The sequence below is a fragment of the Neofelis nebulosa genome, chromosome 9 (genome assembly GCF_028018385.1).
Source record: "Neofelis nebulosa isolate mNeoNeb1 chromosome 9, mNeoNeb1.pri, whole genome shotgun sequence".
Taxonomy (NCBI): domain Eukaryota; kingdom Metazoa; phylum Chordata; class Mammalia; order Carnivora; family Felidae; genus Neofelis; species Neofelis nebulosa.
The window spans coordinates 80,202,940-81,319,218 of record NC_080790.1 but is presented as its reverse complement, the minus strand read 5'-3'; the positions used below and the strand labels follow the sequence as shown (position 1 = coordinate 81,319,218).

Genomic DNA, 1,116,279 nt, shown 5'->3' with positions numbered 1-1,116,279 from the left:
ACCATTATAGTGATGTGTCTAGAGTCGAGATGAAATTTGATTTTCATGGTGGCTAACTGCACAGAAATCCGGCAGATTACCACATGCAAGGGACTCAGCCTGTAACTCAGAGGTTCCTCAGAGGAAGAGCCTCAGACCAGGGAGGGGTCCCCGCAGGTTCCCGGGGATGTTGGTCTCCCATCCCCCACATTTGACACCTCACCCTAACCACACCCTGCTTCCCGCCCTCTAAACCCCAGCATGGCCTGTTCAGCCGGAATCTTCAGAAGCAGGACACAGCAGAAACCTGGATTAGAACAGGGGAATAATAAAGATGGCAGCTGCGTGAGAGGAAGCAAGCCTTGCCACCTATTGGATGAAGTTTAAGTTGTTCAAGGTATATTTTCCAAGCCCTGCACCAGGATTATGGGGTTCCAGAACTGAACCTGGTATAGTAGGCTCTCAAAAGAGTAGAGGTTGGGAAGTTCTGGAACAGGGCTGCACAGGCCCCCCAGGTAAGTGGGGACAGTCTGGTGGAAGTGGCAGGTACATGGGGAGGATCAGGGAAGGTACAGAGAGCAGGAATTATATCTTTGCTTCCTTGCCCCCAAGACAATCTCCCTGTCAGTAGTTATCCTAAAGCCATCTTAAACAAGGCTTGGATGAGAATATCACATCCATAATCTTTATTTTCCTCAAGGCTGAGTCCCTTTGTTTACCTGACAAATCTTAATGGTCCTTTGCTTCAGGTCTTTGACAGTCTTATTTCTTATTGTCTCGAATCTGTAAACACTCAATTTTTGTGACAGAACAGTCTCTGTTTTCTCTATGTCATCCATATCACAGGTGCCAGTTTTACTCATTACTGCACCACAGCATGACCCTAGTCTCAATCCTTCCAGTCTTTTTTTTTTTTTTTTTTTTTGCCACACAGTCCCTAAACTATTCTCATGTATTTTAGGTTTATGTAACTGTAGCCCCAATATCAAGGTATCAATTTCTTTATTATATAGGATAACATTAGCTGTTATGACAAATACCAAGATTTCAGTGACCTAAGACAATAAAATGATTTTTCTTGCACACATAACAACCCAACAAGTCTGTTCCTTGTAGGCAGAGATTTTTCCATCTTATGGTTCCTTCATTTCCAGGGTCTTGTCCTCTGCTTCTAGGAGAAGGATAAAAAGCATGGAGGAGCACTGGGGACATTATTATGGACCAGTTGTGGAATTGGTACACGTCCCCCCTACTTCATTGTTTTGGCACAGGGCAATTTCAAGGGAGCTAGGAAATGTTATTCCTGGCTTAATAGATATTTCCTAGTGACAGCTCCACAAATTTGTGGTGGATGTTGGCAAATTGGTATTAATAACCCCTATGTAACTATAGTGCTTTACCATTTATAAAGCATTTTAATGTAAATAATGACACAAAGTAGGCCTAAAAGGTTTGTTGTCTCCATGTCATACAGGGAGAAATGGCCTCAGAGAAGTTAACTTGTGCAAGATCATAAAACTAGACTTCTGGGCAGATCCAATGTGTAAAGAGCTTGGAGGTTATCAATCCTGTCCTTAAAACAAACAAAACAAAAAAATTAGAAAAAAAAAAACCAAACCCTGAAAAGTAATGCCTTTTCTTGTACTCATCAGAGAATTGAGATTGCAAGACAAACTGTGTGCTGAAATCTGGAGACAAGGGTGATTACAGAGATTCCCAGCTAAGATCTGCTCACCTAGAGTGGAAGCTATTGAAGCCATAAACTGGTGGGATCACTCAGATGGTAATTTTTACAAATATTGGGTGCTGAGTGTAGGCTGGCTTGAGAATAAGAAACTCCTGGAGGCTGCATGCACAGGGGTTTTTAAAGGTTTTCAAGGGTTTTACCTCCAGGAACCCCACCAGTTTCTTATGGTAAAGAGTCAAGAAACATCTCCTGTTGGTTCTGGCAGGTGGAAGAGAAAGGTGATCATTTTGAGATATGCCCAGACATTCTCCATAAGAAAGGACTACTTTCTAGGGGAAAAGACTGTACCAGAGGCTTGTCCCACATGGGAGAGGAAAATTTACCCAGTTCCTGCCCTCCACCCCCATGCCTTCCTATCTTTACTCCAGGGGCAACAAAAATAATAAAAATGTTAAGAATCCCCTGCGAAGGTCACACCCGAGAGACACAAGTCCAGTAAAAGACTGGGATTTAATAATTAAAATTATAGAATGCTTCAGGGCACCTGGGTGGCTCAGTCGGTTAAGTGTCTGACTTTGGCTCAGGTCATGATCTCACAGTTCATGGGTTTGAGCCCCGTGTTGGGCTCTGTGCTGACAGCTAAGAGCGTGGAGCCTGCTGCAGATTCTGTGTCTCCCTCTCTCTCTGCCCATCCCCTGCTCGTACTCTGTCTCTCTCTCTCTCAAAAATAAATAAACATTAAAAAATTAAATGATAGAATACTTCCCCACACACACTTTGCCACCACATCAACAGGTATTAAATATAATTGAGTTACAGTTGAAAGAGCAGAAAGAGCAAGGCACACACTCTGAGGAGGACTTCTTAGGGAAGCCCCAAAACAGTAGAGGACGCCGAAGCAAGGACATTAGAGGGAGCTGAAGCCTCTGGCCCCTACAGTTACAAAAAAACATTAAATGCAGTCCAACACCTAACCAGATTAACATAAATCCTCACTCACACCAAAAGCCTTTTACCTCAGGTCCAATTACCTGATAATATTATGTCTGGAATTTTAACAAAAAATTGCAAGTCATGCTAAAAGACAAGAAAAAAACCCACAATCTGAAGAACATCAGAACCAGATTCAGCTATGACACAAATGTTGGAATTATCAAACAAGGTATTTAAAATGACTGATTAATATGTTGAGTGCTCTATTAAAAAAGTAGACACCGTGACAAGCAGATGGATAATGTAAGTGAAGAGATAGAGACTCTAAGAAAAATCCAAAGAAAATGCTGGAAATCCACAACAATGAAACCAACTAAGAATGCTTTTGGAGAGCTAATCAGTAGACTGGGCACTACATCTGAAGCAGTATGGTGCTATCTGAAGGTTAATTTAAAAAAAAAAAGTGGATTTAGATTAGTTGTACATGTATATGCAAATTCGAGGGCAACTGCTAAACAATATAAAATGTAATTGTGGGGCGCCTGGGTGGCTCAGTCGGTTAACCATCCGACTTCAGCTCAGGTCACGATCTCACCGTCCATGAGTTCGAGCCCCGCGTCAGGCTCTGGGCTGATGGCTCAGAGCCTGGAGCCTGCTTCCAATTCTGTGTCTCCCTCTCTCTCTGCCCCTCCCCTGCTCATGCTCTGTCTCTCTCTGTCTCAAAAATAAATAAACGTTAAAAAAATTTTTCAAAAAAAAAAAACTAAAATGTAATTGATAATCTAAGAGATAAAATGGAATCAGATAAAATGTTCAAAACAAGAGAAAGCAAACAAAAGAAAAAGAACAAGTACAGTGAAAGGAAAGTTATAAACATGACATTAACCCAATTACATCAATAATAACTTTAAATGTGAATGGTCAAAATCCACGAATTAAAAGAGATTGGCAGAGTGGATAAAACTGTGTTATACAACAACACACTTAGAATATAAAGATCGTACAAATAGTAGCAGAACCAAGAAAATCCTCCATTTCTCCTCTCTTCACAGTGCATACTATCAATTAATTACAGAGCCAAGTACAGTGTCTAGGAAAAACAGCTTTATCACACCTCTAACATGTCAAGTTGGATAAACTAGGCCATCATTCTCCTGCTAGTCTTTGAGGGCTTGCAGCGATTGCCAAAAAAATATTGGATTAAATAAAGCTAAATCCTGATCATCCTGTAAGGAAGCATTAGGTTATCTGTTATTGTAAAGAACTTTTTTCTTTTTTTTTTTTTTTAAGATTTTAGTATTCTCTACACCCAACATAGGGCTTGAATTTACAACCCCAAGATGGAGTCATCATATGTTCCCTTGACTGAGCCAGCCAGGCACTCCAGAAAGAATTTTTTAAATAGATACACCTCCTTACATTTTCTACTCTCCTTTACCCCACCTCCCCTGCCCCAACCAAGACCGTGTGATGTGACCTTCAAGGGCAGGCAGGGACTTTTTTTTTTTTTTAAGAGAGAGAAAGTACAAACAGGGGAGAGGGGCAGACAGAAAGAGAGAGAAAGAGAGAGAATTTTAAACAGGCTCCACACTCAGTGCAGAGGCTGATGTGGGGCTCCATCCCACGACTCTGGGATCATGACCTGAGCTGAAGCCAAGAGTCAGTAGAGACTGAAGCCGTCTCTACACCCCCATTGCAAAGACCCATGAGCATCTTTTCTACTTCCCACCTGCCCTGACCCATAGCTTGAAGGCAGGGATGCTAAATGAAAGCACATACACATACACACAAAGTTGCCAATTTCTAAATGTATGTCGAGTTCAAATCCTGCATTGGGTGAGCTCCAATGCCACTCTGGGTAAGCTTGAAACCCTCTTTGGGTAAACATGAGGCCCGCTTAGGGTGAGCCCTGCTTCTCTCCTTCTCTCTCTCTCCCTTTCTCTCTCTGCCCCTTGCTCACTTGCACCTTTTCTCTCTCTATCCCCCATGCCCCCCCCCCCCCCAAAATAACATGAGAGAATCTTGTCTGGAGCCAGGTAAGTTGGCTCTGCTCCACCTTAAGATCTAGAGGCCCATCTAAAGGCCCAGATAAGCTCCTTTATGGCCAGAAGCTTTAAGAAAGAGAGGTGGATAACACCTCCAAGATGAACCTGAGAGTGCTGAGTACAGGCAGAAAGGAATTAGAGCCTCCTGTCCCAACATTGTTCCTGGTAATAACATCTGGCTGTATCACAGAGGTTACAATGGTGTTTTTTGGCTGGATGAGAATACGTATTAAAAAATCACTGTTGCTTCGAGGTCTTCACAAAAAACTCTGAAAATCCAGGTGGTAAGGAAAGAGTATTTCTTTTGCTTTCTTTCTATAATCCCTTATATGAGAAATACATTTGAAGCTTCTGGTTCACAAATCCTTTGGTTTGTACCAGTACAAGAGCTACATTTTCTAAATGCATAACTATGAGCCATGTCCCTGCATGAATAAGTACATTTATTTATATCCCAATAACAGACTATAATGTTGACACTGGGATACAAAGTCAACATAAGCCTAGAATCCCCCTAATTTCTTGCTGTTCCAGCCAGGACTCCTGCAGCTCTGTGGCTGACCCCCTGACTTCATGTTGCTCAGACCCTGAGCTGGGCTCTGAACCCTGCATTTTTCAGAACGCCAAACCCAAAGATTTATTCTCAACCTCCATACCTGGGTTACAGATGGGAATAATGAAGTAGCATTAGCCACCTTTCCTGAGTCCCAGCCTTCTTCCACTCTAGACCTTGCTGCTTTCCATGGGGCTCTGTAGTACCTGCCATTCTCAACTTGCACCCCTCACCTCCATTTAGGCAGAATCCTAGCTGATGTACCCTAAACAATGGTGTTCTTTTGCCACCTAAATTTTGGCATGAATGACTTATGCTAGCATGCCAAAAATAAATTCCTAAGGTCAATAACTCAATAGCCATGAATTTTAATTATCAGAATATTTTTTTAAGGATACAGTCTTCATGAAGCTAGAGATGATGTTTTCTTTTTTAATTTGGGGTTTTTGTATTTCAGCATGAGTTATAATTTACAAGCCATCAACTTTGCCTATTTTTAAAAAAATTTTTTTTAATGTTTATTTATTTTTGAGACAGAGAGAGACACAGCATGAGCAGGGAAGGGGCAGAGAGAGAGGGAGACACAGAATGTGAAGCAGGCTCCAGGCTCCGAGCTGTCAGCACAGAGCCCGACGCGGGGCTCGAACTCACGAACTGTGAGATCATGACCTGAGCCGAAGTCGGACGCTTAACTGACTGAGTCACCCAGGCGCCCCAACTTTGCCTATTTTAAGTCCACAGTTTGATGATTTTTAATAAATGAAGGTAGTTATGCAACTATTACAATCTAGTTTTAGAACACATCCATCACCCAAAAAAATCCTGATGCCTATTTGAGATCAATCACTCTGCCCGCCTTCAGCCCCAAGCAACCACTGATCTTTGTCTCTATAGTTTTGCCCTTACCAGAAATTTTCCATAAATGGAATCATATGATACATAAACTCTTGAGTATGGCTTCTTTCCTTTAGCATAGCCTTTCAGGTTCATCCATATTGTCACATGTCTCAATATTTAGTCCCTTTTTACTGCTGAATGGTATTCCATCCTATGGAAATACCACATTTTGTTTATTTACCATTTCATTGATATTTGGATTGTTTAAAGCATTTAGCTCTTATAAATGAGGATTTAAAATGTTAATATGAGCATTTGCATACAAGACTTTGTGTAGACATGTTTTAATTTCTCTTGGGTATATTCCTAACCATGGAATTGCTGGCTGTAGATAGTTTTCATTGGTCAGTTGGTTGGGGTTTTTTTTTGTTTGTTTTTTGGTTTTTTGGGTTTTTTTACCAAACCCCCCCCCCAAAACAAAAGAAACCAATGTTATGACTTTAGGGAAGTATTTAAAGGGCAAAAAAATAATAATAATACCAACCCCTATGTTACATAGAGAATAAAACTAAAGAATTAGCCATAAGCATATTGCTCAGAGTAACTATGTGGAAACCAGAAGGATAATAATAAAAATAGCGGTGGTGTATCCTTTAGTCTCCAGTGAGTCGGTAGATATTAGACAATTGTGACCAAAACCTGTGGACTTCTAGGCCAGGGACCACCCCATAGAAAGGCATGGTCACCTCTGCCTAAGCCAGGGAGTCTGGGAAACCCCAGGACCTCTAATCTCTATAACAGAAAGAAGTGACAGCCCATTGCCTTCTTCCCCAATATATATGCATGAAACCCCATGATTAATCAATTTCCTCATGTTTCACAATTTTCCCATTGATGGTATCTCTTACTGATTTTGAAAATAGCCAGATATAGGAACACATAAAGTTTTGGATAAATTGAAAGTGGTTCCTTTAGGAGGAAAATGTCAAGGACCTCTGATCTTCATGGTATTATATACACTTTCAAGTATAAGAAGATGAACAGGAAAATTGATGTGAGAATACCCATTTCAAAGTTGGGAACATCAAAGAAGAGCTGCACAAATTAAGGGAACTTTAGGGCCACCCCTTATTCACTGGTTGTCTTGCACTGGCAGTTTTTCTTCCAGCTTTGTTTCACTGTCTTCCTCCAGGGGGCACTGTTTCCTATTCTAATACCTGCTAAACCTAGGTTCTCTTCATGTAAGCAGGGAAGTTCACTAAGATATTCTAAGTAGCTACAGTGGTGACAGTACAAAACACTGATGTACAGAAATTAGGCCCAGGATGTACATGGGTGGATTTTCTCTACTAAAGAGCATGTAGAGAATAGGAGATCAAACCAAGTCTACAGAGGGATCACTGAAAATCTCTGAGCCATGGAAATAGAAATCCTGTCTTTTTCATTAAATGGTAAGCTCTAAAAACAAACAGTGGAAAGCTTCCCTTCTGGGGAGGTAATTCCTAGTACAAGATGCTAAAGCATGCAGAGATTTTGTTGTTGTTGTTGTTGTTGTTGTTGGGGATGGTGGTACCGGTTAGTTTTAAATCTGGAACCCCTTGTTTTGGTCTTCATGTGATTTCACCATGGTTTTCCCCTACTTGTCCCACTTATAGTTGGGGCAAATCAAACTAACTCTATGTCTTATTCTGAAAGGAATGAGGACATACTGTGGGCCCAGAGCAGTCGTTCTGCTTGTGAAGGACTGTCTTCACCTGCAGCGAAGAAATTGACAGTCTGCAGTAGAGACCTCAGCCTGCCTCTGCCTGAACTCTCAAGGCTTTGGTGTGAGTTTCAGAAAAAGAAATCTTTCCCCATGCCTGTCAAGAATTGCACACTCATTAACATCTACAAAACCCAGGTAACTAAAACCAAACAACGGTTAGGCATGTGGCATTTGTGAGCAGTTTTTCTATTCAACAAGTGCTCAAACTTGCAGGTAAATTAATTATTCTACAGAAAGGCTTTCCTGCTTAGCAAGAGCCCAGCAAACAGTAAAATTAAGACATGCAGTAAAAGCTTTCTCTGTATGTGGTTTTGTATGTATGTGCACGTGTGCCTATCTATACCCATCTATACATATATATCCGTATCTATGTGTAATTTAGGTTCATTTCAGTAAGCCTACAGCTTCAATTCTTGGCAAACAGATATGAAATGTATACTTTACTTTCATGTGTTCACTGAGGTTTTCCTTCTTTAAAAGCTCTGTGCTCCATACATTGACTGGTGTTTTGCTTCCCCTGTGAGCATGTACACATTTTATTGACAACCTTCGACCTTTATCACCTAAGATCATTATCTTCTGTGCAGGGATGCCACAACATCCTGTTGATTTTACCTTCCCAGTTTTAATGGAAGGTGACTTTAAAAAATGTAGGTGGGAACCCTCATGTGCATACAGTCACCTGGGGAGTCCTTGGTGGGTACAGTCCTTTAATGCCCTGAGTAAAGAGCAGGGGGGTGTATAGTGAGGGAATCCAAGAAGTGGGTACAGGGCCCTTTCAGAAACAGCTGGGAATGAAGACAATGCAGAATAGGTATGATTGTTTTATGTCTTTAATTTCTTCTTAGCCTACTTGCTTGCTTTTTTACCACATGATTCTGGAGAATGGAAACCAATTGCTAGGTGTATATGAAACAGTTAGATATTTAAGGATGACTTTGTGAAGAAGATTTACCAGGACATTGTGGAAAGGATTTGTGGAGAAAAATGTCTATTGTAATGCTGTGCATGCTGAGGCTCAGGGAGTTTCCAAAGAAGAAAAGACCACAGAGCTTTTGTCTGATCAATAGCCTCATTAACTCTCAGCCAATAACTCTATTAACACTAAGAGCTGGTTTCCACTTTTGGCAACAAGTTCCAAGCTTGAAGAATGACTAATGGTCACTTTCTACAGAAATCCACACCATCTCCTGCTCACTGTGCATCTGTGTCACAGATGGTTGGGATGTTTCCCATAGTTTATTTTTATACTCTATGAATCCTATAAAGTCTGTGCCTGATTTTAAAAAAACCCATCCACCAAGGGCCAGTATATCAGTGATGGGTGATGTTAACTATGTTGACCGCATCACCATCCTATAGGAATTCCTCATCCATCATTCAGCTTTAATACATAGAGAGTCCTACTCATTTAGGCATCAGCATGTTTTCTCAGTATAATTGTAGTGTAAGTATAGTGTAAGTAAGTATAGTTGCTCACAGAGCACTAAAGAGCTCACAGTTCTTACTGAGATTCCAGCATTTATCTTGAACAGATGCATCCTGGATTGCTGAAAAACATTTCCAAAGTTCTAAAGAAAAGTTGATTTTTAACAATTTTTGCCAGTTTTCTCATTGCTTTTATGGAGGAGATAATTTTGTAGGTCCTTACTCTGATATTTCCCCTCATATCACCCTCTAATTAGCTGTTTAGTGGCTATAGGATCTGTAGTGATAATCCCTATTTAATTTCTGATGATAATATGTGTCTTCCTTCTTTTTATTGGTATCATTCTTCCTAAAGCTTTACTAATGTTAATGGCTTTTTTCAAAGAAACATCTTTTTGTTTCACTGATTTTTCTCCTGTTTTCCTATTTTCAATTTCATCATCATCTGCTCTGATCTTTATTTTTGTCTTCCTTATACTTTTTTTTTTGGAGTTATTTTTCTTTTCTTTTTTTGTCTTTCGTTTTGTTTTGAGATAAGAACTCAAATAATTTATGAGCCTTTACTCTTTTCTAATGTAACTGTTTAGTACTATCAGATTTCTTCTCAGAACTGCTTTCAATGCATCCCACATATTTTTATATATTTTTAATTTATATTCAGTTCTGTGTACTTATTTTAAATTTTCTTTGAGGCTTTCTCTGTGACCTATGGATATTTAGACGTGTATTATTATTTCCTCATGTTTATAATTTTTTTCTGTTGGTTTTCTATTACTAATTTGTAGTTTGATTCCATTATGGTCAGAAAATATACTGTTTATGATTCAACTTATTTTAAATTTGTTGAAAAAATTTTTATGACCCAGATTATGGTCTATCTTTGTGAATGTTCGTGGGTTTTTGGTGGTGGGTGGGGATGTGTATTCCGCCGTTATTGGGTGGAATACTCAATATATAACAATTAGATTCATTGGTTGATTGTGTTATTCAGATCTTCTATATCCCTGCTAATTTTTAGTCTGGTAGTTCTATCAGTTGCTGAAGGAGGGTGTTGAAGTTTCCAACTATAACTGTGGATTTGTCAGTTTCTTTTCTTTTTTCTTCTTCTTTTTTTTTTTTTTTTTGCACATTAAGTTTTTGTTTCATATATTTTAAGGCTCTTAGGATAATTATGTCTTTTGGTGACTTCTTTTATCATTATGTAATGCCTCTTTATGTTCTAGTAATTTTCTTTGCCCTAAGTCTACTTTATCACATATTAATAAAGTCTGCTGACTAAAAAATTAAAATTCTGAATTAAAAATAAACAAATGTTAATCATTTTAACTTAATATCAAGAATGAAATAGGTGATATCACTATAAATATTTTTAAAATAACTTTAACTATTACATTTTTAATTTTTAAATGAATTTTTACATGGTATATCTATTTGCATCCTTTTTCTGTTACCTGCCTAATGTCATTGAAATTGAAGTGAATTTCTTTTAGACACCATATAATTGGTCTTTTTTGCATACATTCTGCCAATTTTTGTCCTTTGCTGGTAGGTCTGCTAGTGACAACTTCCTTTAGTTTTCCTTCACCTGAGGTCTTTATTTCCCCTTTATTCCTCAGGAATAGTCTCACTGGATATCGAATTTGCAGTTGACTTTTTTTTTTCTTTCAGCACTTGAAAAATATGTGCCACTTTCTTCTGTTCTCCATGGTGGCAGATGAGACCCACTGTCGTTTTAATTGATGTTCCCCTGTAGGGACTGTATTTCAGTTAGACATATATTTTATTTTATTTATTATTATTATTATATTTTTATTGGAGTGGTTTTTGTTTATGCTTGATAATATTTTTTTCAATATATGAAATTTATTGTCAAAATGGTTTCCATACAATACCCAGTGCTCATCCCAAAAGGTGCCCTCCTCAATACCCATCACCCACCCTCCCCTCCCTCCCACCCCCCATCAACCCTCAGTTTGTTCTCAATTTTTAAGAGTCTCTTATGCTAGACTGTTGAAAACTGAGAACAAACTGAGGGTTGATGGGGGGTGGGAGGGAGGGTAGGGTGGGTGGTGGGTATTGAGGAGGGCACCTTTTGGGATGAGCACTGGGTGTTGTATGGAAACCAATTTGACAGTAAATTTCATATATTAAAAAATAAAAAAAAATAAAAAAAAAAGAGTCTCTTATGCTTTGGCTCTCTCCCACTCTAACCTCTTTTTTTTTTTCCTTCCCCTCCCCCATGGGTTTCTGTTAAGTTTCTCAGGATCCACATAAGAGTGAAAATATATGGAATCTGTCTTTCTCTGTATGGCTTATTTCACTTAGCATCACACTCTCCAGTTCCATCCACGTTGCTACAAAGGGCCATATTTCATTCTTTCTCATTGCCACGTAGTACTCCATTGTGTATATAAACCACAATTTCTTTATCCATTCATCAGTTGATGGACAGTTAGGCTCTTTCCACAATTTGGCTATTGTTGAGAGTGGTGCTATAAACATTGGGGTACAAGTGCCCCTAGGCATCAGTACTCCTGTATCCCCTGGGTAAATTCCTAGCAGTGCTATTGCTGGGTCATAGGGTAGGTCTATTTTTAATTCTTTGAGGAATCTCCACACTGTTTTCCAGAGTGGCTGCACCAATTTGCATTCCCACCAACAGTGCAAGAGGGTTCCCGTTTCTCCACATCCTCTCCAGCATCTATAGTCTCCTGATTTGTTCATTTTGGTGACTCTGGTGTGAGGTGATATCTGAGTGTGGTTTTGATTTGTATTTCCCTGATAAGGAGCGATGTTGAGCATCTTTTCATGTGCCTATTGGCCATCCGGATGTCTTCTTTAGAGAAGTGTCTATTCATGTTTTCTGCCCATTTCTTCACTGGGTTATTTGTTTTTCGGGTGTAGAGTTTGATGAGCTCTTTATAGATTTTGGATACTAGCCCTTTGTCCGATATGTCATTTGCAAATATCTTTTCCCATTCTGTTGGTTGCCTTTTAGTTTTGTTGGTTGTTTCCTTTGCTGTGCAGAAGCTTTTTATCTTCATAAGGTCCCAGTAATTCACTTTTGCTTTTAATTCCCTTGCCTTTGGGGATGTGCCGAGTAAGAGATTGCTACGGCTGAGGTCAGAGAGGTCTTTTCCTGCTTTCTCCTCTAGGGTTTTGATGGTTTCCTGTCTCACATTCAGGTCCTTTATCCATTTTGAGTTTATTTTTGTGAATGGTGTGAGAAAGTGGTCTAGTTTCATCCATCTGCATGTTGCTGTCCAGTTCTCCCAGCACCATTTGTTAAAGAGACTGTCTTTTTTCCATTGGATGTTCTTTCCTGCTTTGTCAAAGATTAGTTGGCCATACGTTTGTGGGTCTAGTTCTGGGGTTTCTATTCTATTCCATTGGTCTATGTGTCTGTTTTTGTGCCAATACCATGCTGTCTTGATGATGACAGCTTTGTAGTAGAGGCTAAAGTCTGGGATTGTGATGCCTCCTGCTTTGGTCTTCTTCTTCAAAATTACTTTGGCTATTCGGGGCCTTTTGTGGTTCCATATGAATTTTAGGATTGCTTGTTCTAGTTTCGAGAAGAATGCTGGTGCAATTTTGATTGGGATTGCATTGAATGTGTAGATAGCTTTGGGTAGTATTGACATTTTGACAATATTTATTCTTCCAATCCATGAGCAGGGAATGTCTTTCCATTTCTTTATATCTTCTTCAATTACCTGCATAAGCTTTCTATAGTTTTCAGCATACAGATCTTTTACATCTTTGGTTAGATTTATTCCTAGGTATTTTATGCTTCTTGGTGCAATTGTGAATGGGATCAGTTTCTTTATTTGTCTTTCTGTTGCTTCATTGTTAGTGTATAAGAATACAACTGATTTCTGTACATTGATTTTGTATCCTGCAACTTTGCTAAATTCATGTATCAGTTCTAGCAGACTTTTGGTGGAGTCTATCGGATTTTCCATGTATACTATCATGTCATCTGCAAAAAGCGAAAGCTTGACTTCATCTTTGCCAATTTTGATGCCTTTGATTTCTTTTGTTGTCTGATTGCTGATGCTAGCACTTCCAACACTATGTTAAACAACAGCGTTGAGAGTGGGCATCCCTGTCGTGTTCCTGATCTCAGGGAAAAAGCTCTCAGTTTTCCCCCGTTGAGGATGATGTTAGCTGTGCGCTTTTCATAAATGGCTTTTATGATCTTTAAGTATGTTCCTTCTATCCCGACTTTCTCAAGGGTTTTTATTAAGAAAGGGTGCTGGATTTTGTCAAAGGCCTTTTCTGCATCGATTGACAGGATCATATGGTTCTTCTCTTTTTTTTTGTTAATGTGATGTATCACGTTGATCGATTTGCAAATGTTGAACCAGCCCTGCATCCCAGGAATGAATCCCACTTGATCATGGTGAATAATTCTTTTTATATGCTGTTGAATTCGATTTGCTACTATCTTATTGAGAATTTTTGCATCCATATTCATCAGGGATATTGGCCTGTAGTTCTCTTTTTTTACTGGGTCTCTGTCTGGTTTAGGAATCAAAGTAATACTGGCTTCATAGAATGAGTCTGGAAGTTTTCCTTCCCTTTCTATTTCTTGGAATAGCTTGAGAAGGATAGGTATTATCTCTGCTTTAAACGTCTGGTAGAACTCCCCTGGGAAGCCATCTGGTCCTGGACTCTTATTTGTTGGGAGATTTTTGATAACCGATTCAATTTCTTCGCTGGTTATGGGTCTGTTCAAGCTTTCTATTTCCTCCTGATTGAGTTTTGGAAGCGTGTGGGTGTTTAGGAATTTGTCCATTTCTTCCAGGTTGTCCAATTTGTTGGCCTATAATTTTTCATAGTATTCCCTGATAATTGTTTGTATCTCTGAGGGATTGGCTGTAATAATTCCATTTTCATTCATGATTTTATCTATTTGGGTCATCTCCCTTTTCTTTTTGAGAAGCCTGGCTAGAGGTTTGTCAATTTTGTTTATTTTTTCAAAAAACCAACTCTTGGTTTCATTGATCTGCTCTACAGTTTTTTTTAGATTCTATATTGTTTATTTCTGCTCTGATCTTTTTTATTTCTCTTCTTCTACTGGGTTTAGGCTGCCTTTGCTGTTCTGCTTCTATTTCCTTTAGGTGTGCTGTTAGATTTTGTATTTGGGATTTTTCTTGTTTCTTGAGATAGGCCTGGATTGCAATGTATTTTCCTCTCAGGACTGCCTTCGCTGTGTCCCAAAGCGTTTGGATTGTTGTATTTTCATTTTCGTTTGTTTCCATATATTTTTAAATTTCTTCTCTAATTGCCTGGTTGACCCACTCATTCGTTAGTAGGGTGTTCTTTAACCTCCATGCTTTTGGAGGTTTTCCAGACTTTTTCCTGTGGTTGATTTCAAGCTTCATAGCATTGTGGTCTGAAAGTATGCATGGTATAATTTCAATTCTTGTAAACTTATGAAGGGCTGTTTTGTGACCCAGTATATGATCTATCTTGGAGAATGTTCCATGTGCACTCGAGAAGAAAGTATATTCTGTTGCTTTGGGATGCAGAGTTCTAAATATATCTGTCAAGTCCATCTGATCCAATGTATCATTCAGGGCCCTTGTTTCTTTATTGACTGTGTGTCTAGATGATCTATCCATTTCTGTAAGTGGGGTGTTAAAGTCCCCTGCAATGACCACATTCTTATCAGTAAGGTTGCTTATGTTTATGAGTAATTGTTTTATATATCTGGGGGCTCCGGTGTTCGGCGCATAGACATTTATAATTGTTAGCTCTTCCTGATGGATAGACCCTGTAATTATTATATAATGCCCTTCTTCATCTCTTGTTACAGCCTTTAATTTAAAGTCTAGTTTGTCTGATATAAGTATGGCTACTCCAGCTTTCTTCTGGCTTCCAGTAGCATGATAAATAGTTCTCCATCCCCCCACTCTCAATCTAAAGGTGTCCTTAGATCTAAAATGAGTTTCTTGTAGACAGCAAATAGATGGGTCTTGTTTTTTTATCCATTCTGATAGCCTATGTCTTTTGGTTGGCGCATTTAATCCATTTACATTCAGTGTTATTATAGAAAGATACGGGTTTAGAGTCATTGTGATGTCTGTATGTTTTATGCTTGTAGTGATGTCCCTGGTACTTTGTCTCACAGGATCCCCCTTAGGATCTCTTGTAGGGCTGGTTTAGTGGTGACAAATTCCTTCAGTTTTTGTTTGTTTGGGAAGACCTTTATCTCTCCTTCTATTCTAATTGACAGACTTGCTGGATAAAGGATTCTTGGCTGCATATTTTTTCTGTTTACCACACTGAAGATATCGTGCCAAGCCTTTCTGGCCTGCCAGGTTTCAAAGGAGAGATCAGTCATGAGTCTTATAGGTCTCCCTTTATATGTGAGGGCATGTTTATCCCTTGTTGCTTTCAGAATTTTCTCTTTATCCTTGTATTTTGCCAATTTCACTATGATATGTCGTGCAGAAGATCGATTCAAGTTACGTCTGAAGGGAGTTCTCTGTGCCTCTTGGATTTCAATGCCTTTTTCCTTCCCCAGTTTAGGGAAGTTCTCAGCTATAATTTCTTCAAGTACCCCTTCAGCACCTTTCCCTCTCTCTTCCTCCTCTGGGATACCAATTATGCGTATATTATTTCTTTTTAGTGTATCACTTAGTTCTCTAATTTTTCCCTCATACTCCTGGATTTTTTTATCTCTCTTTCTCTCAGCTTCCTCTTTTTCCATAACATTATCTTCTTGTTCACCTATTCTCTCCTCTGCCTCTTCAATCCGAGCTGTCGTGGTTTCCATTTTGTTTTGCATTTCGTTTAAAGCGCTTTTCAGCTCCTCGTGACTGTTCCTTAGTCCCTTGATCTCTGTGGCAAGAGATTCTCTGCTGTCCTGTATACTGTTTTCAAGCCCAGTGATTTATTTTATGACTATTATTCTAAATTCACTTTCTGTTATATTATTTAAATCCTTTTTGATCAGTGCATTAGCTGTTGTTATTTCCTGGAGATTCTTCTGAGGGGAATTCTTCCGTTTGGTCATTTTGGATAGTCCCTGGAGTGGTGTGGACCTGCAGGGCACTTCCCCTGTGCTGTGGTGTATAACTGGAGTTGGTGGGCGGGGCCGCAGTCCGACCTGATGTCTGCCCCCAGCCCACCGCTGGGGCCACAGTCAGACTGGTGTGTGCCTTCTCTTCCCCTCTCCTAGGGGCGGGATTCACTGTGGGGTGGCGTGGCCCGTCTGGGCTACTTGCACACTGCCAGGCTTGTGGTGCTGGGGATCTGGCGTATTAGCTGGGGTGGGTAGGCAAGGTGCACGGGGGCAGGAGGGGCAGGCTTAGCTCGCTTCTCCTTAGGTGATCCACTTCAGGAGGGGCCCTGTGGCAGCGAGGGAGTCAGATCCCCTGCCGGAGGTTTGGCTCCGCAGAAGCACAGAGTTGGGTGTTTGCACTGAGCGAGCAAGTTCCCTGGCAGGAACTGGTTTTCTTTGGGATTTTGGCTGGGGGATGGGCGAGGGAGATGGCGCTGGCGAGAGCCTTTGTTCCCCGCCAAGCTGAGCTCTGCCGTCCGGGGGCTCAGCAGCTCTCCCTCCCTTTGTCCTCCAGCCTTCCCGCTTTATGAGCAGAGCTGTTAACTTATGACCTCCCAGACGCTAAGTCGCGCTTGCTGTCGGAACACAGTCCGTCCGGCCCCTCCGCTTTTGCCAGCCAGACTCGGGGGCTCTGCTTGGCCGGCGAGCCGCCCCTCCGCCCCGGCTCCCTCCCGCCAGTCCGTGGAGCGCGCACCGCCTCGCCGCCCTTCCTACCCTCTTCCGTGGGCCTCTCGTCTGGGCTTGGCTCTGGAGACTCTGTTCTGCCAATCCTCTGGCGGTTTTCTGGGTTCTTTAGGCAGGTGTAGGCGGAATCTAAGTGATCAGCAGGATGCGCGGTGAGCCCAGCATCCTTCTATGCCGCCATCTTCCTAGTAACTCTCCTAGACATATATTTTAAACTACCCAAGATATTTTTTTAATGTTTATATTTGAGAGAGAGGGAGAGAGCCAGCACAAGCAGGGGAGGGGCAGAGAGGGAGACACAGAATCCAAAGCAGGCTCCAAGCTCCGAGTGTCAGCAAGAGCCCGACACGGAGCTTGAACCCATGATCTGTGAGATCATGACCTGAGCTGAAGTCAGACGCTTAACTGACTGAGCCACCCAGGTGCCCCAAACCTACACAAGATATTTATTATTTCAGTTCTGTCATATTATTTTAGGCTCTATTTTTATTCATAGGTCTTTATATAGAATCAAATCACAGTTCTTTTTTTGTTGCTGATAATGTTTAAATAAGGAGCATTTTCCTGTACTTTAGGGAGAGTCCAGTGTACAAGGTGGGATGGTTCAGGGTAGTTTTCCTAGCTTCGTTGCTCAAAGCCTTTTTCCTTTGTTGTTACCAGGAAGGAAGCAACAAAAAATGGCCTCTTGAGATCTGGCTTTTTTGCCTTTTTTCATATTTCAGTATCAGCGCCCTAGTTCTGACTCTGCCAATCTGACTTACTACTTGCAGTTGCTTCATTGTACTTCTGGAAGGGAGATTTTGTCAAAGGAATGGGGCACTCTCTGATCTTCCCACTGCCGCTCAGCAGATTCCCGTGGCCTTCTGCACTCACACCCACACAGGAACCTGCAGAGATTACTTCCAGTTTGCCAGTTGTTTTCAGAAGCACTTACAGAGGTTTCCATGCAAGTGGGGTCCCTCCTTGTGCTCTTCCCTGCCCTCTGCAAGCTGCACATCTCTTGCGGGACCTGCGAAGGTCTTTTTGTTGGCAGATGCTTTGTCCTACTTATACATGTTTTAGGTCTTGTGGGATATCTTGTCACTTAGTCTTATTAAAGATGTGATCCATGGGTTTTCTTTTGCTGGCCTGATTTTCCTGTCCATTTTAGGAGGGAATTTAAAGAAGAGAGAAAATTAGGATGACACCAGGATTTTGCTTCAATAAGAATTCCTCCCTCTTATTTATTTTTTTCAAACTCTATTACTCTGACTTTAAGTCTTGAGTTGGAATTTTTGACTCTGAGATCCAAACCTTAATTCTAGCTCAGACATGGCATTTATGTTGGCCTTTCCAGAGCCTGAATGTGGCCTTTTCAGGTAGATAGACTTGATTTGACCCTCGTTCTGGATACTTCACTTGATGATGGAATCCAGCAGTGACAGTGGCCATTCTGTCCCAACCCAGATGTGCTCCCAGGTTCCCTCAGAGCCTCATGGAAGAGATTATTTTTTTTGTCCTTGTTGTTTTATAGATGAGGAAATTTAGGCTTAAATAAATGAGAAAAAATATCCAGATTCCCAGAGCTTTTTCATAGCAATATGAATGAACTTACTGGTTTATCTAATATGCACCAGTAATCTCTGGCAGAAATCAGTCCTGTACTACTTCCCACTGAGGCTTAACAGAACCATAGAATCTTTGTTAACACAATGTGCATGGCAGTCATTTCTAGTAACTCCTAGTTCCAGTCCAATGCTCTTTCTAAAACACACTGTATTCTTGTTCTTAGCCACAACAGCAAATACACTAACATTTTATCTAAGTACACTGTAATGCTGCCTTAATTTTGTGTGTGTGTGTGTGTGTGTGTGTGTGTGTGGTTCACTATGATCCCTAGATCCTTTTCTTTTGTTATCTCAAATAGAAAGAAACTCCCAATTGTATTTTTTATAGATTCTCTCTCCTCCATTCCTCCCTCTTTTTTGTGTGTTTTTTTAATGTTTATTTATTTTTGAGAGAGAGAGAAAGAGCACAAGCAGGGGAGGGACACAGAGAGAGAGGGAGACACAGAATCTGAAGCAGGCTGCAGGCTCTGAGCTGTCAGCACAGAGCCCAATGCAGAGCTCGAACTCACGAATGGTGAAATCATGACCTGAGCCAAAGTCGGACACTTAACCAACTGAGCCACCCAGGCACCCCACTTTTGTGTGCTTTTTGTTTGTTTGGTCCCCCAACCCCCCTTTTATTAAACAACAAAGTGAAAGATTTAGAAGAGGAAAACTAATGTAGAACTATAAATGTGCACAAAATTGCCCACCAACATCCATGAATAGATTGCCATATTTTTTTCCCAAGGCATTTCATAAAATCTTTTACAATATCTTCACGAGTTACACGGGTTTGAGTGTTTTTTCCACCCACTTGTTTAGCCATACTATTTATGAAATTGCACATCTTTATGCTTCAGCACATCTTGTACTGACTATCCAGTGAGAAGAGGCTTTTAATGTTTCATTAATGCCTCATTCATTTGTGGCCTGTACCTTCCTTGCTCTCACTGCTGTTGCATGATGTGCTGCATGGCTGAATATTTATTTGGCTCAGCCTTTAGGTATATAAAATCTGCTACCTAAGTCTTATTTTATAATCAAAACTTCTCTCAATGATTTTGTTCACCTCTTTTCTTCTAGTTTATTTTTTCTCCTTTCTACTTCACTTAAGACTAAAAATAATTAATACATATAAATTTTCTATCTACCTGATATACTTGATATTTTTTCTTCTCTTTTCTGATTTTCTGCTGAGACTTGCTATATATCAGGATACCCTGAATTCCATTTATATGATCAGGTTGTCTTAAAATATAATTGAAAGGAGTATTTCTAGGTCTCTTTGGGCTAAGACAAAGCAAGTTCTCCATATTAAGCAAAACTGTAGAAAAAATATAAATAAATACCTGGAGAAGACTGAGGGAGTTTCATGTTTTTCAAAATTGGCTAGGAGAGATGAATCTCACTTTTGTGTTGCATCTTTCTGGCCAGTGCAAAGGCTGGAATGGGTTCCTAATCTTGGGCACATGAAACAGAACTCCACTCAAAGACCTGAAAAGGACTCCTTTATTAAAGAAAATGTTTGATGTTACAAGAGGGAGGAGTTTGCCCTGAAGCCTCCCATGCCCAGAAGTGCAGCCAACCTCAGGCCCTGCCAAGAGCAACATCATCTTGGGTTGAAGAATGGAGGGATGAATAAAACACTGCGTAATGACACAGGTGCCAGGCGAGGTAGGTGTTTTCCAGCCATTCTAGCTGATTCCCACAACACCCCCTTGACACTTGTATTATGAGCCTTTTATCAAAGATTGTCAACAAAGTTTAAGGTTTGACACTATTAAGTTTTAAGGTGGAAACAAAATTCAAATCAGGTCTTCTAATTCCATATCTCAACCTCTTTCCATGATTCCTCTGTGGTGCCATCTTCTTGTCTGTTCTCCCTGGTACCGAACAGGGCAAACACTTAACAGAATAGTGTGTAAGTGTCATTTATTTCAATGTATTCATGTCCGAAAATCTTGGTTGTTTGGGTTTGTTTTGTCTTGTTTTTGGCTTTTTGGTATAAATCCTTGCTTCATTCTATACTCTTGTTCATTTTGATTTTGTTTAAGTATGTTAGATGAATGTTGCTGTTTTGAAATTAGATTTATTCAGAGATAAGAGTTTATTACTATATTTCTTTTAATTTTTTTTAAGCTTTATTTATTTTTGAGACAGAGAGAGAGAGCATGAGTGGGGGAGGAACAGAGAGAGGGCAACACAGAATCCAAAGCAGACTCCAGGCTCTGAGCTGTCAGCACAGCCCAACGTGGGGCGCGAACCCATGAACTGCAAGATCCTGAGCTGAAGTCGGACACTTAACCAACCGAGCCACCCAGGCGCCCCAAGAATTTATTCATATATTAATGTATCTTTTGAGCTTACTTGGACTCTTACTTGGGTGGGCTGCCCCACTCAAATTGTCACTTCCTCTATGCTGATAAGGCAAAATTTCCCAGTAAAGACTCAGAATCCTCTGGTTCTCACCTTGAGAGCAATCCAATGCCTTCCCCTCCACACTGGTGGTAACAGACTTCCCCTTTATTCCTCCAATGTAGTCATTGTCCATTTCACACCATGGGAGATGCTGTCCCTGTATGCTTGCCAGTGCCTCTGGCAACTCCCCACTGCTCTCTGAGGCTTATGGCTTAGTCTAGAATAGTGCTTCTCAAACTCAAGTCACTTGCAGCTCTGGCTAAAATGAGCATTATGATTCAACGTATCTGAGGCAGGACCTGAGATCTTTCATTTCTAAGTAGTTCCAGGTGATGCCAGTCCTGCTGGTTGGAAGACCACCTTCTGAGAAGCAAAGTTTGAGAAGCTGCGCCCTTCCCTATGGCATAGGCTATTCCCAATTATCCAGATTACCAAGTGGAAGCCAATTTACAGATAGTCAAAAATCATGGTGAAAATAAGGCCACAGTCAGCTCTTGATTATCCAGGAACAAATTAACTGTGACAGCTACAGCAGGAACCTGGATCAGAGGGGCTGATCTCCCTAGCAGGTGCCTTAATTAGGTTGACAATTAAGCAACAGTTAATTAGAATTTCTGACTGTAACAGTCCAGAAGAATGCCAACTGGCTGGGTGGGCAGCCCAGGAATGGCACTTCTTAATGGGGGAGGGACAACAGGGAGAAGACCTGAAGTCCAGCCAGTGCAGAATATTCTGAGAGGGAGGGAGCTGGGACTGGCCATGAGCACTAAACAGGAAGGACAGAGTTTGCAGCAGTAGTGAATCCACAAAAGGAGACCCTAAAACAACACAGAGGTGATAACATTCAATAGAATGATATCTGAAGGTTGGCTTCTGGGGGTTCCCATCATGACAAAATAGGGGCTGCTGCAATCTGGCCATGTGGTACTCACACACCACTCTGCTCAGACTCTATATGCATCTGAGGACTCTTATCAAGCCTACTGACCCCGTCATATTCATGATGTATAATCTGACTGGATTCTCCTAATTAGGAGCATTACTATGGATGCCTTAAATCATTCCAAACATAATATAATCTTAATCATTCTGATAATGATCTGACCTTTCATACTTTAGAAGCACTTTCATGTATACTAGCTTGTTTGATCCTGAAAACAACTTGGGATTGGGCAGAGCACCAGTCATTGGCTCATTTATAGATAAGGGAATTGAAGCCCCAAATCACAGAGTAACAGTTATACCAAAACTTGAATCCATGTTTCTTTATTCCCAGGCTAGTCATCTTTCCATCATGTCGCCCGGGTTGTCAATTGCTCTTAACATCCATGGCAGTACACCAGAATAGTTTTAAATTAATCTTACTGAATGAGGATCCTGAGGAAAACTTAAAATATCAGTCCCACCCCCCCCCCCCATTTTCTTCTGGAATGCCTGGGGGAAGAAATACTGTTGGCTTTAGTAGTTTTCTTCCATGAATTTACTTCATCTGTTCATCAGATTAAGCTTAAATTTATATAAACTTAGATCCTAAGATAGCAGAGGGACTGTTTTTGTTTCAGTAGCAAAGATTGTATATGTGGGATAGTCTATTCTCTATTATTCCATGCATGCAAAAATTATATATATTTACCCCCATGATACTCTATCCACTCCAGCTTTTTGTCTGGATACACAGTTTGGATCATGGAGCAAGGTGGGGATCCCAGAGAACAGAATTCTCATCGAGTTTAGGAGACAGTGATAAGAATACAGGCAACTGGAAGCTATGGGGGCAGGGTACAAGAGAAAAGAAAAAACAGAATGAAAGAGACAATGAGCCACAGAAATTTGCATGGGTGTCTCCTTGAGTCTTTCCTAAATAATAAGATATGCGTGTACAGGATGAAACTCTGTGACGTAAGACAAACAAAGGTCAGACAGTAAATGAGCTGAATGGATCCCAGAATTTACAGTCCTAGAAATTAAGTAAGTTCACCATTAGCCAGAGTGAGGAGTCCTCCTGAATCATTCAAGGCATTCAATAGAAACTTCAAAAAGAGCCACATCTTAGAAGTGGGGTTATCCTATACCTAAAATAAAGGCAACTCCAAATGAATCATAACAAACGTTAAAAGAAACATCAAAAGAAGCTGATAATAACTTAACCTGCTTCCAGAAAAATGCTCTACACATTTAAGATCAAACAAAAATCCAGATACTTATCAGAATAAAATTTATAATTTATAGTATCCAATTAAGAATTACCAGACATGCCAGGAAACAGAAAAATGTGACCCATGACTAGGAGAAAAACTAGACAATAGAAATGATGGAGTTGACAGAAAAGTACATTAAAACAGTTATTATAATTCCTTTTAAGCTGATTAAAGGAAAATATCAATATAGGGAGGATAGAAGTGGAAAACATATAAAAGAAGCAAATGGAATTTCTAGAGATTAAAAACAATCTGTGAGGGGCGCCTGGGTGGCTCAGTCAGTTAAGCGTCCGACTTCGGCTCAGGTCATGATCTCATGGTCCGTGAGTTCGAGCCCCGCATCGGGCTCTGTGCTGACAGCTGAGAGCCTGGGGCCTGTTTCGGATTCTGTGTCTCCCTCTCTCTCTGACCCTCCCCTGTTCATGCTCTGTCTCTCTCTGTCTCAAAAATAAATAAACTTAAAAAAAAAAAAACAATCTGTGAGATTATTGAGGGTGAGAGACTGGGAAGGTTGCAGAGTAGGAGGACCCTAAACCCACCTCATCTCATAGATACAACTAGATAACATTCACATCAGCATAAATAACCCAGAAAATGATCTGAAAGGCTGACAGAACAAACTCCACAACTAAAGGTAGAGAAGAGGCCACATCAAAGAAGGTAGGAAGGGTGAAGACACAGTTGGGAATGAAATGGACCATGGCTGTCCATAGTTGTGAGCGAGCAGGTGGCACAGAAAAGGGCAAGAAAAACAGATTATCACACCAGGGAGCCTGCATGGGGAAAAGGAATCTGCATAACATTTGGCTTTGAAAATGAGAGGGTCCAAATCTCATGAGTTCTTACAACCAGCTGGACTTAAAGCCTGGAATTTTAAAAATTGGAGGGCTTGGCTCTGGGAGAACCTGGAAAGCATTAAGAAACTGAGACCCCACACTTAAAGAGACAGCATGAAAAACAGCCAGCAGAGATACAGTAGGGAAGCAGCATTTTGAAAAACACCATGGACAGATGGGAGGGAGAGTTATTTACTCATCTCAGAGCATGGCCCAGAGAGTCAGGGGTCACAGGGAGACCCCTCCAGGAGCAAAGGAGCTGGCAAGTGCCATTTCCCTCCCCTGTCCCCAATATAAACACACTACTACCTGCAGGAAACAGTGTGGCACCAATACTTGCTACCTAACTTGCTTACACCAAGTTCCACCCCCCACCACGTTTTAGCATATTCACCCTTCCCAGTCATGCTTGCCTCAGTCCTGGTGCTGCAGGACACCCACCCCTCCCCCACCCCCCCCACCTCCCAGAAGACTAGCATAAACCTCACCATACCCTGTATCCTCACCTGTACCTTTTGCATGGCCTTGGTTCCAGGAGTGGTGGTAGCAGGTCTTATTTTGCAAGCAGGCTAGTGCACACCTTGTTAAAATGTACCCCGTTTGGCCAGGAACCAAACACTGACCACAACAGGCAAAGAGAGCCTCTGAGGACAACTGGACTGAAGGGAAAAGAGGCTAGAACTGAAAAGAAGGGCATAGAAACACACATAGGAGTCACTCCCTGAAATGCCAGGTCCTAGGAAAGAGGAGACACTGCACTCCAGGGCACTACAGGACATCTTCTTCATAAAGCTGTTACTTTCAAGAGCAAGAGACATAGCTGACTTTCCTAACACACAGAAAAAGACACAGAGTTAGACAAAATGGGGAGACAGAGGAATATCTCCCAAATTAAAGAACAGGACCAAACCATAACAAGAGACCAAAGTGAAAAGGATATAATGTGCCTGATAGAGATTTTAAAGTAATGATCATAAAGATACTCACTGGACTTGAGAAAAGAGTGGAGGACATCAGTGGCCCCTTTACAAAGAGATAAAAAAGACCAATCACAGATAAATAACATAATAAATGAAATTAAAATACGCTTGATGGAATAAATAGCAGGCTAGATAAAGCAGAGAAAGGAATTAATGACCTGGAAGACAGAGTAATGGAAAGTAATCAAGCTGAGCAAATGAGAGGGGAAAAAATCATGCAAATTGAGAATAGTCTTAGGAACTCATGACTCCATCAAATGGAATAACATTCAAAAAGGGAGAAGAAAATTTATTTGGAGAAATAATAGCTGAAAACTTCCCTAATCTGGGGGAAGAAACAGATATCCAGATCCTAGAGGCACAGAGATCCCTGCCCCCAAATTCAACAAAAGTAGGTCCACAACAAGACACATATTAATTAAAAGTAGTGATAAAGACAAATTCTTAAAGGTAATAAAAGAAGGCAATTACATACATGGGAAACCCCAAAGGCTATCAACAGATTTTTCAGCAGAAACTTTGAAAGCCAAAAGGGACAGGCACGATATATTCAAAGTTCTGAGAGGGAAAACTCTACAGCCAAGAATACTCTATCCAGCAATGCTATCATTCAGAAGAGAAGGAGAGATAAAGAGTTTCCCAGACAAACAGAAACTAAAGGAGTTTATGACCACTAAACCAGCCCTATAAGAAATACTAAAGGGGACTTATGAGTGGAATAAAAAGACCACAAGTGAGAGTTTAAAAAGCAAAAAATACAAAAGCAGTAAAAATAAATATTCTTGTAAAAATCAGTCAAGGGACTCATAAAGGATGTTTGTTAACTATGGCATCATATACCTGAAACATGGGGTGAAGGGAGAGGAGTAAAGAATAGGTTAAAACTTAAGCGACCATCATCTTAATATAGACTGCTATATGCACAAGATGTTATATACAAACTTAATGGAAACCACAAATCAAAAACCAGTAATAGCTATGCAAAGAATAAAGAGAAAGGAATCCGAGTACATCACTAAAGAAAGCCAAGGTGCCTGGGTGTCTCAGTTGGCTGAGCATCTCTTGTTCATGAGATTGAGCCCCATGTGGGGCTATGCACTGACAGCAGGGAGCCTACTTCAGATTCTGTCTCTCTCTCTCTCTCTCTCTCTCTCTCTCTCTCTCTCTGTCCCTCCCCCACTTATGCATTCATGCACTCTTTCAAAATGAATAAACTTAAAAAAAAAGAAAGTCTATAAACCATGAAAGAAAGAGAAGATCAGAAAAAAAAAACGATAAAACAACCACAAAACAAGTAACAAAATGGCAACAAATACATATTAATAATTACTTTGAATGTAAATGGACTAAATGCTCCAATCAAAAGACATAGGGCAACAGAGTAGGTCAAAAAAATAAGACACATCTATATTCTGCCTACAAGAGACTCATTTCAGACCTGCAAGTTGAAAACAAGGAGATGGAGATACATTTAACATGCAAATGGATGTCAAAAGAAAGCTGGGGTATCAACACTTATATTGGACAAAAAGACTCTAAAACAAAGACTGTAACAAGAGATAAAGAAAGATGCTATGTAATAATAAAGAGGAAAATCCAACAGCAAAACCTAACAATTGTAAATATTTATATACTCAACATGAAGCACATAAATACGTAAAGCAGTTAATAACAAACATAAAGGAGCTAATAGATAGTAATACAACAATAGTAGGGGACTTTAATACCCCCCTCGCATTGATGGACAGATCATCCAAACAGAAAATCAATAAGGAAACAGTGGCTTTGAATGACACATTGGACCAGATGGACCTAACATATATTCAGAACATTCCATCCTTAAACAGCAGAATACACATTCTTTTCAAGTGCATGTGGAACATTATCTAGAATACATCACATGTTAGGCCACAAAACAAGTCTCAACAAATTTAAAAAGATCGAGGTCATACCATGCTTTGATACATACTTTTTTGACAAAAATACTATGGAACTAGAAATCAACCACAAGAAAAAAACCTGGAAAGAGCACAAATACATGGAGGTTAAATAGCATACCACTAAACAATGAATGGATCAACTAAGAAATCAAAGAAGAAATCAAAAGTTACATGGAAACAAATGAAAATGAAAACACAATGGTGCAAAATCTTTGGGAGGTAGTAAAATTTGTTCTAAAAAGGAAGTTTATAGCAATACAGGCCTACCTCAAGAAGCAAGAAAAATCACAAATAGCAACCTAGCCTTACATCTAAAAAACAAACAAAACCCAAAACCAGCATAAGGAAGGAAATAGTAAACATAGAGCAGAAATAAATGATACAGAAACTAAAAAAAGAAGAACAGATCAATGAAACCAGGAGCTGGTTCCTTGAAAAGATCAACAAAATTAATACACCTCTAGCCAGACTCACCCAAATAAACAAAATCAGAAGTCAAAGAGGAGAAATAGCAATAGACGCCACAGAAATGTATGAAAAGAGAATATTATGAAAAACTACATGCCCACAAATTGGACAACATAGAAGAAATGTGTAAATTCCTAGAAACATCACCTACCAAAACTGAAGCAGAAAGAGATAGAAAATTTGAATAGACTGATTACCAGCAATGAAATTGATTCAGTAATCAAAAAACTCCCAACAAACAAAAGTCCAGGACCAGATGGCTTCACAGGTGAATTCTACCAAACGTTTAAGTTAATTATTATTATTATTCTCAAACTATTCCAAAAACTAGAAGAAGAAAAACTTCCAAATTCATTCTTTGAGGCCAGCATCACCCTGATACCAAAACCAGAAGGACACCACACAAAAAAGAACTACAGGACAATATCTCTGCTGAACAAAGATGCAAAAATCCTCAACAAAATACTAGCAAGCCAAATCCAGCAATACATGAAAAAAAAAATCATTCACCATGATCAAGTGGGATTTATTCCCAGGATACAAAGGTGGTTTAATATTTGCAAATCAATCAATGTGCTACATCATATCAATAAAAGAATAAAAACCTATTATCATTCAATAGACACAGAAAAAGCATTTGACAAAGCACAACATCTATTCATGATAAAAACCCTCCACAAAGTAGGTTTAGAGGGAACATGCCTCAACATAGTAAAGGCCTTATATGAGAAATCCACAGCTAACATCATACTCAATGGGAAAAACTAAAAGCTGTTCCTCTAAGGTCAGCAACATGATGTTAACTCTGACCAGTTTTATTCAACATAAAGAACAACAAAAAGAAAAGGCACCCAAACTGGTAAAGAAGAAGTAAAATTTTTACTATTTGCCGATGGCATGATACTATATACAGAAAACCCTAAAGACTCTAACAGAAAACTACTAGAACTGATAAATGAATTCAGTAAAGTCACAGGATACAAAATCAATGTACAAAAATCTGTTGCATTCCTATACACTAATAATGAAGCACCAGAAAGTGAAATTAAGATAACATTCCCATTTACAATTGCACCAAAAAGGATAAAACATCTAGGAATAAACTTAACCAAAGAGGTGAAAGATCTGTACTCTGAAAATTATAAAATGCCAATGAAAGAAACTGGGAAACAACACAAAGAAATGGAAAGACATTCCATGCTTGTGGATTTGAAGAATAAATATTGTTAAAGCGTCCATACTACCCCAAACAATCTACAGATTTAATGCAATCCCTATCAAACATCAACATCATTTTTCACAGAACTAGAACAAATAATCCTAAAATTTGTATAGAACCACAAAAGACCTCAAATAGCCAAAGCAATTTTGAAAAGAAAAACAAAACTGAAGGTATCAAAATTCTAGACTTCAAGTGATATTATAAGTCTGTAGTAATCAAAACAACATGATACTGGCATGAAAATAGACATATAGATCAATAGAATAGAAAACCTAGAAATATACCCACAATCACATGGTTAATTAATCTTTGACAAAGCAGGAAAGAATATCCAATGGGAAAAAGACAGTCTCTTCAACAAATGGTGCTGGAAAAACTGGACCACTTTCTTATACCATACACAAAAATAAACTCAAAACAGATTAAAGACCTAAATGTGAGGGGCACCTGGGTGGCTCAGTCGGTTAAGCATCCGACTTCAGCTAAGGTCATGATCTCATGGTTTGTGGGTTTGTGCCCCGTATCGGGTTCTGTGTTGATGGCTCAGAGCCTGGAGCCTGCTTCGGATTCTGTGTCTCCCTCTCTGTCTTCCCCTCCCCCACTCATGCGCGCTCTCTCTCTCTCTCTCTCTCTCTCTCTCTCAAAAATAAATAAACACTAAAAAAATTTTTTTTAAAGACCTAAATGTGAGACTTGAAACCATAAAAATTTTAGAAAAGAGAACAGACAGTAATTTCTCTAACATCAGCTATAGCAACATTTTAGATATGCCTCCTGAGGCAGTGGAAATAAAAGTAAAAATAAACTACTGGGACTACATAAAAATTAAAAGTTTCTGCACAGTGAAGGAAATACCAAAAGGCAACCTACTGAATGAGAGAAGATATTTGCAAATGACATATCTGATACAGGGTTAGTATCCAAAATATATAAAGAGTTTATGAAACTTAACACCCAAGAAACAAATAATCCAATTAAAAAATGGGCAGAAGACATGAACAAACATTTCTCCAAAAGACATCCAGATGGTCAACAGACACATGAAAAGATGCTCACATCACTCATCATCAGGGAATGCAAACAAAACTACAATGAGAAGTGACCTCACACCTGTCAGAATAGCTAAAATTAACAACACAAGAAACAACCAGTATTGGCAAACAAGGATGTGGAGAAAAAGGAACCCTCATGCACTGTTGGTGACAATGCAAACTGGTGCAGCCACTGTAGACAACAGAATGGAGGTTCCTGAAACAGTTAAAAATAGAACTATCCTATGATCCAGTAATTGCATTACTGGGCATTTACCCCCAAAATACAAAAACATCAATTCAAAGAGATACATTCATCCCTATGTTTACTGCAGCATTATTTACGATAGCCAAACTATGGAAATAGCCCAAGTGTTCATCAATAGATGAATGGATAAAGAAAAGGTGGTATATATATACAATTGGATATTATTCAGCCATAAAAAGAAGGAAATCTTGGATGGAGCCATAGGGTATAATGCTAAGAAAAATAAGTCAGAGAAAGATAAATATTATAGGATTTCACTTATATGTGGAATTTAAGAAAGAAAGCAAATGAGCAAAGAAAAAGGAGAGAGAGAGAAAGAGAGAGAGAAACCTAGAAGCCAACAGTTAACTAAAGAGAACAAATGGATTGTTAACCAGAGGAGAGGTGTGTGAGGGGATGGGTGAAATAGGTGATGGGGATTAAAAAGTATACTTATCATAATGAGCATTCGTCTTTATCCATTAATCCATGGATGGACATTTGGGCTCTTTCCATACTTTGGCTATTGTTGATAGTGCTGCTATAAACATTGGGGTGCATGTGTCCCTTCAAAACAGCATATAGCTGTATCCCTTGGATAAATACCTAGTAGTGCAATTGCTGGGCCATAAGGTAGTTCTATTTTTAATTTTTTGAGGAACCTCCATACTGTTTTCCAGAGTGGCTGCACCGGCTTGCATTCCCACCAGCAGCGCAAAAGAGATCCTCTTTCTTCACATTCTCGCCAACATCTGTTGTTGCCTGAGTTGTTAATGTTAGCCATTCTGACAGGTGTGAGGTGGTATCTCATTGTGGTTTGATTTGTATTTCCCTAATGATGAGTGAGTGATGTTGAGCATTTTTTCATGTGTCAGTTGGCCATCTGGATGTCTTCTTTGGAGAAGTGTCTATTTATGTCTTTTGCTCATTTCTTCACTGGATTATTTGTTTTTTGGGGTATTGAGTTTGATAAGTTCTTTATAGATTTTGGATACTAACCCTTTATCTGATATGTCATTTGCAAATATCTTCTCCCATTCTGTCGGCTGCCTTTTAGTTCTGCTGATTGTTCCCTTCGCTGTGCAGAAGCTTTTTATTTTGATGCGGTCCTAGTAGTTAATTTTTGGTTTTGTTTCCCTTGCCTCTGGAATCGTGTTGAGTAAAAACTTGCTGTGGCCAAGATCAAAGAGGTTTTTGCCTGCTGTCTCCTCGAGAATTTTGATGACTTCCTCTTTTACATTGAGGTCTTTCATCCACTTTGAGTTTATTTTTATGTATGGTGTAGGAAAGAGGTCCAGGTTCATTCTTCTGCATATCGCTGTCCAGTTTTCCCAGCACCGCTTGCTGAAGAGACTGTCTTTATTCCATTGGATATTCTTTCCTGCTTTGTCAAAGATTAGTTGGCCATACGTTTGTGGGTCCATTTCTGGGTTCTCTATTCTGTTTCATTGAGTGTCTGTTTTTGTGCCATATAATAAAGCCTTCTTGATGTCCATTTATGTTGTCAGAATCAACTTTTCATCCATAAAGCACTGTACACAAAAAAGATCATCTTAAAAGGAGCACACAGTTCAAAGCTTCTTTTAAAGTTCTGCACTACTTTCTAAAAAAGGATTGTCATTCTTACTTTGAGCCCAATATAATGCTCTCTGAAGAAGTTTTGGAAGAGAGCATAAAGAGATTCAAGAAACAGTTTAAGTACTCATATGATCCTGTCTCCTGGAAGCAACACACAATTTTATCCTGGCCATTTTCCTACGTATTGTATTGCATTGTATTGTATTGTATTGTATTGTATTGTAATTTATTGTATTTATTATTTTTTTTAGAAAGAGAGCAAGAGCAGGGGAGGGGGCAGAGGAAGAGAGAATATTAAGCAGGTTCCACGCTCAGCATGAACTTGATGCAGGGGCTTGGTCCCACAACCCTAGGATCATGACCTGAGCCAAAATCAAAAGTGGATGCACAACCAACTGAGCCACCCAGGTGCCCTCTATGCTTTTCAAATTTTTAGATCATACTGTATAACTTGTTTTATTTTTTTTAATTTGTGCTTTTAATGAATATATTTTTTATTGTGCATCATCTCATACGCATCTGTCTATATCATAAAAAATCATTTGTAAGCCTCATTTCTAATAAATGCATAACATTCCTCTAAGGTGAAAAAAACGATCTCTAAAAAAAAATCCACTGGATAGGGAAAAAAATGTAAAGATTAGATTCTGCAAAAGAAAAGTTTAGTGAACTTGAAGACATAGCAATATATAGTAATAGAAAGTATCCAAAATGAACCATGGAGATACAAAGAACTGAAAATAAATGAATAGGTCCTCAGTGACCCATGGAACAATATCAAGTAGTCTAGGATACATGTAACTGAACAACCAAAAGGAGAAAAGGAGGGACAGAAACATGTATTTGATGGAATAATGGCTCCTAAATTTGATCTAAACTGTATTCATTGTATCTAAGAAGCTCAATGAAACCACAAAGTGAAAAGAAAACAAAACAAACTCATAAGATACATTAAATTCCTGAAAACAGAGTGTTAAACAGAAAACCTTAACAGCAATCAGAAGAAAAAAGACATATTAATTACCTAAAGAACAACAAAGAATAATCACAGACTTATCAGAAACTCTGCAAGCCAGAGCAATAGAATGACATCTTTAAAGTGCTGAAAGAAAGTAACTTTCAAGTTAGAATTCTGTGATCACTAAAAATAATTTTCAAAATTAAATCAAAATTAAGAATTTTTTCAGAAAAAAATCTAGAACAAAGTAGCACAAAAGGTAAGGCAGAGAGTGGACATATAATATTGTAAGTTTCTTGCATTATTATTGAGGTTTTATAATAACCTACTATAGGTTAATACAGCAACCAGTGTGAACATTTTCAAATGTAAGTCAAATCATGTCATCCCTCTGCTTAAAACCCTCCCATAGCATCTCACTTCATTCAAAGTAAAAGCCAAAGTCTACAACTTCCTGTGAGATTGGGTATAATCTGAATCCATCCCTAATTTCCACTACCACTGTGACCTCAATTAATAACACTTAGCAGAAATTCATGTTTGTGAGTCTTCTTTCTTTTATAAAATTTCATAATGAATTCTTTTCAATGGAAATTATAAAATGTACTTTTTAAGATATAAAGCTCATGCCAAATAATGTCAACCTCCTTTTTCCTTGTTTATAATTCACTCTAATGTAACGGAGAATTTCTTGCAAATTCACATCACTCCCACTTTGCCAAATAGTCCTTCCTCCTAGAATTGAGGTCACAGAAGAAATTCCTGCTTATTGCCTTAATTTTCAAAATGATTTTTAAATTTTTTTAACGTTTGTTTATTTTTGAGACAGAGAGAGACAGAGCATGAACAGGGGAGGGGCAGAGAGAGAGGGAGACACAGAATCGGAAGCAGGCTCCAGGCTCTGAGCCATCAGCCCAGAGCCCGACGCGGGGCTCGAACTCACGGACCGCGAGATCGTGACCTAAGCTGAAGTCAGACGCTTAACCGACTGAGCCACCCAGGCACCCCTCAAAATGATTTTTAAAAAATAGAAACAAAATACCTTCAAATCAATCATATTCTACTTGAGCAGACTTCCACCAGCTGCCAAGATATTGAACCTGTGACAATTTTGAGTTGCCCTAACTTTATAATCTGTATTGGGGAACTATAATATATGTAAAGAAACCAGAAAACAATAATGTAGAAATATAAGTATGCCTAGGCTTGGTATGTGGTAAGAAGTTTTTGATCAAAACAGGGCTTATTCTCTACCCAACCTCTTTTTTAAACTGTGTTTATTCAGAAACTCTCGAAACAAATCAAGTGTTTATGAATGATCAAGAAATGTCTGTAACATTCATGGAGCTGTTACTGATTCCTTAATCCCCATCCAGCTATTATTAAATAGTATCAATTAATGTATGGGTTGGTAAAAGTGTTTTAGCATATAGACTTTCTATCTTGTTTGGAACATATTCAAGTTGTGGTTTAAGAAATCTGGTAACTGGGAAGGAAATAGGGTTGCTTGATTTTGAGTATGGTATAACAACACAAGGGTTAGCACTAGCTATTCATGGAGGCAGATTATGGGGAAGACTGAAAACCCCCTTAATCTGAAGGAGTATAAAATGGAGCAGGCAAGAGGGAAGAGAGCACAGCAGGAGCCTTATAGAAGAGGCTCATATTTAGACAAACCACCTGGCCCTGCCCTTTGGGGAAGGCAGTTTAGAGATAAGATAAATCCTTTGCAAGTCACGTAAACCTGTCTTGTCCTTTAGGCCAGATTGCCAAATAAGGCCATGGAAGCTTACAGTTGGAGTTATTCCTTCCCTTTGTTCAATAACTAATATAACCACTGATTATGTATAGAGTTGGAATATATGAAAACATAAAAGAAATCCAATTAAATTCAGTTAAATCCAATTAAGTTTTAAACTATTGCTCCATATTAATATTTCATTACTATGGTTAATATTCAGGTAGAATTTAAAAAATTTATCCTCATCATTTGCCAGATTTACGACGAACACTATCTTGCCTCTTGAGGTTTATTATGACGTCTGTAAACTTTCCTGAAAACCAGAAAGTAATAATACAGAATTCTGCTTTAGAGATTCTTATATTTCCAGGGGAAAAAATATATCTTAATTATTCCAGAAAACAATTGAAAATAAATCTATTTGAATAAAACCCACATTGGCCTATCTAAGGTGAAGGAGCTAAGGACAGAGACCACTTGACACATTTATGACTTAAACTCTCATCCCCATGTAACTGAAACTATTCCCTTTGACACTCCCTAGTCAATTTGCTCAAGTGAAGAGTGACTATAAAAACAACACCCACTATTTCCAGATAGTTTGGGGTTTTTCCTCTCCTCCTGAGCCTTGTGTTTTCTTTCTCTCTTATTCCTATTTTTGTTCAATGAAACAGTTGAGTGATTCTCTCCCTTATGCATGTCTCTGATCTGTCTATATATCCATTACATGTTCCATTTTTTAAAATGTTTGTTTGTTTGTTTGTTTGTTTGTTTGTTTGTTTGTTTGTTTAGAGCTTGTGAGCAGGACAGGAGCAGAGAGAGAGAATCCCAGACAGGCTGTGCACTATCAGCGCAGAGCCCAACATAAGGCTTGATCTCATGAACTGTGAGATTATGAGTTGAGCCAAAATCAAGAATTGGGTCCTCAACCGACTGAGCCACACAGGCTCCCCACGTGTTCAATTTTTATTGAGTGAACGCACCCATAAACCAAGCACCCATATTAAGAAACAGAGCATTTCTGACATCTGAGAAGCTACCCTCATTTCTACTTCCAGATGCTATACTCTGACTTCTAAGAGATCAGTTTTACTTGGTTTTGAACTGTTTACAAACAGCATTATACTGCATGTATTTATTTGAGTATGGCCTTATTTTTTTTTCAATAGTATGTTTTCCAAGATTTGTCTATGTTGCCCTGTATGGTTGCAGATGCTTCTTTAGAGCTCTATGGTATTCCACTGATTGAATATAACAAATGTATTCCATTTGGATCATTTCCAAGGTTTTGGTTTTTTTCCTATTAGAAATAGCGCCATTTATGAACACTTTTGAACGTGTCACATAATGAACATGCACGTGCATGCTTGGTGGGTGTATGGCTAGGAATAGAATTGCTTGACCACAGAGTTCACCTCAAGTCAATACTGACAAGCAGTTTTCCAAAGTGGCTGTACCAAGTTTTACTCCCAATTAACATGTAGGCCTCTTGTAATATTACTAAATTCTGTGGGTTTTTTTACTTTTTATGGAAGTATGACGTAGGTGCACAGCACTAATTTAATTAAAGCTATCTTCTTCAAGGTATGTTCGTTCTGCTAAATAGTAAACTAAATCTCCCCTTTCTGCGGTCATTTCCAGAGGGATGCTGGTTTTAAAGAAGGTGAAATTCTAAGTATGCTATGTCAGCAGAATCCTGGGGTAGTCAGGCAGCATGATATATAGAAGGAACATAGGGCCTAGCACTAAAAACCCCATGTTCCTCTCTTAACTCTGGACTGCTCACATCATTCAGCCTATTTTCTCAGTTTCCTCATCCATATAAAGGGAATTAAAGAAAACCTTTATAGAACTAAGTTTTCGTGAGGCTTCTCTGAATCACTTTTGACAACTTATGAATGCATGGAGTTCATTAAAACCTTGAATCTCTAAGTAGGAACAATTTAAAATTTGTTTGTAATTGTAATGTAGCAAACTAAACATATTTCTTGCAGGGGAGCCTGCGTGGCTCAGACAGTTGAGCTCCTGACCTGGCTCAGGTCATGATCTTGCAGTTCACGGGTTCAAGCCCCGTGTTGGGCTCTATGCTGACAGCTCAGAGCCTGGAGCCTGTTTTGGATTCTGTGTCTACTTCTCTATCTGCCCCTCCCCTGCTCATGCTCTGTCTCTCTCTGTCTCAAAAATAAACAAACATTAAAATAAAATTTATAAACGTATTTCTTGAAGGCTTCAGAGGGTACCACAATTCTAACATTCCAGGGTGTAGTAATTAATTCATAGATACCCTTTATTTCTACATAAATTTATACACGTTGAACCAACTGACTTTTATGACTCATTTTATATTTCAGCAGAAAACTCTCATACCTAGTCAGAACACTTAAAAAAGCTGCTAAATTTTATAATAACTAATGTAATTCCCAGTATTATTTGAAAATATTCCAATGTAATATTTCTTTTTTTTAATATGAAATTTATTGTCAAATTGGTTTCCATACAACACCCAGTGCTCATCCCAAAAGGTGCCCTCCTCAATACCCATCACCCACCCCCCCTCCCTACCATCCCCCATCAACCCTCAGTTTTTTCTCAGAGTTTTAAGAGTCTCTTATGCTTTGGCTCTCTCCCTCTCTTACCTCTTTTTTTTTTTTTTTCCCTTCCTCTCCCCCATGGTCTTCTGTTAAGTTTCTCAGGATCCACATAAGAGTGAAAATACATGGTATCTGTCTTTCTCTGTATGACTTATTTCACTTAGCATAACACTCTCCAGTTCCATCCATGTTGCTACAAAAGGCCATATTTCATTCTTTCTCATTGTCACGTAGTATTCCATTGTGTATATAAACCACAATTTCTTTATCCATCCATCAGTTGATGGACATTTAGGCTCTTTCCATAATTTGGCTATTGTTGAGAGTGCTGCTATAAACATTGGGGTACAAGTGCCCCTATGCATCACCACTCCTGTATCCCTTGGGTATTCCTAGCAGTGCTACTGCTGGGTAATAGGGTAGGTCTATTTTTAATTTTGTGAGGAACCTCCACACTGTTTTCCAGAGCAGCTGCACCAGTTTGCATTTCCACCAACATTGCAAGAGGGATCCTGTTTCTCCACATCCTCTCCAGCATCTATAGTCTCCTGATTTGTTCATTTTAGCCAGTCTGACTGGCGTGAGGTGATATCTGAGTGTGGTTTTGATTTATATTTCCCTGATGAGGAGCGACGTTGAGCATCTTTTCATGTGCCTGTTGGCCATCCGGATGTCTTTTTTAGAGAAGACATGTCTATTCATGTTTTATGCCCATTTCTTCACTGGGTTATTTGTTTTTCGGGTGTGGAGTTTGGTGAGCTCTTTATAGATTTTGGATACTAGCCCTTTGTCCGATATGTCATTTGCAAATATCTTTCCCCATTCCGTTGGTTGTCTTTTAGATTTGTTGACTGTTTCCTTTGCTGTGCAGAAGCTTTTTATCTTCATAAGGTCCCAATAGTTCATTTTTGCTTTTAATTCCCTTGCCTTTGGGGATGTGTCAAGTAAGAAATTGCTATGACTGAGGTCAGAGAGGTCTTTTCCTGCTTTCTTCTCTAGGGTTTTGATGGTTTCCTGTCTCACATTCAGGTCCTTTATCCATTTTGAGTTTATTTTTGTGAATGATGTAAGAAAGTGGTCTAGTTTCATCCATCTGCATGTTGCTGTCCAGTTCTCCCAGCACCATTTGTTAAAGAGACTGTCTTTTTTCCATTGGATGTTCTTTCCTGCTTTGTCAAAGATTAGTTGGCCATACGTTTGTGGGTCTAGTTCTGGGGTTTCTATTCTATTCCATTGGTTTATGTGTCTGTTTTTGTGCCAATACCATGCTGTCTTGATGATGACAGCTTTGTAGTAGAGGCTAAAGTCTGGGATTGTGATGCTTCCCGCTTTGGTCTTCTTCTTCAAAATTACTTTGGCTATTCGGGGCCTTTGGTGGTTCCATATGAATTTTAGGATTGCTTGTTCTAACTTCGAGAAGAATGCTGGTGCAATTTTGATTGGGATTGCATTGAATGTGTAGATAGCTTTGGGTAGTATTGACATTTTGACAATATTTATTCTTCCAATCCATGAGCATGGACTGTTTTTCCATTTCTTTATATCTTCTTCAATTTCCTTCATAAGCTTTCTATAGTTTTCAGCATACAGATCTTTTACATCTTTGGTTAGATTTATTCCTAGGTATTTTATGCTTCTTGGTGCAATTGTGAATGGGATCAGTTTCTTTATTTGTCTTTCTGTTGCTTCATTATTAGTGTATAAGTATGCAACTGATTTCTGTACATTGATATTGTATCCTGTGACTTTGCTAAATTCATGTATCAGTTCTAACAGACTTTTGGTGGAGTCTATCGGATTTTCCATGTATAATATCATGTCATCTGCAAAAAGTGAAAGCTTGACTTCATCTTTGCCAATTTTGATGCCTTTGGTTTCTTTTGTTGTCCGATTGCTTATGCTAGCACTTCCAACACTATGTTAAACAACAGCGGTGAGAGTGGGCATCCCTGTCGTGTTCCTGATCTCAGGGAAAAAGCTCTCAGTCTTTCCCCATTGAGGATGATGTTAGCTGTGGGCTTTTCATAAATGGCTTTTATGATGTTTAAGTATGTTCCTTCTATCCCGACTTTCTCGAGGGTTTTTATTAAGAAAGGATGCTGAATTTTGTCAAATGCTTTTTCTGCATTGATTGACAGGATCCTAAGGTTCTTATATTTTCTTTTATTAATGTGATGTATCACATTGATTGATTTGCAAATGTTGAACCAGCCCTGCAGCCCAGGAATGAATCCCAATTGATCATGGTGAATAATTCTTTTTATATGCTGTTGAATTCGATTTGCTAGTATCTTATTGAGAATTTTTGCATCCATATTCATCAGGGATATTGGCCTGTAGTTCTCTTTTTTTACTGGGTCTCTGTCTGGTTTAGGAATCAAAGTAGTGCTGGCTTCATAGAATGAGCCTGGAAGTTTTTCTTCCCTTTCTATTTTTTGGAATAGCTTGAGAAGGATAGGTATTATCTCTGCTTTAAATGTCTGGTAGAATTCCCCAGGGAAGCCATCTGGTCCTGGACTCTTATTTGTTGGGAGATTTTTTATAGCTGATTCAATTTCTCCGCTGGTTATAGGTCTGTTCAAGCTTTCTATTTCTTCCTGTTTGAGTTTTGGAAACGTGTGGGTGTTTAGTAATCTGTCCATTTCTTCCAGGTTGTCCAATTTGTTGGCCTATAATTTTTCATAGTATTCCCTGATAGTTGCTTGTATTTGTGAGGGATTGGTTGTAATAATTCCATTTTTATTCATGATTTTATCTATTTGGGTCATCTCCCTTTTATTTTTGAGAAGCTAGCTAGAGGATTATCAATTTTGTTTATTTTTTCAAAAAACCAACTCTTGGTTTCATTGATCTGCTCTACAGTGTTTTTAGATTCTATATTGTTTATTTCTGCTCTGATCTTTGTTATTTCTCTTCTTCTGCTGGGTTTGGGGTGTCTTTGCTGTTCTGTTTCTATTTCCTTTAGGTGTGCTGTTATATTTGGTATTTGGAATTTTTCTTATTTCTTGAGATAGGCCTGGATTGCAATGTATTTTCCTCTCAGGACTGCCTTCGCTGCATCCGAAAGCATTTGGATTGTTGTATTTTCATTTTCATTTGTTTCCATATATTTTTAAATTTCTTCTCTAATTGCCTGGTTGACCCATTCATTCTTTAGTAGGGTGTTCTTTAACCTCCATGCTTTTGGAGGTTTCCAGACTTTTTCCTGTGGTTGATTTCAAGCTTCATAGCATTGTGGTCTGAAAGTATGCATGGTATGATCTCAATTCTTGTATACTTGTGAAGGGCTGTTTTTTCCCCCAGTATGTGATCTATCTTGGAGAAAGTTCCATGTGCACTCAAGAAGAAAGTATATTCTGTTGCTTGGGATGCAGAGTTCTAAATATATTTGTCAAGTCCATCTGATCTAATGTATCATTCAGGGCCCTTGTTTCTTTATTGATCTTGTGTCTAGATGATCTATCCATTGTTGTAAGTGGAGTATTAAAGTCTCCTGCAATTATCACATTCTTATCAATAAGGTTGCTTATGTTTGTGAGTAATTGTTTTATATATTTGGGGGCTCCCATATTTGGCACACAGACATTTTTAATTGTTAGGTCTTCCTGATGGATAGACCCTGTAATTATTATGTAATGCCCTTCTTCATCTCTTGTTACAGCCTTTAATTTAAAGTCTAGTTTGTCTGATATAAGTATGGCTAATCCAGCTTTCTTTTGACTTTCAGTAGTATGATAGTTCTCCATCCCCTCACTTACAATCTGAAGGTGTCCTGAGATCTAAAATGAGTCTCTTGTAGACAGCAAATAGATGGGTCTTGTTTTTTTATCCATTCTGATACCCTATAAATTTTGGTTGGAGCATTTAGTCCATTTACATTCAGTGTTATTATAGAAAGATATGGGTTTAGAGTCATTGTGATGTCTGTACGTTTCATGCTTGTAGTGATGTCTCTGGTACTTTGTCTCACAGGATCTCCCTTAGGATCTCTTGTAGGTCTGGTTTACTGGTGATGAATTCCTTCAGTTTTTGTTTGTTTGGGAAGACCTTTATCTCTCCTATTCTAAATGACAGACTCGGTGGATAAAGGATTCTTGGCTGCATATTTTTTTTTCTGTTCATCACATTGAAGATCTCCTGCCATGCCTTTGTGGCCTGCCAAGTTTCAGTAGATAGATCCGTCACTAGTCTTATCAGTCTCCCTTTATATATTAGAGCATGTTTATCCCTAGCTGCTTTCAGAATTTTCTCTTTATCCTTGTATTTTGCCAGTTTCACTATGACATGTCGTGCAGAAGATCGATTCAAGTTACGTCTGAAGGGAGTTCTCTGTGCCTCTTGGATTTCAATGCCTTTTTCCTTCCCCAGATCAGGGAAGTTCTCAGCTATTATTTCTTTAAGGACACCTTCAGCACCTTTCTCTCTCTCTTCCTCCTCTGGAATCCCAATCATGCGTATGTTATTACGTTTTATGTCATCACTCATTTCTCTAATTCTCACCTCATACTCCTGGATTTTTTTATCTTTTTCTCAGCTTCCTCTTTTTCCATAATTTTATCTCCTAATTCACCTATTCTCTCCTCTGCCTCTTCAATCCGAGCTGTGGTAGCCTCCATTTTATTTTACAGCTCATTTATAGCATTTTTTTAGCTCCTCCTGACTGTTTCTTAGTCCCTTGATCTCTCTAGCAATAGATTCTCTGCTGTCCTCTATACTCTTTTCGAACCCAGCAATTAATTTTATGACTATTATTTTAAATTCATTTTCGGTTATATTGTTTAAATAATTTTTGATCAGTTCGTTAGCTGTTGCTACTTCCTGGAGTTTCTTTTGAGGAGAAGTCTTCCATTTCGTCATTTTCGATAGTTCCTGGAGTGGCACAGAACTGCGGGGCTCTTCCTCTGTGCTGTCTGGAGTAACATGCGTTGGTGGGGGGTGCTGCAGTCAGACCTGATGTCTGCCCTCAGCCCACCACTGGGGCCACAGTCAGACTGCGGTGTACCTTATCTCCCCCTCTCCCAGAGGCAGGACTCACTGTGGAGTGGTGTGGCCCCTGTCTGGGCTACTTGCAAACTGCCAGGCTTGTGGTGCTGCTTCCATGGGATCTGGCCTATTAGCCAGGTGGATCCGCAAGGTGCACAGTGGCAGGAGGGGCAGACTCAGCTCACTTTGCCTTCAGTGGTCTGCTTCAGGAGGGGCCCTGTGGCACCAGGAGGGTGGCAGACCCTCGGAGGGATGGATCCACAGAAGCACAGCGTTGGGTGTTTGCACTGTGCAAGCAAGTTCCATGACGGGAATGGTTCCTTTTAGGATTTTGGCTGGGGGTTGGGCGAGGGAGATGGCGCTTCCCAGCACCTTTGTTCCCCACCAAGCTGAACTCTGTCCTCCGGGGCTCAACAACTCTCCCTCCCATTGTCCTCTAGCCCTCCCACTTTCTGAGCAGAGCTGTTGATTTATAACATTCCAGATGTTAAGTCCCACTGGCTGTCAGAACACACTCCCTCCGGCCCCTCCGCTTTTGCAAGCCAGACTCAGGGGCTCTGCCTTTGCTGGGCAGGCTGCCTCTCCACCGCCCGCTCCCTCCTGCCAGTCCGTGTAGCACGCACCGCCTCTCCGCCCTTCCTACCCTGTTCCGTGGGCCTCTCATCTACGTTTGGTTCCGGAGAGTCTGTTCTGCTAGTCTTCTGGCGGTTTTCTGGGTTATTTAGGCAGATGTGGGTGGAATCTAAGTGATCAGCAGGATGTGGTGAGCCCAGCGTCCCCCTATGCCGCCATCTTCCCTCAAGAATGGTTTCTTCTCACCCCGTCCAGAATACAGAATTGAGTGCGTCATAAGTAGGAGCAGGAAGAGACTGGGAGTCTTGAGGACACTAAGAAGATACAGATCCAACTAACTACATCACAGATTCCACTGAGAAGCCTGCCCAGGAAATTAAGAAGTGCACCTGTTGTGATGAGCACCGGGTGATGTATGGAATTGTTGAATCCCTGTATTATACACCTCTCATTTCCAGTCCGGCATTCACCAGCTCTATGCCGGTCATCACCGCTATCATTCTCTTCCTGCACTCCCCTTCCTATGCGGCCAGATCGCGGGGTGAGTGAGAAAGAATGTGACTTGGGAATGGCCAGGCAGGTGCATTACAAAGGAGGAGGGGTGCAGGATGGGCGGGCAGCTTCTCTGCCATCACCAGGCTGCCACTCTCCCCACAGCTCCATGTCTCCAATGCAATATTTCTTACCAATCCCCAATTTTATTTCTAGGTGAACATGAGATAAAACGCTTTATTAAAAGCACTGGATTGATATGTCAGTCTTATTGGCCCACTTGAAATCATTAACTAGGTCATCATTTTTCCACATACAGTAACCACGTTGTTACCCCTTGTAAAAATAACTGTCATATGTGAAGATATGATCTAAATATTGCCAAAGGCAAATGAATTATTTTTGTAGATGATCATGAGATTAGACCCAAATAATGTGTAAAACAAAGCACTTATAAAAGTATTTTCACAAGAGTTACATTTCAGGCCCAAAGTTGAATGGTGGAAAGTTAGGGCCAGGGAGCATTCTGAGAACTGGCGTGCCACAGTCCCAACTACAAGTAGAGCTGCACACATTTAGGTCCTGGGAATGAGAAGAGATGGCAGCAGAGCAAGAAGTGGTGGTGAAGAGCTGAGAACACCAGCATTCAAATCTCGGCACTGGCCTTTCTGGGGCCCAAACTCTCTCTGCCTGTTTCCTCATATTTATTTTTACCATAAACTAAGAGAAGAGAGAAGTTGGGAGTTACTGACTTTTATCAATGGGGAACAGCAAGGATGTGCTCTTGACTTTTTCTTTCATTAGGAGATGAAGCATCAAAGCACCTAAGTACAGGTGTGTATATAAATATTCTCCCTTTGGGGTGAGAGTCTGGAATTGGTCAGGAAGACCATGCAGATGCTGCAGTGTCCCACCTGCTAATTGCAGCATTTCAACTTCCTTTCTGGAGTCCCAGCTGTGGGGACAGCTCAGGTTGGCCCTTAGTGCACAGTTGCTTGTAGAGCTGGTGTGTGGATGTGCTGGCATGCTGGGCTCGCTCACAAACCTGACCTAGCATCTATGCTCTTAGGTCTGACTCCCCAGGCATCTAGTATTCCTCTTGACAACTGTCAAGGGGGATAGAGTCATGTTTCTTGGCTGGTGTGATCCAAGAGGCTCACCCTAGATCCCTTGGTGAGTGAGCAAGGTGGAGCTATTGGCTCCAGATGGTTTATGATGTTAAACATATCAGATGAAAAGCTAATGTTTTTGTCCAGATTACTGAACATAATGCACTTGGATAACAAATCCATTTTCTCACTGCCCTATAGATTTTCAAAGTCAAATGCACAGCACTTTCTGGTTTGTGTATGTGTGTGTGCATATGTGTGTATGGAGTTGGGTGTCAGAGGGTAGGCTGATAAAGAAAATTCCTAGTAATGGATACTCTTCAGGAGCAGGCATCTGAGCCACTCATCCGCTGGCTCCAATGTTCCACCAAGTGAAATCAACCATAGGGCTCCAGGGTCACTCAGGCTTTCCAGGTTTAAGAAAAGTGAGACACTCATTCTGCAGAGGTTTACTGGGCACAAACCACAGTCCAGTCCCCATGCTAGGAGTTGTTGGGGAGAAATATCACTACCATACACAAACTCACCGTTTCATGAAGGCAGACAGGCACACACGGCAGATGGTGAGGGGCCACGATGTCATCCGAATTGTCCTCCCACTGCCCATTAAGTTGGCACCTGTGCAGATGGCTCATGGTTCATCTCATTTATATTTCTGAACTCTTTAACCAGTTTTAGAGTATTGACTTCTTCTAATTCATCCCCCCAAGTGAGATGGTTCAGGCTTCCATGCATTACGTGTTCAACCTCTACCAGCATATATGATTCTAGGATTAAACTGCAGAATTTACAGTGTTCCAGCTGAGCTTTGTTTGTAAAGCTGAGAGTGGGACAGGGTTGGCTATGGGAAGTGGGTCCAAAGTGTTGTGTTTTTTTTTTTATCTCTGACAAAATGCAGAAAAAGGGTGAGCTGCAGAAGCCCAGTGACAAATGGGCTTCTAAATACTGGAGGAGCATGCATCCATTTGGGTTAATTAGTTGCACTTTAAAATATGAATAACCTCCTAGAGGATTAAGCCCTACTAAGCTTAGGTCATTGCAAGTAAATAATCATCCAGCACCAATTAGAAATGCAGTGAATTAACTATCAAATATCCCAGGGAAGGTTAGATAGGAAAGGAAAGGAAAGGAAAGGAAAGGAAAGGAAAGGAAAGGAAAGGAAAGGAAAGGAAAGGAAAGGAAAGGAAAGGAGAGGAGAGGAAAGGAGTGAGCATCAGTTGATTCCATCTGAATAGTCTACATCAAGAGAATGGCCATTTTGATTGGATGAAAAAAAGTAGGGATTTGTACAATTATCAGTTGTAGTGTTTCTCAAACTATTTTTAAATTTACATTGCAGATAAATTAACTTTTGTAAAATACAATAAAACAAGTATCAGGAAAATGAAAGGAAATACTAAAGATACAAGTCTAGATTTTTATTAAGATTCAACAGATCCTACTTATTGTTAAGTATAACATAAAATTACATTTTGATAAATATAATCAGCACACACATAACCCTGGAAAAAGAAAATAATTACAAAACTGTACACATTCACTGAAGGTATGTATTTGTGTAGGTAATTAATCTATACTCTTGTAACCTTCTATGGTTCCACAAGTGCAACTAAATAAAAGTTGCAACTAAATAAAATAATTCATGAGTGAAGTGATGATTCCCTATTTCAAATGCCCCTGTGCATCCTTTGAATGAATACCGCCATGTATGTTAATATGTGAAGTTTTTAGGGTGACAAACGAGCTTGTTTCCCAGTTGTTAAGTCATCTAAATTCCCAACAGTACTATTTGCAGGAGATAGTGTTTCTATCTTGTTCTATATTTTGTTTTCATAACACTAATAGTAGAGACACCATCTCGCAGAGAAATGTTGACAGTAATTTTAATTCAAACATTTTAAATTTTGAAGGAATTTCAGTGAATTGAGGATATTCACTTTGAAGCTTTTTCCAAAATGAATCAAGTGGTACTGTAGCTTCAAAATTAATCTTCAAATTTTCATCAATAGCCTGTTCCAACTATTTGCCCTATGAACTCCTAATTGAATTTAAATTATCTTTTGATGAGGGGCACCTGAGTGGCTCAGTCGGTTAAGCATTCCACTCTAGATTTTGGCTCAGGTCATGATCTTGTGGCTCATGAGTTTGACCTCCACATTGGTCTCTGCACTGACAGTGTGGAGCCTGCTTGGGTTTCTCCCTTTCTCTCTCTCTCTCTCTCTCTCTCTCTCTCCCTCCCTCCCTCTCTCTGCCCTTCCCCAGTTTGCTTTCTCTCTCTCAAAGTAAATAAACTTAAAAAAATAAATTATCTTTTGATGAAAGAAATTATTCCTAATCTGTGAATTTCTTATGAGAAATTCTTTTGATAAAACAAATTCCATATCTTTTCCAACACATGGTTGATCTTTTTAATTGTTGACATTCTAGCAGGTATGCAGTGGTAGCTCATTTGGGTTTGATTTGGATATTCCTAATTAGTCTGAACATCTTTTCACGTACCTATTTTTCATCAATGTATCTTCAGTAGTTAAGTGGCCAAATATTTGGCCCACTTTTTAACTCAGTTATGTGTTTTTTTATTACTGACTTTCCGGTGTTCTTTATATACACTTGATAAAAAGTCCTTGACCAGATACATGATTTACAAATATTTTCTCCAAGTGTGAGGCATATCTTAACTGTCACTTTAGAAGAATAGAAGTTCTTAATTTTCATACATCCAATGTAACAATTCATGGATGCCCCAAACCATCAGGCACACTGTATTTTATATCTTTATAATTTATATTTTGGTTTATTACTTATTGCAATGAAGGAGAACACTCACCATGGGGAGCCATGGGGAGTTGGAGGGAGGGTGTTAGAAAGAACCTATGATAAGGTTTGGGCTTTAGTTGGGTAATTTTGACTTCAGTAGAATTCTGTGATAGAATCTCTCACTCAATCTTATTGAAAAGCAGAGCAAACCAGAGCAAGGATGAAGCTGTATTTGGTAAAGGAGTTAGTAATCACTCATTTTAGCTGGAAGAGATGAAGATGGTGAATATTTTGTGGGTTACACAGTGAACTTGTTTTTGTATCACTTTATCATTGTCTCAGGGCGACTTTGTTTGATGTTGGTGTCTCATGAGATTGTTTAATGTCCAACATTAACTAGTTGTGAGCATCAGGCTAGCTTTGTAGTAATACTGAAGCCCCGCTGTGTCAGAGCTGTTCCCAGATGTGAGAATCTCCTTTTTTTTTTTTCTTGTTTCTCTTATGGATCATAATTTTGCTATTAAATATAAGACCCAAGATCACAAAGATTCTCTTCTATGATTTTTTCCTGTAGAAGTTCTATGGTTTTACTTTTAGGTCAATAAAGTTTGAGTTAATTTTCATATATGATGATAGGTGTAGATCAAAATGTTTTTCCTCTTCTTTTCCTCCTCCCCCTTCTCATATTTTCCCCTTATCTCCTCATCCTTTTCCTCCTCCTTTTTGCCTATAGATATCCAGTTAGTCCAGTATTGCTTATTGAAATGACTATCCTTTCTCCACTGAATGGACTTTGTCAAGAATCAATTGCCAGTATACACATGTGAGTCTGTTTTTGAAATCTCTATCTTATTTCATTTATCTACTTGTTTATTTTGATACCAAAACCACACTCTCTTGATTTCCATAGCTTTATAATGAGTCTTGAAGACTCAACTTTGTTGTTTTCTTTTTTTTAAGTAGTTTTGGACATTTTAGGTACTATGCATTTTCATGTGAATTTCAGAGTCAGCCTGCCAGTTTCTACAAAAAGGCATGCTGGGATTTTGATTGAGATAGATTTGGATTTATAGATCAATTCATAGATCAAAGATCTGAATCTTCTGATCCTTCAACAGAGTATGTCTCTCCATTTGTTTAGGTCTTCTCTGATTTCTCTCAGTGATGTTTGTAGTTTTAGTGTATAGGTCTTATACTTTTTTTCACATTGTCTTTAAGTTTTTCATACTTTTTGTAATATTGTAAATACTATTGTTTTTAAATTTCAATTTCCACTTGTTGCTAGTATATAGAAATGCAATTATTCATCCCTGGGTTACTTAAAGGTGTGTTAGTGTCCAAGCACTTGAGGATTTTCTAGATGCTTTTCTTTTTTTTTTTTTTTTTTTTTTTTAATTTTTTTTCAACGTTTTTTTAATTTATTTTTGGGACAGAGAGAGACAGAGAATGAACGGGGGAGGGGCAGAGAGAGAGGGAGACACAGAATTGGAAACAGGCTCCAGGCTCCGAGCCATCAGCCCAGAGCCTGACGCAGGGCTCGAACTCACGGACCGCGAGATCGTGACCTGGCTGAAGTCGGACGCTTAACCGACTGCGCCACCCAGGCGCCCCTAGATGCTTTTCTATTATTTTTATTTTCAATCTACTGTGGTCAGAGAACATATGTTGTATGACTTCACTCCTTGAATCTCTTAAAATTTATTGAGATTTGTTTTATGGCTCAAATATGTAGTATATCAGTAAATGCTCCATGTGCATTTGAAAAGAACGCATATTATGCTGTTGGGTGGAATGTTCTATAAATGTCAGTCAGGTCAAGCTGATTGGTAATACTGGTCAAGTCATACTGATTTTCAGTATACATATTCTGTTGATTGTTGGGAGAAGGGTATTGAAATCTTCATCTACAATTATGAATTTATTTAATCTTATGGTTCTATCAGTTTTTGCTTCATATATTTTGAAATTCTGTTATTAGGTACATATGTGTTTAGCACTGTTACATCTTCTTGACCAGTGTACTTCTTTATCATTATGAAATGGCCACCTTTTCTCCTAGTCATGTTGTTGGATATGATATCTACTTTGTTAGATATCAATATAGTCACTCTAGCTTTATTTTGATAAGATTGAAGATGGTCTATCTCTTCTTATTTATATCTTTTTCTTTAAAGTGAATTTTTCTATAGTCAGTATATATCTGGGTCTTCCTTTGAATATAAGTGGACGATGTTTGCCTTTTAAAAAATGTTTACTTATTATTTTGAGAGAGAGAGATAGAAGGAGAGAGCAGGGGAGGGGCAGAGAGAGAGAGGGAGACACAGAATCTGAAGCAGGATCCAGGCTCTGAGCTGTCAGCACAGAGCATGACACAGGGCTCGAACTCACAAATTACGAGATCATGCCCTGAGCAGAAGTTGGATGCTTAACCGACTAACCCACCAGGCGCTCCCACAATCTCTGTCTTTTAACCATGGTATTTAGATTATTAATATTTAATTAACATTAATTGATATGGTTGAGTTTAAACCTACCATCTTACTCTGTTTTGTATTTGTCTCATCTGTTTTCTGTTCCCTATTTTTTTTCTTCTTTTGGATTAATAGAGTTTTAAAAAAGTTTTATCTCCTTTGTTGGCCACTTAGCTATATATAAGTATTTGTGTTATTTAGGTGGCCACTTTGGGATTACATCTTTAGCTTATTGAAATTTTCCTTCAAGTGGCATTATACCATTTCACATGTAGTATTAGAACCTTACAAAACTACCCTTTTGTTTCTCCTCTACTAGCCTTTGTGGATTTTCTTTCTACATACACTGTAAACCTCACAATAAAGTAATATTTTTGCTTTAAACATTTCTTGTTCTTATCACACATGCCTCCAACAAGTTTCTCTTTTCTGTTCTCTTAGTGGAAATCTGTGTAAAATAAGAACAAACAGGGTCTGAGATCCTTTGGTTTCATAATCTTTAGTGTATCGTCTTTTTAAAATTTTTTTTAAAAGTTTTTAAATGTTTTTTTTTTTAATTTATTTTTGACAGAGAGACAGAGCATGAGGGTGGGAGGGGCAGAGAGAGCGAGACACAGAACATGAATCAGGCTCCAAGCTGTTAGCACAGAGCTTGTCGCAGGGCTCACAAACTGTGAGATCATGACCTGGGCTCAAACTCACCAACTGTGAAATCATGACGTGAGCCAGAGGAAGTCAGACACTCAAACAACAGTGTATCGTCTTTGTAGCACCAATGTAACTATTCAGAAGCTTTTTTCCTCCTAGTTTTCTTGTTGTTGGTTGTAAATTTGTGGAATAAGCAACTTTCAAGTGAATTGTTACTGTATAAAGAAAGTAGATTAAAAAAATTAAAAAATTAAAAAATAAAGAAAGTAGATAAAAAAGAGAGTTGGGAATAGTTGAGTATTGAGAAACAGATCAAAACCTATTTTGACTACAACTGTTACAGTAAAAAATAGCTGGGGGTGGAAATCATTCATGGAATGATTCATGGGTTGGGAGGTGGTGGGATGTTGCATTTGTATTATAGGACTTGAAGATTGGCTAATGTTGTCTCCTTTTCCCTTTGGTGAATTGATCTAGTTTTCTCTCCTTGCTTGATGAGGAAGCATTTCCCCTTCCCCAAAACCAGTTTTGATTAATGTATTTTATATTTTCTTTAGTCATCCGTTTTAATGTTAAACCTCACAAACTTAAAAGAAATTTAGACTTGACATAATGAACATATGGATTCTGGAATGTTGCATTTTATTGCATTCAAATACAGAGCATAAAATAAATGGTGGAACAATAAGGAGACAATAGGCTATGTGCAGTGAGTACTCTAAAAACTGGCTAGTGATCACAGAAGGAACATTTAGTCCTTGCTTATATACCAATACAGCTTTTAACTCCCTCCTTCCAGCAACTTGTCTGCGATACTCTACGTTAGGAGACATTTAAAAAAATTATATTTCTGCTTCCTAAATCAAGGGCACAGTACAACGTCCACTTGGAAAATCCCTCCTCTCCCAACACCTAGCACGGTATTCCTTTACGTTCTCTTTTAAAACTATTGTTTTAAATTAGAGTTCTAAAATGTTTCAGTCTAAAATTCAGAGTTCCGTTAGGAAGCTTGCTGGAGATCTGTTCAGTACCCACTTCAGGCTTCCCTGTCACTTAAGACAATTTCCTAAATCAAATTCGTGATGTGCTTGGTAACTGCCTCGGTTCTCTTTTGAACCGCGGCCACAGGTTGTCTCGGCGGCCAGGCCTCTGGGGAAAGCTGGAGAGAGCTGGGCGCCCAGCCGGCCGCGGACACCTGTTCCAGGCACGGCCGCGGCTGCGGGAAGAGAGCGCGCGGCGAAGGGCACGTGTAGGTGAACGCGCACGCACACACGCGCCCGGCCGCCTACAGACGCGGAGGCGAGAGCGTTTGCAGGAGACGCGGACGTGGGGAGGGGGTCGCCGCGTTCTCACAGGCGGCCTGGGTTACATAAGCGAGCGGGGCAAGGAAGGGGCTTTGCGTGCGCGGGGGCACGGGTCGTGCCTGCCTCGCCCCCGCCCGGGTCCGGTTGTGGCCCTGCGGGACCGGCCGCCCACGCCGCGTGGGGGACACCGCCGCAGCCTTGCGCCTGCCCGTGCCAGTGGTCGCGGTGGCCCGTAGCGGCCGCCTCCAGACGCGCGTGGCTCTCGGAGAAGGCGGCGGCCGCGCTCCCGCCGCCGCGCCCAGGCGGCAGAGCATCCGCTTGCCTAGGCTTCTCCCGTCCGGGCCTACGGCGCCGCAGGCTCGAGGCTATGAGCCCCGAGCCGGTCCCGCCGCCGCCGCCCCAGTGCCCCGGCTGCGACTGCGGGGAGTCTTTCGCCAAGCGCCTGGAGAAGGGCGATGAGGCCTTCCGCGCCGGCGAGTATGAGATGGCCGCGGAGCTCTTCCGCTCGATGCTGGCCGGGCTGGCGCAGCCGGACCGCGACCTGTGCCTGCGGCTGGGGGACGCGCTGGCCCGTGCCGGCCGGCTCCCCGAGGCCTTGGGTGCGTTCCGCGGGGCGGCGCGGCTCGGGGCGCTGCGGCCGGAGGAGCTGGGGGAGTTGGCGGTCGGCCTCACGCGCGCCCTGGGCCAGAGAGAGTGGCGGCTGCCGGCTGCGGGGCCGGGCGGCGCCCCCGAGGAGCCGCGTGGGGAGCAGCCGGCTTCGGCGCCCGCCGCGCCCCATGATCTGCTGGGCTGCCCGCGCTGCCAGCGGCTGCTCCACAAGCCGGTGACCCTGCCGTGCGGGCTGACGGTGTGCAAGCGGTGCGTGGAGTCCGGGCCTGTCCGGCCGCAGGCGCGGCGAGTCAACGTGGTGCTGAGCGGCCTGCTGGAGAAGTGCTTTCCGACCGAGTGCCGTGTGCGCAGGCTGGCGGGCCAGGCGCGGAGTTTGCAGCGCCAGCAGCAGCCCGAGGCCGCGCTGCTCAGGTGCGACCAGGCTCTGGATCTAGGTAAGTCGGCCTTGGGAGTTGGCCCGCCGGCCTGCCCACCTGTCGACTGCAGGGGTGGGCGTGGAGAGCTTTGTTCAGGTGTAGGGGTTATTCTCTTGATAAAGGTGGTATGATGAACCTGCACCCAGAGTGGCTGGTGTCAGAGGGCAGGTGCGCCCCGCTGGTTGCGTCTTTTACCTCCGCAGCCGGTACCTCCGCAGCCTTCCTGAGTAACCCTGTAAGGCCAGGACTGTCTTTTACTCCCATCTCAGCTGTCCAGGAGTGGGAGGATGACCTAGTGTTTTTACTTGTCCAGCAGGAATGTGCAAATAACTAACACCCTAGAGGCGCACTAGGACCGTTGCCTTGTGATGTGGAAGGATTTGCTCTGGGGGTTTCAGCTAACGAATCCAGGAAGGATCGCCTTCCATTCTGCTTTTGTTACTTGTACGTTCTCTCTCAAAGGGCATTAGATGTCGTGTAGTTAGCTTATTAGTTACATTAACTAGTGTGTGTGTGTTTAAGTTTTAAAAAAATAACTGAAATCTGTGACCAGCACAAAGGATCTCTGATTTCCTACCCACCCCCCCACTCCAGCCCACCTGTTAAGAATATGTAATTTAAAAGACCAAACTTCCTGTCATCGTATTTGATTCCCACTGCCATATGCTCTATTGACAGTTATTGGGGTGAAGTGTGTGTGGAGGGTGATTTGGCTTCACTGTTTTTTTACAGGTTGTATGTGATTTAAATCACTGGCCAAGAAGACTTGGTTTAATCTCTGTTACTAAGAGTCTTGTATGCTGTACTCATCCATTTTATTTTAAATTCAGAGTTAAGGTTTTCCCTTTTTGAGAGCACACCTATATCTAAGTTGGGAGATGCTTTGTTGGAGTAGAACAGTTGAATTGCTTTATGTAAAAAAAATATTGTGTACCATTTCTGCAGCCAGTATATTCCATACCTTAATATGGCTGCATGTTTCTGAACTTTTGTCCATCTTGTTCATGCACGTGCAAGGTGGAACAGCACTATCCAGTGGAAATACTGTGTAAACCACATATATGCAATTTTAAGTTTCTAGTAGTCACATGTAAAAGGTAAAAAGAAGCAGATGAAATTTATCTTAACACTATTTTTTAAACCTAAACATTCAAAATACTATTTCAGCATACCTTCAATATAAAAAATGATGGAGATTTTACTTTTTTTTTTTTTTAACCAACCTTTCAAATGCATTATGTGTTTTACATGCACTGCCCACCCCAATTTGGGCACAAATTTTTCATCAGAAATACTTGCTTTATACTTAGATTTTTTAATATTTAGAGTTGAAAAACTAGGTTGGCATATTGAAGTTCCAAATTAAAAGTTTTCCACTAGTCAGTAGGGTATCAGGTTTCAAATTTAAATTTCAATTAATTAAAAAGTTAATAACTTTGTTCCTCTAGTCCCATTTTAGTTGCCCAGTAGCCACATGTAGCTAGTGGCAACTGTATTAGTGGAAATCTAGAACTTTTAAAAACAGCTGCTGGAAATGTAGAAGATCACAATACCAACTGTTGGAGAAGATGGATAAAATGAGGATTATCTTATCTACTGCAGATCTGCGAATTGTACACCTGGAAAATTGCTTGTAGTATCTGAAAATATTAAATGTGACTTTTGGCCAAGCAGTTTCAACAAGGTGCATGTATATGTGCACTGAGAGAATTACAAGAATGTGCAAGAGTGTATATCCTTATTTAGAGATAGCCCTGAAGTAGAAGCAACCCACATGTCCAATAAGAACAGAATGAATGGCTAAGTAAGAAGAGAATAAACGCCTTTTCTAATACTATATAGAAAGAAAGTAAACTGGCTACAGACACACACACTACAATGTGGACAAATCACAGACATAATGTTGGGTGAAAGAAGCCATACTCAAAGGCATTTTTATGATCTGATTCTATTTTTTTGTAAGTCCAAATACGCAAAACTATTATAGCATGTTGGAAGTAAGGAAGTAAGGGCAGTGGTTACCTCTGGGGGGGGGGGTAGGGGGGACAAAATATTGGCAGATTGAATCCAGTGATACACTTAAAACACATCATGGTCAAGTAAAATGTCATTATTTAATCATTGTCAAATGTTTAATCATTATTAACCAGTGTAATTCACTGCATCTACAGAATAGAGAATGGATCTCTCAGGAAAGTTGGAATAAAAGGGAATTTCTTAATATGTTAAGGAGTATATACAAAAATCTGTAGCAACCATTGTAATGATGAAATATTGAATGTTTTACTACTGAAGGAAAAGGTTGACAAGGGTGTTCACCTGCCATCACTGCCATTCATTCAGCATTGTATTAAGATTTTAGCTAGTACAATGAGAAAATAAAAGGTATTAAGATTGGAAAAATAAAACTTACTATTTGTAGATGACATGCTGGAGTACGTAGAAACTCCAGAGGAATATTTGAACTGTTAGAAATTATAAGCAAATTATCAAGATTGTTGACTATAAGGTTAATATAGAAAGATCACTGATATATATACCTAGTAAAAAAACAAACAGAAAGAAAGCCCATTTATATAACAAATTCTTTGGAGTAAATGTTGAAATATCTGAAAGTTGTTCAAGACCTCTACACTGAAAATACAAAATATTTCTGGGAGAAATTACAATTGACTTAAGTAAATGGAAACATATGTTATTTTCACAGACTGCAAAACTCAGTATTGATGTCAGTTCTGTGCGTATGGAACTACAGATTGAGTGCATTCTCAGTCAGAATTTTAGCTAGGGGTTTTGGTGGAAGTTGATGAATGACCAAGGCAATAATGAAGAAAAGTAACAAAGCTGGAGAACTGATACTGTAAGATACCTGAGACTTACTATAATGTAGCTGCAGTAACTAGCACAGAGTTGTATTGGCCCAAGTTTAGACACATAGAAACTGACTCTCACATACATGGTCACTTGGTTTGCTACAAAGATGCCAAAAGAATTCAATGAGGGGAAAAAGTCTTTTAAATAGTCTAAGTCTGTTGCATATCCATTTGGTAAAAAAATGAACCTAGATGCCCACTACACACCATACATGGAAATTATAATCCCATATCTAAAATCATACAATATTTTCATGATTATTAGGCAGTTGTTTTTTGTCTTAAGACACAAAAAACATATCCATACAGGAAAAGATAAATTCAATTTAAAATTAATAACTTCTCTTCCTTAGAGACCCCCCAAAGAGTGAAAAGGTGATGTGTATTTGTAATATATCCAAATGAAAATGCAAATCCAGAATGTTGAAAGAATGCCTACAGTTCAACAGGAAAATAGGAAGTCTATCTAAATAATAGGCAGATTGAACAGATGCTTTGTAAACTGGATCTCAAATGGCAATAAATATATGAAAGGGTGCCCAAAGTAATTACTGATCAATTGAAAATTTAAACTAAAATATTACTACGTGTCTTTCAGAATGATGAAAATGAAAGGGTCATGGTACCTCGTTCTGGCAAGTATTTGAAGTAATCGGGACTCTTAACATTGCTGTGGGAAGTGCAAATTGGTACAAGTTAGATATGTTTGGGAGTACCAAGTAAGTTTAAACATAGATATAACCTCTGGCACATTTCCACTCTTGAGTATATATCAAGTAGAAATTAATGCTTATGTCCACTGAAAGTAATATACAAGAATGTTCATTTCTAGATATATGTGCCAAAAAAACATTTAGATAACAACCCAGTGGTAGAATAAGTATGTAAGTTATTATGCAACAGTTTATTAAAAAGAAAAAAACTGAGACATACAGCAATGTGGAGGAATCTCACAGAATGATACTGAGTGGCCTATACAAAAGAGTACATTCTATTCATATAACCCCATGATAAGTTCATAAACAGGCTCAAGTAATCTAATGATGATAGACGTCAGATGGTGGTTCCCCTCAGGAAAGGTGTACTACCAGAGAAAGTGCACAAAGTAGCCTTCTTAGGTCCTGATCTGGGTGGTGACCATTCAGGTGTGTAGGTATATAAAAGTTTAAGAAGATCACACTTAGAATTTGTGGCCTTGACTTTTGAGTCCTACATCACTTTGAACAAATAACCTCTGAGGAGAATTGCCGTTTATTCTATTTATTGGGACCACTACATAGCTGTCCTTGCTTTATGTCTCCACTCATTCAGCTCTTTCTAAATAATACTTGGGATGCCTAGGTGGCTCAGTTGATTACGCATCCCACTCTTGATTTTGGCTCAGATCATGATCTCACTGTGAGATCGAGCCCTGAGTAGGAGTCTGTGCTGACAGTGCAGAGGCTGCTTGGGATATTCTCTCTCCCTCTCCCTCTCCCTCTCCCTCTCCCTCTCCCTCTCCCTCTCCCTCTCCCTCTCCCTCTCCCTCTCCCTCTCCCTCTCCCTCTCCCTCTCTCCCTCCCTCCCTCCCTCCCTCTCCACCCACCCCCCCCACTTCCATGCACATGCTCTCTCTCTCAAAATAAACTTAAAAAAATAAATAACACTTGTACAGTTCTCTACTTCTCACCACTGTCCGCTCATTGGACACATTTTACACCGGTAACTAGCTCCCAACACTACGACAACTCTGGGTTGGAGTTGGAGGAGAACAGCCTTAGATTAACCCTAAACACAAATGTAGAGAGTAGATTATCTCTTCTCTTCCTCACAATGCCAAGTTCTCAGACTGTACTCTTTTTGACTCATTTCCCCATACAGGGGTTAATTGATAAAAACCCTTTGGATATTTGTGTCAGTTTCTTGGAAGGTGCACATGTGCATTTTTCTTCCATAAGCTGTCTTCATAACAAAGAATTTTAAGTTGCTTTTCCTCTTCCATTTATTTTTTTTAGTGATTCCTCTATAAATTTTTCTCAGTTTTACTAAGCTTAAGGCTTAATGGTTGCGAAATGTGTAGAGATTTATTAGAAATATTTTAAAAGATTAAATTATGAAGCTCTGGCTTCATAAATAGTAGAAGTCAACAGAGAAAACAGTCTGATTCATTCAGTGTCTGGATGGGAAGTGACTTTTTTGGACTTCGTTAAAAATAGCCTTTAGAATGTGTGGAGTAGAGGCTTAAATGCATTTATTAGAAAAGAATGATTAAAAACAAATGCAAATGAAGAGTGTTTTTCACTGCAAAAACTTTGTCAAAATCAATTAAGGTAACACAAGTGTAAGCAAAGAGATAATGAAGAAAACATTAGTGAAACAAAAAGATTGAGTTGGTTAAGAAGTCAGAAGCTGGTTCATTACAAAGACCAACAAAAGAAACAAATGTTTGGCAAATGTAATGAAGAAAAAGCAAACCACAAACAGGAGGATCAGGAATGAAGAAGTAGCAGAATTGCAGATGTAAAGGAATATAACAGATTTTAAAGCCTATAAAAAAAGGACAGTTTTAAGGAAACTATAAATTATCAAAATTTACCCAGGAAGAAATAAAAGCCTAACACTGACCAAAAATAAATGAAATAGAAGTGCTACTTGGGGCTTTTCTTTTGACAAAACAAAACACTAAGATCAAACAAGTTTTAACAAACTTTCAAGGAAGATAAACTTTCATTTCAGATCATGGAGAGATATGGAAGATTTTTCATTGTTTTATTTTAGAATGCATGAATGGGGTAGAGAGGTAGAGGGAGAGAGAGAGTTTTACGCAGGCCCATGCTGACATGGGGCTCAGTCCCACGACCCTGGGTTCATGACCTGAGCTGAAATCAAGAGTCAGACACTCAACTGACTGAGCCACCCAGGTGCCCCACATTTAATTTTATAAGATTAATATAATCTTGATATTATAATCAGGTAAAGCCTAGGAAAAAATTTTGTAGACTAGTCTTACATATATACATGGTTGCCAAAATCTTAAACTTGTCAGTATTTGAATCCAGCAATATAATAAGAGTTAAGGTCAAGATGTGCTTATTCTAAGAATATAAGGATAATTCAGTATTAGACAAATTGTTCAATGTAATTCACTGTAAGGACAGATTAAAGGAGATATATTTCTTTTTTTTTTCAACTTTTTTTTTTTTTTTTTTTTTTAATTTATTTTTGGGACAGAGAGAGACATAGCATGAACGGGGAAGGGTCAGAGAGAGAGGGAGACACAGAATCGGAAACGAGCTCCAGGCTCTGGGCCATCAGCCCAGCCCAGAGCCTGACGCGGGGCTCGAACTCACGGACCGCGAGATCGTGACCTGGCTGAAGTCGGACGCTTAACCGACTGCGCCACCCAGGCGCCCCTAAAGGAGATATATTTCATGTAATCTCCCACATGTTGAAAGAAAGAGCATTCTATAAAATTCAACAGCCACTTGTTATAATGCCTATATATAAAACTAGGAATAGGAGGGAACTTACCTAATTTGATAAATATTCTCTGTCAAGAGTTTACAATAAGCATATTTCATGTTAAAACATTATACATATTCTTTTTCAAATTCAAGAATAAGAGCAAAATGTCCGCTGTTGCTGTCTCCCCTGTTACTGCAACGTGGGAGTGAAAAGAAACACAAGAAATAAAATCTAGAATGCCACAGTCAAAGCTGATTGTTAGCATATGATATGGTTGTTTAGAAGATTCAAGCGGGAGCAAGGTGGGAGAACTTCATTCTCACACTTGCAGCAAGTGTATGTCTCAAGCTTGAACTATAGTTCTAGAGGCATTTTTTTGTTTGAGATTTCCAAAATCTCCAAAGGTTATTTCTGTATTTGATAATGCATTTAACTATGCAGTTTGAGGAGATTTCACTTAATCTTTAGTTGGAAATGATTAATCTGTAACTACATTTACTATATAATGACATACTAAAGATATAAGAAGAATCTAATAGAATTCTGCAAATAACTCCCAAGCAATCAAATGCTCAATTAAAAATTTTATGCTTGTGGATGGACATCCGTATTTTATAGTACCTATGTGTGTTTTCAAAGATGAAATACGAAAAATCTCATTACAGATCATAACCAACACATGGACATTTTCAATTTATTTTGATGATAGGGAACATTAACTTTGAATTTTAAGGAAAATGTTATCCCCTACCCAAATAATTCTGTTCGTGTACAATATCCTCAAGCTTCTAACTGGCCTGCAAAACCTAAAATATTTACTGTTTGATTTTAACAGAAAAAAGTTGATCCTTACTCTCACCAGTCAATGTCATTTTAAAGGATTCAACTTTTATTGTTAGATTCTCCTTTCTTGCCATTTCTTTCCTCTTTTTCCCATTTTTTTCCTTGGCATACATTGCTCTATGAAACATATATGCAGCAATAACACAGTTACAAGTGATGGCTGTAATATCTTTTTGTATGATTTGTTACGCACACTTGCTCAGTTACCTACATAAACTAAGGAGATGTAGTAGCATTTGCAAAGTTCCAAGTGGCTAGTTTGAGAAAGAGCCAAGGTCAAGGATTTGGAGCAAACTGAAATGGGTATTAGGTAGAGAAATGAGAACATATTCTAGGTACTGTACTTAGAATATTTCTTATCAATTAAAATGAAATGCTATAGCTGTATTACAAAGATCCTGCAATGAGTATATAGAGTGAACCAGGTCCAGCAGTATGAAAAATGGCTTTCATGAGCTCTGTCACTTTTCCATGGTACCTTGCCAAGTCAATGACTTCATATACTACATATCATAGTTCATAGAATCACTCTTGGCCTTTGCATAGCTAGGCTTTATCCATAGTCTCATATGAGCAGTTCTCAAGCTCGCTTCTGTTTGAGTACTCTAGGGAAAAGGCAGTTATTTTTTTCCCTCATTTTCCCACTTAACATACTATAGGTACAATTATGATGACAAGTCCACATCCATGCAGTTGTATAGGAAAGAAAATTATGTGCTTTTTTTTTTTTAGTTTCTTAAACTATTTTATAAAATGTTTATTTTGAGAGGGAGAGAGAGAATCCCAAGCAGTCTCCATGTTAGAGTGGAGCCCAATGCATGGAGCTTGATCTCGTGACTGTGAGATCATGACCTGAGCCGAAATCAAGAGTCAGACACTTAACTGACTGAGCCACCCAGCTGCCCGTTAGTTTCTTGAGCGGGACTTTCCTTGTGTAATTTCAAAAAATTATTTTCAATCATTTAATTTTTAATACGTAATTATAGCATTAGGATGCTTCAGCATTTACTCAGTATTATTGCAACTTATGTTGTACCTGGTGTCTTTTTCTGGGTGCATTTCAACATTTATTTATTTTTGAGAGTCAGAAACAGCAAGCTGGGGACGGACAGAGAGAGAGAGGGAGACACAATCTGAAGCAGGCTTCAGGCTCTAAGCTGTCAGCACAAAGATCATGAATGGTGAGATCATGCCACGAGCCAAAGTCAGACGCTTGACCGGCTGAGCCACTCAGGTGCCCCTCTGGCTGCATTTTGAAGTCTTGCCAATCATCTGTTTTCCTGAGAGAAGCTGTGTAAAATATATTTATCAAGTTACTAAACCACATTATAATTTGAGGGAGGAAGTATTTATTTTGCCTTTATATTTACTTTCCAGTTTATTATTTTTAGTGACTTAAAGATTTGTTTTTAAATGTAGTCATTTTAATTTTTTTCTATTCCCTGTGTCTTTCAGTTCCTAGAGATAATTCGTTATTGCTGCTGCGAGCAGAGTTGTATTTAACCATGAAGAACTATGAGCAGGCTCTACAGGATGCCAATGCAGTTTGTCAGAATGAACCTCTCTTGACTAAGGTATTTGTATTGGCTGGTTTTAGAGATAAGAAATGTAAGTTTATGGGATTTTCTTAAGAATAAACTAAGATGACTGTGATGAGGTACCTACACACAGTGTATATATCCATTAATAATAGCAACGTAGCAATTCACTTCATGATAAACCAACTCAGTTTAAAAGATCAAAATGTTCCCAGCTGGATTTAATTAAGAAACACTAATTTAGATTATTCTTAGGAGATATTTAGCCGAATGATATACCTTATATACTAAATAAATACATAAACACAATGATAAAATTGGATAAATTTGTGAGTTCAGGGGAACTGTTGAAAATTATACTTTAAATAGGAAGATTGTAAAATAATCATGAATAACAGGCTCTGCTATGCAGGGAACATATAAATGTTGTTAGTGAAAGGATGAATGTTTTGTATGTATTTTGGAATAATTTTAGTGTCTGTGTTGGAAAGGTCTAATATGTCTGTGATGACACAGAATAAGTTTTGTTAATGTAATAACAATAGCTTAAGTTGCCCTTGAAGATTAAGAAGCCACATAATCAAAGTTGTAGCTTTTTTCATGAATCTCTGGAATTTTAAACCCAAAAGGGGTTTTGAAGTTTTAAAGAATTTGTGATGAAATTAATACCAATTGCATACTCTATTAGCTAGTAATTAAAAATATTTTTGTCCTGCTGTATTACTTTTTGTCATTTTAATTTTAGAAACATTGAAGAGGCATTAACCCAGGTTAATAGAAAAGATGCCCTTTCCTTCCTTCCATCCAACCTTCTGTTCTTTAAAACAAAGTGTTTTCAGATTAGATTGAATGTTAAATTGGAATTAGGGATGAGCCTTAGGATGGGAAACAAATGTTTATTGGACCAAGTCCAGAAATCTGTATTGTTGCTTGCTTGCTTTACTAAAGACATTTTCTCCTCCTTTTTCTGATGACTTTTCTTCTATCCCTTGATCTGTTAATCTTCTGAGCTAATTTCATCATCAGTGTCTGAGCCTTAATTGTTATGAATTATAAGCTTAGTATTTCTGACTGACAGTAGACCTGTAGTACCCTGTGAAGCTAGTTTCTTCTCCACAATATTGGCCTTTCAGCTAAAAACTTGGCAGTGTGTCTGTGACAAAAGACAGACTTCATTACTACAAAGTTACATAGATAATTTTAACTGTAAGAGACCCAGCAAATGTATCATTAGCTTTTGGGATTTTGGTCCTGTCTTTAGAATTTGTTGCAAATATGTGGGCCTCAATTCTTGATAAATGCTTAGTAAAGAACAGCTTTAGCAGAAATGTACCCTGATAAATAACTTTAAGATGTGAAGGATAGAAATTTGTTTCCAGGCTAACATCATAACTAAAAGATTAGGGCAGAAGCAACATTGTTAAGTATGTTGAAAGCACTGAGGGAAGGATGAAGTTGTCCAACTATGGCTGAGCTGAGATGGAAGCACTTGTAGAATCAACTGAGTTTTCTGTTGGGGGCTACCAGAGCAATGTGTTTTATCCAGGCAAAACTATCCTTTCAAGCTACCAGCCATGGCTGATACTGATTCACAACTTTTGGTACAAATGGAGGTAAGTTAGTGCTAACAAAATATTTGACCACATTCAGAAATATAAATAGGCATGTGATGAGTTTGACCTTATCTAAATGGGTAAGCATACCTGTGCTTTTTAATGTTCATAGAATCCTATGCTGGTAAAACATGTCTCAGTAGATTTCAAATCATTGAAATCTTGAAGAATATACTGACAATAGAATGAAAAGAGTAATCAATGATAATAATATATCCAGGAAATCCTTAAATATCTATTTTTTAATTAGGTCACCTTTAAACAATCCATAGAACAAAGAAGAAATCACAAGGAAACCAGGAAATATTTTGAAATCATTGATAATAAAAGCACATTATATCTAATTTGTCATATGCAGCTAAAGCCACTTTTTGAGGGAAATTTGTAACATGAATAAATTATTAAAGAAGTAAGCTCTCAAATGAGTGATCTAAGTTTCCACCTTAAAAAAACTAAGAAAAGAGCAAATTAAAACAAAGATAAGCAGAAAGAACAAAAAAAAATACATAGAAGAGGTTGGAGTCGATAAATGGAAGACAAAAAACAATAAAGAAAAGTCAATGAAACAAAAACCTGTCGTTTTTGAAAAGATCAATGAAATTGATATATCTCACCAGACTAATCAGGAAGAAAGAGGGAATGCACAGATTACTAATATCATGAATGAAAGTGGAGATATCACTATAGATCCCACAGACATTAAAAGGATAAAAAAGGAACAGTTTCATGAACAACTTTGTGTTAATACATTCAACAACATAGGAGAAGTTAACAAACTCCTTGAAAGACACAAACTGCCATTATCCATTCAAGAAGAAGTAGATAACCTCAATAGCCCTATCTCTATTTAGAGAAATTAAAGTTGTAGTTAATCACCTCCCCCTGCCCCATACCAAATATCAGGACTAGATGGAATTACTGTTGAATTCTGTCATACATTTAAGAAAGAAATAATACCAGCCCTTCAAAAATTCTTCTGTAAAACAGAAAACGAGGGAACACTTATTTTATGAGAACAGCATTTTTGTAATAAAACCAAGCAAACATGTTAAAAAACAAACTTTAAACCACTATCTCTCATTATCTCATTTGAAAATCAATTTGTATTGGCAGACTGAAAAAAAGCAATAAATGAAGCTAAAGCACTTGATAAAATTGAACATCCTTCATGTTAAAACTTTGAATGAAATAGGAAGAGCAAGGGATTTCCTCAATCTGGTAACGAGCATCTATGAAAAACCTTACAGCAAACGTCATACTTAATGGTAGGAAATGGAATGCCTTTCTACTGAGACCAAGAACAAATACATTTGCTTTTACCACTTACCAATATGGTACTTGAGTTCCTAGCCAGGAAGGTAAAGCAAAAAAAAAAAAAAAAAAAAGGAAGAAATAAAAGACATACATAATGGAGAGAAAAATGTTATGCTGTCTATTCACAGTTGACATAATTGTGAGGAAATCTCAAGAAATTTATAAAAAGCTTGCATTGTACAAGGTGAATATGCAAAAATGAAACCAATCATATTTCTACACACCAACAAGAAATAATTGTAAAATGAAATTTTAAAAATAATATTGTTAAAATAGCTTAAAGAAACATGACATGTTTAGTGATAAAGTTAACGAAGTACCTAAAAGATCTATACACTGAAAACTATAAACCATTGCTGAGAGAAATTAAGTAGCACTTAAATAAGTATAAATACATACTAGGTTCATGGATCAGAAGACTCAATTTTAGTAAGATGACAAATTCCCTAAATAAATAGAGCTAATTTGCCAAATTCTGCAAAGAAGCCTATCAGAATTTTAATCGGGACCATGTTGTTTTTATTTGGGGAATTTGTCCTCAATGTATATATGTATATATGTATATATCTAATTATTCATTAGTACAAATTATATACATATGTATGTATATGTCTGTGTGTATTTATGGAAATAAAAGGGAAAGAATAGCCAAACAATTTTAAAATATAAGAATGGAGTTCCAGGAAATATACTACTTGATTCCAAGACTTCCTATAAAGCTAAAGTAATGAGAATTGTGTGATATTTGCTTAAGGAAAGACATAAGATCACTAAAACAGAAGGCAGTCCAGAAATAGACCTACACATAAATGGCGAATTAGTTTTTTTACAATAGTGCAAAGATTTAGGGAAAAGATCATCTTTTCATAATTTGTAGTAAGGGGCAATTGCATATCTATTTGCAAAAGAAAAAATGAACCTCACCCCTCTCTTTACATCATATATAAAAATTAATTCAAAATGGAGCATAGCCTTAAATATATAGGCTATAACTATAGAATATCTGAAACAAAATGTAAAAATCTTTGTCACTTTTTGTTAAGCAAAGACTTCTTAGTCAAGACAAATTGTAAAAGAAAAAGTTAGTAAATTGGTCTTCATCAAAATTGAAAACTTCTGTTCTTCAAAAGATACTGCTATAAAAATGAAAAGGCAGAATGGGAGAACATATTTGCGAGGTATATATCTGTATATAGCATATATAAAGAATACTTACCAACTCAATAATAATTTAAATAACTCAATTAAGTAACGGGCAAGGATTTTAGCAGATACTTCACCAAAGAAGACCTAGGAATATCAAGTAAACACATGAAAAGATGTTCCACATCATTAGTCATTAGGGAAATAACAAATTAAAACCTCAAGGAGATACCACTCAGTACTCACTAAAATGGCTTAAATTTAAAATACTGACCATACGAAGTGTGGAGAAGGATGTCCAGCAACTAAAACTCTCACACAGTGTGTGAATGCAAAATGGTACAGTCACAACAGAAGACAGTTTGGAAGTTTCTTTAAAGTTAAGCATACACTTCCTATGTGATCCAACAGTCACTCTTAGATATTTCCCAAGAAAAGTAAAAGATATTGTTCATAACAGCTTAATTCATAATAGTCAAAAACTGAGTATAACCCATATGTTTGTCCATCAGCATGTAAATAGAGGCTATCACAAGATGGCAGACCAGGTGGTCCCAACACTTATCTCCCCCATGAAAACAACCAAAGCAATAAACAACTACAAAACAGTGAAAACTGTGGGAAAGCTCTGGACTACAGCAAAGCAGCAGCAGAAAACCTATAGAGCTCCAAAACTAAGGATGGTCACATAGAAAAGTGTAGGAAGTATTTTACTTGTATCACTACATCCCCCAGTTCAGACCAGCTCAGCACCAAGAAGGATCCCCTCAGAGGGATTTCACCGCATAGGGTAAAGAGAACAAGAGAATTCCAGCAGTCTTTGTTTTCACCAGGAACTTCTGCAGCCTTTACTACTGAGGACCCCAGAACTCTTAACCAATGCCGAACCCAGCTGATGGAGCTGTCCAGAATCCTGTCTCAGGGTCTCCTTCCCAGGGCTGGAGCCATTGCTATGGTGACACTTGCCCACTGGAGCCCGAGTTATTGCTGTGCCCAGTTCTGCAGGACTGGGATGCCACAGGGCCTCACCATCTACAGGGACCAGAGCTACCTCTGTGTTGTGCCCCACCTCCCTCAGTCCTAAGCCCTGTCATTGGCCCACCATTACCAAAGCTGAGCTTCTGCTGCTCTATGCCCTGCATCCTGGGTCCTAAGTGACAGCTTTTACCTGCTATCACTGGGTCAAGTTGCCCTTGCTCTGTATCCCACCCCTTTGGTCCTGAGTTGGGGGCTGTGTAGCTGCTGCTGTGCCATCACTAGGGCCACACAGCTGCTTCTGTGTGCCCTACCCCTCAGTCCTGAATAGGGATACCTCTGTGCCCTGTCATCCCTGAGCTGTGCTGCTGATGCATCTTGCTTTCCCTTTATCCCCTTAAACTAATGTCATTATATGAGTTTCCCAGATCCCGTTTCCGTGGGTGATCTGCACACACTCTTCTTTTTTTTAATGTTTATTTAAATTTGAGAGAGACAACGAGAGAAAGCGAGGGAGGGGCAGAGAGAGAGGGAGACACACAGAATCTGAAGCAGTCTCCAGGCTCCGAGCTGTCAGCAAAGAGCCCAATACAGGGCTGAAACTCATGAGCGGTGAGATCATGACCTGAGCTGAAGTCAGACACTTAACTAACTGAGCCACCCAGGAACCCATGCACACACTCTTACATCTCAGATACTATCATCACAGGAAATAAGTCTGTGTCCCAGGCCATGGGCTCGGGTAGTTCTGCATGTCACTAAGCCCATGACTCCAGCTCCTTTGCTGTTCTGAATGCCAGCACATCAGAACTGTCACCAAGAGGGATCCTCTTGGCAGGGCACCTGGATGACTCAGTTGGCTAAGCGTCTGACTCTTGATCTCAGCTCAGGTCATGATTTCAGGGACACGAGTTCAAGCCCCATGTTGGGCTCTGTGATGGGCATGAAGCCTACTTAAAAAATAAATAAAGGGATCCTCTTGGCTAGAACTTAACACCCACAAAGTAGAACAGGAGGATCCCAGCAGCCTTTACCATTGAGGACACCAACAGCCCCAGCCATCACTGCCATCACAGACCCCCCCAGAATGCCCACAGTCTTGGCCGCTGAGGATTCCCACTGCCTTTGCCAGCATTGGACTCAGTAGACAGATCTGCATGGAGACTATGCCACTGCACCCGAGCCAGCCAGTGCCCTTGCAGCCAGCTTTAGATGAAAATCTTTCCCCATCAAATACACATCATCCAGACAGAAAATCAGCAAGGAAGTAATGGACTTGGACTATACTTTAGGCCAATGAATCTGACAAACATATACAGAATATTCCACCCAAGAGCAAAAAAAATATGTATTGCTTTGAAGACCACAGAGAACATTCTCCAGGATGGATCATATGTTAGGTCACAAAACAAGTCTTAACAAATTTAAGAAGATTAAAATCTTATCAAATATCCTTTCCAAACACAATGGTTACTAGAAAAAGTAACAGGAGGAAAGCTAAAAAAATTCACAAATACGTGGAAATGAAATGACTTCCAAACAACCAATGAGTCAAAGAAGAAATCAAAAGAGAAATTTAAAAAAAATCTCGAGACAAATGGAAATGGAAACACATATACCAAAATTTATGGGGGTGCAACAGAAGCAATTCTAGTAGGGAGGTTTATAGGACATCTACATTAATTAAAAAAAAATAAAGATCTCAAACAACTTAATCTTATTTCTCAAGTAACTATAAAAAGAACAAACTAAGCCCAAATTTAGCAGAAGGAATAAAGATTAGAGCAGAAATGAAATAGAGACTAGAAAGACAAAAGATCAATGAAACTAAGAATTGGTTTCTTGAAAAGAAAAAATTGATAAACCTTTAGCTAGACTAAGAAAAAAAAGATCACTGAAAGAAATGAAATTATAAATGGAGGAAGCATTATAACTGATGCCACAGAAATACAAAGGATCATAAAAGACTATGAATAATTATGTGCCAACAAGTTATATAACTTGGAAGAAATGGATAAATTTCTGGAAACCTACAACTTATCAAGACTTAATCATGAATATCATGGTTTGTGAGATGAGCCCCGCATGAGGCTCTGCATTGACAGTGTGGAACCTGCTTGAGATTCTCGTTCTTTGCCCCACCCCTGCTCTCTCTCTTTCAGAATAAATAAACATTTTTTTAAAAAAAAAGAAATAAATGACCAAAGGAAAAAAAGAGATAAAGTAAAAAATGGGCTCTTGGGGGTGGCTCAGTCGGTTGAGTGCCTGACTCCTGATTTTGGCCCAGGTTGTGATACCAGTGTTGTGAGATCGAGCCCCACAACAGGCTCCAAGCTGAGCATGGAGCCTGCTTAAGATATTCTCTCTCTCTCTCTCTCTCTCTCTCTCTCTCACCCTCTCCCCTGCTAGCACTCTCTCTCTAAATAAATAAAACAAATTTTAAAAATTGAAAAAAAAATCACTTAACTATAGAGAACAAACTGATGGTTAGTGGAAGGGAGATGGGGGGGATGGATGGAAATGATGGAGATTAAGGAATACATTTGTTGTGATGAGTACCTGCTGATGAACTGCAGAATCACTGTATTGTATACCTGAAACTAAGCTTACACTGTATGTTAACTAACTGAAGTTTAAATAAAACTTTTTTCAAAAAAAGAAAAAAAAAGACTTCATCATGAAGTAATAAAAAATCTGAACATACCAGTAATCAGCAAGGAGAACGAATCAGTAATCAAAATCTCCCAAAAAAAGCAAAGCCCAGGATAAATGATTTCATAGATAAATTCTACCAAACATTTAAATAAGAATTAATATCAATCCTCAAAATTTTTAGAAAGAATTGAAAAAGAAGGAATACTTCCAAACTCATTTTATGGGGCCAACATTACCTTTATAGTGAATCCAGATAAGGACACTACAAGAAAATTATAGGCCAATATCCCTGATGAACATAGATGCAATAAATCCTCAACAAAATACTAGCAAAATCAAAATCAGGAACATGTTAAAAGAATATACCATGATCAAGTGGGATATATTGCTGGGATGCAAGTATGATTCACATCAATCAGTGCACATCAATTGATGCACATCAATCAGTGTGATATACCACATTAACAGAATGAAAGAAAAATCATATCTCAATGGATGCAGAAAAAATATTTGACAGAATTCAATATCCTGTCATGATAAAAACTCAACAAATTAGGTGTAGAAGGGATGTTCGTCAACATAGTATAGGTTATATGGGCAATCCCACAGCTAACATCATACTCAAGATTGAAAAGTTAAGTCTCTCCTCTAAGATCAGGAACAAGACAAGGATGCCCATTTTTACCACTTCTATTCAACATAATATTGGAAGTCCTCACCACAGCAATTTGGCAAGAAAAAGGAGGGAAAAAAAGGCATCCAATCAGAAAGGAAGAATTACCTGCTTGCAGATGACATGATTTTTTATATAGATAACCCTGAATATTCCACCAAAAAACTGTTGAAACTAACCAGGGAATTCTCTAAAGTTGCAGAACACAAATTAGCATTCCTATACAATAACAAGAAACTATTTGAAGAGAAATTAAGAAAGAAATCCCATTGACAGTAGCATCTGGAATAAAAAAATAGTTAGGAATGAATTTAACCATGAAAGTGAAAGACCGGTACACTGAAAGCCATAAGATCTTAATGAAAGAAATTGAAGATTCAAATAAATGGAAAGATATTCTTTGTTCTTAGATTGGGAGAGTTGATATTGTCAAAATGTCCATACTACCCAAAGCAATCTACAGATTCAGTGCAATTCCTATCAAAATTCCAATGGGATTTTTCACAGAAATGGAAAAAACTATCCTAAAATTCATAGCGAAGCACAAAAGATCCCTAGTAGCCAAAACAATCTTGAGAAAGAACAAAGTGGGAAGCATCACACTTCCTGATTTCAACTGTATTACAAAGTTATAGCAAGCAAAACAGTGCAGTAGTGGCATAAAAATAGCCACATAAACCAATGAAACAAAATTTAAAGCCCAGAAATATACCCATGCATATGTAGTCAACTAATCTTCTACCAGGGTGCCAAGAACACACAATGAGGAAAGGGTTTCTTCAATAAATGGTGTTAGGAAAAGCAGATCTCCATATGCAAACAAATGAAACGGGACTTCTATCTTATACCACTCACAAAAATGTACTTGAAATGGTTTAAAGACTTAAATGTAAAACCTGAAACTACGAAACTCCTAGCAAAACTTAAGGAGAAAGTTCTTTGAGAGTGGTCTTGGCAATAATTTTTTTGGATATGATACCAAAAGTAGAGGTACCAAAAGCTAAAATAAACACGTTGGGAGTGTATCAAACTAGAAGTTTCTACACAGCAAAGGAAACAATCAATAAATTGAAAAGGCAAGCAGTGGAGTGGGAGACAATATTTGCAGACCATATATCTGATAATGGGCTAATATCCAAAATAGATGAAGAACTACAACTCAATAGCAAAAATTGAATAGGGAGACTAAAAAATGGACAAAGGACCTGAATAGACATTTTTCCAAAGAAGATATACAAATAGTCAATAGGTACATGAAAAGGTGCTCATCACTCATCAAGGACATGCAAATCAAACCACAATGAAATATCACCTTACACCTTGTTAGGATGGCTAGTATCAAAAAGACTAGAGATAACTAGCAAAGATGTGGAGAAAAGGAAACGCTTGTACACTGTTAGTGGTAATGTAAATTGGTACAGCCATTATAGAAAACTGTATGCAGTTCCTCATGGAACTGCTGTGTGATTCAGCTGTCATACTTCTGGGTATATAAAGGAAATGAAGTCAGTATCTTGAACAGATACCTACACTCTCATGTTCACTGCAGCATTATTCACAGTAGCCAAGATATGGAAACAACCTAAGTGTGGGTGAATAATGAAGGTGTGAGGCACACCTGCGTGTGCACGCACACACACAGGAATATTATTCAGCCTTAAAACAGAAGGAAATTGTGTTATTTGTAACAATGTGGGTGAACTGGAGGGCACTACGCTAAGTGAAGTAAACTGGATAGAGAAGACAGATACTGTGTGCTACCAGTATATGTGGAACCTAAAAAAAATAAAATCTGATTTCATAGAATAGAGTGGTGATTTGCTGTTGTTTAACATAGTGTTGGAAGTTCTAGCATAAGCAATCAGACAACAAAAGGAAATCAAAGGCATCAAAATTGGCAAAGATGAAGTCAAGCTTTCACTTTTTGCAGATGACATGATATTATACATGGAAAATCCGATAGACTCCACCAAAAGCCTGCTAGAACTGATACATGAATTCAGCAAAGTTGCAGGATACAAAATCAATGTACAGAAATCAGTTGCATTCTTATACACTAACAATGAAGCAACAGAAAGACAAATAAAGAAACTGATCCCATTCACAATTGCACCAAGAAGCATAAAATACCTAGGAATAAATCTAACCAAAGATGTAAAAGATCTGTATGCTGAAAACTATAGAAAGCTTATGAAGGAAATTGAAGAAGATATAAAGAAATGGAAAAACATTCCATGCTCATGGATTAGAAGAATAAATATTGTTAAAATGTCAGGACTACCCAAAGCTATCTACACATTCAATGCAATCCCAATCAAAATTGCACCAGCATTCTTCTCGAAACTAGAACAAGCAATCCTAAAATTCATATGGAACCACAAAAGGCCCTGAATAGCCAAAGTAATTTTGAAGAAGAAGACCAAAGCAGGAGGCATCACAATCCCAGACCTTAGCCTCTACTACAAAGCTGTAATCATCAAGACAGCATGATATTGGCACAAAAACAGACACATAGACCAATGGAATAGAATAGACACCCCAGAACTAGACCCACAAACGTATGGCCAACTAATCTTTGACAAAGCAGGAAAGAATATCCAATGGAAAAAAGACAGTCTCTTTAACAAATGGTGCTGGGAGAACTGGACAGCAACATGCAGAAGGTTGAAACTAGACCACTTTCTCACACCATTCACAAAAATAAACTCAAAATGGATAAAGGACCTGAATGTGAGACAGGAAACCATCAAAACCCTAGAGGAGAAAGCAGGAAAAGACCTCTCTGACCTCAGCCGTAGCAATTTCTTACTTGACACATCCCCAAAGGCAAGGGAATTAAAAGCAAAAATGAACTACTGGGACCTTATGAAGATAAAAAGCTTCTGCACAGCAAAGGAAACAACCAACAAAACTAAAAGGCAACCAACGGAATGGGAAAAGATATTTGCAAATGCCATATCAGACAAAGGGCTAGTATCTAGAATCTATAAAGAGCTCACCAAACTCCACACCCGAAAAACAAATAACCCAGTGAAGACATGGGCAGAAAACATGAATAGACACTTCTCTAAAGAAGACATCCGGATGGCCAACAGGCACATGAAAAGATGTTCAACGTCGCTCCTTATCAGGGAAATACAAATCAAAACCACACTCAGATATCACCTCATGCCAGTCAGAGTGGCCAAAATGAACAAATCAGGAGACTATAGATGCTGGAGAGGATGTGGAGAAACGGGAACCCTCTTGCACTGTTGGTGGAAATGCAGACTGGTGCAGCCACTCTGGAAAACAGTGTGTAGGTTCCTCAGAAAATTAAAAATAGACCTACCCTATGACCCAGCAGTAGCACTGCTAGGAATTTACCCAAGGGATACAGGAGTACTGATGCATAGGGGCACTTGTACCCCAATGTTTATAGCAGCACTCTCAACAATAGCCAAATTGTGGAAAGAGCCTAACTGTCCATCAACTGATGAATGGATAAAGAAATTGTGGTTTATATACACAATGGAGTACTACGTGGCAATGAGAAAGAATGAAATATGGCCCTTTGTAGCAACGTGGATGGAACTGGAGAGTGTGATGCTAAGTGAAATAAGCCATACAGAGAAAGACAGATACGTTTTCACTCTTATGTGGATCCTGAGAAATTTACAGAAACCCATGGGGGAGGGGAAGGAAAAAAAAAAAAGAGGTTAGAGTGGGAGAGAGCCAAAGCATAAGAGACTGTTAAAAACTGAGAACAAACTGAGGGTTGATGGGGGGTTGGGAGGGAGGGGAGGGTGGGTGATGGGTATTGAGGAGGGCACCTTTTGGGATGAGCACTGGGTGTTGTATGGAAACCAATTTGACAATAAATTTCATATATTGAAAAAGAAAAAAAAAAGAATAGAGTGGTGATTGCCAGTGCCTGGAGGGAGGGGGAAATGGGGAGATGTAAGTCAAAGGGTACAACTATAAGAAGAGCAGGTTCTGAGGATCTAATATACAGCATGGTGACTATAGTTAGTAATACAGGATTACATACTTGAAATTTGTTAAAAGTAGATTTTAAGTGTCCTTGCTGCAAAAAAAAAAAAAAAGAAAAGAAAGAAGAAAAGGAAGAAAGAAAGAAAAGAGTTAACTATGTGAGGTGGTAGATGTGTTAATTACCTTGATTGTGGGAATCATTTCACAGTGTATGTGTGTATCAAATCGTCATGTTGGGTGCTACATTTTATATGTTATATTTGTTAATTCTTCAATAAATCTGGATTGAAAAAAACTGGATTCAGCTATCATCTGGAGGAGTTCAAATTCTTAGTTTTGGGCTATGTGACAGTATTTTTTTGTGTTTGTTTGCTTTAACTCCCACAACCTGTCATTCCTGAGACTTTTCAAGGAGATAAACAAGATGAGTTGTACTGTGCATATGACCTGTCATAACTGTCCATTTGAGTAAGGTTACTGGTCAGCAAATGTCTGGTAACTTAAAAATTTCTGGTTTATTGTGTGTGATTCACTTGTCTGAATGAAGTACTATGAAATAATAAAATTTCTTTTTAAAAATTAAAAAATTCAAATAAGCGGATTATAGTATAATCATTCAGTGGAACCCTACATGGTGATAGGGAATAATGAAGTATCTGTCTATTCAACAATGCGGGTGAACCTCAGAAGCATCACGTTAAGTGAAGGAAGGAACACAAAAACATGTGTGATTACATTTATATGAAATTGTCAAAAAGGCAAAACTGTAGTGACAGATCAGTTGTTCCTGAACTTGGAGAGAGGACAGAATTGACTTCACAGGGCATGAGGGAACTTTCTGGGGTGATGGAAATGTGCTACATCATGATTGTGGTTGTAGTTACACAGTGTATACATTTGTCAAATGTCATACATTGTACATTTAAAATTGGTAAATCCCTAGCCAGACTTCTCAAAAAGAAAAAAGATAGGAACAAAATAGATAGATAAAATCACCAGTTAAAGAGGACAGATCACAACCAACACCATAGAAATAAAACAATTATAAGAGAATACTATGAAAAATTATATACCAACAAACTGGGCAATCTGGAAGAAGGCAATCTGGAAGAAATGAACAAATTCCTAGAATATCACAAACTACCAAAACTGGAACAGGAAGAAATAGAAAATTTGAATAGACCCATAACAAACAAAGAAATTGAATCAGTAATCAAAAATCTCCCTACAAATGCAAACTGGTGCAGCCACTCTGGAAAACAGTGGGGAGGTTCCTCAAAAAATTGAAAATAGAACTACCCTATGACCCAGAAATAGCACTACTAGGAATTTATCCAAAGGATACAGGAGTGCTGATTTATAGGGGTACATGTACCCCAATGTTTATAGCAGCACTTTCAACAATAGCCAAATTATGGAAGGAGCCCAAACGTCCATCAACTGATGAATGGATGAAGAAGATGTGGTTTATATATATAATGGAATACTACTTGGCAATGAGAAAGAATGAAATCCTGCCATTTGCAACAACATGGATGGAACCGGAGGATATTATGCTAAGTGAAATAAGTCAGTCAGAGAAAGACAGATATCATATGTTTTCACTCATATGTGGAACTTGAGAAACTTAACAGAAGACCATGGGAGAAAGGAAGGGAAAAAATAGTTTCAAACAGAGAGGGAGGCAAACCATAAGAGACTCTTAAATACAGAGGAAAAACTGAGGGTTGATAGGGTGGGGGGGGGGTGGGGGAAAGGGGAAAATTGGTGATGGGCATTGAGGAGGGCACTTGTTGGGATGAGCACTGGGTGTTGCATATAAGTGATAAATCACAGGAATCTACCCCCAAAACCAAGAGCACACTGTATATGCTGTATATTAGCCAACTTGACAATAAATTACATTTTTAAAAAATCTCCCAACAAACAAGAGTCCTGGGCCAGATGGCTTCCCAGGGGAGTTCTACCAGACATTTAAAGAAGAGTTAATACTTATTCTTCTCAAACTGTTCCAAAAAAAAAAAAAAAAAAAAGAAATGGAAGGAAAGCTTCCAAACTCATTCTACGAAGCCAGCATTACCTTGATTCCAATACCTGGCAAAGGAGAATTACAGGCCAATATCTGTCCCTGATGGACCTGGATGCAAAAATTCTCAATAAGATACTAGCAAATTGAATTCAGCAGTACATTAAAAGAGTTACTCACTATGATCAAGTGGGATTTATTCCTGGGCTGCAGGGATGATTTAATATTCACAAATCAATCAACGTGATACACCACATTAATAAAAGAAAGGATATGGGGCACCTAGGTGGCTCAGTAGGTTGAGCATTGGACTTTGGCTCAGGTCATGATCTCATGGTTTGTGAGTTTGAGTCCCACATCCGGCTGTCTGCTGAACCTGCTTTAGATCTTCTGTCCTCCTCTCTCTCTTCCCCTCCCCTTCTCATGCTCTCTCTCTGAAAAATAAATGAAAACATTAAAAAAATAAAAGAATAAGAGCCATATGATCCGGTCAATAGATGCAGAAAGACCATTTGACAAAATACAGCACCCGTTATTGGTAAAAAGTCTTAACAAAATAGGAATAGATGGAACATACCTCAACATCATAAAGGCCATATAGGAAAGGCCCGTAGCTAATATCATGCTCAGTGGGGAAAAACTCCTTTCCCTTATGGTCAGGAACAAGACAAAGATGCCCACTTTCAACATTACTATTTAACATAGTCCTGGAAGTCCTAGCCTCAGCAATCAGACAACAAAAAGAAAGGGTATACAAATCAAGGAAGAAGGCAAACTTTCACTGTTTGCAGATGACACTGTACCTATGTAGAAAATCTGAAAGACTCCACCAAAAAATTGTTAGAACTGATACATGAATTCAGCAAAATTTTAGAATATAAAATCAATGTGCAGAAATCTGTTGCATTTCTATACACAAATAACAAAACAGAAAAATCAAGGAATTATTCCTATTTACAATTGCACCCAAACCAATAAGATACCTAAGAATAAACCTAATTAAGAGACAAAAGATCTGTACTCCAAAAACTACAGAAGACTTATGAAAAAAATTGAAGAGGACACAAAGAAATGGAAAAGCATTCCATGCTCACGTATTGGAAGCACAAACATTGTTCTTGTTGCTTGTTACCCAAAGCACCCTATGCATTTAATGCAATCAAAATACCACCAGCATTCTTTGCAGAACTAGAACAAACAATACGTTTCTATGTAAAATTTGTATGGAACCAGAAAAGACCCTGAATAGCTAAAGCAATCCTGGAAAAGAAAAAACTGGAGGCATCACAATTCTAGATTTTAAGCTATATGATAAACCTGTAGTCATCAAGACCATATGGTATTGGCACAAAAACAGACAGCTCAATAGAACAGAATAGAAAACCCAAAAATGGACCCACAGCTATATGGTCAAGTAATCGTTGACAAAGCAGGAAAGAATATCTAATGGAAAAAAGACAGTCTCTTCAACAAATGGTGCTGGAAAACTGGACAGCAACATGCAGAAGGATGAAACTGGACCACTTTCTTACACCATACACAAAAATGAGCTCAAAATGGATGAAAGACCTAAATGTGAGATAGGAAACCATCAAAATCCTAGAGAACATAGGCAGCAACCTCTTTGACCTTGGCTGGAGCAACTTACTGGACACATCGCCAAAGGCAAAGGAAACAAAAACAAACATGAACTATTGGGACCTCATTAAGATAAAAAAAACTTCTGCACAATGAAGGAAACAATAAACAAAACTAAAAGGAAGCCTACAGATTGGGAAAAGATATTTGCAAATGACACATCTGGTAATGGGTTAGTATCCAAAATCAAACTCAACACTCAAAAAACAAATAACCCAGTTAAGAAATGGGCAGAAGACATGAATAGGAACTTTCCCAAAGAAGGCATCCAGATGGCTAACAGACACATGAAAAGATGCTCAACATCATTCATCATGAGGCAAATACAAATCAAAACCACAATGAGGTATCACCTCACACTAGTCAGAATGGCTAAAATTAACAACACAAGAAACAACAGGTGTTGGTGAGGATGCAGAGAAAGGGGAACCCTCTTGTACTGCTGGTAGGAATGCACATTGGTGCAGCCACTCTGGAGAACAGTAGGGGGGTTCCTCAAAAAACTAAAAATAGACCTACCCTGCGATCCAGCAATTGCACTATTAGGTATTTACCCAAAGGATACAAAAATACAGATTCAGAGGAATATATGCACCCCAGTGTTTATAGCAGCATTATCAACAATAGCCAAACTATGAAGAGAGCCCAAAGGTCCATCAACTGATGAATGGATAAAGAAGATGTGGTATACATGATAAACACACACATACACACACAATGGAATTATATCCATACATACAGTTGTATACATACAATGGAATATTACTCAGCCATCAAAAAGATTGAAATCTTGCCATTTGCAACAACATGCATGGAGCTAGAATGTATTTTGCTAAGTGAAATAAATCAATCAGAGAATGACAAATACCATATGATTGCACTCACATGTGGAATTTAAGAAACCAAACAGAACACGTGGTAAGGTAGAGGAAGAGAAGAGAGGGGAACAAACCACAAGAGACTCTGAGAGAACAAACCGAGGGTTTATGGAGGTAGGTGGGTGGGAGATAAGCTAGATGGGTGATGGGTATTAATGAGGGCACTTATGAGCACTGAGCGTTGTATATAAGTGATGAACGACTAAATTTACTCCTGAAACCAATATTGCACTGTATATTAACTAAAATTTAAATTTTAAAAGTATTCATAAAAATTTGTGGATTTTATTATACATAAATTATGTCCCTAAAACTGTGGTGGCAAGAATGTATAAGCAAGTATAAGTCTATAGCTGAAGAGAATGAGGAACATTTATGAGATTAGAAAGCTCAGAAAATGTTTGGAATGCAGGTTAATGGATGAAAGAGCAGAGGATGTTATAGTTCAATGGGAGCCGAGTTCACATCATAAAATAAACTCCAGGAAGGATTCGATTTAAGCTCTTAGGAAAGGAGTAAGAGAGAAGGTTTGCTTGATGGTGCCAGTTCACTCTGCCATGCAGATCAGTTGTGGAGAAAGAAAAGTCCTGGTGCCTCACCCCGACTTCCTGCAAAGAATTGCACAAAATGCCTGGGGAAAATTGTGGCTGCCAATGCATGTGACAGGTCCTTCCCCCACCCCACCCCCCGAGTAAGCCCCTCTAAATCCTGGAACATGGGGCTCCCAGCATAAGGCCTGGCTTCCCGGTCACACACCCGAAAATAAAATCTCTCAAATAGATCTCTTTTATGTAGACAAAGGACCCAAAAAAGCTTCCATTCAGCAGTGAAGACTATGGAGGACGAGGGTCTGACTCAACATAAGAGAAAAACTGTTGGAAACAGTACATCTTTCTTAAATATGAACAAAGAACCAGAGAGTAACAAGAAAAAATAAATAAGAAAAAGACTAAAGATAATATGTGAACTGATAAATTACAGTATTTACAATGATTTGAGAAAATTCTGCAATTACCAAAAAAAATGCTGGTGGAAAATTCTGATCCATATTACACTTTGTTTATTTCTGTTGTAGTATTTTGTAGGCTATGCTTTGTGTTATAGATATTTCTGCTCATGTCTGTCTTACCTTACAAGTCTATATGCTCCATAAAGACAGGAACATGGTTGTGATCTGTGATTACTGAGTGTATTTAAAGTTGGTAGATAGCCAGTTCTCTCTTAGCATGTACCTTGGAACTGCCTTGGGCTCAAATTCCTAGTCTGGTGACCCCTGTTGGCTGATTGTGGATTGTGTTTATGAGACATTTGGGTTTGCTTGGTTTCCAAGGTAGAAGAGCTAGAGGCCAACTTTGATGGGTTTTTGTTTATTCTAGCTAATTTGAAAATTAAATAGTTCTAATGGTTTTTTTCAGGTCTCCTTGTATACAAGAATATAATCACACCATTTTTTAAAATGTATATCTTGTTTTTTGATGAATCCAGGGGCATCATGTGAAAGCTCAGGCTCTTTCTGGATTGGGAAGAAGTAAGGAAGTGTTGAAGGAGTTTCTCTACTGCCTTGCTTTAAATCCTGAGTGTAACTCTGTGAAGAAAGAAGCACAGAAGGTATGATTTTCTTTAAATGACTTTCTTCTTTAAGTCTCATTTATATAGCCCTTGTGTCCATGCTAGTGACTCCTGTCACATAAACAAGAAATATAATTCTGAATATTCATAACAATATGATTAAAAACACACAGGAATAATGGTGAGTTTCATGCACTTGATAACTTTCATCCAGGGATAAAGCACAGTGAGATGGCTTTCGTATAGCTCTGTTCTGCTGAAATAATGGCACGTGCTAGTGAGGGAGGATCCATGTGTGAGACTGGAGAAGCAAAGTGAGTTTCCTTAGAGTGGTAATTTCAAGCATTATAGTTTGTATAGGAGCCCTATAAAAGACATTGTGATAATACGCAAAATATACCAGTCTAGCTGCATAGGTTGACTTGAAAGTTTTAGCAAAGCTTCACCAGAACAATGCAGAAATATCTTCTCTCTTATTCAGGTCTTTAGCGCAGTCTTCTTAGAAGTCACTGAGTCACATTTACTGTAAAAGAACCTGTACAATAGTTACAGTCTTAGCAGGTGCAGTGACCAGCAGTTCTTGTTTTTATGTCAGTGTTTCCCTATTTTAACGCTATTGCTGACTTCTACCACACATTTACCTTGTAATTTCCACTTTCCAGTCTAGTTTTATTTTTGGCAGCAAGGAATAATGAATCTATTCTTCCTTCTCCATTTTAAAGCACCTTAGATATTTGAGATGGACTGTTATCTTTGTCTCAAGTCTTTCTTTGGCCTGAACATCCTTACAGGGTAGTAAGGTTTCCTCCTTTGGATACATTCAGTGTACCCCAGCATCCAAATCTGACAACTATAGGGGTCACCTTTCACCTTCCCTTGTGTTCATTTCATGAGGCATGTTTATTTTTAGCCTAATACCATCACACCATTGGCTCATAGTTAGACAAAACACCTACATCTTTTTTGTTTGTTTTCAGTGAGAACCTTGTAGCAATATTTTTTTTTATCCTTTTATCATGCAGTCTGTTGGTCTTCGCTAATGCTGTCAAATCATCACTTACTGGTTTTGGCCGTTGTTTCAACTTGTCAAAATAACATTGAATCTTAACATTGGCTTTTCTAACTATCCCTGCCTGCTTTGTTCCACCTGCACATTTCACAAGAATGTTAAAATGCATCTCAACTGCTTTTTACAACAGCATCGTAGGAAATTCAGCTTGAGCTCAAAATTAAGCAGATGTATAAAGGTCCCAGGACCAGAATCTAGATCTTGTGGTGCTTCTTGTCAGTCTGGTGCTATTTCAGATATGATGTTGTTCCCTGTAGCATTCTGTGAGTGGTAGATGTCTTCTGTCTCACACAGTCCCAAAACAGTGCCTGGTGGTGCCCATGAAACATGGCATCCTCCCAGGCAGCCTTCTGCTGCTCTAGTGAAGCCCCTCAGAGCCAGTGCTGAGGACATTGATGTCCATGCTGAGTGCTGTTTCTTCTTGATACAGCAGTTATGGGTGTGGTGCACTGACCTGTGACATGAAGAACCATGGAGGACTCTTTATTAGGTTTCAGTCACTGCTTTGTACTTCTCTTAAGCCCTTGGATTTCAGCTGAGTCCATGAGGATTGGCAGGACCATCGAGTGATTGGCAGTTACTTCCCACTACCACCAAAGGCTGGTCTGTGGCTCTTGAACTAGAATTATGGCCCTTCACCTTGTCTTCCTTTTATAGTTCTTTACTAGGTGGCTCTTCCAGTTCTCTTGTAAGTTGAGCAGTCCTCTAGAAATGTCTCAGTCCTGTGGGTGATCACGACTTGGATTTAATTTAGGATCCCTGCAACCTCTAGACCCCACTTTTCTCTCTTAACCATGAGACTTTAGGGGTGATTTTCTGTAGCAGATGTGTAAGGGCCAGACAGAAATAGTGATGCTCATATTTTGTAGTTGGTTAGACTAAAGTGGAAAGGTACTGGTAGCCAAAATGCTTAAAGCATCGATTATGGTTTCAGAAACTTGAGTTTTAAAACATTGGCAATTGGAATATGGTAACTATTCTTTTCAATGTCTTGGATCATTTTGCCCCGTAGTTTCCTTTGGATCTTTAAGGCATACTATGTATTTTTCAAAAGTGTTTTAAAACATATTTTTTTCTCCTTGGAAATTTTACAGGTAATGTGTGAGGTGTTGTTCCCAGCTTCAGAAAATGTGCATCAAAATTTAACACCTTCCATCCAAAGCAGAATATTGAACAGCAGGTTGAAGGCTCAGTGTGCCAGTGATATAAACACCCAGCCTCTGGAAGAAGGTGACAATGCAGGGAGTTCTAAGGTACAAAGTGCATGTGTTTGTCAATATTATCTTGATTAAACTTTATGTAATTCCTTAATTTTCAACATTTACAAGTTATTCAGACTGTGGTGTTATATTAGTTGGAAGTACTTCTCAAGACAGGTTCTAGCTCCTCAACCTGAGAGTTGAACCTTTTAAAGGAAATTGATGGAAGTAACGAAAACGATGCAAAGAAACATGTAGAAAGAAAGATTTAGGACAGCACACATTGGGAACCCCAAGCATCAGGAGACCTGAACTTATTTTGGCTTGGAAAAAAGAAAGCAGAGGGATGATTTGAATATATGAAGACTGATATTCAGTTGATCTGTCTCAAGGAGAATTATTCTGTATTTTACTACAGGAAGTGCAAAGCTCATCTTAGAAGTTAATAGATGAAACCAGTCATGAATGAAGAGTACAATCCTGTTTTTTCCAAAGATGTCTAAGAAAGGCTACTGCATGAATACAATTTTCTCTTATTTTGTGATTAATATTTTGGATTCTTTTTTCCTACTTAACCAGAATCCACCTGAGAAATCCGATGTGTTCAGAAATACAAATTCTTCGGTTTTGTATTTTATACTGGGTCTGCACTTTGAGGAGGATAAAGAAGTGTTAGAAAGTATCCTTCCAGGAGCACCCAGCACCAGTTTAAAGAGACAATTTCCAAATGATATGGAGGATGTGCATGACCTGAATGGTCCTGGGAAAATTCCCAAGAAAGGTCAGTAAACTGTTTTATCATGGAGTTGTGTGACTCCAGAGTGATAGAATGTTAGCTAATATTCAATGTATTTTTTTATTTTTTTAAATTTTTCTTAATCTTTATTTATTTTTGAGAGAGAGAGAGACAGAGACAGAGACAGAGTGCAAGTGGGGGAGGAACAGAGAGAGAGGGAGACACAGAATCCAAAGCAGCCTCCAGGCTCTGAGCTGTTAGCATAGAGCCTGACGTGGGGCTCGAACTCACGAACCGTGAGATCATGACACGAGCCAATATCGGACACTTACCTGACTGAGCCACCCAGGCACCCCCAATGTTTTCTTTTTTTAAATTTTTACACAGATAGTTTAAAATTAATAATGAAAGGAATATGTCAGCTTTAAGATTATAGAACAATTTAAACGGTTAATCCCACAAGGATTTCATAGTCAAAATGAGGGAAAATTTAGTTATAACTTTACCTTTTATTCAAGTCCACTGTCCAGATAAATTATTGCTGTATATTGTTAATCAGGTTAGGAACTATTCCTTCCTAGTATGATTTGTTACATTAATGTAACACTTTTAGCCAGAGGAAATACAATTATTGCATGCTGGTATCCATATAAGCAGTGTTAATTTTAGCATTTTAAACTTTTTCAGAGGCAGGTTCCTCACCTCAAAGGAATATGACCTCTAATGTAGGAGAAGGTCCAGAGCTCTCCATAGATGTAACGGACTTTGAGTGTGCCCTTTGCATGAGGTAGGATGACATAGAATCTGTGCAACTCTTTGAAATATCCATCCTTCCTGAATTTGATATCATAAACATAATAGGCTTTTCATTATCAGAGAAATTATATATACCTTAGCAATAAATGATTTATTTTCTAAAAATTTGATAAGGAAGCTATAAATGGAAATAGATATAATTGATTTCTACAACAGTAGGGAAATTGTCTTAAGGAGTTCTTAGAAAATAAATAGATTATTTGAAAATCTCTTCTGGACAATTTTTGGCTAAAAACTCAGATATATTTTCCAGGTTGCTCTTTGAGCCTGTGACTACGCCATGTGGACATACATTTTGCCTAAAATGCCTTGAGCGCTGCCTTGACCATGCCCCGCATTGTCCGTTGTGCAAAGAAAAACTTTCAGAAGTAAGTATTTCTTCTGAAACAAGAATACTGTTCGGCCCCTCTTCTTACCCCTCAGCAGGTGCTCATTTCTTGGGTTGGCTTTGTTTTGACTACCCATTTATTAAAGAAAGTTGGATTTCTCCAATCAAAGATAGGTCTTTTTCCTATTGGATTTCTCAAAAGAGACACAGAGGAAGTTTAGATACAGAACCCATTAAACTTCAGGGAAATTTTCAGGCATGAGTATCGAAAACAGGTAACATAATTGGAGCTCTTACTATGCATTAATTATAAATAATTGAGATAACATTGCTGAATCCTTACCCTATGTTAATCATAAAGGGTTGAGGTAATATAATGGCATACTTAATATGTGCCAAGGATTCGGTCCTTTACTTCATCTCAAGGTGAAGTCATATTATAGTACTTAGTTTTTCTTAGGATCGAAGACTTGATCATTTTTGATACTGGGAAATCCCTTTGGTGCCCTGTCAGTTGCATCTTTTGTCTGAAATCAAAGCCAGTAATACATAAGTTTCCATGAAGGGAAGCTGCTTAGTTATGTCTAACTCAAAAATAAACTGTTTAAATCCATACCATAGGTGTGGTTAATACAATAAACAACACTTAAAAGCTTTTAAAAGCTTTCTGATCAACTTTTTACATCATGACTCTGTCAACTATGTGGGCTCTGGTACTCTTGGTGCCACTAACCTTCCACGAAGCAAGTTATTTAACTTCTGGGAGGGCAGTTACCTGTAAAATGATACTACAAATATTTGCCTTAATTACTTCTAGAGATCAAACTCACTAAATGCATTTAAAATACAATCAAGTGTCTTTTTAAAAAAAATATACAGTAAAATTTATTTTTGAATTTGATATGGTACAGGAGATATCATACTTACATGAGTTTTTAAATAATTGTGACTTACTTTACTGCCAAAACTATAATTGAGACCTTTCTAGAGCATTATCTGTACATAGTTTCTTTTAATTGCATACATCCTGAATCTTTCTAAGTTACTCAAGGAGAGCCTGAATAATCGTGAATATCATTCATTGTACCATGCACCATGTGTCCTGCTGGTGGATGCTTTTTGAGTCTTTGTAGCAGTTTCCTTCAGCTGTTCCTGTGCAGGTCTACTCCACAGTATTTGCTCTCTCTTCTTGCTAACAGTGGGTAGCATCTGGCCCACTGCCTTGTTGTACCCATGCTTGTCTGGACCGGTGGACCTGGAGGCAGCTTTCTTATTCTCAGAGAGTAAGATGCATGTCTCTATGACCACTGTTTGTAACACAGACCCTTCATTCATGTCTGCGTTCAGTGCTATTTGGTTAGGGGGCTGTGTGATGAACCAGTGCATTGAGGTTGGCACTATAATATAAGCTCCTTAGGGACAGAGATGACTTCTGTCTTGTTTTCACTCTACCTCCAGAGACGAGAACATGTACTAAAGGTTCAGCAAGTCCATGTTGAATCAATGATTAAATGAGTGAATGAGTGAATGGCTAAGTGCAAGTTCTGTGTAGATTGCCGGTGTTCCAGAAATTAGAATATAATAAAACAAACTAAAATAATAATAATTTGATCTTTCTTCAATGCAGAAATACTTTCATGAGGTTAGACTTTTTTCACATGCGTTATTATAAACACGAATTGTCAATTATCTGTGTATGTGCCGAAGTCTTGGTTGACATAAAGCCAAGTGAAGCAAATTTTATTGTATTACTCTTCAATAAAATGATACCCTAAAAGAACAGTATGAAATACTGATGTCATTAATAATACTAGTTGTGAATTAAGTGAAACTTGTTTCTGCTAGTTACTCCGTTACTGAGGGTCTCAAACACAGTTGTTGTTTCCCAAAGTTGAACTTCTAGTTCTTAGTGGGTTATAGCAACACATGTAGCTTGCTTCATATACTTTGTTTCATGTAGCTTGCAGCCCAGAAATGCAGCAAGTTAACAAAGAAACAATAGGACATTGAAACCTACCGGCCCTGGGATCCTAGCTGTGCCACTGTCACTCTACACTAGCCCCTTAACCTTTCTGAGACCCATCTTCTGTATTAGTGCATTGTAGATGGTGCCTGTGGGACAGTGCTGTTTTAAGGCCTAACTTAATTTATATGAAGCATCTTCAGCTGGTACCTGATATGTATTCAAATGTTATTGAAAAATAACTGTTATTTGCAAATTCATATGTCTAAGATAAAAGCAGTGCACGCACAGACACAGAATGATAGATCTTCAGCTACGTATAACTCTTTCACCCACTGATCCTAGCACATTTTAATTCAGTTTCCACCTATTTTCCTTCCTATCCAGCTGTAATCCCTTGGTCTGCCAGTTCCTTGCCCAATCCAAATAAAGTCAACTCCGCTTCTTGCACATGTCCATATAAATAACAAAGCAGAGCTAGAGAAAAGCCACAAAATTGGTAAGATTGGTTTCAGTTTAAATTCACAATCTTAAATCTTAGACTGAAAACATTAGTACTCATCCTTACTATGCTTCTCTAGTAGCTTCAATTTTCTACTTTCCCGGATGAGTATTTCCTGTTTCTCTTCTTTGACAACATATCTACTCACTTCCTCTCCCCTCCCTGACATTATGATATGTGATTGAGAATACAGAAGCCAACTCACTAATCCTTCCTCTGGGTGAACACCTTCTCCTGCCCTTTTCTCAGAGGGGAGGAACTGCCCTGCCCCTCTCCATATCCCAGACTGGCTGACCTCCAAGCTGTCTATCCCCATCCTTTTGTCTTCCCAAAGACTGCACCCCTCTACCTTGTTGTCGACCTTTCCTACTGGGAAAAGAGTGCTTTGTCCTTTGGAATTAATTGCCATCTGATATTAATATTGCCTTTTGTTACAGTTGTTGGCAAGCAGAAATTTTAATATAACTAGTCTGGCCGAAGAATTAATATTTCGATATTTGTCAGATGAACTCTCTGATAGAAAGAGAATTTATGATGAAGAAATGACAGAATTGTCAAAGTAAGTCCTCATGTTGTATATACTTGGTCTTGAGTTCAGATTAAAGAAGGAAATCCTTGTTAACTTAATAGCTTTATCTCAGGTGTTTTTTTTTTCCTCCTCGGCAGAGAAATTAGAAATCCCACAAATAGAAAAAAATTACAGAGACTTATAGAAATTTAATTGGGATTATAAGAACTACTTCAAAGGTGTGGCTTCATAAAAAGTATGTAGTTGCTTTTTGTATCTGAATAAGTGGTACTGAATTTTTCAGAATTGAAAGGTATAGTATATAGAAACAGAAGGGAGAGCAGGATTACCACTCAAAATAGGCTTGACAGTTGTTTTTATCTTTTAAAGTGAGCAGAGTTCTGTGTTGTAGCAACTTTTAACTATTGAGGTCTTAAAATTCTGCTATTTTTTATTTAGAACTCACTACTTTTGACTACTATGTAGTTTATGCTTTCATCAGAACTTTTTTCTCTTTTTCTTATTTGTTTTTATTGAGGTGTAATTGGCACATAACATTACATTAATTTCAGGTATGTAACATAATGCTTTGATATTTATGTATATTGCAAAATGATCACCACAGTAAGGGTTAATGTCTATCGCTATACATAATTTTTTTTTCTTGTGGTGAGCTCTTTTAAGATCAATTTTCTTAGCAACTTTCAAATATACAATGCAGTATTACTAACTGTAGTCACAATGCTTGGCATTACATCCCCAGGACTTATTATGCAAATGGAAACTTGTATCTTTGACCCTTTCACCCATTGCCCGCCTCCCCCACCCCCCCCCCACCCCGATTCCAGCCTCTGGCAACCACCAATCTTTTGTCTGTATCTATGAACTTGGTGTTGTTTGTTTGTTTGTTTGTTTTTAAGATTCCACATGTATGTGAGGTCTTGTGGTATTCATTTTTCTCTGATTTCTGTTTTTCTGTTTAAAATGTTTACTTATTTTTTTTGAAAGAGAGAAAGAGGAAGAGAGAGAACCCCAAGCAGGCTCTTTGCTGTCAGCGTAGAGCCTGACATGGGGCTTGATCTCACAAACGATGAGATCGTGACTGAGCTGAAATCAAGAGTTGGACACTTATTTCACTTATGATGGTGCCCTCAAGGTCATCAGAATTTTTTTATAGGAGTCATAAGCTATAACTTTTCTAAGAAAACTAATACAATTCAGTATGTTCTAGCTCATCAAATTAAGTAAGAAAGGCTTGGCAGGAAGCCTGGTGAGTTGAAAACTTTCTCATGTGGTGGGCTTTCTTTTCCCACTAAAGATTGAGGAAGGGAGTGCCTGGGTGGCTCAGTCAGTTAAGCATCCGGCTTCAGTTCAGGTCATGATCTCATGGTTCGTGTGTTTGAGCCCCACTTTGGATTCCGTGCTGACAGCTCAGAGGCTGGAGCTTGCTGCAGATTCTGTGTCTCCCTCTCTCTCTGCCCCTCTCCCACTCATGTTCTCGTTCTCTCTCTCTTTCTCCCCCTCCCTCCTTCTCTCTCTCTCCTTCCCTCTCTCTCAAAAATAAATAAACATTAAGAAAATTTTTACAAATAGAATAAAGACAGAAGCAGGCTTCAGGGTTTTATTTTATAAATGAGAGAATTGAGGTTAGCTAGCTTTTGCTATTTTACAGTGACTAATACTCCCTTCTGTTTCTGAGAGCTCCCACTTCTAAGTTAACATTTTTCCTCACCCCACAGTCTGACCAGAGATGTCCCCATCTTTGTGTGTGCCATGGCCTTCCCCACCGTCCCATGTCCACTGCATGTGTTTGAGCCCCGCTATCGGCTTATGATAAGAAGATGCATGGAAACGGGCACCAAACGGTTTGGCATGTGTTTATCTGCTGAACACGCAGGGTAAGAATTGCCAACGTTCAGAGGGTCCTGAATAAATGCATAACCTGTTATTTTTCTTGAAGAACAATTTAAGGTGATGTTGAAAAATTCTGGTGGCTTCCATTACATAACAAAGTATAAATCCAAGGCCATCCATGATGTGATCCCAGCTTTCCTTCTAGCCTCATCTCCTACTTCTTTCTTTCAGACATAATATTTGCTAGTCCATTACCATATTATTTGCTTTTCTGTAAATATACTTCATATCCATACTTCCATGCTTCTGCGTATAAGTCTTTTGTAGTTCATCATCATACAAACAAATCCAGTCTAACTTTTTAAGATCCAGAAATTTGCTATGTAGGAGCACCTGGGTTGTTTAGTCGGTTGAGTGTCCAACTCTTGATCTCAGCTTAGGTCTTGACCTCAGGGTTGTGAGTTCAAGCCCTGCATTGAGCTCTACATGGGCATGAAGGCTACTTATAGGCAGGTAGTTAGGAGATAGATAGATACATACATACGTACATATATGCATACATACATGCATATGTACATACATCTTCCGTGAAACCTCCACCTATACAGCCAGACAAATTTCAGTCTTATAAAAACCCACAGCTCTTAGTTTTGACCTCTCCTCATTTTACATCATTTGTGTAAGGAAGGTGTTCCAAATCAACAGGCAGCTCCTTTCCATGGGCTGCTCTGAGGACTCTGGGAAGGAGACTCCCAACAGATGGGAAGGAATCCCATCTTTTGGCTTCCTTATCCCCTAGGACTTTGTCATTACTGCATGGTCATGATGAGGTCTCTACATGGAAGTTCTAGCTGGTAGAAGAGGCACAGGTGCTCTGAAAGGATTTGAAGAAAAGGGGTACTCATCACTATTGTTCATACCTACTGCAAAGGAGGCTGGGAAATGTAGCCCATCCATGTGCCCAGGAAGAAAAGGAGAGTGGATACATAGGACCATCCACTAGCTTCCATAATATATACCTAGGAACAGATCTTTTTAAAGATATGTGTAGCACCTTTATGGAAAAAATTCTACATCTTTATTGAAAAATATTCAAGAAGGCCTAAATAAACAGAAGTACCATATCCATGGATGGATGCATAGATTCAATGTCATAGTAGAAATGTCAGTTTTACTCAAATTAGTCTCTAAATCTAAAGTAGTTTCAGTCAACATTCCAAGAGGACTTTTTCATGGACTTGTTCAAGCTGACTTTAGAATTATTATGGAAAATCAAAAGACCAAGACCATGATAGTTTTGAGGAAATCAGCTGCGCAAGATGGGAGAACCCTCCCATCTTGTAAATCCTAGTGAGTAGACCATTACAGTATATGGAGATAAGAAACAGATCATTCATATTTGGACCCATATTTAGATATAATTATGTGAGAAAAAGCAAGCCGCTCATTTTTAAAAGGTGCTCAGAAAATTAGTGGGCAGTCCAAATGTGGACAATAATCTCTTCTCTGTCTTGCACTGTACACACAAAGTAAACACATGTTATTTACATTCTCAATGTGAAAAATAACATATAAAATTTTTAAGAGAAAATGTTGGGAGACTATAATTAGGAAAAGACCTTCTTTTACACAAGATGCTAAGAGCACGTAACATAAAGGAAGAGATGAATAAATTTGAATATGTTAAAATTTGATTCATCAAAATCAGCAAAAGCAAAGTGATAAAACATCCAGAAGTTCTGCTTCCACTGAGGATATAGAACACTAAGAAGTGAATTACTCCATATAAAGTATAGGACATAAGTCTCTTGAACCTTGCTCTGGTGAGCACAAGTTGCTCAGGGGAAGTGAGGAAAGGTAAGTCTATCCAGGGAGAGAGTAAACAAAAGTGTGGCTCATCTGTGGCAGAGCCTAAGAGAAGGAGACCTGCAGGTGTGTAGGAGGAATTCAGCTAGATTTTTGGGACCAAGTTCTAATGGCCTCGTGTGGACAAGCAAAAGAGTCCAGAAAACCCTGGGAGTTTCAGGTGCAAGGGGAGTTTGCATCCATTCACAAATTCTTGTCCACATACAAGACAGGATGGCTCATTGGAGAGAGGTTCTGCAGCTGAGACAAGCTTTGGAAGAGCTGGTATTGGAAGACATTTGTCTGCTGCTGATAGTTGGGGCAGCAAGTCGTCTCTTGAAAGGGATCTTCAGGGCACCTCTGTCCATGCCACAGCTATGGATAAGATAGCCCTATTAGATAAGCAAGAAGAGATTGTTTTATTAGAGATTCAAGTAGAGGTGTCCAGCCTTACAGTCATGTGACTTGGGAACCATCACTCATTGTTAGTTTGAAGGCATGTAGTGAAGTTGTTCATTCACTTTAGAATTGGGTAGCCTTGGGTTCAGATCTCGGGTCTGAATCTTACTGTGGCCTTATAGAAGTTGTTTGATTTTTCTAAGCCTTTTCTAAGCCTTTCTGTTTTTGTGCTTGAATGAGCGCATATTATAAACTGCTCCTAATAGTGCATGACACATAGTAGGCACAATCAGTATCCTCAGGATACAGATGATAGTTCAAAAGGGTGAGAGTGGGTAAGGTCACACAGGAGAGCTTTGGAGCGAAGATGCCATTGTGGGTGGCCCTGGTGTTTAAGGGACATGTGGAGGAGCCAAGCTGTGAAGGGGTGCACTGGTCGGGGAGGGCAACTGAGAGCAGCAGTGGGTGTTAGGTCAGTGACAGATCAGTAGAGGATATAAGTAGCAGATGGTGTCATGCCAGAGTCATTTGTGACTTCCACTGGGGTTGTTTCAGTGGAACAGAAGCCTGATGGGGAAGTAGGAGATGGAAGGCAGTGACTGTAGATGACTTCCCATAGCCGTTTGTTGGGGACGATAGTGTTGGCCAGCATCAGTGGAAATGAGAGAGGAGGGAGCAGAATCTGTGAGTAGCATGGGGGCCCAGGCATACTTTGTGCTCTCTGTAACCCCTGCTGGTGCCCTGGCCAAGGGGACTGAGGATCCTGTCTCTCTCCACCTCTTAGGTCCTTCCAAAGCACTAGCTTGTTTGAATTACTGAGGCACAAGGGCCCTTTCCCCTCCAGCTCTCCCTCAGTGGCCTTGCACACCAGTGTGTTTTGCATTTAACAGAAGGAATCATCTGCAGGTATCTCTTAGAGAAAACAAGCTTGCTGGTCCCATGCAGAGACACCATTTGTTTTGTTTGGACCTCCTGCGTTTTTAAAATCACGTTTTTTTCTCCCGCCTGTCCTGTCAGAATTTCAGAGTACGGCTGCATGCTGGAGATTAAGGATGTCAGAACATTTCCTGATGGGAGTTCAGTTGTGGATGCCATTGGAATTAGTCGGTTCAGAGTTCTAAGCCATCGTCACAGAGATGGCTATAACACAGCCGACATTGAATATCTCGAAGATGAAAAGGTGAGGTTTATTTTCCTGGCGTGTGTTTAGAGGGCCATCGAGTCAATACTGTAGACTTGTCCAGGCCATGCAGTCTTGGTTGCAACTCCTCAGCTATGCTCTTATAGCCCAGAAGCAGCCATAGACAATATGTAAATGAGTTGGCATGACTGGTTTCCAATAAAATGCTGCTTACATATGTAGTGAACAGGATTTAATTTGTGCGTAGTAGTCCATCCCTGTTCTAGATACTGGTATTAGTTCAGAATGAGATATAAAAAGTAGCATTTAAAAATACCTTCTAAAGCTAAATATAAAAGGTTTGGCTCTCTTACCCCTTAAGAATTATTTATATGCCTAATAGAAATAAGAGAACCCATGTTTTGACAAATTAACAAAATGTTTTGAAGGGATTCTCAAAAGATGTGTACAAAGATGTCTCTAGAAGTCTTACTCATTAATGGCCACAAACAAGAAATAGTGCAGATACTCATCAACAGGGGAATGGATAAACAAATTGTAGTACATTTATACAATGGAATACTACTTGGCAATAAAAAGGAAGGAGCTAATGATACACAAAACTATGTGAAAGAATCTCCTAGATCTCTCAATGAACACATCTCTCAACATCCTGCTAAGCCAGGGAAGCCAGATGCACAACCACATGCGCTGTGTGGCTCCATTTATATGCTTCCAAGACCAGGCATCACCTGTCTCTGGTTTTGGAAGGCAGAGACAGGCTGGGGTGAGGGTTTGTAACTGGCCAGAGGAGGGTGTAAGGCCATTGTGGGCCATGGAAATGTTCTCTGTCCTGTTTAGGATGGTGATTCCACTGGTGTGTGTGGCTGGCAAAACTCTGAGCCAGCCAGTGAGATCTGTGCATTTTCTGTATGTAAATTATCCTGCAACAAAAACATTACAACTGTTTAGAAGGAGGAAATCCTTGGAATTACTGTATCCTCTTTTGAATTCTGTCCTTCACATTTAGAACCACACCATGGTTCTCACCGTGGCGAGTGAGAGTCTTTAGCTGTCTGACATCACACTGGAAGTCGCTTTGGGGACAGTGCTGTACATTTGTGACGCCCATCAGTAGATCCACACCCACACTGCCAGCACTGCCCCCTTTCCAGCTGCTGTTTCTGGTCATCCTAGGCACAGGGCTACACAGCTCAGAGGAGCCAAGGGCAGCAAGTCAACCCCAGCATCTCAGGAGCAGGGAGTGGGTTTAAAGGATGGGACTGAATGTGATTGTTCTCTGCTGCCTGGGTAACAAATCTGATGGAAGAGTTTACTGACGGTTGTGGATGGCAGTTTTTAGTGGTGTTTGTATTTATTTCAAAACAAGAGCTTACCTAACTACAAATAAAATAATTTTGGTGTTTTTTTTTAAAGAAAACCCTCTACTACATAGGAATATTTGATTTGTATAAATCAAATTGAGAATGGTTGCATACGTTATAATCTAATTCCTCAGTTTACCCTAGTTTTCAGAGACCCTTGAATTTTATAACCAGAAAGGACCTGAATGGTTTATTCCCATTTTGTAGATGAGAAAACTCTACCTTCTGGAGGCTGTGTGACTGGCTCATGAGAATCAGCAGTGAAGCCAGAACAAACCTGGGTCCCTCGGTCCCCAGCCCAAGCTTTTCCCACTCAGGTGTTCCTCAATAGGGGTGGGATATACTTAAAATAGTGACTTGGCTGTGAGATAGGCACCCAGCAGTAATGCATGATAAATCTAAGGTATCAGCGCTTACTGCTGCTTAAGGCTAATACAGTGATACAGGGTAGCTGTCATGTTTTCTGGAATATAGTTTGGTGATATGGAATATAATTTTTTAAATGTCTCACTCTTTGACTTGGCAATTCTGCTTCTAGGAAACTATCCTGAGGGAATGACAGCCCCTTCTATCACCACCACTGACAAAAAACAAACCACTTTTGCATAAATATTTATATTACTGTGTAATATTAAAGTCTATTTTATCTTAATGGTGGAGTAAGTTATAGTGTATCTCTACATGTAGCCATTGAAAATGATTCATAGTAATATGGCATATATGTTCATGTTGTTAAGAGAAAAATCAGGATGTTATGGATAGACAGGATAGGTAGATCTTCACTGTATAAAAAAATACAAATTTCTATCTTGAGCATATATCATGTTTATAAAACACTGATGAATTATCTGAATACTAAATGTCCCAGCTCCACTTACCAAATACGCCAGATGATCACTATATTTCGTGTGCTAATAATGAATTGCTAAAATGGTCATCCCTCTTTCCTTGATCAGGTGGAAGGAACAGAGTATGAAGAACTTACCAGTCTTCATGATTCAGTATATCAGCAGTCAGTTTCCTGGTTTACTTCACTTCAGGATCACATGAAAGAACAAATCTTAAGCCATTTTGGGTTGATGCCAGACAGGGAGTCTGAGCCTCAGGTATATTCTCCTTATTTCTTTTAGAATGCTATTATTTCCTGCTGTATGTTAAGACACATTATTCTGAAGGAAAATTTGCCCATGCTGTGCTGTGTACTCCATTGTGATCACTTATGAACGGGTTCATTTGTCAACAGCCCAAAGAATCACCTAATGTAGTAGCATGTGCCTTTTGGAGCATAACAACCAATGCTTTTTGATTAACAATGTGTGAAGGTCATTTATTTTCTATCAAAAATCAGTTTTTTCTGACTGGCTGTTGGCTTTGGTACTTTTACTTCTCTCACCCACTGTTTAAATCAGCTGTTTCAATCTTATGACTTAGAGAGTAATAATTTGTGTGTATTGGCATGAACAGTCCATATTTTGCACATACTGTTGCCTTGTGCCTAATCAACAGATGTTGAATAAATGCAGAGAAAATCTAACTCCTTAGGAGTCTTCCTTGCCCTCTATATCCAGTCAGGCTTTCTCTGTGTTCCGCCAGCGTGCTTTCAGTGAACTTGGCTCTGCAAGCAGGGCGTGGCTTTGGGCTGTGAAGCGCTTCTAAGTGTACACTGAATCCTTTCTTCCTCCTCCGGGTGACAGCCAGGCAGGGATGGCTTAGGCCTATGACAGAGTATAAAGTTCCTTCTGTACAAACTCACCTGTCTTGTGGAGAAAGCAGCATTTGGGACCAGCTCTCAGCATGTTTGGGGAAAGATGAAATGTACTCTGTATTTTTCCCATCCACTGTTACACTCTTTTTCTATCTCTGGCCGACTTCTGTCTTTTACCCCCACCTGAGTTATGTCTTTTCCAAACTCAAGACCATCCTTTAAGCCAAAAACTGCCTCAGTGTTACTCCTAATCTTCCAATAGAAGCTTCCACATCCTAAGCTAAAGTGACTTCAGAGTCCACCCTCTCTAGTTCCCAGTTGGATTCTGTATTCCTTTAGGGGTAGGATTGGAGGAGAATCCAAGATGGGAAGCCAGGCGGCCTAGATATCTTGGTTCTTAATGCAAGGAATACTGAGAACAACTTTATGACTAGCTTTTGCTTAGATCTCAGTCCAGAAGTGTGTGTTGGGTTATGTGAAATATAAGCTATCAGGTAGTAGAATAATTCTTATATATTTAATTCATGATGACTCCAATCTATATATAATTAACAATAATTCATATATAGATGTTTTGTATACATGTGCATATTTATCACACAGATATTGTTAAAAGATTTATAATACTCAGACTTGTACACCTACTTTTAGCCTTCCTAATATTGAGCTTTCTATAGTATATTTAAAACTTAAAAAATAATAACACAGAACATTGGAAAGTAGAGGTGAGATTTATGGTCCCCTCTTCTGACTGGTATATACGCATAACAAGAGCTTTGAGAGAACAGAAGCAATTAATTCATGGAATTTCCCTATAAAAGATGCTTCTCTTTGCAGGCTTTACGTTTTGTGAATTCTCCCACATTTAAATTTGTAACAGAAAAGTAAACTTTGTATCTCAAGGGTTGAATGGATGGAAAGTAGCTCTAAAATAGAAGGTGGCATTTAATCCTTGCCCCCGCCTTGTTGGTGAAACAAAGAGAAGAGACTTGCATTTTAGGTGCTGATTTTCTTTCCCTTTCATGTCCCTTGCAGAGTAACCCTAGTGGTCCTGCGTGGTCCTGGTGGATCCTGGCAGTGCTGCCTCTGGAGCGCAAGGCTCAGCTGGCTATTCTTGGCATGATCTCACTGAAAGAACGTCTGCTCGCCATTCGGCGGATATTAGTCATCATTACGCGTAAGATGAATAGTCGGCAGGAGCTGGTTAATAGCAGGGAGAGAAATAATTGATTTTTTCTCTCTCTGTCAAGGTTTCTGGAAGCCCTTGTACTTTTATGAGGAGCGCTAGACGTGGACAAGTAGCATCCCATTCATCGTGCTTTGTAAAATGCTTGTTGAGGGTTACAAAACGGAACACTTAGCAAACATTGACTCCTGCTCAAATGTTAAAAGTTGGTGCCTGGCGGAACCTGACGGTACGAGGTTAGCCTGAAGTTTGCATGGAGCCCACAGTTGGAAACCAACCTAAGAAAATCTCCTTGAAGCAGATGCTTTAATGTGCAGTTCACTGACAGCAGGGAACACCACAGATGGTTGGCAAGTGGTTTAGGTTTTGCGAGAAAGAAGGACTCCCTCCCTGGTAAAGTATCTCACTACACCAGATGGGAACAGCATGCTTTGGTGGCTAGAAAGTAAGAGGGAAACCACATTTTTATCTGGAAGCAGATTTCTCAGAGCACAGGCTAACTGAAAATGCGCTTCGGCTTTGTGTGTCGCTGTGAAGTTGTGTGTGAAATTGAGGGATTGAACTGTTGTCCAGTACAGGAGCCAAAATTAGTCCTCACCCAAGAAGTAGTAGCTACCAGATAGAACTATGTTGTGTGTCCCGTGGTAGTTCAGATATCGTACATTGCATGTTGTAATCAGATGAACATCAGAATACACGAAGGTGTACCTTGGATATAGAAAAATCTGACAACAGTATAGTTGATTTGAGGATATATATTTATATGCACTCAATAAAGAGTGAGCAAAAGTTCACTAAAACTGTATGTGTATTGGAATGTCAAACATGCAACCAAACTAGTACAAAAACCCCCTTGAAAGCATAAGCCTGTCTCATTAATTTGGTGAACACTAAACATTTAGGAAACAGTCCTCTTCCTACAAGTATTTGCATTGGAAATTACGCCCATCAGTAAATCTGAGTTCACCATCCATCCACTCATATATGAGGACATTAACGTCTGCTCTGGAATGGGACTCTATCTCTTCCAGGAAAATATATCAGGACAGTGTGCAAGAAGAGGGGGGGTGCATATGGGGTGTAAATATTCAGCAATCTAAAAATTGTTTTCCATCCTCAACCTAAAAATTGTCTCTGTGTCTTTTGAAAAGAAGTTTTAAAAGTGATCAGACCCAGTGTTACCTATTACAGAACAATACATTACAACTTCGACCTCTAATGCATATTGGTAGTATTAATTGGAATAACCGTGTGAACTAAGATACTGGATCATTAGCACTGGCCTAACCAGCTGGTGCACTGAGTTGGCTTCTTGGGCAGTGCCATGGATGCTCTTAACTAAAAGATGATGAGAACCAGACCGGAGAATAAATCACAGCTTTAAGTTTTGCTTTTTTCATTCAAGGTGTATCATATTTGAGGTTTTTTGTTTGTTTGTTTTTTGTTTTTTTTCCAGGTAATTTATTTTTTTTTCAATAAATGAAATTTATTGTCAAATTGGTTTCCATACAACACCCAGTGCTCATCCCAAAAGGTGCCTTCCTCAATACCCATCACCCACCCTCCTCTCCCTCCCACCCCCCATCAACCCTCAGTTTGTTCTCAGTTTTTAAGAGTCTCTTTGAGTTTTAACAGAATATTTCATAATGTCAGAAGTTGGTTGTTTGTCAATCCATCAAACATTTTATTAGAAACTTTATAATTGTATTTTTTTTAATTGTATGGGTTTTCAATAGCTACTGCTCGGTTTCATTATGCGAGTGAGAAAATCCTCTTCTTGTATAACTTAGTCATAAAGAGAAAATGTGAAAGTATTTCCAATCAGATGTTTCTGGTACCTCACTTATTGCAAATCTCATATCTCATCTTGAATATGGTTTAAAGGCAATTTGGCCATGTGATTTCTAAAATATTTTATTGATTCATGTGTTAATGATAGTATTCAGCATTCTTAGGTATTGTATCCTAATCTGATCATCTAAAAGAAAGCAAAACTGTATCTAGTATGCCAGAGGACCTTTCTTAGAAATGGCTCCTAAAAATGGGTATGCATTGACCATTTTCTTTTTTTTTGGAGAATCTTTCCTACGTTAAAATCATATCATTGCTGTTTCCATTTGGGAGTGTGTAAAATAGCCACAGTGTGATCCTAGTTTCTGCAGGAGCCTTCCTGAATTTAAGTCTCTGTGCTCGGAGTGCCAGGGCTTTTCCTGTCCCCATCACATGCTGTGGCTTTCTCACCCTTACGCCTGAAATGTCATAACTGGCACAGATCTCTGATCGGAATCATTAATTATCGCTTCCTGATTCTGTCTGCCTCTTTCTGAATTGTCACCTTGTTCCTAGTGCTCTTATGTAAAAGACTGTTCAAACAAGTAATGATGTAGATAGAACAGCCAAAGTTTTGGTTGTTTTTGTCTTTTGACACCCAAGGGAATGGACTGCGACTGCTTCATGCTGTGTCCAGTATCTCACCTCTCTGCCCAGAGCAGAGCAGGAGTAGATGGGTATTTCCTGAGCACTTAAATGACAGGAAGTCGGATCAAGGAAAGAATATTTCTTTTTTTTTTTTTTTTTTAATTTTTTTTTTGACATTTATTTATTTTTGAGACAGAGAGAGACAGAGCATGAACGGGGGAGGGGCAGAGAGAGAGGGAGACACAGAATCGGAAACAGGCTCCAGGCTCCGAGCCATCAGCCCAGAGCCCGACGCGGGGCTCGAACTCACGGACCGCGAGATCGTGACCTGGCTGAAGTCGGATGCTTAACCGACTGAGCCACCCAGGCGCCCCAAGGAAAGAATATTTCAAGTCATATTATGAAGGAAGCTTCCTTTCAAAAACTTAAAGAAGGACACCTAAATTCTGGTTTGTTACAAATTTAGCTAACGCAGAATAGCTTTGCCCCTGCCCTCTTTGCTGTCATGGAGATGTCATTTCTAATATTTCTCAGAAAATAAGCTCTTATTCAGAGTCAGAACATTCAAGTTTAATTTTACTGAAAATGTTCCAACACTAATGATCTAGTTAGTTCTGCATCAGAATAAAAGCAGAATCTACTTAGAGTAATAATAACAGTGTGGGGGAGTAATTTTTCTTCTTTAAATATAGTAATTGAAGTACATTCTATACACTTTGTTAGGTATTTTTCCATTTCACTCTCCTAAGTGGCTTGACTCATAATTCCATCCCTGCATCCCTATGTCTCTGAAATACAACTGATATCCTGACAGGCAGTATTCTGAAAGCTTAGATTTTTAGGGTACCACATTCCCTATGTGTCCTCATCTTCAGAATTGAAAGAATACTTTTTAAAGTTCCAAATTAAAAAAATTTTAAATTTTAAGGTCTATCCATGGAACCACAATAAGTATTAGCTGATTCATGTGCCAAATTTTGGAGTGTTATCCCATTTTTACAACCACAACAAAGTCTTTCTCTTAAGCATCACCCTCCTTGACCTCCCAAACCAAAAAGCACCAAGACTGTTTAGTAAGTTGTATTTCAACTATTAACATACATTAAGCCTTACCACAGGACTTTTAAATCATCAAGGAACAAAATAGATGGTAGAGTTACCATGAACTATGATATTATCATTTTGTCATAAAATTATTTGAAAATTGGCAGTTGGTACAATCAAAATACTCCATTGCCTGACCTAGCTGTATCAGCTAGTGACTGTATCACTACAGCTAGATGACTATCATAGAAGTCATTATGCTTTTTAAGTTGCTTTTTAAAAGTACTCATCTGTTTCTTCTTTTCTCCTTTTGTGTTTTCTCCCACTACTTAAATTACTTCAGTAGATACCACTCTGTAAAATTTAGATGCTTTTAACGTGGATGGAACTGGAGAGTGTGGTGCTAAGTGAAATAAGCCATACAGAGAAAGACAGATACCGTATGTTTTCACTCTTATGTGGATCCTGAGAAACTTAACAGAAACCCATGGGGGAGGGGAAGGAAAAAAAAAAGAGGTTAGAGTGGGAGGGAGCCAAAGCATAAGAGACTCTTAAAAACTGAGAACAAACTGAGGGTTCATGGGGGGTGGGAAGGAGGGGAGGGGAGGTGATGGGCATTGAAGAGGGCATCTTCAATGAAGATATGAAGAAGAAAGAGCCATTAGGAGGGAAAATAAATGTGGGTGATTTTTGTTTGTTCAACAGGCATGGGGTTTTATTTTTTTCTAAATACCCTTATGAAACAGGGTAGAGAGGCTCCCATCTCCCATTTTCAACCTGGATAGCAGCGGCAGCTTGAAGAAAGAAACTCTTCCTCTGTAGCTCTACCCCTGCTAAAAGACCCTGTTATGATTCTATGTTTCATCAAAACCCAAAACCCGGGAGGCTAGATCTGGATGAGTAGGGTGAGCTGTATCAACCACACATGGGAAAAATTGAGCCCTTAATGTTTCCCAGTATCACCTTGTCCCTACTGGCACCGCTTCATTCTGAGCCATTGACTTCTGACTTCTAGGAGAAGGTCTTTCCGCCTTTGCAACTCCTCACCTTAACTTCACCTTAATTTTGGCTTCTTGACTGATAAAAAAATTACCAATATCTGCTGAATCCTGTCAAGTAGCTTTTAGTAGTAGGTCTGCTTTTAGGTGAATATTAGCATATTGACTATTAGAATATTGAAGTAGCATAAACTATTGAGGAAATTAGAGTGCTGCTACCCCCAGGTGGACCATTTGGGGGACACTAGTTCTGACTTGTGGCCAAGTCTTAATTTCTAAAGGTGACTGGGTGACAATGCAGAGAGGTCCGTGCCATTGGAAGGCAAGGTTGTTGTTACTCATAGTTCCACTAGAAATGAGAGGCATGAACTTAAGGCCACACGGGGAAGCACCAGAGCTAGAAGGCAGAAGCAGGAGTGAAGACAAAGCGTGGGGAGGGCCTTTATTGTGTTTCTGTGGGAAACACCAGACAGGTCAGGGGAAACAGCTTAGGATTGTCTAGTTTGGATGATCATGATTGGCTCTGGGTTATCAGAGTGGGATCTACTTGTCTGGTATTGAGTCCTGGGTGATTAAGGCCAGGACTCTTTTCTCCTAGACTGTAAGAGCCAGACAAAGGAGGTGGCTCAGAATATGGGCTCTGGGTTGTTTAGTTCTCATATGAAAGGCATGCTTCCTTGTGGACCCTTTGCTGTCTCTGACTGGCCAGCCCAGGAGGGTCAATCTCCCCAGCCAGTGAGGCCCTGGAGATGTCAAACGCATGATTTTTAAACGCATGATTAGTACAATTGGTCCTCCAATATTCTGACATCATATTAAGGAAACTTCAGGGTGATGACAATGGAGACATTAAAGAGTAAGGTGTAAGTTACCTTAAACACATAGAAAGCATTTTATTGTGAGAGTAAAAAGGAGAAGCATAAGGAGTCCTTGAGGCCAGTCTATAAGGTTCCCACTTATAGGCCTTAGTCAAGATCATAGATATGGAACTCTGGGGGGTCTTCAACACTATCTTGGTGGAATTGTAAAGTGTATACGAAGTATGAGTGTGATAATGTCTCAATGTATTTCTCGAGTTAAGATGGCAGGCCCAGCAGTTACGCTATTGGAGGGTATGATAACTTAGTAAATACATTAACGATTAAGCAGTTATGTGTGTGTAACCAAGGAAAAGGAGTGTTACAATTAGAGACACAGGGCAGGAGAGGTGGTGGAAAGCTGGAGAGGGCAGTAGAAGGCGGCAGTGGAGAGTGAGTAGTCCTCTCCCAGACACTGGAGGGGTTGGCAGAGACAAGGCAGGCTCTTCCCGGGGAAAGTAATAATCACCATTAATTTTTGGAATAGTGTACAGATAGTAAACTCCATCAGATTTCACTTTAGGCAGGGGAGTGTAGGGGTGTGTGTTTTGGCAGAGAGCAAGGAATATACCAGAGTAATGCACTAAATAGGCAGCAAGCTCAGAAACATAATAGAATCCCTGATATTGAAGGAAGAGAAGTAAAAATGTCCTGGGTTTACTTTGTGACTTAGCAAAGGTAGTCTGTGGGCATAAGTTCTAGTGTCCAGTGTAGAGTTATCTCCAGTGGCAAGCTTGAGGTCTGGGCAGTGAGCTTCCAGGCCAGAGTGATGTTGTATGGGGTTTGGGACTTGGGGTATCCATTTTAAGTAGGTATCCACTCAGGTCGATGTGGGTCTCAATGTTTGCTATGTTTGCTTGAAACAGTGGTTTACTTCAGGTGTTTGCAAACCAATGAAAACGTCCAGATCAACAGTAATAAGACCAACAGTCAGCAGAATGGTGGGCAGCTACACCTGGCAAAGTTTTTGGTTTTGATTTTTGCTTCAGGTTCACTTGGGTCCCTTATCAGCTGCTCAGCTGCCTGACCTATGGGAATGTCCATGATTAATGCATCCCAAGAAAGCATGTGCCCTCGATCTGGCTGCTAGCCCTTGTTAGATGGGGGAAAGATAGAAACATTTATAAAGGGAGGGGGAAACATTGTTAAAGGGCCTAACATATATAATGAGTTTTTTTTTTTTTTTAATTTTTTTTTAACGTTTATTTATTTTTGAGACACAGAGAGACAGAGCATGAACGGGGGAGGGTCAGAGAGAGGGAGACACAGAATCTGAAGCAGGCTCCAGGCTCTGAGCTGTCAGCACAGAGCCTGACGCGGGGCTCGAACTCACGGACCGCGAGATCATGACCTGAGCCGAAGTCAGCCGCTTAACCGACTGAGCCACCCAGGCGCCCCATGAGTTTTTAATATACATGAAGGCAACACATATCCCCCTTTATTTTATTTTGTTTTCTTTTTTTTATTTTTGAGAATGTGTGTGTGTGTGCACACATATGCAGGCGCATGTGCGTGAGTAGGGGAGGGGGAAGAGGGAGAGAAAGAGAGAATCTTAACCTCCACACTCAGTGCGGAGCCTGATGCAGGGCTTGATCTCATGACCTTGAGATCATGACCTGAGGCAAAATCAAGAGTCAGCCGCTCAACTGACTCAGCCACCCAGGTGCTCCTGTTCCTCTTAAATAGAGGAAAGTGCAATCAGAAAAAATTTTCCCCAACTTTATTGAGGAAAATGGACAAATATAATTATATATATTCAAATTATATATATTATATATATATATTCAAATTATATATATTCATAACATGATGATTTGTTATACATACACACAGATAATTAACACCTCCATCACTTCACATAGTTAACCTTGTGTATGTGTGTATGTGTGTGTGATAAAAATGCTTAAGATCTACTGTCAGCAACTTTAAGAACACAATACTGTATAATTTAGTCCCTGTGCTGTACATTAGAGCCTCAGAACTTATTCTTCTTATAACTGAAAGTTTGTACCCTTTGACCTACATCCCCCCATTTCCCCCTCTCCTCAGCCCCTAGCAACTCTGCAATTCTATTCTTTATTTCTATGAAATCAGCTTTTTCAAGATCCCATATATAGTGATATCATAAGTATTTATCTTTTTGTGTCTGGTTTATTTTCACTTAGCATAATGTCCTCTGTGTTCATCCTATTTGTGACAAATACCAAGATTTCCTCCCTTTTAAGACAAAATCATACTCTACTCTATGTATATAAATATGTGTGTGTATGTATCAGATTATCTTTTTCCAGTCATCCCTTGAAAGACATTTAGGTTGTTTCCATATCTTGGCTATTGTGTGAATAAGCTGCAGTGAACCTGGGAAATGAAGATATTTCTTCAAAATACTGATTTCTTTCCTTATAGGATTTCATTTTATTTCCTAAATGATTTACAAATATTTGTTTCCCATTCTATAGGTGCATTTCCAAATTGTTAATTGCTTTCTTGCTATGCAGAAGTACTTTAGTTTTATGTGGTCCTACTTGTTTGTTTCATTGCCTGGGCTTTGGGCATCTTATCCAAAAAGAAAGCATTGCTAATACCAGTATCAAGGAGCTTTTTCCTAGGAGTTTTACAGTTTCAGCTCTTACATTTAAGTCTTTAATCCATTTTGAATTAATTTTTTTTTAATTTTTTTAAGAGAGAGAGAGTGTGCACAAGTAAGGGAAGGGCAGAGAGAGAGAGGAGAGAGAGAGAATCCCAAGCAGGCTCCACACTATCAGTGCAGAGCCCAATGTGGGGCTTGAACCCACAAAACATGAGATCATGACCTGAGCTGAAGTCAGGAGTTGGGTGCTTAAGTGACAGTCACCCAGGTGCCCCTTTTTTGAGGTGATTTTTATAGGTATAAGATAGCTGTCAATTTCATTATTTTGCATGTAGATATCCAGTTTTTCCAACACCCATTTTTTGAAGAGCCCATCATTTACTCATTGTGTTTTCTTGGCACCCTTGTCAGGATTAGTGGACCGTATCTGCACAGGTTTATTTGGGGGCTGTCTGTTCTGTTCTACTGGTCTGTGTGCCTTTTTAGGCCAGTATGAAACTCTCTTGATTATTATAACTTTGTAATGTAGGTTAAAATCAGGAAGTGTGATGCTCCCAACTTTATTCATCTTTCTCAAGATTGCTTTGGCTTTTGGGGTCTTTTGAGGTTCCATATGAATTTTAGGACTTTTTTTTTCTATTTCTGTAAAAAATACCATTGGAATTTTGATAGGGACCACATTGAACTTGTAGATCACTTTGGATAGTATGGACATTGTAACAGTATCAGTTCTTCCAATCTAGGAACATAGGCTATCTTTCCATTTATCTGTGTCTTCAATTTATTTCATCAGTGTCTCTTAGTTTTCAGTGTATGGGTCTTTCATCTCCTGGGGTAAATTTATTTCTGTGTATTTTTGATGCAATTATAAATGGTATTTTAAAAAATTTTTCTTTCTGATAGTTTGTTAGTGTATAAAAACGCAACCAATCTTTATATATTGATTCCATATCCTGCAACTTTACTGAATTCATTGATTAGTTCTTACAGTTTTTTGGTGGTATCTTTGGGGTTTTCTATTTATAAGAGATAATTTTACTTCTTCCTTTCCAGTTTGAATGCCTTTTATTTCTAGGATTTCCAGCACTGTCTTGAATAAAAATGGTGAGTACTTGGCTTGTTTACGACCTTACAGGAAAGGCTTTTAACTTTTTGCTGTTGAGTGTAATGTTAGCTATGGGCTTATGATTCATAGCCTTTATGACATTGAGAAACATTGATTCTATGCCTAATTTATTGAGAGTTTTTGTCATGAAGTGGTTTTGAATTTTGTCATATACTTTTTCTGCACTATTGAAAAGATCATATACATTTTATCCTTCATTCTGTTAATGTGGGGATCACACTGTTCGATTTGTATATGTTGATTTTTCTTTGCATCCCAGGGGTAAATCCATCATGATCATGTTGTATAATCTTTTTAATATGCTCTTGAATTTGGTTTATGAGTATTTAGTTGAGGATTTTGTGAATCTGTCTTCATTATAGATATTGACCTGTAATTTTTTTCTTATAGTGTCCTTGCCTGGTTTTGTGTCATAGTAATGATGGCCTTGTAAAGTAAGCTTGGAAGTGCTCCCTCTTCTTCGATTTTTGAGATGGTTTGAGAAAGATTAGTATTAATTGTTTAAATCATTGGTAGAATTCACGTGTGAGGCCATCTGTTTCTAGGCTTTTCCTTTTAAGAAATTTTTGATTACTGATTCAGTCTCCTTGCTTGTTATTGACACTCATATTTTCTATTACTTCATGATTCTGTCTTGGTAAGTTGTATATTTCTTTGAATATATCCATTTCTTCTAAGTCATCTCATTTGTCGACATAAATGTTCAGAGAATTCTCTTAAGAACCTTTGTGTTTCTGTGGTATCATTTGTAATGTCTCCTATTTTGTTTATCACATACTTGAATCACCTCACTTTTTTCTTAGTCTGGCTGAAGGATTGTCAGTTTTATTTTTAAAAAAACCAATTCTTCATTGATCTTTTCTGTTGTCTTTCTAGTGTCTATTGTATTTACTTTCTGCTCTAATTTTTATTATTTCATTCCTTTTGCAAACTTGGACTTAGTTCCTCTTTTCCTAGTTCGTTAAAGTTTAAGGTTAGGTTTATTTCTTTGTACACATTTACTAGGCATTAATGTAAACTTCCCTCTTTAGAACTGCTTTTGCTACATCCCATAAGTTTTGGTATGCTATGTTTCCATTTTCATTTGTCTCAAGACAAACCCTTTTGATTTCTTTTTTGATTCATTGATTGTTCAGAAGTATGTTATTTAACTCCTATGTAGTTGTGAATATTGTAGCTTTCCTTCTGTTATTGATTTCTAGCTTCATATCATTGTGCTTGGAAAAGATACTTGATAAAATTTCATCTTTTAAATTTATTAAGACTTGTTTTGTGACCTTTATATGATCTATCCTAGAGAATGTTCCATGTGCACGAGAGGAATGTATATTTTGCTGCTGTTGGGTAGAATATTCAGTATATATCTGTTAGACCCATTTGGTATAAAGTGTAGTTCAAGTCCATTATTTTCTAATTGATTTTCTCTCTGTATGATATCCTTGCTGAAAGTGGGGTTGAAGACGCCTGCTGTTAACTGCTTTGCTGTCTGCTTCTGACTTCAGATCTGTTAATAATTGTTCATTTTATTTAGGTGCCCTGATATGTGTTATCTGTATATGTGCAGTTATTATGTTCTCTTGATGAATCGATTCCTTTATCTTTTTATAATGATCTTCTTTGTCTCTTGTTACAGCTTTTGACTTAAAGTCTATTTTGTTTGACTTTAAGTTTAGCTACCTCTGTTCTCTTTTGGTTTCCATTTGCATGGAATATATTTTTCTGTGTCTTGACTTTTAGCCTATGAGTATGGTTAAAGCTTAACTGAGTCCCAGCATATATTTGGGTCTTATTTTTTTTTTAATCCTTAGCCACTTTATGTCATTTAACTGAAGAATTTAAACCATTTACCTTAGAATAATTATTGATAGGAAGTGACTTACTGTCACCATTTTGTGAATTGTTTTCTGACTGTTTGGTAGTTCATTTGTTCCTTTTTTCTTCTGTTGTCTGACTTTCTAAATTAATGATTTTTGTAGTGATATGCCTTGAGTTTTTTTCTCTTTATCATTGATGTATCTGTTAATAGGTTTTTGCTTTATGATTTCCACGAGGCTTTCATAATGCATTTGTAGTTTCAATAGTCTATTTTAAGCTAATAAAAAGTTAATTTTAATTGTGTAAAAAGTTCTACACATTTACTTGTCCTCTACATTTTATGTTGTTGATGTCACAGTTTCCATCTTTTTATATTGTGTGTCCATTAACAAAATATTGGAGCTATAGGTATTTTTAACACTTTTGTCTTTTAACGTAGATGCTAGAGTTGAAAGTACTTTGCACACTACCATTACAGTATTAGGGTATTTTGATCTTGCCTGTATGTTTATCTTTACCAGTGGTTTTATATTTTTACAGGTTTTCATGTTACTAATTAGCATCCTTTGATTTTATCCTGAAGAACTTCCTTTGGCATTTCTTGTAAGGCAGGTCCAGTGGTGATGAATTCCCTCAGCTTTTGTGTATCTGGGAAAGTCTTTATCTCTCCTTCCTCACGGAGGGACAACTTTGCTGGGCAAAGCATTCTTGTTTGGCAGGTTTTTTCTTAGAGAACTCTAAATATATCATCTCATTCTCTCCTGGTCTACAAGGTTTCTGCAGAGAAATCTGCTGATAGCCTTATGGGGTTTCCGTGTATGTGATGTGATGAGTCTTTTTTTTTTTTTTTTCTCTTTGGCTTTTTTCAAAATTCTCTCTGCCTTTGATTTTTGAGAGTCTCATTATAATGTGTCTCAGTGAAGATCTGTTCAAGTTGAATCTGTTTGAGCTTCATATGCCTGAATGATCCATATCTCTCCCCCAATTTGGGAAGTTTTCTTCCATTATTTCTTTAAATGGTTTTCTGTCTCTCTTCTTTTTCTGTGACATTCATAATACGGATTTTTTTTGCTTGATGGTTTAACATAGCAATAGGTTTAACATATCCATAAACCTATGGATAACATAGGTTTTCTTCACTCTTTTTCTTTTTTTGGCCTCTGATTGGATAATATCAATGCTCTGTCTTTAAGTTTGCAGATTCTTTCTTCAGCTTGTTGAGGCTGCTGTTGAAGCTCTCTGTTGCATTTTTTCATTTACTTTATTATATTCTTCACAGTATTATATTCTAGAACTTCTATGTGGTTCTTTTTAATGATTTCTAAATGTTGAACTTTTTGTTTTGTTCATGAATTATTTTTTCCTGAGTTCATTGAGTTGTTTATCTCTGTTTTCTTGAATTTCACTGAGCTTTTTAAAAATAATTATTCTGAATTATTTTTCAGGTAACTCATAGAGTTCCAATTCTTTGGGGTCAGTTGCCGGAAAGTTAATTGTGTTCCTTTTGTCATGTCATGTCTCCTTGCTTTTTTTGTGTTTCTAGTGGGTTTCACATTGATGTCTGAGCATTTGAGGGAGAATTAACCTCCTCTAGGTTTTTCAGACTGGCTATGGTGGGGAACAACTTTCACCTGACTTTCACCTGGTGGGCTGTGAGGGCCCTGGCTTAGTAGGATGCATTTCTTGTTCTGGGGAGGGTACAGTGGCATAGTTTCCATGCAGGTCTGTTAATTTTTTTCAGGTTTTTAAAAAAATTATAATGTCATTTTTGAGACTGAGAGAGCACAAGCAGGGAAGGGGCAGAGAGAAAGAGGGAGACAGAGAACCCAAAGCAGGCTATGTGCTGTCAGTGCAAAACCCGATGTGGGGCTCAAACCTAAGAACTGTGAGATCATGACCTGAGCTGAAGTCAGATGCTCACCTGACTGAGCTACCCAGGCACCCCATACAGGTCTGTTAGATGAGGTCAGTGTTAGTGAGGACTATGGGGATCTTTAGTGGCCAAGACTGTGCAGGGCTTGCTGGTGGCAGTGGCAGCTAGGTCTACTGGAGTCCTTGGTGGTGAAGGTTGCTAGAGTTCTCCTGTTCTCTTTTGTTGCCCATGGAAGGAAGTTCTAGCTGAGAGCATCCCTCCCAGCACCAAGTCAGTACACTGATACTCAGTGGAGTTGTGGTCCAGGTCAGTTGCACACGGAACTACCAAGGTGCCTGGGTCCTGAGGCACAGGTGCACCTGCTGCAGCTGTGGCACCCATGTCTGAGGTACTGGTAGATTTGCAGATCTACAATGAGACCAGGGTTGGGAGCTTGCTGCATGATTTGGGTCCCGGGAGCAGGGGATGCAGTAGTGGCACAGACCCTAGGATGACAGAGTGTAGCAGTGGCCTGGGCCTAGGGGGCAGTGGCCAGCATCCATCAGCACACCCTGGGGGTAGTGTGTCAAAGTTCCAACTCTGAGTCCAGGGGGCAGGAGACAGAGCAACAGCAGTTTGGCCAGTAGTTATGCTGGATCAAGGCTCCAACTGAGGAACCAGGGGGGAACACAGAACTACAGTGGCATGGCCTGATGATGGCAGGGCAGAACTGTGACTTAGGACCTGGGGAAGAGGTGTGGAGCAGCAGCACCTCTGCCCCAGTAATGGTGGGTTGAAGCCCTGACTAGAACCTTGGAGTCAGACACAGAGCTGCAACAGCACAAGCTTGTGATGGCGGGTCAAAACTGTGACTTAGGACCCTGGGGGCAGGTCTCACCGCAGGGACCACTCCAGCCTCAGGAAGAAGACCCTGTAGGACTCTGAGCAGCTCTGTTAACTGGGTTCAGGACTGATAAAGAATGTCAGGGTCCTCAGTAATAAAGGCTGCAAATGTCCACTGCTGGGGGGCCCTGCTCTCCTTTCCCTGTGGGGTGACATCCCTCTGAGGGGATCGCTCTTGGTACTGAGCTGCTCTGGACTGAGTTGGGGTCTTGCATGTAAAATGCTTCCTGCACTTTTGTAAGTGGCCATCCTCAGGTTTTGAGCTCTACAGGGTTGTGGCTGCTGCTTTTTTGTCATCCAGAGCTGTTTCCACTTGGTGTGGAGTTATTTATTTGTTGCTTTTGCTATTTTTGGCAGGGAGAGAAGAGCACTAGGACTACCTACCCCATCAACCGCAAGATATTTTGGGGGGAAGTTTTAAAAAATTTGTATGAGGACTGAGGCAGCCAAGAGGTCCTGAATTAAGAGACATTAAGGCCTGGGGCACAATTGGGGCCATCGAAGGGTCTGTTTGCTAGACTCGACTTTGAAAAGGAAATGTTTGAGGACGTCATTATTTTTCAAACTGGTTATCTGGGACCTAAGAGGGACATGAAAGGTCTGTTGAACATCTTTTCCAAATGCCCGGCATTGCATATTCTGAGAAGTGACATGTATGTCTTGATTACTATTGAAAATGCCTGAAACCCCAGAGGAGTAAGAAGTGTCCTGGCAAAGGCTTGTGTTGTGGGTCTAGTATGTATGTGAGTTTGATTTGTGTTTTAGATAGCTGTGAGGGATAAGATTCCCAGCCATTTTTATCCCAAAAGGGACAACACTTAGGCATTGGCAACAGTTGTGATATTTGCCAAGGAGAGCATCCAGTGCTAATATGACTGTTTGAAGTTTGGCCATTTGTGCTGACCCTTGGGGTCCAACCCTTTTAGAGACATCCTAGCTGAGAGACAGAACGTTTCAGTGTTCCATTGAGCTCCATCATTTTCATGATGGTGGACAAGGTCATTCATGTGGTCTGTGAATTTTACCTCCTGTTCACTCATTTAATCCCAAGGGCTTCTCAGGTAGCCAGGGAGTCTGGGGAGGGTGACCTCCTCCAGCACAGTGGCATCTGGAAAAGGACTAAGGACAGGAGAGACCACCCTCTCTTGTAGCTGAACTGTGTCAGGTTTGGCTCCATCCTATATCAGGGAAGCCTCAGTACCCATGCAGACCTGTGGGGTGCCACTTCCATGGCCCAGGGGCATCTGGATGCAGAGATATAGCCCAGGGTCTGTGAGAGCCTATGTTTTCAGGAGAGTCTGGTATGTGGTCAGTCATTTGTTGTTTTAATGGTACATAGCATGAGACCGAGAGGCTCAATTTTTTGCATCTACAGCCTTTTGGCCACTTACAGCCACATCGGTGGTCCAGAGATGCTGGGAGACCTGAGAAGAGGTTGCCAACATCTCTTGAATGAGGGAGTCTCTGAGGGGAGTGCCTGTTGGTGTTAATTTGATCAGATTTCAGATGTTTTTCCGAGGCAGCCCCATTTAAGGGGGATTATTTGTAAGTAGCAACATCCATGAGATTAAGGGCAATTTGTAAATGAGGACTATTACAGAATATTTCAGAGGACTACTTTCAGAACCCCCAAAATACTGAAAGATGTTGGGCTTGTATGTCACTTGGGGAATGTGTGAGGTGAGTCTCCTTGGAGCAAGGGTGGTATTACTGTGATGTCATGCCTGTGCTCCTGGAGAAGATGGGTGCAGCAAAGATCTTGTCTGAAAAGCTGCTGAGGTACCCCACAGGGAGCTGGAGAAGATGGGTACATCCCTTTGAGGTGAAGGCAAAGTGTGCCTGAGAGACTGTTGAAGTAGGTGCTGAGCAGAGTGTACTAGCCAAGTCTGTAAGAGCAAAATATTTACCAGTTACTGATTGAATAGAATTAGTAATTTTAAGAATATTGGATATTGGTTATGGGGGCCCTAACGCAATAGGACCATAGCAACAAGGCTGCAGTAATCCACCATGAGGGACCCTTTATGTTCCCCGGGTTTAAGAACAGGCACATTTGAGCTGTAAAAATGGAGAAGCATTTGGGATAATCACCCCTTTGTGAATTAGGTTTTATAGAATACATCTTAATTTTTTTTATGTTTGTTTATTTTTGAGAGAGTGAGCAGGGGAGGGGCAGAGAAAGAGGGAGACAGAGGATCCCAAGCTGACTCTGCGCTGACAGCAATGAGCCACATGTGGGGTTCGAACTCATGAACCATGAGACCATCACCTAAGCCAAAGTCAGACACTAAACTGACTGAGCCACCCAGCAGCCAGCCCCTAGAATAAATCTAATAAATTTATATCTTGAAAGGCCTTATTCACTTACTTTGGGCCAGATAAACTATCTTAATGAGGGGAGGGGGATCATGGAGTCCCATTTTTATCAATCTAATTTGTAAGTGACAAAGACTTACTGTAACTTAATTTATTATTCATTATGTTAGAGTGTCTATACTCAACATGGGGTATTTTAAGGGAATTGGTACCATCACTACAGGAGATTGAGACAAGGCTACACTTACAGTGTACCTATATTTTTTTCTATTTTCTACGTGGTTACTTTATTTCAGATTATAGGAGGTACAATGTCTAAACTTAGTAGAATCCTCAGCTATAACTATAATTTGAGCCCCAGTATTCAGTCTAAGAAGTTTTGTTAATTGGTGCATTTTAGCAAAATGTTTGAGGTAACGTAGAACCTAGGTTGTAGAGGCACAAAAACCAATGAAAACTTTTTAAAAAATCTTTTGGCTATGTAAATCTTTTAGTAAATAAATTTTATTATATATTTGCTTCATATATAATTATTCTACATAATTTGTTGTATAAAATGTTGTATCCAAGATAGCAGTGGTGGCAGCATCCTGAGTGTGTGAGCATGTAGTTTGTTTGTCTTTTTAAAGTTTATTTATTTACTTAGAGAGAGAGAGTGGGAGAGGAGCAGAGAGAGAGGGAAAGAGAGAATCCCAAGCAGGCTGCACGCTACCAGTGCAGAGCCTGATGTGGGGCTTGAACCCGAGAACCATGAGATCTTGACCTGAGCCAAAACCAAGAGTCAGAGGCTTAAGTGACTGAACCACCCAGGCACTTCCTGAGCACTCGAAGGAGGCTTGAAGCACAACCTTGAGCTACCAGTCTCCACGGAAGGGGTTTCCTATATCACTCTGGGTCTCGGGACAAATTGCAATAGCAGAAAGGCAAGTGACAACAGAGAGATCTGCCATTGAAGCAACTTCCTAAGCCTTTGGGGGCCATGGTTTCCATGAGGAGGGCGCTCAACACTGTGTTACCAGTGGATCCTGATAGCGTACTTGAGACTAACACCCAGACTTCTGCCAGAGACACTTTCTAAAAGGGAGACAATCTGGAGGAAGTTGGCATCAGTGTGATGGCATCAGTTCACCGAATGAGGAGGGAGGTGACTCAGTCATGCAGCCCCCCACTGATGTGGGCTTTGCTGGCTCAGTCAGTCAGGCTTACATCCCAACACAGTCTGTCAGAGAAAATTACTCCTCACTCCTTGTTGCAAAAATCCTCTGCCTTGTATGTTGGCCAGTTATCCTAGTCACTGAGGGGTCATCAGTCCAGAAACGAAGCATATCAGGGTAGGGAATCACATGTGACCCACGGATCCAATTATTTATCCCAGAAGGTGTCCACTAGGGAACGTGGATTACCATCAGCCTAGGCTACAGAACCTAAGGTAAATGAGGACCATGGATGTGCACGCCTTTGAGGTCCTCCTGCAAGTTAGGCTGGAGCACCGTGTCGGCCTATGGCAGCTGCAGCGTAAGTGGTAGCTGCCAGAGTCCAGGTGTGTCAGCATCGGGCTATCCTTTCATAGGCAGTGTGGGCCACTTAGCGGAATCTGTTCAGTAAGTCAAGAGCAATTAAGAGGCATGCCCCTCTGTCAAAACCAGTCACCCTTCTGCTGCACTGTTAAAATATACCCATGGGACTCTAATTTATGGAGGTGACTGAGGAGCCGACATGGAGAAGCTAATGCCATGCCACAAAAGCCTGCAAGGGGGCACACCAGAGCTTGTCAGGAGGCAGGAACAGGCTTGCCGGGAAAATATGGGGGAGAAGAGAAGTGTGAGTGTTTTTGCAAGAAAGGCCAGGCAGGGCAGAGGAACAGTTGAGGATTGGCTAGTTTGGATAAGGTCAGCTGGCTCGGGGCTATAGGGCGGATTGATCTCTAGTTGTGTGGTGCTGACCCTGGGTGATTAGGCCAGAGGAATATTGCCTCCTGGAGAGTAAGAGCTAGGTAGAGGAAGTGGCTCAGAATTTGGCTCTGGATTGGTTTTCCTATGAAAGGTGTGTTCCCTGGTGGGCCTTTTGCTGTCTCTAAGAATTGGCCAGTCCGTGAGGAGCAGGCTCTCCACAGTCAGGGAGTCCACCAAGTTGCCAAAATGTCACAAAATATTTTTAAAGCATGCTCATTCTAGCATTTCTGGCTTCAGCTTCAGTAAGAGACATGAAACTCTCCAGTGAATAGGTATTTCTCTACAGAGGGGCCTGGGCCTGCAGGCACAGACCTTTGTGCAGAGCTCAGCAGCAGAACCACTGTCATAGTCGTGCAGCAAAGGAACAGGTCTGCGGAGCGGAGAGGCTCCTCAGCATGAGCCAGTGTCCAGGTTAAGAGCTCGAACCTAGGTAACAGCAGACTACACAGAGCACGTCTGCCTAAGTCATGAAGCTGAGTTGGCATATGTGGCCCTTAAGGACACAAATGGCATTTGCAACATGGAATATCTCTAACCTTTTATTTTTAGGGATCATTTGAAGCATTGCATTGGGACTTTTGTTACTTACCGTAGTCTTTTAACTTGAATGGTTTGGTCAAGTTTTGGATGCTAACAGTTGGATCAGTGACTGGCTTATCTTACTTCTCAAACTACTCACTCCCCATTCCCCCTCCCCACTAACCTATACACACAATTTTCCACTGAACTCTGGAAAAAAAAACAAACAAACTGTGAATAGATAGGTTGGGCAGCTCTATTTGTATATTGTTCTGTGCTAGTAGAGAGTGGTGTGTCATTAGCATTTTTTATATCTGTGAAATGATTTTACCAGTTCAAATTTTGATGTGTATTTTTTTCCTTTTAATTAGAAACACAGGTTTGAACCAATAAGTCAATGCAGATAAACTTATAAGTTATGCTTTCACCTGTTCAGAAATAGACAATGTGTTCTCACATTCATGTAATGTATGTTATTCTTCTTGCCTTTTATTTTTTAAGTTCAAGTCAGGGTTAAAGCTGGAGCAACGATATTTGGCATTTCCTGTTGCTTGAGTGAGACCAGTCTTAAATGTTGCAATATTTACTTTATGTATTCTTGTACTGCTCATTTTCATTCCTTGGAATTTGATATCTGAGATGTGATACTTGGAGTAAATAAAACTTACGGTGTTGTAAATGATCTTTAATAAATAATTGCACCCAAGTGATAGGGTACAGTGACCAGAAGTTAGATCAGCTCAATGTGTAGCATATCATATTTGTTTCCTGTGGCTGTTCCAACCAATCACCACAAACTCGGTGGCCTAAAACAACAGAAATTTATTCTCTCACAGTTTTGGATGGAGGTTAGAAGTCCCAAATCAGGGCACCAGCAGGATCACACTTTCTCCAAAGGCCCCAGAAAGAATCCTTCCCTGGCTCTTCTAGTTCATGGTGGTCTAGCCAGCAGGCCTTGGCTTGTGGCACTTAACTGCATGTCTGTCTTGGCCATCACATGGCCTTCCTCCCTATGTGTGTCCATGTCTCACCTTTCTTCTATAAGAACACCAGTCATTGGATTTAGGGCCCACCCTAATCCAGCATGATCTTAACTTGATTACATTTGCAAACACCCTGTCCCAAAGAACACTATTCAACCCAGTGAAGATGTGAAACTATTCCAGCTTAATTCGGTAATAGAAAAATAAGAGAAGAGACTATAAATGGCTTTGTCTTAGAAACGAAAATTACCTTTTTATTAATTTGATTTTTTAATTTACATTTAAATTAGCATACAGTGCAACAATAATTTCAGGAGATTCCTTATTGCCCCTTACCCATTTAGCCCATCCCCCCTCCCACCCCTCCCAGTAACCCTCTGTTAGTTCTCCATATCAAAGAGGCTCTTATGAAAAATTACTTTTTAAGAACAGTTCTATCCAAGTCATAGAAGATTTTATAGGAACTGAGTGAGGGTAGGTCTTCATCAAAAAAAGAATATAAAATTTCAAATACAGAGCTAGGTTATGAAACTATATATTTATTTAGAATATTAAAAGGAGTAAGTTAAAAAATTTTAAAGCTGGCATACCACACTTATTGCAAAATACTAGAAACTATTTTCATTAAACTTCTGACACCTTTATGATACATTCCTTCCTTCCCTTTTTTTTTTTTTTTTTTTGGTTGCATTTACTGTGATCACCTCTTCCTATGACAATTTTATATTAGTTTCCCAAGAGAGGATGATATTTAAATTCTTCCTCTCATGTGGTTGTTGAAAAAGTTTTATGATTTAGAAGTTTCTTTTAATTTTCACAAGTTGTTGGTTATGTCATTTAAATTATTAGGATTGTTGACAAATTAGGGAAAACCTAAATTGATATTCCTTTGTATATCAGCTATAAGATACATTTTTAAAGGTATCTCATTTAGTGCCTAATCTTAAATCCTTTAGTACTATCCAACAAAATTTTCTGGGATCATGGAAATATTTATTTGTGTTGTCCATTATGGTAGCTACTAGCCGTAGGTGGCTTTTGAACACTTAGTGTGGTTAATGTGGCTGAGAAACTGAATTTTTTATTTAATTCAGTTTTAACCTTGGCTTTTTGTCCATATATCTGTCCACTCCCAGCCCTGTGGCCCAACTCAGTGCCCTCTTCTGGGCCTCCCTTCAGGCCTGGTGACTGTGCTATCAAACTGGGACCCAAGCCAGTAAATTTGGTGAAACTAATTAAGAACATGGAGGTATGAAAAAAATTGTCTACCTCACTTACCTATGTGCTCACAATGACTATTGAATCAACGTGTTTAAAAAAGAAAAGACATAACGTTCTGGGAAAATGTTCTTTTAATGTTCTTGAGACTTGAAAGATCTTTTTCCTTCTTTCAGCATGAAGGCAGATGTATCAGTCAGGACAGACTACATGGTGCCACAATAACAAACATTCCCCCAATCTCATTGTCTTCAAATGGCAAAGATTTATTTTTCATTTGTGTGACCTATTCAAAGAAGTAGCTTAGAGATGATGTAAATCTCCTTCATATAAGGGATAACACCTTGTACTCCTCAAGACCTATGCCCACCTACCCTCCTGGTCACTAAGTCTATAATAGGATTAAATCATAGTGAACCCACCCAGGGATATTCTGAGCCTGATAAAGGGGTTGGGGAGAGTACTGTATCCCAAAGAACAGCAAAACCTAGCTCATATGTACCAGCAGAAGGCAGGAGACTGTGTGGGATGGGATTGTGGGGTGTTCCATCAAAGGAAGTGGAATATAACTTGCTTAAAAGAAAGCTGACCAATTTGGGAGCAATCTCCTAAGATTCAGGATGTATTTAACACACTAGTAAGGACCCCAGGAGACGGGAGAGTGCCCTAGTGAAAGGAGTCCCAGCAGCCCTAAAATCCAACCCAGAGCTGATGATAGGAAAGGGCATTGCAGAACACAGCCCATTGATGGCAACTAGGATTATGGATTTCCAAAGGAATAGAAGCCACATGACAGCATGGAACTGCCAGATGAACAGTTACTATAATGTGCACCAATGCCTTAGGTGTGGAGGGAGGTGTGCTGTTGATCCAGAGATAGAATACTAAGGTGGATATTAAAATAAGGTATCCCTGGGGCAAAATAAGTGGACAGCCAACAAGAGAGCTACCCAGTCTGTACTAACAAAAGAAATCAAGAGGTGAAGAAGAATTACTCCAGTAACAATTCACCTTCCTTTGCCCGCCTTCCATATCTGAGTCAGTTTCAGGCCCAGAACCTGTTGAAGGAAGAGGATAACCAGCTTCCCAAGAGGGAAGTGAACTATAGCACCATGGTAAGTTTCCCTGATCCTTCTCCAAAGACACCATCAACCATTCATTCAGCTAACAACATACCAGGGAAGCAGATTACTTCACATTTCAAGGACCCCTGAACACAGGATCCAAGTCCATATCATTATCCAGGTACATGAAGCACCATCATGGCACTCTTACTAGAGTGGAGCATATGAGGACCAAGTAATAAATGCAGTCCCAGCCAGAATCCAAGTCACTATGTGTCAGTTGGTTCACAGACCCCCCTGGTGGGTCTGTGACTTTCCCTGGTGAACCCTTTCCCTGGTGACTGAATGTATAAACAGAATAGACCTATGTTAGTGTCCTTGGCCTGAGAGGTAAGCGCTATCCTAGTGGGGAGGGGCAAGTAGAAGCCTCTGAAACTATTCTCCCTCTTCCTCAGCCAAGATAGTAAATTAAAACAATATCCTGTCCAAGTGGGATGGCAGAAATTTTTGTCACAGTTAAATATCTAAAGGATGCAGAGATAGTGATCCCGTCATTTTTCCACTTACTAATCTAGCCCCTGAAAAACCCTGTTCCGGGCGCCTGGGTGGCTGAATTGGTTAAGCAACTGACTCCTGATTTCAGCTCAGGTAATGATCTCAAGGTTGTGGGATCAAGCCACGCCCAGTGTGGAGCCTACTTAGGATTCCCTTCCTCTCCCTCTGCCCCTCCCCTGCTCACACTCTCTCTCTCTGTCTCTCTATCTCAAAAAGAAAACAAACAAAAAAACTCCTGGTGGATTTTGGCAAGTGAGAGCAGACTTCTCTAAATTCAACTGAGTACTGGCCCTGATTATAGTCAGCCATGCCAGATGATCGATCTTTGCTAAGACATATAACTTAGGCTGCGGCAAACGGTGTGCGGATACTAATTTAGCAAATGCATTTCCTATCAGAAAAGAGGCACTTAGCGTTTACATGCAACAAATAATGTATACATTTACAGTCTTTCCTCTGGGCTAATGTTGATCCTTCTGCCCTCTGTCATGACATAGTCTAAAGAGATCTGGACCATCTTGGAGTTCTGCAGAACATGACATTAATCCACTGCATCACTGATCTGATTCTAATCAAACCAGACAAGCATGAAGTGGCTAGCACATGGAAGGCCCAGGTAAAACATAAACATTCCAGAAGATGGGAGATAAACCCCAAAAAAACACAGGGCTTGTGTTTCAAGAGGGTCCAGTTATGAGAGGCATACAGGACATCCCACCCAAAGTAAAGGACACATTATTGCACCTCCTATAGTGAAGAAAAAAGTGCAGCATCTTGAAAGCCTCTTTAGATTTTGGAGGCACCGTGTTACATGTTTGGGGGTGCTGATGCAGCTCTAACCCATATGCAAGCTGAAACAAGAGCTGCCGACTTCCGGTGGGGCCCAGAATGCAGAGAAAGGCCTGGCTGTGGTGGAAGGGTCCCTGACACTTAGACCATGTAACCTGGCACATGTATCATTGGCGGGCAAGGAGCCAGGCAGAATTTACGGCAAACCACAATAAGGCAGTCGCAGCACATGCACACCTTTGGCCTCAGGAGAGCAGGTGTACGCCATTTCCAGGAGAAAATGATACAGCTTTTAAAAACACTCCCGGTATGCTAGTGGGGCCCTGGCAGAGACAGAACCCTTGACCATGGGGCGTAAAGTGGCCCTGCAGCCACAAGTGCCCATACGATGAGCTGGGTTCTGACGCAAGTCATAAGGTAGGGTGGGCTGGCAAGAATCCATTTTAAGACAGAAGTGGTATATCTACAGTCACATGCAAACAAGAGCAGAGGGTGTAGCACATGACACAGCTTGTGGCTGAAACCCCCTCCCCCCCACCCCTTGATCCCCCAGTCTTGCCCCAGTGCAGCTGGGCAGCTCCTACTTATGTCTGTTTGGGAATTCTGTATGACCAGATGAAGGATGAAGAAAAAGTCCAACCTTCGTCCATGGTCAGGTGGGCTTGATATGGATATGGAAGCCGAGAAAGGGTGACAGCTGTCTACAGCTCCTTCAAGGGTGGTCTTACATGAGTAGGGAGGGGAAAACCTCCCAATGGGCAGAACTTTGAGGAGAGCATCTGGCTGTCCATTTGGAGGAGAAAGAAAAGGAGGAGGAAATTAGAATATATGTGGACTCATGGGCAGTGACAAGTGGTGGCTTGTCTGGCTGCGGGATCCCAAAAGGAAGACGATGGGCAGATGTGGGACAGGAGGGATGGCATATGGGAATGGTAGGCAGAGTGTGAGGAGACTCGTGTCACGTGTTGGTGATAACTGGAGACCCTTCACTAGAGAAGAGGCACTGAGCAATCAGGGGGACGAGATGATTCAGCCAGACTCTATCACTGATCATCCCTGTGCTGACACAGTGGTGACAGGATGAAGGCTGTGAATGGGCCCAGCAGCATGGGCTTCCACTTATCAAAGGCGATGTAGCCACTGCTACCACCAAATGTCTAATCTGCCGTTAACAGACACACACACCAAGTCTCTGACACAGCCTAGTCCTTCAGGAGACTTGGTAGCACACTGACTTGCATTGGACCCCCTCCAGCCTGAAAAGGGCCAGTAATTCATTCTGACAGCAATAGACCCTCCAGGTATCAATTTACCTTTCCTGACAACAGGGCCTCTGTCAGAAGCACTCTGACATGCTCATGGAGTGTCTTATTTGCATCAGAGGCAAATATTACTGTCACACATCACACAAGCTCGAGAGATCCTCTTCCTGGCAAAAGGGCAAGAATGGGCCTGTGGCCCTGGACTCCTGTCACAGACTGAACCCCTGATAGCAAGAAGGAGTGGCCTGTTACAGGAATAGTGCCACCTTGGGGGCACTGCCGTACAAGAATGGGATGCCAGCCTCCATGATGCGGACACATGTTGGAGCTGGCACATTTACGTGGTGCTATGTCCCCAGTAGGAAGAAGACACAGATCTGAGAGCCAAGGGCTGGTTCTTGTAACCCCCAGTGACCCACCTGGATGGAGCACCTGTACTTCCCAAAGCCTCATTTCCCAGCTCTGCAGGTTGAGAGGTCTTGGTTCCCAAAGGCAGATTTCTGCCTGCGAACACCATCAGACTCACTGGGTTACAAGCTGCAGTTTTCACCTGGACACGTCCAAGAGCCAGCAAGCAGGAAGAGTGTCCCCATCCTGATGGGGGGTAGTTGACTCTGATCAGGAGGAGGAGGCAGGGCTGTTGCACCCTGGGGAAGAGAGGAATGTGTGAAACCCAGGTGACCCACGTGGGTGCCTCCTAGAACTCCCTTGCTCAGTTTTGATGGAAAATGAACACGTGCAGCACCCCGGCCTAAGATGGGTGTGTAGACCAGGGTGCACACTTCTCAGAGAGGAGGGTCTGAGTCAGTTAAGGCACTGAGACCAGCAGAGGTGCAAGCTGAGGCAAGGGAGTCTGCAATGGATGGTGTGGGAAGGAGATAGCACTCATCAGTTACGGCCGTGAGACCAGCAACAGACGTGGGAGCTATAGAGCACCCTACCTGTCTTGTTTTGTTTCCTCCAGGAAGAGGCCAACCGGCATCTTGAAGGAGCTGCTTCCCGAGCGGAGTATGAAGAAATGTCCGAGAGGCACAAGGGGTGGGATGTAGTGAGCATATGGTGTACTGCCCAGACCCCTTCCAGCGGAGGGCTGGTTGCTCAAGTGGCTGGGTATGTTGACACAGCCTTCAGCCCCCTCCCTGCCCCTTCTGGAACAGTCTCCAGTGCAGAGCTTCCAGGTAGTTCACATCCCATGACTGACCAATGCAAGAGTACGAAGGCCTGGCCCTCTCTGCCAAACTTGGACGTCTCGGAAGGGTCATTACCGTTCCAGAGCTTTCCAGGGCTGGCGAAAGGAGGGTCAGCCCAGGCCACTGTTGGGCTTGTGCTGCCATTTGGCTTCTCTGTCCACTTCTGCCTCCTTCCTTTCCCTTCCATAGGTGCTGATTCCAGGTGCATTCCTTAATAAACACTCTGCATGCCAAACTCCGTCTCAGTCGGGTTTCTCAGAACGCAACCTGCAACATCACATCAGGGAAACCTACAGGCTGCAGAATGTGTTAACAACCATAACCTGTGTCTGGTGACCAAATCAGAAGTACGGGGTTGTTAGCAACCAGGGACAGACCAGGAGCACAAGGCAAGGATTGGATGGACTTCTTTTGGCCAACAATAATTCCAAATCCAGAATGCTGCCTGAGCCATGCAGGAAAACCTTACTTAGTTAGGTTCCCATGCTCCTCATTACTTGCAGCCTAAGAGCCCAGTGCCTGGCTAAGTGCCCACAGGCTGACTGTTGAGGCCCCGTGGAGTAGGCAAAATAATATCTCCCTGAAGATGCCCATTTCAAGACCTGTGAACATGATAACTTACATGGCAAAAGGGACTCTGTGGATTGGAATGAATTAAGGATTTTGAGATGAGATTATCCTGGATTATCTGGGTGGGTCCAATGTAATCACAAAGGTCCTTAAGAGTGAAAGAGGGAGACAGGAAAGTCAGGCAGAGATGGGATGGCAGAAGCAGAGGTCAGAGCAATGCAGGTGCTGGCTTTGAAAATGGAAGAGAGTCATGAGCCACAGAATGTAGAACCTGGCAAGGGCAAAGCCGGAGACTCTGAAAAAACAGATTTCCCCCCTAGGTGCTCCAGAAGGAAGGCAGGCCTGGACACCTTGATTTGGGCCCAGTGAGACCTGTGTTAGACTTCTGACCACCAGAACTGAAAGAGAACTAATTTGTGGTGATCTGTGCCAGCCCCCGGGGAAACGCATGCATTCCAGAATGGCTGTCTTTCCAGGACCTGACCCACCTCCTAGGCCCTCTCTTGGCAGGATGGGTGAGACAGCTCTGTTGAAGGAAAAAGAGACCTCTTACTCCTTGGCTCTTCAAACCTAAGACTGCCATGGAGATGCACAGCCCGGCACTTGTAGGAGGTCAGTATTCCGTATGAAACCTCGGAAGCTGACTTCGGAACAAAGTGATGAGCCCTGTTTCAGAAGGAAGGGGGAAAAACCCAGGGGCTTGGACAGGAAACAGGTAGCAGATTTCTTCCTCTTGAGGCAACAGTGTCACCGACTCCTCCCAGACAGACCATAAGCTGTAGGTCAGCTGCTAAGTGCATGGGCTTCCCCGGGACAGACGACCACCCCACGGGCAGCAGCACGGGAGAGCAAGTCAGTGCTGTGTTCCAGATCCCTTTTCTTTGCCACTTCAAGACTCTTTCAGAAATTCATTTTTGAGAAAAGTGCTTATTTCTGTTAGAAGCCTGAGAAGCAGAGCCTAGCAATTAGCATAAACACAGCCCTAAAATAAATAGCTGACCTTTAAAAGCTCAGCTCATGGGGCGCCTGGGTGGTTCAGTCGGTTAAGTGTCTGACTTCAGCTCAGGTCATGATCTCGAGGCCCATGAGTTCAAGCCCCGCGCTGCGCTCTGTGCTGACAGCTCAGAGCCTGGAGCCTGCTTTGAATTCCGTGTCTCCCTCTCTCTCTGCTCCTCTCCCACTCACACTCTTGTTTTTCTCTCAAAAATAAATAAACATTAAAAAAAAAAAAAACAGCTCACAACTGAGGTCACCAGATTGCTGCTGGGGAATGTAATTTTTCTGGTGTTTTGTTTACTAGAAGAGTACAACCAATGTGGCTGGAGCCAGGGCCTTGGAGCTGGAGAAAGGGAAGGGGTACTTAGGTTTGGGGATACTTAGTTTGTACCCAGAGCTGATTCTATGGTGCTTTCTTCCTGCCACCCACCTCCACACGGGGCAGGGCCCCTGCCCCGCCCCAGCTGCTGTTTACAGGCTCTGAGAGGCCCAGAGGCCCTAGGTTCCTGTTGCAGTTGAAATCAACACATGAATAAAGCCACATAAAAAAAGCACCCGAATGAGTTGTGATGTTACTGGACCATTCTTCAACATGTGGCGTTTTGAGCCGGTTTCTGTGCATGTTACTGCTGCGAGAGCCGCTGAGCCCATAGCAGGTGAGCAAGCAAAGCACAGCCGATGGATGTCTCAACCAGAGTCAGCACAAGGTGCATCAGCAAAGCCAAGAAGGACCTCAGGACAAGTCATCTCCTGGGCGTCTGCCCAGATGAGTGACCAACCCAGGGTCAGTGGTGTCTAGGCCCCCATATCCCACTGTGGGGAGGAGAGCCTTAGGCTGGGCAGAAAAAGAGCCCCTCAGCCTGAAGCTCTGCTGAAACCACTTGAGCATCCTGAGTGTTCCACCCTTGGGCATTGCCATGCCCAGTCAGTGGGAAGAGAAGGACCCTACGTCCCCATGTAACCAAATGTGCCCCTCCTTGAGCTCCCCTGGATGTGGGGGCACTTTAGCCCATGGAAACGTGGAGCAGTTGGCACTAGGCAGCCACCAGTTCACTGTAGAGCATCACTGACAACTAGCCTGGGGTCACTGGTGTGTTGTGATGTCTGTCTAGTGGATTGTGACCTTCACTTCCAAGCCATGAACCAGAATAGAATAAAAAACCGCAGAATGCATTGAACACAGTAAGAACATGTTGGGCTACAGTCTCGAGCATCTATGGTATGGTGTGGCTTGTAATGTAAAATGTATCTCTTAATGGCAGAGGGGGGCCACAACTCAAAATTTAAAATTCTGTGGAGCCCAACACCACTCTTGAACCCAAAGTAGTGGAGTGAAATGCTGTGGTCACAGGCTGATTCAGGCCTTTGGGATCCCTGCCTCTGGCCTGACCTCAGTTTCAGCAAGATCACTTCATCGGATTAACATTGGTCCCTGCTCTTAACAGACAGCCAGAGAGCATGTCTCCAAAGGGCAAAGCATAGGCTATGCTGTGCAGGCAGCATCTAGGAGATTGAGAATAGCATCCGTGCAATGAGCACCTGGCATACAGGTGGCACTGAATAAATGGACAGCAGGAGAGGGAGGTTGCTCAAGAGTCTTCACAGTGCCAGGCCTGGAGGAGGAGGAGAGGGGCAAGGGTGTGCATATGGGGGGCCCACACATTTCATCACACCATATGTCCTCCTGGATACTCAGCCCATATTTCCTTTCTCGGGACCCACTTTTCTTCTTCCTCCCAGTCTTGAAATGGGGACTCTGACCCCAGCACCATGCATGCTGTGCTCTTCTTCTAGAAGAGGAGACTGAGGGCCCCATAGCCCGTCCGACCAGGGAGGAGCTGCAACTCTCACCCCTCCATACTCAAGGAGAGTGAAGGCCCTGGTATCCTGCAGGCCGATGTACCCTAACCCAGCACTGTGGACACTCTCTGTGGCCCAGAAGGGCAGTTAGCACTGCCTGGCAAACAACTGAGTCACCAGTCACTGAGCCAAACCCAGCAGCCCCATGGACCTGCAAAGAGCCAGACCCATTTGTTGGTCCAGATCCCAGAAATGGAACACTGGGGTCCCTCAGACCCATGTTTAAGACTGCACAGGTGTCACCTGTCCCAGAGCCCACTCTCCCTGGTGGATCGCCCTAATGCCACTGGACCTGGAGGGAATTGTCACAGGCCTAGGGGATGGGGAGTGCAGGGACTGGCCCAAGGCATCTGTGCCGCCATCTTGAGAGAGCACAATTCCTAGCCCAAGGATGCTCCTGGAAGAAGTGAGTGAATCTCGTTTTTAGAGGCATACCCTGTAGTCTCACAAAATCCCATTTATTGCCTGGGAGGACACTTTAGATGAGCCGTGGCACACTGCTCAGTGAGAAGGAGGCCAGAAGACTCTCTTGGAAGATGCAGGCTGCCCCTGCAGGGTATGAGGAGGGCCTGGGGGAAGTGGGTCAGTGGTGTGCTGGCTGCTGTTTCTGGGGCAGAAGCAGGAGATGTGCATTAGGATTAGCTCAGAGTAGGGTGCCCTCCCAAGCAACATTGGTTCTGTGTTTGGATGTCCCTAGTAAAGGAGAAGAGGAGCAAAGCGAGTGTGGGGAGTCAGAGGTTAGAAGGCACTGGTCACTCAAAGAGGTGGTCATTGAGGCATTTTTCTGCTGCGTCTCACCTTGGGAGAAATTCTATTTTCTGGGAACAGTGCAGCTGGCTCTCTGAGTCTGCTCCTCCCTGCCTGGCTAACACCGGGGCTGCTCTTTTCTCGTTATAGTCTAAGCTGATTTTACAACTTCAGTTGTGATAGATTTTTACACTTTCACCAGAGAAGGTATTCAGAAATATACTGAACAAGCATTCATGCTGAGCATAGCTCCCTAGAGCACAGGAAGGTTCCTTATATTTATAAATGTGCCTCTCAAAACAAGGATGGTCTTTTTCATGTGCTTACATACAACAAATACCTATGGAATGAATGCTTGCATGAAAGAATGAATCAGTTACATGTTTTAAATAACACTTTGAGGATTTTTATGTGCTACATGCTTTATGTATATTAACTCATTTATTCCAACGTTATGAAAATCTCATGGGGTGATCTGTATCCCCATTCTGCAGATGAGAAAACTGAGGCTTTGAGAGATTAAAGCACTTGCACAAGGTCACAGTAAGTGTGCAGTTGGGACCTAAAGAAAGACAAGACGGGTCTAACTCCCAAACCCATAGGCTGAGCTAATGGGGCTCAAGAATGATACTATTCCCTTAGCAACCTGCCAGCCTCATTTGTCTATTGTATTTCTCTTTGTATGCTCTGGGCTCCTCTATGGCAAGGACCTCGTCCTAACTCATTTCTCCACTATCGTGCACAGAGCTCAGCCTTAGGCTTTCACAGATATTTGGTGAAACAATGAATAAAAGAAGAAAGGGAGGGACAGAGAGAAGAGAGAGAGAAAAGAGCAGGGAGGAAAAGGAGGAAGGGAATGAGGGAGGAAGCAGCCATTTTTGGTGAACATCTCTTCCAAAGGACAAGAGATGTTTTGCGCCATCTTCTGGACATGCTCCAGTACTGCAGGGGCTTGAGGCACAGTATGTGAGCAGGGATTGCCATCAGGACTTCAGCCTGTGCCTGATGGTTTTCCAAAGAACTCCACCAAAATAATAAGTCTTAAGTGAGATCCCATGATAAATGGCTTTAAGACAATAAAGCACAAACGCCATTGCCCAGGCAATTGATGATGGAGCCCAGTGCTTCCAGAGGCCCAACTGTTAATATTTCTGTTCTTTATCAGAACAGGTAAACCTTCCCTCAGGTTCTGGGTTAAGGGAGTAAGTTTTTAAAAGGGGAAATTCAGGGGTACCTGGGTGGCACGTTGAGTGTCCAACTCTTGGTTTCGGCTCAGGTCATGATCTCACGTTTTGTGGGATTGAGTCCCAAATTGAACTTTGCACTAACATTTGAGCCTGCATGGAATTATCTCTCTCTCTCTCTCTCTTTTTCTTCTTCTTCTTCTTCTTCTTCTTCTTCTTCTTCTTCTTCTTCTTCTTCTTCTTCTTCTTCTTCTTCTTCTTCTTCTCCTCCTCCTCCTCCTCCTCCTCCTCCTCCTCCTCCTCCTCCTCTTCCTCCTCCTTCTTCCTTTTCTTCTTCTTCTTCTTCTTCTTCTTCTTCTCCTTCTCCTTCTTCTTCTTCTTCTTCTTCTTCCTCTTCTCCTCCTCCTCCTCCTCCTCCTCCTCCTCCTCTTCCTCCTCCTTCTTCCTTTTCTTCTTCTCCTCCTCCTCCTCCTCCTCCTCCTCCTCCTCCTCCTCCTCTTTCTTCTTCTTCTTCTTTTTCTCCTTCTTCTTCTCCTTCTTCTTCTTCTTCTTCTTCTTCTTCTTCTTCTTCTTCTTCTTCTTCTTCCTCTTCTCCTCCTCCTCATCCTCCTCCTCTTCCTCCTCCTTCTTCCTTTTCTTCTTCTTCTCCTCCTCCTCATCCTCCTCCTCTTCCTCCTCCTTCTTCCTTTTCTTCTTCTTCTTCTTCTTCTTCTTCTTCTTCTTCTTCTTCTCCCCCTCCCCTGCTCATATATGCTATCTCTCCCTCAAAATAAATAAAATAAACTTAAAAAAATAAATAAAGGGAATAAATAAATGAGAAATTCAGGGTAGGAGATTACATACATATTAATGAAACGAGCAGGGAAACTTATGACTACTCATGAGTAAAGGTGGAGGACGCCATTGAGCAAACGTATATGTAACATACATCCCATGTTCACTTGGGGTGTAGACTTAACACCAGAAAGAGTCAGAATTCAGCCCCTGACATCAGGAGGTTCTCTTAGGACAAGGAGAGGGACTATGAGCATGCTCCAAGAACTAGTATAAACTGGATGTGGTCTTGGGCTCCTTATCTTTTTCTTTTAATTTTTTTATATTTATTTATTTTTGAGAAACAGAGTGAGACAAAGCCTGAGTGGGGGAGGGGCAGAGAGAGAAGGAGACACAGAATCTGAAGCAGTCTCCAGGCTCTGAGCAAGCTGTCAGCACAGAGCCTGCTGTGGGACTCGAACCCACAAACTGTGAGATCATGACCTGAGCCGAAGTCAGACGCTCAACCGACTGAGCCACCCAGGTGCCCCTTGGGCTCCTTATCTTTAGTAAGGAATGCAGGGCCTTGCTTGTTCCTAGGCTGGAACCATATCAATTGACTTTGAGTCCAGGCTTCTGCAGAGACAGCTAGTGGATTTGTTAGTGGTGTCTGGAAAGACACAGTAGCTGATTAGGGGGAAACCGTTCTCTGAAAGACAAGCTTTCAACTTTCTGCTACCTTCAATCTCATTAATCCAATGGGGCACAGTTTTCAGACCATGGAATTTGGAGTAAGATCTAGGTTCAGATTTTTCTCCATCACTCATGGGCTGTAGTGCAGGTTACAACCTTATGAGGCTTCATTTTTCTCACCTGTGAAGTAGAAAAACAGACTCTGGCAGGTTATTATGAGGATAAATGAGACAGTGCATATAAACATAGTAGGTGCTGAAGAACTAGTGGCCATTATAATCACCACTAGTTACAGAGGAGACTTCTAGTTGTCTATATTTTCATTCTCTCGCTTCCTTCTTAGTAATGTGCCCAGCTTACAAAACTGCAATTCCAAGCCTCTTTTTATAGGTAGGGATGGCCAATAAGAAATGAGGTAAGGTATTGGAAAATAGGAAAAGCTATTTAAAAGGAAGCTTACATCTCTGGCAAATTAGCTTTTCCTCTTGCTCTTTCTTTCTTTTTTCTGCCTGGAACTCAGAATTGTTGGGTGGGTCTCTAGCAACCATATTGTGCTCATGATATAACCTTGTAGCTAGGCTTTATTCTTCAGAGCTGATGAAGCAGAGGGCAGAGGAGTTGGGGTCTCAGATGACATTTTGGAGCCATGAAAGGAGCCCTGGGCCACCTACCTCTGAGGGACTTTAGTTAATATTGATGCAGACAGGCTGGGTCTGAAGACCCAAAGGCGGGTCCTGCAGGACCAGCCAAGAGGATCCTTGGCTTTGAGCAGGATAGAAATCAAATGTGAACTGGAGAAAGCAAAAGCAGAATTTACCGAATAGTGACCAATTATAGCAGATGGAATGTCTGGGAGACTCAGAAAGGAAAGGAGAATGAGTTTCCTGGTCACTTGGGGTTAGGGGATTCTATTGAAATGAGGTCCAGGATACCTGTTCCTTCAGGAATCCAGGGTGGGGTCCAATCAAAGGTGAGTGACAGGTGAATAATAGGTGTTATTTCGTAAATGACCAAAGGTAGGGGTACAGATGCCAGCGTCAGCCGAGGGTGGTCCCAAGCTAATGTCCTGGAATGTGTTTGGGATCTTCTTAGATGTTATCAGGTATTTGGGAGTCTAGGACAAAACTCAGAAAATGATTGACTTTCTTGCTTCCCCCTTGAAGTGTTGGTTTATTCACATGCAAAATATAGACCTTGAGTAAATGGGGCCTGGCAGAAAAACAGCACAGTCAGAGTCTTTCTAAAAATGGAGTCCTTTTCAGTTTCCGTATCTCAATATGAAAGAAAATGACCCCTACCTAGTTTAAGCCATCAGGACTTGACAGGTTAGTGGCAGTCATATGCAAATCCTTGCTGGGTGGCTTTAAGGAGAGATTTCTAACACTTCTGGCCTTTACTTTTATTTATAAAATAAAGAGTGGCTTAGATCAGTCCCATGGACCTTCCCAGCTCTTGCATGACAGGCCCCCATTTCTACTTTCTGAGTCTGGAGTTTACACCACAGGAGAATTTCCCTGGTGCAGTAGCTTAGTCTGGGATGGGCTGGTGGGGGGCAGGGGTGTCACAGAGGAAGAAGCCGGGGAGAGGGGTGCATAAAGGGCAGAAATGGACCTTAAGGTTAGCTGTCCCAATCACCATAGCACAACATTGCTGTCCCTCAAATGCTGCCTCAAGGGGACTCCCTCATCCCACTTCCTGAGCTGGAGGGTTCCTGTTGTCAGCATGCTGGAAGGATATTTGTCCCGGAAAGTTCAACATGCCTCTTCCCAGTCAAAGCTGCTTCTTTCACCTGCCTCCTCAGTGGAACGAAAGCAAAACTTCTAACAAAAGACATCAACCTGCTGATTTTTTTTTTTTTTTTTTTTTTAATGATGAACTAGCAGCAAGTGGCTGCTCTGGGAAATGGCCACGTGGGGTCACTGCACGCTCAGGAATGAAGGGACACTAGCTGGTTTCCTGTCAGACATTTGGGATTTGTGAAAGGAGATGCCTGTGGAAGGGATAAAGATGCACCTCTTCTGCAAAGCTGATCTGACCAGGACACCATCGAGTCCCTCCCTAAAGTCAGGAGGGAAGAGTCTTAGTTTAGAGACAGGCTTCTGGAATATTACTGTTATTATTGTTTTCACTGTTATAGGATTTTGGAATGCCTACCTAATCTTTTTTTGACTCACAGCTGATGAAAGTTATCAATCTTTTCTCTAAAAAGGTCAAATACCTACTATAATAAAATCAAGGCCAAAGCCTTTGACTCAAAGGGTCCTGCTGGTAAGTGAGAGTCCAACTTTGTGCTGGGTGGATGGTTTTGTGTAAAAGAACATGTGGTTGTAAAGCAATTGCTTTACATGGGTTTGAATCCCATGCTGGCTGGGTGACCTTGGTTGAAGTGCTTCAGTTCCCGGAGTCTTGATTTTTTTATTTGTAAAGTAGGAAACCTATTATCTACCTTGATTTAGAGTTAATGTGCAAAGAGCACCAGTCAGTGCCAGGTACATGGTGAGCAATAAACATGACCATGTTGCTCCCAGGGTAGGGAGAACAGGAATAAGACGGGCTTGGGGGAGAGGAGGGTGGGCACAGACATAAGTTCAGATGTGTTTGCATTATTCTGGGAGAGGGAGGTGGAGAAGCAGGAGGCAGGGAGCTCAGGAAAGGTGGGGTTCTTGTCTGAGATGGTGCAGAGGTGGGGCCATCCCCACATAACTGAAGTCACAGCAAGTGGGATGGACCAGCCGTTCTCAAACTTGAACAAGCTCAGAAGCATCTGGAGGGCTGTTAAAACACAGGTTGTTGAGACAGGTGGCCCCAAATGCTGTGCAATTTGTAATCGGGTCTTTCAGGGTCCATAACACAAGGCCTGGACTGGCCACTTTCTGGTGGTTGGTCAAAAGCCAAAGTGAACTGGACAATTTCTGGTCAGTTTGTAATTGTGCCTTAGGTACTGTCCAGCAAGGCACCCCTGACCCCACACCATCATCTTATTCCTTTATTTTTGCCTCCAAGACATTTCATTTGACCAAAGGGTTCCCTGGCTTTAAAACATTTGAAGAACAGTGGTCTAAAGCATTGTTCTCTAAGTCCATTGCCCAATCAGCAACACCAGCATTGCCTGCAACCTGCCAGACATGCAAAATCTTGGGCTCCACCCCGACCTACGTATCAGAAACTGAGGTGGGAACCAGCAAGATGGGGCTTAACAAGCCCTGCAGGTGATGCTGATGGAACTAAAACCTGAGAAGCAAGGATGTAAAGGAAGTGTGGGCCCTGTGCTTGGGCTCCAGCCACCCTGCTGGCAGTGTGCTTCCAGTGTCATTCTCCTTAGTAGCTCATCCCTCTTTGGCTCCCCCCCCACCGCCCCGGTCCCTAAGCAGACTCCAGGCCCTGCTCTTCCATCCCTCAGCTCCCCGCTCTGGCACCCGGCAGTGGACAGTGAGGGGCTCACCCGGCACACTCATTTCTGCCGGTCCCATAACGTGAGTATTGAAGTTCCCTCTCAGATTTCCACCTGCAACAATGCATGCTTCCTTAAGGGTCCAAAGTAAGATCCACAGGGTTAGATGTGGATGGTGGCATATTTTGTGGCCTTCGGACACCCTTCATTCAGATGGCTAATGATAATGGCCACTGTTGGTGGTGCAAGTAATAATAGCAGTGATGATAACAATGACAACAAAAACGGCTACGGCGGCTGACATTAGTGGGCACTTTCCAGATGCCAGCCACAGTTCTGTACTAACTCACTCTCCTCACAATGAACCACGAGACTCTCAGGACTGTTATTCTATTGTAAGGAGGAGGGAAGGTAGGCTCAGAGAAGTGTTCTGGACTGCATTCACACATCTGGTAAGTGGGGATCAGTGGCAGCTCAGCTAAGGTAAACCCTGCCCCACCCTGAGGCCCCCCACCCCCCCCAACCCAAGTTTCTGCCCACTAGGCTGCATGGAAGTCTCTGACGAGCCAGTATTAAGAGGACAACTCATTTGGACTGATCAGGTCTACACCTCTTAAATTATCCAGGTACTCTTGGACATCCTCCCCAAATTCTAAGATTGAGGAAGGAGACTGTGGGTTCTGAATTTCTCCGTCATTTTGGGAGGTGGTAGACATGGCAAATCCAAGCACGGGCTTGAGTGTTTCACTTATAGGAGGCACCCTCAGGACAGCTGCTTAGCCTCCCGTTGCCTCAGTTTTCCCCTGTAAAATGGGGATGAGAATAGTGCCTGGGGTGTGGCCATGTGAAGCCAGGGCCCCACCGCCCTCCATTAGCTAGATTGAGAGAGTCTTGCCAGACACGCCCCTGGGGACAGGTAGGTCTGACCAGGTATAGGTGCTGGTGAGTATCTCAAGAGTTCTGGATGAATACATATTGAGCACAATCTGATGGGACTTATAAGTGTTATGTTTTTCCTAAACATAGCAGAGAGTATGTCTACTTGAGATAAATGATACAGCAGTTCGTGCAAACCATGGCTCTGTAAATGCAGTAAAAATACGTCCCGTGTCTACTAAGTGTTCCTGTGACTTTTCCAAATGCTAGGAGGGTGTTTACTGCAGAATAAATAAATAAGAAAAAATAGAGACAATGACACATGCATGGAAAAGAGAAAAAAGAGGGATAAAAAAGAAAAATAGAAAATATATTATAAATAAAACATAATAAATATTGTACAATATAGTCATATATAATTATATATTATGTATAATACATGTAATTATATTATATTAGTTACATATAATTATATATTAATACACACACACACTTTCAAAGGAAAAATAGGCCTTTATTCTATTTTAGAAAATCCTTAGTACATTTTGGTATTGAAAATGTCCTTTCTTAGACAGATACCATATGGTTTCACTCTTATGTGGATCCTGAGAAACTTAACAGAAACCCATGGCGGGAGGGGAAGGAAAAAAAAAAAGAGGTTAGAGTGGGAGAGAGCCAAAGCATAAGAGACTGTTAAAAACTGAGAACAAACTGAGGGTTGATGGGGGGTGGGAGGGAGGGCAGGGTGGGTGATGGGTATTGAGGAGGGCAACTTTTGGGATGAGCACTGGGTGTTGTATGGAAACCAATTTGACAGTAAATTTCATATATTAAAAAATAAATTTAAAAAAAAAAAAAGAAAATGTCCTTTCTTGGGGTGCCTGGATGGCTCAGTTGGTTAAGCATACGACTTCAGCTCAAGTCATGATCTCACAGTTTTTGAGTCCAAACCCTGAATGGAGCCCCTCATCAGCCTCTTCATTATTAGTGCTTGGGATTCTCTCTCTCTGCCCCTCTGCCATGCCCTTTTTCTCTCTTCTTTGCTGTATCTCAAATAATAAGTACAAACTTTTAAAACAGTCATTACTCTTATGAAGTGTTGCTGACAATTGATGGTAGTTTTCTCTTTTAACATCTTTAGTTGGTGAAATTAAAAAGTTAGCAACCCGAGAACAACCTCCCGAGATATTTCTGAGCCTTGACCAGTCTGAAATCTCTGACTGCCTGCCCCAGCACCCCCTTCCTCCTTCCACATTGTCTCCCACAGTCCCTGTGCCCACTGACCAGGGTCTGAGCTGCTCCTGCACCAGCTACTGCAAGGGGTCTGCCAGACCCCAGCAAAGTAGCTGCCCTGATCTGAGGGCTAGGGACGCTGTGTGGGCCCCGCTGGAGCTCCACAGTCAGTGCGACCACCTGAACATCTCAGTTCCATCACACCTCCCATCCTCCTCCAGAAGGAGCTCAGGGTTGGGAACAGGGAGGTGTATCATTTTCAGTATCCTCTGCATAAAATTCAGCCCCAAGCACACATGTCACATCTGCCTCATGGCACTTGCCACCTCCTCACTAGATTGAGTGCAAGGTCCTAGGTGAGGTTCCTAAGCCAGGCCCACACATTGCTGAGATGGGCTTCTGTCTGGGTCACATTTTGCTCCCTGAGAGTGTTCAACACAGGGTCTGGGGTTACAATCAACTGTGCCTGACCCCCAGAGCTTCGACTGGAGGACATAAATACAGGCCTTAAGAGCCATTCTGGGAACAAAGCACTGATTTTGTTATAGTTACCACGCTGGAGTGCAGGATACTGCCCTCTCCTGTGCCCCTCTGAATCTGTCTCTTTCACCCCCAAACCCCAGAGAGGTGTTTCACCACAACAATGTGGGGTGCTAACAATCAGAAGCACCCCGGTGCCAGAGAAAGACCATGGCAGGCAGCAAGAGAGAAGGGCTTGGTTGCATACGTGCATTAGAGCCATCGCATTTGCCAGCTCTGTTTCCTGGACCACACTGCCACATGGATGGAAGGACCGCTGAGAGGGAAATGCCAGTTCTTCTCCTCTGCAGGGAAAACTGGCCCTGGGTCCCTGAGGGCATAATGAGCATGGATCCAAGAGTAGGAGTTGGGAAGGGAGCTGGGTTCTCATTGGTGGGTAGGACCCAGTGGATGTCAAATTCTCACCAGTCCGTGGTGTGAGGGAGGATGAGAGATTCCTTCATCTCTGAGCCATGAGAAAAGAGCGTAGCATCCCCCATACCCTGTGTGCAGTAGGTACTCAATAAAAAAATACGGGACCTATGATTGCTCATCTACCCAAGGTCACTCCTTTGGTTCCCCCTGCCACCAACCCCAGGGTTGTAACCCCATGGTTACTAAGGACTCTGCTTCCTCCTGCTCTGAAAAGGTGCCTATTTTTAGCTTCAGTCCTCCCATGCATCAGTGCTGTTGAATCACTTCAAACACTTAGCTAGGACGAGTTCAGGTTAGAGAGCCGGGAGATGAGCCAGGCTCAGCATCCCGGGCATAAATGCAGGGTTTGGAAGAACCTGGGACCCAGGAGGTGCAGGAGCGTAAGGAATGCCTGCGCCCTCCACAGGAAGCAATTCCAGGCCTCCTGGGTATTTGACCCACATGTGGGTATTCAATCCAGGCAAAAGCAGGTTTGGGACACATTTTCACAAGCTGATGGAATTCTACCTTCAAAAGTGCCTGGATCCAAAAGCTAAAATGCAATGAAAGAAATAAGCCACGAAGTCACAGGAAGTGATTTTGAGTTTAATCAGAATCTCCCCCTTCCCCTGAGGGACCTACCCGGGCATACCCTTCATTCTTTCTTTGCTCCCAATTTCTCACCTCCTCTGGTCACAGTCCCAGCTGCACTGTAAAACTAACAGTGGTGGCACTTAGGGTGCCCGGGATGGTCCTGAGCACTCTACATGTGTTACCTCCGGCCCTTGTAACCACTGTCCCCACTGCATGGAAGGGGACACTGGCACAGAGGGGCCAAATGGCCTGCTCAGGACTGTGCAGCTAAGAACGTGAGCCCCTTCAACAGCCTCTTCCTTTTCTTACCTCTTCCCTGGCAGAGGGAAGCCCGTGTGTGAGGAGTTGTGAGGATTAATTTTATGTGTCAACTTGGCCGGGCCATGGTGCCCAGATATTTAGTCAAATATTATTTTGGGTGAGTCTGTGAGGGTGTTTTGGTTAAGATTAGTGTTTGAATCGGTAGACTTTGAGTCTACCTCCATAATGTGAGTAGGCCTCATCCAATCAGTGACAGGTCTGAATAGAAGGAAAGACTGACCCTTCAGATAAAAGAGAATTCCTCCAAACTGCTGGCCTTTGAAACAGGCTCTTCATGGTTCTACACAGCTTCCGGCTTTTGGACTTGAACAGGGACATTGGGTCTGCAGATTTGGGAACTGCCAGCTTCTATAATTGCATGAGCCAATTCCTTATAATAAATCCTTTTCTCTTTCTATTTATACACATCCTATTGGTTCTGTTTCTCTGGAGAACCCTAATACAGGAGCCTTTCCTAAATTCTATGCTTTTTGCAGCCCGAGGGCACATAGCACAGCCCCAAGCCCATGGTGGGGGCAACAAAGGCATTTTGAACTAGAGGCCCCTGTCCAGCAGATTCTCATCCCTGAGAAAGGCATTCGCTTTCTCTGCCCCATGGAGGACTGTAGGAAGAGGTATACGGAGAGGTGGACAGTGTGGAAGGGTGAGCAGGGTCAGGACTGCAGAACTGTGAGGGCCCATGTGAAAGCAAAGGGGATGTCAGCACGCGGCCCCCAAGCAGGCCAAAGATTCAATGCCACCCCTTGTCACTGTCAGCCAAAGCAGGGTCATGTGGGGTGGGACGCAGGGGAGGCATCCTACCTCAGTGTCCCAAAGCTGAGTCTTAGGCATATCAGACTCGGTGCAACATCCTTTCCTTATCATTTATCCAGAAAACAACTTACTAACGCAGAAGACAATTAAGCACCTCCCTTGTTGAGGACGGTGCTGTGTAGTGGGAACAGCAAGATGAACAAAGCACAGGTCTGCCCTCAAGGAAGATGCACATATAACAGCTATGAATAGTAGTATTTCTATAGTATTAATATTACTCTTAATGCCCTCACATGGTGATTAGTATGCCAGGCACTGCTTTCAGTATTATAGTAGTTACATGTATCATATTGATTCTTTTAAGCTTCCCAACAACCCAGGGAAGAAGCTATAACTACCCCCCCCCTCTTTTACATATGAGGAAACTAAAGCACAGAGAGGTTAAGTGACAGGCTCAAGGTCACACAGCTATTAAGTGGTGGAGCTGGGGTTCATACTCAGGTAGTCTGGTTCTATTTGTTGATAGAAAATTATAATGTAGTACCAGCCTAATGTATGCACCAGGCACAGCACGCACCAGGCACTCTGCTTGAGTGGGCACTGAGGGTTTCACCCAAGGGGAGTAGCCTGGCAGGGAGGGCCCTGAGGCAAGGGCCAGAGTTTTCCACAGATGGTACAGAGGGACAGAGCCCTGATTCCAAGCAGAAGTGAGAAATGTTGCATCAAAGAGAGGCCCCCCTCCCTAGCAGAAAGAAAATTGGGAGACGTACAGATAGCTGAGTTGTAAGAGGGAAAAATATTCATGGCCTATTGGACCCAGAGGGGGCTACATGTTCAGAGCTGAGAAGACATCACCAGGAGCCATGCCATGAGACATGGCCTGTGTTTCCTGGGGCAGAAGGGAATGGAGAAGGGGACAAGCATGTGGCAATTCTGCCCCAGACTCCTCTTTGGGTCTGATGTCAGTGGGCATCTGAGTTGGGGGGGATTCAATGAGAAGCTAAAGTGGTGGGGGGTGTCAGTACGCATCTGAGGGGTGGGGTGCTGTAGGAGCCATTCACTCAGCCAGGAAGGAGCCATTTGGCCCTGATGATGATTAAAAAAAAAAAAACAAAAACCAAAAAACAAAAAACAGACTGACCTTTGTTTGAGTTTTATTATTGTTTTTAATTTCTCTACAGACAACACATCCCTTATTGCCCACACCAGGCAGCCACTCCCCCACCCTGGGTAGGAAACCTTTGGAAGATCTTGGTGGTGGAAGCCAAGTGTTTGATTTAGTTGTTGTGATTTTAGTTATTTTTTTTTTTAAGTCTGGATTCCCTTGGAATATATAGGTAAATATTCCCTTAAAACAACTGAAGTATAATCTTAGCCACATATGCAACTCATATGGGTAATCTAGTAGTCCTATTTTAAAAAATGAAAAGAAACAGCTGAGATATAAACGTTAACAATCTATTTAATCTAGTCTGTTAATTAAAAATGTAATCCATATAAAATTATTAATGAGCTATTTTACTTTTTTTTTCTTTCTTTGAAATCCAGTGTGGATTTTGAACTCAGCACCTGTCTCAGTCCAGATGCCACCCTTCACGTGCTCAACAGCCATAGGTGTGGAGTGGCTCCCCAACGGGACAGCACAGCCTGAGAGCCTTGACCGGTTGAGAAAATCAATCTACAGAGAGGTGGCCACTCAGAACGTGTTAGTTGCTTGGCGGTGCTTTGTTTGCTTTTTTATTTATTTATTTATTTATTTATTTATTTATTTATTTATTTAATGTTTATTTGTTTTTGAGAGAGAGACAGAGCGAAGTAGGGGAGGGGCAGAGAGAGAGAGAGAGAGAAGGAGACACAGAACTCAAAGCAGGCTCCAGGCGCTGAGCTGCCAGCACAGCTGACAACTGTGAGCACAGTTCACAGGCTGGAATTCGTGAACTTCAAGATCATGACCTGAGCTGAAGTCCGGCACTTAACGCACTGAGCCACCCAGGCGCCCCTGCTTTTAATTTTCTTAATAGGACTGTTCCCCAGGCAGCATGCAGGTGTCATTTAGCTCTAAATATTAACTACACACGGCCATCTGTCCCGGGCGGAGGGGAGGGCAAATTCTCCAGATTTCTACAGCACAAGGGGGAAGTGGGCCCTCGGAAGGCGGAGAGGAGATGCAGAGGGAAGAAGTGCTTCGCCCACTGGCTCCTCCGCACCTGTTAATCGCAAGGCCTGATTCTGCTGGCAACCAAGCCTTCGGAAGAGGCAGGCGGAGACAAGGGTCAGGAGTCAAGGTGGGGCGCCCGCTGCTGGGCTGCTCACCAGAGACTCTGCTTTTGTTTCTACCCTGGCACGGTTCATTTGAAAGCGTACACTGCTTGGTTTTGGTAAAGGAACCGGTCTGAAGGTCAGCCCGGAAGTTGGCCCGGGGATCTGAGGTCCCCAGGATCTGAGGTTACACAGGAAAGGGCTGCGTGTCCCTAGGATGGTGACGGGGCCACCGCCAGGCCATGACAGTATGTGCGTGACCTCAGCGCTTCTCCGTGGCCAGCACAAGAAGAAAGCTTTGTTTATGGCTACAACACAGACCTGACCACATGGGGCGCCCAGACCACGGCCTCCAAGCCTCACCTCGTGGGGAGTGAGGGCTCAGCCTGTGCCCGGCCAGACCACCCCTCTGACGATATGCTGTTTTCCGAAGAGACAGTGCAGGGTCATCCGTGATGCTTCCTCCCTGGAGTCCTCTGCCATGGAAAGGGAGGATCAGAGTGAGTTCCCGTGATCATTTCCCTGGCTGTGGTGGGCCCCCCCACAAACCCTGACTTGGGCTGGGAATCTCCTTGCAAAACATGAAAACGGGGTGTAAGAGCTGAGTGGGAGCCCGGGGAGCCTACATGCACACCTCACCTGGAGGGCCCAGCAAGCTTGCCCTCACCACATGGCCACTGTGGGCAGATGAGTGAAGCCTGAGCTTCGGCTCAGCCCACCTCAGCCCATTTCCCCTCCTCTTCCCTTCCTCATTCTGTCCCTACTCCCCCTTCCCCCTCCCCCTTCCCCTCCTCCTCTCCTAGCCACAGTGATGCCTGCCCTGGCTATGGGGACGAACCTGCAGGGCAGCCCCAGAGAGCCGCTCTAAGCTGTCTGCCACCCTGCACCAGGGAGAGGGCCTTGTATTCTTCAGTGAGAACCCTTAAGAGAGGCAGGTAAGGTTCAAATTATCATACAATCAAATAATCATGGAGAATCCACTCTTCTGTGTTTGGTTTCTGATGGGGTTTGGGGGCAATGGGTGTTCAGAGCTGACCGCCAAGAAAGAATTCTTGAAGACATCTTGGTGCAAAAAGGTGATTTTATTAAAGCATGGGGACAGGACCCCTGGGCAGAAAGAGCTGCACTGGGGTTGTGAAGAGTGACTCCTTATATACTATGGGGCTGGGCGAGGTAAAATCAAAAGGGAAGTTTCCAAGGTGATTTTCATATGCTAAAGAAGACTCACTTATGGGAGACCTAGCTATTGTCAAGTTAAGGCTGTTTTTCCCTCTAGCAAAGCATTAACTTAAGACAGTAAGGAGTTCCTGGAGAAATGTTTTACTCTGCCTGCCTCAAGTATTTGTCAATGGGCTGCAGGTTATAAAAAAATTTAATTTTATCTGTCATTTCCTTCTTGTCTTTGTTCCCCCACATCATTATGAAGGGGGTGCTGATGTTGGGGCTCCAGGAAACTGAGTCTATAGGTTTCTAGAAATTTCTAGGCTATTGTTAAGATTGCCTTTTTCTTGTAATTTACTAAGATATTTGTAATCCCATGGAGACTCTATCAGTTTAACCATTTGTTTTCTGTCCTTTCCTTTGTACTTGGGCAGCCAGGAGTGCCTGAGGAATGTCACACATATCCCACCTGGGGGGTGGGAGTGGTAATGCTAGTTTATGCTTGGCCCTCAGCTTGCCTGAGGTCCCTCATCCCTTTCTATCACTCATTACAGTATCTGCGAGATTCCTCCTTGAGGTCCTTATACCAGGGGTTCATTTCTATTCAATTGGTCCATAATATTCCATTGTATGAATAGACATACACATTGAGGAATACACTTACAAGCAGTGAACTTTATGTACTTTGCTGTATGTCCATTTTTCATCAATTTACAAAGTCTAAAAAGGCACATGAGGAACATGAACTATGAACAAAGCCTGGCAATTGCACATGGCTGAAATAATGTCTCACTCATTTGAATTCTAGCAGCAAACATCTCTACGTGTCTGTGTAACCTACCAGTTTCACTTCCTGTTAGAATTCTGTACTGTGAGATCCTAAAGGGCAGGAGACTTAGAAGGTTAGCACCAGTGGTGTGCCAGTAAATGATCAATTATGGACTCTTCAAAAAAAGTGTACACAAATATATACAAATAAGTTGACCACACATTTTACTGACATAAAGGATATATATATGATAAAACAAAATAATATTCTTTATTGTAAATTATATATAGCCAGTTGATTTTCATAGATTTAAAATTTTGTTTTCTTGAACCCTGTATCCTCAGCCATCCTGTGGTTACATTTCTACCATGAGTTGACAAATGAAGTTGCTCTGCTACCTCCCATGATGTTTGTTTTTATTTTCTGTATCTGTCTTCATCTTACATTTTGGAAACTTAACAGATTACTCCGCATTTTAGTATTTTAAGAGTCAGAATCCAGAAAAGAATTTTACATTTACAGTGAAATTTATACCCCTTGAGGATTAAAATAAATTTTTCTATTAGTGATGTTAGTCCTTTAAGTTTGGAAATGACATAAATATTAAGGTAGATACTTATTTTTCAGTTTATATGTATAACTTCTGTGTGATTTGCTATTTCTTGCAAAATCTACTAGTCTTTACAGTTCAATCGCCAGTAGTGTAACAAAATCAGACTACAAATAAATGCTTGACGCTGTTTGATTTGGCAGAGAAGTCACTCATGTCATTGTAAATGAGTGTACTGTCAGCATAAATGTTGGTTGTTATTTTTGTTTATATTAATAAGATGAAAGTGAAACAACAAAGATGTATATTGGGACTTGACGAATTTGTCAATGATGTGAGCAACTTCTTTGCTAAATTGGATACTAGTTTTCAAATACTAGAAGAACAGATTTGCAATTGTAGTAGCTATAGGCACAACACACTTTTAAATTTAATCTTCATTATTAACTTTTTCTCCACCACTTTGTCAAGTCTAGACAATCATCAGAATGATAAACTGAGCCCCTGTTTGCAGTATTTGCCAATATCCTCAGTGTAAATGCTCCCACCACGGTCAGTTTCAAGTTACTGACATGTCACAAAGAAGTGACACCTAAGTTCACTTTTGGAGAATAAGCATGGGTGGTCGACTAGATGGACAAAGGAGGGGGTGCATCCCAGGCATGAGAAAATGCATGGGGCACAGACGGAGCATGAAAGACTGTGTCCAGCACATAGAAGGTCTTGTCTACCCACCAGAATTGATAGTAACTGAGAGCTAATATGTACTGAATCAGTACCTTGTGCCAGGCACTATACTAAGCATGATCTCATTTAATCTTCATAAGAAGCCTATGAGATAGATGTTTTTGTTACCCCTTTTTTGTGCAGAAGGAAACTATTATGGCTAAGAGCAGGTGAATGACTCACCTGAAGGCACACAGCTAATAAATAGCAGAGTTGGGATTTGAATGTACGTTGGTCTGACTTTAGAACTCTAAATTTCCCTACAACGTCTGAAAAACCTCTCCTTTCTTATAGAAGCCCAGGCAGAAAGTGATGGGGCTTGAACTGAGGCAGGCTGTGATGGGGGACAGGGAGGAGGAAAGCAGTAATGAGGAAATAGCTCAGACAAAATTCATAACCAACTGGTTGTGGGAAGTAAGAGAGGCGGGTAGGGAGGGAGTATGACAGCAGAATTTTTAGCTTGGACAGTTAGATGAACACTATTGCTGCTAACCAAAGTAAGGAATAGGGAGGAGGAAGTAAGGAGAGGAAGTGGGGAGAGAGATGATCAAGTGGTTTTGGATATGTTGAGTGAAAGGCAGCCTGAGGCATCCAGGTGGAGAATATCTAGGAGGCATTATAAATATGGCCTGGACATTAGGGAAAACCTGTTCTGTTGGTTTGGATGTGGCTCTCATAAACTTGTGGGTTTGGTGGTCTCACCTGTGTGAAATCATTCAGGAGAAGTGACAACATTTACCTTCAGTAAACCAAACACTAAGAACCAACATGGAAGGATATTCTTCACATTTTGATATGTTACTACTTGGTTGAGCATTCCTAGAAGGCTGATTTTAATTACTGCAGATTCTATTAAACAATAAGAAAGCGGTCTTTCTGGGAGTTGCTGCAATACTTTATTTTTGAGATAAACCATCAGTTACCTTCCACTGGAGAGGCCCCACTTGAATGTAAGGCCTGCTCTACAGACCCAGACTGGGGGGTTCCCTGCCCAGACCAGCCCAGAAGCTGTTTTCCTGGAGGCTCCCATCCCACTCTCTTTGGGGGGTGGGGGAAGGAATATAAGGGAATGGGGGAACTTATGATCTTGCTGGCCAAAAAAGGGAAGATACTACCAATCCATGAAAGCTCTCTGCTGGCAACAAATCTCAGAGAAGAGCAGATGTTCTCATGCACATGAGAATAAGAACCCTCCCATGGTGCCTATAAGATGAGGATTCGTGGGCTCCTCCAGAAATTCTGATTCACTGGACCTGGGACAGGGCCGAAGAATCCACATTGTATTGATTACCTCTATTAGTCAGTGTTCTCCAGAGAAACATATGTGTAAAAATATTTATTTTAAGGAATTGGCTCATGCAATTTATGGAAGCTGAGAAGTACCCTAATCTGCTGTCTGTAAGCCAGAGGTCCAAGATAGATTGTGGTATAATTCAGTAAGTCCAAAGACCTGAGACCCAGGGTTGCTGATGGTGTAAGTCTCAGTCCAAGACCAGAAGACTGATGTCTCAGCTGAACCAGTCAGGTAGAGCAGGGACAAATTCTCCTTTCCTCTGTTTTCTGTTTTATACAGGCCTTCAAATGTTTGGATGATGCCCACCCACACTGGCATGGGCCATCTGCTTTACTCAGTCTACAGATTCAGATGGTAATCTCATCCAGAAACACCCTCACAGACACACCCAGAATAATGTTTGACCAAATGCCTGGACACTTTGTGTCCCAGTCATGTTGACACACACAACTCATCATCACATTATGTCAGGTGAGTCTGAGGCTTGGCAGTCCTGAGAGGATGGCACTGGGAGAGAAGAGAGGAGAGGAGAGAGGAGAGGGGAGGGGAGAGGAGAGGAGGAGAGAGGAGAGGAGAGGAGGAGAGAGAAAAGGAGAGAAGGAAACTAGGAAGGAGATTGAAGAAGGGCAAACTGAGAGCCTGAGGAATGGTTGCATCCTCAAAAACTCAGGAGGGTTTCAGGAAGGAGGAAGGGTCAACTGTTCAGAGGACTGAGGTCCAGCACTAGAGAGGGTCTCTGGACTCTTGCCACAGAAGGTCACTGAAGGCTTACATCAGAGCAGCCTTCATTGTGTGGTGGGAAGAGCCTGACTGCTGGACTGAAGCCTGACATGGGGTGAAGAGTTGGCCAGCAGGAACAGTTCGTTTCTGGAGGCTAGCTGAAAGGAAGAAGAGACTCAAGGCTCTGGCTTGTGCTGTCACCAAATGACGCAGCAACTGAGGAGTTTCTACTGTTTGGGCTCCAGCCTGCTCCCTGGCTGGGGTGGGTGTATGGGTCTCTGTTCCTCTCCCTTCTTCTGACCCCCAAAGCATATAGACAGGACTCTAATGTGTCCCAAACTGCTTTGGTAATCTAATCCCTGCAATGAGAGACAGGGTTAACTTGTACTCCGGTTAACCAATGGAGAGTCTTAGCAGCAGAATGGCCCCAGAAAAGGAAACATTGCATAAAGGTGTGAACTACCCCAACAGCCGGAGGGGTTTGTCCAGTGAGTTCCCCGGGCACCTCTTCCTTTTACTGGAAATAATTTTTGGGTGTTCTAACAGATTGGGGCTAATCTTGATTTCAGTCACAGTAATTCCACTGAATAGTTCCTTTTAGAAACATTTACAAATGAAGCCAACTTGTGTTTTAAAAGTGAACATGGGTATCACCACGTTGTGGTCATATAAAACTATTTATATTTGTTTCCTGAATGGATACTATAACAAATTACCACAAAATGGGTGGCTTAAAACAACAGGAATTTATTCTCTCATGGTTCTGGATGCCAGGAGTGCAAATTCAGGGGGTTGTAGGGGTGGGCTCCTTTCAGAGGCAGTAGGATCGAATCTGTTCTTGGCCTCTTCCAGCTTCTGGTGGTTGTTGCATTCCTGGACTTGTGGCCAAATTACTCCAGTCTCTCTGCCTCTGTCCTCACATGGACTTCTCTGATAATGTGTCTATGTCTCTCCTCTGTGTGTGTCCTAAAAGACACTTGTCATTAGAGTTAGGGCCCACTCGGATAATCCAGAACGATCTCAGCTCAAGATCCCTAAATTAATTTCATCTGCAAAGACCTTTAAAAAAATTTTTTTTAATGTTTATTTATTTTTTTAATTTTTTTTTTTAACGTTTATTTATTTTTGAGACAGAGAGAGACAGAGCATGAACGGGGCGGGGGGGGGGGTTCAGAGAGAAAGGGAGACACAGAATCTGAAGCAGGCTCCAGGCTATGAGCCGTCAGCACAGAGCCCGACGCAGGGCTGGAACTCACTGACCGCGAGATCATGACCTGAGCCGAAGTCGGCCGCTTAACCGACTGAACCACCCAGGCGCCCCTAATGTTTATTTATTTTTGAGACAGAGAGAGACAGAGCATGAAGGGGGGGGGGGGTTCAGAGAGAAAGGGAGACACAGAATCTGAAGCAGGCTCCAGGCTATGAGCCGTCAGCACAGAGCCCGACGCGGGGCTGGAACTCACCGACCGCGAGATCATGACCTGAGCCGAGGTAGTAAGCTTAACCGACTGAGCCACCCAGGCGTCCCTGAAAAGACCTTTTTTAAAAAAATAACGTCATATAAATAGGTTCTGGGGATTAGGATGTGGCCATCCTAATGGGGAACTTGCTCAGGCAAACTTTCTAGACAGCAGATATAACCCAAGCAGCATATGTGACTCAGGGACCCCTGCAAAATAAGAGTTGTTGGGGTCCTAGAGAAGACCTCATACAGTCCCACTGTACGGAGGAGAATGTTGAGGCCCCAGGAGGGGAAGTGGCAGAGCCCAGGAGGTGCTCGTGATAGTTCCTCTTTTCAGAAGTAAATCCTTGTACCTGGAAACAACATTCATTGCTCTGTCTGAAAATGGCAAACCTTGTTTGAACATCTTGCTTTCAATCCAAAAGTCAAGGCCATCAGCAGACACAATGGCACATATTTGGGGTGCGGTATAGGGAACACTAACATATTGATTTTGGCTAAAGCTCCTAATACTGCTTGGCCTGTGTACATGACTGTCCTTCTCTTAAATTGATGCCTGGAATCCGTTTGATTTTTCTTGAAGAGCACTACTGATTTTAAGTGTCATCTGTTGTAAACCTCCATAGCTAAACTGCAATGTATGTCAGCACAAAGGCTTATTTGTCATCATGAGGTTTGTGTGGAGGGAGATGGGGAGGTAGTGTGATAAGTTGGAGAAAGGACCTGTGTTCCAAATCATCTCTGATCTTTTAATTACTAAGCTGTGTGTTCTGGGCTAATTAATTAACCTCTCTGAACTTTTTCTTCTCCACCTGTGAAAGGGGGCCAGTGACCGCCCCCCCGCCCCCCAGCTCTCAGAGTTGGCTCTAGGATTGGTGAGACAGTGGTTGTTAAAGCACCTGGTACGTAGTCATTACTCAGCAAATCACTTTGAATTTTGCTTTTAAACAAATGTTCATTTACTTTGAGAGAGAGAGAGACTGTGAGTGTGCATGTGCCCGTGTGCCGGCAGGGGAGGGGGCGGAGAGAGAATCCCAAGCAAGCTGCATGCTCAGTACAAAGCCTGATGTGTGGCTTGATCTCACAGCTGTCAGATTGAAACCTGAGCTGATATCAAGAGTGAGACACTTAACTGACTGAGCCACCTAGACGCCCTGAATTTTGCTTTTTTTTTTTAAATTTAAATTCAAGTTAGTTAACATACAGTATAATATTGGTTTGAGCAGTAGAACCCAGTGATTCCTGAATTTTGCTTTTTAAGGAAGAACACTTACAATCTAGGAAGGAAGGTAACATGTAGTACTTAATAGCTAATACTTCCAGGTGTTAGACTCTGTTCCAAGTGCATCCCATGTATTCACCCATTTAACCCCCTCTGTGCGGCAGCCTCTGTCCCTCTCATTCTACAGATGGGGAAACTGAGGCTTGTGGCAGTAAAGGGACTCGCCCACGGTCATAGAGCTACTCTGTGATAGAGCTGAAACTTGAGCTGAGGCTCATGTAATCCTGAGCCTTGCTCTATGCTGCCTCTCCAACATTTCAGGAGGAATATGTTAAAGGAGGTGAAAGAAGCTTGGGGTGGACTTGAGGGTTCAAAGAGAGAGGATACCTGTGGTTGAAGACATGCAGAAAGGCAGAAAGGACACTAGGTATTTAAGGAGTTGGGCTGAGTTTTAACAGACATGGGTGTGCAGCACCAGCCACTTAGTTCTCTGCACGTGGGCAGGGAGCAGTACCCGTGTTCACCCTACCTCACTTTCCGCTGGCTTTCCCAGAGCTTTGGGAAGCAAGCTCACCCCTCTCCAACAGGGGAGCTTCAGAGTGGCTTCGGAGTGGCCAGATTTCAGAGGCCAAGGAGATGGTGCTGGCCCTCAGATCTTTCCCACACAGGGTGACCAGTTATTGTCCAAATCAAGACCGTCTGGGGAGTTATTAGGCCATTAGTCCAGGACAAGAGGTGTCACCTGAGACTGTCCCAGCAAGCCAGGCCATGTAGTCATGCTGTCCCTGAGCAGCCAGGTGCCTGGGCCTATAGAATCTATTGAACCACGGCCCAGCACAGCCCCTCACGACACAGTGTGCTTCGGCTCAGGGTGGCAGGGCTCACTGGTGAAAGCGTCCAAACCAAACAGGATGAGGCAGACAAGAGGCTGTCACAAGGCCCTGTGCTGGGGGCGGCCGGGGAGAGGTGAAGGCACCTGACCTGCCTGGACGTGCCATAACAACACCGTGCAGCCTGCTCTGTGTTCGGGGAATTGAGAAGAAGCCCCAGGTATGAGATCTCAAGCCTAAACTTTCCACCAAGAAGGGACTTTCTCATGTACGAAAGGAAGGCACCACTCGGGTTGTTATTTGAGTAAATACAGGCAAAGGAACCCAATGTCTGCCTCCGTCAATAGAATAACAGGCAAAAATAGCTTTGTGGGTTTCTTTACTTCTTTTCACTAAGCGAGCCTTTGAGAGGTTTGTGGTGTGTTCCACGTAATGATGTACCCCCAGGACTCCCAGTTCTCTTTTTCAGTGTCCCTGGAGAGAAGTGGCGGCTGCTCCCGTGTCCAAGGAGCCACAGCTGTGCCGACCCCCTTCTCTTTGTTGCCTCTCAGCATCTCACACCCCTCTGGGAAACCCTGCCTGCAGAAGGGCTCAGGCAACCTTGTTAAGTACTTATGTGTCCCCAAGAGGAAAAGCAGACACAAAGCAGGGCCCTAAGGGTGGGATGCAGACAGGTTAGTTTTGCTGGAACACAGAAAGGGTGCGTGACACTGGGGTGCATAGGCAGCTTGAGGAGGGTGGGGATGACAAACTGCCTTCTTCACACCAGGGCCCCAAGCTGGGCTGTGGTGGGCAGGTCATAATATCGGTGAAGGACAGGAGAAGAGCAGGTTCCCAAATTTTCTGGTGTTTGTGAGGTGGAGGGGGAGTGGGGCAGGTGGACACCACTGTGATGATGAGGCCTTGCTGCGGTCCTCACCTGTGGCCCTGCTCCAGGTCACTGAGCCCTTTCTGAGACCACACTGCAGTGTGACTAACACACAAATGCTTGAGCTGCTCTTCAGAGAAGAATTTATCCACTTACCCTCGGCATCCCATGAATTTGCTTTGTCTCCAAGGGAATAATTAACCAGTGTTAGTATGATATCAGAAAATTGCTAATTATGGCAATGAGCTAGCACAGCGATCTGAGAACTTGTGGAGCTATAGTTAGTAATGACAGGAGAGGAAAATATTTGACTGTTTTGTGCTGCACCCAGGTTCTCAGGAGGGGGCGAGAGATGAGGCTTGGCACTGTGCCACACATGGCACCCATGGCATGAATTTGGAGCAGAGACAGTCACCTAGGAGTTCAAGACGGTGTGAGGAATGAGGATGGCTATGGGGGCTAATGCCCACAAAGGGTCATGGTGACCTGTCCCCACCCCAAATGCTCACAGTGTTTCATGCACACTCACACACAATTTCAAGTTTATATCCCACATTCACACATTTGCACACTCACTGTCAACCATACACATTCACTTAGACTTACACACACTTACAGTTCACACACACACATACACACATACTTTCACATGCTCATAGGTGCTCATATATTCTCTTTCTCTCTCTCTCTCTCTCTCTCTCTCACACACACACACACACACACACACACACGCACTTCAAATCATTTGAGCTCTCTTCCTAGTCCTGGAAAGAAGATGGTCACCTCAGTGTTTTGGGCTTATATCCCTTGGGGTTAGATCCTTTGTGCCTTGAGAGTAATTTTTCCCCCTTTCATATTCTCTGGGTGTTGAGAGAAGGACTGAGCTCCAGCGGAGTGGCGGGGGGTGGGGGGGGGGGGAAGAATTCTAGCAGCACCAGATGTAAATTATGCTAAGATACTTAAGCTCCAGGAAATGTTGGTATAAACAGTACTTGCAAATTACTGCACAAACAACAACAAAAAAAAAAACAAACAAAAACACCCTTCATTTGGGTATCTTATCTGGTAAATAATTTGTGATATGTGATTAATTCTGTATGCTATGGAGCCTCATGAACCTATGAAGAACTACCTACCATACCATATTCAACATTCAAGGTGCTTCTCAGGTGCAGCCAAGATTGAGAATCACTATGTGTTTAGCCAGTGGGTCCCCAACTTTGCTGCACATTAAAATTACAATCCTGATGCCCAACCAAGCACCTGGATGTTGGCTTCTAATATCATCCTCCAATGAAAGGAACCATGGTTTGTTGAAGAAATGATTGATCCTGGGGCTTAGGCAGGAAGGATTCAAGATAAGCCTGGAGCATCTTGTAGTACCAGAGAATAAGGAAATGCTCACCACAATGATGGGGATATGTCAAAGGGACACAGGAACCAACTGAAAGAGCTCCCAGTAGCCAAAGCTGAATGATTTGAGCAATGAAATATTAGACCATAAGCAGTTTATAAAATAAATATCCACAAGTCCATACTGATATAAATTATTGAATAAATAAACAAATGGAGGAGATTAGACAAATCTCTCATACAGAAGAATTCCAAATGATTTATGTAGATACTCCTCCTTCAAGGAGGTGGAACCTAACTCCTACCCCTTAAGTGTGGGCTATGCATAATGACTTCCAAAGAGTATAAGGTGAAAACAGGAAAAGAGTAACTTTACCATGGAGAAACCTACCAAACCCAACCTCAGCCAGGTGATCAGGGTCAACATGAACAGTGATAAGTCACGTGCCCGTGATTGGTGCCCATCTCTGGGGTTGTCCTCCCCAAAGCCCATTACACTGTCTAACCATGAGAAAAACATCAAACAAATCTAGTTGAAGGACAGTCTACAAAACACCAGACCAGTACTCCTCAAAACTGTTAAGGTGATCAAAAACAAGGGAAGTCTGAGACTCTATCACAGTCTAAAGGAGCATAAGGAGACAAGATGACTAAATGTAATGTAGCAGGAGGTATCCTGGGACACCAAAAAGACATTAGGTAAAAACTAAGGGCTTCTGTATGATGAATGAACCTTTATAGTAATAATGTGTCAGTATTGGTTCATGAGTAGTGACAAAGGACCATAGTAATGTGTTTAATTTTTGTTTTAGAGAGTGAGTGCAGGCGGGGAGAGGGGCAGAGGGAGAGAGAGAGAAAAAGAGAGAGAGAATTGCAGGTAGGCTCCACACTCAGCACAGAACCTGACACAGGTCTCGATTCCGTGACCCCAGGGTCACCACCCAAGCTAAAACCAAGAGTCAGACATTCAGCTAATTGAACCACCCAGGTGCCCCACATAAGATGTTAACAATAGGGGGATAGGGGAAACTCGGTGAGAAGCATATGGGAACTCCCTGGACTACTTTCTCAACTTTCCTGTAAATCTAAAAGTATTCTAAAACAAAAAGTTCAGTTTAAAAATATCCTGATTCCCAGAACACTCATACCAATGAAACCAGGGTTTCTGGTGTGGGAGTGGGCATCAGGACTTTGTAAAGCCCCTGGATGATTTTGATGTATAGCCAAAGTGAGAGCCTTCAAGGCCAGTTTGTGCTACAGCAACAAACAACTATAAAGTCTCAGATACTTAAAAACAACACAGATTTTTATGCCCCTCCAGCTACACAGATATTATGGGAGGCAAGGCCCTGCTGTTCATCATAAGTGACTCAGAGACTCAGCCTGGCTGGGCCAGCCATCTCCAGTGTTGCTGGGCATGGGGCCAGGGAAAAGGAGATCTCCCAGGGTCTTGCACCAGTAATTACAGGCTCTGGCAGAAGGGACTCGTGTCCCTGGATCTCATAACTCATTAGCCAGACTAGTCACATGCCCCATCAGACCACAAGGGGGCCAGGAAATGCAGCCCTACCATGTCCTCAGAGGTGGAGAGCAAATATATTTGGCAAATGCTCCAATGGCTACCACAAATGTGCAGCCAGAGCTTAGCAAGAGGGATTTAAACAGAAAAGTTGTTCCTCCTGACTTGTCGTATTGACCACTGAGGGCCTGGATCTGCCTCATGCCCAAGCACTACCTCATACCTTGATGGTAGAAAATGGCTGCCTGTCTTATATCCTGTGCACCTGTCTCTATCTCAGTGCCCTGTCTAGAGTTTCAGTCTCTCTAAGAGTAGGGACTCCCAGAGACTGGAGTTCATGGAGCCACCCCCTGGCCCAGCAACTGGAGGATGAGGTCTCACCATCTGCTGACCTTAAGGCCCCTTGAGAGTTGATTTCTGGTAAGGGTCTGCTCTGAATTCCCTGTCTTTGGGCCTTTCCAGCTGTCAAGACACTTGTGACTGCACCGAGGCTCCTGACCTGACAGCTGGGCTGAATGACTGGCCACCTCTTGTCTGTGCCCACACATCAACTGCCACATTCAGCTTGTAAGACCAGATTCCTTCCAGCCATAGACCCATCCCCACAATCTGCCTCATCTCAAAGTTCTGAGTTCCCCCGTATTCCAGGGGTCAGACTACATGACTGACAGGCTTCTGAAACATGAAGACCTTTCTTGCAGAGAGCTCAAAGAGGGTCATAATCAGATGGATGACAAGTAAGGCTACAGTGAGAGGGAGCTGCATGAGAACACACCCTAAATTAGTTTCAGCTTTCCTGCAAATCCTTATATATTCCTTCTGTTGATCAACTGAAAACCCAAAATCAATCTAATTCAATTCTGAAACTGAACATGGAGCCAGATGTTGTATAGGTGCCTGGGACCGGTAGTGAATAAAAGACATTGCCTATGTCCTTGAGAGATTTAGTCTTTGGGGAAGATAAATATTAAACAAATGTGAAAATACAAAAAGCCTCTTTGTGTGTGTGTGTGCACGTGCGCATGAGAGAGAGAGATGGCAAGAGCATGAGCACGAGAGCACTATAGGAGCATGTACAAAAAAATATGTTTAACCTAGTCTGGGATGAGAAAAGACCTCCCTAAGAAAATGGCATTTAATATGAAACTGAAAGCATCCAATGGTGCTTGGCCAAACAGGTTGTATGGCTTAAAGATGGTTACAAATTCTTTGCTCCTCCTCCCACTGAAATATGGAGTCTAATTCTTCTTTCCTTGGATCTGGGCTGGCCTTTACTTGACCTATAGAATGTGGCAGAAGTGATGTTCTGGATCTTCTGAGGCTAGGTCATAAGAAGCCTTCAGCTTCTGCCTAGACCTTTTAGAACACTTGTTCAGGGGAAAGCAGATGCCATGTAAGAGGCACACTTACTCTGAGACCACCATGCTGTTAGGAAGCCCAGCTAGCCTCATAGAAGGGCAACATGGTGGGGAGAGACACCCAATCAGCCCTGGCTTTTCCAGCCCTAGACATGTGAGTAAAGAAGCCTTTTGATAATTTCAGCCCCAGCCGTTATCTGACTGTAACAGAATGAGAAGTGCCCATGTGAACGAAGTCAGCCCACAGAATTGTGAAAAATAGTAGCAAGCTATTGACTTAAACCACTGAGTTTTGGGGTAATTTGTTATGCAGCTATGGATAGCTGGATACTGGGAATGCTATAGAGTTCCATGCAAAGGGAATAGCATATACAAAGGCCAAGACTCTGCCCTTAGATTTTGTTTAGAGAATAAGGCATTAAAAAACATTTTAGAACCAGCTCTGTGGGACCGGTTGCAGTATGCAGTATGTCTTCAGGACTTCTGCAGAATGTTCTCAGATACAGAGGGATTTTTAATCCATCCATGGATTGACTGAGGAGAGGAATGATTCACAAACGCCTTGAGACCATGGCTAAATTAGTTTGGATATGGGTGCATTAAATCTCTTCAGGTCAAAAGGTCCGTGAGATCTAAAAGGAGTCTGGGAACTCTAAGAATCAGGGGCAGTGTTTTAGATTTTAAAAATGGGGCGCCTGGGTGGCTCAGTTGGTTAAGCATCCTACTTCAGCTCAGGTCATGATCTCGTGGTCCCTGAGTCTGAGCCCCGTGTCAGGCTCCGTGCTAACAGCTAAGAGCCTGGAGCCTGCTTCAGATTCTGTGTCTCCCCCTCTCTCTCTGCCCCTCCCCTGCTCACATTCTGTCTCTCACTTTCTCTCAAAAATAAATAACCATTAAAAAAAATTAAAAATAGTGTTTTTTAAGCCAGTCAAAATTACAGTGGGAACTAATAAGACACACTCTTAGCTGGGTACAAAGTAGATTCTTTTTGTTTTTAATGAATATTTATTTATTTATTTATTTATTTAGTGCACGTGCAAGCAGGAGGGGGGGTGGCGGGTAGGAGGTTGGGGGAAGAGAGAATCCCAAGCAGCCTCCGCACATGGTTAGCGCAGAGCCCGTTGCAGGGCTCAGTCCCACAAACTGTGAGCCACTCAGATGCCCCCAAAGTAGATTCTTTAAAGGAAGAATCAAGGGAAGCAACAGTGTTTGGGTCAGGAAGTATGGATTTTACATTTATTCTGTGTCGATTTAGTTTATAAAAATAAACATTCCTTCTTTGAGTTCTAAGAGTCTATAGGGCTAGAATACATTTGGTAAGAGTAAATGTGAAGAAAAGAACAAAAACCAAAAATCTGGAGGAAGCTGACAGAACTCTGGGGTCTGTCTGCTGACTTCTCTCCCTGTGTTCAGTGTGCACTCAGGCTGTGCCTGAGCCTGTCCAGGGCTGGGAGCTGGGGGCATGAGGCTGGGCTTCCTAGACCTCCCTAAAGTAAATGAAGGTGGGAAAAGCAGATAGGATCTACTACAGTGCTTGTATCTGCCTGAGTCCATCTGAATATTTAGCCACTTCTGCCTCTAGGTGGCACTCTGTAGCCACCATTCTGTTTCTACATTGGCAACAGCCTGGTGACCCCCATCAGGCCTCAGACAGTGTCTCCCAGAGAACCTGGGGGGCTGAGCCTGTCCTGTGGCAATTAGGAAACTCCATGCAGTGCTTTCCAGAAGTGACAGGGAGAGGAGGGTAGGAAAGCAACTTGCCTCCTCCAGACAAAGTTCGTGACTGAAGCTTTGCCTTGGGGTTTCTCTTCCTGAAGTAAAGTAATTCACATCTTAGTCTTTCTAGCCATCAGCACTAGAACATTTATAAAAGGGCCAAGCTAGCGTTTGCTTTCCTTTGCCCACCTTGCCACATTTTCTAACACCTGGGCAAAAGGCTGTCTCCAGAGCCAGGAGGGATTGCCAGCTTCCGTCTTTCCCCACTCCCCTTTCTATCAGTACCTCACGTCCTTTCCAACAGGTTGCACTGACCTGCTTCCAAGAGGTCTGAGCATCCAACTTCACACAGCCAGGATGTCTGTCTCCACCTGCTAGTAGCTCACGCTGCTTCAGACAGGAAGTAGTCAGTGAACCCACATCACTCCTGGAGGAAGGATGTTTTGAGTGCAGGATGAGAGAGGACTCTCTTTCTGCTCTGTGAACCCCTTTTCAGTGCAGACCCCAGTCACAAAGTGACTATTTTCTGCAGAGGAAAAGGATGGATCTCCCCTCTTGTCTCGGCAACAGGCCAGTGTGCAGAGCAGGGGCCAGAGATCATCAGACCCAGGCCAACCTCAGAGCTGTGCAGGCTGCAGTGAGTACTACCATGGGCACTCCAAATACAGGAAGGCACCTTCCAGAGCCTGCTGGAGGGAACCAGGCCTTTTCCACAGTTCTGCCGATAAAACCTCTGGGGCTCAGCTTTGAACCTGATCCTAGGAATGACATCTTCACACAAACTTTGTAGGACAAGTAAAATCCAAAGAAGAGAAAATGCAGGACTGGCCAATGAAAAAAAGCCAAGAAATCTGGACCAGCCCAGAGCAAATGCAGTATTTTCTCCACATGGGTTGAAAGAGGTTCTCATGTGTGAGGAATTGAAAATTTAAGTTAATTGTGTGATAAACTATCTTTTGTCTTCATTCTAGAGCAAGGAGCAGCTGTTCCTTTAGAGTCTTTATGGAACCCGTGTTCATTGAAGCTCTTCTGGGATTTGTCACAAATATATTTTTGGTTCGGATGCCCAGAGTAGCAAAACGAGCCAAGAGCGATGCTTCCAGATTGTTGCTGTAAGAAGACCACATCCCTGTCTGGTTCTCCAGGTAATCCACGTGCACAGTAGGGAACATTTAGAAACAGCCTGTCCCTTCCTGTTTTTTCCAAAAGTACATCCTGAGACAAGGGTTAATTTGCAGGGATGTGGTCCCAGGGAGCAAGAGTGAAGGACAGGGGAGCAAACAGGGGGGAGATGTGTTATCGAACTGGGCACTACCAGGGGTCACCACATGATTGCTCTTTGGTACTCTGAAGAATTTTCTGGAGCAAGACTCAGAACTGTCCACCTGAGCAATAAAGGAGGTGTCCTGACTCCACCTCCCATGCCTCACAGGTCAGAGGGCCCCTCACAGGGCATTAAGTCTCCACACTTCTAGGTGATGACTGAGTGAAACAGTTCTCCCAGGTGGCCCATATCTCAGCATCAGAGAGACGACCTGAAGCAGGCGTGGCGAGGGAAGTAGCTGGCGGTTCACACCTGTGGGAAACTGGTTGCAACCTGCAGGGACCTGGGTTTCTGCAGCAGTGGCTACAAGAGGTGAAGCTGACAGGAGGTGAGGTGATGCACAAAAGGTGTCTCCCTCACAGGCATGGGCCTAAGCAGAGTGTAGGGTGACCGAACGGTTGATGTGCAGACCACACTTCTCCATGGAAAGCATTACAAATAAGTAATGGCTAGCTTGCTCTGTGGGCCGGCTCACAAACAAACCGCAATCTGGATGGATTAACTGCATAGGGAAATACAACAGCATCAAGGCTTTCACTATGGAAGAGAACAGAAAAACATAGTGAATAAAATAGTATTTTTAAAGTTCATCTTGAATGCTAGTGCTTGAGGAAAGCAGGTGTCCTTGGAGAAATGGAATGAGGTAGTTAGCGTCTCGAGATTGAAAGGCACTTCTGGATACTTTTCAGAGCTTTAGCAACAGCACCGGAGCATAATTGCATTTACCTCCATGGCAGATGCAGGCACGTCCCTTTCCTGGATGCACTTGGATTACCAACACCACTTTTATGTCATTCAGCCCTAATTTTGGTTAATATTTTGTTCCCAGATGGAAGGGAGACAGGATTATAAAGTGGATAGAGATTTTTCCAGTGGAGAAACTCCAACAGGGTTGCAAGGGAATGAGGAGGAGGAGGTTAGAGAGAATATGGGTGGGCATATGAGAGGGAGAATGTCCATGGGGGATTACTAGTTCTAGATAGTTATTTACCGTGTACCAAACAACTCAAGGACCATAGCACAGGGGTGGGGGGTGGTGGCAGGGATGAGGGCTGGGGAGAGGCGTGTGGCATAGAAGCACCCTCCCTTCAGAAGTAAGCGGGGGAAGCAATGAGGAGCCAGCTGCAGTAACCTGTACTAGGAGGTGCTGTGGACCCAGGAAAGCTTGGCTGGTTCCTGCCAGATGGGGCTAGCAGGACTTGGGATGGGGGGCAGGGGCAAGTGCAGTAATTGCTCACATGAATGGGAACATGTTTCTTAGGGTGATGGTGGAGGGCATGTGAATCTCAAAGGTTAATTTGCATTTTTAAAAATGTTATGCTGATATCTCACTGCAATGGAGGAAAAGCTTTGGGTGTTCCATCAAGTCTAGATTCTCTCTCTGAAATGTTCTCACAGGTAAAGATTTATATAAAATGCCCAGAGGAGGCTGTAATAGATTTTGATGCATATTTCATATTTTCAAGCATACCACTTGATCTCACAAACAGATTGATGAAAATGCAGTCTTTATTGTACAATATTCATGTTTTATTAAATGTGATTACATAGCAAGTAAGGGAGAACTGCGGTAGCAGCCATGCTTCAGAGCTGGAGCCATGGCTGTTTCCCAGAGGCCCAGATGGGACCTCCCTCTTTGGGTTTATAACCTTGGGGTCATCCTGCCTTGGGGAAGTCACTGTCTCTTCTAACTCTCAATCTGCAGGAAAAGAACAGCACTTGCTCTTTTTGAACCAAGCAGAGTATTAATAACACGTTCAGAGACAGAGGCCTCAATCTTATCTGAGGTAGAAAGGAGTCTGGCTCCTTATCCAGTCTGCCGCCCTTGGCTTCTCTAAGGAACCACATAGCCCGGAATTCGTTGTTCAGTCCACACTCCCAGCTTCCCAGCAAACCTTCCCTCCTTGGAAACCTGAGAGGGTTCGCTTCAAACACGACTTTCTGGGCCTGGAATCAAATTGGCCTGGCTCCCCTCTGATCTCCCCAGTCTGTAAGCAGGGGTCCAGGCAGCTGTAGTAACTCTACCCTGCACAACCCAGCTTCTTTTCTTTTCTTGGACAAGATTTATATGGCGGGTGTAGTCTTACCGCAGACATTCCCAAGAGAGGCCCAGAACACCCGCGTCACCCCAGCCCCTCAACTCCCTGCAAGTTAACTTTAAGATGGGTTTTTAGATAAAGTTGGGTTGATACTTAAGGAAAATCGAATTTGTGTGTGATTGAGAAACCACTTTATACAACTTGATGGATTACCTGAAACCTTCCTATGAGAGAGGGCGGGGAGGAGAGCTGAAAGAGTCCAACCTGCAGTCTGCAGTTTAAGATGCTTTGTCCTCCCCGATGCTGGAGGAGTGACAGGCTTGGGCTTGGAGTCAGAAACAAACCAGACATGAGTCTTGGTGACCCCACTTACTGGCTGTGTGACGTGGAGTAGGTGAATTACCCTCCCTGTGCTCAGGTTCCTTTCCTGGAAAATGAAGATACTAATGCCATGGGGTTGTTGTAAAATAATGAATATTAAGCACAGCCACTGGCACAGAGAAAGATGTCAATACATGTTAGCTATTATTATGAAGTCATTAATTCATTTAAGCCACAGAGACAATGGCTTTGCTATTGTTGTTTGATACATGTCCTTTTTGACAAGTGGATAGTGTCACATGCTGGGATATGAGTAGGGGAACCAAGAATGAAACCCCAGGCTGTTGCCAATCCCCACCTAATGCTAGAGTCGAAATGGGCCACGTGTTTTACTACTATGTTGGTGGAGGAAGTGCTAAGTGGCACAAAATAGTAAATTACATTCTGTGCAAAGCATACCCCTGCATCTGGGGGCTGGAGACAGTTTTCACAAGATGGCCATGAATGCTGTGGGTACAGGCATACGCTTTCCCATGACGGGACATAAGAACATGCGCAGTCTCCAGTGAATGCCCTTTTATTTACCTGGCGATGTCAGTTCCAGACAGCCCGGGCCTCGCTGCTGATCTGAATAGTAATCAGATTCTCACATGTCTCCCTGTCTTTCCAAGAAGCCCAGACACTAATAGCATCCCTGGGGAGGGGCTGCCGTTTTCTGAGTGTCCGCCACAGATGTACAGCTTGCCTTGCTCTTCCTCATAGGCAGGAGCCAGGGATAGAAAGGATTTTTTCAACTTGGCTGGCAGTTTCATTTGGAAAAACAAAACAGTATAAGCACTTGTTTCTGTTGGACATAGTGCAGAGATGTTTGTATTTTTAAGCAATTACTCAAAATTACTTTCTATGGAATTTCCATTTTATTTTGTTTATTTCTAAAGTCACCCCAGATAATGCCTACCCTCTACTGATCTGTAACTCGGTGCCCCAAGAAACTGTGACAACAACCCTGTACTCCACTCTAGGTCTTCTACACAAAGGGCGTTGCGTTGGAGGAAACTCCAGTGTGTGCAAACACCCAGAGAAGGGACCTGAGCTGCTTTAAGAATGGCTGTATTTTAATGTCCATGAAATTTGATGTAGCCATTCTTTCCTTCAGTATATATTTGCTGTGTGCCCATGTGGATGGATTGAGGCCCTGCATCAGGGCTTTCATTCAAGGCAAGAGTCTGGAAGCTTCAGCCTGAAGATCGTTTGGGCCCTTCTTGCTGCCCAGGTCCTGGCATTCAGTAACCCCTGTTAAGCTCCACCCCCAGCAGGTTGTGCTGGGGGTGCAGTGCAGGAAAGGAGGTGAAATGCCCAGTGAGGAGTTTGGTGGACAAGGAGGCCCTCTACTTAGCAAAGCTTGGGCCTCCCTGTGGACTTCAGGCCCACACCATGCCTGTCTCCCAGCCCCTGGGAGAATACAGATAATTACTGCAGGGACTTCTGGAGAGGCTTCCATTCCCATAACTAAATTTATTCCATCAGAGTTTTTTCTTTGCCTAAGTCTAATTGGTACAGTCATTATGTCAGAGTGAATGTTATTATTTTAGTCAAAAGCAGTAAACTAGGAAAGACACTCTATATTACAGTTCGCCTCTCTGTCCTGGGGTTAGGAGCCTTACGAAAGAATCAACAAGACCTGATTGTGTACCATGGCCAGCATACCAGACCTTCCAGGGACCTCAAAGAACAAAGAGAAAACTGGTCTGTGGGGTTTGCCCCAAATCATCATAAACGAGGTTGTGAATCTACACACAGGTGGACTACTTCTGCATAGATAGAAAAATATCTCTGCACCACTTTCCTTCTTTGATTTGTTTATTCTGTTCTGCAGAATTCCTCACTGTACAGACTGCTGAGCACAGTAACAGAGAGCAGTGTGTGTTTGTTGAATGAATGAATGAATGAATGAATGAATGAATGAAATATGCAGTGTCTATGCATGTGGCTCTGTGCCATGGTCGTGCTTCATGAAGCAAATTAAACCCTAGCCTCAGCTCTTAGTGAGCTTGTGTCCTGACAGCCTGTCAGGTGTTGGATAACATGTACCAATGATGGAAAAAATACAAAAAGGAATTCATGTTTATCCTTTCAACCAGCAACATGCATATCAGATTACAGAAGAATTAAAATGTCTGTGGGTAAAATTACAGTGCAAAGTTTTATGAAGTCATCAAGGTAAATCCTATTTTGCAAAATTGCCACAAAATTGTGAATGTTCTCATGGCCTTAATTCAGGATACATTCCTTAGACAAAGAACATCTTGGTTTGATTCCGTTTGTTTTGAAGCCCATATTCTACAGAATTATTTTTTCAGTGTAGTATAAAAATGTAAGAATGGTAACTGGAAAAATTAGATCATTTTTCCAGATGTATAGATTTTCAATTGGCAGTTGTATGGAGGACTGAAACATGGTTAAATGTAACCAATATTCATTTAATGTAATTTTCATCTAATGTTTGGGCCTTTATGCTTCAGGTATCAGCTCCCTATTTTCTTGTTTTTATTCAAAATCTGTCACTTAAGACTCAAATCTCTTGTTTAAGCATCTGACTCTTGATTTTGGCTCAGGTTGTGGTCTCATGGTTTATGAGTTTCAGCCCCACATTGGGCTCTGTCAGTAAAGAGCCTGCTTGGGATTCTATCTCCCTCTCTCTCCACCCCCTCCCCTACTTGCTCTCTGTCTCTCAAAAATAAAAAACAAACTTAAAAAAAAGAGACTCAAATCTCTCTTAAAATGCTGCCCTCAATGTATAGTTGTTCAAAGCCTTCCTAAGAAGTGAGGGAAATGTCATGGAAAGCCCATGGTCCTGTTTGGGGTTGAAAGCACATAACTCTGCCTCTGCTGTATTTTAAGGTGTAGCTTTACACCTGAGAACTGTTGTTTACCATCTAGGTTTCTCTTAGCAGAACTTTGAGACTGAGCTGTTGTATCTGGTTTGCTAGGGCTGCTGTAACAAAGTACCACAAACTGGGCTGCTCAAACAAGAGAAATGTATTGTTTCACAGTTCTGGAAGCTGGAAGTCTGAAATCTAGGTGTTTGTAGGGTTGATTCTTTCTGAGGCTATGAGGGAAGGATCTGCTCCAGGCTTCTCCTTGGCTTATAGATGACTGTCTTCTTGTTCACATGATGTTCTCCTTGAATCTTCTGTGTGCAAACTGCCTTTTTTAAAAATAAGGACATCAGTCATATTGAATTAAGGCCAACTGTACTGCAATATGACCTCATCTTAAGTAATTATGTCATCAAGGACTCTATTTCCAAATAGAGTCCATATTCTTAGGTACTGGGGGCTTTAACATGAATGGGGAAGGCAGACTCAACCTGTAATAGTTATGAAGAGCTCTGCCTATGCTACAGGATTTAAGTGACTGAGAAGGCCCTATCCACCGACCCGCCCTTCTTCTCCATGTCCCTGCCCTGCTTGTTTCCAGGCCTTTTCCCATAGGTATCTGAGACTCCCTTAGAGACTTGCCCCTTTGCTTCCAGAAGATGAGTTCATCTTCGAGGATCTCACCCAGGTTGCAGTCATGCCCAGGAGAGGTAGCAAGAAGCCATTTTCAGTTAATTCTTTAGCACATCGGCTCTCAAACTGTGTGCCTCAAACCTGTACTGCCAAATGCTGATCAATGTGTGGATCATTCTGTCACCCTACCATCTCTCAAAAGGGCCATTGGGTTGGTGGGACCATGAGCAGTAGTGAGAGCCAGCATAATCTGCAGTAAGTAAGAGCTGAGAGGTGGGATGTAGAGTTAGTCACACTCCACTTTCTCAGTGTAGACAGCGGGAGCTTGGAGTGTGGATGGTCCCACTGACACAGGGGTGTAGGGCTGAGACTGAAATGACCAGAGATGCTCTTTTAGGCTCTAGAAAACAACATGACATTGTAAGAGTGATTGCTTTGTAATTACTGCTGAGGTTTCGAATTGCTTTTTGAATATCAATTAAGATTAGTCTTCTAATGTGTGCAAAAGGACATCATAAACAGATAGATGGAGAAAGTCTGCTTTGGGCAGGTTCAGCTTTCCCAGTGATTGGCTCCCAAATGTGAGAGAAAGTTGTGAGGCACAGGAAGGGATGGGAGATATGCCTGGAAAAAAACAAAAAACAAAGGCAGCATTATCAGAGCAAGAGGAGCCAGGCAGACCTGGGTTTGAACCCCGACCCACTTTCTTTCTGGCTGGATGACTTTGGACGTCTGACCTCTCTAACCAGCTGTGACCTCCTCATCCATTCAGTGCACATAGTAATGCCTGCCTCGTGGAGTTGTGATGAGAATCAGGCTGGCAGAGAATGCCTACAACATCCATTAAAATGGCTCCAATGTCATTGACTACATCATTCTTTCTGGGCCCAGCCCTGGCTGGCAGTGAAAGTGTAAGCTCTGCAAAACTGTCACAGGTTCACTCAATGGCTGTGAACTTGTCTTTTCTACAAAAGCTGCTCTTATAGTGAGAATGGGCCTGGAGCCCCCTACTTCCAGGCTCCTGACCTGCTGTGGAGTTCTGCATGCACAACCAGGACCGCACAGCTTCCTGAGCAGCAGGGGGGCCTTGGGCAGGAAGGGGAAATGAGAGTGGCCAAGGCTGTGCACACCTGGGCTGCATCAATGGCCACGTTGTGGAGCAGGCCCTCTGGGGTGGCCTGGAACGTGGGGCTCTGGAGCTGTGTGTCAGTCATCACCTCGTTGGGCCTTGGTTTGTTTTGCAAACTTTTGTTTGTGTAATTTATGTTTCTAGTAACTCATCTTTAACTGCCCTCCCTCCTGATGACTCTATTCCCTTCTCCATTTATATTTTCTTTTTCCTAACACACTCTTTTCTCTCCCACCCCCACCCCGTCTTTAATTTTCTTTAGTCAAAATAGATAGGGAAGCAGAAGGCCTGGGATGAATGTGGGAAAGGCCACTTAGGTTATTCTAGAAAACTCTATGTTTTGCTAATTCAGAGGAGGTCTGTCAGCTCTTGTGGCACTGGTCCTAGCTGATGTGAGTGGCACACAGCTGCCATTGCTAGGAGAAATCATTTGCCCACCCTCCACTTACTTGTCTGCCAAGCCCCTCTCAACGAGACCTTAAAAGGACCTTGCCCATCTGCAAGTTACAGAGAAAGAAACTAAGACTTCAAAAGACTGAAGGAATAATTTTTAAGACCAGCAACAGGTTGTAATTCTTGACGTGGGGAGCTAAATAAACCTTGCCATGTAGACCTGCCCCTATCTTTCCTTGTTTATTCACACTGGAAATTAATGTCCTTTTTTTAAAAGTTTTTTTTAACGTTTGTTTATTTTTGAGAAACAGAAATAGGGTGCAAGTTGGAGAGGGGCAGAGAGAGAGGGAGACACAGAAAGTGAAGTAGGCTCCAGGCTCCAATGCCGGGCTCAAACCCATGACCAGTGAAATCATGACCTGAACCAAAGTCAGACACTTAACCGACTGAGCCACTCAGGCACCCCTGGAAATTAATGTCCTAAAGACTCTATGAAGTATCACTTCATATTCCCACATGTTTACAAATGTCATGAATAATTCCTGCAAATATTCATTGAATGGAAATATGTTTGAGAACTACACTAAGATGGACTTTACCTCTTTTTTTCTGATTAAATGGTGCAAATTTATGTAAAATTCCAAACTGTACAGGAACGTACATAATCTCACTTCTAGAGACACACTGCCAAAAATTGCTGCAAAATTCTCCATATTCTTTTTTTACACTGATATTAACTCTTGCTTTTGATTGTTTTGGTTATGAACTCATGCCATGAATGCTACCCTGAGCTTGCATGTTTTACTCCACAGTAGTGCAAAGAAGTCTACCTCATTCTTAAGTCACGTACAGTATTCCATTGTGTGGATGTCTCAACATTTATTTAATCTTCTTCAGAGTTCATTTGGGTTAATTATATGTTTGTAATACTTTTAAGTTTTTAAACAAAGCCACAAGGAACATATTTGAGTCTTTGAGCACTTATAGAAGGGTTTTGGAGGCATAAATCTTAAAGTTAGAAATACTGGTTCAAAGGGTATCAACTTTAAACTTAGTAGATACTGCTAAGTTACAAGCCAAAAAGATAATATGGGTTTACCCTTGTACCACCAAAGTACTCAAGCACCCATTAATTTCCTTATACCCTCACCAGTGCTGAAATTCACTAGCCCATATTTAGCTGTGCCAATCTAATAAATGAAACAATATATCACTGTAGTTTAATTTGCATATCTTGATTATCTCCTCAGAAAATCTGTGGCAGGGGCTTCCCAGCCATGGGCTGGTTTCTTCTTCCTGGCCTGTACCTATTTCTTGACTCTTTTCTCATCCTTTAACATATATGTGAATGGGAAGTGCCTGTGAATTTTTAATAGAAGCCTAGCAAAACCAGAAAGGCAAATCTGATTCAAATTGACACTCTACAGTCCAGAGCAGAGGTTAAGTGACTTTCAGAATAGAGGTACCACCTCCTGCTTCTGTTAGCCCAGCTAAGAGACAGTAAACGATCTTTAAAACTCATTCCTGAGACACTTTCTGGTGCCTTGCCACAATGGGAATGACAGTACAGGAGATGGGAGCACCAACGGTGGTTCTATTTCATATGAAGGGGTCTTTTCTCCAGCCAGTCAAGCACCATTCCAGCAAGTATTCAGAGCATAATGTCCCCTATCAGGTCAAACTGGTGGGGACAGACGCACCATGGAAACTCAGCCCTGCTAGACTGCTGCCACCCCAGTCCTTTCCAGTCTGTTTCCACCTCTAACCTGTTGAATGACTTCTCATCTCAGCACAGGGCATATGCTGCCTGATTGTTTCCTTTGTCAGCTGTAGGTCTTACTTCCCCAAGAAGTTCTTGAGGGCAGAGACCAGATCTTATCCTCATTCAGCACCTAACTGACCTCAGCAAACCTCACCTATGGCAAGTGCCAGTGGTGATGGGGAGGAAGTTGAGGAATGGATGAGTTCTGACTCCACCTTGCATCTGAAGCCTCTGATGTGTATGGGGGCACACTCTGTCCAGATTCCCTAGACAGTTTGACCTGCCCTCCCTCTCACTGGCTCTAATTTAATCTCATCTAATGAGGCCTGGAAATGAGCCAGTTCCAGAACTGGCAAGAAATCTGACATATCCAGGTGGCCAGAAGACCACCCCCAAAACCAGCTTGCCCCCAACAGGAGCATGTCCTGTGTTTCTCTTCTCAGACACATATTCCTGAAATTAGCATGTCACCACCTTGTTGGGGTCACTGCCTGATGGAAGACAAAACTATATATATTCATGTACCTGCAACTATATCTGATTTTTTTTAAAGAAAAATGTTCACATTTGTAGCACTCCATATATTTCTTTAATTTCTGAAGATCAGTTTTTAAGTTCCATATTGCTTTCATAGTACTTGGCCTAAGCATAATTAAACCTACTTTAGCTAAGATTCACACTTGAAAAGTGTGAATAACATAACTCATTCAATCCCACTTATAAAAGGAGGAAACATATGCAAAGCTCATTAGAGTTTCTCAGGCATTCTTTCAGGAATTAATTGCCAGATTTTATAACCCATTAGAACCATTCCAGCTCTCCTTAGAAGCCATTGCTAAAATCAGGACTTTATTAACATTTTTGGACACACTTGCTCCATGACACCTCCTAGGAAAGGAAAAATTCCTTTCCTTAAAATTTCATACCTACAGAAAAAGATTGTGGATTATAATATAAATGAAAACTTGTCAAGGGGTGTGATTGGTGAGGAGAGATTGTATTGCAAAGGGCCCAAAAGATGATTGAGGGGTAGGAGGATAAAATGGTGAGACACTGAATAATTCAGCCTGAAGAAGAAAGACTCCAATGAGTGACTAGAAGAAATAAAGTTCATTTAAGTTCTCTCCATTATAAAATTATTCATGCTAATTTTAGAGAAGAAAATTTAGAAGGAAGGAAGAAGGAAAGCATCCATAAACCCACCACTTAAAGATGACATTTTAACATTTTCTTTATTTTCATCCACTCCTTCTGTACACACATGCTTTTTACATTGTCATGATCAGATAATATGTATGTATAATAGTCACATTAATGTACTCTGATCTAGATTCCAAAGACAATTTGTTTCATGGTCATGGTTGCTGTTACCCTCCTCACACTGTGTTCATTTACTTGTTTATTATTCAACAGATATTTATGGAGTCCCTTGGTAAGAACCAGGTCTTGAGAATACTACAATGCACCAGACAGAAAGATGTTTGTCTCTCAGAAAATACATATTCTACTTGGACATGACACAATAGACAAACAAATGTTGAGTGTGATGGGAAGTCACTAGAAATTTGTGAGCAGGGAGTAGCATAATCTGATTTATATTTTTAAAAATGGTTTTCTTCCATGTGGAAAATGCATCATAGGGAGAGAAGACTCGAAGCAAGGAGAGCAGGCAGGAAGTTGTTGCAGTCATCTAGATGAGCAAGATGGTGGCAGAAATAGGGAAGAAAGGAATGTTTAGGCAGTTGGGTCTGTTGAGCTTGCTGATGTGTGTCATGGATGTGTTACAGGTGTGAGTGAAAAAGAGGAACCAAGACTGGCTGCTAAGACTCTGGCTTGAATAATTGGGTGAATGATGGTACCAGTTCAGGAGAAGACTTCAGGAGAAGCAGATTTGAGGTATAATTAAGAATCCTATTACAGATGGGCAAGGTGCCAATCCAGGTGGACATGGCAGGTTTGCAGTTTGCTGCATGAGTCAGGAGTCCAGAGCCAGAGTTGCCTAATCGAGAATTATTGACATAGGGACAATATTTATAGCTGTGGAAGTGAATGAGGTCACGTGGGAGAGAGTATGAATGGAGAAGAGAAAGGCCCTGCACGAAGACACCTTAACTTCTAAAAACTGAGCAGAAGAGGAGGAGCATGCTTCTTTCTCCAACCACATGCTCCCTGGCCCCCATTGACAGTCTAGGGGATATGTGAAGTGGGAGACAGCCTCCTTTATCAAACTGTTATCCTATTTTTTATGAAGAAATATGTTGCAAAGCCATTCTAGAACCTTTTAAAATTGTGGGAGTCAAAGCAGCATTCTACAATTTTGATTTACGAAGATCATGGGGTATGTATTGATAATCCAGTATTTAAATCACATAATAAAATATATTGAAATTGTTTTATAATTATATATAATGAAAAAATTTTATTTTCAAGAGATACTTTTAAAGTTGGTGAGCAGGGCACCAGCGTGGCTCAGTTGATTAAGCATTTTACCCTTGATTTTGGCTCGGGTAATGATCTCATGGTTCATGTGTTTGAGCCCCATGTTGGGCTCTGCACTGACAGCATGAAGCCTGCTTGGGATTCTCTCTCTCTCTCCCTCTCTCTGCCCCTCTCCGGATCATGCTCTCTCTCTTTCAAAATAAATAGATAAATTTGAAAACAAGTTGGTGAGCATTTTCATACAGTTCTATGTATATTTTAAATTTTCCTTTGAGGTTTTCTTTATGACCAATAGATTGTTAAAAAAAATGTTGTTTAATTTTCAACTCTTTAGGTATTTTTCCTGTTGTCTTTATCTTATTGAGTTCTAATTTGATTCTGTTATGGTCAGAGAACATAGCTTGTATGGTTTTAATGCCTTTATATTTTTTGAGATTTGTTTTATGGCCCAGAATATGGTAGATCTTGGTGAATGTTCCATGAGCACTTGGGGGAAAAAAAAAAAAGGATATTATGCTGTCGTGGAATGGAGTATTCTGTATGTGTCAATTAGATCCCATTGGTTGACTACATTGTTTAGATCTTCTCTATTCTCACTGATTTGCATTCTAGAAATTCTATCAGTTGCTGAGAGGGAAGTGTCAAAGCACCTAACTATAGATGTGGATTTGTCTGTTTTTCCTTTCAGCTGTATTAATTGTGCTTCATGGATTTTTAGGCGCTGTCATTTGGTGTCATTTGATCTTTAGGATCATTATTTTTTTTCCCAGTAGGTTGATCTTTTTGTTGTAATGCAATCTCCTTCTTAGTGTCTAGTGGTTTTCTTTGCTCTGAAATATTTTTTATCAGATAGCAATATAGCTATCCCTATTTCCATAATACCATTTGTATGTTATATATATTTCCAAGGCTTGCTTTCAACCTACTTATGTCATTGAATTTGAAGTGAGTTTTTTTGTAAGCAGCATATAGTAAGAGATTTTCTATCCACTAACCCAAGCTCTTTCTTTTAATTACTGTATTTAAACTATGTACATTTAAAGTTACTGGTATATTAGAGCTAAGTCTGACATTTTATTATTTGTTTATTTCTTCTGTCTCTCATCTCTTTTCTTGCCTTCTTGAAGATGGTTTGCATAAATTTTAGAATTTCATCTTTATTTGCTTATAATGTTTTTGAGTACATATCTTTTAATCACCTTTTTAGTGCTCTTGTTAATTATAATATGTATAATACTGTGTGTGTGTGTGTGTGTGTGTGTGTGTGTGTGTGTGTGTGTGTATAAAACAAAATGTAGGGGTGCCTTTGGGGGCAGAGAGCACTGTATATGCATATGTGACTTGGCGACTTGGCACAGTGTACTATTATCAACATTTGCCACTTAAAGTACAGTGTGGAAACCTTACTTCCATTGAGGTCTCTTTATCCCCCCCACGTTGACTTAAGTATCAGATGGTGTTATTTTTATTTCCATATTCAAATATGATTTATGAAGCTTATAAGGAGGATAGTCTGTTTTATGTGCCCATATAAGTTCTCTTTCCATTGCTTTTTCTTCCTCCTGATATTCCAAGATTCTTTTATTATTACTTTTCTGTTTAAAGAAATTGCTTTAGTCATTCTTTAAGGGTAGGTATGCTAACTGCAAATTCTTTTTGTGTTCTAGTGTCTGACATCATGTTTATTTCCTCTTTATTCCTGAAGGATAGTTTTTCCAGATATAGAATTTGTGGTTGGAAATTCTTTTTTTCAGCACTTGAAAAATATGCCACTTCCTTCTGGCATCTGTGGTTTCAGATGATGACCAATCCACAATTTGTGTACAAATTGGTTCCCCTGCAGGTAACATGTCATTTCTCTGTGGCTGCTTTCAAGTTTTTTTTTATTTTGTCTTTATTTTTCAGAAGCTTAATTATAATATGTCTTAGCATGGATTTATTTGGATTTTTCCTATTCAGAAGTTCACTCAGCTTTTTGAACTTGTAGGTTGATGTCCTTTGCCAAATTTGGGGAGTTTTCATCCATTATTTCTTTGAATTATCTCTCAGTCACAGTCTTTCTCCTTGTCTCTAGGACTCTGATGTTAAAAATTTTGGATCTTTTGTTAATGTTATACAGGTTTTGAAGCTTTGTTCTTTCTCTTCTCTTTCTTTCTTTCTTTCTTTCTTTCTCAGATTATTTTCTCTCTGTTGTTCAGATTGGGTAAAATCTATTAATATTTCTTCAAGTTTACTGGTTATATCTCTTGCATCTCTGCTCTACTATTAAGCCCATCCAGTACTTTAAAATTTTTGGTTATTGGATTTTTCAGTTCTGTAATTTCCCATTGGTTCTCTTTTAGAACTTCTATTTCTTTGTTGAGATATTTTTATTTTTTAATTTGTGTCAATAGAATTTGTAATTGATTGCTGAAGTTCTGTAATTTCCCATTGGTTCTCTTTTAGAACTTCTATTTCTTTGTTGAGATATTTTTATTTTTTAATTTGTGTCAATAGAATTTGTAATTGATTATTGAAGCATTTTTATAATGATTGCTTTAAAATCCTTGTTAAATATGAGCGCCTGGGTGGCTCAGTCAGTTATGCGTCTGACTTCGGCTCAGATTGTGATCACACAGTTCTTGGGTTTGAGCCGCGTGTTGGGCTCAGTGCTGACAGCTCAGAGCCTGGAGCGAGCGTCCTTCAGATTCTGCGTCTCCCTCTTTCTCTGTCCCTCCCCCACTTGTGCTCTCTCTGTCTCTGTCTCTCTCTCTCTCTCTCAAAAATAAATAAATAAATAAATAAATACACATTAAAAAAAAAATCCTTGTTAAATAATTCCAGCATCTGATTCATCTTAGTATTGGCATTAGTTGATCTTCTCTTTTCATTCAGGCTGTGAGGTTTGCAGCATGCCTGGTAATGTTTTATTATATCTTGGACTTTTTAGGTGTTATGTTAGCAGACTATCACTTTAGGTTTAAACCCAGGCTACTTTTTGTGCTTTATGGTTACAAAGACAGTTTAATTTTTGCAGGCTTCATGGTGCTGGTTTGATCTGCTTGGTTCTCTGGAGCTGCTAAGGCTCCCAGTGGTCCCTCTTGGTGCTGCCACAGGGAAATTTTTGCTAGGCTGGTGCCTCTAGATACGGGAAGGAACCCTCCAAACTCTGGAAATAAAGAGTGCTTCCTGGGCAGGATCCTGCTTGCTAATGCCACCCTGCCACCTGGTGTTTCTGGGTAGGAGAAAAGAGTCTCAAGCCTTGGAGACAAAGAAACTTCTTGGACTCAGGCCTTCCTATAACCAAGATCTCCCTTGCCAGTACTGTTAAGCTTCCTGGTGTCTTTCAATAAGGAGGAGATTCTCAAGCCACTAGGGAAAAACAGCCCTTCTTCTGGTCACTTTTTGTCACCAGGTCTCCTGATCCATCTCTCTTGGCACAGTTGGGTGGATTTTTTCTTCATCCAGGGGAAGAGTGGACTATGTGAGCCATTTTCTATTATAGAGTTGGGACCGGAAACATGGGGCCTGAGTCACTTTCTCCTAGTTGGGTAGAGGGTTGTGGGGAAAAACACAACACACAGCCTATTGTTCTTCCAGCTCTTAGTCTCTAATCAGTTCATCTTTCTCTTTCCACCTTTCAGTTCACTTTTCCCCTTTCCATACTCTTCTTTGGTTGCCTCTGACATTAAAGATAAAATATTTGGAACCTAGGCCAGGCAGAGTTCTTGGACTTAACACCAAAAATACAGTCCAGTTGATAAGTTGGACTTCATAAAAATTAAACAATTTTGCTCTATGAAAGACCTTGTGAAGAGGATGAAAAGACAAGCTATAGACAGTGAGAAAGTATTTGCAAAAGTACCATCTGATAAAAGACCATTATCCAAAATATACAAAGACCTCTTAAAGCCTAACAATAAGAAAACAAGCAACCTGAATAGAAAATGGGCAAAGACCTGAACAGACACCTCACCAAAGAGAATGTACACATGGCAAGTAAGCATATGAAAAAATGCTCTATATCATATGTTACCAGGGAATTACAAATTAAAACAACCATGAGATATTACCACACACCTATAGAATGGCCAAAATCCAAATCATTGACAACATCAAATGCTGGTGAGGAGGTAGAATGACAGAATGATTATTTATTGTTGGTGGGAATGCAAAACAGTACAGCCACCTTGGAAGACAGTTTGGTAACTTCTTAGAAAACTAAACATACTCTTACCATATGTTCCAGCAATCCTACTCCTTGGTATTTACCCAAGTGAATTGGAAACTTATGTCCACACAAAAACTTGCACGCGAATGTTTACAGCAGCTTTATTCATAATTGCCAAAACTTGGAAGCAACCAAACTGTTCCTTAGTAGGTGAATAGATAAATAAACTGTGGCACATTCAGACAATGGAATATTATTCAGCATTAAAAAGAAATGAGCTATCAAATCATGAAAAACATACAGGAACCTCTAGAAAGTCAACCGTTCACTTAGTAAAAGGAGCCAATTTGGAAAGGCTACATACTGTATGATTTCAACTATATGATGTTCTGGAAAAGTTACAAATATGGAGACAGTAAAAAGATCAGTAGTTGGCAGAAGTTTAGGGGGATGAGGGTTGGAGAGGCAGAGCTCAGAAGAGTTTAGGGCAGTGAAATTTTTCTGTATGATACTACAGTGGTAGACATATATCAGTATACATTTATCCAAATGCATAGAAAGTACAACACCAAGAGTGAACCCTGATGTAAACCATGGACTTTGGATGATGATGTGTTGGTATAGGTTCATGGATTGTAACAAATGTGCCAATCCAGTGGAGGGTGCTGATAGAGGAGGAGACTGTGAGTATGTAGGGACAGAGGCATATAGGAACTTTGTACTTTCTGCTCAAATTTTCTATGAACCTAAAACTTCTCTGACAAAAATAAAGTCTACTAAAAACCCCATAATAGTAATAAATAAATAAATTCAATCAGAAAATGAGTAAAATACATGAATAGACATTTCACCAAAAGGTATATAGATGGCAAATAAACACGTGAAAAGATGTTCAACATCATTGACCTCTAGGAAGATTCAAACTAAAACCTCTACAAACCTATCAAAATGGCTAAAATAAAAAATAGTGACACCACCAAATGCTCGTGAGGATGTGAAGAAACTGGGTCACTCATATGTTGCTGGTGGGAATAGAAAATGATCCAGCCATTCTGAAAAATAATTTTGCAGTTTCTTATAAAACTAAACATACAGTTATCATATGACCCAGAAGTTGCACTCAGGCATTTATCCCACTGAAATGAAAATTTATGTTCATAGAGGAACCTTCTCATGGATGTTTGTAGCAACTTTCTTTGCAATAGCCAAGAACTGGAAATAACTCAGTGTCCTTAGTGGGTGAGTGGTTAAGCAAACTGTGGTGCATCCATGCCAGGAAATACTACTCAGCAATAAACAGGAACCGAATATTGATATATGCAACTACTCAGATGAATCCCTTGCATGGATTTAGAAGGAATTATGTTGAGTGAAAAAAACAAATCCCAAAAGGTTACACATTATATAATTCCATTTATATAATTTTGTTTAAATGAAAAAAAAATTAGAAATGGAAAACAGTGACTAGAGGCTAGGGACAGTTGGGGCAGGAGAAGGACATGAGTGTGTCTACAAAATGTCAATAATGGGATCCTTGTGGTGAGGGATCCTTGACTGTGGTGGTGGAAACATGAACCTACAGTGTAATAAAACTGCATAGGACTCAATACACACACACACACACACACACACACACACACACACGAGTCCAAGTAAAACTGGACAATCTGAATAAGGTCAGCATGTATAAACCTCAATATCCTGATCGTGGCATTGTACTATAGTATTGCGGAATGTAACCAGTGGAGGAAACTCCATGAAGGCATCTCTCTGTGTTACTCTGAATGTGAATCTACAACTATGTTAAAATTTGTAAATTGTTCTTGAAAAAGCCAGTGAGCCATTCACTTTTTTGGGTGAACTGAAATTGGGCTCTGTATGCAGGCCACACATGCGCGACAGAGAACAAAGCTTCATGTTTAGTATTTATGATTTGGGTTTTCCTTGTGGCTACCTGGCAACTCTGCTGTCCCTTCACTTCCTTCTAGATTCCAAGTGGTAGGAAACGAGAACACATGATGAAACATGTCTTTGTCACTTCTCTTCCAAATACCACAGATTCCAGCAATGTATGCACACAGCAATCAGTTATCAATCTTAAAAAGAGAGAACTTGTTCTAGGTGAGGCTTTTCCTGTAGATCATACTTTTCTGTTGTTGTTTGCCTTAATGAGAAAAATGAATGTATTAATGGTAGAAAAAAATCAAAGTTTATATACTTTATATTCATATATAGATGTGAAATATTACTACTTACTAAAATCATAGTAATTATTTACAGTTTAAAAATTAAACATAAAACCTCTGACATGATAAATAATTGTATGTAGTACTAATGGAAGAGGAGAGCAGTAGGGAAATGCATAGTGGAATCTTTATCTTCTATTTGTCACTGAAAAGAGCTCAGCCAAAACATTATATGAATATAGACTTAGTTAAGCTTTTGGAAACACAGATACAAAACATCAAGTCAATAATTTTGAGCAAAAGTCAAAATTTTCCAGGTTCCTATAGGAACTCTGTGGATGCTTTTGTTCCTTATGTAGATAACCTGGTATTTTCTCTAGGGCTGATGTTTTAAAATTTAGTAACATATTATAAACATTTCTCCAAGTCAACAAAATCCATAATAAACATATAAACATAATTTTAGCAACTTTATAATGTTCAATAGAGTACATACATCATTTTCTTAACTCTGAGACCTGCAGATTATCTGATACATATATATCTGATTATTTGACATTATCTGATATATATTATCTGATAAATACATATATTTCTATAGTATTTATTATGTTCTTATGTAATATTCCCAGCAGAATTACCAGATGAAAAAGAATAAACATCTTGATGTAATATTATGCATTTTTGTACAAGTTTTTTTTCCAAAGGTGTTCTTTAAATTTATATTCCCTAGAAGAGAGTTCACCACCGGAAAGCCTTTCCAGGATCTGGTGGTGTTAGTTTAAAGAGAAACATGTGTTAATTTAGTAACAGGAAAAATGGTATCCCGTAGTTCTTTTAAATTGCTTTTCCTTGCTTGCTAGGTGGGTAATACTTTTCCCCTGTGTGTCTGTTAACAATTTGGAGTCTTTCTGAAAATTGTTCATGTCCCTTGAGTAATACCTATGAGTGATTTCATCAATTTTATTGACTATGTAAAATTCCATTGAGAAGTGAAGCTTTAATTTACTTAATCATTTTTCTGCTGTTAGACAAAAGTTGTTTATGAATTCTATTATAAATTATTTTATTCATACAGAAGATGTTAAAGGGGTGGCTTTTATGTGTTAGTCACTGTTTCTATAGCAGTGCACCAGTCAGACAAAGGGATTGCTTTCAAGGAGCTTACATTCCCCTGCAGGTTGGTAAGAGAGACTCTAAACAAATAAGCATATGATATGTCAGCAGGACCGAAGTGCTGTGAAGAAAAGTAAACAGGGTAAGTAGAATAGAAGGGAGTTAGGTGGGTGGTATCTATGCTGTTTTACAGAATATTCAAAGGTCTGACTAATGAGACAGGAAGAAGTAGGGGAGCAGCCTGGTAGATATCTGGCAGAAAGTATTCCAGGCAGAGGGTATAGCAAATGCAAAGGTCTTGAGGCACAGGTATTAGAAAAAGGTCAAGGAGGCCAGGATGGCTGGTGTGCAGCATGTTAGGAGAAGATGAGGGGACATGAAGTCTTAAAGGGTGCCAGCAACTAGATTTTACTGGAAATGAGATGGAAAGGCATCGTAGGACTTGGGGCATAGAAGTGGAATGATATGGATGATATGCCTTATATATATTTTAAAGACCCACTCTGGCTACTGAATAGATAATAGATTATAGACAGGCAAAGAGGAAGCAGGGAGAGATGTCAGGCCATTGCAATATTCCTGGTAAGGTTATGGTTTAGGTGGTGAAAAAAAATGGTTGGATTTTAGACAGTTTAAAGCATTGGCTGATGGTTGATTATGGCATGTGAGAGAAAGAAGTCAAGGATGACTCAAAAGATTGTCAGAATTATATTTGGATGTAAGTTTGAGACAATACTTCATCTGGGTACAGCTGTCAAGTAGGCAGTTGACTATGAGTCTGCCACTCCTGGAAGAGTCCTGGGCTGGAAGTGTAAACTCAGTAGTCATGAGTGATTGGAGTAGTCATAGACAGTGGTTGTAGAGAGGGGACCAGAGATCTGAGAACCAAGCTCTGGGCATTCCAGATTGGATAGATAAAAAGGAACCAACAAAAGAGTCTGAAAATGTACACTGAAGTGAAAGGAGAGAGGAGAGAGGGTGGTGTTCTGGGAACCAGGTAAATAAAATGTTTCAAGGAAGAGGTGTTGAGTAAGATGAGGGCTGGGTACTGAGAGGTTCAGATGGGGTATCAGCAGGGGCCTTAACTAGAGCTGTCAGTGGAGTGGTATAGGCAAAGGAATGATGGATCCCATTGGAATCTAAGCCTGGTAAAGAAGGATACAAGAATATAAATAATCTATTGTGATCTTCTTCATGAACATAGCCTCTTTCATATTCCCATCTTTAGGTGAGTCACGGCAATGCCTTTAAAGAGGCTTAAACTTAAGCCTAGGAAAGTTTAAGAAGGGATATAATTTGGAAAATTAATGACCTTAACAGTTAACTCCTAGGTAACTTATTAACTTGATTGAGAAAAGTTTGAACTTTGCTAAGGCATCTCCCAGGAATACTGCTTTTTAAAAGGAAAGGTAGTAATACTCTGGGCATGGAACTTTGATTATTTCTCTACTTTTGAAAAGAAGGAGAAAAAATTTCCCTTGAAGTTGCCTAACCAATATGGCCCTGGCCTAACCCAGCAGGTTAAATGGATCCAGGAGAAACACTGTTATAGTGTTAACCAGGTCTTTAGGTGTGACTGGTAGCTGCTTGAGTGGTAGGATGTTACCATCTTGATAAAAGATGTTACTCAACGCCTGATCCCTTCAGTGAACAAATAGCAAAAATTTTGCTTTCCTGTAGTCACAGTCTAAAGGGAAGAAAAACAATAACAGAATGATAAGTAAAATGTGAAGAAATTAAGAGTACAGAAGTCTTAGAGGTAGGAGTGAAAATAAAATTTTAAATAGAGTGGTCAAGAACAGACTCACTTTGAATGCGGTATCTGTGTAAAAACTTGGAGACATGGTAAACCTGTGACTATCTGGCAGGGGGTGGGGTGGGGAGACTGTTCCAGGCAAAGGGAACAGCAAATGAATAATATGTTTAGGGAGAAATTGAAGCAGGTGGAGATGTTAGAGAGTGGAAAGATATGAGAACAGAAAGATGGGCAGGGAGCCACATCAGGGAGGGCCTTGTAGGACACAGTAAGGATTGGCTTTTACTTTGAAATAGGACGCCATTGGGCTAATCTTAGCAGAGGAATGACATGTTTTTTTTTTTAATTTTAATGTTTATTTCTGAGAGAGAGAGACGGACAGACAGACAGACAGACAGATAGAGCATGAGCAGGGGAAGGGCAGAGAGAGAGGGCGACACAGACTCTGAAGCAGGCTTCAGGCTCTGAGCTGTCAGCACAGAGCCCAATGAGGGGCTCGAACTCATGAGCTGTGAGATCATGACCTGAGCCAAAGTCTGATGCCCAACCCACTGAGACACCCAGCCACCTGGGAGGAATGACTTATGTTTTAATGAGCACTGCTTCCTGTGATTTAGATGGACTGTAGGGGTGAAGCCAGAAGCAGGTTAAGCAGCAAGAAGGCTCCTGGAGTCCCCCAGACAAGAGGTGATGGTGGCTTTTCCCAGGGTGGAAGCCATGATAGTTGTTCACTTATGTTGTTCAGTGTTCTCATTCTACCTTTGCAGATTCCATGGAGGAAGAGACCATTATGTCTGAAAGACAAGGAGAGTCTAATTATTTGGTTCAGTTTGACAAGTTCTCTCAGGAATAAAGGAGAACAAGTAAAAACTAAGAGCCTCTGGGTTCCATGAAAGAAGGAAGTCAATCCAACTTGGTTGGATTTCTTGAATCTTGCAACTTCTTCATATTTATTAGCTTTATGCTCTCATTCCATTTCCAGGTAATGATTAGTAATAAAAATGAAAATGAAAATGCCTCTCAGATATAGCAAAAATTAAGAAGTCAAGCAAACTGTAACTTTCTTGTATCCAGGCATGGAATGGAAAAAAAATCACAATGAACTGGGTCCATAGTGACTACTCTGAAGGGCTCTGGAGCTATAAGTTAGGAGGCATTGTTGGTGGTGATGATAACTCTCCAGAGGCTTCTAAGCTATCCAAGAGGAATAGAAAACAAGAACATTTCTATATGCTTTTCCTAAAGGCTGACCACCTTTAAGAAACCATGTTATGTCATCTAACCTTCTCCAGATATAAGAAGAGCTATTAGGGCATCTCAGTTAATACCCAACATGCATTTCATATTGGGCTGCAAAATGATGGGAATTAATTTCCTCATGCTTTAGCTCACCCACAAGCCCATATTTTGGACCAAATGGTTCCAGGAATTAAAGTTGCTGAAAAGGGACACCTGGGTGGCTCAGTCGGTTGGGCGTCTGACTTCGGCTCAGGTCATGATCTCACGGTCCGTGAGATAGACTCTCTTCTCCCCAAATAGACTCTCTTCTCCCCAAATAAGTAAGGAAAAATGGTCACTGGATACCAATACTATTGTCTTACTCTGTGTATTACTCCTTGGGGTTGTTAGAATTAGGAAACTTTCTCCTGAACTTTGCCTAAAAATTTGTCCTAAAACATTCCCATACCGTCTTAGGCTCTTTAAAGTGAAAGTGGGGGGTGGGGCGCCTGGGTGGCTGAGGCAAGTGTCCGACTTCGGCTCAGGTCATGATCTCATGGCTTGTGAGTTCGAGCCCCGTGTCGGGCTCTGTGCTGACAGCTTGGAGCCTGGAGCCTGCTTCAGATTCTGTGTCTCCCTCTCTCTCTGCCCCTCCCCCACTCATACTCTGTCTCTCTCTATCAAAAAATGAATAAATGTTAAAAAAAATTTTAAAGTTGCTGAAGAAAAGCTTCTAGATTTTGAGACTCCAGGCTAGTTACTTTGAAGAAGGAAATGGGCTCAGTTGCAAGTGTCAACTTTGTGGGGTCTCTGAGTGGTGACTTGATTTTTTTAAGAGCTCCGAAATTGAGATAAAAAAAAAAAAAAAGAAAAAGAAAATCTGACTATTCAGACCAATAACCGGCAGAAGGATTGTATCAGCAAAGAGAAAACTACCCACTGAGAACAGCCCATGCCCAAATGGCTTCACTGGTAAATGCTACCAGTGAAGAGGAAGAATTAATGCTGATTCTTAACAAACTCTTCCAAAAAGCAGAAAAGTAAGGAACAGTTCCCAACTCATTCTATAAGGCTTGTATAATCCTAATACCAAAACCAGACCAAGATATTACAAGAAAAGACAGTTACAGATCAATATGTCTTATGAATATAGATGCAAAAATCTTTAACGAATACTAGCTGACCAAATCAAGCAAAATATAAAGAGGATTATATACCATGACTTATCACAGGAATGCAAGGTTAACTTACACAAAATTTTATCAATGTCATACACTGTATTAATAAAGGACAAAAACCACATGATCATATCAATAGAGGTGAGGAATACCTTTGACAAAATTCAACACCCTTTTATTGTAAAAATATTTAACAAACTAGAGTAAGAGGGGAACTTCCTCAACCTGATGAAGGGCATCCATGAGAAACCCCCATTGACATTATACCTAATGATAAAAGACTGGATGATCCCCTCCTAATATCAGGAAGAAAGGCAAGGATGTCTGTTTACACTGCTTCTCTTCAATATTGTACTAGAGGTTCTAGTCAAGGCAATTAGGCAAGAAAAAGAAAAGGCATCAGATTGGAAAAGAAGAAGTAAAACATATCTATTTGTAGATTACATGACCTTGAATATAGAAAACCCGAAGAAGTCCACTAAAAGACCATGAGAGGGGAGCCTGGGTGGCTCAGTTTGTTAAGCATATGATTATTGATTTCAGCTCAGGTCATGATCTCATGGTTCATGGGATTGACCCCCTCACTGGGCTCTGTGCCAACAGCACGGAGCCTGCTTGGGATTTTCCCTCTCTCTCCTTCAAAATGAATAAATAAACTTTAAAAAAAAGACCACAAGAGCTAATAAATGAGTTCAGCAAGGTCACAGGATAAATATCAATCTGTAAAAAATCAGTTGTTATTTCAATTGCAATAAGCAATCTAAAACTAAAATTCAGAAAATAATTCCATTTACAGTAGTATCAAAAAGAAAAGGTTCCCACTGTTTTCTCAGAGTTCATGTGTTAACCTTAGGGTGAGAAGCCTCAGTCAAGGCCACAGCTGCAAGTGGCCCTAATAAGGTGATTATTCTCAGCAGGTGTGTGATAGGACAGGTTCAAAGATTGGTGAGTTACTTTGCATTCTTGTGAAAACCTTGCCACCCATAGGTGTGTCCTTAAATATCCACAAGCAGGCAATTACCTATTGGCAGAATTTGGGGAATCCAGTTTGCCTCCCTACCCCCAAATTAGTCCTTCAGTCTCTCACTCAAAGAATTTTAGAAGTTTAAATTTTTGGTTCCTGTGACTAAGAAAAATGTTTTTGCAAGAGACATATCTTGTTATGAGTGAATTTATGATCCATTTTATACAATACACAGAATAAAAATGGAAAGAGATTGGGTACCTCTGAGGACAAAAAGACAAACTGGAGAGCAAGGTATGATAAAAATAAACTTGATTCTTAGTGTTGACTCTGACCTTTCTACTAGTGAATAAAAAATAAAGGAAGATCCCTTATCTTTGGATAAAAATTTATACCTGGTAAAATATGTGCATGATCTTATTCGGTCTCTTTATAAATAAGTCAGTGAAGTAAGCACGGATGTGATTCCCATTTTCAGGGGAGGAAAGTAGAACATAAAAGATAATGGCCAGGGCGCCTGGGTGGCTCAGTCAGTTAAGTGACCGACTTCGGCTCAGGTCATGATCTCACAGTCTGTGGGTTCGAGCCCCACGTCGGGCTCTGTGCTGGCAGCTCGGAGCCTGGAGCCTGCTTCAGATTCTGTCTCTCTCTGCCCCTCCCCTGCTTGCACTCTGTCTCTCTCTCTCAAAAATAAATAAACATTAAAAAAATTTTTTTTAAAAAAAGAAAAAAAGATAATGGCCACCCAAGGGCACCCTTCCATTAAATGGCAGAGCCAGGACTTAAGCCCAGGTCTCTGAACTTCAAGTCATGTACTCTTTCAAACACACTAATGCAGAAAGAGTCTACTCTGTCTACTTTCCCCCAAAGATTTTAAATTATAGCTAGTACTGTTTAACATAATTCAATAATTCTTTTAGAAATAATTTTAAAGGAGTGTTTTAGATCAACTGAAAAATGAAGGGAAGAAAAACGGCAACACTCCTTTTACAAATTCATAAGTAGAATGCTTCAGCTCCTTTTTTGCCCCAAAAGGCCACATCCTGTAGAGGATGTATAAAATTCTTATGCCATGAGCCCGTGTCTGAGAATTTGCTGTTTTAATTCAGACCCTTGATGCAGCAGCCATGTTCCATCAAATTATTTAAGACGTGTTTCAGAACTGGCCCTTGCTGGGAGGGGCTTTGATTGAATTACTATAAGTCCTAGGAGAAATGCTAATGATCTTAGCATTTGTGCTGTTCAGAGTCAACAGGAATCTGCCTTACCCAGGAGTACCTGTGTTGGTGGCCTGAAAGTGGGTCAGGGATTTTTTTAAGATAAAGTTTCTTATATTTCCATATTAAACACTATGTAGGTCATTGCCTACCTAAGGGCTTGGTTGATATTGAAGCTGCAAGAATCAGAATTGTGTGTGCTTCTGTTACACAGGGGTCTGGTGGCTGAGCAAGTGGCTGTATTTGTTGCAGGGAATGAGGTGCAGTGGAGAGGATGGGAGAAATGAAAGAAGAAAGTGCATGCTTGTCCCAGGTCCTCCTCCTGATAAGCAACAGCCTTGAGAGACACACACTGTCCCCACTGTAGGGCACTTGATAAAAGAGAACCTCCCAAGGCTTCATGAGCAAATATGAACCACACCCCAATATCAGCAGTCCTTGATCAGCTCCATCCTTTTCCTTTGGCTTGTAAGAGGGCCTGTTGGGGGGCCTCCAGTGGGCCCACTGAACCTAGAGAGTAGTGCTAGTGAAGGGTGGTACTAAGGGATGAGCTGAGCACTGTGTTCATTTAGCAATGCAATTTGGAATCTTTATATCTCTGTACATTGGAGCCCTAGGTGAAACCTGGGATCCTCCACCTAGACTGTGGTGATGAGGACACCAGATGGAGGGGAAGGATGTCACCTCCATGCCTGCTAATTAGTAGTTCTGTGATCTTGGGGTTTCCTGTCTTCCTTTATTAAAATATTCAAGTTAGAGCAAAGCCTTTCTGGAAAACAAAGGGATGTGTGTGGCATTGTTTTTACTGAAGCATCTGGGTGTTTTTTTAAACATACACCTTAAAAGAGTCAGACTTCCAATGAGTGGAAAAGAACAAATCATATAAAGTAACCTTGGCCATGTGACTTCATTTTCTCAGTTTCTTCATCAGTAAAATGAGGAAGACTTAGGTCTGTTGAACCTAAATCTCAGAGATTCCCTGAAGGCCCTCTTCTGCTTAGGAAAGCCTGGAGTATAAGGATGTCAGGGGGAGAATGGCCAAGATCTTGCACTGAAGCTGTATGTAAGATTACAGAGAGGGTGGGATGACATCCTGGGTGGCCAAGACAGGGTTCCTCTAATTCCAGTTCCAAAAAAAGTGCTTGGTTCTCTGCACCTGGTTTCCTTTTCATAGATGGGACCCACCACCCAGCTTTCAAAGTGGATACCTCTAACGCTGGTGAGCAGCAGGTCAGAGGGACCTGTATTTGTATTCTGACTGCATTTATTGGTAGCTGACTACCAACTGTATGGGGACATCAGGCAACTTACTTCATTTCTCCGAGCATCTCAAAATCTCTATCTGTAAAAGGGGAATAATGATTTTATAGATTCTACTTCATGGCTTTGTTGTGAGGGTTAAATACATGGGAACTTTCTAAGCAGAGAGACTGGTATATAGAAATTTTTTCAGTGAATAATGGTCATAACCGCAACCTTAGAAGAACCCACAGGACTACATCTGGCACATTGTAGCTTTGGCCCTGTAGGAGGGTCACTGCCTTCAAACATTTACAAGACCATTATGGAAGAACCTTGAGGATGGGTGTTGTGCTGTTGGCCACAGCAATAGGTAAAAGAAAGTTTTGAGTCATCTGAGACCAGTGTGGGATTTGGAGCTTGCTTTTGTGGGCATAAAGGAAAATGACAGGGACCAGCCTGGACATCTGTATGCCTTCAGTGGCAGAATATGACCCTGGGGGGAGGACTATAGGTTTCCTCAGCTGAATGGTCCCTCACACATGGAAAAGGTTATAGTGTTTAGTTGTGAAGAGTTGTGGAAGAAGATGAGAGCTGGTAGTCATGATAACTTTGGGGAATGCTGCGAGGAGCCAACCAGATCCTCTTCAGGAATAAATGACTTAGTCCCTCAAATGGCAGAGTGCTGCTGGAAGATAGCCCTTGGCTGTCAGCCTTCTTCAGGAATAACTAATCAGGGCAGGGCTACCAAGTCCCAGGTCTATTCACTCACTGGGCCTGGACACCTCTGAGCAGGTCACCCCTGCTCCAGGGCTTCCTGTGTGGTTGGCTAAGGACATCATGGAGACTGCATTACAGCCTAGTTTCCCACCCTGCCCAGTCCTCCTCCTTGCCCTGTCATGTTCCACCCCACCCTGCCCTTCCACAGGTGTTGATCCTGGTAGCCCAGAGAAGAACATAGAGGATCCTTGATAGTGGGGCTGGGGTGGGGGATCAGACAAAAAGGAGGAGGCTGGGCTGAATGACTTTTGAGGTATCCTAAATCTGTGATGGTAAGTCAACATTTCACAAAATGTGGTTCAAAGCCCCAAGTAGTGTGGGATACTTACTAATATGGCAGGTTCCTGAGCCCTACCTTGGCCCCTGCCCAGACCCACTGAACCAGACCCATGGGGCCTTTTAAACAAGTCCCAGGATTATCCTTCCAACTACTGAGGGATAACAGAACATATCCCTTAGAAGGTAGACCTTGGGGTGCCTGGGTTGCTTAGTTGGTTGAGCATCAGACTTTGGCTCAGGCCATGATCTCACGGTTCATGGGTTCAGGCCTTGCGTCGGGCTCTGTGCTGACAGCTCAGAGCCTGGAGCCTGCTTTGGATTCTGTGTTTCCCTCTCCCTCCCTCCCTCTCTCTCTCTCTCTGCGCCTGTCCCCCACTCATGCTCTGTCCCTCTGTCTTTCAAAAATACATAAATATTGGGGGGCAAGGGGGACGTAGACCTTGTGCTCTTGGTTCCAGCAACAGGTACAAAAGGTCTGAGTTGTCTGAAGCCGGATGGGATTTGGAGATTGCTTTTCTGGGCATAAAGGAAAATGACAGGGACCAGCCTAGACATAAATCTTTCGCAAATTCAACCCTCATTTAAAAGAATATCAGCACCCAAAGCTTGCCTCTTTCGGGCTCAGCAGGCTATCCTCACACCATCAGAGTGAAATGACCTCCAGGTTTGAATGGTTTTGCTGTTCATATTTCCTGCCAGACCTTTTACTCCAAATAGATTTTTTTGAAGAGGTAATTTACACAGGTTATACTGAAAAGCATGGGGGTCAGAGATTATTTGCAACATTCAAATGCAATTATCAAAGGATGTTGATTCCGATCCAAAAAAGGAAAAACCACTAATCGACTATTAAATATTTATAGGTCACCTTATTATTAATTTATTTCAGCAGGAACTCAGGAAAGCACCCAAATTTTATAGCTGAGCTAGTCATTCAGTTCTAAGCCTGGCCACACAAAATCAGTATGAATCATATCAGGAACTTGAACAGTGAAAAATTCAAATGTCAGTTTTACAGTTCTCTTAGTCACCTCTTGAGCTGGCCTGCAGCCTTATACCCAAACATTTTCTCTCTGATCAGTCCTTGCCTCAATGAGACCATACTCAGGGCAGCATGCTCAGAGAAAAGCATATGCTTTGGACCGCACAGACCAGTGTAGGCATCTGGGTCCAGCACTGGGTAGCCCTGTGACCTCAAGCAAGATGCCATTCCTCTCTGAGCCTCACCCCCCTCCCCTGTAAAACGGGGCTAAAAAACTCTTTCCTTGGCAGATTTCTTAGGGGGCTCCTAGCATGAAAGCTCCTAGCACATAAAGGGAAAACAAGTGGTGGCTAGTCTCTTGTCCTCCGGTGGGATTAGTTGTACCTGAGTGCACAGTAGGTAGTTAGCTATCTGCTCCTGGTCACAAGTTGCTTAAATGCCCAGAGCCAGAGGAGTGCTGGTTGGGGTAGACAGAGACGTTGTGAAGGTACTCACCACCTACCCTGGGAAGGAGAAACAAAGTTACAAGTGACAGTACAAGAAAGCAAATGCTTAGCACCAAATGAATGGCAAAGATTAGTATTCCAGAATCAATATTCAAGAAGCACAAGGGGCGCCTGGGTGGCGCAGTCGGTTAAGCGTCCGACTTCAGCCAGGTCACGATCTCGCGGTCCGTGAGTTCGAGCCCCGCGTCAGGCTCTGGGCTGATGGCTCAGAGCCTGGAGCCTGTTTCCGATTCTGTGTCTCCCTCTCTCTCTGCCCCTCCCCCGTTCATGCTCTGTCTCTCTCTGTCCCAAAAAAAATAAATAAAAAAAAAAAAGTTGAAAAAAAAATTAAAAAAAAAGAAGCACAAGACCTCGGAGGCCCAGAATGGCTTTCTAAGGCAGTGTTTCCCACAATAGCATCATCTGAGGAATGTAAAAAGAGTGCCAATGCCTGAGTCTCACTCCCAGGGACTCTGATTGAATTGGTTTGGGGTAGATAGAGCCCAAACACTTGTATTTCTCCAAACCTATTCCTTGATTCCAGTGTGTGCCAGGTGGAGATCTGCTGTGCTAAGGAACAAGGTCTGAAAAGGGCAGGACTTATCTACCCCTGACATTTGAACAGTGCTTTGCCATCCCAAGCACTTTCACTACATGGTTTTAAGAGACCCAGACAGGTGTACAGAAAGGGAGGAGCTGGAGCATAGACCTGAGGGCCAGTATGTCAGTGATGTTTCCATTTCATAGAATCTGGCACTATGCCTTGGGCTCCATGCTCCTGAACGCTTTCAGTTGCAATACCAACACTTATTCCTCAGGGAGGAAGGATTTTCCCTTCAAAGATGTAACTAGCCCATAGAAAAGAGCAGAAATGAATCTACATCTTTGAACCTTCTGCAATCTGGGAGTGCTCTCTCAACATATGATGCAAAATTGCAACTACAAAAACCTTAAGCTTTACTAATTTAGGATAGACTAGTCCCTGGGAGGGGATCCAATAGGTTTTGTTTCTCATCAGGTTAAGTAACTGCCCAAGGTCCTAGGTCTAGTAACTGGTAGAAATGGCATTGGAATCCAGGTCCAACTCTACAACCTCTTAATCACTATTGGAAATACTGGTGTCTGCCTTATTTTGAATCAATGAAATGTTCTTATTTGAATGTTGGTCCCACAAGTGGAAATTATTGCTTATTCACAGTGTTTCAGCTGAACCTCCCTGAGTCGAGTCCTGAGTTGTAATTTCTATTTCCACCCTAGGTACAGTCCCAGAAGTGTTTCCCAGGAAAGATGCCAGAAAACATCTGCTACAGCACAAAGCTCATGTCTACACTCTAAAGTCCTCCCTTAGAAAGCAGCCCCAGGCAAAACTCCAAAGCAAAGCGTGCAGAGGGAAACCTCTGGTGTAGCTTACTGTTGCCTCCAGCCAAGCTAGGGACATTTATGGGCTAGCCCTGCCAGAAGATTTTCTGGGATTTAAAAGCTGAGAACTGGAACTAAGTCCTTTTAGGGAGGCAAGAAGCCAATGAAGATGCCTCTGCTGGCCAGCGGGGATCCCAAGGCTGCGCCTGAGGAGCCTGCCCAGGGCTGGCTGATGGGGGATGAGAGAAGCCTGTGAAGGGGCAAGGGGGGCAGGGCCTGGAAGATGCCCCTGCTCTAAGAACACAGGCTAACCCAGGTGATGACAGCAGGAGAATGAGTGCACAACCCCCTTTCCCTCAGCCTTTTGGTCTATAAATGTCCTTGGCATCCCTGCAGAGGACATTTATGATTCCTGCTTCATTCAGAGTCTGTGGGTCAAGGTGAAGCTCTCAGCTCTCTCTCTTCCACACTCTTAGTGAGATTTTAGGTGAGACTGTTTATCTCCTTTGCTCCACATTTTTCCACTGAAAATGGGAGATAATTATAGCTTCTTTGCAAGGTGGTTGTGATGATTACAGAGGAAGTATGCAAGAGACTGGGCATTGGGCAAGGTCTCAGTCACCCCCAGCAACTAGCTCTTTAGGAAATTGTATTTATTATTTTTTAACGAGCAAGGAGTAAGACTGCTTACATTACTGTGAAATAGACACTAAGGACTTCAGGGCAGAGATGGGAACCTTGCCCCTCCCTGAATCACTGCAGCCTCTAGAACTTAGTGCCCTGCAGATGGTTTTAATGCTCAAGAAACTTTTACAGATTGGCTTGGAGTCAGTAGTGTGCAGGCTCAGAACTTGCAGAGCCCGTAGCAGGGTATGACTCTGCTAACCTAGAGCCATCATCTGGTGATGTGCAGCTGATGGCTTGTAGTAAAACATGTGAGCTGTGGTACTGGGAAAGCGTGCCAGTGTGGGCTTGGGCAGAATGCATGGCCAAGCCATACTAGCAAAATCACAGGTAAGACTTTGGAAAACCTCTTCTGTTAAAAGGCAAGGATTCATTTTGGCATCTTAGTATGAACGGTCCTGGTGAAAGGTGTATGACGTTCAGGGCTCTGAGCTTCAAGGGGTGGGGTCCAGGCCTGGCTCTGCTGCTGGCCAAGTGCATGACCTTGGGATGGCATGCCCCTCACTGAGGTCCAAGAGGCTTCATTAACCAATTGGAGGGGTGGCCTGTATAATCTCCAAGCTGCTCATGCACTTTATTTTACCTATTACAGAAGTCCATGAAAAGCATCTAGTGAACTAATTTTGGCTTTATGTTGACCAACAAATACAGTCAATGAGTGAATGAATCAACCAACCCAGTATTTATAGTGGAACTATAAAGAGTCTAGTGTGGTGTTAAACACTTGGGACATTCAGGAGAAACATTGCCTCCAGCTGGCCTCTCAGCCCCTAAAGGATCTATAGTACAGCTGCTATCCATCGTCCTAGCCACTGCAGTGTCCTCTCCGAGTTATGTTGCCCATGTCTTTATTTGAAACCCTCTCATGCACACTGATCTTGGTTTCTAATGCCATTGTCTGATCCAAGGAACCAGGGCTCCTTGGGGAAATGACTGATTCCAGGGCTGAGGCAGGGAACTACACAATGGATCTGGATCATCTTGTTATGCCAGAAAGTAAGGAGACATGTTAAAAGGACTCAGGAGTCAGGTGTCACCTCGGAAGTGTCCCTACTGACTAAATCTGGGACAGTTTGAGCATCAGAATAAATAAAGACAGTAATTTTAAACCATTAAAATAATAGGAATCCACGAGCCCATACCTGTATAAATACATACCCACATACAAGCATGCATACATACAGAGAAGAGGGAAAGTTCTTTCTTACGGCAGAATACCAACTAATAAAAGTGAAAAGAATGATGGAATTTACAAAGCCACTATTTTGCAAAAATCATGGTAATTGCATACAGGCAAAGAATCATCAATTTCGTTAAAATTATTGGGTGAGAATTTGATGGATAATAGGCTGACTTAATAATTACAGAGGGAACATTGGTACATTTACTACAGATGGGAAATCTAGTAGTGCATTCTTCACCAAATGACCAGAGTTCCTATCACCACTAATTGGACAAACTGACAGCAGGTGTTGATACACTGAGAAGGATAGTATCAATATTAAATTTCCTGAATTTGGTAATTGTATGTTACGGCAGACAGACACATCAGGTGGCCCCCATGATCCTTACTTGTCGATGTTTTTGCCTTGTATGATCCTCTCCCCTTGAGACTGAGCAGGATCTATGACCTATTTCTAACCACAAGAGTATGATAGAAGTGACTGGAGGTACATGATTACATGCCCATCATTACATGGTTGCATTACATAGGATTGCAGCCCCATCTTGCTGGAGTCTGTCACTCCCTTGCTGGTTTTGAGGAAGCAAGCCACCATGGTTTTGAAAAGCTTGCCTTTGATTTTATCATTTCTTATCCTTTCCTGCAATTAATTTATCCTGCTTTCCTATTTTTTGACATTTTGAATTTGAGTTTGCCTTGACTGTCCATGCTACTATTCGTTTGTGTTTAAGAATCATGGGTTGAAAGTTTATCTGAGGCATTGTGGTGAAACTGGAACGCCCCATTGTTTTCAATGTTTCAAAGAGAAGAGAATACATTCATTGTTTTTAAATGCATGATTTTTGTAAACAGTCAGTTGGGTTTTACAGAATTGGGCTATGTAATGCAAGGGCCTGTGATTGTGGTGAAGGTTCAGGCCACCAACTGGCTTGGGTCTTCCAGGGTTAGTCATCCCCTGTCAGACTTGCTCTGGATGGTCCCCAAACACCAGAGTATTTTTGATACACTACTTATGCAAATTTTGCTCTTGAAGACTTCTTAGAGCCATTCTAATAGGAAAGCTATACTGGCAAGATTATGATATCATCAGAGGTCATTTGAAACAGCTGAGAAGTGAAAGGTTAGAGAAGAATCCCCTTTGTCATGGAAATTGAGGCAGAGAGAACTGAGCCCAGATGTGGAGTTTCCTGACCAGTAAACAGAATGCCACAGGCACTTACGAGCCTTTCAAAAAGAAGTCTAGTCAAAAAACTTAAGATGGCAGCTAGGGAAGGAGGGACTTCGGAGAGCTGGATACAGCAGGATTTGTGGTAAATTTGCTCCCCCAAGATTACCTGTGCATTGGTGGACCCATATGTGCATGGGCCTCTTTCGTAGGAAGGCAATGAAAATGAACTCAATCTGTGTCACTCCCAAGTGATGCAGAGCAGAGCTGGTTGACATTGTCCAGCCTTACCTCTGCCCTCTGATCTGCACCATGCTGATTCAGCTGCAGCTGTGGGTCCTGGACACCAGGGCTTGGAAGTCTCTGAGAAAGGGTCATTGGCCTTTTAGCCCATTATGAGCCAATGTCTGGTTGTGCTTTTCTCATAGAAATAATTCCTTTATTCCCAATGCTCCAGTTTTCTGATAACTTTTACACATGGATGGGTGTTCCTTTCTTTTCCTGGACAGATGATGGCATCATAACACTTCTGTGGGAAACAAAACCCGGCAGCATCTTCCCTGGTTTAATTGAATCCAACATTCTGGAAAAGCCTAAGATTCACTGTTTTGCCTTTCATGTCCTGGGTGAAACAGATGAATGCCATAATTTGTGTGTTTTCTGAAAGGGAGACTTGAAAATCTTGCATTTATACTAAAAAGTATTCCCACCTCATTGAAATTCCGGCTTGAACTATCCACCCTGAACACATCCAGAAGCCCTTTTCTCTAATTTTGGAAGCAGCGATCTCAGGAGAGAAGTTTTCCATCTGCCTCCTTATGATACTAAGCTGTTAGTGCAGTTCATTATTTATTACATCTCCCACTTTATGTTAAACTATGATTTTCTTTTTTGCTGGGCTTTAAGAATTCAGCCGGGTTGGTATAAAAATAGGGTTGGCATCTACTTCTGCAGACTGATTTTTTGAACACATATTTTGGAGGAGGTTTGTAATTATTTCCAAACTGCTTACTTTCTTAGCTAGTACTTGATATCTACTCTGCCTGGTCACACTCATGCCACCTCATATGAGATGCGTCCGTGTGATATGTGTGCTCAAAGCCAGCAGTGAAGAGATAATGTCTTCTGAGGCTTTGCACAGGTGCTGGGGGCTGGGTTGTCTGTCCCCGGAAGCAACAGAGTGACATGGGAGCATGTCCACATAGCAGGGTCTCACACTGACAGCAAATTCATAGCCTCTGAGTAGGCAGTTGGTGGCATGTGTTTTTGAAAACAAAGACATTAGGGGCATCTGGCTGGCTCACTCGGTTAAGCATCCAACTTTGGCTCAGGTCATGATCTCACAGTTCAAGCTCCGCATGGGGCTCTGTGCTGACAGCTCAGTTGAAACGGGAATTGGGCTTCTCGGGCCTGGGGCCTTCAGCAGGCTAGCACTCCCCAGGGCATCCTGCCCTTCCAGCCTGGCAAGGAGACAGATGAGAGGACCATGGGACAAGAGTAGAGTCCCGTACATTCCAGTCACTTGAGTGACAGTCCTCTAGGGGTCTGGGGAACGGAACTAGAACCATATGACGCCAGCATTCTTGCAGTTAATCATTACTATTCACTCCTGACAAGCTTGAGAGTTCTTTTTGTGGCTAACCCTGGCCACTCATCTCATGCTAACAGAGGCTCAGGATTGGTGAAATAGCCGAAAAGGTGAAAAAGCCAAAATATTTCTTTGCAACAATGTTGGATCATTTCCCACCCAGCATTTTGTTTACAGAAATATCCTATCAGACACAGAAAGGAAAAGATCAGTATCTTTTGCACCATAATTCAAGTATCACTTTTCTCAATGAAACATTGTCTATAGATTATTCCTCAAAAACAAACAAAAAAACCCACGATGTTTACAACAGCGACTATAAATGTAACATTGCCAGTTTGAATAGTATAGAAAATGTGACTTACTGCACCAGCTCCCCACAGTTGTTCTTTTGATGTGCTAGTTCAGAATAAACAGACTTATCTTTCCTGTCATACAACACTGTCTTTAATTTAATGGAGATGTTATTAAGATAACATCTCTATTCAATTCCATATTGTACCATATTAACACACACAATTAGTAATGCTTTATCAGTTATGAAGAAAGATGATGACTGCTTTTAAGCTAAATTACCTTTATCATGGTAGCACATGAAGGAAACTACAAATATTTACCCGAGTGTATGTTAATTCTTATTTAATTTTAACGCTGCTTTTATCAACCAAATTAACCAATGAATTTTATTAAAGGGAATGTTACTGTAGAAGAGAGCTTCCAATACTGCATTCCATCTGCTTTTATTTATATAATTTTGATGGTTCCTTTTTCTCTTTCATTTCATTTTTAATTAAGAGGAACACATGGAGAATTGAACACTTGGGCTTTATTTTAGCAGAATTTGGAATAATTAGACCCATGTTCTTGTTAAGATAAAGGTTGTGGGTATTGGGACTATAGGGTGTATGTCGGTTCAGCTGAACCCTTGCCAAAGACGCCCAATAAATATGATGGCGGGGACATTTGCCACAGTCTTTATACTTCCAGAGACAACATGTGGCAAGAAAGAAGAACTCCTCTTAGTGATTTTACCTGTAAGGAAACCAAGCAGTTCCTCTATATAGGTTAAGAAGTAAGGATTGCAGGCTAAAGGAGGAGAATATCATGGTAGAAAGCATCTTGGAATTCGGGTTAAGAACATTTTTCCCAGAAATATGTAAACAAATTTTGCTTCCTTTGGCTCCGGATCTGCCTGGGGACTTACAGTTCTACAATTCTAATTGTAAGGTATATAGATAGATGGGAGAGACTGCAATAAAAGAAAAACTCTTTTATTTCGTTTCTTGACCTTCTTGGACTAGAACCTTTTTGACCTAAATTTTCTTGACCTTCCCTCTCCCCCCCAATAAAATATCAAGTGTAGGAGCAGCATGTTGGTGGGAATCAATATGCCCTCGGGGTAGCAGTTTGTAATCAGAAGATAGGAGCTCAGATCTTAGTGTTCTTTAGATTTTGAATTATTCTACATTTTTTATTTGCTTTTGGGAAATCTTCTGGGGGCAGAACTTAGGTCCACTTCTGATTGCTTTTAGGAAAGAAAACCAGAGTGACTGAACTCCTTGAAAGGTGCCTCTCAGCTCCAGACTCAGAATGGGTAGATGGCCTTCCAGGTCCTCGGAGGGCAGGGGTACAGCTGGTGGCCCTGCAGCCACTTCAGGGCTGCCCCACTCCACAAGCTTTAGGGCAGTGCTGTTTGCCTGTCTCAGACATCTCTTCACATTCATCAGACAGTAACTATACAAAAAAATAGATACCAGGCCAGGCCCTCTGCACTGGCCCAACCTGACCAGATCTGGCACTAAAAGTTGTATGCTTATGTAAGACTGATTCTCAGAGAGATTGTGAAGAAAGTGTATATTTTTAAAAAAGTGAACAGAGTGATGTACATTTTCCATCATAGTCATTCATGCTTATGGTTGAAACACTGTTGTCCAGGACACCTGGATCCTTCTGATCTTATTGTAGACACTTCTGCGACTTTGAGCAAGCCACATGGTCTCTCTAAACCTCACTTTCTCACTGTAATATGGGGCAAATAGCTGCCTAATCTACAGCATGTAACAACACATGGTCTCCTAATCTCCTAAAAAGAAAGAAAATAAAATTGTTTTTAAATACTTGAAAACACTGCACAGAGCAAACTATCATTGTCATTTTTGTTCACTGAAATCAGAATTATTTCTTATTCCCTTTAAGCTAAAAAGAGCTGAGCACATTACTGAAAAATAGGTTAAAAAATGTCGATGAAGGGAAGAAAATAGTGTTCGGTTCCAGAAGAACCAAAACGGACAGCTCTAACAATCCAGCTCTCATTTGGATGCTCAGGGCGTTAATACTGTTACAAACTTGAAAATAACCCATGACTGCTTTATCAACTGGAAGCAAATAATTTGAATATACTTGATATATGTCAATATTCAAGTAGCAAGTTGCTAATAGTTGCAGTAGGAGTAAGGGTAGCAGTAGAATAGTAGCATCAGTATTTCTATTGAGTTATGACAGCCATCTGAAAGCCAGTGTTGTAATGGACAGCCTTACAAAACTTTATAGGAGCCTTAAATAATAATACAATATAGCCAAAGCTTCTCTACCCCTTACTTAAACTAGCATTCCACGGCTATGGAAGACTCATAAAATTCAGAGCCTGGCAATTTATACTTAATCTCTATAAAGCTCTGTGTTTGGGGGAGATCTCTACTCCATGAGATGGCGTTTGAGCATCATCATGTTCAGCTGTATAAAATAGCTTATCCATAGTAAACATGTTAATTTGACCCCAAGGGAGAGAAGGTGAGAGTAAATCAACTAGAGCGAGCCATTTGCATTCCTTATTTCTGAAGATGAACCCTTCATTTAGGTTCATTTTATCATCAGGCACTTGCCAAATACACAAAAATCTCATTTTCTATTTCTACAGCCTGTGTGTCTCCTTACTTTGATATGTCTTGTTTTTAGGAAATAGTGATGTTACAAAATTACATTTTAAACAGGAAAAAAAAAATCAGTCTCCCTATAATTAGTGAATGTAACCAGATTACTTGCAATCAACATCTACTTAATGCCTTATTACCCTAATGGAAGTTATTGTAAGTGATGATAAAATTGTCAGAAAGGAGTTATGCTAAGTGATGATAAAATTGGCATTATTAAGTGAAGAAAATCTTTTACGTTCTCCTTGGCTTTTTTTTTAAATTTAATCTCTAATCTGCCCAAATTCATCCCTAATGAGAGAACCTGGAAGGCCCATTTATGTCACTTTGGCCAACAAAGGTGCTATGGCTGAATGTCTGTGTCCTTCCAAAATTCATGTCAAAGCCCTCATCCCCAGTGTGATGGTATTTGGAGGTGGGTCTTTGGGAGGTGAGTAGGTCATGAGGGTGGAGTGCCCTTGATGGGACTCGTGCTTTGTAAGGGAGAGCCGATCTCCCTCTCTGTCACATGAGGACACACAATAAGAAGGCAGCCATCTGCAAGCCAGAAAATAGGTTCTCACCAGGAATCAAATTGGCCGGCACCTTGATCTTGGACTTGCCAGCTTCTCAAGCTGTGAGAAATAAATGTCTGTTGTTGAAGCTGCCATTTGTTAGAGCAGCCGAGGCTGACTAAGGCACATGGGAATACAGCAGTTTTTATCCACAGCTGGGAGAAGTCAGAAGGCAGAGGTGAGGCGGGCAGTTGGAAGAGCTTTCATGCTCCTGTCAGCATGCTTTGCGTGGTTTTGCCCATTGGTGCATTTCTCTTTGTTCCTAATCTGTGGTTTTGCTGTGGTTGATCTGTGACTACTAGGCTCTGGGTCAGAGAAGGAACTGGAAACAAAATGATTATTCCATACCCAGAAGGAAAAGAAAAACAACAGTGTGTACCATGTGAATGAGGGGGGGTCCTCGGGTCAGGTGAGGCGGCCCCTAGCCAGGAACAGACAACAACCAAAGGGCTTGCTCTCCCAGTGCCAGGCAACTCACTCACATGCATCCGGCAGTCGCGTACTTGTTTCCTTTGATTGACCAAAGGAAAAAATAAATAAATATGGATTTCTAAGCTAGTTGTATCTGACTCCAGCTTGTCCACTAACAGCCCTGATGCCATCTTCATGTCAGCGTGAATGAGGTGCGTGAGGAAGGTAAGCATGTTTTCAAGGGTGAACTGAACAGCAAGCACCCGGAGAAAGGCTTGTGGGTAAGTCTTTGGCCTGCAAGTCCTGAGTTCTAATGCTCTTGAAAGAAAAAGCAATGCGATTTGAAACCTCTTCCCTACTAGATTATAAGTGCTGTGCAGGTGGCCACTCTTGTTTATGTGTTTGCTACTTTCTTCTCAGCACTCAGGACAGGGCGTGGCAGGTCCTCAGCAAATAAAGGCTTGCTGAGTGAAGGCAGCCGTGATTACTAGCACCCTGTTTGAGAATCAGGAGCGAAGAAGCCAATTATCTCCTACTCGCAAACTTTAAATCTTTGCATCACTCTTCCTTCTGCTTTTGTCACCTTCTGTTTTCTGAGAAGCCAGCTTTTGGAAGCTCTGGGTCATTTCACTCTTCTGCTCACCACGTTTCATTAGCAGGGAAATCTTGCCCTTTCTGATAGACAGTGTCCTTTTATTCCCTACGCAATAGCCCTGGGCCCGGCCCTCTTGCCCAGGCCACTGCTCCAGCATCCTCACTGCCCTCCCTGCCTCCACGGTGCATCCTACAGTCTGAGGCCAGATTGATCTCCCTCAGCTATAGCTGTGATCATTCCCTTTTGCTCAGGAGTTGACAGAGATTCCCCGCTGATCATGGAACGAAGTCCAGTTACTCATGCAGGCGTGTGAGGCCCTGCATGATGAAGCTCAAACTCACTTTCTCAGCCTTACCTTTTGTGGGTATGTGACATTTCCGTGGGGTTACTTTGATGCCAGGGATATTTGATGGGACTGTTCTAAAATGTAAGTTTTATTATTATTCCCGTATGGTGAGGCCAACATGTTAGGAGACCCATTGAAAAGATAGTTCATGACTCACTGTTCTTAACAGGAGGGGGCATGCCATGCTCTGCAGGGCCACATGGGGAAGCACCACATGGGTCAGGAGGAAGAGGGAGCGAGGGAAGATATAGGTGGGAAAGAGCCTTTATTGTGGGTCTTGTAGGAAGGAAAGACAAGGCAGCATAAATTCAATAAGGAAGTTTAAGATTGGTTGTTTAAATGATTTCAGGGCACTCTGAGCCACAGGGGCTGTACCCTAGCTGTCTGCTACCTCACCCTGGGATTATTCTTAGGGCAAGGAGACAGCAGTCCTGAGTGTAAGAGCCTATAGGGGAGGTGGTTGGGGCTGAAGGCTCTGTACAGGTTAGGTTTCATATGAAAGGCATGCTCACAGGCCCAGGAATTGATTAGCCCTAAGGATGAGCATTCTTTCCAGGCTCGTCCAGGCCTCAAGATGTCAAAGCATCAGGAAATATAGGGAAAAAAAAACAAAAAAACAACAAAAACATGATTAATACAGTGGTCTGGAAAAAACCCTTACATCATCAAACTATTGAATAATGCCTAAAACAGTCAGCCTTCTCCTATTAATGGGATTCTCCCATTCCTCAGACCCACTCCAATGCAGAAACCCCCATTCCCACCCCCAATTCCATCCAGACTTATCCTTAATTTGCTAGAAAATGCTCAACAATTGATGGGAAATATGACTTGGCTTTCCCTGTTTGTTCCCTGGGGAACTGCTAATCCTTACACTTACATGGACCCCATGCCTCGGTCTCTGTACTGACTGCTACTTCTGTGTCTGAGAGCCTGTTGTGGTCCATTTCCTTTACAATTGGCTATTAAGAATCAAAACCAGTCATCTGTTCAGCTAGGTATTTGCCATTTGCCAAATCATAACGCTTAAAATAGTAATCGCAAACTATTTTGTTAATTTTTAATAGGCTCTGTCTGTGAACTGGTTGCTGATTCCTGAGAGCAGCTACTCTGCTCAGCCTCCTGATTATTTAAGGACTTGGCCAAGCCCCCAAAGGCTTTTTTTTTCCATGCCATCGACTTTTATTCCAGCTTTAGAATAACATAAATTCCACCTGATTACTCACTTCCCTATTTTGCTCACACTTAGTCATTAATCAGTTTTATTGAAAATGATGACTGACCTAACTTGCCATTGCACGTAAAAGTAGTTTACCTTCAGTGTTTGTTTGAGAGCACCCACTTATGGACATCTTTTTCCTTTAGTTTTTCCTTTAAGAAAATATGTATGGAGAATAAAATGATGAGAGTGAGAGATTGTCATTCCTTAGATATTCTTCTAAATCTTTCTTAAAAGGGGCATGTCATTCTACCTTCTTAATCTATTTTATTGTGTTTTAGTAGCTTTATAAAACTTCCTAGACATGCATATGAAACAGAGGTCAAGCATACTTATTAAAAACTATAATTAAAGTCTATTCACTAATCTGACATTTAAATAAAATATTAGATGTAAAAAAAAAAGGAATTATGATTGAATTTTTCTCGCCCGAATTTTTTCTGTGGCTGAGGTTGAGAAACATTCTCAGAGTATAATTTTGATATCTGCCATTCATCATGATGGTGTTTTTAGTGCTCTGTAGATTTCTAGTCTGCGTACAGATGTATATAAAAAAAATAAAGGACATCCAGCGCCGAGCAGTGAATTGCAGTTAATCCCATAGGACACAATAATTGCACAAAACATAGGATCACCTAATGTCGAATTTGCCTATTACTGCAGTGTGGGGCAGAGTTTGCTTGAGATGATAATAATGATAACTTTGGTCACTGCACTAAATATCTTTCATAGATCTTCTCATTTAATTTTTAAAATAATGCCATGAAATAGGTACTCTGATGATCCCCATTTGACAGATGAGGAAACTGAGCTGAAATTAGAGATACTGGTCCCCTGACTCTGCTAAGAACCCAGGGTCCTCTCCACTGGGCTCCTTCCCTTATCTCACTCAGAGTCAGCCATAGCCTCCTTCTCGCTGCAGACATATGGGTGCTCACGAGAGGGACAGCTTGTCATCACAATATGCCCTTGAAGAAGATAAAATAATTCATTACAAGATGCCCTGGAGATTTGAGGAATACATGTCAGTGACCATTTAAGACTGGGAACTGCAGCACTTTGTCCCCATGCAGACTGTAAGCTCCCTGGGGCAGGACATATGTGGCTTTTCCTTTTATTATTCCCACCAATCATCAGCCCCTTGCTGGCCGCGTGGCAGTGCTCCACTGAAGAAGACCTTGGTTTTGTGGATAGAGCTCCTGTGTGGGATATCACATGGGAATCAGAATGCCTGCTTTTGACTCCTGGCTCTACTCTTTGCCGTGTGACAATAGGCAAGTCACCTAACCTCTTTGAATCTCAGCTTTCTCGTCTCTAAAGATGGGGAGGAAATCTGCTTCCTGTGGTGGTTGTGAAAACAAGTGAGAAAATTATTGTGGAAGTGTTTTGTAAACTGTAATTAATACAAATATAAGCAAGGAAATTACAGTTGAGTTGTAAACCACTTTCGCCTAGGCACGGAGGCCTCAAGCCTCCTACCGTCCAGGCATCTTTGCAGTCCCAGGAACCCCGATTTCTGAGCTCACATTAGGCAGGTTCTCTGGGAATGCTGAGAATAAAGGTGGATATATTTGGAATACTGTAGGGACACCAAGCTCAAACTCCACACAACTAAGTCTGCTGGCCATACTCTGAGGTGGCATGAACCATAATCTCTCACATTAACTGTCACTGTCATTGCATGCTGGCCACTTCTCATGACATAGCACACTTGCGATGGCCAGATGAGGCAAGTACAGTTATGATCCCCATTTACAGGTGAAGGTTATAAAATGCAGAGACCAAGGGGTCACCCAAGGCCATGGAGCAAGGAAGAGGCAAAGGCAGTCTGCTGACCAGTATAGTCTAGTTCCACAGCCCCTGCACCTGACCACTGGGCTATGGGTGGCCTATCTCTACTCTCTCAAATCTTGAGGAGTTATATAGGGCAGGGAGGCCTGTGTATCCTACTCCTGGGGGCCCAGTTATATGGGGGATGGAATGCCACAGTTGCTACTAGCTCATTAAAATATAAACCTTCTAGGACACCTGGGTGGCTCAGTCAGTTAAGCATCTGGCTTTAGCTCAGGTCATGATCTCACGATTTGTGAGTTCAAGCCCATGTTGAGCTCTGTGCTGACAGCTCAGAGCCTGGAGCCTGCTTTGGATTCCGTATCTCCCTCTCTCTCTGCCCCTCCCCCACTCTCACACGCACATGCTCTCTCTCTCTCTCTCTCAAAAATAAACATTAGAAAAATATATACACATATAAACCTTCCTATGCTTGTCATCTATTCCTCACCTGAGCCCATGGAACAGAGAAAAATGTCACACTTTTCGTCTGTCCAACCTTCATAGAAGGTGTATCAGTTTATGGCCAGTCCCATAAAGCTAAAGCCCTTGAGGTATTTGTGAAGGCAAGTGTGGGCACCATAGACAGAGGGAAGGCTGGCCGGCCTGGGAGAGGGCAGAGGACCAAGGGAGGGGAGTCTGAGCTCTTCCTGAGGGGAAGCCTGGACGGGAGGTGTTGGGTTTTTGTTTTATATTGGGGTGAAATTCACATAACATACCATGAACCTCTTTAAAGTCACATTTAGTACACAGAGTTGTGCAACCATTGCCTGTGTCTAGTTCCAAAACATTTTTATCACCCCCGAAGGAGATCTTGTAAGGGGAGGTTTTAAAATTTTGAGCAATGAAATGCATGGTATAACCCCCCACTGTGCCCCAACCTCTATCTCCAGTCAGGCCCTCTTGGCCAGCTCATGCTGCTTCTGTGTAAGTGGATTCCAGTGGGACCCCTGCAGGGAGCTCCCATCTGACCCCACATAATGGCTGAGAACATGGAGATGAGGCATTTAGGATCCAGACTGCAGGTAAATCTGGGGGTTTTCAGGAGTCAGCAGGAGGATTTGGGAAGCTAAGTTTCCCTCAACTCCCAGGTTAGTGAGGCCCCAGCTGACATCTGGGTTATATAAGCAATTTGTGTGCTTTTCACACTAGGCACAGAACATCTCTAGTACATAAAATGCCTTCCTCAGAGCTGTACCCATTGTACTTGCATCACAGAAGCAACTGTGCTCCAGACAGCTGCTGTAAATTGTCCATGAAGCAAAGGCCGTTTTCCTATTGGCTCTAGGATCATCTGCAGGCATACTCTCATCTCGCACTGTTTTTGCCTTGGGCTGATAATGGTGCAAAGCAGACAGAGAGGGAGGAGGGGGAAGGAGCCGAGAGCTCCTGGCCTTGCTGGCAGTGGCCCCCTTGGGCAGGCATGGTCTCGGGCTTCCTGGAGTCACAGACGGTTCCAGCGACAGAGTAGCAGACTTCCCTGCACAGCCAGGCTGAGGCCAAGCTGTGCCCATCCCCCAGGCTGCTTCTCCTGCCTCCCGCCAGCCCCCGCTCCCACTCCCTCCTTGTCTGGAGTCTGAGCCACATTTTTTATTTCCCTTCTGGTGCATTTCTGGTATTTCTTAGTTGCTTTACCGAAAAGTCACTTTGAAGAACATCTCTATTCTTTAAAGCAAGGCATACCTATGTCCTCCTGAGCTAAAACTGTATTTTATTGAGGATTCCCTTACATTGTGATTATTTAATGGACAATCTGCCCTGCTGGGAACAGCAGCAAATATAACTATTGACATTAAAAAAAAAAAGAAAAGAAAAGAAAACATGCACTTTCTGAGACACATTTGGCAAAGTAAATCCAACTTCTTACAAGAAAAGAATGTAATGAATTTTTCTCTATTTTTAGTCACGCATAAATCCCTTTAATACATTTGAGCTCAAAACTCCATATTTTTATTGGTCTGAAGTGAAATCTACAGGATAAGTTTAAAGGACAGCATATTTGTTCAATGCTATGTATTGAGGTTCCCCAAGTGGAAAGGGAGGTTTATAGGGGCCTGGGTATCATGGCAACCCCAGAACTGGGATCCTCAAACACATATAGGGTAAGAAGGAAAGGGCTTCCCCTCAGAAGGAACAGACAGGATAGGATGGGGACAAAGTGTGCATTGAGGGCCTGAGAACTCCAATTTTGATATCCAGTCAGCACAGAGGGGAAGGGATGATTTTGAACGTGGCCCTAAAGAATTTAAAGGAAGGCCTAAGTGGCCAGGAAAGGGAGATAACTATATTGAAATGGAAGATAGAGAAGAGCAGTAGTAGTAGGATCACTGTAAGTCTCTAAGTCTTCCTATTTAAGAATTAAAGTTTTTTTAATTAGTCACAGTTACATGGAGAGCCCTTTCCTTACTAAATGGTATGGCCATGATCATGCAGAGTAAAGGCGGTGTGTGCAACATTGACAATCACAGACATGACTAAATGGGCTTCATTAACAGGGGAGGTCAAGTCATGACAAAACCTAAAGTTGGACAAGAGCTACACCACGTCGCTGGCCCCACAGTGGATAGAGGCTTGGGGCTGGGAAGAGGAAGGGAAGAGGAAGGTTCCTGACTTCAGAGGTGAAAGTCTCCAAATGACGCACATATGAGGAACCACAGAACCCTGCCAAGTATCTAGAAATACTTTGATTGTATGTTGGAGGAAAGAAGGGGAAATAGCAGACAAAAGATTCAGCAGACCCATATCCCCTTGGCAATACCTTCAGATTGTTATGGTTTGAGAGCTCCACCCATAAATTTTTTACATCAGGGAACCAAAATTGGAATGGTAGAAAAGCATTGCAGCTCATGTTGTCTGTAGCCCAGACGTCTCCCCAGTTTTCACATGTGCTGTCTTTAGTGGATAAGCAGAGTTCAGAGTGTCTCAGACCCAGAGGACCCTGACATCATTGGGTGGAGAGCATGCCTGCGGCTTACCTCCCCTAACATCCACTCTAACAGGCTGTGGTAAATGCAGCAAATGCTCCTTGCTGTGACAGCCCCACCCCACTCCTCTCCCTCCCCAGGAACCAAATCATGTTATATCCCTGTATGCCTGGGAAACAGAAAGACGAATGGTACTGTGCCCTTGTGTGATGCTCTGTGCTGCTTTAAGCACCCGAACCTGTTCTCATTCTGTTCCTGTTGGCTCTGGATGAGGTAGGTGAGGCAGAGATGTTCATCTTAGTTTATTTACTGAGCAGTCAAGCCACAAAGAGGCTCAACCACTTGCCCAGGGTCAAAAGTCTGCAGTAGAGCACAGGTTTCTCACTCCCTTTCTGATGGATTTTCCATGGCCCCACCCCAACCGCTGGGATATAGGTATTTTGGTATAGTGATTTTTAAGAATACCCTTTTGAAATGTACCTGGCAAGGATACAAAAACTAATTAAAAAAAAAAAAAACCTCCACAAAGGTAAAGAGTACAAAATACAGAGAATATCCTCCATGAGACTGCCTGGTATTGACAGCACAAACCAGTAGAGAATTGGAAATCAATCAATTTGCCAGGTCAGAACACTTTAGCATAAGTTCCCACTAAAGCCTTTTAAAAAGGACCTTCAAGATCTTTAAATGCCTTTTTGTCTTCTCACTGCACTTTAAGGATAAAAAGCACCACCCTGAACCCTTTTGATGTGATCGCCAGATGTGTCTGCCAGGGTCCAGCCATAGCTGGATTCTTACTGGGGAGGCAACACAGTGCACCACTGTTGTCTGGTCTCGTTATCAGCCAGATGTTTGGGTCCATGCAGAGTAGACATAGGCTCTGAGATTTTTCTAACTGAATCACAGTAAGGACTATGCTCCACATTTTACATCTAAACTTGCACAATTTAAATAATAACGAGCACCTGAATCCTTCCCAAGCTACCACCGTCTTCATTCCTTTAAGGGCATCAATTGATCATCCGTTCTTCCTATAAGGATGGAAAAACCACATCCTTCACAAATGTCCTTCTTTTATGAGCAAATAGAAGAACCAAACCAATCTAAATTTCACTGTTTATGGAATTAAATTTTGAGATGAGGACATTTAGGCAAGTTTTCTGTTTAATTCAGAGCTACAGAGAAATCTAGATTGATCATGAAAGTAGTTTCCAATCTTACCTATAGTATTAAAAACAACACATGCTACATATGCCGTTTCTGATGCCTGGACTCTAGCTAATGTACCTGGTACCTGAAGAAACAAGACAAAACCCCACAATTACTGAGTACTTTTGTTTAGATTTTTATTCCCAAGACGAATTGTTTAAATGGAGATCTTCTGTCTTAGTGAATGAACATGTGGCTGTGGTCTACAAAAGGTAGCTGACTCAGCAAACACATTTACATGTGGTAATAACTGCAGACAAGGCAGAAATGTGTGTGTGTGTGTGTGTGTGTGTATTAAAACCAACAAATAAACCAAACCAACAACAACAAAAACCCTAAACTAAGTGAAACCAAAAATCTTGAAAACTATTTTTTCACCTGACTTCAGCCTCACCTCCAGGGTGACCTCTTCTTGGAAAGACTCTTGCATTAGCTACCCTCTGTTTAACCCTCACCACCCAGATCTCTTCTCTCCCCTCCTCTGCCCTGTTCTGTGTCACAGGAGGCTAACCTCTGCAGAATAAATCATCCTGATACCCTACCTGGTGGGTTTCTGGTTGGATTCAGACAGTGAGAGAGACAGGAAGGAAATTGGAAGGCAGGAAGAAAGAAAGAGGTTGGGGTATTTCTTCCTTGCTTACTCCATACATTGGTGTCAGCTCTCTAATTTTGGCCAGGCTCCCCAATTCTGGCTCTCATTTGCTCTAACAGCACTGTTTCCTTTTCTAGCCTTTTAGCCCCAGGAGAGGTAATGGCTTCCCAGGTCACAAATAGCCCTTCTTGGTTCCTTAACTTGCCTCCAACTCTGTGTCTGGGCCCTTCACCAAACTCATTGCTTGAAGCTTCTGGCATGAATTCTGTTTCCTGCTGGGACCCAGACATAGATTCTCTTTACCACCAAGATAAATCAGTCATCTACCCTCCGGTGCCCCTTCACATTCTTCTCTGATCCCATTTATCACCTCCACTGTAATCATTGTGTTTTAGACTATGGCCTCACTGAGAGCTGAGGCTGACTTATTTGCCTTTTACCTTCAACATCTAGCACACTATCAGGCCTATAATGGGCAGTTAATTGATATTGCTTCAATGAACATGTAATTGTAGGTTAAACAAATAGGGCCTAAATACTCCTCTGAGACAAACAACATACATTTTACTTTTCACTTTTGTCTGTACATGCACTAAGCACCTGCTACATGCCAGGCCCTGGGCTGGGTGGTAGGGACAGAACCATGAACAAGACAGAAACACTTATGACCCTCAAGGACTTTGTAATCTAGGCGAGTGTTGAGGTAGCTGACCAGAAAATGAGTGGTTACAATAATGTGAGAAGCGTTTTCACTGAGGGAGGAAAGGGCTTTAGAAACAGCCAAGAAAAACCCAATACATGTTGGGAGCGGGCCATCGGGGGCAGTCTAAACCAGGGTTGGCAACCTCAAATGCCTGCAGGGCCAGGCAGGCTACATAAATGAGTTAATCCAGCCAGGTAAGAGCTGAATGAACTGGAGAGAGCACGCCCTGTTTATAGTGTGCCACTGCCCTCAGCTTGAGCGAATGGAGCCTGTGGCTATGTGGAGCTAGTGTCTCTTCCCATTTTTGAAGGGAAATCAGAAAGTTGGATTTTTATTTTTAAATGTCCAGACCTCATCCAAAAATATAAAAATACTAAGGGAAGCAAATAAAATATGTCAATAGACCAGGTGTTGCCAGCTTTCCACTCCTGGCCTACGCTGCTGGTCAAAAGAATGAATAAGAGTTAACCAGGTGAAAATCTGTGTGTATGTATGTATGTGTGTGTGTGCGTGCGTGCATGTTGCGGGAAGGTGCTTCAGTAGAAAGAGGGTTATAGGAAAAGAAGAACATCATGAGTGGATACCCAAAGCAGTCAGTCTGGTAGATTGAGAAATTTAATGTAGCTGAAGAATAGAATGTGAGAGAGGATATGGCAATAGATGAAGCCAGATACATAAGCAGCCTCAGGCCTGGTGGGTGGGCACTGCTTACTGCCTTACCACTAACCATCCTTCTTTGCTATGGAGATCTCCAAGTTGTTTAGCTACTAGGCAGCATGTGATTGAGAGGGGAGAAAGCCCCTCCCCAGATCACGGTAATTCCATTACCTTTCGAAGGATTGGTTTGGCACTGGCAAGACTACAATTCTTGCCAATGAGATAGTGGGGGAAGCAGAGAGTCACATAGAAGCAAATGTAGCACACACACCCCCCTTTCCTCCTGTGGATATATACCAGTTCAAAAGGAAAACCAACCCCAGAAGACAAACCAATATGCTGGAAAGACAGAATAGGCAGATGGAGTGATCCTGCATTCATGGTAAGATCATTGGGCTGATGAATAAAGCAGGTCTAAAGCTTTTCTGCCTGGGACTTTTGGTTATGTGAAGTAGTACATTTTCTTATCGTTAGCCCCTTCTGAGTTGTATTGTTTAACAATTACTGCAGAAAGTGTATGAAGTGAATCACCAAGCCAGTCAATTTGAACGTTATTCTGCGGGCAGTAGGAAACCGCTGAAGGATTTTAAGGAGACGTGTGTCATATTCAGATCTGAATTTTAGAAGGATCACCCCGGCTGCAGTGAAGATAAATGATTGGAGTCAGGCAATAGTAGAGTCAGGGAGGAACACGTGTGTTTCATCTTATCCAGGAAACTCTAGATTCCTTGAGGGTAGCCATCGGGTTTCATTAGTCTGTCACAGTGCTTTTCATATGGTTGGCTCTCAATGTTTAAGTGAACTAGGTCAGTTACTGAGTGGTGTATCCCTTTCTTTACTGTGAGAACAGCTGGAGGCTGACTTCCAGCTGTGTCACATATAAAATGCCTATAGGTTTCTGGCCAAAAATTGCCAGTTAACTTTTTAAATTTGTTTTCTTTCTTTCTTTCTTTCTTTCTTTCTTTCTTTCTTTCTTTCTTTCTTTCTTTCTATTTTTGGTATTTCCTTTTTTTAAATTTAATGTAATTTTATTATTTAAATTATTTTTGTTTGAGTATGGTTGTCTCTCTCTCTCATTTTCCTTTTAAGGTATGTGGTATTCTTATAGCCTAAAGCAGCTACGTAATTTATGAAGCCCAACGCAACTGAATATTGTAGCGCCCTTTGCGGAAAAAGAGGGGGAAAAGTATCATTAAAAGTACTAAAATATACAGGTTTTTCCTTTCTTACATATATTTGCTCTGCTCATGCATATGTACTATTGGACTCTACTTTTAAAACACAACTTCAAAAATTACTAAGAATTTAAAGATGATGAGGGCAGAGCATTAGATCGCAAGCCTGGGACCCGGGTGAGTGTGGGGGCTCTGTGAGATTTCTCAGGTCTTTCACCCATCAAGCCAGGGCTGCCTCAGCTGCGAGGTGCATAGTGAAATAAGGGGGGAGGCAATGGAGAAGGGCATACAGGGGTGGGTCTCTAAGGTGCTAGCTACCTTGTAGCTAGTGACTAAAGTGGCTTTATAATTACAGTGTACTGCAAATTTATTTTCCATGCACTTCTATTTATCTATGTGCATTATATTTCCAATTATAAAAATTTTAAGTGAATAACAAAGATAAATTCATTCTGAGTCTAATGAATTTCTTGAATTTCCCTCTCCTGGGATCTTTCTCTTTGTCTCCATGATTGTTTTTGGGTCTTTCTACCTTCTCATTCATTCCCTTCTAACTTCTCAGGAGTAATTTAGACTGATAAGTCCCAGGTTGCACACTTCTTTATGATCCTGTCCCACAATAAATAAATCCAGAAGAGAGTATAGGGAGGAATTAAGGGGTTAACCTTTTCCAGAAGCACTGCCAGAGCAAGGAAGAACTGTATCACACATCAGAGAGCACAACCAAATCTCTTCAATGCACAATGTCCATTCTGCCCTCTCATGGCCCAAAGAGAGTTTCCGTGTTTCTTCCATACAGGACTTGTTTTTCAGTGAAGGACTAGAATGATCTCCCTGTCTTAAGAGTGACAGGATGGGTGGTCATTCACCAGAAGGATTGTGCATCCTCACTCCCACCCTGCTGGTGTGAACCCAGGGCACCTCCTCCATTTGTGGGGATGACACTATTAGTTTTTTCCTTATGGGTCCAGGATGAAAAGGTCTCTAGTCTTATTTGGTGGGGAGCTGGAGCTGGTGTGCTCTTTGCCCACTTGTGTTATTAAATGACAATTTCAAAATGAGGGGGCTGGACTTACAGCAGAGTCTTCATATCAAATGATTCATGTACCAATACTTATCTGTCACACTTGATCACTATTTGTCATCATTTGGACAACACACATTAATTTTTTTTTAATTTTAATCTTTCTGGAATTAAGCCTTGCAGTCAGTGACATCTCACATTCTTTGGCAAATGACATAGTTGCCATTGCCTGGACAGGCATTGATTGAAATCACCAGCATCAGAACTTTCAGAATGGGGATCAGTGGCCTGGAGGAAAATACCCAGATCACAGTGGAGCACTGCACTCCTAGAAACCAAGTGGCTACCAGGACATGGTTGGGGAGGTGGTAAACCAGGCTATTTAGCAACATTCTCAAAGCAGGAGTCACAAATAGGCTGACTCTACAGAAAAGCAATATCAGTTGAGGAGTTCAGTACCAGTTGTTTTTAGGGCCTGTTAAAAAAAAATGCTGTATTACCAATGAACTTGATGGTCCTACAGTGGTCCTACAGCACAGAGTGTGACATTGGGTGGGAAAGCATCATCTTCTTTGAGTGACCCAGGAAACTCAGGCAATATGGAAAAGTTTTAAGAATGTCTGAAACTATTGATTTCACCTATATTTTCCTTTTTGTGGATGTACAAGAGTAATATATGATAAAAATCTATGTCCAATTAGGGTGGCTCCTCAAAAAAATCAACCATAGGCTCGCTTGTGTAGCTCAGTCAGTTGAGCGTCTCACTCTTGATTTCAGCTCAGGTCATGATTGCACCATTTCTGAGTTTAAGCCCCATCTTGGGCTCTGTGCTGATGGTGTGGAGCTTGCTTAGGATTCTCTTTCTCTCCCTCTCTCTCTGCCCCTCCCCCCACTCATGCTCTGTCTCTGTCTCTCAAAAATAAATAAAAATGTTAAAAAAAATTTTTTAATCGTTGAAATGGTAACTTTTATGTTATATATATTTACCACAATAAAACATCTATGTCTTAATAAATGTATACAAATTCTATTAATAAGTATAAAATAGTAGTTTTAAATGATAAGAAGGTATTTTGCCAGAGGTAATTAACCAGGATTTTTTCCCCTTTTTTGTAGTAAATAAAATAATGGTACATCTTTCATCATTGGCATCCTACATTTGTGAAATACGGCTGTGTGCTCTCCTTCCTCTCTTCCTTCCATGTCAAAAAGGCCCATCTGAGAGGGTCAGCTTTGAAGAGGAAAAATTGTGCCCAGCAACTTTACCTCTGATCAACTGTTAGGATTTTCTCCATGTTCAGCCCCATTCAAGGAGCTGGCACTAGAGACCTGTTCTTGACCCCGATGAGTATATGTATTTGTCAGGTAAAAATAATGCAAAATACTTAGCAGAATTGTAAGCTCTGGGGCAGGAATCAGAAGAGCAGAGTTCTAGTCTAAACTCTGCACCAGGCAAGTCACTTTGTGTCTCTGGGCCTCTTCTGTAAAAGGAGATGTTCAAGTTAAACCTCTGAGGTTCCTTATTACTTCTCTACATCTATAGGAATAATTAGAAAAAACATAATCAAAATGAGGCATCAAAGAATGTAGCAGAGACTGTGCTTATGTGGACCCGGAATGGGTCCTTTTTCCTCTTGGGCAGGTGGCACAACAACATTTCCCAGTGTCCCAGCAGATAAGTAGGGCCATGCGACTCATTTCTGGCCAAGGGAGCATGGTCAGAAATTACTTATGCCCCTCCCCGTCTTGGCCTCTGAGACATCCCAGTGAGACCCTCCATTCTCAGTGTCCTACTGTGGTGCCTTCAGAATCCATCTGTTGAAGATGGTTCTGCATTGATGGAAGGTGCTTCATTCTTTGTCATTATCTGAAGAGATGCTACCCAACCCACATGGACTGTCCTGCAAGCAGGAATTACATCATCATTTTAAGCTACTCAGATTTTATTTTGTTTTGCTTATTTGAATAATTAACCCACTTTGAATAAACAAAAAACAAAGGATGAGTTCAATAAAAATTCTTGAGATTTAGGAAAGATCAGAGGAGCATCATTGATACTGGCCCTGAAGCCCTAAAGGCACAGTCAAAAAGGAAAAGGGAGACATTCCAGTCCTGGCAGTAACAGGATTCAGAATTTGGAGATTTGGATGTGATTTGTTCTGAGAGCTAGAGAAGAATGGTTGATGTACTAATCTACCTCCATGTCCCTTCCCCCCCCCCCACCACCACACACACACACACACACACACACACAAACATCTCCATCATCCAGTAGTATCACGAGAAAATATGCAAACAACTCTGAATGGATCCAGTAATGCGGAAGCAAAATATGAATCACCATAAAGAAGCCAAGGCAATGTACAGCCTGGTGTATTAACTGTGCAGGTGGTAACAGTGCTCACCTGAGATCAATCTTCAGTAGCATAGGCCAGCAATCCCAGACTGAGAAGAAGAAGCCAAGCAGGGACTAGATGGGGTAGATGAAATGCCCAAGGTGTATCTTGCTAGAATGAGATGAGAAGGAACTCTAAGACCCCCCACTGTGCAATTAACAGGCAGCATTAGCATTGAAGAGGAGAAGCCACATCTACCAAGACTTGCCATGACGACCCACCACCCCAAAGTTGGATCACTGGGTTCATCCTGGGGCACCAGGTAAAGAGTGGGAGGAGAGATAAAGATGGAGAGAAGGAGCTAGGGACGAAGTGAGGGAGAGAAGGAATGCAGGGGGAGGAAGAAGGGAAGGAAGTGGAAGTTAGTCAACCAAAAAGTTGACTTGGTAGAAGAAAGCTTGTTAAGAGTGTTAAATAAGGGGGACAAGGTTGCTAAATGGTTCAAGAGAAAATATCCAAAAGGTTTTTTGGCCCCTTCTCCATGACCAGTCAATCTCCTTGCATTAGTAAGAAGGGTTAACATTTAGACCGAAAGCAACAAAACTGGTTTCTCTTAATCTGGATACAAGCTTTTGAATTCCTATGACTTCTGGGAGGGATTTCAGTCATCTAAACACTTTATTGTAACCTCAGACCCAGAGATGATGGTGAGAATTAACAACACTTGCATAGGTGAGCCATGATTATGCAGTGATTGGCTTTGCTCAAGAGTGGAAAAGTGATGGGGCAATAGATTGGGATCAGGCTGGGGGATGGGATGGCAGACAGATCCCTAGCATCCTTCTATCTCAGGGCCTTTGCACTTGCTATTCCCTTTGTCTGGATGAATCTTCTCCATTGGTATATGGATGGCTAGCTCCCTCATTTATTTCCTTTCTCTACTCTCTGACCACCATTAGGCCATCTCCTCACTCTGCTTTAATTTTCCTTCATGCCATTGTTTCCCCTATCTGACATTAAATCATATATCTATTTATCTGCCTTTCATTTAGGCCTGGACTTGGTTGTATTTTTTGCTGTGTCCCCAGAGCCTAGAAGAGGTTCTTGGCACATGACAGGGTTCAACGTATTCTTACTCGCAGATTAATCTTGCTTGCTAACTCACATTGGTAATTGGTGACCATTTGGAGGGCTGCGTTGACAAAGATTAGGAGAATCAGAGAATGGTACTCAACAATTGACATTTTGCCTGGCTATAGAGAAGTGGAGCCAGAGGGCAGTTTGGCAACTCTGAAGTCTGTATTAGGGTTGAAAATGGTGTTGAGTTTAGACTTCCCTAACATGCTAGCTAATAAGCCAACATTCTGGGGTTTTGAGTGGGAGAAGTATCAATGAAATGTGGCAAGGGAAGAGATTTCAGCTGACAAGGTACAAGGTCAGGACAGAATGGGGGGAATTAACATGGAGCTGGGAGACTGCAGTGGGAACTAAGCCAGGTCTGGGTGATGAATCCCTGTGCAGAGAGTGTGCTCAGAGGCTGCATTAGAGTAGGGCTTATTTGAGATCTTGCCCAGGTTTTGGGAGGGAGGATTGCAATAAGCAGGGAGCACTCCATTCTCTTCGACCCCTGGTCTCCACAGCATCCTCATGTCAGCCAGAGCTATCCCAGGACCTTGCCATTCAAAGCAGAGCTATGAAGAGTTAAAGAAAGAGGAGTAAACAGGGATTAAATAAACCCACAGGTTAATACATCATTAAGTAATATCCTTTAAATACTCCTTAAATTTGGACCCGTGGCCTGATTTCTCTTGGTCCATTAAGCAAAACTTGACAGAAAGGATATTTCCCTCTCCTTTTCAGACTGGGGAGTCTGCCAAGCCAGTCAGTGCCAGGATTCTTTTTCATCATATTTTTAATGATAAATTAATTGTGACCTCTTAAATTATTGTCCTCAGTGCTATGCCAGGACTCAGCACAATAGTGCTGGCTTCTCAGGGATGAGCGTCCTTCTCTCTCTGTCTCTTTCTGTCTCTGTCTCTGACTGTCTCTTTCTCTCCAAAGCAAATTAATGAACATCACTGAGCATTTTGGAACTGCATCACCCAATTTCTGGGACAGGACACAGAATCAATGGGCACATCTTTTTTTCTCCCTACAATATGCATTCTTGTGTAATAATCTCCTTCCCATTTCCTACAGTCTCTACCAGCCAAACGATGACAAACATAATACAAACACCACTTGCAGAAGAGATGGTCTTTTATTCGTTCTTAGAAAGGCCTTAATTTCCTTCCAGGCTCATCTTTATAACTGGGAACCAGCTGATGGTTGGGAGTGAAGCAAATAGATCAGAACAGTAAACACCGAGTTTTAGAAATATGGTTATGCTTCTAATGGTAAAATAATTATAAGCAGGGACCTTGAAGCAGGCTTTAGTTTACCCCCAGGAAGAATTATACTATTATGGTTTTATGCTAGATTAAGATTGGAGTTTTAAATGATTTGTGTCTCTCTTGAAATAGTGCCAATTTATCTTTAGGAATAGGGAGAAAATAATACTTAGTTTCACATTTATAATTTTTTTTTGCTGAGTTGTTTGGATTTCCGAACTGATTTCTTGTATAAAAGAGACATGAAAATGTCAGGAAATTATGCAGAATTGCATTTTAGTGATCACCACTTGGGATGATTTAGTCAGCTATAATGACCAGAGTCTGGTTCTGGTACATAGGTTCTTTTTATGCAAATAGAATTTTACACAAATGATCTCAAATCCCAGGTTGTTCATTTCTCAATTGTTTATTGTTAACTCTTAAGCAATTGAGTTCAAAACCATCCTAGTTATAGACTGTACATACAATTCGTGCCACCTGCATACCCTTTCTGCCTGAGTGACTTTGTTGATGCCACTTGAAATTAGCAGCCATTAGGGTTTATTTCTGCAAATCTACATGCCTCAGCCCAGATATTGCAGATCATTAGTGGGTGCAAATTGAGGCTCAGGAAATGAGCACCCTCGAGCACTTGTCACTTCACTTCGACTGTTGCCTGGTCTGATAAAATGGAACAAGCCAGCAAGTGGGGCTTTTCTTCCAGCCGAGACATTGAACATGAGACAGTACACTGGACTAAGGCAGTAAGATCTCACTAGAGAGACTGGCATAAATGTGCCTTCCCCCAGTCACTCAAGGAAAAGATTCTAGTGGATGGCAGGAGGCCAAGTAACAAAGAAAGCTAAAGGCATGCTGGGAAATACCCTCTGAAGCCACACTGTGAAGAGGTGAGAAAGACATTGACAATGGACCAATTACTAAAAAGAAATCAAAGGTGCTGGCTGTGTACCTGGCATTGAATTTTTTAGTGACTTGCAGAACAGAAATGTTAGCACAGTATGCATTGTCTGATGGATACAGGTGGTGCATGTGGGCATCTTCTGGGCTTGAGTGATCTGGTTTCTGCCAGACCTGTACTGAGAGAGCCACAGGGGAAGTTCCTGCGAGGTCAGAGAGGTAGGGCCTTCTGGACAATGCCTGCCATTCCTAAAGACCTTTCGCTTCCATGGGAGAACTCTGTATCCACCCAGCTTTGCCTACATGCCCCCACCTGCAGTGGGTTAGAGAGCTTGGTTATCTGCTTGCCTACACCCTCCACTCAATATCAAAACAAAACCAACCAGGATGCCTGGGAGGAAAGCCAATGCTTAATGAAAAATGAGTGAGGGCCATTTTACTTATATGATAGTTATTAATTAATGCCAGAGACAAAATGTAGAAATTACTCTGGTTATGTTTTCATTGCCAAAGCAAAGTAAACTGGTGGAAGTCCATAGAGGTAAATTTATTCATTTTAAATAGGGTTCCTTTTAGGATGACCAGCCATCCTTGTTTGCCTGGGATTGTTCCCGGTGTTATCTCCTGGGCAATCCAGAGTGGTTGGCCACCTCCTACTTTTATTTAATATCAGAGTAGCTGGTTTAGGACAGTGTAATATAAACAAAAATCTAACAGTTCACTCCCTTAGCGTTATAGACAGAAATAAGCGTAACTTAGCATGTAGACCCCAGTGACTCTGGAGTCAGACTACAGGGACTTGAATCTTGGCTCCAACACTTACCAGCTATATGAACACTGGCTAGTTACCATTCAATCCCTTTGTGCCTCAGTTGATTTATCTGTAAAGTGGGAATAATAGAGCATATTTCAGAGGGTTTTTATTTGAATTAAATGAGCTAATACATGTAGGAGGCTTAGAACAGCGCCTGGCACATAGTGCTTAATACATCTTGGTTATCATTATCATCATTACTATTATCTCTTTTTTCATAAGCCCTGAATTACCACCAAGTACAGCAAGCATTAAAATAAACAACTCCTAAGTACATATTAAGCCTTCATGTTATTACTTAACTGTTGTAGTCCCTGTCATTAAACATTGTCTTCTTTGAAACCTAAGAATGTGATTTTTTTTCCTTCTTGACTCTACATTGGCCTGGAACCTTTTCATATTCTTTGGCCATCTGCTTTATCCTGCTCAGAGAAATTCATCAATTAGCTTTCTAACAGCCCCTCTGACAAAGCTCACTCCATCACCTGCAGTTCAAACATCTTTAGCCCTGCTGTCTTCCATCTCTGCTCTAGAGTTCTAGCTGTCTCTTCTACACACACACACATACCACATACACATGTATACATATACCCACACATACCACATATATACATATTTACACACATATACACACCCCATACATTCCCATACATGCAAACCCATTCACATATACACACATTACATGCACATATACACAAGCATACATATATATACATACAACAGTGTACACTATATTCCTAGTGAGCTGTGGACTCCAGCTCATTCCCAGAGAGCATGGCAGAATGTTTTCACCATTTCCACATATTTAAAGGCAGGCCTTTACCTCATGAACCTTTAGGAAGAAACAATAATGATACTTACAAAAGGAAACTATACGTGGTTTTCTTCACTGTCACTTTACAAATATCAATTATGTAAAAGAATATTGAACATACCAAACTCTTGTGTACATGCTGGTCATTTAATTTAGTCAACAAATAATCACAATTGCATTGTTTGTCTCTAGCACTTTATAGTTTACAAATTGCTTCCTGATGTGTTATTTCTTTAGTGAGGAATTTCTATATGCAAGGCACTTCATGTACTGTTATGAAATTGTCTGGCCTTGGAGTTTGTGTGTGTGTGTTGGGGGTGCAACTCAAATGTGAAATATTTGGGGCTAGGTAGAGACCAAGCAATATCACCTGGAAGTAGAAAGAATGGAAACTGAGGTAGCTCAAAATTACAACTGGCAGTCAGGCACCATGTAGGCCTGGGTACAGTGGTTCTGATTTTAGAAATGATGTAACTTGAAGTGACCAATCAGGCAGCTGAGAGAATGCAGAGAAAGACTGATTCCTGGCTCCTTTAGATCTGCCATGACATCTAGGGAAGGAGATATGAGGACCTTGAGCCTTGAAGATGGAATGGTGAAGGGTAGGCAGAATCTAATAGCCAGGTGGTCTAGATCTCAGAGCAAGACACTAGTTATAGAAAGAAATCAAGGAAGGAGAGAACTGCAAAAAAGAAGCTCCAGGCCAGATGGCAGGTAGGGGATATGCAGGCTGGGTGGATATTTCTGGTTCTTTGGATCTTTGAAAGGAAAGAAAGGAGGGAAGCACAAAGGATGGAAATGGCATTGGTTGCTGCAGCCACCATATACTTTATCTCAGGCCCAAGTAACCCCAGATAGAGGCTGGAAACTGTTAATCTATAGATTTGTCAGGGTCCTGGCAGGACAGAGATAGCACATGCAATCTGGTAGTTAGACAGTTTATTAAAAAGCTACTTGCAGGGGCGCCTGGGTGGCGCAGTCGGTTAAGCGTCCGACTTCAGCCAGGTCACGATCTCGCGGTCCGTGAGTTCGAGCCCCGCGTCGGGCTCTGGGCTGATGGCTCAGAGCCTGGAGCCTGCTTCCGATTCTGTGTCTCCCTCTCTCTCTGCCCCTCCCCCGTTCATGCTCTGTCTCTCTCTGTCCCAAAAATAAATTGAAAAAAAAAATTTAAAAAAAAAAAAAAAAAAAAAAAGCTACTTGCAGTGAAAAATTGAGAGCTTTCCCTATAAGTTCTGGAACAAGGATGTCCACCTTTGCCACTTTTGTTCAACATAGTACTGGAAGCCCTAGCCATAGCAATCAGACAAGAAAAAGAAATGAGGCATCCATATTGGTAAAGAAGAAATTAAATTGTCACTATCTGCAGATGACATGATGTTATACATAGAAAATCCTAAAGATTCTACCAAAAAAACTACTAGCAGTTATAAGTGAACTCAATAAAGTGACAGGATATAAAATTAATACTCAGAAACCAGTAGTATTTCTATAAACTAACAACAAAGTTGTAGAAAGAGAAAGTTAAAAAATAATTCCATTTATAATTACACCAAAAAGAATAAAATATGTAGGAATAAACTTAACCAAGAAGGTGAAAGACCTGTACTCTGAAAACTACAAAACATTTATCAAAGAGATTGCAGATGACACAAACAAATGGAAAGATAATTCCATGCTCATGGATTAGAAGAATCAATATTGTTAGAATGTCCATATTACCTAAAACAATCTGCAGATTCAATTCAGTCCCTGGCAAACTACCAACAGAACTTTTCACAAAACTAGAACAATGATACTAAAATTTGTATGGAATCACAGAAGACCCCATATAGTCAAAGCAATTCTGAGAAAGAGGAAGAGAACTGGAGTATCACAATTCCAGATTTCAAGATATATTAAAGTTGTAGCACATTACAAAGTAATATGTCACTGGGCACAAAAATAGAGACATAGATCAATGGAACAGAACACAGACCCCAGAAATAAACCCATAAACATTTATATGGTCAATTAATCTATGACAAAGAATAAGAACATACAATGGGGAACGGACAGTCTTTTCAGTAAATGGTTCTGGGAAAACTGGACAGCTACATATAAAAGAATGCAACTATACTACTTTCTTATGTATGTACTACTTTCTTGTGTATGCACAAAAATAAACTTAAAATGGATTAAAGACCTAAACATGAGACCTGAAACCATAAAAATCCTAGAAAAGCAAACAGGCAGTAATTTCTCTGACATCAGCCATAGCAACATTTTTCCTTTTTTTTTAATCTTTATTTATTTTTGAGAGAGAGAGAGAGAGAGAGAGAGAGCACGAGTAGGAGAGGGGCAGAGAGAGAGGGAGACACAAAATCCAAAGCAGGATCCAGGCTCTAATCTGTCAGCACAAAAGCCCGATGTGGTCACTGACCGTGAGATCATGACCTGAGCCAAAGTCAGACGCTTAACTGACTGAACCACCCAGGTACCCTACAACATTTTTCTAGATATGCCTCTTAAGGCAAAGGAAACAAAAGCAAAAATAAACTATGGGGACTGTATCATAATAAAAAGCTTTTGCACAGTACAGCAAAGGATGCCATTAAGAAAATAAAAAGACAACCTACTGAATGGGAGAAGATATTTGCAAATGATAAATTCCATAAGGGGTTAAGATAAAAAATATAGAACGAACTTGTACAACTCAACACCAAAAAACCAAACAATCCAATTAAAAAATGAGCAGAGGACCTGAATAGACATTTTTCCAAATAAGACCTACAGGTGGCCAACAGACACATGAAAAGATGGTTAACATCACCAATCATTGGGGAAATGCAAGTCAAAACCACAATGAGATATCACTTTACACCTATTAGAATGGCTAAAATCAGAAGACAAGAAACAGCAAGTGTTGGCAAGGATGTGGAGAAAAAGAAATTCTCATGCACCATTGGTAGAAATGTAAATTGGTACAGCCACTGTAGAAAACAGTATGGCGTTCCTCAAAAAATTTTAAAAAGAAATACCATATGATCCAATAATTCCACTATTGGGTATTTGCCCAGGAAAAACAAAAATACTTGCTTGAAAAAATATATGCACCCCTATGTTTATTGCAGCATTATTTACAATAGCCAAGGCATGGAAGCAACCTAGTGTCCATCAATAGATGAATGGATAAGGAAACTGTGGTATATATAAATATAAATATATACCATGGAATATCACACAGCCCTAAAAAGGATGAGATCATGCCATTTGAGACAACATGGATGGACCAAGAGTGTATTATGCTAAGTGAAATAAGACTGAGAAAGATAAATACCATATGATTCAACTCATAAATGGCATCTTAAAAAATGAATAAACAAAAAGCAGAATCAGAACTATAAATACAGAGAACAAGCTGCTGGTTGCCAGAAGGGAGGGGGTTTGGGGATTGGGCAGGATGTGTGAAGAGAGTGGGGGGGAGACCTCCAGTTAAGGAATAAGTAGGTCATAGGAATGAAGAGCAAAACATTGGGAGTACAGTCAGTGATATTGTGATAGCAGTGTAATGGGACAGGTGGTGGCTATACTTGTGGTCAACATAGCATAATGTGTAAACTTGTCAAATCACTGAGTTTTCCACCTGAAGTTAGTGTAACATTATGTGCCAAATATACTTTTAAAAAAGTTAAAAAAAAAAGCATTACTTATAAAGATATGGGCAGAGTTTAGAGAACTCAACAAAGAAGAGAGCAGTACCTAGCACCAAACATAGCCATTATCAACCCTAAGCCTGAGTAGAGCCCGGAGAGAGCAGTGGTATATGGAGAGAGCTTCCTGATAAGAACTGTGGCCTTCCATGGAGGGATGCAACCAATCCAAGACAATCTAGTATGGCAGAAAAAACCTCCACCTCACTTTTCTACCATCCACTGATCCTTTGCAGATGCTTCCCATTGGCCAAATCAACTAAAAGGCAGAAGGCAAGTACAAACGTATAATCCATATAGGCCAGCCTCCCCAGGCACAGAGTAGGGGGGAGAAGGATGGAGAGTGGATCTGAAGGGACAATGAGAAATATCCAGAAGACTTCTCCCCGCTTGCCTCTTAGCTTCCTTACTGTCTTTTATTTGGAAAATAATTGGTATCCACAACACAGAAATCTGTCAGGGACTATAATTTGATTGGGAACTGGGGGACCTGGCATAGCACTTAGGACAGTGATGTGACTACTTTGTATATGCACACTGATTCTGATTATCTTGTTGATGTAAATGAGAAAAGGATTTGCTGGGACTGTACCTACATACCAGATACCAGGGACCCTGTTGATTTGTTTTAGTAATTATACCACAACTGGAACCACAGCTGTGATCATCATCACCATCTGGATAAGTTTGTGATCATCTCAATTGTTTTCCAGGAGCTATCAGGCTGTTTCAACAGGTGATTTAAATAGAGATATGCTGGAGTCTGCCATCTTGACTGTGTCAGATCTTTGATAGCAGCATTAATCTTTGCATTTCCCAAAAATGTGGCATTCTTTTAGTTTACTTTCTTAATGATGGGGTTGGGGGCAATTTCAGGGACATCTACTTGGCTCTTCCTGTCATAATAGTTTTCACAGCATAGGTCAGGGAACCAATGTCAAGATTGGCTAGTTACTGAGTATATCTAGTCTCACTCTAATTCTGATGGTGGGGAAATTAATCACAAGATGGGTGGACGCCTTGTGAGACAGATTAAAGACTTCATCTATTAGTTAATTCACAATGTCCCAGGCTTTTTGGTTCTCCAGGGATTAGCATCATACCAGAACTAGTATCTAAAAAACACCTAGAAAGTCTGGTTATTTGGGGGGAACATACTGGAAAATGGCTTCAGGTCTCTCTGGGAAAGGCTTGAGGAATATTCACAGTATGCTGGACCTCTGTGTACATATTGCTAGACCCTTCTTCAAAGGGATCCAGTCATCCCTCCTGAATTGAGAAGTTCTTGACCTGTGACTCGGCCTATGTCTGAGACCTGTGTAAGAGACCTTTAATTCCCACTCTGGCAACTCAGATTAGGTTTCTACTCATCAGAGCCTAGAATTTTCTCACCTCTATATGTCAAGCAGTACCCTAGAAAATGATTTACAGGGACCCAAGGGACCCACTTCTTATATATGCAGGTGAAAATATTCTGATAACAGCCCTGTCTCTGTTGTTTATTGTAATGTTTGCACCTACCTTGCTCAAAGCTAAACAACACTACCTGACTTCTAAATCTTCAAGTTCTCATTGAGATCAGAAAACCCAGTAAATTGCCACACCTACCAATACCTCCAACCTTTAGAAGTTCCAAGAGTGATCACCTTCAGTGTGTCCTATTGGTTACCATCTTAAGGTTTCACCAAGCCGCCTAAGAGAATGAAATAACTTGGCTCGGTTGGAGCCTGGAAATAAGCATTCATGAAATCTCTATTACTGGAATGTGGATTAAAAATGCTTGCTGGGGTAAGCTGCTAAATCTTTACAAATGTTTAGGATAAAGCACAAATGAGAAAACCATGTTCAGCTAGGCTCTTTTATTTTGGCCAACTGTGTTCTTCTTTTCTGCTGAAATATGAGTGTTATGAGCACGATGAATGACTGCAAGCCAGGTGGTGAAACTATTGTCCTGCTGTACTTGGGGTGACTTCTCCTCAAGGTTCTATGCTGTTTCTCTCTGACTCTGTCTCATTTTCTCTCTCTCTGTGTCTCTCCCCTTCCCCCTCACTCGTGACAAGGAAAGTCAATATTTTGAGTACTCTTATTTAGTAACTTTACAGTGACTATAAGTCACAACACAATCTTGTGGGCACGGGCTAAGGTTTTTACTAATTAGGATAGCTGAAAAGAAGCTGGTATGAAACAGCAGTGAGAAGAAAATAACTCAATTGTTATGGGGAAAACTGGACTTCACGATTTTTAAATAAAATTATTTTTGAAGTATAATATACATATAGAAAATTATGCAAATCATAAGTATCTAAATCAATGAGTTTTCACTGAATGAATCATGTGTAACCATCATCCAGATCAAGAAATAATATTGGTGGCCCTTAGGTGCTCTATTTCTGCCACATTCATCACTGCTATTACCCACAAAAACTCCACAATCAAGACAATTCTAATTTTTTTAGTTTTGCCTAGAATTATAAGTGTGCACTTTTTTTTTACAAATAGTTCCCCTCATGCAGAATTATGTTAGTGAAATTCATTCATGCTATTGCATGTAGCAGTAACCTATTTGTTACTATTGGTCTAGAGCAGGGAGTAACAGACTGCAGTCCACTACAGCCATTCTTGTACGGCCCGCCAGCTAAGAATGGCTCTTACGTTTCTAAAGAGTTGTGGAAAAATGACAAGAATATGCAACAAAAACAACATGTGACATGTAAAACCTAAAATACTTACTCTCCAACCCTTGACAGAAAAGTTTGCTGACCCCTGCTGTAGAGTATTGTGTTGTATGGATACGCTACAACTTATTGATTTATTCCACTGCCAAGGGATATTTGGCTTGTTTTCAGTTTTTAGCTATCATGAAGAGTGCTGCCATAAACATTCTTGCACGTGCATTTTGGTGTACATGTATACACATGTATGTTGGGCATAAAACTGGAGGTGGAATTATTGAAGCATAAGGTATGAAGCATAAGTATGAAGGTATAAAGTGTTTGCAAGTACTGCCAAACACTTGTACAAATCAACACATTCAGCAGCAGTGATTAAGAATTCCAATTGTTCTACATCCTTGCCAATACTTGGTATTGTTTGTCTCTTAACTTTCATCATTTCAGTGTATGTATAGTAATATTTCCTTGTGGTTTTGGTTTGTACTCACTTGATGCCTCATGACATAAGCCCTTTTTTCATGTGTTTATTGAACATTTGCTTATTCTTTTTGTGACATAACTGCTCACATGTTTTGTCCACGGTTTGTATTTTCCTTATTGATTGGTTAGAATATTAAATTCTTTGCTAGATATGGGTTGCAAATACCTTGTTCTACTCAGTGATTTGTATTTCAACTTCTTAAGGATCCCCTGACAAACAGAAATTCTTACTTTTAACATAGTTTAATTTACCAGTTTTCCATTGTGGTCAGTGCTTTTGGAATCCTGTTTAAGAAACCTTTGCCTACCCTGTGTCACTGAAATACTCTCCAGTGTTCTTTCTCTTCTACAAGTGTTATTGTTTACCTTTTATGTGTAGATCTAAAATTTATCTTGAGTTTTCTTTGCATGGTGTGAGGTAGATGTCAAGATTAGTTTTAGTCCTTGTGATATCCAATTGGTTCAGCACTACTTTTGGAAAAAATGATCATTTCTTCATTATACTACAGTGTCACCTTCATCATAAATCAGGTACAGAGGATATGCAGATCTAGTTCTGAATGTATTAGCATGTTCCATACGAATTCATCTATGGTGCAGTAAGAACTTAAGCTTTCTTCTTCAAGATTGTCTTGACTCTTCTTGGTCCTTTCCATTCCCATATGAATTCATTGAATTGAAGAGGAAAAATGAAATTTTATATTATAAAATGAATATGATATATCCTTCCATTTATTTAGGCCTTCTTTAATTTCTCTATATGCTACTTTGTAATTTGCAATGGAAAGGAAGTATATAACTTTTATTAAACTTATTTTTAGTTATATGATGTTTGTTGGTGTCATCTTAAATGTTATCTTCTTTTTTTTTTTTTTTTTTTAAATTTTTTTTTCAACATTTTTTATTTATTTTTGGGACAGAGAGAGACAGAGCATGAACGGGGGAGGGGCAGAGAGAGAGGGAGACACAGAATCGGAAACAGGCTCCAGGCTCCGAGCCATCAGCCCAGAGCCTGATGCGGGGCTCGAACTCACGGACCGCGAGATCGTGACCTGGCTGAAGTCGGACGCTTAACCGACTGCGCCACCCAGGCGCCCCTTAAATGTTATCTTCTTAAAGTTTTATTTTGTGATGTTTCCTGATGCTTAGAAATATACTTGATTGTTTTATGTTGACCCTCTATTCAGTGATCTGGCTAAATTCATTAATTCTAATACTTTGTAGAATCATTCGGCTTTTCTACAAACACAACCGTGTTGCTGTTAATAATAACAGTTTTATTGTTTTCTTTCCTATTCTTCAACCTTTTTCTTAGCTTGTTGTACCAGCCATTTTATACTGTACAATATTGAATAGAAATAGTGATACCAAGCATCCTTGGTTTATTCCTGATTACAGCAGGAAAGCTTTCACTATTTCACCATTAAGTATGTTTACTACAGAATTTTTATAAATTCACTATTGTATTAAGGAAGTTCCCTTTTACTTTTAGTTTGCTAAGTGTGGTTTTTAAAATAAATACCTATAGAATTTGGTCAAATACTTTTTGTAGATCTGTTCAAATAATAATAATATTCACATTTATTCTAATAATTGGTGAATTACACTGAATGATTTTTCAGAATCATTACTGGAATAAACCTAACTTCTTTGTGATAAGTTATACTTTTTATTCATTGCAGGATATAGTTTGCTAAAAAAATTTTAGGGTTTTGCATTATAAGAGAGATTTGGCTGGCAATTTATTTTTTTGTATTGCCTTATTTTGTCTGATTTTGATATTAGGGATATGCTGGCCTCATAGAACAAGTTGAGAAGCCTTTCCTTTTTTATGTGTTCTCTAAGAGTTTGCTTAAGATTGGTGCTATTTCTCCCTTAATGTTTAGAAGTATTCAACAGTGAATACAATTGGGTCTGAATATTTCTTTGCAGGAAAACTTTTTAATTAAATCTTAAAGCAGGTTTTTTGAGGTATAATTGACAGACAAGGAGCTGTATGTACTTGAAGTGAATAATTTGATACACTTGAATATAGGTTCATGTGCATGAAACTGTCATCAATCACAACAATAAGATAATGGAAATATCCATTATTTCCAAAAGATTCCTCAAACTCTTTTGCATTACCTCCTTTTTGCCACTCCCCATCCCTATCCTCCAGCAACTACTGATCAGCTTTCTGTCACTTTAGATTATTTGCCTTATCTCAAATTTTATGGAAGTAATTCATACAGTCTTCTCTCCTCTTTTTGTCTTTCTTCTTATGCTAAGCATAATAATTTTGAGAATTATCCATGTTGTGCCATGTATTAATTCATTTTTTTTAATTTTTTTTAATGTTTGTTTATTTTTGAGACAGAGAGAGACAGAGCATGAACGGGGGAGGGCAGAGAGAGAGGGAGACACAGAATCTGAAGCAGGCTCCAGGCTCTGAGCTGTCAGCACAGAGCCCGATGTGGGGCTCGAACTCACGGACTGTGAGATCATGACCTGAGCCGAAGTCAGAGGCCCAACTGACTGAGCCACCCAGATGCCCCATATTAATTCATTTTTTTAAAAAAACTGAGCAGTCGGGGCGCCTGGGTGGCGCAGTCGGTTAAGCGTCCGACTTCAGCCAGGTCACGATCTCGCGGTCCGTGAGTTCGAGCCCCGCGTCAGGCTCTGGGCTGATGGCTCGGAGCCTGGAGCCTGTTTCTGATTCTGTGTCTCCCTCTCTCTCTGCCCCTCCCCCGTTCATGCTCTGTCTCTCTCTGTCCCAAAAATAAATTAAAAAAAAAAAAATAAAAATAAAAAAATAAAAAAAAAAACTGAGCAGTATTCCACCATATGTATGTACCACAATTCATTTAACCAACCACCTATTGATGTACATTTAGGTTGTTTCCAGTCTGGGACTATTAGAAATAAAGCTGCTGTAAATATTTGTGTACAAGTCTTGGCATGGCCATATGCTTTCTTTTCTACCTAGGAGCAGAATGACAAGGCCATAGGGTGGGTATAGGTTTGCTTACCTTTTTAAGAGTCTGCCAAACTGTTTAACAGAGTAGTTGTGCCATTTTACATTCTCACCAGCAGTGTACAGAATTGCTGTCGCTACCCATCTTCTCCAACACTTGGTATAATCAGACATTTTAATTTTAGAAATCCTAATCCCTGGATGGTCGTATTTCATTGCAATTCTAATTCATTTCCCTGACGATTTAATCATGCGTATGCATATTTGCCATTTGTATATCATCATTGGTGAAGTGACCATGAAAATATTTGCCTACTTTATATTGGGTTGTTCATTGTCTTATTATTGAGTTTGAGGAGTTCTTTATTCTGGATCCAAGTCCTTAATCAAATATGGGGTTTGCAAATATTTTTCCTCAAACTGTCTTTTCTTAAACTGTATTTCGAAAAGTGAAGGTTTTCAATTTTGATGTACAATTTCTCAATATTTCCTTTCAATGCATCTTTTAATGTTGTATCTAAAAAATTACTGCCCAGCCCAAGGTCACAAGCACCTTCTCTATGTTTCCCTCCATAAATTTATAGTTTTAGGTTTTACATTTAGGTGTATGATCCATTTTGTGTTATGATTTTGGCAGTTTGGCAGTTTCTTATAGAAGTAAACATGCAACTACCACATGGCCCAGCCTTTGCACTCTTGGACCTTTATCCCAGAGAAATGAGAACTTATGTCCCCCAAAAAACTTATGTCCATACAAAATTCTGTACATGAATGTGTGTAGCAACTTTATCCACAATGACCAAAAACTGGAAGGAGTCCAGCCATGTATACGTCAGCAGGTGAATATTTTAACAAACTGTGGTACACTCATTTCATAAATACTACACAACAATAAATAGTAATGAACTATTAAATGTGCAACAACTTGGATAAGTATCAAGGGAATTGTGCTAAGTGAAAAAAAAATGAATCTCTGCCTGATTCACTTTATAAAATTTTGTTGAAATAACAAGATTATAGAGTAGTACAGAATAGTTGTTGTCAAGGGTTATATGGGAGCAGGGGGTAGTACTAAGAGAGACGTGGCTATGGTTATATAAGAGTAGCATGCAGGTTCTTTGCAAGTGAACTGTTTTGTATCTTGATTGTAGCAGTGGTCACAGAAATCCACCCATGTAAAATTGCACAGAACTAAATACACGCACACACACACACACACACACACAAATACAAATGAGTACATGTAAAATTTATAAAATCCGAAGAAGGTCTTAGGACTGTATCAGTGTCAATGTCTTAGCTATGATTTCAAAAAACACCAGTTAAGCTGTTTTAACGAAGTAATTAAGATCTTGGACAAGAATGAGGACAGAGGGGTGAGAAAGGAAGCTATGTATGTAACACACATACAATAAAGGATGATAATCTGGAAAAAATGTTTGGTAAAAATCATAGTGAAGTCATTTGACTAGAAGTTCATCAGTTTTATTGATCTTGTCAAAGATCTAGCTTTTTCTTTCATAAATATTTATTATTTTCTGTTTTTCATTTCATTGATTTCTGCTTTGATCTTTACTATTTTCTTTCTTCTGATTATTTTAGGTTTTATTAGCCCCTCTTATTTTGGGTTCTTAAGGTTTAGTCTTTGATTTGAAATATGTTTTCTTTTCTAATATAGGTGTTTAGTGCTATAAATTTCCTTTTAAGTATAGCTTTAGCTACATTCCACAAATTTTTATATGATGTGTTTTCATTTTCATTCAGTTCAAAACACTGTAACTTCCCTTTGCATTTTTTTTTCTGAGATCCACAAGTTATTTGAAAGTTTCATAATTTCCAAATATTTGGGGATCTCCTAGGGACTTTGTTATTTATTTCTAATTTAATGCCATTGTAGATAATATACTTTGGATGACTTCATACCTTTAAAAATTATTAAGGAATAATTTTATGGCCTAGAACATGATGTGTCTTGGTAAATGTACTTGAAAAAAATGTGCATTCTGCTGTTAATTGGCAGAGTGTTAATTGGTGGAGTTGGTGTACATTGATAGGGTTGTTCAAATCTTCTATATCCATTCGGATGCTCTGTACACTTTTCTCTCAATTATAGACAAATAGGTGGTGAAATCTGTAATTGTGAATTTGTCTATTTCACCTTGTAGTTTTTTCAGTTTTTGCTTCATATATCATGAAGGTCTGTTTTAGAAACATAAATGTTAAAATTGTATATACTCTTGATGAACTGATCTTTTTGTCATTAAAAAAAAATTTTTTTTAATGTTTATTTATTTTTGAGAGAGAGACAGGTGTGAGTGGGTGAGGAGCAGAGCGAGAGGAAGACACAGAATCCAAAGCAGGGTCCAGGCTCTGAGCTGTCAGCACAGAGCCAGATGTGGGGCTTGAACCCACAAACCATGAGACCATGACCTGAGCTGAAGTGGGACACTTAACTGAATGAGCCACCCAGGTGCCCCTGACCTTTTTGTCATTTTAAATGACCCTCTGTGTGCTTGGTAATTTTTTCTCTGAAATTGACTTCAACTGATATTAACATAACGATTCAAGCTTTCTTTTGACTAATGTTAATGTAGTGTATCTTTTTCCCTTCTTTTATTTTTTACCTGTTTATGTCTTTACATTTCAATTTTTTGTAGGCACATTACTTGGGTCTTGATTGATTTATCCTATTTGAACTGTGCCTTTAAATTGAGGTGTTTGGACCACTGAATATGATTATTGATATGATTGGATTTAATTCTGTCTTCTCGTTATTTGTTTTCTATTTGTCCGTCAGTATTTTGTCCATTTCCCTTTTTTTCTGCTTTTTTTTTGGATTAAGTGTATGTATTTTATGCTTTAATTTTATCTTTTTAATTGGTTATTAGCTAGACCACTTTGTTATGTCATTTTAATGGTTGCTTTAGGATTTATAGTATGCAACTTTTAATTATCATAATCTGTCTTCAAATGATATTATATAGCATTTTACATGACTATTTAAGAGCCTTTCAAGAGATTATTTTCATTCCTCCCTTCCTGGACTTTGTACTGTTGCTGTCATATATTTTTCTTCTACATGTGTTATAAAACCCATAATACGCTGTTATTACTTTTCTTTTATAGATATTCCAATAATAAGAAAATGTCTATGTTTACCCATATACTTCCTTTTACTGGTGCTTTTCATTCCTTTGATCTAGATTTCCAACTCCTGTAATTTTCCTTCTGCTTGAATAAGTTCCTCTATCATTTGTTGTGCAGATCTGATCGTGATGAATTCTTTCAGCTTTTGTATGTCTGAATATTTCTTTATTTTTGATGAGTAAAGAATTCTACATTGACAGATTTTTTTTTAATCTCAGCACTTTAAAGATTTTGCTCCACTGTCTTCTAATTTGCATTGCTTCCACAAAGAAATCTGCAATCAGCTTTATCTCATTTCCTCTGTACATAATTTGTCTTTTTTTCCCCCTAATCTGGAAGCTTTTAGGATTTTTTTCTTTTTCACTGGTTTCAAGCAATAATTAATAGTCATTTGTTTTTGTTGCTGTTGTTGTCCAGAGGTTACTAATATTTTGCCCAGAGTTTATAATTTTTATCTGTAGGAGGGTTAATCCAGTAGAAGCCTCTCCACCATTACTGGAAATAGAACCTCTAATCATGTACTTCAAAATATTTACTGATTTCCATTTCATTTCTTCTTTGACCCATAAATTATTTAGAAATTTTAAAATTTCCAAACATTTGAGAATTTTTGAGTTCTCTTTCATTATTGATTTATGGATTAACTTTACTGACAGATAACATACTTTGAGTGATTTCACTCCTTGTTTTATATAAGGTCTAAAATATGTTAAATTTTGGTAAATATTCCATGTGCATTTGAAAAGGAGAGCTATCCCATCATTTTTGGATACAGTGTTCTATATAGAACAATGAGGTCAAGTTTCTTAATCATGTTGTTCAAGTCTTTTATGCTCTTACTGATTTCTGGTTGGCTTGTTCCGTCATTTACAGAGAAATGCATGTTTAAATGTCCCAGTAGCGTTGTGGATATGTTTATGTCCACCTGTAGTTCTGTCGCATTTTATTTTATATATTTTGTAACTATGTAATTACGTGCATACAAATTTATAACTTTCGTATGTTTCTTGAAGACTGACCTTTTTATTATTATCAAAGTCTCTCCTCATTTCTAGTGCTGTTTCTTACCTTAAAGTTTACCTTGTCAGTTCACTAGTACTTGGTACAGCTGTACCAGCTTTCTTCTGCTTTGTGTTTGCATGGTACATTTTTCTTTATCTTCTAATTTCCACCCCTTTGGTTTTGTCCTTATAATAAAATGTGTGTCTGGCTGGCCACATATAGTTGGTGTTTGTTTTTCTCAAATTCAGCCTAATACTGATTTGCTTGGGTAGCTGCCATCCTGCCTATTTTGTAGACTATTTATTTATTTATTTATTTATTTATTTATTTTTAAATTTCTTTTAGATAATTAAAAATATTTTTATTATTCCACAGTTTTCATCTTGCTTTTAGTTATGTATTCCTATACTATTCTTTAAATGTCCACCCTACAGACTACAGTCTGTGCTTTTTACTTCCTTTTTTTTTAAGATTTTATTTTTTGTTAACTAACTAGAATTTAAAAAAAACTTTGAAAAGAAAGACAAAAAGATTTTATTTTTAAGTAATATCGATACTCAACATGGGGCTCGAATTCACCACCACAATATCGAGAGATGCATGCTCTACTGACCCAGCCAGCCAGGCATCCCTGTGCTTTTTACTTCTTAAGTTTCATTATAAATTAGTTCTTTGGCCACTTCTCATGCTAGAAGTTTTAACTCCATTTACTCATTCTCTGCTTTTTGTGATACGGTTGTCTTGAACTTTAACTGTACATACATCACATGAGTTGTTGTTAGCATGTTATTCATTTGTGTATCTCCTTTCTTTATTCCTTTCTGTATTTCAATGTGGGATCATTTTTTTTCTGCCTGGAAAGCCTGATTTAGTGTTTTTTGTTTGGGAATCCCTGGCAATAAATTCTCTGTTTGTTTAAAAGTATCTTTATTTTTCTTAATTTTAATTAATTAAAAAAAATTTTTTTAAACATTTTTATTTATTTTTGAGAGACAGAGACAGAGCGTGAGTGAAGGAGGGGCAGAGAGAGAGGGAGACACAGAATCCGAAGCAGGCTTCACGCTCTGAGCTGTCAGCACAGAGCCTGATGAGGGGCTCGAACCCACCAACTGTGAGATCGTGATCTGAGCAGAAGTTGGATACTCAAGTGACTGAGTCACCCAAGCACCCCAATTTTTCCTTAATTTTTAAAGAATATATTTATTGAGCATAAAATTCTAGTTTGGAAATTACTTCCTTTCAATACCTAAGGATACCTTTCCATTGTTTTCTGGCTTCTGAAGTTTTCATTGAGAAGTCAGATATTAGCCTTGTTGTTCATTGACCATTTGAAAGTGCTGTGTCTTTTTTCTTTGACTGCTTTTAATATTTCCCCATTATCTTTAAGTTTCTTCATTTTTACACTGATGTATGTAGATATATGGGTTGTTATTTCCTTTAGTTTATTTATAATTCTTGAGGGTCAGAGTGATCCCTGTATCTGTAGCATGATGTCTTTTATAAGTCTTGGAAAACTGTCAGACATTACCTCTTTTAAATATTGCTTTTGGGGCAACTGGGTGGCTCAGTCCGTTGGGCGTCTGACTTCAGCTCAGGTCATGATCTCATGGTTTGTGAGTTCAAGCCCTGCGTCAAGCTCTGTGCTGACAGCTCAGAGCCTGAAGCCTGCTTCGGATTCTGTGTCTCCCTCTCTCTCTGCCCCTCCCCCACTCACATTTTGTCTCTCAAAAATAAACATTAAAAAAAATTAAATATTGCTTTTGCCTAATCTATCTTCTTCTGAAATCGCAGATATACATATTTTGGACCTTTTCATTATAATTCTTATGTTCCTAACACTTTTTTCTCTCCATTTTTTCTCATTGGGTTAATGTGTATATTTTTCAATTGACCTATCTTTAAATATGGTAATCCTGTCAGTTGTTTTCAATCTGCTGATGTACCTATTTATTGAGCTCTTTCTTAGTTTCTATGTTCTCTGTTGAAATTCTTCATCTTACCATCTAGTTTCACAAATATATTAATTAGATACATGAATGTTTATGATAACTAAAATATCTTGATCACCTTTCTATTTTTATTGCCTATTTATCTCTTGACCCTGTTTTCTATATACTTGATATGTTTAATTGAATGTCAAACATTATGTATAAAAAATTGGAGAGGGTGAGAGGATTAATGCTACCCTCTGCCAGACAGCTCACATATGGGCAATTTACCTTAATCCTTGCTTCAAAGCTATGTTACAGCCTTTGTAAGACTGAATCTGTCTCTGATTTAAACCTACCCTTAATACATATTCCAGACTCCCACTGAGAGCTTGGGTGTTTTCTAGATTTTAGAGGGTACTAGGCTCTAATTTTCCTTTCCCCACATATACATGACCAGTAAAAACTTTTGCTATGTTTTCCTATTGTTTTTTTCAGTCGTTTCTGAGCCTTTTTTTTTTTTTCAATTTATTATTTAAATTCTAGATAGTTAACATATAGTGCAATTTGGTTTCAGGAGTACAATTCAGTGATTCATCACTTACATACAACACCCAGTGCTCATCATAACAAATGCCCTCTTTAATAACCATCACCCATCTAGCCCATCCTCCATCCACCTCCCTCCATCAACCCTTAGTTTGTTCTCTACCTTCAAGAGTCTCTCATGGTTTGTTTCCCTCTCTCTTCCCCCCTCCTCCCATATGTTCATCTGTTTTGTTTCTTAAATTCCACATGTGACTGAAATATGGTATTTGTCTTTCTCTTCTTTATTTTGTTTAAAATAATACACTCTAGTTCTTCCATATCATTGCAAATAGCAAGATTTCATTATTCTGAAGACTGAGTAATATTCCATTGTGTGTGTGTGTGTGTGTGTGTGTGTGTATATATATATATATATATATATATCTCCAATCTTTATCCATTCTTTATTCCATTCTTTATTCCATATATATATATACATGGAATTCTTTATTCCATTCTTTATTCCATATATATATATATATATATATATATATATATATATATCTCCAATCTTTATCCATTCTTTATTCATTCTTTATTCCATCCATGAAGTCGATGGACCTTCATGTTCTGTCCATAGTTTGGCTAATGTTGATAATTCTTCTGTAAACATCAGGATGTATGCACCCTTTCAATATGTATTTTATTATCCTTTGGGTAAATACCTAGTAGTGCAATTGCTGGATTATATTGCTGGTTCTATTTTTAGTTTTTTGAGGAACCTCCATACTCATCTCCAGAGTAACTGCTCTAGTTTGTATTCCCACCAACAGTGCAAGAAGATTCCCCTTTCTCCACATCATCACCAATACCTGTTGTTTCTTGCATTGTTAATTTCAGCCATTCTGACCAGTGTGAGGTGGTATCTCATCGTGGTTTTGATTTTGATTTTGATTTGTATTTCCTGATGATGAGCGATATTGAGCATCTTTTCATATGTTGGCAGCCATCTGGATGTATTCTTTGGAAAAGTGTCTATTCATATCTTCTGCCCATTTCTTAATTGGGTTATTTGTTTTTTGGGTGTTGAGTTTGATAGGTTCTTTACAGATTTTGGATACTAACCCTTTATCAGATCTGTCACTTGCAAATATCTTCTCCCGTTCCATAGGCTGCCTTTTAGTTTTGTTGATTGTTTCCTTCACTGTGCTGTAGTTTTTATTTTGATGAAATCCCAATAGTTCATTTTTGCTTTTGTTTCCCTTGCCTCTGGTGACGTGTCTAGTAAGAACATCAAAGAGGTTGATGTCAAAGAGGTTGCTGCCTGTGTTCTCCTCTAGGATTTTGATGGCTTCCTGTTTCATATTTAGGTCTTTCATCCATTTTGAATTCATTTTTGTGTACAGTATAAGAAAGTGATCCAGTTTTGTTCTTCTGCATGTTGCTGTCCAATTTTCCCAACACCATTTGTTGAAGAGACTGTCTTTTTTCCGTTGGATATTCCTTCCTGCTTTGTCAATGATTAGTTGACCATATAGTTGTGGGTCCATTTCTTTTTTTTTTTAATTCTGTTTTTATTCAGTTCCATTGATCTGATCTATGTGTCTGTTTTTGTACCATAATGTCTTGATGACTACAGCTTTACAATACAGCATGAAATCCAGAATTGTGAGGCCTCCAGTTTTGTTTTTCTTTTTCAGGATTGCTTTGGCTATTCGGGATCTTTTATGGTTCCAAACAAATTTTAGGATTGTTTGTTGTAGCGCTTTGAAAAATGTGGTGGTATTTTCATGGGGATTGCATTAAATGTGGAGATTGCTTTGAATAGTATAGACATATTAACAATGTTTGTTCTTCCAATCCATAAGCATGGAATGCTTTTCCATTTATTTGTGTCCTCTTCAATTTTTTTCATAAGTCTTCTATAGTTTTCAGAGTATAGATATCTTACCTCTTTGGTTAGGTTTATTTCTAGGTATCTAATTGTTTTTTGTGCGATTGCAAATGGGACTTATTCTTTGATTTCTTTTTCTATCGCTTCATTATTGGTGTATAGAAATGCAACAGATTTCTGTACATTGATATTATATCCTGCAACCTTACTGGATTTATGTATTAGTTCTAGCAATTTTTTGGTGGAGTCATTTGGCTTTTCTACAGAGTATCATGCCATCTGAAAATAGTGAAAGTTTGACTTCTTCCTTGCCAATGTGGATGCCTTTTATTTATTTTTGTTGTCTGATTACTGAGGCTAAGGCTTGCAGTACTATGTTAAATAGTAATGGTGAGAGTGGACATCCTTGTTTTGTTCCTGACCATAGGGAAAAGGCTCTGAGTTTTCCTCCATTGAGGATGATATTAGCTGTGGGTCTTTAATATATGGCCTTTATGATATTGAGGTATGCTCCTTCTATCCCTACTTTGTTAAGGTTTTTATCAATAATGGATGCTGTATTCTGTCAAATGCTTTTTCTGCATCTATTGACAGGATCATATGGTTCTTATCCTTTCTTTTATTAATGTGGTGTATCATGTTGATTGATTTGTGAATGTTATACCAGCCTGCAGGCCAGGAATAAATCCCACCTGATTGTGGTGAATAATTCTTTAAATGTACTGAATTCAACTTGCTAGTATATTGAGAATTTTTGCATCCATGTTCATCAGGGATATTGACCTGTAATTCTCCTTTATAATGGGGTCTTTGGTTTTGGAATCAAGGTAATGCTAGCCTTGTAGAATAAGTTTGGAAGACCAATGTCTTTAGGTCTAAAATGAGTCTCCCATAGGCAGCATATAGATGGGTCTTGTTTTTGTTTTTGTTTTATCCGTTCTGATACCCTATGTCTTTCGACTGGAGCATTTAGTCCATTTACACTCAGAGTGATTATTGAAAGATATGAGTTTAACGCTATTGTGTTACCTGTAAAGTTTGTGTTTCTGGTGATGTTCTCTGTTCCTTTCTAGTCTTTGTTGTTGTTGGTCTTTTTTTCCCTTACTCAGAGAGTCCCCCTTAATATTTCTTGCAGGGCTGGTTTAGTGGACTTGAAGTCCTTTAGTTTTTGTTTGTCTGGGAAACTCTATCTCTCCTTCTATTCTGAATGGCAGCCATGCTGGATAGAGTATTCTTGGCTGCATATTTTTCCCATTTAGCAAGTTGAATGTATCCTGCAACTCTTTTCTGGCCTTCCAAGTTTCTGTGGACAGATAGGCTGCAAACAGTTTAAGGACTCTTTTCCCTTGCTGCTTTCAGGATTCTTTCCTTGTATATGTGTATTTTGTGAATTTGACTATAATATACCTTGATGATGGCCAACTTTTGTTGAATTTAATGGGAGTTCTCTGTGCTTCTTGAATTTTGATGTCTACACCCTTCCCTAGTTTAGGGAAGTTTTCAGTTATAATTTGCTCACATAAACTTTCTGCTCCCTTTTCTCTCTTTTCATCTTCTAGGACACCTATGATACAAATGTCATTCCATTTTAATAAGTCACTGAGTTCCCTAACTCTACCTTTGTGATCCATTACCCTTGTTTCCTCTTCTTTTTAGCTTTGTTATTTTCCATAATTTTATCTTCTATATCACTAACTCTTTACTTTGTCCATCTTTGCTGTCATAGCAATAATTCAGGTTTGCATTTTAGTTATAGCATTTATTTCTAATTTTGGCTTGACTAGATTTTAGCTCTTTTATCTCTGCAGTAAGGGATTCTCTAGTGTCTTGTACGCTTTTTTCAAGCCCAGCTAGAATCCTTATAATTGTTGTTTTAAATTCTAGTTCAGACATCGTACTTGTATCTCTATTGATTAAATCCCTGGTCATCATTTCTTTCTGTTCTTTCTTTTGGGTTGAATTCCTCCATCTTGTCATTTTTGTGGGAAAAAATAATAATAAAATAAAATTTAAAAATTAAAAATAAATAAATAAAGGAAGCTAGGTCCTAGGTGTGTTTTGGTCTTCTTATTAAGAGAAGCTTGATAGAGGGGTGCTTGGGTGGCTTAAGTGGCTCAGTTGGGTAAGCATCTGACTTTCGCTCAGGTCATGATCTCACAGTTTGTGGGTTCAAGCTCCACTTTGGGTCCTGTGCTTACAGGGCAGAGCCTGCTTCAGATCCTCTGTGTCCCCCTCTCTCTGCCCCTCCCCTGCTCATGCTCACTCCCTCTCTCTCAAAAATAAAATAAACATTAAAAAACCTGTATATTAAAACAAAGAGAGAGAAGTTTGATAAAAAAAAGGAAAGAGAAAAAAGATAAAAAATTAAAAAATAAAATTAATAAAATTAATAAAATAAAATTAAAAATTACTCTTTCTGTATCATAGAATAAAAACAAAAACAAGCATAATAGAAACACGCGCGCGCGCACACACGCAAAAGGAAGCTAGATCCAGTTTCCCCTAGAGCTGAAGCTTTGCAGCGCTTTATGATCAGTAGACTTAGTGCATAGAAGGGGTTTGTGCTTGTGCTTGTCTTCTGGGGTAAGGGCCTGCTGCTCTGATTCTCAGGCAGACTTGCTCTATTGAAGTGCTTGGAGGCACAGCAGGGTGGGGGCTTGTTGTAATGGTTTCTTTCTCCATTCGGTGGTGCCCTTTAGCTCACTGAGGTCCATCAGTGCTGGTGGGCTGCAGGTGAAAACAAATTTGAAGCAACACGTGTAAACAATCGTGGGAAATACAAAATGCTACATAGTGAAAGGGTGCCTGGGTAGCTCAGTCGGTTAAGCATCCGACTTCAACTCAGATCTTGATCTCAAGGCTCATGAGTTCAAGCCCTGTGTTGGGTTCTGTGTTGACAGCTCAGAGCCTGGTGCCTGCTTTAGATTCTGTGTCTCCTCTCTGTTCCTCCCCTGCTCATGCTCTGCCTCTCTCTCCTTCAAAAATAAATAAACAGAAAAAAATTTAAATAATTTTCCAACAGTAGTGGGAATGGGCATGTGTGTATGTGTGCACACTTGCCATGTATATGTGTGGTTTGCATATTAAAATTATATCATGTATACTTTAATAAAAAAAGAAAAAGAAAATGGATTCACCCCACTCTCTAGTCTCCAGAGTGGGTGTTTGGCCCTCACAGATATGGGATCAGTCACACCTCCTGTGTTCCCAGCTTCTGTCAACTCCCTGCTTTGACCCTGTTTGTGGCTGATCTGTCTGCCTGGCGGGTGGTGTGACCCTTCTGGGCTTTATTTCGGTCACGGCTATGTTTCAAAAGCCCGCACTTTCAGAGACCCCCACTGCTTAGAACCACGTTGGTCTCTGGGAGAGGGTCTTACCACATTGTGGCTGGAGCCAATTTGTCCCAGAAAATGTTCATTCGACCACGCAGTTGCAGCAGCTTGGAGTTTATAGTAAATCACAACACATAGCAGGCACCAGGGTTTGCTGCCCTCAGCCAGCATCTTTGTTCCTATAGTGGTGAACAGGGCAGCTCTATGGTGTCTGCCAGGTCTTTTGCCCTAGGAGAAGCCATATGGCCTCTACCAAATGTACTCCAAACTGCTTCTCCCCAAGTGACCCAGGGGATTCTGCCTGCTCCTGGGACTCTGCCCTGCTTCCTTTGCTGGAGCACCACCAGGTGACCTCCAGAACTTGAGACCGAGTCTGTGCTCCACTGTTTATTGAAACCCTCTTCTTTCCCCCCATCAATGATTTTGGGGAAGTTTTCTCCTGCAGTCCTCTGCAAGTGCTTTCACTTTTTTTTTTCACTTGTTCTCTCTTTCTCTCTAGCTACTTTCAGAGGGAGTGCAGTGCAAATTCATGCGCTGCTCTCTCCCCCTCTCTTTCTAATTTCTCTGAAAACAGCTCCCTCCTCTCTGCAGTACTGTGGCTTTTCTGTCTCCCAGTTCCCCTCTCTGCATCATTTACCTGCCATGTTCTCACCCTCAAATTATGCCAATTGTTCTCTTAATCCTCAGATCAATTACCTAGGTGTTCAAAATGATTTGATGTTGGTCTAGCTGTGTTCAAGGGACAAGACAAGAGAAGGGTGCCCCTGCTACTTCACCATATTAACTCCTCCCCTGATTTCTGAGCCTTTTATATCACACAAATTAAGAAAGAGCAAATGCTGGGGCATCTAGGTGACTCAGTTGGTTAAGTGTCCAACTCTTGATTTCAACTCAGGTCATGATCTCATAGGTTGTGAGATCAAGCCTTGCATTGGGCTCTGTGCTAACAGCATGGAGCCTGGTTGGGATTCTCTCTCTCCCTCTCTCTTTCTGCCCCTCCCCCATTCTCACACACACATGTGCACACTATCTCTCGGTCTGTCTCTCTCTCTAAAAATAAATGAATAAAAATTTTAAAAAATCAGCAAATGCCTCAAGGGGAAAACTGCTATGGAGTATCAGACTCACTTTTCTGAACTCTTCTCTTTGAGTACTTGGCCCTTCATGTTTTAGCTGTCTTGGCAACCCCAAACCCCTATTTTGCATCTCCATTCCTATGAGATTATCAGAAGTTCTTCTGGTTTATCTGATTCTTAGTAGTTTTCTTTTGCCCAGTTAAAGTTTTCTCTCTCCATGTCAGGAATCAGCAAATGTCCTAAGAAGAAGAATGGAATAAAAATGGTAGAGTTCTCCTCGGTGAGTTTCCCTTTTCTCTAGGACCTTGGCCCTTCAAGACCTGGCAATCTCCCAGCATTTCTGCAATGCCCTCAGACAAATTTACTTTGTATTTGCTTTTCCATTTGTTTTCAGCTAAAGCATTGGTCTACTACAAGTAATTCCATCATAGCCTGAAAAGAAATATTTTATAGGATTTTAATAAAACTACATTTGAATTGTGAGCACACAGATGCCAAACATTATATGTTACTTTTAATTTGATTATAGTTTTTCACATTTTACTAGTACTAATGTTCATGAATGTTCTCACAATAATGTTTTCTGTTGTGCCCTCAGTAATAAAATAACTAATGCTGGTGTTGATCAAAAATAGTGGTAGATTCTTAGAAGAATAAAATTTTGAGATAATAGCCCTCCCAATATTTTCATCCTTTGCTTTGATCCATTTATAGAGATGGTTTGCTCTATGTTCATTGTCCCATGTGAAAATATGATAGCATAGAGAGCCAATTAATCCTGTAACAGACTTTAAGCCACGGGCCATTTTCTAGTTTCCTGGTAGGGTGGGTAGTGGTAAGCTACATTTTAAAATAAGTGAATGACTCACCAGTTAAAAAGAAGTGATTTTTGCAACTGTAGCCTGGACTCAGATTTTTGTCAGGATGATGTGTTCTGTTCCTTTTGCCCTTATTTGTCCTGCTTTAACCATTAGAATGTTCAAAACCAGGGAAATTATCCTGAACGTATCAAAGCAAATACATTTTAGTGATTATTCTGGATGACATTCATTTCAGGTCTTCTGAAAGGCTTCAGTATGGAGCCAGAAGTAACTTTGTCTTTAAAAAATTTTCCTAAGCCATTGTAAATATGATACAAAATGGAATGATTTCCAACTTAATTTCTTTCTGAAACTTTCATTTTTACTCATTAAACCTTGTAAGTCGGGTGAGATTATGAAACTAGTGGTTAAGTGAAGGCTTGAAAGCTTAGATTTGGCCTCTGGATTCAAAATGCCAGAAAGCATTTTCTAGCTATTGACATGTCCAGTATTGCTAGGTGACTCAATAAATCTACCCAAGCTATATGGCAACATTTTTGTGTATGTATATACAAATATGTCCTCAAAACACATGTGTTCAATATACCCTTTATTTGATTTCTTCTCTCTTCAAAGAAAGGAAACTGTCTTCTGCATTCCTTTAGAAAGGAACTTCAGATCACATTAACGCAATATTTGTCATGCAGATTGCTCCAGTTATGATGTAATATAGCCAAGACAGTTATAAAACTAGAAGATTCATAGTGAACTGAGCACCTGTAGGGTTTGTTCTCATTCAAATATAACTAACTCTCCACTTAACACGAGAATCTACTGAGTCAACAAATCAACATATTTTTGGTCAGTATGATAGGTATTAATTTATACCCCTAGATCCAATTTCTCCCTTTCCACCTCCCTTTCTCCTGAGAGTCTGAACTCTATAAATGTAACCAATAGGCTCCCTTCCTCTCTGGATTCCATTTGGGTTTAGCCAATGAGGTCACTGGTGAGAGACCAGAAGACAATAGAAATGTGATGTCATGATAATTGTTTTCCCACCTCCTTCTTAAATGGATTACTGTGAATGCCCTGTGTCCTTATACCTCTATCAAAGCTTCTTTGTGGCAGCCCTCCCCTCTGGCTATGGCTATGTGCTTTGGGTCACAGGTGGGGGTTTGGGGAATGTGGGTGACTGGCAATGACTTCCTGCTATTGCTAACCCACGTATCCTTCAGTATCCTTTACTGGTTTCTCCAACCCTGCCCAACAACATTTTTAAAGGTTTCTTTATTAAACTCCCCTCAATTACACAGTCTGATTGAGTATGCTATCTGCTCCCTATAGGGACGAAGACTGGTACAGTTTGCCCCTCCCCATTTGTCATATGTAAGCAGGACAATGCAGTACAATACAATGGGTATGCAATGTAAGTCCAATGCAAAATGAAATTATATATTTTGCAAAAGATGCTGACATTTCATGGAACAGATGAAAGTGGTGCTGGAGAACTATTTGAATCACATGTAAAACTATTATCTAATGCAGGTTAGCAAAGTTTCTCCAGTAAAAAATTGAAGAGAAAATTAACAGCCACTTAGAGTGATTTTAATGTCAAAGGATTAAAAGAGGCATTAGGCAAACATTTGAATTCTTTGCTGCTGCTGCTTCTTAAATAAAAGAGATACTTTTCTTTATGTTTGTGCCATAAAACTATGTGAGATGAAGGATGTCCTTAGGTACTACCCTAAGGTAGTTTTCTCAGGAATGTTGAACCCAAATAGAAAAGGCCACCCAAATAGTACCAAATAGTACTCAGTTTATTTCTTTTTTGTCTTAAGAATTAGCACATAATTACAATTATAACCTACATCTTAATAAATGTAAAAGAAACTTACTTTCACAATTTTTCACATCATTTTTTATTTGTTTTTATCCTTTTTCATTTTGTTTTTTAAAGATGAAGTCATAATGAAACTTCTTCTCTACTGAGTATCAAATATTGGTCCCACTTTAAATGGATTCACCCTACATGGCTTTTTTTCCAGACCAGTTTGGCTAAGAGGCCCTCTGAACATCCTTGGAGGAACCGCAGCAGGCCACTGGTGGAAAGAGGACATCCGTTCCTTAAAAGATTTCTGAGGCATCCCTGTGAATTTGGGGTTGGCCTCTGTAATCACTCTGCCAAGGGTTTAGATTCCAGCTCCAGCTCCTGCTAACCCTTTGGCCTTGGCTAGGCCCTCAACCTTGGGAACCACACCACTGAGTTTCATCTTTGAAACATTTAACATAGGCTTCTGGCACATGGTAAGCACTCAGTTAAATCCATTCCTACCAGAATTACTAAAATTATTGTGCCAGTAGTAGTTCTATTCAATATGCTGCTCTATTACACATTTTATCCATCTTATTAAAATTAAAACAGTAAATAATACTTATGTTTTTGTCAATTTTAAAATGACTAGAATTAAAGAATAAAAGACCAGTGAAATTAAAGCAGGATTTTCACCTTTCAAAGACAGTAATATATAATTTATTTAATATAATTATTAAATAATATAGTATATTCAAACTAATCAAAATAAGAGAAGTAGCAAGAAATATAAAAAAGGAGAAGCATGAAAAATCAAAGAAAAAAAGATACATAAATTGAGACAATAGAAGTAAATGTGGGAAAAACTCTTATTATTTATTTATTTATTTATTTTTAAATATTTATTATTTTCGGGAAAGAGACAGCAGGCAGGCAAGGAGGTGGGGGGTGGGCAGAGAGAGAGGAAGACACAGAATCTGAAGCAGGCTCCAGGCTCTGAGCTGTCAGCACAGAGCCCAACGTGGGGCTCAAACCCATGAACTGTGAGATCATGACCTAAGCTGAAGTTGGATGCTTAGCCAACTGAGCTACCCAGGCACCCTGGAAAGAACCTTTTCTAAAGGGCAAATACCAAATGAAACATAAACTATAATAAACTATGAGTCCTAATATATGAATCAAAATGACAAAGAAATATTAAAATTAAAAGAATAAAGACTCTTAGGAAAATGCTTAATAAAAGGAGGCAGGGAATATGGCATTTCTATTCATACAAAGTCAAATTTGGGATGATATGCATTATAATTATAATGAAGAATGGAATCATCATATTAATAAAATTAAAGCAACAGGAATATTTATGTGCCCCAAAACACAGCATCAACATATAGAAAGCAAAACCTAAGTATCCATCAGTAGATGAATGGATAAAGAAATAACACACACACACACACACACACACACACACAAATATGATGGAATATTACTCAGTCATAAAAAAAAATGAGATCTTGCCATGTGCAATGACATGGATGGAGCTAGAGAGTCTTATGCTAAGTGAAATAAGTCAGACAAAGACAAATACCATGTGATTTCACTTATATATGAAATTTGAAGAAGAAAACAAATGAACAAACAAAGAAAAAGAGGCAGGAAAACAGATTATTAAATACAGAGAATAAACTGGTGGTTTCCAGAGGGGAGAATTGTGGGAAGTAAGTAAAATGGGTGAAGGAGAGTGGGAGGTATTCTCACTCATTCCAATTATGGAACGAGTAAGTTTTGGGGGTAAGGTACAGCAGAGGGAATGTAGTCGATTGTTTTATAATGTTGTATGGTCAAAGATGGTAGCTATACTTTGGTGAGCATAGCATAGTGTATAAAGTTGTCAAATAACTATGTTATATACCTGAAACTCACATTGTATGTCAACTATATGTCAATAAAAATATATAGAAAGCAAATATTTTAAGATGATCAAAGAATGATTAACAAAATTCAAATGCAGAGATAACAGTAGCATGCAGTGTTATCATTAAAAATAAAAGTTATTTTGCCAGCAAAAAAGTGGATTAATTTAGGAGTAAGAGAATTGCAATTAAGGACATGTAAGCTGTGGCAAAACCATAGTCAAGTCCATCAAACAAAAGAGGAGAACATTACTTTATGGAGAAGAAGGAGGAAGTTTGGAGAGGGGGTATTTTGAGCAAAAATCCAATGGAAGAATCATAGGTTCAGGATGATGATGGTTTCTCATTGGCTGAGTGAAAGGGTAGTTGTTCTCTTATAGGAGATGCACTGTAAAATTGTCCCTGGTGGGGCTTGTAACCAATAATTTTTTCCTGTTGATGATTCTTCCATTGGGGTCTGTAGTTGATAATTCTTCCTGTAATTGATGTTGAATATTAAGACTCCCCCTTCTAGCCTCCCAACTTTACTTTAGTGAGATGTCCCTTTATTAATTTCCACAACATGTACCAGCCAGTGGCATATTGAATATGGAAGTAATAACCCACTCATAGCATCCAAATTTTAGAACAGAGTTTCCCGACCCATAACTACTCTTGTGCCATAGGACCTCCTGAGCCCTTAAGTCATCTACAGAGATTAGGGAAGCTGAAAACTTCAAGTTAGCTACCGCTAGCCTTCAATTTTTTCTGGTACTCTGAGGAGGATTGCTGGAGTAGGTGGGAGTCTGATGGCATGACCCACAGTACCTAAGACCAGAGAGGGAATACAGTGAGCCATATCTGGCTCCCTCCAGTGCACAGCAGTACACTGCACATGGGCAAGGAAGTGTCTGCCACCTGGGCATCTGATTCCACAGCCACCTCCAGAGAGCTCTGCAGCTGCCTGTCAGGGAGCAGTAAGTTCAGGTAGGGTACCCACGCAGCAAGGAGCAAGTTGCACAACAAGGACATGGCTGGTAATCAGGGAGGATGAACAGGGCCGCATCCAGGCCTCAGCCCTAACTTTACTCTGTCATAGGTTTTTAATCCTTCTGTCCCTTTTGGTAGATGTGCCTTCCGATGCTAGCAGGAGAGTGACTCTTCTAACAATGTATGCACAAACTGAAAATAAGGAATTCATCACTATTTTAAAATAATAATATGAAGTTTAATTTGATACAAAATTCATTCCCATGTCACAATTTATTTCAACAAAGCATTTTTCAAGAAAAGCAAAGGAAGATTGTTAGACTTCTTAAATATTGTTTTAACTGTTGTAGAAGTTTGAATGGTTATTTATAAAAGTTTAAATTTTTCTTACCTATTCATGTAAACAAAGTTTGCATCAATGGTAATGATGAAGTATTTGAAGAAATTATCCTTAAAAAGTCTTGTCTAGGAATTGTATGAAGCATATAACAAAAGAATAAAAAATAATGCTCATGAAAGTTAAAAAAAAGGATGAGTGTATTTAACCTGTAGGAGAACTAATAATTTAGTATTATTTTACAATATTTGTTTCTAAAATAATAAGGCCAAGCAACACAAATAATGAGATAGACACACACAAAATATCAGTTAACTTTCTGAATTGAAAGCCACATACCTGTTTTAAAGCTCAGGAGGCCATTTGAAATTTATTTCAGTAATGTAATGTAGTTAAACCTACATGGTATCAATTTAATGACTTTTTTCCCACTGACATGCTTTAATAGCATGTATGAGGTCTTATCACTGTCCTGTTCCTGTGCTTTCAGCATCTCATTTGTATGTAAATTCTCTTGCACACAACTCACTCTGTGGTAAATGCAACCAGCGGATTGAGTGTCTCCGTAATTATGTTCCATCCTTGTCTACCCTATTTGTTTCTTTTTTTCCAACGTTTTTTTTTTTTTTTTTTTTTTTAATTTATTTTTGGGACAGAGAGAGACAGAGCATGAACGGGGGAGGGGCAGAGAGAGAGGGAGACACAGAATCGGAAACAGGCTCCAGGCTCCGAGCCATCAGCCCGGAGCCTGACGCGGGGCTCGAACTCACGGACCGCGAGATCGTGACCTGGCTGAAGTCGGACGCTTAACCGACTGCGCCACCCAGGCGCCCCTACCCTATTTGTTTCTTATTATATCACTGCAGAAGTCCCTGCTTCGTGTTCCAGTCATGAATTACAGAGTGGCTCCGGCACTGATTTTTCTTATGGGTGATGGGCTTCTCTACCTCCTTTTCCTTAACACGTTACCCACTTACCTATAATTTTGAGACAGAATATGTGAGACTTGTTCCATCTTCCTTCTGATTGTTTGCTTCTGTTTCCTGTTTATTTTTTAACTAGAATTGTTTTGGTTCTAACAGAGATAAGTCGTTCAACTAACTTACTTAGCCCCCTCCCACCCCCTCCCTTGGTTTGATCTGGGTGATACTGAAATAGGATGTAAAATCACTTTATGTACATATGGATGTTCTGGGTTGCTCAGTAGGGCTGAGAAATCTAATGAAAATTTCACATGGGATAGTCATGCTAAGGATAAACATTATGTATATAGATTTACATACAAATACAAGCACAATGTATTTTCCTGTCTTTACACATGCATATAAATGTATGTGAACAAAGTGTGTGTGTGTGTGTGTGTGTGTGTGTGTGTGAAGAGAGAGGGAGAAAGAAACTATATGTGCCCTGAAACAGTAATACCTGTGTTTGAACTCTACATCAATCATTAATCATCTATGTGACCTTGGGCAATTTCTTAAACTTCTGGGCTTCATTTTCCTCATTGGTAAAATAAAAATAAGAATAGGGGCGCCTGGGTGGCTCAGTCAGTTGGGCGTCTGACTTTGGCTCAGGTCATGATCTCACAGTTTGTGAGTTCAAGCCCTGCGTCGGGCTCTATGCTGTCAGCTCAGAGCCTGGAGCCTGCTTCTGATTCTGTGTCTCCTTCTCTCTCTGCCCCTCCCCCACTTGTGCTCTGTCTCTCTCTGTCTCTCAAAAATAAGTAAATGTAAAAAAAAAAATAAGGATAGTATGTATCTCACAGGGTTTTGTCAGCTATTTTATTATCATGTAGGATAAATAATATAGGTATACACGTAACAGACATTAATTAGATTAGATCTTCCCTATTCACTCAGCCAAAATTCACAGCACTGAGTGCCAGACACTATGCTAGAGAACTTGGGATTATGAAGATGGAGAGTCTCTGCTCTCAGATGTGCATCCATGATCCTGCACAGTCCTCCCAGGTGAGGACCCCAATGGGCCTCCTCCCTCTGTACCTAGCACCTGGTCACCTAGTTAGAATAGGCTGCCAGCTCCCACTCTGGCTAGGAATTATGATGAAGACCCCAGCCAGCACTAACCAGTCCTTCCTCACCCACTACCACCTTAGCTGTTGGATTTGCCCAAAAAGGAATTGTAGGATTTCCAAACACACTTCTCCATCCCAGCTTCATGGAGAGACTCACTCATGAGGCCTCTCAGTGTCCAGTGACTGCAGCGAGTGTGGGGTTATTTCCAGTTTCTCACAGACAGGATAAGCTGTGTTTCCTGTGCTCTCATTCCCTATCACAGGGCACAAGACATTGTGCCATTTCCCTCCAGGGAGGCCTCCGGAATTTTGCATAGTAAATAGGGAGTGGGCTCAGGGGGATGGCAGCCCCACAAACACAGCCCTTCCAGGGGTCAGATGTGAAGCCCCAGCTTTCTCATCCTGGAGAAACAGGGTATGTTTGGAGTAGGGCATTCTGCCGCTAACCTGCTTAGGCTCAGTGCATTTGTCCCCGACTCTTCTGCCCCCTTCTCTCATTGGTTCTTGCTCCCAGCTCCAAACACACCCAGTGGCGTCTGTCTTGTAAAGGGCTTTGCAGTTTATGACCTACTTAGGTAACTGCCCTGTTCCTATGGGAGAGTGTGTATTATGGTTCCAATTTTATGAGGGAACAGAAGCTCTGACATATTACAACTTGCTCAAGGCCACACACCATGACAAGGTTAATACATGATAGAATTTGAGCTCAACATTAGTTTTGCCCAACTTCAGTATATTTTCATTCGTATGCTCACTCAACAAATTTACTGAGGTCCTACTATGGGTGACAGAGACAGGCATGGACAGAGCCAGTGCAATCCCCACCTGGCAAAGCCTCTGGTCTCCTGGAGAAGATGCACGACCAAGTAATTGATTGTAATTAAGTGTGGTGGGTGTTGTGGCAGAGGAAGTATATTTATTAAACATCGTACCAGAGATTTTGCCAGAGGCTGGAAATAAGTTTACATGAATGCATCTGTGACCAGCTGTTCAACCACTGTGGGGCCGTCTGTAGGGGGCACACAGAAATGCTCTGTAAGAGGAACATGGACAGGCTCCCAGAGTGCTCCCTGCCAGGGTTGGGGCAGCAAAGGCCTCCTGAAAAAGGACAGTGGCAGGAGCAGCCTGGAGTGTTCAGCAACCAGCAAGTGGTGGGTTATTGCTGAGTGGGCTGTGGGAGGGGCCTGGAGGGACAAGTGGAGGACGCGTGGCTGGGGAATCCTCATAAAACAGCTGGGAAAAAAATGCATTCTTTGAATTTCTGTTACAAATGAACACCAAAGATTTAATCTTTTTTTTTTTTCTCTTTTTAAAATAATGGCATTCTGCCTCATCAGGAGTAGCTCTCCTTGGTATGAAATTTACAAATTGTTCGAGCTTTCATAATAGTAAGGGAAACAAATAAAATAGCTATGCTCTTCCCGACTACTTATTTGATACTTGCCCTGTGCATGCTTGATGTTGTTTAATTTATGCAGTCACTCTGACGTGGGTATTGTGTAGACGAGGAGGTTGAACTTAAGTAATGTACCCAAGATTCCACAACTAGTAAATGGTAGAGGAAGGATTCAAACCCAAGTCTTTCTGATGTCAGAGCCCACCCTCTTAACCACCAAATTGCTGTGGTACCATCCAGCATGGAGACAAATGGCTATAATGGTAGCTGGCATGTGTCATGAATTATGACTCAGAGAGGAGTAATGAGGAAGGATTTTTAGTGTCTGTGGGGACTTGCCCGATAGCCAGTAGAAGCAAAGGCATCCCCTAAAGAGGAAATAGCATGAGAAAAGAGTGACCTAAAGTAGCCTGGATGTTCATAAAATCACCAGTGGTGTGGTATTGTTGGGTGGTGAGGAGGGAGGGAGGTAGTGAGCATGGCAAGAGATGATGTTGCAGAGGGCAGAGGCTACTGCATCAAACACGTTGTCTACCCAGTGGTGGAAATTTGGGATTTTCCTGTAGATGATGGGGAGCCATTAAAGAGTTTAAACACTGGGTTTGAGGTGAGGGGATTGTAATGTTATCCTTTTTGAAGTCACTTACAAAGAAAATTTGGAGGCAGTTTGGAAAATACTCTAGAGCCTGTTACCTGGGAGATGAGTTTGGAGACTATGTGTGTCCACATTTCTGATCATACATCCTCCTTGGTAAAGAATTCTTCATAACAGATTCTCAGTGGATATATGATTATTCACAAATGATCATAATACAAGTGTATTCATACACTACCTGCATTAAAATGTCCACAAAAAGTAAACACTAAAAGTATGACATAAAAATAAACGTCAGTCTTGGGACTAGATGGAGCTGGTAGGTTGCACAATATTGTGAATATATTCAGTGTCACTGAATTCTGCATTTTAAAATGGTAAATGTTTAATTTCATGTTATGTGAATCTACCCTCAATACAAATAAACAAAACAAGTAAGCACAGTATTCAAGACTTTCCTTCCCCCAACTCAGTGAATTTTCTTGCATGCCTTGGGTTCACATGCCCCTTTCAGGACTGGGGCATTGCTGATGAAGCCTGGAGTAAGGGCCTGGCTCTAGGAAAGGAGAAGAGAGAACAAATTTAGGTGTGGTTTAAGAGGTAGAATTGACAGGGCTTGAGGATTAAATGTTGAGGAGTATATGAGAAAGGAAAGAAGGTAGGAGGACTCCCCATTTCTGTTTTGAATATTTGAATGTAAGAGAAAGAAATGTTTTCCCCTTGCCAGGGACCTGATGTGGTCAATGCTTGGATAATTTCCCAGTGGTTGGCATAGGCTTGCATGGAGCATTTTCTAGGTATGTCCAGAAGTAAATATAGCCTGAGGATACAGATGAGTGGTCCTGTGTGGACAAGGATAATTGAGGATCAAACACAAAGAAGCTGTATTAACCAAGGACAAAGCAAGAGGTCAGAAGTAGGCAAACTCAGGAGTGGAAAACAGGAGCAAGTTGGTAACAAGGCAGGAAGGATTTTACAGGTTTCATGGAAAGGTAGATGAGTTACAGACTAGGGTTTCATTTTGGCCAGTTGAGCCAGAGTGTCTGGGGGACGTCATGGGAGAGCAGCAGAGACTTGTGAATATATGGATGTGGGCTTGGGAAGAGGCCACCCATGGAGAACATGAACCACTAGATTAATAGCCCTGGAGGGGGTGGGAACTTTGGCAGAGGAATGGAAGCCTGACAATAAGAGAGATTACCTGATCCCAACCAGGAGAATGCAGAGTATGGAGGACAAGAGAGAAGTTCCAGAAGGAAGGACATGGTCACTGGTATCAAACACTGCAGGAGGACAGATAAGACAGGAACTGAAAAAAGTATCCATCAGTAAGCTCCCTGGTGACATTAGTGAAAGTAATTCCAGAGATGAATGGGGTAGAAAGGAAGTAAGCGAGTGAGGCAAGAAGCCCTAATGTTGTGGGTTGACTAGTGAATGGAGATGAGGTGATAGAAATGCTACAAATAGAGCAGACTTGGGTCATCTGATTACTCACTTAGTGCACCTTCTCTCCCACTGAAAATGTATTCTAGAAAGTTCTAGAAGACTTATTATAGACCAGAGGCAAGATAAGGCTTTTCATTATGGTCTCTTGTGTGTGAGAAGTTTGGGGAGCCAGCAGAACTTCAGACAAGTTAAGTAGGCCGTTTAAATCCATGTACTTGATGATAAGAATGTATTTAAGGGATTCCAAAAATGTTCCTGGGATTCTTTTAAGGAGTCTATATAGAGTTAAGGAGAGGCAGAGCAGTAGAGTTCACCCTTGGCCAATATACCAACCATATTCTTCTGGTTTGTGTCAGGTGGTCTTCCAGAGTGGGGTCCAGGCTCTTGCTTTCAGCCTTCTGGTAGCCTTTGCCCTGCAGTGGGTAACAGGAGGGCAGTTGGGTGTCTGGTGGGGAAATGACACTGGTTGGTTTAGTCACTCGCCTCCACACTTTCACATCCTCTATCAGCACCTGCACACTTCAGTCGCGACCACACACACTCTTCCTGTTTATATAGAAAGTGCCATTCAGAAAGCTTTGCCAGTGAGACGGGAGCTCTACACACAGCCTCAGAAGAAAGAAATCGGACAACTTATTTGGGAGGGAAAGAAAAGGAGCCTGTAAGTTGAGAGGTAAGATCAAGCCAGAGAGCGTCTGGGTCCTCTGGGCTGCCTTGGGTGGAGAAGAAGTAACTACTGCTTTGTATGTTCCCTTTTGGGGGATGCATCAGGGTAGCCTGGCCCTCCTCCTCAGGACTGGGCAGCCAGGAGCACCTCCATTGCACCCTATAGAGATAATGCAACCTTGGGTGAATGGCTGGACAGACTGTGGAGGCAGACTTGGAACATGATCAGAAAAGGTCACAGAATTCATGTGAGTGAATCATGTGAAGAATATACAATCTTGATGTGGACATGCTGACACCATTTGTGATGATAGCTGGGCCTACGAGCCTTATGAACAGTATGTCTGAACTTCATTTAGGCCAAAAAAGAGCCTACGACATAGTCACAGCATAGACTCCCATGAATGGTCACAGAGAATGATTTCCCAGAGGCCTGGTTACAGGAAGGTTTACCCTAAGGCCGTCACTGTTTCTTCATAAGTAACTCAGAACACACGGCCTGCTCATCAACAGGGTCTGATAACACTATCTCGTATTCTTTAGACAGCACATTATATACTATGTACGCATGTATGCTTGGGTGTACACATATCATGCATATATATTTATATATGGTACATTATATGTATATATACACCCATATATATACACACATAGACACACCTAGAATACAGAATAGCAATAGTGACAATATTTTTGCAGGCAGAGAACTAATGGTGTGACAAAGGATTTTTTTCCTAATATGTGAATTCCTTGCTATTCAGGCTCTTACAAATGTAAAAATGAAATAATATTTAAATATGCAGTTCATAATCCCTTTTATTCAAAGGGTTGTAAATTCCATGAGGTAGAGACCGTTCGGGTATTCTGTGACCTGATATCGCAACAAAAATAGCTCAAGCCAACTGTTAACCAGTACCCACAGCAGCACCCACAGCAGCAAAGAAGTGGCAGTAAGCTCATTCTTTAGTCTTGAGTGTACACACTAATCAAGTAAAAAAATTATGGTGTCTGCTTTTCTCAAAAGCATTTGCCCCTTAGTGTGAAGTGGGAAGAGTTCCCTCCTCTACCTAGGTCTGTCAAGGTTTCTCATCTCACTGCTGATGTGAAATTACTACAGTGAAAGTAACACAAACAATGTGCTAAGGTTTTTGTTCAACTGTGGTTCTCTTCCTCTGGGCATCACCTGCATTTAGTGTTTAGTCATTTTTGTTCATTTTGCATTTAGAAAATGGAAAAATATACATTGCTCATTCACTGGATTTCTGAGTTCCAATCTTAACTCTAACACTTGCTGTGACTTTGGGCAAGTCATTCATTATACCACTCTGCATCAGAGTCCTGACGTCTGTAAAATGGGTACAATAGTCTCTACCTCTTAAGTAAGGTTTAGTGTAGCTAATAGATGTCAAGTGCTTAAGAGAGTACCTGGCCCATTGAAAGGGCTCAATAAGTGTTAGTGGCCATCATCATCATCATCATTATCCTCCTCTTTTTCACAATTATGCTGTCAGACTTGAAGGGAAATGGTAGAAGAGTGGGAAAGATTGAAGGTAGGATGTGGGGTAGGTAAATGAGCGTAGAAGGAGACACAGATGAAGCCAGAACAAGGACACCCGACACACAAAGTGTAAACCCTGCAAAGGTGCAGTGAGCGGGAGGCTGGGAAAGGAGCCTGGGGCAGACTTCCCTAGGAGTCCCACTGGCAGGAGGAGCAAGGCTCCGGAGCTTGGCAGGTTTGATTATACAAGCTCTTATACCTCTTGTGTACCCACGTGCACAGCAACCTGGGAAGTAGATGTGTGTAACTGGCATCCAAAGAACAGTACATAGCATGCATTCAGTGTCTCTCATGTGTGCTCCCCTGTTACATGTCTTCTCATGTTATCGCATCAGATCCCTTGATGGTGCCTTTTTAGACCATAGCTGATAACTGGCCTAAGGGTGCAAAGCTGGGTGGGATTGGGGAGAGTTGCGGTCTGACCATCTCCAGGCTGTGTTCCTAGTGCCAGTACTATACTCTACAGTACTAAGTGGTGTTGAAATGTGACTGATGAGGAAGCCAGGTCCTAGAGAATTAAGAAACAAGTTCAAAGTCATGCTGGGATTTAAAGGTATGGGGAGGAGCTGGATGCTGGTCTCTGATTTCTAGACCCTTTATTCTACATATCAGTTCAGAGGAGGGACTTATATCCTTGCATCCTGCCTCCTGAGGTTGAGAGCTATGGGTCTCCTTCAGTAAATCACTTTCTCTTCCACACTTCAGTTTCTTTACCTGTAGAGTGGGTATAATAACCTGTCCTACATATTCACAGGGTTTTAGAAGATTCCAGTGACGGAGCATTTATAAAGTACTCTTCTTTCTTAATCATGTAGGAGAAAAATGTTGAAAGCGACTTTCAGTACAGGCAGTTAAAAGAAAAGGGAAAGGAAAAGGATAAATGATGTTGGTTCTTAATGATGTGTTATTAGGTGGGATTTAGCTCATTCTTTGAAATAGCTATTTTGCACTTCCTGGCACCAGTGTTCCATAATCTGTTGAATCATTCCCCATATATGGGAAGTTAATTTATTGCCAACTTTTATAATATTACAAATCAAACTACAGCGACTGTTCTTCTATAAATCCTGTGCTACATTTTACCAGTTCTTTTATTTTTTGTGAATCTGATCAGCAAATGGTGTTCTCATTTTTGTTTTCATTGGCTTTTCTTTGATTATCAATGTGTTGATTCCCAATGTTTTAAAACATAACTGCAAGAAAATAAAAACATTATCCCTCGTCCAAAAAAACAGCCTAAATCCATGTTCCTTTTAAAGTGAAGTAGCACAATTTTTCTCGTGATTAAAATACAAGCAAGTATTTGTGTACATATGTGAGCCTACTGAGAAGCGCCTTGCCAAAGATTCCTTTTTATACCTTTTATCGGTGCTAAAAATGGGGGGCTATCATGAATACAAGACAACTAGACTCCCGTGATAACTAATAAACATGACAATTTGATTTATTAATGGTCTTCTGCTGTAGTCTGTTGACGGATTTTTCTTTATGGAAAAATTACCATGGTTTAAATCTCTATCATATGGCACTTAATTCAATCGACAATATGTTACCAATTAGATCCTGCTTAAACTACCATCAGCCAGCAGACCATGGAACGTGTTAAGTAGGACAGCAATCAGGTAACTAGTAAAATGCTTTGTGGCAGCTTTCTCATCACCAAGGAGCAATGCTGAAACAGTGGAAAATGAAGAGACAAAGGGCAAATACAGCATTTCCTTTTCCCCGTTCTGAAAAAAAGAAATTGTTTCACATTTTCCTAAAAGTGTACGAAGAGTTTGTGTTTGAGTTGAGAGTTGCAGGATATTCACTACCCCTCTTCTCTCCATCCTCTTGCCACCTTTGATGCTAAATTTGCAAGCTGAAAGACTATTCTACTCCAAAATCCTCTCTAATGTGATAATATAGAACTTCAACTGAGTCATGGTGTCCCATTTAGTCATGTTTTCTAAGAGTTCACCTTTCTCTCAAGCAACAGGGGTTGACTGTGGTAAGAAAATTCTTGTTAAGTGGGATGAGCTTCTTTTCTTATTTTTGTCTTGGAATCTGGCTGTTATGAGCCAGTGTGCTGTTACAAGAGAGAGGAACCAAATCAAGCTGTGTTAAACAAAAAGACAATCTTCTGAAACAATTTTGGGGGCTGACCAGACGTAAAGTAGAGCAGCAAGAGAGGGGCTCTGAAGGCCAGGCAGTAAGAACACCATCAGGAACCACAGTAATGAAAATGTGAACACAGCCTGGGCCATGTAATGTGGGGACCACTGTGACAGATGTGACCTCAAGTGTCCCCACTTTGGGGCCATTACTTATGTAAAATACAGAATCCTAGAAAGAAGGGAGAGTGTGATGAGCTGCACCTAGGTCACATACCTGCCCCTAGGGAAAGGTCAGGTCTGTCCATTTGACTTTAGGTCCTACCTCCCAAAGCTATGCACTAGGGAGCATCCTCAAAAGGAAGAATGGAGTGGTATAGGAAGGGGTGGACAGTTGGAAGGTGACAGCCAAAAATGCAAATGTCTGCCCCATGGTTACCACACTGCAGCCTCTGGGTGGAGGCTGATTAGTTATAAATGCGAGAGATCAGCCATTGGTGGTTTGTTTCTATAGATAAGTGTACAAAAGGAGGAATTAGGAGACTAAGGTCCCACTGCTTCCTATATTCTCATTCTGGTCACTTTGCATCTCCAGCTTTGCTTTCCTTCCACAGCATGAGACCAAGGGATTTTCGTAAGGACCTGGCAATAAATGGAACTTCCTTCTAAATCAAAGTAATAAGTACTGTTTCCTCAGCTCTTACCTACCCCGAGCATTTTTTAGTCATTTCTGGAGTCCCCATAACAGCCCTACTATGTAGATATTCACATATAGAGAATAGAGGCTCTAGGGTTAAGTGACCTGCCCAAGCACACACGGTTAGATGTGAGCTTCAAACCCAGACTTCCCAGCTCTGAAACCTTCCACCTGAGCCAGCCTTAAGGCGACCCCGAGTCCAGGCTACACAGCAGCAACACATGTGGTATTGTTTGAATAAAAAACCCCTTTTCCTCCAGGACACCACTGTGTGTGTGTGTGTGTGCGTGCGCACGCGTGCGTGCGCGCACGTGCGCACACACATGCATGTGTGTGCTCTAGGCACACATAACCAGGAAAAATGCTGAGGAGAGAGGGGCTCAGAGGAAAAACATCCCATATGTTACAACTTTGCCTCAGCTGTCCCTGTTTCTAAATACCGTGACAATATTTTCTGAAGCAAAGATCAAAGGACATATGGTCTGACTCATGGGTTAACAAAGGGAAAAATATTTGAAATTGGAAATATCTGGGACAATTTGAAATGGGTAGCTACAGTCATTCTCAGAGCACCTGGAAATCATGGAGATCTTTGTGAAACACTTTGAAATATTGGCATATTAAATCCCATTCTCCAAACAAGGAATAATTTTATCAGCAGAAATGAGGACAGCCTTGTACATTGGCTATCTGATTCCATAGCTGTGAAACCTCATGCCCATGAAAATAACAAAGGTGTTGAAATCTGTTTGCATCACCTGTAAAATCATTAGAAATAATAAGAGAGTTCTTTATACAAAAATAGATTTCTTATTAAAAAAATAGCGAGTAAGAAAATATGAGAAAAAGGGATATAATTCACAAAAGCACCTACAATTTAAATACCTAGAAAAGAACTTAAGAGAAAACACATGAGACTATATGAAAAAAATCTACTTAGGTTTGTGAAACATAAATGGAAACACATAACGTGTGGAGACTAGATAAGCAGACTCAGTATTAACTCTCACCAAACTAATTTGTATGCAAAAATACATATATAAAATAAAGTTTTCAGTGCATTTGGGGAAGAAGGGGACTTGATAAAATTCCAATATAAAATTCTGATGAATTTTAGTTTAGAACAATGAGGATATTCTTGGGGTGGGGGTGGAGAAGAAAAAGTGGTAGGGGGGCAGACTTGGTGCTTGCCTTGGGTATGAAAGTTACAGTGGGGGCACCTGGGTGGCTCAGTCATTAAGCATCTGACTTTGGCTTGGGTCATGATCTCACAGTTCGTGAGTTTGAGTCCCACATTGGGTGAGCTTATGCCCTGCTTTGGGTGAGCCCCGCTTCGGGTGAACCCTGCTTCCCTCTCCCTCTCTCTCCCTCCCTCCCTCTCATTCTCTCTCTGCACCTCGTGACATTCTCTCTCTTTCCCTCTCTTTCTGCCCCTCACTTAATTGTGCCCTCTCTCTGAAAAGAAAAGAAAAGAAAAGAGAAAGAAAAGAAAGAAAGAAAGAAAGAACGAAAGAAAGAAAGAAAGAAAGAAAGAAAGAAAGAAAGAAAGAAGAAAGAAAAATTTTCAGTGGTCATATGGTTCCAGATGGATCAGTGAGAGAGAGGAGAAAGTTCACACACACATACACTCACGCATATGCAAATTTAGTGTATGATAAATGTGTTGAATCAATAATATCAAGAATGAGGACAGTAATATAAAGAATGGTTAGTCTTCATTTGGTTTGATTCTTTGGCAGATCTGACACTCTTATTCATTCTTTTCTTACCAAAGCAACTTCCCCCTCTGCCTCTAGAACATTACTCTCTTACTTCCTATCCCAGTGGTGGCTCCTTCGCCACCTCCTTTTGAGGTTCCTTCTCCAATTCTTCCAAGTATCTAGATGGTGGAGTACCCAATGTCCAGTCCTCCAACTTCTCTGCTCTGTCTCCGTTCACTCCCTAGGGCATATGGTCTGATATGACCATAGAAACACTAATGATGCCCAGACTTACTGCCCAGCCCTGACCTCTCTTCTGACTAGACACCTGGCTGTCTGACAACACTCAGCATCTCTACTTGAATGTATATTCAGCTTCATAATCTTAACGTGTCCAAAACAGAATTCCTGATTTCCCTGCCTCCAGCCCTGCTCCTCCTGCAGCTTCCTTTCGTGTCAATAAAAGCCTTCTCTATTCTCCCAGTGTTAGGCCAGCACCTCAAAGCCATCCTTCACACCTTTCTTTCACAACACACATCTAATCCATCAGCAAATCCCATCTATGTGTCCTTTGAAATATATCCAGAATTGAATCACTTCTCACCACTCCAGCCTCTACTGTCTGGTTTCTTACCTGCTCTGCACACTGTTTCCTTTCTATACTCTCTCTTCTTCACTCTGTTCTCAGCATAGACCCAGAGGAATTCTTGTAAAACAAGTCAAATCATATGATTGCTCAAACCCCTTCAAGGGCCTCCTTCCTTGCTGTTCCAGTTTTCTATTGCTGGATGACCAACGATCCCAAAACATAGTGGCTTAAAACAACCTTTCAATTTTGCTCAGGATACTGTGGATCAGGAATTAAGGCATTTAGGTGGTGGCTGGACTGGAGGATCCCCTTCTGAGATGGCTTCTTCATCCACATGCCTTGTGCCTTGTGGCTCCTTGGCCTGTCTGTCTATTTATGTGGCATCTCATCTTCCAGGGCTCTCTATGTGGCTTGGGCTTCTGGTGGTCTTGGGGTAGTTGTAGTTTTTCCATCGTGATGGTCCATTAAGAGGCAGTGGGGGCTACTCCCAGGACAGTTACAGTACCTTTTCTTATTGGTCTAAGCAGTTACCAGGCCTGCCCAGATCCAAAGAGGTTGAGGTCAATGCCACATTGCAAACAAGCACATGGGATATATCTGTGGCCATCTTTGGGAAATGTAATCTGCTACGCTTATCCAGTCTCCAAATCCAAAGTACTTAGATAACCTATCAGGTTCTACATGATATGACTCCTGCTACCCTTCTGACTTCTTCTGACACCCTTGTGATGTCTCCCCTAATTTGTGGCACTGCTTCAGTCAGAGTGGTCTCTTTGCCAATCTTCAAACACACCAAGCATAATCTGACCTCATGTTTCCTCTGCCTGGAATGCCCTTCCCTGGGTACATAGGTTGCTTCTCACTTCCTCTAGGTCTCTGCCCTAACATCACCATTTCAGAGAGAACTTCCTTGACCACTCTGTGTAAAATAGCTATTCCAGCCCCTCTTTGTCCACCACATTTACCACCACCTAACATACTACATGTTTAGTTGCCCTTATCTGTCTCTCCCTATTGTAATGTAATGTATCCCCAGGACCTAGAAAAACACCTGCTCATCATAGGTTCTGGATAAAGCTTTGTTGAATAAATGAATTATAGGATAATGAGCTTTCCAGTAAATGATGTTAAGACACTGTCTAACTGTTAGGGGTCATGGGGAATAGAGTAAAATTAGATGCATTCTAAACTAAAATAGGTTCTAGAAAGATTTTAACATATTATAATAAAGCTTAAAAGTTACTAGAGAAAATTCAGATGAAGATTAAATAATCTTGGGGTGAGAAAAGTTTTTGTAAGGCTGATACTAAATAAATGAAATATAAATAAAAATAAGACTGTCAAAAACACCACACACACAAAAAAGATGAACAGCAAACTTGGAAAAATCCTTCAATATATAATGAGTGCATGCTATCCTTAATATATAAAAAAACTCTGTAAAATAAACTAATAAAAGAAATGTGTGTGTGTGTGTGTGTGTGTGTGTATGCCTAATTATGCATTTGGGAAGAAAAATTCCACTAGCTGTGTGGTAGTGGGCAAGCTACTCAGCTGTGTAAAAGTGGATGCCGTGTGGCCTCAGTGAGCAAATATATGTACCTTTCTTGGAATAGTACCTGTCATGTGGTAGGTGCTGAATAACCATTGTCTTTTAATGTTATTATTATCTCCTAGTGCCATGCGTGACACATAGGTGGAACTTTTAAGTGTTTATTAATTATTTCATTCCTTCATTCCCTGGGGCACACCTGTCATGTGACTTCAGAGGCAGCACCCTGCTTTTTCCCCCCTTGACTCATAAATACAATGAAGAGAAGGTGAGGTAGAAGCTCTTTCTTAAGAACTCTATTTTAAAAAGCAACCTCTCCCAAGAAAACTGCATTTATATCATATCAATAATACTGACCTGAAAATCATACTCATTCGAGTAGTTAAGGGCTAAGAAATTAGTCTGTTATGCACTCAACCAAAACTTCCTCTGTTTGGTAAAAAAAAAAAAAAAAAAAAAAAAATATATATATATATATATATATATATATATGTGTGTGTGTGTATACACATATATAATATATTATATATTAATATATATAATATATATTTATGTATATAATATATATTAATATATATAATATATATTTATATACATAAATATATATATAAAATAAAGTATGTCCATGGAGTCTGAGTGTCACAGGAATAGTGGGCTGTCCTGTTCTTAAAGATATTGGGTGTCTTGGGGAACTGAAATATTGAGTCCATCTTTGTTTTTCAAATGGCATATTTGCAGTTTGAAGTCAGAGAAACTCTGGGCTGAAAATGTTGCTGTGGAATTTCTGGCCATTAATTTTATGAGTCTGTTATTCAATCTTTATTGTTGCTTGGCCTGCAATTATATTTTTGTGCTTTAGGAGATGCTCGGCAATCTTTGTTTAGAAATAAAGAGTGAGTGTCTAACCTTCCTGACTGGCAAATGCCCTTCTGTTGACTCAATGGAGATCTTTGAGTATTGATGGTGCTTCAGTTGGGTTGTCCTGTGAGACAGCACATGCTCAAGGAAGCTGTGAGGCAGCCCAGAGGTCTCTTCATCCCAAACTGCATGAAATGGTTTTGCTCACAAACCTTCTAAAAGAACCCCAGAAAACTGTATTTCAAGGCTTCTTGGAAGTCAATATTTGAAACTTCCCCTTAAAAAAAAAAGCCATGGGGCTTTTATTTTTGAGACAGTGAACATTCGATGCACTGTAGTAAGACTGGTACAGGCAATGACCTGCACAGGGGCACATTGCTGAGTGTGTGAATGAATAGGGATTAATATCCACCCTACACTCCATGCACCTGGAGGAAGAGATGATTTTTCTCAAATTCTCACAAAGCTACCAGCATCCCATCAAGCCCTGTGCCTGTAGGGCTGCACCCTTCAGAATGTGTGTCTCATGTGCGTGTACACAAGACAGGCCTGGGAGAAGAGAGTGTCCTGTGTGGTAGAAATCTGTGGGGTAGGGGAGTCAGGAATGGAGAGCTGGCATGAAGCCTTGACCACAGAGCAGTCTTGGGCATATCAGTTTTAGAAAGGATGATATTTGCAAATAGAATCTAGTCATAGATTCCATTAGCCCTGAATGTATCATTCAGCTTCTAGAAACTTCTAGAAAGTTCTTTGTGTACCCTACCCAAGTTTGGAGACTTCTCTGTTAATCATTGTTTCACATGTCACATGCTCTTAACTAATAGGGAGCTACTGAAAGTGTGACATATGCAGTATGTCTCCCTTAGGACAAGGATTCCTGCCAGTGATATTTGGCCATGACCCACCTCCTTCACATGGACAATGCAATTTGTATGAGGCAGAACCACATAGAGGCCATTGTAAAGGCTTTGATGAGTGTTAGATCTCAACTCAAATTCTAGCTGTGCCTCCTAGTATAAACTAACATTAATGATCACTCATCCAGCACTTGCTATGTACCAGGCACGAGTAACTGTACAACTATGGGTAAATTACTTTTCTCTCTGAGTCTCAGTTAACTCTTCAGTTCAATTAGGGATAATAATACATCCGGGTTGTTGTGAGGATTTAATGAGATTGTATGTAATGCATTTAGAGTACCTGCAACATACTAAGCACTCAGTAAAAAGTAGCTATTTTTTATTATTTAGACACTGGACCCACATCAACTTTAACATGCCTATTATTTGAAGAAGAAGTAAATTAGACATGTTGGGAAGAGGGTTAATTTCTCAGATTGGTGGAGCATTCTGTGAATAACAATAGTAATTTTCTAAATGGCTCTGAGCAACTTGGAAAAGAACGTGCATGTAGCACAGACCCTGTTGGTTTCCTGGAGAGTAAATTGCCCTTTGGAATGGCCTGACCATTACTTGCTCATAATGTAGACTGTTTTATATATACACTTAGTTATAGCACATTTGCCAGGAAAACTACTAGTCTGATGTTTTTGCCTAAATAGCCAGTCTTTTTTTTGTCTCGAATAAAGTGTCAAATAACTGTATATGATTTAGATTTTATGTTCAGCTGATTATTTACATCAGGAAGCATCAATCCAGAGTAATTGGCAAGTGGGTACACATTCAAATGATATGATGATATCCCTGCTACATTTTCCTGTGATTCTGGGGAGAAAATCATTAGGGATTCTTGTTTCAGAATCTCATCAAAATAGATCCTTTGGTTTAGTTAAGTGGTTGCTGCTGTGAAGTTTGCCAATGGTAGGAATGTAGCTGAAATCAGGGAGATTCTGACCCATTAGCTACGGGCCTTTATCCTGCCCAGCTGCTCTCCTGGTGTCGCAGTCCATACATTCCTCACTGGACTTAGCAGATGAGCAGCTTGGACAAAGGCGACAGATGGACTGAAGGTGCCTGACCGTTGATCCTGACCTCTGACCAATCCCCTCTCTCTGTACTCTAGAAATGTGTCTATGGGAAGGATAAACAAATTAAATATCTCAATGTTGAACCTTAGAGGTCATCTATTCTAACCATACTCCCCTTTTCCAACACATTTTGATAAGTAGTCATCAATTTAGTTTAACTACCTCTGGCAGCAACAAAAGCCTCACGGCCCCTTGATAGGGCCATTTCTTTTCCAGAGAGTTCCAATTACTTGAAAGTCCTTCATTTCAAAGCGAAATCAGCCTCTTTGTAATTTTGACTCTTGTTTCCCATTTTGCCTTCCTGGTGTCACAGTGAATATAAGAATATGAGATTGACTTAGACACACAGATCATAAATTCTCTGTATTCCAGGCATCCTTTGAGCCAAATAACAATAACCAACATTTATTAATCTCCAGTGGCATGGGTTGGAAGAAGCAGGCTCTGGAAAACTCATTGCTTGAACTCTGAAATTAACCTTTCTTGAATGGGTCACTCTGGTCATCCTTAACTGACCACAAAAAAACATCAGAAGCCTCTTGAGAGTTTTTCCTACGAGAATAGGCATGGAAGGGAGTGGGAGAGAGAGAGAGAGAGTGCAACTAGGGGTGGTACTGTTCATACTTGTTACAAAGGAGCTGACAGCTGAGAATGGGGACTAGCAAGAGAGGGTCAAAGATCTACCTGCTCCATGACTGTTTTCCGACTAATGTTGACTCCTGCATCAGATGTACACCATCTCAAGAGTTCTCCATGCCTCTAGGTAACTCATCAGCATCTATTTTGGGAGCAGGAACTTCCTAGGGGTTGCTCTTCTCAGGTTGTGTTTACTCAGACATTCAGAATTCTTGTGTGGCAGGGGTGGGTGCAATAGTTGAAGCTCAGGGGTCAGGCAAAGTAGAGCCTGGGGCCACCTGGGGTCCAGGAATCAGCACAAGAAGTGCCTGAAAGGAATCAAAAGGCCTCCAGTCTGGTTCTGACTCTACCACCAGCTGTATGACCCTGGGCAGATATCCTCAACCTTTTTGAACCTGGTGTCCCTTACCAGCTGTTAAAAGGGAATAACCACCACCACCATTCCACCTACACCATAGTGATGATGTGAGAATTAGATGAGACAATGGAAGTAAGTGACAATGAGCTCCTAGCTGAGATGACTGAGGGATCAGGACTGAACATTCTGATTGAAATGTGAGAAATGCGGGTCAGTAATCCTGGATTTTCTAAATAATGAGTCATGGGCACTAAACACCTGGCTGCATAATTTTACTTTTTCTCTGTCTGGATGAACTGTGATTGCAGAATTACCTCCTAGAGAGGACGGGATAATGCACCACCGTGCCACCACCCAAGATTACAGACAGTATTCCTAGAACCTCACAAAGCAGCTGGCAGCTCATTGAAGCAAATTTATATGCATCAGCACTGTTTTCATCTTATACTTTAAACAACTTTAATTAATGACACCCTCCTTTCCCAGTGTGCCAACACAACTCCACCTTTTCATTTTGAAAGAACTTAAATAAATATAGAAATAAAATATTCAATTATTGGAACCAGAAATGAGAAAATATAATTGATTTGAGAGGTTTTTGCTACAGAAATTCCCCAGGGGCACTGACTACATTTTATTAAAAAAATATCACACACTTATATTTCTACATTTCTTATGTAATAATTTTTAGTTTCTCATGGGGAAAATAGTATTATTGAAGGAAAAATAATTATGACAAGTGTTAAAGATTAGTGAGCCAGATTCCCCTGGTGTGCAACCAACATCCTGGGAGTAAGTTAAGTGCCTTAGGAAGTGACATGAACTCTTGTCATTGAGTAAATTACTGCTTCGATGCACTAACAAGGACCCTAGTGGATTGGAAGAGTTCATTCAGCTTCCCAGAGCACCCAGCCTAATCCCTGCGCAGCATTTGTGCTCTGAGAGAATCTGGATCTGTGTTCATCCACATCTATTTCTGTCTTCTAAGAATAGGCACTTCTTCAGGGTAGAGCCTGTATCTTTACAATTATCATTGGCATCTGGCCCGGCCCCATGCTCTTGAGAGCCCAGTAAACACTCCTCTGGCTTCTTGAATAGGATGTGCTTTGCCACTGATCAATGCCTAAATTGCCCTGATAATGTTTCTCTGCCTTCCTGCTAAAACAGTATCACAACTTCCTGACAAGCACCAAAACCTTGATGATAAAATTCAGCTCTTCCCCGCTTCCACAAGCATTCTCTGCACATTTTGTTCAACTTATGCAACAGATACACAAAGTATGCAATAAGTTGACCATATTCTACTCAGTCATCTAATACATAGTATCTCCTTCTTCTTTGAGAGTTCAGAATTATTAGATACTGAAAATCAAATCCAGAGGCCTAGACCATTCCTGATAGGCCAAGAACAGAGTTATATGCAAGCTATGGTCCCAAGTGTAAGCACAGAGCTAGGAAAACCTAGCCTCACTGGTGATAATGAAATAAAAAGAAGTCATAGGTCTCACTTCATGTTTCTTGAGCAATTCATCAGCATCCCCACATGGCCTACAAAACCGTTAGAAGTGGCCTGTGCCTACTTCCACAGGCTCACACAGAGCACTCTGTGCAGCTCACCCCTATATCGCACTCTGCCCCGGCCACCTGGATCTTCTCTCCACCTGAAGTCTTCACATGTGTTCCTCAGTCTGGAACTCTCTTTCCTCACCTGGCTGATTCTTTTCCTCACCTGGCTGGTTCTCATCTTACTTGTCACTTCCTCAAGGAGACCATCCGCATTCATGGCATGCTGTATTCTCCTGTGTACTTTCACTATTGTGATTGTTTTCATCAAAATAATACCTTTATCTGGTAACCATTCAATGTTGGGAAGAGACAGCCCCTGGCCCTTCTCCTCTGCACTCCCAGTACTGTTTCCCAGAAGTCACCTTCTTTTCATTCACCATTTATCAGCAGGTGTGCCATTCTAGGCACAAGGGATACAATGTCAGACAGATGAGACAGACAAGGTTACTGTTCTAAGAGATTGTTTACATTTTCATTTCTTCTGTTCTTTCCTCCATACAGACAATATACCTATAACTCTATTTTTAAAAGTGTATCAATACAGGATATTATTTACAGACTCTTCAATATGAAAGTTGATAATTTAGCTCAGTCCTGCCACCCTTCCCCCACAACCCAATCCTAGACATTCCCAGTGTCTGACATTTATATTGTCATCTTTTGTTATATTTGTTATCTATTGTTCTTCCTGTGTTCATATTTATAATTTCTAGTATTATATTACATCTATATTTCTCATTTCATTAACTTTTTATAATATTGTATCTCTTTATAATATTGTATTCTCTTTTATAATATTGTATATCTCTTTTATAATATTTATCTCTTTATAATATTGTATTCTCACTTTAAAAGATAAAATTATTGATGCCCCCACCATTTTATCTACCTTCCAAGTCTCATTTTGTCAGATAAACATATACCTTACATTTTGTCCTAAAGTTGCAACCATGTCTCCATGATTCATCCATAGATTGGTCAAGTCATGTGTTATAAGTATATTCTTTTTAATAAGTCTAACATCATAACTCCTGGGCCAATTGGGAGAGCATCAAGGTTCAATGGAATTTCTCTCTTTGTTTTTATCCTCCAATATTGACGTGTTTTAGTTTGCTTCATATTTGAATTATGGTTTTACTAAACATTCAGATTTATTATACACTCCTTACCCTACCAATGATCCCTCAAGTTTCCAGTGGGTGCTGTTGGAGTTCTTTTTGCACTATGTGTCTGTGTGATTAGTTTTCCCCAACCCTGTCTTTTCTATCAAGTCCTGCTTTTCTCCTGGAAACCTCCATCCCCTATCTCCCCTCCATCCTTCTATTCCAATCTGTACTGGTTGCCCTCTGCATCTGTGATTCAATTGTCATGTTGCAAAATTTTCCCACTGTTATCAGGAGTTTGGATTGGCACTACAGATTCCTGGACCACACAAACGTCTTCTTGTTCTACTTTTGTTCCTCTGGATATATCTTCAAATGCCTTTAAAGGAAAGGATGTATGGCAGATAAACTTTCTGAGATCTTTTTGTCTGAAAACATTATTCTGCTCTCATATGTGATTGACATCTGGCTGGGTATAGAAGCCTTTAGAAGTTTCTTTTTATCCTTGGTACTCTGAACATCAAAGATGTTACTAGGTATGGCTCTCTTTTCTTTAATTGTTGTGGGCATTCAGAAGCTCTTTTAATTCTGAAGGATTTTGTCCTTCAGCTTTGGAAATTTTTTCTTCAAGTATTTTTTGATACTTTTTTTCATCTCCAACACCACATGTGAGACCTCCTAGATGGATTTTCTGGTTTCTAGACTGATCTTCCCTCTCATAGTTTTCAATTCTTTCTCTTTCTCCCTATATTCTAAGAGAATAGAAACTTTGAGTTTATTTTCTAGGCTTTCTGTAATTAATTTTTTTTCTCAACCAGTATTATTTTTTTTAATCTGCAAGCACTCTCTTTAATTCTCCAATTTTTTTCCTTAGCATTTTGTCCCAATTTTAAGGATGTTATATTTTCTCCAGAATGCCCCCACCAAATTAATTAGAGTACTTTTTGTGTTGTCTTCTGTTCCCTAATTGTCTTTTTTTCCTCCTTTCTGGGTCAGTTTTTTTTTTTTTATTGTTGTTGTTGTTGTGTGTGTGTGGTTTGTTTTTGTTCTTGTCTCTATCTTTCTTTTTCATGCTGCAGTTCTCCTTGTATGTCTGGTAATCCTTAATTTTGCATTTCCATTTGAGGGAATAGGATGAAATGACTTGTGTACTTCAAGTGTTTATTGTTTGTAGGTCTGTTTTCTGGCTGACTCTCTCTTCTTTAGAACTGTGAGTAGAGTGGAGTAGGGTGCTTTAGGGTAGGAGAATGGTGAGAAATAATCATCCTGAAGACTTCTAAATGCTAAAATGAGGAAGGCTTTAGTCTAATACTCTGAATATTAATGCCATTTTACACAGAGGAAACTGAAGCTCAGAGACCTGCCTGTGCTTAAATAGCTCATAAGTGATAAAGCCAAAATTTGAACCCCAGTTTGCCTGATGAACACATATAGTCTCATTTGACAAAACCAAACAAATTTCTGTGTAAATTGAAAATTAGTGTTAAATGAATAATTAGTTCTGTCTTTGGTGTGAATATCTGCTTTCATGTGCTATCTAGTTCAAGCTTCTGCCTTGATGGTCATATCTACAGTGGCACACCAGGGACTCTGCACCTTTCCACTCATATAACAAGCCATCTTTTTCTCTTAAACAATTAATCTACTCTCTGCTATTAAAGAAAATGAGATAATTAAATTTCACTCGCACTCAGAAGGCATCTAAGCAGAATTAACAGTTTCAGAGGAACTATGTGCTATAGAACTGGAGGGAATAATTTATTTCTGAATTGGGCAGGTCCTGAGATGGTAGAAATTTCCTTAATTATTTTTAGTAGATGTTAACAAAGCCACATTCTTTCTAATTCTAAGGTTCATGTCTACTTTACTCTTTTTAAATCCCTTTTATGAAAAAACTGTTGACAACAGATAATGATTGTGTTATTAGAAAATTACTTCTAGAAATTCAAAAATAATCATTTATCACCTAGTATATACCAGACACTATGAAATTAAACATTGTTTTCCTAACTCAACATTTCCCACACCTTCCTGGGAGGTGGTACTAGATGTTGCATGAAGAATGCATTCCAAGGTCAAATAAGTTTGATCAAGTTTGGGTTAAGTAAAGTTAGTTTTCCTTTCATTGCTAATATTTGGAATCTCTTGGAGAGTCACAATTTTGGAAATGCACATTTTTGAAAATGCTTAATTTAGAAAACACACATTTTGTTAGACATTGACTTAATTTATTAAAGAGCCATTTTGCTTTCCTCTCCTTTCCAGAGACAAGTTCTCAATTACTCATGCTTGGGCCATCTCTCCCAGCCACGTGGCTTTTCATTTCAGAGTAATATTCAATTTTTACTACTTTGGGTTGGGTAACCTCACTATTATATTCATCTTTATTCTCTGCTTTTGTATTATGACCATCTCTTAATTCGCAATCACCTCCACCCCTGCGTTCTTTTTTTTTTTTTATTTTTTTTTTAACGTTTATTTATTTTTGAGACAGAGAGAGATAGAGCATGAACAGGGGAGGGGCAGAGAGAGAGGGAGACACAGAATCGGAAGCAGGCTCCAGGCTCTGAGCCATCAGCCCAGAGCCCGACACCGGGCTCGAACTCACGGACTCACAGACCGTGAGATCGTGACCTGAGCTGAAGTCGGACGCTTAACCGACTGAGCCACCCAGGCGCCCCCACCCCTGCGTTCTTGAATAATGCTGTATTTTAATACAGTTTCCTCATCTATAAAATATCGACACACAAACACATGAGGGTTTAGTGAGAAATGAAAAAGAAAAATAACAGCCTATTCTAATATATGAGGTGACAATAAAACCATTAAAATAAAATTTCTGATTTTGCAGAGTTCTTTATGACCATCTCAACCTTTAGTAAATAATGCCCCATTGTGGTAAACAGCAAAATCAAAACTCTACAGACTCAGGGCGCATGGCTGCTCAGTAAGTGGAGTGCGCGATTCTTAATCTCAGGGTTGTGGGTTCAAGCCCCACATTGGGTGTAGAGATTACTTAAAAATAAAAATCTTAACAATGACAACTATACAGACTCAAGCTCTAATGACAGAGAATGACCAATTAAAAAAGGCTGTAAGAGGATTCCAGTCGTGTAAATATGGAGAAGGTAATTTGAGACCATAACACTCAGCAAAATGCACCAATCTCTTGAACGTGAATTTCCCCAATTTGTGACAAAATATCATGTGTTTGTTATTACTTTGATGCCTCCTCCTCTATCCATCACCTTGTTTAGTTTATGGCATCACTGCCCATCCATCTGCCTGAGTGAGAACATCAGAGTCATCCAAATTGCTTTGCTTGCCTTTCTGATTTGAACTAATCTCTTGTCACTGGCCAAACTCATTTAAGATCCAGCTCAAAGCCTTGACCAGCTCAGGCACTTTCTAACTAAATGTATTCACCCAATAAGCATTCTTTGAGCATTTAGTGTGCCAGGCATTGTCCATGATTGCTGACTGGTACTATACAGAGCAAATATATGGGAAATTCATTTATATACCTTCACTGTGGGCAGCCACTGCTGTAGCTGACATGACCCCTCCTCCTTCATCACCATCATCTTTGGAATAGATATTTTATACCATTTTACCTTCACACCTAAACCTTGATATTAGTAGTCCTTGAATCTATTTCTACACAGACTGGTCAGATTAGATTAAAAGGCTGGAATAAAGTGTAGGACTGTTCAGTCTCACAATATGTTCTGAAAACATTTTAATTGTTTCCAGAAGTTAAAGGGGGGATTTATTTCCACTACTCAGGTAAGTGTGGGTAACCAGAACTATATGCGTAAATGTGGGCCTAACCCTCAGACCTCAGGCTTCTAGTTGGTTAAGTATTCACAGGGAATAACCAGAACCAAAATCAAAACCAAAACCTTGTCTTAGTAGGCAAGGCAGCAGGAACTTTAAGTAACTTAATACATTTTATTCTTATTATAATTTCATTTCTCCTCCATAAAAGAGCTTCAAGTGAAATGACTACTGTGGAAGGCCTTGGGTTGGGCTGTTAGAATCCTTAATGAGGGGGTACTTGGGTGGCTCAGTCGATTAAGCATCCAACTTCAGCTCAGGTCATGATCTCACAGCTTGTGGGTTCAAGCCTCACATCGGACTCTGTGCTGACCGCTCAGAACCTGGAGCCTTCTTCGGATTCTGGGTCTCTGTCTCTTTCTCTACCCCTCCCCTGCTCACACTCTGTCTCTCTCTCTCAAAAATAAATAAACATTAAAAAAAATTTTTTTTTAAAGAATCCTTAATGAGGGTCAATTCTGTAACATGGTTCCCACCAAATGTGTCCAGTCAGAGTTCTTGTGGCAACACATATTCCATTTGGGCTGAGAAGGTTAACTTTTCACAGTCTTATACTTGAAAAATGTTACCTTTCATTTTGTCAATTAAAAGTTTCTCTAAGGAGCTTCTCAAGACCTGATAATGCCTCTTCTTATGGATTATTTATTAAACATCATCACTTACATGACCAGGTGATACCTCTTTGCTGCCAGACTCTTTTCTCCATGTTCTTATTGGTTGGTTTTGATGCTTGCTAACCTGATTGTTTTAATTAGATCCTCAGCCTTTATTCTTAGCAGGATAGTCTTTAAGACATAATCTGTCCCATTCTAACAGAGCAGTTCTGTAGAATAACTACATACCTATTAATATGGTAGGTGTTCCTTCAAATCGTCACAATAGCTTCTTCCATAATAAGCTGAATCTGAGTTTCTCTACCTAATACTCTACACAGGGGGCATACATATAGGAATGGCTGACATAAACCCCGTTGCTGGTTTGTGGCCTAAGGTTAAATACTTTGCCCCTGTAAACCACAGTTCCTCCCCTTTAAAACAGGGTAATGACAGTGCCTACCTCATTTGGCTGTTATGTGAATCAAATGAGAGCATGCATGCATATTGCCTGCTACATTGTAAACACTCAATACTTGTTAGCGACTATTAAACCATAATTAACTATTGTTAAACTCTCTTATTGTTGTGCAAAGTATGCCAAGAATAATATGGCATTGTTTGCTACTTTTATTGACTTTTCACAAGGTTTTGACTCTAAGGTCAAGACTAGGTTAGGACTTACCCGGCAAGACGTCAATGAAGACTCCTAGTTATTGATGTTTAAATGGACCTGCTTTCAAGTGCCCAACAGGCAAAATGGCAGGGATAGTCTCCTGAAGGGTAGATAATCTCTAGATATATAAAAACAGGGCCAAGTGGTTAAAAGTAGTACCATAACAATACGGCCCCTGAGGGTAATCATAGGGACTTTTTGCTAGTGCCCCTTTGGCCTTACCTGTGGGTAAAGAAGGAGCTAGTATAAACATTAAAAACAATTAGGGCAATTGTAGAAACTCAGACACATGAAGGCTTACACATCCATGCATGGAAGCATGCTCTAGGGCTACATGTGGGCAAAGCCAGAATTTTCCTTAATTGGAGTTTTTAATTGACCCCAGAATGCAAGGAAGTATTCCACTGGGTCCCTGAATTCTACAGCATAAACACTGCTAAGATTTGGGTATGGGAAAATTACAAAGCAAGTATTGCCAGGACCCCAAAGCCATGACCTAAGAGTTCTTTTCTGAAATACACCAGAAAAAAAATCATAATTATAATCATTTTAAAGCTAAAATAGTTGTCTTTGGCAGATATTATTAAATATTTAAATAGTTTATATTCAATAACAACAGTTGCCATTTGAGTGTGCTTACACTAGGTGCCAACTCTGTATTATATGTTTGCAATATTATTCTATTTATTTGTCAACAAAGAATCTATAATCATCATTCACATTTTACCAGTGAGAGAAGTGGGAATCAGAAAGTTTAAGTAAACTGCCAAAAACCATACTGCTAATAGAAGCAAAACAAGGATTTGAACCAGATTTGCTGGCCCCAAATCCTGTGCTCTTAACCAATACACAGGGTAGCTTACATCTATCCTATGAAGGTCATTGTCCAAGCAAATTACCCAAATCCAAATAAAACTTTGTTTTTCATAGCACATACACATCTATTCAATTTATCAAAAAAGTTTTAAAATAATTATGATATAAAGGCATTAGAGATATACAAATTGAGTGAACAATTGCAGAGCCAACCTCCAGAAGAAAAAAGAGATTAAAGAAAGTGAGTGTGGTGTTTAGGGTCACTTTTCCCTGGAGGCCAAATTCAATTTTGGAGGCAATCGTTGAGAGGCTAACACAAGATGTTGACAGCCTTCTGGGGCTCAAGTGATAATAATGAAGTCAGTATCCACAAGAAAAAACAGCATAGCGAATTCCCATCATTTGGATTGGAATCATGAAGAGTGTACCCTAAAAGAAATGGAGACTTGAAAGTAGACATGCCCCTAAAGGATCTTCAAAATTAATTCCCCTCAACTCATGAAACTATACAAAGATATTCCTTAATTGCTAATGCTTCTATGAACCTGGCAGAAATGGATATCTTTCTCTGGAGAAAGATAACATTATTGTAATCCTCAAATTATTTCTGAAAATCATTTTGAAAATGCAATGTCCACCATATAATTTAAGAGAATAACTGGATGTAAGAAGGTAAGACAATATGAATGAAGTGTTTTCAGTAGAAAAAATACACCATGTAAATACACTCATAAGGGCTCCAGATAAAGGAGTCATGAGACACAAATTTTAAGATAACTATGTTTACAGCATCTAAATTGAAAAAAAGATAAGACTGAGAATTTTAGCAGAAGGTGAGAAACTATAAAATGGAATCAAATGGGAATTCTATAATAAAAAAAGTGATATTCCAAATTAAGAACTCAGTGAATGGGTTTTATAGTGGTTTACATACAGCTCAAGAAAGAATTAGTTAACTGGAAGATCTATTAGAAGAAAATATTCAGAAAGAAGCCTTAGAAAGGCAAGAGAATTAAACTTTCAAAAGATGGAGTAAAAGACAGAAATTCTAACGTGTAAAAATTGGAGTCTCTGGAGAGGAAACAGAGAATGAGTCAAACTCAGTAACTAAGGAGATAATGGCTAAGAACTTACCAAAACTGGTGAAAGATATCAAACTCAGATAAGAAGCCCTATGGACCTCAAGTAGGATAAAGAAAAAACTACATCTATGCGCATGATAGTAAAACCTCTGAAAGCTGAAAACTGAAAAGAAAATCTTAAAAGCAGCCAGAGGAAAAAGACTTTACCTACACAGGAGCGACAATATAACTGACAACCGACTTTTTAATAGATATGACAGAAGCCAGAAGACAGTGATATAATATCTTTAAATTGCTGGGGAAAATTCCCTGTCAACCTGGAATTTTAAACTTAGCAAAAATATCCTTTAATTATAAAAGTAAAATCGAGAGGTAGATAATGATGGATACATTGAAGGCTGCTTTCCTCTTCCCATGGCACCACCAAATGTACAGTTATACACAGCAATTACCTCTCAAAGAAATACAGAAACTATCTGAGAACCTCCTATAAATCGGACAAATGAGAAAATACTCGCATTGGAATGGTAGGAAATGCCGAGACACACTCTTGCCATAAACCCCACCCCTGACACAGCATCATATAGTTGGGAGGGAACTCCAAATTCCCAAATTCTTCCTGAGGAGTCAAGGTTTGAACCCTACTTTTAGCACCCCAACTTTTTAAGACTCCCACTTGAAGGAGGACCCACAAAGCACCTAGATCTGAAAACCAATGGGCCTTGTGTTCAAGATACCCACAAGACAGTAGCAAACAAAGAAGCAGTTATTAATGGGCATGCAAGCACTTACTGTGCTATCCCCCTCAGACTCAGTACAGAAGGAGCAGGAAAAATCATCCATCTTCCAGTCTCTCTGAAGGGGTCTATATGCAAACTTTGAAAGCTGTTGACTCAGGACCATATTTCTAATTCAGCATACATCTTGAAGCTGGCTGTGATCTGTTCTTGAAACTAGAGGAACCAGCAGACATGTCCCTTTTGTTCTGTCTTTCTAGTATGCTCCAACTTGCCAGTATCTATCTCCCTGGAAGGAGTTTACACTCACATTTGCATCCAGCTTTTGCACTGCTACCTAAGGGATGACTCCCCAGATCACCCAGCTTTGATAGGCAACTAGGCTTCCATTCACAAGCCTCAAAGACACCCCACTGCAGTTATATACCTGGGCCCTGTGCAAAAGTGGCTGATAGAAGCACCATTCCAGATGCTGTTTGAGGGCCTGGCATCCAATTATACTGCATCTAGGTGCTGAATACAATTCTTCCTTTAATGCACTGACAGGTCTTGGTACACCCTCAAATACAGAGAATCACTTAGAATATAGAAAGCATCTTGGATGATTACAAAGGTTTGAAAATCAACCAGGAGCTCAGGCCAGTCTGATTGACAAGTTTGATCTTCTAAAAAGACTACTCTGTCAAGGCTGGGAGAGGTGGTTTTATCTAATGACCAAAACCAACATAAAAGATCAAGAAAAATTAATAGAGGAAAGTTCTTCAAACAAAAGATGAAGGTAAGGAGTGAAGGTTTGAACCCTACTTTTAGTACCCCAACTTTTTAAGACTCTAAGCAAATCCCCAGAAGTAGATTTACTGAAATGGAGATAAGTGATTTACCCAACAGAGAGTTGAAAATAATAGTAAAAGATACTGTCTGAGGTCAGGAAAACAATGTATGAACAAAGTGAGAATTTCAACAAAGAAACAGAAAATATAAACAATTACCAAGCAGAAATCACATTGCTAAAGAATACAATAACTGAGCTGAAAAAAATCAATAAAGGAGTTCAACAACAAACAAGATTATGTAGAAGAAAAGATAAGAGAGCATGAAAACAGACAGTAGAATTCAAAAGACCAAAATGAAAAAAGAATGAAAAGTATTGAAGATAGCTTAAAGGATGCATAGGAAACCATGAAAAATATATATACACATTATAGAGGTTTCAGAAGAAGGGCAGAAAGAGAATGGATCAGGAAGTTTAGTCAAAGAAATAATGGCTGAAAACTTTCCCAGCCTGAGGAAAGAAACAGATATCCGGATAAAGGAAACCTAAGCAGCACAAAACAAAATGAATTAAAAAAATCTTTTTTCACTAACACATTATAAAGTGACAAAAGTTAGAGATAAGGAGAACATCTTAAAAACAGTAAGAAAAAACAACTTGTTACATACAAGGGAACCCCCATAAAACTATAAGCAGATTTTTCAGCAGAAATCCTGGAGGCCAGATGGAAGTAGGAGGATATATTCAAGTGCTGAAAGGAAAACACTGTCAACCAAAAATACTCTACCCAGCAAAGTTGTTCCTCAGAATTAAAGGAGAGATAAAGAGTTTTTCAGGCAAACAGAAGCTGAAGGAGTTCACCATCACTAGATTGGTACTACAAGAAATGTTCAATGGAGTTCTTGAAGCTGAAATGGAAGGGCACTAAATAGTAACAGAAAAACTTAAGAAAGTATAAAACTCACTAGTAAAGAAACATACAGTTAAATTGAGAGTACTCTAATGTTGTAATGGTGGTGGGTAAATCACTTATAACTCTACTCTGAAGATTAAAATGCAAAAGTATTAAAGATACCTGTAACTACAGTAATTTATTAATGGATATACAATGTAAAAAGATATAAATTGTGTTATCAAATATGTAAAATGAGGGGGAGGAGAGGTTGAAAATGTAGAGCTTTTGTTTGCATTCAAAGTGAAGCTATTATCAGCTTAAAGTAGACTGCATAAATATGTTTTATGTGAGCATTATGGTAACCTCAAAGCAAAAGCCTATAGTACATTCACAAAACATAAAGAGAAAGGAGTCAAAGCATAGCACTACAGAAAATCATTGAGTCACAAAGATGGAGAGCAAGAAAGGAATAAAGGAACAGACATTTTGAAACCAGAAAATAATTAATAAAAGGCAAGAGTAAGTCCAAACTTACCAACAATTACTTCAAATGTAAATGAACTAAATTCTTCAGTCAAAAGATGTAGAGTGGGAAAAAAAGATATACAGTGGCCGAATGGATTTACAAAAAAAGACCCAACTATATCCTATCTATTAGAGGCTTACTTTAGCTTTAAGGACTAAATGAACTGAAATAAAGGTATGAGAAAAGGTATTCCATGCAAATAAAAATAAAAAGAAAATAGGGATAGCTATACTTATGTCAGACACAATAGACTTTAAGCCAAAAAGTGACAAGAGACAAGGAAGATCGTTATATAATGATAGAGGGGTTGACTCATCAGGATGATGTAACAGTGAATATTTATGTACCCAACATAGAAACATCTAAGTATATAAAACAAATATTGGTAGATTTTAAAGGAGGAAAAACAATATAATAATAGCACAAGACTTCAATACTACTCTTTCAACAATGGATAAATCATCGGGACAGAAAATCAATATGGAAAAATCTGATTGAAGTTACACATTGGATCGGGTGGACCTAACAGACATTTATAGAACATTTTATCAAACAGCAACAGAATATATATTTTTCTCAAGTACACTTGGAACATTCCCCAGGATAGATCAATTGTGAAGCCACAAAACAAGTCTTAAATAAATTTAAGGAGACTGGAAGTACCAAGGATCTTTTCCAACCCCAATGGTATGAAACTAGAAATCAATCAAAACAAGAAGAAAGCTGGAAAATTCACATATATGTGGAGAGTAACACATACTACAAAACAACCAGTGGGTCAAAGAAGAAATAAAAAGGGAAATTAAAAGATATCTGGAGGCAAATAAAATTGAAATACAACATACCAAAACTGATGAGATGCAGCAATTGAGAAAAATACACTGAGAAGATGAAAGATCTCAAATAAACAACCTAACTTTATACCACAAGGAACTAGTAAAAGGAAAACAAATAGAGCCCAAAGTCAGTAGAATGACAGAAATAACAAAGAATGGCAATAAATGATGGAGACCAAAAAGAGAATAGAAAAGAATGACGAAAGTAAGAACTGTGTTTTTTTAAAAGATAAGCAAAACAGACAAACCTTTAGCTAGACTTACCAAGAAAAAGAGAGAGGACTCAAATAAACTATAAAGGAAACCGGAAACATTATAATGAATACCATTTAATACAAATGATTGTAAGAGACATATGTACAATTATATGCCAACAAATTAGATAACGTTGAAGAAATGTACAAATTCCTAGAAATGTACAACCTAACAAGATTGAATCATGAATAAATAGAAGATCTGAATAGACGAATTGCTAGTAATCAAAAATCTCCCAATGAAGAAAAACTAGCTCAGTCTTCACTGGTGGATTATACCAAACACTTGAAGATTTAATACCAATCCTTCTCAAATTCTTCCAAAAAATAGAAGAGGAAGGAACACTTTTAAACTCATTTTATGAGGCCAGCATTATGCTGATACCAAAGCCAGACGAGGACACTACAAGAAAATTATAGACCAATATCCCTGATGAGCACAGATTCAAAAATTCTCAACAAAATGTTAGCAAACCAAATGCAGGCACACTAACGAGATCATACCATGGTCAAGTGAGAATTTATTCCCAGGATGCAAGTCACAAATCAGTGTGATAACCATATTAATAACATGAAGGATAAAAATCATATCATTATCCCAATAGATGTAAAAAAATCATTTGACAAAATCCAACACCTTTTCATGATAAAAACTCTCAACAAACTGGTTATAGTGGGAATGTACCTCAAAATAATAAAGGCCATATATGAGAAGCCCATAGCATCACAATGGTGAAATGCTGAAAGTTTTTCCTCTAACATCAAGAAGAAGACAAGGATGCCCACTCTCACCACTTTTCGAGAAGTGCTGGCCACAACAGTTAGGCAAGAAAAAGAAAGAAAGGCATACAAATTAAAAAAGATGTAAAATCATTTCTGTTTGCAGATGACATGATCTTATATGTAGAAAATCTTAAAGACTCCACCAAAAAACTGTTATAACTAATAATGAATTTAGTAAAGTTGCAGGATACAAAATTAACATACAAAATCAGTTATGTTTCTGTACACTTACAATAGTCTATCAGATAGAGAGATTAAGAAAACAATTCTGGACTGCCTGGGTGGCTCAGTTGGTTAAGTGTCCAACTTCGGCTCAGGTCATGATCTCATGGTTCATGGGTTTGAGCCCCACATCAGGCTCTGGGCTGACAACTCAGATCCTGGAGCCTGCTTCAGATTCTGTGTTTCCCTCTCTCTGCCCTTCCCTGCTTGCACTCTGTCTCTCTCTTTCTAAAAAATAAATAAAAACATTTAAAAAAAAAAGCAATCCTATTTACAGTAGCATCAAAAGAATAAAATATCACATTGTAGACACTTAATAAATATTTGTTTAGTGACTGAAGTATGAAAAATAAATGATGCTAATGTGGAAAGATTACAAGTTAGTCAATGATTGGTAATTAGTATCTGTGTATGCTTTAGAGAATTATTAGGAACACCAGTATATAGTTTATCATAGTTTTGTTGGGAGTTTCTTTAATAATTTTGTTGTGTTCCATAACCTTCATTAACTAATCTTCTTAGATTTTGTAAAAAAAAAAAAAACAAAACAAAACAAAAAAAAAACTGCAATACTTGTGAATAAATTTAACCAAAGAGATGAAAAATCTGTACACTGAAAAAGCACATAACACTGATGAGATAAATTGAAGTAGACACTAATAAGTGGAAAGATTTTGTGCTCATGGACTGGCAGAATTAATACTGTTAAAATGTTCATAGTATTTAAAGGGTTCTGTAGATTCAACACAATATCTATAAGAATTCCAATGATATTTTTCATAGACATAGAAAAAACAGTCCTAAAATTTGTATGTAACCACAAAAGACCCCAAATAGCCAGAGCAATCTTGAGAAAGAACAAAGTTAGAAGCATCACACTTGCTGATTTCAACTATATTACAAAGTTTTAGTTATCAAAACAATGGTATTGGTATAAACACAGACACATAGATCAATAGAGTAGAATAGAGAGCCCAGAAATAAACCCACGCATGTAGTCATTTAATTTTTGACAAAAGAGCCAAGAATATATAATGGGGAAAAGATAGTCTCTTTAATAAATGGTATTGGGAAAACTGGATAGCCATTTCAAAAGAATGAAACTGGACCCTTATCTTACACCATATGCAAAAATCAGCTCAAAATTTATTAAAAACATGAACATAAGATCTGAAACTGTAAAACTCCTAGAATAAAACATAGAGAGTGCACTTTTTGACAATGATTTTTTGGATTTGGCACCAAAAGCAAAAGCAACAAAAGCAAAAATGAACAAGTGGGACCACATCAAACTAAAAAGCTTTTGCTCAACAAAGAAACCTATCATCAAAACGGAAAGGCAATATTTCAAAGGTAAGAAAATATTTGCAAACCATATTTCCAATAAGAGCATATCCAAAAAAGAGAAAGAACTCATACAACTCCATAGGATGGCTGTTATCAAAAAGACAAGAGATAACAAATGCTCGTAAAGATAGGTAGAATAGGGATCCTATAAGCTGTTGGTGGGAATATAAACTGGTATTATCCATTATGGAAAACAGTATGGAGGTCTTCAGAAATTAAAAGTAGAACTACCATATGATCCAGCAATCCCATTTCTGGCTATATATCCAAAGGAAATGAAACCATTATCTCAAAGAGATATCTGTATTCCCATATTATTCACAACAGCCAAGGTATGAAAACAATCATGTCTACCAAAAGATGAATGGATCAAGAAAATGTGATATATGCATACAATGGAATATTATTCAGACTTAAAAAAGAAGGAAATTCAGGGTGCCTGACAGGGTGGCTCAGTCAGTTAAGTGTCCAATTCTTGATTTCAACTCAGATTATGATCTCAGTTCATGAGTTCATGCCCTGCACTGACAGCACAGAGTCTGCTTGGATTCTCTCTCCCTCACTCTGCCCCTCCCCTGCTCACTCTCTCTCTCTCAAAAATAAATACTAAAAAAAGAAGGAAATTCTGTCATTTGTAGTAAAATAGGTAAACATGACAGGCATATGCTAAGTGAAATAAGATAAAGACAAATAGTGCTTGATGTCACTTATATGTAGAAAATAAACAAAAAACTCCATAGAAATGGGTAATAGAAAAGTAGTTCCCTGGGTTTAGGAAGTAGGGGAAAGAGGAGGAGTTTGGTAAAAGCATACAAACTTTCAGTTATAAGAGGAATAAGGTCAGATGATTTGATGTATAACATGGTAAATATTGTTGATAACACTGTTATATAATTGATATTTGCTGAGAGTAGATTTTAGACATTCTCATAGGCACACACAAAAAGGTAAATATGTGAGATGATAGATATGTTAATTAACTCAATGGGGGAAATGCTTTAACAATGTATATGTATATCACGTCATCATGTTGTACACTTGAAATATCTTAAAATTTTTTGTCAATTAAACCTCAGCGAAGTTGAAAAACTCAAAATAATAATAATAATTATAATATAGGTAGAATAGATATTTTCAGACAAAATAAACTGAGAGCATTTATCACTGGTAGAAACACAATAAAGACCAAGGGATATTCTTTAAACAAGAAAATGATCCTAAGTGGATCATTAGGTGCAAGAAGGAATGAAGGACAAGCATAATGCTAATAAAAATTCAGTGTTAAGATAATAATGTTTTGGAGTATGTAAAACAGAACTAAATATATGATAACAATGTTACAAAAGTTAGGAGAGGGCTAAATAGACTTAAAGTGTTCTAAGATACTTGTATTTTCATGGATGAAGATAAAAACAAATATTAGACTTTAATAAATCAAAGATGCATATTTTGCTATCAAATGCAAGCATTAAAGAATACTAAAAAAAGAAAAACATAACTTCTAAACTAATAGAGAAGAAAAAAGAATAATAAAAATGTATTCAAATAATTCAAATGAAGATAATACAAAAAAGTAAAAGAAACAGAACAATCAAAACAATTAGAAAGCTTCTTGCCAGATAGTAGATTTAAACTTCAATACAAATGTAATTATATTAAATGTAAATGTATTAAAAATCCAAAAAATCAAATTTTGTCAAACTGTGCTGAAAACAAAAAAAAGAAAAAAACAGCTACATGCTATTTACAAGAGATTCATTTAAACATAAAGAAAGATTAAAAATGGTAGAGTGGAAAAATATTTTTTCTATAGAAACACTAACTCACGGAAACTAAATGCAGTTATATTTATATTAGGCAAAGTAGATTTTTTTTTTAATTTTTTTTCAACGTTTTTTATTTATTTTTGGGACAGAGAGAGACAGAGCATGAACGGGGGAGGGGCGGAGAGAGAGGGAGACACAGAATGGGAAACAGGCTCCAGGCTCCGAGCCATCAGCCCAGAGCCTGACGCGGGGCTCGAACTCACGGACCGCGAGATCGTGACCTGGCTGAAGTCGGACGCTTAACCGACTGCGCCACCCAGGCGCCCTAGGCAAAGTAGATTTAAAAGCAAAAATCATCATTAGAGATTAAGGGGAACATGCCATCTTTTTAACAAGGTTCATTTACCAGTATAATATAACTATTCTAAATTTTTACGTACCTAATAACATGACCTCAAAATATATAGTGCAAAATGGGATTAGAAGAATACATAAATTCCTAATTATAGTGGAAAACGTTAACATATCTCTTAGAAATGAAAACAGACAAAATATCAGTAAGGATAAATAGCTTTCAACAACGTAATTAGAAAACATGAACAATTAGGGGTGCCTGGGTGGTTCAATTAATTAAGCATCCAACTTTTGTTTTCTGCTCAGGTCATGATCTCACGGTTCATGAGTTCAAGCCCTGCTTCGGGGTGGGCACTGACAATACAGAACCTGCTTGGGATTCTCTCTCTACTCCTCTTTCTCTGCCCCTCCCATATTCTCTCTCTCTCTCTCTCAAAATAAATAAACTTACAAAAATAAAATGCAGCATCAATTCATGATTTCAATAAACAAATAAACAAACAAAAAGTATCTATGAAGTTAACTAATTAGGAGCAGAAAGCAAATTCCTTAATCTAATGAAAGGTCTACAAAGAATCCTGAGTTTTGAAACCAGAATAGGACAAGAGTGCCCATCATTACTTCTTCTACTCAACATTGTATGTAAAGTTCTAGCTGATAAGTTAAGGTGTCAGGATTGCAGAGAGGGGAAGAAAACAGCCATCATTCACATGATGATATTGTTGAATTATTGTGTACATTGGAAATAATAAAACTACATTGGAAATAATAAAACTACAGAAAAATTATTAGAATGAATAAATTAGCTTAACCAGACATTTAGAGAAAATAAAAGCCTAACAAGTGACATGCATGATCTCTACAGAAGGATGTGAAAAATTAATGTAAGTAAAGGGAAATCTAAATAAACAGAGGGACATAGCATGTTCAGATATAGAAGATGAAACATTGTTGGAATATTAGTTCTCCCCAAACTGATCTACATATTCAAAAGTATTTCTGTCAAAATGCTAATATGTTTTTTTTCTGTGGGTGAGTGTGAATGTGTGTGTGTGTGTGTGTGTGTTTGTGTGTAACCTGACAAGCTGATTCCAAAATATTACTGAAAAACAAAGGGCTAGGAATAGAAGATTATCTTTTTTAAGTTTTTATTTATTTAGGTAATCTCTACACCCAGTGTGGGGCTCAAACTCATGACCCCAAGATCAAGAGCCTCATGCTCTTCCAACTATGCCAACCACACACCCTGAAGATTATCCTAAAGAAGAACAAGGTGGGAGTAACTGGCTCTATCAGCCATCAGAGTCTTTTATAAAGCAATAGTAGTTAAAGTGCGGATCTGACCCAAGGAAAGACAAATGGACCAATGGAAATGAGAGGGTCGCTAGAGAAAAAGACCTGGACTAGAGCCAAAAGAGACACCTTATCCTGACCAGTTGTGTGATAGCTTCCCCTGAGTCAGGGACTCTCCCGACTACTTCACACCAGTTAATCTTCACACTGTCTTGGGATGGGACAGGCCATTGGAATTTTCCCCCAGGTAATTCTAATCTGCAGCTGTGTGAAAACCACCTCCCCCAACACATACACACACACACACACACACACACTCACTCACACCTCTCTCTCTCTCTCTCTCTCTCTCCTAAATTTCAATGAACAATGCAGTTTTTGCTTTTTTTTTTTTTTTTTTTTTTTTTTTTTACTTATTTAAGGCTCATTAGGATGCTGGAGAATGCAATTACATCATATTCCAAAACTTTCTGAAATCCCATTTAGATATTTCTCTTTCCCCAAATTTCTACTCCTTTCCCTTTCTCTTCTAGCTGAGTTATTCTTTTCTTCCTGTACTCCTGTTATTTTTTGTTTTATTTTGCATAAAAATTTTCCCCTTCCCTGTTTCCTTCTCCTACATCTCTATCATCACCTAGCTTAGCAAACAAAAGTTTTTTTGAGGACTTACTGTCATAAAGGGGAGAGAAAGAATGAAAGTACTTCTAGTTTAATGTTTTCCCCTGCCACATACAGCTGTGCATGGCTTGCATTATCTTCTTTTGTGTATATTTTCAATACTATCAGGACAAAAAGAAAAAGAACCTTTTCATTTTGGAATGAACTCAAGTGCTGAAGACTAGCACGGTGCAGACTGAATGAGTGCAAATGCTGGGCTCTAGATGTGCTGCTCAGCCAGTCTTGCAACAGGCCTCAAGGAGCCAGCATCTACCTACCCAATTAGTGAAAAGGTGCCTCATAGCATAAAAGTACTTTGGCAGCCCCAGCTTCATGAATGTGACCCAGACAGCCACACAGGACCCCACACTTAGAAGGGTCCTGTGCTTGTCATTATTTGAAATTCTTACTAATTTATGCACAAGGGGCTCAACATTTTCATTTTGCTCTGGGCTCTGCAAATGATGTGGTCAGCCCTGTGCTGAGGGAAAGGGTTTATAGTGTTGCTTGAGTTTACAACAACAAAAAAGAAAAACCTCTGGGCTGAGTGCTTTGTGAAATACTTTCTCTGGTTTCTCAGAAACCATTTCCTCTTTTCAGCTCTTAGTTGTCCCCCTGGGTTTGGCAGCTGCTGTTCACTTGCTGCTTTACTGAATCTCTGATGTTCGTTTCCTGCTCACTTAAGATGTTTTCACAACGGCAAAACAGGTTTTTTTTTTTTTTTTTTTTTTTTTACCACCTGGCTCCAGTCTCTTGCCCTGTCCTTGCCTCCTTTTCCCTTTTCCCTTCTCCCTTCATTCTGCTTCTGCTCCCAAATGAACATGACCCACTGATTGCCAAAACCCCCCATCCCAAGGCAAGGCTTTGACCACACAGAACGTTCTCTGTCATTGGAAAATGACATGCTTTTTGTCTTTGTGCTCAGTTGTGTGCTTTTCCTTCTGTCTGGAATGCTCTTCCATCACTACCACCTACCCTACTTCGGCTTTCATTCTTTTAGATCCAACCTACATGTTCTTTTCTGTATTAAGCCCGTTAAGAGTGCCTCAGGCAGAAGTTGTCACTCATCTGCTCTTGTTCTGTAGCTTTGAAGACACACCTCTGTCATAGCAGGTAACACAGAATGGCATACAGAGGTTGTTCTTCTCTTTCATCCTTTCCCACCCACCTTATTCTGGAGAAGCCCATTCAGGACTTGGAATACAACTCAGTCATTCTTTCTAGAAAGTTCTTCCTGAGTACCTGAACTTCTCTCATCATAGCACTAATCAATGTTATAAGATAATCAGTGAGACCATGTCTGTTTCACTTAGGGTGGCAACCTGAGTGCCTAGCATAGTTCTGAGCACGTAACTGGCTCAATAAATATTTGTTCAATTCAAGAATGAGTAAGTGAATGAAGGTGTATGTGCATTATTGTCTAGACTGTGGGCTTTGCAACTTTTTTTAACTTCTCCCCCTCTTTTCTTATTTCTTAACCCACTGATTGGCATGTACTAGGTATTCAATAATTTTGTTCAGTAAATAAATATCTGAAAGGACTTATGTGACCATGGAGCCTGAGCCCAAGGCCTGGGCTTGGGTAAGTATCCCCAGTGACTTCATCCTTGACTTGGGGTTGTATTCTTTAGAGGAGGATGATAGGGATGACAGCATGGGGATCTGGGCTGATGCTCACTCAGGACCAAGAGGATGAATCTCCCTTTATGTTGCAATAAACCTCATATTGTTGTCTAGAGAGTGACAGAAAGTAATGCTACATTCATAAAAATGTAACTGTCTGTGCTAAGTATATAGAATTATAATAAGCATCACAGGAAGAGTTGGAGCTTTGGAAAAGCAGTGGGAACCATCCCTTGAAGGAGCTGCTGTCTTTATTTAAGGGTGAGCCTGACCCTTAGACTCATAGCTTTAATCAGGGCTCCTTCCTGTCCTCACTGTCATCTTCCTCCTATGATCTTGGGCTCCCATTTTCTACCTCCCAAAGTGCAACTTCTTCTTTGAGACCCAGCAGGGAGGTATCTTTCTTTTGAGGAGTTTCCTGCCCCCCTGTCTTGTGACAGGCATTTTCCTTCTTGTGGCCAGTTCAAGTTCTTTTTGAAGCTCCCTTTTTCCAGGAAACTGATGATCGGTTGGAAGAAGGTGGGGTTTTTCTCATTCCCCTGTCCACGTGCTGCTTTTAAGAGACTGGCTCTCCTTCTCTGTACAGTATTCCCAACTGGATAGGGAACTCCCTGTTGCAAAGGTGCCAAAAAAATTATGTGAGCCCGCAAGTCTCAGCATATGGAGCACCAAGAGAAGGAATTCAGTGAATCTGAGCTCTAATTGAGTACTTACTGCAAGTTAGTAATGTGCTAGAAAGTTACGGGGAAATCAATTTGGGATTCATAAATATAAGGAAGAATGTTGCTCCCATCAGAGCTGAGCTCTTTTAAAATGGAATAGAAAGCCTTTCAAGAGAGTGAGTTACCTATCATTAGAAATGTTCATGTGTAGGCTGAACATACCAGGGCTGATCTGGAAGGAATTCCTGCATGGGGTAGAAGGTTGGCTAGAGAGAGCCTCTATGGTTTCTTCCAAATTTCAAGCTTCTGCAATTTTATTATGGGGTTGTAACCTTGTAATGCAGTTTATATTTCAAAATACTGTACTTAATTAGTTGTTTTGCTAAACTCCTTCTGAAGTAAATCAGCCTCATACAGTGGTAATTAGTTTATTGGTAGAAACAATGACTGAGTCTGAAGCATGCATATTTTTATGTATGTGACAAGGACACAAGAAAGGCTGAGTATTGTTATTCATACACTGTTTTCCAGAAATGAGATTTTCTAGTATCCCTGTGAGGATGTAACAGTAACTTAACTAAGTTAATAAATAACATGAAAATAAAGAAACAATCATTAGTATGGAATATTAAAAAAAATGCTGAAGCCAGATTAATCGATCTTCAGACAATTGAGCATAGTTTCTTACACTTGGAGTGAACCCAGAAGATTCTGGCAAGATTATACTTAAGAAGGCACATGTAGCCTTCTCCAAATCGCAGTTCATCCTCTTGAAGTGCTGTCCCTGCTGAGGCACATAGTATGAGACATCTGGAAGACCTGAATTTATGGGCAGAGTGTTGGGCACACTGGAGAGACCATAACTTCTCCATCAGTTAGCTATAATGATAAAATAAAATGACTACAGTGGCTCAGCCAGAGAGTCTTACTTTGTCCCCAAAAGTCCAGAGACAGGTAGGTGGTTCAAAGATGGTATAACTGTGTGAAGAAACCATCAAGGGTGTAACCTCCTTTTAACTTCAGATCTGCCAACTCTAGTTTGTGGTTGTTGCCCTTTATGTTCAGGATGGCTGCTCCGCCTCAGGCCTTCAAGTACATTCTAGACAAGAAGCAAGTGACCTAGAGGAAGAAATGGTGCCTATTTCAGGAAAGCAAAACTTTCTAAGAAATTCCAGTGAACTTGAACTTATGTCTCATTGGCCCAAACTGTTATATGCTTAGTTCTTGCTGTAGTAGAGCCAAGAAAATATAGTTCTTTCAGTTGGGCTTAGTACTTCCCCAAACCAAACTTAGGTTTTGTTAGTAAATAAGAGGAGGATACATACTGGAGAGGCAACCATTGTCTGTATCCTGATGAGGTAGACTCTGCTCTCTATTTCGTTTTTTCTGGATGGAGGACCTTTGCTAGACTTTTGAGCTACTGGAGATGCCGCTACCTGAAAGTCCTTGTGAGGATCTTATACTGCTGCCCTTTGCGCATGTCAATATTTAACCCATCAACACATAATTTTGAAATTTTTCTGTCTTCAGGCTGTGAGCCATAGTTGGTCCATTTGCAACCTCAGTGTCCTCCAGGGTCTTCATGGGGACAATCAGCCCCATGCTTGAATACTTTCTGGTGCTATAGAGAAAAGAGTCTGGCACCTAAAGTCATGTTATGAGTTCTTTCTCACATTTCCCCCCAGACCTAAACCAAGTCTCTTCCTCTTGGACATGCTGGTCTTGCTGTCTGTTAACAGAACAGCAAGCACTCCTGTTTGGAACAGACCAACACCTTGAGATTTGTTTAAGCCAAGGAGGAGGTCCTACCTTTAAACAAAAAAGATTTATGGCTTTCCTGATGTACTCCAGGGATTCCTGTCTGACAGTGCTCAGGAGGCACCACTGAAAACAGAATTCTAACATTTTAGAGCTGTCAGAGACAAAAAATGACAAAGACAAAAAATGTCCAACTCAGCCTCTCACATGGCAAAGGAGCGCACTGAGACATGAGAGGATGCGTGTCTTACTCCAGGTGTGGTACGGCAAAACTCAGAGGTCAAAAACTAGGGGAAGGAATATTGCATGGGGAGAGGTAGAGTGCTCTCACCTTCTGAGTAGATTTGTATTACATTTATTATTTAAGCACCTACAGGCATGGGAATACTTCAATGCTATAGACAATTAAGGCAGAAGTTAGTATAGTGTATACTATAGAAGTTAGTATAGAAGTATATATAAGTATATAAGTATAGAAGTTAGTGTATACTATAGAAGTTAGTATAGTATAGTGGTATAGTGTTGTGCCTGCTTAAATCTAATCCCCTCTCTTTTATGCTCTGGTTTGTGATGCTTATCTGCTTCTTAAGTTTACTCCCCTGTGAAATAAAAGCAATGGTAACACACCTCATGTGGTTTTAGGAGGAATAAATGGAGTTGCCACTTAGAACAGTACTCAGTTATAATATAGAAATATTATAATATACAAATGTTTGCTATCATTACGATTAGTCATCTTCTCTTCTCAACAGATTAAGAGTCTTTGAATCTTGCACGATGGCCATTGCACACCTTGCAGAAGCACAACAAAGAGCCAGTGGGGATATTAATTTTAGGTCAGGATGGTTGGTCCTTGTTACCAGCACCAAGGGATTCTCCTATCACAAATAATGGGATTATCCCCCAAGTAGGTCAGGATGGCACAAAATACATGATCTGTGATGAGAAATACTTTTCTGATCTACTTTTATGACTATCCTATGCCTTTTCTGCCAGTATTTTAATTTTCAGTAGATATGCCTGCTTTGTCTCTTTTCTTTTTTAAAACGTGGTCAGCTTCACACACTAACTAGTCTTTTGTATCAGCTATATAAGAAGCAACTAACACTAAAGACGTTTGCATGGAATTCTTACACCAAATCAGCTTTTTCTTAAAGATCTCTTTAATTGGACAATACTTTAATTCTCTAAACAATGTTATGGTAGTTGACCACATTTTGAAATTATCTTTGTCTTGTTTGGTACTTGAGTGGCATGAAAAATTTCCCTCTGCTTCCTTACCCCTCTCCCAAGGGGTCATTTTCCCCGCTCTTTTCTCTGCCCTGTCTGGCCTCTGACCCTGCCCAACTCTGCTGTTTCCATGGGCTTCTGAATCTAATTAATGTCTCAGTGGCTATATAAGTGAATTATGTAGGCAGGAGGATGTTGGAAAGTTTGAGGAAGGTACGTACATTCCTTAGGGAAAACCTGGTTTTGTAAAAAAAAAAAAAAAAGTATATATATATATATATATATGCACACACACATATATGGAATGCACTTGGAGGAGGTAGAATGTTAGTAACATACTTATACTCATTAAGTATCTCTTGCCTGATGAGCAGATGCAAACTTAGGAGCTTCTCTTTTGACATGTGGGCAATAATCAGTCATTATAGAATCCGGCTGAGGGGACAGATAATCCAAATATTGCCACCATTGCAACACAAGTGCCACGCAACTAGGGTATTGGCACCCCTTCCCCTCCCCCTCCATTTTGCAGCCAGTTCACAACCACTTGTGGGAAGCATGTCCTTAGATAATCTCTGAAATAACCCTGGCTACTAGGGCCACAAGTCCTTCTCAAACTCTCCAGGGTGTGAGCAGGCAAGGGGGAGGGGCCAGAGTGCTGAAGTTCTCTGCCAGAGGATACTGTCAGAGAGCCCAAGGCAGAGATGGTCCCTATGCCCCATGTTTCCATGGAAACATAGGAGGAGTGATGACAGCCAGCACAGCCACACCATCTGCTCAGGACCTGGTGAACGATGAGAAAAATAGAAAAAGAAAGGCACCTCAGATCCTAGGTTAGAACCACTCTGAGATACCAGTACAGAGGGAAAGGCACTAGAACTCCTAGTGGATTAAAACCCAAGCTGTCCTGGGGCTCAACATATTAGCATGTAATTTGCAAGCAGAAAGCCTAGGGGGCTTATCCTGCGATCCCTAGATACAGTTACAAACACTCAAGAAGCCTCTGGAAGGAGAAGCAGACTGTGATGCGTCTGCAGCCTAGCTGGAACTGGAGAGAAGGTACAGTGACAGTGACAAGCAATGCTGCAGGAGGTGGGTTGGGGGCTCCCCTGACCTTCCAACAGGAACACCTGCACGGCTGGCTTTTAGCCAGGCATAATTTTCTGGGGGAAGGGTGGGGATTATACAAGGAAAATTTCCACCTGGTCACTCGCAATCGTGACCTTCTGAGTCATAGCCACATCTTCAGAACCAGACATGAATTAACATAGCCATGCAAAGTTTCTCTTCTCTCAATTTGTACCCAAAGAGAGATCTTTGTTAGACGCCACAGATTTGCTTCTGGGTCCGTTTTGGAGGCTTTCAGTTCTAGGTTGGTGGAATGTGAGTGGGGTCCTTGCTGGGTGCACTCGTAGGCCTGCCTCAAGACTGATCAGGGTTCATTTCTCAGTCCTTTCTGTTCATAGATCTAGCTTACAAAAAAGCCAACCCTGACTCAGGGAGCCAATAGCTCCTCCTTTAGCTAACTCCCCCAGCGGCTCTTCAGAGCTGGGTGGTTTCATTCAGCTCTCTGTAGTGTTATCTGCATCTATCCAGGGAAGGGGGGAGGGAGTCCCTCAAGTCTGAAGGTCTTTAGTATGCATGGAAGCTACATCTGCTTTATAGGAAACACCAGTTCTTATTTTTAATTTAGGGAGTCTCTTACTCCTTTGCAAAACAAAACAAAAACAAAGCCCCCCAAACCTCCCTTTTAGTTCTGGCATTCTAATCCCAGGAAGTCCAAACTTTTTTTTGCTTCTTATTAAGGATTTAAAGTTTTGACAGCTAGATTGAGCACTTGTTTTGGTATGTGTATCTAGAGTCTAGAAGATAATGGGAACATCTTAATCCACCAGGTAAATAAAAATAATAAAAAGATCACCCTATAAAGGTTCTCATTAACTGCTCTACATCTTACTTGCAAGTGCTATTAATTTATTTCTATGACAACTTAGTAAAAATGCTACCTACAGGTATGATTTGGGTTTCTTCAAAAGACCATATTCTCGGGGTGCCTGGATGGCTCCGTCTGTTGGACGTCTGACTTAGTCTCAGGTCATGATCTCACAGCTTGTGAGTTGGAGCCCGCATCAGGCTCTGTGCTGACAGCTCAGAGCCTGGAGCCTGCTTCAGATTCTGTATCTCCCTCTCTCTCTGCCCCTCCCCTGCTTGTGCTCTCTCTCTCTCAAAAATAATAAACATTAAAAAAAAAAGACCATATTCTCCAACTGGACACTATACACAAAAACATACACTAGAAATAAATGTATTAACATAACTTCCTCTATGTTACAGGCCCCAAACAGAAAATAAGGGCTATTCCTGAAGAAAGATAAATACCCACACTGAAATTGCTTTGGGCTCAAAGTACATTCATGTATTAACATGAGGCACTGTGTTTAAATGCAAATATAAATCTACCCATTACTATGTGACTTTTGAGGAGAGGCCTTTTTTTGAGTAAACCACTCCACCAGCTCTATACCCCCCAGCGCTTTCTCTCTTTCCTTTTCTGGGACCATCTATTTATCATCAGTCTCTGTGGTGGTGAGGGCCAATCTGTATCTTAAGCTTCAAGCCCAGGATGGGACTCCCAGTAAACATGGTTCTGTTTGTTCTCCAGCAGCCCCTCTTTGTATAAACAGATGTGGTGGGAAGGGAAGGAAAGCCAGATCTCTGTGAGGGGTGGGAGGTCTCCTTTCTGGAGAAGCTTCCAGGCTGCAGCCCTGAGCACAGGGACAGGATGCATTTCTTGTTCAGGCAGGGGAACTTGCAGTTCTTCCAGAGAGGGGCTGTTCTCACTCTCCTCCACCCTCCACCCCCTTCCTTTGTTCCTGGGAATGCTGTCTGGATGTCTCAGGCATCTCACTTTTGCCAGAGCAAACATTTCCAACAAGGCTTATGCTAAGGAGATATTAGGAAGACAGATTTTTTTTTTTCTTCTCTTCAAATGCACTGTAGATTGGGATTTGGGAAGTTAGCCCTTCACACCTGTACTTTCTCCCCTATTCACATTCTCTTTGTTCTTTTGTAGCCATGTTACTACCTTCAACTAATGAGGGAGGATTTTAGGGGCTGAGAGTTGTCGGCTTGTAAAATAAAAATTCCATTTTCTCAAACTATGTTGATACTCACTCTATCTTAATTGTTTTGCATTTTGCACATTAGTTGTGGATGCTAATAAAGGAAGGACTATCTCAGAGCTGGGGGAAGACAAGGGGGCTGAACATTTTGTAATCCATCCCAGATAGGTAAGAATTCTTATTGGTCTTTTCTTCTTCCACATGTTGTCCAGACTTAGTTGGTTAATCCTCATTCAGAGGTCAGGGAGGTGAGGAGGACTGATGGAGGGATCCTGTGACTTCTCTCCAAGGGTCTAGATTTCTGGTGGCTCCAGTCAGTGGTCCTTGTTGAGAATGAACAAAGGGGAGAGTATGGGAAAGGCCTCCGGAACCACAGGGAATTGGGGGTTTGGTGCAAGTGATGGAGTATAACCACACTGCTCTGTACTGTTCTCTCCAGGAATTCTCTGGAATCCTCAGTGAGGCTCCCAGAGCTGTGGCCAAGAGGACAGGAAAGTCAGGCAACTGAGGGAGGGTTCTGGTTTCGGCCAGCTGTGGTGGAAAAACAGGGCCATGGTCCTGATCTAGGCACGGGCTTCTCAGCACATTTGTAAAAGTAAGGGAAGGGGGGAGGACTGTTCTTAACAATCAAGGAAGTCATAACAAAAAGGACCTGATTTTTAGCAGCCACAAGGATACTCTGTCATCCTTCCAGCTGACAATATGCCACTCTCCAGACAGGAGATGGGGCGAGAAGTTAACAGTCTACACCCAGAGGCCTGTCCCCTCTCCCAGTAAGAAATAAAAAGAAAGAAGGTTAGTTTCCAGGGACGGCCAGCTGGAGGATGCTGGGACCCCCGCTGTAGGCCAAACTGCAGGTCCTGTCAGAAGAGGTTTCCTCCCTTTCACTTAACTTACTGACTCCAGATATTTTAAACGATTTGTTTACAGCGCGGCTGCAGGCAGCTCAGTTAACTCTCCCGGTGCCTGGGGCGGCCAGGGAATTTCCCAGCACGCCCTCCAGTTCTGCAGCCTGCACTCCGCCCGCGGGAGCGCCTGGCAGGGTCCGGGGAATTCTGGGCCCCCAGAGAAGTGCGTGCTGCCCGGGCAGGGCCGGGTGGGGCCGGGCAAGGGCGAGAGGCAGAAGATGCGGCAGGCCGGGCCCGGCTCAGCATCCCGCTGCGCTCGGCACCGCCGCCTTTCCCTTCTCCCCGGCTCGCAGGACCGCCCCAGGAGGCCCCGGGCGGCGGCGGGTCAGACGGGCCTCGGGGTCGCAGGGCGAGTGGGCGGCGCGGCCTGCGAGCGCCGCGGGACCCCGGTGAGCGGCGCGGGGAGCGCAGGGGCGCGCGGGGCGGGCGCGGCGCGGGGCTCACGGCGCGCGCGCGCCTCGGCCTCGCCCGCGCACACGCGCCTCCCCGAGGAGAAAGAGGCGGGCGGGCGGGCGCAGAGCTTCGCGGCGGCGGCGGCGGCGGCTGCAGCGGGCCGGGCCGCCGCGAGGGAGGGGAGGAGGGGCGGGCGCGGGGAGGGAGGGGGGCGAGGCGGCGGCGGCGGCGGCGCGGCGAGCTCGCCGCTCTCTCCTGAGTGTGCCTGCGCGCGAGCCGGAGAGCGGGTGAGTGCGCCGGCCGCTGCCGCCCGCCCGGCGGACCGGGAGTCGGGGGCGGGGGGCGCCGGGAAGCCCGACCCGGGGGCGGGCAGCGGGCGGGCGGCGGCCGCTCCGGCTCGGCCGGGATGCACCTTGAGCGGCGCCTTTCGTTGCAGCGCGCGGGCGGCCCGAGCCTCGGCGGCGGCGGCGGCGACGGCGGCGGCGCTGACACCTCCCACCATGGACAGCTTCGACTTAGCCCTGCTCCAGGAATGGGACCTCGAGTCGCTGTGGTGAGTCCCGGTGCCCGCCGCCTGGGCAGGCGGGAGTGGCGAGGGGCGGCCGCGGCGGCCCGCGCGCCCTTACCTGGGCCGGGGGCTCCGGGCGGCCGGCCGCCGTGGGGGTGGGGTGGGTCAGGGGCGCCAGCCCCGCCGGCTCCTTCCTGCCTCCCCGGGATGGATGCACGGCCGCCTTCCCGTCTTCTTGCCCCCCTTTCCTGTCCTCTCCCTCGGTGCTGCCCGCCCCAGCCCAAGGGCTGGTGATCTGGGGAGCCAGGGGCAGAGCGCAGCCATGGAGAGAAAAAGACCCGATTTCTAGAACGTGTCACTAGTGCCTGGGGATCCACCCCTCGGCCCCTAGCCCCTCTCACCTCCCTTCTCTTAATCTGCGCCCTCCCTTATCTCCGAGAGCCTCTGGTTCACACCACCGACCCCCTGGAGTTGGTGCTGCTGCGAAGTGCCCTTAGAGGATGCTCCAGCCTCCTGCCTGGAGGCGCCGGGTCTGGGCGGCTACATCTTTTCTGTCTCCTACCCACTCCCACCCGAGATGGAAAGTGAAGACCGGGGGCAGGGGGCGAGTGCGGGAATTCCAGAGGCCTTGGCCCAGGGGGACTCGATTCCTCGAGGTTCACAATTCCTTTGGGCCCTTTCTTCACACCTCACTACAGTTGTACTCCTCCTCCTCCTCCTCCTCCTCCTCCTCCCCACCCCGGCGCCCCGCGTGTCCCTTTATTCCACGCTCACAGCTCGTAGCCTGGGGAGCGGGCGGCCGGGGGAGCACTCCGGGATCTGTTGCTCCGTGTTCTCACGTTGAAGAGCTGCTGTAGGTAAATCGCCGCTAGAAGCAGTTTAATTCTCGTTGCGGGTTTCTTAAAAATCCCATTGGCTGCTTCAGCATCCCTCTTATCCCCCCACCCCCGGCTCCTAAATGTTTTCACCCAGCCCTATTCAGGTGGTAAAATTACTGCCCGCATATTCCTGGAGGAACTTGTGTTATGTTTAATATTTACGGGAATGAACAGCTGCTGGAACAAGCATATTAACTGCACTCTGTTCTGCCTCTGGTAATTTTTTTTTTTTTTTGCTTTAATTCAGTAAAGAGTTCACATGTGTCTAAAACTGCAAGTGGTGTGCACATGAATATGCAATGTACAATTTTAAAACTAAACTGCTTTAAGATTTACAGATTGTACAGATGATATGTGGATTATTTCAGTGATTTGGGCTTCTGGTGACTTTGATCTTTCTGAAGCCAGGTGTAACAAACTAAACTGGACACAAAGCAAGTGCATTATCGAGCAGTTTCTTATACAAGATCCGGTGGAGGATGAGTAGCTCTGCATAATGCTGCTGCTTGTAAAATACACAAGGATGGGCCCTATTGTAATAAAACTTTTATATATTACACTGGAAACTTCAAAGAGCCAGTGCAGAAAGAATATGAAACATGTTATTACTCTATAAAAGTTGCTAATTACTGTCTTGTTGCTCCTGGGGTTATTTCAGCCTTTCATTTACAGATACCTATTATTTTACAGGTTTACATTTAGAAATGTTGGTTTCTGGCACAAATTCATTAGGTTTCTAGATAGAAACTGTGCTTTAAATGACTTTTGCTTTTAAAAGACAGTTTTTGAGTCAAAGGGAAGAACTTACTGTTTTGGCATGTTTTTATGGTGCTTGTCAGCTTGCTGACTCAAATTGAAGCCCCCTCATGACTTTCATAAGTACTGTTGTGAAATCACCAGCTATACTCTGTGGGCTTTTCCAGTACAGGGTCTAAGCTTTATTTCTCTTTGCATCCTTAGTTTCCAGCTGGGTTACAACTGGAGCACAGTTACATGTTGCATGTCTATTGCATTGACTTGAAATTTACATTAGCTAGGGTACATGTATTCTTTTTAAAAATGAAAAAACTAAGCATTTTTTAAAAGTTGCTGTACATACAATCAGAATTTAATCAGTGCATGGGTTTATCTTTGGTTTATGAAAACGTGCAGGCTTTCTTGCTTACAATATAGTAGGACAGTTTGGCTTAACTGAAAGAGTGTCTCAAGTTTGCAAATGTAAAGTTTACATTTGATAAAGGCTAACATATTTATGATATGTTAAAGATCAATCAAACTACTTGAGTATGCATTTCTAACACAGACCTTTTCAGTCATGGATGAATTTTTGCATGGTATTTTCTAACTCGGTGTTATGGTTTATTTTTAAGTTTATAAGTTTTTAAGCTAATGGTTTATTCTTAAGCTTATAAGTAATCCAAAATAACTAACATCGAGTACTTTCTGTGTGTTAAATGTTTTCGTATCCATTGTTTTCTTATTTGAATCTCATAACAATCCTGGAAGTGGTAAGTGGTAGGAGTCCCATTTAGTAGATAAGGAAGTGGAGGCTTTGAATGGTAAAATGACTCCACTGAGACCATAAAGCAAATGACAGTAGAAATTTTAAGTTAACATTGACTGAATGCTTACCATTTATCAGGCTCTAAGTATATTACATGTTTTAGCTCATTTAGCCCTCAGAGCCACCTTAGTAACAGCATATACTGTTACTATTCCCATTTTACAGGTCGGGAAATTGAGGATGAGAAAGGTCAGGGGTAACCTGCCCAAGGTCACACATCTAGAAGTGGAGCAGCCATATTCGAACCAGCCATTAACTTCTCAAAACTCAGTTTTCTGACCTTAAATCCAGTGTATTTTCTACAGAGCTGCAGATGTCTCCCAGTTCATGAGGGTGGCTCTGAAGTTAATTACAAAACAAAACCTTGATGGACTGGAAGTTAAGGTTCTGTCAAAATATCAAAGAAAGAGAAGGTCAGAGCCCTAAAAGATATTGATCTAAAATTAAAAATCTAAAAACAGAATACCATGATTTGGGAAATTATGCCTGCCCTATGTGAATTAACCTATAAATATCTATAAGTTTAAAATGAATACCACTGAAAACTTCTTTTTTTAATTCATCTTAGAAAGACACCTGTTTTCTTTGGAGAGGCTGGGGGAAAGTACAGGTTAATGGCAAAGGAGAATGGTATTTTAATCCCTAACAATTCTTTCTAACTGGTAGACATTGTTTACCAATAAAACAGATTGCAGTTTGTTAGTTGTGACTGTAGCTTTGAACCTGTCTAGTCGTGGCAGAAATTGTCCCCAAATGCCTGTATACACAGTATAAAGAAAAATGTTCAGTATTGTTGAAAAAAATCAATATAGACAATCTCTGTTCAATATTCAAGAACCATCTCCTCGGCCTCTTTGCACCCACTCCCCATACTGTCGAAACACCCATAATTATTTTTCAAAGAGGCCTTTAGGGTCTAAATTATCCAGATAGCTGTTTCAACTTTTCCTTTCAGCCTTACTTAAAGTTGAAAAGGGTAGCCCTGGGGCGCCTGGGTGGCGCAGTCGGTTAAGCGTCCGACTTCAGCCAGGTCACGATCTCGCGGTGCGTGAGTTCGAGCCCCGCGTCGGGCTCTGGGCCGATGGCTCACAGCCTGGAGCCTGTTTCCGATTCTGTGTCTCCCTCTCTCTCTGCCCCTCCCCCGTTCATGCTCTGTCTCTCTCTGTCCCAAAAATAAATAAAAAAGGTTGGAAAAGGGTAGCCCTAATTTCTACTTCTAATTTCACTTCCTGTGTCTGGTTTGAAGCAGAATCTAACCAAGAGAGAGCTTGGAACAAGGTGAAGGCACTCATTCTGCAGTGGCTCCATAACTTCACTGGGTAGAATTGGACCCCTGAAGAGTTGGGGATTCAGGAAGTTTGTAGGGGCAGAAATTCTGAGGAATAGCATCTCTTTCCAGCCTCCCACTCTCTTCCCCTCTTCCTGTCTGCTCCTTCCTGTTCTCCGCCAGCTTTTGATCAGTCACTAGACATGTAAGCCATTCCTCAGGGCCTTTAAAATAATGACCATCCTTTTTACTAGGTTAACCATTACTTTCACTGCTGTAAGGGATACAAATATGAGTAAACTGGGTTGTACATGTGATTATCTAATAGGGGAATGATATGAGTATATAAAGGAAAAGGAGGTTTTCAGCACTGGTGATTCAGAAGAGAGAAAGACCATATTTGGGACTGGGGTGGGTGGTAGAGGAGGGAAATAGGAAAGATTGAGTTTAAAAAAAAAAAAAGGCTTCCATGGAAAAGGTGGCCTTTGAACTAAGCCTTGGAAGATGAATGGGATTTTTACAGATGGTGGGGGTGGGGGTATTGAGAGGACATAGAGGCATCTTGAGCAAAGAAAGAACTTGAACAAAGGCTTTCATGGTGTCTCTGAAAGATCCTTTTATGAATCATGGTGGAATTACCTATACCAAGTATTTTAAAGATGCCAAACTTTTGTAATTATGAGGTAGTTTTAGTGAATGGGAAAGTGTTCCAAATGAACTTAGTAAAAAAATTGTATTTAATCTTCCTTTAAATATAAAACATTTTAGTTATTGGGGAGAAAGTCTGTCAAAATATAATAGAAATACTCAGATTTCTCTGTACTACTCCCCTCGCCGTATCCCTCCCCACCCCACCATAGGTTCACATAGGCCAGAATCCATTTACTTTTATTCAAATAGGCATTATACTTTATCTTCTTTCAGATTGGAACCTTTGAAGTTGTGATAAATGGATTGTTTCATACTCATCAATTTGTTTGTTCAGTAAGCATTCACAGAGTATTAGACATTACTATATGATAGGTACTATAGAACAGTGGCTTTCAAACGTTTTACACCATGATGACTCACAGTAATAAACACATTTAACATTGCAACCCTTTGTGCGTACACATACACATAACTGAAATAAATAATTGTCACAAAATAACACTTATCCTTACTATGTGTGATGCACTTTGATATTTTCTATTTTATTTCCATTCTATTAAAAATTTTTTTTTTCCATCTGTCCATGGGTTGAAAACCTCTTGCACCCCCGTGTTCCAGTGGGGGAGGGGAGTGAAGCAGAGCCCCTAACAACACAGGGATGCTTCCCAGTCGAACCTGCTGACATATTTGGTTCTCTTCAAATAAACTGCCAGCGGACATGCCCAAGCCATGGCTTCATCTATGCCTCCTTTAGTTAGGCTTCCCAGGCCCTGTATAGTGTCAGAAAACTGCTCCAGATTCCTGATCTTGACCCTCAGGTACCTTGACCCTTTCTTACCTTCCTGGAAAAGCAAACATTTTAAGGCCTACTGCTATCCCTGTTGTTGGCTCTTAGTGTCAAAGCAGTTCACCAGAACACAAAAGGCAGAAGGAGAGGTGCACACAGGGACCCTCCACATTCTGTCTGCAGGGTGATGGGTAGAGAGCAGGCCAGTTGGTTGTGCTCATTGTCCATGGCCCTAAGCGGCTGTATGGTTGGCAGCAGTGCTTGTCTTTAGTTGAGAGCCCAGAGCATACCCACAGCTTGGGAAAGGTCTCAGCACGTGAGGGGATGAAAATATTTCCCTAAGTGGTTTTCAGGGCTAGGGCCCGTGGGCTGCAGCCTCGAAGGGGGCTTGTTGCCTGGGTGCAGGAGGTAGAGAGGTGTTGATGGGAAGCAGTAGAGCACTGGGGGCAGGGAGTTGAGTGCTGCATCCATTTGTGAGAAGCATCAGCCTGGCTGTGGGTAGGTGTGTTTTGGAGAAAACCAGGTGGGAAGACTGGTTGATGCCTGGTGTTGGAGTTGAGGACTCAGGCTTGGCTGGGGGCCACACTGTTACCAGAGAGGATGTGAACTGGGTGTGCGGATGAATTTTAACCAAATGTCTTTTGATGACGATGAAGATGAGTATTGTGTGTGGGGAAATGATTCCTTCCTGTGTTCCAGATTCTCTTTTGTGAAAATGTAGGAGGGTTATAAAATGCTAGGAATCTATTTTGGGAAAATGTCCCTGTGAACCAGAATGGGTCTAATCAATGACACTTCAGATGTAGCAACTTGTACAAAGCCCTTTGGCATATTGTTGGTTAGCATCGGAGTCAAATTAAGAAAAAAAATAACCTCAAAAGGAATGCAAGATTTTTTGTGTATAAATGGAATTTTTAACCTGGAAGAAGTTTGCCTGTTTAAATTTTCTTTATTTTGAAAACGAAGCCTTGGTAGCAAAATCAAGGCCATAAAAGACAATTTTAATATCATTTAATGGTAACATAATGTTTCCTTGTTTTATTTCAAAGTGAAATCCATAAAACTTATTTTAAATGTTGCCTGTTCTCTTTTGTCTGGGAATTTAATTGAGGTTTCTGAATTCAGCTGGCTCCAACCTTGCTTTCTGTTTGGCCCTGGGCAGCTCACGATTTTTCTCATTTCCTATTCTCAGTCTTGGTTTAATCACTTATAAAATGACAGCACTTATACTGGCCTACCTCATAAGGTTGTGATGTTAAGTAATAAAAGTGTCAATTGCTTTGTGAATGCCAAATGTAGTTCTTTTAATACCCTTTGCTTCCTTAAAAAGTCTCTTTATCATAAACAAGGAAGGATACAGAAAGGCCACATTGGGTCAGGTCATCCATCTGGTACAGAGTTCTCTCTCCAGCAATGGGATCCAGGGACATTTTAGAGTGGAGGTTGGTTGGTAGTTTTTTCTTAGTTGTATATCATAGTCTAGCAGACAAATACACCCTTACTTGTGGTTGTACTAACATATGTAGATATATTAACCATTACATAATCTTTGATGTTTCACTGAGAATGTATTGAATTACCACCCATTACATCAAATGACTTCATTTGGCACTGTGGGTCTCATTAAATTATGTCAGGCTAATCATAATTTAGTTTCAATAGAAACAAAATACACAGTTATTACCAGGGTAAGAGGACACCGCACCATCCAAGAAACTAAATGGGTTTAGTCTGCATAAACTAAACCCTGGGGACATGACAGGGGCCCTGGAGGGGTTGAGGGAGTTTTACTGGGAAGCAGGCATAGAGTTGTTCTGGGTTATGTAAGGGCACCAGTAAGTTCAGGGGGTATGAGAGTATCTAAAGGGGATGTGACCCGGCTGTCTTAGGGTAACAATTACCTGTCTGTAGGAGGCTTATAGATGCTCTGCCCGCTACTCTATAGAAAAGATTCCTGGGTATGTGGACCAGCAGCAGTAAGTTGTCTGAGTTCTTCCAACTTCATAATCTGTGATCATTTCCATCATAGGAGAGCGGGAATCAAAGTATAGAAGTCATTAATTTTCCCTTGTGTATTTTCCCTTTGTAATTTCTCCACTCACATGTGGAGGATGGCATAGAGGGTACTTAAACTTCTTCACATAATTTCTTCCCAGGGGGCTCATTGTTAGCTGAGGTAAACAAAAAGGACTGTAATTTGAAGACCACTCTAACATAACAACTCAGCTTAGAGTTATGTGTTAACTTGATGCTGAAAATAAGTTTAATTTTACTTTTTTATGGACAGGAAATTAGTTTTCAGAAATCCTCTGGAGTGCTGTAATATGAATCTGTTAGTCTTGGTTAAATCTTTGTTGTCATACCTGTACTGTTTACCTGAGTTATGAAGTGACAGAACAAATTTTATGTCAATGTTCATTGAAATGTTAATTAGTTATCTGGCAGTTTAGATAGAAAAAGCCTTTACTCTAGTGGATCATCACCGGTTCTGGGAAATAATCTGGTTTTGTTTTCCAATTTCAAGATATATTTGTTTTTCTATAAAATATATCTTGAGGAAGAAAAGACCCAGCGCTTAGAAAACTATTTTGAGAACACAGGTCAGCGTACTTAACTGTCACCCAGGCCAGTGCTTCTCAGACATTAATGTGCCTTCAAATAACTTAGGGATCTTGATAAAATATGTATTATGACTTAATAGGTCCAGGGTGAAGCTATGATTCTGCATTTAAAAAGAATCTCTGTTAACATACTACATATTCTTTTTATTTGAGGGGAGGGGTTGTATAATAACAGTACAATTCCATAATGCCAGGAAGTTACATTCAGATGCAGCATTTATTTTATTTTTGTGGGTCTTTATAATACAATTTTGATGAGTGAGGGGGTGGTTAATTGTATCCTAGTGGGGATAAAGTGGTAAATAAACATAAAAGCCTAAGTAAACAAAGTTTGTAATAAATAGGCTAATCACTTTTTATAGCATTACAGTTGTTGTTAGTCCTTCGAAGGCTGGGTCCTTCTGCATCAAGAATGAATGCTCAGAGTAGCTGGATACAGAATCTTACACTTCTGGATTTGTTAGGGAATCTCAGTCCTTCCTGTGGGTGCCCAGGACTCAGACCACATGTCTGCCTTCTCTCCCAAGCCATTCTCTCTTTGGGAGGGAATGGGGGATGCAGGGTGCAGATTGGAGGCAGGTTGGTAGTGGTGGGGGAGAGGGGAATGACTGCACAACCCTGTGGCCAGCATTACAAATTGCAACTTTCCTAGTGTCCTGGGAGAAATCAAAACTCAAGCTCCAAGTGGAACCAAGGGTAAGTCTCAGACACCTCACATGGGAACCTTCTATCCGATTGCTGCCAACTACTGTCTCCCTCAGCCCTGACCAGAATGCCCTCCTGAGTCCATCCAGTGGGCAGGCATAGCTGCCGTTCCTAGGCTTAATTTTCCAATTCTATTTCATTAGAAAAATAAGTGCAGATAGGAATGATTATGTGAGCAAATATAACACAGTTGACTTTGAATGTGCTGTCAGGTTGGCAGGAAATTTATTTACTTTATCTTCTTAATGAGAGAGAGAGAGAGAGAGAGAGAGAGAGAGAGTGTGTGTGTGCGTGTGTGTGTGTGTGTGTGTGTGTGTGTGTGCGCGTGTGCATGCCATTCTCTGAAATGGTGCAGAAGACTGTTGCTGATTAAGAGCAAGCCACATTGGGTGTAAACAATTGTGACTATTTCAGATTTGGAAAAGAAAGCTGATTTTAAGGAATGGTAGTGACCAGTTCAAATCTTGCAGCCTTGGGACACATGTGAACCCACAGAGGAAGTGCTCACAATAGCTTTTAGCCCATTGTTTGTGGCAAGACTCCTCATTTCTACTTTTAGTGGCCATGATGCTGCCTTATACATCATAATCCAGTATGCTGACTAATTGTGTTTAATAATTTCTTTTAATTATGCAACATTATATTCCTCTAATTTAACTTTTCTCTCAGGTTGGGGGGAGGTGAGGGAAACTATTTCCCTCAAGCATGAAGATAGGTCAAGCCCATAATAAGGAAGGCAAGTGTTTGGTTATTGCTTTGGTTTGTAGTAGTATTACCAAATTAATGTATTTTCTTTTACACGAGAGAAAACACTATTTATTGCCTATCAGTATATGGTACAAATCACAGAATAGTCAGGTGATTTAGACAACTCTCAACAAAACAAAACAAAAACAAAAAGGACTCAGAGTCAGCCGTTTGCTCTGTTGGGTCCTAAGAAGAAATACCCAGGAGTTCCTTAAGAACAAAAAAGCAGCTGATGATGGTCAGCTAAATTCTGAACTTTGGTTACATTATTCAGGCTTTTGGCCTTGACTGAGAAGATAGCCATCGGCATGGCCCTCTCTACTTGCTCCCTTTCATACCAACCGTATTCCATGGCGGAGAGCATACTGGTGTCATTTTTCAGAACTGAGCAGGAAAATGCTGTTGGAATTTGAGGACTTTACCTGAGGCTGAGAGGTCTGTATCTTCAAGGGCCATGGACTCTGCAGCTCACTGAAATAGAGGCTCAGGATCCATAGTGTTTTGGTCCATCCACTTTCTGAAATGTCCTGCCAGGTCCTCTCCTGGTCTGCAGCAGTGGTGAAAATGAGGATTCACCTTGTGGGAGGGTGGGACCCTTTGAGCAAAATCTCTGAGCTGTCTGTTTTCCTGAGGAAATAGGTAGCAGCATCAGCAGTAATGGGAAAACCATATTATTCCAACCGACATCCATATGGAAGAGCCTTCTCTTTTTGATGTAAAATCAAATGGTGTAATATTTTCCTGTGGTATACCAGTTGTACCTCTGGCTGTGTAACTCTGTAGGATGAAGCCTTTGACCTACCCTGCGTTGTCCGGGCTCAGGTTAGGGTGATGCAGATAAAGTCCATGCTGTGTCTGAGCACCAGACACATCTGCTGCTGCAGGGTATTCGGAGTGTGGGACAGATGTTGCGTGCAGAGCCTGCTGCGTCCTCAGAAGTGTGTCCATGTGTAGTGCAGGGCTGCTTAGCTGGTACCACATGGACTCTCCTATTTCTGTTCCTTTCATTGAAGATAGGTCCTTCTCCAGAATATGGCATGACTTCTTCTGAGAACTAAATCTTTAAGGTGACTTTCCTTTAGAGTGTTTTGTTCTGTTTTTGATAAGTAGATTTTAATCTTTTAGTATGAGCAGAATACCTGAGAAAAGTCTCTTGTGGGAGAGCTGGCGTATTTTACCTGCTACCTAGCCACCTTCTCCCTCCCTCCCTTCAGCTTGAATGAATACTCCAAGGCTGAGTTAACAAGTTCTCAGTATGGAAATTAAATATTTATAGTCTAAAAAGGAAGTATGGTATTTTAGTTTCTAATATTTAGGTAGATAATTAGTTACATAAATTAGTTTCTATTCTTTTCCTTACTCTTATCCCTCAGCACGACAAAAGTAATATTTTAAAGTCCTAGAATATCATATACAATAATATAACACAGTATAGATACTTTAAGCTGCTCTTTGTAACTTTCTTCCTCTAGATTTATAGGTTTCTGGGTTGAGATGAGCAGCCATTTATTGAACCATACACAGAAGTTAATAGACCACTTTTCTAGCCCTTGATGTGTTTATACTTTAGCCTGGAACAGATTATTTCAAATAATCTCAGTAGAGTTTTTATATGCTCTAATCGGGAATCCTGTGGAGTACATAAAAGGGTACCCTACTCAGTGTGGAGTTTTAGGGAAGATTCCTGGAGAAAATGACATCTAATTTGAGTTTTATAGGATGAATAGGAATTAGGCTGGGAGTAGGGTGAATGTGGGTGGGTACAATGGTGCAAAGAGTGAGCAAAGGCACAAAGGTGGAAAGTAGCATGTTGTGAACAGCAGTGAATGCAGATACGTTACAGGTCTGAAGCATTCAAGATGAGGAGTAGCAGGAGAGGAACTGGGGGAGAGGAGCCCCGGGAGCCAGGCCTTTGAGGGCCTTGCTTGGCATTCAGAGAGTTTGAACATTTTCTATTAGATGATAGTCTGCTATTGAGGGTTTTGAGCAGGAGAACAAAATGGTCACATTTTCTTTTTGTTTTTATTTGTAGAAGGCATTGTCCATGGATGAGTCTGGTGCCTCTGAGGGGCCACATCTGAAGGATCAGGAGGTCAGTCAGGGAGTGCTGGCTGCCAAGGCTCAGCCAATGAGGATGGTGGGGAGGAGGCAGCGGAGAGGTGTTTAGGAGATTACATTGGCAGAATTTGCTGACTGACTAGACAGATGAATCAGGGAGGATGAAGGACCAAAGATGCTTTTAGAATACTTAGCTTGTGTGATGAGGTAGGGAATAGAAGAGGAGGAGCAAGCTGAATGGAGAAAGATGAAGTGGTTGGATTTAAATATGTTGCATTTGAAATGCCTTTGGGCCATCCAGGTAGAATTGCCTGTAGAAAGTTTGTGGTTCAGAAGGTTAGGACAGAAATAAAGATTCGGGAGTTATCAGCATACAGGTATAGATGACATCTGTGGTTTGGGCAAGATTATCCAGGGAGAGAGGAGAAAATGAGAATTAAGCTGAGGACCCAGAGGGGTAGTGGGAGGGAAAGCAGCCCTTGAAGGAGGTTGAAAAGAAATGGTTGGAAAGGTAGGAGACCATGAGAAAGTGGCATCCCAGGTCAACTGCTTTAGAGTAGTCATTTAACATGAGAAGGTTGAGGTGGTTTATGGAGTTGGCAGTGGGGGTGCAAAAAGGAATGAGAGATGTGTAAGGGGTGATTATGAATGGTCTCCTCTTGAAAGGAAAGATGGGGCAAATGAATGGAAGCATGTCTCAGAGAAGGAACAGGGCAGGCTGGGCAAGGCCCAGAATAAGAGGAAGAACGTGTGGGTGGTTATAGATGTAGATACAATAGGGGTGGTGGGTGGAGACTTTTTAAAAACGTATCTGTGAGAAAAGGAAGTTTCAGGGCATGGAACCATAGAGAAGAAGATAGTATTGAATATTAGACTCTTAAATGTAAATAATAAATGTTTCATAGATAGTTTTGAACACATGACTAATGAATGAAAAGTCTGCATAAGCCACTTTAGCATAAATCTATGTCATACCATCTGTAATTTAATTAGAATGTTTTTTAAAGTAATTTTGATTCAGAAGTAATTGGATGAAGCTACATAGCCAGGAAAAAAATTGTAGATTTTTTCTAATTGAAGACTGTTTAAAATGGATTTTTAAAAATTGTTTTCAAACACACAAGACTGACAGAGTCCGATGCCTTAGGATGTTGTTCTGACATAAAATGGCTGTATCTCCTTAGAAAGGTACCTTGACCTCCTATCTCAACTTTAACCCATACCCATATGATTGCTGCCCAGTTTTGGACTTAGAATGACCTCAGATTCTCCAGCTGGATGACAGCCCACTGTGGTCTGTACAGTGAACCTAAGTGATGTAGTAATTGTTTCTACAGACTTCAGATTTGGGTACTTTTTATTCTTTTGATTCCCTTCTATTATCACTGCATTAATTGCTGCTACAGAACATAGGATAGTTTTACATCAAATTGCCTGATTCTGGCAAACCAAGAGATGAGTCATTACATATTTCTTTCATACTGAATTGTGAAATCAACATTCCCTAAAGGTTGTTTATGACATCTCTCAGGTTTGTCTACTTACAGATAAATTAAAATGACAAAGTGGGTTAGATGCTAGGGTTGTAGTTTGTTTTAGTCAGCTTTTGTCAGGCAATGCTGTGGTAATAACCCCTGGATCTCAGTGGTTTACAATCTCAAAGTGTAATTCTTAGCCATATTACGTGGCAGTTGAAGGTCAGCTGTGCCCTAGTGTGTTTTCTTCATTCTGGGACTTAGGCTGACAGAGTGCACCTTTTTGGAACATGCCATCCGCTGGGTGGAGGGAATAAAGGAGCTTTTGCTGGATGTGGAATACTGTCATATGGCTCCCATTTCATCGGCCTAATCAGTCATAAGCCCAAGCATGACATTGGTAGGGAGGGCAAAGATTCTCTTTTCATAAAACAGCACTGTCAGTCACATGGCAGCCAGCAGGAAGGCATAGCCTTGTAAAGGGAGGCAATGAAAAATTGAAAACAATGATATAGTCTATTATGCAATTCATCAGTATTTTGTTGTTGTTGTTGAGACTGTTAATTAGTATTTTTAAATTAAAGGAAAATAGCAAGATTCAGAAAAGAGCTCCCAGAATTGTCTGGTAGCATATTATAAAAGTTTTCTGTCTTTTGGTCTATGGTTTTCTTTTTATTGGAATTTTTCACCTTTTTTGAATTCACATTGCAAAAAGAGTACCTGATGAAAAAAAGTTAGTGAAATGCTTTTATCCAAAGAGGCAAAGTTTCCATGTTACTGGCTTTACAATATTAGGGAAATTATTTTTGAAAGCATGTGTGTAATATTTTATTTTTAAGCAATTTGCCTTTATCATGTATGGTGTAAAATATTATTATTCGATTATTATGTCCAGGTTCTTAATAACTTGACTTTGCTTGCCACTTACTAATTAGAATCAAATTGTGAAAGAAGAGTAAAATCCATGTATAAATTGAAAGGGAATCAGGGAATAAACTATCTGATTTACAGAAAAGAAAAGTTGCATCCATGTTTTCTTTAACTAAAGCTTTGCTTATAGCTTGAGCCTGGTTTTGATTTTTTTTTTTTTAAACAAATTTAGACAACAAAAGAAGATGTCGTAACCTACAAATATAGACGGGATGAGAATTGTCCATTGATGTGAGTGAATGAATGTTTCTTTATTGAGGTTCTGAGGGTAAAGGGTATGAAAGAAATTTCTTGGAACCTAGCAGGACCTCTCAGGGCTTAGGCTTATTCTTGGTTCAATTTATGCCTTACAGATTTTAGAGTAGGCTAGGTCTGTATTCAAATCTTCAAAAAAGAAATAAAGGTAATGCTTTTCTGCAACAGAGACCAATTTTCCTTTCTGTATATGTTTGATTTATGTTACCTAAGAAGCATGTTCAATACTGTTGGAATAAAATACCACTTCTATGTTAATTTTAATGAAGTTGAAGAAGGAAACAGTCTACACCAATATTGTGAAGTGCTTGATGGTGTTTAAAATCTCTGGGAGACTGGACCAAAGTGAGAATATAAACTAAATGAGAGAAAATGTAGTCATTACTTTCTAGTTTGTATGAGCACCAAGATGCAATATTTTGAACTAATTGCAACTGCTATAAAGTGCTTTGAAGAAGACCCATTAGAAGAAAAGTAACTTGAATAGATTAGTATTCTTTAGTGAGCCTGGCAGAATTTCTTTCGTTGCTTCAAAATCTTTTCTGTTTCTTATCACTTAACTTTCTTGGCCTACAAACAAAAGTATCTTTCCCTTCATATTTTCCATAATTGTGTGTATACCGGGAAACACTTCTTTTAACCAAATATTACGTATAGTTTTAAAAGCGAAAAATAGGGGTGCCTGGACGGCTCAGTTGATTAAACATCCCACTCTTGATTTCCGCTCTCATGGTGGGAGGATGGAACCCCATGTGGGGCTCTGGACTGAGCATGGAGCCTGCTTGGGATTCTCTTTCTCCCTCTCTCTCTGCTCCTTTCCTGCTTTCAGGAGTGCGGGTGCACTTGTGTTTCTCTCTCTCTCTCTCTTTTTCTCAAATAAACTTTAAAAAGAAAAGCCAAAATAAATTCTGAATTTTATATTTATATATCTCAGGTTGAGATTAATGAAATTAAAAAGCAAGCTTCTTAGTTGCTAGTATTTGGTGAGGGGATCATAAGTTATTGATACTTTTACTTTCTTTTTCGTGTATGTGTGTGTGTATATGTGTGTGTGTGTGTGTATTCCTTTGCGTTTTGGACTTTATATGTGCAAGATCATGTCATCCTTGAGTAGAGATAGGTTTGATTCTTCCTTTCCAATCTGGATACCTTTTTTTTTTTTTCTTGCCTAGTTGGCATGTTAGAATGTTTATTTTTTTGAGAGAGAGAGAGAAAATGCACATGCACATGTAAGTGGGGGAGGGACAGAGCTAGAGGGAGAGAGAGAATCCCAAGCAGGCTCCGTGTCCAGCCCAGAGTCTGACACAGGGCTTGATCTCAAAACCTTGATCTCACAATGGTGAGATCATGACCTGAGCTGAAATCAAGAGTCAGACACGTAACCAACTGAGCCACCCAGGTGCCCTTAGAATGTTTAGTACAATGTTGAATAGCAGTGGCAATAGAAGACATTCATGGCTTGTTCTTGGTCTTAGGGGGAAAGCACTCAGTCAATCACTATTAAGTATGATTTGTTTGTGGGGTTTCATAGATGCCTTTTATTAGGTTGAAGAAGTTCCTCTGTTTTTAGTTTGTTAAGCATTTTTATCATGAAACAGTGATTTTGTCAAGGCTTTAGACATTCTATGGAGGCGACTGCGTGGGTTTTGTTCTTTATTCTATTTATGTGGTCTGTTATGTTGACTGATTCTGATATGTTGTAACAACCTTGCATGCCTGGAATATTTCACTTGGTCATGGTATATAATGCTTTAGTATGTTGCTGGATTCATTTTGCCAGTATTTTGATGAATAACTTACTTTTTTGAAAACAGACTTTCTGTCAGTTTATTCTTCAATATTGGAAGTTCATAAGCACTGGAGAGAAAAATAAAGGAATATGACTTTCTTAGGACTTGGCCCCATGGAAATATGGAAACTTCATTTCTACACATACTCTGAATGGCTGTCCTTTAAGTAATAATCAAATTTCAAAATATGCCAGCCTGAGTACTCAAGTTCAGAAGCTTACATAATTGTTATCTAAAGAACTTTACCTGGACATATGCTTAAAATCCCACATAGTGTTTTTTCTTATATGACACATTCAGATTTTAGGTCCTGACCCTGTGGAAGTCACTTAAATTTTTCTTTTTAGCTGAGTTTCCTGATCAGTAAAACAGGATTATGAAGAGCAAATAAAATATGGTATGTGAATGTGCTCATAAGATATTATATAATGGTAAGATTCAATTATTTATATTTATATAACCAGGTAAATATAACTATTCAGCACCGGGCACAAATTCAAACAACTTCAAGGGCCAAACAGACCAAGTTAATGTTTGAAGCAGTTACATAATTGGATGTGATGGGGCCTGTGGCCAGTTGGAAACTTTGCAACTTTGCTTTAGTACATTCAAATTCAATGGAAAACAAACAAAATAGAATGAAGAAAGCAAACTCAAATTCCTACTGTCCTGGCCAGACATCACACATCTGCCTGCTCTGTGAGACCCTATTTGGTGACACCCTATTCAGGGATGGAATGTAAAGACCTGGGGTCTAGTTTCATTTCCACCATTGAGGAAATTCTTTTTTATTTTATGTTTATTTTTGAGAGAGAGAGGGAGGGTGGGGAGGGGCAGACACAGCGTCTGAAGCAGGCTCCAGGCTCTGAGCTGTCAGCACAGAGCCTGATCCAGGGCTTGAACTCATGAATTGTGAGATCATGACCTGAGTCGAAGTTGGATACTTAACCGAATGAGCCACCCAGGCGCCCCTTACCATTGGGGGAATTCTTAACCTCTCCTAGGCTTCATTTTCTCATTTGTAAAATGCAGATGATGTATGCCTTGCTGACCTCCAAGGGCTGCTGTGAGAGGCTTAAGTAGAATCAATGTGAAAGTGACTCAAAAACTATTCAAGCCTGTATAAATGTAAGGAAAATTGTTGTTTCTCAGTTTCTAGAAATCTTAACTTTCAGATGATGATACTTGTTAAGAAGGTTTCATAGATAAATGTTGGAAAAACTGCAAAAGGCCAGCTAGAAAAGTCTCCTTTCTATAGAATGAGCTTGGTAATAGATGTAAACCCATTTAATGTATTTTCTAGACTTGAATTGTTACCTGGATCTTGCCATTATCATTATAGTGAAAAGAACCATTGTCTTGTTTTTCTCACCATTACCTTCTATTAGATATGTGAATTATTATGACAGCAAAATAGGCTTCATAATTCTCACAAACCAGATATGTTATTTATAAGGGCTTTCTGTGGTTTCCTTAACAAATAGAGTCAAAACTGGTACCTTTTTTGGTGCCCTAAGATTAGAAAAAGTGATTTCTGCGGTTTTCTGGCTGAAGTCAATCAAATGCTAATATCTTGAAGTCTCTGTAAGAGGTTCTTTTGGAGCAAGATGTAAACCAGCATCTGTATAAAATTGCCAAATAGACCTTCAGCAGTATTTGTGGCTCAGCCTACCAGTTCTCAGTCAGCAGGATATAGTCCTAGAAACTCATGGTCCTAAGTTTATTGAGGTCCTATTAAGTGTGAAGCACTGTGCCAGCTTGGGAACACAAAAGTAATGTGGTCCCTGTTCCAAAGAAGCATGAAGTCTGGTTGGAGAAGCAGTCTCCATGAAGTAGCTCTAGAATCTGGACTCATAGACTATTAGCTTGTCTCGAAGGAGCCCTGGAGGTCATCTCTTCAGCCATTTCCTTCAGTTTACAGCAGAAAAAACTGATGCCTATAATTAAATGCTAATATCTGAGGGATAGTCCAGGTGTTCTCAAATCTAGCTGCTTCCCAGAATCACCTGGGTCTACAGACTCTCTGGGGTGGGGAACCAGGAGTTCACACTGAAGTGCAAAAATCCACAGTCCTGGGGGATTCTGGCAGAGCTAGTTTGCTTAGTGGATTTGGGAATGGTACCAGCCAGGTTGTTAGTGGTTTCGGAATTGAGAGTTTAGGGAGTTCATTGAGAGGCCAAGAAAGGGCCTGATGGGGAGTTTGCATGTTCCAGTAATGGGTGGGTAAGATTGAGGTGACCAAGATGTTGGGTGAGGGCATGGCGTTGGGGATTGCAATGACCAAGGTGATGAGCAAGATGTTTTACATCATGAGTCTCTCTTGGATAGCAAGGTGCTGTAGGAGATTTCATACATTTGCTTTGAAAAAGAGCTATGACACGTGCAAGACATCTTAAGAGTCACTTTGTTTGTTTGTTTATTTGTTTGTTTTGGTCAAGGTTTTAAGAACGTATTTGATTACATTACAGGTAACTACAATCTTAAATTCATTGTATTTGACTAAGCATTTTTTTCTAGTTTGTTACTAATATATGGTTAGTATCTTCATTGGCTTTCCCAAATTGTTTTGAGACAGACATTGATAATTTTGTAAGCTCAATTCCTATATTTTTTGGTGATAAAGTATTTAATATGCAGTGTGCTAATAAATATGTCTGGATAAAGAAGTGTACTATAGACAACCAGTAAAAACGCTAACACTTACAAACTATTCTTTGTTGAAAATAATTCTATTTTCTCAAGAAAGTGATATTTGTGATATTTTAAATATTATTAAGATACATGAAGTTGGACACAGTCTTCATAATAAATAAATGTACTTACCCAGTATGTATAAGATACCACACAATTTCCTTTTTATAAAATGTCCACTTTATATTTACATATGTAGTAATTTCATAGTTATGCATTCTGTATGCATTTTATAGTTATGTTGATTCCACTGTCAAAATGAAACTGTTTTTGTACTGGAACAGTTCTCCCTAGTCTGTGAGTTGGTTGAAGGCAGTAACCACATAGTAATGATTAAGAGCACGGACTCTGAATCAGATGACCTGGGTTCTTATCACCCCGCTTTGTTGCTTGTGGGTAACTATTTTGTCAACTGTGAACTCTGGGAAAAAATAATACCTATCACAAAGGATTGGTGTCAGGACTAAGTGAGTTAATCTGTGTAAAGTGCTTTAAAGTTATTTAGTTAATACCTCTCGTTTTATACATTGAGGAATCAAGGGTTTATTCTAAGAACTTGCTCAAGATCATTAAAAAATGAAAACCAAGACCAGAACCCAGACCTACCTGATTCCCAGGCTAGGCAAGAAGGGAAGAAAGTTGCTTCTCTCTGAAGCACTTTCTTCAGTGTTTTGTCACCTGGTCTGGCTCTCTCTCAGTCCCTCTGGCCCTCCCCCCAACCCCATGCCAAACTCTCATCTCTCTTCTCAATCCCATTCTTCCTCTCTTAGCCCTGTAAAGCCGTATTCTTACCCTGGAGGTCAGGGAAACCCCAACATCATATGCACATTTTTCTTTTTGTCTTTTCTGAGAAGAGAGCCTACAGCTTTAATTAGGCTCCCCAAAGCATCTGTGACCCCACTTCCTTGAGAGTGGAAGTGGCTCTAGCAGCAGCAGGTTTACATTATGAGCAGAAGCTGAGGTGGCTGGAGAAGTATAAGAACTGCATTCCTTTGTTAGTGTTTCCAGCTGCAGAGGAAGGAGTGGGTACTAATAGGGATGCTGGGCAGAGCCATTCTGCCAGGCTACAGGGATTTTATCATGAATACACTGTCAAATCTCTTCTTGGCTATGTGAACAAGTAGGAAGCTTGGAGCTCTACAGCCAGAGCATAAAGACAATGCAGGCCATGGTTTGGAAAGCAAGCCTGTAAGAACTCAGAGCCTACAGGGCCCTCTCTTCCTCTGTCACTTCCTTATGGCATCGTGGGAGTCCAGTGGCTTACATTTGCCTTCATTACAAATGAGCTGATTGACCTGAACTTTCTCACAGTGGTGCATAACTGCTAAAAGAAAAATTCTGCTGTTCTGTGTTTAAAATAAAATTAAGGGACCAATGTTGTGTATAAGGACTTAGGAGTTCAAATGCATTTTGATATTGTAAGAACCATTTTACAAGAATGCATATCACCTTACATGCCAAAGGCTTTTCAAATTAATTGTAGTTTGAGTTACCCTACAGGTTACTACTCAGTGGTAAAATTGTGACCAAATAGCTTCAAATGTCCCTTTTGCTGTTACAAGGTAGCCCAACATTTTTTCCTTCATTATGCAATATTTAAATGTATCACACAGCAGCTTTACCATAACTGATGGCAACGCACTTTTTATAGCAGTGGCAGGATCAAGGACTTTTTAATATAGTCTGGCTAGACACCAAGAGTGCAGAAGTGATCCATTTCTTCCCTGGCAGTTAGGTGGAAAACAGGGCATGTTGGGGGCATTTAGTTAAGCATGGCCAGACAGGAGGGCTTTATCAGGATGAAAGTATTTTGCCAAGTATGTGTGATAATGCCAGGGTTAGCTTTGGGACTTTGGACCTGATCTATATTTAGCATCCAGAAACCACCATGGGGCTGTCATTGGTTAGGAGTTTCCAGTCACAGTTCTTTGTTAAAGTTAGGTAATTTAGTTCATGTAGGACAGTGGTGTACTGTTTGTTCTAAAGTTTGTTAGTTCACTCATTAATTTATTGATATTTCAACATATCTGTTTTTCCTGACAATAGGTTTACTTCTAGGACATTTGTAGAAGGATCTGAATCATTTTTGATGAGAGAAACTCATAATGAAAACATAAGAGCAAGAAAACATTAGAGAGCTTATAAAGTTTCACAAACCTTCTTAAAGAGCTTTCCAAGGAAGCAGTTATTAAACATTACTAAATCAAGGAAAGAAATGTCAATAGGAATTTCCTTATTTAAATGAATTTTCAAAAAACCCCTCACATACACAAGATCTTTCTGTTATGTTACATTTCGTTTCCCCCCCAGTAGACATATTTATGTCTCACACAGGTTGCCTGTTGACTGGTATGGGAGAGCTGCTGAGCACTGAAAGTCAAATGTGGGCTTAACTTCTGACCATGCCACTCACTACAATCTGGTTTTTTATTTCTGTATCCATAAAGTTTGGGTGATGATTCTGTCCTGTCTACCTCATGGGGTTGTGTAGATATTAAATGAATGAACAGTGACTTACTCTCAGCACCCAATAAATTATAACTATTTTTCCCCCAAAGATTCTGTGCTTCTGAAGGTGAATCAAAGTCAACTGTGTGGAGGTCCTATTCCTAATCAAAGTTTTCTCTCCTCTCCTTTTGTCTGTGAATTTAGAACATGGGTGGGAGATGGGCCAACAGTAAGAGAGGTGAGAGAGGCAGTGGAGGCCACTGGAAATTTAGGCAGGTGGAACGAAATGTGAGGACTCAACAGAACCTATCCGTTGGAGGAACTCACTAGGTAAGCAGGTGGTCACTGAAGTTGTGGGGATTTTTATTTTGTTTTTCTAGCTCTGTTTGATGTGGCCACCCAGGGACTTTCCTGTCTCTAGATCTGAATAAAGGGGAGAAAATTGCTTTTAGGCAGAATCTACTTGTTATAATATAGGGACCACCTCATGGCTAGAGAGAAAACAGGCCTCAGAATCAGGATCTTTTCTTGCATAGAAACCTAATCATACCCCTTCCTGAAGCAGTTTACCTGATTGTACTTGCGGATTGTGGGCTTGACTCACTCTTTTGTTGGCTCTGCCTCCTGCAGTAAACTTAGGCGTATAAGGTCCATTCTTTCTGTGCTTTTGGACTGCCATTCAGGCTGCATTGCTGGTTTCTGCAGGTGTCTGCTGTTACCTGACTTTTTAGCTGCCTGCTCAATCCTCATTATAGCTTCTGGATAACCACTCAATCTGCTCCTAGCCCAGAAAAGGCCCCACCTTTGGTTCCCAGCCTTGTGTTGATCATCACCCTGGGTTTCTGTAGAGCTCTTCCCTTTTGGAGAAGTACAGACTTCAACGTCCAGGCCCTTTGGCAGCACCCTGGGGCAGGGAGCAGCATTTATGTGTTTTGCTAGAGGAGGAGGTGAGTGACCCAGCTGATAGGATACAGGTTAACCTGAATGATTATCATAGAAAGTTAGCTCTGTACAGTAGGCATTCTATGTCCCACTTGACAAATGGGGTCAGTGTGACTCTGAGGAGTCAAATACATGTGTAAGTGTTGTGGCCAATGAATGGTGGAGTCAGGGTTGCATCCTTGTTCTGTCTGATAGGCAGAGGGCTTTTTTTTTGTTTGTTCCCAGAAGAGGACAATGCCCGCGTGCTCGAAAGTAGAAATTTGCCTGAGAAGCCTCCAAAATGAACTGATTCTTTTTTTAAAGTTTATTTATTTTTAGAGAGAGAGAGAGAGGGAGAGAGCAAGAATCCCAAGCAGGCTCTGTGCTTGCAGCGCACAGCCTGATGTGGGACTTAAACTCACAAACCGTGAGATCATGACCTGAGCCAAAATCAAGAGTCGAGCACTTAACCGACTGAGCCATCCACGTGCCGCCCACCCCCCCAATGAACTGGTTCTTCAACTTTTTATTTTTTTTATTTTTTTTTATTTTTGGGACAGAGAGAGACAGAGCATGAACGGGGGAGGGGCAGAGAGAGAGGGAGACACAGAATCGGAAACAGGCTCCAGGCTCCGAGCCATCAGCCCAGAGCCTGACTCGGGGCTCGAACTCACGGACCGCGAGATCATGACCTGGCTGAAGTCGGACGCTTAACTGACTGCGCCACCCAGGTGCCCCGTACTGGTTCTTAATCTTTATGTGTAAATTGGTCATTTAGCCCAAAGAACACAAATTATTTCCTTCAAGGAGAACATCTGAGGCAAACTGGTTAGAACTTGGTGCGTGACTGTGCTTTTTTTTTTTTTTTTTTTTGCATCATCTTTCCTCCCTCCCTGCTTTCCTCTCTTCCTTTCTTAATTTATGTAGCCAAGATGGTGGGCTTTACTTTTGCCTCTAGTCTCTAGATTTCAGGACAAAAATTTATTGACAAATCTGCATATGGCTTTTTTTCCCCAGCTTTAGCCAAGGCCTTGGATAAAAATGTAAAGGAAAGCCTTCCAGACGAACTATATTAATGTTTTAATTAAAAGTAATATATTCTTCGACACAGCTAAGCAAAATTGCAATAAACATCCATGTAATAGTGTACAAATAGCGATAATGGTTAAGAGCTACTAATAATAATAACATCCTGTCTACATTCTCTCTAGTCATCTAGTCATCTAGTCAATAACCTACCATAGCAGGGAGAACAGGTGAGGAAACCAAGGCACACTTGGGCTTATGTGCAATTGTGACATTGGACATAATGTCATTGTACTATGCCATGCTGATTATAAAGCAAAGCAGGTACTCTGTCTCATCTTTTAAAGGATATTGCAGCTCTTGTAACCCTTTTTTTTTTTTTTTTTGTGATCCTTATTCTTAGTTACTTTCCTGTGCCTGAGTGCTCGAGTATTAGCACAGAATGTTATATACTACTTAAGTGATAATGACAAGAGTAACAGTGAAGTGTGTGGTTAGAGCAGGGAAAACTGAAACCAAGATGTTCTGTCTTCATGGCCAGGAGCTCAGGAGCACCAGTCTCGAGGGAGGCTGACTTCTTACTCTTACAGTGAATCTGGTAGCACCCCATTCACCCAGCACTCAGACACAGCACATGCATCTGTCAGACTAGCCTGATAAGCTTCAGATCAAGGTATGGCGACCACCAAAAGTTTAGATAGTGTTTATGAAGCTGGGGAACTTCAGTTTCTGTTGAAGGGCCGGAGAAAGTACAATTCACATTGTGGAGTTCTCCCCATTTCTGAGAGTGAAGCAGGGACCAGTCAATTCCAGTTGAATTCAATGCACACAGATTGTGTGTCCATCATAAAGTAAGTGTGACAAGAAGAAGTGTGTCCAGATGGTGGCTGCCCAGGGGAGTTGACAAGTTAGTTGAGAAACTTGAATTCTGCTAGTTAGCTTATTTCTAGTGGGCTTTTTTTTTTTTTTTTACGTTAAGTATACTTTCCTATATACAGTACCTAATTCCATTTGACATAGTATTATTCTCAAGTTTTTATCCCTTCGTTGGGAGGTGTTTAGAAGTCCATGTGACTCAGTTCTTTGTGCAGCCGAGTGAGCCTGTTCTCTGTGTTGTCATTTACACCACTGCTTAATAGCAAGACTTAATGTTGCAGGTGGGAGCAGAACCTCCTGAGACATTGTTTGATTTGTGCTTCTGGGTCAAGACCAAGTCATATATGTGTACTCTTGTGGACTGGATTCTTTGACTAAATGAAAGATTGAACTAGCAGTCTCTAAGTCTCTTCCCTCTCTACCCTTTTGATTTTGATTCAAAATAATAAAAACAAGCAAGCCTTATAAAAAGCTGTGAGTTTGAAGTGGCAAAAAATCTCTTCAGTGTTTCAGATGGTGTTTGTAGAATCCACAACTTGACATTATATGGGTATTATAGTATCTTCTGCGTTTCAGCGGAAGCTGAGTTCACCTGGCTCCAAGATGTCCATCTCTGGCAATCTAGCACTCCGTCTCAGTGTATGAGCTAACATACTTTCAGTCGGTTTGGTTTGTCATGGATTTGCTGGCCAATCTGTACTGCTTCCTAGCTGGAATATGCAAAATATGTACATTTTACTAATTGACATTTATTTCAAGAAAAAAATTGCCAAAGGAATCGGGGTGGGGGAAAAGAATGTGTTTCTGTGGGATGGAATTGCTCACAATACAGGCATGAGACAGGAAATTTAGAGAACTGGGTTAGAAAGTCAGCAGAAGTCAGCAGTTGACTGGGTGTCCATGGGAGTTCCTTGAACCCTTCTGAATTCTAGAGGTTTAGCATATTAATTGACTTCTAGTCCAGCTAGCCTTAAGAATTCTGAAATTCTCCAAATAAAGGCAACTATACCTGGTTAGTGTCTATTAATGGAACAGATAATCCAGAGTTGAAGTAGTAGAGAAAGAGTTTGGAGATTAGCTGGCTGTCCCTGCCAAGCCACTTACCCCAAAATTCCTGGAGTGGATTAGTCAGGAGGGAAGAAGTAAATCCTATATTAGTTTCTATTGCTGCTGGAATGGATTACCACAAACTTACTGGTGTAAAACAACACACATTTATTATAGTGCTGAAGGTCTGAAGTCTAAAACAGATTTCAATGGCCTAAAATGAAGGTGTCCTTCTGGGGGATCTAGGGGAGAATCTGTTTCCTTGATTTTTCCAACTTTGAGAGGCTTTCCACATTCCTTGACTTGTGGTCTCTTCCTCCATCTTCAAAGCCAGCAATCATCTCACATTGACCTCTGCTTCTCTGACTCTCCTACCTCCCTCTTATAAGAATCTTTGTGATTAGATTGGGCTCTCTGGGATAATCCAGGATAATCTCCTCAACTCAAGATCCTTAACTTAATCACACCTACAAAGCCCCTTTTGCCATGTAAGGTAACATATTCACAGGTTCTGGGGATTAGGAGGTGGACATCTTTGGGGGGCCATTATTCTACCTACCGCACATACATAATGTTGATAGCATTGCACTGGCCCAGGAGACCATGCTTCTCTGCCTTGAAAGAGATATTGCTAGCAGATTAAATCATTTTTAGCATTCATGAGGGACCTTCAGCTGCACTGCTCCAGCCTCTTGTGCCTCAGCAGGAAGTTTATTAAAAGGAAAAAGGGGAGAAAATGGGAACAGAACTACACAGCTGGGAGGCAGTTTTATCAACTCAAATGGAGTCAACATCAAGGCCTTCATAAGGTGAGTGTGTGATATGCACTGATTCAGTTGTGCAGAGAAAAAGGCAAACAGGTTCCAAGGGTCAGAACCACAGGTATTTTGCGACTTGCCTCTTAGGAAATTTGGTGAGATAGTTCAGTTTTAGGTTTGCATTCCACATGGAGGTAATATGTATTTGCTTTTCAGTGGTGAGGCTTTTTCTGGGAAGGTTTTTTTTTTTTTCTGGGAAGATATCAAATCCTCAGTGGGAAAGAAGTTCCTGCATAGAGTCTGAATGTGACACCAACAGTGTTTATAGTTCTCTACAGCAGAAACCACGATGAATCTGTGTTTTTAGTGTCTCAGGGGTGACATTTTAATTGTCATTGCAATAGATAAGGAGTTATCTCAGTTTGTAGTTAGAGACATAATTGAGGACAAGTTAGAGTGTGGGAGAACAAATGAGTGACACTGAAGTCACATCTTTTTCCTCGTAAACTCCAGCTACGTTGCATTCATACTCTGATTTGATACAGACATTCATGTCATCAGAAGGAAATTGTTTGGTTCCCAAAGAATTATATATTTCTCCAGTCCATTTTGACTTCCTGATTTGCTTTGATAGAAGCATGCTAACCTGCCTCCAAACACTACTTGGTAAGTGGTGAAGAAGCGCTGACTGATGTATTGAAGAGGAATCTGGGCTGTGTTCAGGTATTGGTATGGGCTCTGTAACGGGAGTCCCAGGGCATTCTGGCAGCACAGTGCCTTCAAGGCATAAAGCATCGTACAGAGGAGGGAGCCACAGAGACACTAGCAGCAGGAACAACTGGAATATGATATTCTGTTTCTGCCATCATTTGAAACATCATCAGGTAAATGTATGCTGGGAATTTAGCCAGAACCTCTAGGGAAAAGTGAAAGCTGGAAACATTTATAAAATACCACAGTTTTAGATTTTCCCTAATTATAGTGAAATTTCCTTAGTTATTTCCCAACTTAACAGGGTTTTTTTTTTTCATTATAGAAGTAAATGTAATCATTGAAACCACAAACAAAAAGGTCTTTATTTTATTTCTTTTTGGTTTATTTATTTTCCTTTATTGAAGTATAACATACATTGTTATATTAGTTTCAGGTGTAGAATATAGTGATTCATCAGTTCTATACATTTCTCAATGCTCATCATGATAAGTGTATTTTTAATCCCCTTCATCTATTTCACCATTCCCCCCCCCCCCCATTAACAGCTTTTTGCTACTGTTGTGGTGGTGTCTAGAAATAGGATTCTTCTGATCTGACAATTTCTAGGAAACAGAGGTGCTTATTTTTCAAGCTCTCTCTTGGTTGTGCTCTGTGAAAGGGTATTTTCAGTGAAAAATCTTGAACTGGGGATTCTGAGAAAGAGAAGCAAACATCCTTGGCCAAGAATGTGTTGCTGTGACTGTGTATTGTTTTCCTTCAGTTCTCAGAACTCTAGTATAAAGACGGAGTACCTGTTTGCTAGAGGGGCAAAACTGTTGCTCTAAACTTTCTTGTGCTTCCTGTGGACTTGTTTACTGAATGAAGCATTGATCATGGTGTTTCTTTTTTTAATGTTTATTTTAGAGAGAGAGCACAAGCAGGGGAAGGGCAGAGAGAGAGGGAGACACAGAATCTGAAGCAGGCTTCAGGGTCTAAGCTGTTAGCACAGAGCCTGATGTGGGGCTCGAACCCATGAACTGTGAGATCATGACCTGAGCTGAAGTCAGAGGCTCACCGACTGAGCCACGAAGGCACCCCCCCCCCCCCCATCATGGTGTTTCTTAAGAGGGTTTTAGAAGAAGTGGATTTAGATGTTTACCATATTTTACCTGGGAGCCTTGACATTTAAATTAATGCATGGCCAACTTCTGTGTGTTTGCTGTTCCCCTAAATGGGTCTGCTGTAAACTTATCTGATCACCCACCAAGAAACATGAGCAGTTAGCTCAAGTTATTCTTTTGAAAGCAAAGGATACTCCCTGGAGCAGAGAACTCTATTCTGTGTTTCCTTTCTAGAGGGGTTGTATTTATAGCTCATTGTCATATAATTAAATGCTCTATTTACTGGCAGGAATTAAGATCCTATAATGGTCCTTTTGAACATTTAAATTAGAATATTTTTTTAACCTATCTAGGCTTCCTGCTGCCTCCCTTTACCTTCCTCTCTACCAGTGCTCCAAGGTGGACTTTAATTTGCCTCCAAGTGGCAGTGACTGTCTCCAAAATATTCCTTAATTTCCCAAGGTCAGAGTTTGTGTTCTCAGGATAAACAAGGCTAACGAGCCCTCTGCTGGGCCTCTGCCCTTTAGTTCTTCCCAGTCATTCCATCTCAGGGAGGATCTGCAGATCCTCATGTTGGACACTAGTAAAAAGCACGCTGCATTTTTCGTACTCTTCTGATTCAGAGTTCAGAGGTAAATTGGGCTTTAACTTTTCACCAGGTAAAGTGAGATAAAGCCATCTGCTACATAAAAGAATGCTGTGAACAAGGTGCTGGGATGTGTTAGCCATCTTTGAGAGACTAATCTATTCACAGGCCATTTTCCAAGTCACCTTATCACTTTAGGTTGTGTTGATCCTGTGGTGGATCAGCTGTAAAAACACAGTGTTTAGCAAAAGTGCACATCTAAGTATATGTGGGTACTTGGGAGCTGTGAGCGGTTGGGAATGGGAATACGGGCATGGAGACGGCATGGCTACGGGGTACAGGAAGGAGAGTGACAAGGATGCAAGAGAGTGAGAGGCAGATGAAGGAGGAACAGACACAGAGGCAGGAGGAGAGCCAGGAGGTGGCAAAGTCCAGAAGCCCAGGAAGTGGGAAATTTCAAGGGTGGGGGTCAACAGAGTCACCAGCTAAGTCAGATCTGGGAAGATTGCATTGGGTTCAGTGGCCATACCTGAAATATTTGAAACACAGGAAACCAGTGCTCAGAATGAGTAAGTGTCTGATCCCTGGCCTGGCCGTGACAGGACCTGGTAGGGGTCTTCCTTCTGGAACTTTCTACCCAGCCACTTTCATATTTACGGGACTGGCGCCTCTGATTTGACTCGTTTACAGTGCCCCATTATAGGGGCCACATGTTCTCATGTTTCATAATTTAAGAATTTCTCATTTCATTAGTCTTCTTATTAGGTATATATCATGGATGGAGTAAAGTGCTACTTATTGCACAATAAGCTGCTTATTTACAATTTTAAACTTAGATGTAATACTTTATTTTTTTTTTTTTCAACATTTTTTATTTTTATTTTTGGGACAGAGAGAGACAGAGCATGAACGGGGGAGGGGCAGAGAGAGAGGGAGACACAGAATCGGAAACAGGCTCCAGGCTCCGAGCCATCAGCCCAGAGCCCGACGCGGGGCTCGAACTCACGGACCGCGAGATCGTGACCTGGCTGAAGTCGGACGCTTAACCGACTGCGCCACCCAGGCGCCCCGGTGTAATACTTTAAATGAGAAAAAAAAAATCTGATTTCCATGAAATAGCCATCTGAAAGCTCTTGACATCAACCTTTGAATTGTAGATGGCAACAATTATTCTTTTAATTTTTAACTTCTGACCGTGATGTATGAACTTGCTTTCATTTGAGAAAGAGGTTGGTGTCTTATTTATCTGGCTCTGTGTTATATTTTATTTGGCCAAAGAACACATTTTGTTGAGATGCTTGGGTGAACAGAAAATGTGTGTCATGTGTATTAGTTTGTGAGAGCTGTTGTAACAAAGCACCACAGACTGGAAGGCTTTACCAACAGAAATCTATTGTCTCACAGTTCTTCAGGCTGGAACTCTAGACCAAGGTGTTGGCAGAGTAAGTTCCTTCTGAAGACTGTGGAGGAGAAGCTCTTCCTGCCTCTCTCCTAGATTCTTGTGGCTTGCTGGCAATATTTGGTGTTCCTGGGCATGTGGAAAAAATCACACTGATCTCCACTTTCGTGCCCACCTGGCAATTTTTCCTTTTCATGAGGCCATCACTCAAAATGGATCAGGGGCCCATTCTACTCCAGGATGACCTCATCTTAGCTAATTATATCTGCAGTGACCCTGTTTCCAAATAAGATTGCATTTTGCGGTACTAGGGTTAGGAACTTCAACCTACAAATTTGGGGGGACATAGTTCAATTCATAACAGACTATATACAGCAAGTAAGATTCTCTGAGTCTGAGGTTGGGGAATCTGTACTCAACATTGGCCTTCAGGTGTAGGACTTTGCCTTATACTTCATTGAAAAATGACATTTCAGAGAAGTCCGACAATAATTTTTTCATATTTAAATCTGCAAATTAATTAGTCAAATCAGTTAATATGCGAACAGAAATAGGGAACAGAAGGACTCGGGTAAAGTAAGAGGGATGGCAGGAAATAGGAAATGAAGACAAAAAGGCAAAGATAAAGAAAATACATACATTTATCTTGATGAGCAGTGAGAAATGTATAGAATTGTTGAATCATTATATTGTACACCTGAAACAGATATAACTAATTATACTTCAATAAGAAAATAAAGAAAATACAGAAAGGAGACAGCAATGGTGGTTATGTTGGGAGCATATTTCAGATAAGGTGGGTTCTTAACATTTGTGATGTTAATCCCACACTTAATAAACAAGAAAAACAAAGGTACAGCTATCAGTATTACTTTAGAGTTGTTTTAGTTCATTAATACCTAGTCTGAGGCTAGCACTTTCCTGGAGTTGGGGGTCCAGCCTTTACCAATAGAACAGGTCCAGACAGCAAGCCAGGCCTAGCCCAGCTCAGGACTCACCTCTCCACAGCTCCTGTGCTTCAGGGTCCACAGCATATTCCCTTAAAGGCTAAGGGGTCATTTAGAGGACAGCCTGAGCACATGGATACACGGAGGCCAAAATATCTCATTTTGTGGTTAAAAGAGAGGTGATTTTTCTAGCCATCCTATCCCATAGATTAGAAATCTCCAGTTGTCAGTGACTCTTCCCTTGTTTATATTTAGTAACAGACGTCAGAAGGCATAAAAATACATGATAAATGCTGTTTAGTTGAGCAAGCTGGATTTACAGACTGTACTACCTGCAGATAACCACATCTGCTGTGCAGTATGTGCCTGGAATATATACTCACTGAGACTCTGAAAGGGGGAGGGTGTCTTCACAGGAAAGAGGCAGCTGATTCACAGGCAGAAAAGGGGAAAACAAGACACGATTATGGTTTCTTAAGGAAAGTGCCAACCTATTTACTCCATCATTTGTTATTTATTGACAGTTCTGCTCAAAGCATTTTTAGGGGTGTTCTTTTCAGTTCCTTCTAATGTGCATGCCAACACCAACCCCTTTAAAAGAAGACCCTAATATCGAGCCACCTCATGTGTCCAGTTTTAGGCTGGAGTTGAAGGTTGGAGGTTTCTTTATTCAGACGAGGGACCTCACAGAACCACATTTCCTCTGTCCAGATGTGTTTCAGGGGTGGATAAAGGATACGTGTGTTTTATTGCACTGTGACTGTTTCTTCAAACCCAAATCCACATTTGTAGACTATGGCATCATGGAGTCACCTCATTCACACATGGTCTAGTGTATATTTCAAAATTCACATTTTGTATACTATTCACATAAAACTTGGGACTTTGAAACCCTCCTATATCTTTTATACTTTCATTACAGTTGACCCTTGAACTGCGTGGGTCTACTTATACATGGATTTCTTCCAATAAATACTGTACAGTACTGTAAATGTATTTTGTCTTCTTTATGATTTTTCAGTAACATTTTCTTTTCTCTAGCTTGATTTTTTTTGGTAAGAATACTGTATATAGTACATATAACATACAAGATATGTGTCAATTGACTGTTTATGTTATTGGTGAGGCTTCTGGTCAAGAGTAGGTTATTAATGAAGTTTTGGGGGAATCCAACATAATATGTGGATTTTCAACTGTGTAGGGGACTGGTGCCCCAAACTCCTGTGTTATTCAAGTGTCAACGGTAAAAGATGCCACAGGCCAGGCTTTTCTCCTGTCAGCCATTTTTTATTTTTAAAAGGGTTCTCTATTTTATATGACATTTCCAGAATTAAAAGCTTTTGCAAACGCATGCTTTTTTTTTTTTTTTCTTTTGGGAATAGGTCTTATACTATTAGACCATTGTCGATAAGAAGAAATTTATGTTATTAAATTGCAACATGTTTCAAGTCAAGTGTTTCAATGCTATAACTTATACAATGTCAATCCTTTTAAAAAATTTTTTTGAACATTTATTTAGTTTTGAGAAAGAGAGAGACAGAGACAGAGCACGAGAGAGAGAGGGAGACACAGAATCCCAAGCAGGGCCCAGGCTCTGAGCTGTCAGCACAGAGCCTGACGCAGAGCTCATACCCACGAACCGTGAAATCATGGCCTGAGCCAAAGTTAGACGCCCAACTGACTGAGCCACCCAGGCACCCCAAAATGTCAATTCTTTTCAAAATATTTGAGCACCTATGTTGTGCTAGACAAGAATATGTACTTTCATATGTTATAAAATGTTCATTCTTACTAGTAACTTTAAAACCGAAAACCGGAAACAATATATTCCATTTAAAAAAAAAAAAACCTCATTGGGGAGCCTGGGTGTCTCAGTCGGTTGGGCGTCCGACTTCGGCTCAGGTCATGATCTTGTGGTTCGTGAGTTCAAGCCCCGTGTTAGGCTCTGTGCTGACAGCTCGGAGCCTGGAGCCTGCTTCAGATTGTGTGTCTCCCTCTCTCTGCTTCTCTGTCTCTCTCTCTCAAAAATAAATAAAGCTTAAAAATTTTTTTAAAAAAAACCTCATTTATTAAAATTAAAAACCATCAAACCCAGGTCATTAGAGATGGCGACTTCCAATACAAAAAGAGTTTACCAAAAACTGTCTTTTGGGAGTAGATCTTAGAGGTGTTATAGATAATTGCTTCCTTCAACAAATCTTGATCAAGCATCTCCTATGAGCCTGACACTTGTAATTAAGTGGTGGAAGTGGGCACAGAGAAGTGGAAGGGAGCAGAGAATCCTAGTTGCTGAGGCCAATTAGGAGCAGTCCGAAATGAAGATAACGCATTTCCAAAATTATCATGTATGGAACAATGTGAAAATATAACTGATGATTGGAATTCAATTTATAACTTTTCAAGAATACATCTGTAGAATAACGATGAACACCGTGTAGTAATTCAGGGGAACCAGAGTATGAGCATTAATGAAAGGCAGTGATTCCGTCTCAGTCATGAACAGGAAAGTTGACCCGCGGCAGAAACTGACTGCTCCAAAAGTGATATATCTTCTAAAAATGCTCAGATTTCTACTTATAACAATTACAACAACAATGATTTCACATCTGTTAGTCAGAGGGTTTTAATCTGCAAAAGGTGAAGTGTTTGACAGTTCCTTGTTCTCACATACAGATGAGCTGCCTGAAGTTTAACCTTTGGATGTGCTTAAGCAACCACGCTTTACAATTTTTGTACAAAACCACCCAAACAGACTTGCAAACAGGAATACAGAAATCTGGAGACATTTTTTTATTTGATATAAATGGCTTCGATTACCTCCTTTCTTTCTGTCTGGGGGTGTTTTTAACACTCACCCTAGTGTCTAGAAGCAACTTTACAATTAAAGAATTGAAGCCATTTGTGCAGATATAAATGTCAGAACAGGATAATTCTTCCATTTCAGTGCCTTACAGGATTTTAAATGAGTGAGTGTGGCTTTTTGATATGGGAGGATAAGAAATGCGGTCTTCTGTCTTTACCTGAGTATGCTGGAATAAATATGAGTTTTAAACTCCTATATGTAGAGAATTTATATCTTGAGTTTCTAATTGTTGTAAATGAGCAAAAACTCATAGGCTTTATATAGTACTGCATTCAGTTTTTAAATGTAACTTTATGTTAAAATTGATTTTAAGGTGATTTTTGCATAGGTAAGATGTTTTATTCAACTAATTCAAATTATATTGCATTAGGTTTTGTTCATGTTGCCTGAAGAACACAGGATGAAAAAACAGACAAGAAAATAGGAGATGGTCAAACACTAACTGTACATAAACCACATTGTCCTTATTTAATCAGTGAATGCTCTTAAGTTAAGCTTGATCATGTACTGTAGAAAACATTTTTTAAAGAGACTCTGGGCATTTACTAGAGATAGGCACCATACTAAGTATTTTACATATGCTATCTTACTTAACTATTTCTATGACTCATTTAGACTCATTTAGTCTATTTTACAAATGAAGATGTAGCCTGAAAAGATTTAACAGTGGTCCACAAATTGGTCTGCTAGCAAGTCATGTGGGAACTTTTTAAAAATAGAGATTCCTGGGGGCACCTGGGTGGCTCAGTTGGTTAAGCATCCGACTTTAGCTCAGGTCGTGATCTCGCAGTGTGTGAATTCCAGCCCTGCATCAGGCTCTGTGCTGACAGCTCGGAGCTTGGAGCCTGCTTTGGATTCTGTGTCTCCCTCTCTCTCTACCCTTCCCCCACTTGTGCTCTGTCTCTCTCTCTCTCTTAAAAACAAATGTTAAAAAAAAAAAAAAAGATTCCTAGACCAACTTCTGGTGGGTAGGATTTAGAAATTCTAGAGTATAGATCTGAGTGTCTTTATGGTTAAACAGTTTCTCCAGTTGATTGTTATGAGCCCTGCCAGGTTTGGAGGCCATACTTGGTTGGAAGAGCCACCTTGTGTCACACAGTTGTGAAATGATAGTGCTGAGACTGGCACTCAGGTCTGTGTGATTCCAGAGTTGACATAATCTGGAAGTGACCATCATAGGGACCTGAGCAGAGACATTTAAAAACCACTGTTGAGTCCTAAGCATTTGAAAGAATCCTAACTTTCATTTTGTCTGACATCTTACCCAGTATGGAATTCCCCTCGCAACATCCTCTGATGGTGGGCTTCTGAGCCTCTGCGGCAGGCATTTCAGAGATGAGGCTCCAGTTTTTCCAGGCAGGCCCTGCTGTTGCTGGGCAGTTCTGATTATTCTCAAGTTCCGCTGAGTTCTGGGCACATATGTTCCTGCCTTTCACTTACTGGATTTGCCCTCTGGAGCTCTCTAGAATAAATCCAGTCCTTCTTTTGCATGAGAGCCTTTGTGCTATTCAAAGAAACACAGCTTCTCCATACTGTGGCTTTCCTACTCCAGGCTCCTGTGTCATGTGCCAAATTCAGATCCCCTCTGAAAAGAGACCATCGCAGCCTCCATCAACAACCATGATATCAACCATGGAATCTCCGCAGCTCCTGAGGAAGCATGTGCTATGCTGTTGCTCCTCAGTCTCACATAATTTTGTAGCTTCCCTAGATTCCAGTTCATTTTCTTTTCCTTTTTTAATACTTAGCTCTTGTCAGAATTAGGAGACTTGGTCATGGTTTATAACACAAATCTAAGTTTTGCTTGTTGAAAAAGATCACTTGCATTCCAAATCAAAGATGTAGAGGAATTAGAAGCGTGGGGATTTGGGACAGTAAGAGAGGAGTTAGTTGTGCTGTAGCAGCAGGTGTCTCCATTCCTTGTAGCCCGTGAGCCTGTGGCCCCTCTGCAGCACCAGCCAGCCTTTGCCGGAGGACAGGCTGTTCCTGAACGGCTCCTCCACTGTAGTAAAAGCAAACATATTTTTCTCCTATACTGAACCCTTCAGCCCTTTGTGTTTAAACTATTTCCCATCTTGTTTGAACTATTTTTTCTGGAACAAATATTTACTGTAGGCAGTGTAAATAACAGCTGACACTGTTTGTGTTGACTTTTCTATGACTCTTCTGGGCCTTTATTTAGTTAGCAGAGAGTTTGGAGACCTGAATTCATGTCTCTACCTTGTCACCAGTTTATGGCTTGCATGAGTCTTTTAATTTTCTGTGCCAAAGTTCTTTTGTGAAATAGGGTTAATAAGTACCTTTGACCTATCTTGTGGAGAGAGGTGTTAAATGTTGTAGCCATCTAGAGACCTGAGATGTCCAGAGAAATGAGTTCCATAAAACGATGCAATGCTATTGTGAATATTTATTTGCCATTAATATAAATGAAATTATCAGCTTATCACTGGAATTTAGATTCTTTTTCAAGCACGCTGTTTAGTTTTTGTTTTTTTTTTTTAATTTTGCTGTTGCTGTTAGTTTAGACAGGGTGGGGTTATCAAAAATATTTACCAGAAAATTCTGGCCTTTCAGGGAACAGGCTGATCACTCAGAAACAACTCCCTTAATTGATCTCAGATGCGCTTGGAGAGGGGTGTGCGAATGTGCATGCATGCACACTCAGATTTGTGTGCTTGCTCCATTTGTTCTCAGGAAGGAAACAGATGAGAGGTGCTTCCCCCTGCTCATCATCTAGCTCTTTCCTTTTTTTTCCCCCCAGCTCTTTCCTTAACTGTAGGTTGGACTGGAAGAAGTAAACTTTTTACATCTCCCTTGGGGGCAGGGGGTTTAAAGTTATCTGTCTGGCCTTTTGAGCAACACCTTTTTTTAGCATGTGTGAAAGTATGAGCAGATCTTCAAGTTTGCTAGTTAAGAAGAAATAATTATGAGTAGGATGGTTTAGATGAAGATACAAGTCAGTGAATTGCAGTTGCCCAAGGTCACGAGTAGTATTTCCTTCAGGACATAACACTGGAGTTGAAGATGTGAATAAAAGTGGTATCTTCTCCTTTTGTAGAAGCCCTCAGTCTCATCAACTTTTCTGAATATCTGTCCCCAGTTTTCCCCTCTGTAAAATGTCAGTTTCGAACAATATTTCCTCTGGCTTTCCTTGCAGACATACTTGTGGGGGTTAAATAGGACACTAGCAAATGCTTTGAAAATCAGATGGTACTTCAGAAATGATAAACATTGTTTGGTTCTCATTTGGAGTGGGCAGAAAAGATATCTCATTTCTTCAAAGTAATTTAAAGAAGATGGAAGAGAGAATGTTCCTTTTCTTGTAGTGATACGAACCAGTTTGTTTCGATGCACTAAGGTTGATTTATCATGTGCAAGCTCTATAAGAAATAAAGGGGACCTCACTGGGTCTGCCAGAACCCTTATACCACAGGCCATTACAAACACATTCAAGTGTGACTGACATCTAGTAGCTGTAGGTCTACCATGTGCCAATTAGAATATTTCACTATGCAATAAAAGAGAAGTTAATAAAAAACATCTAAGAAATGGAAAGTAAGATTAGAAGTGGTGTTTTGGCCCTTACTCAAGTGGCACAGAGCAGAAGAGAGTATGGAAATCATGTTCAGTTCACTTCTTGTGTTTTTATTCACCACCGGCTTATGCATTACTAAGTGTCTGTAGATATCTAGATATCACCCCCTCACCCCAAACACTCTGCTCTTGGTTTTAATTCAGTACTATTTTATTGTTTAGCAACATATGGAAATTTTAGAATTTAAATTCAAAATAATAAAATGAATTAAAATCATAATCAATTGGTGTCTTTGTTGGCTTTTCTGCTTATAAGACAGATTGCAGAGATTTTTCTATTTTGTTCCTCTCAAGAGATACTGTGGACCCCCCAAAATACCTGGAGGTGGTTTAAAAAAATTTTTTTTAACCACAAGTGAACTGCTGTTTAGCAACATTGACTACAACTGTGCTTCTTGGGAATTTCGCCACTATATAATTGGCTTCTTCATTTCTTTTCTTGCTTAACTAGTGTATATAATCACTGATTTATAAGTGTGAGCTATAATAATGTCAGCTGTCTGCTGGTATGATTGGAGAGCGTATTATGAAATGAAGTTAATTTTCTATCTTCTTGGAAACTCTTTTACACTTAATTTTGAGCAGATAAGTGACATAAAAGACCAAGCCACTTGAAGATAATGCATTTAGAAATTGCTGATTGATGAGCTTATGCTTATCTAATTTTGTTTTAAAAAGATCCTAATATATCTTTTGAGAATAGATTTTTGAATGGAAGAACAAAAGTACTCTAGCATAGGTGGATAACATACCAGTAAAAGGAACATTGAAGGGCTCCGACTGTGTTTTTCTCTGTCCAAAAATTATCTTAATATTAATCCTGGAAAATTCATGTTTTGGTTATGGTTGTCAGTGGTGGAAAATATTATTTAGCTTAATAATTTTAATTAAAATAAATGTTTGTGTTTTAAGCAAAACAGTCTACGTTGTAATAGGATAATAGCAACATTTTATGCATCTCTTTCTTTGTTGGATTTTCTTTTGGAGATAATGATCTTTTGGGCTGTTTTCCATAAATATGCATATCATACTTGTGTTTCCCTTTAAATGCATGCATGAGTAAGAAGCACTGAATTTGATTAACTTTATTAACCATAAATAATGAAGTGTACTCTTTTATGTTAACCCTTATTTTATTGTGTATCAGCCTTTAGACATTTGGCTATCTGGACAAGCAATCATTTATATCCTTTTAAAAAATATTTATTGCTTCTTTGACTAATTGCTTCTTATGCGACTTAAAGCCTTTTGCAGTGGTACCATTTGTTAAAACACAGCCAGAAGCAGGCAGAGCAGTGTCATTTTTCAAAAATTTAGTGTCATTTTTATAGACAAATAACACTTGTAAATGATGGATAATAGCTAGCAGGATGCTGCATGGTATAAAATGTGCATGAATTATATTTTCTGGGAGCTAGAAGGTTAACTTGCCTATGAACTAATTGAAGAGCTTTATGGTAAATGCAAAATGCTGTATGCACATTATCGGCAAGACTTAAACCAGCTGAAAAAGGGATTTCCTTCCCTTGGGTGTTATTCATTATCTCATCCCCTTTTCTGGCTAGCTGGTGTGTAAGGAGAACATCTAATCATAATGCATCTATAGAATTTATAAAAGAGCATAGCATAGATACTTTTCAGAGCGATTGGCAGATTAATACTTTGCACATTAGAAATGGGAGTGGAGGGGCGCCTGGGTGGCGCAGTCGGTTGAGCGTCCGACTTCAGCCAGGTCACGATCTCGCGGTCCGTGAGTTCGAGCCCCGCGTCAGGCTCTGGGCCGATGGCTCGGAGCCTGGAGCCTGTTTCCGATTCTGTGTCTCCCTCTCTCTCTGCCCCTCCCCCGTTCATGCTCTGTCTCTCTCTGTCCCAAAAATAAATAAAAAACATTGAAAAAAAAAAAAAAAGAAATGGGAGTGGAGGTGAGTGTGGGCACTGAAATTATCACTGCATAATGATATATCTTTGTGTTTACACAGACCATGTTTATCAGGCCAACTGTGGTTTCTGGCCCTCAGAAAACAAATGGTGGAAGATACTCCTGGTCTCTTTGGCAGCTTGCAGTATAGAAGTAACAGGAACTTATCACCTACTTTTTGTTGAGGAAGGCTAACTCCCCGTTCTGTTTTTTTATACTCTTTACACTGGACAGTTGAAAATACACTGTCTCACTTTGCTAGCAATCAGAATGCTCAATAAACTATAGTATTATGTTAATGAAAACCTCAGAAACTTCACTCATTCAGAGGTGACACTTTCCCTGCCTATCTTGGTTGTAGGCATCCATCCATCCTGACCATGGGAGAAGAGGTACGTTTGGTGTCTTTTTCATTTTCTTCTGCATTTTAACTGCTCTTTCTCGTTGGGTTCATGTTGGGGAAGAAAAGAAGTTGAGGGAAGGAAGGTAATTGTAAGAAATAGGATTTCTTACTTGACTGGTCTGGTCACAAGCTGGCTTTGTGTTTTCTGGGCTAAGTTGCCTTTTAGCATCTCTTTGTCTTTGGGGCTTTTCCATTTCACTACAATAGTGAAAACAGTCTAGGCTGTATTTCCTTTTATTTACCCTGATTAGTATATCCATGGATACATGTCTTACCACCTTCGGGAAAGTCTCAGTTATTATAGCCTTAAATATTCCCTGTCCTCCATTCTTTCTCTTCTTTTCTTCTAAGACTGTGATTAGACTTATTTTAGACCTTCTCATTGTATTCTCCATGTAGCTTCACATCTCTTCTATATTTTTCATTGCATTGTCTCCCTGGATTGCCTTTTAGGTGATTTCTTCAGCTCTTCCTTCCAGCTCATTAATTCCCTTTTCAGCTTTGATTAATATCCTGTGTAATCTTGCTAGTGAATTTTTTTTCCAAAAATTATCATTTTTATTTTTAAATGTCTAATTTTGTTCTTAAATATGGTTATTAAAAAAAACTATGGTCATATACATATAAGATTTACAATCTTAATCATTGTTAAGTGGTACAGTTCAGTTAAGTTCAGTTAGGGTTAAGTACATTCACATTGTTGTGCAACCAATCTCCAGGTCTCTTTTCATCTTTGCAGAACTGAAACTGCCTGGTCATTTTTGATAGTCACTTTCTCTGTTTATTTTTGTGATTCTATCATTTTGCTTCTTTAATATTGCATATGTAATTATTTTATAGGCTCTCTCTGGTAACTGAAACTTCTGAAGTCCATGGCAGTCTAAATCTGTTGTTTGTTAGCTCTTCTGACTCTCATGCATGGTGTTTTGTTTCCATGTGTGCTTAGTAAACCTTGACTGCTAGTTCCTATTTGATTTGATTGATCTTAATCTGCAGATGAAGCCTTGGGACCTAAATCAAGGAAGCTTTTCTGGGAGAGTGTTTGCTTTTCCTTCTGCAAGTAGTCATGGGATGCTGCTGTCCTGAGACAATTTCACCACCTTCCTGATGTCCCAGAGCTTTAGTTTATTGCCCCCACCCAACCACACATATAAAGCCCTCCCAAATGTCACTTTGAAAACAGCACTGTCCCTCATAGGACCCTCTCCTTTCTTGTGCTCATTGCCTAGGGTTTCGTTTGTTTGCTTTTTCCTTTGTGCCTGTGGTGAGTTTTCTTGCCTCCTCTGAACCTAAGAAAACAAGAATGATTGCTTTTTACTTAGGATCTGATTGCTTTACTGGTAGACCCCAGGGTATTTGGTCTGCCATACTTGTGGAAGCCTTAGCTGATTTTAAAGCACCTTTCCCATGGGCACTCTTAGCTCCTGTGCTGGGCCCCTCAAACTGTAATGCCCTTGTTAGGGAAGGCTTCTCCCGCAGTACAAAAGCTTCTGATTTTGTAGAGAGTTCTGCTCTATCTAGACCCTGTCAGGATCACCTTATCCCCTGGAAGAAGTCTGTTGCGCAGGATGACCTCTGGTCATCCCACCATAAATTCTACATTTGGCTCCCTAGGTCGAGTCACCTTTGTTCCACTTCAGGGTGGATAATGGGATGAAGGTATTTCCCTCTGCAATTTTTATTTTTATTTTTTTGCTAGCCTGGGTCCCTCTAGGTATGTGTCAGCTGCAAGTCTACTATGCCTTCCAGATTCTAGGGAAACCTTCTCAAGTGCTGGTTCTTTTCTATTCTGGAGCCTTTCTCAGTAAACTTGAAGTGAGAGTAGGCACCCAACCCCACCACGCTACCTCTGGTTTTTTGTTTTTTTTTTTTTTCTTCACTCTCAGTGGGCAAAGGGTATACAAAATAATGAAATCAGTTTGACCACATTAACCTTAAAAAGTTCCTTTAAAACCCTGATACCTCACTTTGTAAATTTATATCTGGCTTTGTAGCTCATTTGAAACTTCCAATTTACTATCTGCCCATACAAACATGTATAGCATGTTTCATCTCTTCTATCACAGGGTATTTTTCCCCTTCCTTTGCCCTATTGTTCATTAAACATCTTCTAGAATGGACTGTATTTCCTACTTCGTCTGTAAGTTAGTTGGTTCACTTTTTTATTACCTTGCAGAAAGTGTATTTTACCCCCTGTGATTTTGGGACATAAGAGTATAAGACACAGAAGAGCTGTGAGCCCCCAGAACCACAACAGGGTCACTAAAAATAGGGCAGGGCAGTACGTTTTCATTTGGAATCTTTTATTATTTTTTTAAATGTCATGACAGATTAACTCCATTAAAAATAAGATTATGTTTATATAACCCCCCACTGCCTCCCTAGGAAGTGGAGCTTAACTCCCCATCCCTGGAGTATGGGCTGCATTTTGTGTGGAGACACCTGACAAACACTTCCTCAGCCAGGTGATCAGGGTTGATATCAACAAGGGCAAGTCACGCTGATAGTATGTACCCTTGATAAGATGTGATGACAATGACACTTCACCTCTGTGGTCTTCTCCTAAAAACCCATAATCACAGTATAATGATGAGAGAAAACACCAGCAAAATCCAAAGTGAGGGACATTCTACACAGTGCCTAACTAGCACTCCTCAAACTGTCAAGATCATCAAAAACAAGGAAAGTGTGAGAAACTGTCACAGATGAGAGGAGGCAAAGGAACCATGACTATTAACTGTAATGTTATGGGATCTGGGAGCAGAGGAAGGATATCAGGAAAAAAAAAAGCTGTGAAATCCAAAGAAAGTATGGCATTTAGTTAATAGTGTACTAATGTTGGTTCCTTAGTTATAACAGATGCACAGAGTAATGTGAGATGTTAACAATAGGGTAGACTGGGTGATGGAGTATGTAGAGATTCTTTGCACTGTCTTTGCAACTTTTCTGTACATCTAAAATGATTGTAAAGTAAAAATGTTATTCAAAAATCTAAATATAATTAAATAAAAATAGGTATTAAACACTTTTCCTTATGCACTGGGAAATATTATGTATATGTGGTGTTATCTGTACTTCAGCAGAACCTTTGACTGTTTTCCAGAAGAGGTGAGAAATTGTGGTGGCAAGGCACACAGCACAGTTGAGCAGACAGCAGTTAGCATAGTGATGAAGAGCATCTCTGGAGCCAGACTGACTGGGTTTGAAGCCCAATTTCATTCCTCCTAGTTGGGTGACCTTAGGTAAGTTAACATTTCCATGCCTCAGTATACCCACACGTAATATCATTATCCCACGTTGGGTGGTTGAGGACTAATGATGTAACACACATAAAGCTCCCTGGCATAATCCACATCCCTGCTGAATGCCAGGACTTTCGCTCATTTTTCCAGCATCTTTACACCTACTCAAATGACTCAGACACGTTGGTGGATAACCTGATGCCAGGCAAGTTAATGTGAAAATGTCTGTTCTCAGAGGCCAGTGTTGAACTGAACGAGGATAGAGGGTGTGTTTCCCACATTGTTTAGTAATAACATCATCACTTGTGTATCCTGGATCATCCTTTGGGTACTCTCTAAATGTTAAGGAATGGATCAGATTAATACATGTAGTCCTATGCGTTTTGTGGTTGTGGTTTTGCAGAACTTAATTTATTTATGATTTTGAGGAAACACATCATATGGCTGGGATCATAAAGCTTGTTCTGTGGATAGTGCTGTGTTTCATGCCAGATAAGCTTTCATTGTCTGCTTTCAAAGGCACTTGCAAGGCATCAGTGCCAGATTCTGGGTTATCTTCTTCTAGTCCTGACATCTGGCTTCTTGGCTGACTCTTTAGCCAGATGGAAGCACTGATGTGGCCTTTGGATCAGAGTTAGCCCTTTTTCTCATTGTCCTTTTGCTGGTTTGTCATCGATTAGAAGAAATGAGGACATAGAATTTTCTTAAAAAAAAAAATAGCTTTATTGAGATATAATTCACATACCATAAAATTTATCCACATAGAATGTACAATTCATTGGTTTCAGTGTATTCACAGAGTTGTGCAACCCTCATTGCACTCAATTTTGGAACATCTTCATGACCCCCAAAGAAATCACATACCCATTAGTTACCATGACCGGACTCCCCACCACTCCTGGCCCTAGAAAATCAATCTACTTTCTATCTCTATAGATTTTCCTGTTCTGGACCCTTCATATAAATGGGATCATATAATATGTGGCCTCTGTATCTGGCTTATTTTGCGTAGCATAACATTTTTAGGGTTTATCGTATTCTGGTGTATATCAGTACTTCTTTCCTTTTTATTGCTGAATAGTATTCCATTGAATATATAGACAGCATCTTATGTATCTGCTCATGAATTGATGAACATTTGAGTTGTTTTTATACTTTTTGGCTACTACAGTAATGCTGCTTTGAACATTTGTATACAAGTTGTTGTGTGGATGAGTGTTTTCAGTTTTCTTGGGTACATACCTAGGAGTGGAATTGCTGGTTTATATGTTGTAACTGTATGTTTCATTGGTTGAGGAACCACTAGACTGTTTTCCATCATCTGATGTTTTCATCAGTAGCAAATGAGCGTTCTAATTTTTCTACATCCTTGTCACTACTTGTTACCTGTCTTTTTGATTATAGACATGCCAATACTTGTGCAGTAGTATCTCATTGTGGTTTTGATTGGCATTTCCCTACTGATTAAGGATGATAACCGCCTTTTCATATGCTTATTGGCTATTTGTTTATCTTGTTTGAATAAATGCCTATTCATATCTTTTCCCCATTTTTAAATAGGTTATTTTCTTCTTATTATTGAGTTGTAAGAGTTCTTCATATATTCTAGGTCAAACTCCCTTATCAGAAATATGATTTGCACATACTTTGTACCATTCTGTGTGTAGAATGATAGTCTTTGAAACACAAAAGGTTTTGATGTTGATGAAATCCACTTTATTTTTTGCTGTTGTTACTTACACTTTGGGTCATATCTAAGAAAGGTTTGCTAATCAAAGTCATGAATATTTACTCCTATATTTTCCAAGATTTTTATAGCTTTAGATCTTATGTTTAGGCCTATGATCTATTTAAAATTAATATTTGTGTATGGTATGAGGAAGGGATCTCTTGCCTTTTTTTTTTTCAGTGGATCTGTAATTTTGGTATGGGCTAGCAAAAGGTGCCTACAGGCCCAGCTTCCAATAAAAATTCTTGGGTGCCTAGTCTCTAATGGGCTTCCCTGGGTACAAACATTGTACACATGTTGTTGCATTTTTTAAAACGTGTATTTACTATTTTGAGAGAGAGTGTGTGTGTGTGAGCAAGCAGGGGAGGGCAGAGAGAGAGGGAGGAGAGAGAATCCCAAGCAGCCTCTGCACCGTCAGCGTAGAGCCCAATGTGAGGCTTGAACTCATGAACCGTGAGATCCTGAGCTGAGATCAAAAGTCGGATGTTTAACTGACTGAGCCACCCAGGCACCCCACGTGTTGTTGTATTTTTATTGCTGGGAGAAAAGTGTGCTCTGTGTGACCTCTCCTGGGAAGGAGAGAGCATAGGAAGTTTGCACATGGGTCCCTCCAGACTAGTGTCTTTTCCCCTTATGATCTAGCTTTGTATGTCTACTACATAGCTATAACAAATCTTAGTTATGAGTGTAAGTATGTACTGAATCTGTGTCCTTCTAGCAACCATCTGAACATGGTGGTGGTCTTAGGGCTGCATAAAACAGGGTCCAAATTCATTCTTTTGCATTTAGGTATCAGGTTGTCCTAGCATTATTTAGTGAAAGAGGATGTACATTTTCAAAGAGAGATTTAACTCCTGAAAGCTTAGGAGCACCACCTGTCTTACACAAGGTCATACAAGTAGCAAGTATATGGACTGGGATAGGAGCCTATCTTATTTTAGGCTGCTATAACAAAAGTATCCATAGACTGGGTAGCTTAAACAACAGACATCTGTTCCTCACAGTCCTAGGTCTAGGAAGTCTGAGATCAAGTGGCAGCTGATTCATTTCGTGAGGAGGCCCCTCTTCCTGTTTTGTGAACAGACACCTTCTTGCTGTATCCTCCTATGGTGTAGAGAGGGAGAGGTTCTGGACTCTTCTTTCCTCTTCTTGTAGGGGCATGAATCAAAATGATACCTTTCTTGAGTCTGCTGAAATTTTACTTCATTGTAGTTATCTGCTTCAAACTACTGGCCCTATGTGTATTATGTAAGCCTTATGTAAAAAGCACCCTTGGGATACCTGACTTTCATCATCCACAATTGTTGATTAAAGGTCAGCTACCCACTTCATCAACAAGGTTTATATATTTCTCTTAAATATATGTAAGTCTTATTAATTTTGCTTTTCTCATGGTGGCTTTTTGGTTTTTAACTGTGTCTAAAAACAAGTTTGGATTGTCTTCATAAAAGACAGCCTAGTGTATCAGAGAAAGCCTAAACTTTGGGTGCAGAGGACCTGGGGTGAATGCTGTTCCTGCCATTTACCAGTTATACACCTTGGGTGACTGAGTCCTATGAGCCTCATTTTCCTGCAGAGCTGTTGAGAGGAATACATAAGGTAACATTTATAAAATGCCTAGGATATTATGTCTTGGCATCTAGTAGTCACTCAATAAATGGTTGCTATTCTTGTAGTTGACACTGAAACCCCAGCTATCACCAACTTTTGTCTGTGTGGTCCTTTTGCTAATACCCTTATTTGAATATGGCTTAGGTCAGTCTTTTTCTCAGAAAGTTAATGTAGTCATTTTATTTTCTAGCTTTTGTGATTTACTCTAGCTATTTGAGAGTTGAAATCTCTCAAGTTTTCAGGGTGTGTTCCCAAGGGAACCATGAAGGATCGTAGTTTATCTTGTTCCAGGAAATATAGATGCTGAGGTATTCATGGAATATGTGTTTGCATTCCTGCTAGAGCAGCTCACGAATTATGTAGGTTAGAGGATGCAGGGTGCTTCTTTGCCAGAGGAGAAACTTTCTCTGAGTATTGTGATTTTCTAGTGGAGACAAAGATTTCTTCAACAAGATGGGAGAGATTTTACAACACTGAGGAGGTAGAGTTCATTTTTGAAAATATTTTTGTAAATGTTTTACTTATTTTTGAGAGAGAGAGAGAGAGAGAGAGAGAGAGCAAGGGAGGGGCAGAGAGACAGGGATAGAGCATCTGAAGCAGGTTCTCTGGCTCTGCACTGATGGCAGAGAGCCTGAAGCGGGGCTCGACTTACAAACTGTGAGATCGTGACCTGAGCCGAAGTCAGACTGAGCCACCCAGGTGCCCCAAGGAGGCAGAGTTTAAATGAGTAGCAAGAGGTTGGTGAGAAGAAAAAAATATGAATAATTGAAAAGGAAAGACAAACCACCAATAGAGAGCTACACATACTGTGACCCCGTTGAGAGAGTTAATAACATTGGTAGTGATACTAGTATTAATAATAGGTAACATGTATGGAGTATTTACTCCATGACATGTGTACAGTGCTAAGTGCCTTGATCATGTATTTCGTTGTATAATAGATGAAAGGTTCTACAGAGTCCAGTCGGGAGTTAAAGAGAGTAAAGAACTTATTCTGAGATCACACAGCTAGGAAATGGCAGATCCAGGAAATGAATCCAGTGTGGCTAGGGACAACAGAGATGTTTTTTTTTTTTTTCTTGAGTGTGTGAGTGACCTGAGACCTCATCAAGCCTGTGAAATGCTGTCTACCTCCATTTCCGCAGCTTTTCCTATGGAGCCAGCTGCTCAGACTGGATCCTTTTCAGAGTAAAGAGGGCTCTATTAACATTTACCTCAGGGCAAAAGATATGTACCAGACCGTCCCAAGCATATGGTCACCTGAGTGTACGGGTTTTAGAACAATTCTATTTGAAGCCAAAAAGAAAAAATAAAAAAGACATAGCCTTATTTAGAACAGATGATGGTATAGTATAAACAGATGATATGGAGAAAGCAGAACTGCTTGACTCCTATTTTGATTGTATCGTATTTATCAGGAAAAATGATCTTGAAATTGGTATGGGTAGAATAAAGATGGTTACGAGAAATTAAAGCCCAAGATAGAAGAGATAATGAGAGCTGCTAAAAATGCATTTAGGTCTCCTGGGCACTGAAAGAACTTGCAGATGTGATTGTGGAACCACTTTAGATAATATTTTGTGAATCAAGGCAAATAGGATGCCAGAAGATTGTAAATGATTTCAGTGAACATGTACCAGTTTTCAAGGGCGGGGGGAAAGCATAGTTTAGAAACTACAGATGGGTGAGCTTAAGTCAGTTTCTGATGAAATTCTAAAAGCAATATTAAACAGATGTTTGTGAAGATATAAAAAGGCAGCAGTGATTACTGGGAGACACAAAGGATTCTCTAAGAACAAGTTTGTTCCTGTTTGGATGGGATCATTACTGTGACACAGGAAGAGGATGCCAGATAGTGAATATTGATTTTAACAAGACATTTGAGAGTCTCTTGTGACATGGCAACATGGAGAAATGTGAGGTGGGTGATAATACAGTTCGATGAATTTCTGTTTGGTGCAAGAGGGAACAACAGCCATTTTAAAAGTAGGTGATAAATGGATGAATTGACAAACTCTGGTCAGTGGGCCAGAATGGCCCCCTGCTTGTTTTTGTAAATAAAGTTTTATTGGAACACAGTGAAGCCATTCATTTCTATGGCTGCTTTTCTGCTAACTGGAATGATTGAGCAGTTGTGATACAGATCATATGGCTTACATAGCCTAAAATATTTGCTCTCTGGCTCTTTATGGAAAAAATTTGCTGGCCCCTGTACATAATGCTGGTTTTCAGACAAGCTGCATATTAGAATTGCATAGTTTCTCATTAATGCCCTAGCTTGTGTTCCCCACACTCCCTAGCTGAATAAGAATCTCTGAGGCTAGATCTAGCTTTTTTTTTTTTTTTTTTTTTTTTTTTTTAAGATTCCTGGGTGATTGTAATGTGTAGTCAGTCGGGCCTGGAGACCTCTGACCCAGAGGTAGGGTGCTAATGAGAAGTGCTGCAGGGGGCCAGGAACCATCTCATGTTTTCTATTAGAGCTAATGATATATAATTAATCTCTGGATGACACAGAAGGGAGAGGAAGAGATAGTTCTCTAGATGACAGGATAAGAATTACAAACTTTCTGCCCCTAGGGTAACAAAATGATGGTGGTTATAGTAATAAATGCAAAGTCTTGCATTTATGTACTATATGTCCCTGTGTAAGTATTGGGTGATGATTTAACGTCATTGAAATTCATGTGAAAATAACTAAGGGTTAACTGCCAACATTATGATATAACCAGGAAAACCAAGATGAAACAAAAGTAACAACAACAACCAAGGCAGCCTCAGCCTGTGTTAACCTAATTATAATGGAAAGCAAAGATACTATACTCTGTTTAGGTCAGATCACATCTGTTAGATCTAAGGTCCTTATGGCTGAAACTATGGCTGATTCAGCTTTCGATTCTCACCCAGGAGTGGGACTTACAGGGCCCACCCTCCTTAAAGCAGGATGAGCTGCCACGGGAGGCAAGGAGGTCTCATCTCTGGGCAGTGTTCAAGGAGAGATTGTATGACCATTTGGCATGGGTTAGAATTGAACATATTCTTGGTGATTATGTTGGGGGGTCTCCAGAGAAACAGAACCAATAGAATTTATGTGTGTGTCTGTGTATTAATACATTTATAAAGAGATTTATTGCTCATGTGATTATGGAAGCCAGTAAGCCCCAAGATCTGCAGGGTCAGTCAGCAAACTGGAGACCTAGAAGAACCAAAGATGTTTATTCTAGTCTGAGTCCTTAAGGCCTGTGGGCAAGAAGAGCCAATAGTGTAAGTTCCAGTCAGAAGGCCTGCAGGTTTCAAAACCCAGGAAGAGGTGATGTTTCAGTTCAAATCTGAAGGCAGAAAGGAGTCCTTGTCCCAGTTTGAAGGTGGTTGGGCAGAAAGAATTCTCTCTTCCTCAGAGGAAGTCTGCTTTTGTTCTGCTTAGGCTTTCATTGGATTGTAGGAGGCTCACCCACACTGGGAAGAGCAATCTGCTTTACTCAGTCTACTGATTCAAATGCTTAATCCAATGTAGAAACACCCTCAGAGACACACTCAGAAGGATGTTTCACCTAATGTCTGTGCACCCGTAGCCTAGTCAGAGACACGTAAAATTAGCCACTATCACAGGGACCATCTAATGCAATGTCTTCATTTAGTGCAAGAGGAAACAGTCTCAGAGGATGTGGCTTGCTCAAGGTGCTCCAGTGGCCAAAGAAGCTGTAGGATTTGGGTCTCCTGCATCCACAGACCTGTGCTTTTCTGGCCAGACTGTTCAGTACATGTTGATGGTGTGCCAGTGACCTCTAGGGTCCTCTCCAATCCTCAGGATTAAACCGGCTCTGTTAAAAGAAATGAAGTGATGCCTCGGGGTGAGAAAGCTTAACCAGAGCAGAGCACTGCAGCCATCGGAAAGTAGTGTGCAATTTTGAGGCGCAGACCTATCCACTAGATACAGAGGTGGTCAGTGCATACCCAGGTGACAGCCACAGGCTTATTTACTTGGATTTTATACATAAACACCCTTCAGGCCTCTCCGGGAGCCCCAAGGCTAGTTAATCTTCTAATGCTCTGAAGAGCAGGAGGAAGAGGGATCTGCAGGTAGGATTTCAGACTGGCATGCATAATTAGGTGAGTGGCAGGCCACCTTGGGGAGCTCCCTGGTCCTCTCAGCATCTGACCTCCTTGTGTAGAACCAGCAGATAATTGGCCAGAAAGATGCAGGGCACCCAAAGGGAAGCTCTTCCTCTAGGATATTGCTCCTGACAGCCATCAAAATAGGCTAAGCACCTACCTGGTATCAAATATAGGTACTTCACATACATATTTTCCTAGTTCAGAAATGGCTCTTCAAGTTACACATTATTATCCCCATGCCACAGATAAGAAGACTGAGCTCCAGATGCATTTTCTTCATTTTGGAGGAAGATTATTTGAATTGACAGCATAGATTCAAGCTTCTAATGTTTTTTTAATTTTTTTTTTATTTTTGGGACAGAGAGAGACAGAGCATGAACGGGGGAGGGGCAGAGAGAGAGGGAGACACAGAATCGGAAACAGGCTCCAGGCTCCGAGCCATCAGCCCAGAGCCTGACGCGGGGCTCGAACTCACGGACCGCGAGATCGTGACCTGGCTGAAGTCGGACGCTTAACCGACTGCGCCACCCAGGCGCCCCAATAATCAAGCTTCTAATGGAATGTCCCTGCATGTTTCCATGCTGCTGGCACTGAGCCCATCTGATTTTAGGGAATGATAATAATGCACTTATTCAGAAGATTGCTCTCAGAATCAGCTCTCAGTTACTGTCAAACAGCAGAATTTGAAATTCCGCGGTGGCTAACATGCTGACACCCAACACAGTTCAGGTGTTGTATAAATAAAGTCAACAGGCTGACTTTTGAGTAAAACATAATTTTTCAACTGCTGCCAAGAGGAAGATAATTGAAGATAAAAGGCAAATAGAAATGACTTTTTGATTACCTGTTGTTTTAGATTACCTCAGCTTCTCTTCATCATTGCTACAGAGACTTAAAAGCTATGCAAAAAAGCCTCTTAGTATAAATTTCTCCTCTTCCACTTCCCCTCCTATTACATTTCCCCACACCTTTTAATAGAAGCCCTCCTCTTGGGGAAGTCAGGAATTAGTTGCTTAACTTTCTAATTATTACAAGTGTGTTAAACAAATCACTGTAAGAGGCTTGTGTGTTGCAGGTGTCCATGCCTAAGTAGATAGTCAAGAGGGCTGCTGGAGAAAGTGCTGGCGGGTGCTGCTGCCCCGTTCCCTCCAGGAAATCTAATTTAGGATGATAGTGGATGGACTTAGACTGCTTTGAGGAGTGTTCTGTCTAAATGCACAAATATATTATTTTTAGGCTCTAAACCATATGAATTGGTAAGTGGACCCACCAAGCTCAAGGAGTCTCTAAACCCAGCTCTTGTACATGAGTAGGCAGTTGGAAAGTTTGGTGGTAACATGAGGCTCTTCTGGACCTGTTCTCATCAAGAATAGTCCTAGAAGGCATTTCTAGGTAGTCCCCAAACAAATTGGGCACGACAGCCCCATTGCCCTTCCCATACTCCTTTGTTGGGGGGAGATGCGGGGAGGTAGGAGATCTGGAGTTGCTTCTGCCATTTTACTTCAAAACTTCACAATTCAAGTTTTTTCAGTTTCATAAACCATAAATAGAAATCTTACTCTTCTTGTTTCCCCCATCATGTTAGATTCAAGGCTGAAATTTTAAACAGAAACTGAATGGCATGGCTGCTCATCCCTGGATTAAGGCTTTATGGTGAAACAAACTTAATTGGTATAAACTACAAGACAAACAAACATGAACAAAGCACACAAAGGAGGGAAGGAAAGGAAGACTGCATATAGCAAGCTTAAAACTTGGTTTCCTTCCTTCTCCCCACCCGCTCCAGTCCCCTTCCTCAGTCTGTGATTGAACATCCTAAGGCCCTTTGAAAATCCATTTGTGTTTTTGTTGAATGCATCTCAGGTCTTGAGGACTCACAGCCTGGAGAAGTATTGATTGCATTTAAGGGTCCATTACTTAGGTAAACCAAATAATGTAACTGATCTTGGCTCTAATTGATCAAATCTCTCCCACAGTGTTGGAAAGATTGTAATCTAATCACTCCAGTTCCTGGTTTCTAAGGGGAAGGTTACATTTTGCTGAAATTCACCCTGCTTTGGCAACCTCTCCTTATCTGGGTTCCCCTTCTTGAAACACACAGTGTAGGTTGTAGATCTATAAACTGGGAGGTACGGACACACACAGATAATCTATGCCTGTAAAACTCCCTCAGTTTCAATTTCAACTCTCCATATAAATGGTAGACAAGAAATGTTAAGCCATGTTAGTTTTTCCCTTTTAACTTTTCACAGCTTGGTAAAGGGGAGTTGGAAGATGCTTGTACCTAATCTGGGTCACTATTGGCCTCTTATTTCTCCTAATGAGCTTTGCCTCATCCCCATACTTCCCATGCTGTGTTTTCAGTTTCAGAACATGTAAGTGCAGTGTGTTTGAAGACTGTTGTTAAAAGCTGCTGAGATGCCGATTTATTCATGGATTGGCTTCCCTGGCTTTAACTTGTTCTTCACTAGCAGCCCCCTGCACCTTCCTGAGAGGCATTACATTGGCTCAGCTTGGATTTTCCAGGTCTTTTTACTTCCTTAGTTAGGCCTGGTCTATCCCACAGGTGAAAACCCAGGGCTGAGCTGGGAGTAGACAGAAACTTAGCAAAGCAGCTTGTTATTTACCCTAACCAGCAGGATAACCATATTTAATGAAGAATTCCAGAATGACTGAGTTGGAAGAAAAAGGCCCTGCCATGGAGAGAAATCAGAAATTTAATTAAAAGGTAACTTCCCTAGCATTCCTAAAGATGCCATAGGTTATTGGTCTCCCTCTCTTTCTCTCTGCCCTGCTCATGCTCTCTCTCTGTCTCTTAAAAAAAAAAAAAAAAAAAGTGTTTCTACAAATGTAGAAACTGTGGTTAGGAACTATAGTAACTCTCTTAAAATTAAATAAAACATACTCTAAATATACCTCTTTTCTAACAAAACTAAGTACAATACTAGACTTCTCACTGGAGCTGGTGGGATGGACATCTTTAATGAGAAGTGCTTGGCTGCTCCATAGCATGGATTCTTTCTGGTATCTAAAAATGTAAGGTGATTAGAATGTGCTTCACAGCAATGTTTGAGTCAATATATATTGAGACATGGCTGTGAAGCCATTTCCAAGTGTAATTCTTGACATTTTAATGGGTTTAATATTCATGTTAAACAGCTTAAATTCAGAGTAGCACAATAACGTTTCTTGCAAGTTTGTATCTAAGAAGTTGTATAGAGAGTATTTCTAGTTTGACCTCTCATTCTGCCTGTTGGAGTACTCATATTTTCTGAGCTTTTGATTTCAAGTTTATAGAAAATTTGAAACAAGGGTAATGAACATGGGGAATTCATTACCCCTCCACCCCCACCCTCCCTGCCATCTACTTTGCTACACTTGTTCTTTGAACATTCGAAAGAATGTTGCAGACCATGACAATTCATCCCCACAGATTTCAGGTGTATCTCCTAAGAATTAGGTTTTCTTTTATACAATCTGTTACCATTATAACACCAGAAAAATTTAACTTCAATATAGATATAATAATATTATCTAGTATAAGTTCATATTTAAATTAACCTAGTTATTTTCCTTATAGCTATGTTTTTAGTGTTTATTTATTTTTGAGAGAGAGAGAGAGAGTGCGAGTGGGGGAGAGCCAGAGAGAAAGGGAGACACAGAATCCCAAGCAGGCTCCGGGCTCTGAGCTGTCAGCACAGAGCCCAATGAGAGGCTTGAACTCAGGAACAATAAGATCATGACCTGAGCCAAAGTTAGACGCTTAACCGACTGAGCCACACAGGTGTCTCTGCTTAAAGCTATTTTTTTTTTTTTAATCCAGGATCCAATCAAGGATCACATATTGTACTTAGTTGTCATATCTCCTTAGTCTCTTTTCAATAAGTCCCTCAGTTTTTTCAAACTCTGTTGTGACATTGACAGTTTTGAAAAGTCAATGCCAGTTCTTATGGACTGTCTCACAGTCTGTATCTGCTCCGTTGTTTCCTCTTATAAGATTAAAAAATGCCACCTTGGGAGGGTTGCCTTCCTGTGGCAGGGCCTCAGGAAGCACAGAAAGTCAATCTGTTCCCTTGGTGGTACTGTTGGCTTTGATCATGTGGTCAAAGTGGTGTCCACCAGATCTCTCCCCCGTAAAGGCACCTTCTTCTTCCTGTGATTAAGTAGCTTTTGGGGGTATTTTGAGACCAGGTGAATGAATATCCCATTCTCCAACAATCTTTACTGGGAGTTTTAACATCTACTGATGGTCTTTGCCTAAATCAGTTATTGAATTGGTGGTTACCATACCCCAGTTTGGGGAAAGAAGAAGTCAATTGTACTTTGGGTACCAGAGAAATGACTCTAGGGAGAAAAAAAAAATGCATGTCCCTTTTATTAAAAACAAAAGAATTTGTTTTGTCCGTATTTAAAATAAAGTTTTAAATGAAATTTTGAGTGTGAATATCAATAAATAAAAACCTGTGTTAATTTTGAGTGCAGATCATAAAATTGTGAGCTTATAAATTTCTAAAATTTTTACACCAAATCTTAAAATTTGCATCAAAAATTATAGGGTTGAATCTTGTTATTGCAGTTTTTGGAACAAAAGTGGGAAGTGTTCTGTGTGCATGAGTGAAAGATCTCCATATAGCTCTGTCACTGTAGAAATATCATCTAAGGAATTTATGAAACTCTGAACGAATCTGTTGTATTTTTTAAGCAGTACTCATTTGAGAAATTGCTTGTGATAAATAGGTTTCACTAATTAAATCATACACTTCCATAGTACATTACATATAAAACTAGACTAGAAAATAAATATAATTAAAGTAAACATGCCCTTCTAATTAGTAATTGTTTCTGCCATTTTAGGCAAATTTCAGAGTCACAGAGAGCTTCTCCACTATAAACCTAATAATGAAGCTTGTGATAACAGGTGTAAATTAACACAATGGAAAACATTTACACTGTAACATGCTAAATTAAAAATGACATTAACAAGTCTCATTTTCAAATTCTGTATAATTAACATTTGTTCAACCCAGAGATGAATAAGTGCACTACAATGGTAGATGTCTTTATTTATAGCTTATAATATTTGTCATAGCTTTATCTTTGTTAAATTGTAAACAACAGAGTTGCATTCCTTCTTAAAATATATCATGTTTATGTAATCTCAGACAGTTCTGACAAAGGGTAAAATGTGATATTTACTGGTGTCATTACTGTGGGTAATATGCAGGTGTGCCACCAGAACAGCTTTGGTCCAGGATACAGATAGACATGAAATACTGAGAGTGGCTTGAGTATGGAGATATGCAGGTACAGCGGTAATAATATACACGATATGATAAAATATTAGGATTCCCTCGAGTGTTTCCGTTCAATGCACATATGTGCTTCTAAGTGCTTTGAATCGATGTTTGTTTCTGCAAATAAATATTATCTTAAAGGCTTTCTTTTATGGCACTCGTTAATACAGGCTAGAAACCAGAGAATAGAGGAAACAGCTTTGTAGCTTAATTTGTCACAAAGGACATGATGTTTTACTCCTTACAGAGAGTTTCATCAGTACACTAATGATTGAACGAAGAATTAAGCATTATTGCATTACAGTGGCTTAGATGTTGTCATTGACTTCTTTGTTTTTTTATAGTTGACATTAAAAAAACTTAAGATTTTAATTACTGCAACTGAATTTAAAAAATTGTCAAGGACATGTACTCTGAATTATTTTTTTGAGATTTAAAAAAATTTTTCTGTTTATTTAGGTTGCTTTTGGGTTTATTCTAGAGAATAGGGGATGGAAAGGTTTATAAGGGCAGGGTCTGTGTTGTGTCATTAAGCCTGGCTCATAGGGGATACTCACTAATACTTGGAGAATTCTCAGATTCAGTATCTACAAGTTCTGGAACTTACTGTCTTGTCGAGGAGATGGAAAAGTGAAGCAGTGATTGCTTTACACCATCTGCTCTCCTGGTCCTCAGGTCTTCAGACTCAGACTGGAACGAAACCATTGGCTTCTCTGGATCTCCATCTTGCCAGCTCACCCTGCAGATCTGGAGATTTGTCAGCCTTCATAATTGCATGAGCCAAATCCTTAAAATAAATCTGTTTACACACACACACACACACACACACACACACACACACACATACATACACTCCTTGTTGGTTCTATTTCTCTGGAGAAACCTAATAACCAATATAACGTTATAGAGTAGGCTAGGTATTATATTATATATATGTGTGTGTGTGTGTGTGTGTGTGTGTGTGTGTGTGTGTGTATAAAAGTGTGTATGGCAGAATAGTAAATATTTGTTGGTACCCTTAAAGGGAAGATTTAAGGCAGTTCCTAGCAGAGTACCGATATACAGTGAGAACTCAGTAATGATAGCTGTTCTTCTTATTAAGAAGTAAATTTGTCTGCAATTGCTTGGCCATTTTCTGTGCTTCTTAGAGGCAGAACAAGAACACTGGTGAAAATGTGATTGCTGCTGGTCGGTAGTAGCTGCTCCAGAACTCATCAATTGCTTGCTTTTCTGAGGTGATTTCAGTCTTCTCTGGCTACCACTGGCCACTTGGTTAAAGAAAATAGTCAATTTCCCACCTTCTCCCATTCTTGCCCCACCCCCATTACCATGGCTTGTTCCTTCCCTTCCCTTTTCTCTCTATTCAGACCAGATTATTATAACCCTATTTTATGCGATGGCTGGTTAGGCTGCAGAGGTGCTTAGCCCCCGTGCGAGGCTCTTTCTCCCACAGCAGATTACCATCCTGTACTTGTTGCCTTCCACCCTTGCCCCTATCCATCTCTTCAGGTTTGCTTCACTGCTTAATGTTGTCTGACCTGCAGGACAGAGAGACAGCAATGGGATAGAAGGGTTCATCGGGCCCCTGAATGGACAGTCCTGTTTTCTTTATTCCTGTTTGGCACATCTACAGATTATCTTTTTAATGTTTATTTTTTATTTTTTAGAGAGAGGGAGAGAGAAAACAGGGGGAAAGGCAGAGAGAGAGAGAGAGAGAGGGGAAGAAAGAATCCCAAGCAGGGCAGAGCCGAATGTGGGACTTGAACTCATAATCCACGAGATCGTGACCTGAGCCGAAATCAAGAGTCAGACACTTAACCAACGGAGTCACCCAGGTGCTCCATTTATAGATTATTTTTGAAGGAATATAAACATATCAACTTTCCCCAAACTAAATCTCAGAGATCGACTCAAACTGTATACCATGTCAAACATGTATCAGCCAGGAAACTGGCAAACAGTAGGCCAACCCACAGAGAAAAAAAGATGAGATAGTATGCATTTCTGTTTGTTACTTAGGGGATTCTCTTTAGTTGTGGGCTACTGCATTGGGTCAGCAAAGTGAACTTATGTTGGGTGTTGTGAATGAAAAAATATCTTGAGCAAAGATGTTGAGGTTCATTGCAGTCTCTAATTCATATAGACAGATTTAAGGGAAGAGAGAGGGGGTAATTCTGATTGAATTCAATATTCACATCTAGAGATTTTCTCTTTGTACCATCCCCAATATTTAGAGGACAGGGGCAAGTAAATACAGAAAGAGCTGTTACGCTCAAAACATGTAACAGTCTAGAATACTTAGATATTACTGCTGGGAAGTGAATGTTTATAAACTGTCTTCCTTGAGAGAGGATTCTGCTAGGTGCCAAGAGAGAGCAGAAATGCATTCCTGCCCTCCAGGCACTGACCATGTAATTGAGAACCCAGCCATCTTGAGACAGAGGAGGGTTGGGAGAAAAGGCAAGACAGCAATGCTGCCCACAGTCACAGCTCTTAAATATGTTCAGTCCTGGCCCAGTGGCCGGATGGGAAGGAAAGTGCCGCCCTGAGATCTAATTACCAGAGACAGAGATGCTCAGGTGTGAGCTGCCTAATTATGAAAGCCCAGGGCACAGAAGCTCTCATGAGACCAACCAGTGTTAAAGATACTGAAAAAATAATTTTGACAGCAAATTTAAACTCAGATGAACTCCACTAGGAGCTGCAAATGTAGGAATGGAGCCTAGGTTCTCTTAAAAGCAAAAAATCCTCAGCTTGACAACTACAAAAACTTTGGATTCATTTTTTTCAAGCCAGATCATCATGCTAGTTTCACAGAAGTGTGTGAAAAATGAATGCACATGAATAGGGCCTTTTAAATGCTCATAATTAAGGCAAAAGATCACATAGTTGATAGTTTGGTTGATGACGGTAGTAAAAACAGTTGCTCTTTGTGGAATGTATTGGTTGAAAAGAAAAGTTGTATTTTCTAGTATCCTGCATCGTGAAACTTTTTTTGAATGCAGCTATTTTTTTCTTCAACTATGTTCAATTTCTCTGAAAATAAAAATCTACAGTGCAGTGAAGCTACTTTGCATCTTTTTCAATATGACATTCTCCCCATGTGATTGTACAGAATTCATTTTGCATGGCCCCATACCAAATCCCTCCAATTCCTGTCCTCATATACAGCAGAGCCATGTGGTTCACACATGACGCCAAGCCTGGTAGGCACATAGTGTTGCTGTCAGGAGAAGATGCTTGCTGAGGGGGCTGGGATGCACATTGCACACCATGTCATCCCACCTGCCCTTCCTGTTTGGGGCTAAGGCCACAGGTTCTTTCAGAGCCAAATTGATACTCTTTTGAGAGAAGCATCTGGCTTTTTGGCAGCTCTATAGAAGTTACCTTGGTCATGTGAGAGTTTCTTCAGCATTTATCACATGTTTTAGATATTAAAAGGATTCCTGGCATTTTAATGTCCCAATTTCCAGGCATGAGAAACGTGAAAAAGCTGAAGTCTGTTTGTACTTGCAAGGCCTCTTTGAAATTTGTAGGGAAACAACAACAACAACAACAACAACAAAAACTTCCAAGTTGTACCTTACCTACATTCATGGATGGTTTTCGACTGCCTAATTTTACACTTGATCTTAGCCAAAAGGCTGAGAAGCAATGTACTGCCTAATTTTAATATCCCCAAATCTGGTATTTATGCTGGAGAGAAACATCAGTAGGGATTAGAGAGAAGTGGTCTTTAAAAATATTTACTGAGAAAACTAAAATGACATTTTTTCTTAGTTTAAATGTTTCAGAATTCACTAATATTTATTGAACAGCTATGATGTTCCATGCAGTGGGTACCATACCGGACACAATGTGTATTAGTTAGCTTGAGCTGCTATAACAAATAGACCATGGACTGGGGTATTTCTTTTTTTTTTTTTTTTATTGTTTTTTTATTTTTGGGACAGAGAGAGACAGAGCATGAACGGGGGAGGGGCAGAGAGAGAGGAGACACAGAATCGGAAACAGGCTCCAGGCTCCGAGCCATCAGCCCAGAGCCTGACGTAGGGCTCGAACTCACGGACCGCGAGATCGTGACCTGGCTGAAGTCGGACGCTTAACCGACTGCGCCACCCAGGCGCCCCTGGACTGGGGTATTTCAACAAGAGACAATATTTCTCACAGTTCTAACGGCTGAAGTCCAAGATCAAGGTATCAGGAGATTTGATGTCTGGTGAGGTCCCTCTTCCTGGCTCACAGAAGGCTGTCTTCTGGTTGTCCTTACATGGACAGGTGGGAGACAGGGGAGGAGGAGCGGGAGATGTGTCTGGTCTCTCTTATTCTTAAAAGGACACTACAGGAGCTTCACTCTCATGACCTCTTCTAAGCCTAATTACTTCCCAAAGGCCCTACCTACAGCCACCATCACATTGGAGGTTAAGTCTTCAACATAGAATTTGGGGAAGACACAAATATTCAACCCATAAGATCATGTTAGAAAGTTCATCAAGTTTTTCATTATCAAATTTCAGAAGGCCTTCCCAGTCTATACTGCTCACATTTCCATGTGACCTTTCTTTATTTTGTTGAAAAATTTATTCATGTTGCTTATTTTATTAAATGTTGTATATTCATGTTGTATACCTTCAGCTAACTTTGATTACTTAATCATAATTTAGTATCCAACTGCTAAATATTTTTCTGTTTCCATTCATTTCTCAGTCATTAGATAGTTTTTCAGGGGTGTGGATTGTCACATCTGTAACTTGCTTTATCCAGCTCCCAGCCCAGCATTTCTTTATGTTACAAACACCTATTGTGGACCTATTTGTGCCAAGCACAGATTCCAGACACTGCACTGAAAGAGAATTGCTTGCCTACTGGAGCTCACATTTTAGTGGGCCAAATAGCAGCTTTCAGATTGAAATATATTTGTGCTATAGAGAAAATAAAATGGGTGATAAGGGACATGGCAGAGGGCGCTTGCAGGTGGAGGGCAGCAGTCATTAGGATGGCCAAGGAAGCCCCACTGATGAGGTGACATTTGACCTGAGATCCGAGAAGTTAACCACATAGAGGTCTTGGCGAAAAGATTTTCAAACAAAGGAAGCAGCAGGGATAGGGGCTTTTCTCTTAGCTCATTCATGGGATAAAAAAACAAAGAAAGGCCACGTGCCAGGGGTGGGATGAATGATGGTGAGACAGGGCCGAGGCGTTGGCAAGGTTGTGGGATGGTGTGGGGGTGGCATGAGGTGGGCTCAGAGAGTGGGCATGGGCTGGAGCTTTAGAGGCAATGGTGAGGAATTGGACATTTATTCCAAATGCAGAGGGAAGCTGTGGGAGAGTTGAAAGCAGGAGAAAAATAGGATTTTATTAATGCTGCAGGCTTATTCAGTAAATACCATGATGATAGTAGTATTCATAGTTAGTATGTAATTACATGTAATAGCATGTGTACTTCCTATGATGTGAACACTCCTTCTGTGTTTGGTTGAAAACTAAAATGAATGAATAAGTGAATTATATCCCTCTGTGTTTCTAACAGTTTAATATTCATTATTTGGAGAAGATACAGTTTTATCCATGTGTAAGCATAAATTGTTCATTCGAGTAGGACATGCCAATTTTAGCTAGGGTCTCCTCTTAATTTTGATTGTCTATCCCTTGTGGCTACATGTCAAGATATGACATATCAACATAAGCCAACCTGGATTTAATGAATAGGAAACCATGGAATTTATATGATTTGGGGGCACATGGGTGCTTTTTTAATGCCAATTCCAAGGATAAGTGGCATGGAGGTTATTTGATTAATTGGGCAAGCATAAACTCTAGGTTTGACTGCCTGCCTGTCATCTGAACACAAAACATTGAATATTAGTTGACTTAGCACTCCAGAATTAAAATCATGATACTTCTTTTACTGTGAACAGAATATTTTGCTTAGCTTTACACTGTCCTTTAAATTAGCACTGACAGTACCCTGAATATATAGTTTTTACTTACTAGTGAGATATTTTCCAAGGTGTATTTCAAGAATACTCTGCTCCCTGAAGTTCAAGGGTAGTCATAGTACATAGTACATAGTACATAGGTTGAATCTATGTACTGCTTTTGTGGAACTGGAGAATACCATATGTTCTGGAGGCGCTTCCTGAATTTCTTTGCTGACATCTTGCTTGGTAGAGCCATCAATCACATATGACTTTTATCCTCATTTGCATTTTGTGCACATTTGCACATAGTTTTAGCTCTGTGTTGGCCTTATTTTGGAAGACCCAGAAACCTGAATTGGTTTAACCATTAAGGTGATAAAGAGGGAGGCAGTAACCCTGATTAGAACCTGACCGGGCTGATGTGATCCTGAGTGCTACCCAGATCCCCTAGGATGATGTGGCCCTTGACCTGATGAGCTGGTGTTGGGTCTGTCCACTTCTCACCTCTAGGGACTAAAAGAAAGACTCTGAGACTTTCCCAATTGGTAATCCAGACCCTTTCACCACCATTAGGAAGATACACCATTAAGACACTCCTAACACATTCAGACTTAATTCCTATGTGTTTTTAAATACTGAAAGTTCGTGACTTTTTTTTTAAAGTAAACTCTACCCCCAGGGTGGAACTTGAACTCACAACCACAAGATCAAGATTTGCATGCTCTATCAACTGAGCCAGTCAGGCGACCCCATGAAAGTTGGTGACTTTTTGGGGCGCCTGGGTGGCTCAGTTGGTTAAGTGTCCGACTTCAGCTTAGGTCATGATCTTGCGGTCCCTGAGTTCAAGCCCCGCATCAGGCTCTGTGCTGACAGCTCAGAGCCTGGAGCCTATTTCAGATTCTGTGTCTCCCTCTCCCTCTGACCCTCCCCCGTTCATGCTTTGTCTCTCTCTGTCTCAAAAATAAAAATAAACGTTAAAAAAAATAAAAATAAATAAAAAAAAGAAAGTTGGTGACTTTTTAAGAAGCTCAAAAATAAAATTTAGTAGTTGTGACAAATACTCATAGCCCTTGATAGAACCTATCCTGCACATTTTAATGTTTTGTTATTAATACCAGTTTTTCTTTCCTTGCTTGACTGTATTCTCTTATTTGAATAATGTTTTATAGTGCAGGAGCAATTTCTTATTTTGTCTTTTCAAAAATACAAAAAGCATACAGAGTATAGCATCATTACGCCCACCTGTACATAAAGACACTGATAGTATTTCTGAGGTAGATATCCAGCAGGCTGTGGGACTAGGTGCCATCCCAGATGTGCAGCCATTGAGCATTGTGTTCCTACCACCATTCCATGCTGCCTTTGCTAAAGGCCAAAGTCAATGAAGTTTAACTCTTTCCAGTTTAGAAGAAGGCATAGGATAGTAAATATTAATCTGTAGTGTTTTAAGATTTCTTTTAGAGTGCTTTATTAGGAAGTTCACGAGATCGGAAGGATACAGTCCTCTTCAGGATTAGGAACTATTTTTGTTGAGTTTGAAGTTTGTCTTTTTTAGAATTCATAGACTAGAATTTGATCTGATTTGGTTCTTGCTGTATTCTGTTGAATTGAGGCCACATAGAAAGCTTGTTGAATCAGATGGAATAGTAGTAGGAGGAAAAGGTAAAGAGAGGTTGAACACTTTTTTTCTTATACATCTTTATTTTGTATTTCTCACTGAGAGCTCCCCACTTTTCTATTTACAAATCGTAATAACAGGGGGAAAAAGACAAGGTTAAGAAACTTGCCACAGTATGAGACAGACTGCAATCAGAACACAGTTCTGACTCCATCATAAAGCATATTTCCCAACTGATTGAGGTTTTCACCCGTTAGTACTCCTTGTTCTCCTTCGAGGGTTTATCCAAGTGGGGCTCTTTCATCTGAGGGGATCTGTCCCATCATCACTCAGTCCAGCTTCCCAGCTGGCCTGGCAAAACACTTTCCCAAGCCCCGAAACTGTGTTTTCTAACACTGCTTTCACTTGTGATTGTCCATGAGAAAATCCTTTGAAGACAAGGCAGGCCTGTAAGTACCCGGTGAATGAAGCAGGTGCTTCAGCACCCCAGCTCTGCGTGCTCTTGCCAGGCAGGTGTGTCAGACCTGGTGATGCTGACACCACTTTTAAGCAATGCCTCAACATCCTGCTCTCATCAGGGGTTCATGGTGGTCCTCTGGTGTAACTGATAAAGATGTAAAACTAGGACATTTTCTCCTGCTGTGACTAGAAAAGGGACTGTAATATATTGTTTTCCCTTACTGGTAAGAGGGAGGCCTCCAAGAGCATTTGGAGCATTTGCAACTCAGTGATGTATATTGGCCGAATTAGGAAAGTGATTGCATCTCAGCTAGATTGGAGTCTTTCTCGGAGCAAAGGAATGCTGTGATCATTGGGGTGGAGCTCTTTGTGTGGAGTACAGTATCAGGGACACAGGGAAAATGGCACTCCAAGTAATTTGTTGAGTTTTCTTTCTTTGAGGACGTTATAGTTAATGAAAGAGGTTGAAAGCAACAATTGTCATAGTGCTTAATGACACTGGCACACAGGGTCCAAATGGCTACAGATTTAGAAAAGTTCAGCAGAGAAAATGAGGACAGAGGCGCATGTAGGGGAGGTCAAGAGAGTGTGGTCAGGGAACGGAAGGTTTCTGTGAAAGAATGACAGGGTTGTGAGGAAAGGGGAAGGTTATGGGTCATGCAGGTAGACGAAATTCTGCTTAGGAAGCATGGCATATACAGTTCCTGGGGTTGAAATGGTCAGTAGCACTGAGGCAGATGTTTGCTAGGCTGAAGTATTATAAATCTCCATGTTTGAGATTTCTGTGAAATAGAACAGTTGAAATGAAAACTGAATTTAACAAACATTTATTCAGTGCCCCTTTGAGCTAGGTATCGAGGCAGATTCTGGGGAGAACAAAGAGGAGTACCTGCCCCAGAATTCACACTCTCCTGGGGGAGAGAGAAAATGAAAACTAATCTGTGCTGGATGTGAGCCCAAGGCACCTGGAACAAGGAGGAGGCAGCAGTCAGCCATGTTAGAGACCGCTTCCTAGAGTAGGGGAATCTTCCAGCAGAACTAACAGTGAATAGGATGTGGGGAGAGACAGAAGAGGAATTTCAAGTTAAGCAAGAAGGTTAGCAAAGGTATGTGTGTGAAAAGGAACACGATGCATTGGGGAGCAGTCCCAGGTATCTACAGTGTGGACACACACAGGTAACTTACGCAGAGCTAAGGAGGGAGGCAGGTAGGTCATCACCAATGGGGAGAGCCTTTTATGTCATGCTAAGGCTTCTGGACATCCTCAGGTCTCATAGAAAATATTTGAAGGAGTGTGAATTTGATAGGATAGCTACTGGTTGCTAGGAAGCCATTGTGGATTTTTGAGCAAGAAAGTGATGTAATGAAGGTGGTGTTTCATTTAGTTAATTTAAAATGTAAACACTGTTATAATAGTTTTCTCTCATAAAAGTAAGATAGATTAATTTCAGACAAATTCAAATGTAGAAAAGCTATAAAGTAGACATGTTGCATAATCCCATGACCCATTGATAAAAATTAAACTATTTGAATGCTTTGTTACATTGCAATCTTTTCTATGCATAGATGTGGCATTGGTAAAATCATGGGAAGAGTTTAGACCGGTATCTAGCCTCCTTTTTCCCCAACCACAAGCCGCATGATGTCTTTCACTTGCTCTTTCCAATGCTTATAAAATACATGAGAAATAACATCAAAGCTCCCTTTGTATTATTAATCCACAAAATGCTTGAGATTGTTTACTCTTTTGTGCCTTTCTGTAAGTCACTTTCTGCTTTTTGCAGCTCTTCTCTTTTTGATGTGTACACACTTGTAAATTGTTTTTGTGGGGGTGTTTTTGATATCTCCAGATTGTTTTCAATTCAAGGAAAATTTAAGTCAATTTGACTGATGCTGGAAGGCTGGAATCCTGGAAGGAATGAAATAAGGGGCTACATTGTCTCTTTGGCTGAAATCTGTGGGAATAAGACTATATGACACCCCTAGTGTGGTGGGAGAGCAGGTAGGGCGTAGGTAGCCTCACCCAGCAGAGGTGTCCATGGGTGGGTCTGCTGTGTCCTGTGTCCTCTGGAGGCTGGTGATCCTTCTCCACTTCAGTCTTGGACTTCACTGCAGAAGAATTATTCCTATCTTGTATTTGCCTTTCTCTCTCTCTCTCTTTCATTTTTCTCTTCCCTTAATGACTTGATGAAGAACTTTTTGGGGTGAGGAGAAATATAGCCTAGAGTTTTATAATTGAAATGCTGACTTTGAAAGTATTTCTTCTGCCCAAGCCATTTCAGAGTCTACAGAGGCCCAGATCAAACAATTACAAAACAAAACAAAAAACCGAAAACACTCAGAGTTGAAGTTGAGAATGCCGTTCTTGACTTTCTCACCAAGTTATATTTATAAAATGTGTACATTCAATATATTTGCCCCTTCCCCTCATCTTTGGATTATAGTGAGTAGAGTTTTGAATCTTCCATTTTCGCTAATATTGTAAGCATTTATCATGATATATCTTTATATTTTCCTTGAAAATAGATGCATAATATCCAGTTACATGAATGAACCATAGCTTGTGTAAACATCCTTCTATTGGACATTTAGGGTTTTTTTCCTCTTAATATTTTCTCTTAATTTAGAAGTGTTCACTATTGATATTAATATTTCTCTTAACATGAACATGTGCAATGGTGAACATTCTTGTATAGAAGTCACTGTACATATTGCCAATAATTCCTGACTGGAGGATGTGAGCTTTAATATAGTTCTTGATATCTTGCCAAATTTCCCGTTAGAGAGATTTGACCTGTTTTGCTAGCAGCAGGAACATACGAAACCTCCTGCTGTCCTGTACAGTTGTCTGCATTGAGGGTTATACTTTTTAGTTCTTTGCCTCTTTGGTAGGAAAAAATCGTATTTCTTTATTGTTTATTTTTTCTTTTCTTTTTTCCTTTTTAAAAATTACTGACAATTTTCAATTTTTTTTACATGTTTAGTTATTTTTATTTCTCACCATCTTTTATATTTTTTGGCCATTTATTGTTCATGCCCTAACTCACTTTTATCAGATTTTTAAGAAACCATTTCCTATATTTATAAAAAATCTTTGTCTATAGGCTAAAACTATTACCCCCTTTTCTTATATGTTTTATATCTTTTCCCAGTTTATCTTGAATCTTTTGCAGATAAATTTGTGGAGATTTTATGATGTGTAGAAGTGTATAATTCTACATGATCAAATATGTCCTTTTTTTTTTTTTTTTTTTTGCATTCTCTTTCATTGCTTTAATGATTAGGAATGCCAGCCCCTTCTAAGATCACATAAATGTTTATTTATATTTTCTTTTTGTTTTATTGTTGCTTCATTTTATTTTTATTTTATTTATTTATTTGTTTGTTTGTTTATTTATTTATTTATTTATTTATTTATTTATTTTAAGAGAGAGAGAGCTCGCATGTGCAAGAGTGTGTGAGCAGGGGAGAGGCAGAGAGAGAGGGAGAAAGAGAATCCCAAGCAGGCTCCACGCTGTCAGTGCAGAGTTGGACGTGGGGCTTGATCTCACAACCTGTGAGATCTGACCTGAGCTGAAATCAAGAGTCTGACACTTAACCGACTAAGCCACCCAGCTGCCACTATCGTTGATTCATTTTAAAACAATTATTCTTCAAACTGTTAAAAATTTATTTTTGAATATGTTATGAGTAAGATAAAACACTTTCTTTCCCAAATACTGTCCTTGTTATCCTCAAACCTCAAAGTGGATCTATAATGATACATTGTTAAGTTTTTACAAAGCTGGTAAGATCATAATGGCCTAGGGCAATATGTGGGAAAATCCTAGAATTATTAAATAGAAGGAATTGAATGTAGCTGGTGAACAGCAGGCACTTCAAGCCTAAGGCATTGTGAGAATGGAGGCACCATCCTTGTTAATGGGGAATTCATGGTGGGGGAGACCATCGTCAGGAAAGAGTTTGATAAATTTTCTTCAGCACTTTATTTTTCAGAGCCCTCATACACACGTTCATTTGTTTTTAATGTTTATTTATTTTGAGTGAGAGAGAGAGAGAGCGTGAGTAGAGGAGGAGCAGGGAGAGAAGGAGAGAGAGAATCCTAAGCAGACTTGGTTCTGTCAGCACAGAGCCCCGTGCAGGACTTGATCTCACGAACCATGAGATCGTGACCTGAGTAGAAACCAAGAGTAAGATGCTTAACCAACTGAGCCACCCAGGCATCTTATACATATGTTCAGTTTTGATTAGAACCATATCACTGGTCTCTCTCAGTGGACTGAACATCTTCTTGAACAAAGATGTAGTAGATTAAGTGGATCAAGGGACAGAGGAAAAATCTGAGTTTTTAAAACTGTGTGCCTTGAAGTTCCCTCCACATTCCAAGTATGCTTTACTCACGACTCACCTTTGTAACATACTTTATGAGTAACAGATAACTTTCATACCTATTAGTTCACTTGGTTCTCAGAACAACCCAGTGTCGAAGGCATGCATATTATGTCTTTGTTTCTAAAGATCTGAAAACTTATTAGACATTAGGTGCCTAAGGTCACACAAAGAATATATGTTTTCCTGCTCTTTCAGTGAGTAAATGCTCATCAAGCGCCCGTGGTATGCCAAGCATTGTCAGGTACTGAGGACACATAGAAAGAAGAGTTCTTATTCTTAATTGAAACAAGGAAGAATCAGACTCTTTTCCTTAGTCAGACTTCATTTTTTTAGAGCCAGGACTTGGTGCTTGGCAATACCCATCCATTAAAGTAAAAGAAAACTCACATAAGACAATTAATGTGACTGACACTGAATACTTCATACATGGTGAACTTGAGTGATCTGGATGGAATGGGGGAACTTGAGTGATAATTAGATCAACGTATTATGTTGTTTTCTGCTGTGGTATGCAATGTATACCTTTTTGAAGCTCTTTTTATTGGTACTAGATTAAAAGCCAGATAATTTGTTGGTTATTTATTATGTAAAGTGTAATTCAGAGTCACTCAGGCTCTTCCTTTAAAGAGAAATGTTTTTTTCTTCGTTGATATTCATGATGTAAGTGTCCAGCACTACCATCTCTAGAAAGTTTAGTGTTTGCAGTTTAAAAAATGAAAAGAAAATGGGGCGCCTGGGTGGCTCAGTCGGTTGAGTGTCCGACTTCGGCTCAGGTCATGATCTTGTGATCTGTGAGTTCGAGCCCCGTGTCAGGCTCTGTGCTGACAGCTCAGAGCCTGGAGCCTGTTTCAGATTCTGTGTCTCCCTCTCTCTCTCCGCCCCTCCCCTGCTCATGCTCTGTCTCTGTCTGTCAAAAATAAACATTAAAAAAATTTTTTAAAAGAAAAAGAAATAAGAAAAACTGGATTTCTGTGGCCTTTCATTGTAAGAGGAAAAACTAGTTACTCTAATGATTTTATTTTTTTGAATTCTAAATTGAAAAAAAATATTGCTGTATTGGAAAACTAAAGGTGGGAATGAGTTTGTTCAGCTGATGTTTCTCAGTTTAAATTTCTATATTTAATTCTTTTTTTTGCATTTAAGTCTATATATGTATATTAATTCTATTGTTACATATGTATATTTTGTATGTAATGCCACTTTATATTTCCATTTCATCTTACATTGTTATTCATTGTTCTTTTATGTGCTCCAATAAAGTCATTGTTTCTATATGTGTTTTCTGATTGACAAGTTGAATAAAGAAATTGATTTTCTTTGGCGTAAAACTAAGTATTGAGTCACGCAGGAAAGCCCTTGGAAAACAAATAGAGCAATCCTTTTGTCAATGCTAATATTTCAGTTTTTCAAGCTACTTGCATGACTAGAGTGATAACCGATCTTAGAACAAGCATTTGATATTGATTTGCCAGTCTAAAGTAACAAGTTACTGCTTCACTTCTTATCAAGAATTAAATCAAAAATAATTCTGTGCCTTATATAATATGTACCTTGAGAATTCTCTTGCACGATTTATGTGCTGCAGTGTAGCAAGGATAAATGTTGAAGAATCATATGACTTTAGATAAAGGTTGTATATTATTACTACATAACTTTATTATATAGTAAATCTTAATTTGATATACACAAAAAGCTATTGCAGAGGTTCTTAAAAAGTTGGGCACATTATATTATAAGAATTTGCATCTTTTTTTATTAATCCTGATGAATTCATAGCCCATAAGGCTTTTATTGTCCAATAAAAATCCCAAATGGGAAATACTGGTTTGCTTACAAAACATAGACCTTTTTGCAAATCAGAATTGATTACCATTCAAAGCTGATATTAGAAATAAAAATTCTATATTGTTTCCTCTCCTCAAAATTAAAAAATGAGGTTATAATTAGGTACTCTGTGTTTCATATGAAAGTCAGATAGTATTTTTTTTTGCATATTTTAAATTTATTTCCAGAATTTACCATCTGGTAAAATGGTTTGAGTTAATTTCAGATAGTTGCAAGTAACTCAGATGTTTCATACAGAATTAACAATTCATGTATCCCATATTTGCGTGTGTGAGTATATATGCAATATGCTTGTTGTAGCTCAGATATTTAAAATAAATCCAGAATTAATATTGGATCTTTTTATTCTAACTCCTCTTCCTACCCTACAAGGCCATAGAATTTTTGTTTTGATAATTTAGGTCTGTTTTTTGCTTATGTTTCATGTTCATAATGTGTAAATGGGAATGGGGGCTTTTTGTGACAATGACCCCACTCAAGCACCCAAGTGAAGGAAAACTACATCTTTATGCTTCCAGATTTGATAGGGGAGGAGATATGTATATGTTATATGTGAGGATATGCATACCTGTTCCTAAACGAACTCCTAGCAATTGTGTGTCGATTTGGCAAGTTGGTTCCAAAATATGTCTGACAAATACAGAAGGTCAAGAATATCAAGACAATCTTGAAAAAGAGTAAGGTTGTAGGACTTACAGAGCTGTAGGAATTAAGACATACAGTGTTGGCACAGAGATAGGCAAATAGACAAGTGAAATTGAAAAAGGAGTCCCAGGAACAGAACCACACCTGTGTGAAGACCTGATTTATGGCAAAAGTTGGCACTGCATAGCAATGGGAAAATAATGGTCTTTTCAACTAATAGAGCTGGGTCATTTGGCTTGCTGTATGGAACCAAAATGAAACTGATCACTACATTACATCAAAATCAATTTCAAGTATTTTTTCCCCCTGAATTGACATTGGTTTCATGCATAGTATGAGGTAGTGGTCAAGTTTTAATTAATTGAGTTGATTAAATCATTGACAGAACAAAGATCATTAAAAGCTTAATAGAATATTGCCAGAATCTCAGAAATCTCTCCTGGGCATCCTTCTGCACATTATTCTTTCCCTTTTTTCCAGAGAAAACTATTGTCCTGAATTCTAACACTGAAGTTTATGCTTACTTGTTTTTGTACATCATACAAATAAAATTATATAGTAAGATATTCTTCTCTGTATTGCTTCTTTCAGTCAGTATTGTGTTCATGAGGTTTATTTATGTTGTTGGATATAGCTGTAGTTCTTAAGAAGTGTGGAATTATGCTGTACCTTCCTAAAGGTAGAGTTGTCATATAAAATATTTGGATTTATTTATTATTTAGATTAGACTCATAAGTATATTTCTTTTATACTTTGGGTTATATTCTAATACTATTTTATTTATTTTCTCATTCAAATTGCTCAGCTTTGGCTAATGGAAACTCTTTCAGTTGGCTCCTATATCTCTTTGACATATGTCCATTATTGGTGGTAGTGTTCTTGCTTTCTAGTGATACAAGTTGGTTCTGCCCTATCTTGTGTATTTTCTGTGCTAGTCCAAAAATGAGCCATTTCTTCAAGTAGCCCTTGTTCCTTTCTTTGGACAATGGTGTTGGAAACCAAGATCTGAATGCTAGCCATGCTTGTTGCCACTGGGGTATTGATGTTTCTGGGCCCACTCAGCTGACAGAGCAAGGTATGCATGCGCGCACACACATACACACACACACACACACACACATACATATATACACACATATTTATAAATATCTCTATATGTTTCCATTTGCATATATATTAATTTGAAGCTAACTTCAGTCTGTTGCCTCCAGCTCTAACCCATCATCACATGGATTGCATAGGTCATTCTAGCTTCCTCCCCTTTCTTTTTTTTTTTTTTTTTTTTTAAACGTTTTTGATTTATTTTTTGGGGACAGAGAGAGACAGAGCATGAACGGGGGAGGCGCAGAGAGAGAGGGAGACACAGAATCGGAAACAGGCTCCAGGCTCCCGAGCCATCAGCCCAGAGCCCGACGCGGGGCTCGAACTCATGGACCGCGAGATCGTGACCTGGCTGAAGTCGGACGCTTAACCGACTGCGCCACCCAGGCGCCCCTTCCTCCCCTTTCTTATATGAGGGAGATTCCAAGGGTTTTTGGCCAATTGGAAGAATGCAGTTGCTATTTACTGCAGATGGGAAGGACTGCATGGGAGCAAGATTAGGGTGAACTTCTAAAATACTGTTCTTCTACTATCAATAACTGGTGATGTGAATTAAATAGATAATATTTTGTTATCTTAGATGTTAATAAAATATGTATAATATCTATAATTGTGAAATAATTTTTAAAAGTCAGATTGCTACTTTCTTTTGTCTTAGATTATATAGTAAAATACATGTAACATAAATCTACCATTTTTACCATTTTTAAGTGTACAGTTCGATAATGTTAAGTGCAGCAGATCTCCAGAACTGTTTCTATCTTGCAAAACTGAAACTATATCCATTAAACAGTTCACCATTTGTCCCTCCCCCAGCCTTTGGCAACCACCCTCTGCTTTCTGTCTCTGAATTTGACTACTCTAGGTACTTCATACAAGTGGAATCATACAGTATTTGCCTTTTTGTGATTGGCTCATTCACTTAGCATAACATCCTCAAGGGCTTCAATGTTGTATGTATTACTTTGCTAGGATCATGTAACAAACACCACAGACTGGGTGGCTTAGCAGAAATTTATTTTCTCACAGTCCTGAAGGCTGGAATTCCAAGATCAAAACGTCACCAGGTTGGTTTGTTCTGAGGCCTCTCTCCTTAGCTTGCAAATGGTTTCTGTCTTACGGCCTCTTCACGTGGTCTTTTCCCTATGCACAGTCATCCCTGGTGTCTCTCTTGTGAATCCAAATTTCCTTCTCTTATAAGAACACCAGTCAAATTGAATTAGGACCCATGCTAATGACTCATTTTAATTGAATCACCTCCTTAAAGGCCCTGCCTTCAAATATAGTCACATTTTGAGGTACTAGACATTAGGGCTTCAGTGTATGAATTTAGGAGGGACACAGTTTAGATGATAACATTGTTGTATATGTCGAGTGTCAGAATTGCTTCCTTATAAGGCTGGATAAACTCCATGATATGTATACACCACATCGTTTATCCAGTCATTTGTCATTTGGGTTGTTTCCACCTCTCGGGTGTTATGACTAATGCTGCTATGAACATGTATATACAGATATCTCTTTGAGACCTTGCTTTCAATTACAAAATATTGTAATTCTATTTTCAACTTTTTGAGGAACTGCCATACTATTTTTTTTTCAGTATCACAACTGTGTACCTTCATTTTTAAAAATTTTTTATTTTTTAATATAATTTATTGTCAGATTGGCTTCCATACAACATCCAGTGCTCATCCCAACAAGTGCCCTTCTCAATGCCCATCACCCACTTTCCCCTCTCCCCCACCCTCCCATCAGCCGTCCCCTTTTTCTCTGTATTTAAGAGGCCCTTATGGTTTGCCTCCCTCCCTCTCTGTTTGTAACTTTTTTTCCCCCATCCCTTCCCCCATCGTCTTCTGTTAAGTTTCTCAAGATCCACTGGGGGGTAAAATGCCATACTGTTTTCTAATGAAGCTGTACCCATTTTACATTCTCAACAACATGCACGGGGTTCCAGTTTCTCCACACCCTCACCAACATTTGTTATTTTCTTTTTTTTAGAGTAGCCATCCTGATGTGTATGAATAGTGTGAAGAGTCAAACATACCAACTAAAAACAAAGGAAAAAGAACATTTTATTTCTTCTGTTTCTCAGGAATAACCAACATTAACATCTTGGTATTCTTTTAGATTTTTTTCTATGTATATATGTATGTGTGTGCGTGTACACACACGCACTTTTGTATAATTTAACAAAACTTTGATCATTTGCTTATGTAATTTTTATCCTGTTTTTTTTTCCCATTTAACATTACATTATGAGTATTTCCTACATCACTAAGTATTATTGAATACAGGAGTTTTAATGGCTACAGTAAATTATGATTTATTTATTTTCTGACTTTTGCACATCAGGTTGTTTCTAGTTCCCCATCTTGTATACAATTCTCTGATGAAAATTCATCTACGTAAATCTCTGCATTTCTGACAGTTTCCTTTGGACATATTCCTAGGGAGATATTAGCAAGGTTCTGAATATGTGTTACAAAATGCAGAATTGTTTTCTGGAACTTGGTTCTGATCTAGGCTTCCTCCAGCCACATGTCACCCAACACTTACCAGAATTGAATATTAATTTTTAACTCACTTAAAATTATTTTTCTAATTGGATAGGTAAAAATTGTTTCACTTTGGCTTTCTTTGCATTTCTTTAATTATTAACGATGATGTGCAATTGTTATGTATTTATTATTTATCCTCTTGTGAGTTTAATGAGCCTGATAAAATAATTGACGTGGATAGAAAATGGCACATTGAATTTGCAGAATTACCAATATTTTCCTAGTATAAGAAGATGCTATTAGTCATAGCCTTTAATGTTTAAGAATACATAATATGCCTAATATTAATATTAAGAGATATTACATTTATTAATGATAATTTCCTTGTTTTATAATATGTAAATACTAGCCAGAGATGACTGCTTAAAATATAAATACTTGAAAGAAATGAGTATTATAATCTGAAGAACAATTCGTTTTATCTAAAATTCCAACGTTATTACTAGCTTAAAAAAAATAATAAATACTATTTCTCAAACAGCAAGCAAAGTTAGACTAGATGAGAGATGAGGAGACAGTCTGACACAAAAAGTCAAGAGAGTGCTAATGCAAGTATAAGAGAGGAGAGATTTGGAGGGGAATGGAGTGGACAAGGGAGCAGGATGGACAATTAATCAATTTGTAGCCAGGAGAGTGGAATTCAGAGTTCTTGGGAGGGCTTTGGCAATTCAGCAGATTGCCTCTACCTTTGAGGTAAATTGTTATTCTCCTATAAATTGAAAGTCTCAGACACCTCTGTACTCAGATTTGTCGTATTCAGGTTCTGTATCTCTCTGGAGCTGTGGGCAAGTTGAGTTCATAAAGAAATGTTTCCATACCTGGTATCAAATGACCTGGTGTTTCTGAGTTATCCCTGGGGATTATGCAGATTATTTGTCTGAAACTGTAAATGCAGTTAGATGCTAGTAGGATGACTATGGTGATTTGTTTGTCTGTTTGTTTGGTATGTGTAAGTCCAGGGTAATTGTTGACAGATTCAGGAAGTCCTTGATCAATGTGGAGTTTGGTTGAATTAAAGTCTACAGGTTAGGTTTGTGGAGAGATCTGTTTAGTTCATCCTTGGGGAGGAGGTGTGGGGGGTGTGTGTGGAGAAAATACGCTTGGACTGGTAAGGGGGCCCGGATCCTTGGAGAGAGTCGCATATAAACCTGTGCTATATTTACTAATCATTGCCTTAACTTTACATTTTGCATGTTTATAGATCAGAAAGGGAAAGCAAATTAAAACTGTCAATATTTTAAAAATATAATGCTTTGTATTAAAAAAGTAATGTGCTTGTAAAACATCCAAACTATACAGAAGACTTTCCACCCCCTGCCACTTCATTCACTTCAGAGATAACTATTTTAAGATTTTCAAATATCTTTAAAAGCACACATGTTATTTTATGTAAAAGAGATTATATCATCCATGTTCTTCTACAGCTTATTCTTTTCACTTAATATGTATGTCTTAGATACTTTTCCATGTCTTTACATTAGATCCCCTCCATCCAATGGTGGCATAGTCTTCCATTGTATGAAATACCATAAATTTTAACCAGTCTCTAAAGAATTATACTTAATTGACTTTAAATTTGTTTTTGTTTTGCAGTTTAAATAATGCTGCAGTGACATCCTAAATATGAATGGTATATTCCTAAATATGAAATCCTTGGGTCAAAGTCAATATTTAATGACAGCCTGTGATGGATAGGGAGTGGTGTTTCTTTCTGTATAGTGGGTATTTTAATCACCTTCTTTCCAGGCATTAATAATATTTCACCTTGGCAGAGCACTTTAACATTTTTAAGGAATTCTTCGTTCGTGATTTCATTTGCTTCTTACAACCAGTGAACAGTGTATGTATTGGTTTTATTAACCCTGCTAAGGCATAAAATAGGTCTTAACCTGTCTATGGCTGGACCTTACCTGGGTCTCCTCATTCTTGGCCCAATATTAATATCTTTGAAAGTAGTGGAGGATCCTTGGAAGTTGTAGCCCAGTGGTAGGAAGTATTCTTCTTGTTCAATGGGAGGTTTTGCTATGTCTTCCCTTTTCTTTCTTTCTTTCTTTCTTTCTTTCTTTCTTTCTTTCTTTCTTTCTTTCTTTCTTTCTTTCTTTCATGTTTATTTTTGAGAGACAAAGCATGAGCAGGGAGGGGTAGAGAGAGAAGAGGACAGAGGATCTGAAGCTGGCTCTGTGCTGACAGCAGCAAGCCCAACGTGGGGCTCAAACTCATGAATTGTGAGATCATGATCTGAGCTGAAGTTGGACACTCAACTGAGTGAGCCACCCAGGTGCCCCATGTCTTCCCTTTACTATCATTCCAAGTTGACTCTGAATCATTAGCTTTTTAGTCAAGAAAGCTTTAAGTTCAATAATTTTCAGGTAGATTTCCCATTGAGATATTACAGTATCTTATATTAATGCATGTAGACTTTTAATTCCAAAGGGACAATATGACACTTCCGTGTTTCTTTATGCCAGTCATTTAAAAAATTATTTGATAAAAAACCTGGCTTTATTAACTCTTTGAGGCTGCTGCTTTCAGAATGTACCTGAAAGGCCTTTATGTATCATAGCATATGTTTACTGTCCTGAGAAGACCAGGTAAGTCTACTTACAGTACTGTTTTTTCTTATTGGTTATTCAGTGAAAGAGGGGTTGAGTGAAAATGAACACTGGTGATTCAGCCATCCATCCCTTCAAGCAACAAATGGTAGCTGAGTGCCTACTGTCAGTCAGGTATTGTTCTCAGCTAATTCTGAGAGGTGTGGACCCTAAAATTTAGTGGAAAGAGACCCCTAGGGACTCAGAAAGCTGGACAATTAAGATGGAAACCCACAGAATAGAATCCTCCTGACACAGCAGAGGCTAATTGATTTTGAATTGCCAGAGAACCAAGATGAGGAGAGAAGTCAAATGCTTATTCTCCAAGTCCTTTCTTCTGTTATGTGCCACAAACTGCCCAACCTTTTTCTGGGCACAGCATTTTGAGGAAGAAGAACCTTCTTCCTAGGCTTTCTTCACAATAAGTTTATCTTAATACCACAGAGTTGCCTATATTTCCTGTGACGTTGGATTTACTCTCTTGTTTATGGTTGTATATTGGAAACATTAAAAGAGATAGAAACAGTAAGGAGTGAGGGAAGAGAGGAAAGGAGAAGGAGAGGAGGGATAAAGACATTTTAAGATAACATGAAGCAAATATGTTGTCAGAATATGTATGAGTGTCCCCTTTACAACATTTCTTAAAGAATGGTGATAATTATCATCATGTATAGGCAGCTCCATAATATATAATATGCCTAATCTTCTAGGATCTAATAAAATATTTGTATGATAGATTACATGTCTAATTAAAATTGGGAACTTGTGAATGATACATCAACCATAGGAAGACCCCCTGGTTTTCTGACACTGTGTTATATGGATATTTAGAATTAATCATCTTTACTGTCACTAGCACCTAATGAATTATAGAACTATAGAGTTCAAATAATTCAAAATTCTTAACATCTTCCTCTAACTCAAGCTTAATTGACTATAGAACTTTCACGGTGGTAAGTTAGAAAAATGTCCCTGAGAGTCTCTGTCGAGGCAGGGCCATGGATATATTTTCATGTCTAGCTGGTGTTGGGTTTATAGTAAGTGTTAATTAATTTTTTTGAATAAAAAAAATATGTTTTTAAAACACTTCAGTTTTATAATATCCAGGACTTCTGTGGAACTTAGAATTTGATTCTAACAGTTACTATTTAGGCAAATCATTTAAATTTTCCAAGTCTCATTTCTCCATTGAAGACAGGCATTTATCTGTAAAATGAAGAGAAGAATGTTTATGGCACATAGATTTTGTTTCATTTTTCTATTTGCATGTTTATTTATTACAGTTCTGTGTTTTTCATAAATAAGGGTTACATAGCAGGTTTGTTGAGAGGGATAATAAAATACCAAAACTTTCCAGCACCAAACAGTTGCCCACTATTACTATTAATATGATTCCCATTGTTATGCTCTACAACCAGAAGGAACATTTTAAGACCCAGAATCTGAATGGATTTGTATTCTGTTTTTTCAAATTATGGTATGTATACAGACTAAATTTTGATAAGGAATAAGGAAAAATTTTTAAATCATTTTATTGTGTATTTTTAAAGTATTTTGAGTATTATTTTCAGTGCCTACTGTGTGCTAGGCAGCGTTCTAGGTTCTGGGAATACAGTTTTACAGAAAGTAGACACAGTTCCTCCTCTGTGGAGCTAACCATGTAATGGAGGATTCAGATAATTCGTGTAAGAAATGTGATTGGGGGCAGAATGTAGGGTTCTATGTAGGACACATGAAGGTCAGGACTGGTCAGGACTTGGGTCTGTTGAAGGCATCAGGGAATGTTTCTGAGAAGGAAGCATCACTAAATTGAGAGCTTCAGGATCAGGAGGAGGTAGGCAGGTGGCAAACATATCCCTGGGCTCAAAGAGAGGCCATAGTGTAGAGATTAGGGGAGATTTGGGCCAACACTGGAGAGAGAAACAGGGACCAAGCCCTGCAGGGCATGGATGCCAGATTTGGATTCTGTCCAAGGGAGGGTGGAGCAGAACAGTGACTGATCAAACTGCTATTTTAGGGAACATCACTTTACTGTGGAGGAACAGATGACAGGAAGAACAACCAGGAGACCCTTTGGGATGCACTCTGTGGGCTAGGAGAGAGAGCCAGTGGTGGCCTAGACTGGGGAGGCAGGTTGGAGGAGACCTTTGGACAAATTTGAGTGATATTGATAGGACCTGGGGATTGACTAGATGCTCATATTTCTGACCCAAACAGCTATGTGGGTAGTGGTGCCATCCACCAACACAAGCAACAGAATGGAGGCAGAGGCTGGGGTCAGGGAGTGGCAATGAGCCATGTGTAGACTTTCTGGGCTCTGTGTAACTGTGGGAAACATGACTTGAGAAAGTCTGGTGGATGGTTGCATAATTGGTTCTGGAGCTGAGAAGAGAGATATAGATAAGTCTTAGAGCCTTGCATGTCACCAGTATAAAGATGGCACCTGAAGGGAAGGATATGAATGATATCACCAGGAAGACTGTCACATGAGAAGAGACCAGGCCTAGACACAAGGTCTTACCCACAACCCTGAGTGGCAACAAATTCTAAAGGAGTGGCATAGGAGTAGAAACATGCACAGCACACTCAGGAGTAGCCCAGGAGGTGAATCACGAGTATACATTTCCACAGATCCTAGGGAACAAAGTTTCTCTAAAGCAGTGGTGGCTGTGTGGGAGGTTGGGGAGTGGATGCCTAATGGGGGAGTTGTGACCTTGCTGTGAAGAGCAGAGCCAGATCACATGGGTTTAGAAAAACCAGGAATTGGAGAGAGACAAGTGTGGATGGCTCTGCAGAAAATGGTTGCTGATGGAGAGCAACAGCAAAAAGATGACAGAAGGTCAGGGAGAACTTGTCATTTTCTTTTTTAGAAGATAGGAGGACCTTGAATGGGTTTATTAGCTGATGAAAAAAAAAAACCCAGTGGAAACCAAGATTGTGACTAAGTAGGAGAAAATGGTATCTGTGGGAAGGTGGGGAGGGGGCAGTAGGCTTCAGAGTCCAAGTGGGAGAGTCAGCCTGGGGACGAGAAAGGACTCACCTTCGAGAGCAGTGAGGAGGAAAGGGTTGGTGAGGTGAGAAAGGTTGGAGGATGGGAAGTTGAGGGAGCATCTGCCTGTTGCCTTCTGTTTCTCTTTGACCGAGGACCTGAGCCCAGGTCTCATGCCCCGGATCTGATTTCCTCGTGACATAGAAGCTCCATCCTCTCAGTGGTTCTGTGTTCTCATTCAGATACTGAGGATTTCTGTCATACATTCCTCTTCCCTCCTCCCTTTACTCACCAAGACTTCTAGCTAAGCCCATAAACTGCCCTGTACTAGAGTAGGTCCTTCTTATCTTCAAAACAGGTCTCTTTCCCTCTCAGATAAATTAATAGATCTGTTATAGTGGTTGCCATTTGTGTTTCCTACATGGAAGACTCTAATGGTTGATCTGTCAGATTGCTTAGACATCAGAAGGTATTTGAGGACATGCATATCCCTTTAATTCTTCCTTTCCTTAAAGTTAGCTCTGTTTGTTTTCATTCTAGCCTAGGGCTAGTTCTGTACCTCACAGGTAAATTAATTCAGCTCAACAGATGGAAGTGGCTCAAGTTAACTCTTGCTCCTTTTCAGAAATCCCATTTCAACCAGATAGTGTATGTCATTGGTGGTTCTGGGAAGAAAAGAAGTTGAGCAGTTGGATTCAGGAAGAACAGGGGCCATTTTTTAATGGCTGATGTACAGGGTCTCAGGACTTTCTATGTCCAAAAGCCTGACCCAACTGATAGTAAGAAGTTATATAAGAGGACTTGGCCACCCTTCTGCCCTCTGATCACATCCATGACCCTGAGTGGCCACACAGAGATTGTATGGAAGGGCATCATGGTTAAAACATAGGCATGATATGAAATATGACTCTTCCTTATAGATGGCATTAAAATTCCTAGGAGTGGAAGTTTAGAAACTTATACTGTAAAGTGAAAATGAAGTAACGGTATTTTGTGCAGGAAAAGTAATTTATTGGCTCTGACATGAAAAGCCCTGGGAGTAAGCATCCTTCTAATAATGGACACCCATGATTGATGGCTGTTCTGTGCTGCTGCTGTCTAGAAGTGAGCTCTTTGAAATAGCATAGTAGGGACTTTGCAGGTGAGTCTCATTTGGTTAAGTTACTGCTGCTTTTGTGAAGCTCCGCTGCATCTTTATATTCTAACAAGGAGAAGATGGTAAATCAGAGTAATTGCTTCATCTCAAGGCACTTTTATATTGTAAAGGAAAAAGGTCCTGTTAAGAAACTCAGATTAACTTCTCTGTTTATCCTATATGGAGAGCCTCTTTGAAAGCTGCTTATCATACAACCTGCTGGTTTATTTATAATGGAACAATTCCATTAGAACCTGACACTTGTTCTCATGGCAGCAAGACTTAAGATCCCTCAGGAAAAGCATTTAACCCTTGGAAATGCAAAGCTGTCATTTATCTGTCATCTCTCTAAAAACTCACTGGAGGGTATTTACGAGAGAGATTTGGAACAGTTATCATTTCCACCGAGTTAGAAATGGAGTTAGGACTTACTAAATGGTCAGTAGAGAACAGATGAGCGTCCAGTACCGTAGTGCAGAAGCGGCTTGTCTTTGTTAGTGCCATTACAAAATGCACTAATTATGGTGTTCCACAATTTTTAAGTAATTCACTGTACAGAGTTCAGGGACTGGTGTATTAGTTAATTGCTAGTTGTAACTCATTTGAATTGCTTATCTCACTTATATTTTATAAGTTTTACAAGAGTTCTGAAAGTTGATGCTTATCAACCAAGGAAACTTAGCAGATCTTAGAAGAATGAACTCAAATTGTCATGATATGAAAATTAACACCCTTCTGCCTGGCAGTTACTAGCAAAAGATGGGGATACCATTTGTCAAAGTCTGTCAGTAAGTAGGTTCCCTGGGGAGCCAGTGGAGCATAGTCTAAGAATTCATTCTCTGGTGCCAGACTGCCTGGCTTCAGACCCCAACATTGTCGCTCACTGGCTATGGGACTTGTACAAGTTAGTTAAACTTAGAGCCTCATGTTTCTTCAGTGGTGGATGGGGATAATGTCTCTTGGGGTTTTGAAGACTACTCAGTGAAATAATGTATGTAAAGTGCTTCATGCAGTGGCTGCATGTAGTATTAGAGGGTAGTTGTTGTTATTAGCAAAATTTAATATGGGCCTGGTGGGTTTGGTAAAGTGTTATAGATTATCCCAAAAGGATATTTTTCTTTGGAATATTTGTCGGCTACATTTGTCTGTGGGTGTTCATTATTTTTGTGACTCCCTTCTCTTTCCTAGTTTCACCAAAGCTGTCGTATAGGACAAGTGATTACGGCACAAACCATCTTCAATTCTTCTCCCATTCTTGTAGAACAGATTGGCAGCCCTGAGGAAGAGATCTATAAATGCTCTCAAAGAGAGTCTCTGAATCACCTTTGTGATCAGAGACAAACAAGTAAGGTTGGACTGACCTTTTCAAGGTACCTATGGTAGAAATAATATTGCGGGTCATACTTACAAAGCTGATGGCAAGTTAGTGGTGTAATGCTGTTGGAGAAAATGGAGGGAACAGGTGTGAGAACTGAAATTACTTGACTCAAAAAGAAGCCTACTATAAGTGAGCAGGGCAGAGTGATGTTCTTCAGGATTTAAGGGTTTATTGTATTCACCGTTGACCAGTCCTCTCTTCTCAGCAGATCTTTAACTGCCGACCTCACCACAATTCTCACCACCACTACCCTCTGCCACCCCACCCCTTCCCACCACCCTCCAGCCCATCTTCCCAGCACACCACCTCTACCACTCTTACCACCACCATCACCACCCTGCTCCCCATTACTGCTCCCTCAACACCCCATCCCTTCCCATTTCCCCCCACCCCTTCTTACTACTATCACCCCGATCCGCACCCCCATCATTATTATTACCACCCCCATCACCTCACCCCCTTCCACTTCCCCCACAGCCCTTCTTATTACCACCGCCCCCACCACCCCTGTCATCACCACCCCCACCCCCATTATCACCATCACCATCATTCCCCCTACCACCTCATCGTCACCACCCCAACCCCATCATCACCACCACTACCACCATCATCCTCCCCACCCCCCACCTCCTGGTGCCAGCACCACAGCTACAACAGTTCAAGGCCTTGAAGAACTCTCATTGGAGGATCCTTGCCTCTTCACCAAGCTCTGATTCCAACCCACCTTTTCTCTGCCTGACTTGCTTCTCTCACCTGCGCACTCTCTGACTACCTTCCTGTCTTTGAGTCTCCCAGCTCTGTCTATAGATTAAGGAAGGAATTTGCAAATATACTTCTGTAATCTTGCTTTTCTCGGACTTAAGGGATTACTAATCTTCTATCATTTGCTTTATAAATAACAAGAGATGATAATTAGTTTGACTCATTAAGTGTAAAGCAGTTATTATTTTGCAGCATTTGATTAAGTTTCTTTAATTATGCACCGTTGTATATGCTACTGCTCCAAAGATCAGGAGAGTTTCTGTGACACATTCTTCTCTCCACTTAATGCCTTTTCTTCTTCCTATTTGGCCCTGTGGCTGCCAGTGCACACCCCAGGGACAGGTTAGCATGTTTTCCAAGGACTTTAAGCGTCCCACGATTGAAAAGGTTGTCTTCTCTGTGGTCAGGGTGTTCAAGGCCTGCCCTGATACAAACTGTATTCTTCCCTTTATCCACCCTTTATTTATTCACTCCAAACCAAACCTGCTTCAGGAAGGATCAGATAAACTTATTTGGGGTAAGGTAGAAATGACAGAGTAGCAGTGGAGCAAACCAAACAAATGAAACTTTAAATGTGGAATTCCAGCTGGATAAAGAAGTAGGATGGTGTTGGGAGGGCAAGAGTCACCTCTTTCAAACCCTCTCAAAGGCCACTTAATAGTAATTTATGTACCTTGTACTTTTAAGCCCTTCTTCCCTTCACTGTCCTCCACCTGCCCTTTTCTCAAGACCCAACTCAAAGGAGTCTCTTTCATGAAGCGCTCCAGATTCCCTGTGCTCCCTTCTGCAGTGCCCTAGCCACACGATGTCAGCATTCTCTGCTTAGAATAGACCCCTGCCCAGCACTGAGTGTGGAGCCTGCAGAAAATTCTCTCTCTCTCTCTCTCTCTCTCTCTCTCGCTCTCGCTCTCTCTCTCTCTTTCTCTCCCCCTCTGCCCCTCTCCCCCACTCATCCATGCTCCCTTTCTCTCTCTCTAAAAAAAAAAAAAACAACTTATAGAATGGGGCCCTTCCCTCTTCTCCCCCTTGTCTTCTGAACCATTAGCTTCTCAGCAGCAGGAAAGGCTAGTCACAGCCCTAATTGTCTCCCCTGCATCTAACGCCATGGCATTCAGGAAATGCTTTTGGACTGAAGTGAATTGTATTTCTGCTGTATGAAGAGGAGAATATTTTTTAACCATGGAGAACATGATAACTTTCTTCAGATAGGTGAGAGATTGTTCCCTCTCTTCCCCTTGAATGTACTTGTTTCCCAGACCGCAACTCTGGAGACATACCAGTAGGTAGGATAATGTTTTTTGGTTTTTTTGTTTTTTTTTTAAAGAAGAAAACACTATGATGATTCCAGCCAAGGGGTGTAATTAGCTACATATCCCCTTGGCTGAAAGCCTCGTCCATGGGAAATGCAGTTTGTTTGCAGCGATTGTTCGAATGTGAACAGGCTGCATATGGATCAGTGCTACAGGGAAGAGAGTCGGTCCCTCCTGGCCAGCTGCGCCTTCTGGGTCAAACTTGAGCTCAGCAGAGGGGGCAGCTCCCTCCAGCTCCAGCACCTTTCTCTCTAATAAGGCTGCAGAGACCAGAGCATGCTGAAGAATGGGTAGGATCTGAGGAAAATGATGAGCAGCCTTTGCTGGCTTACTTTTGAGTCTATAATTTTTAAATTCACTCACCTGTCCTTTATTCCACTCTTCTGTATTACATGGATATCCTTTTGGCATGTGTACTGTGGAAAGAAACTGATTTTTGTCTTTCGTTTTTTGGGACTATAAAAAATTATAACAACCCAGCCTTTATTCCAGAATTCTCCTTATAGTTCTTTCTGCATGGAAAGTAGCTTCCCTATGTTTCATTGTCCTGTTTTGCTTTTGTGAGGGAAACATTCACTGTTTTCTAATACTGGGCTTGTAGACATTAGGGTTTAGGAAGTATGTCCACCTCTTGGCTCCCGGGTAGCCCCTCCTCTATGGATTGACATTGCTGTCCCTTCTACATGATGTCTTCTTTATGACATTGTTTTGGTGATTGAACTCTTATACTGAGTCCCTTGATCTTTAAAAAAGGTAGCCTAGCAATAATATCTACCATCCTTGTCTTTCTCCAAGGGACATTGTAAGGATAATTAAGGGACATATGTGTGAAACGTTTTGAGCCCAGTGGAAGGGAGAAACTATCAGACACAAAGGTATTGCTATTATTCAGTTTCATACTGTTACCATATGATCAAGGATACATTAATTTTGGAAATGGTGATAATTTCATGTTTGGACTTCTGTTCCTCCCTAATCAGCATAATTGGCTTTGCCCTGAACCCTATACTTACCTCATTTTATAGATTAAAAACAAATAAGGGGCAATGATCAGAAATGTTTTTACTATGTTTTTCACTGGCTATTTTTTTTATTCTGAAAATAAGTTAGTCTTTTAAAGGTAGTTGATTAAAAAGCTTCATTTTCTGGGTATGTTATGCATTTGCAATATATAATAAATAATACTGTAGCAGTTGGCTGCCTCCACTTTCATACAAAATAAATAAATACATTTGGTGACATACATTTGAGGAATGTGATTCTTACAATTTTCACAGAAATAAGGAATAACTTTACAGATGATAGAGATTTTACCATCTGCTAGTAACAACAACAATAACAAAACAGCTCATGATACGAAGCTCTTACTGAGTCTAATGTATTTATTGGCATGCCAGGAATAAGAATTCTCTACAACTTTAGTCGATCATCCCCAGGGAAGATGACCTGACTTTCAGCATGTCAGGGGAAAGGTTCCTTTGCTTCTAAAGCAAATGACATGGGCTTTACATCGTTTGAATGGCAGAGGAGGGAAGAGGGCTAAGTTTTAATGGTGAGAAATCAAGAGAAAAGCACTCTCCAGAATTGTAAGTACCTACAGAGATTTCACTGGTAATTGGTGGAATGGTGGACTTACTGTCAAGAAGATACGGTCTTTATGAGTTAAACATTTAGTGTTGACCAAAGAGATAAAATTTCAGACACTTAGAGAAAGATGGGGCATGTAAGTCCAGACTTTCTCTACAATGACATTTGCATTAAGCAGGTGACATTTTCCTAGGCTTGACATGACAGGTAAGGGTTGTGGTTCTAGTTAAGGATGAGGAAACAGGAGGGTCACCGTTAGGAAGGGTTAAATGTTCAGTGGAGGCTGGGGAAGAGAAACCAAAGGGAAAGCATTGAAGACGTATTAGCTCTCTTTTTGGGTTTCCTTTGCTCTCTTCCGGAGGAGGTGGGGATGATTGTCATTTTTGATCATTCTGGTTTCATCTGGTGGCATGGAGGATATTGCATGGCACAAGCATCATGGCTATCCCGTGAAAGATGGCCAGTGCATTTTTAAAAAACTGTTTATTTGTTTATTTTGAGAGTGAGGGGAGGGGCAGAGAGAGAGAGAGAGAGAGAGAGAGAGAATGAATCCCAAGCAGGCTCCATGTTATCAGCACAGAGCCTGATGTGGGGCTCAACCTCATGAACTATGAGAACATGCCCTAAGCTGAAATCAAGAGTCAGACAGAGACTCAACCAACTGAGTCACCCACACACTCCAATGGCCAGTGCATTTTTATTAGTAGACTATGTGTAGGTGGTCCTGAGGGTGTTCAGTCTTTCTTAGTAGTAGAAGCTATAGGCTGGGTATGCAGGTAGAACCTCATTAGAGAACTTTAGCCAGCACTGGTGTGCATCTTGGAGTGCTTTTGGTTATCTTCAAATGGATTGGGGAATGAAGCAGGTTTAGTTAAAGAGGAGCAGCTTGCCTCTCACCTCCCAACTTCTCCATATTTTTAAGTGATTTTTTACTCCCTGACCCTGGAAAATACAGTAAGTCTGATATCTGCCTAATTGATTTTTGCTTTCAGCCTAATGCTAAACGTCTAAGCCATGTTGCAGAGTAGGCAGTGTTTATAAATTTGTTTTCATTGCTATATTCTCCATCATCCCTCCTTTTTTTGTCATGCCTCATATTTGGACCCTCATGTCCTGTGCCCTTTCCCATTGGCCTTTGGCAAAAATGCTGACAAACTCATACACATTCAGATACCAAGGGCTGATCAGGTTAAAGTGTTTCCCCTTCTTGTGGTGTCTACATTTTTTACAGGGGTGAAGACATCTTAAGCCAGAGGAATGACTCTCTAGTTGTGGAATTTCAGTCGTCAGCCAGCAGATGTAGGAGGTATTATTTTGGGTATGGGGGCCTCTCAGAAGTCCTGAAATCATCCTAAATGACCACCTGCCTGCTCCATGTTACATAAGGCCACTTCATGCATCATACCAGTCTTGTGTGTTTGGTTGGTTTGACCTTGCCTGAGGGCAGCAAGCATGTTTATGGAAGTCTCTGTGCATGGAGTCCTGCATAGTTGGTGCTTCGCAGATACCTGTGTGTGCTGGAGAGGGGAAGAAGTACGGTGCATGGTATGCAAGCTTATTTTTCTGATTGCCAAATGCTGGTTTGGGTTCTAAAGTTAGCAAGTTCATAGTAAAACTCGAATTGTCCCCTTGGTTAAAGCTACTTCATGCCCATCCACAGCATGAGTCATGTGTTGTCAGAGCAGTCTCCATTTGAAATCCATGGAATGTGTGTGAAAGCTGCAGTCTCATATTGCAAATGTCCACAAGCAGGGCAAGGCAATCATAGCCTCTTCTTTGAACTTGAAGCCTGGTTCTGTGAATAAGAGTGTCATTTTCATCTTATGCCTCCCTTATGCCAGTCACTATCACTATAGCCATCCAGAGAGTTCTTAGTGATCGCAGTGTCAGAGCTGTGAGCCTCTCATTTGGTAAGGCTGTGACTGCAGCCTCCGTTTATGTGAAGGTCACTGGTTGGACTCCCCAATCTAATAACTTTGGGTAACGTACGAAAGATGAATTAAAATGCTAATAGGTGATATGTTCTGGGTATTTTAACATTTCCTAATCTTAAATTTAAATGAAATTCCTTAGGTGTTCTCCCAGCCTTGCTGAAAGCATATTTAGCATTGCCCCTTAGCGAATTTAAAGTATATTCTATCCACCCGGGCAGAGCTAGAAGGATAAGCAATATTTATTTTATGATCATTTTATTTGTGTCCTCTATAGCTACATGACACAAATATTCTCTTATACTCAAGATGGCAATTCAGCTAAAACAAAACTAGACAAAACAGAATCTCACTCTTTCATATATTTCTATGAACCCACAGATCCTTTCATTATTAACAACATTTAAAAGCAGTACATTGGAGTTTGGGCACCAAAAGCTATTCCAAAGCCATTTTGTAGATTACCTTCACATTTAAACCTTACAACGCCATGAAACATCCCTGTTTTATAATGAAGACACTGGGGTGCAGAGAGGTTGTGTGGCTTTCCCATCATCATGTCGCTGGTTATGGGAGAACCACAGTCAGTAGGTGGTTGTCCCGGCTCCCAGCTCAGGCATCTGTGCATTAGATCAAGTGGGAGCTCTAAGCAGAACAAGGTCACTTAAAATGCTTCTGCTAGGAAATGAAGACAGTGCTCATTCTGAGGGACATGTCAGTTATGTTGTTTCCACTGAGCCAGATTTACTTTATGTACCAAGCTGAAAAAAACATGTGTATTTCCTTCCTTCAGTAAACGGGTCACTTCCTTATTATTAGTTGAATTAGCCCCTTTATTTCCTCCTTATGAGGGGGAAGGAACACTCCCTTAGTCCTCCCAGTTATCTGGTGTCTGGTCACTTCATAATTGTATTTTGGGAGAATAGATATTAATTTTCTTTAACAAAAAGGCTGAGATCCTTGATGACACACCATAATTCAATTTCCGTTCTCTCCCTTCGTTGCCTGCACCCCTTCCTCCTGGCACATTTTTCATAGTTAGGAGTGATAGTGTCAAATATATCAGAAGGAAGAATTGATTCAGTAGTAGTTTGACGACTTGACTGATTAGCAGAGATCAGAAGAAGGCTCATAACTGTGAAAACCACTGCAGCATGGAGTTTTAACAGCTCTTTAGGGAGCTAGTTAATGAAAGAATCACTACAGAAACACAGCCATGCAAAAAAAAAAAAAAAAAAAAAAAAGAAAAAAGAAAAAAAGAAAAAGAAAAAGAAAGAAAGACAAGAACAGAAGCATTCCCATATAACACTCAGAGTCTATGTCTTAAGAGGAAATATGCTCATAATTTCTATTTACACATCACTGTAATTACTGTCTGCCTTAAGATTACTTTCAGTCTTCTCCTGTCAAAATTGCTTAGATATTTCCTGTTTTACATATCAGGCAGAGAGGTCTAGTACTGGTTGGAACTTGTCCTAAGGATTTTCTTTTGCTCCTGAAGAATGTAATTATCAGACACCCAAGCTCATACTGCTTGATTAGACTGGCTTTAATCTGATCCATGTTCTTATCATCACCATTTGTCCATGACCCAGACTTCTGCACTCAGGGGAATGTTTGACTGGGCTTTAGCCTTTAACTTTTTCCTATGTGGTTGTTCTCTTTTCTTTCTCCTGATGCAGCGTCTATGAACCAGATAGAAATGTGTTACGGAGGAAAGAACGAGAAAGAAGAAATCAGGAAACTCAGCAGGATGATGGCGCATTTAATTCGAGTTACTCCCTTTTCAGTGAACCCTACAAGGTAGATGGTTTTCTGTTGCTCATCTTCACCTTCACTTGTACTTCTACTTTCAGTCTGTATTGGAAGAGTCGACCAACCAAACTTCAGCTGGCTCTCTGCCTGGTCAGCCCAGGAAGACAGCTCAGCCACTCAAAATGAGGTCTTCTCAGATCACAGATCTTGGTGTTTAGTTCACACGACTTGACTGCCTGCTCCCTCAGTAAAATATAACTTTTGCTTAATAGTGAGAGCTGCTTGCTGTGATTTTTATCAATAGTATAGACTTCATTTCTGCATTGATTTTCAAAGTCAATGCCACTTGTTATGTTTTTTTCTCAGCTATTAGGAAATATAAAGAGGTTTGATAACATTTGCCACACATGGGTCATGCTGCAATCAGGGTACCTGATAGGGTGATGAGAAAAAAGCTGCTGGATTGCTTCTCATTTATACCAAAGGTCAGAGATACAGCTTCTCTTCCAAAATGAAAGGTCTTCCAAGATTTCACTAATATCTGAGGCTGCACAGAACTATGGATAGTTTAGGCTGGTGGCTTCTTGCACATTTAGCCCCATGTTCATTTTAAGCTTTACTCTGACTTCTTTTGCCTGTCCCTCTGGGATTCTGACAAGAATAATTATATATTTAGAAATTGGCAGCAGAACAATTTGAGCCAAATTTGAATTTTCAAGAAAAGCTTCCAAAGGGACTATAAAAAAGAAAAGAAAACCTAATCCTGGAAAGTCTTAATTGAGACTGTTGTGTGCAGCTACAGTGGTAAATTTTCTGATTTCCTTAGCTGTAGAACACCACCAAGGAGAGATTCCTTTTTGATGTAGTCTAAGGCTCTTAACAGCTTCCTGGTTCTGGCATGATACAGAGTGTGGATGGACTTCTTCAGCAAAGGACAGGTTTTTTTTTTTTTTTTTTATGTTTATTCATTTTTGAAAGACCGAGACAGAGCACAAGCAGGGGTGGGGCGGAGAGAGAGGGGGACACAGAATCTGAAGCAGGCTCCAGGCTCTGAGCTGTCAGCACAGAGCCCAACACGGGGCTCGAACTCACGAACCGTGAGATCATGACCTGAGCCGAAGTCGGACGCTCAACTGACTGAGCCACCCAGGCGCCCCAGCAAAGGACAGTTTTTGTTTTTTTTTTTTTTTTTTTTAATTTTTTTTTCAACATTTTTTTTTTAAAATTTATTTTTGGGACAGAGAGAGACAGAGCATGAACGGGGGAGGGGCAGAGAGAGAGGGAGACACAGAATCAGAAACAGGCTCCAGGCTCCGAGCCATCAGCCCAGAGCCTGACGCAGGGCTCAAACTCACGGACCGCGAGATCGTGACCTGGCTGAAGTCGGACGCTTAACCGACTGCGCCACCCAGGCGCCCCCAAGCAAAGGACAGTTTTGATGTCATCCCCCAACTCTTATTCTGAATGTGACAAGCCTACTGTGATCAATAATGGCACCTCTCTGTTGTTTCCTGTGTTTCTGTTGTCTCTAACAAGAGGGTACGTGTGTTTCTCTTTCTCCAGACGAACAAGGGAGATGAGCTCTCCAACCGGATCCAGAATACTTTAGGCAATTACGATGAAATGAAAGACTTTTTAACTGATAGATCTAATCAGAGTCATCTCGTTGGCGTTCCCAAACCTGGGGTTCCTCAGGCTCCTGTGAACAAGATCGATGAACATTTTGTTGCAGATTCAAGAGCCCAGACCCAGCCCTCATCTGTCTGTAGCACTGCATCTTCCACACCAGCAGCTGTCCCCGTGCAGCAGAGTAAGAGGGGCACCATGGGCTGGCAGAAGGCTGGGCACCCACCATCAGATGGCCAACAGAGAGCAAGTAAGCACGGACCCAGGTTGCTTGATTTGAACAGATCTGCTAACCCAAAGAACCATAATAAAAAACCTAACCACTCTGTGTCGAGCCCCTCATCCTCATCTTCCTCTTCTTCTTCTTCTTCCAACTCAGCACAAGGCTCTCTCAGGACCTTGCTTGGAGATGGTGTTGGCAGACAGCAGCCACGAGCCAAGCAAGTGTGCAATGTAGAGGTGGGTCTTCAGACCCAGGAAAGGCCACCTGCTATGGCAGCCAAGCACAGCAGCAGCGGACACTGTGTTCAGAACTTTCCTCCATCCCTGGCTTCAAAACCCAGCCTGGTTCAGCAGAAACCAACTGCATATGTGCGGCCGATGGACGGCCAAGATCAGGCTCCTGATGAGTCTCCAAAACTTAAGTCATCCACAGAAACCAGTGTGCACTGTACGTCATACAGGGGAGTCCCGGCCACCAAGCCAGAGTCTACCAGAGCCAAGGCCAAGCTGTCCAAGTTCAGCATCCCCAAGCAAGGAGAGGTAAGTTTTCTCAATACCACCTACATACATCTGAGCAGTTCTAAGTGACCACTGGACGATTACAAATTAAACTCCCATGTTTCTTTATTTCAGTGTGTGAGCAACTCCATATGGTAGGATTTGTAGCAATCACTAAAGGAGGATGTACACATAAATAATGGTTTCCTATCAACTTTCTCAAATTGATTATCACCAAATTATTTTTAAGTTCCAACACATGCAGTTATGTGTCTACATTCATTCAGGAAAGGAATGTCTCCTTTAATATAGTTCAAGGGAATTTTTTTTGTATTGTTAATGAGTCAGTGTTGACACAGATACTATATATTAGAAATAAAAGTATCATAAAGGCTATATATAAAGAGGTTAATTTTTATGTAAAAGAGTTCAGAAGTTTGATGCTTTTGTCAGTTTTGGAATGTTCGAGCACAGATTTCACAAAGTAAACCTCATAATGATTTTTAAAGTAACTATTAAATGACTCAATATTGAGGGGCACCTGGGTGGCTCGGTTGGTGGAGTATCTGACTCTTGATATCAGGTCTTCATCTCAGGGTTGTGACTTCGAGCCCCGTGTTGGACATGGAGCCTACTTAAAAAAAAGACTTAATATTAAGTATGGTGCATATTCAAATGTATCAAAGTCTTGTCCATATTATAATATTTAAAATCCAGGTTAATTGATTTGCATCAAGTAAGAACTCTCCTTGTCCTATAAAAATGATCTTAGGTTATATGAAGAGAATGAAATCTTTTAGTTCAGATTCTTCTGGTTTGCATCTTGAATTTAATCTAAAGTATTTATTTATTGCATTATAAAATATGTATATTGGATGTATAGAGTATTAGAATTCAAAAAGGCAAATCACATAATCACAGGGGTAGCAAAGAAGCCATGATTACTCACTTGAACAGTAAATCTGGATGGAAAATGAAGTTTTGTTTTAAAGAACCACGTTTCAGACTATATTACAAATTGATGACAGTTGTCAAGAGCACATGAAAAAGTATGCCTGCACATTTTTTTTTGTTTTGTTTTGCTGTGATGTGGTATATTAACAAACATAAAATGTGAATTCTGGAGCATTGGATTTAAGAACTGTCCATTTTTTTTTTCTTTTTGACACAGTCATTTTTAAAGATGGAGTAACACTGCAGGATATTCTGTATATTTTAATTTGATTTAATAACCAAATGAAACACGAATGATTTGATGTTTCTTGTTGGGAGTCTGACAAGGCTGAAGTTAATCATTTCTGAGCTGAGCTATCACTTCAGAAAGCACCATGCACCAGTTGGGAGATCAACATATTACCCTTGAAGGAGAAGATATATATTTTTTTACTCTAAGGTGTTTATACAGGTTCTAAAGAAGAAATTAAGTGGCATGTATACTAGTAACTCCTTTTAATTATTCATTTATGATGGATCCCATAAAGTATTCTTAGGAATTAATAGAAGCAACACATAATTTCTGCAAGCATTTATGTTTTTAAAAGTTTGTAGGAAACACACATTAATATCACTTTACAAAATGAATTTATCAAGCCCTTTGATTTTTGTTGTCATCAAATGACCTGGCAAATTAAACATGGCTTATCCTTGAACAGAGGTGGCTGCAACCACCAGGAATCCTTTATAATTGTAATCCCAATTGATTCCCTGTTAAAATGATTTTTATGTGCCAAAGAAACTTCAAATTTATTAGGTAGTAATTTATTTATTTACTTTGTAACTCAATGAGTTGATAAAGCCCTGGTTAAAAGCCAGTTTTTGATAGCCAGTATAATCCTATGAAGATAACTATACAGTTTTCATTAGGGTTTGGGTATGTCATTAATAACATGGACACTTTCAGGACGCCTTTCCAAGACCCCAGATTGGGAATGACACATTGTACTACGGTTCAGTAATCACAGAAAGAGGGAAATGCCTAGGATAGAAAGTCATACCAGGAGAAATTAGAGCTTTTAAAAAGGAAGTGTTTCATTTCCCCCATGTAATGACATCGAGCCAGTCAGCTTGCTTCCTTCCTAACATTCTATGCTGAATACTCTAAAGAGGCCAATCAAGCCTGGTTAGGAAAAGGTAAGAAGTGTCATTCGTAAAACAAAGTTTTAATTGGTGGATTTGGTTTTTTTGTTTTGGGTATGAGAGATGTACAGTCCTTATTTTAGCAAAAAACTTTGCATATTATGGAAAATATGATAATTTGAATTTTGCAACACTTGTGTGTTTAATCAGTCTATTATAATAAGAAAATGAATCTTTCCCAGTTAGCAGCAGAATAGTATCTATAAGTTACATTTTCCATCTTTCAGACTCAAAGAGTTTTTTTGTTTGTTTGTTTGTTTTAACAGTACTCCGAGAGACCCTTTTATATATACCCTTTTGCAGGTATATCATTATTTATAGGACATCTCTATAAAATCCATAATCCTAGCACAGAAACTGAAGAATTTTATCAGCTAATCAGTTTGTACTTTTATGGGGATATTTGCCTTTATTTTCTGGAGAGAATAAAACAAATGTGGCAAATAAGAAATATTAATGCCTATTTTTTTTTTTACGCAGATAGTACCTATATAAAACTGTTCCCTTGATAGTACTGACATTAATTTTCAATGAGGTAAGGAATGCATTATCTTAGGGAAATTTACAGAGGCAATGACCTGAAAGGAACTTTCCTGATTTGACTATACTTTCCCAGGGCATTAGGTGTAGAATAAGACTTATGCCTGTGTGAAGGTTTTGGGGGCTGAAAGGAAGTGTTAGGTAAAAATGACGTAAAGACAAGGGAGATGCAAATATAGCTGTATGGCATTGTGTAGGTACAGTCCTCATAAGAAATCAAATCAATGACTAGGTGTAATGTGATGTGAGAAACTGAAAAAAAAAATCTAAGATGTGATCTCTATGTGCAAGAAATTTACATGAATTGAATAAATTAGACTCCAGCACTTAGCTTTTAATTTGCAATTTCTCTCACGTACAGTCCAAACTAAATTTAAAATTGGCCTTCTAGTCCTAGAAAATTTCCTCACCTTCATAATCCTTGTGGTAGAAAACTATTCAATGTTATTTTAAAAAATTGAGAATTTGTGAATCTCTTTTGCCTGATTTTACACTTCATGAAATTTTTCATTCTTTTTCTTACAACATCTGCACTCTATCTGCTGCCATGGAGAATTATTTGTTATAATTCTTTAGTCTTCAATAATAGGTAATTAGTGTGGAAAAATTCAGTGCAATTTGATGTGGAAGTTAAAGACCTCAAGGGAGTTCCTTAACTGATACACCTGTCTCCTGGCTGGTTTTCCCCAGCACAGTTTTGTGTTTAATGAAAAACATATTTTTGTTGTTATAGCTGAATTTTTGATTCTTGATACCATCCCTCATTAAGTGAGCCTTCCCTGGAGTGCCACTTGGAAGGGTGACTAGCGTTAGGTGTTAGCTACACCTGCAGCATGTGTTCTAGAACATTCTTGGGTAGGGCACACTAAATCTTATTTGCAGTTGAAGAAAATTTTTTGTTTCACATACACACACAAAATTGATGTTTTGCCCTTTACATGTAATTCAAGATCCAGACACTGGGGACTGTTAACCTAGGAGTAGATATAGGTTTTGTGGGACCTAAAATAAATACTGTCTTGGGAGTTTTCGTTAGGAAAAAAGGAGTAGAAAAATTATCTTATGCTTGAAATTTTTACAAAAACATGCTTTAACTCATTGCTAGAGCCCCTCCTGGGGCCTTGGAGGAATGTTCACTTAAGAGGCCCTGAAGCTCATGCGTCATTAGCTTCATGCTGTATCTATCCTTCACTCAGGGAATAATACAAAATTATTATTAAAATGATAATTTTAGATTTGAAAAGAGTACTTTATATTGGCCTCAAACTTGGTAGAATTTAAAAATACATATGTATATGCTAGGTGATACAGGAAGACAGAAATGGGACAATCCTATAAAAAAGCCTAATATGCAGTGCCACTGAGACAAAGCACAGGAATATGGGCCTCATGGGCTATGAAATCAGTTTGTTCGGCAAGTTACAGCTTCACTGGTATTCCAAAACATACACATTTTAGTTTCTGTTTGTTATTAATTTAATAAGTAGCAGTGACTTAAGACCACTCTCACAGAGGGCTCTGATGGCTGAGAATAGAACACATCTGAAAAGCCAGGGAAAGAAGGAGAGAACGCAGGACCTGCTGCTCTTAGTTTAACCAATGATGAGGAAAGAGATACCTCAATTTGAATATCAATTAATAGACTGTGTGTATATTAGGACTTTTCCTAGTGGTTGATAATTCATCCACAAGAACAGAGACACCATTTTTGGCTGGTCAGAATTTTGTTAAAATAAGTAAATAGTTGAAGATGTATTGATTGATCAGCATTTTCACAGTGGGCATTTTAAAATCACCATTTATACCATGAATAAGAACAGAAAGATAAAGCACCGTGATTCCACAAAATAGCTTCCTAGAAAAGCAATTAACTGATTTTTTTTCCTAAGTTCACAGAAGATAAATGATGTAGGCTTCCTATTTCCTGTCACTCTTGGTTACCTTTGTATGAAAATGGATTTCTTCCAAATTAAAGTCGGCACCAGCCTGTCGGACGGAAAAGGCATCTGCAGAGCAATGTGTACATTACATATTCATGCCAGTCTAAATTTCTTAATTACATTTGAGATGTATAATGTTTTCAAATGGAAGCATGCTATCTGATGGCTGGTTCATTGATGAAATGAGGGTGTATGTCCAGATTGGAGACTCGGTTTCCCTGACTGTTGTAGTTTCATCCTCCCCATCGCCATCACTTCCATCCTCCTTCAAGAGGCCACATCTTGTGGGGCAGTGGGACTGCGGCGGGGGGAGCGGGGGGGTGGGCTTAGTACCAGCACAGATGGTTCTCCTCTGTGCTTCCTCCTCCCCATGTAATCCGTGCTATCTGTTCCCGGAGTGAGGACGTACACAACTTGTACCCTGTAGACTTAAAAGAGGGAAGACCCACAACTTTGATCTCAGATATGAAAGGACTTGTTTTCCATCTTATAGATGGGTCATTCTGAAGGTCAAAATGAAGGCTGGCAAGTGGAAATGTTTCCATATTTTTTGGTACTTTTATGTTCAGCCAGCGAGGCCCTGAAAGGTAAAGCACTTAGCCACTTAAAAATAACTTCAGCTTCTATAACCCTTTATTGAAAACTTTGAAGAAAGCATATTAAAATGTGTCTTGTGTGAAGGTGCTGGTGTCCTTTTCCACCCCCTTTCCTCTCTGGGTTCATATTATAAAACCACATTTTCTAGCCATAAGGTAGTAAAACTACTCCCAATGAGGGAGGCATTGAGGGTGAGACCCGGAGGGAAGCTATTAGCAAGTCCCCTCTACTTTCCCTGTATATTTTCTCAGTTCTCATAAAGTTTCCTCTCCCGGAAAGCATCTGGACGGATTACGGGGCTGTTTTCTCTTAAACTGCAACCTTATGTGTGTTGACTCCAAACCTGGGGCTAATCAAGAGCCTGAGGCCTCTGTGTTTGGAGCCACTTGAAAAGATGGTATATAATCCAAGAACCTCTCCTACCCTGGAAAAAATATCACTTAACAGTCCAATGACAAAAGCCTCTTCTTTTGTAGTTCGTTCGTTCTTGGTTGGAAATCCTGGGCAAGCTTTCAGATACATAGGATACATGGTGGAATCCTGATGGCTCTGCAAGGTGTAGGTTCAAATCCTGGCTCTCCCACTTATTAGACATGTGGCCCAGGGCAAGTGGTTTAACTTCTCTGGGCCTCAGTTTTCTTATGTGTGGAGAAAATGATAATATCTATGTGTCAGAGTTGCTGGAAAGAGGAGTCAATCGATGAGTTGAAGAATGTCATGTACTTAGCACAGTGACAATATAGTAAGCATTCAGTAAATATTGGCTATATTACTCTTCCTAGAAATACCTCTGAAATGACAAAAGCAAACAAGATAGAGAAATGATAGTATTGGAAGTTGTTGTGTGTGTGTGTGTGAGCTAAAGCGAGAGAGGCAGAGAGATGGGGAGAAGGGAAAAGAAGAATGAAGTTCCGGAAGTTTTTTGGTGTTTATTTGTTAGAAATAATGGAAATCTTGAAGACTGAGATTATCCTGGATTAATAGCGCAAAGCCTGAGTGACATGATTCTCTCTTATTTAATGCTTAGCCCCCTCCTGAGATTTTATTACCAAGTCTGGGATCGAATTTTCTCTCTCTTCCTGTGTATTTGGCTTTCCTGAGCTATTATTACCTGTAGTGGAACATATCACACTTGAGCTTTATTTCCAGTTAAATGAAATATAAAATCAACAAGATATGGGTTGAGGAAAAGGGTTAAAATTTCCAGGTAGTATTTAGAATGACTCACTGAAATAGATCTCTTTGAAGCCACACAGTATTAAATAGCAAGTTTAATTGGGCCGAGGAGGAGAATCACTTACCCACATGATTAACCAGCATTACCAATACCTTTATGGTAGATGAGAGTGCAGTTTCCCTGCTGCCAGTCACACACTCTGTCCTGTGGCTGCAAGTGTGACAAGCAGCGTGCCAGCCGCCCCTGGACGTCGCAGTTTTCCATTTTGGCCAAAGGTCAGGCTTTAGGATCAACAGAGGTGTTGAGAAGTGATACTGACTGGGACCTGTGTCTGCAGTAATTGGCCTGATTTTAGAACAGAATGAGGAGTGTGGTTTCTGGAGCTAGATCTTCTGAGTTTGACTGTCAGTCCATTGGCTAGCCAGATGACCTTGTGTCTCAGTGGCTTTATCTGTGACACGGAATCATGACTAGTAAGCCAGGGATGCCTTAACAAAGTACCACAAATTGGTTGGTTTAGAACAACAAATTAATTGCCTCACAGGACTGGAGGCCAGAACCCTGAAATCAAGGTGTTGGCAGAGTTGATTTCTTCTGAGGGCTGTGAGGGAGAATCTGTTGTAGCCTAGCTTTACTGGCTTGAAGATGGCTGTCTTCTCCCTGTGTCTTTATGTTGTTTTCTCTCTATGTGTGTGTCCTTCTAAATTTCCCCTTTTTGTAAGGACATCAGTCACACTGGATTAGGGTCCACCATAATGACCTCATTGTTAACTTGATTACTTCTGTACAGACCCTATTTCTATCTAAAATTTATAATTGTGAAGGACACAATTCGATAAACAGTACCTGATAGCATTTTATAGCGTTTTTATGACTATTTAATAAGTTAATACTTGCTCAGTGTTTAGAATAGTGTGGCTGGCACATAGTAAGCTCTTAAAAATCCACAGTAACAATAACTCAATAATGATAATAATTATTATTATTTATAGTAGGTATGTTTACTTCACATTTACCTTCTAATATGCTCAGCCCTAGATGTTTTGAGAGCTCAGAATCTGGAAATTGAGGTGAGGTGAGGTGGTGAATTTTACTAGAATATCCATGTGATAAAAGCAAGGATTTTGTTTTGTTTTTACTGGAGTCTGTTTACTGAAGTTTCCCTAACTGTGCCTGGCACATTGTTTGTGCTCAATAGGTATTTATTGAATTAGTTAATTAATTTAAGGATATGGGTGAAGGAAGTCACTCCCCTCCAAACACTGACCTCCTCTCCTTGGGGCCTCAGTAATTCCTGCAAAACCTTTTATGGGAGGAGAAAAGCCAAACACTTCCAACATATAATTTATAGCTGCCGTTACAAAGAGAAATGAGAACCATATTTACTGATATATGTAAACACAGCCCATGTAAAATAAACCATAGAGCTATATGCTGGCCTCAGAAACAAAAGCCAAAGCAGGCGGTGTCTCTGCCAGGGATGTTATGTGCTCTGCCTCTTTTTCCTTGTTCTCCTTTGTTTGGTTTTCCTGAGCAGAAACTCTGGCCTCGGGGCAGTGTGTGCGGTGTTCTGTGTATGTGCTGCAGGCAGATGCTTGTTTCTCTGGCCACGTGATGCCAGCTGTAGCATGAGGACTTAGGAATGGGGAGGGTGGTGAGGGGGCCAAGGGACAGTGGGGAAGAGACCTCATTTTCAAACTTTCTGCTATGTGAATTAAGTTTTAATGGATTTGAAATAACTTGGAATACATGGGGTTCTTAGAGGTACTGATTTCCAGAATGTCCCTTTAGCCCTTTTTCTCTATATGTCATTTTGTGCTTCATGGATCTTGTTTCTGTCATGATTCATGTTTGACTTATTCATGGTAATGCGTTATTTCATAATTTATGTAAACATAGTCCACACATTTATCCAGAGCTCTGTTTATTTGTTGTCTTGGAGACATATCCTTCAGAAATATTGCTGGTTACATAGCATTTGGGTCCACATAGCTAGTGGCATGCCTATAATACACAGTAAATGGTTGACTCTTTATCTGTGTGACAGAAGGCTAAACAGTAGAAAATAGGAAAATGTGTGCATTCAGTTACTGATCTATATAAGCCCTGGAAACAAATATAGATCAGCCACTCCCTTCCCCCCCTTGTTCTTGGATGTCTTGAAAATCTCACAGAGAGAGCATGGGCGAGGGAAGGTCTACTCCAAACCTCCTGTGGGATGTTTGACTACTCTCTGTGACGTCCTTACTGAGGCTCATCCTGTTTGTGCTCAACCCCCACAGCTAAGAGGGAAATTAGCACCTCCTGGGATAGGCTTCCCATCTTTGGACAGCTCTCACCCTTCCTTGGGTTGATGTATAAGTCAACCTTCCAATAGCTTATACTTCTTAGCATTAGGTGTGCCCACTGGGACTTCAAATTGCTGGATATTTCACCTATGTTTGTGTTTTATTATTAATTCCTGTAGGTTAGGTCCTCTGGACAGTCCCTCCCTCAGGGTCACACCACCCTTTTCCAGATGGCATCAAAGTAATTTAAACACGAGTTTTCAGAGGAACCTTCCTTGCTTCAGCATAACCTATCTTGATTATTCCTTTACCATTTTGATAGTTTGTGGTTAGTATTACTGTTTCTTACCCTTTTATAATTTGTGGTTAGTATTTCAGAAAAGGGAGCAAGCACAGCATAGTAAACGGGGCTGGGTTTGCACCTGTAGAGGGGTACAGATAGATAGGTTTGGAGGATAGGGAGCAGGTTGCAGTATTAAAAAGAGTAGATAAAGTAATCCACATTAAGAAATTGAAACGTGAACCAGAAGAGGGTGAGGCAACGTTAGCAGGAGGTACCTGGAGAAAGAAGAAGTTAGCTGGAGTAGAGTGGGTAGCTAGGGCAAAGGTGCAAGTGGAAACAGAACACACCTCCTTGCCCTATAATACCAAGAGGACAGTGTGCTGGAGTGGAATATACAAGGAGGAAGGGAATGGGAGAGGAAACCACATTATATAAGGGCTTTAGGCCACAGGAAGGACCATGGTATTACTGTGAGTGAGAATTGGGAGCCCTTCAGGGGTTCTGAGCACAAAGTGTCATGATCTATCTTAAGTATTACAAGGATCAGTGTGGCTGTAATGTTGAGAATAAACTATAATGGGTAGAGGTGGAAGCAGGAGAACACTTGGCAGATGATTTCTTTAATCTGGGGCAGAGAAAGGGGGGAGATGATAGTAGTTATAGGACCTAGGTTGTAGCAAAGATGATGAGAAGGTTGGATTCTGGATATAATTTGGAGGAGAGTCAGGCACGAATTGACTCGCCGGATGACAGATGGAGAGGAATTGGGGACAGATTTTTGACTTGGGCAACTGGAAGAAAGAAGTTACTTTAACTGAGATGGGAAAAGCTATAGAAGCAGGTTTTTGAGAAGAGCAGGAATTCATGTGAGCTTATTGGAGTTTGACAAGTATCTGTTAGACATCCAGGTAGGTATGAGTAGACACATACATTGGAGCCACAGGTGTGGAATTTGGTAGAGAAGGAATATGTATCTGGACTGAAGATACAGATTTCGAAGTCATTGGCATACATGTGATAATGCCTTGAGGCTGGATGAGGTCACTCAGGTTAGTGTGGCTAAAGAAGAGGGCTGAGCCCTCATGTACTCCTACATCAAGGGGTTAGTGAGAAGAGAAGGTGCTAGCAAAGGAGACAGAAAGGAAGGGATCAGTAGACAGGAAGAAAACAGTGCAGTATCTAGAAGACAGGAGGAAAATGGTATCAACAAGGGAAGGAAATTAATCAGTTTCAATTCTTGGTGTTGGATTTAGTAACATGGAAGTCACCAGTTACCTCAATGAGCATTTTGGAGGCCAAAGTCTGAGTTTAAGAGAAAATTATGAGAAGGAATTAGACACATGACATATAGACAGCTCTTTCCAGAAATTTTGCTGTAAAGGGCAGCAAAGATTTTGAGAGTAATATGTCTTCATTATAAAAAATTTGGATAACATTAAGAACATAAAAGAGAAAAAAAATCACATGTAATCCTGCAATCTGGAAGTAGTTACAGTTAACATTTTGGTATAGATCCTTCTGGTCTTTTTCTATACTTAGACCTTCTTTATTGAACTGGGGTGAAGCTATCATATATGGTTATTTTCCCAACTATTTTCCTTACGTACCAAAACCACTTTGCCATGTCATTGAACAGTCTTTGGCAACGTTCAGTGTATGGTCTTTGCATCTCATTTAGTTGGGAACTTCAGTGGTTTTATCCTATAGAGATTCCATAATTTATTTACACAATCCTTTCGTTGGGCATTTAGGCTGTTTTTGGTTTTTTTTCATTATTCTAAATTATTCTGCAATAAATAGCCTTATAAGTAAATTTGTATAGATATCATATTGTCAAGGAAAAACTCTTGGACATCTAATTTACAATTCTAAAATGAAGAAAGGTTATCATATATAATCTTTTATAATTTTCTTTTCACATTCTTTACCCATTTTTCCATTGAAGTGTTTGTATTTTTTCTGAGTTAGGAGTTTCTTTAAAAATTAAGAAGATGAACTTTTTCTAAATATATTGGAAACAATTCTCCCCTTTCTTGATTAACCTTTGTTTATAATGTAGAAATTAAGTTTTGTATCTTGTTTCCTTTTGATCTCGTCCTTTGTAATTATGTTAAAAAGGCTATTTCCATAGATACATTAAAGAGTTAAGTCTAACATGTAAAACCATAAAGGAACTAGATGAAAAGTTATGCATCTGGAATTTATTTTGATACAAGGTAAGACTTTACTTACTTGTATATTTCCCCACAGCCATATTCTAGCATAAGTGATTGTTCAGTCCATCTTTTCTTTATAATTCAGTATGAAACAAGTGGTAAACACTCCATCTTTATGGAATTGTGATGTAGCTGTAGGTAGGGATAAAATAATGTAATTTCTTGTGAGATGGAAATCTTAAATCAAAATGTTCGATCCTTTCTTCCAGAACCTGGCCTAAGTTGTGCACTTCCATAGTCAATCACCAAAGAGCTTCCTTTCTTCTAAATTCCAATAAGGTCACTATGTGTTATATTACCATTTATTATTATTTATTGTTTTGTTTGTCTGTCTTGTCTCACAAATATATTGTAAGCACTTTGAGGACAGGCTCTGCTTCTCATCTGTCTTTGCACTATCACCTAGAATAGGATTCTGTTAGATCTAGTACTTAATTATTTTGTCCCTGAAGTCTGAACTTTGAGATTTTGTACCTGATAAATAGAGACAAACGTACTGTAACTGGTTTGAATGATGTTAGTTAGATGAAGGACAAAAATAAAGACTGGAAATGAATATATTCATATAAATGAATATTATAATCACATATAATCTTACCCAGGCTTCATCCCTGTCTACTTACCAGACCTCTTGCTGTTTCCTAAGCATGCCATTTTCTTTCATTATAGTCTGGTTTTGCTTGTATGCCTGTAGTATTGTTTTTCCCTAGTTTGCCTGCCAAATTCCTCCTTCAAGTCCAGTTCATCTTACAGAAAATGATAATATATTTGTAAATTAGAAAGCCACCACCCAGAATTGATCACTGTTAATATATTGGTATATTTGCTTTCCATCTTATTCTTGATATTTTTCTGCTTACTTACTCATTGTTTTTGTTAACACATTACATGCTCATTCAAATTATCTAAATAATGAAGAAAATGAAATCTAAAAATCAACTCAAATCCCACCATCCAGAAAAAAGGGTCCCACAAACATAAGATGAATTTCATTCCAGATAACATTCTCTTTCTTCACCTCTATCTCTGTTTATATTTCTTTGGTTTTGCCAGTTGGAGACTCTCTTGAGCATTGGTATATATATATTCTTCAAATATGGCTATCTTGTTACTTCTTGAAAATGGTTGGTTCTTTCTGCTTGAATACCTAAAGAATTATTTCTTTAAACTTCTGCAGCTTAATCAAAATATGTCTTAGCATTTCCCAAAACATGGATTGCTCTTTCAATCTTGCCAGGATAGTTCATTCTTCCAGTTCAGGGAATTTTCCTGTATTAAGTGTTTACACACATGTTTGCACACACTGTTTTTGATTTGCCTCTTAAAGGAATTAATTACTCTTGTGTTGAATCATCTTTATCTTTCTTATCTGTTAGTTCCTTTCTAATTGCTTTGATCTTTATTATTTCACCTGTAATCACTACTGTTTTCCTAAGCCTTTCCTACATGTCAGTGATCAGTTTTTGGTACCTATTCTGTTTCTTACTATGTCAGTTTTTTTTTTTCATTAACTCCATCACATGACTATACAATTTTGTTAACAAAAAATTATACCCCCCCAATTTCTTAAATCATTCTCCTCTAAGAATTTACACAATTTTAATTCTCACTTGTATTTTGTTCATGTACAATTTGTTTATTGTTATAATTCAGGGTTTTATTTTTCATGAAAAAGTTAGAAATCAAGCTGCCCTTTGCTTTTAATACCACATATTGGTTCTTCCTTTTAATGGACATTTTCTAGTACCAAACTCTCAGAAGAAGCATATCTATTAGATCTTAATTAGAACATGGTGCCGCTTCATGTGATAGATTCCAAAAACAGCAGCTTAAATACAAAATAAAAGCTTATTTTTCTTTCATTATAAATTTGAGGTGGAATGCTAGTTCTGTTCTGTGACATCCTTTTATGGATGCAGGCTCCTTTTATTCTGTAGCTTTATAACCTAGAAGAGGGCTACACTTGTCCACCTGATCCAAGATGGCTCAGGTTCCTTCTGAGGGAACAGGAAGGGGAATGGGGAGGGAATATCCAGTCATTTAAAGCTTTAACCTGGAAGGATCACAAAGCACAGACTACTCTCTCTCTGTCGTATCCCATTGGCCTCAATTAGTCACCTGTCTTTCTTAGCTTCAAAGAAGGATAAGAAATGTGTTCATCCTTTATGCTGGGTCACCACATGTCCAGATATTTTTTATTATGGACAAAGGGATGAATAGATATTGGGGGAAAACAAGCAACCTCAGCCCTATAGTAGTTACTTTATATCAGTGGTTATTTAAGGGTTTGTCTCATGATTTTTGGGGAGCCCTTCAAAAGAAAGAATCCTTTTCTCCATTCTCATTTCCCCAGTGCCTGAGTCCAACATATAATAGGTGTTCAGTAGTTTTTTGTTAGATAGTTGTTTTTTAATTACAATGACCCAAGTCATATAATTTTTTGAATTTCTGAATGAATGGGGTCTATAAACTCATAAAGTGTTTTTAGAACATTATAAAAATTTTTGACAAAGAGGAAAGGGCTCCTTATTATATTATTCTAGTTTGATAATTGTCCCTGAAATCAATGATAGCTACAACATATATGAATTTGACTGAAGTATAAATATAACCAGTAATATAGGCTCTTCTTACTCAATATGAAAATGTCTTTGGATAATAAGTGGATTCCTATCTAAATTCATGAGTTCTCTTATGACATTTGGGTTAAGCCTGAAATGGATTAATCTTTTTCTGATAAAGTTTCATAAGCTGTGATTTCTCTGGTGACCACATTTAATTAGATATTAAATAAACTGCTTATCTTTATACCAACAGGTTTTATGACAGCATTTTTTTCCCTGAGCTGTACTTCACAGATTAAGTAGCTAGCAGTAGTAAAAAAATAAAATAAAATAAAATAAATTGTTTTGGTAACCATAATATCCTTAGATTGGAAATTAAAACATGCCCATTTTTTAAATGAAAAATAAATATTCAAGCTTAGATTTAAAGAACAGAGACAGTAAGCTAGTCTAAATATATACATTCCAATGAAAATAAATTCATTTTGTTTTTCTAAGTACTATTTTATATATTTTACCCCTACAAATTGGCTATGACTTTTTTAAGTGGAAAAAATTCCATTTAATTAGTAAAGGCAGAAACATTTTGTGATAAGGTTCTGAAGGTTTTAATTAAAAACTTGGATTTTCTTTTTTTTTTTTTAATTTTATAAATTACAGTAAGAGTCTCCAACTCCAGTATACTCATGGCATTCTGACTCACCTGTTTTTGTTTTTTTTTTAACCCCAAGTGTTGGTGTGGAGGGTAGAGACTTGCAGTTCTTGTGGATGCTAATTTAATCTGCTGTTTTAGCAACTGGAACACCACAGAGATTGATCTGGAAACAACAAATGACCTTTTGTACAGATCAGAGCAGGAGAGTTTCTGAGTTGCCTGCAGTACTAAGATCCAAAAGGAAAGGAAGATCAGCAGTTGTCGGATTGCCTAAAGGCATAAAATCTGTAAAGGGTTTAATTTTTCTCAGTTCTATACCGTTTCCTAGAGCACAGCAAATTTTTAGAAGAGACTCACTCTCCAGAAGTTTCTTTAGTTCCATCAAATTGAAAGTGAAATGATTTTTACTTTTCTCTGTTAGTCCCTCCACCTTCCCAGGTAAACTTGAAGTGAAGAAGGCACAGGGAGAGGTGAGTAGCGTAGCCTCTCTGCAAAAGACCTGATGGCTGAACTGGTTATACAAAGGCTGGAGCTGGTTGGGCTTCATCTGAATTCCTGATTCAAGTTTCTGGCATGTATTTCAGATTGGTATCTTTGAGGCCTTGGTGGTTAAGCAGCATTCAGGCCGAGGTCTTTTTTTTTTTTTTTTTGTAACAAATGCTTTCTGGGTATGAACCTCATGTGCTGGAATGATCTTGGATTCTCCTTCTTTATCCATACCATATCTTATTGATTATTCTTTTCATAAGTCTCTCATATTCTTCCAGATCTTAGTGTTACTCTCCTCTTTAACTATTTCACTTTGATACTAGCTTTTCTAGCTTTTCAGTGTTTATCTTGTCAACATCTCTTTAATAAGCCCTGAACAGCATTGTCTGATTAATTAATCTTCAGGTTCCACTTCTTTCTCACCAGCTGCGAATACTGGCCAGCTCCCTAGTCCTTGTAAGATATGGAACATTTTATGGACAAGAGTATGTGAAGTTAATTTCATAATTCCTTTAAAAAGTTTTTAACTGTGATAAAAAACACATAGCATACAATTTACCATCTTAACCATTTTTTAAATTAAAAAAATGTTTATTTATTTTTGAGAGAGAGAGAGAGAGAGAGAGAGAGAGAGAGAGAGAACATATGCATACCTAGGCAGGGGAGGGGCAGAAAGAGGGAGACAGAGAATCCCAAGCAGTCTCTGCCACTGCTCAGCACAGACCCCGATGCAGGGCTTGAACTCACGAACCATGAGATCGTGACCTGAGCCAAAATCAAGAGTTGGATGCTTACCCAGCTGAGCCACCCAGGCGACCCTTAACCAGTATACAGTTCAGTAGTGTTAAGTATATTCATGTTGTTGTGCAGCAATCTTTCATAATTTTTGAAGGTTTTATTCTCCTCTCACTGAAGAGAATTGTAAATTCTGTTAAATCTAACATGGATTTTAAAGGATTCTATATTTAAGTGTTTAAGAACTTCATGCCAGTCAATTGAAATCATTATGTGCAATTATGTGGCGGCTGCTGGAATCTTCCTTGACTTCAGTTGTGATTTTGCTACTCTTCCTTTCTCTGGTGTCTCTTAACTGAGTAAGGATGTGCTTCAGTAATGTTAGGCACTTAGTAACTCTTTGTTGATTGGCCATGTGGGATGATAGGGCCATTGTTAATATAGGATATTGCTTTTCCTGACCATCCTTCCAGGAATACAGGCTAATCCCATGATGTTCCAATGAAACATAATTCAGCTACATCAAGAAAAAATAGCTTATATTGTTAACATTCTTTAGCAATTACAATTAAAAAGAGAACACGTGAAAGTTGCAAAATGCTTTTCTAATATCTGTTAATGATTTTATTTGAGTGAATTATTTGATTTCATTTGCATTCTCACATGCCTTAGAAACAATAAAATGGAGGGGAATGAACTAATTTTTAAATAGTGGGCTAGTTGCAAACAGGACTAACTACCTGCAAGACTTTGATCAATTCTCTGATTCACTCTGGACTTCAGGTGTATTTAATTAGATCCTGTTCTGTTCCAACCATATTTTGATTCCTTCACATGATGTAGCAGTGACCAAAGTAACAATATAAAACACTGTCAGGCTCAGCACTATATTCTGTTTCTGGATAATATAAAACAGAACAATAATTACATTACAATAATCCTTAAGATTACAATAAATTACAGTAAAAATACCTTCAGATGACAGTATAAAAATGTCACATAAGACATTAATTAATTTTGTATTTTATACATTGAAATGTTGGTATCCAGGATTTTATACTCTTTTTGTTCTACACATTTTCCCCAGAGTTGGGGGAGGGGCTTTATCCATTCCAATGACTTCATATACCATTTGTATGATTACAATATGTATCTCTAGTTCTGACCTTCCTTCTAGGCTGAAAAGCCGTATTTCTAATTGCTTGCTTTTTTTTTTTTCTTTTTTAAAATTCAAAAAAAATGAGTATAGTTAACATACAATGCTACCTTAGTTTCAGGTATACAGCATAATAGTGATTCAACTTCTCTATACATTTCGCTATGCTCACTGTCTAACTGTTTTCTCGATGTGCCCCTATGGATGTTTTTGTAGGCACTCCATACTTAAAATGACCAGCACCCATCATACTGTCTTTCCGCAGAGCAGAGTTCTTTGAAATTCTCTGTCTTGGCTACAGGAGTGCCTTCCACTGGGTCTCTAGGCTAACCTTTGAAGTCTTTCTCATTTGTTATGTTTCTGTCATTCCACATGTACCCCATCATGGATTACTTTTAATTTTATTCTGAGATAGTCTCTTGAGTGGGGTCCCACATCCCTGTATTTTGTCACCTCTTGGCTTTTTGCCACTCATCTCTTCCAAATTTAGTGCAACATTCACATCTTACCAGACATGAACTGCTAAAAAATACATTTTTCTGATGAAGAGAAAATGGAAGACAAATCTGATCATGTTACATTCTTACTCCAGCAGTTCCTGTTTCTCTTCTTTCCTAGAACAACATTTAGTATTCCCATGTGTAATCTGTAGAACATTAATTTTGAGGGATGTGAATAGTTTTGTGAAAATGGCATTTAAGTTAAGATGGTTTTTACTGAGGTATTTCTCAGCCCTGTTACACTAAGTGTATATTATGAATCTCTGAAAGGAGACTTAAGGTTGTAGCATTTTCTAAACTTACTTGATCAAAAAGTGTTTTGGGGGGCACCTGGGTGGTTCAGTAGGTTATATACCTGACTTTTGATTTTGGCTCGGGTCATAATTTTGTGGTTTGTGGGATCAAGCCCTGCGTTGGGCTCACAGCACAGAGTCTGCTTGGGATTCTCTCTCTCCCTCTCTCTGCCTCTCCCCAGGTTGCATTCTGTCTCTCTCTCTCTCTCTCTCTCTCTCAAAATAAATGAACTTAAAAAAAAGTTTTGGTTTTTTGTGTGTGTGTGTGTGTATGTGCAAAACAGCTCAGGGAATTTGTATTCTGAGAAACAAAATCTAGAAAATACTAACAGAGAGATAAAAAAAATCTAATACTTGGACCTAGCATACAGCCTTCACAATCTTACGTCAACTCACCCTTCTAGCTTTGACCTCACAACACTAATCCAGGTACACTACACTTTAGCCACTCTGAACTTGATGGCTGTATTCCCACCCACACCCACCCCCAATATACCATGGCTTCCATGCCTTCATGCTTTTGCTGTATGTTTTTCCATACCAGACATTTTCTGCATCCACTCACTCCCACCCCATCAAGGCAACTGTCACTAAAGCACTTTTGTCATCTCCTTTGTGAAACCTCTGCTCCTCATGGAATGGCTTGGTTTCTGTGTTTCTGCACAGAACTTCTTGTCTCTGCATGCCCCCGCCATCTATTATCCATCCATCCATCCATCCATCCATCCATCTGTCCGTCCATCCATCCGTCCATCCATCCTACTATGTTTTCATTAGGCTCACATAGCTCTCTTTCACAGTCTGTGAGCCCCTAGTAAAGCTAGTGCCCTGTCTTATTCATCTTTACATCTTTGGCATCCAGTACAGTGTTTATCTTGAAGGTGCTTCATACATTAATGTCAAATTAAATAAAAAGCTTTAAAAAATCACATAGCAGTTCTTATAACAGGATTCATGGTGTTTTATAAGCAAGCATTATCCCAGCCTAGAGATTGAGAAAATAATATACTTTACATCTTACATCCTGTCAGAATTCTGGCTGGACATTAAATTCTTAAATAACAGAATTTTTTAAGCGTATGGGTAGTGCAGGAGTAATCTTATGGATTAAAGCTTCATTTGGAGTAGCCAATGATCAGACAAGTGTCCACACAGAATAAATAGGAGTTTGAAATCACCATTTCATTAAGGACACAGATCTAGTTTCCTTAAATTATGATTACAAAGGAGTTATTTAAAACAAATAAATGCTCATAGTTTGGCATAAGTAAAAGTTCAAGTAACATTGAGTATCCCAGCCAAAGATGAGAATAAATCAAAATTAAATGAGCCCTGCATGGTCCTGTGTCGTAAGCTGGATCTCAGAATGACAGTCTGAGAGCACCTGTGGATGGATCTAAACTAACATTAGCTGAACACACCAGGTCCAAATATGCTATTTGTGGAAGCATTGCATGGGAAAGTGAGACCTAATGTTCTTTCCCCTATTCAACATAACACCAATTTATGGAAAGTTTCATTATGTTACGTACAAGTTTTCTAGGGCTTTCACTTATAAACGTGGACCCCAAATATATTAATGCCAAGCCCGTGGATAATGTTTCCCATATCCCTTTCTTTTAGGTATGGTTTAGCATTAATTGTTGCATAGGATCAAGCTATCAGAAAAGAATTCAGCCTTTGCAACAGTGTTGAGCTAGATGAACACACATGCGGAAAGAGGTCAGAGAGATCCTCCTCTTAGGCTAAAAAAGTGTCTTTCTGCCTTTGACCCCTGGTTCATGCACTGATGGTCACTGTTTGAGAAGTGCAGCTGTGAAGCCAGTTAAAGTAAAGGGCATGTGATTATGTTTGTAACGATCAGCTGTTTTGTTCACCAAAGACCTGGCTGGGATGAAAGTGTAGAAAACACCCCTCTCATCATCAGCCACCTCAACTTGTTTAGTAGGTTTACTTCTCCAGATACTCTGATGCCTTAATACTTGTTTGCAGATTAACTTGCATCTGTAAATTCTGAGATTTGCAATTCTGAATGAAAACTCTATTTAATCTACAAGTTACACATTCTTGAACTATGCACATTAAGTATTTTGGTGGGGGTAGGGTTTTAAATCTAATTTTAAATATTCAGGATCTTAGAAAATAGGAGGTAAACTTAAGTAGGCGTTATCTTGCACATTCTACCTTTGAATTAGTTTATTGACATCTGTGAATTTCTATTAGGATTATTGTTCCTTAGGTAAAACTGTAATAAAACGTCATTTAAAAGATGCTCTTAGAACCACTTTTTTCTGAAAATCACATGTTTAGAACTTCTTTGCTTTAAATTATAGCACTGGTAATGAAATACACAAAAATTTGTTTAACGTTCATACCTTTTGGGAGGATAATCAGTTTAACATATTAGACAAGAGACTATCCTAGAATGTCGTACCACTAATTTAAGCTTAAACATTTGGCCAATTTAGTCCTTCAAAAAGTAAAACTTATGACTTGATAAATATTAATAAAGATACTACTGTAACAGTGTCAGAAGTTTGTGAACACTGCATGGATTGGGTCATGTGAAGAGGTTGTGACTAACATTGGTGAGCAGGTACTTATTGTTGACACTGAAAATCATGAAATTCAGCATGCCTTACCTATCTTTATTTTATTTTATTTTATTTTATTTTATTTTATTTTATTTTATTTTATTTTATTTTACTCTATTGTATTGTACTCTATTCTATTTCTTGTGGAAGTATGATTTATATGTAGGACAAATGATCCTAAAATACAGCTTGAGGAATTTTTACAAATTGAACACATCTGTGTAACTCGCACCCACATTAAGAAATGAAGCATTACCAGACCACAGAAGCCCTCCTGTGCCCCTTCCCATTCGTACCCTACCTACCCATGGGGGACCACTATCTTGACTTCTAACAGCATAATTATTTTTGCCTGTTTTTGTACTTTATATTATTGACTTCTTTTGTTTAGCATTTTGTTTGTAAGATTCATCAATGTTGTGTGAATTGGAGACTGTGCTTTCTTATTGCAGTGGAGTGGGATTCCATTAATTTGTCCTTACGTATCTGTTTTTATTATAATTTTATCATTTCATTAATTTTATTTCTCTGATTTAATGGCACACCAATTTACCTTTAAAAAGGTCAAATGCTATTCCTTTTACTGCATGTGCCATACAATCTTTTAAAACATGGATAAATGAGGCAGCAATAAATTTAGCAAATTTTATGAGTAAAAGAAACTGGTAGCACATTTTCATTATCTGAAAGAGGTCATGTCCATGGCAGTGTATTGCAATTTTGAATATGTAAAAAGAAAGTGAATCTGGTAGAATGCCAAAATAAATTTAGTTGCAAGATGATGACAGAAATATAGTTGTACTTAAGATTTGGACATTGCCTTATCCTTTATCATTGACTAGATGATATTTTTAAGAGAATATCTTAAAGCAGAAAAGGTAAATTTGGTTTGGCTACCCAGTACAAAATATCCAGTATGTAAATGCCTTGCATCTGTGTATTTGTTTTGCTGCAGACATAACCAGCAAGAGTTTAGTGATGAAATCTGTTCTTAATTATGAGAGCAGCTGTTGGAGTGGTAGCCATTTTTTTTTCCTCCTGATGTGAAGTTGCCTGATTTACTCATTTTTGCCTGCATTTTTCAGGGTTGCTAGTGCAGAAAAGGGCCCCTTTGTGAGAGGTTGCAATTTGTTTTCTGTATGAGAGCCAGTGCAAATGGACTAAATCTGCACAGCAGGGTGGTTTTATCTGTCCTCCTCGTGCACTGCAAGCTGTCTTACCTCTGCTCGGCACCAGAGACCTATAAAACCACCCAACAAATGAGGGGGCTGTTAAGTGTTCTGGCAAGAATCTCAGGCAGCAAGCAGTTCATGTGAATTAACTAGGTCCTTCTGATGGGGTGGGGGGTGGCAGAGTTGGACGATACGGAACTGGAACAGATGGTATTAACATACTATTTTGTTTTTAGTTTTGTAGATTTATTAACCTACGTCTTTCCAGTTCTATTCAGTTATTTTTACATCCGTAGGGCTATAGCATATTTATGATCATTGAGGTTACCAAAACAAAGCAAAAACACATTTTGGTAATCTTTCAGATTATTTCATAAGCAATCTTCATGCAAAGCCCAGGCCTTCACAGAAGGGGCCTGTTTAATCTCTCTAGATATTCATGGCATACTAACATAAGGACTTTGGATGAAACTGAATATGGAAGCTGAGTGAAGAGAATCTTTCATTATTAAAATTTTCTACTCCGGTCTGAATTAAAAAGCTTCACAGATTCCTTTCATATACAGAAAGTAAGGAGTTGTTCAGTTGGAAGTGACTGATACCTATATATCAATCTTAGTTGCCCTGAACATTGTTTGCTGTCCATACTATTTCAACTCTTGTCACAATCACCTTAACACTTGAAGCCTGACATTTGAAATATTAGCAGCAACTTATACTGCATTGTACAATATAAAAATAAAAGACAAAAACAAAAATGCAAAAACAAAGCTTACTGTTAACAAACTGGGAGGGAAACACTTTTATATTTTATTTTATGTACAAGAGTAAAGAGCCATTTCTCTCTCATGCTTAAAAACCAGTGTTTTATAAGCTTTGTGAAGTGGATTTCTTCTGAAATTAGTGAAATTAAAACTAATGTTGTTTAGATGAATTTTTCTGCTCTGCTGGCACTTTCTGGAGTCATGTAGTCCTGTTGCAAAACCTTTGGAGTACTCAGTATTCTAAACCTTCTGAAAAAACTGCTTGCTTGGCAGGTTATTTCCTTTCTTATTTTAATTAAACACAGACCTTAACACTTGAATAATTATCTGAGTAACTCAGTCCTTTAGAGCTTCTTTTGCACAAAGACTTCAGGGAAAGGTGAGTTTTTCTCACCTGAATTGTCCAGATAATTTTGGTTTTGCTTTCTGGCACTTCTGAAGTCAATAGATAAAAAGACACAGGTCCTATTGCTTTTTCAGCCTCTCCCCTCAAATGGCAGACAACTCCAGAGCTTGAGGTCAAGTCTCTGCCTGGTTAGCAGAGATTTTGTTAAGTATTTGATGTTGTTTCCGGGTATATTAACAGGAACAATAGTGGTAATAACAAAGACATTTAAAAATAATTCGTATCATTTGTAAAAATGAATCGTATCATGTTGGATTAAGGAAAAAAACAGAAAGATAATCAAGTTATATGGAGATCATCCTTTATGTGAATTATTGAAAATTTGTGAACCATTCAAAGCCAAGTGGAGGAAATGGGTCAGATGAAGAGTAGGCCCCACTCAGTTCTGCTTCTACTGCCATTGGGATACAAGGTGACTGTTGGCTTGATGAGACTGCCCTGTTCACGGAAAACTGGATTAATCTCACTCTTGTACGAGGCTCTTCTGATTAAGCAGAACTTAGATTTCATCTAATATATCTTAAATCTCCTCTGGTTGGGTTCTAATCAGCCACAGACACATGAATAATTCTTTAAGGGCTGAAACTCTTGTCTTTATTAACAATTTGTGGATTCTCCCATATATGCCTGGTTATGTCGTTGTATGAATTATACCTTGTGACAAAGATTATGTCCTATCCCTCAGGGAGATTACCTATCTGTGGCAATAAACTGAGTAATTGTATGTGAGTGAACATAACTCATATAAACCCAGAATGTTCTCTGTTTCCTCCATTATTCAACCCTTCCCTTCTCTTTCATTAGAAAATATTTTTTCTGTCCTTCTTGATTTTCTGTATTATTTTTTATCTTAGCTCTCTACTTGATTGCTTGGTTTACAGTTTCATTTTGAGTTAAATGCCTCATGTTTTTTTTTTCTGTTTATTTAATTTTTGAGAGAGAGAGAGAGACAGAGACAGAGACAGAGACAGAGAGAGAGCATGAGCGGGGGAAGGGCAGAGAGAGGGAGACACAGAATCCGAAGCAGGCTCCAGGCTCCTTGCTCCAGCACAGAGTCTGATGTGGGACCTGAACCCATAAACTGTGGGCTCATCACCTGAGCTGAAGTCGGATGCTTAACTGACTGAGCCACCCAGGCGCCCCAAATGCTCCATGTTTAATGTTTTCTGCAAATTTTTAGTAAATTAAATATCCTGGGCCCCCAGTGTGAGGGAAATTGAAACACCAAACCTGGAGAGTGACAAGGAATACTGCCAGTAGTTAACGTGCCAAAATGAGACTCAGAAATTCACGTAACTCAGTGAGTGTGGTTGCTTGGGCTGGACTGCATTTCTCTGTTATGTTTATGTTCCTCTGGTTAGATCACCTCAGAACTCCAGAAGTGAATCCCAAAGGATGGCGGTTTGGTCCTAGACTGCCTTTTCTTGCTTGTGTGTGTGGCTCTAGTGCCTTGAGGAAGAGCATTGTAGGGCTAGTATCTTTGAGGCATTGCTAGGTCCTGATATTGTGAACAACAAAAAAAAGCAATGGAAATTACTGGCATTTTTTGTCTTCTGGTAGTTTTCAGTCAAAGATTCTCTTTTTCAAAAGATTTTAGTGGTTTTACATTTTAGGTGTTTAACAGTCAGTGGACAAGTTCAGTACATAAAATGCATCTGATTATTGTAAATATTGTAATTTTCAGTGACACTTTGAAGTTCACATGAGAAATGACAGCTCTAAGTTCCTATTCATTTGAGGTTTTAAAACATGATCTCAGATTTGAAGGTAAATGACAAACTGGGGAATATTTACAGCCTGTTAGTCTCCTGAAAACATAAAGGACTCTTAAATATTATTTTTAAAAAACCAAACACAATAAAAACCTTTGCTCTAAAAGAAAAATGGTCAAAGATCCTGAGCAGACTGCTCACAAAAAGAAGATATCCAGCTGTCAAAAGGAAAAATAAACATAAAGACAAGAAAAATGAAACTATCAGTGTCTTAACATGTTGCCCATCTAGTTAGCAAAAATTTGAAAACTGAAGAATTTGGAGTAGTCATTCTTGTAGTATCCTTATGGAAGTTTAAATTGTTAACTTTCTGAAGAACAACTGAGTAAGCATGAAGAAATTTAAAATATTATCTATAGGAATGTTTCTCACAGTTTCATTTAACATATTAAGGAATTGGAAAAAAATCCCTATGCCCTATGTCACATTAAAATATGATTTTGAAAAGAACTCAATGTCATAAGAAACTTTTCATGCTATGTTAACAGAAAAACGAATATATAAAACAGTATATAGAGAATGATTCCAATTTTATCAATACACAGTCCATTACCAGAAATTATTTTTATTGGTGGCACTATAGATTGTTAAAATGTTTTTCCTCTTCTTCAGTTTGTTCTTACAATGAACATGAATTACTTTTATAATTAGAAACAACTCATGTAATTAAAAAATAACTCTATGATTTAAAGTTCCCTTAGATTGACTGTAAAAATGTGTTATGCCAACAAATATTTTGTTTAAATAAAATACAGTGACAGAAAGACACATTTTTTTTTATAGTATTGATCTGGATAACAGAAAATTGATACATGTAATAGCTGCCCAGGGAGCACTAAATAAGAAGAAAATACCTAGCCCTGTGCTTAAGGTCAACAAACCTGGCATTAATGGAATCAGGAAAAGAAAAGCAATTGCCATAAATCAAATCCTTTCATAGAGTATGTCTGTTTTTCCTTTAAAATCTAAAAATTGCCACATACTGGGAAAGAGAAATCATTGCCTTTCTTCATGTCCTTGTGGTACAATTGTTCTGAGAGGTGCCCTGTCTCTAATTGCCACCCCATGCACATCGTGCCAGAGTGTCATTATATCTGCAGTTAGAGGAAAGAAAACATTGACACTGTGTCTGTTAGGGCTCATCTTGTGTCTTCTGTCCTGGCACAAGGGCCAAGTGTGCTAGACAGCCCTCAAGGCTGACATGAGACTGTGGAACAGCAGGGAAAGGCAAACAGCACAATATTTATTTCCATAAGTGACATTACAGCATTGAATATGAAACCCCAAATCCTCTATTAACTTAAGACAAGCAATAGCTGAAGTTGAATTGCATGCTATAACAGTAATGGGCTATAAACCCAAGGACGTTGTCATGAGTTTTTACATTACAAAAAAATTGGCCAGAAACTTATATTTAATTAAGGACACATGATTATGGCAAGAAATGTAGTTGAAAACCACAGATAGTGAGCAATATAGACAGTAAGATATTCAGAGCAGTGTTTGCTTATCTACATTGCTTGTACTTGATGGAATTCAAGTTCTTACTGCTACTCAGAGTTCAAATAGTGGATTTGCAGCAGGGAAGAAAATGTTTAATACAGAGATAGTAGAACTAGGGAGTGATTTTTTTTAAAGGTAAAGTATATAATAAAGGAAAAAAAGAAACCTAAGAAAAATGAGGTTTTTTCCTCTGGTCTTTTTTCAGGGCTTATAAGACTTCTTCCTGAATCTAAATATTCTCACTCAGCCTTAGATTCATGGCTGTTCTGAGCTTATCAGCCATCTCACTCTTTTTCTACAAAGACTCCTTTAACAGAATGCCTCTTACTAAAATGAGCTAGTTCTCAGGCACTTTCTTTTCCCTTGAGAAAATGCAGACTAATTCAGTTTAAATGTGTGTTGAACACCTAGTATGTACAAGGCCCTTCAGGGTCTCTGGGTATTATGGGGATAACTTAGTCCCAGTCCTTGTCTTTGAAGATACTGGTAGGGAAGAAAAATGTATTTATTAATAAAATATTCCTTTTTTATGCCCTTCCAGATTTTGAACAGACTTAAATCATGTTCATTCCCTCCCTATGTTCAACTCTTCCAGTTGAAGAGATCTATTTAGTTAAGTCCTCTTACCGCCTTAATCATGTGAACCTTTTCCTTCCCCTGTCATGCATACACATGGAACTTCAGGTTCATCCAGAAAGATGAGAATGCCCTCATTCTCTGATGATGTCCAGCGTTTCTATTTGTCACGTTGGCCGTTGGGCCTTGTGTTCTCAGAAAGAAGTCAATAATGACTTCCACTTTCATATTATTCGCATTGATGCTTTGAGGGGTTTTTATTTACCAATAAGTAATTTTGACATTGGCAATATTAATAAAACTACAGTGCAAGTGTTTTCTAAATATTGTTCTCCATATTGAGCTTATTAGCCTCTTCTGCTTTCTGCTGGGTTTTTAGCTATACAGTAGGCACCCCTACCGTAGATTTTCCTGTGGACCACAGTTCTGTGAGCAGTCTTCACTTACAAAGTATATTCAGACATACTTTTCAGATTATTTTGCTTCCAGGAATTCTGTTCCTGAACCTCGGAAGGAATGTGCACTGCAGTTGTCTTTGAACTTTTACCGCCCAGGTGATTGTTCTGCATTTGGATGTTTCGATGAAGTTTCCCAAACTACTTATCTTATGTGTAGATAAGGGGGAAGGTAGGTTCCAGCTGAGCTCTTTCTCTCATTTAGAGCAGGACAGCTTTGGGATGGGCTGATTGGAGATCATGAGCTCCTCCCTCTGGAGGAGCACTGGTAGGAATAGGGTGATCAGTTGGGGGCTGTGCCTGAAGAGCATGCACTGCAGATAAGGGTCGACCAGATGTTTTCCAGGATCCCTGAACAACTTAACATCTCAGAGTCTGTGAGGACAGGACCAGTGGGTGGTGGGAGAAGCTGAACGTTTAAGCTCCCTAAGTGTCCCTTGGGGTTCTGCTTTGGGACCCACACAAAACTTTTGAGGCCAATCTGAAGGTATGTAGCCATGGACATCTCCTCTACTCTAAGTTGGGGCAGGATTTTCCAGCAAAAAGGAAGGCAAAGACCAGCCCAATCTTGACAGTGTTTGTTTTGGAAGCAGAACTGAGCTATTACCTTTTCATCAAGAGAAGAAAAAAAGTGTGCTGCAAAGCTAATAGGGATTTTTTTTTTTAATCTGGCATTCATGTAATTTCTGCTACATCACCTGAGATCTACTTTTTTTCTACATTTTTTTTTCTTGAAAACTTAGGATTTCCATGGCATTGGTGGGGTCTGGGGCTAGAATTAGGGAAGAGTGCTCTCCTTGCTGTTGAAAACCCCTTTCCAGCCTTAGAGAAGAACAGGCCTCCATTTACACTTTGGCAGTGGTGGCTAGTGGAGAGATGGTGAATCTGTGAGATATACTGGCTGGCTGCTGCCTCCCTCCCTGGTTAGAGGGACGACTGTGGACATCCTGGGCTAATGCAAAGTTTTGATAGGCCAGTCATGGCCTTAGATTCATTCATAGGCCAGGAAGGGACCACTGGTTGTAAATTTCATCTTCCAGACTATAGGCAGGGCCACAGTGAAGCCATCTCAGACATTTAAGAACCTATCCAGCTCTTAAACTGTGCAAAAATGATCCCTCAGTCTCTCAGTTTATCTTAGGAACTCTTTATGTTAGGAAATTTAGCTTTAGAACAAATTCAGATTCTTTATACTTCAGTTCAAAGACCATGTCCTTTGGCTATCATCCTCTTTCTGAGTAGCCATAATGTATTTGAAAACCAATATGAAATTGGCTTTCAGCTTTCTCTTCTCCCCAGGTGAAATAACTTCAGTTTCAGTCACTTGAATTCAGAAGAAAAAGCTTCCTATGAAAATTTAAATCAAGTAAATATAAGTTTTTTTTTAAGGGAAGGAGGATAGGAGAGAGAGAGAAAGAAAGAAATAGAGGGAAAGAAGAGAAAGAAATGGTTTTTATGCTGATAATGTCCCACCTCAAGTTCAGGCAACCTGAAATGAAGTAAAAGTTTTATATTAAGTTTGTATTACTGCAAAATTACTCATTGTTGTCCATTCTCCTCTTAATGGGAATGGAGTTTACTGTTCTTTTTAAGTCTTATGGATTTCCTTTGTGAATTTAAAAGCAATTGTGTGAATTGAAGAGATTTAGGAGCTGTTGAGAGAAACAAGTTTGTGGCAGTTTGCTTCTGCCAAAACCTCAGCTCTCTTTGGAACAAGAGTTATTAATCTTTGGGGAGTGTCATAGACCCATTTGAAAATCTGGTAAAAGTTAAAAATCCTTTCGTAGAAAAAAACAACATATGTATATACAGAAACGATGCCATATAATTTCATTGAGTTCCTGAACCTCAGATTCTAATCCCTAAATCTAAAATAGGCTGCATTTTAGTCAGAGGTAAAACTGAATCATTTTGCATAAAACTCTTAATTTATAACTAGAAAGATAAAGTGATTTTTTCTTTTTATAAAAGGGTAAAGTAAAACAGATTCCTGTTGAAGTATAGTTCTCTGTGACATAATTGGATATTTAATTTAATTTAAATTGAAAATGCTTTTTCATTTCTGAAGTATTCCCACCAGAAATCCATAATATCTAATAGAATTTAATTTTGAATAAGAGTTGGTGTTCACCTCCTCCTTACAATGCAGTGAACTGTGTAAAGAAATCCTGGACAGGCACCAGGATAATGGATTCTTCTCTTGCTTCTGCCACTGGCTGGTTGTATGGACCTGGGTACATCTGTCACCATCCTAGGGTTTCTTATCAGTAAAATGTCATTTTCAGAATCTCTTCCTGAGCTTTGTTTTTATGTGTTTTTAGTTTTCTGTCTCCATGGCTGTGCTTTTTCAGAATTTAGTGAGATATTCCTTGATGTAGCACTTTTATAATTTAGTAGGCAGCTTGGCAAAAATGAGTGGAGGAAAGGGTGTAATGAGGTCTCAGCACCAACGGCTGCCGCCATAATTGCTCATCAGAGCTCATGTGTCACTTATCCCATCTCAGTCAGCTGCATTCCGAACATTGTGCAATAAGATGGAAACTTCAATGTCTCCTCACTCCTAGCCCACATACACACTTTAAGAATACAGGATGTATGAAAATTCAGATTTCCTGAACAATTTTCTTCCTTTTGACATACGCAGGCCTGGTCCAAGGACTTAGAGGGGGTCCTGCAGGACCAGCCAAGAGTATCCTTGGCTTTGCACAGGATGGAAATCAAACCTGAGCCAGGAGGAAGTAAGAGCAGAGTTTATTGAATAGCGTAAGCGATAGAGCATAGCAGACAACTGAGTGTCTGGGAGACTCAGGAAAAGAGAGTGAATCTCTCTGTCACTTGGGGTTAGGGGTTTATATTAGCAGGGGGTTAGGGGTTTATATTAGCAGGGGGTCAGGGTATGTGTTCCTTCAGGAATTCAGGGTAGGGTTTGCTCAAAGGCGAGTGACAGGGAACAATAGGTATTATTTCGTAAGTCATCGAAGGTAGGGAGTATTGATGCCAGCCAGCTTCAGCCATGGTTTTATTCGAAGCTAATGTCTTGGAACATGTTGGGGATCCGGCTCTTTTTAAATGTTATCAGGTGTTTGGAGGCTTAGGACAAAACTCAGAGAAAGATGAACTTTTATTGTTTTCCCCTTGGAGTGGGAACATAGCTTCTTTGTTTTATTCAGATGCAAAACATAGAACTAGAGTAAATGGGGCCTAGCAGAAAAACAGAAGAGATGGAGCCTTTCTAAACATGGAATCACTTCATTTTCCCTATCCCAATTTCAGTCCCACTAAAATAGCAACATGTCATAGTAGGTGACTTGATTTATAGATAATTACTTCATACATATATTTCCATGACCAATATTGGCACCTATAGATTTGAAATTGGAAGATTCTCCTGTCATTGTTAGTATTTCATAAGTAGGTATACCCTGTGCAGGTAAAATTGTTTAGTCTAGATAGCTGGTCAATTTAGATAGATTGTTTAATGTTTTCTGCTTTGTGTGATACTTAAGAATAGCCAGTTCTACCCCAATTCATTTGTGTTAAAATGACAGATCACTGATTTGGTGGGCCTCGGTAGCTTTCAGCTTCAAGTCAGATGTGTATTGCTCACTAGCCTAAATAGCTGTCAAGAGAAAAACCCAAAGTGCTTGGTGAAACAAAACCAAGTTTCCAGGGAATAAGAGTAGGCAAATATGATTCCCAGGTTAAGGATGCCTTCCAGTTCAGCAGGCTTCTTGGTTGGGCTTACATATTCTTGGTGAAATCAAGTGGAAAATTTTGATATTCCCTTAGTGATAGAAGTTATGTATTTCAGGAAGTACATTATAATTATCATTACCTTGAACTGCAACCTGATGATATGATTCCTTAGTGTCACCTCACCATGGCAGGGCTGCATCATGATACCTGCCATCATTGGCTCTGGTAGAGTTTGTTACATGTGTCACAACTTGGAAAGGCAATGTGTCTTTAGTCTCCGTTGGTACCACAGGGTGGACTGGGGAGAAGGTGTTCAAACAGATCTCATTAATTAGTCTTTCATTTCTGCAGTGCAATGACAAATGTCAGCTTTTGCATTTATTTTATACTTCATTGCTGAAAGAAATCTCCACACTTGGAAGAGATCCTTCACAGTTGTAGGAGCAGCAATGAAAAATCATTTCCATTTTTCACTGGTCAGAGAGACAAAAGGTGGTCAGATTGGGTAGAGACAGGTTTCAGATAAATGCTGAAGTACCCTGCTAGTAAAGGAGAGCAGGTTATCTTTGAATCATGGCAGCGATTACTCATGCTTTTAGCGGTGTGCTTTTCATCCCTGCAATTAGCTTCTTGTCTGCCAGTGTTTGGATACAGAATCTGTGGTTGTCATGCAGTCAGTGTCAAAATCACTCAACACTGTGCTCACTTTTGTGCTTGAGTACACTTATTGATGAGCACACAGGTGTTAAATTAGATTGGTTTCTATCTATTGTATGAAGTGGCCAGATACCAACTAATCCTCCTCTTGCTAAGGTTTCTGAAGTCCAGGTTACAGGAAAACGAAGAATAATCAGATAGTTTTAATCAAATAGGAATTATAAAGATTCACTTAATTAAAAAAAAAATCCCATCACATTTCACCTAAGGGAAAAAAATAAAAACAATTTGTGGTAGAAAATAGACATTTAGATAGAATGGATCATTTTACATGACAATGCATTTGACTTTCATTTACCTCCATGGTATTAACATAATTTGTACATATTCAACATCTAAACTCCCTTACTCCCCAGCTCAGAAAATCACAGGTGAAATTGTTCTTCAGGAGTTATGTTTAAATGCAAATTAGAAAGGCGGCTTCAGAAATTCATGAGCCTTTCTGCTCCTTGGGGCATCTCCGGTGCTCTGGCTCCTGGCTCAATACAGGGCTCTTATTATTGAAATGGCTCATTAATGCTTGCATTCCAGAAGAAGAACCCTCGCTGGCACCCCTGCCCCAGAGCAGACCACAACAAAGGGCCGACATACAAGCAGGCAAACTAATTAAAACAATAGCTACAGAGACAGGATAGAAATTGGAGACCTGTACCTGTAGCAATAATTTTCCATTAAAGGTCTCATTTTTTTTTTTTTAATGAAGACTACCTAGAAAAGGGAAAACACTGAGAATTAGAATTAGGCAATTAGGGCTTATACAGTACAATTTTGAATACCCAAGTCTCAATAGAATTATTTTAGTGGATCTGAATTTGTGATTGCAATTCTATGCAGTACAGATTTGGGGGTATCAAACTTAGGAGAAATTTGGGTCCATTTTATGTGATTCCTCCCCTACCCCCATCCCTGGTTTTCATAGAGTGAAGTATAGCCATCTGTCTAAGGTGTCAGTCTGAATCTATGGGTGAAAAATAGGAAGTATTCTGCATCGATGTAGGTGCTGGGAAAGTGGAGCCCATGGAACAATGTGCTTATCTGCTTCCATTGTCTACCTTCTACTTAACAGAATTTCAGCAGACTAGAAGTCCTCAGGATCTATGTTTTCCCTCCTCATATCTCATCCTAACAAAGAAGGGTTTTTCTAATGAGCAGGTGGACTGCTTTTTAGTTACATCTGTGCCTTGATAACAAAACACAGGGCCTAAGTGAGTGAGAGGTAAGTGCTACTAGTGAGTGCTTAGAAGAACAACTGTATCTATAGTGAACATTCAATACAGAGCTAGGGTCCTGTGAATTTAAGTGTTTGGAAGTTCTACGGGGCATATCAGGAAAATAAATTAAAGGTGTCTTGTGTTGTTTTAGGGTCCATTTCTGATCAGATCAAGTATGTCAAAAAGCATGCTAAATAAAATCACCAAAGGAAAAAAGCTTGCATGTCCATTTATACTTAACCATTTGTAAGTCTTGAGGCAAAGCTTTGTTATGATGGTGCTGGGCTTAACAAAGGAATAAAAGGGCAATGCAGTATTTATGTTGGGCAGAACTGGAGCCAGAGCTATAGCTAGAAGAGTAGCATCCACCTCTAGGAGCTGGGTGAGGAGTGGTGAGGAGTTTGGAACACAGCTTTGCCTCTTTCTGTTTTTTTTATTGACTGTGCCTAAAGTCCTTACTACCCTATAGTTATTCACAATCCTTTTTAACCTGTTATAAGTTCTTTATATCACTTATCACTGTCTGCAATTGTCTTACTCATTTCCTGGTTTATTGCCCTACTCAATATACTACGGACTGGATCTGTCTTGTTTACTGCTGTATCCTAGGACCTAGAGGAGTGCCAGGCATACAGTGAAGGGCCAATAGCTATTTGTTGAGTGAATGAAAATACCATCCATAATGAAAAGCAAATATAGATATTCCATGAAACTCTGTGCATGGTGTCATTGTTTGTTTTTATCTGATACCTCCTCCCCACCACCCACCACGATTCCTATAAAATTATAGGAGAGGACACTGCTTGAAGCTTACCTGAATCAAGAGTTAACCAACTATAGCATCTCTGGATGTAAGTATTTATTGTGGACTTACTCCTGTTCAAATCTCCTTGCTAAACAGGATAGACATGAGGGTGACCAAGAAGCCAGCCTACGTCTTCTGAGCCTGGCACACTTTTTGTGGCCTTTGCACTAGACCCTCATTGACCCCAGCTCGAGGGTTTAGGGTATATTGTGGGTGACACCAGTATTGTAGCCTCACAGTCTTAGTGCCCAGTGGGTTTATTAGTGCCACTAGCCTCTTGCAAATGGTCAGCTGGATTTAGGGTAGGACATTTCTGTGCCACTGGAAAGGACACTAGCTTAATGTGGATCTAATTTGATTTTTTTCACCTGTTAATGGATTTAGGCTTCTTTTGTCTTTACAGTGCACAGACATGTCAAATTCTTTTGGTTTCCTGCTCATGATTTAGACAGTGGAAATCAATCCAAATCATTTTTTTTCCACCATAAAGTTTTGTTAACAGAGCCTCAAGAGATGTTTCTAGATCAATCATACTGAGCTGAAACCTCCAACTAATATATTTTTGTTGCTCATTTTTTGGTTTGGCCCTGGGCCTGACTCTCCAGTGTAGGGCTAGATGATGAGTTATTATTTAAACCAAAATGGCCTTCAAATTATATTTTATGATCATATTACCCTGCTTAAAGTTTTCAGTACAAGATGGATCAAACACTACATGTTCAGTCAACAGTGGACTCCACAGTGTGGATTACACAAAATAAATTTAAGTCATGTTTTTTTAATATATATATTTCAAGGAGCTTTCAGCCTGAAGAGGAGACATGACATTTGCATTTAGTAGTGGGTTGTGGTTTTGGATTAGCTGGAGATAATTTTGATTGGAGAGAAAAAGTTAGGTTGTGGAGGGATTGAAAGTCAGCCAGAAGTTTGAGTCTGGATATTTTCCTGGACAGAGTGGGAACTGTAATCAGTTTAGGAAATGGGAAAAGATGTTGTAGAAGTTAAATCTGTGGAACATTATTTTGGGGGTAGCATAATGGAGTGAAGGGGGAAAAACAGGAGATGGACAAGAACAAAATGAAGGAATGGTGAGACATCTTGACGGAAGTGATAGGCCCTGGATATGCTCTGCCTGGGTGAGGGGAAGGGACAACAAATTAGAGAAGATCTTGATCCTGTGACTTAGTAAAGTCTGTTCAGAGGAGTGTGTATGGTAGAGTTGATATGACAGCATGTTAGGTATTTATAGCAACACTCTGCATGTGAAAACCATTTGATTGTTGTTGTAACAACCCTCCGGACCAGGCAGGAAAGATCTTTTGACTCTCATAGATGTAGATGTTCAGAGGGCTCAGAAAATGCAAGGCACATGTTAATAAAGTGGAGAAGCTGGCATGAAGTCTGAGTTCTCAGGGACCTGGTCAAGAATGTGACAAATTCTCATTTGAATATGTGGAATTTGAGTTGATAGTGGAAAATTCAAGTGGAATGCTGAGGAAACATTTGGAGATACAGTGTAGGTGCTTGAGACCAAAGTCCTCAATATGGTAATTAAATCAGTGAAACAATAATTGAATCTCTTTGGGAAGGAAATTTAGAGAAAGAAGAATAGGAGACCAAGAACTCCACCTTGAAGACCCTGCATCATTAGGAAGTAGCAGAAGACCCCAGTAGGGAGTGGCTCCAGGAGCAAGAAAAAAAGGATGTGTAGTATCTTGGAAGTGATGAAAGGGGAGCAGATCGAGAAAGAGAGGGGCAGTGTCACGATGCTTGAGGGGTTATGAAGAAGGCTCATTTCCTTGGCAAAAGAAGGTCATGGTTGATGTTCCTGAGAGTTAGTTTGGTAAGAACCTGAGCCAGGTGGTGAAATATTTCAAAGTGAGTGGGTGGGTGATGAGGAAACAGAGATTTTGATATTAAACCATCTTTAGTCATGAATAATGATAGAAGGAGGGAGATGGTTTCTAGAAAAACAACAGGACCAATCAGTGTGTTTTCAAGCTATGGAAGACCTATGGTTGTTTGAAAGGGAAAGGGAAGGAAATGTTGGTAGAAGAAAGTCAAGATGATGGGCAAGAAAGGGAAAGGGTAGTCTTTGGGTCACACGGGCAGGGTTACTCTTCAGAAAGTAGGAGCACTACTACCTTCAGGACTGTAAGGAGGTGACTCCAGTTTATTGTCAGCTGTACAGTAAATTCCCCAAAGAAAAAAGTGGAACACATCATTTCATGTCTGTGCCTTTTGCCACTTTCTTTCTTTTCATCCTTATCAGAAAATTTCTTCACCTCTTACACAGATGCACCATTTGTGCACTATTATTCACTGTTATATATCTTCTCAGTCCAAAGATAAATACAACGAAAACTGAGATTGAGATAGGTAATACCTATAAATGTTTTGTGTTTCATGGGAGGAAAACATTACATAAATGTTTGGTGCTTTTGTGATACGTCTGTGTATGACGTCAAGGGTCATAATTATTTAAAAAATGATAAATAGAGGGGCACCTGGGTGGCGCAGTCGGTTGAGCGTCCGACTTCAGCCAGGTCACGATCTCGCGGTCTGTGAGTTCGAGCCCCGCGTCGGGCTCTGGGCCGATGGCTCGGAGCCTGGAGCCTGTTTCCGATTCTGTGTCTCCCTCTCTCTCTGCCCCTCCCCCGTTCATGCTCTGTCTCTCTCTGTCCCAAAAATAAATAAAAAAATGTTGAAAAAAAAAATGATAAATAGAGATTCAGGCTTAGATATACTAATTTTTTTTATTTGGTAGGTGTTTATTACTTTTTAAATGTGGATCTAGATTTGGTAGAAATGATATGGATTTTCAGGTTAATAACACTCTGTTATAAAGCATAATCCATCTTCATAGAGAAGGGAGTTTAAGCTTCCCCTCTCCCCCTTCCATATACAGATGGAGTTGTCTAAACATGGGTCTTCACACCAGTTAGTACATTTGTTCAAGGTAAATTGAGGTCACTATTCAGCAAAAGAGAGTGTATGTCTGCATTGTCTCTGAAGGTGGTAAAGGGAGTAGAGTAGACTCCATGGGGGGAGTGGGGGTCCTTGAATAAGAGATGTGGCATGCATACCTGAAGAGTGTCTGGTGGCCATCCTCCGACCTTTGTACCCTAGTGTAGGAGAGAACATTAGTCAGAAAGCTGCTCCCATACTCCCATACTCTTGTTCTAGATCTTAGGAAGACAGTGAGACTGTAGGGCGGGGAGGAGTTCATTCTGTTTAACTCCAGCACCTGTGTTCTTCCTCCTGCCCCTCTCCCTTTGCTTCATTTTCATCTCATCTCACTTATGACCCTGAAGAGTCTGAATCTCTTCTTTTGCAATGACACATTGCTGAATTTTGATTCATAGTTAAGAGGATATTGCTTTAGGTGCCTTAGAAGTGGGGAACAAAGAGGTAGAGGGATGTAAAGGCTGAAAAGAAGGGTAATGCGAAAATTGTACAAACCTTTCACTGGTCAGAGCTTTCAGGACTTCCCATAGGTATTGTATGACAAACCAAACCTCTTCTAGGCCATTTACCTCCTTACTGCTCACTTCATGTTTTACTGTTACTCATGTATGTTGGGGACATTCCTGCTCCTTGTTTATTGATGTTACTGCATGCTAAATTATTCTAGAGTAGTCTCAAATCCAAGTTGTACCAAAGAAGAAATGTCAACTGAATTATCTTTAATGAAATCATTTTCTTTTTTAATCATAGAGTCAACCAAAGGGAAAAAAAGGATTTGCTTTAATTGCAGGCACTTGGAACACCAAGCCTGAGGTTAAATATCCTTTCATCTTGCATGATTGTGACAGACAGAGTAGGCATTCTTAACTCTGTAAATGCTTATGGTTTGGGAATAATTAAATTGGGTTAGGGAAGCAAAATGAAGGAAATACATGGTTGAAAGAAAAAGAATCTCCTTCAGTTAAAGGCAAAAGGAGGTTTTAAAAACTGATGGAAATGAAGTTGATTGCTTGCCAAGTTTGGTACACATGAGACCCTGAAACATAGAGCTAGAAGAATGAATAGTGATGCAAACAAAGGCTGTGTAGGCTAAAGGAAGGAAGAGTTCATTCTTACCAGGGTATCAGGAAAGGGTCTTCTCATCTGAGTGGGATTTGAGAGGAGGATGAGGGCAAGGACATTTAAGGTTAAAGGAATACAAGAGCAAACCGCAGATGGGAATGTGTAGGCATATATTGTGTTCAGTGAACACAGAATGATCTGCTGTGTTTTGTACTTCATTACCTAGGAAATGGTGAGATATTGAAGCAGAATTGAATGTACCAGGCTATATGTTAAAGGATAGAATCCTGTGGCCATGTGAGGATGGATTGTGTAATCAGAAACAAGTCAAGTTAGGAAGACAGGAAATGGCTGCAAGGGTTAAGGCATGCAATAGTGATGGCTGGAATAAAGCAATGTTGTTGAGTGGAATGCTGAGAAACAATATAGAGAGATCCTGTTTGCCAGTGTCCATGATGTGGATACTCCCATCTACTGAATGTGGAGTTGAGAAGAGATGCACACAATCAGTGCACAAGATATGCATAAGGGGTGAGATGTGGAAGAAAAACCACCCAGAAGTGAAGGACTGAGAAAGGGAAAGTCATGGGGGTGAGAATCGGGAGAAGGCAGAATAGCAGCAGCATCGCAAAGAGTTCAAGCAACAGCATGATGTCATCAGGAGGACGGGATGTTTAGACTCCCAGTTTATGAACATAACATTTTAATCAGAATTGGCCCAGCGTGAATTAATTTTCATAAAGTTCCTGAGGGAACATCATTAAGCCAATTTAATTCCTTCCCATAATCAATTTTCCATAGAGTACTGTTAATCTGTTTCCAGTTTTTTTCTGTTTTCATATTTATCTTAATAAAATTATTTAAATCAGGGTGAGTTATTTTCCTCATAAATATCATGGTAAAGATTTGATTTATCAATACTTTAAAAAATCTCAGTTGAATTTTACTGATTATATCCTTTGGTGTTCATTTTCTTTTGAGGCCATCATTTGTGGATCCAGTTTCCCTGCGTCCTTTTTTTTTGGGGGGGGGGGTAATCGTTATCAACAAACAGATGATCCTTTAAGCAATAGTATATCTATATAAATTTTAGGTTCTGATCATTATAGCCATGTAAGTTTTACTTTGTCTTTAAATATAAACCCATTAAGTTTTAGTTAGTTGCTTTTTCCTGACAGCTCACTTAAGCACAGAGCAATTAAAAACCTAGGTGGAAGCCCTAATAGAGAAAGATGGCATGGTTTGGAAAGCTCTTTCTCTAGTCTTCCATATCATACATTCAATGGACTTAATTAATAGAAGTCTTGAAATCTGGTATTGGGAGAAAGTAACTTCATTGCCTCTGTTCAAATAAGTTCAAAATCTTGAGTTTTTATACTGTTTTGAAATAAAAACATAAAATCATTTCATTTGCTAGTCAAAATATAATAAAAATCTCACATATATTTCCACTTACTATGTGGCAGTTGTGTTAATACAGTCAAAGAACAGAGCACTGTATCTAATTTGAGGCTGGTAGAAGAATGACTAATGGGTTCGAAAAGTTCACACTGGACCTTGAGACAAATAGAGGGAACTATCATCACCATGAGAATGAGCCCAATTCCAAAAAGGCCACTTGTGGTTGGTGCCATTTCAGTTATAAATTTGCCACAGCCCATAAGCTAGGTTTTGGGCTCAGAAGGCTGATTTTCCCAACAAACTCTTAAGACTGGACTCATCTATATTAACCTAACAAGACTGATGTGCAAAACTAGAATGCCAGTTTATTCATTCAAGTATGAAAAGGACTAAAAATTTAGGAAAGAATATAGGATTGAAGTCTGGCTGGTTTAGAGGGGGAAAAGAAATGGGGAAAAGTAGATGTGTGTGCAACAATAGCTTTCAGCTAGTTGTCATCAGATGCAGGTTTACTGTAGATTTCTGAGTATTTTTATTTATTTACCATGTACCCCAGGAGGGAGAGCAGGACTGGAATATTTGAAGTCCAGTAAGTACAGTTCCATGCTTCCATCTCAATGCCTTCTAACAGGGTATTAGTAATAGATTTGGTTAAGGCTGCTTCTTCCTGGAAAGGTTTGGTATGGATGCTACACTGTGCTTTTTTTCTTCTGTGCTAGGCATGGTTGCTTTAACCACCCTTCTGAATCACATGGCCTTACTTTAGATAGGTAGCTTCTGTCAAATTACATTATAGTTCTATAGGTCTAGCATTCATAGCAATTTTTTGAAAATTTATTTTTATATTTCATTCATTTTGTGTCATTCATAAAGTTGAAACCTCAGAGAACAATCTCAAATCCTAGTTTTGGGGGGGTCCAATCCCTAAGAACCAACAACCATAACACTTTCAGTCTTCCATAAGATAAGATCACTTAAAGATTAATGATTGAGTTGAACTGCATTCGGCATCCTCCACACATGTTTTAATTACACTTTTTATTTTGAGGTAATTGTAGATTCACATGCAATTATAAGAAATAATACAGAAAGATCCCGTGTACTTATCTGTTACCCATTTTTCCCCAATGGTAACATCTTGCAATACTATGGTATAATATCATAATCAGGATATTGACATTGGCACAGTCAAGATACAGAAGAATTCTGTCACCACAAAGATCCTTTGTGTTGCCCTTGCATACCCAAAACAAATTCTTTTTTAAAGTACTATCCTCTCTATTTTAAAGTTTTCCTTTTTATTAATTTTTAGACAGAGCACAAGCAGGATAGAGGGGCAGAGAGAGAGAGAGAGAGAGACAGAGAGAGAGAGAGAGAATCCCAAGCAGGTTCCACGCTCAGTGTGGAGCCTGACATGTGGCTCAATCCCATGACCCTAGGATCATGACCTGAGCCGAAATCAAAAGTCAGATGCTCAACTGACTGAGTCATCCAGGCACCCTCCCCAAAATAAATTCTGCTTGGTCATGGTGCATAATACTTTCTGTACATTGCTAGATTTGGTTTACTAATATTTTACTGAGGATTTTTGCATCTAATACTTGAGATCTTCCTTCTTTTCTAATGTAGGCTTTTAGTACTATAAATTTTCCTCCCAGCACTACTTTAGCTGAGGACCAAATATTTTGGTATGTTATATTTTCATATTCATTCAGTTCTGTACATTTTTTATTTCCTTTGAGATATCGTTTTTGATGCATGTAGTGTTTAGAAGTGTCTTGTACAAATAATCCAGTGAAGAAATGGGCAGAAGACATGAATAGACACTTTTCTAAAGAAGACATCCAGATGGCCAACAGACACATAAAAAGATGCTCAACATCACTCCTCATCAGGGAAATACAAATCAAAACCACACTGAGATACCACTTCACACCAGTCAGAGTGGCTAAAATGAACAAATCAGGAGACTATAGATGCTGGAGAGGATGTGGAGAAACGGGAACCCTCTTGCACTATTGGTGGGAATGCAAACTGGTGCAGCCACTCTGGAAAACAGTGTGGAAGTTCCTCAAAAAATTAAAAATAAATATACCCTATGACCCAGCGATAGCACTGCTAGGAATTTACCTAAAGGATACAGGAGTGCTGATGCATAGGGGCACTTGTACCCCCAATGTTTATAGCAGCACTTTCAACAATGGCCAAATTATGGAAAGAGCCTAAATGCTCATCAACTGATGAATGGATAAAGAAGATGTGGTTTATATATACAATGGAATACTACCTGGCAATGAGAAAGAATGAAATATGGCCATTTGTAGCAATGTGGATGGAACTGGAGGGTATTATGCTAAGTGAAATCAGGCAGAGAAAGACAGATACCATGTTTTCACTCATATGTGGATCCTGAGAAACTTAACAGAAGACCATGGGGGAAGGGAAAGGGGGAAAAAAAGTTACAGAGAGGGAAGGAGGCAAACCATAAAAGACTCTTAAATACCAAGAACACACTGAGGGTTGATGGGGGGTAGGTGATAGGCATTGAGGAGGGCACCTGTTGGGATGAGCACTGGGTGTTGTATGGAAACCAATTTGACAATAAATTATATTAATATAAAAAAACGAAAGAAAAAACTCTAAGTACCAAGTTATTTAAAGTAGGGTGGTTAATCATAGTTAAAAGAACTATAAACATCTGACATAATAGATAGAGCAATACAAAAGATATACCCATCAAATGATAAATAAAAGGACAAGTCAAAATATATGGAATTGGTTATGAAATAAGTTTTAAAATTGGAACAGGAAATTATATCTACACAATTAAACCAATTGTGAAAAAATTATAAATACGGGTAAATACTAGAAAGAATAAAAATTGCTTTTTTCAGAAAAAAAACATAGAAGTGTCTTGTATAATTTCCAGGGGCTTGGAGATTGTCCTCTTGTCTTTCTGTTATTGTTTTCTAGTATGATTCCATGATGGTCTATGTATGATTTTAATTCCTTTAAATTTGTTGAACTTTTGGTTTGTGACATAGGAAATTCTCTGTCTTGATGAATGATCCATGAGCACTTGAAAAAAATGTTTATTCTGCTGTCGTTGAGTGTAATTTTCTATATATGTCAGGTAGATCTTGTTGGTTGAATGTGTTGTTCAATTATTCTATATCCTTTTTGATTTTCTGTGTAGTAGTTCTAACTATTGCCAGAAGTGGGGTGTTTAAGTCCCCAGCTATTATTACATATTTATCTGTTTTGCCTTTCAGCTCTTTCAGTTTTTGTTTCATGCATTTTGAGGTTGTTTGGTGCATGCATATACTTTTAGGTTTGTTATGCCTTCCCAGTGGATTGATTGTTTTAAAATCATGTAATACTCCTTTTCATCTTTGGTGTTTTCCTTTAACTCTATTTTATCAGTCTACTGATATTAATGTAGTCACTTCTGACCTTTTTTTCTTTGGTTGATATTTGCATGGTATATCCTTTTCCCTCTTATTTTGACCTACCTATAGTGTAGTACATGAAGTAAGTGTCATGTAGACAGTATATTGTTGGCTCATGTTATTCTAAAACTCTGACAGTTTGTTTTAATTGGTTTACTGAGACCATTTACATTTAAGGTAATTTTTTACATGTTTTGGCTTAAGTCTTCCATTTTATTATTTGTTTTCTGATTTGTTTTCACTGTGTCTCATTTCTCTGTTTCTCTTAGTTTTCTGTAGGTTATGTGAAGAATTTTTAAATGATTCTATGTCGATTTATTTATAGTTTTTTTCTTTTGAGAGATAGAGCATGTGTTCAAGAAAGAGCAGGCAAGGAGTAGAGGGAGAGAGAGAGACAGACAGACAGACAAAGAATCTTAAGCAGGCCCCACACCCAGCATGGAGCCTGATGTGGGGCTTGATCTTACAACTGTGAGATCATGACTTGAGCCGAATTCAACAGTCAGATGCTTAACCAACTGAGCCACCCAGGAACCCCTATTTATAGTTTTTTTTTTTTTAAGTATGTCACTTTGTATAGTTTTCTTAATGGTAGCTCTAAGTATTAACTTGCATTTATGAAACATCATAGTCTACTGATACCAGTGTTGTACCATTTTGATAGAAATGTAGAAGATTTAGTCATTTGGGCATCTTTACCCTTCCTTTTCTTTAAATATGATTGTTTGAAGTGTTTCTTCTTTGTACATCATGCACCACATCAGATGGTGCAATAATTTTTGCTTTAACCATCAGTTTTACTCATTCTGATACTTTTTTTCTCTGAAGTTCCAGACTTTCTTTTGCTATTTCCTTTCCTAGCCATTCTTTAAGGGTAGATTTTCTAGTAAAAATTCTCTTAGTTTTTCTTTATCTGAGAATGTTTTTATTTCCTCTTTCATTTCTGAAGGATATTGTTGCCAGATATAGAATTCAAAGTTGACACGTCTTTTCTTTGAAACATATTTGAAGACTTGCGCCATTTCCACCTGGCCATCATGGTTTCAGATGAGAAATCTGTTTTCATATGAATTGTTATATCCTTATAAATAATGCAACTTTTCCCTCTAGCCACTTTCAAGACTTTTTTCTTTGTCTTCAGTTTCAGAATCATGATGTGTCTTGGTATGAATTTCTTTGATTTTTCTCTTATTTAGAATTCACTTAGATTTTTGAATCTGTGAGTTATGTGTCTTTCACCAAATTTAAGACATTTTCAGCCATTATTTTGTTAATAGCTTTTTATCCATACTGACTTCTCCCCCTCTGATGATAAAAAATATTAGATCTTTTGTTACTGTCCCACAGGCCTCTAAGGCTCTATTTTGTTTTGTTTTGTTTTCAGTCCATTTTCTTTCTATTGCTCAGACTGAGTAAATTCTATTGATACATCTTCTAAGTTTTATTGATTTCTATTCTCTGTCATTCCCACTTTACTCCTGAGCTTATTTAGTGATTTTATATTTATTTTAGTATTTTTATTATACAATTTCAATTTTGTTCATTTTTATAATTTCTCATTTTTCACTGAGATATTCTGTTTTTCATTTGTTTCAAGATATTTTATTGTTTATTAGATTGTTGAAGCATTTTCATGATAACTGCTTTAAAGTCCTGTCAGATAATGCTAACATATGATCATGCTAGTGTTAACATTAGTTGAGGGTCTTCTCTCCTTCAATTTTTTATTTTCCTGGCTCTTGGTATGATGGGTGATTTTTACAGTTTTGTCCTGGACATTGTGACTATTAAGAGTCTCTGTTTTTAGGTTTAGTACCCAGGCTACTTTTATGGATTGTGGTTACAATGACATTTAATGTTCAGAGCTTTTGCGGTACCATTTTGGTCTGTTTAGATTATCCTGTGCACCTGATGCTGCTTGAGGAAAAGGAAGGAGTTTTTGCAGGCTGGGTCCCCTGATGCCTTTGGATCAGAAAAAGGAGTGTTTGGCCCATAGGGAGGACATGGATGAAGAATGCTTCCCTGTCAGATGCTTCTTGTGGTGGAATGCCCTTTGCAGGGTGTGTCTGGGTGAGGGAGGACAATCTTAGGCCTGGAACGTTAGGAGAACACTTCTTCTGGCTGATTTTTGTCAGTGGGGCACCTGATCTGTCCCCCTTTCCAGTTCTGCCTCACTTGGCATTGTTGGTAGGAGTATTATTCAAATCACAGAAGGAATGAGCCTATCTGAGCTGCCTCTGTTCCCACAGGTTGTGGGTTAGGAAACCCCAACTCTGAGATACCTTCTCCTATTGAGTGGGGTGGTCCTAAGGTGCCCTGTTGCTCTGTGGACCTCTGGACCCTAGGGTCTTTAGCCAATTCACTTTACTCTTGACACCTTTTAGATTTTTCCTTTTGCTGCCCTTTGTGTTATTTCCAGGGTTCGTTGTTTGCTTAGCAGGGATAGGAAGAAATAAGTCTGTATCATCCTGTCCACCCTTGATGCCCAGAGGTCAGTCCACTAGTATTTCTGAGACCCAGTATGTACCGTCTGTGGAAAATGTAGAAACACATAATCTATATAATCTTTGTGCACCAAGTGGATTGGTCAGTTGGGAACAAAGAGCCTAAAGAAAATGGCAAAAGTGAAACCATAGGTGTCTCAAAGCAAAGTGTGATCGATTGGCCAAGTGAGTGATATGTGCAAGAAACACTGAAGGCTCAGAGGAAGGAGAGGTCAATATATCTCCTCATAGCCTGACGTGAGCAATTAATAACCGCAGTTTTTCAGTGGTTGTGACACCCATAGGATATGATCATCAGGTTAATGAGGTTTTCTAGCTGGTAATATAGAACTGCCAGCTAGAAAGCAACGTCTTAAAACAAGACACCTTCCCCTAAGTTATCCAGTCCCTGCTTTACCATATACAGGGGAGTGGGAAGCAGGGTGGTGAGCTATTAGTGGGAGACAGGCAATGGGGAAGACTTTGGGAGAGTGGCTCTCAAAATGCCTACACATGGTGACTAAGACCCTAAAGGCAGTGACTAAAATGCTAAAAAGGTGTGAGGCTGGCTCAGTGTGATCTCCAGTTTTAAGAGAACAGGTAGCAAGCCCACCACATGGAAGGGCATGTGACTATGGGGAAGCCAGAAGCACAGGGCTGTGTGAAAGTAGGTCACAGGTTTGGCAGCTTTATCAAGGCAGCTCTGAAGGAAACAGCACAGCATTCTGGTGACTGGCAAAAGGTGGAGGCCAGATCCTTAATTAGCATATCAGAGTGCTCAGAAGGGGACCTGGAAGGCCCACCTCTTGATGTGTGCTGCAGTTGCTACCCACTCCATTTTGGAACCTGCACATGCCCCTTCCCCAGCTGTTCCAAGCACCTGGTCCTATTTGGAGGGTCCCTGTACTAGGTAGTGTGCAGGCATAAAGGAGGGGAGAGGGAGGGAAGGCAGAGAATTAAAAAAAAAAAATAATATGACATAGATGGCAAGCTTGATTTTTTCATAAGAGGTCTGTGGTATGAAATGCAGCACTTGAGAGAAGGGAAAATGTTTGGGGGTTATTATAAGGATAATAGCATTTAGCTTATTGTTTATAAAATGCAACTTCTCAGCAGGATATCTTGGAGTTAGTCCATATGGTGCTAGTGGTTTTTTTCAGTGAACGTAAAAACTAATTGTAAGTAGTGATATTAAATGAAATATCAGAATGACTACTTTCCCTGTAATAGCTAAGAAAATGTGAAATGGTATATGACCAGCAATTTCTAGTTGAGCGTAAAAATCACAGTAGAGAAACCTGTATTGTTGTTATTATTTAAATACAGTTAAAAAGTTAAAGATGAGTGCTGGTGGAGCAGTGGCTCAGATGTTAACAACTCTAGTGCCTGTCAAAGAAGGAGGGGTTTACCCTTTTTTAAGCATAAGCTTCCACATTTCATTTAGTGTAAAATCTTGATTGTGCCACTCCTTTAGTATAATAGATAATCTTCAGAAGCAAGTAAAGACAAACAACAAAACACATACTTTTATTTTGGCTTATTCTGCATAAGTTAAAAATCTGTTTGCTTTATCCAACAACAAAATATTTATTGATCACAGACTGCATTCCACATCCTGTTCTAGGCACTGGGAATATAACAGTGAATAAAACCCACAAAAATCCCTGACCTTGTTTATTCTGTCTAGGACACTACTCAGATATCCATGGTCTTGCTTGGGTGTGGACATGATTGGGTGTGGTAGGGAGAAGCCATAAACTATGCTGTGTGACAAGAGAGAGCGAATATGGAGTTTAAAATGGGGCTTAAATCATGCATGGGAGTTGGAAGCATGCATTTAACAAGAGTGGACTGTTTACAAGCGGAAAGAAAAGGGAGAAATATATGAGTGATTTTAGGAGGAAAAATGCTAATAATTTCATATGTGTTAATACTATAAACTATCTTTAAAAATATAAATGTATTTTTTCATTTCGCTCAATGATCCATTATTGAGCATTTAAAAGGTGCTGGATTCAAAAGTATTACTTAGAACCGAGGGATCGTGAGGAAGAATTCTTTGCTTCATTTCCCTAACTATAAATAAGGATATTGTAGTATTACAATAAAAATTTTCTTTAAGTACAAATATGCTTTGCAAATATGTATTTCACATACCAACCTTATATAACTTTCCTTATCATATTTTCCAAGCAAAACTAGAGTTTTCCCTCCAACCTCATACATTTTATTTTTCTATTTCTCTCTGTTTATCTGCTTCCTGATAATGTCCTTATTCCTTTCCTGCTCCTCAAAAAGTCTCTGGCAATCAAAACTTTATCCATCCCTCAGAAATGTCCTCTAGTAAAAAATGATCTTTTCCTCCCATAAGGTCTGCATAGCATTTTGTGCTTCCTCAGGTTACCTGTTTATTTACAATTTTCCTCTGCCCGAGTTAGATTGCATACTCTCTAAGGACAGCAACTGTTTCTTACCAGTCTCTGCATATCCCTCCAGGGATCATCCACTTGGAAGTTGCTCAGTAAATATTTATTGAGTTGTGTTGTATAGCTAGCCCTCCTAGTTTTTGAATATAACTATTCTGTTCCACCCATTTTTCCAGGCGGTGTACGTATACAGTTCTTGAGATGCAGTGTTTCCAGAGCCTTTGTCTTTCTGCTTGCTCTGGTTTGGACATTGTCCCTCTGTGTCAGACAGAAAACAGTATTTTATTGGGGCCAAGTACAGCCGAACCACCTATTTCCTCAGTTGTGAGGGGGTGGGGGGGCCTGAGTGGCCCTGCCATTCTGAGAGTCATCTTATTTTAATTATTGTGGTAAAGTCAAGTGGACCAAAATTTCTTTGGCTCACATAACAGGTGTGAATCACACTGCCAGGCCTTGTGGCCAAGCCAGCCCCCATGCCTGCTTCTAAAGTGCTACTCCTTTCTACCCTCGAAAGGCTCACCTGCCTCCCTCACTGTAGACATTGAAAAAACATCAGACTGAGCTGGTACAACCCTTTATTTCCACGTACTGAGTGGATATTTCCCCTGAAAAAGATTTAACATGTAGACTTGATCTTCTACGAATCTTGAGAGTTTGCTTTTTCTTTGCCCATTACATACTGCTTTATCTGAAAGGTCTCTCTAACCTGGATGATCCAGTTGGTTCTGTTAACACTTCATACCATCTTTGGAGACAGTGCTGTCTTTTGCACACCCTGCTGAGGCCGGCAACCAGAAAACTGCTGTTTTGTGACTCTATGCTATATCTTTTTCTCTCTGTAAAGAAATACACCAGGTCACTTCTGTTTTCCCCTGTCTCCCTCCTTCCACATCTCACACACGTACATAAATGAATTTTCTTACTTGACAAGCTATGGAGATAAATTTAAGTGAGATATCACAGTGGATTATTGTCCTTTGATTTTAATCTATTTCTGCATGGAACCCTAAGGTGTTAAGTGTTACTGCCTTTCCTGTAAAGGAGTGATAAATTTTAAAAAATAACTCTGGAATGCCCTCCCAAATTTCTAGGGGTCAGCATTTAATTAAGTAAGGTGTCTGACAGGTCTGTAAGTAATGATCCAGGAACACACACACACACACACACACACACACACACACACACACACACAGCTTGTGAGTGTGATGAGGCCTTTGCAGTTCATGGGTAATGGAGCCCTGTTCAGATTTTGTGGGCAGTAGAATGCATATTGTCTCTTTAGCCCAAGGCTCTAATGTGGGAGCCTGGTATTTATTGGGCACCACTGTCAGCTGTTTCTGCGGAACTTTTCATATTATAATTTCTGTGGGTAGGTACTTATATTATTTTTATACCTAACCTGCCTTTATACTGTGGTTCTTAAGGCACGGAGCTCACATTTCCTCTTCAGTGAAAGGCAACAGGGTGAATTATCATATAATGTCAATGAGTTCCTAATTTCCTGTTCTTCTCAGAAACTCCTTGCCAAAATTGCCTACTACCACACTCCAGGTATAATCTATTGCCTATTGTTCAGCAATGCTGAAATGTACTGAATAGAGTACATCATGAATAGAGATGGATGATGAACTCATGTGCCTCTGAAATTTCTTTAGTGGCATAATCTTGGTCAAAATCAGATATATTGAAGGAATATTGCCAAATCATTCCAATTTCTTTTAATGTTAAGTCAAAGCAGGTGAGGGATAACTTTTATATTCATTTAAAATCAGGTCCTCAAACCATAACTTGCTTATAAAAGCTAAATGTGAGGTTTTGCATCAATCAGCTTAAGCTAACTGATGCTACAGTAACAAACAGCCCCTGATCTTGTGGCTTCCAATGTAGTGGTTCACATTACTTGTCTGTCACAGTTTCATTTCAGTTCTGCTTTAGGATATATTTCTCGGAGACTCAGGCTTTTTCTCACATCAGTAAGGGAGGGCCCCAGTGCTTGCTAGCAGTGTCTTCCTCCTTCCTTTAACCTAATATCCCTAGTGTTATGGGACTAAAACAATATAGTTTCAAAAGCATCATTTCGGGACAAACAAAAAAGTATATGACAAGGACAAATGTGGTCAGATTTTTCAAGGCTGTTCTACATAAATGTACACCTACACGCAGAATTCTCAAATTTACTGCTTTCATTTTGCCAATTGCTGTACCCGCACACACCTGTTTTGACTAGAACCATCTTCATTTTTCAGTGGTTACAAATTTTGTCAGTGTAAAAACTTGTGAAATCCTAGCCTCACCCCCCATGGATCCTCTGCAACAGTGTAGAGAAGTTTATGTGTACAGCTGCCTGTATGTAGAGAATTCTCTGGGCTCTTTGAATATGTTAAAAAAAAAAAAAGGTCAGAAGGAGAAATTTTTATGCCCTTTTAAAAACCTAATGCTGGGGCGCCTGGGTGGCGCAGTCGGTTAAGCGTCCGACTTCAGCCAGGTCACGATCTCGCGGTCCGTGAGTTCGAGCCCCGCGTCAGGCTCTGGGCTGATGGCTCGGAGCCTGGAGCCTGTTTCCGATTCTGTGTCTCCCTCTCTCTCTGCCCCTCCCCCCTTCATGCTCTGTCTCTCTCTGTCCCAAAAAATAAAAAAATAAAAAAAATTTTAAAAACCTAATGCTTCCCGTAAGGACATTGGAATGGTGTCGTACTTCCTTAAATGATAACAAAACAAACTGGTGTAAATATAAAAAATTTGGCTTGACCAAAGCATAAGAGACTGTTAAAAACTGAGAACTGAGGGCTGATGGGGGGTGGGAGGGAGGGCAGGGTGGGTGATGGGTATTGAGGAGGGCACCTTTTGGGATGAGCACTGGGTGTTGTATGGAAACCAATTTGACAGTAAATTTCATATATTAAAAAATTTTTAAAAAATTTGGCTTGATAATTTTTAGTAAAAATCTATCCTGCCAGCATTTCTTCAGTATATTATCCTTGCATTAAAATTAAAAATTTCCTTAATTGTAAAATATACTCTGCCTTGGCTATAAGAGCATTAGGCATTTCTAATGGGAGCAAAAGTCTGTTCTGTGCACACCAGAAACATGACAAGTGCAGCAGGGTCTTAACTGCATTCGAATTCATTTCTGTTTGTTTACAACACACATCTTTGAGTTTATGGCAGTGTTTCCTATTAAGATGTTAAACAATCATAAGAATTTTTTGGAGGCAATGGCAATTCTCAGTCAAAATGTCTTGAGTTCACAGTAGTAAAGCGTCACAGAAGAAACTTAACAGTTTTCTATAAATTTAATTGCTGCCTTGAAGTAATTATGTCTAGAGAACAGAATACTGTATATATTTTATTATCCATCAGTTTCTTTTTTAATAGGAGTGCTGTGCTTTGTACAAGTCAATTATTTTTGATAGTTTCTGTAATTAATGTTTAATTATATTTTATTATCCTCATTTTACTACATCACCTTGGTGATAATTGAAGCATTTCTAAATACTGTACTTCCTCAGAGTGTTTTGTATGTGTATACTATTACCTTGTTAACATTTCCACAAAGTTTCAGGATATGTGTGTGTGTGTATGTGTGTGTGTGTAGGCATACACGCATACACAAATATATATACATCACCATTTACTAGACAATATTTGAAATCTATTTTCTCTATACTTATAAGTCAGTGTAGTCCCAAAATATGAATAAAGATAAGGGGGGGAAAGCCAATGCATCACATTCTATTTGTATTTATCAGAATAACAGATTGTTAATTAAGTGGGGGGGTTTTGGTACCACAGCATTTTAATATCCCCATGTTTATATTATGCTAAATGTATACAAAAAGACACCACTGACCTTCTGTCAGTAGAAGTTATTCTTTGAGAATTTTGGTTAGTTTGTGCACAGTAGTGGTAAAAAATCTGTATCATTCCATCACTCCACTTACACACATGCACAAAAAGTCCCTGGACTTTGTATACAAAGCAAGTTTTAAGCCATGACTTTGGCCAAGTAGTCACACCCGCAAGACCCTCTGTGTTCCTACTAATCCTTCATTACATCTCCCCAGTGACTCACTCAGTTGTCTGGGGCAGAGCTAGGTCTCTCCCACTGTGGGCTGTTCTCAAAGGGAGTGGAGGGTCATGGGAGTAGGAGCTGCAGCTGGTGAGGGGAGCCCAGTTCCTCACTTGAGTCCTTCCTGCACCATCATCCCTCTGTCTCCGTGTTTGGGCTCATTGTGTTGGTTCTGATTGTTGTTATCCGTCACTTTGTGTTTTGTTTTCACATAATTTTCCTGCATATTTTTAACAACTGGCATTTTTCCTCCTCTTCTACATAAAACAGTCCAAGGAGGGATATTATAGAGCAACTTTCTCAGTTCATTGGTTAGCTACTCTGTACAGGATGAAATAATACATTTTGATGAATTTGAGAAGTTACAGCTATTACTGATCCTCAGTCTTCGAAGACTTATAGTTTGGACATAGGAGGATTTAAAATTACCCGGAGTGAACTTTTATTTTAATGGCTCATCTTCTTGTAGGTATTGGCAAATTGAATTTATGGTCATTTTTCTAAAGAAGGACAGAGAAATGAACATTTCTGGAGTATCTCTGTGAGTCTGTTTTAGATGCTTCCTCAAATATGTCTTATATATAATCATTCCAGAACCTTTGTGAGTATTCCAAAACGTTTTGGGAGTATTGTCTCCATTTTTTTTTTTTTTACAACGGAGGACAGAAGTCTAAAGGCATAAGATACTCCATCAAGAGGCACAGGTGGCCTTTAATGTCTGTACCTGCTTCCCTATCCTGAATCACACAGCCTGTAAATGTGAGGGTGCCTTTGAAGTTCTTGTAATACAGACTCCTTTTCAGATTTCAGGGCCCTAGGAATGCATACTGTCTCTGTATTCCAAGATTCTAGTATGGGGCCTGGTGTTAATTGAGCACTGGATGGGATGAAGATCCTAATAAGGACTAACACTTAGTGCTTACTAAATACCAGACCCTATTTTAAGGACTTTAATTAATTACTTAATTCTCCTACTGAGTCTATGGAGTACAGCACTCTTCTACCTTCATTTGACAGGGAAGGAAATTGTAGCACAGAGAAGTTGAACAACCCGCCTGAGGTCACATAGTAAGTTAGAGCCAGGATTTGCACCCAGCTGTCTGCTTTCAACACCCACACTCTTAACCACTGGAGTGCATCTGCCTTGCATTAGTCAGTCCTCGGAATAAGGAACAGAAGGGCCCTGGCAAAGAAAATGTGTGGAATGAGAGGGCCTCTGCACATGCACCCTTTTCAATCATAAATAGTATAGTTCATATACTTTTTTAAAAAAAGGTTATTTATTTATTTGAGAGAGAGAGAGAGAGAGAGAGAGAGAGAGAGAGAGAGAGAAAGCATAAGCAGGGGTAGGGGAGAGAATCCCAAGCAGGCTCTTGGCTGTTAACACCAAGCCTGATATGGGGCTCGATCTCATGAACGGTGCGATCATGACCTGAGCTGAAATCAAGGATCAGACGCTTGACTGAGCCACCCAGGCCCCCTAGTTATGTTTTTTATATTGGGTAGCTACCTTCCTAGTAAAGCTTAGAAACAATAATACACAGGATTGGAAAACCAAAGAAGGAGGAAAAGCAAGATGTTGGAGGGCAGGTTAGGTCAAGGTGAATGTTTTCAGGGTGAGATCAGTAGGACAGAGGGAACCAACCAAGTGAGAGTTTGGGTGTTTGAAAAACAAAGGACTTTTCTAAAGTGGAGGAGGAAAATGTGAACTCAACTGGTGCCTCTTGTTTTCTAAATGAGAGAGTGTAGCACCTCACTTTACATTCTCCAAGCAGTCATTCTCAGAGAATTAAGTCAGTCTCAGCTTTGCAGAGAAAATCAAGTCAGTGTAATATGAAGTATTTACTGATGAACTGACCAGTTGTAAAATGAGTTTTTACTCCTATCGCTTTCCTAACCTGGCATCTGTCTACTTGTTCCCCCCTAAGAAGTTGTAAACATCTGACGAAATACTGCAAATACAGTGCAATTTGGGACTGTGACGTCTATGTCTTACCAAAATATGGAATTTCAATGATGTCAATGAAACTGATGTTGGAGAACTGTTCAGATCGTAGGCAGAACCATTGGCAAATGAACATTTGGCATAGTTAGACAAGTTAGTAATTAAAGAGGAAATCAACCAGGATGATGGCATGGTAGGTATTTTTTTTTAAAGAGATATCTTGGTAAGAACTACAGACTCTCAATTGTTTTTTGCAAAAAAAAAAAAAAGTCAGTTTCAAAAATCAGAAAGATGTTCTCAAGGGAAGTTCACACATTTCACATTTTTTTTCAGAAAAATTATTTTGAATACTTATAATTTGATTTTTTCTTTAAGGCTGAGTGGCTAGTTACAATTAAAACATAAACATTATTAAGCTCTCAATAAATGAATTTTCTTTCTTAGTTTTTTAGGCTAAATAAAAGCTCTTTTTACTATTTAGCATATAACCTCAGCCCCCCATTTTCAGTGGCTTAATTTTACCTGCCCATTTGGGCATCATAGCAGATTATCAGGGACATTTGTACACACAGGCATATATGTTTGGATGGAGGCATATATATTCTCATTGTTATATAATTTCTTGAACACTAGTTCTCTATCAACAAATTTGATTGTATTTGCTGTCCCAACAGGAAGTATGTCTCAAACTTCTCAAGAATTTGTCACAGTACCAGTAGGGCACAGAGCATATGAATAACATATAGTTTTAAGTAACAGGTTGATGTAGGAGTCTGATTCTCCTGTTGTAATTATGCATAATAGGTGTTTTAGAAACATTTGCTGACTGGATGGATAAAGTCTCCACCTAAGAGTTTGGAATGGTTAAACCTATTTTTTAAATCTTTGTTTTATTTTTTATATATATATATTTTTTGTAAAATAAAGTGATTTCATGGATATGGCAGTTCATTGAGCACACACCAGAAAAACTCACCAATTTTTTATTTGGCCATATTATTTTCATAATTATTAGTAGTAATGAATTGCTATGATCCTTCCTTCAAAGGAAAAACATTGAATTTCCTCCCATGTCCCAGGCACTGAGGCACAAGAATACAGTGACTTTATATCTCTTTTACCTAAGAGAATATTCAGATTTAGCAAATATTTCCATTCTTCCTCTGCTGGAATCTGTCACATACTCACCCACACACTGGCTCTTCTTAACTTGTTTCCCTCTTTTTATTATTATTTTTTGACAGGTTAAAAAAACAAAACAAAACTTAGAAACCTAACTACAAATGCAGAAATACTTGGCTGAGGAAGGAGGATGGAGATAATCCATTTAATCTTACTGTTATGTTACATTTAATGTTACTGCACGATTAATCATGTAATTATTTGTCCAAACTGAATTGATGCAGCTGCACATGTAATTAAGGTTTAGCTATAAAATCACTTTGTTAGTAATGCTTTCTTGTCTGTCTCTTATGAATCAAATTGCTGGGTAGAGAGTTGATTTTTAAAATCTCTTCGTAATGGCTAGGGAATATATAAGAAATGAAGTGGTTTTTTTAAGTACTTGGGAAGAGTAAAAAATATCATTTCATGGTTATTGTGTGAAAAGACATTCTATTCCATTCCATTTTTTGATATTTGAAATATTATTTCAGTAGCTGCAGAAGACATTTATCGCTGCCTGTGAGTGTTTTAGAACATTCGTACACCAGATGGAATTCACATACTTGACCCAAAGTTCATCATTTCTCCTGCCTTTAGGGGAACTAAAAGGAAATAAATGTTTCACTTGAGATGGAAACAGTTAAATAAATAAAACAGTTTAGATACATGAATGTTAGCAGCAATAAGATACCCTAAATGGATGGGTTAAGTACTTTTATATGCATTACTTCATTTAATTCTTGAGCTCCCTAGGAAGTTGGTATTATTATTTTTCCCATTTTACAGATGAGAAATCTGAAATCTGAGTAATTTGCCAAGGCACCTTGAAAGTGACCTTTATTTTTCCAACTAAAATTTTATTTGGAGGAGTTAAATTGAGGCTACATCCAGAGGTTTTCCACCCATTTCTGTCCCAGGTTTCATATCACTCTAGTTGGGAGGATTGGATGTGGTCATGAGCTAATGGTAGGGAAGACACAGCTTTTTTGCGTGTGTGTATGAATTTACATATTCTTTAGTTCATACAATACTGCATGTAACATTTTTTTTTGATTAGACTAAAGAGCATATTAAGTATCAAATGCTCTGCCATAATGAATTTTTAAAATCCTAATTCCGGGGTAGTTAACATACAGTGCTATATTAGTTTCAGGTGTACAATATAGTGATCCAACACTTCCGTACAACACCCGGAGCTCATCACAAGTGCACTCCTTCATCCCCATCACCTATTTCACCGCCCCGCCCCCCACCGCCTGCCTCCTTTCTGGTAACCATCTGTTTGTTCTCTAGAGTTGAGTCTGTTTTTCTGGTTTATCTCCTCCCCCCCCCCTTTGTTCGTTTGTTTTGTTTCTTAAATTCCACATGTGAGTGAAATCATAGGTATTTGTCTTTCTCTGACTGGCTAATTTCACTTAGCCGTTTTTATTTTCATTATTATTTTTTTTCTCTGACAAAGTGGTTTCAATCTCAGATGTTTTCCTTGTGGACTGGAGGTTTAGGATAAGAAGATGCTGCACATGCTGCTAGCTCAGCCCTGGGCTTTCTGAGGGAGCTGTGTCCGTAGGACTTTCATTCTTTCTCAGAATGAGGCAGGGAGGTCCATCTGGGGACAGCAGGAGAAGGTGTCCTTTCAGCAGGGCCCTTGCTGTCTACTGTTCTCATTCATCATCCATCTTCCTTTGAGTTTTTCGATTCCAAATAAAATACGATAGACTAGGGCAGCAAAGAAAAATTCATGCTGTCTGCCTACAAAGCCAAGCAAGGCACTCAGACTGTGCTACAGAAGCTGAGATGTGAAAAGGAGCAGGTGGATGGAATATGGGGCAACATGGGGAGTTGTCTCAGGACTCACTTAGTGTAAGATTCTCCCAAACCTACAGTTCCATAAAGAGGTGAGTTTTGTAGGAACTGAGCACTGCAGGCAGAAAATGGCCAAGACTTCCCTCGCCTGCTCACACTCTGTCTCCCTCTCTTTCAAAAATAAATAAACATTAAAAAAAATTTTTTTTTAAAAGGGGGCTCCTGGGTGGCTCAGTCGGTTAAGTGTCCGACTTTGGCTCAGGTCATGATCTCACAGTTCGTGGGTTCGAGCCCCATGTCGGGCTCTGTGCTGACAGCTCAGAGCCTGGAGCCTGCTTCGATTCTGTGTCTCCCTCTCTCTCTGCCCCTTGCCTGCTCACATTCTGTCTCCCTCTCTTTCAAAAATAAATAAATATTAAAAAAAATTTTTTTTAAAGAAAAGAAAATGGCCAGGCCTTCCTCATGGGAGGAGGTGGACACTGGTAGTGACAGAGCTCTGAGTACCCCCAGACTGGTGACCTGTACAGTTGGATCTTATTAATGCAGACTAGTATTGGGGAGAAAGGCAACCAACCTGAATGAGAGTCTCCCAAGTTACAGAGGATTGTGAAAGTAATTTAGTTTTACTGCTCTTCAGTACAAGTATCATGATCTCCTTTGCTTAAAAGAGTGCAGCCACTCACTTCTTGTGGCCAAAATCTTGGCTGCGGGATAATCTGTGCTAAGTCCCCATTCTTTCTTCCCAGGGTTATCCCCCACCAGTACCTTCATTTATTCCATGCACTGAAAAAACTGGATATTTTAGTATTCCCTGTGTACCCCCATGCCATGCTTTCCATCTCTACTGGGCTGAATTCTAACCCTCCCATCTCCATATGCCCACTTGTACATGTGTCCTAAGTTCCTTCCTTTGCTCTTCTTGGTCAGATGCAACGCCCCCTTCCTATGAAAGCTCCATGCAGTTTGTCTACATATATCCACTTTTTGACTTTATATTCCATGAATGAGTTTAGATGTGTTGTTTATCCCTACATCCTGCTACAATACTTTATACAGGGCTTTGCAGGTAGGTATTGAGTAAAAATTTATGTAATGACTGACTAAAAGCAAAGAATACATTCACTTGCATGAGGAGAACAAAATGGTGCCAATTAGAAGCCCTGAGGTGACATATTTTAACAAGGATCATTTTATCTAGGATGTAGTGAGGGCAAGGACCTGGCTGTGATACACCAGTGAAAAGACCGTAAGTCACTGCCCTAAAGATTTGATATTAGTTTGTTAGTCATTTGTATGTAATTGGGGATTAAATGTGCCTGAGGTACTCTAGTCTCCTAAATAAGTTACCTATGACCCACCCACACACCAGCTCTTGGTATTATTAGTTTCTTAAACAAACCATTATACTCAGGTATCAAAACATGTGAACTTTGGCCTAATTCCTATTCATCTGTTACTGATTTCTAACTAGAGTGGCCCAAATGAATTTGCTTTCCTTTATTCTCAGTAACTGTCAGTCTGCAAGGGAAGGTCCATTTCTGAGTTTGGGTGTGCTTTGGATAAATTCTGAAGACAGTGGTGCATCTTGAAGCTCCAGCAGGATATCAGTCAGAGCCTCTCTCTGGACCATCACCATCTTTCAGAGACGGTTGCTGCATATGTTGTCTCCCAGCATGGGGTTGCCTCTTCATGGTTGGGGCTGTGTCTGTTAGGCAGAGCCTGGAGGAGGACGGCATGGGGTACACGTTTCTTGAAGTTAATTTTCTATGAAATAGAAAATCATTGAAATGGATAATGGGGGAATTTCTATTTGTCAAAAATACGGTTCGTCAAAAATTTGGTTAAAAAAATTGGCTTTGCACATAGATAGTCATTTGGACGAATTGTTCAGTAAGTATGTTTGCAATGCCACCTAGGCTGTTCTGGGGTGTGGCAGACCCCCTGTTACAGGCCTCACAGTTTTCCTGAGTGGCTGGTAAGGTTTTTGTCAACAGCTTCTGCTTTCTAACCCCCAACGTGTCTTCCACATGTGAGGCTTATTTTCAGTGATTATTTATCCCATAATGCAGAGCTGAGTCATCTCTAAAAATACCTGTGGACTAGGTTTTAGAGTCAGCAAGAAGCTGTTTGAAGGAATCATTGTTGCATAACTTGGACCCCAGATAGTTCCCCAGTGAGGGTGGGATGGATGGAGAGTTTCTCATTTTTCCTGGCTAGACAGTGGGGTACAGAAATTGAACAAATGGGAAACCGGAAACTCACCATTCCCAGTTGCCTCCATGAAGAGGAGAAAGGGCCAGAACCGACCACACTGTGGCAGGGGCCACTAGCATGCCTGGCTGGGAAGTCTGACTTCTTGGTGAGAAGCTGTGGTGGGAACTGAGAAGACTCAGTGAGCTTGTCAACAACAGCTCTTCACCCCATCTGTGGAAATGGAGAGGAGGTCCTGTTTGCCACGAGTCTTCAAGGAAAGTAGTGAAGTTTGCTTCAGAGTTCCATTAGACTAGAGGTGTTACCTAAAGAACTGTTTTCTTGCTCCACATTTTGCTAACTAGACCGTGGAGACTTATGCATTTGTATCTTCTGCATACATTTATTAAAGTGATCCTGATAGTGTCTGAACCAAGAGGGAAAGAGCCACTGTTGTTTTGGAAGAGTAGAAATTCCAAAGTAATTTTCAGTCAAAGTGTGCCAGGTCTTAGAAATCATGTTTATCTTTTGAGAACCAGCTAAAGGCCATTCTTTGATCACTGTTTCCTTCATGCTTAGTTTATATCTCTGCATCAGCCTGCAGACAGTAATAAGTCCTGCATTCTGAGTTATCTCTCTATATTCACTTATCTCTGAGGACAAGGTCATCTCAAGATCAGGGATCATGTCTTGCCTCTGTTACTCCGGCATTAACACAGTGCCTGTACATAGTGGGTATCCATTAACTGTGGAACACTTCAACGGGTGAATCAGGTTACTGCGTTTATGTCAGAGAATCACCTAAACTCCCTATTGACTCCATTTTCTCTAAGTCTGTTTTAAAAAAAAACAACAGATAACCTCTTAAGGTCCATTCCCTTTCTTAATTAAATGTAAATGTATATATTTAGATTTTGATTATTACATTTTAGCTTCAAAAAAGAAAGCTCTTTCTGGATGTGGGTCTTGTGGGCCACTGATTATTTGTCACCCTAGCTACAGGAGAGCTTCTTCACAGCTCTGTCACTCACTGCCTTGTCTTTTCCTTCTTTGTACCTCTAGGGTCAAGCATGGTTCATAGCATATAAGTGCTGAAAAATTTAAAAAGCAGAGTTACAGAGCACGTTGGCTCTTCCTTAGAGTATAAACTTCTTGACCTCCAGTGGAAGAAGGGCTGTCTCCTGCTATGTTCCTTTCCATGCCAGAGCCCCCGAGAGGTGGTGTAATTTGACGAAGATGGGAAGCTTTGACCAACCTCTGTACTTTGAAGAAGTGGGAGTTTAGGTTCCCCACCACCAACCTTTCACAGTCTGCTTTGCCTTAAGTTATGTTTTTGTCTAATTAATCCTACTCTGCTTATTAGGACATTCCTGCATATGGGTGTTATTACTGATAGGGGAACAGATAATACACTTAAACAGCTTTAATTTTATAGTGAGAAATATCCACACGGGGACAGCATGGAAAGAGTATAATCAACTCCAACCCAAGGTCATCAACTCCAATCTCGCTTTTGGCCATTAAAACAAAAAGTCAATATAAGTAGGCTTATTTTAGACACAAAGAACTCATAGAAGACAGATGTAGGTTAGGTTGAAATCCAACATTCAATCTAATCTAGATGATCATCCAGACAAAAATTTCAAGTTGAGGCATTAGTGGGGAAAAGATCTACTAGTCCCAGTTTTAAATAAAGTACTAATCTGAGAGAAACATATAACAGGGAAATTAGCCAAAGACTGCAAAACTGTCATCAGCTCCACTATTAAATGGTAGACTGAACAATCGGCAGAGGGGTAATAGGGAACCACTGAGAAATTATTCTTCCACATTCAGCTTCTTTTTTAACCAAGTAGAGTTCATTAGAAATAGATCACCAGGTAATAACTTGACAATTATTGAGTGCAGTAAATCTGTGAAAAGACAGAAAGGATCTTCATTAATATGAAGAAAAACCTTTCATTTGATAACTTTTTTTCCAGAGGAAATGAGGTCTTTTTGGTTTGAGAAGAGGACAGTGTCACATTTTCTTTTAATGATCAAAGAATTGTTCATTGTAGTAACATCATCATCTATTGAAAATTGGATGCATCACCTCTCTGAATCTGCTAAATTTCATGGACTGGTGTGTTTCTACACTTCCCAATGTTTAATATGGTGACTAAGACAGAAGATTAGGAATGTCATCGTCGCCTTCATAGTGTTATGAAGCCATTGAAAGGTAGTCAGGACACAGGCACTATCCAGAGGGCTCATGCATATTTCTGGGGCCTCGTGCAGAACTAGACCAGGGTTTTGGAGTAAGGGCCATGAGTTTGCATCAGTTTCTCTTGCCTTTATGCTGTCTGTGGCTTTGAGGTCCTGGGCTGCTTTGTTCTTCATTGGCTTGGCATATGATCAATAAAGATCCTGATCAGCCAACCCTTCTGAACTGAGGTACCTGGAAAACTCAGAATAGGAATGGTGTGTTAGTGGACTTTTATGTGGCTGTTGATCTGGGTACAAGCTGGGACTTAATCATAGCAACTGCTTTTGAAGTGGCAGTGTTGCCAAAAATTATTTTCCTCTAATGCAGAAGGAGAATGATGGGTTTCTTCTGTTTTTTGTTTCTCCCACCACCCCAAGAGCCTCATGTGATTATTTCTCAGGGAAGGAAAATATGTTGGGAATGAAGCACAGGTAGTGGTGTCACTGAGTAGGGCATGAAGTAGGGCACAATTTAGTCACTGTGCTCTTTCGCTGCTGGGAATTCCTATGCTCTAGAGAGGAGAAGGACTTGGCTTCAGCCAAGGCCAACTTGGGAAACCCCCCTCACTCTCCCCTTCCCCTCATTCAGGGCCAAGTGCTTCTCTCTAGGAGTTATTAGCAACATGCAAGGCCTATACATGCCCAGGACCTTTGCATTGGCTCTCCCTTCTGCCAGGAACTTTCTTCCCCCAGCTCTCCACAGGGTTCTTTTTCCCTCTTTGTTCAGGATCTTGGTTTAAATATTACCTTTACAGAGAGGATTTTGCTGGCTACCAGCAGTCACTCACTATCTCTCAGTACCCTTATTTTCTGACATTGTCTTATTCATCAGTCTTCTTTTTGTTCCTCCAACTTGCTCTTCTCCATGCCATTTAGAATATAAACTCATTATCATGTTCCCTGGGAGAGTGTCTAGAACTTAGTAGGGGCTTAATAGACACCTTTTGAATGGATGAATAATGCACATCTTACTGTAATAACACATACTCTGCTATTTACTGAATGTTTCCCCCAGTAGACTAGTAGCTCCTTGAGGGCATGAAGTGTGTCTCACACTTTCTTGTACCTTCAGCACTTGGTTCACATTAGGCACTAAGTAGATGCTGAATCATTGACTAGTAAAAAGGGTGAGGAGAGATACTTGGGAGATAAACTATATGGATCTTTAAACAATTGATTGTTGATTGATCTCAACAGGCTGCTTAACAATATCATCAGTGCCTCAGGCTCATTTTTAAAATTTCCATCCTTAGTATGTAGCTTCTGCCCTCAATGTTCCTTCATTGTCACTGGTAGTTACTGCAGCTCCAGCCATCATTACCTCTATTCCTGACAGGATGGAGGAAGAAGGGGGGATGGGCAGAATGGAGGCTGTTAGCTGAGTAAGTCCTCACTTAAGGAAGTTTCTCAGTGCCCCAACAGGTAACTTCTTACATCCCTTTCGGTAGGATTTAGCCACATGAGTAATCACAGCAGAAATTGGGAAATGTGGTTTGTAAAGTGGGTACACTGCCTTGTCCAACAAAATTCAGGTGCTATTAGTAAAAGAGGAAGGGAAGAATGGACAGTGATAGGCAGCTAGCAGTCTCTGCTACCATATATAATTGAGATTACGTAAAACTACTAGGCATACTGAACTTAGTGTGCTAGGCTGCTCTAATAAGCTTAACACATAACAATAGCATAGTAACTTGTTAGATTGCCTGTAAGACAGAAGTCCAAGGAAATCTTTCAAGCACAGCCTGTCATAGTAGGAATGGCTACTGAATCTTCTAAGAAATTCCTCATAGTCCTTGTGAATTTAGAGCAGTGCTGGACCAGTTTCCTTTTCTCTGACCACCAAAGAAATTCCCCTCATGATCACTGTCCATACCTGAATGATGAACCCTTAGCACGACCCTCCTTGGTAGAGCCTGCTCCTCGCTGGTTTGCTCTCAGGAGCAGAAACTCATTTGTCTGTTCAGGGCTTCAGAAGTATGTCCTGGGGATACTCTTTGTCTTTGCAGATTCCCTTTACAAATCCCTTGTTGATTTGATCCCTTTGGAGTCCTTTGTTGATTCTTAGAAATCTGGAGCTTGAAGAAAGGGAGTCAGGGGAGTGTGGTATGAAGCAGATAGGTGAGAACACGAGAGACAGACAGAAAATGTGACAATTTAGAATTGCCTCCTGGTTCTAGTTCTAGTTTTGATTTCTGGAAGCAAATTATCTGGGAAGATAATTTGGAAAACTGGAAAATTCTGTCCACTTCAGAAGGATATTTTTTTAATGAGTATGTATAAAATGTTTGGTAATTGCAAAGGAAAGCCCATATAGAAGATTAAATGTAATAGCACACACAACCCCCCCATACAAACATATGCAGAAGCTCTGGGGCATCAGGGTCTCCTGATTTAAGATTATAGTACAAGTTTCCTGCCACATCAGACATTTAAATTTGGGGGTAAACTGTAGTGAGAAATCTAAGATCTTGATGGTTGTGGAGGTCTATTCCACCCCTAAGTTAGCTTTTAGCTTAATGCAATATAACATATCTAACTATAAACTCAGTGACGTGGGCCCCATCAGAACAATATAGTCATCATTTGGAGCAAGACTTAAATATGAAGCTCTTATGTACTCTTAAATTTTTTTTTAACACTTACTTATATTTTGAGAGACAGAGACAGAGCATGAGCAGGGGAGGTGCAGAGAGAGGGAGACACAGAATCGGAAGCAGGCTCCAGGCTCTGAGCTGTTAGCACAGAGCCTGACGCGTGGCCCAAACTCATGAACCGAGAGATCATGTCCTGGGCCGGAGTCGGTCGCCCAACCGACTGAGCCACCCAGGTGCCCCAATTCTTACGTACTCTTAATACCTTAGATTTATCCCAACAGAAAACTGAGAATAGAGTAATTAGCAAAGTGGTTCTTATTAATGCCATAAACTGATAATGAAAGAAATACAGATTTCACATTTTATATTTCAAGTGTTTCATTAATCTAGCAGGAGTAGTTAGAATGTCAAATGTTTCAGGAAGCTTAGTTATAACAAATAGCTTGCATTTGTCCCTGGAGTTCAGAGATGTTAAAGAAAATTGTTAGTTTCTTCTTTAGTATATCATAGCCCTTCTAAAGCTGCATGTAGTTGGATTTTTCTTCTTAGGTAATTCATTTGCATTTTTTGGAGATATTAAATGTTCCTTAGATAAGTGTCAGTCTAAACTGATAGGAATTATTGTGTAGTAAGGGACTTAGGTGTTCTTTAACAAAGTGAAGACAGGAACTGAGGGAAGCCTTTTCCCTTCTAAATCAAAGAACTTAATCGCATTTCTGTGGTTAAGTGTGTGAGACCTTTGCTCCTGGTGCAATCAGGAAGGTTAAATGTTACTTGTTTGTTTTAATTAAACATTTGTATGTATTTTCTAATACAAGGGAAACAACTAGGTATGCATTAAGTAAATTGTCCTTTTGACATTCTGCCAGTGTTCTCCGGGAACCAAGACCAAATAGGATGGTCCTTACAGAAAAAGTTAATCAAGTTGAAATCTTGTTTGTGATATTGATCCCTGGCATTTCTCTTATCTTTCTTGGCCATAAAATAATGATAAAAATATAACATTTGGGGGCGCCTGGGTGGCTTGGTCAGTTAAGCGTCCGACTTCGGCTCAGGTCATGATCTCACGGTCCGTGAGTTCGAGCCCCGCATCGGGCTCTGTGCTGACAGCTCAGAGCCTGGAGCCTGTTTCAGATTCTGTGTCTCCCTCTCTCTCTGACCCTCCCCCATTCATGCTCTGTCTCTCTCTGTCTCAAAAATAAATAAACATTTAAAAAAATTTTTTTAAATAAAAATAAAATTATATATATATATATATATATATATATATATATATATATATATATAACATTTGTATTAGGGTTCTCCAGAGAAACAAAACCAATAGAGTATGTGTTTGTGTGTGTGTGTGTGTGTGTGTGTGTGTGTACATATTGAGTATAGTATATAGTAAGGATATATACACAAACAGTGTGCAAAGGTATACACAGTATATACTGAGAGAGAGATTGAGATTGAGAAGAAGAATTGGAACCATGAGTATGGAGGCTGACAAGTCTAAAATCTTCAGGGCAGTCCAGCAGCCAGCAGGCTGGAGAACCAAAGTAGACTTGATGTTGCAATCTGCCTAACTTTGAAGGCAGTCTGGAGGCAGAATCTCCTCTTCCTCAGGGACCCCTCATTTTTTCTTAAGGCCTTCAACTGATTGGATGAGGCCTACCCACATTATGGAGGGTAATCTGCTTTACTCAAAATCTCTTGACCTAAGTGTTAATCTCTTCTAAAAATACCTAAAAAACCTAAAAACAGCAAGTTACTGACTGGTTTTTCACTAAATACCTGGGTATCATGGCTTAGCCAAGTTGACCCATATAATTAACCATTACATAATGTAACATATATCAGCCATACTTCAATTAAAAAATTTAAAAAATTAACCATTACAACAGTAACATCATCATCATCATCATCATCATCATCATTTACTGTGTGCCAGGTACTATTCAAGTACTTTACATGTGTTAGCTCATTGGATCTCATCACAACTACATGAGATACATACTCTTGCTATATGTATTTTATAAATGGTAGAATTGCAGTGGGGTCAAGTAACATGCCCAAAGTTCTGTAGCTCATCTCACTTCATTGTATGCTTTTCTGCCTTGCCTATAAAGCTTCCTTGAAGAATCGGCTGATACTCTTCTTTTTTCTTCTCTCTCGCAGCCTTTCAAACCTGGACATCACTGATTCTTATGCCTGTCCATCATGGAATACATTGTACTTTTCTCCTCTTTTCTTTCTGAATATAAATAATCACTCTAGAATGTTACTTTTTGGATTTGGGAACTCATAAAATAGTCACAGCTGTCCTTGGATTAAGCCTGAGTGTCTGAGGACTACACATATTGAGGTGTCTATCGATGTGGCTCATGGATGATGATGACACAGATAAATCCAACTTGGGCTAGTGTCTGGACTGAGTCAGAGAATGCATGCAATAATTATTGAAAGAGGAAACCTCCTCCTGACAAAGGTCATTAGGAATTTAAAGAGTGTTTGCCTTTCCAACCAGTGTGTTTCCACTTCACCAGTCCAGTAATTTCTCACTGGGGCCAGCATCTTTAAGCCATATGAATGCACCCTAATTCCTTCTTCCTTCCTGGGGACTTCTGAGTTTGAAGTTGGACTTTGTTCCTTAATATTGTATAACTTCTCCTTAGTGTTCTAAAAAAAAAATTAGAAGATGAAGTTACAAGCTGTAAACTGCATAAGCACACAGCCCCAAATGGCATTTCCTTCTGCCTGTGTAGGAATGTATGTGGATTTGACAGATAACAACAATGCCTTTTTCTGTAATCCTCCTGTACCTTTTTGGACATGTCCCTGAAACTCGGCTGGCTTCCTTGTCCCTGCAGTTCCTGGGTGGTCTGATTAGGGTAAAACCCATCATCAAAGCAGGCCAGGTGCTGACACTCAGCATATGAAGCTGTCAGGAAATGATCCTCTCCATTTCCTAGGAACTCCTGCCCACGCAGCACCACCAGGCCGTAACAGCTCCTGGTGCCTCAGGTGAGGGATTAGCCGAGCATCGTGTGGCTAGCTCTCACTCATCCTTCCGTACCAGCAAACTTAGATCCTTTAATTAATAGCCAGCTAATACGCAATTCCGTTTCTCTGAAGGCTGTAGTCTCTGAGGGATAGAAGCAAGAAGCAGAAGGGGAGGGGAAACAAAAATGAAAAACACGAGAGTGCTGGGTTATATTTTTTCCTTCCAAGCATCTTGGAAAATTCTCTCTCTAGCTCTTGCCATGGATACCTACCTACCTACCTATCTAGGTTCCAAGATCAAACAATTAGTATGGGTGTTTTTCTTCTCCTGATTTTGGAATGTTAATAATAGAGGGACTTTGGTTTTGGTTTTGTTTGAATTCATATTCTTATTTCCCGTCTCCTTCCATTTCTTCCTTTTGCTTTTGTTGAATGATTCACCATGGAGCTCCCATGATTGAGGATGAATGACTGGGTTACTTACCAAGAAGCCTGTTTATTTGCAGTCGTACTGCTTCAAGTAGATGTTCTCAGTTCCTACTTGCATGTTGGTCAGTTCTCTCCTGACACCCTTAAGTGGAATGGAAAATAGTGAAGTGTATTCAAATTGTAGTGTATTCAAAATAGAGAAGTGGTGTTGGAGTTTTAGTACAGACCATTGGCTTTTTGTTATGGGGCTATTTGTAGAGTCCTAGAAATACCCATGATGGGACTAAGGCTCAGGAAGTTGCTGATATATGGAACATAAGATTGTCACACTGATTCATGGGGGATGGCCTGCCATCTCTGGAAACGTTTGAGTTTTTCAGTCTTTTCTAGATTGTACCCACTAGGGTAGTGAGAATACATCTTCTCAGTAAGGCTCATGGTACTTGATTTTCCTCAGTACTTTATTATTGTAAAGTTCCATAAAGACCAACACCTGTTTCCTTCTCCCCCATTTGAGTTATAAACTGCTCATTAAATATTTGTACAGTGAATGAATGCTGACCCATATGGCTAAGTATAGTAAGAAGTTCTTCAGAAAGCAACATAGCCAGTGTCCAACATGCAAATGTCTGAGATAGCAAGCTATATTTCATGTTGTGGTGGCAGTTTATTGGTGGTGACTGTCAGCATGGACACCATGTTGAGAGGGATACTTAAATGTCTCCATGGCTGAGGATAAAAGAATGCCACACATACTGGAGGTGACAGTGGACATTTGCCATACCCTTGCTAATGCTAAACATTAGGTAGCCTCCTTTTTTCAAACATAAAGGTGTTGGAGTGTTAAGAGGCACGTAAAGAGGTGTGTAAACACACTCATTTTGTCCCCTTCTAAATCTAGAACTAATTGAGAAATAAGACACAAGTGACAGTCAAATGTATGTCAGAATATCAGCTGATAAAGTAGATTACAGAAGGTGGCCTTTGATCTGTGTTTCTTCTCCACAGAATTAAACATTCAGTTCCAGTAATCTTGGGAAGTGCTAGACAACTGCATCTTCTCCTGAGAGGCAAGTCCTGCCTTGCTTAGTTTTCTGCATGGCAGGAGAACAGAAAAAAATGTAATAACATTGTATGGTAGCAGAATGGTAACTATACTAATGGTAGTGAACTTAGCCTAATGTATAGAATTGTGGAATCAATATGTTATACACCTGAAACTAATGTAACATTGTATGTCAACTGTACTTTAATAAATAAAAAGTGCAACATTTTCATAGAAAGATCCAAAGCACCGGACTGACCAACGTGCATTGATTCTTCTCCCTTAGGCAGTGATAGGAAGGGAGGAAGTGAGGCTGAGTGAGGTTGGAATTGCTCCTTCGCAACTGGCCCCTTCTCAGGAATGGAGTGCAAGCTTCTTCCCCTCTGGGGCAGGTGAGAAGAGGGAATAGTATTCCCATCGCAGTGACAAGTTATATGTAAACATCTATTCTAATACAAGTTGTCTAGATACAAGTAGTACCTAGTACAAGTAGTCCACCTGGATCTGTCTTTTTGTTCTGTCTAGGTCCAGTGCAGCCCTCACTATTGGATTAAGCCCCGTGGCATCCCTTTGTCCCATCCCAGGGGTGGAGGTCTGCAGGGCATCCTTCTCTGTCCTGCCCTGCACCTCTATTACCTGAGAAGTGATTCCCTTTGGCTGTATTTAGCTGCCTGTGAGGCACTGAAGGGTACATATGCAGCCCTTTGTGTCTCTGTAGGTCCCTGTATTGTTTTAAGGAATTGCCTTTGTATCTTTTTATATGCTGGGTCACAGAGGAGTCTTCTCAGAAACTTTTGACATTCAGAACTTTATGAAAACTCACACAATGTATTCCTCTTCTAGACCTGAAAATGCCCAGTTTATAGTTTAGTGTGAAAGGTCAAACCATAGAATTAAAGGAGACCACACACTTGATCTAGACAGCACTGTCTCTTATCATTATGGAGGGTATGTGGGGGCTGTGGTATAGAGAAGCTTCAGGAGTCCAGCTTCTAATATGGGGAGACTTTGGACAAGGGTTGCATTCTTTACTCAGTGCGTCATATTGTACACAGGGCCCCTTTCAATTCCTTGTGCTGTTTTTCTGAACCCATTTGTGGGGATTTCTGGCTTGCCTAGAGATGCTGGTGGCACCTCCCCAAGCTGCAAGTGCAAGGTGGGCATTTATGCAGAGGAAGTCAGAGGACCAAGGGAAGGTCATACTGCTTAGCTGGGGTTGACACTAGAGTTGAAGCTGCTTCCTTCCTGAGACTGTCCTATTCTGAAACACCTCCAGCCATCTTTAGCTATCTGTTCTGCCAGCTATCAGGTCTCGTGTTTTAAGAGTCTTTCAAATGCTTAACCTAAATACTGCCACCTCTGGTTTAAGCTTATTACTTTCTTGGTAGGTCCTCAAGGGAACTTCCAACTTACCTTAAACCTTTAATATTCAGAATGTTGTGTTTTTCTGATAAAGACCTCAGGTGAGATACATCACTAGTTGTATAGAGCTCAGAATTTCTTTACCACCTTCTTTATTCCATTACTCTCCTTTCTGGAAAGATAAATCTCTTTTAATGATGAACATACATATATTTATTTTCTGACAACCAAATCTAGTTTGCCTTTCTATGAAATGACTTCATTGCAATGCAACTTCTAGGAGCTTATTTAACATCAATTTAAAAACCTCACATTATTGCAGCTGTACATTATGATCAGGAGTAAAACAAGAAGATCTATGGAGCACTATGGAAAATTAATTGGAAAATATGATTAACTGATGAGTCCACAGGGCCCTATGGAAAATGTTGACCTTGCTGCTTCTCTATGTATGTAGCCTTTTAAACTTTGAAATACATTCTCTGATTCTGAGAGTATGGAACTAACATTGAAGTTCATTTTGTACCTGCCAGACACAGATTAATGCAAGATGCAGTCCCTGCCCACCTAGTTCCTACAGTTTAGCTGGGCAGATAGACAGCTTGTAAGGTGACACAGTGTTCGAGGTACAATACTGTCCCCCAAGTAAGGAAAGTCAGCACTGTCTGACTAGCCCCTTCCCAGCAGTGCTGTGGTGGATGCCATGTGTGAGAGGCCAATGACACAGGGGACACCTGTGGAGGAGAACAGTTCTCTTGTTGGTGGCTGTTACTTGCTTCATATAACTGGAGGGTGCTGTGCTTCCAAATCTTGTTTTCTTAAATCAGCATAAAATCTGGAATGAAGAAAGATATGTTCTGAAATGTTCTTTCTTAGTGAAGAAAAATAAGCAGAGTGAGCTGCCTCATCTATACCCTGATTGTAGTGCTAACTTAGGAAAGATAAATGAACCTTACCTCTACAGTCACCAAGACTGTGCTGTTTAACATTTTTCTTTGGGGTTCCCATTGACTGAGGAGAGTACATAGCAAAGCTTGCAATACAAATTATTTTTACTTATATATGTTTATATAATGAATATATGTTTATATAAATGAAACAGTAACAAAATTATCATAGTGATCTTTAAACAGTGTTCCATGACTAACTGTGATTTTAAGTACTCACTGAAATGAAAAAAGAAAAGAATCTATCAGTGTCTTTCCAACACCTTAACTCGTTCTCAAAGCTGGGATCCTTCTTGCTTTGTACCAGAAAGTTCCATTCTGTTTCTTGGCCATACAAGAAAAAGAACTATACACTTTCTTAACATCTCAGCAGGTACTATAAGCTTATGAACTAGTCAATGAATATCACTCTTAGATCCTGACATGTCATATTCAGGGCATAAGCCAACCAAAAATAATGAGACAGGGAGTATGCCATTATTTTTATTTGATCATTTGGTTGATTTTGTTAAAAAGCAAACTGATCCCAGGGTCATGATAATCTATGCTTATTCTGTGTCTTAAAACTATGAACCATCTATAATGTTATGAAGTTTAAAAAAGCAAAGACTCATTTTGTGACTCTAAACCTTCTTTCATATGAATTTCAGTTCTAAATCTTAAACTGCTGGTTATATGTATATATGTATTGTATGTATGTATATATATTTTAGTATTGTAAAGGCTTAGGCAAGTTACTAAATCATACCCAGGTGTGCTGTGAGAGCCATTATAAATGGATATCTCGTCTCATTAAAACCTCATAGAAATGGAACATGTCCTTGAGAACCATAGTTCGGAAAGTACATATATTTGAGCTTGTGTTTTGGGACTGGCTTCCTGGGTCCCATTGGCAAATTTAACCCATTAATGGCTAATGCATTAAAGAAATATAAAAGCCCTTAGGCTAGTCTCCCCATCTCATGGATTTACATCACTGGTAGAAGCATTAATCAACACGTTTGAACCTCAGTCACAGATTGCCTTTGATCAGAAGCCTGGTTTGTCCCAGAGTGCAGTAATGTTGGAGTTAAATGAAAGAGAGAGAGAGAGAGAGAGAGAGAGAGAGAGAGAGAGAGAGAGAGGCTTGGATGGAGGGGAGAGTAGCCTCTCTCACCTACCAGACAATTTTCTTCTCCCTTCTCAAAGCAAGCTCCTGGCACATTCAGATGACCACATAGTATCCATGGCTGGGGCCAGGGCTTAGTCTGCACTCTGTAACAGAGGGGACCAGCCTGCAGGGGCCACACTGAAGACATAGCTGACAGTGCAGGCTCAGGGTCACCTATAACTTTGTACCTACATCTCTGCAACACTGCTAGGCTCTTCCTCGGGACCAGCTATTTGCTTAGCTCTGCTGATCTGTCTTGTCAACAGATTGTAATCCTTGGGAAAAGAAGTATGAAGTTTTATTTCTTTTTTCATATATGAACCATTCTTTTATCATTTCCTGGTGGGAAAACATGGGATTTGGGTAAACTGAACTTATCCTCTTGACCTCACCTGGGCATCGAACACTCTCTTAGCCTAGAGTCAGCAGTTTCTTAAAGTTTAGAGAGATGCTCGTATGCAGGTCTGTGGCAGTCTTTATATAATCCAGGAAATACTTGGTTTTAATATCTTGGGATTTTCTGCTTTCCTGAATTTGAAACATAAAAAGAAGTCAGATGTTCATTTAAATAAAATAGAAATTCTAAATGCATGATAATGAATTTACCCCTGGTTCTCCTTCACCAGACATGTCAAACTATATTTTAAAATGATACTCATTCTCAGATATTTGTTGGCATTCCAGCTTTTCATTTGCTTAGAAATGCTATTTTCAAGGTATTTTGGTTGTAAAATGTTATACTCAATACATGTTTATTTTAACATTTTTTATTTCTTTTTACTTTATTATACTATGAACTTAAATCAAGTAAGGCCAATGCAGTGTGATGTCAGAAAATGCTTTGTTCCAAGAAGGCATTTTTCTGCAAAAAGATATGCTTTAGGTGTTGTTTTTTGTTTTTTGTTTTTTGTTTTTTTCAGATGATTCATGTGAGAAGTCCTGGGGAACAAGAAACCAGATTTTTTTTAAAAAAAATAACAGAGGTTAACATAAAATTAACATGAAGTTATACTGAGGGAAGTAGGCAGTTAGACTTATGATGAAATGGAGGAATATATCCTTTTTTCTTCTTGAATGGAGTCGACCCATGGACTTAATTAATTTTTATTATGTAACCTAATTGGTTGAGTTTTTACTGACATTTACCCATACCATTTCTTAAATCATAACCTGAAAAGCATTGAACTGGTCTAAAATATTTTTGTGCTTTTGTAAAAAGCGGCTTTAATATGCAGCATTTAATCCACATCCTGAAAGTTTGGTTTCTGCGGCATATATGTGATTTTTATGTAGACACTGCTGTGCAAGGTGTTTTGTGATCAGAGTTCTTATAGTTAAAGGCTGTGGCAACTGCAAGAGAGTTGATCTGAATGGGTCACACTAATTTGACAGGTCCTTTAAGAGCCGGGTTGATGCAATTCTTTGTTTAAATGAATTGAAGTTGGGGCCATCACAAGCCACAGGGGTGGCTTTACTCAGCACATCGCCAAGGCCTGCCTCCATGATATGGTAAAAGAGTGATATGATAAAAAGTTTATGCAGATACAGTTACTGAGCTTTTGAAGGAAGATTCTTTTATCAGTGGTAGCTTTCAAGTTCCACCTGATACTGGCAAACAAAGTCCAGCTTGTTCTCATTATATAAATATAATTAGGTGAGTATGTTCTGTGAAGATGACCTATAAATATCAGTCTCGACTTGCAAATATTTATAGGACACAGAACCTTCGGAAGCTTATATTCAAGGAAGGATCCTGTGCATATTAAAAAGACTTACATAATGCTATTTAGCTACCATTCTGAGGTTTTTGTGAGGTTATTTACCATTAAACTTTAATTTTCTTTCCCATATTAGTACATCTGTCCCACAATAGCTTTGCAGGCTCTGAAGCATGAAATAGCCTCCCACGTGCTCTGTAGTCTCTCAGTATACATTCATGGTGCTCTGATTAGAAAACTTTAGTATTTTTAAGGTTTAGAGCTCTGGAGAGGCTGTGGGGCTGGACTGCTTCTGGCTCATTTGTAAATCTTTGGAAAATGGTTTAATTACTCATCTTTCTGAGCTTTTGACTTTTCTAAGCAGGTATTGGCTTGTACATGTAGGGGCATGAGGAGAAGCAGGGAGATGAGTGATTCAGCTTTCAACTCTTTCCCCTCAAGGAGGCAGGGGTCCACTCTTAAGAGAATCCCAGTAGCCCCTTGCACATCAGCTTATGCACTGGAGCCTGTGTGAGACCAGGGGAGCTGCTAGGAGACTCAGTAGAAATTAACTGGGATTAGCATATAGGCTGTGATGCTTTTGTTTAGATTATTGGGAGATTTACATTTGTGGGCAATATTTCTGATTGGTTTGACTTCAGAAATTTCATTTTTATTGTTGATTTGTTAATACATGCAGAGGAAAGAAATCAGGTTCTGAGAAAGAGATCAACGGAAACGTTGTTAAGTGTGTATGGTGTTTTTAGAGCAAGTTGTTGAATAATAAACAAGCATAAATCATGTGTAATCCCTGGCAACCCTGCAGGTGCATCAAGCTTGCCCCTTCATCTGGGTCCTGTGTGTCTGAAGCACTTTGCAAAGCCAGTGGAGCCATTAGATTAGAAGTTGGGGTATGAGATAAAAATTGCACTTAATCAAAATTGTCCTTGAGATGCCCTAAATCTCCCACAAAAAAAAAAAACAGTTGATACCTGTTCTAATGTATCCAGTACTCTATCCTGTGTATATATAAATTAATAATGTGTAAAGTGGGTGCTTTGACTTTCAAGATTTTGTTATATGAAAAAAATATGCATCCTTAAACAATAGAACCAGCTCAGAGTAGGGAAATGAGAAGCATGTAGAACTTGCACCTGAATGTGGAGCGGCAGGTCCCCAGCTGTCCCTCCAAGTGTCCTCTAGACATATGTGCTTCCGGCAGAGTGGCAGGTGGGCTCAGTAGTGCTGTTTCAGTTCCTTTTATGCTCTTGTACTCATGTGTTTGCACTTCGCTCGCTCGATCTCACTAGCTGCGTTTCTTTTCCAGGCATATATATACGTGTGTGTGTGTGTGTGTGTGTGTGTGTATGCCTGGAAAAAAAAAAAATATATATATATATATATATATGCACACACACACACGTATATATATAGGTCTGATCTTGTACTTATTGGTTTATGTTATGACTGGAGTAACCTTATGGCAGGTTACTCCATGAAGACTGAGGCCCACAAATTATTGGTTTTTGTATCCTCAGCTCCTCACACAGCTGAATTGGGACTCAATAAATGTTTACTGAATGTACAAGTGGTGATTCCATTTTCCTATGAGCAGCCTTTGCAGATAATTTTTTTCAGGTTGCCTTTATTTTTATTTTAGTTTATTTTAATTCCAGTGTAGTTAACATGCAGTGTTGTATTAGCTTCAGGTATACAATATAGTGATTCAGCAATTTCATACATCACCCAGCCTCTGCAGATATTAATTAAAAGGCTGCATGGTTGCCTATAGCTTAAAAGGGACATCATCTTACCCAACATTATCAGTTTCTCATCCATAGTCGTGAGACCTTGGTTTATTCCCTGATAATAAAGCAGCTCTCTGGGAGTGGAAGCTCAGCTTGTGAGCCTTGGGATAATACGTGCTGTTTACTGTATGTCTTCTGTGTGCTAAGCTGACGTCAGGACCTGGGGTTTCCAGTCTTGTTCTGTGTGTACTCTCCACCTGTGCTTGACTTCTGAACTGCTCGGTCTACCAGGACAGCCTCAGGGGTGGCAGGGAGTGGGCCCCTGGAGAAGCACAGAAAGGAAAGTTGAAGGTAGTGGAAGGCTGAGATTTCAGCATACTTTCTTTCTTCATGTTTTAGTTGTCTTTTCATATGCCCAAGACTGAATGTAGGACATCCATTCTGTAAATGTTTATTGAGTTCCTACTAAGTACCAGTGCTATACTGTCTGCTGAGAACCCAAGACATCGATATGTGGTCCTTGGAGATCAAAAGCAACATACATAAGTTCCTAGAACATGCTCTGGGGGCAACAAGAATCATTCCTTGGAATAGCTTGTGTTTATCTATAATAAAAACATATTTTGTAGGAAAATATTATTGAGCTTAAAACAAATAGAGATTGATCAATCTGTGCCAAGCCTGAAGTAAATTTGACTGAATCAGTATGAGCAAAAGGAAAGAAAATCTGTAATAACAATAATATTAATAATAAAAACCTTAGTCATTTGCATTTGATGGCATACTTCTAAAATAGAAATTCCCTTTTGGAGTGTATGGACACGGGAAAATTAAGTTGATGAAATAGCACTTTGGGTTTTATGTGTCAGTTTAATAGTTTCTAAATCTGAAACATAGCATGTGATGGAGTGACCTCCTGATGTTGCTATTTTTGCCAGATTAATGTTAAATTTATAGCGATAAGCAAAGGTAAAGTGAAGTTTGAGTTTGTTATATAATATGGCAGACTGAGGAAAGGTGATAGTAATTAAAGGATATTCACTCCTTCACCTTCTTGTTAATGACAGTCTTTTTACATATTCTAAACTTCAATGAAAAGATCAGGAATTCAACTTTTAGTGAGCACTAACTGTATACAAATTGCTATAGTAAGCACTGTGGGAAGAATTCAAAGAAGAATAGAAATATACACTACACTGTGTGCATTAGACATAAACTATGCATCATACTGGGATCAAATAAGAGCTATAATAGAGATATAAGTTGTGATGTGACTAAGAAGGTTGATTTCTTTGGGGACTATAAGAAAACATCTCAAAGGAAGTGATATACAAGTAGAACCTTGAAGAATGTGTAAGATTTGTGCCAGCGGAAGGAGGAGGAATTGCATTATTCTGTGGTGTGTGTATGTGTGTGTGTTCTTTCCAAAAAACGTAAATCCCTGAGGCAGGGACCGTATCTTACAGGGAAAAAGAAATTTCCTCAATCCCCAATCTAATATAGCACACAAAAGTTTGTTCAGTGGTACTTATTAATAGTGGAAGGACAGGATAGGGAAGCTCAAGGGAAGACTGTTATAACAAACCTACAGAGCATAGCTTGAATTGGGTAAGGGCCTGATCTTCTTATGAGGGTCATATCTAGCAAGGTGATTCATAGATAAACTCATTCCCAGTAGACCTGCATTAAGCCATCTGCTGTAATTCTCTCTTGCCTATTCTGTAGCCTGAAAGCGGAGATGTTTCTTAAAGCAAGACATGCCTACCCTTTATATATAGCTGTTATTGCACTTATTCTTTACTTTGGTTTCATTGGAACTGTAAGAATTGCAACATTAAAAGCGAATTCTATGGTGTGACTTTATAGAGGCAACAGACACATTTAATATGTTAACTACCTGCATACTGGGGTAGATCACAGCAGGTTCTCTTCCCCCAGGCCCCCATTTTTAAGCTATGTAAATCTCAGAAACCAAGGATGCTGAAATTTTCTATTTTAGGAATATTTTTTCCAAAGCAAAATTGAGTTTTCATTGCAAAAGAACTATGGAATAAGTCCTTTAAAATATATGATTCAAATGATTTCCACAGTCAGCATTGTAGATATGTTTATATGCCATTGAACAACTACTGTCACTATGCTTTATCTCTTTTGAATGAATTCATTGGGCCTCACTTTCCACCCAGCTAGAATTCAGAAGATCCTAGTCATCTTTAATTGTCCCTCTTGCAAAAATACAAATTAACTTCTGAGTTTACAGAACTCATAATTACGGCTCTTAAGCATCCCTTGGTAGAATGTGAAATAAAGTAGTTGCTGATTCTTGAGGCCAAAGCATATTTCTTTGCAGATATTCCATATGCCTTTAGCACTGAAAGCTTATATCTAGAAATTGACAATCTGTACTCTGGTAAGCTTCACAAATGTTCAGACCAAAGTCCTTATCAACACTTGGTACACACAATCCCACAAATCCCTGAGAAGCCATTTAACTGAGCAACTTGGCATTTGGTTTGAAAAGATGGCAACTGTGAGAAGACCCTGGTAGACCAAGGTTAAAAAGAGACCCAGTTCTCTCTTATTTTCAGGTGTCCTCTATATTGTCATATCTAAAATGGAGCTAGGTTACTGTCATGCTTCCTGTGGGGAAAGAAAGATTTGCTTAAAACACATTATATTTGGCATGGTGGTTTAAAACTCTTCCAAGGGAGGGGTGGTGGTGGAACTGTCTGTTCTTTTCTAAAGTTTGTAAAATGTGAGACATTTATGAGGTTGATGCTGTGGATGGGTGTGTTGGGAATGAATAGCACGTGCACGAATATACTACATTACATTTGAGAAGCATTTCAGGGACAACTGGCAGAGCAGTAGCTTGCCCTCGCTGAAAGCTCCAGCAGTCTAGGCAAAAAAATATGACCACCATTCCAAAGAAGTGGCCAAAAGACTGAAACTATGAAAAAGGCTTCTTTCATCCCCAGAGACAGGAGAGACCCTAGGCATAAAGGGAAAAAAAAAACACAAAAAAACAACAAAAACATGTTAACTCAAGAACTGACCATTGTTCTCAATTCTTAGGAACTGTGTTACCCTTTTGTTAATTGAGGTATAGTTTGCATGCAGTGGCATGTTCAGTTACTAAATACACCTTCAGTCTGTTAGGATAAATGCAAAGGCTAAAGGCATCATCCCCCATGCCACCTTCCAGTCAGTTTCCCTGGCCCGCTTCGATCTGATTTTACGCACTCTAGAATTTTGTAGAAATGGGATCATACAGTATATTCTTTTTATTCCTGGCTTTTTTTTTAAACTTAACATAGCATTTTTGAGATTCATCCATATTGTTGCCTGTAGCAGTGGTTCCTTTTTCCCCCCCATTGTTGGGGAGTAATCCACTGTATGAATGTATCACAGTAGATTGATTCCTTGATGGAAATCTAGGCTATTTGGAGGTTTGTGTTATTATGAATAAAATAGCTATGGACATTGTAGCACTGAGCTTTTTGTAGACCTATGGTTTGATTTTTGTATAAATACCTAGGAGTGGAATTGGTAGGTTATAGAGTAGATCATATTTTACTTTAAGAAACTGCAAGAGATTTCCAAAATGCACCATCTTATACTTGACCAACAGTATTGAGGAGTTCAGTTATTGCACATCCTCCTCAACATTTAGTGGTGTTAGTCTTTTTCATCTAATCATTTTAGTAGGTGACTGTTGGTATCTCATTGTGGTTTTAATTTGCATTCCCCAGATGGAAATGATGTTGAATGCTTTCCAATGTGTTTATTGGCAATTTGCTTAAACGTCATTTGTGAAGTGGCTCTTCAAGTCTTTTGCCTTTTTTGTGATGTTATTGTTGTATATTAGGTACCAGAGTGCTTCTTATGTTCTAGATGGAAGTTACTTTTCAGATTGGATTGCAGATATTACCTCCCATTCTGTGGCTGTTTATTATCTGTTTATTCTCTTGGTGGTACTTAAAAAAATTTTTTTTAATGTTTATTTTGGAGAGAGAGAGAGAGAGAGAGAGAGAGCGAGCATGAGTGGGGGAGCGGCAGAGAGAGAGAGGGAGACACAGAATCTGAAGCAGGCTCCAGGCTCTAAGCTGTCAGCCCAGAGCCTCATGCAGGACTTGAATCAATGAATCATGACCTGAGCCGAAGTTGGATGCTTAACCTACTGAGCCACCCAGGCGCCCCTCTTGGTGGTACTTTTTTAGAAAATTTTTTTATTTGAGAGGGAGAGTGGGTGAAGGGGCAGAGAGAGAGAGAGAGAAAGAGAGAGAGAGAGAGAGAGAGACTGACAGACAGAGGCAGAGAGAATCCCAAGCAGGCTCCACACTGTCAGCACAGAGCCTGATGTGAGACTCAAACTCACAAACAATGGGATCATGACATGAGCCAAAATCAAGAGTAGGAAGCTTAACCAACTAAGCCACCCAGGTGCCCCTTGATGGTACTTTTTGATGAACATTTTAAATTGTGATGAGATCTAAGTTATCATTTTTGTTCTTTAAAAAAATTTTTTTAATGTTTATTTCTGAGAGAGAGACACAGGGCATGAGCCGGGGAGGGGCAGAGAGGGAGGGAGACATGAAATCTGAAGCAGGCTCCATCCAGGCTCTGAGCTGTCAGCATAGAGCTGACATGGGGCTTGAACCCACGAACTGTAACACGAACTGTGAGATCATGACCTGAGCCAATGTCAGACTCTTAACCAACTGAGCTACCCAGGCATCCCTCATTTTTGTTCTTTTATGTTTATTCCTTTCTAAGAAAAATTCCTACTCTCAGAAATCTTTCCCTACTTCACCTTCATGAAGGTGTTGTTCTGATAGTGTTTTAAAAACTTTTTTTTATTTTGAAATGATTTTAGATTTATAGAAAGTTGCACAGTAGTACATCAAGTGGCTGTATACCCTTCACCCAGCTGCTCCTGATGTTAACATCTTCCATGACCGTTGTACAATTATCATAATTAAGAAATCAACATCGGTACAATTCATGAAGTACAGACTCTGTTCAGATTTTACCAGTTTCTCCCTTAATGTTTTGTCATGTTCCAGGTTCCTATCCAGAACACCACATTGCCTTAGTTGTCATGACTCTTTAGTGTTCTCCAGTCTCTGATAGTTCCTCAGCCTTTCCTGGTCTTTTATAAACTTGACACTTATGAAGACTACACCATAGGTTTTGTAGAGTAACCCTCACTTTGGTTATGTCTGACATTTTCTTCATAATTAGACTAAGATTATGGATTACTAGAAAGAATGAGTAGGAACAAAGGTGATGTATTCTTTTCACCATTTCTAATACCTTGTTTGTTATAGCTTTTATGTTGGGTCCATGATTGTCTCACATTGTATTTTTGCACATTTTCTTTTGAGAAAAGCCTGATGGGATTTTGACTGGAATTGTATTGAATCTTTAGATCAGTTTGGGGAGAATTGACATCTTAATAATATTGAGTGTTTCAATGCGTGCATTCATAGTGTATCTTTCTACTTATTTAGGTCTTCTTTAGTTTCTCTCAGCAATGTTTTAGAATTTTTAGGGCAAAGATCTTACATGACTTTTGTTAAATGAATCCCCAAGTACTTGATATTTTTGATACTTGTGTAAATAGTATTTTTAGCCTTTTTGTTGCTAATATATTGACTGTGTATCCTATAATGTTGCTGCGTTCATTTATAAGATCTAGCAGTTCTCTTGTAGATTCATTCTGACTTTTTATATACATAACATGTCATCACTGAATAAGGAGAGTTTTGCTGCTTCATTCTCAGTCTGTATGCCTTCTATTTCTCTTGCTTGTCTGATTGGACTGGCTAGGACCTCCATTAAAATGTTGAATAGAAGTGGTACAAGTACACATTATACATTTCTGCCTTGTTCCCAACCTTAGGGGGAAACATTTAATATTTTACTGTTAAGTGTTGTTAGCTATAGACTTTTTACTTTTTGACATCCATTACAGGCTGAGGAAGTGCTCTTCTGTTCCTAGTTTGCTGAAAGATTTTTGCATAAATGGGTGTTTCATAAATGGGTTATGTATTTAACATAAACTGATGTGTCAAAGACTTTCTCTGCATCTGCTGAAATGATATGAGTTTTCCCCCTTAATGTGTTAATATAATGAACTACATTGGTTTATTTCCAACCATTTATTCCTGGAATAACCTCTCCTTGATTATGGTATATTATCCTTTTTATATATTTCTGGGTAATTTAGTGATATTTTATTAAAGTTTTTTTTTTTTATGTTGATGTTTGTGAGAGATTCTGGTCTGTAACTTTCTTTTCTTATAATGTGTTTGGTTTTGATACCAGGGTTATAATGAGTTCATATGATGAATTGGAAAGTATTTTCCCCCTTTGTCTTCTAAAAGATTGTGTCTGATTGATATTATCTCTTTCATTAATTCTGGGAAGAACTTAACAGTGGACACATTTAGTCCTGGAGTTTTCTTTTAGAAAAAATGTTTAATTACAAATTCAGTTTCTTTAACAGATACAGAATTCTTTAGATTTTCAATCTCTTCTTATGTCAGTTTTGGTAAGTTGTGTCTTTAAATGAATCTATTTCATCTACATTGTCAGATTTATTGGCTTAAATGGTTTATAATATCTCATTATGATTTTAATTTTTTGTACAATGTGTAGTATGTCCACTGTTTTATTCTTAAGATCGATCGTTCCGGTTTTCTTTCTTTCTTGCTTTCTTTTTTCAAAATCCTTATTGGTATTTCTAGGTGGTTATAATTTTGTCTATCTTTTTAAAGAACCAACTTGTGGCTTTCTTGATTTTTTTCTGTTTGTAGTTTTCTGTTTCATTAATTTTTATTATTTTCTGTGTTCCACTTACTTTGGTTTTAATTTGGGGAATTGTATTACTTTTAACCTTTGCCTTAAAGGAATTACTATGAGTACGGGGAAGAAAGAGATTAATTAGTTTGAAACTTTTTTAAATAAGGAGTAATCATTTTATAAAAGGTATTATAGGTAAGTTGAACTTGATAGTAGTTTTCTAATATGAACAAAGTTCACCTGTTAGACCAAAAATGCTCTGAATAGGCATAGCTGCTCTGATCTTGACAGCAAGCGCCCAGGGGATTGGCTTATTTCATAGAAGGAACCATCCCATATTCTACAGCCCATTCTAGAACTGGCAAAGGAATGCCTCTTGAAAGGTATATATAGTAGGAGGGCATACAACACATCTTCTCCACACAATTAAATTAATTTAAAACATGAAAATTATGCATCTAGTTTTAATTGATGTGTTCAACTGTGGGCATTGATGTGAGAAGTATGGTAATTATACTTGAGATAAACATTAATAGCTTTATGCTCTTGGATCTTCCATAAAAGAATTTGGTGCCCCAAATGTTCTTCATCTATGTCCTTTATGAGGGAAGACACTGCAGTGCAGGAAAATGATTCTGCACTGCTCTTGGGGATTAATGATTATTGTCTATATTCATAAAAACCAGACAGCAATCTCTAATATACATCATAAAGCAATAACAATAATGATTAGGATTGATAGCACCTCCTGCTTTTCAAACCACAAGAGCCAGGCATTTTCATGCCCCATGTGAAAATCACCTTTTCTGCGATGCCACTGGGGGACTTAGTGGTTTTGTGTAAAAGTGGTTTTAGATTACAAAGTAGGGGTGAAGGTATCCAAGTTCAGTTTTCATACTAAACTTTTTCTACCAGATTCAGTATTTTCATTGCCGCTCTATTTTTTTTTTTTTATAACGTTTGGAAACAAGACTAAAGTACGTGTAAAGTTTGTCATTGGAAGCCGCTTCTATTAGTCTTTGGTTTTAAGTAATCCTTGTACTTCTCCTTCATACTGCACTTAAATACCACTTTTATGAGGTAGGCTTTAGGTTAGCACTTCTTATGGCAGTCACCTAATGCTTATGTGTGTTATGTTTGTCCCTGTCACCTCATAAATATTTGTTGTTAGAATGAATGAATGAATGAATGTAACAACCAAAGTTGTAAGATTGATTTAAAGACCAGAGCAATTAATATTACAAACACTGATGCCAGAATAGATGCTTTTCTGATAGTGGCACCATTTTTGTGGAAAGCAGGGGTGGAACATTGTATATGGTGACTTTGTCCGTAATTCTGACCTCCAGAATGTCTAAAGAATGAGGAATGGGGCCAAGGGTATGTTCATTAGTAGATTTTTAAGGGTGTGACATGTGATGTAGAAGTAGTCCAATTTAAATTATTACAAATTATTTTAAATGCCCAAGATATTTCCAGGATGTTTCAAACTTTGATTGATTGCCTTTTCTTCATAGTCTCCAAAGCAAAATGATGGTGTTTCAAAAAACTTTTCTTTACGACTTCTGAGTTATCATGCTCATAATCAAAAGATATACAGAAATTTAATGGGCAAGTCAGAAAAAAATCGCTCTATATTTTGTTTTGTAACTGCAACCAGAATATATTTTTCAGATAATAGGAGACAATTGCGCGGTTGAAGGAACAGTAAATTATTTATTCCCTTTAGAAAAATACACTGAAAGAGAAAAGCTGGGTTTTTTTTTCTTTCCCCCTTTTTTATATCAGAATTGATTGTGCACTAGCGTATTACTATTCAGTCCTATAAGAATTTGTTAGGATATTTTCCTCCTCCTAAGGTTTTTATTTCTGTAATATTTTCATATAATGGCCAAGTAATAAATATCCAACAGAATTTTTTTCATGCTTTTTGTGGAGCAGATAATGCATTTTTCTTGTTAAATAGCAAACTACTTTCATCATTTACTTTCTTACTAGGTTATGTTGCATCTTATGTAGAAATGTGTATGGGTTGCTACAGAATCCTGGCCTCTATTAATGAGATACTCACTGCTATCACATATAATCAGAGTATTGTAAATTCTGATGCTTTTAGGTAATTTTTAATATCAGAAAATCTGACAGACCGTTTTGTAATCTATCATATGATCACCAAATTACGATTATATGTTATGATATATGATCATATGATAATCTCTTTAGGGGATGCAGGAAAAATAAAATATTATTTCTTCCCCCTGAAGACTCTTGAGTGCAGCTGAAAGAGACAAGGCTGGCAAACAGGAAACAAGTATTGAACTCTAACGAGAGGATATAATTGTGCATTCGCTGTTATAAGTGTTTAGAACACAGAGAGATAAATGTTAATATTTGGAGTTTCCTCTGTTTGCCTGTCCCTGATCCACTCTCACGTCTTCTTCCATCTGCTTCATGCCAGGGAAGTTCCTGTAAGAACCACATCAGGCTCTTCTACCCTCTGCTTCTGGTTGAGCTCAGCCAATGAGGAGATCAAAGGGAGGAAGGAGAGTCAGATCCCATCTCCTCCCTTCCCTGCTATGACCCCTGTTAGCACCCTCTGGGCTCTGACCTTTCAGGCCAAGAAGCAGTCATTACCCTTTCTGTGCTGTACTAGCTTATGGTTCCCAACCCCCTGCAATGGAGTATGTAAGCAGTCCTTCTCTTAAACTCTTCTCTTCCAGGTCCTTGCTTACCCGGTCTTCCACGACCCTGACTATACAGTGGGCTTCAGTAGTTAGGGTGGGTTTTCTGAAAGGAAGCTCAAGTCAGGCCTTGGAGGTCAGGGATGTAAGAAACAGGATGTAGCCTGAACAAGAGCAGAGACACAGAAGTGCAAATCTTCTAGAGATCTCTGGTAATTCTAGTCTTACAGAGGTGGCATTAAATGTCAGGCCCTCATCTTTGCAGCTGTCTTTGCCTTGTGGGCTTGCAAGGATGAAATTCCCTCACAGTCTACCCTGCAATGAAGATTTGGGGTGACCAGAGTCGATGACCCAGAGAGGTTGCTGCACCTGAAGAGGTAGCTCATAATTCTGTTTAGGATTGTTGCCAGGGTATGTTTCCTAAGGGCATGATTGGAGAGGGTGATTTTCAAGGACCAGGGTATCACTAGCTTCTTCCTAGTGTGGCTTTGCACTCTTAATGCATCCTGCAGGCTCTTGGAAAATCTTGCTCTGAGCTTGTTTCAAAAGGATGGACACTTTTAAGTCTCTGTCCATCTCTACAAATCTTTCTCTCTTTGTCTCTGTCTTTCATTCTAAGTTCATTTTTTTTCCTATGGACATTAGATACTTGCTATGTGCCAAATCCTGTTTCAGGTGCTGGGAATATGGAAATAATAAGGAATCATAGAGCTCCTTGCCTCTAGGGTTTATATTCTAATGAAGGAAAGTATAATATGTATACCTATATAGATAGATGATAGGATTTCAGAGAATAGTAAGTGCTGTGGTAGAAACAAAGTGAGGGGATGGAGTGATGGGCTAAGAAGGAAGGGAGGAATTGTAGATGGGATGGTTAAAGAAATTTTTGAAAAGGTAATGTTTCAGCAGAGAAGTAAATACAAAGGATTCAGACAAAGGAAGAGTGCCCTAATCAGAGACCGTCTCTTTTATTTATTTATTTAAACATTTATTTATTTTAAGAGAGAGTGTGCACACCTGTACATGCAGGCACACGTGGGGGTAGGGGGAGGCAGAGAGAGAGGGAGGGAGAGAATCCCAAATTGTCAGTGCAGAGCCCTGTGCAGGGCTTGATCTCACCAATCGCGAGATCATGACCTGAGCTGAAACCGAGAGTCAGACACTTAACCCACTGAACCACCCAGGTGCCCACGAACTTCTCTTTTAAACTAAACTCTAGTTTAGGGCAACCCAACTTTGCAGTGCTGAATACAAGATTGTATTGTTTCATTTTTCTAGTTTTAAGCACCACAAGCTATATTAGCATCTTAAGATGAACTTGTGAAAAGATCCTTTTTAACTTGAAAAAAATAATTGAAATACTGAAAAGTACATAGAATAACACAGTAAACACCTGGGTGTATGCTATCCAGAAATAGCTAATTTATTTCAGCTATTTTTTATAAAAGGAAGAAAGTGTGATAACAACTTGTGGGGCTACATAATTTATGGGGCTCAGTGCAAAATTAAAATGTGGGTACCCATGCTTAAAAATTAAGAATTTCACTAAATAACATAGTAATGTTTCACCTTTATGTTGTAAATTACATAAATGATACTGTACTGTCCGTGACATTGTAACTTGACTTTCACTTCACACGTTTTCAGCATCTGTCCCTACTGATACGTGTGGCTGTGTATTTTTTTCATGCTAACTGCTCTTAGAAGTTAATATATAATATTTTAATTAATCTGTTTCATTATTAAGCCAATATTTTTCATCTTTTCATATCTATATAATTTTAATACATTTATTTTATGCTGAAAAGTTGCAAGGAGAGTCAAAGTATTTCCCACACGTTTCACTTGGATTCCCCAAATATTAATACTTCATCCCACATTGCTTAATTTTTCTCTTTTCCTCTTCTCTTCATTCTCTGTATGTGTGTATAGTATAAAATATATGGCTTTAGCATATGTGCATATAATTTTTTTCTGAACCATTTGAGAAAACAGTGCAGACATGATACTCACTTATTCCTAAATACTTCATTGTGTATTTCTCAAAAAAGCAAGAGCATTCTCTTACCTAATCACAGTACATTGATCAAAATTAGAAAATTAACATTAATACAATGCTATAATCTAAAAACCTTATTTTAAAAACCTTATTTTAATTTCTCAAGTTGTCTTAGTGATGTCTCATTTCTTTTTTGGTCCAGGGTCCAATTCGAGATCATCCACTGCATTTAGTTGACATACTTTTTCAGACTCCTTCAATATGCATTAGTTCTTCAGTCTTTTGTTTTTTTCTTTTTTTTTTTTTTTTTCGGTTTTTCACAGCCTTGACATTTTTGAGGACCATAGGCCTATATTTTATAAACTGTTTCTCAACTTATGGTTGTTGTTTTTTTAATGTTTCCCAATGATTAGATTCAAGTTTTGCATTTTTTGGTAGGAATGCCACAGGAGAGATGCTGATTCATCTGAAAACATCATGTTCAGAGAGTCTCATGATACTGACTTGTCTCATTACTGGTGATGTGAACATTCTCACTTGGTTAAGGTGATACCTGTCAGTTTTCTCCACTGAAGTTATTAAAAAATATTGTTAATAAGTATCTTTGAGACTGTAGACATTTTATTTCTTTTCATTTTTTTTAATGTTTATTCATTTTTTGAGAGAGACAGAGTGTGAGTGGGAGAGAGGCAGAGAGAGACAGAGGGAGACACAGAATCCGAAGCAGGCTCCAGGCTCTGAGCTGTCAGCACAGAACCCGATGCGGGGCTTGAACTCATTAGCCACAAGATCATGACCCGGCTGAAGTCAGACGCTTAACCAACTGAGCCACCCAGGCACCCCGACATTTTATTTCTTATGAGGCTTTCAGTCAGTATTTTTAGCATCCATTGAAGATTCTTGTCTGAGTCATTTATTATAGTGGTGCTTGCCAAACAGTGGTTTTCTAATTGTATCATTACTTCTACATTTATTAGTTGGCATTCCTATATAAGGAAGAGCTTTCCCTTCTACTTCATTCATTAATTTAACCAGTATGAACTCATGGATTTTTATTTTATACAATAGGTTATGATTGATTATTCACATTATTTTTTCAATACATTTAAAAAAATATTTACTTATTTTTGAGAGAGAGAGAGAGAGAGAGAGAGAGGCAGAGAGAGAGGGAGACACAGAATTCAAAGCAGACTCCAGGCTCTGAGCTGTCAGCACAGAACTTGATCTGGGGCTCGAACCCACAAATCATGAGATCATGACTTGAGCTGAAGTCAGACACTTAACTGACTGAGCCACCCAGGTGCCCCATTGTTCACATTACCTTAATGATCAAAATATCCCAGTAAGCTAAGATTTTGTTTTCCTGTGTTATCATTTGGGAAAAGATGACCCTGTGCAATTTGTCCCTCATTAAATTTACGGTTTTCTGAGTAAATATGTAGCTTCATGTCTGTTTCAGACCTTAGTGATCTTGAGATCATTCAGTGAGAAATACAACTATATTTTTCTGACTTAAAAATATGAACTTTGGAAACCTTTGTATGATTGAAAGTTACCCTAATGAAGAAAAATCTTCATAATCAGTGGTGTGGAGAAGTGATTTATTGGGTCTTAATGGGGACATCCAGCATAGTTATAAATATGAAGACATGTTATAGCAAATTATGTGGCATTTGGAAGCATGTGTGCCCCAAGTGTGACTTTTGGCCAATAATTTTTACCAATGCAAATTACCAAATGACGTTTATGGACTGTGTTTGTCATCAAACATAAAACTTTAGGTAAATATAGTACTATTGATCAATGGTTTCCTGGGAAGGTTTTTTTCCCCGTGACTCACAGTGGATTTTTGCCCTTAAGCCTCTAATAATGCTAGGTTCTTACATTAATAAATAGAGCAGTCTTCCTTTTATAGGCTAATCACTTGGAGAAATCAAGACTCTCCATTCCTCAATAACATGAATGTGGCCTTGTTCTCCTCTGGGCTAAAAAGCAATATATTACTCCCATTGATCTCTGAATTACTTCCACATGCCAAGGAATACTGTGTCTGAGGCTTGGTATCCTGGCTATAGATGGATTCTGCCTCTCTCTTTCATTTGGGCACTTTCCCCTGCCAGCTATTATTTTGTGCTTGTAAATTCCGCCACTTTCAACAAGACAGTCCTGATGAATCATCAGGGAAGTTAACCTTTACCATCTAGAGCTTTTAAAATGTTAAATGGCTTTCAAATACTCTGGTTCTTGGAATTTCACATCACAGCTGTAAGTAACAACATGGGGTTCTTCACCACCCAGCACAGGTATTGGCTTTTGTCTTTGTGGTACATATCTTCATTTCCAGCCTCTTGGCTGCCATAACTCAGTCACCCCATTTATTACCACTAAGCATCCTTTCAGGCAGCTGTTGCTGGGTGCAGCAGCTTGTTTTTTTAAAGAAACGTTTTACATAATATTTACATTTACAATCTGTTTTCGTATGCAGTTCAAGTGTTGGTCAGTAAAATACAGTATGAATCGTGGGATACAGGAAACCTCCAATGACTATTCAACCTTTATGCTTGGAATTTTGCTCTGTTAGAGAGGTCAGTGCTTACCATAACAGCCAGACCTACATCCTTTGCCCTGCTTGTCTGAGTGAACATAAAAAGTGCAAATCTTTAAATGGGCACAAACGTTTGACAAAACCAGTTGGATCTATTGGGGCAGCTAGTTTGTAGTTTCCAGTTTCTACTGAGTTTTTGAGAGGAATCCTTTTTTTTAAAAAAAATCTTTTTGTACTAAATCTTGGTACATGCTTAGTCTCATAAAAAAAATAACAGAAATAATAGATCAAACGATGATTGAAAGAACTTGGGATGTGACAGTCACACACAAAACCACATAGACCCTTGATGCCATACTTCCTACAATACAGGCCAATCCACTGTGAAAGACAGAGCCTCAGACAGCTAGCAGAATAAATGGACTAATATGCTTCACCCCAGGAAGCCCACACCCCAGCAGCTCTGACTCAGACACTGTGCTGGGTTATTATACTGTACGCACAAATCAAAAGCATTTTTTATGCCTTCCTTAACATTTATGTAAAAGTGTTCTTTCAAGATTCTTCAGTAAACTTCACCAATCATCAAAGTAGTCTTGGATAGGGAGGAAGGAATTGTAGAGTCCCTAATTCAGTATTTGAAATAACATGTGATGTTAGTTCTAATTACGCGATTTGTGCAGCCAAACAACAAAGCCAGTGAGAGCTCTTTCAGGGATCATATTTAACTTAGTCCATTAAAAACCACAATACTACTCATAGGTCTCTTATTCAGAATAGGATCTAAAGTAACTTATCAAAATTCATACAATTATTATATAGTAAATAAAAGTAGCCTGTAAATTGCCTCTGAGTTTCCTAGTGGCCAAAGTGAAAAGAGAAACTTGAAGGGCTTCAAGAGTCACATTGTCCTTAAATATAAACTTAGTCACTTAGGGCAAGCAGACACTTTGCTCCTATTGTGGTCTAAGAGACATTTTTCCTTATATGGCTCATGGACAGTGATATAGAAGAAAAGATTGTTTATAATATTCTTGCATTAGCTAGAAATTTTTATCCAGTTGTTTTTGTTGCATTCCTTCCTGTACATAGTGGCCAAAATGCTAGAATACAGTTCAGTGGTGATAGAGGATGAATACATTGCTGTTTTTCCTATCCCCTATCTAGATGTTTCCTTAATGCTTTAATACAGTATCCAAATGCTACTGCATAGTGTAATATTTTAAATTATTAATCAAGTCTAGTTTTTAAAATGTGCTTGGGAATGAAAATAAATGAACAATAAAAATACTAACTGACAGTGCTTATTGAGTAAATAATGGGAGGTTAGTTTTCTATCATTGCCTAAATAAAGGTATGTTTATTCCCAAATCAAGTATTATGAGTGCTTTCCTCCTAAATGGCCATCGTAATGCAATTAATATTTAGTGAGCAGTCTCTGTGACAGAGCATAGCATTGTGGTTGTGTTTCTTTCAGTCCAAATCGGAACATTTTATATATCCGAGTTCATCTCAAACTGAACATAATGCTGTACATGAAATGGTGAATTTTAAACATCTTTTGATCAGTGACATGAGTAAAGGGTGGAAAATTATGTTCATAATAGATGACCTATTATTGGTTTTAGACCAATAAGCAGGCAGTAAAATAGCCAACAAAGATTCAAAATTATTATGAGAAATGGGAGAAAATGGGCAAGTATAAGCCACCTGAATTAGACATAAGTATGGAGTAGACACTTTTGTTAAAGACAAAGGTAAACTGTGAGAATCACATGGTCATAAGGCCAGGACTCATTCATTTGAATGAGAAGGGAGAGTAAAGCATCGAGATGCCTTGTACTTGGCAGGAAGAGAATGAGGGATGGACGGTAGCCGTGTGGAGACAGGCGTGGTAAACCCAAGACTGAATATGGGTGGTGAATGTTTGTTTCATATTAAAAGCAGCATCCCTCAACAACTCAGACTCTCTCATTAGAAAACTGCATCTAGTGTTAGCTTCTTAGGATGAGAAAAAATAAACAGTAAAAGCTCCACAGGCAAGCAAGTGAAGTAATTGCAAGGCTGGGTACATGATTCACGGTGAAGCATGAAGGGGGGTGGGTGGGTTATTTAACCTGAAGAGAAGAATAGGCTTTTCTAAACTAGTGTCTAAGGAATAATATTTTGGTAATACTTGAAATACTTCACTTTAATCTTGCACATAGAATGACTGAGTTTTGCATGAACTTGTTAATTATGTAAAGTGGTAAAAATTATACACATTGCAACAGAATTGGACTAGTGTTAGGCAGCTTACACAGATTTTTCATAATTTCAATATTCTTATTTATTTATTTATTTATTTTTAACCTTTTTTAAGTTTATTTATTTGTTTGGAGAGAGAATGAGTGATGCAGGCATGGAGAGAGTGAGAGAGAGAATTTCAAGCAGGCTCTGCACTGTCAGCACAGAGCCTGATGCAGGGCTCTGAGCCAAAATCAAGAGTCAGACACTTAACCAACTGAGCCACCAAGGAGTCCCCATAATTTTAACGTTCTTTTATCAATGACATGATAAATATCTGAGTGACTTCAAATAGATGGCAACAAAAGGTTGTTTTCCACCTCCATTTAGGACAAAAGGAGCCCTAAATTACAAAAGGAAAAATATCTGTGCATATTGTTAGAATTCAGTTGCTTTACCATTAAGGGATTTAGGGGGTTGATCTTCAAGAATGTGATGCATCCAGTATTTACCTGGCATACCTGCTGTGTAGTAACAGGTGAGAGTGGTTAGCACAGTATTGGCACATGACAGCTCTTTAACCATCAAGACAGTTTTAGATGGTGTATCAGTCATGGTTCCAGAAGAGAACCAGAAATAGTAGGAGATATATGGATGTGTGTGTATGTATGTATGTATGTATGTGTGTGTGTATATATATAGAAGATAGGTAAGTAAGTAGATAGATAGGTACATAGCAAGGAGTTGGCTTATGGGTTGTGGGGAATGGTTTGGCAAGTACAAAACCTGTAGGGAAGAACAGGCTGGGAACTCTTGGCCAGGAGCTGATGCTGTAGTGCACTGGTGGGAGTGGTAGAATTTGTTCTTCAGTGAAACCTCAGTTGGGCTGTTAAGGTCTTTCAGCTGATTGGATCAATCCCAGCTAGGCTATCTAGGATAATCTTATCTACATTACTGATTGTGGATGTTAACCACATCTACAAAATACTTTCACAGCAACACCTGTTTTGGTGTTTGATTGAGTAACTGGGGCTGTAGCCTAGCCAAGTCGACACATAAACATGACCATTGCAGGTGGATAAGGGGAGGCTTGTGTTTTGGGCTGACCAGCCAGTCCTAACACACCACTTAGTAGTTGGGAAGTCTAGGTCTGAAGCCCAGCTTTTGTCGCATCCTGGTTGCCTGCCAAGCATGTGTCCTGCCCTCTCCTTGTTTCAGTTTCCTTATATATAAAACGGGGTAGTAATGCCAACTTTTGGGGGGTTCTTAGGACAATCGAGTGAATATCTGATATGATAAAAGTACACAGTTGAATGTCATTGTTGTGGTTTGTAATGTAGTTTAAGTTGCAGTTTAGAGAGTTTTATCTTCACATTGTTTGGAATGGCATCCATAATTGTAAGAATGCCTAAAAATCTTCTGAATGGGTAGTAGGGAAGAATTTGGAGTATTTTGGTGTTGGGACTTACGAAAGTTTCTTTTTACATCTATAGTCACACATTAGCCAGGCCTGGTTTTAATATTCTTTTATTGTGTAGAGCAAAGATTATCAGCTTATTTATCAAACACAAGAAATAATAATAAAAAAAAAAACAGTGAACAGGAATGATTCTCTGATGGCAGTAGAGGGCATGATAAATGATAACATCTGTGTGAATACCAAATGGAGTCATTAGGATCTATGCCGCTGGTATGAGTACCAACTGAATTCGTAATGACGGGACTCTTAAAATAATGTATTACTTAGGATGTGAGGAAGTGGAGCGCTTAATTTTTCTGTTGGTTTATTGCAGCCCTTAACAAGCACGGCTGCTAGTAAGTAGACAGTTAAATTAAACTCATGAATATCTGTTATAGTTTTTAAAATATAAAATTGAAACAAAAGCCTTATATTGCTGTTTGTACCAATGCACCGAACTGCATGAAGCAGCTCTCTTTGTGGGTTTGACGCTAGGAATAAACACACGAGAGCAAAGGGGACAATTAATCCAAGTGATTTCTCCTTATCATTTACAATAATCAGTGTCTAAGAGGATAAGAGGAGAAACTGTAACTAATGACATGATCTTTATTTCTGAGAGGGGGGGAGGTTGATGGGGGGACAGGCAAGAAGCATTTGGACTGAGAACGTGAGTCAGATGACTGTCCTTGCCTTTATTTGTGAAAAGTCACTGAGACCCAGAGGGCTGTTACAGAAGTTTTCATCAGAAGCTTTCCTCCAAACTAGTGGAGGTAGGCTGGCAGGAACTTAACAAGCATCTTCAGGGCAACCCTGTGAAGACTTGGGTGCCAGCAGAGAGAAAGGGCAGCAGAGATTTCTGGATGGCATACCATCATTGGATGTCCCACAAAGTTAAGGCAACATAGTTCCATCCCTTGAAAACTGGCCTTGGGGCAGCAAGGTTTCTAGGCCACCCCAGTGCAGAGGCCAGTGTGGTCAGGGAGAGTGGGAGGGGGAAGTTCAGGAGGGTGACCACCCAGAGGAGGAAGCCAGGAGGTGTTGAGGGGATGGAAGAATCCAGCAGTGGCAGCAAAGGGGGAATGGAGGAAAGAGAAGGCAGGATAGCAGGGCCCTAGGCATCCATGCATCATCCTGAAGCATCTGGTTAGCATGGCCACAGGGAGGGTTGCAGGCACTAGAGATGTGGGAAGGGGTGTTATTCTAGACCCTAAAAGTCACCTGAGAAAGAGGACCAAACAGATTTTGTTAGTGTTCCAGGCAGTTTTAAGACAGATGAGCTTATAGAACTGGTCATGCTCATTTGAGACTTTTCTTGTCCAAAGGGGAAAGAGGGATGTCTGGGGAATCTGGATGCAAAGGCAAAGGCAGTCTATTTTCGAAGAAACACAAAAGAACAAAACAATGAACAAGATAGGGAAACATTGTTACCGATATTGCTTGCACCAAACATGTTTCAATGAAGAGAAAGTCCTCATTTAATTGAAAACCCTAAGGGGCAACTGAGAACACTAAAGTATTTCAGATTTCTGGGCCTGATATGGCTATATCAACTGGTGTTTGCCTCATAAGATAACTGAGAGGAAAGGGTGTAAGATAAATTCATTCAAAATAAAATGGAAAGGGCCCCAAGCCAGAGTGTATTTTCGGATGGGACTTTTTCTGCACTCTAAATTTAACCGAGTGGAATTCATTTATAAGTGCTATCCTATTCAACCTTTAGAAATGAAGGATTTGCCATTTAATGGGAGATGTGCATTTTATTGTACAGATAGAACATGATGTCCTTGCTTAGTTATTCTCCAGAGGTCCAGGCCCTGTTTTGCATTGTGTATTGAGCACAGAGGAGACACGGATTTATCTTAGACCTGACAGACCTGGCATTTCTACATGAAGATCAAGGCTTGGGGAGGCTGTAGTTTCCATTCCCAGTAGAGTGTCAGATGGCAGAACTATCAGAAGTGACCTGTTTCTGGCTTCATACTCAGAAGCCCATGAAGGCAGAACAAGTGAGGAAGAAAAGGCAAGTTTTCCGGTGAAGGATGGTATTTGTAAAGATATGTAAAGCAGTTGATTAAACCTTAGCAAATTTAAGCAGCAGATGAGAAGTTGTTGAATTCCTCTTTGTTTATAAATATGCTTTCTGCTGGGAACATCTTAAAATGATGTCAGTAGAAGAAGGTCAATATAAGAGAGCTATTCATGAAATATATTTGGGAAGAAAGTTTGTAATCAGCAACATCAGCAGGTTGTCAGCAATTGTAAAATAGGGCGTTTTCCCATTCATAGTGACATTATGGAAGACATAAGCCTAAGGTGTGTTTGCTGTGTCACATTAGGATATCCCAGACCTTTGATATAAGTAATGAGCCTAAAGTAAAACTCAGAGGAAACTCTATTACAGACTCTACCAGAAAGGCATAGCAGGACATTCATTTTAGAATCTAATTAAAAATAAGCTCATCAAACTTATATATGATTTTGGGTATCTTAAACCTGATAGTTATCTACTTAATGGAAGTTTGTAAGGAGGTTATTATTTGTATTCTAATTTCCTGAGCTGCAATTTAAAAGAAGAGACAATTTGGTAATAAAACAACTGCTACCTTCTAAAACTTTTGATCAGTGCCCAGCATTTTTATCATCTTCTATATGTAAGGCATTTATTTATTTCCCTATGTGTTAAGTAGTCACTTATGTTTTTTCATCCACTCAACAAATAACTATATATTTTTTTTCAGTATATGAAATTTATTGTCAAATTGGTTTCCATACAACACCCAGTGCTCATCCCAAAAGGTGCCCTCCTCAATACCCATCACCCACCCTCCCCTTCCTCCCACCCCCCATCAACCCTCAGTTTGTTCTCAGTTTTTAAGAGTCTCTTATGCTTTCAACAAATATCTATAGAGCGTTTACTATTGCCAGACACTGTTCCAAACTCTGGACATAATTATGGCAGAAAAGAATCTGTTACTTCATACATTGACTTCAAGATTCACATTAGAAAATGTGGATATTTTAACATCTCTGAAATTGAAATGTGTCTTACAATCTATGAGGTGTCATAATTTGGTCGACATAAGTTATTCTTCCTAAATGGCACACAACATTGTGGTGCACCTCACGATGGACAGCACCTTATAATGGTTGAAATAGAGTTTAATGATACAATTGCAATTATATATGTTGGTGAACCTAGACCAACGATTTCATATTTATTTATTATGAAAATTGGGATTATCCTTCCAAGATGATTTCGTTGTGCCTCTGGAAAAAAAAAAATCACTCTGTTGTCCTTGGTAGTTGTAAATCGCAAGGGAAAAATTTAATTATAGATAAAATGGTATTCAGAAGAATATAAATACTAAACTTTCCTATATTTCTTCCCTCGTTATGTAGGCGAGTTTTCTAAGACAGCTTAATCATCTCAGTGTTTGTATTATACAGGATGTTGTCAGTGTGTGTGTACATATCTTATATTGCTGTTTTTTCTTTCTGTTTTATTCTGTGACTAAAATCAATTTAATTACTTTATAATATTGCTGTAAGTAAATCCAGTTATGGAAGTCCGGATAATTCAAGAAAGTTAAATTAGGAGGTTATTCTTCCCTTTGAACATGGAATTACCATAGAATTTGCTCAAATGGGACATTTAAAATCAACTTTGATTCACGGAAATTCAGTTTGCATGTAGTTTTAAAAGCATGTCTGTCAGGTAAAATGAGGTACACCTGCACCAATGTGGTACACCTGCATTGTCGAGCTGAGTCAACAATTGAATTCAGCAGAATATATTCAAACACATAGCACGCTAAGTATATATTTAAACATTATTCAGAAGAATCACCCACTGGGAATTAGAATTTATCACTCATTGATTTTAGACAAATGTTCAATTTCTCTGACCATAAAAGAGAAATATTTCCTCCATTGTACATGTATAACAAGTCAGTATTAATTGTAGCATGTGACTTCCAGATTTTAAGAATTTATAGGGCTGTAAATTATTTATACTGTTTATTAAAGTTTATACTTTTTTTAGTGCATGAGCTTACAGTTTAAACAGTCGTGAGCAAATATACTTCCAAATACATCTAAAATCTATATTTCATGAGCAGTATTAATGACCATCACACATGGGGTTCTGTAGGAGCACCAAGGAGGGACCTGTCTTTCAGACTTGAGGAGAAAATTACATTGAAGCAGAGACTTACATGATGTACAGGGGCAGAGGGAAAACACTTCCAATATCTAGAAGTATAGGTGAGAACAGAAAGAGGTTGAATGGGGAGTTGTGAAAGGAAGTGAAAGAGGTTAAGTTGAGCCAGATCCAGAAATTCCTTCTTAGCTGTGGCAAGCAGTTGGCCTTTTCTTGTAAGGGCACAGACATCAAAGTGTCTCAAGCAGGAGAGCAGCATAATGCTGGAGATCCCTATGGCTGCGGTAAGAGAACCCACTGGAGCTGGACTGCATGCCAGGGGACTTGTCAGGAAGGTAACCCCAGTAATGTGAGAAGAAAGAATGGAGTGTGAGCTAGAGACGGTAGGGATGGAGAGGGGTGTCCAGAGAACAGAACTCTTCAGGAAGAGTTGATAATGCAATGGGTATGGGGTGAAACGTGGGCAGGAGTTGTGGCTGACTCTCAGATTCCCAGCTTGGGCAGCCAGAAGGATGGTGGTACCATTCTCTGAAAGAGTGAACGCGTGAAGAAAAGCAGATTGCGAACAGGGGGTCAAGATGAGGAGGCCAGTCCAAGTGGAGATGTCCCATTGGCCATGGAGAGAGAGGGGAGAGCAAAGGTTTGGTAGAGCCAGCAGAGTTTGGTAGAATCTATTGGAGACCAGGAGAAAGCTGAATGGAGAAACACAGATTGCTGCACAGCCCAAGAACCAGGGCAAAGGCCGTGTCTACCAGGTTATGATTAGATTTTTTCCAGCTATGCTACGTAATGCACGTATAGATGACATCCTAATAAAGGAACAGAAGGCTCAATCTGACGTAATGCATTGGGAAGACAAATTCAGGATCCTCAGAATGATTGGCAGGAGGAAAAGAGAGAAGAAAACTCCCATTAAAGAGAATTTTGCCTTATTTCCTTAGTGCCATAATATTAGGGAGATTTTCTGCAATCAGTTCAGAGCTGGTGGCGTGTATGCACACACATATGCATGCATGCATACATATATGCATCCATACACATTCTTTTCCTTCAAGTGACAAGGAGGGATGCTGCCATTAGAAGGGGCATGCATTTCTACCGATCTGTGGCTAATCCTGTCCTTTCAACTCTTTAGGAGGAGGAAAATGAGTAGCATTGTACACTGTGGACATTGTACATTATCAGTTTTTTTTAGTGACCTGCCATTACGGGAATGTGCCAGACCTACTTCATGGAGATTGTCCAAGCCTGCCTGACAGCCTTTCGTCATGGGCATTTCCCCCTTTGACTGTACCCATGGCTACCGTTCTATTCCTGCCCAGGGTTGCTTTAGCAGCTGTTAGAACCACACTGCCAACATCCTGTGACCCCCAGAGAATCCCAGGCCTGATCTGGCCACCCAGACACTTTCAGTCAGTAAATGCCATTGTATCCAGTGCCCACTGTGTCCTGCTGGGCATCGCACCAACCCCCAGGAGATACACTCCTTTTAGCTGCCTCACCAAATGCCGAGTAGGCTTCCCTCCAACAGGACCCTGAAAAGCGTCTCTCTGGGCAGGGGTCTTTGAAGGCAGCAGTGGTCTGTGTGAAGGAAAGAAGAAAAATAAGGAACCCCTGAAAGGGCTCCTGGTAGTTAAGGAAAAGAAAACCAGGGTGGGCTTGGATCTAAGAGCTACATATTTGGATTGGAAAAGTTTTAAAGTTTGAAAGCCCTTTGAGAAGTTGCCTGAACCAAATTTATAGTCTTTAGCAGTCTCTGCATCCCGACAGCCGTGTGTCTCCCTAGGGTATGGTAATTTCCGAAGTCATTATTGGGCTCAAATTACAGTATCAACTTGTGTACTTTCCTCATCATCATTTTGTTCCATCGCAAGAGGAAAATGATGGTGCTGCCTTCACACAAGTGCAGTAAAATCTTCTTGCCAGTGTAATTTCTCAGGGTAAGTTATAGCCTCTTCACAGGGTTCCCGCTTTTCTTACACTTCAATTAAAATTCTTTAGGAGCCTTAATATCCTATCAGAGCCTTGATGTTGTGGGTTCTTCATGGCCTTGCATTGAAATCTTTATGGGATCGTCGTAGTGCAGTTAAGTGGTTATTGGTGCAGCAGGGTTTAACAATAAAGCCCTAAAAAACCACTTCAGAGTATGCCCCATTCTGATAAATTTTGAATAGCTCTGCCATTTCCAAACATACCTTCAGAATACCCAAAGACGTGTGTCCCTTAGGGACTGTAACAACTACTTTCTGATAAACAGAAAAAAAAAAAATCTTTGTTTCCTTGCATTTCTATTTCGTGAGGACTTGACTTGTGGCCTCTGTTTTCCTTGGCCATGTGGCTCAGAATTTTCCTCAGACCCACAAGGATTATGTAGAGTGAGCGAAAAAGAATGTTTCTTTGTGGGTAGCTATTATTAAAAGTGGTAAAATCTTGAGCCAATTGTGCTTCTTTCAGGTAGCAAAATTGTCTGTTCTTTCTTCCTTCAGACCCTTATGTCAGCAATATTTCTTTCATGATAACATTTATTTATCAAAGTGTATGCTACTTTGACTTTTTATAAAATACCAGTGAAGATAAATGGATCGATTGACCCCAGGAGCAGTTTATTTATCCCCTTAGTCACACTTCAGTGGCAAAATCAATACCCTTCTGAAATATCTGATATTACAGCAGTTCCAGTAAATAGTGACATTCCTGAGCTATGTGCAAGGGGAACTAAAATTTATTATCAACTTAGATTTTTTAGTACCTGTATTGATTTTCCTGGAGATGCTTGTGAATTTTTATTTATCTGTAGCTGAGCAAGTGACCTTTGTTTCAGAAAACTGCAGTTTAAACTTGCCAAGATTAGGGGAGTTGGAAGGACTTGTGTATATTTGTGAATGTGGGGCAAAAGAAAAGAAACCATGGAGAGGGTTTTTTTTCTTCAAGAGTGGGCTTTTTTGTTTTCTTAAATAGCCAACATTTTGCACTCTTTTTTGTGTCTCCAAATCCAGACATTCCAAGCATCCTTGTGCCTAGCCCTGTGAGAAGGCTTCTGGGCGAAATGGCATTTGAGCCAGTCTTGGTTCTGAAGATAACGTTAGCATAAGCAGGGGGTTGAGAGAAGGGAAGGCACTGAGAACAGGAAGCAGGAAGAAGGCTGGGATGCTGGTGTGGAAGGAGGAGTAAGGGAGGACAAGAGAGAGATGCACTGCTGTTGGGTAGGGACAGTAATGGGAGATGAAGTTGGCCGACATGAGGGCACCAGGCAGAAGGGCCTTGGATTTTAGGCCTGGAGGCAGTGGGAGCTGTTTCAGAATTTCATTTGTTTTTTTATTATTAAAAAAATTTTTTTCTAACTATTTATTTTTGAGAGGCAGAGTGAGACAGAGCATGAGTGGGGGAGGGACAGAGAGAGACACAGAATCCAAAGCAGGGTCCAGGCTCTGAGCTGTCAGCACAGAGCCCAACAGGGAGTTCGAACTCATGGACTGCAAGATCATGACCTGAGCCAAAGCCGGAGGCTCAACCTACTGAGCCACCCAGGCACCCCTGTTTCAGAATTTTAGACTGAGATCAAAATGTATTATTAAAAAACTGGTCTGGTCATAGGAGGTCACAGAATGGAAAAGGCTGTCTTGGGAGGCTTTCTTGAGAGAACATAGCTGCGTCAGGAGCCACGTACAGCCACAAAAGCTGGAGACAACATGTTGGGGACCAAAGCTTTGGCATAAGCAAGTACAGGACTGAGTAGAAGACAAGTTATACGTGGCCCGGGAGAGGATGGATGTATAAATAAGTAAGTAAGTAAGTAAGTAAGTAAGTAAGTAAATAAATAAATAAAATAACAGAAGAGAAGACGTGCAAGATTTGCTTGCTTACGGAATTGCGCTTCCTGATTGTGAGCTTGTTCTTGAGGTTTGAGATGACAGTTTCTCCTGTGAGGGGGTCATGGCGTGCTGTGATCAGTGTCAAAAGCTAGGGTTTGGGAATCTGAAGGTGGTTTGAGCATGCTGGCCATGAGCCAACCTCCTTGTGCCTCAGCATCCTCATCTGAGTGCCTGTCCACTGGGGCTAGAGGGATGATCCAGTGAGAGAATACGGTGTAAGCATTAGGCACCATGCCCGGCACAGGGCAGGTAGGTGCTCCATACGTGTGAGTTATTATTATTCTGAAGATTATATAGGGGAAAGGTTAACTCTCAGGAAAGTCAAAACAAAAGCTAGGGGGAACGACAGGATAGGCTTCTCTCACTCTGCAAACACATTTCTTAATTAACAGGAAAGGAGAGAAGAATCCACTTTTGTCTGTATTCTGCATGTAACTTTGGAATATACTCAGTGGAAATTGTAGACACAATTGGAAATAGAAAAGTCTTAAGACTTATTGACCCAGATTATCAGATAAATTCTCTAGTATTTTTCAGAAGTTAATCATTTGAAGGGCTCTGCTTTTCTTATCAATTCACAACTAATGTGTTTTTATTAAACTGGTGCTTTGTGGTTTATGTGTAACATTCATTTGCTCTGCTTGTGTCATTTTTTTTCTTACTGAAATTTTCAATTCAGCATTTACTGAATTGCCCAACAAAATGTTCATCACTATACTGGGCAAATAAAAAGGAATAAGATTTATATTTTACTCCTAAAGGGTGTCTCTTCAGAAAGACAGGATTATAAAATGATGTAAGAAAGTAAGTGAGTAGGATTAAAAGGAATGATATAGACAGTAAGCAGTCCAGAAATGAAGAGAAGTTAGAATTGTGAGCAGAAAAGGGAAATGAATTGAGCTCTGAGGAGGCAATGCAGTGTGGGCGGTGGGAAGTAAGTGTGAGGAGAGATGAACATCATCGGAAGACAATGCCTGTGGCCGGAGTCTTCACAGAATGATGAGCAGACCCATCTGGCCCAAGAGATCCTTTGGATCAGTTCAAGGGGTCTTTATTTCCATGGTCTCCTGGTACACTCTTTCATTCCTAAATCTGTTGCATTTGGGGGAATGGGAGTGGAGGTGATTTTTAAGGTAATTAAATTAATTGCTCATAACTAAAAATTAAATTAAGTATATGTGATTATAATGCAACTTGTCCTGTATTCATTGCCAGATAAAAACTTTTGAAATGCAGTTTAAAATGCTAGTCTTTGTTGTCCCAAAATGGAAATCATACCAATGGTAAATGAGTTGAGTTTACTTTTCTAGTGATTTTATAATAAACGACTGTTTCATGTAACTTTGGCAGATAAAATAACCACCTGTTATTCAATTTTTTGAGTAAACCTTCACAATACAATTGAAAAAAAATAAATAATTTAAGAAATAAGTAAATCATTCCTTTAAAATTTATAGGATGTACTTGCAAAACAGTTTATTTACTCTTGGGGTAGAGAAGTATTGAATAAGAATGCATTTTTGACAGGGAGAAAAATGACCAAGTGAAATATCTTGACTAGCAATTTTAAGTACTTTGACTTAACTGTGCTTCACTTCAGATGGAAACTTCTGACAGGTTCTTGGGTAAAGCTCTGTGCAAAAGCCATTGGGTACTAACCCAGGCACCTGAGAAGCCTGCAGAGTAGCAGGAATGAGATTGCAGATAGGTGGTCAGGATGCGCTTTTCTATATTTCTGGAATTTGGATATGATAGATTAGTGCTTTGGATAGTGTTGATGGAAGTTCCTTGGCTGCAAGGGTTTGGATCATTCCATTGTACAGTTTCATATCAACTTATAATACCATGTATATTCTGTTTATCATATAACCAACTCCCTCCCGAGTTGTTTATTCAGAACCTGAAGGTGAAGAGTGTTTTCTGTGGTCAGGTGATTTCTCAATTGAGATTTTACGTTTTAAAAAGGTGGGGGAAGGGGGGGTGCAGGCAAGGAGGAAGAAGAAAAAGAAGATAGAGAGGTGGAGGTGGAGGAGTTAGTGGAAGAGAAGAAAGACAAGAGACAGCTCTTTTTATATGGTAGAAGCAGCTGCTAAGGGCATACAGATATAGTTTATTACTTTAATCAGTTCACCTTAAATCCTTTCATCGGCATATATACAGTGCACAACCCAGGCCTTTATTGCAGATGGTACCACGGCCATGGGTGAGGGTTTCTGCATGCCACTGTCAGAGGTCAGGCTTTACCAGGAGTAACGATCCTCTCTGCAGTGAGCATGGTGGCCCCTTTATAAAACCAGCTTCAAAAGGTTATGTGAATAGATGCAATTAAATAATATATAAGTGAAGGCTAGGATTCTTGTGCTGCAAGAATACCCCTGTGCGTTTAGCACATCTGAATTTCAATATGTCATCTTTTTAGAATCAAAGGCTGTTTCTATCCTGTGTTGTTGAATTGGAGTTCAACTTCAAAAACACATTTAAAATTTCAAATTGGTTTTTATATTAATTTTCTCCTGAAGTATGGGGAAATGTTCTGTTGGTGGGATTATAAACTAGCATTGTCTTTTCAAAATGTAATTTGGCAATATCTGCGAGCGTTTGAAAATATGAGCCCTTCAGGCTGGCAGTTCCATTTCTAAGAACATTTCCAGCAGAAATACCCACATATGTGCACAAGGAACTTGTAATAGAGAAGTATCAACAACCCAAATGCCTTCCTATAGGGAAGAGGTTAAATTGTGGTGTAAAAATTGTGTGGATTGTCTTATGTCAGTTACATAAAATGAAAACAAATCAATGTGTGCTGAGCATCAAGAAATGTTAAATGAAAAGCAGTTGTAAAACCAATACATAGGATGATCCCACTTTTATTTTTAAATAATGATACACAAAACTATTAATAATTGGTTATTTTTTGGAGAGAGATACAAACTGGTCTAGAAGTAAAGAGGGTGGGGGTTACATTTTAAAATCTATGCACTTTGCACCATGTGAAGTTTTAAAAAGCACAGCCTTCTGTATTATATAATTAAGCTTTTAAAAAATATTTTCCTGACATTCATCACACACACAAAAAAAATGTCAGACGATCAAAATGCTTACTAAGTACCTGACACTGTCCTTCCTTTTTTCTTTCACAATTTATATTCTCAAGTTTGGAGGCTACAAGCCCAATATCAGGGTGGCAGCATAGCTGGGTTTGGGTGAGAGCCCTCTCCCTCTTCTTGGCTTGCAGACAGATGCCTTCTTGCTGTGTCCTCACAAGATGGAGAGAGGGCAGGCAAGCTCTCCAGTGGCTCCTATAAAAGCACTAATCCTATGGTGAGGGCCCTACATTCAGGACCTCATCTAACCTAATACCTCCTCAAAGCCCCACCTCCAAACACCATCACACTGTAGGTTAAGGCTGCAACATATGAACTTGGGAGGACACGTTCAGTTCATAATACTGTCTAAAAAAAGATTGTCAAACTTCTGGTCAATGACATTTGTTAAATATTTGCTTTGTGTAACACACTATGAAGTACCTCAGACATATTCATAAGAGAAAATAATTTCTGGTGTCCGGTGGGGGGTGGTGGTGTTCAGAAGGTGTGACCATCATCGTCCTGAGCAGATATTTTGACCAGCACCAGGGGCCAGGCAGGCCTAGCCACGGGTAATAGAGATGGTTTATTTGAAATTTTTAAAAAAAAATTTGGAGGGGGTACAAAACTGGTTCATCCTGTGTTGTCTGTCCGGGTAGTGAGAGTGCCATTTCTCTTCTACACGGGTCATAGAGCCATCTGTGTAAGCATCAGGATGATGAGAATCAGGTGCCCACGATGGAGCAGCAGCTTGTCCTCAGTGACTCCTATCTGCTACCCCACAAGCCCACAACTTCCGTCTGTGCTGTTCTGGGACGGGAGAACCCAGTGCTGAGTGCTGAGCCCCGTGGCAGCGACTGGAGGCGATCCTCTACCTGTCCTCCATCTTACTGACCTCACAAGATTCTCTTTCATGCTCTGGGTGTTGACATGGACATAAGGAACATACAGCCTTTAGGAAGAATCAGGGGAGGGAAAGGGGTCACGACAAATGCTTGTTGACTAAGCTAACAAGGGCCAGATGGCAGCACCTATCATAGCCAGATAACATTTGGTTATTTCTCATGAGTACAGGGGTCTCTTCAAAGGAACTTACATAGATAATATGAAAATGATACAGAATTTCCTTCTTTTCTTCCAAAAAAATTTACTATGAGAATGCGTTTAATAATAGTATCCTATACCCTAGTTCTAAATTGTCTAGACTAATGTATTGTGCCCTAAATTTGTATTAAATTGCCCAGATAGCCAAGGAGTTATAGCAATAAAAGGAGGACTTGGGTCTTCTAACTCTCAGATGTTGATGCTCATGACAGATGTTCCAGAAACTCCCTTGGGAATCTACCCTGTATTTGAATATTCTTACTTCCTTTGTAATAGTTGGGTTTACATCCTACAGAGGTTAAGGTATCAAATGCTGCAGCAAGCCATGGGAAGAGCCCTTAAACCATTCTCTATAGTGAGCCCATACCCACAGGGACCTCTGAAGCCACATTCTATGTCTTCTGTGGTCAAGGTGGGAATGCAAGTTGAAGGAGCCTGGATTTTTAAGCAAGGCTGAATCAGACAGGGCTCTTTTAAGACTTTCAAGGCATTAGGCTTGCTTCCTTTTGGTGGCCCTACCCCTTTCCTATCAAGCATATTAAAATATACCCACAATGCTTTAACATTTTTGAGAGGCTTTTATAATTTTGCTTTTGAAGTTATTTGACTATAACTAATTCATTTAATTTACAATTGGCTCCTCTGTATTAATCAGACAAACTCAGGAATTCTTGGAAAATGAAAAAAAAATCTAAGCTATACATTATTTTCAAGTATAATGGATTTTTAAAAAAGAATACTAAATGTAACAATTTATAAAAATGACTTAATATGTTTTTGGACATTACTTAAACTTTTGTTAATTTTGACATTATAGTTTTCTCTTTATTTTCGAGCCCCTATAGTTAGTTCTTCAGGTCTCAAGTATTTGTTTGGGACCTTAAAATTCTGGTAGGCTTTTAAACCCAGTGTGTAACAGATAGAATGATCATGGTCCTGGATACAAATCCTGGTTCTACTGCTTACAAGCTGTGTGACATAGTGAAAGGCACTTTCAAACTTTCTGAACCTCAGTGTCTTCATTTGTAAAATGAGGGTAATATTGCCTCCCCTAGCGAGGTCATGTCTGCTCCCTTGGTGTTGGATGAAACTTCCATCAGTGAGTGTCATCTGTTTGTCACAGGGACCAGATGGAAGGTTCAGTAGCCCTCCTAGCCTGCACCTGAAGCAGGGTCAAGGGTAGTCTTTCTTCTTCAGCCTCAGAATCCCGAAACCTAAATGGGACTCTGGCTGCCTTTGCGATAGGCAGGGACATTCTTACCTTCCTGGTGTTCCTTCCCTCCTGTATTAATCATGTCTTTTTATTCTGTAATTTTGATGCTTTGACATCTTGGGGCCTGGCTGATCCTGGAGAGACCGCCTTTTCCAGGAGTAGCCGATTCTTAGAGATACAAGTGACTACTTGGTTGGATTTTTTAAAAATCCATTATACTTGAAAATAATGTATAGCTTAGATTTTTTTTTTCATTTTCCAAGAATTCCTGAGTTTGTCTGATTAATACAGAGGAAGCAATTGTACACCTTTTTGATAAAAACTAACCAATCCAGAGTCCACACCCCCAAACACCTCCTTTATCAGGCCACTGTCCTTCTGCCCTAATCACCCTAGGTACCAGACCACAAGGGACAGCCTCTGTACTGTAGAGCTCACTACAGTTATTCAAACTGGCCCCTCCTAATCCTGCTCTCCCTGCCTCAACCATTCCTTCCCTTGGAAACTCCGATAACGGCTCTTGCCCGCATTTTCCCCTTGCTCCCTCTGCCTCCCGACTAACCCTGGTACTTCCCCATGTGGCTCCCGTGGTGCTGTATGCGGCCTCCACTGGGAACCTGTGCATAACAAGTTATCTTTTCAATGGCAGTTGTCTTCTGACCATTTGTCTCCTGTCATCATTCCCAAATAGTAATAAAACCTACATCTATAGGATACCAGCCCTGGGGAGGGCAAGTCCCAGTGAGCAAGGAAACTGACTCTCAGGAGTGCTTGGGTCCCACGACAGAGGTGAGGGAGAGCCAGCTGACCTTCCTCCTGCATCTGGTAGGCCAGGGGCATGCAGAGGTCACTTCTACCCAGACAGAACTGAGCAGCAAAGCCTATCTCTGATGCCTTGCTGTTTGAAGGAGCCAGGGAGGGGCAGCTAGGGTGCTGTGTGTGGGAACAGTGTAAGAAAGTGCCAAATTCTTAGAAGTAATATGCCTCCTCCTGCTCCAGATCTTCTCCCCGCTCTGACCCAGGAACATTCTGTTTGCCGGGCCAGGCATCGTGGATATCATAGATAGGGCTTGCTTTGGTTTTTTTTTTTTTTTTTTTTGTCTCAATTAAAAATGAGGTGCCAAAGCATGTATCTTGATCAAGTGTTAAAAGTCTTGGTATTTCTTCTGGCTTCTGCTTCCTCTCTATTCTTTATTCTTTCTGACGAATTTTCCATTGAAAATGCTAGAAATACATGACTAGAGACAAAACATGGAAACATAAAGCTAGTTCTGAAAACTCAGGACATATACCTGTTGACAGTCTCATCGATCGCCCAAATTGTGTGGAAATCAGAAAACACCCCTTCACCTGCTGTGACATTTCCCTCACCACTGTCTCATTGGGTGCAAGTGGCTGCCTGCAGTTTTCTGGGATGTTCACAGAAGCCTGTGGGCTGGGCTGATATCCCACGCCTTCTCTCTCAAGGCATACTCTGCTACACTAACACAGAATATCTGGGGGAGGTCGGGGAGGCTGCTGTGGAGAAAAGACCAAATGAAAAACCCAGCTCATTCAGAACTTGCCAATGTACAAGCAAAATGATACTCGTGTATTCAGTGGATGAGGCAGGGGTAGATTTACCACTAAATTAACCAAGCTTAAATTTCAGGGCTCCTGGGTTGCATGATCCTCTTACAAGGCCCTGTACCTAATTTTATATTCACAATTTCACATTCTTTTTGTTCTTTTTTGAAGGAGAGCTCGATAGCATTTAGGGCTTGCAAAATCTGCGTCTGTCCCTGGGAAGGGGTTATATGGTTATGTGGGTGTTATGTGATGCTTTTACTCCTTGTCATATAAATCTGTCATGATGAAAGCACATGTTGAAACGACATGTGTCAACATCATTCAAAAACAATGGCATTAGTACCACAGATAATGAATGTATTTCAAATATATTGTTCATTACATCTTAACAGACTTGTATTGAAATCTTTTGCTTTTCTTTACAACATTCGGATCTGTAGAAAGCTGGGTTATGAGAAAAAGAAAGAATTGACAAATCAGTGCTTTTATTTCTCAGCAATATGTCTGTCCCTCTGGGTTTTAAACCTAAAAACGAATATTTAAAGACTTAAAGCACACAATTGCATGGTTATTTTTGTGACCGTCAAATTAATTCTTTCATCTACCACTTGAAACCAGTGGGGATTGACGGTCCTGTTTCCTTACTTTAATGATGTAAAACTTCATTGATAATGAAGATTCTGGAGGATAAAAAATGGTTCTGTGACTACTATTGATTAACTGTCTTGTTGGCTTCATTGTTCAGCCCTCATTGGCCTCTTGGGCAGAGGGAGGCCCAAGAATAACATTGCTGACATTTCCTTGAAAAGATGCAATGCTTTGACAAAGACAGCTGCATGCTTTAAAAAGATACAGTTTTGATGTACATGCTTTAGTCTTTTTAGAAGTACGAGTGATTGATTACAATGCATAATGCAGACCTCTGAAAGTTGCATCGGGTTAAATGTTTATCTTAAATACTTAAGAATGAAAGTCTTTGTAAGATGGCGATTTGCAAAAAAAAATTCATACAGTTTTTAGAAAGAAATTGATGAAGTGGGAAGAAATCAAGGAAATGATAATATACTTTTCTGCAAGCACTAGAGTAATTATAACATTTAATTTAATAAACATCTCTAGTCTAGTAGCTATGAAATCCTGAATGCAGTTTTTAATACAGAGAATGAAATGCTGTCTTAAAATGGCAGTACTCAAATATTATACACATGATGAAGCTTCTGCTTAATTGACAGTTTTTATTCACTTGAAATTACGTATAATGTCCTTGATGTCTATGCCTTATAGGTGAGATCTGTTTAATTTATCCCAATACTTCCATCACCTATTTTCTTCATTTGTTCTCAAATTACAGTGAAGTTTTACTATATTTTATTTTTAGAGTTACGTCTTCTGATCTGAGTATTTTATTGGGAATATACTTTTTTCATCCCTTGCTTTGGAATTATCTAAAATATTTATATTAGGTTCATTACTAAAACATTTGATGCAAAGTTTTGACTGTGTATGACAGTGTTTGTTATTAATATAACACTTGCTGAGTTTCGTTATGGGTAATAATTGCAGAGAGGTGGCTCTTAGAATCATGTATGCTCATGGATGTTTGGTGCAGCCTGTAGTAATGTGCCTGTTTGGAGTCGAACAGACACTGACTGAAGTGTCTCTTCACCTTATGGTAGGGTGGTCTGGAGGAAGTTATACCTATCTTACTAAGCCTTGTTAACTCATCTGTGAATGAGGGGAAGTAATACTATCTCACAGGGATGTGATGCAGGGTCAAATCAGATAAAGGATAGAAAGGGTTTAGCCCAATACTAAGTACTTGTCATCAAGTACAACAATAATAAAGATGTATATTTATTAAATGCTGATTATGTTCCAGATACTGAATTATGAAGTGGGATTTTTTTAAAAAGAAGAATAACAGAATAATTTCTAACATTCAAGAGCTTATATTTTTTGGTAAAATTACATATATTTAAGTAACAATTATAATGTGATAACTACACTACTGTGAATATATACTATGATATTTTGCAAGCAGGGATGATGTGTTGCTTAAGAAAATAGTCACCTTCAGGCAAATGCTGAATTAACAAGCACAATAACCACACTACCCTGACTAATCAGTTATAAGAAAGTCTCAGAGTCCAAGAAGAATTCATTGTCTTTCTTACCTAAAGATGATTGTAGTAACAACAGCGTTTTTCCTCTCTAATTTTATGCTTTCAAAAACCAAAAACATGAATTTTTACCTTTTCTGGACTCAGAGACAGCTTCTCTGGCCTAAGGGGCTACATTTGTAGTTGCTATTTGCCTTAGACCTCTTCCATTCTGAGGCTGAGGCTGAATTGAACATGACAGGGAGGGTCAGGTGAACAGATGAGCTCAGCTGCCTTCCACCAGCACACCTGCTGCTTTTAGGGTCCCTGCCCCATCAGACCAGGGAGGCAGCTGTGACCTGTGAAGGCCAACATTTCCACCATTTCTGTTTCAAACACTGACTGGTAGTATGGGTTTAGATACTTGAGCTGGTTCAGCCATCCCATTAAGGACGAGAGTTGGTAAGTGATGAAATTTTAAAAATTAGGTGTCACTGGAAATCAAATTAAGGAAATTAAATTTCGTGATTTCCTATAGCACTGGGGACAAGTTGAAGTTGATATTCTAAAGGTAGTTTTTCTAAATTTTAAGAAAAATTCAAATTAATATAGTAAAATGCTTTCATGAATATTGTTCTTTTGTCATTCAAGAAATCTGCAAATCAAATGTTATAATGGAATTTCTTACACAGCAGTCATTTTGGTATAATAAATGTCTGCCTTACTGTTGTTTTTTTTTTTACTTTGGGTAATAACATTTCTTCCATGGAGTGTGGCATACAGACCTTTTTTAAAGGACCTTAATCCAATGGACTTGAAGTTAAAATAGTCCAAAATCAATTAGAGATTTTTCTAATGGCAAACTTGCATCCTTTGCATTTCCTAGCAGGGAGAGGAGACAGCAAGAGGCTATAGATGCTTTTAGCTCTGCCCCCAGGCCTGACATTATGGGAATGCATCCATCCTGTGTTACAGAGGCTTTCTGACCTTGCATGTCCCTCCTTTGTCTGGAAAATAATTTTTTTGTGGCTCCAGTGTATTAGTTTTAATTTAGCAGTGGGCATCTTGGAGTATCCACGTGTTGGAGTAGGCCAAGGCCAACCTGAAGAAGGAGATCCCCAGCAAGAGCTGGCCAGGGATAAGATGAATGATCTCCCAGTTTGGGAATATGGGTGGCAGGTAATAAGACCTAGCTAGTGTGAAGCTGAACACCCATCTTTAGGGTTATGGAAACCTTTCTGAAGTGGGAGAGAGATATTAAATCTAAAAGGCACAATGTAAGTGAACAAGATTTAAACAGGTTTGCATATCAGGGAGAAGACGCATAAGAGGTATGTTTAAAGGATATTTTTTAATGTATTTGGAGGGTTTAGGAAAGAAGTCTACACATGGTTCAGCCTTGTTTTGCCTTCTCCAGATCAATCACTAAGAGTAAACTGGATCAATAAACTTCCACTGTCTACATGTTCCCTATTCCATCTGTAGACAGTAGGGGATGAAATAAAACTGGTTAAAAGCAGGTAATTCCGGGGCACCTGGGTGGCTCAGTCGGTTAAGTGCCTGACTTCGGCTCAGGTCATGATCTCACAGTTTGTGAGTTTGGGCCCCGCGTCGGGCTCTGTGCTGACAGGTCGGAGCCTGGAGCTTGCTTTGGATTCTCTCTCTCTCTCTCTCTCTCTCTCTCAGAAATAAAGAAACAAAAAAATTAAAAAAAAAAAAAAAGCAGGTAATTCCCCCTTGCCTATAATGTAGCCAGAGAGGGTAGATGGAGAAGCCTTATCACATAATAGATTCTAAAACCTGTCCTGTAGGTATGGTCTGCCCTCCAAATGAGCTTGTTCAAATGGCCCAAGTGAGGGGTTGAGTTTCTCTCCTAACCAGGAGTAAGACAGAGTGAATGAGCAGATCTGCTATAGACAAGTTAGTGGTCATAGAACAGGAAAAGAGTTCCGTATCTCTTACTACCTCTAAAACTTACAAGGTGCTAGGAGTGGTATTTTGAGGCCTTAAATAGTCCCTGTACCTTCATCCCTGGAGCCAGCAGCCACTGGGCATAAATACACAAATTTAGAGGCCTGGAATTTCTCTCTGAGACTCATATTTCCTCAAATTGAAGGCAGAAGCATGAAAATAATCTTCAGGTGATCATGATGATTATATTTTCATTTAATCTTTACTGTGGATAAGGCACTATGTTATATGTAGGTTATATGCATGGGAGTCCAGACACAATTCTTCCTATCAGAGAGATGTTGGTGACTTAAGTGGAACATTAAAACTGCTCACTAAGACAGAAGGGAATAAATATCAAGCAAAAGGGTTGTAGACATTGGGTTTTAAGCAAGAAGATGGGTTTTAAGCAAGAGAAAGCCTTTATATTGTGAGGTATGGTTTGAGCAGACCTTCAGAGGAAGAATTTGAGGAGGAGGAGAAAGGAGGGGCTCCCAGCAGGAATGCACAGACTGTTTGAAAGGAAATGCCCAAATGAGACAGACAGGAGGGCTTAGTTAGGGGCTGCACTTGGCTCTATGGATTGCAGATTTATCCTCTAGGTGATGGGAACCATTAAAGCTCGGAGCATGGAGCATGGAGCATGGAGAACTGAACGGTGAGAGCTATATTTTAAGATTAACCTAGTAGTGGAGGATGGTGTTGTTTGGAAGGGGTGGGCGGCAAGCAAGCTTTTAGGGATTTGTTTCTGGCCAAAGAACACCAAAAATGAAGAACATGGGTTATGGCGATGAATACCTCTGATAGAGAGGAGAACAGGCTCTGGGATGGTAGGAGAAGCAAATAGGATGAGTCCCACAATCCCTAAACGGACAGTGGGTCTGCTCTGGTACCTGCCTTGGGTAGTCTTCACAGTGAAAGTTGATAGACAGTATAGACTCATCCTGCTTTAACTAAATTTCTAACTTTAAACATCTAGATTAATAAATAAGCAAATAAAGGAATAACTATTTGCTTTTCAAAATGGTTCTTTGCTAAAGAAGGAATTATAGTGGAATTACTTTATAGACCAAGCTTGCAAGTATTTAAAACGTGATGTCTATATCTTTAGTGCCATACCCATTGGGTAAAACAAGGCAACATTTATCTTTACTGCACACAGACCTCATCTCTTCATTTGGCCTATTAAATAAATCAACATTACTAATGTTGCTCTGTCTACTGATAAATAAGGCCTCCTGCAATGAAGAACAAAATTCCAACCATTTTTAATTTAGCAAAATGATATTACTACAATGCTTCCTTCTTCCTGAAATTTATAGTAATTCCATCTCGCCTTGTTTTTATTTTCGCATATACTTAAAACTAAATTTTTGTCCCTTCCTGATTTAGTAGATGGCTCTCTGTTGATTTTAGATGTAGGATGTTTCAGTTGGGAAGGACAAAGAAGCCACCTTGAGGGTGAGACTGGAGAAATGATAAAAGAAAACGCATGTTATTTTCCTTCTCTCCATGAAATCATGATTTGCTGAAAGAAAAAGACCTTTGTGAAACACGGTGGTTCTCTTCCAAATGAAATTGGAGGGTCACTCCAAAGATTAATGATTCTGAGATGTTAATTCAGCAGAGAATTTATTTTTAAAGGCTGAGATTTATTCTGAGCCAGAGGATCCTGAGTTCAGCTGGGAGACTAATGAAGCATGTATTTTATGTTGTGGAGCTCCTAGTGGTGCTGTCAGTCATTTAACATGGGGCCTCTTCGCAGGGATTTCACATCCGGTTAAAAGTTTATGCATTCAAACGGCGAGATTCTTCTTCATTGGGAATTTTCTCAGAAAACATTTAGGGGGTAGCTTATTTCTTTTATACTTGAAAGGTTTTCCGTGTGAGAGTTCCGTGTTTCTATGGAGGTGCCACATGGGTGGGAATTTATATTATTAACATATTGAAAAGGTTAAAAGGCACATTCTTCACAGTAGGGCACCTTCCAGTCCCTGGGTTGTACATTGTTTTTCCTGCCTAGGGTCAAAACTAAAACAATTTATTGATATCCTAACCATTTATCTTCCCAGACTCCAGGTGAGGCTTAAATTTCATTAAAAAATATTCTCTGAACATACAATGCTTTTTCAGCGTTAAAAACTGCATAGAATAATACCTTGTTTTTCCTTGTCAGAAGTAATTTTTAGTTAATCTCTCAGACTGCACCCCTTCACTGTCTTCTCGCCCCTTTTCACCCGTACTTCTCAAGGCCTCACTGACACATGGCATTACCTTCTCCCTCACTGATTACTGTTGTTCTTAGATCATGAAGCAATCAATGTGCCCCATCAAAATGTACATTATTAGGAAATTGATGGGCAGAAATAAAGTGGCCATTTGGACTCAGACTACAGAGTTTCTTCATGAGGCCAGCCATCATTCTGACAGTCTTGAGCCTTGCACTGAATTAAGCTTAGTCATGTTATAAAGAAAATTCTTCATTAGCAATAACCAAATAAATGAACTAAAACAGAATGTTCAGTAGAGTCACCTGGCTTTACTGTGATCTCCCATTTGTCATGATGCATTCTTTCATTAGCCAGACCTTCAAAGAGAGATGCTACTCATCTAGAGATGGGCCATCATTGGACACTGTCACAAGGGGATGGGTGCTTCCCAAAGGCAACAAATCACAGTGAATCAGACAGGCTTTGGGGGTATACCTCAAGCCAGGTTAGCAGGTGGACACTAGCCATTAAAGAACCCAGGCTTCCACGTTATGCTGTTCACTAGCTTACATTTTCCTAGCTGGATGATTTCAGTCTCTCCTCTGAGATATTTCTCTAGCATTTTGACCTCATAAAATATAATGTCTCTGGAAAACCTAGATTGGTTAATTATAGTTTATCCTGCAGACTGGGGCTGTGGAAACCCCCTTGTGCAGATTAATGGCTATTCCCTGGACATTAGGTAAACCTCAACAGTTCATTTATCTGTATCTTCATTTTATATACAGTCACTCACACACATACATACACAGAACTGAAATGAGCTCTCACATAAGCAGGGATAGCCAAAGAATGCAAATAATGATTTACATGTTGCAACAAGAGAAGATGGGTTGGGGAGGGAAGATCTATATATCTATATCTGTATCTATACATCTATATCTATATCTATATCTATATCTATATCTATATCTATATCTATATCTATATCTGTATGTAGAGAGGGAGAGGGAGAGCAGGAGGGAGGGGGACAGGGAGAGACAGAGAGAGACAGAGAGAGGAAAATGAGGACCAATCATGCCAGCATGAGGCATGATTTGCTGCTATTTTCCTTTCTCAGTGTATTTTTCCTGAATGCCTCCCTAGCAGTGCTGTTCAGTTACTACTGTTGTGTGTGTGCTTGTGCATAAATTCAGGTCAAGCACAAAACCCTGATTTCTCTATTCATCATAAGAACAGGTAATGTCCTTATCAATACATAATAAGAAATCACAACTAATTTGGCTCATGACCTTATTCTTTTATCATTAATGGTTGAAATGGTGTTTGCCTAGCCATTAATGCATTCGGTTCAGTAAACTGAAGCTGTTTGAAATTTTCACTAATCCTTTCCCATTGAGGGCTTCCCTGGACCAAATTACTTCTGAATAAAACAACAAAGCAAATGCATGCACAGGTTTCTAAGATTTTCTGGATCAAACGTAATTTACAGGGCACAGCATTTTAAAATGGGATTTCTTCATTTTGAAATCACAGAATCCAAAGCACTGGAGAATGAATGAACTGTTTCCTGAAAATATGAATTGCATGAACTTATCCCATAAAGTGTTCAAGTATTGAGGGCTTATTTTTTTCCCATTGAAAACATGAACCAATATATAGCATAAAAGTAGAAAAATGGTTTAACACCCAGCACAAAGATGCTTTTCGAAGGAATCCGTCTTTGCTATTTAATTTACATTTTGAGGGCTCATTAGGATGATGAATGACACGGCTGGAGAATAAAACATACTTCCTGAACAAAAGACGATCTCTGTAGCCTAATAACATTTTATGCCAGCACTTACATTTGTCAGAAGTGGATGCTATTTATCCCTATGATTATTTAAAAATCATTTTTATTGTCCTTTGTGCTGTGTCCTCTTCTGGGAATTTTAATTCAGAGTTTGACACCTACTTATTAACTTCGGTGAAGTATGGAGTACAAAGGCCTATACTCTATAAAGAATTCTGAACAGCCATGTTTATATTGCCTGCAGCTGTACACAAATTAGCTCAGTTTGGATTTGTTTCGATCAGAAACAGAAAGCCTGTTGGAATCGCATGTAACCTCTGCTTCCTGGGCGAAGCAAGTGCTGTCTCCATCTGAACCAAGCAGGGCTTATGGAGTCAACAGAAGGGGCATTTTCCTAATTATGCTGCAGCCCTATGCATTACTTCCATTTCCCTGGCCTCCTCCAACTGCTCCTCCCAAACAACACACTGTCATCTGTCGCCACATACTGATGCCCGTTCTCTCCTCTCTGATCTCCTCACCCAGCCTGCACTTCGACTCCCACACCCTCACTATTATTCCAGATTGCTTCTTCCTAAGCCATCTGTTTCCCTGGCGGTGTATTTTCACATCTCCTCAGTGGGCTAGGTTTTTTTTCCAGGGTGGATAGCACCCTTTTGAAATTGAGTGGGAGTCCTATCTGCATGATGAGATCCACACCAGGAATCCTAGAGCGAGGGATTCTCCGTGTGGCACTGTCATTAAAGCCCAGCCCTCACTCCTGGGAGGCAGTCCGCAGGATCATCCAGCTCATCACATGGCCTTGTTGCAAACCCTGATCTCCACCCGCCACCTCAAAATGCCAACTCATTTTACCAGTGACTCATCATAGAGGTTTTTGTAAAGGGTGAGTGTCTGGTCTTTCCCAAGAGGAAAAACGGCCCCAGCTCTGTGACTCAGAACCTCAGGCTGAGCTGTGTCCCAGGAGATACCTTGGCAGGCCCGGGAGTGCCATGGTGGGGCTCTCCCAGGGCATGTGACATGCAACCAGACAGCGTGTGGTGTGCTTCTATCTGCCTTAATATGATGTACAAATGTTTCATCATGATTCCATTCCTCCAGCTAGACTCAGGCCTGTTGGCATCAGGCGATCTTATGTTTCTTAGCGGGCTAGAAATAAAACACCTAGCCACAAAATTTCAAAGATGAATTCTTGGAAGGTAGAATCCTGATACTAATTTTACATCTCTCTTATCAAATGATCTTGGCTGATGATACTTCAAATCGATATTCTGCAGGGAACCCAGCTTTGAGTTATTGGTCGGGCTTCATTAGCAATTTAATGAACATATAACCATCTTACCACTTTCATTGTTATTTTAAATGATATTAATAAAAGAAACTATTTCTATTTGGTTCTTAACTACTTTAATATTTTAATGAAAGTTACAATGATAATTGGTGATAGCTCATACCTAAAAGACTAATAACTTTATCTGTTCCCATGGACATTAATAATAATTGAAAAGGGCATAAAAAACTCAAGAAGACATGAAGGCATGAAGATCAGGTTTTCCATTTTTCCACAGGAACACAGATGTGGCCCTTGGGCACATTGGCAAGACCTGAGTGCTTGTGAACCTGGCCACGTGTGAAATGATGACCAATTACTTTTGCTTCCTTTTACAAATATAAGAAATTATAAAGACCAATTATTTATGCCTAGTTGACTCCAAGTAAACTATCCAGAAGCTCAGAATTACCTTCACAGGGAAACTCTGAATGTTCTCCTACCTCAAATTAAGAGAGAAATTTTACAAAAGTGGCTTACTGTACCTCAAGGAAATGGAAGAAATACTGATATACATTCTGTGTAGTTTTTATGAAATGCTTCATTACTATTATTAATATTGTTGTTATATAGACATTTATGGAGCTACTAGGAAGTTGATGAGCATGTCTCAGAAGATATAATCATGGTCCCTGTTCGCAATCTGAATTTAAATGAGCTTAGAGATGGATAGTATAAACATAAAAATTCAGGTAAAGGAAATGATTTCAAGAAAGGAATTCCATGAATCTGCAGAACTCATTATGGACTGCATGGGGAAGTCAGTGACTTTTTTCAAAGCATAACTAATAAGTATCTTTGTTAAAGAATACAATCTGGAAAACAGTTTTAGAACTGCATGCTTTGCGTTTCCATCCCCATGACCAGCTCTGGGACTTTTTTCAACCCCTGTGAGTTATTACTTCATTGCTTCTGTCCAGCAGATTCCTGGGCTGCCCTGTGCATGGACTTCACACACAAAAAGAAACCTGACATCTCTGAAGTGACCTAATTTTGTGGCCTTTGGTTGTCTAGTTTCCTCAACCTCTGTCCACATTTAATTCAGATATTTGAAAGATACTCCACAGGCTTACAGAATCAAGGTGTGTGAAAAGGATTGCTGCTTAAATCTATACGAAGTGTGCTGACCAAGATGCCGTTGAATAGCAGTGCAAAAACAAGACATGTTGGCAGGCAGCAGGAATCACCCATCCACCCACTCTTTTACTTGAGAGAACTCATGTTGCCAAATCAAGAGTTTAGTGACAGCTTTCTTAAGTAATTGATTGAATGTCTTACATGTTCTTAAATTCACACTTATCATTGATTATTTTTAGATTGTATCAGTTTTCATAGTAGTAGAGTCCCAGAGAACATGATGAGAATTGGAAGAAATACGTCAGTGCCTACTGACAGAACAGAATTCTATTTCCTTTTTTTACTGAAATCTACTTATTATAAAATAACATGTTAAAGGGAGAGATCGTAAGACTTGAGATTAATTTGGAAGCCTCTGAGTGTTTAAAAATCCACCATGGATGGGTAAAAAATACTCTTAGTGTGTTCCAATAAAGAAGTGATTATTGGGTGGAATTTTCCCTTCACTCTGAAGCACAAAAAGGCAAACAAATAAACACTGAGACTGAGTCTAATCACAGGAAAGGAGGAGGGAAGCTAGGAGACAGGTTGAGAGACAAGAAGTAAAGCTAGGAGACAGGTTGAGAGAGGTAAGAGAAGACCGTTCCATGGCAAGAACAATCTCTCCCCAAAGCTGTGTTTTAGCCACTTAAAATTCAACCAAAGAGTTTTATTCCAAGGTCAGATCACCCTGCCTTGATTTTTCTTCTCAACTTAAGCTAAGCTCTTGTTGACCTGGAGAATTACTATAGATGTTATGCGAACTTCCTCTTCCTTCTTTTGTTTTCTATGTATTACTTCAAAAATGCATTTTATTGGATGTCTATTTCAACATAGAACTTAACTGTTAGGTACTTTTGCAATGTTTAATGCTAAATAATCAAGGTAGGTTGACCTATAGCATCACGTCTGTGGCATTGGGAAGAAATGTGCAGGATGTACTATAAGAATGGTGTCATTTGATTTGGCACATTCATTTAGCACACATTTTGTAAATACATATCTTTCTTACCACTTTGTCTCCAGCACCTGGATAGTGTCTGGCACACAGTGGAACTCAGTGAATACTTGTTGAATGAATGAAGAGTGCACTCTTTTGTGAATTACAGTGTTTTTGAATGGAAGCAAATTAACACCTAGCATCTAGATAATAGTGCTTACTCTGTGTTTAGCAACATCTATACTAGCAGCAAACAAGTTTTAGTTGCTTCTAAATAAACTAGTATATCGTGCTTGCAAAATAGTTTTATGTTTCACTTAATATTTTCATTACATTCTAAAAATAGTCATGCTGGCTTCATGTGTTCTATGAATATGGAATGAATGTATGGCTACAGAATAATGGTCTTTGATAAAGTGCTGATGGCAATTTCCATTTAAAGGAGGTTCCCTGTCTATGATGCCAACAACTGTAATGGCTCCCAACACCCATGGACTCTCAATGTCTCCTTCTTCATGTTTTTAGTTGGCTCCCTTTCTCATTTCTCACTGTGGTGGTTGCAACCTGCTAGCACCCTCCAAAGCCCCCATCATAGAAGGTGATGGATATTTCTACCTGATGTCCCATTGACAGGCCAAATGTATGTCCCAGATATCCCAGTTAGACTGCGTTAAGGATTTGGTTCCTCTCCTGAAGGCCATAAAAAGCGATTGGATGGTTTCAAGCAAAGAAACCTCATGGCATGATCCCTCTTCTGCAAAGCATACTCTGGCTGCTGTGTAAAGAATGGAGAGGGGTGAGGAGCAAGGAGGGAAGCTAGGAGACAAGAGAGGTAAGAGGTGATAATCTTGGGCTAACATGGTGGCATTGGAGTTGGGTCACAATACACAGATGTAAAATATCTCTTGGAGGTAGTGGAATTGACATGACATTGATGAAGCAGGTGTGACAGTAAGATAGCAAGTGGGTTTGTAGGGTAGACATTCCCTGAGGTGACCAGGATGGAAAAAGTTCAGTAGAAAAGACCAGGGGTTCAGTTATAGATATTTTGAGATTTCTGTGAGATATTCAAGTGGATATACCAACCAGGAGTTGGATAAATGAGCTTGGGATTACAGCAATAGATCTGAGCTGGACGTGAATGTTTGGGAGTTAACATAGGAATGGTATTTGGAGCCATAGGAGTACGTGGAATGGCCTAGGGAATGGGTGTGGCATGAGAAATAAAAGAGGTTCAAGACCAAGTCCTTTGGAACCACCAGGAATAGTAAATGATTGGGGAGGAGCTGGCAAGGAAAACAAGAGTCAGGGAGAAACCAGAAGTCACCCGTGCCCTGGAAGCAGAAAGATTGGAGGCGGTGAAGGAGAACATCCTGAGCAACAGGGCTCAGGGCTCTGGGCCCGCTTCCCGTTTCAGGGTCAGAGAGGAGGGCCTAGGCTGCAGTGCTCTGAGCAGGACAGGAAGAGGCTGAAGAGATGCGCATGGAGAAAATTGCCTGTGAGCAACATCTTTGATAAGTGCTCACAACAAAAGCAAAAAATGCATCTTAAAAATTCATGCAAGTTTTATTTTACATTATACATCTGTGTCTGCTTTCATTTTAAAACACCACATTGGCACCATCAGGAATAAACAAACCCATATCAGTTACCTATCTTGTTGGCTGAAGGGACAGATGTTTTTGTCCTGAGTCTGTTCATTTTTAACAACCATGCTAAACTGCAGAGAGCTGACATGGCACAGCAGGTTTAGGGGCCAGGCAATTTCCCATCTCTCTCTTGTGTCACAATATTTTGAGAACCTAGACACATATAAAAACATAAATATAAATGTCAGCTTTTTTTCTCCAGTGCTTCCAGTGATTCCCTGGCAAGCCCTAAGAAGAGATGCTCAGAAAACTATACAGAGGTGGGGTAGGTAATGTTCTGAGGCCACATCAAGGGCAATTACACGATTAGAGCTTTTTAAAGAGTGGTCTAGTTCATGGAGCAATTGAAGGAGTCTCTGACCAGTTGATCTTTTTTAACAATCTCTGGGAAATACTCAACGAAGAACTTTTTCAGTAGAGGTGACTGATAGATGTTCTTTTTGCTTTAATCACTGAGATAGTTATTTTTATCACACCTGAATGAGCCAAGGGTCTCAAGTGATCCCCAGGCCCCTTTTACCCAATCTTACATGCCATTTACCATAGGCCAACTTTGTTCTTTGGTCTGTACCAGATTTGTTCCATTTAGTCCTCGTAACAACCCTATAGGATATATGTCATGAATTATCTCCATTTTAAAGATAGGAAAACTGAGGCATAAGAGGTATAGGAATCTACCAAAGGCAGCAGTGCTCAAATATGTAGTTTCTAATGGCCTGAGACCCTTACGATGGGTACACAAGATCAAAACTATCTTCACAGTAATATAAAAATGCTGTTTGTCTTTTTTCACAATGTCTTTTTTAATGTCTAGTTGACATTAAACTAGGTTGAAAAACAATTGAGGGTAAAACTCAGGTGCCTTAGCATGAATCAAAGCAACGCCACCAAATTTTGTTAGTAGTCATTGTATTCTTCACTGTCGGGTACTCACAGTTAAAATCAAAACAAAAACTGTCAGTTTCATTTAAGAATGTACTTGATAAAGAAGCAAAGAATTATTAAGTAGATCTTAACAGCTGAGTACATGTCTTTCTAACACTCTGTAAGTGGGAAATGTGTGTAAGATACTTCTACTGCCTGCCTACCTGAGTAGAGTGGTTGTCTTGAGAAAAGCCACTTAGTGGCACTAATGTAAAATGGAACACTGTTTTACTTTAAAGAATGGCTGAGAAATGAATTACAATTCTCAAACCTGGGTATTTGGCAGACATTTTCTTGAATGTGAATGGAGCGAAAGTCACTTCAAGGAAAACTGACAGTATTTGTTGCTAATGATTAAACTTGAGCTTTCAAGCAAAAATTAAAATTTTAGAAAACTTGTATCTGCCACCAGGAGCTTGACAACTACTTTAATGTAGACACTGGAGAACCTTTTTGATGAGACTGTTGGTGATATGATTTTTTGATGTTCTATAATGAAATGTGTTACTGTATGGAAGATCTGTATAACTTAATGAACCAGTATTTTCCAATGACAGTGCATAAGGTCACATAATTGTACATGTGCAAAAAATTCATCCAAAGTGCCAGATAGACCAATGAATTTTAACATAACAAAGTTTGGAAAGTTCATTACTGTGATTTCAGAGTTCACATTACACCTGACCTTTGCCATTTATTTCTCAAAACATTTTTGTCATGCAAAATGAAAATATTCAAAACACTGCCTTCATGTAATTACTGATTGAGAGTCAGCCCTGAAGAAACATCTGTAAAATAAGACAGATTTTATGAACATTTCCTCACATTAAGGAATTTTATTCAATTTATCCAGGTTTTTAATCTGTTTTCATGATGGGGCATAGAGAATTCCTTAAGGTGAGAAATAGAACAATGCATTGTGTTGTAGTGTAAATATATATTTAATAATAATATCAATAGCTAATATGTATTGAGAGTGAGTGCCCACTATGGGCCTCATGCTTTGCTGTGCCCCTGATACTTATAGAATCCCACTGAGGCAGGTAATCTTATATTCCTCATTTTATAGGTGAAGAAACTGAAATACAGAGTGGTTAGGTTAGTATTAAGTGATGGAGCCAGCTTCTGAACCCTGCAGTCTACTTCCAGAGTCCAGCTTCTTAATTATATTTTATGGAATTTAAACCACTTTGAGGGACAGAGTGGTTTCTTTATGTAATTGATGATTTTTCAAACACTCCTTCTTATGGTTGCTAATTTTTTTTTTTTTTTTTTTTGGAAAAGCTTTATTGTCTTCCTCATCCCACAGCTTGGCTAGAAGTCTCCCAGAGGTTAAAAAGCTCCCTCAAAGGCCCAGGAGGGCCCTAGTCATTGAGGGCTAGCCTTTCTCAGGGTTCCTTGCATAGCCCACTTGGGGACCTGCCAGCCTGTAGAAGAGGGTCAGGCAATTACCCGTCTCATCTAGGAAGTGTTTTCTAGGAAGCCACAAGGATGGGGTCTGTGTAGGCACATTCAGGAGGGCTGGTGAAGGTTCTCTGCACTGTCAGAATGCCCAGGGTGGAATCCCATTCATCCTGGACAGCTTTCTGAGGACAGAGCAGGAGTGTCCTCTACCAACCAGAGGGAAGGGACCCACACCACACTCTCCAAGGCCACATCCTCAGGGTGGAAATCTAGGTCCAGAGGGAAGGAGATGTTGGAGGCTGATGCAGGTTGACTGGACAGCTGGCTGTGATCTCATCCTGAAGGAAGAAGTCTGTTGGATCTGGATGCTCATGGCTGATCAGCAACAAGATGCCAACTCTGGACAAACAGTGTTCGCTGTTCCCAGAGGCAGAGGAGAGCTGAGAAGATGGTCTATAGGGTGAGGCGAGGGGGTAGCTTGGAGGGGTTTCAGAGGCTGGTCAGCTCTGTTTGGGCCCAAGCACTGGCCTTGAAGTAAGAGACAGACCCATAGGACCACCAGGCTCACATTTCTAAATTCTAAGTTCATTTTCTATAAAACTTCCTAATGGGATCCCTGCAGATATGCTGAGGAATCATGAGTTCACAGCCCTGGCTGATGTCATGTCCACTAGCTCCTTTGTGCCCAGCTCCCCTTGGCGTGGTGAACTCCATAATGCAGGTTCTCCATTATCCAACCAATCTCTAACAGAACATAAGATTATTATTCTTTATGAGCTTTCAGGAAAGGGGGAAAGTTAGCTTACAAAAAAGAGCAAGATTTTTAGTGCATGCCCTAGTAACAACTTTTAAAGAATATATAATTCCCCCCACACCCCATATTATATCTTCCCATAAAAGAAAATCTCTGGGACAGGGTTCTGTCATTCTGCTGTGGCTTTAATTGCAGTCTGGCACATCACTGGGTACACTGGGGTGCTACTTGGGGTAACCCAGGATAAGCTATATTCCCCTGATGTTTCTTAAAAGGGCACAGCGGTGGCGCTGCTGGCTGGAGATAAACTGACACACTTGAATACTCCTTGTTCAACATTTCTTATTAGTCAATAAAGTCCTGTGTCAGTCCCAACACTTCCTCAGGACAGATGTCATAATTTTCAAGGTTGTATTGCTGACATTTTAAAGTATGGAATTTTATGAGTAGGAGATCTATCCTCGTTATATTTAACAGCCTCCCTCCCCCTCCTTTTTTTTTTTTTTTTTAGCCCTGAGCCTGACACATGAGCATAGTAGGTGCTGAGTAAATATTTATTAAGTGCCCTCTTTTTATGGAAGGCCCTTTCTGAGATGTAAAAAGTACTATGCTATTAGCTAAGTCATTACAAATATATTGTTGGGTATTTTATGGGAAGGTTGCTAATATCATCTGTTCCAAATCCTGGGCATGTGTTAAATAGACTACAGCCCTCTCTGTACAGTCTACCAGGGGGCCCACTTTGCTTGGGGTCAGTTTAGTAAGACCCTGAGCTGGCTGGGGCCAGGTGGGTGTGGCAGGGGCCACCTAGAAGTCCAGAACTAAGAACTTCAATTAAAAATAGGACTGTTGGATCTTCGCATAGCTGCCTTTCTTCTTTATACAAAGAGATAGCCTCATACAAAGAGAACACAGTGTCCATCCAGAGAATAGTGACTTTATCCTCTTTGGCTCTTTGATTTTGTTCAGGGGATCATGGATGAAACTGATTAAAATGCTCAGGAAGCCACAGGGTCATCTAAGACAGACTCATGGTTCTCAGTACTCCTCCTTCATTCCTCATTATCTTGCTGTTTCCATACAAAAACTCCCAACCCCTTCTCTAGAACTTTCATAACAAGATAAAAGACCCCTCCCCCAAGTCCCTCCTGCTTCAGGATGCATCTCCCCTCAGGGCACCACCTGTCAGACGCTCCTCTTGCTTGCCCTGCTGTCTCCCCTTCTGGCCCGACATTGTATTTCAGTAGGTTGCGGCTAATGTTGAATATATTTCAAATGCTGTGCCCTCTCTGTGAACTATGAAGACAAGATTAGCAGATACAATTAGCTGCTTTCAGATTAAAAAACAAATCAGAAGAACTAGATTTTAATTATTGCCCTATTGGTTATTACTATTTGGAACATTGTCTTCTGTAATAGTCTATTTCTGAAGCAGGAAGAGAGTGGGAAATGGTGGAAATTAGAATACAGGATTTTTTTTTTCTTCTTAAGGAAAGAAACCCAGCACACTTTCAAAAGCTGTGAAAGCGTTCTCATGATCTGGTAGATCCCATCTGTGCATTTTTCAATGACATACTTCAAGTACACAAGCTACAGTCAAAGGACCTAAAAAAAAAAAAAAAAGAAAGAAAAAAAGAAAGAAAGAAAGAAAGACAGAGAAACGTGAGTGTTAATGAGAGGCCCCAGCCTGACAGCTGTGGGGAAAGCTAATCTCTCCGTCCACGTGCCCACCTGTCCCAGGGGCACGATTAGCATGCTCACACTTCCTGGAGGAAGTCTGGCGTTCTGAAGTGTCACCCAGAGTCCGGAATGCCCCAGTGGATGCATCACGGTGGTATGAGGTTACTCTGGCTCTGACCCCCAGCACTGTCCTTTGGAAACCACAATGAAATTGATGGAAGAGATGGTGAGCCCCTCCTCTCTGTTTTCATTATGGGGGTGGGGGTGGGGTATGGATGGAAAGAACATTATCAAAGAACATTCTGACCATGAGATATAAGACATCTGCAATTCTCGCTTATCTGGGGAGGTTATCAAATGACCTTCTCCAGAGGCTTTTAGAGAAAGGGGGCTGCCAGCCATCTTTTTGGAAATGCAGGCCCTCGGGACACTGGGTGATGGATTCTTGACTGCTAGAGGTTTCTTCCAGTCCTGTGATACTAGTGAGTTATTCTTGGTCACTGCTGTGGTGATTAGTTTTCCAACAGGCTGACTTAAAAACTCATCTGCCATAATATAACCTGAAACTCCCTAGTTTCTCTTGGGTTTTGCTCCTGTTATCAGTTCCATTCAAACCCACTATGACAAGTTTATGAGTGACCGTGACCATCAGAATTCTTCCTAAAAAGGGATTCAGAGAAACAAATACTCCCTGTAATATTAGGGAAGTTAATTTGCCAACTTCAATTTTCTCATCTTTTGGCCTCTGCTTCAGTTTTTGGCTTGGTTAAAGTATCATTGGGAGAAGAATTGCTATAACTCCCTTTGAGTGTTTTGACATCGTTATTAGATTTTGGGGACTTTTAGCATCTGAATACCCTCACAGAATCCCCTGTCTTATGGGGCAGAGCCCACCTATCAAAGCTGAAAATGCCAGATATTTGATTCTCCCGCCTCCCTTAAAGCTGGGACTTAGGCCCATGATCCAGGTCTGTCCAGCTCATCACATCACCAGAGGCAGATGAGGTGAGGATGTAGGAAATACAAGGAATCTGTTCCAGTGAGGATGGGGCGATGCTGGCAGTTCACTCTGGTTTTCAGGCTGCTGTTTTCTTATAGCACTGTCCCAGTGCCCATTGATGTGAGCTCATCTTTCACAGAAGAGGTGTGCCCCAGACCAGCTTTGCAGGTTTCCTGAAGAGTCTGTGAGAAACCCAGGATCCTCTTTAATAAATGCCATTTTTATTTAAATTCACCAGTGTTGTTTTTTTGTTACTTTTTGCTGAAAACAATGTCAAGTGAGTTAGCCTCTTTCTTACCATGTGGAAGCACTGAAAAAGATACACAGTGTAGCACATGGATGATCATAAGCCACTCTGAGGTAGGGAGCTTAAAATTCATCTCTTCCACTTCCAACCAGTCCAAGACTGAAATGTAGCTTCCAACTTTGCCTTAATATCTTCAGAAGGTACTCTCTGTCTTCAGAAGGTAGCCCAGTTTGTTTCTGGAAAGCTCTGAATATTGGGAGAATTTCTCTTATCTTGCAATTCGGCTGCCTAATACAATGCATGACGCATGATAGGAGCTCAACAAATAGTTATTGAATGAATGATTGAAGTGTAATATCCATCACTGGCTCTAATTTTGCCCATAATAGCCTCATAGAGTAACTCTAATCTCTTATCTGTATCATAACCCTTCAAGAATATAAGGGCTTTCTGATGTCGTTGAGTTCTCACATCCTCTGAGTGAGCATTTTCAGTGACTTCATGTGTTCCTCTCCTTTGGGCACCTTCCTCATGTGTGCATCCAGAACTCAACACAGTACACTACGTTTGGTCCATAAATTAGGTTATCCTTCTCTTTTTATGCCTAATTAATCAAATTAATTTGTAGGTTAACTTTACTTCACTATCAACTCCCGACTCCCAACTCTTCTACCTTATCCACATGAGGCTGCTAAGCTACAACTCATATATTCTTGGAGTTGTATCTTTGGGTCTAAATATACTTAATTCTCATGTATCTCTATTAAATTCCATTTTGTTGGAATGACCCATCCAGCTTAGTGAGATCATTCTGAATCTAAATCTGTCTTCAAACTTATGAAGTATGTGTGGCTAAAATAAGCAGTTTGACAGCCAGGACCATCCCTGCTCTTGTAAATAATACTTTGGTTTACTCTTTAACCACTCTCTGTTTCCAGAGTCTATTGCTCATAGGCCAAAGCTGCCCACATTTTTCCTTGAAGTGTTCCAAAGAGTCTACTCAAAAAAGCTGTCCCATTTCCACTGCTCAGGATGGTCCCCTGTTTCTTTCTCCCCCAGCACTTGATGGCTGGGCCACCGCAACTTAAGCTATGCCATTGTACCCTTAGAGAACATTTTATCTACCCGCACAGATTATATTCACTTCCATTCAGCATCTAACATAGTTGTTGCTTAACTGTCTGGTTTCCATCCAATGTGTTCTCAGCGGCGTGAGCTCAGCAAATATTGTAGTGTTATCAGATTGACTCTATTTAAGAATCTCTTTTCTTTCTGTTAATGCTAAAGAAAGTTCAGAGGGGATACTAAATTCCTAAGAAGCAACATGTGGCATTAATGTCACCTCTAAGTCTCCAGCTGCAAAGAAGTCATGATTCTTTTCCCTTTTGTTTGGTTTGGAGTTTTGTGGGGCCTTGATGGTGCTGGACTCTGTCTGCCACACTCCCAAAGAACATATCAGCCCTTACTTAATATGTCATGTTCAGTGAACACATTGGATTATGAAGCAGAATTCAAGCAAAGCTTTCAATTTTTTCATTGATGAAGTTCTTTGGTCACTTGGAGGATTCCCTGACATTGGCTAACATGTTAACCTCAGGCTTCTCAGTGCTCACTGGGGGTGCATTTACAATAGAGTGGTCATAGTGTCTGGGAAGTGGCTTCATTCAGAATGGTCATGAATAGACAGCCTTTGAATAACTGGTCATATGGCTGGTCAAGTGACTGGTCATAAGGACTTTTCATGGCGTTTGTAACCTATTAACTTCAGGGATTCCACCAGAGGAATAGATGCACAGTTATACCAGTCTACAGATCTGTGTTTATGCTTTTAAATATAGCTGTATAAAAGACATTGGACGAAAGGGAAGCCATCATGGAATCTGCTCTACTCCAGGCATAATGGGGACAATATTTGTGTACATTTTTGCCATACCTGGCCTTCTCATCATGGAAAAGACTAGATAGATTTTTAAAGACACATATAGACTTTTATCAGTAGACAAACTTATCAAGACCCCAGAATCCAAATCCGGCAGTGATAACAGACACCCTTGTCTGTTTTCAGTCTATTATGCAGCCATCATTTGGTTCTTTGTATCCTAAAGCAAGGAAAAACTATATGAATGAATTCTCCAAGACCAAAAGTAGGTCAGCTAGTCTGATATTGCCAGCAGTAGTGAACTGTCAGGACCATGGCAACAACTAACTTACTTGCTTCCCCTTGGTAAGGTGATTCTGTGGAATTGAAGTACCAAGCAGATAATTGATGTGTACCCTACTTCCTGATACTCTGATGGCTTACAAGGCCCTCATAATATCTTTCTTTTGTCTCTTTTTTGTCATTTCTAACGTGGAGTTTGATCCACAATTGTGAAAGAAGCAACATCTTTGTGGCATGTGGGTTTCAAATGAAAATTGATCATAAACCTATCACATCCTCCCATCTGATGCTTCCATCCTTATCTGCCTCCAAGCTGCTCAGTTAGGATGTTATCAGCTGACTTACATGCTCACACGACACTCGTCCAAATAACTTCTGCATAACCTTGTTAAAAAATGTCTCCTCTGTGGATAAACTAGTAACATTAAATAATATTTTTGTATCTTGGGACCAAAGCATAATATATACATTAATAGTTGATTTTTTAAAATGTTCTCTACAAGATTGCATGTAAAAAACATAAATCAATACAGGAATTCAAATATTTTCCAGTGTCTCTAAGTCATACTTATATTTATCTAAGATACTTTATTTGATGGCTAAAGGATTAGGGTTGGGGTTATGTGAACTCTTTTATGAAATTTTTCTTAAAAGAGGAGACAAAATAAATAGAGCAGTCTGACTCTAATGTTTGTATGGTTTAAATCAGTCATCATCTGACTTCATAGCCCATGAGAAAGTGGTGTATTTACACTGAAATAGTTATCTTCATAGCACAGAAGTGTTTTTTTAACTCTGAAATAGTTATGCTTTTTACAGAAGATAAATTTTGACTTTTTTGTCTGAAATAAGCAATGTGGAGGCTTCTTTGTGAATGACAAAAACATCCACCTTTAAAAGAGCTTACTTCTCAACCTCTGTTATTACCTGCAAAAATCAATGGCTATAGCAAATGAACAGTAGAGTCTTTATTGAGCAAGGTAGATGGATTAGTTTTGAATTTCTGTGGTTCCATTTCCTTTGCAGGAAAAACATCTGTTGAGATATTTTATTGAGTGTTCCCATTTAAAGCTATCTTTATTTTAATAAAAAAATCTTTGTAATATTAGTTTGCCAAAATAGCATCATTAGATGATAGGAGGTGGGTGGAATAGAGAATAGCGTAGAGTGACCAAAGTAGTCTTTTTAATTGCAGAAGAAGGACAGAGAGAGGAAACCTTTTGGTGTCTGGCACTAGATTTTAATTTAGAAGAGAAAACTGAGTAAGTTCAATGACAATCTCATTCATTTCCCTTTTGCAGTGCCTTAGCCTTTGGCATACTGACACATCAAATAGGCTTCAAAGATCCCTTTTATGTTTGTAAAATATTAATTGTTTTTTACTCAGCTCTTACACAGGGTAAAGATCATAAGGAATGAGATGAGACTGTGGAAATTTCCCACCTCAATCATTCAGTCCAGTGTTAGGACCACACCATGGAGCATTGGACCACACTGATGATGCTGGGCATTATCCATAAATATGACCATAGATACTGGACAATTGGGGGAAGGAGTTTGGTGAAGGGCAGAGGGAGCCTTCAAAAACTAACCAGTGAAGAAAAAATTGGTGATCACGGGGAATAAGACATTTTTCATAATCTATGACAATCTCCCAATTGAGAACAGGAAAGCCTTAAAAAATGTGGCAGATGGAGAGTGTTAACAAGAAAATAGACCATAAAAGAATTTATGAACTTGCAAACCTTTTTTAAAAATTGTAATAAACAGGTAGTAAATGTATAAAGGAAAGCAAGGAAATGACAAACACACCATTTGAGAAGGTGGTAAGTAAGGAACACAGTGGTCCAAAAACTTATTTTTATAATTCTGTGTCTTAAGCTGTTTGGGTACACAAATATGTATTTTGCTGTTCTTTAAAATGTGCATGCACATTATGGACACTCGTCTGTATGTATGATATATTTTGAAATAAAGCCTTTAAGAGGCACCTGGCTGGCTCAGTCAGTAGAGCATGTGACTCTTGTTCTCAGGGTTGTAGGTTTGAGCCCCACATTGGGTGTAGAGATTCCTTAAAAATAGAACCTTCAAAACAAACAAACAACTTTAGGAAAGGAGAAAGAAGTAGTTAATCAAAAAGGAGCTCAACTAAAGACTTATAATGGTGCCAAAGATATACTCAATGATTTCAAAGTAGTAATAACAACTTGCACATCTTGAGTTCTAATGAAGCAAGTACTATTCAAGAACTTTTAAGTGTTGGGGCGCCTGGGTGGCGCAGTCGGTTAAGCGTCCGACTTCAGCCAGGTCATGATCTCGCGGTCCGTGAGTTCGAGCCCCACGTCAGGCTCTGGGCTGATGGCTCGGAGCCTGGAGCCTGTTTCCGATTCTGTGTCTCCCTCTCTCTCTGCCCCTCCCCCGTTCATGCTCTGTCTCTCTCTGTCCCAAAAATAAATAAAAAACGTTGAAAAAAAAAAAATTTTAAGAACTTTTAAGTGTAATCATGTAATGCACAGTCTTGTGTAGTACATCACTGTTATCTCCATTTATGTAGTGGGGAAACTGAGACACAGAGTGTGACCAGGATACAAATCCAGGGACTTTGGCTCTAAAGTCCATGCTCTTAGCCACTTTTCTACACACCCATACAGCATTTAAAAGACCAAATAAAATTTTGCATCAGTTCTTACACAAAATAAAAATTTCCATCAGTTCTTACACAGAAAAGATTAAATTTTCTTTTGAATCTGAAAGGCTGGAAACCACAGATGGAATGAAACCGGCAACACCAATTTTGGAGCTAGTGGCCAAAACCATTGTGTAACTGGCAAATTGCTGAAAACTTGATTGGCTACTACTCTGACTTGTTTCCATAAGGAATTCAATGAATTAAGATTTGTGAGTCACTTCCTTATGAGGCCAGCCAGTGAACTCCATCAAAGAGGAGGGTCACTTAATGCAAAATGCAAGGGCTATGGTTTGAGGAGTAGGAAGTGTGGTTTCTATGGGGAAAATATCCAAGGAGCCCAAGTACCACATTTTTGAGAGAAAATATAAATTTGTTAACAGAAAGAAGCTATTGACATAACTTATTTAAATTATCAAAAGTCCTTTGAAAATATTCTGTATCAAGGTTACTAAAAAAAAAAAATGAGCTTCATATGGTTAAAAGTGGAGAGAAGAAAAGTAACATTTTCAAATAGAAAATGAACATATAGAAAACAAAAACAAAGGATAAACAGGTATATTTCTGGATAATGATAGATAATCATTTAAATCCTTTAGGATAAGGTATTGGCTTGAGATCTGGTTAGTTAACAAATTCACAGTATTCAAGTGTTTTGCAAACTTCATTGTAATATAAGAATTTCCTAGGGAGCTTGTTAAAAATATAAATTCCTGGATTCTACCCCAGAGATTCTGACTCAGTGGGTTTGGAGCTGGCCCAGAAATTGTTAATTTTAACAAGAGTTCTAGGTAATTGTGCTGTAGATGGTTCCTGACCCCTCTCAAAAAAACTAAAATCCTTACTAAAAATGATGTGATTCTGGAAGACAGGGTGCAGAGTGACATGTTTATAGACGACCCCCAACTCTTCTGAGGAACAGTGTACCAAAGTGGTAAGGATAAATCACAAAATGATCTTGAAAGACTGAGTGGGCAGAAAAGAAAAACCGCAGCTTTAATGTAAGCAAATGTAAGATAATGCCATTAGTGGAAAGCAGTCCAAACTCAATTTAGCACTGTCTTAGGAGATAGGAAAAGCAGAGCTATTTTATTTTGGATCTCATAGACATATTCATAAAGGATGAAAACCATGCATTAATAAGTGTTTGGTCAGTTATTACTAAGGAGCAAACCATCCCAAAACTCAGTGGGTTAAAACAAAAATCAGTTATTCTTGCTCCCGTGTTCAGTCTAGGCTAGAACTGGCTGAAACCAGCTCCATGTTGAAGGTTGGGTTCAGATCTGTTCTAGAAGTTAATTCTTCTAGAATGTACTTTTCACGGTGATAGCAGAAGTTCAGAAGGACAAGCCTTGCTGAGCGAGCACATTTGAAGCTTGTGTCATGTCGAGTCCAATGGACCAAAGCAAGTTGCTCAGCCAACCAAAATCAAGGGGTAGGGAAAAATATTTCTCCCACAATGGGAGAGAAAGGGGAGTGAATATTTTCTGAAAAATAACTTGAAAGAGCACAGTAGAGATGCTCTTCTTTAGTTTCTGTCAGAGAAAAAAAGCTATTAATGAGATGTCTATAGATGCAAGGCCAAGTTGTGGGTTGGGAGCCACTTGGGAAAACTTACCCAAGTTAAAGGTAGGCTGAGGAGAAATGTGACAATGCAGGCCCACGCAGAGTTCTTTGGGAGAACATAAAAGAATAATTAATTATAGGGCCATCCAGGAAGGTTGAACTGACTGGGGATTTTAGGATGGATGGGATCTTTCACCATCAGAAACAGAAAGTTCATCTGATCCAGGTGGGGATTTACAGGTATATGTGTTCCAGTGTTACATTTCTCTGTCTTACTGTGCATTGCATGTAAAAATCACAACATATATTCACCTTAGCTTACTTTCTAATGAGCTAATTAAAGAATGACTTGGAAAACCTCTAAATTTTTGGAAATAAAGTAAAAAAGGATGAAATCAAAAAGCCTTGTATTTCAACACCCAAAAATGCAATGATTATATTAAACATTTTATAAATGTTAAAAAAAAAACAACTAAATAATACAGAACCATTTGATAATCAGCATAATTATTTTAGGATTAAAAATTATTCAGTCTTATAAACAAATTGTGACAATTGATCACAATTAATGCTAATAAGCAGGGTGCAGTATTATGTTCTGATTCACTCAGTTGTGCCTCTAAATGAGTGGTACAATTATAGGAACAGTTTGCAAATGAGCTCCCAAACATAGATACCAATTATGATTATTCATTTATTTAGAATAAAAGAAGATCAGTTTTATAGATTTTTTTCCTTTTGAGAAAATAAATATTCTTTAGGGCAGTCTTCTTGAAACCTAAACCATGTCCCTTGCCTAATAGTTTAGTGATAAGTAAAGATGAAAATTAGAACACTATTTGTCTCCATGGTTCTTTCTAGGAAAAGACTGAAGGATTTAATGAAAGGTACTCTATAAAAGCAGAACTCTTTAATTTCTAACAATTTCAATGCCAGAAGAAGGGAGTGAGTTTAATAGTTCCCTCCTACATGTCCCATATCAGGACACCAGCTGAGTCATCATTTGAGAATTTTCTGAAAGACTACCCTTGCTCCAAATGTGCTACCTCCAAAATCCTTTGAGAGATGTTAATAGCATTAAGATACGCTTATGTATAATTTGATACCCAAGTAATCAAAAGTCTCACATTCTTGGGTTGAAGATGGCATCTGTACCACATTTTCTAAAATGTTTGGTTCTCAACCTAAGAAAGGACCAGGTGCCAAAGGTTTTTGTTTGTTTTTGTTTTTGTTTGTTTGTTTTTACAAGCTGATTATTTGAAACTTAGGACATAATTTTCTCAAAGAAATAATGTTATGAATAGTGATTTAGTTCCAGGATAGTCTATAGGAATCAATGTATCCCACAGTGTAACTAAATACTAACATAAGATTTCAACTATGTCAGTCCTCCTTTTAAAACTTAACTCTTGTTTTGTTCATTTTGTGTGGAATAATTTGTACATAATAAAATCCACCAATTTTAAATGAACAACTCAATGAATTTTGATAATTTTAACATGTGTCATCTCACCATTGGCATCTATGTCTTTTCCTATGTGAATTGAGGTTTTTTTGCTTCTTCAGACACTCAGTAACTTTGGCTTGTATCTTGGACATTTTGAATATTACACAGTTAAGACTCTGGTTTTTGTTTAAATCATGTGGAGAATATTGGTATTTTTTGTTTTAGCAAGCAATCAGCCTGGTTGGATTCAGGCTGTAGGTTCTGATGTACCTTCTGTGAGCTTTAATTTCAATGCCATTTCTGTTTTCAAATCTTTGGCATGCTATTATTCAGGCCATTCCTATGTATGTGCCATCCAATGTCTGCCTGGACCCAGCCTATCCAGTAGTTTGGATCCCAAAGTCTGTGGTATGCTGTTTAGAATTAGATCCAAACGTGTTCTGCTCAGGAGTGAGCCAAGAAGATTATTTAAAAAAACAAAAACAAAAACAAAACAAAAACCCTTATGGGGTTAATTTCCCAATCTTTTTCCTCTCTGTAACCTCTCCAGAGCTTTCTAGTTCACTGGGGCTCTCTTTTTAGACACTCTACCAGAAATCTGGGAGTTTATACCACGATGTCACATACTTCCTGCAACTCTACCCAGGAGTTTGCCCTGCCCTCTTAGCAAGGTTGATCTGATCAAAGCTGTGATTTGTGTGTGTGTGTGCGCTCCATTGTTACATTCACGTAGTTCATGTTTGATTGGGCATTCTTCTTTTTTTTTTTTAATTTTTTTTTCAACGTTTTTTATTTATTTTTGGGACAGAGAGAGACAGAGCATGAAGGGGGGAGGGGCAGAGAGAGAGGGAGACACAGAATCGGAAGCAGGCTCCAGGCTCCGAGCCGTCAGCCCAGAGCCTGACGCGGGGCTCGACCTCACGGACCGCGAGATCGTGACCTGGCTGAAGTCGGACGCTTAACCGACTGCGCCACCCAGGAGTGATTGGGCATTCTTCTAACCAGAGAAGAAGGTCCCTCTTCATCACAACCCTAGGCTCTTGTTGGCACCCATTTGCTGCCACTGCACCACCAAGAGATATTTTTGGAGACTGAGGTGTGACAAAGTGGAGAAATGGAGGATTCCCTGCATGTTCTCTGGACACCGGTAGCATCTTCAGCTTCCTTTTGAGCCATATTAGCAGGCTTCTCCTACTTCTCTCTGTCTCCCTGTGTCAACAATAATGCCCACTTGTAGGTTTCACACTTTGTGGAGTACAGCCTGGGAGATACAGGAGAAAAAAGAAAATTGTTCACTGGCACTTCAGATTCTGGTCTTCTTTGCCAGTCAGCCTGCTGCTGTTTAATTTTTACTCCACACATTTTGTCCAGGTTCTTGAGCTACATTCAGTGTGAGAGGATAAAGTAGGCTTACTCCCTCTCACCTTGAACTAGAAGTGAACATGTCAGTCTATTTAACTTTAGTCTTTCTAGTAGACATATAACATTACCTCATTGTGGCCTTCATTGGCTTTCCCATTTTTAGCCAATGATACTGAGCATCTTCTCATAGGCTTACTTACCACTCCTATATTTTCTTTGGCAAAAAAAGATTTTTCCCAAATCTTCCATTTTTTTAAGAAAATTAACTTTTTATTTCAGTATAGTTTAATATTTACAAAACATTGCAGAGAGTACTGACAGTTCCCTATACCCTACATCCAGTTTCAACTATTGTTAATATCTTATATTAGTGTAAAACATTCATCACAACTAATGAGTCAATACTGATACATTATTATTAACTAAATAATACCTTATTCAGATTTATTTAGTTTTTATCTAACATCCCTTTTCTGTTCTAGGGTCCCATGTAGGATACCGCACGTTTAGTGTCATGTCTCCTTAGGCTTCTCTAAACTGTGAGAGTTCCTCAGACTACCCTTATTTTTGATAACCTTGACAGTTCTGAGAAACACTAGTCCAGCATTTGTAGGAAACCCTCAGTTTTGGTTTGTCTGATCTCTTTCTCATCATTAAACTGAAGGTATGGATTTAGAGCATGAAGATTCCAGAGGTAAAATTCCAGTTTTATCACATGGTATAAAGGGTACATACTATCAACATTACTTATCAGTGTTGATGTCGACCTTGATCATTTCACTGGAGTGGTGTTTGCCAGGTTTCTTCCCTGTAACATTATTTTTTCTCCCCCTCCTCAATATTGTACTTTTGGGAGAGAAGTCCCTGTGTGCAGCCCACACTTAAGAAGTAGGAATTTAAGCTCCACCTCCTTGAGGGCATATTAACTACATAATTTAATTCTTATACACAGAAGATTTATCTGCTCTTCTCCATTTATCTTTTTCAGTCATTTTTTAATAATCAGTGTGGAATCATGGATATTTATCTCATACTTTGAGTTATAATCCAACACTACTTTGTTGTTCCAGCTCTGGCTATTAGGAACTCTTCCAGTTGGCCCCTGTGTCCCTTTGACATACCTCCATCATTGTGTTTTTGCCCATGTTTTAGTGAGTTTTCTTTTCATTACTGAGTTGTAAACGTTCTTTATTTTGGTCATATGTCTTCTATCTGATATATGTTTTACAAGTATTTTCTCCCAGATTGTGGTTTCTCTTTCTCTTCTTCTTTTGGTAACAGCTTTATTGATATATAACTCATACACCATACAATTTGCTCATTAAACATGTACAATTTTTAATATATTCAGAATTATGTAACTATTATCACAATTTTTGAACATTTTCATTATTCCCAAAAGAAACCTCGTACCCTTTATCTCTTCATTTTTTCCAATGTCTTTTGAAGAAGGAAAGCTTTAATTTTAACAAAGGAAGTTATATTTTTCTCTTGAAGCTTGTGCTTTTTGTGTCTTAGTTAAGAAATATTTGCCTCATCTAAGGTCATTATGATTTTCACTTATGTTCTTAGAAATTATGTATTTTAGCCCTTATATTTGGGTCTAAGATCCTTTTTGAGACAATTTATGAGGTGTGAGGCAAGGCTCAGGTTTATCTGTTTGTATATGGATATGCAGTTGTTCTAACACCATTTTTGAAAAGATTCTTTTCTTCCTTGAATTACCTTTTAATAAATTACCTTACCTTCCTGGGGCATCTGGGTGGCTCATCAGTTGAGCATCCGACTCTTGGTTTTGGCTCAGGTCATGATCTCACAGGTTGTGGGATCAGCCCCACATTGGGCTCTGTGCTGACAGCATGGATCCTGCTTGGGATTCTCTCTCTCTCTCTCTCTCTCTCTCTCTCTCTCTCTCTCTCTCTGCCCTTCCCCAACTCGTGCATTCACTGTCTCTCCCCCCCCCCAAAATAAATAAATAAACCTAAAACTTTATCTCACCTTCCTAAAACACAAATGGACAATTTATATGCCAGTCTAGTTATTAACCATCATTTAAAATTTTTTGTTAATATTGTAAAATGCCTAAAAACATACAACCTACCAAGACTGAATCATGAGGAAGTAGAATATCTGAACAGACCAATAACAAGTAAGGAGATTGAATCAATGATCAAAATCTCCCAACAAACAAAGATGGCTTCAATGGTAATTTTTACCAAACATTTAAATAAGAATTAATGCCAATCTTTCTCATTCTCCTTCAGAAAAATGGAGAGGAGGGTCCAGTACCAAACTCATTTTACAAAGCCAGCGTTACCCTGATACCAAAGCCAGATTACAAGGACACTACAAGAAAAGAAAATTACAGGTCAATATCCCTGATGAACATAGGTGCAAAAATCCTCAACAAAATATTAGCAAACCTAATTCAACAGTACATGAAGAGGATCACACACCATGATCAAGTGGGATTTTATCCCTGGGATACAGGGATAGTTCAACATACATATATCAATAAATGTGATATGCCACATTAATACAGTGAAGAGTAAAGATCATATGATCATCCCAATAGATGCAGAAAAAGCATTTGACAAAATTCAACATTTTTTCATGATAAAAAACTCTCAACAAATTAGGTATAGAAGAAATGTATCTCAACATAATGAGGGCCGTATATGACAACCCCATGGCTAACACTATACTCAATAGTGAAAAAAAGCTGAAAGCTTTACCTCTAAGATTAGGAACAGGACAAGGATATCTACCCTTGCCACTTCTATTCAACACTGTACTGAAAGTCCTAGCCAGAGTAATTAGGCAAGAAAAATAAATATATTTCCAATTCTGGAACCCCAAACCTTATTGTTTTTATTGTAAGGACTCCCTTTCCTGATGAGTGGAGAAGAAAGAGGTCAAACTCTATCTATAGGCAACTATATTCTGGTTATAGATCTTCAATTTTTGCAAAAATAAAATGCCACTCTAGGCCAAAGCTTTACCAGGTGTCCTGAATTAGGGAACAGAAGGCAAAAGTGATAGGAGGTTGTGAGCTGTACCTAATGTTTATGTGTTTATATGAATTTGGTTGTGTGGATTTTCTGTAGTAAGTTTGTAACTCCACAGCTATTTGTCATGCTGACTTGCCTAAGTTGTTTTTATTTATTATTTTTAATCTATTTGTTACTGTGGCTGCATGGGATTTAAAGAGTTGCTAAAGACAGTCAAGATTACTAACCAGTCAAGAGATAAAATCATTAGCCAAAGTAATAGACAGATGAATATGAAGTAAAAATTTTGGGAAAAAGTTTTATAAGACCACATAACTTTCAGGGCACCTGGATGGCTCAGTCGGTTAAGCATCTGACTCTTAGTTTTGGCTCAGGTTGTGATCTCACAGTCATGGGATCAAGTCCTGCATTGGGCTCCATGCTCAGCATGGAGCCTGCCTGGGATTCTCTCTCTCCCTCTTTCTCTGCCCCTTCCCCACTTGCAGGCACATGCATGCTCTCTCAAAATAAATACATAAACATTAACCAAAAAACCACATAACTTTCTCCACTGACACTAATTCCTGTGACCACATGCATCAGGAACTCCTTTGCTGGCTGATTTGTAGACATAACCAAATAGCAGTATAGATTTGCAGATTATTGGAAATCACTCAATATATGCCAATCTACTCCTACTACAGGTTTTACATTTTTTAGGGTTATATTTATAATTTATATAACTACATTTAGAGAACTTAAGTGTTTGGCAAATGTTTCTACTGCCTGACTTCCTTTGGATTCTCTCTAAACTATTCGTCAAATTGTTTAAATATGCTTTGTTACTTTAAAAAGACTTTTATGCGTCAGATACAAAAACAACTTTAGCATTTAAAATATATCCATCAGACCCTGACCATTTGAGGTAATACTGATTTTTATATATGAGTTAATACTGTTCATCCAATAATCATGTACTGGGGTCTCACTATATCCATACGACACTGTATAAAGCTGTTAAGTTGAATGAAGTTAGTTTTGAATTCATTTGAAACCCCAGGGATTGCCATTATAAATTTGTAATTCTCTATGTGTTTGAACATTTTGTAAATTTTACAAAACTTTGGAATTAGTTTATGAGACAAGTTGTGAGCTATAATACAACCAATGGGCTTCAGGTTGCTTTTCCATCTCATGGATTGAAATATTTATCACAAGTTCTTTCCTTGACTTCCAGTCACAGATCTGTAATGGTAGTCAGTCACTGTGTTAGGTGTAATTGGTCTGTCCTTGGACAAATATTGGAAAGCGTACTGTAACATAAACTCTGCTTCTGTGATTGAATAAACTCATTTTTCCGGTGGTGGGTGCTTTGGGTTATGCAGTGGGCATATCATCTGTTGTTGACAATGTAAATGATGGCTTTGTAAATGTCATTTTAAGAGTTAGACTGAAATTTTAGATCTCTGGCCTATTGTGGGGCAGGCTAAGTTTTGCTGCTCTTAATCTTCTTATAACTGCTTTCTCAATAACCACGCTTGTGGTAATAACCAACTGACTGTCCTCCATTTGTTCATAGTTTTCCGAACTCTGTGACTGTCACTGTGTCTTGTGCTTCTGGGAGAGTTTGCCTTTATGCAACTACTCTGTTCTTTGGAGTTTAAGGCACTTCTCCAAGAATCTCTTCGTGATGACACAAGGGAGCTACTTCTACCCTATACAAATATTGTTCATTTCTTAACCTTGAAAGGTCAACTCAGGTGTTCCCACACAAATATCAGAACAACAAAGGGTTGCCTGTAATAGCAATTGAGGCCAAAGCACTGGTCCACGAAGTTGGTTTTGGACTATGGCCCTACCACATGCTATTGTATGACTTGGAAGAAGTTCCTCTTCTACAAAATGGGGATAATAGTAGAATCCGCTTTGTAAAATTGTGATAATTGAATGATATGATGAGTAAAGCACTTAGCACCATGCCTGGAAAACTGTGATACTCAATGAAATTAGCTATCAGTACTGAGACTGTGAGTGAGATCAGGCGGGATAAATCAATAAACCTAAAGCAAGATGTGTTCAACAAGTTATATATAGTCAGTCACCTCCATGTCCCTTTTTCTGGAACAGTTAACTTTTGGTCTTCCTCACTGCATCATCTCCTGCTTCAGGAAGGGTGAAATGAATATTATGGTTTGAGGTATAATTCAAGAAGCTGTAAACACCAAGAAATTTAACAGAAAAAAAAAGTACTCAAGTAGGAAAAAGAAACATGTTTTGGAAACCATTGGGTTGAAGTAGAAAATGCAAGCAGGGTGATTTTTTTTTTTTTTAACCTGCTGTAGGGCCATATGGTTGCTGAATGTGTTGATGCTGGTTTTAAGATTCTCGAGTATTTTAAACTTGACATGTTATTTTTTTAATGATTTCAAACATCATTTCTTTCAGAGCCTTTTCCCAATGTTGCCGTAATATTGAACAGATGGCTCGGCAGCATTTACATTTGCATTTTGCAATACTGCCATGTTATTTGCACAATTTCTTATCAAAAACCTGTGATTCTTTCTCTACCTTTTCAGAATGGCTGCAATGCAACTGTAAATAGGTTCTTCCCAGAGTCTTGGGGATGTAGGAGACATTGGGATTGCATATTGCTTCTTCTTTTCAATTTTATGTTGTTATATTTTGGGGTTTTATACCTAGCGTTACTAGGATTCTCTCTCATCTTAAACAGCCCCTTTCTTCCAAATGACCAGAAGTCCTCATTATACCTTTGTGAGATGAGCAAAAATGAGGTAATGTTAGTGCTAAAAGGAATCTTGAAGGTTATACCAGCCCTTTCACATCTCCCTGTTTACTGTTCTAGCAATTGCTTGTCACTGTCCAAAGTCAGCCTGTTTATTTATTTGTCATCCAGCTCTACCATAAAATGTGAGCTCCTCCAGAGCTGGGTCCCTCTCTATTTTGTTTACCACCTTATCCCCAGCACTGGCACAGCATTGATGCCCAGTAATCATCCGTGAATGAATGAATGAGCTAATGAAGTAGTTAATAAGTAATTTTCTAGATGCTGAAATTCTTTCACAAGCAGAATATGAGTTCCCTGACATATAATTGCTTTCTCTCATGTTTTTACTTTTATTTTACTTAGGTATATTTTTAAGAGGGCTTTTCCAGGAGTATTCTCTTGATAGTCTTTACTTCCTTGTTTTATACAGTTGTTGTTTTTTAATAAAAAATAAATATGTGCATATAAATAGATAGTCCCATAGGAGACTTTTTTTCTTTGGGGGCACAATGGGATTAGTGCCAATAGAAAGGCATTTTCTTGCTTAACAGATTGAAAAGACACAGGAAGCAGGAGAAGTTGTATTGATCAGAGCTGACTGTAGACCTTTCGTTTTAAAGGCATGTGATGATGAAAAATAAGCACACCAGTATCTCTACTAAGATTCTTTGATTTTCTCTTTTTGCTTGAGGACTGCTAGGGTGCCTCCTTGGCTCAGAGGTGGTTAATGCAGCAGGCCATATTATGTCTGACTGCTGGCTTCCTGGTTCACATTTATCTGGGCTTGCCCTCGGTTATTGCTGTTCCCAGCCCATGACCTGCATTAAATATCTCTGTGACTTCAGGCTAGGAACTAGACTGAGATTTGTTCTGTGTTAGCTTTGCACATAGAACAAATAGAGGAAAATTTTAATATGGATGGTTACACTATGCTATATCTAGAAAAGGATCATTTGCTCTCTAATTGTTGCGAAGTGTTGGCAGGTTATTAGTCAGTAGAGTAACAAATTCTGTCTTTCAGCTCAGAGGTACAGTGAGAGGTGAAGAAACACTTTTATTGGTACAACCATGTGTCTAGAAAGCATTTTAGGTTCATCAAGTAAGTCTTTATAGATATTAGAGTTTCTGTGAAAAGGGACAGGAGCTTCATCTCTGCTGAATGAAACTTTGATTTTTCTAAAGCCAGAATTACAAAAGGATTTTAAAGGTGAGGGTTTTTGTACTGTGGGTTGATATTTCCCACTTCTGAAGCTAGATTTTGCCACAGGCAAGCCCATGAGAAGCCTCCAACAGTGCTCAGAGTAGGAGATAAAGTGCTATAGAGAACAAACTCCAGCCCAAATGCAGAAATGAAAAAAAAATTTTTTTATTATTTTTTTCTGGTCTTCACAATACACCAAATGTTTTTCATAAAACATTAATATAGGTAAGATTTGAGGAGACAGGGAGAGAACATAAAAGTCAGCAGCTGGAATGTAGTCCTTACCAATACGGTAGGATTAGTTAAGTCCAGTGGAGGTATGATATTTCATGGGCTCCCTATACTCACCACCAAACCTTGGAAAAATCTTACCTGTTTTAACATGAAGCTTTATTTATGATGTATATCCTAAGACAAGGCTCTGCATTATAGGGTTAACTGTATAATAAATACTGCCTAAGGATAGTATTTTCCTCAATAATGAGTTTAACCCTTTGTTTGCTGTACCCTGTAGCAATGTAACCTTCCTGTCTGTGAAAATGAATACTAATTATCATTATAAACAGTTCTTCTCATTATGTTCCAATGGATGGCATCTTTTATAGCTTGCTAATTATAAGCACACAGAACTGAAGTGCTTGAAGTTAAATAATGTAAACAGGGTTGTAATAGATTTTCATGTTGAATTCTTTAATTGATTAATTGTTAATTAAAATTTCTCAAATCTCTACCCAATTAATCCATTTAATTTATTAGATAGTGTAATAACTCTGATTCTATACTTACAGATTGTATTTATGGAATATTATTTTTATTCTCTTAAAAGGATTTCTTCATTAATCCTTCATACAGACTTACAGTGCTATGCTAAACCAGAATGTATAGAAATTTACCATTCAACATGGTAACCAAAAATTGGTTAGAAATGACCATAAGGATAGTCTTAAAGTTAGAGAGAATCTCACACTTAGAGGTGTGAGTTAACAACTAACTTCTGTTCAGAGAACCATTTAACTTCTGGTTGAACATGTAGTCACTCAAAAAAACATGCCCATTCTCTTTGGATGGTCCTAATTGTGAAAAAGAACTTTCAGGAAGCTAAAATGACCCCTGCACTTTACCCCCATTGTTCCATACTCCCATGTCTGGAATGACCTAACATATGTTTAAACTCTTTTTCATGACAATGCCCTTTAAATATATAAGACATCTAGTGTGACCCATTTAACTCTTCTCTTTTTGTGACAGATTCTTTTATTTAACTATTCCACAAAGGCTCAGACTCCTCATCAGTCTTGATGTCTTTTTCTAGACTCATGGAGCTTTCAACTCAGCAATGAAAGGAAACATTTAAACATAATACTAGAAGTAATGAGATTCTCATAGTGGAAGGAAAAAATACTACAGGTTTATAGGTAGGAAAGGAGGTAGGGGAAGGGGTTAACCTAGCCCAGTGTTAAAACCTCTCTAGGTTGGTAGCTATAACAGCATGTGCACCAGATGAGCAGATTATAAATATAATGCCCCATCCCACATCCCCATTCCCCTTACCGTGTTCTAGGTTTCCCCCATAACATTGCATTTTCTAGCATACTATATAATTTATTGATTTATTATTTTACTGTCTCCTTTCATTAGAATCTAAACTCCATGAGTGCAGGAATTTTTTTCTGCCATATACAGTTATGAATTCCTAGCATCTAGAACATGCTAGACGCATAAAAATATTTACTCAACAGTATTTATTCCTTAGGTATGGCTATTCAGTTATATACCAGTCCATCTAACTATACTGGCAACCAATTCTTATGTTTCCATCTCACCTACTGGGAGCTCTTGTAAGACCTTGACAGATGCCTTGCAGAATCCAGATACATTATATTTAAGACCAAGGAAAATTGTAGAAATAACATCATCTGGTCTTCGTGAACTCACATTGGCTTCTGGTAATCATAGTTTTCTAAGTATGGAAATGCTCTCTTTATAATTCTAAAATAAAATAATTATTCATAATTATTTAGTGTTCAGCTCTCATGTGGAAAGAACCCTGCTCAATGCCCTGTATAAATGTATTGGCTCATATTTAGTATGTGCTGTTATCATCCCTGTTTTACAAATGAAATCCATGAAGTCTAGAGAAGTTAGGCAACTTCTGCGGAACAAGTGTAAAGTGGTTTAAAGCATTCTCATAGTATTCCCACTAAACTCTGTCTTAGTTTGTTCTACTGCTTATCACTTTGAAGATTATTCTTGATGTGGAAGCAGAAAAAAGATAGAAGTTGAATTATGTTTTTTTCTGGCATCTGTTGATGTGCTATTTCACACAACCCCATCTACCTAAGCAGTCACCGCCCCTTTTTTTTAATTACTCAATGATAATTGATGAACAATGTTATATTAGTTTCAGGTGTGCAGCATACTGATTCAACAGTTCTATACATTCCTGAGTGCTCACCACAATAAGTGTGGTCACCATCTGTCACCACCTGTTCTTATTCTTTACACTGCCTTACAGGTTTTTCAAGTCCCTCTCCGGTTGCACGTTTCATTAAATAGTCTGTATCTTTTATTCCTTTATGATTGTTAAGTTTTGGGGTGTTCTTTTTTTGTAGTCTAAAGGAAAGTGGTTTCTAAATATCATCCACCTTCCCAGTGTTAGAGATCAAGTCCATAATCAAACATGGCACTTTATGTATTGGCATGATGTTAGAAAGGAGGGTTTAACTGAATGATTTGTTTCTTTTTGCTTTTCCTGTAGGCCTTTCAGCCATAGTGTTAGATAGAAAGTAACCTTGACAAATTTTCATTTATACTTGCTGACTTAATTTGACTGCTCTTGTTGGTATTTGTGACAAAATGATCATTTTTTGTTAAATTGCTAAGTTGTTCCAACATAATCTTGAATGTGTTTTAATTAGATTTCAAGCCTTTATGTTATATATTTTATATTTATATTTTATATAATCATTATATAAAATAAAATGTAATATATTATAAATTATAAATATAAATTATATTGTATATTATATATTATAATTTTTATTATTATATTATTTATTTATATTATGTAATATTATATAATATATAATTATATAATATATTACATTATATTACTTATATTGTATATTTTATATTTATATTTTTTATAAATATGTATATATTTTATACACACACACACACACACATACATACATACTGTTAACTTTTTCTCTGTTCAAAAGAGAGATTATTGGTACAGAAATTTGCCTTACAGATCAATTTCAGACTCTAACAATCTACTGAGAAAAGCCAAAGAAACCAAAGGTTTTTAAATCAAAAAGTGACCTAAGCAACATAGTCTTGTTCTCAATGTTTCCCAGTATCTGAAGGATCTCACACATGGTGTTAGCTAACATTGAAGAGGGAACATCTGCATTCTCTCCAAACAGAATCGTGTCATAATGATCTCAGCATATTTAAAATGTGGTATTTATTTCTTATTGAAATTTTTGTTTTTGAAAACTTTTGTTTTTCTCCCTCTGGATTACAACTCCAAGAGGCTGTGCTACCAGTGAGAGTGTGAAGATACAGAGAGATTGCCTTCTTACTGGGCTTTACACAGAAGCTTTGGAATAGGGATAGAAAACAGTTTGCCATCTTTTTGGTAGGGTCACAGGAACTGACGTGTCTCTTCTCGTCCTGAATTGCCCAGCAAGGACCTGGAGAGAATGCTTTATCTGGTGATGTTTTATTTGGAAATTCAGGAGTCAATGGGCATTTCTAGGGGCCTTCTGAGCCCTGCCCTGATAGCAGAAAGGCAGATGTGTGGATTAATATCCAGGTTCAGGCCCAGGTACACCAAGTTCCACAGGCGAATAAACTCACTCTGTCTTACCTTGGGGCACAAATACAGGTTTTGAAGGAACTGAGTATTTTCTAGGAGTGGAAGGGAAAAGATAAAACCCACTGCCGTTATGACAGATCTCCTTCCAATAGCCTGCAAATATTTTCCAAGACTAACAGTTAAAGCCACATTAGCAGAATACAGAATAAAAATGCTGTAAATTCACACAAGTGAAAAAAGAAGAAAATCTTTAAGTATGGCATTGTAGGTAGATTTTTTCTGAAAAATATAAAACTTTGAGTATTAAAAATTCCTCACCAGCCAATAGAAATATGTACCAGTTTCTCACTCATGCTTTTCAATGCTGCCTGCTCCCACCTCTCCGGTCAGCCTCATTTTCAGATGGATTTCTTCATTCAGCTTTTATTTACAGCATATCTCCTCAGACAGCATACACAGAAGCAGTTGATGTCAAGCACAGAAGTAATGAACTTTATTCTGGTGGTCAGCCAGACCTGAGACCTTGGGTAAAGGTGAGATGATCATGGAGAAAGATTCATGAAGAAACATGACATTTTAAGAGTTACTTGTGAGATGATCATGGAGAAAGATTCATGAAGAAACGTGACATTTTAAGAGTTACTTGTGAATCTGTTCTTTATTTCTTTTATCCAAGTACATAAGTAAACTTAATAGAATGTGCCAAACAGAATATTGTTAAATACATAAGGCCACTTCTGCCACTTACAATAGTCCATAAGTATCTTTCATTGGCTAATTTCTTCAGCCATATCATATTACTCTCCATCTTACAAGCTTTTGTGTTCAGAATTCCATGATTGGAAAAGAAAACCATGTTCCAACCATAAATGACAGTCAAATGTGTCTTTTCCTGTATGTTTTCCTCCATCATTTAAGAAAACAAAAGAGGGGCGCCTGGGTGGCGCAGTCGGTTGAGCGTCCGACTTCAGCCAGGTCACGATCTCGCGGTCCGTGAGTTCGAGCCCCGCGTCGGGCTCTGGGCTGACGGCTCGGAGCCTGGAGCCTGCTTCCGATTCTGTGTCTCCCTCTCTCTCTGCCCCTCCCCCGTTCATGCTCTGTCTCTCTCTGTCCCAAAAATAAATAAAAAACGTTGAAAAAAAAATTAAATAAAAAAAAGAAAACAAAAGAGAGGCGCCTGGGTGGCTCAGTTGGTTAAGCATCAATTTTGACTCAGGTCACGATCTCACGGTTCATGCGTTCAAGCCCCACCTCGGGCTCTGCTCTGACAGCTCGGAGCTGGGAGCGTGCTTCAGATTCTGTGTCTCCCTCTCTCTGCCTGTCCCTCTCTCATTTATGTGCTCTCTCTCTCTCTCTCTCTCAAAAATAAATTATTTTTTTTTTAAAGGAGAACAGATATGTTATAGGGATGCCCTATCACCAAGCCTTCTTCTACCTACAAAAAACACATGGTTTGTTATTAGATTATATAGATAGCGTACAGGACAAGATTCAGAAAAATGTTGAAAAGGAAATGGCACATTTCCGAAATCTCACTGAAGTCTGCCTATTGTGTGAGGGTTAATAACATCAGCACTGTCACTTGCCTGTGCCTGTGTGGTCTTCCTCTCGCTCACAGTAATGACTGCACAATTTTAGATGAAAGAACTCAGAGGTCTTGAAGTGTTCTTGTCAATGTCAGATTATAAGTGGAAAGCACGTGTTCACTACTACTGTTATGTGGTTTCTTTACCCAGCTTTGACAGGACAGTGGAAGACAGCTTTGCTATACACTATTCAGGCACTTTATTGAGACATGACCCTGTGGAAAAGCACTCAATATCAATCAGTGATCAAGATGTAAAACTACCGTCTCTGGTTCTGATCTCTTTATGCCATCAATAGATATTTGACAAGGTCAGTGCACTGACAGACCATTTAACTTTCTGAAAATGAAATGCACGTTTAACTACAAGCTTTGATTGAGGTTACTAATTTTCATTATAAAAATAATATCATAATTGAAAGACCTTGTCCTATGTCTAAGAATTTGATAGAAAATCAATTATTAACTCTTTAATCATACTGCCTGTTGATAGGAGCCTAATACAGATACCAGTATGGAGATTAGGGAAGTCACATAACTTGCTAATGGTTTTTGCAGTAATGTGTATAAGCTTAATTTTAATGAAGTAAATACATGTTGATGTTCTAAGAATTTGTCTTTAAGATAACTCTGGCAATTTATTTGGGAGGGGTGAGACAGGTAAAGCAAAGACATCCCTTTGTAATGTAGATGACCAGCCTTATTACTTATAAAGTATGACACTTTAATTTTTAAGAGTCTCTTTTAAAAAATATATTGGCCTTTTATTTATTACTTCATTCAACAAACATCATCAGGCACCTACTACATTGTACAAAGTACTCTGCTGGGAACTGGTCATAAACACATAAATGAGAGATACCATATCCACTGTAAAATCTACTTATTTATCAACACTTTCCTCATTCTGTTCTTTTCAGTTAAGTAAAGTATTTGTTAGTACAATATAATCATATTTAAAGAGCTAATGTGGGGGCACCTGGGTGGCTCAGTCACTTAAACATCCTACTCTTGATTTTGGCTCAGGTCATGATCTCACAGTTCGTGAGATCCAGTCCTGGGTAGGGCTCTGCACTGACAGTGCGGACCCTGCACAGGGTTCTCTCTTTCCCTCTCTCTCTGTCCCTCCCCTCCCTCTGTCTCTCAAAATAAATAAATAAACTTTAAAAAATAAATAAATAAATAAATAAATAGCTAAAGTGAAGGGGAATGGGGAGAAACTGCTTAGTTGGGTACAGCATTTTACTTTGTACTGATAGAAATGTTTTGGAATTAAAGGTGATTGTGATTTACAATATTGTGTACTAGATGTATATACTAAATGCCACCAAATTGTATACTGTAATGCAGTTGATTTTATGTTATGTGACTTTCATCTCAATTTTCTTAAGTTTAATGCAGTTTGTGGTTTGTTTCTCTTGATATATTTATTTGGCTTTGTATTGGATATTAGATTTGAGAAGTCTAGCTTGGTCCCTTTCAGGTATTTTTTGTAAATTTTAGAATTCTGAAGATTTTTCTTATGGGTCTTAAACATTTCTTTGAAGGTTCTTCCTCATTTATTTTTCTTGATATTGTGGATGGGATTTTTTTCATATTTTTGAATTGTTTGTTACTGCTACACAGAAGAGCTATTGAGCTCTTTAGTTTTTTTTAAAGTTTATTTATTTATTTATTTTGTGAGAGAGAGAGAGAGAGAGAGAGAGCAAGAGAGCGAGCGAGCACACTGGGGAGAGGCAGAGAGAAAGAGAGAGAGAGAATCCCAAGCAGACTCCATGCTGTCAGTGTAGAGCTCAACTTGGGGCTGGATCTCACCAGCCATGCAATCATGTCCTGAACAGAAATCAGGAGTTGGCTGTTTAATTGACTGAGCCACCCAGGCGCCCCTGTACCCAATACTTTTTAACTTCCCTTTTTAATAAGATTCCCAGTAAACTCTTTTGGATTTTTCTAAGTATATGATCAAACATCTGTAGGTGGAGATGATCCCAGTTTTACATATTTTCCTTACTGATACAGTACTTTAAAAGGGCCCTAATATTAAATATTAAACCATTTTGCATTCCCCAGAATCCCACTAATTATTGTGACATTTTATTGAATTATATTTACTAATAATCTGTTGAGAATTTTATATTTATCTTCATAAGGGATATTGATTATTCTCTTATGTTAGGATTTTATACTAATTTAATAAAATCACTCATAACTTTACATTACTGTCTACTCTGGAAAAGAAAATATATGGAATTAGTTTCCCTTGGAAGTTGGAAATACTTCACTTTAAAACTATCTGATTTGAAGCCATATTTGAAGATAATTTTAAATTTAATCTGCATTCTCAGGGTTATATTCCAGTCTCTTTTCTTTATTTAAATCCTTTTTTCCCCAGAAAGTTGCTAATTTCATCAAAAATTTTCAGTTTTAGTATTGTATTCTTTTTTAATATCAATATCTTCTTATAATCCCTTCCATATATTTTATCTTCTTCTTATATCAAATTATGTTTATTTGGGCTTTCTTTTTATTTATTTATTTTTTAAATGTTTTAAGCAAGGGAGGGGCAGAGAGAGAGGGAGACACAGAATCTGAAGCAGGCTCCAGGCTCTGAACTGTCAGCACAGAGCCTGACCCGGGGTTGAACTCACAGACCACGAGATCATGACCTGAGCCGAAGTTGGACGCTCAACCGACTGAGCCATCCAGGCGCCCCCTGGGCTTTTTTTTTTATTGAACAGATTTTTAAGTGACTTTCTATTATTGTTTTGGGTGGTATGTTTTATTTTTGTTTCAATAAATTATATTCTCGCTTTGTAAACTCTGATTTTTCATGTTATAAATATTTCATTGGTTTTCCCTATGTGTTATTTTCTCCCTTTTATATCTCTCCTGATTTTAAATTTTTAATTGATTGCCTAGCACCTAAATTTTCTCTCAAAACATAGTGTAATTTTGTTAGTGTGTGAATTTTTCTCTAAGAATATTTTGGGGTATCCCATAATTTTGTTTGGCAGTATTTTAATATTATTTTTCTGTAACTATAAAGAGTTATTTATAAGTGTGTGATATTTGTTTTATTCTAAGAATTCTAGAAGATTTTTATGTCTATACAGTGTTTAATTTATAGCTTTATTGTTTTTTTTTAATTTTTTTTTAACGTTTATTTATTTTTGAGACAGAGAGAGACAGAGCATGAACGGGGGAGGGTCAGAGAGAGGGAGACACAGAATCTGAAACAGGCTCCAGGCTCTGAGCTGTCAGCACAGAGCCCGATGCGGGGCTCGAACTCACGGACTGCTAGATCATGACCCGAGCTGAATTTGGACACCCAACCGACTGAGCCACCCAGGCGCCCCTATAGCTTCATTGTTTTGATAACTTGTGGTTAAAGAGTCTGGGCTATAAAACAACTACTTTTTTGGAATTTTTTTCATCCTATCGTAGCTCAATATATGACTACTACAGTAATTGCCGCTTTGGTAACTGTCTCATGTGTGCTTGAAACACTGGGATTCCTGTCTAAGTTCACAGTACCTAACAATTCAGCCTTATTCATTTTAGTTAATTTTTAAATTTTTCTATCCCTCTATATAGTTTCTTTTGGAGGAGGATGCAGCATCCTTTGTCTATTTAGGAATAAGGGTGGATTAAACACTTCCAACCATAATAATTCTATTTCTCTGCCTTTTTCCTAGCTTGCCTTATTTTGATGCTCTGTTACTGCCTGGGCTATTTTTTTCCTCATTCTGTATTGTGCTCTTCAGTTATTTTATTTTGTTTTATTTTATTTTATTTTATTTTATTTTATTTTATTTTATTTTCTATGAACCATCCTTTAGTTGGTATTAGTATTGCCACCATCAGCCCTCACTTTGTTTGCATTTTTATATATACCTTTGTACATCTTTCTTTTCTTATTTCTCTTTTTGCTTATATTTCCTCTCAGTATATAAATGTCTCAATGATGGTGTAACAGAATCAGAGAGGAAGGGATGGATGTGAGTGGCAGAGCAAAAGAGCAGATCCAGGAGATAAAAAGGGACTGAAGAGGGATGAAGTGGGTTTTTAGCGTGGGTGGGAGCAGAGTGTAGCCCTCAAAAGGGAAGGAGTTAGGTTGGGTGTAAGACAGGTTGAATTCGAAAGAGAACTGGCCAGCTGCCTCCCTGTCCGCATGTGACACTGGCCTCAGGTGAGGCTCGCCACTGCTTTGGTGGCATGGATGGCACACACCTAATTTCTTTGTAACTTAGTTTTTCTGTAAATCAAGAATAGTAAGGCTTATTTAAAAATACTTCTGTAGAAGTATTGAAGAGTGTGCATGTGATAAACAATTTCTAAATGCTTGAGGGCCTTTTGAGTGCTTGCAGACAAGCAAAGGCTTCGTGACTTTAAAGTAGCTTTATTTTAGAATGAAAGTTCCATCGTAAATATGTCTGATGAAGAGTTAAACTATTTTTGAAAATAGGACGTGTGCAGCTTCATCTATGCAGCGAAATGCCATTTCCCACTGATTTGATCGAGCCTTTTCTCCTTAAGCCTTGCTTGCTTCTTCCAGGGCTCTGTGCTTGGCATGGTAATTAGGGACTTCTGCTCTCACTGATAGGATGCTCCTGGCTATTTCTCCAGCTCTACTTTCCCACAGCTTAGCTCCTTACATTTCCCTGGCAGAGTGTGTGGTGTGTATTTTTAAGTGGTAGGATTTGAGGAAAGCAGTTCTGTGAAAAAGGAACGTGATAGACAAGGCTGTAGAGCAGGAGAATCAGCTGGGGTTGCTAGCTTTTAATTGAAGTTTAGTTGGAGGTTCAGTGAGGTGAGACTGTTATGACAGATTTCAAAATGTAATGATAGGAAATGGGGTGGGTTCATCAAAGTCGCAGTAAATACGGAGCAACAGCTCAGCAACTCAGCATGAAACAACAGCTACAAACCCTTAAAAAAAAATAGAGAGTAATTAAAATGTGCATTGTGCAGTCCTTCTTCTCAGTGGGTACCTTTCCAGGGAAAGCAATAACTTTATTGTGAAAAATATAAACACAAATTTAGAGATGTAAATTACATGCATGTTTTAATCTGGTTCATAAACACTGAAAGTTTTGAAAACGTAAATATAATCAAAGTACCCAACTGCAGCTGAAACCAGATTTGAGAAAGACGTCAAGAAGGTGAAAGGCCCTCCAGTCTCCCCCAAACCCTCACCCTGTACTCACCCCAAACCTACCTGCTTACCCCCTTTTGTGTATTTGGAAAAGAAGAGGTGGGATTCTGTCCTTCAGTTTCAGGGGACACAAAAGCTTGTCTCCAATCTGTCAATGTCACAGAAGGGTTTGTGGTTTTAACCCTTTCTGTCCACTTTCTCTTCTGTCTCTTCCCCCTTTGGTCTATGCATGTGATGTTGGAGGTTAGTAAGCCACGGGGTGACTAAGTGTTGGATAATGTGCAGCATGGGAATTTACCCAAATACTCTTCAGATTCTTTTATTTCTGTACTTTAAGCATGACAGTGACCTCAAATTGTACCAGTTTTAAGGATTGATCTTACAGAGACAGATGACATAGTAGAAAATGCACTGAACTGGTGTTGAAGAAATGGGTGTGGGTTCTATCTTGACTGCCCCTTCCTGCCAGAATGACTTTGGGCAAAGTCTTTCACTTCTCTGGGCCACAGTTTTTCCATCTGTTAAAATCACTGAGTTGGCCTAAAATGAGCTCTAAGGTTCCTCCCAATTCAAACTTTCTACAGTACTCTGCCTCACAGACCCACTCCAACCAAGATGGGATCCTAGAGATTCCAATTCAATGTGGTACTCTTCTTAGGTCCCTCGGTGTTTCCAGGAGTAATAAATGTTCCAGAGGAGGCCCAAGATTTCTGCCAAATACTCTCCATACTGTCATTTAAGCCCAGGGCTTCCTGACACTGTTATTTGAAGTTGTTTGTCCTGACTTCAGTCCTGGTAATTTCTCAGCTTTAATAAGAGTCTTTCCTAGTAGGGAAAGACCTGATGTCTGTCCAGACCATCAAAACTCATGGTTGGAGCAGTCATTGGGAGGACCCAGTGTAATAATCTTACATACTCCATCTACAGGGATGAAGGGCGTATTTGAACAGGCATCTGTACTGTATTTCTCTCTCAGTGAATTTCCTTTTTAGAATAGGATAGTAGAAATTTATAGGATTACAGGGAGAAATATCCATAAGAGCAACCTGTCATTTATATAAATCACTTGAAATGAAATTAAAGTGTGGTATTCAGGGGAATTGTAGTTTAAGGAATCAACCCAAAGTTTAATTTGAAGAATGTTTTTAGTATGTTGTGTATCTGGGTGAGTCTACCAAGTGAACATGAAGTCAAGTTTTTCTTGATTGATCATTTTAAGGTGCAAAATAGAAAGTTACGTGAGAACTTAGCATTTACTCTGCCAGTATGTTATGCAGTAGAAAAGAGTTGGGACTTAGAAGTAGAATAAGAGAAATGGTTGTAAGTTTGAAGACAGGTTTTCCAGTTGAGATCATTTATCCCCACTGCTGAATTCCAAAGGAGATTGTTCCAAACACCATTGAGCCCTGGCCGGACTGAGACTGTTCCCTACAGACTCTATGATGATTGCCTGAGGCTGCCCTGGAAAGGAAGTAGGTTTGGGGCAGGTTCAAACAAGAGCTCTTTGATACAGTTGGATTGGAGTGTTAGAATGGTGAAGTTTCCAGAGCAGTCCTAGGATAAGGCACTGGGGATGAGAGGAGGGAGTTATTAGATGTGTGTCACCAAACTGGAACTTTTGGGTAAACAGGAGGGATGCGTGTAGGAAAAGATAATGAAATATTATAAAAAGCATTTGGGTCTCCTAACCTGTCCTGCTTTTTAAGACTATTTTTTCTTGATTTATAGTAGTAGACATGTATGTTGTGTTCTTGCACTGTGAGCAACAGTGGCTGTGCCTTATGCTTTTTGTTAGTGATGAACCAGCATGAAGTAATTTATACAAAGAGAATGTTCCTATTTTAACTAAAACTTACCAAATAACCCATAAGGAAATTAATCTTACCTAAAAGTTCTCAAACTATTAGATTAAAGACCTAAATATAAAAACTAACTGTAAAACTCTTAAAAATAACAGGGGTACATCTTTCAGAACCTTGGATTCAGCAGTGGTTTCTTATATATGACACCAAAAGCAAAGGAACAAAGGCAAGAAAGATAAAATGGACTTCATCAAAACTAAAAATTATGTACATCCATGAACTACCAAGAGAGTGAACATACACCCCATAGAATGCAAGAAAAGATGTGCAAGTCATATATCTGATAAGGGTCAAGGATCCAGAATACATAAAGAGCTCTTACAACAAACAATAGGAAGACACACACACACACACACACACACACACACACACACACACACACTTAAAAAGTGGGCAAAGGACATTTTTCCAAAGAAGATATGCAGATGACCGACATGCACATGTAAAGATGCTCAACACCAATAGTCATTAGGAAAATGCATATCAAACCTGTAATGAGATACCATTTTATGCCCAGTAGGATGGGTCCTAACAAAAATAAAACAATGCAAAACCAGAAATAAACAAGTATTTGTGAGGAGTTGGAGAAATTAGAACCTTCATACATTGCTGGTGGGAATATAAAATAGTACAGCTAGTATGGAAAACAATTTGGCAGTTCCTCAACAAGCTAAGCATAGGATTGCCATATGACCTACTAATTCAATTCCTAATTATATACCCAAAAAAACTGAAAGCAGACATTGAAACAAAAATTTGTTCATGGATGTTTATAGAAGTGATATCACAATAGCCAAAGTGGAAATATCAAAATGTCCATCAATTTACAAATAGATAAACAAAATGTGGTATATCCATACAGTGGAATATTATTCAGCCATAAAAAAGAATGAAGTATGATACATGCTATAACACAGAGGAACCAGGGCGCCTGGGTGGCTCAGTCTCGGCTGTGCATCTGACTCTAGATTTTGGCTCAGGTCATGATCTCATGGTTTGTGGGATTGAGCCCCACATCAGGCTCCACACTGACAGCATGGAGCCTGCTTGTGATTTTCTCTCTCCTTCTCTCTCTGCCCCTCCCCAGCCAAATAAATAAATTTAAAAAAAAAAAATGAGGAACCTTGAAAACTTGAAAACATTATTCTAAGTGAAACCAGCCAGACATAAAAGACTACATATTTTATGATTCCATTTACATGAAATATCCAGACTAGAAGGATCCATCAAGACAGAAAGTAGTGGTTATCAGGGGCTGGGGAGAGAAGAATGGGGAGTTCCTGTTCAAGAGGCATGAGGACTCCATTCAAGGTTATGAAAAACTTATAGAACTAGATAGTGGTGGCATTGTGACTGTATTGAATGCCAGTAAATTATACACTTTAAAATGGTTTAAAATGGGGGCGCCTGGATGGCTCAGTCAGTTAAGCCTCTGACTTCAGCTCAGGTCATGATCTCATAGTTCGTGAGTTCAAGCACTGCGTCGGGCTCTGTGCTGACAGCTTAATGCCTGGAGCCTGCTCAGAGTTCTGTGTCTTCCTCTCTCTCTGCCCCTCCTCTGCTCATGCTCTGTCTGTCTCTCTCTCTCTCAAAAATAAATAAAAACTTTAAAAAATGGTTTAAAATGGCAAATTTCATATTTTGCATATTTTACCACATGCATGCGCGTGCACACACACACACACACAGACACACACACACAAGAAGTTCCTAAACTTATATAAACCTTGTAGAAACCCTGGTAATGAAATACCTTTGACAAATGAACTCAGATTTGCCAACAGATTATATTTGAAGCACAGCTTTGGGACTGGGGAAAGTTTCTGGAAGTGAAAATGTACATGATTGGGAGTCAGGAGTCCTATGTCTGGTCCAGGCACTGCTGTTATGTGGCAAGGGGCAAGTCATGTAAACTTTATGGGCCTCCATTAGGGGACCTGGACAAATTCTCTCAATCATGTGTGGGACCTTTTCAAGCTTCCCATATCTTCATTCACTCTGCCTCCTTACCCAGTAAGAAGGGTAAAATATTTCAAACAGAATGCTCTTCCACCAGGTGAAGGGGGTGAGGTGGCACACACAGGGGTGGTTAGGGTACAAAGGTGTGCTCTTTGGCAAGCCTTTGCAATATTCCCCAATCTTGGAGCCAATTATGGTACTCCTCATATTTCTAAGACTACAGGAAGTAGGTTCATTCATTTCTTCATACAGTGTCCACTAGCCAACATTTACTGCACATACTCAGGACAATGTGAAGCACAGCTGAAAGACCCAGAGCCCCTGAATTTGTGAAGTGTATGTTCTGTGGGGGGGAAGTATCATGAAATAGCTAGTTACTGAGTGTGATGAGTGCTCTGAAGAAGTAAATGTGGCTGAGGATGAGTACTCCAGGCTTAGCTACGGCTGCTCTGAGGAAGTCCTGGTTGACCTGTTATCTACAGGGAGACTTGGAATTAACCAGGAAACCCAGGAAGGGGCACATTTGCTTCCCTGATGGAGAGAGAACTGTGAAGAGGATGGGAGAGCGGGTTTGGAGAAGACTATGAAGACAGCCTCGTTCTAGAATGTCACGCTGAACTGTGGGCAGCCTTGTTGAATTAAAAGGCCAGGGGAAGTGGCTCCCTGAGACCACAGTGGGCACTTCTACCAGCCGATGCTGCTTTCATGTCCCCACCATACCACTTCCTGAGCTCTGAGCTATGGAACCAGCAGTAACCACACAGCATTTCTGGAACTTAAAATGCTCCCCAGTGTCGGCTCTGACCTGAAGCCACCATTCCTCAGAGTCCTTAACATCTCCACAGCACAGGGCAGTGTGGGTCACAGAACAAGTGGCTGTGGAGTATGACACCCAGCATGCTGTGCGAATGTTGAGAGGATATTTCTCCTTTTGGTCTTTCAGTTTTCTGCTCATCAAACCAGTAAATCTGGGCTTTGAGGATGGTGGAACTACCAGACTTTTACGTAAAAAGTGGGGACAGACTTTTACTTAAGCCTTAGCAAGCCACTGGACTCGGCAAAGCCATTGCATGTATTTGGTAGGTGAACTGGTTCCACTTTTGCAGTGGAGGCCACATTTCCACACATTGGTAGAGCCCAAGGTGAAGAGCTCACACCTGTCTGTCGGCTGCTATCCTCCCAGAAGCCTGCCCTGCCAAGCATGGCCATGACTGGAGGGCCCCAAGCTAAAACTCAGGTGTATGCAATGCTCCTGGCTGACCTGTCCATTGTGCCACAGAGGGGAGGGGAGCAGTCGTAGCCGTGACTCGTGCTGCCCCATAAAGGAAAGGAGCTCATCAGTAAGCCCCACTTCAGGCATCCCCGGTCCAAGCTCAAGTTTAGAAGCTTATGTGTCATCTCTTCTTTGTAACCATAAATCTGTGCTCTCAGGCCTAATTCTGGTTTTTGTTTTTTTTTTTCCCTTTGCTTTCAGGAGAGTAGATCTGGAGACACAAACAGCTGTGTTGAAGAAATAATTCGGGTAAGGAGATTTTTTTTCTTTTTACAGATCTAGTCCAATTGGTTGGACTAGATCCCAAATAGAAGGAGGCATGTGGCTGTGTTGTCCAAGGAGCCTATTGTTTGCTTCTTGTTTGAGGTTTACCTTTTCTGAAGGCAATCATATAAGTTGTCCAAATGCCGCTTTACAAAAGCAATTCTTCTTTTAGAAATCTAGGAGCTACACATCAACCCAGTGCCTTTGTACAGGCTGAGGTGACACTGTATTAAAGTGGTCAGCTGGGAGACAGAAGAACAGAGTTGAGATGAAAAATATGGTTGTGCTTACATTTGGATGCCCCCATTTGTCAGCCTACTATTTAAAAGCATCCTTTAATTGTCCTTACTCCCCAGTCAGGCAAGGGTTGCCTTCTTAGTTTTCTCCTAAACTTAATTAGAATCAGAAGCACTCTGACAAAGAGGTGATGCTCGCTGTCTGAAAATTTATTTCCATATTGTTTTGCATCTTACCATTTTTGCCTATTACTGTCTGACACTGTCCTTTTCATCATCATCATCATCATCTCTAGTAGATACCCTCCATGAACCAGTTTCACACCCAGATTCACTTAAGCTGGGCTCTCCTGCCATATTAGTGTTGAGTATTCAAACTTGTAATCAGGATGTCATCTTCAACCCATATTTTTTCTTCACTCATATTTATTCAGGGGAGTGACCTAATAATTTACATTCTCAAAAAGCTGATATTACACTGGGAAAAACATCAAGACAAATTAGACCAGATGGGATGGCAATTCCCTATAAAGAAAAAACCTTTATTTTAATATGTTTCTAACTTTTGGACATCCTACACACTTTTTCTTGAATTGCTAATGAATGACAGTAATATAATTATTTGGTTTAAAAATTTACATTAATCATCACATAGTTTTCAGAGGCAGATTTTTTTTTCTTCCTGGAAAGCATTATTTCATAAACCTTTTAACTCTCAAGTTAACCAAAATAATTAATTGAAGTTTGATCTGTTGAGTTCGTAATGATTTTTGTTTTTCTGGCAGAGATTAATATAGAAAACAGTTGTCAAAGTGGGTAGCTTCATTTCTGGCATTTCATATATGTTAAATAAAATACATATTGTATTTTATATCTGTATTATCTCTAACCTGGAGCTTTGTTTCAGATTAAACAACAAATTAGTGTGAAGTGCTGATATACTTGCCCTATTTCTCTTTTGACATACTTTCATGTTTGGAATCCAAATATTCAGTGATAAAGCCATCTTCCTTTGATTGGTTATGGTATTTATGTCAGCAAAATGCTAATAGCAGTACACATCTCTCCTTTGATTTCACTATTTTTAAAATCTGACCCCTTCTTATCCTTCCTTATCTTTTCTGAGGTTATGGTAGAAATCTGTCATTTGACCTTTCTTTGCCGCACTCCAAACAAGGCTTAAAGTGTGAATACAGGCTTGAGCAATTCACACACCAAAAGGGTATAGTTTAGGTAACATAAAATTCACTTAAACCGAATGCTGCCGTCAAGAGTCTTAAGGCATTTTTTTTTTCAGAAGAGAGCTGAAGAAAGTCTTATACCCCCTCATCCCACTCCTACTTCCTGATATTCCTACTTCCTCATATTCCACTGGCACTGGCACTGCCACAGCCTGCCTGGAATCAGTAATGGAACAAAAGGGAAAGTCTGGACCAACCAGATCATTGATTTGTAAGCATGTGCAAGGTAAAGGGCAGTGGAGATGATGAACTCATCAGGAGATAACTGAGCTCTCTTTAATGTTCTGATCTTCCTAGAGCCCATGATGAGTGGTCCAGGATGGGAGATAGTATAGGGTCAGAGGAAACAGAGGTGATAGTGGTGCTGGTGTTGTCCAGGTGGGCCTTTTCTCTGTCCTCACCTGTCAACCTGTGGTGTTAGTAGCCGTAGTTGTTGCTGAGGGAGCTCCTAGATGATCACGCCAGTATTCCCAGTTTTGCCTGGAATGTTTTCCTGGCTGTCCTCTGCCTCGCTCACACCAGTCATTCTTCAGGGCTGTCTTCCCCGCTTGTCCTAAGCATGTCCTCTCTTCCAAACACAAGCACAGGGCGCCTTCTCTGTTACAGCCTATTGTATTTATTGTGTATCTGCCAGATGTCAGTATTCCTCCCACACCATGGCCCCGATGTCTGGAATTGAGAATCAGGATCTTGTTGAATGAATAAATAAATGAGTAAGTGAAGGAAGGAAAGAATCCTCCAAGGGAGAAGGAAGAATATCATTGTGATAGCTCACAAACAGATTCCATTTACTCTAAATCTTGGGCATGACGTATTGGCTTAAAAGCAGTGGGTTCCCATGGATAGATAGTCTTTGTGGAGCCCAGTTTTCCTTGTCACTTTCTCTCCCCTTATGATCAGCGAGGTAAACCTAATGTGGTCCAGGTCACCAAGGTACTTGGTACTTATAGCCATCTCTCTCTCTTATTGTGGAGAATGAGCAGGTCATAAAGGCGCTTTAAAATAATGAAAATTGAGATATTCATTTAACAAGTGTTAGCATGTCCTTTCCATATGGGAGGTACAGGGAGAACAATAGCAGGCCAAACAGACATGACCCTTTTGAAACCAGTGATGTGCTGGAAGATATAGATACTAAGTTTTATTTGTAATCTTATAAATAAATGTCTAATATTAATTGTGACGAATACTCAGGGTGACTCTAATTTTAGGTCTTTCATGAGGAAGCAACATTTGGACCAATAGTTGGAGTTTGAACAGAAAATTGGTATAGGAGAAAAATGTTGAGGCTGCCAGCAGAGAAACAGGAAGAGTTTGGCTAGTTAGGGACCCACAAAGGGCAGTGAGCCCAGAGTGGCTAGAGTGTAGGTGGGAAAACTAGGCAGGAGAAGCCAGGTAGGGCTGTTCCTTCTCAGTCATGTTTAAGATATGTATAGGGGAGCCAGTGAAGGAGCTGAGCCAGAGTAACGTTATCAGATTAGCTGTTTAGACACTCTACTCTGACTGCTTTGTGGAATGGATTGAGAGGAGAAGGGGAAGAAGAAAGAGGAGGGGCTGTTGCAGCTGTCCAGATGAGAGATGCTTGGTGGGGCACTCACGGGCATGGAAACATTGAAGGAGATGCTGGTTTGAGGGGGAGGGATGAAATAATAAATTAATTTTTTGACATGTTGAGTTTGAACTACCTTTGAGGCAATCCAGTAAACATGGAGAATGTAGATGAGCATACATCCGTCTGGGGCTCAGAACAGAGGTCTAAAGCTGCAGGCTAATTTTGTTGGTAATAAAGCCACAGAAATAGGTTAATCTACCCGGAGAGAGGAGAAACCGAGCGGCAATGAAAGCTGAAATTCAAACGTATAAGGGTCAGGGAGAGTAGGATCCCCTTGCAAATGAAAGTGAGAGGGCATGACTCAGGAAGTTGAGGAGTAATAATGGCCATGGAAAGTCCCAGAATCCAGGGAAAGAGAGTTTCAAGCTCAACAGTGTACAGGATTTCTGAGGGGAGAAGAGAGACAAGAATTGAAAACCACTCTGGATTGGACAACAAAAAGCTCATCAGTGGTTTTATTGCATGCTGTTTCTGTGGAGTAGAGGGCGCAGCATCCAGACAAGAGAAAACTGAGAATATAGCATCAGTGAGTTGAAAGAAATTTTATGAGGAAAGGCCATAGTTCCCATTCAGGGCCTTTCCATCTGCAATCAATCCTATAGATAATAACAGGTACCAAATGATGAAGAGCTAACATTTGTGGAACATTTATTACAAACGAGGAACTGTTCTCAGTTTCTTGCTTGTGTTAACTCATTTAACCATCACAGATGCCCCATGAGTCAGGCACTGTTAACATCCCCATTTTACAGAAGAAGGAAGTTAAACACAGCTTGCCCAAAGTCATACAACTAGAAAGTAGTAGAGCTGGGATTTTAACGAGCACAGTCTGGCATCAGCACCCTCTCTATCTTATCTATCAAGCTTTCTTATTTAAATGAAGAAGTCCCCCTGGCTCAATAATGAAACCACTCAGGCATTTTGCCATGAAAGGGAGGTTTCCCATTTCCACGTGTTTATGATTCGGAAGTGCCAGATCATGCATTTGTGCACTTGAACTCACAGAGGTTTTATGGCCAACGTTATCAACCTCATCTTTAAACTTCTTCTTCCTTTCCTCTCTCTTATTTTTGCTGAGGTGACTGTTTTCAAGCCATTTGAATATTACATTATATTCTAAAGTGTAATTATTTTTTACTCTTACTCAGAGAATTTTAACCCTGGGACCTAATAAGTCTGTGTATTATTGCAAAATTCAGTTAACCGAGGGAGAAATTATAACTGAGTTCTATGAAGATGGGCGACACAAGCTAGGAGCCCTCATGGCTGACATATGTTTGTAAGAGACAGTTTTTTAAGTTACACTATATTTCATTCTTAAAGGTTCCAGTGCTGTAATACTTAGGTGCTTTCTGTAGCATTATCCATTAACGTAGAATGGCATTAACATTTGTTCAGCAAATAAAATCCGTTTACAACTTAATGGGGTTGTGCAGGGCTGGAATCTAGGATGCACAAATTTTATGCAAGACAGCTTTAGATGGAGTTGTTGAGGAGTACTACTCATAGCGTGGTGAGCCTTCCTAATAAAGAAGCCAGTGATTGAGATTCTGGTTTGGGCTCAAAGGACGAATTTAGAGACAATTTCCACATAGCATCAGAGCCGATTATCTTCTTAGTTTTCATCTTTAGTCACTAATTCAATTCCAACTTCATAGAAATCTTTATAGTGAATATTTACATAGAGTTGCATTTCTGTTGGTAGGAAAAGGGTAACTGGTACTTGTTTGGATTCTGGAGACCCACATCAATTTCTTGACACTACAGTTGAACAACTTCTAGCCCAAAAGGAAACTCCTTTCCTAGAAAGTTAAGGAGCCTGCTGGACAAGATTTTCGATTTTGATTCTGGGAGATCTGTGAGTGAGGAAAGCATTGAAAGCACCATCGTATGACGTGCACGTTATCGTGGCCCCCTGACATGTTCAGACCCTCATGTGGGCCAAGACAAACCTTGTGCTTAAAAGTCTACATTTAATGAAAATATACTAGCCACTCTATAGAAAAAATAGAGAACAAACAGACAACTTGTTTTAAGTGACCTATTTGGGTCATTTGAAAAAATGGACCTCAGTCCAATCTCCCCTGCTTTAGACCAGATGGGCTTTTTTTTTTTTTAATTTTTTTTAACGTTTATTTATTTTTGAGACAGAGAGAGACAGAGCATGAACGGGGGAGGGTCAGAGAGAGAGGGAGACACAGATTCTGAAACAGGCTCCAGGCTCTGAGCTGTCAGCACAGAGCCAGATGGGCTTTTTTTTAACTCATGCTCTTTCCTTTATTAATTATTTCATTTGTTTCAAACAGTAAAGATTTTGTTAGTGACAAAATGAAGCCCACAAATGGCAAAATCAGTCCATGTATAGCTTTTCAGGAGCCCCATTAATACATCCCATTACTTGTTGTAGTGAAATAAAATCAAAGCAAAAGTAAACTTGATGTAGGCCTAGAGAAATTGACCAGACAAAACCTACAAGTCTTGTCCAAGATGAATTATTGTTTGGTAGTGTTTTGTTTTGATTTTTCTTTTCATATTTGATCATCTGAATGGATAGAGACAGAAATACCACAATTTATATTTTATTTTATAACCATAGATGCATTTTTACGAGATGTTATTATGCTAGTCCTTTTGGCCAAAACCACAAACCCTACTTAAATGACTCCATTTCTGCTTGCCAAGGGCATTTTTGTACCTGTGAGGAGTATCCATTGGCCTGCTCCAATGTTTCAGGGCCATTTGGCTACACTCTGTAGACTTTGCGATGACTCTAGAGGTGTTCAGTTTCTAACAGACGTGAGGCAAGAGACCACTCCAAATCAGAATTTGCTCTGAGCCCAGAGATTTTGGGGTGATGGCCAGAGGAACCTCAGAGGTCCAGAAGCTCCTGTTGGGCACAAAGGGCTTTGCCTTTCTGTGTTTACCTGTCTTGTTCTGATGCATACCATTAGAAATTACAAAGGCATTTACAGAACCATGGGGATAGAAGCCCAAAGGAATGTTAGCAGCCCATGTAGCTAGAGGCATGTGGGAATATACTTTCTGCTCTGACAGTCAAGAGTGAATTCTGATACTTCAGCTGATATCTTTTCATGGGTGTTTGTCAATATTTTACTATGAAGGTGCTGACTGAAAAAAAGAGGAGATAACACAAATGGCATGTTAACAAAACCTAGATGCCACTGGGTGTCATGGAAACTAATGGTGCTGTGTGCCTCCTGCTGTACCCAGGCTGGTAAAGACTAAGAGATGTGCAAGGGAAATGTGTCAGCCAGCCAGAATGCAGGAAGGGCTGGGCTTCAGGCAAGGTCAAAGACCCAGTTTCAGTTTCTCAGGAAGATATTTGGAGAGTCTCAGCATTACATTAGAGGACCAGAAGATTAAAAATACTTGATTTTGTAAGTGTTCTGTTGCTCTTGCCTTATAAGGTACATCAAGAGATCAAAGAAATGAAGAGATTGAATGTCACTCAACAAGTGGTAGATTTACTCTGTGCCTTTAAACACTTGTAAGACATGCAAAAGGGACCAGATGCTTATAGAATGAGTAAGAGAGAGAATGTGGGGAAGAAAACAAACAGCTCCTCTGAAAGGTGCTTTGCAGAGTCCTACCCCAGCAACATGGGAGTGTAGGAGGGTGGGACAGAAGCAGAGACTGCGGTCGACTGTCAGAGTATATGTGGTCCACTGGATTATACGGTGTCACCCATCCATGCCGCTCAGCTTTTCACAGCACCTCACGGTATTTTGCTTCTTTGTATTTCAGCGAGTTATCATTTCCAGAAAAATAAGTGCTTAACCTTGGATCACATAGAGCAAAGCTTGCAAATTCTTATCTTTATCCAAGAATGAAGTTTACCATTGCAATGTGTTTTTTGTTTTACTTACAGAAAATACCAATACACAGATTATGATGTCTGATACTTTCAAATGTATAAGTTCCCAAAGAACATATTTATTTTTAATCTTTGGTTCCCTTAAGTGCTGTTGTTCAGCAGTACAGTGCTACTATTTAGTGCTAGCCATTTAATTTGCTTCATGTCCTTTGCTAAATTTACCTAACAGAACGAATGCAATTTTATTTTTTCTTTCCTATTTCTGTGCTTAAGTATAATATAAGCATATGTGTTCATTGGACTTTGAAAACCTTACCAAAAATCAAAACTGATAATTACTTATATAATTTTTATTTTAAGTCCTTTTATAAGGAATATTTCAGAGTGCTAATTAAAAAGCACAAAAACAGGGGCGCCTGGGTGGCCCAGTTGGTTGAGCATCCAACTTCAGCTGCAGTCATGATCTCACAGTTCGTGGGTTCGAGCCCCGTGTCGGGCTCAGTGCTGACAGCTCAGAGCCTGGAGCCTGCTTCAGATTCTGTGTCTCCCTCTCTCTCTTCCCCATCCCTGCTCATGCTCTGTCTCTCTCTCTCAAAAATAAATAAACATTAAGAAAAAAAATTTTTTTAAGCACAAAAACATTAAAATATTAGCCAAAGTGATATTAGTACTTAAAATGTGCAGACAAATAAGATTCTCCTTGTTTGTAAAAGTATTTTTGGAGTGTGATGTATGTATATATGCATGCGTGTAACCTTTGTGTCAGGAAATTTCTGGCATAAAGAGTCCTGTGACCTTCTTCACCTCTACCCTACATTTTATGCTTCTCTCTCTCTGACTTAGAAATTCTCTCAGGCAGCTGGTTGTTGCAAACACGTTCTTGGATACAAGTCACTGAAGACCTCTTCCTACTGTTTCCATCCCATCAAGATTCCATAAGGGCATGGCCATCTTTCCCCCAGAGAGCTTGCCAATTTTAGCCTGTGACTGGCACAGCCATGTGTGAGGCATTGCCCTCCTTTGAGGAGGGTCCCTCTGTGGACGCGCCCCTCCATTAGCAGGGCACCATCGTGCTTGGTCCCTTGTCCACTCTCAGAGCCTACATCAGCCCTGAGTCCCTCCAGGACTTCTGGGATGGAGCAGTGAAACCTTTTCTCTAGCAGCCAACTCTGGGGCTGGATCATGGACCCCTCTAGACACCCAACCAGTTGTGACCTCTCATTTATGCTGAATCCTACTTCCAGGGCAGGATCACATTAGCTGGCCTGTGCTATTTCCCTTAAACAGTGACTTGCTCCCACTAGAGCTCACTGTCAACGTGGTCTTCACCAGGCATTGCTGCTCTAGGTGTCCTGCGGTCTCTCCACCTTTGCCCAGTCAGTGTTCCTCAATTTTTTCTCATTATCCTCTTCTAAGGAATCTTACAAGACACTCTTCCTAATTGCTACTCAACAAAATTCTAATACCACAAATATATTGTACATCTATGGATGGTATATGTATCTGTGATTTATACATAGAGAGTAAGACTTTTTCATCCCCAAGAATGAGGTTGATCTGGCTTAGCCAAGCCATTCCCCTTGCTCCACACCTCTGACATCTGCATCTCCTTCCTGCCTCAGCAGGAGCTCCACCTTCTCTGGAACTCAGGAAATAGATGCTATTAGCATGAAGCCCTCGTCCTGCTTGCTTCACTGGCCAATTTGCCATCCTCTGTCCTAGGCACTGGGGGTACTGCAGTGAACAAAATAGGCCTAGACTCTGCCTTGCCAGACTTCCCATGTTCTGACCTTCTGACAGACCTGGAAACTTACCTGAATCTCACCTACCCCTCCTTCCCTCTTTCCTGACTTCTGGCCAATCCCTCTGCCTGTGCTTTGGAGTCCCATTCACTACTGCAGCCAACTCAAGAGCTGACAAGTGCCCTCCAGCCCCCATCTATTGTAGTGTCTTGTCCTCAGGGTAAATATGTACACATTCTTTCCATCTTTGGAAAAGAGTTTCTTCAAATCTGTACTCCTTGTGGCTCTTCCCTTTTTCGGTAGACTCCCCTGGCAAAAGTCCCTATGTGCCTTCAGCTCCACTTTCTCATCAACCCACCACTGTCCAGTTTCTCCCCATCCACTCCTCTGAAACCATTATACCAGTGTCAACGGTCCAGGATAGCTTCCCACTAAGCTCAGAGACCATTCCCAGTATGATCTTTTGGGCGGTATTCAATGTGCTGACTGCACATTCCACTTTAAAATGCACAGGCCTTAGCATCTCTCACCACACCCTCTTGGGTTTATTCCCAATTGGTGGTCCATTTCTTCTTGGTCTCCATGGACCTCTCTTCTTGCAACTACCTTTATCCCATATGTGTTAGTATTCCTAGGACTTCTGTCCTAGCTCTTTTTTCTTCTCACAGGCTACAGTTTCTCCAGCTTCTGGTAATATTTGTGCCATGATGGGTGTTAAGTGTGTATCCCGAGCCCAGCTCTGTTTCCTGAGTTTCATGCTCATCTGTCCAGCTCCACTTATATGTGTCATGGACCCCTCCACACTAATGCCACCCCATACCTCTGCTGATTCTTCCTCCAGCAGGGGCTATCCTCATCCACCTGGCTTCTCAAGCCATTGGATTCTCCTATCCACACTTGCCGCATTCGGTTCTATACCCAGTCTGTCAGTCTGTCTCATGAATCTCCCTCAAATAAGTCTGCTTCTTTCCATCCCTGTGCTGCCCTCCTTGTTCAGTCCATCATCCTTTCCCACCTAAATTGTTCCATAGACCTCCTCCCTGGCCACCTGCCTACCAGCTGCCTCCAGTCAGCTTCCCCAGTGTAGGAAGAATCCGCTTTCCAAAGCATGTTTGCTTTAAAAACATTTTAGTGGCTCCCCTCTGGGTTCAGGACAGAGTCAGATTCCTAGATGTGGTCTGTAGAGCCACACAAATCCTAGTCCTGTATCACATTCCAGCCTTATCTTTGGCTACTGCCCATCCCACACTCTCTACCCCACTTCTGCTAGAGTAATGTCTGCACCTCTCCTTCACCTCTGGGCTTATCTCATGTTCTTCTGTACCCACAGAGCATGCTCTGTCTACCCCTCCCCCCAAATTCCACTGTTTTCCTGCTTATCTTCCAAGCCTACCTTGAGATGTCACTCCCTCCAGGAAGCCTTCCTGATTCCCAGAGTCTGAGTTAGAGGCTCCTATTCTGTATTCCCCAGGAAAACTATCATTTATTCTTATCACTTCACTTATTACCTTGAGTCACAATGGTCGTTCTTATCCCGCATTAGGCTGTTACTGTCTATCCCCAGGGGCTGTCAAAATGACTGTCACATAATGCATGTTTAATAAATACTGAATATATGGGTGGAGAATAATGAATGTATGACTTTGACGTTTTACTCAATGTCTGTTCCTGCCCTCTACCTTGTCCTTCCAATCCTGCAACAAAAAATGTTGAGGTGCTATGCCCCTAAACATCAGTTCTCCAAGGACAACCAAGACTGTTGTGTGACCTGGAAACATTAGGATGCATTCTACAATTAGCAGAAATGCAAGAGAGATGAAAACTCACCTCTTAACTCCCGAGGGCTGGAAGTGAAAAGGAGTCCGGCAGCTTTTGCTGGCATACACATCGGGAGAGCTCAGACCTTCGTATCTGCTGCTTATGTTCTGATTATCTTTCATGAGACTGAGTTTTTCATTTTGATAGATAATGAGTATAATGTACAAGTTGAAGAAATCAAGATAATAAATTTGCAGGGATAATTTGGTTAATTACCATGTTGCTGCTCATAGAATCAAGGGCTGAAAGTCAAAGCTATTTCCACTGCTAATATGCTCTGTGGAAAGCAGTTCTTAGAACAATTAAAACACATCTACCCAAAGCGATCAACTCAAGATATACATTTTAAAATTGTATTTTTAATCATGAAAACTGCACAGAGTGTTTTCTGTTACTTTTTCAAATTAAGGGGTGTGAAATTAAAATTTTGCTACAAATTACTATTGTACCCTCAGAGAGAAGTTGAAAATAACTTCTAAAATAGAAGATGATAATTTGCAGATTAAAGAGATAAGGGCCTTGAAAAATTAGATCATCTATCTAGATATTAATCATATATTTTAAATAAGACATTTTCTATAGTTCTTTTATTCATAATTATTTAGATCAGCATAACCTGATAAAACTTAGAAACCTAATTTTTTTTCCATTTCATTTATATGTTGTTTTGTAAGTTTGGAGAAATTGGATCTGTAGTTGTGCAATTATTTTGTTTTTATGGTAGTTGGATGCAATGCAATGTAAGTGTTTTTTAAATGTAGGAATTGGGGGCACTCCCACAGGTGGCTCAGTTGGTTAACCATCCGACACTTGATTTTAGCTAAGGTCATGATCTCATGGTCATGAGATTGTGTCCCACGTCGGGCTCCACACTGAGTGAGAAGCCTGCTTGGATTCTCTCTCTCTCTCCCTCTCTCTCTCTGCCGCTCCCCGTTAAAATAAATAAGCATTTTAAATAAATAAATAAATAAATAAGCAAGCAAGCAAGCAAACAAATAAAAATAAATGTAGAGACCGGAACTCAGATATTTTGCATAACTTTTAGAATGTGCTCCCATATTTATGGGCATCTTGTTTTGTTCAGATTTTCAAAGCTGTCCACACAGCCCGTAATTTCGGAATAGGTGACCCAGCATCGACATTCTTTAGCCTCCTGCATTAACTAGGTTTTGCATGTGTAGGTTGTCCCATTTGCACATAGTACCATTCCTGGGCCTACTTATATCTCAGAAGTTCTGGAGAAGTGCTGTGTTCAGTACCACTGCTCATACCTTCACTCTCCAGAGATCAACCCTCTACCAAATACTGTTTTTCTAAACAATTTCAGTTTCTGATGATAAATCAGGAAACATACACCTCTTCCTGTGTCTCCAGTTATCAGGTTTGAGAACAATTGTCACATGCTAACAGTAGCGGCTTTATTTTCTTCCCTCTCTCTCTCCTCCCACTAAAAAGATGTGCCTGTTTGTGAGGATGTGTATCTTTTTCTCTCCCTGAATTTCTTAGGACATTATAGAAGTTATGACCAGTTATGGCAGTTCACTGTTTATTATTACAGGTTTTTCAGTACAAGGTTTTAATTTTAGTGGCTTATTTTTGTGTTGTAATTCTAAATAATTAGAGATCTGTGGTTGTGTGGAATTAAAAATATTAAAGATTTCATGTTATTTTTTAAACAAAATATTTACGAACATTGATTAGGCTTCTGAGATTTGATCAAAAATCTTAAGATCAGCAGGCTTATTATTGATGTATTATACAATAATTTAAAACTCTATCCTCAGCTACTTATAAATATCTTTTTAGTAGTCTCAAATAAAGATTTACTTCTGTATGTAGAGTACATATTTCTTTTTAAATTACACTGAGATGCTTTATTAATTAATTTACTATTATCAAAATACTTATATCCACACATTTTTATGAATCATTTTAGTCTTCCCTCCCCTGGCAATAACTTGTGACCTAACAGTATTTTGGTCCATTTTTAAACATGTTTTTGAATTCAGTTTAGTGGTGTATATTGGGAGGTGGGCTGGAGGAGTGAAGAATAGGCTTTTCAAAATAGAACCTTTAAAGTTAGCTAAAAATGTTAGTAACAGCTACTAAAAACTGACCAATCCCTGAAAACCTACCCAGGCTGCTTCTCTGGAAACCAAATTACGTATTAAGACCCTGGTAATTCTGAGACTCAACTCGAACTACAAAAGCCATTTGAAAATCCCATTGCATATAACTAGGGAGAAAGAGGCAAGGAAGGTAAGAAAACCGAGCCACGTGCAATGAAGAAGATGGTATTGCACAGGAAATGAAGTGCAACAGGTTCTTTCCAGACAGTGAGATAAAAACCTCTCCTCTAGTCTGCAAAATATGCATTTATCATTCTGACTTTTTAACTTCCTGTTTACTTGTTTATTCACCGTCGTCTCTCACCAGCCTCTTCACACCCATCCCAATCCCAGACTCTGGAAAAAGACAAAAAATGAACACTGAGTTCTTTTGGAGGCTAGTTCGTTATTGTTGTATGGAATGAGGAGCCCACTGTGATATGAATAAAGACTCTGAAGCAGATTCCTAACATGTTTAAAGTGGTGTAAATGGTGGGGGAGGAGGGGTCATTGTAGCTGGCATCATCTAGAAAGATCATCAGCAACCCTTGAATAGTTGAAATGATTAATCACTTCAGCACAAAAGAACACAAAAGGAGATTTGTTAAGAATAAGCAGGGGACAGAGTGCTAGCTCCAGGGGTGACATGCTTGTCTGCTTAATAATGTATTTTTAAAGTGTGTGCCACATCAAAAGCAAAGCACATGCAAATGGAGGAAGATGAAAAGAAAAGGCAGTGAGCGAAATATTTGGTGAATTAGAACAAATGTTTAGGAAATCAGATGAGCAGTAATTTTGATTTGAACATTTTAAAGATGCATTCCCTTCCCCTATCCTCTCCCCCACCCCCAGTGTGCTAGAAGCACTGGGAAAACTCATGGTTCCTCGAGGGACATGTGCTAGACCTTGGACACTGAAAATGATGAAGAGCTGATCAAATCAATATTGCATCATAGCCTCCCTGTATTTAAGGTGCAGGATTTGAATAGCTCCTTGGACTAGAGTGAATTCCATGGCTTAAAGCATCAGAAAGTATCATAACAGCAACGCTTAACATGTATGGATGGTTAACCGTGCCCTTAATATCTATTACCCCTTTTAATCGTCACAGTGATCCTATATGCTGTCATCCCCATTTTACAGAGGAGGCAGTGGAGACGTAGAGAGTAACTAGGAGACGTGGTTAGGATTTAAACTCAGGTCTCTGGAGCCCAAGCTTGTAAATGTAATGTAGTGCAATTTTTTTAAAACTATGAATATTTTCAAAACAGAAGACTGAGCAAATTCTTCTTGTGGGGATACATCAAGACTCTCGCATCTGTACCACTTTTTTCTTACAGTCTTGAGGAAACAAAGGGATACATGATGGCTGCATCTGTTGCCACGGTGGTAAGAAGCTGCAAAGAGTCTGTAAGGAGTTAGATTGAGGATTGGTACATGCCATTTGGCATGAGGGATGCACAGTGAGCATAGAAATACCGCTGATGGTTCTTTAGGAATTGATCTCAAGTGTATATTCATGTGTAAACTAGTTACTAGTAATATGCCTTCAAACTCTGGGTTCTTCTGCATCAGCCTTTGTTATATGCTGCCTTGTATGGAGCTGCACGTTACTGCCCATATTACCCCTAGTAAGAGCAACATCAGTCAGTGCTGTCCTCTTCCCCACAAGGCAGGAGGGTAAAAAAGGACAGTCCAGAATTCCAGGTGACAGAAGCCCAGGCACCGCTGACCACATGGGTGTGCGTCGCACCAGAGCTCCAGCTTGTGCATCAGATACTGCTGTGTTCAACAACAGCACTGCCCCCAGACCGGCTGGGTAACACTGAGCCAATATAGATTTCAAGACAGTGCACATTTTGCCCAGAAAAAAAGTCATTGTTCTCACTCACTATTTGATATGGTTGTAACACCCATTGCTGGATAAATTTGTGAATACACACATCTTAGTGAGTCAGCATCTAACAAAATATTTTCATTCATCAGAGGCAGTTCTGGAGGTAAACCAATTTTGTAAATCTGTGATTGAAATAAACATTTTATTTTGGAACTGATGACTGTTAGCTGCTGGTATACTTGTGGTTAGGGTAATCGAGTATTTTCAGATTCATTAGCGATGAATTTCAATCTATGATATCTAGCTGTAGAATATTTGTGAAATTATCTTTACTGCTGCGAAACGATTGCTTTGCTAAAGGCTTCCTGGCTATAGGAAAAGATTGGCCTGGGATTAACAGCAAACCCCACTAAAGAACCTGCTTACAGTTTCTTTAAAACTTAGTGTTAATAGGAAAACAAAAGTGTTGGAAATCATTGAGTTTGACTGACAAACAATAAAGCTTGGAATAAAACCAAAGCCAGTGGGACATTATAAATTACTTTACAAAAATGGAGTTTTTTATACAAATGTTCAGGTGCATGTACTAAGTAAAGTGGCTGCAGAGGGAATAAGTGCAGACTACACCCCCTGGTGGAACATTTGTTTGATAGGCAGTTGATAGCTTTTTATCTTGTTAATAAGTACAGTTAAAGTGCTTATTTAAATTTCTTTGCCTTTTTAGTTGATTGTAAAACTATGTCAACTTATGCCTATAAGTTGCTTTTCCATGTGTATGGTTATACTAAGTATGCCTAATTATAAATCCGATTACCCAGGCAAGGTAATTTTTATAATATGTGTTCTAGTCTGCTGTGTTTCTAAAGATTCCTTTTGAGAGCTCACAAAGGATTAAAAATCATGCGTAACTTCTAACTTATAGCAGTATTTTCACATTGAAATACACTTGGTACATTGCTTGGAACAGCTGGCAAATGACATAGAACCTTCCTACTTAAATATAAATCCTTTCCACATATACTTATTCAACCGAGGAGAGCGATGTAAAACTCGGAAATCTACTTGGACTTGAAAGGATAATGAATTAAAATAGTGGAAGTCTTCAAAGGGGTAGGTTCGGAAAATCCTCAGCTTTTATATAGACCCTTAAAAGAAGACACACAAAAAAGAAATGGGTTGGCATTTTTACACCATGTATGAAGGATTATTTCTTTTCAATATGGTATTTTCAGTGATGTACAGACTTAATTTCAATTAGAATGAGATTGCCTACATTTCTGTATGATCTTGTGGCACCCAGCAATCATCTCGATAAGTGCTTGAATGGTTTATTGAAAATCTGACTTCATGAAAAAATGGACTTATTAAGTATTTAAAGACATCTTATATACTTTCAAGTATGGGACATATTCCTTGTTAAATTATATTCAGTGCCTTAAGTTATTACTGTTAAGAAAGCCAGACTCCTAGAGTCTAGAAATGAATAAGAGCTAGAATTTTATATATAGATAATTTATGTCTTCATGGGGACTCAAGCATCTAAAATTATAAACTTAGTGTTGCCTCTGATAAGAATCTATTCTTGAGTAAATTAATTTATAATGTTATGTATCAGTACTTGAAAATGAAGAACTGGGCCTACATATTCAACATAGTAAATAATTTTTTTAATGCTTATTTATTTTTGAGAGCAAGTCAGAGTACAAGCAGGGGAGGGGCAGAGAGAGAGGGAGACACAGAATCCAAAGCAGGCTCCAGGCTCTGAGCTGTCAGCACAGAGCTGGATGCAGGGTTCAAACCCATAAACTGTGAGATCATGACCATTGGGGCGCTTAACTGACCGAGCCACCCAGGCACCCTAATAGTAAGTTTTCTAACTGATTGTCTTGTCTGCCTGTGGCCAGCAGTAACATGTGCTTGATCCAGGTTGGTTGTGTAGCTCAAAAGAGATTAAGGATTGCACACAGCTTGGTAAGGTACTATTAAAAACAGTAATGTCTCAGCTCAGAGCTGCAGAAAGAAGGTAGAGAGCTAGAAGATGCACTGCTTCCACTCTTACAACAAGAAAAAAGCTAGAGAAACAGCAAATTAACTATTTAACCCATAAAAGAACTGGTATCACAGGGCAAATGATTAACATAAAATGAGATGAGAGAAAGTCACCTTCAGGAAGAAATAAGGCCTAAGCATTTGCTTATGTGGGACACCACCCAAGGCCATGTAAGCCAGTAAGAAGATTCAGCTAGAAACTTGTAATGAATTGCTAGTTAAGTGCGGGCTCACAGGAGAGTGCCACGAACACAGGGAGGGTTTCACTCTCTTTTGGCTTTTCCTCCACCAGACACTCATGGGAAAGACCAGGGAGCATACTGAGAAGTCTCTCTTGTGGTGCTGGCTGGGGGACACAGGGGAGGGAACAGCATTCATTTCCCAACCTCCATCCAGACCCAATTCCTCTATTTCTCTGACTGACTGGAAGTCTTCATCTGCACAAAACTGCAACCTGCGAGCACTGGTGGGGCAGGGGAATGGCAACCACCTCCAAAACTGAACTCAGACCCCTCTCCCTGTCATTTCTAAGAAACAAAAGCCTTAATCTCCAGAAGGAAGGGCAACTAAAATGTATTCTGAGGTCCCTAGAGGAGGTCCACTGTACCTGGGGAAGAGAAAAGAAATAGCTCTACCCCTAGGGATGGTGCAGGAATATGTGCTACCTAACATTACATCTGGAGAGAGGCCTCACACAAAGACTCATGTTCACAGTGCCTACCTGAAACCAAGTCTTAATTAGAACATCAGAGACTGTCTTCCCTCCCCAATTCTCTAACCACCACACTAGCAAGCAGTGAGTAGAAATGACACTGGGATACCACTGGAAGAGTCATGCATAGGAAAGACCCAAAGTTGAGTGGGGAGATGCCTAGGCAAGCAGAGAGCAAACTTCACATCCAGACCAATTACTAACTAGATTAATACAAACCTTAACACTAAAGACCTAACAGAGGGACTCAGAGTGTACTGCCCTATACAGGATGTATGGCTTTTAATACATACTTAGGAGACCTATGAAAAGGCAAGAAAAACACAATCTGAAGCAACAAAGCAATCATCAGAAAGGGAGTTTTATGTGACACAGACATGAAAACAACAGAGAACTTAAATGGCTACAATTAATATGTTAATGGCTCTGAAGGAAAAGGCCTCTAAAATTATAAAGTTAGAGTTTACCTCTGCTAGGAATCTAAAATCATGCAAGCAGAATCATATAAGTAATTTAACTGGGGAGATAAGAACTGTAAACTATAAGAGAGAGAGCCACATGAAAAAAAAAATGAGGAATGGAGAGCACAGAGAGATGGAGAATGCCTTTGATGGGTTAATTAGCAGACTGGACACTGCTGAGGGAAGAATCTAAGAGCATGAAGATAAGTCAATAGAAAATACTCAAAATGAAAACAAAGATATAAAAATATGAGGAAAAAGAAGAGAGTATCTAAGATCTTTAGAATAATATTAAATTATAAATGGTGTGATATTCATATTATTGGAATCCCGGGGGGGGAGGGGGGGAAGAGAACAAGACAAAAGAAATAATGACCAAGAATTTTCAGAATTAGTGACAGACCCCCAAACCACATATCCCAGAAGCTCAGACTCAAAGAATACCCAGCAGTATGAATACCATCATATACACACACATACCCCTCAAGGTATATCATATTCAAACTTCTGAATACCAAAGACAAGGTCTTGAAGTTAGTCCAAGAAAAAAGACACATTACCAACAGAGGAATTAAGAATGACCAAAAACTTCTCACCAGTAGCCAGGCAAGCGGTAAGACAATGGAGTGACATCTTTAAAGTGGTAAAAGAAGAAAAAGCTGTCAACCCAGACTTGTCAGCAAAAACAAACAAACAAACAAAACCTTAAAAGTTAAAGAGGAGTAAAGAGTTTTGCAGATAAAAACTGCGGCAATTCATTTCCAGCAGACCTATAAGAAATGTTAAAGGAAATTCGGAAGCAGAAGGAATATGATGTAGTCTGAAACTCAGATCTACACACACACAAATAAGAGCATCGGAAATGGAATAAGTAAAAGTAAAACAGCCGCAGAAGCATGTAGTAAATTCCGAAGCCAAGAGCCAGGCCTTATGCAGAGTTCTTTTATTTACTGTTTAAAATGCAACTGTTACAGGGGCGCCCAGGTGGTTCAGTCGATTGAGCATCCAAGTATTGATTTCAGCCCAGGTCAGGATTCCAGGGTCGTGGGATTGAGCCCCACGCTCAGTGCAGAGCCTGCTTAAGATTCTCTCTGCCTCTCTCCCCTGCTTGCATGCTTGCTCGCACTCTCTCTCTCTCTCTCTCTCTCTCTCTCTCAAATTAAAAAGTAAGTAAGTAAAATACAACTATTACATACTATTTAATGGAAATAGAGTTTCAATTTGGAACGATGAAGAGGTTTTGTGGATGGATGGTGGTGATGGTTATACAACAATACAAATGTACTTAATGCCACTGAACAGTACACTTAAAAACGGGTTAAAATGGTGAGTTTTATGTTATATATATTTTACCACAATAAAGAATGTAACTGTTCCACCCAAGGAGTACCCAATAGGATGCAGACATACAGCACCTCTGTGTTTGGTCACATGGTTTCTCGCAACCCTTTTCATGGGCTATTTCTTCTCCTGCCCATAAATGAAATCTTAGTAGTTTCCATGACTTTACCATGCACTAGTAGATGATTCAAAAGTCCTTCAGTCATTCTCAGTGACAGAAAATCTCATTTCAATAATTAAAGTGCCCAGTAATAGGGCATCATCAAAGCTCTGAACTTCACTGAAAGTTAAAGATTTTCTTCCCCCAACTAGGGCTTCCTTCAGGCTGGAATCCCAGGAGGGAAAGAGGGACATGGGAGTACCTTCTCTATTTCACTGTCTTACATTGTTCTTTTTTCAGCTGGGGTTTCTGGCTTCCCCAGGGCTAGAACCAGAGTCACAAAAAATGCTAAGGAGCCAAACAAGTCATATTTGGCTGTCCCTGTGTGCTGACACTGGTACTCTGTGGTGTCGGTGGGTCTCTTCTTTGGGGAAAGAGCACTGGTTCTTTATGGGATGCTTTAGTAGTTCCAGAAAGATTTTTCCCCACTGTGAACATCCACTTGTAGCTCCTTTAATGAAGGTAATTCATCTGTAATCCATATGACTCCTTGTTCTCTCCATGTTCTTGTCCAACCCAGCTTCTGCATCCATGTATATCTTGTCTCTCTGTAGGTCCCAGTGCAGTCTGCATGCGACATAGCCTTCTGTGCTGCCTTATCAACCATTCAGTGGCTGCTCTCATTGATTTTTCCAGGCTTTAGTTAGGTATCCCCAAGCGCCCAGAACAAATATAAAGTCCCCTGAAGGTGGTTGATGTGTGCATATGTATGTGTATTAAAGCCCTTTCATTTAGGCTTGAGGTGAGGAAGAACTGTCTCCCTTCCCCTCACTTACTTCAGAGGAGAGAGGGAAGCATTATAATGTTACATAATATTACAGCATCTTTCTCCAAGGAAATTCTGGTTCTGGGCCTCAGATGATATCGAGCAAAAAGTCATAAAACTCTCTGAGCCCATCTCTTACAAGCTTCACCTTGCCTTGGTATACTTTCCTTGGATGGTATGGCATCTGCTGTTTGTTCTAAATAAAAAACCAAACACGAGTTCCATTTTCATATCGTGTTCAGGAGTACTCAATTTTACCATGATCTGGAGGCACGTGTTTAGCTAGAGGGTACACTTGGTAAGAGGTTTACCATTTTGTTCTATGTTACTGTAGTACCTACCATCTAGGTTACAAATAAAGCACAAGTTGTTCAGAAAACCTGACATCTCAGATAGACACAAGGCTTTTACCAGGTAGAAATAAGTATGTCTGCTCTCCTCTAATTTTCTCACATCCTCAGCCTTCTTAATCCTTTCATAGTTTCCCCCTTACCTTTTAAAAAATGTGTATAATGAGTTTGGTCTCAGACGAGGTACACAGATCTCGCTGAAATCATGAGCCAACATCTGCAAGAAGGTCATAGTGCCTAGGCCTTATTAAATAGTCCAAGCCAGAATCTGGTTCTATAACTTCAATAGGACCAGCCAAAGGACAAAATTAAGTCTTATTAAGAGCTAGTCAGTTTAGTAAATGTTTGTTATCCTGTGTTTCCCAACACTACTTAAAGGGCTATTTTTAAAAGGTGATTTTAGTTTTGGAATAAAACTAGGACAACAAACCACTTACACAAATGGTATCTTTATTTAAAATGATACCACATCACCGTGTGATTGAGCTACAGATGGGACTGGTACGTTCTAATCTTTAGAGATGTCTCCAGTAAGCAATTCCACAGCCTCCCTCCTCGACGCCCTTCCAACCCGGTCCAACAATGGCTGTCACGATACACAGATTAGCATTGGTACCTAAAGATACCCTTGAAATACTTGTTATTTAGACCATGTTATCACATGGCATGAAAATGTTGAAGAAAGGAAACACAGACTTTTAAAAATATGTCAGTATTTCCTGATTATCTTTTTTTTTAGGCCAAACCCTTCATTTTGACACTTAATGAATAAAATGCCCACATGGCAAGAAATGAGATAATGAATTGTAAAAAGACATAATCAGCAATGACTAAATAATTAAGGGAATTGAAATGCAGAGTCATTTGGGAATGCATTAATAATAACACGATTTGTTCCATATGCTGAAGAATTCTGTTTTTAGAAAATCAATCATCACACATGCTCCATAGCAAAAAGAAAAAAAAATTAATGTTGACTAATAGGAACTGTAATTAGATGTTCTGCTTTTAAACAGCTGAATAAAAGATGAAATCATATAGAAAGTATATTTAGACACAAGTCAGAAAGTAAACTGATTATTATTCATAGTGCTGTTAATAGGAACTATAATTTATGCATCTAGTGGGAATTGTGTTAGGCAATTAAGGTAGGGAATCACACTCGACTTCCCTTTATACATTTACATTTATGTATTTTCCTCTATTGTACCGGGGACTCTCTTTTTTCTCATCTTTGACCAGCTTAACCATTAGAGTCACATCTTGAGGTAGTGCACAGTGAACATTTGGGGGCTCTGGGACTTGGAAGGTCTTCCCTCCAGAGGGTGCTGCACCAGGATTCTGCTCGGCCAGTGTGTACCATGCACCTTTGTCAGGCATTGCCAGTGGGGGATTGTGACTTTTCAGCTTCTGTTAGTGTTTCACCTTCAGAGGTTTCTTCAAAGCTTCCTAGGAGGGAAAGAGTAATGTCTGACTTGGAAAGGCTGCTGTGGGCAGCCTCTAAAGTAGAGAGAGTGGGAGGTAGTGACCCAGCACAGTCACTGTGGACTGGCTCTGGCTGTCCAAGCCAGTCAGCAGGAGTGGCCACGTTTCGCTAATCGTTGGCACCTCTCTTCAGCACAATACAAAAATCACTCCTTTTGTTTTTTTACGGTGTGACATTAGAACAAATCTGTGAGATCATGGTTAAAATGAAGAAGTTCCTGATTTTCAGATTTTCCATTAAAATGATGTACCTTTTTGGAGAATAAAATAGCTTATAGTGGTTAATAGGAGTGCAAGATTTTAACAGAATTCCGCAAGCTCCCTGGCTGTCTGTGTGTATATACATAGTTGCCAAGGCACAAAGGCTAAAGCTGCCCTGCAGGTGCATTCTTTTATTAATACAAAAAAAACTGAACCGTAAACTGAGCAATTCCTTTTAACTATGGATGTGAGGTGTTCACATTGCTCTGCTGTTCCTCAGCCCTACAGTGACTCTGCCTGTATGAGCAGTTCCTCCTGTCCCTCTCAGTCAATTATTGTGTCCCTGTCCACAGCATGGGTCGGGGACAAGCACTCAATTCTGGGGAGACAGTCTCCTCAGCTCTGCAAGAGGCGTGCTTTGTGTTCTTCATTAAGTTTCTGAACAACCTCACATCTTCTTTTTCCTTTCATAGAATAGAAACATGATCTCTTACTGCTCTTTTGGGCAATATATGTTGATATGACACATACTATAAGGGTTTTGCAGTGTGGGTAATAGAAAGAACACTGGACTAGAACTCTGCATACCTGGGTTTGAATCTGATTTTGTGGCCTTAAGGAAATCCCTCTGTGCCTCAGTTTGCGCATCTATAAATCAGAGATAACAATGTTTTCCTTATCTGCCTTGCAAAGTAGTTATGAGGGTCTAATAAAAACTATACGTGTCAAAGTGCTTTGAAAACTGTAAGTCATGTTATAAATGTCAGGGTTGTTTTTGATTGTAGTTAATATTTTATGCATATATTACCTTCCTTAGAATATAAAGTTCTGAAGGCGGTAGGCAGCCTTATACAAGTCCTTGAGCTATAACCATAAAATTCATAATCCACCATGGCTCTCAATAGAGAAATAATTACTCAAAAACATACACTATAGTAGGCAGAATAATGCCCCCCCCAAAAGATGTCCATATCCTAATCCCCAGAACACATGATCATGTTAGGTTATATGGCAAAGGGGAATTAAGGTTACAAATGGAATTGAGGTTGCTAATCAGCTGACCTGGAGATGGAGAGATTCTAGGTGGGTCCAGTGTAATCACTAAGGTCCTTCCTGAGTAGAGGAGAGAGGCAGAAGAGACCAGAGGATGAAAGACACCCAACATTGCTAGCTCAGAAGATGGGAAGAAAGAGCCACAGCCAAAGAACAAGGACAGTCTCTAAAGAATGGAGGGGGCAAGGAACAGATTGTCCTCTAGAGCTTCAGAACACAGCCCTGCTCACACCTTTGTTTTAGCCCATTCCAGACTTCTAAGGTAATAAATTATGAGATCGTACATTTGTGTTGTTTTAGGCCTCTAAATTTGAGGTGATTTGTTTACAGCAGCAATAGAAAACCAACACACACAGATTCTGGCTAAAGCCAGTCGACAGGATTATTCGGGTACTAATTTTAAAATGCCCCAAAGCCTTGACTACATATGGCAACAACCACCTGGAGGATTTCAGAGCCTAATACTTCTACTTGTGTCTGGTTTGCCCAGGCATTTGAGCTAATCCTCTACTTTGCTTTAGCTTTATTTCCTGGCTTACATAAGTAATAAGTTTATTGCCTTGTGCCCTGTGGTTATTCCATAAATGCTTATTGACTCCCTGACAGTGTGTTGTGAGTACTGCCTAGGTGAGGCTAGAGAGGCCAGGTAAGACAAGGGACTTGTCTGGGGTTGCAGAGAGACCAGGAGGATGCTCAGCCTTCAAGTAGTCTTCACCTGTAATCATCTGCCCTTCCCACAGTACATTCCACTTCAGATTAGCATCCAGTGATAATGGATCCTTTTGCTCATCTCAGGCTGTTTACAGGTACCAGTATTGATTCAAGCCCCAGAGGATCCTGAGTAAAAATCACTGATCAATCTGCCTACTAGGGAAAACTTGAAATTCATAAGGCCATACAGTTGACTTTATACATAGTTATTAAGCTCTTGCTATATATTCCAACACAAGTAATGGATAAAATAGATCCATTTCCCCCAAATATTTCATAAAACTGAATGTCCTTTGTCCCACAAGTTGTCCAGCAATACTTACCAAAGATCTCCTAAATAAGTTCTATTCGACAGAAAATTGTTTGTTGATTTGTTTTTAATATAACACATGGCCCCAAAGCAAGGAGTTAGTGATCCCACATAACAGTGAATTAGAAACATGCAAAAAAGCATGGGAGCATGTAAGTTAACAGGTGTGCAAATAAATATAGTGCTGTGTGATATGCAGCTTACCAGGGACGTTTGTTTTTTGTTTGTTTGCTTCTTTTGAGAAAATAAGTTTCCTCCTTAGTACTTAGCACCTTGGTGCTAAGTAGCAGCAATCCCAGAACATCCCCCACAACTGGACTTCAGTAACAGCCAACTGAGGCAAAGATGGGCAGTGGCTTTGAAGACAGATCCTATTCTGAATCCCAGCTTTACCACTTACTAACTGAGTGATTCTAGGTAAATCACTTAATCTCATTGAGCCTATTTTCTGCTTCTGTTAAATGAAATCATAGGCGGATGAAAAGAGATAATATATGTAAAGCCCCAGCTCGGGCAGACCCACTCCCCTTCCTACCTGCCAGAGCAGCAGCTGCATGGAGGAGTGAGCATCTCCTGTATGGAAAGCTTGCCCATATGGCCACTAAGAGCTCAGCCCCTCTGCTAAAGCTCTTTGCTGTGACTTTCCCTTCCTGTCACACCTTCACTCCCATATCCAAGCACATACCTTGGAACCTCAAGGGTTTTCTGCCTTCCAGAAACTTCTTTCATATGCCAAAGAAAGAATTTAAAAATCTTCAAGAAGAGCACTAATACTGCACTTTAACTTTATTTTTCTCTTTTCCCTTTAAAACACACACAAGACCACTCCTTGCCCTGTTCTCTACCCTTTTAAATGTGAATTCCAATGTTTTGATTCATTACCTTTGCTATCTATTGACTTCCTCTGGCCAGAGAATGAACCTGTGAGCTTAAAATGGAAACAGAAAAACTCCTCCCTTTTCTGTAGCTGCTGCTTCACTGAGTAGTCATTAAGTAAATTCAGTGTTTTAATGCACTAAAACACATGATTGTTTAACAGAGTATATTATGGAAAATGGTAGCGTTAATAGTCTCTGTGGAGTTCTAGTTGGGGGAAAGTACATTATAGCATTGCCAAGGCAGGGGGCTGTTTTTGTAGGTGAAAATAAGTTACTGACATTGTACGTCATTTTTATATCTTGTTGCTAGGCAACATTAAGAATGTGGTTATTGCCAATGTGTCTGCTTTTTTGTTTAAAAAAAAAAAAAAAGCCACTTCTTAATTCTGTTAAATTAGCCCTGTTATTGATTCTGTGGTCTTTCCTGAGTGTATTGATTGAGGTTCATCCATTAGCTGGGGGTGGGATGGGGGAGGAGAGACAGATTTGCGTCTGTAACTAGAGCACATACATTAGTACTAATCACTAGTTCTCTTGTTCATCACTCTTTGTTTTCATACAGATACAGGTAGAATTTGGGTACCCTGAGATGTGATATCCAGTGAACTAGAGTAAGATATGGACAGAAACTGCTGGTGAATTAAATGAATAATTACACGTATTTTCTAGAATACACTGCCTGTCACCAATGGCCCTGAGACCCCAGGATATTTCTTTGTTTTCTTTTTCCTCAGTTGTGTCTCTTTTGTTTTCTGCATCACTTCACTTGTTTTGTTTCCCGACATTGTGCTACATCAGCAGCCATCCCCACAGTCACTTAAGAAAACTCACGAGTGGTATTTAGAGAAGACGGAAAGTGTGAGGACATGTGATGTTTAAATTCCCATGAAATAGAGTTCTTCCAGCCTCTGTTACAGCCCCTATTCCCAGGTACATAAGCCCTCCTACTCACATGCAGCTGCTCTGATTGTCCCTACTTCACACCATTGCTGAGGGAGGGATTCCCACCCCCAGAGTAATGGGGACAGCTGAATACATGACACCTGACACTGGACAGGTGAGCTTGACAGCAGTTTCTGGGTCACATACACTCACAGCCTGGCAGATGAGGATGCAGGACCATACAGGGCTACACCCTGGAACAGAGTGAACCAGCAGGAGTGGTAAGAAGGAGGATCCATAGTAACAAGAGGGTGAGGTACTCCCTGGTCTCCACAATGGGGAGATTGGCTTGTTTGAATAATTCTGCAGGCTGGCAGGGATGAGCAGGAACTGTGCCTGTTTCTCTTGGTAAGGAGGGTTGTTTGGCTGGAGGACCTTATCTACAGGGGCGGGGGGCGGGAGGCGGGGGGGGGTGGGAGAGGCTTGTGGTTAGGCCAGGTGAGGCCCTCCTGGTTTCAGACTTTAAGCTGTACTGCAAAGCTGTAATCATCAAGACAGTACGGTACTGGCACAAAAAAAGACACATAGATCAATGGAACAGAATAGAGAACCCAGAAATGGACCCACAAATAATATGGCCAACTAATCTTTAACAAAGCAAGAAAGAATCCCCAATAGGAAATATTCAAAACGATTTTTAAAAAAGAATAATGCTTGTGAATTTTTATCTGAAACAAGGGTAGGGTAGGTGGAAACAGGTGTATGTGGAAGGAAAGGGTCTCTTCTGAGACTAGCAGATCCACTCCAGGTTCTGGGACGTCAGGGTTGTTCTGAGTCACTTGCTTTATCATATGTGTTTAACTTGGATTACCCGCATTAAATCTGGAGTGACTAGCCAGAAGAAACAAACTAGGAACTAGATCCCTGGTGTGGTACATCGAATCTGTCAAGGAATGCCCATCCTCCTCCACACACCTTGGGTCTCCACACTGACATTACAGGGCTGAGCACATGCACTGTTATGTTTGCTCATGTGTCTGCCCCATCCCTGGAAGATGAACTCCATGAGGTCAGGGGCTGTTATTTCTTGCCTTTTATTGCATCTTCTGTACTCAGCACACCACTCCACACACAGTAGACAGAAGCACAATAATGCTGATAGGAGTAATTAATTAATTAATTGGATAGTCACCTGATGCAGATGAATTCACAACATGATCAGTGACAAAGCAGTTTGCGGAAACTGGGCTCCTCTTCAAACGAGCCTGTGGTTTACTATAACTATTCTGATTTTTTTCTGCCATTGCTGTGAGGCATATTCTTTATTTTGTGCATATGTGGGTTTTTTGGTCCAAAAATAAGTTATCATTTGACAATGATCTTTAAGAATATTTGCAAGTTAAGGGTGCCTGGGTGGCCCAGTCGGTTAAGTGGCCGACTTCAGCTCAGGTCATGATCTCGCGGTCCGTGAGTTCGAGCCCCACATCGGGCTCTGTGCTGACAGCTCAGAGCCTAGAGCCTGTTTCAGATTCTGTGTCTCCCTCTCTCTGACCCTCCCCCGTTCATGCTCTGTCTCTCTCTGTCTCAAAAATAAATGTTAAAAAAATATTTTTTTAAAAGAATATTTGCAAGTTAAACTGTTGGGTTTTGAAAGATATGCTGGTTATGTGTGTTGCAAGAGACATAATATTCTGCTTCCATGAAAAAGGCAGACAAATATTCCTTCATTACGTATTTGTGTGTGCATGCATATGTGTGTATGCGTGTGTGTGTGCGTGTGTGTGTGTGTGTATCTGCATGCATGTGTGTACATAGAGGATACTCCTGCAGGCATTAACACATGTAAGAAAATGTTTCTGGCACTGAGCAATTTCCCTCCTGGAATTTACATTCTAAAGAAGAGGCACACATATACATAATTATGAGATAATAGGATAAGTGCTTTATTATTAAGTATGTACAAAATGTTGTGGGCCTGAAGAGGAGTAGGGATTTTCCTGCACAGAAAATAATCAACTATTGTGTTGATATGAATCAAAAAATCAAAAATCAGTTGCTGGTTTAGAGGATGAGGATTGTTTCCTCAGGCACCAAATTATTACTAGGTTTAAAAAAAGTTTTCAAAAGCTATTACTGCCTGTATTCTCTATGTTTTATTTGTGGCTGTGTGTCTGTCTGCACAACATAAAGCCAGAGAACACATCTGATTCCTCTTTCCATCTCTGGAATCTAGTATAACTGAATTATTTTCATAATGCCACTGATATAAATATACTTCTTTTTTATTTTTATTTTTTATTTAGGGAGTGAGCATACAAGCGGAGGAGGGGGCAGAGGGAGAGAGAAAGAATCTTAAGTAGGTTCCACACTCAGCGTGGATCCTGACATTGGGCTCAATCCCACGATGCTGGGATCAAGACTTGAGCCAAAATCAAGAGTTGGACAGACGCTCAACCAACTAAGCCATCCAGGCATCCCAATATAATATACTTCCAACTTTTAAAAATGTTTTATTCTTCAAATTGAAGTTAAATAAATAGAGGTAGATTTTTCTTATTGTGAAGCAGATGTATAATCAACATTTATTTTATAAGTAATATTATACCTTTGAATATACAATGGAATACTACTTGGCAATGAGAAAAAATGAAATCATGCCATTTACAGCAACATGGATGGAACTGGAAGGTATTATGCTGAGTGAAATAAGTCAGAGAAAGACAGATATCATACGTTTTCACTCATATGTGGAACTTGAGAAACTTAACAGAAGACTATACGGGAAGGGACGGGGAACAAAATAGTTACAGAGAGGGAGGGAGGCAAATCATAAGAGACAAATACAGAGAACAAACTGAGGGTTGATGGCGGGTGGGGGAGAGGGAGAAATGGATGATGGGCATTGAGGAGGGCACTTGTTGGGATGAGCACTGGGTGTTGCATGTAAGCGATGAACCACAGAAATCTGCCTCCAAAACAAAGAGCCCACTGTACACACTGTATGTCAGCCAATTTGACAATAAATTATATTTGAAAAGTAAAATACAAATAACAAAAGTAATATTATACCTTTGAAACCAAGCATAGATTCGGGGAGAGGGGTGGTTTGCAGAATGGAATACACTGTGTCCAGAATTCACCAAGATACCAGCTAGGTAATGACTTTCATATTAGCCATCACTACTTATTATTTGTAGTCAATTACATTAAGGAAACTCTTAATGTATCTATGGGAATAGGTTAATAATCCAGTCAGATGGCAGGTACACTTAATGAGAACTGCCTTTTTTTTTTTTTGATGTTTATTTTTGAGAGAGAGAGAAAGAGAAAGAGTATGAGTGGGAGAGGGGCAGAGAAAGAGAGAGGGAGACAGAGTCTGAAACAGGGTCCAGGCTCTGGGCTTCAGCCCAGAGCCTGACGTGGGGCTCGAAGTCATGAACCGTGAGATCATGACCTCAGCTCAAGTCAAACACTCAACTGACTGAGCCACCCAGGCGCCCCATGAGAGATGCCTTTTTTGTCTCTTTATCCTGCACTCAGATACTGAGCTCTTAAAGGTTTTTAATATTTTCATAAGATAAAAAACCATTAAAAATTTTAAAGTATTCAACACATCAAGTGAAATAACTGGTTATTTTAAAATAACTGATTTTAAATTGTGTTTTCAATTAAAATGAGTCCTAAGTTGTGAACTTCAATAGTTTCCTACTCATACATGCATTATTCATTAGAAAAATAATTTCCATAACTTTTTAAACTTGGTAATTACATGTTTTAATTATGTAATTACACATTCTAATTATGCAGTTAAATCCGATTACAGTAATTACGTAATTATATGATAATTGATACATAATACACATGTAAAAACCTGTATAAGCATATATTTAACAAAGGAAATAGTTCCGAGGAAGATAGTTACGGGAAGAGTCACAAAAGGATTGACTTATAGAATTTGGCTAATAATGACTTGAAATAATATAGAGACCCCTCATACAATTATATACAAGTAGTCATGCTATATAGGATCCTTTTTCATAATTTCTACTTTTCTGGTCACAGGTAAACCCATGAACTGAAGAGCTGGAACTCAGGGGGGGAGGGGATGAGTGAAAATGAGAAATCCTATAACTAGATGTTAGGATAGGAACATAGTTGGTGAAACCTTTGTAACAGAGCAGGCTCCTCCATCCAGTTTTTCCAGAAGGAAAGCAATGCAGGCCCTGTGTTTTGATGACAGGAACTTGTTGCTCCCTGCACATGAATCCCCTGCTGGGTCAGTGGCTGCCTTACTTAGGGATCCATCTTTACCTTTCCAATTAGCTGTGCCACTGGCTTCACTTTCTTGACTGTTAGTATCCACAATAACTAAAATCTTTGACATTGAAGACCAATTTAATGAAAACATGAAAAAATACCTTGTAGCCTATTTGCATGAAGGTTAGAAAAGAAAGTTAATCCATATAATTACAAGAAGTAATTGAAATTGACATACTTTGAAATTTCTGAAAAGTTTCTCAAAATTATGTAGCTGGTTTTGATGAAAGAAATCCTGCTGGGAGCTTACAGAAAGGATTACATGTATGAAGTCTAAATTGCATAGAATTGAGAGGAAATAGGAAATACTAGCTGTTCATTTCTTTATTGAAGTAAAATTGACATACGATAAACTGCACATATTTAGAATGGCAGCTCAGTAAGTTTTCACATAGGTATATACCTGTGAAAACATCACCACAATCAAGATAATGAACATTTTCATCCCTCCTCAGATTTTTCTCAGACTCGTTGGTCATTCATCTCTCTTACCCTTGAATGTCCCACCTGTCCCGCCGGGCCACCACTCATCTGCTTTCTGTCATAAGAGTGTGCATTTTTTTACACTTTTATATAAATGGAATCATATATACTCTTTCTTATCTTCAGTCTGCGTAAGTATTTTGAGATTCATCTGTGTTTCATGCTCATTCCTTTTTATCACTGAGCAGTATTCCATTGTGTGGATATACCACAACTTGTTTATCCATTCACTTTCAAAGGACATTCTATTTGTTTCCATTTCTTGGCTGGTACAAATAAGTCTGTTATAAACATTTTTGCACATGTTTAAAGCATACAAAAACTCTTTGTGTGGAATTATGCTTTCTTTTCTCTGGAGTAAATACCTAGTGGTGCAGTGTTTGAATCAAATGATAGAAGTATGTTTAACTTAAAAAAAAAAAAAAAAACACTACCAAACTGTTCTCCAAAGTGCTTATGCAGTTTTTCATCTCCACCAACAATATAATGAGAATTTTGGTTCCTCTGCAATCTTGCAAATACCCGGTCTTTTTAATTCTAAACATCCTAATGCAATAGTATCTTATCATGGTTTTCATTTGTGTTGCCTTAATTACTAATTATCTTGAGCTTCTCTTCATGCACTTATTTTCCGTCTATACATCTTCTTTGGTGAAGTGTCCAAAACTTGTGTCCTTTTTTATTGTTTTTTTTAATTGAGTTTGAAAGTTCTTTATATGTATTTTATACACCAGTCTTTATATACTTTGCAAATGTTTTCTGTTAGTATAGAGCTTGTCTTTACATTATCTTTAACAGTGTCTTTCAAAGATGACACTGTTGGGTTTTCAAAAAATTAATTTTGATGAAGTCCAGTTTATTAATTGTTTTTCTTTATGGATCATGTTTTTAGTGGCATAGCTACAAAATCCTTCCATATTCCAAGATCACAAAGACTTTTTCCTACTTTTTGTTTTAAGGTTTGCAGCTTTAGGTTTTATATTTGGGGTTAAGATCCACTTTAAAGCCTGGATGGATAAGTTCAGTTTTTGCACATGGATAATCCAATTGTTCCGGCACCAGTGCTTGAAAACACTGTCCTTTCCCCATTGAATTGTCTTTGTACTTTTGCTTAAAATCAATTGTCCATATATGTGTGATCTGTCCCTGGATTCTCTGTTTTGTCCCTATATATCAATCTTTACACCAATATCACACTCTCTTGGTCACTGTGGATCTATAATAAGATTTTCTAGCAGGTAGTGTTAGTTCTCCCATTTCAAATGTTCTTGTTTTTTGCGTTGTTTTGGTTATTTTTACACCTTTGCATTTCTGTGTGGATTTTAGAATCAGCTCATCAGTTTCTACCCCCAAAAAAATGCCTGCTGGGATTTTTATTGGGATTGTATTGAATCTGCAGATCAATTTGGAGAGAACTGGCATCTGAACAGTATTGATTCTTCTAAGCCATGAACACAGTATATATCTCCATTCATTTAAATCTCATTTAATTTTGGCCTTCATTGTTTGGAATTTTTAGTGTATAGGACAAGAACATCTTTTGTCAGAATTATCCCTAAGTATTTCATATTTTTTACACTACTGTACATGGCATTAATTTTTTAATTTCAATATATATTTATTAGTTGCTACCAAATAGATATCCAGTTGATCTCAATTGATCTTACATCCTGAAGCATTATGAAACCAACTTACTAATTTTAGTAGCTTTTTTGTAGATTCCGCTGGATTTTCTACATAAACCCTCATGTCATAGTGTTGCTGTTCAAGGCTGCATTGTGACTGATTTTCTTCATTCTCATTCTGTCAATTACTAAGGGAGCGATATTGAAATCTGACTATAATTATGGGTTTGCCTATTTCCTCTTACTGTTGTATCAGTTTTTGCTTCATACATTTGAAACTCTGTAATGGGAGGTGTCAGAATTTAGATTGCAATGCCCTATTGACAGATTGACTCCTTGGACATAATATAACCTCTTTATCCCTGGTTGTACTGAGATATGCTTTGATATTAATATAGCCATTCTAGCTTTTTTAAAATTCATATTAGTATGTAATACCTATTTCTATCATTTTGTTTTAATCTATTTTTTTATATTTTAAATGTGTTTTTTATAAGCAGCATATAATTGGGTCTTGATTTTTTTATGCAATCTCACCATTTTTGTCTTTTAATTGGGATTTGAAAATGTTTACATTTATTTTTTTAATTTTTTTAATGTTTATTTATATTTGAGAGAGAGAGAGACAATGTGCGAGCAGGGGAGGGGAAGAGGGAGACAGAGACAGAATCTGAAGCAGGCTGCAGGAGCTGTCAACACAGAGCCTGACATGGGGCTCTAACTCACAAGCCTTAAGATCATGACCTGAGCCAAAGTCAGATGCTTAACTGACTGAGCCACCCAGGTGCCCCGTGAAAATGTTTACATTTAATGTGATTGTTGATATGGTTGAGATTAAGTCTATTGTCTTGCTATTTTCTATTCATCCTATCTTCTGTTTCTCTTCCCTCTTTTTCTGCTTTCTTTTGTATTAATTGAGTTGTTTCATTCATACACTTTATTTACTTGTTGACTTACTATCACTCTTTGTTATCTCAGTGGTTGCTTTTTTTACAGTAGACATCTTTAACTTACTGCAGTCTGCTTTCCAGTGATATTATACCACTTCACATGCAGTATGAGAACTTTGCAATAGGATACTTTCATTTTCCCCTCCTAGCCACCTGCATACTATTGTTGACATATATATTTACTTATATATGTTATGAACTCCATATAAATTATTACTTAAATAGCCAATTATATTTTAAATGCATTTAAATTATAAAATATACTTTTGGGGCGCCTGGGTGGCGCAGTCGGTTAAGCGTCCGACTTCAGCCAGGTCACGATCTCGCGGTCCGTGAGTTCGAGCCCCGCGTCAGGCTCTGGGCCGATGGCTCGGAGCCTGGAGCCTGTTTCCGATTCTGTGTCTCCCTCTCTCTCTGCCCCTCCCCCGTTCATGCTCTGTCTCTCTCTGTCCCAAAAATAAAAAAAATTAAAAAAAAAACGTTGAAAAAAAAAATTAAAAAAATATATATATATACTTTTATATATTTACCTCTATAGTTACCATTTCCAGTTCTCTTTACTTCTTTGAATATATCTACATATCCATCTGGTATCATTTTCCTTCTGCCTAGAGGACTTCCTTTAACATTTCTTAGAGTAAAGATCTGCTAATTATGAATTTTTCAGGATTTGCATATTTGAAAATGTCATTTATTTTACCCTTGTTTTTTACAGATGATTCTGCTGGTTATATATCACTGGGTTGGTATTTTCTTTCCATATTTTAAAGATGTTGCTCTGCTGTCTTCTCACTTGCATTTTTTTCCAACAAGAAATCCATTGTAATCTTTATCTTCATTTCATTTTACTCTGGCTGCTTTTAATATTTTCCCTTTATTATTGATTTTGAGAAATTTAATTACACTGTGTTCTCACATAGCATTCTTTGTGGTTCCCATGTTTAGAGTTTATTGAGTTTCCTGAGTCTATAGATTTATAATTTTCGTCCATTTCGAATTTTTTTTTTTATTGTTATTTTTTCAAATCTATTCCCCCTCCCTCTTTTCTCCCTTAGGGACTCAAATTTCATGTACATTAGAACATACATTAAGTTATCTCACAGCTCAATAATCTTTTTTTCTTTTTTTTTTTCTTTTTTTCTTTTTTTTCCTCTCAGTGTTTTATTTTGTGTGGTTTCTGTTTTTGTATCTTCAAGTTCATTAGTCTTTCCTTCTGTAATCTTGATTCTGCCATTAATTGTTTTCAGTGTATATTTTCATCTCATACATTGTAGTTTTCATGCCTAGAAGTTTGATGTGGGTCTTCTGTGTATCTTCTATGTCTCTCCTTACCTTTTTGGACATATAAGTTCCGATTATGATAACTTTAATTTATCCTTATATACTTACTCTGACATCTTTGTCAGTCCTGAGTTGGTTTTGATTGATTGTTCTCTTCACTATGGGTTACGTTTTCTTGCTTCTTTGCAGATTTAGTAATCTCTGGTTGGTTGTCAGGCAGTGAGACAAAGAGGCAGAATTCTCTTTGTATTTCTATAAATCTTGAGGTTTGTTCTGGGGTGCACTTAGGTTGCTTGGAAACAACTTGATCATTTGGAGTCTTATTTTAACAATCTGTTAGGTGAGAAAAGAGCAGCATTTAGTCTGTTGCCCGCTACTGAGGCAAGGTTCTTTTGACTGTTCTACCCAATGTCCCATCATTTATGAGGTTTTCTACTCTAGTAATGAAAACAATTACTGTTCAGGCCTTGGGTGAGCACCTGATGTTTTCTTTCTAATCCTTTTAGATAATTCTTTTCCTGGCCTCAATTTCTTTCCTCTTATACTTGTGCTACTCAGGAGTCTGTTGAATACTCAAGGAGGACCTTCTTCAGATTTCCAGTATTCTCTCTGTTCAGCAATCTCTCTGGCACTGTGTCCTGCGAACTCTAGTCAACTTGCTCTTCCAGACTCAGCTCAGAGTGTCTACTAGACTCTATCTGGATTTCCTTTTCTGTACCATAGTCTGGCAACTCTCTTGATGCAGTAAGCTGGGGTAATAGTACAGCTCACCTCATTAGTTGTCCCTCTCCTGAGAATCAGTGTTCTTGGTCTTGAAAATCTTTGTTTCATGTATTTGTCCCAAATAGGAAGCGTTTTGAATTAAAATATATCTCGGTTTTTTCCCTTTTTTAGTGTGAAGTATGTGAAGTATAGTTGACACACAGAGTTACCTTAGTTTCAGGTATACAATATAGTGATTCAACAAGTCTGTAAATTCTACTATGCTTACCACAAGTATACCTACCATCTGTCATCATATTACTATTACAGTACCATTGACTATATTCCTTATGCTGTGCCTTTTATTCCCATGACATTCATTCCATAACTAGAAGCCTATATCTCCTTAAAAGGAGAAAGAAATTGTGACACAGTATTAAACTGCAGAGTTTTGTGCACACTCATATAACGTGATTGTGAGCACAATGTGATCATACATGTCAGTTGCAGTGGGTACTACAATAGGATATTAAATATAGTTAAGTGGGAAAATTGCAGGTATTTCCCCCAACATTGAAATTTACCCCATTTTGGCCAGTTTGCTTAGATCATAAAACATAGAGAACCTCCATAATGAGATGGTCACATTTTAAAATTCTGATTTTCTGAATAGGTTTTGACTGTGATTAATAATCTAACAAGAAAAAGTGGGATGGTTTGGTGTTAAGAGGCCTTTGGACCTCTTTAGTTTTAAAGGTTGACATTAAATAAAACTATGGATACTGAACAACCTTCTAAATTATCACTTATCCTTTATCCAATTTTTAACAAATATTGCTTCTAGATTGATTTTTCTAAAACATGCTTCTTCATTTTGTACTTAAACACCTAGTTTATAAGAACAGGTAAAATATAAACAAATTAACACAATTCCATGATGTACATGCCAAATGAGATGCAAAGCACTCCATAGACATGAGGAAGATAACGTTTTAACTACCTGAAGGGAAGAAGAGGAATCTACTAGATGGACAAGACAGGAGAGGTGCCACAAGTGTGTCAGAATTGTCAGAATATGAAAGCTTAAGAAATAAAAGTTGGTGGATGGGGCACCTGGGTGGCTCAGTCAGTTAAGCATCCGACTTTGGCTCCGGCCATAATCTCATAGCTTGTGAGTTTGAGCCCCGTGTCAGGCTTTGTGCTGACAGCTCAGAGCCTGGAGCCTGCTTCGGATTCTGTGCCTCCCTCTCTCTCTGCCCCAACCCACTCGCATTCTGTCTCTTCCAAATATAAATAAACATAAAGAAAGAAAGAAAGAAAGAAAGAAAGAAAGAAAGAAAGAAAGAAAGAAAGAAAGAAAGAAAGAAGAAAGAAAGAAAAGTTGGTGGAAAATGGGGGCACAAGGGTGTGTACAGAGACCCTAGAAGCTTAAGCCAAGATGTATGACAATGTCAGAGGTCCTGGTTTCCTGTGACCATCCTGCTTTATGTTCATTATCATAGTATCCCCTTCTGATGAGCATTTTAGCTCTTTAAAAATATACCACTATAGACGATAAAATATATAGTCAGCTTTGAAAGATTTTAAGCTAGAGAGTGACATCATCAGGTTTGTATTTTTGAATGATTATCTGGTTTCTCTGTTCTGCCATGAACAAATAGAAGACTGCACAAAATATGTGAAGTAACTATTTTCAAACATTGGAAAATAGTCAATACAGAATTGTGATTTTATAAGAAGGAAAAATAAACTAGGTGACTACTGCATGTTCACTTCAGATTTATACTCACAGGTGCTTTCCAGACTGCAATGCAGAGAAGTAGCTTCAGGCAGAACCTAGAAGTCTCAGTGAGATGAGGGGAAAGAGAACAGTGTTTGTAGAGGCCTAGGGAGCTGGAATTTGCAAAGCAGAATACAAAATTGGAGACATTCTGAGAAAGAGTTCCAGAAATCTGCATAGGGAGCCCCTTGAGTCTTTGGCTGAATACTAATCCTTGCATACATAATGTGAAACTCCACAAGGCCACGCAAATAAAAATTTCCATGGAGCTATAAACTGAACAATTCCCAGAGCTCTCATAGGGCAGAGGTACATTTGAATTCTCACAAGCCATAATGGAGAAATCTCATTAAAAAACCAGAACACTAAGTAGAGTCACCAGAAAAGTCATGCCTTAGTAATAAGGCTAAAACATCCCCAGAGTAAAGGCTGCTTTAGACCCACCCTAACAAACTTTAAAATTAAGCCTTATAAGGATAAACCTGATCCAGGAGTAACAAATTTCATCAATCTTTTAAGAAAGAAAGAAATTTAAAACAGATATCATACACATCCGTTAGAATGGCTGTGATAAAAAAGACAAGAAATAGTGAGTGTTGACAAAGATGTGGAAAAAAAGAAACTCTTATGCACTATTGGTAGGAATGTAAATCGGTACAGCCACTATGGAAAACAGTATGGAGGTTCCTCAAAAAATTAAAACTAAAACTACCATATGATCCAGCAATTCCACTTCTGAGTATTTATTCAAAAGAAAACACTGAACTCAAAAAGATATATGTACCCCCATGTTCATTGCGGTATTGTTTATAATAGCCAAGATATGGAAACAACCTATATAATAGCCAAGATATGGAAACAACCATTCTTTGACAGATGAATGGATGAAGATATACATACACTATACATAAAGGAATATTACTCACCCATAAATAAAGAATTCAATCCTGCCATTTTCAACAACATGGATAGAACTTGAGGTCATTATGCTAACTGAAATAAGTCAGACAGAGAAAGACAAATACTGTATGATCTCAGTTATATGTGGAATTTTAAAAACAAACAAAAAACCAGCTCACAGATGCAGACAACAGGTTAATGGCTGCCAGAGGTAAGATGGGAGTGGGTGAAATGGGTGAAGGGAATCAAAAGATAACTTCCAGTTATAAAATGAATAAGTCATGTGGATATAACGTACAACCTTGTAACTATAGTTCATAGCACTGTATTGCATACTTAAAAGTTGTGAAGAGAGTAAATCTTAAAAGTTCTGTTCACAAAAAGAATTCTTTAAGTATGTATGGTGATGGATGGTGACTGGACTTATTGTGGTGATCATTTTGTAATATATACAGATATCAAATCATTATGTTGTAAGCCTGAAATTAATATAATGTTATATGTTAATTCTGCCTCAATAAAAAAATTTGAAAAACAATACCAATGTAACACTCAGAGAGTTAAGTATCCAATACAAATTATTAGAGATACAGGGGCACCTGGGTGGCTCAGTCAGTTAAGCATCCCACTCTTGGTTTCGGCTGAGGTCATGATCTCACAGTTTTACGGGTTCGAGCCCCATGTCGGGCTGTATGCTGGCATTGCGGAGCCTGCTTGGGATTCTCTTTCTCTCTCTTCTTCTCCCTCTGACCCTCCCCCACTAGTGCTGTTTCTGTCTCTCTCAAAATAAATAAATAAATAATAAACTTTAAATAAAAATTATTAGACATACAAAGAAACAGCAAAATATGACTCATAACAAGAGAAAAATCAGTTAATAAAAACATTCTCAGAAGTGAAAGACATTCTGGAATTATCAGACAAAAGCTTTATAACAGCTTATCTCTATGGTCTTGACGATTTAAAGGAAAAGATTAATATACTAAGGAAAGACATTGAAGACATAGAAATGGAACTTCCAGAGCTGAAAATACATTTTTTGAAATTTAAAATTCACTGGAAAGATTTAACAGAAAACATTACAATAGAAACTATCCTAAATGAGGCCTAGAGAGAAAAAAACAGAACCCTACTGGTCTGTGTCACAATATCTCAGTATTGATCATATGTGTACTTGCCATTCCAGAAGGGATGAGAAAAAAAGGAGCAGAAAAAATACTTTGAAGAAATAATGGATGAAAGTGTTTCACAGTTGATGAAAACTATAAACCTACAGATCTAGGAATTTCAACAAATCCCAAGTAGGATACACACAAAGAACATCGCATCAGAGCAGATTATGCTAAAAATGAATAAGAAAGAAAATTTTAAAGCAACTAGAGAAAAGAAAAGGAACACTATACACAGGGGACCAAACATCAAAACATGACTGCAACCTTACTGTCAGTAGCAATACAAACCACAACACAATGGAGTGGCATTTTAAAAGTATTGAAAGAAAGAAACCATCAACCTAGAAATTAATATCCAATGAAAATATCTCAAAACTGAAGACAAAGTAGAGCTTTTCAAATAAATAAAAGGTGAAATAATTCATTTCCAACAAATTAGACAAGTGTTAAAGAAAGTTTTCTAGGCTTAAGAAAAATAATGCCAGTTGGAAACTTGCTGCTACATAAAAGAATGAAAACCTCCAGGAATGGTAGATAAATTGTAAATATAGTTTTCTGATTTACTTTTATTTTAAAGATAACTGGTAATCTGAAGCAAAGGACGACAATTTATTGAAGTGTTCATAACATATGTAAAAGGATAAGTGACAACAACAGTACAACAGACTGAAGGGGAAATAAAGCTTACTGTTGCAAAGCTCTTACATTAGAAGTATAGTGATATATTACTTTATGACGGACCATGATGATAATGTATATGGTAAACTGAAGAGCAGCTACTTAAAAATTAAATGAAGGTATAGCAAATAAGCCAATAATGGAGAAAAAAATACAAGATAGATTGAATTAATACAAAAGAAGGCTGGAAAAGAGAAGAAAAGGAACAAAGAATGGACAGGCCAACGTAGAAATCAACTATCAAGATGATAGAGGACTTAAACCAAAGCTTAATGTAATATACACTTAATATTAAATTAATGTAATTTTATAATCACATGAAATGAAATGGTCTAAACACTCTAATTGAAATGCTGAGATCGTTAGAGTGGGTATAATAAAAGCAGAAAGGAACCATATGCTGTCTACATGCTTTATATTTAGAGAGATGGGCAAAGTAAAAGGATGAAAAATATATGGAAATATTAATCTAAAGAAAGATTGAAAAGCTGTATTCATATCAGCCAAAGTAGAATTCAGGATGAATAATATCACCAGGGATGTAGTGGTGTTTTTAAAATGATTTAAAAAAATGTGTAGAAAGTCATCAAAAGTACATAACAATCTTGTATATATATGCCATTCACGGTAGCACTAAAATCATAAAGTACTTATTGATTATTGATAAATTTAGCAAAATGTATATAAGAATTATACTCTGAAAGCTATAAAAAACTACTAAGGGAAATTAAAGAAAACCTAAATAAATGGAGAGCTAAACTATAGTGCTTAGGGAAGTAGACACTGACACTGAGACAAAAATGCAAGTGTAATAGAATCAAATGAAAGATCCACATATACAGTCAGTTCTCATTATTCATGGTAGTTATGTTCTTGAAAGTTGCCATGAATATGGAATTTGCAAATATTGAACCTAAGGGAAATAACAGTGTTAAGGTCCTGCAATCCTCTCTGGTCACATTTTCATCAACCTGTCAATACATATAACCTTGTTTTATGTGTGTTTTTGTTTAAAGCCACCTTATTTAATATGTATTGTTGGTTCATTAACGTTGAACTTATGGCCAACACGCTAACTCAGGACTGAATGAAGCTTATTTAACATGTGTATCTTCTCTGTAAGGCACATCAGAGCTTTCTTGCACCTAGAAACATTAGACAGCACTTGAGCTGTATGCTTGGAGCTATTTTAAACAGTGAAACCACCAACAAAAAGCATGCAAATGCAAAAAATATGATGCTAATATACCATAAAAAGTACCTTTGTTTATATTATAGTATGAGAGCTGAAAGAAGGCAAAGCATTGCCTTATTGGACCTCAGCTGGCAACATGCACATTGAGCAATTCATGGGCAAGTCCTATCATATTGTGATTTATAATAAGATACACACACACACACACACACACACACACACACACACACACAGTAAAACCTTGGATTGCGAGTAACTTGTTCTCCGAGAGTTCCACAAGACAAGCAAACATTGCTAATACATTTTAACTTGATAAATGAGTGATGTCTTGCAATATAAGTAGTACATGGTGCTGAACATCACATGCTCACAACTGAGCCAATGGTTCTTGATATTTGCTTTGATAAACAGATGCTTTGGATTATAAGCATGTTGTGAATTATGCTCGCAAACCAAGGTTTTATTGTATTTGGTCTTCATCCCGATTCCTGGCACAAAGCTTCAAAAATCCTTGGAATTTCCTAAATGATAAGAGAGATAAAGGTTTCTCTTGTTATTCATAACAAATCTCTTTCAACCACATCTGTGTATGTTAATGAGGTGATTTTTGGAAAGTCCCTAGATTACTAAGGATGAAGTCTAGTTGCCAGGAGAAACAGCTATATGATTAGAGGGTTGGAACTTTCAGCCTTACCTCCTGACTACCAGGGAGGGGGGAAGATTGAAGCAATCACCAGCAGCCAGTGAATTAATCAATCATTCCTATGCAATGATGCCTCCAAAAAAACCCAAAAGGATGGGGTTCAGAGAGCATCCAGGTCGATGAACAGGAACTCATCCATGTGCTGGGAGAGTAGCACACCCCAAACTCCATGGGGACAGGAGCTCCTATGCTCAGAATTTTATGGACCTCACCCTATGTGTCTCTTCATCTGGCTGTTCATTCATGGACATATGTTTTCATTTATCTTGAGTAAGTACCTATGAGTAGAGTTGCTGAATTGCATGTTGATCATGGTTTCTCAGACTTAGCACTATTGACATTTTGCACCGATACTTCTGTTTTGTGGGGGACTGTGCATCGGAGAGTGTTTAGCAGTCCTCTACCCACTAGATGCTAGTAACATCCTCTCACTTGTGACAACCAAAAATTGTCTCCCGACACTGACCGTGGTTGAAAACCACTATAGAATTTGTGGTGGCCACTTAGTGGAGATTGATAATAAAATTGTAAAAACAGATAGTGCTCAGTGAAGGAAATATTTTATCCTCAGATGCATGAATATATCTCACTTCTTACCAAGGAGAAGCAAATCTTAGATCTCTCATTCATTCACAGAAGATTCTATTTAGTGCATTTCATTCAAAAATTCCAAAACGTTAGTCCGATTGTGTTTAGATACTGAAAAGCACATGGTGGTTTTTATTAAGTTTTCAGTTGTTTCGTTATGTGTGCTACAGGTAGACACTTCTGGTTACCTCAGTTACCTGCTTCTTAGTCTTGTTTCAGGCAGTTCTTGTGGCACTTCACTTACTGTATAGGCTTTTCAGACAGTTCATGAATCTGATGTTGCTGTCCCATTTCTTCCCTTATCTGTGCTGTATGTACATTTTTGGACAAGAAACATTAGCTTGCAGTATTTTCTAAAGCAGGTTGCTGAATGCTTGAGTAGTCATTTTGTTGGAAGAATTTATCATGGGCAAGAGAGTTTCACATAGGAACGTATGTATTTTCTGATGAGCAATCACTTCACATTTATTTTTTGCAGGAACTGCCACCAAGAATCTAATTTTAGGTATCGTCACCAGCGTCCATGCATGTGTAATTTTGACTGGATCTACATTCCTTTCATTGTTGAAATTAGTTGAATGATTCTGTAATTTGCTTTAAAATGCAAAGAAGATAATTTTGTAGCTATATTTTAATTTGCAGAGCTTGCGCTTCTGCCACTGATGTTTATTTTCCTGACAAGACTTTAAAAAGTGTGGGAAGGACTCAGCACTGTAACTTACCCTTGGAAGCAGCCTGAATCCTTGGGCAGTACCTCCATCAGCTTCTCCGACACAACCCATTCTCAGTGCTGATTTTCAACATTTCCAAAATGAAAAAGTCTCTCTTAATGTTGGAGGCAAGAAGAAGCATGGCCGCCATTCATTGCATGTTAATCCCACTGGTATCCAGAGGGAAAGATGGAAATTCTGAGAGCCCTATTGTCATTCTGGTCACATGTACCTGATTACTTGGGTCCCTAGAAAAGAAGTACCAGTGGCCCGAGTCCTTAGCAATGATGAGAAGTATCATATCAGCTCTGGGAGGCATTTTACAGATGAGAGAACAGACTCAGAGAATGGCTAGCCCTAAATCACAGAGTTGCTACATAACCCAGCAAACTCAAAGACAAGCCTCTGAGTAAAATCCAGGGTGTTTTTTTTTCTACTCTGCCAAAACTATCTCCATCAAAAGTTGAAACCCAGCCTAATGCTCTTTAGTCAGAAATGTTTAGACTTTCAGACCAGCAGACCCTGATCAAAGCTCTCCAGGATATACATCATAGGGAACTAATAATTTATTGGCTAGATGATGTGTTCCCAAGACAGAAATTTATGACCTGTCTGTGGCAAGGAGTGAGGAGTGGACAGGAGCTGACTGGGGATAGCATGTTGCTTTGAATCCCTATAAACCAAAGAGCCAAACCCTGAGGCTTTCTTAGAAAGCAAAGTACACCACTTTACAGTGCCTGAGTGCAGGTGTGGTACCCAACGAGGTGGGAGTTGCAGCTAGACAGAGAAGACAGCCTCCAGAGGATACCTACATCATCATTTTTGTGTGTTTTCTACTCTCTGTGCTTTAGCCTGGCACTCTCTGACCTCTGATTTAAAGAGTTGAGTTTGCAGCAGTTTGCTAATTATGACCCAATGAGGCACTTCTAGCTGTGGTCAGAGTGAGTGGGTGTTAGCCAGCATTCAGCCATGGCCTCCCATTGCCATCTGTGATTTAGAGCAAAATCTTTGAGAGAAGTATAACTGCCTGAATTACTGCTCTTTTATATGTTTTTAAATGAGAATGTAAAGGCCAAGGGCATTTTTTCCCATTTAATACTATTAAATCCATCATTAAATCTCTCGCTGAACACTGGCTGATTTTAATGATGCCCTCCAGTCCCGATCCTGATGCTTGACTGTGTTAATATTGTTGTATATATAGATACAATAAATAATGCTTAGCTAAGATGGTATGAGAAGCATTGCTATGTGTATCAATAAAAATAGTCGTGCTAATGAGACCAAGTGTCAGGAACAGATGGTGTGGTGGGAATCCAGCCATTGGCACTAAAAGCACGGTAAAGGACAAAGCTCCACGGCACATTGAATCTATCGCTAAAACCAGCCTGAATCCTCTAAATATTTTACAGCAACTTGGCATAAAAGGATTAATTTGAAGTTATCGTTTATATTTTTACTATCTTACTTTATAGCACTATGACATAAAAACCACAAATGCTTTCCACGGTCAGTTCTATTTACTGACTCCCACACCCCTGACTCCTGGGCAGAGTCAAAGCAAGGGTACTTACCTGCCTGATTCCTTACCACATTGCTGACTGACATGTTTCTATCATATAAGACCAAGCAACAGAATATGAGAACTCTCAGGGCACCTGGGTGGCTCAGTCAGTTAAGTGCACAACTCTTGATTTCAGCTTGGGTCATGATTCATGGTTCATGAGATCCAGCTTCGCATCTGGCTCCGTGCTGAGTTTGCAGCCTGCTTGGGATTCTCTCTCTCACTCTCTCTTTGCCCCTTCTCCACTCTCTCTCTCTCTCAAAATAAATAAGCATTTTTTAAAAAGAATGTGGGGGGGGGGGCGCCTGGGTGGCTCAGTCGGTTAAGCTTCTGACTTCAGCTCAGGTCATGATCACGTGGTCTGTGAGTTCGAGCCCCATGTCGGGCTCTGTGCTGACAGCTCAAAGCCTGGAGCCTGCTTTGGATTCTGTGTCTCCTTCTCTGTCTGTACCTCCCCCACTCACATTCTGTCTCTCTCTCTCTTAATAAATAAACATTAAAAAAAATTTTTTTAGAGAATGTGGGAAATCATGATTTTGATTTTTAAACATTTGTCATTTTGAAGATGAAACATTATATACCTGAATATTATCCAATATTATATCCTTCACTTTATGACTACTTTGATAATAATTTCAGTGGCTACAACTAATATTTAAAGTCATACAAGGAGCTAGTGTGCTGGTGGCAGCTTTGGTGCTAACATCTCATTTGAGCCTCCCACTGACCCCATGAGTCAAGTACTATTATCATTTCCCATTTATAGATGAGGAAACAGGACCTGGAGGTTAAATAACCTTCCAAAAATTGGCAGAGCTTACTTATATTCAAACTCCAACAGTCAGATTACAGGATCCACACTCTTTGCCTCCAATGCTGTTTGTCTGCTTCACATACCAGACATTGTTAGGTGAATATAAAGTTTCAGAGCAGGCTCAGAGTAGGTCCTTAACAAATATGTGTGGATGGAGTGCAGAGAATATGTACACCAGGCGTGTTGCAGTAGGTGAACTCAAGTTCTTAAATAACTCCTTAAAAGTTTATACTGACTCCAACTCCCAGAATTTCTGGAGTGTATGGAAATAGTTAGAAGTTTTCTAAAGAGTTCCACATATTCAATGGAAGAAGCTACAGCAGAGAAAGCTTTCATCTATGATATTTTTTAGAACTTTTATTTTAAGTATCTACCAGAAACCTGAAGTTAAATAAAATGTCCCTTTTTTATTGCCCTTATAGAACTTCTGGTAAGATTCAGTTGTAAAGAGAGAAAAAGAATAAGGAGAGAGTAAAGTTTTATTCTTTTTAAGCTAGTCTTCCTATCTTTAGCAGTTGTAACCTTTACAGGTAATTGTTAGAGATTTGGATATAATTTTTGAACTAGCTCTGTCCTTTTAAAGGCAGGTAGAATCCACCTCTGCGCTATTATTTTAGATTTAGAAATGGCCGCTTAATGTGAGTGTGGCACTAAGGTAGTGATATATAATTTCATTACTCGAAGACTCCATTACTGTAATTCTCTGTTCTCTGTTTTACTCTCTTCCTGTTATACAGGTCCACATAGATTAGAACTTGGAATGACTTAGCCGGGGTTTGATTAGGAACAGACAAACCAGTTCAAGCTGACCTGCAGTAACACTAACTCATTCTTCTTCCTCTCCCTACCCTGTGTCCTCTTGGCTGCCAGGACACAAGCAGGGATGAAGTGAATAAAACCTCAGAGGGTCCCAACATCACCTCTGTGCACAAACAGTAAATAAGATACAAACAGTTTAAGAAACTACAGTTAGAATTTCCTCAGTAGATAATTTCAGAAGAGTAAGGAAACATGCAAAAGAGTATCAGGAACATATTTGCAAAGAGGAAAACTAATACATCCGTCTTATAGGGTCATTATGAATTTTTAAACTCTAATAACTTAGAATGACCTCATGACAGAAACAGCCTCTGAAGGTAATTGAAAGGATATGGACTAAATTTTAGGGCAGTACAATTACATTTGGCATATTCTTCAGATCCTGAAATGAAAAGTGGCTCAGAAAATTGAAGTCCACATATTCACTAAAAGAAAACTGCTCTTGTATTTAATGCCATGTAGATAAAGCTCGTTCCCCACGTGCCAACAGCCTGTGATTTTGAAGTTGAGAAGCAGAGTATCTTAATATTATATAAAGCATTATATTACTCTAATATCATACTAATATACAGTATGTACTAGCATAAAATCTTAATACACAGTTTTGTTTGCCAGCCCATTTGCCTTTGGTCCTTCCTCTGCTCAGAGTCTGTTCCTGGCCCCTGTAGAGATGTAAGTCCCAGGCCTTGTGCCTGTCGTCTCTATTCTGTGGGCCCTTGGTGTGACCTCCTGAATTCTGAATTCTGTCAGATTTGCAACTTGCAGAGGTTTGACAGAATATTACTACACACACACACACACACACACACACACACACACACACACCTCAGACCCTCTGAAAGGTGCTACAGACTGGAGCTCATCCACATCTTCTAGGCAGGGAAGTGTCCAAGAGGACAAAGTTCTGGAAAGTTTGGGCTGTGTGGGCCTGGTTGTGATCAACAAGTACTGCCTCCAGATTTCTCAGGGCTACCTCAGTTTCCCTGAGGGGCCTGACGCTTAAATAAACCCCTTGCTAATCATTGAGGCCAGAGTAGCTGCTGCGACAAATCCATGCTTCTCAAAAAGCCATCTGTGGAGGCTACCTTGAGTGTTTTCTTTGAGAACCATTGAGGAGTGCCTGGATATGCCTAAAAAGTAGACTTTCAATGTTAATGTAGCTTCCAAAAGTATTTGCAAAGGATGGCATATGATCGATGAAGTACACTGTCTGTGCTTAGCACATTGTAAGTGCTCAAAAGAGAGTGTTGATTTGTTGCTTTGAAGAGCCTCTTGAATAACTTTCCCTTTCCATGAGGGCCCTGTCTTGACCTATCAGAGCAAGAATAGATTATCTTAGAAAAGAAGCTGGCTTTATATTTGCAGGGTGGTCTTTTGATCATTCTGTCCTTTTTCTCGAAATTTCTAAAAATGGCAGCATCTACATCACAAAGTGTGCCTGGATTCTAGAAGGACAGTCAGGCTAAGTGATTTATTACAAAGATGTTTGGTTGAGAAAAGAATACATGTTTTGTCAGTGACCAAACTTGCCTTAGTCCTTAGGACATCGTAATCCTGTTAGGCTCCTTAATCCTTTGCTGTCACGTGGTGTCATTCACCAGTAGATGCCAAGTGCCCTTGAAAGAGGCCTGAGTTGTACATCCTGAGATAGGGTGAGTTCTGTCACAAAGGGCAGCAGCATAGCTACTGGCACAAAAACTACAGAGTTTTAATCAATACCCTCCCCTTTTGCATTGTCTACCCAGAGTCCCTAGACTCTGACAACATACAGGCCCTCTCAGAACACACAGAACACCCTCCTTCTTCCATTGCTTTTTAGAATCTCCATGGTTAGGTCCAAGGGTGGAAGGAATTTCTATCCCTCAAGTTTGGAGGGGAATATTAAAAAATATTTGGGAGGTGAGAGTTGGTAATACATGGCAATTATCAAACTCTGAGAGCAAAAGCTTTATTGCCATTTTGAAATTGGGTCATTATGTGCATTTTCTCATTTAAATCTCTGCTCATTGTCTACTTTCCTTCTGTGAATGACAGATTTATCTTCCACTGTCATCTGCAAAAAGAGATACCAAGAGACAAGCTAGCCAACCTGGGTTCAAGGTTCCAAGCAGCCATTCACTGTCTTTTTACCCTATTAAGCTCCCTAAAAAAACACCCTAGAAATTTGTCTAAAACAATACGGCAAAACAAACTTTTGGATGTTGGAATGATTTGTCTGGAAAACATCCAAACTTAAGAAAACAGATCCTCCACGCACCCACAGGCCAAAATAAGCATTTGTGTCTTTTTTTGCTGCTGGATATATAAATGTCATTAGTTTAAAGTATTTGAGTCTTGTTATGGGGCTATGTAGCACTAATTTTATCTTCAGAAGTCTTGTCTCTGAATTTGCCATGAGTACTGTGTGTGTGTGTGTGTGTGTGTGTGTGTGTGTGTAGGGGCAGGAGTATTGTAGTCCATAAATCTAACTACCGGTTTAAATGGTCAAATGCTGGTAGAGGCCTGAGCCCTTGATGTTACAAAAAAAAAGCAAAACACAGAAGGAAATAAGCAAATGCTTTTCAAGCTGGATCTTTTGAGAACCAGTGTTGCAGGTCAAGGTTTTAAAAAGTTTCAGGAGTACTTTCAAATGGATTACCATGAAAACATTTGCAGGGTCACTATAGGTCCCTTGTCCTACAGCGACAACAAAGGTCACAGCTCGGGCAGTGTGTCCCCTAAGTGTTCAGTGGGGGCTTTGTACTGTCTTTTAAAATTCTAACACTGACCTTTCCTTTTTGGGTTCTGTGTCTTCCTCTTTCTCATGCTGGCAGAATTGGGCCTTAAAAAAAATACCATCATAAGTCTGGAATCCTGTTTCTTTATTTTATAATGTTCACTACTAAGGGGCGCCTGGGTGGCTCAGTAAGTTAAGCGTCCGACTTCAGCTCAGGTCATGATCTCACGGTCCGTGAGTTCAAGCCCCACATTGGGCTGTGTGCTGACAGCTCAGAGCCTGGAGCCTGTTTCAGATTCTGTGTCTCCCTCTTTCTCTCTCCTCCCCCGCTCATGCTCTGTCTCTCTCTTCTCAAAAATAAACGTTAAAAAAATATATAATGTTCACTATTAGCATTTATAGATGTTTGAGCTACAGGGCTTTTGGTAACATCTACTTTAAGCCTTTCAAGTGCACTCTGTGTACAGGTATTAGGGTGTGAGGACCCTAAATCCAAAAGACGACTGTCTTGAGGCCCAAGGGAAAATGGAAAATCAAAACATTGGCCAAAATAAAGAAGGAAATGAAGAAAAAAACCTTTCCTTCCAGGTTTCTGAAGCCATAGTTTTTGGTGTGTACCTATTTGTTTGGACTGAAGTCATGCAGATAATAAAGCCCTACCTGGGCTTAAATGTCACCCAGGCCCGCAGTATCCACCTTAGCACTTCTCTCACATTACATCAGAGAAAATGGTTTATATTCCCAATTTACAGGAAACAGAGTTAGAAAATATCTTTTGTATATATTTGGATTTTATTAAGTTCAAATCACTATCTATATTTTGCTGTACTTGGTTAATGCAAATGGCACTACTTAACCCCACTTCTTTCCTTCTTTTTTCCATTCATTCATTCATTCATTCATTGAACAAGTGTGTTCAGTGCCTCTACCATATCAGCACAGACTTCTCAAAATAGGAGTCAACAAACTTTTTCCATAAAGGGCCATAAAGGTGGTAAATATTTTAGGTTTTGTGGGTCGTATAGCCTCTGGCAGCTACTCGGTTGTGCCTTTATAGCACAAAAGCAGCTGTACAGACATAATGAATGCATGGGTACAGGCATGTCCCAGTAAAACTTCATTTATAAAAAACAGGTAATAGATCAGTCACTTTGGTCTGGAGGTCATTGTTTACTGACAGCTACTCCACAATAGAGCAGTGAACTAAAAAGAGACAATTCTTTGTTCTTAAGAAATTTACATATCACTAGATGGAGGCAAGAACATCCGAAAATATATAAATGTCAGGTAGGCCATAAGAGCTAACTAAGAAGGAGAAGGCAGGGTGAGAGGACAGGGAGCAGTGGGGCAAGTGTTATTTAAGATAGGGCAGGCAAGGAGCCCTCTCTGTGGAAGTGACAATGGAGCAGAGACCTAACAAATGAGGGAATAAATAGTATTGCTATCATGGAGTAGGGTGGGAAGGCTAAGATTACAGCAAGTGCAAAGGCCCTGAGGCAGGAGCTGATTTGAAGAAACAGCAAGAAGCCCATTGTAGCTAGAGTAGAATAAGTAGGGAGACAATAATGGAAATTAGAGATAACCAGAGGCCAGATCATATAGGATGTTATAGGTTATTATAAGGACCTTGGGTTTATTCTCTATGAGATAGGCAGTAATTGGAAGGTTTTCATCAGAGGAGTTACAGGATTGGTTTTGTGTGTGTTTTTTTTTTAAAGATCACTGATTTGTTCCTGAAGTATAACTGAAGAATGTGTTTAGGCACATTCGCCTAAAACATCCCTCTGGCTGATGTATGGAGAAGAGACTTGTCAGGGGACAAGGATGGGAGCAAGAAACCGTAGTAAAATTGAAATAAGAAATGAGAGTGGCATATACCAGGATGGTGGCAGTGGATGGTACAAGTGATTAGATTCCAGATACAAATTGAAGGTTGAGCTGACAGGATTTGCTAATAGACTAAATGTTCAGTGTGGGAGAAGAAGGGTCAAAATGACTGTAAGGTTTTGATCTGAGCAAGTGGAAGAATGAAGTTGCCACTAACCAAGATGGGGAAGGGTGTGGGGAAAGAAGGCCTGCAGTCAGTTTTAAATGTATTAAATTGAGGTGCTATTCTGATATCCAAGTGGAGGTAAATGGGAAGCAGTTCGATCTACAAGTTTAGAATTCAGGAGAAAGAGATAGGTTAGCAGGATAAATTGGGCCAGGATGAGATCACCTAGAAATAAGTATACTTGGGAAAGAGAAGTGATTGAAGACCTGAGCCCTGGCTTGCACAATCCTCTTGCAAGGGAAACTGGGAGGGAGTGCCTATTGGGGAAGAAGGAGAACTAAGAAAAGGTGATTCAGTGACCAGGTGGAGAGTGATTCACAAAGGAGAGAATTATCAACTGAAAGAGTGCTGAGAGGTCCAGTTAGATGGAGACTGAGAATCCGCACTGAGAATGCCAGCACGGTGCCAGCTCAGTGTGGCTGGAATTGGGAGGTTAAGGGAAGAAAGTGGAGACAGAGTATAGATAGCTCCTCCAAGGAGTTTGGCTGTAAAAGGAAGGAGAAAATGGAACCGTTGCTCAGGTGTGTGAGATTAAGGAAGAGTGTTTGGAGATGGGAGATACGTTTTGCTGTTATTACAGTGATAGGAATGACCCATAGAAATGGAGTATGAACGGATGACCATAACATGCTCATCTTACCTTTTCTTATAATGATGCTGTGGCAGTTTTTCAGTATAATTAAAAGAAACTTTCTATGTATGTGTGGCTGAATATATAGACTGGAAATGAAAAGGCCTGAAGCCTGGACCTGGCTTAACCATTTGCCAGTGTTATCCTTGGGAAAATTTCTGAGCTTCAGTTTCTTCACTTGTAGAATGAAGATTAATAATAATAATAATAATAATAATAATAATAACTGTGTGGTCAGTTTCCAGGTGTGTGTGTGTGTGTGTGTGTGTGTGTGTGTAAATACGACGAAAACTGTGAATCACCACACTAGCATATGATTTTAAATGCATATTGATGATCTTCCTGTTGTTCTAAGAATTATTTTTTAGGGATTTATTCTAAGCAATTTCAAAGTTCATTCAATATATAAAATAATATACAATAACTGTAGAATAAGTGATAAAACCACATAATTATCTCAATAGGTAAAGAAAAAGCATTTGATAAAATCCAGCACCTTTTCATGATTAAAAATGCTCCCAACAAACTAGGAATAGAGACAAACTTCTTCAATCTAAAAAGGGATATCTATGGGAAACCCACAGCTAACATCACATTAAGATTAAGAACTAGACAAGATGTATGCACTCATGGCTCCTATTGAACATTGTATTGGAAGTACTATGTGGGCAGTTAGGCAAGAAAAAAATGCATCTAAATTGGAAAGGAAGAAGAAGAACTATCTCTATTCACTGATAACATCATTTTCTATATATCAATCTCTAAAGAACCCCCCTCGGCAACTCATACACAAAACTATTATAATTAACAAATAGGTCCACAAAGTTGCAGGATACAAGATTAATATACTAAAGTAAGTATTGCTATATACTAACAACGAACAATCTGAAAATGAAATTTTTAAAAATCTGTTTACAATAGCATCAAAAGAATAAAATACTTAGAAATAAAATTAATTAGGGTAGATCTATTTTTAATTTTTTGAGGAACCTCCACACTGTTTTCTAGAGCGGCTGCACCAGTTTGCATTCCCACCAACAGTGCAAGAGGGTTCCCATTTCTCCACATCCTCTCTAGCATCTATAGTCTCCTAATTTGTTCATTTTAGCCACTCTGACCAGCGTGAGGTGGTATCTAAGTGTGGTTTTGATTTGTATTTCCCTGATGAGGAGTGATGTTGAGCATCTTTTCATGTGTCTGTTGGCCATCTGGATGCTAGGAATTTACCCAAGGGATACAGGTGTGCTGATGCATAGGGGCACTTGTATCCCAATGTTTATAGCAGCACTTTCAGCAATAGCCAAATTATGGAAAGAGCCTAAATGTCCATCAACTGACAAATGGATAAAGAAGATGTGGTTTATATATACAATGGAATACTACTTAACAATGAGAAAGAATGAAATCTGGCCATTTGTAGCAATGTGGATGGAACTGGAAGGTGTTATGCTAAGTGAAATAAGCCAGGCAGAGAAAAACAGATACCATATGTTTTCACTCCTATGTGGATCCTGAGAAGCTTAACAGAAGACCATGGGGGAGGGGAAGGTGGGGAAAAAAAAGTTGAGAGGGAGGGAGGCAAACCATAAAAGACTCTTAAATACTGAGAACAAACTGTTGATGAGGGGTGGGGGAGAGGGGAAAGTGGGTGAGGGACATTGAGGAGGGCACCTATTGGGATGAGCACTGGGTGTTGTATGCAAACCAATTTGACAATAAATTATATTTAATATAAAAAAATAAAATTAATTAAAGAAGTGCAGTACTTATACACTACAAACTACAAAACAATGTTGAAAGAAATTCAAGCCTAAATAAATGTAAAGACATTCGGTGTTCATGGATTGGAAGAATTAATAATGTTAGCAATATTAGCAATTGTTAGCTAATATTGTTAGCAATACTAGCAAAAAGATGGCAGTACTGCCCAAATTAACCTACAGATTCAGTGCAATCTCTATCAAAATTCTAATCACCTTTTTTTCCAAAGTGGACAAGCTGATCCGAAAATTCATATGGAAATTCAAGAGACCTCCAAAGCCCAAAAAAATTCTTGAAAAGAACAAAATTGAAGTACTCATACTTTTTGATTTCAAAACTTACTACAAAGCAGCAAAGTATAGTATTGGCATAACGGTAGAGGTATAGGCCAATGAAATAGAACTGCGAGTCCAAAGTTAAACCCATGATTTTATGGTCAGGTGATCTTTGATAAGGATATCAAGTCAATTCAATGGGAAAAGAAGAATCTTGTCAACAGTTATTACTGGGACAACCAGATATCCACATGCAAAAGAATGAAGTCAGACCTTTACCTCACACCATATATAAAAATTAACTCAAGATGGATTAATAACCTAAATTTTAGAGGCAAAAGTATAAAAATATTAGAAGAAAATATAAGATAAATACTTATGTTGTTGGGTTAAACTTATTTTTCTTAAATATAACATGAAAAGCACAAGCAACAAAAGGAAAAATAGCTGAGTTAGAGCTCATCAAAATTTAAAACTTTTGTGCTTCAAAGGATGTTATCAAGAAAGTAGAAAGATCACCCACAGAATGGAAGAAAATATTTGCAAATCATGTATCTAGTAAGGGTTTATTATCCAGGATGTATTTTTTTTAAACTCAACAATAAAAAAAAAAAAAAAACTCAACTCAAAAAAGGGGCAAAGGATTTGAATAGACATCTCTTTAAAGAAGATACACAAATGGCCAAGATGCACATGAAAGGATGTTTGCCATTAGTTATTAGAAAAACAGAGATCAAAACTATGAGCTTCCACTTCATACCACGAGGATGGCTAAAATGAACAAAGTATTGGTAATGATGTGTAGAAATTGGAACCCTCGTATGTTGCCAGTGTGAATGTAAAATGGTGCAGGGGCTATGGAAAACAGTTGGCAGTTCTCAAAAAGTTAAGCATAGAGTTACCGTATGACACAGCACTTCCATTCTGAAGTACATACCCAAGAGAATTAAATGCATATGTTCACACCAAACTTGTTACATGCATATTAGTAGCAGCATTATCCATAATAGCCAAAAAGTTGAGACAACCCAAATATTTATCAACTGATGAGTATATAAACAAATTGTGCTATAATGAAGTATTAGTTAGCCATAAATAGGGATGAAATACCAATACATGCTACAGCATGGTTGAACCTTGAAAACATTATGCTAAGTAAAAGAAGCCAGGCACAAAAGACCACATATTGTATGATTCCATTTCTTTGAAATGTCCAGAGTAGGTAAATCCATCAAGACAACAAGTAGAGAGAGAGTGGTTGCCAGGGGTGGGAGGAGAGTGGAATTGGAAGGTACAAAGTTTCTTTTTGACATGACAGAAATGTTCTGGAATTAGATGTGGATGGTAGTTGCACAACTTTGCGAATAACATAAACTGAACTATGTATTTTTAAATGGTTAAAATAGTGAATTTTTATCTCAGTTTTTAGAAAGTTATTTTGTAGTTCCTGGTGAACATAGCATAATAGGAATTTCAGACTTGGAGTTAGCATAGAACACAACTGCAATATATCCTTTATTGGGAAGGACCAAGTTCTCCGGGATGGGTCTCTCTTCAACACATACACGCTATACACACAAACCAAAAACACTTTTTCTTTCCTACTATTTTCCTTCTTTTGATCATGAAGGTAGAAGTTGAGACAAAAAAATAACAAAAAGAGCTTTTACATAGGAAATACAGTTAAGTTTTGCAATAAGTGCCTGTTGCCCTAACCATATGTGGTCAATTATGTCTTAGAGATTCATTATCATCTTTTTCTTTCCCCCAAAGCCTATTTAAATTCCAAGTTCTGGGAGTCATGAATCAACATGTTTTTCTGTAGCAACCAGAATTGGAAATGACTTAAGATCCTTAACACCATCATTGCTGAACATGTGAAGTTAGCTACCAGTAGAATCCCTAATTCATTCCACCATTTCATCAGTCCGAGTCCAGTAAGAATTTTCCTCAGTGCCTCCTTTGTCATCACTAAATTCAAGATGGTCCCTTAGGAGGGGCTATACTGTTTTAAATGTTTTTTCCTGATGATTAAATGTAATATGTTAATTTAAAGGTAGTACTGAGTTTAATTAAAAAAGCAAAAATTTTTAGGCATTTCCTTGTCAAGAAATCCTGAAAACTACACATTGACAATGTAAATTCTTATACTGAAATGTTTGAGGAGAAACTGCTGAAATGGAGATGGCTTTTCTAAGTTGTGTGTGTGTGTGTGTGTGTGTGTGTGTGTGTGTGTGTGTGTGTGACACACACAAAGATGTTTTCACAAAACACTCTTGGTAGATACATACTCAAAGCCACATACTGTGTAAGATGCAGGAAAAAGCCATGGACCTGTAGGAGGTGAGAGCTGAGGAGGAAGAGAAGGAGCACACTAGATGGAGAGGAAGGAAGGAAGAGTGTGCCCAGGCAGTGGGGACACAGGAAAGCCCAACCGAGGACTTGAGGCAAGCCCAGTGATCACTCTGGCAGTGGTACTTCAGACACTGCTCTGCCTTTGGCTCTTAGCTGTCGAACAAACCAATTGACACCTATCTTTTTTACACAGTCACACCTGCAGGGGCTGGGTCACATGGACATGTAGGCTGCCCATTTGCACTGGCAGTGCTGGAACTAATTTTTCCAGATTTTTGGTTTTGTTCTGAAGGAACCCTGGCCCTGCTTTGGTAATGCTGCGCAGGCTGCGCCTGTGCACCTAGGGCCAGATCGGGTAGGTCTCCATCTGCAGGTGTGTCTCTGTTGAAGGCTGACTTGTCTTTGTTCATGAAGGCCATGCCTGCAGGGAGTTTGTCTGATAAGAGACCAGCTCTTCAGGGCACTTTCATGGCTGCAGAAAAGAAAGGAACAGAGCAGAAACCCTGCCAGATGCTGGAGTGTCAAGCTAGAAATCCTTATCTAAGGTAATTTAAGAGAGTTATGAATGAGGAACCTTGTACTTTAATAGAGAAGCTTATAAGGGGCACCTAGGTGACTCAGTTGGTTAAGCATCTGACTCTTGATTTCGCCTCAGGTCATGATCTCACAGTTCGTAGGTTCGAGCCCCACATCAGTCTTTGTGCTGGCAGTGCAAAGCCTGCTTGGAATTCTCTCTCTCCTCTCTCTGCCTCTTCCCTGCTCTTTATCTCTCAAAATAAATAAGCTTTAAAAAAAAATAGAGAAGCTTACAAGGCTAGGCAGTAGGAATGCTTATCCCAACCATGGCAAAGCAAAAGCACAAGTATCCAGTGCCAGTGCCTTCCCTCCTTGAGGAAAAGCAGGCAAACCACTCCCCCATGACTCAGCATTCAGGCCCAGGGCCCAGCATGGTCAATCTGTGGACACCCCCTGTCGGGGGGCTCACTGCATTGACAGTCAGCCCTCAGAGTTGCATCAACCACTGTCTGTTGTCAGCTGGTTTAAGGCCCACAGAGAGGAACCTCAGATGTCAGACCTGAAGTCAGGTAGAGCCAAGACAATGCTTTTGGAGGAATGGAAGGCTTTCTCTGTGCAGAAAGAACTAAGGACTCCTGGAGCACTTTCCTAAGACACTCGGGAAGAAAGCAGGTAAAATGGGAGGACGTGTGACTTGTGTAGGAACTGAGTACGGGGCCTCACATGCATGAGGTCTCAATAAATGTTAGTGTAGAAACAGAGGCACCAAAGCTACAACTTACTTAAAACCCTGATTGTGTCAGAAAATCATAGACCCCTTGCTCTAGGCCAAAGCTGACTTTCTGCCCAGACTCCCCCTTACCATTACACACACCCCTTACCAATGGTGTATATCTGAAAGTACCAAGATCCCTGCAGCTAGCTAGGCTTACAAAATTGTAATAGTGGAAAGTAGATTTCCCCTGAAAAGTCAAATTTTCCATGTTTCAGAGAATGAGTGACAAAATGGGGCCTGTGTCCCTTCTGGAAGCATACACTGTGGAACCGCAGAGATCCCCTGCTTGAGGGCAGTGGGAGCTGTTTCAGTAGGCACAGTCCCACCCCCACTAGAGAGGTAGGTACAGAAACAGGGTGGCTTAGAGACAGGTGGAGGCGTTACTCCTTTACTTCCTGGTTTTGTGACCCTGGGCAAGTTCTTTAACCTCTCACATCTTCATTTTCCTCATCTTTAACATAGTGCTTACCTCACAGTTGCTTTGAGATTACATGAGATAAATGTAGAGGAAGTGCTTGGTGTGGTTCTTGGCACACAGTGAGGATTCGGTACATGGCCTTTGAAAATATATTAGATGCTCATGCTCTGCTCAGTGGTAGCCCAGGGAGCTGAACTTGTTCATCTGTCCCTTGAATTGTGATTTTAGCTGTGATGAAAATTGCAGTTAAAGGTGACTCAGTGATTGCGTTGGTCATTCCTTGTACTCTTTGTACATCAATTCAGATACTTTCCCTCTTCCTCAGAGCCCAACACTTCCTCTGTTTTAAAGTCTTATTTTCAATAAGGGAAGAGCAAGAGTTCTTTAAGCAAGGCTGCTCTGCTCATTTTGGGGCTCTTTATGCCTTTTAAAATTATCTGGTCATAGACGTTAAACGTCTCTAACGTCTTATAGCCCCTATGATCTAAAATACATAAGATTGCCATGAATTACATGCCATTTTGTGACACTCAATAACTGATGTGTGTCCACTGGGCCTCCAGATTCTAAATGCAAGTCTTCTTAGGGGAAGGACTGTGTTTTATATTCCTTCTGTATGGCCAGAACCCAGGCAAAAACCATATTAAGCCTCTAATGCAGTTGAATAAATCAGGCAGGTTGGTATACCTTCTTGTTTGTTTAATTCAAATACAAATTGACCAGGCTCATTCCTGTCTGCAGTAATAACAGGAGAACATGGAAGAGCAAAGGGGAACTTGTGCTCTGGCAGCACCTAGGGCAGGGCTGGGCCGGACTGAGCAGGGATCTAGGAGTTGGGGTGGGGCATGGTTGCCCCCTCACAGTCATCATCCAAGCCTGGGTATAGTATGCTCTTAAAACTGCCTTTGAAGAAACGTGCTGTAAGATGAGAAGTTGGCCCTGCAGACTTTGTGTCCTTTAAAAGCAGTTCCTTGCTGTGCTGCTAAAACATCGGATTTTTTCTCTGTCACCTTCTCCTTCCTAGTCTATTGTGATTACATTTCTCAACTGTTTTTAAAAAGTGTTTTTTTCCCCAGAAGGCTGCCTTCTTTCCCACTGTCCCCCATCCAGACTGTCTGGCACACGATCACCAAGTTGCTTTGCCCAAAACAGCACCTGGCATGTCTGACCCTCCACGTTCAAACCCTCATAACCTACCACTGCCAACCCACCCTCCATGGCACACTCTGGCATTCAAAGCCCTGCGGAGACCGTTCTCATTACTCTCCTCAGCTCTCTACTCAAGCCCAGGTGACTTCCACTCATCCCCTTGCCCCAGCTCAAATACCCTACCAACTTATTCCTGGGATTACCTAGGTCTCAACTTCTGTTACTGGCTTACTTCACCTCCTTTACAGAGTCCTGAACATGCCAGCTCACAATGAACACTGCTGCCTTGCTCAGCTCCAAGCATCACTGCCCATCCTGCATTTGGAGTTTGCCACACATGCCCAAGGGACTGTATTACTAATGTCTGCATGTGTTTGTAGATTTCCACCTTCCCCCTTACTGTACTGTACTGCCCCTGCACTGTAAACCCCCTTACAGCAGAGTTCATACTCTACTGTACTGTACTTCCCCTGCACTGTAAACCCCCTTACAGCAGAGTTTGTGTTTCTTTTTACTATGCCCCTTAACATGCTCAGACTAGTGCCCTCCACTAGCCAACTCGCCACTGAATTCTGTAGAATATGATCATGACACTCCTGGTGTTCTGGTCTCTACCTTAGTTAGGGCTGCTATTAGATACCTCAGAGCTGAGCCCTCTCATTTTGGCTGAAGCCTATCATTGAGCCCCAGACAAAGCTATTTGTTGTGCAGAGAGGAATAATAAAAGATGATTTTAGCAGTTTTTCGTGGTTGAACCAGCCCTTCATCTGACAGCCTGCAGCCCACTGCAGGAATGGTGGGAAAAGTGTGCTTCCTTGTGCCAGTTCCCTCTCCATTGTAATTAGGAAGCTGGTTTGCTTGAAATATTGTTTCACAGGTGCAGGATTCATCCTCGACAGGTGATTATGTTTTGATTTTTATCATCACTTATAAAACAGAATGGGGAAAGAGATTTCAGACCATAAAGCATATTCCACTGCAAATGAGATATTAGTGTTAAAAATTCATCAATGTTGCTAAATATTTACCCAATACAGTGTTTCTACCTTCTGCCAACCTGAGGCATTCTCTTGGCAAATGTGCCTCATGGAACTTTGGAAGTCTTTCTGCATTACTAGTCTAACTACATAAATACAACCATCTGTCCATACTAGGTAAACAGACTGACCTCTATTCTTCTTCTTCTTTTTTTTAACCTTTGTTTTAATCTCTTGAAATTTGTCCAAAATAATCCTGACTCTACTGCTGGTTCTTTGTTAGGAGCCAAAAAGATACAATTATAAAGAACTCCAGAAACATCTAGTACATTCCTTTTCTTCTTAGTGTAATTTGAAACCCCCCTGAGAATTGTAATTTAAAAGTTCCCCACACTTTCCTTCCTCTCCAGAGGTAGCCATGCATTTTCTTGTGTTTCCTACTGTTGCGTTATTTTATTGTTCTACTGTAGAAACTTGGTATTTTTAAAGCATCAAATTTGTTTTCAAGTTCATATTTGCACAGAACCAAAGTACAGCCGTTAATAAGATTAGATTAGTGGGTGTTGATTTAGTTCCTACTATGTGCTTAGTTGCTACGTTCATCTTTTTTTTTAATGTTTTTAATTTTTATATCTGAAGGATAGAGATACAGAGCATGAGTGGGGAGAGGCAGAGAGAGAGAGACAGAATCCAAAGCAGGCTCTCCCAGCACAGAGCCCCACATGGGACTTGAACCCACAAACCATGAGATCATGACCTGAACTGAAGTCGGATGCCCAACTGACTGAGCCACCCAGGTGCCCTGCTAGGTTCATCTTTAAAAGAAATATTCATATGTGGGATATTTTTAATTCATTCAAAAAGTCATGTTGAGAAGTTAAACACTCAGGGCGCCTGGGTGGCTCAGTTGGTTAAGCGTCCGACTTCGGCTCAGGTCATGATCTCATGGTCCGTGGGTTCGAGCCCCGCGTTGGGCTCTGTGCTGACAGCTCAGAGCCTGGAGCCTGTTTCAGATTCTGTGTCTCCTTCTCTCTGTGACCCTCCCCCGTTCATGCTCTGTCTCTCTCTGTCTCAAAAATAAATAAACGTTAAAAAAAAAAAAAAAAAAAGAGAAGTTAAACACTCATTCTCATGATGTCATCTCTCAAGCATTCCTAGAACTACTTTCTCCTTGAGAGCAAGGAAGATGAACAGGGAGGAACCAGCATCCTTACTTGGGTTTTGATCCAAAATAGCTTTCCTTAGCTTGATTAGGCAGTTTATTGAGGTTTGATTCTAAGTGACTTTTCACTCTCTCTGAATTCATATCCACTCTATACACTGAGATTCCCCCCAACACACTCCTCCCCCAGGAATTCAAAGGACCATGATATAGAACAGTTCCCAAAGAGAAATTTCAGAAACATTTTGAGCTGTCCCAGCACTGTTGGAAGAAAAGACTTACCTGCTTGACAGAAAAAAATCATATGAGTGTATGTTATAGCATGGTAGTTTAACAATCATTACCTCCTCACATCTCATACGCTAAGTAATCATTCATTCATTCAGGAATTGTTTAGCAAGTACCTTCCATGGACACTGCGTCAGGGTAGGTCCTGGAGATGTAGCAGTGAACGAAAGAGGGGGTCTCTGCCCTCCGACGGCTTACCTGTAATCTCATTCAGTGGCAGATTGGGTGCTATAAATTGTTAGTGTTATAGACATTCAGAGGAAGGAAAGGTTGGGAAAAAGAAGACGGAAGCAGATGTTTACTGAACAGTATGGGCTGTGAACTGATATGTGATGGAAGGGTAGGATGTGGACAGGGAAGTGAAGGCAGATGGGCAACATTTGAGCAAAGCCCTACAAGGTGAGATGCACAGAGCCTGCTTACTATGAGCAGCACGGAGAACCTGACTTGCCTAAATGACGGCTCCTGGAAGGAGCATGCTGGACATGTCAAAGTCAGGCAGGGCCTGAGACAAGATTGAGAAGTGGGACCTAGTCTAATGGGCAATCAGGGGCCCTCTCAATTAAGCAGACTCTTAAGGAGACAGGTGGCATGATAGAAAAGGTGTTTAGGGAAGATTAATCTGGCATCAGGATTAATGACCTTTCCCCTAGCTGCAGTTGCCCTAACTTCCTTGAGCTCAAATATATTTCATGATAGATGGTTTTAGAATTACATGTCAGAGACTTGGACATGAACTTCCCCAGGGTGGGGAAGCAATTTAAGAATTAGAGCGTGATTGTTTAACTCTGAAGTAAAAATGGTGCTTGGCTTAACCAGATGACTTGATGCTGTTCAAAACAAATTGTTTTTAAAAATTGTCACCATGTCATCCTGAAGAGATACAAAAGAAATAACAAGAAAAGGGAAGAGGCAAATTCCAGAGAATCTGAGAACATTAAGACCTTGGCTGTGTATTGAGACCAGGTTTCCAGAGTAATTACTTTCCATTTCTGTCACTCAGAAGAGCTGAACGTAGCCAGGTAATTTCTGTGTAAATTTCAGCAAGAATCTTGCTATGTGTATACACAGTTGCTCTTGAGGTGGAGTTGGGTAGGCTCCATCTAAGAGTCTAAGAGTTCCTTTGGTAGGTCTTTGATTATTGCATTTTTCCTTACAATATTCACAAATGAGAAACTAAAGGCCCAGGTAAGTCAAGCACACATCCTGGTCAAGGACAGAGCAAGGTGTCCTGATTCCTAGTATACTTGCCTTCACCTGCCCACTTCACCTAATTCTGATCTCTGCTTTTTTCTTTCCCTTCCCTTTTTTCTCTTTTGTCCCACTTCTTGTTTATTTTTGGTGAGAGGAAAGGTAGGGAAAGAAGGGTTGAAGACCAGGGTTGAGTAAGAAATGCTAAGAGAACCAATAATGCTAGAATAGTGTATAGATTACATTTACACTTAACTACTGCTGATGCTACTTGTTCTACATCATACTATTTATGAAACAATATGAAATATGGTATCTTATCTACTTCTCACCAAACCCCAGTTACAAACTGAAGGCAAATGCAAAGATGCAGAAGCCTTTGTTTCATATTCTAGGTGAGCCACAGAATGACTTGGTGGCCTTGGGTAGATAACTTCTCTGAGCCAGGTGCCCTCATCCCCCACCCTCCTGGTTCCATGGTTCCCTATGGCTCTGGGACCAGCCTCAGTTTCTCCTCATTCTGAGCCCAGTGCTTTTGTTCTCTTTGTTTCTAGGAACTCTGAAGCATTAAGTTTTATTTTTTTTTTAATTTTTTTTTCAACGTTTTTTATTTATTTTTTTGGGACAGAGAGAGACAGAGCATGAACGGGGGAGGGGCAGAGAGAGAGGGAGACACAGAATCGGAAACAGGCTCCAGGCTCCGAGCCATCGGCCCAGAGCCTGACGCGGGGCTCGAACTCACGGACCGCGAGATCGTGACCTGGCTGAAGTCGGACGCTTAACCGACTGCGCCACCCAGGCGCCCCAGAAGCATTAAGTTTTAAAATATAAATATGCTTTAAACAAGGTAACATTTTTTAAATGTTTAGTTGGAATTTTGCATTTCTAGCAATTTCTTGATGCATCCCACTTGTGCCAACCTTCTTTCTTGTGAGAACCACTCTTGTCATTACACCCAGGCTTAGATCTCTTCACTGGCTGAGTTGTTCCATTATACGCTTCCATTATCTGAGTGCATGTTGCCCATTCCAGGTTCATCTCGGTCCCTGCCAGGGCACTCACTACCACCCAGCACCACCCTCCACGCTCCCCTCATCAAGCTAGCTTCCTTACTCCCACTACCATCAGGGACACATTTATGTGGGTTCTGACCCTCCACCAAAAACCTGCTACTCCTCTGTGGCTCCTTCCCTAAGTCAAAAGGGTCCTTACCTTATCAGTACCACTATTCTACTCTAATCTGCAGGGCATAATTGAGCACTGCCTAGCTCTCCCTCTTATGACTTTATTGAGGCATAGTTTACATATCAAAAAACTAACCCATTTCCAGTGTACAATTCAGTGATTCATAGTAAATTTAGAGTGTGCAACCATCACCCTTATATAGTTTCAGATTTCATCACCCTGGCCAACAATCACACACAAACATACAAACACACCCACCTGCTGACTCACTCCCTTACATGTATACACTCACTCAAACATCTTTTGGTTCAGTTGGAATAATACTGTCCTGTTCTATTTAGGCTTTTATTACAATAAATATTTTTTGTGATCAGGTTTCAATATTTAGACACGTTTGCTGCTATATAATAAAATTGTCACATATTGGTAATTATATTAAATATTTTTCCAAGATAAAATTTGTATTGTTCACCTTTTCTTCTAAAGAGTTGCTTTTCCTTCCAAGTTTTCTTGTCCATTTTTACTTCAGGAATTCTTTCCATAGATTCGAAAATGTATTTATGTGACAACCTGACAGATAAACAGAGCTAATTTCTAAATACTCTGATGTCAAAACGGGCAAAGATATAAAAAGGTATTCCAGGAATAGGAAAAGAAGATGCCTAATAAATATGCTACACTAATAATTAGAGATGCAATCAAAGCAACAGTTCAAGCATTTTTTTTCCTATAAAATTGGCAGCGGGGCCCCTGTGTGTCTTATTTGGTTAGGCATCCAACTCTTGATTTTGGCTCAGGTCATGATCTCATGGTCCTGGGATCAAGCCTCTCTCCCTCTCCCTTTGCCCTTCCTCTGTGCGCTCTCTCTCTCTGTCTCTCAAAAATAAATCAATAAACAATAAATAAATAAATAAATAAATAAATAAATAAATATTATTTATTAATAAATAAAGGCGATGAGGTAAAAAAATGTTGAGGTATAAATGATAAATAAAATTATAATATATTTAAAGAGTCCATCATGATGATGAGATATACATATACCTTGTGAAAATATTTCCACCATGAAGTTAATTAACACTTCTGTCATCTCACCTTTTTTTTAAGTTTTCAGCAAATTTCATTTACAATACAGTATTTACATTACATTATTAAAAACTATACATTTGGGTCTCAGGCTTTATTTATCCTATAAGTGAAAGTTTGTACTCTTTTACCAACCTCTCCCTATTTTTCCCAAACCCCAGCCTCAGGCAACCACCATTCTATTCTCTGTTTCTATGAATTCAACTTTCTTTAGATTCCACCTGTAGTGATGCTGGACAGTATTTGTCTTTCTCTGTTTAGTATATTTTACTTGGAATAATTTCCTCAAGGTCCATCCATGTTATCACAAAAGGCAAGATTTTCTCTTTTTTAAAGCTGAATAATATTCCATTGTATATACATACCACAATTTCTTTTTCCATTCATCCATCAGTGGGCACTTAGGTTGTTTCCGTTCTTTGGCTATTATGAATAATGCTGCAATGAACGTGGGAATACAAATACGTCTTTGAGATAATGATTATCTCCTTTAGATATAATACCCAAATGTGAGCCTATTAGATCATGTAGTAGTTCTACTTTAATTTCTTGAGGAACTTCCATACTGTTTTCCATAGTAGCTGTACCACTTTACATTCCCAGCAACAGTGTACAAGGGCTTAATCTTCTCCACATCCTTTCCAGCATTTTTCATCTCATATCTTTTTTATAACAGACATCCTAACAGATGCGAGGTGATAGTTCATTGTGGTTTTGATGTGCATTTCTCTGATCATTAGTGATTCTGAGCTCCTTTTCATATACCTGTTGTACATCTGTATGTCTTCTTTGGGAAATGTCTGTTCAGATCTTTGGGTTACTTGCTGTTGTTTGGTTTTTTTTTGTTTGTTTGTTTTTTGTTTTTTTTTGCTTTTGGGTTGTATGAGTTCCTTATACATTTTGGGTATTTATCAGATATGTGGTTTGCAAATCTCCTACGCCACAAGTTTTCTTTTCATTTTGTTGATGTTTCCTTTGCTGTGTAGAAGCTTTTAGTTTGATGGAGTCCTGCTTGTTTATTTTTGCGTTTATTGCCTTTGCTTTTTGTGTCAAAACTGAGAGATCAATGTCAAGGAACTTACTCCCTGTGTTCTCTTCTAGGAAATTTTTTGTATCAGGTCTTTTATTCTGTTTCACAGTTTACATCTTCTTATATTGTGCATTTATTAACAAATTGTTGTAGTTATTTTTAATACTTTTGGCTTTTAGCCTTATACTACAGTTATAGGTAATTAGGTAATTATATACCACCACTATAAGATTAGAGTATTCTGTATTTAACTACATATTTACCTTAACCAGTGAGTTTTATTCTCTCTTGTATTTTTATGTTACTAATTAGCATCCCTTCAGATTGAAGAACTCCCTTTAACATTTCTTAAAAGGCTGGTCTAGTGATGATGGAAGGATTTTTTCAGGTAGAGTATCCTCAGGTGGCAGGGTTTTTTTTCTGTGACAGCATTTTGAATGTATCACCCCACTGCCTTCAGGCCTGCAAGGTTTCTCCTGAAAAATCTGTTGATAATATTGTGGTATTTCCCTCGTATGTAACAAGTTGCTTCTTTCTTGCTGCTTTTAAGATTCTCTCTTTGTCTTTAGCTTTTGACAGTTTAATTATAATATGTGTCAGCATGAGTTTCTTTGGAAACTTCTTCTTCTTTGGAACTTCATCTTCTTTGGCACTTTCTGGGATTCCTGGATCTGGGTGTTTGTTTCCTTTTTCAACTTAGAGAAGTTTTCAGTCATTATTTATCTGAGTAAATTTCAGCCCATTTTTCTCTTTTCTCTTTCTGGGATCCCCGTAATGTATATTGGTACATGTAATGTTGTCCTATAAGTCCCTTAAGCTATCTCACTCTTTTTTATTCTTTTTGTTTTCTTTTTGTACCTCTTATTGGATGAATTCCACTGCCCTGTTATCAGGTTCACTGATTTTTTTTTCTTCCTCTTGATTTAGTGTGCTGTTCAATCCCTCTATTAAATTTTCCAACTCATTTATTATTCATCAGCTTTGTGATTTTTTCATACCTTTTAATATTTTCTACATCTTTGTTGAAATTCTCACTTTGTGGGGCACCTGGGTGGCTCAGTCGGTTAAGCGGCTGACTTCGGCTCAGGTCATGATCTCACAGTCTGTGGGTTCGAGCCCCGCGTCGGGCTCTGTGCTGACAGCTCAGAGCCTGGAGCCTGCTTCTGATTCTGTGTCTCCCCCTCTCTCTGACCCTCCCCCGTTCATGCTCTCTCTCTGTCTCAAAAATAAATAAATGTTAAAAAAAATTTTTTTAAAAAGAAATTCTCACTTTGTTTATAAATTGATTTCCTGACCTCAGTGAGCATCTTTATAAATATTACTCTGAACCTTCAATTGGATAAATCACTTATCTCTGTTTCATTAAGATTGGTTTCTGGAGATTTATCTTTTTTTTGTTTGGAACACAGTTCCCAATTTCTTCATTTCTGAGATGTTCTGTGTTTGTTTCTGCATATTAGCTAAAACAGCCACCTCTCCCTGGCTTGACAGACTGGTTTTGCATAGTTGAGTCCAGTCAACCCACCCAGTTTGAGCTCCTGGTTACCTCTCAAACATTTGTGATTGTCCAAGCTGCCATTTTTTCTCTGTAGTGGCTCCCAGTAGTTGAGAGTATGCCAAGACTTTTCAGTGTCCCAAAGGGGAGGATTGTAGTTAGCACTTAGATGCACATTGATCAGAAGCCAGCCCCTCTGGAATGCATGCACTCTTATTCCATCCAGGGAGAAACTGGGAGATGGGAACCTTTGCCTGCTACCTCTGCACTTTGCCCAGGTGTATAGCCACAAACGCTCCTGTATCCCTTAATGACTGCTTCTGTGTTTTTTGTAATCCTGTGGGACTCATGAATGTGAGCCTTGTTGGCTTTTGGAGCTAGGTGATTTGGGGGCCCATCCCTCAAATGGAAGCCTTCAAATTTGGGGTGCTAGCTATGTGACCCATACCCTTTGCTCTTCAGAGAGAAGCTGGGACTTAGGGGTTCCCTCCCAGTTATATGCTGTGCCAGGGATGGTATTTATGGCATGAGTCTCAGCCTTTTCTACCTGTTTCAATGTGGACATTTTCTCTGTCACCTGACATGTAGAATTCACTCATCTAGCTCCTGGATTTCTCTCAGAGGAGATTGCTCCATGTGTAGGTGTATATTCAGTGTGTCCATGAGAGGAGGGAAATTCAGTAGCCTCCTATGCCACCATCTTGGTCCAGTAGCCACTGCAAATAGGATTTTTAAAAAGAGTATTAATAAAAGTCTTTAGAAACTTTCATAAACTTTTCATATGAAAAGGGCTTTCATATACTGTTACAGGATATGTAAATTAATAGACCATTTTGAGAGAACAATTTGACAATATATTAGCATTTGAAATATTTATGCCATTTGACCTAGAAATTCTATACAAGGAATTTATACTCTGGAAGTAATATAGAGCCATGAAAAGATCGATGTACAAGGATTTTTTCCAAAGTATGGTTTATAGTCACGAAAAAAGGCAACAAACCAACTCTCCATCACTTGATTAAATAAACTATCATACTTCCAGTCAGATTAAATAAACTATAGTACTTCCAGGCAGTGGATTGCCTGTGTAGCCTTTCAAAAGAAGATACATTTATCAGTTGTATTGGCAAAGAAGAAATTAAAGATGAAAATGATTAAGTCACCGAACAGTATGACCTCATTAAAAATATATGGATAATCCCCATATTAGTATAAGTATATAAAAAATTGGATAAGTACCCAGTGCTTGAAACTGTTCACTCTGAGCATTCTCCATAGTTGTTAGGAACCTGAGTGGCTTTCACTTTCCTGCATTTTATATTTTTACAATGTTTAACTTTTAACAAGAAGCATATATTATTTATGTAAACAGAAAGATGCAGTGAAGATAATTTTTCAATTAAATTAAAAATTAAATTGAAATCATGTGTCCTAACCTAACAGAGATTACATGTGCAGTTAAGAATTTCACTGAGTCAGGAATAGATACAAACAGAGAGGGCAGGGATTGCCTCAAGTCCCCCGAACACGGCCCCATCTAATCAGAAGAAAGTAGGTACTCCAAACTTGGGACTCCCAGAGACCTCTCGCTGTGATGATCTCAAATGCTTCCAAGATATGCAGATCACCATTTTAAGAAATGGCTAGTTTACCACTGAGTAGTTTTAATGGTTATTATATTATATTATATTATATTATATTATATTATATTATACTAACTTAAACTGCATTATGTTATGTTATATAATGCTATATAAAGTTATGTACATGTTTACTGTCTATCTCATTTTTGCCAGAACGTAGCATCCGTGAGGATGGGGATCATATTTGCAGCTGTGTCTCCAGCACCTAAAACAGTACTTAGCACAAAGCACCTGTGGAATATTGTCAGAAATTGTTAGAAAGTTTATAGAAACCAAACTCTTCCTGAGAGCTTTAACAAGTTGCCTCTAATTATGTTGGGTGTCTCCATAAGCCACATGTAATGTTTTTTCCACAAGGTAGCCCCTTGGATGTCTGACACAGCAACTTATTCTTCTTTTTTGCCAAACGAATTAGACACATTAGACCAATGCAACAACCATGAGAACTATGATACCTCAACCAGCATCCATTATGGCCAGGATAGACATTGGTGGCTGGGGTGGCTCCATGAGAAACAAAACCAGAAGAAATAAAAACAGCAGCCATGAGGAATATGGATGTATTGTGTTTACAGTGTTCACTGTTTGTTGCTTGTTGCCCCACTGGTGCTCACAATTCCACATGCGTTGTATTCTGTGTTGCATCCCCAGGACATAGTGTTGCACCTGGTTCATAGTGGATGGTTAGAAATGAGTTCAGTTGAATGTACATCTGGATGCACTAGTAGAAACTGAATTGATTGGTCTAACTAGTCATAAACTATTCAGCATGATTGTAGACCTCTTCTCAAGACAGGAAACTATGTCTGGTGTTGTCAGCAAGGATCAAGGAATAGAAACATCTGTCTCAAATTTGTAGATTGTCCATTTGCTTTTGTGTATTCTGAACCTTCCTTCTCACTTTCTCCCCATGGAGACATCTGCAAGATCATCTTTGCTTCCTAATTTCCTTAAGGTCTTTTCTTTCCCCCTTTCAAGACACAGCATCTGAGTTCAGGATTTTATCTTCCTTAGACATCATTAATTTGGTGCCTTCGTCTTTTATCTTCATTTCTTTGTTCTCACAGAATATCTTTTCCCAAGGGATAAGCTCTTTACAGGCTATACTAACTCAGTCTTTTTTGTTGTCTTTTCTTCTAAGAAAAGTAGTTATTATTCTGTTTTTATTTTGGCCCTAACTTCTCTTTTCTCGCAGACCTATGAACTTCTGGTGGAAAGTATTTTAATCTTTTGCTTCCCCTTTTTCAGGATATATTAACCTCATGGTTTAAAAAAAAAAAAAAAAAAAGATGGTCTCTCCAAAACTAACCAGCTTTCCTTCTTCCTCCCGATTTGGCTGTCTGTATCTGGAATACTTCAGTAGACATTTCCTGTATTTTTTAAAGTCATCCTGCCTTTTACATCCATCCATAAGATGAGGAAATATCCCTGCTAGCTAGGGCAATGCCACTCAGTGATTTCTAAATTACCCCTCAAACTGAGAAGAAATACTTGGGTGAAGTTAATAGACAGAAACCTGCATGTTCGAAGGGAACTTAGCTGGGAAAGGACTTGAAAGGGAGAAAGGCGTGCACCATCAGCAAGGTTGGGCTAAGGGCAGCACAGCTGCTGAGACTTGCCTTCCCTCTGGGGAACCAGACATCCTACTGTACCAGGGACTTTTATCTTAGCCCCAGTGGCTCTCTGGTTCTCTTCTTACCCTGCCTGCCTGCCTTGCTCTGTGCCCTGCCTTGATGTCAACTCCTACCACCATGATCCAGTAGCTTTCTGTGTCTATATTCACGTTTCCCCATTGCCTCCTTCAGATCATTTTAGAAGAGCTCTCAGGTCAGTACTTGCAGTAGTAGTCTATAGGCATAAAAACAAAGCTTCTAATCTCTTAAGAACCCCAAACCAAATTTTGGAAAGAGAATGCATTCCACTTATTACTAATTGTCCCATTTCAGAAAAATACCAGACAATGAGACAGCACCCCCCTCTTTATGCACATGGTGCTTTAGTAGCAAAGGGAGTGAGGGAAGCAAATTATTGTTTAATAAGCACACTTTCATTATGCCTTCTATTTGACTATGAATAATTAACCAGTTAAATATTAAATAATTAACGGAGTGAAATAGATTAAAAAACAAACTCATAAATGCCTTCTCCTATAGCCATCCCCATCTCTTCACAAAGTCTAAGCCAAAAGCTGCCAACGCTAATTATAAAGGTAGTGATACAGCCATAATCACCTTCTGTGGAGCACCTACTTTTTGCCAGACACTATGCACTCTGTTTGTCGCTAACCCTTTTAGTAATCCTACAAGATAGGGTTATTAACACCAATTTACAGATGAGGACATCAATAATCAGAAAAGCAAACTTGCCCAAGGTCATTCTGCTGGTTCACGGCAGGGACAAGATGACACGTGGTTTCTCAGATGCTGACTCCAAACCTGTTCTGCCATTCCACTTCTCTATAATTGAGAGATGGGTTTTGGCGAATGCACTTTTATGATTATCTGTCAGTGGAAGGGGGTTCAGGAACATAAGTAAGAGGAAAACATGGCCAAGAATGTAATTATCACCCTCTTCCCCCTCCTGGCCTCCACAGTCTTCCTCTCTGTCCCAAATAATACCTTCTTTACCCTTAGATACGTATGAAAGAGCAGTTTGATTATTGCAAACCACAGCTAGTTTTAGGATTAATTACAATCTATACATCTAGTAGGAGGGCTAATTTCTGGTTGTTTGTGCTGTCACAAAAAAGGTGTTATGTAGAGCAGAAGTAAGGTGACAGTGGCACCATTAATAACATGACCTTTCTTATGAGCTGGTTAGGAATTTGGTTCATTTCTCATAAACCTAGACTTAATATGACTTATTCTTAGAATTGATACAGGAAAGGGGCACCTGGGTGGCTCAGTCGTTTGAATGTCCCAACTTCAGCTCAGGTCATGACTTCACAGTTTGTGGTTTCAAGCCCCACATTGGGCTCTATGCTGACAGCTCAGAGCCTGGAGCCTGTTTCAGATTCTGTCTCCCTCTTTATCTGCCCCTCACCCACTCTCACTCTGTCTGTCTCTCTCTCAAAAATAAATAAACATTAAAAATTTTTTCAAAAAAGAAATGGTACAGGAAAATACCAGTCCCATATTCAGAATGTGGGAAATCCTCCTACTGCCCCGCCGAATGCTTTATTTTTTTTTTTGAAAGCATCTTTTAAAATTACACTAATTAATGCTTCTCAACAGGAGGACAAGGTTTTTAAGAGTGCAGGAAACTAGCAGGTGTCTGTGTGTTGCAGCAGGAACTCTGGGGTGAAGTTGTCACCTGGGTTTAACAAGAGTCGTTAAGTTCCTACAGCTGTACACTCAACATCAAAACCCTCTTTAAATTCCAAGAACCCAAAGTGATTTTACTACTTTTAACATTTTAACACAATGTTTAGTTCTAGAAACAACCCACAATTAAAGAATAGAAATTATAATATTTTTAAGCCCGGAGGAAAAAAATGAATGTTGAAAGCCAGGTGAATCTAAAAATGAATTATGGAATTGTATGGTTCTTATTTTTCCAGAAAGTCCCTGGGAAATAGGTAAAACAATGCTCTTAACACAGAGGGACAAGACAATAAAACAAGTCACATCCATCTTCCTGCCCCCAAAGAAACTGGAAAACAACAAAACTGCATCTAGAACAAGAAATCTTCAGAAAAGTCTAAAATGAAGGGATCTAGCATGAAATAAATTTTTGGAATGGCAGCTGTATTTTGACTTCAGTCAGTGCTCTTATCCTTAAGCTATCCTCTAATCCTTATTGGAGAGTCCAGAGTTTACAGGGATGCTGAAGTCAGGGAGCTGAGATGTGGGTCTCTAGTGCACAGGATGGATTTCCTTACAAGAAATCACACTCTTTACATGTGAAGGAAATAATGAAAGGCCAGACACAGTGTGGTATCAGAGAACTGAAAATCTGATGGCCCAAGGAGCAAGTGTGATGCACCCACCTAAGACACCCTTGAAATTTCCAGGTTGAAGGCTTTTGTATTTTTCAGTCCCCAGTGCTTGCCTTCCCCGCATAGGCCCATAGGGTCATACTGTTTTCTAACACAGGTGTTCTCCTTGTCTTTCTCAATCTGTGAAAGCTGAATTGAAAACTGTTTCTCAAATTGATGCTATTAATCTTGACCTACGTGGTTCATCCTCCATTTTATCCATTGATGATTAACCTCATTGAGAACATGGGGATAGCCTTAAATTAAAAGGCTCTGGCTTAGATTAGTTGGTGTTCCAAATCTGAGATTCTTCTCTCCAGGAGACATGTATAAGACCAGAAAATACAGCTCCTGGGAATCCCCTTCTCAGGCCAGTTTTAGTCCAAATTGAACATATTCCTGGGTTTTCAATATGAAGAAACAAGATTTCACTATGATTTTTGGTAATGCTACAATTATACATTTTTATTGGTTATTTGCTTAGTTACAATTTTAGCAGCCTAAGCTATACTGTAAAAAAAATAGAAGAAAGTACTTTCCTTTTTCAGCAGCTACTATTTTTCTAAAAGGTTTCCATGAGTAGTGTTTCAAGATACTACAACAATCAAGATAATGATTGTTGTTATTCTTAATGGACATGAATACATTATATTTACTATTATTTTTCATACCATAGGTCTTTTACTATAGTAACAAAATGAGGATGTTCTTGAATTTTTGTTGATTTAGGGTAAAACTTTAGCCTGCTTGTTCAGAGCCAAAATCTACCCAGCCTTCGAGTTTGACCTTGAAGTCTATTTAAAGTCCAAGGATGGATTGACAATTAGAATATACTCTCTAGCCCCATTAGGGAAGGATTTGTGTGCTTCCCCCAGTTTTTCTTACTCAAGAGCTGCTGCTCTGAATCCCAGGTATGGGCCTTCCAGAGTGTTTCCCTTCACCAGATACAGTACTCTTGTTAGCTACCCGCATTTAAAGGATATGTAATTTTTATTACACTTTTCTGTTGTTGGAAGCACTTATCTGATAAGAGTGTCATAACACAAATAATTTGTGTGAAACTGAAAACAAAATAGTGCTCTGATCTGCAGCAGCCACCGCCATACATAAAAGTCGACTTTGGCAGTTTGTATTTTTGTTCCCAAGTGATGGAATTAAACCAGTGTTTTATTTTGAGAAGAGTGAGTTTCTGAGCACAAAGAATGCTGGAGTTAGCTATGGTCATCTGCCAGGCCTGTGGAGGTAGACACCCCATTTTAGCAGACCTCTGAGTTGGCAGCAGATGTTGAAACATTGCTGAAAGAGAAAGAAGATATTCAGTTGCTCTCAATCCTGGCAACCATCATATGTGTTTGGTAGGACAAGTATAGCTTATTGGTGCTATCATTCTAGAAGGAGAGAAAAGAGAATCCCAGGGAAATTAAATGAATTCCTGTTACTTTATCCATTGTGCTAGGCCTCCAGAGAGCTGTAAGAGAGTTTAAAAGACATAATCTCTTCCCTCAAACAAGTTATACAGGAAAACCTTGGACTGTGAGTAACGTGTTCTGGGAGTGTTCCACAAGATGAGTGAACATTTCTAGTAAATTTTAACTTGATAAATGAGCGATGTCTTGCAATATGTGTATGTGATGCCAAACATCACATGGTCACAACTGAGCCACCGGTTCTTGAAATTCACTTTGATGTACAAATGATTTGGATTACAAGCATGTTTTTGGAATGAATTATGCCCATAAACCGAGGTTTTACTCTAATCTAACAAGGGTTATAAATTCATAATCTGATAGTGGTAACACATGAAAGGTAAAGTCACAGCCCCAGGTAGCATGGAAATGTTAAGTAGGGAACACAGATCACAGTAATGGAGAGGTGGAGGGTGTGGCTCTCGCTAAGGATCACGCTGGTCAGTGACCTTCATAAAGAGACGAGGGATGAGAAAGAATGAAGAGATAAATGAAGTTGGGAAAACATGAAAGGAAAAGCAAAAAAATGTCAAGATAGGAAAACCTAGGGCAGGACAAGAAGTAAACCCATCTGGCTTGTGGGGAGGACCGTACAGAAAAGTAACAAGCAGTAACACTGCAGTGTTTCTTGATGGCACCATATGACAGAGCATCTTGAATGCTTGGACCAGAGTCACTGGAAGCTTTTGAGCAAGTGTAGCATAGTAACTATTTTAAATAAAACACTTGGGTGACAGTGATCAGGATAGATTGTAGTGGGGAGACAGTAGGCAAGGAGAGAGACCAGGGAAAGTATTTCTCTATTTGCTGATTTTAATAGGGAAATTTAAATGTTGTTCAAAAATTTTCTGGTTTCCTCTGTTTGCAAACTAACTATACTTTGCGGATCTTTATACTGTATATTTTGAACACTAAGATTTCAGGCTAAAATTCAACTGCCTTGAATAACAAAGAGCTACACTGCTTAATGAATGGATGCCCTAAGCCTCTGACCATTTGTCCTAGGACAGGCTGATGAAGGTGACACCAGAGTAAGTGGGGAGCTGCATGGAGGGAGAGGGTTGTGCAAAATGAGCACATGAAAGTCTGCTCACCTTTAAGCTCTGGACTCTTGGGACTCAAGGTCAATCTTACAGTAAAATAGATGTGAAAATGGACACTGGCCTGTATGCCCCATGGCCTTCAGAAAACCAGTATAAGGAGGAAAGAAAAAAAAAGTTGGACAGTTAATGAAATGCAGTATTCTATACCGTTATCATTGAACCATCTGTTACTTCATTTAGCAGAAAAGTGAGTGTATTTACTATAAAGAGACTTGGCATTTTAAGCCTATATAAGAAATAAGAAGACACCCTGAAATATATCCTTTGGGTAACTAGACATCTGCTTGGAGAGATGGGACTAGTGAGGCTGTGTTAAGACAGATATGTCTTATTCTTAATCCTACCAGTTGGCTAAGGAACCTAAGCTCAAAACTGAGGCCCTCTCAGTGTTGAGGAATAGGGTGTGACCTCATTCCTAGGTGGCAAGAAAATCAAAAAGGAAGGAAGGCAGACAAAGAAGTGGCAAGGGACATTAGAAGTTCAGAAAGCAACTACCTAAACTCTGGAGTAATTGGCCTTACATTACTTCTGTGATCCAGTAAGTGGCTACAGGATAGCCACTGTGATGATGGGATGGTTGAGGAGAGGAAGTCAAGAGCATGAGTGGGGGTGGGGGACAATGGGCACAGTGGCATGGGACTGATGACCTTGCAATGGGTAGGAATCTTTTCCTGTGAAGAATATTTTGTGAGACAAACTAAGTGAAATTTTAGAAGTTATCAAAAATCTTACCTTTGTTTACACTTTAAACTACTAGAAACAGGTATAAATTAAACGCTTAAAAAAAAAACAAATCTCATTATTATTATGTCAAGGCTCTGTTCCCATGAGAAAACTTAGGGACAGTGTAAAGAATCATTATTATGATTCTTTCTTAGGAATCATGGTAATTGCTTTAAATAACTTTCTGTTTTAGTACTCTATAGTTTGTGTTAATAATTGCTAGCTTAATTGCAGGTTACATTTGCATAATACTTCATTCTTTTATCAAAACACTTTCCCATGTATTCTCTCATCTCAGTATCCCAATATCTAAAGCTCAGAGAGAAATTCTGTTTCTCAGTTTAGAGACCCAGAATTCTGAAACTCAGTTTGATGTTAATCAGTACTGTCTTTTATTGAGTGACTAAACATAAAGGAACATGCTATGCTCCTTATATGTATTATCTCATTTAATCTTCATGATTAAACCATGAGATTGTTAACATCTCTATTTCCTCTGGTTCTAAAATACTACAAGCTGAGATTTGATTGATTCCTAAGTCTGTGGTTTTAAAATCACTACAATTTACTCAAGATGTCACTTACCTAAGCTCACTGAGCTAGTGTGACAGAAGAGGAAATAGGAATAATCTATTTGTTCTTAATTTTCCCATCTAACCCTAATGGAGAATTTTTACATAATAAATGATCAATCTTTTAAAAAATCATCGCACATTGATTTTTAAAGTATATATTTAAATAGTTTGTGTAAAAAATTCTTATTTTTTTTGGAAATTCTAAAGATTTAAATGTTTTAAGCAACCCGTTTATCATTCCTTCATATATTTAGCAGAACTCATTAGGTAGAAAAATTACATAGAAATAGTTAGAATTAAAATAAAGTTAGTGAGCAGTTTTGCATTGAAATATGGGTGTTCAGTTCAATTCAGTGAGTTAATTTTGAGTGTTTAGTATTTATAATGTGCTTCAGTCTACACAAAGACATGTTGGCAGTATCCCTCTCTGAAGAAATTTTCAGTCCTTCTTTACAGGATTATGTTTAATAGATCTGAATGTTATTGAAACATATTGAGATTCCTAAGTATGATTTCTGTTCTACTTTGGAGGAAGGAATGGAAGGGGAAAGAGGGAGAAATGGTTGTGTGCAGATTGAGGTATGTACTCATAAAACTGTAAGACAAAAAAGAATCTAACAGGTACTACGAGAGAGAATAACAAATACTTTTGGAGGAGCATGAGAAGGGAACCGTCGTATAATCTTGGAATGGAAGGGGAATCAGCAAAGGCCTCAAGACATAGATGATGTTTAAGATGAGCTTTAGTGGATGGATAGAAATCCAAAGTGCATATGAGGGCAGGACATTCACACACAAAAGTATAGTGTCAATGAAAACAGAGATGTAGTTTTTCTTATACGTACTGTGCGTGTAGATTAATAAAAAGGCACAAGGCGGAAAACAGACTTTGTTGTAGAAGGTCTTGAATACTAGGATGAGGTCTTTAAGAGCAAATGCAGTGAAGTGAAAGACAAATAGTGGGCTGGAGGTATGAGATATATGTGCAAATTTCAGCTGTGGCATTTATGAATTGAGTGAACTTGGGCAAATCAGTTAATCTCTTTGAGCAATATGGATGTAATAATAATTAGTAATAATTAAAGGTTGAGTGTAAATTTAAAATCTTGTGTGGAAATACTGTGAAAACTGTAAAGCACAACAGGAGTCATTGTGGCCATGGTCGTCATCATATTGTTATGTATATAGTGGGATGTGAAAATTTTGGAGGAGTGAAGCTCTTCATCTGGATCTGTAGTCTAGAAAAATTAAGTTGGCAGGAATGTAGCAGAAGGATTAATAATAGCAAAAGAAAGAACCAGTGAAGAAGCTATTAAAGTAATTCAGGTTAAAAGTAGTGAAGGTGTGATTAGTATGGTAGAGATATTGCAGAGATACTGTCCCAATTTGGCCTTCATCCAAAAATATACTGAGCACCCACTCTGTTCCTTGACACTAACTCAGCATTCCTGCATAACAACCTCAAAAGAGACAACATGGATAGATACAGGATAGAACTGGCCAAGACTTGGGGAGCAGAGTTAAGAGGAGAGAGGGACATAGAGGGTCACTGGATCTTCCTTTGCTTTCCACTGGAAACACCTTGGTAACAGCACAATGGAGAAGGGACATCTCAAATGCATATGAGCTTAACCCATCTACAGAACAGGTGTTAGGGTGGGTGAGAGATGTTAATAAGGTCAATAAATACTTCCCCGGGTGGGTTTGACTCTGTCTGCTCCCAGTGTAGGTCTGCACTATCTAAGGTATTGAAGGAGGAGAGTTACCAAAACAAAACAAAACAAAACAAAAACGCACAAGACCATCCTTAAGAATGTCTTTGACTTGAAAAACCTGACAGAATCCCTTTTTCCCAAGCGAGGTGAGAAAATGTCTTCAACTAAAAAGAATTTCTCACTTTGCTTAAAACAGATCAACTACTGTTTCTATGCTTGCTTGGGTCTGAAGGTGGAAGGAAAAAAAAAAAAACGGGTTAAAACCCTACTTGTAAACACCGAGTAAGTGTCCTGGTGATCAGAAATTGATTGAATTTAATTGTACAATCACTTAGTGACTGCAGATCCCTTCCAGGAGGTGGAACTGGAGGAGAAAACTATAAGTGAATAAACAACCATTCTCTCTCACACAGTGCAGTGTACGTGTGTGTCAAAACACATACCACAGAGGACTGTGCGTTGAGCTGAAGTTGTATTCTTAATACTGTGTTATAAAAATGGCAAGATACTTACTTCTCTCTCTATTTCATACATGTGATATGTTTTTTTACTTCTCCATGAAGGAAATTTTTATGAAGACCAAAGTGATATGTGGGGCTTATTGAAAACTCATACTAATATTAGTTTTGAACAAAATAAAAAAGTCCTCTAATAATGACCCTAAAGTCAGAAGTACTTTGTACATTCCTTCAGAAACACCCTGTGAAATTTTGTGGGATCAAGTCCAAGAGAAGCAGCCCCCTTTGTACAGCATTTTCCATAGAGCTTTTACTACTGGGTTGTCCCTTTACTCAGGAGCTTAAATGAAGTAAAAAATAGGACAGCCTTGCAGATCTTTTTAAGATATAAAGGGAGCATGGGGATAGCCATGGAACCAAGAATTGGTAAAATTAGGAAAAGAAATCATGAAAGTGGGTCTCACATCCTTTTTTAAAAAATCCCTTTCATTCTTTATTCATCTCTTGTTCATTCCTGTCCCTTCCATGTATTAAGGCAGGCTCATATAGCTGTTTTATATGCTACTGACTTTAAATAATCTCTGTATTACAAAGCTGTGTTTTTTCCCTCTCTTTAGGAGATGACCTGGCTCCCACCACTTTCTGCTGTTCAAGCACCTGGCAAAGTGGAACCAAGCAAATTTCCATTTCCAAATAAGGTGAGATCTTGCAACACTCAGGAGGAATATGCTTTACTCACACAGAGATTTTTAGTGGATAGTGGATTTTCCCTTGGTTGTTTTTTCCTCTGTAAATATTCCTGCCAGAGGCATATGGCTTTGATTTTCAACAATTTGCAAGCATGTATTTATTCATCAAAAGGAGAAAATTAAGCTTTGACTTCCATACTTTCTGCAAAATGTGATGCATATTATAATTGTCATTTTATCTAAAAACATTTGTGAAATTGAAATGCATCTTACAATCATTTTATACATTCAGTGTGATTGTGTCTTTTTTTTCTCCTGAAAAGCTATTATTAAATTGATGATGTATCTTAAAATCAATGTCTTAGAATTGAAGACATGTAGTATATCATTGCTCTTGGGGATCTTTTATAAACCTTAAAATATTTTCTAGGACTTTAAAAGACAAATTTCCATATTTTCTAAGGACAAGCGCACACTCAAAAAATCAGCCACAATGTATCTATTTAAATTACATGTGAGTCTAATAGGTTTTATGTTCTATTCTTCACCATACAACTAACACTTAACTACATATTCATAAATATAAAATTATGCAAGTAGAAGCAAAATATAAAAGTGTCCAATACCCTCATCCAGATTTTATTTCCCTACCCAGAGTTTACTCTCAAGAGTTTGGTGTATACCCTTTTAGCCATCTTCGTTGTGCATTATATACATATATGTGCATATGCAGTTTTAAAAAACTCTTAAGTGGTATAGTTCTACAAACATTTCTTCTAAGAGTTTTTCAGATACCTTGAATGCATATCATTGCTAAATACCAACATTGCAACTTTTTACAGTGAATTATTAAAATAACATTTCATTATAATTATCACAGTGGTAAATTCCATTCTAAGAGCTGACTTTCATTACCCTTAACAAAGTGTATTTGGAGATCTTTCCAAGTAAATACATGGAAATGTTCTTCATTATTTAATAGCAGCACAATCTTTTGTCATATGAACTGTAGTTTATTTGGTCAAGCTCCTTTTGATGGATATTGAAATTGTTTATGGTTTGTTGTTATCACAAGCACTAGCACAACCAACATTTTTTGTAATGTCTCTTGTATATCTCTTATTAAATATCTCTAGTACAGATATCTAGAATAGGAATTGGGTGCTGGAAACATGAGAAACCATATTTAGCTTTGACTGTATTTCAATAGTACTTTTTTATGCATCTTGCCAACGTTTAACATTATCTGGTTTTATATCATTGTGTCTGTAGTGTGGGTGAAAAACTGATATCCCATTGTTTTAATTTGCATTTCTCCGATTACTTTGGAGTTTGAGCATTGACTGTTTTTCCTTTACAAATTGCCCATTTGTATCCATTACCAATTTTAAAAAATGATTTACAGGAACTCCTTATATCTTATTCATTTGTCTGTTATATATGATGCAACTATTTTCTTACAACCTTATTTATGTACCTTTTATACTAGTAAAGTGTTTAATTTTTATGTCAGAGAAAAATTATTTCCTGCTCCAACATTCTAACAGTGTTCTCTATTTTATTCTCATTTTTTATAGTTTCATTTTTGGATTTTAAAAAAGTTTTTGTGGGGGCGCCTGGGTGGCGCAGTCGGTTAAGCGTCCGACTTCAGCCAGGTCACGATCTCACGGTCTGTGAGTTCGAGCCCCGCGTCAGGCTCTGGGCTGATGGCTCAGAGCCTGGAGCCTGTTTCCGATTCTGTGTCTCCCTCTCTCTCTGTCCCTCCCCCCTTCATGCTCTGTCTCTCTCTGTCCCAAAAAATAAAATAAACGTTGAAAAAAAAAAAAATTTAAAAAAAAAAAGTTTTTGTGGATGGTATAACATAGGATTCTAGCTTTCTTCTTTTCAGTGGTTAGGAAATCATTGTTACACTATCAACTAATTAGTCCATGTCCCCCTACCCCCACCACTGGCTTGAAATGCCACCTATGTCAACAATTGAATTTGTTTCAGGACTGTCCATTTGTTTTTGTTTTTGTTTTTCAGCATATTTCTTTAATTCTTTCCCAATAACTTATTTTTAAATCAGAGGTTGACAAGCTTTTTCTGTAAAGGATAACATTGTAAACAGTTTAGGCTTTGCAGACAATACCTAAATGAATGAATGTGGCTATGTTCAAATAAAATTTTATTTACTGAAACAGGTAGTGACACAATATGTAAAGAACTCTTACAACCCACCAATAAAAAGATAACTCATTTTAAGAATGGGCAAAGGATTTAAATAGCCATTTCTCCCAAGAAGATCTACAAATGCCTGATTAAGTATATGAAAAGACACTATTGCTACTGTTAATCATTAGAGATACAAATCAGAACCATGGGAGATACTCTTTCGTGTCTACTTAAATGGCTAAAATCAGGGGCACCTTGGTGGCTCAGTTGGTTGACTGTCTGACTTTGGCTCACATCATGATTTCGCAGTTTGCGAGTTCAAGCCCCACATCGGGGTCACTGCTGTCAGCGCAGAGCCCAATTTAGATCCTCTGTCCCCCTCTCTCTGCCCCTGGCCTGCTTGCTCGCTCGCTCTCTCTCTCTCTCTCTCTCTCTCTCTGTCTCAAAAATAAATAAAACATTAAAAAAAACTAAGAGCTACGGGACACCTGGGTGGCTCAGTCAGTTGAGCATCCAGCTTCGGCTCCCGTCATGATCTCACAGGCTCTGTGCTAACAGCTCAGAGCTTGGAGCCTGCTTCGGATTCTGTGTCTCCCTCTCTCTCTGCCCCTCCCCTGCTCACACTCTGTCTCTCTCGCTCTTAAAAATAAATAAAAAATAAAAAAAATTAACAGCCTATTAAATGGCTAAAATCAAAGGCAAACAAACAATAATCAGTGTTGGCAAGAGTATTGAGAAACTGAAACTGTTATCAATTGCTGGTAGGATCTAAAAAGAAGCAGCCTCTTTGAAAGACACTTTAATAGCTCCTCAAAAGTTTAACATCAGGTTATCATATGATCCAGCAATTCCACTCCTGGGTATCTATTCAAGAGAATTGAAAAGGAATGCTACTGGATTATATATATATATATATCTGTTTACTGAACTCCTTTTCATTCTGCTAGATTTTTTTTTTTTTGGTAGACTTATATTTTCCAAGTGGGGAGAAACAGAATATGTAGCAGTAAAATACATAACATGTTAGATTATGATGTATAGTGGAAGGAAGATAATGGATGCTGATGGTGAATGGGGGTGGATGAATATTAAATAGAGAGCTTAAGAAAGACCATCCTAAGGAGGTGACACTTGAGCTGAAGGAAGAGAAGGAGTGAGTCACACAGACAAGTCGAGGAAGGGAGTTCTGGGCAGATGGAGGTGAAAGTGCCTGCATGCTGGAGGGACCACAGGGCCACTGGGGTCAGGGCAGAGCAACCCAGGCAAGGAACAGTAAGTGACACAGTGAGGTAAATGCAGTCACATTATGCTGGGACAGTAGGGCCACTAAAAGATTTGGGGCTTTACATGAAATAAAAAGCTGTTAAGAGTTTTGCAAAGAACAAATGCGTTCCATTTTATCCTTCTTATTGTGTCGGCTGGAGTCTATACATTTTTTTGTCATATTCATGACATTAATAAGGATTATTCTAATCGTTGAGTATAATTGTTAACAGTGAGTATAAGAATTGCGTATTATAGGTCCAGCTGAGGTAGCTTCCTTCTATTTCTAGCTTTCTGAACATTTAATTTTTTTTCATGTTTAAAACTTAAGGTACAATTCGCAAGTAGCAAATTTACTCTTTTTTAGTATCCTGCAGGTTTTGAAAAACACGTATGCTCTTGAGACCACCACACTCAAGGTACAGAAGCGTTTCATCGCCACCCAAAACTCCCCCTTGATACTCTCTAGTCAACACCTCCTGTACCCCAATCCCTAGCAATTGCTGATCTGTTTTCCAGAGTATATATGAATAGAACAAGTTTGAATTTAGTTGAAATTTATTCAGTATTTATTGAGATGTTCATAATTTTTTTCTTTAATCTGCTAATATAGAAAATTACATTAATAGATTCTCTAATTTTTTTAATCACCTGTATATTCCTATTATTAGTTTCCTTGACTATGGTGTATTGTTCATTTGATACACTCTTGGATTCAATATGCCAATATTTAATTTAGGAATTTTACTCCTGTGTTCATAAGTGATCTTGGTCTAGTTATCTTTTTGTGTATGTTTGTTCAGTTTTGACATCAGGAATATAACTGCCTTCTATAATGAATTCTTTAGCTTTCTACCTTTTTCTGTATTCTGGGACAGTTTAAATAACATGCCAGTTTCCCCCTCCTTAAAGGCGTGAAGTAACTCAACCGTAAGACATACTGTACATAATTTTCTTTTAAAAGTAGATCTCGAATTATATTTTCATTTTCTTGTATGCCTATTGGCTTTTTCAAATTTTCTACCTCTTCTTTGGTTAATCTTTCTTTGTTCCTTTTTTTCCTCCTTTAGGGTTTTCAAACATATACATAATATCCTGTGTTTCTAGTAATTGCCTTTTAATGTTTAATACATTAACCTATTTAAACTTATTTTTATCAACACCTACAATTAACTTATATCCATATTCTACCCCCAAATATAAAACAATTAATTTTAGTTTGGTCTTCCCTCACCATCATTTCTCAGTTTGAGATTACCGTATTTCAAATTGTCATTATTAGAACCATTTTCCAGCATTACACCTTAACAATTATTTGTTAGCTCCTTAATTGGTCCTTAATTGGTCATTGTTTCTTGTGTCTCAAGTCTTTTTTTTTTTTTAACATTTGCTTATTATTTTGCTAGAGTGTATTTTTTAGCAGGTTTTTAGTCCAGACTTGACCTAAAGTCTCTGATAGTCCTTTTCTGCACTTAGCTTCAATCCTTACACTTCTCTTTGTTTGATCGTTCCTTCAATAATATCGTCTAGGCCTGTTGCTTTAAATACTCTCCATGCCAAGCGTATGACTTGTAAATTTATTTCTCTAGACCTTTCTCTGTGCCCCAAACTCCATACTTGTATTTGTACGAACTTACACAACATCTTCGCTTAGATACCTAACAAATAGCTTAAGCTTGATTTATTAAAAACTGAGCTCTCAATCCCCCCCCCCCCAAACCTTTGATCCCAGTGCTTCTCAGTAAGTGATTTCTCCATTTTTGCAGCTGGCTCAAGCCAAAAACCTTAGAGTCATCTGTATTTGTTTTCTAAGACACCTGTAACAAAATACACAAAGTGAGCGGCTTAAAGTAAAAGAAATTTATTTCCTCAGAGTTCTGGAGGCTGGAAGTGTGAAATCAGGTGTCAGCAGGGCCTTGCTCATTCTGAAGGTTCTAGGGAAGAATCCTTCCTTGCCTCTTCCCAGCTTCTGATGACTGTCAGAAGTCTGCCATATTCTTTGGCTTGTAGCTACATCACTTTCATTTCTGCCTCGACAGTCACATGGCTGTCTTCCCTCTCTGTGTGTCTATGTCTCAATCTCCCTTCTGTTATAAGGACTGCAGTCATTAGATTTAGGGCCCACCCTAATCTAGTGTGTCCTTGATTTTACCTGTGAGAACCCTATATCCACATGAAGTCAAATGTACAGATTCTGAGTGGACATGAGCTTTTGGAGGATGCTATTCAACTCAGTACACCATCCTTGACTCCTCTTTCTCTCGTACCACACATCCAACCCATAATTAAATCATATCTACTCTACTTTGAAGATATATATCTTGAATCTAAATCCTTCCCCTATCATCACAGCTACCTCCGGTCTACACTCTCTCACCTATTGCATTAATTATTGCAATAACTCCCTAACTAGTCTTCCTGTTTCCATACTTGCTCTACCTACCACTTTGTTCTGAGCCATGATCACATCTAGTTTGGACTCTTACAATTCTCCAACCATTTACCCTAGCCTCTAATACACAGCCTATTCTCCACACAGTAGCCTCAACAATACTTTTTTGAGTCTTGCTTTTTAATCCATTCAGCCACTCTGTGTCTTTAGATTGGAGAATTTAATTCATTTACATTTGAAGTAAGTACTGATACTGTCATTTTGTTAATTGTTGCCTAGCTGTTTTTGTAGTTCCTTTCTGTTTTCTCCTTCTCTCACCCTCTTCCTTGGTGGTGTGATGACTTTCTTTAGTGGTATGCTTGTATTCCTGTATCTTTTCTGTATTTACTATAGGTTTTTGCTTTATGATTACCATGAGGCTTACATATAACAATTTATATCCATAACAGTCTATTTTAAATTGATAACAACTTAACTTTGATCACATTAAAGCTGAACATTTTTATTCTCTCCCTGCCATGTTTTAGTTTTGGTGTCACACTTCACATGTTTTTGTCTTGTGTATCCCCTAACTAATTATTGTAATCATGGCTATTTTTACCACTTCTATCTTTTAACCATCATTCTACCTTTATAATAATTAATCCACTACCTTAACTATATATTTACTTTTCCAGTAAGATTTACTCTTTCAGATGTTTTCTTGTTATTAATTAGACCACTTCTTTTCAGTTTCATGATGTTCCTTCAGCATTATCTCTTGCAAGGCTGGTTAGTATGATGAACTCCTTTAGTTTTTCCTTGTCTAGAAAACTCTTGATCTCTCCTCTCCTTCAATTCTTAATGATAACTTTGCTGGGTCGAGTATTCTTGGTTAGAAGATTTTTTTCTTCCAGTACTTTACATATATCCTGCCACTCCCTTCTGACCTGAAGAGTTTGTGCTGAAACTCTTATGGGAGTTCCCTTGTGTATAACAAGTTGCTGCTCTTACTGCTTTTAATATTCTCTTTTTGTCTTTAATTTTTGACATTGTAATCCTAATGTGCCTTGGTGTGGGTCTCTTTGGATTCATCTTTTTGGAACTGTCTGGTATTCCTGGATCTGGATTTCTGTTTCTTTCTCCAAGGTAGGGAAATTTTCAGCCATTATTTCTTCAAATAAGGTTTTTGTCTGTTTCTCTTTTTCTCTTCCTTCTGGGAGCCCTGTAATGCAAATGTTAGTCTGTTGTCCTATATGTCCCTTAAACTATCTTATTTCATTCCTTTTTTTTTTCTCTTTTTGCTCCTTTGTTTGGTGAGTTCCATTGCCTTGTCTTTGAGTAGACTGGTCCTTTCTTACGTGTATTTTTCAGTTCATCATTGCATTCTTCACCTCTGTGACTTCTGTTTTGTACCTTCTTATATTTTACATCTCTTTGTTGAAATTCTCACTATGTTCATCCATTCTTCTCACCAGTTCAGTAAGCATTATTATGACCATTTCTTCGAACTTTTTATCAGGTAAATTATCTCTTTCATTAAGGTTTTTGTTTCTGAAGTTTTGCTTTCATTTGGAACACATTCCTCTCTCTCTTCATTTTGCTTGATTCTCTGTGCTGGTTTCTATATAGTAGGTCTAACAACCACTTCAGCCAGTCTTGAAGGAGTGGCCCCATGTAGCAAATGAACCTTTTTATTCAGCCCTGTCCAGATCTTGGTCATCTCTCAAACCTCTGTGCTTGTCCAAGAGCCTATTATATTTTTAACAGCCCCCAGTAGTTGAGGATGTGCCAAAACATGTCAATGTCCCAAAGGAAAGGATCACAGCACCTAGATTCAAGCTGACTACAAACCAGACCCTCAGGCAGCAGCTTTTAAAGGATGCAAACTTATACAATCCTGAGGGATCACAGGCGTAAGCACTGCCTGACCCCCAGAGCCAGGCAATCTGGAAGTGTTCCCTGGGCAGCAAAAGCAAAAATTTGGGCTCCAAGGGACTGTATTCTGGGAGATACCAGCAAGCTAGGGCAAGCCAGAAGGAGAATGCAAAGATGGTTTCCACAGCATATGTTCCTTGACAGCAGTTCCATAAGCCACTGAAATATGTGTCATTCCAAAAGCCTGCCTCTCAGTCTGGAGCTCCAAGACAAACAAAGTGGCTTCCTTCGCAGAAAGACTGGGGGCAAGAGGCTGTGCCTCAGTCTACTCTCTGTGCAGTGCCCTGGATGTGGTAGCCTGCTGAGAACCTTCCTCTGATTGCCACAGTCCTATGGGACCCAGGAACACAAGCTCCTCAGGCCACCAGATCCAGGTGATCAAGAGGCATCCCCTGGGCATCTGCTCTAAACACCAGTAACCAAACACATGTGAAGCTCCCCTCCAAGAGACATGGCATTCTAGAACACAGTCAGGATGAGTGCAAAGATAGCACCCACCCTCTGAAATAGCTGGAAAGGATTGCAGTCAGCTCCTAGATGCATGTTTAATTAGTAGCCTGCCCTGGAGGCCATAGCCATGATCATTAGCTACTAGGCCTCCTTTACAGAAAGACTGAGCTTCTAGGCCTGTTGCTTCTTGCTGTGTCCTTTGAACTCTTCTCCATTGGTTACAGCCTGTGGAACCTGTGAGTTTAAGCCCAACTGGCCACCCCAACCAGGCAATGTAGAGATGTGCCCTGGCAGCAGTCACAGAAATCAGGGCATCAGACAGGGCTATGAGCTGCTCTCTGGGTGACATCTATTATTACAGTCCCCTGTGACCAGGATCAAGTTTGTTTTTTTTTTTTTTAGAGAAACTTATTCCATATATATCTGTGGACTCAGTGTGTCTGCAGGAGGAGGTAAGGTCAAGATCTTCCTATGTCACCATCTTTAACCAGAACCTGCATGTCCCTCTTGCATTCAGAATTTCTCAGTGGCATCCTCCCACACAAAATACCATGCAAAATCCTTATAATTTTTGTATATAATCCTGCCAAAATAATAGCTTGACCCACAGTACAATCAAATAAGCATTTTTATTACCTAAACATATCCATGGTTTAAGTACAATTTCTGGTGTAATTGAGCACACATACCAAGGCACATTTGGTTGTGACTTTTCCAAAAGAATTGTAGAAATTTGTTTTGTTGAATGTACATGGTTAAGTTTAAGTAGTAACCTACTTCCCATGGTAAAATTGAGCCCTTATCTCATTAGTACAAAAAAATTACTTTTCAAGGCAGAAATTAAGTTATAAGAATCTTATCTTCTACCCAAAAAGATACTTATTAAATATCAGCTAGGGCACAGAATTTCAAATTTAAATTTTAAAATGTGTGTTATTTAGGGGTGCCTGGGTGGCTCAGTTGGTTAAACATCTGACTCTTGATTTCAGCTCAGGTCATGATCTCATGGTCCATTAGATTGAGCCCTGTGCCAGGCTCCTGCTGGGCTTGGAGCCTGCTTAAGATTTTCTCTCTGCTCCTCTCACCCCCTGCGTGGGTGCTCGCTCACTCTCTCTCTCACTCTCTCAAAACAAAACAAAACAAAAACTAATTGTGTGTCATTTAGGACTTTCATAGGACTTTGGTGGAGTTATGTTACCCTAGATCTTTTTGCCTTGCCCGAGAAAGAAAGAATAAGTCATTTTACAAAGTGTAAGAACATTGCATAATTTTAATAATACTTCTCTTTCAAAAAGCTTATGATAAGTACTATTAACTTATCTTGTACAGATGAAATAAGATTGGATTAGTGTCCTATTTCTGCTGTTAACAAATTACCACAAACTTAGTGACTTAAGACTACACAAATTTATGATCTTACAACTCTGGAAGTCAGAAGTCTGAGCTAAAATCAAGGTGTTGGTGGACTGCATTCCTTCTGAATGCTCTAAGCAAGACTTTGTTTTCTTGCCGTTCTCAGTTTCTACAAGCTGCCCTTGTGACTTAGCTCATTGCCCTCATCATTCTGACCTCTGACTTCCTTGTCACGTCTCCTTCTCTGACTCTCTTTCCTCCTTCCCTCTATTATAAAGGCCCTTGTAATTATATTGGGTCTACTTAGATAACCCAGGATAATCTCCTATCTCAAAATTGTTAATTTAATCATATCTGTGAATTCCTTTTGTCATAAGCAGCAGCATATTCACAGGGTCCAGGAAATAGGATACAGGCTCCTTTGAAGGAGCCCACTATGCCTACTACAAAGACTGTTGCTAATTTTCACACACACAGTGTATCTCTCTTAACCTGTATCTCAACTAATTAGCATTTTGACAACTGGGGCTTGCAGTTCATTAATTAGATTATTAATGTTTGAGATTATCACTATTGCTAGTGTGCAGGAGCAAGAATTATTTATGGAATTTGAGGGGCAAAATCTCCAAAATGACTAATAAATAACAAAAGTAAGCCCTCATTAAGATTGAAGGGGTGATTTGACCTCACGAAGAAAATCTTTTTAACTGGGCATTGAGTAACCAGTACCACTAAATTAATTAGCTAAATACTTCCGAGAATTTCCCCAATTTCTCTGGGTATTGAAGGACATAATGTATAGTAAAGTCCATTGATAATGAACTTGGATATATTTTTTCTGTTCTCTGAAGACTTAATTTGGTGTTATAGTTCCCTAGACAAAAACTACCAGACATGTTTGTTTCATTCTTTAAATCTCAAAAGTAATTGAAGTCGGTTAAAAAAAAAACAAAAAACAAAAAACGGTTTGCCATTATCAGGTATTTAAACCCAGGGAAAAAAATTTAATTTGCCCTTTTCTCTTCATTTCTGTAGCAGTCTCCTAAATTTTGAAATGCAAGTAAAGGACTTAAAGTTGTAGCACCTTTTCCATTCTCAGAAGGCATATGTGCAAATTTTAATGATATTTCACAAACATCTGTGGCAATGGATGCTGACTTTGGTGGGTTCAAACATGGTCTGGAACTATTCTTACTGATCAGTGTGTAAAGCATTATACATAAGGATTCTAGAATCATCTTAGAAATGATAATCCTATTGCTCTTTTGTACCCTTGAAGGAGAATGAAGCCAGCAAGTATGAAGGAAAGGGCTTTAAAGTTCCAAAGTTCATTTTCTATGTCCCTCTTGTGGTTCCTAGCATGCTTTAAGGTTTACCACAACATGTTTGGACTAATACTCCATATTTAGAGTTACCTTGAAACAAACATTTAAATTAATTATAAATTACATTATTTCAACTCTTCTGAGTTTACTGAAAAGAATGAGAAGAAAGTGATGGGTGGGAGTGACAGGAGATCCCAAATCAGGTAATTCTTTTTCCTGTAGTGACTAGCTTTATGTGTGGGTCTGAAAATAAGAGAAGATATAGTTCTATTTCTTGCCTTTTATAATTCTAATGATTGATTGATAGACAAGCAAGGAGAGATATGAGTGGAGCAGTCCTCAAATGGTCCCCAAAAGCCATTTTTAAGTAGTATCTCACAGTATAAGGATCCTCCTTAAGCTACATGGCTTAAGAACTTCTGTGTTTTATTGATCTCAGGTAGATATTTTTTTTAGATTTTAAGTTCCCTAAAATCAGGATTTGTTTTATAGTTGATGATGTCTTACAATTACTTGGCAGTAATTTTCTTTCATAGTAATACATGAGGGAATGTAGCCTCCTACAGTTTTGATGGCATGTTACATCTGATGAAATATAGTCTTTATTACAGTGCTTCATTGAAGGGCTTTCTCAGATACCAGGGTGCTTGGTTATTTCCATCTCCAGCAAAATGATTTATACAAACTTTACTTTCCAGATAAACACCACATGTAAAGAAGGTTTAGGATTCCCAATACCAAATGATACTTTAGATGTTGGGAATTCAGGACTCAGAGACAGAGAAGAATAAATTCCATCTGTAGATACCCTTGTAAGTAACCAGAAGAAGCTCTCCCCTTTGTGCAAGTGTCAGAATGATGCACACTTGATGAATGACACTGGCAAACCAGAAGCATTCAATTAACCTTACCAATGTCCTGTTACAGGATTGCAGGCAACTTTTTTTTTAATACTTTACTCCTTTTCTGAATTTTCTTTAATGAATAGATATTACTTTTGTTTGTTTCTTTAAGTAAGTAAATGCTCCTTAATAAGATAAAGCCACCCTTGGGTCAAGACAGTAATAATAGTAGCATTCTTTTGATGATATTTACTATCAAGTTGTACACTTCAAATATGTGCAATTTATGTCATCCAATTTGTACCTTAATAAAGCTGAACTTGTCTTTTTTTTTTTTTAAAGAGTCATAGTTGAAAAGATCATTTCTGTAGTGGCAGTATGACACAGTACAGTGAAAACATAAAGCAGATAAGTCCTTCTGAGATTCAGGAAGATTTCAAAGAGCACGTAACTCTTGAGCTTTTTTATTCTGAGCCTTGAAGAAAGAATGAAGTTTACCAAGCAGAAAACAGAAAATGGCAGGACATGCATCCCCAAGGACAAGGAAAGCCTGCAAAGGCTTGAAGCACTCTTGCAGAGCAGTCATGACATCCCTTTCAGCCCTAGGTTATAATATTTTGTATACACATCATCTCCACTACTAACTCACCAGACACCCAGGCCCTGTAGGCAGGGATTTGGTGCACTCACTCTATAACTCTTAAGGTGCCTGACAGAACCTTGCAGCCCTTGTAGAGTGCTCCCAGAGGAGTCTAAAATAAAAATGCACAGATGGGGTTAGCAACTCCCTAAGCTACTTATGGAAAACTTAGTAAGAGCCTTTGAGAAAGAGTAGAGAGAGAGAGAAGGCCTTTGAGACAGAAGCTATAGGTGTATGGGTGTATGGGTGTCTGGGTGGGGTGGCAGGAAGTATAACATGGGAAGGATATAAGTGCCTGGGCCTTTGGGAGGGAGGGGCTTTGTTTCCCTCTACTCTGAATCCAGTCTGGCTCTGGCTTAGTGAAGGATGAAGGATCTGTACAATCTGTGGTAGCCGCAGGGTTTTGCAGCTACCTAGGCAGGGCAGGATTCCTTCAAGAAGCAGCAGCCACAGGTCCTGTTGTTGGCCAGCAGAGACCTAATCAAAATGAGGACAGTGTCCTCGGGACCTAATCTTGAGAGAAGGCTCATAAGGTAACTCACACCCTCCACCAGCCAACTGGCTACATGCTAGCCCAATGTCGGTGAGGATGACAATGGGACATCATTCGTACCCACAGAGTGGCATGGTCAAGAAACACTGGGATTAGAGCCAGTATTTTCAAGCTAGTATTTGTTGGTTCAGTGCACCACCCAGAAGACCTCAGTTACGAACATGACATTACATATTAGGACAAGCCTTTATTTTATTGTGCATCTCCAGAAGTTTCCTTCTTTCCAGAAGGGCAGACTTTTGTGGTGATTTTTTCTCACCAATTACTTTAATCATTTTCTACCTTTCTTCACTACCCACACAAAATAGAAACAATAATCATCATTAATTACACAAATGTTTTAGGTAAAATTCAGAGTTCATGATCTCTGAAATATATGCTCTTGCGGTATGTAATTATAATTCAGGTTATCTGTGAGTTTATTTTTGGTTCTCTGCTCAGAGTCTATGGTCTGTAGTCATCATCTGATGCTTAGGGTATCTAACATGTACCCGGAAATAAAATGAGCTATTTCCCAAGAGTGTCAGCAAAGAGTCTTACAAAAATTCCTACTTTTTCTTTTAAGAATAAACTTAATGCTGAAAACTATCTCAGTTACCATGTTTGTCTATTTGATGGTGAGTGAGTATTTACCTCTCTAGTACAAGACACCTTCAGTATGTCAAAATCTACCCATGGCTCAGAGGAGTCGATTACATAGAACTCAAAGTACTTTTCACATATCAAAGCTAACATTAATTTATGTTCAGATATAAACTCTAAATTAATTAGAAAATATGGAAAACATACCAGTCCATTTGAAGGATTTAACTGTGGACATCTTCTTAGTACCAACTATCCAAAGTAGGGCCAAATCATTTATTTATGAGGATTATACTTTAGCCCATCAGTTCAGGACCAGCAGTGTATTTCATTTTAATACACTGTTTCCAAAACCTGAATCTCAGGTTAAGAGTTGAGCTTCTTTTTCTGCAGATGAATAGCTCATTATAACCAACATTGATATTAAAAGCATCTGTGTGTGATTCAGTCAGCCTAGCAGAGTGGGAATCCCTTCCGCTCCTGACTTTCCCACCCAGCCCCCACCCAATAGTCTGGCTGGTTTTGTACTGTTCCAGTGGATTCCTTTTTAAAACATCACATGGGTTTGAATATGCAACAAGTCACATTAAAGGACATCTCCTGTCCCATGACAAACATATTCATGGAGCAAACTTCTAGTAAAATATTTTAAACTATATAATAGAAGTGAATTCCATTTCACTCAGTTTTTGTCCCATGCACTAAAATTATAAAGAAGTTCCACTGGATTTTATATGCTGTGCTTATTCTTTTACATTCCTACCATCTCAATTAATTCATTCTTTCGTAACTCTCCTTATATTTCGTACTAAATGGGAATTTTGCAAGGAAGAAGGATGTGAATTCCCAAAACAAAATTTAGTATTCCACTTTAATGCAAATAAAATGAGATTCAATCACTGTTTACCTAAACAGTAACTAAACTCAAAATACTATGGAGTACTGACTTTCCACCGTTTCAGGTAAGTGGAAATCTGTAGTAATCTTTCCGTCACCAATATGAGACTGATAACAATTGTTCATTGGAGTGTCCCTGGGGGTCTGGATGCTGGCCTCATCTGCAGAAAGGTGATGAGAGTAGAGAATCAAAGGGAAGTGGGTTAGATTAAAAGTCAGCAATATAATAAATCCTAATAAATAAATCCTAGTAATATGAACTAAAACCATAAACCTCATGGAAGGAAACATATAGATAAATTTATGACTTTGGATTTGGCAGCAGATTCTCAGATATGACACCAAAAGCATGAACAATGACAACAAAAATTAAATAAACTGAACTTCATTAAAATTAAGAACTTCTGTGCATTATGTGATGGGGTGAGGGTGAGGAAGCATTTGTTATTAAACTGTTGGAGTTTTGAAACGAGTGAAAAAAAAACTGTGCATTAAAGGACATTACCAATAAAGTGAAAAGACAGCTGACAGAATGGGAGGAAATATTTGTAAATCATATGTCTGATAAGAGTCTATTATCTAGAATATATAAAGAACTCTTTCAACTCAACAACAAAAAGGCAAACAACCCAGTTTAAAATGGGCAAAGTACTTAAATAGATATTTCTCCAAAGAAGATATAAGATGTCTAACAAAAACATGAAAATGTTAGGGAAATATATATATCAAAGCACACATACTAAGATTGCTATGATAAAATTTCTAAAAATTAAAAGAAAATGACAAGTGTTGGTGAGGATGTGAAGAAACCAGAACCCTCATACATGGCTGGTAAAAATGAAAAATGATTCAGTCATTTTGAAAAACAGTTTGGTAGCTCCTCAAAAAGTTTCATATAGAATTACCATATGACCCTACAAATTCCATTTGTAGGTCTATACCCAAAAGGACTGAAAACAGGGACTGAAACAGCTACATACACATGTGTGTACATAGCACTATTCACAATAGCCAAAAGGTGAAAACAGCCCAAATATCCATTAATGGATGAATGGCTAAATGAACTGTTGTATATACATAGAATGGAATATTATTTGGCCATAAAGAGGAATGAAGTATTGGATGAATTGCCAAAACATTATGCTAAGTGAAAGAAGCCAGACACCAAAGGTCACATATTTTGTGATTCCACTCCCCAAAATATCCAAAATAGATAAATTTAGGATGCAGATTGGTGGTTATCAGGGCCTGAGGGGAGCCGGGGGAATGAAGAGATACTGCCTAACTGGCAAGGAGTTTTATTTAGGAATGATGGAAATATTTTGCAACCAAATAGAGGTAATTGTGGCACACCATGTGCCACTGAACTATTCACCTTAAGGTGGTTAATTTTGTTACATGAATTTCACCTCAATAAACAGAAGTCTACAACACAAAAGATAAATGGTTGTGAACTGTTTTTACCAGAACTGCTTAGCCAGGACATTGAGATAAATGTTTCTCATTACAGTAGAGATCATGATTAGAGATTAGGGTCTGGGTGACTAGTAGTAGACCTCATATTCAACTTAGATTTTGAAAGTCAAAATGAGAAAATTAATTGATATTTCTTGTTCTTTTAGGACTCTCAGCTTGTTTCCTCTGGACACAATAATCCAAGTAAGAAAGACTTCTTTCTACAGCTTCATATGTGGAGGGTGGGAGATGGAGTGGGTGAGGAAGGGAAGGTGCATGCAATAGACTGTAGGTTGAGAAGGAATTTCACCAAAAAACCAAAATCAAGTCAGGGAAAAGAGGACCATTGGTTCAAGTACTGCCCAAATGGATAAGATTCAAGGTGATCTTGAGTGCTCCTCCATCTTTATTCAAGGGAAGGAGGTGCCAAACATAAAATGGTGAATTTCAAAGGAATGCTAGGAAGAAGGAACACTATGCTCTATTATGGTTGGTCTCTGGTATATGAGGAGGGAAAAAAACCTTTAAAGACAACTAATGAGTTACCTAAATTGAAAAAAAATGAGTGGGCCAAGAGAACAAATTAGAAGACCTCAAGATAAATGACCTTAGAATGCATGAAGATATCATGCCCTCTTCCAGAGATAGGCAGGCTGCAATATCTAAGAAGGAATTTCTTATTGAAACCAGTGCCTAATAAAACATACAGGCTTTATCGTCAAAGAAAGAATGTTATTGTTTCATGAAGTAGTGTTTTAGTTCTCTTCTTTGGCATGAAGTAATTGGTGTTAGTATCTTCTTGAGCATTAAAAATGCATAACCCGGGGCACCTAGGTGGCTCAGTTGGTTAAATGTCCAACTTCAGCTCAGGTCATGATCTCACGGTCTATAAGTTCGAGCCCCACGTCGGGCTCTGTGCTGACAGCTCGGAGCCTGGAGCCTGCTTCGGAGTCTGTGTCTCCCTCTCTTTCTGCCCCTCCCCCACTCATACTCTGTCTCTCTCTCTTTTTCTCAAAAATAAATAAAACATTAAAAAAAATTTTTAATAAAAAATTTGTCCATGTCATGAAAGCACACTCACAAAGACTGGGCATTGTTAGTCTCAAAACCAGCCAGTCAGCTAAGAGCACCCCTTGCCAATTACAAAGCTATGTTTGAACATGAAAATCACTCTGAGCTAGTAAATGCATCTTTGGAACTGAGGCTCACCCACTGAGCGTCTGTGAGACAGAAGGCTTGAGGAGAAAAGACATCCAGACAAATGTGTTAGGAAGCCCGGACTTTTAATGCACAGTTAGAGAAAGGTCAGGGAAGGGGAATGATGGCATAATGACACAAAGGCAATATCACTTAATTATCCCACCCTCTTTTGGGATTTGCTGTGAGCACAAGCACTGGTGAAGTGGCGAAAGGCCAAGGGACTTGAAATCTGAAGAAGACTATAAATTCACTGGTAAGAAAAGAAATTAGAAGAAATGCCTGATTAAGTCCTTCATGAGATGTGCAGTATCAGCATCATATGCCTTATGAACATACTAAAAAACATGCTAGAGTATACAGAAGAGTTGCCATTACTTTCCTCACTGTTTCTTTCCATTTGAACTTAAACAGTTCAGAGTAAAGAGAACATAATCGATGAATGAATGTACTTTCTCGGAGCTTAGAGTTTTTGACATAAAGAACAAAGGAAATAGCTGTTGAGTCTCTTCTATGTTCCAGTGCCTTGATGTGTTATTTCACCTAATCCTAACCATAGCCATATAAGGTAGGCGTTACCATCCCCATTTTACACATGATGAAAATGAGATTTTGAAGACAGTAACTAACCCAGGATCACATGGCTAAATGAAAAATGACTGCCAGGATTTGTATTCCAGGATCTCTACCCCAAAGACAACAGACTGTATTTCACTACCTTGACCCCTGTCATTTCACAGTGGATTTGAATTCTTGTCCAAGAACTATATACTTTGACTTTGTATGCATCTGGCATATTTTTATGGCATGTCATAAATCCTCATGCTTATACTACAGTTTAGATTATGTAAAGCAGACCCCATCTTGTATGAAATGTGAAGTGACACCTGCCTTGTGTGGTATACTCTCTGGCATTTCGTTGTCTAGGGAAATTTGTGATTGACTTCCTCTTTTCTTGGGGTAGGGAGATTTTTTTTCCCAACCAATCCCCCAAAAGCCAAGTACATCTATAAAAAGGTAATACCACTATTTAAAAATCTGAGCTTTTTCTATAGATTATGGCATATTTAAAACTTTAGGAGAGCTGATGCCACCAGTAGTTCCAGTGCTGTGTTTTATTTTTGGTTTGGAATCATTATTGTTTGGAATATTTCTGGAATTCTGACTCCAGTAAATAGGTAGAAAATAGAAAAAAAAAACTGAACTTGAGAGACACCAAACACAAATATGTATGTGTGGATTGACAGACTAAGCATCACCACTTTAGGTCAGTGCTTTTTTCCTTTTTTTTTTAAGCTTTTTTTTTAATGTTTATTTTTGAGAGAGACAGAGAGAGAGAGAGAGAGGGACAGAGAGAGGGAGATCTAGTATCTGAAGCAGGGTCTAGGCTCTGAACTATCAGCACGGAGCCTGACATGGGGCTTGAATCCATGAAACAGTGAGATCACAACCTGAACCGAAGTTAGATGCTTAACCGACTGAGCCACCCAGGCGCCCCAGGTCAATGCTTTTTTCTTTTTGAAATTAGCAAAAGTATGTATGTCGATACTAAAGGGAAAGAGTGTGTGAATTAAACAGAAATTCTTTTAATCCAAATCTTTTAAAAGATGGATACTCTAGTCATTTTGTTGAAGTACTGATTAATTTAATATTATAAAATATAAGCTTTTTAAGCATTGAGAAACTTAAATATTAAAATAGATGATATATGTCTGTGTTTTTTAAAAGTTATGAGAGTGTCCTGTTCAAGAGGAAGACTACGCATAAGCACCTCTTCCCCTTTCTTTAGAATCCCTATTTAACTAACCAAAAGCTATAGTAATGGAAATAAATCCATAATAGCACTGAGAACACGAGGGGATGCAATCAACAAACCAGACGTTCTGTTGAGTTTCTGGAAAACAGAAGCAGAAAGGACTATACTGTTTGATCATCCTGGCAGGGAAGATCATGAATAGGAAGACCTGGGTCATTCTTCTACCAATTACCTCAACCCCCATCCTAACTGTTTTCTTATACAGAGCATCCAGTCTGGTTTTTCTCCCCCAAAAATCCAAAAGACAAAAAAAAATAGTTACATTTACTAAGAAAATGAAGAGCTGACCCGAAGTTCCACTTAATGACTGGAACTTTAATAAGAGAGAAGCAGAACAGATTCTGAGATGACACCAGACCTTAAAAATAGACATGTGTGGTTGGCAAAAGAAGAGTCAAGTTTGCTGAAGATGGAAACAAAAAATACTAATACTCAGACTGAAGTACTTCCTACTTTTGTTGGAGTGTAGGGTTAGGGCTCCCAGCTTGCCTGAGGCCTCTCTTTTGAACCCTAAATAAAGCCTTTGAGTCACCAAACCCTATCCACTTACAAAGAGTTCTAAATCAGCCCTTCCCTCCAAGGCAAAGGAGTGTTAGGAAAAGAGATCGGTGTACCAGTACAGGAAATTCACACTATTTACCTTCATTAACCAACCCATTTTCATTCAAAAATGTGAATATATAACCAAGGAGCATCAAAGAGAAGGAATGGCCCTAAGGGAATCAATATATTAATTCAAAGAACAGAAGAAAAAAGTTGCAAGTATCATTACAGCCTTCAGAAAAAAATTGAAATTATTTGTATTAAATATAAAGGGAACAGAATGGCATGAAAAAGAAGTCATTAGAGAATAAACGAGCACTTGAGAATTTAAATATGGCCAATAAAACTTAAAAAATTAAAATAAATACCTGAAGTCTGGAATCTAGAATGTAAGGTTGAAAACATTTTCTTTTTCTGGATATTAAGCAAAAGACAGAAGGAAATACAAAAGGAAGGTAAGATACATGGAAGATCAATCAGGGAGGAAAGGTCAAAATCCAACTAATAGGGATACCAGAAAGAGAAAAGAAAGAAAATGGAAAAGAAGAAGAAGAATAAAAATAGAATTCTAAAAGAAATGAAAAACTCACTATCAAAACAACTCATAAACAAGAAAATAAGAGACTATAAACAAAAGCAATGAAAAACAGATGGCAGAGAATTAGACCTGCAAAGACTTGAGAGATTGGAATTACCAAGCCCAAAATACAAAACAAGAGTGCTTACTTTAATTTCAATAAATAAAAGAGAAGATTGAAAATGTGGTAAAGAAAGAGAAGATTTGAAGACATACTAATCAGAACCTCTATAATTGAGAAAATAAAAATAGAAAATAAGAATTCCTTAGGCTTAACAGCAGACGATTGGACATCACTGAAGAAAAAAGTAATGAATTGCAAAATTGGACTTAAGCAATTATCTAGAATGCAGCCTAGAGAAATGGAAAATACAAAATGGAAGTTAAGAAACATGAGGGACAGGGGCACCCAGGTGATTTAGTTGGTTGAGTGTCTGACTTGGTTTTGGCTCAAGTCATGGTCCAAGGGTTGTGGGGTTGAGCCACATGTCAGGCTCTGCACTGAGTGTGGAGCCTGCTTAAGATTCTCTCTCTTCCTTTGCCCCTGTCCCCAGCTCTTGCACTTTCTCTGTCCTCCCCCTTGCCCCTGCGGCCAAAAAAAAAAAGTAAAAGAAAAGAACATAAGGGATAAAGTGAGAGGTCTAATGTATATTCAACTAGAATTCCAGAAGGAGCTAAGGGAACAGAGTAAATATTAAAGGAGAAAGCGGCTGAAAATTTTCCAGAATTGAAAGACACTACCACACAGATTGAAAGAACTCAATGAATATTAAACAGGATAAATAAAAAGAGGTCCACACTAGACACATTATAGTTAAACTGAAAATCACAAAGATAAAAAAAATCTTAAAATACCCTTTAATATCTTCAGAAAAACGACAATTAGACTTCCAGTTGACTTCTCAATGGTAGCAATAGGATCCAGCAGACAGCAAATTTATAACTTCACTTTTGTGTATGTGGAAAACGACAAGTTGATTCTCAAATGTATGTGATATAACAAAGGGCTAAGAATAGCTCAGACACTCCTGAAGAAGAACAAGGTTCGAGCCTGGCCTTACTAGTATTAAAAATAAGTACATATTTTTTAGCTAAGTAATGAAGATAGTAATAGACAAATTGATCAATGAAACAGAAGACCCAGAAACAGATCCACAAATGTGTGAAAACTAGATTTATTACAGAGCTGATAATGTAGACCAATGGAGAAAGAATGGGCTTCTTAATAAATAGTACCAGAATAATTGATTATCTATAGGGATAAAAAATGAAATTAATATATGACACCATATACAAAAACTTTTCCAGGTATTTTTTAAATACCTAAATGTTAATATTAAAATTCTATACTTTCAAAAGATAATATAGAACATCTTTATGATATATTTATTAAAATAAAAAAGATATCAAATAAAGGAAAATGTTGATAAATTCATGTACATTAATATTGAGAACTTATAATCATCCAAAGATACCAGAAAAGGAGTAGAAAGACTCCCACTGGGAGAAATTATTTAAGGAGAGTCTCTGTGTGTGCATGTATATATGTGACAGGAGATTTGTATCAAGAAAGTAGTTATTTTCTTCTATGAGTTAAAAAAAAGAATACTACAAAAAATTTTTAAGGGTTTAAAGAGAATGTCACAGAGAGCAAGCACAATATATCTCCTCATTGGTACTCAGATATGCAAACACCACAATGAAATTACATTTTACATTATTATGTTAGAAAAACCTTTTAAATCTTAACTATAAGTTAATTTGGAAACCAGTTTAAGATTCTCCAGTAAAGTTAAGAATATGTAAGCCCCACGTCTCAGAACTCCTAACACATGCACAAAGAAGGAGGTTCATGAATGTGTGTAATGACATCATTCTAATGAAAAAAACTTAAATGTCCATCAAGAGTCAAACGAGTAAGGAAATGATGGTATATTCTTATAAGGGGTTGCTACACCACAGTGAGAATGATCAACACCACAATACATCATGATGGCTGACTCTCAAAATCATAATGTTGAGTGACAGAAGGAAGTCTCAAAAGAATGCATACAGTATGATTCCATTTATATAAAATTTAAAATCAGACAAAACTGAAGAATATTTTATTTGCTAATGAATACATGGATGGTAAAAGCTATTAAGAAAAGAAAAGGAATGATTAACACAAGATTCCATTTCCAGATAGCTGGTGGGGATGGCAGAAATAGAAGGTTTCTGGGTTATTTCTTGGTAATACCCACTTCCTGGCCTGGAAGATGTTTTCAAAGTTAACTCATTTTAATTTTTTAAAACTTCATGTGTACACTTTCATATACATATACATTTTATGTACATTAAATGCATACTCTATTGAACATTTTTTTAAGGAAAAGTATAGCCTTTACTTGAGACAGATTAACATGTGGCATGATGAAATGTAAGAATGGGAATACATTTGACTGAAATGCCAGGAACACTTGCCTTCATTTGGGTTTATGACATTCCTTTCTGTACACATCCAGTCTTACTTCTTGGTTCTTTAGTGACTAATATTTAATCATTATAATATTATAAATCCTATTATTCATTGGTTTGTAATTTTTCTAATTGGCCTATAGGCAATTCCAAAAATTAAATTATTAATTAAATTAATATTAATGAGGGTGACTCATTAATAATTACTGAACAGAATATAAATATTTTAAATCTTGGCTATGTAGAAGGAAACGTATAGCTGTGCAGAGTTGTGTACAGTGGAGAGAGGGAAGGCAGGAGGGAAGAATAGATGAATGAATTTCCACATTTCACATAGTATACAGGAAAAGATACTGTCAGTAGTTGATTAATCAAGAAATAGAAGGTTAAACTTAAGGTTATAAATACCCAGTAGAGGCACTAAAAGTAATAATAGACTAGTAAGAATTGTAAGCAGAGATGGTAGTATATTAAGTACCTTAAGTCTCATCTTTGATAACAGAAATCGTTACACAGTCTAAAGTCATTACATCTAGAAACAAGTATATCACTGAGCATAGTTGTTGAAGGGCTAACATAACTAAAAACAAAAGCTAGCAAAGTCAACACTGCAAACATGGATTACTTTCATTTTAAAGAAAAGTCATAGGGGTGCCTGGGTGGCTCAGGTCCTGATCTCATGGTTCTTGGGTTGGAGCCCCATGTCAGACTCTGCACTACCAGCATGGAGATTCTTGGGATTCTTGCTCTCTCCTCTCTCTCTGCCCCTCCCCTGCTCGCGCTTTCTCTCTCTCTCTCAAAATAAATAAAATAAACTTAAAAAAAAAAAAAAGAAAAGTTATAGTATAGCAACTTCCCTCTGCAGCATAATACAGCTTAACGCAGGTGTATTTTTATTCCCTTTCAACAGTCTGTAGTCCACCTTGTAGCACTGTTGATGGAGAGTGCATACTCCAGGAGTGCAGTCATGTTCTGTGTTTAAAGAGCATGAATTAGGTATTATTTATCTTTATGCTTGCTAGAGTGCCCAGCGTTTAAGTCCTCAGTGCATTTATTGGATTAAAAGTGTAGCTACTGTCATTTTTTTTTTAAGTGGCCTATTGGGGCCATCAAGCTGTTTCATACCTCAAACTGTATATTCATCTCAGTGGTGAGTGTACCTTTCTCCTCTTCCTCCACTACTGTAACAGGGATTCTGTATTCATGACAGGTCATGAGACAGAAGACCTATATGAAGCATGTAGTATATGTTTAAGTACTGTGGAAGGCTCAAGTAGACAAATATGGAGCATCAAACTGAAAGTATGCATATAATATACATATATACATACCTATGCGTTTACATGTGTATGTAGATATATATATCCTATGGCTCATTTTTTTGTGCCCTCTTCCTCTCTGTAATTATATTTCCACATGCAAAATAACCACACTGCTCCTGAGCCATTCTTTTATGTCCAGTTTCTTAATGATCAATACAGAGACCAGTGTGGTATCTATCATGAAAACAGCTGAAATAACCAGGGTGACCCCAAAAAGTCTTCTTTGGTGGCTGCAGGGAAACATCTGAGCATCCAACTAAGAATTTTTTTGTCAAGAGTTTTCTAGTATACATTTATTATTTTCCCTTGGGTCCTGAAAAAGAGACTATGATTCTTAATGGCTTATGTACTTAAACATTTCAAGTTAACTTCAGAAATTGCATCACCTAAAATTTCAAGATGTTGAGAATTTTATGTCTTATTCTTTGTGAATGACAAACACAGCTTTAATCCCTGTCTTCTCCATTCTGAGCTTACTTTTCCCCCAGAAAGATTAATTCATTATCAGCACCAAAGTCAGAGAACACTCTCTCTAGGACCATCTATAAATGCCCTGTTTGGCCCCATTGTATCCTTCCTATTCTGTTTTTCCCTGTTGCCACAACATAAGTGCTGCTAAGAGCAGAGATCATCAGCTGCAGCTTTGTCCCTGAGCTGATCCAGCCCACAATTCCTGCAGCCCCCAGATCCCATGTGCACTAAGGCCTGTACCCTATCAGCCTGCAGTTTATCTGACAGCATTGTTGCTCAAGGTAAAACATACTTATTCAAACATCCAAATAATTGTCTCTGTTTATATTATTGATTTTCTGGGTTTTTGACAGAAGTTGTTTAGCAATGTTTACTATTGCCTGCTGCTCCTGAACCTGCTGTTTTACATTCTTGATTAAGATTTTACATGGGGTTATTACCAGTGGCTATAAACTCAGGAAAGTAACCAGTTTTCCCAAATTAAAGGGGAAAATATATCAATATGTTTCAGAAATTAAACCTGCATTTAGTTTTGTCTTACATAATACAGGTGTTACAGCTCTTATTTTGGCATTCTGGCAGGAAGCATGGTTACTTAGTGGAAAAATGATCCTGGAAAGAACTAAATTAGGTTATTTTCCAGCACTAGAACCAGTTGATGAGGACTTACATGTCTCCTATATAAGTACACCACAGACTGGCCTGGAAGACAAAAATATAGTATCAAACTATGAGCTTGAAAGCAAGTTTGTTTATTTGCTGCCTCTACTTTTATTTCAAAATGGATTCCTTTGTACTGGGGCTTTGTCTAATCAGTGTTTGTTATCAAGGCACCTAAATCAATTTTGTGGCTTTTTAACAAAGTGACTGTCCCTCATGGTTTTTCTGGCACTGTGTAGACATATTAACAGAGTTATATCTGAGATAGATGTGTGAACTATATATGTAACTGTGCCTTTTTTCCCTCACAACTCTTTAATTTTCTATTAAAAAAAGGAGAAATTGTAAAGTTTCCTTTTTTTAAGTTTATTTTGAGAGAGAGAGAAAACCGGTGGGTGGGGTTGGGGGGGTGGGGGTGGGGTGCGGGACAGAGAATGGACAGAGGATCCAAAGCAGGCTCTGTGCTGACGGTACAGAGCCCAATACAGGGCTTGAACTCATGAACCGTGAGATCATGACTTGAGCCAAAGTCAGACACCTAGCTGACTGAGCCACCCAGGATCCCCTGTAAAATTTACTTTTGAGTTCAGTTTGGGTGATATCTTTGGAATGTGTTCATCATGAAAATAAGTTAAACATAATTACATCATGTTAATCATGTAATCATTCCTGAGACTAGGTGACCACAAGCTAATGTCACCTGCTGACAAGGGAGGCTCATCTAGTGCCATTGGCCTGAGGTTCTACAAGATGGCTAGGCCTGACTTGAAAGGGCAAAGCAAAAGCAAGTGGCCGCCATCAAGCCCATTTCTTACAACCCACAACCTTTTCTAGGCTTTACTCAACTGTTAGCACCACACAATCATCATAACTCTAGCCGACTCACACTTGCAAGTCATGACCCTCCCCCTTCCTTCCCCTAGCCTCAAGGAAATAAAAAGAAGCACCTTACAAAATAAGGATGCATGGTTCAAACCCTCAATGGCCAAGGATCGAAGAATTACATTATGTCTATTGCTAGAAGAATTTGCCATTTAAAACTACTAAAAGTGAACTGGTTCCAGACTCCCTTAATTAAAACCTATTAAGTGTTTGATGACCACAAACCACAGAAACATTTCTTTAGCTAGACTTTCAAATGGTCTGGAAGGATTTCTGGTTTATACCTTATTCTGCATTAATTCAGGGGTCCCCAAAAGCTTCTGCCAGGACTTTCAGTGGGTATACATCTTGGGGATCTTGTAATCTATCAGTGTTCTGTACAGTTCTCTCCTCCACCTTCTTGTGGAACCTGACCTGCTTGTATTAGCAAAAGGGATCAAAGGTCAAAATGCCTTGCATGTTAGAATGCTAATGAAGTTTATTTCCTTAAATTGTCTGTAAAATGAAATGGAAGGAAACAGGTTCCATCTGTAAGATATTCATCTTTTGGCAGGGTCTCCACTCTGAACCTCTGGTTGTTTGCAAACAGCTCCTAGTACCTACTCACAGATCCATGCCTGGGCAATTGTAATAGATAGAAGAAATTACTTGACAATCCAGTTCTCAGACAATAAAAAGATGTTTTAAAAGCCTCCTGCTGCACATTTTGAAAGATTTTTAATAGGAGCATTGAAATATATTTAATCTCTCTTAAATCTTAAAGACAGTAACACTCACATGTTGACATTTTTTTGTCTGCTTCCTTTTTAAGAGAAAGGTGATGCTGAGCCAGAGAGTCCTGACAATGGCACATCGAATACATCGTAAGTCTCTTTCCTGTTTCTATCCAGATAATATGTCTGTAGTATGAAACAGTGCAAATATCACGTAAGAGTAATAATAATAATGGAAGGAAGCCTGTGGTTCTCTTTCTCATGATGATGTCTTTCAATGCTTTTGGATGCAGACACATTTTGAAGTCTTTCTTATGCTTTAGCACAGTAAGAGTGATCTTAAAAATGTAAATACTCCTCCTGATAAAATAGAAATGTAGTTAGATTTCAGGGTGTGTGTCATTGGGGAGAAAGGAGACAAACCCTTTAGAATTTGGTTGGAGATTTTCAGCCCTGTCCTAAATAACTGTGTGACTTTTCACATATTCTGGGAGGTATTCTGTCATACACACGATGAAGTACCAATCAATGTCATTTTTAAAAGCCTGCCATCTCCAACCTCACCTTGGAATTGTGTGAAAAATACGATGATGAATATCTCTGGAATCTCAAATTTGTCATGTTTTTGAATTCACAAACGCAATTTTAAAAACATAAGAAAAGGCACTTAGAAAGCATGTGTTCCTCACTCTCTATTTTTTGTCTTTTTCCTCTCAGTACTCAAAGAATCCAAGTGTATTTTTAATGATTAATTTGATACCAAATTTATATCCCAAAGTTTAAATAAAATAATTCACGAGCTAGCAAATTACTTTAGCTTCACAGGAATCAGTCACAGGTTGGCTCCTTAAGAATCTTTATTTTTATTACTCTGAGGGGCAAGATAAGTTTTCTTATTATGAGACAGCTTTGTGAATTTATCTATGTGTGAGCCAGTGCTCATATTGCTCAGCATCTAAAATGCTATTCATTAGATACCACACCTCATGATACAATATTATTGAATGTCTTATTTTGTCCAAGATCTGTTTCTCATTCTAGGAAGATCCTTTGGTGTGTATCAGAGGGCTATATATTTCACAAAAGATATAATTACATGTTTGTCTTTCTTAAAATATTGTCCTAAAAATTCTAAATAGTTCTACTGTCATGATTTCTGATGATATAATGAATGTGACTAGTCTTAAGTGGTTCAAATAGTACTAATTTTTAAATTTTTGTGCTGCAAAATATAATGGGAAAAGGGTTTTAATGCCATCTGGAGGCATTCTAGAGAACTGAAAAGGGTAGAATCATTTCAAATTTTGGTTCTTTTGAGTAACATTTGAAACTGGATAAGAATCAATATACTAGACTATAAGCTGTTTGGGAATAAGTTCTATAATTTTATAAAAATGCGTATTATTGTAGAAACAACAATTTTTCAAATTCTCATTAACAAAATGGTTTTAAAAACAAAGGAACATATAAAGTATGTTGAAGAACTGCTAACATCCCACATTTAATTTTACAAATTTTAAAATCACATTTAATACACATCCTAGTTTTATTAATGCAGTTTGATGTACTATTAGTTCTTCTTCTCTTATGCTTTCTAAAAAGCCTATTCTCTATAAAAAATTGGTTTCCTTATGTTAGTTTCTTATTAAAATAAATATGTTGTTTGAGGAATTCTTTTAAACCCTCTGGAGATGCCAGAATGGTAAAAACTTGAAGTATCATCCCACATTCATCATCTACCTCACATCTGCCTCTTGAACTAGAAGTAGCAAAATAAAGTCTTAGGTTGAAAGGGTTTTTCTTTAAAAAGTGGAAAATTCTGAACTTGAACCCCCTAACTAGTTCTCTCATAATTTGGCAAGAGGAAGAACATATAATGAACAAAGAGCAATGACTCAGGATGCCTGAGATTTGTGTAGCATTTTATATTTTCTGTGCAGTACCTTATTTGAGTTTTACTTAGGTAGACGGGTAGGGCAGGAGCAATATCCTTATTTTATAATACAAGAAATCTAGGATCAGGAAAGTCATTTGAATTAAGTTAAAAAAATTAAGACACAGATCAGTTATTTTGCTTTTTTGCCCATTTACCAAACTGAGAGGTGAGTAGATCAAAGGAGACAAAGGAAAGCCTTGAGTCAGAATCAAGTTGAAAAACTGTGATCAGATTATTTGTTAAAATAATAAAACTAATACATTAGTTTTATTTTGCTAAGGCTGCCATAACACAGTACCGCAAACTGGGTTCCTTAAACAACAGTAATTTTTTGTCTCATAGTTCTGCAGGCTGGAAGTCTAAGATCAGTCAGTAGGATTGGTTTCTTCTGTGAAGGAGGGATCTGCTGTCCCAGCCTTTGTTTTACAGATGGCCATATTCCCCCTGTGTTTCTTCACATACTCTTCCTTCTGTGTATGTCTCTGATCCAAATTTCTCCTTTTATAAAAATACCAGTTATATTGGATTAGGGCCCACCCTAATGGTTTCGTGTTTACTTTATTACCCCTATAAAGACCCTGTCTCCATATAAGGTTACACTATGAAGTATTGGAGTCCAGGACTTCAACATGAGAATTTTGTGGGAAAGCAGTTCAACCCATAACATTAAGGCTCAGAACAACCAGAAGGATACAGAAGTCAGGTCAGGAGAATGGGGAATGTATAGATGCCAGGATATTAAGTAAGGTGTAAGAACCCAAGTAAAACAGACCAGCAGTGATGAGTTCCTTTGTTGCTGAAGGGGTGAAGAAGCAAAGCAAAGAAAAGTGTAGATAACGTACACACAAAAACATGGGGAAAGATACCTCTTTAACATCCATGGTTTAATGGGACAAACTCAGCTTCAGTAATGCTTATACATTCATCTGTCTGTATAATTCAGTGACCCTGTAATGAAGCTATTATATGAGTTTAAATTATAGCATTTAATTGGGAGTGTCCCCACAGGGAGCTCATTTCCTAAAGAAGCATCTTTCCTCCTCAGCCTCTTTTAAAGCAAGAGATCAGCATTATTTACAATGGCCAAGACATGGAAACAAACCAAGTGATCACTAATGGATGAACTGATAAAGAAAATGTGATGTACATACACACACACACATATACACACACAATAGAATATTATTTGACCATAAAAAATGAAGGAAATCCTGCCATTTTCAACAACAGGGATGGACCTTGAAGGCATTACGCCAAGCGAAATAAGTCAGACAAAGACAAATGCCATATGATCTCAGTATATATGCGGAATCCTAAAAAAAAAAAAAAAAAAAAAAACAACAGATTTGTGGTTGCCAGAGATAGGAACCAGGGGAGTGAGGGATGAGCAAAATAGGGGAAGGTGGTTAAAACCTACAAATTTCCAGTTGTAAAATAAGTCCTGGGGATACAATGTACACCTTGACAACTATAGTTGATAGTACTCTACTGTATATTTGAAAGTTGCTAAAAGAATAGTTCTTAGAAGTTCTCAAACCAAGAAAAAAAATTATAACTATGTGTGGTTGTGGATGTTAACTAGACATTGTGGTAATCATTTCACAGTATATACATATAGTTGACCCCTGAACAACATAGGTTTGTAATGCACAGATCTGCTTATATGTGGGGTTTTTTTCAATAAATACAGTACTGTAAATGTAATTTTTCTTCCTTATGACTTTCCCAATAACATTTTCTTTTTTCTAGCTTACTTTATTGTACCAATACAGTATATAAATCATATAACATACAATATATGTGTTACTTGACGTTTATGCTATCAGTAAGGCTTCCAATCACCAGTACACTATTAGTTAAGTTTTGGGGGAGTCAAAAGTTATACATGGATTTTTGACTGCCTGTGGGTTGGGGCATCAACCACATTTTTCAAGGGTCAACGGTATGTCAAATCATTATGCTGTACACCTTAAACTAATACATGAATGAATAAAAGCAGGAGATTAATCATAAGCTTTAGATAGTCATTGCTTGGTAGGACAGAATAGTCTGGATAATACATGAGGATTCCCTCAGGATGTATTATTTAATGATCCTATGAGTATTCATAAAGATGAAAGGTATAATTTATTCTTTTTTTTTTTTTTTTAATTTTTTTTTCAACGTTTTTTATTTATTTTTGGGACAGAGAGAGACATAGCATGAACGGGGGAGGGGCAGAGAGAGAGGGAGACACAGAATCGGAAACAGGCTCCAGGCTCTGAGCCATCAGCCCAGAGCCCGACGCGGGGCTCGAACTCACGGACCGCGAGATCGTGACCTGGCTGAAGTCGGACGCTTAACCGACTGCGCCACCCAGGCGCCCCGGTATAATTTATTCTTAACACACACACACACACCATAAGTTAAAATTTCTGTGAGAGAAATTTATGTCAATAAATTATGTCAATAATTGGGGCGCCTTGGTGGCTCAGTTAGTTAAGCATTTGACTTTGGCTCAGATCATGATCTCACAGTTGGTGGGTTTGAGCCCCGCGTCAGGCTCTGTGTTGACAGCTCAGAGCCTGGAGCCTGCTTCAGATTCTGTCTCCCTCTGTGCCCCTCCCCTGCTCATGCTCTGTCTCTGTCTCTCTCTCAAAAATGAATAAACATTTTAAAATTTTAAGTTATATCAGTAATGGAAGAGATTATATTGGATTACCTCTCCTGTGGATAACTGTTATAAACTCTGGACAAAATATTTTTTCAACTATTTGAAGGTATTATTATATGCTGACTAAAAGAAGGCAGATAATGTTGGAAATTTGTTCCTTGAAAGAAGGAAATTGGACTGAGTGAATTGAACTGGGTGAGATCTGCATTTATACAGCTTCTCCCTGAGGGTTCTTTCAATCCACAAAGAGCAACTAGAATTCAAGGAGAAAGCCACAGTCATATTTGCTTGAAGTGTCAGAAAATGGAGTTCAGGGCTGCCAGAGTAGATGGGCTTTAAGGGAGGAAGTTCCAAAAAGCAAAGAACCATATAAAATAGAGCTTCACTTCTTTCTATAAATTCTTCTCAATCCTTGGATGACCCCTAAACTGCATATATGTGGGGGAGATGCCAGTGAGCCCAGTGGAAAACAATAACTGGAAAGCTGAAAAACTGAGCAGAGATTTCAACTGCTGCCTAATGCCTACAACTACTGCCTGTAGAATTTGGAATTTGAATCCCATCCAATTATAAGAGCTTGGTAAACACCTTGAGGTTTTTTTCAAAACCTCAGAGGGGCTATGCCTTAATAAAGGATTAATCCTAAAACTAAAGACAAAACCAAAATGTCTTATAACAAAATGTAACACTAAGTACCCACAAGTTTCAGGCGATCAGCTAAGAATTTGAGAGAACAAAAAAAGTCTACGTTATTTAAAGGAAGAAAACAGACTCTAAAATCTCTATAATATATCATGACAATGTTCATTAACCAAAAATTAAAGGATATGTGAAGAAATAGGAAAATGTGATCCATAATCAAGAGAAAATGTTGTCTGTCGTAGACCTTGAGATGACCTAGATGTTGGAATTTTCAGATAAGAACTTTCAAGCATCTATTATAATATGTTCAAGGACATAAAGGAAAAAAACATTTTCATAATGACTGAAAGAAGGGAAACGGAAGCAATAAAGAAAGACCAAATGAAAATTCTGCAACTGAAAAAAACAATATTTGAAATGAAAATTTCACTAGATAGCCAATAAGAATTATCCAGTATGAAAAACAATGAGAACAAAGATTTAAAAGCAATGAACAGAGCCTCAATGCATTATGGGACAATATCAGGTAGTCTAATATACATGTACTTGGAGTCCCAGAAGGAAAGGGCAGAGAAAAGAGATCAGGAAAATATATGAAAAAACAATAACTGAATGCTTCCTAAACTGGGTAAAAAAATTAACTTACAAATACAGGAAGTTCAGCTAACCCTAAGAAGGATAAATACACATAAAACCACATCTTGAAACATAATCATACAATTCCTAAAAGCTAAAGATGAAGAGAAACTCTTGAAAGTTGCCAAGGAAAAATGACATATTATGTGCAGGGAAACAGCGTATAACTAACTGAAGGATTCCCATTAGAAACTTCAGAGGCTAGAATATAGGGCAAAAACATCTTTAAAGTGCCGAAAAAGAAAACCAAAAAGATAAATAACTGTCAAGCCGTAATTCTAAATCTAGCAAAAATATCCTTCAAAACAGAAGGTGAAATAAAGACTCTTGGATGCACAAATTCAGAGAGGAATTCATTCCATTAGGCCTGTGCCACAACTGATGAAGGAAATTTGTCAGGCTGAGAGGTAATAAAATCAGATGGAAACTCAAACCTATAGGAGGGAACTATATACAGGAGAAAATAAATATATATGTAAATATAAAAGATTATTTAATGTAAAAAATAAAATACTGTTTTGTGGGAGTTATGATGTATAGTTGACTGTTGAACAATGCAGGGGTTGGGGCACTAACCCCTCATGCATCAAAAATCCACATATAACTTTTGATTCCCCAGACTTAAGTACTAATACCTGCTGTTCACTGCAAGTCTTACGATGACATAGTTAACACATATTTTTATCTGTGTAATATACTGTATTCTTACAATAAAGTTAGCTAGAGAAAAAATTATTGTTAGAAAAATCATAAAGAGGAGAAAATATATTTACAGTATTTATTTTAAAAATCTCATATAAGTGGCTCTGTTCAGTTCAAACCCTTGTTGTTCAAGGGTCAACTGTATATAGATGTAAAATAAATGACAAAAATCACACAAAGAATAAGAAAGTACTAATGGAATTGCATGACTACAAGATTCTTACATTTTATGTGAATTAGTGTAATATTATATCTAAGTTTGATGATAAGGATGCATAGTATAATACCTATAAAAACAACTAAAAACAAATACTTCCAAAAAAGCCTAGCTAAAATTAAGTCATTGGAGGAATTTTTTAAAAATACCAAAATCTTTGGTTAATACAATATATGAGAGGAAAGAAAGAATGGAAAGAAAAAACAGAAGGTATCAATGTAAAAGAAATAGGAAAATAGTAAACCTAATCCCAGCTGTATCAATTAATTGCATTAAATGTAAAATAGACTAAAAACTCCAGTTAAAGGGCAAAGACTGTCAAACTGGCATAAAATCAAGGCTTTCTGCTGTCTCTGAGATACACAATTTAAATCTAAAAACACAATTCGTTTGGGATGCCTGGGTGGTTCAGTCAGTTGAGCATCTGACTGTTGATTTTGGCTCAGGTCATGATCCCAGGGTAATGGGATTGAGCCCCACATCAGGCTCCGCATTGAGCATGGAGCCTGCCTAAGATTCTCTCTCTCTCTTCCTCTGCCTCTCTCTCTTTCTCTCTCTCTCTCTCTCTCTCTCTCTCTCTCTCTCTCTCTCAAAACAAAACACAAATAGTTTGAAGCCAGACGATGGAAAAGATAGATTATATCAACAGTAAGCATAAGATAGCCAGTGTGACACCATTAATATTGCCAAGTAGACCTTTAGACAGAGTTTTATAGGACATGTAAAGGACATTTCATCATGCTAAAAAGGTCAGTTAACAAGAAAACATAACAATCGTAACTATGTATGTATTTACTAACAGATCTTTAAAGTATATACAATAATAGTTATAGGTTTTTAACATCCCTTTCTTCAGTAATCAGAAAAATTAAACAAAATATTAGCAAATATATAGAATATTTGGGCATATTAACCACTTTGACCTAATTGACATTTATAGAATACTACACCCAACAAGTGCAAGTTACAGAATCTTATCAAGTACACACAAAGCACTCACCAAGACAGACCTTACTGAGAGCAATAAAAGAAATACCAATAAATTCCATAGGATTAGAATCTTAGAGTATGTTTTATGATCACAGTATGAAATGGCAAAGAAATAATCTAGGTATTTGAGAGTTAAATAATATTTCTAAAAGTCTTTGAGTTAAAGAATAAATCATAAGGGAAATTAGAAAGTAATTTTAACTGAATGAAAATGAAAGTACAATTTATGAAAATTATAGGTTTCACTAAAACAATAAACACACCAAAAAAGTTCGCAGCTTCACATGCTTATATTTTAAGAAGAACAGCGTTGAACATCAATAACTTATGTTTCCACTTTCAGGAGCTATAAAAAGAAGCATAAATTAAACCCAAGATAATTGTAAAGGTGTACATAATAAATAGGAATAGAAGTTAACAAATAATAGAAAATTAATGAAGCCAAAATTGAGTTCTTTTAAAAGATTAATAAAATTAACAAACACTAATGATAATAATTAAGAAAAAAAGAGTGAAAACACAAATTACCAACATCAGCAATGAGAATAAGGGACATGAACACATATCCTGTAGAAATCTTAACAATAGTAACAATATTCTGAACTATTTCTAGCCAATCGATTTGACAATTTACATGAAATAGTCAATTTCCTTAGCCACTCTGTAGAACAGTATGGAAATCCCTCAAAACACTAAAAACAGAACTACCCTATGATCCAGCAATTGCACTATTAGATATTTATTCAAAGTATACAAAAATATACATCTGAAGGGGCACATCACCCCAATGTTTATAGTAGTATTGTCAACAATAGCAAATTACGGAGAGAGTCCAAGTGTCCATCAACTGATGAATGAATAAAGATTGGTATGTATATACAATGGAATATTACTCAGCCATCAAGAAAGAAATCTTGCCATTTGCAACAATGTGAATGGAGCTAGACTGTATTATGTTAAGCAAAATAACAAAGAAGGACAAATACCATACGATTTCACTCATGTGGAATTTAAGAAACAAAACAGATGAACATATGGAAAGTGGGGAAGAGAAGAGAGGGAAATAAATCACAAGAGACTCTTAATGATAGAGAACAAACTGTGGGTTGACAGAGGGAAGTGGGTGGGGATGGGTTAGTTGGGTGATGGGTACTAAGGATAGCACTTGTGATTAGCACTGGGTGTTGTATGTAAGTGATGAATCACTGAATTCTACTCCTGAAACCAATATTGTACCATATGTTAACTAAAATTTAAATTAAAAAAAAAAGAAATAGTCCATTTCCTTGAAAATACACAATACCATAGCTGCCACAAGAAGATTTAGAAAATCTGAATGCCACTATGACTAATTTAAAAATTGAATTCACAATGAAAACTTTTCCACAAAGCAGACTCCTCCAGGGCTAGATCGTTTCATAGGTAAATTCTCTCAAAACTTTAAATGATGCCAATGAAATACCAACAAATAAACTGCCAGTCTTACAGAAACTCCTTCAGAGGGTAGGGGAAGAAAAACTACACAGTTATTATATAAAGCCAGTATAACCCTGATACCAACATCTGACATAAACCTTATAAGAAAAGAAAATAATAATCCAGTATCCCTCATAAACATTCCAAAATTCCTTTTAAAATATTAGCATGTATAATCCAGTGATATATGAGAAAATATGATTAACTATGACTAAGTGGGTCATAGTTAAGTGGGGTTTATCACAGGCATGCATGGTTGGTTTAACAGAAAAATTAATTAATGTATTTTACCATATCAATAGAATAAAGGAAAAAAATCATCTATGATCCTCTAAATAGATGGAGATAAACCATTTGGCATAATTAACACCCATTTATGATTTTTTTAATCTCAGCAAACTAGGACTGGAAGGGAACTTAATCTAATAAAGGGCATATACAATAAAAAAACCTACCACTATCATATTTAATGATGAAACACCAAACACTTTCCTCCTAAGATCAGAAACATAGCAATGATGTCTGTGCTTATCACCTCTATTCAACATTGTACTGGAAGTTCTAGTCAGTGCAATAAGGCAAGAAAAGGAAATAACAGACATAAAGATTGAAAAGAATGATTGTTGATACAGAAAATCCTCAGAAATCTAATAAACAACTAATAAAATCAATGAACGAATTTGGCAAGGTCAGTATACAAAACTCAGTTGTGTTTTTACTTATTAGCAGTAAGCAATTAGAAAATGAAATTTTAAAAGGAATTTCATTTACAATGACAAAATAAATCATAAATTTAGCAAAAGACATGAGGCCTGTACACTGAAAACTATAAAACATCGATGAGGGAAATTTAAGACCTAAATAAATGGACAGATGTTCATGAATTGGAAGCTTTGATTATGTTAACATGTCAGTTCTTTTCATATTGTTCTATAGATTCAACACAATCTTGATCAAAAGGCTAGCAGGACACTTTTCTAGAAAATGACAAGTTGACTCTAAATTTTTATAAAAAAGCAAAGGACCTAAGTAGCCAAAACCGTCTTGAAGAACAAGGTTGAAGGCCTTATAGTTCGTGATTTCACGACTTAAAAGCTGAAGTAATTTAATGTAATGTGGCATTGACATGAGGACAGACAAATCAATAGAGCAAAATACAGTCTCAAATAGACCCATACCTATATGGTCTATTGATTTTTTACAGAATCACCAAGCAGTTCAGTGGGAAAAGCCAAATACTTTCAACAAATACTATTGGAACAACTTGCTGGGGAAAAAATATGAATCTCACACCATATAAAATTGAGATGGATCATAAACTTCAATATAAAGGCTGAAGCTATAAAGCTTCTAGAGCAAAACATAGGAGAGTATCTTCACATGCTGGGATAGGCAAAGATGTCTCACAGAGGTCACAAAAAACATATGATATAAAAGAATATCCTGATGAACTGGACTTCATCAAAATTAAAAATATATTCTCATCAAAATGACAAGGCAAGGCACAAACTGGGAGAATATATTTGCAATACATATATCTGACAAATAATTTGTATCCAGAATATATAAGGAACTCCAACAATTCAATAACAAAATGATAAGGAAACAGATGTTTTAAATGGGCAACCTCCTCGAACAGACAAAAGAAGATACACAGATGGCTAATAAGCAGCTAAAAGATGCATTTCATTTTAATGACTTAAAAGATGTCATTTCAATAACACTCATCTTCAGGGAAATACAAATTAAAGCCACAATGAGATACCACTACACAACTGCTAGAATGGCTAAAATTTAAAAGACTGATAACACCAAATAGTGGCAAAGATATGGAGCAGTTGGAAGTCTCATGCATTGCTGGTAGAAAAGTAAAATGGCATAATCATTTTTGAAAGCCATGTGGCTATTTCTTATACACATTTATTGCATGACCCAGCAATTAAACACATACTTATTGTATGACCCAGCAATTCTATTTGTAGGCATTCATGCAGGAAAAATGGAAAACATGTATTCTTTAAAATATTTGTACATTTTAGTGGTTTTATTCATGGTAGTCAAAAACTGGAAACAACCCCAATATCCATCAGCTGGTGAATGGATAAATAATTGTGGTATATTCACACAATTGAGTACTTCTAATCAAAAGTCAACAAACTTCCCAACTGGATCTGTAGACTCAATGTAATCCCAATCAAAATTGTAGCAAGTTATTTTGTAGGTATCAACAAACTGATCCTAATGTTTATATGGAAAGGCAGAAGACCCAGAAGAGCCAATGCAGGAGGAGAAGAACAAAGTTGGAGGACTTAAACTGCCCACTCCAAGACTTACTATAAAGCTACAGTAATCAAGACAGTGTGGTATTGGCAAAAGAAGAGAGAAATAGATCAATGGAACAACATAGACCCACATAAATATAGTCAACTGATCTTTGACAAAGGAGCAAAGACAGTACAATGGAGCAAAGTCTTTTCAACAAATGGTGCTGGAACAGCTGGATATCCACATAGAAAAAAGTGAATCTAGACAGCCCCTCACAAAAATTAACTCTAAATGGGTTACAGACCTAAATATAAACCACAAAACTATAAAACTCCTAGAAGGTAATATAGGAGAAAACCTAGATGACCTTGGGTATGATGACAATTTTTTAGATACACCACCAAAGACACAATCCATTAAAGCAATAATTGATAAACTGGACTTCATTGAAATTAAAAATGCCTGGTCCCTGAAAAACAATATGAAAAGAATGAGAAGATGAGAATAAGAAGACAAGTCAATGTCAAGTGGATAAGACTGGGAGAAAATGCTTATAAAAGACACATCTGATAAAGGACTGGTACCCAAAATATATAAAGAATTTTTAAAACTCAACAATAAGAAAACAACCCAATTTAAAAATGGGCCAGGGATGCCTGGGTGGCTCAGTCGGTTGAATGTCTGACTCTTGATGTCAGCTCAGGTCATGATCTTACAGTTGTGAGATCAATCGTGTCAGGCTTCAGGCTGAGTATGGAGCCTGCTTGGGATTCTCTCTCTCTTTGTGTCTGCCTCTCTCTCTCTGAAAATAAGTAAATAAATATTTTTTTAAATGGGCCATAAAAAGATGAAAGATGAAAACATGCTCTTACACCATATGTCATCGGGGAAATACAAATTAAAACAATGAGATACCACTATTAGAATAGCCCAAACCCAGAACACTAACCAGACCAGATGCTGGTAGGGATATGGAGTAATAAGAACTTTCATTCATTGCTGGTGGTTGTTATGAGGGGCTGGGGAATGACTGGAAGGGGTCATGATGAAACTTCTGAAGTAATGGAAAGGTTCTATATCTTAATTTGGGCTGTGTAACAAGGATATACAGTTATCAAAACTCCAATGAATTTTACACTTAAGTTCTATGCATTTCACTGTCTATAAATTTTACCCCAATTATTAAACAAATAGCAAAATTAATTTTACAGAAAGGATGAATTTGTGTGACAGCTTTTCTACCTGATGATAGTAATAATTGACTTATTTTGAGCTTTTACCTTGACCAGATACTCGTCTTAACACTTTACATGTTTTATCACCTCTAATTTTTAGCAAAAATCCAATAATACCCTCTTTAGGCAAATTGAGGTTTCTGCTTTATATAGCATAAAGTGGCAAAGCCAGGATTTAAACCCAAGATTCAGACCCTATAAGCCAAGCTCCTGACCATTGTCCCATTCTGCTGCTGTCTTAGAGCTCTTCTGAAGTTTCTCTGGAGACAATAACCAAGCCAGGAAGAGCAAGCAATTAAGGTAGTGCCTACAGAGGAAGAGTAGACTGAGACCCTGCCAGATTGTCATCTCTACTAGAAAAGTTCTAGGAATCACAAGCAAGGGGAGATTCCCAAGATATTATGAAGGCCACAGTTTGGCAGGGTCACTGTGCTTGCTTAATCCAGACTTGTAAACCCCTGACAAATATACTCTCAAATGAGAGGCCAATAGCATAGGCTTGTAAAAGAATCCTTAGACAGGACCCTTCTACATTCGTAGATGACCCTCATTGGACAAAGCATCTATAATGTTAAAGACTACATGAAGATTTGAAATTACCTTTATAAATTAAAGAAATGGGATCAAATACTAAACCTTCACCTCCTAGGAGAAAAAAAATAAACAAATGAAACAGAAAGATAATGAATGGCCCATTAGGTGTGCACATGGTACAGTAAAAGACTTGGAAATTATTATCTTGAATTAGAGTGACTCATGCAATGTTCTTTCTCCAAAGTTAGTGCAGTAGTTGAAATTAATATATAGAAAGTGCCAATTACCTAGTAAGCATCCAATAAACAGCTATTACTGCAATCATTACAGGATTCATGACTTAAAAAAGATGGAAAACAACCCTGTCTCAGCAGGTGGTAATGATCAGGGCTCAGTTAGAATTTTAATCTTTCCTTAAAAAAGGGGGGGGGGACTAAGGAAGGGTTAAGGGTGATTAAAAAAAAGTTTCAAAAGGTCTTCTAATGGAGCTGAGGTGGTGCAGTCTACTGTCAGTCAGTCTATTCCAGAGATGTTAACCAGAATGAGCTCTTCTCCAAAGCCTTTGGATAATAGGACCATATGCAAGGAGTGCATGACTTTACCTCTCCCCTGTGAAGAATGTATGGCCTGAAGGAGGCTAAAGAAGTCACCACTGACTTCTGTTTTTAAATGTTTTGGGAGATGTGACTGTTATTGATTGGTAGAACAAAGTAGTCCTAGATGATGTCCAAGATCCTTTCCAGGTATATAATGTCCAACACTGTGAGTCATTCATAAAGATGAAAGGTAAAATATGCTCATATCAATAAAAAATATTTGCCTTTGTCAGTTCAGGTTGCTATAACAAACTACCATAGACTGGGTGATTTATAAACAATGGAAATTTAATTCTCACCATTCTGGAGGCCAGGATCAAGGTGCTGGCAGATCCAGCATGTGGTGAGGGCCCACTTCCTGGTTTGCAGATGGCCATCTTCTTGCTGTGTCCTCACATGGAGGAGAGCAGAGAGATAGAGGAAGCAAGATTTGTTATATTCCTCCTTATGAGGGCATAAATTCTAATTACCTCCCAAAGGCCCTCCTAATACCATCACTTGGGGGTTAGAATTTCAACATACAAATTTTGGAGGGACATAAACTGTCCATGACCTATTCATTAAAAATTTCTTAAATTTGGAGGAAAATATGCAGAGAAACAATTATATGCCAAACACAAGGAAATCTATCATTTATACATGTGCATTTAATAATAAGGTTATACAATCTGATCGCTATAATAGGTTCTGGAAGTTGAGAGATCAAAGTTGATTTGAGAACTGTTACTGATAGATGGGGTTTTTTGGTGTGTGTGTGTGTGTTTAAGAGAAGTTTGAAACCTTCCTGATATTTATTTTGGCCATAGCAATCCATGTCCAAAATAATGAACTGTGACTGTTCTTTTAGTCTATGGGGTGTCTGTCCCCAGAGACTTCCTTTCTGTATCTGTTTAAGTAATTTGCCAGGATTCTGTCTGCTGAGAAAATGAGAAACCTAGTGTACAGCCTTTGCTAGAAAAAAATTGGCCAGATTGTGTTTCTTCAAGTCTCAAACACTAAGAATAAAAAATATAATAGGAAGAACCTTCAAGGTTCCTTGGGTGCCCTCATTATGTAGATGATCACACTAGGCTGAAGGCCTTCACAAGGTATGGATTATTCAATAAAGAAGGAAAACCTTGACCCAACACTCAGATACCAATAAGTCCAAGGCTGGACAGGCTTGTTAAAGGAGAAGAGATGTGTATATCAATTTTACCCGAGGGAGAAACTGGACATTGCTGTCATATTCGTTGTATTCTCAGATTAAAACTCCAAATAAACCCAAGAATGCAAGTTGGAAATTATGCCATCACAGAACAAGATTGCAAACTTTATTTTTTATGTTCTTACACCAGACTGGAAGGCCTCTGGTCCCAGATGTCACAAAAGAGAATTCTTCAGAACAACTAGAGAATGTGTTCCCTGACCCCTGCGTGGTTCCCCAGAGATTCACGCTTTCTCTTTCTTTTACGTTCAGGTCCCATCCAAATGCACCTGTGATAAAATACACATAACATAAAATTTACCATCTTAACCATTTTTAAGTGTACAATTTAGTAGCATTACATGTATTCACATCATTGTTTGACTGTCACCACCATTTATCCACAGAACTCTTTTGATCTTCCCAAATGGAAGCTCTGCTGATACACTAAATTGATAAATTACCATAGCCAGTAACTCCCATTTCTCCCTCCCCTGGTCCCTGGCAATCACCACTCTACTTTCTGTTTCTATAAATGTGACTACTCTAGAGATCTCATATAAGTAGAATCATATAGTATTTGTCCTTTTGTGTCTGGTTTTTTTCACTTAGCATGTCTTCAAGTTTCATCCAGATTGTAGCCTGTGTCAGACTTTCCTTCCTTTTTAAGAAGGAATTTCTTTCCTTTTCATGCCTAACTGATATTCCACTGTGTGTGTGTGTGTGTGTGTGTGTGTGTGTGTGTAATGAAATAATATTCCATGGTGTGTATATACATAATGAAGTAATATTCCATGGTGTGTATATATATTTTGTGTTTCCATTCATCCATCAGTGGACACCTAGGTTGCTTCTGCTTTGTAGCTGTTGTGAATAATGCCAGTTATGAAGAGGAGTATACAAATACTGCCTCAGATTCCTGCTTTTGATTATTTGGGGTGTGTACTCACTTCATACTTTTTGAACATAACCTACACAGTCAGAAGTACATTTTACATCATATCCTATGAAAGTGTATATACTGAAAGAAAGATATCACAAAACATTACCCACGACTACTCTGACATCTTCAATTCTTATTTAATATTTTAAAGTACAAGTCAAACCACACAAATTCACCTTTGTCAAAGCAGGAAAGAACATCCAATGGAAAAAAGACAGTCTCTTTAACAAATGGTGCTGGGAGAACTGGACAGCAACATGCAGAAGGTTGAAACTAGACCACTTTCTCACACCATTCACAAAAATAAACTCAAAATGGATAAAGGACCTGAATGTGAGACAGGAAACCATCAAAACCTTAGAGGAGAAAGCAGGAAAAGACCTCTCTGACCTCAGCCGTAGCAATCTCTTACTCGGTACATCCCCAAAGGCAAGGGAATTAAAAGCAAAAGTGAATTACTGGGACCTTATGAAGATAAAAAGCTTCTGCACAGCAAAGGAAACAACCAGCAAAACTAAAAGGCAACCAACGGAATGGGAAAAGATATTTGCAAATGACACATCGGACAAAGGGCTAGTATCCAAAATCTATAAAGAGCTCATCAAACTCCTCACCCGAAAACAAATAACCCAGTGAAGAAATGGGCAGAAAACATGAATAGACACTTCTCTAAAGAAGACATCCGGATGGCCAACAGGCACATGAAAAGATGTTCAACGTCGCTCCTTATCAGGGAAATACAAATTAAAACCACACTCAGATACCACCTCACGCCAGTCAGAGTGGCCAAAATGAAGAAATCAGGAGACTATAGATGCTGGAGAGGATGTGGAGAAACAGGAACCCTCTTGCACTGTTGGTGGGAATGCAAATTGGTGCAGCCGCTCTGGAAAACAGTGTGGAGGTTCCTCAGAAAATTAAAAATAGACCTACCCTATGACCCAGCAATAGCACTGCTAGGAATTTATCCAAGGGATACAGGAGTACTGATGCATAGGGGCACTTGTACCCCAATGTTTATAGCAGCACTCTCAACAATAGCCAAATTATGGAAAGAGCCTAAATGTCCATCAACTGATGAATGAATAAAGAAATTGTGGTTTATATACACAATGGAATACTACGTGGCAATGAGAAAAAATGAAACATGGCCTTTTGTAGCAACGTGGATGGAACTGGAGAGTGTGATGCTAAGTGAAATAAGCCATACAGAGAAAGACAGATACCATATGGTTTCACTCTTATGTGGATCCTGAGAAACGTAACAGAAACCCATGGGGGAGGGGAAGGAAAAAAAAAAAAAAAAGAGGGTAGAGTGGGAGAGAGCCAAAGCATAAGAGACTGTTAAAAACTGAGAACAAACTGAGGGTTGATGGGGGGTGGGAGGGAGGGCAGGGTGGGTGATGGGTATTGAGGAGGGCACCTTTTGGGATGAGCACTGGGTGTTGTATGGAAACCAATTTGACAGTAAATTTCATATATTAAAAAATAAAATAAAAAAATAAATAAAAATTAAAAAATAAAAATTAAAAAAAAATTAAAAAATTAAAAAAATTAAAAAAAAAATTCACCTTTGTCAGCCAACGCTCATAACACAATATAGGTTACCGACCAACTAATGAGATAGTCTGTGCCCAAGGAGTGAGGAAGGAGAAGGAAGTAACATACACTGGCCCTGCCATATTTCTAGCCCTGCTCAGTCACCTTATGTAAACAGCCTCCACAGACTTCCCCATCGCCTTGAAAGGGAGTCCTTCCTTCCTCATTTTACAGATGAGGAAACTGAGACTGAAAGACTGTAAGAGGCCACCCAAAGATTTATATCCATTGAGTCTTCCCACTCAGCTCTGCTGCAGGCTTTCTCTCTGACCCCACTACCAGAATGTGACTAGTTTATACCCTCCAGTATTCCCCTCAGACAACCTGTAAGCATTCCCAGAGGGCCAAGGAAAGCTTGAACTCAAAGGCCTGACAACTCAGAAAATGTTAGGACCCGTTCATAGGCTCAAGAGGGTAGATAGTTGGAGTGTACAATATGTGAGAAGGGAAAGTTTTTCAGTGACCCCTGATCAGATCATATAAGCAACCGCTTCCTTCACTTAATAATTAAGGTGAATGCAGTTTCTGGAAGTGAGTTTGGCACCTCTGCAATGAGCTCTTACAGTCCACAGAGATGTTAATTAATAAACTTTAGGTACTCTGTATTCACTGTGGTGTTAGCAGATGGCATCGTTTTTCTGAGGAGTTACTTGGGCCATGGGAGAGTGTGGTAAATCAATAAATATTACCATATGTATTGATTGCAGTGGGTAATCAATAAATATTGCCTGGTATTAACAGACTGATTATGCTTCTTCCAAATGTTTTCTTTTATACAGCTTCTGCATACTCTTATGCTGAAATTTTGCCCAGCCTCTAGAACATAATACTTACGCGATACAAAATTGTTATTATGCATCAGTGAATGAATGCAGAGTAACCCAAAGGATGGTTGGAATACATTTGCTGTGTATTTTCTATATCTTCGTTCAGAAATACCACTAGTGAGATTTGTTCTTTCTCTTCTACAGATTTTAATCAGGATGTAAACCTCCAAAATGCAGAGCTTACATATTTACAAACTGAATTCTCCCTCCCCACACCACTGCCCCCAGATTGCAGATTCTCTTTGCCTCTAATGCTGATCCCTTCCCAGGCAGCCTGGTACCATTATGATACTTTCCAAGCATCAAATGCCTATTTTGTGCCAGACACTTTACTGGACATGTTGTCTTAATTCTAAAGTAATCCGATGAAGTGTATTATTACATTATTACATCCTATATTATAAAACAGAAAAACAAGGTCTCAGAGTTGGCGAGTTGGCTCAGGGAGGTTCTGCAGCTGGCAGTGGCCTAGATTTCAGGAGGGTTGGCTAGCTCCAGAAGCATTTGCAGGAACCACCTTCAGTTTGCGGCCTAGTGCAGAGGGCACATGAACCAGAAGTGATTTTTAAGGGAGAAATCCTGTTTTCTGTGTAGAGGGCTGGTATTTCCCTAAAAGCCCTCAATGTCTGCTCTTCCCTCCATATCATCAAGGAGACTGTATCCCAAAGAGCTGGGGAGGAGGCCATGGGAGGAAGCCTGGCTGGTTCTACATGATGTGGAAAGGGTGGTGTTCCTGCACAAGTGATGGAGAGCTTGGAAATAGCAGAGGCTGGAGTCTGGAATTCATCTGACCATCCAAATAGCTGGCAGAAGTAAAAGGACGGATTCCCAGCCCCGGCCCACCTGCTCACCTCACAGGGCCTTCTGTTGGCAGAGTATATTTTGCCAAAGCAACAGTCTCATGATCCTACCAAAGCATGTAAAATATTTAAGCCTCTGCCCTCAAGGTTCTACCACAGAGAATTCCACCCCCACTTCTAGCTTCTTAAATAGCTGAAATACACAAAGACACAGGAAATGCAGGGACAAAGGGCAGGTGACCAAACGTTCACATATATGCACACACTCATCTTTCTATGTTAAAAAGGCCATTCCTGCTTTTAAAATGAAGACTTGGTGAAATTTAAAGCTTTAGAATAGTAAAGGTGTTGGTATATCATGATTGAGAGGTAACAAATACTGAATAGTGACTGTATTCCAGGCTGTTGTGCTAAATGCCTTATAAAAATAGGATAACTATATAATATCACAGTTACACAGGGAAGACATGTATAAACTGAAACATAGGATCACCCTATAGGTAAATCAACTCTGAATCTTCATAGCAACTCAAAAAAGTAGACAGTATTAGCTCTCTCTTTTTTTAAAGTTTACTTATTATTGTTTTTGAAAGTAAGAGAGCACATGGATGCACGTGTGAGCAGGGGCGGGGCAGAGAGAGAGGGGGACAGAGGATCCTAAACGGACTCTGTGCTGACAGCAGATAGCCAGACGTGGGGCTCAAACTCATGAACCTGAGATCATGACCTGAGCCCAAGTTAGACACTTAACCGACTGAGCCCCCCAGGTGCCCCCAGAATCTTTTTACAGATAATTATAGAAAGCGAGTCTCAGGGAGCTCACACAGGTAGCGTGGCCAAGCCAGGACGTTACCCTAGAGGCGTCTGACTTGAAAGCAGTCTTTCTTTAACACCGCCTCCAACTGCAGACACCTGAGCTGCGTTGTAGCCTAGACCTAGCACTGCTGGACTCCATTCCTGGTTCAAAACACAAACAAATGAAGTTCAAAGTGACCAGATGGCAGGAAACCCAGTGACTGGGGACTGTTTCATTTGAAAGTCTGCTTAACACTAAAGCCTAGAAGATTGAGTTAGATTAATTGGCTTTTAGGAATGGAGGAAAAAGTGCTATTCATTTGCTTTTGGAGTTTGGGAGAGTAAAGAGAATAATAATCAGGATGAGACAAGAAAAGCAACCAATAGTTCGGTAGAACTGTTAACCATACAGCTTCACTTATTAAAACAATTAGATGCTAATTTCACACAACCCAAAAAGTTGTATACTGTGAAAACAAAAAGATTTTTTAATGGATAAGTACACAAGGTAGTGTTATTTTTTTATTTTGAAAAACATAAATATATTATCCATTTGGCCACAGGGGAAAAAAATCATTTTTCTCCTGGGCCAGTTGCAAAAATGAAGCCAATCTCTGATTTTGTGAGTTTTGTTTTCCTGTTGACAGTTTTGGCTGTAATCCTCACCCCCAAAATTTACTGAGCCCTTTACTATGTGCTAGGAACTATTCTAAGCATCTTACTCATATCATTCTCACAGCTCTCTGGAATGGTTATCCCCATTTACAGATAAGGGAAATGATGCACAGAGAGGGTAAGTAACTTGCCCAGCATCACACAGCTAGTGTGTGACAGCTGGGATTTGAACTCACTCTGATTCCTGAGCCCATGCTTTTAACTATACTTCTATACAATCTCTATTCTGGCTAGTAGACTTCAACATATTTTCAAAATACTGAGTATTAATATGTCTTTGAACAAGAGAACACCATTTCTGAATTATGTGTCACCCCTGGGTGTACTTAGATGTTGGAAAATGCAATTGAATTAATAATTAATGTAGTTAAGATCTTTATCTTATCTTTAAATGTCTGGACCATATCAGTACTTTCATCTTCCCTTTCAAAATGTCCAAGAAGTGATCATTTAATTGCATTTTGAAGTATAATTGAATTATATTGTTTTTCCTAATAATCACTGTTACTAACCATGCTAAATTGCCTCAGAGTGGGAACCACAGAGGGAAAATTCATTCAGTGCCTTTGAAAATATTAAATTTGATGTACAAATTTTGAAGGAGAATGATCAATTGAAACTTGAGTATTTGTATGGTTTTGTGGCTGGGCTGAGATCCCATGTTGTCTGAGGGGACCCACTTTGTAAATTCCGGACTTGGGTGATCCAAAGCTGAAACCCTATGGACTTCTTCAGTATCAGGCCGTGGTATGCTCTGTGGGTCTGTTAGTAAAACTTGATGGGTCAAAAATAAACCAATGCCATGGAGAGTTATACCTAGACAAAAAGCATTCATGAGGATAGGAATGGAAATTTCTCTTCTTCCAGTTGTGAATACATGTCTTTGCTAGTTTTTTTTTTAATCCCTTCCATTTAACCTCCAAACTAGGATTGCCAGAGAAAATACAAGACATGCAGTTAAATTTGAATTTTAGAGTAACAATGAGTAATCTTTAGCATTAGTATATCCCATGCGATATTTGGAAATAATTTTTTTTAGTATAACTATGTATTCTATAATAATTGGGGCATATATTAAAAATTATTTGGTTTTTTACCTGAACTTCAAATTTAACTGGACATCCTGTATTTTTTATTTGCTAATTCTAGCAACCCTACCAAACACCATGTAAATTTAGGTCCAACTGGACTTTAATTTAAATCCATAATTTATCAAAGCAAGATAAGTGAAGAAGGGAGAGAAAAAAGAAGGGAAAAGAGATAAAGTAACAGAAGGACGAGAGAAAGTAAGAATGAATTCTGGCAATCTGCCAAGTAAAATAACTAACATTTTGCAAGAAAGAAATCCTAAAACTGAGGTCATAGAATGGAAAAAGTCTGTTTCACAGACTCTTTAGCCTGAATACTGGCCAAAAGAAGGCAGGCATCCTATTAACATCTGAATACCAAAGCTCATCCAGGAATGGAAAGATTTGGAATTTGAAGATCCTTAGCTTCCAGCTTTGTTAGAATACCACAATTCTTTATTAATTGCAAGGAGGATTTTGTTTTTTCAGTGAGATGTGTCAGTAATTCTATATCAAAGAAAGCTAACTAACTTCAGTTTATGTTACTCAGATGCATTTGAAACTTCGCAGATAACCTTTTGTTTGCTTGCCTTGTGCTAAAATGAGAAAAAAAAAAACTTTCAGATACCTGATATGGAGAAGAATTTACTCTGTTTAAAAATCACACAGTTATGCTGTGAAGCATGAAGATGGCTTTTTTTTAAGTTAAAAAATATTAACTGACAGCTTCAAGACAGATTTTTTTTCTTTAATCTCTAACCAGACAAATTACTAGAAGCAAGAAACCTCTTGCCTTAATCTGGACACGTCACAGATGTGACACTGTTCTGTAGGAGATGGCTTTTTAACTGTGGATGGGGGAAAATAACCTTTGGAATTTTTAGGATGTTATTACAAGCAAGTTTACTAGTTTTTGACTTACTAAGCCACAGCTGGAGCCAGCCTTCATCGGGGTAAGAATATTTTCATGCTACTATTATATCTTTCGTATTTCAAATGTAGGATTATTGCATTTTGGGGAATATGGCCTTTGAGGCTTGTACTGTCTGTTGAGTATGCAAATGTGAATGTCCTATAAAAGGGGAGAGAAGCTGACAGTTTCCTTCTGTGCCGTAAATTTAAAGACTCCAACAGATGAGAGTTGGGGCTGCTGGAGCAGGAATTGGATCACACCATCATGTGGGATAAAAGAAAATTTTGTATTTCTTTGAGAGGCATTAAAAGGGCTGGGCTTATGGCCTCCCTCAGAGCCAAGCAACTATGTGCCAGGCTCTCATTTCTGTAATTGTTATCTTGTTGCTGCTGCTTTAAAAAAAAAAAAAATTGACCAAATGGTGCAAGGATTTTTTCTGACCAAATTAATTATGAATCTGCCTGATAGTATTTTCTTTCAGATTAGTGAAATAGGAACCATCATTGCTTTTTCTATCACCTTCCCTCCATTCTGCATTTTTGTTTCTTTCATAAGATACCTTGTATCATTAGTTCAGAGAAAGAACAATGTTATTTTGTATATTTTCCCTTAAAGAGACTTCAAAAAATTCAAAGCCAGGCTCTCTCCAAGGAGCCACAGATGGCATCCCTGCAGGCCTGGCTGCCTGTGGAAAGGCACTGAGAAGCCAGAGAGAAACACATCAGTCCACCTGTGACAGCCAGGTTAGGAGCAGATGCCATTTTGATACGAGAAATGTCCAAAGGAAATTGTCAGGTGACGTAAATAACAGATAACGAATTGATACGGTGAATTTCAGTGTTCTGTCCAATTAGTTTATTTTTCAGTCCAGTCTCTTTACCATGCTTCTTAACCAGGGTGTACCTCAGATCATCTGGGGAGCTCTTTGAAATATGAATAGCTGTGCTCTGCAGTCTCAGTTAACCAGTACCTGCCCCTGTGATTCTGATATACATCCTTGGTTGAAAACCATACTCAGGAGGTCCCATACCCAGCTAACCTTCAGAGCACTGAAAGGGCTTTAAAATGCAGATTCCTGGGCCACTCCACCAGAGAGTCTGATTTGGTGTGGCTGGGTTTGGGCCTACAAATATGTATGTTTGAAAAGTTTCACAATTCATTTTAATGATTAGTCAGATTTGGAAACCACCTTTGTCCTAACTGAATCATATTAATTTCATCAAAAAAGCAGTTTTTGATTAAAAAGAAAAATAATCTGGTCATGTGTACAGTACCTTTGAAACAATACCTATGTTTCCATTGTTTTCACCTTCAACTTTTTTCTAGCTTTATCCCTGCCTACTTCTCTCCCATCTCAGTAGAAGAAATGCCTGATCCTTTTCTCCTCTGGTGCCCCTGACCTCATCTCTTTCCTCCTATCTTGTTATTTTCTTAGATGCTCTTCCTACTTGGGTCTGTTCATATTTTCCCAAACAAAACAAAAATGGCCACAGCCATCAACCATTGTAGCTACTGAGCTCTCATGGGTTCTTCTCCCTGACTGCTTGCCTACTACTGCCACCTTTGGCAATGTCATTGTGGGCCACCATGTCACTTGTCACTTGTCACTGGGCGAAACCAGTGACCCTTTTTGAGTCTATAATTTCCTCGATGTCTTTGCAGTCAGTGACCCACTGATCATGCCCTCTTTGAACCATCTATTCCTTGTCTGCGATCCTACTGTGTTCTCTTGGTTTTCCTAGCAGGGCTCAGGCTTTGGTCTGTTTCTTTTTCTCTGCAACCTTCTCGTAGTGATCTTAATCCATTCCCATAGCTTTAACTCTCATCTCTGTCCAGATGCCTCTCAAATCAAGATCCCTAACTCTGATGTCTTCCTTGAGCTTCTAACCAGTCTTTCCTTCCATCCACTGAGACCCCAAATCCTATATGTTCAGAATCTAATACTCTTCTCCATTCTTTCCCCAGCTCTTTCTCTTATATCACGTACTTTTGCGAACAATGACCCCGAGACTCGAAACTTTGGTTTCTCTCCCATCGTTGGCACCAAAACTCGGTTACTTGCTATATCCTATCAAGTTCTATGCCCACAGCTTCTCCTACATAATTCTTTTTCTATATGTCTCCATGCAACCTGAGTTTAGGCCTTCCCTTCTCCCTTCCCTGTCCTCTATAGAAGCCTGGTCTCCCTGCCCCCAGTTTCTTCATTTCATCTATATGATGCTGCCAGATTAATTTATCTAATATATAGTTCTAATCATCCACTTCTCTTCTCTAAAACCTTCGATAACTATGTACTACCAAAAACTAAGTTCAAATTCTAAACCTAGATTTTAGAATCTTGTGTGATCTTCCTTCCCTATTTATTTTTCTAGCTTCATCTTCCACAACCTACCCTTAGTCCCCACATACCCAAATGCACCATCTAAACTGGCACTATCCCTCTCTCATGCCCTGGGATCTTTCTTCTACATGCCTTTGTTCATACCACTCTCTCTGCTGAGACTGCTTTCTTCTAATTATCCTATGAGAGTCTCTCTTGGTTCTAACATGAGATCCTCTCCTATTTCTCCTGTGATAATGCTACACAAGTTTAAGTTCTAATTTAGTTTCTATTTCTACCATTACACCAAATATGTTGGGTACCTGACTTTGCCTCTAATATATTTCCTTATACTATAATGAATTTATTAGTAATAAATATATGATACGCATGTAAAATCACTACAAAATGAAAATTCACCTTGGTTGTTGCCTGAACATTTTGAAATATGGGTTAGTTGGGTATTAGCACACTGACATAGAAGCAGAGTGTATCCATGATCTAGAACTGTATACTTTTAACCCACTAACTAGGTGAACCCAGGGGCTAGAAAAGCAAGTAAAATACAGGAAACATGATTAGTTGCTTTGTTGGTTTGAATCCAAAGATAGTATAGGATCCAAATTCTGAAAGTCGAGTGGGTCTCCATGGTGAAATCCATACCTTCCAATTCCCAGTACTTCATTTTACCCAATTGCAACCAAAGACATGACACTATATACTGATGCTGACCTTCTGCCTAGGGCTTTTGTGTTACATCTGAGATCTACCAGAGTAGTTGGCTATATTCTTTTTTTTTTTTTAATTACACCTATGGGCATAAAGGAGGGTGTGTTATGTAAGATACAATAAGATATTACTGGATACAGTAATGGCTCTGAGACCTCAAAGTCACACTGGAAGGTCAGAGACCACAGACCTTGAATATTTCATACTTAAACTTCTAAAACTAGTACAATTCCAGGTGAATAGGTAAATATAGTTTTCATAGTAGAGAGTATAAAGGAACTTAAATATAGTTAAAATTTCTACATTTCACTCTAAGTGGATACCAATAGGCTGTGATAAGTTATCTATGTGTATGGCAATACTGAGAGCAACCCCTAAGAAAACTATACAAGCATTATACTCAAAAACAAAAATCAAAATGGATCTCTAAAAAATGTTCAAGTAACCCACATGAAGGCAAGAAAAAAAAAGAAGAATGAGAAACAAAAGATAAAAACAATGAATAACTAATAATATGGCAGACATAAACCCTAACATATCAAAAATTACATTCAATGTAAATGGTCTAAATACACCAATTAAAATACAGAGATTGGTAGAGTGGATTTTTAAAAAATGACCCAAATACTTAGGGTCTACAAGAAACTCATTTCAAACACAGAAAGACACAACATGTAAAAATTAATTTTAAAATTTAGGAATGGCTATATTAATATTTTAAAGGTAGGGTTTAGAGCAAAGAAAATTGCAAGGGACAAAGAGGGAAGTTACATAATGATAAAAGGATTAATCCACCAAAAAGATATACCAACCTGAAATGTATATTTAGAAACAAAAGCACTTCAAAACACATGAAGCAAAACCTGATATTGCTGAAAAGATAAATAGACAAATCTACAATTATAGTTAGGGATTTCAAAACCCCACTTTCAGCAATTAATAGACTATTAGACAGGAAATCAACAATGATATAGAGGGATTGAACAATACCATCAAGCAATAAGGATCTAGTTGACATTAATAGAACATTTCATCCAACAACAGTTAGAATATACCTTCTTTTCAAGTACTCATGGGACATTCACCAAGATAAGCCTTATTCTGGGTCATAAAACAAACCCTAACAAACTTAAAAGAACTGAAATTGGGGTGCCTGGGTGGCTCAGTCAGTTAAGCGTCCGACTTTGGCTCAGGTCATGATCTCACGGTCTGTGAGTTTGAGCCCCACGTCAGGCTCTGTGCTGACAGCTCAGAGCCTGATTCAGATTCTGTGTCTCCCTCTCTCTCTGCCCTCCCCTGCTCGCTCTCTCTCTCTTTCTCTCTCTCTCTCGCAAAAATAAATAAACATTAAAAATTAAAAAAAAATAAAGTGTAAAAGAACTGAAATCATATATAGTATATTCTCTGACCATAACAGAATCAAACCAAAAATAAATAACAGAAAGACGATAGGAAAATTTCCAAACACTTGGAAATCAAACAGCTTACTTCTACATAGCTCATAGGCCAAAGAGGAAATTTCAAAGGAAATTTATTATACACATAAAAAATGACTGAAAATGAAAACACAACATATCAAAGTGTTGTGGGATGCAACTAAAACAGTATCAAGTTGGAAATTTATAGCACTGAATGCTTACATTAGAAATGAGCAAATATCTCAAGTCAATTATCTTAGTCCTACCTTAAGCTAGAAAAAGAAAAGCAAAATACACCCAAGACAAGCAGAAGAGAAGAAATAACAAAAATAAGAGCTAAAATCAATGATCGGGCACCTGGTTGGCCCAGTCGGTTTGGCATCTGACTTCGGCTCAGGTCATGATCTCACAGTTCACGGTTTGTGAGTTTGAGCCCCACGTCGGGCTCTGTGCTGACAGCTCAGAGTCTGGAGCCTACTTCAGATTCTGTGTCTCCCTCTCTCTCTCTCTCTCTGCCCCTCCCCTGCTCACACTCTGTCTCTCTCTCTAAAAAATAAATAAACCTTAACAATTTTTTAAATAAAATCAATGATATCAAAAACAGGAAAACATAGAAAAAAATAATAAGCAAAAAGCCAGTTCTTTGAAGAAATTAATAAAATTCTAGCAAGATTGAAGATAAACAAGAGAGAAAATACAAATAACCAATATTAGGAACAAAACAAGGGGTATCACTGTAAGACCTTGCAGATGTCAGAAGAATAAGGCAATCCTAAGAACATAATTCTACACACATACATCTGACAATTTACACGAAATGGATCAATTCCTCGAAAACCTACAAATTATGAGAACTCAGCCAAGTTGAAATAGTTAACCTGAATAGCCCTATGACTGTTAAAGAAATTTACTTTGTCATTTAAAAGCTTCCCCCAAAAAATAAATCTCTAGGCACAGGTGTTTTCACTGGAGAATTTTATCATATATATAAAGAAGAATAAACATTAATTTTGTACAGTCCTTTCCAGAAAAAATTAGAAGGGAGCACTTCCCAAATCATATGAGGCCAATAGTATCCTGATGCCAAAACCAGACAAAAACAAAACAAAACAAAAGAATATTATAGACCAATATCTCTCATGAACTTACAAATTAAAAAAAAAAATTTTAGGGAAATGTTAGCAAGTTGAATCCAACAATGTATAAAAGGAATAATATACCATGACCAAGTAGGATTTATCCCAGGTATGCAAGGCTGGTTCAATATGTGAAAATGAATCCGTGTAATCTATTATATCAACAAGCTAAAGAGGAAAATGCATATGATCACATGAATTGACACAGAAAAAGCATTTTACAAAATGTAACAACTGTTCATCATAAAAACCCTTGATACACTAGGAATAGAAGGGGCTTCCTCCACCTCTTAAAGAACATGTGCAAAATAGTTAAAGCTAACAGTTAACTTCATACTTAATAGTACAAGAATGAGTGCTTTTCTTCTAAGATCAAGAGCAAGGTCAGGTTCTTTGTTGTCATCACTCTTAATCAATGTAACACTGAAAGTTCTAGCCACTGCAGGATGGCAAGAAACTGTCTCTACTTGGAGACAACATGCGTGTCTGTATAGAAAATCCCAAAGAACCTATCAAACAGAACTACCAAATGAGTTCTGGAAGGTTGTATGATATAAGATCAACATGCAAAAATCAATTGCATTGGGGCACCAGGGTGGCTCAGTCAGTTGGGCATCCGACTTCAGCTCAGGTCATGATCTCACAGTTCATGGGTTCGGGCCCACATCGGGCGCTGTGCTAACAGCTCAGAGCCTGGAGCCTGCTTCAGATTCTGTGTCTCCCTCTCTCTCTGCTCCTCCCCTGCTCACACACACACTCTCTCTCTCTCTCTCTCTCTCTCTCTCTCAAAAATAAATAAATATAAATTTTTTTAAAAAAAATCAATAGCATTTCTGTATTCTAGTGACAAGTAGGAACCAAAAGAAATATGCAATACCATTTACTGTAGCTTCGAATAAAGGAAAATACTTGGGTGTAAATCTAACAAAATGTGTACAAGGTCTCTGATAAAAATTACAGCATACCGATGCCTAAATGCCTATAATGTTCTCACTTGGTGTCTATAAATGTGTGTTTATTAGCACTGTGAATCAGTCTTTCCTTGCAAAAGAGTGTTAACTCTGATCTGTGGTAAGACTCAGACATTTCTGGGTAAATATGTAAAAGATCAAGTGCTTAAATGGATAAAAATTATTGGTAGCATCTATACTGATACAAAGTTTTCCACTGTCTCAATATCAAAAGCTCAAGAATGCCCAGATTCCCAAAGTGAGTCAGTGCTTGGACTATTTTGCATGAATGTAGTTAGCCAGGATCAACAGTCTTGGAGTTGAGCTTGAGGTGGAATTTCCAAATTTTCAAATGTTTGGTGACAGCCATCCAGCACCCCAATGCTGGGCAGTCCAAGGCATGAGTCACAGGCAGACTCTTGGACAGTCAGTGTGCTGAAGAGATGCCCAGATTGGCCCCAAAACTCCATTGTTAACAGTACCAGAAGACAGTTAGCTGCTCTGGGGGCTGGGAAATAAGCTTTAAAAAAAAAACAAAAAAAAACACAAACAAACAAAAAAAAAACACTGCTAAAACAGTGGTCCAAAGGCAAAGATTAGAGATGCCTGATTTAGAGATTGTTGTTGCATAGATCAAAGTTTTCAAACTGGGAAATGTAGAGATATTCTGGTTCCTAGAACTTTGGGTTAGTTCCAGGAACAAGATAGCAGTGTGCTACTGCCCAATCCTACCAATGATGCACACTTGAAATTCTATTTTGAATGGCCTGGGAATATACAGAGAAGTTTTGGAAAAGGAAAAAGCAGACATAAACATCAGAGAATATCATAGATGAGGTCTCATGCTACAGGCAGTAGATAGATACATCAGGAACTTGCAAGTACACAAAGTCTGGTGTTTGTTTACTGTCTTATTAATGATCATAAAGTAGTGATTTTCAAAGCACTTTCAATTCTGTTACATCACACTGTCTTCAACAACAACCTGTAAAGAAGGCAGACTTGGTTTTATTATTCCTGTTTTAAGTATTTAACATCAGAACCAGGAGGACTCAGATCCTCACATTATCAGCTCTGAATACCCAGTAGAGTTGTCAGAGCTCGAAAAGAGTTATCAGAGCCGGGATCCTTGGCATGACCCATTTTTCTCTTGTTTTGATCACAAGGGCCTTTCTACAAGAACAGAATTGTCTTGCTTATGAAAAAAAAAGAAAAAGAAAAAGAATTAGCCTTTACAACAGATGTACAAAAACCTGACTCATGATCTTACTTACTGCTCTTCTTACTACATTTGCTCTATAGGCCTGAAGCTTGCATATTTTTCTCTGAAAAAAAAAAATTCTAGGCTTTTACAGATAGTCTTGTGGTTGGAAAGTCTTTTTTAAGGTAGGATAGGTACAATCTCTCTCTCTCTCTCTCTCTCTCTCTCTCTCTCACACACACACACACACACACACACACACACACACACACACACACACGCCACTCCCCATACCCAGAGCAGGGGTGGACAAAAGGTCATCTCATTCACCTGCAGTGCTGCCCAGCTAAGTAGGTGGCAGGACCCTACATGGCATCGAGAATTCTCAAATCTTCAGGAAGCTGATCCAAAATTTTATGGAACTCCTCCTGTACAGCTTTCTCCTACTTCTGTTCTCTGCCTATGAAAAGCCAGATGAATGCCTTTCCCTTGGGGTGGGGAAGCAAAGTCAGGATAAGAGAACTAATGCCTTCAGATCTTACAGGTGTGACAAGGGCTTCACCCCCACCCCCCCTTAGGAGAGAGAGATCAAGGAAGAGGAGAGCAAAGGGAGTAGCAACGCTGGCTGACTGCTTCTCCACAGTCATCAAGAATCCCCCTAGTCCGTAGAAATCCCACAGTGTGCTGTGCAGAGCTTTCATTAGTCCAAATTCTGGGCTTCCAGAGACCACATGTCTAGAGCAATATAGTATCACAATAAGTATAATGATTCTCTTTTGTGGCAAACTAAATATGGGCAGACTGGGGATGCATACCCTGGAATGGACCTTTTACATTAAATGTAATACAGAGTTTAAAGAATAGAATCATAAGGTAAACTGGCTTAAAATTGTATACTGTTCAGCTACGATGCAGTGATTTTCACTTCCTGGGCATGAACCACCTGCGTCTTGCCACTATAACATGCTGTGATGTTCGTATGAGGAGATGGAGGATGAAACCATATTAATGAAACTTTTTACAGTTCTTCCAAGCAGCCAAGATTTTATGTGATAATATGTCAAAGTGATTTCTTGGGCAATTCATTTGTGAATTTTATCTGCACACTCACACACACAAAAAAATCAATTTTGTTTGAATGGATTTGGACAGCTAACTGTTGTGTGAGGCCATCAGGCTGTGAAGAGTGAGTGTCCCTCATGGGATGGCGATGACTCATGTTCACTAAGTGCCCTGTTGGAGCAGCGTGGGGTGCTTCTCCCACGAGCAAGCTTTTCACAGATTCTAGGGAGTTCTTGGGCCAGGGAAAGAAACTCTGTGATTGATCATCTTTAGTTTTACAGATACTTTATTTCAGCTGCTTCATCAGTTCTCCTATTTTATGGCATTCAGATGCTTGTAAGTGCCCATGAATTCTCAGAATTATACATTACAAATGTAATTTTGAAAAAGCAAAGATATAGTGCTGTTTTGTTAGTTTGAGAAATATTCTGCTTATTAAGGTTGTTGGAAGTAACCATGGTCATTTATAATGAAGAAAGTGGAAGCAGAGATAACCCTCCCTCCTGCATCCTGTGCAGGTATGGAGATGCACGTAAACTCATAGTTTTTACAGGAGCATACATTACCTGGATTGTTTTTTCTTTGCATTTTAAAGGCGTACTTCCAGCCTACCTCAAGAGCTTTCACTAAAAAGAGTATATTTATGATCATAAAGGTAGGTAGGTACCTAGCATTAATCCCCTGGTTGTTGGTAAGCTAGTGAATTAAATGAGTCAAGCTATATACAGGTAGAAGTATGGAGTGTATTAGGATCCCACCTGGGAGACTCACCCAGGGGGAAGCAGAATGTGGGGTCTGAGTCACCTGAGGTATGAGGCTGGCCCAGCTGTGACATCTAGAGCTGTGCTGCCCAGTCCAGGAGCCACCAGGCACAGGTGGCCACAGGCACTGGAAATGTGGAGACCCCACCCTGAGATAGTGTAAAGTACACACCAGGTGTCAAACACTTGGTGCAAAAATATGTATATAAACGATCTCAGTAATTTTTATGTTGAAATGACAATATTTGGTGTATATTGGGTTCAATAAATATATTATTAAAACTAAGGTCACCATTTTACTTTTTGTAACATAGCTACTAGCAAGTTTTAAATTCCATAGGTGACTCACATTCTATTTCTGTTAGCGCTGTTCGAGAGAATTGACTGGCATGTGGGGTGGGCAAGGAGAGGTCTTAGGGAAAGCAATGCAAACAATTTCAAACTGATTACTCTCATTCCTGTCCTAAAATCCATTGGCTGCCCTATCCAGGGGCTTCTCCCTGGCCGCCTTTGGTAGCTTTGGCACACACTCCATTACATCCTGTGGCCAGCTTCCCTCTCCTCCCCCGTTGCCCACCACCCTCCTGCACCTCTCCCTCCCTCCACCATGGCCCCACACTACTGACAGCTCACATTCTATAGGCCTGAGCAGTTCCTCCTCTGACTTCTCACTCATTTGCCCTGAGGTACTGAAAAGAACTAGTCTTTGGTTAACAAGACCATCCTCCTTAGAAGACTTTCCTTTAAAACATCAATCCACAGTCTGTCCCTCAATTCACATATTTTAAAAGCTCTAAAAGCTTGAAGTTTAAAAAAAAAAAAAAACTCATTTGGTAGAACTGGCCGCAAGCTGTTTTTAACTTTGGTCTCACTTCCTATGACTGTTCATACAACCACCCCAGACCCTGCCCAGATGTTACAGAGTATGTGATGGAGGCATCAGTTTGCCTTTCCAAAAGGAAGTTCTGGATCCCCAAAACACATCCAGACCTGAGGATTTCAGATAAGGCATTATGGACCTGAAGCAGTTTCTCCCTCTTATAAGCTGGCTTCCCTCACCCATATAGGCTGCCTTTAAGACCATCTTCCTTTAAGACAGGTTTAACCAGGTCATTGTGCTCCTAAGACTCCCCTGGCCTCCAGGGCCAGGTCCCAGCTCCGTAACAGCTGCTGGGGCTCCTCATCAGCGGGTATTGATCACCTGCTACACGTAGGCCATCAGACAGGTGCTGAGGGGATTCCATAGACACTTGAAAGTTAGTCTGTGACCTTAAAGAAGGGACATGAAACACCAGGAACTGCAGTGAACAATAGAAGGATTAAACACAAACATGAGGGAAACCAGCTACAAGTGCAGGCAGAAAAAGAGAAGCAAGAGAGCACAGCAGCATGGGCTCTCTAGTCTCAGGTGGGCTGGACAGCAGGATAGAGGCCGAGGGGTGGGTGGGTCTGGAGCGGAAGAAGTAACGAGAATGCAGTTTCCTGCTCCCACACCTGGATGTCTGTCTTCTCCAGATAGTTAATGGGGTTGGCCTGTTGCCTGCCTTTCCAGTGAGCCCAGGGGACAACCGAAGGATACTGCCTTCTAGAATCAAATGTGTTCCTTGTGTTTTGTCATTTGAACGGATTCCTTAGAAACACATAACCAGATGTTGAAGTTCATTGTTTTCATCCCCGTGTCTGTTAGGTAAGCTGATCGAAGCATGCTGAAATGACAATATTTGTCATAATTTGAGCCCAAATTAATCTACCAACCCTTTTTTCCCACTCTCCCTCACCTCTGGATTACACGTCAAGTTGCCAGAGGAATTAGTTGTGGTTGCTGGTAGCCCTTCAATCCATTTCCCATTTATGGAGGGCCTACTGTATATAAGACTCTGAGCCTACACTCTTAGAATCCCTCATACTTATTCTGTGCTTTAAAATTTGCAGGATGTTTTTGTCTACATTATCTTATTCAGTTGCCCAATAATCTTTTAAGTTGAGATGTATTTTATTCACTCTCAATTTACATTCAGAAGTAGAGGCCTGAAAAGGCCCAGTAATTTACTCAGGGCCATCAAGCTGGTAGGTGACAAAGTTAGAAGTCAAAAATTAACTCCAAATCAGCACGTTTTCCAATACAGTAGTCACCCATTTCCTATATCTCACTGTAACTTGAGGGGTTAAAATGTGACATGTTGCACATTTGAAGGTCATTGAGTAGGTATGGATGCATGCCCACTACTGGCCCAGAAATGAAACTGTTCTTGCTAGTTCTCAAAACAGTGCTGGCAACTTTCAGCCACTTCATAAACCTTAACAGCTAAGCTAAAGAACACCCCAAATTGGTGAAAGAAATGTTGACCCAGACACATGAAACACCAGAATGGAACAGGGAAGGCAGCAAATAATTTATGAGTTTTGGGGGTGAAAACGACCCAGGGTGCTGGCTGGATCAGTTAAAAGAGCTGCATGCACTCTTGTGGGTTAATGAAAGGGAGATGTAAGGCTTTACTAGATAAATTCCATAGTTATGAAATTACAGTATGTCATATAACCAAATGACAACTTCTGATAATGTCTTCCTGGCAGCACAAATGCTTTTGTACACATATCGTTTTTTAGATAGTACAATAGTTTGGAGAGAGTGTTTTATTTTCTCTTTTATAGAGAAGGAAATTGAACGTCACTATTACCAGCAGGTCACCAAGCGAGTAAAGAACCCTGGGAAGTAAAGCCAGGACCTTGTCCACCCACACTCAGAGCACCTGGACTCACTGCTCGTGGTTCACACCAACTATGCCCTGTCTTTACACCTGCCACCCAATCAGTGGGGCAAGAGTCACCAAATGGGTCTTCCTTCAGTCAAAATTTGACCTGAGTCCATAAAATCCTTTGAAAGCCTAAAGCACCCATCTCTAATGTCTGGTCTAGAGAGTTCTTAAAATCATCGAGAAGTAAGAAGTATGTATTTACACAGTGAAAAAGGCTGCTTTTATATAGGATCCCTTAACATTGGAAATAATGATACAGCAGGAAACAGAAGAGGTGTTTTGAGTGTTTTTCTTACTGACCAACTTAAGAGTGTATAAATAAGGTACCAAAACTCACTGGCTTTTGAGTTCATTCTTTCATTCTTAAAAAAAAAAAAAAAAGTAAATTAACAACTTTATCTTTGGGTAATAAGGGGAAGATAGAAGTACCTGGTATCACAGGAGAAAGCCTTGTCTGGGAGCACATAATAGCCATTCCCTGGTTATCGCAGAACCAGCAACAAACCTAAGATTTACAAATTGCAGGTTCCAGGAGGCAATGCCATTTCTGTAACGCCCACCAATGCTATAGTTTTTCGTTGGTTGAAATCACCTTAACGAATATAAAAAGTATAAGTGTTTTTCTCTAATAGAAAAGATTTAGAAGTACTGTAAGTGACGATAATAGATAAATTGTAGTGGCATGTAAACTGTTTCCATATGAAAATTAGGTTTGGGCACACCCAGTATTTGCAACATCTGGGGGATAGAAAGAAGGGTTGTTCCGAGAATCTAACTGAAACATACACAGAGAAAAAGAAAATTTTTCTTGCAGAATCCCATTTAAAGTTACCCATTCTGGGTAACAATGTTAATGTTACTCTCAGTTAATACTGACTTGAGTTGCAATCAGTAATGGAATTTCCATCTCACTGTTTTTGATCCCCCTTCTCCTCTCATTCTATCACCCACCTGTTTTCTCTGTAACCCCATAGCAGTCTGTTCATTTCCATTTGGTTCACTTGGGGAATCTGTTAATTTGTTAAGCTCCTGCTCTGTTTGGGGCCCAGCATTGGAAATAAGAAACATGGAAATATGGCATGGCCCCTGCTCAAAAGAAGTTCATCCCACAGGAGGTAAGGCTGGAGCATAAAGAAGGCATTTCAGTGTAAGGTGACAGCAGCTCTGATAAGAGGTGTGCATCCTGATGGGCTCAGAGTCCCCTGCAGCTGCCAGAACAGCCCCAGCCCTAGAAGCTAAGCTGGCTGGAGGCTTTCACACTTTCACACTCTTCTGCTGCATTTAACCTGGTACCAGATAACCTGACTCCCCAGAGGACACAAGAGTTTCAAGCACCATCTTGGTCTCACAAGTCTGGAGGAGGGAAGAGAACTACTGGCTCCCAACCAAGACAACTGATCCTTAATGGGGTTCAGAGAAGAGGGGATACCAGGGAAGGTGGATCATCTGGTGGACTTCCTAGAGGAGCAGTTCTTGGAATGGACCTTCAAAGATTGTAGAGGAAGGAGGCCAGGCATTGCAGGTGAGGACACAACATGTAGCACTCCAGGATTTGGTCATGATCCCTCTTCTCTCACAGAAAACTCCTCCAAAGCCTTTATCTTATCAGCCAATCTTCCTCCTGGCTCTGCATATCCCAGTCAGACCACTGCCTCTAGCCTCCATAGCCTGGTAACCTCTTCCCAACTATTGCTGCTATGGATCAGATAGAAGAGTAAGAATAAGGAACAGTGATGCTTCAGAAGCAGCTACGAGCAAGGGACAAGCAGAATTCTCTGTCCTGCCTCTCTGGCCACAGGGGCCACCATGCAGATGGGAGACCTCAGCAAAGGCCAGAACCAGAGGTAGCAGTTAGGGCTTTTCTCTGCCTTGGGACTTAGTGCTGCAGGGAAAGAGTTAACAGTGGGATTTGGCAGGAGGAGGGCTCAACCCAGAGGAGGTGGTGGGGGCCAGGGCAGGGGCCACACCTTCCCTGTGTTCCAGCAAAGCCCTGACCTTGCCACTCTGTCAGGCTTAGCTGCCAACCCTGGAGGCTGACAACTAGTCACTGCTTCCAGAAGCTCTACCAAGAAGGACAAGAAGGCTGTTCAGAAGAGTCCTTAACACCTTCCACATTTTAGATCATTTTAGTCAACTACATGAACTTAGCCCTTCCTGGGCCCTAATCACTAATTCAATATCCTCCTGAAATAAGACATCCCCCAGAATGAATTTCTACCTTCTATCCAACAGCCCTCCTACTGGGGGAGCTTTTCCCTTAAGTTCATTTTTCTCTTGATCCTATCACCTGCTCACAGGCTCTCTCACTGATGGCACGGTGGCCATTTGATTTTTCACAGTGCTATTTCCTGGCAGGAGGGAAAAGTGTCTGATGATACTTACCTGAGGCCCCTACCTTCCTGCACAGGTTTTCCTCTGAAGAAAGAGTTGGGGTGCCACCACTACCACTGACAGTTTATAAACCACTGGTCTCGATTATCCCCAAAGCCTCTTCACCTCTAAAATCACTTTTAAGAGGATTTTCCTGATGCATAAGCTCATTTATGGTCTGATCCCTCTGACTGTGGTCCTGAGTGAAGGATTCCTTTGGGGAAGGCAGCTCAGAGAAAGCAGGGAAATGCCCCAGCTTGGACACCAGGTGGGGACAAAGGGTACAGGAGCATCAGCTACACTGACGTGTTTGGATGCTCCAAAATAACACTGTCCCAAACTGCAGGCCACAGAAGTTCAACAGGTACATGCATTTTGGGCAGAGTTTTATTATGGTGTTTGTATTTTTCATGAAAATAATTTGGTCACAGATGCATTGAAAAATGCTGTATGGAGCTCTTGGTGCACAAATGAGACCAAATTTCCCCAGAACATCAACTCAGCATGGGAAGAGTGAGCAGTGACTAGACACAGCCTGGTTTGGAGACCAGCCTTGGTAATTAGGCAACCTGAGAATTTTCTAGAGCAGGGAGTGTGTTACAGGTGGGAGGTGAGGAAGTCCTGGTCAAGATTGGTTGGTGAAGAAAAAGAAAAGGCAGGGAGGGAGTCTCTGATAGGGCTAGAAACTACCTGCTTGGCATCAGCTTCCTAAGGGACTCTGTGGGTCCTCTAGGCCCCACACAACATCAAAGCAAAGTTAGGTAAGTCCCTTTAACACATATTCCTTACATACTGTTGTCATTGCCTCTTGTGCCCCACACCAAGACATTCAGATGGAATGTTCCCAGTTCACCTGACACTGCACCCACACTGGCCTCTTTCTCCTTCCCCATATGGCTCCTCCTGGCCCTCCCTGTCCTTCCTTTTCCATCAGGGAAACCAAAAGAAGGAAACTCCACTGTGCCTGCATAGAAACTCTCCAAAACACAATTTTAATCTTTTTTTTTTTTAAATATTACCTTGTATTAAGATAACTTTAACCAAAAAACATTTGTCAAAAGCCAGATTTTGACTGGGAAAAGATCTGGATAAAAAGTAGCATACACTACCCAGTCATTTCCTGCAAGAATTTTAGCAGCACCACATGGCCATTAGCTTTGCACTTTTTATTTCATAAACAGCTGCAGAGTCGTTTGAGGCCCTGGGATTCTCCAGTTTCTGAGCCCTTCCGTTGTTGGTCTGATCCTGGAGTAGACAAATTTGCCCAGCCACTTTCTGTTTTTGAAGTTAATAGACAATGAGCTCTAAAAAGTGTGGTTATTATAAATTCAAGAGCTTTTTAAAGTAAACTTTTATATAACTTATCTCAAGCTCATTTTTCAGCCCTCTAAAGATAGACTTTAAGATTTTAAGTGTATTCCATTCCATTTGTAGTCATGGATCAAGTTCTTCTGTGCAGTGTTGCAGGTTTTGTCTCTTATTTTGGAGGCATGTGTGCTTATGACTTTTCATTTAGTAAATATTTGTGTGCCTCAGGCACTGGGGACACAGAAAGGAGTGAGGCTGACACTTCCTTCAAGGAGCCCATGAGTCAGGTAGATGACAGTCTGAAGACAGATAATTACACTATAGTGTGGGCAAATGTGCTATTAGACGGTGTACAGAAGAGTGTAATTAACTAAGGTCATTGAGCATCAAGACGATATGCCCTTTGGGGTGGCATTTGAAGGGTGAATAATAGATGAAAACAGGGAATAGAAAGAAAGGCATTTCAGGCAGGAGAGGTGGAGGCTGAGATTCTGACAAGTGTAACTATATATAGTTTGCATTGTTCCAGTATTGATTACAAGGGCTGGGACAGGCTAACAACTGCAGAGAGCTGAGGCCAGGCCATGAAGTGCCTTGTCGTCCCTAACAAGCAGCAGCTACTATGGATTTAGATTTTAGGTGGATTGCAACAAGATGGGCAATAGAACCTGGAGGAAAAACTGGAGGGAGGAAGTTAGGAAGCTATTACAGGGGTACCAGAAGTGTGAATTAAAGCAGTACTGTGAGGGATGGAGGAAGATGGGTTCAAAAGAAAACTTAGGACATTGAACACATACCTCTAGGAGTTTTACTGTCTGTAAAGAGGGCAGGGAGAAGTCAACAACCATGTGCACATGACCTGGTGGGTAATAGTATCATGGACCTGGACATAGAATTCAGCAGTGCATGTTGGATTTTAGGTGGGGAGGTGAGAGGGTTCTGGTTTTAGGCAAATCATAGAGGCACATCCAAGTGGAGATTCATTTATTTTCTCAGCAAACATTTGTTATGTGGTTATTCTATGCCAGGCATTTTGTTGGATGCTAAAGATGCCCTATAGGATAAAATGTGGTCTCTGGCCTTCAGGAAGCCATTGTGTGGAAATGCGAGGGTGCACTTGAGCCTAGGGAACTGGCTCTTGGAGGATGAGGTCATAGATGTCATCCTCAGGAGTAGATGAGGTAAGAAGGGGTAGAAGAGAATAGAAACTGAGGACAGGATCCTACGGTAACATCAACTTCTGAAGAGTGGCAAAAGGAAATGGGAAGTCAAAGGTAAAGAGAACCTTAAGGACCAGAGAAGCTGTGCAAGAAGCATTTCAAGGAAGGAGTGGTACATGAATGTGGCATAAATCAGTGTGAGCAAACAAGACAAACAGAGGTGTCTGGTTCATTTGACAATTGAATGTCCCTGATAGCCTTAGTGTATACATATGAATATGCAGATACCTGTCATTTGGAAAGAATTCTGCTCTTGCTGATCAAGAATCTGAATGCTTTATTAGGACTTAAAATGTCTATTTGGCCAGAATTTAACCACTTTACACAGGTAATGACAAGCCTTTGATTTATGCCTATAGCAATCACTGGCAACACATTGTGACTCTGTCCCTTGGTTCTATCTATAGAGTGTCTATGGGACTACTCAATCCAATACTTTTTATGTGATTAAGAAATAGTTTACTAGGGGCACATGGGTGGCTCAGTCAGCTAAGCGGCCAACACTTGATCTCAGCTCAGATCTTGATCTCAGGGCTGTGAGTTAAAGCCCCATGTTGGGCTCCACACTAGGTATGAAGCCTACTTAAAAAAAAAAAAAAAAGAAAGAAAATAAAAGAAAGAAAGGAAAGGAAATAGGAAATAAAAGAACAGAAAAGAGAAAAAATATACATAAAAAAAAACAGTTGACTAATGTTGGATTATAACCCAATACAGAAAGTGAATATGTGAGAGTCCATGCTGATATAAGTAAATGATTGAATAAATGAGTGAATAGGCAAATTTCTTGTACAGAATAATACCAAATAATATCTGTAGATACTGCTCCTCAAGGAAGTGGAATGTAAATCTCTACCCCTTAAGCATGAATTTTCCTTAGGGACTTCCATGTGGAGTCTGGAAAGATGGGGGAAAGAATAACTTTACAGTGGATAAATCTGACAAATGCAATTTTAGCCAAGTGATGCTAAGCTTAACATCATAAGTGATAAGTCATGTTGATAACATGCACCCTTGATATGATGGAACAAGAATGGCACTTTACCTCTGGACTCTTCCTCCCCAGAACCCTAACCTCATCATGAGAAAAATATCAAACAATCCAAATTGTGGGACATTCTACAAAAAACATGGCCAACACTCCTCAAAGTGGTCAACATCATCAAAAACAAAGCAAGACTGAGAAATTGTCACAACCGAGAAGAAGAACCTTAAGGAGACATGACAACTGAATGCCACATCTGTCTATCCCAGATGGGATCCTGAACGTGCTGCATGAGAAAGGAGCCACGAGCCTTGGGATAGGGAGATGGTGCACCTAAAATGGTAGAGGTTTCCAAAGACAATAGTACATCTACTTCACAGTGTGTCTAGTATTGGTCCTGAGCTCAGTTGATTCTCTACCATTCTAATGAAAAACTGTGGACCAGGACTCTTGACCCATCTAAAATTGGAAAATCAGAAAGTCTACATTGGACTGCGGCCCTATTTCTCTTCATCCCTACTCGTGTGCTCTGTCAATGAATAGACCCACCTAGGCAGGATTTACACCATGACCTCTAGGATGGTGACTACATTTATCATGATCATTACTGGTCATTTTCATAAGTAGAACAAACATTACTCTACAGTCACATTCTGTTTCAAAAATATGCACTACCACTTAAAATTTTTCACATGAATTATTTCCTTTGCACTTGAGATTCCTTTCTGCCACATGAAAGTCAAATAGATGAATATGTAAAAAGTTGGGTAGGCAGCAACTTGATTCTGCAGTTTTACTCTTTTTTACTTAAACCCAAAATACACCTGATCTAAAACTATAAGGAAATGCTGGAACTTTTTTGTGGAGTGGCCCTGACTGATACTTGTGACCCTGTTTCCAGTTCAGTAAATGGAACCATCCTCTACAATAGGTATGGCAGGGTTTAATGTGCATGGGTTGTTTGATACATTCTGTATCACTATGAGCAGAACAACTCCCATAAGGATGTATTTGGTGGATAGAGATACATGTTGAATGGGTAACTGTTTTCCATTGCAAAAACCAGTTGTGCATACCTGAAAATGAGTTTAGACAATTTAATATATTTGCCTAACTTTCAACCCTATTCACTTTTTTAAAAAAGTAGTGAATTAGTCCTGGTGTATATGAGATCTTTTTTAATGAATAGCTAATAGGATGCTTTTTCTCTAATATGGAACATGGATGTCCTTTTCTTCTCTTTACATTTAAATGATCAGTTTATTGTTGTTTGTGGCATTTAGTGGATTTAGTGGGGGATTTAGTGTGGGTTAGTGGATTTAGTATAAAAGCCTGCAGCCACCGATGAGCATCTGACTTCAGCTCAGGTCATGTTCTCTCTCTTTGTGAATTCGAGCCCCACGTCAGGCTTGCTGCTCTCTGTGCAGAGCCTGTTTCGGATCCTCTGCTCCCACCCACCCTCCCTTCCCCTCACCCACTCATGCTTTCTCTCTTTCAAAAATATATTTTTAAGACAAAGCCTGCATCTAGTCACAGGTAGCCAGAAGTCCTGAGGGCATATGTTCCAGGGACTGGACAACCTGGGGTGAGGGATTGGCTGGATCTCTGCAGTATCCAGGTCTGGCTTGGTTCCCTCCACAGTCACAGAAACCAGAATAGTCATCTAGGTCCACATAGCATAGGACAAGGTTGTTAAAATTTGGTGATGAATTTCAAATTACCTATGGGTATCCTGAACAAAGAGGCAGATGCACAGGGAGGAAACAACTAAATGAACAAGGTGAAGAACAATTAGGAACTATTGACTTCAGACATAGGACAGGTGTCTCTCCCACTCCAGTTAATACTGATATAGCCTATACAGTGGACTGTGTCCCTCACATGAATGTACATTGGGAAGGACGTCGGAGAACTTGTAGTGGACACAAGAGAGAAATACAGAGATGCTTCAAAGCCTGGAGAATAAAACTTATGAGGAAAAATAAAAGGGGCCAGGATTGTCTGACAAAGAAAGAAGATGGTTATTTGTGCTCCCACTGCTTATCAGTTTCCTAGGGTTACTGATCTGACTTTCCCTCCAATAAGCAGTGAGCCACTTGAAAGCAAAGACTTTTTCAACTTTGTATCACTAGCACCTAGAATACCCTTGGCTCTTTGGAGATGGTCAATAAATTAAGGAGTTTATGTTCTCTGTTAGAAGAAGGGAATGGACTTAGATTATCACATGCAGATTGTTACAAGACGGAATGGGTAATAAAATACCAATAATAATACTGAATATGTATTAATTATTACGTATCAGGCACTGCAAAATGTTTTGTGCATTTTCCCCATATAATTCCCACAATATTCCTGGGAGGTAAACATTCTTATTTTTCTGTTTTAAAGATGAGAAAACTGGGGCGCCTGGGTGACTCATTCAGTTAAGCATCCAACTCTTGATTTCAGCTCAGGTCATGGTCATACAGTTGTGGGATCAAGCCCCACATCAGGTTCCACACTGGGCATGGAGCCTGCTTAAGATTCTCTCTCTCCCTCTGACCCTACCCCACTCATGCATGCTCTCAATCTTTCTCTCTCCCTTTCTCTCTCTCAATAAATAAATAAGTAAATAATAATATTAAAAAATAAAGATGAAGAAGCTGAGACCGAGCAATTCTAGGTTCTCTGCACAAGGATGCACAGCTAGAATGTGACAGGGCCTGAATGTACATCAATAAACCAGGCTTTCTGACTTCAGAGTTCATGCTCCTAATTACCATACGTGTAAGTCAGAGTTTGATCTGGGAAAGAGAAACCACTCTAGGTATTTTAAGTAGAAACGCACTTAAGATACGGCATTAGTGGCTTCCAAATTCATCAGGAGGGTTAGGGTAGTTATAGGCACGGAGCCACCAGGAAATCGGTAAAAGCCAGAGTTACAGAAAGGTGCTAACAATAATCTCAGATGTCTGCAGCACCTACAGGTGCCAGAATGCCTGGAAGCTACTGACAAACAGCACATCTGCCATCTGCTGAAGCTTATGTACGGCTTTCGCTGACCTGGGAGCATTAATGGCTTCCATTGCTCTTTGACCTTCCGAACCCTATTCGATGCTTCTCACTGGTGACATCAAACCCAAAACTTCTGCAGGCAGGGAATGTAGTTCCCAGGCCTCTAGCACCTGTGGTACTGGGTAGTGCTTTAAAGGGGAGCTGAGATGTCAACCAATAGACAACCCAGCACACTGTGTTATTTTGTCTTGGAGTTTGGGGACTCCTCCTGAGAACTTGAAAGGCAGGATAACCTATAACCTTCTAATTTCCTCCCAGGGGCTGAAGAAAAGGCCAGAAAATAATCTCAGGTGCCCCGGCATTGTCCATGGCTTCTGAAAACAACCACTGAAGAGTTCTAAAACACTAACAATAATTCCTTAACTCATTAGTATTGATGGCTTTGTCCCTTATCTTAGGCATTGAGGAAAACACACCTCTCCCTTGGAAGCTTTCTTATTCAAATGGAGGGGGAGGGGAAAGCTGGAGCCAGAAGAGTTGACAAGCAGCCCTATATAGTGCTTTAATTCTGTTCAGTTAGAGAGATGTGAAGAATTCCGTCCTGTGAATTGGAGATGGTCCCAATGAGAAGGTGATCGTTCCCTTGGAGTTGAGGCCGTGGTTTTTAACCCTGACTGAACAGTAAATTCATCTGGGCTGTCTGTCAAAAGCACTGATGCCCATGCCCAACCCAAGACCAGTTAAATCAGATTCTCTGGGGATGAGGCCCATGAATCAGTTTTTTCTTTCCCCTGTATCTATTTCACTCATCTTCTAACCCACCTCTTCCCCTCTACCACCAGTTTGTTCTCCATATATAAGTCTAATTTTTTGTCTCTTTTTTTCTTCAGTTGTTTTGTTAAATTTTGCATATGAGTGAAATCATGGTATTTGTCTTTCTCTGTCCAATTTATTTCATTTGCATTATATCCTTTAAATTCATCCATGTTATCACAATGGCAATATACCCTTCTTTTTATGACTGACTAATATTCCACCATATATATACGCACCACATCTTTTCTATCCATTCATCTATAAGTGAACACTTGGATTACTTCCATATCTTAGCTATTGTAAATAATGCTGCAATAAACATAGGGGTGCATGTATCTTTTTGTATTACTGTTTTCATTTTCTTTAAATAAATACCCAATAGTGAACTTACTAGATCATATGCTAGTTCTATTTTTAATTTTTTGAGGAACCTCCATACTGTTTTCCACAGTGGCTGCACCAGTTTGCATTCCCACCAACAGTTCATGAAGGTTCCTTTCTCTGTACATCCTTGCCAACACCTGTTATTTCTTATCTTTTTGATTCTAGCCTTTCTAACAGGTGTAGAGTAATATCTCATTTTGATTTTGATTTGCATTTCCCTGATGATGAGTGATGTTCAGCATCCTTTCATGTTTCTGTTGGCCTTTTGTGTGTCTTCTTTGAAGAAATGTCTATTCAGGTCTTCTGCCCATTTTTTAATTGGATTATTTGTTTTTTGGTGTTGAATTGTATAAGTTCTTTATATATTTTGTATATTAACTCCTTATCAGATATATCATTTGCAAATACCTTCTCCCATTCAGTAGGTTGCCTTATGATTTTGTTGATGGCTTCATTCACTGTGCAAAAAGAATCAGTATTTTTTAAAGCACCTAAAGTAATGTTAACCACATCATTGAGAAACCCTTACGAGGCTTTGCAATTGCCAAGGTGCTTTCACCTTATTTTCTCATATGAATCAACTATCATCCCATTTTATTAATGAGTAAACTAAAACTTCAGAATTTAGGTCCAGAACTATTGAAGTCATGCAGCTCTTCTGACTCTTGTCCATGTGTGTGTTATATAGTGGTTCCCAAACTTTGCTATAAATCAGAATCACCTAGGAGGCTTTTAAAAACATGGCTGCCCAGCTCACACCCCTGTTACATAAGAATGTGGGGGTGGTATTCTTCAAAGATCCCAAGTGATTCTGATGTGCAGTGAAGTTTAGAAACCACTGTGTTATGCCATACACAGGCAACATGTGAGGTTGGTATCACTTAAAGTGCACTCATTTGCTAATTAGGAGATTATGCTTGGTTCTCTTTTCTAATTCTAACAGTTTATCAGTTCAAACAAATCTCTCAATTAGGGACACTTAGCAGTTAACTTATTAATAACAATAGCCACAAAAATGCAAAAACTGGCATCATGAACCAAAGAACAAATCTTAACCTACTGGATGTGTAACCATTTTAGGTTCAGTGTGTTCTTATTGTCAAAAGTTATCAATTAAATAAGCTAAACATTAGTTAGCAAACAGAATAGACAACCAGCTTATTAATTTATTGACAACCAATTAATATTCAACATCACAAACATAAGCCATATATGTGCATATCTCATTTCTCCTCTGGTTAGGTGTAAACACTCCCCTGCAAAGAGGGTTAAATAAAGAAATACCCATCATCAAATCTATGCAGCCAAGAAAACTTTATGTTCCCATCAGGGTCCTCTGACCTCTCTTCTGGTATCTACCTGGAAAAGGATCTTATTCTTTCACATGCTGTACTTGAATTTACTCAGCCTTAGAAATTGCATCCTCTAAAACCGAGGACACCAAGTTCAGAAACTAATTTTCTAGAAGTCCTTGTAACAAACAAGGATAGGAATTTTGAAACTGTCTTTGAGGAGAGAGCTTTTCTCTATTAAAGTGCTATTTCTAAAGCCACGGTTGTTTTTTGATAGAAACGATAGAGTCCACACGGCCCTTTTCTCCTGTACTTCTTTCAGGAAGGAGCAATTTTAAAGTCTGATGTGTTCACAGAATGCTTCATTATAACTGTGGCCTACATTGCCCTAAATGGAAAAGATGGAGCATTTTCATACTTTCATGGTCACATAAACTGTGTGAACACCCATGAGATGTTCAAGGAAAACGGGCCCAGCATTCTATTTCTCCTAGATGGAGAATTCCCTCTGGTCCACTCAGCATCCCAAGCTAGAACTGCAATTCCAAGTGAAAAAAAAAAAAAAAAAAAAAAAACCAACCAGCACACTTTTAAAAATATACAACTTAAAAAAAAAAATCTAGAATTCTTTAAATAACTTTTGGGAGCTGTGTCTTTACTATATCTAAGAGAAGCGGGTATGTCAGAGCAACAAGGGTAGACGTCCCTTGCACAGTCAGCCTTTGACAAGGTGTATTTGCAAGGCTGCCCACTGTTCTGGTTTCCTAGGCCATGGCTCCCAAACACATTGCCCTGAGCATACCCCTCTTGTGGGCCACCTGCAGCTTTGTGCAAGGTTCTGCTTTCCAGTTCTTCTGTGAAGCCAAAAGCTTACATGTAATTAGCATCATCAGAATTAGAAGCAGAATGGGTCACTGAAACATTTAACTGACACAAAATGGACCTCTGGGATTCCGGTCTCCACCAAGGGTAGTCAGTGGGGGCTACACATTTATGATGATTCTAACCAAAACCTTCCCTTTCTCCTCCCTCAGTTCCTTCACATGCTAAGTTACCAGGATCTTTGCCTTCATAGGCTTGTTCAGTGCACCCTGTCAAGTGCAGGCAAGAAGTGTTAGAGATTGACATCTGAAATAGGCAATGGGGGGGCTGAGGGCTGAGTGGGGTGGGAAAAACAAAACCTCTAGATATCTGACCACCCCTCACCTTCTATGAGCCTGCATTGTCCGGTATAGGAGCCACTAGCCACATGTGGCTAGTGAGCATTTGAACTGTGTATATTATCATTGAAATGATATGTTGGCTTAAATAAAACATACTGTTGGTTGGTTTTACTTGTTTTTCACACCTTTTTTAACATGGCTTTTACAACTTTTTAATTACCCTTTAGGCCCACAGTATACTTCTGTTGAACGGCTTGAATAATGGCTGCTAATGCTTTTAGCTTGAGCAGCTGAGAGTGATCTTGAAAAGGGACACACTAAATATTTAAAATCATCTGCCAGCATATGAATTACTTATCAATGCCTAACGAATTACAGCAAAACTTAGCAGCTTCAAACAACATTTATTACTCTATAGTTTCTGTCAAGGATCTGAGTGTGGCTCACCTGGGTCCTCTGGCTAAGGACCTCTCACAAAGCAGCACAGGGTCAGTGGGTCTGCAGTCCCCTCAAGGCTTACCTGGGAAAAGACCCACTTCCAAGCTCACTCATGTGGTTGCTGGCAAGATTCAGTTCCTCCTGGGTGGCTGGGCTGAGGACCTTAGTTCTTCCTTGGCTGTTGGCAGTAGGTTCCCCTCAGCTCCCTGCCATGGGGATTTCTCCGTACAGCAGCTCCCAACCTGGCAGCTTTTTCCATCCAAGCAAGCAGGCATGAAGAGTAAGAGCATGCATGCCAACAAGCAAAGGTCACCTGAACTCGCAAGTGACACCCCATCCCTTTTGCCTTACTCCATTTACTAGAAGCAAGTCACTAAGTGCAGCCACACTCAGGGGAGGGGAGTGCATGAGGACATGAATACCAGGAGGTGGGATCATTGGGAGCATCTTGGAAGCTGCCTACCACAGCCAGATAAAGAGGATCCAGTTGACATTATATTTGTCCACCTCATAGTTGTTCTTAAATGCCATGTACTTACCCTGATGGATCTAATGTGCTGCATTCATATTTGCTTGTTGATGCATAAAGAAAACCTGAAATAATAAGAAACTATTATTTCTTATAAGAAACTGTATAAGAAACTATAGACAATGGTGATTTTGGGGGACGAAAGTAAGAAGTAAGAGGATTGGAACAAGGCTGGGAGTGAGACATTTCACTGGACACCTTTTCCTTTTTTAAAATTTTTTTTAATGTTTTACTTATTTTTAAGACAGAGAGAGACAGAGCATGAGTGGGGATGGGGCAGAGAGAGAGGGAGACACAGAATCTGAAGTAGGCTCCAGGCTCTGAGCTGTGAGCACTGAGCCCGACGTGGGGCTCAAACCCAGGAACCCGTGAAATCATGACCTGAGCCAAAGTCGGACGCTTAACCAACTGAACCACCCAGGCGCCCCTGGACACCTTTTCCTATTTGGAGAGTTCTGAACTATATGTATGTATTACTTTTTTAAAAATATCATGAGAGTGAGGGAAATAAATACCTCTGTTCCCCCAAGCACTCTGTGCTTGGCTGTCACCCTTCCTTCATGGGGCAGGATAGAGTCCCTGATTTCAATCTGCCTCCTCTAGGACCTTGAAGCCCCTCAAGTACTCTCTCCTCCTCACAACTTTTCCTGAGCCCCCTGGTCTCCAGAACTCATCCCACCACTGACTGTGATTTTTTTTTATTAGTGTTGATTTTCATTTTCCTTTGATTTCCATTTATTCTACATTAACATGCTAGATATGAGATTTCAAAGACATTCATCTCGTATCTCACCAGGGTTTAGCAGGTTTTCTAAATGAGGTTGATTTTTTGCGAGAGTCTTAAATAGTAGGAAATGAGATACTGGCCCCCAGGGAGGATGGGCCTGTGTAGAAGGTAGCAGGTGGACTCAGCTTGTACATGGGAGAAAAAGACCACTGGAACTTACCATCTGTAAGGAAAAGTAAGGTCACAAACAGAAAAGATACCATGCACCTTCACCCTCCAACCCAGGATGACCGTGACAGAATCAGAGAGCTATTTGTGATTTCATTGACAACCAAAACAGTCCCAGGCAGAAGAGGTCCAGGAAGGAAATATATGTGAACCACCTCTCTATGCATCAACATTGCTTCAAAAGATGTAAATATGAAACCCTGGATAGGAAGATATCAGAGTTGAAAACGCTTGGGTCATCTAGACCACACCCTTTGTCTTACTCCTGATTTCTCCATTTGTTTCCAGACTAAGTTACTTCATTTGTACCTTGGATGCATTAAATCACCAACCCCCAGTGTGAGCCTATCCTAGCCTTCCTGGCTCCCAGTCGACTGGAGTGATATGAGCTAAATTCTTCTGAACAAATGCAGAGGAAAAGTGGTTACCTATTTATGAAAATAAGCCCAGGCAGATGGTAGCACTGACCCTGACAGAGCAGTGGACTTCAGACAGAATGAAATGTGTTTTATAACTTCCTCCCCATGTTCTGAGCAGTAGAGATGATGGCTTGGGGAATACCTGCAGAGGGGTGTACTTGCATAACGAGTAGGCTATCGTGCACTGCTAATTGCTAGAATAGATATTTGCATATATGAATATGTTTAATGGGGAGTCATAAACATTTGTCTTTGGCTTTAAATTTCAAATAGGTGGAGACCATAGTAGCACCAGATATAGAAGCAAATCTGAAAATCAAACAGCCCAATTAAAACTCAGATTTTTTAAAAGCCATTAAGATCAAGCAAAATGAAATGAACTTTAAAAGGCTAAAGGATTCAGGTCTGTTAAGGGCCCCAAATGGCAAGTAATTCCGGGGAAATCCTATTAATTAAAAACCACTGCTCTGTGAAATGGCTGCCATTACATTTGAAGGCAGTTAATGTGCCCGTTTGCAATACCTGTGAAGAAATAGTGGAGCATTAGAAGCAGTTGACCATCTGCTAAGGGTAGGCTACTGTTCCTGTTCCCTGGAAAGTGCCGTACCTCAAAAATGTAAGGACTAGCAACAACATAAATTTGTTGCCCAGTTAAAAAATACTACATGTGGGAAAGTTGCCACAAATATTAAAGTTGTAGGGGTTTTAAGTTCTCCCTTTTATGAGAGCTCCTGAAGATCCCATCAGAGGAGGCAGTTGGGTTCTGTGAGAACTGTGTGTGCCAGAGCTTCACAACTGCAGGCAGTTTGTAAATGGCGAGAGTGATAGTGCCAATGCAAATGTAATAGCCCTGGGAGACAGGGTGCCAGCCCCCTCCCCCCAGAAGGAGTAGAAGGCTGAGAGACCGGATGCCAATCCTGCTGTTGGAGAGGCAGTGTTGCCATTCATCCCTCACTTGCGGAAGAGACCCCTAACACCCACCCGCAGAGGTAGTACTTGGCACACACACGGCAAAGTGGCTTCAGAGCTCCAAAGCCACTCTGTCACACCCTCTCCTGTACGCAGGCCGCACAAGGCCCCCTCGTGTGGCTCCAAACCTTTTGACCTGTACCAGGTACTCGTAGGGCATGGCATAACATACCTGGGACAGTAATTTTAAGATAAGAAACTGTTGTCTAATGCAGTTCCCCAGTGAAAAATAGATGGAATCTTAATCATCAGTTGCATGTTTAAAACTCTTGCCCGAGTCCTTTAACATCTCAGTTCTTAGTTACCTGGTTCAGAGGGAAGTCACAAGGGGTACCACCCTGGAGTGCCTCTGACAGCAGTTTGACAGCCCCTCTGGTGTTCAGGGCACTGAGTCCAGGTTTCTGTTTACCTCTGGCCGCACCTCTGCTCCCTGGTCATCCTTCGAAAAGTTTCATTTTATTGTCTGTTTTATTTCATCATCCCTGTTGTCATCACTTGGTGGCTCCTGCTGAGGGACTCTGGCCACGTGGCTGACCACTGGCCCTCAGAACAGATCTCCTTGTGCACTGAGGGTGACAGGCATGTTTACTGTCCTCTCTAGCTGTGAAGCCACATCCAATCAATCAACCGTGGCAGCAATTATACCCTAAAATACATTACCCCTCTAGAGAGCCTCATCTTTTCTTTTCAGAAAAGAAAAATAGAAAGTAAGGGGGGAAAAGGTATAAAAAAAGTAGAAAGCTCTATTCTGGTAAGTAGAGCTTAGATTTAAGGCATTATTATAGAAATATCTTTTCTCTCACATTGTTTACCCATGCAAATTCTTTAAATGCTCTAAGGCATATCCCTCAGAGATAAAAGAGGAATATTAGTGAAAATGAACATTTATTGAATGCTCGTTCCGTGCCAGGTTCTGTACTAAGCACTTTCCAAGGGTTGTGTAATGATTTCTCCAGAAAACCCGTTAAGGCAGGTATCAGGTCACTCAGCTAGGTGAGTGGCAGCGCTACGTTTCATACTGGCAGCCTGACTGTCCCAGCAGCCTGCTGGGACCACCACAGCCTGCTGTCCCAGCAGTGCCCACCTCAGAGGACTTGCTGTGGGACTGAATGAGGTAACGTAGAAAGTGCTTTTAGCCAACCTGGCACAAAGATCCATTCAACGCTGAGATCTGCTCCTAATCAAGAGTTCTGGAAGGGGAGGGGCTAAGGGAGCATGAAAGGGAGCTGCTTTCTCGCTGGGTGGGCATCATTGGCTGGAAGAAGGCTGGGTGGTGCTCAAATGTAAGGATGCAAGGGTGCGGCAGGTGCCCACGTGAGCCACCATGACGCTGAAGCACAGGCTTCATGGGCTTATGTGCATATGACCCATTCCAAACTCTGCCTTCAGCCCTTCAGAGCATTGCCTTCCTTTTTTGGAAATGGAGTCAGAGATCCCAAGCCCCTGCCTTTTGGCCTGGCCAACACTTAATTTGGATTTTCTCTCACTTTTGGCTTACACCTTTGTAGTTGTTTGTTCTTGTTTAATGTACGTATGCCAATCTGTTCCTTTCAGAAATAGATGATAAAAATGTTCTCAAGTGGGTGGGATTAGAGTTGGGGATTGCAACAGTACCATTTGTGTGTTTAGCTGGAGGTAATCCCAGCCTGCAGTCTACCTGCCGCACACAAAACACTGACATTTCTTAGGATCTTGTGGGGGTTACAGCATTTTTCTTCTCTAACCACATTTCATTGTTCAGCTATAACCTCAAATACACACTTTGGCTCCTCTTCCCCAGGTCTGTTTAGCCAGACTTGAAGAACGCACTGAATGGAAACAAGCACTCACTTTGAAAGTTGAGTCATGGGGATTCTGCTGTGACCATCAGAATAAAACAGAAGGGCTGGTCTGTATTCTTGGATGGCCTTGAGCATCAGTTTCCTCAGCGTGTCTGTTGGGGATTGGGCACAGGGTGGCGGCGACTGGCTGTTCCAGGTCTGTGGTTGCAAGTGTTGGTAATAGCGGCACCCCAGGATTGCTGTGGGATTATGTATGAGCTGTTTGACTTAGTGTTTCATTGCCATTTCTCCATATTTCAAGATTCTGAAGTTTCATTGGATTCTGACTTCTCTGGAAGTCTGTCTTGAATACGAGGTATTTTTACATTCGATCCTTTGTTTTTAGATCTCAGCCAGAAACACAATAAATTCATTTTTTTCTCAATATAAAAAATTCACAAGGCAAGGTGGATCTCTGACTGCCTTTCTTCTGGAAGTGATGACAAAGTAGAAATGACAAGTATAGAAATGACAAAGCCAAGACCCAGAGGTGTGACTTACCAGGGATCAGAGGATATGAGAGACAGTATGAAACTCAAACAAACACGCATTGATGCATGTACACATTTTAGCACATGCTTAAAATAAACAAAAATAAGCTGTATTCCTACCTTAAAAGAGAACCTCACACACTGTTTTTACTGTTGTGGTTACTTTCAGCATTGCCAGCCTCGCGTGGTGACCGAGTCACATGGCTGGTGTGCAGCCAAGCTATGATCCCTTGCTTTGGGGCATGTTGGGATTTCTTGCTGTGGTTGACAGTGGCCTTCAAGTCTGTGCACGCTATTGCCTATATAAAGATGAAACTTCTCAGTCACCCTTGATATGACCTCCATCCAACAACAAGGGGGTTGTTAATGATGATTGTGTGTGTCCTTCCCCCTCCTTCTTTCCACCCACTGACAGGACCACCCACACTTAGAACACCCAATGCTTGCAGGGCAGTCCTTGAGATTAAACCAAATAGCTGTTGGCAGTTTACCTCTAAAGAGGGAGTGAGGGGTGGAGGCAAGAAACTATCCTGCTCCTCTGGGGTTTTTCATCAGAAAGGCATTTGTGCCTTTTGGTAGGAAAATAATCGTGGGGAAGGTGCCCCAGCCCAGCCAGCAAGCTGGTATTGTATTGTGTGCCATCACTGTGCTAGTCACTGGATACTCAAGGACAAAGAAAACACAGTCCCCTTCCTACATTCTTCCTAAACAGTGCTCTAATAAATTACCACCATGTCTCTTCTCTTTGAAGCCAAGGGTAGGAGTTTATAAGGTCAAAGGAAATGAATGGCAGCCAAGCGGATATAAAGGGCAGTTGTGGATGGAGCTCTGCAGTCTTTGCTGATGTTTTCTTGGTTTGCGTGTGGTTGAAATAATAAAAGAGTGATACTTCTCCATATTGGTAGAATAGCCATAGCCTGTGAAAAAGCAGATCTGGTGTCCTAATAGTTATGGTTTAAATGGTACACCAAAAATTGCTTAGAAATTTCTCAGTTTTCAGAGACTGAAAGTCTCAGTCTCACTCTATGACAAATAGAAGAATTTTTCTACTTTACAAAGTAAGGGGTAATTTTATTCTCTATACTCATGGAATCTTAATCAGGATTCGGCCTTAGAGATTGCCCAGCATAACCTGTCATTTTACAAATCAGAAAATGGGACCAAGGGTAAGGGAGTTAAGTGATTTTCTCCAAACACATGGCCGGTTGGGACAAAACTAGGTCCACGCACTGCCCCAGCAAATCTTTACCCCAAGTTCACCCCAAAGGTCACTGAAATTACTTATAAAAAATATTCAGAGGAATATACTGATGATGGGCCCACAATTGGCCTTTAAAGAAACAAGGCACATTTTAGGGTAGAGTCTTTGGAAGGTGACTTCAAGGAGAACAATGAGGCCTGTCAAGTATATGGGTTCAGTGGCCTTCAGACTGATTCCTGGAGCCCCAGAATCTATCACAAATGGACCCTTCCCCACCCCCCACAGAACAGCTCTGCTTTCATTTGTGTTATAGAATGTCCTTCTGAGATTTCTTTTGAAATGAATTAATCTGAAAACTATTATTCTATAAACAGTTCAGCAATGGTAATAAGAATACAATTTTATCATCATCAGAAATCATAGGGTTTGATTTTTTTTGTTTGTATGTTTTTACTTTTAACTCTTACAGACCCAAAAGTATACTTCCCCACTGCCTCCGCCATGGCAAATCTGAGACACCAAGGAGCACTGGGGAGTTTGTTGCCTTCACAGAGTCTTTTCTAGAAAGTTCTCTCCTGTTGAGTTTTCCTCATCCAGCAGGATCTTCAGGCAGATGTCTTCTCCAGATCTTTGGCCGGTGGAAGACCTAAGCAGCCAATGCTCACAGCTCTAGTTTGTTGTGTTATTGCTGTCGGAAGAGTTCTACTTGCTCTCTCAGTGTTTACCTTGAATAGTAAATGGAGACATAGCATAGCACCTGTCACATGGTAAACACTGAACAAATACTGTGGAATTAAAACTTCACAACCAAAAGCTTTATTTGATTCTGTTTGTTTAAAACCTCATATTCTTGGGGCACCTGGGTGGCTCAGTCGGTTAAGCGTCCGACTTCGGCTCAGGTCATGATCTCACGGTCCGTGAGTTCGAGCCCCGCGTCCTGCTCTGTGCTGACAGCTCAGAGCCTGGAGCCCGTTTCAGATTCTGTGTCTCCCTCTCTCTCTGCCCCTCCCCTGTTCATGCTCTGTCTCCCTCTGTCTCAAAAATAAATAAACATTAAAAAAAATTAAAAAAAATAAAATAAAACCTCATATTCTTGAAGCAACCCATCTTACCCTATTAAGGACTGTTAAGAGGGTTAATTTTCATGATGGGGCAGTTTGTTATTTCCTAAGTACATCAGAAGAAAAAGCTTAAAAAAAAGGGTTTTTTTTTTAAATTAATCAGGAAACAGACTTATGGTTAAATCATTACTCTAATAAAGATATTTTGGTACTGAATTATTTTGAATTTGCTAAGTATCTATACCTCTTTGTTCCTTTTTTCAGAATGCTAGAAGATGACCTTAAGCTAAGTAGTGATGAAGAGGAGAATGAACAGGTAAGATTTTCTTTTATGTTACTGTCTTTTGAATGTGACACAGCATTGCTAACTCGGTGGGTATTAACTGAGTCATACACACTCTAAATTGTGGTGCTCAAGGATGGTGGGTGCCTTCTGATAATTATGAGTTTCCATGCCATTGGGCCAGTCCATTCAACTATCTTAGCCTTAATTTCCCTTAAAACTGTGATACTGTGATTTTTATGTCATTGAAACCAACAATGGGTACTTACAATGAAGCTAACTAGCATTAGACTTCAGTATAAAATAGGCCCTTTTGTCATTTTCTTTTTCTTTTATTTTTTTGGCAAAGCTCACTGGTCTTCTAGAGATCAAGCTTGTGACCTAACCTCATCAGCATGCAATAGGCAAGCTGTAATATTAAATATTGAGAAACCTTATACAGATATTATTAACATTGAGAAGAAGCAAATGTGGAGGTGAACTTCAATGATGAATAAAAAATAATCATGCTCTGAATAGGCTGTTTGTCTTAGATGATAAATGTGCTTAAAATGTTCTTCCCTGGTGTTGATTTACCAGCTCGAGACATCAGTCAGGGGTTTATAAATACTCTTCTGATCAGTCAGTTAAGGTGGAAAAATATCCACGTAACATTCATTACTTTCACTTCTGCGTTTCAGGAAATGTTTGTATTTTTTAAAGTAAGCTTGAAAACACAAAAGATAGATTTTCCTACACTTCTGTTTCCTTCTTCTTATTAACCGTGTGGTATTTTGTTAAATTTGGACAAATGTGGTAGGTATAAAAACAATCCAGAGAGTTTTTTTCAGAGGTTATTTTTACATGTGATATAAGACTGGGTGCAATTGATCTTGAAATAGTGAATTTTTATAAAGGTGTCATGGTGTGCTATACGGGTGATTCAGCTGTCTAACCATGCAAATGGAAATAATGTACAAAGAGAGTGTGCAGAGGTGAAATAAAATTCAAAAGAACATTTCCAGGAAGAGCATCTAAGCAGAATGTGGCTGTGAGGTCACAGAGTTTGTTCACCTTGAAGAAGAAAGTGAGGCACCAAAGAGGGGCCTGGGTGTGAAGTAGAACTTGAATTGAAACTAGAGTGGCAAGTGGAGAAAACCCCAAGTGAAGGAAGGTTAATTGAGCAAGGTGAGCTGCTAGTGTTTGGGTTTTGTAGAGAGTGACTACCTTGTTTCTAGTGTGCATACCAGGAGAGTCAGGTATCTGTAACATGGCAATCTTGGCAGAACTGAGAATGACTTCACTCCTAATTTTGGTTCCTCATCTATGTGACTATTACCTAATGATTTCATCTTATCATGTTTTTTTCCCAGCGAGAGTTTCAGATAGGTACATTGTGGATTAAGTAATATCAGATGTGTAGATTATGTATACTTTATATTAGAAAGGGATTCACAGAGTATTGCATTCAGCAAGCTTTCTTAATTTGGAAAGAATTTTCCAGAGTTATTTCCAGGAAATATTTCCACTGGAAACTCGATTTAAAAAAAATTATTTATCAAGGATATACCAGACACATTCTGTAAGGCAGTAGAAAGTTTTCGTTGAATCATTTTGCTTTATTAGCTACTCCTTTCTAATCTGTAGCCATTGATAGTATTATATTGTGAATATATAGGTTAGATCATTTATTCTTATATTTGGTGCCTGTGTGTGTACACCTTTTCTCGTTTGCAGTGAAAACAGCTGACAGAATGAATGATTTTTATACAGTAGTGTAATTAAGACTCCAGACAGCAGTTTTGTATGTGGTAGTTTAAGTGATTGCTCTAACACTAATTATATTAAGTTATCTTGCTTTGGCCTATAATTATAGCCTGCCCTAATCACAAAATCATAATTTCCATGCTTTAGAGGAGACTAATGATATGGTATTATTTTCCTCCAAGACCAAAATATGATTGTGCCCCTAAAGACTAGAGCCTGTGCACACATGCAACACGCATACACACACTGCATTTCTCTGGCATTGGGAGATAATTAAACATTTAACATAAATGCTCTTGTGAGATGTAATCAGAGTTTGTCCCTTAACCCAAAATCTTTCAAAAATGTATGGTACATTTCCCTGCCTCAATAAATGCAGTATACTAACCTCCTTAGCCTTCTCTTACATGATATCTGGTTGTCCTTGTGAATATTGGTCACTTGATGTGACAAAGAGATACCCACAAGAGCTTCAACTTGCTATGCTGGTTTACCCTTCCTAAAGTCACCTCAGACTCACATGCATTTGAGTACTCTATCTAATGCTTCCTTTATCCTCATTGCCTCTGTGTTCTCAAAAATGAAGACACAGGCTGGTTTAGTGAGTAAGCCCGGACTGAGCAGCCCTGCTCCCTGGGTTCAAATCTCTGCTAGTGACTCAGTAGCTTTGCAGCCTCAGCCCAGCCCCTAAACTGTTCTCTGCTCCAGGGCCACCATTTGTAAAGTGGGAATTAGTGTTAGATCCCCAAAGCCTGCCGCTTCCTCAGGACTTGTGCTCTACCTGTTATCTTCACATCACCAGATCCACTAAGCTTTTGGTGTTTTGCATTTTAGTCAACTTACAATTGAATATACCATACATAGAGAAAAGTACACATAATCTAAGAATACAATGTGATGAATATTGATAAACCACACAAACCCATGTAGTCAGCACCCAGATCAAGATACAGACATGACCAGCCTCTCAGGTCTCCCATGTCCCTGTCCAGTCACCATCCTCCAGAAGAATAAGCACTCCTCTGTTTTTCTAATACCCAGAGGGTAATTTTGCTTCATTTTGAAATTTATATCAACGGAATCATACAGATTCGTTGTATCCGTTGTATCCGTTGTAACAACGGAATCTGTTGTTTCTGGCTTCTTTCACTCAGCATTATGTTTGTGAGACTCATCCATGTTGCATGTACTTGAAATTTGTTCATCTTCATTACTCATATTTCTTCATGTGCATATAGCCTAATTTACTTACCCATTCTACTACTGATGGGCATGAAGATATTTGAGGCTATTAAAATAGTGCTATTGTTAACATTCTTGTACAGGTCTTTTGGTGAGCATATGGGAACATTTTTGTTAGGTCTACACCCAAGAGTAGAAATGCAGGGCCATGCCGTATGTGCGTGCACAAGATGAATATATCATCCCAAACCATCTTCCAAAATGGCATTCCCATGAGGAGTATAAGAGAATTGCAGTTGCTCCTCATCCTCACCATGTTTCTCTTTCAGGGTCATGAGCAGTGTTCTGAAGGTGTCTATTTTTGTATTGTCTTTGTCTGGTTTTGAAATAAGGACAGTACTGGCTTATAAAATGAATTGAATAGTGTTCCCTGTACTTTTTTTTTTTTTTTTCCTGAAGAGATTATATAAAAGTAATGCTAATTTTTCTTTAAATGTTTGTCAGATTTCTCCAGTGAAACCACATGGGCCTGGAGATTTTTAACACTTAAAAATTCTGTTTTCTGAATAGTTAAAGAGCTATTTGGACTACTTCACATTGGGTAGGTTATGGCACTATGTGCTCTTTAAGTAATTGGTTTATCATGTCATCTAAGTTGTCACATTTACATGTAAAAAGTTCTTTTATTGTCCCTTTAATGTCTGGGTCTATAGTGATATCCCATTTTATTCTTGATATTTATCTTATTTTTGTCTTTGTCAGTCTTGCTAGAAGTTTTTCAATGTCACTGATCTTTTCAAAAAACAAGTTTTTCATTTTATTGATACTTGCTGTCAACTTTACTGTTTTCAGTTTCATTGATTTCTTGTCTTCATTATTTCCCTCCTTCTGTTGTTTTGAGTTCATTGTGCTCTTCTTTTTCTAGTTTCTTGAGGGAGCTTAGATTACCGATTTGAGACTTTTCCTCTTTTATAATATGAGAATTTAACACTATACATTTCCCTCTCAGCACGTTGTTGCTGCATCCCACAGATTTTGATATGTTTATTTTCGTTCTGGCTTCTTTCACTCAGCATTATGTTTGTGAGACTCAACCATGTTGCATGTAATTGAACACTTCAGTTCAGTGAGACTTCCCCTTTGATGCATGGATTGTTTAGAAGTGGGTTGTTTTCATTTCCAAATGTTTGGAGATTTCTTGTAGTCTTACTTTTATTGATTTCTAGTTTGGTTCCACTGTGGTCAAAGAACACATTTGCTATGATTTCAGTTCTTGTGAATTTTCCTGAGTATTTTCTATGGCCCAAGATATGGTCTGCATTGGTATATGTTTTATGGGCACTTGAAAGAATGTGTATGCTGCTGCGGTTGGGTGGAATGTTCTATAAATGTCAGTTAGATCCTGTTCGTTGATGCTTTTGTGGAGTTCTTCTAGATCCTTGCTGACTTTCTCTCTAATTGCTTTATCAGTTGTTGGGAGAGGAGTGTTGACATCTCCAACTATAATTGTGGATTTGTCTATTGCCCCTTCCCATTCTATCAGTTTTTGCTTCACATATTTTACAGCTCTGTTATTTGGTTCATAACATTTAGGATTGCTATGTCTTCTTCGTAGATTGACCTTTTATCATTAGGTAATGTTCCACTCTATCTCTAGTAATTTTCTTTTCTTTGCTCGGAAGTCTGCTTTATCTGACACTGATATAGCCACTGCTGCATTCTTTTGATTAATGTTTGCATAATATAACTTTTTCCATTCTTTTACCTTCAACCCACCTATGTTGTTGTATTTGAAGTGAGTTTCTTACAGTGTATTATTGTCATATCTTTTATCTATTTTGCCAATCTCTGTCTTTTAATTGATGTATTTAGAACATTTGCATTTAATGTAATTACTGATATATTATGGCTTAAGTCTGTCGCTTTATTTTTTCCTTTTCTGTCACTTTCCTTTTATTTCTGTTTTCATCTTTCCGTTTTCTTTTTACTGACTTCCTATAGGTTTCTTGAACATTCTCCAGGAGTCTGTCTTTATTTATCTATAGTATTTTTAGTGTATCTCTTTGTATTGCTTTTTTAGTGGCTCTTCTAGGGATTATAGTGTGTGTGTGTGTGTGTGTGTGTGTGTGTATAACTTATTAACAGTTCATTGGTGATAGCATTTTAGAGGTTTTCTCCCTTAATATCCTCCATCACAGAACTGGTAATATGTTGGATATATGTTGGATAATATGTGGCTAATAAAGAATTTCATTTTCTATATTCCTGATAGGCCTTGGGGCCTTCTTCTTTTGACTCCTTCCTGCACCACCTCCCCACCAGAACTACACAACTTGGTCACAGTGACCTCCACAGAACCAAACATACTGGGCTCTGTTCAGTGTCTTGTCTTACCAGAAGACTTACCACATTGAAAACTATTGATAACCCCACTTTTCTTGAGGTGTCAAATACTAAACTCCTGGTTTGTTTCCTGCCCTTTTGACTGTTTTTCCTTAGGCTCCTTTGCTGACTGCTCCTCCTCTGCCCAATTTTAAATAGTAGAATCTTTCAGCCTTTATTCATGATTTCTGTTCTCCACTTCCTTTCTTTCTCTGTCTCTCTGGATGATCTCATCCATCCCCATGACCTTCATTTTTTATATGCTTACAATTTCTAAAGTTATATCCTTACCTCAAACCCTCTTCTGAACTGCAGACCTACTTGACTTTTCCACTCGGATGTCTCACAAGCATTTCAAATTCAATTTGTGCCAAACTGGACTTCTGGTCTTTGCCATCCCTTATCCACCCACACACAAATATATTCTTCTTGTGATTATTTCCATTTCTAAAAGCGGCCCTGCCATACACCCAGTTATTCAAGTCTAGAAACACCAGGTTCATCCTCGACAACTCCCTGTTCCTCACTTAGATGTTAATTTTGTCTCTAAGGCCTATAAATTCAACCTCCAAAATTAAATATTAGTCTTTCCACCTCCTTCCATCCTGGCTAGTCTAAACCAATCAAGTAGACACTAGCCTATTTATATTCTTCCCTTTCTATAGTACAACCTCCTCACAGCAATCTTTGAAAAATATAAATCAGATCAACTCATTACCTGCTGTAAAGTCTTAAATACGTTTCCCATTTCACTTGAGATAAAATCCAGAGCCCATGGCATGACTAACACTACCTACACAGTGTGGTTTCACCCCTCTTCTTTCCCTTCACTTCACACTGTTCTCATTCATGGCACGTTAACCACATGAGCCTGCTTTCATCTCCTCCAACAAGCGACGCTCACCTGCCTCAGGGCCTCCAGAGGCCTCTCCTCCCTCATTTTTTTCTTTTATCTGATGAACTGCAACATAACTTTCACTTTCTCAGGGGCCTCCCCATTATCTAAATTGGACCACCCTCCCCCTCCCCAGTTAGTCCTTCTCACAATCATCCTAACCTTTTTTCTTAGGTCTCATCATAATTTTACTTATGTTTTATCTTACTTTTTAAAGCATATGTCTCGGGGCACCTGAGTGGCTCAGGTTAAGCATCCGACTTCAGCTCAGGTCATGATCTTACGGTTTGTGAGTTCAAGCCTCATGTCAGGCTCTGTGCTGACAGCTCAGAGCCTGGAACCTGCTTCAGATTCTGTTTGTGTCTTTCTCTCTGCCCCTCCCCCTGCTCATGCTCTGTCTCTCTCTCTTTCTAAATAAATAAATAAATAAATAAATAAATATTTTCAAAAAGAATTTAAAATATCTATCTCTACCAATTAGACTGGAAGTTTCCTGGGGGCAGGGACTGTTCTGGCACTGCAGAGGTGCTAAATACTTGCTGAATGAATACATGAATAAATGTACAATGTTGAGTTGAATTGAGAGTATTTCCTGCTCTTTGTTGTCCCATATCAGAGATAACTTTTGCTCTACCTTTATTTCATGTATTGAACCCTATGATTTTTCAAATTAGTTCTATGCAAAATTAAAGGTATTGACATAAAAGGACAAAAACATAAGACCCAAGATCATAAGGTGGCTGTAGATTATTGCAAAAACAATCTACCTATTTAGGAGGAAAGGTCCATCCAGTCTCCATGGAAATATCTATAGTCACTTCTTAAATGTACTTACTACCAAGCCATATTGAAGTTACAAATTTTCAGAATCTGTCTCTGCAGCAAGGGTTTCTTTGATATCTTCTATGCTTTTTTGAAGCCCGGCTAGTATTCTTATGACTTGTTCAGATATATTGCTTATATATGTTGTGAGAAAATCCATGGCTATGGTTGATTTCTTCTTGATCTTTCTTTTAGGGAGAATTTCTCCATCTTGTCATGTTGTCTAGGTTTTTACCTTTTGCGTGTTAAGAAAGCTTGTTATGCTTCCTGCTCCTGAGAGAATGCTATATTAAGAAGAGGTCAAGGCACCCGGGTGGCTCAGTCAGTTAAGCGTCCAACTCTTGATCTCAGCTCAGGTCCTGATCTCAGGGTCATGAGTTCAAGCCTCGGGCTGTGAGCATGAAGAATGCCATGTTCTCTCCCTCAAATTATGCAGATTGTTCTCTTAATCCTCAGATCAATTTCCTAGGTGTTCAAAATGATTGGATGTTGATATAGCTGTGTTGGAGGAACCAGCAAGCCCAGGTTCCCCTTACTTATTCCTATATCTTAACTTCAATCCAAAATTTATCTCAAACAGAAGCCTCTGAAACCAAAAGAATGGGTTTCTCTTATAGCCTTCCCTTTCAGGGATAGCAGAATTTTGACTGTAACCTCTAGAGCTGAGATTGTGACAGAGTTTACCTAGAAAATTTGGAGATATAATTAAAATAGAAGCATAGTTTCATGTTTGCTCCTATAATTTTCATACTTGATAAGGTTTGAACTGGGACTAAGACAAATGATATGAGAATCAGTTTTCTTGCTTGTCTGGACAAGTGAAAGATACTGATACATGTAGCAATTTGTTTGATCCCCTTTTCTGTAACTCTTGGTTTTAAAATTCCAAAGGCCAATGTTTTCATGTAAGAATACAAAGAAATTAGAAGATTTAAGACAAAATTATTCCTGAAGTCACTAAATACTGAAGGAATTTTTTTAATAGACTTGGAGAGATTAATTATAGTCCATATCTCCCAATTTGGCAAAAAGCGGAGCTGTGCCTCTCAAGTCAGGGTAAGCTTGGGAAGCTGGACACGCCAAATATCTAGATGAAATTATTATAGCTAAGGCTTAAGAAGAGGAACATATGATTAAGACTCTCAGCAAGGAGCAGCCGAGATAGTGTCAGTGGCAGACAGTGTTTCAGAGATGACAAATATATAAGCTTAGGGAAAGTAAAGAAGCAGGATCCAGATTGAATGGCTGCATATGTGCCTGCAGCTTCCAGTAATTACATTATCCACACGTATCAGGCAGCCTTTTCATTTTAATTATATAACTGCATTTTTTTCTTTAAATGAGCATGGTTTATCCACTCAAACTGACAATTTTAATTTTACAGGCACTGATCATTGGATGTAATCTGTAAAGGGAAATTTTCCTACTGGCATAATTTACTTCTTACAATGAAGAAAAGTTACCTTTTAATCCCCCAATCAATATTTGGAGAGCACAATTAATTTAATAGATATCTAGGTAGTTAACATAAATCTCCAAGTTAAAAAGCCAATTCTTTTTTTATTTTTAATGCATGGAGTACTAATCGTGTCTCTCAAAAAGAATCCCAGTCCTCTCGGAATAAGTCTAAAGCCTCCTTGCATCAAGATGTCAAGATTATAGGTGAAATTGCTCTGCTCACCGAACTGCAGGTCTCATTGCTTTTTGTTGCCTTTGGTTTCTTATGGGGAAGCACAGAAACATTCCTACTCAGTTCTCTGCTTTTTACTGTAGAGGCCACTGGGTAAAATAACTGACATCAGTTTGGGGTGTCATATTAAAAGCAGATTGCCAGTTGTAATGGGTGCTGTTCGTTTTTTCCTTTGTTCCTTTTTTAATATGACAATTGCATAACAGAAAGCAGAGTTTTTGAAAAGAACCTCTGAAGCCATTGGCAGTGCATGTCTATCAGTGACCAAATGAATTAGCTAAATGATATGCAGACGTGGAATAAAAACATAGGAGGTTTGTGCAGCCCAGCACCACTTCCCTGGGTGCATTTTTCTTCTCAGGATCAGCTTGGTTGATGCTGGAGTTCTTGGCCTGTGAAAATTTATTACCCACAGAGTCGATCTGCATTCAGGCGGCCAAGTCTGAATAAATAGAGTCATTGTGCTTGTCTGGGATTTGTGGCCAGAGTTCATCCAGTCAGCCTGACATTCACATCCCAGGAGATTCATAAAAGCCAACACCCTGGTATGTGCTCTTGAATCCTGCCAAACTTGTGTGGAATTATATAAACAGGAGTTGAAGCAGTAATCAGGACCAGGTTTGAGGGGCAAGGCTCCAAAATCAAGTTTCTCTTACATTAGAAATGAACTGTATTGTAGATATTATTTGCAGTCAAACAAGAGCTAAAAAATTTTTACATAAGAGTCATTCTGAGAATAATCTTGAATGCCTACTAAGCGCCAAACATCGTGCAAGACACATTAGTAATATTCATTATGATAATTTAACCACAAAAATTTAAAGTAAATTTTAAATGCCAGGAAAAACTCTGCCCTCCATGTACACACACATACACACACACACACACACACACACACACACACACACAAAAGCATATATTACACTTAATAGCAAAACAGAAGAAAAGGAAGAATAGTTTGTTTTTTTTCTGTTTAGTCTTGCATTAATGCTATCCCTAAGCTAAATATCCAATTTAGTCATATTGATGAATTGGTATCTTTTTAATATAGAAACAGCAATAACTCACATTGATAACTACTTCCTGTCAGGTCTTTGTCATCTGTATTTGAAGTAATCATGTATTTGAAACTTCTGTCTTAGTCAGTGAAAACTCAAATGGTTGGCAGGAGGTTTTTATTGATATAATAGCCCTAAAACTTAGTTAAGTAATCATACTTTATAAATAAAATTTTATTGTCACCAGAAGCAAATGCAAAATTTCTTTAATATGGCCAATTTTATGGTATTTTTTAAATCATGCCACTCTTCATAAACATTTGTGAAAATCATGAGCATAAGTAGAGATATCCAAAAATGTAATTGCTTTTGTTTCATGTTAATGAACAGTAATTTCCAAAATTGAAATTATCAGCTGATTTAAATGTCACTGAGCACAGATGTACAAAGGCTCACAACCCTATCTCCTAAAATATTTTCTCAGACCTCATGTGGGGGACCCAACTGAGATTTATTTAGGTTTAGTTGTGCCCAACCAACCTGGACCATAAGATGTGACTAATTTCAGTTGGAAGGCCCTGAACAGAAATGCAGGAAAGGAGAAAATTACATAAAAATGAAAAGGTGATCCATTAAATTTGGGCAAACATACTATTAACACAAAAATAGAGAATCATTGCTTTGTTAAGTTCAAGAATCCATAGAGGAGCTACATTTTTGAAACTAAGCCAAGTTTTGTTAATGGCGGATATCAGTACCAACAAAATAGACTCTCTATTTGGAGAACAGAAGAAAGGCCATGCATCACGAGTTGATAGGCATGTTCTTCTCAAATACAGCTGCCGGCAGAGCTCCTGGTTGGCAGAGGAAGTGGAGTTCTCCCTCCAGAGGATGCAGCTATTTAACTCAGAGGAATAGTCCTTTGTCCTGTGACTTTAATGGTTTTTATCTTAAATAGCTTCTTCAGAAGTATAACCATTCAAGAGTGGATGCTCCTTGGAGTATATGCTATCATTCATATCCAGGCTTGAGTAGTTTCATTTAGTAAAGGATTTACCTACAGTCATTCAGGTGTTTGGTCCAGATATGCACTTGGAAAGTTTTTTTTTTGTTTGTATTTTTCCAAATCTTCTCAAGTGGGGCTGGTTATCTCATAGCACAGCCTTTCTCAGGAGACTCTCTTAGCCTGTTGTTTCTACATGGAGCATAATCATTTGTGGTAATTCAACGCCCCTTGGCACTTGCCAGTTCCATCCTGACCAGATCTGCAGCCAACAGGTTGTGCTGAGTGAAAGAGACCATCTTTAAGAAGCAGACCAGACAGTTCCAGAAATGCCAGGCCACCAGACAGTCCTTTCCACACTAGAAAAGAGCAAGTTAGCCCAATGTCACTCTGGGGAGGTTAATTCATCGTGTCTCTGGGTACCACTTCTTTCAACTTGGGCTTCATTCTTAAAGGTCCAAAGCAGTTCAAGGAAGAGTATGTTGTAAGATTACAACATGTTAGATATGAAAGCACTTTCACATATAAACTCTAAAGCAGTGGTCTCTTGAGAGGTGAAAATCCTAATACTAATAGTAACACATTCAGAATCAATCTAGCTTTCTGATATATTAAAAAATTGGTTTACAAAGTGCCATTATAAGACTCTTTCTTAACCATTACAAACCTATTTTTAACCTTCAAATATTGCTATTTTGTCTCAGTTTTTGAAAAAGATGTTTAAGTGAAACATAAAGCCAGATTTAAGATTTTGGTTCTTGAAATACAGGTTGCATTTATAACAAAACCATGAAAACATTTATGTGACTCCCATTTTGTCTTTATACAATAACAAAGTAACATTTATACCTCACACAACTTAGTCCCCAGTTGCATTCATAATAATCAAACACCTAGCAAGGCCAGTGGAAAATGAATGGGTCTCCGCTAAAGCATTGTGTTGAGGTAGCATAAGGATTTTGTTAAAAGCTTTAAAAGGTATTTGGCAAACCCAACAAAGTAGGAAGTAACTAAACCCAGTATCCACTTGCTGTACCAAAGGTGAGAGTTATTAACAGGCCATCACCATCTTTCGCCATGCTCATGGTCTGGCCTGCACTGAAATTGTTCTGTGAGATGAGTTCTAGGAACGTATAGATGACCAAAACTATGATAAGCAGGCCACAAAGCCATGGGAGAACCTGCAGGGCTTAGATTGCATCAACTCCATACTCCAAATTTAACTTTCCATTCCCAATAACCAGGCATTTAAATCCACATACTACCTGTAGAGTATCTCCAAGTTACTCAGATATGATGGTGATTCTTGTTTGTTTGCTTCCACTTTGAAATTGTAGATGCTGCTAGATGAGCATGTACACACACACACTCACTCACTCGCTCACTCACTCTCACCATTATGAGAATTGACAGCCACACTTGGATATTCCACCATCATCCTGCACACTGGTGGGGCTGCCCTATTTGCCTAAATGAATCCTCAGTGATCTCTGCACCTACCTAGACCTGACCCAGGCAGGCACTTCCTTTATATATGCAGTCTGTCATGGTGAGCTCTGGAGGTCAAAAGAATTCTTCTCCAGAAGTTTCTGGCAAGCTCTGAGATAAACAGTATGCTTCTACCTATAAACTTCTTGAGGAAAAGACTTCAGTCTCAGAAACCTAAAACCCTCCTATCTCCTTTGCAAGCACCTGTCTAAAAGATGACTCCTACACTTCCTCTTCGATAGCATCCCCGCAGGAAGCTTGTCCCTGTGTGTGTTAGTGTCCACTCAGCACCCCACCAGTTCTCTTCACACTGATACTGGCAGAATTCCAAACTCATCTGATCCCCTTCCCTTCACCCTCTGCCAGGAATAGTCTGCAATGAGGCAGAAGCAGGACTGGGGTGCTCTGTGGTATTTCAGTGGCCTGGTTCCATTACTTCCCACCTGTGACTGTGAGCAAGCCACCCTTACTGAACCCCTGTTTCAATATCTTAATGTAACTGGACAAAAATGCCGAAGTGGATTAATAGAAAACATTTTATATTAATGTATGTATTACTATAAAGCTACTAAAGTACACATTTTCATGTCCTTCCCCACCTTCTGCCTCTTCTCTCCCTTCTCCCCAGGAACATTCTTTTTTTGCATTGCTGGAAATTTTTAAAATGTCTATTTAGTTACGAAAGAACAGGAGTACAGGAAGAGGCCAGAAAAATTGGTTTATATCAGAAAAGGCAGTTATAGAAGAATAGAGCCAGAAGATAGGAGGAAGAAGAGAGGAGAAGGTCTGGATTTTTAGAAGAGAGTGTGAGGAGGCAGGAAGGAGGCAGAGAGAGGAGAAGAGAGACAGGGTCACTGCCACACTGTGTGGGACTTAGAAAAGATGACTGATAAAGTGGAATGGGGTTTAGAGTGTGTTACAGTCTAGCTCCCCAGCCCTCTCTTGTCAAGAGGCTTTGATATTTACCTTACTTTTCAAGGCTGTCATGGAATATTCGTGTTTCTTTCCAGTGAAACACCATTCTTCGACTGGCCCCAAGACTGGCCCTGATGTATTTGGGTTAAATGTAAAATAGGGATAGATTCACATTGAATTGCTAATGGTAACTATCATCCCAGTGGAGAAATGGAGGTTGTTTTTTATTTTGTTTTTATTATTGTTGTTTGTTGTTTTGCTTGTTACATACATGTAATTTTTTCTACACTGCACACATACCACTTAAAACAGTTGAAAATTATAATAAAAATTAGAAGCCTGGAATTTAAACATACATCCTGATGTATGTATGGCATGCATACAATGAAGATGATATGTGAAATCTGAAGGTTTAGGGCTAGATATTACATGTTATTTGCATGAGTCTATCCCCTCTCTCCCAAGGCAACTGAAACATTGTGAGAACACAGGTAACAAGAGAACCAAGCCCCCAATTAATGGGATTAATTAAATTTGTGATTCTTTAGAGGAGAAAGATTCTTTAGGAGGAGAAAATACTTATGTTTGGAACAGAAGGGTAGAGACTGATAACTTACCACGTCTCCAGCAGGGGTCACAAATGGTCCCTTATTTAGTACCTTGATAGAAGCTTTTACTGAAAAACACCACAAGGAAAAAGATTAATTTCTTATAAGGAATGTGTTTTGTTTCTAACAAAATAATAGCACAGCAAAGATTTGTCAGATCCTTTTATTGAAGAGGGTAATTGACAATTGAAGGATGGTGGCTGTTTAAAAGCAAAATACTGCCTTGTTCATTCCTTTAAAACAAAAACAAACAAAAAGGAACACTGAGTTTACAATTATACTAACAGAATCTTGAATAAATGTTAGAATATGTGTTAAAGACTAAAGCTCAGTTGCCAATTTTGAGTCCTCATTCTCTGCACAAATGCTTCTGGAATGAGATGGAACTGAATGAAAGAGATGAAGACTAATCCCTCATCCCTTAGGCATTCAGGAGAGGTACCAGTATGCTTGGTCATCTGGTGACATTATATTTGTCAAGCATTTGTGTGCCCTGTGCTATTGGTTAGACATTGTACCATGGTTGTTCAATAATGTAACTGGGGCTTACTTCCTGTCCTCAAGGAGCTAGTGTCTAGCCTCCCTAAGTCTGGCCCTTTATGGGGTAAGTGTCCAGCTGCCCCTGGTGGATGCAAGTACTTGCCATGGGACAGCAATGCCACATCAGCTGAAGCACAGGTTGTTCCTATGACGTCACTTGGGGCTGGGTATCAGTTCTGCAGCCGCCACCTTACCCCCAACATTGTGGTGAATGCTACTAGCCTCATGCATGGCCATGGGTCTTCCTACCATTATCCTTGCACTTCACACTGACCTCTTACCACTCCCACACCACACCTGTCCCACAGATCTCCTCCAGGAAGCCACTGACCCATAATGTTGCCCTTGTAGCAGTCAATATGGCACACTGTCTAGGGTGCCTTGTATCTTCCAGGCCCTCAGTGGAGCCGCAACCCCTCTGGGAGGAGTCTGATGTCAGTCACTGTGAATGGGGGACAGCACCCATGGCATGTGCTCACATTGTCCCCACACCTTTCCCTTCTCTCTTCCAACTCCTAGCGGCTGCCCCAGAGTTTTCATTTGTGAAGGCAAAATCCCCTAGGACAGAGAGGCAAAAGGGGCTGCAAGTGGATGTCACAAATTGTTCAGTTTATCTCCAGTGAGTTTATCTCCAGCATTATGTCCAGGAAATGCTCAGTGAAAACAAGCATGTCTCTCTTAATCCCTCTCAGAAGATTCAAATAGCCAAATCAGGACTGTCACTGACAATCTGACCTCAGACAAGTCCCCCAAATCAGTCAGTTGGTAACAGGATCCAAATTATGAGATAACGTTATACAGCCCAACTTCACTGATATTGTCAACCCTAATCAGCCTTTTCCATGGGATAGAGTAGGTGCTCAATAAGTGTTTGTTGTTGTCTTTATGGAATTTCCAGTAGACATAAATAAATCTAAGCAATCCCGTGTGGGGGGAAAAAAACTAGTCAAACTTTCTCCCAAGAGGAAAGTATACCCTAATTTTTAAAGAAAGTGAAATAGAGAAACAATATAAAGCTAAGAAAAAATGTATTTCAACAAGTCTCTTAGATTAGCGCTGTGGCAAATAGTGGCAATATGTCATCCCCAAAAGTTACCTACTCACCCCCTGCCTGTGAATCCCACAGCAAGTGTTGTCAGTTGCCGGGAAGCCCTTTCAGATGGAGGAGGAATGGACTAGGGTCTCCACCTTCAGTTGATCCTCAAGAAACTGGAGGAGCCAAGATGAGAATTCTCACAAAACAAATGGCAAACTCCTCCAGAAAGAAAAGAACCCAGTGCTAATCCATGTTCTGGGCTAGGAGTTCAGAGAGAGGAAGGTCAACAAAAGCATGAGTGGTCAAGGAGCACTTATAAAAAAGTTGAGCTAGACCTCAGATTAAAGGCAGAATCTAAATAGAGGAGCAGCTGGAAAAAGAATGGGAAAATGACAGAAGCATTGGCTTGATTTAAAGGAACAAGAATCCAAGTGATTTGTCTGCTACTGCCCCCATTCTGCTGTCTGTTTTCTTTATTGACAAGTTCCTCAGCCCCTGAAATTCTGTCTTCTAATCCTGATCTCATTTATATTTGTGCAGACTCATGTTTATTAGAGCAGTCACACAGCCCAGTGTGCCCAGAAGAGCAGGGTTCTCTCCTGTTTCCCCTGCTCCTATCTGCAGAGCATCCCCTTTCATTCTCCAAAATGTTCTTATTTGGATCACAAATTACATTGTCATCCCTGACTCTGCCTGAGTCAAAGTCTACTGAACAAAACGCTTCCTAGACAGCATTTCTGAAAATGCACAATGCTCATTATTACAGAGGGAAAACTGAAGAGAGTAAGACTTTCCTTTGTCTTGCATATATTACCAAATGGGTTGAAAGCAACAAAGAAGCTCACAACATAAAAAGTTAAGAGACTCATCAACTAGGACTCAAATGGAAAGCCAACAGCGTAAAAGTTAAGTTAATGAAACATAAAATGTGTTAAGAGATGTAGAAGGAAATTAAGCAGTGAAACAAATTCATAAATACAAGTCTCAACTTGAAGAAAAATGGCAAGAAAAGAGTAAGGCCTTACTAGACAGAATTCCCATAAAGATACATGAATCCAGTCTAAAGTTCACAGCATGCATCAGTAACAGCAAAACACAGATGAACTAAGATTATCTGCTATGGTATTTTTTCAAGTAGCTGAATGTGGATACAACATCCTAACACAGGTGAAGCACAGTGATTAAAATCACTGCTGCACAGGTACCTGCTTTATTGTCAGTATAATAAACCTGACACTGTTCATAGAAAAGATGGAGGTCACTCACATGTGGACGGAGAAATAAAGATGTATTCTAACCAGTTGAATCCTCAACCTACTTCTCTTAGAAGGAGAGCAAATTGTAGACCAAAAAAATTCAGTCACATATCTCCTTTTGACTGTTATTTGCCAAAAAGCTATTGATATTTTATACTTTGTTGACATTTAAACAGCTTCAATCTCAGGTATCCAGCTACCTACTCAGCCTCTCCACTGGAACATCCCAGAAGCACCTTGAATTTCACACACCCGAAATTAAAATCTACCTTTGCCCGTATACCTGCACCAGTGGTGCCCATCCTGATCAGTGGCTCCTCATGCTTACCAGGTGCTCAAGGCAGAAGCCTGGGACTCTTTCCTGATGTCCTCCCCACCCCACCCCCAAGTCTGCCACATCCCACCCATCACAAGTTCCCTCAGCTCCGCCTCCAGAACATAACACAAACTCTCTCTCTCCATCTCCAGTGCTACCCTGCACTTCTCCTGCCTCCGTTGTTGCAACAACCTCAAACATTGTCCCTTCCTGCTCAAATCCATTCACCGCACAGAAGCCAGAGTGATATCTGAAAAATGTCAGTTTTATTGCCTCACTCCCTGCTTTTTTTTTTCAATTATAGATTCACCAGAAGATGCAAAGAATGTACAAGCAGATCCCATATATCCTTCACCCATCTTCCAATAATGTAAATCCTTCAATGACCTCCTATTGCCCTATGGATAATATCCAAAATCCTTAATTTGACCTCCAAAGCCCTTGGGATTTGCATCCCCTGTCCCCACTTCTCACTGAGCTCCCCCGTGGTGTCCTTCATATAGTTCTTCAACTGAGCAAGGATCTAGGCCAGCCTCAAGCCTTTGCTCCCAAACTGTCCTCCCTGCCAGGAGCCCTTCCTTCCCCACCCACTCCCATGTCTCTGGCTCAGTAACTTCTTTATCCTGCAAGCATCAGATTTTTTGTGCTTTACTTCGTTAGCAGGCCCTCCCTGACCATTCATTCCAAATGAGATCTTCATATTCTGTTTCATAGCACCTGTCCATTTCAGTCATAGCCCTTGTAATCTAGCATGTTTAAGTGTGTTTAATTTTTCATGTCTGACTCACGCTAGACCCTAACTACAATATGGTGAGGGTTTTGTCTGTTTTGCCTGTCACCTAAGCCGAGCCCAGTAACTGTACACCATAGGTACTTCAGACCAAATTACAGAGCTGTCCACGTGTTAATTCTGTTTCTATCAAGTAAAAAAGAAATTGGATCATCCTGAGACCCTGCTGAATTTCAGCCTGTTCCTTTCATTCTCCTCCCTGCTTCAATATCCATAAACTTGTTCTATGCACAACCCAATTATAAGAAGGGCACTTAATTTCCTCTTTGAGTTCCCTCAATAACAGATTTTGACTGGTAATTCATTTAGCATACATTGAAACCTGAATGTCTACTGATTATGTTCCAAAACACTGAACTTGCTGTAATAAAGACAGAGAAAAGATGTCATCTTTTGAGGAGAACCTGGAAAATTATTATTTCTGGTGGAAAGCTTGTTTTGTCTCATAGACTTATGCTTCAGAGTCATTCGTGAATGAGTAATGAACTCAGGAAAGATCAATGAAGTATTCTCTTAACCCTCTCAACCTATTTTCCTGAGAACAAAATAAGAGGAAAGTTACAAAAGGAGATGATGATTTAGGAAGAGAAAAATATGGTCGCTGTAATGTACAACTCTTGAAAGAAGGAAATTGGGCAATTCATCTAGTTTACTATGAGTAGTTTTTCAAGCTTCAATCATGAGTCACCTAAGTAATTTTTTTCTCTGCTCTTTAATTGCAATGTTTATTTATCTTATTATTTTCCAAGAGTGAAGTAAAACAGTATGCAAAAGCCAAACTACTTTTAAGAGAGGAGGCAGTAAAAAAAATTTTTTTGTGGTCTTTGCCTTGGTGTATGACATACAATTTCAATCTAATGCCATAAAGCTATGATTTTCTCAAGGAATTATTTAAAATGTTTAAAATACTCTCATCTCTTTTCTTGATGGATGATGAGTCATCCTCTGTAAAGTTTTTAATGATGTAGAATAAACTGCAAATTAAATAGCATAATCAAAACCAGGCATTGAAAATAATGGTGCAGGCAATCAATGATGCTAAATACCGCAGTGTTAAGTGGGTGGTAACATGCATTGTGTGGACAGATTGGAGAGTGACAGTCACAGAAAGACACTGCTTAGTGACTTGGGATGACTGATGTCTAAGCCTTCATATGTCTGTGACATATGTCTAAACCTTTTGGCTCCACCATCACATCCATCTGGTAAAGGAAAGAAACCCCTGCTCCAAGCCGCCAATTCAGCTTCTGTTAGAGATCTCAGTCAACATCAGTCCTATGGACTTGCTCTCAACAGGTGCCAACCACCTGGGATGCATCACTCCAGTGATGGTTGAACAGCTGAGTTTCTCAGTTTTTGTGTTGCTTTTGCTTTTGCTCTCTAAATAACTTTCTTATAGGCTTCACATCAAAAAGCACTGTGTTTCCCTACCACAAAAGTCAGTAAGAAGTATTTGGAGGCAGGAGAAAAAAGAATCAATACACTTTTTTAAACATTGACTGCCATGGCTAGGGGAAACTTCAGATGCCATGTTAGAGGTTTCTGTTGAACTTTTGGTCACATCCCTTATGATTTTTGTTATTCCAGGAAGAGTCAGTCTCCAGTGCCTCCTGCTGAGATGATGTTAAGAGACTGTACTAATAATGCATGCCATCTTTCCTTTGGGGAGTTCCAAATTCTTTTTGTGCATTTAGCCAGAGTCAAGAGTAGAGAGTTAAGTTCTTTTCAAGTATGGCTGCCAAAGGTGAAAGCCATCTTGATGAGTGATAAGAGAACCCTTTAGGAGACAAACGTGGGAACAGTGATGGCTGCCTATCACCTGCTGGGTGCTTTTTGTGGGCATGCTCCTGGGCTGGCCCTCTGGGAAAGCACCAAGAAAGGAGCATGAGAGAAGGAAATACCTGTCCTCTGAGGTATCAGAGGGGGCTTCTGGGCTCCAAGTCTTCCTCAGGCTTCTCCCCTCTTTCCCCATGCCTCTTTCTACTCCCTCAGTTGTCCTCGCCAAGACAAGCTGTGCAGATATTCTTCTTTTCTCTCTTGACTGATTATGTGACACTGGAATGCCAGGACATTTGGGCCCTAATTTGCTGGAATCCAGGGGAGAAGGGGGAGGCAATAACCCCTTAGACTGTCCTCAGTAGCCTGGACAGTGACTGACTGGCTCCCTCATCATTCCCTTCAGAGAAGGAGAGGGCAGTTTGGAAACAGACATAGGTTGAGGGCCAGACTCAAGGTTGCCATATAAATGAATAGCAAAACCTCTCCCGGAATGTAAGACTTTCAATTCCCAGTTTCACAGACCTTATGTTTTTTTTTTCTTAAATCAATGTGGTTATGTCATTTGTGGGAATTATCTAAGTTCCTCTTACTCATTTATTTTCAGTTCCTTTTGCCAGGCCCAGAGGCTAATGTTCCCTGTGTCACTTATTTCAAATCTGACTTTCATTCCTACTTTGCTACAGTGTTTCTCTGTAGAGATACCCTTGTCATTTTAAGGGGACATTTCCTCACCGTATAAGTGAACTTCCTGATCTTTAAAAGGTTTTAGCATCCCCGACCCCAGGCACTAAATGCCTGTAGTAATCCCCCTCATGAATATAATACAAAGAAACTCCCCTGCTCAATTCCAGACACTTCTGGGGTTGGGAGTAAGGGGTGTCCTGGTTGAGAACCACTGCTAGAGGCTTGGACAGGCCTTTGCTCTACCTCCTACTCCAGTATGACCAACACGTCTTCTCCCTGCCCACATTCCTCCTTGTCTTTAAAGTTCTGCTCAAGGGCACCTGGGTGGCTCAGTCAGTTAAGCGTCTGACTCTTGATTTTGGCTCAGCCATGATCTCACAGTTCATGGCATCGAGCCCCACTTCAGACTTCCATGCTGACTGAGCGAGCCTGCTTGGATTCTCTATCTCCCTCTCTCTCTGTCCCTCCCCTGCTTGCTCTCTCTTGCTCTCTCTCTTCCTCTTTCTCTTTCTCTCTCTCTCTCTCTCTCTCTCTCAAAATAAATAAACTAAAAAAAATAAAGTTCTGGAGCACCTGGGTGGTTCAGTCGGTTGAGCATCCGACTTCAGCTCAGGTCATGATCTCACAGTTTGTGAGTTCAAGCCCCACATCAGGCTCTGTGCTGACAACTCATAGCCTGGAGCCTGCTTTGGATTCTCTCTCTCTCCCTCTCTCTCTCTCTCTCTCTCTGCCCCTCCCCCACTAGTGCTCTGTCTGTCAAAAATAAATAAATGTAAAACAATTTTTTTTAATAAAGTTCTGCTTAAATTTCAGTGAAAAGGATTCCCTGATTGAGTCATTCATTTAACATCTACTCAGCAGATATTTACTGAGCACTTGCTAACAATTCCAGGCACTGTTTGAGGAGCTGCTGATCCACCAGCCATTAGCTGTCCCTCAGATGGGCACCTTCCTGATGCTGTCCTACCTTAACCTTTTCATTTGCATTTTATTTCCTAAGTGTCCTCAAGTCATCCCTGGACCCCCGAGTGACTTCCTACCTAGGGATTGAGCTTCCCTAAGACGATGACTACTTATTCTGCTTTTGTTTTTGTCCCTCCTGGAGGCCAGTATAATAGTTTCTACACAGTAGGAATTCAGTAAGTGTTGGACTGACTGATCCAGGGACATGCAGCTACTACCAAGGGTGTATTTCATTTCTGTAATAGGGATGATGATACTAATGTGTCAGATTTTTTTTCTAATATGAAGATTCTATTTAGTCTGTTGTCTAAATGGAAAGAGGAATAACATGGGAAATGTTTTGGTGTCCCTGGTAATTAATAAACTTGACATATGTAGCATACATGGTGAAAATGAACTGTACGCACTCTTTATTTTCTAGTACACCCTGAGTGAGCCTTGGTCTAAGAGGCCATGCTTTGATCCCCTCCCAATTATAACTTCTGAGACAGAGAACAGAGTATGACCTTGGCCTTCTGAAGCCTCAGAGTATTAAGTGATAGAAAGCCAATGTACAAAAATTTAGAATAGCCAGACAAAAAGAAAGTGATTACAAACATGAGAGAATCTGATAGAGAAATGGCAGCCTTTTTCTCTTAGTTTTTGTATTATGGAAAGTTTCAAAAACATACAAAGATGTACAGAATAATATACTAATCCCCCAGTGTGCTCATCACCTAGCTTCCACAGTTACCAACCCAAGGCCATCATGTCTCATTTATAAATGCCCATCCATTCTCCCTTCCTTCCAACTGTACTGTTTTAAAACAAATCCCAACAATATATAATTGTATCCATATTTCAAAATGGATCTCTAAAAGACACTTTTAAAAATCACCACAATATCATTACTATGCCTAAAACAAATCAGTAATCTCCTAATACTCTGACTCTTCCAACCAGTGTTCCAATTTCCAGTTGTACTGACTTTTTTCAACAAATCTAAAAACTGAGTAAAAAATTATACTTTCAGGGCACCTGGGTGGCACAGTTGGTTAAGTGTTCCAAACTCAGCTCAGGTGTTGATCTCACGGTTCGTGGGTTTGAGCCCCACGTTGGGCTGTCTGCTGTCAGTGCAGAGCCCGCCTTGGATTCTGTCCTCCTTTCTCTCTGCACCTCTCCCACCCATGTGCGTGAGTGTGCGCTCTCTCTCTCTCTCTCTCTCTCTCTCTCAAAAATAAATTAAAAAATTATTTTTACTACACTTTCATTGAGGAAGAAGCTACAAGAAACAAAACAGATTTTTTTCTTACAGGAAAGTAGAATAAAGCAATGGTAAAGGTGATTTCAGAGTGTAAAAATGAAATGATTTCAGAGTGTAGGTCTGAGCCTCTCCGGGTCTCTAGAGACTAATCTAACCTCACCTAGAACTCCGTGCCTCCCCGTTCGCGCCCCCTGGTGGCAGGTGTGTGCTGTGGGCTTCAGTTAACTCTGAGGAGCATCCATTTCATAACATGATGGGTCTCTACTATGTTGCTAGTAGTTTAATAGTTGGCCACATGGCAAAAACGTGTGTGACACAGGTTTTTTAAAAGTGTTGATTGAGTACATAATTTAAAGTCAGAATATTAAATAAACATCTCTGCCCTTCCTTCCAGCAGGCAGCCCAGAGAACTGCTCTCCACGCTCTGTCTGACAGGTACATTTTGTCATTTTTATGAACTATAAATTGCTTTATGAAACATTGAGCCCTATTTATTGTGGCATATAATTCATAATCGGATTTTGTCCCTAAAGTGTCTGTGAACTGGGATGTTAAACATTTTGCATGCTTGGATTTGTCATGCATGTGTGGAGTTTATTACTGCAAAAATCGCCTTGTTGTATTTCATAGAAAGTATGAAGAATCCCTTGTTGTGCAATGAAACAGGAGACAAGAAACTTAGAGGGAAAGACCTGAATGGTGCAGTAAATTCTGAACTTTGGAATTGGTTGCAATCTAAGCTCATTTTTCAGCAATAAGTACTTCATTGGTTTTGAGATGTTTTCTTCAGACTTTTTCCATATCATTTCACAAGAGCTGTCTGTCTTTTGATGAAATCCTCTCATGAAATACTTTGTGCACATAACCCAGTTCATGGTCCTGAGAGCCTGACTTTTCCCTCCTCACTTTGGCTTGTGTTTTTGGACTTATGTTATTGCATGAGATATATAAACCTAATCAGTAAACACACTTAAGCTGTATTTCACATCGTGCTCTGCCAGAAAGGCTTTATAAAGATAGCTGAACAGGGATATATAAAGTTACTTTCAGGGATGGACCATGCCCTTTTTGTTTTGATTGGTTTTTAAGCTTTCATTTACTGAGGTTGCGGTGTGTGTATGTGTGTCTCTTAAAGAACTGTCAGGAGGCAAAGATGAAGCCCCAGTTTCTCTTCACAAGTCAGGCTCTTACAGTGTTAGAGCCAGCTGAAGGAGATGTTACCCTGGCTGGCTGGTGGGCACCTTAGCATTAGCTAGCTAACTGTCACCACCTTCCCCTTCCTTCTCAGTTCTTTTTTTTTCTTTCTTTCTTTCTTTTTCTTTTTCTTTTTTTTTTTCTTTGTGTGTGTGTGTGGAATGAATAATAATTGACTGTGTCAACTAGCTCAGTTCACTGCTTCTCCAAGGTAAAACCTGTCACTGAGGCAAATTATCTGTGCCCATGGGTGAAAAGCATTTCCTCTATGGTGGCAGGCTGAGCGTGAGTATTTTTATTTCATTTGAAAAGCCTTCCCCATGACAACCACACAAGCCTGTGTGCTGTAAGAGTGGCTGCCACAGGATCGTCTACAATTGCTCCTGGGATTTTCACAAAAGCTGATAAACTGTACTGCTTCGGAGTCTATTGGTACGAGACTCTGGATCAAAACATTTAAAATCTGACACATTAATTCCTTTCCTCTACATACTTCTTTTTTTCCCCTTTGACTTATTAAGTAAGAGCTTCCTTCAACAAAATGCACTGATAAGCAAGCAAAAGCCCTCAGATTACAAGATAATGTTATTGCCATGGTTAGATTTTTTTGGGGGGGGGTACTGACAATGTTATAAAATTAGATTATGGTGATGGTTTCACAACCCTGTAACTATACTGAAAACCATCAAACTGTGTTTTTTTAAATGCATGAACATTATGGTATATAAACTGTATTTCAATAAAGCTACATATATAGGCACAAAACATCACTATGAACTTTGGTAGAATGAATCAAAACCTATTTTAGGAAAATAATTGAATTCCTTTGAAGACATGGCTGCAAATACAAAGACAAGTCATCGGAAACTAGAATTGATACATTCTAAGACTGCTTCCCAAAAGACACGTGACTCTGTCTTGGATAGAAAATGTACATGGATTTTAATGATAGCAACACTATTCCCCCTTGACTTTCTTCTGATATTCTAAAACCCCTCATCAAACCCAATAGTCAGTCAACCGGTAAGTTAGCATCTTAGCCTCTGTTGATTCTGTAACCGGTAAGATCAGAATACTGTGAGGAAAAAAAAAAAAAAAAATCCCATTCCCTGGAAACAGAGAAACAGGTTCCCATTATAATTTCTCTTCTTTTGAATTTTCCATCTTTAAATATAATAGAGCATTACCCCCTTAAATCTAACGTTTTTTTCTGTTCAAAATTGGGGGAATTAGGCTCATTTTAAACTAATGAGTTGACTTTGCCATTCTAACAGTGCAGTCGTGTAAAGCTACCTTCTCTGTGCTTTCTCTATTCTATGTTTTCCACTAATTTGGGGCCACACAAGTAATAGATGTGAAAGGTATGTGTAATCATTTAGAGATACAATTTTAAATCCTTTTTAAAATAAGAACTTAAAATACCTACTGAGTTAATTGGATTTATATTTTCTGTTTTCTTAAATTAGGGAATGTTAACTTACCAGGTAATATGTCATTTTCTAGCACATTACTTATTCTGTTGAATAAACCAGTATTTTCTAGAAAATAATGAATATGATTCTGGGACATACTCCTGTGTGTCTTGCCTAGTATTCTGTCTGTCAGAGGATCCACCTCAGGGTAGGAATAGAATTGAGTAAAGATTCCCCCCAAGTCATGACCTTCCCAAGGTGGAGATCTAACCCCAACATCCCTGACAACTTAGAGCCTGGTATTAATCTATTTACATAAACTCATCTGTTTTACTAAACAATTTTTTTCCAGCCTGTTGTCACTTCTTGATATAAAATTCCATAGCGATGGGGTGCCTGGGTGGCTCAGTTAAGCATCTGACTCTTTTTTTTTTAATGTTTTGTTTTATTTTTTGAGAGACAGAGCATGAGCATAGGAGGGGCAGAGAGAGAGAGAGAGAGAGAGAGAGAGAGAGACAGACAGACAGACAGACAGAATCAGAACCAGGCTCCAGGCTCTGAGGTATCAGCACAGAGCCCAACGCAGGGCTTGAACCCAGGAACGCAAGATCATGACCTGATCCAAAGTTGGACACTCAACTGACTGAGTCACCCAGGTGCCCCAAGCATACAACTCTTGATTTTGGTTCAGGTCATGATCTCAGGATGATAATATCAAGCCCCATGTTAGGCTCTGCACTAATAGCACAGAAGCTGCTTGGGATTCTCTGTCCCTCTGTCTCTGCCCCTCCCCTGTTCTCTCTCTCTCAAAATAAATAAATAAATAAACTTTAAAAAATAAATAAATAAAACTCCATAACGATGAACAAGCACTTTCATTTTTGCCCTAGAAAATGACAACACTTGTCAGACCCCAGAAGGTGCTTCCTGCGTTCTGTAATTCTGCAGTTGGATAAAAAAGCCCATGTTGGCTTGGGCTGTGCCACCACAGACTTCTTGTCTCATGTCCCGATAGTTAGTTCATATGTGGCCCCCTTCTCTTCCATTTAGCCTTACAACTACCTTGAGTACCTGGTGAACACAGGACGTCTGATCCAGGAGTAGAGCCATTTTGTTTCAAGATGTACACTTGATGATGACCTAGGGGTTTACTTGATGTGGGGTCATTGGGGGATGTGAGTGTATAATGAAGGAAGCCAACGGCTGTTCTCTGCTTCCCCAGGAGAAAACCTGCGTCCAGGCCTTTTGAGACCTGACCTGATGAGACTAGTTATAAGGGAAAGTGTTAGCATTTCCCTTTCCTTTCTAATGGCAAGCAGAAACTTTGTCCCTGTGGGGTGTCTGAGATGACAGTATCCAGATGTCTTCTGAAGGCCAATCTTGTCTATCTTTTCATTTCTCCAGTTTCCTGGTTTAAATAGGCATTCTAGCAGAAATCCAATATCTGACACTTAAGACTGTGCTTTCAAGTTCAGTGAGTCCTAAGTAATCAGTACACAACCTCAATAAATTAAAACTATAGTATTTCCATTCTCTAAATTTAAAAATCTTCTGCGGTCACCTCCAGAGAGGTGGCCTTGTTTGGTCTTGCTTGAACAACGGGTTTAATTTATAGTTCATCCCAAATAGCCAGAGCATCAAGACTGGCTCACACTGGCAAGGCAAATTTGGGCCTCAGCCCAGCTAACTTGTGCCACCCTGCAGTGACAGGAAGGGTTGTGTGAGGGTAGAATGGCACGTCTTTTTGTTCTTTCCTACTGCTGACTGTGGAACTTTTCATCCGTTTTATGCCTTTGAAAGTCATCTGGCCTACGAGAGGCTTACCGATGCCCCAAATCGTGAAAAAAGCAAGAGACCAAGGCAGGAAGAGGTGGCAAAATCCTCAACAAGGTAAAACAAGCCACTTACAAGAAAACTTCAGTCTGTAAAGAGACACTCTCCTTCTTACTTATTCACTCCTTATGATGTGCCTCCCAACTGGTTTTTTTCTCCTTATGGATTATTGTACCGGATAGGGTAGAGAGAGGCAGAGGAGAATCAGGATAAATGGGCACGAGGCTCATTTATAAAGGTGTGTCTTTGGTGTTGACTCGCCGCACTGTGAAAGCTGCCACATCACCAGTAATGTGGAAAATATGCAAAGTGCTGTTCAGAGAAGGAAGGGTATGTGTGCCGCATATGAAGTGCCTTGGAATATGATTAACTTCCCTTCATAAGTAGTAAATAGTAGATAACTGTGATCAAAAACGGGATTCGTGTGATTTATCAAGCTGAGCAACTGTGCATTTGCAGAGAAGCTGGAGGTCAATCTTGAAATCTAGGGCAAGAGGAGCACTAGGAAATTGCCAGGGCTAAGAAGTTAATCATACCCTTGGACTGCTTCCATCTGTCTCAGAGCGACAGGGCTGCTGCAGAACGAGCAGGGATGCTTTATAGCAGCAGATCAGGAATTAATATTTTCTGTGAAACCTCAAGCATCATTTGCAGTAACTTGGGTTTTATAAAAATGGAGCATAATTTCATATGAATAAATCACATTCAGCTGGAAATAAGAGAAGCTGGGAAAAAAAACTGTGCTTGACTGAAAAAAAAAAAAAAAAAAGGAATGAGCAGCAAGAAAGCCAACATGAAAACAGTTGTTGAAGCGATGGCACTTGGAGGGCACAAGTGGCCGTGTGGTTAAATTGTGCATATAATCATCTTCTGAAATGTCAGCGTGCGACTCCAGAAATGGCTACATTTTTATAGCCGTGGAGATGCATCACCAGACTGTAACCTGTCTGCCCATCTGGCAATATCTCAGGTCCAAGATCCATTTATATTGAAATCCAAACAACTGCCATTGATTGATTCACTTACGCCACAAGCATTTATTGAGCGCATCCTGCGTGTTCAGCCAGGCGCAGAGCTGGGGCAGGCAGGGGTGCAGTGGTGAGGAGAAACGGCCATGCCCCTATGCTCAGGGCTTTCCCATCCAGGGGGTTGCTGGCTATGCAAAAAGAAAGGCCTCATACAGCTCATTCACATGAATCACACCCCTAAAATCTCTACTTCCCATTAGGGAGAATGTAATGGAATTAAGTAAATGAGAATTAGACCAAAATGAAGGGGTTTTACTTCCACGTGGGGCTGGTGTTCATCCAAAGACAGGACTGGAAATGGCCCCAACGCAAGGTGAGGAGCACCGGGTGAGCATCAGACTGTGGTGAGGCGGGGGGGCGCGGGGTGCATTCAGCTTCATCTTCCTGACACCTTGCCAAGTGGACCAACTTCAGCCAAGCAAAGGGAGCATGTTGGGGATGGCCACCAGCACAGAAGCACAACTTTCTGGGTAACATTTTACATAATGTCCCTGATGTCCTGAGAGGAGAGTCAAGTTGCCATGCACTACTAACAGTTGGTCTCTTCTGAAAGGGTCCAAAAAGGGGGCGATGCAGAACTTTTTAAGAAAGCTTTAAATTTCCAACTTTAAAGATGCTAATGTGGCATGCTGGACAGTGTCTATCAGCCCTGCCCTTGAGACCCACAGCAGTCTCTCCAATGCAAAGGACTCCTTAGTTATAATGAAGTCTCTTTGGTGTACTGTGTAAATTAAAAACTTTTTGAAAGAGCTTTAGAGTTTAGAAGCACTATCACATTGACTGTCTCATTTTGTGGCTCTCACAACAACCCCGTGAGATAGGAAGGACCCATTTTACAGGTAAGAAAACTGAGCCTGAGATAGGTGATGGGACTCATCCAGGGTCACAAGGTAGCAAGTAGCAGAGCTGGGACTAAACTCCAGGTCCTATGACTCCCAGTGAGTGTGATTTTCTTGTCCTCCATCACACAGCAACAAAGCAAGCTTGGAAGGGGTCAGAGACTGGTGGCTTGTGCCACGTTTTACATTCTAACAACTAGTTTACTCAGTCTGTACTAACACTTTGTTTCTGCTAATAGTTATAATAATCCTAACATTTCTGGCTTGATTATCTTTTTATCCCTAGCACCTAGCATAATTCCTAGCAATTAGGAGACACAGTAAGTCACTTGATGAATGAAAGAAAAAAATGAGCAAATAAATGAATAAACTAGGACCAATGTTTTTGGTTAAATGATGGCAACTTTGGGCTGAAAATAGAAAATACTTTTCTAAATGGGTAAGGGGCATTAAGGAATCTACTCCTGAAATCATTGATTCACTATATGCTAACTAATTTGGATGTCAATTTTAAAAAAGAAAAAAGAAAACAGAAAATACTTTTCTGAAACTTGCTGTGTGCCACTGCAGCAGACCATCCAGGAGATAGAGGTTGGTGGTCAGGGGCTCACCACTAAGGGCTTAGAGCAGATGTCTGTGCCTATAAGATGCTATAGAATTGAGAAACACTATTAACTGCCACACAGGTAAAGAATGGGAAAAAATGGAATCGTTTTTTAAAAATCAGTCCAAAAGTAGCCAAGAAACTGATGAATGGATAAAGATGTGAGACTTATATATAATGAAATATTATTCAGCCATAAAAAGAAAAGAATGAAATCTTGTAATTTGCTACAACATGGATGGAGCCAGAGAGTATTATACTAAGTGAAATACATCAATCAGAGAAGGACAAAAACCATATGATTTCACTCATATGTGGAGTTTAAGAAACAAAATAAGCAAAGGGGAAAAGAGAGAGGGAGACAAAGCAAGAAACAGACTCTTAATTATAGAGAACAAATTGATGGTTACCAGAAGGGGGAGGGGTGGAGGCATGGGTGAAACAGGTGATGGGGATTAAGGAGGGCACTTGTGATGAGCACAGGGTGATGTATGGACTTGTTGAATCACTGTATTGCACACCTGAAACTAATATGACACTGTTCACTAACTGAAATTAAAATTAAAACTTGAAAAACACTTCAAAAGATTAAAATCATCCAGTGCAATTAGAGTGGAATTAAATTAGGACTCAGTAACCAATGGAGAACTCTATGATGCCATGGAGAGGTTTCCTGCATGGAGAGGGGGTTAGGCCAGATGACCTCTGGCCCTTCCCTGTCTCCCCTCCTTGCTCCTCATTTCTGTGATTCATACTGCTGCCACAACTTACAATGTTCTCACATATTCTCTCCACCAGTGATGCAGGCTCCTTTTTTTCCTGCATTCTTTTGTAGGATATTTACACTACTGAGCCCCTATAATGGGTAAGGCATTGTGCTGGTCTATATGGAAGATACCGAAATTTATTACCTGTGGATCCCACTCTCCGGGAGTTTACAACGTGATAGAAGAAACTTAGGCATATGTGTAACTACTATGTATATTAACTGTCAGCATGTGCATACCTGACCTTAGGTCTTATTAGCACAGCAGTCATGTGGAGGTGCTGCACTCAGCATTTCCTACGCATCACTTCATTTACTCCTCACAACAGTCCTCTCAGCTAGGAAGGAAGGATTCAACATAAGGGTCCTAAAGAGGTGATATTTTCAATGAAGTTTTATTTCATTTCATTTCCCAAATACTCTCCCTAAAATCCTAGTGAATCTGGGTGACCAGAGACACATAACTTACCCAAAGTCTTATGGACATAAAGCCCCAGAGTGGTCTGTCTGACTCTGGTGGATGATGCTCTTAGCTGCTTCAGTAATCACCCTCGCCCCCCATCAATTTATAAAGAAATAACTTTACTGGAGGGGTGCAGTGACAGCACTGAAGTACTCTCAGAGCGCAGAGGAGGGGAGCAGGGAGGAGGGATTTGAAGTATATGTAAAGGATGGTAGCTTCAGATGACCCAGGAGCGGAAAGGGAAGGACCGGCCTTCTCTGCAGAAAGAGTGGCTTTGGTCTGAGCAAGCAAGCCTGTGGGGGTGAACAGGGAGCTTCAGGCCCTTCATTCTGCTGGGGTGTAGGCTTCTAAAGGGAAAGGCGTGTGAAAGCCAACTCTAGACAGCCACTGATGCAGAGGGGTGAGGCTCGCCTTTTGCTGCACAGTGCTTCCTTCAAATGTGAGCTCAAGCTTCATCTTCTATGGAAACCCTGAATATAACCCCCTTACCTGGCTCTCACACACCTATTCCTTCAGCACCTCATATAATTGTGGACACAGTCCTGCTTCCGTCCTCTGCTCACCTTATGTATTTATGTCTGGTCTCAACAACCGACTGGAGAACAGGATCCCCATCTTAAATACTAGGTAGTACTTTATACAAAATGACTGCTCAGTGAGACTTACTCAGTGCCTTTCAAACAATAAAGACCAGGAATTCAAATTATGCCTCTTATCTCTGCTCTCATGATAACAAGGGAAAAAATACCAAACCTCTGGCCCAGCTCTCCCTAGCCTCCCCTCATCAGGAAGCAAGGATGGGATTTTGAATCCTTAAACTTGGACTAGAATTTTCTTTGGGCTAAGTGTTTACCCATCTGCATCTGAACTTTCTCCGTTGCATAAACAAGATGATAGTAATGCCCTCCTTGTTAGGTTTATGTCCAGATTAAATGAGGTGATAAATAGAAAAAATATCTATTATTCTATTCATATGGTAGTAATTACTACACCACTGAGAAGAGTCATTCATCAAGATACCATGAGATACTCTCTGATTTAAGTCCTACCATGATGCTTAAAAACCGGGGGAGGAAAATATTACATTATGGACTTAATATATGAAACCCTGAATAGCTAATAGTGTGGGTCATGTTCTTACATTGACATTGTAGGAAAATAGGTACCAAGAAATCCCAAGAACTATGCCTGACTGGGCTTATACCATCCCTATTTTGTAATCTATCCTAACCTAGCCTGTTCTCCCCTAAAAGCCAACTTGTGGGTCCATCGGTCCTAGGTGAGGCTCACACATGACTTCCAAGAGGCTCCAGCCAAGTCTCTTCCACATCATCTTCCTACTTGATTCCTGTAGAAAAGGCAATCTGGGCCATTTCCTGACACCTTTTTCGGCATATCTCCAAAGAATTGGTCTCGTGTAATATTTCAAAGTAAGTAATCTTTATTTCAAAAGCAAACAGCGATTCTTAGATACCATGGGGATGGATCCCTGATAAGCTCTGTTCAGGGGAACCGTGTGGAGGGAGAAAAAAATGCCAAGTCCCTGAGCCAGCACTCTCCTCTCTAACAGGACCCAACGGTACCCATATGTATTCACAAAAGTGGGCCCCCTTGGCCTTACTGCTTCTTCTGGGGAGGCCATGTAAGTGTCCCCTACTGCCCTTTGGTGGCTGTTAGCTCAATTGACTGTGTTAACAATGTGAGCAAATGCAGGCTGTCAGGTCTAAAATTCAGCTTTTAAAAAGCCCCCCTAGTACTAATTTCCACAATAAAACTGAATGGCTCCAGAGAAGCCATTGAGTTCTATCAGGTAAATAACACACATTTTAAAAGGTCCCAAACTTGTATTTTACACAATAGAACAGAGCAGCCTGGAAGAAACTGTTATAGTCTTTTGAGTAAATAAACAATGAATTGTATGAAGCCACTAATTGCCCTTTCAAATGGTCTAGTGGGTTTTGGGACACCTGAGGGTTAGTATGGACCCGCTGCTGGATGTCTGGGCAAAGAAGATGCCACAGGAGGGGCCTCTGGGCCAAAGTGTGTTTTAACCCGTTTTATCACTGCCCATAATTGCCGTGAGCCTGTAGGAACGCATGCGGCATTCTTAGGAGGGTACGTCCTCTTTAAAAATGACTGATAGTGCTCTCAGCCACACAATGATGTGAATGTAGTTAATGCCACTGAATTGTACTCTTGAAAATGGTTAAAATGATAAATTTTATGTGATATGTGTATTTTACCACAATTAAAAAGAAAAAAAATGAATGTACACACTAATATTCCAAGCTCTTCAGATGGTCCCCTTTCTCACATGTCTCCAGTGGAGAGTAGTTCTCTCTGTCCCAGGATTGAGGTGCTGGAGTTCTTGCCTGGAGATTCTTTCCTCCCTCCCTTCCTTCCTTCCTTCCTTCCTTCCTTCCTTCCTTCCTTCCTTCCTTCCTTCCTTCTCTGCTAGTGGAGAAGGCCTCTCAAAGGTGAGCCTGGTCCCCTGGGGTGAGGAGACCCTACGGTCTGACCCTCTGCTCCTACAGCCAGGAAAGGATCTGTGATTACGGAAGAGCAGAGCTAATTGTTCACACCACCTGAAGTAACAAGCCCTGGGGAAGGGGTCAGAAGGAACCAGACACCCCTTAGAAGGCATGTTGTAACTTATTACTAACCATACTTTAAATTACCAACTTTGACCCATTACCATCCACACTGTGTTCCCCTCTTCTGGACCCATTTTCTCAGACTAAATTGATAAAACTACTAAAGGTGAAATATTTAAATAACAGAACTCTAAATTATTTTTACTAAAGTCTTTGTCACTATGTCCTACTCCTTTGAACCATGATATCACTTTCACTTCTAGGCGAAGGTCGATGGTATAATGTATGCTTGTTAATTTAATTTTTGATACATCCAGAAAAGTTATTTATATATCCAGTATATAAGACATCTCAAACTTGGCATTAAAAGAAATAAAACTCTTGCATAATTAGCATAGTTTTCAATATTTGTCACTCTTGTCTACTCTTTTCCTTTTTTAACTGAAGTACAGTTGATGTGCAATGTTACATTAGTTTCAGACGTCCAACATAGTGACTTACTCGACAAGTCCATTCGTTATGCTGTACTCACCACGAGGGTAGCTACCTCCTGTCACCCTACAACGCTATTATGGTACCATTGACTATATTCCCAAAGTCGTACTTTTCATCTCTATGACTTATTCATTCCATACCTGGAAGCCTGGACCTCGCACTCCCCTTCACCCATTTTGCCCATCTCCCTAACTCCCTCCTCTCTGGTAACCACCAGTTTGTTCTCTGTATTTGTAAGTCTGATTCTGCTTTTTGTTTATTCATTTGTTTTATTTTTTTAGATCCCACCTGTAAATGAAATCATATGATATTCATCTTTTTTCTGTCTTATTTCGCCTACCATAATAGCTTCCAGGTCCATCCATGTTGTTACAAATGGCAAGATCTGATTCTTTTTTATGGCTGAGTAATATTTCAGTGTGTACACATAGCACATCTTCTTTATCCATCTGTTGATGAACACTTACATTGCTTCCATATCTTAGCTATTTTAAATGATGCTGCAGTAAACATAGGGGTGCATATAGCTTTTCTAATTAGTCTTTGTGTTCTTCAGGTAAATACCCAGTATTGAAACTATTGGGTCATATATTATCTCTATTTTTAATTTTTTTAGAACCTTCCATGCTGTTTTCCACAGGGGCTGCACCAATTTACATTTTCACCAACAGTGCACAGGGTTGTTCTTTCTCCACATCCTTGCCAACACTTATGATTTCTTGTCTTTTTGATTCTAGCCATTCTGACAGGTGTAGGGTGATATCTCATTGTGGTTTTGACTTGCATTCCCGATGGTTAGTGATATTGAGTATCTTTTCATGTGTCGGTTGGCCCTTTGTGTGTCTTCTTTGGGAAAAAAAAATGTCTATTCAGGTCTTCTGCCTATTTTTTAATCAGATTATTTGGGGTTTTTTGCTATTGAGTTGTATACATTCCCTATATATTTTGGATATTAACCCTTTGTCAGATATGTCATTTGCAAATATCTTCTCCCATTCAGTAGGTTGCCTTTTAGTTTTGATGATGGTTTGCTGTGCAAAACCTTTTTATTTTTGTATAGTCCCAGTAGTTTGTTTTTGCTTTCTGTCTACTTTTTAAAAATATATATTTCTGAAATAAAATTACACCTATACCTTCTTGAATGACTAGTTTTGATTAAGCACTTGCTGTCCTACACTGAATATATTGATGCTTTATTAATTAGCGGTCAGTTCTTTTAAAATGGTGAAACTGATTACACAGGAAGATACGATCTATAGTCACCCCCCACCTTTTTACATTTTGCCTGTGTGTTCACCATTCTCACTGACTCAGATCTGCCACACTGAACTGAACATAAAAGAAACCCAAGAGCAACAAGTAACATGTCTTACAGGGGGAAAAAAAGATACAAAAAGATGAAGTGCATTTTCATACACATGGATATTTCTTAGCACTCTGATGCCACTGTCTTTAGATCTATCACTCATGTCTGTGCCCTTAATAAGTGGAGGGCCAGCTGGAGAAACATTTGTGGTGGGTGGATAGTTCTAAAGCCAATAGATAGATTAAGGAGGGGGGGTTGTTTTGTTTTGTTTTGTTTTGTTTAAAACCAAACTACTTAGCAGCTTTTAATGGAAGTTTATTTACATTATGATACCACCATTGTTTTTTGTTTTGTTAAATCTCCTTTTAGTGGAGAAAATTAGCTAAAGGCCTGGAGGCTTCCTTCTCTGCTTTAAGAGCCTTTCAGGCCAACACCTCCCACCCATCCCCATCCCCCAGTACATTCCCTCCCAGGCAGTCCCACCCCAGCCATTTCACTCTGGACTCGAAGAGCCAGCTGGAAAGAGCTGCCCCTCCAGCTGCTCACTCTGGGCACCGGGCCTGCCCCTCCCCTCCTCTCCTCCACTCCCCAGTCGGCCTCCCCATGACCCACTCCTCTGACTGCCCTCCCGGACGCAGCCATGGGCCAGCATTGGCTGAGCTGCCTGGCTGGCCTTTAATGACTGTGTTTTGGAGCCTGATGAGCTCCCCTGCTGCTGTTGAAAGGTTAATGTGCTCCCCATCAACTGGAGCAGCCTGACCTTTCCCGATTTCATCCAATTCCTTTCCCTGTGCTGGCTCCCGGGCAAGTGACCGGCAGGCCCGCTGCCACCCCATATCCTCCCTATGTCCCCAAGAGTGCAGCACCCACCTCTGCCCTTGACAGCCAGCATCACAGCCTGGCCATCTGCACCCTGTTACTCTCACAGCCGTCAGAGCTGCTGAATTCTGAGCCATATCCCCAACCGTGCCTCCTCTCTCTCTAATTCTCCATGGCCTTGGAACTGAGTCTTCATGCTGCCCTCTACCCATTGCTCCTCGCATCCTGAGAGTCAGTATTCAGTTGTCAGTGCTCATTATTTAATTGTAGGTCAGTTAGGTCAAAATATTGAAATCAAATCAGGGTTATGAAGGGAAAGTCCATGGCCCCTTTTCCATTTCACAGACCAGTTCTGCCTGCTTACTGGTCCTGATCCAGCTAATTGGACAGGACTTCCATGAAGCTAGCACAGCCCAAGAGTATGTAGGCCCAGCAGCTCCCCAGGGGCTTCCCTGTGGCCCCATTTACCCTGTTCACAGCCAATGAGTCAGAAGGCCACTTTAGGCCATGATTCCTCATCTAACACTGGAGACAGTAACCCCTATTCAGCTAGCAGATCCTGGTGCTGGGAGGGAAGAAGGAAAATGATGTGTCTGAAGGCATGAATGCTACCCAAGCACAGAGAATTAAAGACATTTATTAGTTTGCTGAGGAAATATGTGAACGAGGTCCATATTTTCTTTGATTCATTGCCTCAGCCACTAAGCTATTTAATGTAATTTTTTTAATTTTTTAATGTTTATTTATTTTTTGAGAGAAAGACAGAACACGAGTGGGGGAGGGGGAGAAAAAGAAGGAGACACAGAATCTAAAGCAGGCTCCAGGCTCTGAAGCTGTCAGCACAGAGCCTGACGCAGGGTTCAAACTCAGGAGCTGGGAGATCATGACCTGAGCTGTAGTGGAATGCTTATCCCACTGAGCCACCGAGATGCCCCACTATTTAGTGTAATTCTAAAATGACAGTAGGTGTGGGCCTTTGCTATTGCTGGAAGATGAACACAAAGTTGAGTGATAACCCACCCCTCCTTGACAAAGGCATGTGGTCATCAGGCCATCATGTTACCTTCCTTCCTCTTGGAGTGGCATGCCTGCTGCAGCGGTCCCTGTGCTAGGGCTTAATGTCATTGTCCCATTTCATCTCCATGGCAGCACTCTGGGTAGGCACCATTGTCCCCATTTTACATGTGGGGAAACTGACACCTAGAATGAATGATGGAGTCACTTGCCCAAGGTTGAGGAAGGGCTACAGCTGGCGAGAGTCCAGGTGTTCAGGTGGCAGTGTGGCCGTGTGCAGGTAACGGCCTGGCACACTGAGCTAGTGACCAAGGCACACTGTCCTGATTGCCCCAAGGGCCTCACCCTTGCCCCACCCCCATTGCCCGCCCTTAAAAAGGACAAAATCCCACCTGCCACAAGCTTACATTCACAGCACAGGCTCGAGCGCCACACACCAGACCAAGGGCTGCTCTTGCCCTTGCCTTTGTCAGTGCATCAAAACATAGTCACATTTAATCAGAGGGAGCAGTCCGTGCCACATTTGAGCATAAAACAGGAACGAACCTGCTGCATCCTTGAAGGTTTCCACTGGGTTCTGACTTGGTGGAACATACCTCATCTGCTCCTGCTCTCTCCAAGAAAGTAGTTCTGAGGTTTTCAGCCCTCCTTCTGTGTTCTGCCCTTAAAACAGATGACCCAGAAACCCCTGAAAAGTGCTGTAGTGGTGCTTAGATTTATATGGTGAGGAAAGGAGAGTCAAGCCAATATTATTTCCTAAGACTTATATTTCTTCAAGATTTTTTTTCCTTCCATCTGGCTGAAGAAATGTTAGTTATTCATTAACATTTCTAAATGAAGGCCAAATTTTTTTGCCCACAGCTCTACAGCAGTTCTGTACACCATCAGTCTTTACATGTGAACCCGACCCGTATGTTGTTCCTCTGGGCACTAGTCATCAGTTATCCTCAGTTTTCCTCAGTCAGGTGAGGTGAAGCTCTGGGGTGGTGGATACCACACAGACTCTCTGAATATCAGAAGGTCCGGAACAGTAAGGGTTCAGCCAACATGACCCCTCCTGTCCCCGTCAAGCCCTGGCTCTGTCACAGGCTCACCCTGTGACTCCAAATACAGAAATTTTACCTCTCCCACACCTGCACACACTGTTTCTTCTGCCTGGAACAGTTTCCCCTCTCCCCTCCTCCCCTCCAAGTTGCCTGGCTTGCTCCTGCCCATACCAGGTCACAGCTTTACATCCTGTACCCCATTAGGCCTTCCTCCCTTTGCTGTCTTCCCATAGCACCCTCCACTTGTCTCTTGGTGACACTCACCACTGTTGTAATGAACTGCTTAATTTCCTGCCTCCCCATGGGAGACAAGCTCCGTCTTATGCCTGTGAAATCTGGGTACCTCGTGTAGTGCCTGATGCATGGCCTTAATACTTGCTAACTGACTTTATTTCTTTGAGTCTTTTTTCTCGTCTGTTAAGTGGAGATGGTGATGCTTGCTCTATTTACCTTGAAACATTCATCAGGCCTTATGGGATTATTTTTTTTGCAAAAGAGCTATGGAAAACAAAAAACTTGTTACAAATAGTGTAGGTTTTTAGTGCAACAGATACAAGGAAGGAAGGAAGGAAGGAAGGAAGGGAGGGAGAGAGGGAAGGAGGGAGGAAAGAACTTGAATAGCTTCTACCCTTGATGAGTAATGAAGGGTAAAGTAAAACACCACATTCTGTCCATTACACTTAACCCTTTACCCCCAACCTAAGTGTGGCTGGCCACTTTTCTCCAACAGTAATTAATGAAATAAGTTATACAACAGCAATCGTAGCAAATATTATATAAAAGCAATTACTGAAGTGACAATTTTAATTCAAAATTATTTTATTTACATGAGACCCCCAACTTATTTAAAATCCTGGCTCCACAGAGCCTCCTTGAGCTTCCAAAACTGTCGGCACCACCTTGGCTACCTGGAGATAGTCTGCAAAATTTTATTCCACCTTTACATTAGTGAAAAACTTGGGGAATGCAAGCAGATAGGTAGCTGGGTAGATTACAGACAGGCAGGAACTGAGTCCCCTCAGAAGACTGTTGTGCCATTCTTCAACAAAGACTTGCATTCTGGCTTCTGTGCCAAAAGATCTGAAGCCATAGAAGCAATGTTCCCCATGTGACTCCCCAGGCTGATTATAGCTGCAGTGATTATACATCCCAGTGATTTCCTGGGCCCCATTATAATTACAGCTGGTGCCTCCTTCACTCTTAAAAGTGTCCTGGTTTAAACCACAATAAGATATCACATCACACCCACTAAGATGGCTACTATCAAAAATAAATAAATAAATAAATAAATAAATAAATAAATAAATAAATAAATAATAAAATAACAAAAAATAATAAGTGTTGGCAAAGATGTGGGGAAACTGGAACCCTCATGCACTGTTGGTGAGAATTCTATAATGGTATAGCCACTATAGAAAAAAATACAGTGCTTAAGAAAATTAAAAATAGAATTACCATGTGATTCAGTAATTCCATTTTGGGATATTATCTCAAAGAATCCAAAGCACAGTCTCAAAGAGATATTTGCACACCCATATTCATGGCATCACTGTTCACAATAGCCAAGAAATGGAAGCAACTCATAGATGGATGAAAGGATAAACAAAATATACCTACACTGGGGTATATTCAGAATTAAAAAGGAAGGAGATTCTGACATGCTGTATATTTTGAGGACATTTATGCTAAGTGACATAAGCCAGCTCCAAAAAGATAAATACTGTGTAATTCCACTCACGTGGTTTATCTAGAGTAATCAAATTCAGACAGAAAGTAGGATGGTTGCCAGAGGCTGAGAGGAGGGAAGAATGGAAAATTAGTATTTAAAGGGGATAGAGTTTCAGGCATGCCTGGGTGGCTCAGTCAGTTAAGGATCTGACTCTTGATTTTGACTCAGGTCATGATCTCAGCGTTCATGTGTTTGAGCCCCACATTGGCTCCGTGCTGCGGAGCCTGCTTGGAATTTTTTCTCTCTCTCTGCTCTCTCTCTCTCTCTCTCTCTCTCACACAAAATAAATAAATAAACTTTAGAAAATAGTATAGAGTTTCAGTTTTGTAAGATGAAAAGAGTTTTGGAGATGAATGGTGGTAATGGTATCAGAACAATGTGATATACTTAATGCTACCAAACAGTACACTTAAAAATGATTAAGATTTATGTTATGTGTATTTTCACACAATTTTTTTAAATTAAAGTGTCCTGGTTCAGAACATAAATTATATGGCCACCCTGATTATAACTAATTTTGAATTCTTGTCAGTCAGTGTTACTCAAGGAAACATTTTCAGTGTAAGCCTTTTATTTCTGACTATAAAATAGAAAGCTCTTCTTATGGAGGAGTCAACCTCTCAGCAGGCAGACAGGGCGAAGTTTGAAGGACATTTGTTTGGGTTGGGTGCTTTGATAGGTAGCAGTTCTCAGAAGCACTGGGCCACCAGTGCAGGGGAGTCCAGCTTACTGCTTTCATTGTCTTGGGGCTGGGGTTCTCTGCAAAAGAAAGGCTTCTTGCAATTTCAAGAATGTTTGTCCCACGGCTTAGGCAGGCCAAGGGAGAGCATCCCATGTGCAGTTCACTCCCAGGAGCTAGAACCCTCACTGTGCCTTCACAACAGCCCACAGCACTTGGGTCTAACAGACTTGGCTAGTAGCTGCCTCCTTCTGATAGGCCTTCTCCGCCCCTCTGCACTGAGAACCCCATGTCCTCTCAAAGGTTGACTCTTCCATGAGGTGAGCCCAAGACAGTCTTTTCTCCTAGATACAGCCCCTTAGCTGTATAACAGCTGTGTGAAAGTGTCCCCATTGATTCTCCCCAGGATGGTGATCCTTCCTCCGCTGGCCTCCTCTCCTTCATCAGCTGATAAACTTTCTGAGGGTAGTGTGAAGATGGTGTCATAAAGTCTTCCCTTTATTCTATGATATGTGTTCAGTAGCTATTGTAGACTATTTATTTTCTGTTTTCTAACACAATTGCCATGACTTTAGTTAGTATTTAACATTGCTGTCTTAACCTTCCTCCCTTTTCAAGCTTTGTGCAATGCATCCCCATCACGTTTCCAGTGTTATTTTTATCTCTGAACTTTCTGTTGAAGATTATCTGTTGCAAATCTTAATGCTAAAACCCTGGTAGAAGCAGAGCTAAAGGAAATGCAAGTCTTCATGAGCTCTTACCTCCCTGATGCTCACATTCCTCAGGGATTGGGTCATTTGCCCCCATGAGCAGCCCCCAAGGAGGAGTCTAGAGTGAAACTTGGTACCTGTAGTCAATCTCATCCATCTCTCCATCCTACTACCTGTTCCAAAAAGGGTTAGCTGCATCTAGTGCAGTAGGAAGGTCAAATAACAGAGTCTAAAGGAAAAGACTTGCTTTCCAGAGGAAATTTCTACCTTTTATGTGCTGTGAGAATAAAACTGGCAACAACAACAAACATGAACTCTGGGTTTGCAGATGCCACCGTCTTTCAGTGAAACACCCCAAGGACGGCCTGTCCTATTGACTCCCAACATTATGGCCAAGCCTGCTCTGCTGAATAAAATATTCTTCCAATATTCTGTTGTCCAAAAACAACAACACACAGCTTAGGATGGGTGGAGTTCGGCCAGTCTGGATGCACTAAAGATCCTTCAGTGTTGGCATTCTCTATACCTGCCCTGGAAGGCAATCTGGTATATTTCTTTTTCTAGAAACTCTAATCTCTTCACATGGCCACTTTAGGATTCTCAACTGGCTGGTAGGTGTTGCAGTCGTGGAGATATAAACAAGTTTGGTTACACTAAGAAAATGCTTACATAAGGCTCACTTTTCATCTTTTCAACTTATTCAGAAGCTTTAAAGGCAATATTTTAACCCTGAATTTTGTGACTTTGAAATAGATTCATGATATTTTGATTACCCCTTTATTTTATCCTCTAACAGTTCCTCCATCACAATGTCTGTTGTATTACAATGCTCTTTTTTTTTTTTAATGTTTATTTATTTTAAGAGAGGGAGCACGTGAGCAGGGGAGGGGCAGAAAGAGGTGGGGAGGAGCGAGAGAGAATCCCAAGCAGGCTCCATGCTGTCAGTTCAGAGCGTGACACAGAGCTTGATCTCACGGACCATGAGATCATGACCTGAGCCAAAACCAAGAGTCGGGATGCTTAACCGACTGAGCCACCCAGGTGCACCTACACTGCTCTTAAAATAGAGCTTTGGCAATCTCAAATGTGAATTCCCAGGTCCCCAGACTTCAGATCTGTGATTAATTGCAGTTAATCCTCTCACATATCATTGCATCTAGGATCCTGTCAAATAACCCAGAAGACACTTTGCAAACTTTCAAGCAGGAAATCCCTGCACACTACTTAATGGTGGTGCTGTTTGCCAGGTGTCATGCAAATTTCTTAAGTAAGTCATCTACAGATGGTCTAAGAGCATCTCCTTAGTGCTTGGTACCATACATTCTCATGTTGGATGCATAAGAAAGATCACAAACCTAAGGTTTCCAGGTTTAGCAAATAAAAATATAGGAACAATGAATAATTCGTTAGTAGTATAAGTATGTCCCCCATATTGGCTATTATTCATTGGTCATCTGAAATTCACATTTCACTGGGTACCCTCTACATAAACCATATTTTGGTCTGACAAAATATGACAACCCTACATAAACCATATTTTGGTCAAAAGACCATTATGAAAAAAAGTGTCCTATGAAAGTATTTGATCTTTGTTGGAAATTACATAAGAAAATGTCAAGATCTTGGAAGGCCATTTGTATACAAACCATGGATGTGATTTAAATCAAAATTCTATCTCATTCTTCAAGAGAGCTTCCTTGAAAACTAATTTTCTCTTTTCAGTAGCATAAGCTTCTCCCTTCCACCATGGTTCCTCTTGATTTTCCAAACAAGTGTGTAACTTGTGTGTGTGGAGTGAGTGTCATACTTGCTGCAAGTGTTGGGCTTGGGCTTGTTTGGAAATCCAGGTGGGAGGGGGACCGTTTGCAGGTCAGAGGCATCTGGCTGAACTCCTGCCCTCCACCCCCCACCATATGTGTTCTGATGGAAAACATCAGACCTCCACTTTCTATGAGACATGGGCTGCTGCACCAGCACTGTGCTGACTTTTTGGTGCCATTTCTAATTTGTATTTTGCTGAGTTATTTGTGCCAAGGACTGTCTGCTTTGATAAAGTGGAGACTTTCTTGCTGCCACTGAAGAGAATTCCTGATCTGTTTCCACATCTGCAGTGAGGCCAGAGAGAGTTTTCTGTTGACCTCTGAGAACAGCAGATTACGGGCTGAGTGCATCACCTCAGAGCATGTGGCCGTCAGGCTGTGAGGCTCTCATTAACAGGACTGCATGTGGGTGATGCTTGCTTTCAAGCTCTGTTTTTTAACCACTATGACTCCCTTGGTTATCACATCATATTAATTATTCATTGCCTAACGTTTTTCCAAATGTAATTAATGCCTTAAGTTACACAATGGCAATGGTAGTAAATATTACAATATAAAAGCAATTACTGAAGGGGAAATTGTAATTCAAAATTATTTTAATTACATGGGACTCCAGCTTCTATAAAAGGCTGTCTCCACAGAAACTCCTCTGAGCTTCCGAAACTGTCACCACCTTGGTTACCTGGAGACAGTCTGCGAAATCTTCTTCCACCTTCCCGTTTGGGAGCCAGTCAGGGAATGCAAGCAGAGAGGTAGCAGGGTGAATCATAGATAGGACCAGGGCCCTCTCAGAAGACCATAGTCCCAGGAGTCTGGATGACAGCTTGCACATTGGGCATTTTGTTTTAGAGAAAGATGGAGGTAGAAGAGGCCTGAGGCTCCAGGTGGGACCAGCTCCCTGGGCCAGTGAACCGCGCAGTCTCAAAGGGCCCTGTGATCAGATGGTCCACACTTAGTTTAATGCTGCGTGGTTGCCTTCCTGAAATCCTTCACAGTTTGATCTTTGAATTTGTGTTTCATAAGCAAAGTACAGCGAAACAGTGGAGCTGCAGTAGAAGCTTAGAGTCTTGGCTCATGTGCCTCCCAGGGAGCCACCTGCTCCCCCGCCCAGCGCCCTGGCCCCACTGAGTTCTCACCCTATGCAGCACCTGCTGCTATCCTGCACCCCAGGGGAGACGTGGGTGCACTGGGGGTGGAGGGAGGGCACACATGCCTAGGCACCATGGTGGCCTTTTCCTCCCCATACTGGCAGCTCTGGGCCCATTCAATGGGCAGTTCTTCCAGAGCAAGCCTGTCTCTACCCTGATTCGGGTGCCTAGTGTGTCCGGCTCAGGGATCACAATCCTCGAGGGGGTCTCCCCTTGCCCGTGGTGGTTGGGGCAGGAGGCTGTCGAAACAGGAGACGCCTGGCTCAACTTCACTACCCTCCAGCCAGAGCTCCACAAGACAAAGTTCCCCAGATGCCTGTGAGGGTCTATACTCACCCCACAAGTACCCTGGTGCCCAGAAAGCACAACATGAAATAGCAAATTAAAAATGCCCTGACTGAGAGACCATAGAAGAAAGGAGGGAGATTTATATTTCAGTACTTGTAATGACACCTTTTTTCCTGCTTTTTGAACAAGGGGCTCATATACTCATTATGCAGTGGGCCCCACAAACCGTGTGACAGGACCTGGCTCCAGAGCTTAGGGAAGTTGGGCCACTGCCCTTTTTTAGCATCAGAAAAGGCCTATATTTTCAGGTTTTAAGATCCTAATGGAGCATTTTCTCTCACGGAACACTCTGAGGTCCCAAATGCATTTTGCTCCTTGGAATTAAGTGAGGCACACCCTGCCAGCTGTGCTCTGACACCTGCCCACACACCTTCCTTCTGTCCTCTCTTCCTCCTGCAAACCGTCTCATTTTTCCTTCGCAATGAGACTACCTCGGAAGCAGAGTCCTGATCAAAGAGACAAGCCGCAGCTTCCACCGGGAGCTCCCTGTGGGCAAGGACTGTCTCTGGCACCCATTTCAGTGCTCCTGCCTTTTACCCAGACTTCAGTTGGGGCCTGACTGTGTTCCCCGACTCCATGGTTTGTGTTCAGTGGAGGAACAGGCTGCAACCGTGCAGGCTGATGACGGGGACCATTCAGACCCCACTGGGAGAACTCCATCAATTCAGGCCGGGCCTCGCCTGGGAGTTTTATTGACCTGCTGTATGATGCTTGGCGACGCTTCTCCTTTTCGTGAGAAACTCATTTCTGGGAGCAGGATTGCTCACATTTTCTGTGACGGTGGAGCTGGGGAGTCACAGAACTCAGACTTATTGGCGCCATTCACAGGAATAATAAAGCAAATAAAATTATATTGACCACATTTCAGTTTATTTCATGCCCCCTTCTTTTTCTTACCCCCTGCCCTTCCTGTCTCCCTCTTTGCTCAGCCTGCCCGTAAAACAACCTATTTTCAGCAAACCTTAAAGAAACAAAGACCTGGCTCCAAAGTTCCTTTCCTCGAATAAAATGTCATCCTTGTAATTTCCCTCTCAGGTTCAGCTCATTCTCAGCTTCTGCATGTGGGTGTCGCTTGCAATCATGAGCGTCTCCTGGGGGCACAGCCTCCACAGAGTTTGTTTGAGGGGCCTCAGTGGGTGAAGGAGAGCTCTGTCTCTGACTCACTTGCCCTCCACTCCAGTAGCGGCTGCACCAAAGAAGGGCTGGAGACCCCCCAATCCAGCATTTCTACCACAAGCCTCCCACTCGGAATAGTCTTTCTACTTTATTTATGTATTTATTTATTTTTTTTAATTTTTGGGACAGAGAGAGACAGAGCATGAACGGAGGAGGGGCAGAGAGAGAGGGAGACACAGAATCGGAAACAGGCTCCAGGCTCCGAGCCATCGGCCCAGAGCCTGACACGGGGCTCGAACTCACGGACCGCGAGATCGTGACCCGGCTGAAGTCGGACGCTTAACCGACTGCGCCACCCAGGCGCCCTAGTCTTTCTACTTTATTTATTTATTTATTTATTTATTTATTTATTTATTTATTTTATTTTTGGGACAGAGAGAGACAGAGCATGAACGGGGGAGGGGCAGAGAGAGAGGGAGACACAGAATCGGAAACAGGCTCCAGGCTCCGAGCCATCGGCCCAGAGCCTGACGCGGGGCTCGAACTCACGGACCGCGAGATCGTGACCCGGCTGAAGTCGGACGCTTAACCGACTGCGCCACCCAGGCGCCCTAGTCTTTCTACTTTAAATCACATATATTTGCTTACAGAGTTTCTGCTCCACGCAGTACAGGAAATCAATCAATCCCAATCTGTTTATTGAGCTCTTTTCATCACCACTTGTGTATCTCTATAGAAGAGCTACTTGGTGCGGGACTCTGTAAAATGGAAGGAGATAAATGGTTCTGCCCCCGATCTGAGCCATTTTGACTTCACCCTGCACAACTGCCCTCTGTGAATCTCTGTTTCCTGCTAGATTCTGGATTCCGACCCATAATCCACCCCTTTGCCTAGAGCTTGTCCCCTTCTCTATTCTCCTAGTAAATCCTACCTTACACTTAAGGCCCTGCTAGGGCACCCCCACCTCCAGAGACACCTACCTGCAAACTCCAGCCCTCCTGGGGTTTCTCTGGAGTTATTCTCCTGGTCTTGAAACTCTTAAGAGTAGAATTTTATCACAGAATTTAGCCCTTGAAAAATACTGTCTTCTTTCAAACATTATTCTGGGCCCTCCAACTTTGAGGATGTGGATTAACATGGTGCTTGTGGCCCCCACCACACTCAGAACAGTGCCAGGCAGGTAGTGTGTACAGAGCAACAGTGTGAGGCAAGAAGCACTTAACACATTCTTAATGGCAGAAAAAATCCTCATTGACCTAAAACTAAATGGAAAGTGCTCTGGATGTAACTGGCTTCAGGCAGATAATGCCTTTGGCTCATCCTTGAAGTCACTTACACACAGCAAGATAAGAAATCTCCAGCCCCCAGCACAGCACCTGGCATATCAGAGGCTCAGTACATAGTTGTCAGGGGAATGTTTGCGATTGCCTCGACTTCTTAGCGGTAGCAAAGCTAGGAATTTGGCACATGCTCAACTGTTCCATATAACCCTACATGCACATGCAGGAAGAAAACACAAGACAGCATGTTATAGTCAACTCAGGACTAACTACCAGTAGCGATTCATCTACAACTTCTGGCTCCGACGTCCTCTGGTGGTTTTCCTGGCCTTCCAGCTGCTCATCATCCTGAATGGGGGAAAAAGAAAGAATTAGCATACAAATTACCATCACTTCTAGTTAGAAATTCTGATATTAGGCATTTCTAGGGATAAGTAACTAAAGTCAGGGTCATCAGGGTCTCCTTTGTAATTAACTATAGATTTACCAAAGGATATTGGAGATGAGAGTGACCTCAGACATTGTCTCATCCAGCCTGTCTGTTAACAAAGTGGCAGAGATGCACAGGTATGACTAGAACCCCAGTGTGCAGGTGTCAAGGCTGCAAAGCTTTCTCCTTGAGTTTTAGCTGGGATTACCTATCAAGCTCACCTTGTATCTGGCTAGTGAGATTTGTTGCCATTTGTTGCAGATGTTCCGTTAATGGAGCAGGCTTCCTGTATGAGGAAGACACCATCGATTGCCTGTCCCGCAGCCACTCTCCACTTTCTTACAAGACCACCTGTGGGTTCACCCCACGCTGAATGGCATGTTCTTCAGACTTCAGTCCTAAGGGGTGACTATTGATTGCTCTAAGCCAATCTTAATGGTCTTAATGGACTTACTACCCATGCCGTGGAACTGGTTTAGTCATGGGCACGTGATGCAGTTGAAGCCAGAGAGGAGTGGTTTACTTAACAAGAGAATCCAGAGAGGAATATTCCTTTCTCCAAGCTTTGTTATCTGCTTGTGATGACTAGCAGCCGCCTTAGGACAGTGAGGACAGCCTGCAGGCGAGCCAAGGGTGGCAGTGAGAAAAGATAGAGAGAAACTGTGTCCTTGAGGAGACCACCAGGCCTCTGAATTAGCCAGTCCTGGAAATGCCCCTTTGGGGCTTCTTACTAGGAGACATGCATGTCCTTACTGTGTTTTTTTGTGTGTGGTGTGTTTTTTTTTTTTTGGTTTTTTACTTTAGTTATGGTCCCTGTTCCCTGTTGCTAGGCACAGTCTATCAGCTACGCTGTATTGCATAGCTTTTGAAAAGGCCCTTATGAAGAACACTTCCCGCAGAAACACCTGAATAATATTTTACACATTTGCCCTGAGAGTCCTTATCCAAGGAACAAACCCGGCTCAGTTAACGACAGCTAACAAGATCACAGCTTGAGCTGATACGGCCACAAGTCTGTGTCTCCAATGTTGTAATTTGGTTTCCATAAAAATCCCTTTTGCTCATCATCCTTAAGTCTTGCATTCCTTGGTGAGATGCAAATTAAACACCACATGCTGCTGACATTCAGAAGCTTGCTTTATTTGCTTTAAACACAGGAGAGAATTGGTTTATTCAGATAGAGATTGGGTTAGAAGGACAGTTTTCAGGAGCCAAACATTATCCCAGACTAAGACTGGGGTTCTGCCGTCTCTCTGGGCCCCTCCAGCCCCCCAGCTGTGGGAGCTTTTCAAGCTTTGACCTTGTTCAAGATCATAGCTGCCTAGAACTCTGCACTAAAACAACCAGGTTTAGGGGAAATTGGAGAAGAGAAGTAGTGTTGGGAAGCTCATTTGCCACATGATCTTGGTAACACCATGCTACACCCCTTTTCTGGAGAGTCAGATTAGCTGATCTCCCAGGCTCCTTCCTGATCAAATATTTTATAATCCTATGAAATGACCAGATGGGCAATGCAAGTTAAGAATGCAGGTAAACTGTATTGAGGAGGGCACTTTTTGGGATGAGCACTGGGTGTTGTATGGAAACCAATTTGACAGTAAATTTCATATATTAAAAAAAATTAAAAAATTAAAAAAAAAAAAGAATGCAGGTAAACTGGAAAAATTCCTACTTGTTTAGGCTACCACATTGAAAGAAGTTTTAGTTATCAAAACTTAAAGAATAATGTTAAACTGTATTTATTAAGCACTTGCTCTGTGCTATGCACTGTGCTAATTAAGAACATTACATGCATTTTCTCATTTGGTCCACCTAGCAACACTCTGAGGTGGGCACTGTTATTACCCCCTTTAATGCCAATGAGGCAACTGAAGGTCAGAAAAGTTCAGTAACTTCCCCGAGGTCACACAGCCAGCAAGCAGAGGAGGTAAAATGTCCATCAGGCCTGATTCTAAAACCATCCTGCCTCATGTGGCAAAATTATCTAAATGTGACTCACTGAGACCAAAAAGGGTGATAATTTAACCCACTTGCTGGGAAAGTTTGGCTCCTCAGAGAACACAGGTTAGCATTAGGAGCCCAAGACCTGGGTTTCAGCCTCTGTTACGTGATCTTGAGTAGGCAATTTAGCCTCCCTGTTTTCCCTTCTATAAAGTGGACATAATAATACCTGACTTTCCTATTTTATAGGCTTACTGTGAGGCTTACAGAAGGGACTTGAAAATTCTTTGAAAACTCTTAAAAATTATTTTGCTACAGCAGTACCATCAAGACAGTGAGAAAATATTTGCAATTTGCATATCTGATAAGGGACTTTTATCCGGAATATATAAGGAACTATTACAACTCAGCAATGAAATTTTTTTTTAAGGCCAAGTATTGGAGTAGACATTCTCAAAAGAAGATACGCACATGGCCAATAAGCACATGAAAAGATGGTCAATAGTATTAATCATCAGGGAGATGCAAACCAAAGCCACAACAAGTTCCCACTTTACACCTATCACTATGGCTAGAATCAAAAAGATGGATGATAAGAAGTGTTGGCAAGCAGGTGGAGAGATTGGAGTCCTCACACACTCCTGGTGGGAATGCAAAATGGTGTGATTGCTTTGGAAAACAGTGTGGCAGTCCCTCAAAAGATTAAACATAGAGTTACCATAGGACCTAGTGATCCCACTCCTAGGTATAAACTCAAGAGAAATGAAAATGTGTGTCCACACAAAACTTGCACAGGAATGTTCATAACTTTATTCATAATAGTAAGTGGAAACAACCCTGTGTTCATCAACCAATGGATGGGTAAACAAAATGTGGTATATCCATACAATGGAATATTGTTCAACCACAATATTGTGCCAATACATGCTACAACATGGATGATCTGTGAAAATGTTATGCCAAACGGCAAAAGCCAGTCACCGAAGACCACACACTGGTTGCTTCCATTTATATGAAATGTCCCGAATAGGCAAATCTGTAGCAAGAGAGAGCAGATCAGTGGTTGCTGAGGGCTGGAACAAAGGGAACAATGGATGAGGGAGATGACAATTGCTGACAACTGCTAGTGGGTACAGGATTTCTTTAAAGGGGACAAAAATATAGGAAAATTAGATTGTGGTGATGGTTGCACAACCTTGTGAATATACTAAAACACATTGAATTATACACTTTAAATGGGTTAACTGTGTGGCATATAAATTATATCTCAGGGAAGCTGGTTTTAGCGTTGTTTTTTTTTTCTTAAGTAATCAGGGAGCTCGGGTAAATTTTTACTGCCACATGGATTATAGAGTTCCCTTGAGGGCAGCAGTGTGGGACTGCACTGTGTAAAGGCCTCCTTGAACTGAAAATACATACAAGAAAATTTAAGAACTGCATGAGCAAGTCCAAGGGTGGCAGGATCTGTCATGTGCTATTGCTTTAAAAGACTCTGAAGTGCTTGAAGGTACCAGAGGTGCCCTTCACAGTAGAACTTTTCTCTTCCAGGACTCATATTGAAGCTTGGAACTCAGTGGGGTGCAGTAGGCCTTGCATGTCCCCACAACATGATTTCACCTCTAGAAGCAGTCCCTACACAACCTGCCCGAGGATAGGGTGAGAAAGAAGCTCAAGGGTAGCGTTAAATTATGACAGCCAAGAATCTCTCCACATTCTGTTGTAGATCAGGTGGCTGAAAAACAGTCGCGTGGGGAGGTTCCCTGCCAACATCCAGCAGCCGCAGGTCAGGGAAAATCAACACACTGAGGAAGTCACAAGAGCTGCATTTGTCTTGTGAGCAGATCACATGAGATACTGCTGAGGTCATTCATCTGGATGTCTGGCTCACTCTTAGCAGCTGGAGCACAAACACCCGCACCTGGCAGCACCCTCTGTACCTATCAGCCAGCTAGCTCAGCCTCTCAGAGGCCAGTGCCCTTCCATTCCCACCTTGTCTCCCCATACTCCCACCCAGATGGCCTTCTTCTAACGTGTGATTCAGCTCTTTCTGCCAGGGGAGTAGTTGTGTTAATGGGTCTTTCCAGCTCTCTGGTGGCCCTTTGGTACAGGCCCTCGAGAGCCACTGCCACATTACAGCTCCCATCCCAATTGTCAAGAGAAGTATGTTGAATTCCCTGCTTTGAGGTATTCTCTGGGCCAGGAAGGGCTTTCCAACTCAGTGTCTCTAGTGGTACCACTCACCTGACTATAAAAGAAGCAAGTTTGTGTCGCCAGAAGGCAACTGCTTCCTGGCACGGTCTCTCAAACAGTGTTAACTACAGGATGGAAATGCACCTGTGAACTGGTCTTGCATATTGGTGCGGTACAGAGGTGGCCTGGCCAAAGCAGTGCAGGGATTTCTGAGAAGCATTCCACATGGGGACCAGGCAGCATCCTCTAGAGCCCTCACCCATCAGGACTCCCAGCTTAAATCCTTGTCTGTTACACAGGCAAAATGTGCAGATGTTTTTCTGCTTCCTAGTGATATTTACACAGACACACTCCACCCCCACCAAGAACACTTGCATCTGGAGAGGGACAAGAGGGTTCCACTCCATTCAAAGCCATCAGTCCAGAGAAGATAGCCAGCTGGAAAATGTTCTCTGAAGGGCCTTTATTTACAAATAAATAAATATTATTTTAGAAACAGACAAAAACTACCAACAAACCCAGGAATATTTAGCAACCAATGTATATGTGTACATTATTGTATTTTTTCTTTTTTTGTGTGAAATGCCTTTTTGCTTGCTTGGGCCACATGTGGGTCTTTATTCAACTGGAATTAAAACCTTGTCCCAAGTACAACCCAGAGTTCCAAGCCATAGGGTTTTTTTGTTTGTTTGTTTGTTTGTTTGTTTGTTTTTGGTCTTAGTGCATCTAGAACATTCTTCATCCATTCTAAAAAGAAAATATGATAAATCTAAAAGCAGGACCAATGTCATAACAAAAGAATTTGTATTCCTTAGTAAATATTATTAGTCACATAGTAATCCTGTAAACTCAAGAATCCTAAACTTAGGAATGTTTTAGTGCTATTCAGGCAGATTCTCCAAGCCAAAGCACACATCTAGGGGAAGCAGAGCATCAGACAGCTGGTTTAAGAATTAATGGCTTATTGTCATCTATAACATTTGATGTCATAAAATACGGAAATCCAGGAAATGACGCAGGCCCCATGAGGTGACATCTGTGCTCTCTGGTGTCTGAAACTGATGATCAAGCCCTATGGCCCAAAGCTTTTCAAAAAATTGGAATTTGGACATTAGTTCCTCATTCCCTTTAGGACTATGTAAATGGTCCAGTTGGCTGATCAGGAAGATCTCTGGATTCTTTGGTTTGTAACAGAAGAATTCCATATGCTAGCTACAATAGCATCAGCAGTCAAATATGAGGCACAATTTATGTCCAAGTGTATTGGCCTCCTATATTACTGGATTTCTCTCTTGCTACATGTGGCAAGTTCTGTTAACTTTTATCCTTCCCTAAGACCAACAGAAGGTTTCAGAGACCTTTGGGATAGACATAGTTCTGTATAAGTCTTCTTTATGGCCACAATCCCTTCCCCAGGCCATTCCCTATTACCATCCCATCCTAGTTCACAGTAAATGAGCTGTGCTGCCTGCCCCTTCCTTCTCACCTTCACCAGATTCTTAGTTGAACCCTAAGATTCCCCACTCAGACTGAAGCCATCCTACTCAAATTACTGGCATATACTAAGCTACATCTGCCATTTTTATTTTTTTGGACCCAAATGTAATGTTTATCTTTCTTAAATGTCATTTTTTATGGGAAAGCAGTCTTCTAAATAGCTATTTGATCAAAGGAGAACTTTACTATAACAATCCATTTGAAAGTGAAGAAAATAAAGGGACACCTGGGTGGTTCAGTTGGTTGAGTGTCCAACTTTGTCTCGGTTCATGATCTCACGGTTCATGGGTTTGAGCCCCACATCGGGCTCTGTGCTGACAGCTCAGAGCCTGGAGCCTGCTTCAGATTCTATGTCTCCCCATCTCTCTGCTCCTCCCCAGCTCGCATTATGTCTCTCTTTCTCTCTCAAATAAATAAATAAATAAAACATTAAAACTTTTTCAAAAAAAAAAAGTAAAGAAAATAAAAACACAATGTAATGAGAATCATCACCTGCAACCATACATATACTCAGAGGCAGAGTGATAACCCCAAGTGCTTCCACTATTGAGAAAGAATTAAAATACCTGAAACAAGCCCTCAACTCAAGAAGTGTGTAAAAGTATTATAAAATAGACCTGAAAAATATAGAAGGAAAGCAAAGCCAGAAAATACTACAATTATTATACAGATCGAGCTGTTTCTTTGAAAATAAGATAGACAAACTTTTGACAAATATAATGAAGAAAAAGGGAAGAGAAAGCAAAATTTAGGTGAAGTTCTGTATTAGACGCCACGGTGTTTAAGAGAATATTCTAAAATTTTGTGAAATAAATAAACTTGAAAACACAAACTGGGCATCTGGATGGCTCAGTCCGTTAAGTGTCCAACTCTTGATTTCAGCTCAGATCGTGATCTTGTGGTTTGTGAGTTCAAGCCCCGCATTAGGCTCCAACCTGACAGCATGGGGCCTGTTTGGGATTTTCTTTCTCCCTCTCTCTCTTCCCCTCCCCTGTTTGCTCTCTCTCTCAAAACAAACAAACATTTAGAAAAAAGAAAGAAAGAAAAGAAAAATTAAATAGAATTTTTTGGAAAAAAATTTAAATTAACAAAAGCAACAATAGAATAGACAGAACCAAGAACTAAATTATAAAAGATACCAAAGAATTGTCATTCTGAAAAGCTCTGTGACTAGATGATTTAGTGCTGGCAAGTTCTAAACTTTGTAGGAACAGATAATTCTCATACTACTGAAAAATTTTTAGAACACCATCCAATTTATTCTTTCAAGCTAACCTCCCCATAATGCAAAACCTGCCAAAAATTGCCCCCAAATATAAAATAGTTGAATGTAGGTATATGTCAGGTTCACCTATAAATTATAGATTCTCTCAGAATTCTAAATAAAATATTAGCAAGCTAATTTTGATGATATATTAAGAGAATCATCTTTCACAATCAAATAGACATGAAAAGGCCAGCATGTGTTCTATTGGTGAAATATTGAGAAATACAGAAAAGTTCAAAAAATATTTAAGCCTCGGGGCACCTGGGTGTCTCAGTCAGTTAAGCATCTGGGTCTTGATCTCAAGGTTGTGACTTCAAGCCCACAATGGGGTCCATGCTAGGCATAAAACTTATTTTTTTTTAAATTTAAACCTCATAATTCCACCATCCAAAACTATCCACAGTTAACATTTACATATATATCCTTCCAGTGTTTTTTTCCATGTGTGTGTGTGTGTGTGTGTGTATGTGTGTGTTTGTATGTGTGTGTGCATAATGTATATAATGTATTTGTGTATGTATATGTATAATGTATGTGTGTATCTATATAATGTATTTATGATCATGCTGCTTTGTAGCATAAATAGACTGTCTGGGAAAGACCACACACATATGCCCTCTGAGGTTAGATTAGGTCCTCATTTTATTTGCCAAAGGATATAAAAGCACAGCTGAGGCACCAGAGCCCCACAGAGCTGGAATAGGTACCTGTGCACAGATCCCCAGGTACCCCTAGAGCTTCTAATAGGGTCCTCATACCTTGGTCCCTTTAAGCTTGAACCTCACATAACTAGTTAGTCAGGAAGATTTACACAATCTGAATGCTGAATAATCCCATTGAAGAGCCTGTTTGTAGACATTGGGAGCATCTGATAACCTTAAGTAAAACTCAGTCGGCAAAACCCCATCCTCTCCCCCAGGAAAAAAAGCAGAGTCAACACTTAGGTGTTCCTGATGAGTCTCTCTGCCCTCAGATGACTAGCATACTTGGAAAGCCCATTTCCTCAAAAATATCCCGTGAGAAATTTTCATAAAGTAAGTATTCTGCTAATATATTAATGAGGACTGCATAACACTAAAAAGTATTCCTTCATAAAGGTGTATCATTTATTTAACAATCTCCGATTGTTGGGCATTTGGGGTGTTTACAAAATCATCCCTATTGCAAATAATGTAAGAGCATATATTCTTTAGATAAGTGTTTTTAAACATCCCTGATTATTTTCATAGAACAAATTTCTAGAAACAGCATCTCAGCTCTGTTTCTTATTAGGAATCTTATTGTCCTCACCTACAAAGAGGCAGAATAGTATCTACCCTATAAGGAGGCAACAATGGTGTAGAGTAACAAAAAAAATACTTGAGGGAAGTATTTTCCAATTGCCGAGTCACTGTTTTATGTTGGGACGTGGATATTTCCCTCCACTTGAATACTGGGTAATCCATTCTGACTTATTTATAGAGCTTTTCTTTGATTTTCTAGATTAATGAAAAATGTGCAGTTTTTTTCATTGTCAAAAAGTAGTATTATAACCTACTTTACAGTTTTCATAGCTGATTTCATCTACTTTTTATGACTCTATACTGTTTCTGATTGTTATAATTTTTCCTTGAAGAAGCCTGGAGCAGCTGACTCCTCTATTCCAGGCTCTGTGCAATATGGAATGTCTGTCAACTGCCTCCTCTTCAGACACACACACACACACACACACACACACACACTATTACTCTGATGTGGAGCAAAGTAGGTTCTTTTTTTTTTCCTGAATCAAATATAGCATTATTTTTTTAGGTATAACTGGTATACAATACCCTGTTAGTTTCAGGTGTACATAATAATGCAATAGTTTTATACATTACCAAATTATGTCCATGTTAAGTCTAGTTACCATCTGTCACTACACAAAGTTACTATAGTATTATTGGCTATATTCCCTATGCTGGACATTACATCCCTGTGATCTATTTATTTTATAACTGGAAGTTTGTACTTCCTAATCCTCTTCATCTATTTTGCCCACCAATCACTGCCCCCCTCTGCTGTTAATCAACAGTTTGTTTTCTGTGTCTGAGTCTGTTTCTGTTTTCTTTTGTTTGTTCATTTGTTTTGTTTTGTTAGATTCCATATGTAAGTGAAATCATAGGAGATATTTCTCTGTCTGACTTGTTTCACTTAGCATTATACCCTCTGGGTCTGTCCATGTTGTCAAAATGGCAAGATTTCATTCTTTTTTATGGCTGAGTAATATTCCAGTGTGTGTGTGTGTGTGTGTGTGTGTGTGTGTGTGTGTGTGTGTGTGTGACATCTTTTTTATACATTCATCTATTGATAGACACAGGTTGCTTCCATATCTTGGCTATTGTAAATAATGCTGCAATGAACATAGAGGTGCATATAAATCTTCAAATTTGTGTCTTGGTTTTCTTCACATAACACCTAGAAGTGGTATTCCTGGATCATATGATAGTTCTTTTTTTTTTAGGAACCTCCATACTGTTTTCCATAGCGGCTTCATCAGTTTACATTCCCACCAACAGTGTATGAGAGTTCTCTTTTCTCTACATCCTTAAGAACACTTATTTCTTGTCCTTTTGATACTGGCCATTGTGACAGGTGTGAGGTGATCTCTCATTGTGGTTTTGATTTGCATTTCCCTGATGAGGAGTGATGTTGAGCATCTTTTCATACACCTATTGCCATCCAGATATCTTCCTTCGAAAAGTGTTTATTCAAATTCTCTGTGCATTTTTTATCAGCTACTTTGTTTTTTATATTCAGTTGTATACATTCTTTATATATTTTGGAAACTAACCCCTTATCGAATGCATGATTTGCAAATATCTCCTCCTATTCAGTGGGTTGCCTTTTAATTTTGGTGATGGTTTCCTTCACTGTGCAAAAGCTTTTTAGTTTGATGTAATCTCATTTGTTTATTTTACCTTTTGTTGCTCTTGCCTGAAGATATTGGTCCAAAAAAAAAAACCAAACAAACAAACAAATACTGCAAAGACCAACGTCAAAGAGTTTACTGTCTGTCTGCATTTTCTTCTAGGAGTTTTATGGTTTCAGGTGTTATATTCAAGTCTTTAATCCATTTTAAGTTTATTTTTTATATATGTAGTGAGAAAGTAGTCCAGTTTCATTCTTTTCCATGTAGCTGTCCAGTTCCCCCAACACTATTGAAGAAACTGCCTTTTCCCCATTGTATATTCTTGCCTCCTTTGTTATAGATTAATTGACCATACATGTGCAGGTTTATTTCTGGACTCTCTATTCCAGTCCATTAATCTATGAGTCTGTTTTCATGCCAGTACCATACTGTTTTGGTTACTATAGCTTTGTAGTATAATTTGAAATCAGAGAGCATGATACTTCCAGCTTTGTTCTTCTTTCTCAAGATTGCTTTGGCAGGGCACCTGGGTGGCTTAGTTGGTTAAGCATCTGACTTTGGCTCAGGTCATGATCTCACAGTCCATGAGTTCGAGCCCCATGTCAGGTTCTGTGCTGACAGCTCAGAGCCTGGAGCCTGCTTTGGAGTCTATGTCTCCCTCTCTGCCTGCCCCATCCACACTCATACTCTGTCTCTCACTCTCAAAAATAAATAAACATTTAAAAAATTTTAAAAAAAAGATTGCTTTGGCTATTTAGGGTCTTTTGTGGTTCCATACAAATTTTCAAATTCTTTGTTCTAGTTCTGTAAAAATTGCTATTGGCATTTTCTTGGGGATTGCACTGAGTCTGTAGATTGCTTGGGGTAGTATAACCATTTTAACAATAGTAATTCTTCCATCTGTGAGCACAGTCTATCTTTCCGTCTATTTGTCTCATCTTCAGTTTCTTTCATTAGTGTCTTATACAGAGTACCTGTCTTCCACCTGCTTAGTTAAATTTATTCCTAGATATTTTATTCTTTTTGATGCCATTATAAATAGGATTATTTCCTTAATTTTTCTCTCTGGCGCCTTGTTATTAACATACAGAAACACAACCAATTTCAGTATGTTCGTTTTGTATTCTGCAACTTCACTGAATTCATTTCTTAGTTCTAATCGTTTTTTGGTGGAATCTTTAGGGTTTTCTATAAATATCTGCACATGGTGACAGTTTTATTTCTTCCTTTCTGATTTGGGAGCCTTTTATTTCTTTCTTGCCTAATTATTGTGGCTAGGATTTCCAGTACTAAGTTGAATAAAGGTAGCGAGAGTGGGCATCCCTGTTTTCTTCCTGATCATAGAGGAAAAGCTTTCAGCTTTTCACCATTGAGTGTGATATTAGCTATGGGTCTGCCATATATGGTCTTTATTGTTGAGGTATGTTCCATGCGCACTTTGTTGAGAATTTTTATCATAAGTGGATGTTGAATTTTGTCAAATGCTTTATCTGTACTACTGAAGTGATCATAGGATTTTTATCCTTCATTCTGTTAATGTAGTGTACTGTGTTGATTAATTTACAGATGCTAAACCACCTTTGCGTCCCTAAACTTGACCATGGTGTGATTCTCTTAATGTATTGTTGAATTCTGTTTGCTAATATTTTGTTGAAGGTTTTTGCATCTGTCTTCATTATGGGTATTGGCTGTAATTTTCTTTTTGTGGTGTCTTTGGTTTTGGTATCAGGGTAGTGCTGGCCTCATAAAATGAGTTTGGAAGCATTCCTTCTTCTGCTTTTTTGAGTAATTTGAGGAGCAGTACTAACTCTTCTTTAAGTCATTGGTAGAATTCACCTGTGAAGGCATCAGGTCCTTGACTTTTGGTTTTGGGGAATTTTTAAATTACTAATTCAGTTTTGCTACTTGTAATTGGTCTATTCAGATTTTCAATTCTTCATGATTCAATCTTAGAAGGTTGTATATTTCCAGTTGTCTATCTACCTCTTGTAGGTTTTTCAATTTGTTGGCTTACACTTGTTCATAGCACCCTCATGATCTTTTGTATTTCTGTAGTGTCAGCTGCAACTTCCCCTCTTTAATCTCTGGTTTTATTTATTTGGGCCAACTCTCTTTTTTTTCTTGATGAGTCTGGCTAGAGGTTTATTGATTTTCTTTATCTTTTCAAAGAACCACCTTTTAGTTTCATTGATCTTTCAATTTTTTTAAGTCTCAATTTTATTTACTTCCACTCTGATCTTTATTATTTCCTTCCTTCTACTAACTTTAGGCTTTATTTGTTTTTCTTTTTCTACTTCCTTTTTTTACTTTCTTTTTCTACAACCTTTAAGTATAGGTTGGATTGTTTACTTGAGATTTTTCTTGTTTCTTGAGGTTCTCCTGTGTTGTCCTTAGGACTGCTTTTGCTTCATCCCATAGATTTGGGGAATTTGTGATTCCATTTCATTTATCTCAAGGTGTTTTTTTTAATTTCCTCTTTGATTTCTTCATTGATCCATTGGTTGTTTAGTAGCATATTGTTTATTCTCCAAATGTTTGTGTTTTTTCATTTTCTTCTTGTAATTGATTTCTAATTCATACAGTTCTGCTCACAAAAGATGCTTGATATGATTTCAGTCTTCTAGAATTTATTGAGGTTTATTCTGTGACTTAGCATGTGATCTATCCTGGATAATATTCCATATGCACTGGAGATGAACGTTTGCAGATAAAATATTCTGTATGTGAGTTCATCTGACCTAATGTGTTAAGGCCAATGTTTCCTCATTAATTTTCTGCTGTATGATCTATGCATTCATATAACTGGGGTTTTAAAGTCCCCTAATATTATTGTATTACTGTGAATTTGTTCTTTATTTCCATTAATATTTTCTTTATATTTTTAGATGCTCCTATGTTGGATGCACCCAAATAAATATATATTTATGAATGTTATATCCTCTTCTTGGATTGTCATCTTTATCATTATGTAATGCCCTTCTTTGTCTTTTGTTACAGTCTTTGTTTTGAAGTCTATTTAGTCTGATATGAGTATTGCTACTTCAGCTTTCTTTTTACTTTTATTTGCATGGAATATCTTTCTCCATTCCTTCATTTTCTGTCTGTGTGTGTTTTTAGGTATGAAGTGAATTGCTTGTAGACAGCATATAAATGGGTCTTGGTTTTTTTACCCTTTGAGCCACTCTGTGTATTTTGATTGGAGCATCTAGTCCATTTACATTTAAAGCAATTAATGATAGGTATGTATTTTCTTTTTTTTCATTTTTTCATGGATTTTTTTGTATTTCTCATTCTGTTCTTTTGCTTTCTTCCTCTGTGATTTGATAACTTTCTTTAGCTTTATGTTTGTGTTCCTTAATCTTTATTTTTTTGTGTATCTATTGTAGGATTTTGGTTTGTGGTTTCCATGAAGTTCATATATCTTAACCTATATTGTCCTATATATATAGCAGTGTATTTTAATTTTTTTTAATGTTTGTTTATTCTTGAGAGAGAGATAGAGTGTGAGTGGGGAGGAACAGAGTGAGAGGGAGACACAGGATCAGAAGCAGGCTCCAGGCTCTGAGCTGTCAGCACAGAGCCCAATGTGGAGCTCGAATTCACAAACTGTGAGATCATGACCTGAGCCACAGTCAGATGCTCAACTGACTGAGCCACCCAGGCACCTCTGTAGCAATGTATTTTAAACTGATAATTACTTAAATTTGAATGCATTCTAAAATCCCTACACTACATTTTATGTTTTTGACATCATATTTTACATCTTTTTATTTTTTGTATCCCTTAACTATTTATTGTAGTTATAGTTGATTTACTACTTTTGTCTTTCAATCTTCATACTAGCTTTCTTTTTTTTTTTTTTTTTTTTTTTATTATTTTTGAGACAGAGAGAGACAGGGCATGAGCAGGGGAGGGGCAGAGAGAGAGGGGCACACAGAATCCAAAGCAGGCTCCAGGCTCTGAGCTGTCAGCACAGAGCCCGACGTGGGGCTCAAACTCACGAACCGTGAGATCATGACCTAGGCCGAAGTCGGACACTTAACCGACTGAGCCACCCAGGCACCCCCATACTAGCTTTCTAAGTGGCTGATCCACTGCCTTTACTATATATTTGTCTTTAACAGTGAGGGTTTTTTTTTTAACCAGTGAGTTTTTTTCTTTCATAAATTTTCTTTTTTCTACTTGCACCCTTTTCTTGTCTACTTAAAGAAGACCCTTTAACATTTCTTGTGAGGCAAGTTTAGTGGTGATGAACTCCTTTAGTTTTTGCTTATCTGGGAAACTCTATCCTCAATTCTGAGCGATAATCTTGACAGGTACTGTTTTTGTTTTTTCCCCTTTTCAGAACTTTAAATATATCCTGCCATTCCCTTCTGAACAGCAAAGTTTCTGCTGAAAATCAGAGTTCTGTTGGGGTGATTTCCACTATTCAGTCTTCCAGGTCACTAATTCATTTTTCTGTGTCATCTAATCTGCTGTTGATTCCCTCTAGTGTATTTTTCACTTCAGTTATTGTATTCTACAACTCTTATTGGTTCTTTCTTTCTTATATTTTCTAACTCTTTGTTGAAATTCTCACTGTGTTCCTTCGTTCTTCTCCCAAGTTTGATGAGTGTTTATATGACCATTACTTTGAACTCTTTACCAGGTAAATTACTTATCTCTGTTTCACCAGGGTCTTTTTATGGTTTTATGTTGTTCTTTCCTTTGAAACATGTTTCTCTGTCTCTTTATTTTGTCTTACCTTCTGTTCGTTTCTATTAATTAGGCAGAGTAGCTACCTCTCCAGGTATGAAGGAGTGGCCTTGTATAGGAGTATCCCCTGTGTAGACTGCATGTGTCTGGTGGCTTTGGCAGGCCACTGGAACTGGAGCAGGTGCAGGCCAGGGGTTCCCAGAGCATTCTGCATCAAAACTGTCCTGATGGGATGGCTGCAGTTGGAGTGAGCACAGGCCAAGAAGTCCCACACTGGGAGCTAATGGAGGCCAGGGCATCCTGGGGCATGCTGCACCAGAGCTTCCCTGGCAGGACAGAGCAGGCATGAGCAGTGGTGTACAAGGGTGCACCATGCCTTGGCTGCCCTTATGGGATGGCTGGAGGAGAGCAAGTGTGAACCAGGACTTCTCTGGACTTATCATGCCAAGGCTACCTTGGCAGGATAGCTCAAACTGGAGCAAGCATGGGCTGGTGGGGTCCCAGGGCATGCTGCATGGGGCCACCTAAGCACGATGGCTGGAGCTGTAACAGGCATGAACCAGGGGCTCCCAGGGCGTGTCACGCTGGGGCCTTCCTGGGGGTACTGCTAAAGCTAGTATAGGCCAGGGACCTGGGACACAATGGGCAGCTCTAGCAATTTGGCTAGAGTACGTCCATCCTGCTCACCCACGCTATCAAGATGGAAGAGGAACATAAAATGTGGCACTTGCCATCACCCCCAACCCTGGAGAGATTTCCAGAGTTTCTACCCATTGACAGATGCTCTCCAGTTAGTAAGTGGATTTCCTTCACTTTGGTCTAGTTGCCACTGTTAAACCACTGTTGTTTTGCTGCCCCAGGTGGGTGAATCTGCCCTGTGGGCCCCTTAGGGATAACCCTCCCTACTGTAGGTCACCATGCTAGGAATTGCATTCCATTATTACTGTGTTTCTGTCTCACCTACTTTTCTCTGTGTGGTCCTTCTACTGTTTCCTGTGAGGATTTCACTAGGCCCTCAGTTCTTCTTCAGGAAGAATTGCTCTATCTATAGGTATAGAATGAGCAAGTCCATGGGAGGAGGTGAGTTCAGAGTCTTCCTACACTGCCATCTTGGTCCACTCTCTTCACAAAGTGGATTCTTAACAAATATCACACCAATATCATGCCTTTCTCTCATACCATTTACTCTGAACATAACTTTTAAGTACTTACCTTTTCAACTTTAACATTTTTACAACCGTTTGAGTCATTTTTCTCACAATGGTATATGCATTCTTTGTGATGGACCTTTCTAGTTTTGGTACATAAACTACTAAAATCTGAGCTTAATTTCCACTATAAATGGTTGTTAAATAATGAACAGGGACTGCAGCAGACACCCGCATGTTTGTTTCATTCATCAGCTTTTGATACAATTAACCAGAACAGAGGTTGGAAGTATTGAGAGAGAGTTCCTTTCCACGTGGTAAATATCACATAGGCCATTCCCATTCTGGAACAAAATACTGACGTACTTTTCCCAATTCCTTCTGCTAAATACAGCTAAGATCTTTAGATATTATAAAACAAACAAGTCTGTAAGACAGAGAGAAAGCAGATCAGCTAGGGACTTACGGCCCAAGAAAGGCATGGTGGTTAGTTCACTAGGTCTTCATTTTTCCTCATATAGCCCAGAGCAGATACTGGAAAGGCCAGCAACCTGGAAATGCCAACAGGCACAAATTTAAAAAAATAAAAATAAAATCCCCAAGAAAGCTAGCTCTCTCTAGTAAGAGAACCAGGAAGCAGGTGTCCTAGCAAGAAGAAAACTTTTAGACAATAGCTGCTGTGTTCCAGTCAAACACCATGGGGGAAAGAAGTGACCACGTTTCCAACCTCATCAGGAAAAGGCAAAGTTAGGAGCCTCGAATTCCTTCCCCCCACCCTGCCCAACTGTAAAGAGATACCTCTCTGCCCCCTTGCTGGTATTGTGTTAGTGGATGCCTGCTAAACCAAGCACTTTTACTGAAATGCTAAGTCTTATAATACCAAAAATGTTCAGCATACAATAGAACATCACTAATCATATCAAGAAACTAGAAGATCTCAACTTGAATGAGAAAAGACAATCAACAGATGCCAATAGTGGATGATCTAAATATTACAACTGTCTGACAAGGATTTTAAAGGAACCATTATAAAATGCTTCAACAAGCAATTAGAAACACACTTGAAAGAAATGAAAACATAGAGTCTCAGCAAAGAAATAAAAGATATAAAGAGAAATCAATTGGCAATTGTAAAACTGAAAAATTCAATAACTGAAATTTTAAAATTCAGTGAATGAGCCCCAAAAGAGAATGAAGATAACAGAGAAAAGAATTTGTGGTCCTGAAGATAGAATGATAGACATTGCCAGTATGAACAACAGAGAAACATTTTATACAGAACCAGCGGTCCTATCAGTTTTGTATTTTGGAAGATAATTTCAGCAATGGTGAACCTCCTGTGCCGTCTTTTACCACTTTCACTTCTCATAATGTAGTTATAGTTTTAGACTAATTAATATGAATAAAGATGCTATCAGAAAAGGAATATTGTTGCCAGGGCACTGATCACACTTTGGAAATCAAGCATTTGGGAATCAGTACAGAGTGTTGAGTGAGAAAGGGCTGTCACCTCTTCTAAAATACCATCATCTGGCCAGTACAAGTAGAGTGGTCACAGGAAGTGAGGCACCCTGCTGGGCATCACAGCTGTCCACACGGTGCCAACCAGGCAGAGAGCCTTTCACATGTGAGTTGAAAGCTTGTGACAACTTTGGGTATGTATCCAGGCCCCACAATACACTTGGCAGGCATGAGCACCCTTCACTGTGAGATCCGGGATTTGTCATTTAAGTTGCAGATCTTTTCTTTTACTGTCCTTCAGACTTCACCCAGGCCAGATTTGGAAAGGAATGTGTCACTGCAGGGAAAGGAGGGAACACAGCAACAGATCATTTAGAATCAAGCTGAGACTCTCTCAAAGGTGTCTTTGGTCTTGACTGTTCACAAACCAGCAAAACATTGCATAAAATCAAAATATAAAAAGTAAATAAACCATCCAAGAGAGAACTGTGCTTAAATTATAGCAGAAAAAATTTAGAGCACATTTAAAGCAATATTCTCTGAAAGGAAAAAGTGTTAAAATCAGAAGATCAAACAAATATCCATTGATAGATAATGGATCAGGAATATATATATATATATCTATAGATCTATAGATATATAGATATATATCTATATCTCAGGAAGATATGTATATACACACACACAGACATATATATATACCCACATACATACATATATATACATATACACACAATGGAATATTACTCAGCCATCAAAAAGAATGAAATCAGGGCGCCTGGGTGGCTCAGTCGATTGAGCGTCCGACTTCAGCTCAGGTCATGATCTCGCAGTCTTTGAGTTCCAGCCCCACGTTGTGCTCTGTGCTGACAGCTCATAGCCTAGAGTCTGTTTCAGATTCTGTGTCTCCCTCTCTCTCTGACCTCCCCCGTTCATTCTCTATCTCTCTCTGTCTCAAAAATAAATAAACGTTAAAAAATAAAAAAATAAAAAAGAATGAAATCTTGCCATTTGCAATGATGTGGTCAGAGCTAGAGTGTATTGTGCTAAGTGAAATAAATCAGTCAGAGAAAGACAAATACCACATGATTTCACTCATATGTGAAATTTAAGAAACAGATGAACATAGGAGAACAGAAAAAGAGAGGGGGGGAAGCAAATCATAAGAGACTCATAACTATAGAAAACAAACTGAGGATTGCTGGAGGGGAAGTGGGCAGGGGACAGGCTAAATGGGTGATGGGTATTAAGGAAGCCACTTGTTGTGATGAGCACTGGGTATTATATTTAAGTGATGAATCACTAAATTCTACACCTGAAACCAATTTTGCCATATGTGTTAACTAACTAGAATTTAAATACAGACTTGAAATTAAAAAAAAAAAAAATCCTATGGTAAAAAAAAAAAAAAGTTGGAGGATCACAAGAGGTGCTGAAATCCCTTTAAATATTTTCTTTATTGGGGTGCCTTGGTGCCTTAGTTGGTTAAACGTCTGATTTTGGCTCAGGTCATGATCTTGCGGTTCGGGAGTTTGAGCACCACATCAGGCTCTGTGCTGACAGCTCAGAGCCTGGAGCCTGCCTCAGACTCTGTGTCTCCCTCTCTTTCTGCCCCTACGCTGTTCACACTCTGTCTCTCTCTCAAGCATTAAACATTAAAAAAAAAAAAAAAAAAAACTTTTTAAAAAAATTTTCTTTATTGGAAAAGAGAGATTATAACCCTTTTGAAAGGTTAAATCCCTTTTTTAAACTCATTAACCCAATGATAGATTTTCTCTATTGATTTTTTCATTCAGTAATCACATGTAAATGCCCCATTATGTCCCAGGCACTGTGCTAAGTTTAATGATGCAAAGACTTTTATTCCATTATCTCAGTAATGTTGTCACATCTGCAGACTCAATGGCACTGTCTTCCTGAAATGACATAGAGGTCAAAAGCTCTCCTAAATATTGTCCAGGGCTGTGTCATCATGTCAACCGATCTGTGTTATCATTTTAGGAAAAAGTTAATTTTTAGTTAAGTTCATATTTTTTTAATATCTTTGGTATGGAAACATGACAACTAGTTGGCACACTAACGTGCTCAGTTTGCAACTTCAAATATGTTAAGCCTGAAGTCTTCTTTCCAGAAGGTCTTTCTGGTACGTCTTTTTCCATCTTCTCGATTCCATGACTCCCAAGAGCCCTCCTAGTTTAACTGCTCTCAGCCTTCTATATTAATATTAGTCTGCAGTGATGACGGTCCCCAGCTTCCTCCTCTGTTGTGCCCCCTCCCCTTCCTGCTGCAGCAGCCCACAGAGACAAAGCAGCTTCCTGCATTCATGGCTGTAACATTCGTTATGCCAAGGCTAGATCGACTAACTGTCCCTCAAGGACCTGCACTAAGACTAGTTACTGGAGCAGCCTTCATGGAGGTTAGAATAGTTATCTTGATCCCTCAGCTGGAGCCATGACAGTCTTTCCAGGCTCCCATCCTTGACATGGATTGTTTCTGGTGACATATTCTCTACCCAGACCATTGAAACATGAATATATTTGATTCTGACCCCAGAAACATGGTAAGCCTCACAGCCTTACAACCAAAGCATGAAGGAAAACCTAAAAGTCCTGGCTGTCTCAACTGTTTTCAAAACAAATAATAGTTATGCCAGTAAAACTGTCATTTTAAGTGAATTTCCTAATTTAAGGAAGGAAAACATAAAAGCATAAGGCTTTTCTGCCAGTCTTCTTCAGATCAGAGATTCTCTCTCCTTGGGCTAGTATGTCTCATTACTCCAGGACAGCAGTCATAAAAGGAAGGCAGCATGGTAACTGTTTAATGGACATTTTCTCAGAAATTAAAGTGCCGCTTTTCAAAAGACAGTCAATCACTTTGTGGTGCAGGCCCCAGGGAACTGCACACACATTGCTGCTTCTGCCGCACACACAACGCCCAGGTACACACAGCACCAGCATCACATGTTTTTGTTGTTTGAATTAAAGCAAGTAGAATGTACTGCTCAGTGATCAAAGCCTTTGACATATAAAATCAATCAAAATGCTGTTTATTCATCATAATTTCCCCATCTTCAGCAAATGCCATTCCAAAGTATGGCAGGGAGACCTATCTCTTTCTTCCAATATGTGTTGCTTTGGGGGTTTTGTTTTTGTTTTTGTTTTTGTTTTGAGTTTTAAGGTTGGGGGTTGTATTTGGGGGAAGTGGTATTGTTTAGTTGTTTGGAGTTTTTCCCCCAGTGTTTTGGGGGCCTACTGACAAACTATTATGGACCTCAGATGTTCGTGTTTGGTCAGGATCTATAGCCTTTTTTTGTTTGTTTGTTTGTTTTATGACCCCACTGATAGTAGCCATCTGTACAGGAAAAATGGATTTTGGTTCAGAAAGAAAGAAAGAAATATTACAGCCCTTTGATCGTTAACTTTCCCTTCCCCACCTTTTTCTAAAGATCCAGGATTCCTCCCTCAGCACCAGACACGAACGATAGTCTGGTAAAGAAACCACTACACCTCAGGTGAGGCATAAATGTGCCTATGTTGTCTGATGTTGAAGAATTTTGTCAGACAGTAGGTACAGACCATGACATTGGTGAAAGAAATAAAAACCACTAGGGAAGGTTATGTTCCAGCTCCATTTTCCTCGAACCCTGCAGTTCAAACCGATGCCTCTATTTTCCGCTGTATCCTACAAGATAGTTGCTTGTCATTCTTCTAAAGAAGCAAGGCTCCAGTGAATATTAACCCCCCTTCCTGCCCCCACGCTGAGGATTTATGAGAATCTGTCTTTGGGCAAAACACTAGTCCAGGATTTAAGGGGTGGGTGAAAGGGTCCTTCACCTTGTCCAGGCTGCTTTGCACTTAAGGCCATAAACGCTGACAAGTTCCCCCACCCCTGGCCTTCACTAATGTCCAGTCCTGATGAAGCAGTATAGTCACAGTTGGAAGTGGCCAGCAGATATTTGCTGACTCAACATTCAATAGTGATCACTGCATTTCCTGGGTTCAGAATTTGACCTCAAAAGAATAGATTCAGGCATGTTGCAATACAGTTAATAAAGGACTTTGAAGATGTTGAATATGATGTGAGTACTGAAACTTTCTTTTTGGCTCGAGCACTCCTTGGGTGCATATGTGCTCTTTGAATTTTTGTGGTTAATTACCATTAGAAAGTGTCAATTTTTCCTGTTGTCTTTGAGTATATAATGACTTCTGGCAAATTTCAGAATGGATATGAATATTGAGCATAAATTTGAAATGCTATTGCTATAAGCCACTGCACTGGGGTTACATTTTAAAATCTGGAATATATAAAAATGTGTAAGGGATGGATCTTTAGTTCTTTAACAAAGAGTTCAAAGGAAAGTTACTGTTTATAAAGTAAGCCAGCTCCTACAAAGACTCCAGCAGTCAACTCCATGGGCAGGAAGAGGTAGGAAACAGGACTGTAACTTTGATGATCCCACAGTCTCCAGAACCTTCCAGCAGGCCATGAAAGCACAGAGAAGAATGCTGTGCCCTTCCTCATAGCCCACTTCCTAAAATAAAGCAAACAGACATTTTCAATCTTCACAAAATATTTCAAGCATTTTGGATTTCCTTGCATTTTTGTAGACAATTGGATTCTAGAGGGTGCATTTGCAAAGCCATTCCCAGAAACAGTCATTCTGAAATGACAGCACCCTCCTTTCTAAAATGGCCACCAAATAACTAATGCCAGGCTATCACGGGGCACCAGCTTTCATTCCCAATTATATTTTTATATACATAATTTTTTTTTTTTTTTAACCATTAGGAAGCCATTGACCCGATGATGGCCCTTCATGTTCCAGGTGATGGTTGACAGACGTGCAGCCTGTGTGCTTCTTCTCTCCTTTGGTCGAATGACAGCTTGCTCGGTGGTGTTTCGTGCTTGCTCACTTGGTTTTCCTTCCCTCTCCTTCCCGGGGGCCTCGTGGGCTGGCAGCGCCGTGGTCCAGCAGGCCAACTGCAGAGCCTCTGTGCCTTCCAGCAAGGGCAGCAGCAGCGGCAGCAGCAGCGGCAGCAGCAGCTCCTCCAGTGACTCAGAGAGCAGCTCGGGATCTGACTCGGAGACGGAGAGCAGTTCCAGCGAGAGTGAGGGCAGCAAGCCTCCCCACTACTCCAGCCCCGAGGTAAGAGCCTGAGCCCCTCCCGCCCTCCGCGCCTCTCTCAGTGAGCACAATAAATCCCCTGGAGTCTGGTTCTCACACCTCCCGCCCTCCCCCACCCCACCCCTCTTCCTCAGAAAGCGGGACTGGCCTGGAGGCTACCACCGCTTGGCAGCCTGTCAGGGTTTGTTTGGGTTCATCATCTTCCCCACTCTGTCCCCTCCTCACAGTTCTCCTAATTACAGAGCTCCCTTTGAAGTACAGACACTTCATCTTTCATTGTCCAAAAATCTCTATCTCAACTTTCGGTATGCTGTACACATCACCACCTGGAAATAACCTCTAGATCAGGTCTCCCTAATAACTAGGAGGCAATAACTAGGCAGGGCAGTTCACCACCTGGGAAGAGTGACCACCCATAAATCAGGGGCAAAGAAGTGTATGGATTAGACATGCTTAGAATCCTATCTTTTTGCAGTTTGTCACGGATTAGAGGAACAAGGACTATAAATATTAATAAAACCTTCTTAACTGCATTTTCTTTGTGAAAATATAAAAAGAAAAATTAGCATCAACCTACAAATAATAATGAAACCTTTTATAGCTATGATGAGTATCTATGTGGAAAATTTAGGTGCCTCATATAAAAGCATTATAAGGTACCAATAAAAACCATTGCTATTCCTACTTTAAAGGGGAAAGGGGGAAATTAAAGAGTAATTCAGTGCATGGAGATTCTCGAGAGAGGGTTGAAGGAAACTTCTCAAGTCCCTGGAACTGTAAGGGTAGACTTTGATTGCTAAAGAAAGAATAAAATACAGTTTCTCCTTGGGTGTGTAAATATTTGGCATTACCATGGATCATAGGATTTAAGTTTTTTTGCCTACAGCCCTCTGTACCACTTTGGAGACCAAATTTCTAAATAGGCTCTGAAATAAAACCGAAGTCACTTTTGCAAACCCTGGCAGTGAAAGGGGAGCACCGCTAAGGGCCTGCAGGATCTACGTTGCCAGCTTTGTACCTGTGACTCACGACATCATCACACCCAAAAGCAACTGTGTTTTTATCTGGAGTTCATAGACTGGCTCCTAAATTCCCTCAGGTTTTTCCCCTTCCAGTCTCCTCCTCTCAGGAGGCTAAGGCTTTTTGCAGAAGCATTGAGAATTTTCCCTAAGTGCTCATTTCCTATAGTACCTTTCTGCTCTTCACTGAGATCTCTCCATTCGTCCCAAAATAAACCATCTCTCCATCTCTCCTGCCTTTTTCTCTCCTTTCCATGATGCTTACCTCCTCCCCCATCTCTCTCTATTTCTGTCTCTGTCTCCCAATATAACAGGAAGGCCCTTAGCAACATCAACCTATAAACGCCACAGGTTGATATAACCCTGACTTTCCCAGAATCTAAATTGTTATTCCTTCTTCATAATTTCATTCATTCACTCACTCATTTTGTTCATTCCACAAATATTTACTGAGCATCTGCCAAGGGGCTTAGCTCTGGAATACAGCAGTTATCTGACAGGAGAGGTCCCTGTCTTCAGGGAACTGGCATTCTAATGGGAATAACTTGAAACAAAAAAGTATAAGAGTGAAACAAAATAAGGAGTTGAGAAGCCATCCTAATGCTATAATTTGTTGAGAAATTCCAGAATATTTCGTTATAAGAAATAACTGGGTACCAGGGACATGGCAAAGGGCAGTGGAGATGCATAAAAAGTGTTAGTGTCCGTGAACAACCCTTCCTCCAGTCTCTTTGTGACTTTGAAGGTTAAATTCATGAATGTTGGGTCTTATTTTCATGCTTAAATGTGAATCCTGGAGCTTCTGGATGAGGCTAAACCTCATCTAAGAGAGGTACAGTTATAAAGTGCTTGGAGGAAATTCTTTTTAAATGTCACTGAGATAATTACAAAGACTTGAACTTCTTGGTGATGAAAGGAAGCTCTCGTGGAGGAAGCTTCCAGCAGCTATCCAGGGCCCCTCACCAAGGAAGGGAGCGCAAGCCTACTACAGCAGGCCTAAAAGTTTAAGTTGCCTAAAGCCACAGAGTTTCAACTCCCTGCTTCTCTGTGCAGAGGGAATGCAGAAGTGACAAGCTATGTATTAGCCACGATGCCTGTTACTGCTGTCTGCTGGAAAGGAATGTATCAGTTGGAGTAAAAGTAAGATTTAACATTTTCCCTGGGATGAATACAGACACACACCCTTTAAAAATAAAATGAGTCTGCAGAATGAAAATCACAAAGATAGGAGGTAGCATTCTATGGCTGACCCTCCCCAGCATCTCTGTTTTACTGTGACTTGGCTGGCCCACGTCATCTTAAGGAGAGCGGTGAGATTCCTTTTCCTGAACCCCACAAGACAATTGGACTCTGTATATACACACGTCTCACATTCCACTGCACAGACAATTCATAAGGCTGCTTTGAACAAAATGCTCCTGGCCATCACTTACCTGCTGGTACCATCCTGATGTGGGAGTACAAGGAGGCATGCATGATGGTCCATGGCACCTGCACGCTCCCCTTCTACGTGCCAGCACGGGAAACCCACTGGGCCCAGCTAAGTTTCATCTGAACTGTTCTTCATGGCTGTGGTTGTAGAAAGGCACTTATTTTACATGAATCACCATAGGTAATGTCGTATCTGCGGCTAGCACGGAAGAGCCGCTGTGAACAGTGTTTCCATACTACAGATCCCCTTTCGGTAGCCTGATATTTGCTTAGTTGTTCTCAGCCTAATTTCCTTCACTTGTGTTTTATCTTCTTTCCTGGCATGGTGCATCCTTTCATGTGTGAGCTTTCCAGGGGGAAGCACCTTCCCCCTCAGCTAGTACATGAGCTCCCTAGAGCGGTATTCCACAAGTAATAGGTGTCACATGGGAAAAAGAAACCCCAGTCACATGATTGTATGGAGTGTCAGGATAAAGTCGGTTTAACCCATCTCTTTAGGGCAACACCCACCCCTTAAATATTGCTCATGTAAACTGTTTTCCATTGTGGCATTTCCCAAACTTATCTGACCCTGGAAACTTTTCTTCATGGAATATATGAACTGAATGCACATTTTGGAAAATGCTGCCTTAGCTTGTTCCTAAAAATCAACAGAAATGTGACACAAGTCACTCATTGATTAAACAGGCATTTCTTCAATTAGGCATCTGTGGGGTCCATGGCAGCGGGTGCTATGAAGGATGTAGATGAAGCAGGAACTAAAATCCACAGTGGAGAGCTTGTGCATGAATCAGAAGGAAGATTAATCAGGAAGGAGAGTCATGACCGAAAATACAAAGCAGCCAGCAAGCACACAGGCACCACCAGGCAAAAACCCTGAGGAAGTCGGCCCGTAGGAAGTTAACCATAGTCACCAGCAGGCCAGTGGATGAGGGCCCTAAGCCCTGAGTTTTTCCTCCTCCACTGCCACTTAGCTCTTCACCATTGAAGCTTCCTTGGCCACAACTGCCTTATCCCAAAAATGACAGGTATTCCTGTTCTGCCTAATCTGTAAACCTGTTCTGAGGAATAAAGGATATAATTTGAGTGAAAGCTCATTGTAAGTGGTTCTTATTAGGAGCAAAGCACAGCAATTGGCCTCCCTAACCTGTTACAGACACTGCAAACAATACAAAAAAAAAAAAACAGAGTTCAGGTCCTCTGAAAGAAGTGTTTGGCTTTGTTGAAGACCCAAGATGCATACATGTGAAATCAATATGAACATCACAAGACTATGCAGTTAAAAAAAAAGACAAAACAAAAACAACAACAACAACAAAAACGACTATGTGGTTGAGGATAATAAAGGCCAACAGGTATTGCTTGGAGTGGTGTTCTCGAAAAATTAGACCTAATTCTGTCATTTTAGGTTGAAGAGCAACATTTCTCAAAGGAATGAGGTCCCCCTTTCATGAGGCTATGCCAGTGAGTAATGGGAGATCAGGCAAAGCAGCGGATTAGGTCTAATAAATAAACACTAAAAGTTTTTATTTGAGTAGGTGACACACAATGTTACATTAGTTTCAGGTGCACAACATAGTGATTTGACAAGCTTAAATAGTATGCTATTGAGAATCTTTAAACTTAAGCAAATACGGGTTTAGTCTTGGTAATGCCTGGTAGCTCTGCAGCCTTGGACATGTCTCTTAACCTCTCTGAGCCTCATCTACAAATTAGGGGTGATAATATTTCTTACTTGTATGGATTAGATTAGATGATATCTGTAAAGTGGGAGGCACATTGTAGTTGTTCAGCAGTGAAAGATGACTGTGAGATAATAGATGTCCTTGAAAACCAGCCCAAGGCATTTGGATTTCCTTTGAAAGGCAATAGGAGGTCATTGTAGATCCTTAAGAAAGGAGGTGTGAGTTAGCGATGTGTTGAAAATGGTACTTTAGACTGATGTTTTCAGCTGTGGAGTGCAGGGAAAAAATGATACTAAAGCACATCAGACAACGGGCCCATACTAAATTTATGAAATTCTCCCCTTCACTGTTAATGCTCCCATCAGGAAATTTTAGTGCAACTCTCCCCATGTGCAGCTGCGCTTTTGGCCATAGGCAGTTGTCTGTGTTCTCTGACATAAGACACGTGGGCTGTGGAAGGCTCAGCATGGCGGGGGTGAGGGCGAGGTAGACGTAGTGTTAAACATGGTGGCAGGACCAGTGTGAGTTCATGCTCAGCCATAAATGTTTTTACCTTCTCCCAAAATGTGTCCCCTTTCTGCCAGAGGCCCTTTCAGCATCCATTAGTATTGACCGTGTCCCATGACACTAGGGAAGCTGAGGCACACAAGTCACTGACTTGCCAGTGGTCACATAGTGAGGGAAATATGGGGCAAGGAGGAGACACTGTCAGAAGCCATAAATTGTTTGCCACCACATGAGCTTTCAGCCACACTCCGCTAAACCCAGGGAAGGCGAGGGCTTCCCATTGGCCACAAAGCTGTTCTGTGTCCTGCTGTCCTGCTTTCTGTCTTGCATGCATCTCCCACAGTATGTACGAGGTGTGCTCTTAGGGTTCCTGTGTTCCCTTTCTCTGGAGAAGCCAAAATAAGGTGAGGTCAGAATTTATGCAGAACAACCCAGAGGTGCAAAATGATAACTTTTTGTTCTTTTGCATCTTGCTGTAGAGCCCTGGTCCTTTTGGTACATGAAAACCAACAAAGCAAAAAGTCAAGTCGAAGACCAGACTCCTCATTGAGGCCATGAGGGTTTCACCTCCCACACCTGTGTCCCAGGGCGAAGCCTCTCCATCCTCACTGCCCTGGGAGAGGGGCCCCAGATTCTCATGCTGGTCCCTACTGAAATATCACTTGTCCTTCCCAGTCTCTGGAAACCTTGTGCTAGTGTTCCCCAAAGTGCAGTTGGTCTCATCTATTTTGGGGGAACCAGCAGGATGTGCATGGTCCCTGCCACAGCTCTAGTGCCTGGTGCCCACACTCTGTGTCCTCTCATCTTGGCCCCAGGCTCCTCTGGCCCATTGAAGGCATTCCATGTCCTAAGCTATGTCCCAGACTCCCCCAGCCCCAGCCGGGGACAAGACTGCCTGCCCCACTCCCCTCAGATCCTTGCAGCATGTGCTTATGCCCCAAGTTCCACTCTCAATCTGGACCTCTCTGTTGAAAGACAAATTTTGACTCATAAAAGCAGGCTTTTAGAAATTATTATGTTAAAATTTTTTAAAAAAAGTTTTTCGCCTGCAAGGAAGCCTGACTTGCTCTGGACTTCAGCCAATCAAATTTGAAATGCAAAATTAAGCAATGTCTTCTTTTAGTCTGGGCTAGAAACTGGTCTCCTGAAACAATGGATGCCACAAATTCAGAGCATGGGAGGCCACAGGGAAGGAAAAATACATCACCTTAAATAGTGAAAATATTTTCCCCATTTCACTTTTCACAAATTGAAAACACTCTGGCTAAAGCTTTACACTTACCAATACACCTATTTTCTATTAATAATCATAGATACTGGATATTGGACTTTTATTAGAAATCAACAGCATTGGGGCACCTGGGTGGCTCAGTCGGTTGAGCGTCCGACTTCGGCTCAGGTCATGATCTCACGGTCTGTGAGTTCGAGCCCCGCGTCGGGCTCTGTGCCGACAGCTCAGAACCTGGAGCCTGCTTCGGATTCTGTGTCTCCCTCTCTCTCTGACCCTCCCCCGTTCATGCTCTGTCTCTGTCTCAAAAACTAAATAAATATTAAAAAATAATAATAAAAAAAAAGAAATCAACAGCATTTATTCCCTTTTTATAAGCCATAACCTTTTCATGAGCCATAGATAGCTAGAGACTTGAATGAAAACTGTAGACCTCTCTCAGAAAAATGTATCCACACAGCATTTCACATTCTGTTTTAGGGCATTCATTGACTCTCTGGAACCAATCCATGTGGCAAAGTTTAAAATCTATAATGTCTGTGATTTGCTCTAAGTTAGCAAAACTGTGTGCAGAAGTTTCCACCGTCACTTCTGTGTCTGAAACACTTCCAGCAAAGTGGGACAGAAGCAAGCTGAAGATGGACTAACCAAGTCCAGCTGCCAAAGCATATGGGGCACACAGAGTTCCCTTTGAATCAGGAGCTCTCTACCACTAAACAAGCCATCTCCCCAAAGTTATAGCTTCTACTGTTAAATGACTGTGCCCTACTTGCCTTCACCACGTAAATCATATGTTAATTGCTTGGGATTATAGGTTCCACTTAGCCCCCTCTTTTTTTTTAAATTTTTTTAAATGTTTATTTTTGAGAGTGAGAGAAATAGAGCATGAATGGGGGAGGGGCAGAAAAGGAGGGAGGCACAAAATCTGAAGCAGGCTCCAGGCTCTGAGCTGTCAGCACAGAGCCCGATGTGGGCTCAAATCCACAAACTGTGAGATCATTACCTGAGCTGAAGTCGGACGCTTAACCGACTGAGCAATCCAGGCACCCCTAGCCCCCTCTTTTAATTTCCTCTAAATTTTTTAGTCTTAACAAAAAATGAGTGCTTTAATACTCAGGGCCCCCAAACTATTCCCCAGTTAACTTTCCTTGAAATCTCAAGTCTAGGTATGTGTGTATAATTATAAGAAATATACATTGTGTAACACTCAAAAGTGCTGGAAATGGGTTCTCATTAAGCATGGGGCTCTCTCCTTATTTTTTCCAAATACTCTTCATACTACTGCGCTGACATATTCAGTGGGACAGAAAAGGGCCCCCACCACCCCATCCTGTGTGCTGGTACAGCTTCACTACACACACCAACTGCTTCCGTTTTCCTTCTGCTCACAGCCCGTTGTTTTTCTGCGCACACACCTATCGGGTAAGTGAAGATTAAAAACAGCCAAGCCCGTTTTAAGTAAGTCTAATAAAAGATGTTCTGTTTGTTGCCGGTTTTCTGCTTTTAGGCCGAACCAGCGTCCTCTAACAAGTGGCAGCTGGATAAATGGCTGAACAAAGTTAATCCCCACAAGCCGCCTATCCTGATCCAAAATGAAAGCCACGGGCCAGAGAGCAATCAATACTACACCCCGGCCAAAGACGAAGTGCAGGACTGTGGGAAACTTCCCGACGGTTGCCAAACCAGCCTGAGAGAGAAGGACCTCAAGAGCACCTGCAAGGAGGAGCAGAGGCCAAGGACAGCGAACAAGGCCCCGGGGAGCAAAGGAGTGAAGCAGAAGTCTCCACCTGCGGCCGTGGCTGTGGCCGTGACCACAGCTGCCCAGCCGCCTGCTGTACCCGGCACACCCGCCGAGAGCGCACCCGCGCCTGCGCGGAGGTCTGCGGGCAAGAAGCCCACCAGGCGCACGGAGAGGACCTCCGCCGGCGACGGTGCCAACTGCCACCGGCCCGAGGAGCCAGCAGCCGCCGACGCGCTGGGGGCAAGCGTAGTGATCCCCCCGGAGCCCACCAAAACCAGGCCCTGTGGCAACAGCAGAACGAGCCACCGCAAGGAGCTGCGCTCCTCCGTGACCTGCGAGAAGCGCCGCACGCGGGGGCTGAGCCGCATCGTCCCCAAATCCAAGGAGTTCATAGAGACAGAGTCGTCATCTTCGTCCTCCTCCTCGGACTCAGACCTGGAATCGGAGCAGGAGGAATACCCTCTGTCCAAAGCGCAGGCCGTGGCCGCCGCAGCCGCCGCCTCGGGGAGTGAGCAGAGACTAAAGGAGGCTGCCAACAGCATCAGCAGCGGTGGGGGCCCCCGGGCCCCCGTAGGCTCCATCAACGCCAGGACCACCAGTGACATTGCCAAGGAGCTGGAGGAGCAGTTCTACACACTGGTCCCTTTCGGCCGGAATGAACTTCTCTCCCCCTTGAAGGACAGTGATGAGGTCAGGTCTCTCTGGGTGAAAATTGACCTGACCCTCCTGTCCAGGATCCCAGAACACCTGCCCCAGGAGCCGGGGGTCTTGAATGCTCCTGCAGCCAAGGACGCTGAGAGTGCGCAGCCCAGCCATCCATCTGACACTCCTGCCGAAAAGGCTTTGCCAAAATCCAAGAGGAAACGCAAGGTAGGCCTGGGGCTGAGGGCATGGCAGGCAGGGAGGGCTTTCCCTTGTGTTGTGAGTTGTGGGGAGGTGTTAAAGCCCACATGGGCTGCTGGCCTGCAATGTACAGGCAGCAGTCTTATGTGTGTCCTACTCAACAAACATTCCTAAAGTACTTTGTATATGCCACACTTACATACTTGACAGAGATTAACTCCGTTACATCCTTAGAACCACTTGATGAGGGAAACACCATTAATATCCCCATTTTATCATTATAATTAAGCCCTGTCCCACTGCATGGTGAAGTGGGCATACAGAAAATCTTTATCAAGCATGTGCAGAGGCAAGCTCGATGCTGGGCCAGTAGAAAAGCTGAACACATGGTGAATCCCACCCTTTGCTGGAAGTGATAGAGTGGCATTGATCAGTCATGGACTACGAAGCCAAATAGCCTCATAGAATTTAACGCTGTGACTGGGGTGAAACATGAAACAGAAGTGCCAGACACCAGGCTGTGGGTGGATGTGCCCAGTGAGAGGAACGTTAGTTTCAGAACCAGCAGCGACTGCTCCCAGTAGCCTTGACCAAGGAGAACTATGGGGGGAAAACGGCCTGGGAACAGGTCCCTGAAGAGGAGGGACACTGAGTAATCAGAGAGGATGATGTGGCACCAAAAAAGGGAAACAGGACGAACAAGGAAGGCATGGAGTAAGAAAGGTGGCTCGAGTGCAGGGAGACCTGGATACACATCTGGAAGCAGACCCAGATATTCAGCAGTGTTTGCAGACTTTTGAGGGCAGGAATAACGTAATCACAAATTAAATTAGAACCAATTTTGAGGAGTTTTATCTCCTCCTGTTACTGTTACCTTCAAAAGTAACTTGGGCCACAGCGAAAAACAACATGAGTAACAAACCAAAGATTGCAATATCATGGATGGTTCCAAATTTAGGACAAAATCACTAACAATAGTTAATGTACATATGTCCCCACAAGAGATGCTATTCTAAGCACTTTGTACATATTAAATTATTTAGTCCTTGCAACTTTATAAGCCAAATATTTTTGTCATGCCCATTTTATAGATGAGGAAACTGAAGCTCAGAAAGCCTAAAGCATCTTGCCCTAGGTTCACATGGGTGATAAGGGGAAGAGCTAGGAATGAACCCAGGCTGTCTGGCTCCAGGGTCTTCGAATAAAAAATTAGTCTGAGGTTTGTGTAGTAGTTTCCCCACAGGGCCCCTGCCCGGAAGGGCTCTATACTTGGAATTTAATTCTTGCAGTTGCCATCTTGAAATTCATTTTATCTCTGAATTTGTGTTGTTAAGTGAAGCTCAATGGGACAGTAGAGCATGACTGGGAGCCCATGGAGCTGTGACTCACATGTGGTTCCCCACCTCCTGCCTATTTCCCCAGGACAGGTTTCTGCCCAGCCCTTTGGCCCCTTTGCATTCCAAAGTTAGCAAAACTGCATACAGGGAAACTTTTCATCATCACTCCCATACTGAAATACTTCTGGCAACATGGTGAAGCATGTCCAGTCCCCATCTCCTTCCAGGACCTGTGCTGCACCCCCAAGTCCCCAAAGGCCAAGGCACAGGTGCAGTGATAGTCGGGGTCAAGATAGGCATCTCACCCAACTCTAATCCAGGGCCTGAATGGTCTCAGGGGGGAACTACAATCTCCTAGTGGTTGCAGGTTCACCTTGGGTTTGGCGTTGGACTGTGGAAAGGAGAAATGCCTGACTGGACATCCCCATCCCTGTATAACTGGCAGACAGGGGGAAACCTCTACTGTTGGGCCATGCACATGCATACAGTTGTAGGACCGGCCCCAGACACTTCAGTCGGCCTGCACCCCCTCAGATCCCCATGCCTCAAGGAACACAAGATGAAATCATAAACAAACACCACCATGATAGGTCAAGAGAGAGACTTTGACACCCAGGGAAATGTTTTCTACTTTGATACTTTATCACATTACTCTTTTCTTGCTTTTTTTTTCAGTTTTATTTTTGGAGGTATAATTGACAGAACATTATATTAGTTTCAGGTGTATAATGCAACAATGCAGTTTTTCTATATATTGAAAAATGATTATCCCAAGAAGTCCAGTTAATATCCATCACTATGCATAGCTACAATTTTTTTTCATGAGAATGTTCTTGTTAACTATAGTGACTGTGCTGTAGATTATATCTCTCTGACTTATTCATTTTATAACTGGAAATTTGTACATTTTGACCTCCTTCTCCCATTTTCCCACCTCTTACCCTCCACCTCAGGCAACCACCTATCTATTCTCTATATATAAACTCAGGCTGTTTTTAGTTTGGGGGGGGGTTGTTTTTAGATTCTACATTTAAGTGAGATCATATGGTATTTATCTTTTTTTCTGTCTGACTTATCTCACTTAGTAAAATGCCCTCAAGTTCCATCCACATTGTTACAAATGGCAAGATTTCATTTTTTATGACTAAATAATATTCCATTGTACATATAGTTACATATAGATACACACACACCCACACACACCCCACATCTTCTTTATCCATTCATCAATTGATAGACATTTATGTTGTTTTCATGTCTTGGCTGTTGTGAATAATACTGCAGTGAACATGGGGTTGAATAATTTCTTTCTGAGTTAGTATTTTTCCTTTTCTTCAGATAAATACGCAAGGTGGAATTAGTGGATCATATGGTAGTTCTAGTTTTAATTTTTTGAGGAAACTCCATACTGTTTTCCACAGTGGCTGTACCAATTTGCATTCCCACCTACAGTACAGGAGGATTCCCTTTTCTCCACATCCTTGCCAACACTTGAGTTTTTTATTTTAGCGATTCTGACAGGTATGACGTGATCTTACTGTGGTTTTGATTTGCATTTGCCTGATGATTAGTGATATTGAGGATCTTTTCATTTCTTTGTTGGCCATCTGTATGGCTTCTTTGGAAAAATGTCTGTTCAGATTCCCTGCCCATTGTTTAATTGGGTTGCGTTTTAGCAATCAAGTTGTATAAGTTCTTTATATGTTTTAGATACTAACTCCTTATCAGATATATATTTACAAATATCTTCTCCCATTCTGTAGGTTGCCTTTTTGTTTTATTGATGGTTTTCTATGCTGTGCAGAAGCTTTATCACAGTTTGATATAGTCCTACTTGTTTATTTTTGCTTTTGTTGTCTTTTTGATGTAGTCGGCACCAGCCTTCTGGGTAAAAATAATCAGGTGACCTTACCTTCTCGGTACTTCCACTTTCTTCTTTTGTGAAGTAGTGATATCTTTGCAGAGGTGGTATAAGGTTCAGACCATATAATTCAGTGATGTAATCGTCAGATAATTCAGGCCATATAATTCATATAATATGAGTTAGCTCACTACTTCCCTACCCCTCTTCCCTCCTGTTTCCCTCTAGATACCCCACCCTCCCATTACATGTTGGATTGATGGGTAAATGGATTGACTGATGGAGAGAGAGAGAGAGAGAAACATAGTTATGTAAGAAACGTACACATCTAGATGGGGCGCCTGGGTGGCTCAGTCGGTTAAGTGGCTGACTTCGGCTCGGGTCACGATCTCGCGGTCCGTGAGTTCGAGCCCCGCGTCGGGTTCTGTGCTGACAGCTCAGAGCCTGGAGCCTGTTTCAGATTCTGTGTCTCCCTCTCTCTGACCCTCCCCCGTTCATGCTTTGTCTCTCTCTGTCTCAAAAATAAATAAACGTTAAAAAAAAAAAAAAAGAAATGTACACATCTAGAAATTGATAAACATATATTGAAAATACATATAGCTGTATAAGCATACATAGAGATGTGCAGAAAGACATACAAATTCTATAATATTCTATATTTAAGTAATTTTATTACTCATGGCCTTTTTAAAAATTCTTAACTTATGAAATTTCATTTACACTAAGCCTGACACCCATCTCTCCTCATAAGATCTAATGAATCGTCATTAAATACAGATACAGAGAAGTGAAAGAACATTTTCATAGCAATCTTCCCTAAGCATTTGGGGTGTTAAGACCCCAGTACTGGGACACTACAGACCCAGCTCCCAAAGGTGCAGAGTCTAGCCCTGCTGGAACCCTGGAGCAGAAATGGAGTTTCAGAGCTTTGGTTTGGGCCTTCCCTGGGTACAGTTTCGGTGTGAGCATCTGGGATCCTGTGACAGAGGCTGTGTGACAATCCCAGCTAGAAAGAGGTCAAAGTCTTTCTATCTTGGAAGCCAGTGCTTGTCTCCTGGAAAACACTGCTGAGAGCCCTAAATATATTGTTAACTGTGTTTCTACTTTCTCACCAGCAGTGGAGCTTTGTTGAGTGCATTTGCCATTGCACCCTAATACACGTATAAACACGATTGTGGAAACAAGAATTCAGTCAAAATACTGTTTTATAAAAGGGTACATTAAGGATTGTAAGATGTCATGGATAGTAATTGTTCACTAGAATTAAGACACCAAGAGGTAACAACCTTTGCTTGAAATTCATAAAAGCCATTATGGCATTAAGCCCAGGACACGGTTGTCATACTTTATTCAGATACCAAGAAATGCCAAAATGAGAGACACTGAAGGTGCAGTGTCAATTCAGAACAGGTCTTTTTTGGGGCACCTGGGTGACTCAGTCGGTTAAGCATTCGACTTCGGCTCAGGTCATGATCTCACAGTTCGTGGGTTTGAGCCCCACATTGGGCTCTGTGTTGACAGCTCAGAGCCTGGAGCCTGCTTCGGATTCTGTGTCTCCCTCTCTCTCTGCTCCTCCCCCACTCATGCTCTGTCTCTCTCTCAAAAATAAATAAACATTAAAAAAAATATTTAAAAAATAAAAATAAAAAAAAGAACAGGTCTTTTTTGGAGAGCTGATTCAGATGTGTTGATGGTAGACCAATTTTCATCATTCACATTGTTCCCTCCCTAATGTTGACCATGGTGTCACGCTCTTCCTCTCAATAAACTGTCAACAGTAAAACTGACAGATTTCATCCTTGTTGGTGGAGGAGCTGACTGGGAACCTAGAACAGAGGCAAGAACGTTGCAACCATACTGCTGCTTGGGATACTCTTCCAGAGAAGCCGAGTAAGCTGGCCTCCCGGGAGCCCTCGCTGTGTGGAAGGTTGTGATGGGATCTATTATGATCCCTTGAAATCCAAAGCTGATTGGTTTTTGCTTATTCCCATGCAGTGTGACAACGAAGATGACTACAGGGAGGTCAAGAAGGCCCAGGGAGAGAAAGAGAGCTCTTCACGACTGACTGCCTCTGCCAATAATACTTTATCCGCGAACCACTGCAGCATGAACATCAACAGGTATGCATGTTCCACTGGAGTTACAGTGAGCCGGAAGGATCTCTGGGTCTGAAAGTCATGTATCATATTGGAGGAGAGTCTGATTGTTTAATGACTGCTCTGGTCTGGGTCTTCAGACTTGATTCTCCTGATTTAAACTAAGGCTAATAATTATGCCTGAATGTGTGCTCATGTCACAGCCCCCGATACAGTGTCAGTACTTCTCTGTAACAAAAGACTGGTTACTAGTTAACACTCAGTTCTGTACTCTCAAAGACACACTTTCCCTCTGAAGACTCAGTAAATTTTCAAACCATGATTTTAATAGCCACTAAACCTGTAAGAACAGTAAGCTTATTATACAGAGGGACAAAGAAATATAAACTTGGATGGAGTCTCTTGGATATAGACTAAAACTGTGGCATTAGGCAGGATCTGTGTCTCCAAGGTTAAACGGCACCCAGTCACTCCTCTAAAGGGGTTCCAGATGGACCCACTGTGCACCAAATCCCCTCCATGACAAATGGCTTTCTAGCAAGGCAAGGTCCCTGATATTTATTAGAGGTGAGTAGCTTATCATCAGTCATAGAAACTCTTTCCATTTAGAAATACCACAGCTCAGAAACCACTTTTCCTCTGCTAAGACACTCCTCACTCTCCCTGACTGTGTACATGGAATTTTTAAGGGGAGATTAATGTTTCAGCACAACACATAAAAATGTAAACTGAAAGGTTAGGAGAAGATGTAGAGCAGTACTAAAACTCGGAGAGGAAATTGGAGAGCGAGGGCACACGAGCACCGGCCCACTGCAGTGTCAGAGTCACCTTGGGAAGGAAGGCGAGGACTCTTGAAGGTCTGAGCAAGAGGGAGTGTGCAGACGCGAGCTGGCCTAGTCCACAGTGCTCTGTGCCTAGCGGGTGGTATCCCAAAATACTGAGAAAATGCAAATGGGGGACGTGTGGTTCCAAAATGTCTTAAATGTGCGATATGGTTCTATACATGCTTCTTTCTTAATGCACTGAAAATCTTTCTAGCAGATCTAGTAACTGCCATGATTTCTAAGTAGCGATGAATATAAACAATATTTCAAGTTGTCTGCAACAACTGGAACATGACACAAAAATGTCTGTGATTTCTCCTGATGACACAATCACAGGCATTGCTAATAATACTCCTGCTAAACCACTACTCTGGAAATGTTCAGTTTCAGTGAGAAGTTAATGAAAATGAAGATGTAACTTTTTTCCATCCAAGTTCACAAACCCCAGGAACTCTTGCTCTAGAGCCTTTGCCTGGCAGAGCCTGCTGGCTCTGATAGTTTTATTTATGATACATAATGACACTTGCATATAAAAGTGCTTTGAGTTCTTTCTAGGAAAGGTGGTCAGTGTACCTCTGGAGTAAGGTGGTCACCTATCCCAAAGAGGATATCCAAAGAAAACTTTTTTGGTCAGCTTGAATATGTAAACTTATAATGATGAAGAAATAATCCTATGTCCGTGGCAACACTTAATGTAGTAATTTAGTTTTCTATGAGCATTTAAAATCACATAATATAAAAAATAATAAAAATTTATAAACACGACTTGCTTCACTCACATGTCAAGACACAATTATATATAGACTGGTCACATCTATCTTCAGCATCAGTGTCTTTGTCATCATCAACTGAGCCACTTTTGACTTGCCCGAGGGAGTTTTCCAGAACACATCTTGTCACTTCTGCGTTGTTAGATGCATGGTATTTTTTGTGCCAGAAAGCTATCACCAGAAATTCTACCCCTACACAGATCTATTTGCATAACACTAAGAACCTCGTTACTTTAACATTAAGAACCTTGGCTTTATTATCTGTTCTAGAGGCCTGTGTTTGTAATTTCTACACTGTGACCACCAACTAAGGAAATTGCTTTTTGAAGTGACTTTAATGGCTTGTTTGCAGTGATAGCCAACACATGCAATTAAGAAGTAATGACTGCAGGAATAGTGACTAAGTCTTTGTTAAATGGATTTACCTTTTTTTTTTTAAACTGGCTTTGTCAAGTGACTTCTGTGAGCATCCCAAATTAACAGTGTTTGAGTTTATTTCAGGTTATTGTATCTTTCCTCAGTTTTTTGTTGTTGTTGTTGTTGTTTTTTTTCAGGGCAAAGTAATGGAGAGAGCCCTATCAATATAACATACATTGCAAAGATTCAAACACAAGTGACTCCCTTTTCTGATGGTTAATTTGGGGGGGGGGGAGTTATATTCAGACATAGACAATAGTTTCATTCTTTTGTTTTGTTTTGTTTTAATTGAATTATAGTTGACATACAGTATTATGTTAGTTTTAGCTATATAACATAGTGATTCAACATTATGAAATGCTCATCATGATAAGTGTGGTCACCATCTGTCACCATACAAAGCTATTAACAGTGTTACTGACTTTTTATCCCCGCAACTCATTTATTTTATAACTGAAAGTCTGTACCTCCTAATCCCCTTCACCTGTTTTACCCACACCTCCCTCCTGTCCAACAGCCACCAGTTTGTTCTCTGTATTTATGAGTCTGTTTCAGTTTTTTGTTTGTTCATTTGTTTTGTTTTTTTAGATTCTACATGTAAGTGAAATTATATGTATTTGTCTTCCTCTGGCATAAACAATTAGTTCTGAAGATAAAATAAGGAGCTAGGAATCAGAGAATGTAATTTTTAATAACAGTTTTCTATTCTGTGTTTATTTGAATCAATGCCTGCTTATCCCAGAAGCCTAACAATTGAAAGTTGGCGTCATATGCTTTGCAGATTATTCTGTGATTCTGTTATTCTCCATATAATAATTAGTACAAGCTCAGGTGTTAGCAAAAGTCCTTTTAGAAGTAGACCGCTTGTACATCATTTGATTGCCTTTCCCATTACTTGCTGCTTAGGCTTGTCAGGAAAACAGTAAGTTGTTTGTTGTGTATTTTGAGATCCTTGGATGAAATACTCAGAAAATGAAAATCTTATTATTCTTAGTCATTTAGCACCAGAATTATTATTCATCCTGATAAGACAAGTAAAGAAACAATGAGTAAAATTTACTTATTGTCCGTTATGGTCCTAATGTCATAAAATTGTTTCCTGGTATAATAATTCCCAATAAATGCCTTCCTACCAGCAGGTTTTAAATGAGAGGTTTGGGTCATATATAAAACATTTACCTTTCCCTGTGCTGACTGTGTGACATTCCATTACTGTGATTTCCTTTTTCAGCTTGGCAATACCAATAAATAAAAATGAAAAAATGCTCCGGTCACCCATCTCGCCCCTGTCTGATGCATCTAAACACAAATACTCCAGCGAGGACTTAACTTCTTCCAGCAGATCAAATGGCAACGGTTTGTTCACTTCCGCCTCCTCCAACAAAAAGCATAAGGCTGAGAACCAGCTGCAGTCTCATGCCGGAGACCTCACAGTATGTTCATTCTCTTCCTCTCCCAATGAAAATAAAAATGAAATTGAGCACACCCCTATACTCATCTGTCTTTAGCCCAGCACAGTCTAAACACATGCTTGAGGTCCCTCAAGAATTCCTAAATTCTGCTCTGGGAAGGCCTGGTGAATGAGCACACCCCTTTACCCCTTCCCACAGAGAACTACAGAAGAAGAAACCAGAGGAGGCATTTGAAGCCTCTTTTGCTTAAGAAACCTCTTTGCAGGATTTCATTTCCCACTCTAAAAAGAAACGGCCCCATAGTAATACTACCCCAGGACAATGTAAATTGGGAGTTTGAAACCAACCAACCTTATTATTTGGAAAGATTCTGTACCCCAGGACAGAGTGAAATCTGGGACTGAAACCCCAGGCCAAAACTGTGGGACTCCCACTCCACCCTTGGTAACTGGTAAAGTGGCTGCAGTATGGGACCCCTACCCCCACCCCTTTTCCAGTGACCTTCTTAAGGGTGATTCCAGCTGCCTGCACTCCCCTGGGGAACGGTGGGGACTTGGGTCCAAGTCTGTCTAACTTCGTATCTTAGTCAAAATGTGATTCGGGGCCAGTTGCATCATCTCTCTGAGCCAGTTTCATTTGTGAAATGGTGGCAGAAAGATTTAAATGAGCCAGTACTATCTGAAGAACATATCTGTATGTGAAGAACACATACAGATACCTATGCAACTAACACTACATGTTAGTTCCTCTTTCCTGCTACTCCACTTAACAGCTGGTAGCCCTGGATCATGCATCCTCTGGGGCGCGTTATTTAACTCCAAACTCTTCCCCGAATTCTCTCAGGTCACCATGCTATGAAAACCAGTGGGGCTTTGTGAGGCAGGGAGAGAGATGAGACATGAGAATAGGGCTGTTCAAAAAAAGATGGGGGAGGCAGTATTTAATGTTCTATCTCATGAATTAAAGAGGTAAAAAAGTTGGTAGTAGGTCTGGCAAGAGCCAAAATCTTGTAACATCAGGAAATTAACCCACTTACGCGCCCTTATTTGGGAGCAATTATCTTCAATTCTAGGCTCAAAGAATCTGAGAAGACCCTACTAGAAAAACCTGGAATAAAAATAAACCATTTCAAATTAAAACACAAACTTATCTGCACCTCTAGATCCTAACATAAAAGCAACCATGTCTAGAGAATTGTAAAATAATTACAGACTTTACGTAGTCACCCTTTTACCAAACAGACGTTTATTGAGCAAGTACTTACTGTGTGCCAGGCACTGTGTCAAGCAACGGAGATCCAGTGGTGATCTAACAGATTCAGTCCGTGCCTGTGTGAAGTTCACAATCTAGCTGTGGAGATTATACACATCTATAATTACTGTCACGAGTGCCACAAGGGAAATGCAGAGTCCTAGGTCCTCTTACAACAAAGAGGCTTGCTCTACACATAAAATCAGTCCATATTTAAAGAAGCATTTGTACACACTCAACACATTTTCATTACTTCCATTCATCCATTCATGTTGTGGGTATCTGTAGTTTGTTCCAGAAGAATCCATTTGAATTTCATAACCAAAGACAGTTGCTTTATTATCCGTGGGTCTAGCACACAATAGGTGTTCTATAAATATTGGAATCCCTAGGGAATATGATTTTTTTTAATTTTTCCACAAATCTGTAGTGTTCCTTTTAAAAATACATTTTAAATCATTTCTAGTTATTCCCTTTGGCTTTTCGTGCTCTTCACAGACAGCTAATGAGAATCAGTCCATTTTGTGACCTGAATGACTTCTCTTTTATAAGGGTATAGCTCAGCAGTTCTGAAACCTTGGTTCCTGGATTAGCATCACCTGGAACTTGCTAGAAATGAGATGTTCTCAGGCCCCACTCCACACATCTAAATTAGACTCAGGGTCAGAGGAGCAGCTGTCTGTGTGTTGATGGAACCCCCTGATGATTCTGATGCAGAGTCACCTTAGGGAACCACTGGTCTGGCCAACTGGGGAAAGAAGGGGCTTGAGTCCTAAGCCCTAGACCTCACCCATAGTAGTTATTTGAGCTTGAGCAAGTTACTTAACTTCAGCCAGCCACAGTTTCTGGATCTGTGAGAGTGGGCCACTAAGAACTTCCCTTTTGTAAGCTTCATGCCTAGCACAGAACCCAACACGGGGCTTGAACTCACAACCCTGAGATCAAGACCTGAGCTGAAATCAAGAGTCAGAAGTTCAACCAACTGAACCATCCAGGCTCCCCAAGAACTTCCCTTTTGATACTGTTATAAGAATGACATTTGAAGGATGCCTGGGTGGCTCAGTGAGTTAAGCATCCGACTTTGGCTCAGGTCATGATCTTACAGTTCCTGAATTCAGGCCCTGCGTCCGGCTCTGCAGTGACAGTTCAGAGCCTGGAGCCTGCTTCAGATTCTGTATCTCTGTCTCTCTGCCCCTCCCCTCCCCTCAAAAATAAATAAATGTTAAAAATTAAAAAAAAAATCAAAAAAAAGAATGACATTTGACAACACACATGAAAGCCCTCAGCATGAGAACTGGAATGCATGTATTTCTTTTTCTGTATTTAAACAAAGAGATCATCAGTTCTAACAGAGAACACAAAACAGTGGGTTGTTCTTTCAGCCAGGTGGCCAGTTTCTGAAAAGACTGGTGTGTTGTTTTTTGTTTAGAAAGCCGCTCACAACAATTCCGAAAACGTTCTCCACAAGTCACGGCCACAAACAGAGCCATGGTCTCCAGGTTCCAACGGCCACAGGGACTGCAAGAGGCAGAAACTTATCTTCGATGATATGTGAGTGTGGACTCTGTCGATGTAGTGAGGGGCAAAGTTAAAACAGAAACTCTGCAGGTAGAAGGGTTATATTCATGACTTGGTCAGGGGAATGTTGCCCTCTCAAAGAGAACTGGAGCTTACCTTTGAATGCACCCCTGAGTCCCGGGGAGATTTTTGAACAGCTAGAACAGCCAGAGCTCCTGGGGTTGCCTCCAAGATGTCAGGAAGCTAAGGCAAATGGCAGTCATGGGTCTTACATCTCTAAGCAACTTCATTTTGGGTTGTTGGCAGTTGTATGCTACCAGAAAGAGAAGCATTTTTGTTTTTGTAAATTAGAACGGGCAAAGAATAATAGTGGTTCACTCCTGGCTTGTTTCCTCTAAAATGCTACATTCTTTATAATAACATAAATAGTTCACACAGGAAAAAAATATCCTGTCATCCTTCCCCCAGCCCTAGTGCTGAAACCCAAATATTACTTCCACTCCCAGCATCAATTCATAAAAGGAGGAGAAACAAGAGAAGATGAATAAAAAGTAACATCCTGGAATGTTCTTCAGATGCTGAAAATGACAAAGGAGAAGTGATAAAGTGATACTGAAAGCTATTTAGGCTCTTGGGGGGAAAAATATGTGTCAAGGACAAGCCTGGAAGACAGAAGATATGGTTTCAAGACTTTGGCTTGAATCCTGTTTTCAACGTTAACTGTTCAACAAGCACCCAGTGCAGGTCTGTGTGAGGCACTCCATCAAATCCTGGGGGTGGGGACAGCATGCAGCCCTGAGACATCCTGTCCTCTAACTGCTTACAGTCTGGCTGAGGAGACAAGCTACAAACCCCTCACCCCACCTAAAACTGGAAAAGTTAGGGGTGCCAAATGTCTTCAAGTCCCAGCTTCTTTATTAGGAAGAACAACAGTCATGATACCTCTCTCCCGAAAGAAAGTTCTCCCAAGACCCAGTTAGATGAGATCACCCAAGGGGGACCATCCTTGCAGAAGTGATGACTATTGCGTCCTCATCTTCCACCCATCCTCTCCTCCAGCCCTGGCTTCACCCAGAGTACAGACAAGTTCTACTTATTCAACCCTACAGACTTCTCTGCGAAATGAGAATGTGCCGTTAGAGTCCTCAAATTATTCTTGGACTTCAGTGAGCTAATTAAGGGCACAGGATTGGGGAGTTCAAAGCCAAATCCACATTTTTTTGTTTGTTCCACTTACTGAACACATTCCAAGATAATTGGATTTATGAAAGTTTAAGAGTAGCCCAGGAGGACAGGTGTTTTTCTCTCCTTCCCATGCCTGCTGCAGCAGCATTTGGCCCCAGGCACGCTCTCCTGGCCCTAACCACCTCCCCTTCTCCTTGTCTTCTCCACTGCCCTAATCGAAGAGGGTGGCCATTAATCTCCGAGGTAGGGGCATGTAGTGGGTGGACAGTCCCTTGGTCAACTGCATATATAATTAGTGTTTGGTAGTCTTACTTGTTCACGTAAACTCTAACCATTTGTAAAAATGGGAAATTAAAATTGTGTCTGATGACAACGTGGCAGTTTGCACTCAGAAGTCATAATCTAACAACATGATCAAACACAACGTGCGTTAGACACTAAGGTGCTTAAAACATCCAACATTTCCAACAGCTGATGTTAAGGGGCATGGTATTTAAACACACATACCATGGTATTACGTGTATTAATACAATCATAATAAACATACATATAGAAAATTTAAATATAAGGAATTATCCAATGTATGGACCAAAAAGCTAAGTCAAAAATAGCAACAACTAAATGGCCGTACTTCGATCTGCAGTTTCTTGGACTGTTTACAAGAGGAAATGTTTCTCAATCTGCCGGCACTATTGCTAATATAATTTTTTCACGATCTGTGTCAACAAAGAAGCTGTTATCATTCGTTCCTCCCATTAGCAATATGTATAATTTTTCTGGCTGACAGCTACAATAAAACTGTTTCTCTTTTATGGATATAGACATAATAGAATAAAAAGGCACTTGTACGTATCCGTCATACGGAGAGATAGATGTCATGTTCCAGTTGCCATGTGTCCCAGTTGATTTGAGATCCGTAACAGTAAAATAAACATGCAACTCAAACAGCCACTCAACCACTGAACTAAGAAAGTCTCCGGAAGACCCTTGAAGCTTGAAAAACAAAACTAGGCATTGTCTTTTCCTTGAAACAATACAGATCACTGTCCCTTAAGAAATCGCTGCGCTAGGAAGTCACCTAAACTTGTATAAAATGTCTCCCAGGTCCAGTTGGTATGTGCTGAGCACTAAGTGCCAGGTACATTGGCAGAAGCTAAGATATGCAATTCATGAATCCTCAGGTATTAATTCAGGGGAGAGGGAGGCACATGGGTGGCTTCCCTGGGAAGGTGCCTTGGGACCACAAAACTTCAGCCTCCTGCTCCTCTCTGTTCTTCACCAGCTTCCCCACCAGCAGGGTTGCTAACAGACGAGGACCTGGCTCCTGTCACTTTCCTTGACTTTTCCCCACTGAAGGTGTCAAGGAGCAGTGAAACAACCAGAGAGGCTACCAGTAGAAAAAAAAAGAAAGACCTGGAGAAATAGCCCAGGAGCAATTCAGAGTTGATGGAAATCCAGTATAGTGATCCAAAAAGGAACAGATGCCATACTGTCATTTACTTTTTAAAGCTGCATCATGTAGCTTTTAGAAAAAAAAAAAAAGTAAACTCATCCTTTCGTATTATAAATACTCGTTAATGGTTGAATAAACATGCAATGCAGACAACAGCTGAATTCAGTGGGCGCTTAATAACAAGTGTTGAATGAACACAGCTGAATTAGAATAACAGCGCTAAGAGAGTAATGCCTGCAGTTTTTTCACCATGAATATAAGGGGTCTACATGCAGGTAAATTGAAATTCATGGGTACCTAAGCCACTTTTCCTATGTTACTTACCAATTAACTAGGCACCAGTTTGTGTCTTCAGAATGCAGATGGAACTGAACAAAATAACACTTATTTTTTAAATGTGATCCAGGTCAGCTGGTTCTGCGTAATTTGCAGGCTCAGACTGGTGGCAATGTGATGGCACCTCCTCCCTGACATTTAGCCACACTCGACATCCACTACTTGACAGCCCCGGTTTTAAGGTGACACCGGTGTGATTGCCAAACTTTTGTTTAAAAAAAAAAAAATCTGTAAGAATTTATGTCAATGAGTGACAGCACTAGATTCAACTCAAAGCCCAGAAACTGATCTTATTAGTGTGAAGCCACGAGCTGTAAATTACTTTGTGTCATAATTAGTGACAGGGGAGTTCTTGGCCCTGGAAAATCGAGAGAGAACAACTGTGTCATGAAGGCCTCGATACAGAAGTCCTGAGCAAAGCTAAGTGGTGAAACGCTTGGCTGGGAAATCAAGTCTCCTTTCCCACCAGCCATATTGCTGTGTTGGGAAGCCAGAGAATCCCTAGTGCCAGAACTGCCTGCTGCTCCCAGAAGGATGTACTGTCTCCTGCCCATATTTCACAAGGAAGAGTCAGTCACGATCATCACATTCAGCAAAACCACCAAACATTCCATCTGTCCCCATGGCACCAGTAACTGGAGCCCAGCTACTTAACTCTCCCAACATTGAGAAGAGACTCCCTCAGCCACGCGTGCTGAAGGCCATGGCGTGTGAAATGTGACTGGCAGGGAAGGGAAAAGGATTTGGCATTTGTGATGTAATTATGCTCAGCAATCTCCTAGCTAAAAGGATTTAATTTTATAGAGGATGGGAAGAGTCTAGTATGTAAAAGGTCAGATCTCTTGTGGCATGATTTAGTCAAAGGACATCAACTGAAATCCTTGAGTAGGTGATGGTACAACGAGGCGAGGCACTCCCATGGGGGGCTTGCTGTGGCCATTGCTCCTTTGTGAGGGGCTCCCCTTCCCCACCTTTCCGGGTAAGCCAGTAGTACACCTTCCTGTTCTTCTGTATGGAATTTTCTCCTTTATGAGATCCCTCTCAGCCAAGTTTTTATTTTTTTTCTTAACTGAAACCAAGAGTGAAAGAGAAAGAAAAAGACTAGGCTTGGGATGGGGACGTAGAGGCGATAAGATCTTTCAGATCTCCCTGACTAAAATCTTCATTCTCTGATCATTTTAAGGGTTTTGTAAAATTATTTTAAATGTCAACCCAGAGAAGAACAACAATCAAGCTGATGAGTTTCCATTTCAATAGAAAGTTGCTTTTGATTGAATGACAAAAACCTGCCACATTTAGTCTGTGCATCTTGGAAAACTCACACTGTTTTCTGTGTGTTACCGAGAGAGAACACAGTCGTGTGCAAGAGCCTATGGTGTGTACAAGACACGATGCATGATCACCTGTGCTTCTGAGAAGCCAAGTTCTAGAGACTCTGGGGTCCCAGCCAGCTTCAAGTTCATGGAAACAAAAACTGCATTTGAATCTTTGCTGCTTAAATTCAGTCTACCTGCTTCCTTCAAGAAGCACTCATAAAGCCAACACTGGCACACCAGAGACGCTGACCCTCAAGTGCCCTCATCAGTAGTGTTCACTTTAGTAGATTAAAAAGAATTACAGGCTCCCCTGCTCTCTAAAGTAGAGCATTCCTATGAAACCATTTGTAAGTCAAAATGGTGTAAAGCAAAGAGTATCCCCAGTTTTCTGAGAGTTCGCTTGGCATTACTTCACTTAAAGAAAGACCTACATTAGTACAGTTAAGGCTTTTTTCAGAAAAGTGAAAATCCTCTTCAGGTTAGTGAAAACCATTTCTAATCTAGGTCTTTTGTAAAAGTGAACTTTCAGAAAGCAGGGGGATGCCTGTACTTAACTTCTTACATGTCCTTCTTTGTGAAGAAAGTACTTCAAAGCTGGGGACACAGTAACGCCCATGGGGCTTATCAGATGACAAGCTGACAGGATATCGGATGATGAATTCATTTGGTATGCAGTTGCCTATTTGTCTCATTTGGACTTCATCTTCCCTAAGGAAATTATCCAGATTTCTGCTGTGCCAAGGAACCTGTTTGTTCAAACACATTGAGCTCCCATCCCTGCCAGTTTTCACAAAACAGGAGGCTCTGCTGAGGGGGGTGGGGCGGTGCATTTCACAGAGGTAGGAATTACAGAAAGAAGGCTGCCAGCCTCTCCATGGGAGACCATTCAACTCCATCTCAGCCACAGAACAGAACAAAAAGCAAGGTTGCTTTAATACTCCTCTGCCAGAAGAAATATCAGGGTAGCTCAAATCCTGTTGCTGCCTCAGAACTGAGGTTGCATGTTTATAGGGGCGATAGTGGGAGGGTGAGGAAAAGAAAAAAAAAAAACATTCTATTTGGATCAAGTGTTCAGATTGTTTTTGTTGCAAAGAGCTCTTACAACAAAGATACACATGGCCAAGGCTTGGCTTTTAAAAAGATCACTTGCAAGCCCCATTTCTGAAGAGCCCAAGATACATAATTAGTTACACGTATGATGTTTAATTGAACTTTTATTAGGTTGGTTCATGTGTCATCGTAAGATACCATCACTTCGAAAGAACAATATGAAGAATGCTGTTACTAAATGAAAAACAAAAACTCTAGGCTTTTCATGTAAAAAAAACAAAAACAAAAACAAAAAAACACCAAAGATTAGATCACAAATCTGTTGGAACACTGAGATAATTAGATTTTATTGTAGCACCTTGGCCAAGTTGTAGTCTGTAACTGCCACAATGGCGACAATTTTACTTTCCTGCTGACTAGGACATTGCTGTCAGAGTGATGCCTTCATCATAGCATGCATCCACCGCCCTGCTGGACAGTCTCCAGTGGTGTCCCATTAGCCCCACTGCCTTTATAATGTTCTAATCTAAGAACGTGGCACTAGAAATCACCTGAAAGGAGAAAATGAGCCAATCATCAGGCAATCTTCAGTGACTCAGTGTAGTGAGCCCTCCATTATATGCGAGGATGAGAATTGTGACTAATGTGTTTGTAAATGGCCTCTGGACGGTACATTTTTTTCAGCATCTCAGCTTAGTGTCAGCTGCGTGAGACAGTCAGAAAATTAGATGTGTTACTTACCCGCGTACACTACTGTGAGAGTTTGTGACCCAGCCTCCATATCAGATTTAAAAATACATTCATATGCTTCAGATGAAAACAATGTTGATTAAGGAACATATATTAGGAATCAGGAGGCACCACCATCCTTAAGGGCAACTTTGAAGGTTAGTAAAAACTAAGATGCCATAGCTTATTGCCAGGAGAATCCTTTCATGAAAGCAGAATGCATTTGAAATGATGATCTGTTGGTGACAAGGTCTACAAAACCGGGCAAGAAAAAATTGACCAAACTCATATACTAGAGTGTGGAGCAGATAATGATGTGGAGAATTTCAAGTTGCCATGGAGACGTTCTCTGGCTCATTGGCTGCGATGCTGCACCCCATCAGAAGCCACTACTCTCCTCTAAGCTCAAAATGAATTCAATTCTATTCAAAGAGGATTCATGTACCTTCTACCATGTAGAAGCCTAAGACTATAGGGTGGGGAAGATCAAAGATGTCCCAGCACAGTCCCTGCTGAAAATGCACCAGCTGCAGAGCTGCCCACATGCAATAACTGTAGCCATACCCCTCCAAAGGTAATTAAATGCCTAGACATGTAGTGTAAGTAAGAAGTGGTATCTAGGAAAGACCCAGATGAGCATGGACCAGAGTTACCAAGAAGGTCTTATGGTACAAGAATTTGAGGAAGAGGTAACATTTGGCTCATAGAAGGCACTCAGTGAATGTGCACTCAGAGAGCAGAATATTCTGAGAGGAAAAGGATGAGTAGAGAAGCCCTAAGACAGAGATGGCATGTGAGCAACACAGCAAGGAGACCACCCCTCGCCATGGCTACAGTTGTGGGGTTACCAAGATCAGTGGGGGCCTGAACTGAGACTTGATCCCAGAGGATCTGGAGATTGACTTTAGGTCTGGAAGTAGTATGGTGATTTAACGAAAGCCATGCTTTACAAACACTGGTCAAAGGTTAAAGCTCAGGATAGATCAGAGGGGAGTGAAACAAGAGGCCAAGAGAGGTGATGAAGCCTAGGCCTGGGTAGTGGATGTGGTCACTGAGAAAAGGAAGGATGTTTAGGATGCACTCATAGCATCTGATAAGAGGGAAGAGAAATCGATAAAGACCCCGGAACTCCTCTCTTGAGTGGATAGGCTCTGGGAACTCATCTGAAGCTCAGGTGTCAGGTCTGGGTCTGAGCTAGAGGTAGGGTCTGCTCTTCTACACTGAGGCATTCCACAAAAGGACAAACAATAATGCAGAGGATTTTTAGGGCAGTGTAACGATTCTCTATGATACTATGATAATGGTGGATAAATGTCATTATACATTTGTTAAAACCCACAGGATATACGAAACCAAGAATGAACCCTAATGTAAACTATGCACTTTGGGTGATAACGACGGGTCAGTGTAGGTGCATTGATTGTAACAAATGTCCCACAACTGTGGTCAGACCTGTTAAGGTAGGTAAGGGGGGCTGATGGGAGAGGGGCAGGAGGTATATGACAACTCTCTAAATTCTCTATACTTTCCATTCAGTTTTGCTGTGAACCTAAAATTGCTCTGAAAAATAAAGTTCATTAAAAAAACAAAGATAGCAACAACAAAATAATGTAAATTACCAGAACTGGAATTCAAGACCAGTATTCAGTGTGCATTCAAAGGTCAGTGTGTGGACAAAGAAGGGAAAACCACCATGTAAAGGTGAAAACCCATTCAAATGGAAAAAGTGTGAACTTCTAGGAGATGGACTGGAGAAAGTAGAGCCAGTAGGAGAAGCATGGCCTTCCTATGAAGGAAACCTCAGGCCCCACCTGCCACAAAGACCCACCAAGATGAATAGAAGGTTTCAGGCCTGAGTGGCAAGAAGAATGATAGAGGGCTGATGAGCCAAAGACAGGGAACTTAATTGTACACATTAAGGGAATTCTGCAGCTCTGTTCCTCATTTCTTTGTTGGAAATGTTAAATATTCCCAGCACATTATCACAAGAATGACAATATTTTACAGGGGAATAAAAGACCAAACGAAAGTCCTTTTTGGCCTCTGTGATTTGTACTTGAGACTAATTATTATAAAAAATAATAATAACTATTATTATTCATTATGATAATGGTTTGATTGATTAAAACCATTAAAATGAAGGTAAAACTTTGGGATTGCAATGTCATTGTCACGGTATGCATGGTTTTTCTAAGCATTTTGACCTCTTTGGATAAAAGGATGCTTTAACCACCTAATAATGCGGTAAGGAAAAAGACCCATTAGAATCTCAAAGAAGAGGGTTCAGAATAAGCATATAACAATAGATGAGTCAGTCCATGATTAATATCACTACTTATGTCTTACTCTCAATCAGCGAGTCCTGGCTTATATTGGATATTCATGAGCAAGTCAAATTTATTGATTATATAAAGACCCATAATATAAAAAAGTTTATGCTGATGGCACCTAAAGTATGTAGATTTTTAAAAATCTATCAGACTAAGCATTTAAAGGTACTGTCTGATAAGTAGCTTCATGTAACTTGGGGTCATTACACACACTCAGATCAGTCTCTGTATTAATTACCTTCATCTCCCAGCAGAGTTAGTGCTGGCCAGGGTTATTGCTTTAATAATGCACATGTCTGCTGTTAATGTTTACCAGCTAGCTAATCAGAACTCTAGAGAATACATGCCACGTTTGCATTGTTACAAGGTAGACATCATTTTACAATTAACTTCATTACAACTGGAATATAATCATACAGTATTACCTCTTTTCGTGTTTCACTGTGAGGCCCTAAAATAATTAGATATAGATACATACAACTGTAGGTGCCATTTATGCATATAAATGACAACTTACCTTCATAAGAATACATAAATATACTCACCCAAACATATCTGTGCAAGTATTATGAGGTGTATTTATGACCTTTAAATTAAAAAGGGATTGTTTTATACAAATATCATGTAAAATAAGATTTTTTACTTGTTTTCTTAACCATGCAATAAGAAATCTGATTCACAAATTAGACATTGGGGAACCATGTTAAAACCACTGTAAATGTAGACTGCACATATTGAATGTGTTTTGAATAGTTAATTTAAGAGAAAAATAATTGTGATATTTTACATACAGGAAGTAATTTGGGAATGCAAAAATGCTTGATTCCATATTAAACAGACTTTTAAAATTGTGATTCAAGTTTGAGCAAAAAGAGAAGAATGTTTTCCGAAGATCTCGCACTTACACAATAATGACATTTAATACTCTTTCCTGTAGGCCACGCAGTGCAGATTATTTTATGCAGGAAGCTAAACGGATGAAGCATAAAGCAGATGCAATGGTAAGACCCTTTTCTTTCCAGATATGTTCTTCCAAATTATGTTTGTACTGCAGCTTCATCACTGGGGCAATATAGCTGGGGTAATTATAAAATCTATTACAAGGATGGCTGGGTCTGTTAAATGGAGAAATGTTTATATAATCAAGTGCTCATAGCCCAATAAATTATGACTTCAACCAATAATGTCTGACTGGGAGAAAGTCCCGGATAAATGAATATTTCAATTTAGTTCTAAGGTTTGAATAGTAACTAGAGGCAATGGAGTCAGTGGGTGGTAGTATTTTTTTTCCTTTAAGTAAAAAAAAATCTGGGTTTGCATTTTTCTCTCTTGTTAGCCTGGCCAGCCCTTGGCTTGGTCCCAGGATCAAATCCCTTTTCAAGAGGACTCATGTTCTGCCTGTGTATCTGCCAAAATTAATACTTCCTCTGAAACTGTACAACACAGAAACCATTATACTGCACATAAGACCCTAAAGTCACCATGATTTGATGTCTTCCAAAAAAATAACTTTTCTTACTTGGATAATCTCCTGTTTTGGAAAGTGTGAATCTTCCAGACAAGAAATAGAAAACCTCTGGGTTTTTCTGAAAGAGATCACATGGTTGGTCCATCTTAGGTCTCATCCAAAGAGACTCCTTCCTACCCAGTAATTCCAGTTCTGTTCCCCTCCAGCATTCCCAACAGATTACGGTGCTGGAGATGAATAAGACATTTCAGATGACCTTCAAGGTATTATTCCAGTGCTGAAGGTGCTTACATCATAAATGTACCCCTCCCCAGTGTCGCTGATGTTGCCAAACATTTATTTGTCGGAAGATCACTGTCTAGGTACACTGATGTGCAAGGAAAATAGGCAGAGTTATCAGAAAGTAGACAAGAGAAGTGGGAGGTACAGTTCTTGTCCTCACAACCCCACGGTCTAGTAGAGAGTTCTGATCACCTGAAGAAGCTGATGCATGATCGCCCTTGGAGAAGAGCACAGAATTTTAAAGCGGAATGAAATTCTCTGCCTGAATCGTGCAGTGTTTACCAGCAGTGTTCATTCCATGTCGTGTTATCCCACCTGACCTTTCCTTTCAACATTCTGCTCCAAGCCACACTGGTGCCATCCCAGCCTCTGAGCACACCTCACTCATGCCAGCCACCGGGCCTTTTCAGCAGCAGAGCCTCACACACACACACACACACACTCACTCACTCACTCACTCACTCACACATACTCACACCTCCACTTCCTCCACAAATCCAGCCAAATCATACTATTCCTTCCTATGGCCATTTTCAGGTCTCTTCCCTGAGCCTCCCCAGCCTTTCTGCAACCCCATGACTTGCTCCCTTCCTATCATCTCTTTGCATTGTACTCTCTGCTTTGCATTTTGTTAATCACAGACTGCCTTGCACTTTGAACTATCTTGTGGGTGCATGTTTTCTCTCTCCAGATGTATTCTGTGTTCCTGAAAGAAGCTTTTGTGTATCAAGTACACACTGCACAGAATCGAGTGCTGTAGAAAACACTTGTTGAATGAAATGACTTCCTTAATTCGAAAGCATTGCCAAGAAATATTTCTCTATAGCCTATTAGGATTATAAGCTATTTGAAAACTTGATTTGCCAAAGAGGGAGTGTTGCTCTACATTGCTGTTTTCTAAGGTATCCGTTACTAATGGGAATTGGTTTCAGAGGCAAGACTTAGATTAGTAATTTGTGTAATTCTGTTCTGATTGATGAATAAATATGTGAAAGCTTGGAAGAGTATGCAATCCAAACTTAGAATATGTAATTATCACCGAAAGTGATACATGTATATGGAATATACACAATACATGTATATGGAACCAGGAACTTGATGTGTAAGTTCAGATTTATGAGAACCTGATAATATGAAGCTGATTCCTGGTTATCCTCATCGATGTGGAGAGAAACTAAATAAATTTAGACAACTTGAGGTAATCATCCCAAATAATTTTTTATTTGGCATAGCATAGAGGGACAAGGAGTGAGGTTGCCAAGCAATTAGGGGTTAGAAAGAAGGAAACAGAAATTAGAACAACCATGCAGTTCTGAGCAATTCTGATTGGCAGCTGTTGTATGGATCTGGTACAATTCTGTATATAACCGTTCACCCACTTACCCTAAACCAGTAGCAATTTGCAAAAGTAACTAGAGAAGGAAGCATCCTATTTCTTTCTTCTCTCGGCTCCATTCACAGGATTTTGGAACTCAGAAGTCAGGTTTCTCAAATAAAGCATATTGACTATGTGACAATGCCATTTTAAAAACTATACTTAAGGAAGACACTGTATTAACTCTGTTGATCAGGTGGAAAAGTTTGGAAAGGCTTTGAATTATGCTGAAGCAGCTTTGTCATTTATTGAGTGTGGAAATGCAATGGAACAAGGCCCAATGGAATCCAAATCTCCCTATACAATGTATTCGGAAACAGTAGAGCTCATCAGGTAAGCACCACGTCTTGCTGGGGAAATGGAAGGGGTGAGGAATGTATGTCAATACTATGAATACAGAGAAAAGAATTCCAGCTGCACTATCAGCTACCAAGAACCAAGGTGCATCCTCACAAAGAACAACATAAGATTTTGCAAGGCTCTTTTACACACCCTGCCTCCCTTGCTGTCTTGTGAGTGAGCAGGAAAGCTCCTATAACCCCTGATTACTTCAGAAAGGAAGCTGAGTCCAAGTGAGATGTGACATGCCTACTTCACCCAGCTGAGAAGTGGCAGATTTTGAACTAATTTCACCTCAATGCTGCTTTTTTTTGTTTTTAACCTGATTCAGGTTAGTACAGTCTAAATCTTAACTCCATCAGTAGATGATTCAGGAGTATTTAATGAGAGGAAAGAAGATTCGGGGTGGGAGGGATTTTAGGAAGGGAAAGCCACCCTGTGATATGCTGTCTCAGAGGGTGCTGATGTTGTTTGGTCTTAAACCTGAATGTGAGCACCATCCCCCATTTTAAAAGTCAATACTGTCCAGTCATTTTTGTTATTAAAATATTTCTACTACGTCAGTGTATTGGTGATTCCTTCATACTATTTACATGATATGTATGCTATTTTTGTCAGTGAAAAAAAGAAATCACCATAGTAAAATTACTGTATGAGATCCTAGATCATCACATTCCTTCCTCAGAATAAGGCACAGACTCAGATACCCACAAGCAGTCAGGGAAGAACATGGTGAAAGTAGATAGGCACAAAATAGTAAGGTGTCCTAGAATGTGAGTGCTTTGAACCAGGGAATTTGGGAGGAGTCTGATTTGTTTACTGATGTATCCCTAATCCTTGGAACAGTTCCTGAACGTAGTATGTGTTCAATAAATACTTGAGGAATAAATAAATAAACCAGTCACAGGGCCTATGGTGAACGCCAGTGTGCACGGCCCCCTTTAAGGCATTCAAATTTTAAAAAACAATCCCAAACAACAATGAAAGCCTGAGGGCAGTCAAATACATCTGGAGGTGCTGATGTGCTACACCTGCCCTGCACCAGAGTTAGGACTCTAGTGTGTTCACTAATATAAGTATCATTGCATGATGGAGAACAAAATCTATTTTCTAGATAATTCAGACTGAGTAGAATCCCTTGAACTAGTCAGAAAACTAAGACAAAAGAAAGTTTTCTTATCTGAGTTAGAAAATAACATTAATTTATTACTTATATCTGCATGTTGCCCACCAGGCTTGAGACTCTTCTCCCCCACTGAGAGCCAGTGGGGGCTGGGAGCCCTGGCAAGGGAGGATCTCACCACAACTGTCCAGCTCAGGCTACATTCTTTGTCCCTATAGACAGAAGAATTCCTTTCTCCCCAAGGGATACCAAGTGACTGGGGACGCTGGCAAGTGGACCCCCTCACCACAAATCAAAATGGTGCCACAAAAGCTCTGAAAATTAGATTGTAATTGGAACTACAGCCCAGAAGTAGGCCAGGACCTGCCTGCTAAACCTAAACAGGGTGACTTCCTTTTAAAATAAAATATTTAAATAGAACCCTGGGTCTCCTAACATAATAACCAAATGCCCAAGTTTCAATAGAAACTCACTCATCATACCAAGAAACCAGAAAATCACAACTGGAATGAAAAAACACAATCATTTGACACCAATCACCAAGGTAAATCAGATGTTGGAATTATCTGACAGGGATTTTAAAGCAGCCATCATAAAAATACTTCGATCAACAAATGGTGATAAATTCTCTTAAAAGAACAAAAAAAAAAAAAAATAGAACATCTCAGCAAAGAAGTATAAATTTTCTTTAAAAAAAAAAAAAAAAAGAACCAGGGGCGCCTGGGTGACTCAGGTGGTTGAGCAACCAACTTCAGCTCAGGTCATGATCTCATGGTTTGTGAGTTCAAGACCCGAGTCAAACTCTGTGCTGACAGCTCAGAGCCTGGAACCTGCTTTGGATTCTGTGTCTCCCTCTCTCTCTGCCCCTCCCCCACTCATGCTCTGTCTCTCTCTGTCTCAGAAATAAACATTAAAAAAATAAAAAGAACCAAATGTAAATTATAGAAATGAAAAATAGAAACAAAGATCTCACTGGATGGGCTCAGTAGTAGCATGGAGATATGCTGGTTCGTAACCCTCTCAGGAGATTCCCAGGTATAATCTGAAACCAGGCCCTGTACATGGGGGCCAAGAAGACACTGGGGAAGAGGCAGGCCACTCCAGGTTGGTAGGTGGCAGGTTTAATAAGCAAAGAGAACTTACATATAAGACTTGTCTTGAGTGGCCATAAAATTAATGGATTCCCATACTTGCCCACCAATTCTTAAAGTTTATATGGAGGCCTTAATGAGTTCACTCAAGTATACTGTGAAGGTGTTCTTAACACCACACGCTGTCTCAAGGTTGTGTCCTTGGAGCAGCCTCTGGGAACAGAAAAGGCAAATAGAACCCACATTTCAAGGACAAGGGAGGAGATGAAGCTCTGATCATCCAGGTCCAGCTCACAGGTCAACTGGCAGTCACATTTTTTTGAAGACCTTCCCCAGCAAGACAACAGAGGATAGAATCAGTGAACTTGAGAACAGAAAATAGACTTTACCCAATCTAAGCAACAAAAAGAAATAGACTGAAAAAAATGTATAAAGCCTCAAGCACAGTGACAGAAGATCCAACATGTGTCTCATTGGAGTCTCAGGAGAGGAAGAGAGTGGGATTAAAAGAGTATTTGAGGGGCGCCTGGGTGGCACAGTCGGTTAAGCGTCCGACTTCAGCCAGGTCACGATCTCGTGGTCCGTGAGTTCGAGCCCCGCGTCAGGCTCTGGGCTGATGGCTCGGAGCCTGGAGCCTGTTTCTGATTCTGTGTCTCCCTCTCTCTCTGCCCCTCCCCCGTTCATGCTCTGTCTCTCTCTGTCCCAAAAATAAATAAATAAATAAATAAATAAATAAATAAATAAATAAATAAATAAAAAACGTTGGGAAAAAAAAGAGTATTTGAAGAAGCAATGGCTGAAATTTGCCAAATTTGGCAAAAGATATAAACCTACAGGTACAAGAAGCTGAGAAAAACCCAAGTAGGATAAACCAAAATAAATGCATGCCAAGACACATCATAACTACGTTTCTGAAAACTAAAGACAAAGGAAAAAAATCCTGAAGACAATCAGAGAGAAATGTAGGGGAGCAACAGTTTGTATGACAGCAGACTTCTCATCTGAAACCATGGAGGCCAAAAGGGAGTGGCATGACATTTTTCAATTAGTAAAAGAAAAAAAACCATCAAAATGAATTTTAGATGCAGGGAAACTTCATTATACAGGAATGACTAGGAAATAAAAATATTCTCAGATATGAAAAACTAAAAGTATTTGTTTCTGACCTATAAAGATGGGCTAAAGGAAGTTCTTCAAACTAAAGGAGATGACAAATGAAGGAATATTGGAGTGTCAGGAAGGAATGAAGAACAGTGGAAGAACAGAAATGTGATTACATGCAATAAACTATCCTCTTCGTGAGTTTTATAAATCATACTCAGTGGTTAAAAAAACTGTACCACCATCTGATACTCAAGACAATGTTATTTGAAAGTGAGTAAAGGGACATAAATGGAAATAAGGTTTTCATGCTCCACTCAAAGTGGAACATGTTAATACCCATGAATTGTGATAACTCACATATATTGTAAATACCCAGAACAACCACTAAGAAAACTGCAGAGATCTATTCAGAGGCACTGCAAATCTGCATGTTGTAGACCTAGTATAATAACAGCATCATATCTTGAGCAATTTACAATGACCTACAAATACTATCCTTGTAACAAGACTGTGTAATCAGCAGTGTTCATCATATTTTATCAATAAGGAAATCAAGGCTTAATGACATTCATTTGAGCTCTCACAACTAATAAGAGGCTGAACCAGGATTTGAACCCAGGACTCTGACCATTTCAGCTATGTGTTCGCTCTCTCAAAGAGTCTGTAAGTAACTTGGTATATTATTGGGAGAGTGAAATGGCCATTTGTCCCCTTGGTTAGAGAAATAAATGGGAGTAAGTAAAGTTCAAAAGAGCCACCTTTTTTAGGACACTTACACAGCCATCAAAGTAAGAGTTCCATAACAATGAAAAAGGGGTGAATCCAAGCATTCATCTGAGTACAAGGAGTGAACATTTTTCTGAAGGTTGGTTTGGAAGGATTGAACTTGACTCAATCTTGTCAGCCACTCAGCCATAAGTCAAAATTTTATAAAAATGGATGTGTCACTATATTCATGGATAATATTTGAACTGGCCTCACTCTCAACCACCGGTAGCATTTGAACTTGTATTGTTAAGGGGGAGAAAGTAGCTGGACAATCATTAAAGTCATTTTGTTCTAGTCATCACAGTAGTGTAATGCTTAGGGAAAATGGGGCAGCATTAGCTAGCTTTTAAGAATTAATAGCAAGTGCTATGAAAAACTAAGTTTTGGGGCAAAGGGAACCTCCATCATAGAAGATGTTCTGTTGTTAACAAGAAAGCTTTTTTTTTCCTTTGGTTTTTCATTTCTTTCTTTCCCCTAGGTATGCTATGAGACTAAAAACCCATTCAGGCCCTAATGCCACACCAGAAGACAAACAACTGGCTGCATTATGGTAAGTGCATGATATCAACTTAAAATAGCCTCCACAGCCATGTATACCTTCATTGGCAAACCAACTGCTGAAATGTATACATTTTTCTATTACCTTCTATCATGCAAAAACAAATGCAGTTCTGATGGTGGCTGGGGTGAGCCCACACAATTTCTTGCTGGCCTACCAAGTATGATGTGAATTCACAGTGATTGAGAGTCAACAGGTCCATTACACAAGGATAATTTTTTCTGTGTATTTGTATGTATGTGAGTGCATGCACAACTTTAAAATCAGGTAGGTCTGTGTTTTAATAATTTGAATGTGAGTTGTGCCAAATGTAATTTCTCTTGTGTTTGACACTTTAGACACAATCAAAATAATCCATTTGTTCGTTTACATGTGGGATTATTATGACTAAAACAAGATGGTGCCCTGAAGTTCTCAACACATCAGAGAAACAGCTTATTACACTGTAATAACAGAAGCATTTCTTTTAAACTGTTCACCAGCATGTAATAGATTTTTTTTTCTGTATCTGTAGTGATTACAATGGTAATGACTATGTGAATATAATAATAACAATTTTCCCCATTATATCTCCTTGGAACACCTCACCTCATTCTCCCAAATCGTAGGACACCTGTCTTGGTTCCTCCTATATAGGGATCCAACATTTTTTGCTCTCCAGTGGTTCATATTCTACTCTAGAACCTGATCTGCAAGTCAGAGAATCAAGTCTCAAAAAAAATAACAGCAACATTCAGAAAGAGAGGGTCTCAGGTAGTTTTGCATTGTCACACCATCTGCAATTTTTTGTGCTCAGAAGACACTAGCAAGTTGTAGTTGGTACATTGGCATTCTAGCATGTCAGCACCAGAACTGAGTTAGCAAATAATTGAGGGAAAAGCACCAGGGAAAAGCGGAGGGTATGTCTCAGTAAATGCTTTCTTTGTTGTTTTCAAACGTAAAGTTCCATTATTAGGATTAACACATTAATGATGATTAATACCTAATATTATAGAAGATAGAATACTAATATGTAAATAATAAATGTAAAATAATAAAATAATGATACTCTTAGCCTTGAGTTTTTGCTGTTTATAAAGTATTCATATATTTTAATTTGAACTACTTATACAGTCCAGTAAAGTAGTTTAAAAGTGAAGGGAATACAAACAGGTGGAAGAGCTTTTCTTTCAGCAAAGCCGAAGGTGCAGAAGTCAGGGCACCAGAGAAATCAAAGTAAGGTGGCTCTGCCCTGAAACTCCCCCAGTGAGTTTCCCAGTGACTGGGAAAGCCCTGTGCTAATGCTCCCTCACTCCTCCCATGGAGAGAGACTGTCCTCTAGTGGTGGAAGAAGAAAATGGCCTGTCCCTTGGCCCCAACAAAGAAGCAATAAAGCTGTGATATAGTGGTAGATAATGTTTATGGAATAACTCCTTGAAGTTTTGAATTCTATCTTTTGAACTAAAGGAAGGTCAGATACTTTTCAGACGTAAATGTAAGTTTGAAAATATTACATATATATAATCATGATATAAATGCTGAGTGCCTTAGAACAAGAGTTTTGTTTTTTTTTTTAAGTCTTGTTTGCAAAGGACATACTCATGCTTTCAGGGCCCATTTCTCTCTTTCTGCTGCAGTTATCGATGCCTGGCTCTCCTGTACTGGCGGATGTTTCGACTCAAAAGGGACCATGCTGTGAAGTACTCAAAAGCACTTATCGACTATTTCAAGGTACTATCTGGCTAATGGGCAACATTATTGCTTGTATCCACTGGTCTCTCTGTCATGGACATTTTCGAGGAGCCTGGTAGAATTCATGGCTTTGGGGATAATACAGGAACCCTCTGATATCAACACTAACCCCCTTTATGACATACTCATGGTGTTCAAGGCTCAAAGAATGGCCTTGAGAGTCCATCTAATTTATCTCCCTGCCTTGCGTCCAAGTATTTTTATGGCCTCAAGAGAAAGAATATTAGTGTCCTAGGAAATTCCTCTTTATAGCTAACAAATTTCTCATGTTCCTTTAGAGCTTCTTCCTCTTAGAGGTAACTACTTAGAACTTCCTCATAGTTCTCTCCAGTAGCTAATTTAACTTTTAATCAAGGCATTGTTTTAAATGATAAGAAATGGCTTGTTAGAACTCAGAGGTAGTGGGTAAATATAAGGGTAGGATTGGAAAATATGCTAACTTTTCCCTATTTCAGGAAATGAAATCATTTTCACTGGGAGAATAAAAAAAGAAAACCTTCTCTGGTTAACTTGTGAAGTGGACATAAAGTTATTCATTTGAGATTTCTCAGCCCCTTTGCTGCCCATTTGTCTATAGAAACAAGAAATTATAGCATTTCCACCTCCACCAACCCCATGTCAGATACACACCATCATTTTAGATCCTTTAATCCCCAACCTCCACTTCTCAGATGACCAGGCTACGTTGGAGGTTCTGTGGGCTATGACCAGCATGCTAGCTCCTTCCTGGTCACGTGTGTAAAGTAACCAGGTGCTAAGGCAAGGAGATAACTGTTTTGACACATTGACCGTTCTGTGTCATAATGACAAGAACAGACACTAAGTCTATTCCTTTACTTCCAGAAAGTCAGAATCTAAGAGCTAATACTGAAGAACATTACTACAGTCAAAAAAAGAAAAGAAAAGAAAATGCTTGAATAAAAAAGGAATCTGAACTCTGTAAGCTACAGAGATTACAACATAACTTTTAAGGGATATAGGAAGTTCTTAGCCTATGTATGCCATCCATGAATATGTACAGAATGGACAAAGAACACAACTTAAATATCAGAGTTTCCCCTCCAGGGGCTATTGGTGGCTACCCTTAATTAAAGGCCATTTAAATGCCTTTACAGTATAAAGTTCAGAGACTATGAGGGCACCTGGGTGGCTCAGTTGGTTGAACATCAGACTTTGGCTCAGATCATGATCTCATGGTTTGTGGGCTCAAGCCCCGCATCAGGCTTTCTGCTGACAGCCTGCTTCAGATTCTCTGTCTCCCTCTCTCTCTGTCCCTCCCCTGCTCATGCTCTCTGTGTCTTTCAAAAATAAATAAGCATTAAAAAAAGATATTTTATTAAATATAGACCTACCCTATGACCCAGCAGTAGCACTGCTAGGAATTTACCCAAGGGATACAGGAATACTGATGCATAGGGGCACTTGTACCCCAATGTTTATAGCAGCACTCTCAACAATAGCCAAATTATGGAAAGAGCCTAAATGTCCATCAACTGATGAATGGATAAAGAAATTATGGTTTATATACACAATGGAGTACTACGTGACAATGAGAAAGAATGAAATATGGCCCTTTGTAGCAACGTGGATGGAACTGGAGAGTGTTATACTAAGTGAAATAAGCCATACAGAGAAAGACAGATACTATATGTGTTCTTTCTTATGTGGATCTTATGTGGAGAAACTTAACAGGAATCCATGGGGGAGGGGAAGGGAAAAAAAAAAGAGGTTAGAGTGGGAGAGAGCCAAAGCATAAGAGACTCTTAAACACTGAGAACAAACTGAGGGTTGATGGGGGGTGGGAGGGAGGGGAGGGTAGGTGATGGGTATTGAGGAGGGCACCTTTTGGGATGAGCACTGGGTGTTGTATGGAAACCAATTTGACAATAAATTTCATATATTAAAAAAAAAGATATTTTAAGTTCAGAGATTATGAAACCTTCAGGTGGCAATGATAATTTGTCCATAAACAAAGTGTTTTATCAATACAGAGCTGCCTCTGAATAAAGGACTTGATTCCCACTCATGCTTTTGGTCACAGGGCTTACTGGTAGTAGAAGAGGCATGAAGGCAATAGAATTTCCACCTGTAAGGCCATTTCTTACCATTCTGGTAACAACTCCGCTAAAAAACTAAAAATCACTTACCACTTCATAAAGTCCTTTTTAACCAAAGAAACACCTTGTCTCTGGGGTACCAGGCTGAGGCTGTTTTCTTCTCTCTGGAAGGCAAAATTCACATCAGTATCATAAAGACCATTTTTTTCCAGGGCGCCTGGGTGGCTCAGTCGGTTGGGCGTCCGACTTCGGCTCAGGTCACGATCTCACAGTCCGTGAGTTCGAGCCCCACGTCGGGCTCTGGGCTGATGGCTCAGAGCCTGGAGCCTGCTTCTGGTTCTGTGTCTCCCTCTCTCTCTGCCCCTCCCCCATTCGTGCTCTGTCTCAAAAATAAATAAACGTTAAAGACCATTTTTTTCTTTAATAGTCCCATAGACTTAGGCCAAGAACGCATTATCAGACTCTCAGAGAGGAAATCTGTCTGTACATTTAGCAGCTTTCCTTGCCAAAGTCAAAACTTCTTTTCAATGCCTGATGCAAACAACTGGCTTATGTAACATAACATCCTAAGTCAAAATACTCAGATAAGTCAGTTTTTTAATACTCTGTTACGCACATATATTTTAATTTGTTCTTTTAGAAAACTTCAACAGCACTTTCCTTTAAGACAAATACTTCTAAACTTCATAAGTCAAAACAATAGAATCTGATGTCTCATATATTTTCAGGCATTAAATGTATGGCAGTGGTTTCTGTAGATATGCCCTACATTTAAATATAAGGTGTTCCCCGTGGGTGTGGCAGGGGGAAGGTGCGGTCCTGCTCCTTTTTTCCTTTTCAGAAAAATTAAGCTAGTTGAAAAAACTTAGGCTGGTTTAGGATTCAACAGACCCTTAGGATTATGATTTAATTTGGTACACAGAATTTGGTGCATGAAAACCCAGCCTGTGGGTTGAGCTCTTCATTGTAGCCCATGGTGGATGCCTGCAGGCCATGCAGCTGCCCCCCACCAGCTTCCAGAAAAGAAACCAGTAGCCTAGTAATTGTAACTTCCCAGATCCAATTTCTGTGAATCTTTATTTTATCTGCAGCCTCTGCCATTACGTCTCTCAAAGGTCACCTGAGAACACGTTATCGTCAGCTGTTTAAACTTAAACAGATGGTACTCACTGTCAACGTTTTTCTTTTCCTGCAGAATTCATCTAAAGCTGCCCAAGCCCCATCTCCATGGGGAGCCAGTGGAAAGTAAGTTCATTTCTCCAAAGTAAAGGTGATAAATGAGGCACTGCATGATGCTGGGCTATGTGCTACTTTGCTTACAGCACCCTGGGGGGCTGTTCTACCCCACCTGGTACCAGCCCCCCTACTCTTGTTTTTTTCTACGCTCTCTCCTTCCAGGAGCACTGGAACCCCATCCCCCATGTCTCCCAACCCCTCTCCAACCAGCTCCGTGGGATCTCAGGGGAGCCTCTCCAATGCCAACACCCTGTCCCCTTCGACCATCGTCAGCATCCCACAGCGCATCCACCAGATGGCAGCCAACCACGTCAGCATCACCAACAGCATTCTCCACAGCTATGACTACTGGGAGATGGCAGACAACCTGGCCAAGGAAAACAGAGGTGTGTGAGCCTCTAGGAAGTGTGTGTGTGGGTTCCAACCACAACCCAGGGAGCCAGCCTGACGCGGGACATCATTGAGCAAGTTTTCGTCATTTACCAGAGGAGACGGTAGAAGCTGTGCACAACTTTTCCTGACTTCCCACCCTCACTCAGGGTCTCTCATGCCTTAACCTACCTTAATCTTGACTATAGGAGATTAGAGATGGAGGTGGACATAGATATGATACAGATACATAGAAATGGTGTAAATACAGATAGAGATATATACACATATGCTCTTCTTTGGGACTGTGAGCTCCGTGAAGGTAGGGGTAACGTTCTATTCAGCTTAGTGTTCCCAAGACCTGCACGGTGCCTAGAATACAACTAGGGACCTGAAACATTTAACTATTAATTAATGAGGATGAATGTTCCTGGCTGCATAAGTGATAGCTGCTTGCCACTGAAAAGAGAGTGTTTTATAGGCAGCAGTAAGTTCTATTTCTCTTTAAGGTTTGTTTTCACAGATTATAAAACAAATGCATGTCTACTGTGGCTAAATTTGTAAAGTGTGGAAAACTACAGGGAAAAACATTTTTAATTATCAGTAATCTTATCACCAAGAGATAATTACTGTTAACATTCTACCGAAGTTTCCTCTAGTCTTCTCCAAACATGCACAATTCTTGCCAAAATAAGATTATAGTTCATATACAGTTTTATATCCTGTTTCCATTTAACAGTATCAGGCATTTTCCCATGCCACTAACTAGTTCAAAAACATCTTTTATAATGTTCTAGAAGACTGTCATAATAGTGGTCTTACAGTCATAAAGTATCATGATTTCTCAAAACCATTCCCTTCTTGTTGGACATTTATGTCACTTCCAACTTTTGTTCTACTACGAATAATGTTATGACAAATCTCCTTATATAAATCATTGTCTATATTCTGATTATTTTCATACAAAGGAGAATTTGGAGGTCAACAGCTATAGATTCTTTTAAGATATATATTGTTATATATCTTAATATATATTAACTTTTCTCCCAAATGATTATACCAATTTACTACTCTCCCTCCCACAGCAGGAGAGCACAAATCTGAGTTCACTTTCAAGCCATTAAGTGCGAATTCTGTTCCCACAAAAGCATAAGCTTCTGAGGACAAGACCAGAATGTTCACAATGAGATGAGGAATTAATGGCATAGATAAGCACGTGGGTCCTGAGTACATGAAATTGGTAATAAAACCGGATAGTACATAACATGCATCCCAGAGGTGACACACCCTGAAAATCTAATGGGAATGCCAGGGAGGTCAATGCCAGGGGACTGAGGCCACCAGGAGAGGCCTCCTAGAGGAATTGACAGGGAACAGGGTTTGGAAAGGCAAATAGTCGTTGTGTAGCTGAGATGGAGTGGGGTGGGCATCCCCGGTGGACACAACAGAAGGGACAGGACGTATAAAAATTGACATGGCCAGTTTGGGAGACCCTGAGCAGGCCACACTCCAGATGGCACTGCCAGCTGCCTACTGGATGTCTCCTACCAGAGGGCTCAATGCTACATGTCCAGGGTAAAGTCGGCGTTTTTCCTGGACCTGCCCCCTCCTCCCCAGTTCTGCTCCTGGATTCCTCCCTTGGCTTCCCTCCCCACCACCTCAGAGTCTTCTCTAATCTCTCCCTCACCTTCTCCAGCAGGACATCATTCAGCATGTATATGAGGAACTTTGAAAAACTCCCAGGTTCTCACTTTCAAAGACTGTTGTTCAGTGATCCAGTTATGACAGTATAACAGCCATATGAGCCATTGTTTCTCTGAGTCACTATCCCGTGATCTCTGAGAGAGCAGAGCCTGCACCTTATTCGTCTTCTGTACCCCCTACCTCTACCCCCTGCACCTAGCACAGTGCCTCAGCACATAATAAATGTTAACGAAGGCACAGACCTAGAGAATGTCCCAGGACTAGAAGGTGACCTCAGTAGGGGTTTTTCAGAACCCATCTCTGACTTGACCCCAAGGTCCTGGACCCTTCTGCCTTGGACTCACTGCAGGGGTTCAGCACATGCTACAGTTGAGTACAGTATTAAGGGGTGACAGAGCCATAAGCCACATCTAGGGCAGGATGCATTCGTGCACAAGGACAATGCAGTCTAAGGAAGTAAATTTTCTTTGCCATTTGGCCCAGTAAATGTTATTCGTTTGAATGAGAAATAAGATAAAAAGAAAGAGGGAGGGGAACCATAAGAAACCCTTAAATACAGAGAACAAATTGAGGGTTGCTGGAGGGGAGGTGGGAGTGGGGGTGGGCATTAAGGAGGACACTTGTTGGGATGAGCACTGGGTGTTATATGTAAGTGAGGAATCCCAAAATTCTACTCCTGAAGTCATTATTACGCTGTATGTTAACTAACTTGGATTTAAATAAAATTTTAAAATAAATACATAAATAAATGAGAAATGGCCAATAGAATTAATTGGATATAGGATGAGTTCTCTACCTTTGGGTTTTATTTTGTCCAGTGGAATGCTAAAGTTGCCTGATGGAATAGAGAGTGCATGATTTATATAGAGACTGTGAATGGGATTTTTTAAGTCACTCAGGTCTCTCAGGGTAGCACGCTCAGCACGTGTGTCACTCAAACGACTCTCTCTGTCCTCTAGAATTCTTCAACGACCTGGATTTGCTCATGGGGCCTGTCACCCTGCACAGCAGCATGGAGCACCTGGTCCAATACTCCCAGCAGGGCCTGCACTGGCTGCGGAACAGCACCCACCTGTCATAGGGAACTTGCCCCCGAGCTGGATTGTGCTCTCATCTCCATGGACGGCTCAATGTTTCTGGACACTGTGCTACTGAAATTCCCAGCCACAGCATTTATCGAACTGCGGTGAATATTTTCTCAGCATCGAACAATGGTCTTTTCCCAGGGCATGTGTGTTTGTATGTGTGGGCGTAAAAGAAGTTGCCTGTGTATGTGTGTAAGATATACAGCTCTTTAAAATACATTTTTGTCTAGTTTTCATAATCCCAAGCTAGACAAAGTGATCAGAGTTTTCTGATTAGAGAATATACACTTACACACATGCACGCACGCACAAAATCACACACACACACACTTTCTATTTCAAAGCTAAACCATGACTTCTTAGAACATTCAACCAAAATCTCATGGGTTAGTTAACCAGGTGCAATACAGCACACCAAAAGCTTGACTGCCAGTTAAGATGAACCTAGTTCTTATACTGTTGATTACTTTCAGTATTAATATACTATTCCCCAATTAATTTTTGATTGTGTGTATTATGGATAATTGAATAACGAAAAAAAAGTCAGTTATTTTTGTGCTGGACGTTTACTAGATTGCATGTTACCAAATACCTTGCCTTTTGTCTAACACGCACCCTTCCATCCAACTTTATTACCAACTAAATGCGTTATAAGCAAATGGATCAAATCCCACAGGCCTTCCCTGCCCTGCCCCCAAAATCATATGAAAATGGCACTGGGATTTGGTAAAAACAGTGTCATTGAAAGCTGACCAACAAGAACAAACAACTGAGCTTGGAGCTCAGTTGGGAATTGAAACCTTCTGCACGTGGAACAGTAAGCCTGCCCAGCCCACGTGTGTTTTCTTCCTGCCACTGTGACACAGCAGCCATAGAGCCACATGGCATTTGTCAGCCAATATGTTTCAAGTCTTTTCTTCCCACGATAGCTTTCTTGCAAATTTTCTTGGCCAAATGGGACATTACCTAGAACATCTCTTCACTAGGAGTCTGTATCTGCTGCTTATCAGGCTGAGAAATATTTGCTATCGTGAGACTGTCTCACCCTCTCACTCTTTGTGCAGAATGCAGGCCTCTAATAGCATTTTGATCTGGGGGATATGTTTCAGGCTTTGATTTGCAAGCTGCTTATTGTGCGGGGTGAGTTATTTTTGCAATGATCACAACCCTGTTTGGGGTAGCAACGACTAGAACATCCTGTTTGCATCCTGTACGTCTGGTATGTTTACGTCTTGCCCTTGATTCTTTTCTTTTCAATTAAGTTTACATTTTAGTTTTTTGACATCTTGTTTACAGTCTTTGTATGAAACTTACTTCTTTTATAGTCTCTTGTCATGCCCTAGATTTAGTCTTCTTGTTAAATATATTTGAATATAAAAAATACTGGTAAGAAGAAAAACTTCTGCAAAAGAGGATATACCTTGCCATGTCCTTAAAAGCAAAAATAATGTGCTTGAAGCCTCTCACTTGACAGAATTGCACCAGGGTGGTCTGAGAAAGAGACAGGTGATGCAGTATGTGGAACGCTCCATTTTCCAAGGTGATGCTGGCACAAAACAGTTATAGTAGATTGTGATATATGCTTTCCCTGATGCTCTTACTGCTTTGGTTGTAATGTTAACATTTTTGTCACCTGATCTGTAGATGGGAAATAAGACTGCTGTCATTCTAAGCACTGATTCAAAACTGTACAAATGATTGAACAACTTAGGTGATTTGAAATGAATTTAAAGTGAAGGGTCTGAAGTGAAATGAAGCCAGTGAAGGGTTTGTGAAATTTGCATTTGGCTTTGGCCCTGAAATGTTACCAGTATTTCTATTTTACATTTGTCCAACTGTGGGGCGCCTCACATCCCTTTCACTAGCTATTGGGAGAGTTTGCGATCCCATCCTATGTTGGAAATTTGAGTCTAACTTGGGAAATTTTGGATTTTTTTTTTGGAGGACTAAAGCTTAGTTCTAGTTACCCTTGATGAATCCTGATGAAATGTTGAAACTCTCACAGGGATGAACCTCAGGGTCCATCGTGCATCCCCTGGGTGCTTTCTGGCCCTGCCCATCCTCAAAGCCACGGGTCTTGTAGCGGCCCATAACGTGCTTACCCACAAAACCCCATGTAGACCCACAGGAGGCCCCTGGCTGATTGTGCCCACAGCATTTTATCAGCACTTACGTGGCCCATGTTCTGCAAAAAAAACACTTGGAAGTCGTCATCTTGGAGATGGTCAGAGCATGCAGTTCCTCTCCCTGTCTTTGATCTCATCAACTGACCACGTGAGGGCAGCAGTTTTTGTTGGCTTTGGCATAGATGATTTTGGTAAGGAACCATCTTCTGACTGTTACTTGTGAAAGTCATTCATGACTTATTCCTTTTATTTAGCTTTGTTCAAAGTAGAAATACCTTTCTTGTGTTTTTGGATTATAAAAGTAATACATGCTCATTGTAAAGATTCAAACAATACAGCAATGTAGAAAGTAGAAGGTAGCACGTCCCATCCCTGAAAGACAACCACTGTTGACAGTCTCATGTATATTTTTCCACAGATGCTCCCATTTAAACATACTATCATTTTTTTCTCTTTGAAGACATATAATTTCCTCAGAAGTTCAACATAAGTTCGACTGACCTTATCCTTCCATGACCTGAGTGGATGCCTTCCTTTATCACAATGTTAGAGTTACCTTTGAAAGTAACCCAAATATATTCCTGATCAAAATTTGGGATTTGTTACTACTCTCTACAGAGATCAGACTTATGTGAAGGAGTGTGCCTGGAAAGTGAGGTTTGATTAAAACAGATATTTCTGGAAACTTGCAGATTGCAGACACAAACTCGGACCCCCTATCTAAAGAAGAATGTACTGGAAAAATAATCTGAAGAGTTGACAAATTGTGTACTAGATCGAACACATGGAATGCAATGCAATGAGATTTTCTGCACTAAAACTTATCCTAGTATGTAAAACAATGATGTGTGTATTATATAACAGTGATGTGTACATTTCTGACATCCCATACATGATATACACAGTTTGTATAAATGCATACATTTAAAAATATATATGTACAATACAGCTAACATAAAACTGTAGTATGCCTGAAGGATATTACTAGTGCCTAACATTGAGTATAAGTCGCTGCGTGTTCGCATCACCTTGGAAGTACAGTAATTGTTAAAACTTAATCAGTGCAGCCAACATTATTTATGAATCACATCTTTGAAACTGTGCAGTAGTATATACATATATATTTTTAAATAACATTTTTCACAGTTTTCCAGAGTTACTGTTGAAACCTGTATCACCAAAAAAAAAGCAAAACAAAAAAAAAAAAAAAAGCAAGATTTTTTTAATGATGTAGACACTCTTCAGACCCAGTAATCTGTGTGTGATTTCCTGTTTGTAGATACCCAAGAGACTTTAGCAGTCACCAGCCTTAATGCATGTACAGGATATTATTGTGACTTAATTTATCTGCAGTTTTTAATCCATGTGAAATTGGAATTTATAAACTGACTTGGATTAAATATGTCTGCCTTTCTAAGGTTGCAAATGTTACATTAAATGACTTATGTTGTAAATGAGAGAAACCGAGTTGTATGTAAAAAAAAAAAAATGTCCACCAATTTCTGTGAATATTTTTACAAGGAAACTTCAGAATCAAAATACGTTCAAATAAGAATTCTGGTCCCTCGTTCATAATCTCTTCAGAAGCAACCTTGTTGTTTCATGAATCTTTTAAATGTAGCTTCCATGGATTTTCATTACTATAGGCCTGACATTTTTCACAGTCAAGATGGAAGCATGTTCTCCTGCATTATAACTAGTTTACAACTTGTCTTTCCCATTTCCCAGCACATATATGCACACATGCATGTGCAGAAGAACACCCCCCAGTGTCCCAGGAAATGCTGAATAGAAAGCTTGAGGAGTTCATACTGATGACTGCATTGATGCCTGTCTACCCAGTAGTCCTGGTATACTGTTTTACCTAATATTCCTTAATGACACAAGTTAACTTATATGTGCCAGGTTTTTTCAGCTCGGACCAACAAGGTGGAATAATGTTTGCAATATTTGGTTGAGTAAAATAGGAGAATTTTGAACTAATGAAGACAGAAATATTAGAACAGTGGCTTGCCATTATATATCTCTCTGTGTGGGAGGGTTTTTTCTTAACCTTATTTTTACTCTTCTCCCCAAATTTTTTCAATCCATTCCTTCCCAAAGAAGCAGAAACAGCAACAAAAACAGAATGACTTTTTCACCTTACCCAGCCCCTACCCTTAGATTCAAATTGTCTTGTCTTGCAAGAGGACCCTAACTCGGGGCCACTATGGAGACCACCTCATCCCAGAAATGGCCAGGACAGGGGACTGGCTTTGCTTGCTCCAGGGACCTTGATACTCTTTTCAGAAGTGGTTTGGGCTAAGAAACACTCAACAGTCTTTCAAGAACTGTCTTTCTCTTACACAGTTTGCCTGCTATTGAAGTCTATACTAATCAGAATCATATTTTTAAGAAGTAACACATTTTCAATGAAACATGGACCAACTGGAGTCTTGAAAGACATTTTTTAATGAAAGAAAGAAAACCTAACTACATAAACTGCATTTCCAACAATTTTTCAAGCACAGTTTTCATTATTACAACTTCCTAACAAACAGCACAAGAAATGTTCAGATTTGAGATCTGTGTTCTCTTTGTCCAAACTGAATTATTCTGTATATGTCATCAGAGGGGTCAATTTGTTTGTGTGGCATGAGGGAAATTATAAAACTCTGTTCTCAAACTAATTACATCTGACCACAGTTTTGGTTTTTATTATTTAATTGGCATTCTGAGGCAGCAGTGGGTAATTTGGGGCTGGCTCCAAGGGGAGTCAGCTTCACAGCTCTTCGAGTAATGGGAATCAGGGGATTAAACCCCTATGTGTTGCTTTGAAAATCCACCTCTTAACAGCCAGTTTTAAACACATTGATCCGAGGGATGAACTCAAGGTACTAACTGCAAGTCAAAACAATCATTGGCATTTGTCTTGAAGCATCAGGAAGTAATGATGAGGCCTGGAAAGCTGAATCAAGGACTTGTTTTCTACTCATTTCTGACATAGGAAAAGCTCATCGGAAAATATATCCAAAGACAACGTCAAATAGTACCAGTGTTTAGGCTTTTCAAACAGTGGTGCTTGGTTAGAAAAATAATTACAATATTCTGGTTCCTGTATTGTTCTTCAACCCTTTTTCAGTTTTCCATAAAAAAAAACTCACTTTTTCCCCAGCATTTATCATCTCTTGACTTCTAGATGTCCAGATGAGCAAAGAGAAAATACTTAACACTGAGGAATACACACTACTTGACTGAACAGCATTCTACTCACAGTAGTCAAAGATACATGACTTATTAAAGTCTCCTCTGTTACCCCCATCCTACAAAATGAGAGATCACAAAGCCTAAAGTATGGCCATGTAGTTGAGATGTCAAAAATTGTAAGCACATAACACACTAATCTTTGGTGACAGACACGTTTGTGGCCTCACCAGCTATCTCTGGGGCCTATTTGTGTGGTGAAATATCAATATTAACACTTTCCTTTGAGTAATTTGCAACCTGATTATTAATCTTCTGAAGTTCCTAGGGCTGCCAGCTCAACCCAAAAGTGTCCTGCCCTGTGAGCTGGGTTATTTTTTTGTTCCTTTGGTTTTTTTTTTCCCTTCTAAGTTCTGTATGTCAGGTTTTAGTATCTTGACTTTTTAGATGAACAGTTACTAGAGACAGTGGAAGCTTTAAGAAAACAAGGATTCAATATTAGAACTCAGTGATGTTGGGATGAGAACTCAGGAAAACACTCCCCTCCTTCACCTGCTGCACCTGATCTTTGAATAAAGCTCCCTTGTATACTTCAGTTTCCTCTATGTGAAATGTAACTCAGAACACCCACGACCTCAGACAGAGTGTGAGGATCAACAGATCTGAGCAAGCATTTTGAGATCCCCAGCTGTCACACTCAGCAAGAGTCACGCATTATTGTCAGCACAGAAGCAACAGAAATATACTGTATCTACAGGCACCAAGATACAAAGGTGTGTGATGCAGGGCATGGGACTCTGTCCCAGCCCTGACTAGATTCCAGAGGACCAGGAAGATGACAGTGGGATAACCACAGACCGTTTCATAAGACTCTTCAGCCTTTGTCATTACCGCTTTGAGTCCATCCTGCCTGTAGGCAGAGCTCTAAGACCAATGACGGCGGCGGGGAGGGAGAGTCCTTGCCAAGAGCAGCAGGGCTACCAAGTACCCCAGTTGGTGGTGCAATCGCCCCTCCCCTTTCTCATCCAGTCCCAGCCTTAAGAAATTAAGGGGTGTCCAGATGGAAAGGGGAAGAAGGAACATTGGGTCCAAGCTTCCAGTGTGCACCATCTTCCAGGAGAAAACTTACTTATTGAACACCATGTTTCAATATCTTCATAGAGCCAGAGAACACAGCACAGTCTCATTTTCCATACTCTCATGGTGTTTGTTTGAGTGCCAGGAGGCTGAGTTGCCTACATGTGCACCTTGTGCCTCTGATTGTTTGTTTGTCTGTCTGTCTGGGGCCAGGAGGTGGAAGATAAGCTTCTTTGGGAGGTTTATTCCTGAGAAAGGAGATCTGTCATAAGGGACTTGGGTATGTCATGAGCTTCAGGAAAAAGGAAACCTCTCTTGAGAGAAAGTAAATATTTTCTCTAGTGGGTTAGGTTGCCTCAACATAATCACTTAATTGTAGGCTACATTTTAGTCAGTGTACCAGGAGAGGGAAAAATCAACGTAAGACCTTAGTAATTTTTGTGATGCCCAACTAGAGACTGTATATTCTAGCCCCAAACATTGAAACGAAAACTGGAAATCTGACTAATCTGAATGTTTCATACCACCGCGGTCAAGATCCTCAATGTTGGATAGAAGTTTTTAGCTTTTATCTAATATTTATATGACTTAGACACAGGGCTTCCTTGTATCCCTAAAGCAGTGCTTTGATGTAACCAAAATAATCATGAAATACCCATTGAAAAGAGCTTTTTTTTCTTTTCATCCCCATTGGAAAATCCCTAGGTTTTCTCCAGTACAAAAGAGCAATTGCTGAAGGTCTTACAAGATCCATCCTCATTTAGGCCCAAATCGATACTAACACCCTTTCCACAAAAGCACAACACCTTATCCAGTGTGAATTCTGAGTATTTAGGTAAAAAAAAAAAAATCTAGAATGGCAACATGGGGTTTATTAGCATGAGGAGGTGTCGATACGCCAGCTAGGCACTTGGATGCTATACTGCCTTTTCTCAGGCAGGATGTTATGGAACAAACACTCCTACTACAGCATAACAAATAGCAGCTTACTCTATGGTTCTGTGGAATCAAGTTGAAAGTCACTCCCATGTAAGTTTGCCTCAGTCAGAGCAGGAATTTTAAATTCCACCCTTTTATCCTGTATCATCTTAGATGTTTATTCATGGAGTTGGCAACGCTAACTCAATATTCCTATATAGCATGTCACATCAAACACCGTTTCAAATTGTGTATCTCGGTCTTGGGAGAGCTGTCTGTCAGCAACCTGGGAACCTGCTTATGTCCCACGAGACTTTTCCACTGATCCAATTTTAGCAGCTGCAAAACCAGATTACAGGGCCTTTATCGTCTCCTCTTACAGGAATTGGTCTTACAACTGTTTCCAGAATTGAAGAGGATTTTAAGTAGGACAATTGTGTACAGTAATTTATGCTGTAAAAATGTACCCATTGTAGCGTTGATTAAAGTGCTGTATTTATAAGGTCAAATACTATTTTCATTTGTGTCTAGTTATTCAATATTAAAATAGCTGAAGTTCATTTTTCTTAATGTGATATTTATTTGGGGCTTCTTGTTAGAGCATTCGGGTGTGGTTATGGAGGAAGTCCAGAATCTGTGTTGATAGTCACTATTTTAATCCAAGTAGTTGTAATGGTCTATTAAGCACCAACATTACGAACACTATTACTGATGAAACCATGTGCTCTTGGCTGTGTCTTTAAGTACGTGATAAAAATCTAACCCAAGCAATTAATAAAGACCATTGGCTTTAATAAGGTTTACTTCCTCCAGCTTTTCTTCTCAAAATGCATTAACACTTTTTCCAAGGAAATTCCAAAGCATCCTCACAAAATCCCACAAGATCTCTTACTCCTAGAGAGGGGTCTCATCTCCCAGGCTTCTTCTAAGATGTCTGCATGCCTGAAGCCTAAAGTGTTTCACTTTGGGAGTTGCTAATGTCTGTGTAAGGAAGTGCAAATATTAAATCCCCTTTCTACATCTCTCTCTCCGTGTAAGAAAAAGTTGCAGGGCACCTGGGTGGCTTAGTCGGTTAAGCGTCCAACTCTTGACTTTGGCTGAGGTCATGATCTCACAGTCCATAGGAAAAAGCCCTGCTTGGAATTCTCTCTCTCCTCTCTCTCTGCCCCTCCCCTGTTCATGTGCTCTCCCTCTCAATATAAATAAATAAATAAACTTAAAAAAAAAAAAAAAAGAAAAGAGTTGCTCCCACATAGCTGTAATTATCATATGACAAATAAAACTCCACATTCAAATTGTGAATTATTCAATAGTGAATTATTTTGGCAAGGTGTTAGGAAGGAGTGGAGTGTGTGTCTAATATTAAGGAGTTGTCTAAGGAGATCTTATATTTTGTCTGAGTTTAAATTTACACATACAGGGGTGCCTGGGTGGCTCAGTCAGTTAAGCATCTGACTTTGGCTTAGGTCATGATCCCACAGTTTGTGTGTTCAAGCCCTGCATCAGGCTCTGTGCTGACAGCTCAGAGCCTGGAGTCTGCTTCGGATTGTGCATCTCCCTCTCTCCCTGCCCCTCTTCTGCTTGTGCTCTGTCTCACAAAAATAAAAATGTGAAAAAATGTTTAAAAAAATTTTACATGTACAAAAATTATGGAATCGTTGTCTCTTATTTTACTGTTTGAAAATACTGCTGTGTCTATAAGTCACATAAAACTCATGCAGAACAGTTTCTGGAATAGAGAAACATCTTGCTATACTGTAACAGAATGAACCTCAAGGATTTATAAGTATAAGCACTTTTATATTTGAATGCATTTTATATTTTATATTTAATGCATCAGTGAAGTTAATTTTTAATGTCTTGATAAACCTTGAAATCAACATCACTCTGTCTCACAAACATCCTACTGCTTCTTCTTAGAACTTGTGAGTAAAATATCCTTTCCTATGTGTTACAGTATTTTGTTTTAAATAGAATCACCTAGTCACAAACTTATCTTTTCTCTGCAAAGATTTGAATCCACCTGAACTACTAAGCTGGATAATGCATTTGACAGAAAGGAACACCAATCTGAGAATGCTCTTGGCAGGCAATGTTAAGTGTCACTTTAGAGTGAAAAAGAAATAAAACAACCTATGAGAGAGCCTGGAATATTCTTGCTAAGAGAGTTTTTTTTATTTTGTTTCTTTGGTTTTGTACATGTCAAGCTTTGTTTACTATAAACCAATGTCTAAATGGAGGCTGTTACATTGTGACATAGTTCTAACACAACAGACAAAAATATTCCATGCTCACTGCACACTGAGCAGCATGGAGCCTGCTTGGGATTCTCCCTCTCGCTCTCCACACCTCCCCCACTCATGCTCTCTCTGTCTCTCTCAAAGTAAATAAAGAACTTAAAAAACTATATACATATATATACATACATACATATATATACATATATATACATATATATGTATATATATGTGATGGACTCATGCCATTTTTGGTTCACTACATTTCTTTTTTCCAGTTTTTTAAACTCTATTTCAATCAAACAAGTAATATGAGAATACAATCTTTTAAAAATGTATGCAATTAGTTAAGCATTGCTGTTGATTCATCCTTTTAAAATGTAGAATTTATTGGTTTTTAGCATGTCCACAAGGTTGTGCAACCATCACCATAGTCTAAATACAGAACATTTGCACTACCCCAAAAAGACACCCCATACTCACTAGCAGTCACTCCCCATAGCGCCTTCCCCAGGCCCCTGGCCACCATCAATCTGTTTACTGTCTCAATAGATTTGCCTATTCTGGACATTTCATATAAATGAAATGATACAACAAGTGGCCTTTTTTGTTGGCCTTCTTTCACTTACCATAACGTTATCAAGGTTCATCCCTATTGTAACATGTATAAGCACTTCATTCTTTTCTAAGACTAAACAAGATTCCATTGTATAGACATACCATATTTTGTTTATTCATCAGTCAATAGGCACTGGGTTGTTCTCACTTTTTGGCTATTATGAATGATGACGCTGTTAATATTCATAGCACAAGTTTGTGAGTATATGTTTCCAGTGCTCTTGTGTATATACCTTCTAGAGAAATTGCTGGTCATGGGATAACTCCATGTTTCATTTTTTGAGGGGAGAATGGCGAGTGACGGTTGATGGGGTACAGGATCCTTGTCGGGTAGTGAAAATGTTGTGGAATTAGAGAGTGGTTAAGGTTGCACATTGTGAATATACTGAAATCCACTGAGTTGTACACTTTGAAAGGAGGAATTTTATGGTATGTGAATTACATCTCAATTTCAAAAGTAGTCAGTATTTATTTAGACTTAGCATGAGAGCTTGCCAGTTGTTTTGCTGCTTATTGTATCATACTTCCTGAGTTGATTCTTTTTTCAGATCAGATCTGAGATGTAAAATTTTTTAATCTTTGCATGTCTGAAAGTATCTCTCTTTGTGCCTTCACACTTGTGTCATAGTTTCACCTGTTATGGAATGCTAATTCGAAAGGATCTTCCTTGGAAGTTTGAAGATACTGTTCCAGTCTCTTTTTGCATCTCATGTTGTCTTTGTAGTAACAGAGCTCCTCCTCTCCCCATCCCACTATTCCCAGAAAGCATTTAGAGTTTTCCTTCTATCCTTGATGTCTGAAATGTCACCACGACACAGCTTGGTAGGAGTCTTTCATTTTGTTTGTCCTTGACTCTGCACATCCGCCATGGGCACTTGCACTCTGGGCTCCACACCTGTCCTCACTCTGGGACACTCTCTTCTATGCCTGGTGAGTGTACTCTGTCCTCCATGCCTCTGTCCTTATCTCCTGAGGATCTGTTCAATGAATGCTGGGAACTTCTGGGTTCATCTTCTGATTCTCTTGACCCTCTTTATACTTTCTGTCTCCCCGTCCGTTTTTGCTATTCTGAGAGAATTCCTTGGCTCACCCTTTCAACTTATTCTCTTGTCAGCGGCAATGCTTCTGCCCACTTACTGAGAGTTTTATTTTACTTCAGTCATCAAATTCTTCATTTCCAACATCTCTAAAGCCTTCCTTTTTGTGGGCAATATCATTTTATTTCTCTCTGAGAATTCTAATTATATATGTGCCTGTTGGCTTCTTCTGTTTGCTCTATTAAGTCTGCTTCTTTGGATGTAAACTTTTGCATTTGTTGGGGTTGGTACAACTCTCTTGTATGGCTTTTTCCAACTGTTTAGAGGCTGTGTGCTCCATTTCACATTTGAGTTCTCAGCCTTTCTGCCAATATTCTATTTACTGCATCTAATCTCCTGGGCATAGAGGGCACCTTACCCCTCCTGGGGGTTGCCAGGGCCCCATCTCAACCTCCATCACAACCATTAGAACCCAGTGGTCCTTACTGGGTGACTAACACCCTTAGTGCTTGCTTCTTAACCTGAGGGTGGACAGGTGGTTGCTCCTATATGGCATCCCAAGTGATTAACGACCCCCGCTGGAAACCTCCCAATATTCTTGGCCTCCAATCTCATCAAATCCTGGATCAGCCCTCTCTATGTTTTAGTACTGCACAACCTCAGGACTGTGATTTTCTTCTTCATGATGACCCTAGACTTTTCCCATCCTTAAGAGCTGCCTCAAAGTTCCTGGACCTTTCAATACACTGCCTCTTGTTTTTAGTGCAGTTGTGGTTTGTTTTTGCTGTTGTTGTTATATCTCTTTGGCCATCTTGATCCCCTCTCTCCTTTAATGAAATCAAGTCCCAGTGTTTGTCAGTGGCAGGAGAATTGCCCTATAGCAATCAGGCTTGATGCAACTCAGGCTTCCTTATGGGATGTTCTGCATGTTGCTGGTCTGCATTCCTTCTTATTCCATTTAACATGCTTTCCGAGATGGCCTTGGACTTCTAGACTCTGCATTGCTGGGAGCCTTACCCCTCAGCTAACCAGCTCTGGTTATCCTGGCTTTTCTGATGTAGTCACTGCTCAGCCCCTTGAAAACCACTTTGCTGCCCGTTCCTGCAGCTGCTGCTGCACCACACCTCTGGTGAATGTATCCAGCGGCAGCCCTGAGAGGTCTCTCCCTGCTGGCTGGTTTTGGCCTTTGTTGCCTCTGCCACACCCATGAGTCCAGTGTGAAGTAGATTTTTGGCATCTATCCCAGATTTAACCTTAAAACTTCCCCCTTCTCCATCACAGAGCATGCTGAGGCCATTTCTCCTCTGGCCTTGAAAGAGTCACATGCAGAAGCCAAGTCAGGTGGTTCCAACCCCACTGCTGGTCAACACAGCACATGAGTATAAACCAGGGACCTGTCCCAAGAGCAGTGGCAGAAATCAGTTGTTAGTTCTGAGACAGAAGAGCTGGGAGCAACAAGGAGACTTGACCGTGAGTTGCCTGGACACTGAGATGTGACTCCTGACATGGGGCTGGCTCAGAATCCAGAGCCTGGGGTGGGTGACCTCCAGGTGGAGGTTCTGTGGCTTCAGTCATGAAGAGGAAAAGGCTGAGGGGTAGAGAGAAAATAAAGTGGTTCAATCCTTTTTACCAGACTGGTTCTAACTGAGCTTGCTGACCCAGAGAACGGTTCTACATTCAGCCATTCAGCCCAGGACATTTCTAAAGTGGGACTTGGAGGTTGACGTCATCTCAAAGCGAGTGAGCAAGGTAAGTGAGGCATGATCCATGAAAAGTGTCCAGGGTCTTGAGTGTGCAGATGGACACATGTGCCTTGCCACAGGACCAGTCCCTTGGGGAGGAAGAGGCAGATGACAGCCGGGTAGTGGGATTCATGGAGCACTTGGAAGAATGTTCTACCTCCCTTGGTGACTGAAAACTCCCGGAAGACTGCCTCCAGGCTCCTCTTTGTAAAAAACCCATATTCCCCCAAGGTGTCACAGACTAAGGCCCTCACACATCCATGACATCTTGTCACACTCTTGCCACTGATAAGCAGGAGGAGACTGTGGGGGGCAGAGGTGCCGGTGAAGAGGTGGCCAGGAAGGCTGAAGCAGAGAGAGGGAGACAGGCTTCCCTCGCCGGGGAACAAGGCTACAACACTGCTCCTAACAGGTCATTTACCTGGGTCATTTGCTTTTAAAATGGGACCTTGATTCTAGCGATGGTTGACTATGTGACCATTCCTGGCCTGTCCTCCCCACATAGCACTGGAATTGAAGTGGAAATTCCCCAGTGGAGGAGCGTCACTGCCTTCCCGGGAGAGTTCGACATGTTTATCTTGAGCTCGAGGTTGTAATTATGATTTAGTAGAATGACACTTCGGAATGTCTTTTTCTTCATTTCATGTAAATTAAGTTGCTGGTGCATGTGGGAATGTGTGTGTCTATATTCCTAAAGGGAGTTGGGGAATCCATTAGTTATTGTCTAGGAAGTGCTCTGCAGATAAAAAGCTCTGCAGAAATGTGAGGTATTATTATTAGGTGCCTTCAATTTGTAAATCATCTTGAATGGATTGTTTTGTTTTATAGTGTTTTGTTTTGGTAGGAAAATGATCGCTTCAAAACCTGAGTTCAGCAATGGCCAAGACACATGCCAAAGAACATGAGTAAGATATGAATACAGGTTTTTCAATGGTTTTGATTTATTCACTTCACAGGTTTGCGAGGCACTAAGAACTCCAGTGAAGGCACTGGACTTCTTTGAGAAGTCCCATGAACTGTCCTGACCTCCAAAACCAACATGAAGGGTGGTGGGGAGCTGTGCAGATAGTCTGCAAAGGGTGCAGAGAGTCTGGCTTTCATCATTGAATGAAGGAGTGAGTAAATTTGTAGATAATTCCTACCCTGCAGATTCTTAGTATTCAGAAAAATAGTGTATTTTTCTTATCATGATGAACTGTTCTAGGTTCAACACAAAGAAATAAGACTTCAAACAGGCTGCATTTGCTCCAAACATTGAAAGGGGGCAGTTTACATAAAGTGAACAAAGACGTAGGGGCACCTGGGTGGCTCAGTTGGTTGAGCGTCCAACTTCGGCTTGGGCCATTATCTTGCAGTTGCAGTTCATGGGTTCAAGCCCCACACTGGGCTTGCTGTGCTGAAGCTGCTGTCTGTGCAGAGCCCGCTTTGGATCCTCTGTCCCCCTCTCTCTGCCCCTCTCCTGCTTGTACTCTCTATCAAAAATAAATAAACAATTGTTTTTAAAAAGACACAAATAATTGGGCACTGGTATACCCATAGTCAAAGGAAACCCGGTGTATGTTAGGTCAAAAGCCATCTTCCCATCGGACCTTGCAAATTAAGTGGCCAACCTTGGGGAGCTGTCCTGTGTTTAGTGGTATCTATCACCTCTACCCACCAGACGTCAGTAGTACTCCTCTCCAAGTTGTAACAATGAAAATTGTCTCCACAGACATGCCAAGTGTCTCCTGAGGGACAGAATCTCCCCACATTGAGAGCCACTGCATTTGAAGAAAATCCAACCACTTTGGTACATGCAAAGCTCAGTGATCTGGCTTTTGCTTCTCTTATCTGAGCCACTCACTTCTCCCCATACAGGGATCCAGCCATGGTGAAACCACTTGAGGTTCTTGAACCAAACCACATGAGTACCTCCATGCCTTTGTACACCTTCGTCCCACTTCCTAGACCACCACTTTCTGACCTCAATCAGCCTATTCCTTATTAGCTTTCAAAACACAAACAGGCATCATCCAACCCACTCATCCCCAAATCCAGCTTTCCTTTACTTGTCTCCCGAGCACCATATGGGGGAGGGGCCCTCCTTTGGAGTCCCAAAGCCCCTTGCTCAGAGCCCCAACTGCCCCTTCTGCACTACCTGGTAATAACCTGTGTGCAGACTTTAATGACACCAGCTTGTGAGCTAGACTGTGAGGCCAGGTGGGACTCTATCTTTTATCTCTGTACCTGCAGGACATAGCACAGTGTCTAGCACAGAGCAGATGCTGAGTAAATGGGTGTATGAGAAAGGAGGGTGGGAGAGAGAAGTGGAGGCAAGTGGGGAAAGGGGAGAAGGAAGGGGAGAAAGGAGGAGGAAGGCTGTTAGGGATTTTTCTAATGTTACATGAGTAGTAAATGTTGCTCTCTCTATTCAATTTCTACTTCTAGAAGTCCATTAACTCAGCCATAAAAATAAATGCTGGTCCCTCATAAAAACAATATATGTCAACAAATTGAGGCCTTTTAGCACTTAGATCAGTTGCTGGGCTTTTTTTTTTTTTTTTTTTTTTCATCCCGGGCAAAGTACTTTACCCTTTCTCTGATGATTACTGCTTATTCCAGATGGTCCTTGTTCAAACACTGGCCTTTCTCGGATTTCCCTCCTTCCTTGCTGTGCTCAGAGGCAGTGGCTGTCTCTGAGTGAATGGGGACAGACCCACTAGTGCCCAGCCACACCCACCAAGGCCAGGGGGAACCCACCCCACCCCTAGATTCGCCCTTTGCTCGCAGACTGCTCTGTTTATTCAATCATTTCTGAGCTGCACTGGCCATCTGCTGGCTCCATCAATTAAGTGATCGAATTCCCTTTGAATGCTGCAAAGGACTTCCTCCTCTCTCTCCTGCTCTCCCCAGCCCCTGAAGTAGAAACTGCTGAGGAGGCTCCTAGAAGTGGCTGAACTGATGCATTTCTGAGCAGAAAATAGGCACTTAATCCCCTGACTTCCCTGAAGCTCGGGTCATCTTCCTATTGGAAGTGAAGTAGCACAAAGCAATATGAGGCCTTGTACTTGGGATGGGAAAGTCATCATGAATAAGCCAAAATAGAGAGTGAAAAAGAATTAGGTGAAGATCATACAGAAAATCAGCAGAGGACCTAAAATGAATGAGACGTTTCCTTTTCTGCCGTGCTAATACTTTTTGAGGTATCTGCCAGTTGTTTCCACTTTCTTTTCAACCTATCACCTGCCACACCTCAGAATTCGAGCATTCCAGGCTATTCTGTACTCACGGTCTCCAGGGAAGGATGTGTCAGGCAAAAAGGAGAGCCAGGGCACCGAGCACTTGAGCTGGGACTAGTCTGGGTTGAAATGTGCTAAGCGAAATATGCCCTCCAGATTTTGAAGCCTTAGTATAAAAAAGAAGTTAATTATACCAATAACAATTTTTTATTGATTATATGTTGAAATGATAATATTTGTGATATATTGGGTTAAAATATCATTCAAAATAATTTCATCTGCTCCTTTTTACTTTTTTTTTTTACTTTTTTTTAACGTTTTATTTATTTTTGAGACAGAGAGAGACAGAGCATGAACGGGGAGGGGCAGAGAGAGAGGGAGACACAGAATCGGAAACAGGCTCCAGGCTCCGAGCCATCAGCCCAGAGCCCGACGCGGGGCTCAAACTCACGGACCGCGAGATCGTGACCTAAGCTGAAGTCGGACGCTTAACCGACTGAGCCACCCAGGCGCCCCTTACTTTTTTTTTTCAATGTTTATTTTTGAGAGAGGGAGAGAAAGTGTGTGCGCGGGGGAGGGGCAGAGAGACAGGGGGACAGAGGATCCAAAGCGGGCACTGTGCTGACAACAGAGCCCGATGCGGGGCTCGAACCCATGAACCCTGATATCCTGACAATCAACAGAGCCACCCAGGTGCTCCTCCTTCTCACTTTATTAATGTGGCTCCTAGAAAAATTTAAATTAGATATGTGGCTTGCATTATCCTCCACTGGGCAGTTCTCATCTGAGAGAAGAGGATAAAGGTGAGGACTTGCAGCCCTTTAGCAAACAGCAGTGTCTGCCATCTGCACCTCTCCAGTATTCCACACCTTCATCTACACAGCATTCTTGACGTTTGAATGATCACACAAAGTCTTTCATTTCTTCTTTATTATTTATGTGATACACCTAAGGTTTTATTTCATGCTCTCAGGAGCAGCATAAATGGATAAAATGTTGGATGATGGGAGTCTGAACATATCTAGTTATTTTATATTAATTCTTAATGGAAATAATTCCCTCTTTCCGGTCTTTGACTGAAAGTTGCATTTTCTTCCAATATACTATGTATATTGTGGATCCTCTATTTTAACTTTCTAATCTTAAGATTAAATTAGAATAGAGTTTGCCAGTATGGACAACATGCAACGGACTCATCTCTCTTCGCTCCTCCAGTCAAGTGCAATTATAAACCCTGGAAACAGTGCAAGAGGCAAACAAAGGAGAGCTCTGAGAGGTAGAAAGAGGAAGGAGAACTTGCTAGGGACCTAGGCCTGGAAAACCAACATAGCAGCAGGATGTCTCCCAACTGACCACCCAACAGAAGGAGGCAACCCAGGCCTGCTGTCTCCTGATCCCCAACCTAGCAACAGAAAGTGACCCAAGTAGGCTCATTCTCACTGATGGAACAGCAGACCTACTGCCAACACCAAATAAATCCTACAACAATGAGGCAGTGAGGATCATGCTACAGGTGCCTAGCCCAGAGGTGCGTTCCTTTTCTGCTGGTCCTGAGACTGCCCTCCCCCACCTAAGACAGGACACCACTAAGAAAAACCCTACTACAAGAAGCACCCAACCTGGAAGCTACACCACTAAAAAAAAAAAAAAAAAAGCAAAAAACCCTACTACAAGAAGTACCCAACCTGGAAAACCTTTTTGTTCTCCCAAGCCTAAGACTCACCCAGAGACAACAACCAATGTCCCAAGTGGCACCATAGGGAAGAATCCCACCATAGCAAGCCTCTTGGACAGCCTAAATATATGGAAGAACTTACTATATTCATGGACTAGAAGACTCAACATAGTAAAAATGTCAAGTTCCCCCCAAATCTGTATAGATTTAATGTAACTCTTTTAAAAATCCCAGCAAAGAGGCGCCTGGGTGGCTCAGTCAGTTGAACGTCCGACTTCGGCTCAGGTCATGATCTCGAGGTCTGTGAGTTCAAGCCCCGCGTCGGGCTCTGGGCTGATGACAGCTCAGAGCCTGGAGCCTGCTTCATATTCTGGGTCTCCCCCTCTCTCTCTCTGCCCTCTCCCACTCATGCTGTCTCTCTCTGTCTCTCAAAAATAAATAAACACTAAAAAAAAAATTTTTTTTAAATCCCAGCAAAGATTTTCAGACATAGACAAGTTATCTAAAATTTGCATTAAGGGGCGCCTGGGTGGCGCAGTCGGTTAAGCGTCCGACTTCAGCCAGGTCACGATCTCGCGGTCCGTGAGTTCGAGCCCCGCGTCAGGCTCTGGGCTGATGGCTCAGAGCCTGGAGCCTGTTTCCGATTCTGTGTCTCCCTCTCTCTCTGCCCCTCCCCCGTTCATGCTCTGTCTCTCTCTGTCCCAAAAATAAATAAAAAACGTTGAAAAAAAAATTAAAAAATAAAAAAAAAATAAAATTTGCATTAAAAGGCACAGACTAAAGAAGAGCTAAAACAATCTTGACAAAGAAGAATACAGTGAGAGGGATCACTCTATCCGATATTAACATTTACTATATAATTATAGTAATAAACACAGTATGGTACTAACAGAGGGAGAGATATATAGATCAAAGGGACAAAATTGAGAATCCAGAAATAGATCCATATAAACATGTTTAACTGATTTTTTACAAAAGTGCAAAAGCAGTTCAATAAAGGAAGGATAGTCTTTTTAACAAGAAGTACTGAAGGAATTAGTATCCACACACAAAAACAAACAAAAAACTCAACCTAAACTTCACTCTTTATACAAAAATTAACACAAAATGTATTGTAGACTTACATGTAAAATGAAAAACTAGAAATCTTTCAGAACCAAACATTGGAGAAAATCTTTGGGATTTAGGGCTTTATAAAGAGTTCTTACGTTTGACACCAAAAATACAATTTTAAGAGGACAAATTGGATCTTATCAAAATTAAAAACATTTTCTCTGCAAAGGCTTCTGTTAAGAGGATAAAAAGACAAGCTACAGGCTAGGAGCAAATATTTGCAAACTATACATATGACAATGGACTAGTACCTAGAATATATAAAGGTCTCAAAACTTGAGAGTAAAACAGACCAAAAAAAAAATTCCAATAGAATAAAATAAAAACTAATCAAAAATGGGCAAAAGACACAAACATTTCACTGAATAAAATGCATACCAAATAAGAAAACAACTTCAACAACGTTAACCATCAAAGATTTGCAAATGAAAATCAGGATATGCTGCTACACACCTGTCAGAATGGCTAAAACAGCACCCAACACAGAAGCACCTAAATAATGACAAATATGGGCAAGAACGTGGAGAAACTGGGTCACTCATGCATTGTTGGAGGGAATGTCAAATGGAACAGCCACTCTGGAAAACAGTTCAGTGGCAGTTTCTTATAAAACTAAACATGCAACTACCATATGACCCAACACAGCAATTGCACTCTTGAGCATTTATTCCAGAAAAGTGAAAACATGTTTATACAAAAACCTGTACATAAATGCTCACATCAAACCTGGAAACAGTCTAGATGTCTTTCAATGGGTTAATGGGTGAAAGTGGAATACTAATCAGCAGTAAAAATGAATGATCCAGTGATACAAGCTACAACTGAATGAATCTCCAGAGAATTATACTGAGGAAAAAAAAATCTTCAAAAGTTGTGTGATGTTATTTATACAACATTTATGTAACATTTTGAAATGACAAAATTATAGAAATGGGGAATAGAGTACTGACTGCCAGGGGTTAGGAGCTCAGGAGAAAGTGATGGGAGGGAGGTGGATGTGGTTGTCAAGGGGCAACAGGAGGGATCATTGCAATGATGGCACTGTTCTGTATCTTGGTTGTGGTGGTGAATGCATAAACCTACACATGGTATAGAATTGTATAGAATTATACACACATATCCACACAAATCAGCACAAGTAAAACTGACGATGTCTGAACAAGGCAGCAGATTGCATCAAAGTCAATATCCTTGTGAAACTGTACTACAGTTTGCAAGGTGTTACCATGGGGAGAAACTGGGTAAAGGGTACACGGGATCTCTCTGAATTATTTTTACAAGTGCAGGTAAGTCTACACTTTTCTCTGTAAAAATTAATTCAAAATAATGGACTACATTTTACTCAGGACACTTTAAAGTACAAGAAAGGGGTGAGAACCTCTCAGAAATTGTAGCACAAGACTTTGTTACAAAAACAAACAAAACAAAAACAAACAAACAACAAACCCTAAACCTTGAGTCAATCTTGCAAAAAGCAAAAGAATGAATACAAAGAGACATCATCAGGGCCCCTGGGAGTCTCAGTCGGTTGAGGGTTGGACTCTTGAATTCAACTCAGGTCATGATCCCAGGGTCATGGGATAGAGCCCCACTTAAGATTCATTCTCTCTCTCTCTCTCTCTCTCTCTCTCTCTCTCTCTCATCTCTATCTCATCTCTCTGCCCTTCCCCCAACTCACACGTGCATACAAGCTATCTCTCTATAAAAACAAAACAAATCAAAGAGGCTTTGTCAACCAGCTAATCACATTTAGACAATACCCCATCTTAACTAAAATGGAACAGAACTATGCTGCCTCTTGTTATTCCAAACAGGAATAATGAAGGGACTCTGAGGGATATTGCAGTGCCCAATTTCCAATGATTCCTTTAATTCAATAAGGAGGATTATCGTCAATAACAGAAAGACAAAAGCAAACCTTTCTGACAGACACACGTGCTACTCTATCAACTGTCAGTTCTACCAAAATTTCTACCCATCTTCCTCAGAGTTATTCACTATTCAAGAATTTCAAGCAGTGCTCAAATGCCTCCCATTACCCAACCTGTGGCTGTAACTCTTAGCCCCCTCAGTAGTGGGCATGCATTTCTTCTCTGCAATACCATACCGATAAATTTTATTGGGAGAAACCTTTTTTGTAAATTGAACTGCCAACTTAAATGTTCCTCGGATGGGCTTTTTCTAGAAACACCTGAAGACTCTCATGTATAATCCCTTAATAACATAACTTAGATGGCATTTTGCCTGTTCTTGAAAATGTAACCCAATCTCAGTTTTAGCAATTATTTGAAGTCTCTGATTCTCTCTGGGACAACAGTCATCCTGAAGAATTCTGGAAACCAAACCCATCAAAATGGAAATTGACTTTTCTAAATTCTTACCCATCCTTGTTCAATACAAGGCTTTAAAGCCTGCAACTAAGGAAGGATTGGAGCCTACTGTGGAAGATTTTATGAAGCAGGGGTCCATTATTCCTTGCATCAGCCCTCATGATACTCCAGATTTGCCTGGTAAAAAACCTCATGGGCATAGATATTGATTTATGGAAGACTGCAGGACTATAAATAAGATTGTGATTCCTCTTTTCTCACTGTTCCTTTACCCAAATTCTGTTTGATCCTCAATACTACTTGAAGGCACTCACTTCACTGTGATGGACTGATATTATTAAGCACCCCATTAGATCCAGGCAGTCAATATTTCTTTCCCTTATCATGGGAAAATCAACCATACCCTTGGACTATTTTATCTTGGGGATTTACTGATGCTCTCCCCTTATTTCTTTCAGATTCTTAATTGGGGCCTTGAAGATTTGACATTTCCTTGTGATTCTGTTCTAAGATAATATATAGATGATCTTTTACTATGTTCAAAAAAGGAGCAAAGCTTTAAAATTGATTCTGTGTATTTATTAAAGACCTTAGTTCAAAGGAGACATAAAGCCTTCAGGGAGAAAACACAATTCTGTGACAACAACAGCAAAAAGTTCATTCTTTAGGACACGCAATATCACAAGAAGGCAAATATCTCACTTTGTATAAATTACAAATGATTCAGAATTTTCCAAGACCAACTACCGGGGATTCCTAGGTTGACTCTATATCACAGGCATGGGTACCAAACTGCCAAACTTGTGTAACACTGAAACCCTTTCCCTGAACTACATCCTTAGGTCCTGAACCTCTACCCTAGGAAGATAAATAAGTCTTTTGAAATCTAAAAAACGCTCTGCAACCACCCCCTAACTTGGGGGTGCCTAATTATCATAAACCCATTTCCCTTTTTGTTCAAGAGAGTCTTCTCAGACGGCTCATGTTCCAGTGAGGAAGGGCCATGATGGAGACCACGTGGGCATGCAATAAGAAAGGAAACAGACAACAGAGAGGAGGTGGTGAAGGAAAGTGAGCCAAAAAGGTGGTGGTGGCAACTTTAGACATGTTGTTCAAGGAAGGTCACTCTGCAGTGTTGAGCGGTGAGCTGAGATGGGACTGAGATGCAGGAGCTGGCCAAACAGCTGGTTCGGGCAGAGGGAACCATGAGGACCCAGAAGCAAAGTCAAGGAAAGGCACTAAGTTTGTTTGCAGAGTAGTGGGCATAAGGGGGTGTGCAACAGAGGGACATTGACAAGGAAGCAGGATCAGATACCACAGGGTCTTGGATGCCAAGCTAAGAATTTCACCAAGGACAGGGAGACAAATTGTACAGACACTGTTCACCTCGAAAGCCCCTTTCTTCACCATTTTCCCCTTTCCTGCTGTCCTTCTCAGGTTCCCTCTTGATATCTGGGCTTCCTGAGCAGTGGTATCCTAGTCCCAGAACCATTGATAGGCCACCTTCCTACCTTTTCCTGGTTCTTAACTGGGGCAACTTCCTAGCCTCTGAATCAGCATTTGAAATTAATTTCCCATGCAGGAATTTACAAATAATCCTTACTAAAAATTAATGTGTGCACAACAGCCCAGGTATCAACTTTCCTTTATAATTACAGCAATAACCTCCAGAAACACCCAACATTTGGTTAAGTGTGACTAGCTTGTGTCTAAAAACAAGGCCAGGTTGTGCTTTTAATAATTCCAGTTACTTTCCCACAGCTTTCTTGTTGGCCATTTTCCCACAATAGATTTTTCATTTCCCTGAGCTGTTGTGTATTCTGATCTAGTCTTTCAGATTTTGTTTGTTTGCTGTTTGTTTCCTTCAAGATAATTGTGCTTTTCCCTACTTTGGGATCTTTCTTTCTTTCTTTCTTTCTTTCTTTCTTTCTTTCTTCTTTTTTAACTGGGCTCCTTGCCCAATTTGGGGCTTGAACTCATGACCTGGAGATCAAGAGTCATGTGCTCTAGTGGCTGAGCCAGCCAGGTGCCACTGGAATCTTTCTTTACATTGGTTATTGGGTGGGGGTGGGGGGATCCATAATTTGTTTTCAAGTTTCATCAGTATCTCTGCCTATTTGCTGAACACCTTTGAGACAATAATATCTGGGCTTGGTGCTTTGCTTACCTGAAACGCATTCTGCCTGCTAATAATCCTTTCTACCAACACCACCCTTTCACTCAGTCCCCTGAATATCAGCTGCGGTTCCTAGATATAAGGCTCTTCATTTTGGCAGTTCGCCACTCTCCCTCTGTCAGTAATGACATGGTCTGTTCAAAATCTAGTCTTCCTTTATCTCTTTTGTTCTCTGAACCCCTTTTTCCCCCATGCGAAAATATTTGATGCCTTGTGTATGTGGTTTAAAAGGCTATGATTATGAATGCTGCTTGCAGTATTGAGCTTCTTGATTGTTTTAATCTCTCCCTGATTAAACTCATATAATGATTAATTCTGCTTGTCTTTTATAATTCCCTTATTTTTATTCTGGCTTCCTCATATCTTTAAAAAAAAAAAAAAAAGCCAGAAGCAAAAAGCCTCTCCCATTGTTCTTTCCATCTTTAATTGAATATATTTCTGTGACCACTTAGCTTTTTAAAATTGTATTAAACACATTGTATTATTTTGAATATGTCAGTACTACATGATAAAAACAATAACCCTTGTTCCAATTTATTGTATTCAGTTTTTAAACCTTCAGAATTAAGGTTTCTTAGAATTTCAGAACTAGGGAAAACAGTGTTTACTGCAACCCTTTCATTTTGCAGACCAGGACTTTGAGGTCCAGAGAAGTTAAAACTATTGGCCCCAAATGAAGCAGCTCATTAGTGGCAGAGTCAGAACCCGAAACCAGTGCCGTTTCTACAATTGAGCTGTGTCTCCACTTAACGTGCCATTTACATTTGAATACCACCAATATAAATCATAATTCTCAGAATGTGTGTATTAATTTTTTTTTCCCTTCAGTATTTGTATTTGGAACACCCACGAAAACCTTCCGATAAAATCCAGAAACAGACTCCATCCTTTAGGGTCCTTGGAGGTCCCTGGAGTCGTTAGTGACAGAGTAGTAAAAGTCCCTGGGTTTTATTTTCCGTTCTCCCGCTGATTTGGTGTCTAACTTTGCAAATATTTCCCCCTTGGGCTTTCCTAATGTATTGGATTCTAGTTACAGACAGACCCTATGACAGACCTTGTCCAAGACAGTCGAAGAATAAGACATACAGCGTCATTTAGGATATTACATTTGGGGGCATATACTTACTTTTAGTCCAGAAATGTGATCCTCATGTCTCTCATCCTAGTTCAAAGTGCATTTCTAATGCTCTCTGGCCAAGCCAAGATTCAGGGCAATTTAGAGTGTTCCTTGGGGGTTGCTTACTATTCCAGTGAAAGGGGGAAGGGAAGTGCTGATGAGTTAGGCCTGTGTTCTTACTCAACTTTCTTCATATGGTGGGATCAGTCCCTGAGATCAAGTTCTGCTAAATCCCTGGGAATGGCCCAAGGTCATGAGAATTTGCTAGCCCCTGGGAAAGTTAAGTTGAGAGCTGTTTGTCCTAAGCACTGGCCTCCTTCTTTGTGATGTCAGTAGATAGAGATGAACTGCTCTAACTCTCCATGGAAAGTTCGATCAACCTTCCAGGTTGGTAAAACACAGATCTTTAATCTTAGTAGGTGTCCCTTGGCTGCAAGTTACTGAAACCAACCTGAGTCAGCTTAAGCAGGAAAGAGAAATCCATTCCAAGGGTACAGGCCTATGTCATTCTCTCCACTTGTGGTTGCTTTGCTACAGGAATCAATTGGCTGCAAGAGTCTGCAAGAATAAGCTTCCTGACTCCATCCTATAAATTCACTCAGAGTTCTTGAGGTTGCCTGCCATTTGAAGATTCTCTGTTCAGATTCCAAATTCTCCGGGAATTTTTATCTAGCTGAGACCTAAGAAAAATGGAGATGGAATTATGTGTTAAATTATGTGTTATCACAGTTAAGTATGTGTGATTCTCTGTGACTCTCTAACCTAAGAATGTGTTCATACGAGCATACCCTCAAATTCAAAGATACAGACCCATGCAGACTCACACATGCTCACAGTGTCTAAGCAAAAGCTTGTTGTATTTTTAAATGGTTGTGGTATACTTTTTTCCAGGTTGGTGCCAGGTGGTAGTGTTCCCAGGCAACACATGAATAAAATACATTGTTTCATGCAAGAGAAGAAGAATTAGAGAAAGAGAGGTGGGGAGGCAAAAAGAAAATCTATCACTTAGATTATTGATCTATCTCACTCAGAAAGCACAGGCTCTGAAACATTATGAAGGACCAACTGACCCGACCAAACTAGAGAAATAATCCTTTGTTAATTTAAAAGTAAACGAAGAGTTTGGTGAGCTCTTTATAGATTTTGGATACTAGCCCTTTGTCCGATATGTCATTTGCAAATATCTTTTCCCATTCCGTTGGTTGCCTTTTAGTTTTGTTGGTTGTTTCCTTTGCTGTGCAGAAGCTTCTTATCTTCATAAGGTCCTAGTAATTCATTTTTGCTTTTAATTCCCTTGCCTTTGGGGATGTGTCGAGTGAAGAAATGGGCAGAAAACATGAATAGACACTTCTCTAAAGAAGACATCCGGATGGCCAACAGGCACATGAAAAGATGTTCAACGTCGCTCCTCATCAGGGAAATACAAATCAAAACCACACTCAGATATCACCTCACGCCAGTCAGAGTGGCCAAAATGAACAAATCAGGAGACTATAGATGCTGGAGAGGATGTGGAGAAACGGGAACCCTCTTGCACTGTTGGTGGGAATGCAAATTGGTGCAGCCGCTCTGGAAAGCAGAAAATTAAAAATAGACCTACCCTATGGGCCAGCAATAGCACTGCTAGGAACCCAAGGGATACAGGAGTACTGATGCATAGGGGCACTTGTACCCCAATGTTTACAGCAGCACTCTCAACAATAGCCAAATTGTGGAAAGAGCCTAAATGTCCATCAACTGATGAATGGATAAAGAAATTGTGGTTTATATACACAATGGAATACTACGTGGCAATGAGAAAGAATGAAATATGGCCTTTTATAGCAACGTGGATGGAACTGGAGCGTGTGCTGCTAAGTGAATTAAGCCATACAGAGAAAGACAGATACCATATGGTTTCACTCTTATGTGGATCCTGAGAAACTTAACAGAAACCCATGGGGGAGGGGAAGGAAAAAAAAAAAAAAAGAGGTTGGAGTGGAAGAGAGCCAAAGCATAAGAGACTGTTAAAAACTGAGAATAGGGGCGACTGGGTGGCTCAGTCGGTTAAGCGTCCAACTTCGGCTCAGGTCACGATCTCGCGGTCCGCGGGTTCGAGCCCCGCGTCGGGCTCTGGGCTGGTGGCTCAGAGCCTGGAGCCTGTTTCCGATTCTGTGTTTCCCTCTCTCTCTGCCCCTCCCCTGTTCATGCTGTGTCTCTCTCTGTCTGAAAAATAAATAAACGTTTAAAAAAAAAAAACTGAGAACAAACAGGGTTGATGGGGGGTGGGAGGGAGGGGAGGGTGGGGGATGGGTATTGAGGAGGGCACCTTTTGGGATGAGCATTGGGTGTTGTATGGAAACCAATTTGACAATAAATTTCATATATTGGGGGAAAAAAAGTAAACAAAGAGACTTTCTATTGAACTTTCAGTTGAGCACACATTATTTTCTCTGTCCTTTTCCAAATCTCACAAAAATGACTATAAAGCGTTTGGTTTTTTTGTTGTTGTTGTTGCTGTTTTTTATAAAAGGGACTCAAATGCAACAAGGAAGAGGTGAATGGGAAAGGATAGTCATCAACAAAAGTGTAGAAGCTGGAAATCAGAAGGATGCATGGCAACTCATCTGGGAACCAGGAGAAGCTGAAAGCAAAGAGCTGCCAGTGGAGAAGCAGGAGGAGCAATCAGAGAAATCTCAGGCGTTGGGAGCACCAAGTCCCTCTGAAGGTAGGAACGAGGTTGAGGAAACAGGAAGATTGGTTAAAAGTCTGATCCTCTCCTTCACTCCTATTCTTCTGTCTGAAAACCTACATCATCTTTCACACCATATACCCCACGTGCAATCCATCCACAAAACCTATTGGCTCCACCTTAAAACCATCTTCAAAGTCTGGCCATTTCTCACCACCTCCACCACAACTGACCTAGATCAGGCCACCATCACCTCTTGCCTGGATCCATCTTCTTCGTCTCCTCTCATTTTCTATTGCATCTTTGTCCCCATCTCTCCACAGCACTTTACAAGTAACCTCCAGATTGCCAAGTCCAATGTTCATTTTTGGTCTTGTCTTACTTGTGTTATCAGCAATGTGTGACTCAGTGAATCCTTCTTTCATCCTTGGAATACTCCTCCTTCCTTTTTTTTTCTTTTTTTTGTCTTTCAGAAGATTACTTTCGTTTCCTTCTCCATCTATCTCACTGAAAGTTCATCCTTTTCAGCTTCCTTTGATGGTTCCTCATCATCTGGACAACATCTTCATACGAGTGCTCCTAATCTCAGTCATCAAACATTTTATCTCTATATACTCATTCCCTAACTGATTGTATCCAGCTGCATGGATTTAAACACCATCCATTAACTAACAACTCCCAAATGTAGAGCCCTCAATCTGGACATCTTCCCAAACCCTACAGTTGAATATCTAACTGCCTATTCAACATCCCCATTTGGTTATCTGATGGTTATCTCAAACCTAACATGACTAAAACAGAATTCCTGATTCCTGCTACCACCCCTAAATCTCTGATTTTCCTCTAATCTTCCTCACATGGAAGCCACAGGAATTCTTCTAAAAGTAACTCAGCTCATACCTCACGTTTCTGGTCAAAACCTTTCAGTGGCTCATCACACTCAGCATGTAGGTCCAGGGCCCAACATGATTGGCTTCCTGCCACCCCCTGACTTCATCTCCAACCATTCCCCTCTTTCTGGCTCTGATTAAGCTTCACTGTCCTTAAATACTGAAGTATATTCCCAACCCAGGGCCTCTGATCTCACTGTCCTTTGAATATGGAATGCCCTTCTCCAAAACACCTACATGGTTTCTTTCCTCACTTCCTTCTGGCCTCTACTCAAAAGAGAATCTTTACCAAAGCAGGCTGTCCTTACCACCTCTCTAAATACACCCACCCTTCCCCAGTCTGGCCTTCTTCCCCATTTTACTTTCCACCACAGTACTTCCCACTACCTGATGGTAAACAAATAAAGAGACTTTCTATTGAACTTTGGGTTGAGCACACATTATTTTCTCTGTCCCTTTCCAAATCTCACAAAAATGACTGTAAACTGATGGTTTACTCACATAGCTTTTTATTTGTTTATTGATTACTTTTACCCACTAGGAAATAAGCACCACCAGCACAGGGAATTCGCCCAGGTTGTTGACTGCTGCAGCTCTCCAGGACCCAAAATGGAGTTGTAATGAATCTATAAAAAAGCAGTTAAACCCTTTAGTGAGCTTCCAAGCCTGTGTACCCAGATGACACCTGTTCCCTGACCACAGCATAAAGTAGAAGTTTGTTCCTGGAAAGGCTGATCTGAGAAGCTCTGGATTCAAGAATGCAGAGCAAGCTGAAGAAGGGATATCTTGATAAAAACAGGGGACTAAGTGAAAGTGTACACTTTAGAGGTTGAGACTCCCAAGTTCCTGCCCACCCACACTTCTACCCTACCTTCTCCGTAGTACAGAGATTTTCAGCCAGGCTTAATCTCCCTTAACAGGACCAAGGACCTTCTTGTGCACAAAATAAACCATTCTTCCTAAAGACCAATAGTCACTGATATGTCAGGGTCCCCAATGAAGCAGATAGCTGACCCTCTGATTATCTGGTAAGGAAACCCATCATTCAACAGGCCCTTCTATGCCATTTAGTTATTTTAAGGCTTTCTGCTTACATATGAACTGATAGTCATCATTATCTGTTATGGACGTGTCTGTTATGGACTAAAATTTTTGTCTCCCTTCCCCCCAAATTTATAAGTTGAAGCCCCAACCCACAATGCGACTATATTTGGAGATAGGGCCTTTAGGGGGGTAATTAAGGTTACATGAAGCCATAGAGGTAGAGGATTAGTATCCTTATAAGTAGAGGAGGAGAAACCAGGAACACACATACCCAGGAAAAAGGCTGTGTGAGGACATAGCAAGAAGGTGGCTGTCTGCAAGCCAAGGAGAGAGGCCTTACCAGAAACCAACCCTTTTGGCACCTGGATCTTGGACTTCCAGCCTCCAGAAATTGAGAAAATAAATTTCTGTTGAAAGCCACCCAGTCTAAAAGTGGTATCTTTTATGAAAGCTTGAACAGATTAATACAGTGTCTAATGTGAAAGATAAGAACCAAACCAAGCAGTGAAGAGAAGATATAAAGTGATATAAGGAGATATAAGGAGCAGAAAAATTTTGAAATAATTAATATCATTAATATCCATAGAGAGGTAAAAGAAGATCTCTACAATAAGAACAAAATTGTTATTTTAAAAAAATATTGCTTTTTGGAGAGCAAGAGAGAGAGCACAAGCAGGGGAGTGGGGTAGAGGGAGGGAGAGAAAGAGAGAGACAGAGAGAGAGAAAATCTTAAGCAGGCTCCATCCTCAGTGCAGAGCTTAAAATGGAGCTTGATCCCATGACCCTGGGATCGTGACCCGAGCCGAAATCAAGAGTCAGATGCTCAACCGACTGAGCCACCCACATGCCTCCCAAAATGATATTTTACACAAATAAGCAAACTTAATGGTACAAAAAGGAGCTCTTAGAAATATAAAATATAATATATGAAGTTTTAAAGTTAGTTGAGATTTAGAAGATAAAGTTGAATAAACTCCCAGAAGGTAGAACAAATGGACAGAAAACAGAGGAGACAATATTTTCCAGCTTTATTGAGGTATAATTGACAAATGAAATTGTACATATTTAAAGTAAACAACGTGATGATTTGATATATGTATACTTGTAAAATAGTTATCCCAATCAATTTAATTAATGCATCCATCACCTGACATAGTTTGCATTTGTGTGTGTGTGTGGTGGAACAATTAAGATCTACTTTCTTAGATCTATATTCATCAGCGGTATTGGCCTGTAATTTTCTTTTCTTATAGGGCCCTTGTCTGACTTTGGTATCAGGTAACACTAGCCTCCTAAAATTAATTTGGAAGTGTTCCCTTCTCTTCAGTTCTTTGGAAGAGTTTGAGAAGGATTGGTATTAATTCTTTTTTGTTTCACAGAATTCATCAGTAAATGCAGCAGGCTTCTTTTTCTTGGGATGTTTTTGATTACTGATTCATTCTCCTTACTCATTATTGGTTTGTTCATATTTTCTATTTCTTCATGATCCAGTCTTGGTAGGTTGTATGTTTCTAGGAATTTGCCCATTTCTTTTAGGTTATCTGATTTGTTGGTATATAACTGTTAATAGTAGTCTCTTATAATCCTTTGTATTTCTCTGGTATCAGTTGTAATGTTTCCTATTCTTTCACTTCTGATTTTATTTATTTGAACCTTCATTTTTTCCCTTAGTCCAGCTAAAGGTGTGTCAATTTTGTTTATCTTTTAAAAAATCAACTCTTTGGCACAAAACATTCCGATCAATGGAGGAACAGAATAGAAAACCCAGAAATGGACCCACAAACATATGGCCGACTAATCTTTGACAAAGCAGGAAAGAATATCCAATGGAATAAAGACAGTCTCTTCAGCAAATGGTGCTTGGAAAACTGGGCAGCGACATGCAGAAAAATGAACCTGGGCCACTTTTTTACACCATACACAAAAATAAACTCAAAATGGATGAAAGACCTAAATGTGAGACAGGAAGCCATCCAAAATTCTAGAGGAGATAGCAGGCAAAAACCTCTTTGTCCTTGGCAGTGGCAACTTCTTACTCCACATGTCTCCAGAGGCAAGAGATACAAAAGCAAAAATGAACTATTGAGACTCATCAAAATAAAAAGCTTCCGCATGGTGAAGGAAACAATCATCAAAACTAAAAGGCAACTGACAGAACAGGAGAAGATATTTGCAAACGACATATCAGATAAAGGGTTAGTATCCAAAATCTATAAAGAACTTATCAAATTCAACACCCAAAAAACAATCCAGTGAAGAAATGGGCAAAAGACACGAATAGACACTTCTCCAAAGAAGACATCCAGATGGCCAACCAACACATGAAAAATGCTCAATGTCACTCATCATCAAGGAAATACAAATCAAAACCACAATGAGATAACACCTCATACCTCTTAGAGTGGCTAACATTAACAACTCAGGCAACAACACATATTGGTGAGGATGCAGAGAGAGAGCATCTCTTTTACACTGCTAGTGGGAATGCAAACTGGTGCAGCCACTCTGGAAAACAGTACAGAGGTTCCTCAAAAAATTAAAAATAGAACTGCACCACAACCCAGCAATTGCACTACTAGGTATTTAGCCAAGGGATACAGGGATGCTGTTTTGAAGGGGCACATGCACCTCAATGTTTATAGCAGCAATATCAACGATAACCAAAGTATGGAAAGAGCCCAAATGTCCATCGATGGATGAATGGATAAAGAAGAGGTGGTATATATTTATACAACGGAGTATTACTCAGCGATCAAAAAGAATGAAATCTTGCCATTTGCAACTACATGGATGGAACCAGAGGGTATTATCCTAAGTGAAATTAGTCAGAGAGAGACAAAAATCATATGACTTCACTCATATGAGGACTTTAAGACAAAAAACAGATGAACATAAGGTAAGGGAAGCAAAAATAATATTAAAAACAGGGAGGGGGACAAAACATAAGAGACTTAAATATGGAGAACAAACAGAGGGTTACTGGAGGGGTTGGAGGAGGGGGGATGGGCTAAATGGGTAAGGGGCATTAAGAAATATACTCCTGAAATCATTGTTGCAATATATGCTAACTAACTTTGATGTAAATTAAAAAAATAAATTAAATTAAATGGTAAAAAAATCAACTCTTGATTTTTGTATCATTTTTGTATCATTTGTATCATTTTTCTGGTCTCTATTCCTTTTATTTCTATTCTGATCTTTGTTATCTCTTTCCTTCTACTAACTTTAAGCTTAGGTTTTTTTTAAGTTCTTTGAGGTAAAGGAAAGAAAGAAATTATCAAAGAAATAGTATAAGACAAAAATTAAAATAGATGAACATGAGCTTCTAAATGGAAAGAGTCCATGAAGTACACAACATAATGAACAGAAGTGCCACACTACAGCATATAACTGTGAATTTCTAGGACACCAGAAATAAATGGAAGATCTAGAAAAAAAAAAAAGGGAGATCACAGGTCTAGAAATCAGAATGGCATCAGATTTTCAGTGGTAGAAGCCACAACATGGTTGAACAGCACCTTGAAATTTCTTAGGGAAATAATTTACAACTTTAAAACATTGCCATTATCTATCAAATATGAGAGTAGAATAGAGAAAAAATAACCTCTCTTGCACTGTTTCTCAGGAAGCTGTTAGAAGATATGCTAGATCAAAACAAGAGACTCAAGAAAGAAGAAATGGAATCAAGATGGATATAGAAGAAGAAAATTCTCAAAAGTCAAAAAGAACTCTCAGGAAAACAATTGTGCAGCAGAACTGGAGAGCCACCAGCCCTCATTGGAACAAGAAATGACCTCTAAATTATGGTGTCATGACTCCAAGAAAAAATGAAAACTGATAGTTTATCTGATTATTAAAAAAATTATGGTCATATAAACTATATAAGTCACCTCCGAATGTTAATTTAAATAGTCATGATAATGTAAACACTAAGCACTGGCATAACCAACTTTTGTGACATACCTAAAATGAGAATATATGAGGTGGAAAATGTGTGTGTGTGTGTGTGTGTGTGTGTGTGTGTGTGTTCCACATAAATTTTCACTTAAGACAGCCAAATACACATATTTCATGGTAAGAAGTCAGTAGACAATGTCTAAAATTGAAAGAGCGAGTACTAGCAACATAAACATGCCATTGGAAACATGAAGGTAAATGCCGGCATAAATTGCTACAAAAATTGACAGTATTGGCTTAGAAATCAGAAATTTAGGGGCAGGGAGAAGTTATAAGCTTTTGATAAAAGTAATATTAAGTTTAAAAATAATCAAAGAAGTTAGGAAACCGTTATTTATGCCACTAAAAATTGAAGGAGAGAATATAAATGTAAAATATGAGTTATATATGTATAACTCATTTGTTTGACAGGGAAATTCCCAACTTTCTTCTCCTGCTAATTTTAAACAGCAAAGATTAAATTGTCCATTTGAATTGAGACAGGGTGATTTCAACATACATGCTACACTGATAATAATTTGCTATTATTGTTACATTTAAAATGCCATTGATGACTAGGAGTACCTGGGTGGCTCAGTCAGTTAAACGTCCAACTCTTGATTTCAGCTCAGGTCATGATCTCACAGTTTGTGAGATTGAGACCCACACCAGGCTCTGTGCTGACAGCATGGAGCCTGCTTGGGAATTCTCTCTCCCTGTCTCTCTGCCTCTCTCCAGGTTGTGTGCTCTCTCTCACTCTCTCTTTCTCTTTATCAAAATAAATAAATAAACATTTTAAAACAAACACCACTGATGACTAGTCTTTTAAGTAATGTCTACACTCAGCATGAGGCTAGAACTCATGCCCCCAAGATCAAGAGTCACATGCTTCACCAACTGAGCCAGCCAGGTGCCCCCATTGATGACTATTGATTTCTTCTTATTTTCATTTCAAATTCCAATTATGCTTTGCTGGTATATATAAAAGCAAATGACTTTTGTATATTGACCTTGTATTCTGTGACCTTGATATACTCCCTTATTTGTCCCAAGAGATTCTCTTTCAGGTTTTCTACATACACAATTACGTCAGCTGCAAATAAAGACGGTTTCATTTCCTCCTTTCCAATTTGCATAATTTTATTTCCTTTTCTTGTCATATTGCATTGGCTAGGACTTCCAGTATGATGTTGAGTAACTGAGATGTAAAAGAATATACTTGCTTTGTTCCTATGCTTAGAGGAAAGCATTCAGTCTCTCATCATTAAGTATTATATAAGCTGTAGGTTTTTTATGTATATACTTCATTAGGCTAAAAAAACTTTTCTATTTCTAATTTGAAATTTTTTGTTGAATGGTTTTTCAGCAACTATTGCTATAACCATACAGGTTTTCGTATTCCTTTAAAATGATTAATTACATTGAGTGATTTATGAGTATTGAACCAGTTTTGCATTCTTAGGGTAAACCCCATTTGGTTGTAATGTATCATCCTTTTTATATATTGCTGAATTCAATTTGCTAATATTTTGTTAAGGATTTCTGCATCTGAGTTAATGAGAGGCTAGTTTTTCTTAGCTGTTCCATCTTTAACTGGTTTTGATAATAGAACAAGTTGGAAAATGTCTCTTTTTTCATTTTTTTGAAAGATACCAGGTAGAATTGATTTTTTTTTCTTTGAACATTTGGTAGAATTCAACAGTGAAATCATCTTGGCCTGGCGTTTTCTTTGTTGGGAAGACTTTTAATTCAATTTTTTAAATAGATATAGGATTAGATCTTGAAAAGACTATATACTCTGAGTGAGTTTGGTAGGTTGTGTCTTTCAAACAATTGGTCCATTTGATCTAAACTATCAAAATTGTTCATTGTATTACCTTATTTTATTTTTGATGCCCATGGGGAATTAAATCATTACCAATATCATTCCTGATACTGGTCATTTATGTCTTCTCTCCTTTTTCTTGGTTACCCTGGCTACAGGCTTATCAATTTTATGGATCTTTTCAAAAGAACCAAATTTTGTTTTCATTGATTTTCTTGTTCCCCTGTTTTCATTTTCACTGATATCTGCTCTAATTTTATTATATCCTTTCTTCTGCTGATTTAGTTTGTTCTTATTTCTCAAGTTTCCTAAGGTAGAAAATTATTGATTATTGATATATCTATCTATATCTATATCTATATCTATATCTATATCTATATCTATATCACCTATAATACTAAGAACTTCTCTCTAAGCACTGCTTTCACTATATCCCACACGTTTTGGAAAGTTGTATTTTCATTTTCATTTAGTTCAAAATATTTTTACATGTCTCTTGAGACTTCTTTGATCCTTGTGTTATTTAGAATAGTATTGTTTAATCTCTAAATATTTAGAATAGTATTGTTTAATCTCTAAAGATTTTCCTAACTATCTTTCTGTTACTGATTTCAATTTTAATGTCATGGTCTGAGAACATACTTTGTATGATTTCTATTCTTTTGAATTTGTTAAGGTATATTTCATGGCCAAGAATGCAGTCTATCTTGGTGAATGTTTCATGTGCAGTTAAGAATGTACACTCTGCTCTGGTTGGATGGATTATCCTATAAATGTCTATTAGATCAAGTTGTTTGATAGTCTTTTCAGGTCATCTATATCCTTACTGGCTCCTGCCTGCTTGATTTATGAATTACTGACAGAAAGGTGCTGAAGTCTTCAACTATAATTGTGGATTTGTCTATTTCTCTTTTCATCAGCTTTTGTTTCATGTATTTTGACACTTTGTTGTTAGGTACATATACAATAAGGATTATTATACCTTCTCGGAGAATTAACCCTTTTATCATTATGTAATTGCCCTTCTTTATTCCTGATAATATTCCACATTTGGAAGTCTTTTGGGTTGAAATTAAGATAGCTATTCCAACTTTCTTTGGTTAGTGCCAGCAAGGTATATCTTTCTCTATCCCATTACTTTTAACCTATCTGAGTCTTTATATTTAAAGTGGGTTTTCTTGTACACAGTATCTAGTCTTGTTTTGTTTTAAATCCAACCTGAAAACTTCTGTCTTTTAACTGGTGTGTTTAGACCATTCATATTTAAAGTGATTCTTGATCTAGCTGAATTAAAATCTATGGCTGCGGATCCCAAATTCCTCACTCTTACACTAGTCCAAGCAAACTCTAGCAATTCATCCAAATTTCCTTGCAAGTGTTCCTACTGTCTTATGGCATCCAATAACTTCTGCTCTGGGTAAGCAGATCTATGCTATATATGGATATATATAGCATATATATCTGGATATATATATCTGGATATACTTGTCTCTAGATTTTGGGGTGGTGGTTTGTCATGTGACCTCAGTTCCCTTTTTTATTATTATTTTTTATTAAAAAATTTTTTTTAATGTTTATTCATTTTTGAGACAGAGAGAGAGACAGAGCATGAATGGGGGAAGGTCAGAGAGAGAGAGGGAGACACAGAATCTGAAACAGGCTCCAGGCTCTGAGCTGTCAGCACAGAGCCCGACACGGGGCTCAAACTCAGGGACCGTGAGATCATGACCTGAGCTGAAGTCGGACGCCCAACCGACTGAGCCACCCAGGCGCCCCCTCAGTTCTCTGATACATCTAAAAAAAAAGTCACTAATTATTGTCGTGATCACCGATGGGAGTGATGACCTCTAATATCTTTACAGGTCAAATGTGGATTCCTTTTTAGAATCAGGATCATAGTTGATATATATCTTAGCCTTAAAACTACCATCTCACTTAATGTGAAACATTGGACCCACTCCCATTAAAATTAAAAACTGAGGGGGCGCCTGGGTAGCTCAATCGGTTGATTGTCCAACTTCGGCTCAAGTCATGATCTAACAGTTCAAGAGTTCAAGCCCTGCGTCGGACTCTGTGCTGGCAGCTCAGAGCCTGGAGTCTGCTTCAGATTCTGTGTCTCCCTCTCTCTCTGTCCCTCCCCGGCTCACACTCTGTCTCTCTCTCTCTCAAAAATAAGTATTAAAAAAAATTAAAAATAAAAAAATTAAATTAAAAACTGAGAATAAACTGAGGGTTGATGGGTGGGTGGGAGGGAGGAGAAAGTGGGTGATGGGCATTGAGGAGCGCACCAGTTGGGATGAGCACTGGGTGTTGTATGGAAACCAATGTGACAATAAATTTCATATTAAAAATAAATAAATTAAATAAATAAAATTAGGAACAGTTTCCCACTATTTCAGCTATGATATATTGGAGGTATTAACTAAAGCAATCAAATAAGAGAAAAATGATTAAAGAAGTAAAAATAGTAAAATAAGAATTAAAATGTTATCTGTATGCAGATGATATGATAGAATATTTGAAAAATACAAGAAAATCAATGAAAAATACCAATTCAAACAACAGACATTTTAATACAGTAGAATATAAAATTAACCTATAAAAAAATCAATAGACTTCATTTAAACAATAGCCAGTATAAAAAGACAATAAATAAGAAGACTATTTACTACAGCAACAAAAACACATGGATAAAATTCATAAAAAGAGACACAAATGTGCATAAACTTATATAACCAAATTTTGGGAAGCTTCTGAAAGACTCTAATTTGGCAATGAAGAAATGGAAAGATGTCCCATGTCCTTGGATAAGATAATTCAGCATCAAAAATTATCCCTGTTTATACATATGTTTAATGAAGTGCCAATAAAAATATAAAGTTCCCTCTCCCCAGAGAACTATACAAGTTGATTCTAAAATGGAAAAATTAGCAAACAAGAATAGGTAAGAAAACTGAAAGAGAAGACTAATAGTGGTAGCCTTATTAGATTAATAAAACAGGGGCGCCTAGGTGGCTCGGTCGGTTGAGCGTCCAACTTTAGCTCAGGTCATGATTTCGCGGTTCGTGGGTTCGATCCCCACATCAGGCCCTGTGCTCCCAGATCAGAGCCTGGAGCCTACTTCAGATTCTGTGTGTCCGTCTCCCCCTCCCCCTCCCCCACTCGCACCCTGTCTCTCTCTTTCTCTCTCTTAAAAATAAACATTAAAAACAAACAAAACAAAACAACAAAAACAAACAGAAGGGGCACCTGGGTGGCTCAGTCAGTTAAGCATCTGACTTCGGCTCAGGTCATGATCTCATAGGTTGTGAGTTTGAGCCCCGCGTTGGGCTCTGTGCTGATGGTTCAGAGCCTGGAGCATGCTTTGAATTCTGTTTCCTTCTCTCTCTGCTCCTCCCCAGCTTGTGCTCTGTCTCTTTATCTCTCTCTCTCTCTCTCTCTCTCTCTCGAAAATAAACATTAAACAAACAAACAAAAACAAACAAAAACTACTTTAAACAACTACTGGGGTGGCTTACAGGACATAGGCACCAACTTGAAGGGGTTATGACTGGCCAAATTTGGAACAATTTACACATCAAAAAGAATGAATATAATCAACTGCAAGATTACAATAAATAAATAAATATTTATGAGTCCTTTCAATTTTTCAAGAAAAAGAAGGAAAAACAGAGAAAGAAAAGGCTCATTTACCAACACTGGAGGTAACTCTTAGATAATACTTTTCTATGAACATTGGTAATGAAAGGGAAGGAATTAAGCATTTGCCCTCCTTTTCAAGGAGAAATGAGAGTTCATCCCCAGTTGACAAAATGTCAGCTATTCAATGTGGGAGAAATTATGAAATTAGAAAATCACTTCTTTGCAACCTAATAAAACAACTGATTCAGTCCAGATCATCCATGAATGCTGAAACCGCTAGGTGAAAAGATTGTTAAAAAGAATATTCACTTGATAAAAAGTACTGCTCCACCGTGTGCACAGGGGAAAACATGGTTTTGCAAAGGAGCGATCTGGCTGTCACCACCTAGCCAAGGATTTAACTTAGTATCAGTGGTAATGGGACAGAATGTACCTCTTGTTATAATGCAATATGAAGCAATACGTGTGAAAGGTTTTTGCCAATGTGGAATGGGAGATGAGGTTGGCAGTATCCAACCTAATCGCATAGTTTGAGAAGTTTTACATTGCCCAATGGGCACATAGTTCCCATTGGGAAGTAATGATGGTTATTTAAAAATGAAATTCAAATATTATTTTTGCTTTCACTTTATGTGTATTATTTTTTCAAATGCCTATTAATTTGTTATGTCACAAATGCTTATTAAGTTGTTTGGCCCTACTTCCTTCATAAACTATTAAGTATTTCTTTTGGCCTAGGAATGCTGTGAAACAAAATTACTGAGACTCAGTTCCATGATCAATCAGTATAATCCCTCCCTTGAATACATCTTCAATTTCTTTGCCCTTTTCTCCATGCATTATACTTGCTTTGCAAAACCTCTACCATTGTCAGATCCAAACCACTCCCTCCTCTGTGCCTGCCTCTGGGCACCTAGACTAACACAAGCCTTCCTGATGGCCTCCATCCCTACTTACCATGCAGAGCCAGAGTGACTAGAAAGTCACTTTATTCATTAAAACCCTTCAATGATTCATTGCCCTCAGAATACAGTCAAAACACATTCGTATACTCTAAGGGGCCTTTCATGATCTGACCCCTACTTGCCTCTCCAACCTTTTTTCAGCATACTCCCCACCAATGTCCTTCTGTGCTTTGCACTATGCAGTTTCTGGAATGTTCCTGGTTCTCCCTCCCTTCTGCCTTTGCACATGTTGCTTCCTCTGTGGGGAGTGGCATTTCCCTAGCCAAATTGACCAGTATCTCAGTTTTTACTGAGATGTCACCCTCTCTAGGAAGCCTTGCTGACATCCTTTTTATGTTCCCATAGAACACTCTTGGGTAGCAGCTCTGAACCTGTACTGCAGGTGCCTGTTTATTGATTTGTCTCCTCCCTTCCTACATTGGAAACTTTTTGAGAGCAGGAAATGCATTTGTTCCCTGGTGACCCAAGTGTAACTGGCATTCAGAATGCTTATCACAACTAATTGTTAAATCATCCTGAATTTTGTGAATTATGTTTTTTAATTATAGATATATATACCTGTCCATGGTCTTTTTTTACTCTGTAAAAACAGATAATGTGTTTAGAAGAATTAAGTCTCAGTAATCCAATTCTGACTCCAACTTCCTTTCTAAGTTTCTGTGGGTTTATGCCCATTCTTCCTTGTTATTATTTCATCTTTCAGCATAATGTGCTGACTGCCTTACAATGATCAGCATGTTCGTCTTTCCCATGAGTAAATCACAGGAGTTGCAGTGTGAGTAGATCACCCAAGGGACTTGAGTACAGATCTCTGTTTTTTAATGGTTTCATGTTCTTATTTTCTGCTTTTAGTATTTGAGAGACTAGATGTAGATGTTTTCAAGGAAAGTTGACTGCCAAATAAAGAGGTTAAAGGGTAACAGAGCTACATCCTTTCCCAGGGCTGTGCCTACAAGGGCCTGCACTTCTATAGGCCCCTTGAGATGTCAGTAATGATAGAAATCTCAAAAATAAATTTTAATGAAGCTCAGAAAAGAGGAATAAGGCAGAGTGTCCCAAAGCATCTCTCAAGTGTGGGAGTCCAGAGTGGCTCTCTCAGTTGCACTACCCAAAGGTCAAACCAGCTCCCCTTAGACTGGGAAAGACAGTCCCCATGAGAATCAATGGAAGTAAATGGAAGAATGAATGTAGGTGACTGGACAAAATTGAAATAAAAGGCTCTTCAGACATTGTGTAATATATTATGGGATAGCATAACAGAATATTCTAGAATGGGCAAAAAAAAAAAAAAACCCTGGAAAGGTTGTATGAAGGATTTTAGAGTTTGTATACATTTTATTCATGTACTCTTCATCTTTTTGTCCTTTTTTATCTAAAGAGGAATGGTATTTTTTTTCTTCCTTATCAGAGGCTTTCTAATAGCACTAAAATGCAGTCATACTATCTTACTATATTCTATAGAGGTGTTGCCAAGGTCAGTTAGCTGCTCCATGTTTGTGTTTCTTTCTTGAGAAAATACAAAAAAAAAAAATCTTTTAATAGAGAAAATTGCAACTGAAATAAATGGTACATTTCCTGTAGAGTTTCCAGGTTATTTTCCAATTTGAAAATCGAGTTTTGTCATTTCTTGTTAACAGAATGCTGCCATTTAGAGATACACATTTAAAAAAAATTAATAAGGGCTTACCATTGTTTTTATGTGGGATCTCAGCAGATGAGGATACCCTTAGTTGCAGTGAGCAGCTAATTGTGAGCCCTCTGAAATTACGCCAATGTATTAAATTATGACGTCTCAGAAAAACATGCACCCTGCTTTTGCTGGGTCAGAGACAAGAATACCGAAGTTGAAGTGCATCTACAAGTCTATAAAATGGCAAAACCCAAAAAGGCTTGAATAAAAGAAACAAGTCATTCGAATATCCTCTGAACTACCAGTAAACAAGTCTCAGCTCTGCAAAATCAGTCTTCAAAAGAGTGCTGTTTCCTAAGTACATGCAAACTCTTCGAATTGTCTGAGGTGAGGGAATAAGGAAAAAAAGTGTTGAGCCTTTGCACAGAGGTTCGCTTCATGTTTGTTCATTCCAACAATAAAGCCTATTATAATACCAATGTGGGATCTCTTGGCAAAGCGACACAGCCAAAAGGGGGTGGGAAAATGGTCCTTATGGAACAATTGTCTTTTGCCGGAAGGCCCTCAATTAAAATTGTATTTAAGCATACAAAATGTACGAATTTTTTTTTTTTTTTTAACATTAGTAGAAAATTGCTTTCGCGTATAACCCCAGCGCTGCACGTGGGATGGGATACCGCCGTTGGTTTACAAATATCCAGGTGCAATCCTGGGCGGGAACTCATGGGACAAGAAATGGTGTTTGCGTCTCTGTGGGAGCTGGCGCTGAATCACTTAAACCCCGTGGCGCAGTGTTCATTCCCCCTACGTGGGCCATGATTCTCGGTTGCTCCCTGACATAGGAAAGTGTCAGTTCGTGTGTCCCTTTCTCCGCTAGATGTCACTGTAAATCAATTGCTTGTGGAGGGGGACCGTGTGTTTCTCGCGTCTTCAGACAGTGCCAGGATTTTAAGCAGGGTCAGTCCCCGCACTTGTCTCCTCCCAGAGTGGGAAGTCCATCGCGGGACCGGGGCGGTGGTGGGCACTCGCTGAAGCGAGAGCAGCGCCTCCTCGGGCGAGGCGACCCAGGAGTGACGACCCGAGTAGGAGACCCGCAGCTTGTGGGGTGTAGGGCAGGCTGCGCGCGGCGGAAGGCGGGCCCGCGCCGCACGCCTCTCCGCCCCCGCTAGCAAGACGGTCACGTGCCGCAGAGGCGCTGCCCCCTGCGGGCGGTGGCGGGAGGGCGGGGCGTGGCCAGGCAGGCAACCGCGGAGCTCCGAGGCGCTGCGCTCGCGGTTCCGGGTCGCCCGGGACAGGGCGCGGGCCAGGCGCGTGCGCCGCTCAGGGATGAATGCGAGCCGGGGCGGGGACAGTCGCTTGCCAGCCTAGCGCGCCCCGCAGGCCAGCGCAGGAGGAGAGCGGAGGGGGCGGAGCCAGGGAGCGCGCAAGCAGTGGAGGGGGAGGGGCGGGGCGGAGTTGCGGCGCGCGCGCCCGCGGGAGTCGGGGAGGGGCGGGAGCAGCCGCGGAGCGCGCGCAGGGCCGGCCGCCGTGAGCGTGGGGCGAGCGTGGGCCGTGGCGCGGCGGTGTGACTCCTTCCCGCGACCCTTTCCCCCGGCCCCCTGCAAGGGTACTGTGCGGCGGCGGTAGGGGCACCGGAGCCCTCGAGGCCGAGCAGGCAGCGGTGCCCGGGCATGGTGGTCCGGGGCAACGCGGAAGGTGAGCGACCCCCGGGCCGGCGGCGGGGGTGGGGGAGGGGTGGGACCGGACACGCGTCGTCCGGAGGCGCCGCAGACCCGCCCGAACGCGGACAGCCTGAGGCGGGGCCGGGGAGGGCGCGCCAGCCCGGGCACCGCAGGCCGTCCTGTCGCGGCCTGGGCGGCCCGCGGCGTCCCCAAGCGCGGCAGCTGCCGGGTTATGTAACGCGTGACCTCCCCTTCCCCCTCCGCCATGGCGCGGCCGGCCGGCGGCCGCCGACCCTGCCTCCCGCAAACGGCCGCCCCACAGACGCGCCGCGCCAAAGAGTCTCGCACGGCGGCCCTTCTCTCGGTTCTCCCTGCGTCCCACCGACGGACGCCACCCCCGGCCCCGCTCACACCGCGCCGCAAACTCCTTCCTGCGTCGGCGCCTGGGCCGGCCATTCATCCCCGCGCCATTCATTCATGCGCGCGTTTGGTCGTCGGCTCTTCAGGCATCGCAGGATGTCTGCTGGGGCCGGACGCTTGTGTTCCCCGCCGCAGGCCATCCCCTCCCCCACCTCCCGTGACCCCTATATCAGACACCCCTCCCCCGCATTGGGGCCCGAAATCGGTGTTGGACTGTCTGAAGACAATTTTTATTCACTTAGTTTTCCTTGTTCCCTGTTTCCTTAATACGCAGGGCACCTTTCCCCAACTGTCCTTAACAAGTGCCCTTTTTCACACTTCCACTCACTGTTAAAATGATTAAGTCCCTGTGTGGACCGAAAGGGCTTTTCCTTATATATTTAACGGCTCTTCCTACCTAAACACTCTGTGAGGAAATACCTTAATATACCACTCCTTGTTTAAAACAAAATACTTGCGGATGGTCTAAGTTTACTATTTCTGTTTCTCACGCCTTCTTAGGTCACGTATAGAGTAGAAATGGTATCATTTAGGTGAAAATAATGTGGACTACCACATCCCATAAAAGGACTTGTAACTAACTTCTAAGGACTTTTATGTAACAGTTCTCCATTCCGTGTGTCTGCCTGGTCTCTGTGGCCTCTGCACTTTAGTCTTGGGGAATTAGCCGTTTCTTCGTTAGGGTTGGGCATACCACAGCCTTGGTTCTTGCTGTGGAGCAGTACACCGCAGTCCATCCTGTGGGGGTACGGTCGACCTGCTTTCCAGACTTCCCATCTCTCCTTTCCCACATAGCCTTGTCTTAGCCCGTGCAAGTGCTGCTAGCAAGTGGTCCCCTCCCTGTTTCCTGTGGTGGACTCTGGGAGGTTCACCTAAAGTTCCTTTTCCAGGAATTTTTTTCAGGTCTAGGAAGATCTCCATTCAATTCTTAGGCTGTTTATTTGCCACTCAGATTCTACATGTGTTGTGATTATCTTTTTATCCATATTCTCATTTTCTCTTTCAGTGTGTACCAAACTCGTCTTTTGTCAGAATTTTACTCACATTTTATTGTAAACAATACATATTTAAGATTTCCCCCTCCCCCCCCAAAACGTAGGAATCACTCTTTTAGGGTTAATGTTTATGATACCTCAAGTGGAAAATAATTTTTCAAAATAATATTTGAATAAGTAGGATGACTCCATCTTCCCCACCCCAACTTCAAAACTCAGTTCTCCATGAGAGAGAGAAACCCTGTCCTCACCAGCAACAAGCTAGTCATTAATAATAAATTGGGAAGACTACATATGATACATCTGATAGTCCTTTCTTTGGCAGTTGTTGTGGTGGAAAGATAAGAACTTTAGAGTTAGATGTAGATGTAAATTCTGGCTTATTAGCTCTGTGACTTTGGACAGTTTAAGTTACTCTTATCTGATTTTTTCCCCTCGTATAGAATTTCCTCATGTTATTTCTTACCGTAGGTAGCTGAGGATTAAATGAGTCTTTCAATGTAAGGCATCTAGTGAGTACCTGGTATACAGTGCTGCTCAATAAATACATACATACTTGCTTGCTTTGGTATACTTCTTTATTGCAATTCACCATCTAGAATGAGCCAGGAAATGCTGGAAACAAAGCATGAGAGGAGAACTGATCAGAGGAGGGGATAGGTACTTCTTGTCTCTGAATAAATGAACCAACCCTTAGCTAAAGAGTAGTAAATCTCTTTCTGCTTCTCAAGAATGTACAAGTGTATGTGCCATGTTACCCATAATAGACTACATTAAACAGTACTTCTAATTGAAGGAAATATGTATTAACCTTTTTTTCTGTTATATATAGCATCAACTGAAGCCTTAACTTGGATATTAAAAAGGAATCTTTTAAGTTAGGAATGAAGGATGAAGGGAGGAAGCATATTTTATTTATTATTTATTTCTTTATAAGTAGGTGTTTATTTTGAGAGAGAGAGAGAGAGAGAGAGACAGTGTGAGTGGAGGAGGGACAGAGAGAGTGAGAGCGAGACAGAGAGAGAGAAGAGAGGGAGAGAGAGAATCCAAAGCAGACTCCAGGCTCTGAGCTGTCAGTATAGAGTCCAACATGGGGCTCATACCCACGAATCGCAACGTGAGATCATGACCTGAGCCGAAGTCGGAACCTTAACCCGCTTAGCCACTCAGGTGCCCCTCGTATCTTAAACAGTCCTTTTTGGGAACGATTGGGGTTGTGTGCTCTTCCTTTAGTGTCTCATCTACTTACAAACAGTACTAAGTCCACTATGAGTTCATTTCTTCCTTAGACTTTTTTAACAGTGCCCTCCCTAGTATCCCTGTTTTGTTTTTCTTCCTGACTGATCCCCGCATAAGAATCCATGGTCTTTTTATTTTTATTTTTTATTTTTTTATTTTTTTCAACATTTTTTATTTATTTTTGGGACAGAGAGAGACAGAGCATGAACGGGGGAGGGGCAGAGAGAGAGGGAGACACAGAATCGGAAACAGGTTCCAGGCTCCGAGCCATCAGCCCAGAGCCCGACGCGGGGCTCGAACTCACGGACCGCGAGATCGTGACCTGGCTGAAGTCGGACGCCTAACCGACTGCGCCACCCAGGCGCCCCCCATGGTCTTTTTAAAGACATAAGTCCTGTTGTCATCCTTGGGCTCAAAATCCTCTGAAAAAGCTTCCTGTTTACCCTTAGGGCATTACATGACTTGTCAGCTGCCACGACTCGACTCTTCATCACCGTGCCCCAGTTCCCTGGTCCTTTTGTCATTTCTTGAACTAACCAAACTGTTACTACCTTACCAGTGTTAAACTTGGTGTTCTCTTAGTTGGGCCACGCCTTGCTTCTGGTGGTTATCTTGCCTTTACATCTTCTGTTTGCTCGTCAAATGTCATCACCTCAGAGAGGCCTTCCCTGATCCCTAAAATACAAGCCAGCCCCGATCTTTCTACCACTTTTTGATTCTTTCATTTTGCTTTTTATTCATAGCATTTATTGTTTGGTGAAAGTCACACTGTTGACTTATTTATCAGTTTGCTCCAATGCCTCTCCCCCACTAGAGGGCAGGGACCTTGTCTTACTGTTCTCACAGCTCTGTTCCCAGTACTCAGAAATGTGCCTGGCACATAGTAGGTGCTCAAAAGAACTTGTTGAATGAATGGTATACTTAATTTAAACATGGCTCTGGAGTCAGACAGCTTGGGACAGAATGTTGTCTCCTATCATTTACTGATTCTGCAGTCTTGGGCAAGTTAATATCCTTTGATGCCTCAGTTTGCTCATCTGTGAGATGGAGACTGTATATAGCTTATAGGATTATGCTGGGTAATAATTGAGTTAATATATGTCAAGTACTTAGAACAAGGTTATTTTATAGTTTATAGGAACAGTATTTGATGTTAGCTTGGAACATTCACTTAGCATTTTGTTTTTGCATGAGACAAACGTGCAATCATTTAATTTTATATTTATGACTTTTGCTGGTATTTTTAGCTACCAAAGTTGTATTAATGGAACTCCTTTTTATTTTTTTTTTATTTTTTAAGTTTATTTATTTGAGAGAGACAGCATGAGTAAGAGAGGGAAGAGAGAGGGAGAAAGAAGAATCCACAGAGCCTGACATGGGGCTCAAACTCATGAAACTGAGATCATGACCTTAGCTGAAACCAGGAGTTGTTCGCGTAACTGAGCCAACCAAAGTGCCCCTGTAAACTTATTTTTAAAATAAGTACATCTTGTGAATGTCTAGAATGGATTAAAAAATAAACTGCTGAGGATGGTGACCAGTATTGGTTGTAATGTGTAAGTCAGCTTTTTCATTCTGTGATCTGTGGAAGATGCTAGGAGAGATTATCTCAGCAGCCGCCCACCAGAGTAGCTTTTACATATTTCCTTTTGAAGTTCTGCTGGAGATGGGACTGTGGTGATGAAAGGACTTGCTGGAGGCCCAAGACGGAAAATCCTGGAAGATCAAGTTGAAGGATGAGTCCTGTAGTATTTGGGAAAGAGGGGTGTTTATCATCTTTGGCATTCAATTTCTGTTATTTTTTGTTACGGATCCTCCCCTCCCCCATTGTGTTTGGCTCTTGACAAGAGCTTATAGTGACCCAACTCTACTTCTTATCTTTTTTTCCCCTTTCTGTTCATCTTTTCATAGTGGGATTTTGTTTTTCCTTCAATATTTTACAGAAATGGAGAGGAAAGAATTAACAAACAGTAACTTTGTAATAATAGATGATTTGAGCTAATGCAACTTGAGTTCTTAGAAACTAAGATCCTGCCTGTAGTAACTGCACTTGCTTGATACCAGTTATTTTTACTCAGTCCACGTATCTTTATTAAGGTGCTTCTTTGTAGGAACATACTTCTTTCTTACTCTGAACTTTAACAAATAGGATCCTATCAGTGGGCCTTAAACTTAGGAAAAAAATTCAAAATACTGCTTCTCTGTGTAACATTTGTTCCAAAATTTAATAATAATTGCTAACTTATTGAACATTTACTATGTGTCAGGCTCTTTGCTGAGTGCATTGCCTCATTCAGTATTCACAACCACTCTGAGGTAGCACAGTTATAAAGAAACAGATTTAGATAATGTTCCTTGGGCCAGTCACACAGTTATGAAAGGATTTCAGGATTTCAGTCTACTACCTGAGTCCATAACTCAAGGTCATAACTACTTTTCTCTGAGGCACATAAAAATATGGCTTCTGGGGGTGCCTGGGTGGCTCAGTCAGTTGAGTGTCTGACTCTTTAATTCAGCTCAGGTCATGATTCCAGGGTCACGGGATCAAGCGCTGCATCAGGTTTTGTGCTGGGCATAGAGCCTGCTTAAGGTTCCCACCTGTGCTTACTCTCTCTCTCAAACTAAAAACAACACCAAAAATACCTCATGGTTTCTACTTGGAAACTTGCCATCATATTTTACCATGTTATTTGTGTGTGGTGTTCCCTATAACTACAAGTAGTTTCATTGTTTGTGGCTAAGTTTTGTTTTTTGTTTTCGATTTAACTATTATACTTAAATGCCTAAATGTTCTGTAAGTGAGAAACGTTTTAATAGGTTGATGATAGGCAAAATTATTTTTTTTCTCATCTTATTACACAGCCACAAATAAGTCAAAGCATGTCCATCATGGAAGGTCACCTATGTAAATAGTTTGAAAAAATTTTGCTTGATAGATGGGAGACATCAGGTTTAAGAAAACATTGTACCTTTAAATTTGCTTAAGGCTAAAATTTCAGGTAGCAAGTAAATACTTAATAAAAATTAAAGATCAGTTTCTGCTGATTATGGAGCAAATTTTCACCATCTTTGTTTTTAATAAGTAAAGAGGGTATCATTCAGTCAATTAAAATGCCTTGAAACCTAAAAAAAAAAAAAAAGGTAGGGACACATTGGTAGAATGTTTTTACACCATGGTAAACTTTTAAGTATTTTTGACATACTTGCAAGACTTTAAAATTTGAAGGGTGCCTGGGTGACTCAGTCAGTTAAGCGTCCGCCTTCGGCTCAGGTCATGATCTCACAGTTCGTGGGTTCAGGGCCTGCATTGGGCTCTGTGCTGATAGCTAGCTCAGCCTGGAGCTTGTCTTCGGATTCTGTGTCTCCCTCTCTGTCCCTCCCCTGCTTGCACTGTCTCCCTCTCTCTCAAAAATAAATTAAAAAAACATAAATTTTAAAAAAAGACTTTAAAATTTGAAGAATATCTAAATTATGAGTTTGTTGACTTCTCAACACTTAAGTAGAACTTAAGTAGATTCAGAATGCCGGTGCTAGAATGAACCTTGCAGCTTACATTTTCCTTATATTCTTCTGGAAGAAAATGAGACCCAAAGAGTCATTCAATTAAGAGAAGAAATAGTACTAGAGGAGTGCCTGGCTGGCTTAGTTGGTTAAGCGTTCGACTCTTGGTGTCTGCTCAGATCATGATCTAATGGTTATGAAATCGAGCCCCTTGGGGTTTTCTCTCCCCTCTCTCTCTGCCTCTCTGACACTTGTGCACACACGTGCTCTCTCTCTCAAGTAAATAAACTTTTAAAAAATGTTTAAAAAGGAAGAAATAGTACTAGAACTTAGGGGTTTTGTTTTGCTGTTGTTTTTACTAGAAGGCCATTTTTTAAATTATTCTTAACTGCCCTCCCTTAATCACCCAGTGTGTTTAGACCAATGTATTTGAGACCAATGTATGCTTAATATCTTATGTTCAAGAGAATAGAGAATTGAACAATATGTTCTGATAAATTTGTGATTTAATACCTTGAGGTTTTGTTTTTTTATCATTGGCTTTGAAGTAATAGAAAAAATACTTGTAGTCTATAGTGTGATAGAAAGTATGCTTTCTCAGGGCACCTGGGTGGCTTAGTCGGTTAAGCGTCTGACTCTTGGTTTTGGCTCAGGTCATGATCTCACGGTTCAGGAGTTCCAGCCCCACATTGGGCTCTGTGCTGATGGCTTAGAGCCTGGAGCCTGCTTCAGATTCTGTCTCCTTCCTTCCCTCCCTCCCCCTCTCTCTCTCTCTCTCTCTCTCTGTCCCCCCCCCCCCACCTTCCCTGCTTGCACTGTCTCTCAAAAATAAAACAAACATTAAGAAAATTTTTTTTTAATTAAAAAAAGAGAAGTATGCTTTCTCATGCCAGTAGGTAGGTGCCTATACATGTAGGATAGCTTGAGTAACATTTTAAAGACCATTCTGGTCTCGTGGCTTTATGCTTGAATGAAAGGTTAGAGGTAGGCAATAAAATTGATTGTGATGTGAATAATTTTTACTTGAATCCAGTGTCTGAGTAACCAAAATGTTGCTTATTGGCTTCAGTCATTCCTGATCATAACCAAGGCTAAAATGAGCTTTTGGAGATTTAGTCAGAAAATAATAGCTTGAATCTTACATTTTCTAAACTCCCATCATTTCTACACTAGAGATTACTAAAAACGGACTTAATACATTTTTATTATTTAGGCATTAGTCTTAATTATGTGTTTGAAATTATGATTCTCTTTTAAATGCTTTTCATCAGAGTTCTGAATTTTTTCTTATAATAAGTTCTATTACTTTAAGTATTTAAAAAAATTAAATTGGACAATCCTGAATTAAAAAAAACTTTTTTTTAACAGTTTCTTCTTTTTAAGTAGGCCTTACGACCAGCATGAAGCCCAATGTGGGGCTTGAACTCCCAATCCTGAGAGCAAGACCCAAGCTGAGATCAAGAGTCAGGATACTCAACTGACTGAACCAGTTAGGCTCCCCTAACAGTTTGTTCTTTAGTATGTTTAAGAGCATAACCAAAAATGTCCTTTATTTTTTGTAATGCTTTATGCCTTAAAAAGTGCTTTCACTTGGCTTTTTCTCATTCAGTTCCTAAAAGAGAGAAGTGAGATGGTATGTCCTGTTGTATAGCTGTGTGATTCTGGCACTAACCACCAGAGTTAGGGTAGACATCATAGGTTAAGGGCATTGTCCATTGGATTTTCCTCACTTCAAATACCATTTGCAAGCTCCAGGGCTTCCAGGCCACTTGTATTTGTGACCAACTGGCTACAAATTTGGGAGTTCCTATTACCCCTTCAAATTTGTTAATTTGCTGGAATGACTTAGAACTTAGGAAAGTGCTGTACTTAAAATTACAGTTTTATTATTAAGGATACAAATCAAGGCAAGACAAATGAAGACACAACCTAGAGAGAGGTCTACAAGGGTCCCAGATACGAAGCTTCCATTTCTTCAGGACATGTTATCCTCTTGCCACATTGACATGTGATTACCAACCAGGGAGACTCAACCAAGCCTCCATGTCCAGAGTTTATTGGAGTTTTATTACATAGGCATGATTGATTGAATTGGCCATATGGTGAATCAGTCTCCAGCCCCCTCTTCCAGGATGTTAGGCTGATATCATATGCCTCAAAACCCCAATCCTTTAATCACTTGACTGGCCTTTCAAGTATGGCCAACCCTATTCCTGAAACTAGAGGCCCACTGGGAGTTATACGTTCATAATAAAAGATGTCCTAGGGGCCCAACAAGGATAACAGAGACACTTCTCTCTATCAGTTGTGAAATTCCAAGGATTTAGAGTCTCCGTCCTATGAATCTGGGACAAAGGCAGCCAGAATTTGTATCATACAATAATAGCTGAAGAAGTGAGAACAGACATTTGTCTAATTTGTGACCATTGAAACTAGAACGTATCTCTGTAGTAGTAGCCAGTAGCCCAGTGATCTCCATTACTAAAAAATTGTAACAGGTTGTATTTGAATATATTTACATATGTAGAAAGATTGCTTTCTTTTTAAAAACAATTTTTTTTAATGTTTATTTATTTTTGAGAGAGAGCACCAGAGTGTGAGCCAGGGAGGGGCAGAGAGACAGGGAGACCCCAGAATCCGAAGCAGGATGTAGGCTCCAGGGTTCAAACTCACCAACCACGAGATCACGACCTGAGTTGGATGCTTAACTGACTGAACCACCCAGGATCCCTGAAAGATTGCTCTCTATTGAAAATTAAAACATTCTTTTATCAATATAATTGTATTTAAAACCTGGCTCAATGTTCTTTTGAGTCTCATACTAACATAAATTGTAGGTAAGTTTATAAACTACATGCTTTTTGGTATTTATAAGCTCAGCAATTTCAGCTGTGAAAATACTCATTTTTGGTATTTTTGAATTTGTAATTTTAGACTTAGGTTGTTATTAGTGTTAAGTCAGAGAAAATCTAAACCTATGAGGTGAGATTTTTGTTAGGTGGAGGTGTTGATAACGTATCTATTGGTTGTTAGTGTCATAAAGTGTTTTAGTAACTTAATTGCCATTTTGAATCTTAGCTCTTGAGTAGAAGTTACTAGCTGTTCAGGTACAGTGTTGAAGATTGATAATATTCTTTTGCATATTGTTTACGCCCAGTAGAAAATCTTATTTCTGATTGTTATTTAAAGATTATATTACATACTTGGACACCTGGGTGGCTCAGTAGCTTAAGTGTCCAACTCAGTTTAGGCTCAGGTCATGATCTCATGGTTTGTGAGATCAAGCCCCACGTCAGGCTCTGGGCAGACAGTGTAAAGCCTGCTTGGGATTCTCCCTCTCCCTGTCTCTCTCTCTCTGCCCCTCCCCTTTGTGTATACATTCTCTCAAAACAAATAAACTTAAGGGGAAAAAAGGTTATATTACATTCTCTTGGAACTTATAGAATGTTCAGAAATAGTCTATTAAGGTAGGTAGTGTTATAAATAAACTGTTTAATTGAATAAGAATTCTAGTGTTTTCTGAGGAATGCAGCATCTACTATTTGAAATGTTGTATTATCTTAAAAATTAGTGGGTTTTGTTGTTGTTTTTTATATATGATTGGGAATTCTTGGCATGAAGCAAAGGAAAAAAGGCCAGAAAGTACAGAAGGGGTGATTTCTTAAACATTCTACTCCCTTTATTTTATTTTCACTCACAGTTTCATTTAATAGAAGGATTTGTGGGAAAAGAGATTTGTAACAGATGAAACTAGCAGATCTGGAAAAGAGTGAGTTTGACCACAATTTTGAATTACAGTTATTCAGAGGAATTTGTTTTTAGTTGTATGTCATTATTGTATGCTGGCATATCTTCTGAGTTTGGAGATCTAATATATTTAGGGATAGAAGACACAAGATGAGGACTTTTGCAAAGCCAGGTTTATAGATCTTGGTGTAGATTAGGCTCAGGGGGGAGAACCTCTCCCTGTCTGTGTGCAGCCATCCCTATCCTCCGGCATTTACATACACAAATTTGCTGTTTCCTAACTTTTACAAAGTAAGGTTCAAACTTGTTAGTATGATATTTAAAGCCTTCTGTTATATTTCTTCAACTACCTTATAAGTTATCACTACCTCTACCCATATGTCAATCCAGAATGTTGCCGTAAACATCTTTTTTCTTTTGTTTTTGCTCATGAATTTCCTTCTTCCTGAAATACCCTCTCACCCTCTTCTGCCCATTAAAATCCTACTCACTGTTCTCAGTGCATATCTACCTCTTCAGTGAAGCCTTCTTGGATGTATTCTCCATCATGAGATTTATTGCTGTTTTCTCTGTGCATTTATTCCTTTTTGACGTTCCCTCTAATGTGCGCTCCTGTATTGTAGTTTTACACAAATCTTTTTTCTCTGATAGATAATGTTGGATTGCGGTTTATACTTTATTTATTTACCTTGAAAACTGTAAACTACAGTAAATGTTCAATTAATGTAGAGTAAACTGTTAGATTAGACCTAGAATTTGGGAAGAGGAGGAGTGCAAGGAACAGGACAGGAGAGATCTTGTTACCTGTAATCTAAAAACCTTGATATGGTGAGTTTACTCATTTAGTCCTCGGACTGTGATACTCTTTCTATTTAGTGTACATTATACCAACTTTCTACTTGGTATACTGTCTCATTTGAACTTCTCTAGTTGTCTCTGTTTGCAATTACCGCTCTAGATATACTGCAGGCAAAATCAGTGTTTCTCCTCTTGTGTGCCTCAGACCAGCCACATCAGCATTACCTGGGAACTTTTTAGAAATGGGAGATTCCTGGCCCCACTTCAGACCTACTGAATGAGAAACTTTGGAGTGGGGGCCCAGCAGTCTGTGTTAACTGGGCCTTCAAAATATTCTGCTCCATGCTGAAGTATGAGAAATACTGAAGATGTAGTCCCTATTTCTTTGATATTATCTCCTCCATATCTGGAGAGGTTATGTTCTGTCCCTGTTACTGAGCTTCTACTCTGCCCTTTGATTTACTGCAACCTTGAACTTTTCTGTGGATAATTACTTGGCTTCCCTGTGAGAATATACCACTTCTCCTTAGTGAAGATCACTGGCTTTTTAGTCCTTCTTCTAGACTTTTTAAAAATTCTGTCATCTCCAGGAGTGCTGGTAGGTCAGCCGGTTGAGTGTCTGACTTCAGCTCAGGTTATGATCTTGTGGTCAGTGAGTTCGGGCCCTGTGTCAGGCTCTGTGCTGACAGCCCGGAGCCTGGAGCCTGCTTCGGATTCTGTGTCTCCGTCTCTGCTCCTCCCCTGCTCGTGCTCTGTCTTTCTCTGTCTCAGAAGTGAATAAATGTTAAAAAAAAAAAAAAAAAAAAAAAAATTTTTTTTTAAGTCATGTTATCTCCAGAACTTCCTTTTGTTTTACTTTGTAGCTTGAGGCTGACTTTTGGACATGCTGACCTTGAAATGCATGTGAGACATCCTAGTGGAGTTGTTTAATAAGCAATTGGGCCACATGATTTGGAGTTCAGAAAGTCAGAAAAATTGAGGGAAGGTGTTTACAAACCAGTTAATTTTGCTGCACTCTGGAAAGTCAGAGAAGGCAGTTCTTTGTGCTTTATTAAAATATCAGTCTTCATTTCTTTCCTTTCTGTGGAAATTTGTAATTACAGGGAGGAAAATTATTAGTAATTCTTCTAGAACACCTCCTTCAACTTGTATTCAGATGACTGATTTTGTTAAATCATTCATCTTTTTGTATTTTTGTTATAACAAAGAGGATAAGAGAGAAAATTCTTTGTTATATTGAATTGTGTGGGATAGAAACTTTCCTTTTAATAAGATCAGTCTCAGAGTGGGATGTTACAAATATTTGTTATGCATTTTCAGTTTTAATATATCCAAATATTTTTCTTATATATCTTGTTTTTCCTCTTTTTATCTCTGTAGTCTATTAAAATATTGACTCTCAATCATAGTATGAAAATGTTAAAACGTAGTTACATTCATTAGGGTACAGGCTTAGCTGCTGTAACAGAAACTTACAAACACAATGATACAAACACAACACTAATGAAGTTTTTCTCTTTCCTGTAATAGTAGGTGGGCAGTCTGTAGTGGGTGAGGGACTGCCTTTTTTTTTTTTTTTTTTTTAAGGTTATTCATGGTCCCAGGTTCCTTCTGTTTGCTTAGCAATCTCCTTAAGTATTGTTCTCATTTCACGTTGAAGCCAGATTACTTCATAGGGGCACACCAGAAAAAGAGTAAATACCTTCCTTTGAGAAGATGGCACATATTTTTTTATATATATTATTCTGCTTGTATCTCACTGGCCAGAACTTAGTCACATGGCCACTCCTGATTTTAAAGGAGCCTAGGAAATGTAGTCTCAATTGGTAACTCTGCTTCCCACTTAGGGGAATGGGAGAAGTGTTCTATTACTAAAAGAAAGGAAGAAAGAATGACTACTGAACATCATTCTGACACTCCAAACTTTAGGAGTTTCAAGACCACTCTCCTTTCTGATACCAACCGCAATTTTGCAGAGCCCCAAGATCACCCTCAGGTTCAATAATTCACTAGAACTCTTGAAAGCTGTTGTACTCATGGTTATGATTTACTCAGTAAAAGATGTAGATCAAAACTAGCTGAGGGAGAAGGCACTTGGGGCACACAGGTGGAACTTCCAGTTGCCCTCTCTCATTGAAGCCTTAGGACAGCACTAACTTCTGGCAACAATGAGTGGCAGTACACACAAAATACTGCCAACCAAGGAAGTTTACCCAAGCCTTAATGTCCAGAGTTTTTATTGGAGTTTGGTCATACAGATATGGTTGGCTACCCATGTGGCTGATCTTTAGTCTCCTCTGAAAGTTAATAATGCATGACCCAAAGTATCCATCATAAACCACTTTGTTAGACTATTTGAAGTGGCTCGTGGTTGGCTACTAAACAAAGACATTGATCATACAGGACATTCCAGTGGCTTAGAGATTACCTCCCAGGAACCAAGGTTAAAGGCTAGACCTCTTTTTGAGTAAGGTTAATTCTTTACTAGATAGCCACTTCTGCGGATAGGCACATCTTGTTTCTGGATATATAGACAGTTGCATAATATAAATGCTTTCATTTTGAAAGCTTTTTTTCTTAAATGAATAGACGTTTAAAATCACATACCTTTTAAAAACTACAAGAGACTAGACTTCGTTAGGTTCAACTATCCATCCACAAATGAACTAGCATCTGACTGCTTGTGACCTAGATGAGAGAACCAGTTAACAAAGTTGATACTGTATCTGAATCTCTACTTATGAATATGGGCTACTTACATTTGCAGTCTAGATGGAATCTGTTTGTTGTAGGACCTATTTTCCTCCTCTGTCCTTTACATATGTACCATACATGTCTGGGAGCTACTGTATCTGACCCAGACAGGTACTGGATTCGAAGCATCTATTTTGTTGAATTGTATTTGTCTGGTTCAGTTCATTATGAGTGGTTTTTTTTTTCCAGTATGAGTGTTCTCTTCAGAAGCTTATTGTATTGGTAGTATTGTTCATTTTCTCCCTGAAGGTTGGATGACAGTTTTGTACAAGTGTGATTTTGCATCACAAACCAGCAATGCAGCCTTTAGTCTTTCTACACTAGGAGGCAACTGTGTGCAGAATAATTAGTATTTGGCCTACCTACTCCAGATTGTTGTGAAGATAAATAGTAAATGTAAAGGTCCCTTTGGAAAAAATATAAATACTATGGAATTGCAAAATATTACTAGTGCTATGTTTAAATTTAAAGAATTTAAAGTTAAATGTTAAAAATTTTAATAAAGGAAGGAAATAGATACCAGTTGAGTGAATTTTTAAAAAGATGATGAGAATATAATTTTCTCTTCCCTTTATTTTCTCAGTTTTCTGCAGTAAACATGTAGTTCTTTTATCATGAGAGCACAGAAAACTTTTTGAAAAGGGACACCTAGCAAGACCAAATACTGACAATGTAACTAAGCAGTGTATAAACACAAATCATGACTTGGATGAGTAATAGCAAATTTCTCAAGAAAAGGTGGAAAGATCAGGGGCGCCTGGGTGGCGCAGTCGGTTAAGCGTCCGACTTCAGCCAGGTCACGATCTCGCGGTCCGTGAGTTTGAGCCCCGCGTCAGGCTCTGGGCTGATGGCTCGGAGCCTGGAGCCTGTTTCCGATTCTGTGTCTCCCTCTCTCCTGCCCCTCCCCCCTTCATGCTCTGTCTCTCTCTGTCCCAAAAATAAAAAAATAAAAAAAAAGAAAAGGTGGAAAGATCAGACTCACTTCTGGAAAAAGTTTATGTACCCAAGTCTATAATTTGTTGTTTAGACAGTGCCTTTGTATGTTGTAGCCACTTTTATTTGATGGATTAAAGTTCTTTGATTTCTGTATTTTTTTGGTGTTTATCAAATGGTATCTCCTGGGGCACCTGGTTGGCTCATTCATTTAAGTGTCTAACTTTTGATTTTAGCTCAGGTCATGATACTATGGTTTGTGAGATTGAGCCCCACATTGGGCTCTGTGCTGACAGCTTGGGGCCTGCTTGGGATCTCTCTCCCCCTTTCTCCCCGCCCCTCCCCCACTCATGCTTGTGTATGCTTTCAAAAATAAACATTTTTTTTTTTTAGAAATTTTTTTTATGTTTATTCTTTAGGGAGAGAGGGAGTGTGAGTGGGGGAGGGGCAGAGAGAGAGGAAGACACAGAATCTGAAGCAGGCTCCAGGCTCTGAGCTGTCAGCGCAGAGCCCAATGCAGGGCCTGAACCCACGAGCCGTGAGATCATGACCTGAGCTGAAGTCAGACATTTAACCAACTGAGCCGCCCAGGCGCCCCAACAAACATTTTTTAAAAAGAAAAAAATACTTAAAAAAAAAGATCCGGATCTCTTATAGAACAGGAATTGTTTTATTGTAGCAGAAAACAATTGGTAATAGGAGAATGTCTCTCTATAATGAAGGTGAGGGAGCCAGGTTAAAAAGTTTTTTAAAAGGGTCCTGTTAGGTTAGGAATAATACCTGGTTGAACTATCTTGACATTTTATTTTTATATATTTTCAAAGAGATTTTATACACACAGTGTTCTCAGGACATTAAACTGTCAGTTTGGTTTTAAGTCCCTACAAGTGAGTATATGGTAAAGACTAGAGCCATTAGTTGTGCTTCTTGGAAATTATCACAAGGGTACAATGTCTGTCACCCAGGTGTCTGATTTTTGTTTTTAATAGCTTGATGAGTTTTTTCAAAGTCAAAAACATGGCTAGTGTGTTGGATAGGTCGAGAACATTCTACGTCCTTGGTTTAAGAAATTCAAGAATCTCTTTTGCCCTTGTAACTTGAGCAGGCTGAGAGCTGTAGACAGTGATGGTCTCTGGTTGAATCAAACCAAAACCTCAAAACAGCTGTATTTTTCTGTTTAAGCATTATGTAAATAGCTGTTTATCTGGTATTAAAGCTTTTACCATTTAAGAACAAATAAGAGCACACTGAAGCAGGCATTGTCAAGTCGTGTTAGTGACTGCGTGACTGCGTGCTAGCACTTCATTTACTTACTCATTGTCCTTAGTTAAGGACAGTACTTGGTCCTAGTAAATTAGTTCTACAAATGCCTTCCCACTGCCCTCTCTGAGGAAAAAGTTCAAGATACTGCTATATAGATTTCTTGGAGAAGTAGCCTCTCTCCCAGTGTTGTACTGCCCTCTTCCCTGTTAGCTTGCTGGTCTCTGTAATCCCAGCTGCCTATGGAATGTTTCCAATGTCAGAAGTCCTTTTTTTTTTTCTTTGCTTATTCTTAGAAATTTCATTTAAAAATTTTTGATTGTGGGAAAATCATGTGTAAAATTTACCATTTTAACCATTTTTATGTGGACAGTTCGGTAGCACTAAGCACGTTCATGTTGTTGTGTAATCATCACCACTATCCAGAATGCTTTTTGGTTTATAGCTGAAATTCTGTACCATTGAACTGTAGCTCTCTATTCCCATTCCCCCCAAGCCCCTGGCAACTCCCGTTTTACTTTTTTATGATTTTGACTATAGATACCTCATAAAAATGGAATCATACAGTGTTTCTCTTTTTATTACTGGCTTATGTCACTTAGCATAGTGTCCTCAAGGGTCATCCATGTTGCAGTGTTTGTAAGAATTCTCTTCCTTTTTAAGTCTGAATTATATTCCACTGTATGTATATACAACGTTTTGTTTATCCGTTCATCTATCAGTGGACATGTGGGTTGCTTCCACCTTTTGGCTGTGGTGAATAATGCTGCTATGAACATGGGTGTATACATAACTCTTTGGGGCTGTGCTTTCAATTCTTTTGGGTACATACCCAGAAATGGAAATGCTGGATCCTAGAGTAATCCTATTTTTAATTTTTTGAGGAACCCACCATATTGTTTTCCATAATAGCTACACCATTGTATATTCTCACCAACAGACCAGCAGTGTACGAGTGTTTCAATTTCTCCACATCCTCACCAACACTTTCTGGTTTAAAAAAAAAAACAACTTTTTTTAATGTTTGTTTATTTTTGAGAGAGAGAGAGAGACAGAGTGTGGGCAGGGGAGGGACAGAGAGAGAGGGAGACACACAAACCGAAGCAGGCTCCTGGCTCTGTGCTATAAGCACAGAGCCCAACGTGGGGCTCGAACCCACGAAATGTGAGATCATGACCTGAGCCGAAGCCTGGCGCTTAACCGACTGAGCCACCCAGGTGCCCCTTCTGTTTTTTTTTTTTGTTTTTTTTTTTTATGTTTGTTTATTTTTGACAGAGAGAGAGACAGAGCATGAGCGGGGGAGGGGCAGAGAGAGAGAGGGAGACACAGAATCCGAAACAGGCTCCAGGCTCTGAGCTGTCAGCACAGAGCCCGATGTGGTGCTTGAACTCACAGACCGCAAGATCATGACCTGAGCCAAAGTCGGACACTCAACCAACTGAGCCACCCAGGCGCACCAGCTTCTGTTCTTTAATAGTAGCCTTCCTAATAGATACGAGATAGTATCACATTGTGGTTTCGATTTGCGTTTCCTTAATGAATAGTGATGCTGAGCATTTTTTCACGTGCTTCTTGGCCATTGTATTTTTTTTTTTTTGAGAAATGTCTATTTAAATCCTTTGCCCCTTTTATTTTTTTCTTAATGTTTATTTTGAGAGTGTGCATGTGTGTGAGTGAATGGGGGAGGGACAGAGAGAGAGATGGAAAGAGAGAATCCCAAGCAGGCTCCGCACACAGTGCAGAGCCCAACACAGGGCTCGATCTCATGGCCACAAGATCATGACCTGAGCCGATATCAAGAGTTGGGCACTTAACTGACCAAATCATCCAGGTGCCCCTAAATCCTTTGCCCATTTTAAAATCAGTTTCTTTTTATTGTTAAATTGTAGGAATTCTTTATATATTCAGGATATTAAATATCAGATTAGGTGATTTTAAAATATTTTCTCTTGTGTGGGTTACCCTTTTACTCAGTTGATTGTGTCCTTTGCTGCACAATTTTTAATTTTGATATAGCCCAGTTTATTTTTCCTTTGTTGGCTTTTTTTGGTCATATTTTGCCATGTTTAATGTTATGAAGCTTTTGTTCTCTGTTTTCTTTTTGAAGTTTATAGTTCAGGTCTTTGATCCATTTTAACTTTTTATGTGTATAGGATAAGGGTCCATCTTAATTTTGTTGCATGTGGATATCCAGTTTTCCATTTCCTTTGGCAAAAAGACTGCTTTTCCCTATTTAATGGTCATGGAGAAGTCTTCTTAAATACATGTGTTCCTGGAATACCAGTTATTACCAATTTCTTAATTGTTAGCAGCAAATTGATAGCAGACTAAAGAAAGAGGCCTTGAAGAAGAGATGTTGAGTATTGATATGGTAGGGAGCCAAGGGTAAACTTGTTTTATTTCAGACTTGCCTAGTGATGGTCTGGGTGGCTACAGGCTGCTTTCTTTGCATTTGTGTCATATTCATGAATTAATATACTACTATAATATGCAGATTCATTCATCTATTGCATATTGATTTGTATATTCCAATTCATTCTGCACCTATTTCTTAAATAACTATTGAATGAAGATAAACCCATACATGTACATATGACTAGAGTAATGAGACTATGTAAAAACCACTCAGAGTCAGTTTCATTACTTAATAGCCTATGTATTTTAGAGTTACAGACCTATAACCAACAGATTAACACTAATAATGAATATGTATTTGGGCAGTTCCTTGATATGTTGTGGAGATTTTGCTGGTGTGTGTTTAGAACCCTGTAATGTTAATAATTCTTCATGAAATAGATGAAATACCACTTCTGCGTGAAAATGATTTTTTTTGGTGATTAACATCATTCCGTGGGTAGATGTCAAAGTCCCAGTAATCATAGTAAAGAAGACAGAATGAATTTTTGTTTGTTTGTTTCTTGTTTTAGCAGGATTTGAGTAGCTTCTTAAATGCATATTGGAAGTCCAGAGTGAACTGTGTGCTCCAGCAAAAGATGAAATAAAGTTAGGGGAAAGGTATGAATAAGTAATTTTGATATATTTTTTAATAAGTAGATCCTTCATGAGACTCTTCATAGGATTTTTTAATACCCCTGTTAAGAGAATGGAAGAGTCAGGAAATCTTTAGCATTGCAAGGCATTCAGGGTCCCCGAGCTCATTATAGATATAGCTGCTGTCCCATTTGCCTTAAACGTGCCTCACCTGGCTAGCTCTTAGTCTGTGTTGACACTGGGGGCTGGGCATGACTGCACTGACAGCCTCTCATTTTGTTGGTCTTTATAATTTTATTACTTGAGGTCTAATAGGTGAGTTTTAGCTTTGAATCTTTCAGGGGGTGGAACATTTCCACCCTCTTTTGTAGTCACATATGGGAACACAGAACACAGCCAGAAGTCTTCAAACTTAGTTTTTAGTTCATTAGTTTTGGTTTTCAGTCTTTTTCAATTTGAGCTTTTTTCTTATTCAGACCTCAGATAATTTAAAACTTACAAAGCAGGGTTACCAAAATTAAAGTGGTTTTAGAGAGTGGAACCTTACATGATTGTTGTTTTGCCCCATACTTTTGTTTTTTCCCTACCACATTCATCCCATATATGCAGTGCATAGTTCCACAGGGATTCTACTGAGCACTTACCGGTCAAACTTTGTTTTATAGGTGAACGGATGTGAGGCTCAGTGCTCTTGGATTCATCCCAAGTCATACAGATAGGCAGTGGTGGAACTGGGATTAAAGCCCAGATCTTGTGTCACTAAATATATTGCTCTTTCCATTATGTTGTACACCATGGATAGCACATTTAAAATAATGATATTGTGTACTTTATAATCTTCAAAGAGTTTCCATACATGTGGTCTCATTTGATTTTCACTTTGTGACTTGGTGCAGTAGATTAGTATAATAGCAGCTAATGTTTATTGAGGGCATACCCTAAATGCTAGGGATAAGGGTACTTTTGCATACATGAGTTCATTCTTTATCCATTTTTTAACTAGTTTTTAAAAACCCAGCAATTGACTTCAGCATTGATGCTGTTGGATAAGGAGAAGTCCATAGGTTACATAGGTTTTATTTTAGGTTGTGTATTACAGTTTCAGAAACATTTATCACTTTCCTCAAGGTCGTGGGACTAGATTGGGAACATAGTCGGCAAGAGTTTCATCTAGAAGGCCAATTTTTATTTATAAGTGTGACTTGATAATTGGATGACTTGTTGATAAAGGGCATTCTCTTCTTAGTGAGCAGGGTTAGTCAAGAGGACATGTTGTAAGTCAGAAGGATGCTTGGAACAGAGAAGATAAGAACAGAGCATGTGTGTTGTTTTTAAGGGTTATTTCTGTCAAGTTGTGGTGTCCTGACTTACTGTTCTCCATTCTAGGGGAAGTCCTATTTGAAGAAACAAATCAGTCATCTGGAGTGGAGAACTATTCCCCTGAATCTGTCTTGAGAGGCATAGGTGCCTCTTTTTGAAGCTCTATACTGGTTAGCACAAACATAAGCCCTGACTTCATGGCATACCACTTTCCACAAATAGGTTTTTATGTTGTTTCCTGATTTCACACTACAAAGAAAGCACTGTAGTGTTTAGAACCCCCTAAATGACTTACATTTAATCCCACCTGTTGGATGGTTCTTGTTAGCATCAAAAGTGTGTATCATTTGCTAATCTGGTCTGTGTACCGTTTTGGGGGGAGGGAGCATATCGTATATTCTATCTGTTAAATACAGAATCTGACTGTGATTCTTTGGAAAGATGTTTTAAAATAAGAGAAATAGGGGTGCCTGGCTGGCTCAGTCAGTAGAGCATGTGACTCTTGATCTCAGGGTCATGAGTTTGAGCCCCACGTTGAGTATGGAGATTACTTAAAAATAAAAGCTTAAAAAAAAAGAGAATAAAAAACAGATAAGATTAAATATACAAAGTACAGTTTTAAATATAGATACATTGGGGTACATTATACTAGAGACATTATTATTTCTACCTTGCTTTATCTCCTACATAGAAGTTTATTTTCTTTATTAAATAAGAACTTGTTGACTTTCTATCATATGCAAGATTATTGATTATTTTATATACATAGTATGTTCTTCATATATTCATTCTGCAGTGTTTTGAGTATGAGAAAGGAGAGGAGTGTGGGTCTAACTGAAGTAAGTGAAGTATGAACAATCTTTGGTGCTGTGTACATATGAACAGAAGTCTGATAAGCCTACTTATTACTTCCTGTCACCTGTCTGTCACCTTCACCTGTCACCTTCCTGTCTCTTACTGACCTTACAGTTTAGGTTGTCAGGGAGCTTTGCTGCATGCCAGGTTGGTCTGTTACTGCTCTTTGCCAGCATCTTAGATGTGGGTTATGTAGTTTTCTTTGTGTCCAGGTTTTGTTTTTGTTTTTGTTTTTGTTTTTGTTTTTTTGTCCTCCCTACTCTTCTGCATGAAATCTTCCTCTTAAGTTCGTTTGTAGGGCTAGTTAGTATTTCCTTAATTGGTGCTCATTTCCTTTTAGATTGTAAAGTTTTAAAATTTATATAAAAATGTCTATAATTTGATTTATCTCAGTACTGTTTAGTATAATATAGCGCTTTATACACAGTAATATTCCATTAGCTTTGATCTATAGGTAGTTTAATGTGGTCTCTCCTATACACATCTGAATTATTTCTTACATGTCATAATTACCTATGCTATGAGAAGTAATCTACAGCTGTCTACTGAACTATCTAGCATCTTTGTCTGACAAAAGAAGAGTTATACTACTGTTGTCTACAACAGTGACAGGGCTGATGAATTGCCACTCCCAGTATGTAGCAAACACCAGATTTAGTTAGGTTTTTACCCCAGTCCACTGTCACAGGCCATCTTGGTGTATACATATTATTTAAATGAATTTGATAGGACTGGTTGCCTTAAGTCTTTTCTGAATAAGTCTAGGAGGTCTGCATAAATAAATGTAGAGCATCAAAACTGTTACACAATGTAATTTCTAAAATTGAAGTATGTTGCTAAAGTATATGGATATAATGTTAATTTTTATATTTAATTTCTGAAAATATTTCTGTGTGTCTTGTATGGACTACAAAAGGGAACTGTGGAAGAATTTTAATCTAAAATGGAACCAGAGGATTTGAAATGGAGAATCTCAGGCACGTGCCCTCAGAGGAATGAACTTAAGAACTGAGGCACTGATTTGCTGTAAATGCCTGATTTACAGAAGATGGAGACCTCTCCTGACCAATGAATGTCTGCCAAAAATCTCTCCCCATCCTCAAGCCAGTGAACTTACTGCTTGGATTCCACCTGGGCTTCCCCCTCTTTACAATCCTTGCCCATAAATACAGCCCGCCCCAAACCCTTAACAGGCTTGCCTAATACCTTGCTACCACAGGAGTTTCCCAAATTGGAATTCCTCTGCTGTTCTCAGATAAATTCAATTTATGGTAAATCTAGTAGTCAACTACCCAAACCTCTTAAAGACCCGGCAATGTAATTGAGACCCAGAGAAATGGAGATGTACCAGAGATCAGTGAAACCAGTTAGTGGCACAGCCTGTACTAGAAACATTTCCTCTTCTACTCTTTTATTCATAATTCTTTGATCCACTGTGCTGTATATTCTACAAAAAATAACAGATTGACTGTCATTACTGCACTTTTATTTAGTCAGTATTTAACATTGATTAATCCAGATATTTATTGTTTTCCTTGCTACATTTTTCCTGTATTTTTGATCTTCCAAGCTAATATTTTCTTCTACCTGAGGGATATCTTTTAGGATTTCCTGTAGTACAAGTTTGCTGGTGGCATTAGCTTCTGTTTTTAATTTGCCCCAGATACCTTTATGTTCTCTTTCTTGACTGAATTTTTCTCTGGGTATAGAATTCTGAGTAATTATTTTCTTTCAGTGTAGTCTTCTGGCACTATTGTTTCTGTTGAAAAGACAGCCTTTATGTAATTGGTCCTCCTTTGAGTATTTTGAATGAAATCTGTTTTCCCCACCCATGGCAGCTATTTATTTGTTTCCTTGAACATAGGTAGCATAGTTAATCTTTAACTGGGTTAAAATCAGTATCTGGAAACAAACAGGGCTGATGGGGGGTGGAAGGGAGGGGAGGGTGGGTGATAGGTATTGAAGAGAGCATCTTTTGGGATGAGCACTGGGTGTTGTATGGAAACCAATTTGACAATAAATTTCATATATTTAAAAAAAATCAGTATCTGGAGTCTTTGTAGGTCTGTTTACTTTGTTTCTGTTGGTTCTCACTCATGTGATCTTACTACTTTGTGTGCCTGGTTATTTTTATTTGTATGCCAGACTTTATATTTTCAAAATGGTTTTCAGAAACATGTGTTTAGGATGTTGTCATTCCCTGTACAGGGTTTACATTGCTTCTGCCAGATGGTTTAGAGCATTCCAGATCATCTTTTTTTTTTTTTTTAATTATCATTCCAGTGTAGTTCACGTACAATGTTATATTAGTTTCAGGTGTACAATATAGTGATTCAGGAATTCTATACATTACATGGTAAGTAATACTCTTTAATCCCCTTCACCTATTTCACCCATTCACCTCCCCTCTGGTTGGTAACTATCAGTTTGTTCTCAGAGTCTGTTTTTGGCTTGTCTCTTTTTGGTTTGTTTCTTAAATTCCACATAAGAATTGAAGTCATGTGGTATTTATCTTTCTCTGACTGGCTTATTTCACTTAGCTTAATACTCTAGCTCCATTCATGTTATTGTAGGTGGCAAATTTCGTTTTTCTTTATAGCTGAATAATATTACATTGTGTATATATATATCATTATCCATTCATCTGTTGATGGACACTTGGGCTGCTTCCATAATTTGGCTCTTCTAAGTAATGCTGCAGTAAACATAGGGGTACATGTATCTTTTTGAATTAGTGTTTTCATATTCTTTGGGTAAATCATTTAATTTTTTAAGAAACTTCTACACTGTTTTCCACAGTGGCTGCACCAGTGTGCATTCTCACCAACAGTTCACAAAGGATCCCTTTTCTCTACATCCTTGCCAATACTTGTTGTTTTTTGTGTTTTTGATTTTAGTTATTCTGACAGGTGTGAATTGATACCTTATTGTGGTTTGGATTTACATTTCCCTAATGAGTGATGTTACGCATCTTTTCGTGTGTCTTTTGGCCATGTGTATATGTTTGTGGTTGGAGAAATGTCTGTTCATGTCTTCTGCCTGTTTCTAATTGGATTATTTGGGATTTTTTTGGTATTACTAATCCTTTATCAGGTATGTCATTTGCAAATATCTTCTTCCATTCAGTAGGTTGTCTTTAGTTTTGTTGATTGTTTCCTTTGCTTTGCAGAAGCTTTTTATTTTTGTTGTAGTCCCAATAGTTTATTTTTGCTTTTCTTTCCCTTGAGGCCGGAGACCTATCTAGAAAAATGTAGCTATGGCCATTGTTGGAAAAATTGCTGCCTGTGCTCTCTTCTAGGATTTTTATGGTTTGAGGTCACACATTTAGGTCTTTAATCCATTTTGAGTTTATTTTTGTATATGGTGTAAGAAGCTGGTGCAGTTTAATTCTTTTGCATGTTGCTATTTTTCTCAACACTATTTGTTGAAAAGATTGTCTTTTTCCCATTGCACATGCTTGCTTCCTTTGTCCAAGATTAATTGACCATGTAATCGTGGGTTTATTTCTGGGCTCTCTCTTCTGTTCCTTCATCTTTGTATCTGTTTTCATCCCACTACCATAGTGTTTTGATTACTACAGCTTTGTGTAGTGTATCTTGAAATCTGGAATTGTGATATCTACAGTTTTTCTTTTTCAAGATGGCTATGTCTATTCAGAGTCTTGTGGTTCCATACAAATTTTAGGATTATTTGTTGTCGTTCTGTGAAATACGCTGTTGGTATTTTACTAGGGATTGTATTAAATCTGTAGATTGCTTTGGGTGGTATGGAAATTTAACAATATTGGTTCTCCCTTCCATGAGCATGGAATATCTTTCCATTTTTTTGTGTCATCTTCAGTTTCTTTCATTCATGTTTTATAGTTTTCAGAGTATAGGTTTTTCACCTCCTTGGTTAAGTTTATTCCTAGGTATTTTATTTTATTTTTTTATTTTTTGGTGTTATTGTAAGTGGGATTATTTTACTAATTTCTCTCTTTTCTCCATGATTAGTATATAGAAATGCAATGTATTTCTGTATATTGATTTTGTATCCTGCAATCCTAATGTATTCATTTATCAGTTCTAGTAGTATTTTGGTGGAGTCTTTAGGGTTTTCCATATATAATATCATGTCATTTGCAAATAATGGAAGTTTTACTTGTTCTTTACCAATTTGGATGCCTCTTATTTTTTTCTGTTACCTAACTGCTGTGGTTAGGACTTCCAGTACTATATTCAATAAAAGTGGTGGGAGTGGCATCCTTGTCTTGTTCTTGATCTTAGGGGAAAAGCTCTCAGGTTTTCACCATTGAGTATGAGGTTAACTGTGGGTTTTTCATATATGGCCTTTGTGTTGAGGTATGTTCTCTCTAAGCCTACTTTGTTGAGGATTTTTATCATGAGTGGGTGTTGTAACTGTGTCAGATGCTTTTTCTGCATCTGTTGAAATGATCATATGATTTTTTTCCCTTTTTTTGTTAATATGATGTACTACATTGATTGATTTGTGAATATTGAACCACCCTTGCATACTTGGGATAAATCCCATTATGAATCATAGTTAATGATTTTTTTTAACATATTGTCGGATTCAGCTTGCTAATATTTTGTCGAGAAGTTTTGCATCTTTGCTTATCAGAGATACTGACCTGTAGTTCCCTTTTTTTGTAGTATCTTTATCTGGTTTTGGTTACCAGGGTAATGCCTGCCTCACAGAATGAATTTGGAGGCTTTTCTTCCTCTTCTGGCTTTTGGAATAGGTATCAACTCGTCCTTAAATGTTTTCTAGAATTCACCTGTGAAGCCATCTGATCCTGGACTTCAGTTTGTTGGGAGTTTTTTGAATACGGATTCAATTCCATTGCTGGCAATAGGTCTGTTCACATTTCCTATTTCTTCCTGATTCAGTTTTGAGAAGTTACTGTTTCTAGGAATTTATCTATTTCTTCTAGGTTGTCCCATTTGTTGGCTTATAATTAATTATTCATAATCTTCTCTAACTATCCTTTATATTTCTGTAGTGTTATTTCTCCTCTTTTCTTTCTTTAAAAATTTTTTTAATTTTTATTTATTTTTGAGAGAGAGTGTGAGTAGGGGAGGGGCAGAGAGAGTAGGAGACACAGAATCTGAAGCAGGCTCCAGGCTCTGAGCTGTCAGCACAAAGCCTGACACAGGGCTCAAACTCATGAACTGCGAGATGTGACCTGAGCTGAAGTCAGATGCTTAACCGACTGAGCCACCCATGCACCCCTCTCCTCTTTTATTTCTAATTTTGTTGATTTGAGTACCCCCCCTCTCTTTTTAATGTTTGTTTATTTAATTTTGAGAGTGATCAGGGGAGGGTGAGAGAGAGAGAGAGAGAGAGAGAGAGAAAGAAAGAGATCTGAAGCAGGCCTGGAACTGTCCGCACAGAGCCTGACATGAGGCTTGAACTCACAAACTGTGAGATCATGACCTGAGCTGAAGTTGAATGCTTAACCAGCTGAGTCACCCAGGCACCCTCTTTTTTTTAATGAGTCTGGGTAAACACTTGATTCCAAAGAATCAGCTCTTGGTTTCATTGATCTGTTCTGTTGTTTTTTTGGTTTCTATTTTATTTCTGCTTTAATTGTTATTTTTTCTTCTTTCTACGGGTTTTGGGTTTTTTCTCCTTTTTCTACCTCTTTTAGGTGTAAGGTTAGGTTGTTTATTTGAGTTTTTTTTGCTTCTCGAGGTAGACCTGTATTGTTATAAACTTCCCTCTTAGAACTGCTTTTGGTGCATCCTGAAGATTTTGGACCATTGTGTTTTCATTTTCATGTGTCTATGTATTTTTTCATTTTTCCTCCTTGATTTCTTGGTTGATTCATTTCATTATTTAGTAGCATGTTATTTGACCTCCATGTATTTGTGTTCTTTAGGATCATCTAATTTACTTTCAGAGGTTGAAATAATCCAAGGCAGGCTACATTTTTGGCAAAATTTGGTTTGTCTACCTCCAGTTTACTTACCCCTAGGATTCTAATCCCAAGTGTGGAGATGTATATGCTTGGAGGACCCTTGAATTCCAACTGTTGTTCCCTTAGCGCTGTGTTTGTTCAGAAACATTGCCCAGACTGTTATAATTGCCACATGCTTTCAGAGGAAAAAGCTGTCCCAACCTGGGGAGGACAGGTGAGCTGGCAGGGTTTCTTTGTCATCTTCTAAATCTGAGCCCAGTAATTTTTCATTATTTTGTTTTTTAAAAAATAATGTTTTGTTTAGTTTTCTTCTTTCTCACCAGGAAGATTGATCCCAATAACCTAGTTAACTACTTGTTATGGGTTTTTCTCAAAAATAGAATTTGAATGTATAAAATGAAATGTTTCTTCTTTTTCCCTTTTTTTCAGTCTATTTGAATCCTGAATCAATCAATAGGAGTTTGCTGTATTCAAATTAGTTGAAATGAAGAAATTACTAATTTCAGTCTTTTACTTTTTCAAAGCTTAAACATTTGTCTGGGATAGCTTTATTACTTTGAAATAGAAGAAGAAGCTTGAAAAAAATTTTTTTTAACTTACAACTTTATTTCATACTTTCCTACCCTCATGAAACCACTGATTAGGATTTCTCATATTGGCCTTTTGCAGTAGTTACCCAGTAGATCTTAAATGAATAATATATTCTTTAACTTACTTTTCATTTAGCTGATTGTTCCCTTTAATTTTTGTGAGCATTCCTAACATACAAGGGCCAGAACTCCCAAACTCTTTACTTATTAAGAGCAGATGTATAGATTCAAAGTTAATACGAAGTCATGAACTTTGTGTTAACACATTTCCCCTACTCCTTTAAGATAAGGGGAGAAGTCTTGAGGGACTGGACAAAGTGTACCTCTTGAAAATAGAAGTATTTAGCAGAACAATATGGCAGTTCTAGGACTCATAATGAATACATTGGGTAGCCATGCCCCTACCTTTGTCAAACTGAAAACAACACCAAATCTTCTCTGCCAGCATCCACATCCCCTATTCTGGATTAATTACGTTGCCTCTTGTTCACAGAGCTCTTTGCTCATGCCCCTTGTCTCTCTATAGGACTTATTTATTTATTTATTTATTTACATTTATTTATTTTTGAGAAACAGAGTGAGACAAAGCATGAGCGGGAGAGGGGCAGAGAGAGAAGGAGACACAGAATCTGAAGCAGGCTCCAGGCTCTTAGCAAGCGGTCAGCGCAGAGCCTGATGCGGGGCTTGAACCCACAAATTGTGAGATCATGACCTGAGCCGAAGTTGGACACTCAACCGACTGAACCACCCAGGCGCCCCCGGACTTACCTTTTTAAGAGAAGGTCTCTACATATCTTTTAGGCCCTTTTTAAAAGCTGACAGTAAACATTCATAATATAAATGTCAGCAAGGAAAAACTACATTGCACAATATATCAAGTGTAGAAATATTTGAGAGAAAATGCTTATGTGTGTGTCTAAAGTGTCATATTTTAAGGTTTCACTCAGTAACAAATTCTTATAAACCATATCACAGCTAATTTGACTTGGATAATGTACAGAGCTTCTCCTGTAACATATTAATTGATATTAACTTATGTAGTAGAAGAAAAATAACCTAAATAGAGGGTGAGTTAGTTTTGTGAAGGATAATGCAGTCGGGTCTCAAGATGTAGCCGTATAGCTAGATGAGTTTTGTAAGGAGTTTCATTTAGTGCCTGCTTTGACTTCTGAACCATTTGATAACCTTGCTAGCTACTAAGGCACCTAACACTTGAGATAAGCCATTATTTGGTCATTTGGGTGGTTTAACAGCATAGTGGGTCAAGTGTAGCCTTAAGGAGAATGCCAGTTTAATAGTTTGTGATAAGTGATAATCCTTCTACATTATCTCCCTTAAGATATGCTGTTTTAATTGACTTCTTTTAGGAGTTTTTGCATAATAGATGAATTACACTATAACTGTACTCTTAAGTGTCTAGTATGTAATAGTAAAGCCAGTTTAAGAGCCATATTAGAAGACAATTCATGAAGGAAAATGTTTTCTTGGGTTCTGTTAATACTAATTAATGTTAACAAGCATGGCCATGTTAGTCTAATGTGGTGATGTTTTACACAAGTGCGTATTAGATTTGGTGCATAGGAATGCATAAATGTTTTTGCTATAAAAAATTTATAATAGTTATAATTTAAACATATTTATCTATAGAAGGGTGTTTTAGGTACAAATCTCACTTGTGAAGCAGGAGAATGTTATGCTTTGGGAAAAGTTTTAACTTTCACAAATTGAATATTTGAGTTTATTTTAAAATGTCATTTTTCTTGACTTGAAATAAAATGTCAATTAGTATTACGTTATAAAATTGACAGTTTTTTTTTTTTCCCCCCTTAATACAGACGCTCCACCATGAGACGAGGTGGAGGGAGGAGGCGAGCTGAAAATGATGGCTGGGAAAAATGGGTGTGTTTTAAAAGAATAAAAATAATTATATTTAATTGTCTAGGTATTTTTCGTTCTTGTAGGTTGGAGTGTGGTTTAAGGCATTTTTAAAAATTGTAAATCACTCTAGATACCACCTCTTCTGAGTTTTCACAATGTATTGAAAGCTTGTTTAAACTTGTTAACACCCGAACTTTATTTTATCCTGAGGAAATAAATGTTCTGGTGTACAAATATTTATTTGTGATAATTTTATTGCAGCATTGCTAGTAATACTGAAAAACAGGAAAATACCAGATATACTGTAGTAGAGGATTGGTCAAGTTAATTATCACTATGCAGTAGAACACTGTTCAGCCATTATTTAGCTTTTTATTTCTTAACTCGAGATGGCCTTGACTAAAATCGTGTTTCATAAAGGATTATTCTCTATGATCCTATTTATGTAAAATGTGCATATTCTGAGACATAGTAATAAATTTAAAAAATAGATCCCAGAATATTAACAGTGAATGGGATTATACCTAATTTACATTTTCTTTATATTTTCTGAAAAAAATTTTTTTTCCACAATGAGCATGTAATATCTGAATAATCAAAACCAGCAAAATAATTTCCATTTTGGAGGAAATAAGTACTACTTTCAAGATTTCTATGACTGTATTTTAAAGATTTAATGGATAGTTCTTTATCAGTAAAGTAAAATCAAAAAACAATCGATAATTCACATAATTAAGCTTAATTATCACATAATTAAGTTTAATGTTCAGGAAAAGTGTAGCTAAGTTCATAGATTTGTATAGGTCTTTAGCAAAAATAATGTTTTTATGTTCTTTCCGAGGTTGATGTTCTCTAATGAAAATTATTACTGCTGTCAGGTAGATTGATTAGATCCAGAATTTGGCCACTGAATCATTTATTGTATTATCTACATGTATGGAGAGCTGTACTCGTTTGTTGAACTGTTTCATTTTGCTTTAAATTACTAATTCTAAGTTTCCTGTATTCAGAAGATAGTGGAAACCAATTGAAAATACACTCTTACTGACCACTTGTCAAATTTTTAATTGGTTTAAACTTCTGTGTAACTTCTGTTTGATTTTGTAGATAAGAACAATATTTTGTAGCATTAAATTCATTATTCTTGTCTTACCTTTTCCCACTTTTAAAGTAACTGTTATAAGAATGTGATAAAATAATTAAGAATTGAGTTGATAGAAAAACCTGTTTTATTGCCTTGCCTTATGGTGAATATTTATAATTATATCCTATGTCATTATACCTTGGTCACTAGCATAGAATAAGGTCCTTTTCTTTTTAATGTAAATTTCTGTTAAAATTGGGGGGGGGGGGTTAGAAAATACAACCTTTGTAATTGGTTTACTTTTTCTCTTTTAATTCCAGGGTGGGTATATGGCTGCCAAGGTCCAGAAATTGGAGGAACAGTTTCGGTCAGATGCTGCTCTACAAAAGGATGGAACTTCATCTACGATTTTTAGTGGAGTTGCCATTTATGTTAATGGATATACAGGTTGAGTACTTTTTACTTTTTAGGTATCCTGTTTTGGCATGTACTTTCATTAAGATTGAGTGTGATTTGCTTTAAATTCTGTTTTTAGTTATCTTGTATATAAAAATGATAAAAACCTCCGCTTATTGTCTTGGACATTTCCTTTTCATCCCACCTATACCTGCCATTGTGTTTTTTATTTTAATTTTTATCAAGTTTGAAAAAGCCAAATGAGGTTAAAAATAGTCTTCTTTCTTAACCACCTGATTGGAAGCTCATCACACATGTGTGGGACATGTACACTGTGAGCTTCAGTATAGTGGCATCTGGTAGGGCCATTTCATCGGTGGATTTGCATAGATCCTTTTGAGCTGATAGGGGAGGAGGGTGTGGTGTGTGTGTTAGATTTCCCAGAATTTTGCTTAGAGAAGGGTATATAAACCTAGCTTGGAGAAGAAAGAGGCCACAGTTCTCACAATTTAAAAAACAGAATTTCATTTAATCTTGTTCTTTTTTTTTCATCCCCTATATCCACTTCTCCCCTCCTGTATTCCTTTTGTTATTGAGTCTACTCCCTGGAAGGGACAGGATAGTTTTTTCTTTTTGGGTGGGAGAGGACATCTGGAATTCTAATTTGTCTCTTAAACAAAATTTAAAACATAAACTTCTTGTTTCAGAACCTATCCACATGACCACTTTTGGAGATACCCAGTGCCTCTTTTTCATGAGTTTCTCTTGCTTTCACTGGCACCAAACAGACTCTCGTGTGCTTCCACATAGCCAGCTTAGGTTTTTCTCTTTCTCTGGTCTGTAAAGTCAGTTATCACTTGTCTGTTGGCTGTCAGCTTTTATTACTAAAGTTTTCATCTCTTGAGAATTCCTCTCTTAAGATCACTTTATTTATTTATTTTTTTTTAAGTGAATGGCTATAAAGATTTGTGTCATTCTATTATATGTCTCTCTCTTTGCTTCTCAGCGGGGTGTTACTTATCTTTAAGGTCTCTTTATAAATCACTTCCTCTAACTTGTCTGATTGTCTTCCTACTGGGATAGGTGACTTCTGCTCCTTTGGGGCTATGGCTTGTTAGCATTTATTGGATCTTTCTTTAGTTGTCTTTACTGGATAAGAGCGAGAGAAACACTTTCACATTTTCATTACTGTTGTATCCTGGTGTCTCTGGGCATTAACCACTCAGGAAATATTTATTGAATTAAAATTAAGTTTTAATTAACTGAAAACGTTTTCCTGGTTGAGTTTTATCAGGCATCTTTAGTCTAAGAATGTTACCTCACAATGAATGCTGGTGCAGCTCTGGGAAAGTTCACAACATGCAACTTTTCTGCTTAAGTATCCTGGAACATTCAGGTTCCACTGACTTTCCTGAGATGCATTATAAAGATTAAAAATGTTTTTTAAAAAAAGAAGAAACATCGCTTGTTATATTAGCCAGTTACGGAAGTCCCCAGTTTACGAGGGTACCCTTATTCATTATTAAGAAAGAGATCCTTTGTGTGAGGGAGAAAATAAAAGCTATAGTAATCACTCCCATGGTTGAGAATCGGGAATTCTGATTCTATTTTTGTTACCAATTTTTGTGTGACCATAAGACATTTTCTCTTTGGACTCATTTTATTTGGACCCAGTTTTATCCCTATCCTTTTCATTATTTTTCCCTATCCTTTTCTTTAGGATAGGGATAATAATTTTTACTGTTGCTTGGATAACATTATTATAATTCTACAAGTAAAATTCCATTATGTTGAATTTCATAGGGACTTGCAAGTTGTGATGATACAATTTTTTTAGAAATATTTTCAGTTTTAGTGAATACTCTGTAGATAAAAGAATCAACAGCCTCTGTGTAATGAATTAGCAGTATAGTCAATTAGTGCTTTAGCTGCAGTAAGAGAAGTAGGAAATGCTGTATTGTTGATTCTTAATCATGCTCCCCATAGACTAACATTCCAGGTTTTCTTTTTCTTTAATGTTTATTTGAGAGAGAGATAGAGAGCAAGCAGGGGAGGGGCAGAGAGAGGGAGAAAGAGAGAGATGCAGAGAATTCTTAAGCAGGCTCTGCATTGCCCGTGCGGAGCCCGACATGAGGCTCAAACTCACGAACCATAAGATCATGACCTGAGCTGAAACCAAGAGTCGGACGCTTGAGCCACACAGGCACCCAACATTCCAAGTTTTCTTGACTCCTTTGAAGCTCCCAGGTGTGCCACCTGAACTTCTCTCTGTTGACTCCCATCCTTTGCAAACCAATTACCGTTGAATTAAAGAAAAGATTCTTTAATTTAATTTAATTTAATTTAATAAAAAGATTCTTTAACTTCTTCACCTTCCATCCTGTTTTTGTTTTTGTTTTTTTAATTAAAAATTTTTTTGAGGTAATTGTAAATTTACATGCCATTATAAGAAATACTACAGAGATACTATGAACCATTTGCCCAGTTTATCTCAATGGTAATATCTTGTAAACCATAGTACAGTATCAACCAGGAAATTGCCATTGATACATTCAAGATAGAGAATGTTTCCACACCACAAAGATTCTTCATGCTGCCCTTTTTTAGACAAAAGGCTCTCAGCCTCATTTTAGTCCTTTTAACTACTAACCTAGTCTCCATTTCTATACTTTTTTCATTTCAAGAATGTTACATAAAAGAACATACTGTATACAACCTTTTAGTATTAGCTTTTTAAATTAAGATAATACTCTAGTGATTCATACACATTGTATATATCAGTAGTTTTTTCCCTTTTATTGTTGAGTTGTATTCCATTATATGGGTTTTCTACAGTTTGTTAAACATTTACCTGTTTAAGAACATCTGGATTATTGGGGCGCCTGGGTGGCTCATTCAGTTAGGTGTCTCATTTCAGCTAAAGTCATGAGCTCGCCGCTCTTGAGTTTAAACCAGGCATCGGGCTCTGTGCTGAAAGCTCGGAGGCTGGGACCTACTTCAGATTCTGTGTCTCCCTCTCTCTCTGCCCCTCCCCTGCTCAGGCTCTGTCTGTCTCTTTCTCTCTCTCTCTTTCTCAAAAATAAACATTAAAAATAATTTAACATCTGGATTATTTTCTGGTTTTGGCTCTGAACATTTGTGTACAGATTTTGTGTGAACATAAGAGAGCTGTTGCTAAGTCATACATACAGTAGTTGCCTGTTTAGTTTTTTAAAGAAATTGCCAAATGGTTTCTCAGTGGCTGTGCTATTTTATTTTATATTCCCACTAGCAATTTATGAGCGACCCATTTCTCTGCATTCTTGTTAGCATTTAGTGTTTTTTAAGCATTTTAATAGGTGTGTCCTGCTATCTCATTGTGGTTTTTATTTGTGTTGCAATTGGTCTGCATCCTCACCAGCATTTCGTAAAGACAATTGGGTTTTTTGTTTTTGTTTTTTAAATTAATTTACGCATTCTAATATGTGTAGTGGTGTCTCATTGTGCTTTTAATTTTTATTTGCCTGATGACTGATCGTGAACATCTTTTGATGCGTCTGTTTGCCATCTGTATGTCCTTGACAGTGAAACTCTGTACACATCTTTGTTCATTTTCTAATTTGTTTTATATTCTCTTCAGTTTTGAGAGTTCTTTATATATTCCAGATACTACTCCTTTGTCAGATGTGTGGTTTGCAGATATTTCTCTTAGTCTGTAGCTTGTCTTTCATCCTTTTCACATGGTCTTTTGCAGAGCAAAGTTTTTAATTTTCATGAGGTTGAGTTTATGGATCTTTACGTTTATGGATTGTGTTTTCAATTCAAAAGTCTTTGCTTAATACTAGATCCCAAAGATTTTCCCCTGTTTTCTTCTAAAAATTTTCATAGTTTTATGTTTTAAGTTCATGATTCATTTTGAGTTAATTTTTACTTATTTTTTTGGTGGCCTATGGGTATCCCATTGCTCTAGTTCTGCTTGTTGAAATATTATCTTTCCTCCATTAGATTACTTTCACACTTTTATCAAAAATTAGTTGGACGTATCTGGGTCTGTTTCTGGATTCTCTGTTTTATTATATTGATGCATGTCTCTCTTCACTGGTACCACCTGGTTTTTGATTATCTGTATTGTAAGCCTTAACATGAGGTAGAATGATACTTCCATTTTCTTCTTTGCTAAGATTGTTTTAGTTATTCTTAGGGCCTATGCCTTTCCATATAAATTTTAGAATAAGGTTGTCTTTGTTTATAAAATAAATACCTTGTTGTGATTGTGATAGGAATTACATTAAGCCTGTAGATCAGTTTAAGGAGAATTGACGTCTTTACTCTGTTGAGTTTTGGAGTCTGTGGACCTTCCATCCCATTGTATTCCACCTTAATTGATTGAACAAATGTATTTTCTATGCTGCTTGTGTGTTAGTAACTAGGTTTGAACAGAGATGGTGGTTGATGAATAATGTGGGTTTTGTGGTGAGTAATAATCTCTGAGAGGTACAGAGGAAGGTGGATGGCAACACAGAAGAGAAGTTACTGCCTTTGAGAGTTAGTGAATCCTTCATAAAGGGATTGACTTTTTAAGCCCAGTCTGGATAAAGAGGCATTTTCTAAATGAGGAAGGGTAAAGGCATTCTTGTCCTGATCGTAATGTACATTTTCACCTTTATATTCTCTAATTTTGGTCATTGGGCTTATTCTGATGTTTTAGGTTTTTTCTTTGTACTTTTGTTTCTGCGCTTCCATTTGTGCTTTTACCTCTTGTGAAAAGCTGCTTTCCTCACTACTGTGAACTGGAATTATACTGTGAACTGGAATTATAGTCCATTAAGACTCAGATTAAATTAGATTTTGCCTCCTTTCCTAAGCCAGTCCATAGTATTTAAATTTCCTAGCAGCACTACTAGAAACATTTATTTTGATACCTGAGTCTTATATTGTCAGGTCTTACTTTATGTTTTAAGTTTTTTTGGAGTCAGAAAGCACATTTTATGTAGTAGCCCCTAGACAAACATGAGGGCTACAGAGGTAGCACTGTAGGGCCTTAAATTTGCTATTCCATCTGATGTCCCCAGGTCTTCATCATTCACATCTCTGATCAAATGTCATCTCCTTTGAGACTTTCCCTGACCACACTTATCCAAGATAGGTGTACCTTACCCTTCAATTGCTTTCGTGACCCCTTGTCCAGCTGTATTTCTCTTTATAGAATTTATTTGTACCTGAACTGGTATCATTTATTTGACTTGTTTTCTGTCTGCCCAGTGAAATAGAAGTACTACCATGGAGCACAGAGATGAGTTTTTATTGATCATTGCTGTATCCCAGTGGCCTAGAGCTGTGCCTGGTACATTGTAAGATGGCTAATAAATATTAGTTGAGTAAATGAGTGAATAACAGGGTTTTGTATTTGTACATCATACTGTTAAAATCTTTTCATTCATATGTTAATTCAACTCCGGCTTCTTGAATTTATAGCTTTTAATTAAGAAATAGGCTGCATTGTAGGCTTTTACTGAATTGTAATCTCTGGGAGATAGGCCCTGAGCATGCTTATTTTGGTGAAAGCTCCCAGAGTGAGCTAGTACCAAATCTTGTGAACTGTAATTGCTATCTTCTGTTGAGTGGGATCAGGACAGTTAATATGGCAAGAGGTGTTCTGGTTATTTTGTACTTTTTTCAATATGTAGACAAAAGACCAGGTCCAACGGCTTTGGCACTGCTGAGATTTGTGAAAAAATAGGTGGGCAGGCAAACATGTTGGCATGCATTGCAAAATGAACAAGGGAATATGCAAGTATGACAGGCTTACATTTCAAGTGATAAGGATTTGTTTGAAAACTTTAATGACCTTAACCTTACTTTGGTGTTTTCTGAACCTTGTGATGTCTTAGGAAAAGAGCCCCATTTAGTGGTGAAAAATCTAATTTTTATTAAGAAACGTATGCTTTCCAGAAATTATTTTTTTGTAAATACATATCTTTCTTTAATTTTCTGTGAGACTCTGATCTTATAAATCAGAGATATAGGAATTTAACCTCTAACATGGGAGAGACTTACTGTATTATTTTATGCCACCCACTGTATTTTTGTCCAGTGTCTAATAGGTGTTTGCACCTGATAGTTACTCACGACTCTCTAGGCTTTTGAATCTTTTCTTCAATTTTTGTTTGGTTAAGTGTATGTGGCTTATAGTTGAATGTGGTAACTCTAAGGTAGTTAGGTAGGAAAGGAGTCAGGAGAGTAAGCATAGCTACTGGAGGAAGAATAACAGTTGGGAGTCAGAAGACAAAAAGGGTCTGCACAATAGCTAAGTGATTATGGACAAGTCACCTAATTTTTTTCTATTTCCTTATCAGTAACCGTGCTAAATTATCTTTTCTAATTTATAGGATTGTGAGACTCAAATGAAATAATGAAATAATGAAGGATATTACTACTGTAGGACCAAAGGAGGTGTAAGCAGCCATTTGGTTTACTTCTTTCTACCATGTATGTAGCACAACCAACATTAAATCAAGCTCTTTGGATATACAGAATGAAATGGTGCGCATGATGAATATTTTCTCATTAGAGATGTATCAAGGAAAGCTTTTGTGCAAGATAATAAATTTTTTTTGAAATTTATTTATTTTGAGAGAGAGGGAACACGAGCAGGGGAGGGTAGAGAGAGAGAATTCGAAGCAGGCTCTGCACTGTCAGCGCAGAGCCTGACACAAGGCTCAAACCCATGAACCGTGAGATCATGGCCTGCGTGAGCCGAAACCAAGAGTCAGATGCTTAATGGACTGAGCCACCCAGCCGTCCCTAAAGTTTGTTTTTAGAATTTATTTTAACCAGATAACCAAAACTGTTCTAAACTGAGCCTAGAGACATGAGAGTGGTCTTCATGTGTTTCTTTTTGCATTCTGTAGTGGTTATTTGCTATGGTGGGATTTCACTTGCAGAACGTCAGGCCTAAGTTGTGGTCCTGTGATAGATGCCTTCTACTTTTACTGTGTGTAATTGTCTCTTACTAAGGTTGTTTTTAGTTCTGAACTTCAGTTGCATTCAAAACATTCTTATAGAATGTTCTGTAAAATTACAGGAGTATTGTGGAATATAATTTTAAACTTTGAGAAGATACTTTAGGATCCTAGAATGCCTTCATTGTCATTAAGAACACCCATTATTATTTTACATAAGAAGTTCTGGGGAATAGTTTGGGTTTTTAGAATGCCAGAAATCCTTTTGTTGCAATAGCAATACTTCTTCAAACCCAATACTTTTGTCCTTGTTATTAGTACTGTTAGCTATTAGCCAACCTGCTACAGCAAATTATCTGACTTATGTTTTGTTTCCCCCACAATAGCGTACCTTAAGGCAATGATGAAGAACAGTGAGGAGAGAACTAGCTCTGACATGTCAAAACCTATTATGGAAGGCTATAAGCATTTAAAACTTGACGTAACTGGTGTAAGAATAGGCAGATACATGGTTTAGAATTGCTCAGAAATAAATTCTCTGTATATAAATTTGGTATGTAAATTAGATATCATTTGTATATATATATGTACTTATTATAAATTACTGCGTTAATATTTATAAATCACTTAGAACAGCCTAGCACTTAAGCACTGCTTTAAATATTCTAAGTTGTAAAGAACCACAGATAAGTGGGGGAGAGGGTAGGATTATTCAGTATAATTTGTTGCAACAAATTGGATGACTGGAAAAAAGCTTATCCATCAAAATCATAAGGAATAAAACACTCAGATCCCAATAGATTAAAGGGCAGATTTCAGAAACCATTTATTTCAGGAAATAGACCTGAGTCACAAACATGTAAATATGTTCACCTTCACTATTAGAGAAATGTATAAGGAAGCAGGATAAATTTTGTGCAAATTTATTTAATTTCAAAAAATTATTATGTGAATATACCTAATACATAAACAGATGGATGAGAATAGCCAACCCATTCATTGATGGAGCAAGAGTGTAAGGTGGTATACTGGCTTTGGAAAATGGCATTATGAAATACACGAGGAGACTTTAATATGCTTATAACGTTTGGCTCAATAATTCTTCTGAGAGTATATTCTAAGGCCATAAGCCTAATTGGCCTTCCATTATAAGTTAATATTAAAGATAATCTTAATCATGTTGTTTTGTTTGAAAGCAAAGCACTGTGTAAGAATAGAAACTTAGTTATAAATTATACCATCTTTAAGGTGACCTAAAACTGAACCTGGGTGGTTCAGTTGGTTAAGCAGTTGACTCTTCATTTTGTCTCAGGTCATGACCTCACAGTTTTGTGAGATCAAGCCCCATGTGCTCTGCACTGATAGCAGAGCCTGCTTGGGATTCTCTCTTTCCTGGCTCTCTGCCTCTCCCCCTGTGTGCACACTCGATCGCACGCGCTCTCTCTCAAAATAAATTAAACGTTAAATAACAATTCAAAAGATAATAATGGATAATTTATAATAATATAGGAAAATTTTTGGTAAATGTGAAAGGGTAGAATGTAAAATGAAAAGTAGGGGACAATCAAACAGAAAAGTACAGGAAAAAACATGATAGAAGCAAATACATTACAGTGGTTTTTTGGGGCATAGAACTATGTATGAGTGATGTATTTTCTTCTATTTTCAGATTTTTTATTCTAGGCATGTTTTATAGTAGAGAGTAATCTTTAAGTAATTCTGGGTTTTAATATTTATCTTAGGAAATATGAAATTACTAAGTTGTTTGCTTAGTAATTTTTGCTAAATTTTTTTGTTTGTTTTTTTGCTTTTTTGTTTGTTTTTAGGCTGAACATCAGTATAGATCTACTGGTATAGGTTGTAGAAGTAGGGAAGACAAATTACTTACATAAATATTTCCAAATACACTCTGTGGTGGATTGTATTTTTGTTCACCAAAATCTGCTTCCCCTCCCTGGGGAAGGATTTTACTTCCTTACTTGTTGAGGTCAGATTTGGCCATGTTCACAAAATGTAAGCGAAATGGTATATATCATTTTGGGGATAAAGCTTTAAAAGTCAGTTTGTGTTTCATTATACCCTCTTTTTCTTTTGCCACAATGACTGGCAGTGTTCTAGATTGAGGTTGCTCCATCGGTCTGGATGTCAATAAAGATAACATGGAGCCACAGCTCCATGGACATGATGGCAGAGGATGGAAATGTTTCATGGGTGAAAAATAAACCTTTGTTTTAAGTCACTGCAATTTTGGGGTCATATGTTACTGCAGCATAACCTACCCTATCCTCTCTGAGTAGTATCTGAAATAGTGGATAATGGAAATATTTAGAACAAATACTGTACTTTGTTTTTGTTTTCATAAAGTAGTAGTCTTTGGCTGTATTTTAGATCAAGGGTTAGCAAACTTTTTCTGTGAAGGACCAGAGCTTTGTGGGCCATGTACTCTCTGTTGCATCTGTTCAGCTCTGCTATTATAGCCCTCAGAGCAGCCATGGACAGTATGTAAATTAATGAGAGTAGTATTCCATAAAACTTTATTTACAAAAACAGGTGGGCCAGATTTGGCCCAAGGGCTTAGTTTGCTGACCCTTGTTTTAGATCACAGACTCAGAATCTTGGGATTAGGAGGGAATTCAAGTCTTCAAGTTAATCATTGTCTGTGTGTGAATTACGTCTTCAGTATTGCTGAGTTAGAGATAGGCCACCACTCAGCCTCTTGCAGTGACTCCAGTGATGGTATACTGTCTTGGGGTGCAAGCCAGTTCATTTTGGAGCAGGTATGATCGTTTTAGTGAGTTAAAATGTGCATGCATTCCTATAGCTTCCATCCAGTGGTCCTAGTTCTTTCTCGAAGACTCCACAGAGCATAAATTCAAACCCTGCCATGTCCTCTCAGTGTGGTCTTTAAGCTAATTCATCCTATAGCTCTCAAACTAGATTATTCCTAGTTCTTTGAAAAGTGTGCTTTCAACTCTGTGGCCACAGCTCTCCCCCATTCCTTAACAGCTTTGCTCACCAATTTTCCTCAGCTTATCTGAATGTAAAATCCTACGTAGTTTTCTGGGTTCAACTCAGTCAAATGTTTGTCAGCTCTCTGTTCCCACAGAAATTTTTATCTGATAGAGTATCTTGTGTTTAAAAAAAAAAAAAAAGCATTTGTGAAATCCTTACTAAATTCTAAGTGAGATGCTTGAAATGAGGGGGGGCACATGGGTGGCTAGGTCGGTTAAGCATCCGACTTCAGTGAGGTCATGACCTTGTAGTTCGTGGGTTCGAGCCCTGCGTTGGGCTCTGTGTGGACTGTTTTCCTTTCTCTCTGCCTCTCTTCCACTTGCATTCTGTCTCTTTCTCTCTCTCACCTTCAAAAATAAACATTAAAAAAAAGAAGAAAAGAAAATATGGGTACTGAGGATACTATCACTCATTAAATAAGGTTCCTGTCTCCAGATATAATAAGTGCTGTTGCATGCCTGATTAAAACTGCTAGTTGTTTTAAATAGGTTATTAACTTCAGTTCCAAAACACTTGAAAGGTTTTACAGTCTTAAAATTGTATGTATTTTTAAGTACACTAAAAACACAAAACAAATATTCAAATATACTACTTACTAGAAATGTTTTGTACCTTTAGTTGTTAGGTTATGTACTTTTTACATAGACCTTGGGATATAACTTCTTTTAAATAGTTGAAAATATTAATAGTTCTAATGTGTGTGAATCAGGATTTTCTCACTACTATGCTGGAATGCAAAATAGTAAGTATATGTAAGTGTATGTAAGTATACTACTATGCTGGAATGGACAAAGTAGTAAGTATAAGTAAGTATATAGATTGAACTTTAAAAATAAGGTCTTATATTACTCTTATTTGTTTGGTATTTGGGTTTTGTTTTTTTGTAAAGGTTCGTTTGAAATAGGGTTTTGCTCTTTAAAAAATTGGGGGGCACCTGGGTTTTTTCAGTTAAGCATCTGACTCTTGGTTTCAGTTCAGGTCATGATCTCACAATTTGTGAGATCAAGGCCCTCCTGGGGCTCTGCGCTGTCACATGGATTCTTTCTTCCTCCCTCCTTTGCTTTCTTTCTTGTTTGCTGGAGATAATGGTTAGTACATACAGTTATACAATAGCTTTGTAAGGAATCAAATGTCAACTAGTCTAGCCTCTCATTTTGTAATGAGGACACTGAGGCTAAATGGGATGAGTCAGTTGCCCAATATGTCATGACTTTTAAGTGTCACACTGCAGCTGGAAACCAGGCCTTTCTATCCAGTGTAGCAGCATGTTAAGGCTGATTAAGTATGAGTTTTTGGAGACAGAAACCTGGACTTGAATTGTAGCTATTCCATTAGCTGTGTGTGACTTTGGAAAGTTACCTTAATCTCTCTTATCTTTTTTTTTTTTTTTTTTTTTTTTAATTTTTTAATGTTTATATATTTTTGAGAGAGAGAGAGCACATGAGCTCTCTATGAGGGGCAGAGTGAGGGAGACACAGAATCGGAAACAGGCTCCAGGCTCCGAGCCATCAGCCCAGAGCCTGACGCGGGGCTCGAACTCACGGACCCGCGAGATCGTGACCTGGCTGAAGTCGGACGCTTAACCGACTGCGCCACCCAGGCGCCCCGAAAAAAAAAAATTTTAAGAGGAGAAAGCTTAAAGGAGTTAAGTCCTTGTCCAAGGTCATGCAGCTAAAGAATATTAAAGCCAAGATTAAACCCAGGTCATTCTGACACCAGAGTTCATGGGATCTTACCTTTTAACTAGATTGGTTTTAATGGTCCACTTCACACTGAAAAATATGCAAGAGTTTGCAAAATTGGACTTCAGGGAACCTCCTCAACTTTATCCAGTAGGTCCATGTTTTCCAGTTTCAAAATTCTGCAGTGGTTTGATTTCAGAGAGCAAGTAGTAGAGGGGGCATACTTCACAAGTATCTGTTTACAGAAGTAATGTGTTCTGTCAGCCTGTTTTCTGTTTAAATCATTTAATACAGTTAGAATTGGTTTAGATTAACCAAGTTAATTTACAAGATTAACTTGTAAGTACTTGTTTGCATTACCTTGCTTTTTATTGGGTTTGGTATTTGTCCATATGATTACGTTGTACCTAGCCTTTAATTTGGTACTTTTTATTATTATTTTATATCAACCAAATTCTTTAATCTTAGGGAAATAAAGTAAGTAAACTGCAGATTTCTGACTGTTTAATTTTCACTGTTTTACATTAAGTTTTTGTGATGCTCTATTTTTTGTGATCCTTAAGCCCTATAAACCTTCCATTATGAATTTTGAATTAATTTTATTTAAAAGTTTTCATTTCTCTTTTTAGTGCACTGTTAAATTTGGGTAGCCCCTAGCCACATTTGTTAATAAGAACTTGAAATGTGGCTAGTCTAAATCGACATATGTTTTATTTTTTTTTATTTTTATTTTTTTTTAATTTTTTTTTTTCAACGTTTTTTATTTATTTTTGGGACAGAGAGAGACAGAGCATGAACGGGGGAGGGGCAGAGAGAGAGGGAGACACAGAATCGGAAACAGGCTCCAGGCTCCGAGCCATCAGCCCAGAGCCTGACGCGGGGCTCGAACTCACGGACCGCGAGATCGTGACCTGGCTGAAGTCGGTCGCTTAACCGACTGCGCCACCCAGGCGCCCTCGACATATGTTTTAAATGTAAATATGTGCTAGACACTTAGTCTAAAAAAAATATGAAATTATATTTTTTTATGTTGATTACGTGTTGAAACGATAAAATTTTCTAGTAAGCCTCTTAAAGACAGTAAAAAGTAAAATTAATTTTAGTAATATTTTTAACCTAATAGATCCAAAATATTAAGTTATGTATGTGGCTTGCATTTGTGGTTCACATTATATTTCTGTTGGACAGTAGTAGTATTTGCAATCAGTAGCATCATAGGAATTCTACACTATAAGAATTTACCAAGACTAGACAAAACCTGTCATATCTAAATGTCCTTTGTTAGTGTTTTTCTTCTTCTAAAGACTAAAACTCCCCTAATTACATAGTTATCATAATAAAAGTGTTTATTTAAATACTTTGACCTGTATTGTATTTATTTAAATACTTTGATCTGTATCATATGAATTTAAGAAAATCTGTTGCTTGAATAACAAGTAGATACATAAGCCTCCAGTGACATTTCCCCACTCTCCACACCCCCTCCCCCATACACCTGTTTTGAGGAAGGTATGATTAGAGCTTTCATTAGGATAATAGGTGGAAGAAACAAGCTATTGAAAATAATTATTTTAATGTGATGCTAGTAATACTGGTCATAACATAACTTTAGTGAGTTCGACTTTTTATGGGAAAGCATAGGTCACCCTGATTCTTGTTTAAGGTATTTTTCTATAATTTAAGAAACATTAATTTGAAACAAAATGGAAAAAAATGAAGTTTCTTTGTTTTTTTTTTTTTTTTTTGTATTGGTTATTTTTTGGTTTTGGTAAAAGTTCATATTAAGAAACTGAATAATATTATTTTAACTTTTTTTATATTAAATGAAAAAAGGTTATTGGGGCTCCTGGTGGCTCAGTTGGTTGAGCATCTGACTCTTGATTTTAGTTTATCGTTCATGGGATCAAGCCCACCTCAGGTTCTGCTGATGTGCCCAGCCTGCTTGGACTTCTTTCTCTCTCCTTCTCTCTGCCCTTCCCCTGCTCTCTCGCTCTCTCTCTCTCTCGCTCTCTCTCTCTCTCTCGCTCTCTCTCTCTCGCTCTCTCTCTCTCTCTCAAAAAATAAAAACACTTTAAATAAATAAAAATTATTAAGCTTCATAGGGGTAAAGTCTTTTAATAGCCCTATAGTAAGTCTGCTCATAGTAAGTATGAGTAATTTACCAACTATTGTACTATTCTGAAGGAGGTAGGTGTAAGATTAATTGGAGTCTCTGTAAACTGATCTATAAATGATTTTATACTTGTTAATTTTTTAAAACCTAAGATAACCAATATCAAGGTCATGTAGCAAAATGTGATCAAAAGTTTTAAAATATCTGCTCTGTTATTAGTGTAGATTCAGTACTTGAGGTCCCTATCTGCTCTGGGCACATCTTAGCAATAAGTGCTTTTTTATTGGTGGACTGTCTCCAGTAGCCAGGGAAGAGGATGTGCTAAAGCCAAATAGCCTTATCACTTTGTGACTTACCTCCCAATTTTGTTTACTGACAACACAGCCCAGGAGAAATCAGTGATATGTTCCTCAAATTGGGCTTTTTAAGGGATTATTCAGCTAGGGCTGTACTTATATAAAAAACTCTTTAACATATTTTAATACTAATTTTACAGATCCTTCTGCTGAGGAATTGCGAAAGTTAATGATGTTGCATGGAGGCCAATACCATGTGTATTATTCCAGATCCAAAACAACACACATTATTGCCACAAATCTTCCAAATGCCAAAATTAAAGAATTAAAGGGAGAAAAAGTAATTCGGCCAGAATGGATTGTGGAAAGGTAAGTTTAATTTTTAATTAATAAGTTTTTAAAATTGGAATATTTTATATTATAAACACACATTGCCTCTTAAGAGTGAAAAATAATGTCTTAACACCAGTGTACTCTTTAACCTCACATTGATAATTTAGGTAGCCTAGTATGTTAGTGTTCTTGCAACAGCCTTAGCTACCAGGAATTAGGGGAGATGACTCAGGTAAGCAGCAGGAAGCAGTGATGGGAAGGGATTGGCTAAGCATGGTATTCATTCAGCAAATGCTTGTGCATCTCTGATGGGCTAGATGGTGCTCTGTGTATTTGGGAATTATTGATGAAGCAAACAAAGATCCCATCCCTACCTCTTGGAGCTTATGTGTTCTATTGAAGAAAACATAATAAACAGTATGCTTGGTATATGAGTAAATTCTATCCTGTGTTAAAAGTACATGCTAAGAGGTAAGAAGAAGACCAGGGTATTGTGGACCTGGAGTACTCAGGACAAAGAGGAAGAGCAGTTTGAGGTATTAATATCTTTTAGTTGTTACATTATGGTTCTTCTGTTGTTGATTTGTAATTGATGTTCTAAATCAGTGGCCATTCGTATGTCATCTGAACCTTGGCGATGAGCCATAACTTAAGTGAATTTATATTTTGAAATGGTATATATATATATATATGAGTAATTGTTAGATGTATGAAAATTAAAAGTGAAAATATTAAAATCCTCATTTGTAAAAGAAGGCTAATATTGACATGATATGATTATGTGAGAACTAGAAATAATTTGCGCAATTATCTAGCATAATGCCTGGCACATTGTTAGAGGCAAAATATAGAAGTTCCTTTGTTGTTTTATTTTTATTCTGTAAGCATCAGCAATTGTTAAAAAATAAATTCCAAAATGTCAAAAGTATATATCTATTTATTTATTTGCTTATTCACTCATTTTTAAATTTTATTTATTTTGAGAGAGAGAGAGCATGCACTTGAGCAGGGGAGGGGCAGAGAGAGGGGAGAGAGAGAATCCGAAGCAGGCTGTTTGCTGTCAGCATGAAGCCTGATGTGGGGCTCGATCCCACTAACCGTGAGATCATGACCAGAGCTGAACCAAGAATCAGACGCTTAACCAACTGAGCCACCCAAGTGCCCCAAAAGTGCATTTTTAGAAAGTGCATTTGGCTTTCAGAAAACCATATGTATCTTAGAGATTAAAATTTTTTTAAACCTTGGGGGATTAGGTTGACAGCCTATCCTTGGAATATATCACCAGTGCCTTTTGCTGTTTTCTTATGACCTGACCCTTCATTACATCAGATCAAAGAACGTGGCTTTTAGCAATGTGTCTCCTTAAAAAAGGAGCTGTGTGGTTTTCAGTATAAGAAGTTTGTATCACCACCTCATGCCAGTCAGAGTGGCTAAAATGAACAAATCAGGAGACTATAGATGCTGGAGAGGATGTGGAGAAATGGGAACCCTCTTGCACTGCTGGTGGGAATGCAAACTGGTGCAGCCATTCTGGAAAACAGTGTGGAGGTTCCTCAAAAAATTAAAAATATAACTACCCTATGACCCAGCAATAGCACTGCTAGGAATTTATCCAAGGAATACAGGAGTGTTGATGCATTGGGGCACATGTAGCCCAATGTTTATAGCAGCACTTTCAACAATAGCCAAATTATGGAAAGAGCCTAAGTGTCCATCAACTGACGAATGGATAAAGAAGATGTGGTTTATATATACAGTGGAATACTACTTGGCAATGAGAAAGAATGAAATATGGCCTTTTGTAGCAACGTGGATGGAACTGGAGAGTGTTATGCTAAGTGAAATAAGTCAGGCAGAGAAAGACAGATACCATATGTTTTCACTCATATGTGGATCCTGAGAAACTTAACAGAAAACCATGGGAGAGGGGATGGGGGAACAAAAAAAGTTACAGAGAGGGAAGGGGGCAAACCATAAGAGACTCTTAAATACTGAGAGCAAACTGAGGGTTGATGGGGTTGGTGGAGAGGGGAAAGTGGGTGATGGGCATTGAGGAGGGCACCTGTTGGGATGAGCACTGGGTGTTGTATGGAAACCAATTTGACAATAAATTATATTTAATATGAAAAAAGTTTGTATCATTCCATAGTTGTACTGTGTGTTGTCATGTGCAGACAATCCTATCATCGTGCTAGGGCTAGAATTTTGATCTGAGGATATTAGTTTGACTTTGGAGGGAATGGTGGAGATCCATAGATAGTAGGAAAGTGGGTTGAAAAGGGCACTTGCTTAGTGGAACTTGATTTGCTTAGAAAATGGGAGTTTACATTAGAGCTTTTTTTTCAAATACCTACTCTTCCTTCTTTCCCTGAATATAACTAGAGAGAATACAATCAAAAAAGCAACTTAAGGCAGTTACAAGTTTTAAAGTTCACCTGAGTGGATTTTATTTTGGTTTGAAGTCAGGCTAATCATCTGTTTTTAAATAACTGAAGTTACTTTGGACATCCTTATCATATGGCCTGTTTGCTTCATTTTATGTATGAGAAGGAAGAGCTAATAAGATATATCCAAGAACAGCAGGATTCTGAATTCAGATTTTTCTGACTCCTAATTGGGTCTGCCTCTTTGCCGTTTAATTAAGCTTGATGTAGATGAGTTGGCCCTGTGGAAATGGATCAGTCTGGGCATATGTCTTAATATATAAAATAAATGCCCAGTGTCTGCATGTACTAGCATGGAATCCTTTTGGGCAATTACAGTACTCTTTCTTTCATACTGTAATCCCAGTCTTGTTCATCTCTTCTCAGTAGTGTTTTTATGAGATTTTATTGTACTTAAAATTTTAAACATTATTTTAGTTATTTAACGGATGATAAATGATATTCTTTTCTATAATTTTCCTGTTTTTAGTTTGAGTAGTTTAAACAGCAACTACCACTCGTAAGTGTTTGAGGTGATTGCTTTGCTTTGATTAGAATTCCCTGGTGTCTGTGTATGTGCCATTAAACCTGAGTTAATGTGGGCATGAATATAAGGCCACGACTTCTAAGAGGCAAGGGAGTCCTTTAATGGAGAAGTTTTAGGTATGAGATTATTTTACTGAAACCTTTGCCTTGCAAATCTTATACTTTTATATAGTATAAATTAGGGATTTTCAAATTTTTGTCCTCATCCTTTTCTTCAGACAATGTAATGTGGATATCTGAAGGGTAAGATAGTTAATGAGAAGCTGCTGTGATTCACCCCACTGCCTCCTCAAGCCTGACAAGTGCTGTGGAGCACAGTTTAAAAATGCTGTCCTTAGTTACTAAGGCTGATTTTGTTTTTGTTCTTCATTTTGTGTTGAGTCTCTTGTAGCAGGGGACCCTGCCTCCTATCGTTAGGTTCCCAGGTGGGTCTGCTGGCAGTGAGGTGGTGATTGTTGCAGTTTATGCCAGCTCATTGGGGTCTCCTGCTGGGGGTAACTGGCTCCCAGTCAAACTCTGCCCTTTCTTTTTAAGCTCCCAAACTATAATATGTTAGCACATCTGCCACGTAGTACTTAAATGATACTGTGAAGAGCCCATACTTCACATGGGCTAAAATGTTTCTAATTACATTAACTGTATAGATTAGAGTGCTTATTCAGTTCACTTACATAAAAGTTGACAGCAGTTTCACCTCATGATTTCTTTCATTTCTCTTGTGTTTTTGTATCTTGCCTCAATTTATTCTTTATAGAAAATGTATATGACTAATTTCTGGTATAGATTTGGCTTTTTTTTTTTTTTTTTAAATGGTGTCATTTACATTTTTTCTCACAGTATTACACAGTTCTTGTAAAATTATTTTTACTTGACTAACAAACCAACAGACACATTTCAGACGATTCCCCAATGACTTGTAGGTAGTATTTTATCAGAAAATACATTCTTGGTCTCCAAGAGCTCAAAAACAAATAGCTTATTTTCAGTATCTGTAATAAAAAACCAATCTGTACCCTGTAGGAGAGAGGGCAAGAAGTTGTATACGTATTTTTATACCTTTTATTCCCCTTCCTGAGCTCATGGTGTGGAAATTGGGAATTCTCATCCATTTTAGTTATTCTGGAAAAGCTTACTAGAGGAGATTTGAGAAAATCTTGATGATTCTATATGAATTGTTTGAGGCGGAGTTGTGGTAAAAATATTAAAGTCATGAGGATTAAAGTATTGACTAGTCGAACTCGTGCTTGCAGTTTTGTCATCTTACTCTCTTTCTTTTTCCCCTCATGTAATGTTGTTTGCCATTGACTTTTAAAGGAATATCTTATTCTTAAGTGTTTAAGTAAGATTATGTTGCATTAGGGCCACTAAAACAGAGGGAGAAGAAATAAACTAGGAGAATAGGTGGCTCATTGTTGGTGAAAAACTCTGTTGTTAAGAACATTTATTTTTCATGAAACTTCTTTTCCTCAAGTATTAAACTCTTAAGTTGGTTTTACTTTTTTGTTTCAGCATCAAAGCTGGACGACTCCTGTCCTACATTCCCTATCAGCTGTACAGCAAGCAGTCCAACATGCAGAAGGGTCTCAACTTTAATCCTGTGTGCAAACCTGAGGATCCTGTGCTGCCGGGTCCAAGCAGTGTATCCAAACAGCTGAACAACAGGGTGTAAGTTTCTCTAGATTGGGGAATGCTACAAAGCTGGGTTTTAGCAGTTGGTGTGGGTACTGCTCCTGCTTTGCTGAAATAGAAACAAATACAAAACATGGCCATTTATCTATATTAAACATGTTAAAATATGTTTGTGGGTATCTTACCTAAAAATTATTTTGGGGGTGGCTACGTGGCTCAGTTAAGCATCCAACTTTGGCTCAGGTCATGATCTCATGGTTTGTGAGTTTAAGCCCCACATTGGGCTCTGTGCTGACACTGTGGAGCCTGCTTGAGATTCTCTCTCTCTCCCCTTTTCTCTCTACTCCTCCCCCACTTTTACACGTGCCCTCCCAAAAAATAAATAAACTTAAAAAAATTAAATTTATTTTTATCATGAAAGTTTCTTAAATAAAATGTAAATAAGGAAGCTTTCCCAATCAGTGTAGATTCCCCTGTTATACTAATGGATCTTAAATTACTGGAAGTAAAATTTTCCATGGATTTTCCCAAAATTACTTCCACATAAGTAATTTGCTGTAGAATGTTGCTTTCTCAAAAACCAAGCTAATTGCACCAGTATGCTTTTGTTGTGTGCTATATACATAATAAATGTGTTAACATTTCTAGGTTATTTTTGAAAATTTCCAAATTCATAGCAGTTTTACATATGTAAATATATTTACATTGGTAAAAATTTAGTTGGTGACCCTCAGTGTTAACAGCTAGAGGTAACTCTAGACTTTATTCCATGTGGCAGATTTAAAAAAATATATTGATTAAGCTTTAATTGCAGTTATCTTGGGTAAATTGGTTTCATGATTAATTGGTGTGTTGCCTTAACTTGTATATCAGGTGGTTTATTACCGCTAGTGTTCTCCTTATTTATTAAATTGCTTGCTTTGGGAGTTGGATATATATATATTTAAAGACCAGAAGTCCAATTAAGCTGGGAGGATCTGATATCACTACCTTCAGTAGTTTTTGTTGTTGTCATTTGTATTTTATCTTGTATTCACTTATAAGCATATTCATGTTTTTCACATTACCTAACCCTTTCAATTTTTTTAGCACCATCAAGGTGCACAACAAATAATATCAGAAAATCTTTCCAAATGTGCAACTTCGTATTTTTCTCTTACAGTAATAAAAATAGGAAATAGGTGGTTGTTATTTTTAATTCTCCCTTATGTCAGTTTTAGCAGGAATTTACCTATTAGATTGTACTTTTTAATACATGTACACTTTTGCCTAATTAATGTATGTCTCCCAATGATATATTTCCATTACAACTACTTTATGAATATCCGTTTGTGTAGGCTGAAAAACTGTAGTACAGAAAGAATGTATATTAGGAATGTGTTTCTTGCCAGTGTTTGTAATTCTGTTGCATATGTTGCTAGTATACATGAGAAGAATCTTATTGTTTGTCACACAGAAAACTAGATGTCAGGCTTTTCTGACTTAACTCACCTTTGTTGCTTTCCATAGTATTTATTCTTTAGTATATTCAATACGTTTTATAAATTTCTTTGAAGTTCTTTTATATGACTTCTTGTTCCCTTGCTTTCTCTTTATCTCAAGGGCCAGACATGTAGCAAATGAGGTTTTCTTTCCTTCCTCTTTTATTTTAATTGTTCCCTGATCTTCTATTTTCCCTTTTCACTGGCATGATCATCTGTGAAGATTGGACCTAATCAGAATTGCCTGTCATATTCCATGAGATGGTTCAGCCAGAGCCAACCCAGAAATGGGTGGTAATGTTTTGTATCTGTCTCATGTGTGACTTTTCTGTTTAATCATACTGTTACTGCTAATCTCTTGTGTTGGTATTAGGATGAGAGACTTTAGATTAAACTTGGTAATACTGTGGCAGCCTCACCAATGCCTGGGTATCATGTATCAGGCAACCTTCTCTGGAGCCTGAACTGTAATTGGGTTAATGGTGTGGGTGTTTCTAAGTAGAATGAATTGCTGTTCTGTAATTCAGGTTTTTGTTTTTGTTCCTTAGATCATTTTTGTGAATGCAGATGAAATTTGCCTTTATTATAGAGTATTAACAAGCAAATATCTAGAGGAGTCAGAATGTGAATTTAGCAAAAACATTTGTCATAGGTCCTACATTTATAAACTTGTCATCCAGAAACTTGGTCAGATTGCCTTGGACCACCCTGGTGTCTGAATATGCTTTTTTAAGAAATGAAATGCCATTTCCTTTGTTAATAAGCAGATGTCCTCATTTTACTAGGTATACATTTTACTGAATTACCCATACACATTAACCTAGTTCTTTTTACCTACTCATGACAGTGGGCCTATTAAGGGATTAGTAAATACAGTCTGTCAGTCTTCCTCAGTGAAACTAACTGGCCCTAGGATTGCAGCAGTATCATATTTAATGTGAACAATGCCTTACATGAAACTAAAACAAGGAATATTAATTCAGATAAAGTTTCTTATCCATTTTTATGGGAGTTATTTATGTTAACTCCCATAATTTATTGACTCCCTAGTAAATGCCAGATACTGTGCTACTGTGGGTATTTAGGGATTACAGGTTCCATTTAAATTTTAGTGGGAAGAATAATTGAAAATGGTTTTTATTTTTCTTCAACCTGAGATTCTTTTATGTTTCTTCTTTGGGAGTATTTGAAGTTTGAAAAAAAAAAGAACAAAACTTAAAAGACTTTATGTTCTAGGATTTTCGTAGTTACCTTGCTACTTTGGTTTAGCTAAGAATTATCTTAGTTGGAAGAGAAAGAATATAAAATTTATGGCTTAATTTTTCAATTTTTAGGGGGAGAAATATTGAAGGTGTGCATCACTAAGACCATGTTTACATTAAAAATTGTTTTAGCCTGAAAGTCACATATCAATTTATATCTTTTTTTCTGTCTGTAGAAATCACATAATTAAGAAGATTGAGACAGAAAATGAAGTCAAAGTCAATGGAATGAACAGTTGGAATGAAGAAGATGCCAATAATGATTTTAGTTTTGCGGAGCTGGAGCACATCCTTCCAGGAAGGAAACAAAACGGAATTCCGCATCACAGAGACAGCACTGCCATTTTTAATGGACATACTCCTAGCTCTAATGGTGCCTTACAGATGCAGGATTGCTTGGTGCCCATGGGCAACAGTGTTGCCAGCAGGCTTTCTCCAGACTTTGCCCAGGAGGAGGAGCAGGCTGAGAAGAGCAGCACTGACTTCAGAGACTGCATTTTGCATCAGTTGCAACAGAGCACTAGAAACACAGATGCTGTGCGGAATCCACACAGAACTCATTCCTTCTCCTTATCATCTTTGCACAGTAACACTAAAATAAATGGTGCTCACCACTCCGCTGTTCAGGGGCCTTCAAGCACAAAAAGCACTTCAGTACCTGCTCTTAGCAAGGCAGCACCTTCAGTGCCATCCAAACCTTCAGATTGCAATTTTATTTCAGACTTCTACTCCCACTCAAGACTGCATCACATATCAATGTGGAAGTGTGAATTGACTGAGTTTGTCAATACCCTACAAAGACAAAGTAGTGGTATCTTTCCAGGAAGGGAAAAGTTAAAAAAAATGAAAACAGGCAGGTCTGCACTTGTTGTAACTGACACAGGTAGATACTTACTAACATTGTTTTCTTAAGAAACAATAGTACTTGACCATTTTGTTCTTAAGGTGTCACTGGTATTCTGATCAGTACTAAGCTCTCATAAAAGTCTTTAGGAATATCGGGGCATGTAAGTTAACAGTAAGTATAGCAGATTATAGAAAGCTTTCTTCCTTATTAAAATATTTTTTACAAATTTAGATTTAAATGTTGGCTAGCTGAATATTTTCAGGTAACTTAAACAGTAACAAGGTTGGGATTCTGAGCATTCATTCCTCATGTAGACCTTGTCAGTTGTTGAAATTTTGAACTGTGTAAAATATAACATGTAATTCTATCCAGTGCTCAAATTCTTGTAAGAATAAATTGGTTTGGTAAGAGTAACTTAATTCTAGAAGCTGGCATCTGAATGATTTTTAAATTATTAAAGAACTGACTTAATAGCTACTGTAATTACAGTGGTAAACTTGTAGTGAGATTAAGTATTTTCACATAATAGTAGATGGGTTAATTGTATTTTGTTTTTTAATACTTGTCTTCAAAAGCAAACAAAACCAACAATTACAGACTGTATTTCTATGCAGTCATTACTAATTAGTTTCTGGTTTGAGGTTTTAGATAACTGTTTACAGAATATATGGTTTTGTTTTGTTTTTTTAGAGAGATATCTCAGATTATCTCATATTACCTTTTAACTTATAGCTATGGAAACTGAGGTACAGAGAGAAGCTCATGGTTCTGCCCTAGACAGTGATAGAGCTTCTCCCTGTGGGTTTTTTTCTATTATGTTTTGTTGTGTTTGATGTAGTCCTAAATACTTTGTGTTACTTATGAGATATTTCAGAATAATGTTACAGGTATTAGATTATCCATTCATCATCCCTTGGCCTCATATGGTAAAGGTCATTTAATTTTGAAAGCTGCAAAGAATTATTATGAATTAGTTTCATGAATGGAATAAAATGATAAATTTTTATGTTGTATGAAAGCATTCAGTAGGTGTTTGGTATATGCATTCTGTACTACTTGAATATTTAAAGCAGTTATTTGGGGTTTATATTATGTTTATATAATATTTATATACAGCAAAATTATAATTGTTAAGATTTATTTTCTAAATCATTTCTTGAGATAATACAGAGGATAGCAAGGAAGTGCATGGTTTGAGTTCAATAATGTATCCTTAATCCAAATTCTGGCTCTGCAGGGCCATGGGCCAGTTCACCTCTCTGGGTCTCAGTTTCCCCTTCACGGTGGAGTGATAGGTGGTCCATGGTGCTCACCTTGTGGGCTTCTGAACTTAAGGGAAGATAACAACAAAGGCTTGTTGCCTTGCACATAGTGAGAACTTGGTGCTTTCACACTGCTTTCACAGTCACAATTTGGTAAATGTAGTAGTCTGAACCATTGGGGAGTAAAAATGTAAGGTTTTGGAAGCTTATTCTGAAAACTTAACACCTTCAGTACTAGTATTCTTAAACCTATCAACAGAAAACTTTTTTATGAGATTAGAACTTTTTTTTTTTTAACGTTTATTTAGTTTTTGAGAGAGACAGAGAGGGAGTGGGGGGGGGGGGGGCAGAGAGAGAGGGAGACACAGAATCCAAAGCAGGTTCTGAGCTGTCAGCACAGAACCTGATGCAGCCCGACCCGGGCTTGAACTCATGAACCACGAGGTCATGACCTGAGCCTAAGTCGGACGCCTAACCAACTGAGCCACCCAGGTGCCCTGAGATTAGAACTTTTTACAAGCTTGGAGTTCTTATTTCCAAGAATTCTATATTTTAGAGGACTAGGGAAAAGGTCTAAGGATGGAACTGATAAAGAACAAAGCTCTAGTTGTGGCTGGATTGGTTACAATAACCCTGATAAACCAAAATACATAGCTCAGGGTGATTAGAAGGCAGAGTCCTTAGGAGAGGACACTACCCTTTTCTTGAAAGTGGCATATATGCTTCAGAGCTGATTTTTAATAGTGTTTAATGGCTAAAGGAGGAAAATTGTATATATTTACCTACAGATTAATATGTAGGTATTTGTTCTATAGACTTTTTCTAACTATATCTAGAGCAACAATGTGATGGTTCCAGGGCTCAAATCAGACTGCCTAGAGTTGAAATCCAGTTTGGCTTCTTCTTACTGGCTGCATAACACAGTCATTAACATAACAATATTAATCTATCAGATGGACCTAATAAGATTATATATTTCATCATATTGAGAATTTTAAATAAATACATGTAAACCTCTTAAAACAGTGCATGACACCTACCAAGCACTCTATACTGGCAGTTTTTACTGTTTTTTTATCAAGGAATATTTGTAGACTGCATATGGAATACTGATCATCTAAAGTTACTTAGCTCCACGTAACTATATGAAAGTACTTTTATACATTTTAATAAAATATTCACACAGAAATAACTTTAAGTATTTAGACATACTTTGGATGAAAGACTTAATAATTCTTACAATATAGATTAGGAAAACATGCTATCTTCATAATTGATTTCAAATTATGTTTGCAAACTAAATTTATATCTCTGGATTATGTTTAGAGCCAAAGAAACTGACGTTTGACCTTGCTTGAAGTGATTGAAATATTCTGTAATAGATACTGTATTTTTTTGAGACTTCATTCAACTTATAGGCACTTAAAGTACAGTTTTTAAAATTAAATAGACCTGATTTTTTTTTTTTTTTGATACTAAAAATTAGCTTCAGGTTTGAACATTTTCTTTTTCCTTCTAGGAAATATGTCAGTATTGAGTTCACCCAGGCATCAGAGCTGTATAATGCATGTTGATATGGATTGCTTCTTTGTATCAGTGGGTATACGAAATAGACCAGATCTCAAAGGTCTGTATTCTTGTTCATATTTTAAGAAAACTTGATATTGTTATAAATATATATTCTAAGGGATCATAAAACCTTCAAGAAATATTATTTTTATTTTCCTTGGCAAAATAAATCCCTGCTTCCAAGTTTTCTGACTCAGTTATCAAGAAAGATAAAGGGAAATTAGAAACATTTTGTTCTCCCTGTGGAGGTTAGGTCTTTTAGGGAAGAATACTCCTCTTCAGCTGAAAGATCTCATCTAAGACTAATAAGACTGGTACCTGCATTGGGCATTTTCTATATTTTTACATATTTACTATTACTTGGTTATTAAATAGAAATTTTATGGTAGCATACTCCGCAGTTTGGGTCCATGCGCTTTCTTTCTCTTGGATAAATAACTTGATTAACTGTTCTCATGATGCTAGTGCACATTCCAACTTTTTGGTTTGAGAATAATTTTGCATTATTGAATATTGCTGAGATATGCTGTCATCTTTGTTTTAATGGAATTTCAGATATTTGTGAGTTAGTCAATACTTTTAAAAACATTTATTCTGGATTTTTCAGTAGTTCTGTCTGTGCTTGAAAGATGTAACTATTAGCATTTTCTTCTGAGAGTCTGTTCTTTTTCAGGAAAGCACAGAAACTGCTGGGTTAACACCAGGGCTTTATTTGTGTCATGAATAGCTACTGCTTCAGCTTTGAAGGGAGTTTAGAATGTTCAAAGAATTGAGTTTAGCCTGATGAGTCACTCTGATGGTAGTATTTTTTATCCTCACAACAAATGCATTCAGTAACATATATATGAATGATGCATGCTATTGCTTTAAGAAGTTACAGTTCTTTTGTAACTTAATGCATACACAAGGAAATGATACCTGAAAGATTTTATAACTAAACCAAAAACTGAGGGACTGTATTCTCAAGTTTATTATATAGTAGGTCAGATTGTGGTCCCTTTGCATATATGTTTCTCTTGTTGTAAAATTGAAAGATTCGATGTTACCTTACTTTTCTGATACGAGAAATATAAAAAGTCCAGATGTAGTTGGTTTTCTTACCCTCTCCCACCATTCCAGTTTGAATCTAGGATCTGAGTTGACTCTTCTCTACTGTAAGAAACCAAACAAAAATCATGGGAAAGGAAGTGATAGCGTTTTAACTTGAATAAATATATCATATTGTCATAAATAGTTTACTTTTTGGAGGGTGTTGAGAAACTTAGATGATTTTTGTATGGTGATTGAGAATGTTTAAAGATACTAGCTCCTAATGGATTAATGTCTAAAGCTAAAGAAAATATGTCATATTTTTAAAACTTTTGAAAATGTTTCCTTTACATATTGCCATGTTAACATTCCTATATTTAGATTTAAAAATAATTTTTTTTTCCTCACAGGAAAACCAGTGGCTGTTACAAGTAACAGAGGCACAGGAAGGGCACCTTTACGTCCTGGCGCTAACCCCCAGTTGGAGTGGCAGTATTACCAGAATAAAATCCTGAAAGGCAAAGCAGGTACAAATGAGCTCTCTTTGAAGTCATAATGCTCCTGTTGAAGACATCTGGATTTTGCTGCTGGTATTGTCATTACAGAAATGAAAGAGTTGAAATAATTAGCTTTTTCATTCAAGGGTTTTAAAGGTGTCAGTGACATCTTAAAGCAAAATCTGCATGCAATACAAATGACTGGTTTATAGTCCTGCTTTGTTGAATTGGATGATGATATTTTCCTGGGATAGAAAAGAATGTTTTATAGGGTGTGATTAGTTTGCTTTGTGTATATTTAGATTGGGATAAAAATAAAATCATGGACATCATTTTGTGGTGGTCTCTAGACTCAAGTTGATTACTAGTTGGTCACTGATCAACAGTAAAGACACTAAAGATTTGTGTGAGGCTGTGGAATAAGAAATAGTAGGACTTTATTTATTGGAATAAGAAGATAAATACTAGGAATCATTCCCCATATCTTTGTTGAACCTGTTTGAACATTTTCTTGCCTCACTGGCTTTTGAATTTTTTGCTAGTAATAAATAAAAATCATAAATTATACTGATCACAGTATTATTAACATTTTTATGTCTGTTTTTTCCCCCTGAGTAAATTCCCTGAGAAATATTTGATTAGAAATTAAATTCTTTGTCATTGATCAGTTTCCTCTTGAATGTCTGCAAAGCCAAAAGTTTTTAAAAATTAATTTTCCAGAAGAATATTAATCAGAAAGTAGTCAGAAACATACAGTGGAATGGAAGGCAAGCAGTTAAATTTCATCCTGATTATTTCAGGTTCCTAGTTTTCAGTTATAAGAATTTGGGATTATTTTAGAAATGATCTCATAGAAATTAAGGCAGAAGGAAAGCCACTTGATATATCTGAGGAGTTTTTTTGAATTACAGTCTTTTTGTTGGTCGTGATTATCTGTTTACATGGTATGAATACAAAAGACAATAACTAGAGATAGAACTTTATGCTTCATGTGTACCTGTATTTTCCAGATTTCCTTTCTCTTGGTTATTTAAATCTTTTAAGAGATTTTTGACATTCCAACATTTTGTGTGTCATGAATAGATCTTGAAGTAGTCAGTATTGAGCTTAAGATTTAGTTGTATTGTGGTATGTGGCAATATGGGTAGTTTCTTAACTATTGGTAGTATGGTTTTGTGCTAGGTTGGTTTCTAGAAAACAAGTAGCTTAAGGAAATGCATACTTGTCACATTGGGCAGTCAGTGAAAAACTTACTGAATGAGCGTTGAAAGAAGAAAAAATACCATGGACATACCGTTCAGTAATATCTGTCAGTTATGCAGTACTCAGTTTCTCTGGTGGGTAGAATCTTGTATTTGCTACACACATCTGTATTTCAGCAGTCTCTGCCTGGAAGTTTGGCCTTGTCAAGCACACATCCCTTAGGAGTAGCAGAGAACTAGTCCTCTTACATCTTTCCTTCCTTCACAAGTGATCTGACCATACACAGTTTATTAACAGAATACAGTTGTTGCTTACTTAATTATCTTTGTCAGTTTAGCCACTGGATTTTCATAACACTGTAATGACCTTTTATAATTCACATCCCCTCCACCTCTACATGTGGTAGGAAATTGGAAGGTAAATATTAAGAGAAATATTGAAATTTCACTTGACATTGAAAACTGTCAAAACTAGTTTTTCTGTCACTAGAACAGGTGAATATAATACTTTGCATTTTATATTCTTTCTTTAACTTGATGTCATTCACTTTTATGTCCTAAGCCTTTGACCCATTAGGAGCTTTCCACAATATTTGTAACATAAAATGAACAGATTGTTCTTAAAGTTTGGTTGCACCTAACCTTGTACTTAGAACTTGTTTTTTCAGTGCCTTTGCTCTTCTTTCCTTGTTACTCCCTGATCTTTCTTTCTCTGTGTCCTTATAAGACATGACATCAAATTTTAAAATATCGAGGATCAATTTAGGAATTAGAATCTTTGGCTTCTGCACACTAGCTTTTAAAACAAAAAAATCAGTTCTGATTTTTCAGCTTGTACATCTAGGCAAAGTATTAGAACAAATAGCATCTTTAGCCTTTTATAGATAGAAACTTTAGTTTCTTATTCGTCATATTAAAAAACTCTTTGTCTAAATACACCAGCATAACCAAGGGCTTTCCATCCATGACTTCCTTTGGAAGCTGCTTCCTGAACAGTACTCAGCAGTGACGCTTCTCATTGAGGGGACCTTATTATTTGGAATCCATTTATACTCAAGATTTTGTGGTTGGGGCCTTTTACCCTTTCCTGGATTCCAGGATGCAGATGTTTTCTTACCCCTTCAACAACTTCAGTGTTCATTCTAAAGAACAACAGTTTTTAAAATCGTTTTAGTCATAGATTTATTCTCAGCGATTTCTTTTTCACAGACTTGGGTCCCGGCCTCTGATTTCTCCAACCGTTCCTCCACATTCTCCATGTGCCCGTCTAGTTTGTCAAGTTTTGATGAGCAGTTCTCTACTTTGCCCTCCAGTGAGGACAGTGTGTCCCTGAATTTCCCTGAATCTCCCTTGAAGCAACTCACTGCGCTCGTGGAGGGATCCCTGCACTCTGCTGCACTGTGGAAAAGGTCAGCCAGCCCAGTGAAGAGAAACCCGAGGTGCTGCCTCTCAGGCAGGGCATTGGGAGCACAGGGAGCACAGACACTGTTCTCACCTCCAGCATGACTTTCCTGTGATTTTCCAGACAAGTATCGTAGATTATTTAACTAGACTTTCAAATAGAAGTCACCTAACTCCCCAACTTTCAAGGCATACATAATCATGGTTATACCTGTGAAAGGCAGCTGGTTGTGGCTCTTCAAGCTTCAGCTTTTCTTTGTTGTTGTTGTTGGTTCAGTGGCAGCCTCTCTTGAACTATGATACTGACAATCCTGAAATTTCCTAAAGATTTTCAGCTTAGAATAATGGACTATGAAAGCTGATAATATTTAGCCTTCTAAGATGCTTCAGAAAAATGGGGAAGTCTGCTCTGTACTCTGTTTTTAATGTATCATAGTATAGCATATGTGTATCATAATATATCAGAAATCATAGCTTAAATTTTATACTCTGCTGTTTTAATTTTTGAGGCAAGTGGGATTTGAGCCCATTAAGATACCAGTCCTTTCAGTTTGATTTGGGTTTATGCTTTGTGTGTTTGGGTGCCGGAATCCAGAAATACTTACGTGGGTTGCATAGTTGGGTAAAAGATGTTGACAGTTTCTGGAGTCAAATCAGGAAGACTTATTTTGGCCCATAAAGCCAGATACTTTGCCATGTGTTCCTGGGGGTGCTTTAACTTGGCTGATTTTTCATGGAACATTGTGTCTCTGAAATAAGCAGAAGAGAAATCCTGGGTTTGCTAGTTATATATTATACTCAAAATAGGTTTGTCTAGAATTAATTGAAGTGGTATATCTTGGCTTGTTTTACTAACTACTGGTATTTTTGTTCATAATACTAGAACTATGGCTGAGATTGTGTTTCAAGAATATATGTTTTTAAAACATAGTCTTGGAACTTAATATCCCAAGAGACCAGGAACTGAAGTTGTGTTTTAATCTTTCTCAATTGCTAGTGAAGCTAAAGGTACTAAAGGAGGTAAAATGGCGTGCAGTCAGTACTCTCCTGATAGGTGCTTTTATAATCTTGTGTGAAGCTGTAAATTGAGTTTGGATATTAAAAGATACTAGTGAGTGGTACTGTTTAGGCTAGAGTTGTATTCTGTAAAGCAATTGGTATTCTGATCACACCTGAATGTTTTTAATTGCACATGCATTGTTAAGCCATTGAGTAGAACTTACTGAAAGGTGGGCAGTGTTGTGAAGCTCTTTTACCCGATGTGTGTTCAAAAGAAAAACCTTAAATTTAGGATGAAACCTCTTTCTGGTATGTGACCTACTGAATTGGATCGAATGACTTACAGGAAATTGGTGTTTGTTGAGCATGTTGTTCAGTAGCTTTAAGCTTTGGAGGTAGTTTATTTAGGAAATAGCAAAGAACATTCAGAGAAATGTGTATTTTCCATTAACTTAAGTTTCCCATTACAGAGAGCTGTATAATCCTTTCAAGGCTAAAAGAGGGATTCATCTTCCTGATAACTTTTCATCCTTTTCATCTCAAGAGACTGTTGAAGAATGTTTTATATTTATCTTTTGATATATTGTGTAAAAAAGAAAAAAAACTAAAAAACTCAAAATCTTTACTAAAGTGAACACTTTCAATGTATTACACATTTCTGTCTGACTGCTGATGAAGTATAAATGGAAACAAACCATTTTAGAGCTATAAGTTTTCTTTTATTAAGTAAGGAGACCAATACCAGTGGATATAACTATTTGGAATTTACTATGCATTTATATATGAAAGGAATGGAAAATACATTTCTTGAATGAAAGTTAAGGAAAATGAGTTTCCAATGTATAATCATTAAATTTTATTATTTTTAAAGCAAAGATACCAGATTCATCAATGTGGGAGAATCAAGATTCTGCACAAGCAAATGGGATTGATTCTGTTTTGTCAAAGGCTGAAATTGCCTCTTGTAGTTACGAAGCCAGGTATGTGGAAATTAAGTCTATTGTAATACTTACGGATAGTTCATCATTTTTACAGACTCTTTTGAAGTGGATTCAGACGTGCCAGTCATCCCTGTATTACATGTTATGGAAAGAAATATTTCAAGGCTTAGTCCCTTCAGTTCCTTTTTTCCTTTCACAAATGCTAGATAACTTTAAATAAATACCTTACTTTCCTGATGAATCGGTAGGTCCTACAGTGGAAACCAAAAGAAATTGGGCATTGCCACTTTCAGACCATTGTCTTTTGAAGGATAGAATTAAAGAATTAGATATTTTTTACTATTCATCTATTCTGATCACTCCTTTTTATAGCTAAGAAAAATCGCTTGCATTTTAAAACTCGTAATACATAATATTTTCTTAAAATTTTTTGTTAAAACTTGATTGTCTATTAAATTACAAGTAAATGCGTATTGGCATACTCAATAATCTCCTCACTTAAAATTGCAGACTGTTGTCAACTTGTTAGTACCAACTTTGTGTGTAGGTCTTTATCTTACAGTAACCTTAAACTCTCATTACAATGGGCTCTGTTAGTACAGGAAGAAACAGACATTATGTATGTGTTCCTCACACTTAAATCATTTAAAACTAGGAGTAATAATGAATTGATTAGTTTGAAAGAGCTGCCTCTTTTTTTCTTTCCTGATAACTGACACTTTCTACCTTTATAACATTTACATATTGTTGGCAAGCGTTAAAGTATTTAACAATTATAAAAACAAAGAGTCCTACATCAGTTATATTTTTCAGTCTTTTTTACTTATGCCTTTGTCATTCATACTTTTCTTTTTTATTGAGATATAATTGGCATGTAATGTTATATTAGTTTCAGGTGTATAGCATAATGATTTGATACATGTAACATTTTTCAGTCCTAATTAAAAGTTGGGGTTGTTCAAGCAAGTCTAATAGGAACAAAAGATATTTCAACATCATCTAACTGAAATAGTTTAAAATCTTGCCAGTTATTTTATAAAAAGGATACTTAAGAAAACTTTGAAATCAAACATACGTAATTATAAAATATTTTAAATTACTTCCCAATTATGACCTGTGAAACTTTTACTCCTAGACTGACTTTGCCTTTCTTATTGACAGAATTACGTTTTAACCTTTTCATTGTTGATAATGCAGCCCAAGAGTTGAAAATTTACTTTAATAAAAATGTTAAGTCAGATACAAATGCATTCTGGATTGTTATATTTTTATTAAGCCAGGCAGTTTAGAGCTGATTTTGTGTTGTGCTCAGTAAGTCTAGCTTTTTCCCCCACTGAGTTGTTGGATGATGACTTGTGCCTCTGGTGTCTGGACAGTTGTGTTCACATGTGGAGGACATGGGGAAGCTCAGGAATACTCTCTCGGTGTTTGAGTTTTGCTCAGGGCTGAAGTGAAAGCCCCACCCTCTGTGTATTGCTGCTGAAGGGTGTCTCTTCTCATTCAGCACCCCAAGCTGAGTGCTGGTCAGAGGGTAGCAAGGCTGCCTCGGGGGTAAAAGTGTTTCCTGTTCCTGATGGCTTTGGACACAAGTAGCCACAGCTGTAGGAGGAGCTCTAGGAGCTCTAGGCTTCTTTTGGTGTTTGGATGTTGCAGTCGTATTGCATCAAAGATAGTGATTGTCAAGCTGAATGTATTACAGAATAATTGTGTTACGATAATATGGTCCAAATACTATGCAGCAAGCCAGTGAGGTGGTAATTGTTTAAGGAGAAACATAAGTGATGAAAATGAATTTGAGTATAAGTTGGGGGAAGAAAAACCCATAAGAGTGGAGTTTTATCTCTTATTGTGATTTTCCTTTTGTAGAAAGCTGTTGATAGAAAGTCTCTAGAAAACAATTCTTGGATACCCTTTTCTTGTCCAATAATTATATTTTCCTTAGGTGAGAAGATTTGTTAAAAATTTCTCACGTTTGCATCAGAGAAATGTTTTTAGGGTTGGAGTAGGGACTGGATATAGGGATGGGCCTCCCAGTTTTATCCATTGTTGAGTTTCCAAAAGACACAGACTAATAACGAGGTCAGGAAAGGATGGTATGTACACATGAGGGTAGAAATTATGGAAAGGTAGAATGTATATACGAAGGCTAGAATATACATTACTGTTAGTAGTTTTACTCATACTTAACAGAGCAAGATTTATACATAAGTGAGAAGGTAGATAAATGGATGAATAGGAAGTGATCTATGAATATCCGAGAATCACATATTTTTTAAGATCAATCATTTTTAAATCTCTGTTTTCATGCACTTTTGTAAGGACGCTTTACTGTTCTTATAGTGATGTGGATACCTATTAGCACATTGAATGGGCAGTGACATACATGTGCAGTGTAAACCTGCAAATAAACAATTTTTGTGGCACACACTGATAAAGTATTGGTAGTTTATTCTCTGTGGGATCTAGTTGACAGGAATAGATAAGCCACTGTAGTGAAGGGTCACTTTATAATGTTTTGTATTTGCCTTTACTCATTTATTTTATATGAAACAAATCCACTTTCCCAACTACCAACTCAAGAGAATTTTGCTTCCTTCCCCTAGTTATGGGAACCCTCTTAGGTTCCCTTAGGTTTTCCTTTTTTGTTTGTAACTTCCCTAGTGTTTAGTGGCTCCTAAACATTTCTCTCCAAGATGTATATGTGCACAAGTACATAAATAGATGTCTTTTGTTTTGCTAATAAGTAACATATCCCTGAAAATTTTTGAATAAGTGAAAAAATAGGAAAATACAATTATTGTAAATATAAGAATACAGTATATAGCAGTTATGTAACACATTCTTTCAACAATGAATAATTACCTTTAATTTGTAAGCTTAGCTTTTGCATGCTGAACCTACACATGTAGCATTATTGAAAATGTCTTAAACTGTATGTGTTTGTATATAGACTTCAAAACTTTTACACACACACACACACACACACATACACGTCCTTGCTTTACTAAACAAGGTCCATTGACTATGATATATTATTTGGTGGGTGAATGTAGGAAGGGTAATCCTTGTGAACGTCATGGGGTCTGTTTTGTTTACCATGTTTTACCTACCACCTCGCAAAATACCTCAGACATAAATTTTTGTTGAATGAATGAAAAAATTTTCGTTGCCATATTGTTTGTCAGTCAGCACTTCTTTTACTGTCATTTTTCCTTCCTATTAGATACTTCTTGTCTACTAGGAGCTTTGAAGTCAGATAATTTATTACTGTTTTTGTGTCCATCAGAAATGCATATGATTTTGCATTTACTTCTGAGTAACTTGGAGGATTCTTTTCCTTGGCTTTCGGTGGTGTGAGATGGGGAGGGTGCCAGAGATTTCTGAGTAACTGAAGCCTAGTATTTGTATATTGTTTCTCAAAACAGGGCACACTACCATGCTGAGTAAGCACTTAGTAAATATTTATTGAAAAAATGTATAGAATAACTGATGTATTTACACAGGAGTATGTAATCTGGTGAAACAGTGCTTATTATTTTGCTTGTGTTTTTATTTTAGTATTTTTTCTTGGTTTCATTACAGAGTGGTAAAATGGAATTTTACTAATTATATATAATTCCATAATTACAGTTTTGTGCTGAATGCTCCAAATATCAAAGGTAATGTGGGGCATTGAGACACGCAAAAGATTTAAAATTTACCATTTTCAATTAGGTCCCTCAAAGTTCTGGAACCCTGGCTCCTGCCCAGAGTGATGTCCTACCATATACAATGCTGTTGGCATCTCAACCACTGTGGAGCCACTTCAGGAGCATGGAATTGGTCAATTGGGAATTGGGTGGTAATAGGATGAGTACATTTTGTCTGTTTGTCACATAGCACTGTTTTGTGTAGTTCTTTCGTTTATATTCTTTGTCTTTGGGGGATGAACCCTGGCCAAACCGTGCCATGTGTTAGGGGAAGAAAACCTCTTTTTGACAGCACATTCCTGCTCTGTGGTGGTTGTGATATCACCAGCATATGGCATGCTGGCATCTCTGCAAAGGGGCCAGAGGTCTGAGTCTTAGGAGAAATCTTCAGATACAGACAAGAGCCAAACCTGGTCTTTTAATAACATATTTTGGCACATTTACACATGTCATTTACACTAATCAGTCAATTGTGCATTTTTCCTTTGGGGGGGAAACAAACTTGAATTTTCCTTAATGCTTGTTGTTTATCCCTAATGAGAATTGAGTTAAACGAAAAGTATATATTACTGGCATGGGGACATACTGTCAACATTTGATATTTGATTTTGCATTTGAAAGTTATTCCTAGTATAACATTCATTGTGTTTTATTCTTTCTCTAGACAAGTTGGCATTAAGAATGGAATGTTTTTTGGGCAAGCTAAACAACTTTGTCCTAATCTTCAAGCTGTTCCATATGATTTTCATGCATATAAGGAAGTTGCGCGAACAATGTATGAAACATTGGCAAGGTACAGCATATACCACAGTCACTTTCATGTCTGTTCTTTTACTTCTTATATTTAATAATGAAGAGAATCCAGCTTTCTTTAGGGTTGGCAGGGTCATATTTGCCAGACTCTTAACCTCTTTCAGTGTCCCATTCCTCAGCAATTCTAATAATCAGTAGCTCAATCTTAAGGGATATGTTTGCACTGCTCAAACTGTTCAGGTGCTTCCTGATATAGGTATAAACGGGTTCTCTGCCTGCATAACTTTAGTTCAGTGGCTCTCGTTTTCCTCCCTTGGAACCCAGACAGATGAAAGATTGGCATTTTTTAACCTAATTATAGTTTCGTTTATGATTAGATAAATGGGTTAACAAGTGGAGACTCTAAAACCATTTATCTTCTAAAATCATTAGGTATGCCAAAAGTTAGTTTTTAAGTTTTTAGTATAGTTTCAGGGTGGTTGATTAGTTGGCTTGAGAAAAGGAGGTTAATTTTTAGTTATAGTGTAGGTATATTTAATATTAATTCAAAACTCAAAATTTAAAATAAATATATTGCAGGCCATGTATGGTCTGAAGCAGCAGTCAGCATATTTTTTTCTATAAAGGGCTAGAAAAGGTCTGTCCCAGCTCCTCAACTGTGAAAGCAGCCACAGACAGAAGTATTAGTGAATGGGCATGGCTGTATTATCGATTTACCAAAACTATCTGGACAGTAGGCCAAGGTCTGTTGACCTTTGGAGTATATTAATGTTCTAAGAGATCCTTCTTGTACTTCTGTCTTCACCTCTTCCTCTCCTTTGTTATGCATTATTTTTAATATCTATTTATTATCTATTAAATGCAAACAGTTGTTGATGGTGCTGGTCCTACAGAGAGGAATGAGATACAATCTCTGTTTGATCAAGAGAGAGAAAATAAAAGGAACAGATGATGGTATCTGGCATTAGTTTGTGGGTCTGAGTGCTGAATGATAAGCCATTTATAATCACAGCTGTCCTTAAGATCCCACATATGGGAATGTTGGTGTTACCAAGTTTTTAAATCCTGTTCCAGAGCTGGAGTCAATAGAAGCATCCAAATAAGGGCTGAGAATGGATGACTGAGCTGGGTAGTGGTACAACTGTGTTTTGAGTGTCAAGACATTCAAGCAACTGTCAGCCTGAATCTCCCATCAGGAGGATTTGAAAGAGAGCCATGACACATACTAGTCCTGAGATAATTTTAGTTTGTGCAGACATTGTCAGTGACATGTGGCTTTGCTATGGGAAAAAATTCAGTGGTGTTCTCCTTTCACTCTTCGGAAATCCTGCCTCGGCTTCATATTCTCCATGTTTCAAGTTAGCTTTCACTCTGAAGCAAAATTCTTCATATCAGGTGCACCCTTCTGCTCTTACCTTTATTTAAGTGTAAACAAAACACTCATTTCTTAAATGAATACAGACATTCAATATTCATTAACCTGATTTGTAACCTGCAGTAAGATGTGGGTGAGATGAGGCATAGTATACCTTACCATGTAGATTATTAAAGACACATTTTTGACCTCGAGGCCTTTCCAGTTGCCTTACATTTGTGGTCCACATATTTGATTAGCTTTGGAGCCACATGACAACTCTGCTTTTCTTTTCCTCTTCTGTAGCTAATTAAAACAAGGCCTTTGTGTAGATCATAACCAAAACCCAAAGTATTTCTACGTTCAGGGAATGTCATCTGTGTTCTTTTAGACAGGTATTTGGGGTGATTGACCTTTATATCCTTTATATCCTATCCTATATCCCTATCCCAGATCTGCTACAAGGAAAAGTATTTAATTATGGTGTTTTTGTTTAGGAAATCATCAGTTACTTAATTTGATTTGTGTAATTTTTCTGTCAGTTTGGGATTCTGATAAACCATGTTTGAAAATATTTTAGATGTTCTGACAGTTCTAATTCACCCACTAATTTTTAGATGTTCAGAGTTTTACAGTATAGAGAAACTGGAATAATAATTTCTGTTGTATTTTTGGTAGTTATAGGAAATGAGAAAATACTAATTCATTTTACAGTTAAAAGTTAGGTGACTAAATAGTGGTACTTGGGTCAGTTTAATTAAAATGCTAATACTGTTTAGCATTTTAAGTCTTATTAGGAAATGTGAAGAAAGTTGCCATAGGAAGGCTGGACTTGGTGCAACATTAGTGTCTACTAGATGGCAGGCTGCGTCTGGTTCACTGCCTTTGCTCTTTTGTTGATAGCTACACACATAACATCGAAGCTGTGAGTTGTGATGAAGCACTGGTAGACATCACTGAGATCCTTGCAGAGACCAGACTTACTCCTGATGAATTTGCAAATGCTGTCCGCATGGAAATCAAAGACCAGACCAAATGTGCTGCCTCTGTTGGAATTGGTTAGTGTACAGCTTATCTTATATGATTCATTTTACTCAAAGTATTGTTTTGTGATCATTGAATATCGTTTAATATTTAAGAGTGATTTTTTTTTTTTTTTTTAGATTTTGGTGTTTTTTTTTTATCATACCACATAGGCCCTGACTTCTAAAACTGTTCTTAGTATCACTCATATTTGTGTAATACGTGAGATAAAAGCGTTAGAAACGCAAGTCAGTGATTGATAATGATATCTTTCAGATAAACAAGTTGGAATATTTTAGTTTTTCAAAAAATGGGGAGAATTGAATTCAGTATTTGTAAACATACTCTTTAAAAAACACTTTCTTTCTTACATGTGTGTTAAAAAACACATACTCTTTTTTAACACTTCCTGAGAGGAGGAGAGGGCATGCCACACCACACGGGGCCACATGGAGAAGCCCCCAGTTTTGGTCAGGAGGCAGAAGCAGGGTGAGAGGAAATCCTAGGCTAGAGCCTATATTGGGGTTTCTGTGGGAAAAGCTGGACAGAGCAGAGCAAACAGCCTTGAATTGGCTACTGTGGATAATCCTGTGGTTTTAGGGCTATATGTGGAAATCTCTAGTCCCCTGGTACCTTGGCCCTGGGATGATTTAGGGGAGGAAAACACTGTTTTTGTGTGTGAGCTTGATGAGATGGTTGGGGGTGGCTGGCTTGCATATGAGAGATGTTGATAGGTGTTGATATGACAGCTGTTTGCTGTCCTTAGGAACCAGCTAGCCCTCTCCCCAGCCAGCAAGATTTTAAAGGTGTCAGAACATGGTATCATAAGATACAGAAAATAAAAAACATGATTAATACATTCATAGCATTCTTCCTGTTACTAGCTGGCCTACCTTTATCCTCCCATGTTTGGCCCGCAGATCCTTCTCAATATTCATTTAGGGCTTATTTTCTGTATTCCAGTATCTGGCATGGGTTTTGTTGTTTGTTTTAACTTGTACTTCTTTCTAATTTACAGGTGTGACAATATGAGTACAGTACATTCTTTTAAGTTTAAGCACATAATTAAAACAAAAATCCCACATGATACTTCCATTCCTCAGCCCCCTTTCCACAACTCACCACTTTTATCGTTTTAGTATGACTTTGCAGAACTTTTTCTCTTAATGAATATCTACATATCTACCCTAGGAAAACCCATAGTTGTTATATAAGTCTTCCGTAAGACTGGGCATGTCCTTTTTATAAGTCTTCCATAAATTCTGGAGATTTTATGATTTACATAGCAATTTACCTGACACCCTCCTCTCACAGACCCCTGATACCATCTCTGTCCCTGGTAGCCTTTTCCTCTGCTCTGCATTACTTCTCCATGTCCATACCACACCTGGGACCTCGCTGTCACTATCTGTCTTTGTTTTCAAGTTGCTCATACCCTCAATTTCTCCTGCACATGGTTTTTTTTTTTTTTTTTTAATTAAATATAGTTTGTTGTCAAATTGGTTTCCATACAACACCCAGTGCTCATCCCAGCAGGTGCCCTCTTCAGTGTCCATCACCCACTTTCCCTTCTCCCCCACCCCCATCAACCCTCAGTTTGTTCTCAGTATTTAAGAGTCTCTTATGGTTTGCCTCCCTCCGTCCCTCCCTCCCTCCCTGTAACTTTTTGTTTTTTCCCCTTCTCCTCCCCCATGGTTCTTTGTTAAGTTTCTCAGGATCCACATATGACTTAAAACATGTGGTATCTGTCTTTCTCTGCCTTACTTATTTCACTTAGCATAACACTCTCCAGTTCCATCCACATTGCTACAAATGGCCATATTTTATTCTTTCTCATTGCCAAGTAGTATTCCATTGTATATATAAACCACATCTTCTTTATCCATTTGTCAGTTGATGGGCATTTAGGCTCTTTCCATAATTTGGCTATTGTTGAGAGTGCTGCTATAAACATTGGGGTACAAGTGCCCCTATCCTGCACATGTTCTGATTATACAGTGAGACTTCGGGTTCCTTGGGTTCCCTTCCCCCGCCTCTCCCTGCCCCCATAACCCCCCTTCCAATAGCACTCCTTTGGCTTTATTTCCCTGCCTAGCCTGGATGCATTGGTTGGTGGGATGATCTGATTTCTGATCATTGCCTTCAGTGCCTGTAAACTTCCAATCATAAGATTAGGACTAGTTTTTCTGTTCCTTTACCAGGGGTAGGAGGTGTTGAAATGACACTCAGTTGGGAACAAAGGGAAACCCCTATCCAATAACCATGTGGATTATAATCTGTCATACTTAACAGAATTCTGCCCGTTTTGTACTGTGTTTGAAATGATCAGAATTGAAATTTGTTTTTCATTGTTTTTGAAAGAAATTGGATAGGTAATTTGTCTGTAGATGTCTTTTTTTAAGAAATTTAAAAATAATTATGAATATTTCTTGAACATTTTTTTTTAACTTTATAGGTTCTAATATTCTTCTTGCTAGAATGGCAACTAGAAAAGCAAAACCAGATGGGCAGTACCACCTAAAACCAGAAGAAGTAGATGATTTTATCAGAGGTCAGCTAGTTAGTAATCTACCAGGTAAATACAGATCTGTGCTTTTTAAGTTTCATTTATTGTAAATATTTATTAGTGCTTTTCATAGTTTTGGAACATAATTCTTTTCCAAAACATGATTATATATTTTTTTATCCATGATTGAGTGCCATGAAAACTAGAATTTGAAATTCTGCAATGAGTAATCCCTTACCAGGACCTGCATGTTACCTTTTACTTCTGTTTCTCACATCTTTTAGTTTAAGTATTTCTCAAGTGACAAGATCAGGGGATGCTAAGAAGTCATTTTAAATATGATGAAATTGACGTTTCGCCCCTTAAATAAATCATAATTGAAATTGTGTACTTCTAGGCCAAATACAAAGTTTGAGAATCGATACCCCTATTTATAAAATTACACTGCTGCGGGGCACCTGGGTGGCGCAGTCGGTTAAGCGTCCGACTTCAGCCAGGTCACGATCTCGCGGTCCGTGAGTTCGAGCCCCGCGTCGGGCTCTGGGCCGATGGCTCGGAGCCTGGAGCCTGTTTCCGATTCTGTGTCTCCCTCTCTCTCTGCCCCTCCCCCGTTCATGCTCTGTCTCTCTCTCTGTCCCAAAAATAAATAAAAAACGTTGAAAAAAAAAAAACCAAACAAAACAAAAAAAAATTACACTGTTGCACTTGTGACAGGTTTCTGAGTTTAGTAAGAAAAGTAGAAAATGTACGAATCATATTAGGAAGAGTAAAGCCTAAAGATGAAGTGTTATGTTTTGTTAACTCAGAGGTTGAAGTAAAATGTCCATCTCCACCTTTCTCTGCTAAGGGCCAGAATGTTTAGTTATTTTATATTTTTGTGTGGTTACTGTGTGGCTAACAATCCTAGCATGTAAAAACCTTTCCATAGACAAATCATCAAATATAATTATAACTGAAAAACAGTTGCCCTTTTGAGGACTGGAATAGATCTCATTTTTTGTGTGTGTAGGACAATTCCGGTGGGGCTCAAAACCATGAACCGTAAGATCATGATCTGAGCTGAAATCAAGGGTCAGATGCTTAACCGACTGAGCCACCCAGGCGCCCCAGTAGATAGATACCTCTTTCTAAGAAATGTCTCTAGGGGAAGTGTCAGACTCTTGATCTCAGCTCAGGTCTTGATCTCAGGGTCATAAGTTCAAGCCCTTTGTTAGGCTCCATGCTGGATTTGAAGCCTACTTAGGAAAAAAAAAAAAAAATGGGAGTTTAAGCTTTTTTTATTAGCCATCTCTATTAGTTTGCTAAGGCTACCATAACAAGATACCACAGACTGCATGGCTTAAGTAACAGAAACTTATTTTCTCAGGATTCTGGGGGCTAGAAGTCCAAGATTGAGTTGTCAGCAGGGTGGTTTTTTTCTGAGACCTCTCTCCTTGGCTTGTAGACTGACCATCTTCTCCCTGTGTTGTCACATGGTCTTTTTTCTTCATGCGTCTGTGTCCTAACCTTTTCTTACAGGGACACCAGTCATGCTGGATTAGGACCCACTTGTATATGACCTTATTACTGCAATTACCTCTTTCAAGTTCCTGTCTCTAATTATAGTCACATTCTGAGGTATTGAGTGTTAGAAGGAGACACAGTTCAGTCTATCACACCATCTTCTTTAAACTGAATCATTTTTGTTTTGTTTGTTTGGGGTTTTTTGTTTTCTTTTGTTTGTTTATTTTTACAAGAAATAGAGTTTTTAGTTCCTGAAACTGGCAATCTTCCCTCTCACTTCCTTTTGTTTCCTGGCCAGAGGGACTTTATTTCTTGAAAGGCAAGTTTTTGAAGTTCCATGTCCTGGTTGAATTCTTACGCACAGCATTGAATTTCCTAGGGGATGTCTGAAATATAGTGAGGGGTGGCAAGATTGGCTCCCTCTGGCAAGCCATCTTCCCATGTGGCCTCCTGTCTTCAAAACCAGGTTGTATCCACCCAAAATTCTTCATGTGATTTCCATGTGTCTATCAACTTTTAGCAAATTCCCAAATTCTTAATCAGATAAATTTAGAACATTTCAGGTATGCAAAATGTCACTCTTTGCTGTTGTTATGCCTGTCTTGAAGATGGCGTTATAATCATCTTTTTTCCAAAGTGTGCTCCACAGAATACAGGCTGTTCCTTTAAAAAAAGATTTCACATGTGTGTGGGTACCATCCCTGCTGGAGACACACATAGTAAAAGTTGAGAATTGTTGCAGTAACCATATTTTTGTTAGGAAGCAGTCATTTCCCAAAGATATTTGAGGATGAATAGATAGTGCCTATTAACATCTTGTGGAAAATATGGTATTTAATATGATAGCTCTCTGGTCAATAACCAGAAGAAACTCAGGATGAATGAACACACCTCCCCCGTTGTCCTCTGCAAGCTCTTTTTGGCCCTCTGTGCCCATAAATGTATACATGGCACACAGTTGTCTAGCACAACATATACAATTACTGTAGCTACCTCAGAAAGAGAAAACACACTTCCAATAAGTTTATGTTTTAGGGGACTCTACAGAAAAATGATTACATGTTAACACTAACATTACCTAATGAGACCTGTTTTATTTAATTAAAGAAAGGATTGTCCCCAACAGCTATTTGAATACAATAGCCACTTCTTTGAGTTCTTTGGATCTTTGCAAGGCTTTTCACCTTATGTGTGTGCCCTTAACTGAAGGACCTGCTGCACCTGGGTTTGAGCACCCAGCCTGCGGTTGCCATCTCTTCATGCCATTCTTGGAGAAACACCATGAACATGTAGGTGTACATAAAGATGTGCGCTCTTCTGATACGGGAACCAGTAACTAAGTGAAGCTAGGAAGATTTAAGATTTAATTAATTATAGTCAAATAAAATTCATTTCCTCATCTGCACTAGTCACATTTCAGTGCTTAATTGCCACATGTGGCAAGTGCCTACTGGATTAGACAGCACAGATAAAGAACATTTTCATCATCACAAAAAGTTCTCCTAAACAGTTAATTTAGATGGTGAAAACTTTATTCTTCTATGGCACTGTCAGTGCCAAGTCTGGATGCCAGGGGAAGAGATATTACTGGCTGTTTTTAATCTAGAATAATAGTTATGCTTCAAGGACAGATAACAAGTCTTTGTCCCAGTGGCTGGACCGGGAGCTTCCACATCTCTCTCTCTTTTTTTTTTTTTTTTTTTTCCTCTTCTCACTTGGTTCTAGGCTAGCATATTTTCTTTCACTTTCCTTTCTAGGTGGCTGCACTCAGTTTGAGCCTCAAGACCCTATTACTTTGTCCTTAGAGGTGTCTCCTTTCCTTACAAATACATGATACAGTCAGTTAAACTAGCAGTCCTCTTAGGGTTTTGGTGCTGATTAATTTTTCCTCCCCACGCAGTATGGTAGGGGTTAGAGGTGGGCTGCCGCCCCCACATGCTTCTCTCTCCTGTTCAACTTCAGGGCCATTCCATTTCATTAGGTAAGCTTGCAGCAGACTGGGTCTTTTGTTTTTCCCTAGAGGGACAGTGTACTGAGATTAGGTTGACTGTAGTTAATTTGGTGATATTTAATATGATATCTTTTCTTTTGTACCTACTGGCTAATAATCTGTTCCGCTGTATTGAAGATACTGTTCAGAAACAATAGGTTTTCCCCCTGCCACACCCCAGCACACATAGAATTAATCCAGGATTATTGCCTCTTGCTGATTTTGCAAGTCAGAACATATCAACAACTCTCCAGATCTCCGAGGGAACACGAATAGTGTGTCATGTGTGACTTTGGCCAGTTTAGTGTCTTTCTTGAGTTTCTCCTCCCCATCATGAAAAATAGATAGGTTTCACTTAGAATTTCACCTTTTTGTGAATGATATTCCTCTGGTAGATTTTGTTGTTGTTAAAGCTGACTCTGGTATTCTTTCTTGTTCTCTGTTCTTACTTGAACTTTAAAATGGCACTGGTGGGAGGCAGCACCCTTAACACCTTTCATCTAACTTCAGGAGGGAATAACTTTTCCCACCTCCATGGCCATAGATCTCTTGTAAAGTTGGCAGCCTCCTAACCCTGGTAACTGCTTCAAAGAAGTCTCCTGGCAGAGCCTGGACTAGACCAGTTGTCCTTCTGCCGAAAACCATTTAGAGAATAGACACTGGAAGAATGATAAGTAATGAGCAGAACATAGCAGACTTCACTCTGAGCTCTCCGCCAAGCTCCTACAGAAGACCAAAAACAGTCTTTTTCTCATTGGTGGAAATTACTGATTTGATGGTGCAGAGCCATCGTGACAAGAATTTTAGTTTCCTAGGTTACTCTTAAATATCTCTCTTAGATATGTGTACCTTTGTTAAGATCTTGGGCAAATTGAGAGTGACAACTCCTCAGTATCCTCCAGGTGAGGCTCAGACCTTGCATCTGGAAGAGAAGGAGACAGGGACTATGCTGCATGCAGGAGAGCTGAGACCTTTTCAGGGAGATCGTCTTTGTTGATAGAAGAAATCTATCTTGTCCTCGCTGCCACTTTGTTTGCTTAGGAACCTTCATCCCCAGGTCACTTTGTCCAGTATGACAGCAATAATGTTTGTAGTTTTGGACCTACGTTGAAGGTTCTCGTTTTAGTTTCCATTCATAGCAAGTGAGGCTGAAAGTGTCGAAAGGTTTGGCTGTCAAGGAATCATGGTAGAATTCCTAACACTTGGAGTCCCGCTAGGTCATACTGTAGGTCATACTGTAGACCTGTTTAAATAGGTCTGTAACTTCATTAGTTGATTCTGTGAATAGGAAATCTTAATATTACTCAGTAATAAAGATAGCATTCCTTTGAGAACTTACCTAGTTACACATATTTGAGAAGGTTCACCTATATGTAGAGCTCAGATTGAGAAGTAGTTTCTAGAAATACCTTTACTAGCAGTTGCGCTAAAAAATTCTTTAATCTTTGAGATGCTTCAATTATGTCACTTAAAAATTTTAAGGGAAATTATTTTAAACTAGTTTTTTGGGTGAATAATAGTTCTTTAACATTGCTGAATTGTTTTTAATGGTTTATGTGCAGAATTATAGAACTATACATATCTCCTTTTCTAGGAGTTGGACGTTCAATGGAATCCAAGTTGACATCTTTGGGAATTAAAACTTGTGGAGACTTGCAGTATATGACAATGGCAAAACTCCAAAAAGAATTTGGTCCCAAAACAGGTCAGATGCTTTATAGGTTCTGCCGTGGTTTGGATGATAGACCAGTTCGAACTGAAAAGGAAAGAAAATCTATTTCAGCTGAGATCAACTATGGAATAAGGTTTACCCAGGTACTGATCTCTTAACGAGTTTTATCCATTTACTCTTATCTCTTCACATAGTCCCCCTCTCCAACTAGTCCGTAGACTCTTGATGCTTGAAGTGAAGACTTTACACTCTTGCTGCTTCCGTGGCTTGCAGAATATTTGTTTTTAACAGACATTTAGCAGGATATAAAGAGTATACATGTTTGGTTTTGAAAGTGAAAATACTTGAGAATTATTTGGTATGTAGGAAAATAACATGGGAGATCTGCTGTGTTTGTCTCTCCATAGCCAAAAGAAGCAGAAGCTTTTCTTCTGAATCTCTCAGAAGAAATTCAGCGACGACTTGAAGCTGCTGGCATGAAGGGTAAACGCCTGATGCTCAAAATCATGATACGAAAGCCTGGGGCCCCTGTAGAAACTGCAAAATTTGGAGGCCATGGAATTTGTGATAATATCACCAGGTAAGCTTATTTAAAAGAGTTTGGATAATTGATATTTTGGTGCAGGTTATTACAATTAATAGAAAATGAAGAAAACCAAGGAAGAGTATGAATAAAGATCTCTGAATTCAGAGGACATCTGGTACTCTGCAGCGCTGGGCCTCAGCCCAAGGCCATTGCAGCTGTGTCACTGCCCTCAGGTTTGGCTACTCACATGCACCTGTGTGCCTGACCTTCAGCAGGGTCTTCAGGCTATTGACTTCAGTGCACGGACAGAAGGAAAGGGAAACTGTTGCCACTGTGGCAACAATTGTGACAGGGTCTTGGAGGGGTGAGGGTCAGTACAGTGATTCAGAAAGTGATTTTAATGAGACATTTTCTTTGTTTAGGGAGGTGTAGTTTCTGTGTCTGAAATGATTATTGTCTCTCTAAACTGGTAGAAAGCATTTAAAACCCCCTTTTATTAAATATGAGGGCCACTAATATAAAACTTCCTGTGAAGTTTGTGACAAATATGAAAATACCTAATTTTGTGTGCCATTTTGTTAACACATGGTACACTATATTTTATCTGTCAGATCAACCAAAGCCTTGAGACTTCTGACCCTGAAAGCCACACATAAGGAATTGTTAAAAAAAAAAAAAAAAAAAAAAAAAGTTAAGGGTTAGTTCATGCCTGCCATAGAACTTATGTTTGTGTGTATAGTGATGTTGCCACAAGTCACAAGAGGACTGCCCTCCATTACAGGCAGATTCTAGCTTTATCATTCATGCATTTGTTCACCATGAAAACAGGGGTTATAAATTGTACTTTAAACAACACGTTTATAAAATACCTTTTTAGGTAGTTGGTAATCTTTATTATATTTACCTATTTTTTTAAATGTTTATTATTTTGAGAGAGAGAGCACAAGCGGGGCAGGGGCAGAGAGAGAGAGAGAGAGAGAGAGAGAGAGAGAGAGAGAGAGAGAGACAGAGAGAAAGAAAGAAAGAAAGGGGGAATCCCAAGCAGGCCCTGCACTGTCAGCACAGAGCTTGACGTAGGACGGGAACTCAAACTGTGAGATCATGACCTGAGCCAAAACCAAGAGTTGGGTGCTTAACTAACTGAGCCACCAAGGCGCTCCTGTATTTAACCTATTTTAATAAACATTTTGATGTATCCATATTTTAAATGCTGTATTAGTTAAACACAGTGTTAGTGGTCATTTCTATAACAAGTTGGTTATGAGGCCCTAACTGTGGAATAGAGTGATCTTTTTACACATGGTTTCTATGAGAAAATCAGATCTAGTTAATTAATACCTTGGGAATGCAACCTAGAACTTGCTTTGTACAAGGTACATGAAAAGGATCATCCAAAAACGAATTTTTCTTTAGAAAGAGAACTGGCAGTAGAGTGTTCTTTTGTCATGTATGCATTTTTAAATGTCTTAGCATTGTATATTTTGGTGCATCAGCAGTACCTGGGGGTTCACTCTGTCTAATTTGAGTAAGAAAATCAGCCTTCATTTAATCCTTTTTGGAGAATCCAGGTACTCCAAAAATATAATTATAATAGTAAGAAAAACTAGGATTAATTATACTGAACCCCCTGCCCCCCAGTTGAAGGATAATATTCAGCCTTTTTTGTAAGCACATACCTCCTTGCTGTTGTTAGTATTTGTTCCATTTTTGTTCTGAACTTAAAAAGTTTTATTATGAAAAATTTTAAACATATTTAAAAGTAGAAATAGTAGAACTATTATGAACCCATTACCTGATCTCAACAGTTGCTGTCAGCTCCTCGGATACCATCCTTCCTCCCCTTCTCCCAGTGATTTTGAAGTGAATTTCCTATACAGTCTTGTTTCTTCCATAGGTGTCTCAGTGTTTGTCTCTAACAAGATGAGGACTCTTTGTTTGGTGACCACAGGACAGTTCAAAACCTACTGTGTAGAGGCACCTAGGTGGGTGGCTCAGTCGGTTAAGCGTCCGACTTTGGCTCAGGTCACAATCTCACGGTTTGTCATTTTGAGCCCCACATCGGGCTCTTTGCTAATAGCTCAGAGCCTGGAGGCTGATTCAGATTCTGTGTCTCCCTGTCTCTCTGCCTTTCCCCTGCTCGTCCTCTCTCTCTCTCTCTCCCTCCCTCCCTCCCTTCCACTCTCAAAAATAAACATTAAAAAAAAATTGGGGGGGGGGGGGCCCTGAGTGGCTTAGTCGGTTAAGCGTCTGACTTCACCTCAGGTCATGATCTCACAGTTTGTGAGTTCAAGCTCAGAGCCTGAAGCCAGCTTCTGATTCTGTCTCCCTCTCTCTCTCTGCCCCTCCACTGCTCATGCTGTCTCTCTGTCTCTCTCAAAAATAAACATTTAAAAAAAAAAATTAAAAATTTTTTAATGTTAAAAAAAAAAAAACACCTGTGTATAAAATGTACATTTTGCTGTGCCCTTAAAATACTAACTTTGGAAAAGATGATAATGAAAAAGAATACATGATGAATCAGAACAAGTGTAATTTTATAAATGTTACCAAAATGCAGATCGGTTATAAACCATTAACTTAAACTTAACATTTTTGGTAGTGTTCTAACTGCCTGAGGAAGGCTTTAGGTGTGGGATTATGAAATATTATAACACTGACCTTGTATTTCCTCTAATTCAGGGGTTGATACACTCTTTCCTGTGGGCCATATCCATCCTTGGGCCTGTTTTTATGTGGTCTTTGTGAGCCAAGAATGATTCTTATATGAAAGTTTGTAAAGAATGAAGACCATGTGAGAGGAACCACAAAGCACAGGCGATTCATTCTCTGGTTCTTTACAGAAACAGGCTGTGGGCGCCTGCTGTAGTCCCCACTGAAGTAATGTTGGGCTGAGTTAAGCAGTGGTAGTCCACAGTCCATGATTCTGTTACCTCTTGTAACGGGCCCTGATCAAAAGGTACATGGCAATCATGTGCCTTGCGGACTCTGATAGGTTATAATACTGTAAGAAAAAGGATTCCATTTTAAATTGCATGTCAAAGACCCATATGTAGGTTGAGATCTGTGGCTTGATTATCACGCGGAAAAATTTTTCTCTTAACAGTTTTCCTTTGGGCAAAGACTTTTTTCCCCTTTGGAGTTCTTTTGTGTATATGTATTTTTAATTTGAATTTTATACACACACACAGTCCCTTGCACTACTTCTCTTTCATTGCCTATTGCTGTTTCCCCTGTATGCATATTTCCTTTGCCCCCAGGCAGTGTTAACATTATTATGATCATGTGCACACTGTATGTGGATGAGCATATAGTTCACTGTGACCTCATTCCCTTTTTTGTTGAACTTGTTTTTCCTGGAGTTCTGAGCATCTTGTTTGGTTTGTTGGCCTTTTTTTTGTGAATTTGCCATTGAGTTTATCTCCAAAGTCCCTCCTAGTGTGTTTCAGTACACCAGAATCAACTGGTTTGATCTTTTTACTTGGGGCCCTCCAGCAAGCTAAATGCAATCAGGATTAGTTTAAGACCTACTATAAAGTGGGAGTCTTGGGGTATCCCTTCTCTGTGATCTGTTGATCCCTGGTCTCCTCATCCTAGTGTCTATTGAGAAAGAGTTCATGGGCATAAATTGTTTTTGAAACTGTCTGTGCTAATGCTCAGTAGTTTTGTTGACTTAAAAGTTGTAACTTCTAGTTAGAAATTATTTCTCTTTATTTAAAGATTCCATTGTCCCCTTTTTTTCATGATTACTTTGGAGAATTCCAGTATTCTGATTGCCTGTTCTTTACAGATCTGTTCTTTCTGGAACTTTCAGGATTTTCTCTTTAACTCAGGTTCTGGAATTTTATTTGGTCTTTATCTTTGTGCCAGGTACTTTGTCCATATTAATTTATTATTTCTACCAACATTTTAAACTTCTGAGTATTTTTTAAAAATTCTTTGGACATTTAAATATAGCATCTGTTATTTCACAGATGCAATATTATCTCTTATCTCTTAAATATACTTCTATTCCCTTTGTCACTTGTTTCTCCAGTTCCTTCTTTCTCTTCTGACTGCTTTTATATTGGAGGTTTTCTTCAACTATCTGTCTTATTTCATGCCCCACATGAAATCTTCCCATCTCCTGCCTACAGTGGGTGAGCACGCATGAAGATGGCAGCCAGCATTCTGGTTCCTCCATAGGAAGAGCAGTCTAGGTGGGAAGGAAGAGTGTATGCTGCTTTTGAGCAAGGTGCCTCCCTCTCTCCTTGGCCATGCATGATGTCCCCTGGCTCTCAGCATCGACATTGGCGTGTACAAAATCCCAGAGGAGGGGCGATCTATGTGTCTGCTGCACATGCACATTCTTGGTCCCTTCTCGCCCCCTTCACTGGTACCTGGCATCTCTAATCACTGAGTGTTTCTGAGGTTCTGTAGCATAAATTGGCTTGTCTAAAGTGGTGCCTTGATTTAGGCATTTAGCAGGCATATTTGGTAACTTAATACTTACTGATACGCTTTCAGTGTTCTGAGTTACAGTTAACATTGGTCCTCTGTTCTTGTCTCCTCTCCTGTTTAGATTTTTTAGGAGTTTATGCCATTTAAAACTCATTTCAAAATAGTTAAGTGGTGTTCAGGAGAAATATAAACATGTTTAAACCACCCGTCCACTAAAAACCTTGCTTTTAAGTTCTTCTGTATTTATTTGTGTTAAATAAATGTAATTAAGGTAACAAATCAATGTAAATATTTTCCTTAAAAAACTGGTACCTTTCATGGGTGTACATAATGTCCTCATGGTACTGAGAAAATAAATACAATAAAAGTAGTTTTTAGCACCTAATAATGCAGTCTCCTTTCTTCTAGAATTCTTAAAGATCTAAGAATTCTTAAAGATCTATTCTGGTCCTGCTGGGTTTTAGACAGGGTGCCACCATGTTTCCTTTGTCATTGTTGTTCATGCATTTCTTTATTGATTTCTAGAGCCTCTAAGAAATTGTTAATGCACATATTCACATGTTGAAATTATGTAGCGGCTTCAGACATGATAAAAGTAGAGTCAAGAACTAAAACACAGGGATTCATCTTTTATACCTCAACATAGATAATCTTGGAACCTAAGACTTCTCTTGGAATCTAAAACTTCATGTTTATATTCATGCTTTGGTTGCAACATAATGTTTGTATTTGTATATGCATTAACTAAAATACATCTTTTAAAAAAATGTTTTCCAGTTTATTTTTAGTTGGCCAGGTCTTCATTAGCCTGTAACTCAAAGTCCCAGTGTTCTATATGGTTTTTCTTTTACACCCTGGCTGTCAGTGTAATTAATTTGTTATACTGGCTTCCTTGAAGGGGGGGGGGGGGGGGAACGGGACACACTCTTGTGTTCATTTTTAAGGATTATCTTTACTACTTAATTACTTAAACTGTTTTTGTAACTTTCTTTACAGCTTTCCTATGTCTCTTTAAACTGTTCCATACTCATGAGGTACTAGTGAATATATATGGAATGTAGCTTTTGCTCCGTTAAAGTTAATTCTGTCATTTACAGGACTGTAACTCTTGACCAGGCAACAGATAGTGCAAAGATAATTGGAAAAGCTACACTAAACATGTTTCATACAATGAAACTAAATATATCGGATATGAGAGGGGTGAGTATATAACATTTTAAAATTCTGACTTTCTGTAATGTTTTTCTCACTTAAGGTTTGATCTGAGAATGGTCATGGCAGTGGGTAGTGGCTTTATGAGCAGATTTTCAGCTTCTTTGATATGATACCAGAATAGAAACTGAAAAACTCTGGACTTTCTCCTCTGACCTGATTTTGTTATTTTTCAGAGAAGAGTCAAATTTGTTCTGAAAGCTCTTCGTTTTGTTTTCTGCCTAGAATAATTTTGTATCTTGAATTTTTATAAGTGTCTTTCAATTAACCAAGGGCTTATTTTACATACATTATCCTGCTTCTGGTTCTCATTGGTAGATGGGACTGTGAAGAATGTGGAACTGCAAATAATACTTATATCGTTAAGGTCCCTTTTAATCCAAAATTTATTCTGTGTCTGTTGATGCTCTAGAAGGGAGAACTTACCACCACAAACATGCCTTTGGGATGGATAGGTGAGAGGATATTAAAAAATGTAAAAACCTTAATTTTCTTAAGGATAAACCTTTGTAGGTTCTGTTGTGTGTGTGTTCACATATGTGAGTGAAAGGCAGTTATTGGTGTGGTATCTGTGGAAGGATTAAAGAATTACTAAACCAGACATGATCAAAACTCCCTGAAATACTATTACAGTAAGGCTTTATGGTAGTGTGGGGCGGGGTGGGGGGTACAGTCTTCGAGAGCCCATGGTGTACCCAGAGCACTGCTCATCCCACCCCCCAAACCCACTTGTTTGAAAAGTTCTTCATTTAAAACAGAAAAATGGTAAGGGAAGTAAGGTTGCAAGTAGACTGTTCCTATAGGATCTTTTGTTTTTAATCTTAAAAATTTAGTTGATTAGAGCTTCAGTGGGATATAGTATTACACTTTTTTGGATTTTTCTGATTCTGAAGAGATTACAGTATATTTAGATAGAAATGGATACTCCAAGATTGAGGTGAATAACTGCTCACTAGCTAGTAGAGATACAGTTTTTGTAATAAATCATGTAGAAGGCTCTTTGAATACTTTAATTTTTTATTATAGAAATAGATCTAGAAGATCTTTCTAAAAAGGAATAGCTGAGAATTTTGCTTAGTTGAATTCATATTCTTGCTTTAGTTTTCCTGGAAACACATTTTCAACTCTGGTTCTAGGTTGGGATTCACGTGAATCAGTTGGTTCCGACCAACCCAGACCCTTCTTCATGCCCCACTCGTCCATCAGTTCTTCCTGGAGGGTCACACTCTGTCCTGGATCTCTTCCAGGTTCAGAAAGCGAAGAAATCCACAGAAGAGGAGCACAAAGAAGGTCAGTGGGCATCAGTGTGGTTCTTGTTAATACAACAGTTGTCTGGCATGGCTCTGTGACTTTTTAAGAAACAAACGGACATTCTGGATTATGATGAATCGATAGTATAGGTTTGTTTTACTTAAAATGGCTTAAAGTAATCCATGCCATCCTGTCCCTGATGATACGAAGAAGCTACTTTATGTATTTTCTATACTTTCAGTATTTCTGGCTGCTATGGATCTGGAAATATCATCTGCCTCTAGAAATTGCACTTTCTTGCCATCTTTTTCAACACATCTGACATCAAGTGTCAATCCTGTTACTAGCAAAGCTGAGTCTTCAGGGAAATGGAATGGTCTACATTCTCCCATCAGTTTAAAATCAAGACTTAACCTGAGTATTGAGGTTCCATCACCTTCCCAGGTATATTTTTATAGTTCTGAGTGTGATTTAAGTGCAACAGCAGTTTTAAAGTAGGGATGACGTTTTTAGGTAACAGCATAGCCGAGAAGGGGAGAGGGTACTTGTCAGGGTAGATCACAGGCAGCTCATGGTGTTACAGAACTCCATATGGGAAATAATCAGGTTAGGGGAAAGGTGGTGCTTTTGCAAAGATCAGCGACTCTTGCAAGTTGTAGAACATGGATGAAAGCTAGTTCTGCAACTGCCCGTCAGTAGCCACTTTACCTCTTTGTAGCAGCAATAATCACAGGGACTCCACTCTATTCAACAGTATCGCTTTGTGATCATCAGTAGGGGCCCATGTCCAAGGTTTTTCTTGCAGCATTTGCAGACCATCCTTTCTGTAGAGTGAATGATTTTCCTAACGTAAGCAAGTAATTCCATTGGTATGGGCTGTAAACGTGGAACACTTTTGGAATTTTTGCTCCTTGTAAGGTTAAGATAGCACTTCAAAATATATTGGGAAAGTCCATTTCTATGCTTCACTGAATAGTAAGAGGCTGAAGGAAACAGACATGCCAGCTGTGAGGCTGGGAAAGGGACAGCTCTAATCAGCTGGCATTGGGTCCCGGTTGCTGTTGAGTTATCCAAAAATAGTTGATCCTGGCAAAGTAGAAGATTGGCCTACCCAATTTATAGGATTCCATCTCTAAATGGAAGTGCACCGATGGGCAGAGGATTCTGGTATGTAGGCCAAAGAAAAGTTAGTTTCTACAATCCCTTTTTTCTAACTTGCTGTTGTCAGAACTAGAAGTTTTTGTATTTGGGGGCAGATAGTCTCCTGTCTGAAAGGTAAACTTCTGACCCAGGACTCCATTGTCCCATTCATTCCAAAAATGTGACGTACCCCATAGGCATTGTCCCTGCCCTTGGGAGGGGTCTGAGATCCAAGTTTGACAAAGGCTCTGTCTGCCCCTGTTGTAGTACAGATACAATGAGTATATTTGGACTTGCCTCATCCAGTGGTACTGCCCGTAGTTGTATGCTGGTCTCTCCAGACTACACATTACTACTGAGGCCCCAATGGCAAAAAGCCCAAGACATTCCAAAAATGTGCTGCTTTGAGGGGTTACCTTTCCTATCCTGCTTCTCTGCGCCTCATGTTGTCTGAGATGTTCAAATTGAAATTAAAGTGCTACATTAACACTCCTACCACTTCCTCTCTGAACATGCTTTAACTTCAGACTCATGTGGTATTTTATAGCTTGATCAGTCTGTTTTAGAAGCACTTCCACCTGATCTCCGGGAACAAGTAGAGCAAGTTTGTGCTGTTCAGCAAGGAGAGCTGCATGGCGACAAAAAGAAAGAGCCAGTAAATGGCTGTAATACAGGAATTTTGCCACAACCAGTTGGGACAGTTTTGTTACAAATACCAGAACCTCAAGAATCTAACAGTGATGCAGGAATCAATGTCATAGCCCTGCCAGCATTTTCACAGGTGAGTTAAATTAGGGACCTTTCACCCTACATATGCTCCGGGCAGATCTCATTTCTTTTCCTTTGGACCATAAACTCATGGTAGCTTACACCATATCCATTGGGGCCCAAGGCACTGGTTCATTTCTACATCATCTAAAGGACATGGACTCCCAGAGAAGGAGGACATGGTATGTAGGTGCTTAAAATTTCCACCCAGAAGTAAGAAACACATTCAGTTCTTATTTTCTTGGCCAGGGAAGACCACTGGGCCGCATTTTAAATAACTAGGTGGAGGCGGGGCACCTGGGTGGTTCTGTCAGTTGAGGGTCCAACTTCACCTCAGGTCATGATCTCACAGTTCATGAGTTTGAGCGCTGTGTTGGGCTCTCTGCCGTCAGCCCCAGACCCCGCTTCAGATCCTCTGTTATCCTCTCTCTCTATCAAAAATGAACATTAAAAAATAAATAGCTAGGTGGAGATGTATAATCATAGACTAGAGACAAGAACACAATCTAAATTTGGTGTTTTTTAAAAAAAAGTACTACACGTAAACCTATTTTCTTGGGTTTGCTTCTCTTTTTTTTGGTGGGGGAGGAGGGGAAGCATCTTTTTTAAAGTTCTTTTGAGAGAGTGAGTTCGTGCAACCGAGGGAGGAGCACAGAGAAGGGGGCAAATCCCAACCAGACTCCATGCTGTCAGCGCTGAGCCTGATCTCACAACCTGTGAGCCGAAATCAAGAGTCAGAGGCTCAACTGACTGAGTCACTCTGGCGCCCCACTTCTCATTTCCTAGTGGTGTTTCTTGCCCTGGTGGTTCTGCAGTGGGTGTTTTGTTTTTTTTTTTAAGTCAGTTATTACTCAGAATTTTCTTATTCTCACCCTAAAACCTTGTGAGGATTTAATGAGCTTTAATATTGAGGCCCTAGTAAGAATTCATACAGATCAGAAAAGCATGATTTGAAAACAAAGTCTGTTTTGTGAAAAAATAGAGTCAACTCAAGTTTGACTATGAACCTTCTCGTTTCCACTAGGTGGACCCCGAGGTGTTTGCTGCCCTTCCTGCTGAGCTTCAGAAGGAGCTGAAGGCAGCATATGATCAAAGACAAAGGCAGGGGGAGAATGCCATTCACCAGCAGTCAGCTGCTGCATCTGGTAAGCATAAGCGTGGGCAGGGACATGTAACACAACTGAAGATGAGGGAAATGAGGTCATTGGTAGGGTATGATTATTGTAGCAGATTAATGGCCAACATCTAAGCTGCTAATCATGTTAAGAGCTCTTTGTATTGGAGCAGAGGAAGTATATGATGCAGGTAAGTGTTGTCCTAGACCTAGTTGGAGTTGTGTAACTTCTGACTTCCATACCTTTACTTTAAAAGTAGTCTGGGGGCACCTGGATGGCTCAGTCCTTTGAGCATCCGACTCTTGATTTCAACTCAGGTTATAATGTCAGGGTTGTGGGATTGAGCCCTGTGTGTAAGGCTTTGTGCTGAGCATGAAACCTGCTTAAGAGTCTCTCTCCCTGTACTGCTCACACTCTCAAATAAATAAAATGAATGAATGAATGAATTTAAAAGTTTGAGTTACCACCAGAAGTCTTTTGACTACATGTCAAGACTGACAGATCAGAGTATAGGTTTAAAACTGAATGAAAGGGGCGCCTGGGTGGCTCAGTCAGTTAAGCGTCCGACTTTGGCTCAGGTCATGATCGTGCAGTTTATGAGTTCGAGCCCCGCATCGGGCACTGTGCTGACAGCTCAGAGCCTGGAGCCTGCTTCAGATTCTGTGTCCTCCCCTCTCTCTGCCCCTCCAATGCTCATGTTTGGTCTCTCAATAATAAATAAATGTTAAAAAATAAGAAAATCTGAAAGAAAGGTTCTGAACATGTATTCCAACAATGCCTGAACTGTTGAATTTTCATTTAATCTTTACAGCTCTCCCCCCTTTATAGATAAGCAATGCCCAAAAGATAAGATTTTTAGTACCCCAAAGAAAGTGGGCACAGATAGTGGGTGTCCTACAGCCTGTGCTTTCATCCAGTTACTGCCTCCAATACTGTCTTGGTAAGAGGCCTGTGTTGGTGTGTGTGTGCGTGCACATGCAGCGTCTGTATTTAAAAGAAAGAAAGATTGCATGGTACTATCCAGACATATGTTGTTGAAGATACCACTTCATACTTTTTTAGTGCCAAAGAATCCGTTACATCAACTAAAACCAGCAGCAATGAAAGAAAAGAAACGGAACAAGAAAAAAAATCCCATCAGTTCCCCAAAAAAGATTCAGAGCCCTTTGAAAAACAAGTTGCTTAATAGCCCTGTGAAAACTCTTCCAGGGGCTTGTGGGAGTCCCCAGAAGTTAATCGATGGGTTTCTGAAACATGAAGGTCTTGCTTCTGAGAAACCTCTGGTAATATTTTTAAAACTTTTTAAGCTTTGACCTTTTATCAGATCTTAATGTACTTGATGTTATGTAAATATAGCACTTTTTGTCATTTGTTTTCTTAACAGGGAGAACTCTCTGCTTCCACTTCAGGTGTGCCAGGCCCTTCTGGTTTGCAGCCTGAGCTGTCTGGCCACATGAGACCCCCAGCACCCAACCTAGCGGGAGCTGTTGAATTCAGTGACGTGAAGACCTTGCTCAAAGAGTGGATAACTACCATTTCAGGTGGGCTTGGCTGGTGTGACAGCCACAGACTGAGAGGTAATGGTTCTAAAATTTTGGAACTTGAACCAGACTCAGCTATATAAATGCAACTCTTTTCTGAATCTGGTAAGCCAAAACCAGCCACCCTGTAACCTTTGAAACTCTGGGACTGACTTTGAAAAGCTCTATACTATAGACCACTGGTTGGATGGCTAGAAGTTGGGGGTAGTTGTAGAGATGCAGTTCTCCTTCATGCAAGCAGGCTGGTCCTTATTAAGAATTTCCCCTCTAGATCCAATGGAGGAAGACATTCTGCAAGTTGTGAAATACTGTACTGACCTAATAGAGGAAAAAGATTTGGAAAAACTGGATCTAGTAATAAAGTACATGAAAAGGTAATTATTCAATACTTTTATCTAAAGGACAAAATGGGGCATCTCACACAGCTACTTTTAAGGTGAGGCACAGAGCAAGTTTGACATTTGGGGGCAATCAGTTAACTTAAAGAGTTAGTGAAAAGGGGGTAACCTTTGTTTTGAATCCCAAGCAACTGCCAGAAGATCAAAGATTGTTCCCCTTGAGGTTTATATAGTTTCAAGCCATACTAAGTACTTTGAAGCGTTCTGAGGTTTGGGCCAAAATTGATTCTTACCTAAAAATGTTTACGACCCTAAGGAGATGTTAAACTGATTCTTGGAGGAGTCTTTTTACTTACAGTTTTTTCTTAACCCACCTTTAGGTTGATGCAGCAGTCGGTGGAATCGGTTTGGAATATGGCATTTGACTTTATTCTTGACAATGTTCAGGTGGTTTTACAACAGACTTATGGAAGCACATTAAAAGTTACATAAATATTACCAGGGAGCCTGGTGCTCTCCACTAGCTGTGCCATAAGTGCTTGTGAGGTATTTGCAAAGTGCATGATAGTAATGCTCTGAGTTTTTATAATTTTAAATTTCTTTTTAAGCAAGTGTTTTGTACATTTCTTTTCAATAAGTGCCAAATTTGTCAGTATTGCATGTAAATAATTGTGTTCTTTTACTGTAGCATAGATTCTATTTACAAAATGTTTGTTTATAAAGTTTTATGGATTTTTACAGTGAAGTGTTTACAGTTGTTTAATAAAGAACTGTATGTATATTTTGTACAGGCTCCTTTTTGTGAATCCTTTAGGAAGCAAATCCTGAACTGTTTATTGTGTTTAAAGGCTGAGAAACCTACAAGCCGGACTGTTAGAGGCTCCATGCTAAGCTCTGAAATTCCCGAGAGGTCCCAGAATGGGATTCTACTTGTTCCGGGTAAAGCTTCTAAATAATCTTATCACTTTTGTCCCCAAGCATGAACACAGGAGCATGTTATGAAAACCTTCTTTACTTCTTCCAAGTGGAGGGATTTACATACTTTAAATTAGAACACACACATAATTATTAAATTTTTCTTGGGAAAATTACGTCCCACAGATGGCTTAGCGGTGGTGTCTCCACCTCTACCGTCCCTAGAGAAACTTCAGTAGTACCGAAGAGTGGTACAGATTTTCAAATGTATATAAAGTATTTTTCTATGCTATGTTAGTTATGCTGTAATACTTTAAAAATATAGTTCATAAATCTACGCCAGTGAACACTTTCTTTAAAACACACCCCACATTGACTCCAACACTGTGCTCTCTCTCTCAATAGTTACTAGAGATCTGTTAGAAGAATTAATTTCACACTAACAGATTTCTTATAATGGGGGAAGGAATAGATCTTCATGTGGACTTCCCACATGCTAAAATCCAGTAACTGATATGAACAAGTCAGTTTCTGCAACAACTTAGAAGCACTAAGCCCAAATAGTTCCCTACTTGAGTGCCCCATCAGGAAATGTATGCATGGTAGAGTTTTTATATCCATCTTGGTTCTAGTGTGTCCTAGAAAATCCTAATGTTAGCGTGTGTTGGTACACAAGGTAGTACACTGAGGCTGATGACTCACTCATGGAGAGAAGCTGCGCTACCATGGAAGCCTAAGGGATGTCTGTTTTCTTTATTGGTAGTTCAGAATTGTGCTGATTACAGTGGACTCTCAGGACTATACAAGCAGTAAATAGCAGCCAGCTAGGCTTTACACCATGGTTTCACACAAAGCAGATAAAGAAATAGCAGAGTGCCTAAATTTCTATTTTAAAAAATTCCTAAGGGCATATGGCAGAAGAATGCTGGGGAAAAAAAAAATCACTGTGGGAAGGATATGCATAAATAAAGTATTTCTTACATCAAAAGAGTCCCAAGAATCACAAAATCTGCAGAAGCCTGGTTAATCAAATACTGCAGTACTGATTTAATCAGTATAAAATTGAAAGAGCTTTAGATCTGTAATAAAAATCCAAATTTGGGTTAGGGCAAACTTTAAAACAGCAGCCAGTAGAGAAGGATTGGGAAAGGAGTGGGCAGGTGAACAGGCACGTTGGAACTGTGGGGACATGTAATCGACCACTGTCAAACCAGTGTAAGTTTCTTGGTTTCTCATGGAAAACATTTTATACACCTATTTTTTTCCTTCCATACTTAAATTCATCAGTGTCCAGATACATCCGTTCCATTTTTTTGTCTTGTTTTTTCTTGGTGGTATTATGACATAATATTTCATTTATTCCAATTCCTGCCCCATGTGGAAAAATTAGATGATTTCAAATACTTTCTTCAGCTCCACAATAAGCTGCCAATCACTCTTCTGCATCTCATCTCTGAACCAGTCTTTGAGGGCATCGATGGACTGCCGGCTGATCTGCAAGCCCGAGGCACAAACAGGGTCAACAACAGTGCAACCACCACATGCCAAAAAAAGCACGTGGCCCAAGGCTGACACCAGCTACTGCTCATTAAAAAGAAACCTTGGCCAAAATAATGAATGCCGTACCTGTCTGCCTTTCAGAGTAGTAAATCTCTGCAAGTCCTAGCAAGCACTCTAACTCTGTTAGGAGGCCCCTTCCTCAACACAGAGAAGGCCGCGTTATAGGTCATGCCCTGAAGAAGAATCCAGTCCTGCTGGACTGTAAAAGTTCAAACATCCAGCCCTGAGAGCTACTGTGCAAAGGTAACCAGAGAAGAGTTGACCCCCAATTTCTCTAAAATGGGCCACTTCTATGAAGACACTTACCTTACTGACAAGAATGTCTGTAGCTTCAAAATGTCTTCCATACATTTTGGGAGATTCACCAGGGATAGGTTCTATTTTGACACAGACTTCTTGCCCTTTTTTTGCAACATCCACTTGTTTATGGTTTATTTCAATACTCGTTACTATTCCAATGTCAACAAACTGTAAAATAAGAACTGCAATATAAGCAGAGGAATCATGCCAGTCACAGGCACTGCAACCTGGACAGCGAAAATAAAAACTGGAGCCAAAGAGCCAGTTTAAAAGCCTTGGCTCTGTGACCCTTCTTCATCCCTCATCACAGTGTGTTTCACTGGTAAAGTAGGGATGACCCCACCACACCCCCTGTGCCCTTCACAAGATGACTGCTGTAAACAACTTGAAAAGTACCCTATCAATTCAATGTGGTTTATTATCTCTGCTCTACCCTTTCTTATGACAAGTGCCATAATAAGAACTGGCAGGCCTAAAACTTGAATCAGGAATGAGTTTGGAGTGCTCGGTATGGTGAGCAAAGGGATTATGTCAGAGCCGCAGCCAGGGATACATCTTGTGGGGCCAAGTGGGCCGAGGTTAGAGCCTTGGCATTTCATTCTGAGGATGAGAGCTGTGAGCAACCTGATCTCAGTTACAGTACAGGAGAAAACCACTCTGTTGCCTGCTTATGAAGGGACAGAGGAAAGTGAGAATGTGTGACCAAAGCCACAGAGGAGATAATCACTGCAAATAAATGTCCTTCCTCAGTCCACTGAACTGGTATAAAAGCAACAACTCCTAGAAGCAACAAGTCCTAGTGCTCAGATGACTTCTAAGTGCCATCTCCCACTGAAGGAACCAGGTCTGGGGCAGGGAAAATACTAGATGAGCCTAGAGCATCTCACTGCACCAGAAAGGAAGAAGATGCTCCAAGAGTTATGTGTCCAGGGCAGTCTGCAGTAGCTAGTTTGAATGGGCTCCCACTGACCAGAATGGACAAATGGGTATGGGGGGGGGGGGGGGAGGGAGGGGGGAATCTCAAAAATACTGGTAATGGATTAGAACATCAGATTTTTAAAAAAGCTAACCGAATGTGTATGACATAATGAAAAGCTCAGGGGAGAGAGAGGTTCTTTACAGAAGTGTTGGTGGGGGGAATCACAGTTTTATAAACTTAGGCAAGGATTACCAATTATTAAATCTACAGGAATAAAAGTTGTTGAAACAGGATATTCACAAGTACTCAAAGTGCCCCCAGAGATTACTTAATAATCCAAAGGCAGAAAGACGTGGTTCTAATGGCTATCCTCAGCCAACAGCACCTTACTCAGTAAACGAAGCTGCTGCCACAGTAAGGAAGCCTGTGTGGTGAGGCTCGAGGCACACGGGAGCATCTTTGCATGCAGTATCTGTTCTAATTGTAACTTCCCTCTAACGAGGAGGAAACGGACAGATCCAAGTTGAGAAATGATCTGCAAAAGAACAGGGCTCTCCCCAAAGGATGGGGGGGGGGGGGGAGGGGCTGTTCCTATTGAGACTAAAACCCATAATAACCAAATGCAGTGCACCTTGAAGGAATCCTGGACCAGGTCAGATGGCATTATTAAAGACACTTGGGACAGAGCACCTGGGCGGCTCAGTCAAGTGTGTGATTCTTGATTTGGGCTCAGGCTGTGATCTCATGGTTCATGAGATTGAGCCCTGCGTTGAGCTCTGTGCTGATGGAAGGAGGCTGCTTGGGATTCTCTCTCCCTGCCTCGTGTGTGCATGCACATGCACTTTCTCTCTCAATGATGAAAAAAGGCCCTCAGGACAACTGGTGAAATGTGAATGAGGACTATAAATTATAGGACATTATTGAGTTAATGTTAATTTTTCTTAGGTATGATGCTAATTTAGGGAAAGGGAATGTGGGCATTCATTACTCTGTTATTTTCCCCTAGGCTTGAAACTTCAAAAAGTTTTCAAAAGGGCAGTAAGTTAAAGTACCTTGCAACTTTCTTTTGCTGAAGCACCGATACCTGGTGCTAAGAATTAATACTGATTAAGGAACACTCATAGTTAAGGGATAAATCACAGAAGGTGACAAACTCTTCTGCTTGTTGTCACCACTCCTGGCCTCCCCATTTTACTGATTTTAAGAGACCACACTTGATTTGAAAGTACAACGAGAACTTACATTTTTGCTAGGGACGCACATGGGTGTCCCCTGTTTCACCTGACCTGCTTCCACAGTCACTCCCATCACTATTGGGTCTCGAGAATTAAAAATATACTGGGGGAGGATTTTCATCTTGCAGGGAAATACTGCTATGTGCCTAAAAGGAGGAGGGAAAAAAAAACCACTAAATTTTGAAGCAGACAAAAATCACTTAAACCTAAAAATATGAATATGAGGCTTCCCCTGTCAGATAAAAGCACTTCCAGGTGGTGCCAGAAAAGCAGGAAGGACGCTGCAGAATGACCTTGGTGGTGTCCACAATGGTCCAGTCTCTGGTCCTGGGTGCATCATCCCCTCGCCATCCCCTTCCCCTCCTTCCCTCTGTGCTGTCACTTCCCAAGTCTTGAAGAAGCTGCATCACAGGAGCATGCGAAGTCTCTGCCCCAAAATTTAGATGGAGCTGAGAACCTCAATAGGACCCACGGTCAGGCACACAGGCAGTTGGCTCTGGGGACCACACAGGCATCAAACCAGCCACCTTCTCCCTACCATGTTCCCAAATCAGGTGACCCAAAGGCCACTTACTGAGCATGAGCTTCAAGTCTTTCACAGTGTCTAGTAGTTTTCTTAACCAAAGTCTTTTCACTTGTGGTTTCATGATTTCAAGGGAGCATATCCCAGTCTAAATCCCAATACTCACCTGGCAGTTCACTTTAAATATGTACCCCAAATTGAGCCATTCCCAGGTCTTGCCTGGAATACTGGGAGCCTGATAAAACTCCTTGCTGCCTCCCTAAAATCCTCCAAGGGGCCTACTGAGTCCCACAACTTCTCTGACCTCATCTCCTACTGTTCTCTGCCAGATTGGATGTGGCTGCCTCCCAGTGCTGTCCTTCTGCCTGGACAACTCCTTGTGTGTCTGGGAGGCTCAAGTCATTCCCTTCAGATCTCTGCTTGAACAAGAGACCCTATGGAGGGAAGCTGTCCCCAACCACACTGCTTGTCACACTGCTCTTCTTCCTGATTTAGGCCTTCCCTGCTCTGTTCTGCTTTTCAGCACTTCACCCTACTTCTCATGAGTTCATGGCTGTCTCCCCTGAGGTGCAAGAGGAGGGAACCCGGTCAAGGTTACTGCTGCCTCCTCAATCACCTGCAGCAAAGCCACCTATACCAGGCAAGCTGTGAGGTCTGCTGGAGGAACAAGCTCTCTTCCCATGGAACACCTCACCTTATTTCATTTCCTCACCTCCCACGTTCTAATTTTGTTCCTTCCTTCCCATGTAATCCCAGATAAGGAACTCCAGCAAGATAATTTTAGCAACTGCTAATCAATAATGAGACCCAGACCTGCCAATTTAAAAATTAAAAAATAAAAGGCTACACAGAGGATTAACACTGCTGGAATGCCTCAGATGGGCATTTATGGTTTATAACACATCATTTCAGGATGCTGCCTCTTCCAGATGAGCAAATGCCATGCTTCCACTGTCCACACACCTTCCCGATACAGGTATCCCCTACATTTTGAAAGGCCACATGACACCACTTTGCTTTTATAAAGACCTATGTTAGTACCTGCTTTCCCTAACCAAAAGAGGAGGATTTGCACTTTTATGAAAAAAGGCGAAAAGGAAAAATGTTTAGCATTTGTTTTGCAGTGAACCTTAAAGAGGCGGTGGGCACCCCAGAGTGGCCCCACCAAACTTCTTCCCAAGAACCACACTCAGCATCTCAGTATCATGCTGCCAGGGCTGTGAGCAAGGTCTGTGAGCATTTGGGCTTCATTTCGATTTTATCTGTTATCAAGATGTGTCCTAAGGTATCAGAAGGGAGTGCTCAAAAAATTTTCCATATAAATTAACAGTAATTACTTCTTCACTATATGCCAATTCGGCTTACAGAAGGTTTCACAGGAATGCTCTACTTTCAGATAGTGGGAGAAACCTGTATTTGGCAATTCGAAGACCCAAAATAAGTAAAATCACGAACTTACTTAAATTCTTCTTGTTTCTGTTTCTTGTAGTCTTGTCTATATTTCGTAAAGGCATCAAATAAATGATAAATAATTTCTGCACTAAAAATTCTAACTCCTAAACTATCAGCCATTTCTTGTGCATCCCGTTCAATTCTCACATCAAAGGCCAAAATCACTGCATACCTGAAAGGTTCAAACACATTAAAGATCATTCGATTAAACACAGAATATGTCAGGTAGGACAGGTTGAAGAAAATAGGTAATATTAAAGCCTTCACAGCAGGAGAGAAATTACTTACTGAGGATCATGTTCCAACATCACTGAAGCCTTCATGACATCTTTTTTATGGACTGGACCAATATTAATTCCTGCATACTGTACAAAGGGAGTTTCTGAGCTTAATGGCCTGTGTCAGGTAAAGGAAATAGCACTACGAACCATGACTACCACGGACTCCCGTGGAGTCAGGTAGGATTACTTACGGGCACTTCTGATGTTTTCAGAAATTCAAGTAGAGCTTCCAAAGATCCCAGTGTAGAGGCCTGGACATAGACTCCTTTTTCTTCCAACTTGATAGCATTTAGCGTCTGCTTCAACTCATGGATCAACTCATCCTTGAAAAGAAATTAGATTTGACAAGGTTGTAAATATATCTCTATCATCAGCAGCTTACAGTAAGGCTGTGTTTCTCTTTTTAATTAAATATTTACCTGAAAACATAAAAGCAAGCCTAAGAAAAAGTAACACATAGCAGAACCTGTACTGGAATGGAGGAGATTCAGGGCCCATATCTGAAATGTGTCCCATAAATCTGTCTTTAGATTACTAATGTTGAAATCTATTTAACCTCTGCTGTACTTGGCAAATAAGGTAGATGGGTGAGCTGAATGAAAATGAGAATCTTTTCAAAGTTAAAAAGCATTACATAAATGTAATGTGTTGTGCTAGCCTAAAGGGTCTGCTTGACTGCCTTAAGCCTTAACTGAAATACCCTAACCTCAGCACCCTTTTCCTCAGTCACTGCTCCTTTAGGGATGAAGACATTCTCCCCAGAAATAACTACAACAGCTATGTTCATGCCATAGTTGGGACTGGCCAAAGAGGAATGTGTGCCCTGTTCTCACTGGCTCTAAGGTGGCCACTTCCTTGACGGTGGTGAACTGGTGCTGCCTGAAGAATAACAGTGGTCTCAGCGTAGTAGATGAGCCGTGTGCTCGGAACAGTGCCATCTTCTCTCTGGCAAGCGAGTACATAAACTCAAAGTTTGACTCTGTGTAACTATGCTAGACTCCAGTGGACATCTGCTCCTACAGATAGGCAAATTTTAAAATGACTTCAAGATTATCTTGAGTTCTGTCTGCATATTCTGGTATCTAAAGTTTATTTGTTTATTTTTGAGAGAGCGTGTGGGAGGGGCAGAGAGAGAAAGTGCCAAGCAGGCTCTGCACTGTCAGCGTGGAGCCCAACGCAGGGCTCAAACCCGTGAACTGCGAGATCATGACTTGAGCCGGAATCCAGAGCTGGATGCTCAACTGACTGAGCCACCCAGGCACCCCTGCATATTCTGATCTTAAAAAACATGAACAGCTTCTAGCTTTTGTTTCATTTTTATTTAAATAAAATGTGTACCTTAAAATTCTAGTCTATATAATATTAATGTTCATTCACAGGGCTGTGTAAACTGAAGTAATCTAAAAGCATCAACTGTTTGCTATGAGCCACCAGGTAAGGCTTCACAGAGACAAAGGTGCCCACTTCATTCATCATTACCAGCATGTGCCCTACTGACACACCAGCAGAACTCAAATAGCTTTGGAGGTTTAAAAAAGTAATTTACTTTAAGAACCGGGATTTCATCTTCTTTATAAGCCACCAGGAGGGGTAAGCCAGCCAATGTCTTCTCCAGGTCTTTTCCAAGAATCTTTACCCCCTGAGCTGCTTCTACTTCTTTATGCTTTTCATACTGGTTCTACAAAGACCAAAATATTTGTTACCACATTTATTTGAAAGTGGTTAATAGTAGAAGATGATGTGAGAGACAGCATTTTCATGACATTGGGATAGGGAAATTTTTCTTAAAGTAAACATAAAAAGCAATAAACAAACATTTGTTTCATAAGATTCCACAGAAAAGGTAAAAAGACAAGTCACAGAGTAGAAGATGGTACAATACATACAAGCCACTAACAGACTAGTATCCTGACTACATAGAAAAATCCCATGACTCTGTAATAAAGACAGACAATGCTGGAACACAGGGACATTTCACAAAGGAGTGAATTTAAACGGCTAATAAACATACAAAATAATAGCCAACCATATTTCAATCAGGCAAGTACCAAATGAAACAACGATGAGCTACCAGACGGGAAAAAATTTTAAACTCTGACAGCATCAAAGAGCTGACAAGACGTGACATAACAAAAATTCTAATATACTGCAGTTGAAAGTATAACTTGTTAGACTTACTGTGGACAACAATATGGCCTTATCCAGTAAAACTGGAGCTAAGTGTAAGTGAGGACTCAGCAATTCACTCCTAGGCATACACCCTGGAGACACTTGCACAACTACACCAAGAGATAATACAAGAATATTCGTAGGAATGACACTGCTAGTAATAATAAAAGTTTTAAAACTGGAGATAGCCTACACTTTCCATCAACAGAAGAACAGATAAACCATAATATATTCATTCAGTAGAATACTACACAACAACAAAAATCAACAATAGCTATATGCAACAACATGGATAAATCTTAAAAGTATTTTTTGACCAAAAGAAGCCAGATACAAAGGAATGGAAAAGGACTCCACATATATAAAGTCCATACAGATTTTTGAGAACCCCACACTCACGTATTGTTTAAAAAGGATATTAATTACTATCATGGAAATGGAAGTAGTTAACTTCTAGGAATGTGGGGGACTGGGGGGAGGGGTGGGGAGAGGGGAGGGACTAACATCAGTAAGAAGCACACAGGCTTCCGGGATATCAGCAATGTTCTGATTCTTTACCTGTTTGCTTCCTAAAAATTGGTTAAACTTGTCTTCTATGCTTATGGAATTTTGTGTATTAATGTTTTGTTTCATAATAAAAAATGTTAGTAAGAGACTACTTAGCAGTGTAGAACCAAAATAATACACTTCAGTTTTCATGGAAAGCTTAGGTGGTAAATAAAAACTTGCACACATCTCCACTCTGTCAGATGATCCTGTATGCGGGATTCAAAATAAGACAAGGAGCGAGAGCATATTAAGCCAACCAACTCTCGAAGTCAAGAAAGGACCTCAGCAGAACTTATACACAATGTACATATCCCCGTGTGTCAACACTTGCCACCCAGGCTTACCTTCACCCGTAATTCCTTCATAGGAGGAGGTAATAGGAGGCCTCGAATCTGAGTTACAATGGGCCCTTCTACTCCAGGAACGATAATTGTATCTCCTTCCTTCAAACGCCCATTGATCAGTATCACATCTATGGTGGTGCCCATTCCTGGGAGAGCCTTAACCTAAGAGACATAATCGCAAAGGGAGTGAAATATATGCTGCACTATATTGACTGAATCTAAGAGTAGGAAACATCCCCATCCAAGGCCTCCATGTTAAAAACAAAAGGGAAAATAAACTGAGAAGCTGATCATTACCTCCATAACCTGTGCTCTTAGCTCCTCACAATGTGCAAGTCTCTTGCTCAACATGGTCTGAGTTAACTCGACAAGAAGGTAGATCAAACTTCCCATGCCATCACCAGTATGTGCAGAGGTAGGTACCAAGGACACAAAAGTACGGGGATCCTTGTTCTCATAAAACAAAGCTGCATTCAAACCCTAGAGACAGAAAAAGCAAAATCATTCCAAAAGGCCAAACTGGAAGAAGTATCCAGAACAGCATGACTGACTAGCTAATAGATAAGCAAATGACTCATCTTTCTGAAACTCCTCAAAAACACTCCAGATCATGTATAACCTGTAGGTATTAGTTGTATCACAGAAAAGTAGTGGCTTTCCCAGTCAACTTTATTTTTAAAATTTAAACATTCAGACTTTACAAAGACAGATCTTTGAAATATCAGCTTTCTAACTTAAAAAGGGATAAGGGAAAAGGGAAAAGAATGGAGATCATTACTTGCCATTGATAGGGGAACAGAACCAGTATGAAAATGCTAGCTTTATTATAAGGACAATATAACAAAAGGAAAAATATTCTATAATACAGGCTCTTCACTAAGAAGGGAAAGTTTTCTTACCTGCTGTGCAAATTCTACAATAATAGCCTTTGCTCGCTCCTCAAATTCATCTTTTGTGTTCTTTTTCTGCTTCTTTAAAGTAGCAGCCACATCAGAGTCAGGGCTCTTTTTCCAATCATACAACCTATCAATCTGGACAAAAATTTTTCATAAGAAACATCCTGAAAACATTCAGATTGCTAAGGAACTTAATTAAGTTCCTAAATTAAAGTTCCTAAAAACTCCTAGTATATATTATACATATTCAGAAGAGTGTGAATTACTCAAATATTTTATTATACCAAAAAGCCCATACAACCTGCTTAACTGCAATCCCTTAATTTATTTTCATTTTAAAATTTTTTGTAATGTTTATTTATTTTTGAGAGAGAGAGAACATGAGTGGAGGAGGGGCAGAAAGCGAGAGGGAGACACAGAATCTGAAGCAGGCTCCAGGCTCGGAGCTGTCAACACAGCTCGAATATGGAGCTCAAACTCACAGACTGCGATATCATAACCTGAGCTGAAGTCAGATGCTTAACTGACTGAGCCACGCAGGTGCCCCTAACTGCAGCCCTTCTTCAACTAGAAACTTCTGAGGTAACAAGCTGCCCATGAGCCTCCAAACCAGTTCATGAGAGGCTGTCATTTGTTTGCAAAAGATGAGATCCTAGAATTATCCTGACACTATTAGCATATGTTGCTGGAATTCCAAAATGGTTTTGTTTAGTAAATAAAAATAAGAAATATAGCAAATATCATCACCAGGAAAATTACAGCAAAAAAAAAAAAATAGTAATAATTGCATCCTATTTCAGAGAACAGTCCATTTTAATTGTTTTATTGCTCACATTAGATTTACTCTGTTAAATAAATCATGTATTTTCTTTCACTTTTCAAAGTGTGATAAATGGGTATAGACAGGAAAACTAATTAGTAGGAAAAAGAAACGAGCAAAATCCATTTCCTAAGTCTAGGGTTACAATATAAAGAAGCTTCCTCAATCTGAATGCTACAAAGGAGAAACATTAGTAAGTAGAAACAGATCCAGAAATGACAAAGTTGATATAATTAGCATACGAGATCCTTAAAACAATTATTATAAAATAGGTGACTTTAAATAAAAAATATGAAGAGCTTTAAAAAACACATAATATGAAATAAAAATTTACTAGATAAGCTTAACAGTAAATTACATATTACAAAAGAAAAGACTGAAGGCCTTGAAGATATAGCAATAAAAACTCCCAGCTGAAGCAAAGAAAAAAGAATGAAAGAAAACCTTAGTCACTCATGAAAAATCTCTGAATAACCTAATTTTTGTAAACAGATGAAGACTATAAATCCACAGATCTAAGAAAATCATTACAAAATCTCACTGATGAACCTTTTTTAAAAGGAAAGTTCTTAAAAACAATCACAGAAAAGGATATATTATATACAAGGAAACGAAGGACTATTAGAGATAAAAGCCATAAAGCAGTAATGATGAAGGAAAAAAATATTTTTTAAACCTGGAATTCCATATTCAGAAAATTATTTGATCTAAATAATAAAAGCATAAAATATGTAAGCAGTGCTTCTAACAGTGAGCTAAACTTACCCTCAAATATTTCTATTAGATAAGAAAAAATATCTGAAATCAACAATCTAAGATTCCACCTTAAGAAGTTAGAAAGGAAGAGGACAGGAAAATCAAAGCAGAAAGAAGCAAATGATAACATTAACACTGGAAATCAATGAGATATAAAATAAAACAATAGAGAATATCAATAGAATAAAGAGCTGGTTCTCTGTAATACAAATTTCTATACTGATAAAAGACAAATAAAAAACCTAAATAACCTATACCTGTTTAAGAGACTCTATGCAGATATGGCTTCCTAGTGAATTCCATCAAACATTTAAAAAAATTCTATCATTTTTTTTTTTAATTTTTTTTTTCAACGTTTTTTATTTATTTTTGGGACAGAGAGAGACATAGCATGAACGGGGGAGGGGCGGAGAGAGAGGGAGACACAGAATGGGAAACAGGCTCCAGGCTCCGAGCCATCAGCCCAGAGCCTGATGCGGGGCTCGAACTCACGGACCGCGAGATCGTGACCTGGCTGAAGTCGGATGCTTAACCGACTGCGCCACCCAGGCGCCCCAAATTCTATCATTTCTATACAAACTCTTTCAGATCATAAAGGAGGAAATACCTTTCAACTCATCCTACAAAGCCAACATTACGCTAATATCAAAACCAGACAAAAGACAGTAAAGCAAAACTATAGAGCAAAGTCACTCATGAATACAGACACAAAAATCATCAACAAAAACTTATCAAATCAAATCAGGCAATACATGAAAAAGATAATGTATCATGACCAAGTAAGTGGGGTTTATTCTAGTAATGCAAGGCTGGTTTAACATTTAAAAATCCAAAAGTAATCAACAAATAGTGAACTGAACATGCACATGTTAAAAAAAACAACTGAGACACAATACAGGCCTTCCACTCTTCACAAAAATTAACTCAGAATAATCACAGACCAAAATGTAATACATAAAACTCTAAAACTCCTGGAAGATAAAACAGGAGAAAATGTGATGACCTTGGCTGTGGTGAGGACTATTTAGACACCACAACCAAAGGCATAATCCATGAAAGAAAGAATATGATAAGCTAAACTTTGTTAAAATGATAAGTTTCTGTGAAAATGAGTCTAGGGAATCAAACAAGAAGCCAGACTGGGAGAAAACATTTGCCGAAGACCCATCTGATAAAGAACCTATATCCAAAATACAGAAAGAACTCTTAAAACTCAAAAATAAGAATATAAAGAATCCAATTTAACAATGGGCGAAAGAATTTGACAACTCAGAGATGGCAAATAAGCATATGAAGAGATGTTCCACATCTTATGGAAACACAAATTAAAACAACAACGAGATACCACTACATACCTACTAGAATGACTAAAATCCAAAATTCAACATCAAATGTTGGTAAAGATGTAGCAACCCTCATTCACTGCTGGCGGGACAGCAAACCGTTACAGCTACTTGGCCAGTTTGTTCCAAAACTTAAAACTCTTACCATAACAATCCACCATCACACTCTTTGATATTCACCCAGAGAACCAGAAAACATATGTTTATACACAAACCTGCACAAAGAGGTTCATGGCAGCTTTTATTCCTAACTGCAAAACCTGAAAGCAACCAAGATGTCCTTCAATGGGTAATGAATAAACAGTAAGTAGTGTATCCAGACAACGGAATGAATTATTAAGCAAAATAAATGATCTTAAAACTAAAAAATGAGCTACCAAGCCATGACAATACATGGAGGAAACTTTAATTCTTATTTTTAAGTGAAAGATGGCAATCTGAAAAAGCTTACTGTAAAATCCTATATGATTCCACCTATGACACTCCAGAGAAGGCAAAACTATGCAGACAGTACAAAGATCAGAGATCTTTTTGCCAGGGACTGAGAGATGGGGTGAGAAACAGGCAAAGTGGAAAGGATTTTTAAAGCAGTGAAAATAACATGATACCAAAATGTTGGATACATGTCATTATACATCTGTCCAAACCCACAGAATGTACAACACCAAGAATGAACCCTAAACTATAGACTTTGGGTGATAATGATGTGTCAATGTAAGTTCATCAATTACAACAAATGTACCACTCTGGTGTGGGAGGGAGGGTGCTGATATTGGGAGGCTATGCATACGTGTATGTGGGAAATCTCTACCTTCCTGTCAACACTGCTATGAAATCTTAAATGGCTCTATAAAAAAAAAAAAAGTTTTCATAATAAAATGTTAGTAAAGTCTCCTCAAAATATCAACAGTAACTCATGTTACAGAATAAAGAGGAAAAGCCACATGAATATCTTAAGAGAAGCAGAATAAGCCATCTGACAAATTTTAACATCTCATGACTTAAACAAGAGTAACACTTTAAGCAACCTACTGCTGACATCACATGTAATGGTGAAAGATCAAGTACTTCCCCCTAAGGTAGGGCAGAAAGCAAGAAGTCTGTCATTACTTCTATTCATTGTTCCAGAAGGTCTAGTTAGTGCAGTCAGGAAGAAGAAAATTTACAGAGCACACGCATGAAGGGAAAAAGTAAAACACACCCTTTATTTGCAGATAACATAATCATATAGATGGAAAATCCCACATGATCTACAAAAGAAGCTTCTAGGCCTAATCAGTGAAATTAGTAACATCACAAGATTTAAAAATGAATACATAAAAATCAACTATATTCCTATATAAATTACAAACCCCAAAATTTTAAATGTTATTCACAACAGCATCAAAACCATGAAAATACTATGGATAAATTTAGAAAAATATGTCCAACACATGGACAATAAAGGTACAAAATATCACCAAGAAGAAATAAAAAACTAAGTAAATAAATATAGAGATGTCATGTTCACTTATCAGAAGACTCAATTTTGATAAAATGTCAACTCTCACAGAATTTACCTACAAATTAAATACAATCCCAAACAAAATTCCAAAAGTCCTTTTGTAAAAACTAAGCAGATTCTGAACTTTATATGAAAATTCAAGAACCCTAAAATAACCAGAACAATTCTGAGAAACAAAAAGTTAAAATTACCAATACCTGCTTTCAAGACATTACTATAAATTATAATAACCAAAACAGGGTAGTAGTGGCATAAGGATAGATATACAGGTCAATGGAAGAGAAGATAAATACCAAAAAGGGACATATGTACATGGTCAATTAGTAGTCAACAAAGATTCAAAAGTAATTCAGTGGAGAACTGCTGGTCCAAGATGGCAATATATAGGGAGACACTGACCTCACCACCTCCAGGGACACACTAAAACTATACCTATTTACAGAACAATTCATCCTGAAGAAGAACGGAGAGTTAACAGCTTCTGTACAACAAAGACCATGTAGAGAATGGCAAGCGAGACAGAGACATAGAAACGAAGAGGACCCCCATCAACACTGCAAACTTCTGTGTGGAAGGATAGTACCGAAGGACTGTGAGTAGATTCATCTGCCCTGGGGTGCAGAAAAAAAGCTGTGGTTTGCGAAGACATCTAGAATATAAAGGAACCAGCTCCAGAACCCTGCCTAACAGCAGGGGAACTGCTGAAACTCTCTCCAGGTCAAGAGGAACTGTCAAGTGCCTCCACCCTGGCAGCATGGACAGGAGCAAGGTCCAGGCATTCTAGATGGCCTAACACCTCAGTCAGCCCTGAGTCCCTAGCCCACACCCGACCCAAGCCATTCCATCAAGATGGCTCCTGTGCGGTGCAGCATACCAGGACATGCCTAGCCAACCTCACTACATGCCTCACTACAGCTGCAGCTGTCCGTCAAAGTGACACAAACACAAAGCACCCTAGAACACTCAGGCCCACACCACTGCAGCTCCAGACAACTTGCCAGGACTCCCCTGGCTTAGAGCATATTAGAACCTCCCAACCCACACCAGCTTATACTCCAGACAACTCGCCAGGGAATCTCCTTCATGGAGTGCCCAAGGCACCCCCAGTCTGTACCCACCTTGGTTCTAGCCGCCCTGCCAGGACACCCCTGTGTGCAGTGACCCAGGACAATCCTTGCCCATACCCGCCTTGGCTTTAGTCACCCTACCCTGCGTGGAGAGCCCCAGGAGCCCTAGCTCGCATCCACTTCAGATTCAGCTGTACTCAGAGTGCCTTCAATGCAGAGTGCCACAGTACTGCCCCAGCCTGTGTCCACTCAGTTTCAGCTATCCTGTCAGTGTTCTCTGCAAGGAAAGCCCCAGAATCCCCTTGGTTACACCCACTTCAGCTCTAGCTGTGATGCTAGGGTGCCCTCCATAAAGAGAGCCCTGGGACCCCCTGGCTTTCACCCATTTCAACTCCAGCTGTGCTGCCCTCTGGGTGAAGAGCCCCAGGAACACCTGGTTTGAACCCACTTCATTTCTGACTATCACACCAGGGTGGCCCTAGCATGGAGAATGCTAGGATCCACAGTCCATAAACACAACAGTCCAGATAGCCACCCCAACTCACCAAGCACATTCTACACAGGAACCCACACTCAAGATCATTCCCTCTAGTTAAGGAAAAATAGCCATTCCACCTAATCCATAGAAATAAACAGAAGAAGCAAATCAAAATGACAAAAAGAATATACTCCAAACAAAGAAAAAGATAAAACTTCAGAAAAAGAATTAAATGAAATGGAGATCAGCAGTATGCCTGATCAAGAGTTCAAAGTAATAGTAATGAAGATGCTTACTGGACTGGAGAGAACCATGAATGAAGTCAGGCAGAACTTCAAAAAAGACATATAAAATATAAAAAAGAAGGAATCAGAGTTGAAGAATAGCAGATGAAAAACACATTAAAGGGATTCGATAGATTTGAGGATGAGAAGAATGGATCAGTGATTTGGAAAGCAGGGGAATGGAAAGCACCAAAGGGGGGGGGGGAAAGAATTTAAAAATAATTATAGAGTAAGGGATCTGTTGGATAACAGGGTAACATCAAGCAAACAAACATTCATGTTATAAAGGCCTGATAAGGAGAAGACTTAAAAAAAAAAAAGGGGGGGGGGGCAGAGAACTTATCCTAAGAAGTAATAGCTGAAAAACGTCCCTACCCCTGGAGAGGAAACACATTCAGATTCAGGAGGCACAGAAAGCTCCTAACGAGATGAAGCCTCACAAGGCAATCAGCTGATACTTCAGCAGAAATTTGCTGGCCAGAAAGGAGTAGAAAAGAACCACAATCAAGAACACTACCCAGCAAGATTATCATTCAGAAATGAAGGACAGCTAAAGAGTTTCCCAAACAAAAAGGAGTTCTTTGCCACTACAACAGACTTATAAATGTCAAAGAGACTTCTGTAAATGGAAAAGAAAAGGCCATGAGAGAACAAAATTATGAAAGAAAAGAAGCCTGACAAAATAAAAAAGATGCAAAATATAACAATATATATTTAATATGTAGAGGAGGTAAATAAAAATGAAGTTCTTCTAGACGATGCTCAAACATAAGTGACCATTAACAGACTGCTACATACTTGGGATGTTATATACATGAACAAAACCATTAATAGACACACCAAAAAAATCCAATCATGACACTAAAGAAAATCATTAATCACAAAAAAAGAGAGCAAGAGAAGAAAGGGAGAATAACCAGAGAACAATTGAAAAATGGCAATAAGTACATCCTTATCAATAATTACTTTAAAGGTAAATGGTCTGAACGTTCCAATCAAAAAACATAGGGTGACAGAATGGTTAAGAAAACAGAACCATTTGGGGCATCTACGTGGCTCAGTCAGTTTAAGTGTTCAAACTCTTGATCTTGGCTCAGGTCATCATGATCTCACAGTTCATTGAGTTCGAGCCCCACATGGGGCTCTGTGCTGATGGCACAGAGCCTGCTTAGGATTCTGTCTCTCCTTCTCTCTGCCCCTCCCCTGCCTGTGGAGTGCTTGCTCTATCTCTCAAAATATATAACTAAGCTTAAAAAAAAAAAAAAAGAAAGAAAATAGAACCATTTGCTGCCTACACTTTAGCCCTGAACATATACAGAGTAAAAGAAAAGGGATAGAAAAAGCTATTCCACGTACATGAAAGTAGAAAGAAAACAATAGCCAGGGCAGCAATGCTAATATCAGACAAGAGACTTTAAAGCAAAGACTATTACAAGAGACAAAGAAGGACACTACAGAATAATGAAGAAATCAATCCAACAAGAAGATACCACAATTGTAAATATTTATGCACCTAAATAAATAAAGCAATTATTAACAGATGTAAAAGGAGAAACTGCAAGTAATACAAGAATAATAGGGGGCTTTAATACCCCACTTACCTGAATGGACAGATCATCCAGGTACAAAATCAATAAAGAAACAGTATTTCTGAATGACACATTTGACTAAATGGACTTAACGGACATGTACAGTACATGCCATGCACACACAAAAGAATACATTCTTTTCAAGTGCACATGGAACATTCTTCAGGAAAGATCATGTTAGGCCACAAAATAAGTTTCAATAAATTTAAGAAGACTGAAATAATATCAATCTTTTAGAATCACAACAGTATAAAAATATAAATCACATTTTTCTAGAAAAAAGAAAAAAAACTGAAAACAAACAAACATGTGGAAGCTAAACAACATGGTACTAAACAACCAGTAGGTCAACGAAGACATCAAAGAGGAAACTTTAAACATAACTTGACAAGGGGCACCTGCGTGGCTCAGATGGTTCACTGCCCAACTTTGGCTCAGGTCATGATCTTGCTGGTTCAGAGTTCGAGTCCTGCCTGGAGCCTATTTCAGATTCTGTGTCTCCCTCCCTCTCTCTCTGCCCCTCCCCAGCTTGTGCTCTGTCTCTCTCTCGAAAATAACATTCAAAAAACTTTTTTTTTAATTAAAAAAAAATATCTTGAGACAAATGAAAACAAAAACACAACAGTCCAATATCTTTGTGATAACAGTGAAAGCAGTTCTAAGAGGAAAATTCATAGCAATACAGGCATATCTCAAGAAGCAGAAAAATCTCTGATGGGTACTGAGGAGGGCACCTTTTGGGATGAGCACTGGGTGTTGTATGGAAACCAATTTGACAATAAATTTCAAAACAAGAAGAAGTAGAAAAACCTCAAGTAAACAATCTAACCTTATACCTAAAAATGGAAAAACAAAAACAAAAAAAGCCCCAAGTTAGTAGAAGGAAGGAAATAATAAACATCAGAGAAGAAGTGAATGAAAGAGACTATAAAACAGGAAAAGTCAATGAAACCAACAGCTCATTTTTTGAAATGAAAAACAAAATTAATAAACCTTTAGCTAGACTCATTGACAAAAAAGAAGACTCAAAATCAGAAATTAAAGAGAAGTAACTGACACCACAGAAATACAAAAGACTATGAGTTTATTACAAAAAAATTATATGCCAACAACTTTGACAACTTAGAAGAAATAATAATGTATGTTTATACAGTCTTCTAAGACAGAATCAGGAGGAAACAGAAACTCTAAACAGACCAATTACTAGTAACAAAATTGAACCAATAATGAAAACAGTCCCAATAAACAAAAGTCTAGGACTTCTGAAATCAAATGGCTTCAAAGGTGAATTCTACCTAACATTTAAAAAATGGTTAATAGCTATTCTGCTCAAACTATTTCAGAAAATAGAAGAGGAAGGAAAATTTCCAAATACATTCTATGATGCTAGGATTACCCCAATTCCAAAACCAGACAAAGACATTACAAAAAAAGAAAACTGCATGCCAACGTCTAATGAACACAGATGAAAAAATCCTCAAAATATGAGCAAGTCGAATTCAACAATACACTGAAAAGGATCATTCACCACAACCAAGTGGGCTTTATTCTAGGGATGCAAAGATGGTTCAATAGCCACAAATCAATCAAGCTGATACACCACATTAACAAAATGAAGGACAAAAATCATAAGATCATCTCAACAGATTCAGAAAAGGCATCTGACAAAAGCCAATATTCATTCATGATAAAAACTCAACAAAGTGGGTTTAGAGGGAACATACTGCAACATAATGAAGGCCATATACGACAAACCTTCAGCTAACATCATATTCAGTGGTGAAAAACAGAACTTTTCTTCTTAGATCAGGAACAGGGCAAGAATGTCTGCTTTTGCCACTTTTATTCAATATAGCATGGGAAGTCTCAGCAGTAGCAATCAGACAACAAAAGGCATCCAAATTGGTTAGGAAGAGGTAAAAGTGTCACTATCAGTACATGACAGGATAATACATACAGAAACCCCTAAAGACTCCACCAAAAAATTATTAAACTACATTATTTCAATAAAGTTGGAGGATACAAAATTAATATGCAAAAATCTCTTGCATTTCTATACACTAATAATGAAGTTATTAGCAAGTTAAGAAAACCATTCCATTTACAGTTGTACCAGAAAGAATAAAATACCTAGGAACAAATTTAACCAAAACTGTGAAAAATCTGTACTCTGAAAACTCAGAGACACTGATATAAGAAATGGAAAATGACACAAATAGAAAGAAAGACCACACTCATGGACTGGAAGAATACTGTTAAAACGTCCATCCTACCCAAAGCAACCTACAGATTCAATGCAGTCCCAATCAAAATACCAAAAGCATTTTTCACAGAACTTTAACAAATAATCCTAAAATCTGTACAGAATCACAAAAGACTCTAAACAGCCAAAGCAATCTTGAGAAAAAATAACAAAGCTGGAAATAACACAATCCCAGATTTCAAGCTATAGTACAACACTAAAGTAATGAAAACAGAATGGTACTGGCACAAAAACAGACACATAGATCACTGGAACAGAAGAGAACTGTGAAATAAACCAATGCTTTAGGGTCAATCTGTTACAAAGGAGAAAGGAATATACAATGGGGAAAAGTAGTCTCTTCAACAAATGATGCTGGGAAAACTGGACAGCTATGAAACAATAAAACTGGACCACTTTCTAACACCATACACAAAAATAAACTTAAAATGTATTAAAGACCGAAAGATAAGACCTAAAACCACAAAACTAGAAGAGAACAAAGGCAGTAATTTCCATGACATCAGCTGTAGCAGCATTTTTCTATGTCTCCAAAGACAAGGGAAACAAAAATAAAAATAAGCTATTGAGACTACACCAAAGTGAAAACCTTTTGTACAGTGAGGGAAAATTTCAACAAACAGAAAGGCAACCTATGGAATGAGAGAAGGTATTTGCAAATGATACAGCCAATAGAGTTACATCAAACATAAAGACCATCTACCACGCTATACCCCGAAACACATATGATCCAAATTTAAAAAAGGGCAGAAAACCTAAACATTTTTCCATCCATAAGACATCCAGATGGTCAAGAGACACCTGAAAAGATGCTCACCATCATTAATCATCAAGGAAACACAAACAAAACCACAATGAGATATCACCTTATTACAGAGTTAGAATGGCTAGTATCAAAAAGACAATAAATAACTAGTGTCAGTGAGGATGTGTAGAAAAGGGAGTCCTCCTACACTGTTGGTGGCAATGTAAATTGGAGCAACCAATGTGGAAAACAGTATGGAGTTTCCTCAAAAAATTAAAAATATAAATACCATTATAATCCAGTAATTCCACTACTGGGTGTTTACCCAAAGAAAATGAAAACCCTAATATGAAAACACAGAGGCACCCCATGTTTGCTGCAGTATTTATAATATCCGAGATATGGAAGCAATCTAAGTGTTCAATGACAGTTAAATGGATAAAGATGTGGTATGTACATGTATACACATACACACACACACACACACACACACACACACACACACACACACTACACACACAATGGAGTATTACTCAGCTATAAAAATGAATGACATCTTGCCATTTACAACGTGGACAGACCCAGAGGATATTATGCTAAGGGAAATAAGCCTAACAGAGAAAGACAAATACCATATGATTTCTTATATGTGTAATCTAAAAAGAAGAAGAAAAAAAAAAAAAACAAGCAAACAACCAAAAAGTAGGAACAGACCCATAAACATAACAATGCGATTGTCAGAGGCTGGAGGTAGAGAGGCATGGGTAAAATGGGTAAAGGGGAGTAAGAGGTATAGATCTCCAGTTATAGAATGTATAAATCACAAGAATGAATGATACAGCATAGGAATATAGTTGATGCTACTATAATAGTAGAATATACAGTGACAGTAGCTACATTTGTCAGCACAGCAAAATAATGTAGAATATAGTAATCACTATGTTGTACACCTGAAACTAATGTAACCTTGTGTCAACTATACATCATTATAAAAAGAAATCAAAAAAGAAAGTATAATCTTTCCAACAAAAGGTTTTGAACTGGATATTCGTAGAAAAAGTGTACCCTGATCCTTAAATTATACTATACACAAAAATTAACTAAAAATAATCACAGACCTAAATGTTAACTATCTAGAAACACTTAAAAATTTTCTTCATAAACTTGAGGTGGTTAAAGATTACTTACAGAGAACATAAGAAACACAAATTATAAAGAATTCCCACACATCAGACTTCACCAAAATTAGAAACTTTTGCTTTTCAAAACACATCATCACGAAAATGAAAAACCAAGTCCTAGACTACAAGAACATACCGGCAATATGCATAACTGACAAAAGACTTATATCAACAATGAAGAACTCTAAAAATTCCACAAGACAACAATCTAATAAAAAATGAATCAAGATTTTAAAATAGTTACTTCACAAAGAGAGAGATGGCAAATAAATACATGAAAAGATTCTTGATGCCATTAGTCATGACAGAAATGCAAATGAAACCATAATAATTTAGCATTATACACTTACTACAACGGCTGTAGGTAGAACAAATGTTGGCAAGAATTTGCAGAACTGAAATCCTAAAATATAAAGTGGTATGATCTCTTTGGGAAAATGTCATTTTCTAATTAAGTGAAACATATAAATACCACTTGACCCAGCAGTTCTCTTTTTGAATAGTTACCCAAAAGAAATTTCAACCCAAAGACCTGTGAAAATGTTCATAGCTGCTTCCTTAATAAGCTAGAAGTGGAATCAATGCAAATATTCTTCAATTTGTAAGTTGGATGAAGTGTGGTATTATTCAGATGATGAAATATTACTCATCAATGAAAAGGAACCACTAATGGTATATGCAACATGGATAAATGCAAAATAACAAGTGTGTGGAAAATGCCAGACTCAAAAGATTACACACTGTGTAATTCCATTAATATGAAATAGTCTGTTTTATAGACTGATCTGATGGGAGGATCAGTGTTTGGGCTTGACAAAGGGGGTAAGGCTTACTGTAACAGAATACGAGGGAACATTCTGGGAATATGGAGATGGTCTATGTTCTGATGGTAGTGGTTTTATACGTGTGTATAAATCTGTCAAAATACATTTAACTTGGCATGAGTACATATTCTTATATGAAAGTTATAGTTATACTATGGCACATTTGTTTAATCACAAAAATTTAAGAACCATGTCTTCACATTTAATTTTTCAGGGGAGCTTACCTTATTGAGTGCAACAATGAAGGGACATTTTTTAGATTTCAGAAGGTTAATAGATTCAATTGTTTGGGGCTCCAAACCATGCATAATATCAACGACTAAAATAGCAATATCACAAAGAGAGCTTCCTCTGTTTCTTAGATTACTGTTGAAAAGAGGGGAAAAGATGAATAAGTAGAAATCTTAAAATTACTATTTTGCTTAAACAAATTTTTAATTTCTTTGTAAAACCTACAGAAAAAAAAAACCAAAATGAAGCGCATGCATTAACATTCAAGTGCCATTAGCCCTTAACTTGCCAAATGCTTATCTGACACAGTGAATTGACATCAGCTGGAATGAGTTAGTTCCAGAAGTTACTCCAATATTTCTGCAAATTGTACTGGCCAAGTTTTTTGCGCTAAGGAATATGGCCAAGAGGCAACAGGATAAATTCCACCTATAATGGGTTTCACAGGAGACAGACCAAGTATGTATTAGGATTTGGTCTTTCAAAGTATAAAAGATCTCTACAAAATACAAGTATCCAAATAAAGTACTGCATATTCAGTAAGGCACAGATAAGGATCAATAGTGGGACCACAGATCTTAAAATACAACCCAAAAATTGATTAATCAGACGTTCTGACTCACTGAACTTTTAGACTTAATCGTTTCAAGCAGTTTGGTTTCAAGTTGCTCTTACCTGAAAGACTCATGCCCGGGAGTATCAATAATCAGCATCCCTGGAATTCGTACATTCTCTCTATCAAACTAGAAAAGGTGAAGAAAAGTGGAGAGCTTAAGGAAGCCAAACTTTATAAAGTTTCTTATAAAAACAATTATTCTGCCATGAAAACTTAAAAATATCACCACTTCCTTTTCTAAAAAATGGTTTTAAAACAGTGAGTCAAGCAGCAAAGCACAACAGTATTTTCATTAATATCAAAAGGAGTTTTGCAAGTAAAAAAATGAAATAAGAAAACATTCTCTTTGTTAAGGTCATAAAAATTTTTGAGCAGATTATCAGTAAGTAATAAATGACAGCAGTCATCTTAGAGTGACTATCTATAAAAAGGTGACATGCAAGAAGAGGTTCTCGCTGTTTGAAAAATGTATCTGTTCCAACTTTATTTTTTTTATTTTTTTTTTTTTTATTAACATTTTTTTATTTTTTTTATTTTTGGGACAGAGAGAGACAGAGCATGAACGGGGGAGGGGCAGAGAGAGAGGGAGACACAGAATCGGAAACAGGCTCCAGGCTCCGAGCCATCAGCCCAGAGCCTGACGCGGGGCTCGAACTCACGGACCGCGAGATCGTGACCTGGCTGAAGTCGGACGCTTAACCGACTGCGCCACCCAGGCGCCCCTGTTCCAACTTTAAAGCAATTCTAAGCTTTGAAAAATATCCTAAAATACATTTTAAAGAAAATTTACCTCATCAACCTGAAATATCTTTAAGAAAGACTTCATATGCTGCTTTATTTAAATAACATCATAACATCATAAACACTTAATTTTCTGGACAAAAGTTCATTAATGAATGGAAAAAAATTACAACATGCCTGATATGCACATTCTCCTTTAACCTAAAGTGTGGCACTGACCAACAAATCTCTCTCTCACACACACACAAAACTTTTACTTGTTTATCTATACTTTTTGTCAATCTTCAAATGATTTTTCAAAATCTTATCTCCTGTTCTATGTCAAAATGATTCATCATGTAAAACCTCCTATTTGCATACTGGTGATTTTAAATCAACATTCACTGGGCACCATAATTATTTCTATTTTGTATTTCTGGAATACAAAAAATAGAATTGTCATATAAAAGTTATCCTGAGAACTTTAATATACGTCTAATAAAAATCGTGCTCTTTAACTGTGTTCTAAAATAAAACCAGATTTCAAGTTCTGGCAACTAGTGGAATGAGCTGTTGAAAAATCCCCAATGACTAACATAGAAATACCAGATAAATTACAACCAAGATAAATTCTAAATTATGAATTTAAAAAACTGTAATTCAAGAAAATGGTGCTCAAATATTTTAAACTACATACTGAGATGGAACTGGAAAATTTCCACATAACTGGAACACTGACCTGGAACAATCAACACCAAGATGCAGAAAGGCCACATTACTTATAAAAAGATGAAAACCAGCTTGTGATCAAACTTGAAAGGCAATAATTTATGTGAGAAGAAACCAGCGTAACATTTGAGATATTTAAGGAAAGAAAATGAGAATCAAATATTTTATATGGAGCCAACTGACTTTCCAGGATGAAGGCCACAAAGTATGCAATATTCAAAAATTCAAAGAATATTATTCCCATTATTCCTTCCTTAGGAATCTACCAGAAAACAAGCTTCATAAAACATAATCTCAACCAAACCTCCCTTCCTCAAACTGGAGACAAATTTGTAGACCCTTTCTATATACTAAACTAAGACAAAATAAGGAGTAGAGACACATCAGCATGTAATAATTTATCATGTGTGTCATTTATCAATTTTATTACTTCTCAGTTCCAAATTTACCCTTTTTCACCTGCTCTAGGATAATGGAATTACGGATTCTTTCTTTCTTTTTTTTTTTATAAGGCCCAGTTCCAAGACTGGAGCATGGTATGTAGATGAGCCTAGAAGATTCTGCTACACCAAACAGCATGGATGCAACCAAACACTACTAAAAGCGAACCAAAAAGACTCAGTAGCCAATCAGTAGATGAAGATGAGACTATCTCACCACAAGAATAAATGAATTAAAACACAGTAAATATGTTTCAATCCATGAGTTTATAGCAATACAAAACCGAACAATTAGTCACTCTTTATTTTAAAAGTTAGTAAATAAGGTAAAGGATTAGGCATTTATTCTGCCTTCACTATACATATTATCCTGAGTAACCAAACAGCAAACCAGGCAGTTTTCTAAAGTAATCCAATAAATAAACACAATAATAGGCTTAGAATAGCAACATTTTGCAACCTCTAACACATTAAAGGTAGAGATTACTTTAAAAGTTCCTCCTGAGTAGAAGAGTGTTTTGATTGGAAAGGGACATAAGAGAGGTCTTCTGAGGTAATTGCCAAGGTTCTATCTCCTAACATGGATTACACAAAGGTTTTGCTTTATAATGATTCATTAAGTTTTTACCTTAATCTTATGTGATTTTCTTTATTGTGTTATATTTTGGATAAATAAGCTGAATATCTCCAAAGTAGAGAATATAAGGGAGATAAAGAAAATACAATCAATTTGATAGAAGCTAAAAAGGGTGTGGGAGGAAACAGTTTTTAAACATGGAGATCTATGGTGAAAGTGTTAAAACATGTAGGCGAAACATACTCTAACTTCAAAATAGTGATTGCCTCTGGGAGCAAGAGGAAAGGAAATGAAACTTGAGGGCTCCTATTCATCTAATGTTTTCTTTTGGGGGTGAAAGAAAAGATCTGAAGCAAAACAGAGCAAAGTGGCACAAGTGTTAATTATAAATAGCACGTGGGTCTTTATACTAACCTTTTTTCCTATATTTGAGAATTTTTGTTAGAGACTGAAACATGCAAAATACATTTACATTTGTACTTACATTTTTAATCATCTTAGTCTGTTCATTAATAGCTTCAAGGGGAACATTGGTGGCCCCAATTTGTTGCGTAATGCCACCTGCTTCACCATCTTGTACATGTGTGTGACGAAGCTGGGATAAGATAGCAGATTCAGATTTGTATTTCAAAATATAAAAAGAAGCAAAAGCAGTAAGAAGGTAGCAACCTATTTAACAGAACTGCCTATATGTGCTATGGTTTCTATTAGCTTTTTATAAGATATCATTCACTTAAGAAGTTGTATCATAGCTAACAATATTTTCTTACTTTATCTAGAATTTTTGTCTTCCCTGTATCCACATGTCCAAGTACACAAATAACAGGAGCTCTTAGCTTTTCTGTATTTACATTTTTACTGTGTTCAAGTCGCCGTTTCTAGGAATGAAAAAAAAAAATCACAAAATTATTTCAAATCTTGACTGCCATCATCCTTTATATTATGCTGCCTTAGCAAGAGAATGCCAGAACCTTCATCCAAGGTTCTCTGTTGATTTAACTACATGTAACTGCACTTTACAATGTAAACTTTACAATCTAATTCCCTTTACAGTACCTTTGGACAAAGGGAAACCTGCTAAAATAGATTTCAGACCAACATTATTAAGTTAAGAGTAACAATCATGTAAAATTTTGGCTCCAACTTTCTGAACACTTTTGTACATTGCTTATTTAATGGAATATAAGAAATTGATCTTCTATCATACTTAGTATACAGTACAACCTCTAACTTATGTGGGGATTTATATAAAAGGAGGTATATATACACTTGCATTGAAACAATTTCATTAGAACTTCAAAACTATAAAATAAAATATTTCAAAGCAATTTATTTGAAAACTTTGATAGTGTACAAACGCTATAAAACCTTTTAATTGAGGGGCACCTGGGTGGCTTAGTCAGTTAAGCGTCTCTTGACTTCAGCTCTGGTTTATTAATTTGAGCTCCACATCAAGCTCTGTGCTAAAAGCCTGGAGCCTGCATGGGAATCTGTTTCCCTCACTCTCCCCCACTTGCATGTGTGCGCTCTCTGTCTCTCAAAATAAGTTAAAATAAACTTTACCGAAAAAACTTTCAATTAAGAGAGGGTATATTTAATCCTCAGCCTAAGATGTCTAATGACATTTCCTACCTTAAGATACCACTCATCAAGCCTGAGAGGCATGTCCTTGGATCATGTGTTTCTCTTGTAGCATATACCTAGCTACTTCAGCTGAAAACCAAACAAAAACACACACGCCAGCAGCTCCTTCCCAACTTTTTGAGTATAGTAAACTGGGCATTTAAAGGAGATAAGACTTCTAACAAAATTTTGATGTGATTTATAAAACTATTTTCCATCTAAAAACCATTTTTGTAAAAATTACTTACTTTCTACCACTAGACACTGGATCTTTCTACAGAAAATGGAATGAAAAAACATTTTGGAACGTCAAAAGTCAGATGTATTTACTAACAAGGAGTCATACATAAGAACCTTACACTCTGTAAGCCTCAAATATAGACATCATGACCTTAGTTAGGATCTGAAATGGTTGAAAATTTGCCTTTTCTCCCACACTTGGTGTAGCATTACAATTTTCTGGAAGGCAATGTAGTTTAGACTTTAACTCAGAAATTCTACCTGAAAGTGTCCTGAAACAATGACATAAGCATACAGAAATGCATATGTACAACCGTGTTTGTTCACTGCAGTATTGTTTTAGAACAGCAAAAATTAGTAACCACTTAATCATCTGTAGTTGGGGATTTCTTAATGAATATTTCCTCAAACCCAAGGCTGCAACCTAGTGGTTGCATAGAATCATTTAGAGACTCCTTCCACAATGGAGATTCTTATCCAAAAGTCAGCTATGGATTTTAGAAAGTTATATGTGGCAAGGTTTTGGAATCATGAAATGTTACGGACTGAAGTGCATCTCTCCCAAATTTATACACTGAATTCTTAACTCCTAATGTGACTGTATTTGGAGATGGGGCTTTTAACGAGGCAATTAAAGTTATATGAACTCATATGGGTGGGGCCGTAATCCAATAGGACAAGTGTCCTTAAGAGGAGAAGTTAAAAAAAAAAAAAAAAAATCTCTCTTTGAGCCTGCACAGGGTAAAGGTCATATGAGGACTCAGTGAGAAGACAGGCATCTGCTAACCAGAGAGAGCCCTCACCAGAAAACCACCGTCTGACTCTTCAATCTTGAACTTTTAGCCTTAAAAGCTATCAGAAAATAAATTTCTGTTGTTTAAGGCACCCAGTCTGAGAAATTTTGTTCTGGCAGCTCAAACAGACTAATTAGGATCTTTCCATAAGATGGAGTACAATTTGTAGCAGTAAAGGTACTGAGGCAGGACTTCTTCAATGATGAAATGAATGGCTCAGCAAATCCTCTCCCCCAAAAGGAAACAAAACTGAGCAAAATAACCAAGACAACCACCACTGAAAGACTCTAGAAACCAACCAAAGGCAACATAACAAACTGAGAAAACTTTTTTAAAGTTTTTTTTAACGTTTTTTTAAATTTATTTTTGAGACAGAGACAGACAGAGCATGAATGGGGGAGGGGCAGAGAGAGAGGGAGACACAGAATCGGAAGCAGGCTCCAGGCTCTGAGCCATCAGCCCAGAGCCCGATGCGGGGCTGGAACTCACGGACCGTGAGATCGTGACCTGAGCTGAAGCTGGACGCTTAACCGACTGAGCCACCCAGGCGCCCCGTGAGAAAACATTAATTCAAGAAAATCTATTGCCCACTTGTGAGAGTAACAGAAGCCTATGAAGTTTTAGACTAGACTTGTTCCATCATACTCCCCACACTCCCACAGCTCCATGGGGTGAAGAGGTATGAGATAGAGGAGCAGGGGGTTTCATACCTGAAAGCACTGTCTAAAACAGGAGAGATGTCAATGGCAAAAAAAGAGAAAAGGCTAAAATCGCAACTAGACTAAGGTCTCAATAGTGGTGGGGCAAGCAATAACCTGGAAGGATCCATCAGAAATTTAACAGAGGAGTATATGGAACAAGACAGCCAAAGTAGGCACTGCTAAGATCCTATCTATCACTGGTACTCTAGAAAGCTGTGTTCCTACAGAGGGCTGTCAGAAGAAACCAGACAGGTCCTTAGTAAATTACTCATTACCGGCTCAACAAGAGGCTTACAAATGCATAAAGAGTGGACTAGTAAACTGCCAGATCCACTGGGAAATGGTGGAATCCTTACCAGCTCCAGGTGTTTAAGCACAACCACTGACAAGTCACTTGGCTGACCACTAGGATTAGCAATCAGGTACAAGCCCTAAGAAGCCAGGCTTAAGAAACATACCAAAAACAAACAAATACCTGAGAAGAAACATCATCAGCATCATACTACAGAAGCAATCCACAAGACTCAATGATCAAGTAAACAAAAATAGCTGAAACCACTACATTTGTAAGGAGCTAAAAGAATTCATATATTCTCTAAATATACAGATATATCTAAATCTATAGATATATCTAAGTATATAGAATTGCTATATTCTCTAAAATGTCTACTTATAAACAAAAAATTACAAGACATACAAAGAAACAGCAAAATGTGACCTATAAAAGAAAAAGTGGTCTACAGAATGTCAGAAACCTTGGGGTGCCTGGGTGGCTCAGTTGGTTAAGCATCCAACTCTAGATTTCAGCTCAGGTCATGATCTCAGTCAGGGTTTATGAGTATGAGCCCTGCATCAGGCTCTGTGCTGGCAGTGTGGAGCATGCTTGGGATTCTCTCTTCCTCTCTCTCTTTCTCTGTGCCCTTCTCCAGCTCATTCTCTCTCTCTCTCTCTCTCTCCAAGTAAGTAAATAAACTTAAAAAAAGGTGAGAAGCTCAGATATTAGACTTAGCAAAGACTTGAAAGCAGCTAATATAAATATGTTCAAAGGACTAAAGAGAACCATATTTAAAGAAATAAAGGAAAGTGTAATGATGACTAATCAACAGAAGACATCAACAAAGAGAAAACAAATCACTATAAGTTAAAAAATTCATTAACAAATTAAAAAAAAATCACTAGAGGGGCTCAACAGTAGATGCAAACTGGCAGAAGAATCAAAAGTCATAGATTAAGAGAGGTTATATAATCTGAACAATAAAAAGAAAAGACAACTGGGAAAAGTGAAAAGACCTCAAGAGACCTGTGGGATACTCTCAAGTGCACCAATGTGCATATAATGGGAGTCCAGAGGAAGGGAGAAAGAGAAATAGGCAGAAAAAATACCTGAAGAAATAATGGCAGAAAACTTTGCAAAACTGGATGAAAAACCTTCATCTACATATCTAAGACACTGAATAAACTCTAAGCAGAATAAATACAAATATATCCTCATCAACACACATTACAGTTAAGTTGTTAAAAATCAAGGTTAAAAAAAATATCTTCATATAGAAAAATCACTCATTGTGTACAAAGGCACCCAAGTAAGATTAATAGTTTAATTTTCATTAAAAAAAAAAAAAAAAAAAAAAAAGGCCAGAAGGCAATGGAATAACATATTCAAAGGGCTAAATAGAAAACCAAAAACTGGATCTCTGAGATGATCAAAAAGGTGGAAAACCTTTCACTAGATTGACGGGGGGCGGGGGGTGAGGATGGGAGGAAAGACACTGGTCACCAAAATCAGAATCAAAAGAGACACCACTAACTTTACCGAAACTGAAAAGACTATAAAAAGATACAATGAAGAACTTCATGCTCACAACCTAGATAAAACACAATAGCTATTAGAAAGACAAAAATTACTGAGCATGACTCAAGATGAAAAAGAAAATATGACAAAAAGATAACAAGAAATTGAATTAGAAATTTATAAATCTCCCCACAGAAAAAAGCTTTGTTAGTAAATTTTGCCTACCATTTAAAACAGAAAAAACAATGTTTCACAAACTCTTGCAGAAAAAGAGGAGGAAGACTTCCTGACCAATCCTAAGGAAGCTAATTTTAAATTGACACCAAAGCCAGACCAACATATGATAAGCAAAGCTACTGATCAATATCACTTATAAGTATAGACCACAAAAACCTCAGCAAAATATTGCCAAATCCAGTAACATATAAAGAGAATTACATACCAGGATCAAGTGGGATATATTCTAGTAATGCAAGTGTTAGCTTAACATTTGAAAGCTAATGTTAATACATCATATATTAATACAAAAAAAAAACAAAAAACCTCTACATATCATACAAAATGTACCCATATCCATTTATGATATAAACTCTCACAAATTAGGAAAAGAAAGGAAGTTCCTCAAACCTATAAAGGGCACTATTAACATCATAGTTAATGGTGAAAATCTGAATGCTTTCCCCACAAAGAATGTGTTAGCTTAACACATAACACACATATTATTAGAATAAAAAATATTTCAGTATAGCTACAGGATACAAGATCAATCTATAAGACTCAACTGTATCTTTATACTGAAAAATGAAAAAAAATTTTTTCAATTGTGATCCCATTCAATAGTATCAAAAACAGTAAAATACCTAGTAATAAATTTAAAAGAATTACAAATCTCAAACTATGAAAACTATAAGACACTACTAGAAGAAATGGTAAAAGATCCAACTGAATGTATAATCATCAGACTATTTCAATAATATTAAAATAGATAATTCTCCCTAAATTGACCTATATAGATTCAACACAATCACCAGCTAAATCTAAGCAAGATTTTTGCAGAAATTGACAAACTGAACATAAAATTTATATGGAAAAGCAAGTGACCTATAATAGCCAAAATAATCTTGAAAAGGAATAACAATGGAAGATTTCCCTATCTCAAAACTTACTATAAAACTATAATAAAGAGAGTGTGGTACTAGCAGAAGAACAGATAATACAGGTGAATGAAACAAATGAAAGTCCACAAATAAACCTTCATATTTCCGGCCTATTGATTTGTCAAAGATGCCAAAGCAATGGGAAAAGGATAGCTTTTTCAAACAATGATGCTAGTTAAATTAATAAAAAATGAACTTTGTCTATGACCCCACATCATGCATAAAAGGAATCTTAAAACAGATCAGAGGGGCGCCTGGGTGGCTCAGTTGGTTAAGCATGCAACTTCAGCTTAGGTCATGATCTCGCGGTCCATGAGTTCGAGCCCCACATCGGGCTCTGTGCTGACAGCTCAGAGCCTGGAGCCTGCTTTGGATGCTGTGTTTCCCCCTCTCTCTGACCCTCCCCCACTCACATTCTGTCTCTCAAAAATGAATAAATATTAAAAAAAATTTTTTTAATGTATCAGGGGTAGCGCTAAAGACAGAAGAAACTGAAGGTATAAATTTAGAAATAAACAGGACAAAATATTCATGACATTTGGTTAGACAAAGATTTCTATACTACAACACTAGAAGCATGCTCTATAACAGCAAATTTTGATAAACTGACGTTAACAAAATTTAAAAAAACTAAAAGAACTCTTACAACTCAATAATAAAAAGACAAATAATTTGAATACATGTTTTACCAATGAAGATACAGGAAGGGCCAATAAGCAAACTGAGAAATGCTCAACATCAGAGAAATGCAAATTAAAACCACAATAAGATATATACTATTTCACATCCACTAGAATGGCTATAATTGAAAAGACAAAGGTTAACAAGTATTAGTGAGGATACAGAGAACCTTCAACTGGTTGGAATCTATAATTGTGCAGCCACTTTGGAAAAGAGTTTAACAGTTTCTGAAAAAGTTAAACACAAATTTACCATATTATCCAGCAATTTCACTCTTAGGAGTACATACTCCCACCCTTCCCCCGCAAATGAAAACACATTTCCATACAAAGATTCATATGCAAATGCATGTATATAACAGTACTATTCATAATAGCCAAAAAGCAGAAACAACTCTGTCCTCTAGTGAATAGATAATAATAAAATATGGTATATTTATACAGCAAAATGCTATTTGGCAATAAAAATGAACAAAATTCTGATACAGCTACCACACAGATAACCAGGGTAAGTAAAATAAGCCAGACACAAAAAAACACATATTATATGACTGAATTTACAACTGTCCCTCCTTATCCAAGGGGTGGTGATACATTCCAAGACCCCCAGTGGATGCCTGATACTGCAGATAGTACCAAACCCTATATATACTACATGTTTTTTCTATACATATCAATGATAAATTTGTAAACTAGGCACAGTAAAAGATTAATAATAACTAGTAATAAAATACGAGGATAACAATATACCGCAATAAAAGTTACGTACATATGGTCTCTCTCAAAGTATGTTATTGTACCGCACTCACCCTTCTTCTTATGATGATGTGAGATTATGAAATGCCTATGTAATGAGATGAAGTAAGGTGAATGACATAGTGTTAGGCAACTACTGACCCTCTGACAATACATCAGGAGGAGGATCATCTGCTTCCAGAATGCAACTGACCACACCATGGAAAACAAAACTGTAGATGAGGGGACAGGGAGGGTGGGCATAGGAACTGCTGTATATGTAGGACTAGGAATAGGGAATGACACAAATTGGTGTAAGAAATCTTCCTGGGGTGATAAAAATACTCTAATGTTGAGTTGTGACAATAGATGAACAACTCTAATTTACAAAATTGTACTGAATTGTACACTTAAAATGGATCAATTCTTTGATATGTAGATATCTCAACAAAGCTGCTTAAAAAAACTACTGTGCTAAGAGGTCCATAGCATATTATGTGAAGAAAAGAATATGTATCTACAAAATTTATTATCTAACTTCGTTTTTTTTAATGTTTATTATTTTGAGAGAGACAGTACAAGTTGGGGAGGGGTAGGAAGAGAGGGAGGGAGATGGGGAGAGAGAAAATCCTAAGCAGGCTCCACACCGTCAGCAGGCAGCCTGATGCGGGGTTCAGTCTCACAAACTGTGAGATCATGACCCAAGCTGAAATCAAGAGTCAGATGCTTAACTGATTAAGCTACCCAGGTGCCTCTCAGTTTTAATTAAACATTTTAAAAAACTTGAACATGTGCAGAACTATGAACAGGTCTGGGAAGTGAGATAATGGGGAAACTTTTACTTTCTGCTTTATACCCATTGTTTTTAAATGATCACAGTACGAACGGTCTCTCACAAATGGGTATAGAGCAAGACAGTTGGCTTGAGTAGGTGCTATGGGAAGCTGCAGTTATAATGGGAAAGAGAAGGGAATGCCACTGGTATCTAGTGGGTGGGGGGCAGGGATGCTGTATAATGTCCTAAATGAAGAGGACTATCCTCCAAAACAGAATTATATTGCCTAAAACTGTCAATAGTGATAGGGTGAGAAATCGAACTTAAATCAACAGACCTTCTTAGGAAATTCTGAAAATGTATCCCTTTGTAGGCTTCACAGAGGAAAGAGGCAAACACTGACATACAGGTTATCAAAACAAAAAAATTAAAAAATTAGGATTATAAATAAAAAAATATATATTATTATTATTATTGTTATTATTATAGAGACAGAGAGAATCTAAAACAGGCTCCATACTCAGAGCAGAGTCTGACACAGGACTCAATCCCACAACCCTGGGATCATGACCTGAGCCAAAATCAAAAGAGTTGGCCACTCAACTGACTGAGCCACCCAGGCACCCCTTTTAACAAAGAAAAGCTAAAATAATTTTTAGCTTTAAAACAGTTTAGCACCCTCAAGAAAACTAGTTTTTATTGTTATTATTTATACTAAGCTGACAGAATTGAAGAAAACTCTCAAGTCTACTGCATTACATAGGAAAAATATAGTAAGCCTGGTAGGTATGTACACTTTACTAAATAGAAAGATGCCTCAGTAACCCACCAGATTTAAACAACTAAAGTGATCAGATGCCTCACAGCAACTACCTAAAATATACAAGGCAAACACTAGTTTAGTGTTTATGACTAGAAGGTATGTGCTCAGAGTAAACCAACACTCAAAGAGCACATAAAAATTTAGAGAAAACAAGAAATAAATGATGAAGCAGTATACCATTATGACTTAGGTCAGGGAGTAAGGTCCTTGGGTTAGATCAGTGTCAAAGACCTACTGTCTAACCCAAAGTCATAAATATTTTGCTCTGCATTTTTTCTAAATTCATACCTTTAGTTTATTACATCTTTAGCTCTATCTCTGATCTAAGATTACTTTTAGGTATGATGTGGGGTCAGAGACTAAACTTTTTATTAATTTAACTAGCATCATTTGGTTGAGAAAGGTATCCTTTTCCTACTGAATTGCTTTGGTATCTTTGACAACAAATCAATAGGCCAGAAATATGAGGGTTTATTCTTGGACTTACAGTTGTTTCATTCACCTGTATTATCTGTTCTCATACCAGTACCACATTGTCTTTAGTTCAGAGGATAGTTCTAATGATCCTAGAGGAGTGGGGAGGAAAGGAGTAAAGAGAAAGACAAACGGGAAAATAAATACCTCAATCCTCCGTTTGGCTTTGTCATAAGCCCTTTCTTCTTTAGTTCGATCATCATCAGAGTCGTATTCAGATTCTGAACTCATTTCTTTACTTGGTTTTTTATCTAACATTTTCCCCGCTTCTTTCTCATCGGACACCTTTTCATCTTCTTCATCACCTTCACTGCCTTCACTGTCTCCTTCCTCTTCCTCTTCCTCTTCACTCTCTTCCTCTTCACTCTCTTCTTCCTCCTCCTCCTCCTCTTCTTCAGGGTTTTCTTTTACTTCTATATGCACCGTGTTTTCTTCTTTTAGTAAAAAAGATTTTAAAATAAATGAAAGTTAAAAATGGAGATTTCTGTCAAGATTAAGGGGAAATACTAAGGGTGCACTAAGTAAGGCAGTAACATTATAAAACATCATTAATGCTAAATTGTTTTCATGCATCATAAAAGCAAAGCATTGGTCAACATATTACAATGAAGATTGCCATTTAACAATAAAAACTTAATATATTACTAAGACAACCTAAAGACAGAAAAGGAACACAATAAGGGGAACAAAATGCTTACAATTTCTTTCCCTTGGAGTCATTTGCTGATTCTGCACTTGATCTTAGCACAAAGGAAGAGAAGCAATGGTCATTTGCTGATTCTAGAGAAGGTGAGCTTAAGCAGTGCTTAGGGGTCCAGGTATTGGGCCTATTAAGGACTCAGAGGGGTAAGGTTGACTACTCTTTATTGTGGAGTAAAATCCTGGAGAACTGCACCCTAGCAGTTAGAATGAATAGAAAATAAACAGGACCTCCCTGTTATTGGCCAATCACCTCCAGATTCTATCAATTCTAAATTTGGAATAAGATGATTCCATATTGCTAGTTCATTCAGACTCCTGGTGGACTGTACACATAAATTTTCTCTGGAGAAAGAAAACACCATCCTTGACCTCAAATTATTTTGCAGTTTTACAAGTATAATATCCAGAACAATATATGAAAATAATGAGTCACATGAAAAAACGAATCACAGGATGGAAGCCAGCATACAGAAACCCACAAAATGTCTATACATTGAGGTTATAAAACCAAAATTTAAAAATGACTATGTTTCTAACATCCAGGGAGCAAAAGATTAAAAACTTTAGAAAGTAAAGAACTATAAAAAATAGTTAAATGGAATATCTAAAACTAGAAAACACTGGAGACAAAACTAGGAACCCAAAAGATGGGTTTAACAGGACAGGAGAAACAGCTGAAGAGAAAATTAGTGAACCAGAAGACAGATGAGAAGAAACAATCTAGAAAGAACCATGGAAATTCAATTATGTGAAAAACACAGAAAAGACGACACATTGATATAACAGGAAGGTATATCATAGGCATAACTAGAATCCCTGAGAAGAAATAATGGTTCATAACATTGTAAAATGGATAAAAACATAAAACCATACATTGATAAAGCTCTATAGGCAGAATAAATAAAAGGAAACTGAACCTGGCCACATCATAATAAAACTGCTGAAAGCCAAAGACACATGAAAACTTTAGGCTGATATCTGACTTCTCAAAAGAAACCATGAAAGCTAACACAAGGGAATAGTATCTTTAAAATGTTAAAGAGAATTTCAACAAAGAGGTCCTCACCCAATAAGTATACCCTTCAAGAATTAAGATGAGATAATGGTATTTTTAGAAAAGCAAAAATGGAATGCCTCACTAACAGATTCATACTAAAGGAAATTCTAAAAGGTGTTCTTCAGGCCAGAAGAAATAATCTCAAATGGAAGGTCAGAGACACAAAAAGAAATGAAACACAACAAAAAGCTTACAATATGAATAAACTTAAGAAGCTATTATGGGATTTAAAACAGAGAATTAAAATAAATGAGAATAATGATATATAAATTGAGAAGTAGTGGGGCGCCTGGGTGGCGCAGTCGGTTAAGCGTCCGACTTCAGCCAGGTCACGATCTCGCGGTCCGTGAGTTCGAGCCCCGCGTCAGGCTCTGGGCTGATGGCTCGGAGCCTGGAGCCTGTTTCCGATTCTGTGTCTCCCTCTCTCTCTGCCCCTCCCCCGTTCATGCTCTGCCTCTCTCTCTGTCCCAAAAATAAAAAAAAAAAAAAAAAAAACGTTGAAAAAAAAAAAAATAAATAAATTGAGAAGTAGATAAATGTTCATGTATTCTGTGGTATGCATTGTCCGTCTGGAAAGAGGGTAACATTAAACACTAATAGTTCAAATATCTTTGTTAAAAAGGATACTTTTATCCTGAAGTAACCACCAAAAGTAAGTGGAAGAGTATACAACTTCCAAGCTCATGGAAGGAGGAAAATATGGAATTAAAAACAAAACAAAAAAACCCAATCCCAAAAACGGTTAGAAAGGAGAAAAAAAGAAACAGAATAAGGACTAAATAAGATAAAGATAATAAGTATACTTCATTAATTACATCAAGGGTTAAATGTAATGGGCTAAGTGGTCTAGGTAAAATATAAAGATTGACACTCTGGATTTAAAAGTCTCAAATATGTGCTACTTAAGGAGACAGAAAAATAAAAATAGAAAAATATCATGTGACTCAAAGCTGGTATAGCCATATCATGTATACTTTAAGGCAAAAAGCATTACTAGAAATAAATAAAAAAAAAATATATAAATAAAACATAATAGAATAACAAATCAGTGCATCAATTCATCAAAAAATGAGTGTACTCACCTAATAATAAAGTACTAAAATACATTAAACAAAATTAACAGAACTCAAGGAGAAACAGACAATTTACAATTAGGGCAGGAGATTTTTTTTTTTTTTTTTTTTAACATTTATTTATTTTTGAGACAGAGAGAGACAGAGCATGAACGGGGGAGGGGCAGAGAGAGAGAGAGAGACACAGAATCGGAAGCAGGCTCCAGGCTCTGAGCCCTCAGCCCAGAGCCCGACGCGGGGCTCGAACTCACGGACTGCGAGATCGTGACCTGAGCTGAAGTCGGACGCTTAACCGACTGAGCCACCCAGGCGCCCCAGGGCAGGAGATTTTAACCCACCTCTCTCAGTAACAGAGAAAAAACGCACTCCAGAAAAAAAAGAATAAAAAACACTTGAGCAAAATGATAAACAAATCTGATTAAAAACAGTTTACCCTTGAACAATGTGGAGGTTAGAGATGTTTGTCGCCCTGCATAGTCAAAAATCCATGTATAACTTTTGACTCCTCAAAAACCTAACTACTAATAGCCTACCACTAACCGTAAGCCTTAGTAATAACATAAATAGTTGATTAGCACATATTTTCTATGCTATGTGTATTACATACTATATTCCTATAATAAAATAAACCAGAGAAATAATAATGTTATGAATAAAATCTAAAGGGAAATATATTTATAGCACTGTATTTATAAAAAAAAAAAACAAACAAACAAAAAAAACTTTGCATGTGAGTGAACTCCTGGAGTTCAAATCCATGTTGTTCAAGGGTTAACTCTATAGAGAACAAGGCAGACAGTACTGCAGAAAATAAACTCCTTCCAATCACATATTAAACATTTACAATAATCAACCATGTATTAGGTTGTAAATTAATTCTCAACATATTTCAATTTTTTTAATGTTTATTTATTTTTGAGAGAGAGAAAGAGAGACAGTGTGCAAGGAGAGAAGGGGCAGAGAGAGAGGGAGACACAGAATCTGAAGGAGGCTCCAGGCTCTGAGCTGTCAGCACAGAGCCTGATACAGGGCTCAAACTCACGAACTGCCAGATCATGACCTGAGCCGAAGTCAGATGCTTAACCTACTGAGCCACCCAGGCGCCCCTCTCAACATATTTCAAAAACATACATTTATGTTCTGTGATCTCAATGAAGTAACAAGAAAATAATCAGAAAATCCCACTTTTGTAAATTAAAAACTACATTTCTATAAATCAGGTAAAATATATTAAAATGGAAATTACAAATATCATCAGAACTTGTGAAATAGGACTAAAGCTAAAAGAAAAATTTAGTTTTAAAAACATATATTAAGTGTTGGCCAGGATGTGGAAAAAAAGGAACCCTAGTGCACTGTTGGTGGGAATGCAAACTGGTACAGCCACTGTGGAAAACAGTATGGAGATTCCTCAAAAAGTTAAAAATATAACTATCTTACGATCCAGTAATGACACTACCGGGCACTTACCCCCCAAAAATACAAAAACACTAATTCAAAGGGATACATGTACCCTTATGTTTATAACAGCATTACTTACAATAGCCAAAATATATAAGCAGCCAAAGTATGCACTGATAGATGAATGGATAAAGAAGATGTGGAATATATATACAACAGAATATTATTCAGCCATAAGAAAAAATGACGTCTTGCCATTTTGCAACAACAACATGGATGGAGCTAGAGGGTCTAACACTAAGTGAAATACATCAGTCGGAGAAAGACAAATATCATGATTTTACTCATATGTGGAATTTAAGAAACAAAACAAATAAGCAAAGGGCATATGAAAGAGAAAAATAGAAAAACCAAGAAAAATACTCTTAACTACAGAGAGCAAACTGATGGTTACCAGAGGCTGGGGAGAGGGTAGGGGTGAATTCAATAGGTGATGGGGATTAAGGAGTGCACTTGTTATGATGAGCACCAGGTGATACACAGGATTGCTGAAACATTATCATACACCTGAAACTAATATAACACTGTATATTAACTGTAATTAAAATGAAAACTTCCAAAAAAAAACACCCCACATATATTAAGGAAAAAAACTCTAAATAAACAAATATCCATTTTAAGAAGTTAGTGGGACGGCTGGGTGGCTCAGTCGGTTGAGCATCCGACTTCGGCTCGGGTCATGATCTCACGGTTGGTGGGTTCGAGCCCCGCGTTGGGCTCTGTGCTGACAGCTCGGAGCCTGAAGCCTGCTTCTGATTCTGTCTCCCTCTCTCTGCCCCTCCCCTGCTCATGCTCTGTCTCTGTCTCTCAAAAATAAATAAATGTATAAAAAAAAATTTAAGAAGTTAGGGGGAAAAATCAGGAAATTAAAACCAAAGAAAGTAGACTTTAATAATAAATGACAGAAAGTAATGACAAAGAAAAATTGTTTATTCACATTGATTAGGTACCATTTACTTGCATTATCTTTGTATTATGTTTTAAGTTAAAGGGGCTTTTGGTAGGCTACCTTTAATAACCTAATCCCATTTATAACATCATACTGAAATATATATATATGTATACATATTTTAAAGTTTCTTTTTGAGAGGGAGAGTGTGCACACAGGGGAGGGGCACAGAGAGAGGCAGAGACAGGCACCACAGGCACCCAATGTGGGGCTTGAACTTGTGAACCATGAGAACACGACCTGAGGTAAAATCAAGAGTCAGGACACAACCAAATGAGCCATCCAGGTGCCACTGAAAAAATGTATTTTAAATCCTAGGATCTTCTGAAAAACCATTTATTCATAAAATGAGGATCCACATAAGGATTTAGGAACCATGGCAATGGAGAAATCAAGACTGGTTTTTATTCTCAGAAATGTTCATATGGCTTTCACCATCAGAAGACTGACCATTCCTTTAAATATACACACCTCTAATTACCACGAGATTTATCAATGTGTACTTATAAGCTATTCACCTTTTTCTCTCTCCTCATCACTGGCCATAGCTTCCCAATCATCCAATCCAGCATCTTCAGTTTCTTCTTCCTCTTCTGTAAATAAAGATTTTTGTTAGAAATCATCTAGAAATAGGGAATTGCTTTTAGAAAAAAGTAGAAAATTATGCTGACATTAAAAATGTTTTCATTATGCAAAAACACATATACAATCTCATTATCTTTGAATTATTTTTTTCAATATAGCTAGCATGTTATAATTTACTATTACCAAATGCTGCACAATTACCCAGAATTTTGAATACATGAAATTACACTAATCCAGATTTCATATTTGACATAATTAAAATATTAGAAACTCAGACATTTAAATGTTTTGTTAGATTTTGAAAAGGGTAGATGGTCGTACTCCTAGGTTCTTGAGCAAAAATGAAATTTCACAAAAGTCCCCTCACCTTATCTAGTCTTGCTTTCTGCATTTTCAGTTACCCACAGTCAACTGTGGTCTGGAAGCAGACAATCCTCCTTAACATGGTCAGGAGGTCAACAGTAGTTTAACATTACATCACAGTGCCTACATCACTCATCTCACTTCATCTCATCATGTGAGTGTTTTGTCATATCACATCATCACAAGGAGAGTACAGTACAATATTTTAAGAGAAAGACTACATTCACATAACTTTTCATACAGTATATCATTCTGATTGTTCATGTTATTACTCATTACTGTTCTTTTCTTACGTGCCTAATTTATAAGTTAAACTCTATCACAGCTATGTATGTAAAGGAGAAAACATAGTATATACAGAATTCAGTACTATCTGCTGTTTCAGGCATCCACTGGGTGTCTTGGAGCATATTCCCTGCAGATAAGAGGGGACTTACTGCATCTCCATTTTGATGTTTCAAACTTCTACTTCATACCTAAGAATTTACTACTTATTTTATTGCTTTAACCTCTACAGATACATACAAATACTACTTAAATTATATAGCTGTAGGTACAAAGCTACACCTCTACTCCAGTTGAAAATAAGAATAGAATACCTGCTGACAATCCAAAAGTATCCAGAAAGGTATAATTTTGAATTCAAGATTTAATATTCTCAATATTAATGACTCTTTTTTATGAAATCCAATAAAGCAAAACTATTCTCAAATCATAGGACATGTGGTATTTGCTTCCCTGTAATAATTATTACTTGACAACAAGTTTGGTTGAGTCATCCTGAGGAAAAGGAAATGAGTCAGGTACACGTACCCAAAACATCCTTCTAAATTAACAATTCTTTCTACTGCTACAAATGTCACCTAAAATAATGGACTGCTATTAAGTGTATCAACCTGAATTCCTCTAATGTCATCATGTTAAGCTGAGTTGTGCCAAGTAAATGATCCATTTTATACCAAGAACAGAAGGGGAGAAAGAAGGAAAGGAACCAGAAATGATATCTTTCACTAGTGTGGGTCAGTCTTGACATTCTCTTGCTTTTTATTCCCAATCCAAACTTTACAATATGGAGCTTCTCTTGATATTATTACCACACATTTAGTTAACCTCTGGCTCTATCAATACGTAGTCTAATGAATTAGAACAATGTTTATCTTAAACAAACAAAAAAAAAAGCCAAAGATTTTTCTCCAACCTCAAAACACACACACACACACAATGAATAAACAATCCTCTTATTGATTTAGTAAATAGAAGTTGACCTCCAAGGAGGTTTAAAAATGCCAATTTTTATGACTCTTAAATAGTTCTCATTAAAATGCTACCAATTTGTTTCCAAAGGATTAAATAAAGAACTTCAGGTCTTCTTGGCACCACCTAAGATTTCTGACCCATAAATGAAAACATCAGAAAAAATCTAAAAACTTCTATCCTCTCTACATTTTACTGATACTATTAAAAAGAAACTGATTCAAATCTCCTACACTTTTTCAAAATGGAAATGGAAAGGAATGGTTTAGAGAAAAGAAGTATGAAAAAGACCATCCTGACAGATATTTGGTTTCCCCACACTAATAATGACAAGACAACTTCTGACACACCAATGCTATTTAATAGGAAGCAATTAGTCAGTGCTACTGGCCTGGTTCAACAGGAGGTGGTGTCTCTTCCTTTTCTGGTACTCCTTGTTCCACCACTTCTACAGCAGCATTTAATTCTATTGGTTCAGACACTGAAAACAAGGCAGAAACCAAGTTAACAATACTTTTTCAGTGCATAATTTCTGTTAGGATACTCTGTTAAGTACTGAATAAAAACCAATAGTACAAACTTGAATTCTTCAGCACGTTTAGAAAATGTTTAAATATCAGTCATATATTTTACAGGAAACAGAGTTTCTTTCTATTCAAGGAATAGAATGGAAAACTACAAAAAGGTTGAGAAGGAAACAAAGAAAAAATAAGAATAATTAAGAATAGTTTTTGGGTACAATCTAGGTTTTTCGAACAAAAGCACTTTTCCATTAATCTGTCATTTAAATCAGCTGAGAATGATTAACAATAATAGGAAATAAGGTATAGTAAGTTTCAATATGTAATTCTGATTTCCAGTTTCTTTAAAAGACATTGTTTTGAATGCTGTAGGAGAAAGTCAAACAAAATTAAAAAAATTTTTTTTAACGTTTATTCAGTTTTTGGTAGAGAGAGACAGAGCATGAGTGGGGAAAGGGCAGAGAGAGAGGGAGACATAGAATCCGAAGCAGGCTCTAGGTTCTGAACTGACAGCACAGAGCCCGATGCGGAGCTTGAACTTACAGACCGTGAGATCATGACCTGAGCCGAAGTCGGACGCTTAACCGACTTGAGCCACCCAGGCGCCCCCCAAATATTTTTAAGTCATAGGTCACTTTGTATACAAACCTTCTTTATTTTCTAGCTGCTGTAGTGTTTTTTTCTTCTTTTTATCTTCATAAATTGGCCTTTTCTTTGGCAAAGAGTCTTTTGATGGCACTTCAACACCTAAGTGATAAGAATGAAAAACTTTAGATTTATGCTATTTGCATATCATTTAAGAAATGCTACTTGAAAAGGTAACATTTTATTCACCCCAGAAATACATACCCTGAAATATAAAAGAACATTCATGGAAAAATCTTTTTTATATAAGATATTGTAAAATATACATACACTAAAATTCTACTTTCTTGGTGTCCAGTTCTGTGACTTTTGACAGATGAGCAGAGTTATTAAACACAAGATGAAGAACAATTCCATCACCCTAGGCTGTTCTGTGTAGTCAAACCCTACTTACATCCTTGCAACCACCTATCTGTTCTCTTTCCCAAAAGATTTTTTTCCAAAATATCACAGAAATTAAACCTTATAGTCTGGGCTGTTGTCATCATAATGGATTTTACAGTCATCCTCATGTGTACTAATACATTTCTTTTTATTGCTGAGTAGCATTCTATTGTTAAGTATATACTACAGTTCCATTATCTTTTAGACAACTGATGGACATTTGAGTTGTTTCCAGTTTTTGACAATTACGAATAAAGCTGCTACAAACATTTGTATGCAGGTTTCTATGTGAACATTTCTTTGTGGTAAATATTTTGAAGTGGGAATGATGGGACATTATGTAAATAGGTATTTAATTTTGTAAGAAACTGCCAACTGTTTTCCAAATTGGCTTTACCGTTTTGCATTCCAACCAGTAAAGTAGGTGAGTTCCAACTGTTCTGTATACTTGCCAGAAAAAGATGTTTTAAATGTAAGTATTTCAATAAATATGTAGTGAAAGCTCATGGTGGTCTTAATTTGAATTTCCATAATGACTAATGTTAAACATTCTTTTCATTGCTTATAGTTTAAGTTTCTGTTCAAATCTTTTGCCCATTTTTAAATAGGGTTGTTGCTTTTCTTACTGTTGAATACAGAGTTATCTTCTCATATTCTGCATATTAATCCTTTGTCAGACACGTGATTTTGAGGTACTGTCTTTGAACTGTCTCAATGGTGTCTTTTGCTGAACAAGTTTTTAACTGGACTTCCTCAAATTTGTTCCTTTTATGAATTATGCTTTTGAAGTTAAACTAATCACTAACACAAGGTCACAAAGACTTTCTACTATGTTTTCCCCCTAAAGTTTTATAGTTGTACATTTTATATTTAGATTTATGATCTTTTTTGTGTTAATTTTTATTTAATGAGATTTAGGATGACGCTTTTGGGTTTTTGTTTTTGCATATAGATTCCCAATTGTATCAGTTGTTGCAAATACTGTATTTTACTTAATAAACTGCCTTTTACCTATGACAGAAAAAAACAAACTGACCATATACAGACTATTATATTGATCTATTTGTCTTTATTGCTGCTTTTGCCATTATCACACTGTACTGATGACTGCAGCTTTACAGTAAGTCTTGAAATCAGGTACAATATTCTGAGTTCTTCAAGTATATTCTTTTCAAAATTATTTTGGCCATTCTAACTCCTTCATCTCTTCATACACACTTTAGAAATAGCTTATAGATACTCATAAAATATCCTACTGCTGACTGGGATTGCACTGAATCTACAGATCATTTCGGAGAACTGATTATCTTAACAATATCAAGTTTTCCTATCCATGAATACAACATTTCTCCATTTACAAAGTTCTCTGATTATTTTCGTCAGTGTTTTTTTTTTTTTTATAGTTTTCAGCATATAGGTCCCACAAATATTAGAATTATAACTGTTTCAATTTATTTTTGGGGTGGGGTGCTATTGTAAATAATACGGTTTTGATTTTCAGCTGTTAATGGCTAGCATACAGATATACAATTGGTATTTACATGCTGGCCCTATCTATAACTTTGTTAATCTCACTTATTGGTTGTAGGGTTTCATGTTTTTTCAGTGGTATTTCACAGTAGTTTTTATGTAAACAATTGTCATCTGTAAATAGAGTTTTACTTCTTCCTTTCAATCTGTATGTCTTTTACTTTTTCTTTCTTTCCCCTAATTACAACTCTAGGATGTTCCAGTACAATGTGGAATGATTGTGGTGAGAATGGACATCCTTGCCTTAATTACAATATTAGGGTTTAGCAGCCATAATTCATCATTAAGTGCAACAATTGTGTATTTTTTTTTGTAGATCTCTTTTAGCAAAATAAGGAACTTTTCTACTTTGTGAATTTCTATCATATATGCTTACTGAATTTTGTCAAATGATTTTTCTGCATCCATGTAGTTTTGCTTCTTTAAACACATTTACTAATTTTCAAAATGGAACCAGCCTTCACTCCCAGGATAAAATCCACTTCATCATGATAGATTTTAAGTTTTGATAGTTTGTGTCTTTTAAGGAATGGCCCTATTTTATCTTAAGCTTTTCAATCTATTAGCACAGAGCTGTTCATTATATTGCTTTATCATTTTAACACCTGGAAATCTGTAATGATGATATCCCTCCCCACTCTTTACTCATGGTATCAGTAATTTGTGTCTTGTCTCTTTTTTCTTCTTAGCCAATCTAGAAGTTTATCATTTTTATTGATCTTTTCAAAGTACTAACTTTTGGTTTCAATGATTCTCTATTAAGTCTTGTTTTATACTACATTGCTTTCTGCATTTTTCTTTCTGCCTTTTTTTCTTTTTTAGTTTAAATGGGAAGCTTAGACTATTGATTTGAGACCTTCTTTTTCTAAAACAAGCATTTTAATACTACAAATTCCCCTCTAAGAACTGCTTTAGCTGCACCCCACAAATTTTAATATGCTGTGTTTTCCTTCTTTTTTTTTTTCTTCTAATTCAAGATATTTTCTAATTTTCAATAAGAGTTTCTCCTGGGCTCAGGGGTTAATAAGAAGTGTGGTTTAATTTCTAAATATTTACTGATTTTGTAGATATATTTCTATTATTCATTTCTAGTTTAATTCTGTTTTGGTCCCCCAGAAAACACTGTAAGATTTCAAATCTTTTAAATGTTTTAGCATTTATTTTATGGCTCCCCAAAAATGGTCTATTTTGGTGAATATTTGTGAACCTGTAGTTAGGTACACATAAGATTGTTATAAAGTTATGAGGCATTCACTTTTTATCATATGCAATGTAGGTCTTTATTTTGGTAATTTTACTTGTTCTGAAGTACTTCAGATTAATATAACAACTTCAGCTTTCTTTTGGTATCTATTTTTACCATTTTATCTATATCAGTACACTTAAAGTGGATTTACTGCAGACAGCACATAGCTAGCTGGCTCTTGGTTTCTGACAGTCTCTTAATTGATATCTTTAGACTATTCATATTTTAATTATTAATATAGTTGGTTTTAAGTCTATCATTTTATTATTTGATTTGTTACCTCTGTTTCCCATTTCCCTTTTCACCTCCTGCTTTCTTGTGGATTATTTGAATATACTTTAGATTTCCTTTTTAATTTATCTACTTTTAGTTTTAATCTTATTTAATGGCTGCTACAGAAATTAGAACATTTATAACAGACTTTCCACAGTATACTTAGAATCAGTATTTTACCTGGTACATACATGAGCCATAGAGGTAAATCTGGGTCTTGGGCACTGGTTTATATCATGGATTAGTTCTTAAAGTTTTGACTATCCTTCTTTGGGTCTCTTCTAAACACAAAGAACTATATAGTAAGCCTAGGATTTATGTCCATTCATCAACAGAATTATAGGATTCTTCTGTCACTTCTCCCCCACCTGCAATTTCCCCTACACTCTCTGGCTCCCAGGAGCCCCTCTCGTCCCTCTGGCCAAAAATATGAGGTACTCTCAGAACTTTACCCTTTATGTTTTGAAGTTCCATTTAAGTGGAGCTGCTATTTGGCCTCAAAAGTTAAAAAAAAAAGGGGGGGGGGGAGTCCCTTCAAACTCTTCAGATATCAGAGACCCCTTTCCCTGACTCCTCTCTTCAAAAAGAAGTAACCATGTGTGCACCACTCTGTTTTAAAAATAATGATCATTCGGAACGCCTGAGTGGCTCAGTTGGTTAAGCATCCGACTTCAGCTCAGGTCATGATCTCGCAAGTTTGTGAGTTCGAGCCCCACATTGGGCTCTGTGCTGATAGCTCAGAGCCTAGAGCCTGCTTCAGATTCTGTGTCTCCCTCTCTCTCTGCCCCTCCTCCACTTGTGTTCTCATTCTCTCTCTCAAAATAAATAAATATTAAAAAAATTCTCACTAAAAAAAAAAAATAATGATCATTCAACAATGTATGCAATTCAAAGTGAACAAAGAAATTTAAGAATTTTACAGCGGTGCGTGGATGGCCCAGTGGGTTAAGCGTCCAACTCTTGATTTGGGCTCAGGTCATCTCATGGCTTGTGGGATCAAGCCCTGTGCAGGGCTCTGCGTTGACAATGCAGAGCCTGCTTGGGAGTCTCTCTCCCTGCCTCTCCCCCGACTTGTGCTCCCTAGCTCACTCTCTCTCAAAATAAATAAGCTTTAAAAATTTTGTAAAAATAAATAAAGAATTTCACAGCTTGAAAGGACAGAAATTCTACAACTCCTTTTCCCACATCTCCCACAAGGTCCACAAAAACCTTCACTAGCTCTACTTACTCCATAAATTTTGGACTATGAACTGAAACAGACAATAAAAATTAGAAAAGCCAAAATGAAGCCACAGTTGAAAAAAAGGTAAATTCTACCTTTAATCTATCCTTTTCACTTCAGAATAAATGCCTCTAACAATCTGACAGAAACAAGAGAAATTAAAAGTAGATCCTATTTTTTTTTTTTTTTAACGTTTATTTATTTTTGAGACAGAGAGACAGAGCATGAATAGGGGAGGGTCAGAGAGAGGGAGACACAGAATCCGAAACAGGCTCCAGGCTCTGAGCTGTCAGCACAGAGCCCAACGCGGGGCTCGAACTCACGGACCGCAAAGTCATGACCCGAGCCGAAGTCAGCCACCCAACCAACTGAACCACCCAGGCGCCCCAGAGTAGGTCCTAATTTAACACCTATTCTTCCAAATACTTTAGTAGTAATGAAAAATATGCTACTATTTATATGCCTTTTCATCATCAATATAATTAATCAGCCTTGTTTGGCTTGAATTCTCCAATTTAAGCACTAAAGGAACAAGACATGGCAAATAAATAGCATCAGGTAACCTCCAGCACATTTCAGAGTAATACGGTCACTGATCTCTATTTAAACATTTAACATAAACATATTTAAAAATCTGTATTTTGGTCTTTGAAAGGTACAGTGAAAACATGACACTCACAAAATGTTTTCTTTGTAATGAACTCACAAATAAGATGAAAATTAAGTGCATAGTAAATAGAATAATGCCTCCCCCTGCCCCAAAACATCCAGGTCTTAATCCCCAGGACATGTGAATATGTTACCTAACGTGGCAAAAAAGACACTGCAGATGTGAATAAGCCTAAGGACTTGAGATGAGAGACATTATCCTGGATTATCTAAGTGAACCCAACCTAATCAACTGCATGAGATCCTTTAAAAATGAAGAACCTTTCTCTGAGGTACAGGCTGAAGTCAGAGGATGATGTACCCATGGAAAAATAGTCAGCATTATGCAATACTGATGGCTCTGAAGATGAAAGAAGGGCATCATGAACCAAGTAATATGAATGCCTCTAGAAGAAAACAAGGGAATCAGTTCTACCCTAGAAACTCCAGAAAGGAATGCAGGCCTGCCAACACCTTAAACCAGTGAGACCCACATCAGACATCTGATTTAGAGAATTTCAAAGTAATAAATTTTGTATCTTTTTAAGCTACTAAATTTGTTACAATACAAATAAAAAACTAATACTAAGTATAACAGAAGTTTCATTACCATTACAAAACAAAGTCATTAAGTTTACTTTTTTTCAACTATGTCCAGCTTCACAGCTGGTCAAAAGCTGGTCAAAAGTAAGATTCAATGAGAAAGTGACTTATCCAAAATGAAAAGGTTAGTGTCAGATCACAAATCTGTTTTTATTTGAATTCATGGTTCTTACTATCCAGTTTTGAACACTTCATATTTTCTCTTAAATAGAGCAAACAAATAAATTTTGTCAAATTAAGACATGGCAGTACAAACCAATGTCAAATCTGATCTGCAAGTAACATTACTGAATCTGAGGAGAATACATCTTCATCAGTCAACAGTTACTAGTAAATCCCAGACATGGAATGGTTCTCTATTACAATCCTTCCTCTCCATTCCTATAACAAACTCCTAAGAGAGGTTACATTCCATTTGCTGGATTACTGACACAGTCATACATAGGGCAGAAATTTTATAAAACAATAAAAACTATTTACTGTGGGGTCTTGAATGAAGTCATTAACAGAAGGAAATCACTTAAAATTGTTCTTAACTTTAAAGTACTGAATGAATGCATGTATGTAAGTAATGAGATTGGCCAGAATTATAAAATCAGAGCTATCATTTGGTAAGACAAACTAAAATAAAAGGATAAAGCCAGCTGACAATGTGGAGATAATCCAGTTGACCAGAGATATCCCTGCCCAGCAGCCTACCCCTAGTAAGTAAAAGCAGGGACCTGGGAGGGGAAACTGTAAGTTAGATGAACTGAAGGGTGGTCACAACAACACTGCAGACTTAATCAACAGACTATTCTTCGAGTTAGGGAATGTTTAATAAACTGTTATATTTGTAGTCAACATCAACATGTGTGTTCAGATATTCCATTCACCTTGCAAACTGAGATTATTACAATCAAATTCACACAGAAACTCTTTGCCTGAAGTGAATTAACTTCAAATTATTTGTAAAGTACTTGCTATATGGTTAGTAGTTAATAGGCTAAAGGCTATAGAACTGACTGAAAATGCTATCTGCTACACAATTCAGAGTAATTATCAGAAAACACTGGCAGATACCTACACTCTCAAACACATTTTGGGCTCAATAAATAAGTTTTATATTATTCTAGGTAATGAATGTGGTACCTGATCTTTACCCAATAAGGTAGCTTTGAAAGATACGGTGAAACAAAACACTGTAGCTTCTTTTGTGATGACTCAATGAGCATAGTGTGGAGGCCTTTAATATCAAGCTAAGGAGCTTGGACTTTTTATCAATACATAGGGAATCAGTAAGAGGACAAATATTGAGCAACATTATGAAAAATAAGAGCCCAAGGGGAGAGATGCCACTCGAGAGACCATCTCTTCCAAACCCATCCTAATGATCATCATATTAAATGACGGGGGGGGGGGGGGGGGGGGGGTTGTTCTTGGCTAGCTCTTGATCTTAGGGTCATGAGTTCAAGCCCCACATTGGGGACAGTGTCTACTTAATTATAATTTTCATCTAATCTCATAAGTACAAGTCAAACTACTCCATAAAACATTTCTAAGAATGGAAAATTATTCCCTGCTTGGTCCCATCCCAATTTCTTCATGAGTGCTTTTAGACATCCAAATAGTCACCAGTCAAATCTCGTATCTGGGTGCTAGTTGTACTCATATTTGTTCTCTAATTTCATCTTTAAAAAACTACATCCCCGGGGCACCTGGGTGGCGCAGTCGGTTAAGCGTCCGACTTCAGCCAGGTCACGATCTCGCAGTCCGTGAGTTCGAGCCCCGCGTCAGGCTCTGGGCTGATGGCTCGGAGCCTGGAGCCTGTTTCTGATTCTGTGTCTCCCTCTCTCTCTGCCCCTCCCCCGTTCATGCTCTGTCTCTCTCTGTCCCAAAAATCAATAAAAAACGTTGGAAAAAAAATTTTTTTTTTAAAAAAACAAAAAAAAAACTACATCCCCAATTAAGAATAAACTTTTTGATCCAAGTACTGTGTTTCTGTACATTTACTGCTGCCAGCTGAACATATAATGCATAATAAAGAGGTGGTCACACAGATCAGTTTAAATCTCAGCTCCATGACATTGGGCAAACAGTTTAAAGTTGGAGTTTGGGAATGAATGATGGGAATGAAAATACCTATTAGATTCTTATAAGGAAAGAGACAATGTCAAAGGTTTATGACAGTATCAGTTACTTAATAAATATACAATAAATGGTACCTATTACTGTAATTATAGCAAAAGCACCAAAATTACTGTCATATAAAAATCTGTGAAATGTAAGAACAAGAAATTAAGAGAGGTCTTCTTCTCAATATTCTTCTCAATGGAGCAGAGAAACTATTTTAAATCATCTTACCTGTCAGAAACATAATTACACGTCCAGATTATGGTCTCTAAACTAAAAGAACTAGGGCTCCTTGTATAAACAGGTGATTTCTGGTCTAGGGCAGAAAATGTGTAAGATGTACCACAGATACCTTGTTGTGTTAGAAAGTGAGGTAGAGGTCAAAGAATACTGTGGTTGTGTGGAAAAAATCAGAGGGACCAACCTAAATGAGGTCCCGCTGGCCAAAGATGGGACAATTTTGAGTATTAAAAAATATAAATGATTTCATGAGATAAAAACATGTAAATTACATAAAACCCCATTAAAATAATACAGATCCAAAAAACAAAATTACACTCACTGATCACCTTTGGAAGTTGCTAAGACATCAATTTATTATCCTGAGGATTAATGAAGGAAAATAAGCATTTATCCTGGCTTTCCTGCATGAACTGTATTTCAGGGAAAGTTTTTCTTTAAACAAAGATTATAGCTAATAAATGCAAAAGGAATGACAGTATATCACAACTCTGCAATTCCTAATGAGCTCCTTGATACAGGCAATGATCACTAATTGGATATTAAATTATTAGGTGAAAAATCAGTGGATTACTTGTATAATGGACAAAGCTGCCAATACCTAACCCAATAATCAATCCTGGTATCACCAAAAGTGAGACAACCAGATCACATGCCTCCGGACATGAGGCAACAGGAAGTACATAGTACCACTTGGAAAAGCCAAGCTGCTAGATATAGGAAATTTTAACCGATAGAGAAGTTTATTAGCCAAGACTAGGAGAATGCAATTAGACAAATTCAGAATATGAGAAATTCCAAATAACCCAGTATCTACAACTAATAAATGGTATACCAAAACCAAGAATGGGTAATAGTATCAGTGAGAGACAGACATATCAACCAAAGGCAACGCGTGGATCTAATCTGGATCCTGATTTAAACAAACAAATTATAAAAAACATTGTGGATATAAGGGGAAAAACTATACATAGACAACCAGAGGCTATCAAGAAATTAATTTTGTTATATGTAATACAAAATCTACTTAATGTAAAAAAAAAAAGTCCTCATTTGTTAGTAAAATAGGAGTAAAATAATAAAGTAAAAAGGAGTAAAATAATATCGTGTTTAAAATTCACTTTAAAATACTTGAGGAAAAAAAGTCAGTGGAGAGAGAGAAAACAAGAACGGTTAAATACTGACAATTGTTGAAACTGAGTAGCAGATACTTGGTGATTGATTTTACTGTATTCTCTATCTTTGTTTATTGTGGGGGAAACAAAAACTTATTTACAGACATACTATCATTTACACATAAATGTTCATCATCATATAGAAGTCACCTCCCTAAATAATGTAATTATCTTACCTATTCTTTACACTTTTAAGTAAGCTCATACCCAGCCTGGGGCTTGAATGCATGCCCTGGAACCAAGAGATGCATGGTCTACCAACTGAGCCAACCAGGTGTCCCTATTCTTTACATTTTTATTTGACTTTTTCCACAGCATTTTCATAGAAATTCTCTGACTTCTACTCTCCTTTTGACCATTACAGACCTATAACTGCATGACAGAAGCTTCTAGACTATTCAGTTAGTTAAAAATACTACTTACCCTGAGCTTGTAGAAGTTTAAGAGTAGCTTCAGCTCTGGCTCTGGCTTCTCTCTGGGATTTAGTTAAAAGTTTCCCTTCTTTTTTCAAGCGTTCTTTTCGTTCTTTTTCTTTTTGCTTTTTCCTTTCTCTCTTTTCTTGTTCTAGTCTTTCCTGCATGGGAGTACATATCAGACAAAAATTGTATTGACATAATTATGAAATTTAAATGTCAAGAACACAAATTCAAACAAAGCTCTTGAAATACATTCAAAGTATTACATTATGAATACCCAAATGAAAATAAATATTATTTTTTAAATGTTTACTTAATTATGTTTGAGACAACACGAGCAAAGGAGGTGCAGAGAGAGAGGAAGAGAGAGAATCCCAATGCAGGGCTCGAACCCACCAACTGTAAGATGGTGACCTGGGCTGAAATCAAGAGTTGGATGCTTAACTGACTGAAATACCCAGATGCCACAAATGAAAATACTTCAACAGTGTACATAATAACTATTAATTAACATCATATGAGAGTAGACCAAGTATTGGAGTGGATATATAACCAACCTCTGCACCTGAGTGAATAAAGGTAGAGTTTTCTATATTGCTTCATCTTATTATTTACATCTGAATAATAATGTAATTGAATTACCATACAACTATGACATTTTTAGAATAAGAAGATTAAAGATATCTTACAGAGCAGAGACTTTAAACATAACTTCATGAAAACATACCTCTTCTTTACGTTTAGCTTCTAACTCTTCAAGCCGTTTTATGCGTTCCTCCTCTTCTCTCTTTTGTCGTTCTTCTTCTTCTTTAAGCTTAGCCAGAGCTTCTTGCATAGCTTTAACTGTGGCTTTGCTAGGTCCTTTTTTCTTCTCCTTCTCTTTCTCTTCCTTTTCTCCTTTCTTTTTCTTCTTATCTTTTTTCTTTTTGTCTCCTTCATTGTCATCTACCAAAAAAGAACAGAGGCAAAGTGTTTTTTAAAAAGTGGTTTCCTGGGGCGCCTGGGTGGCTCAGTCGGTTAAGCGGCCGACTTTGGCTCAGGTCATGATCTCGCGGTCCGTGGGTTTGAGCCCCGCGTCGGGCTCTGTGCTGACAGCTCAGAGCCTGGAGCCCGTTTCAGATTCTGTGTCTCCCTCTCTCTGACCCTCCCCCATTCATGCTCTGTCTCTCTCTGTCTCAAAAATATAAACATTTTAAAAAAAAATTAAAAAAATAAAAATAAAAAAAAATAAAAAGTGGTTTCCTAACACAGTAATAAGCAGCCCCCAGAATTCAAAGACCATATTGGGCTGAGGTTGATGCCAGCAGCAGGGTAAGGTTTCTCGAGAGGTACAGAACAGCTCCAAAAAACGGAGTTGGCTTCAATGCTAGCATTGCTCTAAATTGTCCTGGGATACCCAATAAGACAGGAGGATTCAGTCAGCAGGAAGAAGATATACTGTATCTAATGTATCACTTAATCCATGGTATCTTAATTCCTGCCGAAATTTAGTAGATAGTTTTACTTCTAAAAGAGGATGGGGGCGCCTGGGTGGCTCAGCTGGTTAAGTGTCTGACTTCAGCTCAGGTCATGATCTCACAGTCGTGAGTTCAGCCCCACGTCAGGCTCTGTGCCAACAGCTCAGAGCCTGGGGCCTGCTTCAAATTGTGTCTCCCTGTCTCTCTGCCCCAACGCCGTTCACACTCTCTCTCAAAAATAAAATAAAAACATTAAAACAATTTTTTTTTAAAGAAGAGGAGGATAGGAATGATGCCTACCTTAAGGGGATATTAGAAAGATAAAATATAGGGGCACCTGGGTGGCTCAGTAGGTTGAGCATCTGACTTCAGCTCAGGTCATGATCTCACACTCCGTGAATTCAAGCCCTGCGTCGGGCTCTGTGCTGTCAGCTCAGAGCCTGGAGCCTGCTTCGGATTCTCTGTCTCCCTCTCTCTCTGTCCCTCCCCTGCTCATGCTCTGTCTCTGTCTCAAAAATAAATTAATAAAAACATTAAAAAAAAAGATAAAATATAAAAATATAGATAACTATCTTCCAAGAACTCTACAGCATTATGCTAAAGAATTAAAGTTTATGAAGCTACTTTTGTGGTATTACTCTTCAAAGATGTCCAGATAATACAAATTTGGTTAAAAAAGATATGTCAATTTTTCCATTAAAAGTTTTCTAGTCTTAAAAAAAGCTGTATGAGGGGCACCTGGGTGGCTCAGTCGGCTAAGCGTCCGACTTCAGCTCAGGTCATGATCTCGCAGTTTGTGACTTTGAGCCTCGCATCGGGCTCTGTGCTGACAGCTCAGAGCCTGGAGCCTGCTTCAGATTCTCTGTCTCCCTCTCTCTCCGCCCCTCCCCTACTTGCACTCTCTCTTTCTCTCAAAAATAAATAAACATTAAAAAGAAAATTTTTTTGAACAAGCTGTATGAATCATTTGATCTTTATTCTTATGAAAAAGAAGAATTCTAGCTAGAAAGCTTACTTTTCATTAATTGGTTCTACCAAAAAAAGAAAACAAAACTTGGCTCACAGTTGCTTGAAAGATGTTAATTAATTTTAGCATGTTGTTGCTTTTGTATTTCATATATTAAATTGGGCTTTTAAAAACAGGAAAAGAATTCATTATCTGATACTGAGACATCAAAAGGAATATATCACTTTAGACCTTCCAGTATTTGTCAGCACCGAAACTGTTTTCACAGTGAAATTCTATAAAAATCCTAGTCTGTACACAAACCATTTTAGACATTTTATACTATATATATATATATATATATATATATATATATATATATATAAATGTTTAACAATGAAAATCAAAAGTACTTACTTACTTAATTAATTAAAGTAAGCTTCATGCCCAGCTTGGAGTCCAATATAGGGCTTGAACTCATGACCCTGAGATCAAGAGTTGGATGCTTAACCCAATGAGCCACGCAAGCATCCCTAGATGTAATTTTTAAAAGGTTTCTTCCCACCTGGGTGGTTCAGTCAGTTAAGTAACTGACTTCGGCTCAGGTCATGATCTCACAGTTCGTGGGTTTAAGCCTGGCATGGGGCTCTGTGCTGACAGCTCAGAGCCTGGAGCCTGCTTCAGTTTCTGTGTCTCCCTCCTTCTCTGCCCCTCCCATGCTTACGCTGTTTGTCTCTCTCTCTGTCTCTCAAAATAAATAAACATTAAAAAAAAATTTTTTAACGCTTCTTCTTACAACTTAAGTCCCTTTACAACCAAGGACAAAAAACAAAATTTCTGGGGCCACCTGGGTGGCTCAGTCGGTTAAGTGTCCAACTCTTGATTTTCATTTGGCTCAGGTCATGATCTCACAAGTCGCGAGATCAAGCCCTGCAGTGGGCTCCACGTTTACAGCACAGAGCCTGCTTGGGATTCTCTCTCCCCTCCACTTCACCCCTGCTTGCGCACATGTGAGCACACACTCTCTCTCAGAATAAATACATAAACGTAAAAAAAAATGACCTTGGGTGAAACTCAGACTGTGAGTCCAAGCCTACAGCCCTTTCCTTAATAATATTACCAACCTTCAGCAGCTGTGGGAGTCTCTCCTTTCTCTTCAGAAGTAGGGACTGCTCCAACATCAAGGGTCACTTTGGATTTTATAGTTTCTTCTTCAGATTTCTTTTGAGATTGTTTACTCTGATCCTTTTTCCCAGTCTCTAGCTCTTCTTTTTCTTTCAGCTTCCGCAGTTTTGCTTTTTCTTCATCTCGCTTTTTTCTTTCCCGTTCTTTCTTTTCTGCCTTCTTTTGGGCCACTGTCTTAATTCTGAAGGAGGAGTCGTCATCTTCATTCCCACTCTCCACATTAGGACCTGGCTTATTTTTTTGATTTTTTTTCTGTCCTTTTCTAGACTGCAAAAATTCATCTGATTCATCACCACTTTCACCCGAAGAATTTACTCTGGAACGCTCTTTAATTCTTTTACTGTTATCCTCATCATCTTCTGAGCCATCCCCTTTTTTACTTGATTTCTGAGCTTTCCCTTTAGCTTTTTTAGAAAGTTTATTAAAATCATCATCATCATCATCGCTCCCAGAGTACATTTCCACTTTTGGCTTTGCAGATTTTTTCGATTTTGAATCTTTATCTTCCCATTCTTCACTATCATTATCATCAAAACTTTGTTTTTTGCCTTTCTGTCCTTTCTTTTTTTTATCTTGTTTTGAGGTGGATTCTTCTTCATTATTTTCTGTTGGCTAAAACAATTCCATTGTTAAAAATATTAACAGTTATATTTTATGTTTTAAAATAACTGAGACTCCTCAATCATGTACTTTATTAAGTATGCATAGAAAAAATTCTCCAAATAACTTCAAAATAAGGTCATTTTTTTCAAGAATATAAAACTCAATCAAGTACCAGAAGCTAGCCTAGACCTCAGGCACATTTCACATTCACTGTAAATTTCAGAATCCAGGTGCTCTGAAACAAGTACTAATCATCAGTCCACATTTACTACCTTCTTCAAATGGTATACAAAGCCTACAAGGAAGCTGAATGAAAAAAAAATATGTCTATCACTTTCCAATTACTTTAGGTTATCCAAATTCAAAGAATGAAAAAGAAGATCAAAGAACACTGGAGATAGAGACAGGAACATTTTATCTCCAAATGTACCAATTGTGAATGAGCAACATATCACAAAATACCTCTGAAATCCCAAATAAAATGTCTTTGTATCTGTGTTGGGTTTTACAACATATTTCTTTCTTAAAAACTGTTTTCCCCCTTTGGCAGCAGAATCTATAGAAACTTTTAATTAACATATTCACACTGCTCGAAAGCTTCTAAAAGGCAGCTCCCTAAAACTGGCACTAGGATGCAGAATAGGTAACAAGGGTCTTTCACCTTTACTGCAGCACTTTCTCTGTCAGCTTTGATGCCTTGAGCTTCCCAAGACAATTCTTCCAGTTCTTTCAGGATATCATCTTCACTAGAAAGGATTAAAATATATTTTGAGGCACCAAATTAATTTAATAAGTGAATCTAATACCAAAGCTAATAAAAATCAAATATATTTAAAATATACTTACTCAAAGTCTTGCCTTTTTTTCTCCTTTTTCTTTTTCCCCTTTGACTTTTGAGGTTCCTGTTCCTTGGCAGCACCAGCTCCTTCTATTTCTGCAGCCAAGGCATCAAGATCAATGTCATCCTTGGCACTTAAATGAAAACAAAGAAGACCTAAATGTTACTCAAGAGCAAAATAATCTACCACATTAACAGAGAAATATATCATTTTGACTTTTCTCATTAGCAGCCCAGTGAGAAAAATCATTTGGCAAGTTCTTTCATGACAACACTTGAGTTGTATCTACTTATCAGCCTCCCGCATCTATTTCGATAACACACTCAAATCAGAAAGAACTATAATCAGGAGGTCCAGGAAAATCTAGGTAAACAAGAGAAAGAAATTAACTTTTGCTGATAACAAAGTTTATGTGTGCCTAAAGGAATTATTTATAAAATGGAGAGAGCTTAAAAGATAAAATGAGTCTTATTACTTTATTTGTAATAGCAACAGCTAAATATTTGAACACCTATTCAATTTTTACTTGGAACAGCAAAAATTTTAGAGCTGGAAGAAACTTTAGAGACCATCTAGTCTCTCACTTTACCAACAGGAAAACTAAGATGCACAAAGTTTGAACGCCTTGAGCAAGACAACCACACATCCAAATCTAAATGAATTAGAAATGATTCACTAAATAAAACACAAAAACATCTAAAATCCAAGAACCAAATCTCACAATGTTTTACATTCTTGATTTCATTTCTGGTTCTATCCCACAATGTCCTCACCTACAAATACTGGAATAAATCAAACTAAGTTCCGGTTAAAAACTACAGAAAATCCAGGAGGTCAAAGATGTACAAATATGAAAGGTGGATGAATCCAAATAAATGATACAATAAGAAAACAAAGACTTGATGCATCATGACCCCCACTCTGCACACCTTGTTATAAAGATGTTTCATTTCAGTAAAGAAAATTTCCTAAAAGAATAACTTTTAGATTTTAAGATTAATAATTTTAATACAATTTTAAGATTTACAAGACACTGAGGATATAAAATTTATTCCCAAGGATCTTAGAAGAGACAGCAAATCAGTAAGCCAGAAATTTGCAAAATGCCAAATGCCAAGCAGTGAAGAAATGTATGCTTTTATAATAGTTGTCTACAACAAATATATTACCTTTTTCCTATATTTTAGACAGTGTATTTGAGGAAGATTATAGAACACTGAGCACTAGAGAGGACTTCCTAAAGCACGAAATCCACAATCAGAAAGTCAGACCCTTCCTGGTTGAGGACAGACCTGGAACCAAGTACTGAAGGAGGAACAAGAGTTAGCTGGACAAAGTAGGTGTGCCCATCAGACACAAGGAGTACAAAAACCTAAAGACAAAGTGCATGGTATCTTAGGAAGACTCATAAAGGGGTATCTGAACCAACTGAGATGTTTTTCATAAGTTATGGATTTCGTGATCCAACCCAAGATCAAGGGACCCAGTAATGGGCTAGGAGTTTAGCAGTGTATCTTTAGCCATCTTTCCAGGTGACTGTGGGTTCGATTTGAAATATTCTTCTTAATAAATGTAGAAACCAAGGTACAGAGAATTTAACTTAGGATCACACAAGGAAGAGATGGAATTTGACCCCAGAAGTTCTGATTCTACTGTCAAAGCTCTTAACTCTGCTTACACAGTCAAATTTGCATTTTAGAAAGCTACCTTTGGTATGAGTAGCAGGGCAGAATCCCAACTAGTTAGGAAGCAGGAAAACCAGTTGGTAGGAGCTTTTATAGTTAATTATAATGAGAAATGATAAACACCTGACTTGTAGTAGTTGCAAGCAAGATGATAGAAGATAAATATTAAGGGGATCAATCAGTAGCACTTAAGTGACCAACTGGATGTATTGTATATAGAAGGGAAAGAATCAAGAACCATCCTTAGGTCTCATTAAGTAACAGAAACCAAAGCCTAGCCAAGCTCAACCAGCACTCTCCAAAGGCATCTCTGCCACTATGTCACACCACAGCAGCTTATAAAAACAGGGTGAGATGGGAAGATGGTTAATGACTGAAGCTTGTCACCTCACCTCCAAAAATTTGCCATCTCTTACCTGAACTATATTCATTTCATCAGAATAGCTTGTGACTGGATACATTTCCAGACCACTCATTAACAAACATCTCCAGAGTAACAGTATATAGGACTACATCTGTATGCTGTTGAGTTTGAAAGGCTTCTTCTGGCCAGTTATAAAAGACTGACAATTTTTGAGTGCTTATCATATATCAAAGCACTGTACTGTTCAACCACTAGACATACTATATATCATTTACTCCTCACAACAACTCTATGAAGTTAAGCTTAAAGATAATAAAAAGAATTTACAAAAGGCTAGATAGTAGTATGCCAGGAACTCAAGCCCAAATCTGACACCAGAATTGTGCTGCCTTCTCTAAAAATGGGAAATAATCAAGTGTCTGACATTATTTGAAAAATTCAAACATAGCTACAAAATATATCAGTGATATATAACAAAACTTAAGTCTTAACCACAATGGTTTCTCAAGTGTTCCTTTGATATGTACTGAACTTGCTGCTCCAGACTCAGGAAAAGGTCCTAAAGAGTAAACCATATTACAATGTCAGGACATGAAAACAACATACCTATCATATTAGTGATTTAAGCCAAAACATTGAAATTTGGTTTTTAAAGTTTATTTATTTATTTTGAGAGACAAAGAGAACGAGAGAGAGAGAGAGAGAGAGAGAGAGAGAGAGAGAGAACGAACCCCAAGCCGGTTCCGTGCTGTCAGCACAGAACCCAACGCGGGGCTTAATCTCACGAACCATGAGATCATGACCTGAGCCTAAATCAACAGTGGGACGCTTAACCAAATAAGCCACCAGGCGCCCCTAAGCTGAAACTTTAGAGTATACCTACATTTTCAGTGCTACCCCTATACCTACCCACTATAAACTACAGCTTACGATTTCAATAAACTTAAGAGTCAAACCTAAAATGCAGCCATGGTGATAACAAAAGCTTTAAAAGCTTTAAGGAATCTGTAAAAAATATTTTTCTGTAGGGGCGCCTGGGTGGCGCAGTCGGTTAAGCGTCCGACTTCAGCCAGGTCACGATCTCACGGTCCGTGAGTTCGAGCCCCGCGTCAGGCTCTGGGCTGATGGCTCAGAGCCTGGAGCCTGTTTCCAATTCTGTGTCTCCCTCTCTCTCTGTCCCTCCCCCGTTCATGCTCTGTCTCTCTCTGTCCCAAAAAAATAAAATAAACGTTGAAAAAAAAAAAAAAAATATTTTTCTGTAGGTATGTCTTTCTGCAAACCACTTTTTCCTTTAATAAGGCTGTAACAGTCCTAATAATGTTTCCTGTGACAGCCCCCAATCCTTTATTCTAAACTTATTACCGATTTACAGAAATAAAAAGCAATTTCTATTGTACTCGACTCATGTTTTTACAAGCCACATTTTTCCATCAAGACCATAAAAATGTTATGACTTAATGGCCTTAAAAAATAAAGGTATTAAAAATACTGTTATGTGTAGATTTTTAAGAACAGCAAAGCTACTTTCTAAAGTGGGTTTACCATTTAATATTCACACTAACAACGTATGGAGATAACCATTTTTTTTCACATCCTAGTCAGTATTTGATATTATGGCTACTTTCCCTTTAAGATACTCTAAAAAATTAAGTGGTAATATCATAATAGTTTTTTCTTTTTTTAATTTATTAACACTTATTTATTTTTGAGAGACAAAGAGAGACAACAAACGAGCAGGAGAGGGGTAGAGAGAGGGAGACACAAAATCAGAAGCAGACTCCAGGCTCTGAGCTGTCAGCAGAGGCGGATGTGGGGCCTGAGATCATGACCTGAAGTGAAGTCAGACACTTAACTGACTGAGCCACCCACGTGCCCCATAATAGTTTTCATTTGCATTTTCTTAAAGGATAGGTTAATTACACAGTTTTTCATGTGTTTGTCATTCATAGTACTACTCTGTGAAATGTCTGTTCATATTGTTTGCTCATTTTCTTTTTTTTTTCAACTTTTTTTTTTTTTTTTTAATTTATTTTTGGGACAGAGAGAGACAGAGCATGAACGGGGGAGGAGCAAAGAGAGAGGGAGACACAGAATCGGAAACAGGCTCCAGGCTCTGAGCCATCAGCCCAGAGCCTGACGCGGGGCTCTAACTCATGGACCGCGAGATCGTGACCTGGCTGAAGTCGGACGCCCAACCGACTGCGCCACCCAGGCGCCCCTGTTTGCTCATTTTCTAATAGCACTGAATGTTGAATTTTGAGAACTCTTTTTATGTTCTCTATGAGTCATTGGTCAAATATGGTTTATACATATGTTCTTCCAGTCTGTAGCTCACTTTTTCATCCATTTAACAGCATTTTTATTAACGGAAAAAAAATTAATTTTCATGTGGTACTCTTTACCAAGATTTTATGAATCATGCATTTGGTGTCATGACTAAGAACATTTCATCATGCCATAGGTCTTGAAAATAAAACCTTTGTTATCTTCTAAAAGTTGGGTGCTTTAATGTTTTATATTTAAATCTATGATCTATTTTAATTTTTTTCACCTACGGGTACTCAACTGCTCCAGCAACATTTTACACTAATCATCTTACACCTTCACCAAAAATCACTCAGCTGTACTTGTATAGGGCTATTTCTGAGTCCTCCATTCTGCTTTACTGATCTATGTGTCTTTCCTTCAGACACTTACATTGTCATGATTAATGGAGCTACATAATAAGTTTTAAAATCAGGTGGAATGATTTCTTCCCCTTATTAATCATTATGAGAATTGTTTTATCTATTCTTAACTTTGTCAAAATATATTTTAGAATAATCTTGTATACATCTACAAAAAGTATCTTGCTAGAATTTGAATATAAATTGTGACTTCATTGTCTTTCAATCTATGAACACAGTAAGTTTTTCCATTTATTTAAATCAGATTTCTTTCATCAGTGTTTCAAAATTTTCACAAAACCTGTATTTAAAAATTTTTTTTTAAATATTTTTTAGAGAGATAGAGCATTAGTAAAGGAGGGGCAGAGAGAGAAAGAGAGAGAGACACACAGAATCTGAAGCAGGCTCTTCGGAGCTTCTTCTTCAAGCTGAAGAAGTTTCCCTCTATTTCTAGTTTTCTGAGTTTCATCATGAATGGGTGATGTATTCTTGTCAAAAGCTTTCTTTTTCACATAAAAATAACCAAAAGAATTTTTTTTAAGTTTTCTGCATCAATTGGTGTAATCACAAATAATTTTTCTTCTTTCACCTGTTAATGTGGTAGATTACACTTACTGGTTTCTGAATCATGAATCAGTCTTGCATCACCTGAATTCATTCCATTTCTTTTTCTTTTTCTTTGTCAAGATGTATGTGTATTCAATTCTATTTGTTAATATTTTTAAATTTTTTTAAGTATATTTATTTATTTTTGAGAGGGAGCGAGCACAAGCAGGGGAGGGCTTCTCAGTCCCTCCCTCATTCTCTCTCAAAATAAATTGAAAAAAAAAAAAATAGAAAAAGCAATGCTATCAACTACATCAATAGGCCACAGGAAAATAAATATAAATATGTGTGTGTGTGTGTGTGTGTGTGTATATATATATATATATATATATATATATATATGATCATATTAACTGCCATAGAAAATACATTTTACAAACCCAACACCTATTCATATAAAACATTCAGCAAACAAGAAATAGAGATCAAGATCTAAACAAATAGAAAGATGTTCCATGATCATGAACTGGAAAACAATATAGTTAAGAAGTCAATTCTTCCCACCATGATCTACAGATTCAACCCCTTTGCAAACACCAACAAACTGATTCTACAGTTTAAAAGGAAAAACAAGACTTTGAATAGTCAACACAATACTGAAGAACAAAGCTGAAGGACTCTATCCTATTTCAAGACTTACTTAGGGGTGCCTGGCTGACTAAGTTGGTTAAGCATCCAATTTCAGCTCAGGTCATGATCTCATGGTTCATGAGTTCAAGCCCCATCTTGGGCTCTGGGCTGAAAGCTTGGAGCCTGGAGCCTGCTTCGGATTCTCTGTCTGCCTCTCTCTCTCTGCCCCACCCCCCTCTTAATACGCACGTGCGCTCTCTCTCTCTCTGAAAAATAAACATTTTTTTAAAATGTGTTTAAAAAAAACACTTAAAGCTTACTATCAAGGCAGTAGAGTTAAAACAAAAAAAGATGCAGAATCTGTGCACCCTGGGTTTGGTAATGAGGTTTAAGATGAAACAAAAACCAAAAGCAGAATTTATCAGAGAAGAAATGATAATTTAGACTTTATTAAAATTTAAAATTTCTGCTTAGAAGGATACTGATAAAAAATGAAAACACAAACCACACAATAACAGAAAATGCTGGCATACCTTCCTTTATTGTACTTCACAGATACTCTGAACTTTCAAAGCAGTCCATGGATCAGAGTCATTTCGACTTTCAAGTCTCATGATGTAAAAAATACACTTTGTAAGGCTATAGCTGCCATAGACAGGGATTCCTCTGATGGATCTGAACAACAACAACAACAAAACTGAAAACCTTCTGAGGAGGATTCACTATTCTAGGTGTCACAAACACATTTATGATTTATGGGGAGGGATCAAAATATCAACATTAACAGGAATTTGGAAGAAGTTGGTTCCAACCGTCATGGATTACTTTGCAGGGTTCAAGACTTCAGTGGAAGAAGTAACTGTAGATGTGGTGGAAATAGCAAGAGAACGAGAACTAGAAGTGGAACCTCAAGATGTAACTGAAATGCTACAATCTCATGATAAAACCTTTAACAGGAGCTGCGTCTTATGGATAAACAAAGAAATGATTTCTTGAGATGGAATTTACTCCAGGTGAAGGTGCTGTGAAAACTGTTGAAATGACAATGAAAGATTTAGAATATTACATAAACTTAGTTGATAAGCAGCAACAGGGCTTGCTGCAATTTCGAAAGTTCTATCATTGAGTAAAAATACGTTATCAAACAGCATTGCATGCCACAGAAATATCATTCATGAGTCAATTAACCAACTTTATTGTTGCCTTCTTTTAAGAAATTGCCACAGTCACCCCAAACTTCAGAAACCACCAATGTGATCAGTCAGCAGTCATTAACATCAAGGCAAGACTCTACTCCAACAACACAATTATGAATTGCTGAAAGCTCAGATGATGGTTAGCATTTTCTACCAATGCAGTATTTTTAAGTTAATGTTACATACATTCATTTAGACATAATGCTATTATTTGCACACAGTAGACTACAGTATAACATAATTTTCATATGCACTGAGAAACCAGAAAACTGATCTGACTTGCCTTATCGCAGTGGTACAGAACCAAATATGCAGTATCTTTGAGGTATGCCTGTATTTGCAAAACACTACTGACTAAAGGACTTGTATCCAAAATATGGGAAAAGAAATTTAAACCTAATAATAATAATAACAATAATAATAGAGAACCCAATTAAAATATGAATAGGGGTGCCTGGGTGGCTCAGTTGGTTAAGGTTAAGCATCTGTCTCTTGATGTCGGCTCAGGGTTGTGATCTCAGGGTGTGTGAGCCGGAGCCCCGTGTCCGGCTCTGTGCTAAAAGTGCAGGGCCTGCTTCGGATTCTCTCCCTCTCTCTCTGCCCCTCCCCTGCTCACACAAGCTATCAAAATAAATAAACTTAAAAAATAAAAATACGAATAAAGATTTTAACAGTCACTTGACCAAAAGATACATAAATGGCAAATACAAAAAGAGATAAAATGGTTATAATTTGTCATTAGGGTAATACAAATTAAAACAAGGAGACAGCACTTCATACCTATCACAATGACTAGAATCCAAGAAACTACCAATATCAATTGTTGGTGAGAATGCAAAATAGCAGATTCTGGGCTTGAGGTAAGTCTGGATCACTGTGTAATACTAGAAAGCAAGTGATTACCATCTTTCCCTACCCACCCCTGCCCAAAACAATGAGTGTATAACTAAGAACGGAGGGACCAAGCGAAAGAGCACTCAACTGGCAACAAGAGGAACAAATTAATTTCTTAATTAAAGCAACAAATTAATATAGTATTAGATTTTAAACTAAAATATAAAATATTACCCCCAAGTCCACACTGATGGAGATGAATGAATGAATGAATGGGGATGAGACAAGTCTCCCATGCAGAATTCTAAATAAGTTATTCAGACATGCCACCATTAAGGAAATGGATAATTTCCCACTTAAATGTGAGCAACACACAGTGATTTACTTCCAAAGAGTACAGTATGGAAAAAAGGAAGAAAAGAGTAACTTTATAATGTAAAGCCTGACAAATACAGCCAAATGATCTGGGTCAACATAAGTGATTTGTTGAAGTCTTCTCAAAGGTAAGAGGAGTCCAAGGAAAAATGACAATCATTTACAATGACTCCAAAGAAAATGCTTTGCTATAAATCTAACAAAACATATATAGAATTTGTAAGCTGAAAATCACAAAATGGTGATAAAAGGAATTCAAGACGAACTTAATAAAATGGAAATATACCATGTTCATGAACTAGGAGATTCAACACAGTAAAGATGTCAATTCTCCCCAAAAATGACATTCAAATTTAAGCAATTCCAATAAAAATCCCAGCAAGATTTTTGGGACATAGCCAATATACACAAGACTACTCCAAAATGCATATGGAAAACAAAACAAAACAAAACAAAAAAAACCAAAAACTAGAATAACTAAAACATTCTAGAAAAAGACTTAAAAAAATGACTTTAGGGGCACATGGGTGGTTCAATTGGTTAAGCTGACTCTTGATTTCAGCTCAGGTCATGATCTCACAGTTCATGAGATTGAGCCTCGTGTGCTGTGCTGACAGCATGGAGCCTGCTTGAAATTCTCTCCACTGCTCTCTCTCCTCCTCCCTGGCTTGTGTATGTGCTCTCTCTCAAAGTAAATAAACAAACATAAAAAAAAATTTTATAATGACTTTAGCAGATTTTGAGAATAACCAAAACTGTGGTTCTGGCAGATGGACAGACACAGATATCAACAGACACAGGTATCAACAAGAAAAGGGAATCTCAAATTAGCCCCTACAGAAGTATGGCCAACTGATTTTTGACAAAGGTGCAAAAAGTAATTCAAGAGAAGAAAGACAGTCTTTTCAACAAATGATGCTAGGGCAAATAGACATGTATTCGTCCAAAAAAAAATGAATTCCAATCTCATTACTTATGCAAAAATGAACTCAAGATACATGACAGACCTAAATGTAAAACACGAAAATATAACTTTTACAAAAAATTTTGGGAGATCTAGCATTAATCAGGTTTTAAGACTTCCTGAAATTAAAAGTACAATCCAAAATAAATTGGACTTCATCAGAATTAAAAACTCTGGCTATGCAAAAGACCTTATGAAGGGAATGAAAAGGGGCACCTGGGTGGCTCAGCTGGTTAAGTGCCCAACTTCAGCTCAGGTCATGCTCACTTGCACTTTGTGAGTTTGAACCCTGTGCTGGGCTCTGTGCTGACAGCTCAGAGCCTGGAGCCTGCTTCAGCTTCTGTGTCTTCTCTCTCTCTCTCTCTCTCTCTCTCTGTCCCTCTCCCATTAAGTGCTCTCTCTCAAAAATAAACATAAAAAAAATAATAAAAAAATATATCTTTGAAGGGAATGAAAAAACAAGCCACAAAGAGGGAGAGAATGTTTGCAAACCACATTCTGAAAAGGACTAGTATCTAAAGTATACAAATAACTCTAAGAACTTAACATAAAAATCCAAATAATCTAAATTAGAAAACGGACAAAGGCATAAGAAGACATTTCACTGAAGAGCATTTACATATGGAAAATAAAGGATATTCCACATCATTAAGGCATTTGGGAATATCACTACGCACAAATCAGAATGCCCTCTCTACAAAAAAAAAAAAAAGTGATAATAACCAATGTTGGTAAGGATGTACAGGATCTGGATCACTCAAACATTGCTGGTGGGAATGTAAACTGGTATAGCCACTCTGAAAAACAGTCTGTCATGTTCTTGTAAGACTAAAAATGTACTTACCATTTGGCCCAGCAATTGCACTCTTACACATTTATCCCTGAACAATGAAATTGTTCTCATACAGAAACTTGTACACAAATGTTTATAGTGGCTTCATTTGCCATAGCCAAAAAGTGGAAACAACCCAATTGTCCTTAATGGGTGAATGGTTAAATAAACTGTGGTTCATCCCCATTCCATAGAATACTATTAAGCTATAAAATGTAAAGAACTATCAATTCATGCAACAAGTGGATGAATCACAAGAGAATTAAGGCTGACTGGAAAGAAGTCAATCCCAAAGATTACATATATACATGATTCCATTTATAAAACGTTTTGAAAAGAAAAAAATTTACAAACGTAGAACAGAGTCAACGTTACCTGGAGTAGGGATGGGCAAGGAAGGGGAGGTGCACAGAAAGGAGATGAATATGGTCACACATGAACAACATGAGGGATTCCTACAGTGATGTTCTATACTTTGACTCTGGTAGTGAATACACAAATCTACACAGGTGATAATACTGTATAGTACTAAACACAAACACAAATGAAACTGGGCAAATCTGAATATGGTCAGTGAACTGTATATAGGCCAATATCCAAGTTGTGGTATTGCATAATTTTACAAGATGTTACCATGGTGGGGAAACTGGGTAAAGGTACAAGGATCTCTCTGTATTGTTTCTCACAACTGAATGTCTACAATTATCTTAAAAGTTTCATTTGAAAAACCAAACACTGTTAAAATAAAAAGGCAAGGCTGACTGAGTAGTTTCTTTTCAATGCATATATACCTGATGAAGAATTTGTGATATTAAAAACTCCTACAACCCAATATTAAATGATGTTATTTTTTAAATGGGCAAATGATCTGAACACTTAACCAAATGAGATTCAAGAATGACAAACACATAACAAGATAGTCAATGTCACAAATGTAAGAAAATATAAATTAAGGCCACAATGAGATGCCACTACACAGCCACCAGGATGACTAAAATTAAGGACTGATAATACTAAGTGTTGAGAGAGGATGTGGACCAACTGGAACACATCCCCAGAGGGAATGTAAAAATAGCACAGCCACTTTGGAAGAGACAGTTTGGCAGTTTCTTAAAGTTAAACATACACACTTACCATAGGACCCAGCAATCCCACTCCTAGGTATTTACCTAAGAGAAATGAAAACATATGTCCACACAAAGACTTGTACTCAAATATTCATAGCAGCTTTATTCATAATCACAAGAAGCTGGAAACAACCCAAACATCCATCTACCAGGTAATTTATAAACAAATTGTCATCTATCCACACATTGCACTACTAATCAATGATAAAAGAATTAATGTTACGTATACTGACATGGATAATCTCAAAAGTATTATATTAAGTGATTCAGCCAGCCAATAAAGGCTACAAACCCTATGATTCTACTTTTATGAATTTCTGGAAAAGGGAAAACTACAGTGACAAAAATAAAAAAATGAAAACAAAAAAAACCAGTGATTTCTGGCCAAAAGCCAATTCGTTGTAGGGAAAAAGTATTGACTACAAAGGGTCATAAAGGAACTTTTGGACTAATGGAAATATTCTAGATCATGACTGCAGTGAAGGATACACAACTATACACATTTAATAAAACTTATCAACTGCACCACTTGAAATCTGTTATATCAATACCTTGAAAATGTTAATTTGAATTTCTAGTAATACTCTAACAATAGTTTAGAACTTAGAGTGCATTTATCAGTTTAAACAGTTATGGTTAAAAGCATGTAAACCTAATATAAATCATTTACCCATTTTTATAAGTTATGAAAAATAAGAACAAAGCTATAATATCTTCTAATACTGTAATTTCTATTAACATGATATAATGTATAACTAAAATGATGTTACAATAAAAGAATCTTTTAAAAACATGGTATTTATTAATTGTGTGTGCAGGCATATACTCCACTTTGGTATCTGGCTTTTTGGAATTAAATAAAAATCATATATAAAAATAAAGACATACTTCATTTTGAGATCAATATAGTAAAACCTCTAACGATACAAAACACTATCCAAAAAAAGTTCACTGAAAAAAAGTAAAAGGAAAATTAACCTTATATGCAAATCTCTCAATCTCACACTTGGCAAATTTCATTTAATAATGACAGGCATTTTCCACTAAAGTCTAATGTAAAGGTAGACAAGTATGTAGAAAATGCAACCCTTGCCAAACTATTTCAGAATTCAAAATCTTCAAGCTTCCTAAGACTTTCTCCTACCAGCCCCTCTTCACCCCCTGTAGAAGTTTTACAACCTGGCCCCAAATTTCTCTGACACTCAGAGACAGTGCTCTGCAACCTTCACTTTAACTTGGGGCTACTGATCAACTGACTATGGTAGAAATGATGGTATAGTTCCTGGGCCCATAACCTTCCCTGACAACATCTACTTCCTGACTTTTGAGATGTTCACTGCCAAGCTAATAAGAATGTCCAGACTACAGAGAGATCAAATGTAGATGTTCCAGCTAAAGTCCCAACCAAGAACCACTATGATGATCCACCAGAAGTGAGTGAGGTGCCAGGTAAGGTAGCCTTTAAGATGACTCCACCACAGCCACCATTTATCTTTTTAACAAGATCCATAGGTTAATTACATGCACATTAAAGTTTGAGAAGCACTGATTTAGAATCGACAACACAGTAATATCATCTTTCATGTCAATGCTACAAATTTGAATGTAAAAAATCTTCTATTTCTTACTATTTGATAGAAGAGTATTTTGGGTCTCATACTTTTGTAAGAAATACAAGTTTTATACTTAGTATTACCCCCGTAGATATGTATAGACACTATTGATAACTTAAGCCAATATTCTGAATTAATATCTTAAGAAAGGACACAATCTAAACTCTAAAATAACTGATCAAATTGAGCACATTCAGAAAAAAACAAACAATTTGAGTACATTCAGCATTCACTGAAAGTGAACCTGTAGTCTATATTCTGTACAAGTAACTCTGGTCCTTTAATCACTGTCAAAGGTATAATATCCACTGGGACCCCTGGGTGGCTCAGCTGGTTAAGCACCCAACTTCAGCTCAGGTCATGATCTCGCATTTCATGAGCCCCACGTCAGGCTCTGTGCTGACAGCTCAGAGCCTGGAGCCTGCTTCGGATTCTAAGTATCCCTCTCTCTCTGCCCCTCCCTAGCTCTCACTCTGTCTCTGTCTCTCTCTTAAAAATAAACACTAAAAAAAATTTTTTAAAGTATTATTTCCACCTAATATACTTTGGTATAGTACCCAGAATAACCAAATAGACATTAATAAAATTTTTATGCAGGAAACTACTCTCAGGAAAGGATACTTGTCAATAACCAACTGGCTGGACAACACCATCAGTAGAAAGAGCTGGCTGCACCTGTGTACAGAATTACTAGGCAATAGAGAAGCAAATGAAGATCTAGGATATTCTTTGTCATCCACCCTGGTAACTCAAATATACAGCACACTCCTTTTCCTGTTCGTTCTGATCTGGCCTGCTCTGAGGGAAGTTTTATTTAGAAAGGGATCTGAAAGACACATATATAATAACTTTGGGAAGCAAAACTGCAATCTGAAGGGTGGCACTCCTAGAAACTAAACTCCACATTCTCTCTGCATCTCCTCACTGTATTATCTGTGCGTAAGAATATTTGTTCCATTAAAATGTAAGATCCTTTTAAACTCCTTTTTTATGCCCAATTCACCTCAATACCTTCTACAACTAATAATGACCAAGAAATTTAATACATTCCAAATAGGCATTATTAAATAAAGAAAAAACTCTATTCTGGAATAGCAACTACAACTTTCATACAATTGGGAAGGCAGGTTCATCACAGCAGCTTAATAAAAACCACACTACCGCAATAACAATTACTGAACTTTTATTTTGATCACAGAACTTCCAAATTGAATTTTCTGAAACAAATTCAAACAGTTAAAAAAAATCCCATGAGAGAAAAGTACAATGACATTTCATTTATCCAAACACAGACAAGGATTCTACTGTATGTGAAATTTCCAAATGAATGGAAATGCACCACTCTTTAAAATTTAAGATGTAAATCTTTCTTATGTTGATTATGTAACCTCTTGAAATACTATTTACAAATGTCTGAGGCTGGGGCGCCGGGATGGCTCATTCGGTTAAGCATTTGACTTCGGCTCAGGTCACAATCTCCCAGTTCATGGATTTGAGCCGGGCATCCAGCTCTGTGCTGACAGCTCAGAGCCTGGAGCCTGCTTTGATTCTGTGTCTCCCTCTCTCTCTCTCTGCCCCTCCCCTGCCTGCACTTGGTCTCTATCTTAAAAATAAACATTAAAAAAATTTTTTTAAATGTCTGAGGCTGTTTCAAAATGATGAGGAAATAAAAGAGTAGGAAGAATATAGATGAAACAAGATCATCCATGAATCTGTAATATTTGAAACTGAGTGATGGACACATGTGGATTCATTATTCTACTTCTGTATGTGTTTGAAAATTTTCATTTAAGAAAATTTATACTACAGCAGTCAAAACAATGTGGTACTGGTATAAGGCTAACCACAGACCAAAGGAATAAAAAATCCAGAAATAAATCCATTCATCCATGGTCAATGGACTTGACAGCAGTGCCAACACCAATCAACAGTCAAAGAAATAGTCTCTTCAACAAACGATACTAGGTCTAGATGTTCACATATAAAAGATGTTGAACCTCTAATTCACATCATATACAAAAATTGACTGAAAATGGGTTAAAGACATAAATTTAAGTGCTAAAACATAAAATTCTTAAGAAAACATAAAAGTGAATCTTGATGGCCTTCGACTTGGCAATAAGATTCTTAGCTACAATACCAAAGGTACAAGCAACAACAGCCAAAAAAAGAAGTTGGACTTCATCAAAATTAAAATTTTTTGTAAAAGGGACACTATCAAGACAATGAAAACAGCCCATATAATGGAAGAAAATATTTACAAATCATACATCTGATAAAGGTCAAGTATCCAGAATATATACAGAATTCTTAAAACTCGACCTTAAAAAAACAATTTAAAAATGAGTAAAGGACTTACACAGACTTTTTCCAAGGACATGCAAATGGATAGTGAATACATATGTGAATACACTGTGAATACATGTGAATACAGCATTAGTAACCAGGGAAATGCAAATCAAAACTAGGATGGGACACCATTTCACAACTACTAGGGACACCATTTCACAACTACTAAGATGATTATTAAACATAAAAACAAAGGCCAAGATACGAAGAAATTAGAACCCTTTCACACTGCTGGCAGAAATGTAAAATGGTGCAGCCACTATAAAAAGTTTGGTGATTCCTCCAACATTTTCCACAAAACTAGAATTAATACTAAAATGTATATGGAACCACAAAAGACCACAAACAGCCAAAGCAAACTTGGGTGGGGGAGGGGAGAGAGGGGGCATGGGCAGGAGAGATATATCACAATCCCTGATTTCATGATATACTACAAAGCTGTAGTAATAAAAACAGTATGAAACTGGCACAATAATAGACATGGGTCAATGGAACAGAATGGAAAGCCCAAAAGTAACATTTATATGGCCAATTAAATTATGACAAAGGAGGCAAGAATCTCTTCAATAAATGGTGCTAGGAAACCTGGACAGCTACATGTAAAAGAATGACACTGGACCAATTTTTTTTTTTTAAGTTTATGTATTTTGAGAGAGTGAGCGAGCAAACAAGGTAGGGGCAGAGAGAGATCTGGGGAGAGAGAGAGAATCCCAAGCAGGCCCTGAACTGTCAGCACGGAGCCCAAAGTGGGGCTTGAACTCATGAACCATGAGATCATGACCTAAGCCAAAGTCAAGTCAGACGCTTAACCAACTGAGCCAACCAGGCACCCCTGGACTGCTTCCTAACACCATACACAAAAATAAACTCAAAATAGATTAAAGACCTAAATGTAAGACCTAAAAACATAAAATTCCTAGAAGATAACACAGGTAGTAATTTCTCTAACATAAGCTATAACATTTATCTAGATATGTCTCCTCTAAGGCAAAGAAAATAAAAGCAAAAATAAACTACTGGGACTATATCTAAATAAAAAAAACTTGTGTGTAGTAAAGGAAACCCATCAACAAAACCAAAAGAAAACCTCCTGAATGGAAGAAGATATTTGCAAATAACATATCCAATAAGGGATTAATATCCAAAATAAACACAGAACCTCTACAACCCCTCAAATAATCCGTTAAAAATGGGCAGAGAACCTGAATAGACATTCTTCCAAATACATATAAAGGGTCATCAGAAACATGAAAACATGCTCAACATCACTCATCTGCAGGCAAATGCAAATCAAAACCACAATGAGTTATCACCTTACAACCGTTCAGAATGGCTAGTATCAAAAACAGTAGAAGTAAGTGTTGGCAAGGATGAGGAGAAAAAGGAACTTTTGTGCCCAGCTGGTAGGAACGTAAATTGGTACAGCCACTGTGGAAAACAATATGGAGGTTCCTCAAAAAATTAAAAATAGAAATAAAATATGATCCAGTAATTTCACTACTGGATATTTACCCAAATAAAACGATTAACACTAATTCAAAAAGATACATGCACCAATGTTTACTGCAACATTACTTACAATGGCCAAGATATGGAAGCAATCCAAGTATCCATCGATAGACAAATGGATAAGGAAGTTGTGGTGTACATATACAATGAAATTATGCAGCCATTAAAAAAAAGGATGAGATCTTGCCATTTGTGACAACATGGATGGACCCAGAGGGTACTATGTTAGGTGAAAAAAGTTAGATTGAGAGACAAATACCATATGATTTCACTCATGTGGAATCTAAAAAAAAAAAAAAAAAAAAAAACATAAACAAAACGCAGAATTAGGGGCACCTGGGTGGCTGAGTCGGTTAAGTATCAGACTTCAGCTCAGGTCATGATCTCGTGGTTTGTGGGTATGAGCCCCACATTGGGCCCTGTGCTGACAGCTCAGAGCCTGGAGCCTGCTTCAGACTGTGTCTCCCTCTCTCTCTCTCTCCGCTCCTCCCCGGCTTGTGCTCTTTCTCTCAAAACTCAATGAACGTTAAAAAAAAATTTTTTTTAAAAAAAGCAGAATTAGACTTATAAATATGGAGAACTGATGCTTGCCAGAGGGGAGGGGATAGGCACAATGGATGAAGGGGAGTGGGAAATACAGGCTTCCAGTTATGGAATGAATAATATAGTCAGTGATATTGTAATAGCATTGTATGGTGTTGGATGGTAGCTACACCTCTGGTGAACATAGCACAATGTATAAACTTCTCCAAACACTATGTTGTACACCCGAAACTAATGTATCATTGTGCATCAACTATACTCAAAAAAAAAAAAAAAAAAGTTTGGTGGTTCCTCAAAACATTAAACATAGAATTACCATATACCCACCAATTCCACCCCTAGGTATATACTCAAGAGAACTGAATACAGGGACTCAAACACCTGTACATAAATGTTCATAGCAGCACTTTTCACAACAGCCAAAAGGTGCAAACAATCAAAAATGTTCATCACTGGATAAACGGATGAACATTATTTGGCATACATATACAAAATGAAATTATTCAGCTATAAAAACAAAATGAAGTACAGACACATTCTACGACATGGATGAACCTCCAAAACATTATGCTAAGTAAAAGAGTCCAGACACAAAAGGTCATATGTGGTATAATTCCATTACATGAAATATCCAGAACAGGTCAATCAAAAGACATAAAGTGGATTAGTTGTTGGTTGCCAGGAGCTCAGAGGAGGGGGAAATGGGGAGTGAATGCTTAATGGGCACAGATTTCCTTTGAAGGTGCTAAAACATTTTGGAATTAGAAGAAATAGCAAAACGTTGTGAATGTATTAACTGCTACAGAATTACATTATTTAAAATGGTCAGGGTACCCAGGTAGCTCAGTTGGTTAAGCATCCAACCTTGGATCATGTCATGATCTCACTGTTCGTGAGTTCAAGCCCATGTTGGGCTCTGTGCTGACAGCTCAGAACCTGGAATCTGCTTGAGTTCTGTGCATGTGTGTGTCTCTCTCTGCCCCTCCCCCAATGGCTTGCTCTCGCTCGCTCGCTCTCTCTCTCAAAAAAAAGAAATGAAACATTAAAAATAAAATTAAGTTAAAATGATCAGTTTCATGTTATGTGAATTTCACCTCAAAAAGACTTCACAATACTGATTACATATTTCATATTAACCCAACTAAGAGTGAATTAATATAACAACACTCTATTCCTCTTTCAGTAGTATTAAGTTTGCAGGCTTTCAAAACGATTTTGTCCTTAAACCAAACAGGACAGAATGCAGTTACCACTTATCAGTTTAATAATTCCTTTCAATTCTAAATACCAAGAGACTGAGATAACCAAATTTTGAGAATTCTAAATAAGTTCAAAATGAGAACATGAAGAGAAAATCTACACAAGAAAAAAAAATTTTTAGCCAGATACGTATAACACAAGTGTGAACTTAAAAAATTATGAGCTATACCACTATGAAATGCAGTGTAAACCTTGAACAAACTGTGAAAAGCCACTGTGCAGCTAGAAATTTGACATATGGACTGAATATTAAATATTAGAGGATTTGTGTTAATTGCACTAGGTGGGATAAGGGTATTGTGGTTATATAAAAAAAACATTCAGGGAGAAATGTCAAGATATTAATAAAATACATGACAAAAACGGAGACAAAATTCTATTTACAATTAAATCTAGGTGATAAGTATATGGGGTTCATTATATTATTCCTTCAACTTTTCTGTGTGCTTGCAATTTTTATATTAGAAGTTAAACTTCTATATTTAAAACAATTACAGGGGCACCTGAGTGGCTCAGTCGGTTAAGAGTCTGACTCTTGATTTAAGCTCAGGTCATGACCTGAGCATCATGAGATCAAGGGCCACATCAGGCTCATGCGGAGCATAGAGGTTGCTTAAGATTCTCTCTCCCCCTCTCTCTGCTCCTCCCCACCCCCACTCATGTGCCCTCCTTCCCACTCTCTTTCTAAAATAAGTAAAATAAAAATTAAAAAATGAGTAAAAATAAAATTTAAAAATTACAAGCTTGCATAAACAAAAGGTAAACTTTGGAATGAATAGGGCACCTATTACTTTGTCTCATAATTTTGGAGTTTGGAAAGGTAATGCCTTCCCAACATTTCATTCCTTTAAGACTTTGTTAATTATTAATGTGTCTAAAAAAAGAAATTGGTTTTCATTATTTTGAGTTTAGAGCAAATTAAATTCTTGAGAACTGAAAATCCACCAAGTACATACCTTTTTTTCTAGGTTCAGTCTTGACAAGTCATGCATTTAAGTAATATCTAAACTTAAGTAAAATGTCACTGACCTGGACTGAAGGATTATAAATTAAAATGAAAATATGAGATAACAGCACAACTGTCCCTGTACTGTTTTACACAGCATTAAATACTATCTATATGCAAGGTAAAATTTCAAATCTAACCATGTAAAAAAAAATAGAAATAGCATGTACAAGTTCCAACCTAGAATAAGAGGGAAAAAAACAGAAATAAAGCATGGCAGAAGTGGCACAAACGAAAACAAAATCGATGGCTGAAATAAAGTCAAATCTATCATTAATACAAGCAATATAAGTGACTTTAAATCCTTAAAGATAGGCTGTCAAATTCTATTATAAAAATTCAATGTTACGCTGTTTACCAAGACAGACCCAAAACAGCTATACAGAAAGGTTAAAAGGGAAAAGATGGAATACTCAACAAAACACTAGGAAACCAAATCCAAAAACATATAAAAGGGATTATACACCATGAGCAAGTGGGATCTATCCCAGGATTGCAAGGCTGATTCAACATAGAAAAATCAATTAACATAATCCAACATATGTGAATAGAAAAAAAGACAAAACCACATGATCGTCTCAGTAAATGAAGAAACAGCATTCAACAAAATCCAACACTCTCATGGTAAAAACTTTCTACAAATTAGAAACAGAATGGAAATTCCTCAATCTGAAAAAGGGCATCTAGGAAAAACACAGTTAACATCATACCAAATGGGTAAATACTGAAAGCTTTTCCCCCTAAGATAAGAAACAAGACAAGGATATCCACTCTCCCCATTTCTAGTCAACATTATACTGTAGAATCTAGCCAGAGCTTTAAGCAAGAACATTGGCAAGAAATAAGCCAAGAACATTTAGACTGGAAAAGGAGGAAACTATCTGAACTTGCAGATGACATGATCATGTCCACAGAATACACATACATACATACGTACACACAAACACACACACGTCAAAATATCATTAGAGCTAGTAAATGAGTTCAGTAAGATTACAGGACAGATCACTATACAAAAATTTTGTTTAAACTATGCACTAGTAATAAACAATCTGAAAATGAACTTAAAATAATTCTACTTGCAATAGTGTAAAAAAGAATTAGATGCTTAAGAATACTTTTTTAAAGAACTGCAAATGTTGAACTCTGAAAACTAAAAAAAGAAAAAAATCACTGAGGGCATTCACTTTCGAATGTCCCCTCTCTGTAAAGAGAGCTTTCCTACTATTCTTCCTTTAAAAAAAAAAAACTTTTTAATGTTTATTTTATTTTTAAGAGACACAGAGCATGAGTGGGGGAGGGGCAGAGAGAGAGAGGGAGACCCAGAATCTGAAGCAGGCTCCAGGCTCTGAGCTGGCAGCACAGAGCCTGACGCGGGCTGGAACCCACAAACCGAGAGATCGTGACCTGGGCTGAAGTCGGACGCTCAACCGACTGAGCCACCCAAGCGCCCATATTATTCTTCCTTTCTAATCTTATATTCTAATAAACATTTGCCTGCTGCTGGCAAAAAAAAAAAAAAAAAAAATCACCGAAAGTAAAGACCTAAGTAAGTGGAAAGACATCCCACACTCATGGATCAAAAGGCATAATATTGACAATACTCCCAAAATTGATCTACAAATGAAATGCAATCCCACTCAAAATCCCAACTACCTTTCTTTCTTGTTGCAGAAATTGAGAAGTGACCCTAACATCTGTATGGAAAAGTAAGGAACACACAATAGCTAAAACAATCTCAAAAACAAGTTAGAAACATCACACTTTCCAATTTCTAAACTTACTACAAAACTAATGCAATCAGGAGAGTGTGGTACTGCCATAAGGACACAAAGATCGAGAGAACAGTATTGAGTCCAGAAATAAACCCCTACACATATGGCCAATTGATTTCAACAAGGAATTAGAGAGAGAATAGTCTTTAACAAATGGTGCTGGGACAACTAAATATTCACAGGCAAAAAATTAAGCTGGACTCCCACCTCACACTTAATAAAATGTAACTCAAAATAGCTCAAAAGCCTAAATGTAAGAGCTAAAACTACAAAGCTACAAGAAAAAAAAAAAAGAAACAGTAAATCTTCACGCCTTTGGATTTGGTAACAGTTTCTTAGATCTAACACCAAAAGTACACGTAACCGAAGACAAAATAGATAAATCAGACTTCATGAAAATTAGGAACTTTTTTGCTACAAAGGACAACGTCAAGAAAATGAAACAACAGGGGCACCTGCTGGCTCAGTCAGTAGAGCACGTGACTCTTGATCTCAGGGCTGTGAGTCTGAGCCCCACATTGGGTGCAGACATTACTTAAAACTCAAAAAAAAAAAAAAAAAAAAAAAACCCAGAAAGTGAAACAACCACCTCCTAAGGCAGAAAATAACCCACAGAATGGGGACAAAATATTTGCAAATCATATCTCACTAAGGATTTGCATTTAGAATATATAAATAACTTATATTCCTCAACAATAAAGAAATCAATTTAAAAATAGGCAAAGGATCGGAATAGAAAGTTCTCCAAACAAGATATACAAAGATCCAAAAAGCACATGAGGACATACTCAAAATCTTAAGCTCTCATGGAATGCAAACCAAAATCCCAGTAAGACACCACTTCTCACACCTACTAGAATGGCTATAAATCAAAAAGTGAGAAGATAGAAAGTGCTGATGAAGAGATGTAGATTCTTTTGGAATTCTTTTCTTATAAACATTTTTTTAAATATTTGTTTATTTTTGCGGCACCTGGGTGGCTCAGTCGGTTAAATGTCCAACTTTGGCTCAGGTCATGATCTCACAGTTCATGGGTTTGAGCCCGGCATTGGGTTCTGTGCTGACATGACAGCTCAGAGCCTGGAGCCCGCTTCAGATTCTGTGTCTCCCACTGTCTCTGCCCCCTCCCCGGCTTGCACTCAATCTCTCTCTCTCTCTCATAAATAAATAAATAAATAAATAAATAAATAAATAAATAAATAAATAAATTTTAGTGTTTATTTTTAAACACTCTCAAAAATAAACACTAAATATATACATATATATAAATATATACTTATTTATTTTTGAGAGAGAGAGAGTGTGAATGAGGTAGGGGCAGAGAAAGGGAGACAGAGAATCCCAAGCAGGCTCCTTCCTGTCAGCACAGAGCCCTCCCTACATGAGACTCATATCCACCAACTGTGAGATCACAACCTGAGCCAAAATCAAGAGTCAGATGCCTGGCTGAGCCACCCAGAGACCCCAAGAAACTGGAAATCTTCTACATGGTTGATTGGAATGTAAAATGGAGCAGCAGCTTTGGCAGCTCCTGAAGAAGTTAAATACAGAGTCACCCTATGACCCAACAATTTCACTCCTAGGTATAAACACCAAAGCACTGAAAACATATGTCCACACAAAAACTTGTACAGGTATTTTTATAGCAGTATGATTCATAATAGCCAACAAGTAGCACCCCAAGGTCCATCAAGCGATGAACAGGAAAATAAAATGTAGTATATTCATATAATTGAATTTTAGAACACATGATTCTAGCCTTAGAAGAAATGCCAACCACAATGTCATCAGTCTTATCTATCAGCTTCACAAAAGCTCAGTACCTGAAACCTAATGACATAAATCTGAATTAAAACAGTACTCAATTTGGGGCGCCTAGATGGCTCAGTCAACTGAGCATCAGACTCTTGACTTTGGCTCAGGTCATGATCCCAGGGTCATGGGATCCATGTTCAGCACAGAGCCTGCTTAAGATTCTCTCTCTCTCCCCCTCTGCCCCTCTCCCTTGCTTATAAAATAACAACAACAACAACAACAAAACCAACAGTGCTCAATTGTATTTTTAGGGACTGCTATCCAAAGTTTATGGTTTGAATAAAGTTTCAGAAACAGAAAAGCCACATATTTTAGACCTCAGTGGAAAGTACATGTCTATCACCAATGTACTTGGTGTACACTTGGTGTATCACCAATGTAATTGGTTTTCCTAATTATTCTAAAAAATTCTAAAATTCTAAATTTTCTAATTCTAAAAATTCTAAAAAATTCTTAAAAAAATTATTCTAAAAAATGACTGCTACCTGGGTGAAAAATAGGGATTTCTCTTAAAGAACATACCTGAAATTTTACATACCATGTCTGAAACAGGAAGGACTGAAACATTAAATCATCATTGTTTTCACTTTAAACATACAGGCTAAGAGAAAAGCAATTATGTAATTGGTTGATAGACAAAGAAATTCTTTAAAGAAATTTTGGCACTGATTAACCTATAGACAATGGCTGTCGTTCTTCTATTCTCCTTTTTTGAGTCCTTAATCTTTAATAGTTGCTTCACCAATAAAGACCCTATGAAGATATTAATTTTTCATTGGAAAGTCTGTATTTTGGAATATCAAGATTTCTTAAATCAGCTAGGACAGCACAGTGAAAAGCCACAGGTTCTGGGGTCAGAGTCTACCTACCAGCTGAAAGACTCTAACCACAAACATATTTTTACGTTAAATCCCACTTTCCCCTTATCTGTATTTACATAATAGTTCTTGAATCTCTATACGTTTCCCTTCCTCCTAGATTCTCAAACTAGTTACAATGTGGTTATTGGTTCTAAATTAAGTTCTTTCGTTAAAGTTACATAAATATGTGGTTACTGCTAGGGCAAGCTGGGTTACTATGATTATTTCAATACTGTTTTAATAAGGGTTCAAAATACCTGTGTATTTTGTACTATAATTTCTCAACAGTTCATATTTGTCACAGAGCATAAATTAGAATGGGAGAGGAAAAGAAGTCATTTGAATGCTGCTGCAATGTAATCCTCTCCCTGTTCTCCCCCTTTTCACTATTTACATATTATCACAAATTAATAACCTAACCACAACTTAGGCCTCACCTTTTACACTATTTCTAGTAACAAAGTTCAGTGAGTTGGTCAGACACAAGATAACCATCTTAAAAGTTTTCTTATTAAACAAAAAAGAAAAATTACATAAACAGCAACCAAACTGTTAAGATATCTAGGAATAAGCCAAACAAGAAATATCCTAAAGACTCAAATAAAAAAAAAATAAAATTTTACTCATCTACAATTAACCAAATAGAGAAGCATGTCTTATCAGCAATTTGTTTACCACGTTATTTCGATCACCTAGGACAATACCTGGCACTTAAGTGATTAGGCAGACAATACATTTCTTGAATGAGATAATTCAATATCACAAAGATGTCAAGTATACTAAATAATCCAAAAACTTAATGGAACTTAGAATTAAAACCAATCCCAAAAGATTTGTAATAGACCTTGATAAGTTCACCTACTGCATAAAAAAAAAAAAAAAAAAAAAATCATAAGAGCATGAACATGACCACAGATGTCTTAAGTTGTCTTTGAGCAGTTCTCAAACATTTCTATCATCTGTTAAAAAAAAACACTAATGATGGTCCAACAGCTTAGAAAATGTCTCACACATGCCCAAATCTAGTTTAGGAATCCCTAAATCAGCTGTTCTCAAAGTAGTCCCCAAGACCTGTTCAGTGGGGTCTAAACTAATTCAAGAGATCAAATCTATTTTCAAAATAATACTAAGAAGCTATTACACTTCTTTATTCTCATTTTCTTACAACTGTAAGGTGGAGTTTTCAGGAGGCCACATGACGTGTGATACTGCTCCAAGAATGAATGCACAAACATATGAGAATCAAGTTCTCTTCTAAGCCAGACAGTAAGGAAATTTGCAAATATGTTTGATACTGTCCTTTCATTACTTTTTGAAAATGATTACTTAACGCTACTTATGTTAATATATAATGTGTTCACTAGTTTTTTCTTTAAGATTTTAGTTTTTTAAGTAAACTCTTTGCCAAGGTGGGGCTCAAACTTATGACCTCAAAGATCAAGAGTATCATGCTTGGTGGCTCAGTCAGTTAAGCGTCTGGCTCTTGATTCTGCTCAGGTAGTGATCTCAGGGTTCGTGAGATCATGCCCCACATTGGGCTCTGTGCTGACAGAGTGGATGGAGTTGGCTTGGATTCTCTGTCTCCCTCTCTGCCCTCCCCAGTTCACATTCTATAAAAATAAATAAACATTAAAAATAAAAAAGAGTCCTACCAACTGAACCAGCCAGGCACCCCGAGTTTTATTTTTAAATTAATAACAACTATTTTAAGAACTTTTAATTTGTAATACAGTTAAGTATTGATAGATATAACCCACATAAAAACGTTTTTAGTTCCTTAGGAAGTTAAGAATGTAAAGGGGTACTAGGACCAAAAAGTTTGAGAACTGCTGTTCTGCCCTAACCACTGCCACTCAGTTCTTCAGCTAAACAATGCTTTGCCTGCCTTACAGATCAAATCCAAGAAGGAAAGAAACTTAAATAAAGCACAATTAGTAGGCAAGCAACATCAAAAATAGCTGCATCAGCTCTCCAGAGATCACCACTATAGAAGGCTAAAGTTATTACAAGCTAACAACAAAAGTTTATCATCTGCTTTCTCATTCATGTATGGCAAACTATGACAAATGTCACGTATCAATTTCCTAAAGTATCAGTAAGGGAACAAGGTAAGCCAATAGAACTCTTGGATTATACATCTTTTTTATGATCAAATATATGAAAACACAAGGTTTTTAAAATTTTTTAATGTTTATTTATTTTTGAGAGGAGGGGGGAGGGGCAGAGAGAGGGAGACACAGAATCCCAAGCAGGCTACAGGCTCTGAGCTGTCAGCATAGCTGGACATAGTGCTGGAACCCACGAACTGTGAGATCATAACCTGAGCTGAAGTCAGACGATTAACCAACTGAGCCGCCCAGGAGATAAGAAGGTTTTGTTTTATTTTGTTTTACTAATTTAAGTATATACAGATGAGAAATAAATGCCTTTGTTGAACTAGACTATTTGGACTACTTGTTACTTGGTTTACTCCCTCTCTAGGCAGCTCTAGAGTATCTTATATACTCGGAGCTCCTTCTGAGCAGGTTCCTTAAGCAGATAACCATGTTTTCTACCACAGGGGAGGGACCCTGCTACCCTGATCATACCTGATTGACTAGGATAAATGTCTGACATTAGAACATTCCTAAAGGTGAGGAAACTATCTCAAAGACAGCCAGAACTCCCATGAAAACAGGGAAATTGCCAGTAATAACAGGAATATTACCTGAGTTAAAACAACAAATAGTGGAGTCACTATACTGGCAAATTTACTGGTGTAGAGAATCACAGCAAGAAATAACCTGATGGTGAACATACCCTAGAACTCTACGGAATCCTGAAAGACTTTCTAGCTCCTGAATGACATCCCCACCGCCATATCTGATGCTGGGATAGATGAAATAATTATCTTCCTTCTCTCTGTATCCCCCCCCCGTTTTTTTTTTTTTTTGCAGGGAAGGTAATTAATACTACTAATGTGACACATCAACTCCCTTATAATCTGAAATTTATAACTACCACACTTAAGGGGATCAAACAAACAAAAAAGGGACCAGAATGAAGAAACAGAGGCTAACTATGAAAAACTAAATAATTTAGATCCTTTTTCTTTACACACATCCATAAGAAAATCAATTGTATTGTGTAAATGGAAAAAGTACGACGTCACTAGAACACACAAGATCCCATAAGGTCCCATTACATAAACTGAGGACTGTGAGAATTATGAGCATATTGGCCTTGGGACGCCTGGGTAGCTCAGTCAGTTAAACGTCTAACTCTTGATTTTGGCCCAGGTAATGATCTCATGGTTTGTGAGTTCAAGCCCCATATGGGACTCCGCTCTGATAGCAAGGAGCCTGCTTGGGATTCTGTCTCCCTTGCTCTCTGCCCCTCCCTCCCTCTTCTCTCCCCCTGCCTCCCTCCCTCCCTCTTTCAAAAATAAATTAACATTAAAAAAAAAAAATACTGGCCTTATGTTTTGTATGATTTATAGATATTGAATCCTAGCCCTTATCTCATCAAGAGTTTTTCCAGTTGGGGCACCTAGGTGGCTCAGTCAGTTAAGCATCCGACTTCAGCCCAGGTCAATGTCTTGGGTTCACAAGTTCGAACCCCGCATCAGGCTCTCTGCTGTCAGTGGAGCCCTCTTCAGATCCTCTGTCTCCTTCTCTCAGTCTGCCTCTTCCCCCATTGGCTCTCTCTCTCAAAAATAAACAAACATTACAGAAAATTTACACTAAAAAAAAAAAGTTTATCCAGTCAATTGAAAAAAAGCAGGAAAACTTGAATACCTTAACAAAATCTCATTCTCAGAATTACCCAAGCTGTAAAATCTTAGAACTTAGTTTTTGAACAAAAGTCAGTCACTGGTAAGATAACATGCGACTCAAATAAAATCAGACACTCAGATGAAATAAAACCTAATTTTAAATGAACATTGAGTGACTGAGAAATTAAAATAAGGATTAAACATAAAGAAGTAAGAATTAAAACCAGTATTCTCTCTGTTCTTTCCAAAACCTGAAAAGTGACTCAATGCCCTATCTTGATTAACTAGTAAGCAGCTGCTCATTTCTCACCCAGTTCTACCTGGCCAGAAACATTTTCAATTTAGCATGGCTTGAAAGGGAAGGGCAGGTGGAATGAATATAAAATCATTAAAAGTGGGGATTTTTATACAAGAGTAAAACCAGACAAATATCTTATTTTACACAAACAAGAACGTTAATCCTAACAGAGGGCTCTCTCCTTCTAGACCTGCTTCCCAGTCTGTTTTTCTCTCTTTTACAAATATTCAAAATATCCTTGAAAAAAACAGTATTCAACATACAGAAGGTCAAAGCAAACTAATTCACAAGTAGTGGAACTTCTCTGGTCCCCGCCTCCCCGCAAGTATCTTCCCAGTCCCTCCTTTCCACTAAAATATCTTACGTGAAATGCCAAAGTAAAAAGGCCAAGCAGTTCTGGTCCAAGGGGGACCTCTGCAAAACCCTGGGATTTCTTACATTATTATCTGAAAGGCATTTAAGCAAAGGAGGCCATGAAACATTGGGGGTGGGGGGGAGGACTTAATACTAGCACATGAGAAAATAAAATTTTCAATTACATTGACTTCACTTTCCCTTCAAAATGAGCCAAAATATAAGACAACAGATTAGTCTGGGGCTGGGGGGGCGAGGAACCAGTAGTAGCATTCCTCCTATACTTCCAAACCAATCATTTAACAAGAGGCTCCGGTGTTTGCACTTTAAACTTTACATCACTCATGAAAATCTTTATAATCAGTAACACTTTTTTTCTAAAAACACACAAACAAGTGTCTCCCCTATGAATAGCTTTTTTCCATTATGAAAGAACTTAAAAAGTAAAGGATTAACATACATGTATTTTTTTTTAATTTAAAGGACTTCTGTAATCCTGAACCAAGCAAACCAATTGAGAAAAAAAAAAAAAAAAAACTTTTTAAATAAGACAGTGGACAGCTGAGTGGATACTCCACTTAATATTCCCTAGACTTGATGATAAAATTGGGTTTTTTTTCCCCTCAAGTATTTATCTTTCAGATACACTTGAAAGATTTACACATGAAAGGATTGAAATGGCTTTAAAACATCCAGCAGGTGGATAAAACAGAAATGGTCATGTAATAACCATGGGTAATTGGTACACAAAGCTTTATTATACTCATCTATTTCTTCCACACGGTTGAAGAAAAAATGCAGCCTATGCGTCAAAACATCCGGCCAAAAGCAAAGAAATTTTTGTCCCACGAAATCACCCAGAATTCTGCTTATTTTCTCTAATTTACCTGGTTTGATTAGCAAGTTCTAGTCTGCAAGCCCAATTCCAAGATTCACCTTGATGTCTTTCAATTCCACTCATCAGCTAGGTGACTACTAGGTAACTGTCAGGTGAGCACACAACCCAGAATTCCAAATTATAATTAGTAATCTTATTTTAACTTCAAGACCTGATATCCATTTTTGAGTCAAAATGACTATTACAGATGGTTGTCATGGTTTTTGTTTGTTTTACCTTACTCTCCCCCTAATCTCTGAACTAGTTTGGTGAGTGGTATACAAAGCTGAAATATAACAGATGTTGTTCCCTCCCTGGGAGTAAACTTTGAGAAGAGTGAAAGAATTCAATCGAATGTGACACACAGAAATGTTGCAAAAATTTCGGGGTAGGTAGCTTTATGATATATCCTTACACTCCCTCCCCCCAAAAACCTTTTAAGTGGTTAGAAAGGAGAGACCCGGGTTGGTTGGTTTTGTCTCCTCCCCAGTTTTTAGGGGGAGGTGCTTAGAGAGCAAAGAAATGACCAAAAGACAGGCCGGAAGAAGGAAAGCTTTGAAAAGCACGGAATCTGGACAACCAGCCCTTAAATAATTGAGACCTGTCCCCAAATACAATAAAGGTTAAGAGGGAGTTACCTGTTAAACACCTCCGGGTAATTCCAACGCACCTGAGCGGCTCAGAGTTTAAAAAAAAAAAAAAAAAAAACTAGCTCTAGGTGCACATATTCGAACTCTCCTCTCCAAGTATTCATAGGTACAAAGGCACAGAAAGAACTCTTCCTCGCCGTCGCTAATAGTAGCGCCGCAAAAACAACTCTCTCGCCCTGGCCACGATGGCCGGGCCGTGTCCGGCCCAGAGAAGCGTCCTGAGCCCCTACCCCTGGGAACCCCGAAACCACTGCCCTGCTCCTGTGGCGGGAGACCCCTCTTTCCAGGCCGGGAGAGAAGTAGCCACGGGACCAAGTATCGACTGGAAGAACGCCGCCGAGGCCCTCCGCGCCCGCCCGGAACTGGGGTCTTGGCCCCGCGCCGCCCCATTCTGGGCTCAGGCCCGGGGCCCCGCGGTGCCGGTCGCGAGCCTCGCCCCCGGTCCACCCCGCGCCGGCGGAACCCGCGCGAACCCCTGAGCTGCGCCGGACGCCGCCGTGCAGACCCAGTCACTGGCTACCTGTCTTCGCTCTTGTTTTTCTGCTTCTTCCCCATCGTGTGTCAGCGGCGCTCGTAGTCCCAGCCCCTCTATTCGGTCTCTTACAGACCCAATGTCCCCCAGCCGACTTTGGTCTCTGTTCAGCTCCGTTCCCCTCGCGCTGCCGCCTCTCGCACCCGGCTCTCCACAGACCCGCGCACTGGGACAGGGCACATATGGTGTGAGCTCTGAGTGCGCAAGCGCATCGCCCAGCCGCCTCGGCGTGAGGACGCAGGGCGCGGCTCATCGAGAGCTGCGCTTTGGGTAGAGCGTCTCCAGTTCACCCGCCCCTCAGGCGGGAGCCCGAGCGCCCCCTTTCCACAAGCGTCCTCCGCGCAGCGATAACCGCGGGGTTCTAGAACCCTGACACAGACAATGAGGCCGAAAATTACCCTTGTCAGCTCCATCTCTAAGGGGGAACGCGGACTTGGATGGTTGGAGCTCATTTCAGAAATAAACCTTGGGCTTTCAGTCCACCTCTGTATCTTTGTATTCTCAGACGCACGAAGTTCAGTAAAGAACCATGATGAACAAACGATAGCACTCTGCATGATAAATCCAGGACAAATTGTAACTTTCGGTAACATCCCTGAATTATGAAGTCTGTTGAGTCACTAAAAAAATAACTACAATAAAATAAGGACACACTCATTCCCCAAAATAGATCTTAATCTTTACATTCAAAGCGAGAGCAAGTTCTAAGAATTTGTGTTAGGGAAGGTAAAAGGAACCTACTAGGGTGGTAAGCATGTTCAATACCTGGATCTGGACGGTGATATTATGGGTGTTATCTATGTAAAAACTAATCATGCTGTGTAAGTTATACCTCAACTTTTTTTAAAAATTTACATCCAAGTTAGTTACCATGTAGTTCAACAATAATTTGAGTTATACCTCAACTTTTTTTAAAAAAATGTGTTCATTAAACACAATGCAAGGGAAGTTGGAGTGTCACTCTGGAGCAAGACCATAGCTGTTTCGTTTCTGATGTAACAACATTACGTGTCCTAGGGCTCAGAGCCTAAGAAAGTCCGACAAGGCGAGGTTGAGCACTTATAAACTACAACTTCCAGCGTACTTTGCTCCCTCCTCCGTGGTCCGTTTACTCCGAAGGAGGCTAGTAATCGGAAACCTGGGGGTGGAGAAATGGGAGGTGCGCACGCGCAGAAGCGCTCACCGCACGCACGCCCTCCTCCCCCGCCCAACTTCCTTGAGTGTCGCAGGTTGTGTCGCGGGAGGGCCGCAGCTAAAGAGGAGGCGGAAGTGACGGCCGGTTCGCAGCTACCGGCAGCTGCTGTGAGGGTGAAGGCACAGTGGACTGCCTTTCTGGAGCGACTGGTTCCTCACTTCTCAGGTATCCCCGAGAGCTCAGGTGAGGCAGCGGATGGTGAGAAAAAGCCGGCCACCGCCTCCCGGTGCTGATGGACACTTCACTCAACATCCGGCCAGGGCGGGGGATGGGCGCTGCCTAGATGTCGGTGTCAGTGAGGTGGAGGCGGCTTTGGCGCATGCGCCTCGGGAGGTGTGGAACTCGCGGCCACCTGAACTCGGCCTTCATGTGTTCCTGGGGGCTCAGGGAGTGGCGAGGATGCTTTTGGGAAGGTGCCTGGGGAGCATTTAAGGTTGTTCTGGCGGGTGCATGGAAGAGAGTCAAAGAAACAGGTAATTTGAGGTCAGACAAGCCCCTTCCCACCATTCTCGATGAACTGAAAAAGAGTCAGAGGTTTGTGGTTTGAAGAATGAAAAGTTATCAGAACCGCTACACCCCCTCCTTTCTTTCCCTTTTGTAAATGCGGTGACCACCGCCACCTGTCCCCTGAACAGCTTTTATTAATCACTTCTGTTCCCAATTATTTCAGAATTAAATTCTGAATTCATCTTATAAAACTCTAGGAATAAGCATTTTCTATACCTCTAATAAAAACAGGTTCTGACATGTAGGTCAGTCTCTTAATAACCAATTTTCTGCTTATCCGGCCACAACCCTAAAGGAAACAATCTTACTGACATTTTTCTTTGGAGGTAGGGAGTGTGAAATTATTTTACCATATTTGAAATGCCGCTCCTTGAAAGTTTATAGCATTTATGAGGAACTTACAGTTTGGTTTTTAAAACTCAAATACCTTTGAAACTTAATGATAATTTGACCAGAAACTAGGCACATATTCATTCAGTGTTAACACATTTTTTGAGCAGTTAGCCCTGCTAATTCTGGGATGAAATCAAGTGTGCTTTTCAACTACTTTTCCTGTGAAGAAAGATGAATCAAAAGTGAAGTTTGCAAGAAGATTACTTCTTTCCAGTTCAGCAGTTTAGACGGTTTGTGTGGGCTAGGCTGTATATATAAGTAAGGGGATCAGTGAGTTCATGGTTTATTAAGATGTTTTAAGGTTCTTCAGTAGTATTTTCAACTGTGTCGTAGTTAATTGGGATTCAACATCTTTCTGCTTTGATAGGCAAATTATAAATTATATTTCTGTAGTAATAACCCAGGGATACACCTAAAATTTACATCTGATTGTTGCCGGCAGAAAATACTACATTGTGTAAAATGTGTACTTGAGATAGAGCTTCCTTTCCTATCTGGATTAGATTTTGTTTTTAAACTCCTATTTTACATTAAGGAGTGATGGGAAAATCAATATTTTTAATATTTGTTGTGATACTGTTTTACATCAAAGTTAAGAACACTGTCAGTAGATTAACACCAGTATCTTTGTAGCCTCATAGAGTTTGTTAGATTATAGGCGAATAGCAGCGAAAACTAAAGTTTAGAGAACATCAAGCACTGTTCTTTACATAAATTGTAGTGTGCTTTCTCAGGGATTAAATAAAAATCATTTATGTAGAGACCTTTGGCTCTCTATATCTTTGGCTCAACTCCACTCTGTATTGAAGCAAAGTTTGTTTTGTATATGTAAGTGTAAAACCTTAGTACAGTTAAACTTTACTGTTATTCACAGTCATTTCTGCTTTCTCTTTTCTTCTGGTTTAAAAAAAACAACAACAACAAAAAAACCCTGTCAATATATGTCACTAGGTATAACTCCCAACTACCCATTTCTCTCTGGTCTTAAAGACTTGTCTTTGCTTTATTGTAGTGAAACAATGTAAATCAGAAGCACCTAAACTTTGCTGTAAGTAATTTTTGAGTGGTTTGACTATAACCTATTGAAAGTTCAATTTAAAAGCATTTAAGTAAAAATGTTTAAATGTAACATGAAATGCTGGGTTGTCAGAACACTTTGTAGACTACAAATTTTACACTTGCTAGAAGTTTTGAAAATGGGAGAGGAAACTTTGTCTTTTTTTTTTTTTTTTCCTCACAACTTTGCAAACTTTCTCCCTAGCACCAAGACTAAACTGTACCATTTAGAAGAATGGAAGCTAATACATCTGTTGACATGTTTTCAAAAGTCCTGGAGAATCAATTGCTTCAGACTACCAAACTAGTGGAAGAACATTTGGATTCTGAAATTCAGAAACTGGATCAGATGGATGAGGATGAATTGGAACGCCTCAAAGAAAAGAGACTTGAGGCACTAAGGAAAGCTCAACAGCAGAAACAAGTAACCTCTCTGCCCTGCTTTCTGAAATTACTTTAACAGTATGCTCCTAACAACTTATATATACATGTGCTGCAGTAGTTACATTTCAGGCCTCATTTTTAAGGTTTTTATTTTTGGGGGTTAACTTCAAAGTATGATCACTGTTAACAATTTTCTGGGAAAAAATTAGTTTTAAAGAGACATTAAAAATTAGCCTACTCAGCATATTAATCCTCAGTCAAGTAAAAGAAACATGTGTCCAAGGTCATTTTTTGAGCTCAGATTTATTGGGTGAGGAGGAAGTAAACTAGGAAGAACACTGGGAGTACAAGGAGCCAGTCATTCATTCCCCTTTTGGGTAGTTGTAAAGCCAGTTATACTTCAGTTGTGATCAGTGTAAGTGAGGTAAGAGCTGTAAGGCAATTTACATTGAAGAAATTTTCAGGCTTTGCCAGTGTAACAAATACATGACTTATTTATTCAAAAGAATGCATATTGGGTCACAAAGAAGGGTGGCCACAACGCTATCCTTGTTGGTCCCTTTAGAGTGTGAGTGTGAAACCAACTTGTAGACTCTGGTCAAAACAAATTGGGTTAAATCCGTAAATTTAATTTGGATTGAAAATGTTTACATTGCTTTACATTGAAATAGATTATTACCAATTCTGGTTGCTCTTCAGTTGGCTATGACTAAAACATGAGCTTTAAATTTTCTAAAGAAACAGTGAGTTTTGTTTGTGCTGCTACAGCATCTCTTTGATAATGTTTATCCCCTCACAATTTAGAAGAGTTGCTACAAAAGGAATCTTCTATAATGTGACTGAGTTTCTAGTTTTATATTTTGAGTTTTCTACAATACGGTGTGTGTATATGTATGTGGATTTGAAACCAGGAGACTTTAATATAATGCTAATCATTATCTCAGGTAATACGTGATGAGATTCTGCTACACATTCCTCTTTTTCATGACAACAGGTAAATAACACTACTAATTGCTAATGTTCAACTAACAAAAGTTGTCATAACCAGGATGTTTTTCTACAAAGACTGAATCTACCTGATTTGCAGTGAGGAATGTACATAATGGCTTAAATGAAATTGTCAGCAGTTAAAAACAATATTTTGAGTATCATTAAAAATCATCTCAGGCATGCAGCCTTTATGGATTTTTTAATTAATATGCAAATCAATTTAAAATGAATTTGTCATAGAATAAGTGAGAGGGTCTTATTTTAGAGCTTTCACTGCATTTAATCTTTTTTTTTTAATATGAAATTTATTGTCAGATTGGTTTCCATACAACACCCAGTGCTCATCCCAATAGGTGCCCTCCTCAATACCCCTCACCCACCCTCCACTCCCTCCCACCCCCCATCAACCCTCAGTTTGTTCTCAGTTTTTAACAGTCTCTTATGTTTTGGCTCCCTCCCTCTCTAACCTTTTTTTTTTTCCCCTTCCCCTCCCCCATGGTCTTCTGTTAAGTTTCTCAGGATCCACATAAGAGTGAAAACATATGGTATCTGTCTTTTTCTGTATGATTTACTTCACTTAGCATAACACTCTCCAGTTCCAACCACGTTGCTACAAAAGGCCATATTTCATTCTTTCTCATTGCCAAGTAGTATTCCATTGTGTATATAAACCACATTTCTTTATCCTTTCATCAGTTGATGGACATTTAGGCTCTTTCCATAATTTGGCTATTGTTGAAAGTGCTGCTGTAAACATTGGGGGTACAGGTGCCCCTACGCATCAGCACTCCTGTATCCCTTGGGTAAATTCCTAGCAGTGCTATTGCTGAGTCATAAAGTAGATCTATTTTTAATTTTTTGAGGAAATTCCACACTGTTTTCCAGAGTGTCTGCACCAGTTTACATTCCCACCAACAGTGCAAGAGGGTGCCCATTTCTCCACATCCTCTCCAGCATCTGTAGTCTCCTGATTTGTTCATTTTAGCCACTCTGACTGGCATGAGGTGATACCTCAGTGTGGTTTTGATTTGTTTCCCTGATGAGGAGTGACATTGAGCATCTTTTCATGTCCCTGTTGGATATCTGGATGTCTTCTTTAGAGAAGTGTCTGTTCATGTTTTCTGCCCATTTCTTCACTGGATTAGTTTTTCGGGTGTGGAGTTTGGTGAGCTCTTTATAGATTTTGGATACTAGCCTTTTGTCTGATTTGTCATTTGCAAATATCTTTTCCCATTCCGTTGGTTGCCTTTTAGCTTTGTTAATTGTTTCCTTTGCTGTGCAGAAGCTTTTTATCTTCATGAGGTCCCAATAGTTCAGTTTTGCTTTTAATTCCCTTGCCTTTGGAGATGTGTCAAGTAAGAAATTGCTGCGGCTGAGGTCAGAGAGGGTTTTTTTCCTGCTTTCTCCTCTAGGGTTTTGATGGTTTCCTGTCTCACATTCAGGTCCTTTATCCGTTTTCAGTTTATTTTTATGAATGGTATAAGAAAGTGGTCTAGTTTCATTCTTCTGCATGTTGGTGTCCAGATCTCCCAGCACCATTTGTTAAAAGACTGTTTTCCGGGGCGCCTGGGTGGCTCAGTCAATTGAGCGTCCGACTTCGGCTCAGGTCACGATCTCGCGGTTCGTGAGTTCGAGCCCCACGTTGGGCTCTGGGCTGATGGCTCAGAACCTGGAGCCTGCTTCCGATTCTGTGTCTCCCTCTCTCTCTCTGCCCCTCCCCCGTTCATGCTCTGTCTCTCTCTGTCCCAAAAATAAATAAACTTTAAAAAAAATTAAAAAAAAAAAAAAGACTGTTTTCCACTGGATATTCTTTCCTGCTTTGTCAAAGATTAGTTGGCCATACTTTTGTGGGTCCAATTCTGGGTTCTCTATTCTATTCCTTTGGTCTATGTGTCTGTTTTTGTGCCAATACCATGCTGTCTTGATGATTACAGCTTTGTAGTAGAGACTAGTCTGGGATTGTGATGCCTCCTGCTTTGGTCTTCTTCAATATTACTTTGGCTATTCGGGGTCTTTTGTGGTTCCATACAAATTTTAGGAATGCTTGTTCTAGCTTCGAGAAGAATGCTGGTGCAATTTTGATTGGGATTGCATTGAATGATTGATTGTAGATTGCTTTGGGTGGCATTGACATTTTAACAATATTTATTCTTCCAATCCATGAGCATGGAATGTTTTTCCATTTCTTTGTATCTTCTTCAATTTCCTTCATAAGCTTTCTATAGTTTTCAGCATACAGATCTTTTACATCTTTGGTTAGATTTATTCCTAGGTATTTTATGCTTCTTGGTGCAATTGTGAATGGGATCAGTTTCTTTATTTGTCTTTCTGTTGCTTCATTATTAGTGTATAAGAATACAACTGATTTCTGTACATTAATTTTGTATCCTGTGACTTTGCTGAATTCATGTACCAGTTCTAGCAGACTTTTGGTGGAGTCTATCAGGTTTTCCATGTATAATATCATGTCATTTGCAAAAAGTGAAAGCTTGACTTCATCTTTGCCAGTTTTGATGCCTTTGATTTCCTTTTGTTGTCTGATTGCTGATGCTAGAACTTCCAACACTATGTTAAACAACAGCAGTGAGAGTGGACATCTCTGTTGTGTTTCTCAGGGGAAAGCTCTGTTTTTCCCCATTGAGGATGATATTAGCTGTGGGTTTTTCATAAATGGCTTTTATGATCTTTAAGTGTGTTCCTTCTACCCCGACTTTCTCGAGGGTTTTTATTAGGAAAGGTTGCTGAATTTTGTCAAAGGCCTTTTCTGCATCGATTGACAGGATCATGGGGTTCTTATCTTTTCTTTTAGTAATGTGATGTATCACGTTGATTGATTTGCGATTGTTGAACCAGCCCTGCATCCCAGGAATGAATCCCACTTGATCATGATGAATAATTATTTTTATATGCTGTTGAATTCGATTTGCTAGTATTTTATTGAGAATTTTTGCATCCATATTTATCAGGGATATTGGCCTGTAGTTCTGTTTTTTTACTGGGTCTCTGTCTGGTTTGGGAATCAAAGTAATGCTGGCTTCAAAGAATGTTTCTGGAAGTTTTCCATTCCTTTCTATTTTTTGGAACAGCTTGAGAAAGATAGGTATTATCTCTGCTTTAAATGACTGGTAGAATTCCCCAGGGAAGCCATCTGGTCCTGGATTCTTATTTGTTGGGAGATTTTTGATAACCGATTCAATTTCTTTGCTGGTTATGGTCTGTTCAAGTTTTCTATTTCTTCCTGTTTGAGTTTTGGAAGTGGGTGGGTGCTTAGGAATTTGTCCATTTCTTCCAGGTTGTCCAGTTTTTTGGCATATAATTTTTCATAGTATTCCCTGATAATTGCTTGTATTTCTGAGGGATTGGTTGTCATCTCCCTTTGGGTCATCTCCCTTTTCTTTTTGAGAAGCCTGGCTAGAAGTTTATCAATTTTATTTTTTCGAAAAACCAACTCTTGGTTTCATTCATCTTCTCTACAGTTTTTTTAGATTCTATATTGTTTGTTTATGCTCTGATCTTTATTATTTCTCTTCTTCTGCTGGGTTTGGGGTGTCTTTGCTATTCTGCTTCTATTTGCTTTAGGTATGCTGTTAGATTTTGTATTTGGGATTTTTCTTGTTTCTGGAGATAGGCCTGGATTGCAATGTATTTTCCTCAGGACTCCCTTCGCTTCATCCCAGAATGTTTGGATTGTTGTATTTTCATTTTCATTTGTTTCCATATATTCTTTCATTTCTTCTCCAATTGCCTGGTTGACCCATTCATTCTTTAGTAGGGTGTTCTTTAACCTCCATGCTTTTGGAGGTTTTCCAGACTTTTTCCTATGGTTGATTTCAAGTTTCATAGCATTGTGGTCTGAAAGTGTGCATGATATGATCTCAGTTTATCATAGGATAACTGAGAGGGTCTTATTTTAGAGCTTTCATTGCATTTTAATCTTTTTTATTAAAATGCTTCCTAAGGAAGTAGATAAGAAGCCTTAATAGATTTTATAGATACTCTTTTTCAAAGAGTAATATAGATTGCATAGTAATTTTGATTTACTGATCTATGTGATTATCAGGAAATCAGTATAAGCAGTGACATAAGCACTTAATAGGCCTACGTGAATCAATATTCCTCAGTCAGCCAAGCACCCTCCTACTGTTATGACAGCTAGTGACATATGAGTTGGGTGGTGAAAAGGACAGGTGAGAAATAGGAAGAGCCCATCCAAAGGCTTGGGTTTTAGCCACTAAGTGAGAGCAAAATGCTGCCCACTGCCAGCCCTTGGGTAGGCTCAGCCTGCACCGTGATCTGTGCCCATCCTGCTTGATTCCATTCAGCAGATACTTGGGGAGCACATGCTCTGTGAAAGAAACTATGCTAAGAGCACAGGGGTGTGCTGAGTGTCTTGGGAGAGATGCCATGTGTTGGTAGAGGTTCAGAGTGGGCTTGCCTCCCTCTTAAGAACTTGGACAGGTTCAGGTCTTTGGCCTATTGGTTAAACACATGGGAATTAATAATAAAAAGAGCTTTTAAAAAAAATTTTTTTTTAATGTTTACTCATTTTTGAGAGACAGAGACAGAGTGTAAGCAGGGGAGGGGCAGAGAGAGAGGGAGACACAGAATCCAAAGCTGTGCTGACAGCTCAGAGCCCGATAGGGGGCTTGAACTCACAAACCATGAGATCATGACCTGAGCCAAAGTCAGATGCTTAACTAACTGAGCCACCCAGGCACCCCAATAAAAAGAGCTTTTTAAAAAATATTCTTTTTTTAAGGGCACATGTTATTGGTCAGTTAAGAAAAATCATGAAATGTGACATGCTATTAAGGAATTGTATTTGAGAGTTTAAATTGTTTATAGAAGCCTGATTGGGGGTGCCTGAGTGGCTCAGGCAGTTAAGTCTCCAACTCTTAATTTCAGCTCAGGTCATGATCTCACAGTTGTGAGATAGAGCCTTGTGTCGGGATCTGTGCTGAGCATGGAGTCTGCTTAAGATTCTCTCTCTCCCTTCCTGTCCCTCCCCCACTTGTGCAGGGGTGTGCATGCTCTATCAAAAAAATGTTTTTTTTAATTTTCATTTATTTATTTTAAATGTTTTAGAGAGAGAGTGCATGTGCACATGCACAATCAGGGGAGGGACAGAGAGAGAGAGAGGAATAGAAGATCCGAAGCAGGCTCCATGCTGATAGCACAGACCATGATGCGGAGCTCCAACTCACGAACTGTGAAATCATGACCTGAGCTGAAGTCGGATGCTTAACCAACTGAGCTACCCAGGCACCACTAAAAAAAAATTTTTTTAAAAGAAGCTTACTAAAGAAATATCACATAAGGAGAAAACACCAGGGCCTCCTGTGAGTGTTAGCTCAGCATTAGTCAATGTGAAATGGAAACCAAAACTATTAATGCTGTCTGTATTAGCTTAAGTCCAGAAGAAAAAAAGAGATGGCACTCGTGCCCCTTTTCTAGGCAGACCACTTCTGGAGGGCTCTATTCACACCTCTGCCACTTTTTAAAAAGATGAGGAGGAATTAGTCTCTGATCAGAGGAGGATAACTAGAAGAGTAAGAAATGTAGAGATCATTTCATCTGAGAAACAGCCAAAAGGAAATGAAGGGGGAGGTAGAAAAGAAAAGACATAGGTGAGATAGGACATCTGAAGGGCTGACATGTGAAAGATAACAACTTTTCTCTCTAATCTTCTGTCCAAGCTGGGACTCACAGACCAAAGTTACAGTTATACTGTAGTTCAGGGTGAGAAAACCCTTCTAAAAGTATAAATGCAGATGCTTTTTAAGGACATGTGCCAAACACTATTGCAGTTATTTTCATGTTGATGGTCTTATTTTCACAACTTAGTGAGATAGTTGCTTTGTGATCTCCACTTTACAAATAAGGAAATGGAGACTCAAAAAGGTTAATTAGAATTCTTAGACTAATAAATGGTAGAACAATTATTTAAGCCCATACCTTCTGCCTGCATGCCCAGTGGTCCTTTTTGTAAAAATCAGTTGCCTCAAAAAGGAAGCAAGCTACCAGTTGAGATGATGAATCTTTCCTGTGGCAGGAAGCTTGAGAAACAAAAAGGTCTGTCAGGCATGGTTGATAAGGGTTGATATGTTGGGTCGAGAAGTTGGATTAGATGACTTGTGAGTGCTGTATTGTTTCTGGACACCATATGAGAAGACAACTTTTTCTATCTAGTATACTACCCATTGGTGACCAGTATAGAAGTGGTTCCTGCCTCTCTGAGCCCACAGGGCTCCTAAGCTGCAAAGCTGCAATAACCACTGCCTGTGTCTTCCCCTCCCCTACAAAGACCAAGTAGCTTTATCTCATGAGCATTATTTTTCAAAGCTTTGCAGTAACTTGGATCTAATGCTTCTGATTTTAGTAGTTTGAGCGCAGTGGAATTAAATGGATATTTACTTTCTTTTCATTTTATTTATTTTAGAGAGAAAGTGAGCATGAGTGGGGGAGGGGTAAGAGGGGGTAGAGGGAAAGAGAGAAGCAGGCTCCACACTGAGCATGGATCAAGGGGCTCAATCCCATGACACTGGAATCATGACTTGAGTCGAAATCAGGAGTTGGACACTCAATTGACCGAGCCACCCAGGCACCCCTTATGTCTCTTGAGTCTAAATTTTTATTTTTGAAGTTCTAACAAAACATTTGTGTGAAGGTACCAAGACAGACGATTGTTTTAAACACACAGCATGCTGAAAGATAATCATTGCCCACAGACTGTGTTTGCGCTGACACTGGAAACATATGAAAGTAAATCACTAAGAGGAATTCATTTCCTTCTACAAGATAAAATCAACTTCATTACAGAATATTACAGTGATTTAGACCCAAAATGTGAAGTGGTACTGGAAGAGATATTTCAAGTGTGTAATATTTCCCTTTTCTCCAAATTAGGAATGGCTTTCAAAAGGACATGGAGAATACAGAGAAATACCTAGTGAGAGAGACTTTTTTCAGGAAGTCAAGGAGAGTAAAAAAGTGGTTTGCCATTTCTACAGGGACTCCACGTTCAGGTAACTTTGTTTCCATCAGTGACTTTTTAAAATTTTATTTATTTATTTTTGTTAATGTTTGTTTATTTTTGAGGGAGAGTGAACGCAAGTGGAGGGTGGGGAGAGCAAGAGAGAGGGGCACAGAGGATCCGAAGCAGACTGCACTGATAGCAGCGAGCCCAATGCAGGGCTTGAACTCACGAACTGTGAGATCATGACCTAAGCTGAAGTTGGACATTCAACTGACTGATCACCTAGGTGCCCCAAGTGAGTTTTTAAAAATATGATGAGATCTTTGAATAGAGATATGCTACTAACATAATAGAGAAATTAAGAAAAATAAGAGGAACTGCTTAAGTTCTTTGTACTTGTGTACAAATCTCCATTAAACAGTTGTTATTTTGAAGATTAATGTAAAACCTGTGATACAAAAAAGTATAAATGAACATTATTGAAATTCAAGATTATTTCCACAGAACTAGCTATTTTCTGAATTATATTTCCACTAGATAACTTTAAAAACATCTAAGAAACATACATGTAAATTTTCTTTTTGTCAACACAAGAATTATTTATTTATTTATTTATTTATTTTGGTGCTGTTATGATACAGGTGTGATGTGGGGAGTGGGGGCCAACCTTTGAACACCAGCTTTGAATTCACTCCTCAGCTAGCAACTCATGGGGAGACAATGGTTTGGCCAAGCCTTTCACTAGAAGCATCGCTGGGACTGCCAGCCTTGGCCGAAAGCAGAGGAAAGTGATTTATGTTAGAGAGGCCAGGTCTGCAAGCCTCTCTATGGAGGCAGAGTCCTTGTACAATGAAAATACCCCTAGAAGAGATTATATCTTAACTCAGAGGACTCATGCCTTTCTTTCTTTTAACCCCAAAATTTGATTAGTTGCCAACTTTTAGAAATTGAGAGATACAGTTTTTTTAATCCAGATTTCAGAATTTTAAAAAAATCAAATTAACTTAATAGCAAACCTAGAATTCAGTATGAAAGCAGTTTGCTAATACTGAAGATCAGCTGCCTCCCTCAGACAGATATACACTCCAATGTAGAGTCTCCATCATTCACTGTTGTCTCAGCCCTGCCCTCTTCCCTCATTTCAGTAACCCACCCAGCCCTTGTCTTAAACTCACCACCCAGTAACTTGGTTATTAATTAACATTTTTCATGGATTGATTACCTGGGATTTGTGGACTAAGGTAATAAAAAGGAAAGAAAATGTTGAGATTGTGAAATCTGTATGGGAAAGTGGGAAGGAATTAGGAAAGAAAAGAATATCAGAGAAACCTGCCACCATGGTACTCTATCATCTCCCATTGGCACACATTTCTCAAGTTGCCAACTTCTGACATATATGATGAGGTGATGTGTTAATATCATATTACTCTCTAAGATTGATATTATATGATGTTTATTAGATGTATTTGTCCACTAAATTGTTAGGTTTGTGAAAGCAGAGAGTTTGCTTCTATTGTGGTTAACTGTGCTCCCCAAGTTCCTAGCCTTAGAGCAGCAATGGCTGACAACACATAGTAGGTGCTCAGTAAATATATTTGATGGGGGTATAAACAATGCAATACCAGGAGTACTTACCTTCAAAACAAATGAAAAATAAGGCTTGCCTGGCTGGCTCAGTCAGTAGAGCATCTAACTTGATCTTGGTGTCTTGAGTTCAAGTCCAACATTGGGTATAGAGATTGCTTTAAAAAAAATTAAAAAAAAAAAGAGAGTGCCTGAGTAACTCAGTCAGTTAAGCATCCAACTCTTGATCTCAGTTCAAGTCTTAATCTTACAGTTCGTGAGATCGAGCCCTGCATCGGGCTCTGCTTTTAGCACAGAGATCTCTCTGTCTCTCCCTCTCTCTCAAATAAACTTTAAAAGAAAAGAAAAATCAAAGATCAAAATGTTTTATATATGGATCTGATATAGGTATCAAAGTTCTTGGCACATAGTAGGCTGGATACTTGATGTGTAAAATCCTGGAACATTAACAATGACCCTTTCAGGTAAGTAGGTGTAATTCCAGTGCTTTATGTGTGGAGACCAAGACTTGGAGAAATTAAGTGACTCACCTAATGTCACTCATCTCCTAAATGATAGAAGACGATTTAAACCCAGGATTTAAGCCTAATGCTGTTTTAACTACACCATGATTGCTGCTTCTGGGTTAAAAAAAATGGATTAATTTAAAATAGGTTCCATATAACTCCAGTAAAACCATGGAGTTGATTTATCTACAAGTTTTCAAGAACATGTTTCTCATATAATGGTTCATTTATCATTTGTGCTTCATTCAGAAACTAATTATTAATTTGTTCTCTCCTACCATTTTTCACTAGTCTCATTGCTATACTACATGGGTGATATATGAAAAGATACTTTCAGAGGTAAAGTGATGAGGCATCCAGGTTACCAGAAACTTGCTGGACCCAATCCTAATTCAGGAATAAGTACACCAAGAAGTGCCCAGAAAGCCTGCTAATAACAACTATGAAACATTTGATGTCTTCATCATCTAAAGCAGTAGTTCTCAAATTTATGGGGCATGAGAGTCACCTGCCTGTTTCCCAGCTCCACTCCCAGAAAATTTTGGTTCGTCTATATGTTTTAAAAGTTAATTTTAATAAATACCTGTGGTTAAAAACTATTGCTCAAGGGGTCCCTGGGTGGCTCAGTCAGTTAAGTGTCTGACTGTGACTCAGGTCATGATCTCATGAGTTCAAGTCCCACATCGGGCTCTCTACTGTCAGCACAGAGCCCACTTCAGATCCTCTTTCCCCATCTCTTTCTGCCCTTCTCCTGCCTCAAAAATAAACATTAAAAAAATTAAAAGAAAAAACTACTGCTCAAGAAGATTATTATTAAGAGTAGTCTTTTTTAGGAACCCTAGAGGATTGACCAATTTAAAATGCATTTTAACTTACAGGAAATGTCATTTCCATTTTTCTTTTCAAAAGAAGATGGCTTAATAAAAGTTACTCCTGATATTTTTCATTTCTTTAGAACCTTATGACCATATTTATAGCCCTTAACCTTATGCTTTTTTTTTTTTTAATTTTTTTTTAATATTTATTTATTTTTGAGAGAGAGAGAGAGAGAGAGATGGCATGAGCAGGGGCAGGGCAGAGAGAGAGGGAGACAGAATCTGAAGCAGGCTCCAGGCTCTGAGCTGTCAGCACAGAGCCTGATGCAGGACTCGAACTCACAAACTGAAATCATGACCTGAGCCGAAGTCAGACACTTAACCGACTGAGCCACCCAGGCGCCCCTTAACCTTATGCTTCTTTTTTTTTTTTTTTTTTTTTTTTTAAATTTTTTTTTTAACGTTTATTTTTGAGACAGAGAGAGACACAGCATGAACGGGGGAGGGGCAGAGAGAGAGGGAGACACAGAATCGGAAGCAGGCTCCAGGCTCTGAGCCATCAGCCCAGAGCCCGACGCGGGGCTCGAACTCACGGACCGCGAGATTGTGACCTGAGCCGAAGTCGGACGCTTAACCGACTGAGCCACCCAGGCGCCCCAACCTTATGCTTCTTAATGAAAGTTGCACAATTGGGAGAGTTCTTTCTCAATGACACCATTCAGTCTTAGTGACTTCCAAATAAGGCACTGTATATACATTTCTGATTCTGAAAAGTCTCCTCTGAGTTCTGTCAAGTTCAGTTTTGTCACCTTTCAAGTTCCATGTATGAGACACCAGTAAACAAAGATAAATGACAATTTTTTGTTCTTACCAAGAACATGACAACTTCATGAACGACTTACAATTAAAGCATATATTTAATATTTTGTTTTTTATGAATATCATTAGGACACATCTGACTTCTAGAATACTGGATTCTTTTTCTCCCTCTTATATCATTTAGCTAACCTATGAAAGAGAAATGAGGTTATCCGACACAAGCATGCGTTGGCTGCCAAATTATATTCAAATAGAAAAACTATAAAAATAGATGTACCTTTATGATATTATTTTAGGGGCACCTAGGTAGCTCAGTCAGTTTAGCATCCGACTTCGGCTCAGGTCGTGATCTCACAGCTCATGAGTTCGAGCCCCGCATCGGGCTCTGTGCTGACAGCTTGCAACCTGGAGCCTGCTTCAGATTCTGTGTCTCCCTCTCTCTCTGCCCCTAACCCACTTGCATCCTGTCTCCTGTCTCTCTCAAAAATAAATAAACATTAAAAAAAATTTTTTTAAATAAGTATGTTTAAGCTTTTGATTTTCTACATGCTGTTGTTTGCAGGTGTAAAATATTAGACCGACATTTGGTAATATTATCCAAGAAACATCTGGAGACCAAATTTCTGAAGCTGAATGTGGAAAAAGCACCTTTCCTTTGTGAGAGACTGCGTATCAAAGTCATTCCCACACTAGCACTGGTAAAAGATGGAAAAACACAAGATTATGTTGTTGGATTTACTGACCTAGGAAATACAGATGACTTCACCACAGAAACTTTAGAATGGAGGCTGGGTTGTTCTGATATTCTCAATTACAGGTAACTTTTAGCAAAACAATTTTAATTCACATATTCAGTTGATGTTTTTAGAGAAGTTTTTTTATGTCAACATTTATGGAGCTAAGTTTTCTGAAACAAAAAGTTTCACAAATGAAAAATGTATTTCTTAAAGTACATTATTACTTTAAACAAAATCCATTAGATCTTAAAACAAAATCCATTAGAGATAAAATTGAGTCTTGGAGTACACCTAGCTATAAAAGTTTTCAACCTAGATCTTATCGAACTAATTTTGTATTAGTCTAGAAACCCAAAATGACATTGAACATCAGATTTTTTAATGTAGCTATTCTTGTAGAATCTGATAAAATGTATAATCTGGTATCTGATTAGCTTAAATGACTTACCATGAAGAACAGTCTCAATTTGAAAACAATCAAAAATGCAACTTCCATTTTTCATTCATCTCCTTGTCTGCTTCTCCAAGTAATTTATCTAATTCCATAAACCATATCATCTAGTCTTCTGTGCCTGTTTTTGATTTGCAAAATTAACAGATAAAATTATATAATTATCATTCCACAGTTCTAGTGCCTTTCAGTAAGTAGAAAGTTCTCTCTTTTTCCTCCCCCTTTTTCTCTGAATCTCCCCTACACCTGCCTAAATTATCCCTACATTGGAATTTTAGGTTTTACTTTTCTTAATACTAAGTAAAACATTTTTTTGAAATGAATTTTGAAATGATTTCAAACTTTAAACAAGTTGGAAACTAGTACCAAGAATTCTCATAGACCTTTTGCCCATATTTCTCAAGTTTTAAAAAGTTTACATTTGCTTTATCATTTTTCTGAATACATAAATACTGTTTTCAAAACCATTTGAGGAGGAGTTGGAGATGTATTGTCCCTATACTCCTAAATATTTCCTTGTGTATTTTCTAATAAAGACTTTTTCTTATATAACCACAGTACAGTAGTTAAGATGAGAAGTGTTTTATAATATGTAGACCTTATTCAGATTCTACCTTTGTCCCAATAATGTCCTGCATACTAAAACGTTGCGTGTAGTTACTGTGTATTTTTAGTTCCATTAACCTGTAACAACTTGTCATTTTTCAATACTTTGACATTTTTGAAGAGTACATGTTATTTATTTTGTAGAGCATCCCTCAATTTGGGTTTGTCTCATGTTTCAAGATTAGGTTTGGACTATGCATTTTTCATAGGTACATGATGGAAGGGATGTTATATTCCTTCTCAGTGTATTGTAGCAGGAGGTATAGGATGGTTTGTTTGTTTCATTTCTGGTGGTAATAACTGAGCATTGGTTAACCAGTTGTCTACCAACCCAAATGATGATTTAGGAAGAACTTTTCCATATTACACATTAATTCACTTTTTCATTTATTTATATTAGAATGGGCAGTGGCTTATCTTATCCATTGGGTTATATTTGGTTATTAATATTATTTACTTTGAAGCCCAGATTGCCCCAGTGTGGTCAGTGAGAGCCCCTCTTATGGAACCTTCTTTGTCTTTTCCATGTGTCTCAATAGTTCTTTAAGTACTTGCTTTCTGGTGCAAATAAGATGTCTTAGAGAGGGACTCATGTAGTACTTTCCCTAGAATTGGCTGTTTCTTCAGGGAACCATGGTTCCTCTCAGTGGCAAATGATATTTCAAAACCAGAATCTAGGTGCCAGACATCTTCTCAGATATTTTTGAAAGAAGTTGTTTTCTCATTTCATATATTTCTCAAGCATCATTGAAGTTTCATACCAATTCCAGGTTAATGATAATGAATTCCATGAGTTTTCTTGATGTTTATCTAAACATTATAAGATATTAAACAGGATCAAACCAGCCATAACAAGCTATCAGAAATAGAGCACCATTTTCTGTGTCATTCTTACAGTGACAAGAATCTAATCCAAGTTCAGCATATCCAAAACAGATGGAAAAACAATTTCATTTCCTTCTATGCTTTTCAGTCAGAAATTCTATTGGTATATCCTCTGAGATGTTAATCAGTAATTAATGCTAAAAGAGAAAATAAAACATTGATATAAGAGACTTAGTAATACAAAATAAGGTTTAAAACTTTTAACCATAATTGTGAATAATATACCTCTTCTGTAACACCAGCATTAAAGAAAACTTTATTCCACGTTAGGAAGAAAAGAATTTTTTGTGCAGGTTAGCATACCAACTGTACAAAATTATAAAGAGTAAATGCTTTTCAAATTTGCTTTATTTTTAGTGGAAATTTAATGGAGCCACCATTTCAGAGCCAAAAGAAATTTGGAACAAACTTCACAAAGCTGGAAAAGAAAACTATCCGAGGGAAGAAATATGATTCAGACTCTGATGATGATTAGAAATTAATTATAATTCTTTGTAAATTGTCTTTTTATTTCTGCTTCAAAATTAGATGTGTTTTCTAAATTCAGTTGGTTTTGATACATTGGTCATCTAATGGTCATATTCTAGAGTTTTGTACAGTTTCATCACATTGAAAGACATCTTTAATATTTTCTGTGTGGCACTTGTGTTGAAGAAAACTGAGTTCTTAAATTATCCAGCAAGGGTCTGGATTCTCTATTTTTGAGATTGATTTTATCACAATATGATTCTTAGGTCTTTATACCATTCACAATTGTGTTTTTAATCTACTGGATTGGAAATAGGAATTCAAATTATTCCAGGACTAATTCTTACACAGCATCATTTCCTTTATACAACAGGTCAAATTACATTTACTGGTGTAACAGACTCACTTGTAAATGAATTATAAACACTCTTTACTTCTGGAATATATTTAACTATTAAAAAACTGCTTATTTATTCTGTAGGCTGTGTGTTGATGTTGAATGAACTGATGGCAGCAGAAAGTTTTTTCAGGTTTTGAACATTTTGCCTTAGAATTCTGATTACTTGTATTTTAATACATGCATTAAAAATAATCAGGAAGCATGTTTGGAATGGCAACATGAGATCTGCACACTCCTCAGTGAAAATAACTGGTAAATATATATATGTATATATTTTTTCACTTAAAGTCTCTGGGAATTGTCATAAAAGCATACAGCAAACAAAAACATTTGTTACAGAAACATATATTCAAGAAAACACTGAAGCTTGGTAAGAATAGTGAATCCCTCTGGTATTTGAGCCATGACCCCATACCCTTCTGCCCCTAGCTCCCCACTTCAGCCTACAGTTTCTCCCTAGGATGAGTAGACTCCTAGCATTTCTCATGCTACCCACCCCCACCCCCACCATGTCACAGTACCAAAGAGGTCTGGACCTTCCTTCCTCTACCCAGTCCCCACTTACAGCACTGAACATCTACACCAGGAATGGCAGACCAAGAATACTGTTTTCTAATCACTTGCCCCAGCTTATAAGTGGATCCATGCCAGGAGAGGCAAACACGACCAGGAGCTATCACCCACAGCTCTATTTATAGACCACAGGTATCACTCCTATAAAAGCAGGCTACTGTCCCCAGCCTTGACTCTGAGGGAGTAGCAAGCTATAAAAACAGCTTCCATAGCATCCTCTAATGAGAGGTTAGTTCAAACCTAAGGGTGCTGCTGTAAACAAAGGAAATTTGGAGTGGGAGTAGACAGACAAGAGAAGACTATAACTCCATGATAGCTACAAGCAAAAGGGGAGACCAGTGATAAGCCTAACAGAGAATGAAAGGCAGCTAAGGGTAGTCCTAAGGCTAGAACAAACCTCAAAGAGTCTACAAGGGCATGAATTTAATTAGATCAAACTCTGTAGCAATTTATGCCCCAGGGCATTGTCCAAAATAATAAGTCCACCAGTAGTTAGTGGATGTTAATTCACAGTGTGATAACAGTAGAGGCAGACAAACTGGACCTCTTAGAAGGAGATCAAGGAAAGAAACCGTAAAAACCCAAAAACTGTCCTTGGGTTTGGAGGGAGGAGTCAGGGTGATCCCACATACCCAGGCTGTACCCTTTGCAAAGGAGCATCAGAGGCTGTACAGTGCAAGGTAAATGGATTTAAATAGGCTAAGTCACTAAATAAGCCCTGGGGAAGAGGGAAGGATGAGTTTCCAGAGCTGCTATATTATCTAAACTCTAGTTTTCAACAAAAAGTTACAAGATCTGTAGAGAAACAGTAAAGTGTGTGCCATAGACAAAGGGATTTCAAAACAGTAAAAGGAAACTGCCCTTGAATGGGCCCAGAAGTTGGAAGCAGACAAAAACTTCAAAGAAACCATGCTGGAGATAAAGGTATGATAATATTTCATCAACTAGAGAATGAAGAAAAGTATTTTAAAAGAACCAAATGGAGATCTCTGGACTTGAAAAGTATAACTGCAATGAAAAAAATCATTAAAAGGACTCAGTAGATTTTAGCTTACAGTAGAATCAGCAAATGTGGAGACTTATCAATGCAGATAATACAATCTGAAGAACAGGAGAAAAGGGAATGAAGAAAAATAGCTTCAGAGAAATGTATCAACATATGTGTAATGGGAATGCCAGAAGGAGAAAAGGAAAACAGAAAACTTGTTAGAAGAAATTATGCTTAAAAATTCCAAATCTGGTATAAAAAAAACTGAGAAAATCAGTAGTTTCTTACATAAAGTGGAATGGTCTGTACCCACATACATGTCAGACTAAAAATACTGAAAGACAATTCTTGAAAACATGTATAAGAAAATCCCATTAACAGATCAGAAACAATGGAGGTCTGAAGGCAGTGGGATGACATGCAGAGTACTGGAGAGGAAAAAAATGTCAACCAAGAATCTTTTAACAAAACTATCAGAAATCAAGGCAAAATGAGGACATTCTCAGATTTTAAGAATTCATTACTAGGAAACCAATCTTACAAGAAATGTTGAAGTTTTTTAAGCCGAAAGGAAGTGAAACCACATAGTAATTCAAATCCTCACAGGAAAAAAAAAAGCCAGTAAAGGTGATTATGTAGGAAATTATAAAAAGACATTGTAATAACCTATTCCCCCTCCCTGAGCTGATTTAAAAAGCAATTCTGGGGAAACCTGGGTGGCTCAGCTGGTTGAATGTCAGACTCTTGGTTTTGGCCCAGGTCATGACCTCACGGTTCATGGGTTTCAGCCCCGCATTGGGCTTCATGCTGACAGTGCAGAGTCTGCTTGGGTTTTCTCTCCGCCCCCCCCCCACCCCCCCGACTCGTTTTCTTGCTCTCTCTCAAAATAAAAAAAAACAATTCTATAAAACTATGTATATAATTGTGGTGTTACCTATAACAGAAATAATTGTGACACCTTAAAGCAGATGGGAGCAAAGCTATATTTCAATAATAAATCCACAAAAAGAAATGAGAATAAGAAATGGTCAATAAAAAGGCTAATGTAAAAAACTATAAGTGTATACTTGTTCTTTCAACTCTTAAAACAATCACAAAAATTACAGCATGTATTGAGATATTTTTAACATATTAGAGATGCAGTATGTATAACAAAAAAGGAGAGCTTTATAGGAGTAACATTTATATACTTCACTGGAATTAAATTATTATAAAGCTAGATTTTTTTTTTTTTTTTGAAGTTTATTTTGAGAGAGCATGAGCAGGAGAAGGGCAGAGAGGGAGACACAGAATCTCCAGCAGGCTCCACGTCATTAGTGCAGAGCCTGACATGGGGCTTAAACCCATGAACCGTGAAATCATGACCCAAGCTGAGATCAAGAGTTGATGCTTAACCAAGTGAACCACCCAGGTGCCCCACTAAAGCAAATTCTGACAAGATGTATACTTGTAAGGCCTAGAGTAACCACTGAGAAACTAATCCAAAAAAATACAAAAAATTATTAAAAGCAGAATCAAAATACTACACTAGAAAGTAGTTGAGAAAGAAATGAGAAAAATAAAGGAAAAAAGATATGACATACAGAAAACAAAAAGCAAAATACATAAATCCAACCATATAAATAGCAACATTACATGTAAGTGAATTAAACAATCAAATATTAGACTGAATTACAAAAACAAAATCCAACTAAATGCTGTCCACAGGAGACACACTTTGGATTCCAAAATTAAAATGAAAAAACTATACCATTCAAATAACCATCAGAGAGCTGGAGTGGCCAGACAAAAAAGATTTGAAAATAAAAAGCCTTCTACAGAAAGATGCTCATTTTATAGTGATAAAAGAGACTCCATCAGAAGCCATTAACAATTTTAAACATCTCTGCACCTCACAACACAGCCCATAAATTCTTGACAATTTTATATTTTGCTGTCAGAATTCTGAAGCAAAACTTCACAGAATTGACAGGAAAATAGATAATTTAGCAGTAATAGAGATACGACTCACTTTTCAACAATGAATAGAAAAAGTATGCAGAGGATCAACAAGAAAATAGAAGATGAACAATACTGTAAACCAACTCTACCTAACATATTGTATCTATAGAACACTCTCACACCAACAGCACAGTTCTCAAGATCACATGGAACATTCTCCAAGACAGATCAGCCCACAAACAAGCCTCAATAAATTTAAAAATATTAAAATAATAAAAGGTATGTTTCTCTGATCACAATGGAATGAAATTACAAATAACAAATCTGGAAAATTCAAAAATGTGTAGAAATTAATGCACTCCATAAGTAACCAATGAGTCAGGGAAAAATCACAAGGTAGGAAGTCCTTTGAGATTGTATGAAAATAAAAATGTAAAATTCCAAAGCTTACGGAATGCCACTAAAGTAGTACTTACAGGGAAATAGCAGTAAACATCAGTATGAAAGATACAAAGATCTCAAATCAATAAACCACCTTAAAACATTGGAAAAAGAACAAACTAAAAATGGTGAAAAATCTTAAAGCTGCAATAATTGAGACTGTGGTATAGCCAGGCATAAAGATAAACCTATAAACCAATGGAGTTGAATTGAGTGTCCAGAAATAAACTCTTAACGATTTTTAGTCAATTGATGTTTGGCAGAGGTGCCAAGACAATTCAAGTGGAAAAGAATAATCTCTTCAACCAGTGACATTGGGACTATTAAATATCTATAGGTTAAAGGATGAAGTTGAACCTCTTCCTCACACAATATACAATATTTAACTTAAAATGGACCAAACACCTATATGGTACTGAATAAGGTGCTGATGTGTACAACAATATGGATGAACCTTAAAAACATGCTAAGTTTAAAAAGCCAGTCACAAAAGACTACATGTATGATCCCATTTATATATGAAATGTCCAGGAAACTCATATCTATAGGAACAGAAAATAAACTGGTAGTTGCATAAAACAAGAGGGTTGTCAGGGGATAGGGAGTGATGGATGTTGGTATGGGGTTTCTTTGGGGATGGTGAAAATCTCCTAAATTGATTTGGTGATAGTTGTAAAACTCTGTGAATATACTAAATTGTATACTTTAATAGAATGAATTGTATCTTTTGTGAATTACATCTCAGTAAAGCATTTAAAGGTGATAGAAACTATAAAGGAGCAATGAATAAAAAAGTAACAAGACAACAGGAGGATATGAAAAAGAGCTAGGAAAGAAATAAACATTTCACAAATAAAGGAGAAGAAATAACAGGAGGAAATAGACAACAGTTAAAAGGACTCTAGGAAAAATGTTAAATATGGAAGCCAGGCAAAGAAGATGCACCATAATTATATATTAATTTGTGAAGAAGAAAACCAAAGGAATTGAATAGGAAGACATTCCCAAAATGATAATTTGATAAAACTCTACTGAGGTAAAAGATTCAAACTTACATGTTGGAAAGGCATCCCACATACTTGTAAAATTGAGAACAGCCACTACTGAGAAATACTCCTGTAAAATTCCTGGCTTTTAAAGGAGGAGTAAAGTAAGGTTTTGGTCATTCAGGCAAAAAGGCCAGGTCACTTATATGAGAAAAAAATTGAGTTAGCATTGGAATTTTATCCACACTTTATGCCACAATACAATAAAATGGCATGTTTAATATATTTAGGGGAGGAAAATGTGAACTAAGGATTTTATGTATTTTTTAAAGTTTATTTATTTTGAGAGAGAGAGAATGGAGGAGAAGAAGAGAGAGGGGGAAAGAGAGAAAATCCCAAGCAGGCTCCATGCTGTCAGCATGAAGCCCGACGCAGGGCTCCAACTCACAATCCATAAGATCATGACCTGAGCCAAAGTCGGATGTTTAACTGAGAGAGCCACCCAGGTACCCCAAGGATTTTATATTCTTAAGAAATGAAACCATATGTAAAATTATGATTATGCAAGAAATTAGAGAATGTTGTAATGAGTAATCTAAACAAGCTTCAGACAACCAGGAAACTATTGGAGAAATTCCAATATAAGGCTTGGAAGTATTTAGTATATTTATCCTTAAAACTAAGTCTAATCCTGGTCAGCAAAAATTGTAAAGTAGGCAATTCCAAGGGCACACTCTCCCCTCCCCACCCCACCCCCCGACAACTGAAAAAAATCAAGCATAAACTGTCAATTAGCTTTTACATAATTATGGAAAACTGTCAAAAGTTAACAACCAAGGAAATGCTGAATCAAGAAAAAAATTTAAAAACAGTAGGAAATCTTTTTGGCATTTTTTATTTGCCTTTGTCCCACCCCCTTTCTGAATGTTTGGTGGTCTTGAAGACAGCCTGCATTCACAGTGTGGGATCCTACTCCCTGATGCTGGAGAAAGCAGAGTAGACTTTATTCTCAAAGAATTGTTTGTTCTTACCTGTCTGGGCACTACTTGAAGGACTGACACAGGGAAACACATATTTGTTTTGCCTAACTCAGAACCCCAGGAAGAAAAGCAGCAGGCATTCCTCAAAAACTTCTTAAGGTAAATGGGCAACATGCAGCCACTTGGGACAAAAGATTATATAATTGAAGCATACAATAGAGCACCAAAGCCTGTGAAGAAAAGCTGATGAGAGAATTTCTTTGGGAATATTAAGACATTCAAAGTTGCACTTTTACACTGAAGAATTTCAGGAGTCTTGTGAATGTCCAAGGTAGAGTGCATGGTCTGAAAGGACCAGAGAAGACTCTAAGCTTTCACTTCAGTGTAATCTCTATGTTCAGTTAAAGCAAGAAATAAAAGCTAAGGCAGAGATGTAGATATTCTGACCAAGCGTTGTACAAATACCCCAGTACAGAGTCCATCTGAAGAGTGGCATAGGCTTTTATTTGTGTCTTTTTACCCCCTCCTTCCTCTCACTCTTAGGGTATTCAAGGAAAGTTCATTAAAACACTAGCTGAACACAAGCTAAAAGTATAGAAGCTTCAACTTCTTTATCCATTCATCTGTCAATGGACATTGGAGCTCTTTCCATACTTCGGCTATTGTTGATAGTGCTGCTATAAACATTGGGGTGCATGTGTCCCTTCAAAGCAGTACACCTGTATCCCTTAGATAAATGCCTAGTAGTGCAACTGCTGGGTCATAGGGTAATTCTATTTTTAATTTTATGAGGAACCTCCATACTGTTTTCCAGAGTGGCTGCACCAGTTTACGTTCTCACCAACAGTGCAAAAGAGATACTCTTTCTCTGCATCCTCGCCAACATCTGTTGTTGCCTGAGTTGTTAATGTTAGCCATTCTGACAGGTGTAAGGTGGTATCTCATTGTGGTTTTGATTTGTATTTCCCTGATGCTGAGGGATGTTGAGATTTTTTTCATGTGTCTGTTAGCCATCTGGATGTCTTCTCTGGAGAAGTGTCTGTTCATGTCTTTTGCCCATTTCTTCACTGGATTATTTGTTTTCTGGGTGTTGAGTTTGATAAGTTCTTTGTAGATTTTGGATACTAACCCTTTATCTGATATGTCATTTGCAAATACCTTCTCCCATTCTGTCGATTGCCTTTTAGTTTTGCTGATTGTTTCCTTCACCGTGTAGAAGCTTTTTATTTTGATGAGGTCCCAGTAGTTCATTTTTGCTTTTGTTTCCCTTGCCTCTGGAGACGTGTTGGGTAAGAAGTTGCTGTGACCAAGATCAAAGAGGTTTTTGCCTGCTTTCTCCTCGAGGATTTTGATGGCTTCCTGTCTTACATTTAGGTCTTTCATCCATTTTGAGTTTATTTTGGCAATTTTTTATAAAACTAAACATGCTCTTACCATATAATCCAGAAATTACCCTCCTTGGTATTTACCAAAAGGAGTTGGAAACTTATTTCCATAGCAAAATGTACACATGAATGTTTACAGCAGCTTTATTCATAATTGCTAAAACTTGGGAGCAGCTATGGATGTCTTCAGTAAGTGAATAAATAAATAAACTGTGGTACATCCAGCCAAAGAGTAGTATTCAGTGCCAAAAAGAAATGTACTATTAAGCAATGAAAAAACATGAAGGTAATGTAAGTGCATATTACAAAGTGAAAGAAAACAATTTGAAAAGGCTACATGCTACATAGTGTATGGTTTCAACTACATGACATTCTGGGGAAACAGTATGATGAAGACAGTAGAAAGATGAGGGATTGCCAGGGGTTAAAAGGGAGGGAGGCATGAAAAGGTAGAGCACCTTTAGGGCAATGAAACTACTCTGTTTGATACTATAATGACTACATGTCATCATACATTTGTCCAAACCCATAGAAAAGTCAACACCAAGAACGAACCTTAATATAAATTATGGACTTTGGATAATAATGATGTGTCAATGTACGTCATCAGGTGTAACAAATGTATGACTCCAGTGGGGAATGATGATAATGAGGGAGGCTGTGCGTAAGTGGGAACATGGAATATATGGGAGACCTCTATACCTTCCACTCAATTTTCCTGTATACCTAAAAGTGCTCTAGGGGCGCCTGGGTGGCTTGGTCGGTTGGGCGTCCGACTTCGGCTCAGGTCATGATCTCACGGTCCATGAGTTCGAGCCCCGCATCGGGCTCTGTGCTGACAGCTCAGAGCCTGGAGCCTGCTTCAGATTCTGTGTCTCCCTCTCTCTCTGCTCCTCCCCTGTTCATGCTCTGTCTCTCTCTGTCTCAAAAATAAACGTTAAAAAAATTAAAAAAAAAATAATAAAAGTGCTCTAAAAAAATAATTTCTATTTTTAAAAAGAGAGAATATCTCAAATTAAGCTAACATTACATCTTAATGAAGATTGTAAAGGAAGAGCAAACGAAACCCAAATCTACCAGAAGGAAATACACAAATGTGTGTACCTGCATGTTCACAGCAGCATTATTCATAATAGCTAAAAGATGGAAAGAACCCCAAAATCCATCAATGAATAAATGGATAAACATTGTGATTCATGTATCCATTATAGTATTATTCAGCCACAAAAAAAATAATGAAATACTAATACAAACTATAACATGGATGAACCTCAAAAGCATTATTCCACATGGAAGTAGACACAAAGGTAACATATTGTAGGCTTCCATTTACAGGAATCCAGAATAGGTAAATCCATAGAGCACACAGGTGTTTGCAGGGGGCTGGGGGAAGAGAGAATGTGTAATGGGTATGGAGTTTCCTTTTGGGGTGATGAAAACATGAAACTAGATAGAGCTGTTGGTTGTATAACATTTTGAATGTACTTAATGTCACTAACATGTACACTTCAAAATCATTTTAATGGGAAGCCGGAGTGGCTCAATTGGTTAAGCATCCAACTCTTCATTTTAGCTCAGGCCAAGGTTTCACAGTTCATGAGTTTAAGCCCCACATTGGCTCTTCACTGGCGGCAGAGAGCCTGCTTGGGATTCTCCCCTTCTCCGCCTCCCCTGCTCACACATGTGTGTGTGCGCACTCTCTCTCTCGCTCTCAAAAATAGATAAATAAATAAATAAATAAACATTTTTAAAAAAATAAAATCATTTTTATGTTATGTGAATTTCACCACAATTAAAAAAAACTAAATTCAAGTTGTGGAAATAAGAGCTACAGAACAGTGTGTAATCATTATGTGCTCTGACAATATAGATACAATACACTTTTTAACATTTATTTACTTTTAAGAAGCAGAGAGAGACAGGGCATGAGTGGGGGATGGGCAGAGAGAGAGGGAGATACAGAAACTGAAGCAGGCTCCAGGCTCTGAACTGTCAGCACAGAGCCTGATGTGGGGCTTGAACTCACAAACTGTGATATCATGATCTGAGCCGAAGTTAGACACTCAACAAACTGAGTCACTCAGGCGCCCTGATACAATACAATTTTTAAAATGTTTTATTTCTGAGAGAGAGAGATTGCAATTGAGAGCACACATGAGCAGGGGAGGGCAGACAGAGACGGAGAGAGAGAAATCCAAGCAGGCTCCATGCTGTCAGCACAGAGCCTGACATGGGGCTTGATCTCACAAAGTGTGAAATCATGACTTGAGCTGAAATCAAGAGTCATATGCTTAACTGACTGAGCCACCCATGTGCCCCACATTACCCTTTTTAAAATAAGGAAAGGATAAAGAGTATCTAGAATAAACTTACTAGTTGCCTTATAGGTGGGCATTAGTTCAAATTAGAAGCTCAGGGAAGGAAAGAAAAAAGATTATTACTGCCTAACTTCAATGTTGTTCAAATTAGGGAAACAACAGTCACTAAAAGAGAAGAATGAAAGATCTTATATAAAGGTTTATACGAATAACCATGAGAACAAAAATACAAACATTTCTTTTAAAATGTTATATTTTATTAGTTATTTTTATAATTGAAGTGTATTCAGGATTTCTCTTTAGGAATATTGCCATATATGAAAATCCCTTTGAGTTATATATTAAAAATTTCCTTCTCTTTCCATTTTCTTTATAGTCACTAATTATGCCTATGTATGTACTCTGTATCTATAATTTTCTCTCTAATCCTTTCTGTTTAATTCTGTTTAATACACTCCTCTTTCTCAATTTTGTCTTCCACAGTTCTTCCCAACTTTTCAGAATCTCTTTTTCTGAACCCAAGATGCCATTTTGACAGGTTAAAGATAGCTAAATGTCTTTGCTTTGATACCCCTCCCTCTAAGAGGTGAAGGTCTCACTCTCTTAATCTTGAAGCTGGGTGAGCTTTGTAAACTACAGTTGACCCTTGAGTAAGGTGAGGACTAGGGGCACCAACTTCCCATGCAGAAGATTCACATATAACTATGTGAACTATATAACTATATAACTATAACACATATAACTACTCCAAAACTTAACTACTAATAGCCTACTATTGACCAGAATCCTTATCAATAACATAAGCAGTTGATTAACACATATTTTGTATGTTATATATACTATATCCTGTATTTCTATGATAAAGTAAGCTAGAGGAAAGATATTTTAAAAATCATGAGGAAGAGAAAATACATTTACAATACCACACTGTATTTTAAAAAAAAAAAAAATCCACATGTAAGTGAACCCATGTAGTTCAAACCCATGTTGTTCAAAGGGTCAGCTGTATTTTGACCAATAGAAGATGAAGAAGTAACCCTGCAAGTTTCAGGTCTCAGCCTCTTTTAAGAGACCAACAGCTTCTACTTTCTAACTCTAAATGCTTGCTTGCTTGCGTGCTTGCTTGCTTGCTTTTAGAATATGGCTACCATGTTGTGTGGACACCTGCAGGCCATAGGTCCCAGTAGTCCTGTGGAGAAACCCATGCAGCCAACAAACCTGGCTTAGTTTTCAGCCACCAGCTAGTAGAAAGTTGCCAGCCATGTGAGTGAGTGAGCCATTTCGGAAGTGGATTCTCCAGTTCTGTTGAACTGCCTGATCTGATGCCTCATGAAGAAGAGATAAGCCAACTCTGTTGAACCCAGAAAAATTGCAGATTTATAAAAGCATTATTTTGTTGTAGTTTTAAGCTTCAAAGATTTGGGATAACTTGTTATACTGTAACAGACAACCAAAACACCCTTCCTTTTATTTCACTCTTCAATGTGTTAACCTCATTTCTGACAGAGATCTCATTTTTTTTAAACCAGAATTTATTTTCCTAAGCCTGTCTCTGTTTTTGCCACTTGTTTTATAAGTGGTAACTTGTAACCAACTTCAAATAACTTATTAAAAGATTTAGAATATGTGAGGATAGGATCGTTCTAAGTTTTTATGGTTTTGATGATTTAAAAAAAAATTTTTTTAATGTTTTATTTATTTTTGAGACAGAGACAGAGCATGAGCACTGGAGGGGCAGAGAGAGAGGGAGACACAGAATCCGAAGCAGGAGCCAGGCTCTGAGCTGTCAGCACAGAACCGGACGCGGGGCTCGAACTCACAAACCATGAGATCATGACTTGAGCCGAAGTTGGACGCTTAACCAACTGAGCCACCCAGGCGCCCCTTGATGACTTTTTCTGATGAAAGATCTTTATCTGTCATTTGTTTTTCCTATTTTTTCTTTTATTATTAATTTTTTAGATAGAGAGCAGGAATAGGGGCAGAGAGAGAGAATCTTAAGCAGACTCCACACTCAGCACAGAGCCTGAAAGGGCTCAATCCCATGACCCTGAGATCATGACCTGAACCAAAATCAAGAGTAGGACGCTCAACTGTCTGAGCCACCCAGGAGCCCCATTATCTTTTTCTTTTCTTTTCTTTTCTTTTAAACCCTGTGTTTATTCCTTTCTAACAATTATCTTTAAATAGAGGAATTCTTGAAACTGTTCTTTGCAGGAGTTTTAGAAGAGACCAGTACTGGGTTGCAGGCTAGCAAGAATAGGATACAAGATTGTGTGTATCAATGACATATATTCACTTTCCCTTCTCCCAACCACAAGAGATTAGTATCTCTCACACTGTTTACAATGCAGAATCTCTGTTCCAGGCTGCTTTGCTTCCTGCACAAATGGTCTCAGTGTGTCATTTATCCTTGCCTCTTCCACGTCTTTTTGGTAATAGACTAAGTTGAGGGAGGCACATGACACCAGGGTGGTTGGGGTTTCCCACCAGGTGTTTTACCACCCTTGCTGGGCCTTTTCCTGCAGCACATACTGAGGACTTGTGTGCAGGTCATTCCCAAAAGCCGCTGCTGCACAATCTTCATTTCTTGGACATTTATATTAAAATTTTTAATGCATCTTAAATTCTTTACAATTTTGAATCATCTGTGTTTATCAAATACCCATTTATAATGTAATACTCTAGGGGCGCCTGAGTGGCTCAGTTGGTTAATCATCCGACTTTGGCCTAAGTCATGATCTCATCATTCCCGAGTTCAGGCCCCATGTAGGTCTCTGTGTTGACAGCTCAGAGCCTGGAGCCTGTTTTGGATTCTGTGTCTCCCTCCCTCCCTCCCTCCCTCCCTCTCTCTCTCTCTCTCTGCCCCTCCACCACTCACACTCTGTCTCTCTCTCTCAAAAATAAACTCTAAAAAGAAAAAGAAAAAAGGAAAAAATTTATAATGTAATACTCTATTTGTATTGTAAATGAAGGGAAGCCAAAATATATTGGTTTTATGCTTAGTTCAGACTGTAAAAACATAAGAATAAAAGAGTAATTGTACTAGGTAGATTAACTGGAACACTCAGCTGAGGAACAATGACTCGGCTTGCCATAAGGACTAATACCTTCACAAGAGTTGAAGTCCCTTATTCACTCGTGCCAGTATCACCATCACCTAAATGGTGACCAGGCTGAATCCTAGTGCCAAGTGTACCTAGCGTTTCATTGTGCTGAAGTGCTTAGTAAGGAATGCAGACAGGAACTTCTTAACACAGACTACTATTCCAGACTTTTGCTTGATCTCAGTTGAAAAAGATAATGCTAACACCAAATTCTTTCTTATTTTTTTTCATATTCTTATTTTGTTATTTAAATTCAAGTTAGTTAATATACAGTGCAGTATTGGTTTCAGGAGAATTTAGTGATTCATCACTTACATATAACACCCGATGCTCATCCCAACAAGTGCCCTTCTTAATTCCCATCACCCATTTAGCCCATCCCCCAGCCCACTGCCTCTCCAGCAACCCTCAGTTTATTCCGTGTATTTTTAAGTCTCTTAAGGTTTGCCCCCCCTCTGTTTTTATCTTATTATATTTTTCCTTCTCTTATGTTTATCTAGTTCCATCCACGTTGTTGCAAATGGCTAGATTTCATTCTTTTTGATTGCTGGGTAATATTCCATTATATATATATATATATATATATATATATATATATATATACATATAGCATCCTTAAAAATTTTTTTTTAATATTTATTTTTGAGAGAGAGAGAGTGTGAGCAGGGAAGGGACAGAGAGAGAGACAGGGAGTCACAGAATCTGAAGCAGGCTCTAGCCTCCGAGCTGTCAGCACAGAGCCCAACACGGGGCTTAAACCCACAAACTGAGATCATGACCTGAGCTGAAGTCGGACACTTAACTAACTGAGCCACCCAGGCACTCCAATATACCACAACTTCTTTATCCATTAATCAGTGGACATTTGGGCTCTTTCTATACTTTGGCTAGTGTCAATAGTGCTGCTATAAACATTGGGGTGCATGTACCTCTTTTAATCAGCATTTTTGTATCCTTTGGATAAATAACTCAGTGAAATTGTTGGGTCATAAGGTAGTTCTATTTTAATTTTTTGAGGAACCTTCATACTTTTTTCCAGAGTGGCTGCACCAGTTTACATTCCCACCAGCAGTGCACAAGGGTTCCTTTTTCTCTGCATCCTTGCCAACATCTATTGTTGCCTGAGTTAATTTTAGCCATTCTGACAGGTGTAAGGTGGTATCTCATTGTGATTTGGATTCATATTTCCCTGATGATGAGTGATGTTGAGCATCTTTCAACGTGTCTTTTATCCATCTTGATGTCTTCTTTGGAAAAGTGTCTATTCATGTCTTTTGCCCATTTCTTCATTGGATTATTTGTTTTTTGGGTGTTGAGTTTGATAAGTTCTTTATAGATTTTGGATACTATTTTTTCTTATTTTTAAGCTCCGTTTTCCTTTAATAGCTGTAGGTCTCAACCCCAGCACACCTGAGGGATATGCCACACCTGTCAGTGCGTTTGCTAACTGTTACAGTGACTCTTAATCCCAAGTGCACGGTTTTTCAAAGTGTGTTCCACTGCTGTGTACATGCAACAGAATCTTAGACAATACTTAGGACAGTATTGTAGTCAATTGTTAAAGACTTAAGACATCACCTCAGGTGTACTGGATCAATCTTTAGGGTTGAGATCAGGGAATGAGCCCCTTTAAAAAAGTCCGTGGTCATCAAGCTCCACTTTGAGAACCATTGCCTGGGACATTGTATTGGAGTTTGAGAAGTTGAGACTGAAAACTCTCACTAGGCAATTATTATCTTCACCCCTATCTCCACTTCTATCAGCTGAGAATCAATGACAATCAATGCTCTGAGCAAGAGTTTCTCTTTTGATAGCTCTCAGTCATCTCCAAAAATCTCCACCAGTCTTCCGTTTCCCCAGTTCATCTAGTGCTCAGCAGTGTGTTCCCTTGTCAATTTGTGTGGAAGGTGAATATGTAGCCAAAACATGATTTTCTGAACTCAGCAGTGTCTGATTCTTAAGGTGCAAACTTGAGATTCTTCATCGATTCCTATGAACAGAGTCCGCTGCGTTCTTGAAAGTTGTATTAATGTTATTTTGTAATGTAGCTAACCACTTACTCCTTAATAAAAAGTAAACTGAACTTTAAAAATACAAATTGCTTAAGTACTGGCACTTTTATTTATCTTTGATAAAGAGCCTACGGGGACTTTCCCAGAGAAACTTAATCATCAAAAGGTTGATCCAACTCAAAGAAAAAAAGCAATGCAGAAACTACCTAAAAATTCAGAAATCTAACAGGTAATAAAATGAAGTTATAATACATCTAATATTCCACTGTAGCATTTAAAGGCCATGCTTCCGGTTTGCCACAGTTCAGTTCTATTTTAAGCTTCCTCATCTATTTTTCTTTCTTAGGAAGGGACTCATATGCTTTTGTTACAGGTTTTTGCTCTTTGTGGATAAATATTGCCATTCTGTTCCTTGGTAATTGCACTCTAAGAACATGATGTAATCAATTGCATTAGGTTTGGAACTATTTTTACACAATATTTGCATTTACCCTGGCTCTCTGGTGTTGACAAGTGATATTTTGTTTACTTTTTGAGAAAGAATGAGAGGGGGAGGGGCAGAAAGGTTGCGGGTGACAGAGAATCCAAAGAGGGCATCAGCAGCAAGCCCCAATGCAGGGCTCAAACCATGAACCATGATAATCGTGGTCTGAGCTGAAGTCAGATGCTCAACTAAGTCACCAAGGGACCCCTTGTCAAGTGATTTAAATCAATGCTATTACTCAGTGTGGGCCAAGACAGGCAGCATCAGCATCACTTAGGAGCTTGGTAAAATTGCAAATTCTCAAACCCCACCCCGCACTTACTGATTCAGAATTTCAGGGAGGCAGCAGTCTGTGTTTCAACAAAGCTTCCAGGAGGTCCCAATACATGCCACAAGTGTGATTCTAGCAATTGTGAAAGGATTAAGCCTTGCACTAAGAAAAAGAATATCTACACTTTCCAGTTGATAGTGTATCTGTGTTTTGAAAATCTCATATTTGGGAGCACCAGGGTGGCTCAGATGGTTAAGTGTCTGACCCTTGATTTTTGTTCAGGTCATGATCTCATGGTTGGTGAGTTTGAGCCCTGCAACAGGCTCTGAGCTGACATCTTGGAACCTGCTTAGGATTCTCTCTCCACCTCGCTCTCTGCCCCTCCCTCACTCACACTTGAGCACTCTCTCTCAAAATAAATAAATAAACTTTAAAAATCTTATGTTCGGCCAGACCAATAGGTTTCCACTTTAGTGCCAACTCTTTTTTTGGACAAATTTTTTGGGATGGGGATACTGTTCAAAACACTTTATTCTTTTCCCCAGTAACCAGAAATTGGCAGCATTGAGATATAATTCATATACCACACAATCCACCTATTTAAAATGCACAGTTCAATGGTTTTTGGTGTATTCACAGATAATTGCACATGTGGATAAGCAACCATCTCTATGGCCAACTCCCTTTAATTGGTAGGTAGCAGCTGACTAGAGCATGGTAATAAGATTCAGAGGTCATATCCAATCTTGGCCAGAAAGAGTGCTGTGATTAATGAGCCATGTCTGCTTTGGTTATGGAGTTGAAGAATTATGGCATTTGGGGCATTTATTTGCCATAACTACAAATACCCTCATTTCGAATGCATTTAGGAAGGCAGCAGAATTTGGTTTGGGTGAAGAAAAAACAACAAAAATCCTGAAACAATACCAATAACAGCAGCAAATACCTGTGCCTTCAGGCCACAAAAGGAGGCCAGCCCTAATGTTGATGATTCTTGAGGAAATCATAAATGAGATTGAGTTGACCCAGAACATGTGGTCAATGCTTATGCTAACCAAAGCTCTGATCTACTGTGTTTATATACCCTCAGTATCATTTGGCTTCATGAAAACAGGTCTTGAACACAGAATGACACTGAATGAAATTTAAGACCCCAGTTGTTTTTGAAGTGTGTATAAGTTCCTCTAAATGCCTGTAGATTTATTGGAACAAGGGTCCTACCCCAAAAGCTATTTGTTGAACACACGGAAAGTGCCCTTACTTGGTGATTTCATTCTTCTCCTGACATATATATGCTCGAAGAATCAGGGGAAAAAAGATTTTAGGCAAAGAATAGTGACTCGGAACTACTTTTACATATACCGTCAGTGCAAGGGGAAATTGCCTGGGGAAATACTCTATTAAATTGCACAAAACAAGAAATATTAATACAAAAGAATCTATTCTGAAAATGAGCTGATCCACATGTTTAATTCTTGGATTCCCATTTTCAACTATTTCAGAAGTCTGTAAATAGACTTTATACCAAAACTATACTGAACATTGCTTAGTGTTCACATTTATAATTCCAAGAGTTTTAGACTTTGCTCCTCTGGTCATTATTATAAACACCAATTATCTCTGCATATTATTAAAGAAAAACAATTGCTAATTGCTCGTTTCAGATTGTGCAGATATAATCTATCTTCATATTTAAGAGTACTGTGATAAAAATTATTATCTATATGGTTGTAGAACTTTTACTTCAGAATAAACTTAATAAAAATATATATATAACATATATATATGTAATATATATTTTTAAGAGGGACAGAGAGAGTGTGTGCACATGGCTCGAGCACCAGTAGGGAAGAGGCAGAGGAAGAGAGGGAGAGAGAGAATCCCAAGCAATGAATTTAATCTTGGCTTGGTATATGGCTATGTAGTCATAGCAATAAGCCCTATATATATGTAGATATCTTTTTAAGTTTTCCCATTTGGGCCTCAAAAAGTGTGTTATGTAATTAGGGCAAAAATTATCACCCTCATTTTGCAAATGAGAAAACTGAAATGCCAAGAAATTAAATCTTTTATCCTGTAAGGTATCTACTTCTGGCCTCCAGTTTGCTCATCTGTAAACAGGTTGGTGTTGAGGTGGGAGTTGGATGGTCTATAAACTTCTTTTTAATGTTTATTTTTGAGAGAGAGAAAGAGACAGAGCATGAATGGGGGAGGGGCAGAGAGAAAGGGAGACACAGAATCCAAAGCAGGCTCCAGGCTCTGAGCTGGAGCTAAGCTCAGCACAGAGCCTGAAGGAGGGCTCGAACTCAAGAGCTGTGAGATCATGACCTGAGCCAAAGTTCAGATGCTTAACCAACTGAGCCATCCAGGTGCCCCTGTAAGCTTCTTTCCTTTAAAGTAAGCTTATTTCCTTTAAATATGTTAGGGTTTAGTTATTCTATTTCAATATTCAAAGCAGCCCTGCAGAACACATTTTACTTGATGCCAGAGCAAACATAGCCAAAGTCTTCACGCTTTGGGTAAAGTTTCACTAATTATGCTAATAAAAGCAAAGTTGGTTTGAGTCAGGGTTTTTCAGCCTCAGCACTTTTGACATTTGGATTGGACAATCCTCTGTTATAGAGGAGTTGTCGGTTCTGTGTATTGTTGGATATAGGTGCACTGAGGGCGTAGACATTACTCCCTATCCCCCTCAAGACCAACTTAATAAACAATGTGGCTGAATAAAAGAAAGTAACATGCTGAGAATGCAGACAACTGACCAGTGAAACTTTCAGAGACCAGATGAGGAAATACACCTCGTTCCCCTGCACCTGAGCCCTTGCCCCAACCATTTTATATTGTCTTATCTGAATTACACTAACAGAGACAGTTTGACAATGTTTGCCACAATTGTGAGGCAGTATGTATTGCCATTAAAATATTATTTTCCAAATAGGTTTCCTAAGAGTATTACCCAATTCTTAGTTAACAATGAAAAGAGTTCCTTCTCAGTCCAAACAAAAGCCACAGGAAAGTTCTAATACTGACTTAACCCTAACTTGTTCAGTCATATCCACTGAGACAAAAGGATACCCCTTTGGCCAGTCCAGTTAACACAGCGGAAAGGCTGGAGACTGTAGGGTTCTGGAACTGGCTCCTGAGAAACCTGTCTTAAATTCCTTAATGCTCAAACCAGTTCTGCCCATTGACCCAGGTCTTCAGACTTTATATGATATTTGAGTTTGGATAACTCACCTGTCCATTTGACTGTTTTTCTACTTTTTCTGTTCAGCTCTAGAGGAGAGGTACCCCTTTATATGAGTGTGGTCAAATAACTACTCTGCTTTATTAAATGAAACCTCTTCTAGGCAGGACACAGTTTTAGTACTGATCAAAGAGAGACTAGAAGCACCGTGGCAAGGGCTGTAGGTCTGAGTGAGGGCAGTACCAGAAAACATGGAAGACAACCAAGAAAGTTGCAGGAGATCTTTGGGAAAAGGGTGGGGTATGGGGATTGATTGGATGTGGTGCTCAGGTGATGGAGGTGGGAAGAAGGAAAGGGTAGTTTAAAATAACTCACCTGAGTACTTCTTAACCAATCTAGGAGATCCAAGGAAAGAAGTGGTCATGAGGCGGGGAGAGAAAAGAATACAAGAGGAATTTTTTTTTTTTTAATTTTTTTTTTTTTAACGTTTATTTATTTTTGAGACAGAGAGAGACAGAGCATGAACGGGGGAGGGTCAGAGAGAGGGAGACACAGAATCTGAAACAGGCTCCAGGCTCTGAGCTGTCAGCACAGAGCCCGACGCGGGGCTCGAACTCACGGACCGCGAGATCGTGACCTGAGCCGAAGTCGGCCGCTTAACCGACTGAGCCACCCAGGCGCCCCACAAGAGGAATTTTTAAAAAATTAAGCATTTACAGAGGAAGGAGGGTGTAGATTTATGAAAACTAAGAAAATTTGAAAAAGGAGCATTTAATTAGCAGTTCTAAATGCTGCAAAGGAGTTAAGGTGGAAGAAGTCTAAGAAGAGGCAATGCAAAAGTCATCAGCAATTACCAAGGGAACCAATTCCACAATGCCTATTTTCATTACCTGCAAATTGAAAAACATGGCCACATGATGGATTTTGATTGAGTTATGAACCTATTTATATGCAGTCTTTTCAATGGTCCCAAAGCAAATCATATGTGTTTGATGAATCACTACTGTTGAATAAAAATATGTAATAAAATGTAACTACCCTGGAAAACCCATATTGTACTGTCACAATTGTGACTGGGACAGAAACCAAATATTGAGGGATTATAGGAATGAACTCAGGCGCAAGAAGGGAATAGGTAAGAGATATGAATAATTTTAGAAAAATTTAAAAGGGACGGGAGAAGCCACTCCCCAGGTTGTCAGAGGCAGGCTGGAACTGCTCTTGCTGAGGGGGATCTGAGGTACCCTGCAGAGATCAGGATAGTCTCTGCACTTGTTCACAGAATATGCTGTTAATAGGCAACCTGAACACTTTTCATCAGACTAACAATGACTTTGATGGTTAATCTGCTGAGAGAAGATAGACATTTGAGGGTAACATTGAAATGATTGAATTTGCATGATCCAATTACTATATCTTAAATGCCTAAAGGAAAGTGGGGTGGGGAAGACTTGATTGGCCATTTTTATTGTTAATTATTTTTCTGGTTACAAGAGCAAGAAGGTAAACAACAGTCAATCATAGAAATATGAAACATGACAAGGAGGAATGTCCTGTAATCTCCTCTTTCACTGATTATGTCTTTCAAGATTTGGTGCATTTTCCCCAAAATTTTCATTTTATAAACACATACTAACTTTTTATTAAAAATGGGATTATTCAGTACTTTCTGTTCTGCAACTTGCTTTCACCCCATTCAACTATATAGTTTGTACGTTTTCCCACATCAGTACATGTAGAGCTACCTTTCTTTAATGAATGCAAAGTATTTTGTTGTATAGATACTGTATATGAAAATATTTCCTAATCAGTCCATAATCTCTGGACTTTTCAACTTAATACCCCAAATTCCTTATTTATGAAGAACTTGTCCTGTGTCTTTGGCCCCACAGAAGTAAAATGTGGAGCTCTGAGCTGGCAAGATGGGCAGTGCTTTTCTTCCCTCTCTTTCACAAGAGAGGAAGGTGTAGCTAAGTCTCTAAATAAGACCTCTCCATAAAAAAAAAAAAAAAAAAAATCTTGATCATAGCACCAGGTCTTGTGTGATTATAAAATGTAAAGCACATATTACACATTATGAAATAGACTGAATAGCTATCTTAAATTTAATTGTATGCTTAAAAAAGGAAAACACTGAATATACCACTCCCACTGAAAAGTCTGAGGGTGAGCATAAAAATTCTTCAGCACTTCCAGTTCTAAAGTATGTTCCAAGTAAAGGATTACTTGGGAAGCCATCCCACAGAATAAAGGATATGGATTAGCTTCGTGGGAAGGGGTTGGTGAGTTGAGAGAGCACATGTGGCTCCCTTTGATATTCTTTGGTGGTACAGATCATTGAGGCGGCTTCCCTTCCCTCAGAGCTGACTGCCAGGGTCTTTCCTCACTACTTTCCACTCCTTCTCTGAGTGGCCCCACACTCTTTAGTCTCCTCCTCCTCCCCCCAGTTCCATCCAAGCAAACAGTTAAGATGTCCCCCTTTCATGAAACTATCTGATTTTGTAGTCTTTCTTCCATTAAATGTATTGTGCAGGGAGGGGGGGGTGCTCTTTTGCCCTTTTTTTTATTATACATAATATAAATTCTTACTTCTTGTATTTTTAAAACAACTGGCTTAAATTTGTACTAGTCCTTAGCATCCTTATGGAGAAACCCATTTTATTTAGAACTGTGTTTTCTAGGGGCACCTGGGTGGCTCAGTCAGTTTAGCGTCTGACTTCTGCTCAGGTCACGATCTCATGGTTTGTGAGTTCCAGCCCTGCGTCATGTTCTGTGCTGACAGTTCAGAACCTGGAACCTGCTTTGGATTCTATGTCTCCTCCTCTCTTTGCCCATCCCATGGCTCATGCTCTGTCTCTCTCTGTCTCTCAATAATAAATAAACATTAAAAAAAATTTTAACTGTGTTTTCTAGGTTTTAAATTACACAATAAAAATAAGTTTAATCTTTTATAAAAACAAAAATACAATTAGAGCAGGCTGAATCTAATAAGGGGAAAATTCTCATCAAGAAAACTGGAAACAGGGAGTGACATCAGCAACATAATGGGCATAAGATGTCCCCCAGTTACTTTCTTTCTATCTATCTATCTATCTATCTAGAGAGAGAGAGATGGAGAGAGAGAGAGAAGAGAAGAGAGAGAGAGGGAATCCTAAGTAGGCTCCACACCCAGCATGGATCCTGATGCGGGGCTCAATCTCCTGACCATGATATCATGACCAGCTGAAGCCAAGAGTCTAATGCTCAACTGCTCAACCAACTGAGCCATCCAGATACCCCTCTCCCCATTTAAACAACTAATTAGGTATCCATCCATGAACATAAGTGCCACTTGTAAATTGTGGTATCCAGCACCCCATACCAAGGGACTTGGGAGAAGTCGGTAATAGGCATCACATTCAGTAACAGACAGACTATTTTCTACAGGTTGTGGAGCTAGCAGGAGCTGGAGAACCTGCCCCAACCCCTATCACCTACGGTCAGGTAAAATTTGGAGAGTGCTGATGGGAAAGAACCCTTGGGCAAGACAGACTTTGTAGAAGTCCAGCCTTCCTGAGAGTTAGATTCTAACATATTGTTGGATAAATAAAATTTGCAGATTTGGATACACTCCAGAAGGTAAGAGGAATTTTGCCAGTGCTGTCCTCCCAAAGCAATACAGCATGGGGCTGAACTAGTTGGTAGTGAGCTCTCCCATCAAAGGTAAAGTAGAGTGTTGAGTGCCCAGCTACCCCAGCTGTGTAGCATACTGCTGGAAAAACCCATTTCTCTACAACAGCACCAAGAATACAGAGGTGGGACCTCCAAAACTGGGGGGAAGCAAAGAGATCAAGAAGGCAGATAAGAATATCAAAGGGGGTTGAAAAGGGTATGAGCCCCTGGAAGAATCTCACCTAGGATTTCCCACTCAGCCCATAGGCAACTGCCACCACCCAGAGTGCTGAACTTCACTTTGTATCCAGCTCTTAGTGTTTGTTCCTGAGTGCCACAGCCAGAGTGAGCTCCAGTATATAGAATGCTCTCAGAAAAATCAGGCCAATCTGTGGACTAGGGAGAAACCACAAACTTGGGCGGTAATGCCACCTTCTGGCAAATAAAGGAGAGGTTTCCAACAGCCAACCTGGTTAGTTCAAAGAACCAGAGAACATCAAAATGCTTAAGAATTCTGCCACAGTGGGAGTAAGAAGTATGGAGCAGGTGTATCCAAACAAAGTTAGAGAAAACCCAGATATAACAGGGCCAACAGACAGTATATCCGCTCTGAAACTAACTAGTAAAGATTTGAGGAGTTCTGCTACTTAAAATGCAAAAGCAGCAATGAAAAACTCTTAAGGAGCATCATGAATGAAGCAAACATGTCATCACCTAAAGATAATAATCCTCTAGTAACAAATCAATTACATGGAATTTCACAATCAAGCTGATAAAGAATTCAGAGTCACTATTCTGAGATACTCTATGAGCTATAAGAAAACACACAACAACTTAATGAAATCAGGACTACATAAACAGAATGATAAATTTAACAAAAAGAAGTCATAAAAAAGGATAAAACAAATTCTGGAGCTGAAAAATTCGTTGAATGAATGAAATGGGAAAAAAATGCCATGCAAACCAAGGGAAGATGGAATAAGTGAGCAAGAGGATAGGAACTTGCAAATAACCCAATCAGAAGAGAACAAAGAAAAACAAATGAAAAAGAGCAAAGAAAGCCCAAATGATCTATGAAATCCATCAAACATATAAATATTAGAATAATTAGTATTCCGTAAGGAGAAAAGATGGAAAGAGCACAGAAGTTTATTTAAATAAAGAGCTGAAAAGTTCCCAAACCTGGTAAAGACTTGGATGTCCAAGTTTACTAAGCTAATAGATCACCCTATTATCTCAATGAAAAAGAGATTTACCCCACAACTATACAGTCAAAGCAAGAAAGAATATCCAATGGAAAAAAAGACCGTCTCTTCAACAAAATTATGTTGGGAAACCTGGACAACATGCAAAAAAAAAAAAAAAAGAAAAGAAACTATACCACTTTCTTATTCCATACACAAAAATAAATTCAAAATGAATGAAAGACCTAAATGTGAAACAGGAAACTATCAAAATCTTGGAGGAGAATGGAGGCAGTAACCTCTTTGACATCAGCAATAGCGACTTCTTTCTAGATAGGTCTCCTGAGGGAAGGCGAAACAACAGCAAAATAAACTATTGGGACTTCACCAAGATAAAAATTTTCTGCACAGTGAAGGAAACAATCAACAAAACTAATGGACAACCTACACAATGGGAGAAGATGTTTGCCAATGACATATCTGATAAATAATCCAGTTTTTTTTAAAGGAAGACAACACAAATAGACATTTTTCCAAAGAAGACATCCAGATGGCCAACAGACACATGACGACTGACGTTAAGCATCTTTTCATCAGGAAAAGACAAATCAAAACTACAATGAGATATCACCTCACACCAGTCAGAATAGCTAAAATTAACAACACAGGAAACAACAGAGGTCGGTGAGGATTTGGAAAAAGGGGAATCCTCTTACACTGTTAGTGGGAATGAAAACTGGTGCAGCCACTCTGGAAAACAGTATGGAGATTCCTTAAAAAGTCAAAAATAGGGGACACTTGGGTGGCTCAGTCAGTTAAGTGTCTGACTTCAGGTCATAATCTCGCAATTTGTGGGTTCGAGCTCCATATCGGGCTCTGGGCTGACAGCTCAGAGCCTAGAGCCTGCTTTGGATTCTGTGTCTCCCTCTCTCTCTCTGCCCCTCTCCTGCTCATGCTCAGTCTCTATCTCTCAAAAATAACAAACATTAAAAAAAAATTTTAAGTTAAAAATAGAACTACCCTAGGATCCAGCAATTGCACTACTAAGTATTTACCCAAAGGATACAAAAATACTGATTCGCAGGAATACATGCACCCTGATGTTTATAGAAGCATTATTAATGGTAGCCAAATTATGGGAAGAGCCCCAATATCCACTGACTGATGAATGGATAAAGAAGATGTGATATGTATATACAATAGGATATTACTAAGTCATAAAAAAGAATGAAATCTTGCCATTTGCAATGATGTGGATAGAGATAGAGTATTATGCTAAGCAAAATAATCAGTCACAGAAAAACAAATACCATATAATCTCACTCATATGTGGAAATTAAGAAACAAAACTGATGAACATAGGGGGAAAAAAGAGAGAGGCAAACTAGACAACAGACTCTCAACTACAGAGAACAAATGGAGTGTTATTGGAGGGGAAATGAGAAGTGGCATGGGTTAAATGGGTGATAGGTATTAAGGAAAGCAGTTGTGATGAGCATTAGGTGTTGTATGAAAGTGATGAATAGCTAAATTTTACACCTGAAACTAATATTACACTGCATGTTAATTGGAATTTAAATGAAAATTTTAAAAAAGAAAAAAAAAACAATCTCTAGGGCAGCATACTGAAAATTTTAGGGTAGCATACTGAAAGTTCAAAATGTGAAGGCACACCATGCCATTTCTTTGTCCTTGAAGGAAAAAACTCACAGACTAGTGTAATCTTGGCACTGAGCTGTGCTAGCAAGGGTGAGAGGCAAAGAACAGTAAAGTTTATCTGATCTTCTTATCCAATTCAATGTAGTTCTTCTCAGCTTTGTGCTTGTTTGGCATATTGCAACCTCTGACAAGGATTTTGACCTCTAGTAATGGCATTTTTTGCCCTTAAAATATCATTAACTTAAACTGATGGTTATCCGAAGGGGTGGGTTGGGGAATGAGTTAAATAGGTGACGGAGATTAAAGAGTGCACTTGTGATGAGCACTTTAAAAAAAAAAATTTAATGTTTATTTATTTTTGAGACAGAGACAGACAGACCATGAGTGTGAGGGGCAGAGAGAGAGGGAGACACAGAATCCAAAGCAGGCTCCAGGTTCTGAGCTGTCAGCACAGAGCCCAATGCGGGGATCGAACCCACAAACAGTGAGATCATGACCTGAGTCAAAGTCAGATGCTTAACTGACTGAGCCACCCAGGCACCCCTGTAATGGGCACTTTCTATGGAAGTGTTGAATCACTATATTGTACACCTGAAACTAATATTACACTGTATACTAATTAGCTGGAATCTAAATAAAAACTTGAGAGACCTACTCTAACACACATTATAATGAACATGTCAAAAATCAAAGATAAGCAGAAAATCCTAAAAGCAGCCAGAGCCGGAGTTGGGGGTGGGGAGGCACTGGTCAGTGGGGGAGAAGGAGACAGAGGAGGAAGAAAAGATTGTAACCTACAAAGGAACCCCCCAGTTGGGCTATCCGCTGATTTCTCAACAGAAACTCTACAGACCATGAGAGAGTGAAATGACATTCAAAGTGTTGAAGGAAAATTGCCAACTAAGAATAACATGTCCAGCAGAGCTACCCTTCAAATATGGAGAAATAAAGGCTTTTCCTCAAGCATACTAACATTTGCATTATGGGGGTCACAGAAGAAGAGAGAAAGGGACAGTAAGCTTGTTTGAAGAAACAATAGCTGAAAACTCCCTTAACTTGGGAAGGAAACAGATATTCAGGTCCAGAAAGCAAAGAGAGCCCCAAACAAGATAAACTCAAGGAGGCTTATGCCAGAATATATAATAATTAAAATGTCAAAGATCAAAGATAAAGAGAATCTTAAAAACAGTAAGAGAAATGCAACTAGTTACATACAAGTGAAACTCCATAAGGCTATCTGCTGATTTTTCAGCAGAAACATTGCAAGTAGGAAGAGAGTGGCTGGATATATTCAAAGGAAAAATATGAAAAGGAAAAAGACTACAAACAAGAAGACTCTACCTGGCAAGATCATCATTCAGAACTGAAGGAGAGATAAAGATTTTGTCAGACAAACAAAAGTGAAAGGAGTTCATCACCATTAAACCAACCTTATAAGAAACATTAAATAAACCTTATAAGAAACATTAAAGGCCTTTACAATATAGAGCTTACAATATAGTGATTCAACACTTCATAGAACACCCAGTGCTCATCACAAGTGCACTCTTCAATCCTTCTTTAAGCAGGAAAGGCTGTTATTAGAAGAAAATTAGGAAAGAAAAGAAGTTCACAGGTAAAAATAAACATATAGTAAAGGTAGTAGATCAATCGTTTATAAAGCTAGTATGAAGATTAAAAGGCAAAAGTAGTAAAATAAATTATATCTAAAAATGAGTTAAGGGATTTACAAAATAAATATTGCAAAAGATGACATATACATAAAAAGTGGAGGCAGCAGTAAAAATGTAGTATTTTTTTAAGTTTATTTTGAGAGAGAGAATGAGCAGGGCAGGGGCAGCAAGAGAGGTAGAAAGAGGATCTGAAGTGGGCTCTGTGCTGACAGCAGAGAGCCCAATGCAGGGCTTGAACCCATGAGCCATGAAATCATGACCTGAGCAGAAGTCAGATGCTTAACTGACTGAGCCACTCAGGTGCCCCAAAATGTAGTATCTTTGGAATGTGTTTGAACTTAAGTGACCATCAACTTAATACAGACTGCTGTATACTTAGGATATTATATAGGAACCTTAAGTAACTAGAAATTGTACAAAAAATAAAGAGAAAGGAATCCAAGCATAAACACCAAAGGAAGTCATCAATTTCAAGAGAACAGAGAATAATGAGAACTACAAAAACGACTAGAAAACAATGAACAAAATAGCAATAAGCATATATCTATAAATAATTTTCTTCAAATTTTTTATTTGGGGAGAAAGTGGGGAGGGGCAGAGAAAGAGGGAGACAGAGGGAGACTGCCAAGCAGGTTCCACACTGTCAGAGCAGAGCCTGATGCAGGACTTGAGCTCATGAACCATGAGATCATGACCTGAGCAGAAGTCAGATGCTTTACAGACTGAGCCACCCAGGCGCCCCTCAAAAAGTTCTTTTTGTGGGACTTGAACTCATGACCTTGAGATCAAGACATGAGCTGAGATCAAGAGTCCGACGCTTAGGTCGGTTAAGCATCCGACTTCAGCTCAGGTCATGATCTCACAGTTCGTGAGCTCAAGTCCCATGTTGGGACTCTGTGCTGACAGCTCAGAGACTGGAGCCTGTTTAAAAGTCTGTCTCACTCTCTCTGGCCCTCCCCGACTCGTGCTCTGTCTCTGCCTCTCTCTCTAGAAAATAATTACACATTAAAAATTTTTTAAAAAGAAAAGAGAGTCAGATGTTGAAACAACTGAGCCACCTGGCTCCCCTCAATAATTACTTTAAACGTGAGTAGACTAGGGGCGCCAGGGTAGCTCAGTCAGTTAAGCGTCTAACTTCAGCTTAGGCCATGATCTCACAGCTCGTGAGACAGATCAGAGCCTGGAGCCTGCTTCAGATTCTGTATCTCCCTCTCTCTGCCCCTCCCCTGCTTGTACTTGGTCTCTCTCTCAAAACTAAATAAACATTAAAAAACTAATGAATGTGCATAGACTAAATGCTCTAGTCAAAAGACACAGGGCAACTGAATGGATAAAAAAAAAAAAAAAAAAAAAAAAAAAAAAAAAAAAAAAAAAAGACAAGGGGTGCCTGGGTAGCTCAGTTGGTGAAGCAAACTCTTCGTTTTGGCTCAGGTCGTGATCTCACAGTTCATGAATTTGAGCCCCATGTCAGGCTCCAAGCTGACAGCACAGAGCCTGCTTGGGATTCTCTCTCTCCTTCTCTCTCTCTCTCTCTCTCTCTCTCTCTCTGCACCTGTCCTGCTCACTCAGTCTCTCTCTCAAAATAAATAAGTAAACTTAAAAAAAAACACCCAAGATCCATCTATATGCTGCTTACAAGAAACTCACTTCAGATCTAAGGACACATAACACACTAAAAGTGAAAGGATATAAAAAGACATTCCTTGCAAACAGAAGTAAAAAAAAAGAAAAAGCCACAATAGCAATGCTTGTATCAGACAAAATAGACTTTAAAACAAAGGCTGCAACAAGAGACAAAAAGAGCATTACATAATGATAAAGGAATTAATCCAACAAGAGGGTGTAACAATTGTAAATATTTATGCACCCAGCATAGGAGGACCTACATATATAAAGCAAATATTAACAAACATAGAGGGAGACATTAACAATAACAGTAGGGAACTTTAACATCCCACTTACATCAATGGATAGATCATCCAGACAGAAAATCAATAAAGAAACAGTGTCTTTGAATAACACATTAGAGCAGACAGACTTTGCAGATACATACAGAACATTTTACCCAAACACAGAAAACACATTCTTTTGAAGTGCACATGGAACATTCTCCAAAACTGATCACATGTGAGACCACAAAACAAATCTCAATAAATTTAAGAAGACCGAAATCATATCAAGCATCTTTTCTGACCACAATGTTATGAAACTGGAAATCAATTACAGAGGACAAAATTGGAAAAAACACTAACATGTGAAGACTAAATAACAGGCTACCAAAACAAAAACAAAAAACAAAAACAGGCTGCTCAACAACCATTGAGTCAAAGAAGTCAAAGAGGAAATTAAAAAATACCTGGAGTTAAATGAAAATGGAAACAACAGTCCAAAGTCTATGAGACACAGCAAAAGCAATACTAAAAAATAAGTTTATAATGATACAGGCCTACCTAAACAAACAAGAAAAACCTCAAACAATCTAACTCTCCACCTAAAGGAACTGGGAAAAGGACAAAGAAAGCCCAAAGTTAGTAGGAGGAAAAAAAAAAAAATCAAGATTGGAGTGGAAATTAATAAAATAAAGAGAAAACAATAGAAAAGATCAATGAAATCAAGAACTGGTTCTTTAAAAAAGAGAAACAAAATTGATAAACCTTTAGCAACAAAGAGAGAGGACTCAAATCAGAAATGAAAGAGGAAACAACCAATACCACAGAAATACAAAGGATTATAAAAGACTACTATAAAAAATTATATGCTAACAAATTGGACAAACTAGAAGAAATAGAGAAATTATTAGAAACCTATAATCTTCCAGTACAGAATGAAGAATAAATAGAAAATCAGAACAAAACTGAATTGGTAATAAGCTCTTAACAAATCAAAGTTCAGAACCAATGATGGTTGTTCAAATCCCAACTTCTCCACTCACTAGCTGCTCACCCCCGAAAAAGTTACTTAACCACCCTACTCTTCATCTCTCTCCTCTGTAACAGACGATGATAATAGACTTACACCATGAGGTTGCTATGGGGGATAAGCAAGTTAGTAGTCCTCTAGCACTTAGAATATTTGTCACTTATTAAGTACTGAAAAAGTGCTAGTGTAACAGGATATTAAATTGGAAAATTTGGGATTTCAAGATTTCATGTTCTAGAATATACAACACATATGACATTCTAAAGTGATTTGCTAATCTGAGATGAAATATTTCAAAAGAAAAAAAGCCCCAAATAAATAAATAACGGGCATATCATTCTTAAACTCTATGCCCACATTAGGATTGTATACAATTGGCAGAGTTGTTGGAAATTAGAGGGAGAGAGGATTTCTTTGGAAAGAGATATGCTATCAGTTCTCCTCAAGGGCAAGTGGTGAGGGTGCTGTCTCCTTCATCTGAAGCCTAGAGAGAGGGACTCAAACATGTCTATTGACTGCTCCCTGAAAAATCAAAAAGGCAAGCGATGGGCAACCCAGCAGATGATTAGATGGACATGTGGTTGCATTGGAACTGGCCTGTGGATCAGATATGAACATGCCAAGGAGAGAAGCAGTGCCAGCTTATCTCATACCTTGCTTGATGGAATCCCCAATAGGAGTGAACAGGCTCCAAGGATTATTAAAAAAAAAAAAAATCTAGTTAGCAACTGTCAAGAAGATCAAATCACTTAAACTGTGAAAACTATCAAGCTGGACTTAAATGTCTCCCTAACAATGCTACGTGCTAGGAGACAGTGGAATGATGCTTCCAAGACCCACAGAGGCAGCATCTGGAACCCAGGGTCCCTCCAGCTCTCCTTCTTGAGGAGTTCAGGGTTGACTCTGGTCAAGACTCTGCAGTGGTGAGTTACGTTCTCACCCACCACCTGCTCGCTCAGCCTGACCCCTTCCTTCCTCTTAAGGGGACGCCGGCTGGAGCCATGGGGACAGGAATGGGTGTAGGCAGGTTTTAATACCTATCCTCCTCAAACTCTCCCCTCCCCCATGCCCCTAAAATAGGAAAAAAAAATCTTCTAAGTTCATTCTATAATGTCAGCATTACCCTGATACCAAAACCATACAAAGATACCACAACAAAACAAAACAAAACAAAACAAAACAAAACAAAAACAGAAAACTACAGGCCAATATCCCTGATGAACATAGATGCAAAGGTTCTCAGCAAAATATTAGCAAATAGAATTCAACAATACATTAAAAGGACTATTCACTATAAACAAATGGAATTTATTCCAGGGATACAAGGATGGTTAAATATCTGCAAATCAATCAATGTGATATACCATATTAAAATGAAGGATAAAAACCATACCATTGGGGTGCCTTGTGGCTCAGGTGATGAAGTGTCCAACTTCAGCTCAGGTCAGGATGTCATGGTTTGTGTGTTTGAGCCCCACATTGCACTATGCACTGACAGCTTGGAGCCAGGAGAATGCTTTGATTCTCTGTCTCCCTCTCTCTCTGCCCCTCTCCTGCTTGTGTTTGCTTTCTCTCTCAAAAATATATTTTAAAGAAAGCCATATGATATCTCTATAGTTGCAAGGAAAGCATTTGACAAAATTAAACTTCAATTCATGACAAAAAAAAAAAAAACCTCTCAACAGAGTAGGTGTAAACAGAACATACCTCAACATAATAAAAACCATATAAAACAAACCCACAATTAATATCATACTCATTAGTGAAACACTGATAGCTTTCCCTCTAAGATCAAGAGCAAGACAAGAATGTGCACCCTTCTCACTTTTATTCAACATAGCATAGGGAGTCCTGGCCACAGCAATCAGACGAGATGAAAAGCATCCAAATTGGTAAATAAGAAGTGAAACTGTCACTATTTGTGCATAACAGGATGCTATATATAGAAAACTGTAAAGAATCCACCAAAAAATTATTAGAATAAATGAATTCAGTAAAGTTGGAGGACACAAAATTCATATACAAAAATCTCTTGCATTTATATACACTAATGAAACAACAGAAAGAGAAATAAGAAACCCATCCCATTTACAATGGTACCCTAAAGAATAAAATACCTAGAAATAAATTTAACCAAGAAAGTGAAAAACTTATACTCTGAAAATTCTAAGACATTGATGAAAGAAATGGAAGATGACACAAATAGATGGAAAGATGTACCACACTCATGGATTGGAAGAATATTGTTAAAATGTCCATCCTACCCAAAGCAATCTATAACATCAACAGAATCCTTACCAAATAGATTGATACAAAAAATATCATTTTTCAGACAACTAGAAAAAATAATCCTAAAATTTGTATGGAACCACAAAAGACCTCGAATAGCCAAAACAATCTTGAGAAAGAAGAACAAAGCTGGAGGTATCAAAATCCCTGACTTCAAGCTATTATACAAAGCTATAGTAATCAAAATAGTAAGGTGCTGGCACAAAAACACACATATCAATGGAACAGGATAGAGAGGCAAGAAATGGACCCACACTTATATGATCAATCTAAGACAAAGATAGAAAGCATATACAATGGGGGGAATGACAGGCTTAAATTTTTTAAAATGTTTATTAATGTTTGAGAGGGAGAGAGAGAGAGCAAGCAAGCAGGGAAGGGGCAAGACAGAGGAAGACACAGAATCTGAAACAGGGTTCAGGCTCTGAGCTGTCAGCACAGAGCCCGACATGGGGCTTGAACTCAAGAACCATGAGATCATGGCCTGAGCTGAAGTCGGATGCTTAACTGACTGAGCCACCCAGGCACCCCTAGATAGCCTTTTCAATAAATGGTGCTGGAAAGCTGGACAGCTACATGCAGAAGAACAAAACTGGACCACTTTCTTACACCATACACAAAAATAAACTCAAAAAAGGGGCACGTGGGTTGCTCAGTCATTTGAGCATCCAACTTTGGTTCATGAGGTTTGGCTCAGGTCTGATGTCATGGTTCAGGAGTTTAAGCCCCACATCCGGCTTGCTGGCTGCTGTCAGTGTGGAGCCTGCTTTGGATCCAATATCCTCTTTCTGCCCCACCCCTGTTACACTCTCTCTCCAATATAAATAAACATTAAAAAAAAACTAAAAAAGATTAAAGACCTAAACGTGAAACTTGAAACCATAAAACTCCTAGAAGAAAACAGACAGTAACCACTTGCACATTGCCAACATTTGCAACAACATGGATGGACCTAGAAGGTATTATGCTAAGTGAAATAACTCAAAGAACAAATACAATACAATATGATTTCACTTATACATAGAATCTAAAAGACAAAACAAATCAACAAAAAACAAAAACAGACTCATAGATACAGTGAACAAACGATTACCACAGGGGAGGGGGTGGGGAAATGGGCAAAATAGGTGAGAGAGTAAGAGATACAAACTTCCAGTTATAAAATAAGTAACAGTGATGGAAAGTGTGGCACTGGGAATATAGTCAATAATATTGTAATAACTTTGTATGGTGACAGATGGTGGTAACTACAATTATTGGAGTGAGCACTGAGTAGTATATAGACTTGTCTAATCACTGTTGTATGCCTGAAACTAATATAATATAGGTCAACTACTTCAATAAGAAAAAGCAATAGTCTTTCCCAAACAAAATTGATGTGGTTCATCACTATTAAACCTACTTTACAAGGAATACTTGAATTTCTTTAAGCTGAAAAGATGTTAGGGACATAAAAACATATGAAAGTACACAACACACTGGTAACGGTAAAAATACAGTCAGATATATAAAACTATAATTCTGTAATAGGATCATGTGGTAACGAGTTACCATTATAGAAGTTAAAGGAAAGGAGTAATAAAAAATAACTATAGCTACTAGTCAACAAATACACAATACAAAAAGAAGTAAATTGTGATAAAAAATGTCAAGTGGGAATAAAAGGGTAGACTTTTTTTTAGGTGATCAAAATGAAGTTGCTATCAACATAAAATTGACAGTTACCAGGGCGCCTGGGTGGCGCAGTGGGTAAACATCTGACTTATGATATTTGGCTCACGTTGCACCAATCTTACATGTACCAATGCGAGATTGAGCCCTGCATTGGGCTCTCTGCCAAGTGTGGAGCCTCCTTGGGATTCTCCCTCTCTGCCCCTCTCTTTGCCTCTCCCCCACTTGCACATCTCTTTCAAAATAAATAAACATTTAAGAAAAAAATGAAATGGACAGTTACCTGTAACATGTTTTATGTGTGAAAATTAGTAGGGAGGCCAGGAGAGGCAGTTCTCACACCCTACCACTAATCATTGATTGGAGACCCCAGTGGAAGAGAGGAGACTTACAGTTGATTTCAGCTATTACTTTATCCAGCAGGAGGAAGAAAGGTTCTCCTCCCCCAGCAACAGCCCTGCTGATGAGAGCCTATCACAACTCAGCCAACAAAAACCACTATACCTCAACTCCCAGTTTACTTCAATGGGCTTTTCATTTATAATGGCCCTCCCAGCTTTCTCCTTATGTCTATAAAAGAGTGTTTTCTCTGGACTTGCCTATGGCTTGCTTATCCTAGACTACTCTCCAATAAACCCAGTTTTACTAGTAAAATAACTGGCAGTTTTATTTTTAAGGATAATAATGGCAACCACAATGCAAAAACCTAGAGTAGATTCATAAAAGATAAAGAAAGGGAAACATAGCATACCACCATGGAATCACCAGTTTACAAAGGTAGGCAGAAACAAGGGGGAAAAAGATACAATGAAACTACGAAACATCCATAAATCAATAATATGGCATTCATACGTTCTTGCATATCAATAATTACTCTAAGTGTAAATAGACTGAATTCACTAATCAAAAAAGAAAAACAGGGCACCTGAGTGACTTAGTGGGTTAAGCATCCAACTTGGGCTTAGCTCATGGTCTCATGTGTGTTTGTGTGTTTTTGTGTTTGAGCCCCATGTCTGGCTCTGTGCTGAAGCTCAGAGCCTGCTTCAGATTCTGTGTCTCCCTCTCTCTCTGCCCCTCCCCCACTCGTTCTCTCTCTCTCTCTCTCTCTCTCTCTCGAAAATAAACATTAAAAAAATAAAGATCATAACCTGAGCTGAAGTCAGATGCTCAACCACCTGAGCCATCCAGGTGCCCCAAGAGCTGTTTTTTTTTTTAAAGTTTATTTATTTATTTTGAAAGAATGAGAAAGGAAGCACAAATCAGGGAGGGGCAGAGAGAGAGAGAGAGGGAGGGGGAGAGGGAGAGAGAGTGAGCGAGCGAGCGAGCAAGAACCCCAAGCAGGCTCTGCACTGTCAGTGCATAGCCCAACATGGGGCTCAAAACCACAAGCTGTGAGATCATGACCTGAACCAAAATCCAGAGTCGGACAGTTAACCGACTGAGACACCCAGGTGCACCAAAAGTTGTTTTTTTAAATTTTTTTTTAATGTTTATTTATCTTTGAGAGAGACAGAGACAGAATGCAAGTGGGTTAGGGGCAGAGAGAGAAGGAGACACAGAATCCAAAGCAGGCTCCAAGCCATTAGCACAGAGCCTAATGCGGGGCTCGAACTCACAGAGCTGTGAGATCATGACCTGAGCCACCCAGGCACCCCCGGTTTGTTTGTTTTTTTAAGATAAACAAAATTGACAAGTCTTTAGCTAGACTAAGAAAAAAAAAGATTCAAATAAAATCAGATATGAAAGAAGAGACATTACAAATACTACTGTAGAAATACATATGATCATAAGATTTTTATGAACATATAAGCCAACAAATTGGGTCACCTAGAAAAAAAATGGATAAATTCTTAGAAACATAACAACTTACCAAGACAATCAGGAGAAATAAAAAAAAATTGAACAGACCAATAAACAAGTAAAGAGAATGACTCAGTAATCAAAAACATTCCAACCAGAAAAATCTTGCCCTAGATAGCTTCACTGGTGAATTGTAGCAAACATTTAAATATTAAAGCCAATCCTTTTCAAACTCTTCCAAAATCAAATTTAAGAGGAAAGAAAACTTCCAAACTCGTTTTATGAAGCCAGGATTACCCTGATGCCAAAGCCAAAAAAGGGCATTATAAGAAAATTATAGACCAACATCCTTGATGAATATGAATATAGGTGCAAAGATTCTCAACAAAACATTAACAAATAAAACTCAACAACACATTAAAAGGATCATAACCGTGATCAAGTGGGATTTACCTCTGGATGTAAGGAGCATTCAACATAAGCAAATCAATAAACATGATACACCACATTAAGAGAAAGATAAAATCATATGATCATTTCAATAGATGCAGAAAAGACATTTTACAAAACACAATATGCTTTCAAGATAAGAACTCAACAAACTGTATACAGAAGGAATGTATCTCAACATAATAAAAGCCATATAGGACAAGCCTATGGCTAACATATTCAACAGTGAAAGATTAAATGTTTTTCTTAATAACATTAGGAACAAGACAAGGATGTCCACTATCACCACACTTATTCAACTTTGTACTGGAAATCCTACCTAGAGCAAGATAAAGAAATGAAAGATATACATTCAAAAAGAAAGAAGTAAAATTATTATCATTTATAGATGATACCCTCTCTTATTTAAAAAAAAATCCTGAAGTCAACCAAAAAACTGTTGGAACTATGCAATAAATTCCATAAAGTTGCAGGATATAAAAATCAGGGGAGCCTGAATGGCTCAGTCAGTTAAAGGTCCAACTTCGGCTCAGGTCATGATCTCACAGTTCTTGAGCTCAAGCCCCATGTCTAGCTCTGCTCTGACAGTAAGGAACCTGCTTCAGATTCTCTGTCTCCCTCTCTCTCTGCTCCTCCCCTGTGCTCTGTCTCTCTCAAAAACAAACAAACAAACAAACATTAAAAAAAAAAAAAAAGAACTACTATGTGATCCACCAGTTCCACTTCTGGGTATATACCAAAAGGAATAAAAGCAGGATGTCAAAAGATATATGCACTCCCATGCTTATTGCATCATTATTCACAATAGCCAAGATATGGAAAGTTCTGTCAATAGATTAGTGGATAAAGAAGATGTGATTCACACACACACACACACAAACACACACACACACACATATATATTTAGCCACTAGAAAGAAGGAAATTTTGTCATTTGGGCCAATGAATGATTTTGAGGGCTTTACACTTAGTGAGATAAGCCAGACAAAGACAAACATTGTATGATATCACTTACATGTGGAATCTAAAAAAAGTCAAAGATTGGGTGCCTGGGTGGCTCAGTCAGTTAAGCATCCGACTCTTGAGCTCAGCTCAAGTCTTGAGATCTCAAGGTTGTGAGTTCAAGCCTTGCGTTGGGCTCTGTGCTGGGCATGAAGCCTACAAAATAAATAAAATAAATACACAAATAAATTAAATAAAATAGCCAAACTCATAGAAACAGAGAATAGAAGGGTGATTACCAGGGTCTTGGGACTGGGGGAATTTGGGGGATGTTGTTAAAGGGCACAACCTGCAACTACAAGATAAATAAATTCTGAAGATCTAATGCACAGCATAGCAATCATAGTCACTGATGCTGTATTATATACTTCAAAATTACTAAGAGACTAGATCTTAACTGCTCTCATCACAAAAAAGAAATGGTAAGTATGTGACATCACAGAAGTTTTACCTAAAACAATGGTCGTAATCATATTGCAATAAATAAACCTATCAAATCAACAGATACACCCTAAGTTTGCACGTTATATGTAAATTAGGTCTCAATTAAAAAAATTTAGAAACAACCAAACAAACAAAGAACTGGAAACAAGTGAGACAAGTCGCTTCCTCTTGGGCAAAGCCACACCTAGAAAGATTTGAGGAAAGATTTTGGCAATGGATGGTCGAGAGACAACAGAAACTGCAGCTGTGGCTCTTAACCTTGGCTGCATGTATCAGTTCCTGTTGTTGTTGTAACAACTACCGCAAACCTGATTGCCTAAAACAATAACAAGTTTATTACCTTACAGTTCTGGAGGTCAGAAGTTAGAAATAGGACTCACTGAGCTAAAATCAAAATGTCAACAAGGCTACTGTCCTCCCGGAGGTCCTATAATGAATCCATTTCCTTGCCTTTTCCATGTTCTTGAGGCCGACTCATTCGTTGGCTTGTGGCCCCTTTCTCCATCTTCATAAAGCATCAGTGGCTGGTGGAGCCTCACACCACATTGCTCTGACACTGTTTCTTCTGCCTCTCTCTTCCACACTTAAGGGCCTTTTTGCTAACATTGGGCCCACCTGGATAATCCTATATAGTCTACCTGTTTTAAGGTCAGTTGATTAGCAACCTTAATTCCATCTGCTACCTCAATTCCCTTCTGCTGGGTAACACTCATGCAGAAAACAGGTCATAGGTTCCAGGGTTTAGGATGTGAACTTCTTTGGGAGGCCATTATTCTGCCTACCACAGCTGGGGAATCTCAAATGGTACTGATGCCTGGGCTCACCCCCAGAGAGTCTGATATCATTGGCCTAGAATGTGGCATTGGCATCCAGATGTTTTTAATGCTCTCCAGGTGATTCTAATGAGCAGCCACTGAAAACCACTGCTCCAAAGAAATAGAATATTTATTTTATTATTTACATACCATTTAACCTTTCCAACAAAGCATTTATACTTAAAAATTGTTAAAGTAATTACATTAGGTCCAAGATGCAATCCTTCATGCTAAACCCAATGTTAGCAAACCAAAACTTAACTAAATTTCTATGCTTGGCTTAGCCAAAAAAGGAAGGTCATGGTCAACCAAGCAGTGCTTGCCTCCTTGACACAATTTACCTGACCTGGCTCTAAGACTTCCCTTTGCCCCATATAAGGGATAACCCTGCTTTAACCAGACAGCAAATGCTCCATATAACTTCCTTGTTTCTGCTCACTTTGGTTCATAAAAATCTCTCACCTGGTACAGCTCTCTGGAGCTCCTTTCTCTCTGCTAGATTGGAAGCTGCCTGATTCATGAATTGTTAAATAAAGCCAATTAGATCTTTGTAAAATTTATGATTAGATTCTTTTTTTTTTAACCCAACTAACATTTATATTCCAGGCATTGTGATAAGGTAATTGTGCTAATATTATGCTGACATTTTACAATATTTTCCCTCAAGAAATCCCCACAACAACCCTATAAAATAGGTACTTTTTTATTCCCATTTTACAGATGAGGAAAGAAACTCAGAAATTTGCCCAATTTAATATGGTGGAAGCTGTTGAGCAAAGATCCCAGTTCTGTCTGACTTGTAACCACTACACCAATTTACTTCTTGATAGTAAAGCTACAAGAGCATTTAGACTTTAGACTTAGAAGCAAAAAGGTGTTAATTAGATATTTAATGTCTAGGGGTGCCTGGGTGGCTCGGTTGAGCGTCCAACTTTGGCTCAGGTCATGATCCCATGGGTCTGGAGTTTGAGCCCCGTATCAGGCTCTGTGCTGACAGCTCAGAGCCCAGAGCCTGCTTTGGATTCTTTCTCTCTCTCTCTCTCTCTCTCTCTCTGCGCCCCTTCCCCACTCATGTTCTGTCTCTCAAAAAAAAAAAATGTTAAAAAATTTTTTAAAACAGATATTTAATGTCTAAATTCTAGGAGGAATATAAACTATGATGAGTGTCAGAAGCTGTAGATTATGCCTGGGGAGTTCTGATACAGGGAATCAATGTTTAAAGAAGTAGTAATATGCTCATAACCAGGAACTTTAAAATGATCTTTAGTATGTAAGGGACAGGTTACATTTCATGACTTATAAGCCAATACTAAGGTTACCTAGCTTTTTTGTACATTTAAAATAAAACCATATAGGGAGAGGCTTCTGGGAAGATGGCAGCGTAGGAGGACGCTGCGCTTACCGCGTCCTGTGGATCACTTAGATTCCACCCACACCTGCCTAAATAACCCAGAAAATCACCAGAAGACTAGCAGAATGGATTCTCTGGAGCCAAGTGTAGATGAGAGGTCCACGGAAGAGGGTAGGAAGGGCAGAGAGGTGGTGCGCGCTACACGGACTGGCGGGAGGGAGCCCAGGCAGAGGGGCAGCCCACCAGCAAAGCAGAGCCCCTGAGTCTGGCTTGCAAAAGCGGAGGGACCAGACGGAGTGTGTTTGGACAGCAAGCAGGACTTAACATCTGGAAGGTTATAAGTTAACAGCTTTGCTCAGAGAGTGGGAGGGCTGGACGACAACGGGAGGGAGAGTTGTTGAGCCCTGGACAACAGCGCAGCTTGGTGGGGAACAAAGGCGCTCACCAGCGCTGTCTCCCTCACCCATCCCCCAGCCAAAATCCCAAAGGGAACCAGTTCCTGCCAGGGAACTTGCTTGCACCACGCAAACACTCAACGCTGTGCTTCTGCGGATCCATCCCTCCAGAGGGTCTGACTCCCTCCAGGTGCCGCAGGGCCCCTCCTGAAGCGGACCTCTGAAGGAAAAGCGAGATGAGCCTACCCCTCCTGCCCCTGTGCACCTTGCCCATCCACCCCAGCTGATACGCCAGATCCCCAGCACCACAAGCCTGGCAGTGTGCAAGTAGCCCAGATGGCCACGCCACCCCACAATGAATCCCACACCTAGGAGAGGGGAAGAGAAGGCACACACCAGTCTGACTGTGGCCCCAGCGGTGGGCTGGGGGCAGACATCAGGTCTGATTGTGGCCCCGCCCACCAGCGCAAGTTATTCAAGACAGAACAAGGGAAGTGCCCTGAAGTCCCCCACCACTCCAGGGACTATACAAAATGACGAAACAGAAGAATTCCCCTCAAAAAAAAACCTCCAGGAAATAACAACAGCTAATGAATTGATCAAAAACGATTTAAACAATATAACAAAAGTGAATTTAGAATAATAGTCAAAAAGTTAATTCCTGGGCTTGAAAACAGTATAAAGGGCAGCAGAGAATCTATTGCTACAGAGATCAAGGGACTAAGGAACAGCCAGGAGGAGCTAAAAAATGCTATTAATGAACTGCAAAATAAAATGGAGACGACCACAACTCGGATGAAGAGGCAGAGGAGAGAATAGGTGAACTAGAAGATAAAATTATGGAAAAAGAAGAAGCTGAGAAAAAGATAGATAAAAAAATCCAGGAGTATGAGGGAAAAATTAGAGAACTAAGTGATGCACTAAAGAGAAATAATCTACGTATAATTGGCATTCCAGAGGAGGAAGAGAGAGGGAAAGGTGCTGAAGGTGTACTTGAAGAAATAATAGCTGAGAACTTCCCGGATCTGGGGAAGGAAAAAGGCATTGAAATCCAAGAGGCACAAAGAACTCCCTTCAGACGTAACTTGAATTGATCATCTGCACAACATATCATAGTGAAACTGGAAAAATACAAGGATAAAGAGAAAATTCTGAAAGCAGCTAGAGATAAACGTGCTCTAACATATAAAGGGAGACCTATAAGACTTGTGACCGATCTATATACTGAAACTTGGCAGGCCAGAAAGGAATGGCAGGAAATCTTCAATGTGATGAACAGAAAAAAATATGCAGCCGGGAATCCTTTATTCAGCAAGTCTGTCATTTAGAGAAGAAGGAGAGATAAAGGTCTTCCCAAACAAACAAAAACTGAAGGAATTCGTCACCACTAAGCCAGCCCTACAAGAGATCCTAAGGGGGGTCCTGTGAGACAAAGTACCAGAGACATCGCTACAAGCATGAAACCTACAGACATCACAATGACTCTAAACCCATATCTTTCTATAATAACACTGAATGTAAATGGACTAAATGTGCCAACCAAAAGACATAGGGTATCAGAATGGATAAAAAAACAAGACCCATCTATTTGCTGTCTACAAGAGACTCATTTTAGACCTGAGGACACCTTCAGATTGAAAGTGAGGGGATAGAGAACTATTTATCATGCTACTGGAAGTCAAAAGAAAGCTGGAGTAGCCATACTTCTATCAGACAAACTAGACTTTAAATTAAAGGCTGTAACAAGAGATGAAGAAGGGCATTATATAATAATCACAGGGTCTATCCATCAAGAAGAACTAACAATTATAAATGTCTATGTGCCGAATACGGGAGCCCCCAAATATATAAAACAATTAATCACAAACATAAGCAACCTTATTGATAAGAATGTAGTAATTGCAGGAGACTTTAACACCCCACTCACAGCAATGGATAGATCATCTAGACACAAGATCAATAAAGAAACAAGGGCCCTGAATGATACATTGGATCAGATGGACTTGACAGATATATTTAGAACTCTGCACCCCAAAGCAACAGAATATACTTTCTTCTCGAGTGCACATGGAACATTCTCCAAGATAGATCATATACTGGGTCACAAAACAGCCCTTCATAAGTATACAAGAATTGAGATCATACCATGCATACTTTCAGACCAGTATGCTATGAAGCTTGAAATCAACCAGAGGAAAAAGTCTGGAAAACCTTCAAAAGCATGGAAGTTAAAAAACACCCTACTAAAGAATGAATGGGTCAACCAGGCAATTAGAGAAGAAATTAAAAAATATATGGAAACAAATGAAAATGAAAATACAACAATCCAAACGCTTTGGGATGCAGCAAAGGCAGTCCTGAGAGGAAAATACATTTCAATCCAGGCCTATCTCCAGAAACAAGAAAAATCCCAAATACAAAATCTAACAGCACACCTAAAGGAAATAGAAGCAGAGCAGCAAAGACACCCCAAACCCAGCAGAAGAAGAGAAATAATAAAGATCAGAGCAGAAATAAACAATATAGAATCTAAAAAAACTGTAGAGCAGATCAATGAAACCAAGAGTTGGTTTTTTGAAAAAATAAACAAAAGTGACAAACCTCTAGCCAGGCTTCTCAAAAAGAAAAGAGAGATGACCCAAATAGATAAAATCATGAATGAAAATGGAATTATTACAACCAATCCCTCAGAAATACAAGCAATTATCAAGGAATACTATGAAAAATTATATGCCTACAAACTGGACAACCTGGAAGAAATGGACGAATTCCTAAACACCCACCCACTTCCAAAACTCAAACATGAGGAAATAGAAAGCTTGAACAGACCCATAACCAGTGAAGAAATTGAATCAGTTATCAAAATCTCCCAACAAATAGGAGTCCAGGACCAGAAAACTTCCCTGGGGAATTCTACCAGATGTTTAAAGCAGAGATAATACCTATCCTTCTCAAGCTATTCCAAAAAATAGGAAGGGGAGGAAAACTTCCAGACTCATTCTATGAAGCCAGTATTACTTTGATTCCTAAACCAGACAGAGACCCAGTATAAAAGAATTGCAGGCCAATATCCCTGATGAATATGAATGCAAAAATTCTCAATAAGATACTAGCAAATTGAATTCAACAGCTTATAAAAAAAATTATTCACCATGATCAAGTGGGATTCATTCCTGGGATGCAGGGCTGGTTCAACATTTGCAAATCAATCAACGTGATACATCACATTAATAAAAGAAAAGAGAAGAACCATATGATCCTGTCAATCGATGCAGAAAAAGCATTTGACAAAATTCACCATCCTTTCCTAATAAAAACCCTCGAGAAAGTCGGGGTAGAAGGAACACACTTAAACATCATAAAAGCCATTTATGAAAAGCCCACAGCTAACATCATCCTCAATGAGGAAAAACTGAGAGCTTTTTCCCTGAGATCAGGAACACGACAGGGATGTCCACTCTCACCGCTGTTGTTTAACATAGTGTTGGAAGTGCTAGCATCAGCAATCAGACAACAAAAGGAAATCAAAGGCATCAAAACTGGCAAAGATGAAGTCAAGCTTTCACCTTTTGCAGATGACATGATATTATACATGGAAAATCCGATAGACTCCACCAAAAGTCTGCTAGAACTGATACATGAATTCAGCAAAGTCACAGGATACAAAAATCAATGTACAGAAATCAGTTGCATTCTTATACACTAATAATGAAGCAACAGAAAGACAAATAAAGAAACTGATCCCATTCACAATTGCACCAAGAAGCATAAAATACCTAGGAATAAACCTAACCAAAGATGTAAAAGATCTGTATGCTGAAAACTATAGAAAGCTTATGAAAGAAATTGAAGAAGATATAAAGAAATGGAAAAACAGTCCGTGTTCATGGATTGGAAGAATAAATATTGTCAAAATGTCAATACTACCCAAAGCTATCTACACATTCAATGCAATCCAATCAAAATTGCACCAGCATTCTTCTCGAAACTAGAACAAGCAATTCTAAAATTCATATGAAACCACAAAAGGCCCCGAATAGCCAAAGTAATTTTGAAGAAGAAGACCAAAGCAGGAGGCATCACAATCCCAGACTTTAGCCTCTACTACAAAGCTGTAATCATCAAGACAGCATGGTATTGGCACAAAAACAGACACATAGATCAATGGAATAGAATAGAAACCCCAGAACTAGACCCACAAATGTATGGCCAACTCATCTTCGACAAAGCAGGAAAGAACATCCAATGGAAAAAAGACAGTCTCTTTAACAAATGGTGCTGGGAGAACTGGACAGCAACATGCAGAAGAATGAAACTAGACCACTTTCTTACACCATTCACAAAAATAAACTCAAAATGGATAAAGGACTTGAATGTGAGACAGGAAACCATCAAAACCCTAGAGGAGAAAGCAGAAAAAGACCGCTCTGACCTCAGCCGTAGCAATTTCTTACTTGACACATCCCCAAAGGCAAGGGAATTAAAAGCAAAAATGAACTATTGGGACCTCATGAAAATAAAAAGCTTCTGCACAGCAAAGGAAACAATCAACAAAACCAAAAGGCAACCAACGGAATGGGAAAAGATATTTGGAAATGACATATCGGACAAAGGGCTAGCATCCAAAACCTATAAAGAGCTCACCAAACTCCACACCCAAAAAACAAATAATCCAGGAAGAAATGGGCAGAAAACATGAATAGACCCTTCTCTAAAGAAGACATCCAGATGACCAACAGGCACATGAAAAGATGCTCAACGTCGCTCCTCATCAGGGAAATACAAATCAAAACCACACTCAGTTATCACCTCACGCCAGTCAGAGTGGCCAAAATGAAGAAATCAGGAGACTATAGATGCTGGAGAGGATGTGAAGAAACGGGCACCCTCTTGCACTGTTGGTGGGAATGCAAACTGGTGCAGCCACTCTGGAAAACAGTGTGGAGGTTCCTCAAAAAATTAAAAATAGATCTACTTTATGACCCAGCAATAGCACTGCTAGGAATTTACCCAAGGGATACAGGAGTACTGATGCATAGGGGCACTTGTACCCCAATGTTTATAGCAGCACTCTCAACAATAGCCAAAGTATGGAAAAAGCCTAAATGTCTATCAACTGATGAATGGATAAAGAAATTGTGGTTTATATACACAATGGAGTACTACGTGGCAATGAGAAAGAATGAAATATGGCCCTTTGTAGCAACATGGATGGAACTGGAGAGTGTGATGCTAAGTGAAATAAGCCATACAGAGAAAGACAGATACCATATGTTTTCACTCTTATGTGGATCCTGAGAAACTTAACAGAAACCCATGGGGGAGGGGAAACAAAAAAAAAGAAAAAAAAGAGGTTAGAGTGGGAGAGAGAGTCAAAGCATAAGAGACTCTTAAAAACTGAGAACAAACTGAGGGTTGATGGGGGGTGGGAGGCAGGGGAGGGTAGGTGATGGGCATTGAAGAGGGCATCTTTTGGGATGAGCACTGGGTGTTGTATGGAAACTAATTTGACAATAAATTTCATATAATAAAAAATAAAAAAAATAAAACCATATATACATATTTTTTAAGTTTATTTATTTTGAGAGAGAGAGAGACAGAGAGAGAGAGAGAGAGAGAGAGAGAGAGAGAGAGAGAGGGAGAATCCCAAGCAGGCTCCAAGCTGTCAGCCCCACCAGGGTTGGGTCTCATGACCTGAGCCAATATCAAGAGTTGGATGCCCCTCTATCTGCCCCTCCCCTGCTCACACTCCCTGTCTCTGTCTCAAAAATAAATAAACATTAAAAAAAAAAAAAGAGTTGGATGCTTAGCTGACTGAGCCAGCCAGGTGCCCCTATATACATATTGTTTAAACAGAACATTTAAAAACAGAATGTCCCTGATTTTTTCTAGGAATCCATGTTATAAAGTTAGCCAAACTTAGCATAATTTCCCAGTAAAACACCATTCATGAACTTTTGGTGGCTTTTCTTGTAAGGAAATAGAAAGTTTCTCTAGCCTTCCTGGGAAACTCCAACCCCTTCACAGTGATTTCTAAACATCTCCATGACCACATTCATGGCTTACTTCAATCTTTATTTAACACTATTGGCACCTAAATTTCCCTGGATCTCCATCTTTGAGAATAGAAGGGGAATGAGTGACTACACAAATACCACCAACGGGGAATGTGCTGTGTAGTCGTGGATCATCTCTAGATGGGTGTGAGGGTTGAGCAAGGTGGCTGGTTAACTGGGCCTAACAGCCTTTCACTAATAGTGCAGAACATTGACCACAAGTCTGTCACTGGAAACCATCTGAACTTTGAATGCAGCTATATGTCATGTGCATGGGTCCTACCAATATAATATTAAGTGAGAAAATAAGCTAAAAACTACCTTTGGGAAATGATATTAATGTGAAAAAAAATTTCCCTTCAAAAGCAAGGAAATGGAGGACTTTTCCTCAGGGAAGATTTAATAGATACACTTTTTCCTGTTTCCCTCCAAGTACAACTAAAATCCTTGGTATACACATATTAATCAGACTGGCTCAGGACCTGAAGAATAACATGGCAGTGAGTTTCTTGGGATTATTTTTGGTTTGGTTTTGGTTTGGTTTTTGCTTACTTTATGCCCAACTTGAAGCTGAAGAAGCAGGCAAACTGGAAACACCTATGCATCCAGACATCCCCACCTGAGACCCCCCCCCCCAAAAAACAAGTTCTCAATAAAAAGCCTGTTCCGTTAAACTTTAAGACCAGGAAAGGGACAGTCCAGTAAGAGAGACAATGTTTATACAATTACCACTCTACTGTAACCCCATCTCTGCCAGCAGTGTGAATCCTAGCATAGACCTCCACCCTTGCCAAGCTGTAACAAGGTGCCCCCACTTTCTCCTCATGTTGTGGTGTCAGAGAGCAAGCTGGGAATTTCATTCTAATGGGGCTAATAAATTTCTGTCCCCACCACAGTGTCACTGGGAACCAAGTGAGGAGCCTGGACTCCATCATCTACAGTAATGAGCACTTTTTCTCCAAAAGAGGTGATTAGAGGAGATCTAGTAGAGAATCAGGACTTTAACCACCACCCAGTGGTAATGAGGCTTCCCTGCCTCCCCCCATCAATATCAGGGGAACAGCAGACAGGCACTCTTCCAGGGAGTGGATGATATCAGGGAGATGTCAGTGGAGGCCTTCTCTGGAACCAACGTCCCATTTCTGCACAGCAGTAATGAGGCAGTAATGAGGACCCCTACCCCACTCAGTGTCAGTGGACATCAAGTGGGGAGCCTGAACTTCCATCGCCACCTAGTGGTAATAACATGACACTTCTCCCTTTGCCTTTTGGAGCAATGTAAGAGGAAGCCAGTTAAAACAGTTTTATTGGTGAGAATGCAAGCTGGTGCAGCCACTCAGGAAAACAGTATGGAGGTTCCTCAAAAAAGTAAAAAATAGAACTACCCTATGACCCAGCAATTGCATTACTAGGCATTTATCCACGGGATACAGGTATGCTGTTTCAAAGGGACACATGCACCCCAATGTTTATAGCAGCGCTATCAACAATAGCCAAAGTATGGAAAGAGCCCAAATGTCCATCGATGGATGAATGGATAAAGAAGATGTGGTATATATATACAATGGAGTATTACTTGGCAATCAAAAAGAATGAAATCTTGCCATTTGCAACTGCATGGGTGGAACTGGAGGGTATTATGCTACGTGAAATTAGAGAAAGACAAAAATCATATGACTTCACTCATATGAGGACTTTAAGAGACAAAACAGATGAACATAAGGGAAGGGAAACAAAAATAATATAAAAACAGGGAGGGGGACAAAACAGAAGAGACTCATAAATATGGAGAACAAACTGAGGGTTGTAGGAGGGGGTATGGGCTAAATGGGTAAGGGGAACTAAAGAATCTACTCCTGAAATCATTGTTGCACCATATGCTAACTAATTTGGATGTAAATTAAAAAAAAAAAAAAACAGGTTTAAATAAGATCCAGAGTCTCATACATAGTACCTCAAATGTCCAGGCTTCAACTGAAAATCACTCACAATTCCAAGAACCAGTAATATTTCCAACTGAATGCAAAAAGACAATCGACAGATGCCAATATACAGATGACAGAGATGTTAGACTTAACTGAAGGATTTCTAAATGCTTCACCAATTACAAACACATCTAAAATGGTTGAAAATAGTCTCAGCAAAAGAAAAAAGAAAAAAAAGATACAAAGAAGAACCAAATAGAAATTTTAGAACTGGACAATATAATTACACTCATTTCCACAAGTCTAGTGGATCCCATAATAAATTATTAATTTGGGGATCACAAGATGTAACAGCCGTTGGCACATCTCATCCTAAATTAAAGTTAATTCTGAGCCAGGGGATGGGAAGCCCTAGCCAGCCTTCAGTAGGCTCCTGACATAGATACATCAGGCAGTTATTTCTCAAAGGAGTATCTACAAACTATATAGGATTTGCTCACTCTCTTTGATTAGTCAAGTGGCTCCTATTATAGAATTCCTAAATGGCTTGGAATTACTGTCTGCCTATGAGCTCCTGAGACTCAGACCTTTGCTTCCCAAGGCAACAAATCCTACTACTGAGAAAAGGCTTCATTTCAGAATTTCCAGGGTCAGCTGGTAGTAGTGACTCCATGATGTGGGCTTCCTGCATTACTGATTTTGGGTAATAACCACAGGAATTCCATGCTCTTCTACAGCAGCTATACAGAGCATCCAGTCTCCTCCATTCCTGAATGCAAATCCCCAAGATATGGGACACACAGCTCCATTTCCTGACCTGAGGCAATGGCAATCTCTCCAGCCTTGTTAGGGATGCATCCTATCCCTGGGATCCCTGTCACCATCTATCCAACCACCTCTAGAGGATAATCCTCTAGACGACAATCACCTCTATCCAACCTTTTGTGGTCTTGACTGAAGCTGGTTCCCAAATCATGGTACTCCCCAGAGAGCCCACTAAATTTAAGAGAGGAACCCTATGTTCTCTAGGGAGTTACAGGACATAAGATTGAAGGCAAATAAGTCTACCTTACTCAACCATTGACCCCTTGCTAATTTGGTAACCTGGATAAGTCATTTAATCATTGAGTATCACAGTTTCCTCACCTGTAAAATATGGGTAATGGTAATGCCTCCACATGTGAAAGTACTTTATACCCTGGGAAGTAATCCACAACTGTGAGGTGTGACTGAATGATCCCTTGGGTAGGTTCCCATATTTGGGACGTTTCAGACAAATTGCGTGAGTCACAGCATCTAAGAGTTTATTGGCTCCTGGATAAGAGTTTTATTTGTCTCACTCTCCCATGCCTGTGGACAATAAAGAATTTACTTAGCATTGCCTCATCAGTTTATTGCTGGCTGGCTGATGGATTCTATGGAGTTTTATGATCTGTACATGAAAGGTTTAATGTTAGCTTCAGGAAGAGCCTTCAATTTAGCCCCTTTGCACAACAGAAATCAGAAAAATGTACATATTCGGCAGTGAGCTTCATGAGGGCAGAGGCTGTCTTATTATTCCTGTCATAAAGCCCAGGGGTTGGTACATTGTAGACTAAGTACACATAACACTAAGTAAACATTTATTTAATGGGTGAACAGAATTATTTTGGAAGGAATAAGGGTGTTACTTGCTTCCTGGAATTGCCTATCTCTGTAACTAGTCTAGACATTTATTTTTTGCCTTGTTTTTGTGCTGTTATTTTGTTGTTGTTGTTACCTGGAGTCAATATTTTTTTCACTTATTAGAGAAAAGATGTCATATGAATATAAACATAAAATACATAAAAAGCTTGTATCAGGTTCATAATTCAAGTGCCCATTCTTTTTCTTCATATAAACCAGAAGAAACCAAAAACACATTGAAGAGCCAGCCTTCATTCATAGATGATCTATCTCCCCAATGCTTTCAGGCAAAAGTAGTCTCAGGCCCATGTTACTTGAAAAGTATTTCTCTTGAAGATTTTATTAGTTGTAAGGGGAAAGTCAATAAAAGATGTGTTTACATGTCTAAATGTATTTAATTACCCACACATTTATAAATTGGTATTAAATCATTGCTCTTAACACACAAGGGAATTTCACACTTTAGGGATGTGCCAAGCCAAAGATAAAAAGCAGGAATGTAAAATAAAGGATTTTTTTCCCCCAGAAAAAGACAAACATGGTAGACCCTCTCAATGAACTGGGGTTTGAGTATTAAGAACAAGTCAACTCTCTGAGCCCCAGAGCTGCCAGGAGGTTTCTCTTGAGCAAGAGCAATCAATCTACTTCTCCTCCAGAAATCACACACAGAATCACAGCAAGGTTTTGAATGGTCTTTGCAGCAAACCGCAGTATATATAGACATGGCACCTTTTTCCATCTGAGAGTTTTAGGTAGTCAAACTTCTCTTATGCTGAAATTTCAACCATTGCTTTCCTTCATTGACTTTAAAGAAAACTGGATGATATGGTCTTTTGCAGTGAGAATGCTTGGTGTGACATGTTGACTTTTTGTGACATGTTCTCTAAGGATGGCATCATACAGTGTGAAAACAAATAGAAAAAAAGTCCCTAAGTTCCATGTTCGATGTATGAAAAGAAATTGCATACATTTTATTGTTCCTGATGTTTTGGTTAATCTATGAGAAAGATAATCTATGGATATCTATGAATAATCTATGATATGATCCTAGGGTCTCTTCAAATGAATATAAAGATTCTATAGGTGCCCATCAGATCAGATGAACTTCATCCTTTTCTCTCAGAGAAATGCTGCAAAGATATACTAACAGAAAAGCCCTCTTGGGCCTACCTACCAAGCAAGTGCATGCCACACCCAGTATGTACTGGCTACATATTGTGAGACTGTACCCCAAACCTGTGTGTAGGACCAGCCTCGGGGGAGGGCAAGAAGAGCTGCCAATTTCTCCCAAGGAAATGTCAGAACACACCACAACATCTGCCCCATTCAGCTACTTCTTACAAAAGGCCACCAGGAGAATTCCTGGACTTGAATATGTATAATAGCATAGTCCTCAAAGGACTGGCACAGTGGAAGCTCCTACTGAATGAAATCAACAGCATTTCTCAAGGGGGCACTGAATGCCAGGAGCAACACCCTAGAACTGAGCTAACTCAAAAAAATACCTCCCCATATTTCCAAATACCCCTACTTAAAAACAATTTAGCTCAATCCAGTGAGCTAAGCAGGAGGAAGGTTTTGGTTCATTTGTTTTATAGGTTTTCTATTGTTTCACCAAAAGAAAAACTATGCAAGAAGATCTGTTCCACAATAAAATATAACAAGTCAGTCATGTCTAAAGCTAGCACTAATGGCTCATTCTCAGTTCCCTTTTTCTGATTGTGCTTCTTCTGACTGACATCCTTTTTTCCGGGCATTGTGGCCAAAACTGCCCATGGTCTGGTAAAGCTGTCAAGAATGATTGAGGAATAATGACATCTTGGCCCTTCCTTTATCTGGGAAGGGGACACTGCTGACAGCATTGCTGGCAGCCAATCTCCTTGTGAGAACGACTTGTTTAATTGTCTCTTTGGAAAGTTCCAGAGGACTTTGTTGATGATTCTTTGGTAAGTAATTTGGAGGCTTTTAGATGAAAAGGCTTTGCAAATATAAATTTATATTAGTCTTTCTCCCACTCCCCTCTTCCTTTCCTTTAGTGTGTTGCGATGCCCAGAAGTTTGTCCCTGGCTTTAAGTGAGTTGGTAGTGTTGATTAGAGCTGGAAAAGAGAAGGTCTAAAGAATGTTAAAAATACCATTGTCATTTACAAGCATTATCTCATTTAATTCTTAAAACATCCCCATGAGGTAGGAGCATTATCACCATTTTAACAGCCAAGGAAACAGGCTTAAAGAGATCATCTTGCCACAAGTCACCCAGGGCTCTGGGATTTCAAAGTCCATGCTCTCAGTCACTCTGCTTTCCTTTCCCACCAAAAGCCAACCAAGTCTTGGCATGAACTCAAGATTCTACTTTCAGTCATCTTCAAGGAGACTGCTCCATTTCTTACTCCCTTGATGCATTTTCAAGCTCTTCCTTTGCAGGATCCCTCCTGTCAGTGTTCAGAGATGCCCTAATAGTCCCTTTTGTACAAATAAATAATAAATACTCCCCCTTTGCCTCTACATTTCAGTCCAGTTAGTACCTCATCTCACTTTTCTTAGAAAGTTGCTAAAGTGATTCTCTCTCTACTCTCTATATTTGAAAGAGAAAGCATTAACCCTGGGAGTCAGAAGCCATCGTGGGTGGTGGGTGGTGGGACAGAAAGCCTTAGGATGAGGCTGACACAGAGAAAGCAGAGTGTAGTACTGGGTATTTGCTCAGAGAAAATGAAAACACTAATTTGAAAAGATACATACAGCCCTATGTTTATTGCAGCATTATTTACAATAGCCAAGATATGAAAGCAAGCAACCTTGCTTGTGTTCATCAATAGATAAATGGATAAAGAAGATGTGGTATATGTGTGTGTGTGTATGTGTGTATGCATGTGTGTATACCCACACAATAGAATATCACTTAGCCATAAAAAAGAATGAGATCTTGCCATTTGTGACAACATGGATGAATCTAGAAGATATTCTGCTAAGTGAAATAAGTCAGACAGAGAAAGACAAATACCATATGATATCACTTATATGTGGAATCTAAAAAGAAATAGAACCATAAACACAAAGAACAAATTGGTTGTCAGAGGGGAGGGAAGTGGAGGGATGGGCAAAATGGGTAAGGAAGAGTGGGAGGTACAGGCTTGCAGTTATGGAATGAGTGAGTCATAGGAATGAAAGCACAGCATAGGGAATATAGTCAATGGTATTGTAATAGTGTTGTGTGGTTACAGATGGTAGCTAATCTTGCAGTGAACATGTGTAGGGAATCACTATGATAGGAAAAGATAGCATAAAATAGGCAGAGAGGGAAAGATTAGGACCTGAGGTCCCTGGGTGGGGAAAGACACATATTTTGGAACAATGCTGAGAGCATCTGAACACAGCAAACTCTCTCAGGTGTAAAGTTCCTCTTAAGAATGTAACTAACACCCACCTACCGCCCCCCTCATGTCTCCTTCAGGAACTGACAAAAGACCTAACTGAAAATAAGTATAGTAGACCCTGAAACATATGAAACAAGGAACAGTATGGCCATAGACTACCCCTTATACAATGAAAATGAGCCAATCATGAATGGACCAACCCAGCACCTAGAACTGTCAAGCCAGTAATGTAGGACCTGAGAAGGAACAAGGGGGATGGTAAGGGAGGGCTGACCAGAACATTATAAAACAAGGACACTTGCCTATAGTCGCAGGAATTCACTTTCGAATGTCCCCTCTCTATAAAGAGAGCTTTCCTACTATTCTTCCTTTCTAACCTTATACTCTAATAAACTTCTGCCTGCTGCTCATTCTGTGTCCACCTCTTCATTCTTTAAAGCAGCAAGACAATGAACCCCAGGTATTGAGGTAAAAAAAACAAACAAACCCTGAAACATCACTATGTTGTACACCTGAAACTAATGTAACATTGTGTGTGAACGCTACTCCAATTAAGAAGGAAAGAAAGAAGAAAGAAAGAAAGAAAGAAAAGGGAGGAAGAGAGGGAGGGAGGGAGGGAGGGAGGAAGGAAAGAAGGAAGGAAGGAGGGAAGGAGGAAAGGAAGGAAAGAAGAGTGAAGGCACAAAAGAATTCCAGGTGCACAATGACATTGCTGAACTGTTGAATCAAACCATCTCTGAAACAGCCTATCTTTGAGCATCCTGTTATGTAAGTTAGTAAATATTTATTGAGTCAAATTTTCAGTTACTTACAATGAAATGAATCCTGATACACCTATATCAAAATTGTTCTTGCATGGTATTGAGTGACCTCTATGTAGCTAAATGCAATAATCTCTTTTCAGTCTTCTCTTCTCAACAACATTTAACAAAGATACCACTAAATCCTTGGCCTCTGTGATATAATATTGTTGAAGAACAAAAATTCAACTGAGAAAACATAAAAATCTAATTGGCTTTATTATTCAACAATTCATGAATCTGGCAGCATTCCCTCTAACAAATAGAAGGCATGCTCTGAGGAGTTGCATAAAATGGAAGGCTTTTATAAGCCTAAAGAGGTAGGACAAGGAAATTATTACCAAAAGAAAAAAAAAAAAAAGGCCAGGTCACCTTCCCTTAGGGAAAAGAGAAGGGGGTCTTATCATGCAGGCCACTTCTCACTGGGGTCATTCCAACCAGTCTGGGGACATTCCAAACTGGTTGGTTTAAAATTCCACTCCTGGGAGAGGTTGAAACTGCAATTAGGTTAGGTATTAAGTCTTGGTGGGGCCTAACATAAGTGACTCCATTTTGAACGTGCTGTTTCTTTTTAACAATACTCTACTAGTTTTCCCTTCCTGTATGGTCTCTCCTATTTGGGCTCCTTCTCCAGTTTTTTCCCCCCTCTACTCAATCCCTAAGTATTGGGGTTATTCAGGGACTGGTAAAGGGCATACTTCAATTCTCACTTGATGGTTTCTTCCCAAACAGCGTCTTCTAGTTCCCCACCCTTACCTCCCTCTATATAGCAATGACTCCCAAATTTATAGTTATCAATCCAGGCCTCACTTCTGAGCTCCAAATGCCATTGTGACATCTTTACTTGTATGTCTCACAGGCACTTGAAGCCTAACTCATTATATTAGAATATAAGCTTTACAAGGGCAAGGTCATAGTTGTACTCTTCACCAGCATCATGCCTGACACAGAATAAGCCCTTTATAAAATTTTAGAATGAATGAATGAGAGACAAATAAGTGGGTAAATTAAATAATGGTACCCTTTAGTTGCAGCTATAATTATCCTAACTCAAATTACTTTAAATAATAACAGGAATGTAGTATAACTCAACTGAGATGTCTCAACTGAACTTGAGAACAGGAATGTGGTTAGGCCTTTTGGAACCTGGCTTAGGGTGTTGTCAGGATTCTCTTCAATTATTCCTCTTCATTCCTCCTGTGCAGCTACTTCATTTTTCTCTCTAGCTGCCTTTTTTTGGCTTTAGCTCTTCAGACCAAATGGAAATTCTAGACCAATGGTTGGCAAGCTTTTTCTTAGAGGCTCAGGTAGACTTCTGGGCCATGTGGTACCTGTCACAAATACTCAGATCTACCATTGTAGCACAAAAGCAGTCATAGACAATATGTAAATGAATGGCCATGGCTGTATTCTAATAAAATTTTATTTATAAAACAAGTGGTGGCCCTTGGGCTGCAGTTTGTCCATCCCTGTTCTAGACTACCAACAAATACCAAATCCACATGTCCTTGGTTTCAGCAATTTGGAGAGAAATTATCACATCTCTCTCTTGGTTCCAAGTTGCTTCTTGGCTCATCTCAGGTTATTTTCCCACCACTGATCCAAGAGACTGTGGACAGGAGGTAGGGTAAAGTTACAAATGGGTACTCTCATGGTACTCACCTGTGTTACAGGAAATTGAAGATAGGGGCAATTCCTGGTGTGAAAGATAAGAGAGGTGATTCATTTTCAGAAACACCAAATAAAAGCTGTTCTAATTAATAATAGGTTTACAACTTATTGGAAATATGTATGAACACCCCACCACCACCACCACACCAACAATGGAGTTTCAAACCCTTAGACACTTCACTTCCTGGTTCTTCTTCCCCTGTCCATTTTGCAGGCTTATTTTGGGGGGCTTTGCAATGAGCATGCGCCAAAGAACAAAGGGAGGAGGAACTGATAGTCTCTGTGGCACTTCAGGGAATGTACATTTTCGTGTTCCAATCAGGTTACTTTTTGCCTTACATGGGCATAGGCAACTTCCGGGTAAGGCTGTAACCTCTGTAGTACTCAGCCAATGAGGAACCAGGGGAGAGACTTGCATGCTAGGAGATAAATTGTCTGCTGTAACTGCCCCAAGTGTTCCTGTCCATCAGACACCCACTCATGCAAGAACGTTGATTAAAGCCTCCCTTCACTATGTTCCAAGTCTCAGCATCCTTCCTTTGATTGGGTCAATGGGTTTATTTCTAACACCTGAGAAAAATCATGCTGCAAATTCCAATGTTTAAAACTCAATTCCTAGTCTTCTTTCACATTTAAGATTCAACACCATTCTTCTAGTTGCTTATGTCCCCTCTCTTTTCCTCGTCCTCTGCATCTAGTCCTCTCTGTTACCCATCATCCTAGTGCAACTATTATCGCTCACCTGGTCCTCTTCAATATCTCTCAACTCTTGTTCACCTCTAATCTAATTGACAGCCAGAGGGTCCTTTTAAAACATAAAGATATCATTTTTCTTCATGGACAACGCCCTCTTAGATCACTAGGATTTTTAGGGTTAGAGGACCCAGATACATTGGAGAAGAATTGGAACTTATCACAGGCAGGGTCCATGAGAAGCCATTTCTCAGAGACATGAATAGCAGCAACCAAAGATGGTAGCTTCACTCAGGACGGACTGAAGGTAGTTGAAAGGTTAAACACTGAGCAGGGCAGGAGACTGACAAAACAGGAGTCCAGGAAGCACCTGCCTAAAAGAGATGGTACAGAATTTAAGAGCTAAATGCTAAGGCAGCATCCAGGGGAAGAGAGAAGCTGGGTGCTTAACTCAGTCTCTCCATTCCCAACCAAGATACCTTCCTCCTCTGTCAACTCAGACGTTTAAGTGAGGAGTAATAGAGATGGCATTTGTAACAGATTCTGATATGTTGGCTTTTAGGCAACAGGCTTGAGAAGTGGAAACCTGAGCAAGGCAATAGGGCCCACAGTCACCATGCAGCTAACACAAACAGGCTCATTAAATGACCCACCTCAAAATAGCTATAGGCCCTAACTGAGTAGTTAACAACCAGGAACAGTTCCTAAGATTACTAAAAGATGGAAAATTCCATACATTCCCATACTCTCTTCTCTACCCTATAACTATAGCCCCTCACCACTGCCTCCAGGCAGACAATCTCTTCTTTGCTGTCCAGCCTGCTGCTCCCTTGCAGTGTATTCAATAAACTATCTCCTTTGTTCTGCCTTGGGCAAATTCTTTCACCACTCAAGGCCACCAATCCCCATTCAATCTGGACACCCACAATATGTTCAGTAAATGCTTTCAATTTTAATGCAGAAGAATCTTGTAATACTACATTATTAGGGTATTAGAAAATGCCAACAAGTACTGGGAGTAGAGAAGGATGGGGAAAAAGATATTGTTTAAGAGGCATTTTATAGAAGAAATATGGTTGGGAGAAGACACTTTTTGAAACTTTGGAGAGATAGATGAAAAAAGAAGATTTTTAGGAAGTTTGGTGATGTGTAGAATGATTCTCTTTTTGGTACCTCTCAAGGTAATTTCCTGTAAAACTATCCATTTGTTTTGGGGTTTTTGTCAACTGATTTATGTTCCTATGGAGGGATACCATGCAGAACCCAGCCTTAAGGTAAAAGTAAGAAAGCTAAATTCATTCCATACACAGACTCAAACTAAGAAGAAGATCCTGTGTCTGTGAAGTAAGGCTGGGATGGGAGTGAGGTGAAGGAGTGCAATATTGTGATTTGTAATAAGAAATATACATTTGGGTTCAGACAACATAAATTTATTTTGTCACGTTTTTGGAGGGTGAAAGTCTAAGATTGAGGTATTGGCTGATTGGGATTCTTTCTCTCTTTTTAAGTTTTATTTATTTATTTTTTAAAGTAATCTCTACACCCAACATGGGGCTCAAACTCATAACCCCGAGATCAAGAGTCACATGCTCTTCTAACTGAGCCACTGGTCACCCCAGGTTGGGATTTTCTTGAGCCTTCTCTTCCTGGCTTGCAGATGGGTACTCTCTTGCTGTGTCCTCACGATGAGGGAGTGTGGGGCAACCTGAGGGTAAAATACAGGCTGGCACCCCTACCCTTCCCCCCAGGCGGAATATGTGTGATATTCCTTGGACACTCCTGGCTACCCAAGAACAAAGGAAAGGGGTTTGAGTGCTTGCCACGGTAATGTGGGAAACCAAAGCAAATGAAAAATTAAATTCCCTTACTGCCTATAGCCCACTGACAAGTCCTTGTAACTGACAGAATGACCTCCCTCCAGGAGCTCAGCTGCCTCCATGATGACACTTTGCTGGGGGCAAAAGAGAACCTTAGCTTAACATTATCCCAACCTTGAGAATCCTGTAAATCTACTTCCTTTATCTCAACTGCCCCAAGATATATGCTGGCAATCATACTCCAAGCTAATGGCCCCCCAATATCCATCTTAAGGGTCTCATGACTAAGGTTTTATTAAATGGTAATAAATGGTGTTTCCCTAGCAATATCTACCTTCTCAAGGTCCTGGAAATCTTGCTTCCAAAATTCCTTAGAGACTTACTCTATCCCTGAACCCCTCCCAACCTGAGGAGCAGGTCACAACCCCAGTGCAGCTCTTCCTGCCCATGGGTCCTGTCCCCATGCTTTAATAAAATCACCTTTTTGCACCAAAGACAACTTCAAGAATTCTTTCTTGGTCATTGGCTCCAGGCCCCACGAACCCCCATCACCCCAAAACGTCATCACTCATA

The 1,116,279-nt window shown here is 39.3% G+C and overlaps 5 protein-coding genes and 1 long non-coding RNA gene across 25 annotated transcripts; 4 read left to right on the top strand and 2 right to left on the bottom strand.

Moving 5' to 3' along the window:
• Positions 1 to 50,938: 50,938 nt before the first annotated feature.
• On the top strand, positions 50,939 to 97,315 carry LONRF2 (LON peptidase N-terminal domain and ring finger 2). Of its 2 annotated transcripts, none has more exons than XM_058684429.1 (12): positions 50,939 to 51,062; positions 60,758 to 60,876; positions 79,213 to 79,335; positions 81,460 to 81,618; positions 82,144 to 82,345; positions 82,988 to 83,087; positions 83,370 to 83,484; positions 86,347 to 86,468; positions 88,157 to 88,315; positions 91,533 to 91,695; positions 93,977 to 94,126; positions 95,761 to 97,315. In XM_058684429.1, exons 2-12 carry the CDS (start codon positions 60,808 to 60,810, stop codon positions 95,953 to 95,955), a joined length of 1,557 nt encoding a protein of 518 aa, XP_058540412.1. In that variant the 5' UTR covers positions 50,939 to 51,062; positions 60,758 to 60,807; the 3' UTR covers positions 95,956 to 97,315. The 2 variants fall into 2 exon arrangements, with proteins under 2 accessions (XP_058540412.1, XP_058540411.1); XM_058684428.1 differs by lacking the exon at positions 50,939 to 51,062 and adding an exon at positions 51,378 to 52,160.
• Positions 97,316 to 248,499: 151,184 nt separating this feature from the next.
• AFF3 (ALF transcription elongation factor 3) lies at positions 248,500 to 824,021 on the top strand. 9 transcript variants are annotated; one of them, XM_058684424.1, is made up of 25 exons: positions 248,500 to 248,622; positions 290,894 to 291,010; positions 377,499 to 377,585; positions 379,881 to 380,001; positions 381,517 to 381,829; positions 381,959 to 382,341; positions 540,583 to 540,630; positions 620,057 to 620,137; positions 636,119 to 636,155; positions 646,688 to 646,739; positions 667,361 to 667,414; positions 702,286 to 702,337; positions 725,035 to 725,075; positions 771,362 to 771,548; positions 778,905 to 780,008; positions 785,175 to 785,299; positions 788,518 to 788,719; positions 791,379 to 791,500; positions 800,804 to 800,867; positions 803,188 to 803,324; positions 807,895 to 807,966; positions 809,592 to 809,685; positions 812,959 to 813,008; positions 813,162 to 813,385; positions 816,032 to 824,021. In XM_058684424.1, exons 2-25 carry the CDS (start codon positions 290,958 to 290,960, stop codon positions 816,151 to 816,153), a joined length of 3,825 nt encoding a protein of 1,274 aa, XP_058540407.1. In that variant the 5' UTR covers positions 248,500 to 248,622; positions 290,894 to 290,957; the 3' UTR covers positions 816,154 to 824,021. The 9 variants fall into 9 exon arrangements, with proteins under 9 accessions (XP_058540407.1, XP_058540409.1, XP_058540403.1 ...); XM_058684426.1 differs by lacking the exon at positions 667,361 to 667,414 and having other exon boundaries at positions 377,499 to 377,573; XM_058684420.1 differs by having other exon boundaries at positions 377,499 to 377,573; positions 381,517 to 382,341.
• Positions 824,022 to 858,868: 34,847 nt separating this feature from the next.
• On the top strand, positions 858,869 to 948,731 carry REV1 (REV1 DNA directed polymerase). 7 transcript variants are annotated; one of them, XM_058684405.1, is made up of 23 exons: positions 858,869 to 859,022; positions 888,147 to 888,210; positions 889,594 to 889,720; positions 903,914 to 904,082; positions 908,525 to 908,680; positions 911,564 to 912,270; positions 915,016 to 915,123; positions 916,505 to 916,621; positions 921,065 to 921,173; positions 925,488 to 925,616; positions 927,834 to 927,988; positions 930,409 to 930,528; positions 935,547 to 935,767; positions 936,032 to 936,204; positions 941,685 to 941,787; positions 942,936 to 943,089; positions 943,292 to 943,494; positions 944,738 to 944,971; positions 945,983 to 946,103; positions 947,136 to 947,356; positions 947,458 to 947,614; positions 947,886 to 947,988; positions 948,333 to 948,731. In XM_058684405.1, the coding sequence occupies exons 2-23, from the start codon at positions 888,157 to 888,159 to the stop codon at positions 948,442 to 948,444; spliced, it is 3,753 nt and encodes a 1,250-aa protein (XP_058540388.1). In that variant the 5' UTR covers positions 858,869 to 859,022; positions 888,147 to 888,156; the 3' UTR covers positions 948,445 to 948,731. The 7 variants fall into 7 exon arrangements, with proteins under 7 accessions (XP_058540388.1, XP_058540389.1, XP_058540392.1 ...); XM_058684406.1 differs by lacking the exon at positions 930,409 to 930,528; XM_058684409.1 differs by lacking the exons at positions 858,869 to 859,022; positions 888,147 to 888,210 and adding an exon at positions 896,038 to 896,103.
• Positions 948,732 to 949,890: 1,159 nt separating this feature from the next.
• Positions 949,891 to 1,039,227, bottom strand: EIF5B (eukaryotic translation initiation factor 5B). 2 transcript variants are annotated; one of them, XM_058684403.1, is made up of 26 exons: positions 1,038,948 to 1,039,227; positions 1,019,772 to 1,019,806; positions 1,011,122 to 1,011,153; positions 1,008,553 to 1,008,678; positions 1,008,368 to 1,008,452; positions 1,007,043 to 1,007,715; positions 1,004,243 to 1,004,460; positions 1,003,523 to 1,003,673; positions 993,670 to 993,768; positions 992,892 to 992,981; positions 990,817 to 990,891; positions 985,204 to 985,490; positions 976,033 to 976,140; positions 975,747 to 975,857; positions 972,856 to 972,923; positions 972,174 to 972,315; positions 959,099 to 959,230; positions 958,497 to 958,679; positions 958,200 to 958,361; positions 956,684 to 956,815; positions 955,329 to 955,460; positions 955,145 to 955,221; positions 954,864 to 955,028; positions 952,889 to 953,027; positions 950,734 to 950,895; positions 949,891 to 950,361 (listed from the first exon to the last, which is right to left on the bottom strand). In XM_058684403.1, exons 1-26 carry the CDS (start codon positions 1,039,210 to 1,039,212, stop codon positions 950,254 to 950,256), a joined length of 3,957 nt encoding a protein of 1,318 aa, XP_058540386.1. In that variant the 5' UTR covers positions 1,039,213 to 1,039,227; the 3' UTR covers positions 949,891 to 950,253. The 2 variants fall into 2 exon arrangements, with proteins under 2 accessions (XP_058540386.1, XP_058540387.1); XM_058684404.1 differs by lacking the exons at positions 1,011,122 to 1,011,153; positions 1,019,772 to 1,019,806 and having other exon boundaries at positions 1,038,948 to 1,039,119.
• Positions 1,039,228 to 1,040,164: 937 nt separating this feature from the next.
• On the top strand, positions 1,040,165 to 1,057,811 carry TXNDC9 (thioredoxin domain containing 9). Of its 4 annotated transcripts, XM_058684415.1 has the most exons (6): positions 1,040,165 to 1,040,337; positions 1,042,067 to 1,042,102; positions 1,042,316 to 1,042,534; positions 1,050,391 to 1,050,509; positions 1,054,747 to 1,055,001; positions 1,057,221 to 1,057,811. In XM_058684415.1, exons 3-6 carry the CDS (start codon positions 1,042,346 to 1,042,348, stop codon positions 1,057,336 to 1,057,338), a joined length of 681 nt encoding a protein of 226 aa, XP_058540398.1. In that variant the 5' UTR covers positions 1,040,165 to 1,040,337; positions 1,042,067 to 1,042,102; positions 1,042,316 to 1,042,345; the 3' UTR covers positions 1,057,339 to 1,057,811. The 4 variants fall into 4 exon arrangements, with proteins under 4 accessions (XP_058540398.1, XP_058540397.1, XP_058540396.1 ...); XM_058684414.1 differs by lacking the exon at positions 1,042,067 to 1,042,102 and having other exon boundaries at positions 1,040,165 to 1,040,319; XM_058684413.1 differs by lacking the exon at positions 1,042,067 to 1,042,102.
• Positions 1,053,590 to 1,054,222, bottom strand: LOC131485232 (uncharacterized). The gene is made up of 2 exons (XR_009248717.1): positions 1,054,027 to 1,054,222; positions 1,053,590 to 1,053,776 (listed from the first exon to the last, which is right to left on the bottom strand). It is a non-coding gene; the product is annotated as an uncharacterized LOC131485232 (long non-coding RNA).
• Positions 1,057,812 to 1,116,279: the final 58,468 nt, after the last annotated feature.

Bases quoted from the DNA above. Each gene is read 5' to 3' on its own strand.
- REV1 (XM_058684405.1), top strand. From the start codon at position 888,157: ATGAGACGAGGTGGAGGGAGGAGGCGAGCTGAAAATGATGGCTGGGAA. The intron at 946,104-947,135 runs GTAAGCATAAGC...ATACTTTTTTAG, and splicing joins GCAGTCAGCTGCTGCATCTG to TGCCAAAGAATCCGTTACAT. The intron at 947,615-947,885 runs GTGGGCTTGGCT...TTTCCCCTCTAG, and splicing joins GTGGATAACTACCATTTCAG to ATCCAATGGAGGAAGACATT.
- EIF5B (XM_058684403.1), bottom strand. From the start codon at position 1,039,212: ATGAGCCGCGCCCTGCGTCCTCACGCCGAGGCGGCTGGGCGATGCGCT. The intron at 972,924-975,746 runs GTAAGTACAAAT...CACCTTTTCTAG, and splicing joins AGACTAAGATGATTAAAAAT to TTTGATAGAGAGAATGTACG. The intron at 972,316-972,855 runs GTAAGAGCAACT...TCTTTTCAACAG, and splicing joins CCCGGGCATGAGTCTTTCAG to TAATCTAAGAAACAGAGGAA.
- LONRF2 (XM_058684428.1), top strand. From the start codon at position 51,485: ATGAGCCCCGAGCCGGTCCCGCCGCCGCCGCCCCAGTGCCCCGGCTGC. The intron at 83,485-86,346 runs GTAAGTATTTCT...CTTTTGTTACAG, and splicing joins GCAAAGAAAAACTTTCAGAA to TTGTTGGCAAGCAGAAATTT. The intron at 91,696-93,976 runs GTGAGGTTTATT...TTCCTTGATCAG, and splicing joins AATATCTCGAAGATGAAAAG to GTGGAAGGAACAGAGTATGA.
- AFF3 (XM_058684418.1), top strand. From the start codon at position 290,958: ATGGACAGCTTCGACTTAGCCCTGCTCCAGGAATGGGACCTCGAGTCG. The intron at 788,720-791,378 runs GTATGTTCATTC...TTTTTTGTTTAG, and splicing joins CTCATGCCGGAGACCTCACA to AAAGCCGCTCACAACAATTC. The intron at 803,325-807,894 runs GTAAGCACCACG...TCTTTCCCCTAG, and splicing joins GAAACAGTAGAGCTCATCAG to GTATGCTATGAGACTAAAAA.
- TXNDC9 (XM_058684414.1), top strand. From the start codon at position 1,042,346: ATGGAAGCTAATACATCTGTTGACATGTTTTCAAAAGTCCTGGAGAAT. The intron at 1,050,510-1,054,746 runs GTAACTTTGTTT...TGTTGTTTGCAG, and splicing joins TACAGGGACTCCACGTTCAG to GTGTAAAATATTAGACCGAC. The intron at 1,055,002-1,057,220 runs GTAACTTTTAGC...CTTTATTTTTAG, and splicing joins TCTGATATTCTCAATTACAG to TGGAAATTTAATGGAGCCAC.